Source organism: Notamacropus eugenii, chromosome 7, assembly GCF_028372415.1.
Source record: "Notamacropus eugenii isolate mMacEug1 chromosome 7, mMacEug1.pri_v2, whole genome shotgun sequence".
NCBI lineage: Eukaryota > Metazoa > Chordata > Mammalia > Diprotodontia > Macropodidae > Notamacropus > Notamacropus eugenii.
The window spans coordinates 91,360,654-92,514,086 of NC_092878.1; the positions used below are offsets into that span (position 1 = coordinate 91,360,654).

General features: G+C 37.2%; 6 protein-coding genes, 5 long non-coding RNA genes, 1 other non-coding gene and 3 pseudogenes across 20 annotated transcripts; 8 read left to right on the forward strand and 7 right to left on the reverse strand.

Moving 5' to 3' along the window:
* Window positions 1-199,508: 199,508 nt before the first annotated feature.
* On the reverse strand, window positions 199,509-725,528 carry GPM6A (glycoprotein M6A). 3 transcript variants are annotated; one of them, XM_072623644.1, is made up of 7 exons: window positions 725,198-725,528; window positions 299,357-299,549; window positions 260,730-260,886; window positions 218,335-218,488; window positions 206,730-206,806; window positions 205,821-205,886; window positions 199,509-201,655 (listed from the first exon to the last, which is right to left on the reverse strand). In XM_072623644.1, exons 1-7 carry the CDS (start codon window positions 725,199-725,201, stop codon window positions 201,503-201,505), a joined length of 804 nt encoding a protein of 267 aa, XP_072479745.1. In that variant the 5' UTR covers window positions 725,202-725,528; the 3' UTR covers window positions 199,509-201,502. The 3 variants fall into 3 exon arrangements, with proteins under 3 accessions (XP_072479745.1, XP_072479743.1, XP_072479744.1); XM_072623642.1 differs by lacking the exon at window positions 725,198-725,528 and adding an exon at window positions 536,737-536,996; XM_072623643.1 differs by lacking the exon at window positions 725,198-725,528 and adding an exon at window positions 447,082-447,913.
* Window positions 217,437-218,172, reverse strand: LOC140513731 (WASH complex subunit 3 pseudogene; annotated as a pseudogene).
* Window positions 292,769-293,838, forward strand: LOC140513728 (L-lactate dehydrogenase B chain pseudogene; annotated as a pseudogene).
* LOC140514224 (perilipin-3-like) lies at window positions 672,379-674,499 on the forward strand. Its single transcript, XM_072624340.1, has 2 exons — window positions 672,379-673,726; window positions 674,152-674,499. The coding sequence occupies exon 1, from the start codon at window positions 672,509-672,511 to the stop codon at window positions 673,688-673,690; it is 1,182 nt and encodes a 393-aa protein (XP_072480441.1). The 5' UTR covers window positions 672,379-672,508; the 3' UTR covers window positions 673,691-673,726; window positions 674,152-674,499.
* An 11,593-nt stretch (window positions 725,529-737,121) lies between the features above and the next one.
* Window positions 737,122-745,106, reverse strand: LOC140513662 (uncharacterized). Its single transcript, XR_011970271.1, has 3 exons — window positions 743,662-745,106; window positions 741,030-741,105; window positions 737,122-737,276 (listed from the first exon to the last, which is right to left on the reverse strand). It is a non-coding gene; the product is annotated as an uncharacterized lncRNA (long non-coding RNA).
* Window positions 745,107-813,221: 68,115 nt separating this feature from the next.
* LOC140513622 (uncharacterized) lies at window positions 813,222-814,869 on the forward strand. Its single transcript, XR_011970254.1, has 3 exons — window positions 813,222-813,307; window positions 814,219-814,275; window positions 814,733-814,869. It is a non-coding gene; the product is annotated as an uncharacterized lncRNA (long non-coding RNA).
* Window positions 814,870-828,006: 13,137 nt separating this feature from the next.
* LOC140514705 (cyclin-Q-like) lies at window positions 828,007-828,749 on the reverse strand (annotated as a pseudogene).
* A 28,143-nt stretch (window positions 828,750-856,892) lies between these two features.
* WDR17 (WD repeat domain 17) lies at window positions 856,893-951,844 on the forward strand. 3 transcript variants are annotated; one of them, XR_011970255.1, is made up of 29 exons: window positions 856,893-857,756; window positions 860,758-860,941; window positions 869,586-869,816; window positions 874,537-874,788; window positions 877,578-877,700; window positions 885,495-885,679; window positions 895,602-895,770; window positions 899,314-899,405; window positions 902,061-902,143; window positions 904,900-904,986; window positions 910,577-910,741; window positions 913,351-913,553; window positions 914,740-914,889; window positions 914,974-915,104; window positions 915,471-915,596; window positions 916,984-917,139; window positions 919,054-919,118; window positions 923,921-924,053; window positions 924,709-924,800; window positions 928,954-929,053; window positions 929,682-929,821; window positions 934,651-934,762; window positions 939,962-940,103; window positions 940,555-940,657; window positions 941,787-941,888; window positions 943,565-943,616; window positions 947,005-947,103; window positions 947,402-947,585; window positions 950,067-951,844. XR_011970255.1 is itself a non-coding variant. In XM_072623469.1 (28 exons), exons 1-28 carry the CDS (start codon window positions 857,634-857,636, stop codon window positions 950,184-950,186), a joined length of 3,852 nt encoding a protein of 1,283 aa, XP_072479570.1. In that variant the 5' UTR covers window positions 856,895-857,633; the 3' UTR covers window positions 950,187-951,844. The 3 variants fall into 3 exon arrangements, 1 of the variants encoding a protein (XP_072479570.1); XR_011970256.1 differs by lacking the exons at window positions 947,402-947,585; window positions 950,067-951,844 and adding an exon at window positions 942,555-942,709 and having other exon boundaries at window positions 947,005-947,033; XM_072623469.1 differs by lacking the exon at window positions 943,565-943,616 and having other exon boundaries at window positions 856,895-857,756.
* Window positions 883,649-883,757, forward strand: LOC140515100 (U6 spliceosomal RNA). The gene has a single exon (XR_011970856.1). It is a non-coding gene; the product is annotated as a U6 spliceosomal RNA (small nuclear RNA).
* A 9,724-nt stretch (window positions 951,845-961,568) lies between the features above and the next one.
* On the reverse strand, window positions 961,569-983,378 carry SPATA4 (spermatogenesis associated 4). Its single transcript, XM_072623470.1, has 6 exons — window positions 983,101-983,378; window positions 978,299-978,428; window positions 976,431-976,549; window positions 976,101-976,321; window positions 967,469-967,582; window positions 961,569-961,785 (listed from the first exon to the last, which is right to left on the reverse strand). Exons 1-6 carry the CDS (start codon window positions 983,292-983,294, stop codon window positions 961,673-961,675), a joined length of 891 nt encoding a protein of 296 aa, XP_072479571.1. The 5' UTR covers window positions 983,295-983,378; the 3' UTR covers window positions 961,569-961,672.
* On the reverse strand, window positions 981,547-983,081 carry LOC140513625 (uncharacterized). The gene is made up of 2 exons (XR_011970257.1): window positions 982,505-983,081; window positions 981,547-981,940 (listed from the first exon to the last, which is right to left on the reverse strand). It is a non-coding gene; the product is annotated as an uncharacterized lncRNA (long non-coding RNA).
* A 15,647-nt stretch (window positions 983,379-999,025) lies between the features above and the next one.
* LOC140513627 (uncharacterized) lies at window positions 999,026-1,006,540 on the forward strand. Its single transcript, XR_011970258.1, has 2 exons — window positions 999,026-1,001,228; window positions 1,006,133-1,006,540. It is a non-coding gene; the product is annotated as an uncharacterized lncRNA (long non-coding RNA).
* On the reverse strand, window positions 1,004,886-1,103,433 carry ASB5 (ankyrin repeat and SOCS box containing 5). Of its 5 annotated transcripts, XM_072623471.1 has the most exons (9): window positions 1,103,275-1,103,433; window positions 1,096,753-1,096,850; window positions 1,079,559-1,079,840; window positions 1,024,049-1,024,128; window positions 1,019,275-1,019,382; window positions 1,017,327-1,017,477; window positions 1,017,037-1,017,171; window positions 1,011,128-1,011,319; window positions 1,004,886-1,006,341 (listed from the first exon to the last, which is right to left on the reverse strand). In XM_072623471.1, exons 3-9 carry the CDS (start codon window positions 1,079,752-1,079,754, stop codon window positions 1,006,214-1,006,216), a joined length of 990 nt encoding a protein of 329 aa, XP_072479572.1. In that variant the 5' UTR covers window positions 1,079,755-1,079,840; window positions 1,096,753-1,096,850; window positions 1,103,275-1,103,433; the 3' UTR covers window positions 1,004,886-1,006,213. The 5 variants fall into 5 exon arrangements, with proteins under 5 accessions (XP_072479572.1, XP_072479573.1, XP_072479574.1 ...); XM_072623472.1 differs by lacking the exons at window positions 1,096,753-1,096,850; window positions 1,103,275-1,103,433 and having other exon boundaries at window positions 1,079,559-1,079,866; XM_072623473.1 differs by lacking the exons at window positions 1,079,559-1,079,840; window positions 1,096,753-1,096,850; window positions 1,103,275-1,103,433 and adding an exon at window positions 1,041,917-1,042,001.
* LOC140513628 (uncharacterized) lies at window positions 1,040,811-1,046,122 on the forward strand. Its single transcript, XR_011970259.1, has 2 exons — window positions 1,040,811-1,041,084; window positions 1,041,934-1,046,122. It is a non-coding gene; the product is annotated as an uncharacterized lncRNA (long non-coding RNA).
* Window positions 1,103,434-1,132,830: 29,397 nt separating the features above from the next.
* Window positions 1,132,831-1,142,883, forward strand: SPCS3 (signal peptidase complex subunit 3). The gene is made up of 5 exons (XM_072623603.1): window positions 1,132,831-1,133,380; window positions 1,134,806-1,134,879; window positions 1,138,064-1,138,140; window positions 1,141,352-1,141,467; window positions 1,142,462-1,142,883. Exons 1-5 carry the CDS (start codon window positions 1,133,238-1,133,240, stop codon window positions 1,142,592-1,142,594), a joined length of 543 nt encoding a protein of 180 aa, XP_072479704.1. The 5' UTR covers window positions 1,132,831-1,133,237; the 3' UTR covers window positions 1,142,595-1,142,883.
* Window positions 1,142,884-1,153,433: the final 10,550 nt, after the last annotated feature.

The window sequence follows — 1,153,433 nt, forward strand, 5'->3', positions numbered from 1 at the left end:
GTTTAGGGTACAGAATGAGTCATACAGACACACACACACACACACACACACACACACACATCTCTAATGTATATAATTTGAGGATTTTTTGCTTCAATAAACATATTTGTTACAAGTAATTTGTCTTACCTCTTTTTTCTATATAATGAAGAATAGGAAGGAGAGAAAATAGATTCCTATAGACTAAGTTTTTTAGAATTTGGGTATACTACAGATGCAGGGTAGCTAGATGACACAGTGGATAGAGCACTGGGCCAGTAGTCAAAAAGACCAGGGTTCAAATATGACCTCAGACACTTAGTACCTTTGTGACTCTAGACAAGCTGCTTAACCCCAGGTTAAAAGTGCAGAAGGAAATGGCATGCCACTCTAGTATCTTTGCAAAGAAAACCCTGTAGACACTTGGTCCACAAAGAGTCAGACAGGATTAAATAAAAAGAACAGTGCTACAGACGCAGTACAGTGCATGCACTTTCAGATAAGGTCACTGTATTGTTAGTTTTATTTTTGTTACAGGAGATCTCTTAGATTAAGGTGATCTGTAAATGTTTGTGATGTAAAAACCAAACACACAACAAGAAAAAAGCAGAAGAGTAGATTCAGGAGCCATGAGTTCAAATTTTACTACCACCACTCACTGTTTCTGTGACAGTGGGAGTCATTGACTTTTCCTGACTGTACTTTCTGATCTGTTGAAGGACCAATACTAACTTAGCTCAGGTTAGATACCCAGGCAAAATGAGTTGTTGACTCACAAGTCAACAACTTAACAACAGAGGCTTATTCGCTCTTACACAACAGAAATATCCAACAAGGATACAGAGGTTTTTAGCTTTTCTGGATTTATATCCTCTGGCCCTTTCTCCATCTCCATATAAAAATGTTCTGGTCATTAGGGCAGGTTATGGTGAAATATATGTTGACTCACATTCATGCTCTTAAGTCTAAGAGACACTGAGTCTGAAAGACCTCAACTCTATGTGGCTGGGTCATTTTATGCTCTTAGATGATCAGAAAGTTTTATCAAAGAAATCTAGAACCAATCAGATTTTGGAGGTAGCTTTCTCTTCTTCTAGGTTAACCCTTCTTGTGTTGTAGATTGGAAGAAAGAAGCTACATCAGGGAAATTCTGCTCTAATCACTTCTATAAAACAGGAACATGTTACCTACTTCGTAAGGTTGTGAGGAAATAGTTTTGCAAATCAGAAAGTTCCACATAAATGTACTACTGTTTTGCCAGCATAAAAAAAGAATCAGTAAACTGGCTACGTCTCATCAAACATTTATTAAGCTCTCACTGTGTGCTTCCCACCTAAGCAAAGGCCCATCTTTTTGATGCTAACATTTTATTGATGTGTGCAATGTGTCAGTAAAACATAAAACAGTGGTGCCTCCAAAGTGTTAAAAAAAAGTGTCATAAAAAGGAAATCTGGGAGACACAAGACAGATTGAACTACAACATTTAACCAACATAGAACTATGAAGAATAAGAGTAAAGGTAATCAAGGAATTGTATGATAGTAAGAGAAAGTAGACCAACGAGAGGGGAGAGAGGTGGATGACTGGTGTTCCAATGGTACCTTTAAGATGTTGGAAGAGAATGAGGAAGCCTCCCTGCCACTCCTCCCACCCAGCACATTTGGAGGACATCCTGTGGTGAAGTTTTTATAGGGTCATGGCACAGTCAGGCATTGAGAGGTTATATATGATATGTATGATGGGAGGGAACTGCTGAATCAGTGAGATGACAAAATCAGTTGGGTACTTAAGGGCAATGTCCAAGACACATTAAGGTTTAGAAAGACAAAATGTAAACAGTCCCTGGACTAAGGGTGCTTACATTCTACCAGGCAGGGAGTCTTAAACTGGGGCCTGGGAACATATTTATTTGTTTGCTTAACATGTTGATAAGTCTTTCAATACAATCCGTTTTCTTTGTGATCTTATGTATTTTATGCATTTAAAAACATCAGTCTAAGAGGAGTTCAAAGACTGCAACCAGACTTCCCAAGGGCTCTGACACACACACACATACACACAACACACACACACACATACAAACACACACACACACATACACACAACACACACACACACATGCCCGCACGATTTAAGAACCACTGACCTGGAGTGTTATAATGTATACACCAGTGAGTAAACACAAAGTAATTTCAGAAAGGATACAGTATCAGTGACTATATCACCAAGTAAGTCTTCTCAGAAGAAGTGGAATTGTGGCAAACAACCCTAAGGGAAAATATGGAATCTGGCTGGTGGTTTAGATAGAGCAAACAAATAATAGGCTGTAAATATTCCTGAAGGTGGAAGATGAAATTAATTTGGGGAACTGCCAGTGATCCAGTTTGGCAGGAAATAAATGAAAGATTATAAATTTGATTGATTGATTTGCAAGTAAAATCTATGAACAATCACAGGGCATAAAGAAGGAAGATACATGTGAATGCAAAAAGTCTATTAAGTTGAGGGAACAACTAGTGGTCCAGTTTCACTGAAAGAAAATAATTGAGGAAGATTATATAAAACAAAGGATGGATTGTAGTGAGTTTGTGAAGGGTCTTCAGTGCCATGCTGAAGAATTTATATCTTTTCTTCCTGTGAAGCAGTTCAGTGATGGAGGTTGAGAAGAATTATTCCAGATACCAGTTTGAATATCTGAGTTGTGGGCAGCTATTCATTCCTTTACAGATGAAGTAAAACTACAATCCTGTTTTTACCTTCCTTGCCTGATGTGAAAATAAAATTTCTCCCTCATTTAACAGCTTTTACTTGACAAGAAAGGAAAAGTAGGCTGGGTCAAGATTGTGAATGGCCTTAAATGTGAGGCTTTTGAATTTGTATCTTCTTGTCTTCATGTGAAGGAGTGCAGGGATGGAGGTCACAAGGAGTTATTTTAGATGTCAAGTTAAGCTAGATGCAATTATGGATAGCTATTTATTCCTTTACAGAGGAAATAAATGGAAAACCTCTATTTACTTTCCTTTCCTTGTGTGAAAACATAATTTCTCCCCCATTTAATAGATTTTTATTGACTTTCTGAGCATCTCATTTTGGGGGGAAATGCCATTATAAAAAAAAATTTTAGGATAAAGCCTCAAGATAAAGCATTTCAAAAACTGCATGCAGTGGGATTATTAAGTAAATATCTGTTTCTGTTTTACAGAATAGGCAGCATAGGGATACTGCCCTCACTGCTATTACTTTCTTGCAGACAGTAGAAGAAACATTCATAAAGATGAGACTTCTTAGGTGAGTCATGATGCATAAATAGTAATGCTGAAAGAGTAGTCAAGGCTGTGTTCTCATATAACTTAAGCCAATGCAAAGCCAACATAACATAAATCCCTTCTGACTCCTCTGCCCACCAGAAGACTCTTCATCAACCACTAGTTCCAACTAGGTACTAGGTACTAGTACCAACCTTTCTGCAACACACATGCAGAAGCAGTATTAAGTTCTGGTATGTTGTATTAGAATCAGATAGTGAATGTTATATGTATTCTATATGGCCAACAAAAGCATTCAGTCATGATTTTAGGACTGGGCCTTCATTGGCCAGTCCCACAATACACATTAAAAAGGTGGAGTCTATCTTCACATCATTGTGAGACTCAAATGTATTAATGTACATGTTAGAAGGGGTTGGATTAGAGTGGGTCTCATGGAGCTGGACACACATGCTTTGGTCTATAGAAGGAAATATGTGCTGCGATTCCTTGCTAGAGGGCTTGGGCAATTGAATGCTCCTGACTGATCCTTTAGTCCCGGTGATGGAACAGCTCTTCCTGGCTCAGTCACTAATCACCTTTGGAACAGTACTCCTGCAACAGGAACCAAGGGACCAACCAGGAGCCTGTTTATCTGTGTCCTTTAGGAAAGGGTCAGAACACATCTCATGGATCCAAATTCCTTGGGAATTTCTGTAAAGCAACCTTCCCCCCATACACACACAAACTGTGGTATAACTGTATCACCTTGAAAACTTTAAAACACTATATAAATTCATAGTTATTATTATTATTACATAATTTTGGACTTCCTTTCCAAGTTTTAGTTTTGTCTCACAAAATTATAAGCTCCTAGGGAACAAGAACCATTTTTAAACAATTCATATTGCTCAATCACTTCAAAGTATACAAAATATTTTCTTCACAACAATCCAATGAGTTAAGCAGTTTGAAGATTTTTCACCATTTTGTAGATGAGGAAACAAAGGCATAGTCCTTTGCTCAAGGTTACATAATGATGTCAAAGTCTTCAACCTTAAACCTTGATATCTCTCATTCTACCTCTGAAAAAATCCCACTCATCATAGATTTGCCAAAAAAAAACCTACTTTCTGGTTAGTTGACTTCTATCTAAAAACTTTTCAGATCCTTTTTTACATCAGTTTACTTTTAATTCAGTCCAAAAGGTCCTCTCCAGATTGTTTCTTCCTGGTAATGGAGAAAAGCAGATGTAAATTGGAACAGACTTTTCTAGAACTAAAAGATTTTAACTTGGAATTCCAATTCTTGTACAATTATCTGTTGTACATAAGGATAAAAATGCATTCTATCAGTACATCTAAAATACCTTTTTATCACATTTAATACACTGCAGGAAGCACAGATAATTAGTTTTAAAATTGCCCGCATTCCACTATATGAAAATAGGAAAGAGGCATCCTTTTTTGTTAGTTGGCAAAAAGTGGTTTTATCTTCTCCACTAGACACATTTTGTACCCACATAAACCACTCAAAATCATGCATTTTGCCTACTTTGGATTATTTTAAAATGTTGGATGAAGAAATAGATCACTGGACACAATAAAAAATAAGGGATTTTCAAGATATCAACATTCCACACTGCCTACAGGATTTTTATTTCTCAGAACTTGCAGAGAGGAAAACAGCAGCTACAGAGATGGGAACTTGGTAAGGAAGGCAGTTCATTCTTTGGACTGCTGAGAACAAAGCTCCTAGACAAGAAAAGAAGAAAGGGTATCATCTTCAAAGGATTTCTGAAAGCAAAAGTCCTTTCACAGTCCCAACATTTGCTCATTTGGCCATTGCTAAAACAATATGGCCACTGTCATTACATTAATTACACTGCTTCATGTTCTCAGAGTCACTATGGTTGCTGACATTCATTATCACAATTATTTATCAGCTAATTAGCATGATTCCCTTCATTAAAGAGAGATAAAATTCAGTGGCCAGATAGAGTCCATGAATGAATCAAGTTGGGGCAGAAATAACATCTAGGCCTGCTGTGTGAGGGCAGGGCATGGCACAGCATGGCTACCCAAGGTTGCCTTCATAAATGCCTTGATCTGTGACTTCAGTGCATAGACAAACATTTATTAAGGTCTTATATGTGCTAGACACTCTGCACAGCACTGGAAACAGAGGGATGAAAAATGACAGACCATACCCTAAAAAAAACTTATACAAGAAATACACAAAAAAGTATGTAGCAAAGTGAACAGTACGACAAGACATGCAAGGAGGGCAGGTTGGCACACACGATTTCATAGTTTTACTTTCTATTTTTAGCTTTATAAGCACTTCTAAATTTTACAGTTTTATTCTGAACTTAACAAAGAAAACAACCATATTTACACACAAAGTAGAACAGAAAAAAAGGATTGCATGTGAACTGTGAATCTCTATTATGCATACCTTGCTTTTCCTGCCTCAGAAATCAACAAATATTATATAAAGACTTTATCATTTTGTTGATTATCTAGATTGAAGAAATCAAGGGGAGATTTTAATGATGCAGATTAAACTTAAAAGGGGGTGCATTATATACATGATTATGTCTATGTGTGTATTTATATGTGTGTATATCTATCTGTATATGTATATATGTGAATGTGTGTATATATATACATCTATACACACAGACACACACACATATATATGTGTGTATGTGTGTGTGTGAGTGTGTGTGTATGAGAGCTAGTTGTTAAACATTTACCAGTGCACTACTGTATTTAAATTTGAGCCTGAGTGACTTGGGGTTTTGGATCAGAGGGTGCAATTTGTGGCATGTCCTCACCACTACCCAGCTTGTGGAACTAGGGTCAATATGAAAAGGGGGAGGGATTCCCTCACTATGCTGTTTTCCACTGTCATATATGCCCCTTTCACTGGATGCAATGCCTGTGTGGCAGTGTTACTCTTTGGGAACAGTTCCCTCCCTTTTTTTCTGTAGAAAACAATGAACCAAAGAGAAAAACTCAGAATTAGATTGCCAGGGCTCAATTCTCAAAAGTGCAACATCTTGGGTACATCTAGACTATGGTTAAGAATGGATGTGGGGGAGGAGCCAAAATGGCACAGTAGAAAGATACACATATGCTAGCTCCAAACCCACAGCCCATAAATTACCTGTAAAGAAGAACTCCCAACAGATTCTGGAGCAGCAGAATCCACAGAACAATGGAGTGGAGGAGATTTCTGTTCCAGAGAGGCCTGAAAAACTGACCCAAAGGATCCGTTGTGCAGCAGACCCAGAGCAAGCCCAGCCCTGGCTTGGCCACATGGCACTGAGATGAGCAGATCCCAACAGGCTATTCAGGGACAGAACCTCCAGAAGCCACACAAGTACCTCCACCCACAGGTGACAAGGGTTAGTGACAGAGTCTTTTTCGGGGGACGAGAGGGGAGTGGGGTGTCCCCATGGCTCAGGCCCCCTTTGAAGGCAACAGCGGGGGCGGCGGCAGATAGGGGCTCCCAAAGCAGGCAGGAGCCTGGATCCATTGTTGAAGGTCTCCACATAAACCCCCTGAGGGAACTGAGTCCCCTGTAGAGGCCCTGCCCCCACCTGAGCACCTAAACTTAATCTCACAATGAATAGCAGCCCTGCCCCAACCCAAAGCCCTGAGGCTGGGAAGCAGTATTTGAATCTCAGACCCCAAGCGCTGGCTGGGCAGATCTGGAGGCCAGGTGGGTGTGAAGAGGAAGCTCAGAAGTCAAGTCACTGGCTGGGAAAATGCCCAGAAAAGGGGAAAAAAAATAAGACCATAGAAGGTTACTTTCTTGGTGAACAGATATCTCCTCCCTTCCTTTCTGATGAGGAACAACAATGCTTACCATAAGGGAAAGACATAGAAATCAAAGCTTCTGTATCCCAAACATTCAAAATAAATATTCAATGGGCTCAGGCCATGGAAGAGCTCAAAAAGGATTTTGAAAATCAAGTTAGAGAGGTGGAGGAAAAACTGGGAAGAGAAATGAGAGAGATGCAGGAAAAGCATGAAAAGCAGGTCAACACCTTGCTAAAGGAGACCCCAAAAAATGCTGAAGAAAATAACCCCTTGAAAAATAGGCCAAATCAATTGGCAAACGAGGTTGAAAAAGCCAATGAGGAGAAGAATGCTTTCAAAAGCAGAATTACCCAAATGGAAAAGGAGGTTCAAAAGCTCACTGAAGAAAATAGTTCTTTCAAAATTAGAATGGAACAGATGGAGGCTAATGATTTTATGAGAAACCAAGAAATCACAAAACAAAACCAAAAGAATGAAAAAATGAAAGATAATGTGAAATATCTCATTGGAAAAACAACTGACCTGGAAAATAGATCAAGGAGAGAAAATTTAAAAATTATGGGACTACTTGAAAGCCATGATCAAAAAAAGAGGTTAGACATCATCTTTCATGAAATTATCAAGGAAAACTGCCCTGAGTTTCTAGAACCAGAGGGCAAAATAAGTCTTCAAGGAATCCACAGAACACCGCCTGAAAGAGATCCAAAAAGAGAAACTCCTAGGAACATTGTGGCCAAATTCCAGAGTTCCCTGGTCAAGGAGAAAACATTGCAAGCAGTTAGAAAGAAACAATTCAAGTATTGTGGAAATACAATCAGGATAACACAAGATCTAGCAGCTTCTACATTAAGGGATCGAAGGGCATGGAATAGGATATTCCAGAAGTCAAAGGAACTAGGACTAAAACCAAGAATCACCTACCCAGCAAAACTGAGTATAATATTTCAGGGGGGAAATGGTCTTTCAATGAAATAGAGGACTTTCAAGCATTCTTGATGAAAAGACCAGAGCTGAAAAGAAAATTTGACTTTCAAACATAAGAATGAAGAGAAGCATGAAAAGGTAAACAGCAAAGAGAAGTCTTAAGGGACTTACTAAAGTTGAACTGTTTACATTCCTACAGGGAAAGACAATATTTATAACTCTTGAAACTTTTCAGTATCTGGGTAGTGAATGGGATTACACACACACACACACACACACACACACACACACACACACAGAGAGAGCACAGAGTGAATTGAATAGGATGGGATCATATCTTAAAAAAATGAAATTAGAGGTGAGAGAGAAATATATTGGGAGGAGAAAGGGAGAAATGGAATGGGGCAAATTATCTCTCATAAAAGAAGCAAGCAAAAGACTTTTTAGTAGAGGGAAGAAGAAGGGAGGTGAGAGAAAATCATGAAGTTTACTCTCATCACATTCGACTAAAGGAAGGAATAAAATGCACACTCATTTTGGTATGAAAACCAATCTTACAATACAGGAAAGGGGAGGAGAAGGGGTTAAGCAGAGTTGGGGGGATAATGGAAGGGAGGGCATGGGGAGGAGGGAGCAATTTGAGGTCAACACTCTTGGGGAGGGACAGGATCAAAAGAGAGAATAGAAGTAATGGGGGACAGGATAGGATGGAGGGAAATAGAGTTAGTCTTACACAACACGACAATTATATAAGTCATTTGCAAAACTACACAGATATGGCCTATATTGAATTGCTTGCCTTCCCAAAGGGAATGGGTGGGGAGGGAGGGATGAGGAGAAGTTGTAACTCAAAGTTTTAGGAACAACTGTTGAGTATTGTTCTTGCACACAACTAGAAAATAAGAAATACAGGCAATGGGGTATAGAAAGTTACCTGGCCCTACAGGACAAAAGAGAAGATGGGGACAAGGGAAGGGAGGGATGATAGAAGAGAGAGCAGATTGGTGATTGGGGCAATTAGAATGCTTAGTGTTCTGGGGTGGGGGGAGGGGACAAATGGGGAGAAAATTTGGAACCCAAAATTTTGTGAAAATGAATGTTAAAAGTTAAATAAATTAATTAAAAACAACAACAACAACAAAGAATGGATGTGGTATTAAATTAGAAAAAAAAATGTTTCAGGTTGACCATGTCTATATGAAATCTCCACAGTCTGGTGCCATCCAACATTTTTGGCCTCATTTCAAGTTATTCCTATACATGCACCAACCAAAGTGTTGTCTGTCCTATAATATGCTCTGTACCTTACTGCCTCTCTGCCTTTCCTCACACTATTCCCTGAATGGAATGGAATTTCTCCCATTAATTCCAATCTATCCTCTAAAGTCCAATTCAAACATCACCCCATCTACTAGACCTTGTTTGATCTACCCCCTTTTCCCTCAACAACTTTACTCTTTGAAATTCATATGTGATTTTATTTAGAAGCATTTTGATGCACTTATATAATATTTTTAATCATCGTAATTTGTGGTTATCTTCTCTTACTAGGATATAAGTAGTACCAGGATAGGAACTAATAGTAAATTAGAAAAGAGTGGTTCACCTTGACCATTTCTATATCAAACTTTCACAGTCTGGAGCCTAGTGTGTCTATACTGTGCCTTATATTGTCTTTGGTAAATGAATGAATAAACAAACACTTCAGTGCTTTCTTCATTCATCTTTAAAACCACTTTATTACCAAATTACCTTGAATTATTGATAGAGATGATTCACTCTTTTTGATGGTAATGTTGGTCTGCATCTGTGATTTCATAGATGTGGCGAACTCTTAATGCAGAAAATAATTCCACTGATCCAGATTCAGACCCTGATCTGTAAATCAGAGTCTTAGAGCATTGTCTGAGGCACTAAAGGATTAAGTGACTTGGCCAAGAACAGTCAGAGGTAGGCCTTAAATTCAGTTCATTTTGCTTCAAGCTCTACTTTATTCAAGAAACACTCATTCACTGTTCAATCTATATTGATTAGAAATCCATATTTTTTTTAATCTCCATAATTATTGCCAAGTAGCAATTTGTCTTCAGTTTGTGTCAATGCTACATTTGAGTTGATACCTATAACCAGAGTAGATTGCCAGGAGATTTTCACCAAGATATTGACAATTACAGTTTGATGACATACCCTAGCAGTAACCAAGCTTAACAAAATATATCATTAGCAAAAAATAATTGTTTTAGAAAAGAAGCTGTGAGATAGAACATTGCCAGCAGCAGCACCCAAGGGCTCATCCTCACTGGTCTAGCTCACCCTTTTCCATGACCCTGTGCATTCCTTGGCAACAGTTTTATGAAGTTCTGACTTCCCTTCCTTCTTACCCAAATTGAATTTGTCTTTAAAAGTTAATTTGTGTGTAGCTCTTTTTTTTTGTTGTTTACCCCAGGAACAAATAGGTAGGAATCTGTTTATCTTTTATAATTCATCTAGAGGAACTCAGAGAAAGGTGTGGTGTAAATATGAAATTACAGATTAAATAGATTTTTTAAAAAAAAGAAAGCACAATGGTTATCTTTTTAAAGCACACATTATAATAATAATAATAATATGTATATGTAGGGCTTATTATGTGCCAAGCACTGTGCTAAGTGCTTTATAATTATTTTTCCTTTTAATGGTATTTTTACCAATTACATGTCATGGCAATTTTTAGCATTCATTTTTACAAGATTTTGAATTTCAAATTTTTATCCCTCTCATCCTCCCTCTTCCAAAAATGGTGGGCAATTTGATATAGATTATATATGTGCTATCATGTAAAACACATTTCCACATTAATCACTGTTGTGAAAGAAGAAATAGATCAAAAGAAAGAAAACATGAAAAAGAATAAAGTAAGTTAAAAAAAAGCATGCTTCAATATGTATTCAGGCTCTGTCAGTTCTTTATCTGGATGTAGATAGCATTTTCCTTCATGAGACCTTTATGCTTGTCTTGGAGCATTATGTTGCTGAGAAGAGCTGATTCATTCAAAGTTGATCATCATGCAATGTTTTTAATAGTGTGTACAGTATTTTCCTGGTTCTGCTCATTTCATTTTGCATCAGTTTGTACAAGTTTTTCTAGGTTTTGCTGAAATCTGTCTGCTCATCATTTCTTATTACACAATAGTATTCCATTACATTCATATACCACAGCTTGTTCAATCATTCCTTAACTGATGGGCATCCCCTCAGTTTCCAATATTTTATCACCATGAAAAGTACTGCTATAAATATTTTGTACAGGTAGATCCTTTTCTCTCTTTTTTTTTTTGATTTCTTTGGGATATAGACCTAGTGGTGGTATTGCTGAATCAAAGTGTATGCACACTTTAATTGCCTTTTGGGCATACTTCCAAATTGCTTTCCAGCATTTTCAAATCAGTTCACAACTCCACCAACAATGCATTATTATCCCAGTTTTCCAACACTCTCCAATATTTATCATTTTCCTTTTTTTTATTAGTCAATCTGATAGGTATGAGGTGATACTTCCAAGTTGCTTTAATGTGCATTTCTCCAAATCAGAAACAATTTACACCACTTCTTTATATGTCTGTAGATAGGTTGATTTCTTTACCTGAAAACTGCCTGTTTATATCCTTTGTCCATTCATCAATTTATCCACTTATCAATATTATAAAGCCATGCTTTATAAAGCACTTCTTTATACATGTATAGATAGTCTTGATTTCTTTGCCTGAAAGCTTCCTGTTCTTATCCTTCGTACATTTATCAATTGAGGAATATCTGTGCTTTATAATTATCATCTCATTTGATCCTCACAAGGATCCTGGGATGCATGTGCTATTATTATCTCATATTATTGTTAGAGATGAAGAAACAGAGGTAAAAAGAGTTCAAATGACTTGCCCAAAATCACACAGCTAGTGTTTTATGAGGCCAAATTTGAACTCCAGTTCTCCTGACTTCAAGCCCAGTGCTCTATCTATTGCCCTGCCTAGCTGCCCTTAAAGCTATTTTATGGGCTAGGAGGGTATTAAGTTAGGGCAGTTAGAGAGTTAGTAACATTTTATTGCCCACTAATCACTCAGTTGATCCTCCTCTGATAATTGGTTAAATCAAACTCCTAATTATCAAAATGCAAACAACAAATAAATCTAGAGCTGGAAAGGACCTCAGTGACCTTTAAGTCTAAACCCTTCATTTAAGAGGAAGAAATTGAGGCCCCCAGAGGTGAATTGACTTGCCAAAAGCATAAAGTTTGAGAGGAAGAATTTGAACCCTGGTCTACGATCAGCATTCCCTGCATTATACTGTGATATGCGAAGTATACGGGATGTTCAGAGAAGACTAAAACCTCTGGTGTGAGGGCTTAAATATATCTAACTGCTCCTGAAACCATGCTTCACATTCCATCCAGTTGTTTAGCAATCAACCAAGGGTATCGGCATTTAGCAATGACTAGTATATGTGGTATGAGGGCTGCTCATCTTTGGTGTCCACCTTCACCCAACTCTCACTTGTGTTTCCAAGAAGCTGCAACATGCCCAGGGACCACACCCTGGTAAAAAACCTTCTCAGCTGATGGGCTAAAACAGTTTGAGAGTAGATCTTGGTCAGACAGTAAAGAGGCCAAGATCATCCTCTGCATCTGGGGCCATTACCAGTTGTCTTGACTTTTGTCTTGGTGTTGGACTTCCATGACTCTAGAAGAGAAAGCAAGTCTGATGCTTTGCATATTTCTGTCTCACTTAAATTCAATTCATATGCAAATCAGGACTTCAACCTGTGATGTCATTGGTCTTTTTTGAAAAGTAAGGATGAAAAACAACAACCGTGATAAATAACAAACATCTAGTATCACATTACCCTTGTTGGTTATCAACACAAGAATCCTGTAACAAATGTCCAACTTCTTCTCTACCACAGAAATGCCAATGAAAACCAAAAGTATTATTGAGGGAGCATTCCTCCTATCTGCATATGGAAAAGTATGAGACTAGTTCTAAGTGAAAATTTTTAATTTTAGTCCATTCATGTCCCCAGTATCTCCTCCATTCACTCCTCGCTTTCCCACCTTTGTAATCTATCTTGTTTAAGGTCTCTAGCAACAACTTCAGATATTCCCAGAACCTATAGAATGAATAATCCTTCAAATATAAAGTCTGTCTTCATATATAAACTAATGTCAAAATAGCTATCAAATCAAATTCTCCAGCCAGTTTCTAACAAGTTACAAAGAGATAGCTGGCTGATTGTTCTCAAAAGGAACAAATGGTTTGTCTATATTCAACTAGCTTGAATTTCTAAAAACTTGCTTGTGTGTGTGTGTGTGTGTGTGTGTGTGTGTATGTGTGTGTGTGTTTAGATCCAGAAGTAAGCAAGAAAGGGGACATTATAAAAATGAGGAGATGTGCCCTAGCATTCTTGCTAAAGACTCTAAGGGAGAATGCTTATCAGAGAGGAAAATGGTATTTGTACTATTTTGTAGTAGCTTCTGTTGAAATTTAGGCAAAAATGTCATTCTCTGTCTTTTCTCATTATGCCTTAGGGGGAAATGTATCTATAGTGGAAAAGATTCTCTTTTTCTCCCCTCATTAGACTAGCAACAGATTTCATTTTCTCCATGGTGACCACAGGAGTGTGACCAAGTAGTTAGTCACTGCTGCTCATTATACTTGGATCTAATAGGAATATGGGTAATTTCAGCCTTGCTGCTAGGTGATTATAAATGTGCTTGTTAATGTCTACTCTTAGTTTGCAGGAGTACAAGATGTATTGTACCTGTTTTGGCTTTTGGTGGGAAACAGACTTTTTTATATGTACTGAAATGAGAATACAGCTCATTAATACATGGATTTGGATACACAATGGGTCAAGTAATATTCTCCCTAACATCCTCCCCACTCCAAGACACATACAAACCAAAGAAATTCGCCCATGCATAGACACATCAGTACATGCATAAGTATCAGTACAGCAACTGTGCTCTCAATTGGTCATTAGTTCTATCCCCAGCACCAGTATTGTCTTTATAAGGGTTAGTTAGATGCCTGGATGATAGTAAATATTTCATTTATGTGATGACTTGTCTGTGTAACAATCATTTGTTTCCTCATTTTTCCAAGTTCTTTTTATTTTGCTTCTACTAAATGACCTGAGCAGGGAAAAGGAGGCTTTGAAGACCTTGAGAGTTCATAGTATCTCCTAACATTATGAGTCAGATTCTCCCAAGGCACTTACTGTACCGAGTGCCCCGAGAAAGCTAATGTGCCTACCCAAAAACTGAGTTTCTCTTAAGGTCACTCAGGGGAAACTCAGATCTCCCAAGATCAGAGTGATATTCAATCCTCTAATGAAATGCTAGGATGTTTTGAACACTGGCAATGCCCTTGACTGAATAAGTTGCCCATGAGTGAATTTCGGATGATATTCAGCTTCAAGATACAACTTTATGTACTCTCTCTTCTGAACTTAATGTCCCTTATCTAAATGGAGCACAAACAGCATAAAACACCAGGGATATATCAGCAGGAAAACTACTATGAAGAGCACATTATGTCACTGGGGCAGGAAGAACAGAAGGAGTGAGGTAAGGCAAAGAAGGAAGTTGAGTCCACATTCTAGTCAGGGAGGCAAAAAGCTTTTGGAAATATGTGGCCAGAATGGATTTGGTCACTCTCTTCTTTAATAACTATGTTTCTGCAAGTAAACCTTCACAGTTTCTAAAGAAAGTCATATTTCCAAGTATTTTACACAAAGAATTTTTTTAAATCCTTGAAGCCCAGACTTTGGGTTTTGTTTTTAATAGTGACCTACCTGCAAGATTACCTTTAGTCAGGAAAGCATGCTATTGCTGTGCTGGGAAAACAAATGCTGTTTTGGCATTGCTTTTCTGTTCAGAGATAGTGGGATGAGATGTTGGTGATGGGGGTTCATGAAAATCAATGCAAGGATGTAAACTACTTCACGTAGAAATATGTGAGTGCGTCTTCTTTTTCCAAAAATCTAGTTCAATCTATTTATTGGCTTCTGCGTCATTCATATGTTGCTCAAGCTAATTTTTGCCTCATTAATTCATGCCTCAGCTCATTTGTCAGTCCTAGTACCTTGTGCTGTGTCTCAAAGGCAGACTCATTTCATTTACATGAATGAATTAAAATTACCAACCCACAGAGCTTGGCCATAGCACCAGAGTTGTTTCAAAAGGTGATTCATCCACTGAGAGGGGCTAGAAGCAGAGGGGGTTGCCTTATTACTTCTTCTTTTCCTAGGTTTTATGCCAAGCAGTAGCCCATCTACAGCACCAGGCTGCATTTCCTAAGGATCCATTCTTGCAAAATCTTATTTAGGATTTCAAGTCTGTAAACTTATCTAATAGTGAAATACTTCACTAAAAATTTCCTTCTGTCTTCCAATTTCCCACTGACCTTTATATTTAAACTGGTAGAATCTTAGTTTTACTCCATTTGCTTTCATGGGTACCAATTAAAGACGCAAGTATGGCCTTCATAAGATTTGAGTTGGGGAAATGGAATATTACTTTATAAAAAACCATATTCTTGAGAAATACTATAGCTTCATGTGTTGAGAAGATTCTTGGAGTTGGGCACATCTGAGTTATAGTACTAGTATTTTTTACCTATGTAACCCTGAGCAAATTACTCAATCTCTCTGATACCTTGTATCATCCTCTATAAAATGGATGTATTCACACTACTTCTCATGTTATTTACCAAAGAGTTGTGAAGAAAGTACTTCATAACCCTTAGAATACAATATAAGTGTGAACTAACATAATCAGGGAAACCTGGGATAGTTCAGTGGAATCAGAAGGGGAGAGGAATCTCAAAATGAAAGAAATATAATGCCGAGCATATAATTTTGCAGAAAAGATATTAGAAAAAAGTAGCTGCAGTAGTAATGACAATAATATTGTATAGTGCTTTAACGTTTGCAAAGTGCTTTGCAAAAATTATGTATAATGTCAAGATTCCTTCATTTCTGTCGAGTTAGAAATAACAGGCTTTGAAGTCAATCAAATGACATAAATCAGAATGATTCAGTGACATGAGGAGCAAAGATGCTGGAGCACACATGACTAACTTGCACCTCGGGGATATAGCACAGCTCACATACCAAAGTGGAAAACTCCCCAAAGAGTCCTGTGTAATAAGTCAGGTTCAGCGAACTGGAGAATGTCACCAGGGATTACAGGAGACTTAGAGAAAAGATTTTTTTTTTTCCAGTTGAAATATCTTAATTAAAGGGGGAAAAAGAACCTGAAAGAAAAGGCATTTTAGGGACGAGTGAACGAATGCAGTACTGAAGGACAGAGTTCTGTCTTGAACACTCACTAAATCAAAAATCAGTTTTGTATTTGGCTTATCAAACTTATTTACTTTTGTGTCTCCTGGTTTGGACAAGAAGACATATTCACTGGGTTAGCCATAAAAAATATGGCTAAACTCACAAGAATCTGAAAGAACCTCAAATGGATCTAGATTTCCTAGGTTACTGGTTAGGCTTATAGCCACCCACACAACATAGCCAACCATGGCCAACCTGGTATAAGAGCCCAGTCTTGTTACCTACTCTGCAAACAGGTATAAGTTTCCTCCTTCTGGTTGAGGATTCATTAAGTGGTGCTTTGGTTCAAGCACCATTTAATGATTATTTAGGGGGCCCTGATGGTTAACAGACCTGCATAACTTGGCAATAGGTAGGGGCTAAAATTAAAATGGGCTAAACTTCTGAAATCCTTTGACAGGTTGCAAGTCAAAGTATGTTATGCAGACCTATCTCAGAGTGAAAGTAAACAGTAACTGTTTCTCTTTTGACCAGAAACCCTGAGAATCTTCCCCTCCCAGTCTGATTTTTTTTTTCCTTTTTTGGATGAAGAGTCATTCCTTGACTCTTCAACAGCCCTAATGACTGATTTGGCTCTGCCTCAGTCACAGTGAGAACTTGGAAAGACCTTAGCCTAAAAAGGCCAAGGTGTCCCACTGAATCCTGCACCATCTCCAGTCATCCTGATCTGTATCTAGCCATTGGACCCAGGTGGCTACAGAGGAGAAAGTAACGCTGGTGACTTTGCACAGCCCTCCCTCCTTTAAATATGGTTCACTTGTAAGTTACAGCATCATCACATACACACACACACACACACACACACACACACACACACACACACATATGGATTCATGCACAGCAGGGGAGAAGAGACCATCATTAACCTGATCACCATGGTAATTTCCTTCCTATAAATGGTCCTAAGAAGGTGTCATCCTCACTTGCCTTGTGCATTCCAACCTATTAATAACAAACAGCTCAACGAACACACACACAAAATGAGCAATCTCTCCAAATTAACAATTTTCTTCCACTTTCAATTTGTGTTCTTGTTCCTTTGTAATCATACACATGAGCTGAGCAATCACACTAATTATAGTCATCATCATGTGTCAAATTAAAAAAAAGATGCAGATGCCATTTCTTCAAAAACACATGATTTGTGAAACATAAGGAGGGAAGTACTTTGAGCTCAGTTACTTCTAGAACGACTGTGATGGGTCATCATAAAACTATTTCAAAGAATAATAATAATAGACAGCATTTATATATAACTTTAAGCTCCACAAATTATTTCACATATTTTATTTGATCTCACAACAATCCTTTGAGGTAGTTGCTATTATTATCTCAATTTTACAGATAAATGTGACCTCTCCCAAGCAATTATATCTGTCTATCTATCTACATATGGACAGATATGAATGCATGTAAATATATATATGTGCATGTGTATATAGATTTGAGTAATATATATGCATGTATATATAGATATATACAGACACACATATAGAGATAGATGATTAGATAGATAGATAGATAGATAGATAGATAGATAGATAGATAGATAGATAGATAGATAGATAGAGAGACAGATAGCCTTCATTTTTCTTTTGTAGTTTTTGGAATTTCCTCTTCCCTTAACTCAATGAATCTATGAGCAAACCAAAGTAGAGGCCTTAGAAAAATAAAATGACCTGCAAACTCTTCTCATTCCGCTCCACCTATATTACATTTTGGAAGGAGACAGTTATTCTAAATGAACAGAGGATCCCAAACTCTCCTACCACCAGCCTATCTTGGTAGAAGGTTCTTCTTTAATGAAATCACAGGTCCAGTTCCTATATTTATGGGTTTTTTTCTTTCTCACCTAACATTTTAAAAGTAATAGATAACTGTTTTAGATGAGTGTTCACCAGTTAACATCTGCAGTTTATAGTTGGTATTTATACATGGCTCTAAGTTTTGCCAAGTGCTTGACAAATATAATCTCATTTTAATCTCACATCAGCACTGAGAGCGGTGTGTTATTTTTAACCCTATTTAACAGATGAAACAATGAAGATACAAAGAGGTTAAGTGACTTGCCCACTGTCACATACTTGATAAGGTTTTGAGGTTGGGTTTGAACTCAGGTTTTTCTGACTCCAAATCCGTTGTTCTATCCATTATATCACCTAGTTACCTGGTACCTTAGCACATGGTGATAAAAATCCTAAAACTGAAGTGCATTGATCTTAACCTGAGATATCTAGCATTTGATTTCAGTTGCCAAAGGAAACCACTTCAGCCACTGTCAGAAATGCTAAATATAGACTCTATCAGTGACAGACTCCATTGTCCTGCAGAAATGGGATTTCTTAACTAGATCTGTGTAATAGGATAGAATTCTGCTCAGGCTGTAGCTGGCTCTGAAGAAAAGATAGCCATCTTTAGCATAGCAGAACTCCAAGGTTTCTAAAGCTTGGTTAACACTTGTTTCATTTCAACATCAGCCACAATATTGATCTTTTCCATTCTAGGTTGTCTTCGAAGGAGCTTGGTTTCACAATTATATTCAATTAAGTTTCTCTTTAAAAAAATAAATTTTAATGCTATATTTTGCAATTTTTCCATTACAAAGATTTCTCCTAGTATGCCCCCATTCCCTTCCCAGAGAGTCATCATATGAGACTATATTTATATGTATATATATTTTTTTAAGAAAAAAATTAGGAAAAAATTGATCAATACATTGAAAAAGCCTAAAAATTTATGTAATGGACCACATTGAAGGACACCCCACTCCTATAAAAGAGTGGAGTGGAAGTGTCTTCTCCCATCTGTTCTCTGGAGTCATGATTCTTCTTTGAAATTTTGCAACTTTCACTTTCTATTGTTTCTATAGTGGTTCTTTCTGTTTTCATCGTAGTCATTGTGTATGTTGTTTTCTTCTATCTGTTTGATTCACTTTGCATCAGATCTTTCCAGGTTTCTCTGTTTTCATCACAGTTAATTTTCATGTTTTTCAGTAATGATGCCAGATCAAAGTTCTCAGTCAAATGTTTTTGAGCAAAGAATTCTGAGTTTGAAGTGAATGCATAACATAATGGGACCTTTACTAGAATGATCCATTAATACACTGGTAAAACACAGAAATGTCATAGACATATTGTATTCAGATTTCAACAAGGTCAAGTCTCTCATAATATCTTGGTAGGAAAAACAAAGAGATGGTGGCTGAGGTAGCTGGATACATAAGTAGCCAAATAAATGTACTCAAATCAATGGATCCATTTCAACCTAGAATAATGTCTCTAATATCATGCCATATTGCACCCTGTTCAATATTTTTATTAGTTACTTAAACAATCTAAATGACATTTTAATTCAAATAGAAACCTAGGAAAGTTAGTCAATAGGTTAAATGACTGAATGAACATTCAAAAATATTTGAGCACCCTGGAACAATTAGCCAATAGAACAAACTCTGTAGCTCAAAGCCTGAGGGGTTTACTGCCAACCACTATGAACCAAGTCAGGGGACAATTGTCCTACCTCCTTTGTCTGCTTAGCTTTTGTTCTAGCTCAAATTGGCATGCTAAGCCAGAAAGGGTCTCCGAAGTTCCTAACCCTAAGTCAGATTGCTGACTGGACAAAGAATTTCAATTCAGTCGCTGGAATACAAAGTTCAGAAGAGAGACAATCTTAGCCTAGAGACATTCTATTGCCAGTTAGTTCTTAGGTAGGTATGACAATTTGGAGCCTTAGATGCCAGTCAATATACATTTAAGTGTCTACTATGTCCTAAGCATTGTGCAAAGTGCTGGTGATATGACACTTAAATTCAGTCCCTGATCTCAAAAAGTTCAATCTAATGGGGAAAATAACATACAAAGAACTATGTACAAACTCTACATAGCATAAATTGGAAATAATAAACAGAAGGAAAGTACATAAATTAAGAAGAACTGGAAAAAATTTCCTGTGGAAGTTGAGATTTACCTGAAACTCAAAGGAATCCAGGAAAGCCAACAAGTGGAGATGAGAAGGAGATAATTCCATGCATAGTAAACAGTTATTAACAATTATATTTTCCTACATAACTATTCCCTAAGTTTATTTATTCTTCTCATTGATGAAATATATATTCATGACAAATTGTGTTACAGGTTTATAGAAAAGTGTTCTAGTGCTACTTTTCTTACTGTACTATTTTAGGGAATGCTTTTGTTTTGTACTGAATACTCTGGCTGACAAATAACTACATGTTATCAACAAGCAGCTACAAGCTAGCTTATAAGTTATGGATTTTACTAAATGTGGACCCAGAAAGTACTGAACCTGAGGTATCTTTTCTCAAGGCTCCATATGTGCAGAGGGCTGCCCCATGTACTACATGAAATAAGTATAATGTCAACAATGCACTTGACTTCAAAGAATTACATGCTGACATAGAACTCAGGCAAGAAAGCTAGACATATGAAAAACCTTGAATATTTTTTAGTTAGCAACTAAAAATAAATCAATAGCTTGACATAATGGAAAATTTTTGTTAATATTGATAACATAAATAATATTTTAGTATTATCAAAAATAAATTAATATTTTAAATGATAAAATATTATGATACTAATAATATTGTATCTAGAAAAGAAGAGATGATAATTTTGTTCCCACTGGACTTTATAAAGGTGAGATTACATCTAAAATACATTTTTATTCTGAGAAGCATGTTTTAGGAGAGACATTGACAAACTGGAATATGTCCAAAGGTGATGACCAAAAAAATGAGGGAACTTGAAATAGATACATGAGGATCTGTTAAAGAAACAAAAGATGTTTATCCCGGAGAAGAAATTTGGAGTAACATGATAGATGTTTTCAATTATTTCAACAGCTGGGTGTAGGAGATAGATTAGACATTTTTTTTGAGTGACTCCAGACATTAGAAAGGCCAATAAATAGAATTTACAAACAAATATTTTTAGCTTGTTATAGGATAGCAAGGTTATGATTTAGAGCTGAAAGTAGTCTTCAGAAATCAACTCCTTCATTTCACAAATGTGCAAACTAAAGCCCCGAATGACATAATCCAAGTCATACAGAAGAAGTTCTAACACACAAAGTTGCCCCAAAATGGAATGGGCTCTTTAATAAAATAAGATCCCTGCTAGTAACATTGCTTGAGCAATGCCTAACTAGACAATAATCACTTGGCAATGTTGAAGAGACACTCGCAACAGGCATAGTATAAACTAAATACCCTTTCAATTCTGGATGGGTATGATTCTATAATTCTATAATACATAAAGAAATCCTCTTATTCTAGCCATATTTTAGACTTTTTGAAACGTTTTCAAGTTTCTAGTCTTTACTCATCTCTCTCTGAATCCCTCCTGAAAAAGGACAACAGTAGGTCTGTGACTACTTCTCACATACCCAGCACAAAGGGCTTTCTCTGACCCACAATAGTCAGTCTATTTATCTGCAGTCATTGAGATTTAACCATTCCTTCTCAATATAAAATAGATCCATAAATACTCTAACCTAAAATATATTCTCCATTGTTTCACTGAAGCACCAATAGGCAAGTTCATATACTTCCCATGAAGATGCAAATTCCCAACTATGTCTCTCCTCCCAAGCTCACCAAGCTGATCAGAAGACAGGTAGTATAGTGGAGTGGCTTAAGTGCTCGAACTGGGTTCAAATCCTCCCTTTGACATTTACTATGTGACAGTGGGTTAACCACAATGTCCCTGAATCCTAATTTTCTCATCTGTAAGATGAGAGAGAGTTGAACTACACGGCCTCTGAGATCCCCCCCCAGCTTTTGTCCCATGATCCTATGACTCCCTATATAGCTGGGAACAATATCCAAGGCACTACTAAATTGAGAATAAGATGAATTTTTTTGTTAGAGAAAAAGCAATAGTTTCTTATTGAAAAATGTAACTTTTGTTTTAGATTTATTGCCTGAAACCAATATCACATTCAGAACATATCCTCACCTTAGATCAGAATAAAAGAAATGAAAGAATTGTAGGAAATAAAAGTGCAAATGGACCTCCAGCTTTTAGCAGCCAGATGTTTCTTGATAGAGTGATGTTCAGTGATCCGGAAAGCACTTTGCTAGAAGCTAATCCCCAATGCCACACTAGTCAGTCCTCATCCTACTAAGCAGCAGTTCTTTGGGGAAATTATGTCAGGAGAGAGGATGGGAAGAGAGTTGTGTATGAAGCTGTGAGTCAGAATCCTTTTTTTGGAGGTGTGGCTGATGAGGATTCTCATCCTATACCTCTTCTTTGGGGCTTAGGGTAGAGTGAGGCAAGGGAAAGAAAAGAATATTTCTAGGGTTGTTACAGACACCAGGCAGCTGGCAGCTGGTTAGTGAGTAATTCAGGGAGACAGACATGGCCTACATGGCTCAGTTGATGCGAAAAATGCTGACAACAATAATCTTTCCTTCACTTCCTCACTACCATCATGCATTGTCACTGAGTCAAAGGGATGGAACTATTCCTCTCCATTTCTACACTGTTTTCTCAAACTGCCCTTTATGCTTATTTTCAAATCAATTCAATGGGCATTTATCAAATACACTTCATTTAAGTTACTGAATGAAGCATTCATTCACTCATTTGGCAATGGATTCCTCTCCTCTTTCCTTTCAAGTTTACACTTATTAATTTTAACACAATTTCACCTAGTAAAAATGTTGGTACAAGTATGATTTTTCCTTGACTGTGTTGTACGGAATGGACTAGATTTTTTCTTTTTGGTTGAAGAAGGCAGGAGAATTGGGTGGAAGCTACCAAGAAACAAATTTAGAATTGATATAAAGAAAAACATTCTAACAATTAGAGGCATCGAAGAATAGAATTGAGTTTTTGGGAGAAGTAGTGGATTCTCCCTCACTGGAGGTCTTCAAGCAAAGGATGGTTCAGTTTTTTGATGGGTATAGATAGTGTTGCAGGTTTGATTGTTTTCAAGCATTGCTTGGATGAGATGGTCTATATGGTTTCTTCTAACTCCAATATTATGTGATTCTAATTCAATATAGGGGATAAGGGTGGAGAAAGAGTAAAAAATATCTTCAAGGTTGTAAAGCTGGGTGACTGAAAAGATAGTGGTACTCTCAAAAACAATGGAAAAAGTTGGATCTAGAGGGAAGATAATGAATTCCATTTTGAATATTTGAGCTTGAAATGCCTATGGGACATTCAGTTAAAGACATTCAACAGTTTGGTGATTATAGATTATTGTGGGACAGTGACTAACACTAGATAGGAACTCCCTGCCTGGGACTATCCCTCAAATCACTTTCTCTTTTACTTGTATTGCTGTGACACAGAACTACCCCTGTGAAATCCCAGACTTGAGCTTGAATATAACTCCTATGTAAGTTATGTTATATAACTAATGGGAAGGTGTGACTGATGAAGATTCTCACCCCATACCTCTTCTTTGGAGCCTAAGGTAACTAGTACCCAAAGTAGCAATGTAGGTACTATCTATGAAAATAATCTTTGCTTTACTCTACAAAAAAAATTCAGAAAACATGGATTACCCAGAAAAACCAAAACTTAGCTTGATACTGCTAACAAACACTCAGACATTCCCATGAGTCTGTCTTTTATCCCAAATAGCTGTATAAACATCCTTTCATATGTTAAATAAAATGAAATGATATTTGTAGGGTACTTTGCAAATCTTAAAGTGCTACATAACTGCTATCCATTATTATTACTACTCTGAGGTTTGGGCTTCCCTGGATAGGGAATCACCCTTGGAGAGGCAATCAGACAACAGGCTTCCCTCACACTATAGTACCATTTTGACTTCCAGGAATCTATGCTTTCAGGTACTTCCTTAAGGGTTTGAACTCCTGGATTCTCAAAACTTTTAAATCTGCCCTGTGTTGGTACCTACTTTCCTACCTCTCCTCTCTCCTCCCCTCCCCAACCTTAACCTCTTTAGCTTCTTTTATGTGTTATTTTTGCCCAGCAGAATCAGACCTTCCTGATAGTAGGGATTGTCCATCTTTGTTTGTCTGCGTAGTCCCAGTCACTTCCTCCCCCTCCCCAACCTGGCAACTCATAGTAGTCTTCCTCACTGGGAAGACTACTGTGAAGAAAATCTGGGAAGAGAAGTAAAGGAACATTTTTTATATAGCTTCAGTGCCGGCGCTTCTGCCATCTTTGCTATCATAATACCGACTCCTCAGACCTTTTGACTAGAAGCCTCTAGATGTTGAACAGAGCAGGATGTATAATGCACATTCTGGGGCCAGGGGCCTCACCGGACCATTTCTTCATTTTCAATCTTCCTTCTCTAAAACTATGATCCCATTTATTACCATAAGTTTTATCTCTGTAACTTACTATCTTATCATTGGCAAGTCATTTAACCTCTGTGATTCTTATTCTTCTCATTTGCTAAATGAGGGAGTTGGAATGAACATTAAGGTCACTTCCATCTCTCAAAGCTGTAATCTCCAAAGTTTTACAGCACATGAGACATCAGTGTGGCTGCAGAGTTACTAGGGGTAAAATTGAGAGAAAAACATAATTAAAAGACCTGAACATCTGAGAAAGCTGCTCTTTGTAGGCCAAGAAAACATGCAATTTTAACCACTTTTTTAGTCCTAGGAAAATTGTACTTTGCTAAGATTGAACCCATTTCTTATAGGACCAAGCACTAGTTCAGCAAAGTTACTTGAGTAGGCAGAAGTAAAAACCAGGCATAGCTCAAGATCATTAAGTGTTGCCTTAACACATATCATACTTAATCTAAAGGTAGAGGAGCTATCAGTGTCCATGGAGAAAAACAGATGAAATCACAATGACTGGTGAATGGTAGTACCAGTGGCAAGAGAGAACTAAGGCTCTAGTGACCAGTCCACACTTAGGAGGACTGTTCTGCCAACATCATAGCCTGCTGGCTGTACTGGAGGACATAATGGTGCCCCTTCTCTTCCTTCTCCATTATCTCCTGATGAGTTACAGCTGCTGCCTGGGCTGATTCCTCTGGCTGCCTAATGTTCATGAAACATGGAATGTTGGCATCTCTTGATATAAGGTAAGCTAACAGACATTTTGATCATGACCCTGATCTCTGCTAACTGAATACTTCTCTGAATCCTGACCTGGTTAGATATGTAAACATTTTCCCCAGAATTTCCTCTAACTAAAATTAGTCTACTTGTAAAAAGAAATAATTTCAGTGTCTTTTACTAGGAGCTAATGGTTAAGAGGGACAGCTAGTTCGTGCAGTGGATAAAGCACCAGTGCAGGAGTCAGGAAGACCTGAGTTCAAATCTCACCTCAGACACTTAACACTCACTAGCTGTGTGACCTTGGGCAAGTCACTTAACCCCAATTGCCTCATCTTGGGTCATCTCCAGTCATGCTGATGGATATCTGGTCACTGGATTCAGATGGCTCTAGAGGAGAAGTGAAGCTGGTGACCTGCACAGCCCTTTCTCACTCAAAACAAAGTCAAGTGCAAGTCATGTCATTATTTCTCTGATGTCATGGGCTTCTTCAGCAACAAAGGACAAACACACACACACACACACACACACACACACACACACACAATGGCTAAAACAGGATGTGGTATAGATGATGAAGATCTGGTCTCAGAGTCAGAAAGATCAGCATTCAAGTACATCCTTAAGCACCTTTACCTTTCTCTCAGGCAAATCTTAGAGGACCTTAAAGAATTTTCTGATCTGAACTTGGAGAGGAAGTTCCTCACCTCAAGAGCCTTGATATCAAAGAAAGTACAGGTTTAATGCCTATTCCCTATGCCTGTCTCAATGACTTTGTGAACCAGTGGCATAAAGTACCCCCAGATAGTGTGTCAATGAAAAGAGAATTTATTTTCAAGATTAGGGTACCCAGAGTACCTTGCAACCTGATTATCAGGTAGGTATGCATCTCATTCAGAGAGAATATTTGACTAATTTGACTTCAGAGTCACTGTTATGCAGCTCTATAGCAACTACTTTTGCAAGACACATTATTTTTCTCAGAACTTGAAGGGATCTTAGAAAGTGTCTTGTCCATTGTGTACCTGAACAAGCATCTTCTCCTTAGCATACATGACAACAAAGTTAACTATTCACTTTTTGCTTGAAGACCTCCAATGGAGGATTGAGGATGGAATTATTCTATTATACCCTGAGACATCCCTTTCCATTTTGGCAAGCACTAATTGTTAGGAAGTTTTCTTAATGTCAAGCCTAAAGTTGCCTCATTGCAATTAGTTCTGCCCTCTGGGGGAAGGAGAATAAACCTAATGCTACTTCATTGACAATCCTTCAAATACTTGTAGGAAGTTATTAGCTTGAACCCCATTTCCTCCATCCAAGTCTTCTCTCCTGTAGATTAAATAGGTTATTCTTTCAACCAACCTTCCCAACGCAAGATTTTGAGGCACTTAGTGCCCTGGTGGTCTCCTTTGTGCTAGGATATCTACCTATCTAATCTATTATCTAGGTTATTGGTGCCTTTCCTAAATATAGTGCACCGAATCAAAGAGAATATTCTAGATGTGTCATGATCAGAACAGAGAACAGCAAGACTTGATATAATATCTCCAAAGCAGTATCAAGACCATATTTGTTTCCTTGGCTGCTGTATCAAATATTTGACTAATAATAAGCCTACAGTCCATGAAAATCCCCACTTATGGAGGTGATTTTAATAGTTTGAACTCATGGACACAACTTGGAAATTGAAGTGAGTTACAATTCAATACTGAAACTATCAAGCAAGACTTCCAACTGTGTGCTAATATTCAAATGTTAATGTTTGGAAACTCATGAGCCTTCAGTGTTTGTTGTTGATGTCAAAGGCTTTGATGGACCCAGATGTTTCCATGGTACTCCTTTCACTCTCTGCAGTTGGAGGAAGAAGATGTAGAAACTGACTAAGAAGTTCTTGGACTGTTACACTATGTTACATCATAGAGTAAATAGGTCAGAATAGAGCAAAGGGAGCTAAACGTGCCCAAAATGGGAAGAAATGTTTAAACTACAAGCCCTATAAATACTAGGAATCACAACAAATTGTGGTGATATTAGCTAACATTTAATGTTTGCAAAGCATTTACATATATTATTGGATCCTTACATCAACCCTGGGAAGTACCTGCTATTTTTGTTCTCATTTAACAGATGAGAAATCTGAGGTTGGTAGAGGTTAGGTGGCTTTATCAGTGTCAGACAATAAGTATCTGGGGCAGGATTTGAATTAACATCTTTTTGACATCATTTCCAGCACTTTATTTATTACAACAAGAGACAAAATCCAAAGTTGAGGCTATTAGCATTTGATCCTAGACAAATAACAGAGTGTTGAGTTAAACAAGTTAACCATAGTTACAATACTCAGTTTACCTGGGTACATATACATGTTCAGATGCCAAGACTCATGGCAAAAATGAGTAGTACTTAATAGAATAAGTAGTACTTAATAACAAAGAGACAAATGCATAATAATCAATGATGGACTGAGTGGTGCAGACCCAGTGATCTTCCATACCCTGGAGGTGTCCTAGGCATAGGATTGATCTGGGTGCAAGAGTTTCAAGATTTATACAGTTTGAACTCTCCCTTGATCAGGCAAAGGATTATAATAGCACAGTTCCTTCAAGCTGCTTAATTCTTGACTCATATTTTCCTTAGCCCTGGTCATTAGGTACAGATGCATAAGCTGCACAGTTGGGAGTCTTAGTTCACTTACAGAAGGGAACACTGGACATGGGAGCTGGTGTGAACTGGAATTTGAGTTTTGATGTTTTATTTGGTTCTTGGCATATATCTCTGCCCTTTTTGGTCAAAATTAACTGTCATCAATCAGGCTTAATAGAATGAGCATCCAGTTTGGGAAAGAAGAAAGACTAACCTTGTCCTTTTATCCCTTTCTCCTTGAGTATGGTACACAAGAGTCTTCTCTACTCCTTCATTTCTCATTTCAAATTGATGATGTTCCAGTGACAGAGTAAAGGAGAATGATATACATGCTTTTATACCTGGCTGAGTCATGTCAAACCCACCTTTGAGTTTCATATTAAGTCCCTTCAGTAGGAAATATCTGGCTATTTCCTCCCTTATGGTAATAACTAAACTGAAACCCAAACAGACTAAGAACAAAGTAACATCTTCAATAATTTGTTGTTTTAAAACCTTAATCTAGAAATTGTATTGCTTATTTATAAGAGTACTTCCTTTGATAATTTAGATATGTATTCAGTTATGTTATTAACTGCAACTTTCATTACAATTGCTTGCAACTCTTATAAATATAAAGACAGAAATTATTAGACCAAAATAATTTGCATGAGTATAACAATGGCATTCCAAAAACCTAGAGCCAGTAAAGCAAAACACCAAAAATGAAATTCCTGCTAGTGTATTCCTGCCAGCTTATCAAGTTATAGGAGAAACAGAATGAAAATAGATTAATTAATTTTAGTTAGAACTAAAGATCTAAAAGGTTAATAGTGACAGTTGAGACAAGGAAGAAAAAATGTGTCTGATCAACTCAACAATAAGCCACACTTGGGGAGCTGTTCAACAGGAGCACCCCCAAAGTCTCCAGCCAGTTGAATCAGATGAAATGGCAATGAAGTCTTGAAGTCAGAAGTACTTAAGTGCCCAAAGGCATGAAGAAACTGAGGCAAGAAAAGATAGGGAAACCAGAAGTGAATTTGAACAAAGTGGCTGCCAGATGTCTTAGTGGGAAGGATGCAATGGATCATGTACTTGCTTCCCCTAAGATAGATGAAAAGAAAAAATGCCTCCAGCAGCACATGCCTGAAGGAACAAAGGCCAGCAGTTGCAGGAAGCCCCTGAAATATGTGGATCAGATACACTCATCCTCACCAACTTGATTTAAAGTTTTAAAAGGGGTCCCCAGCAACACTGAAAAGAATCTATTCCCACAACTTGGGATTTGGTCAAAAAAACAAATATACTGTTCTAAGTAATATAACAATGCCAAAGAAAAATGAAATATGATTGGCTCAATCAGTTCAGAAAAAGAAAAACATCAACTGTTGCAGATTAAACCTGTCAGATCCAAATGCTGTTGAGTTATAGTTAGCATCTTATGTTCCTATCAAACAATGCCACACACCCCATGGGGATACAGTCATGATTTCAATGAGGAATTTTGGCCCTGAAGAAGCTATTTGATAATCATATATTCAATACTACTGTTTTGCTTGTCCAGGATTTGTATGTTATTCTTCAAAAATCAAAGAGAAGGGAAATAAAATACAGAAGCAGAAAAAATATTTCAAAAATCTGCTTAGAAAATATTATCAACCACATAGAACACAAACCTCTTATCTCCACCAAATTTACACGGCAGATTAATGTGCCTGACAACCATGATCAGCCTTAACTTTAAGAAAAATATACTGGTGTTACCCATTATGTCCTGAAGAGTGCAAAGAGTCTCTCTAGTTTAAAAATGACTCACCCTGAACTAGGCTTGCAGGAAATTCCCTCACTCAACTTTTTGGATTATGACTCCTTTTAAATTGGAAATGTGAGCATTCCCCAAGGAGAATATAAATTTGAGGACAGGGACTGCTTCAGATTTGGTTTTGTCCATTTTTCGTCACTCACAGTGCCACCTCCCTAGTTCAGGTCCCTATTATCTCCCACTTGGGCTCTATTGCAATAGCCTTCCATCAATGAGATCATGGATACATTGAAGTATACGTAGTTCATGAGTAGCCTCAATGTATTCAGTATTCAGTTCACTCAGTTCACTCAAAAATTATTCAACTACTTGATAGCCCTACCAGCTGTGCTTCAAACCTTTCTCTGAGTTTTGTAACATCCCCTGGTGGTGGGATACTAATCTTCTTCCTTCTCCTCTAGCCCTCCTCCATGCAAGTTAGGTTGGTTTTTCTTTTTCTTCTTTTTTTCATCTTGTTTTTGATGTTTATTTTATTTTTTCTCATTATAATTTGAGGGACTGTCTTCCTCTCTTGCTCCCAGTCCCATACTAGAGAAGGTCAACATTGGACACAGATATATATGTGAAATCGTACAATATATACTTAGTTCTTACTCTGGAGGTGGATATCATCTTCCTTCCTAAGTGGTTGTAGTTGATTTGAAAATTCATATTACTCAGAATAGCTTAGTCACAGTTTTTCTTTAAAAGGTATTGAAACCCTTCAGACAAATGACTCAAGCTGCAGACATCACTTCCTGGTCTCCTGAATACAAAACAACCATGAGGAACTTCAGGTGGGCTATGATGTTTAGCTCATGGACTATGATGGACAACTCAGGCAGTGAAGCTTTGCTCAGCCAAGTCAGCTAGAGGAATCCTCCATATCCTTGATGAATATCCTTTTGCTTTAGCTAAATAAATGGCCTTTTGTTAAATGTTGGATGACTTATGAGTACCCTATTTCACTCCAAGATCAAACATAAACTACCATTTTTTAAGAGCCTACTATGTGCCAGGCACTGTGATAAATCCTAGAGATACTAAGGCCAAAACCAAAACCAAAAACACTCTCTGCTCTCAAGGAGCCATGGTGTAATGGGGAAGAAAATTCACAAACAATGGCGTATAAAAAAAGGCAAAGGATGAGCCTCAGAGGCAAAACACTAAGATTAAGGAGGACTGGGGAGCACTTCTTGTAGAAGGTGAAACTGTACCTGGGACTTAAAGGAAGTCAAGGAATCCAGGAGGAAGACATGAGGAAGGAACATTTTGCTAGTCAAGCCAGCTCTGAGATGAGAGAAGAAGTGATGCATGTAACTGCAAATGGGCAAGTGTCACTGGATTGAAGAGTGTGTGGGAAAGAGTAAGTTATGGAGGCTAAAATATGAGGACTATGGAAATCAGAGGATGTTATATTTGATCTTGGAGGTGAAGTTTACTGAATTGGTGGGGATGTTGTGGTTTAGGGTGCTGGGAATCCCAGGAGGTTACAGGGGGTCTGCCTCAAAACAATCAACCACTCAGTCAGAGTAATGAGTTTTTATTATAACACTAGTTAGGCAGGCAATATTTCTAGTAAATCTGGGCTATTGTATTGCCAACAGGAGTTGACAGAGCTCCTTGTAAGTCTACACAATTTAATGGGATAAGATTAGTATTTATTTACAAGAAAACCTGATGAGAAGATCAGGATGGGATTAAGGAGTGGTAAATGGCCTGGGGTGGGACAGGTGCAGACAATGAGTTAAGTGATCTGGGCTGGGTCAGAGAGCAACAGCTAAAGTACACTTAAAAGGATTATTAAGTATCTAGATGGCTGAGATGGACCAGATGCCTCAGGCATACCCCACACACTAGGTTGCTTTCAAAGACATGATCTTTTCCTTTTAGGGATGCAGGTCTTATGACTCCATCAATGAGGGGTTTAGGTGTGACATGGTCAGACCTATGCTTTAGGACGATCACTTTGACAACTGAGTGAAGGTTGGATTGAAGTGGGGAAAGACCAATTAGCAGGCTCTTGAAATAGTCCAGACATGAGGTGATAAGAGTCTATATTAATGTTGTTTTCTTCTCCAAGTCAAACATTCCCAGCTCGCTCCTTAAAGTCATCTTCATACCTGATTTTTTTTATTCCATCTTCATCCTGATCCTATAAATGAGCTCCTCTCATTGTACATAAGGTGCCTAAGTTCACACTTTATTTCAGTAATTGGATTCTGATGTTATTCATCAAAATAAAACAAATGATAACCAACCATATGAACTTTCAGGTATTTTTAAAAAATCAAAGCACATTGATGTCATAAAAATAAAGTTCACTAATAGTTGCAATTAAGCTGTCAAATTTTGAATTTAAAGGAATCTGATCTTGCATAGCAACCAACTGTATATATTGTGGATTATTTTAAAATGTATACCCCACCCACAACCCACCTTACTCCTTCTTGGACTAAATTATAAGGGCTCAGGGAGTTCCTAGGGGTAAAGAAACTGAGAGCATCAAGCCACTGTATAGCAATTTAATCTCTAACAGAAAAAATGGCCAAAAATGTAAGAATGTAAGAAAACAGGGTGTTGCTCCAATGTCATATATGTATATACACATATGCATACATATATATGTATGTTATTAGTGCCATCATCAGTATTATTATAAAAGGGAATGTTTTCCTGTTCTGTAACTTTTTTTTTTTTTAATGAATATATTCTTTATAAGGCACAAATGCAGATGTAATCAGGAGCCTGGTCAAGGTTGGCAAGGTTAAAGAACTTCATTCTAGCACTAAGGACCACACTGATGCTGCATTTGAAGTTTCATTCTGGCATTGTTAAGATACATTTCTTTGGTGGGACCCCACATTAATGATAACTAACTGAATCACTGAGTGCTAGTCACAGGCCTGAGTCAGATCCTTGGAGTTAGCATTTAAAGAGTAACTCAGACACAGGAGAGGAAGGGGATGTGGGGGTGGGGCACTGTCAAAGCCTGTACAGAAAGCCTAAATGACCCTGGAGTCCAAGCAAGAGACTGTGTGGCTCCAGGAGAGGAAGAGCTATGGAGAAGTGGGTAGAAATAGCAGTAGTATTACTGAGGAGCTACTGAACAAGCAGAAGAATTCTAAGAAAAAGATCACTGTGGGGGAAAAGATAAGAAAGCCTGGAAAATCCTGTGCTAAATCATATTCATGAGGGCTAGAAGGGGGATAGTGGCGAGATCCCCACAAAGACTAGGGTACCAAGGGTAGGCCACCTGGAAGGAATTCCCAGACTCAAGCATTGTTGAGTCCAAGGTAAAGATTTATTACGCAAAATAATAAGAGTTCTTAGAGAACCTACAATTTAAAGGAGTTATGGATAAACATTATACAGATTATTCTATAGTAATATGTGTGCAAAGTATGCTAACTAGGTGTTTGGGGGTGGGATTAAGGAGTGGTTAAGGAGTGGTCAGTTCTTAAAGTAACATGTACTTGTGGTATCTACTACACAGATATTTTACCCAAAATTCATCGGGAAATAGCCCAATGGGGGCTACATGGAGGTGTGGTTTTAGATCTGAAATGCCACTAAGTCAATCAATGGTCAGGGCTGACCAGGGAAAATCAGGCTTCTCTCATCAATGTCTTGTTAGACAAGATTAATGGAAAGGGAGTACACATACATTTAAATATAGGATACAATTGATTGGTCAGAGAGTAGTAAATGTCTTTATGACCCAGCGCACAGCCAGTTCAGTCACTATGCAACTGCCTCTAAGTGATAAATTCTGTAGGTGCAGCTGGCTAGTGTTGCAGAAAGGGAAATAATGCTTCCTGCTGGGGCAGGCTCTCCTTGAACTGGAGGGAGACTGCTTGAAGTAATGTTCTGAGGCTAGAGAGAAATGTGATTTTTAAAGAGAAATGTGATTTTAGAATTGGGGCCCAAACACATGCATCCAAGCACCCCATCAACATGGGCAAAAAAGGAAGAGTTCCTGCATGATACCAAGCTCTTAGAACAAACTATGGAGTGGTAGCAAGGCTTATTCCAAGTTGGTACATAGTTTTCTGGGAAGGCCATGAGGCCAAAAGAGCCCCTATTCCTTATGGAGAACCAGAGACTATGTCCCTCATTTCCTCTCTGTGTCTCTTAGCTCACATTCTCTTTCATGCCTCTCTCACTATCTCTTCTCTGCATCTTTTCATTCTTTCCATTCTCCAGAGCTGCATCTGTTCCATTGCCAAGGAAGTGGCACAGGTAAGTGATTAGCCATGACTGAATCAATCATACTCAAATATGTTATCCATGGGTCAAAGAAATCTACCAGGTGTTCATTGTCAAAGAGACATTATCAATGCCAGATCAAAATCTCAACTGTACTTTCAACTGTGTTGCTCATACCTATGATTATTTTTAATGTCAGAACAGAGGTCTGTTTATTTAACCTCCTTATTCTAAGGCTTTTCCTGCTTACACCTTTTACACAATTATATAAAATAATTTTTTATTTTGTAACAATAATTTAACCATTCATGAATTTAACTTTTTCCCCCTTCCTGAGAGTCAGCATTGAATAGTGCATAAAGAACCAGTCTCATCATTAAGAAGATTCTTTCCCCCACAATGATTCTCCGCATGACCCTGGAGAAATCTTTAGACATCCAGAGGATGAGGTCTTCACTTCCAAATGAATTGGATTTAAGTGAGGCAGCCTCACTCTCTTCCAGAGTCTTCAGAGCCCAGAGGCAAGACATAGGTCAGGACTACTGGTGATGGCGCAGGGTACAGGGTGAGACCTTGGCCTTTTTAAGCTAAGGTCTTTCCCAGGTCTCAGTTTGTCTGATGTTACACCCATTCAGTAATAAAATGCTAGATAAGAATGGAGGCAAAAGATGGCCTAGTTCTGAAAAAAGGGGGAAGACCCTCAGAGTTTCTGGCCAGCTATTTACCCTAGTTCTGAACCATCAAAACCCAAACAATGAGCAAGTGAAATTTAGGCTGAAATCTATTATTGGCAGACCTCTAAGGGTATAGAGAAGATCTTTATCAGTACTGGAGGAAGTTAGCTATACCAATAAAATCAAAGGTCTGGTAAAAAGAATTCTTATCATTCAAAATGCTCCTCCCAAACCAAGGATGAGCAACCTAAAAATCATAGATTGCTAGAGATAGAAAAGACCGGAGACTGCCCCTAAAGCATCACTCATTTCATAAATGAGAAAACTGAAGTCAAGGGACTTGTCCAAGATCACAGCATCATAGCCAAGATTAGAACTCAGGTCTCCTGACTGCCTATCAAATTCTCTTGTCACTAGGTCTAAATTTCCTGTGTTCTCTTTCTACAGCTTCTAAATATTTCTTCCTAACTATGTCAAGAGGCAATCTGGGATAAAGAATTAAGTGTTGGTTTGAAAGTCAAAAGAGACCATGGGCAAATTTCTTACCCTTTCTGTGCCATGATGAATTCTAAGTTACAAAAAAGTTGCCCTTCTGCACTAATGGATTGAATTTTGATACCAGAAGTTCCTTATGCTGACGATCATAGATCTAAAGCAGATTTCTTTGCTCTGAAAACGCTTTGAACAATAGAAATACAAGAAAAAAAAATTTTTAAAGCAGCATAGCAACCAAGATATGGATAAGAAAATAAATTATTCTGGCAGGAGAGGAGGGAGAAAAAATAAGTAAAAGATGCCTGTGGGGTGAAGAACAACAAAATAACAATGGAAGAACCATTAAGAAATTTCTTCATTAAATTACGTGGAAGATGAAAGTAAAAAAATAATCAAATAGAAGTGATGATGGAGGCATTATGTACTACAACTCCCAATACTCCACTTTCAGGGAAGTTGATGTTTGCTGTGGGACTACAATGCAGCATGGGAGAGTGCATAAAAACAGGAGGAGGGCAGAGAAAGGGGAATGTATGAAATATCCTAATCAAGAAAATCCTAATCCCCTCCCAAAAAGATGCTATCACTATTTTCTACTCTCTATTTTATTGGTGTGTTTGAGTTATTTCAAACACTTTTGGGGATCTTGTGAGTTTTCCCTCTGTGAGTAAGAGGTAAAAGAATGAGAAATACTTAACCTGAAAGGGAAGAGATTTAAAAGGCACATAATAGCTGCCTTCAAACATTTGTCCCCCTTCACAGAGCTAAGACATTTGTCCTATTTGACAGAGGGCCAAAGAAAGTTCAATGAGCAGAAGTTGCAGGGAGACCAATTTAGTCTCAATATCTGGAAAAACTTCCTAACAATTAGAGCCATCTAAAAGTTGAATGGGCTATCTGAGGGAGTAATGGTTTCTCCTTCAATCCTGGAGTAGGAAGTGAAGGCAAGAGTGTTCAGGGAGAATATGGATGACCATTTGTTAATGATGTTCAAAAGGGGTTTCTTTTACAGACATGATTGGGTTAGAATGCTAGATGGTATGAAGCTAGTTTCCTTCTGTTGATAGGAAAGTTTGGTTAAAAGAGGCAAACAGGCTAAATTCATATTGTTTATTTCCTTAAAGCTAGCAAATACATGAGCATGGAGCCAGAAGGAAACTTCTTCTAACTGTCCAATACAAGAATGACCAGGCTTAAATCTGTTTTAGGACAATCTGAGGATGTCTGTGTCCCTCAGATTTAGGGTCTCTATGTGTTTAACTAAACCATGAGAAAGGAATTTTCTTAATTGAATAAGTTGTAAACACAATAAAACAAGAGCATTGACAAAGTTTCAACTGAAATTACGATCCAGGATATCTGTGTTTTCTTTACCATTAACATGCCATAATATAGTATACATCCACAAAATATTGATATGGGAAAAAAAATCCCATTATTTAAGATAGTGTCTTGAGTTAAGGGTCTCATAAAGAATGCGAAGTCAGCCCCATCTGGCATTGTTGACATAGGAAGAGGTATTCTCTAAGTTTACTTCAGAGAACAAAGAGGCTGTTAGATCCAGGCTCTTCTTCTGATCGATTAATTCAAACTCTGGCCCTTATAAAAGTCCAAAAATGATATTAAATGATTAACACTTCTAACTCTGAGATTCAGGGAGAATCTCACCATGAAAATGTTTTCCCCCAAAGACAGACCTATACACTTCCATTTTGAGCAAAATACTAAAAATCACATCCTTGTAACATGCTTTTCTAACAATAATTAATCTGAATTGAGTGGTTGCCTTCCCTGGTATTTGTTGTGTCACTCACCATCATGAACTGTGTTATTACTATCTGAAAATATTTCTGTTATTTATTTTACATCATTCCATTGCCTTTGGATTGCCATGGACCCACTGTCTTTCATTTAATATTTAACATTTACATTACCTTCTCAAGCCAATGGAAATACAATTTTGTTTAAAATTTAAAAACAAATGATAAAGAAAATGTATTTAAATAAATTACTAGATTTTCATTATAATTTAATGTATTTTTTTCTTGGGAATACAACTTTTTAAAAATCTATTTAACCAACTGCATATATACAAAGCAACATCTATGTACACAACAGTAATTGAACTACTTATCAGTAGAATACTAAATTTTTAGTCTGAGTATTTTTTGATTACTTGAGTGTTTTAATACATATTTAACATTATTGTTGCATATTTGTCATTATTATTACTAATATAGTTTCTCTGGTCTTGAACTACACTGCTATCATACTTATGGAGTTCCCTTCCAAACATAATCTTTGTTGGGGAAGTGTCTAATTCACAAGGCTATTTGGAAATATTCCTAGGAGAAAGGAATAGGCTCTCTCAATGCCCTTTGTAGCTCCACAATTTCATCATTATTTTTAGTCTAAGAGGGGATAAGATAGAGCTCTAGATCAATTTAATCGTGATATTATAAAACATTAAGATATTACTTGTCTAATGAACAATGTCTAATGAGTCTGTATCCTTGTGCTCAGTGACATAGTTATGTGATAAAAACAAAACACTAATATTTTTTCATTTAAATGATGTCTCATGGTTCAATTTGAAGTCAGAAGACAGTTAAAATTTTGGTTCTCTCACTTGTCACATGTTTAATTTTAGGTAAGTTTCTTATGCTCTGTGGGCCTCAGTTTCCTTCCTTAAAATGAGGTGGTTGGACTTGATGACCTATAATTTTTACCCCATTTTAAATTTACATATGTTTGATTCTGTCAGATATATGGATACAAAGATTCATACATACAAAAAGAGCTGATAGGCAGATATAGCAGATGGAGTCAATAGTGAAAAAAAATTGTGGGACAATATTGAAGATGCACAGCATTAGAGAATCCTACCATCTGAGATAGAAGGAACCTTCATTTCTGAATCTGAAAAGAAACTTGTTCTATAATCAAGTGATTGATCATATATCTTAAACCTTATAATCTCCTGTAATAGGAAACATTATACCTTAAGACAATCCTTTCTCCTTTGGGACAGCTCTATCAGGATATTTTTACCACCATTCATTGCACCTAGTTCTGACTTTCTTGTACCACAAAGAACAAATTCAGTCCCTCTTCCATATGACAGTCTTTTAAATACTTGATATTATCTGTCAGGATCCCACACCCCAAGACTTCTAATATCTGGAAGAAATAGTCCTCGTAAAGCCTATTTTTCAGTCTTTGCACTCTCCTGATCCACCTTCCCCTGCACTTCAGCTTGTCATTTTCCTTTATAAAATATGGTACATCAAAATTGGAATCTAAAAGACCACCCTCCTTTGAGGAATAAGCAAACTATGGCATGTGAATGTAATGGAATATTATGTGCCATAAGAAATGATGAAATGATCAGTTTCAGAGGAAAGTGATGAACTGATGTAAAATGAAGTGAGAAGAACCAAGAGAACAATTTATATGATAACAACTTTATATAAAAAAATAGCTCTCAAAGATTTTAGACATCAAAGGTAAACTGTGACTCCAGAAGATAGACAGTGAAACTTGACATTCACTTCCGGACAAAGAGATCATAAACTTAAAATGAAGAGAGAGACAGATAGATGGACAGACAGACATTTTCAGATGCAGTCAATATGAGAATTTGTTTTGTTGGACTAGGCATATTTACGATGATGATTTTTTTTGGCTCAGGGATGGGAGAGGGGAGATAATAGGAGGAAAGTCCATAAATGCATGTAAAATAAATTAATACATTTATTTTTTTTAAATGTGACACCCAGAACTGAGCACTGTACTTTAGAAGTGATCTGACCAGAGCAAAACATAGTGCTATTATCACCACCATTGTTTTGGATACTGTCACTCTTAATTCAACCCCACATCACTCTTCTTTTCGGCTGTCAGGTCATATTGTTTGCTTCTACTGAGACTGCAGACTGCTAAAAACCACATATTTTTTGATGTTAAAAAAAGAATAAATTTATTGATATGTTTTATTTCAATATTACAGGTACTTATCAATAAGCACCAGAATTAATTCCTTGCCATACCCCTGAGAGAGTAGTTTCAGCAGAGACTATTAACAGAAAAGAAGGTTATATCCTTTAGCTTTGATAGTATGGTATTAGCATTGGCCATTGTATTGGACTTGTTTTGTTGCCTTTTCATTTGGGGTATTTATCTACATGTCATCTGTGTGTGGAATACTCTTGTATAGCATTATAGATGAGCTAAGTATCACAACAAGTTTGGCCTGTAGTCTCATAAGGGCAGTTTTGAAGGCCCAAGATTATAGTAATTCTTACTTTTGGAAGTGTAGTTACAAAACATGTGAATGACTCATGATCATGCTCTAATCAAAGAAAACTCTCCAATGGGATTGATCACTCTATGTTGTATGGCTCCCAGAGCTGTCCTGTCCTATTACACAACCAAAAAAAGTCACAAATAATCAGAACAGAGTAAACTTCAGGTGTTTTTCAGAAAGAAATTATTAGGTTAGCCAAATTCAGTCTTTAACAGACTAAAAGATTATGCAAAGAAGTGGGTTCCAGATATATATTGTAAAAGTAAGATAGGAGAAGGAAAAAAAGTTCCTACATATTCCTTTCAATATATCTCTCATAGTCCTTAGTGTAACAGATGGATTATCTCCCTTATTAGAAAACTTTGAGTAAATCATGAAACAAGTTACTTTCATACTCTTACCCACTAATATCTCCACCATGCTTCCATCTGTAAACAGTGATATCAGATAACATCTTGCTCTCCACCAATCATTGTTCAAGAATCTCTGGAAAATCCAACCCAGACAAGGCCATATCAGAGTGGGAATGGCCCCAGGTGGGCTAAATTACCAGCAGCAGTTCAAATTCCCAAGCACAAGACAGGAGTCCAGCTGAACTGGGTAAGAGAAAAGAGCAGGGCCCACCACAGCTATAACAGCTACTCCTGGGGCTATCAGCAAACAGATTAAATATTTGAAAGTCACCTACTTGAACTTCTGGAAGCCAAGATAGTGGAGTAAAACTGAAAGTGCTCTCACCCTCCCTGGTTAACCTTGAAAAACCCAGAGAATATTGCCACAGGAAAAATCCTGGAATAGTGGAGCCAGAAGAAGGGTAAACAGTCTCTTTAGCTCTGGAGGCTAGGGAGATCACTGGGAGGGTCCCTCTTGCTGTGGCTGAAGGGGACCAGTGAAGTACTGGAGATGTTCCAACAAGCCCCACCTGAGAAGATCAGCAAGAGATTCAGAGCCCAAGGGGTATGAAGCCAGTAAGTACCACCATCAGAACCCCACACAAGCCTTAGCACAGCCAGGAGAATTAGACAGACACCTACACAGATGGTGATAGTGCAGTCCTAGGGAAGGAGGAGACCTCCAGTGGCCATACCACCCCTTCACCACACCTCATGCCATCAGCTTAAATGTAACCCCAGGGAAACTCAGACTTCACCTGGCCTTGACCTGGGCATATATCAGCCAGCTCAGAACCTGATAAGCTGAAGTATTATATGGCTTCTAGATGAATTAGAGACCACAGAACACCAAGCCAGTAACCAAGACCCTAGTTCTCAACACAAGAAATGTGGGACAGAGCCTCCTGTGTCCCAGAAGCAGAGATCCACTTTAAAAGCCAGGAAAAAGGCAATTACCATGAGTAAGAAGCAAATTAGAAAGCCAAAGAACACAGAATCTTATTACAGGAAGAAGGAAGAACAAAATATGAATTCAGCACAGCATTGATAACTGTACTCACATCTGAAAGCTCAAAAGAGAGTATGAACTGGTCTCACGTCCAAAGAGCATTTTTGGAAGAGCTCAAGAAGGATTTTAAAAGTCAAATTAAAGAGGTAGAAGAAAAACTGACCAATGTTTTTAAAAATACAATCAACTCCTTAAAAAATAAAATTGGTCAAATAGATAAGGAGATACAAAACTGAAATGAAGAAAATAACTTTAAAAAAAGAGGTGCAAAAGCTAACTGAAGAAAACAATTTGTTAGAAATTAGGTTTGGGCAAATAGAAACTAATGACTCTATGAGTCATAAGGAGTCATTCAAACAAAATATAAAGTATAAAAAAATAGAAGAAAATGTAAAATATCTCACTGGAAAAATAACCAACCTGGAAAATAGAAACAGGAGAGGATATCTAAGAATTATTGCCCTTCCAGGAAGCCATGATGAAAAAAAAAGATCCTAGACAATATCTTCCAAGAAATCATCCAGGAAAACTGTCCTGAAGTCCTAGATCCAGAGGGCAAAATAATCCTCCAAAGAATCAAGAGATCACCCCTTGAAAGAGATCCCAAATTGAAAACACCAAGGAATATTGTTTGCCAAATTCCAGGACTATCAGGTCAAGGAGAAAATACTGCAATCACTAGAAAGAAAAATAAAAAATATTAAGGAACTACAGTCAGAATCACACAGGACCTAGCAGCTTCTACATTAAAAGATTGGGCCAAAACAGAGAAAGAAAATTATAGACCAGTTTCCCTAATGAATATGATGCAAAAATTTTAAATCAAATATTAGCAAAAAGATTATAGCAACTTATTATGAGAATAATACCTTATGATCAAGTAGGATTTATACCAGGAATGTAGAATTGATTCAATATTAGGAAAACTATCAGCATTATTGATCATATCAACAATAAAACTAACAGAAACCATATGGTATTCTTAATAGATACAGAAAAAGCTTTTGACAAAATACAGCACCCATTCCCATTGAAAACAATGGAGAATATAGGAATAAATGGAGTCTTCCTAAATATAATAACTAGTATCTACCTAAAACTATTAGCAACTACTGGGAACAATGTAATGGGGACAAGCTAGATGCATTTCCAATAAGATTGGGGGAAAAAAGATGTTCATTATCACCACTGTTATTAAATACTATACTAGACATGTTAGTTTTAGCAACAAGAAGAAAAAGAAATTGAAGGAACTAGAATAGGCAAAGAATAAACTGTTATCTCTCTTTGCAGATGATATACTTACAGAATCCTAGAGAATCAAGTACAAAACTACTTGAAATAACAAACAACTTTGTCAAGGTTGAAGGATACAAAATAAACCCACATAAATCATCTGTATTTCTATATATTACTAACAAAACCCAACAGCAAGAGATGTAAAGAGAAATCCTATTTAAAGTTAGGGTAGACACTATAAAATATTTGAGAGTCTACCTGTCAAAACAAACCCAGAGACTATATGAACACAATTAGAAGACATTTTTCACACAAATAGAGTCAGATCTAAATAATTGGAAAAGCATCCATTGCTCATGGGTTGACTGAGCTAATATAATAACAATGACTATTCTACCTAAATTAATTTGTTTATTCAGTGCTGCACCAATCAAACTACCAGAAAATTATTTTCTAGAGGTAGAAAAAATAATTTCAAAATTCATCTGGAAGAACAAAAAGTCCAGAATATCAGGGGAATTAATGAAAAGAAATGCTAAGGAAGGTGGCCTAGCCATACCAGATCTCAAATTGTATTATAAAGCAGCATTCATCAAAACCACTTGAAACTGGCTAAGAAATAGAGGGGTAAATCAGTGGATTAGGTTAGGTAGACAAGACACAGTAGTCAATGATTATAGCAGCCCACTGTTTGAAAAACCCAACGACCTCAACTTCTGGGACAAGAACTCACTGTTTGACAAAAACTGCTGGGAAAACTGGATAATAGTGTGACAGAAATTGTTATATACCAATGCCTGACACTGTATACCAGAATGAAGTCCAAATGGGTACACAATCTAGGTAAAAAAGTTTATACCATAAACAAATTAGGGGATTAAGGGATAGCTTATTTGTCAGATTTATGAAGAATGGAGAAATTTATGACCAAACAAAAGATAGAGAACATTATGAAATGCAAAATAGATGATTTTGATTACATTAAATTGAAAAGGTTTTGCACAAACAAAGCCAATGCAACCAAGATAAGGAGGGAAGCAGAAAACTGGGAAAGAATGTTTATAACTAGTGTCAATGATAAAGGCCAATTTTCTAAAATATGTATAGTACTGAGTCAAATTTACAACAATGTGAGTTATTCTCCAATTGATAAATGGTCAAAGGATATGAACAAGCAGTTTTCAGGGGGGAAAATTAAGGCTATCTATAGCCATGAAAAAATGCACTAAATCACTATTGATTAGAGGTACAGATCAAAACTCTGAGATAACACATCACACCTCTCAGATTGGCTAAAATGATAAAACAGGAAAATTGTAAATGTTTGAGAAGATGTGGGAAAGTTGGAACACTAATTCATTGTTGATGGAGCTGTTAGCTGATCCAACCATTCTGGAAAGCAATTTGGAACTATGCCCAAAGGGCTATAAAAATTTGTATGCCCTTTGACCCAGCAATACATCTTTTAGAGCTATATCCCAAAGAGATCATAAAAATGGGAAGAGTACCTACACGTACAAAAACATTTAAAGTAGCTCTTTTTGTGGTGGCCAAGAACTAGAAATTGAGGGAATGCCCATCAATTAGGGAATAGATGAACAAGTTATGGTACATGAATGTAATGGAATACCATTGTTCTAAAAGAAATGATGAACAGGAGGACTTCAGAAATACCTGGAAAGATATATATGAACTGATGCTGAGTGAAGTGAGCAGAGCCAGCAGAAAATTATACACAGTAACAACCATAGTGTGCAAGGACTATTTTTCATAGTCTTAGTCCTTCAGAGCATTGCAAGGACCTAAAACATTTCCAAAGGACTCGTGATGCAAAATGACATCCACATTCAGAAAAAAATCTATGGAATTGGAACATAGAATGAAGCAGACTATTTTCTCTTTTGTTATGTCTGGATTTGTTTAGTTTTACTCATGCCTTCTCCAATTTGTTTTAATTCTTCTATGCAACATGACTAATGTAAAGTTTGTTTAATAAGAATGTATGTGTAGAATTCACATAAGACTGCATGCCCTCTATGGGAGGGAGAAGGAAGGGAGGGGGAGAAATTTAAAACTTATGGAAGTGATTGTTTAAAACTGAAAATAAATAAATTTGGAGAGAAAAAAAGAATATAGAGTGGAGTCAAGATGGCAGAGTAGAAGGATGGACCTGCTTGAGTTCTCCCCGCTCGTCCATAAAATATCTGTAAAAATGACTCTAAACAAATTCTAAAGCAGCAGAAGCTGCAAAATGACAAACTGAAACAGATTTCCTCCCCAAGACAGCCTGGAAAGCTGACAGGAAAAATCTATTGCAGTGGGTTTAGAGCTGAGTGCAGCTCAGCCTGTGCCACACGGCATGGACAGGACTAGATCAGGCTTCAGGGCATGGAATCACAGGGAGCTGCTGTGGTTCCCAGATCTCTCAACCCAAAGACAGCTTCAAGGGTCAATAAGAAAGTTCTTTCACCTGGGTGAGAGGAGAGCAAGGTCTAGCCCCAGCCCCAGTCCTAGAGCAGCAGCAGCCATTGAGGCAGCAGCATCCACTTTTGGAGCCCTGGCCTAAAGACCCTTGGGGAATCAAGTAGCTGATCTGGATCTCAGCCTTCAGTGGTTGTCCTGGGGTGAGGAGGAGGTGTGGTAGAACTAGGGGTACCTGTGGAGAGGGAAGCCTACCACAGTTCCAGGGCAGAAAAGGGTGTTTGTGACTGCACACAGACCAGTGTGCAGGCCAGGAGAGGAGAAAACTCCTCTTCCTTGATTGTCCCACCTTGGAAGAACTGAGAACTTAGAGGTCCCTAGAGATATCACAGAGAGCAGCTGCACAAAACCTCTGAAGTCTAGGGTAGTATACCCTCCACTTGACAAAGGACTCAAAAATAAAGTAACTGGATGGGAAAATGCCCAAAAAGGGGTAGAAATAAGACTATAAAAAGTTACTTTTTGGTTTAAAGGCATTTTCTTCCATCTTTTCAGATGAGGAAGAACAAAGCATACCATCAGAGGAAGACATCAAGTCAAGGCTTCTGCATCCAAAACTTTCAAAACAAATATGTAATGGTCTCAGGCCATGGAAGAGCTCAAAAAGGACTTTGAAAATCAAGTAAGAGAGGTGGAGGAAAAGTTGGGAAGAGAAGTGAGAGAGACGCAAGAAAATCATGAAAAGCGAGTAAACATCTTGCTAAAGAAGACTCAAAAAAATGCTGAAGAAAATAACATCTTTAAAAACAGGCTAATTCACTTGGCAAAAGAGGTCCAAAAAGCCAATGAGGAGAAGAAGGCTTTAAAAAGCAGAATTAGCCAAATGGAAAAGGAGGTCCAAAAGCTCACTGAAGAAAATAGTTCTTTATAAATTAGAATGGAGCAGATGGAAGCTAATGATTTTATGAAAAACAAAGAAATTACACAACAAAACCAGAAGAATGAAAAAATAGAAGATAATGTGAAATATCTCATTGAAAAACAACTGACCTGGAAAACAGATCCAGGAGAGATAATTTAAAAATTATTGGTCTGTATATACAGATAGAGGGCACAGGGGATAGGAATAGGAAGGAATAATATCTAAAAAAAATAAAATTAAGGGATGAGAGGGGAATATATTGGGAGGAGAAAGGGAGAGATGTAATGGGACAAATTATCTCTCATAAAAGAGGAAAGAAAAAGCTTTTTCAATGTGAGAGTGAAAAAATGAAGCTTACTCTCATCACATTTGGCTTAAGGAGGGAATAACATGCACACTCAATTTGGTATGAAAATCTATCTTACACTTCAGGAAAGTAGGGGAGAAGGAGATAAGTGAGGTATTGGGGGAATTATAGAAGGGAGGGCAAATGAGAGGAGGGAGTAATTAGAAGTAAACAATTTTTAGGAGGGACAAGGTCAAAAGAGAGAATAGAATAAATAGGATGCAGGATAGTATGGAGGGAAATACAGTTAGTCTTTCATAACATGACTATTAATGGAATCTTTTGCATAACTACATATGTATAGCCTATATTGAATTGCTTGCCTTCTCAGTGGTGTTGGCTGTGGAGGGAGGAAGCGAGAGAAGTTGGAACTCAAAGCTTTCGGAACAAATGTTGAAAATTCCTTTTGTATGCAACTGGGAAATAAGAAATACAGGAAATGGGGTATAGAAATCTATCTTGCCCTACAAGAAAAGAGAGAAGATGGGGATAAGGGAAAGGAGAGGTGATAAAAGTGAGGGCAGATTGGGGGAAAGGGTAGTCAGAAAGCATAATGGGAGTAGGGGACAGATGGGGAATAAATTTGGAACTTAAAATCTTGTGGAAATGAATGCTGAAAAATAAAAATAAATAAATAAGTTTTAATAAAAAATATTTTAAAAAAGAAAAATTATCTACCTGAAAATCATGATAAAAAAGAGTCTAGACTAGAACTAGAGGGTAAAGTAGAAATGGAAAGAATTCACCCATCACCTCCTGAAAGAGATCCTAAAAGGAAAACTCCTAGGAATATTGTAGCGAAATTCCAGAGTTCTCAGGTCAAGGAGAAAATATTACAAGCAGCCACAAAGAAACAATTCAACTATGGTGGAAAAACAATCAGGATAACATAGAATTTAGCAGTTTCTACACTAAGGGATTAAAGGGCTTGGAATATGATATTCCAGAGGTCAAAGGAGCCAGAATTACAACCCAGAATCACCTACCTAGCACACCTGAGTGTAATACTTCAGGGTAAAAAATGAAATTTCAATGAAATAGAGAATTTCCAAGCATTCTTGTTGAAAAGACCAGAGCTGAATAGAAAATTTGACTTTCAAATACAAGAATCAAGAGAGACATGAAAAGGTAAACAGGAAAGCTTTAAGGAACTCATTAAAGTTGAATTGTTTATTCCTACATGGAAAGATGTTGTTTGTAACTCATGAGATCTTCTTCAATATTAGGGTAGTTAGAGGGAATATATATGTAGGTGTGTATGGGTACATATATATGTGTATATTATATATGTGTAGGTATGTATATGTACATGGGTGTATGTGCACACACACATAAAGGGCACAGAGCAAGCTGAATATGAAGGGAAAATACTAAAAATAATAAAATTTACTTTTGAATGGAATGTACTAGGAATAAGAGAAAGGAAGAGGTAGTATGTAGCAAAACATCTCACATAAAAGAGGGAAGAAAGAGCTTTCACAATGGAGGGGAAGAGGGGGTAGGTGAAAGGAAATACATGAGCCTTACTCTCATGGGATTTGGTTTAAGGAGGGTATAACACACCTTCAATTGGATACGGAAGTCTATTTTACCCTGCAGAAAGGTAAAGGGAAGACAATAAAAGGGACAGCAAATTGGAGGAAGGGATAATCAGAAACAAACACTACTGTGGGAAGACAGATGAAAGGAGAGGATGGAATAAATAGAGGGCAGGATAGGACAGAAGGAAATGTGATTAGTTTTTTACAATATAATTATTATGAAAGTGCTTTGCATTGTTACATATGTATGATATATTGAATTGCTTGTTTTCTCAATAAGGGTGGGTGGGGAGGGAGGAAGGGAGAGAATGTGGAACTCAAATCTTTAATAATGAAAGTTAAAAATTGTTTTAGCATGCAACTGGAAATTAAACTATATGGGCAATGGAATATAGAAATCTGTTTTGCTCTACAGGAAAATAGAGGGGAAGGGGGATGGAAGAAGGGTGGGTAATAGAAGGGAGGACAGACTGGAGGAAGGTGTGAATAGGGTGCATACTACCCTGGGGTGGGGGGGTAGTGAGAGATGGAGAGAAAATTTTGAATTCAAATTCTTGTGGAAGTGAATGTTGAGAACTGAAAAATAAATAAATTATATATTTAAAAGAAAAAAGAAGCTCAGGAAAGGTAGCCTCTGGTCTAACATACTTCACAGATGGAATTTCTGTATTAAAAAAGGAAGTCTGGGAAGCTATCTTTGGAGCTGTCTCACCACTATCCTAATTTGAACTCAGATTTGGAGGATGGAAACATCCTACTCCCATCTCCATCCCTGATGAGATGTCGCATGACCACTCAAGATATCATTTAGTAAACTTTTGTTGGACATATAAGCCTTGTGTGTGAGCCCTTTCCTCTTCTTCCTTGTTTGGGGTGCTGAGTTGCCCCCAAAATTATTCATTTGCACATAGTCCTTAATGCCAAGTAGAGGAATGCACACAGAGATTTCTCAGCTGCAGGGACTGGCCTCTAATTTCGTTAGGGTGAGAGTTACTGTCCTGTGGAACAAAAGAGTCTAATACAAGGCCTGCAGGCCCCATGTGACCTGATACATTCCCAAATGGGTCCCAAAACAGTTTAAATGAAATTGGGAAATATTTAACAAAATAAATATAATCACAAAAAAAAAAAAAACATAGATAACATTACCTTGAAAAAGTAAGTCAGTATTCAGCTTGCAAGGATTCGTATCTAGGCATTCACAGCCAGCCCCCTTTTCTATTTGAATTTTACTCCACTGTTAGGGAGGTAATGTAAAGTAGTCAAATTATTCTATATTAATTGCCCTGTATCACCTTATTTAAAAGAAAATTCCTTTTCCTGTTGTGCTGGTGGGAATAAGAACTATTAATCAGACCTCAGGGTATATTCTCTCAGAATGCATTGGCTACCTTCTATGCTCCAGAGTAGGAGAAATAGGCTTCTCTCCAACATTTGTTGCATAGGTATCTTAAATGAGGATAGCAATGATTCCCTCAATGAACTTGGCTGAAGAATTCCTTGTTTAATTCTTGGTAAAATTCAAATTCCTCTGCCTTAGCATCGAAGACCTTTGGAAGATAAAGACAAGCTACCTCATCAACTATCTCTCATATCATCCTAGACAGACCCCTTGGGCTTAAGGACCCCTGGGGCCACAGGCAACATTCTACTTTATATTATTTATGCACACAGTCTGTTACCAAGGCCAAAGTCTCGCAGAAGCCTATACTTTGATATTTCTATGATTCTTTGAGATTCTATGTCTGTAAGGTATGTCTTGACTACCAGACAATCCATCTTCACTCTCAATGCCTTTGCCCAGGCTGTCCTCCATATCCAGAATGTTCCTCCTTCTCATCTTCACCTGTTGGAATCGTTATCTTCCATCAAGCCACATGTGGTTCAGGTGACACTTTTTACAAGAAGTCATTCCTCATATTCTAATTGTTAGTGATTTCTATCTTACGGAATTACTTTATATTAATTTGCATATATTTTGTTTTTGTCTATTTTTGTAATTTTACATCCACCAAATGGAATATAAGTTTCTTGTATGTAGGAACTATTTTGTTTTGGTTTTGCTCTGCTTAGAATCTACCACAAAGTCAATGATAATAAATATTTTTGAATTAAATTGAACTTTTTATCTCCTCTGTTACCTAGCTCAGTGTTCAGGGCTTAATTGGATTGAATTGAAAATAGTTACGGTTGAAAAACCTTATTACAGATTCACTGTACATTAGCAGGGTTGAATAAAGTTAAGATGGAGTTGTTATAAATCATCTTAACTCTATAACATACATTAAACTGACACCACTTAGAGGGAGTTAAATGCCTCATTTTAGCTGATTTTTGCATTGGCAATCTGGGAGAGGCAGAGAGAGAAAAAGCCAATTCTAAGTGAATATTAAGAACATAATAAAGCTATAGATTGAGAGCAAGAGACCAGATGATACTTTTCTGATAAGCAGATGTAAGCAGAATCTTGTTATCCTGATGTGGGCATATGGTGGAGAATCAGACATTACAGCTGGAGATTCACTGAAGCAGGTCTATTATTTATTTTTTTTGCATGGAATAATTTCTGGCATCTTTGGGTCTCATTTGTGATTTGATCAGCATAAATAAACACAGCTCTCCTTCCTAAAAGTGCATAAATTGATGCTGAAAAAGCAAATAATTGAAGGGGTTTTATTTTTTTATTAGGAATGTGAAAGCAACAAAAGTCTCAAACTTACCCCTGTTCAGGTAGAAGATCAGAAAATAACAATACATGCTCATTATATTTTAAATCTAGAAGAGAAACATGGAAGGGTAAACTTGATAGATTTAAAAAATATGAGTCATAGACAGTGCTAATCAACTCTTCTCCATCTCTTGTGGGAATAGAATAGGAGGCCATGCACTTCAGGTCTACGACTGCTATCTGGAAAGCATTTCTGACAACAGTATAACTGGAAGATTTTAAGAAGCAGAACTGCAGTGTTTTACTAATCAACATATCAGCTAACATTTAAATGCTTTCTATGTACTTAGCAGAGGCCAAGCACTGGGGATACAGAAAAGAAAGGCAGAAACTCAGTTCTGCCCTCAAGGAGCTCTCTAATTGGGAGAGATGGCACACAAATAGCTATGCCTATACAATTAAATATAGATAGATAGATAGATAGATAGATAGATAGATAGATAGATAGATAGATAGATAGATAGATAGACAGACAGACAGACAGACAGACAGACAGACAGACAGACAGACAGACAGATAGATAGATAGATAGATAGATAGATAGATAGATAGATAGATAGATTGATTGATTGATAGATTGATAGATTGATAGATAGATTGATAGATATCTCTGTCTCTCTTGTAAATAGAAAGTAATCTCAGGGTGATGGCACCAACACTGGGCCAGGGGAGTAGAGGGGGAGCAGCAAAGGGGAGGTAAGTAGAGAAGTTCTCTTGTAGAAAGTGATATTTGATCTGACACTTTAAGGAAGTCATCAAAGTCAGGAGGTAAAGGTGTGGAAAGAAGCATTTCAGGCATGGGGGACAACCAATGAAAAGAAAAGGAGTCAGAAGATGGAGTATCACCTATGAGGAAAAGCCCAAGAAAACTGGTGTTGAGGAATCATAGAGAACACAAAGAGGAGTGAAAGTATAAGAAGCCTGGAATGGTAGGAAGGAGTCAAGTGGTGAAGGGACTTTAAAAGCTAAATAGAAAATTTTATATTCTATGTTGGACATAATAGGGAATGATTTGAGTTTATCAAGTAGACTATCTCTTCAGCCTAGAATGATGAAGATGGAATTGATTTGACAGGAGGGGATAAGCTGTTTCATGCATAGGATTTACTATGGCATGGCCTAGTTGAAAAACATTGGATTTGCAGCCAGAAAACTTGAATTTAAGCTTCCCTACTTCCAACATTTATTGTATGAACTTAGGAAAGTTACCTAGCCTGTCACTTACAGAGAAGATACTTTGCAGAATTCAAAGTTATATAAATATGAGTTATTTTAAAACTTCAACATCTTAAAAACTTTTTTCTAGAATATAATTTATGTCTCTGGAGTAAAAAGAATCAGTTAAACAAAACCAATTACATGTTGACCTGGTTGGATATCATATGCAGTTTTTCATACCCGTAGTCTTTCACATCTCTAGCATAAGGAGAGAAGTAAATTTCCTCATTTCTTCTGCAGGTCAAAGGCTGGTTTTTCTAATCACATAGTATTTAGTTTCAATTGATTGTTCTTTCCATTTATGTTGTTGTAATCACTGTGCATATTGTTTTCTTGGTTCTGCATAATTCACTCTATATCATTTCTTACAAGTTTTCCCATATTTCTCTGAATTGTTCCTATGTGTTATAATTTGGACAGTAATATTGAATTACATTTATATACCACAGTTTGCTTAGCCAGTGGGCACCCAATTTGTTTCCAGTTCTTGGCTACCAACCACAAAACGAAAACACTGATATGAATGCTATGGTACATATATAACTGGATGGAAAGGCTGAGCTTTCTAGCTGTGCCTAGAAGCAACAAAACTCTGCTGGCTGCTTTGATTTCTGAATGCCTGAAGGAGATGTAAGGAGGAAAGAAGAGAGAAGGGAAACAACCCCAGGGAAATATACAAGGTAGCAAGGGTCACAGAACAGAACAGAGCAGAAAAGAGAGGGAGGATTGTAGCTGCTAGAATTCCTTCCATGGGCAAATTCCAAAGAATCTTTTCTTTAAACAGGGAGCTTGAAAGAGTAAAAGCATTCCTTATCCCAACCCTCTTTATGATCCCCAGATATTCTTGGTTTGGGTGCACTTTGCAAGTAGGCATTATAGCATTTTTTGTATGTGTAGCCACAGTACCCAGCAGAGTGCCTCAGTACATAGCGAGTATTTAATAACTGCTTATTGATTTATTGATTGATCTTATCTAAGTAGAAAATCCAGAAACAAGGCAAAAACAATATGAATATTTCTTTACACTTAATTCCATTGATCAATCATTTAATATTTATTAAGCTCCTCCTAGGTACCAAACACCAGACTAAACACTGAGGATACAAAAAGAGATTAAAAAAACCCACTCCCTGCCTTATTAAAACCATGGGATGCTTAAATGAATGTCTGAATTTGTGAAAATAGGAGGAAGTGACTTAAGAGTAGAATATTAAGTCACAAATAGATAAAAGATCTTAAAAAGAAATAATTCATTTCATTTCCTGGGATGGAATGGAATCTACCCAAGACGAGGTTAACAAAAACTGCTTATGAGCCAAGTACCAACTGGTATCATTCATGTCGTGGAGAAGCTGTCTAGGCAGTTTTAGGTTTGTGCACCCCTTATGACCATAGCAGATGCTATAGCCAATAAGGTATCTATCCTCTGAGTCTAGTCCATGGCCAAGAGAGCAAATAAGTAGGTCTGGGTCCATAGCTTATGTAGGGAAGCTAATTAAACCCCTGGTCTGAGAATTAACACAGTAATATATGGTTCCCCTATATATTTAAGGAAAGTAGCATTGAGATCCAACAAGGCAACGATTTTTTTTACAACTGTTTCCTTTCTTATCCTATCCACAGAGGCTTTGTTCATGCAAAAATATTTCATTTCACCTAATTGGAATTGCTTATTTTATCTTTTGTGTTCTCCTCTATTCTGGCCTGATGAAGAATTCTCCCCAGTTGTTTTTTGTACATTTTTTTTTTTTATAGAAGACCAGACATCACAGGGTGAACTGGACTTAAGTGAGGCAGAGTTGCACAATGTTGTCAGCTTCAATCTTTCTTCCAGTGTCATCAAAGTCCAGTGGCAAGACAAAAGTCAGATGGCCCAGGATGCTGTGGATGATCTTGGCATCTTTGGTGTCTGATGGAGCTCTAAGTATTCCAAGGTACCTGCTTCAGTCTCCTTTGTAGCCTTTGGGGGAAAAAATATTGTTGTCCTTCAACCCTTCAACCAGGGGGAAATCTTCAGCTGCCTAGTCCCTAATTCATCGATAGATTTGATGCCTGTTGGTTATCCTCAACCCAGTTTAGCCTACCTTCTGAGACAACTTTTCTGGGTTCTGGATGATGCTCATAATGCAGTTTTTTGGAGCCACAGGTGAAACCTAGGTGACTGGTTGGACAACAAATATGGATGATTAGCCCTGAAAAGGATTCCACATGTCCTCACACTAGAAGTGCTAGTCCTCCCTTAACACCCCATGCACCCCTGTCTCTAAATACAGTTCTGATAGGTACCTCAAGTGAATTTTCCTCCAGATTGAAAAAAATCTCAATTTTAAAAATTCATATGATTTTTGTACTTATGTCATATGTCCATTTGAAAGTTATTGCCATATATGGTGTAAAATGATGATCAAATCCTATTTTCTGCCAAATTGTTTTACATTTTTGCCAGTAGTGTTTGTTGAAAAGAGAGTCCTTCTCCAAAAACCATATATTTTCTTGGGTTTCTCAACCACTGGGCTACTGAGGTTGATTGTTTCTGATTCTTCCCCAGTCCATTTAGCTAATGCATTTTAAAAATGTTTTGATCAGTGCCAATAGCTTTTATAACTACTTTTAAAAAAATTAACATGATGCTTTCTGTTTATTGGGTGCATCCATTGTGGAGAATTTATACAAAGACAAAATCAAACGTTATGTAGTATAGGTATAGACACATTGTGGTTTGCATTGGTGGACAGTTAGGTGATGCAGAGAATATATTGCCAGGCCTGCAATCAGGAAGACTCAACTCAGACTCTTGCTAACTGTATGACCCTGGGCAAGTCACGTAAATCTGTTTGCCTCTGTTTCCTTATCTGTAAATTGAGCTGGAGAAGGACATGGTAAATTGATCTAAAATCTTTGCCAAGAAAACCCTAAATGGGGTCACCAAGACTTGGACAGGACTGGAAAACAAATGCAATTTTTAAAAATCCATGGAGGAAATAGCCATGCCAGTGAAATCTTGGCTTTATCCATGCAAGTATCAATAGAAGTATGATTGTTGCTGCAATTGTACAGGTTTTTAGGCCTAACTTGTTTCACAGTAGGCTGGCTATTTTCTAGGCACACCTGTTTCTCTTGCTTGGGATCCTGTCTTGTCCCTTCTTTGAAGTACCACCTATCTGAAATCTTCCTTGCTGCAAAGCTCCATCAGGGAGGTAACACTATGCTCATGAAAGAATGACGGAAATGAAAGCAGAAGGTCTGAATTTTAATCCCAGTTCTGTTGTTTGCTTCCTGAATGATCTTGGACTAGTCCCTTAACTCTTCTAGGCCTGTTTCCTTAGCTATAAAATGAGAGGTTTGGCATAGCTAATCTCTAAGATACCTTTCATCTTTAAGGCTATGATCCTATGATCCCCCATGTAAACTCAGTAATTGGAACTCCACTATCTCTGACAGTGATGGAAAATCAACTAGATAGGCCTAATCTTGATTCCCAAGCTTCCCTATAAAACAAATGGCACTTTTAAAAATGGTTGAGTGACAGTTCAGATGTCTTGTACTAAAGAAGTGAAGGAGTAACAAAGGTCCTGGCATGACCTGGGTGTCAGGACAGGGTTTCTTACCTACCCTTTCCTTTTTTGGGGAGGAGAGTGAACGAGTAGGGAATCAAGGTTAGGTGATTTGCCCAGAGTCATATAGCTAGGAAGTATCTGAGGTTAGACTTGAACTCATGTCCTCCTGACTCCAGGGTCAGTGCTCTATCCACTGTACCACATAACTGCCTCATTGTCTGTCCTTTCTTCCTTCTCTAGGTCAGAATATTATGATACCCAAAGTCTGGAATCTAGGTATCATGATAGATATGTCTGCAGAGATGTGATTGTACCATTTTTTCCCCTGGTGACTGTGATCCTAAATATATAGCCTTAGACTATCTTTTGACCACTAGTCACTATGTTCCATCTACCCATTTATTTAAAGTTAAGTTCACTCCTTTAGTTGAGGAAAAATGTACCCATGATAAAAAAAGTCTATTGCCTTTACCATTTTTGTTTTGAGAAGGCTCATCGAGAAGCATGAAAAGGGAAATCTAGTATCTAATCTATCTCTGTCCAAATGGGTCTTTGATTCCTACTTGGAGGAGAGCAAGAGAAGGGGCCATAAGGGTATTTTCTTGTGAGAAATTGGGATCCTAGATTAAAATTGTCTGTCTCCCTAAACAAAGCAACTCTAGGAAAATGATTTTCTTCTTAGGTTTAAGCTATTTCCTTGGTCTCAATCCGTCAAAAGAGGAAAGGGTTTGCCAAGCTTAGGTACACAAGCTTGGTTCCATCCTACCAAATTCTAGTTAAATAAATGACCATCACAGATAGCTGCTCAGTTGACCATTTATCACAGCAGATAGCAAACAGAAATAAGAAAAAGTTATACAGATTAAGTATAATGCTCCTACTGGGAGCAAGCTATCTCTGTTCAACTAAGAGAAAGAGACCTTGATCTCATCAGAGAAGAAATTATCCAGTGTCTGTAGGGAGGCAATCTGAAAATTAAGGATGGTGTTGAGGAATTGTCTTTGCATGTATACCTTCAAATGTTTTCTTTCTTTCTTCTCAGTCACTCCAGAAGAGAGCCTTGAACTATGTGTGTCAACAGTTCTCTCCCTCAAGAGTATCCAAAACATGCATGACCTCTCTTCAAGTAGGAAAGAAAAAGAATCTCTGCTCTGAAGTTCTTACACCAACTCCAGTCCTCACACAAGCATATGACATTGAGTCACTATTCTCTCCACCAATGAGAAGAGTCTTATTCAAATGTTCCAGTTTTGCTTGAAACCCAAATTGTATTAATCTTTTACACTTTATTTTCTTTTCGTTTTTTGCTCTGCTCTATGGAAATTCATCTCTGGGTTCCCAAAGCCAATACCAGCAGATCACAATAAATGACCATTAGCCACAAACCAGAAAGATTTTGAGGAAGAACCAAGTGGTGAATTGTGTGTCTTCCAAGGATGAGCCTAGCTTAGGTCATGGAGACTTAGTAAAAAAGGACCCCCATCAGTGATGAATATTTTTTGAACACAACACATAAGGAGGGCTATCTCTTAAGGTATATGAACATGTGAGGAGTACTCTGGTGGGATTAATACTGACACTAAATTTTAGCTCTTTGAAATATTAAAGTAACAGTGTATTATACCATAGTCTCTAAAGTTCATTATTTTTCTAGGCACTTTCCTACAAGTAATACGCTGCATCTGTCAGGTCCTGGAATTTCCCCTGGCTGTCCCCCATAAAAGAATGCTTTTGCTCCTCTGCTCCAACTGCCTTCCTTTCTGGCTTCCTTTAAATCCAGCTAAACCCCACCTTTTACCGGAAGCCTTCTTCAACACCTCTGAATTTTAGTGCCCTCCCTCTGTTAATTATCTCCTATTTATCCTGCTTATAGCTAGCTTGGTATATATTTGTTTGCATGCTGTCTTTAAGCTCTTTAAGGACAGAGACAGTTTTTGTCTCTTTTTTGCATCCCCCAGGCTTAGTACAATGCCTGGCACATAGTAGGTACTTAATAAGTGTTCATTAATTGATTGATTGAAGATAGGACAAGTACAAGAAGACAGATTTTTTTTTTCTTCCCTTCATTACTCTGTGGACCATATATCGAAAAGAAGGGATGAGATCATTTAGTTAGTTTGAAGCTCTATGAGCAAAATTTGGTTTCCTAGCAACTGGAATTGCCTGAAAGCTTTCTTCCTTTGTTTCAAGATTCTTCCCTGTCTGCTAATATTTTAACTCCTCATGTAGGCTCTTCTGCATCTGTCTTCCCAGAAGAGATCTGTTTAGAAAAATCAGGTATAAGTTAGAATGTCTGAAATTTTTGTAACCCAGTGGTTATTATTTCCACATAAGCTACAAAGATAAGAAGGGTAAAAGCAAATCAAGAATTCACATTGTAAAAAGAAAATCATAATTAATTAAATGATAATTAATTGCTTGTTTCCTTTTCTCTTGAGCTCCAAAGTGTGAATTATGTTGGAATAGTCCAAATGGCTACCCTTTGGATGCAGAAATTGTTTTTGTACATAGACAAGTCCTAGGGAATGGTTCTTTTAGTTCCACTAATGGTAATAAGAAAAATCAGTAGAGTCAATTAAGCAGTCAGATACCAAGAATATAATAGAAATAGGTAATCTTGAAATCTAGGAGAAGTATAGGGATGAGCTGCTATTAAATTAACTATTAAAAGACAATAGTAGAAAGAAGTGGTAATTAACTCCTGAAATATAAGCATAACATTCATTCCCACCTAATTAAAGTGGATAGTTTTTCTCAAGGGAAAGGTCTATAACTATATGTTATTTGCCAAGTCAGAATACTTCTGATTACTTCTCTGGAAGAGGGTTTGAAGGGAGAAAGTTTCTAGGCAAGATGTGAACTTTTGAATAGCATACTGGAAAGATCTACTTGGAACAGCAGACATGCAGGGGACAGTGGTCCTCCATCTTTTCCCTTAACTTCCAGTGCCTATAACTCTAAAGAGAGTTGAGAGTAGATTTCCCTTCTTAAAATTATTGTCTCTCTACTTGATTGAGCTAGAGTGTTTTATCCAACCACCAGCCAAAGAACTCCTTTACTACTATATTCTTTGAGTAATTCTAACATATATAACTTCACCAACTCTTGCTTGCTATTTTGTTTAGATAAATGAGTTTACATGGTATTCAATATTTGTGGTGATTTCTTGTGTATCCTGCGTTTAATAGGAGGGAACTCAACTTTTGACATGAAGCTATTACCCTACCTTTGAGGGACCTGGAAATAGGGCATTGATTCTGTGGGGGAGAAATACTTCATTATTTATCATTTATTAATATTGTTTGAACCTAGCTTTATATGGCTAGAAATTGTCTAACAGCAAATTACAGAAGACATGCTAACCTCAATTGTACTCCTGTGAAGCAGGAAATGTTTGAATTCCACTCAGTTCTTGGGTTCACCCAATGCTTATGTTTTGGGTTCCTGAAATTTGAATGGTTATGCTTACTGATAAACATCTCAACGACCCTTGTCTGGGAACTGTCCCCTCTGTAATCTTGCCTAATTGCTTATACATGCAGTTCCTTCAGGTATTATTGTCTGAATCTTATATAAGGTAAACTTTTCAGAGACTGTAGAGGAAGCCACATTTTCCTTCTCACTTTCTCCTTACCAAACAACCTTATTTTTTTTCCTAAAGTTATTTGGGGTTTGTTATCACAAGTATTTGGGGTTTGTTATCACAACTATCAATCCTAAAGACCAAAGTACATTCTTTAGATTTCAAATTTTGCAAGTATGGAAGAGAGATATAATTGTAGTCCCAAACCCTTCTTGGCAAACACCCAACCAACCTCCTTCCCCCTGCTCACATAAAGTGGTTCCCTTTAGAGACAGGTGGGCCAGAGCCCAGATCAGAAGTTGATTAATTCTATATATGAGCAAAATCATATCTTTATATTTGGGCATCACCAATCCTACACCTACCTTATAGAAGGTGCAAGATGTTTACCTCTTAAGGCTTCTCCAAAGGGATGCAAAGAGATGTAATACGTGCCTATTGCTCACAGACCACGTTGTACCATGGAAGTCCAGAGTACTTAAGCCAAACAGATATAATTCAGCAGATACATGCATGAGCAAGATAGCAGAAATGAGCAGAGAGCCAATCAAGATGACCAGAGGATGAACAGAGGCCCTGATTACTAATCCACTACCTTTTGCAATCTTGGGGAACTTCATTAGGTAAAAGTAACTGCAATCCAGGAACTCTGAGTACCAACTCAATGACATTAGGAATATTAGTACCAACTCAATAACAATGGGAGTACAAAGTCTGAGAGAAGCCTCTCTGAAGAGATATCATTGAACCTCCACTTCCCCTCCCATCTTGCTCTTCCTGCCTTGGCAGGATCAGCTTGCCCAGGGTTCTAGCAGTTGACCTAGTTAACATACTGTCCTTCCCAACACACACACACACACACACACACACACACACACACACACACACACACTGCCAATCTCAAATAAATTAATATCATTTGGAATGGTGGGTAAGTGTCATTGTGAAAAGGGCACTGAAATTTGTGTTCTTCCTCTAGGTCTATAGCTCAATAATTGTGTGACTGGGCAATTCACGATGCCTCAGAGCCTTAATCTCATCTATAAAACTGAAGTGATAGATTAGATAAACTCTGACAGTTTTGACAACTTTTTAAAGTTTCTTTAGAAATATCTGGTACAAAACCAGAGTGGTTAAAACTTTCCACCCTTTCATGCTCATTTTAAATGTGTGTTATTCTATTTTTTAAAGTTCAATTTCATTTTATTTTCAGTTATGAATTCCCTTCCCCTATTCCTTGTCAAGAAAGCATGAGAAATAAAACATGTCATAAATATGTATAATACAGCAAAACAAATTCTCACATTAGCCATATCTAAACACACACACATACACACACACACACACACATGCTCCTCAATCTGTACTGAGTTCTTCACCCTTCTGAAGGTAGGGAGCATGTTTCATCATGAATCCTCTGGAATTGTCATTGGTCATTGTGTTGATCAGAGTTTGTTGTTATTGTACAAATTTTTCTCCTGGCTCTGCTCACTTCACTTTGTGTCAGTTCATACAAATCTTCTCAGGTTTCTCTGAAACCATCCCCTTCAATGTTTCATACAACCCAGGAATGAATGTGTAATTATTCTAAAGTAGCATGGCCACCTCAGTTCTCAAAATATGATAAATGGATCAAAGTAGAGAAGAGATATTGGAGTAGAGAAGATGTTTTAGAGTAGGGATATGCTAAAAATATGCAAGTCCACAGTTACTCATGCAGGAAATGTTTCCATGGTTTATTCTGATCAGCTTCCTGAAAAGAACAGAAGTTCTACCCACTCAAATCTCAGCCTTGTGGCTTTCCCAGGTAACCCTAGACACAGGTTTGGTTCTTTTTTCTGTCTGCTCTGTCTTCCCTTTCTGTAACCATTTTCTCCTCTTTCAGTGTTTTTTTTTTCTCTTTTCTTATCATTTACTGAGAGTTTCTTAGGTATTGCTCCTTTCCTAAAGAAAAGAATATGATGAATTAATTTATACTAAGATAACTCACATTGGTTACTTTGTTTCCTTCTCTTTTCCCTTCCAAGAGTCTGTAGGGACAATAATTTTTATAGGAAAGGTAGAAATGATGAAATTTGAAGGACATAGGTATGGGAGATAGTTTGGGTCAGAAGTACCTCCTCAGAAAACTCTTGCGTCACATTTGACCACCAATTTTGACTATTCATAATTCTAGCGTGAAATTATGAAAACCTTTCAGCTTACTCCAAGAAGTACTTTCCAGTCATTGAGATGTTTTCATACTAATATTGGTTCAAGTTCTACTGAAGAGGCATGAAATTCTTGACTTAAGAATAACTCAAGTAAAGTCCAATACTTAATGAAACTGTGTAATACAAGGATCAGAGGTGGCAGTTTATTTTATGTGACAACATTCAAATGCAGTAAAATGATAGTTATTAAGCAAGTTTTTTCACTCCCCCAACAATCCTAAGTAATTTCACATCACATGTAAAATCACAGACATATTCTTGACTTAGACAAAACTAATACCTTCTGTAACCACCAAAACAACCTTTCACAAAATCCTTCAAAATGGTAACTTCTTCAAATATGTATATTAATCAGAATATACGTTCCTATGAATTTTTTAAAACTGATAAACAAAGAAAAAATGAAGCAAAACCAAGTTACTAATTCTCATGTATGTTCCACAGTTTCATACTTTCACAAAAAAAAATCTAAACCATCTCTTTTAAGGAAATTATCTTATGGCTGTAGAAAAATATATCATATTGATTTGAATATAGGTCACACATTCCCCACTCCTCCCACAAAAAATGAACTTATATAAAACCTGAGTACAGCTGATAACCAATAATTTTGTTTTTAGTGTGTATATTTCCTTTTAACGAGATAGACTTCAGAGGTATGGTTGTAGATGGACCAATAAACTGATTACTAAAACAATTTTTAAATGCCTTTACAAGGGTCTCCATGTCATGGGAGCATTTTTCAATGCTGCATTTTATCTGTATAAAACTTGGATTTTCCCTGTATCGAGTAGTTATTATTAGCTAGGGAAATATAATGGACATCCTAGTCTCCCAGTTCAGTATCCCTTTTGAGTCTATCAGCTACCCTTAATTAGCCCTTAGGCTCTGGAATCGGTCATGGCCTTAGGAAGGAAACATAAAAACAGCCACATGCCATTTACCTGGTCAGCATCCTATCAGTCTTGCTAATAGGTAACCTTTCCTGATCTCTGTCTTACTAGTTGGCACACACAGGATCCCTCTTTCTGATTATCTATCTATCTATCTATCTATCTATCTATCTATCTATCTATATATATATATATATATCTTGATTTGGGTGCCTCCCCCCTCCCTTTTTATCCTCTCCTGGCCCCTGCTTTGTCTCTTCCTTCCCCTCCTTGGCTCCCTCTTTCTCACTGTCTCTCTTCTCCCTCTTTTCCCTCCCCCATCTCAAATTATTTCATGTTTACTTATCTTTGTCAGTATTTTAAAATATAAATTTTTTGAGTGAAGGGATTTTGTCTGTTTCTCTCCATACCCAATACGGGTATCTCACCCATAGAATCCACTGTAATGGATATTGTTGAACTGAACTGAATCTCCTAGCTTTTCTTTCTAATTTGTTTTATGCAGCATTCAGAATATGCTACTCCATCTGTCTCAAGGAACATGCTGGGATTCATTCTGTAGCCAATTTAACTCAACAAACATTTATTAGGTGAACAGGGCAATAATCTCCTCTTTTCAATCTCTTAGACAATTTAGATTTTTTTTTCTCTCCTTACTTCTCTCCTCTTTCCACCCTCAAATCACATCTCCCTCTGCAATTTTCTTCCTAGGAATTAGGACTGTGATGGGCTATAGAATAGAAAGCAGAGAACTCCTGGGACAAGGAATGTCTAATCTTGCCCAACAGAAATATTCTGGAATTATTCAGGAACTTAGGTAATAGGAACTTCTGGTCATGTCCTCTGCCTTCTGCTCCTCAGCTAACTTTCAGAATTAGAGTTTGTTTCTGTTAAACAAAAACAAAAAAAAATATTGCCTCAGGAAAGTAGGCTAGAATTCTGGTGAGAACTGTAACTTCTGTTTAAAGATTTAAAAAAAAAAACTTCTTTTATTGCTGCTTTCGGCCTCTATGTCCAAAGTAAATAATTCCCTTAGTTCCCTACTACTGGCCTATTATATATCTACATGTGCTTTAGAGAATAAATGGACTCCAGACACCTTCTGGTCTCATCTGCCTTGTATTGTACTTCTCCAGGAACAACAAATGACAAAATAGAAGGGCCAAGAACCACATAACACCTTATTTAGTGCCTTTTCCCTCCTAATAGAATATGCTTTAATCTTTCCTTTTCCCTTCTTCAATTCTACATTACATTTACACTGTACCTGGCATATATTAGGAAGAAATTTGGATCTAGAACTACTAACCTTTGGAATCCATTTCTGTTTACTCAAATCCAATCTCTTATTCTAATCCACATTTATCTTTTCCTTCTGAAGTGTCAGCTGATTAGCCTCCTGTCCATTACTGATAGCCAACTTTTAAAGTCCCACCTGTCTTTGACAAATTTTCTATTATGGCAATACATGAGTAATTAGGTTCATTTTCATTTTATATTCATGTGACAAAGAAGGCTGCTAGCCAAGTACTTGATCCGTTGATAAGGTTCAAATGTTAACAATCCTACTTTTATCTAGGCATTGCACATCCTACTCAACAACAGAGGACTCTCTGAGGAGACAAGTTCTCTATGGTTCTGCTTACCTCTGTTCCCTTACTTGGATTCTTTTGTGAACAGTACTTCTTGATTATTGATCTAGACATGTGGTGTGTATGGATTTGAGTTAATAGTGTGGTACAATGGAAAAGACTCTGGCTTGAGAATCAAAGGGTCTGCGTTTAAATCCCACTTCTGATACCATATTGTGATCTTGAGCAAGACATTTAAACTTCCTAGAGTGAGTTTTCCAGGTAGTAGAGTGAAAAATAAATTTGGGAGAACTCTTTCCTTTTAGGGTCTGTATTACTTGGAAACTTATGATGCGAAAGCACCAAGCACTGGTTACTGTCTTGGCTGAGAAGAACTGTGGTTGGATCCTCTGATCTTTTGGCTCTGAACCCCCATTCTTGCTCTTGTCACTTCCAACTTTCTGTCCTCTTGAAGTGAAAAATCAACTTCATCTGACTGACTGAAGAAGCTAAAATTGCCACCCTGAAGGGAGTTTTTCTTTATTGCATAAAATATAATATATTAAAATCTTATCAAAATATTGATTAGTTTTTATCTTTGTATATTACTGTGATGAATGTATAAAAAAATAGACATGTCTAAGCATAATTTAAGTAGCTTTTTCTACCAACTTTCAGCTGCTAACTCTGTTGTACTTATATTGTATAGCAGAAGAAAAATAAGATTGTGGGTAATGTCACTGGAATAGGATTAGAGGATCATAGATCTAGATTTTAAAGGGATCTTAGAAACCAGCTGGTTCACTCTTCCCCATTTCCCATTTTAAAGATTGTGGAAAACAGAGGCCTAGAGGGAACAGAGGTTAGCAGAACCATAGAGAACTTGTCTCCTCAGAGAGTCCTCTATTGTTGAGTAGGATGTGCAATGCCTAGATAAATGTAGGATTGTTAACATTTGAACCTTATCAACTGATCAAGTACTTGGCTAGCAGCCTTCTTTGTTACTTGAATATAAAATGAAGATGAACCTAAAGGACTTACCTGAGCTCACACAGGAAATATCACATAGTAAATATCAGAGGTAGGATTTGAATTCAGGTCTTCTGACTCCAGAGCCAGCACCCTTCTCTCTGTACTTCACTAGAAGGAAGAGATATTCATGTTACCAGAAGTCAGGATCAGATTGAAGAACTGTAAATCTAAGTAATCAGGCTGGGTTTAGAGGAGCTACAATAAGGAATAAGGAATTAACCAAGAATTAATCAAGAAGGCATTTTTATAATAATAGTCCTTGGAGGTCTAAAAGTGTAAATAAATCTCAGAAGGCAAGCACAAGCAAAAAGACAGGGATAAAAGTAGTCAGGTAAAACACTAAAGGAGATACAGGTCTAAGAGACCAGGAACCAACAAGAGGGCAAGCATCCTCAGATGCCCTCAAAGTCAAAGACAATCGACTATCAACTGAGGATGCACAGCTGATATAGGGAACAAGTTTATCAGGTCTATGAGCTCCTTGTCTGATTGTAGGAAGAGTCTATCACCAGCTGGGGAAAGACTGAGAAAGATGTAAATCAGATAAGTTCTGAAAAGTCACTGCTTTCCCAAGATTTCCTTACTGAGTCTAACTAAAAACTCACCTGGTAAGTTCTGTATGTCAGTGTAATGTGATGAAAAAAACCACCATGTGGAGTGTCAGGAGGCATGTCCCAGAGGTAGCATTTACTCAGTAAGAAACAGTTCAACTTCTCCAACTCCATTTTTACTTTCTCTCTCTCTCTCTCTCTCTCTCTCTCTCTCTCTCTCTCTCTCTCTCTCTCTCTGTCTCGCACACACACACACACACACAGACATATATGTATGTGTATGTATATGTATCTTCCCTTCCCTTTCCTTTCCTTTTCCCTGTCCTGTTCTCTCCCAAAACCCTAAACCTACTGCACTCTGAAACTGGGACCCCAATGGGCCCCTGCCAAGGGCTTATCAACAGTAAATGTTGCTGTTTCCCACCCAGCCTGATGTCTTTGCTTTTCTAGATCTCATTAAAGGGGCCACGCCCTGGTGAGGTTACTATGTAATGCATAGCCACATAAGGCCTGTAGTCCCTGTTCATGGAGAGACTAAGATGAGTGGATCCCTTGAACTAGGGAGTTCTGGGCTGCAGTGATCTATGTCAGTAGGATGTCTGCAATAAGTCTAGCACTAAGATGATGAACCCTTGATTTGGGGGGTGGGGGACATCAGGCCATCTACAAAGCAGGATACTAGCCCAGGTAAAAATTGGACAGGTCAAAGCTCCTATGTCCATGATCAGGCCTAGGAGAGGCCATAGAACTACTAGCCTGAGGGACATAGGGAGACCAGTCTTAAAAAAAAAAAAAAAAAAAAAAAAAGACTGCTTAAACAGGCCTGTTCATGAATGGGCATTGCCTCACCCTAAGTGAGTACCTGTAAAGACCTTGGCCTAAAGGGCCCAGGGTCTCCCAGTGCATCTTGGGCCATTTCCAGTCATCCTGATGAATATCTGGTCATTGGATTCAGATGGCTCTGGAGGAGAAGTGAGACTGGTGACCTGCACAGCCCTCTCTCACTCAAAACAAAGTCAAGTGCAAGTCATGTCATCATTTCTCTGATGGCATGGTCTTCTTTGGCAACACAGGACGAACACGATGATATGTGTGTATATTTATTTATTTGCACATTTACTTGTAGCACATATATAAGCTTAAGGGTTCCCTCTCCCAATCCCAGTAACACTTACCCTGGTTCCCTGAGTTTGACTATATCCCCACTAACCTTAGTGAATTATTCTTCTAATGTGAGGTTTGAGCACCATTCTAGCATGTTCCCTCCAATATCAAGAGCCAATGATTATTGCCCTGACATAATTTGCCAGTGCCAGTTAATGTCACTCCATTATCATCTAACTAATTGATAACTCCTTGATATCACTGATTAGCAATTAACATCAATTAGATTTTACAAAGTGAAATTTATTAAGAAGATATATCAAGAACAAAAGTACAAACACAGCCCCACTTCAATTTAAGAAGGGGGTGGGAGGTAGGAAACATGCTTCCTCATGTGAGTTGGTAGCAGGAAGAGCACACTGTGCATATGCAAAGGACTGGGACAATATTGGCCAGTTCTCTGTTACATGTAAAACAAAGAGAGTTCCACTAGACGGCCCCCAAATCCCCTTCGGGTTCTAAAAGTCTAATTGCATGGTCAGAAATCTGAATTATATTTGTTTAGGTCATTCTTTGGTGCTTAGAAATAGATCTGTTTAAAAAAAAATCCCTAATGACAGCTCAACTCATATTGTTTAGGAGTCAGTATACAGAGTACTTAAAAGCTGGGATCTGATATGTCCCACAAATTTAAGTCCAGGGACTGTGCATCTAATCTCTGTGATGGGTGTTAGGAGATAAGTAATTCTGAGGCTGAAAGAGTAGGATATATCATAACCACTCAGATGCCTTCTTGGATATACCTAGGGGCTAGCTTTTAAGCAGTGCAGGATCTCCAACCCCTGTGAAAGAGAAACACCATATAAGAGTGTGAAAGATTGTTCTTCCTTGAAGGCAATGAGAGAACCCTATAACCAAGACACCCCTTGGTTTAGGCATAATTGGTAAGCTAGTTCCCCATTCTCACAGGCCACACTTCAGTTGGTCTGCTCATGATAAATCAATGCTACAGATAGTGCTAAGAGGACAGAATGACTAAGTGGAAGTTAGGTGGTAAAATAATTAAAGCACTGGGCCTGTGTATTGATAATGCATTTTTGCTTATTGTTAATATAATTTTACTTCTTAATGGGAAGATATTTCCCATCCATTAATTCTGTTTAAGTCACATGGAAGCCTAACTCACATGAGTCAAGTCACATGGAACAGGACGGGGTAGAGAAGGAGAGGTGGAGCAGGAAAAGCAAAACTAGAGCTGAGCTGAGAAGAAATTGATCAGAGTAGTTGGAACTGAGGGGAAGAGATAATGCAGGCAGCTGGCTGGCATGAGTGGGAGAGTTTGTGATTTGTTTAAGTGAGCTGGTTGGTGGGAAGCCTAATAGAGGGAAGACTTGGGGAATGTGTTGCCCTTTGCATTGTTACTATGTATAGATTTTTTTTTTTGTTACTATGATGGATTTGGCTTTCTAGAGTCTGAATAAATGCTTTGGTTCTGTCTTCCACGTGAAGTCTGTTGTATTTCGCAATTCTGAACTGTGCTGGCATATTCATGGCTGCCATAGGTGCTAGCATTGGCCCTACAACCTGGAAGATCAAAATTCAGAAGTAGCCTCAGACACATCTAGTTGTGTGACCCCTGGGCAAGTCACTATTTACCTCAATTTCTTCAGCTATGAAATTGGAATAATATTAGCACCTACCTCACAGAGTTGTTGTGAAGATCAAATGAGACATTTGTAAAGTGCTTAGCACAGTGCCTGGTACATAATTGGCGTTTAATATATGCTTGTCCCCTTTTCCCTTCCCCTTTTGCTGTCCTATTGTATGTACAGAGGCCCTGATATTACCTTCCTATGAATAGACATCAGTGAGCTCCTCCACTCCCATGCTCATTGCTAACATAGTTTCTTGTTTGTTGTGGGACAATAGAAGAGTTGCTTCTCTGAGCATCAGTTTTAACATCTATAAAATGGATGGTATTTGGGGACAATGTGATCATAGTAGACAGAGAGACTAGAAAACCTGGGTTCAAATCCTGCCTCTGATATGCACTAGGAATATGACCCTGGGCAAGTGACCACATCTCAGTAATACACACAGGCAGCTCTCAGTTACAGCAAGGAGTGCTTCCATACTGAGAGTTGTCTACGTTAGAATATCAGAAGTCTAGGACAAAACCTACCTCCATCTGAAACCTTCCTACCTCAAGAGGTTGCCAGGACGAAAGCTCCTTATAAAGTATAATGGAAAAGGGAGCTTACTTTCAAAAATGAGAAATGGCTTTCGGCTGTCATTGATTCATTCCATTACACACTACAGCAGGAAAATTATGAAGACAAAGTGAGTGAGTCTGCAACTGTGTGAATTCCCTATGCCCATTTTTTTTTTCTTCAATCAGCAAAAGGTAATTCTGGCAAACATTTCTAGCAAGTTATTTCTCTCTGAGGGGAGTTTTTCACTGTTAAGTACAGGCAGGTGAGGTGGGTTATAAGGAAGAAATTTTGCTTTGGACAAGCTATATCTAGACAGAAATTTTGGAGATTATTGTTACAGATTGCACTCCCTCCTGATGTTCCTAAGAGTGTTGACTTCAATGAGTCTAATAACTATCTTTCTTTCATGTTTAAAAGCTACAAAAAGGCATGTCCACAATTCAAGAGTTATGGGATCACAGAATCTCAGAGCTAGAGAGGATTTCATAGGACTCCATATAGAACAACCTTAAAATAAACAACAATCCCTTTTATAGCATACCTAGCAAATAGTCATCCATTATTTGTCTGAAGTCTTCCATTGAGGGTGGCATAAAGGTGGCAAAATGGATAAAGTCCTAGCCATGAAGTCACAAAGTCTCAAGCTCAAGTCCTACTTGTCTCTTACTTAGCTATGTGATCCTAAGCAAGTTATTTAAGCTCATTCAGTCATAGTTTCCTTTTCTGTAAAATAGGGATAACAATACCTCCGTTAAAGAATTGTTGTGAGGGGGCGGAGCCAAGATGGCGAAGTAGAAAGATGCACATACACATAGCTCCGAACCCACAACCCATAGAACGGCTACAGGGAAGTAACTCACGGCGAATTCTGCACCCAGAGGGAGCAGGAGCGAGGGAGGTTTCTGTTCCAGAGAGACCTGCAAACCTCTCGCGGGGGGTCCATCGCGCTGCGGACTGGCTGCCGGGACTGGGAGCTGAGTGCAGCCCTGCCGCGGCCACGGCACTGAGAGGAAAAGATCTGAGCGGGCTTCAGGGACGGGATCTCCAGCGGCCACGCGGGTCCCTCCACCCACAGAGGGACCTGCAAACCTCTCTCAAAAGGTCCATCGCGCTGCAGACGCGGAGCCCAGCCCAGACCTGCCGCGGCCGTGTCACCGAGAGGTACAAATCCGAGCAGGCTTCAGGGATGGGATTTCCAGCGGCAGCACAAGTCCCTCCACCCACAGGTGATGGGGATTGGTGAGAGAGTCTCTTTGGCAGGTTGAGAGGGGAGTGGGGTGCCCCCATAACTCAGGCCCCCCCGGCAGGTAGAAGCTGAGAGGCGGCTGCAGACAGGGGCTCCCCAAGAGGGCGGGAGCCTGAATCCATTGTGGAAGGTCTGTGCATAAACCCCCTGAGGGAACTGAGCCTGAGAGGCAGCCCTGCCCTGACCTGACCACCTGAACTTAATCTCATACTGAATAGCAGCCCTGCCCCCACCAAAAGCCCTAAGGCTGGAAGCAGCATTTGAATCTCAGACCCCAAATGCTGGCTGGGAGGATCAGGAGGTGAGGTGGGTGTGAGGAGAATATTCAGAGGTCAAGTCACTGGCTGGGAAAATGCCCAGAAAAGGGAAAAGAAATAAGACTATAGAAGGTTACTTTCTTGGTGAACAGGCATTTCCTCCCTTCCTTTCTGATGAGGAAGAACAATGCTTACCATCAGGCAAAGACACAGAAATTAAGGCTTCTGTGTCCCAGCCCACCCAATGGGCTCAGGCCATGGAAGAGCTCAAAAAGAATTTTGAAAATCAAGTTAGAGAGGTGGAGGAAAAGCTGGGAAGAGAAATGAGAGACATGAAGTCAAAGCATGAACAGCAGATCAGCTCCCTGCTAAAGGAGACCCAAAAAAATGTTGAAGAAAATAACACCTTGAAAACTAGCCTAACTCAATTGGCAAAAGAGGTTCAAAAAGCCAGTGAGGAGAAGAATGCTTTCAAAAGCAGAATTAGCCAAATTGAAAAGGAGATTCAAAAGCTCACTGAAGAAAATAGTTCTTTCAAAATTAGAATGGCACAGATGGAGGCTAAGGACTTCATGGGAAAGCAAGAAATCACAGAACAAAGCCAGAAGAATGGAAAAATGGAAGATAACGTGAAATATCTCATTGGAAAAACAACTGACCTGGAAAATAGATCCAGGAGAGACAATTTAAAAATTATGGGACTCCCTGAAAGCCATGATCAAAAGAAGAGCCTAGACATCATCTTTCATGAAATTATCAAGGAAAACGGCCCTGAGATTCTAGAACCAGAGGGCAAAATAAATATTCAGGGAATCCACAGAACACCACCTGAAAGAGATCCAAAAAGAGAAACTCCTAGGAACATTGTGGCCAAATTCCAGAGTTCCCAGGTCAAGGAGAAAATATTGCAAGCAGCTAGAAAGAAACAATTCAAGTATTGTGGAAATACAATCAGGATAACACAAGATCTAGCAGCCTCTACATTAAGGGATCGAAGGGCATGGAATAGGATATTCCAGAAGTCAAAGGAACTAGGACTAAAACCAAGAATCACCTACCCAGAAAAACTGAGTATAATACTTCAGAGGAAAAATTGGTCTTTCAATGAAATAGAGAATTTTCAAGCATTCTTGATGAAAAGACCAGAGCTGAAAAGAAAATTTGACTTTCAAACGCAAGAATGAAGAGAAGCATGAAAAGGTGAACAGCAAAGAGAAGTCATAAGGGACTTTACTAAAGTTGAACTGTTTACATTCCTACATGGAAAGACAATATTTGTAACTCTTGAAACTTTTCAGTATCTGGGTACTGGGTGGGATTACACACACACACACACATGCACACACGCACACACACATAGAGACAGAGTGCACAGAGTGAATTGAAGAGGATGGGATCATATCTCAAAAAAATGAAATCAAGCAGTGAGAGAGAAATATATTGGGAGAAGAAAGGGAGAAATTGAATGGGGCAAATTATCTCTCATAAAAGAGGCAAGCAAAAGACTCATTAGTGGAGGGATAAAGAGGGGAGGTGAGAGAAAAACATGAAGTCTACTCTCATCACATTCCACTAAAGGAAAGAATAAAATGCACACTCATTTTGGTAGGAAAACCTATCTCACAATACAGGAAAGTGGGGGATAAGGGGACAAGCAGGGTGGGGGGGATGATAGAAGGGAGGGCATGGGGAGGAGAGTGCAATTCGAGGTCAACACTCATGGGGAGGGATAGGATCAAAAGAGAATAGAAGTAATGGGGGACAGGATAGGATGAAGGGAAATATAGTTAGTCCTATACAACACAACTATTATGGAAGTCATTTGCAAAACGACACAGATTTGGCCTATATTGAATTGCTTGCCTTCCAAAGGGAAGGGGTGGAGAGGGAGGGAGGTAAAGAAGTTGGAACTCAAAGTGTTAGGATCAACTGTCGAGTAATGTTCTTGCCACTAGGAAATAAGAAATACAGGTAAAGGGGTATAGAAAGTTATCTGGCCCTACAGGACAAAAGAGAAGATGGAGACAAGGGCAGAGAGGGATGATAGAAGAGAGAGCAGATTGGTCATAGGGGCAATTAGAATGCTTGGTGTTTGGGGGGGAGGGGAAAAAAGGGGAGAAAATTTGTAACCCAAAATTTTGTGAAAATGAATGTTAAAAGTTAAAGAAATAAATTTAATTATAAAAAAGAAAAGAATTGTTGTGAGGTGTAAATTAGATAAATATGCATATATACAAGGACTTTGCTAACTTAATATACCATGTAAATGCTAGCCATTCTACCTGTTAAGGAGTTTTTCTATATACAGAATCTCAACATGCTCTTTTGCAACTTCTACCCAGTTCTCCCAGGTTTATCCACTCAGAGTAAGCAGAATAAATCCAAATGTTTCTTCCACATGGCAGCCCTTATCATATTTTAAAAGAGCTTTCTTGTCCCATTAAGCCTTTATCCCATGATAAGCATCATTTCCACTTCCTTCTACTGGTCCTCTAATGACATCTCAAGGTTCTTTGCTATCCTGATTACTTTCTTTGGATATTCTGAAGCTCATGTGCTAAACATAGTACTAAATGGTGAGGATACATATACAAAAGCAAAATGGTCATTGTCCTCAAGAATGTACATCCTAATAGAGGAAAAGAAATGAATAATTGTGAGTTTATAAAACTTAAACGCTTTTGCATGAATAAAATCAATGCAGCCAAAAGAAGATGAAAAGAAACAGATTAGGAGAAAATCTTTGCATCAAGCATTTCTGATAAAAAAACCTGACATCAAAAATACACAGAAAATTGATACATAACTAACAAACATTTCCAAAGGACCATTTCTTTCTGAATATGTTGTCCAGAATTCACCAAGATTTTATATGTGATCTGACCTGAGAATTCTAGAATGGGATGATCACCTCCAGATTCTGGACAGAGTCTCTCTTAAAGAAGCATAAAAATAGCAACCAAAAAAGTAGCATTTAAAATGAACTTCGTTAGCTACTATATAATGCAATTGCTTCATTTGAGCTTTGTCAGTTTGCTAAAACTCCAAAGTATTTTTTTCAAACTGCTCTTCAGCCATACCTCCCCAGTATTGTAAAGATGATTTTTTTAACCCTAGATCAAGAATGTTTATTCCTCTGAGATTTCTACTTACTTGATTTGGTCCAGTGGTCTAGCCTGTTGTGATCTTTGGGCATCCTGACTCTGCGATCAAATATGTTAGGGATCCTTACCAGTTTCCTGTCATCAGCACACAAGTTATCAGTAGCAGCTGTGTGCATGAATTTAGATGTTAGCTGACTGGTTGTGATGGATAATGTGATCTCCAAACCTTTTCTCCTATCTTAGGGGGTCGTGATTTCAAAACATTTTAGAAAGAAAAACACATTTGGCAATGAAAAGTACAGCGATTTTAACCTTAAAATGCTTATTTTGACCAAAATAACAATCCCATGGACCACTGCACATGTATGAAAGAGATCATGTTATACCTTTTCCCCTTCAGTTCTGTAAAATAACTTGTGTTGTTCAAAAGCATCAGTTTTAAGCTATCTCAATTTGATTGCTTTTTTATAGCAGAGAATTATATAGGACTGCAAAATCCATTATTTTTCATAATACTATTAGCAAGGAGTTCATTTTAGAGTTTCTCCAGTATAGGAAATAAAAATGTGTCTCCGCTGAAGACAAATATTCCCAGTGGCTTCTATTGTGGAATGAAAATGTAATGTCGATATCTTGGCTTATTAAATTGTTTTAGCAAGTACTGTATGTCACTGTGTTTTGCCTTTAGATCCTCACTAGCAATTCCCACTGAAATCCCAAGAGCATTCTGAGAGTTTGAGGTAAATTTCTAAGAGCAAAATTTAACCTATTTTACTAAAAATGAAAATGATTATTATGCTTTTTGAACTAAAGTTCTTTAACTTTTTCTCGATATATGCCCTGTCTCTTCTGATAGAACTTTTCCAATGAAGGTGTTTTTCTTTTTAAAAAAAAAATCAGTTATACAACACAGCCACAAATTAAAGAAGCGATTGATGGTGATTGCTGGGCTGAATAGGTTGAAATTTCTATTCAATTGATATTCTATTTCTGGAATACCTGATTCAAAAAACTTCACAGTGATAAGGAAATAATCATACTATTATGCAAAATCAGAAGATTAGAAAAATAAAGGCTAACTATAGCCATTTCTCAGTTTTATGACAAAGCAAGACAACATCCCAGAGCAATAAACTGATGTTTGTGAAAGCAGAATGTGTTTGTTGGGTGAAAAATAACATATTTCTTGGGATTGATGGATGTCACTGTTGAGATTTCAGCAGTGAGAAGAAACTGATGATTCTTTCAACCTCTTATTATACAAAACTTCATATAGGCAGTCCATGTGATGACAGAGTTGAAGAAAGCATTACAATCATTCCCTCTATAAAGAAATAGGATCCCAAAGCATACTTCTATAAAAAAAGTTAATATTCCTAACAGCATTAAGTAGTACAATAAAAATTTAAACCATGTATGAAGATAATCAGCTGTTCATTTGTCCAAGAATCAAAAAAAAAAAAATTCAAACTACAGCAAATGAATAAAGTCTACCAAGATCTAATGTCAGTTTTTTAATTATTTTCCTCCTTTTTCTTCCACTTCACTTTAGTCTTTATAGTGGGAAATATATGAACTGTAGTCAGATATGTATTTTCTAAACTTGTCCCTAATGGTGGGGAAAAGAGCAAAAAGTGTAGGTGACTAAGGCAGAGTAGGTCAGGTCAAATTTTGAAGACCAGATATCATCGCTGGTCTATATTGCTTTGGTAATACTTGCTAGACTATTTCTAACACATATTTTGAAGTGTGGAGATGATGACATGACCTGGCCCTTATTCTTGGCTAAATGTCAGTTCTATTTTCCCTTCTGAAGTGTTACTACATGATCATTTGTGATTCCAAACCTTACTGAGAAACAAAAGAAATGTATCATTTGCCTTGTTCACTCCTGACATTAGATGTCTCCCAAATATTGCAAATGTAATTTATGAAAAGATTTCCTTTAAGTTAGTGAGTATGAATATTAAATATGTAGAGATGTTAATTTTCTTAAAAAATGGAATGACAGAACAAAAGAAACCACTAAATAAAAATGTCATTGGTAGTCAATAATAGTTTATAAAAGATTGAATATGAGATGAGATCACTCACTAAATACACAATGTCCTTGCAGATGGATTGAAAAAAATTTTAACTCACTAGAAATTTTACAAGTCCATAGATTTCTTAACTTCTTTCCCACATTTACCAATGTCATAAAATGTGGCATATAGTGACAACAGACTTGGAGGGAGAAAAATACTAGTGATGTTGAACTCATCTTTACTTTGTATTTGCTCAGCTTTAGGGTTAGTCTAAACAAACACAAGTAATGGGTCTTTGAACTTCAGGATGAAAATTAACTATTTTCTGGACCATTATTAATTTTCATGGCTAAGAAAATGTTGGCTCTGGAGAAACCTATTTTGATAAAATAGTGTTTCTGAAGATTTTCCACACACACAAAAAAAAATTCAAGCATAGAAAATGCAAAAATTACAATGCATAAAATGCTAATTTTCCACAAAAGATAAATTCCCTCTTCCAATCACTTTTTATGAAATCATGAAATGAGTATTGACTGTGAACTATTCTTCAAAAAATAAGAAAGTACAGATACTTCAGGAAAAGATAAAAGTGTGTTAAACTTTGAATCAGAATGATCTAGGCAAGTCCCTTAACTTCTCTTTACCTTAGTTTCCAATAATGTAAAATGGAAATAAGAGCACCTTATTTCCCAGAGTTGTTATAAATTGTTGTAAGGATCAAATAAGATAACATATGGATAATACTTTGTAAATTTTTAACAGTTATATAAATATTAGCTATCCTTATGAAATATTTGCTTTCATATTACATTTCCTATTTATTTTAAAAGCTTTTGTTATTGAATCAGCATGTGTCCTCTCAGTCTCTCTTCCCAATTCTTCCTTTATCTCCTTCAATTTTTTCTACCCCAGAACCATCAAATTGGCTCTTAAGTAGTGGAATTATTGTGTAGCTAAGATAATTCTGGGACCTCCTCTTGAATGACTCTACAAAGGTACATGGGAGTTTGTGCCTGAATGAACTTTAGAGAAGATCTAGTCCAACCCTTTCATTCTAGAGGGAAATAGGGGGGCCCAAAGTTGTCAGGTGCCATGTCCAAGGAAATAGCTAGAAAGTAACTAAGGCTAGATGTGATTCCCAGGATTTCAGACTCCAAATCCAATGCTCTTTCTTCTATAAAGTATTTTATGCAGGTCAAGGTGCCTGAAATAGACTGAACCAAAATTATTGATGGGGTACCTTTGATTTCACTGGGATTGGCTTTAAGCCAAACAAGATTCACTTTAATCAAATATCCTTGGTACATCATTGACCTACTAGGACAATTTCAGAGCTTGAGAGTACCAGCTAAAGCAATTTGTAAATCAGACAGTTTTATTATACATTTCCTACACATTTCATATGTGTGTTTATACCCCTCCTACACACATATGCACATATGCATACACATATGCACACATGTGTTATACATATACAGAACAAAAGTGTAGCCAAACTGACCTTCTTGTTTCTCTTTTACAACACTTTATCTGCTACCTCGATACCTTGACATAAGCTGTTCCCCTTGCCTGTCATGCACTCCCTGCTTGTCTACCCTTCTTAGACTTCCTAGATTCTATTAAAGCTCAACTCTACCTCCAGCTCCTACCTGAGCATTTTCCTGATGGCCCTGTCTTCTCATTCCTCCCACTCTATTACTTTGTATATATTTAAATGTATGTATGTTCTCTTGTCCCACTCTCCCCATTGCAAAAGTCAGCGAAGGCCAAGGACTCTTTCTTTTCTGTCTTTGTATTCCTAGCACCAAAAATAGTATTTGGGAGACAGTAGGTGCTTAATAAATGCTTGATTAAACCATGTATATGTATGTGTGCATTTATACACAATACGTGCATGTGTATTGCACATGTATACAAACACTTCTATATATACAAACACATATATATATATCTGTACATACATATATGCACATATATATTTTACAATCAGTATGTTCAGTAGGAATTTAGAGCCCCCAGAAAAGCTAAATTTTTAATAACACAAGAAGACAAAACAATAAATCTTTAATTTTTCAACTATCGGGTAATTATTCACTGTCTTCTTTCACCTCTCTTCAACAACTCTTAGAGGCTTAAATTCTTTACTTTGCACTCAATTAACCAAACAGACATGAGTAATTACAGCAAGGCATATTTCTGGCCTTATTTCAATGTTTTTAGGAAGTACATTTTAATAACCCACTACACAGAAAAGTCAACCAACCATGAATTAAAGAATGAAAGTCAAAAAATGGAGAAGCAAGAAACTAAACTGTTTGATGGAATTGGATGAATGGCCTTATAAGAATTACCACAAAAACTGGGAAGAAATAAAAACAGAAAAGGATTGATTTCAGAAACTATGGCTGGTTATACTCCATATTACCATTATAGAAGTTGTATTGTTCTGCTACCCTACCACAGTGACCCAGACTATTAATTTTCAAACCATTCTCTAACCTTTGGTAACAAATGCCTTTCACTGTCATCAAACTTTTTATCATATCACAGACTTATCTTGAAACTCAACTATATAATTTTAAACAAACAGTATCACCCATAGACATTTAGTGAACCTTCCAGCATTCCCCTAGTTTGTCTTCCTGGGGAAAGGGGTTGTCAGAAAAGTCCAACTATTTACTGTCCACCTTGCTCTTACTGCCCAGTACAACTCAAGCAAGGAGCCAAGCACAGATTGGCTGACAAGGGATCGGTGGGATATTACCTGTTGTTCCTCATCCCCAAACTGACTACTTCTCATACAATTATAATCCTAAGACCAAATTAGCAAGTCTGCAGGGATATTTAGCATTGAGAAGACATAGCTGAGGTACTAAGAGAGCTTTTATATGGAAGACAGCAAATTTTCAGAATTGAATGGAATTTTAGAGATCATCTGGTCCAATTCATACCTGAAACATACCCAAGGAGTAATTCAACTTTTGTTATTGTTGTTAGCTGGAATGCCATTTCCTTCTCCAGCTCATTTTACAGATGAGGAAACTGAGGTAAAAAAAATTAAGTGACTTGCCCAGGGTTATACAGCTAGGAAGTATGTAAGGCTAGATTTGAACACAGGGCTTCCTGATTCTAGACCTGGAGATATATCCACAGCATTTGGATATACTAGTCACCTTTGTAAAGGGATTGGTCTGTTTCAAGAAGACAGAAAGTAAATTTAGAAAGGAGACCAAAAGACCAAGAAAAAATATGCAGACATAAACAGATCTAATATTTAGGTAAGTGTGGATGAGAAAAATGCCTAGACCAGTCATCTGTGTCTTCATTCCTCTCTAAGCTGCATTCCTGACTAGATTTTCTTAACTGTGCCCTAGAAATCTTTTCACTCTGGATGTTTGCTCCAACTGGAGGTACCCCCTGTTTCTGTAATCCCTTTTGCTGATTTGTTGATTTGTTCCAGAACCTCCATTTTAAGGAATACTGAAGCTGAACTCCTGACTTTCTGGACTTTCTCTACCACTATGACCCATTTGGGTATGCCCTCCTTGCACCAACCTCAAGTTTCCCAGTAGATTTTGTCTTCCCCCATTAGAATGTAAGTTGTTTGAAGGCAAGAACTATTTTTTCAGTCAAAAGTCAATAATAGTCATTAAAAATTTATCAAGCACTTACTACCTGCCAGGCACGATGGTATGGGAGATATAAATAAGAAAAAAGGCAGTCCTGGATTTGAGGAGCTTACAACTGAATGGGGCAAGACCTCACACAAAAGGAAGCTGTAAAGTGGGTGTGATATGTCAAAATCTACAAGAGTAGCTGATGGGAAATGAGTTAGTTGCAAAATTATGCAGCCTTTATATAATGAGTCTTTGGGAGGAAATTTATCTTTCCATCCTCTATCCTTCTATTCAAAGGGGAGAGGCAACTCAGAGCATCCAGGAAAGGCATTGAGTATCCAAGCTGAATCAATCTCCATGATGATAAAATTTCAAGTGATGAGTTTATTTTGGGGTATCAAGCAGATCAGCAGATGGGAAATGGAAAATTCTATTTATTTGTATTCCCAACACTTAGTATAGCCTCTAACAGAGTAAGAGCTTAATAAATGCTTCTTGACAACTTGGTTGTTTTTTTTTTTTTTTATTGTTGCCACCTGCTGCAGTATTTGTTGTCTCTTCCTTTAGAATGTAAGCTCATTGCAAGTAGGGATTGTTGTCATTCTCTATAATTGTATTTAATCAATCCTTGATGTAATTTTCAAAAGGAAAAATTCAAAACATCAGTAACCACATGGAAAAATGCTCCAAATAACTAATTATTAGAGAAATATAATTAAAGCCTCTCTAAGGCTTAGAAAGATGACAACAAAGAAAAATGAAATTATTGGATGAGCCACAGGAAAACAGTCATAGTGATATATTGTTGACGAAGCTGTAAATTTTCTACATTTTCTGAAAAGAAGGTTAGAATTATGCCCCCAAAAGTCACTTAATTATGTATACACTTATACATAGTGAAGACACTTCTGAGAGTCTACCCCTAAGTAAGGAAAATGATCTACATGTACAAAAATATTTCCAGAAGTTCTTCTTATAGTAGCAAAAATCTAGGAACTTACTGTGGAATTTGCACACATATGCATGTGTGTGTGTGGGTGTGTGGGTGTGTGTGTGTATAATGATAGTCACCCATATGTTGAGGTCAGGAGACCATAATGTTGAGGTTTAGAGTGTTTGGGACCCCAAAATACCAACACACCTGGTCCTGCCAAATGAACTCAACCCAAGCCTTCTTTCAGCCAAAGTAAAACAAAGTTTATAAAAGATTCACCACATTGGATTGATTCTTAAGTCTCACCATTTGTGATGCTTGTATTGATATATGTTATCCTTTACTCAACACTCTGACACCCCATATCCAAAGTCCTACTGTTTGTATTTTTATAATATCTCTTGTATATATCCCCTTCTCTCCTCTGACATGGTGTAGTCCTCATCATCTCATGCCTGGATTATTACATGATTAGTTTCACTACTTCAAGTTTCTCATCACTCCATTCCATCTTCCACTCAACTCTCGGACTGATCTTTCTAAAACACAAGAAGCACATGTCAACTCCCCCTTCCAAGGCTGTTACAGATAAATAGAGGGGAAAAAATCCTAATTTTAAAAGAACAAAACATTGGAGATAAAGGAAGAAAATGTAAAGGAAGCTCATACTTTTAAATATGAATGGATTAAACAATGAAGTAAAACAAAAAAGTGACAGACTGGGTTAAAAAAACATACAACATGTTACTTACAAGAATCACACAGAAAAACAAATACATACACAGAATAAAAAGTGAGGGGATGAGGAAAAAAATTGTATGTATCAAGTGAATCAAAAAAACCCAGGATTTATAGTCAAGCTATCAAACAGTACAAAAGTAGTCATTCAAAAAAAAAGAAGTGAGAAGGGCACAAACAAAGAAACTAAAATATACTGAAAAGAACCGGAGACAACAGACCAATATCAATATTAAAGCTATATGCTCCAAATGTCTTGGCATCTAAATTCGAAAAGGAAAAATTAACTACAAGACAAATAGACAATAGCTACAGGAGAGTTCTATGGCTGGCTCTCAGTTTTGGTTAAATCCAACAGAAAGTTGTTCTTTTTTAAATAGAGAACTGAGCAAATTGTTGGAAAAACTAGAGCTAAAAGACTGACAACATCTTCTAAATGGGAATGCGCAAGAATACATGTATTTCTCAGCCACACATGAAACTTTTAGGAAAACTATACAGAAAATTAGTGCTCAGAAATGTTACAAACAAATGCAAAAAGGCAGAAAGAGCACATATGCTTTATATACCAAAATACAATAAAAATAGTAAGTTCAGGAGCCACAAACAAAAGACATAGACCCAAATTGGGAATTCATGAAATATTTAAGAATACACAGATCAAAGAGAAAATCATAGAAGTAATTTAAACTTTTGTTTGTGAAAATTACAATGGTGAAACAACCTAACAGAATTTCTGGGAGACAGCTAAAGCAGTCCTCAGGAGAAAAATCATATTACCACAAACATATTACTAAAATTTAAAAAGTAAGAATTGATAAACTTGAATTCATTTTAAAAATTAGAAATACAACAAATACGAAAACTTAAAATAAATACAAAAGAAGAAATATTTAAAATTGGAGTAGAAATAAATTAGAAGTCAAAACAAACTGTGGAAATGATTAATAAAACTAAAACCTAGTTCTTTGAGAAACCTCATAAAATCAATACACCTTTTTGTAACCTGAATTTTTAAAACAGATCTAAAAATAAAATCAACAAAGCAGTTTATTGGAAAGCAATTTCAGGTCATACAATTAAAGTTCTAAAATGTTCATATCCTTTGATTACTACACTTATAGTAGAAAGGAGGACATTGATTAGAAGAAAGTCTCCACAGATAGCAAAATATCTATAACTACACTTTTGTGATAGCAAAAATTAGAAGCAGAGTACCTGCCACCTATTAAGAAATAGATAAACAACTTGTGGTATCAGAATATAGTGGAATATTACTCTACTTCAAGAAATGATGAAAGTGATAAGCAGAGAAGCAGAGAAATATCTATATGAATTGATGCAAAGTGAACAGAATGAAGAAATGACCTCAACAATGCAAATGGGAAAAAAAGAAACAAACACATACCAATTTCAAGTGAATGTTGCAAAATTATTTTTAACATATTTTTTATTTAATTAAATTATTTTTATCTATTATTGCTTTTATTATTCTTTATATATTATTGTATTTTACTTATAATTAATAATTTATTATTTTATATTATTATTTAATTTATTTTTTTAAATGTTTTAAACAAGCATGGGCCAAAAGAAGAGACAGGAAAAAACACTTCACCTTACATTTTTTGTAGAGAGGAGGTCCATAAGTGTTGCACTTTGCACGTATTTTCATATGTTTACTATGTCTTGATCAATTATATTAATTTTTTTCTCTTTAAAAAATACTACATTTTTATATGGGATGGCTCTCTGATACATAGCAAGAAATATCATGGGGGGGGAACTATTGTGATGTTAAAAAGAAAAACAAAACAAAACATCAGTAAAAACTTACTTTAAAAAAAGTCAGAGAATTTTTATTTTATCCCATTTCTTTCATCTATCAATCTTTTAAAGTTTTTATTGATGTCTATTGTTTTTTTCACTTTTTAAAACTTTTTATCGCTGCCTTTTGCTTGTTTTTCTTTATATCATGTTTTCCCAAGTAGCCATCCCCCTCCCAGAAAGCCATTGCATACAACAAATTGTATTGTTTCAAAGATAAAAAAAGAGGAAGAAATCAGCATAATATACTTTTTTAAAGTCTAAAAATATGTGTAGCTGGAAACATTTGTGGACCTTCCATTTCTGCAAGAGCCAGAACCACCTTGTCAAAGATTTAACTAACATATGATGTTTTAAGGGTCATGGAGAAAGAAATTATTCATGCCACAAAAAACATCCCCAGTTGAGTGTGTGAAAGAAATGTGTGTGTGTGTGTGTGTGTGTGTGTATATATACACACATACACATATATACACATATATATACATATATACATGTATATGTATCTATATTTACATATATATACACACACATATATATGTAACCTCAACATGTAATGTTATCTATTACATTTGACCTATGTATTTGATATGTCACGCACAACCCTTATGTGGTGTTTTGTGCTCTGTTCCTCCATGTGACCTATATATCTGATCAAAGGCATGTAACTGATTTGTGTTTATATGTTATATCTTATGTATCTGGAATGATTGCCTATGAATATGTCATATAAAAATAATGGATATTTTATGATTTGTGTCTCCAGTACAACTATAGTGCTACCATAGCTTTCAAGAACTGCAAAATTTTTTTAATTTGAGAAAGGATATATTGGGACATATGAGGTATTGCTCATAATTATTTTCTTTATGACTTCATTGTCCTTATTGACTTAGGCAAAGAGGATAAGAATGTCATAATTCTATAAGATTAATAGCTGGGTACTATAACAAAAGAAAAGACTGTACCATTGAGAGTAAAGAGGAATTGAATGCAAGGATGCTATAACATCTCAGAAGCCAAGAATCTTGACAGAATCCTTGACACAGCAAGACAAGTTACTACACAGGAGATGCACAACTCTATACTGGTTGCTGAGAACAAATTATGTAGAGAAGAGGGTCAACTGTCTCTTTACTTATCCTACCTGCTCCTGTACTGGGCAGAGAGGTTTTCCACTCCTTCATGAGTTACCCCCAGTAGTTTTTACTTCCCATTAGTGCCTGTAGGGGATCTTACTTCTTATTCTGTATAATTGTGGGGGAAGGAAGATGAAGGATAATTCTGTTGCCTGCTTATTTTTCCTATAAGTTACTTCAGTAGCGTATCTTAATTAAATAATTTCTTATTTGATAAATACATCCTGAATGGTCTGTAAATAGAAATCATATACTAGAATAAGAGTTCAAGCCATACTTAAATAAATAATCAGGATTGACCTATATTACCATTTAACCTGAGGATGAAAGATTAAAGGTGAGGTCTCTAGTTAGATGATGAAAATGCTTTGTGTAAAGTGTAAGCCACCATGAAAATGAGTCATTACTATAATTACGGGTTGACTAAGTAGTCAACATGTAATGTAACTTTTAAATTTACATGTGGAAAAAAGAATACAGGCCATATCTAGGCAATCAACAACAAATAAGTAAAAAATTATATTTCATATAGATAGTCATAGAAAACCTGAATCCTAAAATGTAATCATGATTTGGTGTCTCAAATTATCATTTTCTGAGACAGAGCCATCATAATCTTAAATGATATGCTAGGATTATTTATTGACACAAATCAAACTATATCTTGTCCTATTAACATATATGTTAAGAAATTCATTAAGTAATGAGTTACATTAAAGTAACAGGCAAAAATAAGACTTTCCTTTGTAAAAGTCATTTGTGATATAGTCATAAGCAGAAATTACTTTAGCAATTATGTATAATTTGGAGATAATTTGATCCATTTTTGCATAGGAGTAGTGGTATAGTCCCAAAAGTTATGTTTGCCTACTGACACTGGAGTCTCTTTTTTTAAAACCTTTTTTTTTTATTGAAAACTTATCAAACATCTACATTTCCATACACAAAAGAACAGAACTGTATATGAAACCAGAAATTTCTGTTATGTATAGCATTCCAATAAAGTATTTTGAATATATAACATAATAATACTAACAATACCCTATTTTTTAGAGAGCCTTTTAAACTTCTTCCTTGCTCTTTTCTGTGTATTTTTTAAATATTTCATTGGAACTCTAATTTTATGTCTCATTTTTTTGCATTATTATTCCTACCCACTCTAAACACCTACAACTCTCCTATTCTTCCACCCAAAACAAAATCCTTCCTTTGTAACAAATGTAATAAAACAAAGCACATTGATGTAAAATGTGTGTGTGTGTGTGTGTGTGTGTGTGTGCATAGGTATGTGCTGTTTATTTATAAAGACAACTTAGCAAATATATGGCAAGGATAGATATGATCTGGAATCTTACCCACTCCGTCTCCCAGAAAGACCACTTCTACCAACAGTCAGTAGAGAAGGGATCTAGGACTGCTTGGATGAATGATTTCTCCTATCTTTAAGATATAGAATTATGCCTATCTATAGGTACGCCTCAGATTTTTATAATCTAGGGGTATGATATTTTGGTAGTCTGAGTTTTACATAATTTTGCATGATTATTCTCAAGGGAAAAGTAGAATATAGCTTACACTAGCCAACTTAGCTCCCTCCCACCAAATACTTATAAATTTAATGTGCATTATTAACACTTTCTTAAGTCTATACAATCAACAGAGTAATAGATGAAATGTGTAGCTTTTCTAACATGCAGATGCTGAGACTGAACACTTAACAATCTGCTCTCCAAGTTAGTTAGAGTACATTCCAAACCACTCCTGAATCTATTCAACCCTTCTCATCCCATCTTATTCTGGTTATTGTCATTCCATAAATTCTCTATAGAGGGTCCACCCAACACATTGTGACCCTCCTCTAGATCTCTTGATATTGCGCAGATACCAGTGGAGAAAGATGTTCAAAGTGCAGTACAGTTTATTTAGTCAATCAATAGACAGTCAATAAACATTAATTAAATACCTTATATATTCCAAGCATGGTGCTAAGTGCCAGGAATATAAACAGTCCTCTCAAGGAGCTCACAATCTACTGGACAAGACAACAAGCAAATACATACGTTCAAAGAACATATACAAGACAAAGAGGAATTTTGTTTTTTAAAGAAGGCACTAGAATTAAGAGAAATTGAAAAAGATTTCCTGTAGATGATGGGATTTTACTTGAGACTTAAAGCAAACTAGGTTAGTCAGTAGATAGAGATAAGGAGAGAAAAAATTCCAAGGATGGAATACAACCAAAGAAAGTGCCAGGAGCCAAGAGATGTAATGTCTTATTTGTAGCGGAACAGTCATGAGACTAGTGTTACTGGAGTAAGATATAAGAAGACTGGAAATGTAGGAGGGGGCTTGGTTATGGAGGGCTTTTAATATAAGACTGTTTTGTATTTGACCCTGAAGGCAAAGAGAGGAAGTAGATTTTATTGGGTGGGGAGCAAGTGACATGACAGGACCTACACTTTAGGAAAATTACTTCAGTGGTTGAATAGAAAACCAATTTAGGTAAGGCAAGATTTGAGAGAGACAGAACTACAAGGAGACTATTGCAGTAGTCCAGATGTGAAATGATGAAGGTCTACACAAGGGTGGTGGCAGTATCAGAGGAAAGAAGGGGGTATATTTGAGAGATGTTGCAAAGTTGAAAGTGACAGACCTTGGTAGCAAATTGGATATGGGGAGAGGAAGGCAGAGACAGAGTGGAGTCAATGACAGTACATAGGTTCCAGGCCTAGGGGACTGGAAGAATGATGTTGTCCTTTACTGTAATAGAGAAGTTAGGATGGGAGGAGGGTTTAAGGGGAAAGATGAGTTCTATTTTGGGCATGTTGAGTTTAAAATTGGACATCTAATTTGAGATTTCTGGAAGGCTGTTGAACATATGAGATTGGAGGTCAGCAAAGAGGTAGATTTGAGAATTAGGATAGGATTAACACTTAGAATAGGAATGGTAATTCCATGTTGGTTGATGAGGTCACCAAGTGAAGTAGTATAGAGGGAAAAGAGAAGAGGTCCCAGAACAAACTCCTTTGGGATACTATGATTATAGAGTGTGATCTAGATGAGGATCCACTGAAGGAGACTGAGAAGAAGCAATATAATAAGAAGAACCAGGAAAGTGTAGTGTCCTAGAAACATAAAGAAAAGAGAATATCAAAGAAGATGATCAATAGTATCAAAGGTTTGAGATGAAGGAGAATGAGGATTGAGCAAAAGCCACTGGATTTGGAAATTAAGAAATAATTTGTAACTTTGGATAGAGCAGTTTCAGTGGAATGAGGAAGGAAACCACAAGTGAAGGGTCAAGAAAAGAGTGAGAAGAGATAAAGTAGAGAGATGTACTGTAGATGACCATTTTGAGAAGGTTAGCCACAAAGATGTAAAGGTTATTTAAATGGGAAGATCTTTCCCATCCATTAATAAGCCCATGTGACCTACCTGGGTCACATGGAAGTCTGAGTCACATAAACCTGTGGTGGAAGGAGTTTACTGAATGGTTAGAGCAGAAAGGGGTGGAGCAGGACAGGAGTCAGAGCAGTCAGAACTTGGAAAGAGAGAGGAAGCAAGGCAGGATTCTCTGAGTGAGAGAGGAGCATTTTGTGTAAAAGAGCTTGTCTGGGAGGAAGAAGGGAAAAGAGAAAGCTTATGGTGAATGGCCTTAGAGGTTTTTCTGTAAAAATATGGAGCAAGATCATTGGATAAGTGAGTAAGGGAGCCACTGGAGGTTTGAGGACGGAAAAAAAGTTTGGAAGAGCCTTTGTGGAATCTGGGGTAATGATCAATCAAATCAGCCATCTTTGTGTGTGGCTGAGGTGAGATGGAAGAAAAGTCTTCAGATATGAGTAGGCTGAGGAACTGAGTGGGAGTCTGAGGGAGAGTCAATATATGTGTTGGTATCCCCAAGTATGAGAACATGATTTGGGGAGGAGAAAATTGTATGCCAGGTGTTAAACTCATTGAGGAAGGAAGGAAAATGATCTGGAGATGTGTAGGCAACATAGACCAGGATTTTGATTGGGTGGTAGAAATGAACTGTATGAACCACAAAAAAGAAAAGGTTACTGAGTGATGGAGGTAAGAAAAGAACCTGGAAGAGGCAATAAAGAGCAAGGCATGTTTCAACATCCTCACTCTCATTAAAAAAATGCTTAACACTCAGTCCACAAACACGCATTAACAAAACAAATTATAAACTACTATTTCATTCTCTGGTATAGGTATAGAGAAGCATGAAGCATTTTATAGGATTTCTGAGCAGCCATTTCACCTTTAGCTTGATTCTATACTATATGAACAACAGTCTTAATGTCCATATCAAGATAGGCCAGAGCTTATCCCTCCTGGTCATCTTTTCCTCCAAAGACATTTGTGGATGTAAAAACCACCTCGTCCTGTAGTTTATCCAACATCCACTAAGAAACGCAGGAAGGCTCAGTTTCTCAAACTCACAAAATTGCTTGCAAGACTAAAAAGGTCTGTCTCAGGATGACTGTTCAGTCATTTTCATGTAAGAAACACAAAATCAAAGAATCAGATAGGGTTTTGAGATTTTGCCTTAGGATCACATAGGCCAGCAAGGTTCACCATGGCAATATGCCATTTCTGCCAGGGTACAGAATAGAATGCCTGCTCTTCCCCTGTCTGTTACAAACAATTCAGGAAGAGACATCTTCTGGAGACAGGAAAGGTAAAAAAAAAAAGGAGAGCAGAAGCAATTTCCTGTTTTAAAATCTGTTGAAGTAGTAGTTCTTTCTGGCTCAGTGACCAATCCTTTTGATGCAGGAAACCTTTCCTCTTTTCATGGAACCATGAGACCAATAAGAAGACTGCTTCTAGAGACCATTTTCAGTAAAAAGTCATCCCAAAGTATCTCAGTCATTTAGTGCTGATGGTTGACTTGAAGTAGCCAGGGAAATTCACCATACATTCTGTGGGGTGGCCCCAGCAAGCCTATGCCCAAACATGTTCCAATACACCCCATTACAGAAGCTTTAAATGTCAAAGATTTTCTTCTGTAAAATATGACCTTATATTTTAAAAGACAGAAATTTTCAAACATAATTTCTGATTATTATAAAAAATACCAACTAGCAAAAATATCCTATACAGAAAAAGGTCAATATTATACACGTCCTTCCTAACAGTCTATCAGTCAAATCATGTCTTCCAGGTACATAAATAATAAAGAAATAAAAATGAAATCATTATATTTTCTTCGGAAGCCACTCCTTTTTTCAGACATTCTCATTTCTGTTGAAATCACTGTGATTTTCCCAATATCCCAAGTTCACAACTTCAGAGTTTATCCTTAACCCTCATACTCTAAGTCACATACGCATTTGGGTTCCAAATCTTGCCATTTCTGCCTCAATGACATTTCTCATATCCAACTTCTCTTTATTCACACAGCCACCACTTTAGTTCACGTCATCTTTCCCTGTCACCCTATTGCAATGGCTTCCAATTTTCGTTTCCTGACTTGTCTGTTCCCATCTCAAATCACACAGCTACCAAAACTATTTTCCTTAACCACAGATCTGACTGTGTCAATCTTCTGGTGTTTAAAGGCCTTCACAATCTGCCCCAATTTCTCTTTAAAGATCATTGTATATTTTTTCTAATTTAATTTAACAGACACCAAACATTTTCAATTTTACAGCAGAATATAAAAAGAGGATTCTATACAAAACTATGGAACGCCATAAGGTACATAATCCACATTCTACATTACTGTCCCTCCAGTACTCTATTGTCACAACAAACAGGCCTTCTCACTGTTTCTCACCAATAGTCCTCCTTTTCTTATCTCCATGCTTTTGCACCGGCTGTGCTCCATACCTGAATACGTTCCTTCCTCATCACCAGCTTGCTGAATCACTCCTTCAAGATGAAGCTCAAGGAATGCCTTTTGTATAAAGCGTTTTCTGATTCCCACAATTTATCCTGTGCATATTTACTTAGTATACATTTATATATGCACATATGTTTTCCTTCAAGAAAAAGTAAGCTTCTTAGGAATAGGTATTATTTCACATTTTATCTCCCCAGTGCCAGGCTTAATAAATTCTTATTGATTCATTAATTGACACTAATCCTTCTACTATCTACACACTCATAAAAGTATATTATAAAAGGACTCCACTGTACTTGTTCTGAAGAAAAACTGAATTTTTCATATTGAGCAGAGGTAGGAAACCTGTGAACTGGAGGCCACGTGTGGTCCTCTAGGTCCTCAAGTGCAGCCCTTTAAGGAATTCCAGCTTGACAGATAATAAAAGGATTTGTTCTGTAAAGCTTGGACTTAGTCAAAAGGCCACACCCAAGGACCTAGAAGGTCACATGTGGCCTTGAGGCCACAGGTTCCTCACCACTTTGAGAGTAAAAGGAGCTCTGTTGACACATGAAGAGGTACTTTAGAAGTCAGAAGGAAGTCAATATTCAATCTGTAGGATTGCTTATTTTTTGCACAGAATGAAGGATCCAACAAATATCACAAGTTTAAACATGAGGGTGAATTTTAATATTTCTTACCTCAAAATATCCCCCTATTACAAAAAGTAAGCTCTATGAAATCAGCTTTCTTACAACTCATTTCAATCTTCCTTTCAAATATGAAATAACCTTTAATTCAATAGCAGTGATACTCATGGAAAGAAGAGAAGTAAGTTAATAATATTGAAGTTACTTTTGCTGGATTTCTTAGAAAAGGAGAATTTAAATGCATGGAATCTATAAAGTTGATAATATTGGTGCAACGAAGACAGAGAGGAAAGATCCATTATAATTTCCCACAGTCATTAGTAAAAATATTATAAATGCTCAGCAATTGATTCACTTGCTTATATTGAACAGAGATTTGATTATCATTGCCCAGAATCCCCAGGATTATTATTATTATTGCCCAGATATTCAATGAGACCAGGGATACTTAAGATGCTAAAAAGAAAAACTGAACTTAACCAGTGCCATGCAACAGAAACTATATGTTGATCCAATATCCAGTGCACATAAGCTAAATATAGTGTATAATCTATTGATTCTATTTGCACATGGGCTCCAAATTATGCCATCCATTTATTTTCCTTGCTTACAGATGTATAAGAAAAATTGACTTTGGTCTTGTATGGCCAGCAAATTCTCATTAACTTGTAAAGCAACCAAGTACTGCTTGGTTCAGCAACTTCTGTGAATTGTTAGTAATTGTTATTTGGGTAGACCAATGCTATGGCAGTAGATAAACTACCCTCAAATTAAGACAAATTAATTTTTTCCACCACAATTTATTCTTGAGGTAAAATAGATTCATAATCAACTTCAGATTAACACCTCTTCAATTTGTAGTCTTAGAGAGTTCTTAGAGATCCCTGAAGGATCAAGGGACTTGCTTGGAGTCATATAACTCTCAAAAAGTGTCTTTCTGACTCTGAAACCAACTTTCTGTCTACTCTCAGTCTATGAAACAATGACAGTCTCTTGCCTCATACATCATAGATGACAATGTCTGTGGCAGGAAATTATTTTTAAATTTTCATCTGCTTCATGATTTAACATTAAAATGTAAGAATAGCCACTCTCAGTTAAATAGATTTTCCCTTCAGAGTAATATTTAGTCTTAGAGTGGCTCCAAGGGACATGTTAGGAGAAAAGTTGATCGACTTCTATTATTTCACTTATAAATACTAAGTGTATATTAATGACTTAATTAAACATGTATTATCTCAGACTAATTTTCTTTTGTGCATAGATCTATTCAGTTCACTCCTATTCCCATTTAACACTTTGTCTTTTACCTCACACATGTTTGTACTATGAATTTGTTTTATGCTGGTTTGTGTTTGTATCTTATCCCCCATAAGACTATAAGCTTCATGAGAACAAAAACTTTGTCTTATCTAAATTATCCTGATGACTAGAATATTGTTATGTACACAAAAGGAATTTAATGAGTGCATGTTTAACTTATTAAATATGTAACCTCTGTCACATATTGATATAATTAATTCATGTTTGTTACCTATTATGAAGAGCAATACAGCATTTTCATTTACTTTCATGTTTTCAAAAGAGATAGAACAATTTTTGTGTTCGGGAGTTGGAAAAGATGTCTATTTTTATTTTATCTCTATTATATTTTAATGATTTTATAGAGTATTAATGGGGTGCTTGGGTGCATGTGCTTGGACTCAAATTCTAAAGTCATATTTCTCTTTATAAATCACATTTCTCCCTATCCCAAACCACTGTCTCAGGCATTCTCTCCCCAGCCCAAGGACATAGCCTGTCTAAGCAAAAACTGTTATTTCCCTTCCTGCTACAGGTGCACCTATAGAATTTATTAGTTATGACATTTACTACTCACTGATCAATCATATGTATCCTAGACTTATACATACGTATACTCCCTCACATTTATCTTGTCTAACAAGATATTGATAACGGTAGCCTGGTATTACTCAGTCAATCTTGACCATTAGGTGACTTAGGGATGTTTCAGGTCTAAAACTACACCTTCATGTAACCCCCATCTTGGGCTATTTCCTAATGAACTCTGGGTAAAATACCTGCACAGCAGATACTAAAAGTGCATGTTCCTTTAAGAACTAACCTCTCCTTAACCACTCCCTAATCCCACACTGAATCACCTAGTTAGCATATTTGGCACATGTTTTACTATGGGATATCCTATATAAACTTTACCTGTACCCCATTCAAATTGCAGGTTCCCTAAGAACTCCTGCCCACTGAGAAGTGTCATAAATCTTTACCACCTTGATGTCAACAGTCCTTGAGTCCATGAATTCTTTTCCAGACAACCCACATAGGGGACTCCAGTTTTGGAGTTCCTGTACTTCTCTCTCTCCAACCTTCATCAATATGATCATATTTCCTCTCAGCATTGCTATTTCCAGAGATCCTTTTCTGGGCTTTTTTTCCATTCTGCTCTTTATTTCTTCATATATAGCCATCTGAAATACAAATAGCATTCCAGGCACATTAAAATTAAGGTAATATAGCAGTTCCAACCATCTCTATTTCATCCCTCAGTGTACCCTCACTCATGGACATTTATCCTAACAGTTCCTAGAGCTGCTTCTTTCTTATACTTACATCCTATGTTCAACTGAGAGAAAATCTCCACCCCAAGACAGATGGTGTATTATGTAATGTCTATACCCCTTTCTCATTAATGCTCTATGCTCTGACTTTTTTGTGATATGAATGCAAAATCATGCCTTCAACTGAGAGACCACATCAGAAAGTTCTGTAATACTGGTTTATTATTGGTACATTCTACAATGCTATGCCTGGACCTGGATTACTTTATAAAGCTGAATGATTAGAGTATTATTACTTCTATGGACTCATGCTGCTGGAAACTATATATATCATGTACATTCATCCTACCCCTGGATCACCATGACTTGAAGAGCAGGACTGAAGCTGTGTCTGGGTCAGAGAAGACTCTTCAATGTCAATATACTCCAGATTGAGTAATAACACTTCATCTGCCATACACAAGGGCACTGTAATAGGTGTCAGGAGAAAAATGCAAAATTAAACTGTTCCCACCCTCAAAGAGTTTATATTTAACTGGATGATATAAACTTTACACAGAAAAATAAACACAAGAAAATTTGAGGAAGAAGGAGCCCACACAATTAGGATCCCTTTTACTGTCTGCTAAAGCTTATGGATCCCTCTTAGAATCATGTTTTTAAATGCATAAAATAAAAATAAAATACATAGGATTATAAAAATAACAGCACATTATACTAAAATATAGTCATTAAAAACCTTTTAAGAAACCTGTTCATGAACTTCAGTTTAAGCACTTCTGATACTGAAGTTGTCAGGAAAGACTTTCATCAGGAAAATTAGATGTCGACCTGGCAACTGACATCGGGCTCCTTATATGCTGCCTCACTGGAGCATGACAGATCAGTTTAAGGATTGAGTAGATTCAACTAATGAGGTAAGAAAGGTGAACAGATCAGAGTTATCCATTACACTTTTCTAATGTTTTTCTATTGAGGGAATAAGCTTTTATTGAGAATCAACTATGTGACAGGTGCTGTACTAAGCACTTTGCAAATAATATCTCATTTAATCCTCACAACAACCCTATGAGATAGGTGCTAATCATTAGCTAATAAACAGGAAATATATCAATTTCTGACTTTAGCTGGTTATAGCTAGTTCCCCCCAGGGTCATTCAGGGATCTGATAAAGATCACGACTAGGAAGAAGATGGGGATGTAGTCTTATCACACTGAGTGAGGTCTCCCAGTGCTAGCATATGGGTCTCAACATCTCATCTCAGGTTGTTCTTCTATGGGTCATAGAGGTGAGGATATAAAGGAGAAATATGATATGAACAAACAGAGCTTGTTGGCCATGAATGTAGGATTTGGTACTTAAAGGACAACTTGGTAGAGGCTGATGAAATGGAAAACAAGGTTAGTAGACAAGATTGCTCATCATGGAGCTAAAATAGTTGAAGAGAGCAATGATGTCCAAAAGAGAGGCTGAGTCAAAACCAAGAAGAAACTCATAGGCCTGAGGGAGTTAGTGGGAACTGAGTTCCAAAGTTCAGTCATGAAGGGTTTGGTACTGAGTGAGCAATAATCAGTCAGTCACCAAGTATTTAATTAGTGTCTTCTATGTGCCAGGCACTGTGACAAGCACTGGGGGATGCAAAGTAAAGGGGAAGGGGGAAACAGTTTCTGTTCTCTAAGAGGTCACAGTCCAAAGGACTGCTTATCTGATGAAAAAGAATTCCAACAGTTGGTAATCATCCTACAATAGAAGTGGGACAGTTTTCAAGACAGTGTACAACCAAGCCCTGTCCTCCAGCTTCCCTGCAATTATTTTGCCCTGGAGAGCTACTGCCACACTCCTTAGCTTCCATAGCAATCCTATGCAGTGCCATAGAGTTTTACTAATAGCTCTGAAGTCACCATCCTCTCAGCTTTGATTATTTCCCCAAAGAATGCATTACATCACACTTTCCTATACTAAAGCTAATCATTTTTTTTGCCTAAGTATATAACTTTGCAAAATTTTCCTGGAGTTCATTCCCATCGTTGTGGCATTTTACTATCAGAAAAAGCTTAGCTCCTCTACAACCCGAGGGATTTCACTTCTCTAATGTCTCTTTAAGATCATAAATAAAAGTGCTAAATAAATCCCACTGTTGATCCCTGAGGGACCCCACAGTAATACTTCTTCAGCCAGAAAAAGTACTTCTTGATCCATACTCTTTCTTTTAATTCAGTTCCCAAATTGTGATTTAAAAAAAAAAAAAACTCTCTAATGACTTTTTTTTTTGCTCCATTGATGTGGAGTACTGTCAAAGACTCCTTGGAAAACTGAATGAATTATGATTGCACCTATTTAAATAATTATCCCTCATAAAATTCTTACACGCAGTAGCAATTTACTTCCTCTATTAGCTATGTACTCTTCACTAACAGTCTTACTTTTGAGCTAACCTGATTCTTTGTGGCTGTGGAAGCGACCCCTGCATTCTCAAAAGCTCTAACACATCCAACTAATTCAATTCAAATAAGTTCATTACCTCTTTTAAGCCTCTATTATATTCAAGGAGGCACTATGCTAAGCTCTACAGATAGAGAGAAAATTGAAATAACCTCTGCCTTCAAGAAATCTACATCCCTTCTTATGATTCCCCTTAATGCTTGGGCCTTCTCTGTATTGATTAAATCCAACTTTTCCCATCTTCATCTTTTGTGAACATAGTTGTTTTCATGTTATTTTTCCCATTAGATTGTAAATTCTTTGCAAATTGGAACTGTCATTTGCCTTTCTTTGTATACCCATCACTTAGCAAAGTGGGTAAATGATGGGTCACTAACCCATTGGTGAGCTATGGGAGTGTCCACAGTAAACATAGGAAGACTTCCCCTGGTGGAATGATTGGATGGGAATAATTTATTTTAATGGCCATGAAAGTGACTGAAGCAGGTGCCAGGGAGTGCTTAGAACTTGATCAGTTATTGAAGCTGTCCAAAGTCAGTCACTGCATTCCATTCCAACACCAGTCATCCTGACTTTTGCCACTGGACTTTGATGACTCAGGAAGAGAAAGTGCAGCTGACAACTTTAGGCAAGTCTGCCTCACTTAAATCCAATTCACACACTGATGTCATTGGCATTCTTTGAAAATGAAGAACAAACAATAACTTAGCAAAATGCCTGACATATGGTAAAGACAATAAATTCCTGTTGACTGACTTTCTGCTGGTTAGTATAAAACAGAAAGAAATGAGTATAATTCTAAATTAATTTAATAGAGGGATAAAAATAACCACCAAGGGGAGGGGAGAGGGAGTCAAGTTTCTATCAATAATTTAGCCCTTAATAGGAACCTTAAAGGAATATTAAGATTTAGAACATTGTCATCAAGGGGGCCAGTTTGTACAACAGAGGAGGGTCAAATTGGTGTCTTCTGGTTCAAACTTAAATTGTGTGAAAGGGAATAATTTGAATTAAGGATAGGAAAGGAGGGTATAACCAGTTGTAACAAACATTAAACATCAGAATAAAATAACATATTTTATCTTGTAGGCAGCAGGAAGCCTGTGGAACTTATCTGAGCAAGGAAGTTACATAGACAAATGCCACACAGAAAAATTATTTTGGCAATTATGTAGTGGCAGATGGCACAATGGCTAGAGTGCTAGGCCTGGAATCAAGAAAACTCCTCTTCCTAAATTCAAATCTGGCCTCAGATACTTTCCAGCTGTGTGACCCTGGGCAAGTCACTTAACCCTGTTTGCCTCAGTTTCTTTATCTGTAAAATATATTAAAGAAGGAAATGGCAAACCACTCCAGGATCTTTGTCAAGAACTGAAAGGACTGATCAACAAGAGAAAGACCATTTTACAATTCAAGTGAGGAGAGGCTGAAATAAGGTAATGAAAGTGTGAGTGAACCTAGAGGTACAAATGAAAGAAATACAGTGATGACAAAATCAACAGAAATTGGCAACTGACTGGAGATATAATAGGGTGAGCAAAGAATCAAGAATGACTCCTTATTACAAATCTGGGTGACCAGAGAAATACAGCATCTCCTATTGAACTTCAGAAATTTGGGGGAAGATAAAGATTTCCATCTTGTATATCATAACTCACATTTTTATACTGCCAAAAAGTGGGCAAAATACTTTATAGCTGTGTGAAAATGGCAGTGAAGCAGTATTATCTTTGTGTTATGGATGAGGAAAATGAGGATCTGAGTGGTTAAACTTCTAAAATAAAGTATAAACTCTTTTGTTTGATATTTAAAGCACATCATAATCTAGGTCTATCTTTTCTTTCCAAGCTCACCACTTATCAAATTGTACAAGAGAGACTTGAGGGAACATAGGCAAATCATCACATTATATTCATCTAGCTGTGAGATTTACAGAATGATAGACAAAAAATGTAGACACACTGGCATAGGGAGGAGTATAAGCAAATGTGCACATCTACCACTGAATTTCCATAGATGTCTTGCCCAGAAAAATGAAAAAAACAATTGCTCCCAGAAAATAAGGGCTATTAAAGCATTGGCTGGGCCAGAGATTCTAGTGAGTGAGCAGCTTTATGCTGAGCTGGACAAAGAATCCAAAAACCCCTTAGAAATTCAACAATCTTGGATAGGTCAGAACAGTTTAAACAAAAGGGTCTGTAGAATTTCTCTGAGGTCACTGGTTATATTCATGTACATCAGTTATTCCTGCTACATCTACCTGCATTTCCCCCTTCCCCACCAAAAAAAGAAAGCCTTGTTTAACTAACCTGCATAAGAGATTAAGTGGCTTTTTTCACAGGTAATAAATGACTAGCCCAGGGACTCCTGATTCCAAATTCAGTGCTAATATACTATGCTGCATTTATAGCAAGTTCCTGAAGAATCTCTATACAGTACATGAAATTCTAGCCACTCAGTCATGTAGATAGCTTTGTAAATTCTCACACCAGCCAAAAATTTTCTATCTTATTGAGCCCAGTCAGTTTCAATTTGCTATTATTGGATATTATGGTCTGCTATAAGATGCATGCATGAGATTCATACTGAATTACTTTCATTGCAGTCAGGAAGATGTGCATGGGCAATTATGTTACCAAAAAAAGTTTCACTTGCCTTCCAGGTGAAAGAATATCTTCATATTGAAAGAGCCATAGGCAAGTCAATTCTCCCTAATTTCTCTCCAGTAATATAACCTGGCTTTGCCTAGAATACATAATATCCTTGTCAAACACAATATATAACAACCCAAGCCCTCTTTCCAAAGGCTTTCTGACATTCAAAATTTACGACTAAGGATGGAAAGAGAAGAAAGAGAGGCTGGAAGGAAAATTGAAAAAAATCAATGGTTTGTGTCTACCATACTACTCTGTATTTTTCAGAGTGGTACACTGAAACCAACTCTAGTAACTTATTACCACAACAATTTGTCTCTCCATTTTCATGTCCTAACTGGAAGGGAAGGAAGAGTATGGCTTTTTATGTTTCTTCTGAGTTATAAATTGGAAGTCTATAGAATCAATGGTTAGGACATTTTATTTGGTTAATTCTAAAAGGCATATACAGTGTAGAGAGAAGGTAGGCCAAAATCTTAAATTAGAAATAGAACGGTTATTTACTGTAATGGGGAGGAACCAATCCAATGGATATCAACTGAAACCCCGATACTAATTTTGGTTACTTCACAATACGCAAATAAATTATTATAGTTTTCAATTCACTCATTAATCAAACTATTATTCTGGGAGTGGGTTAGAGAGAAGATATTAAAGGAGAAGATAAGGTAGGATTCTACTTTAAATCCAGGATATTTACTCTCTTGTTCTATTAAATGCTGCTCTAAATATATCTCCATGTACTATGCATTGTTTCTGCCTAATTTGTTCCTATATTGATGAAAGAAATGTATGATTTCTTTTGCAAGTATTGAATAAGGATGAAGGATATTTTGTTTATCATTTCTGAAGCAAGTCTCTGTTGCTATTACCTGAATTTTCAGTTTCACATTCACACTGAAATTTCCAAATACGTACTGTTTATAGCAAATCTGAAGAGCCATTTCTTAAGTCACTTTATTATTTGTATTGTTTCTGTTAATTTGTTAATTAGCTTGTATTAATAAATACAAAAATGGATTTAATACACTGAATTATACAGAATTATATGGAAAACTACATTCATTTTGGCCACCATGAATCCAGTACCATGGAGTAGTATCTGGAGATAGCTAAGAAAAAAAGAAGATATGGTTACTCCTTCCATAAATGCAGATGGCAGCATACTAATTCTCCCATCTTCTTTCTGAATGACCACAAATTATCCAAAGAAGGGAACCACTGAGCACATTGGAGGCCTTCATTTTATTCTTCTAATCTTTCTGGTGTACCAGTAAACATCTCTTCAATCACTATCTCTCATTCTTACTACATAACCAGTTTCATCTCCTTTTCTGGTCTTACATGGCCTCAATAAAGATTTGATTTTAATGATAAATCTCAATTCTATCTATCCTGCCCCATACTCTCTGTTGATCTCCAATATCACATCTCCTACTGCCTTTCAGTCATCTCAAACCAACGAAATCCCAACTGAATGTTGTGAAATTATAATATCCAGGCTTATCCCCTCAGAAGAGATGAGAATTTAAACCTTTCCCTCCCTTCCTTGAAGAAGTTGGGCACCCTGAGTATGGAACATAATCTTATACTTTGTTACTAAGTTGTTCACATTTGAAGAACTTCCTCTTCTCTTCTTTATTAAAAGGGATGCCCTCAGCAGGGGTGGTAGTGGTGATAGGAATACTGGTAAATGAAGGTGATGTAAAGGCAAGATATCACTAAAATTTATTTTTAAAAAGTTAATTTTTTGAATAGATCAACATTATCTCAAGGTTAATGTGGACAACCATTCAGTTTTTTTGCTAACATATTGGTTCCCAGGATATTTTTATTTCAGTACTTAAAACATGGGGAATTGTCATTTGTCAATCCAGATGAGCGAGTTTCTGATGTACAATTCTATTCACAAAGTCATTTCTTGACAGAAATTTGAAAAGTATTAAATTTTTGAAACAAATTTATAATTATTTATTGAATCAGGGAGAACTAGGTGGCATGGTGAATAGGGCATTAGCCCTGGAGTTAGGAGGACCTGAATTCAAATCCAGCTTCAGACACTTAGTAATTATGAGACTCTGGGTAAGTTACTTAAACCTGTTTGCTCAGCTCCTCATCTTTTAAAATGAGATGGAGAAGGAAATGACAAACCACTAACTCCAGGATCTCTGCCAAAAAAAAATATCAAAAGGGCCATAGAGAGTCAGGAATGACTAAAACAACTCAACAACAACCCAGTTTCCTTGTAATGATCTGTATTGACCATGAAAGTTGTACTTCTTAAGGATGACCTTTCTGTAATGTGCATAGTGATGACAAGGTTCTAATTGTCATCAAAGGCCTTCAAATGTACATGACAGACATTTGGTCTACACTTCTTTGCTGAATTCATGAGGAGGAAACCCATGGAGGTCTTCCCATTCTAGCCTCAAATCTGAACTATTCAGAAACTCCATCTAGAGGAAAATCACTTTCAGTTACATGCAACAAATCAAATAGAATGTGCCTGTTTTCAGACCTATTATAAGAACAATTTTGGTTGTTCCAAAAATATTTCTGTAGATTCTTAACCTCTTTATTGAGAGCCCTGAGAATTGAGCCCTATTAATCTTCAAGCTCCTCTGAATTTAAAGCAAATCTTCATCGGCAGATAAATCAGTCCTGCCAATTTTTGCTATTACCTTATGTCACCAAGAATATAAGCAATTTTAATGAAATGATCAAAATTTGGAGGCCACACCTCTGTTCTCTCCAGAGACAGAACTGTTATCATATCCAGTTATTCAGGTCTAACTTCTCTTTTTGAACACAACCAGTTGTCAAAAGCAGGCAGGAAAGTCTTGGATTCTATAAGTAATGATAGTTGCTGAAATATTGTCACGCATTTAGTCAGTAAAGTAGCCCAGAGTGAAAACTTGGTCATAAGCCTCAAATCTCATAATCAATACCATATCCAAAGAAACAAGAGAGAATTTCCTGAAATGACCATGACTGTCTATTGTATACATAGGTTCATATCAACAAGGCAAAAAGAAGATTTTTGAAAGGCAGCACAGTTGCTAGACTTGGAGTAAGGAAACTAGGTTCAATTCCACCTTTTCTCCTTCCTAGATGTGTAATTCTATGAAATGAAAGTGACTTCCTGGAATATTACTCATAAAGGATCTGTGATCTATGTTGGTGGAAGGAGTTTCACCATTGGCAGTTCCCTCTATTGATCGAGTGAGAGATCCTTCACGTGTTCATAGAAGGTTGAACAAAATACAATTTTTTAAACTGTTACAAAATTGCAAATAAGTTTGCTTTTCAGAGACAATTTACTTTTTAGCTTATTGAGGAAAGAAGTGACCATTTTTTTTACTTTGACTCACATTGGCTAATTCAGGTAAAATTTATTCAGTGAGGAGTGTATTGAGGCAAATCATGCTTCTGCTGGTTTTAATTGGTATTGCTGCATGGAATGTATTTAAGAGAATAAACTATCAAGATCTTTAAATAACATAAATGGAATTGCTAAATTACTTGTAAATTTTAGCTTTTTTTATCCAAATACCATGTTATCAACTCCACAGATGTAATTTTCTTTTGGGGGTTAGTAATATATTTTCTTGCTGTCTTCTTCCTACATCTCTTTTCATTCCCAGCAATGACAAACTATCACAGGGAAATTTCTCTGACATCTGGAAATTTTATTTAATCATCTAGCTTTGTTTAAAAAAAACACAAAACAATTATTATAAATGTTCCATCTGCCAAGAAATGGAACATCAGTCAGCAAAAAAGTATATATATGCATATACATGCATACATACATATATATACATATGCACATGTGTATATATATATTATTATTATATTTGGAGGGAGAAGTCACAAGTTAGGATGGATTTCTTCCATAATTATCAATAATTTTACTCCTAAGGATTTTTTAGATTGATGGACAACTGCCCATCAACTGTCTTAAGTATTTGGTAATTACATATGGATATATTAATTTGCTTGTAATCAGTACATAATTATTTTACCTCTCAAATACTTTGGGGGAACAGTTGAGAATACGATTACTTCTCTTAAGTAGAAATTCTTGGTACACACAACATAGATTGTTCAAAAACTTCTGCAAACTGTAGTATATAATCTTGATGGAGAAGGTTGAATGTGTTTTGATGTACAAATAAAATTGTAAAAGGGAATGACCCCAGTTAATATCCTAGATGACTAACCATGAGGTTAATAATTTTACCTTGTCTAAATTTTGCATCTCCACCAGCATCTAATAGAGTGTTCTAAACAAAGTTAAGTGATTAAGAAATGTTTGTTGAATGAATGCCATGTGTAATGGTAATTTAAAAGGGAAAATCTTTCCCATTTATTAATAGGTCCATGTGACCTGCTTAAATCATGTGGAATTCTGAGTCACATGTAGTGGGAGGAGCTTGTTGAATGGGTAGAACAGGAAGAGTGGAGCAGAACTGAGAGGAAGTTACTCAGAGCAGTTAGGGTGGAGGGAGAGAGAGGACAGAGGCAAAGGAGGGGTGCAGGAGTGGGGTGGGCAGGGAGGCTTGAGAATGCAGTGATACTGTGTATTGACTTCTTGGCTATTATGACAGATTTGCCTTTCTGGTTTGGGGATTTGACTTTCTGGTGTCTGAATAAATGTTTTTCTTCTACCTTCTATACAGAGAATCTTTTATACTTGGCGATTCCAAACTACACCAGCATATTCATAATCACCCTTGGTGCTGTCACTAGTGCCTAGGCAATACACCATCCAGACATGTTTCCTTTGCAATCAAGTGCAAAAATATTCAAACTGTCTCTAGGTTGCATACACACACACACACACACACACACATATATATATATATATATATATATATATATATATATATATATATATATATATATATATATATATATATGCATATATATGTATATATATATGCATATATATATGTATATATATGCATATATATATGTATATATATATATATAAAAGCATAGTGCAGATGTTTCTCGTTAGTGTAAATATGATCTATTTTTACCAAATACCCAAAGGAATAATATGAAATTACTAAATTTTATATACCTAAATGCGCTGGTAGGCACATTTAGAAAATGTAAAAATAAAAACAAGGGCTCACTAGATTAAACTAAAAGGTTAGGCTTATTCTTTTGATGACTAATTTTCAGTAATGGAAAAATGCATTTTCTTCCTACATAGTTTAATATTACCTAACTGCATTAAGGGTAAATCATTTATATGCTGCTTTATGATTTACATGCTGTCTCACTCAAAATTACCTATTTCCATTTCTACTTCTTCTAACCTCATTGTTTGAAAGTTGTAGAGTTATAGAAGTACATACCAGCCATGTATTTGGAAATGTAGTTCCATTTCACTCCTTTTAATAAGCTGGGGAATTGAATAATATTAACAATTTCAAGATATTCAGTTGCATTTTCAATGTGCAATTGAAGCATGACATTGAATGTTTTATGCCTTTTATATTCAACATATAGAATAATTTCAAAAACTTTTGTGTTCTGTGTATGAGACCAGAAATTCCAAATAAAGTTGCATTACTAGAAGGTTTGCACCAACCCATGAAGTCTTTAGAACACATCAATTATTTAATTTCCCTAAATTTCAAACTCTGAATATGTGGGAAGAAATAATTGGATGATAGGTTTTTAATCTCCATTTCCTTAGACTAAGGTAATTTATCTTCATCTTCAAGTTTAGATATTTGCCAATAAGGCTTTAAAATGAGAAATGCTTAGTATTCATATTTCATGCAAGATAAAAGATTTCACATTTAAATAATGACTTTCATGTACATAGAATGTCACTGGAAGATTAGAATAATATTTCTATTAGCAAAGCCAGCTTATCATGCTGAATTATGCAGTATAGAATAGTATAGGATGTGACTGTCAAATGACAAAACGAGTTTTGACACAACTCCAGCAGGGAGATGGATAGGTCTCATAGATGCTTATTTATACTTAATAACTGCTTTAACATAAAAAATCTTCACTGAGGCATACTTTAAATTTATTCAATGAACAGCTTTCAATAAAAAGAGAAAAGACCTAACTGCCTTGGAGCGTTTGCAGATAATAACATCTGGAGGTACCCTGCTCTTATCTGAAAGTTCCCCTGTATTCAGTTACTTGTATGTAAATGTACCACAATTATTTGTGCATGTTGTATTATCACAAATTCCTTCCATACAGGCTTTTTTGTAAGAGAATAAATGTTAAGATTTTTCACTCATATAGACAAATTTATTTTGCTGAGGGTTTTTTTTTAGCAACATTGTGTGACTGGACAGTTTATTTAATTCCATGCACCTATGATACTTAGCCAAATAAATATAATACTTAGCATTGCAGACTAATTAAAGACATAGTGTGGTCATTATACTATGTTATGGTTTTCAAGAATTAGTTATTTCAGATTTATGCATAACTCATAGCACCTTATGCTAGAGTTCTTCCAACATGTATGTCTTAGAAGGTAAACAATAAATAATATTATTTATTATTATATAATATATATGATATTATAACTTATTTATTTATTATTATTATTTATAATAATATTGAACAACATTCTTAAAGGAAAGTTTTATTTTTGAAAAAGTGGGCTTTCTTTCTTTGTAATGATTCTGGGAATTCACACTAGAAAAGAATATTCAAGCTAAGATGAAGGGAGAAAATGAATAAGAAGGTTACTTTTTCTATAAATAAATTGCACATAAGCCATTATGTTCTCCATCTATTGTTCCATATGCTAGGAAGCTTCTGTCTATTAAATGTCCTCAGTAAATGTTGACTTCTATAATTTTATCGCATTTCTTTTGCTAAGAGGAGATAGTTGAAAGGTTTTTAAATAGTTCCTTCTGTGTTTCTTTTTCCATTATGACTTACTCTTTTTCCTTGAGTGGTCAAGAACCACTGGAGATAAGAAGTGACTAGTCAAAAACCTGGGAGATAGAAGAGTAAAGGAGGAGAGACTGTGCTCGTCCCCATAATAAACCTGACCATATGAGGTGTCCCAACAGTCTTAGTTCAGTTTTAAGCTTATTAAAATTTAAAACTGAACTAAGACTTTTGCAAAACCTTGTAAATCCACATTTCATCTATGAGACAATCTGATCTTTGGGGATAAAAAGATCATCTCAATACAGCAGTAAATCATAATGAATCCTATGTCTTAGAAATATAGTACTTTCTGACTTGGGGAAAAAAAAACAACTGTTCCCTGAAGTCACGTCTACCTAAGGAGAGTGTTGACTCTAAATAACACTAGTTTAAAATGGGGAAATGAGATTATTGAACATGCTGAGAGCCCTTGTACAGCTTTCCTACTTGATACAGGAGACATTGTATTCAACAAACCACATATTCAAGACACATGCACAGTTATTCTTCCTTCCTTTGCCCTTCCTTGAAATATACATCGAACTTCAGCCCCAGATGTCTAAACTGTCGTCACTTACCCTCCTTATAATATTACTGGAATATGTTAGCTTAGTTCCTGCACGTACTCAAGCCAAACTCTAGCAGTATAGTTCCTCTGTTGCCCTGGTAACAGCTATTGAGAATAACCAAGGCCAGCCAGGATGAATATGGTAGAGAATTATGAAAGAAATAGATGTTGTCGGTGGTGTAGAATAAGCTGTTCTGGGTCAGAAAGCAAAGTTACTGCCATTTCTGACTTTGGGAACTTCAAACCACCTTCCTAAGACAGGTACTTTTATATACACCTCTCCCCTTGCTTTCTATTTCTCCTCCTCCTTGCTTTTCAGCTCCCTTCCCTATGTCATCTTCTAAGCCCCATCCACATTAAAATATAAGCTCCTAGAGGGTAGGGACAGTCTTTGTGTTTGTATTTGAATCCCCAGAGTTAATCATGTGTACAAAAAGTGGTATTATAGCACTGTGTCAGAGTCAGCTCAATGGAAGGAGGGCTCTGCAAGGCAAGCAAGCTGTCATCAAAACGTCTCACTGGACTCTGTGGCATTGCTAAGTGAGGGAACTGTTGCTCCTTTTTTTTTTTTTTAATCCTCCTTCCTTTAGAAGAGGATTAATGCCATTACAAGATGACAGCCTGACTAACAAGTGGATTAGATTTAAGTGAGGCAGAATTACACAAAGTTGTCATCCTCAGTTTCTCTGTTTTTAAAATTATTTTTAGTTTTCAACATTTGCTTTTGTAAAATTTTGAGTTCCAAAATTTTCCCCCTCTCTCTCCTCTCCCCAAGACTGCATGTAGTCTGATATAGGCTATATATGTGCAATTATATTAAATATATTTCCACATTAGTCATGTTGTGAAAGAAGAATCAGAAAAGGGAAAAACCACAAGGAAAAAAGAAAGAGAAAATAGTGTGTTTCAATCAGCATTCAGACTCCATAGTTCTTTCTATAGATGTGGGTAGCGTTTTCCATCCTGAGTCTTTTGGAATTGGCTTAGATCATTACATTGCTGAGAAAAGTTAAGTCTATCAAAGCTGGTCACTGCTTTGATTGCTGCTTGGTTGTTACTGTGTACAATATTCTCCTAGTTCTGCTCACTTTACTCGGCATCAATTTGCATAAGTCTTTCCAAGTTTTTTTTCTGGCATTTGCCTGCTCATAGTTTCTTATAGACCAATAGTATTCCATTACTTTCATATACCACAATTTGTTCTGCCATTCCCTAGTTGATGGACTTCCCTTCAATTTCCAATTCTTGGTCACCACAAAAAGAACTGCTATAAATATTTTTGTACATGTAGGTCCTTTCCCCTTTTTAATGATCTCTTTGGATTACAGACCTAGTAGTGGTATTGTTGGATAAAAGGGTATGCATAGTTTTATAGTCCTTTAGGCATAGTTCTAAATTGTTCTCCAAAATGGTTAGGTCAGTTCACAATTCCACCATGCATTAGTGTTCCAATTATCCCACATCTTCTCCAACATTTATCATTTTCCTGTTTTGTCAAGTTAGCCAATTTGATAGGTATGGTGTGGTACCTTAGACTTGTTTTAATTTCCATTTCTCTAATTAGTAGTAATTTAGATCATATTTTCATATGATTGTAGATGGCTTTAATTCCTTCCTCTGAAAACTGCTTGTTCATAACCTTTCATCATTTATCAACTGGGGAATGACTTGTATTCTTATAAATGTGACTCAGTTCCCTATATATTTGAGAAATGAAGCCTTTATCAGAGACATTGGTTGTAAAAATTATTTCCCAGCTTTCTGCTTCCCTTCTAATCTTGGTTGTATTGGTTTCATGTGCACAATTTAATGTAATCAAAATTATTTGTGTTGCGTTTCATAATGTTCTCTATCTGTGTTTGTCATAAATTCTTTATTCTCCATAGAGCTGATTGGTAAACTATTCCTTGCTCTTCTAATTTGCTTATAGTATAACCCTTTATATCTAAATGGTGTGGCCCATTTTAACCTTATCCTGATATACGGTATGAGATATTGGTGTATCCCTAGTTTCTGCCATACTATTTTCCAGTTTTCCCAGAAGTTTTTGTCCTCAGTCTCTCTTTCAAAGTCATCAAAGTCCAGTAGCAAGACAAAAGTCAAAATGACTTGCAATGGTCTGGGATACGATAGATGACCTTGGTATCATGTGTGACCAAGCTCTAAGAGCTGCTCAGTACCTGCTTCAGTCATTTTCATGGCTATTGGAACAAATTGTTCTCATCTACCCATTTTATCAGGTGAAGTCTTCATATGCTTGGGAAAAACATAGCCAATGGGTTTGTGGTGCATTGGTTATACTCAACCTAGTTTAGCCTGCTACAGTTTCTTGGAGCCACAGGTGAGAGTTGGGTGAAGGTAGATCAGCAGCACTGAAAAGAGTTCAACAAGCCATCACACCAGAGGTGTTAATCCATTATGAATATTCCATATTATCCTGGTCCTAAAAGTAACTAACCTCCTCTGGGGTCTCAAGGTCAGATGAGAGGAAGTGTTGCCCCCTCACTCTCAGTGTCCTAGGGCAGAGATTAGGAAAGTTTTCAGGGCACCCAACAAGTTACCTGTGCCCCTCAAGTGTTACCTCTTCTGAATTTTCTAGCCCTTCCTTTACTCTTCATCCAGGGAATCCTCTGAATGTTTACTGGGATACCATAAGGATACTGGCACCTAATGTGAACAAAGAGAGTTGGAACATGAGCAGTGTTAATCTCATAATTTGTCCAGCAGTATAATTATCCAAGTCTGTTTGAACTTGACCAGAAATATTAAGTGCTAATGCTACTGAAGAAATCAGAACCACAGAATTATAGAACAACAGAGCTGGAAAATGAGGGAGTGGAGATGAATGAGTAATGGACTAGGAGTCCAGCAGGACTTGATTGGTCAATTCTAGCATTTATCTGGCACTTTAAATTTTGCAAAATACTTTGTAAATATCCCATGTTATCTTCAAAATAACCCTAGGAGTTAAGTGATATTATTACCCCCATTTTACAGATGAAGAAAGCTGAGATAGGCAGAGTTTAGTTGATTTACCTGGAGTCAAATAGTTAGTAAGTGTCTGAGACTCCTGGTCTAGCACTCCATGCCCTAATAGAAGAAGATTTATCCCAAACCAAGTCTTAAATTTTACCATGGTAAGAACAAAAAAGGATTTTGGCATAGAGATGTTGGTAGAAGACAAATTTCTTTCAATTCAGCATATACCCGTTTATTGTGACTGCAGAAAATGGAGGAATTAGAAAACATATAATATGTTCTAACATGTAATATTATCCTTTCAGTGACAGAGAGATATAATTTTCCATTTTGTGCCTATGTGTAAATTAATTCAGATTTTGGCATGCATTTCTTACAAAGGTTGGCTAAATTTAGGTGGAGAGTAATTAAACGACAGTTGATTTGGAGAGAGGAAGGAAGCAGAGATCTGGCATATGTAGCTGAGGCAATATCTTCCCAATGTAATGTGCTGACTGGAGGGCACAAAAGAACCTTAACTGAAAACTAAATTAGTTCCAGAAATAATGAATGAAATCAAGAGATTTTCAGGGTATGATTATATGGGCACTGAAATGAAAGTCACATGCATTTCTGCCTTCTCTGCTATGAGAAGTAATGCTCCAAAATTTCACAGTTCATGACGAGCTAAAGTGTTCCAGAAAGTCTAGACTTAATTAAGCAGAATTTGACAGATAAACAAACTATGAAGTAGAAAGTGCTCATTAGTGTCTCTCAGAGCCTAAAAAGTTATCTAGCATAGCTCCACATGAATTCCCTGCCAAAATGCTTTGCTGCTTATCACTTTGGTAAAATACTTTGGATACAATGTATGCCAGAATTACAAAAATATAGACCAAACTCACAAAGCTCTACATTATAGCACAGAGGCCTAATTCACAAATTTAAGTGAGAGGAAGGAAAGTAAATTGGGAAAAGCAATGGTTTTCTTCTACTTCAAAGTAACAAGCAAATGAGTATCTAATTCTAAAGTGTAAAATATGATGCTTTAATCAAGAAATAAGTATTTTTATTCAAAAATGCAAGAAATAGTAATACTAGTATACCAGTAATACCCACTCCACAGGCTACAAAGTCATGGAACAAAAAATCTGTACTTAGCACAATATGGACATTTTATTATCAGAGCTTTTTCTGTTAAAATGACTTTTTAATCCAAAACATAAACTTGGCTTGAGGGTTTTAAAAAATACTATTTATGAATTAAGAGCTTTAAAATAATCCTTTTTTTGAAGTTATCCTCTACTTGAAAACTGACTGATGAAACTTCAAATCTGTATGCCTCTGAACACTGGAATCTTAGGCTCTCAATGGAATTCTGATTGTATTCAGAAATTTGTGATAGATGCAAACACACATAGACCACTAAAAGTGGTATTAACTAGTCTCCAAGTAGGGAAGCTTGAATAAAGAATATCAAAGAATTGAATTCATGTGTAGGTGGGACTGGTTGATCTCTGATCTCACTTCACATTTTGATGTTCTGTGATATTTTTACATGGGTGAAACAATATGTCAACCTTCAAAAAAAAAGAAAATTAGAACAAATTTTAATATAAAGGGACTACAAAAGGGAAAAGATTTATTCTATTTCTAATAATGTTGTAATGGTAGGATGATACATTTAAATATTCAATCATTCAAAAGAAAAGGACTAGATCCAGGTTTTATTATCTTTGTAAATGAAATATTTTCTGTTTAAGAATTGAAAGACTGAGCTCAAACAAAATTTATAACAAGTTCACCCTTTCTTGATGATTTCACCCTGGAAAGGTGCTACTATTTCTGTTAAATGTACTAAATAGCATGACATAAACCACTTATTAGGCAAAATAAAATTTCAATCTATTGTTAGTAAAAGAAGTTTCAGGATCTCTTTGAACTTCTATAGGCTCAAGGATTGAGCCTGAGATAGTTTTCTTTGCAAAAGAGAAGGGAAACATCTAAATAATAGTTCTCATGCACATACTAATTATAGCTTGGAAAAATTGGTCAGGCAGGCAATAAACATTTATAAAGTGCCTGCTATGTTCCAAGTACTGTGCTAAGCACTGGAGATATAAAGAAGGGCAAATGATAGTTCTGCTATCATGGAGCTCACAGGCTAATGGGAGAAAAACATGCAAACAATTATGTACAAACTATATATTAGATAAATTAGAAATAATCTCTAAAGGGAAACACTAGAATTAAGAGGAATTAAGAAAGACATCCTGTGGAAGGTGAGATTTTAGCTGGAATTTAAAGGAAGTCAGGGAAGCCACAAGACAGAGCTGGTGAGGGAGATCATTCCAGGTATGGAGGGACAGCTAATAGAAATTCCCAGAGACAGGAGATGGAATTTCTTATTGAAGCAACAACAAAGAAGCCACTGTCACTGGATCTCAGAGTAAAGGGTAAAGTGAAAGTTTAAGAAAACTGGAAAGTTAGGGAGACAAGTTATTAAGTGTGATAAGAGCCAAACAGATGATTTTTATGTATGATTTTGGAGCTTATAGGGAGCCACCAAAGTTTACTGAGTAGGAGGGTAACATGGTTAGATTTGTTCTTTAGTAAGATCATTTTGTCAGCTGAGTGAAGGATTGACTAGAATGGGGAGGGAACTGAGGAAAGGAGACCAACTGACAGACTATTAAAATAGTTTAAGGTCTTGCACCAGGTGGAGGTAGTGTCAGAAAAGATAAGGAGTTGAGAAATGTTATGAAGGTAACATCAATAGGGTCTGGCAAGATGGGATATGGAAGGTGAGAGAGTAAGGAGACAATAATGATCCCTCAGTTTTTGGGTCAATGGGAGAATGATGGTATTCCTCAGTAACAACAGGGAAGTTAGAAAGAGAGTAAGGTTTGGAGGGAAAGAAAATGAGTTCAATTCTGAGTTTACGATGTCTACAGCACATCTAGTTCAAGATGTCTGATAGTCACTTGGAGATGCAACTGAAGGTGAGCATTCAGTTTAGGGCTAGAGAAATAGGTCTGAGGATCATCAGCATAAATACAATAATTAAATCCACGGGAGTTTATAAGAATTCCAAGTAAATGGTATAGAAGGAGAATAGGAGAGTCCTGAAGGATGCCCACAGTTAGTGGATGTGACCTGAATGAAGGTCTAGCCAAGAAGACTTAGAAAGAGTAATCAGAGAGGTAGGAGAAGAACCAGGAGAGAGCACTGTCATGAGAACAGATAGAGACTGCAAAGAACTGAGAAAAAAACCACTTGATCTGGCCACTTCGAGATTGTCAGTAACCTTGGAGAAAAGTTTCAACTGAATGATTAAATCAGAAGCCAGAATGCAGAGATTTAAGGAGTTAGAGGAAAGTAAGGGAAATGACTTTGATAACATTATGGAGGATAAAGTGGAAAGGGAAGAGAGACTTGAGGCAAGGAGACAAAATAAGAGGCTCCTGCAAAACTGTCCATGTGAGATGTGATGAGGGACTGAACTGGGGTGGTAAATGTTTCACGGAAGAAAAGGAATGGATGAAAAAATGTTGCTGTGGTAAAAATTACAGTCCAATGGCTATGTAAGGTGAGTGAGAATGAGAAGTTAATGAGGACCCTGAAGTGCTGAACTGGGGTAAGGAGAATGATGATAGTATCCTCAATAATAAGAGAGAGATTTAGAAGAGGGATGGATTTTGTAGAGAAAGGTAATGTCATTACAACTGCAATGAAAATCCCAACCCTTCATGTTTGTACATCGTGTGCAACCGGTTCTGCCTCACTCAAAATGAAAACAGGGCATGACAGATTGCATTTCTTACTCACTGCTTTGGATTGTAGGGGTCTCTGGGACAAGGTATCTGTTGTAGTCACAAGTTGATGGGAGGTGGGGGGAGCTAAGTGGAGAAGAGGAATGAATGAAATTTTCCCAATGTTATCTGTTTTCTATTATAGATGCCCAGGTAGTAGTTTGATTGTAATTGCCCTTAGGAGCCAACTCCTTCCTTTCTTCAGAAAAGGTGAAGTTGAAAGTTCAGAGAGAAAGCAGAGCACATGATCATAAGGGTTGTAGTGTGAGGGAGGGTGGGAAAAGGGTATGTGTGGTTGTGTTGGAGGTAAGCTCCACTATTGGCTACTGAAAAGAGGGTGAGATATGACCTATCTTCCCATCTTCTGATTGGTTGGCCACACTTCCCTTGGGATTAGGCTACAGTCCCCACTGTGGAGGGAAGGGAAGGGAAGAGGGAAAAAGAGGGAAAAGAAGTAGAGGGGGACTTCAGCCTGATAGAAGAGTACTACTGCTCAGTCCATTTTCCCATAGGAATTTAATAAAATGTAACTTTCCAATTTATACATCAGCCTTTTATAAACTTAGTTGGGATTTCTTCAAGGTCTGATCAACTCTGAGTGAACTGACAAAATTCATTTTGTGAACATTTATAACTGAGAACCAGATACAATTACCCATAGTGACCCCACCAAGAAATAGAATGTTGTAGGACCCTGACTGGCATCTCTCTCTGTCATTTTCATTTTCTCTCTGTCTCTGTCTTTCTCTCTTAACTGCAACAATAACAAAGTGCAAAATGATAAAGAGAAGGAAAAAGTTTCCCCTCCCCCTACATCTTTAGTACCATGAATTGTTAAACTTTAATCAAGTCAAAAGTAGTATAGTACAGAGGACCTAGGTTCACATCCTGATCCTGCCATTCACTTCCTGTGTGAGTTTTGGTAAGTCAGTCATTTAATACATTTATACATTTGGTCAGTAAATCATTTAATTTCTTTTTTTGATCATAAACTTAAGTATTGAATCTTAAATACAAAGTTAAAAAGAAAAAAAGGCATGTCATGCAGAGCAGAACATGAGAGGATTCAAATTGCGTACCAATAGATTTTCATTTCAAGAATGCCTGTATGATAAATAATACTTGAGTTGAAAATTATCCATCTTTTCCTTGCTTCCTTGTGAGTTCTTTTGTTCTCTGCTGTGCACGTTTTTACTTTGCTTTTTCCCTTCTCCCACCCCACAGAAGGCTCCAATAAAGTTTAGATGTTTCTCCATAGCTATAGATATATACATACGCATATACATATACACATACATTTTCCCAGAAATATTCTACTCCTGATCTTTGCTTTTTATGTTTGAACATATCTCATTTCCTATCCCTCCTGCCTCCTCTGCTTAACTTCTACCCACTACCTTACCCTCCTATTACTTGCCTAACCCCCTCCAAGGATCCCTCCCCTATTCTCATATTCCCATAAATCTAAACACCATTCTATACTCCCTTTTACCTATTCCCCCCTCCCCTCTAAAGATTCCTCCCTTGTCCTCTCCCCCCTCCTTATGCCCCTATTGTTTTATTTCTTCTGAATTTAGAAGACTTTCATGCTCTTCTAAATACACACACACACACACACACACACACACACACACACATACATGTATTATTCTCTCTTAAACCCATTCCCGTTGAAAGTAGGTTACCAAAAGTACTAGTTCTTCTCCCCCATTTAATTCCTCTACATCAATTATTCCTCTTGTACCTCATTTGTATAAAGTAATTGCTCTTTTTAGCTGCTCCTAAATGGTTTTGCTTCTTAAATTCATACCTTACTCAGGTTTTTCCCAATCTTACTTATTAGCTACCCAATTATTAATAAGAATCTTAGACATACATTTTATATATATATAAAGCAAAAAGTACACAGTCTGTCCTTATGAATCCTGTATGATCAGTCTTGTTATGCACCTTACTTTTCTCTTGGTTCTAGAATGTCAAATCTATTAAGTTCTGGATTTTTTTTTAAACAAAGTCTTGAAAGTCTGAGAGTTAATCAAATATTCATATTTTTTATTCAGAATAATATTTAACCTTGCAGGGTATGTTATTTTCCACTGGATCCCCAGTTCCTTTGCTCTTCTATATATTATGTCCCAAGACCTGTGGTCCTTTAATGTCTCTGCGGCTAGGTCTTGTGTGAGTCTAATAGTGACACCACCATATTTAAATTGTTTTAATCTTGATACTTATAGGATAAACCTTGGGGTGGGGATTTCAGAATTTGACTATGATATTCCTATGAGTTTTCCTCTTGTATCTTTCAAGTAGTGATAGATGGATTTTTTTCTATTTCTGCTCCTCCCCCCACCCTTGTTCTAATGCTTCAGGACAATTTTCTTTAACTATTTCTTCTATCAATATATCAAAATTCTTTTTTTTATCATAACTTTTGGTTAGTATGATTATTTTTATAGTTTCTCTTCTTGATCTGTTCTCCAAATCTGTTGTTTTTCTTATAAGATGCTATACTTTCTCTGCTATTTTTTCACTATTCATATTTTGGTTAATTATTTCTTGATCTCTCATAATTTCACTGGCTTCACATTACTCAATTCTAATTTTCAGGGTGTCATTTTCTTCCTTGAGATTCTGGATTTCTTTTTCTAGTTTGTTGACTTTCCTTTCATAACCTTCTTGTTTTTCTTGAATTTTTTGTATTTTTTTCTTTAGTTTTCCTCTATCTCTGTCATTTGGTTTTTAAACTTTTTAAAGATCTTCTAAGAATTCTTTTGGGACAAGTGACCATTTGACATTACTCTTTGGGGGTTTCTTTACTTCAATATCTTTCTCTGAAGTAGAACCCCAGTCATCTTTCTATTCCCATAATAGCTTTCTATGGTGGGATTCTTTCTCCTTTGCCTGTGCATTTTTTGTGGCCATAGCTTAATTTTTATAATCACCTCTAGCCCTGGAGTACTGGAAATGGGCCTCTTACCCCAAATCTTCAGTTCTCCCCTCCTGCCTGGAACCAAAGCTAAATTTCCAACCTCCTGTAAGTGCCCACAGTCAGGGGCTTTCTGCCCCACTGCTTCTGCACTCACTGAGCATGTGTTGGATCCTTCTTGCCCTGCTGCTCTCTGCAGCACAGCTGGGTATGGCATTCCTTACCAGCAGAGGTTCTCTCAATCTTCCTAGGCTCAACTCCCCACTCGCTATCCCAGGGTGAAAGTTCCTATGGCTGAGGCCAAGCCAGCCTCTCAAACCAACTACCCTAGCATGGAAGTGTTTACTCTTCACAGGGACTAAACCTCATCCTGGGATTTTTCTTCTGATCTTTTCTAATTGCCCCAGGAAGACCCTGGTAGTGCCCCTACTCTTATTTATCTCCACCTATACATTGTTCACCCTAAGGTGATATTTTAACTCTTTCATGGGGAAAAATCTTGCTAGCTTGGAATTTTCTGACCTACTCCTTCATCTTCCTAGAACCCTCTCTGATTTCACTTCTATTTAATTTCTTTCTAAAAAATTTCCTCTCCTCTTCTTTCTTTTCCTTTTTTTAAGAAAGGATCTACCTGTGTCCCTCAGACTGAACATGCATGATCTGTTCATGGACCTTTGGTTGCTGCCTTTTGTTCTCAAAGAGGACCAGAATGACATCACTGTGCTAAAGTTAAATTACAAGTGTCTGACTGTGACCGAGCAGACCAATTCAAGCTTGGAATGCTCTACCACAGGTCTGGCACAAATAGTTTGTGTGAGCATTTGGGGTAGATACTCTAAGTTTGCCCATCCTACATTTCCTTTGAGCTGTTTCAATTCTGCTTTGCTCATAGAGCATAGCACCTTCTCTGATGTGGGCACGCCATGCAGAGTGGTCCTGTGCCAGTGTCTCCCATATTGCACAATCAATTCCAAAGTTCTTAAGTGTCTTGAGAGTGTCTATGTATCACCTCTTCTGACCACCATGTGAATGCTTGCCCTGTGTGAGTTCTCCATAAAACAGTCTTTTTGGCAAGCATATGTTTTGTATTCAAACAACATGGCCAGCCCATCGGAGTTGTACTCTCTGAAGCAGAATACGAATGCTTGGCCGTTTAGTTCATGTAAGGACCTCAGTTGCCTTGTACCCCATCCTGTCAGGTGATCTTCAGAATCTTTCCTAAGACAATTCAAATGGAAGCTATTCAGTTTCCTGGCATGACACTGGCAGACTGTCCAGGTTTCATAAGCATACAACAATGAAGTCAGCAAAATAGTTCTGTAGACCTTCAGTTTGGTAGTCAGTCTAATACCTCTTCTTTCCCATACTCGTCTTCAGAATCTCCCAAACACTGAACTAGCTCTGGCAATGAATGCATCAACCTCATTGTCAGTGTGTACATCCCTGGAAAGTACACTCCCTAGGTAAGTGAACTTATCCACAATATTTAAAACTTCTCCATTTGCTGTAACCAGTTTCACCTATGGATGGTGTGGTGGTGGCTGATGGAGCACCTGTGTTTTCTTGGTATTAATTGTTAGGCCAAAATTAGCACAAGCAGCTGAGAATTGATCCATGCTTTGTTGCGCTGCAGCTTCAGAGGCTGCATTGAGTGCACAGTCATCTGCAAACAGAAAATCGTGAACCCACACTCCCTCTATATGGTCATCATGGACCCTAACTCACTACTATTAGTCATTTTCTTATTCATTTCTGAATTGGATGAGTTTACTCTTCCCCAGGCAAGCTGGAATCCAGGGCTGAGGAGGCACTCACCATTTTTGGTACTATACTTTAAGCAGACACATGGTTCATTGATTTAGCCCACTATTGCTCAGAACGACTGAACTCAAGAAGTTTGCCAGCCCTAGCCTTCCTGGTATCTGTGCCTGTACTCAGTTGTATACATATTTCAGAACAGGTATTATTTAACTTGTATATATGTGTATATATTACACACATCCACACACATGCACACACGCACACACGTGTGCACACACACACAATCATCCAGACTTTATTTGTCCAAAAGTTCAAGATGGAGGGAATCCACCATCTTTCTAGTTGTCTGTTTTTACCCTTAGACAGATATAACCGTTAGGATGACATTTTCCCCCTGGCATCATGATAAAATTGTCATCTTTGTAACTGCTCCCCATTTTTCCTGATTTAACATCCTGTAGCCAAACAATATAAATCTAATCATCCTCTGTATGACAATCCTTTAAATATTTGTACACTGTTATTAAGTATGTCCCCCAAGTCTTCTTTATTCCAGACTAAACAAGCCTAATTACTTTAACTTTTCTGTCATGGACTCATGGTTCTACAACATTCTCTTTGTTCTCTTTTGGATGGTTTCCAGCTTATCAGTGTTTTTAAATTTCAGCACCCAGAACTGAACACAATATTCCAGAGGAATAAAGAGATATTGTTATCATCTTCTTCTTCTTAGAAATTGTGCCTTACCTAACATAGACCCAAGTAGCATTAGCTTTGCTAGTGGTCATAACACAATGAACTCTCCTATAACACCTAGGTATATTTTTATACTGTTGTCTGATCATGCCTCTACCATTTTGTAGTTGTGGATATGTCTTATACTCAAATATATGGGATTTACATTTATCCCTTTTGAATATCATTCTACTGGATAAATCCAATTCAGTGCTTTAGTTTCTCAGTCATCATAAACTGTATAAGCTATCCCTCCTAGTTCAATGTCAATGATAAATGTAATGAGCATGCCATCAATGCCTCTATTTAAGATATTGATTAAAAAAAAAAGCAAAACAATATATCGCCAAGTTTAATTCCCTGGAATACTATAGTAGAGGCTTGCCACACTGAAATTGAAGCATTAACAACTTACTCTTTGAGTCTGGCCATCTGACCAGTTCTGAATCCAGCTACTTACATTATTGTCCAGCAGAGAGGTCATAAACATGCAGCCTGTGGGCCACATGCAACTTGCAACACTATGGAGGGTGATTTGGACCTGATTAAAATGTTTTTCGAAAATATTTAAAGGCGGAGGGGACCTGAGGGGCCCGAGAGTGGCGGGCGAGACCAGCGGAGCAGGAGATAAGCCAGGCTGAGCCGATGAGAGCTGCTGAGCGCCAGATATCAGCGCAGCAGCCCTTAAAACCTTCAGCCTAAAGACTGGACTTCGGTGGGTCGGCTACTTGAACTTCCAGGAGTTGGGACGGCGGAGTGATCAGTAAGTGCTCTCTCCTCCCCCCTGATGACCATGAGGGAACCATAAAATTCTTCCCCAGATTAATCCTGGATCAGCAGGAACAGTAGAAGGGGGGGGGGGGGGTCTCACAACACCAGAGGCTGGAAAAGTGGCAAGGGGGGATTCTTCCTATTGTGGCGGAGGCGATCTGGAAGGACAGATGACCCAGGGCAGAGAAAATTCGCACTGCGACCCAGGCAAGCCTCAGAGCCGGGAGACAAGCCCCAGGAGGGGCGGGAACACGCATTAACTTCTAGGCGTACCCCAGCCCTCCAGGGGAAAAGGGAAGACAATAGGGAAGCTGGGATCACCATCCCCTGACCTTGCCTTTGCCTCAAGTCAGCTGAGGAGATCTCCTGAGACCAGAGCACCCCTCCCACACACCTAACAAGCTAACCCCAGGGTTGATCTGGGAAACAACAACAAAAACAAAAAAAAAAAGCCTGCTTTCAGCCTAGACACACAGCAGCCCAACTTAAAAGATCTGTATCTTATGACTGAAAGAACCAAAAGCTACAACACTCAGCCAACATCATGAATCGGAAAAAGCAGACGAGAAGTGAAAAAACCATAGAATCTTTCTATGGGGATAAGGACCAAAACACAAACACCAAAGAGGTCAGAGCTGAGACTGTACTTCCATCTGAAACCTCAGATGCGACTATGAATTTCTCGCAAGCACAACTAGATTACCTGGAACGTCTGAAGAAGGATATAAAAGAAAAACTGGCCAATGATTTTAAAACTATAAAAAAAGAATTCACTGATGAGAACATCACTCTGAAAAGGAAAATTGAAGAAATAGAAAAGGAAGTTCAAAAATTAACTGGAGAGAATAACTCCCTAAAAGGAAGAGTTAATCAAACGGAAAAGGAAACCCAAAACTTAATTGGGAAAATTGAACAGATGGAAAAGGAAACCCAAAACATAACTGGGAAAATTGGTCGATTGGAAAAAGAAGTACAAAAATTAAATGGAGAAAATAGCTCCTTAAAGGGAAAAATTGGTCAGATGGAAAAGGAAATGCAAAAGCTAATGGCAGAAAACAATACGATGAAGATTAGAATTGGGCAAGTAGAAACTAATGACTCAATGAGGCAACAAGAATCAGTCAAACAAAATCTAAAGAATGAAAAGATAGAAGAAAATGTAAAATATTTAATTGGAAAAACAACTGACCTGGAAAATAGATCCAGGAGAGAAAATTTAAGAATTATTGGCCTGCCAGAAACCCATGATGAAGAAAAGAGTCTGGACAACATCTTCCAGGAAATCATCAAGGAAAACTGCCCAGAAGTACTAGACTCAGAGGGCAAAATAGTCATCGAAAGAATCCACCATTCCCCTCCCGAAAGGGATCCCAAACTCAAAACCCCAAGAAATATAGTTGCCAAATTCCAGAGCTATCAAGTGAAGGAGAAAATACTACAAGCAGCCAGAAAGAAACAATTCAAATATCAAGGACACACAGTCAGGATCACACAGGACCTTGCAGCTTCTACATTAAAAGATCAAAAGAACTGGAACCCAATATTCCATAAGGCAAAGGAGTTGGGACTTCAACCAAGGATCAAATACCCAGCAAAATTCAGCATAACATTTCAGGCAAGGAGAAAGTCATTCAACGAAATAAGGGATTTCCAGAGCTTCCTGACCAAAACACCAGAACTCAAAAGACAATTTGATCTTCAAATGCAGGTCTCCAGAGAATCATAAAAAGGTAAACAGAGGGGAAAAAACAAAAACAAAAACTTGCTACTCAATTAGGGCAAACTGTTTACCTCCCTATAAGGGAAGATGATACCTGTTAATCTTGAGAACTGTGCAGCTATTATGATAAAAGGGATATATGTAGAGGGAACGGGCATAAAGTAAATGATGTCATGTCAAAAATATGATTTAAGTATGAGAAGGGAATGTAATAGGAGATGTGGAAAGGGGGAAGCAGAAAATGGCAAATTATATCACAGGAAGAAGTACAAAACTATAGTAGAGGGAAGGAGGGGAGGGAGATGAGCATTGTTTGAGAGGTACTCTCATCTGATTTGTTCAAAGGAGGGAACAATAATCTTAAGTAGATAATCCTAACTAGCTCTATACGTAGTAGGAGGGGAAGGGGGAAGAAAGGGGAGGGTGGCTAAAAGGGAGGAAAGAAGCAATAAGAGTAAAGGGGAGTAAAAGGGAGGGGGACTAAAAGAAGGAGGGGAAGGCTGCAGGAGGAGGGGGAGAAAAGTGAATACTATTGAGGAGGGGAAGGGAGACGGGAGAGCTAAAAGCACAAATGGTGGGAAAGAGGTTGGAGGGAAATACACAGATTGTAATCATAACTGTGAATGTGAATGGAATGAACTCTCCCATAAAACGGAGACGGATAGCGGAATGGATTAAAAGCCATAATCCAACAATATGCTGCTTACAAGAAACACATTTGAAACAGGGGGATACGCATAGGATAAAGGTCAAAGGATGGAGCAGAATATATTGTGCTTCAGCTCATGTAAGAAAGGAAGGAGTAGCAATCCTAATCTCAGACAAAGCGAAAGCAGAAATAGATCTAATCAAAAGGGATAAGGATGGAAACTGTATCCTGCTAAAAGGCACCATAGACAATGAAGCAATATCATTACTAAACATGTATGCTCCAAGCGGTATAGCATCCAGATTCTTAGAGGAGAGGTTGGGGGAGTTGAAGGAAGAAATTGATAGCAAAACTATACTAGTGGGGGACCTCAACCTCCCCCTCTCTGAACTAGATAAATCCAACCTCAAAATAAACAAGAAAGAGGTTAAGGAGGTAAATAAAACTCTGGATAAGGTAGATATGATAGATCTTTGGAGAAAATTAAATGGGAATAGAAAGGAATATACCTTTTTCTCAGAGGTACATGGAACATTTACAAAAATTGACCATGTACTAGGACATAAAAATCTCACAATCCAGTGCAGAAAGGTAGAGATAATCAATGCATCCTTTTCAGATCATAATGCATTAAAAATTACATGTAATAAAAGGCCATGGAAAGAGAAACCAAAAATCAATTGGAAACTAAATAATCTAATTCTAAAGAAGGGTTGGGTTAAAGAAGAAATCATAGAAACAATCAACAATTTCATTCAAGTGAATGACAATAGTGAGACAACATACCAAAACTTATGGGATACTGCAAAAGCAGTTATTAGAGGAAGTTTTATATCTTTGAATGCTTACATAAAAAAAATAGAGAAAGAGGAGATCAATGACTTGGGCTTGCAGTTGAAAAAGCTAGAAAAAGAACAAATTGAAAATCCCCAAGTAAATACCAAATTAGAAATAATGAAAACCAAAGGAGAGATTAATAAAATTGAAATTAAGAAAACTAATGAATTAATAAATAAAACCAATAGTTGGTTTTATGAAAAAACTAATAAAATTGATAAACCTTTGGTCAATCTGATTAAAAAAAAGAAAGAAGAAAACCAAATTACTAATATTAAAAATGAAAGGGGTGAACTCACCTCCAATGAGGAGGAAATTAAAACAATAATTAGAAACTACTTTGCCCAACTTTATGCCCACAAATTCGATAATCTAAATGAGATGGATGAATATTTTAAAAAATACAAATTGCCCAGATTAACAGAAGAGGAAGTTGAATACTTAAACAACCCCATCACAGAAAAAGAAATTGAACAAGCCATCAATGAACTCCCTAGGAAAAAATCTCCAGGGCCAGATGGATTCACAAGTGAATTCTATCAAACATTTAAAGAACAGTTAATTCCAATACTACATACACTATTTTTGAAAATCGGGGAAGAAGGAGTTCTCCCAAATTCTTTCTATGATACAAATATGGTTTTGATACCCAAACCAGGAAGAGACAAAACAGAGAAAGAAAATTATAGACCAATTTCCCTAATGAATATAGATGCAAAAATTTTAAATAAGATTTTAGCAAAACGAATGCAGCATCTTATCACAAGATTAATACATTATGATCAGGTAGGATTCACACCAGGACTACAGGGCTGGTTCAATATTAGGAAAACTATTAGCATTATCGATCACATCAACAACAAAGCTAACAAAAACCACATGATTATCTCGATAGATGCAGAAAAAGCTTTTGACAAAATACAACATCCATTCCTACTAAAAACATTGGAGAACGTAGGAATAAAGGGAACTTTCCATAAAATAATAAGCAGTATCTATCTAAAACCTTCAGCAAGCATTATATGCAATGGGGATAAGCTAGATGCATTCCCAATAAGATCAGGGGTGAAACAAGGATGTCCATTATCACCACTATTATTCAATATGGTACTAGAAATGTTAGCTGTAGCAATTAGACAAGATAAAGATATTCAAGGAATAAGAATAGCCAAAGAAGAAACTAAGTTATCACTCTTTGCAGATGATATGATGATTTACCTAGAGAATCCCAGAGATTCAAGTAAAAAATTACTTGAATTAATAAACAACTTTGGCAAAGTTGCAGGTTACAAAATAAACCCACACAAATCTTCTGCATTCCTATATATTAGCAACAAAGTCCAACAGCAAGAGATAGAAAGAGAAATCCCATTTAAATCTAGGGTAGACAGTATAAAATACTTAGGAGTCTACCTGCCAAAACAAACCCAGGGATTATATGAACACAATTACAAGACACTTTTTGCACAAATAAAGTCAGATTTAAGTAAGTGGAAAAACATTAGTTGCTCATGGATAGGCCGTGCTAATATAATAAAAATGACAATTCTACCCAAATTAATATACTTATTTAGTGCCATACCAATTAAACTATCAGACAATTACTTTCTAAAGCTGGATAAAATAATATCAAAATTCATTTGGAAAAACAAAAGGTCCAGAATATCAAAGGGACTAATGAAAAGAAATGCTTGGGAAGGTGGCCTAGCGCTACCAGACCTCAAACTCTACTATAAAGCAGCAATTATCAAAACCACTTGGTATTGGCTAAGAAACAGAGAGGTAGACAAGTGGAATAGACTTGGCACTCAAGATGCAGTAGGCAAGCAATATAGCAACCTTCTGTTTGATAAACCCAAGGACCCCAGCTTCTGGGATAAGAACTCATTGTTTGACAAAAATTGCTGGGAAAACTGGATAACAGTGTGGTGGAAATTAGGCATAGACCCATACCTGACACCGTACACAAGAATAAAGTCCAAATGGGTACATGATTTAGGTATAAAGATTGATACCATGAATAAACTGGAGAAGCAAGGAATAGTGTATTTATCAGATCTATGGAGAAGGGAAGAATTCTTTACTAAAGGAGAGGTAGAAAGCATTATGAAATGCAAAATGGATAACTTTGATTACATTAAACTGAGAAGTTTTTGCACAACCAAACCCAATGCAACCAAAATCCGGAGGGATGTAGTAAATTGGGAAAAAATTTTTACAGCTAAGCTCGGGGATAAAGGCCTCATTTCTAGAATATATAGAGAACTGACCCAAATGCATAATCATACAAGTCATTCCCCAATTGATAAATGGTCAAAGGATATGAACAGGCAATTTTCAGAGGAAGAAATTAAAGCTATCTATAATCATATGAAAAAATGTTCTAAATCACTATTGGTTAGAGAGATGCAAATCAAAACAACTCTGAGGTACCACATCACACCTATAAGATTGGCAAACATGACAGAACAAGAAAATGATAAATGCTGGAGAGGATGTGGGAGAGTTGGAACACTAATTCATTGTTGGTGGAGCTGCGAGCGCATCCAGCCATTCTGGAGAGCAATTTGGAACTATGCCCAAAGGGCTACAAAAATGTGCATACCCTTTGACCCAGCAATATCGCTACTAGGACTATATCCCCAAGAGATCATAAAAATGGGAAAGGGTCCCACATGTACAAAAATATTTATAGCAGCACTCTATGTAGTTGCCAAAAACTGGAAGTCAAGGGGATGTCCATCAATTGGGGAATGGCTGAATAAATTATGGTATATGAATGTAATGGAGTACTATTATGCCATAAGAAATGATGAACAAGAAGACTTCAGAGAGGCCTGGAAGGACTTATATGACCTGATGCTGAGTGAAAGGAGCAGAACCAGGAGAACTTTATGCACAGCAACGACCACAGTGTGTGAGAGTTTTTTCTGGTAGACTTAGATTTTTGTAATAACACAAGAACTTCTTACAAAAAAAAAAAAATCCCAATGGTGGTTCTCAAGGCAAAATGCCTTCCACACTCAGAGAGAGAAATATGGAAGTCACTCACATAATGTAACAGATCATGTTTGTGTATGTGTATGTATTTGTGTATCATGTTCTGATTTGTTATACGATTTCTTTCATTTATCTTAGTCTGACTACATACCATGACTATAGTGAAAATATACTCAATAGGAAAGTATATATAGAATCTATACAGAATTGTATGCAGTCGTGGGGAGGGAGAGGGGGAGTGGGGGGTAGGTGGGGGGGATAAAATCACAATTGTATGGCAGTGATTGTTAAACATTATAAAATAAAAATAAAAAAATAAAAAAATAAAAAAAAGAAAATATTTAAAGATATTATGTTATAATTAACAATGAAATAACCAATTAAATACAGATAATATTACATCTGAAAACTCAGTATGTGGCTAGCAGGGAGACATGTGCAGATTAGTGGTCCTCTTTTCTTTTTGAGTTTGATAACATAGGTTTAGTCTAAATCTCTACATTTTCTCTATAAAAATAATATAGAATGCTTTATCAAGGTAGGTAAACTATACCTACAGCATTACCTTCAACCACTAGCATATTAACCTTGTCAAAAATGCAAGGGAAGTCAGGGAGCCAGTATGTGTATGTATTTCTGTTTCTCCTGGATATGTGCATGTTATAGCTACAGAGGTATTCCTCCATTGGTTTACAGTCAGTTTTGTGATTAAGTGAATCTTTGATGCATCCTTCCTAAGACAGGTGGGGATATATCTATGACAAGACACCTGTTTGAGCCCAATGATGCTGTCTAGAGAAAAGGTTAGTTTTAGAGCTTTCTAAGCAAATTTTCCATTTTAATTCAGCAGAACTGGAATGAGAATCATTTTTTAAAGTAGAGTTTACTTTAGTTCAGAGTGGAATTTGAGATGTCTGACTTTGCCAAATATTCAGTAATATAGCACCCTGCCCGATTCATGCCAACAGACCCAGGCTGATGAATGGGTAGATTAGGCAAGGACTACTGTCCCTCTATATATTTCCTCTTTTAGAAATTTCAACCAGAAGGAACTCCTGTGAGTTAAGATATACAAAGACCCCTATTGAAATGAAAGATTCATGTGGGAAAAATAGCAATAATGAGTCATTAATTAGACAAAATTCTTTGCTTGAATCAGTTTCTCAGTTAGCTAGACCATCACCTATCAAAGCCCCAAGGGAAATGATAAGCAGGATGGGAAATGTTCAGATGTTAAGAAATTGTTACCAAACGGCTGATTGCGTGGCTACCAAGTGGGATGTTGTGGGTAGAGAGGGCATCATGAAGGCATGTAGTGACAAAATGGGTGAGTATTGGAAACAAATTTCACCTATGATAATTTTGCTTAGGACCAATCTCATATAATAGAATAAAGTATGAAGGATATCTGCTATGGCAGCTGCTAAGGTTGGTTGTTATTACTGTTATCCCAGTGAGGTTCATCCTTTGATTGCTAATATATCTTCAAAAAAATCTGTAGGCAATAGTTTTAACAGAACTGGCAATTGTGATCTTTAGATACATTATGCATGTAGTTAATATTAATATCCAGCTCTATATAGCCACAAAGCCTCATGCTAAAAATAATAGGAGTTAAAAGAGTCAAAAGGACACTAAGCCATAGTTCCACAGAACACAATCATTTGTATACTAATTATAATAACAATAAAATCACTTATATAATAACTTTTATACAGTGCTTTAAAGTCAGCAAAATGTTTGACATCTATTATCCCAATTGGTACCCACAATTATCTAATGAGGTATCATAGGTATCATTGTCTCCATTTTATAGATGAGAAAACTGAGGTTAAAGAAGAATAAAGGACTTGCCCATCATACAAGCTAAATGATGGATGCCAGATTCTAACCTAGGTTTCTTTGGATTTCAAGACTCTGCTATACTCAAATCTCAGGTTATAAATGTGATTGCTATACAATAATATGCCTGCCAAAATGCTTATCTTGGAACAGAAGGGAGAGTATGAACTCTCTATGCTGAGCTGGGCCACTGGGAAGAGAGCCAAGATTCTATAAAGGTGAAGAGAATTGCTTCCTTAAGATAATTCAAAGGATACCACAAATTTTCTCTCAGAAAATATCTTCTCCTTTCAGTCTAACTTTACATTGTGAAACTACCTGTAATTCAATCCATTAGAAATTCATTTAGATTAATGTAGAATCATTTTTAATGCAAATTTTTCTACTACGGTCAAAAGAAGTGATCAATCACATTTTATTATGAATTAAATTAATACCTTTCTTTCTTCCAGTTTCCTTGAGTAAATGATGGTTAAATAAAGGGATTACAGGATATGTTGATGCAGTACAGTGAACTGGTTAGGGTGTTCTGGTGCGGGACTGACTAGTCAGGAGTCATCATAAAGGATGAAGTTCCTTGAAAGATTTAAGGAGCTCCAAACAGAATAAGGGAAGAAAGACAGGTGAAAATGTAGAACAACCACTTTACGGGGCTCCTGCTTTTGCCGAAGGACAACCTTAAAAAGTAATGGATTCCACTATAATGTGGTCTTAAAACAGAAATTGGATGAACACTCATCAGCAATGTTATAAAAAAGGGTTCTGGGTTGTACATGAGTTTTCTAGCTGACATATGAGATTTCTTCCAACTCTGAGATCATATGATTCTGTTTGGGCATCATGACTGACACGAGAGTGGCATAATGAGGAAGAGATTCCATGAGAGATATAGCAGGGTGGGATGGGGGAAAGGGAAATAAAATTGTTTCATAAATGTTAACATGCTACAATCAGGGATGGGGAACCTACGGCCTCAAGGCCATATGTGGCCCTCTAGGTCCTCAAGTGCAGCTCTTTGACTGAATCCAAACTTCATAGAATAAATCCCCTTAACACAAGGATTTGTTCTATAAAATTTGGGCTCAGTCAAAAGGCCATACTCAAGGACCTACAAGGCCACATGTGGACTCAAGGCCACAGAGTCCCCATCCCTGTGCAGCTTCATTATAAAGATATGATGTGTTTTGTGAGTATAAAAGGAGTAAAATTCTTTACGAACTCATGATGGGGCAACTAGGTGGTACAGTGGATAGAGTGCCAGGTCTGGAGTGAGGAAGCCCTGAGTTTCCAGCTTCAGATACTAACTAGCCATGTGATCCTGGGCAAGTCATTTAACTCTGTTGACATCAGTTTCTTCATCTGTAAAATGAGCTGAAGAAGGAAATGGCAAACAGCTCCCACATCTTTGCCAAGAAAATCCCAAATGGGGTCACAAAGGGTCAGAGACAACTGAAACAACTGAACAACAATAAATAAATTGTGTAGTCTGTCAAGAAATAGGATTCCCCAAAAATAGCAAACTCACTGTGCAGAATGAGACATATGAAGCCTGATGCTTAATAATGCTGGAGTCAGGAAAGCCATGCATAAGCCTCTCCTCTAACACTTGTATAAAGCTCCTACTAAGCACTTTCTTAGGTCTGGAATATATAAAGCCAAAAATTAAAGAGTCCTACTCATCAAAGAGTTTCTATTTTCTTGTTGGTGTGGGGGCTCAGGGTCACATAGCATAAAAATTTGAGGCCAGATTTGAACTTAGGTTTTCTTAACTCCATCCAAATTCACTGCAGCACTTAGCTGACTCCCAGTCCTTCACCTAGTCATTTATTCTTATGGATTTGATCCCACTTTATACTGCTATTTGTTCATTGCGTCTGTTTCTCACTTTTTCATTCCATTCCTCTGATCTACTTTCCTGCTTTTGATTATTTTAATTTTGTCAACCTCCAAGTTTCCCATGCTACTTTAAAATTACATTGCAAAATAATTGCTGAACTACATCTATACAGGCATTTTTCTTATGAGATGTTCCCCATAAGTATAAATGTGAACCAAAAAAGTGCAGGGGTAGGGGATGGAAAAACCAGTTTGTGATCATTCTCATTTCATTTCTGTTGAAAATTTATTTTCTTCATTTTTTTCCTGATTTCTCTTACTCATCTTTTAACAAATAGGTCTTTGCTTTATTACCTCTTTAGTCTTTTTACTTTGAATTTTCTCTATTTCTTTAATTTTTGTTGTCTTAGTTACTGATATTTTAAAAAATATTTTAAATTGCATGCTCAGTTAATTGACCTTTCCCTTTTCTATTTTGCTTATGTTGTTAAATATAAAAAAATTTCCTGAGGATAATTTTAGTCATATCCCATGTATTTTGGTATATTGTCTCATTTTTACTATCCTTACCTTTAACATAATTATTTCTACGATTTACTTAAAGAATGAATTTGTTAAAGACAAACTTTGTTCAAACTATGTTGTCTATATAGTTTGCTCATTTTCTTTACTAATCATTACTTTTACATCTATAAAACATGTGTTTATTATTTCTGTTTTTTCACTTTTATTTTTGATTCTTTCATGACCTAAAATATTCATTATATTTCCCTCAAAAATTCGACTGTTTTCTCTATGTCTGTCAAAGCTATTAATTCTATTATCATCCTTCTGTCACTCAGGCTTACAACCTAGTTGTAATTCCTGTCTTTTTCTCCTCCCACATATCCAATCAACTGACAAATATTGTCTACAACAAATCTACCTCAACCACATGTCTCATATCCATGCCTTTCTCTCTAACCATGTGTCCATTCCCCATCCCATTTGGGTCCTCATCATCTCTTCCCAAGGCCATTACAACAGTCTGCTAATTTGTCTTCTTGCCTTAAATCTCTTCCCAGTCCAAGACAGCCACAGTATAACTGCTAACATAATTTTCCTGAAGTGTGAGTCTGACCATGTCCTTTTCCTACTCAATAAACACCAGAACATCTCTATGACCTTTAGAATCAATGACAAACTCCACTTTTAAAGCCCTTCCCAACTTTGTGCTAGCTATCTTTTCAATTTTGTTATATAGGAGTCCCCTTCTTTCACTTTATAATCTAGACAGAATACCGTTCCTGCTGTTCCTCACATGGGACACCCTATCCTCTATCTCTAGCCTTCGCACTGGTAGTGCCCCCATTGCTGAAATGAACTCCTCTGTCTGCACCATTTAGAATCTCACTTTCCTTCAGAACTCAGCTGAAGCATCACCTTCTACAAGAAGCATTTCCTAAATGCCTAGGTGCTAGTGACCTCCTTTTGCGTTATGTTTATTGTGTACATACACATGTTCATGTGTCCTTAAGTATACATATATATGCATACATGCATACATATACACACACACATATATGCATTGTCTACCCAGACAGAATGTAAGGCTCTTGAAAGCAGGGGCTGTTTTAATTTTGTTTTTGAAACCCAAGATTCTAACACAGTGACCAGCATCTACATAAGTAGGTACTTAGTAAATGCTTATTTGTTAATCAATTAGATAAATTAGAATATGATAATGTAAAAAGGAACCATGAGATATAGAAAAATAAATGTATTCTTAATAATTCCAATCTTACCATGGGACAATCAAAACTTATTTTTTCCAACAAATGGTTTTATGTTTTACAATTCTATATTTTTCTTTGTTTGTCCTTTTGTTGGGTTTATATATCTCTGAGAGAAGAATGTTATGCTGTTATGCTACTGTCAAAGTAATTTTGCAAATTCTAACTCTAAAGTAGCTTCCCCATTTATTTCTCTTACAATTCAACTTTTATTTTTCCCTTATCTGAAATCATAATTACACTTCAACTTTTTTAGAGACAGATGATGCATAATAAACTTAGTTTTATTCCCTCCTTTTTCACTGTGTGTAAGAATTTGTGTATGTACACTAAACATATTGTAATGCTCTACATGTTTGCAAAGACTATTGTAAATAATTACTTACTCTCAATATCTGCTGCAGAAGATAGAGAAAAAAATTCACTAAACTCATTAAGATCCTTCAAATTGAGTCAACATATACTTTATGCTCAGAGACTACTCTACAAAGGAGAATATGATGTGAAACTGAAGCCTCATACCTATATATCCTAAATTCTTTCTTTGAGAAAAGACTCTCTGGGCTCTGGAAATGACAAGTACCCAAAAGGTGAAGTTGATTATACCTGAATGGGTAGGAAATAGCATTGCTGATGATGGAGTCACGATTAAAATTAATACATAGCTAGGAAATTCAAATTGAAAAAAAAAATATGGCATGCAACTAAAGTAATTTGATCTTGAATCATTTTTTAAAATTATTAATAATGAAAAATGGGGCATGGATGGAAAGGCTACAGTTATTTCACACAGAATTTTAACTGATATAAATAATCATAATGAAGCAAAAAAAGGACTTAAAATATTCCTTATTTGGCCAAACTTATAACTTACTTGACAAGAGGAGAGAGGTGATAGTAAAATGTAACTCTGTTTTAGGACATAAACTCATTTATAGAATTTTATGGCAAAGGATGACAGAAAGTTATGAGCAGTGTCACCTTTTAAAACAGAGAAAAGCAGTGGAGGGTAAAACCATTTTAATGAAAGCTTATTGAGACATCCAACTAAATAAAGTCATCCAGAGGACATTTAATGATATAAATGGAAAGAGGATAACCAAGGGAAGAAAAATGGAAATGACATGATTCTTGATAACTTTAATGATGCAGCCAAAGAGCCACCTTCTGTATTAAACTTTTCTTGATCCTTCCAATTGCCAGTGTCTTTCCTCAGCAACTACATTGTATGTCTTTGTGAAGATTCTATATAATACACTCACATGCATGTGTGTGTTGTATGTATCAATGTATACATGCACATCAGGGTCATAACTGTAGGCGTGCATATGTTGCACATGCAATACACATATACATTTTGTGCATGAATGTATGTATGTGTGTATCTGTATACGCACAAACACAGCCACACATGTTGATTACTCTCTGTTTGAACATAAGCTCCTTGAGGCAGAGACCATTTCACCTTTGTCTTTGTATCCCCAGGGCTTAGCACATGCCTGGCACATATGAAGTACTTAGTAAATGTTTATTCATTGATTTTAATGTTTTTATCAAAGGCAACAGAGACAACATACTCATCCTTTTCTTAAAAAAAAAAAGCATAATAGGTCCAAGTTTTGATAAGGTGAAATGGCACTAAAAAAAATAAAGATAGAAATGTTAGCTCAATTTGATCAAATAAGGAGAGAGAAAATCTATACTGGGAGGAATGCCATTTTTAGGTAGTTGAGGGATTAATTCACAAGGAGTCTGGGGTAGGTACTTGAATATTGAAAAAGTGACCAAGATAACAGCAACTAGGAATTCATGAACCTACTTATCAGCTCTATAAAGTTATAATAATAATAATAATAATAATAATAATAATACATTCGTATATCAACATCCTAGATAAGGGTATTCTCAAGAAACAACTTACAACACACAACATTTTAGAAATTGCCTAATTGACTGAAAGATATAGAAAATACAAGATGCCACTGTTTACTGTTGGCTAACTATAAAATGGTTTTTGATTCAGAAGAACAAAATGCTCCTTTAAAGGCTCTCTTTGCACAAAGTGACATCCATGTAGGCATCAAAATTATGTAAGATACCTTGAAAGATGTAACAGAAAACTTTGTTGGATGATTCCTTTGACCATTAATGTCAGGTGGGTCATAAAAAAATGAGAGATGTATGTTCACCACTGTCAGCGGACCAAGTATTTATTAAAAACCTACTACGCGACAGGCACTGTGCTAAGTGCTTTAGTAATCTTATTTCATCTGATCCAACAACAATCCTTAGAATCAGATATTGTTATTATTCCCCATTTTACAGTTGAGGAAACTGAGGCAAGCAAAGGTTTAAATGACTTACCCCAGGTCACACAGCTACTGAGTATGAGACTGGATTTGAATTCACATCTTCTGGAGTTTAGGCTCAGCACTCTACCCCACACGTCACCTAGCTATTAAGACAGAGTCACAGCAGGTTCCAAATAGAAGAGGGATTCCCTATAGATAGGAAAGTCCTAGAGATACTTTTGTTTGTGGATGACATCAAGTTAAGTTCTGAAACCCTGCAGAGTCTCCTAGAAGAGATTAACAATCATTTAAATGATTTAAGGCTAATAACATTTATATAGCACTTACATAGCCAGGCACTGTGCTAAGCACTTTGTAATTATTACCTCATTTAGTCTTCCCAACAGTCCTAAAAGGTAGGTTCCATTATTAGCCCCATTTTATGGATGAGGTACCTGAGCAAACAGAAGTTAAATGACTTGTCCAGGGCCACATAGCTATTAGTGTCTGAGGCCACTCACATTATCCTGAATGCTCCCTATAGTTTCTGCACAAAGTGGCACTTGAAGTATCCAGCTTCTATTCTGATCATGAAATTTGCATGAGAGTTATAATTAACAATCCTGGAACGTTAAGTAAATACCACATTCAGTCAAGGAGATCTCAGACCTCAGACACAGGATCCCATAGACTGGGGAATAAGGAGAGAAAGTGAACTAACTAGCCAGGACAGATATAGGAAGAAGTATTTTTCTGATAATTAGTTGTTTATATTTGCAGAAGGAGGACAAATGCTGTCAGTACTCTCTATATTTCAGCACCCTAGGACAAAGTCCTGATAACCCCGCACTAGTTATAGTCATCAAATTATACCATGTATAGAATAAAGTAATTCTCCTAAATGCATCCAGATCTTTTAAATTTCAAGTGAGGTGCAATCTGCTGAAGAAAATATACTAGAGTTTAATTATGTGTATGATAATCACTGAAAAATTGCAAAAATCAATGAGACAGATGTTTAAGGTTTGAAAAAGAAAGAAGGAAAGAATTCACAAGAGTAAAAGAACATTTACTTTTGGTATAATTGTATTCAACGAAACAGTGCCTGTGATTTATATTTCACCGTGCCTGAGGTTCCTATAACAAGGTTTGTGGGTTTTAAAGATCCCAACAACAGGGAAATAGTGACATCTTGTGGCTATAAACCTTTTGGATTTTGAAGTTTTCAGTAACAGATGGTGACAGATGTTCTTAAAGTTGTTGATTCCATTAAAAATAGTATTAATAATCCTCATTTTCCATCACAGCATGCAAGTGACCCTAAGTTCTAGAAAGTTATGCAAGAAGAGTAGGAACATTCCAGAGTTTCAGTTTTAATAGAGGATGTTTTCAGATCAAAGTACACTCCACTCTGGACATCCATTATTTGATTACTTTGTATGCTGGCCACCTCATACCTACTTTAAGACATAAAACATGTTAGAACATTAGAGGCTCTTTCCTTTTACTCATCAAAAGGCTGAAAGAAAAAAACTTTTATTTCAAAAACAATTTTTAAAAAATGTTCAGCACCGAACAAACAAAAAAGACTCTTACATTTTGCCTGAGCAATGCAATTGAAGGCTGACTTAATTGTCTATTACTAGGATTCCTCTTATTGCTAGGTGGCACAACAGACGGAACACAGTGTCTCATATCACTTGCCCTTCTCTTACCCCTTCAAGTCAACACTTGGCCATCTAGAGATTCCTGGTGAGTACCCCCATTCTTTTCTGGATCATGTGTTCATCCTCTTACCTTCTCTTGGGCATCTGGGTTAAATTTAAATACTCTGAGGAGTGGTCTCTGTAAATATCTAGAAAATGGAAAGGAAAGGAAGGGAAACATCTAGAGAAATGATAGGAAATCAATCAATATTTACTAAGTGCCTACTTTGTGCCAAGTACCCTGATAAAAGTTCAGGATACAAAAAGAGGCAAAAGATAGCAAAGAAGATAGCAGTTCTGACTGGAAAGAGAAATAGCTCTAAAGCTATAGCTGTGACTCATGGGACACATCTCATCTCCACCCCTTTTATCATAGTGCAATGCAAGGACACATGTTTAAAATATGAACAGAAAAAATCAGAAAACTGGTATTGAATTTTTTTTAGTGTTCTAGAAATTAAATAGACACTCAATAACTAGCCTGTTTAAGGGCTTTGTAGGAAAAAACACAATTTTTTTTTATTTTGGTAAATTCTAGGAAATACAAGAAAAATACCTTCAGTTGTCTTATATTCTCAAGACAAAATTAATTTTAATTTGAGTTCATTTTAACTTGAAAACCAAAGATAATCCATTTAGGACCATGGAAAACTCATGTAATTAAACACAAAAAGGTGAAATCAACTCAAAGAGTGAACTGATCATAAAGTCAGAAGGAAGTTTTAGAAGCAAATGCTAAGCTATGGTCTAAATGTTCAGGATGTTATTTCAAGTCCTGGTATAACAGAATGCATAGTTTAGGATTCTTAATTACTTGGATTAAATGCCTTAAAACAGCTTGGAAAAAAACAGTAAAGTTTTTTTGGAATTTCCACAGCAAAGAAGATCTTGGTAATGGTGTATTTCTTTAGGACAGAGGATTTACATCAATTTCTTTGTAACCTTTCAAACAGGGACAATAGATCTTCTTCATGGTAATTGGGAACAAGAGAAATACTCTTCAGAAAGAGAGCCGAGAGAACGCTTCTAAAGAAACCACTGTGATTGGAAAGACCTTGAACTACTAAGGGAAGGGAAGAAAACATAAGTGGAAGGGGAAAAACTAGTCTTTTTTGTTTTTTCTCAAGTGCTAAGACCTACTTGTGTTCACTCATGCCCCATTATTCTTGATCTCATTGGGGTTTTCTTGGCAAAGAACCTGGAGTGGTCTGCCATTTTCTTCTCTAGTTCCTTTTATAGATAAGGAACTGAGTCAAACAGAGTTAAGTGTCCAGGATCATACTAGTAAGTGTCTGAGGTCATATATGAACTCGAGTCTTCCTGACTCCAGGCTTGGCATTCCATCTATTGTGCCACCTAGCAGTTCTCTTACTAGGAGGTATCCTAGTAAGAGACAGTTAAGTCAATCTTCAATTATATCAATTGAGCAAAATGTTTGCTCTGTGTAGAATGTTTTTGGTTTTGCTTTTTTAAAATTTTTTTTCAAACAGTAGATTTTCTTCTTTTAATGAATCTCTCCCTCCTATTGGGCAAATAACCTAAACTCCGAGGGCCTCAGTTTCTTCATGTGTAAAGTGAAAGTACTAGATCAGATGATGTCTAAGATCCAAGTTAATTCAATCAGAGCTGTTTTAAAGGGAAACACTATTTGAGAAGAGAATGATGATCATCCCACTATATTATATTCTGATCAGAGCGCATTTGAGGTATTAAATTCCATTTGATACACCATGATTAAAGAATTACAGTGGGTGGAGCCAAGATGGCGGAGTAGAAAGACACACATACACTAGCTCTGAACCCACAGCCCATAAAATATCCATAAAGAAGAACTCCCAACAAATTCTGGAGCAGCAGAAGCCACGGAACAATGGAACAGATGAGATTTCTGTTCCAGAGAGCCCTGAAGACCTCTCACAAAAGGTCCTTCCTGCTGTGGACCCAGAGCTGAGCCCAGCCCTGCCTTGTCCGTGTGGCACTGAGAGGAGCTGATATGAGCAGGCTTCAGGGACAGAATCTCTAGCTACCACGCAGGTCCCTCAACCCACAGGCCCCAAAGGTTGGTGAGAGGGTCTTCTCGGCTTGCTGAGAGGGGAGTGGGGTGTCCCCGTGGCTCGAGCCCCTTCGGGAGGCAGCAGAGGAGGAGGGAGCAGACTGGGGCTCCCCAAGCAGGCAGGAGCCTGGACCCATTGTTGAAGGTCTCTGCATAAACCCCCTGAGGGAACTGAGCCAGTGAGGCGGTCCTGCCCCCACCTGAGCAACTGAACTTAATCTCACTCTGAATAGCAGCCCTGCCCCCACCAAAAGCCCTGAGGCTGGGAAGCAGCATTTCAATCTCAGACCCCAAGGTCTGGCTGGGTAGATCTGGAGGTGAAGTGGATGTGAAGAGAATATTCAGAAGTCAAGTCACTGGCTGGGAAAATGCCCAGAAAAGGGGAAAAAAAATAAGACTATAGAAACTTACTTTCTTGGTGAACAGGTATTTCCCCCCTTCCTTTCTGATGAGGAAGAACAATGCTTACCATCAGGGAAAGATAGAGAAGTCGAGGCTTCTGTATCCCAGCCCACTCAATGGGCTCAGGCCATGGAAGAGCTCAAAAAGGATTTTGAAAATCAAGTTAGAGAGGTGGAGGAAAAACTGGGAAGAGAAATGAGAGACATGCAAGCAAAGCATGAAAAACAAGTAACACCCTGCTAAAGGAGATGCAAAAAAATGCTGAAGAAAATAACACCTTGAAAAATAAGCTAACTCAATTGGCAAAAGAGATTCAAAAAACCAAGGAGGAGAAGAATGCTTTCAAAAGCAGAATTAGCCAAATGGAAAAGGAGATTCAAAAGCTCACTGAAGAAAATAGTTCTATCAAAATTAGAATGGAACAGATGGAAGCTAATGACTTTATGAGAAACCAAGAAATCACAAAACAAAACCAAAAGAATGAAAAAATGGAAGATCATGGGAAATATCTCATTGGAAAAACAACTGACCTGGAAAATAGATCCAGGAGAGACTATTTAAAAATTATGGGACTCCCTGAAAGCCATGATCAAAAAAAGAGCCTAGACATCATCTTTCATGAAATTGTCAAGAAAAACTGCCCTGAGATAATAGAACCAGAGGGCAAAATAAATATTCAAGGAATCCACAGATCACCGCCTGAAAGACATCCAAAAAGAGAAACCCCTAGGAACATTGTGGCCAAATTCCAGAGTTCCCAGGTCAAGGAGAAAATATTGCAAGCAGCTAGAAAGAAACAATTCAAGTATTGTGGAAATACAATCAGGATAACACAAGATCTAGCAGCCTCTACATTAAGGGATCGAAGGGCATGGAATAGGATATTCCAGAAGTCAAAGGAACTAGGACTAAAACCAAGAATCACCTACCAGCAAAACTGAGTATAATACTTCAGCGGAAAAATTGTTCTTTCAATGAAATAGAGGACTTTCAAGCATTCTTGATGAAAAGACCAGAGCTGAAAAGAAAATTTGACTTCCAAACACAAGAATGAAGAGAAGCATGAAAAGGTAAACAGCAAAGAGAAGTCATAAGGGACTTACAAAAGTTGAACTGTTTACATTCCTACATGGAAAGACAATATTTGTAACTCTTGAAACTATTCAGTATGTGGGTACTGGGTGGGACTACATACACACACATGCACACACACATACACATACACACACACACACACACACACACACACACATAGAGACAGAGTGCACAGAGTGAATTGAAGAGGATGGGATCATATCTTTAAAAAAATGAAATCAAGCAGTGAGAGAGAAATATATTGGGAGGAGAAAAGGAGAAATGGAATGGGGCAAATTATCTCTCATAAAAGAGGCAAGCAAAAGACTTATTAGTGGAGGGATAAAGAGGGGAGGTGAGAGAAAAACATGAAGTTTACTCTCATCACATTCCACTAAAGGAAGGAATAAAATGCACACTCATTTTGGTATGAAAACCTATCTTACAATACAGGAAAGCGGGGGATAAGGGGATAAGCAGGGTGGGGGGGATGATGGAAGGGAGGGCATGGGGAGGAGGGAGCAATTTGAGGTTGACACTCATGGGGAGGGGAAGGATCAAAAGAGAGAATAGAAGTAATGGGGGACAGGATAGGATGGAGGGAAATATAGTTAGTCTTATACAACACGACTATTATGGAAGTCATTTGCAAAACTACACAGATATGGCCTATATTGAATTGCTTGCCTTCCAAAGGGAAGGGGTGGGGAGGGAGGGAGGAAAAGAAGTTGGAACTCAAAGTTTTAAGAACAACTGTCGAGTACTGTTCTTTCCACTAGGAAATAAGAAATACAGGTAAAGGGGTATAGAAAGCTATCTGGCCCTACAGGACAAAAGAGAAGATGGAGACAAGGGCAGAGAGGGATGATAGAAGAGAGAGCAGATTGGTGATAAGGGCAATTAGATTGCTCGGTGTTTTGGGGTGGGGGGAGGGGACGAAAGGGGAGAAAATTTGGAACCCAAAATTTTGTGAAAATGAATGTTAAAGTTAAATAAATAAATAAATAAGAATGACAGTAAGAAGTTGGTTGGCATCTAGAAGAGTGGTATCAAACTCAAATAGAAATAATTCCCTGCAAGCCACATATTGACTTAGGAAACCACAAATTAATATATTGATTGTATCTTTATTTATTTTGTTAAACATTTCCCAATTACACTTTAATCTTCTCTGATCTGGATAAGTGTCTAGAAGAGTAACAGGTCATATACGAACCATCTGAAAGAAGTGTGGAAGTTTGGAAAAGAGGAAGATTTAAAGGGAAAATAATAACTGTCTTTAAATATCTGAAGGGTTTTTACATGGAGGTGGAATTAGAATTATTCTGCTTGGTCCAGAAAGTAGACCTTGGAACAGTGAATAGAAATCACAGGGAAGCAGGTTTCAGTCTGATATAAGGGAGAAAACAAAACAATAAAACAAAAAGTCCTTCCTAACAATGGGGGTTGTCCAAAGAGAAATTAACTGTTCAGGAGATTCTGAGCTCCCCCAATATTTTCAGTTGTCTTCAAGTGAAGACTGAATGAACACTTGTCTATGTATTACAGGCAAAATCACTGTTAAGATATTGGCTGTAATAGACAATGAAGGTTCCTTCCAACACTGAAATCCTACTTATTATTCAGTTTCCCATCTCTCCATCTTATGATTTATGTGACTTGCTCGAGGTCATGCAGATGGCAAAACGGGAATCAAACTCAAATCTTTTAAGGGCAAGTACAGTGGTCTATCTACCATACCTTTAATCAAGGACAAACTAGGCAATAAGTTAATGGAATGAAAATTCTGACCTTCTAGTGATGATGCCCTGCTATTAATACTAATGGTATTAAAATAGAAGAGAATGAGATTTTTCATAGCTATGACTAGAAGGATTCTTAACTACCCAAATAAAGGACAGAGATGATCAGAAATAGAATATGAAATTTGTATTAAATGAAACTGAAAAGCTCTTGCATGAACAAAATCACTGAAGTCGGGATAAAAAAGGAAACTATTACATGAGGGGAAAAAACCCTTGCATTAAATATCTATGGTAAGGGTTTGCTATCCAAGATATATAAGCAAGTAGCAGAAATGAATAACTGGTCAAAGGAAATGAACAAACAGTTCTTTTTTTAATTAATTAATTTATTTATTTTAAGTTTTCAACATTCATTTCCAAAAAATTTTGAGTTCCAAATTTTCTCCCCATCTCTCCCCTCCTCCCACCCCAAAACACCTTGCATTCTGATTGCCCCTTCCACCAATGTGCCCTCCCTTCTAACACCCCTCCCTTCCCTTATCCCCATCTTTTCTTTTGTCCTGTAGGGTAAGATAAATTTCTATACCCCATTACCTGTATTTCTTATTTCCCAGTTGTACACAAAAACAGTTCTCAACATATGTTCCTAAAACTTTGCATTCCAACTTCTCTTTCTTCCTCCCTCCCCATCCATGCCCACTGAGAAGGCAAGCAATTCAATATAGGATATATATGTGTAGTTTTGCAAATGACTTCCATAATAATCATGTTGTGTAAGACTAATTATATTTCCTTCCAACCTATTGTGCCCCCCATTTCTTCTATTCTCTCTTTTGACCTTGTCCTTCCCCAAGAATGTTTGCTTCCAATTGTTCCCTCCTCCCATTTGTCCTCCCTTCCATCATCCCCTCACCCTGCTTATCTCCTTCTCTCCTACTTTCCTGTAGTGTAAGATAGATTTTCATACCAAAATGAGTATGCATGTTATTCCTTCCTTGAGCCAAATGTGATGAGAGTAAGCTTCACTTTTTCCCCCTCACCTCCCCACTTTTCCCATACATTGAAAAAACTTTTTCTTGCCTCTTCTATGAGAGGTAATTTGCCCCATTCCATTTCTCCCTTTTTCCTCCCAATACATTCCTCTCTCATCCCTTAATTTTATTTTTTATTATATATTATTTTTTATTTATAATTCATTTATTTAATAACATTATTTATTATTATTTATTTATAATCCTATTCACCTCACCTTGTGCCCTCTATCTCTCTGTCTCTCTCTATATATATGTATGCGTGCATGTGTGTGTGTATGTGTGTGTGTGTGTGTGTGTGTGTGTGTGTGTGTGTATAATCCATCCAACTACCCAGATACTGAGAAAAGTCTGAAGAGTTACAAATATTATCCTTCCATGCAGGAATGCAAACAGTTCAACTTTAGTAAGTCCCTTGTGATTTCTCTTTCATGTTTACCTTTTCATGCTTCTCTTCATTCTTGTGTTTGAAAGTCAAATTTTCTTTTTCAGCTCTTATCTTTTCATCAAAAATGCTTGAAAGTCCTCTATTTCATTGAATGACTATTTTTTCCTCTGAAGTATTGTACTCAGTTTTGCTGGGTAGGTGATTCTTGGTTTTAATTCTAGTTCGTTTGTCTTCTGAAATATCATATTCCATGCCCTTCGATCCCTTAATGTAGAAGCTGCTAGATCTTGTGTTGTGCTGATTGGACTTCCACAATACTCAAATTGTTTCTTTCTAGCTGCTTGCAATATTTTCTCCTTGACCTGGGAACTCTGGAATTTGGCTACAATATTCCTAGGAATTTCTCTTTTCAGATCTCTTTCAGGAGGTGATTGGTGGATTCTTTCAATATTTATTTTACTCTCTGGTTCTAGAATATCAGGGCAGTTTTCCTTGATAATTTCATGAAAGATGATGTCTAAACTCTTTTTTGATCATGGCTTTAAGGTAGTCCCATAATTTTTAAATTGTCTCTCCTGGATCTATTCTCCAGGTTAGTTGTTTTTCCAATGAGATATTTCATATTATCTTCCATTTTTTCATTCTTTTGGTTTTGTTTTGCAATTTCTTGGTTTCTCACAAAGTCAGTAGCTTCCATCTGTTCCATTCTAACTTTTAAAGAACTATTTTCTTCAGTGAGCTTTTGAACCTCCTTTTCCATTTAGCTAATTCTGCTTTTTAGAGTATTCTTCTCTTCTTTGGCTTTTTGGAACTCTTTTCCACTTGAGTTAGCCTATTTTTAAAGGTGTTATTTTCTTTAGCATTTTTTTGGGTCTCCTTTAACAAGTTGTTGACCCACTTTTCATGATTTTCTTGCATCTCTCTCATTTCTCTTCCCAATTTTTCCTCCACCTCTCTTACTTGATTTTCAAAATCCTTTTTGAGCTCTTCCATGACCTAGGACCATTGCATATTTATTTTGGAGGGTTTGTATGCAGAAACCTTGATTTTTATGTCTTCCCTTGATGGTAAACATTGTTCTTCCTCACCCAAAAGGATGGAAGAGAATACCTGTTCATCAATAAAGTAACCTTCTATATTTTTATTTTTTTCCCTTTTGGGGGCATTTTTCCAACCTTTTGAGTTCTTTGTCAAGAGTATGGTAGACTCTGGGGACTTGTAAGTTTTCAGTTCCTCCAAATTGGCACAATCAAGGGAGAGGAGTTTACTTCTCAAGGACCTCCATCTCCTCCACACTCAAGGACCATGCTCAGGGCTGAGGTTCAGATCAGCTGCTCAGTTCCCCCAAGGCTTTTAAGCTGAGTATTCCTACAATGGACCCTGGCTGCTACTGCTGACACTGCTGCCACTACTACCTCCACCACTTGGGGCTGGAGCTAGAGGAGGACCCTGCTCCCTTCTCACTCTGGTTGAAAAAGCCTTTAGTGCCTGTGAGTTGAGGGATCTGCAAAGCTCTGCTGGTGCTCCTGGGGTTTCAACCCCCAAAGCCTGTTCTGGTTCTGCTTCTTCTGGCACGATCAAGACTGGGTTGTGCTCTGCTCCATATCCAGTGTGACAGATCTTTCCAGTCAACGTTTCAGGTCCCTGTGGGCTGGAAATCTCCTCCACTCCATTGTTCTGTGGCTTTTGCTGCTGTAGAATTTATTGAGCATCTTTCTTTGCAGGTATTTTATGGGCTGTGGGGGAAGAACTAGACTATATGCGTCTTTCTACTCTGCCATTTTGGCTCCATTCCCAAACAAACAGTTCTTAAAGGAAAAGCAAACTATTAACAACCTTATGAAAGAATGTCCAAGTCTGTAATAAAAAGAGAAATGACAATCAAAACAGTCCTGAAGTTCCAATTCACACCTTGCAAATTAGCAAAGATGGGAATAGTCAATGTTGGAGGAGTTATGGAAAGATATGCATATTGATGAATTGTTGGTGAAACTGTAAATCAGTACAATCACTTCAGAAAATAATTTGAAATTAAACAAATAAAGATACTAAAATATCTGTTGGAGCAGTTATATGGCTCAGTGGATAGAGTGCCAGTCCTAAAGTCAAGAAGACTCATCTTTCTGAACTCACATCTGGCCTTAGACACTAGCTGTATGACCCTAGGCAAGTAACTTAACCCTGTTTGCCTCAGTTCCACAATTGTAAAATGAGCTGGAGAAGGAAACAGCAAATCACTCAAGGATCTTTGTCAAGAAAACACCAATGGGGTCATGAGGAGTTAGATATAACTGAAGCAACTGCGCAACAACAAAATCTCTGACCCAGAGACTCCACTACCAGCCTTCATGTCTCAAAGAGGTCATTGATAATAAGCCTCCATGTACCCCAAGATATTTATAGCAATACTTTTTGTGTTGACAAAAGAATTAGAAATTAATAGATGCTCATTGAAACAAAAAAGACTAATGTAGATTGGGCAACAGATTATTATTGCCCTGAAAGAAATGACTAATTGCAAAAATTCAGAGATATATGAAAAGACACATGAACTGATGCATGATGGAGTAAACAGGATCAGGAAAACAATGTGCATAATTATTAAAAACAATGTAAATGGAAAGAACAAAAAAAAGTTAAAACCTACATACTTAAAATGACCACGCTTGATCCTAGAGAAGACTTGAAAAAATATACTTTTTTTCTGTTTCAGAGGTGAGGAAATCTGAAATGTTGCACATGACTGTATAGGCAGCTAGTTGGCACAATGGATAGAGGGGAAGAGAAGCAGAAAAGCATTTATCATGTTCCTACTATGTGAATGGCATTATGCTAAGAGTTTTATAGGAGCAACTGGGGGTACAGTGGTTAGAGCACCAGTGAAGGAGTCAGGAGGACCTGAGGTCAAATCTCACCTCAGACACTTGACACTCACTAGCTGTGTGACCTTGGGCAAGTCACTTAACCCCAATTACCTCATCCTGGGTCATCTCCAGTCATCCTGGTGAATATCTGGTCACTGGATTCAGATGATTCTGGAGGAGAAGTGAGGCTGGTGACCTGCACAGCCCCCCCTCACTCAAAAACAAAAGTCAAGTGCAAGTCATGTCATCATTTCTCTGATGGCATGGTCTTCTTCAACAACGAAGAATGAACACACACACACACACACACACACACACAAGAACTTTATAAATGTTTTCTCATTTGATAGAGTGTCAGATTTGCAGTGAGGAAGAACTAAGTGTAAATCCTGCCTCAGATGTTTGTATAGCTATCTGACTCTAAGCAAATCATTTCACCTCTCTCAGACTAAGTTTTCTCATCTGTAAAATGAGAATAACAATAGCTCATACTTCACAGGTTTGTGAGGATTAAATGGGGTAATAAATGTAAAAATACCTTAAATATATATATATATATGTATGTACATATATATATATACAAATATATATTCTAGTTGCTGCTGCTACTGCTACTACTACTGACACTGTCAATGTTTTTTTTTCTTGTTTCAATCTTTGCTACACATGATATTTCAATAGGCAGGTGAGGGTAAAGAATATATTCAGAAATGAAAGTGATATAAAAAATCAATAAAATGAAATTTTAAAAATAATGATCAAATTTAAGGAACTGTCTTGGGGCAAAGTTTTTTCAGGAACTCTAAGATCTACCATCTTACATAGCTACAAGTATCCAGTAGATGCTGTCTGGTAGCATCAAGTAATAAAAAGATGATATTTAAAAACTATTTCATCAGGTAAACTTTAAAATACACAGTTTATGCAAGTATACCACTACTGACTGAGCTCTGAGGTAAGGGACAGTGTCTTATCTAAGTTTTAAAATATTCCTGGAACCTAACCTAGTGCTCAGCTTAAAAACAAAAAAACAAACAAGAAAAAAAACAATCTGATATAGCAGGGAAAATCCATGATCAAGGTCAAAAGATCTGGGTTTGACTTGTAACTGCATATTACTGGATGTGTTACTATGGACAAATTAACTTTATTGAGCTTCAGTTTCTACATGTGTAAGTTGAGATGATCATGCTATTTACCTCTCAGGGTTATAGAGTGGATCATATAAATTATATGAGAAGGTATAAAACCTTATATACAAACAGGCTGTTAGAGATGATTTATTTGCATATCTCCCTGGTCTTTGGCCAAGTATCAGACCATTAAAATTAGAAAAGATTTTGGGGATCATCTACCTTTCATTTAACAGATGGGAAAAAAGAAGGAAGAAGAAGAGGAAGGAGAAAAAGAAATAGAAGAAACAGAAAAATAAATAGAAGAAAGAAGAAGAAGAAGAAGAAGAAGAAGAAGAAGAAGAAGAAGATGATGATGATGATGATGATGATGATGATGATGATGATGATGATGAAGGACGAAGAAACCAAGAGAAATATGGCTATTTGTGCTAAGACACAGAGTTAGTGGAAAAATTGGATCTCCTTCTCTGGTCTCCTGACCCCTACTCCAATTTTCTTTCCATGTGAACCAGCTACAGGCATTTGCAAGGCAGCTGGCCAGATTTAGGAGTATATAATTTTTGGTTAGACAAAAATCATCTAATTGCCTCAAGTAGTGATAAAACCTCCAACTTTTACCATCACAAAACAATGTTAAAATAAATTGATCAATACTTGACAAAGCATCTGAAACTATTAAACATCCCTCAAATCTGAGTAAAGTTTAAGGCCAGAATTCAGCATCAGTGAGCATACTGTTGAATCCTGGTCCAGTTTATACGAAATCTTACCACAGTGTGTTCAGCCCAGATCAGCTGCGTGAAACCCTGGCTTCCTAGAGTCTACTCCATAAAGTACTGCACTTTTTCCTTCTTCCCAAACTCATTAGATTTCAATCTCATTGTCCAGCTGAATCAAAGCCTTTTATCTATATTCCATGAAATGTTTCTTTGAATGTTATGGTGTTAAAGTATGTGTGCTAGTCCAGTTCAGATCCTCTAGGAATAAATTCCAACTATTCATTGTCTTGTCAAATAACCACAAGATTTCTGGATCTTATGTTCACATGTATGTGTTATCACACATATGAAGTATATTATTCTGCCTCACCATCACCTGTTTGTCCTGAGATGGGTCCCAGAAAAACAGTCATGCCCCAACTGCAGAGTGCTTTGTGACCCAGATGTTTTATGATTTATTCTCAAGTGATCAAAGGAAACTGGAGTCCTTTACAAATGCACTAATTTCAAGTAAGTAAATTCTAAAAACCCTTTTTGAATATATGGAACATGAATAAGCTACATAAGGATGAATATACAAGTTGGTAAAAAAAAAAAAAGTCTTTAGTACTCAGGAGCTGCAATTGACTCATCAGCTGAATTTGTCTTTATGTCTCCAATTATTCCTCTATGTTAAAGGGGATCTAACCTGACCAGACTACATCAATATGCCATTCCACATTTAAAAATCATTTGAAATTGTGACTTTATCACTCCTGCATCTAGGTTAAACTTCCTACCTCCAGAGACTTGATCTTGGTCCATCTGCCATCCATCATTGGCTTAACTTCCCAAGGCTTCAGCCCCAGCTCTACTCCTTTCCATCTGAACCCCATCTTAAGCCAAGTTTTCAAAACCCCACCCAATTACAGGACATTTTTCACACTTTCTCCCTGGTATTTTGAAGCCAATTCATTGTGTATCCTACTGATTCTCTTTGATATTAGGGGCGCTTGGTTTAATTGCTCTGGAAGTAATGTTACTGGCACAGTTACAAATTGAAGACAAGTGGATTCTGGTCCATTATACTTCATCAAGTTCATCTGGAGCTTCATTTACAATGCTCCCCTTGGATAATCACCAACTGGCATCCTTCCATTGTTAAAAGTACCATATTGTCTATCCATCTATCCAAACCCTGCTAAAGAATAGTGATTTGGCTTTAATCTTCCTTTGCTGATTTTAAATAATCTCATTTTCACAGTAGCTGTTTATTTTCTCCTTTCCCTTGAATTATTTGATAATATATACAGCTATGCTATTAGATCACAACAGATTAGCATGTCCCCTTCCATGACATTTTCATCTGGTTGTTAGTTTACATCTATTTATAGCATCCATGACTCATGCATAACTATATATTTTATGGTTTTTGTCATATTCAGATAGGGTAAGAATAGTCCATTAGTTTCCAAAAATTTGTAATCATGTTGTGTTACATTCTTATTTATTACAAACTGACAAGCTTATATTCTCCTGGTATAACAAGAGCTGGAGGAAATCATTAATGCCATTTACACCAAAAAATAATGAGAAAGTTAGAGGGAGAAACTAAACAGGATTCAGGATCGCAATTCTAAAATTTTATTAAGACTGTGACTTTTCACAGAGACCCTTAATGTTGATTACTCTGATATTTATGTGTAGGTTCTTAATCAAGGCTTCTTTTTCTGTGATGATAATGTTTAAGGCTGAATTCTACAAATAGATATTCACAATAGACTATATGGAAGTTATTGGGGAAAGTACATGAGTCATTCAATTCAAAAAGTGACTTCAGATCCTCGTGAGAGGTGTGGCAGGCAGTAATTGACTGAGGAGAAAGTGGGTGGACCTAGAAATTCGAGACCTGCCAGTCTTCCTGAATGATGTCCCTAGTAAGAGAGGAAAGGGAGGGTTGAGCATGTGCCTGTGGCAGGTGGAAGGAGCTCACAATTGGTAAGTTATGTTGTGTGTGTGGCAGTTCTCTCCACTGCCAACAAAACAAAACAAAAGTATCAAAGAGTAATTCTGCAGTGAGTTGGATGCACTATTGTTGGAAGTGTTCAGACAGGAATTAAGACCTACAGGTGTCATTTTGATCACTTCAGGTTTATCCAGAGATAAGAGATAAACAGCCTGGAGTCAAGAAAACCTGAGTTCAAGAGAAATCAGAAGCCTACTAGTTGTGTGTTTGAGGGGCAAGTCACTTGGCCTGTGTTTGCTTGAGTTTCCTTATGTATAAAAAGGGGGGATAGGAATGGCAGCTACCTTGAAGAGTTATTATTAAAGATCAATTGAGAAAATTCTCTCTCTGTGACCCATTTGAGCTTTTCTTGGCAAAGATACTGCAGTGGTTTGCCATTTCCTTCTCCAGCTCATTTTACAGATGAGGAAACCGAGGCAAACAGGATTAAGCAACTTGCCCAGGGTTAAACAACTAGAAAGTATGTAAGACTGGATTTGAACTCAAATCTTCATGACTCCAGGCCTTCCCTCTATCCATTTCACCCACCTAGCTGCCCTGCTTTGCACATAATAGATGCTATATAAAAGTTAGCTATTCGAACTTTACTTCTAGACTGATGGGAGAATGGAGAAAAGAAAATGGGGGATAGATTTCTTGAAAAGTAAGGCAATAACATTTGGAGGACTATAAATCCCAGGAGGTAATGCAATTAGAAACTATTTGGGGTTTGTGCTGGTTTTCAAGTCTATGAAAATTCCAGGGTTTTAAGGGCTTTGTGTCTGATTGCATAGGACTAAGAGTCCTAACCAGGTACCTCTCACTCAAGGCTTTCAGAAATGATACAGAACTTTCTACTTTGGAAAAGATAGTGCATACCCAAGTACAAGATCTTTTGTTTCCCTGGAAAACATACTCTACGGTTTGATGATACTAAATCCATTGAGAAATACTTTGTGAATCTGTAGGGTCTGGGTTATTTTCATCATTTTTTTCCAGGGTAAACAAGAGCACTCTCCACCTGAAGCCCCTCTCCCCCATATACAGGTATGCTTTCCTTTATAGTGCTAGCTTCTTTCCTACTAGGAAGGGATTATCAATAGTTTAATTAATAATTTAATGCATAATAAAAATAAATAATACATAAGAAGGTAAATTTAATTAATAGTTGGTAATATTGCTAATAACTCTCAGGACCTCGTAGCCCATTCTTTGTGAAGTTATTGTCCTCAGGGTTTGCTCTTTTTGGGGAGCAGTTCTGAATGACAATCTAACCCAGAAGGATTACCGATCAGAAACTGTAAACCTTCCCATCATATATTATTCACACAAATTATTAGTACTCAGTTCTCTAAAACCTGATTCCTACATTCATTACCAAATTAGTTAAACCCATTAAGCAATGAACAAATTTGGGGATATGACTTCACTTACATGAAACGGAGAAGCTTCTGCACAGACAAAAGGAATGCACACTGGATAAGAAGAGAAGAGGAATGGGGAAAAATTGGAGGATTTGTGAGAGCCTCTCTGAAGCAAAAAGAAGGGAGCAAGTTTGATTAAGGGACTTTATATTGCCTGGGAACATAGCAGGAAATGAATAATTCTCCTTTAATGTATAAATATAAAATGTGCAAACTGTCAAGCTCCTAATCAGCTGTTAGGGCCCTATGATATTTCTTACAAGGCAGTAAACCTTAGCAATCATTTTTTGTTTGAAAGCACACACTTCCTCCCATTCTCCCACCCATCCCACCTACCCCCACCATGTTGAGGTTGAACTTTGCCCTTTATTCTAGTTTAGTCAAGTTGTTACTTCAGCAAGCACCTATTGAATACATACATGTGCCAGGCACCCTGCTAGAATCTGGTTATACAAAGACAAAAATGAAACTGCTTCCTTTTTGTCAAGCACTTTCTGTTTCCTTGAGGCTTGGCTGGCTGCAGTATTCTATAGCCTGTATTAGAAGGGCTATAAATGGTGGGGGGGCTGCACTTTTCAAGGGACAAGTCAGATTAAAATCATGGAGGCATGCAGTTATTTGTAAGAAAAAAAAAAAAGTTAAATGGGACTAGAGTACAGCATTATGCTTCTCATTCCAAACAACAAAGGTGTCCCTTGATAATTAGGATACCCCCAAAGATGACCAAGCTGACCAGCTGCTACCACTGAAGACTTGTAAGTCACCAATTATAGTCTAAGTGGACCACAGGAATTTAGTGTGCAGTTTAGATTCCCAGATATATATTTTTATATTTTTGAAAGTGACCTGCTGAAAAAGAGAAAACAAAACAAAAAAATCCCCACCTCCCCTACACTCTCGGTGATGCAACCTGACAGCAGCATTTACAACCTGAATTGGGAAAGGGGCAGTGGATCCGTTATTAGTCTCTGGAGTATGTGAAATAGTAGTAAAGAAATTGAATAATCCTACTTTTCCTAGAACTTTAGGATTCTTTTTATTTTTTCATAAGTTCTTCCTTAAAATAAGGTTTTATTGATAGCTTTTGTTTGTTTACATCAATAGAGTTTCCCTCCCTCAAAGCTATCCCATATAATAGTATTTTATAAGGACAAAAAAGAGAGGAAAAATCATTATAAAATCAATAAAACCAAAAACTCTAAAAATATGTGCAATTTGCAACATTTGAAAATCTTCTTTCATTGCTAACAAGTGAGAAGGGATTGTCTTTCCTATGTTTGCTCTTTTTAGTTTTGCTGCAGTCACTTTTGGTTGCATGTGGTTATTTTCATTTACATTGTTATAAACATTGGGTTTATTGTTTTCTTAGCTCTGTTTTGATTTCACTTTGCATTTGCTATTTTGTGAGTTTGATTATCTACTCTCTGTTAAATTAGATTGGCTAAAGGTTTACCCATTTTGTTATTCTTTTAAAAGAATCACTTCTATTTATCATTTCTATATTTTTGTTTCTATTTTATCAGTTTTTCTCTGATGTTTAATATCTTTGCTTTTGTGCTTATTTGTTTATTCATTAATTTTCTAAATTTTAGTGCATGTTCAGTTTATTAATACATTTTTCTATTTTGTTTATGTATAGTACTAGGGATATGATTTATGCCTTGAGCACTACTTTAGTTGTGTCCTAGAAATTTTGATATGTTGTTCAATATATTGTTTCATCTTTATCATTTTCTTTCACATAATTATTATTTGACTCACTGATGATTTATAATGTTTTTATTAAGTCTCCATTCTGTGTCTTTTGCTTGTGATCTTTGAACTGATTATTGTTTTTATTGCACAATGGTCTATAAAAGATACATGTGCTATTTCTGTTTCCTTACAATTTATTTATTTGCAATAACTCTGTGCCCTAATTCATGAGTACTTTTTGGAAGAGTTTCAAATGTTGTTGACAAATACATATATTCTTTGGCAGTCCTGTTTAGAAGACACCATAAATCTTTTAACTCTAGTTTCTCTGTTCAGTTCTTTGATTTCACATATCTTTCTATTGACTTATCTCAAACTAAAAGGAGGAAATTGAAGTCTCTTATCACAGTTGTGTTACTGCCTGTGTTTTCTTATAACTCAGTTTATGAATTTAAAGATAGGATAATATAAATTTAATATTGATAGTGACTTATCTAGATTTCCTTTTAGCATAACATAACTTCTGTAATTATCTTTTTTTACAGTTTGATTAGTTTTTGTTTGTGTTTTTGCTTTGTCTCATTGTGTGGTTGTAACTCCTGCTTTTTTGGATTTACTTGATATGTATAAATTCACCAGATATATAGTAAATTTCTTTTCCTTTCAGTTTTATTTTATATATATCTTTGTTCTCTAAATATGTTTCTTATAAGAAAGAAATCGTAAAGTTTTGTTTTCTTATCAAACTAATTCTTTTTATTTTATTGGATTACTTAATCAATTGACATTTAAAGTTATGAGTTAGATGTTTAATTTTCTCTATTTGTCTCCTTCCCTCATCCCTTCATTCTGTTGTGAACTTAGCAGTGTTTCAATTTAGGTTCTGCCCACCTAGGGATGCCAAAAACTGTGGAGGTTTAAATTCTGCCCACCTAAGGACACCACGAACTATTGGGGTTTCACGATGTATTGTGGTGGAACTGTCTCAGAGAATTCAGTCAGACTCTCTCTAATCCAAGTATGGGCATTTATTGAGAATGACACCTCTTGTGAAGGGGGCTAAATTCCAAGAGGAACCAGGAGCTTCAGAGAAAGGAAGATGGATTTTTATAGGATAAAGATGCAATTACATAACAGAAATTACTAATATTTAAGAGGCAGGAGGGGTTTGTTAAAGGATTAGGTAATAGGAGAGTAGTCCCACCCTCCCTGAAACTATACATGTGATTACCCAAAATTCATACAGAAAAACTCATTTAGGGTAGTATGCATGTATGGTGATGATATTATAATAAGCCTCTCTGAGTCATAAGTTCACTCCAGGTCAGTTCTTTACTATTAGGATATAGGTGTCTACTTAGAGAAAGTCCTTTCTATTGTTTTGGGGTCCACATTCTCCTTGGGCCTTCTGGTGGTGCTGCTTCCTGATTGGCTCGCTATTGTGGTTCTGTCTAAGGCTCCATGGATGTGGTTGTGGTTGAGTGCAAGGACACACCTGCTGTTTCTGTGGGAAATTTGAGGAATGGGCCTGGGGTCAGTGACTAGTAAAGACAATGGCTGGGATCCCATCACGTGGACATGCCTGCTGTTCTGTGAGAAATATGAGATCGTGGGCACACCTGTTGTTCTAGTGAGCAGGGAGGCATGTAGGAAGAAATTAGGATATTGAGTGTGTGGGAGGAGAGAAGGGGTGTGAGTGGCTAGGAAGGGGCCTATAAGGAAGTTAGTTATTCGGATTCCATCAGTACTATGTTCCTTTTGTTATTTTAGCTTAATCTCTTTTAAGATGGCCTTTTCCCAATTCTTTTCCCCTCACCCTTAACTGCCTTGCTTCCCCCTACCTTTTCCTAATTTTGGAGTTTTGCTCATTAATTGATTTTTTTTGCTTGCTGTTATCTAGTTATTGAATTCTTCCTCTTTTTTTTTTTTTTTTTTGGTCAGATAGCCAAGTAAAATTCCCCTTCTCCTATTCTTTAACTTATTCATTAATTTAAATTTTTTCATATTTTGCTTCTTTTTCTAACAGCAACAAAATAAAGGTTACTTTCCTTCATTCTCTTCATTGTTTATTTTCTTTTTCTGTGTATTCTTGACTTTTACTGTTTGAATATTGGCTTTTATACATGAAGATAGACTCTGTGTGTGTGTGTGTGTGTGTCTGTGTCTGTGTCTGTGTCTGTGTCTGTGTCTGTGTGCATAATTTAGTCCTTCTTTATTCTCTGTTTTTCATGAAACTAAAACTTTTGAGGTACTTATTTTGAGTTTCCTCTCCTCAACAATTTCATTTATCTCCTTGTAGATATTGCCCTATTCCCCTTTTTTTCTGTTTTATGTCATTCATATCAATTTGTGTGGGTTATAGAGAAGATACTGCTTCAGGATGAGAATCTTTCTATATCTCTGTGCCATTCATTATTGACCTTTTCCCTCCATTCCATCACTGTTTTTACTTATCTGCTTTGAAGCTTCTTCTGTGGGTCCATGCCCTCCCACTCCTTTGAGTGTTAATTGTTCCTCCAGAACTCTGGTTTTCCTTCCCTGGAAGCAGGATGAATCTCTCAACCCTAAATTCCTTCAGATAATACCCATTCTAATTCCCCCATCTCCCCTTACAAGAATATCTTTCTTTTCCCATAGACTTATTCATTAGTGATATCTCTCCCACCACTGAAACAAGTTTTCACCTTTTTTCCCCTTTTTCAATCTATCTCTTTGCTTCTGTCCATTCTCCTATAGGCTCTCTTCTTCCTGAGAGACTGAAGGAGATATTTTCCATTCATTATTGGCCTTTGCCTTGAGTAGGGTACTTCACATATTCTCTTCTTCATCCTGTCCCTGTTTTATGTGCCCTCCCATTCTGTAATTTAGTCCCTTTCTCTCTCAATGAATACATCTTTCTTACACATTCATTTTTTTCGTGGTCTTCCTAAAATAAATTGCTCATACTCATAGCCCTTTGTCTATGTAGACTCTTTCTAATTGCCCTAATAATGATAAAGTTCTTAGGAGTCATATGTATCATTTTCTCATATAGTAATGTAAACCTTTTAACTTTAAGTCCTTTATGATTTCTCTTTCATTCTTATTTTCAATGATTCTCTTGAATCTTGTGTTTGAATCTCACATTTTCTTTTCATCTTTTGTCTTTTCATCAGGAATGCTTGAAAGTTCTCTTTAATTAAATGTCTTTTCTTTGCCCTGAAGGACAGAATACTTACTTATGGAAATAATAATTACTCAGTTTTTTATAATAAGTTATTTCAGTCCTAATCCTAGCTCCTTTACCTTCCAGAGTATTATTTTCCAAACCCTTCTCTTCTTTAACATGGAAGCTGTTAAATCATGTCTGATCTTGACTTGGCTTCTACAGTATTTAAACTATTTCTTTCTGAATGCCTGAAAAATGTTCTCTTTAACCTTGGTAGCTATGGAATTTAATTGTAATATTCCTGGGAATTCTCATTTTGGGATCTGTTTCAGGAGGTGATCAGTGGATTTGTTCAGTTTTCATTTTATTCTCTGAATCTAAGATATTGGTGCAGTTTTTCTTGGTACTTTCTTGAAATATGATTTTTAGGCTCTTTTTTTCTATCATTTTTTCAAGTAGTCCAACAATTTTCTTTTCCAGGTGAGATGTTTTTTCAAATGAGATATTTCTCATTTTTTTCTATTTTTTTCATTATTTTGACTTTGTTTTATTGATCTTCATGTCTCATGGAGCCATTAGCTTCTATTTGCTCAATTTTAATTTTTAAGCAATTGTTTTCCTCATTGACTTTATAACTTCTTTTTCCATTTGGTGTAGTCTGTTTTTTTTCAGGGAGTTCTTTTTTTCAGTGAATTTTTGTGCTTGTTTTACCATTAGGCCATTTCTGTTTTTTAAGATTTTATTTTCTTTAGTGATTTTTTTTGTGCCCTTTTTGCCAAGCACTTCATAATTTCTTACATTACTTTCATTTCTTTTCCCATGTTTTACTCTCCACTCATCTCTTTCTTTAACACTTTCAGGAATTCTCATTAGTTTTGAGTCCAATTAGCATTTTTCTTTGAGGCTTTGTTTATAGATGTTTTCACACTTTTGTCTTTTTCTGAGTTTATGTCTTGGTCTTCCCTGACACTGTTGTAGCATTTTATGGTGAAGGCATTTTTTGTTGTTTGCTCATTTTTTCAATCTCTTTCTTGACTTTGAACTTAATGTTAAAGTTGAGCTGTCCTCACCTGGGTTTGGGGAGGTACTTTCTCAAGCTTTAGGCTTTTTCATGCTGCTGTTTTCAGAGCTAGTTTGGGGGCTGTGCAAGTTTTCTGGTGCTTCCAAGATGGTGTGATCTGGGGAGAGGTGTAATCCGTGCTCTCCTGGGCTTTACTCTGGTTTATACCCAGCAAGAGCCCATGTTCCTCTGTAGCTACAAGGGCTACTACTCCTCTCAGCCCTGGGACTTTGACCTGGACCCCTGTTCTTCTGCAGCAGCAAATGCTAGTGCTCTTTCCTGCCCTGAGTCTGCAAGCAGGACTTTGTTCCCTTGTGACTGACCATGAGTGCTTCTCTCTATCCCAGAACTGCTTAGGGGTAATAGAGTCACCAGTTAGCACTAGCTACACTCAGTGCCCCTAAAGGGTCCCTTGTAATCTCTTTCTGATCCCCTTATCCTTACCAGGTTGAGAGTTCCTGAAACTGCTGATGGCATTGTTTCTGCCTCCAAGGCCTGGCACTGGTACCTCACTTGACTGTGCTTCAGGCCATTCCCCAACCCAGTGTCACAGACCTCTGCTGTCAATCTCCTAAATTGTCTCAGATAGAAAAATGTTTCTCTCCAAATTTTTCTTGGCTCTACCACTTCAAAATTTGATTTGGGGTATTATTTTAAAGTTCTTTGGAGAAAGATGTTGAGAGAGTTGAGCTAGATTGCTGTCTCTCCTCTGCCATCTGGGCTCCACCCATCCTTTTGTTTGTTTATATATCAGTACAGCATTTGATCACTATTATTGACCACTTTTACTGTGTGACTGGCCCATTTCCTTTCCCATTTGTGCCTGTCTTAAGAATTCAGCCAATTTCTTCAATAACATATATGTATATATACATATATATAATATGTATATATGTATATGTATACATACATATATATATATATACACATACATACATATACATACCCGTGTGTGAGACAACTGTGTACACAAAGGCAAAAATGACACAATTTTGCCCTCAGAGAATTGTCACTGTTGACAGCATATGGAAACTTATGTGTACCTATCTTATATCTTTCTATTGTCTTTGGGATAATTTTAGATTCTTCTGAAATGATGGTGTTCCATGAATCACCTTCATATTGATGGAATCCTAATAAAGCTGCCTGAGCCCCAATATTCTAACTTCCTTATAGGCCCCACTGAACAACAGGGCTGCTGCCCCTACCTAGCCACTCACACCTCTCCCCACCCCCCCACTCAATATCTAGCTTCTTCATGTATGCCTCGCTGCTCACTAGAACAACAAGTGTGTCCAAGAACTCATAGTTCTCACAGAAACAGTAGACATGTCCATGTGATGGGATCCTAGCTACTGCACCCAAACCCATTCCTCCTATTTTCCACAGAAACAGCAGGTGTATCCATGCACTCAACCGCAGTCACATCCATTGAGCCTTAGACAGGATCACAATAGTGAATCAATCAGAAAGCAGCACTACCAGGATGCCTAACTAGGATGTGGACCCCAAACCAATAGAAGAGACTTTCCCTAAGTAGGCACCTACACAGTAATAGTAAAGAACTGAGCTAGAGTGAACTTACGACTTAGAGAGGTTAATTATATCATTATCATATAGGTATACCCCCTGAATAGGTTTTTCTGTATGTATTATGGGTAATCACATGTGCAGCTTCACTTAGGGATGGAACCCAATGACCTCATTCCTTAACAACCCCTCCTGCCTTTTTAATATTCACAATTCCTGTTATATAATTGCCTTTACCCTATAAAAATCCATCTTGCTTTCACTGAAGTTGCTGGTTGCTCTTGGAACTCAGCCCTCTTCATGAGAGGAGTCAATCTCAATAAATACATATTTTTGGATTAGAAATGATCTGACTGAATTCTTTGGGATGGTTCCACCACAACACATCATGAAACTCCAACAGTTTTTGGTGTCCCTGGGTGGGTAGAGTGTAAACTACAACAAAATGTCATTGCAAAATATTAAAGAAATGAACCCTTTCAGAAGCAAGTAGCAGGAAGAGGAAGGACTAACAAATAAACAACTTAGATTAAAGTAGTGCTTGGAGGCTCTATCTAGATGGTAGCAGTACTTCCAAAGCCTAGGACGGAGTAACTGTCTCAAATAGCAGCCACAGCAACAAATAAGAATGGACATTCTTCATGTATGGAAGTGTGACAATGGCTGGAGACCATCCAGTCGTCTTTGCATTCACTTATAATCCTTGTGTCAAAACAGAAACTATATCTATAAAATGTAGACAATCTTCAGTAAGACAAAAAGATGAATGGGTGTACAGGTGCCACTTATAAGCAATGAGCTAAAGGCTGCAGAATGAGTTGTTTTGAGTTTTGAATTCCACTAGATGTCAGCTTGTTACAGTTTTCCGAAGTGGACATATGATGTTTATGCTTCACTGTTTTGCTCTGCTGCAGAATTCTGTTCAGCCATTTTCTACACCACAGTAGATGCAGCAAGAAACCTCCAGATATTTGTTGGGATTTTAAGAAATGTGAGAGCTTACATGGTCCATTGCTCAGTACTTTCCAACCATATATTTTGTGATCTCTTTACTCTAGCCTATATCCTGTGACATTCAGCTGCTGAGTGGTAGAAAAAGTAGTCATTTATTTTTTTAAAATAATTTTTGTAAAATATATTGCCATAGTTTCTGAGTTATGACGTAAGAAGAATTGGAATGAAAGATGACAAAAATCAAAATAAATCATTAAAGGCAGGCATGTGTCTCATAGAAACCAAACTAGGGAAAATATAAAAACAAAACAAAGTAAAAAACCAAGGCCCCTTCCAAATTACTTAGATTCTGTAACTACAGAAGGAAGAACTCACTTTTGCTAATTATGACAACAGTCAGAAACTCCTTCCTTTCCCCATTTTGTCTAGCTCTCTCTCATTGCCAAAGCCCTGTTGAAAGTCTTCATTCTGTTACCTTATAAAAAGAGCTAAATGTTCAGTCTCCCAAAGGAATGTAAGTATCAAAGGAGAAAGGGAATTTAAAAGTAAGAAAACATTCGTGATTAACCTGCCCAGTGATCTCTTTCTGTAAACTAAATTTATCCTTGATGTCATGAAGGTGGTGGTGGTACTGTTCATTTCTTTCAGTCATATATGACTCCTCATGACCTAATTTGGAGTTTTCTTGGCAAAGATACTGGGGTGCTTTTCCATTTCCTTCTCTAGTTCATTTTACAGATGAAGAAACTGAGGCAAAAAGGGTTAAATGACTTTCCCAGGGTCATATAGCTAGTAAGGGTCTGAGGCTGGATTTGACTTTAGGAAAATGAGTCTTTCTGATTCCAAGGTCAGTGCTCTACCCAAAGCACCACCTGGCTGCTCCATTAAGGTTTTACTTACTCCTTTTCCCATTTTCTAAAGCTGTGTCTCTTCTTTCTCCAGGGAAAGTAGTGATACAGGCAGACAAGTTAAAAAAAAAAAACCTTTGGATTTTAAATTCTACTTAAAGTTCAAGATACTGTGCTCTCAGTATCTTAAAATTATATAGAAATTTTATTTTCAATAAATGAAAACACTTTTCAAAACATTGCAGTTCCTTTTCTTACATCTTGATAGAATGAATCTTTAAAGAGGAGAGGGGAGGGGGGGCGGAGCCAAGATGGCGGAGTAGAAAGACGCACATACACATAGCTCCAAACCCACAAACCATAGAACAACTACAAAGAAGTAACTCACGGTGAATTCTGCAACCAGAGGCCACAGAACATTGGAGCGAGGGAGATTTCTGTTCTGGAGAGACCTGCAAATCTCTCGCAAAAGGTCCTTCGTGCTTCGGACTGGGCGCCGGGACTGGGAGCTGGGACTGGGAGCTGAGTACAGTCCTGCTGCGGCCATGGCACCGAGAGGAACAGATCCGAGCGGGCTTCAGGGATGGGATATCCAGCGGCCGCACAAGTCTCTCCACCCACAGGTGACGGGGGTCGGTGAGAGAGTCTCTTTGGCGGGTCGAGGGGGGAGTGGGGTGCCCCCATGGCTCAGGCCCCCTCAGGAGACAGAAGCTGAGGGGCAGCGGCAGACCGGGGCTCCCCAAGCAGGCAGGAGCCTGGATCCATTGTTGAAGGTCTGTGCATAAACTCCCTGAGGGAACTGAGCCTGAGAGGCGGCCCTGCCCCAACCTGAGCATCTGAACTTAATCTCACACTGAATAGCAGCCCTGCCCCCACCAAAAGCCCTGAGGCTGGAAGCAGCATTTGAATCTCAGACCCCAAACGCTGGCTGGGAGGATCAGGAGGCGAGGTGGGTGTGAGGAAAATATTCAGAGGTCAAGTCACTGGCTGGGAAAATGCCCAGAAAAGGGAAAAGAAATAAGACTATAGAAGGTTACTTTCTTGGTGAACAGGCATTTCCTCCCTTCCTTTCTGATGAGGAAGAACAATGCTTACCATCAGGCAAAGACACAGAAATCAAGGATTCTGTGCCCCAGCCCACCCAATGGGCTCAGGCCATGGAAGAGCTCAAAAAGAATTTTGAAAATCAAGTTAGAGAGGTGGAGGAAAAGCTGGGAAGAGAAATGAGAGACATGCAGTCAAAGCATGAACAGCAAATCAGCTCCCTGCTAAAGGAGACCCAAAAAAACGTTGAAGAAAATAACACCTTGAAAACTACCCTAACTCAATTGGCAAAAGAGGTTCAAAAAGCCAATGAGGAGAAGAATGCTTTCAAAAGCAGAATTAGCCAAATGGAAAAGGAGATTCAAAAGCTCACTGAAGAAAATAGTTCTTTCAAAATTAGAATGGCACAGATGGAGGCTAAGGACTTTATGAGAAACCAAGAAATCACAAAACAAAACCAAAAGAATGAAAAAATGGAAGATCATGGGAAATATCTCATTGGAAAAACAACTGACCTGGAAAATAGATCCAGGAGAGACTATTTAAAAATTATGGGACTCCCTGAAAGCCATGATCAAAAGAAAAGCCTAGACATCATCTTTCATGAAATTATCAAGGAAAACTGCCCTGAGATTCTAGAACCAGAGGGCAAAATAAATATTCAGGGAATCCACAGAACACCGCCTGAAAGAGATCCAAAAAGAGAAACTCCTAGGAACATTGTGGCCAAATTCCAGAGTTCCCAGGTCAAGGAGAAAATATTGCAAGCAGCTAGAAAGAAACAATTCAAGTATTGTGGAAATACAATCAGGATAACACAAGATCTAGCAGCTTCTACATTAAGGGATTGAAGGGCATGGAATAGCATATTCCAGAAGTCAAAGGAACTAGGACTAAAACCAAGAATCACCTACCCAGCAAAACTGAGTATAATACTTCAGGGGAAAAATTGTTCTTTCAATGAAATAGAGGATTTTCAAGCATTCTTGATGAAAAGACCAGAGCTGAAAAGAAAATTTGACTTCCAAACACAAGAATGAAGAGAACCACGAAAAGGTGAACAGCAAGGAGAAGTCATAAGGGACTTACTAAAGTTGAACTGTTTACATTCCTACATGGAAAGACAATATTTGTAACTCTTGAAACATTTCAGTATCTGGGTACTGGGTGGGATTACACACACACACATGCACACACGCACACATACATAGAGACAGAGTGCACAGAGTGAATTGAAGAGGATGGGATCATATCTTAAAAAAAAAATGAAATCAAGCAGTGAGAAAGATATTGGGAGGAGAAAGGAAGAAATTGAATGGGGTAAATTATCTCTCATAAAAGAGGCAAGCAAGAGACTCATTAGTGGAGGGATAAAGAGGGGAGGTGAGAGAAAAACATGAAGTTTACTCTCATCACATTCCACTAAAGGAAAGAATAAAAAGCACACTCATTTTGGTATGAAAACCTATCTTACAATACAGGAAAGTGGGGGATAAGGGGATAAGCAGGGAGGGGGGAATGATAGAAGGGAGGGCATGGGGAGGAGAGTGCAATTTGAGGTTGACACTCATGGGGAGGGATAGGATCAAAAGAGAATAGAAGTAATGGGGGACAGGATAGGATGGAGGGAAATATAGTTAGTCCTATACAACACAACTATTATGGAAGTCATTTGCAAAACTACACAGATTTGGCCTATATTGAATTGCTTGCCTTCCAAAGGGAAGGGGTGGAGAGGGAGGGAGGTAAAGAAGTTGGAACTCAAAGTGTTAGGATCAACTGTCGAGTAATGTTCTTGCCACTAGGAAATAAGAAATACAGGTAAAGGGGTATAGAAAGCTATCTGGCACTACAGGACAAAAGAGAAGACGGAGACAAGGGCAGAGAGGGATGATAGAAGAGAGAGCAGATTGGTCATAGGGGCAATTAGAATGCTTGGTGTTTGGTGGGGGGGGACAGGATAAAAGGGGAGAAAATTTGTAACCCAAAATTTTGTGAAAATGAATGTTAAAAGTTAAATAAAGAAAAAAAATTACTGCAAAAAAAAAAAGAGGAGAGGGGAAAATGAAACAACTAAGTTATTTAAGGCAGCAAAGTAAAGTCAGGCTTTTTTAAGTCTTTTCAAAAATTATTAATTCATTTTAAACTGGAGTACTAAAACTTAAATACACGCTAAGAAAAGAAAAAGAAACACAAAAATATATATAATACAAAAAATCAAATACAAAGTAAGAAAAGAAACAAAAGCATTGTCATGTGCATAGCAGAATGCAAGAGAGGATTCAAAATATACTCCAATAAATTTCTATTTCGAGAAAATATGTAATATATACTACACATTGTGTTCAAAGCTGTCCATCTTTTGTTTGTTTCCTTGTTAGTTTTCTTTTGGTCTCTGTGTGAACTTTATACTTTGTTCTTTTTTTATCCCCTTCTTCCTCCCTTCCCCCAAGAAGGCTATAATTAGGCTGGGATACACACACATACATATGCATGCACATACATACACACACACATATATATATATATATATACACACAAACATATATATACATATACACTGACATACATACACTTACATGCGTACATACATATATATACATAAATATGTATAATCCTACTTATATAGAGACATACACATTAATATGCATCTGTGTAAGACCATACTACACTTATTTGCCCTCTGTTTCTTGGAGGGTGGATAACGTCTTTCTTTGTAAATCCAAATCTTTCCGTATTTTTCTAAGTCTACCAATTCATCATTTCCTACACCATAACATTATTCTAACCTTAAAATGTCTAATTATTTTAAATAATCTAAAACAATATTGATTAATATGACTGATATAATGTAGTTTTCCTATTTTTCTCTTTCAATTAAATCTGTTTTAGCTTTAACTTTGTCTGAGATAAGGATTACTATCAGCTGTTATTTTTCTCTAATAAATTCTACATCTGATTTTCATTTTGTGTTTGTGTGTATCTATTATTTCCTATCCCTCCTGGCTCCTCTACTTTACATCTACCTGCTACTTTGCCTTCCTATTACTTAACCTACCCCCCTTGCAAGGATCCCTCCTTTATCCTCTCCCTCAACCCTTTCCTCTTTCCCCTTACCCTCTTGTTCCTATTTGAATTTAGCCTTTGATAGCCTTCCAAATATATGTTATTCCCCCTTTATCCCGTACCTATTAATCTAAACATGCTTCTCTATCCTACCTTATCCTGTTCCTTCTCCCCTCTTCCAATTTCCTTAGTCTTTTATTTCTTTCTGAATCTAGAAGACTTTTTTACTCTTTTAGATATATATATATATTGTTTCCTCTTCAGTCCATCCTTTGTGAGAGGTAGGGTTCTAGAACTACCATCTCACCTCTTCCATCTAATTCCTCTCTATCAATTCTTTCTCTCCTGTCTCATTTGTATAACAATTGCTCTTGTTACCTTTTCCTAAACTGTTTTACTTTTTAGAATTACATCATACTTAGGTCTACCCCAATCTTTCTTTAGAACTAGCCATTTGCTAATAACAATCTTAGATACATGTCTGATATTTCCTCATATAAAAAACAAAGTCTATCCTTATTGAGTTCCTCGTAATTTGTCTTTGATGTCTACTTTCCATTTCTCTTTGATCTTAGATGTCAGATTTTTTCTTTTTAAAAAAATAATTTATTTTTAGTTTTCAACATTCACTTCCACAAGTTTTTGAGTTTTAAATTTTCTCCATCTCCCTCTCCTTTCCTCTCCTCTCCTCAAGATAGCATGCAGTCTGATATGGGCTCTACATATAAATTCATATTAAACATATTTTCACATTAGTCATGTTGTAAAGAAGAATTAGAACTAATGAGATGAACTATGAGAAACAAGAAACAAAACAAAGGAGAGAGAGAGAGAGAGAGAGAGAGAGAGAGAGCAAACAGTATGCTTCAATTTGCGTTCAGACTCCATAGTTCTATCTCTGGATGTGGATAGCATGCTCCACCATGAACCTTTTGGAGTTGTCTTAACACCTTGCATTGCTGAGAAGAGCTAAGTCTATCAAAGTCAGTCATCACGCAATGTGGCTATTACAGTGTATAATGTTCTGGTTCTGCTCACCTCCCTCAGAATCAGTTCATATAAGTCTTTCCAGGTTTTTCTGAAATTGACCTGTTCATCATTTCTTATAGCACAATAGTACTCCATTATATTCACATATCACAACTTGTTCAGGCATTTCCTGATTGATGGGCATTCTCTCAATTTCCAATTCTTGGACCCCACAAAAAGAGCTGCTAAAAATATTTTTGTACATGTGGGTCTTTTTTCCATCTTTATGATCTCTTTGGCATATAGTCCTAGAAGTGGGTACTTCTGGGTCAAAGGTTATGTACAGTTTTGTAGACCTTTTAGCATAATTTCAAATTGCTCTTCAAAGTCAGTTCACAACTCCACCAACAATGCATTAAGTGTTCCAAATTTCCCACATCTCCAACATTTATGATTTTCCTGTTTCGTTAGTCAATCTGATAGGTGTGATGTGGTACATAAGCGTTGTTTTGATTTTTATTTGATTTTAGAGCATTTTTTCATATGACTATAGATAGCTTTAACTTTCGTCATCTGAAAACTGCCTGTTTATATGCTTTGACCATTTATCGATTGGGGAATGCCTTTTATTCTTATAAATTTGACTCGGTTCTCCATATATTTTAGAAATGAGACCTTTATCGACAGACACTAGTTATAAAAATCCTTTCCCAGTTTTCTGCTTCCCTCCTAATCTTGGTTGCATTGGCTTTGTGCAAAAGCTTTTCAATATAATGTAATCAAAGTTATCCATTTTGTATTTCATAATGTTCTCTATCTCTTGTTTGGTTATAAATTCTTCTATTCTCCATGAATCTAAGAGGTAAACTATTCCTTGGTATCCTAGTTTGTCTATAGTTTCAGCCTTTATATCTAAATTCTGTAACCATTTGACTTTACTTTGGTATACAGTGTAAGATATTGGTCTATGCACAGTTTCTGCCATACTGTTTTCCAGTATTAACAGCAGTTTTTATTACATAGTGAGTTCTTATCCCAGAAACTGGAATCATTGGGTTTATCAAACAATTGATTACTGTAGTCATCGACTGTTGTATCTTGTGTACCCAACCTATTGCACTGATCCATCACTGTGTTTCTTAGCCACTACCAAGTAGTTTTGATGATTGCTGCTTTATAACACAATTTAAGATCTTGTATATCTAGGCCACCTTCACCAGCATTTTTTTCATTAATTCTGATGATATTATAGACTTTTGTTTCATCCAGATTAATTTTGTGATTATTTTTTCAGTCTCTGTAAAACAACTGTTTGTTAGTTTGGTTGGTATGGCACTGATTAAGTAAATTAATTTAGGTAGAGTTGTCATTTTTATCATATTAGTTTGGCCTATACATGAGGAAATCTGACTTTATTTGTGTGAAAAGTCTTTTATAATTGTGTTCATATACTTTCTGGGTTTGCTTTGGCAGGTAGACTCCCAAATATTTTATAATATCTACAGTAACTTTAAATAGAATTTCTCTTTCTATCTCATACTGTTGGGCTTTGTTAGCAATATGTAGAAATGCTGGTGATTTAAGCGGGTTTATTTTATATACTGCAACTTTGCTGAAGTTGTTTATTATTTCAAGTAGTTTTTACTTGATTTCCTAGGATTCCCTGAGTGTATCATCATATCATCTGGAAAGAGTGTGATAACTTAGTTTCTTCTTTGCATATTCTTATTCTTTCAATTTGTTTTTCTTCTCTTATTGCTCAAGCTAACATTTCTAGTACCATATTGAATAACAGTGGTGATAGTGGACATCCTTATTTCACTTATTTCCAATAAGATTATTGGAAATGCTTCTAGCTTATCCCCATTACATATAACACTTGCTGATGGTTTTAGGCAGGTGTTATTTATCATTTTAAGGAATACTCCATTTATTCCTGTGCTCTCTAGTGTTTTTAATAAGAATAGATGTATTTTGTCAAGCTTTTTCTGCATCTATTGACATAATCATTTGATTCAAATTTTCTATTAAGTTCAAGTTTGTGTTTCTTTTTTTTAAACAAAATCCTGAAAGTCTGGCAATTCCTTCATTGCCCCTCCTTTTTCATTCAGAATTATGGTTAACTTTGCTGGATATGATATTTTCAGCCACAACAACAGTTCTTTTGCTCTTCGATATATAGTGTTCCAAGATCTGCAGCCTTTTAGTATCACCGCTGCTAGGCCTTGTGTGATTCTAATTCTGGCTCCACCATATGTAAATTCTTTTTTTCTTATTGCTAGTAACATTTTCTCCTTGAGCTGGCGTTTCAGAAATTGATTATGATATTCCTGTGGATTTTTCTCATAGGATCTCTTTCAGATGGTAATTGGTAGATTTTTTCCATTTCTACTTTCTCCTTGTTAGAGATGCACTTGGCACACAAAAAGGTATCAAGGAACATTTATTTAAAATGGAGTTCAGAGGAGGGAAGACCTTCTACATTCATTCCCTTGAATGAATGGGTGGTGTCTAGCATGGCTACTGGAGATTAAACAAGGTCAGAATAAACCAGGCTTCTAATAGAATTCTGAACTTTGAATCTCACAGGCCACTGTCCCCTGGCCATGTGACTTCATGCTCTCCTCTCTGATAGACTTTCCCTCAAACAACTGATCAGACTTGTGCAGTAGTTTCTGACCTTCACCTGATTACCAGGTCACAACCTGACAACCCAGAACTGTAGAAACAGGACTTCATTGTTTCCTACAAACTCCCTCCTTTTCCTTTTTATTAAAATTTCTGTTTCCACATCTAATCGATCAATTAATTAATTAATCAATATTAATTGATTAATTGACTAATTAATTAACTAATCAAGAAATTAATTAATCAATCAATCAATACCCCCTCACTTTCTTTCCTCTATGAATTCTTACCTTCATCTATCTCCCTTCTATATGAATATGGGAAGGTGGCAAAATTGACCCATGCATGGACAAATTGCAAAGGGGCAGTCGCTTTGTTATAAGTAGAGATACAGAGATTCAAAAGAAAAAGGTAAATCACTGAACTATCAATTTAGAAGTTCCGTCTCATACAGCAGTCTAGGGAGGAACAATATCTGATGCAATTTTTTGGTCAGGATGCTTGTTTAAGCCATCTTCAGCACAGCATATCAGTATCTTCTTCCCTTTATCTTCTTGTAGAAATCCAGATATTCACTCTTCTACAAAATTGACCTTAATACAATTTTAGATTACCATTCCTAAGCTTTATAATCTTACCACTCTTACAAAATTGAAATTGGAACTTTAGCAAATTATTGTGTTTAAGAAACTCACATTAGAACCCAGATTTTCATTTTACATTAATTCACTGTTCATTTTCCCCTTCAGGAGGATGAGATTTCACTAAGGAATTGATAATAGGCTCCAGTACTTACATAAATACAATAAATAATCATTTTTAACACAGTATATATCATATCATAAAACAATTCCAGCATCTGATCATGTGAGGCTTCTTTTAAAGCATTTACAAGATAGACCATAATAATAACTGAAACCAAAATAATAACGATCACATACGTTAACATCACAGGTCTCAATCTAACTGTTCCCATGCTATTATTAAACATTAAAGGATGCTAACTTATTGTTGTTAGCCTGAAATCCTAAGCCTAATAATAATTTTTGGACAATCTCAGATGTTCCCCTACCAATAATATATTATTTAATAGATTTGGTATTATGCTTACAAAACTTTTGATTACAGGAAATTGCACTGAGTAGGCACATTTCAGGGAAACTATATCTCCCTAACTTTACGTCAATTCCAGGCAGGTGCAGATTGTCAACTGGCACCCAGCCAGGCTTAAAGTCTTCCAGGTGTCAGTAGGGAAATTGAGTCAAGAGAATCCTACCTCAGCTCAGGCTGAACAGATGTTCTCCCAACCTTCTCATGAAATCCACTCCTTTTCAGTTCATACCACCATCATACAGGCTCACTGGCATCATTAATTAGAGGCTCAGACCTCCTTTCTTGCTATCCACACCTGGAGTTAGACTCAAAAGAAAAGTCAGTTAAAAGTCCCATAAAATCTTAAAATAGTAAGCTCCAATAATTAGTTTCAGATATAACTATAATTTCACATTGGCTAAGGAACATCTTTTGAAGCAAGTCTTAAGTAACTTACATGTCTTTCTATACTTGTTCTAGTTCCTGATTAAATAATAATCATAAAATCAAATTTACCATTAAAATCATGTTATTGCTCCAATAGATTTACATCTATTTCCCAAGCTTCCCTATATCTTTCTAACCATGCTCAATCTAAAAGAATGAGCTATACATTTAAGTTCAAACACTAACTTCAACTTATGTTCATGAAATGAATCCAGATCAAAACAGGAACATTTAACCTTTCCATCAATGCAAAATATTGCCAGAGGCTACCTGCCTCTAAGAAACTTAGACTGAAATTCTTTTCCCCAAACTAAAAATGTCTCAGCAATTTGATTCAGTCAATTGCATTTATCCAATTGGTCTTTGTAACATATAAAGATCTTATTCCAAATCAGAACCCTTGTCCCTTACCCCAAAAAAGTTTTAGTACCATTTGTCTAACAGGACCCTGGCAAACCTCACCTTGAAATCTCCTTGGATTTCCCCACTTGATCTGACTCTCTAGAGGCCCATAAATTTTCCCTATCACTATGTCCTATCAATACAATTCTCCAGGCTACTGAACACTCCCACCAAGACCATCCTGGAACTCCCAGATCATCTAAGGCCACCCCAGATTCCTTCCCCACAGTCCTTTTGTAGGTAAGATACATCTTGTTTTGGCATTACAAATTCTCAGGTTCCCTAAAAGTCCACCCAATATTGAGAAATATCAGCAAACTTTGACCCTCTTTGGTTGAAAGAAGACTTGGGTTGAATTCATTTGAGCAGGAACCAGCGTGTCACTATTTTGGGGTCCCAAATACCTCTAACCTCAACAATTCCATACCATTACAGTTAACTTTAAAATTCAATCTTATTCTATGGAACAATGATTCAGCATCATATTTATACTTCGATTTCCTTTTCTTTATCTAATTATTGCCATCACATGCAGAAAGAATGTTCTGTTTCATGGGTTTTATCTTTCACAAGACAAAATGAGAGTACGCATTTACCCAATTAACTGAAAACAGCAAGATTCTACTACTTGCATTGTACTTACATCTTAAACTATTTGTTTTGATTATAGAAACATGCCATGTGGGTGAAAAGTAAGTACCTAATTAGTTATCATTTCCACCTTATAACAAGACTCAGAAATAACCAAGAGGGAAAGCATTCCAGGAGGACTACTGTTCTGTCCCAATTCTTATTTATTTTTACCTCTTGTGGTATTTTGACTTGTTTGTGAGATGTTCTTGTGTTCTAAGTTTCTGCCAAAATACTTTACAATTTTCCCAGCTATGTTTGTCAGATGCTGAGTTTTTACCCCCAAAGCTTAGCTCTTTGGCATTATCAAATACTATGTTATTGTGATCATTTCTTGCTATGTATTATGTATCTAATATATTCCACAGATACACCACTCTATTTCTTAGCCAGTACCAAACTGTTTTGATGATTGCCACTTTGTAATATAGATAGAAATCTGGAACTGCTAGACTTCCTTCCTCCACTTTTTTTTCATAGATTTCCTTGATATTCTTGACTTTTTCTGCTTTTTTTTAATGTTTATTTATTTATTCTTAGTTTTTAATATTCATTTCCACAAAATTTTGAGTTCCAAATTTCCTCCCTATCTCTCTCCTCACCCTACCTGAAAATGCTGTGTATTTTAATTACCTCCTACCCCAGTCTGCCCTCGCTTCTATCATACCCCTCCCTTCCCTTATTTCCATCTTCTCTCTTATCTTGTAGGTTAAGATAAATTTCTATACCCATTACCTGTATTTCTTCTTTCCCAGTTGTATGAAAAAACAATTCTCAACATTCATTCCTAAAACTTTATATTCCAGTTTCTCTCCCTTCCTCCCTCCCCATCCCTCCCCACTGAAAAAGCAAGCAATTCAATATAGGCTGTATATGTGTAGTTTTGCAAACGACTTCCATAATAGTCACAATAAATGTTGTGTAAGACTAACTATATTTGCCTACATCCTATCCTTTCCCCGATGTATTCTAGTCTCTCTTTTGACTTTGTCCCTCCCCAAAAGTGTTTACTTCTAATTGCTCCCTCTTCCCATTTTCCCTCCCTTCCATCTTCCCCCCCCCACCCCACTTATCCCCTTCTCCCCTACTTTCCTGTAGTGTAAGATAGATTTTCATACCAAATTGAGTGTGCATGTTATTTCTTCCTTAAGTCAAAGGTGATGAGAGTATGGTTCACTTTTTCCCTCTCACCTCTCCACGTTTCCCCTCCTTTGAAAAAGCTTTTTCTTGCCTCTTTTATGAGAGATAATTTGCCCCATTCCATTTCTCCCTTTCTCCTCCCAATATATTTCTCTCTCACACCTTAATTTTATTTTTTTATATATCATCCCTTCCTATTCAACTCACCTTGTGCTCTCTGTCTATGTATATATCTATATCTATATCTATATCCATCTATATCTATATCTATATCTATCTATCTATCTATATATATATATATACATATACATATATATATATATACTTATAATCCCTCCAACTACCCAAATACTGAGAAAAGTTTCAATAAATATTATCTTTCCATGTAGGAATGTAAACAGTTCAACTTTAGTAAGTCCCTTATGATCTATCTTTCCTGTTCACCTTTTCATGTTTCTCTTGATTCTTGTGTTTGAAAGCCAGATTTTCTATTCAGTTCTGGTCTCTTCATCAAGAATGCTTGAAAGTCGTCTATTTCGCTGAATGATCATTTCTTCCCCTGAAGTATTATACTCAGTTTTGCTGGGTGGGTGATTCTTGGTTTTAATCCTAGTTCCTTTGACTTCTGGAATATCCTATTCCATGCCCTTCAGTCCCTTAATGTAGAAGCTGCTAGATCTTGTGTTATCCTGATTATATTTCCACAATACTCAAATTGTTTCTTTCTAGCTGCTTTCAATATTTTCTCCTTGACCTGGGAACTCTGGAATTTGGCTACATATTCCTAGGAGTTTCTCTTTTCAGATCTCTTTCAGGAGGTGATTGGTGGATTCTTTCAATATTTATTTTACCCTCTGGTTCTAGAATATCAGGGTAGTTTTCCTTGATAATTTCATGAAAGATGATGTCTAGGCTCTTTTTTTGATCATGGCTTTCAGGTAGTCCCGTAATTTTTAAATTGTCTTTCCTGGATCTATTTTCAGATCAGTTGTTTTTCCAATGAGATATTTCACATTATCTTCCATTTTTTCATTGTTTTGGCTTTGTTTTGTAATTTCTTGGTGTCTCATAAAGTCATTAGCTTCCATCTGCTCTGTTCTAGTTTTTAAAGACCTATCTTTTCAGTGGACTTTTGAACCTCCTTTTCCATTTGGTTAATTCTTCTTCTTAAAACATTCTTCTCCTCATTGGCTTTTTGGACCTCTTTTGCCAACTGAGTTAGTCTATTTTTAAAGGTGTTATTTTCTTCAGCATTTTTTGGGGTCTTACTTTAGCAAGTTGTTGACTTGCTTTTCATTATTTCCTTGCATCACTCTCTTTTCTCTTCCCAATTTTTCTTCCACCTCTCTTACTTGATTTTCAAAATCCTTTTTGAGCTTTTCCATAGTCTGAAACCACTGCATATTTTTGAGATTTTGGATGCAGATGCTTTGACTTTTACGTCTTCCTCTGATGGTAAGCATTGTTCTTCTTCATCTGCAAGGATGGAAGAAAGTACCTGTTCACCAAGAAAGTAACCTTCTATGGTCTTATTTTTTCCCACTTTTTGGACATTTTCCCAGCCAGTTACTTGACTTTTGAATCCTTTGTCAACAGGAAGGTATACTCTGGGAACCTGTAAGTTCTCAGTTCTTCCAAGGGGGCACAATCAAGGGAGAGGAGTTTACTCCTCTCCTGGCCTGTGTTCTGGTCTGGGAGCTCCCAAAACTTTTCTGCCCAGGATCTGCAAGTAGAATTCCCTTTTCAGAGCCTCCACCAGCTCCACGATGCCAGCCAGCACTCTTCCTCATCCCAGAGCCTGCACTCAAGGCTGAGACACAGATCAGCAACTCAATTCTCCCAGGGGCTTTAGGTTAAGGTCTCCAAAAATGGAATCTGCTGCTGCTGTCACCACCACTGGGGCGCAGGGCTAGGGAAGGATTCTAATCCCTTCCCACTCAGATGAAAAAGCTTTCTCACTAACCTTTGAAGCTGTCTTTGGCATTTGTGGGTTGAGGGATCTGAGAACCGCAGCTACTGCCAGGGATTCCACCCCCAAGGACTGCTTCTGTCCTGCTCCTGCCAGTTCCATGCAGCCAAGGCTGGACTGGGCTCTGTGGGTTGTGCTCTGCTCCATGCCCTGTGTGATAAGCCTTTCTTGTCAGCCTTCCAGTCTACCTTGGGCTGGAAATCTCTTTCACTCTGTGATTTTGTGACTTCTGCTGCTCTTAAATTAGTTTACAGTCATTTTTTACAGACATTTTATGGGTTGTGTGGTAAGAACTAGAGTAGGTGCATCTTTCTACTCTGCCATCTTGGCCCTGCCCCTGACCTTTTGTTCTTCCAGATGAATTTTGTTACTATTTTTTCTAGTTCTATAAAATTATTCTTTGATAGTTTGATTAGTATGGCACTGAGATAAGCCAATTAGTTTAAGTAGAATTGTTATTTTTATTATATTAGTTTGGCCTATCCATTAGCAATTAGTATTTCTCCGTTTGTTTAGACCTACCTTTATTTGTGTGAACAGTGGTTTGTAATTGTGTTCATATAATCCTTGGATTTGTCTCTGCAGGTAGTCTTCCAAGTATTTTATATTATCTGCAGTTATTTTTAAAAAATTTCTCTTCCTTTGTGTTCTTTCTGGGTTCCATTGATAGTGTACAAAAATGCTGGTGGTTTATTTGAGTTAATTTTATTTAGTGCAACTTTATTGAAGTTTTTAATCATTTCAACTGGTTTTGTGGTTGCCTAAGGTTCACTAAGTGTATCATCATATCAAAGAGTTTTGTTTCATTTTCTTTTCTTATTGACTATTTTTGTTCCTTCAATTTCTTTTTTCTTGTCTTATGACCATAGCTAGCATATCTAGTACAATATTGAATAATAGTGGTGATAATGGACATCCTTGTTTTACTCCCATTCTTTTTATTTTATTTTTTATTTTAATTAATTTATTTAACTTTTAACATTCATTTTCACAAAATTTTGGGTTCCAAATTTTCTCCCCATTTGTCCCCTCCCCCACCCTAAAACACCAAGCATTCTAATTGCCCCTATCATCATCCCCCCCACCCTGCTTATCCTCATCTCCCCCACTTTCCTGTATTGTAAGATAGGTTTTCATATCAAAATGAGTGTTCATTTTATTCCTTCCTTTAGTCGAATGTGATGAGAGTAAACTTCATGTTTTTCTCTCACCTCCCTTCTTTTTCCCTCTACTAAAAAGTCTTTTGCTTGCCTCTTTTATGAGAGCTAATTTGCCCCATTCCATTTTTCCCTTTCTCCTCCCAATATATTTCTCTCTCACTGCTTGATTTCATTTTTTTGAGATATGATCCCATCCTATTCAATTCACTCTGTGCTCTCTGTCTCCATGTGTGTGTGTGTGTGTGTGTGTGTGTGTGTGTGTGTGTGTGTGTGTGTGTGTAATCCCACCCAGTACCCAGATACTGAAAAGTTTCAAGATTTACAAATATTGTCTTTCCATGTAGGAATGTAAACAGTTCAACTTTAGTAAGTCGCTTATGACTTCTCTTTGCTGTTTACCTTTTCATGCTTCTGTTCATTCTTGTGTTACAAAGTCAAATTTTCTTTTCAGCTCTGGTCTTTTCATCAAGAATGCTTGAAAGTCCCCAATTTCATTGAAAGACCATTTTTTCTTCTGAACCTCTTTTGCCAATTGAGTTAGCCTATTTTTCAAGGTGTTATTTTCTTCAGCATTTTTTTAGGTCTCCTTTAGCAAGGTGTTGACCTGCTTTTCATGCTTTTCTTTCATCTCTCTCATTTCTCTTCCCAGTTTTTCCTCCACCTCTCTTACTTGATTTTCAAAATCCTTTTTGAGCTCTTCCATGGCCTGAGCCCATGGTATATTTATTTTGGATGTGTGGGGTACAGAAGCCTTGACTTCTGTGTCTTTCCCAGATGGTAAGCACTGTTCTTCCTCATCTGAAAGGAAGGGCGGAATTATCTGTTCACCAAGAAAGTAACCTTCTATAGTCTTATTTTTTCCCTTTTCTGGGCATTTCCCCAGCCAGTGACTTGACTTCTGAGTTTTCTTTCCACACCCACCATGCCTCCAGATCCACCCAGCCAGCACTTGGGATCTGAGATTCAAATGCTGCTTCCCAGCCTCAGGACTTTGGGCAGGGGCCAGGCTTCTATTCAGTGTGAGATTAAGTTCAGGTGCTCAGGTTGGGGCAGAGCCGCCACAGGGGCTCATTTCCCTTGGGGGGTTTATGCAGAGACCTTCAACAATGGATCAGGCTCCTGCCTGATTTGGGAGCCTCTTTCTGCAGCTGCCTCTGTTGCAGTCTCCCGAGGGGACCTGAGTTATGGGGACACCCCACTCCCCTCTCAATCAGCCAAAGAGACCTTCTCACCAACCCTTGTCACCTGTGGGTGGAGGGATCTGTGCAGCCACTGGAGATCCCATCCCTGAAGCCCTCTTGGATCTGCTCCTCTTGGTGCTGCGCAGCCAAGGCCGGGCTGGGCTCCACTCTGGGTCCAGTGAGTGAAGGACCTTTCCTGTCAGGTTTTCAGGTCTCTCTGGAACAGAAATCTCCTCCACTCTGTTGTTCCATGGCTTCCACTGCGCTAGAATTTGTTGGGAGTTCTTCTTTACAGATATTTTATGGGCTGTGGGTTCGGAGCTAGCATATGTGTGTCTTTCTACTCTAGCCACCTTGGCTCCTCCCTCTACTCCCATTCTTATTGGGAAGATTTTAGGTTTATCTCCAGTACAAATAATGCTTGTTCTTGGCTTTAGGTACATACTACTTATCATTTTAAGAAAGGCTTCATTGGTCCCTTTATTTGTTTGTTTGTTTTTAATAAGATGGGTGTTGTATTTTGTCAAAGACTTTTTCTGCATCTATTAATATAATCATACATTGATTTTGTTGTTGATATAATCAGTTACATATTTCGTTACTACATATAGTTTCCCTAATATTGAACCGTTCTTCCATTCATTCCTCCCATTCATACATTCCTGGTAGAAATCCCATCTAGTCAGTATCATGGTCATTGTGATATATTGCTGTAATCTTGTTGTTTGTATTTTATTTAAAATAATTTGCATTAATATTCATTGAGAAAAATGATCTGTTGTTTTCTTTCTCTGTTTTTACTCTCCTTGGTTCATATTTCAAAACAATATTTGTGACAGAAAAGGAATTTGATAGGATTCCTTCTTTACCTTTTATTCAAATAGTTTATTTAGTATTGTGATTAATTGTTCCCTAAATGTTTAATAAAATTCACTTACTAAAATTCACTTGTAAATCCATCAGGTCCTAGGGATTTTTTCTAGGTAGTTCATTGACGGCTCGCTCTGTTTCTTTTTCTAAACATGGTTATTGGTAAACAGCAAAGAGAAGTCATAAGGGACTTACTAAAGTTGAACTGTTTACATTCCTACATGGAAAGACAATATTTGTAACTCTTGAAACTTTTCAGTATCTGGGTAGTTAGTGGGATTACACACACACACACACACACACACACATACACACACACACAGCACACACAGCACAGAGTGAACTGAATAGGATGGGATCATATCTTAAAAAAATGAAATTAAGTGGTGAGAGAGAAATATATTGAGAGGAGAAAGGGAGAAATGGAATGGGGCAAATTATCTGTCCTAAAAAGAGGCAAGCAAAAGACTTTTTAGTGGAGGGAAAAAGAGGGGAGGTGAGATAAAAACATGAAGTTTACTCTCATCACATTTGACTAAAGGAAGGAATAAAATGCACACTCATTTTTGTATGAAAACCTATCTTACCATAAAGGAAAGTGGGGGAGATGGGGAGAAGCAGGGTGGGGGGATGATGGAAGGGAGGGCAATGGGAGGAGGGAACAATTTGAAGTCAACTCTCTTGGGCAGGGACAGGATCAAAAGAGAGAATAGAAGCAATGGCGGGCAGGATAGGATGGAGGGAAATATAGTTAGTCTTACACAATACCACTATTATGGAAGTCATTTGCAAAACTACACAGATATGGCCTATATTGAATTGCTTGCCTTCCAAAGAGAATGGGTAGGGAGGATGAAGAGAAGTTGGAACTCAAAGTTTTAGGAATAACTGTTGAGTACTGTTCTTGCCACTAGGAAATAAGAAATACAGGTAATGGGATATAGAAAGTTATCTGGCCCTACAGGACAAAAGAGAAGATGAGGGCAAGGGAAGGGAGGGATGATAGAAGAGAGAGCAGATTGGTGATAGGGGCAATCAGAATGCTCGGTGTTTTGGGGTGGGAGGAGGGGACAAAAGGGGAGAAAATTTGGAACCCAAAATTTTGTGAAAATGAATGTTAAAAGTTAAATAAATAAATTTTAAAAAAAAAGAAAAAAATAAAATAAACATGGTTATTTAAGTTTCCTCTTCTGTTGACCTGGGCAATTTATATTTTATAAATATTCATCCCTTTCACTTAAATTATCAGTTTTGCTGGCATTTAATTGGGCATAATAACTCCTAAAATTGCTTTAATTTCCTATTCATTGGTGGCATATATAGTCTTTTCTTTTTTGATGCTGATAATTTGTTCACTGCAGTTTGAGTAGAGAAATGACATGGTCACACTTGTGTTTTAGGAAAAAACACTTTAGTGGCTGAATGGAGGGTGAATTGGAATGTGGAAGTCCTTGAGGTAGACCAATCCACTAGCAGACTGTTACAGTTGTCTTTATTGTTTTCAGTCATTCAGTCATGTTTAACTCTTCATGACCCCATGGACTAAAGCATGTCAGGCTTCTCTATTCTCTGGTGTCTCCCAAAGTTCATCCAAGCTCATGTTTATTGATTCCATGACACTATATATCTATATTATCCTCTCTTGTACACTTTTTCTTTTGCCTTTAATCCTTCCCCATATGAAGGTCTTTTCCACTGATTCTTGTCTTCTCATTGTGTGGCCAAAGCATTTAAGCTTCAACTTCAGTATTTGACCTTCCAATAAATAGCCTTAATTAATTTCTTTAAGTATTGACTGATTTGATCTTCTTGCTATCCAAGGGTCTCTCAAAAGTCTTCTCCAGCACCACAGTTTGAAAGAGTTGATTCTGTGGTGGTTAGCTTTTCTTATATTCTTACTCTCGCAGCTATACATTGCTACTGGAAGAATCATAGCTTTGACTATGTGGATCTTTGTTGGCAAGGTAATGTCGCTGCTTTTTAATATACTGTCCAAATTTGGCATGACTTTCCTCCCAAGGAATAAGCATCTTTTAATTTTGTGAGTGTAGCCATGTTCTATAGCGATCTTTGAGTCCAAGAATATGAAATCTGACCCTACTTTTATTTTTTCTCCATCTGTTTGCCAGGAAATTGCCATTATGACAATTTAAAAGGTTCAAGAGACATAGTTTTTGAGTAATTTAATCATTTTCTTAATAAGGCCAGCAGATTATTAATGAAGGATGGGCATTTGGGCATCTCTTTTAGACCAGAGACAATCATGGCAGGGTTCACAGTTTATATACCCTTAGATATTCAGTGAAGGACAGAGAGTGACCCTTGGAGAGAGAAATTATCTCTACTTAAACCACAACATTGGGTTATCTAGACAAAAGGATCTGTCTCTGATCAAGTTTGAGTAGAATACAGTTGAATTACCCACCCCGGATTAAAATATAAGAGAGTCTCATTATCAGTAATGTCCTTCAAGAAAACTGCACTTTTTAAAATGAGGAATTTAGAAAACAGGGAGACTTCTGAATCTCCCAAAAGATATTAGTTATTAATAATCATTTCTCTCACCATGATCTTAGTTGTTTGGTTTTGTTTTGGTTTTTTTGATGTTAATCTTCAATCTAGCTCTTTCACTAGTCCTGGCTTAAAGTGACGAGAGCCTGTACTAGTGTGGTGGCAGTGTCAGAGGACAGAAGGGGGCATATGCAAGAGATGTTTCAGGAGTGAAATCAGCAGATATTGTCAAGAGCTTGGATATAGGGGGAGAGGGGTGAGAGAGAGTGAGGAATCCAAAATGACTTCTAGACTGTGAGCCTGGAAGTCTGCAAGGAGTTTTGGGGAAAGATAATGAGGTTAGTTTAAGATATCTCCTGGACCTCAAGATGATTCTGACATCTATTCCTGTATCCCTATTACTCCTCTGAGCAGTTTCTCATCACCAACTGCCTATTGGGCCTCTTGAACTAGATATCCCATAGAGGTCTCCCCTCTTCCTTGTTTTTGTATTAATGTTGAGAGGATCAACATCCTCCTGACCATCTAGACTTACACTCTTGGTACAGTCCTCAGCTCCTCATTGCCCCTCATCCAATATGTTGTCAAGTCTTGTTTCTATCTTCCCAAATCTCTTGAATGATGTAATGGCAAGCAAAGTAGGATCTTTTGCTGTTTTTGTTTTAGTATAATAAAGAAGTATAATGCCTCTATTTGAATGTGACTGAGGAGGATCTTTCTCACTCATTGTTGGGAGATTTCTTGTCAAGATTTGTAAGAAGGTCCATGCCTTTTGTTAATAAGGCATTGGTTCTCAAGGGATGTGATGCCTTCTGGCCCTAAAAAGTGTATAAAGATTCTGAGGTGCAAGTTTTACTTTGGGGCTTAGTTTTTGAAATAAAGTTTGAGTGCCAGATGAGGCTTCTAGGAAGCCACTAAGGAGCCCTGCAGCTTTGAGAACCCAGATGTCATGCTTCCCTCTCTGGCAATTGTTCAGACAGCTGTAACTGTCTGTTGAATTATGGCCAAGCAGAGGAAGTCATATCTTTTGACTTTTAATTTCTCTGTATTTTCTTTTAAGTTTAGGGTGCTGACTCCCCTGAAATCGGTGAATGATATATGTGCTTGGTTAAAGGATTGATACATGTACTTGATTTAAGTGATTGTTAACCCCTCAAAAGTTGTCTTTCCTTTTATGAATGCAGATCTAAGAACTTGTGATGGCAGGCACCCCTCTGTATGTTGGGGTGCTTACTGATACAAATGCATCCCCTTTTATTCACTTACACAGACCCCCAACCTGCTGACCTTAATGCCTCATGTCCAGATTATTGCAATTTCCATTTGGTTGAAGTTTTCTAATTTAATTCTCCCACTCTAGTTCCTCTTTCATTCAGCTGCCAAAGTGATTTTCCTAAAGAATGATTGTTACCCCCTTTTAAGCCAATTCCAAAGACTCCTATGAAATAAGTGGACAAAATTATCCTCCCCAGATGAACTCCAGAGACTGACTTCACCAGGTTTCCTGCTGTTGATAGCTTCCAGTTAGCCTCCTTTGTCTTACCAAATATAATAGTAATTTAAATGGAAAGCTCTTTCTCATTAATTAATAGGTCCATATGATGTGGAATCTTGGGTCACACATGGTGGAAGGAACTTGCCAAAGAGGCAGAACAGGAAAGGTGGAGTGGAACCGGGAGGAAGTGAATGAGTGGAGTCAGGTCAGAGGGGAAATAATGCAGGCAACTGACACAGGCCTACTGACACACTGTGACAATAGATGGTGAGAAGGCCCCAACTGAGGGAGGGGAGGTTTGAGAATGGCTTTGCCCTTTGCTGTGATCATGTTTATTAACTTTGTCACCCTGACAGATTTTGCTTTCTGGTTCTGGGATTTGACTTTCTGGTGTTTAAATAAATGTTTTTCTTCTGCCTTCTATATGAAGAGTCTTTTATATTTTGTGATTGAGAACTATGCTGGTATATTCATAGTCACCACCAGTGCTGTGAATATTGCCTTGGTGATACACCAAACTCCATGGTTTTGCACCATAGATTTTCCTGACATGCTAGTGTAATACATAAACTCTTCCCTCCTTAGAAACAACCCTTCTTCAAGGCATATGGACTCTATCTTGTTCTGTATTAGTCATTTTGCTATAAATAACCACTAATGAACTACAAGATCAGCCACTGCAATGAATGTCCTTCATCATCTGTAAGGGGCGCTGACCGCCATGCCATCTGGGACGCCACACTGACGGACATGGCCCCACCCCTGGTTTATGTTTGTTATTATAGTTTCGGGTTTGTTTGTGTGTGTTACCATGGTTCATTGGGCTGACTGGCAGAAACTATATAACCAGAGTGATTGCTTGAATAAATTGGAGTTGCTCCATGACCCACTCTCCCGCCTCATTCTTTTACTCGTGAGCTCCACAGGAGGACAAGCAGCCTGCTGGCCAGGCATAAGACTTGCTCCTCTTGCTGTGTTATGCCGTTACCATACCAATCATCTTCTTTTTCATCTCTTTCTGGTACAAAAAGACTGACCTGATGAAAATGAGTCAAGGGAAAGTTCTCCTCCTTGATTTCTTTGATTTAGTTAGGTCAGCTATACTCAAATGATTAGCTCCCTTATATGTCCCCAGTGACTAAAATACATAATTTTCTTTAACAGTTATATTGCTGCCTAAAATATAGATATGGAACTTCTTATGCCAGGATCATTGTAGATGCCATCCAGCTTGTTATCTACCATGACTAGCCAGAATAACTGGCTTCTTGGTTCCCTCTTAATGTATTCTTTACTGTTTTATCTGACTTCAACCTCAGGAATCCAGTTTGATGAATACTGACCCCTTTGGGTGCCCCAGAATTCCACTATACTCCCATACAAGACATAGATGAATTATCTCCTCCAGTGGGGAGGATGCCCACATTGATAAAAATCACTGACCTGTCCATCTGAATCATGGCATAAAATCTCACTCATACTATTCCTTATTCTCCCTAGAACAAAAGTTATAAGTTTTAACCCCTCAATATTGACTTTTATAAAATTTTGCCTTTGACCAGTTGATATTTTATGACAATATATATGTTTATATATGTATATATACACATATATGTATGTATGTATGTATATAAGTGGTCATTATTAGTAAGGTATTATACAGTTTAAATAGAGAAAAGCAATAGGCCCAGTACATGTATACACACTAATTATCTTACTATTGTTGATACTTGGGCTGTTGCCAGGTACTGATGTGTCATTCAGAGAAAGGAACAGATGGTTGAGAAAATTTCCGTGTTCAGACAGCATTGACGAAGTATGTAGAGAACAGTCTCAGCTACCATTTAGTTCTCAGATCTGCTTTCTGTTTATATTTGGGAATTTATTAAAATTTCTGGTTTCATTGTTGGAATCAAAATTGAATGATCTTAGTTGAAACATTATAATATGACTTTTATCCTTTCTCAGTGGTTATTTGGTGGCAGACAATTCCTACAGGATAACAAAATTGGTACAACCATTTAAAAATGGTTTCTATTTTCCATTCCTTACTTTACTTGTGCTATTTCATTGCCTTATTTTTTTTTTTTTGGAGAACTCAAGTATTTTCAGCAAACATCTTTTTGTGATATTTGTGAAAACCCATATTTTCATTGTTACAGAGAACATAAGAAATAATTTAAATGAAATTTGCTTAGAATCAACCAAATTTGTTGTTACTAGGCTTCCTGATCTCAAGAAAGCACTTTGTCTTCTCCTCTGGTTGCGCATTATGCAAATATTTGTTGTAGTTCCCATTTTAGGTGTTACATTATTGTAAAATACACAATTGCTTGGGGGTTCATAACAAAAGACATTCATGACATGCTATGATGTGATATATAGCTTGGTGGTGTTGAAGTTGGACTACATGGCCTCCTTCAATCCCTTCTGAGATTCTATCATTCTCTAATTCTAGTGTGCATATGTATGTATGTTTGTATGAATGAAAGGACACCTACTATGTACAAAGAACCATGTGTTGTTAATGGAGATATAAAAGTAAAATAATCTCTGATGTCAAGGAGCTTGCATTTTAGTGGGGGATACAAACCATATAGAAAGTTTAACTGTAAGACCAATAGATCAGTCCTATGGTCCTTAGGGTTAATCAGCAAAGAAGATGACAGTTCATCTTTAATATCATTTCTAGTGATAAAATCATATCAGTTTCTGATGTTGTTATTTTATATGGCCAAGGACTTTGGTGGCAAGAAACTCTGTGTGTGTGTGTGTGTGTGCGTGTGCATGTGTGTGTGTGTGTGTGTGTGTGTGTCTTCAGTGTGCTTGCAGTATCCACAGAAGCAGTTCCCAGGTCATAACTCCATGTGAGTGGTTTACTAGGATGATGGCTGGGAACACTTGGCTGGAAGCAGGACTGGTACTTGAAGGGGTGTTCTGAAAATTCTCTGACATACTTCAAGTCTTCTTCATGCTGAAGGGGAATTGACAGAATGGTAGTTGGAGGTATATTATTTTGATTTATACTTTGTGGTATGTTTTATTCTAGTTGGATCAACCTTTGAAATACAACATTATCAGCATTTATACTCATATGGCCCAAAATGTTATATTTATAATTAATATAGTTAGAGGACAATCAAGTTGAAATAGCAAACAAAGAATTATTAAAAGTCTGTATATATATATATATATGTAAATATGTATATATACACATGCATATATACATATATGTATATATATATATATATATGTATATTTATATGAATGATACCAGGACCTCCTTTTCCACTTTACTAATTCTGCTTTTTAAGGCATCCTTCACTTCATTGGCTTTTTGGATCTCTTTTGACAGTTGGTTTAGTCTATTTTTTTAAGATGTTATTTTCTTCAGTATTTTTGGGAATCTCCTTTACCGAGCTGTTGACTCATTTTTCATGATTTTCTTGCATCCCTCTCATTTCTTTTCCCAGTTTTTCCTCTACTTCTGTTACTTGACTCTCAAAACCCTTTTTGAGCTCTTCCATAGCCTGAGACCAATTCATATATTTCTTGGAGGCTTTGGATGTGGAAGCTTTGACTTAGGTTTCTTCTTCTAGTTGTATATTTTGATCTTTGTCACCAAAGTAAGACTTTATAGTGTGATTTTTTTATGCTGCTTGCTCATCTTCCCAGCCAAATACTTGACTTTATAACTCTTTGTCGAGGTAAGACTCGGCTTCCAGTTTGGGTGGGGGTAGGTGTACTGTCCCAGGCTTCAGGGTTTTTGTATCAGCTACTTGATCTCCTGCTACCTATGGGCCCAGAGCTCTTGAAGTAGCTGTAGTCACTGGTGCTACTGTTGCTGCCTCTGCTTTCACCTCTACTGCCCCGGAACTGGAGCCAGATTGCATCTCTCCCTTCCCCAGATCCGACAGTTTTCCCACTGACATTCTATGCTGTCTTGGGCATTTGTGGGTCAAAAAATCCAGAAACTGCCACAGCAGCCAAGAATTCAGGTCTCTGAGGCCTGCTCTGGCCCAGTCTGTGCTGGTGCTGCCAGACTGCACTTGGATCCAATCCAGGTGCAATACACTATTCCTGTCAATCTTCCAGGCTCTCCTGGGTGGGAGATTTGTTTCACTCCATTATTTTGTGACTTTTGTAGCTCTAGAATCTGTTTAGAGTCATTGTTTACAGGTATTTGAGCAAGTCCCTGCTTTCATTCTACCATCTTGGCTGAGTCTAAGGGAAAAGATTAGTCTTAAGCAAAAAGAATGTTAAACAAGGAGAAGGAGAAGTGAAAATTTTAAGTAAAATGAAAAGATGTAATAACAAAATAAACAAGTAGAGAGGAGTATGAATAAGAAACATAAAATAGAATGGAGAGAATAAGTATTTAACATAAGTGTGCATGGAAATAAGTTGAACTCTTAAAATGGAAGGTTAACAAAATAAATTAGAAAGAAAAATTCAACAATGTATTGTTTACAACAAACATACTTGAAATATAAAGACTCACATAGAATTAAAATAAAATGTTGGAGCAAAATCTATTGTGCCTCAGCTGAATATAAAAAAGCACAGGTAGTAATTAGGATTCCAGGCAAGGCAATATCAAAAGTACACCTAATTAAAAGAGATAAACAGGGAAACTACATTGTGCTGAAATGTACTGATTTCAATACTTTATATGTGTGCATCTGCTTTATATGTGTCTCTGCGTGTTTATATAAACATGCAGAGACACACATATACATATAGCCAATGTCATAACTTTGAAATACTTAAAATAATAATCAAATTAATTGCAAGGACAAATAGATAATAAAATTTTAATAATGTGGGCCCCTTTATGACCCCTCTCCATCCTAGGTAAATCTAACCCAAAAAAAAAAAGAAAGTTGTTAAGAACTTAAATAGAATTTTTTTACTGAATAGAAATAGAGAAATATATTTATTTCCTTAGCCTTTCATGGCATTTTTACAAAAGTTTATTTTTTTAACACATAAAAACCTCACATGAAAATGCAGAAAAACTGAATTGTTATACATACAATTTATTGATCACAATGCAATAAAATTATATTAAAGGGCCACTGGAAAAAATGTGCTAAAAATCAATGGGAAACTAAATAACTTAATCCTAAAGGATTGTTGGGTCAAAAACATCACAGAAATGATAGATAGTTTCATTAAAGATAAAGATAATAAAAAGAGCGAAATAACATACCAAAATTTGGGAATGTCGAGAAAGCAATCCTTAGGAAATTTTTTTATCTGCAAACACTTTTTTTTAACCAAAAAAAGAAAAAAAGAAAGATCAGTGAACTGGAACTTTAAACTTTAAAAACCAACACAGAAATCCTGAAAATTAAAAATGAAACTGTTTCAAAATTGAAAAAATGAATAAAGCTAAAAGCTTCTGAGTATAACTAGAAATAACAAAATACATAAGCCATTAGTTAATTTGACCAAAAAGAAAAGAAATACCAAATGACTAGTATCAAAAATAGAGAAAATTACAACAAATGAAGAAGAAATAAAAATATTATTACTAGAAACCATTTTGCCCAGCTATACTAACAGAGTAATGATTTGAATGAAATAAAGGAGAATTTATAAAAATACAAATTCTCAAATTAACAGAGCAAGGAATAGAGAATTTAAGTGACCTAATTTTATAGGAAACAATTGAAGAAACCATAAGTGGACTTCCAAAGGAGGGAAAAATACAGGACCCAATAGATTCACAAGTGGATTCTTTTTGAAAAAATAGTAAAACAAACCAATCACACCAAATTTTTTCTGTAATACATAAGTCAGGGAAGAAAACATAAGCTATCTATAGTCACTTTAAAAAAATGCTCCAAATCACTACTAATTAGCCATACAAATTTCAGCAATTATAAGATTGCACCTCACACCTATCATATTGGTTAAGATGACAGAAAAGGAAAGTGTTAAATGTTAGAAGATTCATGGAAAAACAGGCACAGTGATGTGTTGTTGGTGGATGTGTGAATAATGGGTACAACCATTCTGCATAGCAGCTTTGGAAATATATGTAAAACATTACTAAGTAGCATGTACTCTGACCCATATGTAGTACTGCTAGGTCTATATTGAGAAGTGATCAAAGAAAGAAGAAAAGGCTATATATGTTCAAATATTAATTTGAGCTTTTCTCTGTGTGTGGGGTGGCAAAGAACTGCAAAATAAAGGGATGCTATCAGTGGTGGAATGTCTGAATAAGCTGAAGTGTATGAATTGATGGAGCGCTATTGTGATAAAAGAAATAAGGATATGGATGATTTTAAAAATCATAGAAATATTTATATAAAACATTAAAAACACAGTAAGCAGAACTAGAAGGAAACCAGTGATACAAAACATGACTAATTTTCAGAATTTTTATAGATTGGTGATGAATGAAATGAGGAGAAGCACTACAATAATTATATAGTAACAAGAACACTGTCAAAACACAACTGTGGAAGCTGTAAGATCTGCAATCAATACAATGACTGTGCATTATTCAAGAGGATGAATTGTTATCACTGATGGAGAAGTGATGGACTTGGGGTATACAATGAGATATAAGTATTTTTTGTATACAGTCAACCGGAATATTTGTTTTGCTTGTATATGCATATCTGTTACAAGAAATTTGTTTTTTGTCATTTTTTTAAAATTTAAGACAGAGAAAAATGGAATTTTCATTATTTTTTTCTTAAAAGTGAGATGTGGATGGTGCTACAGATGTGAAATGTGTGCGCTTTCAGATAAAATTGTATTGTTAATTATTTTACTTTGTTATAAGAGATTTCTCACGAAATTGGAGTAGTGTTTACGTTTTTGTAATGTAAAAAAATATAAAACTTCCTTAAAAAAGATTGTCTTGGATTGACCTGAGAAGCTACTTATTATCTAAAACAATATTTCTAAGAGCAAAGGCTGTCTGTGTTCTAAGCAAAAGAAAATGACAAATAGACATTAAGACAACCTTTTTTATTTTTGCAAGGCATTTTGCTAGTAAGTGTCAAATGTCCGAGGTAGATTTGAACTCAGGTCCTCCTGACTTCAGGGCCAGTGCTGACAACCCATTTTGAAGTTGGGAACATGATATATACAAAAGGAGGCATGAATGTAAGGTTACTGATGCTTCACTACAGGTAAGTTCAGATATTGCTGAAGACTGAGGTCTTAAGGGAAGTGTTCATGTGTAGGGCAGCACTCATGCAATGGTTTGAAAAATGGATAGAATTCAGAAAAGTACAGAAGAGGACAGAAAGCATACCAGGTTTTACATATTGCAGGAGAAAATGCAAAGAGAAAGGAAAACACAGGTTATGGTTAGGAACAATGAGTAGCTAACTGAAATGTCACTACTCATATAGAGGCAATTTCTATCATATTTTGGAGGTCCTTGAATGCAAATCTCAGGAATTTGGACCTTCCTTTGTAGGAAATAGAGAAGTCTTAGAGATTCTTGAGGGTGAAAACCATGCTGGCATTTGTGTGCAAAACGGATAAGAAAAGTAAGAAATGAAAGGCAAGAATATCGTGGGTTTCCAATAGTCTGACATTTACACTGAAAGAATTCAAATGTTCTTAGCATCTTGATCACATGAGCACATATCTGATGAGGTAAGATTACAGGAGAACAGGGGAGCTATTCTCTGGTGTAACACAGAAAATGAGAATATGCACATGAATCTGGCCATCCATTGACAATCAGGTTTGTGCTCTCAAATTTCTTGAAAAAGCTGTCTACACATTTACTTCTCTTCTGTATCTTCTGCAATTTGACTTTGTACTCATCACTTTAAAACTGACATCTTCAAATTATCCAGTGATTTCCTAATTTCCAAATTTAATCACCTTCTTTCCATCTTCATCTTCTTAGTGGTTTCAAACAGACAGAAATGGACATATTAATCTGTGCTCTAGGATTCTGCAGGCAACATTGGCTAAGTTTTAACATGCTGTATTATTAATATTCTGTTGAATTTCACTTATTTTGTTAAATATTGACCAATAGCATTTTGTTTTCAGCCAGCTCTAGGAGTATTTTGGGACACATATTTGACATCTCTACTTTTGAATACTTTTCACCATATAACAGTCTTAGCTGCCTTCTCCTCCTGGTTATTTTCTCCTCTTTGAGTTTTCGAGACTGTCTGATTGATCCTTCCTCAGTCTTTGATTATTATGCCTGACATGGTCATTAATTGCTTATAATGCTAAGCTGTATCCTTGGCCCCCTTCCATTTTCTCTCCATATTTTACCCCTTATTGGATCCCCTGTGTTTAGGTGCACATCTCTATGCAGATGTTTTCTAGATCTGTTTATCCAGCCCCAGTCTCTTCTAAGTTCCAGTCTTATATAACTATTTGATACAATCACTTAAAAATTCAATAACATCTCAAATTCATCCTGTCTAAAACAGAGCTTATTATCTCCCACTCTCTCAATTTATCCCACTTCTCCACGTGACCATTTCTGTGTAGTATACCACCATCTTTTAAGGTATCCAAGTTTGCAATTACAATGTCATTCTTATCTCCTCACTCTTCCTCCATATATCTAGTCAGTCGTCTTATTTCTATCTCCAAATAACTTCTTATATACATTCTCTCTCTTTGTCCACACAGCTACAACCCTAGTTCAGACCTGGATTATTGCAGTAAACTTCTAAAATTCCCCAGCCTTGTGTCACATTACTTCAAACCATTTTCCACACAGCTGCCAAACTGACTTTTCTAAAGTGCAGTTCTAACCATATTTCTCCCTACTTAACTCCAGTGACTTCTTCTGAGATCAACTACAAACTCTTCTGGCACTTAAAGCTTTTCACAGCCTGGCCTCATTTAACTTTCCAAACTTTCAATGTTTATTATTTCATTCTAGATACTCTGGGGTAAAGCTATAATGATCTACTTGAAGTTCTTCCCATATGATTCTCACACTAGGATTCTGCCAGTCTGGGATACATTGCATCCTCATCTTGTAATCCTTGGTTTCCTTCCAGATTTAGCCCAAGTGCCACCTTTTCCACAAGACCTTTTCTGGCTGTAACAGCTACTATTGTCTTTCCCTCCAAGGTTGTTTTATGTGTTTTTATATCCTCATGAAGGTATATGTTATCATTCCTATTAAACTGTAAATTCCTTTAAGGTAGAGATCATTTCAATTTTGTTTTGTGTTACCATTGCCTCGCATAGTACCTGGAATGTAGCATATGCTTAATAAATGCTTGCTTGATTATGAATCTTAAAGTGTCTATAGAACATTTTGGGGACATATCAGGTGACTGGCTTAAAAATAAGAATAGTTCTGTGAAGTATATAGTTGATCTTAAAACACATATGAGAAAGAGAAAATGGAATACAGGTATGGAAAAAGACGAGATTTATTTTAGACCATATGACAATGAGTATAGCTACTAACAAAGAAAAATTGGAGTTAGAAGCTATTTTTTGAAATAGACTTACCTTAGTTTGGGGTTAAAAGATGAATGACAAGAAATGCCTTAAGATGGGGATCACTAACATTTTCAGGAAGTTCTTGCCAGGTTAGAATGTGGGGTAGAATCTTTAAAAATAAAGTATAATAGCATTTTTGTATATTACTCTTTAAAAGCTACTTCACAGGTACAAGATGTAGGAGGACAGATAAGACAGAAGGTAATAAAGAACTCGAGATTTTAGTGGGCTGTAAATACAATTAGTCAGCTGTGTGATATGGTAGCCAAAGAAATTAATGTAACCTTAGCTACATTTAGAGAAGAATAATGTTTGGGAATGAAGGTATAAGATGCTTGTTCCAGGATATTGTGCCCTGGCTAGCCCACATCTAGACCATTTTGTTCAGTTTTGAGCATCACATTTTGGGAAGGCTACAAACAATAACATTAAAGGGAGAATAACCAGGATGGGCAATCTCCTCAACCTCCTGTCCTTAGAGAATCAGGGGGGTGTTTTAGCCTGGAGGAAAGAAGACTGAGGGAATCATCATTGATGTCTTCAAGTACCTTAAAACCTGGGAATCAATAAGTTTAGGACATTTAGACTTAACCTAAGGGAAAACATTACTAACAATTAGAGCTACCCCAAAACAGAATGATGTGTCTTGATAGAGACTGTGTTCTTCATCTGGGAGTGCTGAACAATGAGAGATAACCACTGGATGGTGTGACTGTAGAAGGAATTCTTGGTCAAGTACTGCTTGTGCTAAATGACTTTTGTAGTCCCTTCCAAAGCTAAGATTCAGTAGGTTGGAAAACATCAAGGGTTTAGAATATGTAATTACAGTGTGTAATGAGACCAAGTGATTATGGTGTACTTAATTGCTAAGTTTTATCTAGTCATAATTTCTTCATGCTAATGTTGTGGTTTTTAAGTTTGAACAGAATGCAAAATATATTCCAGAAACTCTCCACTATGCAAAGCTAGTGGTTAAGAAGGCAGTCACACTTGCACATTATAGTTCTTTGTGAGACACACAAAAAAGCAGGAACTCCTCAGGCCAGTAGTTGAGTTCTGTGGGGAAGTAAATATCTGTCACCAGGATGAATATCTGGTCACTGGATCCAGATGGCTCAGGAGGAGAAAGTGAGGCTGGTGACCTTACACAGCCCTCCCTCACTCAGATCAAAGTCAAGTGCAAGTCATGTCATCATTTCTCTGATGTCATGATCTTCTCTGAAAACGAAGGACAACCTGTGAGTAGACTGAGCTGCCTGAATGGGGACCCAACTAGCTCGGTAACTCAGTTCATCCTCTCCCTTCTGTCTCCCCCTCTCCTTCCTTCTCCTCTCCAAAGAGGAGTGTGGATGGCCTGAGGATGTCCAGTTAATTTGGGCTTTACTAGCTAGATTTCTTCCTTCCTTCCTTCTTTTCTTTCTTTCTTTGTCTTTCTTTCCTTCTTTCTTCCTTTCCTTCTTCCTTCCTTCCTTCCTCTCAACACCGGCACTTACTTCATGACTGGTCATAAGATTGTTAAAGAGTCAGAAAAGAAACCAGTACTGAGCTTGAATTCTTCATTTGTGGCCCAGTGCTCTGTGTAATACATTTACTTTCCGTCATTAATTCCATGAACCATCCAGCTTTATACAACTTTTTAACACTGAATTCTTATAATAGTACAGGATGATCTGTTCTACTGAACATAATGTTACCCTGGGGTTTTTCCACCATTTAAAAAGCAATACCAATAGACACAGATCAAGGTAAAGAGTAAAAATTCTATTCCCAAATAACCAAGCAGGCAATATGTTTCTGTTGACTATTTCCTTTGGAGTCAAGTGACACTATTGGCAGACGTTGCTAACTACAGAAAATTAGTATAGTTCCCTAAATGTGCTCAAAGTGACAATAACAGATGTGATAACACAAGAAGGTGAATAGGTTAACAAAACTATTTCATCCAGCCAAATTTAATTAGCTCCATGGAATTATATAAACCAGTCACTATCCTTATCCACATAGAGCTACAAATCTGAAACCTTAGACATACACTTCAGTGCAAACACATTCCTTGTAAATATGCACTCTCCATTTCCCATTCAATTCTGTGTGGATTCTCTTTCATGTTAAGTCCAAATGTATTCTTCCTTGCTGTTCCATTCAAGAATATTTCATATTACTCCCTTATCTGTCCTCTTTAGCTGCATTACATTTTCCATTTCTGCTACTTGTATCATGTAGTTCTCTAGCCCCTGCTAATTCCCATATTTTGATAGAAAGGTGTGTATGTGGATATAAGATAGTATAATCACTGGGAACCCCCTGGATTGGAACTTTGGGGAAACACAAGACCACCTCTGCAGGTGGGAGTGGGAGTGTCTGGCCTGAGATTCTATCTTCTATGTGTTTTTGCACTTTCACAGCTCAGTGGAGAGCTTTGAGTTGTCCATATTTCTAATGTGATATAATCCAGGGACAGGTCTGCACTCTGGTTGGTCTGCACTTTGGTTTTTACCCACCTAGGGCCACTACTTCTAGAGTCTGCAGCTGTTCCTCTCTTCTCTTTGGAACTGTAACTAAGAATTAGATAATGGGTGACAGATATATTAGATGGCAAATGCTAATATTAGGGACCCCTAGGATCCTTTTCTGACCACAGTCTCCTTACTATCTCTAGGTATTGGGCTTCTCTCTGCTCCTGATGCCACCACTATCATCTCATGTTGTCACTCCCCTTGATACCACTACTGTCTAGACTACTGGTGAGTGTACTTCTGACCAACTTTTGCCCCAGTATCTGTCTTTCTGTCTTCCTAAGCTTTCCTCACCTGGAAAAACAACTCATTGTGGCTTTTAATTTGCCTTCTCACTCAGAATTTGGTTTGACCATTTTTTAAAGGTTGGTTTCTTTGTTTTGTGGGGGAGGGGTTATTGGGATAGCTTGGCACCATGATGGCTTCCCTCCACCATCTTGACTCCACCCTGGCAATGCCCTTCTACCTGGTCCCTGCTAGACCTCCTTCATAGTGAGAAACATCTGATTCTTATGATTAGATGGTCTTTGAAGAAAACTAGCTTTGTTTTTATGTCTTTTAAGGAATATTAAGTGATTTTGATATCTGTATCTATATATTATACTTTCTTGTATGTTGATTTTTGTAAAATCAAATATTCTCAATCAGCAATGAGCATAAAAGCTTAAAGGAATATATTCTCTTTATTTCATCTTTCATTCAGTTGTGTGATAGTAAAGATGCATTTTCTCTAAACCCACACTCTCCTACTGGCTCAAACTGGTCTCTCTGTCTTCCTCACATTTGCTTTCCACCTCCTATGTACTTAGAATGCATACCTTCCTGACCCTCTGTTTAAGCATTGCTTCGTACATGAAACTTTTCCTGATCCCTTTTCCCAAAAATATCCCCTTCTCTCTCAACCCCCTCTATTTCTTGGTATCTGTTGTGTTCATATTTATATATTTGTCTGCCCCTTCCCCCTATTCCTCTCCCCAGAAGAATGTGACCTCTGTGATGTTAATGGTTGTTTGATTCTTTCTGTTTGTTTGTCTAGGACCTAACACAGTACCTACTACTGAATAAACTTTTAATCAGTGTTTGTTGGCTGATGGATTAGTTTGATCATTCTATAATTGATGTGTAATAATAGTGAGGCTCTTACATGTAGCAGAATGCTCCAGCTGCCTTTCCAGGAACAGGTCATTTATCCTGGATATGAGGTAAATTCCATTGGCTCTGTTGCTACATATGGTGAATACAGTGAACACAGAGAAGTTTAGGATTGTAAAGGATTTTGGGATGGCAATGGTGAGGAGAGATCAGATGAAGAAACTCCCTCTTCTAAGTAAGGTCTGGGTCTGCTCTGGAACTTTTAGTGTTATTGCAGGTAGAGGTTCTTAAACTCTGAGCACTGATTTTATATACAAAACTTTATTTCAGTATGATTGGTTCCTTTTTGACCAAATATATTTTACTTTATGCATTAAAAATATTTTAAGAGGAGGTTTATGGGATTCACCAGATTACCAAAGATCAGACTTCCAAAAGAGTCAATGTCACCAGTGCTTAGCACAGTGCCTGGTACATAGTAGGAGTTTAATAAATGCTAGTTGGTTGACTGTCACCAAGAAAAGACATTTATTAGTTGTGTATTAAGTGTTTGTATTACAGGCAGTTATTGAACACAACTGTGGTTTTTTTTTTTTCTTATTGTGAAAATGACTCACTTTGGAGATAATCTCATCTCATTAATCCCTTGACAGGATGACATCAGGTTCTGGAAGATGTGCCTCTGGAGACCAAGCACTTTTAACCTGAAAGGTGTCTAATAGTCACTCAGTGACATACTGTGTCTGTTTTGCCAGGAAAAGCCTACCTAAGTCCTTTGGCTGGTCAGTAGGAAAATGTTTTTTTGGTCAAGGTGAGTCTTATGATTTCTACAATATTAGTTTTAAAATCTTAAAGAAGATTAGGGCTCTCTGACCATTAGGAGGACTGAAAGGGAGAAGGAAGTGTCTCTACCCACTTTTCAGGAGGTATTTATGCCTCGCTCGGGGCAGTGACATATGGGATAGAAAGAGCATGCCTGAGAGGAGAGTTTCTGGATCCCAAGTACATAGGCCCAGTCTTTAATAGGCAGTGTTGTGACTTCTCAACCACATGGCATCTGTGGAATGGGGATTCTTCATGGGTCTGAGAGAGAAAAGTTAATGCTACTACATGTGACACCAAATGAGATTTGATATGGTAAGATCACAAAGGTTAGCATTTCAAAGACATCAAATTATTCTGGATTCTTTAGGATGTATCTAAGTCTAGGTTTAAAAACATTCAGTTTTCTAGATGGAGGAGGAGGCATTTTCTGAGCTATATGGCCTGGAATCCAACTTTCTAGTGAGAAAAAAAGGGATTTCTTGGCAACAACGACAGATTAAAATGTTTCTTGTCTAGCATCTGCATGTTTGAAAAAGACTCTTAGATTTGTCTTCTTTTGAATTATTCATTCATCTTCTTTACTAGTCATTTTATCCTTTTCTTATAACCATACTCTTTATGGTATTTGATTTGGCAGATTACTCATACTTCCTCTTTCTTCTGTCTCTTCATTTCACAGGTTTCTTCATCTTAGCGTGAGACTGCAGATGTGTAACTTTACCATTAGGTAAAGTGCTGGACCCCATTCCTGACCACGAGCCCATTATTCCTGTTTTAAGCTGTAGTCCAAAAATTCAAATCCAGTTTAAGAGATTGCCTTCTTTATAACCTGGTCACTTCCCAATTTAGTCTTTATCTTTGAAGTCTTTCAGTCTTCAAGTAATCAGTAGTAATTATGAAGACACCACTTTTACCCTCTTAAGTTCTTCAGTTTCTTGAGTAGTACTTCATAATCTTATAGTAATGTTAGGTATCTTTTGTCCCCACCTTAGTTATTAGGAGTGTGTAGTAGAAGTCAGATTTAGGTTGTATCTTTCTTTCTCCCTAGAAATGCATACCATTTGGTCATCAGTGTAGGTGACATTCCAACATTATTTGGTATTATGAGATCTATCACTAAATGAACAAAGGATAGAAGTCTGAAGACATCAAGTTCTTCTGAAGCTTTTGGGATGTATCTAAGCATGGGACTGAATACAAAGGAACCTTATCGTAGGGGCGAAAAAATTTATCTAGATATTTGTGTCGTAATTATTTACAAATTCCTTCACAGGTTAAGTGAGGAGATTCCAGGGGAGCTCAAGGAAGTTCCCAGAGTCTGAACCCCATCATAGTTACATAATTTTCCCCTCCTCTTTTTCCCCCTTCTCAGTCATATTCTCTCTTTTACTCCTCCCCTTCAGCTAGTCCTATTCATTAGTTTAAAAAATTTCATTCTTGTGCCCCTTTTCAAAAAGGATTTTGCCATTCTCTTCATTATATATCCTCTTTTTCTATGTTTTCTACACTCTCAATCTCTGATTCATGATCCCTATAATTATCTGGTCTCTCCTTTTTCTCTGTATGACTGATGTAATCATATGCAAAAAAAAAATACTTCCAAATAAATAGCCCCTTCCCTCTAGTTACTTTCTGACACTGCCCTATAGATCTAGCCCCAGGGAGTCCCCTTTTCCATTGTATGTCACTCCTAGAACAATGTTAATTATTTCTGGAGTCAGAGGCTCCATGGTAGAGCCCTTCCTGGTTACCATTCTTTCGCCATTAGCCTCAAAATTTTCTCCCTGTGTCCATGCTCTTCCATCTTTCCAAGAGTCAAATTCTAAGCCTTTCACTTTCCTGATGTTGTATGAATAGACTCCAAGGTCTAAATTTCCTAGGCCATACCCAGTTCAAGGTCCCCATCTCCCTTTACAAACCATCTCTCTTTACCCATAGGAACATTCTTCAGTGGAACCCCATCCCATTACCAAAAGAAGTCCTTTTATTGTTTCTACTTCCCTTTCAATCCTTGTTTCTCTGCCTCATCCACTCCCCAGTAGATTCTTCCCTTTGTGAGACAACAGGGTTCATCATCATTTCATCGCTAGTCCACAATTTGACCTGGGCACATCACACATTCCTTTCTTTGTTCCTGCTGTCCCCGCCCCTCCTTTTCATGTACCCATTTGTGTAATATAGTCCCACAAAGAAACAAAAAAAAAAAAAAACCCATTGATTCAGCTGTAGGCAGGTATCACCAGGTCACCAGGTTCTATCCATATTGGGCCCCACATACTCATTTGACCATTACCTCCATTATACTTCCACTTTTACCCTTGCTTCCTCATGTACGTTAGAAAGAAGTTTCTTACTTTCATCTGTCAGTCATTTTTGTAGTTGCTGGACTTGCCTGTTCCTTTCATTCATTACTCTTGCATTTTTATTGTTTGGGGTATTTGAAAAGCAAATGATCTCTTCAGTTCTGATTTTCTTTCTAAAAATGTTTGAAATGCCTCATTATTATTGAAGATCTGTCTTTTTTCATATATTGTTAAGCACAAATTTGCAAGTCATCCAAAACTCCATTGCTCTCCAGAACACATTATTTTATTCCCTCTTGTGTTTTCTGTTGGGTACAGAATAGACTTGCACTATTCACATTTTCTTTCCTTTGTATTTGAACATTATTCTCATAGTCACTTTAAAAGTGTTTTTGAATTGCACTGTTACATTTTCTATTTTACATCACTCAGGAACTGCTTGTTGTGGTTCTGTGTTCTCAAATATCACAGGGTCCTCTGTCTTATCAAGTGTCGGATCATTTTTTGTCGTTGTTTTGTAGTATTCATAGATATCTGAAGTCATTTATTGGATCTGGAGGCTGTATCTCCTGTCCTTTCTGATGTTTTCCCCTTCCTTGGGGGTTGGGTCCCCCAAAGCCTTCTCTACATTATGGGACAATTCATAGTTCAACAGGCTAGCTCTCTGGCCCAAGTGACTTTTGGGAGGTCAGAACTGGCCTCAGCTGGATTCTATACTCTTTCCATCAGATTTAGTGGAATTTCATACCCTCCATCCCCTCTCACTCACAGTGTCCTTTTCCCCTCTGTGTTGGTGTCATGAAGTTGTCTTTCCTGGCACCTGTGCTTCTGGTGCTTATGGAGTTGCAGCCCCAGCAACCTTTTGTTCTCAAAGGACAGCCAGACAAACTTCTGCAGCCTGGGGATGGGGGTTCCACCGTACAGGAAAGAGGGAGAGGGACTGCAGTGTGGGAGTGGGTTTTGTTGTGAACCTGTGTCATGTTCTTGCGTCTTCTAGTACAGTCTCACCCTGGTAGTGAAGGGTGCTGAGGGACTCCAGGGTCAGTGAGTTCATGGGTTGTTAGAGGGTTTTTTTGCCTTCTTTTGCATTCTGGGTGTCCTTGACCCAGAGACATAGCTCAAGTATCACCTTCTACATGAAGGTTTCTCTGATCCTAAAGATTGTTAGTGCATTCTTCTCTTTATTTTATATTAATTGTCCTCATGGTTATTTAGTCTACACATGTATGTACACTTGTGTTTCCATTAGAATGTAAGCTTCTTGAAAACAGAAAGTTTCATTTTTTTGTTGATTGTGAAGAACAAATGAAATGTTTATGAAAGCAATTTATAAGTACTTCACACTTGAAACTTCACATAAAAGCTACTATTAATACAATTAATATTCATAGGTTTGAATTAAAGATAATATTGAAATTTAAATCAAATGTATATACTTCAATTTTGTGATATTTCACTACACACTTTTAATTTCTTGATTATATTACCATTCTCTTCATCACTTCATAGAATACCAATTTTAAGCTTAACTTTCAATATCCCAGTCAAAACTTTAAGACTGTAAGTTGCAGATGAAATACCTATCTGAATGATTGTTATGCTTCCATAAAAATCTAATTAGAAATCTAGACCAGTAAAAGAAGAAAACTAAAAGCATCATTATGTATAATCAGAGTCTTCTTATATGAGAAAATTCTCTAGCATTTTGGAAATTTGAATGACTATTTTAAAGAATAATAAAAATTATTATTTAAATAATATTTAAATATTATTTATTACTTAAAGGAAGCTATCACTGTATAAATATCTCATTACATGGTAGCATCCCCTATTATTGTTAAGATCTTTTCATTAAGAGTATAAAACAGGGAATTGTTTTTACTCTAGAAAAACTGAACCCTTCATATTTGTGAATAGTAGACTGGAAAGGATTTACACTCAACAATCATGTCTTAAAACAATAAACTAGAACCATCTTTAGGGTACAATAAATTAGGGAAATTTCTGATCTACCACAGACAGGTGCTACAGGAGAATAAGAGGATATTAAAATTTGAGGCCACAGAATACCAGTGCTTCCAAGTAAATATCATAATAACCAATAGGTAAGATGCCTCACTGCCCCATTGTATACTTCAGATAAAGTTGCCTAGTATTTACATAGCTTCTGTTTATCAATCCTTTCCTCCTTGTTTCTTTTCCTATTGAAAGCTTTCCTAGTAATCATAAACAGATTGCCTTTATACTGTAAAAAATATCAAAAGAGAAATTGATCCATACAGAATTATTTATCCTATCATCCCAAACCCTCATGCGAATAATAATAGACATAACTGGTCTGTTTATTTCTTATAAAAACACAAAAGATCAAGGCCACTGACAAATATCTAATCCCTTATACAGATCAGCATATTAGTTTCAGGCAGGGGAGTGTGGTGTTGGTACGCTAAGGTGCTAAGGGCCAAGCAGGATTAAAGTCACTGCATTTTGATGAAATACAACAGATTATTGTCTGTCGTGTGACACTGACACAGAATGCTACTTACCTTTGTGTCACATTTTTCATGTATTTTGATGATTTATTTGGTTTCTTTTGTTTTTGTGTAAGTATTTTAAAACAATGCCTATTGAATAGTGGAAAGTCAAAAACTTCACCATATTCAAGGGTAACCTGGAAACCTAAAACTAGTGACAGAAAGCACATAGCAACACTGGGAAAATAACATTCTAAGCCCTTTTATTTTCTTTTATCTTATCAGTAATAGTTTAATTCAGCATGATTTCCACTTCATGACAGAGAATGTTGTCAGACATGCCTAAGGCATTTGCTTGTTTTGCTTAACTGTACTTCTTTGTTACAAACGAGAGTAAAATGGGGGGGGGGGGGGTTGGAAGTTGAAGGGAATTACTAGGAAGTACAGCGATATTAAGAAACATCAAACATTTATAATTAATTTTTTAAAATTAGTTTCATCATCACAGCTTCTCTTCGGTATACATTTCTGTATGTATCACATATTATTATTATTCTGTGGCTTACATCATACCATGTCATTTAATTGTTTCTGTTGTTGTTGAAACAAGTGAACTGGTATTTAAGAATATTACTTTCAATAATGATTCAATATTCCAATAATATTCAATATTATTCTATTTCAGTAATTAAATCATAACTTTTAGAATATTACTTCCAATAATATTATTCCTTTTCTCATCTTCCTTACACCAGAATTGATTTGATTCATATTCTTCACTTGTACTTCTCATTTTTGTTCTAAATGACCATATTTTTCTATTTCTTTTCCTCCCATTGGTTCCTTCCTATTTAGGCTTTGAAAGCCAGAAATGCAAACAGGAGAAATAGATTATTATTCATAGGCAGCATCTGTTCAATTCAGTTTGTAAGCATAAGGAATTTTTTAAAAATAGAAACAAGCAGGACAGACCTCAAAAAGCTAAGTAAGCAACTTCTAGTAGCAAAAAAAAAAAAAAAGAAAAGAAAACAATATACATGAAGATTATCAAAAACCATTAATAAATGTTTACATCTGAGCCAATAGCACCTCAGACAAAATCAACTCCTACTGCAGTTTACAATTATCTAGAAACATTGCTATACTATTAACTAGATTTCATATAAATTGCCCTAGAAGCATATTTCAAAGTAATCAAGATAAGCAACTATATTGTTATCTTGAACTAATTACATCCACTGGTTTTAAAATACGTGGCTTGAAATTGGTGTAAAAGGATGTAAGCTTATAGGGTTGCTAAGACTTTTGTACTGAATGAGTAAAAATATCTCCATTTACACATTTCATGTAGGAAAAAAAATGCACCTTTTAACTGTACAAGAGGACTCACCAAGATATATCCCTTAAAAATTTCTGATGGGTGAAGGAATTTAATCTATATATTTGGGCAACAGTCACATTTCCCTTTTCTCTGTCCTAGGTTCTTGTCCACAAAATGTCCTATGATAACTGCTAAAGAAACAAACAGTGGAGCTACTTTCAGTAAAATTAGATAGTAGAGGATAGATATCCAGGGAATCAGATGTCATTATATGAACATGAGGCTGTAATACTGGAGGAACATAGTCAATTATAACCTTATGTTCAAACTTACAAAAGATGTTTGAGTTAGACTTAGAGAAAATATTTTATTTTGTTTCAGGTTTAGATTTAGATGTTTTAGATTTAGAAAAGATATTTTATTTTGTTTTGATGGGCTAACTGAGGGTATTATTTCAGTATTTATAAAAGCCCTCTACAGTGATCAAAGCTCCTTTGTATACTTTGATGGATCCTTGATGAATGTGGATGCCCCTGTAAAGGCTGACTGCCATTTTTTCATGCCTTCTCATTCTGTGCAATTCTTATCAGTGGTTGTTCCATTAATCTTCCTTCACTGATATATCTCCGACACCTGAAGCCTTCCTTTTATCTTTTAAACATCCTGGATAAATTACTGTACCATGCAGGCTATCCATTTGTCTCAAATTCACTAGTTGATGTTACTGTGCTCTTCTAAACAAGCTTGCTTAAAAATACCTCTCTTGATTTTCCTGGACATCTAGTTATTTGGTATCTTTGTCCTTAATAGGAATTACATTAAAATTCAGTAGTGATAGAATTGTAAAAACAAACAAACAAAAAATTCCCCATCCAATCCTGTTTTCAAGCTGTTGAATACTGTTGATTTTTTTTTTTTTGCATTTAAGATACATTGATAGAGACATGTTTGTCTCTGTCCATAGAGATGCATATACATAGTTATATTTCTCTTCCACATGTCTCTTCTTGGATAGGGAGTTAATGCAGACAGAGTGGGAATGCATGGGAATCGGAGTTGGAAGCCCTGGGTTCTGATTCCATCTTGGCTACTTAGTAGCTATGCTATATATGTGTTAAGTCACTTCGCTTGTTTGCATTGTCTTCATCTAAGAACTAAAAGTTCCAAGGTTCTTTATGACAATACATTTTATGATCTTATTATTTCTGCCTTCAGCCATGTGAAACTCTCAGTACACCACTGAGTCACATCAAGGAAACTGAGGAACAATCTGAACCTTTATTCCTTATACCTCATGAAATCTGGGTTTTCTGGAAGACTGGCTAACTATTTCTGAAAGTTCAAGCAAATCTGCTATGCCTTCCCAGGAAAAGATGAACAGTATTTGAGAAGGAAGAAGAATTCATTTTTCTTTCTGAATTAAATTAAAAATTAGACAAAAGGTAGCAAATAGAATAATTATGCTTTTCTGATATAAATGATCTAACATTACATAATCCTTTCTATTTTTTGGCTTTTTTTGTGCTGTAGATCCATTCACAGACTTAGCAGTGAGTTCTAGAGCATTAGATCAGTCCTGCAGAGGGAAGAGCCAAGTGGAGACTGGGCTCATTTCTTCTGTTAAAAAAGTCACACACTTGGAAAAGAGCAAAAAACAAAAAACGGCAAGGACTAACAAATAAATACACAAAGTACACAAGTGTGTTTATTACATTTTGCAAGCACTTTGTTCTACATTTCAAAAACGCCACCATCAAGCTGTTGGCACATTTATGTACAAAACAGATTAATTGTAATGCCTGCTACAAAGCATTCTTTGTGAAAATACAAACTAATACCAGAGAAAAGCCAAAAGCATCAACATCATTACATGAGTTTAAAAGACAGTTTTAAAAATTATCACAAACTGTTTAAGACACAGAACTGAAACACTACAACAGAGAATCAGAAGGAGGTTCATAATACTTTTTTTTGTTGTTGTTGAAGAACTGTAATACTGCACATATCAGAAAATTGTTGATCCGGTAAGACAGCCTAAGTGTAAAAAAAAAAATACCCCAAACCCAAATCCAAAACCAACCCCAAATCAATCATCTAATACTACGAAATGCAGGACCATGCCACAAATAACTAGAGTAATACCCCCCACCCCCACCTACTACGAGATTTTAAAATTCACTGGTGATGCATGATTAGTTATTGTACAAAGATGTTTAGTCATGAACCTTTATTAGAAATGCACTTATACTGAGAGAGAATTTCACAATGGTTCAAGAAATGCACAAAACTATCTAGGATTTTTGACACTGACAAAAATGTCTTGTCAGGCTACATCAATTTAAAAGACACTTTACAGCATTCTTGTAGCATTAGAAATAGGCAAAATAAAAGTGAAAACGAACACCAAATTTGGTCCAGTAATACTGAGTGCTTTTTTTTTCTTTTTTCCAATCATGATTACAGGTACTTCTTTGAAATGAATATGACTGACTTTTCAGTTGAAATTGACTTACTTAAACTAAAACTCCAAGTCTATTATGTATTTCCAAACAATAAGTTCCATAGTGGCTTCTGACCTCATTTTAAACATACTACAGGTAAATTGATAGATGTCAGAAAACTGCAAGCAAAGCTATTACATTTATGGAAGCCTTTACAATATTTCATACATAGTTTTAAGTAACGTTCACAGAGGTGCAATCCATTAAAATTTTTAAAGCAGGTAAAAAGACTTTTGAGGGATAAAAGTGCTGTATATTTCTGATATCACTTTTATAACTGTAGTTATGTAGTAACTCTTAACATTAACACATTAATCACGCTTAATTCAGCCTAGCCATTGGTCAGATCACAAAAATTATTTAATTTTGCAGCAGGCTATTTCCATTAACAATTGTCTCTATACTTTGTCTTTAAAAGGTAATCATGGTGTCACATCCTTGAAAAAGGCAAGTGGCCATGCGTTAGCATCACTGTCTACATGCTCACAACAGAAACAAGAAAAATCACCAATAAAACTTTGAGAGAAATACCCTTTAAATACATCAAGAAAAATACAGTGTTAACAAAGATAAGAAGCACTTTTTTTTTACCTACTGTTATAAATTTAGAAATTGCACCTTTAGTTGTTGAAAACATTACCAAGGGCCTGCAGTCAAGATGGTGATTGATCCATCTGGCAAGAACTTCATATTTCAAGGAAAGTCATCATTGTGTCATCTCTGTAATATTGTACGTATTGTACAACAGTGGTCCCTTTGAAGTATACCTGTAGTTACTGAAATCAAAACTAAAAAGTATAAAAAAGCTATTTTTTTCTTTTCAAAAACATAGGAAACAATGCAAAAGGTGTTATGCATAACACATACAAAATGATTAAAAAAATCAAACAAATCTTCGTATTTGACATTAGTATATTTGATCTGACAGAACTAATTAGTTGGAGAGGATTCAGGAAAGGCTGGATAGGAGCTTTGTAGGAGAGAATACAATCACACAAAATTAACTAATTAGGAAAAGAAGTGCTTAACAAGAAAGACCTGGATGATTCACTAGTCACCCCACCTATCTTATTTTTGAGAAGCACTTTTGTTTTGCTTAGAAATGGTTTGGATGGCCTTTAGTTTAAACAAGAAAGCATTCAAATGTTAGAAAGAGGGAGATGGTGGTTTTTTTATGTGTAGGCATTGAGTCGTTCTTTAGAGCGAGTAGAATGAATGTCATGAAGCTCTTGCTCCTCCTTTGATTTGATGTCCTCATACTTCTGCATTCGGCAGGCATCTTTCACATAGGCCCAGTTGGCAGACAGAACCATAAGGTAGTGAACCTATAAAAGAAAAAAGTGGCGTGTTACCAAAAAAGAAAAAAAAACACCATCCAAGATACTGGATAAAAGACAGTCCAGGTAGGTAACCATGACGCAGAGCACTGAAGCTGGATTCAGAGGACTTGATGAACTTCTGGTTTTCAGATCCATTACCTTTGTGAATTTAGACAATTCACTTAAACACTATGGGGCCTCAGTTTCCTCATCTACATAATGATGGGGTTGTATCTCTTCTTAGATGTGACTTAGGGCAAGTCACAGCCTCAGTTCTCTTATCTTCGAAAAGCAGACTTCTGTAGGAACCCCATTTGGAGCTGAAAAATAACCCAAATTTCTAGTACGAGCAATTCAATTGATGACTACTTCTTGTCACCCTTACTCCCATATGATAATATGTAAATTAGCATAGCTTCAAAGACACAGGGTCTGAAAGGCATTGGCAACTCTGAAAAGGAAAATATGATCCTAAAACCAAATATGTTTTTCAAGAGACGACATGAAGATTCTCATTGCTACCAGATGTACTGCCATTGGGAAATGTGGTTAGAGCTAAGAATATTTTTTTGAATAGAGAGTTTGGTGTTTGCTTGTTGGTTTTTAACCACTCTGAAGGATTAATGGGAAGGAGAAAAGTGATTTTAAATAAACTTTTCTATACCACTTTCCATAAATTCGAGATAACAACTTTTTATTCAGGGAAGGAGAGAGAATAAAAATTACTTTATGCTATTGAATAGGTAAGCTAGCTATTACTTAAATAATACATCTTTTTAATAGAATAAGATACTACATTAAGGCAAAAGATGAAAACCACTAATTTCATTTTTTGTTTATTGATTTTTCATTTCCGGTTGTGACATAGCGTTGAAATTTTTCTAGAAACTGCCAGACTTTCAGTGGCACTGATCTGATAAAGGGTTATCTTCCAGGTTTTTAAGTGAACTATGCCTAGAATCAGGAAGACTCATATTCCTGATTTCAAATCCGGGGTGCAGAGAATAGAGCACCAGGTCTGGAGTCAGGAAGACCTGATTTCAAATCTAGCTTCAGACTTACTAGCTGTGTGACCCGAAGTAAGTGACTTGGCCCTGTTTGCCTCAGTTTCCTCATCTGCAAAATGAGCTGGAAAAGGAAATAATAAATAACTCCAGAATTTTTGTCAAGAAAACTCCGAAAAGGGGTCACAAAGAGTCAGACACAACTGAAATGACTGGACAACAACATGACAAGATTTTTTTAAAAGTTACTTAGTGTTAGAATTTTCTAGCTTCAGCAGTTACCAAAAGTGGGTTATAAGCCTTGTGAGCATTTTTTATGTTCTTCATACTGAATATCTTTTTGTTTACTGGCATGGCACAGATGCAATGCAAGTTCTCAAGTCTTACTAGCGTGTTCCCCTCCCATAGGCTTTTTCATTCTCTGCTTTCTCAATTTAATTAGGATGCAATTTCTAAATGTCATAAATTATTTTAGAGTATTCACTTCATTTCTCATTCCCATTTTTTTTGCTTTGCCTTATCTTTAACAAATCTACTTAAGCCACTTTTAAAGAAGTCTTTCTCTTTCCAATCTGTGTGCACGTCCCCACTATGCAGAATATTGAATGGTAGAACATGTACATTCATATGACCATGAGCGCTATGCAGTCATTGTTATATGTATTTGTTAAAGTAGTAGAAAGCTACCAAGTTGCTGTAAATTCATTTTCTTTTCAAGTGTTTAACGGTGTAGAAAAAAATCTAGGTCTGAGTAGAATGATGCACCTCCAATAAAGAGTAAACTGTTCCACTTTGCATCTGCTGCTTTGTCTGGCTCCAACTCCAGGGAATAAAATAAGATGCCTCTCCCAGGATAAATTCATCACTTCTAATCTCACCACCAGGCTGCTGGTAACTCAGCCTCTTTCAGCCTGCTTTCCCCTGATTGGAGAGCTGGAAGGTGGAGTACCAAACTCTTCCCAACGCCTTCTGTTATAGAGGGCAGAAACCGGACTCTGGTCACTTTACAGTTGTGGCTTTGTCTAGATGCCCCCTACCTCCTCCCATCTGAAACAACACCACCCCCACCCCCAGCCTTCCCCCTGCTTTTGTGTATTGTCTCTTTTCATTAGATCATAAGCTTCGTGAGGGTAAGAAATGTCTTTCTTTTTATGAATTGTATTCTCAGTGCTTAGCACAGTGCCTGGCACATATATAGTATGCACATAATAAATGTTTATTGGATTAGACTGGATTGGAAAACAGGAACTATGATTGCTAACTATCTGGGGAGAAATAGATCCAGAAAACTTAATAAGTCTAGATTATATCTTGATCCTGCAGATGAAAGAGATATAGTGCTGAATATCAACCTTTCTTTCTCTCCTCTCCCATGCTTACATAGCTTTCAAAACTCTCATCTCATGTTACCTCCCTTTCACCACCAAACTCTTATGAAGTGCTGAAATTTGTCACCTAACCTCCACAACCACTCACTTCTTAACTCCTTTCAATCTAATATAGCTTCTCTCTCAAAGATACTGATGATTATTCACCAAATGTTCTTTTCTCAACTTTGAATCTTCTTGACTTCTCTACAATTTTGAGACATTTGGCCACCAACTACTTCTATATACTTCCTTCTATGCTGGCTTCATATTCTTTCACGACTCTCCTACTACCTATTTGAACTTTCATTTAAGAGTTGATTTGTTGGCTTCTCATTCATTTTTCAGCCTCTAAGTATGGTTCTCTTATGTTCCAGTTTTCTCCTCAGCTGCTTCCATGGAGTCTATTATCATCTTTCTGGCAAGGATTCCTCAATTTTTCTATCTAGCCCTAAATTCACTTCTAAGTTCCTGTCTTGCACAAGTATCAGTTGAAAGATAACTTTACCTGGATGTTCCAGGCACCTCTCAATTAATATATTTTGAAAAATTAAACACCTCCTCCCTCTCTCCAGATCACACAGTCACATAAACATAGTGCTCCCCTCGCCTATTGTTTCCTTTGAGGGTACAGCCACCACCTCAATTCAGGTGCTCATGTTGCCTTGCACAGATTCTTGTAATAGGCTTCTAATTGATCTCTGTCTTAATTTTCTCCCTTCCCCATATCATCTTTCACACACCTGACTGAGTAATCTTTCTAAGGTGCAGAAAAATCTGCCCATGTCACTCCTTGCACTTAAAAATTTTAAGTGGCTTCTTACTATCAATAGCATAATATATGAAGTCTTAATTTTGAAAGTTCAGGTCTTCCACAATCTAGCTTCCAGCCTTATCTTCTTTTAAGTTTAGAGGTCATTTCCTCTAGGAAGTCTTCCAGAATCTTCCCAATTTTTAATGCTCCTTTTCCTGAAATTAACCTGTATTTCTTTCCCTGATCACATGTTACAGTCTGCAAATAGACTATAATCTCTTTAAGAATACTTTTGTTATTTTTTTTCGTTTCACTGCCCAGCACAGTGTTTTGCAGTAACATGGCTTTGCAGAAATGAATTATTTCTACTAGAAGTCACTGTGTAGTACAGCTATTATACAAAACTACATACAGAATTTGTAAGGATTTTTTTAATTAAAAAAAAGCCCAACAAAGAATGGTTTCAGTGAAATCTGGAAAAACTTGATTCAACTGATGTAGAGGACCAAGAGAATAATTTACACAGTAACAATAATACTGTAAAACAAGCCACTTTGGAACTTTGATATAGTGACCAGACATAATTTAACCTACTACCCACCTCATGACACAGAAGTAAAGGACTCAATAAAGATAGAGACATGTATTCTTGGACAAGTCAATGTGATAAACTTGTTTTTCTTGACTATGCATATTTGTTGCAATAATTTTGTTGTTGTTTTTTTCTTTTTCATTTGGGTAGGGAGGAAGTAGAAGGGAAAGAAGGTCAATACTTGCTAGCTATACTAAATTAATTAAAAAATTTATATTTCATTATGCAAGTTATCCTCTTTCCATGAAAAAACATATTTCAGTCAGTATGCATTTTGATTTTAGTCCAGAAACTGACAATTTTGAGAGCTATCATCATTTAAAAAAAAAAAAAAAAGAATTCCTCTGCCCTTCATTCCCCAGAGGAAAAAAGGTCATATTTATGAATAAAATGAATCAGAAACTGAGATACGGTTTGGACCATGAATAATGAATCAAGAAGCACAAGGACTTACCATAGCAATGACTGCTGCTCCTGCTCCAGCAAGGGCCACAATAAACAAGTGGAACGTCATGTTCAGCTGCAGAGAGGTCCAAAGAAACATGAAACATGAAACAAAGAGAAACAACAGAATTAGCAGAGCTCAACATAGTTGACAACTTTTCTCATTAAGAATTTCATTTAGTGCTTCTTTGACTAAACAAATACCCTAATGATACAGCCATCTGTAGCATTTATTCTACTCTGAAGAGCCACTATCAATTCTGGATGCTTTAAATCCCTATAATTGTTTAACATTAGTCTAATAGCATCATAAAGATTAGGATAAAGGAACTAATGATAATTATAATTATCAACATAATGATCTAATGAGTACAATGTCTTTTAATGGTGATTTTATAGCTTTCCTTTTTCCTCTTATGTAACCATGGGTTTTTGAAAATTTCAAAATAAATAGAGAAGGGGAGATATTGGTTTCCATATCAGAAAAGTTACTTTTTTCTTTCCTCTAAAATGTCAATCTCAGCTACAAATATTTCTATATTGATATATACCTTTTACAAAACTCTTTTCACTGTGTTTCAGGCCACACATTGAAAAACTAAACAAAAAAATCATGCACATCCAAGTTTGAAAAACTTTTTAACTCTCAGCAACACAGTAATAGACTTCCAAAAGAATGAAGATGAATCACACAACTCAGCTCCTGATAAAAATGTGATGAACTGAAAATGCCAAAAGAGACATACATTTTTGAACCTGACCAATGTGGGAGTTTGTTTGTTTGGTCATACTCAGTGAGAGGAAGAGATAATTAATGCATAGTTTTTAAAGCAACCAACACAATGAATGTTAAAAACTTGACAGAACCTTCTGTATATAGCTTGTTTTTTTTTTTTTTTACATCTCTCCACTCACTCACCTCAGTAGATTCACACATCCTCAGGAAATTTTCAGACATGGTACAGATCTTCTTCTCCTCTCCAACTGTCACAATCCCTACAACACATGAAAAATGTGAGAAATACAGTATGAAAATGCTAGTAGCAACTCAAGTGGGAAAGACAGTATTAGGGAAATAGCCTAACCAGTGACCTGAACTTTACAGGTGCAGTTTTACTTTCCCCAAGTACGTTATTTAGGTTATTGGGAGTAAACTTGTTCATCACAGTGGATAATAGTTTTGAAGGAAAGATACAGGATCATTGGGCCCTCAGGCAGTGTTTTCAAAAATTCACCTTGGACTTGACAGAATCTAGCCATCATTGTATTCATATATTAGAAAATAGCTTGCAGCTGGTGCAAGTACTTGGTTTATTAACATGATAACACTTTATCCTAACAGTTTCTGTCCCTGTGCTGCAGAGGTCAGGATTCAGATTTGCTTGTCTGGTACAAAGCTTTGGCTAGGTGTACAGTCTGCTTCCCCAAGAAGCACTTCACCAGCATGTTGGTAAGGAAAGCAGCTACTGCCTGGAAGGATACTTCTCCTTCATTCAGCTTTGTTGGTGGCTCCTCTTTAAATCATATTAAAACCTGGTGAAAAAACATTATTGAATAGGCAAAGTTAGCACTGACTTATTTTAACAAAGGCTATGAGTCTTAAATAGTTCTAAAATTCCACATATAATCATCAACAGAGAACATTAACTTCTGGTCAATATACTATTGATATTAGTTATTATTGAGTTCAACTCAACCAGACTTCATGAGTCTCCTACTGTGTGCAAGGAAGGTACAAGAGCCAGACTTGCACATTCTTTTAATAGTTACCATGTAATTTTTTATATATCTGTGTAGACTCTGTTCAGATCTTTCCAGCAGCTGTTCCTCCCTGATACCTGGAATCTCTCTCCTTTACCTCTACTCTCTGGCTCTCTTAAGTTCCTTCAAGTCTGAGTCCTACCTTCTCAAGAAGTCCTTTTCAGTCCTTCTTACTGCTCATGCCTCCACTGGGAGATGGTCTCCAATCTATCCCGTATGTCTTGTTTGTACTTAGTTATCTCCATGATGTCTCTCCCATCAGAGTGTGAGCTTCTTGAGAAAATAGATTATCTTTTGCTTTTCTTTGCATCTCAGGTGCTTAGCCTTGGAGTCCAAGCACTTCATGTGACTGTAACTGAGCGCCAGAGAGCTGATTGGCCAGTACATGTTCATTAGACACTCTAGGCCTCAGTTTCAGGCAGAGTCCATGGTAGGGCCCCTGGTGAAAATGCTTTTCATTTTCAATGCCCAAGTTCCACTTACTGGCAGGCTTAGAGTGATTATTAATACTAACAGTTTCTCTTTCCCTCCCAGCTTCATTTAGTTATTTTTTTTTCTCTTGCCCATTAAAAGGGCCATTCCTTGACTATTTCTTAAAGAGGCCTATTCACTCAATGGGTGTTACCTCCCTCTAAGTGAATACCTGAAAAGACCAAGGTCCCCTAATGCACCCTGGTTCATCTCCAATCATCCTAATGGATACCTGGTCACTGGATTCAGATGGCTCAGGAGGAGAAGTGAGGCTGGTGACCTGCACAGCCCTCCCTCACTCAGAACAAAGTCAAGTGCAACTCAAGTCATTATTTCTCTGATGTCATGGTTTTCCTTGAAAATCAAGGACAAACACAACAATAACCTGTGAGGTGCCTGTTATATAAGTGTTAACAAATGCTTGTTGGTTTTACTTGAGGAGTTACCTTATTGTTTGCCCTTTATCAAACAGCTCTGTCAGGCTTCTGTGCAGCAGGACAGCTCACATTTGGGGGCTAATTTAAAACTTACTATGTCCTTTCCTCACATGGGCAACATATGTAACACAAGAACTTGTATCTGTGTTTTATGGATGAAGAAAGTGAGTCTTCATGACGACCTTGGTCACAGAACTACTTCTTCTTCTACTACTACTACTACTACTACTACTACTACTACTACTACCACCACTGCTGCTATTACTATTGCTACTACTACTACCACCACCACCACCAATATGTGCTTTATACTTCCTTAAGGGTAGCAAAGTACTTTACTTAGGTTCTCTTATTTGAACTTCACAAAATGCTGTGAAGTAAGTGCTATTATCATCTGTACTTTATACATGAGGAAATGGAGGCTGAGAGAAGTTAACAAATGTCCAGGGTCACACAGCTAGTAACCGTCTCTCATTAACATTTTCATATGCATACAAAGCTCCAGTACTGCATTCCAGCTTCCAATTTACTATTGAGGTAGCTTTTATCAAGTCCTTTAATCTCTGTAGGGCTCAGTTTCCTCATTTAGAAAATTAGCAAAATGTATTAGATGGATTTTTTTTTAGGTGCCCCTTGTGATCTTTTGATTCCCAGGTTATCCCTAACTCTAAAAATACTAGCTGGTCAGACTTAGTATTTCTCTAGAAAACCTTTCTTGACAAAAGCATCCTTTCTCTAATGCCCTGTAGAGCAAAGGTGTCAAACTTACCAGCTGCCCATGTTGAGAGAACCAGATGAAAATGCAATCAGGAAATATTTAACAAAAAATAAAAACAGTACAACATAGATGATGTTAATTTGAGATTTTCTAAATTAATATACAGTCAGCAGGGATCTCTTTCTATTTAAGTTTGACAGCATAATTCTGCAGGATATACAGAGAGACAGGTACCTCTATTTTGACTTAGAATACAGACTCACAACACCCAGAATTAACACAACTTCCATACTGGATGGAAAAACAACAACAAACAGTAGCATAAATGTATAATGTAAAACAAATGTATAATGTAAAACAAAACAATGTATAATGTAAAACCAACTCATCTTTGGCTTTGGAGTGAATAATTTGTTTTCTAACAGCAGACTTGCCTGCCTAATTATGTTTTCATTATACTGCATTAAAATAAATTTGTATTTCTTCAGCTGTTATCAACAGGATTGTGGAGTGGGGGAGGGTAGGGAGTGGGAGATATTTTCAAAAATTCTGAGCAACAGAGGGAATCCAAGCTGGAATTAAGAACTGATCACAAATTTATTCTAAAAAACGTATAGGCCTCATGTTAAACAGCAAACAACTAAAATGGATATGTGTAGAATGCATTCATATAGGGTTTCCAAGTTTAGAAGTACTTTCTTTACCATAACCCTATGAAGTAAATATTAAAATTGCTAATGCTGCATAAATTGCACAACATTATATTTGAGCCCAACCTTTTCCCTACAAAGACCCATCATTTTAATACCAGTATTCTTTAAGGCAGTGAAGATAACATAATGGATAGAGCACCAAGTCTGGAGCCAGGAAGACCAGAATTCAGATCCATCCTCAGACACTCCCTAGTAGTTTGACTGACCCTGGCCAAGTCGTTTAACCTCTGTTTAGGTTCCATCAGATATAAAATGGGGATGATAATAGCACCTGCTTTACAGGGTTGTTGTGAGGATCAAATGAGATAATATTTCAAGCACTTAGCACAAGGTCTGGCACATAGTAGGTATGACCTTCAGTAACACAGTATATTGATTTAAAAATTAAGAGGGTCTATGATCTCTTCTTGGATGAGAAATCCTAATGGTTTCCAGTCTCCACCTTTGGGGGGAATGCAGAGATGAAGAATGTTACAGCTGGTGGGACTCTTAAGACATTTTCTAATTCAGTTTCTCATTTTACAAAAAGGAAAACTGAGGCTTAGAAAGTTTAATTGACCTGATTAGAAGTCCCACAACTACTGAGTGACAGAACAAAGATTTCTAAACACACTTTCTGAATCCAGGGTATATGTGTGGTGATCCCTCCACATATGCCCATTCACAAATTGATTGGCAGTCCTACACATAATCTAGTGGAACACAGAAATTATCCAAAGCAGTGAGTCTGTAATAACAGCAAACATTTGTATATCACCTTGAGTTTTGAAAGTCTTTTGTTTGACCTTAGATTAATTCTTTGAGGTGAACTGTCTTACTCCCATTTTATATAGCATCTTCACGTTTAACTTTTGGGACTTGAAGTATTCATGTGATTTCATTAGTAATCTCATTTTCATTTCACGTTGACAGTCACACACATTTGCAACTATGTGCAATACAAAAAAAATGTGAGGTGCAATGAGCACAAGTTTTTTGAGCAGTTGGTATTGTGCTAGGCATTTCACTGGTCTTGTTTGCCCTACCATTGTAGAGTAAAGAATTTGCTGTACATTCATTGCATATTTTCATTGTTTGCCTTTAAAACTCAAGTTTTGTGTTGTAATTATGCCCCCAGGGTGAAAGTCCTTTTGGCTCTAAATCCAAGAGTGCAAAGTTAGTGATGTGGCCTAACAAGAAAATAAAGGCATTGGATAAACTTTGTGCCAGAATGTCTGCTATTGCTGTGAGCTGCAAGTTTGGGTTAATGAACTGATAATTTGTTATATCTACAAAAAGGAGAAAAGTATAATACACAGTCCAACGTCCTCACAGTGCTGTCCAATATGGTGGAATGTAAGATTCAAGGTAAAAATTGTTTCAGCTTTTTAAAAATTTTATTTGCTATACAGTATTGATGGCACAGTAGATTTCCTGAGTTATGAAAAGTTAATATCATCTGAAATCAACAGGCTTTTTTTATTGAGATGTTAACATAAAAGGTCACAGAATGCTAGGGAATTACTAGTGATGAAAAAATGTTTTGCATGTTAGAAATTTTATTTTGTGTACTGAATTTTATCAGTTATTTAATGGTTACTGTGTTAGGAAAAGTACATATTATTAGAATTAATGTTTAGGAAAAAAATTGTATTCAGGAAAATGTGCATTTTCATCAGTCTCTAAAGAGAGATTACAATCTTTGGTAGTTGTGGGTACCTAACTCCCTCTTTTTATTGGCATTTGCATTTTTTACTTTTATACTGTTTACTAGGAAGGTTATCCTAGCCAAAGTTGAGGATTAACTGTGTAAAGAAACTGGAGCTTGAGAAAGGTTAAATGGTCAGGATCATACAATTAGTAAGCATTATTTTTAATTCTGACATTACTAAAGCAAGTCAGAAAGAAAGTGCTAGTTTAAGAATTAAGATCCAGTTCTGCTTGTTAATTCAGTTCCAGGCCTTTTCCTATTACACTCTACTGCATGCATGCACTCCAAAGGATGCAGCACTGCAAACTCAGGTTGTAGACCCAACTAAGCTATGCGACATTAGGCAAGTTGTTTCATCTATCTAGGCTTCAATTTTTTGCTTTTTCTTCATTTATTTAAAAGAAATTTCCCAGTTACATATAAAACCAATTTTTAACATTTGTTTTTTAAAACTTTGATTTCCAACTTCTCTCCCTTCCTCTCCCCTCCTTCATTGAGAAGGCAAGCAGTTTGATATAGTTATAGTTATATAGTTATACATGGGTAGTCATGCAAAACATATCCATAGTAATCATCTTCTGAAAGAGAATATAGACAAAAAATAACCCAAGAAAAATAAAGAAAGTAAAAAAGTATGCTTCAATCTGTATTCAGACACCCTTAGTTCTTTTCTCTGAGGATGGATAGCATTTTTCATCACAAGTCCTTTACAGCTGTCTTGGATTGTTATATTGCTGAGAACAGCTAAGTCATTCACAGGTGATCTTACATTATTGTTGTTACATTGTACACAGTATATTTCATTTTGCATCAGCACGTGCAAATCTTTCCAGGTTTTTCTCAAAGCATCCTGCTCATCATTTCTTAGAATACAATAGTATTCCATCCTAATCACATACCATAACTTGTTCAGCCGTCCTACAATTGATGGGTATCCCTTCAGTTTCTAATTCTTTTCTCCCAGAAGTGAACAGTTATAAATATTTTTATACATATTGATTCTTTTCTCATTTTTAAAAATGTTTTCTGGGATATGGAACTAGTAGTGGTACTGCTAGGTCAAAGGATATGCATACTATAGCGCTTTGAGCATAGTTCCAAATTACCCTGCAGCATGGTTGAATTAGTTCACAATTCTATCAATAGTGCATTAATGTCTCATTTTTCCCACATCTCCTCCAACATTTGTCAGTATGAAGTAGTGTACCTCACTTTTTATTTGCATTTTAAATTTGCATTTCTCCAATCAATAGTGAGTTGAGTGTTTTTTTTTCATATGGCCATAGATAGCTTTGATTACTTCACCTGAAAACTTAACGTATCTTTTGATCATTTATCAATTGGGGAATAGCTCTTATTTTTATAAATTTAACTCAATTCTCCATATATTTGAGAAATGAGGCCTTTATCAGAGAAATTTGCTTCAAAAGGTTTTTTACATTTACTATTCCTAGCTGTATTTTCCTTCACCCTATTCTATCCTCTGCTTATTTTATTCTCTCTATCCTTTCACTCTGTCCCTCCTCAAAAGTGTTTTGCTTCTGACTACTTCCTTCCCTAATCTGCCCTCCCTTCTATGAGTCCAGTCACCTTCACTCATTCCTTTCCTCTCCTGCTTTCCTGCAGGGTAAGATAGATTTCTATACCCAGATGAGTTTGATGAGAGTAAGGTTCACTCACTCTCCCTTACTTCTTCCCTCTCCCCCTGCACTGTAAAAGCTTTTTCTTGCCTCTTTAAAGTGAGATAATTTATCCCACTCTACTTCTTTTCTCCCAGTACATACCTCTCTTACTCTTTAATTTTATTTTTTTAGATATCATTGCTTCATATTCAACTCACATCTGTGCACTCTGTCTATATAAACTCTTTCTATCTGCCCTAATAATGAGAAAGGTCTTATGAGTTACAAATATCATTTTCCCATGGAGGAAAGTAAACAGTTTAACCTTATTAAGTTCCTTATGAATTTCCTTTTCTTTTTACCTTTTTATGCTTCTCTTCAGTCTGTAAATTTTTAAAAATCAAATTTTCTAATCAGCTCTGATCTTTTTATCAAGAATACTTGAAAGTCATCTATTACACTGAATTATTTTCCCTGAGAAATTATACTCAGTTTTGCTAGGTAAGCAATTCTTGGTTGTAATCCTAACTCCTTTGCCCTCTGAAATATCATATTCCAGGCTGTCTGATTCTTTGTAGAAGCTGCTAAATCTTGTGTTATACTGATTGTGTTTCCACAACACATGAATTGTTTCTTTCTGGTTGCATGTAATATTTTCTCCTTTACCTGAGAACTCTGGAATTTAGCTACAATATTCTTAGGAGTTTTCCTTTTGAGGTTGCTTTCAGGAGGTGATTGGTGGATTCTTTCAGTTTCTCTTTTACCCTGTGGTTCTAGAATATCAGGGCAGTTTTCCTTGATAATTTCTTGAAAGATGATGTCTAGGCTCTTTTTTTGAACATGGCTTTCAATAATTTTAAAATTATTCTTCCTTTCCAGGTCAGTTTTTCCAATGAGATATTTCATAATTTTTTCTATTTTTTCATTCTTTTTATTTTGTTTTACAATTATCTTTGATTTCTCATGAAGTCATTAGGTTCCATTTTCTCCATTCTAATTTTTAAGGAATTATTTTCTTCAGTGAGCTTTTGGAGCTCCTTTTCCATTTGGCCAATTCTGCTTTTTAAGGTATTCTCATCATTGCCTTTTTGGATCTCTTTTGCCATTTGGGCTAGTCTATTCTTAGGGTGTTGTTTTCTTCAGTATTTTTCAGGATCTCTTTTAGCAAGCTATTGACTCATTTTCATGATTTTCTTGCATCCCTCTCATTTCTCTTCCCAAGTTTTCCTCTACTTCTCTTACTTGATTTTCAAAATCCTTTTTGAGCTCTTCCATGGCCTGAGACCAATTCACATTCTTCTTGAAGGCTTGGATGTAGAAGTTTTGTTTTCTTCTGGTTGTATATTTTGATCTGCTTTATCACCAAAGTAAGATTCTATAGTCTGTTGTTTTGTTTTTTTTTCCCTCCTGTTTGCTCATTTTTCCAGTCAATTACTTTACTTTTCAAATCTTTGTTAAGGTAGGACTCTGCTTCCAGTGTGGAGGGTATACTGTCCCAGGCTTCAGGGGTTTTGTGCAGCTGTTTAAAGAGATATTTCAAGGGACTTATAAATTTTCCATTCTTTCAAGGTCATATGATCAAAGAAGAGTTTTTTACTCCTCTCCTGGTCTGTACTCCCTTCTGTGACCACAAGCATTCTTTTCTGCCTTGGCACTGTGAGGAGGATTCTCTCTCCACCACCACCACAGTCAAAATCTCTCTCACACTCAAGCTCCTTATCGTCCCAGGACTGCCACCAGAGACTGCAACCCAGATCCAATCATGGGCAAAAGCAAGAGAATCCTGCCTCAGCACCAGTAAAGAGATCCCTGCAATTGATCCCTCTGATCTGTTGCTTTATCCCTTACCTTCTGTGGGCCGAGAGCTCTGGAAGCAGCTGTTGCTCCTACCCCCACCACCACACCCCCATGCTGGGGTGAGGGCTGGATTATGTTCCTCTCTCATCCAGGTCAGAGAGATCTTTCCTACTGACCTTCTTTGGCATTTGTGGGTTGAGAAATCTGGAAACTACAACCGCTGCCAGTGACTGGGTCCCCTGAGGCCTGCTTCAGGTTCACCCAGGAGCATTCTTGTTTTCGAGGATTTTCTTGTATTGCTCTTCTCTTACTTGTTTTTCAAAATCCTTTTTGAGCTCTTCCATGGCCTGAGACCAATTCATATTTTTCTTGGAGTCTTTAGATGGAGAAGCTTTGACTTTGTTGTCTTCTTCTGAGTGTGTTTTTGACCTTCCTTGTCATGATAGTAACTTTTTATTGTTGGGATTGGAAGCTCAATTCCGTGTGGACGGTCTCGGGCGGGTAAAAGTGGGACTTCTAAATCTTAGAGTCTTACGAGGCCCTCCATGAACAGCGGGGATTCGAGAAGGTCAGACTGAGCTAGCTCGGCTAGCTCGGGTATTTCCGCCTCTCCCTGGGAGATATGTGATGGGTGGAGTCTCCCTGCCCTTGAGATTGTCCCGGATTGGAGCACACCTAGTTACCTAACAGCATGGTATTGAGATGCAAACTGTGCGGCTGAAGGTTAAGTAGGATTGAGGAAGCCTGAAAGCTCTCTTAGCACGTAAGGAGCCAAGAGGACAGTAGGCTCCGCTTTCTTCTTTCCTCTCTCCCCTCCCCCTCTCTCCCCGCTTGTACTTCTATTTCCAAGCCCTTAAGATCCTAGCCTCCTTAGGAAATCTCCCCCTCTTCCTCCTAAGGAAGACCCCCCTGCCCTTGTAACTAGACCCTGTAATAAAGCTCAACCCTTGTTCGACTCTGGAACGTCCTTTCTCTCATATGTGCATCCGGCGTGGCCAGCCGAAGACCTCGGGAGGTGAGGTAAGAAAGACACGGGTAGCCCACACAGGCCTCTAGGCCTGGCATTTTATAGTCATAGTTTTTCCATGATTTGCTCATTTTCACCGACTATCGTTTGACTTTTAACTTTTCATTAACATAGGGCTCTGCTTTCAGGGTGGAGGGTAGCACTGTCCAAAGATGTAGGGATTTTGTGCATCTGTTTTCATGAAGACTTATGTTTTCAGTTTGTCCAAGGTGGTCTGATCTAAGGAGGAGTTTTTCCTAGTTTCCTAGACTGTGCTCTGGTCTATGAGTGATCACAAGCACTCTTCTCTGCTCTAGAACAGTAAGAAGGGTACCCTCTCCACTGCTGCTACAAGATCTGCTATGCTAGTGCTCCTCCTCACTGTAGGACTGCCACCCAGGACTGTGACCTAGACCTGAGTATGAACAAATCAACAGAGTCCTGACTCAATGTTAGAAAAGTGATCCCAGTAATCTCCTTCTGATCAGTGTTCGACCTACTTACCATCTCAGCTTACCAGGACTGAGAGCTCTGGAAGCAGGCACTGCTGCTGCTACTACTGCTGATTCATTCATTTCTAAGGCCTGCTTTCTCCTGGGGCCAAGGCTGTGCTGGCATGACTTGAACTGGACTGTGCTATACTCTCACCTAGATGTAACAGACCTTTCCTGCTGACCCTCTATGCTGTCTTTGGCATCCACGAAGATGATATATGATGGCCAAGTGCTGAAAGGGATTGTTCTCTAATAAACAAGAAGAGAACAATCTTCACAATCATACCTTGAAGTCCTCATAGGTAATTTGGTGACTTTGAACCACATAGTGTTTTGGATGGAAAGCTATTTAGTAAATGTTATGGAAGTTAACTTAGGTGAACATTTTCATGCTAAGATGATTTGTACAAATCGTCTCAACAGTTTAACCAAGTTCAGTATTTGGGCAGAGCTAATTAGGAAATATATTACATGTTACTAAACTCAGAGTAAACAAGTTTTGTATTTCAACTTATATTGCATCACTCAAGTACCACAGTTTGGTATTTGTAATAGTATTGTGCTTCATTTTTATCAGGCTACTCAATTTTTACTTATTCATGTTACACTGGGGTTATAGATACTTTCATTTGGTAATTAACATGCACACTGCCAAGTTACTCATCTACCATAATAATAAAAAAATCCATTGCATTTTTAAAACAGAGAAATAATTTTTGGCCAGCTGTGTGGCTGGATATTAATTCATTTATGGGTCAGACACAATTCAGATTAGCCATTATAGAAAATTTTCACAAATTAAGATGACTTAATTTTTTTTCAGCTTGTGATTAGAAGCCATCATAAAAAGCTTGGAGGAGAGGTGATCTCTGAAAGTTGTTACCCTCTAATATAATTGAAATGGATTTCACCTTAGGTCTATAGCACATAAGCTATAAAAGTATCCCAATGAATCTATCAATAATATGGATATATAAATTATGTAAGGTCAACATGAAGTTCAGTCACTAAAAGAAGATTTATTATCTGAAGTTTCTTTGGCATTTGCTTCACCTTTCCCATCAGGCACTGGGGTATCTGGCCTCTCAAGAATATCTGGGTCCAGCTCTTTAGATATCATTTTACTTCTCATTGCCATCACAAGAAAGAAGACCCACTTGAACCATTTTGAGATATCTAGCATAGCTTGGATCCTTGGTTACAGTTAAGAAATTTTTTCCTGCTGCTTCATATCTCCAGTGTCTTGTATCTGCTCTGCCCATACTGAGGAGACAGAAATGACTGTTGACTTGAGGGACTTCAGGACCATTTATAACACTGTTAACATTTGCAGTTGACATTTCAAATGTGACATCTTCTAGACCTGGAATAGATAATAGCTTTACATCCAAAATATTGATAATTGTTTCAATTTGTTGGATTCAAAGATAAAGCTGAGGAACTGTACTGTGGATACCACAAACACTAGGTAGAAATGCAACAATCCTTTTATGCAGAATTGCTGGTACCTTGGTCAGGTCTATGCCCAATCCCATCAGAGGCAGCCTGTCCTCATCTATGACCATGGTGAGCAGACCCCACACCCTCTGCTTTCCCAGCCTGGACCCTGAGAGTGACTCCTGACTGGCCCCTCAGCCTTGCTCCATTAGTTTTAAAGGGGATGTGATAAAAGTCAATGGCATACTTAATGAATTTATCTGAATAGAAGCAAAGTACTAATAGTTCATAAGTGCCAGTCATTAACTACTACATAGAAAGTTTTCTAGCAGCAGTTCAGACTGTTGCCAGTCAATAGGAATCTAGCATTTGACTTACCAAACTGACGAAGGTCCAAGCAAAGATTTGTTCCTTCCATTAATGTGGTGTTTCGGCAGATGGTCCACATGTTGAAGTACATGTAAACAGGCAGAGAGGTAAAAGCTGTGACTCCAAGCCAGGCCAACATGAAAACATATGTCAGCATAATGAACTGCAACACAAAATAAACAGAGGAAGCATAAATCCTAGAGTACAGCTCAGTTACGAGAGCAAACTCCAAATATTTTAACTCTTTTATTCTAAAGAATACATTTTCTCCAACGTGGACTATTTGGACCAAGCACAAGAGGCTGCCAGAAGGCAGATGTAATAGAGGTCACAGGTATAAAGCTCTGGAAAATTTGTGCCATCATGGATTCTGCAATTGGGAAATGAGTAACCCCTCCCTGATGCCTCATTTTAACTCATGCCCCGTTAACTTTTTATTTTGATAAATGCTACCATCCATTTTCTGTTCTTTAGATTATATTCATTAGATATTAGATATTGTGTTCAAGGTCTTGAAAAATACAAAGTAAAGGCATAAAGAAAAAACTCAACAAATAAAAACTTCTGTCATTAAATTATGAGAAAAGTGAACTGAGTTATTATATAACTAACATTTTGAAGTGTTTTAAAGTGGGCAAAGTAGTTTAAATGCCATATTTCATTTGTCCCTCAAGAAAGTCCTGTGAAATATGCATTATTGAGATAACTGTTCCCATTTTGCAGATGAGCAATGGATTCACAGAGGAGAGGTGACTGCCTAACCACAAAGGAAATCTCATCTGAAGAATAAAATAGTCAATTCTTAAGACTTAAATGGAATGTATATTTCTAAATCCACTGAATGGAGCCTCTTTGCAGGTTTGCAATGGGACTGACAGCAATCAGTCAATAAACAGTTATTAACGTCTTCCGTGTTTCAGGCACTGTGGTATAAAGTACGTGTGTGTATACTTATATGTATATCTGTATACACAAAAACATACTTACCTACATGTGTGTATATATGTACTGCTATAATACGTGCATTTGTGTATATGTACCCACATGTGTTTGTGTGTACATATGTGTATAGCTATAAATCTGTATCTATCTATATATCTAGACTATCTCTTTCTATCTATGCCAGTGACCTAGATGTAGGGAACTTGCAGAAAGATGGATAATGTAACAATGCACAAGTGTAAGCCCTATACTCATAGGATCATGCTATTGCAGATGTAGAGATAAAACAAACCTTAAACATCATTTAATGCAGGTATCCCATGTTACAGATGAGGAAAATGAATTTCAGACAAATTAAGTGCCTTGCCCAAAGTCACATATTGAAACCTAGAGCTTCTGATTGCTTATCAGAGCAGCTAGGTGGTTCAGTGAATGGAATGCTGGCATGGAGTCTGAAATACTTATCTTCCTGAGTCCAAATCCAGCATCAGACACTTACTAACTGTGTAATCATTAACCTTGTTTACCTCAGTTCCTCATCTGTAAATGTACTGGAGAAGGAAATGGCAAACCAAATTCTAGTATCTTTGTCAAGAAAACCCCAAATGGGGTCATGAAGAATCAGGCATGACTAAAATTGACTGAACAACAACTTCTGATTCAAAATCAAGCATTCTTTCTGATCTATTAGTTTCATGGAAATACATATATGGTTCAAAAGTATATTTTATACTTTTTCCTACATCTAGTTTTTATAAAATCTTATTTTTGCTTATAATTCTAAGCTATTTTCTATTGCAGATAGCAAAACCAGTATTTAAAATGAGACCTTAGAAGTTTTGACATACATGAATGATTTTCATAAAATTTGGATCATCCACCTTTCTCAGCAGGTAATATTGGTTTCATGGTGAGTTATTCATCATCACATGAGTCTAGAGATTACACGTATTTTTTGATTGAAAATCCACCTTTTGGGGGTTAAGACTTATACAAAATGAATTTTTAAACAGTAATTGCTAATTATAAAATTACAAGCAATCATAAGCCCTTCAACTTTGGACGTCAAAACTGGGAATGGCTTTTAGTGAGAAGACACTTCTCTCCTCCTAGGTAGAAAAAATTAGAAGTCATCAGGACATCTGTTCTGCAAATGGGAAAGAATATTTCCTTAGTCCATTGTTAGTGAATTCAAAAAAATTCCTGCCTTTCAATCATAAGTAGTATTAAAGATGGCATTGCAGAATGGTTGTGAAGAAAATGTCAGTGAAAGTGATAAAGTCAAATAATGATGATAAAATGAAATGTAGTTATTTGAACTGAAGGAAATTTACAAAACTATCACAGTTAAAATGGTCATCTTTATAATTACTGTTCAGAATATGCCTTTACCTTTTTCCTTTACAGGCTTTTGGGAATGTTTTCTCTAATTTACAGGCAACTTCAGACTAGAAGGGACCTCAGATGTTCTCTGACTGAACAATCCTTGCTTTATAAATGAGAAAACTGAAAAGGAGGTGAGGGGGGAACTTAAGGTAGTTTTATTATTGTGACTATTAACAGATTGTTAAATTGCTACTATTGTGTGTGTTTGTGTATAAAAGCCAGGATTTAAAAAAAATAAAAACTCTTTTTCTGCTAATCACATGACTTTTAAATTACCAACAATGATTTCACATTTACAAAATATAAAATCATATGCCACAGCTTTCATAGAAGCTAAGAGATAATATATTTTGTTATTTACTAGGTCATTATAACAAGTAATAAGCTTGTCTAATCTGCTGCTTCATTGTAACATGCAACCTTTGCTGTAAGTTCAATTTTCAAGCTTATACTTTTTGAGAAAGCTATAAAATATTGAATGGCATAAGTATAATTTAAGATGAACTGGATTCCAGGTCTTAAATGGATTTGTTTTCTCCTGGATTTAGAATCTAAGATTGTAGACTTTTAAGGCTTAGCAGTGGCCATATTTCAAACCCCTTATTTTACAAATGAGTAAATTGAAAACTTTTTCTCATCAAGGTAAAGTGATTTGGTCAAAGATTATACAGGGAATTAGTAAGAGATCTTCAACTAAAATTGAAACCTTCTGCCCCTATAGTCAATTTCTCTTAGTGTATATGTGTACACTGGTATACAATGCAAAGAATTATGTGTTTCTATGACTAAAGAAGCTGATCTGAATTTGTATAGCCATGTGGGGTACGCCTAGTGTAACAGAAAGTGTAGGTGTCTGTGACTTATGCTGGGGTTAAGCAAGACACAGTAGCACTCCCGTTCTTTATATGTGTCGAGTAGAGATATCATTCATTGAATTTTCAATGAGTTAGAATCTCTCTTCTCCCTCATTCTTATACTGATTGTTCTTCAGTCTTATTCCTGGAGTTCTTGCTGAGTTTAGGAAATATGTAGGGTAGAGATAAGAGAAGTCAGAGTGGATTTACTCCTATGGAAGAAAGTCATTCCAGTTCTCACTTTAAGTCCTTTATATGCACATCAACACAGTACATTATATGTGTTCTTTCCCTCCTCGTTTATTTATTATTATGAAGCCAATGTCTTCTGATAGGCCATCTACATCTTCAAATATCCAAATTCAAGGCATGAAGCCATTTGGCGTAGAAGTCCATTTCTCTTCATCAGGGATGCAGATATAATTGCTAGTCAGTTGAGCTTCTGATAGCTATCTTATAGTAATATGAATAGGTCTCAAAATGTGAAACATCTCTCTCATAACATAAATGTAATGTTTCTATAAATAACAGAGATTTTGTGGTATACTGTAGCAGAGTTGAACAAACCATATGTCTAAATTTCTTGAGCTGATAAATTTGTATGAAAAATATTCCAAGTTAAGTTGCCAATACTATCAATAATATAGTTTACTGTATTTTTAGAAACAGTGCTTATAAAATCTCTCTGATTCATTTTTTTATCAATTTCTTAGTTGTAAAAATCCTTAGAGAGCATATTATATTTGCCCCCAAATAAGCTGCTTTTGAGAACAATCCCCCTTTTAATGTTTTCATTATTTTTATCTCTCAATAACTATATCCTGTATACTTTAGACATTTAACTTTAATGAGGGCATTTAAATTTTTTTCTTGGCTTTTTCTAACTTACTTAATGACAGGAATACTATACATGGTCTGACATATATCTCAGACTTTAAAATAGTAGTGATTACAGTTAAGAGAGAAAGGCTAGCTTAGCTCACTAGTGATGTGGAAGTTGCTTAAGAATGAAATTTTAGTGCCATAGCCACTATTAATTCTAAAGAATAAGAAAAGAGATGAGTGTTTTAACTGATGTGGCTGACTCTTTAGTTCCCTGACCACTCTTTGCTCAGTTTCTTCATTTGTAAAATGGGGATAATAATAGTACCTATTTCCCATGGTTACTGACAATAAAATGAGTTAATCACTTTTTAAAATCCCTTTGTAAGTCTTAAATTTTTAAATGTAATATTTATGATTTTTATTTTGGCCTTAATGTTCAAGGAGTCTGATTCTTAAATTACAACTCCTTGGCCTGTTTCCTAGGTCAGTTCTTTTATTAAATAATCTTTTGATTTTGATATAATATTTGCTGTTTTTCATTCAGTCATGTCTGATACCTCATGATGCCATTGGGGATTTTCTTGGCAAAAGCCACTAGAGTGGTTTACCATTTTCTTTTCCAGTTCATTTTGCAGATAAGGAAACTGAAGCAAATAGGGTTAAATGACTTGCTCAGGGTCACACAGCTAGTAAGTTTCGGAGGTCACATATGAACTCAGGTAGTTGAGTCTTTCTGACATCAGACCGGTTGCTCTATCCACTGTGTCACTTGGCTGTCAGTATTACAGTATTTACTGTTCTCTAATGTAGGCTTTAAATTCTCTTGTTACTTTTCAGGAGTATTTGGGTAAGTACTTAGTTGGAAGCAATTTTTACTCTTGTTCTACACCATTAGCTTTCTCATTCCTCCAGGGCTCTTATTTAACTAGTAATTTCATTTTTATCTCTTGCTTTTTTCCCACCAGGTATTTTATACTCTTATTTGCCAAACCATTTCCTCCCCTTTAAGGCTTAGCTATGGCTGTCGTTGAGTCTCTCAATTCTAGGTTTATCTCTTTGGTGTCTGGACTCATAATTTTTCTTGACTCAAAATATTTCTTCATGGTGGTAAAAGAAACATATAGATACTCTAGGGATGTTAGGCAATAATTGATTACCTTAAGTATGTATTCTACTTGATTTCAGATCAAAGAACACCTGTATGATTTTTTTCTGGGAAAAGAAATGTGACAAATTCCAAGAGAATGAGGCTGCTGGCAGTGAGGTACTGCTCAGGTCTCTGGTCATCTCATATACTACTATTAAATTCCTTTGTTTCACCTTCATTCAACTTATATTTCTTTGGGTAAACTATCCCCTATTAAAGGAAAAAATACCTGTTTAATATATAAAATTATTTTGAAATCATATTGGGTCTAGCATCTGGTATATGTTTTTAGACCCAATGTGATTTTATCTGGGTAAAATGAGGAGCTTCTGGTGAGGACTCTTCTGTCGATGCAGAGCAGCATCTCTGCCATTTATAATCTCAGAGATCTGCCACAGCTCATGTGTAAAAGAGGCAGGACATGATCCAGATCTATAGGACTCCATGGCCATCTTGTTATCAACTAGGTTATGCTGTTTCTCTCACTTGGCACCTAACAGACACTTGATCAGTACTTTCCCATTAACGTTTAAAAATAATAAATCAATACATATTTGATAATTGCCTACTATGTGCCAAGCATCGTATACTATGTTAGTCACTGGGGATATAAAGACAAAATTGGAATAATTCATGCCCTCCATTAGCTAATATTGGTACAGAAAAATATATACAAAGATAAAGCATGAAAAATTAACTCTAACACACATGGTAGTGAGTAACAGGAAGACTGGTGCTCTAGTTCTGCCTCTGCCACTACCTACCTACATGAATTTGAGCAAATCATGCCCCTCTCTTAGCCACAGTTTCCCCACCAATAAAATGAGGAGATTGGACCATAGAGTCTCTAGGATCTCTTCAAGTTCCTGAATCCTATAATTCTGTGACTGTATAATTTATTTTGGCATATAACTTTGGGATTTAATGTGAATCATAGTTTAAACAGATTCCACTTCTCAGTATAAGATCAAGTTAAAACCTAGTGTTTTGCATCTTCCACCCTTAGCATTTGTGCCCTCCTTCTAGTCCTGTGTAAGACGAAGAAAACTCCTCTTCTTCATAGTACATACATGCAGAAGACATGTATATGTCAAATACATAAAGATAACTATAACAAGCCATACCTCTTCTTCAGGCTTAATGTCCCTATTCCTTCAACTGGTTCTAGGCCTTTATCCATCGTCCCCCTCATACTGATCTTCAAGCTTCTCAGGGGCCTTTTTTCAGTGTGCCCAGAATTCTAGATATGTTCCAACCAGGCCAGAGTATAGCAGAACTATCTTCTCCTCAGTCTTAGACATTGTGGCTTTCGCACTGTTAGTGTATATTCTCTCTCTCTTTCTCTCTCACTCAAACCAATGTAATACTTCACTTCTTGTCTCTCCTTTATACATACTGACCACATCCTTTTCTGCTCATCCATGTCTTTTTACACTATTTAGAATTACCATCCTTGATTAAATGTATGCATATATACATTTGTACGTATGTGTGTATATGTCTATATATACTTGTCTGGCTGGTTGGTTATTTTCACGCCCATCCCCACCCCTGGTTAATAAATGATTATTTCATTTTGTCTCAAGTCCAACCTAAAGGCCCAAGTACTTAAAAAATAAAATGGATATCAGAAGAACACTATAATGAGAGACTCCAGAGCTTCTTAAAATACTAAAAAGCCCAGGTGAATAATCAATATACTACTTGTACCATCTCCTCTTTCCTGAATCATTTGCTTTTTACATGAGAAGGGGTTTTCAAATGCTAAATCTTTTGAAGGAGCTGCTCCTTGGAGAATGAGATTCAGCATTCAGTTGACGGAGATTCAAAGTGCATTGAGAAAGGGTCTGGAGTGTCTTGTCACTGCTACTTGACAAGTACAAGAAAGGGATGACTTGTGAAATTTGAGCAGTCTCTTTGAGTGGCCTCACATCATCCTTCCTCTGAAAGCCATGTTACTCAAGTTAATTAATACAGCAGAATAATATATGACAAGGTGTAGATTTGGAAAAAACTTTTTAGCCATTTGTATGCTCCCAAGATGAGTTTGTTAGTTCAAGGAAGGTGCACAACCCTTTGTACAAAAGCCCAAAGATCTTGAGGGCAGGGAACAGTTAAGTTTGTAACTGCAAATGCCAGATCATATGACTTAAACAGGGTGAAAAAGCCCACACTCAGATTTCATATTGGCTAAATGTTTTAACCCTTACACACACAGTCTTTGCTACACACATTTTTTTCTTCTTTTGGAAAGAGTTGAGGAAACAGGGCCCCATACCTGTGACTTTATTGGTATGGGAAATTACTGGTACGGGACTGTATCTACCAGTATAAATCAGCAACTCTTCTATAACTTCTAGTCATAAAATGCTGCTTTAGAAAACTGGGAAGGGAAGAATCTTGTTAATATCATCCAGACAGTAGGTGTCACAGGCAGGACATAAACCTGAGCCTTTCAGAGGCAGAGCCAAGATAGTGGAATAGAAGAAGCATTCAGCCAAGTTTTCCCAATCTTCCCCTCCAAAGAACTTTAAAATAATACTTCAAATCAAATTCTGAAGTGGCAGAGACAATAAAAGGTCAATGTAAGACATTCTTTTAGCCCAAGAAAACTTAGGAGGTTGTAAGAAGAGCTTAGGGGAGTGGAAACCAGCTTAGAGCCCCCATGCATGAAACAACAGTAGTGTGAACAGAAGCAGCACCTTCAGGAGCTCTCAAGTCAGAGACTGTAAGAAAACCTGGCAACTAATTAGAAAGAAATTACGGGGGACCTCTGTGCTAGCACTTGATGCAGGACTGAACACTTTTTGGCAACTGTATTATCTATATCCACTTCTGGGTCACAGTTTAAGGGTAGAGAGAAGTGTGTGTGTGTGTGTGTGTGTGTGTGTGTGTGTGTGTGTGTGTGTAAGAGGATAAGAGAAAGACAGTGGTCAGAAGCAAAATAAATTTTAAGGAGGGAAAGGATAAAAAAAGAAAAGGAAAAACGCAAGAAAATAGCAGGGAGGGAAATGTACAGTTAGTACTTATAACTGCAAGTGTGAATAGGATGAAATCACCCATAAAATGGAAGCTGATAGCAGAATGAATTAAAATCAGAATCCAGTACTATGCTGTTTATAAAAATCTTACTTGAAACAGAGACACACACAGTTAAAATAAAAGGCTGAGCAGAATCTGTTAAGATTGAGAAGAAGTAAAACAAGCAGGAGTTGTAAACATGACATCAAGTGGAGCAAAGCAATAATAAACTTAATTTAAAGAGATAAGCAGGGAAACTGTATCTTGCTACAAGGTCCATAAATAGTGAAGTATTATCAATATTAAACCTATGCAACAAGTGCTAAAGAAAAATAATTTATAGGAAGAAATAGACTGTAAAACTATACTAGTAGAGGACCTCAACTTTCCCCTCTGAAAGCTAGAAAAATCCAATTATAAATCAAATAAGAGCATTTGAGGAGATGAATAGTATCTTAGAAAAATTAGATATGATAGACTTCTGGAGAAAACTGAATAGAAAAAGAAATGAATCCACCTTTTCCCAACTGTACATGGCCTCTTCACAGAAACTGACCATATACTAGGGCATTAAAAATTTCACAACCAAGTGCAGAATTGGGAAATATTAAATGCACACCACTTGCAGTCCATAATGCAATAAAACTTATATTAAATATGCAGATCAAAGCATACTATTTGCTCTCTCTTTGGTTTTGTTTCTTATTGTTCATGGTTCATTCCATTGGTTGTAATTCTTTAAAAGATAGCCAATGTGAAAATATGTTTAATATGAATGTATATGTACAGTCTATATCAGATTGCATGCTGTCTTGTGGAGGAGAGAAGAAAGGAAGGAGGAGGAAATTAAAACTCAAAAGCTTGTGGAACTGAATGTTGCAAACTAAAAATAAATTTAAAAAAAATTATACTCAATATGGAGCAGTGGAAGCACAGACTAAAAAATTATCAGAAATTAAATAATCTAATCCTAAATAATGTGTAGTTCAAACAATAAATCACAGAAACAGTCAATAATTTCATTAAGAAGGATAACAACAATGAGATAGCATACTAAAATTTGTGGGATACAGCCAAAGCAGTACTTAGGGGAACATGTATATCTGTAAATGCTCATATCAATAAAAAAGAGAAAGAATTGGTCAATGAATTAGTCTTACAAATAAATAAAAAAAAACTAGAGGAATAAAAGTAAAAATCTCCCCAATTAAATATCAAAATGCCAATCCTAAAAATTACAAAAGAAATTAATGAAATTGAAATCTAAAAAATCATTTAAATAACAAAATTAGGAGCTAGTTTTATGAAAAAACAAGACAAATCATTGATTAATTTGATTTTAAAAAGGAAAACTACATTTCCAGAATAAAAAATTAAAAGGTCAAATGCATCATGAATAAAGATAAAATTCATGCAATTACTAGGAACTGTTTTGTCCAATTATATGCCAATAAATCTGACAATATACAGAAGTTTCTCCAATAAAGGTCTCATTTGTCCAACAGGGAACTGAGCCAAATTTATATGAAAAATAAAAGGTACTCCTCAATTGATAAATGGTCAAAGGATATGAAAAGTTGTTTCTCAAAAAAAAAATCAATACTATTAATAGTCCCTTGAAAAAATACTCTAAATTAAAATATTTAAATTAAAATAACTCTGAGATACTACCTTATGCTTATGATATCGACTAATATGACAGAAAAGCAAAATTGAAAAATGCTAGAGGGGATGTGGAAAAACTGAGTCACTGATGCATTACTGGCGGAGTTGTGAACTGATGTAGGTGCATCCATTCTGGAGAACAACATGGAATTGCACCCAAAGAGCTATAAAACTGTGTATACTTTTTGATCTAGCAATATGACTACTAACTCTTTATCTCAAAGAGCTCAAAGAAAAAGAGAAGACATTTATTTATTTATTTTAGCTTGGGATACGTCCATCAATTAGATCATAGCTCAAGATGTGATATATAATTGTGATGAAATATTATTGTTCTATAAGAAATGACAAGCATGATGGTTTCAGAAAAACCTGGGAAGACTTATATGCACTGATGCACAGTGATGAAAGCAGAACCAGGAGAACATTACACGCAGTTACTACAACATTGTTAGGATGACCAACGATGAAAGACTTGTCTACTCTGATCAATATAATGATCCAAGACAATTCTATACTTTTCCAGAGAGTGAAGTGTTGAACTCTGAGTGCTGATTGAAGTATATTTTTTTTACTTAAAAAAAACCTTGAGCCTAAGTCTTCTTGACTAAAGATCATCTCTCCACCCATGACACCATGCAACTTCTCAAAAGATTTCATAGACACATAAACCTAGACATTTTCATAAATATCACTATTCACAAAACCTAAACTACATTTAGCCTTGAAATACCTGTAGCCCTAAAACATATAGTCTATACTAATGGCATACCAGAGAGTTTTCTAATACCCTTCCAACTGACCACCACTTTGACTTTTAAAGGGCAGAGCCCTCTTAACTTAGATTCTGCAGAGTCCTCATGATGATGTTTACCTAAAGGAAACTCTGGAATACAAATAAGGGGAGAGGACTGTTCAGAAAAGTTCCAGAGCCTATCTGCTAGATATTATATTAAAACTCTAATATCCTAAGTCAACAGAATTCTCATTTTCAATCAACTTGTTCTCAACTTTATTTTCTGAATAATCAATACTATTGTCTTAATACAATTTCTGTGATCCCAATTTCTATATTAGGAAAACTTTATACTAAGTTTATTTAGTTCCTAATTCTATACCAGAAAGCTTCTGAGAAATATAGGAGACAAAGTTATTTGAACCAGTTAGATGGGCATCACTGTCAAGATTTTTGATAATGAATTATTAAATCTTCAATCTAGGGGCAGTTGGTGGCAGCATAATGCACAGAGCACTGAGCTTGGAGTTAGAAAGATACAATACCAAATCCAGCCTCAGACACTCACTTAGCTATATGACCCTGGGCAAATCATTTTGCCTATTTGCCTCAGTTTCCTCATCTGTAAAATGGGGGTAAAAGCAGTATCTACCTTGGCAGACTATGGTGAGGATCAAATGAGATAATATCTGTAATATGCTTTGCCCAGAGGCTGGCACATAGGAGGTGCTGCACAAATACTTCTTCCCTCTCTTTCAGTTCATATGCACTGAATGCCCGTAATGGAGGAAACACTGTACTTAAGACTGGGGAATTTTTGGCATGGGCTCACAGTAGTTTCTTTAGGTATGATTTTCCTGCTTGTGTTGATTTCTTCCTCAGTCTACAAATCCATTTTAGTCAGCTGGCAAATTCTGTTGCTTTTTTTTCCTACTTTCATAATTTCTTTTTTTCTCCTCTCCCTTTCTCTTTACTCAAATGGCTACCCTATTAGCTCGGGTCCTCATCATGCACGACTGCAACAGCCTACATATGAGTATCTCCCCACTCCAGTCCCACCACAAAACCATGAAAGTGATTTTTTCACAAAATGTAAGTGATATCATTTTCTTACTCAGAAAACTTCACTGGCTTCCTAGTAATGGCATTTTATTTTTGATGTGTTGATTGGTTTTGCTGAATTTTTTTTCTCCACTGCAGGGTTTGTTTTAAAGGATAACTATCTGGGAGGGAATAGAGGTGATTTAATACAAGAAAATAGTTTTCATACAAGAAAGCTTCTCAAATCACTAAAAGGTTTTTCCTCATATTTACTTCATATATTCTTCTTTTCTATTAATTAACTCCAGCAGCACAGTTTTCAGAAGAAAGAAGAGAAAGCTGATTTGAAGGAGCAGCACTCAAGTTTCACAAGTCATCCCTTTCTTGTATGTGTTAAGTAGCAGTGGCAGGACTGCACCAGGTACAGATACCTGGCCTGTTGTAAGCTTTCCCACTTTCCATTCAGACATCTGTAGACTCCCTAAACCTTAAGCTTCCCTTTGCATTCCCTTGGGAAGGATGAAAAAAAAGGAGAAATAGATCAGAGCTCTAGTAGAGGACAGTACATCCCCACTGTATAGCTGCTCTGATCCTGGGCAATTCACTTAACCTTTCTCAGTCTCAGTTTCCTTATCTTTAAAATGAGATAATAATAGCACCTCCCTCCCATCAAGGTTGTGAGGAACAACTAAGAAAATACTTATAAAGTACTTTCCAGACCTCAAAGAACTATGTACGTGTAGCTGTTATTATTGCTTTCATCATCATTATTCATTCAGAGAAAACTCTCTACTTTAGAAAGACTGCTGAGATGGCTAGAAAGTAGCTTGATAGAAATTAGGCCATATATCACAATAAATTCAAAATTCACCCTGAATATAAAGGGGTCACATCATAAAATAAGAGGAGAACAAAGTAAAATTTAGTATTCAGTGGTGACTAGGAGGAAAACTCTCATAAGAATGATAAACTATTAAAAATATACAAAAGCATGCCAAATTGTTGATGGTAATAATCGGAACAACTCAGATTTCCCTTCATGTTCAGCATATTGGGAAAAATGATAAAAGATGAAAATGGTTATTGTTGGAGGGGCTACAGGAAGAAAGATGTACTGATGCACTGTGGGTAGACCTGCCAATTGGTCCAACCATTCTGCTAGACTATTTGGAATTATGCTAAAAATGTGACTAAAATTTCTGTCCCCTTGATGAAGAGCTCCTACTGCTAGACTTATATCCTAGGGTGACTATAACATCAGAAAGGTCCATGTATATGTACATGCGTGTATACATATTATGTATATGTATAATCCAGCATTTTTTTTTTGTGTGATAGCTAACAACCGAAAACAAAATCAATACCAAAGATGATCTGGAGATGATTCAAAACTGTAAAAAGTGAATGTAACAGACTATTATTGTACTGAAAGGAGCAATGGATAGGAAGAATTCAAAGGATCATGGGAAGTGTTAGAGGAACTGATGGAGAGTGAACTAAGCAAAGCCAGGAAAACTTTAAAGACTGTAACAAGAAGAGTTTTAAAAATTCACCTCCCTCCCCTTATTTGAAGAAGATGTGGCCTATGGGTGAGAAATTGTATAAATGATGTTAGACATGACCTAATGGGTTTTACTAAACTGTTCCACCACCACCCCTTCCTTTTTGTTTTAAATCATTGTTACAATGGGGTACAATGGGTCAAGAAGGGGAGTAGAGGGCTTGGGACGAAGGTAATATAAAGTACACATATCAATAAAATGCAATTTTAGAATAAGAGGGTTATCTATCAGAGTTCAGAAAAGTCAGGGACACTTTAATACATTTGTACGCAATAGATTGTATATCTATTCTGTGTCCAGCACAGTGTTACATGTAGATAAAATGAAATAGGTTCTTCCCTTAAGGAGCTTATGTGAGAGACTTTGAAAATAATAAATTCAAGGAACTCTATATTTTATGAGAACACTGATGATCTGAATGAAAGAAGAGTTTTCCATATTATAGGTTCCATAAAGGTGAAATTTTAGATCTGTAAGAAAATTAAATTAGGCATGTCCAATTCAACAATAAGGGTCAGGACAAAGTGCATGTAAAACAGAACTTTCGAATACTTTGAATTCCTGGCTTTCTTGCCTGTAAGTGGGCTGCATAAATACATACCTGTAGGAGGGAGTCCGTGGCCAATAGGAAGTCAAGTATCAGAATACTAAACAGACACTCAGATGCTGAAAGAAGAACCAAGGTGAGAAGGTCCTGGATCTTGCTTGGACTTTCCCCTCAGGCTGCCTGCCACCGTTACCGTCGAATGGTATTTCCAAAACTGAAGCCATTGTAGTCCTTCCTAAACCTATACCTGTTCCTAAATTCCCTCTACCTTTGTATGGAACTGTCATCCACATCCCAGTCATAGAAGTTCAAAATGTGAGAGTCATCTTTGATTCTTACCATTTTCTTCATACTTATATCTAATCAAGGAGAAAGGAATTCCAATTCATTAAGTGTCTACCAGGGGCTAGATACTGCATTACAATCATTATCTCATTTGATCTTCATAGCAATCCCATGAGGTAGTATTTAACATTTGTGGAAACTGAGGCAAGCAGCAATTAACGGGCTTGCACAGATCTAGTAATTGTCTAAGAGCAGATTAGTTGCCAATTTTCCCTTTGAAATATCATTCACATCCATTCTTTCCTTTTCTGTCTCACAGTTAGATCAATAATTCCAACCTTCATTTCCTCTTGCATAGACTATGGCAGAAGCCTCCTCATCTGCCTCTCTGCCTCCAGCTTTCCCTTTCTCCTATCTAGCCTTTGTGTGGCTGCCAAGGTAATCTTAGCAATTACTTCAGATATGAAGTCACCAAAAAATAGCATCAGGAAAACACAACATAAATTCAAGAAAAGCAGAGAAACATGGTGTGTAGAATATGGGTCAAGTCTAAAAGAAAAGCATGGAAAGGTCTGAAGTTATCTTATGGGAAGATCACAAATCATCAAATGCAAAGCAGAAAAGCATGAAGACTGCTAAACACACCACTGAATACAGAGGTTTAAGCAGAGTGTAGCAAATAATCCATCCAATAAGGCACTGAGAAATCCTCAAGAATAATGATTTTTTAAAAAAATATAAACACAAGATTGGCAGGACCTGTGAGTCAGCTTGAAGAAATAGATGAACATTTTGAAAAATGTTTGTATGAATGTGCAAAAATATGAAGTGGTAAAAATTGTGATAAGTGAACTAAGGCTCCCTAAAGTACTGAAAAGACAGAAAATGACACCACTGTCACTATGAAATGGGTACCAAAGTTCAACTCTGGAAGTCCAAGATGACTCCCATGGCATTAAGTAAAAGAGACGGTGCATGGCATAGCACTTTGTTTTCAGTAATGAATTCCAACACCGTCCCACTGCAGTTGTTTGTGAAATAGTGTAGATAACAAGAAATGAAAATTTGCTTCTTCAGACTTAAAGGTGGATTTTCATTCCAGCAGGATAAAGTACTCTTCAAGATGGGATGGGGGACGTTGAAAGCCTGTTTTTATTGACATGCTGTTAGTTTGAGACTATCTGCTCTTTAAAAGAGGCAGGCAAAGAATGAATGAGAAGTCTGTTACAATGTGAATATGCACAAAAGCAAAAATAATTAGTGCCCCCCTACAAATGAATTTTAGAATCTAATTCTGGTAAATCAAAGGTTTTCTTCTCTATTCCTCATCTCTTCTCTTGGCACACTTTCCATACCCTTGGCAATCTCATCAGCTCCCATGTATCAGCATGGTGATGACTCCTAACTACATGTACATCTCCAGCCCTGACTTCTGAGCTACAGTCCCACATTCTAGCCAGCTGGACGTTTCCATTTGTCCTGGCCTAGCTCTCAAAATCAACATGCCTAATACTGAAGTCATCATCTTTCCTCCTCCCCAATTTTCATCTTTATCCCGATCCTCCAGGTTTCAGACTTCAGAGTTATTCTTGCTCTTCATGCCCATTCGCTGCATCTAATCAGCTGACAACTCTTGTCAGTTCTCTCCATTTCCTACCCGTATACCCACCCCACCTGCCACTATGCTAGTTCAGGCCAACATGCTGTCTTGTAGTAGCGAAATAACTTCCTAAATGATCTTCATACTTCCATCATCCTCTTTTTCAGTATATCCTGTCAACAGAATTTTCCTGTGCCAGTCTCTAACGTGGGAATGACCCAAGGCAAAACAACGCACTTCAGAGATGGGAATGCCAGCAATCAAATTGGTGATTTAATTAATTTCAGAGTGAGGAATGCAGTTTGCAAACTTGAAGTTCTCCTGAGAAGCAGAGCTCCTCATTTTGGAATAAAGGCAAAGGTTTTATACATATATCACAAGTGGGCTGGGGTTGGGGGGAGGTGGATTACAACACAATCACTTTTAGGTCTTGACTGGCTTCCCACTGTGAACCCCTGAGTACAGGACAATGCACATGTTCTTGAGTTCTGTGGGAACAGATCCAAGTTGATTGTCTCACAGCAGGACATGGTACCTGGTTCAGTTCACTTAGTTGTCTTAAGAAATAGGGATTGTAAGTAGTTCTAGCAAGGTGATAAATGAATCTCAGGTCCCTGGAGAACAGGGGGCAGTAAACACCTGGTGCTAGTCAAAGTAATACACTTTGCCAGAGGGTGAGATTATCCAGAGCAAAAGATTGTTGTTATGACAAGCTCATCAGCCTGCTTGCTGGATCTTAACTCTGGGAAACAAGGTGTCTCAAAAACATTTTTGACAATCCTTTATATCAAGCCAAATTAATCTTCCTAATGCATACATTTTATCACATCTTTCTCTTGCTCAAAATCTTTCAGTTATTCCCCACTGCCTACAAAATGAATATAAACTCCTCACTCCATTATTAAAGAACCTCCACTACCTGGGTCCCCAGACTAATAATATGCCTCTTCACACACTTAATCATCCAACTAAACCAGTTTATGTACTTTTTTTCAATCTTAGCCTGTGGCACAGTGAATGGACAGTTGTCCTTGACGACAGAAAGACCTGTATTCAATGGTTGCGCCATCCTGGTCAAGTAATCTAACTTTCCAATGCTTTAGACAACTCTCTGAGACTATAAATTGCAAAGAAGGTGCAAACCTGTTTTGGTGGTGGGAGTTTCCTCAAGTGAGAATTCCCTATATCAATGCAATTACAGGTCTTCTCTTATCCTATCCTATTCTCTCCTAGTTAAAAGCCTTTGGCTATGCTACAAACCAAGGTCTGTCTCTTTCAAGCCCACATCAGGTATCATCTCTTCTTTTAAACTTTCCTGTATATTCCTAGGTACTAATGATGCTTTTTCTTTAAATATTCTAGACAACATTGCATGATGACCTCTCCTGTGTATTTAATCATCTTGTAATGCTTCGTTTTAGTTGTTCATGTACATTTTCATCTCTCCACTAGACTGTAAGCTCATTTACAGGCTAGATTTCTTCTGTCTTTTTATTCCTAGTGCTCTGTGCACAGTAGGGCATTAACAAATATTAATAAATTAAGATTAAATTATTATAAATAATATTAATGAATAATATTAATAAATATGTGCTGATTTTAATTGAAAGTACCTTATGAAGTATCAGGAATAAAAGAAACATAATCACATTCCATTTTCTGGAAGGTTTACCAAATTCTATTTTTAAAAAATTTGCCATAGTCTGAAATGCTTAGAAACAAGAGCATAATGCCTAATAATGAGGTTTTTGTTATTATTCTTTGAGCACCAATATACTTTGAAAGGGGATGCTGAGTCTACATGACTCACATGACTTCGGAATGAGTTCTGGAATTGGAATCTAAGGCATGAATTCAGACTTTCCTTTAACTTCTTATTAAATATTTGTCCGTAAGGAAGGCACAACCCCATGGGCTTCAATTTCCTCATGAGTAAAATAAAAAGGTGGATCAAGATGACTTCCAGGATGGCTTTTCTTATAGTTTGAGTATTATATAATTATTCGGAGTATTTGGAGTATTATATAATTATATAATTATATTGGCACACTGCCCATTGATTGTATGTTAATCTTGAAAAAGCTCAGTCATTTTTGGAAAGAAAGGGAAGATAACTATTTGAAAGAGATTACTTATAACAAACCATTCTTTATTACCAGAAATACTTTTCCTTTTCCTCTGTTAAATTAATTGCCAATAGATCTTAAAAACATTTTTCTCTTTGAAAAACACAAGTGAATTAAAAGAAAAAAAGAAATATTAAGAACAGGTACTTGTGCTTGCAAGGAAAAAAGTACTTCTCCTGAGAAGCAATTACATTGAGAGTTTGCAAGGTCTTACGATGGTATAAAAAGTAAATAGTCTCCCCTCATATTTATTTCCTAGGATATTAGATGCCTCAGAGCAGCCATTCCAGCTGCTGAAAGTGATTATAAATAAAGGAGGAAAGTAATCACTATTTTTGTCCAGTGAAACACTTATATAGGTAAAATGCTCCAACCCTACCATTTCCAGTTATTTAGGGTTTCTTGGAATGTTTCTGTCTTTTGTTTTTTTTTTAATCAAAATGAAGCTTGAATGAATAGTAGAAGTCAGTGTATAGGAATTATAGATAAGACTGATGTCATTTCAGTGACATATAAAATCTGTGCTAGCTTGAATAAATAATGATAGAAGTATGTGCCCAGGGATTATAGCTAAGATGACAGTTTCACTGAAATGTAAAATCAGTGCTAGCTTTTAAATACTATCATTATTTATGATGCTGTCAGCAGACAGTTTACCACTACTATCTTCCAAGTGCAAGATTCTGTGATTGTGAAATGTTTTCAAAGAACTAGTATCACATATACCTTTGAATTAGTAAAGCTAAACATTTAGTCATCAGGCACCATACTCTCAATTATATTTTGATGGACCCATGATTCTCTTGATTCAATATTCCCACTGTAGTCTTTCAAATCCAATTCATTCACAAGTCAAGACATCAGTTTCATGATGTCATTGGTCTGAAAGTGAAGGATAAACAACGATCTTTTCTTCTTTTTTCTAAAAACCTTATTTAATATTTTTTTCCCATCACATATACAATTTCAACATTCTTTTTTTTTTTTCAAATTTTGAGTTCCAAATACTCTTCTTCCTTCCTCTTCCCCCACCACATTGAGAAGGCAAGCATTTTGACATAGGTTATGTATGTATAGTCGTATAAAAGACATTTCCATATGAGTCATACAATAAAAGAAAATAGACAAAAAAGAAAGAAAAATATCTTTGTTCTGCATTCAGGCTTTAGTAGTTCCTTCTGTGGAGACAGATAGCACCTTTCATCATAAGTCCTACAGACTTGTCTCAGATCAGTATATTGTTCAGAAGAGCTAAGTTATTAATAGTAGATAATCATACAATATTGCTATTACTGTATACAATGCTCTCCTAGTTCTGCTCATTTCACTTTGAGCCACTTCATGTAAGTCTTTTCATATTTTTCTGACAGCATCCTGCTCATCATTTCTTAAAGCACAATAGTATTTCATCACAATCACACAAAATAACTTGTCTGGTCATTCCCCTGCAGCTATAAGCTGTACTAGTGCTCCTCCTGGTTCTGGGATTAAGACCCAGGACTGTGACCCAGATCCAAGCATAGGCACTATAACAGAGTCCTGCCCCTGGTGCCAGCAAAGAGACCCCTGTAAATCTTTTGACACTTTGTCTGATCTCCTTAATGTCTGTGGGCTGAGAGGTCTGGAAACACCACTGCTGCCACTTATTTAGTCACCGTGAGGCATTCTCTTGGTTTGTTGGTGCCTGGTCTGCACTGGTACAGTCTCTGCTAGACTGTACTCCTCTCTCATCCTGGAGCAACAGACCTTTCCTTCCAACTTTCTAAGTTGTCTTGGGCAGTAAAACTGTTTCACTCCATCTTTTTGTGGGTTCTGCTGCTCTAGAATTTGTTCAGAGTCATTATTTAAAAGTATTTGGAGGAGTTTGAAGGAGAGCTCAGGCAAATCCTTGCTTTACTCCACCATCTTGGCTCCACCTCCAACAATAACAATCTTAGGTGAATCTTCTTTATATGGCTTTCCATAAGTCCTTCCTAAAAAATTCAGCCATCGTACAAGGAGGCTTTCCTCCAAGTGTTAAAATACTTCATTGATTCTGATGCTGTATTCAGACTATACATTTGTTATCTCTCACCATTTTTGACCTTGGTAGCCCATGACCCTTGCCACACAGAATCAAAAAGGGAAAAAACTGTTAAAATTTGAATAAATAACTAGACAATACCATTAGGGGAAGGATGCTATTTTTGTAAGATAAAAGCAACAGACTCAAATTCTTTGGTGAGCACAAAAAGGGATAAAAAGTCAAGAAAGTCACAGATGACTAAGAATTATGTTATCTTAGATAAATTAATTTCAGTGTTAAAAAAAACATACACATTTGAATTTTATGTAGAATTTAAGATGTCCAATCCAATTCCCTATATTTCTGTAAATAAAATAAGTCCATGTTTCCAGTATTCTCATTTTAATTGCCTCAGTGAGACATAAGTAGGCTAAATTTAGAGAAAGGTCTGGCACAAAGAGAATATTCACCAATCATTTGACTCTGAGAATCATAACCATATGAGGTGGAGGCTGTTTTCTGAGTTTGTTCAATATAAAAAGAAGTGAAATTAACTAGAGCCTTAAAGCAGAGGGGGGAAATGTCAGACACTGCCTACTTAAAAATGTAGGCTTAGCTTTTGACTGTCTTAGAAGCTACTACAGGGGCAGAAAAGTATTTCATTTATGCATTCTCTTGATATATTTACCAGCTAAATCATATCTGTACTAATTTATCTTTCAACAACAACAAAATCCATATCCAGTTGAGGCCAGGCAACTATATAGAGTCTAAAGTCAGTATACAAGACTCAAGATAAAACAGTGCCCAAAGTGCTGGGGAAAAAAGGAAAGGAGAAAGCTCATTTTTCATTATATTCTTTTAAATCCCTTCCTTACAAAAGAACCAGATTATGCTAACATGAAAGGAAACATAAAAAACAGAAGAGACACATAACAAGTAATATTCTATAGACAATAAGAAAAGTAAATAGGATTTAAATTTAGATTTAAATGGGTTTGGAATAATGGAAAACACATCACTTGTTATCCAGTAATATTGAAACTAAGTGAATATTGTCTGAGAAACCAAATATTCCATGAAAGAATCTGTTAATATGATTAAAAATCAAGTATGACTTTAAAAGACCTGAGAAACTACATCTTCCCTGTAAATAAGAGTACAAATTAGAAATAAATATTCAAATGCCTTTAAATATGGAGAGAATTCTCAAAAATTCTGAAAGTGTTCTTGTACATTATACATACATAATACATATGATAGATGGCATGATACAGTAAAAATGTCATGTTTGAAGTTGGATTCAAATTTCGTATCTGCTATTTACTATTATCTGACCATGGGCCAATTGTTTTTTACTTCTCTGGGACTCAGTTTCTTCATTTGTAAAACAAAATGATCTAGTTGACCTCAAAAATTCCTTCTACCTCCAAATAATATGATCCTATACCACATTTTCATAATGGAAAATGTCTATTAGTTTAATATTTCAAATTTTGCTTATTCCTTCCAAAGCTAATTATTCTGAACAGTCACAGACAAAATGGGAGAGTTTTCTGTGATGCCTGTATGGGAAAATAGTGCTTTACTCTAGTACTGTGGTATACTGGAAAAAGTCAGGGAAAGACCTGGATTTAAATGCTAATTCTGATACCCACCATGTGACCACATGAAAATACTTTACCTTTTTGACACCAATTTCCTCATCTGTAGAACTTGTATAAGGATTATAATATTTACCTTACCTGATGTTGGCAAATTTCTAAGTACTATGTAAACCTTAGCTATTATTATTATTAATAATCAAGAACAGGTTCGTTAACTGTCCTCCCCCACAAAAAATTTTCATTCCCTCAATGCTTCTTTTCATGATGCTTCTCCAGCCTGGAACACTACACATTCACCCATCATCCCCACACACCTCCTTTTTATCTATGCAAATCCTACACTGACTGCTAGAGATTATACTGGGTAGGAGAGATAGCAAGAGAGAAACAAAGCAGATCCTGCCAGCAGTCAATTTGCATTCTCCTGAGAAGTTTGAGCCTGTACCTAGATAAATAAAAGATTGGGAGTGAAGGAGGCAAGGGAGAATCTGAGATAATATTCTTAATGAATTTGAGAAGGGAATAAGGATTATCAACTAGAGAAATCAGGAAAGGTACCTAAACTGAGCCTTGATGCAGCCTCAGAGAACAATTAGCCTTCTGAACAGTCATATCACTTTGTGAATCATTTTAAGCCAGCAGTCATTTTAATTCTCCTAGTCTTTACTATATGAAGGTACAGTTAAGCCAGATTCTTACAATCCCTTATTTGTACAATTGACTTTTTTAGACTAAACAGGATTTAGACATCCTTATGAAATTTCTTCCTGCTAATTGTGGCCATGTTCAATGCTATGCAGACTTTTTTTCAAATCCTGATTCTATCATCTTTACATAATAGCTCTCATTCCCTACTGTATCAAGTAATTTGGATAAATTTCACAAGTATGCCACTTCCAAGTTATTGATAAAAATTGTGAACACTATTGGGCCAATGCTGCACTGACTTGTGGCACACCACTGCAGATATTCCACTAGGTTAAAACATTCTTTTATCAATAATCTTCTATCTGTTTAAACAACAATGAATTTTCCTAACTGTTTCATCAGCTCATTGATATCTCCATTTTGTCAGTAAGGATAAAGGAAAGATTTTTGTCAAATATATTGTTGAAAGTTTATATGCACACACATGTGTATGTATACCCACATACATATATACAGACACAGATGTAATATGTAATGGCATCCTCCAATTTAGTAAACTTAAAAGGATTTTAATGAAGTCCTATGGAACCTTAGTGATTACCAGATTCTTTTTAAAGTACATATAAACCAATTGTTTGTTGATCAATTCTAGAATTTACTGAGGATTTGTATCAAATCCATCTGCTTCTAAGTCCCAGACTACCACTTAAAATATTGCAACAGTAGACCCACAACCCACAGAACGGCCAGAGGGGAGTAACTCACAGCGAATTCTGCACCCAGAGGCCACGGAATATTGGAGAGAGGGAGATTTCTGTTCTGGAGAGACCTGCAAACCTCTCGCGGGGGGTCCTTCGCGCTGCAGACGCGGAGCCCAGCCCTGCGGCGGCCGCGGCTCCGAGAGGTACAGATCCGAGCAGGCTTCAGAGACGGGATCTCCAGCGGCCGCACAAGCCCCCCCACCCACAGGTGACGAGAGTCGGTGAGAGAGTCTCTTTGGCGGGTCAATAGGGGAGTGGGGTGTCCCCATGGCTCGGCCTCCCCGGGAGATAGAAGCTGAGAGGCTGCTGCAGACAGGGGCTCCCCAAGCGGGCAGGAGCCTGCATCCATTGTGGAAGGTCTGTGCATAAACCCCCCGAGGGAACGGTGCCTGAGAGGAGGCCCTGCCCCGACCTGACCATCTGAACTTAATTCTCACACTGAATAGCAGCCCTGCCCCTGCCAAAAGCCCTAAGGCGGGAAGCAGCATTTGAATCCCAGTCCCCAAATGCTGGCTGGGAGGATCAGGAGGTGAGGTGGATGTGAGGAGAATATTCAGAGGTCAAGCCACTGGCTGGGAAAATGCCCAGAAAAGGGAAAAGAAATAAAACTATTGAAGGGTACTTTCTCGGAGAAAAGACACTTCCTCCCTTCCTTTCTGATGAGGAAGAACAATGCCTACCATCAGGCAAAGACACAGAAATCAAGGATTCTGTGCCCCAGCCCACCCAATGGGCTCAGGCCATGGAAGAGCTCAAAAAGAATTTTGAAAATCAAGTTAGAGAGGTGGAGGAAAAGCTGGGAAGAGAAATGAGAGACATGCAGTCAAAGCATGAACAGCAGATCAGCTCCCTGCTAAAGGAGACCCAAAAAAATGCTGAAGAAAATAACACCTTGAAAAATAGGCTAACTCAATTGGCAAAAGAGGTTCAAAAAGCCAATGAGGAGAAGAATGCTTTCAAAAGCAGAATTAGCCAAATGGAAAAGGAGATTCAAAAGCTCACTGAAGAAAATAAATCTTTCAAAACTGAAAAGGTACAGATGGACGCTAAGGACTTTATGAGAAAGACAGATATCACAGAACATAGCGAGAAGATTCGAAAAATGGAAGATAATGTGAAATATCTTATTGGAAAAACAACTGACCTGGAAAATAGAATCAGGAGAGACAATGTAAAAATTCTGGGACTACCTGAAAACCATGATCAAAAGAAGAGCCTAGACATCATCTTCCATGAAATTATCAAGGAAAACTGCCCTGAGATTCTAGAACCAGAGGGCAAAATAAATATTCAAGGAATCCACAGAACGCCGCATGAAAGAGATCCAAAAAGAGAAACTCCTAGGAACATTGTGGCCAAATTCCAGAGTTCCCAGGTCAAGGAGAAAATATTGCAAGCAGCTAGAAAGAAACAATTCAAGTATTGTGGAAATACAATCAGGATAACACAAGATCTAGCACCCTCTACATTAAGGGATCGAAGGGAATGGAATAGGATATTCCAGAACTCAAAGGAACTAGGACTAAAACCAAGAATCACCTACCCAGCAAAACTGAGTATAATACTTCAGGGGAAAAATTGTTCTTTCAATGAAATAGAGGATTTTCAAATTTTCTTGATGAAAAGACCAGAGCTGGAAAGAAAATTTGACTTTCTAACACAAGAATGAAGAGAACCATGAAAAGGTGAACAGCAAAGAGAAGTCATAAGGGACTTACTAAAGTTGAACTGTTTACATTCCTACATGGAAAGACAATATTTGTAACTCTTAAAACATTTCAGTATCTGGGTACCGGGTGGGAGTACATACACACACATGCACACACGCACACATACATAGAGACAGAGTGCACAGAGTGATTTGAAGAGGATGTGATCATATCTTAAAAAAAAAAATGAAATCAAGCAGTGAGAGAGAAATATTGGGAGGAGAAAGGGAGAAGTTGAATGGGGCAAATTATCTCTCATAAAAGAGGCAAGCAAAAGACTTATTAGTGGAGGGACAAAGAGGGGAGGCAAGAGAAAAACATGAGGTCTACTCTCATCACATTCCACGAAAGGAAAGAATAAAATGCACACTCATTTTGATAGGAAAACCTATCTCATAATACAGGAGAGTGGGGGACAGGGGCACAAGCAGGGTGGGGGGGAGGATGGAGGGAAGGGCATGGGGAGTAGAATGCAATCCGAGGTCGACACTCATGGGGAGGGAAACGATCTTAAGAGAATAGAAGTACTGGGGGACAGGATAGGATGGAGGGAAATATAGTTAGTCCCATACAACACAACTAGTATGGAAATCATTTGCAAAACTACACAGATTTGGCCTATATTGAATTGCTTGTCTTCCAAGGGGAAGGGGTGGAGAGGGAGGGAGCTAAAGAAGTTGGAACTCAAAGTGTTAGGATCAAATGTAATATTCTTACCACTGGGAAATAAGAAATACAGGTTAAGGGGTTAAGAAAGCTATCTGGCCCTACAGGACAAAAGAGAAGACAGAGACAAGGGCAGGGAGGGAGGATAGAGGAGAGAGCAGATTGGTCACAGGGGCTACTAGAATGCTTGGGTATGGGGGGGGAGGGGAGAAAAGGGGAGAAAATTTGTAACCCAAAATTTTGTGAAAATAAATGTTAAAAGTTAAATAAAAAAAATTAAAAAAAAAATATTGCAACAGTAGATACATGGTCCAGTTTTCAATAAGGAAAAGTATTGGCACCTGCAGCATAGATTGTTCTCAATTTAAGGATAGAGATGCTTAAAGATTTAGTTATTTTGCTGAGATTTTTGTCCAGCTTTAAACTGCTCTAACTTTTATGACTTCATTTTCTACCTAACTATTTTACCTGTTTTGGGGATGATTTTTTTTTTACCAGTTGAAAATCACAAATATTCTCCAGTAAGACCTGTAGCTAGTTAAATTATGCTTCAATGGAATGAATAAATTAATAGTAGCGTAAAAAACTGAAGCCTGAAAATACCCAAGCTTTGTTTAGTCTCATGTCAAAGTTAACTTTTGTATAAAGATTCAACCCATTCATCTTCTGGGATGTGTGGTTTTTAGTTAGAACACATAAGCATCCAACAACAGACAAATGTTGGAAATGACCAATACATTGGCAGACTCCACTAATTCTCTTCTCAGTCTAATAGTCTGATGTTGTTGTTTTAACTGATGACTTATCCTTGTACTCATGGAGCAAGGAGGAAGATTGTTAATATATACTAAAGCTATTTGTTGAGCCTGGTAAGTTGCCTGGTATCATCCAGTTATAAAATGATTGTAAAGTATTCATATTATGGTAAAACTGTGCAGATATCAGACACAAAATGGTGACACAGGGCTCATCCATTCTCTAAGTTTGTAAGAATACTTTTCTTACAGAGAGTTTGATTTGTGATTTAATTCATTGGTGTAGAATTCTATTTAATTAATTTTTATTAAACAAGGGACACTTGCATTTATCTTATTTATTTAAAGAGTTACATAGGTAGGAAAAGTGACAGTTGCTTACATGCTGGGGAAAATTCTCCCTTCCTGCTCCCCTTTCCAAGTAAACAGAATAATCTTTAATTAAATTTGATATCAATGCTGGAATACATTTATAAAACTTCCTCTAAAGGCACATTCCAGCGTCTCATTGAGTTATGGAGGCACACCTGGTTTCTCCATGCCTTTGAATGCCAAGTTCAAGCTCTAGACATTCCAACTAAGCTTCCAAGGGTTTGGAAATGCAGGACCAGTCACACACTGTGTGTGTGTGTGTGTCATGTGAGGACCAGACTTAACCAAACATAGGTAAACCCCTTACTACAAGGTTGGTCTGAGCAAAGCAAATCATGATCAGGATGAATCTGTGTAGAGGGAACACCCACGCAAAGGATATCATAGCTATCTAGCTGTTCTGTGTGGCCCCAGAGGGCAGAATGAGAAGAGAAGGGCAGAAGCTTTAGGCTCAGAGTAAGTTTCATAACAATTAGAGCCACTCAGAAATGATAGGGATTGCCTCATGACTAAGTTTCCCCCCAACTAGGGATCTCCAAGAGGACCACGATGCAGCATCACCGAGTATAATTTTGTTCAGATGCAGGTTGGATTAGAGGCCTCTGAGGCCCCTCTCAGATTTCAGGTCTTGGAACTCTGTGATCCTCAAAGTACCGAAGCAGCTTTGTTAAAACGCAGGAGCCCAGATGCTCTAAAGTGCCAGAGGAGAGGCAGCTGCCACATTAGAGAAAAGTGCTAGGTTCAAATTCTGCCGCGGAAAAGAATTTCTTAGTTTTGTGATCCTGGAGAAGTTATTTCCCTGCTCTGGCCTTCCATCTGTTCATTTGTAAAATGGAGATAACAAGAGCACTTTCCTCACAGGGTTTCTAGGTGGATCAAATTAGATGGGTCTTGAACTTTAGAGTGCTATATAAATATCAGATATTATTTTACTCTTGAAACAAGCTGTTTATACTCAAATATGTGCCACATTGATAGTATTTTGTTTGGTACGAATAGACATAACAACTTTTAGACCCAGGAGGGCCCTGAAGGTCATTTAATCCAGTCCTTTCATTTTGCTGCTAAAGGAAAAATGAAAGGACTTGCTGCAGCAGGCGGAGTGAGTCAGACCTTCCACCCTCGAACTTTGTATTCATTTTTATTTATTCTCTTTATATTTATTCTGGACTTTTATTTTATTCTTTTCCAGTCTAAGTTTCTGGAGAGTTAAAATTGCTTTATTCTTTATATCTCGGTCCTTAGCACCCAGGACAGTGCTTGGCACAGAGTAAATGTCTAAAGTTTCTTTATTTGTTGTATACAACAAGGCAACACCAGGGATAAGCTAGTTCTAAGTTGTATCCCAGGGTTCTTGCTGCCACTATGGATTAGAAAAACAGAACAGATATGTATATTATCTTCTACCTTCTTTTCTCATAAGAATGTTTTAGCATTGTGAAAGAATAAGAAGTCACTAACAAAGACTGATCCACAGATGTGGATCTAAGATGATCTGATATCTACAAATAATGAATATTACATGCCACATCTACTAGAATGATTTTTCCTTGTAGCTTATTATTATATAATAACTAGGATTGTAGGATATAGACCACAAAAACAACTCAGTTTTCATAGCCTGAGAGAATACTGTTGGTGAATTGATACTAGCCATAAAACGCTTTCGACAGCTTATCTAAAGGATTTGGATGAGATGATCTCTAAGTTTCCTTTCAATTGTAACCATCTTTGAATATATGAACCTGACTTAGAGAGATACAGGAGGGACCAGAGGATTCTTTACTTCTTTTGCTGCTTTATGCCTCTAGCTTAACAAACACCTTATTGTGGTAGGTTTCCATTTTCTGTGGATTTTCCCTGGTTCTCAATGCAATACTGTAAAATTAATACAGGCTACTAGTCACCTATTACAATACAGACCTGAAAAGAATGAGCGCTGCACTTAATCTCTTTTCCTGATTTCTGCAACGACTTGTAGAAAGCAAACTTTATACCAGGAGAAATCCAACATTACAGCTGTAGAGCTCAATTCTGACACTAGGAATTCTGATTTAGATACATGAAGCCAATTACAATCCAAATGCTCATACATCTGAAGATGGAAGGTACCTTAGAGATCATCTAATCTAATCCCTTTATTTTGTAGTTAAGAAAACTGAATCTTGGAGCAATGAATTAACTTGCCCAGGGTCACACTGGTAATAAGAGGAAGTACTAGGTTTTAAACTTAGGTCCAACGGCTTCATATTCAGCTTTCCAGCATACTACACTGCTGCACTGAGAGCTTTGGGGAACTGATGATAATAAGGCCACTGACGTATCCTGTACCATATGCTTAGATCAGTATTCTATTTCCTGTTCAGCAAACTTTATACCCTTTTTTTCCCCTAAATTCTACCAAAGTGCCAGGAGTGAATTATGTGTCTGAGAACTACTTATGGTGTTGTTTCTCTTATCTCAATTTCTGTGCCTACTTGATCTCACTGAGAATGTGAGTATCCAGGACAGAGACCAAGTTGAAATCTGCTAGCCTAGGTTCTGAAAACCACAACTCCATCTAGACTTGAACTTGATATAGAGTTGAAGTCAAGGCGTAGGCTTACTGCTGTTTCTCCAGATGAGTGTGTAATTGGATTAATTGGATTCTGTGAAAAGAAACAAAAATGTATATAGAAGTATGAATATTTTTTAAAAACTATATTTTGCCAGGATATTCTAAACTCAAAAATTGTTAATTTCATTAGACTGTAAAAAACAGATTATCTTCAACAAGATAATCTGAGAAAACATATTTGTAAGCTACTGTAAGATATTTAGGAGTTATTACTTAAAACAGAAAAAGGCCTTATTATTATACTGCGTTCAGTCTTCAGCACTGAATGATAAGCAAATTCATGTTTGTACGAGAAAGTGGAGGTTAAACTTTGACACTGTATTCCTAACATCTACATTTCAGAGAGAAATGAGATGTGCTCCTTTTGTACCAAAAAATAAGATGGTCAATGACTATACAGATTGTATATTTAAATAGAAAATGATTCAGATACTTTGTGGTTCAATCTTGAACTCACCATAAGTATAATATCTTTGTGAATTCCAATTATTATAGAAACAAAGAATTGTGGAATACTAGAACGCCAGAAAGGATTTTTTATAGAGAACTATGTAGTAAAATGCCCTCATTTTATAGATGAGGAAATTGATACTTAGAGAAGATGTGACTTTTCTGAGGTCAGCCTTCTCCAGTTCAAGAACAGAAATGAGTAAGTTTAAGGAAAAACTTGAAAACTGCCTTTAAAGGATGGTGGATTCAGAGATACTAGTTATCTTTTTTTTTTTTTTTGAGGCTCTAATAATTGTCACAGATCCCAAGTCAGAAGTATTATCAAGAAGAGTATTAAAAACAAAAACAAACAGAAGGTATTGTCATCTCTTCTGGTCTAGGACCATGTATACTTCCACCTACAATGATCCTGCAGTCCCAGAACTGTAGCTAGGGCTTTGTCCCAAGCTACTCAAATTCAGAGAACACAAGCAGTCCTCCAGCTAATTAGGACGCAAAGAAAATGAAACCTTCAGGAGGGAACTCAGGTCTGTATGGCATTTTCTTCATCAGAGACTCCCTCATCAAGTTTCCTTAAATAATGACACAAAAGAGGAACTGACTTCAGGTCTATGTGGGGACAACAGAATGTAACTTTGCATGAGCAAGTCTCTAACACCAACCACTACGTCCCTGCTCTGGAGTTCCTCCTTACAGCTGTTCTTTCCAAGACTGGCTTCTCCCCTGCCCTCCCTATAAGAGCTCACCCAGCAAGACTGAGTAATCTCAGAACTACTTTCCCTCCTGCACTGAGGGGTAAGGAAACTTTTCTAAGGCCTCTCTGATAGAGAAGAAGGAATATTTTACCTCATAGACTGGACTAAATGAATTCAGAAATAGCTTCTCTATATCGCCCCCTAAACCTATATAGTGACTAACTCTTCCTCTCGCTCAACTGAATTTTTCTTAATTATTATTTTTGTTTTCCCAAAATGAACTACAGAACCAATTAGAGGATAAACACTACAAAACTGTTTGCCCTAGATACGAAAATTACTAGCTACAATTCTAACCACATTTCACTAAAGACATGAATGCTTCAGGACTTGGTCAAGATAAAATAACTATGAGAAGAGAACAGATCTAGATAATGAAATATTAAGATTAGAGGAAGGGAGAAGAAAAAGGGGCAGAGAATAAGCATTTACTGAACACCTACTATGTGCCAGAAATTGAACTAAGGGCTATTTAAAATTTCTCATTTGGTCCTCACAACAACCCTGAGAGATTGGTAGTCCTATTGTCTCCATTTTATAATTGAAGAAACTGAGGCAGGTTAATCACCCAGAGTCATAAACTAGTGTCTGAAGCCATACTGAATTCAGATCTGCCTGATTGGAGGCTCAATGTTCTATCCATTCATTGTACCACCCAATTGCCTCTTGTTTAGGAGTTTTCAGTAGGAAAAGGTCAAGAAGAGGATATAATTATAATCTAAACACAATAAGTATCTGACACTTTACGGTAATATATTTGGAGAAAAAAATGATTTAAGGTCAGTTCACTGGACTTTCAATCATGGCACTCCTCCTTCCTTCCCTTCCCTCTTTGTCCCACCAATCCCCAGCATCTCCTTGTCAGTGACTTCCCTAATTTAGGAAAACCCTACATAACTCAGCAAATATAGTTTTAAACATCAGATTTTAAAGCTTACCTCTTGGCATTGTTCAATATTTGTCCAGGATATTTTGAGCCCTTATGCTAAAGAAGGAAGGGGAAGGTTAGGGAAAAATGAAAAGCCCAGAAGTAAAGATTGTAGAGGAGAAAGAGAGTCAAAAAGAGTAGCATTGATTGCAGTTATTTAATCCTACATAGGAGGAAATGGAGAGTCAGCAGGAAAGAACAGGGAAGAAACCAAATAAGAAAGACTCCTGTACTGGTCATTTGAATTGGAAAATCTTTCATGTTCATTAATAGGCCCATTAAGTCCCATGGAGCCTGTGGTGGGAGGAGTTTGCTGAATGGGTAGAGCAGAAAGAGGCAGAGTTAGAGCAGAGCTGAGAGGAAGTTAGTCTTGAGAGCAGTCAGATCACTGAGGACTCAGGCTCCAGGGTAGCGTGAGTGATTTGTGATTGTTTGTGATTTTCTTTAAGAGGGCTTGCTTGTTATAAGTGTAATGGACCTGGTTTGTGGGAAGCCTAGCAGGGGGAAGGCTTGGGTTTGGTGTTGTTCTCTGCATTATTATTGTGTGTAATATTTGTTGCTGTGATGGATTTGGGTCTGAATAAATGTTTTGGTTCTGCCTTCCATGTGGAGAGTCTGTGGTATTTTGCAGTTCTGAATTGCACTGGGATATTCATGGCTGTCCTGGGAGCTGTGAATATTGCATTGGCACTACAACTCCCTGAGTTGTTTCTTCACAAAATGCCTAAACTCAATTGCAGAGAGAATAATAAAGCCCAGAAGGGGGCATAAAGATATAAATGTGTGTATATGTGCGTGTATGTATGTGTGTGTATATACATATAACATACATATACTTTCACATACACACACACACATATACACCTTTCAAGTAAACAACAATTTGGGTACAAAATTTAAAGAGAAGGAAGGGACTGGATCCCCTATGGGAAATTGCAGAGCTCCTTTACTGACAACCAAACATTTCCCTGAAACAAAGGCCTTACTTTTAAAAATCAGTACTCTACCAATATTATTGTGTGGTTACAAGTAAATGGGCACTACTGATTTTGAAATTTTAAAAACAAATATTAATCAATGGAAAAACACATGGCAGATGTGCTTAGGCTTCTACACATAATAAATAAGGAACTGTGAAAACAAACCAGAGTAAAGGATATGATATCATCTGATTTCAGATAGGATGAAAAAGGAATATGTTCAGTTATGTGGCAAGAGTGGGGGATAACTAACTTGTCTTCTTCTTTACTCATCTCTTTGATAAGTCAAGAGAAAGTAAGGAAAGTCCCTAGCAAAAGGTGTGGATCTCCTGTAGCAATTTTTTGGAAAGACATGGCTAACAGTTTTTCAGGTTGAGCAGCCAATGGCATAGGCAGGTTGTGGAGCTATTATTGGAAGGTACATCAACATTGCTGAGAACAGAGATGCATTTGGATGTCTGAGTATTGAGTACATTTGTAAGCACTCATGGCATCTCAAAAACTAAACCAGGTTCTTTTCACTTTTACATCAGAATCGTTAGCAAAACCTAGGTATAGTCCTTGACTTTTACTGTTCGTTTACTTCTACTAATCAGCCACAGAGGACAATTTCAAAAAGAGATACATGGTAGCACATTAATGAAAATAACATCAAGGCATTCCTGTGTCTCCATGAACTTTGAATTCATTCTCTAACAAATACACATACCCTACCTAAATGGTAAGAGTAGATAAACAAAGAAAGCCCAAAGAAGGCATTCTGTCATCAAGAACACATGTGACAGAGACACCTGGATGAAGGAGCAAGTCAAGTCTTCTGGTGATATCTTTGCACAGCTCTCTATCAGAACTGTTCCCTCACGCACATCATTGTCTTTTACACACTCTATTTGCAAAGAGAAGAAGAGGTATTCAGGTGGTGGGAGACAGGACAAAAAGAAAAGTACTTCCTTAGGGAATGTGTTTTAAGAAGCTGGGACGAGGACAATGGACCCTATAACAGGACAGAAAAGGAATGGTGGGGCGGAGCCAAGATGGCGGAGTAGAAAGACGCACATACACATAGCTCCAAACCCACAACCCAGAGAACATCTGTAAATAGCAACTCACTGCAAATTCTGCAGCACCAGAGGCCACAGAACATTGGAGCGAAGGAGATTTCTGTTCAGGGGGACCTGCAAACCTCTCGCAAAAGGTCCTTTGTGCCGCAGACCGGGCGCCGCAGACTGGGAGCCAAGCAAAGCCCTGCCGCGGTAGCGGCACGGAGAGGAGAAGATCCGAGCAGGCTTCAGGGACAGGATCTCCAGAGGCCATGCGGGTCCCTCCACCCACAGGTGACGGGGGTTGGTGAGAGGGTCTCTTTGGCGGGTCGAGAGGGGAGTGTGGTGCCCCCATAACTCAGGCCCCCTCGGGAGGCAGCAGCGGAGGTGGGAGCAGACGGGGCTCCCCAAGCAGGCAGGAGTCTGGATTCATTGTTGAAGGTCTCTGCATAAACTCCCTGAAGGAACTGGGCCTGTGAGGCAGCCCTGCCCCAACCTGAGCACCTGAACTTAATCTCACACTGAATAGCAGCCCTGCCCCCGCCAAAAGCCCTGAGGCTGGGAAGCAGCATTTAAATCTCAGACCCCAAACGCTGGCTGGGAGGATCTGGAGGCAAAGTGGGTGTGAAGAGAATATTCAGAAGTCAAGTCACTGGCTGGGAAAATGCCCAGAAAAGGGAAAAGAAATAAGACTATAGAAGGTTACTTTCTTGGTGAACAAGCATTTCCTCCCTTCCTTTCTGATGAGGAAGAACAATGCTTACCATCAGGCAAAGACACAGAAGTCAAGGCTTCTATATCCCAGCCCACTCAATGGGCTCAGGCCATGGAAGAGCTCAAAAAGGATTTTGAAAATCAAGTTAGAGAGGTGGAGGAAAAGCTGGGAAGAGAAATGAGAGACATGCAGTCAAAGCATGAATAGCAGATCAGCTCCCAGCTAAAGGAGACCCAAAAAAAATGCTGAAGAAAATAACACTTGAAAAATAGGCTAACTGAATTGGCAAAAGAGCTTCAAAAAGCCAATGAGGAGAAAAATGATTTCAAAAGCAGAATTAGCCAAATGGAAAAGGAGATTCAAAAGCTCACTGAAGAAAATAGTTCTTTCAAAATTAGAATGGAACAGATGGAGGCTAAGGACTTTATGAGAAACCAAGAAATCACAAAACAAAACCAAAAGAATGAAAAAATGGAAGATAAGGTGAAATATCTCATTGGAAAAACAACTGACCTGGAAAATAGATCCAGGAGAGACAATTTAAAAATTATGGGACTACCTGAAAGCCATGATCAAAAAAAGAGCCTAGACATCATCTTCCATGAAATTGTGAAGGAAAACTGCCCTGAGATTCTAGAACCAGAGGGCAAAATAAATATTCAAGGAATCCACAGAACACCACCTGAAAGAGATCCAAAAAGAGAAACTCCTAGGAACATTGTGGCCAAATTCTAGAGTTCCCAGGTCAAGGAGAAAATGTTGCAAGCAGCTAGAAAGAAACAATTCAAGTACTGTGGAAATACAATCAGGATAACACAAGATCTAGCAGCTTCTACATTAAGGGATTGAAGGATATTCCAGAAGTCAAAGGAACTAGGACTAAAACCAAAAATCACCTACCCAGCAAAACTGAGTATAATACTTCAGGGGAATAATTGGTCTTTCAATGAAATAGAGGACTTTAAAGCATTCTTGATGAAAAGACCAGAGCTGAAAAGAAAATTTGACTTTCAAACACAAGAATGAAGAGAAGCATGAATAGGTGAACAGCAAAGAGAAGTCATAAGGGACTTACTAAAGTTGAACTGTTTACATTCCTACATGGAAAGACAATATTTGTAACTCTTGAAACTTTTCAGTATCTGGTAGTTGGTGGGATTACACACACACACATGCACACACGCACACACATAGAGACAGAGTGCACAGAGTGAATTGAAGAGGATGGGATCATATCTTTAAAAAATGAAATCAAGCAGTGAGAGAGAATTATATTGGGAAGAGAAAGGGAGAAATTGAATGGGGCAAATTATCTCTCATAAAAGAGGCAAGAAAAAGACTTATTAGTGGAAGGATAAAGAGAGGAGGTGAGAGAAAAACATGAAGCTTACTCTCATCACATTCCACTAAAGGAAGGATTGAAATGCACAATCATTTTGGTATGAAAACCTATCTTACAATACAGGAAAGTGGGGGATAAGGGGATAAGCAGGGAGGGGGGGATGATGGAAGGGAGGACATGGGGAGGAGGGAGCAATTTGAGGTCGACACTCATGGGGAGGGACAGAATCAAAAGAGAATAGAAGCAATGGGGGACAGGATAGGATGGAGGGAAATATAGTTAGTCTTATACAACACAACTATTATGGAAGTCATTTGCAAAACTACACAGATTTGGCCTATATTGAATTGCTTGCCTTCCAAAGGGAAGGGGTGGGGAGGGAGGGAGGTAAAGAAATTGGAACTCAAAGTGTTAGGAACAACTGTCGAGTAATGTTCTTGCCACTAGGAAATAAGAAATACAGGTAAAGGGGTATAGAAAGTTATCTGGCCCTACAGGACAAAAGAGAAGATGGAGACAAGGGCAGAGAGGGATGATAGAAGAGAGAGCAGATTGGTCATAGGGGCAATTAGAATGCTTGGTGTTTGGGGGGGGGGGGACAAAAGGGGAGAAAATTTGTAACCCAAAATTTTGTTAAAATGAATGTTAAAAGTTAAATAATTAAATTAAAAAAAAAGGAATGGTAAAAGATGTAAGAGGGGAAACCAGAAAAGCATGTTATTTCTGAACTGAAGAGGAAAAAAATACCCAGAAGGAAGAAATCGTTAATATTACCAAGAAGTAGAGACAGGGCAAGGAAAGTGAGGATGGACAAAAAAAAGCAAGAAACGGAATAGGGGCATTGAATTTGACAGTAGAGCAGTTTTTTAATTCCCTTTAAGAAAGCACTTTTCCTAGAGTATGGTGACCAAAGCTAAATTCTGAGAGTTAAGGATAAAAATCATTAAAGAAAGTTATGAGCGACCTTAGAGTTAGCAGATAACAGCAGGGAAAATGCAATCTGTGGGTAGTAGTATAATGAACATTTTAAGGTATGAGAAGGATTAAGTAGGGATAGAAACAAAGGAATGGGCTGGTGATGACAACAGGGAACAAAAATGCCAGCCCCTCCTATTTGTTCTTGTCATGTCAAAAAGAGAACAGTCTCCCCATGAAGGGGGTGGCCAGCTATGCCATCATCTTTTTTTGTATATAGTTAGGTTTTTAAATATAAGTAATATAAGAAAGTAAATGGAATAATCTTTGACCAGCTTCTGGATGTGGAAGTTTGGTGAGAAGAAAGCCAGGGTCTAAAATGCAGAGAGAAATGGGCCAAGAAAAGAGCCAATCTATCTACAGTGGGCCTGTAGAAAAAGAGAACTAGCTCAATCGGGATGAAAATTTAAAGAGAAGGCAACAGGAACACATCTTATATCTAACGTGAGTGAGACTAACTCCCTGGAATTGAAAGACAAATATGACAAGAGATAAACTGAATTGTCATGTAAGGAAGAGCCAAGGTTCAGTTGCTCTGGCTTAGAAAATGGAGGAAAAAATGTTTATGAGTATTAAAATTGTAACATTGTCCCCAAATCTCCCTTTCCTCCTATTACTAATTTGTATAAACTATTTGCTTCATTGCTAGAAACCCACAGACATATTAAATTGTTAAACAACCATTTTATGATTTTAAATTCCTCTAGTTCTCTATATTGTCATGTCTGATTTCCTTTGTATGAAGAAGACCTAAATGTCCTACAGTTTTGCTTCCTGAATAGGATAAGGGTAGGATAAATAAAAGACTTGCCAAATAATACCTGAGAATGCTTACCTTTCCTTTGCAGGTGTTCACATATGGTCCTATTTAAGATGCTATGAGAAAGTAATATTAGTAGGACCTGGTAAAATAATTGAATACTATTAGAATTCCAGTGCTAAGGGAAAAGGATAGTAGTTAAAGGGATTTCATGTACTTTGTACTCCTTACTTCAATTCTAAAGAAGATTCATAATTTAATCAATGTGGGTACTCCCTCTTCCAACTAAGAGTACATCCCCTCCACACCTTAGAAGTCTTTATGAAAATGCAATACTTGGTGGTCAGGTGCTGAGCATTCCGTTGCCTGGCCCTCTCAGAATTGTAGCTAGGTCCTAGAATGACTGACATACAGTCTACCTCTGGCTTCATATTCAGATCCTTTCTGGGTTGGTAAGACCTGTCATAGCTTGTCTGTTGTCATAGCCCTCCAGAACACAGGGTGACTCCACAATAAGGCCACAAAGTAGGACTTTAGCAGAAGGCTCCATGTATAAACTAGTGTCTCATGACTTCTGGATCTGTCTTACGGTTTTTCTCTTATTCCCTGCCATCATCCTTAGGGATTTCAATATTCATTGTAGGCAAGAACACACTTTGACCCAAAATATAATGGAGAAGAGATTCTATAAGAGGATTTTACTATATTTGAAAATATAGAATGCCAAAAATTTCATCAGCTTTTTGGGAATAGAAATGCTATATTCATTTACTCAAACTGACCCAGATTAAACCTTTCATATATTTGTCTTATATGCTACAAAGGAAAATTTCTTGAATATATTTTTAAATATTCAGAGACTTTGGAAAATGTATAATCTACTCTTTTAGCAAAATATCCTTAGGGTAAGAATATGGATAGCCTACTTTCTTATGCCAAGCACAATTTACCCAAACTCTAGGCTAAGTTAAATATTGTTTCTTCTCCTATAGAGAAAAAAAAAATGAAAATTTATTTGGTTTTCTCCTTGAATTTGAAAAAAAAAAACTAATAGGATTTTTACTTTTTTAGCTTACTTGCTATGTAAGATTGGAAAGAGAGCTGATAATGTATCTGACCCTGATTTTTATTTTCTAACAAGGTTTAAGGTGTTACAGAAAGTTTACCACTAGGAATTTTAGGAAACAGGCAGCTAAAAGATTTTAAATTTTAGTTGCCATATCAAAATAAGAAATGTTTACTTAGGGTCCATTTTATGTATGGCAGTGTGCTACATATATACAAAAATAATTGGATACTACTCTTGATGCCTGGAGATTGCAACAAAATTGCTATTATATATAAGGATTTTAGGATCTATCTCTTGAAACCAGTTTAGAATTACAGATCTCTGTGCAAAACAAAATATCACAGGAAATACAACTATATTGCTTGTCATCAAATATTTAAGATAACTTTAATTTTAATCTTTAATCCATCCCTCTCATATTGTTTCCAAAGGCAGTCTACAATCTATCTGTTAGGGATAAGGGGTTGAACTTGAGAAAAAAGTCAGAGACTGAATTTAGAGAAGATAAATTGGGAAGAAAATGAGGAAAATCTTAAGAAAATCTCCAGATCCAGATTCACTTCAAACTTTTGTGACAGATTTCAGTAGAAAGAGTAAGAACAGGATATATTGTCATAATCTTAAGAGGCCTAAAAGGGAAGGTATTTGCCAAGGCCAGATAAGTAAACAGTTATGTAAAACAAACTGGTAAAGTGAACTGGTAAAAAATAAATTAATAAAATAAATTAGAGGTTAGTACTACAGAGAAAGGAAATAGGATATGGCTGTCAGGTTGCTAAGCCAAAGGAATGGAAGTTGGACATAACTGTTAGGTTAAAAATAAGGCTGTTAAGATCTTTATGAAATGCTCAAATTTATGTATAAACACTCAAAAAAAAATTCAAAAACAAGGCTGAAAATCTCATGAAGTATAGAGAGCAATGTAAATTCTTCAGTGATACATTGTGTGTGCAGTGTTTCTATTTCTGCCATTGTCAAGCAACTGCTGTCAATGACTGTAGGAGAGAGTCTGTGTTTTGAAGGATGCCAAGGATTCTGCTGGGTAGAGCTGAGGAGGGCAAGTATTTCTAGGCATAGGGGACATCATCTACATAGAAATGATAAGTGAATTTATGGGATGAGAGAAGCGGGGAGAAGGAGTAGGAGAAGAAAGGGGAGGAAGGGAGAAGAGAAAAAAAGAGGAGGGAAAGAAAAAGATGGGAGGAAATAGAGGAATAGAGAAATAGGGCTTAAGACAGATAGATCCCTACGGTATACCCTAGGGATGCAAATTGGAGGAGTGGAGAGGACATGGAGGATGATACAACAAAGAAAACTAAGAAGGATCAAATAAGTAAGAAAATAAGAAAATCGAGAAAACAAGTTTTATGAAAACCTAGGGAAAAGAAAGAGTACCTAGAAGGAAACAGTATTCCACAGTGTCAAACTACAGATAAGGAGAGAAGGGTGAAGACTAAGACAATATATCATATTTAGAAGTTTGGAGATCATTAGTATCTGTGAACAGAAGAGTTTCTGTTGAGTGGTAGAGTGGGAAGTCTAATGTGATAACAAAGGGTAGAATAGTAAGTGAAAAATGAGAAAGTGCAAGAAAAATTAGAGATGATGTTCTGGAAGTCTGGAATTAAAAGATTAAAGGAATTGTTTGGTTAAGTAAAGGGAAGGTTTGGGTTTTTTTTTTTTAAGGATAAAAGGAGATCTAGACATGTTTATAAGCAATAGACAAGAAGTTAGCAGATAAAAAGAAACTGAAAATTATAGAGGGGATAACTGAAGGGATTCATGGAGGATGTAGGACAGAACTGGATCAAAGGAACATTTAGTGGGATTGGCCTTGGTAAAGAAAGACCATTTCATTCTTTGAGACTGAAGCAACCAAAGGGAGATTAAGTAACGATGATGACAGATGGAGTATGGGGTATAGGGTGTGTTCAGGGAAGACTAGTACCTCTGGTGTGAAGTCTACCAAGAGTTTTTCAGGGAAACTTTCCACCTTTGGCATCCACCTATTCCACCTGTCACCTGTGGCTCTAAGAAGCTGTAGCATGTCCAGTGGCCACACCCTGATATACCATTTAGGCAGATGGGCTAAATCAGGTTGAAGGTAACCAAGAGGTCAAACCCCATTGGTGAGTTAGGGAGATGTATGCCCCAAGCATGTGAAGTCTACCCCTGATGGAATGAGCAGATGAGAACAATCTGCTCCAATGGCCATGTAGGCAGCTGAAGCAGGTGCTGTGGAGTGCTTAGAACTTGGTTAGAGACCAAGAGATGCCAAGGTTATTCACTGCATCTTTGGCCATCACCAGTTAGTTGTCTTGATTCTGTCCTACCACTGGCTATGATTACTCTGGAGGAGAGAGTGAGGCTGATGACTTCCTGCAACTTTGTCTCACTTAAATACAATTTATGTACATATCAAAAGGCCAACCAACCAACCAATGAGGGGACGGATAGATGCCCTCTGTTTTTCCACAAAAGTAGGAGTCAAAATCCATTGCTGAAAGAGTAAGGTAGAATATGGCACAGGTAGCTTATAGGGAGAAGAAAAAATTCTGAATAAATATTGGGAGTAAATTGAGGTAAAGGAAAATGATTACCTTGTACCAAAGATGACCAAGATGAGATCAACTAACATAAATTTATAGTAGACCTAGTCAGCACAGTGAGAGTAAAGAAGGCAGGCAATGGAACTAACGGGTTTTGGAAAAGCATATACATGGTGACATTCTTGTCAGTTCTATCAAAAGGCAAAGGATTCAAGGATACATACGTTGTAAAGTTGATCTCATTAACCACAGCATCAAGAATTTGAAGGGAAGAAAGTGAAGCCAGTATAGATCCAATGTAAGAGCAGAGAAGGGTAGAGTAACTTGACAGCTACAGTGAAGAACATGATTAGGTTTAGGAGAGGTGAGGCTCAGGGCAAGATGTAAAGACAGGATGTTCAAATCAATGAGTAGAATTTCAGAGTTGTAGTTTTAGAGGTAGAATCCTTGTAGAGGATGATAATAGCAAAGGTCTGACCATCCATGAGTGACTAAGGTGGATTAAAGGTGCAGCTGACAGAGTGGAAAGGTTGAATTTGGAGAAGGATATGTTTGGAACAATGTGAACTTATATACTGAAATCAGGGCAAGGTTTGGAACACAGAGGAAAAATGTGAGCCTGTTATTGTATCCATGGAGAAAGAAGAAAAATGTCCTATATGTAACTTCAGCACATAACTGCAAAATGATTTCCAAACTTGATATATTTTGATGAAATGAACCACAGAAAAAGGAGATATTTTGAAGAGATTCATAAATGGGAGGGACAATGAGGAAAAAGGAATAGACCAACCCTTATTCTTTGGTGAAGTATGCTAAGGCAGGAAGCCTGGAAAAGCTTATGGGGCTAGAGAGGATCTAGACAAGTTTCCATGACTTCAAGGAGATAGAAAGAGTATATAAAAAGTCTAATATGAAGAGCAGTTTGTTAACAATATGAAAGAGGTTCTTGAGGGATAGAACCTGAAGAAGTAAGGCTGAGGTGGATGAGGATATGAGGGAAGAGGGAGAGAAGTAGTGGAGAATGAGGTTTTTTTTTTTTGCTTAGGCAACCTTCAATTCCATGACTTGAAAAGGAAAAGGAGTTTATTAGCTATTCATTACCCAGAAGATTGTTATAAAATACTAAGTCAATAAAAGTAGGTCTGCCCCCAACTCCCAACTCCAGACTACCACTCCACAGGTGGAGTGGGGAGGGGACTAAATAGTCCCCTGGTTCTAGACAGTGAGAGGTCTATTATATGGGCCATGGATGGTTATGAGGAGGTAGCTCCAACTCATCCTCTCTAGCCAGGGTCCTTTCTCCAATGATGACTGGATTATCATGAACAACCAAGAGGAAGGAGAAAAAAATTATTTTAATACTTATGTAAACCCCTTCCCCCAATCTGTTCTCCCTTCTATCATACCCCTCACTTCTCTTATCCCTTTTTCCTCTGTTTTCTTGTAGGGGCAAGATAGATTTCTATACCCCATTGCTACGGCTTATTTCCCAGTTGCATGTAGAAACAAATTTTAACATTCGTTTTTAAAACTTTGAGTTCCAACGTCTCTCCCTTCCACCCTCAAGCAATTTGATATAGGTTACACATGTGTAGTCATACAAAACACTTCCACAACAGTCATGTTGTAAAAGACTAACTATATTTCTGTGCAACCTATCCTGACCCCCATTTATTCTACTCACTCTTTTGATCCTATCCCTCCTCAAAAGTGTTTACTTCTAATTACCCCCTCCTCTCATTTGGCATCCCTTCTAAAATCCCCCCCACTTAACCCTGCTTCCCTGTAGGGTAAGACAGATTTTCATAAGAAAATGAGTGTGCATATTATTCCCTCTTTAAAACTTATATAAACTTATTAAAACTTATGTTAAAAAATACTTATGTATTATATAAAAAATACTTATTCAGATGCCTGTGCATTTTAAAAGGAACTACTTAAGAATTCATGCAATTACATACCCAAGCGCTCACACATCTGCCGCAAGTGGTGATTTTGAAATCTCCATAGAGATCTTTGATGGCACCAGTTGTAAAAAAACCTTCCACCATCAGCAAAATTCCATACACAAAGAAGGCAGCTGCTACACCGTAGATCACATACTTGAAAATGTCAATCCTATATGGGAAAAAGTCAAAGTTATTTATCTTAATAATGTCATTAAAAAACCTAAAAATTCAAAACCAATATTCTGAGGATCCATTGTAATGAAAACCCATGTGATACATATGTTCCAGAATGGAAGATGGAAAGAGGTCTTGATCATTTCAACTAATACTACTAAATCCAGCTTTGTGTGAAACTTCCATTTAAAAAATTAATTATCTATCTATCTATCTATTTATAGTTTACAACATTCAGGTCCATAAGCTTTTGAGTTCCAAATTTTCTCCCTCCTCTACCCTTCCCCCACCCAAGACGGCATGTACAGGCTCTACATTTACATTCACATTAAACACATTTTCACATTACTCATGTTGCAAAGAATTATAACCAAAGGGATGAACTGCAAGAAAGAAGAAACAAAACTAAACTAAAAGAGAGAAAGCAAATAGGGAATCTTCTTTTTCTGGTTGTGGATAGCATTTTCCATCATGAGTCTTTTGGAGTTGTCTTAGAACATTGCATTGTTGAGAAGAGCAAAGTCTATCAAAGTCAGTCATCACAAAAGTGGCAATAGCTGTGTACCATGTTCTCCTGGTTCTTCTCCCCTCACTCAGCATCAGTTCATATAAGTCTTTCCAGATTTTTTTTGAAGTTGACCTGCTCATCATTTTTTCCTTAGGTTTATTTTTAACTATTAATTAATTAATTGTTAGCTTTCAACATTCACTTCCACAAGATTGAGTTCCAAATTTTCTCCCCATCTCTCCCCTTGGCCCACCCCAAGACAGCATGCATTCTGATTCCCCTTCCCCCAATCTGTCCTCCCTCCTATCATGCCCCTCACTTCTCTTATTCCCTTCTTCTCTGTTTTCTTGAGGGGCAAGATAGATTTCTATACCCCATTGCTATGTCTTACTTTCCAGTTGAATGTAGAAGCAATTTTTAACACTCATTTATAAAACTTTGAGTTCCAACTCCTCTCCCTTTCTCCCTCCTCATGCACCCTCATTGACAAGGCAAGCAATTCAATATAGGTTACACATGTGTAGACATACACAACACTTCCATAACAGTCATATTGTAAAAGACCAACTATATTTCCATCCAACCTATTCTGCCCCCCCATTTATTCTATTCACTCATTTGACACTGTCCCTCCTCAAAAGTGTTCACTTCTACTTATACCTTCCTCCTATTGCCCTCTCTTCTATCATCTCTCCCCACTTAACCCCTCCCTCCCTGCTTTCCTGTAGTGTAAGACAGATTTTCATACGAAATTGAGTGTGTATGTAATTACCTTCTTAAGCCAAATGTGATGAGTAAGGTTCTTTCCCTCTCACTTCCCCCCTCTTCTCCTCCTTTGAAAAAGCTTCTTCTTGCCTCTTTTATGTGATATAATTTATCCCATTCTATTTCTCCCTTTCTCCTTCCAATATATTCCTTTTTGACCCCATAATTTTATTTTTTTAGATATAATTCCATCATATTCAACTCACCCTATACCCTCGGTTCATATATCAAATAGTCTATGATTAAATTTATAATCCCTCCAACTACTCTAATACTGAGAAAAGTCTCAAGACTTACAAATATTATCTTCTCATATAGGAATGTAAACAGTTCAACTTTATGAAGTCCCTTATGATTTCCCTTTCCTATTTACCTCTTCATGCTTCTCTTGCTTCTTGTGTTTGAAAGTAAAATTTTCTATTCATTTCTGGTCTCTTCATCAAGAATGCTTGAAAGTCATCTATGTTATTGAATGACCATTTCTTTCCCCTGAAGTATTATACTCAGTTTTGGTGGGTAGGTGATTCACGGTTTTAATCCTAGCTTCTTTGACCTCTGGAATATCATATTCCAAGCCCTCCAATCCCTTAAGGTAGAAGCTGCTAGATCTTGTGTTATCCTGATTGTGTTTCCACAATACTTGAATTGTTTCTTTCTGGCTGCTTACAACATTTTCTCCTTGACCTGGGCACTCTGGAATTTGGCCACAACAGTCCTACGAGTTTTCCTTTTGAGATCTCTTTCAGGAGGCAATCAGTGGATTCTTTCAATATCTAATTATATATATTATATCTTCCAATTCACTGGTTCTAGAGTATCAGGGAAGTTTTCCTGGACAGTTTCTTGGAAGATCATGATCATGGCTTTCAGGCAGTCCAATAATTTTAAAATTTTCTCTCCTGGATCTATTTTCCAAGTCAGCTGCTTTTTCCAATGAGATATCTCACATTGTCTGCTATTTTTCATTCCTTCAGTTCTGTTTTATAATTTCTTGGTTTTTTTCATAAAGTTATTAGCTCTCATCTGCTCCATTCTAATCTTTATGAATTATTTTTTTCAGTGAACTTTTGGACCTCCTTTTCCATCTGGCCAATTCTGCTTTTTAAGGCATTCTTATCTTCACTGGATTTTCGGATCTTTTTTGTCATTTGGGTTAAGCTATTTTTAAGATATTATTTTCTTCATCATTTTTTAGCAAGCAGTTGACTCAGTTTTCATTATTTTCTTGTATAACTCTCATTTCTGTTGCCAATTTTTCCTCTATTTCTCTTACCTGATTTTCAAAATCCTTTTGCCTAAGACTAATTCATATTTTTCTTGGAGGCTTTGTACATAAGAGCTTTGACTTTGTTGTCTTCTTCTGTTTGTATATTTGGACCTTCCTTGTCACCAAAGTAAGATTCTATAGTCTGATTCTTTTTCTGGTTTTTGCTCATTTGCCCAGCCACTTACTTGACTTTTGAGCTCTTTGTCAAGGTAGTTCTCTGCTTCCAGTAGGGGTAGGAGGGTGTACTGTCAGTCGCTTAATCCCCCCCAATATGTGGGCCTACAGATCCAGAAACAGCCACTGCCTTTGCATCTGCTGTTGCTGTGGCTGCCGCAGGCTCCTAAACCCCCTTCACTGGCCTGGGGCTGGGATCAGACCACTCTACTTTCTCACACAGGTCGCACAGGTTTTTTTCCACTGACCTTCCAATTTGTCCTCTGTGTTTTTGGCGTTGTGAAGTCGAGAAATCACCACAGGTGCCAGAGATTCAGTCCCACCAAGGCCTGCTCAGGTCTTGTCTGTGCCAGTGCAGTGCATAGAATTTCTAGGCTGCTTTGTGCTGGAGATTTGCTTCTCTCTGTCATTCTGTGGGTTCTGTACTTCCAGAATTTTTTAGAGTAATTTTTCACAAGTATTTGGCTGGGTTTGAGGGGATAGCTCTAGAAGTCAATGCTTTTACTCTGCCATCTTGGCTCTGCTCCCTGAAACTTCCAATTTTGAAAAAAAAATAGGAAATGTAAGCCATATATGAGAATGGGGACTTGCACTGTCCTAGCAAAGGACTGTTTTTAGCCTAACTAGTTCCAAAATGGAATAAAGAATTATTACATTACATAATAACCATGCATGATGCAGAAGAACAATAATATGAATATTATTTTATATATAAATTGTTGTGATTAAGAATAATATGTGTCAAAATTTGAATGGCTAATTGTACTTATAATGCTTTCTGTCTTCACTTTATGTACATAAACATATATCTACATATATATTTGTGTGTGTGTTTTACACACCCCATAACTGATCTAGTGGAATAGTGCTAAATGTTCATAAATTAGTTTTGATAGTAAATGTAAATTAAATTCTAGTTCATGAATATTCCATTTGTTCTTTCCTATTTCATCACTAGCCAACATTTAGTCTTTTAGATATATAATTACAAAAGTTAGGAATGTAAATTTCCTAGATATTTTTGTACTAAATAGGTTAACAGATTATAGGATCATAGATCCAGAGGTGGAAGGGACCTCAGAGACCATCTCATCCAAATGACTCATTTTATAGATGAACAAACTCAGGCCCAGGGATGTTGTGACTTGTCCATGGTTACACAGTGAGCAGTGGAGGTCATGTTCAAATCCAGACACTGATGCCTGGCTTAGTACTTTTTTTTTTACCATACAATGTCATCTTCAGTGTCTAGCTTGATTGCTTTTTTTATTGATGGTTATTCAGTACTTTAAACAGGAAGACTTTTTTCTAGCCTCCATTTCCAAAACCCTATAGGGGTTCTTGCACGGTTCCTAAAATAAACTGTGCTATAAAATAACAATTTGGATCTATCTAACAGGCACAAGTGCTTCACTCTACACAGTTATCCTTCTCTCTCTTTCTATCTACATACATAATATATGTATATATGCATAAATACACACATGCTGTGTATCTGAATATACATATTATGTACAGCACATATACATACATTTAATGTACATGTGCAATAGGAATCAAACATTGCACACATACAACATCATATATGCAATACTGCTTTCTTTAAATATGTGATCAATCTTTATTCCATTTAACAATCAAATGATAAGATTAAATTTGTTAAAATCGATAGATGTATTACAGGGTAGAGTCAGAGTTTGAACTCCATTGTCGTCAGGGAAGGTGTCAGGTTGAGGAAGTGATATCCAGCATCAACAACAAATCAGAGCCAGGTGTCAAAAATGCCCATCTAGGGGAGGGCAAAAAAACACTCCTGCCGAGGTGATCTGGTAGGATTCAGCCATACAGGTAATAGGAGTCAAAACTATAAACTGTAACAATGAGTCATGAATAACAGAAGTCCAAGGGTTAAGACAGCTAAACAAGGAACAGACAGCAACAGATTGACAATCCTGGCTAGACCTCATTCTTAAATGGGAAACACTGATCAAAGGTTGGGGCTCACATGTTAGCACTCAGAATTATATTGACATAAACATAAAGACTAAAGAGGAGCTACTGTCTGTCTTCAAGGAGGCAAACAGCAAATCCATGAATTAGAGCTCTTTTTGCAGCTACAATGTCAAAGCTTATCTTTTAAATGTGGCATTTCTCCATCAAGTCTATGTTTCCAATCCGTGTTACTTATTTTTAGAATTGCTGGTATATTCACTGTTAAGAATTATGTGATCTGACCTGTGGCTAAATCACACTCAATTAGCACATGTTTAGTGTTGATTACACCTCTATTTAGTTATATTAAATATTTTTACATGCTGATTGCTGTTACTTTGCACTTTCCTTCTCAGCATATTCATAAGCTTAAAAAATACTAATAAAATGAAAGTTCTTGAAAATATCAGAATGATATATCATTTCATTGCAGATCTAATAAATAAGTATCCTTTACAACAGTATATATGTATATACATAATGTATATATATTATGTATACTGTATATATACATATACATGTGTATATATATAATGTATATATGTATATACATATATATAATGTCCTATATTTAATTGCAAAGTGTATAACTACACAGATTGCTTTAGAAGGCAAGATTTTTTTAAACTCAGTTTGAGATGGTTTTGAATCCAAAGACCAGTTCTAATTCTTCCACTTACTGTGTAAACTTTTACAAATTTTATAAAAAATAGGAATACTTAGACTGCCTACTTCATAGAGCTGTTGTGAACAAAGAACTTTGTTAACCAAATGTGAGCCACATTCCGACCATTATTCCTTCCTACTACTAATCTTAGTTGGTTCTTTAAAAGCACCTATTTCAATTCAGGTTCTCCAATTTACTGCTGAAAAATAAGCCCTTGATTTAAACTGAAGAATTATTTAGAGTTGAAGTCTCCAGAATTGATAGTAACCATTGGGAAGTGGTTATAAGAGCCTATTTTAGGCCTTAGAGAAACAGGAACAGGTACTAGTCAGAACTTACTGCCACGTATGTAAAAGTCTTAGAAATCATTACTGTGATAAAATATTTTCATCCTCCCAATTTGAAGATGGTGCAGTGAGAAAAATATGTCTATGTCTCAGAAGTCAAAGAACCTGTGTTCAAATTCTGCTTCTGACATATACAACCTCTGTGACCATGAACAATTACTTAGCCTCCCTGGGTCTCAGTTTCCATATCAATAAAATGAGGGTGTGAGACAAGATGTCTTTTAAGGTTTCTTCCAGTTCTAGGAGTGTGTTCCTATGATGTCACAGACCCCTGTTTTGTTTTGTTTTTTTAAGGTTGTATTGAATTTTTATTTATTTTAAATATTTCATAATTACATTGTATTTTTTTTCCAAATTTATTAATTTGTTTTCAGTTTTCAACATTTACTTCCGTAAGTTTTAAATTTTCTTCCTCACCATCCCCAAGATGGCATGCAATCTTCTATGATCTCTACACATACATTTCTATTAAACAGAATGTTGCATAGGCATGCTGCACAGAAGAATTTTAATGAATGGAAGAAACTAGCAGAAAAACAAAACAAAACATAAGGAAACATAACAAAAAAGAAAATGGCCTGCTTAATTTTGCATTCTGACTCCATAGTTCTTTCTCTGGATGTGGATGGCATTTTGCATCATGAGTCCTTTGGAAATGTTTTAGGTCCTTGCATTTCTGAGAAGCGCTAAGTCTACTAAAGTCATTCCTTGTACACTGTGGCTGTTACTATGTATAATGTTTTCCTGGTTAGCGCACTTCATTCAGCATCAGTTCATAAAAGTCTTTCTAGGTTTTCCCAAAGTCTACCTGCTCATCATTTGTTACAGTATATTAGTATTCCATTATATTCATATACCACAACTTAATTCGGTCATTCCCAATTGATGGACATCCTCTCAATTTTCAGTCCATGACCACCACAAAAAGAGCTGCTATAAATATTTTTATACATGTGGGTCCTTTTCCCATCTTTATGATCTCTTTGAGATACAGATATAGAAGTGATATTGCTGGGTCAAAGGGTATATATATTTTTATACCCCTTTGGGCATAGTTCCTAATTGCTCTTCAGAATGGTTGAATCAGCTCACAGGTCCACCAACAATGAATTAGTGTTCCAATTTCCCCACATCTTCTCCAACATTTATCATTTTCCTGTCTTGTCATGTTAGGCAATCTGATACGTGTGATGTGGTACCTCAGAGTTGTTTTGATTTGCACCTCTCTAATCAAGAGTTGTTTAGAGCATTTTTTCTTATGACTACAGATAGTTTTGATTTCTTCATCTGAAAACTGCTTGTTCATATCCTTTGACCATTTATCAGTTGGGTAATGACTTGTAGTCTTGTAAATCTGACTCAGTTTATATATTTTAAAAATGAGCCCTTTATCAGAGACAGTAGTTATAAAAATTTCTTCCCAGTCTTCTGCTTCCCTCCTAATCTTGGTGGTATTAGCTTTGTTTGTGCAAACCTTTTTCAATTTAACATGAGCAAAACTATGCATTTTGTATTTCATAATGTTTTCTATCTCTCATTTCATCACAAATTCCTCCATTCTCAATAAATCTGACAGAAAAATTATTCCTTGCTCCTTGAATTTGTTTATAATATCAGTCTTTATTCACAAGTTGTGTATCCATTTGGATTTTATTTTGGTATATGGTGTCAGATGTTAGTCTATGCCCAGTTTTTGTCACACTATTTTCCAGTTTTCTTAGCAGTTTTTGTCAAACAGTGAGCTCTTATCCCAGAAGATGGGGTCCCTTGGGTTTACCAAATAGTAGATTGCTATAATCATTGACTACTGTGTCTTGTGTACCTAACCTATTCCACTTATCTACTCTCTACTTGTTAGCCAGTACCAAGTAGTTTTGATGATAGTTACTTTATAATGCAATTTAAGCTCTGGTATGGCTAGACCACCTTCCCTAGAATTTTGTTTTCATTAATTCCCTTGATATTCTGGACCTTTTGTTCTGCCAGATGAATTTTGATATTATTTTTTCTAACTCTATAAAATAAATTTATAGATTGGTATGGCACTAAATAAGTAAAAAAAATAGGTAGAATTGTCATTTTTATTGTATTAGTTTAGGCTACCCATGAGTAAGTGATGTTTTTCCAATTATTTAGATCTGACTTTATTTGTGTGAAAATTGTTTTGTAATTGTGTTCATATAATCCCTGTATTTATTTTGGTGGGTAGACTCCCAAATATTTTATAATGTCTACAATAACTTTAAATGGAATTTCTCAATCTCTTGTTGTTGAACTTTGTTAGTAATGTATAAAAATGCAATTGATTCATGTGGGTTTATTTTATATCCTGATACTTTGCTAAAATTGTTTATTATTTCAAGTAGTTTTTTGCTTGATTCTCTAAGTATATCATATCATCTGCAAAGCGTGATAAGTTAATTTCTTCTTTGCCTCTTCTAATTCCTTCTATTTCTTTTTCTTCCCTTATTGCTAAAGCTAACATTTCTAGCATTTCTAACATATTGAATAACAGTGGTGATAATGGACATATATATCCCTGTTTCACCCCCAATCTTACTGGACATGAATATAGCTTGTCCTCATTACATATAATGCCTCCTAATGGTTTTAGGTAGATACTACTTATCATTTTAAAGAAAGTTTCATTTATTCTCAAACTCTCTAGTGTTTTCAATAGGAATAGGTGTTGTTTTTTCTGCATCTATTGAGATAATCATAAGGTTTCTGTTAGTTTCTTTGTTGATATAATTAATTATGCTGACAGTTTTCCTACTATTGAACCAGTCCTGCATTCCTGGTAAAATCCTGATCAAAGTGTATTATTCTCATGATAAGTAGCTCTAATCTTTTTGCTCATATCTTATTTAAAATTTTTGTATCTATATTCATCAGGAAAATTAGTATATAATTTTCTTTCTCTGTTTTGATTCTTCCTGGTTTAGGTATCAGCATCATATTTTTATCATAAAAAGAATTTGGTAGGACTATTTCTTTGTTTATCTTCTCAAATAGTCTGTGTAGTATAGAAATTAATTGTTCTTTAAATGTTTGATAAAATTTGCTTGTAAATCCATCTGGCCCTGTAGATTTTTTCCTAGGGAGTTCATGGATAGCTTATTCAATTTCTTTTTCTGAGATGGGGTTATTTAGGTATTTTACTTCATCTTCTGTTAATCTGGGCAATTTATATTTTTGTAACTGTTCATAAATTTCACTAAGGTGGTCAAATTTACGGGCATACAACTGGGCAACATAATTCCTAAATATTGTTCTAGTTTCTACTTCATTGTTGGTGAATTTACCTTTTTTATTTTTGATACTCATAATTTGGCTCTCTTTTTTTCTAATCAAATTAACCAAAGGTTTATCGATTTTGTTTTTTGTTTTCATAAAACCAGCTCTTAGTTTCATTTATTAGTTAGTTTTCTTAATTTCAATTTTATTAATCTCTCATTTGGTTTTCAGTATTTCTAGTTTGGTATTTAATTGGAGATTTTCAATTTGTTCTTTTTCTAGCTTTTTCAGTTGTATGCCCAAATTTATTGATCTCCTCTTTCTCTATTTTATTCATGTAAGCATTCAGAGATATAAAATTTCCACTAAGAATGCTTTCACTGCATCCCATAGATTTTGGTAAGTTGTCTCATTATTGTAATTCTCTTGAATGAAGTTATTAATTGTTTGTATGATTTGTTGCCTGACCCATTCATTCTTTAGGATTAGATTATTTTGTTTCCAATTAATTTTTAGCCTATCTTTCCAAAGGCCTTTATTACATAAAATTTTTATTACATCAGGATCTGAAAAGGATCCATTGAATATTTCTGCCTTACTCTACTGAATTGCTAGGACATAAAAACTTCACAATCCAGTGCAAAAAGTTGGAAATATTAAATGCATCAGAGACCTATTCTTATCAGCATCATCTTGGGTTATCTTTCCTTTTGTCGTAATGGGTCCACAAACATTAATTCACATTCTATAACTCAGTCTCCTCAGAAGTAAAGTTCAATTTGTGAGGCAGTTGAATGGGGTAAGGTATGAAGTCTGTGACTATGGTACAGTGTAAAGCTAACAACTCTAAAGAGAATTAAATCCACATATCTGGCCCTATTAATGCTGTATGATAACCAATAAACTAATGGACCAATAACAACCCTTTAGTAAATATTGATAGCCTACGTGAAAGCCCCAAATGATGAATCTAAGAACCTGCAGAATGGCATTGTCTCCCAAACCAAAAGACTTTCTTCTAGGCCAGCCCCCAAAGCCATCACAGAGGGGAGAAATCATTGTGGAGATATCCACCTTTCTTACCAGCATAAACAACAACTGCCAATCAACTGCCACCAATAGAAGGATAGGCACAAGAGCCCTAGGAGCAGCAGAACCCCATCCCCAGATCAGTGGTTCTACTTTTAGCCTAGCTTTTGCTAAGAATGATCTACTGTGGAGATGAGGCCAGTCATTCCCACCCCAGGACAGATTAGTCAGCCTAACTAAAGCATCCAGGCATCCAAATGAAAAACAGGTAGCAGTATGTTCCAGACAAGTAAAACCACCACCACTGTCTTGACAACCATCTCCCCTAGGTCTGTCATGGAGACAACCCAGGAATTAACCCAGAAATCCTAGGAAAAGCAATGCTTTCAAACTCTGTGGAGATGCAGCCTAGCAGCTGCTCCTGCAGGTGCCATATCCACAGCTACCAAAAGACCCCCCAAAACAAAGTTCTTGTCACCAAAATCCTTGGCATCATCAAGTCATTCAGCCTCAGAAACTGGAATGATTTTTTCAGGGGAAATGACATTAAAGTAGCATTTCCATCTGTTTTGCCTCTGCACTCTACAGACTAGGAGAACTTTCCATCTAACTTGCAACTGAAACCTTTCATGTGATATTACTTCCTTTAGAATGTGAGTTCTTTGAAAGCAGGGAAGTCTCTTACTTTTCTCTTTGTATCTTTAGCACTTAGAACAGTGTTTTGCACACAGTAGTGCTCAATAAATGCTTTATTCATTCATAGCTATATGCATAACTGCATATATATATATGATATACACATATGTATATCACATATATGTATATATACATATATATAAGATAGGAGATTGTGGCAAATAGTGCATTTTTTAGTGTGAACAATGTTAAACATAATTTTTTTTCCTAGGAGGATCTTAACAATTAATACGGTTTGCAAGGTCTCACTATTCAAATTGGCCACAAATTTCTCTTACAGTTCCAGCCTAATTTGCAAAACACTACATTTTCACTTACAAGGCTATTTTTTATTTCTCATAATTAATTATTCTGTAATGAATAGTTTCATAAATTTGAAGATGATTTCATACATCATCTAGAGAGATGATATAAAACTAGATCTAAAAAGGATATTTTATTTTTATTTTTGGCAGAGGCTACCAGTACCTTGAAGCTCAAACATGCTGTGTTCTTGGCAGAGCAAAAAAGATTGCGATGACAACAGGCATGTGAATTTCACTTGGAAGGAGAATGTGGTACATGACCTAGAATCTCCTTTTCACATAGATTACAGCTATTCTGCCCCCATCACACATTTTTTTGGTTGGAGGTGTAACAAGAGGAAGAAAATAGAGAAGCCATCTAAGTTTGCATTTCTCATTCACCAAGAACCAGCACAGTCAGAGCTGGGGACCATCAGTTAATCAATTATGACAATGTTTGGGTTTTATGTCACATTGGCTTTATATCTGTATGTATTCCAAGTCAGCAGTTATCTATGCTCAGACCACTTTGCTAAACATTGGATGACAAAAAGTTTAAAGAAAATGCAATCCCAGATTTTGTGGAGTTAATAATCCATTAGGGTTTTATGACTTGAATATAGAAAAATAAAAGTCAAAATCAATGTAGTAAGTAATGTCTGAGGATAGAAAGGCCATATTAACTCCAGGAGGTGGAAAAGGGAATAAAGGAAGCCTTCATGGAGGAGGTGACACCTGATCATAGACTTTGGACTGGAAGCAATCTTAGAGGGCACTTAGTCTATCTCTTTTTACAGATGAGGAACTGATGGCTAAGGAACTTAATTGACCTTTGCATTAGATGGCAGGTTATGGGGTAGATAGGAATTCAACAGGTAAAAAAAGGGAAGGAGGAAATAACTGGCATGGAGATACTGTTGTTTAAGGAATGAAGGAAGTAAAGTATAGGCAGACGTAGGGAACCTGTGGCTTTAAGGCCACATGTGACCTTTTAGGTCCTTGGGTGCAACCTTTGGACCTAGTCCAAAGTTTTACAGAACAAATTCTTTTATTAAGGGAAAGTTTGTTGTTCTTCGAAGTTTGAATTCAGTTAAAGGGCTGCACTTAAGGACCGAGAGGGCCACAGCTTCCCCACCCCTGATATAGGGCATGTTAAGAAAGCAGAGAGTAGTCAAGCTTGACTAGTTTTGAGTATAAGGGAGAAGACACAAGGATAAACCTGGAAAGGGAAACTAACAGCAGAAAGTAACAGCAGACAATGGAAAGCAGTAGGGGTTGCCAAAGATTTTTGAGCAGAGGAGAAATCAAAACAGTCCTAATAAAGTATTCATGTAGGGATAGCAAGTAAATGTCTAATGTCAAATCACTATGAAATGTAAACCAAGTATTCTTGACCTCTCCCTGAATAAATTACAGCTCTTATGACCCTCCCCTCTAACACCATCCTAAGCAAAGCATGCTTTGGATATGCTGAGAATACGTTACAAATCAGTATTAGTCAAGGTGGTAAACTATCTGACTTGGTGCCATGAGAGTATAAAACTCATTCAGCATTCACTCATGAAAGGTTTCTTGGATGTTTATGACAGATAGACAGACAGACTGTAGTGGGGAGGACACAGACATATAAGATACAGCTTTTTAAGAAGGGTCATCCGATCTGGACCCAAATAACTGTAATAGACAATGGATTATGATAATACAGGAGAAAAGTACAAAATCATGTGAGATATCTTTTTTTCCTACTTGGCTAAATGTCAGTGAGGATCTCTGGTGGGGGGAAAGAAAGGCTGCATCAGCAGCCTATTTTCTTAGCCCCAGTCAACAGACTATCATGAATACATGCCCTTCCTCCTGCATCTATCCTTATTGTGTCCATTCTTTGCTATTTGAAGTAAGGGAGTATTAAACGTGGAATGGACTGGGCTTTGACCTGGTAAACTTTGAGAAATCAGGAGGACATCATGAACTGGAGTCCATGGTAGAATTTGCAAAACTAGATAGACATACTAGCTTTAGAGTTTTCAAAATGTTTGACAGATCTCACTTAAGCATTGTAACAATGTGTGAGCTAAGTAACATAGGTTACTATACTCATTTTACAGGTGAGCATGCTAATGATCAGTGAGGTTTAAGTGTCATGGCTAGCAAGCATTAGAAGTGGGATTCAGAGCTACCTATTCTGATTCCAAGATCAATATTCTATAGGGTACTCTGTACTATACCTGCCCTTTCCTGAAGGTAGTAAGAATTGCATGTTTTAAGCTCAGAAGAGAAGTCAGGACTAGAAACAGATTTGAGAGGCATTTACACAACTGTTAGTTGAATTTGCAAATGAAATATAGCAAAGGAAGAGAAAGCAAAAGAGAAAGGCTAGGGATAGACCCTTAATAGGTGATGAAACAGTAGGGAGTTCCAAACCCTTTTCCAAAAAAAACAGAACAGACAGCCCAGTACCGGACTATTAAGGGTAGTGGTGATGATGGTGAAGATGGTGATGATACAAATCTGTCAGGAAAGCCATGAACAGGCTAGTTTTAAAGAATTTTCTGTTTGATAGGGGTGAGGGAATGGATGCTAAATTCACTATAACTTCAAAGTCAAAGGGTCAGTGTTTTCAACTATCTGATTTTGTGACTTCCAAGACTAGGCTAGGGTATGATTATAAGAAAGGACCCCAGTCTAGCCCCTCCATAGGGGCTCTAGGACTGTCTTTTGCAAATCACCCTATTTTTCTCTTATTCACTTCCTCCATAAGACTGGGATGCAATTGGGGTTAGGGGTAAGCAGGGAGAATGTGTTGCATGAAGCTCTGAAGAGATACTTTTGGCTTTTCAAGTATGGACTAAGGGAAATGGGCAGAAATGGATGAAGAAGATGGCCAAAAAACCTAGACTCTTTTGGGGATAAATCTGTGCTAAAATATTAATAAAACACTTGATAACCTAAAAGATGTTGGGAGAGCAGAGGAAAAAAACTACTTTTGTCTAATGTACTGGAGAAATTGTTCAGTCGTTTTTGACTGTAAAAACCTAAATCCTGCCATCCTTTATATGCCAAGGGCAATGAGACACAGTGTGAGCCAGCAAGTTGGTCATGCCAGTTTAACATGTCTGAATTGTTTAAACTAGTAAAGCCAATATACCATGTCAAATACTTAAGATAATGTGGTAGAATGACAATAAACTTTATTGTGTAGCAATTTACATAACATTTTTAAGTGAAAAATGTGTTGCTCTAAGAGGACAGCCAGATTGAAACAAAATGTAAAAAGTCATGAAAGAGACAATTCAAATGTCAAAAGAAGGAAAGAAAAATATTAATCTTTCTGACTAAGAAACGAGTGTTCTCTGCTCCTTGCAACCTGGGCTTGTAGGGGGCAGAGCTGGGCGTAGTTGCCAAGAGCAAAGGTTATATACATCTACTCAGGTAAGTGCAAGAGGTGGTTGAACTTAGATGATCCAATGTCCTTTCCAGTTCTTAAATCAATGACGCTAAGAATCTGCCCCTCCACACACAAATTAGGCAGAATTTCTAGGCTTCCACATTGGTGTTTCCTTTTTCCTGGAAAGTTCTATCTTTCCACAGAACTTCAAATGTTTAATGGTTGCAACTTAATTAAAAATATGTGTATACACATATACATGTATAAATGGATCTATGTATGTACAATGATGTTTCATCAGTGTTTAAAAGTGCAAACATTTCTATTGCTTTCAACTAATAAAGTGAATCTACTTTTCTCATTTCAAACTTCTTTGCGAGTTGTTATGAACGAATGTCATGTAAAACCAGCCTACGTGGCATTCTGTTCATTTTTCCTGAGGATAAAACTGGAAGCAACAATAATTAGATGCCTCGCTGAGGACCATGCTAGAAAGCTGATGGCAGAGCTGGTGTGTGAATTCTACTGAACTCCTGGAGAGAGTCAAAATTTTAAAAATAATACATGATGTCACTGTAAGTGGTAATAGACATAACCATGAAGGCCACAAAGTACTATTGTTTGGCAATTTCTCATCTTATATTTCAAGCCTGGCATTTGAGTTAATAGCTGTGTCCATGAAGATATCAGTCAGTCACCATCCAATGAGCACCAATTGTGTATGGTACTTCTAATATCCTTGCATGAGACATCCTGTGAGAATTAAAAGTGGCAAGAGTGGGGCCTCATCAATTTTTGCCTGGACTACTCCAGTGACCTCCTGAAGATTCTCTCTGCTCCTGGGCTCTTCCTTCTCTAATCCATTCTCACAAGCTATTCTCCATGCCTGGAATATATATTCTTCTCATGTACCATCTCAGAATTCTTGTCTTTCCTGAAGCCTCAGCTCAGATGAACCGAGACCAAGAGAGAGGGAGAGAGAGGGGGGTAGAGAGAGAGAGAGAGAGAGAGAGAGAGAGAGAGAGAGAGAGAGAGAGAGAGAGAGAGAGAGAGAGAGAGAGAGAGAGAGAGAGTGTCTGTGTCTGGGGAATGTGTATATAGAGAGACAGACATATATTTCCATGGTTGGTTAAAAAGCAGAGAAAAAATTAAAAATAAACTTCTGCTTGTCATACTCATTATCAACTCATTATTAGCAGGTAAGTGGATTTTCCAGCTGTATGTTCCAAAGTTTCTGAATTTCTAAAAAGCCCAGTGCCCTTTTCCATCCTGAGTACTTAAAAATGATGATAATAATAATTATAACGCAGCAAATTGGAACATACAGCAAAGCTCCCTTATGATATTTAGACCTACCCAAGAGTATTTTCACAATTCTAAAGAAAGTGTTTTTTACCTAATTATCATACATGGCCTTCAGTGAAGTACTACTCAGACACAGCACGTCTTTATAATATGGAAGTGACCATGGTTGTTCATTAACTATTCCAAAGGAACATAAACTCTGCTAGAAAGATTTTATAAAAGCCTGCTGTCCAATGACCAGATTGGTCAAGTTGGATAAGTTCTTCACCATGTGGAATTGAGGTTAAGAGGTCATTACGTTATAGCCATTTTTACCTGTCATCTACTAAATTTGCATGGATACAGAAAGCACAGATGATGTATAATGCAGGTATATTACTTTCAGATAGTTAATTATTATTAAGCAGAAACCAGATGTCTACTACTGCCTATAGCATCAGCCAATTAGCAACAGATATTAATTAGATAAATTATTAATTAATATTAATATTTATATTTATATTAATTCATATTAAATAATAACTAATATTAACTATTAGTAATGAATGCAATTAACTAACTGCACTAGAGACTAGAATCAGGAGTGGGGTTAGGGAGAAGCAAATCTAACTCATAATAGGTACTCAAAAGTTAGGCTATTCTAGTGAGGGAAGTATAGTTTTCCAAGGCCCATGAATTCACTGATTATTATTCTTTGATCTTGTCCTACCAATCTTCCTGTTAATGACCTGCCATCTTGCTCCTTTCTTGACTTGGGATCAGGCGCCCTATGAGCTTGTGACTAGTTTCACTCTCTCCTCTAAGGGACACTTTAGGGTTGTGTTTTGGCCTGCTCTGGTGGAATGACAAGGCTCAGAGTCAAAGGCTTTCTGATACACCTCCACACTAGGTTCTTCCCTCTTGTCCCAAGGACCTGTCCTAGAGGGAAATAGAGGTGTCAACCTGGCAGGTTCCATCTTCAGGGTGTAACAGTAAGCACCCCAACATACATGGGGGGACCTGCTATCACAGGTTCATAGATCTGTATTCATAAAAGGAAAGGCAACTTTTGAGGGGTTAACAATCACTTTAATCAAGCACATGTATCATTCCTTTAACCAAGCACATATATCACTCACCTAGTTTTGGGGAGTCAGCACTCTGAACTTCAAAGAAAATACAGAGAAATTAAAAGTCAACAGGCATGGCTTCCTCTGCCTAAATACAACAGACAGGTCCAACTGTCTGACCATAGTTACCAGAGACATCTACCCACTCCCCTCCTCATCTGGCCAAATAATCACTTCCAGTCAGTAAGCTCCAAAATAAAACCACACCTCAGAGTCTTTATATACTTTTTAGAGCCAGAGGGCATAACACCCCTTGAGAACCAGTGCCTCATTAACAAAAGGCTTGGACCTTCCTACAAATTTTCCCAGGCCCAAAAATGGGTGGGAAAGATACTCCTTAATCACATTATTCAGAGACATTATACTTCTTATTATACTAAAACTGCAAAAGATCCTATTTTACTTGCCATTACACAGGATCAGAGGTAAAGGTCATAACAACTGCTGCAGTTTTTATCTTCTAAATGATTATGATGGGCTTTACAGGATTTTTGCTTGAACATTTTCACAGATGAAGAAACTGAGATTCAGGAGAAACTAAATTATTTCTCAGGTACATTTTTCTTACTGATTTTCTTTCCTACAGTTAACAAAATACTAAAAGAGAGTTCTTTGAGAATGAAATGGTCATTATAACTTTATCTGAGCTGGACTACCTTTTGTTTTACTAGTTTTAAAATTACCTTTCTCTTGGGGATACTTGGCCAATCAAATCATTTAAAGTACTGGTGGGAAGAATCACAGAATCCTGAGTTCATAGATTTACACCTAGGCAAGACCTTTGGCATTTTATATTGGTGTGCAGGTGTGCATGTGTGTATGCATATTTGTGTGTTTAAACACATCCTGAGAGCACGTAAAGAAATGTACAACATTTACTTCTATTTTCCAATATCTGAGTGGGGATGATAGCAATAGTGGCATATTTTATGCTATCATAAAAATTCTTATTCTCTTGAGACACTTTCCCCTTGATAATACAGTTTATATGCTGTCAATCAGAGCTATGACTTTTCTTTTTCTTAATCCAGCCAGTACCCTTGAGATTCTGTAATCATGATTATACAAACAGTAGGCAGTATCTCTGCATAAATCCCTGATGATTTTATGTCCATTGTCACTATGGAAAACAAAATAAAATTGTTAAAAAATCAAAAGAACTCAGCAAGATATCTACGTTGTAGGAAAAGGGGGAAATGGTACAACAAGCAGTCCCTCCACTTTTCACCTGTTTCAGATATGGTCAGACTCTTACATGGTGTTGAAATTAGGAAGGGTGAAGTAAGTACTAGGTAGCTCATTGCTGAGCCTTAGTTTTCTCATCTGTAAAATGTGGATAATGATACTTATAACAGTAATTATATATACATTTTCAGTTTGGCAAATATTTTATACAAATTATGACATCTGGACCCCTCACAACAACCCCATGAGGCAGGTGTGCTATTAATAACAGTACCATTTTACAGTTGAGGAAAATAAGGCTGAGAGAGATCAAAAGACTTGTTTAGAATCACAACATGCATGTGTGAGGTAGGATTCAAATTCAGATGTTCCTGACTCCTAAGTCCAAAACTTAACAGTTTTACTAATTCACCAGGTTCAGTACAAGAGAGAAAAGATGACATAGGATAGATTTGCAGTGAGCAACATTAGTCTCAGACATGTGGTCAAGTCATGTAACATTCCCAAGTGTCAGTTTCCTCATCCATGGCAGAGTTTGGACTTAGAAAAGCAGGATTTGGATCTCTGCTTTTTACCTATGAAATCTTGGCCAAATGTCTTCACTAATCTGGGTTTTACCTGTCAAATGAATGGGTTAGACTAGCTGAGCTCTTACCTTCATTTCCAGTTCTAAATAATAAAAGAAATATTGAAAACTATGTAAAAATAAATGTTCTACAAATGCCAACTAATAAATAAATTTTCTTTATCTGTTAGGACTTCTTACTAAAGACATGTCAGGATGCCTTAGGGCATATGCACAAAAACAAACAAGATTTAAATGAAAACCTCCTGGTAAACTGAAAATTCTACCAACTAATGAGTTCTCTTTGAGAAGAAATGTCAAAGCAACTAGATTTTATTGACAGTAAAGTGCGCGCGAGCACGTGTGCGCATGCACGCACGTGTGTGTGTGTGTATGCATCCTTGGCATAGCATCTAGTATATAGTAGGCACTTGAGTGATTATTGACTGATTGTTACTATGTAATATATAATATGTATGTGTGTACGTATGTATGTATGTATATATGCACAAACATATACACACATATTTATTTATGTTTGGGCAGCTAGGGTGGCACAGTGGATAGAATGCCCAGTCTGGAGTCTGGAAGATTCATCGTCCTAAGTTCAGATCTGGCCTTAGGCACTTATGGTATGACCCTAAGCAAGTTACATCCTCCTGGAGTCTGCCTCAGTTTCCTAAAGAAGGAAATGGCAAACTCCATTATCTTTGCCAAGTATCTCCAATATCTTTGCCAAGAAAACCCAAAACGGAATCAAAAAATGACTGAACAACAAAATGTTTATATTCACAAATAAGCCCTTAAGCCATTTCTCTCAACTCTTTATTAGTCACCATTTTACCATAAAGAAAAGACTGTTCCCCCCCTCCCGTCCCCCAGTCACACACACATAAATAGTTCTACTTCCATTCATATATACTTCTCAGGTTCCCATTTTACCTATGCCTACATTTAGGTCCATTTAAAGACTTCATGTTAAAGAATGCTGGCTGGTAAAGAACTGCCACAGGATGGTTAATTTGCCCCCTCTTCCTCACAAAATTGGAAGTGGAGAGTACAAATGAAAAAGAAAGGCTCACATTTCTATAGTACTTTCATGTAGAAATTTTTTCCTCATAACAATCCAGTAAAGTAGGTAGTACAAGTATTATCCCCATTTTACAGATGGTGAAACTCAACCTTTGAAGGCTGTAAAGTGATTTGTCCTAGGTCACATATGCAATTAGGTGCAGAACAGTCTAAAATAAAGCTGACATTAATCTAACATTTTCCTCAGAGCAGAGTTAGGCAGGTATTGAAAGTATTATTTTATATTTTATAACTAAACAAAGGAGGACTTGTATAGGTTTGGCAAGCTTCATAAAGTATCTCATAACTGGGATAAAGCAGACATACCTAGACCCAAATTCAAATCTCTTGACTCACTGTCTGGAGCTTTTTCTTCCCGATTAAAGAGAGCTGTTGAGGGGTTTGGCAGACAAACTAAAATGGCCAGATTATTACAATTTCATTTATGGCTAAAAGTGTCATGGAAAAACTAGGTTGATTTTAGGAGATGACATGACATTTTTGGTACTCAATGGAGAGAAGATTGAGATTTGTAGTTGGTCCATTACCTTGACTAGAAGAGTACAGACAGGGCAAAGGCTAGGATTTAAGAAGAGACTTTCTGGGAAGAGGTCTCCTTGAACTGCTGTAGTTAACAGATTTTTCTAAGATATTCTATAACTTACAAGATTCTAGTCAGAGCAGGAATTTCTTCTTTTCCTTGACTTTTGTCTTCTTGTCTTTAAAAAGAGTGAGATTTTTCTCACATAGGGCTTTTCACATGTGTTCCATAAGAAATATCAGGATCAAAAAAAATATATATGTGATGAGGAATAAATATTTGGTGGATGGCATAAAACTTCTCTTATGTTTTAGAACCACTTCCAAATGATAATCTTTGTCCCAAAAGCGTTACGAAGTTTTCACATATGTTGCTGCTTCACTCCAGGGCTGAGAAACATTTTTTATTTCCTATTATGTAACTTGCCTGTTAAAGATGGTGTTGACTTGAAACTTTGCTATTTTCTCTCTCTCGCTAGCTTTTAAGACACATCCTATGCTAACTTTTTAAACTTTCAGAAGAAGTAAAACAGTTGCTAAGCAGTGAAAATGTTTTTTAGGGAACAAATTTTCCAAGCAAAGTAATTTAGTAAATGTTATTTATATTACTTAAGGCTCTACATAATGTCTTTAGGGGAAGCGAGGTGGTGCAGTGGAGAGAGCACCAGTGCAGGAGTCAGGAGGACCTGAGTTCAAATCTCACCTCAGACACTTGACACTCACTAGCTGGGTGACCTTGGGCAAGTCACTTAACCTCAACTGCCTCATCCTGGGTCATCTCCAGTCATCCTGATGAATATCTGGTCACTGGATTCAGATGGCTCTGGAGGAGAAGTGAGGCTGGTGACCTGAACAGCCCTTTCTCACTCAAAACAAAGTCAAGTGCAAGTCATGTCATCATTTCTCTGATGGCATGCTCTTCTTTGGCAATGAAGGACGAACACATACATACATACGTAGATAATATATTTACCTAGAACTTCAGGCATAGAATAATACATCTTATTTTTTTTAACTGGGGACTTGTATCAAAAATATGCAATTATGTTTAAAACGTCACTTAATTAAATGTTACTTAATACAGGTCCTATTTCCTCCATTATCTATACAAGTAATAACGGGGGGAAATATTTTCTCTCCATCTTTGGTTTCCTTTCATTGCCATTGCTTTCATTAAATATAGGAGTGAGATTGGGTTCTCTGGGACCAATGGAATATAGGTTTTGATGAATTCTATACAAAGAGGAAAGACTCTGGGTACCACCCAGGAACCAACTAGGTGATGGGTCACTAAGATCACAGATGCTTATCACCAGAAGCCTGGTCATCAGGGATGACTTCTAGGGGGTTATATCAACTCATAAAGACTGTACACTAAGACATGGAGAGAATGATATAGGTGAATAGGATACCCACAAATGAAATCATATATATCTGAATTACTGAATTATTATGATAAGCATCTCAGGAATGAGATTCATTACTGATAACAAAAAAAAAAGTGAACTAAAGCTTCAAGAAAGGCTGTTGCTCAGGAAATTATCATAGATATCAAATAAAGAAAAAAAAACATGAATACTTTGACATTAACATATTCTTTCTCCCAAAAAAGGTTTTTCATAAAATTTTAAATCAGGTGTGAAACAATAGCTAAACAAACTAGATGCCCCTGTACGGCAGGTTCTGATCACATTCTGGTGAATAACATATGTCAACAGCACAAATAAATGGCTTTTCTGCAATAAAAAAGGGAGAACAAGAACCAAAATCAGTCAGGGAAAATTCAGTGGATGTCATGGAAGATGTGCTGGAAGGGAGACATTTAGTCATTCAAAGAAGAGGACATACATAAAGCTAAACAGTCCATCTTTCTTTGAAATTAAGAGTTCATAATAGATATTCAGAAAGATCATTTGAACAATCCAGATGAGTTCTCAGGAAAAAGTTAGACAAAAGTAGCTCAGGCAGAATTTTAGAGTTATCTGATAGACAAGAAATTCTTCAAGAAACATATTGATCTCTGGCAATTTAGAATCCTAGAACACTGAGAATCATCTATCATGTCAGAATTTTAGATATTATTACCTTGAAATAAAGATGAGGAAATTGAGGTCCAGACACATGAAATACCATGACTAAGGAAAGGAAATGCTGGAGAGAAGCATTTAAATATAGAAGATATTCCCAAATTAAAAGGAAGAGACAGATTGAAGGAAAATTAATGGGGAAATGAAGTATATATGTAGTTTAAAATAAATGGCATTAAAGCATGAAACTGGCAGTGTGGCATGCATGAAAGGTCAATAGATTTGGATTCAGAGGACCTGGATTTAAATCCCAGTACTCAACTTGGGACACCAAATCTCTCTGAACCAATGTCTTCATCTGCAAAATGATTTCTACAGATAAGCCCTAAAACCCCTGAACCTATGAGCAGATATTTTTTTAAATTACTGACAGTCTCTTTTAACTGTCCTTCTGAAGGATGACCACCTTCTGAATAATTGAGAATCCTCTAACTATAATCACATATGACTGCAAGGAACAAAGGAAAAGTATTAGGGCCTTCTTCAGGAAACAAGTCAGATTAATTAGGCCAGAATTAATAGGCTTACTCCAAAATTGTAAGGATAAAGTTTTAGCAATCTTATCACAGCCTTAAGAATTATATGAGCATATATATATATATATATATATATACATATATATGTATATATGTATATATACATATACATATGTACATGTACATACATACACACAGGTGTATATACTTTTAAGAAACATCCTTTCGGTAGGAATTGAAGTAGGCATGGGTTAAATTATTTAATAGACAACAATATGAGCAAAGGTATATAAAGAACCAGGAGTTGCTATAACGTACAAATTCATAAAACTCCAGTGTGGAAACAGGCATCTATGGCCATCTATTAAGCCCTCACCAGAGAAAACAGGAGCTGGAAGTCAGTATGCATATGCTAAGTAGAAAAGATGGAAAACGCAAGAGGGATAGTGCCCAGAAGGTTCTTCATATGCAAAAATCACTGTGGGTAGTACTGAAAAACTGATGACAATGTTCTCTCTCACTGCCAATAAACCAAATTGCAGAACATTTGACTAAGACACTTTTGACACTCAAGAGAAAATAAAAGAGGATGAATATGGACTAGCTTCAAATATAAGCATGTTTGTATAATCCATGTCTCAAAGTCCATTGGTATGGGACTCTCTTTTCATTGGTAGGGATAAATGCCCTGCTCTGCATGAGGGGTGGGTCAAGTTGGCAAGACCAACCAAGAGCTTAAATCTCTTAAAGCTTCATGTCTCTTCAGGTTCCTTGTAGCTTTAAGTCCTGCAGTTGCTTCAGTTGATTCTGACTTCCAACTTTGAGACAGAAGATGGAGGAGGCCAATCCTACTTCAGGTTTCTGAAAGAAAAGACTACGGGAAGATGAGAGGAGCCAGTAGTCTCCATCCTACTCCCAGCTGACTACTCTAGAGACCTCAGGGAGTTTACTCTTGCATGAAATGTAGAAATCTCTCTCAGCAGAGCAGAGTTACCTTTCTCCCAAAGGGAGAGCTCCTTTACTCTGTATTGTTTGTTACATTTTGTCAAATGTATCAGAAGTTAGACTGAACTTGAGAATTACATCTCCTAGTTCAACAATATTTGAGAAAGCAGATGGATATGTCTAGTCTCTTACCTCCTCTCTCTGAGGAGAGCAAAGTGGCCATCTCTGGCCTCAACTTCCTGCTTCCCCTCCTGGCAGGAATTAAAGTCCCTCTTGGAGAAGGGTAGGGGGAGAAGAGGCTAGAGGTATCTATTCTACCTTCCCTCAAAACATATGACACCCTGAGACTACATGAGGGAGACAGCCATCTCAACACATGGAGCCTTACCACATTTGTTTCTTTGTTTTGTCCAGATCTGTGATTTCACTGACATATGGAAATCCTGCTTGGGAGTTCCCTTCACTAATGCAGACCAGAAACCTATAAGTAACATTTATTTTTAGAAAACTAACTTACAATGTAAAGGATAAACTTAGGATAAATTTATCTCTTCCTCACTTTTGCTCTCTATACTTAGTTGGTTCCTCAAGAGTGGTAGAGAATTCAAATGGATAATATTTGTGGTTTAATTAAATGGATGGCATTTTAATATTTGATACTTCAAGAATCAAAGGAGCTAGCATTGAAATGGATCTCAGAGATCATCTACCCTTTATTAAAAAAAAAAAAAAAACTAAAGCCAAGAGAGTTTGAGCATTTGCCCAAATTCAGATAGCTAGAATGTGACAAAACCAGGATTCGAACCAGTTCCTCTGACTCTAGATTCAGTGCTTTTCTGTAATGGGATTCATTATTTCACCAGTGAGACTGCTTCTTCCACGAATGAATGCAGAGTGCAGTTCCTATAGACCTTAGGACACTGGGTCAATAAGTTATTACTACTGCCCACCCTCCAAACCACTCATACACAGTCGCCAAACCTCTTGGAATGAATCTCTTTGAATTTATGCTCATCTGTCATTTATGTAGCTTTAAAAATCAATTAGTTTATGCATACTTTCTCCTAGGATATAAGGAAAAGCTTTCTAAGACTCCTGGGGGTGAGGAAGGAAATGAGACATAAATAGTTTCAGTAAAGGGCAGTCATGTAAAAGAGGGATTCATTGGCTAGAACTACGAAAAATGAGGAATACCTGAAAACAGATCAATGCAAACTTGTAAGCAAAAAAACTTCCTAACAGTTAGAACTGCCCCAAAGTAGATGGACCATCTCAGGACACAGTGGTTTCCCCTTTAAATTTACATCTTCAAAGTACTGAATAAAACTTCTTGAGGACATGGTAGAAAGTACAATAATATGATGAGGCATAGATGGGACCAGACGGCCTCTAAGGTCTATTCCAACTCTGAGATCCTATGATTCTGTAATAGGCTAGGAGTTTCTAATCCTATCATGTGTCATCATCACCCATGACATTTTTACCATCCTTTAAGGTTTACAAAGTCCACATATATGCATGTGTATATATGTGAGCTTTACATGTAACATGCATGTGTATTTATATGTATAAGATACACTCATGTGTATACACTGGTTTTATATATATAAACACACACTCTAGGCATCTAGGTAGCACAGTGGCTAAAGAGTGGGAGACTTGGAGTGAGAAAGATCTGATTTCAAACCAGTCATGTGAGCCCAGGCAAAGTATTTCACCCTTCTGTGTCTCAGTTTCCTCACTTTAAAACTGAGATAATAATAGTAAGTGTCACAGGGTTGTTAATGGAATGAGACAATATAATGTAAAGTAATTTGGAAAACTTTAAAGTCTTATACAAATGCTAGCTATTGCTGGAAAAACTGAAAGCAAAAGGAAAAGGGGATGGCAGAGGATGAGATGGATATATAGGGCCATAGAAACAATGAATGTGTACTTGGACAGACTTTGAGAGACAGTGGAGGACAGAAAGTGTGCCATAATCTATGGGGTCACGAAGAGTTGGATACAACTAAACAACAAATTGTTACTGTTAACACTGCTGTTTTTACTTTTATCATTATCACAGTTGGTCCTCAGAATAGTCTTATTCCCAGAGTTATTGTGAAGATAAATAAGATATTTGTAAAGCACTTAATATAATGCCTGGCACTTAGTAGATGCTTAGTACAAACTTGTTTCTTTCCTCTTTTACATTTGACAAATTAAAAAAGTGAAGGTACAAAGATTATGTGACTTTCTCAAGGTCACATAGATGATTAAGTGTTGGGTTCAGTATTTGAACCCAAATCTCTGTGATATTGTAAGTGTACTCCACTCAACTGCCTGCTGTTTATTAAAATTTGAATATATTTGAATGCTCCAAGGCATCTAAAAAGTCCCTTTTAATACAGGATGCTCCCAAGTTTCCCATTTCAGATACCTGCTGCCTAACATAAATTACAAAGATGGAAGCTGTTGGTTTTACATTCTGATGTTCAGAAATTTTTGTAAGTATAAAAAAAAAAAAAAAAAAAGATGCAAGGTATAGTAGACCAGGATCAATTAATCAACCAACAAGCTTTTATTAAGCACCAGATATATGTCAGGCACTACACTAGGTACAGAGGAGACAAAATAAAAAAATTTCCTGCCCTCGAGGAGCTTATACTGTATTCCAGAAGAGACAATATAAGGACATAAAAATATAATTAAAAAGAGAGAATACGTGCAAAATAAATTAAAGATGATTAGGAGGGGCGCCCAGGATTGGGAGGGGTGCCCAGCACTGGGAGGGATTAGGAAAAGACTCCTGTGGAAAGTGGTGCTTTATCTGAGCTGTGAGGAATGTAGGGAGTCATTGGAGATAGAGGGGAGGAGAGAGTCCCTTCCAGGCATAAGGGACAGCCTCTTCTGAGACATAGGGACAGAACATAGAAGGTCCTTATGTGAGAAACATCAGGATGGCCATTTTGACTGCTCTGAGGAGCAAAAAGAAGCAAGGTTATCACGAGGCAAGAAAAGTGGGGATGCTGACATAGGGGCAGGAAGAATTATTAAACTTCCACTTCATGAAAAATGGGTAAAGAAACTTCTAGGCAAACATTTCTATTTCTTTTTCTATTAAAGTAAATTTTATGGGATGACAGAGGTTAAAAGTTACCCTGACCCTCAACTCCTTAGAATCACTTTTTAAAAAATAGCCCATCCATTTTTAAACAAATGGTTCTGTTGATGGTTGGTGGCTCTGAAAACAGCTCATCTTCCTCAAATGACCTGGAGCTGAAAAAGGCAACAAGAAAAAACATTTGAATTTCGCCAGTGAAGCGTGAGTGATGCCTTCTCCCTCCCAGTCAGGAGAGGCTGACAGTCCTTCCAAACAGGTTGACTTCCTGCATAGTGTGCTCGCACAACTTACAGGCCTTCATTAAGCTGAGAAATTTAGCAAACAAATAAGGCCACAAATCATCAAAGCAACTACAGGATAATCTTTCTACCTGGTGGAAAATCTAAGAGAGAAACTTTTATTTTTTTTTTAAGATGCAAGCAGTATCCAAAATGTTGTCTAGTTTATTTCAGAAGTAACTAGGCTATAATCCTGTAACAAACAGTGTAATGCCTTGATGTTACGGCTTCTTCACTCTCCACAAAAAAACCCCAACTTTGATTAGAATAGAAGAATGAACATCTTTCTTTGCTAGGGAAAAATATCCAGAACCAGAAGTTCAGAATAAATATAAGTTCTGACAGAATCCATGTGGACTTACTTATAATCTTACTGAGTACATAGCTGAGTGTTTCTAACTTGACCCAGATCTCAAGTTCAGTTCTTAGCTCTTCTCTCTCTATTCTTTATTCCTTGGAGATCTCTTTGAGGAAAAAACATACAGTGACTTCTGTAATTAGATATGAGCCTTGCTAGGATTCTCTTGCTCTCCTGTGAAAGCCTCAGGGTTGTATTTACAATATGAGAAAGCATATTGTAAAAGGTTGTTTGGGTATTTGATCCTTCATTAAATGTGTTAGCTTCACATGGTGCTGTGACCACAGGATAAATCCTTAATCATTGATATTGAACAATCCACTATTTAAATTAATATTGGACTTGTTTTCTTCACCATTTAACACTTTGCAATATAACATAATCACAAAATCACAGAATTTGAGAGTTGGAAAGGATGCTCAGGGGTTGTTTAGTTCAACTCATGTTTCCACTTGCTTTTCTCCCATTGTTTTGTGCCTCTTACAACATGGGGCACCCACTGATCAAATGAGATAATATGGCCATAAAGCAATTTATGTGTGCATGTGTGTATGTATATGTATGCTTGTGTGTGTGCATATATAATATATGTTAAGAAGGCATGAGTTCATATCCAAACTCAGACACTTCCTCACTGTAGGACGCTGAGCAAGTCACTTATCCCCATTTGTCTCAGTTTGCTCATCTGTAAAATGAGCTGGAGAAGGAAATGGCAAGCCACTTTAGTACCTGACCAAGAGTCAGGCATGACTGAAATGACTGAACAGTGAAAATACATATGTATATAATGTATATGTATACAGATATATCCTCAACACTTCTCCCACCCCCCAAATATCCAAAGTGTTGTCAAGGCCTGCTGATTTTTCATCACCCACACCCAGCCCTACCCCCCATACCCCTTCCCCCACACACACACCCTTCTCTCCTCTTACGCTGTCATTATCCTAGTCTCTGTCTTCATCATCTCAAGCTTGGGCTTTTACAGTACCCCGCAGGTTGTTCTCCATTGCACAAGACTTTTCCTATTTCAGTCCCAATATATATATATACATATATAAAACAGAATATGTGTATATGTGTATGCATATACATACAGGCACAGTAACCTTCATAAAGAATAGGTCTGACCATGTAATGCATAAATCCTTCCCCCAAACACACACACATACAAAAAACTCCAATGTCTCTCTTTTATCTCTAGAAACAAATATAAAATCTTCTGTTTGGGTTCAAAGCCCTTCAATTTTTTTCCTTCTTTTTTCCAGTCTTCTTACACCAATCTCACATATATATTCCATGATTCAGGGACACAGACTTCCTTGAATAACACACTATTTCTCTTAAATTTCATCTCCAAATATCAAAGCAATGCCAGGGATCACCTAGTCAAGTGTATATACAAGAAGGAATTCTTACATTGAACTTGAATTTCATGAATAGCATAGTTTTTTAACTACTCATTATCTGTTCAGAAAACTAATTTCCTCGAATAGTATTTTCCAATGATGATTTAAATTAGGAAAATGTAATATTTATAAAGTTAAAAAAAAGAAATTTTCTTTGCTTTTTAAAGTATTTTATGCTATATACTTTCTTCCTTTTAATATGACTTTTCTAACTGAAATATCAAGGAAAAATCACCCCCACAAGGATGTTGCAGAAATTAAAACTATTTAAAAATCTGTCTTATTTCTTGTCTACTCCCAGGAATCACATGTGAGTGATTTTAATTATTAGTCAAGAGCAAATATATGAAGTGTTTATATCCTCTACCCCATTTGGACCTCAAAAGAACACTCTAAGTTAGGTTTTATGAATATTTATGATGTCTGTTTTACAGATGAAGAAATTCTTGCAGTGGTTTATTAATTGGTTCACCATCACACCACTATTCCTATACTATATAAGCCTTACAATAATGTATACATGTGAATTATTATTATTAGTGATATCTTTCCTAAATCTCAAACTTCACTGTGCTATATTTTAAAAAATTTTCAAGTCAAGAAAATGGTTAAAATTTACTCTGAATTATCACAAATGCATGTAATTCATCTTAAGTCTCTAGACAGACTTATGATGACTGACAAGTTGTACTCACCTTTCATAAACTAGACAAAAGATAGTCAAATATTTTGGAACACTTCAGTATCTACGATGCATAACAGAGGGTGATAAAAACAAATGAGTCAATGTGGAGTAAAGGAAAGAATACCAGATAGAGTCAGAATCGTCTGAATGATCCCAGCTTTTTTGTGACACTGGGCAATTAATTTCACTTTTTGGTACTTGGTTTTCCTCCTTTGTACCCAGAGAACCTCAATGGTCCTTTTGGTCTAAAAAAGTGCTATGATTCTTGGATGAAAATCCACAAAGATGAAAAAGCATTGACAAATTCATTAACCTTCTCTTCATCCTTCTGCTCGTAAAGCTGACTGGTTCCTTTGCCTCAGGTTATTTGGAGAAAGAGCAGGAAGGAAAAGAGGAGGAAACATTTATATAGAGCAGTAAGTTTAACAAAATACTTTAGATATAGACTTTCATTGGTTTTTCACAAAAATTCCATGAGATAGGTACTATAACTATGCCCATTTTCTAGATATGGAAACTGATGCTGAGGGAGGTTAAGACACTTGCTCATGGTCACATAGATAAGTGTTGGAGCAGAATGAGATGCTAAGTCTCTAGATACTCATAAAGTAGAGAGCTCCAATATACACTATCCCAAAAGTCTTAGTGCAATTTTCCTCCACCCACTTATTAAGCCGCACTTCCACTAGGAAAATATTCCTTTAGTAATTTCCCTGTCCTCTGAACTCCTATAACAGTAAGAATTTGTATAGGTAGCTTAGTACAGTAGGGTCCTAGACTTCAACACCTAGTTTTGCTACTTAGTCATTTAACCTGCCTGGACCTCAGATTCATCATGAGAAAATGGAAAACAAAATACTGGCACTTCCTACCCAAAAGGCTTGTTGCTGGAAAATCCTTTTCTGAGTCTTGAAAGTGCTAAATACATATGAATATCTAGTACCATATAATAGCAAAAACATGACTTTTTTTCTTGTATGTAATTAAGGAATTTTAAATTTATATTTAAAATCAAATCAAACAAAACAGTCAACAGTAATCATTAAAGTAATTCACAGTATATAAGACAAACATTTGGTTCCTTCCCAATCAATGGTTATACTGCAGTTCAGAAATATTTAGTTGCTTGCATGGTATTTGCTGAATGATACAGCTTATAATTTTAATATTCAGAATTTAATTGTAAAAAGACAATTTAAACTTCAGTTGATTTGTAGAAAAAGGGAGGGTCAAGTTCACCTTCATTTTTATGCATTAACAGTTAAAACTGGTGATTTCTATTCAAAGAGGGAGGGGAAGACTTCCAGTAAGTTAATAAGACATTCTATAGAGCAGGAATTCTTAAACTGGGATTCATGCAATTGAATGTTTTCCTCTTTTTAGAAAATATTTTGATTACTGTATTTTAATACGACTGGTTTCCTTTGTGATATTTATTTTATTTTTTAAAATTTATTTTATGCCTTTAAAAACATTATTCAGAAAAGGGATCCATACTTTTCATCAGATTGACAAAGGGGTTAAAAACAAAAACACTAAAAACTCCTGTTAATGAGGATTCCTGGATGGACACAAACAAGAATCACACAGGACAATAAGACCCAGAGGGGTTGTGAGCTGTATCTCTAAAGTAAGTGCCCATATCACACACTGCCAAATGCATCAAAGAATTCTGGGACCTCAAAGGATCAGCCTCTTCATTATTCATAGGGTCATACCCCTAATGATAACCCAATAGCTGTAAGGGTCTTCAGGACTGTTGTAGTTAATGCCTCTCCTTTCATTTCCTTTTTTAGATTTTATTTTTAATTTATGCAATTAAACAAGCATTTCCATAACAGTACAATAAAAAGATGATTGTACATGAAACTGCAAACCTACTATGAATAACTTGCTATTCCATTCAAATATATAACAAAATTATATATAATACATATATTTTATAAAACATAATATAAACATATATATGTAAAAAATATAAAAATTATATATATATAATGTAACAAAAAAATGTAAATTTTTTGTCTTGTTTTTTTCTTCCTTCCAACCCCTGTCTGCCCTAGAGATGGCTACCATTAGACACAAATAGGTACATATGGAAGATTGTTCTATACATACTTCCATTTATCAGTTTTTTCTCTGGATATAGATATTGTCTTTCTTCTTATGTCTTTTATAGTTAATTTGGATATTTATAATAGACAAAACAACTAATTCACTCAATCATTTTCAAAACAATATTGCTGTTACTATATAGGAGACATTACCAATTAGTCACTAAGGTATTATTTTAAAGTCCCGGAGTAATAGGTCTGGAAGAATCGGAAAGTTCGGTAGCTAGGGCACGGCTGGAGGAAGACGTAGCTGCTTCTCTTCTCTCTTCAGGACAAACTTCATCCCAGGAAGTCACCTATTCTTTAGGCAGAACAAAATGGCTACTCTTAAAGAAAAACTGATTGTTCCAGTTGCAGAAGAGGAGGCAGCAGCCCCAAACAATAAGATTACTGTTGTGGGCATTGGACAAGTTGGTATGGCCTGTGCTATCAGCATACTTGCAAAGAGTCTTGCTGATGAACTTGCCCTTGTTGATGTTTTGGAAGACAAACTCAAAGGAGAAATGATGGATCTACAGCATGGGAGCTTGTTTCTTCAAACTCCTAAAATTGTGGCTGATAAAGATTACTCTGTCACTGCTGGTTCCAAGATTGTTGTAGTCACTGCTGGAGTCCGCCAGCAAGAGGGAGAGAGTCGCCTCAATCTGGTACAAAGGAATGTGAATGTCTTCAAGTTTATTATCCCCCAGATTGTAAAGTATAGCCCAGACTGTATCATAATTGTGGTTTCCAACCCAGTGGATATCCTTACATATGTCACCTGGAAACTGAGTGGCCTGCCAAAGCACCGGGTGATTGGGAGTGGATGCAATCTGGATTCTGCTAGATTCCGCTATCTTATGTCTGAAAAACTTGGCATCCATCCAAGCAGCTGCCATGGCTGGATCCTTGGAGAGCATGGAGACTCAAGTGTGGCTGTATGGAGTGGAGTGAATGTGGCAGGTGTTTCCCTCCAAGACCTGAATCCAGAAATGGGAACTGACAATGACAGTGAAAACTGGAAGGAGGTTCATAAGCTGGTGATTGAAAGTGCCTACGAGGTGATCAAACTCAAAGGATACACTAACTGGGCTATTGGACTAAGTGTTGCTGATCTAATTGAGACCATGTTAAAAAATCTCTCCAAGATTCATCCTGTATCCACTATGGTGAAGGGGATGTATGGCATCGAGAATGAAGTCTTCCTTAGCCTTCCATGCATTCTGAATGCCCGAGGACTGACCAGCGTTATCAACCAGAAGCTGAAAGATGATGAGGTAGCTCAACTCAAGAAGAGTGCAGATACCTTGTGGGACATCCAAAAAGACCTGAAAGACCTGTAATATTCTGAGGAAACTCAACATGATATTAATAGCTGTGCCTACTTAGTAATTAGCCATCTTGATGGTTAGAATTTTTCTGTTGAATTCAACTCTGGCCACAGCATCAAAGTACATGATTAAAAGGCTTGTTATATGAACCTATGAACCAATAAATATACTACTGAAGTGTGCTTTCTTCCCCAAGATGCATTCTTTTAATATTTCCAGTTACATAGCTTTTTTTCCTTTTAACATAATAGTATGCTTTAAAATAATTGAGCTATAATTCCTAGACTAAATATAAATAATCTGTCTCCAGCGTTTGGTTTTGCTTTGTTTTTTTAAAAGAAAATTGTACTTTTAATGCTATTCACTGTTCATATTTTTGCCAAACATTGCTTTGTCTTGTGGAGCTGGAATATAATTCATACTTTCCAAAAAAATGAAAATGGTGTTGAGGTGGAAACCTCCTTCATCAGAACCCAACCAAAAATAGTCTTGTTGGATTGGCCCTTTATCATGGTGTTAAGACTTAATTTCTTTTTGACTATCTTCAGAACCAAAAAGAAGTATAGAGTTGAGGCAAGGAGGAAGGAGAAATCTGTGACTCTGGGAAGGGAGGGTGGGGACAGAAGGTAAATTATTGGTTATTTGCTAAACATATCAAAATAAAAAGATGTTTGGTACCTGGCTACCTCAACCTCAAGGCAAATTGAAGATCACAAAGAAAAAACCTGCTGTATTGTGTAAGTTGCTGATTCACACAGTGAGAGCTACAAAGTTGTTGAAATTTCTGTACTTCACTTTCTTTGGTAGGAAAGGCCCCAGGCCCCCTTAGCTGGGGTTTGGGGGAGGTGGAGGAAGGACATTTGGAAATCACTGACTGGACAAGCACTGTATAGCACAAGGGACTGCCATTGGATAGCTTGCTATTTATTTAAACTAATCTTGCTCCTTGTTTGCAGAGTAATTTCTTGTTTCTTCACAGATACAGGGTCTTTTAGACCCCAAAAAGTCAGATAACTAATTTGGGGTGAAGATAAAGTGATAAGCTTTACAATAACAAAAAAAAAAAAAAAAGAATCGGAAAGTTCCAAAATTATAAGTAAAGAAATCATGATTTCATGAAATATGATTTCATTACCTATCATAATCAACATTATAATCCTCATCATCATGTTTCGCAGTTGTATGGTACTTCCCAAAGTGTTTTGAAATCAAGGTAACGTGCATATCATGTTCTAAGCACTGTGCTACACAGCCTCTGTGATAATAGTACCTTAAAGTAATGGGAAAGTATAAAAAAAGTAGATGTGGTTCTTTGTCTCTTGGAGCTTACTATATTTAAGAGAAATAAGATAAACACACATGAAAAAGATCTAACACAATGAAGGGAATTAAATAAATGTAAACAAATATGCTGAACTGGATTGCTTATATAAATGCTGTGGGGATGATGAGATGAACAGCATGATGGGATGTAGGTGAGTTTCAACAGGGAATACTTAATGGAGTAAGAGGGTTTTGGACTGGGTTGGCAGAGACACCTTAGGACAAGAAGTGAAATGCAATAAGGCAGCACCATACTGTTTAAAAAGCAAAAAGAAAGAAACCCTGACCCGGAATAGGAGTCAAGAGACCTGGGTTCTCTCCAGTAGCAGATAAGCTAACTACTTGAGTGATTCTAAGTGGCTAGGAATATTCATCATTTACTTATATAAATTTTTAAAAATAAATATACTCTATGCTAGGCACTATGCTAAGCAGTGAGTGATACAAATATTGTAATAATAAAATTAGCAATAACAATAACAGTTAACATTTATATAGTGTTTTAAGACTCACAAAACACTTTACAAATATTTTATTATTTTATTCTCTCAACCACCCTGGGAGGTTGGTATTATTATTTTCATTTTTCAGATGAGAAACAGAGACTGATAAATTTAATTCACTTTCACAGGGATACATACACACACACACACACACACACACACACACACGAACCCAGTCCTCAAGTTGCTTATAATCTAATTAAGGAGGACATGCATAAAAGGAAGATCTACCTGCTGGAGAACCATGGTAGAGATGATCAGAGCCAGAATAAGATCCAGGAAAGGAAGGAAAAATGGCTACTCTGGGCCCTTCTTTAAAATAAAGATTCTAAGAGAAACTCAATAATGGGAAAGGGAGGCCACATGCATTACTGAAAGTTATACTGACTCAATAACCTATTGTTCTAGTGCTGCTTATAAATCAGTGTTGGGGGAGGCTCTGCTAGGGAAGACATCACCCAGCCTACAGCTTTTGTATTACCTGTTATTTGACATGTACTCATATCAGTGATGTTTATACCCATAACATCACCTATGAGCAACTGGGGAGGAACTGAGATGAAATGGTCCATCCCCTTTTATTGACATGGATTTATCTGAATTGTTTAGATCTCCAGTGATTGGCCTGCCAATGTGCTGCTACTTGGACTTATATTTAATCAACTCCTTTTAATTCTCTTTGTCCAGAGTTTTGCCTTGTTAATCAGGACAAAAGCCCAAACAAAAAATTTCTTTTTAACAGTATATTATGTCAGTTGTTGCCCAAGGCAACATTTATACTTGTAAAAGGGGGGCACAGAAGAAAAAAAATGTTTTTGTAACATTTTTATCTTGCATAAGGGAGGGAGAATATGGGAAAAAAGAAAGGATAGGAAGGAGGAAAGAGAAGCAAAGGGAGAAGGGAGGGAAGGAAAACAGAAAAGAAAGATTGACTGGAAAGGGTGATATTCAACATTTTTAAAAAAACAATTAAACTTTTATTAAGTATTTGCTAAGCAAAGCTGAGGTGTTGAAATGCAGCTATTAAAACTTATGAAAGCATTCACTTGAAGGAGATGTGAACATTTTAATGAATAATTGAAACTAATAGTTTCAATATACATTTCCCAATTAGAATAAATACTACCATTATAGAAGTTTTTACATTTATATTTCTAAACCATTATTTTACCAAATCACTGGATGTCCCTGAAAAATAAGCTTCAAAGGCAAACTACAATATTGATTTAAGAGTAGTACACATTTACAAAAGAAACAGAGAAAATTGCACCAGCCAAACTCCATTGAGAATGGCCCAATCTACCCACCTACAGATGGCAGGTTGATCTGTTTTGAATCAGTGTTTACCTCTTCAAGATTTCATCCTGGTTACTCTCATCTCACCATACCCTAGCTGGAATCCAAACTCAACACTGCAAAAAAATTTAATTCTGTATTCAACAACTCCTTTGGTATTTCCATTAGTTTCTCATTCTTCCATTTGTGGCTTTTGTTTGAGGTTTGCACCAAGGAAGAACTAGACCAACTAAATTTAAAAATCAGGAATATTGATGTGAGAGCAGTGGGCATCAATAAGTTCCCAGGACTAATAAAATAAGTTGGAGCCTAATAAAATGATAGATTTTTCTTGCTGTAATGACAAAAAAGTCCTACCTGTGTAGTCAAGTGGGAAACATTATTCTAAATACTGCAGGCTCCAATGACAGTTATGACCACATGTACAGAGCTCTGAGAAATGCTCGATTGAACATATTAACCTGCTATCACACTTCCATGGCAGCAGAATCATTCAAGTAGCCTCACTTCTTTAGCCTCCCTAAAGATAAATATCCCCTTGACTCAACTGGTTATGAGTGGTTGTTTTCGTTTTTTAAATTATACTTCATAATCATCCCCAAAAGGTCAAATCTTGAAAAGCAGATTCTTTGAAACTATAATCTTATTGGTATTAATAAGAAACCACAAGAACTCATGTTCATCAAGTAGTTTACGTACGAAAGAGACAAGAGGCTCCAAAAACTCTGCCTTTAACTTTTTACTCTTATGAGACTTTATTTCAGAGTTCAGGATTCTTTGCAATCCTACCATCAAAGTGGCATAGAGAAGCATGAGAAATCACTCCTACTTTAGACAAAAGGCTACACCTTCCCAGGCTTCTAATACATTTTTCTTATACCCTACAGTCTAGCCAAATAGACCTTCTTGCTGTTTCTCACATATGACTTTCCATCTCCCATCCTGCACCTTTGCATAAGCACATCCCCCATGCCTGGAATAAGCTTCCTCATGTCTGCCTGTTGGAATCCCTGGTTTTCTTCAAAGCTCAGCTCATGAACCTTTTCCTGATTCTCCTAGTTACTATGGCTACCATTCTTTCCACCACCAAATTACTTTGCATAAATTTGGTATATGTTTGTTTATATACATATTATCATTCTTTTGACTGAGATGCTAGAGTCCTACATTTACCATTAGGTTGGGAGTAATGGTTCAGTGTCTAATCTTGGCTTGGCTTTACTGCTGAGTTGCTGTGTGGCTGGATAAATCCCTTAAGTGTTCTGTGCATAAGTTTTTAGTGACTGTTTGATGTACTGGAGAGAACATTAGATCTGGGAGTCAGAAGTCTAATTAAAGAAGTAGAGTTAATTTGAAAATAATGGTTGTTTCATTCTTGTCTCTGTATCCTCAGCACCTGACCCAGCATCTAGAATATAGCAGGGGCTTAATAGGCAAATGTTGGTTGATTGGTTGATAATGGTAATGACTATTCCAGAAGAACATAAACTCCACGAAGGTAGGGACACTCTTTTGTCCTTGTATCATTAGTATGGTGCCTTGGACATAGTAGGAATTTAATAAAAGCTTATTACACTGAATTCATTCCCTAGAAGTCATATCTATTTTATAGATTTTCAGAATTTCAGAGACCAGTTACTCCAAGCCATACTTCTCCTTGACAACCTCCCTCATAACAGGTCCCCCAACCTTTAGCTTAAATACAGTGATGGGGCATTCATTCAAAAGAAGTCCATTCCATTTCTGGGTACCCCTGTTAGGAAGCTTTTCCTCCTACTGAGCCAAAGTCTGCCTCTCTGGATTTTGTACTTTAATGTTTTACAGAATCCTTTCCTCATAACTGCCCTGTGCTATAAATAATTTAATTATTATTATTCCCATTTTACAGATGAGGAAATAGGTCAGAGAGTTTAAGTGACTTGCCCACCATGAAGCTACTAATGAGTGACAAAGCCAAGATTTACATAAGGACTTCTGGCTCCAAAATTCTGTGCCATTAAAAACTTAGGCACAGATCAGTTGAGGGATTTATCCAGAGTTACACAGCAATTCAACAGTAAAGCCAAGACAGGATTAGACAATAAACCGTGACTACCAACCTCATGTTCTACCACTGAAGTTCCCACCCCAATCAAAAGACTGAAAAGCCCTAAGAAATGAGCTCAGAAGACAGCTAGCTTTGGGGTAACATGGAACTTTGGATACAACTTATCAAGGGAATCAAAACACTAGTTAATCAGGGCTGTTCTTAGAAAACTTGATTCTCACTGATTGATGATAAAAGACAATCATTTCCTTGGGGATTAAATACACAAATATAGCATTTTCCTCTAATAATTTGATATCATGACTTGATTCAGCTTTAAACACAGGATTATTATACACATCAAATTCTTCATACACTCACATACAGTGAGTGAAAAACAACAATAAAAACAAAATGACTTACATAGTAAAGACATCAATGGTATCCCCAGCAGATCTTCCCATCTCAAAATAGGTTTGCAGAATGTTGACAGTTCCCGAGAGGGCTTCATGGCCACAGCCACAGAAGAGGGCAACACCAGCATACAGCAAGATGGTGGCAATCAGGGAGGCATAGGGAATACCCCCCAAGCACTTAATGCAGCACTCAAAACACCCTATGGAAGACCAAAAGAAAAGAGAGAGTTCATTTAAAAATCAAATTGTGAGTAGCTTCTTATTAGGGAGGAAATATATTTGCATTCACAAGTATAATCTAGTAGATTCTGGAAATCAGGCCCTGGGCATTGTGAAAACAGGATCAATGTCTGGTTCCTTACATATCAAATTCTTCACCATCAATGCAGAGAACTAATTATTGTAGAGAAGAAAAGCTTTGCTCAATTCTTGGGCCAAGCCCCATACATAGAAGATGAGATAACCATTACAAATGGCATGAAAATAAAAAAAAAATGAGATACACACATATTTAAGTTATATCATTCTGGAAATTGCCTTTGTTACCTCAGAGCCTGGTCCCATGCCTTGGATATAATAGATAGTTAATTTAATTCTTTGCTGAATTGAACTGAATTGAGATTAACTCCATTTTCTTCTCCCAATGAAGACAACCTGCTATAAATCCATGCCCTTCCTCACATCTTCCTTCAATTCAAATCCCATATGCTCCTCAAAGCTTAGCTCTGGAGTTACTTTCTCCAAGAAGTCTTCTCTGATTCCCACAGCTCTAAGTCAATAACAGTTTTTCATCTCAGTATTTTCCAGAATTCTTATGGTCTAGAGCAGGGGTTCCCAATGATTTTGGTCCCTAGATCTCTTGGTTTTCAGTAAATCTTTTTCATACTCCCTATTCAATATTAACAGAAATACATTTAAGTATTTATCACGTAAGGAATAAAATAAAGATATTAATTTCATTATAATAGTATCATTATTTACCAAATATTACTTTGTATCCCCTTAACACATTTCTCATACCTCCTAGAGGTACATTTACCCCATGATAAAGCCCCTGTTCTAGATGATGTTGTTTCAATGTTGTTTCATGTAGTTAAATTTCACCTGTTTACCTAAGTTGTAGACAAATTTAGTACAGTGACCAAATCTTCTATTTTCTTTCTGTATCCTTTATAACACAGACCACAATGAGGGGAAAAAGCAAGTGCTTAATAAATATTAATGACATTAGTTCTTGAAACTGAATGTACTACCAGAGAAATGGAATGGATCATCAGAGTTCTTTTTATTTTTTAATGGGATGTTCAAAGAAAGCATTCAAATGGATCTTAGATCTCTTCAATTTAGATGTTCTTTCCACTGATGTAGGTTGCAGTCCATCCATACCTGCCCATCATATATGACTCTTGGCTACATTCTCCAGAAATCTACCACAAAGGGTCCCCCCAACATGCTGGAGGTCTTCCTCACTTTCTCTGGAAATTTTGAGCATCCTAGTTGGGCACTCCTCCTCTCTAACTCTTATCCTTCCCCTTTTACCACATGAGTAACCTACCTTTCCTTCATAGAATCAATACTACCTGAACAAATTACCTAAGAATTGTGAATTTGAATTTCATACTCCTAGCAACATATATTAATTTATAAGCCTGAAGACCTATCACATATATTTTTTGCCCCTCTAAAAAGCATCATGGAATTACCCAAAAATCTGAATACATAGCAAATTTACTTCCCCCCAAAAACCACCAACATGTAAAATGCTAGCTGTGGAAAGGTTAGACAGTTGTTCATCAGTTCCCATCATCTCACTTTAGGGGCACAGAGTAATGAAGAGAATTTTCCAAGGCCACACGGCCAGTAAAGGTCACATTTAGCACTTGAAAGCAAATCTTCTGGCACCCAAGCCAGCTCTTTTCATTCTTTCATGCTGACCTGCTTTTGTCATATTTGACATTATACCTAGATAGATACTTGTGAGCAGCAGTGAGGTGCCTCTAATCGATGCTTAAGTTCTTGAATCTATAGCCCAAAGAATGAAATAATAGCTCTAGTTAAGAATATTTTGTAATATAGAAAATTTAGAAAAGCACAAGCAAAATTCGAATATTAGGTGAAACTCAGGCTTATTTCAGTGAGTAAGTGGAATATTTATATTTGGGATATGGACCTCCTGCCTAAGATGGAGCTGCCAGTACAAGCTACAAAAAGCTACTAAGTTCCTTAGTACCATTTCATTTAAGATGCATGATTTTTTCTAGTATGTGTATCCCAACTCTGATTACAATTCCTCCAAGTTAAAGATAACATGTAAGAAATTTTCTGTAAGTGGTATGAATGTCTCTAATTATTTTTATTTAGAAGAAAGTCTTTCCAAATTGCTCTGGCAAAAAGAAAAATGGCAAATGCCATCTGTTAAAATTTAACCAGGTTCATATTTGGACAACTAGCATACAGTCAATACTCCATTGCTGCCTTTTGGGTCTAGAATATTTCCGATTAAAATGTTTGAGGCACACAATTCTCTGATCCCAACTAAGTACAGAAAGAGAAAATAAAGTTGAACCATACTCATTTCAAACTTCTTTTTAGTCTTTTGGTGTGGTGCACTAAATCATAATCATCCCAAGTCTCCTCTTTGATTGAGGAGGGTGTTAACAACACTCTCATCTGGGAAGGCTCTCCTCATTTCTGTAATATTCCTGACAGGAGGACACAGAATTGTTGGCAGGCAGAGGAGCTGTCTGCCATCCAAAAGTAAAGATCCCCAGTTTGCAGAAGGGTAGCATCACCATAGCAACACAGCTATCCCTAAGCTTAGACCAGACTAGAAACCCCTTAGGGGCCAGACTTCAAGAGCTATGCATATCCTCAGCTTTACCACCTCTGTTCATGAGATAAAGATTTATCAAGGGATAGAATCCTTACAAATGGGAAAAAGCATAATCTGAGTAGTACCATGATAATCTATTTTTAAATGGAACTTGCCTTCAAGGTTTAACCATAAGAACTTTAAATATTAGTGTTCAAGGGAATCACTTAGGATATTGAATAGAAAAAAATGTGGAATATATACAGGAATTTTTCAAATAAAAATGTGAATTTGACAAGTAATGGATTTCAATATTACTTTTAAATGTGAAATTCTCATCCTTATTTCTAGATCATAAAGACAAATCTTACAATTTTAAAATCTAAACAACTGTGGCTTCTCAGTTAACAAGAAACTTCATGCTATAGAGATTTTGTAACTATTAGTAAATACTATTTCTGAAACATGCAAATTCATCAGGTAAGTATTTACTGACAACATACTATGTGCAAAGGACGTTTAGAGACTCAAAAACAGGATTTGTAATCTTTTGTTTTGTAGGAATTCCATTGCCATTCTATTGAAGCTTGTGCAGTCCTTCTCAGAATGGTTTTAAATTCATAAAATACAATGTATAGGGTTACAAACTAATTATACTAAAATACAGCTATCTATTTATATGTGTGTGTGTATATATATATTTAAAACTAGTCCAAGATTAAGAACACCTGTTAAACTAATCACTAACTCAAACATATAAGCATCATAAAAATGAAATAATCATAACGAAGATAGTATTTAATAAAAATTAATTAGCAACCCGATTTGATTTTTTTAATTCATTCTATTTATAAGATTTTGAAGAATGCTAACATATCCAAAATAGTTTAGAAAGCATCTTGGTTAAACTCCAATACTAGCGTTTTATCCTGGAGACAGTTATCTGAGTAATACAGAGCAAAATGACACTGTAGTGTAGATCACCAGAATAAATATCTCAAAAGCCATATCTTCCCTGAATGATGAAATAGTTTTCACAATTTTCTACTTAAATTATTTTAGGTTCCCAATCAAAAGAAAAAAAGAAAGGGGGAAAAATTCTGATGAAAAGAAGAGAGCAGAGAGACTGAAAGTCTTTCTTCAAATTGTCCTTCCAGAGAGCTGAATAAAAACTGTTTATAAAATACTATATAAAAACCATGGGAATTATGCATAATTTCTAATGTTAAATGTTATCTATATTCACAAATATATTTCTGCAAGTTTATCATATATCTGTGGACACATCCACTTCACATTAGTACAAATAAACTAAAAAGAATTTTCAAAATCTATTGACCAAAATGTATGACTTATAAGAAAATGGAAAATTATTAAATAGGACCCTGAAATCAAGAGACTCCTATATCTCATTTTCATATAGAATGAAGTAGATAGACTATATAATAAACAATAGACTCGCTATACTCTGTAGCAAACATAACCTATGGAATGAAAGGGTAAATTATAACACTAATCTAACAGAGTTTTTGTCCAGGGATAAAAGAGCATATGAACAAAGGGAACAAAGGAATTTAATTATTTAGCTTTTCAAATGATTTTGAAAGATTTTACCATTTTCTTCCAAAGGCTATTTAAAAATTTAAGTCACCATAGGAGAGTGGGGAGAGAAGACGTGAGCATTGTGTTGTTGTTGTTTGAACATGGAACTTCTTTAATAACTGGTTATAATAAAAAGTCACTGCTCTGGATGTAGAAATGAAAATAGGAAATTCATAGTTTGACAAATCAGTTCTGCAATTAATAACGTACCTGGGTATAGGTCTAGGCATCCATATAGGGTGCCACATGCAGGGAGTACATTTTGTCAGATCAATTTTTTAAATTGCACATTTTGTTTCGGTGCAGGGAAGCCCCTCTCCATGGTATCCAGTTCTGTTTTAATTTTGTAATATGCTATAGTGAAGGCTCAAAATCTCCTGTAGGCAGTATAACACGCAAGAGGAGAATTTACCTAAGGCGCCTGGATGTCTTGCTTTATAATATTATATTATATTACTAATATATTCTTACATTGTTAAATTATATTATATTTTTTTAACTTTTAAAAATATATATTAAAAGGACCGCCTATGTAATAAAATTCCCAAGCTGATGGGAACAAAAATCGATCACCAAATATTTATGGATCATGTACTTAGTTTGAGAGGCAGCAGAGTTTAAGTATAGGTAAGTTTAAGGTAATGTATTAATATTTAAAATAATCGAAACTATTTGTGTAAAATGATGGGCACTAACCAAAAAAACAAGGACTCAGGAAAGAGATCTAGAAGTTATTGTCAATTGTTCCTTTGAGGCACTGGCTCACCGCCAATGGGAGTGATGGCAGCCAACAATATGCCTTCCTTATGAAAGGTACCTGAAACAAACTTGAAACCACCATTCTATTCCTATATAAAACCGTATCTGGAACGTGTCATTGTGATTATTGACAACTCAATATGTATTTTCAATAGTCTCTGCATAGATGACACTTTTGGTGAGGTCTATTAATCTATAAAGTAATCCTGTTACCAACATAAAAAAAATGCCACAGTGTCAAGTCACATGTTTTGGTGCCATTCATTTGCTTCTCTTGAAACAATGACAACCAAGAATTTTTTAAAATACAGTCTATGCTTCTCTTGATTATCATATTGTTACACTGCTATTTCCCATATAATAAAGTATACCATTTGTCATTAATAGTGCATGCTTGCATGCTTAAGGAAAATGTTAGTTCAAGTTCTGCCCGTACGTGTGACCCTTGGAAAGTTATTTCTCAGCCTCTTCTCCTTTGGCAAGTTAACCTCTCTCCATCTCAAATCCTCATTTATAAAATGGAGCTAGTAACAGCATGTGTCTCACAGTGATGTAAAATGCTTTTGCAAACCCCAAAGTGCTATATGTTATCTACTATCATTTTTGTGTATTTATTTGTATATAAGCTTTATTTCCCTCTACACAACCAAAGACTGTGAATTTCTTAAGGGCTCTTCAACATCTGTCATCATTCACGTTTAATTAATTATCATACCACAAAGCAAAATGATGCATAAAATTATTTGTAAAAGCACTATCAAATTTCAATAAAACTGTGCAAAACATTTATTTCATTCACTTGACTGAAAGAAATTATTCTACATGGATATTATATTTGAATGTATAAACAAGTAGCTAAGCAGCTAAGCCATTTGAGGCTCTTTCTGCTTTATATTCCCCAAGGAATGTCTGATAGCACTGAAAAAGGGGAAACTGTTAAAAAACTGACATGCAAGACTATATGCCTTTTTCTGCATGCCACAAATTATCTTCTAGCTGACTGTCTGGACCTGTGATTCTACTGGTGTAAGGAAGCTGGGTGAGAGAACCTTTTCTACCAGAGTTGAATGCTTTCCAACTTGGGAGGATTTCATGAGGGACCTGAGAAGTTTGATTTATACCAGGTTACACAGCCAGTATGTGTCAGAAGGTAGAACCTCAATGCAGTTCTTATTAACTCTAATATGAGTCTTCTGTGGGGATAGCTAGGTGGTGTAGTGGATAGAGCACCAATGCAGGAGTCAGGAGGACCTGAGTTCAAATCTCACCTCAGATACTTGACACTCACTAGCTGTGTGACCTTGGGCAAGTCACTTAACCCCAATTGCCTCATCCTAGGTCATCTCCAGTCATCCTGATGAATATCTGGTCACTGGATTCAGACGGCTCTGGAGAAGAGTGAGGCTAGTGACCCGCACAGCCCTCCCTTACTCAAAACAAAGTCAAGTGCAAGTCATGTCATTATTTCTCTGATGGCATGGTCTTCCTTCAGCAACAAAGGATGAACATACACCAGTCTTCTGTATACTATGCCACGCTACTTCTTGGCATTTACTTAGATACACATATATAATATGTAATAATATAATATCTAATCTATACTAGATAGATTATATCTATATATTATATACCATATCTATATATTACATACTATATTGATATAGATATTAATATTAATATATCAATATGTGCACATATATCTCTGAATATGTAATTCTATTTATATGCACATATGCAAATTATATGTAATATATTATAAATTTATGTGATTTTGCTTATAATTTCTTATAATTCATATAATATAAATAAGAACTTAAACATTTTGATTGGTTTTCATTCCTTCAGCCCTTTTGGAAAAAATTTTACTCTTCAACAAATATGATAACCATATGTTTTAGTATACCATGAGCTGTTTTATTAAAACCATAAATAGAAAATAAACTAATCCTAAGCATGCCCTCGTGGAATTAGTGAGGTATAGTTACCATATTGCAATTGCATTGACCAATGTTTGAACTCCCAGTGCAATAGAACATTCATGTATAAATCACATTTCCCTTAAAAAATGCAGTGTAGAGTAAGGGAAGGTTTTACAAACTCCCATTTACCCCTTTTAACAGCTATAGATCATATATTACATTTGAAATGCAATCAAGGAATGGAAAATTATACTTGGATGAAGTGCTTTCAGATTTTGAAACCTATAGTCTAAAGAATTTATATCCTAATATAACATTTTAATAATAATAGCAGATCTCAAGAATGTGTCTTAACAGTGAAATCATAATTAGAACTAGAAAAAGGACAGTTTTTAAGAAAAGTATATTTAAAAACAAAGCATATATATCAAGGAAAATGTTTTGATTCAACTCATGCCAATTCACTATAGAATGTACAAGAATCTTCATTTTCCACATGGCTTACGGCCCTACAAGGCAAATTGACATTTATAGGTAAATTTTGTCTTCAGTTTCAATGTGCAAACACAAATGACAATTATTGAAACCTGCTGCAAAATGGATAATGGATAAAAATGGATCATTCAAAGCAACATTCTGAAATATCACACTGGCAAAAATGAACATGGTCAAAATTCACTCATTCACTGCCTACATGGAAACTTCATTTCAAAAGAGAAGAGGAAAGATGAGAGATAAACCCATGTTTATTCTTCCAATACCCATGCTGTGCCTTTCTTATCAGACTGGACAAACAAAACATATATGTAACAATACCTTTGCTACAATTGGGGGGTGGGGGGATGGTGGTTGGAAACCCCCTTCAGCGGTATCAGAGTACTATTAAGAGGCTTTGAGTTTGGACTAGTGTTGATGTAGGCACCCTTGAACCTGGAAGGCACTTTAAAATAGCAGCATTTCAAAGGAAGCAAGGGCTTCACATCTGTAAGTATTTTTTTAACTTATAACCAAAGCCTTTCAGAATTCAAAAAATATGTCTTTGACACATAGGCAATAGAATTCTATCTCTTTTTCTACAACCCCTCACCATGCTGTGTAGACAACAAAAGGCTAACCTCCCTCTTCCTTGGCCAACTTACTGGGTCAGCTCCCTGAAGAGCAGGACTGCCGAGGGAGTTCAAAGTGGTTCTTGGATCATTGTTGACTTGGAAGAGGAAATGTGAGTCTCATTGAAGCAAAACATCGGTTTTCTCTTTTACTGCTTGTAGGTACCAGAGCCTTTAATTATTCAACTAGTGCCCAGTTATTCACAGTGTTACTGTCATATCCATGCCTGTGAAATGAAGATCCAGCTGCTTTTAAAAGCAGTCACCTTCATTAAAAGTAATCTTTTCCAATACTAGTATCCCCCAGGTTTCTCTGATATGGTTCTCCCCAGTGGGGGAGAAGCAAAAAAAAAAAAAATTGTAAGCATGGTTAAGTTGGAATATTTCTTCTAGTTTATTTGTGGTAGTCTGTCACACCACAGGGACAGAACTCCAAGCCAGTTTAGTCTAGGTTTGAGTATACACTATCTTGATCCTATGTTATTTCATATTCTTATCCTCCAATGCATTTGAAAACACAAATCTCACTACTGGCATTCATTTTCTGTCTGTAACTCAAATACCTTAAGATATAAGGTATTTGTGTCATTATACTACTCCAAGTTCTTTGTAGGTTTGATTAAAAGATTAGTACAACAAGAAAAAATATATATAGGAGAAAAGACTAGGGGAAAAGAGGGCAGAACTATCTCTTATCTCTATCCATGTCTAGAAACATTGCTACACATACGCAAATGAAAGGTAGTATGACTCCATGAGCAGAGAGCCAGTTTCTAAGTCATGCCTTTGATACATTCTGGCTTGGGAACCTTAGAGGTGCAGACCAAAGTAAGTAAAATGACACAGAGGTGTAATCTCCATTACATATGTATAGCCCAGGACTCCCTTCTAATCTGAAATGTTTGATTCTAGTCAGACAATGAGAGGCACATAATGATAGGCCTTTGACTTACATTTTATAAGGCAGGTAGGCCAGGTTTGGTTATCATGACAACTGCTGCCCTAACTCCTTAGTATTTATACTTCCCTTAAATCAATGTGATGTAATTCCCCTGGCAGTCAACTCTCAAATGCCCTGCTTAATATCGAAATGCTATTAGCTGGGATGAAAACATTGAAGACTGTTTTGTAGTACCACAGAAAAGTCATTGTTGTTTCATGAGGAACAATTTCTCAGAGAAGCAATATCAAAAACTGTGTACATGTGGGAGAATTATTTTTAGCCAACACATCTGACAAAGAGAATGATGAATTCTCTGTCCCACCTTTCATTTTCAAGACCAACTACTATTATATTTGAGACTTAGACATCTAAGTGGAGTATAAGAGTTTTGCAAATGTTTTAAATTAACAGTTGAGGCAAGTTCTGTTTTCAAGTGAAAAAGAAAAACAGTCTTCCTCACCATTTTTTTTAAAAAGTTCCTCAAATATAATTAATCTCCTGGTACAAAAATGCTAGGATACCACATATTCACATAGAAATTCCCAAGAGGTAGCAGATTGGTTTTCTGTTAGCAGTAAAATCAAGCCTGACTTGGAAAATATGTGCCTTTATAAGAGGGCATGTTTATTGGCACTGAGGGTGGGAATAATAATGTTTAATTAGTGTCTTGTGGTTTAAAAAATACTTTCCCACCAACCAACCACCCATTGAGGCAAAAAAGTATAAGTATTTATTTTACAGATGAGGAAACTGAAGTTTTGAGAGTGTAATAACTTACCTAGGACCACATAGGGAATATGTTACCTGAATAATTTGAACACAGGATGTCCCAGTCTAAGATCATTGCTTTTACCACTATAACATTCTGCTAGGTTAGGTCTTTGGCAGTTCTCTTTGGGACATGGCATGGTGTAGAACAGGAAGTTTTGCAGTCAAGAGCATCTGGGTTCACATTCCAGTACTTACTACCTCTTTAAGGCTCAGTGACCTCTATAAAGTGGAGACAATACTTGCTTTTACCTCCCAGGTTTACTGTTTCCATTCCCTAAGTGAGAATTGTTGGTTATGTGTAAAACCAAAAAGGTTTCTGTGAAGCCTCACAATTACAGTTCCTTATTTCTATAAAAGAATTCTACCTATATTACATCCTAAATTACCTATATCATCTAAGGTACCTACTGCCAAATGCAAAGCAAATGAAAATAAATACACTAGTCCATGGGAGATCTAATGGAAATTGCCATTGCTTTTTAGAAACCAAAGCCTTCAAAAACACCAAGGTCTGACTTTCTAAGGAAAGAATGCAAGATGGTGAATCACGGGACGACTTCCAATAGAAATTAAATTGGCAGAAATCAAGACAAAGGGCAGGGCAATGAGTTGCATAGGAGATGTAGAAGAAATCACAAAGAGGATTCACCATAGATTAAAGATGGATCATAGGTCATAGACTTTCATGGTTAGTCCAACGTCTACCATTTCATAGTTGATGAGATTCATGGAAGGAAAGATTAAAGGATTTGCTTAAGATCTCATTGGTAGTACCTGGCAGAGCCAGGACTCAAAATTCAGATCTCATGAGCTCTAAATCCAATGATCTTTTCATTACATACTATTGTATTTCGCTACAACTCTAGGGTCTTTGCAGGTTTGAGCCAAAGGATAAAATTCCCTTGTTCCCTCTCCTATCCCAACTCCCTCCTCACCATTTCAAATCCATCCCTAGGAAATCTTTTGGCTTTTATTCTAAAACCACTGAAATTGGAATCAGACAAACTAGAATCGAGTCTCTGACACTTAACTGCTCTGAACTTCAGAGTATTCATCTGTAAAATGAGTGTGGTATTTACACTTCCTGCCTCATAGGATTGTTATCAGGAAAGCACTGTATAAACTATAAAACCATAGTTTGAAAACTAGAATTATCATTGGTTCTAAAGAAGCACATTTTTAAAAAAGTATTCTCTCTAAAGTGTAAGGGAAAACATCTATAATTCCAAGTCTTTATTCTCACTTATTTGAGGTTCCCATTTGTACATGACTGTATAAAATTCTCTCCTCACAACAATCCTTTGAGGTAGGTAGTACACACAGTACTTGTGGGCTTAAGAGACGGAGAATTTCTGGAGTTGGTAAGTCTCCTCTCTTTCTCTAAATCAGATGTCTATGTATCCATCTGTCACAGTAGCACTATAGTAAATTACCTTGACTTGGCAATAAAAATAATTAAGACTTCTGGGCACCAAGAGTATGCCTTAGGTAGCTCCATGCTTATGAGTAAGGGTCTAAGTAGAAACCAGACAGATTCCAGATCATGTTGATAATGTTAACAGATACCAATTAAGTCATCAAACATAAAATACACAGGGATATATCAATCAAGTGTAACTTAGGGCACTTTTTCTAAGTTATAAACTATGTTTAATCACTAAAATGTGATCTGGACATCTTGAACCAGTATAAAGTTGTTCTACCAGTTCTCTGAAATGGGCAGTCCTATGTTTATTGTATGTGAGTTGAGCTGTTCATTAAGAACCAGGTGTTAGCTCTGTGGGAACATATTTTACAATTGTGTAGTCTGAGATATGAGACAAACATATGAGAACTCCATATTTCACATCTGTGTAAGACCTTGTAGTTTACAAAGTGTATTCTTCATAATAACCCTGGGAAGCAGGAACTGAATGTTTGATGAGAACATTGAGTCTCAGAGAAGTACAGTACTTTTCCCTAGCTCATATGGCTCATAAATTGGACACTAGTTAATATCCAGCATTTGGACAGCATTCACTGTTAGGCTGAAGGGGTATCTAATGTTCAATGTAAATCACAGAAGCAATGAAGAATATTGCTGAAAATGGAAGTTAAAGATTGCCTGGTCTTAACCCTCTTATTTCACAGATGAAATAAATAAAGCCTTGCACTTGTGTCCAATGACTTGTAGACATTTTCCAAACACTTTGTTAATCATCGAACCAAGATGAATACTCATGGCTCTTAACTCTCAAACTACCAGTGCTAGTTCTCCAACTTGCAGAATTACTGAATTTTTATTTTTCTGACTATCTTTCATCATTGACTTGAAACTTCAGGAAGAGGAAGAGATCCTCTTACATTTTCTCGACTTACACTAAATATTTAATTCAGTCCCAAACAAGGCTAATATTGTACATTAATCCATTGTTGTACATTAGATTAACATATACAAAATATAATATGTAGAGTATCTGCTTCAGTGTTAATTCTCCATGTAGAAAATGGGATAGATTATCCCCACTGAATCAATCTCCTTTACCCTTGTAACATAAGCATTTTTAGAACTTCATCCAGGTCACAAGATCACTTACTAATTTTATCAAGTTTATACTTGAGTATATAATTTTCTCAAGCCCTGACAAGATAGATTTGTTCTATTGGGTCTCAGAAATCAGAACCAGAACCAATGAGTGGAAGTGACAAAGATAAACTGAGGCATCCTTTCAGGGAAATCTTCCTAACAATTTGAACCCTCTAAAAGCATAATGAGACGACTGGAGAAATGACATGTTTTCTTAAGGATCTTCCAGAAAAGGCTAGATGACCTTTTTTTATAATGGGAAGTCTTTTCATACATGGGTTGAACCAGCAAGTGACCTGTATTTCTTTCAACTCTCAAAATCCATGACTGAATAAAGTAAAGTCATTTTAAAAGATAACTGGTCTATAATAGGCTCAATAAATATTAATGAAGTATCAGTGCTAAATCTGATGATGTAGCAACTATAGGAAAGATGCTCTTTTTTTTATAACCCACAAGAAAGCTGGAAATAGACCGTCAAAGGCTTCCTGTTGACAAGGTTAATATTGGTAAACTAAGACCTCAAAGAACAGGGGGGTGTTCATTTCTACTGGCCTAAATAAAAAGAGGGTGAATCAGCTGAAAGGGTCCTGGACTAGTAAATCATTAGATCTGAGTTCATATACCAGCTCTGTCATATAGTAACTATGGGATCGCAGGCACGGCATTTTTACCTCTGAGCAGACTTTCAACATTTGTGAATTAGGGATATGATAACTAAACCATCCATCTCACAGAGTTCTTCCTGGACAGTGTTTATAACCTTTGGAGAACTACAGAAATGTGGACTGCTACTATTATCATCTTCACCCCTCTTAAATTTTCTATATTTTAGTTAGTAACAGATTTCTTCATGATTTATTAAATTCCTGCTCTAAGGGTTTATCATACCATGGATCCTCAAAAATCATAATGATCAAGGAGACACTGTGGCCAGTATCTGCCAGTCTGGAAATACTATGAATCCGAGCATAGAAAATGTGCTTACATTTGAGCCTTTTGTCCATGACTTAGCCTAGTTGAGTTGCAAAAGGTTTATCACTAGTAGGCTAGTTACCAGATGATGGATTTTTTGACCAAAGCAATTCATGAAGACAGTTTTGTTGCTGTTTAGTGGTGTCCAATTCTTTGTGACCCTATTTGGGATTTTCTCGGCAAAGATACTAGAGTGGTTTGCCATTTCCTTGTCCAAATCTTTTTATACTTGAGGAACTTGAGGAAAACGGCGTTAAGTGACTTACCTAGGGTCATATAGCTAGTGTCTAAGGGTGGATTTGAATTTGTTTTCCTGACTCCATGCCCTGCACTCAATCTACTATGCCATTTAGCTTCCCAAAGACCATTTACTAAGGAAGAAACAGATTACAATCTGGGCCAGTATAGGGACTGGACTGCCTACAGCAAGGGCATAGCAGATCCTTCAAAGGACAAAAGAGCTCATATTCAGAATTATGTTTAATTCTACTCATGAGCAATACATATGTTACAATTCTGGCAGATGACCCATTCTAAAAGCACCCAAAATCTTAGCCTAAATGGTCATTCACCTGCCCCTCTAATAAAGGAAAAAACTGAGAAGAACATTATGGCTCTGATCATAACTATACACTGTCTCAAAGAATTCTTACAAAATAAAAGAGATATACTCAAAGACCAGATCTGGGGATTAGGGAATATGATCCATATGTACATATGTCTTCTACCAATTGCTCCAACTCCTAGGCATCATAAACAGAACAGTTTTATAAACAGAAATGAGCTCAAGATTGGCAGATTACTGAGTCTCAGCTTGTGGGACCCTTCCCTGCAAAGCTAAAATGCCATTTTGGGTGCACATTAATAACTACAATCTTTGTTGTGTGGTATGTATGCAACAGAAAACAAAAATATTAACCATTATCCATGCCCATTAAGTTGTGCACATTAATAGCTCATTAAATGAAATGCAAAACAAAAGTCATTAAGGGCCCATGTATTCTGGAAATCTTTTCCCAAAGCTCGGTGGGAAGCAGGTTCCTTTTTCAAAGTCCCAAAGTACTAGGCTCTTTTGGGCATAACGGGATCAGGACCCCTTTACTATAATTTCTAATTTAGCTACCACCTGCTGCCATATCGTGGTGATGAATCAAACATTTAGGGCTTCACCTGCAACCATGTTGGGAACATTGCCTAATTAATGAGTCTCTGCCCTCCACTGTAATCTATTACTCCTGCATCTGGTAAGGACAAGCATGCTACACAAAGATACACCATTTTGGTCACCACATGGCAGGTGTAGCAGTGCACTCCATTCCATTCAATATTAAACCACCTGCTATCAACCCAGCACAAAATGGGTTGGTTTTGTTTTTTTTTTTATTTCCTGAAAGTAAACTCTCTCAGCCAATGCAGACTGGCATCTGCTCTGTGGCCTAATATTTTAGATAGTGGCCTGGGACCAAAAGATTTGCCCAGGGTTATTACCAGGAGGTGTCAGATGTGCCTCTCATTGGGGATACAAAGATGAAAATTGACCCTGTTCAAATGTTTATCTAGTAGGGAAGATAAGCTATATCTCTTTCTCTATCAATATTCACAGATAAATACATATTATGTATACATATATACATATATAACAAGAATAAAGCTAGAAATTGATTGAATGTATATAAGAAGTCAATGAAAGGAGCCTAAGAAATTCAGAGATGGAGGAAACATCTCAAGTGGAGGTGGGTCAGAGATGGCTTCACAGCAGAACTAACATCTGAGATAATCTTTGAAGGAAACCAAGGATCTGAAAGAGGCAGAGATGAAAAGTGGATTCAATATGGGCATGTGGACAGGCTTGTACACAGGGCATGATGGAATAGTAACAGCTCTGGGGACACGAAAGGCAACAGTGAGAAGTAAATTTGGAAAGGGAGCTCAAGCTTGATCATGAAGAGCTTTAAACATCAAGTTGAAAAATTGCAACAGGGAGCCACTGAAGATTTTTGAGCAGGAGAGTGTCACTGTTATATTAGAACTTCCGTTAGAGTGCTTTGACAACTGTATGATGTTTGGATAGCAGAAAAGCCTAGAAACAAGAGAACTAGAAATAAACTTTTTAAATAAGCTCATTTAAAATGTGTATTTTTATAATATTCAGAGCATAAGAAACACCTCCTCTCACAACACTAAGCTAGACTGTGATTACTATATGGTATTGGCTGCATGATTGCCTTTTAGAATGGCACCAAATGGAAAGTTACTTATATTTTTAAAAATATGGCCAAACACATTTGCAAAAGAAACATCTTTACTTTCACATTTCATATCACCCTGTTTTAATAAAAGAAGAAATATCATTTCATCTCTTCTTCCAAGAACCCATCTGTACCTTGGAATCTGGTTTCAACATAGTTATGCTAATGATATAAAAGTCACCCAGAATCATAAAGATTAAAAATGAACACCAGGGACCACTGACAAAGCCTGGACCTCTTGGTGGCCTCTACCCCTATCAATCCTGCTTCTAGCTCCCTGGCCTCCCTGAATCACGCACTGCTTCTTCATTGTTCATCTCAGGCATTGACTCAAACACAATTAAGACTAATATTTTAATTTTTTAAATACTGAATAATTGGTCAGTTTAAATAAGCTTAGACTTAAACAATGACAGAGTTACTAGGGACCTTAGAAAGCATCCAGTCTAACCCCATTACTTTACAAACGATAAAATCACTGGAGTTTAGACAGGGGAAGAGATTTGCCCAAGATCACACATAGACTAATTAGTGAATGACACCATCAGGACTTGAACTCATGTCCTGTGCCTCCCAGTACAGGAAAAGCAGTCCTTTTTCCAACTATGCTAAATGGTAGCCCTTTCATCTTGTATCTTGGGAAAGCACACACCTGCTCTCTAAATTGCCCTTATCCATACTGTCTATCAGAGTATGAGGTCTACATGGACCAGGACAAATACAGCCTAATTATGGAGTTCAGGGTAACATAAGTGAGCATATTGATGAACAAAGTGTGAAACTTGAAAAGAACCTGTTTCATTTCTGGCTATTTTTAAAGCTAATTTTGTTTAGAGACTTCCATTCTTTCTTTATATGAAACAGTCAGCAAGAATTCTGCACAGAGAGGACCAGGCTGCTCTGAGAATCTATTCCTTGATATATCATTAAGTAGCAGAAGGCTTTCATTTTTACTTACAGCGAGCTTATTCATTCCTTGAAGACAGTATGTCTAAATCATCTTTATATTCCTCAACACCTGGCACAAAGAGTCTTGATTACAGTAGTTTATTGAATTCAATTATTCATGTACTTTCTGTGTAGGGTAGCACAAAAGCATAGTGAATACAGGGCCAGAATTGGAATTAGGAAGACCAACGTTCAAAACCCATCTCTAACACTCAGGAGTTATGTGACACAGGGCAAATCACTTACCCTCTGGGTGCCTCAAACAACTCCTCAGATAAATCACAGCTAGGCTGGGATTCACTTTGATAGAGGAAGTTCTCAACACAGAGCACTCACTTCACATACTTAAGTTCTATGTTTGACACTGTAGGGATACAATAATAGCTCATTTTTCAATGTATTTTCCTCACAACAACTCTATTACCCATGGATTGTAAGAATGATTATTCCCATTTTAAAGCTAAAAAAAATAGAGATCATAGAAGTTAAATCATCCATTGTCAATCACAGAGCTGGCATTCAGGTCTCGACCCCAAGTCTGGTGATGCTACCTCTAAAAAGAAACTAGAGAAATACACCTGCTAATAATGAACTAACAATCTAGTAGCTATTAGCAATGAAAAATGTCAAATGTATATTTTTAGCAAGGAATGACCACCTATAAGAGAAGAATTTTCTCCCTATGATCATTTTGAATCAGGAGTCTATAGAAAGATGAAAACAGACAGCCCATTTCATTTCCATTTCTATCAAGAAAAGATGCCAAGAGAGACACATAAAACAGATCTTAGTAGAAGTGGGTGGGACAAAGCAGAGTTATGGAATCAAAGAGATAAAACAGTACACAAAAGGGAGCTAGGAAGTATGATAACAGGAGCAAGAAGAATGCATTTAGAGTCAGTGACCTTTGTTTGAGTCCTGTCTGTTACACTTACTAGCCATGTGACTATGAACAACTCATTCAACTCTATGAACCTCAGTTTCCTCATTGGCAAAACAGGGATAAAAATTCCTATGGTACTACATCACAGGGTTGGGATGAGGTTATGAGGCAGTGAGATGTGGCACTGAGTTGCACTAGACCTGGAACCAAGAAGATCTTAGTTCAAATCCAGCCTTAGATACTTACTAGCTGTGTGGCCCTAAAGTCACTGAACCTTCCTCTACCTCAATTTCCTCATCAATAAAATGAGGACAATAATAATACCTACTTCCTTGGGGTTGTTATGGAGATCAAATGAGATAATATATGTATAAGCTTAGCAAATGTTTTAAAGAGATACGTAAAACTATTTTTATAATATATCCAAGTTGCTTGGCAAACTCTAAACTGGTATATAAATGTTGTTATTAAAGCAGATTTTTTGGTCAGGGACAGGTTAGTCCAGATGGCCTCTGAGGCCCCTTCCAACTCTGACGCTGTCAGGTCTATGACTAAATTTCCAAGCCTGCAGTGGCTAGTGAGTAAATCAAGAATTATTAAAGTATGGCCTATGAAAAGGACTCAGGAGAGGGGCAGGCAGAAGGAAGATTTAAAAATCTTGACAAGAACATACAACTGTCTTGTCACCACTTGGCATATGCTAACGCAGAAAAAAATGACTAGACCATATCTAAATATTCATTAAAATTACATATTTAGGATTTTCCAGAGTTTAGTTCTCTGTGTGCACAAGCCGTGTCCTTTAAAACAAGGTGTGAAAATGTAGAAGAGATTGTGCTGTGATTATATTTTTTTTTTGCTTTCCTCACAACACTAGCTTTATTGCAATTTAAATGAGACAGATTATAATCTGAAAGGTAATAAAAAACAAACTACAGATATGCAGGAGCCTCTGAAAACAGGTAAATCTGTCAGCTGTCATGTAATAAATTCTATTGACATAAGTTAGCCTCCTAAATGAAATGCTACGCCATTTGTCAAAACCCTAATAAAATGGATGTTTCCTAGTTTAGTAAAACATATATTATGCTCACATTGCCTAATTCACTTTGTCAACGTGAAGAGTATAATTCAACACAATTAACAAAATTAATAACAGGTCAAGATGCTGTCAAATTTCTCCTCATTTATCACCTGCCTTGATTTTATTTCCCCCCATCTGGGGAAAGAGTAGACATTTATATGTGTGCTAGAACTCCATGATGTGTTCATAATCATGACATCATGATTACAGGAGGATGCTACTTAAAAGACCTAAGCACTGCTGTCACCTGACAAGCTTCCTCTCTCTCCAGGTGAGCTTCTCCTATAAGTCATAGTCAGAAAAATATTATTTATAATTTTTATATGGTAAGTGACATATGGAAAAGCAGTGTAAAATAATGTAGTGCTAAAGTCAACAAAATCTGAGGTCAAATCCAGCCACCTAGCTGTGCCACTTAAGTAAATTTGGCCAGTTCTCATTACAATTTGATGTTACGTGAAAAATTCTCGTGGATCTCAAGTAAGAAAAGTTGGTGGGTATGTGTTTTTAGAGCATTGTAGCATCTAGTTTTAAACCAAAAATCAGGTAAATCCTTGATGGTAGCATAGGGGGACTGTTACATAAGTTTACAGTATTCTTCTGGTCTACCAATCAAGGAACCTTGTCAAAAAAAAAAGGTAAATGAGGTTAGTCTGCTATAAATTATTCATACTGAACCCAGGATGGCACATAGTAATCATTTTTCTTTTTCTATGCATTCATAAACTGTTCTAGAATTTGGCCAAGAACAGCACAGATATTGAGCTTACTATTCAACAGTGTAAAGTATCCCTTTTCTGAAAGTTGTTTGGATTATCTCTAGTCATGCAATACCTGCCCTATTTTCCATGATGTTTATAGATGACCAAAGTGTTTCAGCACTCATATCTCCTAACATTTTAGTAGCTAAAAATGTAGCGAGAGGGGGTGGAGCCAAGATGGCAGAGTAGGAAGAGGCACGTACTCTAGCTCTTCCCACACAGTCCATAAAACACTTGTAAAAAATGACTCTGAACAAATTCTACAGCAGCAGAAGCCACAAAACAATAGAGTGAAAGAGATTTCCAGCCCAGGGTAGCCTGGAAGGCCTACAGGAAAGGTCTATCACACAGGGCGTGGAGCAGAGCACAGCCCACAGAGCCCAGTCCAGCCTTGGCCATGCTGGGTGCAGCAGGGACAGGACTGGAACAGGCCTCAGGGGTGGAATCCCTAGCACCAGTTGCAGTTCTCAGATCCCTCTACCCACAAACGCCAAAGGCACTTCAAAAGTTGTTGAAAAAGATTTCTCTCTTGGACGAGAAGGGAGCAGGGTCCTCCCCTAGGCCCAGGCAGTGGTGGCAGCAGCAGCAGCAGCAGCATCCATTTTTAGAGCCTTTGGCCTAAAGCCCCTGGGGGAATTGAGCTGCAGATCTGGGTCTCAGTCCTGAGTGGTGGTCCCGGGATAAGGAAAAATGCTGGTTGGCATGGTGGAGCTGGTGGAGGTTCTGGAAAGAAAATTCTACTTGCAGATCCTAGGCAGAAAAGCTTTGGTAGCTCCCAGACCGGAGCACAGGCCAGGAGTAAACTCCTCTCCCCTGATTGAGCTACCTTGGTGAAACTGAGAACTTACAGGTCCCCAGAGTATTACCCGCCCCCCTTGACAAATGATGCAAAAGTCAAGTAACTGGCTGGGAAAATGCCCAAAAAAGGGAGAAAAAATAAGGCTACAGAAAGTTACTTTCTTAGTGAACAGGTATTTTCTTCCATCCTTTCAGATGAGGAAAAACAATGCATACTATCAGAGGAAGACAAAGACTCTGCATCCAAAACCTCCAAAATAAATATGCAATGGTCTCAGGTCATGGAAGAGCTCAAAAAGGATTTTGAAATTCAAGTAAGAGAGGTAGAGGAAAAATTGGGAAGAGAAATGAGAACGATGCAAGAAAATCATGAAAAGCAAGTCAATGGCTGCTAAAGGAGATCCCCAAAAAATGCTGAAGAAAATAAAACTTTTAAAAATAGGCTAATTCAATTGGCAAAAGAAGTTCAAAAAGTCAATGAGGAGAAGAATGCTTTAAAAAGCAGAATTAGCCAAATGGAAAAGGAGGTTCAAAGGCTCACTGAAGAAAATAGTTCTTTCAAAATTAGAATGCAGCAGATGGAAGCTAATGACTTTATGAGAAACCAAGAAATTACAAAACAAAACCAGAAGAATGAAAAAATGGAAGATAATGTGAAATATCTCACTGGAAAAACAACTGACCTGCAAAATAGATCCAGGAGAGACAATTTAAAAATTATTGGACTACCTAAAAGCCATGATCAAAAAAAGAGCCTAGACATCATCTTTCATGAAATTATCAAGGAAAACTGCCCTGATATTCTAGAACCAGAGAGTAAAATAAATATTGAAAGAATCCACCAATCACCTCCTGAAAGAGATTCAAAAAGAGAAATTCCTAAGAATATTGCAGCCAAATTCCAGAGTTCCCAGGTCAAGGAAAAAATATTGTAAGCAGCTAGAAAGAAACAATTTAAGTATTGTGGAAATACAATCAGGATAACACAGGATCTGGAAGCTTCTACATTAAAGGATCGAAGGGCTTGGAATATGATATTCCAGAAGTCAAGGGAATTGGGATTAAAAGCAAGAATCACCTACCCAGGAAAACTGAGTATAATACTTCAGGAGAAAAAAATGGTCATTCAATGAAATAGAGGACTTACAAGCATTCTTGATAAAAGACCAGAACTGAATAGAAAATCTGACTTTCAAACACAAGAATCAAGAAAAGCATGAAAAGGTAAACAGGAAAGAGAAATCATAAAAGACTTTCTAAAGTTGAACTGTTTACATTCCTACATGGAAAGACAATATTTGTAACACTTGAGACTTTTCTCAGTATTTGAGTAGTTGGAGGGATTATACACATACACACACATACACACACACACACACACACACACAGAGAGCACAGGGTCAGTTGAATAAGAAGGGATGATATCTAAAAAAAGTAAAATTAAGGGGGAAGAGAGGAATATATTGGGAGGAGAAAGGGGGAAATGGAATGGGGCAAATTATCACTCATAAAAGAGGTAAGAAAAAGCTTTTTCAATGGAGGAGAAAAGGGAGGAGATGAGAGGGAAAAAGTGAAGCTTACTCTCATCACATTTGGCTTAAGGAGGGAATAGCACACACACTCAATTTGGTCTGAAAATCTCTCTTACACTACAGGAATGTAGGGGAGAAGGGGACAAGTGGGGTGAGGGGGATGATAGAAGGGAGGGTAAATGGGAAAAGGGAGTAATTAGAAGTAAACACTTTTGGGGAGGAACAAGGTCTGAAGAGATTATAGAATAAATGGGGGACAAGAAAGGCTGGAGGGAAATATAGTTAGTCTTACACAACATGACTATTATGGAAGTCTTTTGCAAAACTACACATATATAGCCTATATTGAATTGTTTGCCTTCTCAGTGGGGATGGGTGGGGAGGGAGGATGGGAAAGAAGTTGGAATTCAAAGTACTAGAAATGAAAGTTGAGAATTGCTTTTGCATACAACTGGAAAATAAGAAATATAGGTAATGAGCTATAGAAATCTATCATGCCCTACAAGAAAAGAGAGAAGTGGATAAGGGAAGGGAGGGGTGTGATAGAAGGGAGAGCACACTGAAGGAAGGGGTAATCAGAATGCAAGGCATTATGGCATGGCGGGGAGGGGAGAGATGGAGAAAAAATTTGGAACTCAAAATTTTGTGGAAAAGAATGTCAAAAACTAAAAATAAATAAACATTAAAAAAAAGGGATGCAGTTCAATTCAACCAGTTGACAAACTTTTACTAAAGGTAGCTCAGAGTTCTATTACTATCTTCCCTATTATTTTTGGCTTCAAATTCCTATTACCATTTTTGTTTTATCCTTTCCAGTATGAAGATGAATCCCTTTGTTAAAATGATGAATGATGAATTCAAATCTTACGCATGTCAGGAAGACACAGATATATTCAAGGGTTACAAAACTGGAAACAATGCTGGATCTTATGAAATGAATTGGGAGAAATAGAGGCACAATGCTATCAGGACTGTTAATTCACCAAAAATGAAAGAAATCCATCCCAAGGAATGAACATATAATAATCTTTTCCTTTTATATAAAGGAGAAGCTTATTAATTTCTGTTGGAGACATGAACTGAGCTGTGGTGGATGGAGGGAAGTTATCCTTTCCAAATATTTGGTATATTAACAGCTTTTACTATGGATCTGTGAAAAGAGAAACTTCCCTAGATATGTCATCTAATAGAATAGTAGGCAGCTCTGGGAGGAAAACAATTTTGAGTGAAGTTCAGTTTCCTAAGAATGTGTCTAAGAAGTGATTGACTCCTACTCCAGAGGTCTTATGTGATGACTCCTTTTGGTACAGGGGTGATCCTGACTTCTCAGAATCAATGCCAGCAGACAACATGCTAAGGCAGGTGGTAACAATCTGGAAAGGCTTCAAATATGGGCCCATGGAAGAATTGCACTTTTTCCATTGGAAGATGAGTGTTCTTAGCAGCAGATTAGTCTTCAAGTAAAAAGAAACAAACAAAATAAAAACAACTTTGGAGGATGTGGCAACTCATGAAACCACATGCTTAAGCATGTAGGGTTTCAGATCCTTGTTAGTCTTGGAACTAGTGAAGATAAGTTCATTGACTAGGAAAGCACTAAGATAATTAATGTGTAACTTATTACCCATATTTGGATGTACATCTCAATATATTCAGAGTGGCCTCCTTATTGTACCACAGACACATCATATTTATTTCTATCACCATGTCTTTGTTCATAGTTTCTCCTGCTTGGCTTCTTGTGAATCTATGCATTCTAACTCCACCATCATTCAAAAGTCAAACCAAATTCTACCTTCTCTATAAAACTTCCTCTGATTGCTCCAGTCAGAAGTAATCATAGAGGCAGCTGTTATCACTAAATTGCTTGCCCATTGTCCCTGAGAAATCATACAGAATGTGAGAAGGACCACAAAAGTGGAGATGGGGCAAATGTTAATGTTATTGAATTTTTTGGGGAAGAGTGGGAAGGGGATAGAGATTTCAGACTATATGTTGGTGAGCTTGCATTCCAGTCCTGGCATAATTCCAAAATGTATTATTAAAAGGATGGTTTCAGAAAATTTTGAAAAGGAAGCAGTGATCACTAAGACATCATATGGGAACATCAGGAAAATGATGAAAATGTGTTATACTAACATTTTACCAAGGCAAATGAAATTACCTAGTGGGCAAGATGGAAAAATGAATGCTAAGTAAGAGTACAAGTCAGTAACAAGTAAGTCAAAGCAGAAAATGCAAAGAAACAGTGAGGGCCAAACAAGAAATTTCTCAAGATAAAGACATTGAGAGATGAATTCTGTGTCAAGTCAGCATGCCCTATTAAGGGGTAGGCTATTTAGTGATAAAACCCAAAAAGAGAGTGAGTAAAGTTAGATTATGTATTTTTTTCTCACTTCTTAAAAAATTTCCAATAATTTGATAGGAAGTAAAAATGGGATGGAAAATAAATGCATTATTTAAAATTATAACTAAATCATATCCATAGGGTATGCAAGGTCATCAATAGAATTCGTATATAGAGAAATATTTAACTTTAAATAAACATTTAATATAGAGAAATATTTAACTTTAAAATTTGAAATATTCTGATAGATCCAGTTCATTCTGTTTATAACAATTTACTCACCATTAATAGGTAAACCTCCAGGGATGAATCAGGACATAATAAAAAGTTTTTAAATTAAACTTATAAACTTCCCTAATTAGAGCCAAAATCTATATTGCTGTTAGGGTACAAAAATGTTAAACATCTTAAGGGACTAAACTGTATTTTGTAGTAAGGAACTCTAGCCCTTTCAAAGGCCTGTTATTAACAGAATCTATGAATCCAGCCAACAAATTGTTGAATTTTCTGTTACCATGAATGCATTTAATATAAAAGAAGCAATGTTTTTGTTGACTGAATTAACAGGTGGTCTAGAAAAGAGGTAGTGGCCTAAAATTTCATCATCCTCTGGCCAATTCAGTGATGAGCCTCTTTAGCTAGATGAGACCTCTTATGAAAGCATATCATTTCATCATTGGGCATATATCTAAACCCAACCATCTTTGTACAGAGCTGGTAGTCCACTGGTATAGCTCTGAAAAACTAAAGGCAAATGAATCATGATAATGAAACTCCAGAATAAGACTTTAGGGGAGATTAGGGATAAATCATCATACATCAAAGACAGACAACAGAAATTTGCAATTCCCAGTGGTACGTACCACATACAAGATTCACTTTTGAAATAAAAATCTTATAAGAGAATTGGTGAAGGTAGGGTGATTTCAGGAGATAGAAGAAATCAAAGGACTAGCAAATGAAAATAATGAAAACCCCGAAACTAATATACAGCAAAGTCCAAACGCAATAAATAGAAATACATAAGAATACATATGTTTATATTTAAATGACAGGAAAAGACATTATTTGCACGTGCATTAGCTTCTCTTTGGAATGCTTTGAGCAAAATAAGGTAACATTTTGGGTTCTTTCCAAGCTTAGGTTCCAAAGATAATAAATAAAGATTTAGTATGTGTGTAACAGCTTGGGATAAATACAGCAAACTAGTCCATCTATTGTTTAATTTGTCCTACAAAGCACAGCTGGCTTTTTGTTGAGCATCAAGGACATTCAAAAAAAGATGTTCCAAGAAACAAGTAAAACAAATGAATTGAAGAGTCAGCTGAGACTACAGCCAAGTAACTCTGAGCTTCTTCTTGTAGGACTAACATAAGATACAGCACCTGTGACCTCATAATCCAAAGAAAAAGCCATAAAATCTAGGTGGCCTATTCAGCTGAAGTTATCCATTGATAGTTAGATCATGAACAGGTGCTTATTAGCCTAAACCACTGAAACACACAAAAAGTACAGGCTATTTTTAGTAGCATCTCTTGTACTAACCATCTGTCCTTTTATTAATAATAAGCTTTACCTCACAGTATCTTTATATTTCCCAGGGAGATTATGGCCATATAGCAGGTGTTGACTTCCTTTACTTAATCCCAGTCAGGATTTTGGTCCAGCTTTTTCACACTGGTTTAAGAAATCTGTTTTGTCAGAAGTATTCTAGTGACTTTCAATTTGATTCCACACAGTTATTACAAGTCTGCAGAAATCTAAAGCAGGAAAAGCTCTGCTTAGAAAAAAGACAAGTATATAACGACTTATGTGTAGTCATAATTTCATTGTAGGACCTAAAAGGGGTTGCTAAAAGTTGATGAAGTACCTTCAGATATCAAATATAAACTTTTGGAGGACAGGGACTATGACGTTTAAGTGACAAATGAAAGATCACATGTATGTGCATGTGAGAAAACCTCAGCTTTCCTTGACTTATTAAGAATTTACTGTGTGCCCTCAAGAAACTTAATCTTGGGGAGACAATACAGAGACTTTAAATATTTCAAGTGTTAACTAGTATATGATTGCACAGTAGGTTATATGACACAGTGGCAGAGTGTAGCATAGTTCCTTGCACAAAGCAGGTATTTAATAAATGTTGAATGAATGAATGAATGAATGAAAAGAAGGGCCTTTGATATCTTGAAGAAGCCTTCCTGTGAGGTCTGGATTTTAAGGCCCTTAAAAAAATTCAAAGAATTGGTACAGCTACAATGCTACATCATAAGCTCCTTGAGGGTAGAGACAATTTTTTGCCTGCTATTGTATTCCCAGAGGTTAGCACAGTGAGTGGCACATGGTAGGGCTTTCCTTCCGGCCTTCCTTCCTTCCTTCCTTTCTTCCTTCCTTCCTTCTTTCCTTCCTTTCTTCCTTCCTCCCTTCCTCCCTTTCTTCCTTCCTCCCTTCCTCCCTTTCTTCCTTCCTCCCTTCCTTCCCTAGTCTCATATACACAGTATGTGTCACAGGTGAGACTTGACTCTAGGTCTTCCCAGATCCAGTACATAACTGAAAGGACCTCAGTGGCCATGTAGGCCAAACCCCTCATTCCACAGATAACGAAAATCAGGCCCAGAGAAAATCTGCCAAGGGTCAAGCAGGTAATAAGCAATAAGTAATCAAGCTGGAAGTTTAGGTACTCCAAAACCCATGCTTCTTCTCCCAAGGCATCAAACTCATGACCCAGTTGTTTAACACCAAAACAGATTAAAATGTAATTGGGAAATGTTTAAAAAAATAAATAAAAATACAATATACCATGGATAATTGTTAATTTGTGGGTTTTTTAAGTCAAGATGTTACCTGTAGGGATGTTTCTATTTGCGTCTGACAACACTGCTCCTTCAACTGGAGAAGGAAATGGAAAACCACTTCAGTATCTTTTCCAAGAAAACCCTAAATGGGGTCATGGAGAGTTGGACATGATCAGAAGGACTCCACAACAAAAGCACTTGCTCCTTACTGATTGGCTTTCTCTCATTTACATAACACTTTTTTTTTTTTTACAAAGTGCTATCCCATCTTAACTCCTTGGCAAAAAGTGGGGGGAAGGAGGGAGATAAACTGATTATTTTTTGTTAATAAATAAAGACATTGAGCCCCAGAAACATTATAACTAAGGGCACACTGCAGGCTAGTCAATGGTAGAAATGGGTCCAGGACCCCAGATATCTGTCCCTCCCAACCACCCCATTCTCTTTTCACCGTTTCTCTTCATGAATGAGATGATGATGGTAGGAAAATTGAGATTCTTGGGTAAAGGAGTTACTAAGATAGAAACCCCAATTATAAGAGTGAAGCAAAAGGGAGATTTTTAATAAACCATACAGCTAACAAAATGAGCTCAATTATCTTTTTTCTTATTCATCATATGGATTGCAATATATAAATAATATTTTAATATATTTATTATATCACAATATGTGATGATATATAAATATATTATGATTATATACGAATACACACACAGCAGTGTTTTCTTCATTTCATGAGCATATATACTCTCCCTAAGCCACCCACCTTGATACCAACAAAACCTGTCTCTGTGAGACAATGAAAACCACAGTGCCTAAATACTAACACAATGACTGACATATGTAATAGGTACTTGATACAAGGTGTCCTAAAAGTCTTCAAGCTTTTGAGGCTATTAAAGCTTCTCTGTTCACTGAATTGATCGATGAGTGAAGAATGCAAAAGATTTCAAACTAAGAATATGTATTACTTTTGTCAGGAAGCAAAAACTCAATGAACTTCAATTTCCCCCTAAGATAGAACTGGACTGGTGTCAGAAAATCTGGTTTTGAATTCTGGTCCTGCCATTTCCTAGCCAGGTAGCCTTGTGCAAGATTCTTTACCTCTCTGGTCCTGGTTCCTCATCTACAGAATGAGAGGGTTGAACTAGATGACCCGTAAGGTGTGTTTGAACTCTATATGATCTTTTGTGTCTAACACTAAATTTCAATATTTCTTAATCATAAGAGATCCCATTTTTCAATATATCTTCAAGTTTTTCCTTCCAGAGCATATGAATTCTTTCTAGAACACATTTTCTATATTATCCACTAATATACAAATGTTCAAAACCCATAATCAACATAAAAGGGGAGCAAGGGTCCATAAATTATATCTGCTGAACACCCACTGCGTAAATAGCATTAGACTATGGTAGAAATAGAATTTATATAAAGCAAGAAAAAATTGTTCCGTCCTTATATGAGTCGTAATTATAATCGAGAGAAAAGACACAACCACAACCACACAGAAAAAGAGGGAAAATCAATTATGGTTATATATTAATAGACTCCCAAGTGCTGTGTAACCAGGGAAGCTAGTGGAGAACTGGTCATTCTGTTACTATGAAATAGTTCTCTAGAAGTCCTTAAGATGGAGAAATGAGCCAAACCAGTTGAGTATAATAAATACATACAAGGCCACATTTTAAGTTTTTTGCCATAGAAAAAAAAATCATCAGTTATAAATGGAATAAAAATGACAAACATTTAAAATTTTCCTCTAGAGTTGTACATAATGGCTCATTGCAATTTGGAATTGATCTTAATGTTGCCAATGATTATAAGCTCTGGCAAGCCCTACTGAGCTGGAATGTCTTCAAGTATCAATTAGTCCACAGTGTCAAGACCAACCTAGCTAGCTTCATAGAAATTCCAAACTATAACCAGAAGATATGGCCATCAGATCATGGTTCATTTATTCACTTGTGGGGGAATGGGATTCAAAAACCATCTATTAAGGTACAGAGAAGTGGCAGGGGTCTATTCTGCATGAAAGAAGAAGGCCAACGATAGTAATCCAATCATAGATCTTTAATGTACTTAATTATTTAAATAGAATCTACTGTAAGCGGAGTCAATAGTAAGTTAAAAATTCATGGGGGAAATCATCTTATCTCATTATTAGCTAGGAGAAAAAATCTGATGAATTATATCCATACATAACATGCATAACAACATTTGAAATTTAAAATTTATAAACAGGATGGGAATATGGAAGGAATTTTAATGTTTTACATTGCTTTAAACTTCTGTAGGAAATAGTGATAATCAGCCATTATAGCTTTCTCTTCATTTGCAGTTTTCAGTGCCAACTTCTTTTCTGAATAGGTCAGGTTGGAGTTATTTTAATTGCTTTCATTGCCTTCTCATCTTTTCACCTTTCTCTGGTTTGGAGATGATTTTGGCCTTTGCCCTAAGTAGTTGACAGTAAGACAGAATTCATGTGGTTGATTGAAAAAAGGCTTCTGTTTAAGTGAAACACTGTTATGATAATGAGCTTGTTTTAAAAGGAGAGACAATATATCCTGAACCCACAGGTCCAGTCAATTCCCTCCTTTGATTCTTTAGGAAGATTATATTAGATTAAAGGTTAGTAGTATAATCAGTCACTCCGAGCCCCCAGTTAGAAAAATTCCTAACATTTACACAGAGGTTTGGTTCTCTGCTATAAATTTACATTTATGTCTATCTCTAATTAACCTCTGGCCTCTTTGTAGTTGAGGCAAAGGGTTAATGAGGGATTACTAAGAAACAACTGGGTAAAGAAGCCGCATAGTAGGTCACAGTATCTGAAAATAGGCACTGAGAGAGGAAGTTTTTTACAAAGCAAACCCTTTCTTCTAACTTCAAAACTTGATGAGGTAGGTAAAGCAGGTGGTATCACCTAGCCTTCTGCTTTGAGATGCTAATGGAGCAAATGGATCTCCTCAATATCTCTTTCTCTACCATAGCTGAGTCCTACTTCCTCTTTCCCTTTTCTTTGGCTGACTCCAGGGCTGCTGGTAATTTCCATTTCAAACTCAGATACCCCACATTCTCTGGTTCCAGACACTAGAAATCTCTTATGTCAAACATTCTGATAACTTGGGTTCTGAACTTGTTTCTACTTTAGAGGAAATGCCCAGGGGTGACCAAGTTTCTTCATATAATCTGAACACTTCCTGTCAACAGTACTCCAGGCCATCTAGACTGTTTATACCTAATCTACAATGTTTGACTGCTTGAGGCTTGTTCTCACCTGATAAATGTGTCAGGATATGTCATCTTATTACTTAAAGTATGGAGTAGAACACTCCGTGGACCCCCCATACTAACAAAAGGATCCGGTAACTTCCTAACCACTAGGAGTAGTCAATTTTACCTTTTTTTATTAGCATTATGATCCTATTTAGCCCTCACCATGTTCAGTAATAGAAACAGCACTTAGTTTGGTACCATAATTCCTGAATCTCAGCTCTGATACTTACTACAAGTGTAACCTACTTTTTCTTTCTGAGTCTCATTTTCCTCATATATAAAAACAAAATATTTGGATGAGATGATCATTCTATGGCTCTGTGATCGCCCATCTACGCACCTTCCATTTCTCTCTCTTGGAGGAGAATATTCATGATATGTGGGCTAGAGGAAGCCCTTGATCAAGTTCATTTCTTAGTCTCAAACATTATTCTCTGAAAGCTTTTTCATGATCCTTCCCTTTGGCCAGGATTGCATTCAAGTAAAAGAGTACCATATATCAATGCTGATTTATCTTGACAAGTTCTTAATAAAATTTGCCCATCTTTCCATCCTCAGTAATAGATGTTGGCATCAGTATTTTCATGGTAGTCTTTGCCTTTGCTCATCACGAGTACTGGAAGACAAGATGAGACAATGACCCATGAAATGTTTCTTTTTGCTTTGGGGAGCATGATGAACCCAAGTGGGATGATTCCTTTATTTGACTCTCAAACCAGCCTTTCATTTGGCTGCAATCTCATTCTGTATTCTGGATTTATTTATAGCAAGAATGTTTATATTGTGACTGTTCAGTTCCTTGAATAACATCGATTCAATGACCACTGTACATATGCTGGACGTTGAGAGTATCAATATTTAATATTTACAGAACAGAAACCCTGTGATACTTAGTATTCTATACATAATACTACAGAGGACCCCCTTTTTCACCACTGAGGAAATCGCATTACAAAAGCAAGGATCAAAGTACAATACTGGGGGGAAATCTCATGTTTTTCTTTGTTTTGTGAGTTTTTATGGCCAAATAATGTATCACTAAGCAGTCAACTTATTGGTAGAATCTCTCCTTTTATAGTCAATCTGGTCCTTGGACAGTAAACAGTCAGGGTCATGAAGTCTATCTAGCTTGATTAAATCTTCCAGAGGTCAAGCTTTTCTAGAAAAGCCCTAGAGGAGATCTTAGAGGCACCTCCACACTGTGATAAGGCCTTGGAGAAGGATTTTTGCAAAGGACTATATTGTTTAAACATGCAAAATGGATGTTCATCAAAATATGTTCTGTTCACTTAATAATAATAAAATGAATTAATGGGTGTGGCTTATGAAATATGTATACAACTCATTTTTTAAAAAAATAACACATGCATCTAATAGGCACACAGCATTCCCCCTCCCAAAGAAACAAAGGTAACTATGATATAAAGCCTATGTTCTTGTCTGTACCTTTGCCTATTTGGGTCTGTGACTTAACAAGATGCAACTGAAGAATCCTTGTTAGCAGAAGTTTCCCGTTAGGCTCACAGGATCATAGAGATAGAGGCAGAAAGAACCTTAGAGGTCAGAAGTCCAATCCTTTCATATTACAGATGAGGAAAGTAAGACCCAGACAAGGTAAATGCCTTGCCCAAGCTCACACAACTAGTAAGTGTCTGAGGTAGAATTTCCACTCAGGCCTTCTTAATTTCAAGCCCAGTATCCTATCCACTATACTAGTGCAGTCAAACTCAATTAGAAATGGAGGACCTAGAAAAGGATTCCTTGTGGGCTACATATTGCCTTTTTAAAAAATATACATATATATAATATCTATTTTTACTGTATTTTTATTTATTTTGTTAAATACTTCCCAATTACATCTTAATCTGCTTGGGGTTTACCTGGGAAGTATTGCAGCAGCCTACTTGACCTCTCTGCAAAGTACTATATAGTTAAGGATGCCTCCCTCCACCAGCACAGATTGCAATTTCTCTACAGATCAGTAAATGGTCCTCAAGAGTTTCTGTGGTTAAAAAAAAAAAAAAAAAGAAATGAAGATCACAGTACTTTTCTACAACAAAATATGTCAGAGAAAGCAACTTGAGGTCACCAAGAGGATAAATGACTTGCCAAGAGTGACATTCTAAATAAGAGTCAGAGGCAGAGCTTAAAAAGAGATTTTCCTGACCTCATAGATGGCCTTTATCTACCATGCTACTCTGCCTCTTATCAAGAATAAAAATATAAACCTATATTGAGGGAATAATGTGCAGATCATATAGTTAATTATGGGAAAAGTATTTTGGAAAATGTAATTTCTACAACATTACAGAGGCCTGGTCTTGTTTGTCACCAAATCTGCATTTCACTATGCAGAAAGAACTAAATCTGAAATGGTAATCCATTGAAATACAGTTAAATTTACCAAGTCAAAACTTTTCATCAAGTTAATTCTCTAAAATTTATTTTAGCCAATGGATTTACTGACTCTTCTTTTACAGTAATGTTACAGCTAGAAATAATACATTTTAAAATGATAGCTTTTTACCTACTACTGAATAGAAAATGAAACTATAATATGTAAACTATAGTACTACTCTCATAATAAAATACATATTACTTTTATTGCAGTAGAGTTGGGATTCTCATGAGACCTACATCCCTGATGAAAAAGTTACTATTAATATTTTCCCAACAAAAACTATTCCAACTGTAAAATGACCTATTATCAGGTAGATTTATGTTTGTACAGAAAGACCATATTGTTATCCTAAAACAAGGTGATAGTAGCTGATGAATAACTATAATAAAACTGATATAATTGAATACTTTTTAATAGTGCAAATACGTTTTTGTACGTGCATATAAATAGAACATAAATTTCTTCTACTGAAGTGTTTTTTTCTCTCTGTTAGTAATGTAACATCAATAAACACACTTTCAAGGTCTTTTCTATTTTATGATACGGTTTGCTGAAGGAAACACTGAGCAACTTAGTGTCTGTGGGAGCTTTCCTGAGTCCTGAACTATAAGCAAAGTAATTATAAAGTATAGGGAGAGATAAGCTTTAGCCAACAATCAAAATCAAATTGTAAACTAAATAATAAAGTCCAGTTGGAGCTAATGCTGACTAGTGCATTTAATGAAAAAGCTGACTGATGATGGAGAGGCTAAATACTTTCCTTTCCATAGCAACGGACTCTGTCAGTGCATTAAGGCCCACTCTTCAATGCCATTTTTCCCCAAGAAACTTGCTTCTTAGTCAACCAAGGGATGAGCACAATTCAAGAGGTACAAATTGATCACTCTGGTCACAATACTTCTCTCAAAAGGCTTTAATGGTTCTCTCTCAGGATGAACTAGAAGGACCTCTACCATCTTCCTGTACTTGTTTAACCTGATCTTTGGAGACTCAGGCACAGTTAATGATCTACTAGAACAGGGATTTTTAAATAATTGCTCATAATCATTTTCAATATTCTGACACTGCATTTCAATGTAAGTAATTTTCATTATAATCCTATGTATCTTTTTTTATGAATTTAAAAACCTTATTTTGAGGAGTCCATAGTCTCCATGACACACAAAGGATAGACTAGACTATCCTTGGACTACAGCTTGACGAACGTTAATAGAGTAGAAAGAACGCTGGATCAAGGATCAGAGGACTTGAACTCTACTTCTTATGAGCATAACCTTACACAAGTCATTTGACCTCCATAGGACGCTATTTACACACTGCAAAATGAAGAGTTTGGAGTAAATACTTTCTGAGGTCACCACTAGCTCTAAATTCTATGGTCTAGATATAAATTACCATCAGTCTTTATGTACGCATAGTATCTTGGAAGAACTGTGTGTGGACCAGATTTTTCAGGTCTGTGCAAACATTTTGCTAACAATTAAGGATGGGAGCGACAGCTTTAAATACAAAGGAAAGATATTTTCGGAACCATTATGTCTTCAAATCTAGAGAAAAGAAAGATGGGAAGCAAGTACTATTATCGTCCCCATTTTACAGTTGAGGAAACTGAGACCGATAAGTGACTTGCTGAGAGTCACATGGCTAGTAAGTGCATGAGCTTTGATTTGAACTCAGGTTTTCCTGACTCCACCTGCCATGCCACCTAGCTGCCTAAAGTGAACAGAAAGACACTGCTATCTGCATAAAAGATAGCACACTATTCTAAAGCAGCTCTCTCAAATGATATGTCAATCCAAGAAAAGTCAGAAAATGCTAAGCACAATCACCTTTCACACCTACGAGTGATGTGATCCTACTGCTAAGATTACCAAGAATAGCCATGAATCATCCTTCTTCCTTGTTTCCTAGTAACTAATTTCATTTTCTGATCTCAAGCTTTCATTATTTTTTTGTTTAGAGCAGGGTTATGAAATCCATAAGTGGTTTGGTCACTATTCCACTCATTTTAAGCACCATGATTTAAGTGTTTCCTTTATTAGATGCCCAAGTCAATAAGAAGAGCATGTACCTTGACTATTTCATACCAGCTTTCACAGGTTTTATTAAATTGGTGTATGGAGAAGTTTGTATTTTATAATAGAAATGGTATCTATGAAATTGTTTGAGAGCCCAGGCCTACAGACAGGGGAAGAAAGGTATTTACATTATCAAAGTTCTTCCTATTTTCTGTTAAGAAAACATTAGGTGGGAATGAAAATCACCACAAACAAACCTTGGAAGCTGTTTGTATTGGGGAAAACATGATAACCCTTCAGAAGCACGCAAAGCAAAGAATTTATTCTTGTGCTTACCTAAGGCCCAATATTAAAGTTTGGTTTCCGATGAAATCATGACTTACACTCACTGGAGCTCTTTGTCTCCCCAGAGCCAGTTTCATCTTTGTGAAATCTATCCAGAATATCATATGCCAGTAATCTTCCTAAGGCATAGTCATAACTATATCAGTACTCCTCTGCTCAAAAATCTTCAATGACCTTCCACTGATTAGGAAATAAAATATAAATTCATTAGTAACCTGACATTCAAAGATTTTCATTTCTAATTCCAAGCTACTTCTACTGTTTTACCTACATTATTCTTTTAAACATATGCTATGTCCCAGCCAAATTGTATCATTCCCTTTCCAAAAGAGATCTTTCATTGAGGTGTGGTTGCTCATACCTATATTTCCTGCTATGAGGGGAGGCAAGTTGGTGAATCTCGAGTTCAAGAGTTCTCAGCTGCAGTGACCTGAATTATATGAAGGTATTGGCCTGAAGTCTGGCATCCTTTCCAGGGTCCACCAGACTGCTGTTAGGTGTGCCAGCCCACGTCAGAAATGGAGCAGGTCAAAGCCTCTGTTTTGATCAAGCGAGACTGGGCCTGGTAGTGGCAAATATACTTCCAAACTGTGGGGGAGGGGGAGACAATCTCAATAGAAACAAACCAAAAAACCTCACATCTTATGCATCTGTGATTCTTTCTGCCCTGAATGCCTTCCTCCACAGCTATTGTTAATGCCCCCTATCCAGTCAAATTCTCTCTGGTCTGGGTCAAATTCCACCCTCTTCATGAAGCCTTCTGGGCTTAACTGGAAGTGCATTTTGTTCTGCCCTATTCTGTCTTATATTATGGTAATTTGTGTGTGGAAAACAACCAGTGCATAGAAAATTTACTGGCTTTATCATGGCATTAAACTATCCTAGCACAGGACCCTGGTAAAAGAAAAAAAGAAAAACAACCACCAGGGCATTAAACAAGATTCTGAACTTTTAACTGAAAATTAGACAACAGGTGTGGGGTGAAGAGTTTGGAGTGGGGAGGTGCAGGGGGATGTTGACAGTAGAGACAAAGTACAAGAAATCCATCCTCAAAGATGGAATAAGAACTCTCACGTGAGATTATCTGCAGCCTTTCAGAGACTTATTTTTTCTTTTTTTACATATTTTCAGGAACCTGTGAATTAGGGACAGATATAGGGATTGGACTTGTTGATTTCATTGGTATGAGAAACTCTTAGATAAGGAAGTCCTGCCAGAATCCTTGAGCACTTTCTTTGAAACTCATGAACTCAGAGACTTGCCTAGGTTTGCCTAGTGTCATTCAGTCTGTGTTAGAGTTAGGACTGGAATTCAGGTCTTTCTGGCTCCAAGGATCATTCTCTGCCTCTGGATTCTCAGGGAAAACTCAAGGCAACATGTGACTTTCATAAACATGTGACAGCTTTGGGAACTGTTCTCTTCTACAATTCTGAAATTATCTGCCTCAACCTGCAATGTTTGGTGCTCCCCAAGGGGGATAGAGCTAAGGTTGGGAGATAATAATTAAAACCACACTATATTAAGGAAAAGATGAAGGAACTGGGGATATTTAACTAACAGGAGAGAACTTGATGGGGAGGAGTATGACAGCAATCTCAAATATTTAGAAGGCTATCATGAGGGGAAAAAAAAGATTAGACTTAATTTACTTGGCCAGAGAGGGAAGAATTGGGATCATTGTGTGGGCGTTACAGAGAAGGAAATGCCAGTTTCATGTAAAAACATTCTATGAGTCAGACAAAGTAGGTAGTGTTAGGAAAGTAGCTTCCAACACTTGAAAATAAATTTTAAAAAGGACATAGTCTAAAATAAATAGCAATATGGCATAGAGGGTACTGTATTGAACTTAGGGTCAGGAAGTTCTGGATTCATATCCTGCTTCAGACACTTACTGTTAAGCAAATGAATCACTCTGTATCTCCATTTCCTCATCTATAAATGTGGGGATCAGATATAATAATTTCCAAGGTCCTTTCTAGCTCTAAATCTATGACTATGATTATGAAAAATCCATTACCTTCATAGAGTTCTCTCAGTCCTAAGAGAAACAGTTCTGTGCCAATAGAAAATTTGAGGAATGAGTATAATCTTTCAGATGCTGCCACTCCTTCCAACACTGTTGGTCTACAGCTGCTCATCCCATGTGGCTCCTGTCCATGTCTTTATATAACTTTTCCACCAAGGGCCTACCTAGCTGATACATTGTAGTAGGAGACTTGCTCTAAGTCTTTAAGTAGACAAATATTACTATCTTTTCATAGATATCAAATTTTAAAATTTAAATGCATATACTTAGGGAGTCATAGACTGATGCCTTGCCAGAATACCTTATGCCCTCTTGACTTCTCTAAGAATAACAAGTTGAAATGATCATCCATTTTTTAACAAACTCTACTGTATGAAATGAATCACCCCTAGACATGTCTCACAAGATGAATAAAAACATACTGTTTTTAATGAACAATAGTTAAAGAGATACCCAATGTCCCTTATCAATCCATTTCATCCCTCACTGCTTGAGTATGTTTTTCCTTTAACAATTTCAGTCTGTTCTCTCCTGGAATGGAGGCTGCAGAACAGTTAATCACTTTTCTTTGTATTATAGTTCTTTATTTACATGAAAACCACTATTAGAATATTTTTTTTGCATGTAAGATAAACATTCTTCATTCCTTTATGCTTTCCTTATAACCTTAAGTTTTCAATCCTTTAATTGGTATTAATGCTCATGTACAGAAAACAACTGGTCAATGAATTTAGATTCATTGGTGTCCCAAAAATCTCAGTGTATACTTGAGTTTTAATAGAACTTTTAAAACTTTAATAAGTTTTAGTAACTCAAAGCTGCACTAAGACTTTGGGGATATCTCAAATATACAAAAGGCACTATATGTATGCAGGTGTGTATATACATACACAAACATATGTGTATATATATATATATATATACATTCACACAACTTAAGTAGCTGTATATATACACACAACTACGCATACACATATATACAACTATACATATACAAATGTATATATACACGTTTGCATATGTCTATAAATATGTGCATATAGACATACATGTGTCTACATACACATAAGTGCAAATATGCAAACATAAGAATATATTCACCATACTTATATGTGCATATGCATATAAATACATATATATATATTATGTAAAATAACTTTCTTCCAAGTTCTTCTCTCACTTAAGCCTGTGAATCTCAAACTATACCAAGGACTCAATAATTTTTAGAAACTTTTTGGTTTAAAAAAAAAAAAGTATGTTTTTAAGGCAGGAAAAAAAAATGTTCCATCCCAGAATTATACTGAATTTGCTATACCTTGCTTACTCCTCTCATCTCGTCTAACCTCAGCACATCTAATATTACCATATAGCATTTAAATATCTAAAATTTTAGAGTAAACAAACTAATGGAAGAACAGAACTGTGTGAACAGATTAGGCCTTACAAATTATGTGAATGCAATGCATCCACACTGAGTTCTTTAAATATGTTTGTTTCAGGTCCTACTGAGGACATATAGACATGGAAATTCAAGTCATACTGGAATAGTAATTAGATTGCTCAGAACATCATGAAATATTCTCAATGACTCACATCTATACCAGAAGGGGGGCGGGGAGAGAGATAATGCAGCTTTGTATAATTTAAAAAAAAGCAACCCAAGTAAAATTAATTAAAGTGAAAAGACTGTGGAAAAAATACTTCTCAGGGATTATTTTTTAATTGGAAATATATGGCATTCCCTTTTAAACACAGTAGGGAAATTAAAGTAATGAATACATTGTAACAAAAGATTAATGCACGTGCATGTGCATGCACTTGCGTGCACACACACACACACAACCCTATATATATAACAACTCATGAAACAAACCAACAAAATACGTAGCTTGGTAATATAGTAGATAAAGTAAAGGTAGGACTTTGAGACAAGAAGACTGGATTCCAATTCTGCATCAAATACTATGTGACCCTGAACCAGTTACTTAATCTCAGTTTCCTCATCTATGAAATATAAATAATAATAGTACCTACCTCACAGGGTTGTTGGGAAGATCAACTGAGTTAACATATGGAAAGCACCTTGCCAACTTTAAAACGTTATAAAAATACTTGCTGTTATTCCATGATAAAGTTATTATTTTTCATCAGTCTGAGAGATGATGCTGTTTACCATTATGATGGAGTACAGAATGGGAGAGAACTAAAATAAATAAATACAAATATAGGAAAGCTGATATACCTGCTCTCTTCTACTGAATCAGACCTTCATAGTGTGACATGATTTGATCTGAATAATTCTTAAGTCACCAAATGTTAGACAAGCAACAAAAGTGAAAAAATGACTGTTACAATCCTTTCCAAAGGTCAATAATTGGGGATTCTTTGTGCCTGTTTTGCAGGGCTGTTGAAAGCAAAACTCTACCACTGTAAAGAGGAAAACATCACAAAAAGGCAAGTTGTAATTGTTGAATCATTGATTTGTGCTATTAAGCATAAATGAACAAGAAAGGATTTTTAAGAATCTCAATTAAACTTATGCCTGAAAATACTATCTAAGAGAATTTTACCACTGGCAGTCTTAAGTACAGAATCCACTGGCATTCAGCTGAATCTGATTTAGAAGTTTGCTTGCCCAACCACTAAGCAGTGTCAATCACACTTGACAGGTGTCTTTTTTTTTTTTCCAGTATCCCATCCACTAACTTTTGTCCAAGACTTCAACATTACAACCACAGACAATGTGGATTGGCTCCATAGGTGGTTAGGAGAACAGAAGGACGCAGAGGGAAATGGAGCTCTGGCTAACCTACTGTCATTCAACCCACAAATGCATTCTGGAACCACATGATACAGAAAGATGCCCTTATTTCGTACAACATACCATTGTCCCGCATCCTGCCACACAAAAAATTTTACTATGTTCCTAAATATACTTAATCAATATAAATATGGTACTTTTTTTTACAAAAAAATTCTCATAGATCTTGGGAAGGTGGTCATCACAGATGCTGTCAAAATTCAATATCGAACATAACTTGTGGAGGTGGTAGCATTTTTTTCAAAGAAAGTAGAGGATATCTGAGGTTAATTTAAAGCAAGAATTAAGGAAAACTACCTCTGTAAGCTAACAATGTATTGAATGGTAATTTTTGTGTGTGTTTTCATCAGTTCTCTTGAGGGCCCAGGTATTCAGATGGGAATTTTTGAGTGTGAATCAAATTTTCCTTTTACAGATACTGTTATATCAAAGACTGCTTTCAGTTCTCAAATACTGTTATTCTAAACTATACAGTCTCCTGATACCACAAATGTTCTATTTTTAAAGCTGTCAACAACTTTTTTCTCCAAATATTCTAGTTCTCAATCTTCAGTTCTCTGATTCTATTTCATAAGACAAGATAACAAAGCAGCGTGTAAACACAAAGGACTATAGCAATGATCAATCTATATGCCCCAACTCTCTAGCGGCAAAAATAGAAAAATTCCAAGAAAGGCCTTTTTGACACTATATTGTTCATATGCTAACTATGATTCCAAGCTAACAAATGTGTTGATTTATTTCCTTTCAGGGTTGCTAAGGGAAGGTTTTCAGGTTGTCAGCAGAACACTTGGAAAAGCATTACAAGCCAAAAAGGAGCTGTCCATCGAATAAAGCACGCTGGCAGCCACTCTGTATTTTAATCATATGCTTGTCCAGTAACTCATTTTCTTCCAAAGATAAATTTGTCAGTGCCAGCTTGACACTTGAGGTAATTTCATTTTTGCAATCTGTGTTTCCCCATCGTTGGCTCTAATCCTAAACACCATTATGCCTCTGGCTACAAGTAATTTGATGATTCTTGGGTCATATTATTAAACATTGGGCTTCTCTATTTTTAAAGTGTGGCTGATTTTAGAAAATGTATTAGTGAACACTGGAACACTGGTTTATCCACCGGCAGCTGACATGCTGACAATTCAAGACAATAATGAGGATAAGTATGATTACATTAAAATTCATGCAGAGAGGACCAAAAACAAACAAAAATTTCCCTTTGCACAGTATTTTTATAATGACAGACCCAAGACATTTTTAAAACAAACCTGACCATCAAAGGAATACCGTCATATCCCACTTTTCCTGAATTTGGTCTCTTTAAAACAAACAACAAAAGGTATGAAACTCTATCTCTAAAATGAAAGGTAAGAAAAATTTTAAATGATTTAACATGTTGACAATTTGACTAAAATAAAACAAACCCATGAATCTGAATCCCAAACATACTCGAGCTCTACCCTCCCCACACACCATCTGCTACCGATTTTAGAAATACAAAATTACAGGTGGAATGGGTATCAGTTGGGCTTTTAAATATATTTCATTTTTCAAAAATGCTTGCAACTCATTTCTGAAGGCTTGTGCCCTGACCTTATAGTGAGCAAATATTAGCTGTCAAAATAGACCATAATTTGTGGAGGTAGTCATATCTCACTCAGAAAGTGACGAGTACCTGATGCCAATTTAAAGCAAGAATTAAAGGAAATTGCCTTTGTAAGCTAACAAGGTATTGAGTAGTAATGTTTTTGTATGCCTTCTTAGGACATGAGGGCTCAGATATCAGATGAGAATCTTTGTATAAAATTTTAGTTCAGATACCAATTTATCCTATTTCCTCCAGGCTTTTATTTTGTAAACCAAATGCCACTGTATTACAAGTTTAGTCATTTCCAAACAACACTTTTTGCCAAAGAAAAATCAATCAACAAGTATTTATTCAGTGTTTATTCTATGCCAGGCAATAGAGCAATGGACATACAAAGAAAAAGCAGAAATAGACCCTGGCCTCAAGAAGCTTACACACTAATAACTATATTTGTTTTGATTGCATATAACCAACAGTAAATGAAAATAACAATGACCATCATCCCATATGGTGTGTGTGTGTGTGTGTGTGTGTGTGTGTGTGTGTGTGTGTGTGTATCATTTTGTAAAATGAATATTAATTAAGGTCCCAATATCAAGTCTAATAAGTCAACCTGGATGGTCAAAAAATGATCAAGAAAAATAACACTTGAGGGTAACAGGACAAATAATCAAAAGCTTAATAAGGCTCAGTGGAATGAGCCTTAAAATGTTCTTCAGTTCCCAGAAAACTCAAGTTCTCTAACTACAGAATGATAGGAAATCTCCACCAAACTTCATGTTGCTGACCAAAAAATGCAATTAACAATGATCACTTCTTATTAGCTGGTAGTAGACATGTGGAAATGGGCATATATCTATAAATAAAATATGGAGGATAGGGAGGAACTGGAGGAAATGTAGGGGAAGCAGAGGCAGAAGAAGAAGGAAAAGAAGGAGAAAAAGGAAGAGAAAAAAGGGAAAAGGAGGAAAAGGAGAAAGGGAAATATGTTCTGTTCATCTTAGTCCATGTGGCAGGGTTTATAGGAAAGAAATGACCTTAAAAGATTAATTTTTAATTATACATATATATAATTATTTAACTATTTAACCTGGGAAGGGGTAAGGATGTGCAGTATTCTAGAAATGATTAAGGCTAGCTAAGATTTGGACCTTTCATTGCAGTTTTCAAGAGTTCCAGACCCAAGAATTTCTTCAGGATTAGATATAGAGCCCTTTAATATTACAATGTCCAAGCCATTAATATTTCTTGCCACAATATATTCCCAGAAACTATCAAAATTATCTCATTTTTAAATAAATTCTATTTTCTTATATGAATACAATTGTGGGAAGTTATGTTTCTTACAATTTATTCAGACATGAAAAAATATGCATTCGCAGCAAAGATGCAACAGTAAAACTCTATAGTTTTAGATTAAAATTGTGTACTATGACCTATGCAGTGTACATATGCTGCATACATTTATCATACAGAGAGCTTCTAGGGTCCCTAGAATAGTGACTATTTTTTTTCCTTTTCTTTGTATCCCCTAGGGCTTAGCACAGTGCTTGACATTTAGTAATAAGCTTATAATAATTTTTATTGTTATATAGCACATAATTTTACATACATATAGCCTATAAAGTATGACTATTACTAGATTAGCTACAAAAAACAGTAATAATTTAATTAATGTATGTTTTCTTCAGAATTTAGGATCAAGCACTCATGAATAAATCTCATAGCCCAGACTTTTTTTTTTTAATTTTGTCAACAGTATGTGAAAAGAGGAAGAAAAAAAATCATCTATACATAAACTGTTAAAACTGCCTTATTTGAAATGGTTAAAAAAAACTGGAAACAATCTATACGTCCAACAATTGGAGAATAGCTAATAAAGTATTTTAAAATATTGGAATACGAGGACACCATGAAAAATGGCAAATATAAAGATTACAACAAAACATAGAAAGAATTGTATGAAACAAGGATAAATCAGTACAAGCAGAACAAAAGAATATACATTTCTCTAATTAAGTAAACAACAAATTACGCCAAAGAGTTTGTTCTAACTATCCCCATGAAAAAAATCTAATGAATGAAGAGAGTCAAAGGGATGATGATATTAATACATCTGTGCAAAGACGACTGAAGTAAAGCCTTCAATATATCTCCCTGTAGTAAAAAGATGCAATCAAAATCAGTCCATTGAGATTAGACCAGCCTCAAAAATACCATACAAAGGGTTCTATCTACCTTTCAACAGTCATGGCAGCAGTGACATTTCTCCCTGTGAAAAGCATGTTTTTAAGGAGCTAAATAGACATTCCTCCCCTTTATTACTTTTGAAATACTATTCACTTTCAGATCAAATATAGGGCACCAGAAAACAATAAACAATGGAGCTTGAAAGATACTCTACATTTCATCAAAAAGCACAGAAATAATTACCAGATTGTTTAGTGAACCCAGGCTTTATTTTTTAAAAAAATCTTTTAAAAATCTCTCCTAATTATTCATGGAAGTACAGGACAATCACCTGACTGCATAAGATCTGTTGACTTGTGTTCTCCTCTGTATTGGGATACTGGCCAGGGGATAAAGAGAAGTGAGAACTGAGAAATGAATTTCAATTAGGCTAAGCAGGGAGATGTGCAGACCAAATACATATATATTGCCTTGAAGATCAAATTTCAAAGGAAGCTTGGATTCAGCCATTTGCAAAAACCTAATAAATTAAATTCAGGAATTTCAAATAACTTTTTCAGTGTGTGTTTTGATTGACCCTTTACTACTTAATTTATCTTCCTTGAAATCCATGGTCACTCAAGAGATCAATCTAATTATCTTCTCAATTAAAAAAAAAGTGGATAAAGAGTACATATGCCCAAATGACCTACAACTGGGTAGACAGTCCACTAAGTTAAGCCATCAGTGAATATTCAGATGCAAGCTTTTCACCTCCAAAATGGTGGCATATCTTAAAGTGAATGTTTCAAATAAAAGTAATCACAATGGTCAGCTGTCATTAGAAAAAAAAAAGATGTATGCACAAATGGAAATAAATCTGCAAATAAAATATAGTCCTTTGGAATAGCTTTATTTTCCATCAAAAAGACAAAAAAAAATCCCTTCCTGTTAAGCCATATGGCATGTTTAATTTGGAGGAAAGAAATGACAGATATGGAAGCTTATCCCAGCCCTGTCACATATTACTTTGTGGCCTTGAAAAAATCACATCACTTTCCCATGTCTTAGTTTCCTCATCTACCAAATCAAGATATTTGATTAGATGACCTGCTATGTTCTTTCCAGCTCTAAAGATATTATCTCATGATTCTATGGGCCTGGTAAAATACTGTCTAAAGTCCAGAGACTAGCTAGATTCAGAGGCTCATCACCAGAAAGTTGGCCTCCAGGTGATGACTTCATTTTTCCACATCTTTTCACAATCTGCTAAATTGTGAATGGGTGGCAATCTGCATCAGAGGAAGGAGCACCCACTCCTATGAAATAATCCATTCTTAAAAAAAAAAAAGACGACATGAAGAATGTGTGAAAACTAATTTGCCAGGCAATGACATATTTTCAGTTGATATCATAGAAAGACACTGAATTTTGTAAACTCTAACAGAACACAATCAAATATTAACTTATCTGGTCAGAAGGATATCTCATCTTTGATAATTCTTTTGGCCAATTTTCTGATTATTATGACTTAGAAAGTTTAAAATAATAAAATTCAAAGGAGTCAATTGTGCTCCATATGTTATCAGAATTAGAAAAATGTCTGAAGGCAAAAAAGGAGGGAATAAATAGCAATTTTTAAAATTAATTTACCTATGTTACCCATTGGCTTCTATCCAAACCCATGTATCTAATAGTCCTACTTCTTAACATTTTTTCTATCAATTGGACTGAAATATATTTCCTAAATTTGTTTTTAGAGTGGCAAATCTTTAAGTGGTTCACATTGAGATTGTTCAAAATCAGGTCTATGCTGCTACATTTCAGTCAGAAAAAGTATTTTTAAAATTCAAAGAAAATGCTATTCAATCTTCAAAAGGACATTTCTTACTCATTTTGTGGCTTTCACAAACTGTCAAAATGTAAAGGTCTTCCAAAAATAAGGTGAAAGGGGAATGCTATAAAGGCACTATGAAAAATGAATGTATTTTTTACAGTCTGTTTAAAGGTCACCAATATATTTCATAGAAGAACTGGCAGATAGGCGCTTAATGGGTCAAATTTGCTGGTTATTGGAATATCTGAGTCTTCAGCAACCAGCAACTCCATGAATTATCCTGATTGAGCTTATCATACTGTAGAGATATGCACTCACCATGGAAGAATTTTTCTCTCTCTAAACTCAATGTACTATAGTGACTTACTGAAAAAAAAGTAAAGCATTGTTATTTTTCCTGGGGACATGAACAAGAAAAAGAGAGTGGTGTGTGTGTGTGTGTGTGTGTGTGTGTGTGTGTGTATGTGTGTATAGGATATATGATATGTATATTTATGTATTTATGTATCTTATATTTACATACATGTGTATAATGTGTTCTAAAACATGTATTTGAAAAAGGAATTATTATTAACCTATTTTTGATTCAGTGGTCATATTTGTATGTACATGTTACATCTGCATTAGAGAGGAATCAGTAGCTATTGTGTAGAGAGCTGGAGTGGAGACCAGGCAAGAGACAGATTTGAGTTCTTCTCTTACTATTTTAGACACCACACAAGTCTTTTAAACTTGGATGGCTTCAGGAAACTCTTTAAGACAGGGGTTTATTAACCTGGTGTTCTTGAAATTTTGTCTTTTAATATTGTGATAATTATTTCAATATACAGTAATTGATTTCCTCTGTAATCATATGCATTTTACTGTATGTATTTAAAACATTATTCTGAGAAGAGGTCCATAGGCTTCACCAGCCTGCCAAAGGAGTCCAGCCCATAAAAAACGGTTAAGAACTCCTCCCTGGAGACTATTGCTTCCAGAGAAGGTGCCTATCTGTATAGGCAAAGGGAGCTTCCAATATCAAGAAAATCACAAGTCCAGGCGCTAGTCCTACATGTATATTCTATATTCGGCATATGATAGAAAGATACACTGATCACACCATTAGGGGAAAGTTCACGGTTGCTCTCAGCCCAGGTGACTGAAAGGATTTTAAAGCACTTTTTTAAGCTTACCTAGGAGTTTGATCCAACTATTACCTCACTGCTTAGAAAAATGTATAACTGTACTTTATCAGCCACTTATTCCTTTCAACTACTTATGCCCTTTCAACTACTTAAAAGCACTATGATCCCAGGAATCCCATATTTCTGTACTTCTGAGAACCTGTGACCTCACAAGACCAGTCTATATAAGATTTAAATCTAAACAAAGACTTAGAGATCAGTGATGCCAGTCTTCCCTCGACTAATAACAAGAGTATACTAAACACCTACTGTGTGCCAGGCAATGTAATAGGTGCTGGGACACAAAGACCAAAATGACACAATTGCTATTCATAGAAAGCTTACATCCCATTGCCGACTATAATCCTTCTACACCACAATAAATAGGGGCTTCTGAGCAACCAGCACTCTCTGTGTGCAGCAAGGCTGATGATTGAGTGATTGATTGGCAGTCTGTTGCAAGGCCCCTCACTGAAGCTTTTTCAAGCTTGGTAGGACCTTCCAAAGCTTGCATCCTGCTGGCATAGTCTTTAAGTTACTCCCACCAGGATGAGCCACTGGAATAAGAGCTCAACCACAGGGCAGCAGAAAACAAAACTAACAACTTCCTTTATTGCATGAGTTTGTGAAGTATTTAAGCCATAGGACCTAACTGAATTGCTGATTTTTCTCTGTTTTATTTGTTTTTCTTGTACTCAGTAATTATGTGATACAAATCTGCTCTTTAGACCAGGTTCAAGTACACACTGTAGAAAAGAGCAGGGGCATTTTCATAGCTAACTAAAATGAAAAATAAAGTGATTTAAATAGAAATAAAAACATGTGATATCTAAGACAGGATCAATCTTTGAGATACTGAAGATCCAGCTTCTATAATCTCACCTATATTTTAGGCTTCTTTTCTAGATGTGCTTTCATTAAATTTCTTAGTACTTAATATTCTTATATAGTTTATTTTCGCTCTCTCTTCTCCTCCTTCCTTTTCTTATTTGCTTAGCTATTTTATGTGCCAAATTTTCACCTTTGACTAAAATATTAAAACTAGAAAGAAACCAATGCCAAATTAAATTCAAGATCAAATAAACCAGGTCTTAAATATACTTACACTTAAAACAAAAATTAAAAGCAATGCATATTAGTCAGTTGCCTCTAATAATTTCAATAGAGAATGTCAAAGAAATCATTTGTCTTTGGACGTGGATGGATGATGTCCTTAATTTCAAATGAATTACATTCCAAATGTTCATTTGCTAATTCATTGTTTTGAAATCAGGGACACAGTTTCTCAGAAAAATAACATCATACATGGTGGTTAGGTTCCCAGGCTAATTCATTGCCAGATTATTTAGCTCACATTATAGGGGAAATATATCAATTAATGAAAAAGAAAATAGCCAGGGAAACAACAAATTACTGTGAACAACTAAGCTATTCTGAGCATTATAAATATTCAAATGGGACCTATGAAGGGAGATACTACTCACCTCCAGAGAAAGAGTTGATAAATAGAATTACACATAGAATAAATAAAAATGAATTACTTTTTAGAAAAGATGGCACCCAGAAAGAACTCAATAATCCACGTGTGGTCTGGTCCACATAGCGTATTGTGGCACTGGTTCTTTCCTTGATCTGGATTGTTTTTTTGCATTCATCTTTTAAGAAAGAGTTATCATAGCACTGGTACATGTTGGACTTGTCAACTAAAACGTTCAGGTTGCTTCCACACTGATTTCTGTTAAGTTACAACTCCTCCAATGTGTACTTGCACAATTGATATTTTTAATCCAGGTGCAAGACTTTATTCCGAAGAATGAAAGCTCCGTGGGGGCTTTTTTAATGTCTTAATGTAGGCAGTATTTTATGTACAGCCTTATATATAATAGCAGGTGCTTAATAAAGACAGAATGGAATGGAATATTAAATTTCATCATGTTACTTTGGAGGCCACCACTCAAAGCCTTTGAGAATTTATTGAAGGTTGTTTCTGTCATCCAGAACAATAGATGTATACCTGTATCTCTTCCTAGCTCTGTGCCATCTGCTAATTTGACAAGACTGTCTAATTCTTTGGTTAAAATGTTGAACAGGTCAGAGTTAAGAACAGAGCCCCAGTCACATGTCATCAACAAGTTTCCTCTAGGTTGACAGTAATCCATTAATCATCTTTTGAGGAATATGGTTATTCATCTATCCTTGACTCTAACTATACTGAATACTTTTGTTCAACCTCTTGTCTACTGCACTGCTCCTAACTTCAATAATTATACTTTGGGTAATATATTTTTCTCACATGTGCACATAAACACATCCTTTTTAATTGTATTTCTCCTTCAGTACTATCTTTCAACTACTATACAATCATTTCACTAAGCATCATATCATAAAGTATTCAGTTCTGAGTGTCCCAAAATTATGGTAATCGTGACTAACTTCAGAGTTTCAAAGGAACCCAGGAGCTATCCAGCTAGATATCTCGATGAACTTCAGGTTTTATAATGGGATTATTAATTCCAAACAAAGAGAATGCTATAGACCTCCTGAATCCTGATTCAGCAATCTGCTTGACAAAGTCATTTGGGATATCCATAAATATGGATACAATACAGTGAGGGAGGAAAAATACCAGGTTAGTCAGTTTTCCCTTTTCCTCCACTAGGTAGCACACTTAGCCCAAAACAGTTTGATGGGAAGGAGGAGATGGGGGGAGACAAGCATTTTCAAGAATGGCCAGTGATTCAATTCAACATATTTATGAAATAATTGCTATTTTTAAATTGTTGTTTCAGTGGCAAGGGGAGATAAGAAATAGAAATAAGCCTGATGCCTGCCCTCATAGTTTACAAACTAGTAAAACTGGTCTTTTACACACGAGACATTTGAAAATAAGAATGTTTATAACTGAGGGAATATCTGTATGACATTTTCTCCCACTGCTTGGTTCCAAGACTTTCTTTCCCTAAAATACAATATCCCTTCTCTCTTAGATAAGGTGTTTCCCCCCAAGAGTCTTAACATTAGAGATGTTCTAAAATAACATTTAGGATAGAACTGATGATTGGGCCTGTGATTTCATTGATAGAGGGAGCCTCCCAGATGAAGAAACTCCCTCCACACCTAAGAATGGGTCAATACCTTTGTTTCAACTTATAGCCTTTGAAAGGAATAGTTAAGCTGGGGTTTATGAACTTTAAAAAAAAGTGATAGCTAGTATTTATATAGCATTTTATGATCTGCAACGTTCTCTCATTTGATCTTTTTATAACTATTTCAATATAACTGGTTTCCTTTGCAATCCTATCTTTTTAGTCATTTTAAGACATTCTGACATAGGGCCCACGAGCTTCACCAGATTGACAAAACACACATAAACAAACACACAAGCACCCAGATTAACAATCCTCTTAGCCCAGGTCACGCAGCTAGGCCCAATAGCTAGGCTACAGGAGGGTCTTCACAGCTTTACGGCCATCTCTCTATTCACTATAACAGTCTTAAAATAATTCATTACTTATATACAGCTTTATAGTTTACAAAGCAGTTTCCTCACAAAAAGCCTATGAGATGGGTCACCCAATATTTCCAACTGAAAAAGAAAATAAGAAAGGTCAAGTCACTTTCCTCAAGTAATACAGTGTTAGAGCCAATATTATACTGATGTAGCTGGTAGTAGAATGGATAGAGCTTTCAACTCGGAGTCAGGAAGACCCAAGTTCAAATCTTCCCTTAGCACAATAATGACCCTAAGCTAGTTACTTAAACTCAATCAGTCTCAGTTTCCTCCTTTGTGAAATAAGACTTTTAATAGCATCGACTTTACAAGGTAAGGATCAAATGAGATATCTGTAAAGTGTTTTGCAAACCTTAAAGCACTACAGTTATCATCATTTTCTTCATCATCATCATCCTCATCACATTCCTAGTTACTTCCAACAATTATCTATACAAGGCTTTTGATATAATTTATGTATTAAAAGATAACTCTTAAGTAAAATTAAGTTTACAACGTCCCTATTCTTTTCTCAGAGAAGCTAAAATAAAGCCCTTTTAGAAAACGATTTATTGATCCTATTCCAGATTCTTGGAGGTTCGAAGGGCATTAGATGTGTAACTTCATTCAACAAAAGTTAGAAAGGAAAATAATTTTTTTTTTTCCACCATAGACCAGACCCTTCCTATCAACAGGATTCCATTTAATTGACTTGGACAATAGCTGCTGTCACTACATACTCAGCAGGAAGGGCAATCATCAGGAAAGAGATTTGAGAGCAGCAGTTCCCTGAAAAGAGAAAATCATCTCCAGTTGCCCTCCTCTGTTTCTATCTGGATCATACCTTGAAAAGTCAAATCCTAATTGCTACCATGATCTTTTGTCTGACCTCGTCTTCACTGGCTACAAAGAAATAGAAGAATAAGAAATCTCCTTTTCTTAACGGGATCAGGTCCCAAACAAGAGAAATGCTAGTAACTGGCAAGGTGAATCTTGACTTCAGCAAGCTGTTTAACAAAGTTGCTCATAATATCCATGGGGACAGGAATATAGCAAGGCCAGAATATTAAGTCAAGCACACTATACTTCAATCTTCAAAAGATCCATGATTCCATATAAAACAGTAGACCCTCTGTAGACATAGATCATAGATAGTCCACATGCATATTAGTAGATAGTGGGGAAAAAAAAAACATTGCTTGGTAGCCAATCTTGTGACGATAAGACTCTCCATATTTAGCTAGGATAATTATCATATGTACCAGAAAACTACAAGCTGTTGTTATTCGAAACTTTTCCATTTCAGTTGAACCAGCTAGAACATGTATTCCACCTCTGTCATCCATGAGACTCCATGATCACTTCAAATTCACTATGACATCATAAGAGAATTTTATTAAAGAATTCTCTCTTAAGCTATTTTTTAAATGTTTGCATAAAATGCCCATCTTTTTACGTGATCTACAAGAAGTTCTTGTGCTAAATCTATTACATTGGCACATCCTCAGAGTACTGCCTTTTAGCACGTCATCACTTGGCTTTATTGGCAATGTTAACAAAAGAGGCTGCATGGAAAACTCAGAAAAGAAGAGTACAGGACTGGGAGGCGGGAAGTCCTGGGTTAAAATCTCTCCTCTGACACTTAAGTAACTGTATGACTTTGGGCCTCTCCAAGAGGTTGGGACTCAACCCCTCCAAGTCTCAGTTTCCTCATGTACAGAACAAAGGGGGTAGACTAGATGACCTCTGAGGTCCCTTCCAGCTTTAATCTATGATCCCATAATTCTTTTTAGAAATCCCCTTTTCTCCCCCTAGAAATTACAATCTTCTAGCAATAGAACAGTAGCACTATAAAATTGCACAACAGCCAGACACACTCTCTAATGTCAAGATTCTACTTTTCTAATCTAAGGCCTACTGCAGATTTAACTTGGTCTCTGGAGAGCAGTTTCTTGGATGTTTATATGTATTTAGTCTATAATTGGAATATCCTGGTGATCAAACACTGCTAGTCTTTCAACTTTCACAAATAAATCATAAGCTGTGCCTATAGGATACCAAGAAATCAGCTAAGAAGTGAAAAAAAAGAGACAACGAATCAATCTAGTTGTTTGGTCTGACAGATAAATTATTTAAGCAATATTTTCCTACTGAATAAACTAGATTATATCAACTATACATAGTACTAAGTAATACCACTGGGCTGTGAATTCTACAAAGAGACAAATGAACATCCCTACTCCCCAAATAAACCAGAAAGCATTTCTATGTTCCCATTTCTAATACTCACAAAAATATAAATTCTAGGATACAATATAAGATATAAGAAATAACCAAACCAATCTCATGCTGGTAGTCGTAAGAAAAAGAAACAGAGCAATGTATTTGGATTGTCTTAGAGGAAGAAAAATTCATTTATCATTTTTATAGCATGCAATTTTATTTAATAGTGTGTTTACTTGACCGCAGTTCATTCAATCTGCTCTGCACAATTGGGGGAAATTGATTAAACCTACTTAGTGAACAGATATTCAAACCTGCACATTTAGAAGATTACTCAGGCAGCTGGATGAGGAACAGATTGGGAAAAAGGGTGGCAGGGAGACCAGTTAGGAGGGTCTTCTAACAGAACAGATGAGATATAACTAAGGTTTAGACCAGAAAGGTTGGACAAGGGAGTAGAAATGAGGTGATAGTTACAATTACATTGCAAAGATAGAATCTGGAGCAGTTAAGACTCCTGAGTTAAGGCATCACAAAATGTACCCAGCTAGATAACACAGTAGGTGAAAAGTTAACAGAGTGACTTTGAGTATCAGGACATATGGATGGAGACATTGAAACACTGGGACATCAGTGCCAAGAGATGCAGCACAAAATTAATCAGAGAACACTCCTGGAGTTTGGGTACTAAAGGCAGGAAGCATGTCATTGGAAATAACAATTCTTAGGACCTAATTTTGATTCTGTCCCCACTGCTGCACTGCCATCCTTTCAGTCTTCCCTAATCTAATGGACTGTCATTGCTAAATCAGCTGTCCTCAATCTTTTCTCAAATCCCCAACGCTTCTGCCAAATCAAGGCACATAAGTGGAGCAGTGGATAGTCATGCAGTGGAACTTGGAGTCAGGAAGGCATTTACTAGCTATGTGACACAGGCCAAGTCCCTTAAACTCTGCTTTAATTTCCCCGATTGTAAAATGTGGATAATAATAGAACCTAATCCACAAGGTTATTGTGAGGATCAAATGAGGAAATATATCTGTAAAGTGTTTGGCACAGTGCCTGGCACATAGGAGGCACTTAACAAATGCTCATTTCCTTTCCTTTCCCCTAAACCATCCCAGGAAAACAATGCGAGGCCATGCATCCTAAGCTCCCTTATCTCCTCTGTTCTCTACCTCAAATCTCCTCTACATCACCATCCATCCCTTTGCTTTTGCTGAAGACTTTGGGAAAGATGTGATCCTTCTCTTTGGCAAGATGCATTTCTCTACTTGGATCCTTGTTCTTGCCCCTTTGAGGTCCTACCGAGTGATTCTCATTCTCATGTCTACTGGCTCCTTTCCAGTTACCTACCAACAATCCAAGGTCTCCACCATCTTTAAAAACTCTTCTCTTTACATTTCCATCTCCTCAAAATTTTGACTTCTATTTCTTTTTACTCTGAATACTAAGCTTCTTGAAAGAGTGCTCTGTTTTCAAGACTGCTTTCTCTCTGCTTCCCACTGACTTCTAAACCTTTATCTATCACTGTTGTGACTCCTTCACTCACAGGTTACTAATAATCTCTTACCTGCTAAATCCCAAGACTTTCCACAATCCTTATCTTTCTTGACCACTCTGTAGCACCTGACATTGATGACCATGCCCTCTTCATTGATCTCCTCCTTTGCCTTTCTTTACCCTTCATCCTCACACTACTCAGATACTCACGGCCAGCTTTGTGCATGCCTAGAATTAACACAATTCTCGATGACTTCAGAAGCTGGAGACATTCTCATTTTAGAGAAAGCAGTCTACTGTTAATAGTGACATCAGGTAAACACATGCTTACACTGCAGAGTTATTAAGATGTACACAATTAAAAGAGAAAATATGAATGTTTTTAACCTAGGAAGCTAGGAAAAAATGTAAGTTAAATGGACTGAAAAAATAAATGACTCATAAATTTTAATTTTTTTAAATGAGAAATCTGACAAGCAGGTAATTATGCTGTTACCTGAATTAACAAACACTTAAAAATTGGATTCTACTCACAAAATGTCTCCCTCATTCATGGGGGTGGGGATACCCTCCATTAACAAGTATCATAACTCTTCCATTCCTTACTCAATGGTCTTCATAAGTTATTGTGCTATTACATTTGTCTCTTGATCATTATTCTACTCAGACTTCTGCCAACAAGCATTTCCAAACGTAGCTAGGCTGGTCCTCTAATGGCAAATAAGACTGCATTGCTGGTCCTATACTCAAAGGCTTTCCAGTTTGCTAGACCCTGTCAGGTCCAAAGATCCAAAGATCCAAAAAAGATCTAAAAGATCTAAAGATCTAAAAGATCCAAAGGTGGATCTTTGAGGATGCTGATTCAAACTCTAATACTGGAGATATTAGAGCAAAACTTTAGTGAAGGATGGCAATTGAACACACACACACACACACACACACACACACATACACATGCACATACACAGCCTTTTTTTTTATTCTTAATGTTTTTTCAGAATAGGAAGTCCTTATATCTCAGAAAAGTGCATCAACAACTAAATGACATCTTCTTATATGTTTTGTACATGTTGGAAGCATAAGACCAAACTGAAAAAGTGAATGTTCATTTTCAATCAAATAGAATTGACCTGGGTATCAAACACTATTGACAGTACTACATAAACATGACATGCGGTAACTAATAACTATCTGGCAAAGTACAGTAATTACACTTTGAACCAAGCAGGGTTTCAGATGGATGATGTGATCATTCCACTGAAAGAAAAATAAGCTTACTTTAATGCAGCTGCTTTTTCTTGTCTACAATTTCATGGAAGCCACATAATCAAAATCTCCTTAATTCATAACTCACAATCAACAGAATTAGGAACAAAATGTCCCTTATGGCCTCAAAAGGCAATAGTCTATCATCAAGTCTTACATAAAACAAAAAATTCACAATTACAGAGTTCACAGGGAATGATAAACACTTTGGAGTTGAAATTCCAGGGTCCGAAGAATGTGGCTGTTATAGGAAAGGCTTCTTTATGAGATGAGACAACTATAATGCACTTGAGAGTTACTAAAATGCTTGTAACACACAGGGCATTTAATGCTTATTGGTTGATTGACTACTCATATATTGAAAAGTTTGATTTGACAGGGAATCATCAATAAACTTGCATATAAAAATGGTTATAATAAATGTTTCCTAAAATGAATTAGTTTACCATTCAGAAGTTAATCTGAGGATTTCACTCACCACACTGGAATGATAGGAAAGATCACTGGACTCAGAGTCACAGGAACCAAATTCAGATTAGTTCTGTCACTTACTACTCACATGACCATGCCAAGTCTCTGAACCTTGGATTCCTGATATTTAAAATAAAAAGGCTGCATTAAATTATCTCCATGGGATGTTCTAGCTCTGAATGTACAAGCCTATGGTCTTCATTTTTTTGGCATATATTTGTTGTTCAATCACTTCAGTTGTATCTGATTCTTTGTGATCCCATTTGGGGTTTTCTTGGCAAAGGCACTGGAGTGGTTTGTCATTTCCTTTTCCAACTCATTTTATAGAGAAGGAAACTGGGGTAAATAGTGCTAAATGACTTACTTGCCCAGGATCAAATAGCTAGTCTGAGGTCAAATTTAAACTCATGAAGATGAGTCTTCCTGACTCCCAGCCAGGCACTCTATCCATTGCATCACCTAGCTGCCTGGCATTTCCTAAGCAACATTTATTGGGAATATAAGAGTACACTGGGAATGCATGTACAGCTAGGTAGCACAGTGGATAGACTGCCAGCCCTCGTTACAAAGACTTAATCTTCCTGAGTTCAAATCTAGTCTCAGACATTTATTAGCTCTGTGACCTGGGTAATTCACATATGTCTGTTTACCTCAGTTTCTCATTTGTAAAATGAACAAGAGAAGGAAATGACAAACCATTCCAGTATCTTCACCAAGAAAACCCTAAATAGGATCTCAGAGAGTTGGACATGAATGAAAACAACTGGAGAATAACAACAACAAAGGAAAAGCTACTGCTTTTCCTGGACTACACCAGTAAATGATAATTTAACTAGGTAAATTAATTAGGTTTAATTAATTATCATAATTAGGCATCCTAATAAAATGTCTATTTCATCTGACTTACTAGACCCTCAATCTATTCTCCAATAAGAGGCACAATACTGACCAACATAGTAGCATGTTGATGTAGTGGATAGAGGGCTACTTTTGGAGTTAGGAGGCCTGAAATCAAGTCCTGTCTATGACAGATAATTGCCTCCATCACCAAGAGTAAGTCCTTAACCTATAAGTGACAACAAAAATAGAGAGTTGGCATCTGAGTTTAAAATTATGACACTGACACATTCTGGCTATGGAATCAGACATTAGCAAGACACAACCTCTCAGTACTTCAGACAACCTTGACCATCTCTATGGTTGTTGATCTGCAGTGGTAGAAGATTAACTCACTGTCCACAAAATCATCTATCTGGTCTACAGATTTTGCTAGCTCCTTGAACTGACCTAGAGAAAAGGAACCCATCAAGTCAGATGCTCATCTTCATTAAACAGGCTAAGCAGAAGTGAGCTATGGAAAATCCAATCTGAAGATGTAATTTGAGCCTCAAGAACAAACTAATGAATTCAGAATTTCAAGAAAAAGAAGACAGAGGAAATTAATTCAAATTCATCAAAATAACAGTCTTAGGAAATTTCAGTATGGCACACCATATGCTTGGGGTCCACAGAGGAAACTATATTATATAACAAAGTCCTTCTGGCCCTTTTATTAATTATACCTCTTTCACAACACCCATGTTGGTGAGCCTAGGTCATACTAAATTAGATAATGCAGTGAGTCTTGTTATAGTAGGACTATAACCAGGGTTTCTGTATCTAAAAAACACAGTGGCCACCCCCTTGGTGGCCATCATTCTATAGCAAGTCTCTTCTCATTCAGTTAGAAGGTCATGACAAAATGGAAAGTACCAGAGTAGAGCAACTAGGTGTAGAAATATGAGAACTGGTGAAAGAAAATTAGGATATTTAGCCCCTAGTGGAGAAGACTCAAGGAGACATTCAGTATTTAAAGGGCCATTACGTGGGAAAGGGATCAAATCTGTCTTGTTTAGAACTAGGAGAAATTCACAGAAGTTGCAAAAAGAAAAATTTTGCTTTCTTGTCTGAAAAAAAAACAAACCTGTCAGAGATGCCTCAGAATGAAAGTAATTGTCTGGAAGGTCTGTGATGGCCCCTCATTTGGAGGTCTTCAAGCAAAGGCTAGATAATTACTTCTCAAGTATGTTGTTGAGGGAGTTATTTTCAAATGACTTGGAATGGATGCTCCTTCACCTGAAATTCTATGTGCGATCCCCAAGGTACAAGACAAAAAGTCTATCCAAAGGCCCAGACTCAAAGTTTTCTAGTTTGACAGGCCCTGTCAGAGTATAAACTCCATTAGTCAAATCAACAAGCATTTAATAAGCACCTATCATGTGCCAGTATGCTGAACACCGAGGATAAAAGAATGGCAAAAAATAGTCCCTGCTTTCAAGGGATCACAGCCTAATTAAGACAAGCAACATGCAAATGTAAAAACAAGACAGATATAAGACAAACTGAAAATAATCCAAGAAGGAAGACTGAACATTAAAGAGAACTGGGACAGGCTTCTTGTAGAAAGTGGGAATTTAGCTGAGTGTATATACATATACATATATGTATATACACTCATACACACACATATACACATACATACATATGTACACATACATACACACCCATCTGAGGAATTTGACATTGCTTTAGCCTTTGAGAATCTGGTGTCACCTCTAAGTTCTCATGAGGCACCAAAGTAAACCTTGAGCAGAAAGCTTCATACTGGGATTAAGCAGGCTAGATTTAGTGATAGAGATCTGAATGTGAGAAGTGGAATAAAAAAATGTTGCAAATTGACATGTCAAATGAAAAGGAAGTGGTTTTCGTGAGTTAGCCACAATGGGAATTCACAACTATACCACCCACAAAATATATTAACATTAGGCATTTCTATTAAACTAAGGGAAGTAAGAAACCTGAAAAAACTAATCAATAATTAAATATTAGACTTTTACCAATCAATACTGGTCTAATCAATATTGGTAAAATACTGACAAGATTTAAAATCCATAGTTCATCTCTTTATAACTATAATGATAATATAAAATTAAGTTCTATCATGTTTGGTGAAATTGTCAATATCTAGACTGGTGAAATTTATTTAAAAGGTGTTTTGAAAGCTGCGAAGTAAAGGGTATCTGTTGATCCAAAATAGAGGAAATCATTCAAATACCATAAAAATGGCCTGCCATTCCATCTAAAAATGTTTAGGGATGCTAAAAACCCATTTAGAAAAGTGCTTTAGATTGAGAACTGCAATAACCAAGAGTGTTTTTATTGTGATTTTCTGCATTAGAGTGCTGCAAATATCCTGGCCCATCTTGCCAAATATAAGATGACTGATACTCCCCACCAAGCTCCAACAGGCCACAGCAGGGGCTGAGAAATCTTCAGCAAGCCCAGCCAGGTTATTTAGTTACTGTTTACATGATGCAGTCTGCTTCATGGTTAGTATTTTTTTTTTTAATGAAACATCAAACTGTTGATCTGGGCCATTTTGACTTAAGCTAGCAAGTCAGGCTCTTTGACAAAGAGCAAATAGAGTTCTCAGACTTTGCTTTTCATCTTTGTGCACTAAGGAACGTCATGAAGTAATGTGTACTTGACTCCCATTTTCAATGCATATTGGTCCAACAATGGAGGAAAGGGTTGTGTGAAAGGAAGAGAGTGGCAATGCTTGCTAACTGAAAAAAGTTACATAAAAAAATCAGAGATTGAAATAATGAAGTACCTCAAACAAAAAGAATTTTTTTTCTTCAAAGCTGTGCATTGAAATACTGATAGCCCAGAAGGACCTTGTGAATCAACAAAAAACACATCAAAAAATATTCATCTTATTTTTGGCACAGTTTATTCTATTTTAAATTGAATGATAAAGTTATGGTATATATAACCAGCAGAATATTAAATTGAAGAATTAGTTGTTCAGTCATGTCTGACTCTTCGTGACTCCATTTTGAGTTTTCTTGGCAAATATGCCGAAATAATTTGCAATTTCCTTCTTCAGCTCATCACAGATGAGGAACTAAGGCAAACAGGGTTAAGTGACTTGCCTTACACAGCTAGGTATCTGACCAGACTTGAACTCAAAAAGATAAATCTTGCTGACTTCAGACTCAGCCCTCTGTCCACTGCCTCACCCACCTCTATTAAAGAATACATTAGTTATTCAGAAGAAAGAGAAGCCTCCCTGGAGCTGCTAGAATCCTTGCACATACATTTTATCCTTGTAATTTTACAACGGGGGGTACTACAAAGGACCTTGATGAGGATGAATCTGAGACATTGAGAAGGGTTAAAAATAGCCCAGTGAAATGGCTTTAATTTCAAAGGAAGTTTTGCATGCGCAAAGTGCGCAATACCATGCTCTACACTCAGAAGGCAATCAATTATTCTCCTTGATAGAGAGACTAAATCCATTCAGATTAAGTGAAAACCAACTAATTTCAATATGTCTTAATAATGGTAGGATGAGATGTCTTGCTCTGGAGTTTAGCTAGCTATGTGATTACAGAGTACTTAAATAATTCTGCCTAGGGGCCTTTCAGCAATATTCAGTTCAAAAAACATGTGCTGAGAGTCTTCTGTGTGTTCCAGTAGGCTCAATGAGGGATAAGGAGTATAAATGTAATTCTTGACTTCAAAGACCTTATACAATTTATTTGGGGTATCAAAATAAGGAAACATTTCTATGAGGAAAATATAGAACAAATGTGTCAAAAACAAATTTGCCCAAATAGTAAGTACCTTACAATTCCAGAGAAGGGAGAGATCATAACAATCTGGCATAGTCTGGGGATGTTAACAAAGGAACAATGGTACTTACCTGAGTCTTGAAGGATGGTCAGAATTTAGAACAGGAAGGAAGATGAAAGAAGGCAATCCAAGTGGAAGAAACATCAAGAAGAAAGTCCGAGGAGTGGGAATGGAACATTGTATTCATCTTTGGTTGCAAAGAAGACCATGCCATCAGAGAAATAATGACAGGACTTGCACTTGACTTTGTTTTGAGTGAGGGAGGGCTATGCAGGTCACCAGCCTCACTTCTCCTCCAGAGCCATCTGCATCCAGTGACCAGATATTCATCAGGATGACTGGAGATGGCCCAGGAGGAGGCAACTGGGGTTAAATGACTTGTCCAAGGTCACACATCTAGTGAGTGTCAAGTGTCTGAGGTGAGATTTGAACTCAGGTCCTCCTGACTCCTGCATTGGTGCTCTATCCACTGCACCCCCTAGCTGCCCCTATTGAGGTAATGAATTACCCCCATTAACCCCATATTGAGGTAATGAATACAGCCTCCCTGTACAAGATGGATCAGAATGCTGAAGGATTGAGAGAATTATTTGAATAGTTCAAACCTGTGCAACTTGGCAGTAGATAGGGGCCAAAATTAAAATAGGCTAATCTTCTTCAGACCATGGACAGGTTAGACTAGAGACAGACTGATGATGGTTGGTTGCTACAGGTCATGCACAATGGCCACAGGAGAGTGCATAGTGGTAATCCTACATTTCTCAGGGGCTGCTCAAAATCCTTTGGAGGGCTGCAAGAGATCCATGAGCCATATGTTGTTCAGGCCTGGAACAGTTGTAGGGGAAGAGAAGTCAGGGTGAACTACAAAGGCTGGGGAAACAAAACTTAATTGTTCTAACTGTAGGTAAAGTGTTGGACTGAGAGTCAGGAAGACCTGACTTTGAATCCTACTTCAGACACTAGCTTTGTAAAACTGAGCAAGCTGGTTAACCTACTTCAGCCTTAACTTCTTCATCTGTAAATTGAGAATGATGCCTTGCAGGGTTGTGAGCATAACATGAAGAGAACATGTGAAGGGTACTGCTATGATTACTAGCAGTGCGTCTGCTGAAAGTATTGAAGTCGTGGAGAGACACGATTAAAGTCATATTTTAGGTAAACTAATCTCAAGGTCTTTTGTAACATGGTTTATTTCAGTACAATGTAAGCACTTTGAAGACAAGAACTTTTAAGAAATATTTTTCTTGGGGGGCGGAGCCAAGATGGCGGAGTAGAAAGACGCACATACACATAGCTCCAAACCCACAACCCATAGAACGGCTACAGGGAAGTAACTCACAGCAAATTCTGCACCCAGAGGCCACGGAACATTGGAGCGAGGGAGATTTCTGTTCCAGAGAGACCTGCAAACCTCTCGCGGGGGGTCCTTCGCGCTGCGGACTGGGCGCAGGGACTGGGAGCTGAGTGCAGCCCTGTCGCGGCCGTGGCACCAAGAGGAAAAGATCCGAGCGGACTTCGGGGATGGGATCTCCAGCAGCCACGCGGGTCCCTCCACCCACAGAAGGACCTGCAAACCTCTCACAAAAGGTCCGTCGCGCTGCAGATGCGGAGCCCAGCACAGACCTGCCGCGGCCGCGTCACCGAGAGGTACAGATCCGAGCAGGCTTCAGGGACGGGATCTCCAGCGGCCACACAAGTCCCTCCACCCACAGGTGACAGGGGTCGGTGAGAGAGTCTCTTCGGCGGGTCAAGAGGGGAGTGGGGTGCCCCCATAACTCAGGCCTCCCCGGGAGGTAGAAGCTGAGAGGCGGCTGCAGACCGGGGCTCCCAAAGGGGGCAGGAGCCTGGATCCATTGTTGAAGGCCTGTGCATAAACCCCCTGAGGGAACTGAGCCAGAGAGGCGGCCCTGCCCTGACCTGAGCACCTGAACTTAATCTCACACTGAATAGCAGCCCTGCCCCCGCCAAAAGCCCTGAGGCTGGAAGCAGCATTTGAATCTCAGACCCCAAGTGCTGGCTGGGAGGATCAGGAGGCGAGGTGGGTGTGAGGAGAATATTCAGGGGTCAAGTCACTGGCTGGGAAAATGCCCAGAAAAGGGAAAAGAAATAAGACTATGGAAGGTTACTTTCTTGGTGAACAGGCATTTCCTCCCTTCCTTTCTGATGATGAAGAACAATGCTTACCATCAGGCAAAGACACAGAAATCAAGGCTTCTGTGTCCCAGCCCACCCAATGGGCTCAGGCCATGGAAGAACTCAAAAAGAATTTTGAAAATCAAGTTAGAGAGGTAGAGGAAAGGCTGGGAAGAGAAATGAGAGACATGAAGTCAAAGAATGAACAGCAGATCAGCTCCCTGCTAAAGGAGACCCAAAAAAATGTTGAAGAAAATAACACCTTGAAAATTAGCCTAACTCAATTGGCAAAAGAGGTTCAAAAAGCCAATGAGGAGAAGAATGCTTTCAAAAGCAGAATGAGCCAAATGGAAAAGGAGATACAAAAGCTCACTGAAGAAAATAGTTCTTTCAAAATTAGAATGGCACAGATGGAGGCTAAGGACTTTATGAGAAAGCAAGAAATCACAGAACAAAGCCAGAAGAATGGAAAAATGGAAGATAATGTGAAATATCTCATTGGAAAAACAACTGACCTGGAAAATAGATCCAGGAGAGACAATTTAAAAATTATGGGACTACCTGAAAGCCATGATCAAAAGAAGAGCCTAGACATCATCTTTCATGAAATTATCAAGGAAAACTGCCCTGAGATTCTAGAACCAGAGGGCAAAATAAATATTCAAGGAATCCACAGAACACCGCCTGAAAGAGATCCAAAAAGATAAGCTTGGGGATAAAGGCCTCATTTCTAGAATTTATAGAGAACTGATCCAAATGTATAATCATACAAGTCATTCCCCAATTGATAAATGGTCAAAGGATATGAACAGGCAATTTTCAGAGGAAGAAATTAAAGCTATCTATAATCATATGAAAAAATGCTCTAAATCACTATTGGTTAGAGAGATGCAAATCAAAACAACTCTGAGGTACCACATCACACCTATAAGATTGGCAAACATGACAGAACAAGAAAATGATAAATGCTGGAGAGGATGTGGGAAAGTTGGAACACTAATTCATTGTTGGTGGAGCTGCGAGAGCATCCAACCATTCTGGAGAGCAATTTGGAACTATGCCCAAAGGGCTACAAAAATGTGCATACCCTTTGACCCAGCAATATCGCTACTAGGACTATATCCCCAAGAGATCATAAAAATGGGAAAGGGTCCCACATGTACAAAAATATTTATAGCAGCACTCTATGTAGTTGCCCCAAACTGGAAGTCAAGGGGATGTCCATCAATTGGGGAATGGCTGAATAAATTATGGTATATGAATGTAATGGAGTACTATTGTGCCATAAGAAATGATGAACAAGAAGACTTCAGAGAGGCCTGGAAGGACTTATATGACCTGATGCTGAGTGAAAGGAGCAGAACCAGGAGAACTTTATGCACAGCAACAACCACAGTGTGTGAGAGTTTTTTCTGGTAGACTTAGATTTTTGTAATAACACAAGAACTTCTTACCAAAAAAAAAAAAAAAAAAAAATCCCAATGGAGGATCTCAAGGCAAAATGCCTGCCACACTCAGAGAGAGAAATATGGAAGTCACTCACATATTGTAGCAGATCATGTTTGTGTATGTGTATGTGTTTGTGTATCATGTTCTGATTTGTTATACGATTTCTTTCATTTATCTTAGTCTGACTACATAGCATGACTATAGTGAAAATATACTCAATAGGAAAGTATATGTAGAATCTATACAGAATTGTATGCAGTCGTGGGGAGGGAGGGGGGTAGTGGGGAGTAGGTGGGGAGGGATAAAATCGCAATTGTATGGCAGTGATTGTTAAACATTACAAAATAAAAAAATAATAATAATAATTAAAAAAAAAGAGATCCAAAAAGAGAAACTCCTAGGAACATTGGGGCCAAATTCCAGAGTTCCCAGGTCAAGGAGAAAATATTGCAAGCAGCTAGAAAGAAACAATTCAAGTATTGTGGAAATACAACCAGGATAACACAAGATCTAGCAGCCTCTACATTAAGGGATCGAAGGGCATGGAACAGGATATTCCAGAAGTCAAAGGAACTAGGACTAAAACCAAGAATCACCTACCCAGCAAAACTGAGTATAATACTTCAGGGGAAAAATTGGTCTTTCAATGAAATAGAGGATTTTCAAGCATTCTTGATGAAAAGACCAGAGCTGAAAAGAAAATTTGACTTTCAAACACAAGAATGAAGAGAAGCATGAAAAGGTGAACAGCAAAGAGAAGTCATAAGGGACTTACTAAAGTTGAACTGCTTACATTCCTACATGGAAAGACAATATTTGTAATTCTTGAAACATTTCAGTATCTGGGTACTGGGTGGGATTACACACACACACATGCACACATGCACACATACATAGAGACAGAGTGCACAGAGTGAATTGAAGAGGATTGGATCATATCTTAAAAAAAAAATGAAATCAAGCAGTGAGAGAGAAATATATTGGGAGGAGAAAGGGAGAAATTGAATGGGGCAAATTATCTCTCATAAAAGAGGCAAGCAAAAGACTCATTAGTGGAGGGATAAAGAGGGGAGGTGAGAGAAAAACATGAAGTCTACTCTCATCACATTCCACTAAAGGAAAGAATAAAATGCACACTCATTTTGGTATGAAAACCTATCTCACAATACAGGAAAGTGGGGGATAAGGGGACAAGCAGGGTGGGGAGGATGATAGAAGGGAGGGCATGGGGAGGAGAGTGCAATTCGAGGTCGACACTCATGGGGAGGGAAAGGATCAAAAGAGAATAGAAGTAATGGGGGACAGGATAGGATGGAGGGAAATATAGTTAGTCCTATACAACACAACTATTATGGAAGTCATTTGCAAAACTACACAGATTTGGCCTATATTGAATTGCTTGCCTTCCAAAGGGAAGGGGTGGAGAGGGAGGGAGGTAAAGAAGTAGGAACTCAAAGTGTTAGGATCAACTGTCGAGTAATGTTCTTGCCACTAGGAAATAAGAAATACAGGTAAAGGGGTATAGAAAGCTATCTGGCCCTACAGGACAAAAGAGAAGATGGAGACAAGGGCAGAGAGGGATGATATAAGAAAGAGCAGATTGGTCATAGGGGCAATTAGAATGCTTGGTGTTTGGGGGGTGGAGGGGATAAAAGAGGAGAAAATTTGTAACCCAAAATTTTGTGAAAATGAATGTTAAAAGTTAAATAAATAAATTTTTAAAATAAATAAATAAATGAATAAAAACAACAACAAAAAAAAGAAATATTTTTCTTATTTGCATTTGCAGTACTATTTAATAAAGGTCTGTTGAACTCAGAGTTGAGAAAATCTAGAAACCTATGGCTTATTTTGATCATAGTAATCCAGGCAAGATATGATGTGGACCTTTGTAAAGTCATGATACTACTTCTATAAAGGGGCCAGTTCTGGAGCAGTTTCTAAATACTAAATGAACTTGGGAACTAATTTGATATGGGATTGAAGGAAAATAAAAAATCAATAAAAGACTGTAGGGTGACGCATTTAGAAGCAAAGAAATTTAGTTGACATAATTTACCAATTTACCAGTTTCAACTATGTTGGAATAAAATTAATTTGGAACACTGAATTAAAAATTTACCGTAGTCATTTGGATATATCTGACTAGAACTAATATAATAGGTCAGAAATGCACATATTGATCTGGGACTCATGGTAGACCACTTCAAATCAAAAGTGAAATGGGACACAATGCAAAGGACTTCATTTAGGAGAATGATCACAGTTATTAATGTCCAGAGGAAGAAATAAATCCAGCCAAGGAAACAGAGGCAACAGTCACAGAAATGGCAGAAACAGGGAACCCTTGCTTTGGAGCTGACAGGAAGCTCAGCCTCTTCATTTTACAAATAAGTAAAGTGAGGACCACAGAGATAGGTTATTTGTCCAATGTCACCTAGGTCAAAAGTACCAGAACCCAGGTCTTCTGACCTCAGAGCCAGAGATCTTTTCACTGAACCACTCACTCGTTCTAACACTATGTCACATAGGTTAAAGGAAGAGGAAACTTCAAGGAGAGTTCAAAGACACTCAGTGCTTCTGAGAGGTCAAGGAGAATGACAAATAAGAAACAGTTATGAAATTTGGCAGAGGGTTCATGAAGTTAAAGGCTAAGAAAATTATTAAAACCAAAATAAATTAAGCATCACATGCTTTGAGGGGAATGCTCAGGATGCAATTTCTCATGAGAAAAATGACGATGATGAAAAGTTTCAAAAAAGATTTTGGACTCTATTTGTGTCAAAAGACAAAGGCCTCTTTAACCAGCTGGAATGCATAAGAGTGACATTTTTATAAAACCTATAATTCAAAAATAAGGTACATGGCTAAGGTAGAAATACAAAAGAGGAGTAAAAAGTTAAAATATAACATGGCAGATGGGCAGATAATTTTCCTCTCTCAAGTTGTCTTTCCTTCTCTGACAGCTCCATTTCTGCTTCATCTCTTAAATCTTAAGTTCTAGAGCTGAAATAAGACCTTAGGTCATTTAGTCTGACATTTTACAAACTTTTCAGATGAGGAAACCAAGACCCAGAATCATTAAATCAAATGGTTACAAGCAGGTTCTACTTGATCTGAATAAAAACAGAATAGACTAAAAGGAGAGGTCAAGAAGTCTCCTGTTTTTAAAAAGTAGACAAAGAAGCTAAGAAATGTAATGAGACAAAGTTTCTAATTTTCACTACAGAAAGGAAATAATTTCACTTTAAGATTTCACTAGGTGGCATAATGACACACATCTATTTTTTACAAAGAGCTTTTATGTAGAGTATCTCATTCGATCCCTTATGTACGCCATACTCCAGCCAAAAGATGTAATCTCAAAGGCATCAAACCCCTTCTTACAGATGAGGAAATCGAAGATCTTCCTGACTCTGAAACCCACTTTCACTCTGCTATGCCATGTGCCAAGCAACTATTTTTTACCTAACAAAAATAACTCTTCTTCATATCAAATTCATTAATCACTGCATTTCTAAAAGAAATTAACAGCAGAAATAGAACAACAATAATCACCTTAATAAAAATCAGCAACTAAAATGTATGTAGTTCTTTGAGGTGTGGTGGAGAACTTTTCTCTTTGAAATAGGAATTACCCCCACTTTACAATGGGGAACCTTGAAGCTGTGAATGGTTAAGTGAAGGGGACAGTACTATGTTGGCATAGAGCACATTGGACCTGGAGTCAGAGGAAATGAATTTGAATCACTTACCCTCTCTAGTAATAATTACTTATGGACTAAATAGTCTTTAAAGTGCCCTCCAGTTCTCCACTTAAATCTACAATATTATGACTTGGTTATGGTCACAAACCTAATGGGTATAAATGCTTGAGGCAGGATTTAAATCCAGGTCATCTAGATCCAAGTCCAGCACTCTCCGCCATGCCAAGCTGACCCCAGAAAGCTGCATGGCATAGAATTTTATCACTTGTTACTAGCAACAAAATGAAAGTGTTTTCTCCAAGTCCTCAAGCAGGCACTAGAAAACATTCCCTAACAGATCTGTTTTTTAATATTCTGATCACTCATATAAAGATGCACAAAGGATTCTTGTAGCTGTGTTTTTATATGGACATGCCAGCTAATGTCATTTACATTAGTGCAAAAGTCTTCTAGATTCAAGAAACTAAGGGGCCTTTGAAAGTAGAGGAAGGCATGGGGAGAACAAAATGAGCATCCTTACAATCAGCCAGAAATATACTTCTAAACTGACATCTAGAGAGGCCTGTATTTTTTTTATGCTGCCTAACTAGAAGACAACACAGCATGCAAGGAGGCAGTTCCTAAGGTTAAGTATGGCCTTGATTAAGGTACCAGGACAAACAGGGAAGCCCACTAATTGCAAATGCAAAATAAATACTGCAGAAATTTCCCATGAATTATCTACTAGCTCCCGTTTAATTTCCTGATTTATTGCAAATCCATCCAATAGTTTCCTCTTTCTCTGAAATAATGGAGCCTTTTAAAAACCATTATTGACCTCTGAGTGCTGAAAGGATGAATCCTGTGAAAGAATGGTTTCTGTCCCTCAATTTGCAGTTTTTCCATAAAAATGCAATGTTTTAAATAACTGCTATACTGTATATCATCCAAACTAATTTTTCAGATAACCATCTCATTTAATGACTACCAAATGTAATTTACGTTTTTCATTAATGGCTTGTCAAATTCTATAGCAGATGCCACGTGGCTTGATTAAATTCAGTTTATCCAAGCCATAAAATGCAATGATGTAGAATAATCCATAAATACTTAATTGTCTGCTCCCTACTTAGTAATGTGTAAATTGTCCACCCAATAAGTCCATCTGATCAAAGCCTCAAAAGTCAATTCAGAAAATGTAATCATTTACAGAAGTATATAATCTGCAATGGGAAAATAGATATGGTTTATTTTGCCTTTATTAATTCTTCTAAATTTGTGACACTGACAAATATAAGATTCTTCTTTTCTCCAATTCTGACTCTTTAAATATGGCTTCACTATATGATCAATGATATATTCAGTATTTACATAAGCCTATCTGCTTATATCACCTTCCAATTGATGCCTATATATTTATATATATATACATATACATATACACACATATATATGCATATATGTATATATACACATATGGGTACAGACATATGTACAAACATACCTGTCTACACACCCATATGAGATTTGCCATTCTAGGAATATGACCTATATTCAGAATAGCCTAAATGTGAATTCATACAGTATATATGTAATTCAAATACCAAAGGCAATTTGTATGGAACTCTCTCCTCATTGATGGAGATCACTCCCCCATACCTATGTGACAGGCTGAGTTGGAGAGAGCAGAAAACAAGAAAGAGATCCATGCTCTTAAGTATCTAGAAGCTCTTTTGGTCTCTTTGGAGGCTTCTGGCCTTCAAGACCATGAATACTGTTTACAAAGAGGATATCAGAGAATGAGAACTGAGAAAAATTCATTGTACCAGACAATTTAGAGGTCACTGATGATTTAAAATGAAGCAGCATCAATATTTCTGGCTAGATAAAAAATATGTCTTAAAAATTTAGAAAATGGGCAGATCATTTCCAGCTGAAAGTATCTGAGACAACTTCACAGAGAAAATAACATCTGAATTGGTCCTTAAAGGATAACAGGATTTCAATAGGCAGCCAAAAGGGGAAGTGAAGAAAGGGATGGAAGTATGCAGGTTTGGAACAGTTGTCCTCCAAAACACAATATCAAGTTTTAGGTTCCTAACATTTCCTTAGAGTATGGAACATTAAGCACAGAGTCTTTTTTTTTTTTTTTCCAAACCTACATGACTTGGAAGGAAATTGTATCCTACTTTCAAGGTTCAATTATGGTTGAGTTGTGAAAGTCCAAAACAATAAGAAATTTTCCAGTAAATCTTAAAAATGCCAACTTGCTTTGATTTAATAATGTTAAAAAAAAATTTAATCCTGGGGAAAAACATTGTCCTATAGAGAAAGAGATAAAAAAACTATTTCCAGTAATCTGTATGTAAGGATTTCAGCAGAATTTGTATGTATCTAGCACTTCTGTCTTTGACCTGAAAATACAGCATGTGTAATTTAAGAGCATATTATTTTGCAGGTTCTAGGATTGCCACTTTGACATAACATTAGAAAGTGGTGGCTATAAGAGCATTAAGATGAACAAACAGTGATTGCATCGAGCATGCTGTCTACCTTACTTTTTATAGCAGTAAGTAAAATGAAAGAGTTGCCAAGGTAACCGTTTCTGAAGATCAGTTTGTCAGAATTTGGTAGGAAAACAGTACTCAGTGGAAGAAGCCTGGGGCTAAGGGAAGAATATCTCATATGTGCAAACCCAAATTGTGCTATCTCAATTAAAGCAATTCAATTTACACTAATCAGCAGTGTTGTCCACTGCACTCAATCTGAAATTTCCTTTATTTAAATGCAGTTCCTCTTGATCATACTAATATATCAACAAAATGAGTCATTTTATCTTGCTCTAATTTCTATTAACATTGAAGCATTTTATATCCATATAGATTCTTACATGTTTGATTAAACTAGAGTTTTAATTCACTCTTCAGCACACTTTTTAGTCCTGAAGTCTCCTTTTTCTTTTTAGCCCAAAAATATAGATCTGGTTTGTCATTATTTTATTCCCTTTAGTGCCATCCTCTTGCAAGCATCTACTCACAATACCTCACGGGAACCAGGATAGGAAATGGTTTTGAAGGTCAATACTTTTATCTTTCATAATGTATGAAAACCTGTCACCAACTGGCATTTGGTGAATCTCAGTCTATTAAACACTTCAAATCAATTTTCCTATACTCACTGTTTTCTCTTTGTCCACATAGCCAAAACAGTGGATGGTTTCCCAACTGGCCCTCTGTGGTTACCCTCTTTGCCTCAAGGTCTATTGATTCTGTATTATCATACTTACTGTCTTTTTGGTCCCTTTTTAGATTTTCCAGTGTTTGAGTTCCAACTGATTTCTATGAATACTTCTCTAAATTCTCAACAAATAAAGTATTTTTCCTGAAGATCTCTGTGATTTGTTTTTTTTAACTTTATAAAAATTAGACAATTTATGGAAAAGATCGAGAGCTGCAGATGGAACAACTTTTGGAAAGCTCAGATTCAAAAGCTCTCCTTTTTTTGGCAGATGAAAACTGCACATGTTGTGTGGAGGTGACTCTCCGGTGGGGGACAGGAAGATGATTTCTCTATAAATGAGCACCATTTGTAAGCTAGCCAAAAGAAATATGCATGCACCATGCACTGAATACACGTGCCAAAACTGAAAATGCCTGACAGTACGGTTCGACAACGGAAACAATGGCAAAAAAACCTTTACAAATTCACTGTCAAGGCCTTTAAGCCAGAAATTAAACATGCCGCAAAAAATATACCCCCATGGGAAATATGGTTCATACTTCAACATTTGTCTTTAAAAAATAAAAACTGATTCCCTTTAAAAGCAGTGTACACATATACCAGGCAGTACCAAATTAAATATGCCCTACTGTATTCAATCTGAATGATGCCTAGCTATAACCTCCTCCTACTCAATAATATAAAATAAAATTCAAAAGGAAGGCATATATATCATACAACATAGTATGTTATGTAATGTACTAATGCATTAGTTTCTTTATCATTTCATATACTTTATGTACATTTTATGCTACAAAGGTCAAAAAAGGAAATTCTCAATTCATTCAATTAAAGGGGTTTCCTGAAAACCACCCGAGGCTCCTGGAGCTCAAAATTCTAATACTAATTGAGAGTAGTGTGTTTGCTGGAAGTCTTTCATATCCCTGGATATTCTGTATAGCAGCAATGATGTCCCTTGCCATTTCACAAGGATAATACAAAATGAAATCCGACCGATTTATCAGTGGAGGAGACTGAACTCAGCCTAACAATTGGATTTACAAAACCACAACCAAATTGAGAAAGTCAGGAAATCTGATAATGTTGTGCATGTCCAGAGGAGAAGAGTATCTGTACTACTTTTATGTCCTGGTTGTGAACTGCTTTTTGATTATCTTTGGCCCATATTTCACTGTGATGGGCTTTATGGCATAACATCCTATCTTTGTAGCTCTCCTGAATTCCCATAACAGTTATCTCATGCTTTCTGGTGGCCCTTCTTAAATTCTGTTTTCTATATGCTATTTTTATGCTGCAAAAAAACTCCCTGAACAGATTGTTAGCTCCTTGCAGGCAGAAACCATTCTTTCTTTATTTTTCTATCCCCCATGGTGTTCCATGTATAGTAAGAAATTTAATAAATGCTGAACAAATGTATGAATAAAAGAATGGTAACTTTGAATGAGTATGGCTTTTGGTAAAACAAGGCAGGGAAGTATATACTGAGGAAAAAAATATCTTTCCTAATTCAAGACTGGTTTTATAGTTAGGTGGCACAATGGACAGAGCACCGGACCAGGAGTCAGGAAGATCAAAGTTCAAATTTGGCCTCAAACACTTACTAGCTGTGTGACTCCAGGAAAGTCATCTAACCTCTTTCTCACTTGGTTTCTTCATCTGGAAAATGAGCTGGAGAAAGAAATGGTAAACCACTCCATATTTTTGCCAAGAAAACCCCAAATGGGGTCATGAAGAGTCAGATATAACTAACACAACTGAAGGACAACAGTGCAGTACATAGAGCGTTGGACCCAGAAGCATAACCTGCATTCAAATCCAGCCTCTGATATTTAGTAGATGTGTGATTCTGGGCAAGTCACTTAACTTTCTTCTGACTCCGTTTTCTCATCTGGAAAATGGAGATCATAATACCACACACCTGGCAGGGTTGTTGGGAAGAAAAAATGAGATAATGTTTGTAAAGTACTTTGAAACCTTAAAATGCTAGCTGCTATCATTATCATAATAACTTTAATATTATTAGGTTAAATGTTATATATTATATCTTATAGTATCACATATAATATTATATAGTATAATACAAGATTATTAATGGTAATATCATTTTTATTATGTTATTATTACATAGCTCCTGTTAGGAAGGCAATGGCTTAATGACAGTGTGTTGCTAGCAAGAAAGAGAGGCTTACTTCCATTTTCCCACCTGAAGGAGAACATGGGAGACTTGACCTTGATTTCACTAGCCCTGGTTCCATTTGGCCAAAGGAATGATCTAAGTAATCTACAGGAGAATTCAAGATTGAAAGCCTGAATTCAAGGACAACAGAAGCTCCATGGAAAAAAAAAAAAGAAACAAGGTCAAAAGTATTTTATCTAAACCTATTAATGCCCCAAATAGATTACCTTTTTTCTCTTACTTCCAAGGAACAAAGACATGCTTTTTTCCCCTTCTTTCATGCTTTTTTCCCCTTCTTTCAGATTAGTCCTAGGGATATAATCAGACTAGCCTGGTATTTAATTAGATTAAGCAGACATTTAAAAACCTACTGTGTGGAAGGGGCTATGTTTGGCACTGATGATGTGAGGATAAGAAAATATTTTAGTAAAGATGTAAGACACAATTGCCCACAATTATAGGATCCTAGGATCACACAACTAGTGCTGGAAAGGACCTTGATCATTAAAGGCATAGGAAAGGTAAAAAAAGATTGCCCTGAACATATAAGTGACTTTCCTAAATGAAAAATACGATAGAACTCAAAGAGAGGTAGCTTTGCTTAATGGGTAGAGTCATAAAGATCTAGGATCATAACCTGCCTTTGTAACATAACACACTAGCTTTCAGACTATGGTCAAATCCCTCAACCTCACAGTGGCTCAAGCCAGCTCGTAAGTGACAGATCAATTGTGAGAAGGAATTGATGGACAGGGTTTCAGTATTGGGAGTTACTTATAATGCTGAAATTCAGACTCAAAAATATTTTTAAATCCAGTAGATGTGCCCTGACTGGGAAATATCCGGAAAAAAACTTTTTCTTTCTTTAGCTTATTTTCTCTTAATTTTTTCCTCCATGGAATTTCTCCCTGTGTTTTTTTTTTTTTCAGGTATCTCCCTGTATTGTTATCACCTTCTGGGCAACCGTAGTTAAAATGAATAAACAGAGTATGAAGTACTTCAAACTGTGTGCATACGTGTGTGTATGTGTGTGTGTGTGTGTGTATGTTTCTGATCAGGACTTTAATGAAGTCTTAAGCTACAATTAGGAATCACCTTCCCTAACTACTCCCTTCTTTAAACTTGCACCACACTCTTGGAACTGTGAGCTGATCCAACCATTCTGGAGAGCAATGTGGAATTATGCCCAAAGGGCTACAAAAATATGCATACCTTTTGACCCAGCAATACCACTTCTAGGACTGTATTCCAAAGAGATCATAAAAATGGGGAAGGGTCTCACATGTATGAAAATATTTATAGCCCCTCTCTTTGTGGTGGCCAAAAACTGGAAATCAAGGGGATGCCCATCAACTGGGGAATAGCTGAATAAATTGTGGTATATGAATGTTGGAATACTATTATGCTATAAGAAATGATGAACAGGAAGACTTCAGAGAGGCCTGGAAGGACTTATATAAACTGATGCTGAGTGAAAGGGGCAGAACCAGGAGAACTCTACACAGCAACAATCACAGTGCATGAGGAATTTTTCTGGTAGACTTAGTAATTCATTACAATGCAAGGACTTAAAAAATTCCCAATGGACTAAAGGCAAAATGCCTTCCACAGCCAGAGAAAGAACTATGGAATTTGATTGCAGAATGAAGCAGATCATTTTCTTCTGTATTATGTTTTGTTTTATGATTTCTCCCATGCATTTTAATTCTTCTATGCAATATGACTAAGGTGAAAATGTATTTAATAGGAATATATGTGTAGAACCTATATAAAATTGTTTGCCATCTCAGGGAGGCAGTGAGGAAGGAGGGAGAAAGGAGGGAAAGGGAGGGGGAAAAAATCTAAGATATATGGAAGTGATTGTAGAACATAGAAAACAAATAAAATAATTAAAAAAAAAAAACATGAACCACTCTCAAAAAATTTAATGCACAGTAAAGTTCATCCCAAGGTATATCCAGGTGGTAGCAGCTGCCACTAAGATTTAGTCCCTGGAATTCCCTCTTGGCTTATGTCACAAATGTCATTTAAGGAAGTTCCATGCAACCTAACCCTAACAGACCTTTTAAGTTTCCTGGGATGTGGCAATTTACCTCTTAGCCATGTTGGTGATGTAGTCATAGTTATGTATGATTTTCTCCCTCTCTATGAAATGTGTACTGTGCATAAGACTTGGAATTATTATCTGTAAACAAGTTTTATGAGGTATAAGGCCTCTTAAGAAAGCTAACCCTTTAATATAACCCTTCATTATATGGCAAAGTGGGGCTTTTGATCTAAAACTGTAAGGGTAAAAAGAAAATCTGAATGAAGTTAAAGAGAAATACCATGAAGAATCCTCTGGGGAAAAAATTTCTTTATCATAGAGCCAGCCTTGGTATAACAAGCCACAAAACAACATTTTTTCATACATCATTCAAGGGAGCATTGGCTCACATTACACCTTCCAAAGGCAACATTCCCAGTAAGATTCTCCTGGGTGAGAGCGGATGAGAGAGAGAGAGAGAGAGAGAGAGAGAGAGAGAGAGAGAGAGAGAGAGAGAGAGAGAGAGGGAGAGAGAGTATCCTGTGACTAGATTCTATTTGGTTGTATTCTTTACTTGTTAAGGTAAGAGAGATAGATGCTTTGTTAAATGAATCTTCATTGGCATCCTCAATCATTTCAATGTGCTTTTATCCTCTCCCTAGGAATGATTATTTGCCCCTTCTTTCAGGACTCCACAGATGCTATGCTCTCTGGGCCCTTGATTCTAGCTAATCTCTTCTATCTGCATCAGGAGTTCTTAACCTGAAGTCTGAGATCTTGTCCTCTATTCACGTTCTTCCTGATGAATCAGCTGTATATGCTTGCCTTTTAACTCTGTATTACAGTCTAGAAAATAGGTATTTCTTAACCTACTGAGTTATTCTCATGTGATTAGTTAGGGCAAGCTCTTATGGATTTCATTTAGGTTGTTCTACAATGATTTTTTTCTTTTTTGCATTTCATAGAAGCAAAGCAAAGCTATCCACACCCAAGAAACGCATCTAAAGGCCTCACTATCTACAAGAAACCTTTGTCAATTTCAATTCTATCTTAAATATGATTCAGGACAGTGGCAAAGAGCTTTGACAAACTTGGGTCTTCCTGCTCTCTGCCTTCCCTGACATTTATGACCAAAGGGGCACCATAATTATTCAAGAAGTCTTTCCTCATTTTAATATATGCCAGAGAACACCATTTAAAGGTCAAATTTAGCTCAAATAGATTTTTTAAAAATAACAAATAGGATAGTGGGATGTAATATTACTTGTATCTTTCCTTACTTTCAGCTTTAGAGATATAATCTGCTATGGAATATAAAATTTAACCAACAAGACTTTATTGTCTGTGTACCAGGCACTCTTCTAAGTGTTAGAGATGTAAGTGCAAAAAATGAAAATCCCTATCCCAAGGAACTTGTATTCTAAAAGGGCACAAAACAATTATGTGTATGAGTACATCCAGGATAAATAAAAAGAGAATAAATATAAATAAACACAAAGTGATTAAATTAAGATTTTGGAGGAGGGAGGACACTAGCACTTGAGGGGACTGGAAAAAACTTTATGTCAAAGATGATCCTTGAGGAAAAAGATGGAGATAAGGAAGGTGCACAAGGGGATAACCAGTTGAGATGTATGGTCACTGAAGATGGAGTGTTGTATGTGAGGAACTGAAGGAAGGTCAGTTAGATTGGATCACAGAATGTAGAAGTATGAATAGTACGCAACAAAGCTAAAAAGACAGTCGAGCAAAGATTTTAAAGAGCTTTAGAAACTTTAAAAAAATGTAGCTAATGTTTTATTCCAGAGATATTTGAGAGGGAGTCACTGTAATTCAGCAGTGGAACAACAGGATCATTTCTGCTCTAAAGGAAAATCTCTTTGGCAGCAGAGTATAGAGTAGACTAGAGAGGGGACAATGGGAGGCAGAGGAACCAGTTGGGAAGTATTTGCAATAAGACTGAGCTAGGATAGTAGTTGCATGAGGAGGAAGAGAAGAGGTCAGAGGTGAGATGTTTTGATAATGGAAATGTCAAGATTTGGCTACTGATGAGATATGTGTAGATAGGAAGACTGAGGAGTCAGAACGTTGGATAATGCCTTACTTAAGAACCTGGGAGAGTATAAGGATGGTGGCATCAGAAGGAACAGGTAAGTTAGAAGAAGGGAGGGCTCCTAAGAGGAAGAATTACTTGTATTTTCATAAAAGTAGTAATACAGACTGTCACAATTTTTTTAATATGCTTTCTTTAAGATACCTTTGAGAACTGAGCTCTAAAGTCCTCAGAATTGTGTTGACATATATGCAGATTTTAACCTAAAGGAAATATCCTATTAAAAGAATTCAGTTAATGGGGTTTTCACTGAAAAAACTGTTGGAACATTAGTGAATAGAACAGGTTGCTGGGAGAGGATGGATCTGGGTGGAATGGGAAATAGAGTAATTTCACACTAAAGATAACTCTGGGCTAAAAGTTGATTCTAACAGAAATAGAATGTGTTCAACCTAGCTGCCAAGTTAAATTATTGTAGATTTAACTAGGTTGAGAAGAGTGTTGGGGGCATAAGTGGAACTCTAGAAGGGCCAGTCAAAATCCTGTCAAGAAGGGCTTTATATGATTCATACATGGCATATATGATTTATACAACCAACATAGGAACCTAACACCAATCATAACGAGCTCAGAAGTGGGATGAAAGAAAATTGAGGCCATGGACAATGAGTGGGGAAAATGGTTCAGTCATGAGCATGACGTAACAGAAAATAAAACATAAGCCACTTAACGATGGGGTCAATTTTTCATTCTGTCTTTTCATATTCTTACACATAGATAGGAATAGAAAGGTATCAGACCTGTGATTTCCATTGATATAAGAAGTTACCAAATGAGGAAATTCTCTCTACTAATATAGGTCGGAAGTTTCTTATATTAATCATTAATAATTATTTTATTATGATATAATATTTATAATTTCTACATAATAATAATTAAACTTACATTAATTAACATTTATTAAGCATCAACTGTATCACTGGCACTGTGTATTAGAGAGTTTCTTGAAAAATGCAGTGACTTGCCTAAGGTCATGTAGCTAGTAGGTATCAAAGGCAAAACTTCAACCAAAGTCTTCAGGGTTTCAAGACAAGCTCTATTGTCTATACTGTACTGCCTTGTTGGAGCAAATCACATTAGGTTGCTGGGCATCTGAGTATTGTACTTGCATCTAGTAGATACTGCAACACCTAGGGCACCAGACACTATACGATGGACTTACTGCAGGCCAAGGACAAGAATCACCCAGGATAAAAATTCACAGATGGAACTGCAACCTGAATCAGCAGAGGGAGTACTCACATGGATGAAATCATGGATCCAGCTCAAAATGTAATTTCTTCATATCATTACTGATTTTGTCTTCAGGAAGACAAACAAGAATTTAATAACAGAAGTATTTCATATTAAAGACACTCTGCTACCTCAGCTCTAACTCTTTAAAGTCTAAGATTCTTTCTTGAGCTGATTCAAATGCTACCTTCCATCCCTCTTGCTTGGAGGAGAAAGTCTTCTCTAAGCTCTCCTCCACAGTATCTTTCATGTACTTAAAAGGACATGGACTGACTAGGATGTAAGCACCTTGAGGGCAGGGGCTTCTTTAAACCTTTCTTGTACCTCCAGTGCTTAGCACAGTGCCTGATGCAGTCAAAGCTTACTAAATGTTTGCTGATTGATTAATCCAATCTCTAAACAAGGACCAATAATTAGAGAAGGGAGACAACAGTACTCTAATTCAAAGAGTTGGAAGTCCTAGGTATTCATTTGAGTCCTGACGCCAGCATTTCACCAGCTGTGTTACTATAGCCAAATCATATTTAACCACACTGAGTCTCAGTTTCCTCATCGGTAAGACAAGGATGAGAATATTTGTGCAACCAACCATACAGAATTGTTGTGAAGAAAGAACTTTGCAAATTTTAAAGTGCTACAGAAATATAAGTCTTTGTTATCCAGTGTGACAGGCCACCTAAATATCTAGTCCATTGAATAGCTTGGTGATATGTAGAGATTTTACCACTTTTTATCAACTAGGAAGAAATACTGCCTTTCCTTCTTTAAAATCAGTTCACCAACCACATATCTATTAAAAGATACAAAAACAAAATGAAAATTTCAGGTCTTGTTTATTATGTAATAATTGAATATTCATTTGTGAACACATGCTGGGCAATCATTCTCAAAACAAGCTCAGAATTTGACGAGGAAAAAAATGACAGTTATAAAATATCACACTGGGAGGGGGTAGCACACTGCTGGGCTCCCTCCATCTGGTCTCATGATACTACTGTTGAACAGAAGAAGTAAGGCTATCTTATAAGAAAAGTCATGTTATTGGTGAAGCATTAGAATAACCCTCACACCACATCCCTAGGATGGTTTCAAGTAGCATTTGATTCAGTAATGAGAATGTTAGTTTAATAAGAAGGTATATGTAAACCCCATAAGATTGCATGCCATCTAGGGGAAGGAAGGAAAAAAATTTAAAACTTATGGAAACAATTGTTGAAAACTGAAAACAAATTAAATTTTTTTTGCTCTTATTTATTTATTTTTTTTAATTAAATTTATTTATTTAACTTTTAACATTCATTTGCACAAAATTTTGGGTTCCAAATTTTCTCTCCTTTTATCCCCTCCCCCCCCAAACACCAAGCATTCTAATTGCCCCTATGACCAATCTGCTCTCTCTTCTATCATCCCTCTCTGCCCTTGTCTCCATCTTCTCTTTTGTCCTGTAGGGCCAGATAGCTTTCTATACCCCTTTACCTGTATTTCTTATTTCCTAGTGGCAAGAACATTACTCGACAGTTGATCCTAACACTTTGAGTTCCTACTTCTTTACCTCCCTCCCTCTCCACCCCTTCCCTTTGGAAGGCAAGCAATTCAATATAGGCCAAATCTGTGTAGTTTTGCAAATGACTTCCATAATAGTTGTGTTGTATAGGACTAACTATATTTCCCTCCATCCTATCCTGTCCCCCATTACTTCTATTCTCTTTTGATCCTATCCCTCCCCATGAGTGTCGACCTCGAATTGCACTCTCCTCCCTATGCCCTCCCTTCTATCATCCCCCCCACCCTGCTTGTCCCCTTATCCCCCACTTTCCTGTATTGTGAGATAGGTTTTCATACCAAAATGAGTGTGCATTTTATTCTTTCCTTTAGTGGAATGTGATGAGAGTAGACTTCATGTTTTTCTCTCACCTTCCCTCTTCATCCCTCCACTAATGAGTCTTTTGCTTGCCTCTTTTATGAGAGATAATTTGCCCCATTCAATTTCTCCCTTTCTCCTCCCAATATATTTCTCTCTCACTGCTTGATTTCATTTTTTTTTAAGATATGATCCCATCCTCTTCAATACACTCTGTGCACTCTGTCTCTATGTATGTGTGCATGTGTGCATGTGTGTGTGTGTAATCCCACCCAGTACCCAGATACTGAAATGTTTCAAGAGTTACAAATATTGTCTTTCCATGTAGGAATGTAAACAGTTCAACTTTAGTAAGTCCCTTATGACTTCTCTTTGCTGTTCACCTTTTCATGCTTCTCTTCATTCTTGTGTTTGAAAGTCAAATTTTCTTTTCAGCTCTGGTCTTTTCATCAAGAATGCTTGAAAGTCCTCTATTTCATTGAAAGACCAATTTTTCCCCTGAAGTATTATACTCAGTTTTGCTGGGTAGGTGATTCTTGGTTTTAGTCCTAGTTCCTTTGACTTCTGGAATATCCTATTCCATGCCCTTCGATCCCTTAATGTGGAAGCTGCTAGATCTTGTGTTATCCTGATTGTATTTCCACAATACTTGAATTGTTTCTTTCTAGCTGCTTGCAATATTTTCTCCTTGACCTGGGAACTCTGGAATTTGGCCACAATGTTCCTAGGAGTTTCTCTTTTTGGATCTCTTTCAGGTGGTGTACTGTGGATTCCTTGAATATTTCTTTTGCCCTCTGGTTCTAGAATCTCAGGGCAGTTTTCCTTGATAATTTCATGAAAGATGATGTCTAGGCTCTTCTTTTGATCATGGCTTTCAGGGAGTCCCATAATTTTTAAATTGTCTCTCCTGGATCTATTTTCCAGGTCAGTTGTTTTTCCAATGAGATATTTCACATTATCTTCCATTTTTCCATTCTTCTGGCTTTGTTCTGTGATTTCTTGCTTTCTCATAAAGTCCTTAGCCTCCATCTGTGCCATTCTAATTTTGAAAGAACTATTTTCTTCAGTGAGCTTTTGAATCTCCTTTTCCATTTGGCTAATTCTGCTTTTGAAAGCATTCTTCTCCTCATTGGCTTTTTGAACCTCTTTTGCCAATTGAGTTAGGCTAGTTTTCAAGGTGTTATTTTCTTCAACATTTTTTTGGGTCTCCTTTAGCAGGGAGCTGATCTGCTTTGGCTTCATGTCTCTCATTTCTCTTCCCAGCTTTTCCTCTACCTCTCTAACTTGATTTTCAAAATTCTTTTTGAGCTCTTCCATGGCCTGAGCCCATTGGGTGGGCTGGGACACAGAAGCCTTGATTTCTGTGTCTTTGCCTGATGGTAAGCATTGTTCTTCCTCATCAGAAAGGAAGGGAGGAAATGCCTGTTCACCAAGAAAGTAACCTTCTATAGTCTTATTTCTTTTCCCTTTTCTGGGCATTTTCCCAGCCAGTGACTTGACCCCTGAATATTCTCCTCACACCCACCTCACCTCCTGATCCTCTGCTTCCAGCCTTAGGGCTTTTGGCGGGGGCAGGGCTACTATTCAGTGTGAGATTAAATTCAGGTGCTGAGGTCAGGGCAGGGCTGCCTCTCAGGCTCAATTCCCTCAGGGGGTTTATGCACAGACCTTCCACAATGGATCCAGGCTCCTGCCCCCTTGGGGAGGCCAGGTCAGCAGCCGCCTCTCAGCTTCTACCTCCTGGGGGGGCCTGAGTGATGGGGGCACCCCACTCCCCTCTCAACCTGCCAAAGAGACTCTCTCACCGACCCCCATCACCTGTGGGTGGAGGGACTTTTGTGGCCAATGGAGATCCCATTCCTGAAGCCTGCTCCAATCTGTACCTCTAGGTGACGTGGCCGCAGGTCTGGGCTGGGCTCCGCGTCTGCAGCACGACGGACCTTTTGTGAGAGGTTTGCAGGTCTCTCTGGAACAGAAATCTCCCTCGCTCCTGCTCCCTCTGGGTGCAGAATTCGCCGTGAGTTACTTCCCTGTAGCCGTTCTATGGGTTGTGGGTTTGGAGCTATGTGTATGTGCGTCTTTCTACTCCGCCATCTTGGCTCCGCCCCAAATTAATTAAATTTTTAAAACATGCAATGAGATGCAAAATCTTGAGTTCTAGTTGTATCACTAAAGTGTAAAACACCTGACATTTTTTTTAAATCCTCATAAATTATAAAAGTTTCCACTTACCACTCAAGACTCACTGATAATAAATAAATGAATCTTTGAAAAGGGTTTTATGTCATTGAGAAGAGTATAACCCTATCAAGCAGATCGGTTACTGGAGAGATTACCTTTCAAATTAATGATTGACTTTAAAGACTCACTTTATTTAATCTGTTGTTGCTTCCATTTCCTTTGCTAGTAAATCAAATCACCTTGGCTTTCACCATCTCAAAGTAAAACTCCAAAGACTGCAAATGTATCCTCTTCTTAATCACAGATTAAGTGCAAAAACAAGAAGTGTTCTTAATTTGTAACATCAAGTATTACATAACAATAATATGGTTTCATTTTTCTGGTACACTTGTTTCATTCTTTCAATGCAACATAAATATCAACACAGGGCAATTCTAGCAATGGACAAATGACAACATTTTGACTGTCTGCCCAAAAGTCCCTCATTTATTCAATGATGACTTACGAAGAAATTTCTGTAACATACCATGTTACACATTGGCTATGACAGGAGTCTTGCCTTTTGTGGAGCCTACACGCATGATTCTAGGGTCCATTTGTTTTAAGGACAAAAGAGTTTGTCTTCCAAAATGTTATGAAAAGTAGCCATTCCACCTGGATGGTTGTTTCAAGGTTGGTAACATTAAACAAAAGACAGTGAGGAAAACATTCTGAAAGATGGCTGCAAACAAATACAGTATAGTTCTGACTTTGAGTGAGATGCTAGAAGAGATAGTGGCTTTCAGGAATTGGGATGCAAAAATTATAACTAAGTCTACAAATGAAGATAATTGGAATAAGATGAATGACAATATTCAAAATACTGTTGGGACTGTAAGCTCAGAAAGAACATTTCTAAGAGACACCTGGAGAAATGGGGCAGGAAAAAAAGGATCATGATGAAAACTTCAGATTGAGATTTATATTCAGCATAGGAAAGAAATCATTTTTTCCATAATTACTTCTGAATATGCAGTTAACATTTTGCAGTTACAGATTCATATATATATATATATATATATATATATATATATATATATATATATATATGGAGAGAGACAGAGAGACAGAGAGAGAGAGAGATGTTGTTAAGTCATTTTTTTAGTTATGTCTGAGTCATTGTGATCCCATTTGGGGTTTTCTTGGCAAAGACACTAGATTTGCCATTTCCTGCTCCAGTTCATTTTACAGAGGAGGAAACTGAGACAAATAGGGTTAAATGGCTTGCCCAGGGTCATACAGTTAGTAAGTGTCTGAGGCCAGATTAAAACTCATGAATTAGAATCTTCCTGACTCCAAGCTTAGTGTACTATCTGCTACACCACCTAACTGTCCCTCATATACATACATACATATATACATACATACACACATATGTGTATGTATGTGTATGTATGTGTGTATGTATATATATATATATATATATACACAGAGAGAGAGAGAATTCATTTGCAAGATAGAAATTCATATTTCGTTGCACATTTTACTAAAAAGTAAAGGTACTTATAAATATCACTTTTTATGTTATATTGGTGTTCAAATTAAACACACTCTTTGATAAAAACCTATTCTTTAAGGATCCATGAGTCCTTCATAGATATTCTTCTCATACTGTTTTCTTGACCTGAAACAACTAAACCAGATTGTCAACTTTCTCATAATGTGAGCTATTGCACAGCTAATGCAGGTCTCAGATGTACATAGGGATTTTTGCTAGACTCATGCTCCAAATTTTCAAGAACCTAGAAATTCTTCTTACAGGCTAAGACACCAGCATAAGACTAAAGTTGAGGAGTTTCTAGTTCAAAAGTAATGCTACTTCATTCCAAGAATGGCCATCCTTTGATATATAAACACCACAGAAGTTCAAGGCACTGTAGATTGTCCTTAAACATCACTTTTGCCATGATAGTCAACTGAGTAAACATTATCAATGACTAAAAAGTTAACAGATTGAGCTTACTGTAACTTTTTTTCGCCTTCTATTTTATTTATTAAGTCACTGACCTCAATAGGAGATGTTGGTATAACCTAAGAGAGGATTCTGAGTCCGGCCTGGTATACACATGTCTCCTAAGCTGTTTGTGCCTTCCCCACTAGGGTTACCTTACAGTTACTATTACATTTACATCCTCTCTCACCCTGTACAATGTAAACTCCTTAAGGAGTGGAAATGCATTTGTCTTTTTTTGTATAGCTTATAGCTTATCATCATATCTGGCACATAACAATGATTAATATAGGCTTACTGATTGCTTAATTACAAACATTGGAAAAAAGTCATGAAATAGCAGGCTACTAGTCTGAGACAAGATAAAGCAGAAATAACCAAAAAATTCAACTAAAACTCTCTTCCCTCTCTGCAAATGTTTCTGAACCTCTCGGGAGGAGAGGGTGGGGTGGGGTGACAATCAGTACTAGTAGAGGATATGGTTTTTCAAAGAGATTATTAGAAACCACAAATGGTGACTCAATCATAGATGTCAAAATTATCCTGCAATAAAGTGATGTTCAAATTTATTTTCAAATTGTCTACATACTCAGATAAGATGGTTTGTATAAATTTTCATATTGTTTCTAAGGTATAGCCAGGCTAAAGCATAAGTATTTTTACACATTACATAGATTGTGTTGAGTATGCAGAGGCAGCATGGCACAGTACTGGGGTAGGCCTAGAATCCAGGAGGAAGACAAGAGTCCAGCTTTTTCTTTTGATACCTCCTGGTTATTTGCACCCCTGGACAAATCAATTAACCTCCCAGTGCTCTAGATAGTCTCTTAGACTTAGATAGTCTCTTAGACACAGATAGTCTCTTACAGACCTAGACAGTCTCTAAGACTATCAGTTGCAAAAAAGACATGCAAGAATGCATTGGAAATGACAGTGTCCTCATATGGGAGTTCCCAATACCAAAGAAGTCACATATCTAGCTCTACATCCCTGTCCCTATATGTTAATACTCAAAACTTAGTAAGATTATGGATTTGAAGAAAGGGGTATAAATTATTTTATTTTAATTTATTAAATTTATTAAATATATTAAATTATTTTAATTTAATCTTAATTTTTAACATCAGAGATACAAGCATCTATAGACAATGACAATCAATGAGAATAGCAATGCACAAAAGCATTTTGAATCACTGGAGACATTTAATCATATTTTTTTCTTTTCATAATTAAGGATTTATATTTTATTCACTCACTAAACATTTTATAATTGTTGAATTTTATATAGAGTGCTATCCCAGGAATCAGCGAAAATACAAAGTTTAAATAAGAGAGGCAGCCTGACCAGTCTTCCCCATTTCCTGAGGAAATTACTTAAGCTTCACTTTCTTCATTTGTATGAAGTTAGATAAAATGGCCTCTAAAATCTCTTCTAATACTGTATCTATCACCCTCTGATAAAACAGGACCTCTGTCTTTGTAGAGCTTACAATCCAAGAGGCGTAACCTGGGTAAATACTTGGCTATATAATCAAGAGGTGAACAGCTACTGTGCATTGGGTGCTCCTTCCATTGGACATCATTCATTTTATGTGCATCCTTTCTCAACCCATATCACCATATGGACATATTGGACTAGCGATCTTGATCCGAGTTTGGGCAGCTTAATTTACTGATTTCAAAGTACCTTGAAGTTACAGCCATTATTACAACATTGTCAAATGATGCGATCAACATAAACCATTATCTCCTAAGCAGAGTTAAGAGAAAAGTCACACCTAAAAACTTGATCAATAACTAGTATTTCTAGCTCTGAAATCACCACTAGAATAATTCTCAGATATTTGTGTCAAATATAGGAAGTGGAGAAACGTTTCTTTAAATTATCAAGTTGCATATTAGAACAAAGAGGGACCACCAGCACTAACTTTTGACAAAACATCTTTAACTAACATACATAAAATAGAGGGGAAGGGGAAACCTTAATCCTCAAGGAAACATTGATGTACTGTGGCAATGCTCTCATCATTATCAAGTAAAATGCTACTAAAATGATACAACATGGAATGAATTCTGTGGGCAAAAGAAGTGGAATTTTTTGAGGTCATGAGAGAATAACTGCAACCATAATTATTATGTAGGAAACTTGATATGGAGAGAAGCTCTGATTGGCTATTATTTGTTATTGTTAACCTAGACTACTGTAGATGTAGAAGCAGCCCTCAGTTTCCATAGCAACCTGGCTACAGCTGGAGAGGTTGCTGTAGTTATCAGCTGACAAAAGGGCTTCAGCATACAAAAACCTAAAGAACAGGGGGTTTCATCTTAAAAAGAAATATATTGCATTTTCAATGTGCTAAAAATATATTAGACATCTTTATTAACCCCTTAAAGATAATGAGTTCCAAAGGCCTTTTCTTTGGATATGGCAGAAAATCCAATTAATTATTTTTTAATACACATGTCACATAAGAACAAGGAAAAAAACCTTCATTATGTGGGGAATCTAATGAAAGAATGAATAATTAAGTGAGCCGGGATTCATTGTCTGGGCTAAAAATCCCAATAACTTGACAATATGCACTAGTGGTCACTGAGAAAGAAGCTTTATGATGATACTTATGGTCTTATAACCTAATGAATTCTTTATTTCCAGATAGGTAATACTCTTGTGAGACACAATAGATCATCAAAGGAACATTTGGAAAGGCTGTCAATGGTTTAAAAATATATGTATGCTTATGTTTTTTTTTTCTTCTATGGCTACTAATGTTAGGAGCCACTGATAAAGGATCATAGATCAGATTTAGATCTGGAAGAAGCCTTTGAGAGATCTACTCCAGACTGCCCTTTTTATGAATAAGCAAATAAAGGATCTAAAAGTTGGGTCACTTGCCCATGGTCGCACAGGTGGTAAAGGGTTCTCTCACCATAAATCTGTACTTCTCTTCTCCATACTGCATTTGTTGGCATCAAAATAACTTACTCTGCCATATCCTGTTTTGTCTTTGTAGGTAAGGGAGGAGAGAGGTTATAATAAATAGCACAAGAAGCGACATTACTGATTATCTGGTCCAGCTCCCTCATATTATATATAAGAACTCTATGGAGGTATCCTTTCTGTTGAGGTAGTACATAGCAGACCTGGAATCCAAACCCTGGCTTATGGACTCCAAATCTAATCTCTTTCCCCTGAACAGCATTGAAGCAGTACAGTATGATGGGCAGGGACTGGAGTGAATGAAGAGACACTGGATCCAGTTCTGGCCCAACTATACCAAATCTACTCCTCAGATTCCTCATTTGAAAAATCATTATTTTACAGATGAAGAACTGGCTTTGGCTTTGGAATTGGTTGCCTCACAGGTACTTTCAAGCTCTAATCTTTTCTGAAGCTCTTTGTAGTATTTCGCCATTGAACTCAATCCTTCCAAGAAGTATGATTTTAACACACATATACACACATAATTATCAATGGGAAGGGAAAATAAAGGCCTCATGCCATAAGAGTTTTCTGAGAAAATATTTCAAATATAAAGAAGCATTTTGTCCACTTCTTTTGAAAACCCAGTAAAAAAAAAAAAGGGAAATGTCTTAAATTTTTTGAGGTCTTAAGTTTTTTCACTTTTTTTCACATTGGATAGAGCATTGGGCCTGGAGTCAGGACGAACTGATTTGAAATCCAGTCTCAGATACTTATTAACTATACATCTCTGGGCAAATCCCTTAATCTCTTTCTGACTCAGTTTCCTCAACTCTAAAAATAAGGATAATAAAAGCACCTACTTCCCCAGGCTTTTGTGAAGATCAAATGAGATAATAGTTGTAAAGTGCTTAGCACAGTTCATGGTACTTGGTGGGCAATAGTTAATAATAGCTATTATTACTACTCAGGGCATCTAGGTGGCATAGTGGAGAGAGTCTTGGGCCTAGAGTCCGGAAGACTCAAGTTCAAATTTGGCTTCAGACACTTATGAGCTGTATGACCCTAGGCTAGCCACTTAACCCAGTCTGTCTCAGTTTCCTCATCCATAAAGTAACCGGTGAAGGAAATGACAAACTACTCCAATGTTTGCCAAGAAAACTGCAAAAAGGGGTCACAAGGAGTTGGACATGACTGAAGAAAAAAAAAGAATAATTTTATATTATTACTATTTCAAATGAGTCCCTAAGACTCATAAACTATGAATTTCCTTTGGCAAAAAAGCCTTCTGTTTGGTTCTTATCCAGAAAATTTTGGACAATTCATATATTCAGCTAAGAAGAGTGAACTGAGGGGCGCAGGCAAATGTCATAACTATTCTAATGCCATCAAGGACTTTAAACATAAGGGTAAAAACCCTATAATAGATTGCAGTCAATGCAAAGGGTATATCTTTGGGGAAGTGGAGAATAAAAAACAATGGTAATTACACTATGTATATGAGCAAAAGAAAATGTTACACCAAGATTATGAATTGCTAATAAGATTTCTAAAGGGAAAATGCCTCAGGGACCATCAGAGAAGCACTAATAAGGACAATGTTATTTTTCAAATCAGTTAAAGTTCTTAACATTGAATGGTTTTAAACCATAAAATCATGTATTTTAAAAACTCTACATTTGAAAAAAAATATTATTTATGTTAATTCACAATATTTTTAAAAAATCACCATTCTTTCTATTATGCTCATTAAGAATAATCACACAAATGGGAAGAAAAGGGAAGCCAACTGGCTTAGTCCATGACAGGAGATTATTTTTTTCAATATTTTAAGCACCTGCATTTTCAGCACTGAGCTTATTCCTTCCCTTATTGCAGTTCAGGACCCTTAGGCAGGCTTATTTCATGGACTTGTGGCTGAAAAATATTGTCACCCATTTACCAACCCAATGATTATGGACATCTTTGGACTTAGTTTGGCTGGGTTAGAATGACATATACACAGCCTGTCACCAAGACATCCCAAGTCTTTCCAATTTAGATCATCAGAGCATCAAACACTTGGAGCTGGAAGGGACCTTAGATACCATGTCATCCAACTTTTCATTTTACAGATAAGGAAACTGAGGCCCAGGGAGTAGGTGGCAGAGCATCCATTCAAATTTGGGTCCTCTGACTCCAGATTTAACATGCACTGCTCTCGCCCTTCCTTTTGTTCAACCCTAAGAAAACTTTTAAAAAAGACGTATTCTAAAACTCCCAATAAATATAATTAAGTATGTAGACATAGGGTCATAGATTTATAGCTGTGGAAGACTTGGAGAGTATCTCATACATTTATATTTTACAAATGAAGAAACTGAGGCACAGGAAAGTGCCCCAGACCATAAGCATAACAGGTAGTATTTGAACTTGGATTCTCTGACTTCAAAGTCGGTGCTCTTTCCACCATACCACACTTTCTGGCAGGATCTGCTAGCATTTTTTTCTCCCATTGAAATATATTGAGAACCTAAATGCTCCTCCAAAAAGTGAGAATAGGATTTTAGTGGAAGGGCATGGCAACATGGGCATTAACAACACCAACAACACAGGGTTCAGACTTTGAGAGCAAGTGTCTGCATGGCTTAACACATGCTAGGCATCCCGAAAGGCTTCGAAAGCCAATGTTTCATCAGACTGAGGAGAGTTCACCCCTATGTCAGTTTTCCTGCCAAGACTGAGTGCTCCAAGTTCCTAGGTGGTTTTCTTTGACAGGTAGGAATCATGTACAATCATAGTGAAAACACTTTGGCAATAAAAAAGCTCTCTCCTCAGTCTGGTTTCAAATGGAGAGAAGGCTTATAAAAACCACCCTGGGAATGTCTTTGTGTCATTTCTAAATGACTCCTGAGCCCTGGCAATATTTCAGTGGAGTTGGGAATCCAGGTAAAAGCTGGAGCCCTCACATCTATAGTGGACCCTGGACTATAGTAATAGTAATTAAATAGCAATTAAAGAGCAGAGTAGGGAGGTTTTGATTTCTCTGACCCCAGATTCACCTTTAATTAACAAAGGCAAGCAGCCTCTTCCAGCACTGAGTATCCAAGAGTATTTGTAGGACTGCATTAATGGGCCCATTTATTTATTAACATAGGAATCATTCTCAGGCTATTGGAATTATTTTTTAATTAGAGTTAGGAAATAAAATATGGCAAAATTCTTATGGAGGTGTTCCAAAAGAACAAGCTGTGTAAGTCTATTTCCATTATTTATTTTTAAAATGAGGTCCTGTGAGACCATGAGACCATGTTTTTCACTGATATGAGGAATGTAGTTCTTCATAAGATTATGACATCTAAAATTCAAAGACACGTTAGAGGCCACAGAGGTCAAATATACCAGTTGTCCCTGAGGACAAATCCCCTTCTAAAGTATCCCTTGCAAAGATCACCCATCTGCCCTCCACTTAGTGTCCAAATGTGTGTTGGAGGCTTGGAGTCTCACTCAAGTCTCCTCAGAACTAAAATGGTAGGGGCTCTGGTAAGAAGGGAGATAAAGCGATGGTTTCCCAAGCACAGGTTTCTTCAAAATAGATCATGGAAACGTATAACTGAGGGGAGATACCCACTCTAGGAACTTGAAAAGACTAGACATCAACTATGAAAAGCAGTCTCAGATGCATAGCTATCCCTAGGGAATAGAGAGAGTGAATACTTTCAGTATTGGAGAGTAGATTTAGACTCTGAATTCCTTAGGGGCAGTTAGGTGTTCCAATGGATAGGGGGCTGGGCATACATCTTCCTGGGTTCAAATCTGGCCTCAGACACTTGCTGGAGGTGTGATCCTGAGCAAGTCACTTAACCCTGTTTTCCTCAGTCTCCTCAACTGGAAAATGTGCTGGAGAAGGAAATGGCAAGCCATGCCAGTATCTTCACCAAGTTTAAAACCCCAGTGGGGTCACAAAGAGTTAGACAAGACTGAAACAACTGAATAACAACAATATAGGGACTGGTTTTCCCTTTACTTGTATATCCAGTGCTTAGTACACTGCCTGGCACCTCCTAACTGTTTAATAAATACTTGTTCAGTGACTAAAGATAGCAGGGAACAGTGAAAAGTATGCTGGATATGGAGTAACAGAACCTGGACACAAATCATGACTCTTTCACTTACTAACCATGTTACTTTGGGTTAAGTCATTTTAACCTTTATGGGTTCCTTTATGGCTGGATTGGACTAGATGGACTCTAAGATTCCTTCCTAGGTCTAGACCTACAATATTAGGATGAATTAGAGAAAGATCCATGATGGAGATGGCCCTTGGGCAGAGTCTTCTAAGATTTAAAAAAAAAAAAAAAAAAGAGAGAGATAAGGAAAGTGTGCGGTCCATTTATTGGGGTTGATTAACAAAGCACATTTCCAGGTTTCAGGCAGTCGTTCTGAATCTCTGATACATATATTGAACTGCTATTCTAGTTCCTCAATTCAGTTCAACAAAAATTGATTGAGCACATGCAAGGCATTGTGCTGGGCAGGAAGGTTACAAAGACAGGAGTAAGAGGCAAGTCAGTCCCTACCCTCCAAACCCTTATACTTTACTAGAAGGATAAGACTTGAATACTAGTATAACATGGTGTAGAATGTGATTAAGTACACAGGGAGTTCACTGGCATGGAAGATGAGAGCAAGAATTTCAATTGAGGGAATTATGAAATTTGAGAGTTGGGAGGGACCTCAGTGGCCACCTAGCCCAATCCAAACACCAAAGAAATACCTGATAAGTGATTCCTCATGCCTCTACTTGAAGGTATTCAAGGAACTTGCTAACTTGTGAGGTACCCATAGCACTTTTGGATAGCTCTAATTTTTAGGAAGATTTTCCTAACAATACATTAAATTGACTTCTTTGTAAATTCCAACCATTGCTCTGTGACCAACTTTAATCTAATCTCTTTAGCACATGATAGTCCTTCAAATACTTGAAAACAAATCTGAAGATCCCTTAGAAATGAAGGGAGGGTAAAAATTAAAGAAACCAAGTTACAGTATCACTAAAATATCAAGAAGAAAGCTAGATACTCTAGTAAGAGAAATTGAGATTATTTGACCTTCTCCAACAAAGGACTATAGCCTGTACATTTTCTGAAAGAACCCTTTAAAATAGAATAAATTATTGTTCCCTGAAATTTCACTCTTTTCTATAAGAAATTTGGAAAAGATAGCCTCTAAAGTCTATTTTAGTGTTAAATATTGGTTTTCTATGGAAAAATCAAAATGAGAATTCAATATCTGGGTGCAGAAAAAAAATAAAACTAGACATAAATCCATTATTTGCTTTCAATATCAAGTCATAATGGATGGGGTGAAATCCTTATAAGGACTTTAAGGTATGACAGAGATTTTATCTTATTCTGTGCATTGAATGTTATTGATTTAGATTTGAGTTGTTAATAAACAAGTTTGGTTGTAATGATATGCAATGTTAAGTTTTTAATAAAAAAATTTAAAAAAAAGATACATATTGAAACAAGTTTCAAAGCAATGAAAATACCTAAAAACCACTGTCTTTTATGTTTTTCTTCAACCTAGAATCACCATACTGAGGCAATAAAAAAATATTCCTATCTCCAGAGTGTAGCCCAGGGCAGGGGTGGAGAATGAAACCAAGAGCAGGAAAAGGAAGAGATTAATGTCATTCTCAGTAGATCAAAGGAATTAGAAATCTTGAGACAAATTATAATATAAACACCCAAAGCACTAATCATATAATACTAAATTAAAAGAACTCTTGAAAGGGTAAAAAGCCAAATGCATAACACATTTAACACGGAAAAAGTATGAACACAAAACAACATAAGGAAATTTAGTAATTTTTAAAAATAAAGACAAAAGAGATTTACTTAAAAAGTTTTTGTCAAGGTTCTCTTGGAAAGAGATGCACTATCAGCCTACAGAAACCTTCCTTATACAAAATGGAGATTCAAGGCGACCCAGAAAACAGTCCTGACTGTCCTGCAATAACTTGGTCGCTGTGTTCAGTCAATTTATATGTAAATTTTATGGAAAATTCAAGTAATGTGAGCCTTTCTCATGTAAAAGGAAATTTATCATGTAAGTTGGCTCCCAAACAGTGACTTAGCCAACCTTGATTAGAGAGGGAGGTCCAGATGGGGTAAAAGAAACTGACTTTGAAAGAGTGAGCTGTGCTGATTCATGAAGGCAAAATTGAAAACCATGCCAGAAAAGTCAGGTGTAGACAGAGTCTCTTAGCATCTGTAACTTATTCAACCTATAACCCATTCATTGACCTTGGATTCATGACAAGGGCCAGCATTTCATAAGAAGGAGCTGTTGTGAAATAATTTATTTTGTGTTACTAGAAATGAGATTTTGCTTACCTCCAAGACATGAATTTCATCTTGTCATTCTTCTTCCCTTAATAAATCTTTATATCCACCAATGAAAAATTCTATTCAATTTCCAAAATGTCATTTTATTTAAATTCACACAATGTTTTTGCCTCATAAATTTGAACCAGGTTACACATTTTTTTCTTAATCACATTTAGAGTCTTTCTGCAATAACTTAAGTCTTCTGGACAAAGAGGATATGATAAATGTCTTACCAATGAATTTCTTCCCTATATATTCTCCCCATAATCCATAAGTATTATCTACTTATTTACTTACCATTGCTTTTCATGTTAAGGAAATGGGATTAAATAATTGTTTTGCTTGGTGGGGTGACTTTATTATCATTTTCAATAATATCATTTACGTAATTTTCTCCTTTGAAAAGTTTTTTCATAAATTTCTACTTCTGTGACCTAGAAAGATGAAAAGATTTTTTTTCTCAATACACAGAATTGTAGCTTAAGCAAATTACATAATGGTTATGGTTATCCTTTGGGGAATGTGCAAGTGTCAGGATCATCAACATGGAATGCCTGTGAAACGGAGACACCAGAAAGTCTGTCTCTCCCTCATACAAACTACTACAGACTGCTCCCTTAATGATGAGAGAATATTTTGTCTAGTGTAGAATCTACTTAAAAGCCTCTCTTCTAGGGGATAGAAGCTAATCAGCTGTTAGAAGCTTATGACTTCCTGTTTTTGTTTCAAAAACTACTTTCTAAAAAGTCTGTACATAACTGCTTATTAAGTGTTGCCTGACACTATAAACGAATCAGAAAGGCAGAGATTTCCTTCTTTATAAAAAGCATGCCCATATACCAACATTTAGGAATATATTTGGTTCAGAGTGTTTTGTGCTAAATGGATTTAAAAATACCAGTCTGTAACTTGCAACAAAGCCTTGATTACATTAATATGAATATTTGTCTAAGATTTTTAAAAGCCTTCTAAGCTTCTAAAAGGTTTAACAAGAAGATTTTTTAAAGTCTGGGCTCAAAAACACCTATCCCAAATCTATCATCATGAAAGCATGGTCATGGTCACGTGTTGTCCTTTTTCAGAAGAGAAAATGCTAAAGAAATTTCAAATGACAATAATTCAAGTCTACAGATTTTCTGATGACTTATATGAGGATCCCAAACCAGATTTCAAAAGAAGTAGCAGTATAATAATATTAAAACTTATTCGATTAAATAATCTACTCTTAAAATAACATTATTTTGAAAAGCTGCATGGTTCAGGGCAAAAAACATTAACTTCCTTCCAAAGGCAGAAAAAGGTAACTCTGTTTGGATCATTAAACCCATTCCATTACCTGTCCCTCTGCAAATTAATTTCTTACTGCACCCTAATAGCAGGATGAGAAAAGGAACCTAAACAATTGGCTGCGGTGTTTTACATTTGAATCAAGGGGGACAATTCCCCAAAACCTGAAGAGTTCCAAGCAAAAAGAAATAGCATCTTGGATAAGCAGGAGGGAGACAAGCCCACTGCTGGACTACAGAGTTGCTTCGAGGTAGCAAAGGCAGAAAGCTAAGTACCAGGGCCTAATAGTATAATAGCTGGTGTTTTAATTTTCTCCCCAGGTTTTCCCCCCAAACACTAGTCAGGAATGGGAGGAAGCTGAGAAAGTTGAAAGTGCAGGTGCTGAATAAACGTTTGTTTTATAACTGATCTGAAGTCAGGAGATGGAAATTTGAATTCTAACTCCGCCAATTACTCCCTATGTGACTTTGAGCAAGTCACTTCTCTGCAGGTCTCAAGTGGCTCATTTGTAAAATGCAAGAGTCAGACAAGATTTTCTCTAAGGTCCCTTGCAGCTGTAACATTCTGTAAGTGTATGACTACAGGGTCGCACTAAGCAACAAGGTATTAAAAACAAGAAATATATATAATAACAACAACAACATACAGGAAATTCCAAGAAGGACCCAGTTGTGTCCAAATGAAAAGGCTCACAGAGAAATATTGAATGCTATAATCAAGGTCAAGAAACGCTGAATGTATCCATGAAAGATATTAAATAGAAAAAAAAGCCCAGTTCCAATACAACATGAGCAAACGTATAACACTATTATATTTCTCTTAATCCATTTTGGGCTATTTAATGTAATACTTTCTCTCTTTACTCCTGACTGTGGTCTTAAATACTAACTATCCAGTTTTCTTTTCTTTCCACTTATATCTCCATTACGACTAAAAGATTACCATAGCCAGTGATGTAATGACATCAAGGGAAAATAGATTGGAGAGTCCATGTGCTGCATTGAAAGCCACAATATCTAGATCTGAACATGGGGTCTGTGAACTTATTTTTAAACTAATTTGATAACTGTATATTAATAAATTTGGTTTCCTTTATAAAGTTCTATATTTTATTTTATGAATTTAAAAACATTCTGAGGATTCATTTCATAGACTTAGCTAAATGGCTAAAAAGGTGATGCACAAAAATGTCAAGGACTCCTGGCCTGCAAACAGATTTTCATATTAGCTGTGTCACTATGGAAGGACATGAATAAGTCATAGGTGTGTTGCAACCTGCTAGAATCATCCCCTCTATAATTACTGTTCATCTACTTTATAATATATTTCATTTGTACCTAGTTATTAACATGTAACCTCTTATAAATGCAGGCTCTTTGAGGATAGGGCCTTTTTTTGCCCTACTTTGTACCCCTAGGTCTTAGCATAGTGTTTGGCACATAGTAAGTACTCAAAAGTTAGGTTCTGATTAGGGCAAATAATGAAATTCCAGAAGTGGTTGTATCCATTCTAATTCCCACTACCTGAAGATTTAATTATGTAAAATATAATTACTGGTAGCACAATGAAAATATGCAGTATGAATTCTAATAATGTGACTACTTAGGAGACTTCCTTATAAACTCTCATTGGGATCTAGCCATAAAGCCTTGTGGTTGTCTCCTGGAGGGAATAACCACATTAATGAGATCACAGATCCATTGAAGCACAGAAGTTTCCTCAGATCATTCATTCCTATGCTGCCATATTTTTTTTTTTTTGCCAGGATGATACTTGGCCATCTTCCTTCAGCATCTGAGTCATTGTTCTCACCTGGAAAAACTCACCCTACTTATCTGTTCCCACCTATGAGTCCACCCTTATTAAAACCCTTCTCTAGTCAAGTCTTCACAGATGGATCCCTTCACTACCACAATGCCCTAATCTTTATTTGCTATCAGTGTCCAGCTCCTTATGGCTATGTATATGTTTCTGTGCCTATGTCACTTGCGTTCACATGTAATTCCACTTCTCCCCCTCAATCATAATCTCCTTTGATGCCAGAGCTTATCATTTTCCTAACAACATGGGATTAGTGGTGCTTCACACACAACTAATGTTCAGTAATTGTTATGAGCTAAATTGTAAATTTGTAGATTGTACAGACTGTACAATGTAAGATTTAGATATGGAAATGATACTACAGGTCATCTAGTCCAATCCCCTTCTTTATAAATGGACAAATGCAGAAATCGAGACACAAAGAGATAAATTACTTGATAGATTAAGTTAAATGACAGAAACAGAATCTGATGCCAGCCCTTCTAAATTCAATTCCTGTGCTCCTTTCACTATAGCAGGCTCTTACCTCCAAGTTTAGGCTATAAAATTGCACCCAGTACTAGGTATATCAAGGAAAGAATATAAAGATGCTTTAAGTCAGTGCTATAAAATTCCCATGATTAAAGGAACCAAGAAGATTAAGGCTGGAAATCAGCAATTTAATAATAGTGACTAATAGGTTCTTATACATAGGATGGTGGCCAAGTACTCAGAGTATCTGTTGTGAACACGGAGAAAGAATGCAGAAATAAAATTGCAGCTATGTGAAGTAGAATTCTTTGCAAAATGAACTGGTTACAGCAATAAAGATTCCAGAATCTTCTTAAAGGAACACACTTCCAGTAAATTATGTCCATAGCTATATAGAACCATTCAGTACTGAGGAAAGTATGAATAGTTTGGAATGTCATTTGTTTTATACTACAGTCATTTCTCAATATCCCTCCTCACTTATAACAAAGAAAAACATTTTTAAAAGAATCTGAGAGTTGGAAAGGAATTCAGCAGTCGTCTAATTCAATCCCTACACAGATGTAATCTGCACTATAATACATGCAACATGTGGTTGCCTGGCATCTTCACAAAGACTTCCAAGGGACCAACTCAAAAGCCTCCAGAACAACGTGATTAAAGCATCTCTTTCTCTATTCTAATTTTATCAGAACAGGCCTCTTGCAATCATATGATGAATGCTGAGTGTATGTGTATCTAGATGACAATACTTGTTTGTTATTAATCACTCCATTTCACATTTTAGTTAATTTAGCATTTCAAAGTTTTGAAGCATCATAGCAGTTTCCAAACAATGATTTAACTCTGGATTTTTCCTAAATGGTTTTGATAATAGATTCAATTAACAAAAAGTGCTTCCTGAAAACCTCCTTTGGGCACAGTTCTGTGCTATTAGGACGGATCTAAAAGAAATCTGCAACTTAGTCTTTGTAACCTATTAGCAAAGGCCTTGCCAAGGATGAGAAATATGTGAACACGTGAAAATTGGACACAAAATCCAGTACATTCAACCATACAGTCTAAAATTTGTTAAGCTTTTATTTTTTTGTATTTTAAATATCACAGATTGGAAGATCTAACAGAAGGCTACTAAAGAAGTCACTGCTAATAATAGCTAGTATTTATACTGGTCTGCAAGATTTGCAAAGTACATACACAGAGTGTTCCAAAATCTTAGTGTTATTTTAAGCTATCAAGATTTAATAGCTTAAAACTAAAAATAATGAATAACTTAAAACTATACTAAGACTTTTGGGATATGTGTTCCAAATATATATTCTGTACATAACAGAGAGATATATAGGTATATAGATAGTCCCGTTTGCTTCTTGCAGCAAAGGTATGACTTACGGTTATTATTCTCTTCGTACTGATGAGGAACGAAGTCAAAAAAATTAAACAACTTGCTTATGGTCACACAGCTAAAAAGGAAAAATTCAAACCTAGTTCTCTACTGGCTTAAGATCTTGTATTTTTTTTTCACTGTCCTACACTGTAGTCAAAAGTATATCTAGTTAAGTAAGAAAAGCTCATCACAAGTAGCATGGTCTAGTAGCACAGTACTAGACCAAGGTAAAACTTGTTCACAAAAACTTAAAATACTAGTGAAAACCAAGCTATATAGACTTGAAAAGTATAATATAATAATATATTATGAAAGTATGTTCCTCTGAGTAAGGATGGTGGTTTAAAAGCAGAAACGAGTGATCCATTATGGAAAGGAAAAAACCAAGGTCTCAACATTTTAAATGATCAAAGGGACAAGGCAAAGATGTATGTTAAGAATAAGCAGGCTGCAGCATACCATCAGCAATGACTTATCCATGAGGATTAAAAGGCATAGATGACTGCAAAAGTAGAGGAGCTAATCATGCCAGATTATAGATTCCTGGGCTTAGAGTTTGGAAGAAATGAATTCAAAACCTCCTTTACACCCTTACTATTCGGGTGAACTTAAGTCACTTAACCACTCTGTGCCTCAGTTTCCCCATATGTAAAATGGGGATAATAATAGCCTCTTTCTAACAAGGTTGTTATGAGGCTCAAATGAGATAACACATGTAAAGTGCTTTGAAAAACTCTAAGTGCTATATATAAATGCTAGCTATGTTTTTATTATTATTACAGAAAGAATGAGATATAATAATAGAAAACTTGAGAGTTGCACACATGAAATATTTATAGAACCAGAGGAAGGCCTCCAGCATCTTAGGTAAATTCTTTGTTGGATTTATTGAAAGATATAAAGGAGAACCACACAGAATGCAAAAGTTTTGGTGGCAAAATCACTAGTAAGAAGAGTCTTCACACCAGTGAAATCACAAATTCATTCAAGTATCACAATATTTGATTCTGTAGAACAAGGTATTGCCCATGCTTATATTAATATGATACAATACAATGACAGACATAACTATCAAGATAACTTCATTCAACAATCTGTTCAGTATTGACCAGTGAAGTATAAAACCAAGAAAATATAGGATCAACTAAACTGTTCTCCAGTAACCCCTAAGTCCAAACAAAAATATTTCTTATTTATGGCTCCCATTCACAGATGAAATGCTAACTGAGCCTGGAATATTAAAAAATCTTTTCATTTCTAATAGCAACATACAAGGGAATGCCTAACCATCTTTATGGGGAAAACAAAGTGGAAAAAAAAAATACATACTGTTCAAAGAAGGGTACACAGCTGGAAGTTGATTTAATCCATCAAGTACAGTGGAATGAACTTAGAGTGCTCATTTTGCAATCACTGAACTAGTGAATCCTGGCAAATCAACTTACTACCTATGTGACTTTGGCAAGACACTAACCTCTTGAGGTCTCAGTTCATGTAAAATGAAGAGGATCTACTAGATGACTTTAAAAGTCTCAGCTCTAGATTTATTATAGTATTATGTTTCTTTAATGTGTAAAGAAGTGGTAGGAAGTGCAGGTATACACCTACTATGTATATGAGCCCTAAAAGCAATGAGTTAAGTTGTGAATTAAATAGAATCATATTTGGAAAATTATTCCATGATTTTGACAATTCTGAATGCTATATTTCTGTAAAATCCTATCTCTTTAACACATATTTTCTTGGTAATGTCAATAATCTGCAAACTATAATTCTGGACAAATCAAAATTATAGTAATTTCAAAGGCCAATTGAAGAACATGTGGTAGATCCAAGTAGGATGTAAAATGATGACTTACTTATAAAAACTTATCATTAAAGAAACTTTCTTGAACATGTGTGTGTGTATGTGTGTGTTCGTCCTTTCGAAGAAGACCATGACATCAGAGACATGATGACATGACTTGCACTTGATTTTGTTTTGAGTCAAGAAGGGCTACTCAAGGTCACCAGCCTCACTTTCTCTTCCTGAGCCATCTGGGTCCAATGACCAATATTCATCAGGATGACTGGAGATGGCCCAGGATGCAATGGGAGACCTTGGTTTTTCCAGGTACTCACTTAGAGGGAGATAACACCCACTGAGTGAACGGCTTCTTTAAGAAGTAGGCAGGGAATGGCCCTTGTAGGGAACAAAAGAAAACAAATAACTAAATCAAGTTGGGAGGGAAACAGAAAAGATTACTACTGATAATCATCCTAAGCCAGCCATTAAGAGGAGCTTGGGCAGGGACCCACTGTTGTCCAGTCTATGGGTTTCAGAGGGCACGGGGTTTAAGGTTTTGGGAACAAGGAAGGAAGGGAGAGAGGAAGGGAAGAAGGAAGGGAAGTAAGGAAGGGAGCAAGGGAGGAAGGAAGAAAGGAAGGAAGGAAGGAAGGAAGGAAGGAAGGAAGGAAGGAAGGAAGGAAGGAAGGAAGGAAGGAAGGAAGGAAGGAAGGAAGGAAGGGGAAGGAAGGAAAGGAGAGGAGAGGAGAGGAGAGAAGAGAAGAGGAGAGGAAGGAAAGGAAGGAACAGGAAGGGGAGACAGAAGAGAAAGTATGGCAGCTCAGTCTACTCACAGGTTGTGTTCGTCCTTCATTTTCGAAGAAGATCATGACATCAGAGACATGATGACATGACTTGCACTTGACTTTATTTTGAGTGAGGGAGGGCTGTGCAAGTTCACCAGCCTCACTTCTTGAACATGTATGATTGAAAAGGAAGTAGTCCGGGCATGTAATCATCTTTGCATTAATATAAAGAAAGGAAAAGAAATGTAGAGCAATGAGAAAAAAAACCAACAGATGGTTAGCATAGTGGGAAAAAGAGGAGGAAGATAATTTTGAAAAGATGTATATAATCATAAATCACAAAGATTTAATTGGTACAAAGAAATTGTTGCTATCTGAATCCGTGGAGGGAGTACCCAATATTACAAAATAAAAAATCCAATAAAATAAATTTATAAGCATTAAAAGTGATGGAAATGATTCAAAGGAAAAAAAACACACTAAAACTCCATGTACTGAAGAGGAGAATGAAAAATAGAAGTACAAAGATAAAATATGTTGATATTAAAAAAAATAGAAGTACAAAACTGAACAATATTAATTATTTCATGCTTCGGTCCATTACAGATGTCTTTCAAATTTAAAAATATAAGCTTTTAAAAGTTATCTTTTTATTCACTGTTATTTTAAATATGTATACATAGTTATTCTAACTTCTTGTCTAACATAGTAATGTAGTCTAATGTAGCAGTTCTAAACTTGTAACTTGCTTGGGGTACAGGTGTAGGGGGTACCAAAACAGAGAAGGTGATCACTGTTTCCCTGTCCCTACTGTACAGCTCCAGCTTGGTGAGGAGCAAGGAGAGAGGAACTCACCTCCACCATTATACATTTAGAGTTCAACCTCTTCATTCTTGAAGGCTGATCTAGTCCTGATCAAAGTGCTTATTAGATGAGTAATTATTCCTGATTTTTTTCTCATTAAGAAATATCAAGTTTTATTTCCATGAAGCCTAGCAGCTAGAACAAGGTGTTAAGAAGACAATACAGCACCTTGAAGCTTATATGACAATTTTGGGGTTATCTTTTTCTATGTATTGCTTTTATAGAACAGTAGGGTCTTCCCTTTTCTCGATAGTTTCTATGTATTCATTTAGCAAAAATAAAAACAAAAATGACAAAACTTCTAAGTATACATGCCACATTATTATTTCTTAGTTCAAATTTTATGATCATCATCTTATTTAAGTTCACCAATATCTTTTTCTTCTCCTGGTTGGACACAAATGATGGATTTCTCAACAGCAATCTTTTTTTTTTCTAAACTATATTCCAACAAGACATATTTGTCGACTATCCATTATACGTGGTACATTGCATTAGGAAACGAGATGAATAAGATCTAATACCTTTCCTTAAGAAGCTTACAGTCTAGGGGAGGAGATAAGTTTTATAATAAAATAACTATAAAATGAAAAATGTGGTAAGGACAAGAATAAGTAACCTCTGGTCTTGCATCTACAACTGTCTACTGAACATGTCATGAACCTTCACTGTTTGGATTCTACCAGAGAGAACACACACTACTCTGGTAGTTTCAAAGACCCAGGTTTTTCCCCCTCCACAGCCCACGAAGAAGCTGCTCTCATCTATTAAATGGGCAATGCAGAAAGTCTTCTTACAGAAAGCAGGTCTTAGATATCTCACATGTGGGTAACTCCACATTAGGTGATCTGGGCATGCACAAAGTCAAGTCTCATTACATATAAAATCCTCTGCTTGGCTTTCAAAGTTCTTCACAATTTGGACTCTTCCTAACTTTCTCTTCTCACACTTTACTAATGTCTTCCATCTATTCTGTAATCCAAAGACACTGGCATGGTGGCCTCCCTTTTTTTCCTCACACCAAACACTCTATTTCTCAACTTCAGAAATTTTCATGAGCTCTCACTAATGCTTAGAATTCTCTCCCTCTTCATCTCTGTCTCTTGGCTTCCTTTCCATCCTAGCTAAAATTCTACCAAAGGAGCAGCTAGGTGGTGCAGTAGATAGAGCACCAGTGCAGGAGTCAGGAGGAACTGAGTTCAAATCTCACCTCAGACACTTGACACTCAATAGCTGTGTGACCTGGACAAGTCACTTAATGCCCAGTTGCCTCATCCTGGGTCATCTCCAGTCATCCTGATGAATATCTGGTCACTGGATTCAGATGGCTCTGGAGGAGAAGTGAGGTTGGTGAGCTGCACAGCCCTACCTCACTCAAAACAAAGCCAAGTGCAAGTCATGTCATTATTTCTCTGATGGCATGGTCTTCTTTGGCAACGAAGGATGAACACACATCATCTACTCTATATAATATTTATTTGCCTTTGCATCTCTCTGATCCTCTACTAGACTCTAAGCTCCTCAAAACAAGATGTTCTTTGTATTTGTAAAGCCAGTGCCTGATATATTGTAGGAGCTTAATAAATGTTTGTTGATTGATTGACATTGGAAGAGATAGAAAGCAAAATATACATATTAGCAGCAAATCCATTTCTGCATCATTTGAAAATGATAAGGATGTTCTAGCAACAAACTCTGGGCACTGAAGAACAGAGGATCCTTTGTTTATTAAAAAAAAAATAAGTGGACTATTTGATTCATTTATTTTTGGTTAGTATTGTGCAGCTGGCAATAAATTTGTGGAAAGATCATCCAAGCATAAGAACATTCTACCACTGGCTTACATGGCAACATATCTGAAATAGATCTTTACGGCTTTAAAAGTTTGAAGCAATTAGAGCTAAAAAGGATTTTTTTAAATTGTAAAAGAAAAATCTAAAAGAATTTTTTTCGTTCATTGAGTTGACCCAATGATCTCTTGGTGGCACACATACTCTATTTCCCAAATGCTATAATTGTTCACTTCGAGACCACCAAGACTATCTGATATTGAGCTGGAGGCATTTTATTTCTCCTTTTTCTAAATTCTCAAAGTCCTTTATTATCTAGCCAGACATGCTGAAAGTTTCCTCTCCAAAGTCATCTGAGACCAACTAGTTACCAGATTTTCGTTCCCCTTCCTTGTTTTTGATGGAATGCTTGCCACTGCCCACCTCTCCCCTTCTCCATGACTTCTCTTCTTTTGGCTTTCATAACAGGATACTACCATGGCTCTCCTTTTCCTCTCTCCTAATCTAGCTCTTCTTCTTACCCTATCAGTTGGTTATCTCCAAGGTCCTATCCCTCATCCCTTTCTTTTACTCAGATCATTTACACATTCCCATCGTTTCAATGACCACCTCTGTAAAAATGTGACTCACCAAACCTGATTTCTCTTAACTTCTGTCCAGGTCCACACTTCCATCCACCTGTTATACATTTCCACCTGGAACCTCAAATTCAATACTGTCTAAAGTGTGGAATTTGGAATGACAAGACCTGAATTCAAATTCTGGCTCTTCTACTTACTAAATGAAAAACCTCCTAACATTTTAATTTCCTTATTTGTAAAACTGGGCCCTGGTCTGGAGTGGATGAACATTTACATCCCTTCTCGCTCCAAATCCTAAGTCTTATGAAAATTCATCTTTCTTACAAAAGCAGATCGTCTTCTATGATATCCAATGCCCAAGTCATTCAGACTCAAAATTTCAATCATCTTTGACTCTCACTTATCCTCAGCATCCAATCAGTTTTTCAACCTGGCCAATCCTTCCCCTATAATGCCTCTAACTTGGTGACTTCTAAAGTCTCTTCTAAGCTCTATATTCTATTATTGTACCTTTCTCTTACCACTCTCACCACACTAGTTTGGGCCTTCTTACCTAGGTCATTTTAACTTCCATTCCCTGACTTCCAGCCACCAATCTATCCCTATAACAATTACCACCCATATCACAAATGATTAATATTCCCCAAACATTGATTTAAATACAATCTTCTCTTGCTCAAAAACATTCAATAATTCCCCTATCCTCCCTGATCCCATATGAAGACCAACCTCAAGGCCCAAAGTACTGTCAGAAACTCATCTCTCATTAATTCCCCCTATATAGTCTTCTGTCCCGTTGTAATGGTAATTTAAATGGGAAGATCTTTCCCATTCATTAATAGGCCCATGTGACCTCCTTAAATCACATGGAAGCCTAAGTCACATGTGGTGGGAGGAGCTTGCTGAACAGGTAGACTAGGAAGGGTGAAGCAGAACTGGGAGGAAGTTGGTCAGGCTAGTCAAGCTGAGAAGGACACAGGTAAGCAGACAGCTAGGCTCCTGAGTGTTGTTTGTTGGTAGGAAGGTCCCAGAAGGGGACAGGGAGGTTTGGGAATGGTTTTGTCCCCTTCAGTGCTAATGTGTATTGACTTCTCATTCACTATGACTGATTTTGCCTTCTGGTTTTGGGATTTGGCTTTCTGGTGTCTAAATAAATGTTTTTCTTCTGCCTTCTATGTGGAGAGTCTGTTATATTTTCTGATTGTGAACTACACTGGCATATTCATAGTCATCAGCAGTGCTGTGAACACTGACTTGGCAATACACCAGTCAAACTAGATGTCATTTTATTCTCTAAACCTGCTCTATCATGTTATGGTAACTTCTCCACACTGACTGTTTTTTGCTTTTTGGATTGTTTTGGTATTTTTTGTTCTTGTCTTTTGAGGACTTCCCTCCCTACACCCAGAGATTCCCCACCTTTTAAAATCTTACCCCTCTGTCATTCCAAGTTCAAATGCAACCTCCAATAGGAAGTCTTTCCTAATTACCCTCACTAGAAATAGCCTTGCCATCTCTGATTCCTATAACATTTTATTTGTAGAACAGGATCAAATATTCCTACCTTGGTATATCACACTTTGCACTAAGTGAAGCCACATCCCACCCCACTTGTACTATTATAGTGGCATTTATCACATACCACTTTGTATTCTACTTGCTTTTGTCTATCTTATTCCCCCTACTAGGTAGTGACTTCCTTATGAGTACCAATCATATCCTATACTTAAATAACAACAATAATCTACCATGACAATTAAATCATAGTAGTGAATGATTGAAATATATTATAGCAAACACCTCTGTACACTCCCTGAAAAGGCATGGCACCTGATCCTTGCCACAAGGAGAAGCTGGGTAATATTAGTGATGTATCCCAGGCTAGAGGCACTGACTATAACTGTGATGCAGTGCTGGCATGTTTATTAGCACTCTCCATCAGGGGAATCCTAGGGTAACCATTCACAAAGCTGAGCTGAAAACACAAATACCTGTAACATTTTTATATATTCACAATTAAAAGAAACCACCTTAGAATCTGGCAAGTCTAGAAGGAGAACTGAATTTTTTAAAACAAGATAGAAATAGCCAGGAAAGATAAGGAAAAGATGAAATGCCATTAATACAAAATGTTATTGTCTAAGCTGACAACTTGGCCAAATCAATGAAATACAGACAAAAGTCTTTCACTTTTGTCACGTGTCTCAAAGCACTATTATAAGATGGTCTGGGATCTTTGGAAACAAGGAGCTAATGGAAAAATTGTTCATAACTTTAAATAGTTCAGATAAGTAGTAGCAATAGCAGTGGTACTAAAGCACTATCTCTCTTTGATATCTCACTGATTAGGACTGCTCATTTCCTCTGATATTATCTGGTATGTATATACACATGTATGTAACATGATTTCTGTTCACTAATGACTCTGGATAAAAAAGTTTTATTGACTATTCACTATGTAATTGTATCTAAGTAACTGGTATTTAGCGTGAAAGAAGTCAAGCTTTATGAGATAGCTCTGAGCACTCCTTCATTAGGATAGAATCAGGAAGGTAGAATCTTCAAGACAAAACCTATTTAGGGAAACTGAAAGATAAAATTCATGACAGGTACGATCTCTCTGAGGAAAGCAGAGTGGCCTGCCTCATGGCCCCAACCTCCTACTTCTTCCACAGAAGGAATCAAAGGTCCCCCTGAAGAAAGGTAGGCAGAGGTCTCTAGACATGGCTATTCATGCTTCTCTTTGAGCTACAGCTAGACAACTATATGGACACATGTAACTTAGGAGTACAACATACACAAAGTTAAATACAGAGTAGTTCGAAGGTTACACAGGTGATGACACTAACAACTGGGAAAACCTGGAAAAACCTCTGAAAAACAGTTACTAAACTTATCTTCAAACTGCCAGAATTCAGAAAGCCACATTACTGGTCTATGGTAAGGAGGTTAAGAATTTAAAAGACATAGTTAAGCAAATGGAAAAATAAATTACCTGTTCCTGATTTTATTCATTGGCATTTCTTGTTCTGAACAATGTGAGATCATTAAAGGATTTTCTCTGTTTGCCCTAAAGAGAATGGTTTGTTGAACAAATACTTTAAAATAGGCATTCATGTTTGTGTTCTTGGTGTGAAGTAAGTTGAACAAAAACCAAATGCACCTGGAAATGATAGTATTTCTAATATGCATTTGAGAAGTGTATTGAGATCATTTCACAAAAAGTAATGAGTAAACAAGCATTACTTTACGAACATTCCTCATTTAAAGTATTCCATTTGTTAAAAGATGAACAATCTTGAATTAAATGTAATAATTTCCATAAATGATCATAATTCCTAATTTCTTCACTACTGATACAACCTGTTATAGAAGCCTACTATAGACAGATCATTAACTAATACTGTTCTCCCTTGCCCCTAAAGCTCATCTTTGCTCGAAAGGTCCCCAGGAAATTTAGAGGGTCATACATTTAAAATTGGAAGTGACCTAAGGGACAACTGAGTCTAACCCCTTCATTTTACAGTTAAAGAAACAGGTTGAGAGAAGTCAAGTAACTTAGTACTGTGATCAGGGACACATTCTGACCTTCCTGATTCCAGGTCCATAACTCTATCCCCTACCCCATCCTACCTCTCTTCTCCTTAAAAATAAAATTTCTTCAAGGCCAGTACACAAAATATGAAGTATTTTGGTTAGAGGGATGGGAGAGGAAGAAAAAAAAAGGCTCACTGGACAGACAGAAAAAGATGATAGAAGTAGAGCTAGAGGGGAGAGGCTTAAATTAATTTTAAATGATGCATATTTAACTTCAGTGTCTTTCTATTTATTAACTAGATCATGAAACGTGTAAAACAGAAAAAAGCTTTCATTTCTTCTGACCTCATTATGCCACTATAAGAGCAGGTAAAGGGCTTAAGAATTTATAGTTCTGGGAATGCTGATTGAAGCACTTCATGCTTTCTTACCTCCACACAACAAAGTAGACTGGAGAACTGGCAGCATCTGGGAAATTTGGTGTTTGCAGCTGGTCAAATTGACCAGTTCAGGAAGAAAACTAGAATTAAATCAAACCACTAAGCAATCTTTGGAAATATAGTGTTATATAAAAGCTCCAAAATGATTAATCTTAAATTAGATACTTTGATAAATTTCCATGAGATGAATAACAAACATTTTCACACAATTCATTAAAAGTAAAAGCAATATGGCAGCATCTAGGTGGTACAGTGGATAGAGTGCCAGGCCTGTAGTCAAGAAGACTTTTCTTCCCAAATTCAAATCTCACCTCAGATGCTTACTAGCTGGGCAAGTTACTTAACCCTGTTTGCCTCAGTTCCTTCCTCTGGGAAATGAGCTAGAGAAGGAAACAGTAAACCACTCCAGTATCTTTGCCAAGAAAAGCCCAAATGAGATCACAAAGTATTGGACACACCTGAAATGATCAAACAACAAAGGCAGTAGATGGAAAACAATATGCTTTTATAAACATTTTGACTGAAAATGCTTTTATATCACAATAGCAAGCTGGCAGAATTGATAACTCCTCTTCTCTAGGTTATTCCTTAAAATAAAATTATGTAAAGTCAGACAAGTATCAACTGATGATGAAAAACAAGTTTTGCTGTATTCTTTACCATGGTGCCATGTACGTCTGATCAACTCTTACAAGACATGCCTAGGAATCTTCTCCTATTCAACTGTCTTTATCAATCCTGGAGGTTTGGGGGAGGGGAAGGAGAGGAGTGGGGTTAAAAATAGCTAGGAATAGAGGATCATGGAATTTAGAGGGAGAAGGGATCTTAGAGATCTAGTCTAAACCTTTCATTTTACAGTTAAGGAAACTGAGATGCATGCAGGGGAAATGATTTGCCCAAGTTCAGAGAGTCAGTTTCAGAACGAATATTTGAACAAGTCTTCTGACTCCAATCTAGTCTTTTCAATCACATTCTGGAATTGGGAGCAGACATACCTAAGGGTGGATTTTTCATTTATCAGGATCTCCATCATTTTCTCTTTATTACACTCTCTGCCCCATCACATTATCTTTCTTCTTACTGTCTTTATCTCCCATCCAATAATAAATGTAGGCCCTTCTCACTTTTCAATCTTCTTCCCTTTGCTCCCTCTCTCCATTTCTCAGGATTCTTGTCCACTTTGTCAATGCCAACTATTATTTCAAAATCTTTATGTCCAGCATAGACTGTTCTTTCAAGCCCCAGGTCATGTTTCCAGCTACCTGTTGTTCATTTCCATTATGATGTCCCAAATGATGACTGAAATTAACATGCCTAAAAATGACCTCTTTATATTGCATTCAAGACAAATTTAACCTTCTGACTTCCTTATTTTTATTATTTATATCCATCATTCTCACAGCTATCCAGATTCAAAATTCCTGAGTCATCTGATTTTTCCCTTAATTCCTCCAATTCACTCAGTTACTAAATCTTAATGATTTTTCTTCGTTAATGGTTTCATGTCAGTCCCTTTTCTTTTCAATTCTCATAATCACTTGTATTGATTACTTTGTTGCTAGACTTCTAAAATAGCCTCTTAAATTTTTCTGACTCTACTTTCCCTTTCTTCTATTTCATCCTGTCACAAGCATTGACTTAATCTTCCTGTAAAATCTTTATCAAGTTAATTTCTTTTGCTCTTGAAGATTTACAAAATGAAGTCAAAATTCCCTGGCCTAGTATGTAAGGACCCATCCTGTCAGCCTCAACTTGCATGTATGTGTACATATGTTTGTATATGTGTACATGCAATATATACACATACAAGATAGCTGCATTTTTGTGTAAAACACATACTGTATGTAAAATATCATATGTTCATTTTATATGTACTAAGTATATTTATTTTATATGCATTTATTTTTTACTGTTATCTTCCATGAACCCAATAGGTCTAGTTCACCAACAAATCTATTTATATCTAAACATCCCTTGGACATGGTCTCCTTTGTTCTCAAGCTTGTGTTATTCCAACTACCAGGAATGTCCCCCCCTTCCTCTTCACCTGTGATTAATACATTTGAAATGAGAGCACTTATGTTCAAATCCTGGTTTTGCTAGTATTTCCTTTAAGACAGCGGCTAAATCACTTATCTTAACCTCATTTTCTTCATCTATAAAATGGAGATAATAATATTTACATTAAATGACTACTATGAGGGCCAAGTGCTTGAAACTCTAAAGCTCTCTACAAATATGGACAATTAGTATTAGTTGAATTCTACTTATTCTTTAAAACTCAGCTCAAGTCTTACATACAGCAAAAAGCCTTCCCCAACCATCACTGTACATCTCAATAATATGCCCCTTCTTTTCGCTCTAATAGCATTAGTCCCCTATAATTTTTTTTTTTTTTGGCACTTGACATATACAGCTTTGCATTTTCTCCTTATTTATTTATGTCTAAACTCTGTCTATAGAGAGTTTGAGTTCCTTGAGGCCAGGATTGAAACTTCATTAAGTTGTACTCTTCACAATATTTTGCTCAGTGCCTTCCACACAAGAAATACAAACAAAAAACACTTTCAATTGAATTTACTAAAAACACTAATGCCACCCCAGCTGATCTATATTTGAAAGTTCGTATGTAAATCACACCCTTTCCATTTAGAAACAGCCCTGAAGGGAAGTTTTACTGATTCCTTCACAGATCTAGTAAAATGCTAAGCTATGTTCCTGGGACAGCATGATCAAGAATATTTGATACAGGATCATGGACATGATGATACAGAATCTGAATGTAGCCAGCTACTCTCTGTTCCTTCTCAGGCACCTAGGACAGCTCAGTTTTCAGCTTCCTTTATCCAAAAAATCAAAACTGCACATGGGAGCATCTATACAGATTCCCTCCAGTATTATTTACTCCCCAGGAATCTCTATGGGAAAATCTTTTTAGAATTAATTGTGTCTAACCTGTCAAAAAGTTAGACATGTATGTAGGCATTAGAGTTCCTTAGATGACATGTCTCAGAATGGAATTAGTCACCGTTCTAAGATTCTGGAGGGAAAAAAGTGTTCTTGATTTTATATGTATGAGCATTTTAGCCTTACCGAGAGAACCTGAAATAGTGACCCCCAATAGTCAGTTGTGCTCATAGTGAATAGCAAAAAGTGGGTCAGATGTGGACAATAGAAAAATGGAAGGAAGGAAGGGAGGGAGGGGGGAAGGAAGGAGGGAAGGAAGGAAGGAAGGAAGGAAGGAAGGAAGGAAGGAAGGAAGGAAGGAAGGAAGGAAGGAAGGAAGGAAGGAAGGAAGAAGGAGGGAGGGAAAGAGAAAGGGAGGGAGGGTGGACTTGTTAAGTGCCTACTATGTGCCATGCCCTTTGCTAAATGCTTTAAAAATCTCATCTCAGGTGATCCTCACAACAACCCTGAAAGGTAGATGCTACTATTACTCCCATTTTACAGTTTCCTGTCTCAGGAAACTGAGACAGACAGAGATCAAATAATATGCCCTGGGTTACATAGCTGATAATGTGAATGATTTTCTTCTCTGATGTTTCTGATATATTACTAGACATTGGGGAATATGCAAGAAAAATCAGTTCAGTTGCAATTACCTATTTAAAATATCATTCATTATTTGAAATATTAAATCAGAATCTCAAAGGAGAGAGACTACATCTACATCATCACCATCATTATTATCATAATAAGTAGCATTAATATAGTGCTTTAAGGTCCACAAAGTATATATATATTATCTGACTTGATCCTCATAAGGACCCTGGATCTTAGAAATTTATTATCTCCTTTTTACAGACAAAGAACTGAAGCAAAGAGAAATGATTTGCCCCAGGTCACACAATAAGTATCTGAGGTGGAATTTGAACTCAGGTCTTCCTGACATCAAGCATTACACCAATAGATTTTAGAGCAGAGGCAGACTTTAGAGGTCACTAATCCAGTCCCCTCAAATGATGAATCAGAAAACTGAATCCCATAGAGTTGAAGCATCTTGGCCAAGGTCACCCAAGTTTCAGAGATGTGACAAGAACTTACTTGGTAAGGGAAATAATATGTAGAATTCCCATGATATTCATTCCACTTCTGGACAGCTCTAATTGTTAGAAAGATTTTCCTCTGAGCAATTCCTCTGCAATTTCCTCCTGCTGCCCTCTAGCATCAAGCTGAATAAGTCACTCTCTTCCATGTGGCATGCCTTCCAATAACTGAAGATTTTTATTTTATTTTTTTATTATTATTTTATTTGTTTTTGACGTTCTACAGTCACTTTCTATATATCTTAGATTTTCTTCCCCTCCCTCCCCCTCCATCCTTCTTCCCTCCCTACTGCCTCCCTGAGAGAGCATACAATTTTATATTGGTTCTACACATACATTCCTATTAAATACATTTTCACCTTAAACTGAAGATTTTTATCCTATCACTGTCACCTCCACCAAGGCTTCTCTTTTCCAGGCTAAACAGCTCCAGTTCCTCAATGGATCCTCTTTTGGCATATTTTCCATGCACTCTGTCACAGCAAGATACAATTCAAGGCACCATCAGAAATCCTCAAGTCCTAAATCTCTTCATAGGTGAAGAAAGTGAGTTGAGATTTGCCTAAGGCCTAATGCTATTCAAACAGGAGAACAGAAACAAAAGTCCTAGAGAAATAAACACTATTGGGGACAGAAAAGTCAAAACAAACAGCAGACAGAATGCTACACGTGGAGTCCAGAAGACCTGAGTTTGAATCCTGCCTTAGACATTTAATAGCTCTGTGATCCTGGGAAATTCTGTTAATCCATCTCAAACTCAATTTCTTAATCAGGAAAATAGGAATAATACCATCTACCTCAAAGGGTTGTTGTAAGGCTCAAATGAAATATAAAGGTCAACTATTATTATTATTGTTTTCACATCCATCATTCTTAAAAGAAACAAAAGCACGGAAGGGTTCACTAGTCCCAAGGTCAAAGCAAAGCTGGAAGTATGATCAGGAATGCACATTCTTCCATTAGAAGGCTAAGATAATGGTTCTTCCTTAAAAATGAGAAAGAAGCAGAATGGATATACCTGAAAAATAGCATCTTATACATCATCATCTGGGGAAAAATTCCCTCATGGTGCACCCCAAAATTAATGTCTCATCTTCACTTCAGGAATCCCCTTTGAGTTACCAGACAAAGGATAACTTTTTCTTTTTTGGTATAATTTGATTCAAAGGAATAAATATCTGGTTCTTTGACCTATAGAATGAAGAGTGGGAAATTATGAACCTACAGATCTAAAGGTGTAATAGATCTACAGTCTAAATGAAACTAACTCTTGGGAATAATAATGATCTTGCCCAGTCAACGGAGAAATCTGCCAAACGATTAGTGCAAATCACTAGTGCCCATTATCTACTTCTCTCTCAAGGAGAATGCCAGTTCCCCCATCCTCTAAGCTTGTGGAACACCCATTCCGAGTCATGATCTCCATCCAGTGCATCCTGGTCAAACTTACTGCATCATAAGGGTAAAATTAATTGTCTTAACTTTGATTGACATTGGTTTATGGACAAAGCTTCAGAATCTATGACTTCTACAGGACCATATTGCTATGTGGCAACTCTACTGAGAGATTCAATAAAAATACCATCACCACTTAACATTACTAAAATGCTTCAGAGTTGGCAGAGCATTCTTTGTACCTCATTCTATGTCATCCCACTTAGGCAATCAGAAAACATAACTTGGAAACTTCTAAACATCAGTCAAAACATCCTATTTCATGTTCAGGGATCAACTCAAAAGAGAATACACTTTCCACGGGAGAGGGGAAAAATCAAACAACTTTACAAGTCATTCTTTAAATCATGATACCTAAGCAGAAACATTCAAATGTCGCATAATGTGTCACTTTAAATTAATTGCTTTTAATAACATAATAAAGTTAACATTGTTCCCTTCCCACCCTTCACCTTTCCCTTTTACTATGGGTCCTTAGGTTCCCTTCTCATCCTAGTTTGCCTCCTCCCAGTTATTTTCTACCCCCCACCCCCCTCTCTCTCTCTCTTGCTCTCTCTCCTTCCCCAGTTTATCTTCAATCTCCCCCCTCCCTCCTCCCACTCTGTCCTCAGGCTCCTTTTGTTCTTTTGAAGATGTTCATTAACATGTGTTATGCATTAATGGGGGAAGGGAATGCATAAGGGAGGGAAGTCCAGGGAACAGACAATACAACTAGAAATGGAGATGTCTAAACTGATGTGGTAGAAAAGACTAACAGAGGGAAGAGAGGGGGACAGCTCCTCCCCCCCACCCCCATGGTCACACAAGTCAAGGTGAAAAAGAGAAATATATATTGAAGGAATTTCTTGACTTTGTTGAGGTCATCTCATCCTCAGTCAATTAAAAACAAAACTCAAGGACAAGACATAAATAATTGAGGAGATAAAGCCCATTTGGCACTTATCAGCCTTTGCCCTGTACTATAAGTCCATTTTTTTCCTTGCAAAGAGTGTGACAGCCTACATTTATTAAGCACTCATTGGGTGCCAGGCACTGGGTTAAGTGCTGGGGATACAAAGAAAGGAAAACAATAAGATACCAGTAATTGTAAACATAACAACAACACACACACACACACACACACACACACACACACACACACACACACACCTTCCCAAACATTTTAGAAGAATAAAATATGTAAACTGAAAGGGAGATAGAAGTCAGGATGCCCAAAGAAGGGAGAAGCATGTTGCTGCAAGCCTAATAAGCACATTCAATGCAAAGTCTGACATTAGTCTAATCAAGGCACAAGAACAAGTTGCAATTATCTTTTAGTCCTACTCTGATAGCCATTCGAAAATGTCATGACTTCCCCAAGTCATTTTATGTGGTCTGGGGGGGAAGGTGAAGAGGGTAAGGGTAGAGGAAGGGAAAAAAGAGAGGGAGTAAAAAAGAACAGAGAGAGTAGGGAGGAAAGGAGAGAGGATAGGAAAGAAAAGAAAGGAAGGAATAGGGGGAAATGAGGAAAGGAAAGGCGCTGGGGAGGAAAAGATAGGATGAAGAGTAAGAAAGAAAAGTCAGGAGGAGAAAGAGGAAAGGAGCAGAAAAAAGGAAGAAGAAAAGATGAAGGGAACAAGAGGGAAGCAATTATTATACTTCTAAACAGAAGTTTTCCCAGCATTTTCACAGCAAATAAAAGTCATCATCACCCTGAAGGGATCAGGATTTTCTTCTCTTTTCAACAAAACCTTGAGAGCAGAAGCTTTTCATTTAGCATCTCTGCCATAAAATAGGATCATTCTGCCAATCAAATTGCAAACACTATTTTATTCAAGTGCGAAGATATCCTAATACAAACAATGTAAATTGCAAGCACAGTCTCATTACCTAATTCTACTTGGAAGTTAAACATATTTAACAGTCTGTTTAAACTTCTGCCTCCTCCCACCTCCCATCTATAGAGTGTATATCTTCTAAATTGCATTCCTTCATGTCCAAACTTTTCTCAAATGTCCTTAAGTCCAAAATTCACAATAACAACCTCTCTCTTTTTCTCTAGGAATAGGCACCTGTGAATCATGAAGCTGCTGAAAAATCAGGACTTGACTGAATATAAACATCATTTTTTAAAAACACTGCCTATAAGAACTAAAACCTGACCAGTATTAAATCTTGTAGTAACACCTATAATAATACCTGTCTTAGTTTCCTCCTCTGCAAAAAAAAAAGGGGAAATAATAGCACCTACTTCTTAGGGCTGTTTTGAGGATACAATGAGATAAAATTTGTAGGGCTCTTTCCTAATACTAAAGGACTATGTAAATAACAGTAGTAGTACCAGTAGCAGTAGTAGTAATAGTAGTAGTAGTAGTTGCTGCTGCTGCTATTGTTGTCAATGTGTGTTCGTCCTTCGTTGCCGAAGAAGACCATGCCATCAGAGAAATGATGATAGGACTTGCACTTGACTTTGTTTTGAGTGAGGTAGGGCTGTGCAGGTCACCAGCCTCATTTTCTCCTCCAGAGCCATCTGAATTCAGTGACCAGATATTCATTAGGATGACTGCAGATGACCCAGGATGAAGCAATTGGGGTTAAGTGACTTGTCCAAGGTCACACAGCTAGTGAGTGTCAAGTGTCTGAGGTGAGATTTTAACTCAGGTCCTCCTGACTCCTGCACTGGTGCTCTATCCACTGCACCACCTTCCTGCCCTCCTTACAAGAGTTATAAAGCTAATAAAGACCTTGAAAGTCTTTACCACCAAAGTCCTTGGCGCTGTCAGATACTTCAATATCAGACAATGGTAAGATTTCTCAACGGGAATGACATTAAAGAAGGGGTATTACCAGCTTCTTTGCTGATGCACCAATGTCAATGTCCTTTGACCATAATCACTGTATGAATAGCAGCGGATCAAGAATATTTTCTTGATAGACGCTCTAGTGTAGTAACTTCAAATAACATGACAGGTCTATTTTGTTTTGCTTTGTTTTAGCAAAGAGAAGACTCTCTCCATAAAATTAAAAGGGTCCACTTTTTACTAATCAAAAGTAGTACAAATCTGGGTTCAGTGAATAAGCAAAGATAAAGGTAATTGGATACTTCCACAGAGCCTTCATAATTGTTTTCTCCAGTGGTAGAGGTAGTACCTTCTGTTCCTGTATAATTCTTGTCTCTTGGGTTGGTTTCCATGGCCAAAAAATTCATCACCCTGGTGGATAAATTTTTGTTGATAAGTTTCTCTACATCTAGCGAGCCTGGTGCTTGAAGAACAGACAAAGTCTGTCTGCCAGGAACCCACTCAAAGACTTTAAATTTGTAAGCCCAGCCAGAGCTTATACTTTACCGGTATCATCTTTAATGATCATGTCCATGTCAAGATGAAACACCAGAGTATGACATGCAGAGTTAAAGATACTGATTCCCATCCCCAACCCCCAGGATAAGGAGAAAAATAGAATAGGAATATTTTATTTTTCACATTTTATTGCCCACCTCATGCAGCGAGCTGCCCCTTAATACAACAAAGAAAAACATATCAGGTTCAGTAAGACCAAGCAATGTCTGATGATATTCAATATTCCACACTCAGAGTCATTCATTTCTTCCAAAAAGGGAAGGAGTTGCCATTTTCTCAACTGTTTTCTACTGACAAGTTCCTGATCACCATAATAACATAGGGATTAGTTTCAAGGTTTTTGTGGTTTTTGTTCTTGTCAATTACTTAGTTGCTGTCAATTTCCTCATGCCTCACTGAATCCTTTACATTTGCTGTTTTCTTACAGGGCAGTAATATTCCATCACATTCATGTAGCAGAACTTGTTTAGCTATTACCCAATCAATGGGCATTTATTCTTTCCAGTTCTTTGCTGCCACAAAAAGTGTTGCTTTACATGCTTATATGTACATGGGATATTTCTGACTATGGCCTCCTTGAGGCTCTATTCCATAACAGTGAACTCTCCAGATAAAATGATATGGACAATTTAATCATATTTTTAGCATAACTTCAAGAATGGACTCATTCATTTCTAATACTTTTAATTGTGGCTAGAATATAATTGAAACATTGAGGGAAATGTATATAACATTTTGTGCACTGCATTGGGAATGAGTCAACACATTTATTAAGCACTTACTATATTACAGACATAAAGAAATGTGTTCCCTCATTTCAAATATCTGGTCAAAATGTTATCAATATTTCCTATACATATTATTCATTTTTAAATGTTTATTGATGCTTTTCTTGACAATATTATATTAGTGTAGTTGACTTCCCAGACCTTCTCCAATCTTAACTATTTTGCCAATTTGATGGGTATAAGATGGCTCCTTAGAATTACTTTAATTCATGTTTCTCTCATGAGTAATTAGACTTCTCTTCCAGCTCTAAGTCAATGATTCTATTATTTGTGAATGATATGGAACATTTTTTATACTGTTATTGATAGCTTGTTTCATGGGTTGCCCCAATGAGGTAACAACAATTGGATCCATTGTCGAACAGGAAAGGGAGACCATTCTAGATTGCCTTCAAGAAATAGCAAAGCTCCATTAAGGGCCCCAAGTTTCCAATGAAAGCAAAGGTTCATCTTTTTGACACCAAGATTCTGACAACATTTGTATGTGCCAGAAAGAAATGAAATACAAATAAAATATGGGTATCAGCCAGAGGGCAGTGGAAAGGCTTAAGGTTTGTGTGAATAGGCAGTAACACATAACCAATGAGGAATTTTGAAGGGCAGGAACAAAAGATGTCATCAAGGAAATATAAGATGAGAAGATGGGCTGATGCCACGATGAGGTGCAGAATGACAGATTGACAGCCACACTAATGGAAAGTTCACAATGTTAAGAGAAAAAGGGGAAAGCCTCTGGCACACCTAGTGGACTTCCTTCAGCAAATTTATGGAAGAACATTGACAAGAGTCACACAACATGGGCAGACATGAATGAACTATGTCAACAGTCTTGGAGGAAATTTCTGAATTCATAGGATCACAGAACCATTTAAGTATTCATCTATTGATACTTTGCATTTCTTTTTCTAAAAACTATTTCTTTGTATCTTTTGCCCACCTGTCTATTCAGGAATGGTTTCTTCCCCATATACCTAACAAAAATTCATTTCTTTATAAATTTTATGGATAGAGTGAACACCAAATATGACTATACTAGATGACATCCCGGAAGTTCGAGAGAAGTAATTTTAAGATGAATAAAAGAAAGCACAATGCTGTCACATAAAAGAAATAACTGCCATAAATTTGTATTTAACTCATCACTATGAGAAGTGGAACACACTTAACTTATATACTTATATACTTAACTTCCTGGAAGATTAGGCTATCAAGGAAATTGCTTGCAAGGTTTGGGGCATCTCCTTAGGCCCTTCTAAACCACATTCCTTAGTATCTATGTCAGAGACAGAATAATAACTTTCTGTGGATCATAAGTCTAATCCAAGCAATTCCTGTGCTTAACTTTACACAACCCTTGCCTTCATGGAGTTCATAATTTAGTATAAAGATATGTATCAAGAGAATAGCAGCTGAGAAACCTTTTGTTTCTCTTTTTACAATAATTTCCTCTTTCTACTACTTCTGGAGCCCCCCTGATTTGGCTCTTGAACTACTATCTGTGCAAAAGCACAAAACCACATGCCAATATGTCTGCATGTACCATCTGCATATGTCACTTACCATTTGCTTCACAAAATGGCCCAGGAAGGGAAATATCTAAATAAAAATAAAGACTTATAGCAAATGAAGTGTCCCATTCTTTAGTAATCTGTGCATTCCTATCTCAGGATATGTAATTAATAATTTTCATTGTGTCTATTATTAACATCTAACATAAAAACCATAATCTCAAAGGGAGCATACTGGGATGTACATGTTTCAACTGGGTAGACTTTCTTGTTTACTGCATTTGATCAGCTGATTGGAAACACATTAAAAACATATGAGAAGAAGAACACAGAATGCAATTCTTGGAAATATCTGCAAATTCCACCATTAGCAATAGAAATTTTCTATTCACTCTTCTTGTTAACAGCCTTTTAGGACTACAGGTTTCCGATCCCTCTGTGCACATGTTTAATCAACCACTATGGTTGTCATGCCAACCAGTAAAGAGAATTCTGAGCTTATACTGGGCATTTCAATGCAGTGACCCAATTACTATCTGTCAACATATTCACTGGAACAATAGAGAGTGTAACACGTTACTGAGATTTAATCCAAGGGACTGAATTATAGAGATGTTTGAAATGAAATCTTGGTTAATTTTAAAAGGCTAGAATAGTCTAGTTAGTCTCAATATAAGATTTTCTTTTTTTAATCTTTCCATCCTGTTGACATTTTTTTAAAAATTAATTAATTTTTAAAAGTTAATACTATAAATCTAGTATTTTATTGAGTTTTCTTAATCCAATTTTTTATTTAATTTCTCAATTAATACAAAAGCTGTGAGATACACAAATGGTATGGACGCAAATTTTCCTCCAACCCATCAAGAGTTCATTGTTAAATGGAAATATATTCAGGAAAGAGGTAAATAGTACAATTGTAAAGATCACAGGTGAATATAGGATGTCACAAACCTTCACAATAGGAGACACGGGAGAAAACAGTAGTATGACCAAACTATTACATAATTCAAATTTGTTCCTCCCCAAAACTACTCCCTATCCTCTGTCCCTGAAAAAAAAATTTCTAAATGTCACTGATAGATTGGATTTGGACAAAACTGTTGCATAATCAAGTCCTTCAGAAACAAAACAGAAAGTTTTAGATCATGAATAAAATTTTCTTTTACCTCTTTATTCAGCCTTTCTATTTTTCATAGCTAAAACTACCAGCAATTCCAGAGGCATTCAATCTTTCAAAAATAATTTCATGCTTTTAATCTTATAAAAGTAACAAAGACAAACATTTCTATATCTAAATGGCAAAGAGAATCTACGGTAAATAATATCAAGTAATGCCTGAATACAAATAATGTATATATACCATAATATAATTGCTATTGCTATGAGCAAACCCATCTTCCAGGACAAAAATTACAGCTAGATCTCTATAAAAGAGTATTTCCTGGGTATGGATGTGCTGAATCATAATATCATCAACCTATTGCTAAAAAGTACCTTAAATATTGAACCCCATAGTCCAATGCCTCCATTTTACCTGTGAGTAAACTGATAACCAGAGATGTAAAGAAGGTCTCTAGTACAAGGGGAAGAGTTTATGTGGTGGATATATGGGAAAATAAATACAAAATTTGTCATTTCAGTTCAATTCAACAAACATTTTAAGAAGGCATTACACTATGTGCTTAGGTACAAATTAAGAAAGAAAAAGTCCCTGATCTCAAGAAACTTACTTCAAGAAACTCATTGCGACGAAGAACAGGTATACATTGAAATAACTACTTTTATTATTTAAGGGTACAAAATGATGAGGTGGGGAGGAATTATGATCTAAATTAGTAGAAGTACCAAAAACAAGGAAGTCAAGTAACACACTAGACTGACATCTTCAGGTACATGCCAACAATGGCCCTCACGTCGTTACACTGGGTCACAACTCATATTTCATAGCTTAGTATGCATTACTTTTCCTTCTTTAACTTTAATACTAATTAATCTTAAATCAAACAAATATTTGAAGATTGGAGGATTATCCCATGAATAAACAGGAAAAGATGTATGTTGAAGGATTAATTTGCTATATAATCCAACATTTTAAGTTTCTTCATGTTGGGGTAAAATACTCCAATTTACATTTTAAAATGTACATTTTATATTTAGACCCATATGGTAGCTGAAGTCATTTTATAAACATACTAAGGTAATTAGCATTAATGTTCATTCAGTTATATTTTACATGCTATGTAAGGAACTAAATACTCTATATACTATACATTATATATTATATACTATACATTACATATTATATACTTTATATTTGGGACAACAATATCCTAAAAGGCAGGTGTAATTCCCTCTCTCCACTGCCTTTACACATACCCCTCTCTCCTTATCTCAAAAATATCTGCCACTTGCAACTATTCCTTTTCTCACTATCTATCTCCATTTCCTAAATATCGATTACCTCCTCACAGCATTGCCTACAGTATGACCTCTTTCGTTCCTAACAATACTACTGGAATACCTGAAGGTTTAATAACTGCCAGATTGAAGAGTCTTTGCTTTTTCCTTATTCTCTTTCATTTTTGTGATGTATTTGGCACTGGCTACAGCTCATTGTCAATTCTTTCTACTCCCTTAGTAACTCCAAAGTATGCTGTGATCAGTCCTTTATCTTATCTAATCTACCTTTCTTCTCTCATTCCCAAACTGTGGATGTTCCCCTCCAGGTTTAGGCCTCAGTCCCCTCATATTCTGTCTCACAGAATAATGATCACCTCTACATTCATAATTATATACCTGCACCTCTAACTCCTCACCATGCTTCTAGTTCCAGATCTCCATCTGCCTACCTATAGGACAGTTCTCTTACAAATTCAACTCGTCTAAAACTCATCGCCTAAAGAAGACAGCATCAGCTAGTGAAAAGGCTTTCAGTTTTGGAGTCATTTGAATTCCAATTTTATCATTTACTACTTGTATAATCCTGGGCAAATTACAAGACCTCTCTGGGCTTGTTTCCTCATCTGTAAAATGAAGGGAATGGATCCTGAGGCATCTTTAAACTACATCTATGATCTTCAAATCAAAACCCTCTAAACCCTGTATTTCCATTAATCCCTTTCCTCTATTATCAGAGGTATAAATATCTCTTCTAAGTTACGTCTCTTACATTTATTCAATCAAGTGGTTTCATTTCTTACACTGAAATGTTTCCCACATTTATCCTTCCTCCACTCCCACTCATCATTCCAGCATTTGTCACACTGGTGCAATGGACTAAAAAACCAGTTAAGTTAACAAACATCCAATTGTGGCATTACCACAGCTGTCTAACTGGTAGGGTGAGAACACTAGGCAGGGAGGGATGATACCTGACTTCTATAGTCTCAGTTCTGCTACCATGGTTGCATCAGTTATGTGATCAATGGCAGGTCCAAAACAGAGCTAGGCACAGACCAGATATCCAGCACCCTTGATGCAGCATGACATGCTTGGGAACACAATAAGAGATACATTTTAATTTTTTCCCTAAACTGTCTTTATTGTAAACATGAAAAACATCAACATTAATTTTTCTATATTCTAAGAATAAATAAAAGAGGATTATATGCAAAACTAGGAATCTCTATAATGTAACAACACAGCCAGTTTGTCCTTATTCCCATCTGAAACCCTTTCAACTTTCTATGTTTTAAAAGCTTCATTGATGCTCTCTCTTCTTTAATTTTTTCTATAAGGCATATTTTTACCATGGGACTTTTTATTAGCAACAGAAATTATCTTTTCCATGGTATCTGAATATATATTTTATGGTAAGCCAGGCTGCATATATTATGGAGCTCAGCTGCTCTGGTTGGCAGTAACCCACAAAGCCATGTTTTTCCATCAGTGGAGGAGGAGTTACCTTGACCCAGGCCACACAATAGCAGTATCTTAGCCTGTTTAGGAGCTAGAAGTAGCTTGCTACATATCTCAGTGTGGAAGGTCTAAGTTTTGCCTTAGAAAGAATCTTTATGAGTTATTTCTTGAAGGATCCAAAGCCAGTACACCCTAAATAGAAATGCTCTAGGTACTTTCTAAGTGAACATGATGGAGAAATCTCCTGCCAAAAAATATCTCAGAGGGGCAACATATCAATGCCCATTACCATGAATTAGAAATGTAGATACTTTGGTATACCAGATACTTAACATGGTCACCTAATATATAACCCCTGAATGGATTTTTTTTTAGGATTATAAATGTCATGAATTAAAAAAATAACCAGGGATATCCTGAATATGTGGCTATCTGATTCAACAAGTTAGAAGACTGCTGCCAGAGAGCCTGGGGAGAAGTTACAAAAGTCAAACTTTGCTGACATAAAAAATTTTCCCTAAGAATTATTAGTTCAGGATCTTTCCATCTGAGACTCAATACTGTAGATGGAAAATACAGGGCAATTTTTTTTTAATAACCTCCAAATCACTTTTTAAAATCTGTTCATTCAGTAGAAACAAATGTGTATTAGACAATAAAGCCAATTTGAGGAATGTGATTATTAGGCTTCCAGGAAGGAAATACTGATGGGAGCCTGTTTTATGTTTGGCCTCTAGGGGAAAATACACCTTGAAACAATATAATCCCTAAGTACAGGACTACAGACGGTGCTAGCCGTGCGCTGATCCCTGACAGGTTAGTTACTTTTGACATTTACAGCTGAAAATTTCTACCAAATCAAGATGAAAAATACAGCATGATGTTTGAGATGATGCAAAGGAATTTGGCAGATGCCTGGAATGTAGGGAACCAATAACCCTGCTTTTTCAAGGACTTCTTGTGGCTAGGTGGGACATGAAGGAAGAACCAAATCAAATCAGAAAGCATTTTCTAAAACAACGATATGCTAGAAACTGTGGTAAGTGCTAAAGACACAAAGAAGGGTGAAAACAATCTTTGTCCTAAATGAGCTGATATCCAAAGGTGGCAATGTCATGTAAACAACTATATAAACGTATTATATACAGGACACATACATGACACAAGTCAACCTTAGAGGAAAGATATGAATGAAAGATAAGGGAATTGTGGAAAGGGTTCCTACATAAAGTGGTATTTTAGGGAGAGAAGACGATAGCCCAGATCTCGTTGTGACGTCTCTGGTTTCCCATTTGCCAAAGTTAACAGTGAATCATGGTGATAACTTCATCTATAGGAGGACAATGGAAGAGGTCAAAAGAATGCTTTATACAGAACATATTAGGTAGGATGTATGCATTCAGTTGCTAAACAGTAAGTGGGATTCAAAAGAAATTCAAGACCTTGTTCCTGTTCTCCACAGGCTTATAGTCTAGGAATATAGCACAGACACAAATGAACCAGCAGAATAATGCTATATTATGAATAGTCACCAACTTAGAGATAGGATTGTGAATGAAAAATAGTCAATGAGCATTTACAAGGGACTCCTCTGTGTCAACACGGTACTACAAGCAGTGGGGATAAAAAGAAAGGAAAAAAAAAAAAGCCCCTGATAGCTGGAGCTCACAGTCTACTGGGAAAGACAGCATGGAAATAATTATACATGAACAAGGTACATACACAATAAATTAGAGAATCTCAAAAGAAGGAAAGCACTGACGTTAAGGGGGATCAGGAAAGGCTTTTTTAACAGTGGAATTTAAGTTGGGACTTAAGGGAAGCCAAGAGATGGGGCTGAGGTAAGAGAAAATTCCAGACATGAGGGATAAGCTTTGAAAATGTCCCAAGTCAAGAGATGAAGCATCTTCTGTAAGGAACCTCAAGGAAGATGGTGTCACTAGGTCTCAGAGTAGGTGGAAGGGAATGAAGTGCAATAAGGTAGGAAACAGACTATAGAGGGCTCTGATTGTGAATGGAGGGTTTTCCATTTGATCCTGAATGTAATAGGGAACTACTGGAATTTATGGAATGGGCTAGGAGTGGTATGGTCAGACCTCCTTGCAGTGGATTTCTGGAACATGGAATTGTTTTTCTTCAAAGGAACAACGTTAGATATAGTCATCAGATTCTAAGGCTAGTCCATAAGGAATCTCACATACGTGGAACATACAGCATATAGCAATATTAATAGAACTATAGAACCTAATATAATAATGCTTCTTTGTGGTTGCTAGAAACATATCTCCCACCACCTAAATTAGTGAGATCAAGATTTCCCTCCCCCACAACTGCCCCTACTGCCTAACTGAAGCAGGCACTCTCCTGGTTAAAGTCACAAGTAGGGGCACCTATGGTTTAGAGGATAGGTTCCCACAAGACACATAATAAATTGGGATAGGAAGGATGGGGACTGAATAGAACTGTGAAGACTTAAGTCTTAGGATCATAAAATCCTAGAGATAGAAACAGAAAAGATCTTATAGACCCTCTATTCCAATCATCTTTTTCTACAGGTGAAGAAAGTGAGGCACAGCGAAGTTATGAGATGCCCTAGGCCACCTCACAGGTGGTATGTGGCAGTGAGGATTTAAACAAATCATTCCAACAGAAAGTATTTATTAAGTGCCTACTGGGTGTCAGTCAGCTCTGCTAGGTTCTGTAGCCACAAGTACAAGGAATGAAATAATTCGTATCATGACCCCATTAAGTTTATCTTTGGGAAATCTCATTATCTTGCAAGATCCAATTAGCATCGCTACTCATAAATCATTGGGATCCTCTGGTCCTCTGATTTGGAAAATAGAGCCCAAAACTCATCTCTTTAAGGAGGGGAATGAGACTGACATCCACACAGACTTCCCACCTTATACTCAACCACACTTATTTTAGACTTCTTTGGCTTCTCTACCATCCCTTACCCTGACACATATATTTGCTGATACCTGTCCTACCAGTCCCAGAGGCTCCACAAGATAAGGAAGAATCCCCATAGCCATGTCACCCAAAGCCACGATTAAGTAAAATCTTAGTGGAACACTAAGTGGCACCACACATCTCAGCGGCAATGAGGCGAGGGAAAATAGGAGAGACCTTGAATTATACTATAATTTAATTGAGATATAACTCATAAGTTCTTTCCTGTATACTTATGTAGCACTGAGTAACTAAAATTACTTACAATGTTTTGGTTTGGGCCTTCTTTTTGTAGGGAGAAGTAGAATTATAGAGCAGAGAAAATGCTACTCCCAGAGTCCAAAAACCTAAACTGAAATACCAGCACCAAAATTTGCTGCCTGAGTGACCATGGGAAACTCATTTAACTTCTTTCTATAAGCCATGGTTTCTTCATTTATAAAACAGGGATAATGATGATAACCTTACTGATTTCACATAGTTCTGGTGAACCATGATTAAGTAAAATAGCCCAACACACATCCTACTTGGCAATGAGATGAAGAAAATAGGAGAGACCTTGGAAATTATAAATTGTAAAGCAATATCCAAAGTTAAAATAGTACTTCATTTTCATCAATAGATCTCAGGAATGGCTGCCATTATCCTGCTCTTATAGCCATATATATATATATATATATATTACATAGATACATATGTTTTATGCATGCACCATTGCACAAGTAAATAAAAATTTCTTATCAAAATTGCAAGTCTTAGGAAAGATCCATTCCTGCATCTTCACTAAAAGTGTCTTAGGACAATTCTAGTAACACATAAGATGATGGGGGTGATGTGTACTTCTTCCTCCAATATGGTTTTGCTTAAATATTTATTTATTATATTTGCTTTATTATAATATGTTACTATATAACATAGAGGATCACAGATCAGGAATTAGAGAGGAACTTAGAAACCATCTAGTCCATTCTATGCATATTACAAATGAAGATTATTACCGCTGAAAATTATTACCACTGACAAATTATAATTCTGCTCTGTCTGTATGTTTGTAGATAGATAGGGAATCCAATTGTTGCCTGGCTAACTCCCAGTGGCAATCCATATTTAAAACTGTGAAAGACAGGTGGAAATCCTCAGCAGACACTAGCGCTACACAAAGGGTTGCAAAGACCTGCTCTGTAATGATTAAAATTGACAATCTTTTCAACCTTTTTACACTTTATCTGCTGGTGATTTCTTGGTGGCTGGATAAAATCCATTCACATCTTTTAGTCTTTGTGACAGCAAATCATAATTATCTCTGGACCCTTGCACTAACGACCTCAGCCAAAAAGACAACACTGTTCCGGCAGATGGTTCTTATTGTTCCTATTTCACACAGGGAATAATTGGCAGCCTCCAGGATAGTAAGTGTCAATCAATCGGGAAAATAGTCCTTGAAGCTGAGCTCAAAGGAATAGTGAATTAGGCCAGTAGGGCATAAGTGTTTAAGATCCACAGGCTGAACAAGTGGAAATTTATATTTCTGGGGATGCTTCCAAGTTAACCTCACTTGCCATCTTAGAAACAGAAATGCAAACCTTCAAAGAGATACTGTAATTAACTGAGAAGTCAGAGTTCATAACCAGAACCCTTTAAAATGAAAGGTCTCATGATTACTTCTAAAAGAATGGAAACTCCTTAAGGGTAAGGTCTATTTTGTTTTCGTCTTTGACTCTCCAGTCCCAGCACCAGGATCTCCATATTGTAGATGCCTAATGAATACTTGAATGAATAAATAGTAAGAAGACTAAACTTTGTATCAGAAGACCTAGCCTCACTTAGTAGCAGATGAATTCTAGCATCTGTAAAATGGGAATGGCTGAAAGTGTGTTGTAATTGATAACTTCTATCTAACTATGAGCTAACATATATAGTACACCTCTCTATTTTCTTCTTTTTACACTAATTAATTAATAATCAACTTACTCATTTAATTTTCTCATTTCCTAGTGGTTTTATAATGGGGATGAATTTTAAAGCCCAGTGTCAAAAGACTTTCTAGTAATAGGCATTTCTTTTAATAAGGATGCCTTGAGATTCTCCACTATTGGGGATATATGGTCCAAGAAGTGAGTAGCAAAGAGAAACATTTATAGGCTTAACAGACTTTAGCATAAGAGCTCTTAATATGGGTTTGTTAATAGAGTTCAGGGGAGTCCAACTTGGATGGGAAAAAAATTGCCATTTTATTTTCGCTAAACTCCAGCCAAAATTTATCATATCTTCCCATTATGATTCTTTTTAAACAATCACCATTATTCTAAGAAAGGGTTCCTAGGTTTTATCATACTGTCAAAGGGGTCCATCATAGCAAAATAATGTTAAGAAATCCTGCTGCGAAGAGATTAAAATCACTTACCCAAAGCCACACAGCTATCAATTAGCCACAATGGCATTGATACTCATGTCACTCTAGTTCTAAATGAATTTCTTGTCTTTTCACACCACCCTGCCTGATTTCACAAGGGCAAAATGAACCACAATGAAGGCTATGTCAGTGATTTGAAAATCAGGATACTTGCTGACTTTCTGAGTGGAGCTGATGAAATGGCAAGACACAAATCTAAGTTCCCTAGGTGATTCAACGTAGGCTCAAAAAGTGCTCAGTTGAGATTGAGAGGACAAAAGTTTGTGAAACGTTAAAATATATAATCAGTCAACATTTCCCATGATGAATATATCTGGGTCAGTAGTAAGATTCCTAAAACTGTCTTAAGAGATAACTTACTCCTGATTTTACTACAGTATCTTCAATAGTAATTAATTTAAATATCTTTATTAAATATTTCCTTTGTTCAAAGCATGGAGTTGCCACTAAACTCCTTCCTCCAACCAAAAGACAAAGACAAAAATAGGATTATACGTGTATATGAAAAGGAGTTACAGTCCTTTGTTTCATTTTTAATCCAACTAAAATCCATGCTGTGCAGAGTTCATCCCATTTTCATAAGATGGATGTTGGGATAACAGAATTTATGCCAGAGAAAGTTTTGGGTGCCTCTTGATAGAAGAAATCTACTATAGCCGAAGCGTTCACTTTCCTTTTTCATGTAGTGTGTGTGTTTGTGTGCATGTGTGTGTGTGTGTATGAGTGCGCATGTATGTGTATGTTTAAATACAGGAATCCTCATGAAAGGAGCAAGGAGGTCACCAATAATTCAGTTTAATGACTTGGACCTGTCTGCTGCTGAAGGGTGTGTTAATTCATTGTCCCTCAAGGACTACAAAAATACCCATAAAATTAGCCTGATGCCCATCAAGTATAACAAGCTCATGCTAGACTGGCAATCCAAGGCCCAGCTGGATGATGACAGATAATCTAGTCACTTTGGCTAGGTGACAATTTTAGGACTGTCACTCTAAAAAAAATAAATCAATAAAAAACAAAAACATAGATCTTTCTGCTATCTAAGATGGGCCCAGTGAATTACTGGGTTGGCATAAACCAGGCTTCTGTGAGTGCCATTAGCAAACTTCAAGAGTGCTGAACTCATTCAAACTCAAGAAGGATGGGAAAAATTCCCCTCAAATATATGTATCCATGCTGAACAATGACACTTCAAAAGTCCTTAGAAATTGGGCATTCTAGACCTATCAATTTTCTTCAATATCTCAAGCATTGCCATCTTGAGTATCTCCTCCACTGATGGAAATAAGCTCTTTGCAACCTTCTTTGTGAAATCTCTATACTTACTGAGGTCAGCCTTTGGATGACAGAAACCCACGCTCTTTCCCAGCTTGATAGCATCTGCCAGAGTTGGTACTACAATCCCAAAGCCTTTAAGACCCTGGGAATTGTTGTTTTGAAGTCTAAGTCTGTGACTTCAGTGGTGTAAAAGACGCCCAATGTAAAAACTCCCTTTGTTAATGCCAAATAGCAACTAATCTATAACTCATCCCTAATCCATCCAGGTTTAGCAAAGTAGTCACCTAGGGCACTGACAGATTAAGTGACCTGTCAACGGTCATAGAGCAAGTAAATGTCAGAGGTGGACAAGAACTCAGTTTATCACAGCTAGCAAGGTATAATGGATAGGGTGAGGATTAAGTAATAAACTGAAACATGAACTGAAGATAACTGAGAAAAAGTTACTTCATTGCTCTTTACTTACACAATCACATAATGCATCTCATTGTGTGGCAGCCAAACAGATGATTTTTCTTTTTTCAATACAGAAATACTAACTGCAATACTAGCTCTCAGTTGCATGTAAAGTAAACATTAAAAGATAAGGGTTACATCTGCAATTTATTTGACCAATATATAAAATTCCCAGGTAAGGAAATTCCCTCTACCCATCTCTGTAATTTATTGTCTTACAGAATTGCTTAGAGCATGGAGAAGTGACTTATACAAAGTCACATAGTCAGTAGGTGTCAGAGGCAGGACATGAAATATTAAAGCCCAATAATCCAGATACAGTTCCAATAGACAGTTTTCAAATTAACTTTCCAAAATTCAAAAAGTTACATTTCCTCTCAATGAGAAACAGGGACGTCATTGTAAAAAATGGAGGCCTACTCAGAGCACAAGACAGGTTATATATGCCACAGGATGGATGGTGATTTAAGACTTGATTAGGTATTAAACACCAGAAACCCATTCCATTCAATGACCAGTGTCTTTTGATATGTCCTCAATATTTAATCATCAGGTCAAAATAGGGGAAGAGATCTGGACAGAACCACTAAAATGTGACTCCAAAGATCTTATAAACATTAGCTTGTTTGTGAGCCTTTCAATATCACCATCATATATTAACGTATATGAATATTTCTCTATATTTGGATATTTATGTATATAAACATAAATATATACATATAAAAAATACTCTCTCATAATCTTTTCAAGTGTTTAGATCAGTGGTTTTTCTGCCATCACTGAACACTACTAGGAAAGCTGCCTTGTATATTGTATACAAGTTTTCCTCACCAATTATTATGAATAATACTTTCAAAAAATGATTCTAGTCATTCAAACAAAATCTATGTCCACATTAGGGGCAGCTAGGTGGTACAGTGGATAGTGCACCAGTGCAGGAGTCAGGAGGACCTGAGTTCAAATCTCAACTCAGACACTTGACACTCACTACCTGCAATGACCATGGGCAACACACTTAACCCCAACTGCCTCATCCTGGGTCATCTCCAGTCATCCTGATAAATATCTGGTCACTGGATTCAGATGGCTCTGGAGGAGAAGTGAGGCTGGTGACTTGCACAGCCTTCCCTTACTCAAAACAAAGTCAAGTGCAAGTCATGTCATTATTTCTCTGATGGCATGGTCTTCTTCAGCAACAAAGGACGAACATACATGTCCACATTAGTTCTGAAATACACTATATCTATGACATGGTCAGACTTTATTCAGGAGCCACATAATTGTTGTAATATAAGAATGACCCACATCTGGGATAAGTTCTGTTCCCTTTTCAGCTAATTGTTTCCTTCTAATCTTGCCTTGACTCCTTAGGTAAATAATACTTTTTAAAATCACATGATTCAAAGTCCCAGGTATCTGTGCAAATAGATTTTGTGGCAACATTAACTGTGAACTACTAACTTTTTTTAAATGATCTTGTCTAAAATGAGTTGCCTTCAAAACTCAACTCAGACAATATTTTCTCATGCCTGCTTGGATACCCAAAAGCTAATGCCCTCCCTCCCTCACAATCATGTTGTGTGTGTATGTGTGTATGTGTGTGCATTCATTTAAATATATGTTGTCTTCTCCAAGAGTACATACACAAGCCCCTTAGGGAAAGGAAAAATTTGATTCTTCCCTATATGCCCAGCATCAATCACTGGAACTAGGACACTTAATACATTCTTGCTGATTGATTTTGATATTTTTGAGCGTGGCTCAGGATAAAGGAATTAGAGAGGCCAAAGACAACTAGACTTCATAGAAGTCGACATAGAAATTTCTATATTATGAATTCTTTTTTCAGAAAAAAATAATTGGTAGGCAGTTGATTTATGACAAGCACTAAATAATACCATATAGAATGAATGACATTATATTGTTATAGACAAGAAAATAATTGTTATTAATGTGAAAGGCAGCTTTGCATCAATTTTCTGTGTATACTAAGACCATCAACTTATTAGTACTAAGTATACAAGTACACCCTTGAATGAATGAAGTAGGAAGAATAAAGAGAAAAAGGCATAATCTTTGTCATTAGTGAGAAAGCTTTGATGTACAACTGAAACAATTTAATCTTGAACTACTCAGATACTTTAAAATTTTCAAAATGGGAAATGGACAGCAGAAGTGACATTGACACTGACTGTAGTAACTTTGTCTAGAAGTTTAACCAATGTAAATCAATTACCATAACAAGGAAAACAGAAAACACCTTAGTTGGCAAACATCTCACTTATTTGACAAAGTTAGTTGTCAATGAAATGTTGCATTAGATTATGAAGAGAAGCAAAAGAAAGTTAGTAAAGATCTGCCAGTATCATTATAATAAGCTCTTCTCCATAAAGGATGATGGGATCACAACACTTGGATATAGCATCACAGACTTGGATGGACTTATAGAGAAGTCAGAAATGGCACTAATGGGAATAAAGACAGAAAAAAGTCATATTAGACCAAGTCTATATAGAGATTTGTGCTGGAGGGGACATTATTTTGAAGGCATAGAGCAACAGATATAGAAGGAAGACGCTAAAGGTCTGGGAAATTTTCATATCTTATTGATACTAAAAAAAGACAACTGAGAGATCAATAACTACTACGATGTGTTTACTCTCTAAAACTTATAAAAAATCTTCAAGAGTCATCTATAAACAAACAAGGCATCCTTGATGACAGCACTAGTAGGAAACAATCAGATTTTTGCAATCAATATTCAACAATGGACTACATTTTTATGACTTCACAATTAACTGGATAGCAAATATAAGATCCCATTGTGTTTATTACTTGTTGATTAAGAAAAGGCATTTGACTGGGTAGAATAAAACACTGCCTTAGAGGCTTTTGCTAATTTTTTTTTTTTAAAAGAAGCTGTGTCTTACCCATATATCAAAATCATTCTAGAATCCTTGGAAGATTATAATAATAGGAATAATCCTATTCAGTAACTCCTGAAAATAAAAACCAGGTAAAGCACAAAATAGGATGATGTATGCTCACCAAAGGTACTCACCCTGGACATGATGATGATGATAACTAACGCTTATATAGAGCTATAGACCTTTCTATGTGCTGGCCCTAAGGTAAAAGAGATTCAGTACAAACTCCTGTTCAAAGAGGGAGTCCCTATGGATAATGAAGTTTTTTAGGCACTCCTATTTGCAAATGACATTGTGCTGATTGCAAAAGTCTGAGGATGCTGCAGAGCCCTCTGAAAGAGCTGTGTAATCACCCAAAGAAATATGGTCTATCCATTTATTTACACAGGAAAGACAAAGTAGATAAAGAATGCCTAATGCTCAGATTCCAACATAAATTTTGGATAGACATTCTATAAGCTTGTCCATCTATATAGATCTATGGATATATATATCTATAGACTCATATATCTATAGATATCTATATCTATCTATATATGTATATATATATATATATATATATATATATATATCTAGGTCTCTAGACAGTACAGACAAACAGTAGTTTAACCTCAGAGTTGAGCAGGAGGAGGATATTTCTGAAATTGCTAAGCTCCTTTATAGGCCCCAAGCTTCCTATAAAAGCAAAGGCCCATCTTTTCAATATGTCCTACCATTATGTCAGTGTTGCTATATGGCATGACTCATGGAATATAAATACCTCCAAAGAACTAGCAATGAGTACACCATGGAGAACACACAATGGTGCATGTGTTTGTCCTTCGTTGCCGAAGAAGACCATACTATCATAGAAATGATGACATGACTTGCACTTGATTTTTTTGTGAGGGAGGACACACAATGGTAATTTAAATGAGAAGCTCTTTCCCATCCATTAATAGGTCCATGTGATCTGCCAGACATGGAAGTCTGAGTCACATGCAGCCTGTGGTGGGAGAAGTTTCCAGAACGGGTAGAGCAGGAAGAGGTAGAACAACAAGTGAGTCAGAGCAGTTAGAGCTGGGAAAGAGAAAGCAAGCAGCAACTAGCCTGAGTGGGAGAGCTTGTGTGTGACTTTGTTTATGGGAGCTGGTTTGTGAGAAGCCAAACAGAGGGAAGGGTTGGGAATGGTGGTGCCTTCTGCGTTGTTATTGTGTATGGATTTCTTTGTTGCTATGATGGATTTGGCTTTCTGGTGTTTGAATAAATGTTTTGTTCTGTCTTCCATGTGGAGAGTCTGTTAGATTTGTGCTAGCATATTAACAGCTGCTGTAGGGGCGGTGAATATCACATTGACACTACAGAGCAATAGAGGGAAACGTGGTAAGTATGGGTAGACTACAGCACATTACTAACAAGGAATTCTGAAGAAAAGTAGCAAAACACAATGTCAAAGAATTGTATGATCAGAAGATAAGATACCCTAGTCAGATGTCAGGAAACAGGGATGGTAGATGCTTATGCAAAGTACCCCCATGGTACCTCATTATGTCAGAAGTAAGTAAAGAGGTCTTCCAGCCCATAGGCTGGTCCTCATGTGGGGGACTAATGGGAGGACATGCATGAGCAATGCACAGGATTGACAGGCGTGAATGAACTGCCATCTGCACTATTGGAAGGAACTTCCTAATCCATGATCATCTGAGTATGTAAATCCTCCTCTTCAATAAGTCTATTTGTGAAACCACTAAATCTAGTTTAATCTGTAACCTGACTTAGTTTACCTATAGATTTTGTTTAATGAGGTTTGTTTCCTCAGAAGATATATGAGATTATGAATCTATTTAACAAAATTTGTTCAACTTCTATGACACTGAAGGGAGTATAGGTTTATGGTTCAATTTTAATTTTGCAATATGTAAATGAAATATTCCCCTGTCATTCTGACATAATTTTAACCCTAAAGAGCACTTGTGAAACTCTTAATGGGGTTTAAGTTTTCTCTATTGCCTGAATCTATGCTTGAGCATAATAAAAAGCCTGAGTTTTTGACCTCTATAATTTCTGCATTGGTAAATATACATTTGGCAGCAGTTACCTACCACATGAACTCAAAGAGGAGATATTTCTCCCATAACAGCAAGTCTCCTAAATTGTCAGCTGAGCATCAGAGTTCAAGTCATTTCATTTATTTACCAGAATCATAATGGTAAAAAACATGTCCACTGTCTAACAAACTGGGTGGCAGGGGAGGGCAATAATGTAGGGGGGAAACATATTCATTCCAAGATTGCTGCTACTAAACCACTCAATTCAACTTGAGTGAAGAAGTAAGAGAAAACATAATACTGCAAAGCAGAGGCTTACTGAAAGTAATTATTGCAGGAAGAAAATGAAGTCATAGACTGCACTGACCCCTGGACAGTTCAGTTTTACCCATCTTCATTTTATAGGATTCTTTCTGCTAAATTCTTAGAGCAAGTGAATATTAAATGTTTACATCCCTATGTATCCCCCAGGGTGATAAGATCATCAAATATTTATTGATCAATAAGCAAGAATGTTGCATCAGCCTGGAAAACAAAGAAACTGTAAAGTATAGTCCATGCCCTCAAGGAATTTATGGATTAGACAGGGGGAATAGGCTATAAATGTGTCCCAAAAGTTTTACTGCAGTTTTATTGCTATTAAAAGTTTAAACCTTTAGTAAGATTTGTAGGGACCCTATACACAAATAAAAAGATAAACAACAGAGAAATGTTAGTTAAATGACAAATTAGGGATATCAATTTTTATGGTTATCATCACCACTACCATCACCACCACCATTACTCCTGAGGTTCAAAAGAGAATCAACAGAGATCCAAAGGTGTAAGGTAACCAGTGTTTTTTGTCCAAGGTCACCTAACTTAGAAGGTGCTAAAAACAAAATAAAAACAACTGAGTTCAGCACCTAGTTAGCAAGACCAATTAATCGATAGGCAACTGTCTCATTTCTAACCTCTGGCTACCTTCATTGCAACAGCCACCTGATATCTTAAGGACAATTATTTAAAATATCTTCATTTACAATTATCGTATTCAAGAACAAAAGCAGAAAGTTTACAGTGAAAACTCTCCATCCATGGGTGATTCTGTCCAAAAGGTTTCTAGGACATGTTTTATGCTTTTACCCCCAGATACATCTAGACAACCCTGCTTACAATGTCAAAATTGGTAGTTACCATCTCTGGAAATATGAGTTAGAATACTTATTGTCTTCATCCTGTATTATGATTTGGTGCTGTCTGTTATCCTTTAAGAAAACAATTTTCAACCACTTTAAAAGCAGCATTACAAATGTAGCCAATACTTGATTGTCTATTAGGTATATCCTAATTGACCAAAGGTCAATGAAACAGCATACCAACTTCAACACAAGTCAATGGTTGTACATGGTATGATGTCAACACCAGAAGGGCACTTCACACATTAGAAGGTATAAAATGAAAGTTGTACATCTAATGCTTTTGAAATGGAAGAAATGTCTATATAATATGCTCAAGCCATAAGAATTAATGCTGAGTGTCACCATTCACAAATAGGGTTGATGAATGAATAAAGCAATCCAGACACTTCTTTTTCTCTCAGAGTGACTTCATCAAGTCTGCTCCATGCTGGATAAATCCATGATTGGCAAATTATTGCCTTCACTGATGTGGAAAATAAGACAAAGGAGAAAGGGCCAGATCTTTAATGAAAATCAGCTGTCTAGAGGAGTCACAAATGAATTCAAATTTGAAAATTCAAGGATGTAGGAGGTGTCTGCTATGTCCAGAACATTGTGCAAAGCACTGAGATGGAGTCTTCATTCTCCTGGAGCTGAATGCATTTGTCTCAACTCTTCCCTTGTCTGTTTGAGATCACATTGGATCACAAGGGCTTGTAAAAAGAAATCTCATTTTACCAAGATATTTTAGAATGCAGAACAGGAATATGGTCTTTCAATATTGTTCTATGACTGAATCAAAACTTCTCCCCTTCATAAATGTTTGTACATCAAGATTGAACGTGTTTCAGAACTACATTTGTTGTGTTGAGGTTTTTGTAAATTCTAGAGAAATATTAACATGTTAAAGAACTGCTGGATTCCTGATTTAGAGGGGAAAAATAAATATTGTTGAAAAAATGGGTCACTGATTACTGTTTTTGGTTTTTTGTTTGTTTTAGCATTTAGGAAGACACATTTGAGAAAGACAAATTGAACTTTACTAGACATAACCTGTATTCAACGCTCATATTTTTCAAAACATATCTTGATTTCACAGGTTTAAAATTAGCTAAATTCTAATTTCAACACTTTCTTAAAATGTCAACCAGTTGCTTAGATACTGTTAAAGTTTTACATTCACGTGTACATATAATAATACATTTTTAAGCACATCCAAAAGGAGTCTCCCTATCCGTTTATATTCAGTCATTTGTTCTTGAATATAATCATTTAAAATAAACATATTTTAAATAATTTTCGATAATCTTTCCACAATTCTAGTGACAATTCTTTGCCTCTCGGTATTAATACCTTGGTCGGGTTTCTACCCACTCCTATCCCATTCTACTCTCCCGCTCCATGAGGGAGAAACAACTGATTACTTCAACTATCAATGATGCAGCAAAGGAGGCAAATAATTCTCTTCTTTTAGTGGCAGTTGATGACACAGTAGAGGACTAGGCCTGAAGTCAGGAAGATCTGAATTCAGATCCAGTCTCGGACATTTATCAGTTATATTACCCTGGGCAAGTCATTTCTGTTTGCCTCAGTTCCCTCAATTCAAAATGCATAACAGTATCTACTTCTCAGACTGTGGTGAAGATCAGATGAGATAATATTTGTAAAGAACTTTGCATAATGATTGGCATGGAGTAGATGCTTAAGAAATGCTTATTTTCTTCCTTCTCAAAATGGAAAAAGGAATTTGTTTTTTCTCTTTTCATTGTATGCAATTGTCAACTAATTTTTTTTTTTATAAGTAACCTTTTGCATCAAGGAAAAAGCATAAAACATTGATGGAGAGAGAGAGAGGGAGGGAGAGAGAGAGAGAGAGAGAGAGAGAGAGAGAGAGAGAGAGAGAGAGAGAGAGAGAGAGAGAGAACCATAAAAGAAATATACCTTACTGGGCTTAAGTTTTAACTTTACATAGTACAAATTTTATTAAACTCTGGAAGTACAAGTGGAAATTACTTCCTTTCTGTAATCCCACATTGATATATTACAGACTGACTCCATAGATATTCTTTTCCATCACCTATGTGCATGATTTATACTTTAATCCCCAAGAGTGTTTTGTGGCAATAGTTTAATTAGGTTTGTTCCAGTTTATAATAATTGACCTTATAAAGCACTTTACAGCTTACAAATTGATGTCTTATCCTATAAGATTTAAAGGACATGCTCACTAAATAAATAACCCATTACACTTACACCAAGTCAGGACAAAAGAATTAATGACAGTTTGTTCACTTGTGTTACAAACATCTGAAATGATTTTTTAAGCATTCCTGAAATTGTCATATGTAGGAAATTTTCCTTTTCTAACATAATTAGGGTTTTTTTGCTTCTATACAATAATCACAATCATATGGGTTTATAATTGATGATTTTATAGGCCAATCAGAAAAAAACCTTTGAGAAAACCATCACTATCAACAAACTAAGCAAACTAAGTCAGATGTATGTATAATCATAACCAAAAGTCTAAACTTTTTTATTTCAAAAATGCAAACGCTACTTGACTAGATTTCCATAATGGGACAGCAACATATGTAATTATGATGCTCCATTGGCTACCTTCAAGTATGTCACTGAGCAGCTGAAACCCAGGACCTCATTCCTTTTGTTCTCTTGATGTCCGCATTTCTTGCCAGGAAATGGGTGAATGATTCATGGCCAATATGAAAGTTAGCTAGCAAACTTCTAAGAGCTATTATCAGGCTACTTCTTTTAAAGAGGTCTTCCTTGACTTCCAACCCAGGCACTCTATTAAGAGGAGTGTAATATGGATAATTGTGCTTCAAAAAGCCACTAATCTCTGATGCTTTGTCATTTATAAAGCATGCAAAACCTATATCTTGTCCCTTCTGGAGGAAAAACTAACAAATAGAAAGTCAGGTCAATACTGTCACTATGTGAACTTTCACAAGAGGCAAAAATGATTTTCTACTAAAAGAAAATCACTGGGAAAGTTACCTTTCAAAACTTAATCAATAAAAAAATCCAACACCAATCAACAAACATTTATTAAGCACCAACTATATTCTAGATATCATGCTAAACTCTGATGATAAAAAGAGAAAAACCAAAGAGTATGAGCTTGCCTTCCATGGGAATTGTGGAGTAGAAGGAAGGAGGAGAACAACATGAACACAGAAATACATAAAAAACATATAATTTCCTGGGACAGAGAGAAGTGGTACTTGACCTCCACCTTGCAGGAAGTTAGGAATCCAGCAGGCAGAGTTGAGGAGGGAGTGCTTGTTTTCCGGGAACGGGGAACAGTCTGTAAAAAGGAGTAGTAACTGGACATGTAAAGTCTCACCTACGGGGAACCACAGTCTCGATGAAACACAGTTCATGAAGGAGAGTTAAGTAAAATAAGCCTGGAAGAAGCAGACTAGAACCAAATTGTAAAGAGTTTTAAATGCTAGAGAAATTGGGATTTTTTCCAAGAGATAGTTGGGAGCCAGTGAAGGTTCTTAAACAGTAGCATTGTTAGACCTCTGCTTTAAGAACACCATTATCTTTACAAATGAACTGATTACTGTTTTCAGAATATATTTTTTGTGGGAAATCACCAACTTCTGTTCTACCTATGATAGATATGTGATCAAATTATGTCAAAAGGCAAAAATATGTTGTAATAAAAAAAACAGAACCACAAGATAGGATAGATATAGGAAAATACTTATTTTGAAGACTTCCATTTCAAGGAAAAGCAGATGGTTTTTTATTACATTGTGTGTGTCCAACCACTTCCTGTGTTATAAGAAAAACCAACTATAAAATCAGTTGCTAAACTCTGATACTTAATTTAATACTCATTAAAACATAACTATACAATGATCACGGAGTATACCTCTTCAAAGAGAGCCATGTTTACCCTTTTGTTATTGCTAAAAGAAAATAGAAGACATGAATCTTGCCAAAAATTGTTCAGTAAAGACTGACAGTGGAAATTCCAGAGAAGAAAGGATAATTAGAAGTCAGTAAAAAGTTTTACCTGACTTAATTCTTCATGGCTCCTGAGTGTAGAAAATATTATTCAGGTATCAATGCATGGCTAATATAAAAATAATTAATAAGGAGAGGAGAATCTATTTTTACCCTTTTTAACCCCAAATTTCTAAACAATAAGAAGAGTTCCCCAGCACCTTTCCCTGGGAAGATCAAATGTTTTATGGACTTCATCTTAATTACTCAACTTCACTAGACCACATAAACCAAAAGGATCATTATTTCCTCTCTGATGGATGAGGAAACCAGCTTTCATGGAGGCTAAGTGGCTTGTATTCAGTGTCATCAGTGTAGAATTTCTTCTGTTTCTTAGGGCTTGATTCACTACAGCAATGTTTGCAAAAGCAGGTACCACAAAAGGCCAATAACTCCCACCCCAAGCTTAGAAAACATACATACCTGAGAGCCTAGAAACAACGTCCTTACCTTCTACCCCAGTTTCATTCTCCTAGAATTTTGTCCAATGAAACCTAAATGCAAACTTTTCATTGGCTAATCATTTTGGCCTAGGACAAAAGACTAATTTCCTCCTTAAAATCCTAGAGGAAAAAGCCTAGCCCAATCCTCCTCCCCTTTATTTTTTCTCAGCAGAGGAGGGATGGGAGTTTATTTCAGATTAGGATATTTAAGACAATGTTCACAACATGAATAGTGACCATTGTGGAAAAACATGAATTGTTTTTGTTTTTTTTTTAATAACAAGAGCTAATCCACAGCTGGGCCACCTGTTATTATGGATGCTTTCCAATTGGATTTCCCAAGATAAGCCAAGTAGCCTGAGTCTATATTTGTCGGTATTAAAAGCAGGGTAAGGACTAAAGATTTCAACAATTACAGGCTGGATAGGATCTTGAAGATAATTTAGCAACTAAATCAAGTCCAATCCCCTCATTTCAGAGATGAGAAAACCAAGGGTCAGGAGACAGCCATACAGCTGGAACCAGGATTCAAACTAAGGTCTTCGGAATTTAAGATCTGTGTTCTTCTAACCATATCATAATTTTGGGTTTAATTATGTGGCTTTGATTCCAAAGGAAGTGACTGTTTACAAAGAAGCTGCATGAATTTTTCCCAATATCTCAAAAAAAATCATAAACCACATCTTCTTTCTTTCTATAGATTAATCTATTGTTGGTGAAAGCCATCTATTTTGGAGGCCCTAACATGTTTACTCAAGTTACTAACCCAAAATCTAATGAACATCTTTTCTCAGTTATTCTTTCAATGAGATATTTAGAGAAGGCTTCAATTAACTTGGGTTAATGAAGAGTCTATTAGCATGTTTTCAAAAGAATGGATGTGAAGTGGTACAGAAAAAAGCAAGGGCAAAGGATGTAGAGTTAGAGCAAAAAAGTTCAAATCCACAGTCTGCCATTTTACTCCCTGTGGACAAGTCATTCCATATCTCTGCGTCACAGTTTCTTTATTGTGATGTTTAACAAGTTTGAGAGACATAGTTTCTGGGTAGTATATGCTAGTATATTATTAATAAAATGGTCAATGGCATTCTTAAATTTCAAAGACCCCTCATGGGACCCACCCAATGCACTTGGAGGGGTGGTATTCCTGAGCGTGGCAATTATCTCTGGTTTACAAGTAATGAGAGAGAATTGGAGGGGTGGTGTTCTGAGGGTGGCAATTAACTCTGATTGGTTTACAAGTAATGAGAGAGAATGAATATTATAATAAGAGGTGGACCTATTCTAATAAGGAGCTAGAGGGAATGTGACTTTGATCATGTCATTTACTTCCAAATCACCCCCAGCCTGGAGAAATCTAGATAAAGGATCTATATTCCCCCACCCAAGCCTGAATAAAATCCAATGGACTGGAGCTTCTCCTTAGTTGAAATTCCTAGTAAGGTTGGGTGAGGTAGCAATACCCAGAGTGAGGAGAATATTATCATCAGTCCTGTACTTCAGAGGCTGTCTTAAAATGAGGCGGGGAAAAGAGAAAAAAGCTAGATCTCCCCAAATCATTGGTTATTAATGATCATTTCTCTCCTTATCTAGAAAATGAAGGGATAGATGGACCAGATACCACCTAAGGTCCCTTACTACTCTAAATCTATGATCCTGAATACTCTCAATTCAGTAAAAACAATTACTTCTATATCCCCTATAGCTAAACAGTTCAGTTATAGCTACAATGTTTTAGGAAAGATATTGCCAAGATCGACAACAGGAAATGGAGGGGACTTGAAGTTAATGCCAGGTAAGATTAGTCTGAAGGACCTAGAGTTTTTTACTCTAGATAAAAGATGACCTGTAGGCAGGGATGGTAACTTCCTTCAACTTTTTGAAGGGCTGTCTGTAGGACAGTGACTAAATTTATTGTACTTGGCCTCAGAGGGCAAAAGAAATATCTATGACTTCAGGAAGGCAGTTTGGCTATATGGAAGTATAACCTTAGAAATAATCAATCTGTCCAAAAGAAAAATGGTCTATCTTGGCTGATAGTGAGTTCCTCATCACTAGAGATTCACAAGCACCAGATGGAAGAGCACTTATCAGAGGTTCTGCAGAAGTAATCATTGTTCAGGTATAGGTTGGAATGGTGACCTCTCAAGACCTTCCAACTCTGCTATTCTACAATTTTATAAAGATTTTTGTTGAGTATTTAAGAATTCTAAGGTGAACAGGATTCCAGATTTTAAAAAAAGTTTTAAAACAGGTGCTATGAAAATATCAAATGACAAGATTCTAAAAGTCTCATTTCAAGCTCAGAAACTATGGTAACTAGAATATAGAAAGTTCTGAGTAATAGCTTGCTCGGTTTTTTTGGAAATTTACCTCATCTCTCTCCACTGACAGGTGTCTCATAACTACACAGGATCAAAACAGGAAACTAAATTAATTTATTCAATTCACAAAGACCATTCCATGTTAAGTAAGTCTAAATGCTGGTCCAAAAAAAAAAAAAAGCATAGCAATCAAAGTTCAGTATAGGTTTCCGTGAATCTAATAATAGATCCCTAGACTTTTGTCTACTCAAGACCTAACACCCTACTGCTGAGATGCCCAACAAAGAGATCAATTATGACAATATTTATCCAACTGAAATTTGTCCACTTGGAACTAGACTGATATTCTCAGCTCCCTTTTAATAAGTCATCAAGCTGGAAATGCAGTATAACCACCTGAGGTCATATCTAAACTAAGGCATTAGCCAAGAAGTGAAAGACTTTTAACCTCATTAAGATTTCACCTTTCCTTATTATTGGGGGAATTCCCCATTCCCCTCATTGGCCACTCCAGTTCTCCCTCCCTCTAGAAGTTAAGCTAAGCAGATAATGGCTAAAATTGCCTATAAAATATCCACCAGCTCTTTCTGGGTCTAGTAGTCCAAACACTCAAGTAGCTAGGCTATTTAAATGTGGCTACAGTGAAGTTTGTGGGGTAGTAGCAAGCATCTTAGATTGTAGTGATTGGTAAATATTTGCAAATAAATGTATAATTTGGTGCCATAACAATACATTAACAATTCCTTATGGGTAATGACTGGTCATCTAATCGGGTAACTTGGGTTAAACTAAACTTCAGCAATTTCTGAGTCCTGGATGGTAAAATTTTTCAGGCAATGATTATAAAAGTATCTAGTTATTGCTTAGAGGCATTTCAGAAATGAAAAGAAGGAAAATAAAGCTGTATGATAATGAATTCTGGAATCATAAAATATATGGAAGTTTCATGTAAGCCTGAAAATGAAGGAACCTAAATTCAGGTTCTTAGAGAGTCCAAATAAAGTAATTAGAATAAGACAATAAAATGCTTAAGAAACTAAACAGAACAACTAATGGTAGCTTTTGAGGGGCCAGGAGGGAGACAAGAAATACAGTGTTAGGTACTTATGATGTACCTTTATCCATGAAGTCTTATTTGATTCCTCCATCAGTATTTACCTTGTCCTTTGAATCACAGTAAAGCTTTGATATATTTTAATAAATTTATGTTATGTTATATATCATATTGACCTGTGTTTGTATCTCATTCTAAATTCTAAGCTTCATGAAACCAGAACCTATATATTGTCTTGAAGAACGTAAACTCCCTGAGAACAGGGAATTTCATCTTTACCTTTGCAAATTCCAGTGCTGAGCACAAAGCCTGGTACACAGTAGCTACTTAAATAGATGTTTGTGGAATTAGCTAAATTTGATCTCTCCCCCAGTGCCTAGCACCACAGTGCTTCATACACAAAGGGCATTTAGTAAATATTTGTCGACTTCAAGCTAACAGCCATGAAACCTGTAGTTTGGAAGCAGTGATCATGTTGTGACCATTAACATGTGTCATCCCTATGTGAAAATACCTTGCCTCTATTATCAGCTTCATATATTGAAAAATGCAATAGGAAAAATAGCTTCTCAGGATTCTACAGAAAAATCTGAAATAAAGACATCTGAAATGATTAGCTTTAAGGATGAGCACTGGAACTACTGACTTCTATCATGGCTGCTATCACATTCTACAGCTGGAAATACTTGGTGAGGTAAGCAGAAAGAAATACTTTTTAAAAAATGTTTCCTGAGATTTTTAGGAATTAAAAAAGAGGGAGAAAGCAGCACAAATCAAAATGCATGATAAAGGTCCAAAGGAAAGAACTGTAGAAATTCTCAAATCAAATCCAAAGAATGTGATGGAATGACAAGCTAAGGGGGCAAAAATCTGCACCTGTGTAGAGATATCATCATTGTAGCCGCTGCCTCCACCACCACCATCATTCTCATCCTCCTCCTCATCATTCTCATCAACATAACATTTATATAATGCTTTTACAAAGCATTTTGAATTATCTCATTCAAATATCTTACTTTAAAGCAGTACATCCATCTAAAAGCAAGGGACTCTCATTTTTCTGGTGTCATGGACCCCTTTTCACAGTCTTATGACACCTATGGATTCCTTCTCAGAATAATATCTTCAAATGTATATAACATACTACATAGGACTGCAAAGAAACCATTTATTTTGAACAGTTATCAAAATATTACCCCTTAAAAGGTCAAAGACCCTACCTTAAGAACCCTTGTTGTATGCCTTTTTATCTAAGCTACTTAGAAATCTGTAAAGATGTCACCAGTTTTTCAGAAGTCCCCTCTAAGCTGAAAAATCATCAGGTTTCTTACTATCACCTGCAGCAACCTCATATGTATATCTCATACCTAAATTCTAGTAGCCCTCTTTAGCAATCAACTCATGTGGAGACTTAGAAACAGAAGGGTGAGAAGAAATACATGGGGATGAGAATTCCTTTTCTTAAAAAACAATCCATAAATCTTGCCATTTTAATTGAACATACTTTTCCATTAAAGTAAATATCCTTTTCCCCCCAGGTTTAGCAGATGTTTTGTCACTTGTTTGTGATGGCAACTGTGCTTTTAAAAGGGGAAAAAAAGAAGATCCTAACACATCATCTCCAACTGAAAAAATCAGACATGTTTTCCGCATACCCTGGGATAATGACAATGATTAATTACATCATCTGTCTTGTTTATTGGCCCTTCCAAATACTTATTCAGCTTTCCATGGCATACACAGTATACCAACTTGTTCACTCTTTTTACAGGGTACTTGTGGGTAATGTTAACATAATTTTAAAAAAGAACACGAATATTCTCAAAGCCAGCTCACCATCCAAACAACACCAGCATTGAGATAAATCTCTTTGGCTCAGCTGCTTTACTTCTCAATCTCTAAGGCAGACACCTCATTTTGAAGAATGCTCATATCACAACCAACATAAAATCATAATATCTGACTCATTTTTAAAAGATTGGAACCCCACAGATGCTTGCCAGTTAAAGCTTTTCAACCTATCTTCTCTGATTTGCACATTTAAAACTCACTAATGTAGATTATTTGGTAAAGGTAGTGCAATCTTTTAGTGAAAAACGGTGCTGTTAGCATGAGTGAAGCTGTCTATGTCTACAATGTGGAGTAGTGTATATCCATCCATCATTACAATGTGTACACAAATCTGAGATAGGCTTGATACCAGTGTTTTCTGACTCTGACCTGTCTGAATCTATTTGGTACAGCTAAAATCAAGTAAAGAGAAGAAAGCCCAGAAGAGTGAAATGTGTCGATAATAATGACAGAGCATGCCAGACTTGGGGCAAGCAAAGAGATTGATACTAAGTTACCTGCTATACCACCTCCAATCTGATAACAACCTAGAACAGAGGAGGGGGAGAGAGAAGGATTTACATGAGATTTATATCCACTTTGATTACTAATCCTTAATTCCTTTTTCACTGCTGTCTTTCAACCCTGACTCTTCAAAGTGTCACCTGGTAATTTGCTTCACGGGCATTTTCTAAATCATTACATAAGACTGAGTGCTGGCAGCAAGGAAAAATAGCAGCAGAGGTGAAAGCTAAGGTACCTTCCAGTCAAGCCACTTGACACATAAAAAGATCTTAGAGAGGGTTATTTAAAATGAAACCTGGGTATTACATCTTCACAAATATGACTTAGTAAACATGATTTAAGAAAAGAAAGAAAACATGTCAATGGTTGGGTCTCCCTTTTGTACAAGTTCAAATTGTTGGGCTTTGCAGAGAAAAGCACAGACATCACTGGGAAATTTACGAACCTTCATTCAATAGATACCAATGCCAGCCACCTTCCAGAGACAGAGAAAGGAAATTTAAGAAAAAAAAAAAAGAAAAAAAAAGAAAAGGAAGAAAAGACAACCAACACACACACACACACACACACACACACACCCCAATACCCTAAATATACTATTAGTCTTTGTTCCACAAGACACCCTTTTCCAAGGTGAAAATAATGGTTATATTGTCAAGGTTCAGGCTGCAACTATCAACAAATATTGAGAGAGGGGCTCTATCCTAGGTCACAACAGGGCTCCCTTGACCCAGCTCGACAAGCGTGAAAACATGAAATAAATGACGGTTAACAAAGACTGAACCAAAAGAGCAGCTAGTGCTCGTTAAATGCTGATCAAAATTCTCCCTCAGCAAGGATTCCGTGCCTTTGCATGCCTCTTAGCCTCAATATTCACCAGTAATCATGACATTTGTGCCAAGCATTAATACAAGTGGCCAGTGAGCAAAAATCCAGAAAGAAAAATATGCCTTCAGAGTCATGAGCCTTATTGGCATGCCCTTAAAAGCCAACAAGGACACTGCAAAATAACCGAGTGGCAAATAACCTGTTCCCAGCCCACTACCTTTTTGTGTCTGTCCCTCTTCCATATTCTCCTCCATGACTGCCTTTCTTCACTACGCGGTGGTGCAAAGAATTTAGTCAGAAGCTTCAGTGAGACGCTGGAGAAAGTGTGGCTCGTCCGCGTCCGTTTCTCCTCTTTTCCTGCGAAGCTCCCAAAAGCAGTGAGTGGGGAAGGCGAGTCCTCAGAGCTCAGCTGAGGCTCCCGCACTCCCCTTGTTTGCTGGGAGACAGGCTGTCAAGTGTAATTTCATTCAAATTACTCTTCCGTGAAGATTATCAATTTTTCCTCTCAAAGCTGCCCCATTGTGCAGCACTGTAAGCAGGTATTCAAACAAATAGCCGCGGAATTTGGGGGTGTGCTGGCGGGGGAGGGGGAATTTGGTGTCAGTCTTGGTAGCAGAGACTCTGAGATTCATAAGCCTCGCTTTGCATATACAATGGGGAAAAGAAATCGAGGTTTGTATTGAAATCTGGGCTTTAAATTGGAACCAGGCTGCACTGAGAACAGATGGAGGGGTGTCCTAACATGAAGCAGACCACCAACCCATAATTCCCCCTATTTGCTACCCAAGTGGGAAAGCCCAGACGCCTGTGGGTTTTTTATTCTGCAGTGGCTGTTTCTCACTCAGATACGTTACAGAAATGCTTTTTCATTTTCCTCTTCTCTAAGTATCTACTTAATTTGATTTAAAGGCTCCTGGAAAGGATGCAGTTACACTTATCTGAGATCTGATCTTAAAAGGCTGTTATTGAAAGGGTATTGGTAAGCTCACACCTTTGCAGATTTAAAAGTAGGCAGGGGCAAGATGTTGGAAGGAGATGAGCATATATATTTTTAAGCCTCAAAGGGACAGTATTTAAAGCAGTTATTTCACCGCAGTGGCACGGGATTCCTACGTGTAAGGGGAGAGGAAAGCGCTGAAAACAAATCTGTTGGTGTCTTTTGGATTTCAAGCTAGCTCACTGGAATGACATTTCAAAAAGGAGGCTCTGGGAATGATTTTGGTTGTAAAGGTGGTGGGGAAAGACAGGAGACTGGAGAAATTCTGGATAAGGCAGAGGAGGGACAGCGACTTGTTCTGGGAATTCTGCAGTCTGATTTAGAATGCAAATCACAATGCTGCAGTCTGGTAATAAATTAGCATTTTTGTACCTCGGACTGCTCAAAGGCAAAAGTTCCAGTACTTTCCAGAGGTGCACAGGAAAATAAACAGTATAGCTTTTGATTATCTTAATTCTTTCTGGACAGCGACAGGAAAGAATCCCTTCACTAAAGATCTCACACACACACACACACACACACACACACACACACACACACACACACACACACACACACACACCAGGGCAAAAGCATCAAAATGCCATATGTGAAATATATTTTTCTGGTTAAAATTGCCTAAAAAGCAATGCACTTCCAGAAAGATGCTTCCAGCATCCACTAATCTGTGTTACAGTATGTATTTACATGGCTTACTTTCAAAAGGAGCCAGTCTACATGCTTCTCCCACCTTAAAAAAAAATACCCAGTTTAGAAACAAGTGGATGACATCATTTCTCTCACCAAACAGTGGCTCAGCCATTATACTTGTGCATTCACCTGTTTTCTCTTCTGCTTTTAAAATTTAACAGACTGAATGATATCCAAAAAACTCAACACACACACACACACACACACACACACACACACACACACACACACACACACACACACACACACACACACACACACACACACACACCCCAAGCTAAAAATCATGTCTACATTGGATTTGAATTCTGGTTCAAAGGCTTCTCAGAAAGGCTAAGTTCATTCAGGCCACAAATTTCTAAAGGATAATACATAAGTGCCCATTCATGGAGGGGACAGGTAGGCAAGTGTCAGGCAGTATTAGTTACCATATTTTTACTTGTTTCTTCCTTGTTTTTTTCATTCCCACTGCCACCATCTTTGTCCATATCCACTTTATCTATTGATTGGACTAATACAAGAGCCCTCTCTGGTGCCTTTGGTGCAGGGAATCTTAATCTTTTCTGTCATGGACCCCCCTCAGATAATCTGGTGAAGCCTATTGACCCCTTCTCAGAATAATATTGTTATATACATAAGAGAAAATAGAGAAGTTTACAAAGGAAATCAATTATATTGAAATAGTTATCAAAATAAGAATTTCGTGGACTTCGCCAAAGAATCACTGAACTAGCCTCTCCATGTCCCTCCCCAGAGCATCCTTTGGAGAACTAACAAATCTTCCTGTTGTACAGATTTGATCATTGAATGTTAGAGCTTATTTCACTACTCAGAAATTCTCCATAGCTCCTTGTTACCTACTGTAACAAGTCCAAACTCTGGTCACTGTCAAGTCACTGACAAAATGAACCAATATATCCCCCCACTTCCCCTGCTTTGCTATCTTTGTGACTTTTTCTCTTTCTTTTAAATTTTCTTTTTTATTATGAATTTAGCTAACCTTCAGTGGTAGAGGAAGTTCAGTCCCTACCTTGACTTGTCATTGGACTTAAACATCAACAAACATGAACATTCAAATGTACAAAAGAAAGAGGGAGAAGGAGGAAGAAGAGGAAAAGGAGGAGAGAGGGAGCTATGCTTGAGATCAAATTACTCTTACATTTGTTTTTAAGTGTGTATCAAATTTAACAAAAAATAACAAAATTAGCTTGCTTGCCCATGTCCTCTTCAGGCTCTCTAGATTCTTTGATTTTTTTCATTTACTCTTTCCTTTCTTTTCTTCTTTTTTCTTTGTATCACTATCACTACATACTATCCCCCACATTCCCCACCCCCATGAGATCCTACTCTTGTAACAAATAACAAAAACAAAACTTTTCAACATTTTGGCAACATCTGAAAATATGTCTCCCAGTACATCTCTAGCCCAGAACATCTTCTGTCAGGTGGGACTATTGTTCTGTCATCCGACTTCTGAGGTAATCATTGATCAATGCCTTGATCAAAATCCTTTAAGTCTTTCAAATGTTGCGTTTGTTTACATTGTTGTAGTCACTGAATGAATTGTTCTTCTGGTCCTGCTTACTTGACTTTTTCATCATTTCATACAAGTCTTCCCAGGTTTCTCTGAATTTATACCATTCCAATACATTTGTATACCACATTTTTTTTCAACCATTCCTTAATTCATACCCTTTCTGTGTATAATTCTTTAGTACAACAAAAACGTTACTATGAATATTTCTCCCCTCTATCTTGGATCATTTTGGGGTATATGCGTACTAGCAGTACCTAACTCTTCACTGTTCTATGACTTTGGGGATATAATCCTAAAGTACTTTTGAAAATGGTATGACAAAATTACAGCTCTATCAACAGTGGAACAACGTACCTGTCCTCCCAAAGCCTCTTCACCAATATCCATTTGCCTTTTTTCTCATTGTTCCTAATCAGAGGGGGTGTAAAGTCAAACTTCAGAGTTGTTTTAATTTTCATTGTTTTGCTTCATTTTTTTTTCCATACTAATTTGGAACATTTTTGTATGGTTGGTAAAGTCCTGTATTTCCTCTTTTGAAGATTTCTTATTCCTTGTATTTTATATTTATTTCACATCCCTTGGATGTCAGACCTTTTAGCAGAGAAATTTGTTGCAAAGATTTTTTCCTCCTGGTAACGGTTTCCCTTTTAATTCCAACTTCGTTAATTCTGCTTGTCAAAACCTTTTCAATTTTATGTAATAAAAGTTATTTTGTCCTTTATCATCCTTTCTAACCTTTATTTGGTCATGGACTCTACCCATATTCATGGTTGGGAAAGGTATCTACTTACCTATTTTGACCATGTATTAATTTGGAACTTTATGGTATATAATACAAGGTATTGGTCTAACACTAATTTCTGAGAAAGTGTCTAATTTTCTCAACAGTGTTTGTCAAAAATATAAGTAGGCCTTCCTTTATTGGCATTCTTGTATTTCTCAAGGATTACCTTACTATTTATACTTACTATGCTTATGAGTCCTCTTTGCCTAATCTTCTCTAATCACACAACTTGTCTATTTTTTTAAACTGTAACCAATAGTTTTGGTGAATACTGCTTTGTAGGATAATTAAGATCTGATTCTGGTAGGTCCTGTTATTTTTTCATTCTCATGCTGAGGTCTCAAACAGATATTGGAGATCAAAATGACTTCAGGCCACCTCAAGGTTCTAGGGCACTGTATGCCTGGATACTTCTGCCTCATCTCTCTTTGGTGGATTCCCTAGTGCAAACAAATATCAGAGCTCCCATTAGTTTCAGGACCCTTAAACCCCATACCAGAAATCCTATGCATTTCTGATCATTCTCTTATACAGTTCTGGACTAGATAGAGGAGTTTATTGGGATTTTCCTTTGGTATTATTGATCACTGCTACACCTGCGATGCTTTTTCATCTTTACTATGGATTATTCTTAATGGAGCTGGGCTCAGCTGTAATCTTTGCTTTCACCATCTTTGCTAGAAATCCTTTGCAATTTTCTTATGACTTTCCTTATTCCTGAAATGACTTCCACCCACATCTTGGGCTTCTGAAACTTGACTGTGATATAAAATGTAAACTCATTGGGGATAGAGACCAGGTCTAATTTAGCACTGTGTCAATCTTCACCTTGGCATCTACCATAGTGTCTTATACCTAAAATGAGGTTACTGGATTCTTGTTGAATTAAAAAGAACAAAAAGATGAGGGATTTAGTAGCACTAAGCAAGATGCATATGGAGTGAATCTATTTGTAGAAGGAGAATTAAGAGATTTTCTCAGAAGAACTATGGCAGTGGTTGCAAAGGGGCAGAATTATGAACCACATGCAGAACTTTTGAATATTCAGAGACGTCAAGTCCCCTTATGTGAACAAATGTTAAATGGGTATGGTAGGTACCTTTCAAATACATATATATAGAACTCGCGCACGCACACACACACACACACACACACACACACACACACACACACACACACACTAATTCTTATACCCTCTCTTTCTCTTGCTCCCATTAAAGGGTAATTCCCAAAGGAATTTCCAAGCAATTACTAATCTGCAATTCTGCCAGGTTCCTATTTCCAAAGAGACTGCTTTAAGAACATTTCTTCTTTTAAATTCAACTTGAATTATACCAAAAATATAGGACAGGCCTAGGAAGATAAAAACAAAACCAAAGCTGGATCCAGAGTTTTCAGTAATGAATTTTAATTCTAGCTTTACCACTTAACTACTTTACTCAATGAACTCGAGTGACCTTCTGTTACCCTTAGGATCACATATACACATGACCTCATTTTATGACCCTTTTAGAAATTACTCTCTCCTACATGCTTTACAATCCAGGCAATATTATATTATAATCAAAACAAATAATAATAGCAGCTAGTAGTTATATTTTTTTTAAGATTTGCAAAGGGATTTGCATATGTTTCCTCATTTGATTCTTACAACAATCCTATAAAGTATATTTTATTACCCTCATTTTATAGATGAGGAAACAGGCTGATAGACTGATGTGTCCAAGATCTCACAGCTAGTAAATGTTTAAATCAGGATTCAAACTCAAGTCTCCTTGACTCTAAGTCCAGTAGTTGATCTGCTGTACCACCAAAATGGCAGTGGTCCTCACAAGCACCAAGTCATCTCTGGTCTCCATAGATTTTCATTAGCTATTCTGTCTACATCTGGACAACACTTCTTCCTCATATAACTCTTGGAACAACTGGTTTTTCCTCAAGACTCATCTCAAACATCACCTTCTACATAAAATGTTTCCTGGTCACCCAATATCTGGTGCCTTAACTTAGTGGTAGACTAGAACGAGCTTACACTGGCTGCCAAGAGCTGATGGTTAAATTTTTAGTGTGAGGATTACACCTTGGAAATTGGCAAACAGTACAAATCAGGACTTGATTTCTTGATTTGTTGATTATCCTTAAAGTGCTGGAGAGAATGGTTCATAGTGAAGTTTAACTTTAATTGTACACACAAACATACACACACACATACTGAAGGAGGGATGGAATAAGGGGAGGGAAAAGAGAGAGCACATATATATGAATGTATATATGTGTCTATCTATATACATTTGTGTGTGCGTGTGTGTATGAGCGTGTGTGTGTGTAGTTCCTCCTTGAGAATATAAGCAATTTGAGGTCGAGGATTGTGTTAATTTTGTAGTCCCAGTGTCTAGCTCAGTGTCTGGCACATAAGCAGTACTTAAGAAATGCTTGATGATTGATTACTCATGTGAAGGAAGTCACTTGACTTGTTTGGTCCAATTTCCTCATCTGGGAAATGAAGGGACAGGACTAAATGTCATTTAAGAACTCTTTCAGCTTTAAATATATAATCCTACTTTTAAACATAGATATTTTGGGTACTTTGGTAGCTAATTCAAGAAAATTGGGGTTCATATTTTGATTAATGGAAAGAAGCCTTGACCTACAACATAATAAATTATACAACCAGATAGCAACACATTCCCTTTTCAAAGGAATGACATGAAAATACTTTCAAAAGTAAGTGAGGAACTGCTTTAAAGATAGGACTATCGGTGACCCTAATGGCTATAAACAGTTCTGTAAATCACTAACCTATTACCAATGAAGTAAATCATCAATCCAGTCCTCACTCTAGCCTTATAAAGTTAAACCTCAAGAAACCGTTGGTGGTAGATTTGTTGCTTTCCAATAAATGAAAAATATTTATTTGGGGCATTGCATTTAGCTAAAACAGCAACTACAGGTTGTGCTATATGAAAGATGGAATATTATTGTATTGTAAGATATAATGACTATGAGGAATTCAGAAGCAAATGAGAATGTTTATTTGAACTGATTTGGAAGAAAGCTAGCAGAAACCAGAATAGAAATGTTATACACACACACACACACACACACACGGGACTCTTGCCATACAAATAAAAAGAATGCTAAAAGGCAGTCAGTCAAATTAATTACAGTGATTAGGTATGAGTAGTATATGATAAAACATCTCCTTTGTCTTGATAGAGTAGTAGAGATTTCAGTGCAAACATACTGGGACATGTCTTTGTGGTAAATAAAAGCATCTCTATAGCCATTTGTATGTGTGTATACATAAATATATAAATATATGTATATATGCATTCATATGTTCATAGAAATGTACGTGTGTATGTTAACACATATATACATACATATATATATATACATGATAAAATGGCCCAACTGATCTACTAAGACAATTCTAGGAATACAGATAGACCTTGATCATCTCCCAACCTCAGTTTCTTGAACTATAAAATGGGGATAATACTCTCCCTATCTCACAGAGGCATTGTTATACAAATAATATAATATGTATGAAGTATTTTGCACATCTTTCTATGCTGTCTAAATGGGAACTATCACCATCAACCAATGTGGTCAGCCTAGTGATAATCATAGTTCAAACTTACACAAAGCTGCATGCTTTACAAAGTGCTACCTTCATAGTAATCTTGTGAAATTGAGAATACAAGCGTTAATCCCATTTTAGAGATGAGATAACTGATGCCCACCAAGGTCAAGTGACTCACCTATGATCACATGGCTATTAAGCAAAGATGGCATGAGCTCAAGTGTCTCTGCTCTAGCCGTAGTATCTTTTTTCTACTTCACCACCTGCCTCTAATAGAATAAAATGTCGATTCAACCAGGGGCATGCTTATATATGTTTAACAACCAGCTTTCCAAAAAAAATGGAAGACATTTTTAAGTTTAATCTACATTAGAGACATTTTCCCCATCACTATTTTAAGCCTAGCCAATCAATAAAATAACAAATGAAGCCTTGATTTGTAACATTTGCCAATTTTCTTTTTTTATTTTCTTTTTTTTTTTTAACATTTGCCAATTTTCAAAATACAAATGCTCACACTAAAAATTTAACAAGTGATTCTTTAACTGGTTCACCCTGGATTTAGTTTAACTAAAAAAGAACTAAGAGGAGTCACTTCATTAAATGTCACTTGAATTTCTAAAGCTGAGTTCACTTAGGTGAAAAAGATAAGATAATCTTAAAAATACAAAATTTGTCAAAAGTTTAAAAATTTTTCATTCAAAATTATTTTACAAGGAATATCTCTCCAGGTACTTTGTAGGCCAAACTGCAATTTTCCTGCTTTGTCAGAGTTGGCCTAACACCTCCATGAGGTCTTTTTTTCTGTCGTTCTTAATTAGTCTCCATTGGTAATAAGAAAGAATGCTGACCTTGCACAGCTCTGCCCTGTAATTACAATTTAGTGATATTTTTTGAGGACTTGGACATCTCTACAAACGTTAACATGGAAAAACCCAGTCAACTGCACGATAACTTGAAACTTCAAGGTTCTGATCATTTAGTTTGAGCAATATTTCCAAATATATCAGCAACAGAAACAAAACAAAAAGGCACTTATATTTCTTCTGCGTGTCCTACAAAAGGCTGGCATAAAAATGTATCTTCCTCAAACAGGGAAATATATCAACTAGCGTTGTGGATCAGTTGTGTCAGATTTTTACAAAGATGCTATTTGGGGGTTTCTTGGCAAACATACTGGAGTGGTGTGCCATTTCCTGCTCTAGCTCATTTTATAGCTAAAAAATTGAGGCAAACAGAGTTAAATGACTTGCCTTGGTTAAGTCTGAGACTGCATTTGAACTCAGGTCTTCCTGACTCCAGGCCTGGCAAGCTACCCACCAAGCCATCTAGCTGGCCCTAATCAAGTACAGTTAACTAACTGTAAAGAAGGTACTCACAGTAAATACTACTGGCTGTCATGTAGAGCTGGAAAGAAATCGTGTGATACACCCATTATCACTCAGCCTCCATGAGGAGCCAGGAGGAAAGGATAATCTTAGAAACTGTACCTTTTTTAATGATAAATAGAACAGAAATGTAGTGGTCTTCAGGGATTCTAGAATAATAAAGCCCAAAGAGTAAAGATTTATTTATATTATCTGGAGATCTTGACTGCCTACCCCAAGTAGACATGGGGAATTATAAATTAGCAGAGTTAAAATGAACCTCAGAGGTTAACTAGGACAACCCATAGCTGAGCAGGAATGCCTTTCAGAATATCTCTGTCAAGTACTTATCTAGGGTGAGCTCCAGTCCACCTAATAGATATATCACTAAAATGGATTTGGGTGAATTTGCTGGCCAATGAAATTCATCACCTCTCCTCTGTACAATACTGCCATCACTGCTTTCAAAGCAGCCCAAGTTCCAAATTGGAGCAAGAACGAAATTGTTGAGAAGAGGGGGAACCACATTAGTTATTTGTTCCATCACTCAGCATTTATTAAGTGCCTACTATGTGCCAGGCACCGTTCTAAGCTCTGAGATATTGTGCTAGACTCTTCTCCCTTCAGAACAATCTAATCTCCAGATATTTGGGCAGGACTCTAAAGGCCTGTAACATTACTGCTGAATAGCTCAAGGTGTTACATAACCTTTTGTTGGCTGGAGGGTCAGCTAAAAAAGAATAGATTTTGTTTTGACAAGTCCTCCCCATACATAACAACATCTACACAAAATACATTTTTTTTTAGAGCAATTAAGCAGCTGCCTAATAACATGATTGCAACTCCTCGGTACTCAGCATTTAGTAGGTACTTAATAAATGTTTTCGGCCTGATTGACAAGCTTCTGTCTTTGTCCTTCAAATCTGATAGAACAACCTTAACATTGTCTTTGTATTTGAGCTAAGTACAGGAGGTTGACTTTAGTTATATCAAGATGTATATGGTTCCTTTAAATGACATCTACTCAGACAAGTCTTCCCATGTAGGGAATGTGGAAATAGTGCAAATGAATCAAAGCAAAAATCTAAGTGAGAAATAGACCAATAAGAGATGGGGAGATATTTCACCAGGTTATTCGGGGTTATAGGGAAGGGGCACCTGCATTGAAGAATGGAAGAGATTTCAACAGAGAGAAATAGCTCCAATGAAAGAGACAGACTCTATTTCAAACATGGGTGGGGTTCAACAGATGAGCAGGAAGGATGGGAAAAGGATGGAGAGGAATCTGTTTGGGTAGAATGTAGAGCTCATAAAGGGTAATAATATGATATGTGGCTGAAAAGGTGGCTTAGAGCTGGATTATGAAAGGTATTGAGCATGAGGATTTTATTCAGCATAGATGGACATTCTGAGTAGTATAATATTGTCCTCTCCACCCCTTCCCCCGAATTTAGATGATTCCAAAAAAAGCTCCCTGTATTGGGTGAATATTTCCTCCATAGAATATTTCTTGGAAAACCTAGGTAGGTATCACCCAGGATGAAAAGGCACGAAGGAGTTGCCATCTGCATCATTGATTAATTATTCATACCAACCTAAAAAAATCACAAGCTGAAGTATCTAATGAAAACACAGGAAAATAACAACAAGGTCGTAAGGAGTTACCAGCCTAAGAACTCCTGAGGCATCATGGGTTGCCCTATAATAAACCATGATTTTTGTAGTACACTCTAATGTTCAAAATTAACGAGAGACTGCTCAGCTCTAAAACGTGCTATAGAGCAGATGGTCACCCCAACAAAAAAAAAAAAAAAAAAAAAGCTACCCATATTAGGATTCAATAAGACATAGCTATTATATGGGTACCTCTTTTCTGAACCTGTCAGATGCTCTTATTTCTTATATATACGACAGGCAGGGCCTCTGTTAGGAGTGGGGAACCTGAGGCTTTGAGGACCAATGTGACTTTCTAGGTCCTTGAGTGTGGCCTTTTGACAGAGTCCAAGTTTTACAGAACAAATCCTTTTATTAAAGGGATTTGTTTTGAGAAGTTTACATTCAGCCAAAAGGCTACACTTGAGGACTTAGAGGGCCACATATGATCTCAAGGCCACAGGTTCCCCATCCCTGAGTTAGTCAATCTTTATTCCAAAAGAATAATTCCAGCAATCAACAATCATTTATTAAGCACGTACTTTTTTCCACTCACTGTATTTAGTGTTGGAGATACCAATGCAAAGCAGTTTGCTTTCTGCTAGAAGGACAAAGCATACTCACAGATAAGTACACATAGGATTTGTACAAAATACACAGTGATGGGGAGTGAGGGAAAGAGGGAGTAAGACACTGACAACTGGGGGAATCAGGAAGGGCCTCTTGAAGGCAGTGCATGTGACCTGAGCCTTGTAGGGAGGGAATGACTGCAAGAGGAAAGCAAAAAAGGGAAGCATTTCCGGCATGGGGCACAGCCTAGGAAAAGGCCTAGAACCCAGAGATGGAATATCATGTACAGGGTACAGCCAAAAAGTCCATTTTGCTGGAACATAAAATACCAGGGTCAGTGAAATTATTGAGAATTTACGACATGCTAAGCAATGGAGAATTTTTTTAGAAGGTAAAAGCATTCCCTGTAGTCAAGGAACTTACATTATAATGGGGAGAAACAACATATAAATAATTAGATAAATACAGGTATGTGCACAGTACAGGGAAAGCAGTTTCCAAGAGGGAACTGAGGAGATCTAGAATGGCTTTCTATAAAAAACACGATTGGGTAGCTCAGAAATGGAGATGAGGAGGACGGACAGAGCATTCCAGGCGTGGGGAGCTGCCAATACAAAATTATGGCATTAGGAGAGGGGGAAAGGAGCCTAAGGCCCACGGCAATGCACAGGGAACATCAAGTAGACCAAATTAGATTGGTGAAATTGGGTCAGGGAAATTGGTATGTGGAAAGAAGTGCTCTGCAAGGAGACTGCAAAGATAGGAAGGAGCTGGGTTATGAAGATCTTGAAACACCAAATGGAGAAAATTATATTTGCTTTTTCAATCCCTGGAGCTCACTGAACAGGGGTGTAACATAGTCAGATGATTCTTTAGAAAAACATGATGTCAGCTAAGTGGAGGATGGATTGGAATGGGTTGGGGGGATGAGGTAGGGAGGCCAGTAAGAATACTACTTCAATAGTCTTAGCTAGAGGTGATGAGGGCCTGAACCAGGTTGTGATCATTGATGGAAAGAAGAATCCATCTATTAGAGTTTTGTAAAGGTAGAGTAACTGAGTGTGACCCTTCACTTACAAGACTGGATGACTGAGAGGAAGGCTAGGCCTTTGACAGATAAAGGGAAGCTGCCAAGAAGGCATGAGTTTTTGAGGGGTAGAATAGTAGGAAGGTGACAAGTTCTGTTTTGGACATGTTCAATTTGAGATACCTAAATCTGTTCAAGATGTTGAAATAGGCAGTGAGAGATACATGACTGTAGCACACATGAATTACTAGAGCTAGATAAACATTTGGGACTATAAATTTAAATCCCAGAACCATCACCATAAAGATAATAATTGAACCCTTGGGAGCTGATTGAGTCAACAAATGAGGCAGTATACAATGAAAAGAGAAGGTCCAGCTGAATCTAAGGGGTTATGAAGAGTTAGTGGGCATGACCAATGAAGATCCAGCAAAGAAAACTGAGAAATTACAGCCTGACAGAAGAAAAAAGAGAGAGTAGTGCTACAAAAACTTAGACATTAGGGGGTATCCAAAGGTAGATGCTCAGTAGTGTCAAGTAATGCAGAAAGGTTAAGAAGGATGAGGTGTTAGAAAACGCGGTTAAATTTGGCAAGTAAGGAATCACTGGTAACCTAGGGGAGAAGATTCACTTGAATAATGCAGTTGGAAGATAAATTGTAGAGGAATCAAAAAAGAATGAATACAGAGAGGCAACTAAGTATAGATGGAGTAAAGGAAAACAAAGTGTAATTCACTTGGATAGAGACTGGAGCCAGAATATGTTTCAATACCATTAAGAGGAGATTGTATTTTCTCCAAGAGGAAGCTTTTAGGATAAAAGAGTGACATGGTAAGATTTGTGTTTTAGGAATATCAGTTTGGCAGTTGTGTGGAGATGAACTAAAGAGAGGAAGGAGTGAAGACAGGGAAATCAATTTGAATGCCACTGCAAAAGTCCAGGTAGATGGTGATGAGGGCCTGGACTAGTAAAGTTGTGGTTTAAGTCAGGAAAATATGGCAGTTATGGGAGATGTTGAGGAGCTAGGATTGACGAGACCTGGCACATGATTTGCTATAAGAGATGAAGGAGAAAAGTCAAAGATGTGGGCCAGAATAACGGTGGTGTAAAAATAAGGAAATAGAAAGCAGCATTAGGTTTAGAGGAAATACAGTAAATTATGTTTGGGGCATATTGGAAGGACATCGTATGGTAGCAAATTGTGCTGCATTTACTACTTCAATTTACTTCAATAAGCATTTATTAAGAAATTGTGTGCAAAGCACAGTAATATGGGATGGAGGACACAGAATTGATGACAATTCTCATCCTCAAGGTGCTTACTCTTTGGTGGGGAATATTCAATAGATACACAAACACCTTACAGCATCTCTTCATCCTTTCTAGTCAGGTCTCATTTCCCAACTTTAATCTGATACTTTCCTTGTTTGCTGTGTTCCCTGAGGCCCAAAGAAGAAATATAATATAGGTGACTGTCACACAGTGGCAAGCCCCTATATATCAACTTGAGTTTTGTTCCTTCATTCAAAAAACCATATATTAAATTCCTGTAGCTGGGGCAGGGGAGGGGGGGTGGGAAGAAAGGAAGAGTTTAAGGAAAAAACAGTTAGAAAAAAGGATAAAAAAATGAGGAAAAAAATGATCCACCCCGACAAGGATAATTGAAGACAAGATGAATATTGGTGAACATGACAGGACTATAGAATCATGGAATTTTCAATCTGGAAGGGATTTATATAGCAATAAAGAAATAAATGTAAAATAATGTAATACAAAATTCAGGAGACCTGTACTCCAATCCCAGCTCTGGCATTAATGTGTTGTGTGACCTTGGGCAAGGCATTAAATGTCTCAAAGCTATGGTCCTCATCTATAAAATAAAAAAGCTAGATTAGCTATTGCTAAGGTGCCCTTCAGCTTTTATAATCTATGAATATAAAAATGTAAGTGCTGTAGGAATTCAAAGTAAGGGAGAAGACCACTGTGAGAGTATTCTATAGCAGGGCAGTGTAGGATGGAGGAGCATACTATATGGTATAGTAAGAGTAACTTTGAATTGAAGTTCAAATCCTGAGTCTGGCTATATGGACCTAGGCAAGCCATTTCTCCAACACAGCTGGAGTGAAGTGCATAGAGACAGGCCTAGAGCCAGGAAGACCTGAATTCAAATCAGACAGTTACTGACTATGTGGCCTTGGGCAAGTCATTTAATCTCCGTCTGCCTTGATTTTCTTCTTTATAAAAGGAGGATAATAACAGCACCTACCTCCCAGCGTTATTGTGATAATCAAATGAAATAATAATTGTAAGATGTTTAGAAAAATGTCTGGTACATAGTAAATGTTCACTCCTCCTCTTCCTCATCATCACTCCTCCTTCTCCTCCTCTAGGCCTCAGTTTCCTCCTCTGTAAAATGGGGATAATAATGCTTGCACTAAGATGCAGTACACAGAGGGAAGTAGATTCAGTCCCTGCCTCTGACAAATACCGATTGTGCGAGTAAGTCTTTGAAGTTCTTATCAATACAGGGACTGGAAATTGGATTACAAAATATTGCCTGCCTGTTGATCTGCATTGCTAGAGGGGATTCCTTCCTCACTGGCTAGCTCCCAACATAGAAGAAATTCTAGGTCAGGTCTAGATCTACCCGTTACTCCTCAAAACTTAATAAGATAAAAAAAAATGTTGACACCCAGTTTATGAAATTGTTCAGAAATGCTTTAAGACATTATATAAATGTAAGTCTTTATTCCATCTACATGAGGTCAGAAGGGAGAGAAATAATGAAGAGACATAGACATGGGATGTCTATATCTTTTTTTTTAACACTATTATGAAAAAAAAATGTTGTGTGTGTTTTTTTTAAATATACAAACCCTATTGAAGTTGTTTTGGAAAGTCTCCCGAAGCTGCTTGGCAACTACAGTAGGCATTTGTGTATCACTTTATTATTACAGAGCATTTTTCCATACATTCTATAATCTAATTTTCACAATCCTAACTCTGTGAAGTAGGCAGATATGGAATTATTCCCATTGTATAGAAAATAATAATTGAAGCTCAGGAGGAAATTAGAAACTTGCCAAAGGATACCCAAACAGTGGGTGGCAAAAAGTAGTGCCTGGAGCTTAGTAGATGCTTAATAAATGTTTATTGATTGACCATTTATTTGTTCATTCATTCATTTTTATATCAAGTTCAGATCCTCGACAATATACAACACTGTCTCTAAAGGTAAAAATTTGGTTTTCCTCACCAACCATCCCTGTCTTTCCATTAGGGACCCACTTCTTCTGTCAGAAATACAACTTAAAGAACACAGAAGGGTTTGGAATTTGTTGTTAAGGATGAAGCTATTGCTTATTCCTAATCTTTCAGAGTTATCTGTGCCTAAGATCTCAGGCAGTCTGCAGTACAAACTGATGGAGAAGACTTTGTCAATACCACACAGAGCAGGAACATAAACAAACAATAAATAAACAGGACTCTGAAGGACTCTAAGGAAAAGCTAAAATATGAATCAAATGTAGGAGTTAATAGGACCTAACCCCTGAATGGAGGATAAGCATGACCCATATAGGTTATTATTAAAAGGAAGGCCTCAAGATTGAACCTGATCCAATTGTCCAACCCATGAAACAGGGTTTAGGTGACCTCAGTGATACGTGGCTTACCAACAAGGAAAGCCCCCCAAGGAATCATACCTTTCAGGGGAAGTTTTGTACATGACAAGTGTCAACTAGGTGACATGGTAGATAGAATGCTAGACATGGAGTCAAGAAAGTTCAAATCCTGCCTCAGACAATTGGTAACTGTGCAAATCCCTTAACCTTAATTGAGCTTTAGTTTTCTCATCTATAAAACAGAACCTATCTTGAAAGGTTGTCAGGTGGATGAGCTATTATTAGTACTACTATTATTTTTTTAAATTTATATTATTAATTTATTTGTTTTTATTTTTCTGCAATCACTTTCAAATTGCTATTATTATAAATCAGCAGGTATTATAACAAACTCATGAACTCTTTCATGAAGGAATCTCTCCTGCTTCTTTTCTCTCCCCTTCTGTCAAAGTAATCAGCTCAAAGTCCATAGTACAAGGATTATTCTAAGAACAGCAACCAGACTGTCTTGACTCTCCTCAGAGAGAGAGAGAGAGGATAATAGCATCTTCCTAGGTCAGTTTGTTGTAGCTGCAACACAAACTTCTATATCATATGGTCATGTAGTTAGAGGGTGTAGACATCTCTTTCTACAACATGGATTGTCCTCTTCTAAATTATTTCTTTCAAACTTTCAATCATTGATAATATTCACATTTTAATATCTGACAAGTTTAAAATTACTTGCACACAGAGTTATTCAGGCTATGTGATATGTCTCAAGGCAAGCTAACACAACAGTGGGTCTCTATATTTCAATATCTTATTGTGAAGCTAAATTCTCAGAGTTCTGTTGCATTAATGTCATTTGTTGGGGATAAAATTAAACCTTAGTATAGAATTTTGTTCAGTGCCCCTGTAATGTTAATTATGAAGTTAAAGATCTTCCCCACCCATTAATGGGACTGCCCATTAAGGGAAGTTTGATTAGGGGAGATTTATTTTGTAGGAAGGCCCATACCTTTTTAAAATTTCTAACGAAGCACTGGTTCTCATGGGTTATCATCCTCTGTAATTCTGAAAAGTGTATATATACTCTGAGGTGAGGTTTTGTTTTGAGGCTTACTCATTGAAAATGTTTGTTTGGCCAGATGAGACTCTGGAGAGCCTCTAAAGAGCCCCCCGACTTTGAAAACCCAGATTTTAGTGCTTCTCTCTCTGGCAACCATATATTTATGGTCAGACAGTTGGATCTGTCTGTTAATCTGTGATGTCTGGTCAAAGAGTCGGAAGCCCTGTCTGTTGGTCTTTCTGTTTGTAATTTCTGTTTGTATTTACCGTGAAGTTCGGGGTGCTGACTTTTTCCCTTGAACTGAGTCAATGATATATGTACTTGATTAAAGTAGATTGTTGACCCCTCAAAAATTGGTTTCCTTTTAGAAAAGTAAATCTAAGAACTTCCTGTGTATACCAGGGTCCTTGCTGATACAGCCCCCCAAATGAATTTTTGGTAAATTATAACTCAATTCAGTCTTCTCTTGAGGAAAAGAAGGGGGAAGAGGAAAAGCAGAAAAAGCAAAAGAAGAAGAAAAACAGGAGCAGCAGCAGCAAATATTTTATTCCACGCCAAAGGAAAGGTTAGGCCAACTTTTAAAATCTACAGTGTTGGATTAAATTCTGAGCTTTGGTCATTACTTCAGGTGAACACAAAAGGAAGCATTCACTAAAAAAAAGGCAATTATGACACATGGTGTTTGTTGAGGCAATAAATTCACAAAGAAAAACAATCAGAACTTTTTAACTACCCAGAGACAGTTCTGGGCTCTTTTGCTTTATATAAATTAGTAGTCAGATCCCAACACTCTTCATTAAAATTTTTAAATATTTTAACTTTTCAGAGATAGGGAACCTCAAACCACCCTTCCAATTTCTGAAAAGTATTTTAAAAAGAGTTTGGATTTTGAGTGACAAGACCTAGGTTTAAATTCTGACTCTGCTTCTTACTACTCATGGGACCATAGATGAGTCACAGCTTTTCTAGGCCTCAGTTTCTCCATTTGTGAAATGTGAAGATTAAACTAGATGATCTGTAAGGTCTCTTCCTGCTATAAATCCTATGAGCCTCTGACAAGCTGTGTTCTCTCCCCACTATCACTACCTAATTCTTCTAAGGCCTGTGATCAAAAAGACCTGAGTTCAAATACAAACTCATACGCTTACCTGTGGGACCCCAGGCAAGTCATTTAATTTCTGTTTGCCTCAGTTCCTTCAACTGTAAAATGGGGATAACATATCTATCTCTATGTATACACATATATAGTCATGGTTCTCCCCTTCACTGCGCCCACTCCAGAAAAAAGTGTATCCAGCTCCAACATCGGTAAGCTGGCCTTCATTTGCCAACCTTGTTTCACTCAGGGATGCTATTTATATACATGCACACGTGTATGTTGCATAAAGAGAGATGTGTGTATATAGAGAGAAATATATAAATCTGTCTATCCATCTATCTGTCTGTCTATCTACCTATCTATCTCAAACACATCTATCTCCCAGAGTTTTTTAAGGATTAAATGAGATAATAATTGTAAAAAGCTCTTAAAATACTGCTTGGAACACAATAGATGCAATGAAAATGCTTATTCCTTTCCCTACCCAACACTCATAAGCATACTGTAAATGTATGCCTCTAAAGTAATAAAAGTAACCATTACAATGTGGCCTTTCAGAGCTTGGAGACAATTTGGAACCAATGGAATCCATATACATATGAGAAAACTGAGGTTCACAGAATTTCAGTGATCTCGTCCTCCTGAGTCCAAGATCAGAGCTGCAAGACACCCTACATTTCCCTAATATTAGTTCTATAATATAGAAATTTCTGTCTCAAAAGGAGACCAAATGTTCAAGATCATTAAACAATTACCTTTTCTCAGTGATAAACAATTACCTTTTTTCCTCAAGATGTCATTGTTATTCCCTGATAGGCCTTGAGTTCAAAATCAATACCTTTGTTGATAATTGACCTCTCAGAGACATCTTACATCATAGTACATAAAAGTAATTCACATACATAATATAGTATGTATAATTAGGCATAGTATGCACAAACACACCATGCCAGCTTCTCCCCAGACATTTGCTAATCCTTGTATATAAAACACTTTGGACAAAGTCACTTACACTTTTAAGCCACTAGAATACATACTAGTATATGTTAGTATTAGTATTACTAGGACATCAGTTCTGTCAGTGATAACAGCTACAGTCAGAATGAGTCCACTGAGTCATGTTTAGTGCTGGAAGGGACCAAAGACACCATCCAGGTTGACTCCCTTTTTCATTTTTCAGATGAGGAAACTTATACTCAAAGAACCAGGACTACTTCCTCAGTTAATGTTGATTTCATCTATTTTCTACTTGCTTCAAGGGAACAGCTTATATAAGGCCTGTTTTTCTTCTTAGTTGTGCAGTTCACCCTGAGCTTGTTTGTTTGTTTGTTTTGTTTCACCACCTCCCTACTCTATAATGAAACATACATCTCTGTGCCCTGTACTAGACTGGGCATATAGCTAAATCCCAAGTTGGGCTTGGTTTAGTTAGACTTGGAATATTATACCTTTCCAGTCATAGAAAGCATTATATAGTAAAATATTTGCTTTGCTGGATATTTGTATTCAAAGTTGGTTTTCTTGCCATGAATAAGCACTGATTAAACATTTGCCATGTGCCAGGCACTGTGCTAAGCCCCGGAGTTACAAAGAAACATAAAAACAAACCCTGTGTTAAAAGAAGTTCAGATAATATACATAAAATTAGGTGCAAAGATATAAACAGGACAAACTGGAGATAATGTCATTATGAGGAGTCAGGAATGGAAGGTTTCTTATAGAAGTGGGAATTTAGCTGAGATTTTAAGGCAGCCTGGGAAGCTATGAGGTAGAAGGAAAGGAGAAAATTACAGGCTTGAGGGATAACCAGTGAAAATACTTGTGGTTGGGAGATATTGTGTCTTCAGCAAGGAACAGCCAGGAGGCCACTGTCAATGGATCATAAAATATGTGAAGGGGAATAAGGTATAAAAAGACTAGAAAGGCAGAAATGGGTCAGATTATAAAAGGCTTTAAAAACCAGAGGATTTTATATCCAATCCTGGATATGACAAGGAACCACTGGAGTTTTGTTAAATGGAGGTGTATGTGAGATGGTCGGACTTAAACTTAATAAAGATCAATAGCTGAAAAGAAGATGGACCAAAGTAGGGAAAGACTGGAGGTAAGGAGATCAACCAGAAGGTTATTGTAGTAGAAGGGGAGACTGTGAGGGGGCAATCAGGCAGGTAGGGGGAGAACTAGGGGAAAAAAAAGCAATATATCCTTTGGTCCTTCTGGTCCCAGAAAAATACCTAATTAGTAAATTATCAAATCTCTACTTTGTCTAGGCATTGGTCATATAGTCATATGGCCTAAAAATGGTTCTTTTGGATTTCAATAATATTTATAGGATTCTACTAAGTATCCTGCCACTTTTGTCCAGGATGCAACAGTAACAAAAACCTATTTGGGGTAAAATTTTAATATTCTTAATTCAGTAAGATAGAAACACTATCTTTCTCCTCTGACCTCCCTTAAGACTATCAATCACTCACCACCCAGTTCAATTTAATCCAACAAATATATATTGATTATCTATGATGGATGAAGTATTGTTTTAGGTTTTGGTGATACAGAGATGAAAAAAAGATAATCACTTCCTTAAAGACGTTAACAGTCTAATAAATGTATCATGCTAAGAGTTTACCACTTTCTGTCTTATCTCTTCTACTGGGAGGACTGGGGAACCATATATCTTAATTTTATACTTTTGTTTTGTCTCTTCTCTGTTGCTAAGCTCAATATCTTTTATGCAGTAGATCACAATTTGATAAAGATTGTGATAACATAGATCACTGGGCTGAATCTAAGAAACTGAATTTTAATAGGGATAAGTTTCAAAAAATCAACTTTATAAGGACTAAATACAGTTGCTATGGCTGGATAGCATTTCATCTAGAAGAGATCAGGGCTTTTAGGGGATTGAAAGCCAATGAACTAACTATGGCATGGCCATCTTAGGTAGCTTTCAGGGACCCACAGCCCCCTGGACTACAGAGAAGATAGTTCTGCAGTACTCTCCTCAGGGCAAATCACTTCTGAGGCATTGGGTTTGGTCCTAAGTACTATATTTTGGAAAGGAAATTGACAAGCTAGAGAAGTTCCAGGAGGCCACCCGTGATAGCGAAGGATTTAAAAGTTCATGCCATAAAAGGAAATGAGGATTTTTAGCTTAAAAGAGCAATACACTTGGAGAGGGGAACATGGTAACAGTCTTCAAGCATCTGAAGGATTTGTCCAATGAAAGTGGATTCTGTTTGGCCCCAGAGGGCAGAAGTAAGGACAGTGGGTAGAAGCTGAACAAAAGCAAATTTCCAGTAAAGGAAGAGCACAAGCATTTACCAAGCCCTACTGTGCTAGACACAGCACTACAAATATTTCATTCGAGGTACTTTAGGAGGAATTCTTCTCTATATGCAGGTTGGAGTAAATTATCTCTGAGATCCTTTCCAACTCAAGACTGTGATCAAAGCTGAAAGAACACATGTAAATAAGTACAAACACTAACTAATTCCTTGCATTATATGAATGTTGTAACCTTGTTATGCCCTTATTCAGTGTCCTTAAAATTGAAGCTAAATCATGGTGGAATAGAATATTTGGTTTTAAGTACCATACTAGACATCAATGTTACATTCTGATTCTGCTTAGTCCCTAACAAAAATGTATTTTGTTTAGTAAGAATAGCTTACATTTATGGAGTTTTAGCTTTTATGAAATGCTTCACATATGTAATTGTTGTATCAGAGGTTTTCAAATGACATGAAAGACCCAGGTAGATTTGGGGAAATTTCTGTCTTTTTCAGATTCATTATCCCATCTGGGTGATTCGTTATCTTCAACTCATTTAACAATCTCCTGCTATGTATTAGGCAATGTGCTAGATGCTAGGGGGAAAAAAGACAAAAAAAAAATTGTTAAACTCAATGAACTTACATTCTTTCAGCAGAAAGAACATGTAACACAGAGAATTAGGTACAAAATAGACACAAAGTATCTATTGGAGGAAGAGTACTCCAGTTGGTAGAATCAGGATAAGCCTCCAGTAGGAGGGAGCAACAGAGGTAAAGACAATACCAAAACTATACTATCTGACACAACCCAATGTGTTGTCACCAATTCCCCTTACAATCACATGGTTCACTAGGTTCAAAAGAATATTCAAGGTTACATACAGGTCAAAGAAGACAAATAGGGCTTGTATACCGTGTATGGGAAAGAGCAATGTTCACTCATGAGCACACACCACTAAGGGCATGTGGTTTGTACCCCAAGTCACTTGAGTAGAAAGAATATTGAATCTGGAGTCAAAGGATGTGGATTCAAAGATTGACTTCTTACTACATGTTTGGTCTTGGACAAATCACAAAACCTCTCTAAGCCTTAACTTCCTCAATTGTAAAATGAAGATTTTTACACTAAATAATCGTGAAATTACCTTTCATCTCAATATCTATAATGCTAAGCCATGAATAGCCTGTCCCACTTGGGGCTGCTTCTGCTGTGGAGACACAGTAGTATCAGGAGAGTACATTTCTCTGGGGTTGTTCTTCATCGGTATTCCACTCCACAATTCATCTGCCTATTTGTGCCTTCTTCGTCAATCTGCCTGTAGTTCTCAGCAAGTCCCAGCAGATGGTGAGATCATCACTCCCCATCACAATTCCTTGTCACAATTCCTCAGCTGTCTTGCACAGTATCACTCAGCCTACACTTCTTCAGCAGATGGCGTCAGTTCTGTTCTTTCATTTGGCATGGAGTCCCAACCTCCATGTTATTTCACCTGAAATTCTGCTCAGCTCCCAGTAGATGGCATTGATATCTCCTTTTCCCATGGGATCAGATTTCTAAGTCAAACCATACCATTTTGGGACAACACAAATTCCTAGGGAGTTTTTTCTCCCTCTGATAGAAAGCCCCAATCTTCCTTTTTGGTAAATTCATTGTCCTACATCTGCCACTAGGGGCAAAACAGAATTATTCTAATTCCTTTTCAATATTTCTTCAAATATTTGAAGACAACTATAAGGTCTTCTCATCTGCTCATGAGTTTTTTCTAGAAAAAACACTTAAGATTCTTCAATTGATTCTCAAGTGAAATGATTTTAAAGTTGTGTACTCTCAGCTGAGTGCTGTCCAGCTTATCCTTAGCCTTCTTTACATAATGGGGTTCTGGTATATACAGAGAATGCCTCAGATGGTGCCTCTCTATATAAAAACTACAAGGGCTTATTTTTGGGAGAATTTTTATAATGTGTGAGGGAAGTTCTTTGAAGAAACAAAACTGTGGAACATGTGAAGACATTCTGGTTCCAATTATCTATCAACATATTATAGAAGGGACTCTTTGATTGGCCACTGAAGCATTGACAATGGTCTGACAGATTCATCTACCACATCTGCCTCATTTGCAGTCTGGAGGTTCTCAGTGAGGATCTCCTCTCCTGGTGTTTGGTGAAGCAAGTGAAGTCTCCAACTTGGTAAGTTCTGAAAAGTGGGAGAGGGAATGAGCAATAAAAATTAAGGAATTGGAACCCAGGTTGAAAGTTGTCCTTTAGTCCAATATTGATGCCCCAAAGATCAAGGTGCAACATTCGTATAAACCTTCAAGTTCTTCATCAAGCAGAAGGTGACATTATATGCAAGCTTTGGACATGAACTAGGTGGGACCAATGCTATGTAGAAACTAGGCTAAGTTGAACCTCTTGTATCACCCCTTCCAGACTGATTTGGTATAAGAGAAAGTTTACCTCAAGTATTTTGAGGTAAAGTTTGTATGTTTATTCTATCTTTGAAGTAAATACACTTTTGTAAAAGGTAATTGATGTTAAGTGATTAAATGGAATGAAGCACCAGTCACTAGGTCTCCTTCCTAACAATGGAGGAAAGAAAGCCAGTCAGGGCCTTAGCCATTGTCAGACAAAAGATATATATCTAAGCGTCTCAAGGTACTAGAGAACCCTGAGATGTACCCTAGCCACCCCTTTAAGAGTGAAGGCAGAGCATCCATGCTACACTTAGTGTGGCATGTGGAACTGAAAATAACAGTCCAAATAAGAGCTGACCAAGGCAGCAGACTAGAGTTGGCCTATCACTGCTTTCCTCTGGAGCATCATGCCCTTCTTAAGGCAGCCACAGATCTAATCAAGATTTTTAGCTGCCATTTCATACTACTGATGTGGCTTGAGATGTAAGTCCACTTATTCTTTGTCTATTTTCAACACACCACTATCTAGATGTGCTTTCTCACTGTAGTTGTTGCTGCGTACAAAGTTCTCCTGGTTCTACTCATTTCACTCAGCATCAGTTCATATAAGTCTTTCCAGGTCTCTCTGAAGTCTTCCTGTTCATCATTTCTTATAACACAACAGTATTCTATTATATTCATATACCATAATTTATTCAGCCATTCCCCAATTGATGGGCATCCCCTTGATTTCCAGTTTTTGGCCACCACAAAGAGAGCTGCTATAAATATTTTTGTACATGTGGGAACCTTTACCATTTTTATGATCTCTTGCAGATACAGTCCTAGAAGCATATTTCCGGGTTAGAGGGTATGCACATTTTTGTAGTCCTTTGGGCATAGTTCCAAACTGCTCTCCAGAATGCTTGGATGCACAGCTCCACCAACAATAAATTAGTGTACCAACTTTTTCACATCTTCCTCAACATTTATCATCTTCATGTTTTGTCATGTTAGCCAATCTGATAGGTATGATGTGGTATCTCAGAGTTGTTTTGATTTGCATCTCTCTAATCTATAGTGATGTAGAGCATTTTTTCATATGACTATAGATAGCATTAATTTCTTCAAGAGAAAGTGATTGTCCATGGGTCACAAAGCCCATATGAGCCAGAGTTAGAACTTGAACCTAGGTCTTGTTGGTTTCTAAGCCAGTTTTCTATAAACTATGCCACATTGTCTTAAATCAATATTTTTAAAGACAAATTCAGCTGAGAGGTAGTAAGGGTAGGGGAAGATCTTGGAGGTAACAGAGATCCCTGGCCACTTAATGGCCACTGCTGAAGAAACTGCCACTGAGGGGGAAAGGAAGTAAGAGCTTCTCCTGCCTTTATAATTCTTTGGGATGGGAGAAAGGAAAAGGAAGTTTAAAGCTGTTTGGTAGTTTTCTGTTTTAACTATTCTTCCTAACTAGGGATTAAGCTTAATTATCTCTACAAAATGAAAGAATGTAAATGTCAGAATCTTCTAAATTTTAATGCTCATGTTATGACCCTGGACTAGATCAATAACTCACTAAAAAAAATTGAACAAGGAAAAATGTGAATCTTCTCACAAATGAATGCACACTTTTATATAATCAAAATGTGATATTACTTCAGGGAGGTTACTCTTCCTTATATAATTCAGAAATGCCAAATAATTGTGACCTAGAAAAGATAGTGGTCCTTGAGTCTTAGGGCTTAAGGTACATGTTTATTGTCAGACATAAAAATATCATCTTTTTATGGAAATAATATATGAAGTATCCGCATGATGGGACATTTTTTACCTTCTTCTAAAATATACTAGTGTTTAGAGGGAGCCTGGATATTGGATTTGATTGACAGGGGAACTAATCTGTTTTTTAGCAATTCTTGCTTCAATTCAATATACATTCATATCTTTAACCTGACTTAGCAACTTTGATCCCAGAACAAAAATGGCTCCTGGCTATTATGTGGCATGATGGGTATCATGCTTCATAAAGTTAGCTAATCAAGACCATATTGAAATTTTCAAGTGTTTGTCAACTTTGTCTTTTATCCTGGGCTTCAAAGGTAGCATACTCCTGGGTTCTTGAATTTTATAGACCAGGGGGGTCTATAAAACTGTGGGTTGTGACCCCTCAAATTTGGCAAGAGTCAAAGGTTTCTGAAAGTGCAATGACCACAAATTAATTGAAAATCAAATTCATAATGAATTCAAGATGATTCTGGCAGAACTTTCCCATGTTGTATTATGTAACATTGCTGCAGCCTTATTTCTGAACACACAACTTGCACACTTTGCACTGTGCAAGCCATCACACTCACTTATCACCTATACATGCTGCCAAAATGTGAAAAGGGGTCCTGAGTGGAAAAAGTTTAAGTTCTGCTGTAGACATCAGTGAACCCATTTGGGAACTTTTTATTTTCAGTCACTGAAATTAGGGAAGCATGGATTTGTCTGGTCTCTCAAATAGATGTTGAGGGTATACTTGCTTGCTTTGATGATTCAACTTAATGTTTTCTTATTCTCTGCATAGTACTTTTGTTATTGAAAAACCAATCTAACTGAAGTGGAGCCAAGATGGTGGAGAAAAGGAAATGACTTGCTGAGCTCTTCCCTAAACCCCTCTGAACACCTTTAAATAATTTCATAAAACAATGGATGGAGTGGCAGAACACACAAAAGGATAGGGTGAAATAATTTTTTAGTCAAAGACAACCTAGACGGTCAGCAGGAAAGATCTGTCACACCTGGGTGAGAGGGAGCAGAATCCAGTGCAGGTCACACCCCAGCAAACCAGGAGCAGAGCTTGCAAGCCACTGGATCAGCAGCAGCAGTGGAAGTGGCAACAACTCCTTCCACAGCTCTCAGCCCACAGATAGTAAGGGGTAACAAATGATCAAAAATAGATTTCAGGGATCTCTTTGCTGGCATTGGGGGCAGGACTCTGTTGTTTTTCTCATACTCAGATCTGGGTCATAGTCCTGGGTAGTGAGAAGGAACACTAGCACAGAAGAGCTTGCAGTTACAATGGAGCAAGAACACTCATCACAGTTCCAAGACAGAAAAGAGTGCTTGTTCACAGACCAGAACAAAGGCCAGGAGAGTAGTAAACACCTCTCCTTAGATCATACCACTGTGGAAGAACTGAAAACTTACAGGTCCCTAGAAGTATCTTTGAAAACAGCTATACAAAACTCCTGAAGCTTGGGACAGTGCGCCCTCCACTCAGGAAGCAGAGCACCATTTTAACAAAGAGTTGAAAGTCAAGAAATCAACTGGAAAAATGAGTAAACAACAGAAAAAATTCTGACTGTAAAAAGTTACTATGGTGAAAAGGAAGATCAAAACATACACTCAGAAGAAGATAACAATGTCAAGCTGCAAAATCTAAAGCCTCCAAGAAAAATATGAATTGGCTTCATGCCATGAAAGAGCTCAAAAAGGATTTTGAAAACCAAGTAAAAGAGGTAGAGGAAAAATTGGGATGAGAAGTGACAGTGATACAAGAAAATCATGAAAAATGAGTCAATAGTTTGGCAAAGGAGACATACATACATACACACACACACACACACACACACACACACACACACACACACACACTAATGAAGACAGTAACACCTTAAAAAATAGAATAAGCCAAAAGGTAAAAGAGGTACAAAAAATCAATGAGGAAAAGAATTCCTTGAAAACAAGAATTGGCCAAATGAAAAAGAGGCTCAAAAATTCACTGAAGAAAATAATTCCTTAAAAATTAGAAATCGAAGCTGATAACTCTGTGAGACATCATGAACCAATAAAACAAAACTAAAAGCATGAAAAAAATAGAAGACGATATAAAACATCTCATTAGAAAAACAACTGACTTGGAACATAGATCCAGGAGAGATAATTTAAAAATTATTGGGCTCCCTGAAAGCCATTATATATAAAAAAGAACCTTGACATCATCTTTCAAGAAATCATTAAGGAAAACTGCTCTGATATTCTAGAACCCAAGGATAAAATAGAAATTGAAAGACTCCACTGATCACCCCCTAAAAGAGATTCCAAAATGAAAACTGCCAGGAATATTATTATAGCCAAATTCCATTGCTCTCAGGTCAAGGAGAGAATATTGTGGGCAGTTAGAAACAATTAAAGTATTGTGGAGCCACAGTCAGGATAACACATGATTGGACAGCTTCTACATTAGAGTATCAAAGGGCTTGGCATCTGATATTCTGGAGGGCAAAGGAGCTAGGATTGCAACCAAGAATCACCTACCCAGCAAAACTGAGTATAATCTTCAGTGGAAAAAATGGCTATTCAATGAAATAGAGGACTTCCAAGCATTCTTGGTGAAAAGATCAGAGTTGAATAGAAAATTTGACTTTCAAAAACAAGGCTCAAGAGAAGCACAAAAAGATAAACAGAAAAGGGAAATCATAAGGGACTTAATAAAGTTAAACTACTTAAATTCCTACATGGGAAAATGATACTTGTAACTCATAAAGAATTCCTCATTATTAGGGCAGTTAGGAGTATATATAAACAGAGGGCACAGGGTAAGTTGATAGGAATGGATGATATTTTTAAAAAATAAAATTAAAGCATGAGAAACTGAAATGTACTGGAAGAAAGGGAAAGGGGGTGTTAAAATGGGGTAAATTGTCTTACATAAAAGAGGGAAGAAAAATCTTTTACAGTGGAGGGGAAGATGGGGGATCTGGGGTGGGGGGATGAGTGAATCTTAATCTCACAGAATTGGCTCAAAGGAGAAATAGTATACACACTCAATTGGTATTAAAATCTATCTTATTCTATAGAAAAATGATAGAAGGAAGGACAGATTGGGGGAGGAGGTAGTCAGAAGCAAAACACATTTGAGGAGGGATGAGGTGAAAGGAAGAAGAGAATAGTTTTAAACAGAGGAGGGAGGAATAGGATGGAGGAAAATACATTTAGCAAAATACTTGTGAAAAAATTTTGAAGCAAGTTTCTCTGATAAAGGCCTTATTTCTCAAATATATAGAGAACTGAGTCAAATTTATAAAAATAGGAGACATTCCCCAATTGATAAGAGACAGAAAGATATGAACAGTTTTCAGGTGAAGTAATCAAAGCTATCTATAGTCATATGAGAATGTGCTCTGAAACGCTATTGATTGTAGAAATGAAAATTGAAACAATTCTGAGGTATTACCTCATAACTATTAGATTGGCTAATGTGTGTGTTCATCGTTAGTTGCCAAAGATGATAGCAGAGAAATGATGACATGGCTTGCACTTGACTTTGTTTTGAGTGAGGGAGGGCTGTGCAGGTCACCAGCCTCACTTCTCCTCCTGAACCATCTGAATCCAGTGACCAGATATTCATCAGGATGACTGGAGATGACTCACGATGAGGCAATTGGGGTTAACTGACTTGCCCAAGGTCACACAGCTAATGAGTGTCAAGTGTCTGAGGTGAGATTTGACCTTGGGTCCTCCTGACTCCTGCACTGGTGCTCTATCCACTGCACCACCTAGCTGCCCAGGTTGGTTAATAGGAGAGAAAAGGAGGATGACAAATGCTGGTGGAGATGTAGGAAAAATGAGACATTAATTCACTCTTGCTGGTGTGGTGAACTGATTCAACCTTTCTACAAAGCAATTTGGAACTATTCCCAAAGGGCTTTAAAACCATGCTTACACTTTGACTTAGCAACACCACTATTATGTCTGTATCAAAAAAGAGATAAAAAACAAAAGGGAAAAGGACTTATGTGTATAGAAATATTTATAGGAGTTCTTATATAGTGGCAAGGAGTTGGAAATAGGGAAGATGCCCATCCATTGAGGAATGGCTGAGGAATTATGATGGAATGCTCTTGTGCTGTAAGAAATGAGGAGGAGGATGCTATCAGAAAAACCTGGAAAGACTTATGTGAACTGATGCAAAGTGAAATGTACTGTGTATAAAGTAATAGCAATATTTTAAGATGATCAACTGTGAATGACTTACCTATTCTCAGTAATACTGTGATCCATGACTACTGTGAAGGACTTATGATGAAAATGTTAACCAACCCCAGACAAAGAACTGATGGTGTCTCAATTACAGATTGAAGCATACATTTTTTTTAAACTTTATTTTTCTTGAGTTTTTTTTTCTTTTTTGGTCTATGTTTTCTTTCATAATATGATTATATGGAAATATGTTTTCATGACTACATTTGTATAATCCAAAAAAAAAAATCTAGAAGTTTATTTGTGGATTTTAGTTGTGTTCATTAGGATGGTTCTCTAATCACACTGTGCTAAGATGGTCTAATTAGGATTGGTAAAATGAAGCTTGCTTGATTACCTTTGGAATGGTGCAGTTTGGGCACTCACATTTCCATAACCAGATCTGCTATTTGCTCCATTTTGAGTCTTTGAAAATCATTAAATCAAACTCTGTGTGTGTGTGTGTGTGTGTGTGTGTTTGATTTCACTTGTGTCACTAAATTCCCATGAGGACACCTCCTCTACCAATGCGGATGAGCAACCATAAAGCAATTTAATCCACAGGTTCTTAGCCTGGGATATATTATTTTTTAAAATTAATAATTATATTTCTATGTTATTGATTTTCTATTGATTTTATGCATTTAGTAACATTATTCTAAGAAGTGAGCCACACATGTTTCACCAGACCACCAAGGTCTAGTCTGATACACACAGAAAAGTTAAGAACTTCTGTCTTCAAGGATGGGGGGTGGGGGGAGAGAGAAAGAAGAGATTGTCCAAGATCTCACAACCAAATTTTGCCAGAGGCAGGACTTAATCCTTCTCTACCTACTTCATGATGTGCCTCTCTAATAAAGAATATAGACAGGAGAAGGGACGACAGACATGGGAGAGCAACCTTGACTAAATGTTCTCATTTGAAACAGTGGCAGAGAAATAACTGAGAGCAGATGCACAGGGTGGTTTTATTTCTTGTTTTTAATTGCCCTGAGGGCATAATTGTTACATTTTTTCATCAGGAGCATTTACTCCTCAGGTTACAGCAAACACTACTAATTGCAGCTTGTTTTATTGTTGTGTTCATTACCTAGACTTAAGAAAGCATGATGGGGGGAGAAAGCTAATAATGCAATTTAAACTTTAAAGTGCATTTTACCTATTTTCTCCCCTGGAGAGCCAGTTGTTAAACATTTCAGCACACTCCTGCAAGTTGCACTCCAGCAGCAATGACACACTCAAATAGGAACAAGGTCACTAAATGGAACATAAGAATCCCTGTAGGCCACATCTTGATATGGAAAACCATATCTTCACATTATCTAAGTTTTATTCTATTTTTATTTATTTTGCTAAGTATTTCACAATTTCATTTTAATCTGGTTAGCCCCACACTAAAGAGTGCTGTGCGCTCTTTGCCAGGCTGTTTGAAATCTGTGAACTAGACCAACCTCACAGCATTGTCAAGAGGATCAGGTAAGTTATCAAATACATCACACTCATCCTTGTTTAATGGAAAGACGGAAGACTGGAATGAGAAGCAAGATTCAGTGCTAGCTCTAGCAACTAATGGATTGTGTTACCTTGGGCAAGTCACTTTACAGACTCAGTCTAATAATTCTGTAAACTGAAGTGATTAGATTTGATGATCTCAAAGGTCCCTTCTAATATTAGATCTCTATGATGAATAAGAAATGACAATTTCAATTTCTGGATTCCTTTACAAACTTTTCTTCTGTGTTCAGTTGTTGCTACTGTTCAGTACTTTTAAGTCATGTCTGACTATTCATGACCCCATTTGGGGTTTTCTTGGCAAAGATATTGGAGTGGTTTCTCATTTCCTTCCCCAACTTATTTTACAGATGAGAAAACTGAAGCAAACACGGTTAAGTGACTTGCCCAAGGTCACTCAGCTAGTGTCTGAGGTCTGTTTTGAATTCAGCTCTTCTTGACTCCAGGCTCAATGCTATATTCACTATGCCACCTACCTCCCCCTGCACTGTGTTCAATACTTGATTGCAAACTCAATCTCACTTGCAATCATAAGCCTTGATTTTTCATTAAGTGTATCTGACACTATGTATTTGGATTTATTAGAATTACAGCCATAACACAAATTCAATGATCTGTTGAATTCTAGTGTTAAGTTCTGTTGTTTTAAAATTAATTTCAAGAAATTGACTCCTCTCTAATGCCACACTTGAATAGGATGTGGATAATATAGACTTAACTTTATAACTCATTGGAGGTGTACCTGAATATTAATGAGAAAGGGGAAATTACAAGGAGTGGAAATGACATTTAATAATGGCCTTTCAGTTGAAATTTGTAGTCGAAAGCTCAATTTTAATAATTGTAGTTGAAGAGAATGTTTGGGGAAAACTGAAGTAGGTAACATTAACTCAAGCAGGAATTCACACATGGCTAATGCACTTTTTTTTTTTTTTGCTATGATGATTAATTTGCAATTGAATGATTTAAGTGAGCCGCTAATTTAGAGGAACTACACAGCATTCGTTGTATCTGCAATAGACAAGAAATAAATGGTCTCCTCAGAAATATCCTAAAACTACATCAGAATCAGTCAATTTATTAATGTGGCTTTTAGATTTAGTAAACACCAGGGAGAGCTGAGATTCTCCCAGTCTCTCAGTGCCCCAGGAAACTCTTTAAGACTTAAAAGCTTCTCAACAGTTGCTAATCTTCATTGATTGAGGGGTTCCTCCCCGGGAGTTCCCTATGCCAATGAAATCATAAGTCTGACCACCAAGAAAAATCAATAGAGGAAATATCATCCCCTTATAAAGTAAGTAGATTTACAATACACTCAATACTTCAAAGTCCCATGACTATATGATTAGATCATAAAAGCAACTTTCCTCCCTGCCCCCCCACTGCTATCCCTGAGTCCCTAGCACCTTGCTGAATGACCTTTAAGAGCTGTGAGTTGTCAGCCCTGGACAAAACAATCATCTGTCTAGTATGAATATGTGTGCTTATGCACTAGACGAGGCTGGTTCTCAGGCCATGGACATACAGTTCATTGCCAAGGCCTAGCTTTAGAGGACTGATGGGGTTTCAAATCTCCTGCCTTCAAGAATCCAGAATCACTTTCATGCCACAATGAAGTACTATGGTTGGCCTTTAGCATTCATTGTACATATAACCTTTTCTCTTTGTAGCATATAGATAAATGAAATCTACTTACATAATTAATAATAATAAATTATAATAATTATATATTATATGGAATATATTATATTATATTATTATATATTATTACATAATATATATTATAAATTATAATTATAAAATAATAATAATAAAGCATTTAAATAATGCTTTAAAGTTGGCAAAGCACTTTACAAATATTATCTCATTTATCTCACAACAACCCAGGGAGATGATAGTTGCTATTATTATTCCTGTTTTACAAATGAGAAAATTGAAGCAAGTAGAGATGAGGTGACTTGCCCAGGATCAGTCAGTAAGCATCTGAATTCAGGTCTTTCTGACTTTAGGAATAGCACTCTGTTGATCCAGACATAGGCTACCCCCAACAACAGACCATATGTCTAAAATGAAATCTTTCATGAAAGGAAAATACATATAGGTATAGACTAAAAATCAACAACAGTTGTAAGTCATGGTCCCCATTTATACAAGAGAAATTTAAGAAATGTGTCGTCTATCAGATTAATATACAGTAATCGTTTACATTGTGTGCATATATATTACACATAAAATATTTTCTTGGTTTTACATGTAATTGTCCTTGGTACAGTGGAAAAGCTTTGCTTATGGAGTAAGATTGTTGGGTTTTTTCCCAGCTGTATCTCTAATTCTATATGTGACTTTGAGCAAGACACTTCCGCTTCTCCAGACGCAGTTTCTTCATTCATCAAATGAAAGACACGGGCTAGATCGACTCTGAAGGCCTGCTCAGCTTCCATAAAATTGCACATCTGGCATCTGAAGAGATCTTAGAGGCTACAGATGCCAACCCCGGCATTTTACAAATGAGACAATTGACCCCTAGAGTTGCTAGGGAACTTGCCCAAGGAAGAGCAACAGGGAGAAGGACTTTGGGGCTAATGATCTCAGCACTGCATCATGCTACCTTCTCTCACTTCTTTCTGGTGGTTTCCTAATACCTTGCTTCATATTACTTATTTGACAGGAGGGGGGGGGTCGGAGAAAGAGAGAGAGAGAAAGGGAGAAAGAAAGAAAGAAAGAAAGAAAGAAAGAAAGAAAGAAAGAAAGAAAGAAAGAAAGAAAGAAAGAAAGAAAGAAAGAAAGAAAGAAAGAAAGAAAGAAAGAAAGAAAGAAAGAGAAAGGAAAGAAAGAAAAAAGAAAGAGAGAGAAAGGGAGAAAGAAAAAAGAGAAAAGAAGGAAGAGACAAATGAATGGGATGGCTAGTGAAAACTTCTCAAGAACTTAAATCTGAAGTAAATCAGACTTTAGGCCTGAGTTTTAATTTCTCAGAAATCATATGATATGGGAAGCTTGAAGTTGTGAAACCACCCGTTGCCTCTCTCCCCAGATCTGCTTAACCCACTTCCTAATTATATTGTACAATTCCAACCTTTAGCTAAATAGGGGAGATGTTTATTCAGTCCCTTCCTTATTCCTTGTATCTGGGGCAAATTTCTGAAAATAAGTTGCTTGCTCAGGCTCTTAACCAAAAGGGTAAGGGGGGTTTTGTGGTTTTCTGGTATATAACCATGCATCTGCTTCTGTACCGTGCTTTCCCTCCTCTAATCTGCCTAGGAGATGGTGAAGCCCGCAGAATAAAGGACTTTCTGTTTATACTTTGAGAAGCCTCCAAGCAGTCACTCTGAGTAGGGGTCTAGCCATCCCACACACAAAGAAACTGAAAGGAAAAAAAGATAGATAGGTACAATAGATAAGTTAACTACAAGGAAATCTGAGTAGGGATCAAACACCAACAACTGAGGGGATAAGGGAAAAACTTCATAGATACGGTGGCACCTGAATTAAGTATCAAAGCAAGATAAAGACTCAAAGAAGTAGAATTGACGAGGAGGTGCATTCTAGGCAAGCAGGACCCACTATGCAAATGAACCAAGGTGGGAGGTAGAAGTAAAAGTTCAGCAATTTGCTCTCAGCTCATAGAGCCCAGTGTATCCCTATCATTGTGCCCATTTTAGCTCACTTATCTAATCAATTTCATTATTTTATTAAATTTTTATCAAATGTTATTTTTTATGAGCATAAAGTATTAAGGAAGTCTATCAGCCCATTTATTACAACTATTAATTGCAGCTCAGGTTTTTATCAAAACATGAATGTAATTAAAAGAGATGCCCTGTCTTTAATTACTGGAGATCTCTGTAGAGTTGTCCTCTGCATGGATTAATTCACAGGAGATCAGGACAGCTACAGAGCAGTAAATGAACCTTACAAATCTCTAGATGACATAATAAACCAGTAAGAGGCTCAGAACCATATTTTAAGAAGAACACAGTTGAATGATCCGTTGAAATCAAGTACAACTTTGGTTGGGGGGCCTTTATTTATTATAACTTGAATCCTTTTGCATTTTTTAATAAAAATCTACAGAACTTCAAAATTATTGTTCTATTTAGTTTTTAAAATGAACCTCAAGTAGAAAAAAAACAAGGGGTCCAAGACTGAGAACTTAAAGGGAGTGATAGAGTTTACCTCTTCCTAATCACTATGCCAGTGATGTCAAACTCAAATAGAAATAGATTTCTTTGGGCTGCACAGTGACTTAGAAAATCACAATTATTTTGCATTGTATTTTTATTTGTTTTGTTAAATATTTTCCTATTGCATTTTAATCTGGTTAGGCAAACTCTGGAGTTTTGTAGCAGGTAGCTTCTTCTGCAACTCAACTCTGACCGCCACAGGAGTCAACCCCCTTATTGAGCAGTTGCTCTGATATGGAACCCCAGAGTATGAAACACATCAAATTTAACCACTAGCACAAAGTGAAAAACTTCATTACACAGCCCCAAAGCTTTTAATCGAAGCAAGTTGACCAGGGATGGCGGAGAAATCATGGGGACATTATTGTAGTTGTAAAATAAAAGGGCTTCAACATGATCCAATTTTAAGAAGTATTTTATGATTCAGTCATAGAATAAAAAAAAAAAAGCAATCTCTCTCTCTACTCCCCCTTCACATAGGATGGCTGGAAGAGGAGGCAAGCTTGGTGTTAGGGTAAAGAACAGAGTCCCCAGGCAAATGAAGGACCCCTAACTTAGTGTAACTCTTTGAGGTAGGGAGAGATCAGGCAAAGACCCAGAGGATGGAGGAAAGGGCTTTAACTTGTTCTGATCTTGAGGAGAGAAACCTAAGATTCAACCCCCCAGGCATAGGAAAGGCTCCTAGGAAAAAGGAAAGGGACTCATTAAGTTTGCTCTGATAAAGGTGCCCCACAGAGGGGTTAAGAAGCTTCAACACTACGAGCAAACAAACAAATAACTATCATGATGCCAGGGATGCCCAGGGATGATAGACTTTTTTAAAGAGTTAAAATAATATTTAAGTGAAAATAAAGTAATAGAGAAAAGCTTGGAAAAGAAATAAAAGCCAGGAGGAAAGACTTGAAAAGAGAATTAACAATTTAAAACAGGAAATTAAAAAAACAACAACAACAACCCTATACCCAAGTAACAGATTCTCTAAAAATTAGAATGGACTAAATAAAAGTTAATAACTCTAGGAGATAAGAAATACTAAAACAAAGTTAAAAGATTTTTTTTCAAAAAAAAGAAAATATCATTCCATATTAAAACTTGGAAAAACAGATCAAAATGAGATACAAAGTACTCCCTGAAATCAATGACCACAAAAGAACCTGGATGTCATTATTCAAGAAATCAAGAGAGGAAATTTGCCCAGACAGAAGATATTAGAACAAGCAGGCAATGTAAAAAAACAGAAAGAATCCCTCAGTCACTACCTGAAAGAAACTTTAAAATAAAAACTCCCAGGAACATTGTGGCCAAAATCCTGAACTTCTAGATTAAAAGAAAAAAAAAATACTTCAAGAACCCAGAAAGTAAAAATTCAACCACCCTCAAGATCACACAAGATTTAGTAGTTCTTATAATAAAGAAACGGCAAGCATGGAATATGATATTCGAAATAGAAAAAAATATAGGCCTACAACTAAGAATAACTTACCCAGAAAAAGTGAGTATAATCATAGAAGGAAAAAACAGACCTTTCATGAAACAAGGGACTTTCAAGTGTTCCTACCAAAAGACAAGTGGTAAATGGGAACTTTGAAATACAGGTATCAAGAGAAACATAAACAGTTAAATACAAGTGAACAACCAGAAGGAACTTTATAAGTATAAACTGTTTGCATTCTAATGGAGAGACAGTAATACAAGGGTCCTGATATCTTTAGGTGTCATAGAGAGAGCTAAATGAGAAAGAGGAGCTAGAAGTAGTTTTATTATATTTTGGTGATAATGAAAGAAAATGGAAGGTGGAAAGAGAGACACATTTGGAAAAAAAGGAAAGGAGAATGGGAAATTTTATAATTTCACATAATTGGGGCTCAAAAATAGAAGTCTGTACAAACGTGAAAGAAATAGGGAAGGAGCTGTCATTTGAACTTTACTTTTTTCTGAATTCCATACACAAATAAACACACACACAGAGTTTGATGTAGAAATACATTCAACTCAGCTGGATACAAGAGGGATAGGGAAGATAATATGGAGAAAAGCTATAAAGAATCATTAGTTACAAGCAAAACAAATCTAAGGTTTGGAGAAGGAATTATTAAACAAGAGTTAGAAGGAAAGAAAAGAACTTATTTTATATTTATTATATTTTATTATTTTTATATTTTTATAGTTGTTAGAGGAATACCTTATAATAAAGAGAAGGCAGGGAATAAGAGGGGGAAAATTGGGGATACAGCCAAAGTAGCCATTAGAGGAAAATTTATATCTCTAATCATTTTCACAGAAAGTGAAAAAGAGAAAAAATAGATCAATGAAACAAGAATGCAACTAAAAAAATCTAGATCAACAAATTAAAACTTCATTTATGCATGAAAATATAAATCCTGAAAATCAAGGAAGAGATTTTAAAAAACTGAATGCAAAAATCATATAATGCATAAATAAAACAGATTTTAAAAAAATAAAGCATTTGTTTAAAAAGGAGAGGAAAACTAAATTATCAGTTTCAAAAAGGGAAAATAAAAAATTAAATAAAGATTTTGCAAATGATTTTTTATAGCAGACTATCTGCTTATAGCCACATGATTGTCTGAAAAGCATGATGAAGACAAATTCTTGCTTCATGATTTGTTGATTATAAGATTCACCAAACTTTGGAAAAAATTCAGCACTGGACAGACCCTTCTGCAAAGACTCTCTTATTCATATGTTAACATCATACAATGTGTTTTTGATAAAGATACCAGAGCCATCAACTGTCCAACCCTGCTCCAACAACTAATAATAAGTTGGACATAAAATGGAGAGGCAATTCTTGCCAAAAGTTGTTTTTCCCTGTGCTGATTCCAAATTGAAGTGGGAATCCCTGCAGGCAATGAAGTTTACTAGTGACCTATAGGTCACAGAATAATGTGCTAATTGAATCAATTACCAGAGTACTATATTACCTTCTCAAGATGGTACAAGATCATTCAAAAGAAATAGGTGTTATAATCAACACAGGAAAAATCAAATAGAAAATGAAGGCCTATTATCTATATACTATGAATGCATTTGGATTGGCAGCCCATTGAATTAATTCATTGGCAAATACAGTTTGGGCCAGCACTAAAGAGAATTTATAAGTCTAAGTCAAATTACAAAAGAGGAAGAACATAGCCAGAATAAACACTTAGAAATCATGGAATGCATTCAGGGGTCCCAAGCACGTATATGCATGTGCACTTGAGCATATACACAACCCGACATTTTAAACACAATTGTCCTTCCCATGCTCCAACATGGCTGTGCATCACAAAAGACCACACTTTGAAGAATGATGCCCCAAAAGGCTATGGTGAACTCTTTATTAGGCACAGATAAGCTGCAAGATAAGTTGCAATAACAGCAGATACAGAAGATGCTACAATAATACGATGAAGAGAAGTTATGTTTTTGGTCTTATAATGAGAATAAGTTATGGCAGATTAATAGCCTGATTTGCTTCTCTAATATCCACAATTATTTTTTTTAAATCCAGAGGAGGTCTTCCATCATGTTGAGTTCTCTTTTTGGAGAATTTATAAAAGGACAATAAAAAGCAGGTCGTAGGATGCGAAGGCATTGATAGTTTGGGATCTATACCAATGGAGGAAATACCTACAACAATGAATTCAATGATTCATTAAAGTATATTTATTTAACCTGACATGTTAATCTAAGTATCAAGATGCTTCTCTTATGCCTTAGCTATAGTATCATTTCTATATAACATCTCTTTACTATTTCTAATACCATTTTTAACATATATTGATGCCCACATATATTCATGCCCCAGTGAAAATGCTAATGAATTTCGAATATCTGAAATATGACTATGCTTTCATTTGGGAGGCAGAATGGTGTGGTAGAAAGAACACAGGAACATGAGTCAGCAATGAAAAACAGGTTTCCTTCCCAATTCCTATGCTTATGATCTCTAACCTTACTCAAGTTGCAGTTATGAGTTGTGAATTACTGTGATTATACATGTGTGTATGTATATGTAGGTATGTGTGTATGTATGAATATGCATACGTATATATGCATTTGTGTATATATACATGTGTGAAAATATAACTGAAAGGATAAGTGACTATTCTGTTTATTTGCATTTACTAATGCATATGAAAATAAACAGAACAATAATCACTTTTCAGTTCTAGCCACATATATGAGTATGTGTGTATATATATCATACATGTACAAATACACACATACATATATACATGCTTATATGTGTGTTTGCACATATGCATGTGTGTGTAACAGTGTTCTGCTTTGCTCTTTTATGAGCCCAAGGACTCCTTCCTTGAAGTAATTAGAGAAGTGATATGCCTAGTACAAGGGAACCTTATTTAATTCACCTTGACAGGATTGAGTCAGTGAATGATGAGACTAAAAGAAGGAAAAAATCTCTTTACTTCAGTGAATGAAAATATCTCTTAAGCAGGTGATATAGTTCCCAAAGTGATTGACTTGCAGTCAGGAAGTCCTCAATACAAATCCTGCTTCAGACACTGCAGGTGTGAGTCATTACTCTCTCCTAACCTGAGTTTGCCTTTATGTAAAATGGGGATAATAGCTTATAGAGTTGTTTTTTGAAGATCAAATTAGATGACATATGTAAAGCATCTTAAAAACAAATCTTACAGCATAAATCTATACACATATAGACCACTATAAATGCCAGGTATTGTTAATATTATTATTATAATCCTTTGACCAGCTGGAAAGGAGGACTTTATTGACAGTTTTTGTGTTTGTTGTTGATGATGACCCTTCATTCTCAAAGAGGACCAATGAGCATTAAAATGGGGGTTGAATGGTTTTAGGAAAATTTTCTCCAAGGCTGAGACAAAAGTTAAGTGACTGTTTAATGAAACACATTCTTAACTGAGCTGTTGCCAAAACTCTGGGTTCTTGCTCAAACTTGACTGTGAAATATTCCTTGTTCAACTCCTATAAGTTAACTAACTCCTATAAGTTAGGAGTTCAAAACGATTTTAGAGATGTATGAAGGGACTTAGCTAGTTTGGACACTTACTCTCTGACTAGACCAATGCTTGGTTTTGAAAAATGGTAAATTAATAAAATTGTTTCTGGCAGCTTTGTGCCTACAGTGCAAAATACAGTATTTTTCTTTTTTTGACACCTGTCTTGGCTACCTCATGATAAGAAACAAATGAAATAATGTATGTAAAACAGCTTTTTAAATCATATATGAACGTAATGAATTATTTACTGTGTCTCAGGGAGAGTAGAGCTTATCTCTCTTTCCTCAGTTGTGTGGGAAGCAACCCCAAGTAATCTGAATAACATTATTTGTCCCCAAAGGAAGTCAAGTGGTCCAAATTGATAAGTAAGGAGCAAATCAAGGCTTTTCTAATCCCCTGGGTGCTGATACAAGTAAGAGGCACCCTCACTCAGATTGCTGAGGAAGGTGACCATGGAGTCAATCTAACTGCCCCTCATATTGGGGACCAAGGTCCATTTTGAATATGTGAAAAGCGGTGTGTTCTTGATTGTTATACTTCCATCAGTCTACAAACTAGCAGAAGAATAAGGGAATGGAAAAATCCAGGGAAAAAAGTCCTGTAGTTAGCATTTCCTTAACTGCTAGATACACCACTAGCTCAAAGTGGTAAAAGAGGACCTGATGGAGAACTGCAGGCAGAACAATACTGCAGAGCAGCCACCAACAGAAAATAGCTACTGGGAGTCATAGCATCAGAGTACGTTGTACCACATAAATGACCAGACTGCAGTGGGGATGCTATACTGAAATGTAGCAACCACAAAAAACCAAGTAGAAGACGTACTGATGAGTCACACTAGAAGCAGCACTTGCTTAGACTTCCTACAACATGATGATAACTTAATAAGTAATAAAATCTAGAGGCCTCTGGAAAGGATTGATCTATGTGGCTCTTATCTTTTTTTTTACTCTGTTGATTATAAATTGTTGATAGATAAATATATTGGCAATAGAAAAGACAAGAGATCTCTTCAAGAAAATTAGTGATATCAAGGGAATGTTTCACACAAAATGCACACAGCAAAAGACAAATATGGTGGGGAGTTAACAAAAGTAAAAGAGATACAGAAAAGTTGATAAGAACATACAGAAGAATTATATGAGAAAGATCTTAACATCACTGATAACCACAGTCACTGATCTAGAGTCAAACATCCTGGAGAATGAAGTCAAGTGGGCTATAGGAAACATTTCCAATCATGAGGCTAGTTGAGGTGATGGAATTCCAGCTGAGCTATTTTAAACCTTCAAAAAAAATCCTGCACTTAATATGCCAGCAATTTTGGAAAACTCAGCAGTGGCCACTAGCCTGGAAAAGATTAGTTTATGTCCCAGTCCTAAAGAAGGGCAATGGCAAACAACTGCACTTGCTTCACACTCCAGCAAGGTTATACTTAAGATTCTGTAAGCTACTCCATCCCAAAGAGATCATAGAAATGGAAAAGGGTCCCAAATGTACAAGAATATTTATAGCAGCTCTCTTTGTGGTGTCCAAAAACTGAAAATCAAGGGGGTGCCCATCAATTGGGAAATTAGTGAACAAGTTGTGGTATGTGATTGTAAGGAATACTATTGTGCTATGAGAAACGATGAACAGGAAGACTTCAGAGAAGCCTGGAAAGACTTATATGAACTTATGTTGAGTGAAAGGGGCAGAACCAGAACTTTGTATACAGCAACAACCACAGTGTGTGAGGAATTTTTCTAGTAGACTTAGTACTTCATTGAAATGCATGTACTTAAAATATTTCCAATGGACTCTTAAGGCAAAACACCTTCACAGACAGAAACAGACCATTTTCTTTTGCATTGTTATGTTCTCTTTTGTTTTATGGTCTCCCCCATTCATTTTAATTCTTCTAGGCAACATGCATTTAATAGGAATGTACGCATAGAACCTATATAAGATTGTATGCCATTTCAGGGAGGGAATGGGAAAGGAGGGGGGAATAAGAGGGAGGAAGTGGAAAAAAAATCTAAGATATATGGAAGTGATTGTCGAACACTGAAAACAAATAAAATTATTCAATTAAAAAAAAAATTCTGCAAGCTAGACTTAAGCAACATGTGAAATGAGAATTGCCAGAAGAACAGGCTGGTTGTTGAAGAGGCAGAGTTTCTAGAGGAACCAACATTTGCTTAATTATGGAGAAAGCAAGAAAGTTCTAGAAAAACATCAACTCCTGCTTCATTGATTACACTAAAGCCTTTGACTGTGTGGATCACAACATGTGGCAAGTCCCCAAAGAGATGGGAATATTAGATCATCTTACTTGTCTCCCGAGGAACCTGTATGTGAGCCAGAGTGGGAAAGAGTACAACAAGGCTAGATATCATCACCTTATTTATTTAGTTTATATACAGAGTGCATCATATGAAACGTCAGGCTAGTTGAATCAAAAGATAGAATTAAGTTTGCTGGGAGAAAGATAAACAATCTTAGATGTGTAAATGATACCACTATGATGGCAGAAATTGAAGAAAAATTAAGAAGTCTCTTGATGAGGGTGAAAGAGGAGCATATAAAAAAATGGATTGAAACTTGCATCAAAAAGAAAAAAAGCCTAAGATGTTAACAATTGGTCTCATCACTTCCTGGCAAACAGAGGGAGAAGAAATGGAAGCAGTGTCAGGTTTTATATTCCAGGGCTCAACAATCACTATAGATGGCCACTGCAGCCATGAAGTTAAAGGACATACTTCTTAAAAGAAAAGGTATGACAAATATGGACAGCATATTAAAAAGAAGAGACATCATCTTGCCAACAAGGGTCCATACAGTCAAAGCTATGATTTTTCCAGTAGCAATGTGTGACTGTGAAAGTTGGACTATAGGGAAAGTTGAACACTACAGAATAAATGCTTTCGAATTATGGTGCTGGAGAAGACTATTGAGAGTTCCTTGGATAACAAGGTAATCAAATCAGTCAATACTTAAAGAAACTAATTCAGATTATTCATTGGAAGATAAAATACTAAAGTTGAAATTTAAATACTTTGTCCACATAATGAGAAGACAGGACTCATTGGAAAAGACCCTGATATTGGGAAAGATCGAAGGTTAAAGGAAAATGGAACGACAGGGGATAAAATAGATAGATAGCATCATGAAAACCTTGAACAGGAGCTTGGACAGACTTGGGAAACAGGGAAGGACAGAAGGACCTGGCATGATATGGTCCATGAACTCATGAAGAGTCAGATATGACTGAACAACAACAAAATCTGTTGATTCCCCCCAGATAATGAGAACATTTTCTTTATTGAGAGGAGTTGCTGACAACTTCCTGGGTCCTATCGGATAGCTCCCAGACTATCTGGATGAGGTGATGTGTTAGAAAAGCAAAAATTTCTTCCAGCATATACATGATGCATGATCCTCTGACACCAGGGTTATCTTTGTATGTCTAAAGCATTTACCTAATTTAAACAGAGGCCTATGGGTTACTATTTCTGTGACTTAAGCAATAATAAATATAAGTTGGAGTTGACTTAAAGAAAGGAAAGAGATTGAATTTTATAAAAGAATTTATTTTATTCTGTAATTTTTTTTAATGTCACATGATAAGCAATTCACAGTTTATGATTTGGTCAACTAACCTCATTCTTCTTTTTTTTTTTTTTTTCAGCAAAATTTCCCATGACAGAGATTTGAGGGCCTGCTCAAGTACCAACATGTCCTATTTCAAGCCTTACAAGTGAGGGAAAAAACATGGCAAGCAAATGTGGGCAAAAGAATTCTAATAAGTCATAAGTTAGCTCCACCACAATTTGATTTGGTTTTATTCCTACTTTGTTGGGCATAAAGTCACTCATATAATGGTATTCAGTATTCAGCATTCCTGCTCAAGAGTACAGTCAGTTCTCAAATTCACCTGTGAAGTCTGTGTTTTTTAACTTCCCTGAGTAGATTGTAATCTTTGTTTTTCTACTAGAGTTATACTATAATCTTATATAATTTGAAATTCTGGACATTATCTTTCAGATGAAGGGTGGAAGAGAGTATTAACCTTCTGTCACTTTTGTAACAGTCCCTAGACCAGTAGAAAGCCAAGGGTCCCAAAGTTTATTCTAACAAGACTAAGGAAAAGTTGGTCCTTTGTCCAGGGACAAGTCCTTAGTTTCAAACTCAAAGCAAACACCAGGAATAGCAATCTAATCCTAGGCTTCCACCACATGGGTTTGGCACAGAATAATCTCTTCCTTTTGCAGGGAAAACAGGTAGAATGTGATCCTCAATCTGCCATGAGCACAGCATATATGCTTTCAGATGAACTAGGAAAAAGAGAGTGAGATTCTCCAAGAATGAATGCATTTTCTTAACCTAAGGCATCTCTTGAAACTGCTATGAGATCGTATTTCCTAACCTGTTTTCATCCCTTCACATTCCTCTCAAGTTGGGGTAGTAAAGTGGCTCTGAGAAGCAATAGAAAGAAATGCCCAGAGAGAAAAGAGCAGTTCAGGGGGAAGGACAGGACAGTCATACAGTCATATTCAAACATCATCTGCAAGGACTCTGACTACTTCTTCAGCCCTTGTCTTATTCCCTTGGAAATACTTCCTTAGGTACTTGTTCTGGAGAGAAACCTGTTCTGTTTAGCTCTTTGCCCATCATCTAACAGTAAGCCTGATGAAGAACACTTCCTAGACTACTTCAGGTTAAGCTCCAATGAAACTTTTAGGCTCACTCCTGAATTTGGAGAGAAATACTTCACAGAAATTTTGAATGAAAGAATGAGGCCTTAGTTCTTATGGCCTTAATTAAGTATTAAGAAAAAATACAAAATCCGTATTTTCCTTAGCAATTATTCTTAGGTGAATTAGTAATCACTTATTAGGTCAATCAAACTCAAATTGGTCCTCTAACTGAAGGCAAAACCTAAAGGAATAGCATTGGTTATGTATAGACAAATGGTGAAGAGGATAGAATTGCAAAATATCAGACCTCTTTTTGGAGGCAGGAAACTAGTCACAGAGCTTTCAGAACTGGAAAAGACAGCGGCTAGCATGAGCGGGAGAGCTCGTTTGTGATTTTGCTTAAGGGAGATTGTTTGTGATTTTGTTTAGGGAGGTGGTTTGTGGGAAGCCTAACAGACCTGGGAAGGCTTGGGGATGGTAGTGCCCTCTGCATTGTTATTGTGTATAGATTTCTTTGTTGCTGTGATGGATTCAACTTTCTGGTGTGGAGATTTAGCTTTCGGGTGTTTGAATAAATGTTTTGGTTCTGTCTTCCACGTGGAGAATCTATTGTATTTCACAATTCAGAATTGCACCATCATATTCATGGCTGCAGTAAGCATTGTGAATATTGCATTGATGCTACAAATACATACAATGGTATGTATCAATACACATGATGCACACATATATGCATGAACACATGCATGCACACACACATACACACATCAAAAAAGAAAAGTGGTCTGAATAGTGGAAAAGCATCAAACTGACTGGTGTTTTTTGCCTTTCAACCAGTCATTTTGGTGTAAGGTGGAAATGGCCCCATTGTTGTATATTATGTTACTCACAGTAGACAATTGAAAAGATCTTTTGGGTAGAAAGTGAAAGTACTGAATGCATGGTATTAAACAAAACCAAACCAGAACATTTCAAGTGGCTGGGGCACTTTGGCCTTAAAGTGCAGCAAAGCTGCTCAAGAATGATCCCTTAGGGAAAAATAAAATAAAACCAAAAAATCAAGGATGGGTACCATCTGTGGCATTCCAAGGCAACAACAAAAAGCAGCATCAAGAGAACACAAATTCTTTTTCTCTCTTCTCTCTTTTCCTCTCTTCTCTCCCTCCCTCTCTCCCACTCTCTTCCCTTTTATTTCTGTGTCTGTGTATGCCTCTCTCTTTGTCTTTAGTATCTGTCTCTGTTTCTGCCTCTCATGGAACCTTGGAGTGCAGTAACTACTCTGTATTCACATTTTTTTATAATGCAGAAAAAGCTCAACTCTGGCATGCATTCTTTTGGAAAATAGATTTCACAGTTTAGAGAAAGCATAGATCAAATAAAATCCTAGAGGGAAGTTCAATCAACCCAGAAGGGATGTGCCACTCTCAAGAATGAAATACTTAAGTGAACACCAGAAAACATTTCAGTGAGGAGAAAAGAGGGCTGTTTAAGGAACGTGGGGATACATAGGGAGTGCATTAATCAACCTAGATTTTAATGAGATGTACAGAAGATAGAAGAAGCTATAAGTAATAAGAAATACAAAAACATGATAAGAGTATATAATGGAAAGAATTATATGGGGGAAAGAGGAGACCCAGAAACCAATAGAAACACAGCTCCAGATGAATAACATGATGACAGATGATGAAGCAAAGTCATTATTGCTCAACTTTTTATATAGACTAAAAATAGATAAAGGGGAATAACTCAAAATAATTAAGGAGATTAAAAAGCCAATTAGCTACATGATGTTGAATTCAAATTACCAATCCCAAGTGAAGTACATCTGAGAATACTCAGATAACCTACAAATTTTACTGATGAACAATTGGTTTACAACTTTTAGAAATCTTGGAAATGGGAAAGGTATAATAGTACTAGAAAGGGAAAAACGTTGTCCTGATTTTCAAAAAGAGAACAAAGTGAAATACTATTCAAGGATGTCAGTGAAGTTGACCTCAATTTCTGGCAAAATTTATATTGTAAAAAAGATGGTTAGTGAATAGCTAGAAAAGGATCACAGGGTCAACATGTCTTCATCAAAAGCAGATAACCCAGGCTAAGTACATTTCTATTTTCTAGATAGAATTACTAGACTGGTTGGTCAGTGGAATATGAATCATCATATGGTTTAATAGTTTAATAAATACTTGACAAAGCCTCTGATGCTGTCCTTATGGACAATAATGAAAAGGGATTGTATGGTGATGTAGATTAATTGATGATTAAATAACTAGGCCCAAAGAATAATCATTAATGATTGTCAATTTAGAGGGAATTCTCCAATGGAGTGTGCCAAGGACTCATTTGTGTTTGGCCCTGGGCCATCTACTATTTTTATCAATAACTTGGTTGAAAGTATAGATGGATAGTCAACTGCTTATTAAATTTTTAAATGGCACAAAGAAGGGAAAGGCAGCTAAAAGGCAAAATGAAGATTAAAATAAAAACTATGACTAATGTTTTAACCATCAAAGTCTAATAGATGAAATGTAACTGCAATTTACTAAAAATAAGTGTAAAATCTTACACAAGTTCAAAAAATCAATGCCACCAATGCAAGATTTGGAGTGTGGGGAGACGTGGCTGGAAAATAATTCATCTGAAAAAACATCTAGTGTCCATAGTGGACAAGAGAGCTGCCTTGAAGCATTGGAAGAAGTGTGATATAAGAAAGGGATTAGATTTTTGTACCTTGGATACAAAACAGGAACAATGAGTGGATGCTGTGGAGACACAGATCTTGGTTTGATGCAGGGAAATACTGTCTAACGACAAAAGTTGAATTGACTGCTTTGGAGGAAGTATTTTCCCTTAAACCAGAAGGCTGGATGACAAATTGTAGGAGCTATTGTAAAAGAGAGTCTCAGTTACATATGAGTTCTAAACTGAATGGATTCTGAAGTCTTTTCCAACTTTAAGACTGTGACTTTCTAATTGTTAAAATATAAAGAATAGTAAACTTTTTTTGCTATTAACATAGTACAAGGTCACACAGATAATTAGTTGAAAAGATTACACTTGAACCAAGGTCTTCTTATTTCAAGTTCATAGCTTTTTTCTACCTCACTACATCATATAAATAAAATTATTCACCAGCACTAACAGACAATTCAAGAAAATACATTTGGCAGACCACTAGGGCACCATTCAAACAAATGTGAGTAGGCTGACATATGCCATGTGAATAATATGCTTGCCCTAGGCTAAAAAAAGTTTGGAAAAGCAATAAGGGATAGTATTTAGAGTTGTATAAATAGCCAAAAGGTACAGTCTCTTCTTTCTTTACCTATACACACACACACACACACACACACACACACACACTCAGTACACTAATATCAATTCCAAAAATTTTCAGATTCAGCTACACTGATCCATATTTATGGATTTTTGTCTAATTTTAAAAGACTAATCTCTCTCTAACTTTGGATTTAATGTCACCTCTCTACCCTCCCCAGCTCCTACATGAATGTGGAAAGAAGTCAATATAGCCGCTGTAGTTGAAGACCATCAAGGACTTCAGGGATGAGATTAAATCCCGAAAATGTAGCTTAAAAGCCCTCAGACACCACCAACTAATCACCTCCTTGCCTTAAGTTTAATGATATTGCTCTGAGACTTTTATCTTCATAGAGTCTCAAAGCAGCTGCTCAAGAGATCTTCGTAAATGCAGGTCTGACCATGTCACACATTCCCTCCCATTTCAACAAATCCAATCACATATAAAATCCTTTGTTTGGCTTTTAAAGTCCTTTATAACTTATTCCTATACTACCGTTCCTATATACTTAGACTTTATTCCTCCCAACTATCCAGAAACATTGGCTTTTTGCAGTTCTTCCCACATTGACACTCCATTTCCCAACTCAACAACTTCTCATTGGTTGTTCTTTATGCCTGGAATGCCTCTCCTTCCCTCTCCCCTCCCCCTTTATTCCTGGCTTCCTTCAAGAATCAGCTCAATTTTTATCTTCTATCTTCTGCAAGAGGCCTTTCCTCATCCCTCTTTATGTTCTCTCCCACTATTGCCTTCCCCCAAATGGGAAATTACTTCCCATTTTCACTGAATGAAGCTACTTTGAGCCCTGCAGGACTCAATGGTAGTTAATAGTTCTTAAGAAGAAGACCATGGAGTCATGCAAAAGTCTTTAGAACAACAAATAACCAGTAAAATAGGTATCTTTTCTAAGCGCAAGATACATACTTTCCAGCTTTAGGTTCCCTAAGTATTTAGTGTGGAACCCTGGACACAGTTAATGATTTTTGTTGAATGTGCCCAGACTGAAATTATTAAAAATTCCAAATGTAACAAAATAAATACCAGCCTACCCCCAACTGCAACCGTTCTTTTTAAAATTAAGACTGAACTGTACATAGGCTTACCTTGAAAAGAATTTAAAGCATTTCCCTACATCCCTGAGGTCCCCTATCAATTTATACCTACAGAAATCTACCGCCAAATGAAACAAGTGCTCTGAAATTTAGTTACTGTTTCTATGCACTTATCCCCCCTTTCCTATCACTCAGCTGTATCTGGGGAAAAGCTTCCTAGTCATTCACAACTTAAATGACTTATTACTATAGTTCCTCTATGTTGGTAGTTTTCAATCTACCTCCTTCAGAACTGTCAGATGTGGTTGCTATCCTTGGTGCTAGATTAATCCTTACTCATTAACATTGCTAACTTTTTTTCACGGTTCAAAAATAATCATTAATATACTAGATAATATTTTATATTAATGCCAAAGAGAGTAGATATGACAATATTTTCTAGAACAGGGATTTTTTTGTTTGTCTTGGACTCCCTTTGCTAGTCTGTTGAAGCTTATATGAAGACCTTCTCAGGATGTTTTTTGAAAATGTACAAACAAAATGCATAAGATTAGAAAGGAATTCAATTACATTTAAATACAGATGCTAAAATACTTTTGAAACACAAGTTCATGGACCCCAGGTTCAGAAGCCTTGTTCTAGAATATGAACTGAAAATGATCTGAGTCATTCCTAGCTTTTCCTATTCTACCTATTCCAATTATCCTTCTATTCCAATTAAATTATAACTTGTTTATACCTCCCTGCTTCTGAAGTCTCCACTTTCCTAGATTTCCATTTTATAATGTCAAGCATTCTCAGTTAAATTTATCTATACAGTAGTTAGAGTTGTACACAGTAAATCTAGTGAATAAAGAAAACTCAAGTACTTTAGTCTGTTATCTAGGAATGTGCTTATTTATATTACTTTGATGACTGGAACTTATCTTAAAGTCACATCATTAATTTTTGCAAATGCTGCTGGCAATAAGCCGTTTCAAAGTCTGACTTTGATAAGCTTTTTAAAAGTCTGATTGTGATATATCAGTTACATAAAAGACAGATGTTTACTATGAACAACATAATTTAAACCATGTGCATAAGAACTTCAAATGGATTCAAATTACTGAGTAGAAATGAAAAATAGTATGGTGTAATATTTAGGTGATGTCTACACTGGCAAACTAAAGTGGGAAATTACAGCAATTAGCCAGAAAGCATTCAAAAAAATAAACCATCAAATGCATTGGCCTCCATCAGTTGGATACACTAGATGATTGCAGTATTTTGGCCTGAATTAGCTATTGAATTTCTTTAATTCTCAATTTGACATTGTTGATATAAACTCAGCCTTATCACTGATTTCTGAAAAAATTCTAAATATTTGTTGATTTATTGAGTAACTCAGATACTCATAGAAGAATGACAAGATTGGAAATCAGATTTTCCTTAATCAAACTCTCAAACTCATGCATTCACAAAACAGATGTTTGGCTAGATCTTTAATTCAGTAACACACAGACACACATTTAAAATTAACAATGTACAAATTCTGGGTTCCTTGTTATCCTTTATTCATCTCTTTCTTATCTTTTTTTTAAAATTTATTTTATTTTCAGTTTGCAAAACAAACATTTACTTAACACAGATAATTTCCTTTCTTTCTAGAACTAGGAAGGAGGAAATAAAAATGTTTCTCACCCATCAGTTATGACTTAAATTATCTATCATCTATCAGTCATGACCTAAATATTCTAATCAATTTTACCAATATATAGCAGTAGAGATATATTTGGATCAATATCCTATATTCTTTTTATAAGAAAATATATTTTGCAACTGATAGATATAACAAGCTTTTAATTTATAGGCTTTGCAGGCTTCTGCACAAATCTGGAAATTTCATTAAGGATGTCAAAAAACATAATTAGACAAAAGCACTAAGTAGCATTTTCCAGAGAGCAATTGTTATTATCTAGCTTCAAATGTCAAGACTACTTCTACTACTAATGTAAGGCTGGGGGAGTTGTCAAGGTCCAGGTCTGTGATTTCATTGGTTTCAGACCTTCTAGTAAGGAAATTCCCTTAATCAATGCAAATTTCCAACTCTCCTGTGAGTTAGAGCCTTAAAGAATTAACTAATGATTTGATATTTTACGTAGCTTACTCAGGGTCGCACTGCTTTTATGTTTTAGAGGCAGAGCTGAAGCCCAAGTCTTTTTGACTCCAAGGCCAATTCTCTATCCAGCATGCAATACTTGCCCTTAAATATTCCTGTGCAGAAATGAAAGGGAGTCGGAAATTCTATTACTGTATGTGTAAAGCATTAGAATACACATTATATCATACAATCATAAGTCATTATAAGTAGCCTATCATAAAATCATTATAAGGCTTATTAACCACTTACTGGCTATGTTGTAGATACTGTGGGTTTAACTATAGGCAAAAATCAGTCTTCTAAAAGGTCTCATTCAACCAAGATTTGGCTGGATGTGTAATATTCTCATTATACCCAATGTTATAAATAAATGAGTAAAATATGTATTTGCAAAATGCTTATCTACCCAATGTTGAGCTTATAAATCAAAAGTGTCTCTATTTTATGGTGAGTAAACAAAGAATATGTCTCTACAAAGAGTGTTCCATGAAAACAAAATGTTCCATGTAAAAAACAATTTGATATAATGGATAAAGAGCTGGCTACAGTATTAGAATAACTTGAAGTCAAATCACTGTCTGATACATAGTCTGTATTGCCCAGAGGAAGTTATGTAACCCCCCAGTGCCCAAGGAAACTCTTTACAACTACACACTGCAGAATAGTTGCTGATTTGTCTACACGGACAGAAGATTCCGCATTGACAGTTGCCCACGCCAAAGGTCCAGGTTATACAAAAACGAAAACAACATAATTGCTCAACAGGCAGGTGATTTGAAAGGCTCTACTCTCTCATAGGGGAAAATTTTATATACTTCTCAACTTTGCATTTCTGAAATTATAGACACAGTTACCATCTCCCAATCATTTTAACCTCTTATCACCTCATCCCTTAGTCCCTCATTATCACTTTGTCATGTGATCATCTTTTCTGCACTGGGCAAAACAAAGTTTCTCAATAAGATGGAACTCTTGCTCCCAAAGTGTTATGTGAACTCATTTCTATTTGCTATTGTTGGTAAAGTTATGTGGAATATCGGAGGCAGAATAGGGGAAGTCACAACATGAAAAATTAGTAGACCCTATAGTGATATACTTACCACATGCTACCCCATCATAGTATTAGGCCCACATTTGTTGAAATTTAGTCTTTCCACCTGACATGGCTATGGGGAAAGGAAGTATATGGACTGAGGTACGATGGACATGACTTTTTCTAAATTTCATATTCAACAAAAATTCAACATGCATTTTGTCATTAAATTTCTTGATGATGGCTCTTTTCCAATAAACCTCTCAATAATTTAGATGTATCCTAACTCAGTTATTCAGAGAATGCCCCATGGTAGTCTGTACCTCTTCTCCTCCCTGGCTGGTTATTGTCATATATAAAAGACAGGGATAAATTAATTTCTTAATGAGGAATGGGGAAAGGAGAGAGGAAAGAAATTTGCCATTGTCAGCCATGACTATCAGAATTGCCTTCTTTCCCCCTACTATCCTTATCTTGTTTCTCCTCATTCTTTTTCTGAGATTGTGCTTACTACTCATGTGGCTATGTTTAATTCACTTTGGATTCCTGCCCTGGATTAGGTAGTGATAAATGAGTGACTGAGCTCTAGTCCCCAATATTACCTCCTTTAGGTCAGTTATTTTCTGTACAGATACCTTTTGTTAAAATTTCTACCACAATTATAAGGTACCCTTTATGATCTTCCATTGCTGCCCTGTGAGAGTGTGTGATTACGGGTCACTTGAGCACCAAATACAAAGAGCTTTCCTCCCCTTAATATATAAACTAGCTTGAAGCATCCAGTCTTCCACCTGGCTAATTAAATTATGCACAGGTATTACATGTTATCCTTCTCAGGTTACCATAACCACCTTCTCTTTGCCCTTGGCCAATCTAAATGCTACTTGGAAATATAAAAAAGGAAAGTTTAGGGCAACAGAGGGCTACATTATAATTATGCTGAAACACACAGCATGAGGAGACACAGCTGAAAAGCAGGACACTGGTGATTTTTTTTTCTAAAAATAGAGAGTCTTGCTACTAGATATAGGCCTATTATTATGCATAGGCCTGACACAATGGTACAATCTCAAAGAATCTTAGAAGAAAATATATTCCCACTGTTATTATAGCAAGAAATTTATATATAAATAAAATAAAAGTGGGGGGAGAAGAATACTGTCTTCCCCCTAATTTCTATCAAGCACATTAATGATATGAGAGAGGAGGGAAGGCCGCTTTCTCTTCCCAGTTCCTTACAAGTGTTATTTACGCTGATTTTTAAAATAGCAAAATAATGGAACATTACTTTGGCTTAGTTAAAAAGCCAGGCTATTTTCAACACATTTTTTCTCATTTTTTCCTTAGGTGTTTTTTTAAACTACATTGATAAATACATGGTTGTAGTTTATCCAAAGTTACCCAAAAGTACTCCACTAGGCCCTCCCTCAATTAGGTAATCACTTCCTCTTTACTTAAAAAAAAATGGGAATTAAGGTTGTCAAATGTTTTATGGCTTTCCAGTTAGGATGATTTAAAAAAAAAAGTCAGAAACTAACATCCTAGATCAATGGATAGGCGCTACAGCTGATGGCAAAAGGGGGGTTTAAGTCATGTGGAACATTACCCCAAAGTATTCCATTATGAGAGGTGACAGTTGGTAGGAAAGTCACTATTTTAGCAGATGGAGCATCAAAACCCCATGGGAAAGACCATAGGACTGTTAACAATTGCCATTTTAGAAGCTTGTAGAATGAGAACATATGTTTGGCTCAAAAAAAGTTTGGTTTGCATTAGAAATTAGAAGAGAAAAAAGAGAAAAGACAGAAAATGTGTAGTCAAATGCTTATAAATGAATTAAATAGCTTCAGAAATAATAGCCTTAAAATAATAAAAGTTATAGTATCCGATTTTAATTAGGTACCAATTATCCCTTTCAACTTCTAAAGTGGAACACTCCCATATTTCAGTCTAACCAAACTCCCATGAAGATCCTTATAAAGTCATGAAGCAAGGCTACATTGTAGTAATAATTTTTATTTAAGATTTAATGAACATGATTTTCATAGAGTATCAGTTATTCTTGGGTACCTGCTGAGACTTACTTGGAGACAGTGCTTTCAGATCACACCAGCACCCTGTAGTCTGCCCATTTTAGGATCTCAAAGTCACATAGTGAGTTTGACTAACTTGTCCTACAAACTTGCACTAGATCATTGTCTTTGTCATTTTTTAGTAAGAAAATTTAGAGGTGTTCAAATGCTAACAATAATTTTCCATCATTAGATGAGTTCACAGGCTTCCCTCCAGGGATTTTGGACAGCCCAACTTTTAACTCTTGGGTCTCAAAATCAATATAAGTAAAAATCAGACACAAATCTACATAATACACACTCAACATTCACATTACAGAAGTTTGTGACTAAAACAAAACAGAACATCTAACTTGTTTCATGATATTTGAGGAGGAAAAAAATGCAAATCCTTACATCTTGCCAGATCTCAATCCTTCTAGTCATCCTGACACTGGGTGATAGTTCATGGAGAATTATTAAGTCTATAACATATGAGAAGAATAGACTGTGTAAAGGATAAGGAAGTCTTATTCTCTCAATTTATGACATAATTCCTTAGTAAGAAAGTAAAAATAAAATGCAAAAGAGGACAGATCATATTATAAATCAGCCCAAACATTTTGGGTAAGCATTCTTAGGAAATCTCTCTTTCTATAACTGTGTACTTACAAACCTTTGGGTCAATCTCCAAATCTTTGAGAAAAAGTTCTAAAGAAAGAAGAAAAATGTCATGTTTATATGTAACTTTTTTTCAATAAGGATATATGGTAGCATGTACATTTTTTCACTCAGGTTAAGTGGAACCAAACTGAAAGATTTCAACAGAAGCTGAAAATAATTGGCAGCCCTCACTGTCTATTTTCTCAAAGGTCATATTACTCTTAGCTTTAAGTCACATCCTAAAGCAGTTTATTTCTGTTTCAGAGCTAAATCAGGTTAGACAGTATATACCAAGATAAATGATTTAATCGAAAGAACAGTCAGATTTAAAGTGTGTTTTAATATAAAACTCCAAACATGACAAGGTTTTTTTTAAAAAATTGTGCCATTATTTTATTTTGATAGTAAAAGAATTTCAATATACCTTCTATTACCTTTAAAATAAGTACCAAATATAGTGAACATCTGAAAGATTTGTAAACCATTTTACCTGATTCTTTGCAATATTAAGACTAAAGATATGCTGCTTAATTCCATCCAGGTTAAACACATTCTATTAAAAGCAAAAATGCAACCACTAATGAAGCAAACATTATATTTTTCTTAAATGCGATCTCAATAAGTCAGTCAACAAATTCTGGATCACATTCAAATGGATCTATGATCTCATCAACTTGAACTTCATTGCCACAGTAAAAATTGAAACTCATTCCTGTCTACTATCTGATGCAACCGTTGTTCATGGTAAGTTCACCAAAGGGGGAAGCATGCAATGTGTGCAAGACCCTACTTGCTTCTTCCGGCTATCATCATAAGGATTCCAGTGGAGCTCTATGGTTATCTATTTATCTTTTACTCCTTTATCATGGGACCAGCACATCCTTCTATCACACATTTCCCTGATGACATGTTTTACTTCCATGCTCATCATTTGCTACATAGTGACGCCTACTCACACCCACCATATGCCTCTCTTTGGCCCTCTGTGTGATATTCATTTGTAGTTCTTCAGAGTTCTGTATTATTTGCCCTGCAGTCATACAACATCATAATAAGATATTGGTATTAAAAAGATGAACCTTTGTTTCTGGAAGAATCTGGAGTCATTAAAACAACTTGCAAGTCTTATAGGAAATTCAGCCTGCTCTCCTCCCATTCAGTTTTGGATCTAGCTCATTACCCCATTTGTACCATCCAATAGATGATTAGGTAAATAGACAGATAAATACACACATAAACAATTTCTATAAGCTATCCATCCACTTATATGTGATAATTCAGACAATCAATATTTCTCATCTAACTGGTCTTTCCTAGGCGGGAGGTCAGGGCAAAGACTTGAATGGTTAAGTTATCTCTTCCAGAGACCTCATCTGTAATGTTCAAGCATTTGATGCAATCATCAAGATGTCATTTGCCATCAGAAGCATCTGGAGGACCACCATCCACAGAGAATCCCTCTAATACAGTAGCAACTATCACTAAAATTATTCTCCCTGTATGTATTGTTCATCTTATGTTTATGATCAGAGAATAATTGGATTAAGGTCATCTATCATATCTTTAGAGGACAATGACTTTGATGTATGGGTAACAGACATCTTCTTAGGATCATTAAGAAGCTGAGGGGATACTGCTGGTAAAGCAGAGAAAAAGCAGGAGCTCATATAGGGTAGAGCCACAAAGGATTGTGGGGGAAGCATGGGCAAAGCAAACCACCTGGCATCTTCCTGTTTTAATTCATTATTTTGCTAACTAAGGGCTAAGCTCCATTATTCCTCCTTCTGGAAAAACTTGGCGCTCTGGAGTCAAGTTCAAGGATATCTGTTCTAGTGACAGTTTTGCACATAACAGCTTATGTTCCCATTCCTTCAGCTCATTCATTCAAGGGGAAAGAATGGCCCTGTTACCCAGCACACAGAGAAAATTAGACTTGTCCATCAGTCTAGTACACTAGACTGTATACTAGAAGTGCCCAATGTGAAGTCAGAGGACATGGATTCCAATCTACCTCTGCCAGCATACTATCTTCATGACTGTGGCACTTTTCCTACCTGTGTTTCAGTTTCCTCATCTGTAAAATGGAGGAATTCGGACAAGATGATCCAAGGCACTTTCAGCTATAGATTTATGATTGTAAATCTGACTTAGACAACAGAACACGACTGCAGTCTTATTTTAACAATCTAATCTCCAGTCAATTGGTTGTAACATGACAGAGCTATTTAGGTTTCATTATAATAATTTCATAATATATGATATTTTTAAAAAGTTTATCCACCACAATGCTGTGAAGTACAAGGTTATATATTTTTTTTTAATCAATGCTTTTTCCCATAAAGAAACTGAGGCTCAGACACATATAATAATGAATACACATTGGATACTGCCAAAGGATACACAACTAGTAAATGTCACAGCTGGGGCTTAAACTTAGATCTTCCACTTCTCAATCCAGTGCTTTTCCAGTTTACTACCCTGGAAATATCTTCAATTTCTGACAATGGATTATGTACTAGACTCCACTGTTCATTTCTCATGTATTGGAGACTGTATCTCCTTTAGAAATCTAGGGGTCACCTAGATCCTCAGGAAATCTATCTAATTGGTTGGTGTTTATCTAGTCCTTTGTATATTTGAGAATATATGAACCAGCTTAACTATGTTCTCTCTATCAATAATACAATTCCAGATAAAATTTACCTATTTAAAGGAAAGGGAACAGACAGTAATTAATGATTTTTTTTTCTTTTAATCTGAGTATTTGAAGCTTGAATTCTCTTCCGCTTTATGTTTCCTTAAAATATGATTTGTGATTGTTGGGGGTGTGTGTGTGTGTGTGTGTGTGTGTGTGTGTGTGTGTGTGTGTGTGTGTGTGTGTGTGTGTGTACAGAAGCTAAGAATTATTAAACAATATTCACACCTATGCAAAGACTTTTTACCACTCATTCCTAGGTTTTTAAGAAATGTGGTATAAATCTCAACAAGGAGAACATTAAACAAAAAAGGGATAATAGCATAAAGATTGCCATTCTATAGTGGATGAAGATGCCTGTCCAAAACCAACTTAAAATTATAGGGAGCCTATAAAAAGCAAAGCCCAGCAGATAAACCTACTTGAAAATCTTATTTCCATGACAACAGAAGCACAGCATTAGAGGGCCAGTCGAGTGCTGCAGAGCTCCCTCAATAACACACACCAAGAAACCCATCCAGAATTCCCAAGGAAAGGAATTACCTTACATGAGCTTTCCAAATTCAAATTCCAGATAGCCAGAAGGAAGTTGATAGGAACTAGCATTTCAGAAAGGTTTGTAGATGTGAAGAATGTCGCCTCTGGGAGCAGAAAAGCCAAACCAAACACCAAAATGGTAAACAAATAATAAATCTTTAGAGTGGCATTATGTGCACAAACCAGTTTTTTGCTTCTATCTGACATTCAATTTATTTTTAAAATAATATACAATGCTTACTACATAATAATATATATGGGTAAAATATATACATCTGTATTAATAGATAGCTACATAGATACCTATATTTGAGAGGGAAAGGGGGGAAATACTGACAGAGCATTGCTAACTGGAAAAAACAACAACAACAAATAAACACTGAACCAGACCAGGCATACAAACGATAGGATTGAAGTTATGTTTTTAGGACATGGGAAGAGCTCTCTCACACCATGTAGTGAAGCGCACACACACACACACACACACACACACTCTCTCTCTCTCTCTCTCTCTCTCTCTCTCTCTCTCTCTCTCTCTCTCTCTCTCTCTCTCTCTCTCTCTCTCTCCCTCCCTCCCTAAGAAAATCTCAGAGGAATGAGACCATCTCCTTTAGAAGGCTGCAAAAGAAAAAAGCGTGAAAATTATGGCAAAGCTTAACTAAGCCTCTGTGGCAAACTCATCCACCAATTCACACATTAGGATCCTGCAGATTGACTTAGTTTCCAAACAGAATGTTATCTATGTTTTATTGTATTTTTATTGATTTGGTTCAATATTTCCCAATTACATTTTAATCTGGGAGCACCAGAGAAGGGCAGGCCATCTGTTTGACATGCCTGATCTAAGAAAGGACCAGCACTTGGTGCTGACAGACTTTGAGAGGCAGCTTAGTTTGTCTGTTACCCATAAATATACCTTGGGAGTCGGTGCTCATCTATACAAATTAATTTCAATTGTGGGGGGAGAAAAGTGGAGCCAGAAATGCAAAAATTCTTTGGAGCTGGCTTCTTAATTAGTAACTAGTATGTCTCTGTGAATAAAAGTGTGAATTCATAATGCTTTGAGCAAAATAATGAGATTGCTCAGTTCAGGAGAATCATTTATCTTTGCAAATATATCATCCCCTACTCAACAATTTCTAAAGAGTAACACTAGACACTCAACTGGAGGTTTAACCAGAATTCAAACTTCAGTGAAAATAAAGCTATTTCCATAGCCAGTTATATAATCGTTCTAGACTTTAACCCAAAGGGTCTCAACCTGGCTCAGTTGTAGTGGTTCCTTTTTAATACTAGACTTTTAATTTTATGCATTTATAAACATTATCCTGAGGTATTCATAGGCTTCTATAGACTGCCAAAGGGGTCCATGACAGACAAAAGTAATTAAGAGCCTCTGCTTAATATAAGTTAAAATTCAAATCTAAAAGTCCCTACAAAGATATTCATTCTCCTGACTCTGAAGGTAAATAATAATACCTAGCATTTACGTAATGCATTAAGATTTACAAAGAACTTTGCATTTATCATCTCATATGATCCTCAAAACAACCCTGTGAGATAAGTGCTACTATCATTATCCCCATTTTACAGATGAGGACATTAAGACCTATAGCAGTTAAGCAAGTTACTCAGAATGAAATACCTAATAAGTGTCTGGGAAAGGATTTGAACTTGGCTTTTCCTGATCCCAATTCTAGCTCTCTATCTCCTGCACAACCAGTATTCCCAGACATTGGGTAGGGCTGTATGCATCCAGTTAGGGGAAGATTTTCTAGATAACTGCTATTTACCACAATCCAAAAATACAGCAACCACAATAACAATGAGAGCAACAACAAACAGTAGAGAGAAGCTTCCAGAGGGAAGAAAATTTATCAGCAAGGACCCTGGCATACACAGTAGGGCCAGCTGTACAGGTTCTTAGATCTGCTTTTCTAAAAGTAAAGTAACTTTTGAGGGTTCAACAATCACTTTAATCAAGGACATATATCATTCACATAGTTCGGGGGAAAAGTCAGCACTCTGAACTTCAGAGAAAATACAAAGAAATAATAAACATACAGGGCTTTCAACTGTCTGACTGTAAGCAATACATACATCACAGATCAACAGACAATCATCTGACCATGGCATACATACTATCGACCTGAAAGTTTGGTTAAGAAAAGGCAACAGGCTAACTGCATACAGTTTATTCCCTCAAAGTTAACGATTACATGATCACAGAGCCAGAATAAAATTCTGACTGCCTAATACAAGAACGACCAGGCTTAAATCTGTTTTAGGACAATCCAAGATGGTCTGTGTCCTTCAGATTTATGGTCTCCATGAGTGATTAACTAGACCATAGGAAGGAATTTCTTAATTGCATAGGTTGTAAATATAATAAGATAACAGAGTTGACAAAGTTTCAATTGAAATTATGACCCAGGATATCTGTTTTTGTTTTTGTTTTTGTTTTTTTACCATTAACAAGCTATAACATGATATATATGTCCACAAACTATTAAGATATGGAAAAAGTCCCATTACTCAAGATAGTGTCTTGGATTAAGGGTCTTGTAAGGAATGCTAAGTTAGCCCCATCTGGCTTTTTTGACATAGGAAGAGGTATTCTCTGGGTTTACTTCAGAAAACAAAGAGGCTGTTAGGTCCAGGCTCTTCTTAATTCAAGCTCTGACCCTTATTCAAGTCCAAAATTTATATTAAATGTTTATCAATACATACATAGTTACCTGATAGAGAAGCACCAATATCTGGGTTTTCAAAGGGGGGGGGGGGGTGGTCCTAAGTGGCTGCCCAGAATCTCATTTGGTCAAAAAAAACACTTCCAATGAGTAAGCCTCAAAGTAAAGCCTCACCTCAGAGTATTTATACACTTTTCAGATCCAGAGGGCATCACAACCCTAGAGAAACATTAGAAAATTAACAAAAGGCATGGACCTTTCATAATCAAGCTTCCCTTAATGTACAGGCCCATTAATGTGTGGGGAAGATCTTTAACTCTCTGATTAACATTGCAGAAAACCATGAATTGATTATCAAAAAAGTAGTAACAAAGGCAAAAAATGATTTTAAAACAGCAATTTTGGATTCTCCTGCATGAATTCTCTGTCTTAAAATAATTGTAAAATTCTTATTGGTGCTGTTTTGTCTTTAAAACCAAACTCATTTCCCCATAATTTCTCTCCTTATGGAAAACCCTAGTAGAGCAACTACAAAATCTGTTAAAACCAACCACACAGTGACTTTGTCTGACATCGTGTGCAACATCCCATCCTTCTAATCTACCTATTTACCAAGAGAAAAAGGACTGTTTACATCCTTGTCTTCTGAGGACCAAGATCAATCATTGCATTTAATCGATTTCTGACATTTCCATTTTCATTATTATAGTCATTGGTATATTGCATTTTAGCATAATGTTGACATGGAAAGCCAACAGAATCTTAATCTGGATGTACTTCAATTTATAGCACTACTGACCTCTCCAATAGAGGTCAACTCCTCTCTGGAAAGCATATTCAACTAGTAAGGGTTGTTGAACTTGGTGTTCTAAGGATCCCCCTACTATATTGGAGATTTGGACCCAAACAGAACCAGACACTCAAATCAGCATCAGTGGGAGAGTTTCTCTTTTCCATGATCTTATATGGAATCTTTGAATATAGGCTTTTGTCTTGGATTCTCTTCCAATATAAATCTTACCTCTTATTTGTCTTCTTGCCAAACTTTTGTCAACATAGTGAAATTTGTTCCTGTTCTTAATGTGTAGAACCTGATGATATTTCATATATAGTCCTTTTAGTATAAGTGAAGATATTACCTCCTATGTTCTAAATCCTAAACTTTTGTTGATTTGGGGGTGGGGGAACAATTGGGGTTGTGACTTGCCAAGGGTCACGTAGCAAGTAAGTGTCTCAAGTCACATTTGAACTCGGGTCCTCCTGACTCCAGGATTGATGCTGTATTAACTGCCCTACCTAGCTGCCCCAGGATGTATACATACATACATACATACACATATACATACACACACATTTAACATGATTTATATTTCTCCCCAAGTTCTGTTTTTCCTAAAGTTAGGTTCTATCCATCACCTTGGATTTGTGAGATCATTATCTATAAAATACAAATCTCATCTCTGAAATATCTTCCAGCTCTAGGTCAATGATCTACAGTGTAGCTACTGTACCATTCTGCCTGTACATAGTAGACATTCAATAAAGGAGATGAATAAGTGAATGAATTAGCAATCTTTGTGACTTTCATGCTTAACATTCACATCAGAAGTATCTATACTGATATATTGTTCATGAAGTATTTTGAGAATGAATCTAAATATAATATCTTATTAATCACCTCAAAAATGACAGTATAGGATAGGAATAAGCATGTTACGCTCAATCTGAAATTATTATCTAGGGACATAAATTCATTTTTTATGCTTTATCTCAATATGCCCCATGTAAAATGGAAATAAGTTCTTCTCACTCATCCCTCCAAAAGTATGGGGCTATTAAGCAATGAAACCACTGAAATCTTTGAATGAAAGTTATCATATGACTATGGCAACTTCTTTATCAGTACACACGAAGTTAGTTAACATCAACCACATTTTCACATATGGAAAAGCAGAGACCAAGAAGCAGAAGTAATAAAGAACCAGATTTTCTAGTTTTATTTTAACAGTTCTGCCAATTTATGATTGCTTTTCAATCTATTGATTAAGAAACTAACAGAATACAGACTATAAATGCAAGTAGTCATTAGTTGCATTTTAGAAATTTATTTAGAAATACCTACCAGCTACTTAATGAATAGTCTCATAGATTTATAAAGTAGAAAGCAATGTTAAAGTTTATCTTTTCTAACCTGTACTTCATGATATAATTCCCTTCATAGGGAACTGTCCAGTTTCTGCTTAAAAACTCCCACTGACAGGAATTTGCTATCTACAATCTTTAAAAGCTTCTCATTCCATTTTTAGATAGTTATAATTGTTAGGAATTTTTCTTTCAGGGAACCAAAATATACTTCCCTGAAAATCCAATTTATTTGGTCCTAGTTCAATTCTATGGAGTTACTAGACACATAGCACACTTCCATATGATGGCCCTTCGATTACCTGAAGAAAGTTATTGGGTTCCCCCTTCATCACATCCTAAGTGTCTCATTTTCAAAACTAAATATTTCCAAGTTTTTCATTCTTCTAGTTGAAGGACCACCCCATTTGTTTTCCTTGAAACGCATTCCAATTTGTCATCAGTGCTCTTAAAATACATCACCAAGAACCGAACACAATTCTATAAGTGATCTAGTCACATTAGAAAATCATCACCTCTCCTAAATGTTAAATTTAGTTTATCTTATTATTTCATCTGCTTGGATTTGAACTCTATCTATTACAAGACACTTCCACCTTAATAGACCATCTTTTTGACAGAGCCGAAAAAAAAATAACCACTTGATGGTCAGCCTTCTGACAACTAACCATCTATACACTTAACAAGGCTGATATTCAGGTAATCGATACACAGATTCATTCTTGTTATTTCATGTACATCTTTCCTTTTTTATTTTATGCTTAACATTTTAAAACAATTTTCAGCTCATTTTGAGCCTGACCTTTTTGACCCTTTTCATAGTTCCATAGCAGTCTTTTATGTTCACACGTGTAGTTGCCCCATTCACCTATTGATTTTTGAACATATCCTTTTAAAATCTGCTGCCTCCCTCATCAGGATACTTTTAAACTTACTCAAATGTCTTAATAAAAGAACAAATCTCATTTAGTTATTTATTCATTCATTTAACAATATTCATTAAGTACCTATGATGTGCCAGATACTATGCTAGGCACTAGGGACTCAAAGACAGAAATGCAATTGCTTCTACCCCAAGGAACTTGAATTCTATTAGTCCTTTAGTAACATGATCCTATGACTTGTCTTCCATGATTATGACAACTAAAATTAATTTGTGAAAGCTCTTTATTTCTAATCACTTCTATGTCCTACATGATTATAGCCTTACAAAAAGATAACGAAGATAACACCAAGAAAATCCACATAAGTGAGGACTGGCACTTTATGTTTCTTTCATTCAACAAGCCTTTATAAGGTGACTATTATGTGGAAGACCAAATATTCTTGGTCATATATCAGAGAGACATAGCTAGGAAAGGAGGTCAACCTGTCGCATAGCTTAGATGAAGGTACAACTGATGGTAGACAGTCCAGTGGCATCCATGAAATGGGAAAAGATGTAGAGACAGGCACTCAAAACATTGGGAAGAAATCCTATGGAAGATCCATGGGAAGACAAGCACAGCAATCACATTTAATGAAGGATGGATTTGTTATAGCACACCATCAAAGGGAATACTTATGCTGATGAGATCACACGTTGGCCACCACATTAGAAGCATCTGCAAACCACTATGCTATCTGCATATAAACACAAATAAATCACAGATTCTGCCATTAAGGAGCTTACAATGTAGATGCAGAGGTAAAACCAGTACAAAAATAATTGATATAAAATAGAAGTTGCTAAACACACAAGAGACGTGCAAAACTTTGTGAGGGATCTGACAAAGGAGAGATTACAGAAAGCATCATGGAGAAGGTAACATCTTCACCATGAAAGTAACTTGCACATGTATAGGGGGGAAAACAATGATAGTTATAAAAATAGCAGGACAGTGTAGAAAGTAGGACGACCTTATGTGGAGTAGACAAAGCATTGGGCATGGAGTCAAAAAGCTTTGGGTTCAAATATCACTTCAGTTATTTATTATGTAACTTTGGGAAAGTCACTTAACTTTCCAATCCTCAGTTTCTTCATTTGTAAAATGAACAATGTGGCAGGATATTTCTCACAGCCCTACCCCTGAACTAAGCTAACCATTCTTGGAGTCTTAGTCCATGGAAGGCCTACCGGTCTCTTTCCTTCTTTGTCTGTATATCTGTCTCTAGCTCTCTTTCTCCTTGTCTCTTATATCTGCTTCTTGCCACTATGCCTCCGACCCCCCAGCTTCATTCTCATTGCTGGCCTATATTGCTCAGTTTCCTGAATAGTTGTCAAAATACCAAGGCTATAATCTAGCGACTCTGAAGAGCCTACTGAGAAAAGAAAGCATTTTCTTGAGCATTTGCAGTACTATATAATTTTTAATGACAGCTTGTTTTGCTGTCTGGCCTTCCTGATGTCAAAAATAACTACCCCTAATGAGATGACCTTTCCAGCCTGAGTGAATTCCCATTAGCCTCTGAGGATCCTCTACTTAAAAATTTGTATCTTTAGCAACTCATCAAACATGTGCATTATTATGTCACAGAGTCTCTAAATTACCTTTTGCCTTTGATTTTAAGCAAGCAATAAAAACATTCAATTCTTCACAGTCCAGTCTGTGTTTCCCCAGTCCAATAATTTGGAACAACAATGTTAGTCATTGGTAACAAATATTCATTAAGCAGCTAGTGAGTTCAAGGAAGCTGTTAATAGATGATTAAAAATTCTCTGATGTCAAGGAGCTAAAACTCTGTAGTGGTGGGTGGGAACTTCACTCATGTATATATGGATTATGAAAATGCTCAAGTAGTTGAGTCCAAGCTATCAGTGATGCCCCCAAACAACTGTTACCTCCATAGGCATAAAGATAAAGACAGCTGGTAAATCACTGCAACAAGGAAGCTATGGAAATCTGTTTTAAGAAACTCAGTTACGTGAGATGGCTTAGGAGCCTCCCTACGTATGTAGCCAGTGCTACATAGCCAGTTGCTTTACATTCTGTATGTGAGGGTGATCTCTCTGGGATTGGTCCAGATGGGTTTGTCCCAGAAAGGTGTGCCCTCTGTGTGTGTGTGTGTGTGTGTACACATGTATATATTACATATATGTGTGTTTTTCTAGGATAGTGGAAAACCCTGATAAAGTGTTCTATTGCTCTGCAACCAGGAACAAAGAATGGAGCCTGAGTGGTTCAGACTGCTTAAGGTGTACCAGCTATAGATGAATTATAAAAGCCTCAGACTAAACTAGATAGTTAAGCCAATGTCTGAAAAGGCACCCCCAGCATCACTTCTAAGGAGCTATAGCAGGATAAGAGAAGTGTGATCCATATGCCAAATTACAAGGACTTAAAGTACATGGTTCTATCTCAAATCTTTAAAAAAGAAAGATTCTTCTGATGTTGAATTGAATAATTAAATTAAATCAATTATACTGTTGTGCTTGATTTTTAAGCAGTTACTCTATGACCAAATTTAATAGATGATAAGGATTTTTACAGTATTGGGCTATATATAGTGTAGTAGTATTTTTGTTGGTTTTATTCCCAATAAATTATTTCATCTTTAAAATCATTCAACTTCAAAAGTAGTAGATATGAAGAATTAGTCATTTTGAACAAAGTACCCCCTTGGGGTCAGTCCCTGGACTCCTGTCCTTCCAATTCCATTAAACAAATGTTTATTTGGTGCTGTGCTATGCATAAGTCATTGTACTGGGTATCAGGCACAAAAAAGACAGAATTCATGTCTCTAAAGAGCTTACCTTCTGCTCAAAGATTCAATGAATTCTTTAAATATAAAGTAATTTAAGAGAGACTACTCAGGTGGAGAGGGGAAGATCTGGAGGAGGCTTTCCCTGTAGGAGTTATCCTCCATGAGGTGTCATCTGCAGATTTGATAAGCATGACTTCTATATCTTCATCCAGGATAAAACCATTGATTATAGAATTGATAGAATTTGTGGCGCACCAGTAAAGGAAGTCACCATTTAGGGGATCCCTGAGTGAAGATAAAGATGCTGAGAGGAAACAGAGAATGTGTTCCAAATTCTGGAGGTTAGGGTTAGTGAAACATGAAGATAGGAGATGGAATGCCAAGTTTGGGGAACACTCAGTAGAGATTAGCATGAAAGAGAAAAGAGAAGATTATCATCTTAGATCCAGAGGTCATTTAGTCCCATGTCCCTTATTTTACAATGAAGACAGTGAGACCTGGAGATGTTAAATGACTTTGTGACCAAAAGTCACACAACCAGTAAGCACAGCAGGTAGAATTTGAGCCCAGGATCCTCTACTCTAGAATCATTATTCTTTCCCCTAGATCACAAGATAGAACTTGGAAGTATTATCTCCCTAACACTGGTTAGAAGGTGAAGTCAGTCACCATAGTGAAAAATGAGGCGAACCATGAAGCATTCCTTTACCATGGTTTGCATTATATCTTAGTTACATGCTTTCTGCTTACTTAAGTTCTGAAATTAATTGGACTTCACTTCCCCTACCCCACCCACAAAAGAAGTTCTGCCTTGAAAAACCAAAATATATTTTAAATGACCATTTAAAAAAAAAAAACCTGGAGTCCTAAAATACGACTTCTGAATCCTAACTGGACAACTCTGCCCAGTTTCCTTTCTCCCTATTTTTGCTTTACATGCATAATTTGTTAGGAAATTCCATGTTCTAGTCCTCTAGGAAATGCAAAGGAGGAAATTTTGTTGTTGTTCAGAAGTATCCAACTCTTTGTGATCCCATTTGAGGTTTTCTTGGCAAAGATACTAGACTGGTTTGCCATTTTCTTCTCAAACTCATTTTACAGAGGAGGAAACTGAGGCTAACAGAGTTAAGTGACTTGCCCAGGGTCACACAGCTACTAATTTCTAAGGCCAAGTTTGAACTCAGGAAGATGAGCTTTCCTGCATTCTATCAGATCTTTCAGATCAGCACTCTATCCACTGTGCCACCTCACTGTCCCATGAAAGAAGAAATAAAAACCCTCAAATTTCAATGAAAACATCATCTATAAGAAAATAAACTAAATCTGTACTTCACACTTTAGCTCCTTCCCAGAAGTAGTTTAGTTATTTAGTAATTTCTTAGATAAATTTACCTAGAAACTTCATTCACAGTCAGATTCTGGAGGATCGCAGAATGTTTAACATGGAAGCTATTTTTAAAATAACAGTAAATCACACTGAGATAATCTTATGCAGCTTTAAAACACACTTTTCTCATATATTACAAAGTGATAGTTCAAGTATAATTATTCTCACTTTACAGGTAGGGAATTTAGACTCTGGGACATCATAGGATCATAGATTTAAAACTGGAAGGGATCATCAAGGCCAACAGATGAGGAAACTGAGGATCAGAGAGGTTAAAGGACTTGTCTAAGTCATACAATAAGTAAGTGTCTGAGGCAGGATTCAAACCCAGGTCTTCCTGGACCCAGGCCAATCTAGCCATATCATTCTGTCTCCAAGACGAAATTACTTGTTCCAGATTACACATCTAGTTTGAGAGCCAGGATTCAAATTCAAGTATTATGAAGTAGATTAGTGGCTGTTTTCCTCAATCCATTTATTGTATAACTAACTGTTTATACAATATACTGGTCTTAGGTTCAGGATAACCTAGGCTCAAATCCCATGGCAGATACTTTCTTAGCTGTGATTCTGGGAAAAATCACAATCTCTCTGTTGTCTCATCCATAAAATAGGTGGGTTGAACTCAGTGACCTCTACGATCTCATCCAGTTTTTCATCTATGATCTTTATGCCCTCCTGCCTCTCTGATTGTTTCCAATACCGATACATTCTAGGTATTGGACCTCTACATGTGGCACACTCTACTCAGCCTTCTGTTTCTCTTTCCCCACCAAATCCCTCATTCTTTTTAATATTTGTGAGCTGAAGGAAAATGTCCAATCCTCTTAAATTTATGAAAGAATAAAACATATGATGAGCTATAACCCATTGCTTCCATCTTTGATGACTGATATAAGTTCTCAATTATTTCTCCTGATGCCCACATACTGTCTGTTATTGTTGTTGTTCAGTCACTTAGTCATGTGCAACTCTGCGTGATACCATGGACTAAATAATACTGTCCATGGAATTTTTCTGGCAAAGGATATTTAAGTGGTTTAACATTTCCTTCTCCAGCATATCACCTTTGGTCAGAACTCCCTTCTATGACCTGTTCCCTTTGGATAGCCCTACATGGGCATAGCTCATAGTTTCACTGAGCTCTACAAGTCCTTCAACCACAACAAGGCACTGATCTAGGAGGGGCACATACTATCTAATGAAGGTAATTTCTCACTAAATTGAAAGGAATGTTATGTCAAAATCTCAGAGCCAAACATGCCAGAATTGCTGAGCACAAGAAGCTTTCTTCTTTACCCTTCTTACCTGGTCTCAACTAAAATGATTCTAAAAAGTAAGTCAATAAGAAAGTAAAAAAAATTAAAAAGTGAAAAACAGGACTTCTCGGATCCTGGCATCAAGAGAGAAAGCACATAAGATATTCACCCTTGCGAAATAGCAGAGACAATAGAGCAAAGAAAATAAATCAGGAAATCCTTTTTGCTCTTGACAAAGAACTAGTAATATTATAAGTGTAGTATTATTCTCATTTTCCATTACAGGGTACAGCCTGAGGATTTTTTTTAATTGAAAAAGACAATACTTTAGGGATAAGAGTTCTGCCAACTCTGGAAATTTACCTTTCAGGAGTTTTATTTTTTTATGTAATACTTACCTAGCTAGCATTGTAATGTGGTATTATTTTAGTAATTTGACTCCAGTGGAAAAAGAAAGTACTTAAGCACAATGACCTGGATCACAAAACTGGTTGTTTTTTGTTTTTTGTTTTTTTTTTTTTTAATTCTAAAGGCTGCAGATTTGGATATCATTATAATCAATTCATAAACATTTTGCTATCTTGCTAGAATGAATCAATTTGAAATGCTATTGTCCAGTCATTTTAGTCACGTCTGACTCTTCATGACTCCATTTGGGAGTTTCTTAGAAAAGATACTGGAGTAGTTTGCCATTTCCTTCTCTAGATCATTTAGAGATGAGGAAACTGAGGCAAACAGGATTATGTGACTTTCTCAGAGTCATAAAGCTAGTAAGTGTCTGGGGCCAAATTTGAAGTTGGGAAGAAAAGTCTTCCTGACTCCAGGTCCAGCACTGGGGCCAAATTTGAACTTGGGAAGAAAAGTCTTCCTGACTCCAGGTCCAGCACTCTAGGTCCACACTGAGCTACCTAGCTGCCCCAATTTGAAATGTAAATACTTGATTTCCTGTGAAGCAGGCATGCATTGTATTTGAGATCTCCAAGGGACCCCAAATTATTATCTGACCCATTCCTAATAGAATGTAAGTTCCTGAAGGACAGATACTGTTTCATTTTTAAATTTTATCTTCAGCACCTAGGCCAGTGACTGGTATAGAGGAGGAATTTAACAGATACTTATTGAATCAGTAAATCTGTATCTGAAGCAGAAATCTTCTCTACAGCATCTCCAAAAAGGGGTCCCCAATTTCTACTTTAATTGACAAGTAATTCACTACATTCCAAGTTAATTCATTCCACAATGGGACAGCAATAACTGTTAAGGATGTTTTTATTTATTTCCCTCTTGTCTTGATATAGAGGCAAAAACAAAAACTATAGTCAGGAATTTCCATTCATAAGTCTTAGTTCTTCTGCCTTCTGGGGCCATTCATTTTTGCTATAACACCCTCAAGAGGGAACCCCTAAATCTTGTAAACACTAAACAGATGAAGGAGCAGCTCAGTAAGACACATTTGCCTCCATAGAACGCTGGTCATCAAGATGCAGGGTGGAGGACTTTCTATCAGATTACAGCTAAACACTGCACCTAAGGGACTGGATAAGAGTCATAACTAGGTCAGGGCAAATGGCACCTTATGCCAAGGCACAGGCCCCAAAGGGACCATGTGCCCTTGCCCGACCTAGGGTTTCTGCCAGAGGTGTGTAGCACAACCATTTCAAGCCTTGTTCCCCACTCCCTGGGCTGTTTTTCCCAATTGCTTAGTAGGGTAAGGGTTTGATTCTCTGGAAAAAGCTTCTTTTTCTTCTGGCACAACTATATAGCAACGATTTCACTCCTCCAACCTCCATTTGCCTCAAGTGTAATTGTAGCTAATGATTCTTGCCTGGTGTAAATTCAACTATTCCTCATGTACCATATATAATATGGTTTGTTCATTATGTGTCTTTAAACCAGTATAATTTTCCTTACTGTTTTGAATAAAACTTTTCTTTCAGTACATGCTGCTTACAGTGCCTAGAAGTGAGAAAGTTAGTATTAGTCTATTGGACCATCCAACCAAATAGTTTTTCCTAGTGTTTTTAGGATGAAGCAAGTGCCATATGCCTATTTTAGGAGAAAGTTCTCCCCTTTTGACTAATGGTCACATCATCAATTTAGAAGGGATCTTAAATGACCAATATGCTCATTATTTGATCATAGATGGGAAAACTGAGGTCCAGACAGGTTACATGATCATATGATGAAGGTTATACCAAGTAGCAGAGGTGAGGTTAGAACCCAGGCCCTCTGATACCAGATCTAGCACTACGTCATAGTGGACATTCTACTTCACTCACTATTGCCATAACTTTCTAAATCAAAACATTTTCCTGATTGCTGCTTACCTACAGCTGTTGTTTCACCCTATTAGAATATAAGCTTATATGAACAGATGTAGAGTTGAAGTGAGGATAGGCAGAAGAGAAAATTTTACTATAACATCAGTATTATAAAAATGAACAATTCTGAAAGACTCAAGAACTATGGTCAACAAGTTCTATCATTTCTATCTTCAGCAATCTCTCACAGATCTCTTCTTTCCTCTGACTCTAATTGCCAGTACTCTGGTGTCAGCCCTCATCACTTCACCCCTGGACTGTTATAAGAGCCTTTTTGCTTGTCTCTTGCCTCAAGTCTTTCCGTGCTCTAGTCCACCTTCAACCCAGGTGCCAAATCAATGTTCATAAAATCCAAGTCTGGTCATGTGACCTCTCTCTTCAACTGGACTTAGATGACTTTGGAAGAGAGAGTGAGGCTAATGCCTTTGTGCAGCTCTGCCTCACTTAAATCAAACTCATGTGCAAGTCAAGACATTCCCAGTGATACCCTTGATTCTTTCTGAAAATGAAAGATGAACAATAACAACAATAAATCAGTGGCTCCTTATTGAATCAGGATTAAATGCAAAGTCTTTAGCTCTTCTATTAGCTGGTCTCCAGTCTTCTTACTTCCTTTTGAATATTTTACAATTCAAGTGACACTAGACAACTTTCGGTTCCTCACACAAGACAATCCATTTCCCAACTCTGGATATTTTGACTGGCTATAACTAAGCCTAACACTCTTCATCTCCACCTCCTAGATTCCTTAATGTCTCTAATAAAACTTCCCTTCTGCAAGAAGCCTTTTTTCAGTTCATTAACCTTAGGGCCAGATGAGCTCGAATTTATCTTGTCTATACCTTGTTTGTACCTAGTTGGTCTCATGTTATCTCTCCTGTTCAACTGAGACCTCCTTAAGTCTAGAGACAACATTTTGCCTTTATTTGCATACCCAGTGCTCAGTACAGGGCCAGACCTTTAGTAATAGTCATAGTAATAAGTATAAATAATGGCTGACTAGAACTAAAGAACCAGTCATTCCAGAGATAAAAAAGAAGGCTGCCTACCTCATAGCAGAAAGATATGAGGAGTAATATGCTTTTAAATGGGACCTACATGGGAATTCATTTTGCCTGACTATGTTAACAAGAGTGTTTATTTCTCTCTTCTCTTCCATCCATCTTTCTAGTGGGTTAAAGAGAGAAAAAATGTATATGTGAAAATTGAAAAAATATTGTTTTTAAAATGAATTTAAGATCAGGGAATGTCTTCAATGTCTTTCCTCTTTAATTTATGTTCCCACAACTTAGCATAGTACTCAATAAATGTCTTTTAATTCATTCATTCATACGAGGACAAGTACCAGAAGAAACCCAGTGAGGGAGATCCTTCTGCCTGTGAGAGGTTGTGAGGATGTATCATATCAATAGGAGTAGGATATTCCTGAAATGTTACCCTATATGTGCCACTTATTAAGATGGGGATTCAAAACGTAACTATATGTCCCACTTGTTCAATGAATGAAAGATGTGAGCAAAGGTCACAAGAATGGCCTTCAATACACACCAGGAGAGGAAATTCCAACATCAATGGAATCACAGATTCAATTGAATATCCATGAGGTCATATTGAGCTCAATGCCCAAAATGCTCCAAAAGTTTGGAGATGCAAAATAAAACAGTTGAGGTCAAAATTCACTCAAAACTTTGGAAACTGTGAATGTAGGCAAAGGGGTCTCCATTTATCATTTCTATATTTCTGGGTTATATACTCAATTTTTAATGTATCCCTTATTTTGCCTTGAAGTGATTAAAGCACAATCTACTATGAAATAATGACACGTTAAATAATGTTAATGCATAGTTTTCTAAAATGTCAATGTTTTATATAAAGCAAAGTATACAATTTTCATTTTGTGAGAATGGTTTCAGAGCTTATAAATTCTATGGTGTGCTGTGAAAGCATAGCTATGAAGATGTCTGATTTAAAAAAGCAATCCTGGCACTGTAAAATAAAAATAAGTGACAAAAGGCACCCTAATAATACAGGCTTATTAAATTTTACACTGAGACATACCCACATATATGCTTATGTATATGTATATATGACCAAAATCCATTCAAAAATTGAAACACGGGTATGTATGTGCATTTCCCTAGGTTCTGAAAATAGGGGACAAAAATTCAATGAAATTTTTGGTTTAAAAAAATAAATCTGCCAAACACACACAAAAAATCCTTTCTTTAATTATTCAAGCACTGAATCCCCTGTGGGATGATAAACAGTTCCTAAAAGAAAGACTGTGAATTTGACTTAATGCTATATAAGTGCTAATTATATATATTGAACAGGATGGAAGTTTATTGGTAAAATGTTTGAATAGCATAGTTAGGCAGGGAGAAAATTACAAAAATATAAAAAGAATGACAAATAGGGGACAAATTCAGTGGAGAACCTAAGTTGGGCCTAAGCATGTATTATAACATATGTTGCTTCTATAAAAGTAAACTAAAGTGGATTAAATTAACAGGAGAAAGAACACCTGGGGGCAATGATAAACCAAACCCCCAAATCACCATTTTCTTCTTTACCCCTTCACTATAAATACCCCTAGGCAAAAAGGGTTTTCCCTCCCTTCCCTTCTATTAAAACAAAAACAAAGCACCTCTAGCTGATGCCAAGTGGAATGCTAATTTAAAATTTTATATATCTCTATCTATACATACACACATACATATATAGTTATATACACATAAACATACACACATAAGCAGCATTCATGTATCAACTTTATACATTTTTTGTATTCACTTCATTTACTTTTCTATTTACTTCATTCTCTCATTTATTTCACAACTTTGTCTTAAGAGGATGCCCACAGTATGAGGAAACTATAAACCTAGGTTCCTTCCCCTAATGCATGAATGCAAAGAAAATAGCATTATTTTCTCCCAATTCACTAAGAAAAAGCTTATGTTTGATCCAAGATTTTCCAGATGGCATCTGAGAGGATGCAGTTGAGGCTCTGGGTGGTCTCTATGGCAATTTTCAGAGTACCCAAATTACATAGACAAGTGGCCACCCTCAGAAGACCCTATGGTGACAAAAATTACAAGATATTTTGGGGGGCCACCCACATGTTCTAGGGCAGAGCAGGCATTTAAGTACCTCTGTACAATCCTGTTTTACTCTGGCCAAATTGTGCTCTGGTCATGCCAGTTACTATGCAGTATATGAGAGGGGGAAGAAGGCAGCAGGTAAGAATCCAATAAAAATACAATGGTGTGACTAGGGAAGTCTGAGGTTCTCCTCCCCTCTGTTCCCAGGTGTAATTCCCTACGTAACCCTTGAAGTTGAAAATATGGAGAAGGCAATCAGTCAGGAACCTGCATGACATTGTGAAGTCCTGAGTCATGTCTAATATCACTTAGGAAAAAGGTATATGATGTTTGTATACACACACACACACACATGTACACAGTATATATGTGTATATATATATATGTATATATATATATATATATACACACATATATACAAGAGTCCTATGGATTCTGAGCCAGTGTATTTATTGAATTCCCAATACAATGTTGGACTCTAAACTCAGTAGCTACACCACTACCATGGTGTAGCTACTGAGGAATGACTGCATGAGGTAATCAATTCCTGGGATTCCCTCCCAATTCAGAGACTCTATGATTCTATGATATAATATTTAATGTCCCTCTGTTGACATATCTTCTATATAAACCAAAACAGAAATGGGAAATAGGAAATCTTTTCAGTATTTAATATCATAGCTTTTATATGACCAGAGTTCCTAACATATAGTTAGTGAATTTTTAAAATATATATACATATATTTGGATAATTATTTCAACACAGTTGACTTTTTTTTTTTTGGTAACACTATGTTATCTTATGCATTTTTCTAAGAAGAGCTTTATAGACTTCATTAGATGGCCAAATGGGTCCATGACATGCCCCTCCAACTACTGCAAAAAAAAAAAAAAGGTTAAGAACCTCTGAACTAGACCTTTACTTTGATAGTTTTCAAGAGTAATTAGTTTTAGCAAATAGACAAAACCTATGTGCCATAATTTAGCTAAGGCCCTGCAGAATCTGGTTCTAAACCATGTTTGCAGCTGAAGTTCCACTACTTGCCTTTACTCACTCTACAATTTGCATACAATGGAATAGCTGTTTCTTGTTCTCATCCTATCTACTTTTACCTCAGGGAATTAATGCAGACCATTCCCTGTGCCTAAAATGCATTCCCTGCTCACCTCCAATTTATGAGATTTCCCACCCCCACCTCTGCTCAATTTAGGTACTGTTGTCTCTATGAAATCATCGTTGATTTTCCCCACCTAGCAGGGACATCTCCCTCTTCTAACTTTCTCAAGAGCTTTGATTCTTCTGCCTTTTTTATACCCTACTTTGTATCATACTCATCTACATATGCTGTATCCTTTCTTCTCCAGGGAAGACCTATAATTTTTCTCACCTTTATAGTGACTTGAACATAGTAGGCACATAATAAAAATCTGTTCAGTGGGAAAATGAATGCTAAATAGCCTAGTATATACTTCTCAAGAAAGATACCAGTTGGCCTGCAGACCCAGTCTTAAAGAAGTACATTGAGCAAAAGGCCATTTGTCAGCTAGCAAAAGTATATTAAGAACAACTGAAAATATAACCTTCCAAACCTTCCTTGATTTATATTATCTTGACCTACTGTTGTTGGTCAGTGATATAAGGTATATCATTCATGGATTCAATAAATATTTTTGAGCCCCTGAATTTATCACACTTAACTTTGGGATAGTCTGATTTCCTTTTTTAGTTTAAGAAATATTTTTTGCAGCCCTGAAGCTTTTTTTTTCCAACCTGTCTGCAAAGTTGAGATAAACCACCATCTGTCTGGAAGAGTTTAGGTGTAATATTGGCTGAACACAGGGGGTTAGACTGTGACCATCTGTCAAACTCATTTCCAGGTCTCTGATTTCCTATGTCATTTTCTTACTCTCCTCTAATGCACAAAATGCTCTACAGAGTATCAGGAGAATAGGGTTCCCCTACTCTCAAGGAACCAGAGCTTCTATTTTACCATATGCAAATAGGGAGGCAAATACCTTAGGCTGCTTATCAAAAATTGTCATTTATTAGTGCTGTGGTAACCACAGATAAAAAACTCCTTACCAAGGCTCTGTATTGTTCCATTTTTGAGACTACGTACTCAGACCTTCACTGCTTATTGGTAAAAGACTAGTATTTCTAGAAACTACTCATAGTACTTTCCATTTTTTAATTGTGCGACATTTTCCAAAATAAGGAAAAACCAAAAGATGAAGCAATCCTGCACAATTTTAACTTTTTTTTTTTTTTAAAAGACCTATGTAGGACATTTAAAAAATTTGCTTTATTGGACTGAAAGGGCTCCTCTGCCTAGGAAGATGGGAAAAATAAACCTCTCATCAGTTGTGCAAATAAGATTGGAATACAGCAAAAAGTTAATTTGCTGCTGTGGATGAAATTACTTCTATTTTCTGTCATATAAACCACGCCAATTTTGACTTTCTTTAGCTTTGATATTTAATGGACTTTTTTTTTTCTCTGAAGAATCTCTATTGCTATAGATACACTATATTCACTCAGTAGCAAGGCTAAAGAAATTACTTGCTTCTTAGAGGAGACTCAGGAGAATGGAAAGAAAAATAGGGCAAGGTAGCCTGTCATAGGTTACATTAGTTCAACTACTGCCTGGATATTTTGCTGCAAAATGATCTTTGCTTGCTTCAGGCTAGTGAGAAAAATGCAAACAAGTATTCCAATTGACAGCATTGGTTTTTTTGAACCTTACCCAGTTATTCTTGTGTAGTATAGAAGTTGGATGGGTTTCAGAAAAATGCCAAACAAATATCTACGCAGATTAGCCAACTAGAAAAGGGTCTATGGAGAACAAACAAGAACTATCAACTCTTAGGGTTGGAAGGGACATTAGAGGCCTGCTTGTCCTACCCCTACATAGGAATTCCCTGCATAATATCTGTGACATATGGTCATTCAGACTCCAAAGGCCTCCCACCTCTCCACAGAATTATAGTATCTCTTACCCATCACCTCTCAAATGTCCCACTACCCATCTCCCCCACATACTCCTGCATGAATAGTCCAATTCCACTTAAAGCAGGGAATGACATAATATATTGTACCTGCTCACACACAGGCTTTGAAACCTTTTCAAAATGTCTGACCCATACTCACTCAACACAGAAATCTAATTTATGTAAAAAAAAAAAAAAGATACATGAAGTAAGAAATCATATATGGTTGGGGCTACAATATGGAGACCTTCAAGTTTTCTTGTCAAGATTTTTCTGGGTGGTCAAGAAATAACTAGGAAGGTCAATAATAGCATAGAAAAGCAGCATCCCACCCTGCACCAAACCAAATCTTGAAGAGTATTCTCTTTCAGCAAATATTTAAAAGCAAGCTAAAATTAAATGTCTGTAGATTTGTCTGCAGTTATATGGAGTGCAAGCCAAAAGTAACTTTTTATTACATGCAGTTATGTAAATTACACAATACTGAATAACTCCCCCCCAACCATGTGTTAGATTGCATTTCCTAAAATTTGATTACTCTCAAAGAGAAGCGTTTTAATTTGTTTTTTTCTTTGAAGATTCTTCTATTTCAAATATACTCAAAATCAATAAGAATTATAATCTGAGATACTTGTTCACAGGGTACTATAGAACCCTAAGACGGCCCTAGCTTCTAATAGCATTCTAGTCTCTTGTTTCCTTATATCACTCACCACAAAGCCAGATACATTTTTTAATTGTCTAAAACAGTTAAAGGCAAGGCGTTGTACTGGATAGAGGGCCAGGAAGCTTGAGTTCTAATCTTACCACTAATTCATCCTGACAGCATGCCCTTGGACAAGTTATCTCATCTTTTGATGGCCCAGACAACTTTCTAGAAGAATGAAGGTTGCAGAACACTTGTCAATATGCTCATCATATATATATAGACTACTTAGCATATTTCTTATTTGTATATACACTCCATTCACTGAAATGTTGCCCAATAGCCACAATGGCCAGGAAATCATTACAGAAGGACTGGGAACTCCCAGATGAGGAAATTCCCTCTATCAAAGCAGACTGACACTTTGAAATGTTTTTCTTAGAATTGTGAAAAATGATTTTTTTTCTAACATACCTTTATTCTAGTCTTATAGGAATTTTTGGGAACTGGTACAAAATTAAGACTTCTTTCAAGGAAGCTACTTGCTCAATACTAAACTTACAGAAGGGATGAAAAATGGAAATTTGGCATTATAAGAGGGTCCAATACTCATGTTTCTGATTGTGGCCAGGAAGGTACCTTGGGTTATTGAGGTCTCTAATAATAGATCATAAACTCCTCTTCTACAAATCTGGAAAGGTTTTGAGTGTGGTCCTACAGAACAAGTGGTACCAATCTGGTTAACTACTGAGAGGTTCATCATTAGCATATCAGGAAATAGGTGGTAAATTCTTTAGCCATGGAATAAATGAAAATACCAAATGACCTTTCACTTTGTGTGTGTACAGCGACAGAACAGCAAAAAGATGAGCAGAGAGAGCTTTGTGTCACAGATGTTAGTTCATCTATAAACATTAGCAGAACTATTGGTATGCTAACAAAATCCTTGTCCAATGACAAATGAGTCAACATATGAATAGAGGAGCTGAATCATAGCAATACTGACATTCCCTATAAAGGCACAGGAAAAATATAAGTAAGTACTGTTAAAATGAAATATGGCCCACAGGTTTTCCTTGGAGAGGAAATAAAGGAATTGGTAAAGTCAAAGTGCATTGCAACAACAAATCAATAATAATAATGTAAGAACATTTAGTCATCTCACCTTGAAGAGCCCACGAATAAGCAGTACAGAATGACAATTATGATTATTGAAGTGAATAGGGCAACTCCCACTGCAGAGAATATGGAAACTCTATGACAGACTTAAGACCCTCCAAATCAAATCAAGATAGACTGCAAATATTTTGGGATTTCAGCATAAAGATAGGCAAAGAAGACAACAGTGAAAGTTCTGTTAAAAAAATATGACAGGATAAAGAACTGAAAGACTCCAAATCCTTGAAAATGATAGATTCTTTATATCTATACACTGGAAGTACTGGGAATAGAAGGAATTGAATATCTTACACACACAAAAATAAAATTGGCTATATTTCAGACTGGAAATTATTGATTGTTACTTAGTATTGATAGTCATTTCTCAATGGGCAGGCAAGCCATCAAATTAATAAAGCAAGGATCAAAATCGATGTCAAAATAGAATAGGAGATGCCAAACCATAGTAGGCACTTAATAAATGTTTGTTGATTGATTGACTGAAAACTGCTCCAGTCCAATGCATTTAAACAAGCTACTGATTCTGGGAAAAACCGGACACAGTTGAAAAAACTATGAAGAGACATTGCCCCATTTCCTTTGAAAGTTTCATTAACGTAAGGTATTTGACACAGTGGGGACGACCTACAGAGCCTAGAAATCACTTCATTCACAAGCTCATTGTCAATAAGAGCTATATGGTAGTCAAGGGCTATGTCAGTTTAGAATACAGGCTCATTTGTGAAATCTTACAATGGAGGATGGAGAAGATTGTGAATAACATTGCCTCATAAAACTGCAAGAAGGGAAGAAAAAGAAAATTTATAAAAGTTTCACATGAGAACAAATTAGACATCATTACCAAAATCATTTGCTATTGGTTAAAAAAGAGAGAATCAAAGTTGAACAGTCTAATTGAACAAGACCCCAAAGTATCAAATATAGTGGCGTAACCTTTGATTTAAATAAAAACAAACCCACCAACTACTAAAGTTAAGAACTTCTGGGAAGACAGGGAAACTTTCTGGCAGAAATTAGGTTTAGGCAATCATCTCATACCATCTATAACAATAAGCTCTAAATGGATATGCAACCTAAAAATAAAATCATTAGGCATTTTTCAACTCTATGGCTATGAGGTCAATTCTTAACAAAACAAGGGATAGAGGTAGACAAATTTAAATACATAAAATTGAAAACCTTTTTTTTGGTAAATGCTGCTAGAATGAAAAGACAAACAATAAACTACAAATAAATGTCTTTGATATAGAACAAAAATGCAAGATAAAAATGAAATAATAGAGGTATCATTTATAGATCACTTTAACATTTGTAGTTTCCCAATTATTTTCTCATTTGATCCTCACAATGACCCATCACTGTTATACAGATGAGAAATTTCAGACAGACAGGTTAAGCAATTCGTCTAGGGTCACACAACTAGTAAAGTCCAAACCTGGACTGAAACTCAGGTTTTCCTAACACCAGATCCAACACAAAACCATTCCTCAAGGGGCAGTGGTCAAAGGATATTAAAAAAAAAAGTGTCAAAAGAAGAAATTCAAGCTGTCAACAGCAAAGAATGCTTCAAATTGCTAATAAGAGGACAAATTAAAACAACTGATATTTCAGCACACACACATAAGACTGGTAAAGGTGACAAAAGAGGAAAATGATTAAATGTTTGAGAAGATGTAGGACAGGTACACTAATGTACTCTAGGTGGAGCTGTGAATTAGTACAACCACTCAAAATAATTTCTAATTACACCTTCAAATTCGGATATACTCGCTGATATAGCAATACCACTATTAGGTGTGTGTGTGTATATGTGTGTATATATACATATATGTATATATATATATATATACATATATGTTCCCAAAGACATCTAAAAGAAAATCATACAGGACACATATGTACAAAAATATTCATAGCATTTCGTGTGTATGACATCAACTTTGACAAAGCATATGCTTAATAACTAGAAAATAACTATACAAATTATAGTATACAGATGCAATTGGATACTATTGCATATGAAATGACAAACTGAAGACATCAGAGAAATGAAGGGAGAGTTGTTATGAACTGATATGAAGCAAAATAAGCAAAAACAAGACAACTTAACCAATGATTAATATAATGATGTGAAGAAAAAGAGTTTGAAAGACTTCAGTATTCATCCATCCAGTGACTTAAAAAGACTAATGATAAAACCTACCTCCCACATCTTAGCAGAGAAGATGTGGGGTGTTAGATGACAAATGAGACATACATTTTCCAACACAGTCTACGTGTTAGATTTGTTTTTGCTTTAATTATCTGTTACAGGGAAAATGAATTAGTAGAAAATGACAAAAGCAAAAAAAACAAAAAACAAAGAATGAAAGTAGAAACAAATTGTATACAGTGTGTCCAAAAAGTCTTAGTCTACTTAATGGTTAGTCTACCAAAGGTTAAAATGGCACTAAGACTTTTGAGAGACTTCATGTTACAGAAGATTGTTATTTCATATGCATTCCATACTTTTGCTGTTCTTTGTGTGTTTGAATTTGAATTTAAGTTCATTATTTAAAAATTGAATGAACTGTATAGTACTACATAAGCATGAACTATTATTGTTACTAAAAAGCATTCTAATAGAAGATTCGATATCAAGGTCCATGATTGGAGGACTGGGGATAGAAGTTGAAGAATTATTATATAGCATTACCAGTACCGAGGACAATACAAATATATAGCTATCTGGGTGACCCTAGGCATGTCAACACCATTTTAAAAGAATTCTTTTTTTCTTTTTCTTTTGTAGATATACTTTTCTGGTTTCATTTGTCACCAAATAAAACGCAACTGGAAGACCACTTATCTACAAAAAGAACCATAAGGTTTCTTGGTCTACAAGCCATGTACATGGTGGATTATTAACTGACATTTCAAAGCAGGGTTATTTCAAAGACTTTTGTTTAAATTTGCTTTTTAAATCAAACTAAAATGAAATTATTTTAGGTTGGTATTTTAAGTGTAGGAAGCAATACAGACAATTTGAAGCTCATCTGACTAGTTATGAAGGAATCAAAGCCATCATGTTGGAACTCTCTTAAAAAGAGAGCCATCTCTTTTTGCAAATATCACATGCTATACATTCCTTCAGGCCAGTAATTTCCCACTGAAACCAATTAGGGAGGGAGTGGAAAAGTAAGGTTCACTTTTTAATCTTAGGTTTTAGTTCACAGCTCAGTGCTGATGCTTCGCCCCAGAGGACAATCACAAAGAAGAAGAAAGGTCTAAAGATATTTCTCTTTTATTTCTCTTGCTTTAAGTTCATTTGCATTATCGAAAGCATAATCCATAGTCCTTTGCCAATAGGACAATTCTCTGTGCTGATCAATAAATGATACATTACATAAATACAACATAAATTATACCAATTTCAAAAGTCATTTTTTATGTCTAACACATATTGTCATTACTTAATATGTCTGGATTTGCAAGACCAGCCCCTCCAGAACTGATTTAATTTTCCTTAAGTGTGAGACCTACAATCCAAATGACATTTTGATGATAGCTTTGCAGTCTAAACACTTAGGCTTCTTAAAGCTTTGATTAAGAATATCAGTCTGCATCTTTTAATATTCTATTATGCTTTTTCCTACAAAGAAGAAAATTCTTTTTTTTAATTTATAAAAAATAAAATTCTTAAGCAAATATATATGCATGTGGATACTAACCAGCAGACTAGAAAGGTAGAATCCCAGGTCAGAACTTGTGTTTTCTAATTAGCTTCATGATCTTTAGAAAGTTTTTTATTCTGTACCACAATGAGCGTACCTATAATATTAGAGGATTGGACTAAATGAGTTTTCACACCCTTACCAGTTCTAATATTTCATCTGTAAAATATTCTCTGTTCATACTAATTTATTCAATGATACACAGTTCAGAGCAAGACTTGAAAGAATGGCAAATGCTAAGTACAACTGAATGTTCTTACACACGAATTTTTCTTTAATCCAAGTCACTTCTTAATTATCACATCCAAACAGAACGAAAATTTTCATCTTATTCTTATTTTTTTTTAAGTTAAAAGCTTATTCAGCTTCAAGGAAGCTTTGAGTCAAGGGCCCCTGTAGTTGGCTATTTTAGCCTTTTGTTTTGCTTATTAAAGGATCTGATTACTTTTAAATTAATAATAAAAAACCTACTAAGTTACTTTCTTAATACTAAAGAATATTCTTTATATTTATATATTGACATATATATGATAATAATATAAATGTGGATTTATATTATTATCATAGTTCCTGACAAAAGCAAAGAGGGGGGAAATCACTTTCTACTGCATGCTGTTAATCTGCATTAAAATATTATATGCACTCCTCACTCCTTCTGCTTCTTGTGAACATGCATTTTCCTGACTGGCTATAAGACTGCCTGGAAATTCCCTCTTTGTTTTTGCTTTTTAGCTTTTATAGCCTAGTCATCAACAGCCCTCAAATGGACCACATTCCCTTTTTTACAGTACATTCTAAAACATTTAAACCCAGAACGTTGTTTTGAAATTTAAAAAATGAACCATTCACATGTTTTTGTCTGTCTCTAAGATTGTATATGCCTTCCGAGATGCAAATCTATTTGCCCGTTAGCTCAACTAGCTCTTGGCTTGATTTCACTTGGTCAGGGTCTCAAACTATGAAATGATAACCACCACCAATGTGTAGCCTTGTGGTTAATTACCCCCTTTGTATGACAACTCCATTTAGGAAGGAATCTCATCCATGTGTTCTCTCTCCTTCTCTGCTCAGTTTCCCCTGCAATATGCTAGTTTATATATGTGTGGTATCTGCCCAGTAGAATATAAGCACCTTGAGGAGATGGATTGATTAATTTTGCCTTTGTGCACAGAACCTAGAACATAGAAGGCCTTAATTTTTATAGTTGTTGAATTGCTAAAAGGTTAGCAGTTAACTAATGAACTTTACAAAGGGCAGCAATTACTAGGATCACTTATTCAGTAACCCATAACCCAAGTAAAAAATAGATAACAGATTTTATCATTAAGATATATTTCAGAGTCCTTTGACTGCCTCCTCCTCAACCTCTGTAAGTCTCTTTCCCCCAGTTATCTCTCCTCTCATTTCCTCTTGTTTATTCCATTCTCTTTACAGTGACTTCTTGCCCTTATTTTCCTTCCACAGACATTTTTCTATGTTTTAAAATTTCATGGACTCAAAAAAGTCATAGTCTATAACATATGTATCTGTCATCCAAGGAACAGCCTAAGTCCAGAGAGGTCAATCAGTAAGGTTTGCATGTTTTAGGCCACAACAGTTCATGAACTATGACACAGAGGGGGTTGATCTACATCACTAAACAAAGCACCCATATTGATGAGATCACAGATCTACTGGAGCATGGGAGAAAAGTCAAATCAAGTCAACAGAGTGTATTAACCACATGCTAAGCACCAGGCATTGTGCTGAGCCCTGGGATGCTCTTAGGCTTGGGGTAAAGAGAGTTTAATCCAAACCAATCAGCTTTCTTATCCAAAAAAGGAAGTTGGCTTTTTTAATTCTAGTCAGCTGTGTGATTTTTTTCTCTCTGGGTCTCCATTTCCTCATCCATTTAATGAAGGAGTGGGACACAGTGCTCTCCAAGGTCCCTTCCTCAGCTAAAATTCTGTGATAAAGAAAAAGAAAATGGAGCTACATGAGATAAAAATAGAGCAGGGGAAAAACAGTGATGCACATAGCACACAGTGCTCTTTTAAAGGCTAGCAGACATAAATGTTAACGATGGTGGGTGTCTCCAATGATTTCATTTCACCCTTGCACGGATATCCAAATTACAGCATTCAACAAGCATGTTGTACTGTGTACTTGGTGTACCAGGCATTGATGCTAAGCACCCAGCAATATAAAGAAAGCTAGGGGTGAGGGAAGGGGAGGAGGACATTCACTGCTCTCAAGGAGCTCCCAGTCTAAGGGAAGAACATGTAAAAAATTATGTGCAAACAGGATGCCTGTAGGAAAAATTGGAGATAATGAAAAGCGCTAAGAGTTGAGGACTATATTTCAAAGGGCTCTCAATGCATTCATATTTGCTATCTACAGAGAATTATAGTCACAGATTTAGAAAGAACCCCAGAGGCCCACTAATGCAGCCCTTTCATTCTACAGCTGAAAAAACAGAACACAAGAGTATTTTAAGTGACTTGCCCAAGATCTTTAACCTTAGGCATTTATTGTTGTCTTCATGGGAGAGACAATAACCTGAAATATCTTTCAAAACATGGACCAGTCCCATTTTTGTCCTCCAGGCCAAATCTTAACTCTTTTCCCTTCTTGATAAATGAACTTCATATATCAGACTTTCCACCTGCATCTTGCAACAACTTGAGACCCACAGTTTCCTGTTTTCTGTTTCAGTAATGGCGTATCCTTCATTCCTTCTAATTTTGATAATTTTTGATTTGGCTTGGGTATGATGTAGTACTATCAACTCCCAACAAAGAGAGCATTAGGAGATGTTCTCAGCTTTAGGATACAATGTCCTAGTTAATAGATAACACTCTCTCTCTTTTTGAATGGGGATGAAGGAGATGAGGGCAGAAGAGCCAGCTTCTCTTCTACCTACTTCCCCATCTAGCTTCTATCAGTATAGGAAAGTTCCCCACCATGTCAATCATTGAGGGAATAACTTACCCTATAGGACAGAATGATCTTGATTCAATACTGCAAATCTCCAACAGGAGTGATGGAGCTCTGTTTACTTATTAGGAATTAGACTGTCTTCCAAATTGATTTCTACTGGAAGACCTTTCAACACAGAGATTACATTTAATACAGATGGATCTCTAAGGAGGACAGAGATAGGTGAGAAGGGTTCTTTGACTAAGCATCAGATCTAGCTTTCCCAGGTTACAGAAATTCTTAACCTAGGGTCCATGAACTTGGTTTTTAAAATATTTTGATAACTTTATTTTAATACAATTGGTTCCCTTTGCAATCTATATTCATTTAAAATCATTATTTTAAAGGAGAGTCTGTAGGCTTCATCAGAGGGCCAAAAAGTTCCACGGCGCAAAAAAGATTAAGAACTCTTGGCCTAGAAATGAGAATCAAGGCTCCTGGTGTTTTAGTCCTTCACCTCCCTTCTGTATATTGCCTCTCTTTTTACTTCCGCTCTCTTGCCTTGCCCCTGGGAAAGGCCCAAAGGCCTGACAATTTTGATACCTTTGTTTCTCCTGCTTGAATGCTGTTAAGGGAGCAAGAGACTGGAGGTTCTGCTCACACCTTTCTTCCCTCTCCATCTGGTGGCCTATGAAAACTCTAGGCCTCCTTCCTGGCTTTGCTTGCTGACCTGTAACTGAGCCAAGTAGCAGAAGGCTGGGTTTGCCCTCTCTCTCACAACCACCCCTTCTCCCTATGCTAGGGAGTTGAGAAGTCTGCTTTGAGATCTGGCAGGCTTCAGGAAAGGTTATCCAGTGCCATCTCCTCTTCTGAGGAATAATTGTATGCCTTCTTTGTTTGGCATTGTTGTTAAAAATTGTATTCTTATTAAACAAAACTCATCAATAGATTTATATGTCATTTAGCTAAGGATTCCTCTACTGGACCATGAACCATGTTCTCAGTAATTCAGTTTATACGAGATCAGCATGTTCCTCACTGATTTAAGAATTTTCCTGTAGCTTACATTGTGATGAACATCATTGAATATTTCTCTCTCTAGAGCAAAACTGCGATGTTGTTTTGTGACTTTAGCTTCAGTGACATGCTAAAAAAAAGGCAGAAGGGCTCAGGAGTCCTGGTACCCCAATAAATTTAGGGGAGTGGCAGATTCAGCAGCTGGAAACCAGAGAAAACTCCTCCTGCCAGTTCAGCAGATTCCTTAACACCAAAGGGCTCAAAATACTTCCATATTTACTATCTCTTCATCCTCAGTGATGTACTAATGAATTGGTCTTCCAAACCAAACATCAGCTCCATTCTTATTTTGCTCAACAACATTCTAACACATCCACATTTTGATCCATGAACTGCTTTGTATATCAAATTTCCACTTGCATCTTTAAAAAATTGTACGCTCAAGTTTTTCTACTCCTTATTTGAGCTGCTCTTGTCAATATGTTATAATAAAAGAAGATGAAAAAATTTATTAATTTATTTATTAATTAATTTATTAATTAATTTATTAATTTAATTAATATTTTAAGGTTTTCAAAGAGCTTCAATCAGTCAGTAAGCACTGATAAAGTGCCTGCTATGTGTCAGGCACTATTGCTAAACACTGGGGATACAAACAAAGGTCAATACAATCCCTGCTCTCGAAGAGCTTCACATATAGAAACTTCTTTGATCCTCACAGCAACCCACTTGCGTTATTCCACTTTTACAGAGGAGGACCCCAAGGCTAAGAGAGGTTAAGTGACTTTTCTGGGGTCACACAGCTAATGAGTGGAAGAGGCATGACTCGAACCTTCTGGACTCCAAGTGTAGCACCCCGTTCACTCCACCACCAGCTTATCTCATTTCTCCATGTGGAATCCCGCCATGGAATGTTCTTACATCTCTTCTTTCTTTTTACATTTGACCCTGGGGCATAATAAATTTCTTTACCTCAAAACTTTGTACCAATATTCCCCCATCCCCATCTTGAACAAGTGGCATTGTATCATGTTCCCTGACAACTCCATATTCTCAAAATATATACCTCATTGACTGTGTTTTCCCTTCTTCCAACTTTGTTCACCTATGTTTCCTTTAGGAGACGGCACAGAGTCTCTCTTCAGGCCAGCCTTTGTGCCATCCAAGTGCCATAGGCCAGATATCTAGTCTTCTCTCCTTCAGACTGGTAGTATCGTGTCATTACAGGTCAATGCATCCCCCTTCCTGACCATCCCTCTCAATCCTCCACCTTCCCTGCTTTTTTCACATCACTACTTGCAGGTCCTTCTGGTGTTTCTCCTCTTACTTGCCCTTCCTTTTTTTCCCTCAGGGCCTCTAAACGAAGGGGTCTCAAATCCTCTTTTCTCTTCCCTTGTCCCTAAGTGCTTATCCAGAGCCTCAAACTTTACCCTTTGACGATTTGGTTTAACATAGTGCTTCCCCCATGAATCTTTCCTTCTCCAATCTCAGGTGCTTTGGGTATTACTAATAGAAATACTTGTCCCTCTTCTTGGTGTGTCAAGGTTCTTCTCTGTGTTTTTTTTGTGTTTATCCTATTAGTGTTAGTAATCCCTACCTTAAGTTCTCCTCCCCCTCTAGTAGCACCATCTCCATTGCTTTAATTTTCATTTTACTCTTGTTTCTCTTAGGACAGTACAGTCACCTTGCTATTCACTTTATGTGTTTCATATCTTATCTGGCTCACAGCATAGTGTTGCAATGTCTCTTCAACTTGGCAGCTCTTTTTCCAGTGGTAATTTTATATGTAACAAATCTTTATCTCTGGTTTGTGCAAAATCATTACTGCAAAGCCCAACCAATGAATTTGCAATTGTTTCCTCCCTCCCCTCTTTCCAAATGCTTCCCAAATAAACTACAGGTTGTCTCTCTATTAAGCCTTAATTAACATTCTTTCATCCCTGACACTTGCATCACTAAAAATATCTGACTAATCCCCAAGGATTTTGTAATTGAAGTTCCTTTACAATCTAATTCCTATTTGAGGTCTTATTGACTTTTCCTTTGCAAAAGCTATTAACTATGAAAGATCCTTCAGTTCCATTTCACTTCTCAAAGAAGCTCTGTACCAGCATTGATTTACCTCATCCAACCTTTGTTTTCTCCCTACTTAAGAGAATTAACAGCAAATTAATAAAAGCAACCACTCTTCCCCTTCCATGATCTCTCAAATGTTTTACATTTTTCCCTCTTCACGAGCTGCTCTAGTCCCAACTCTTTCACACCTTCCCTTCTCCCACATCTTCCAACAGTGTGGGACTGGTACTCACCAAGGTGCTGACTACTGGTAGATAACAGTTCAGCTTTCTGCACTTTCTTGGGGTCCTGCTCTGTGCCCCGTTGCTGTTTCTCCATGTCCAGGCTGCTTTCGAGTTCCTCCACCACCTTACTCCACTCCATAACTTCTCCCCCTCCTCTTTTTCCCAATCACTCTGCAATTTCTGGAAGAGAACCTTTAGCTCACAGCTCTTACTCATGTACAACAGCCATTTTGACTCTTACCCAGGAATCCTCACAACATTCCTGAGCCATAAGTCAAGGCCAGTATTTTCATTTAAGAGAAGGAATGCCAAGGCATTGAAAGGTTAAGGTCACAGCTTCTCAGCAGTGGGAAAAGGATTCCAGCTCTTTCCACTGTAAAGACTCTCTTTGCTATTAAGAGCACTATACATTTCCTTCTGGATTTGTGTTATCACAGTGAATTTTAATTAATATCCTTGTCCTTAATACAAACTGTTTTGGCTCCCTAGGGTAAAGACTCTACCATGCTATTTAGGGAGATAAAAGGGTTAATGTGGAAACAATACTATAATTTATGTGACAAGTAAAAGGTGCAAAGGAGTTAACAACTAAAGCAGTGAATTAACATGCAGACAGATGGTATAACCTTCCTGTGAAAATAAGATTCTAAAATTTACACTTCTGTGAAGCAGGAATGTGATCAGCATCCTGCCCTCCAACAAATCTTGGGAGGGCTGTGACTGATTTCATTTTTTCTCTCCCTCTCTAGTTTTTAGAAAATGTTTTATAACCAACCTGCACAGAGAAAGACAGTTGATGATAAATGTCAGTGTTCATTCACTTGACAGTAACATGATTTTTTTTTTTTGATGGGAGAGGTATTTTTTAGGAAGGAGTAGGAAGATATAAGGCAATGTTTTCAGTTTTTTAGTTTTGGGGGGTGTTGCTGGGGTTATTTGATTTACGATATATATCTGAAGAGTTTCACTTCTTGTGATTAAGGCAGGTAAATAAGCATGCATTCATGAGCTTGATGGGTTAAAAACAATCCTGTCTCAAAGGAATTATTTCCTTAGCCTGACTTCAAGGCACAAACTAAAGCATGACATCCCCATTTTCATGATAGCATCCTATTTTCCAGTTGGATATCTGCTCAATAAGCCTCCACCAATCAGAAAGACCTTTGACTAATGGAAAGGAGAGAATGCAAAGCCACCAACGTACAACATTTTAGTTCTCAGATACACTTAAATTGATATTATGGACTATGTCATTATTTCTGCCATGTTTGAGGGTTAATTAACATTGAGATTTATTAAAGCCTACTGAAGTATTATCTTTTTAACAAGTTATAATGACTACCTCAAGAGATTGATTTAAAAAGATCTTAGAAAATAGACTCAGCACAGTGTCTTATACATAGCAGGTACTTAATAAACATTCGTGAAATTGAATTGTATTTTTAGAAATGATTTATAAGTCAGTTAACTGTGATATGTAGAAGATGTGAAAGATCATTTCTTATTTTCCCCACCAGATATAAGACAACTCTACAAATGTTGTTTTCCAAATAGAATTTTAATGTCTGTTAAAATTTTGACATCTTTACAGTGCTTCTAGAATTGATTTCCTTAGAATGGATCACTATATTCTAAAGGAAAAAAATGGAAGGAGAAAGAGATGAAATGTCTCAGAGGCAACATGGTATAGTGGAAAGACCTGAAGTAGGGACTAAATTGATTTCAAATCCTGCCCCCTACATTTAGCAGTTATATGACCATGTACCAAATCGATTAATGTCTGTGAACCTTAATCTCTTGATTTGTAATAAAGGGACAGTATAATACCTGTAATATCTACCTTATGAGGCCATTGTGGGAATCAAATTAAATATGTGAAAAGGGTTTTTTTTTTTAAATAAATGCCAGCTATTACTATTTTTATCTATTTTTCCATGTAGCAGAATCATACCAGAAATTTTCTGTCATCTAAAAATATGAATAAGCCCTACTTAGTCCCATATCAGGGTTACTAATTATTTCATAATTAGCCAATGTTAACTCAGTTTTTTTCCACCAACTTATTGCTAAACATAGCTATTACATGCTAGCTGTTCCACTGACATAAGAATGAATGAAATAATGACAGAACATTGGAGCTAGAAAGAACCTTAAGAGGTAATCTAGTCTATCATTTGATGGATGCCGAAGTCATAAATCTCTCGTCTGATAGAAGAGAAAGTCAAAGGTACAGTCTCTGCCCTCTAGGAATTTCCAACTCAGTAATAGAAAAAAAAAAACAAAACAAGTATGTAAATGGCTCTGTCACATGGCAACATGTCATAAGTACTATAATAGAAGAGTAAAATGCTATAGTTCATTTTCAGTGAGCAGGGAATCTCGGTGTCGAATTGTATAGTGCCCTGGATCACCCAAGCCCCTCTTTTAAAAGGAAAACAAGAGGAAAGGAGCTCAGCTGTCCTCTGTTAAGACACACTGTACTACACAGAACCTGACCTTTTACTCTTGCTCACTGCACATGGGCATATAAAGTTTGTCTAATCGCTGTCAAGCTGCAGTCCTGACCCACTGACAGCCACTAATTTCACTCTCTTTCAAATTTCCAAGCCACGAATGTCTTTTTGCCCCAATCTCACTTGTGCTGTCTACTCGACTCGCTGCAAGAACCCTCACTCTGGATTTCCCTGCTACTCACTCTCTAACATTTCAGGAATGAATGCCTAGAAGAGCCCTCACAACAGCTACCACTTTTTACAAAGGGTCCCTTTCACAGCATCCAGAATGCCTTCCAGAATACACTGAGGGTTTATTCTAGGACACGAGGCTATTTCCTAAAATGGTCTGCAGAATTTCTTTAGGGATCTATTGATAACATGGATTTCTTACCTTCAAAACGGTCTGTTCATATTAATGCAAAACTTCAACGTCTTGCTTACCCTGAACTGTCCTTCTTCTCCCTACCTTCCTGCCACAATGGCAGGGGAATAAGAAGAAAAACCTGGGTCTCTCTCCCCCACCTCAGTTCTATAGCTGTATAACACAAAGAATGCTTAGTTTAGGTGGTATCATTCTAGTAGGTCCTTGAAGGAAACAAAGGATTAAGAGGAAGAAGGGAAGAACATTCCAAGTAGAAGCCATTAATTCAGAGTGATGAGTACTGTGGAAGATGAAATATGCCAATGTTAACCCTGGCAGTTTCTGCCTACACAAAAGCAGTAATGGTAAATACCTTCCAGTGGATTATTTTAACCTCTAAGCCATCAAGTAAATACCATTAGAAAGAGAGGAGGTATGGTATAATAGAGTGCCAGATTGGGAGTTGGAGGACCAGTGTTCAAATCCTTCCTTTGCTACTAGCTGTATGAGTTTAGGCAAATCATTTCACTTTCTCGGTATTCAGTTTCCTTATAACTGGTCTTGATTAAATGAGATAATAATTGCAAAGTATGTAGCTAGTGTCTAGCACATAGAAAGTGCTATATAAATATTAGTTATGATTATGATTTTTCTCCCTCCCAAGTTATCCTAACCAGTAATTCTAGATTAATACCCTAAAATGAAGTTCTGATTACCTCCCCTTCCTTACAAATCCATAATGGCACCTCCCTGTTTTCTGCATAAAGTTCTAACCCCTAAAGAGCCTGACTAGGTGGCATAGTGAGTAAAGTATTGGTCCTGGAATTAGGAAGACTTGGGTTCTAATTCTGCCTCAGATATTTGTGTGTCTCTGGGACAAATTATTTAACCTCTGCCTGCTAGAGTTTCTTCATCTATAAAAAGCATCTACCTTCCAAAGTTGTTATTAGGATCGAATGAGATAATACATTTAAAGCATTATATAAATGCTAGCTGTGATGATGATGATGATGATGATGCATGGGAACTCATGCTATAGAAAGTATTGCTTTAGTTTCCTAACATCTAATCCTTTCTCATTATTTCTGCAGTTAATGAATTTCAGGGTCAACAGTTTTCCTTCTGTGGTCATTTATTATTATCATTTGGGGGCCAGACTTGTGTTTTCCTCAGTATAGAGAATGTTCAAAAAGGAAACTCCTTCTAGTAAGCAGATTGCAATTTATAGTCCCACAGAGTAGCCCGGGGAAATTGAGGGGTAAATGACTTGTCCAGGGACAAACATCCAGTAAATGTCAAAGATGGGACTTGAATTTACATCTCCATTATCTTAAAGCCAGCTCTTTATCCAGCTCCCAACACACACACACACACACACACACACTCACACACACACACACACACACACACACACACACACACACACACACACACACACACACACACAGGTCCAATGATACTGGTCTCCTTTTTCCTCAGACAAATCCCTCCTTCTCCAGACTCTGGGCATTGTCACTGGTTTCTCCCATACCTGTAATGCTCTTCCTCCCCTTCTCCATTTTCTGGCTTCCTTGATTTTCTTCAGGTCCCAGCTAAAATCTCACCTTCAGCAAGAAACTTTTTTTATGATCTCCCCCTCAAAGCTAGTTCCTTCTCTCAATGATTATTTGCAATGCATCCTGTTTATAACTTGTTTGTGCATAATCGTGTGCCTGTTGTCTCCTCCATTAGCTCCTTGAGGGCAACAGTAGTTTTTACTTTTTTTTTTTTTTTTGTATTTGCAGTACCTAGCACAGTGCCTGGCACATAGTGGGCATTTAATAAATACTTTTTGACTAATAATAATGCCTCATACATGTAGTCCTTCCTTTAATGTTCACAAAGAGCTTTATGTATATTATCCCATCTGGGCTTCATTTCCTCCCAGTGAGGTATGTGCTATTATCACATCCATTTTCCAAATGAAGAAAGTTGTCAATCTCCATTTCTTAGTCTGCCATTCTCCAAAGAACTTTGAAAACATCAAGGAAGGCAATTGAATATCTTCTCCGCTAAGTCCCATCATTCCTCTTCATCAATTTCTTGCTTTTTTTCTCCATTAAACCTTTCCATCTATGACTTTTTCACTGCAAATCAGGCACAAGAGGAAATGGGTATGAGCTGGTACATCACACTAGCGGTCAAAGCATCTAACAAAAATGGAAAACATCTAGGAAGCTTCAAAAAGTATAGAAAAGTCATGATCATCATTCAAATTAAATATCATTTACATTCTTAATTGTAGGAGACATACTCTGCTCAACCACCTTCTTTCAGTTTTCCATTTTAACCTTTTTATTTTTGCAAAAAAAAAAATCATTCATATGATTTTGAATGCTATCTTTTCAGCACCATGGCAACTGCATGCTCCTAGTCAATTCTGCTATGTAATTTGAGAGATTTAACATTTCCACCTAAGAAGACACATAACTAAATAGAGCTGAATAGTTGTGTTCAAATGCAAAAGTGAGAAAATGGAAGCAAGAAATGTCAAAAACAGCAGTGGGAGCTGTAGTGATCCTCAGAAATTTAAGTTATGTTTATTTCTGCTCCAAATATTGCATTCATTTTTCTCCACATATACAGAGCTGATGTGTATTTCTCTAATCCTGCAATTCATCACATGCATGTTTCCATGACTATTTTTAATGTCTCCATAATAATTGCATTGTTGCTTTCTTAATACCTGGAAATGTCTTGAGATTTTCATGCTATGACTTATTAATAGTCCCCTCTCTGGCATCCAGCAAGCCCAATAAGAAAGTGTTCTTATCAAATGGCACTGCTCTAGCAACCAGATGTATACAAGTTGAGTCATAGGATCATTGATTTTGAGTTGGAAGGGACCTTAGGGGCCCTCAGATCTAATTCCTCATTTTACAGATGAGGAAATGGAGATATAACCAGCTAAGGGACTTGCCCGGGGTGGTATAACCAGTATACCTCAACAGCAGGATGCAAACTATCACATATTCTTCAATTCAGTGACAGTGGGCTCCTGGCTGTTCCAAAGACAAGACACTTTATCTCTCAGCTCTGGGCATTTTTTTTGACTGTCCCTCTGACCTGGAACTCCTCAACTCCTTCCTCAATTCCCCATACTGACTTCTCTGACTTCCTTGAAGTCCCACCTAAAAATCCCATCTTTTGCAGGAAGCCTTTCCCAAGCCCTCTTAATCCTAGTACCTTCACTCTGTTAATGATGTCCACTATTTCCACAGCTTGTATATATATTTACATGTTGTCTTCCCCATTAGATTGTGGACTCTTTGAGGTCAGGAACTGTCCATTGCCTTTTTTTGTAGACTTAGTACAGTCCCTGGAGCATAGTAGACATTCAAGGTTCAACTGCCTACCCTCACTCTATACTATGTTGTCTCACAACTATAAGAAGTTTTTAATTATGAGTCAAGGTTTGAGAAGCTGGAGTTCTTTCACTATAAGATTTATGTGAAACAGGATTTTCTTCTTGCCAAATGCTGTCCATAATACTCAGTTAAAAAGTAATACTTATATCCATATGAAAGCACTGAAAAAAATGTTATTTGATACACATCATTCATTATCTTTTATGAAATAGGGATATGATTTTATTGGTTTAGGAAACTCCTAGATGAGCAAACTTCTACTAATGTAGGGTGGCACCTTTTCTAAAACTTATATACTTAGAAAAGTGCCAAGAACACTAAGAGGTTAAATGACTTGCCCAGGATTACAGTTAATATGTGTCAGAGGCAGGGCTTGAACTCTTACTTTTCTGGCTTTGAGGCCAGCTCTTGATCCATTATACCATATGTATCTAAGAACAGAGACATTGAGAAAGAAATTTGTATTCCTTGATGATTGGGGAGGGGTGGGGATATCAACTTAAAAAAAAAAACAGGACTACATCCAAGAGATAAAAGGAAGGAAGGAAAGAAGGAAGGAAGGAAGGAAGGAAGGAAGGAAGGAAGGAAGGAAGGAAGGAAGGAAGGAAGGAAGGAAGGAAGGAAGGAAGGGAAAAAGGGACATATTTGTTAAGTGTCTACTATGTGTCAGGAACTATGCTAAGCACTTTACAAATATTATTTCATTTGACAAGAAGAGAGATTGGACCTATGATTTCTGCAGTGCAGGGAATTTCCAGATGAGGCAAGTTAGCACCTTCCCCACAGTTTCTAGGCTGAGAGTTGCCTGGAACAAAGGAAGGTTAAAGGTTTTTGCTAGTCACCAGACTAGAATGTGTGAGAAGCTAGACTTGACCACCACATCTTTGGTTCTGAGGCTGGCTCTCCAGTCACTAGGACACATTACTTCTTCTGTGTTCACAAAGTAATCACACACAAGGATTAGTAGTTAATTTTGTAACAATCAAGTTAGAAAATTCAGTTCATTATCTGGTGGACCCACTTCTATAGTCGTTATTATGCCTTGCATTGATGGTGCAAGAGGCTGTTTCATTAATAATGATCATTATTTGCTGGGTTTTTCATTTGATACTATTCACATCAATTACCCCTACCTCTTAGTTTATATAATATTTAAAGATTTGGTAACACCTTATAATTTAATACACCAGTGAGGATGAAAATTAATTTACACTTTTGGAGTGTTAATAATTCTGCTGGCAAAGAAGCACTAGAGGGGAGGCATCATTGTTCGTGATGATATTGCTGAGATCAATAATAAATACCTTGAATTTACAGAATGCTTGATTTTAAATCAAATCAACAAAGTGTTGATGCCAACTGTGTTTGTGTATCTGATGGTTCAATTTTTTTTCATGTTATCACATTTATTCTCACAGTTTTATTATAAAATGCATTTACATATTCAAATTGTGTACCAGATTTTCAGACTATAAATTCCAAAAAAGACTTAGAATAAATATTACATATTTACAATTCTTTCCTCACCACCAAAGTCAACAATGTTTCCTCAGACATTATAATAAACTTTCTATAAACTTTCTGCTTTGTTAAACTATTTCATTGTTTTCTCTTCATCTGTTTTCCCTTCCACTTTCCTGCCACTGTATGTATGTGTTTTGTTAGCATATGTGCACAGTAGAAAAAGGACTAGATTTGAAGTCAGAAGACAGGAGTTCTGAACATGTTGTTTGAATGTGGACAGATCATTTCATCTCTGAAGGTAGAAGTTTTCTCATCTGTAAAATGAGGGGGCAGTTTGACCAATGGTTATTAATGTTTTTTTTATTGTCAATTCTTTTGACATTCCAATGAAGCCTAGGGAACCTTTCTCAGAAAAAAAATATTTTTAAATGAATAACATAAAATGCAGAGAATTCAAAAGGAAATCAAAGGTTACTGAAAAAGATGTGGTATTTTCCCACATCCAAATTCACAGATCTCCTGAAATCTGTCCATGGACATCCTGGTCTTAGATGACCTATCTCACCTAATTCTAAAATATATGGTTTTTCTGGCCTGTTATTTTCCTGATTCTTTTATATTTTTATGAGCTTTTACAGTACACGGTAGGTGCTAAATAAATGTTGGTTAGATAGCCTAAATCCATCTTCTTTTTAATTCATTTCCCCTCAACTCCAGTGAGAAATAGAAATTCTTTCCCTATTACCTTGATTTTTCAAACAAAAGTAGTGACTTACTTATTTCAGTAGTAATTATTTCAGAGTAGTTAACAGAAGAACAGCCTTGGAGTCAGGAAGACCTAGATTCAAATCTTGCCTCAGACATATTGGTTATGTGACAATGTGCAGGTCAATTAATCTCTCAATGATCGAGGTCTCCCTAGGATTACTAATTAAAGAGGAGTTGCTTGGTAGAGGGAGTAGAAGCTTCTGCTCCTAGATTTCTCTGCACTGATGAAATCACAACCCTTGATGCATAAGAAAAAGTATTAGTCATAATTTTCTTGATGCTTTAATGCTGGTACAAGCATTACTTCCTAACCAAAATTAATACGGGCACTTAATTTTCAAGAAAGAACCTCAAGCTTCACAGATGTCTTACAGAGAGAAAAAACGCTTTAAAAATCCTTGGCTCATATGCTGAGATGTTTATTTGCCAGTGCTCAATAGTCATGTATTTATAATGAGAGTTTAATTACTTTCTACAACAGTATTGTGCTGGGCTCTGAAGACAGAAATACAAAGAATTAAATGATAATTACACTCAAGGAGATTGCATTGTATCTGGATAGACAACATATACACATGTAAGTATATGCTGAATGAATGAATACAACAGATGAAGATAACCTATAGATATTCAAGTATATATGCCAAAGCAGGAAAAAGTAATTAAATAAAATGGGGAGAGCAGTATACATTGGATCAACAAAGGCTTCATGGAAAAGTTAATGCCAGAGCTATATTTTGAGGGAAGAGAGGGCCTTGATGAGGAAGCAGGCAGTGTAAGTGCATGGAGATGAAAGATAGACTGCCATAACTATAGTGAAAATATACTCAATAGGAAAGTATATGTAGAATCTATACAGAATTGTATGCAGTCGTGGGGAGGGAGGGAGGTAGTGGGGGGTGGGTGGGGAGGGATAAAATCGCAATTGTATGGCAGTGATTGTTAAACATTAAAAAAAATAAAAAAATTAATTATAAAAAAAAAATAAAATTAAATTAAAAAAAAAAAAAAAAAAAGATAGACTGCCATAGAGAAGGCCAGTTTGGCTGGCTGGAAAGGTAGATTGGAGTCAAGTGGTGCAGGGCTTTAAAACCCTAACAGGGTGATTTATATTTTATTGTGAAATGAACAGGAAGGCAATGGAATTGATTAAATATGGGTTCACATGGAAAGATCTGTACTTAACAAATATGATTTTGGCAGCTAGATCCATAAAGTAGTTGTCCTAAAGTAATGACATAATTATTGGCAATTAATATTTTATCATTTACTTGATTAAACTAGAAAACAACTTATTGTTTAGTCTTTTATACTTCATGCTGTTTAGGAGCCACATCTATATTTGAGATGCTTCATGGTGCAAGGGTAATGATCTTGGGGTATCAAAGACAGTGCTAGGAGAACACAATCTTAGGCCAGTTTTGTGAAATTAAAAAGATTTTGAATACAAGACTGCTGACAAGACTCTCCTTTAAAGACTAGCCTAGCCAAGTTCAGAGTGGCTCACCCCAGCGTGGCTGCAAGGCAATGAAATTTTCATCCAACTTTCTGAGACCATCACTGAGTCATACTTATATGAAGGTCTAAATGTGAACAAATGGAGAGAGCAGCCCATGCCAACATAATCATAGAGCTTTGAAGTACTCAGGCCAACAGAAGCCTTCTTCAATACTTCTTTGAACAGTTTTTTTTTTCCTTTTTAGTTCTTTGGCATTTATTTCCCACTATGATTCCTTTTCCACTACATCCTTTGCTCTTTTCCATTATGAAAAATCCATTCTCTCCAGGGAAGCAACACCTTCCTGTGAGTATTTGCACATAAGCAGACAGAATTTGAAGTCTGAGTCCCAATTTTGGTCATATTCTACTTTCCTGAAACTGAAACAATAGAAAAAAACACCTATAAGATAAATGTGTTAATCATATCAAACACTTATGTCAGCTGGGGTAGATAGAAATATGATCCAGGGAAGTCACTTCACTATCTCTAACTCAGTTTTCTCATTGGTCAAATAGGGATAAAAATAGCAATTACTCCTGAGGTTGCTGTGAAGATAAAATGAGATGATATTTGTAAGGTGCTTTGGAAACCTTAGAGTGCCATATAAATGTTAGCTATTACTGCTATGACAAATATTACTAGTATTACTACTATAAATACTTCTTTCTAACTAGTTAGCTCAAGGTTAGCTCTGAATCACAAGGCCTTCAGATACTGGCTTTTACATGAAGCCTTTGTTGATCTAATGCATACTGCTTTCCTCATCTTATGTTTAACTACTTTTTCCTGCTTTGGCATATATACTTGAATAGCTGCAGGTTGTCTTCATCTGTTGTATTCATTCATTCAGTATATATTTAAATGTGTATATGTTGTCTATCCAGATACAATGCAATCTCCTTGAGCATAATTATTATTTAACATTTTCTTATTGATTTTACTTGTAGAAATTAAAATAACATTCAGATGATGAGTCAGATTTTCCGATAATTCCAAGAAAATATAGAAAAATTGTTACCTTAATCTTTACAAAACTCTTGTGAACTAATTAGTACTAGGCTAGCATGTATATTACATTTGTTTGCAAAGTACTTTACAAATATCACCTTATTTTTTCTCACAACAATCCTGGGAAGCCAGTGGAATTATTATCCCCATTTTACAGATGAAATTGAGACAGACAAAAGTTAAATAACTTGCCAGTTTCACAGCGGGGAAGTATCTGAAGGTGGAACTGAACTCATGTCTTCCTGACTCTACTGCTCCACTGTGCCACCAACTGCCGCTACTATGAGGCACTGTAGAGAAAACTGTTGCTCACTGTTCAAAATACTTAGTTCTGAGATGATAGCAGGAAAAAAATGGTGAAGAGGTTTCTGTCAATAAGATATCCAGGCATAAAACTTTCCCTGAGGGGAAACAGAGGCTGCCAATTACCTTCCTCCTTTGTCTGGAAAAAAGCAATCTCTAAAGTAAGTCCAGTGTAGGGAGATAAAAAACAGGAGAGGGAATGGAGACAGGAGACAGAAAAAGAGAAAAGACTGTCAAAGAGAACAACATAGTGTACACAAGCGAGTTCATTTATCTGGCTCCTGCCAAGTTCCTCTTTTGTGGACAAGAGGGCCACAAGGAACAAGAAAAGAGAATGTGCCAACTTTAAATTGAAGTAAACAGTTTCAGTTTAGACTTGGGTGCATAAAAGAATAGGAGTAGAGACAAGCCTGCAACTTCTAATCAATAAGAACAATTCATTTAGATGAAAGTAAGTACATAATTAAATAAATGAAATGTGAGGTTAAAATTCCTCCTGATGTAATTGGCACTGAGTCATACAACTGGGAGCCAAGGGAGCTATGCTGAGCTAAAAGCTTGAAAGGTTCTTCCAACCAAGAGAAATACATTTAGTTGGAAGCTACCTTTGCATTTCTGGGAGAAATCAAGGCGATTGTTAGATAGTATGTTGGCATTTATTTCCCACTATAATTCCTTTTCCACCATATCCTTTGCCCTTTTCCATTATGGAAAATCCATTCTCTCCAGGGAAGCAACACATTCCCATGACTATTTCTCATGCTCCAAGAGGAAGTGTGGCTGGGTCCACAAGGGACTTTGGTCATGTGTCCCCTCCCCTTTCTTGTACCTCAGTGTAAAAGTTGGACTTGTGGACATGGCTCAGTCCTGAGGGATCTGTGTAATAAGAAGAGTTAGGGTCCCTGGTCTTATACTCTTTGGTTCACCCCTTTCCTCTACTACCCCACCATGGGATACTGAGAAATACTCTACACTTAGGGTTCATATCTACGGTTCTTTCGAGAAACTTAAAAAATAAAAAAGAAGTTATCCACTTCACAATTTGAATTTAGTATAGGGCAGGTAGTTTATTTCTACACACAAAAGGAGATGTTTGACAGAAAAAGAAATCACACAAATATACATTAAAAGAATAAACTGAGTAACCGGTATAATTATATTTATACAATTGTAATTTTATTATATTAATTCTATATAATTATATTAGACCAACCCTTAAACCCCATTTCACTCTGGAGATCACAGATTGGACCACAATAGCACCACTTAATGGCTGTATTTTGGGCCCTCCAGTCTCAGAGCCAGTGTCAATAGCAACTATTTCTCTTTGGACCAGTAACCCTGAGGGTCTTCCCCTCCCAGTTTGACTTTTTTTTTAATTAAATGGGCCATCCCTTAACTCACTTCTTAAAGTGGCCTACTGACTGAATGATCATTATCTCATTCAAAGTGAGGACCTGAAAAGGCCCTAGCCTAAAAAGTCTAGGATCTCCCATTGTATCCTGAGCCATCTCTAGTCATCCTGATGAATATCTGGTCACTGGACCCATATGGCTCTGAAGGAAAAAGTGAGGCTGGTGACTTTGCACAGCTCTCCTTTACTCAAAGCTAATTGCAAGTCATGTCATCATTTCCTTGATGTCATGGTCCTCTTTGAAAACAAAGGACAAAAGCAACCTGTGAGTGGTCTGAGCTGCCTGGATGGGGACGCAGCCAGTTGGGTAACTCAGCTCATCCTCTCCCTCTCCCTTTCTGTCTCCTTTTCTCTATCCCTCTCCCTCTCCCTCTCCTCTCCAAAGAAAGGTAAATTTTGATGGCTGGAAGCTGCCTCGTAAACTTGGGGTTTACTGGCTAGATTTCTTTCCTCCTTCCTGCTGGTCATTTTCTCTTTCTTTCATTCTTTCTTTTTTCCTTCCTTCCTTTCAACCTTCTTTTCTTTCTTCCTTTCTCTTTTCTCAAGTTATATAATTATACATTACACAATCTATTATATATGGCATATATAATATAATAATAATTATAATTACACCATACTTTAAGGGATCATAGTTATCATCACAACATCACACCATTTGTGAGATTGGTCATTAGGCATTTTGCTTTTCACCTCAGCTTCCCATTGTAGGTCCAGTCCAAACCTAAACCTCTTCTGAACTTGACTTTCTTCTCTGGCTGTTTTGTGCTGCTGCTCCTCTCACTGGACTCAGGATCTCCATACCTCACAAAATCCTGAGCATTTCCACTTCAAAAACCATGCAGTCACCTTCTCAGGAAAGAAAGTATCAAGCAAAAAGGACAGCCGGGGACCCAGGAATGAATTCACCTAGTTGGTGTGAGGGGAAGGGAATAAGTGCTGCACCTTCTGCCACCCCCCTTCATAGGTTTCTAGAAATTGAGTATATGATCTGCTGTATAGAAGAGTTACAGTTAGGAGAGAGCTGAGGATGGATGGTTCCTTTTTGCACCTCCCCTGAGTCATCAGCATGTCAGGCACTGAAGCCAATAAGGGATTCTTTGTCTTCTCCTAACTTAAGCTCTTCAGTGATAAGTCACACATGGTTGAAAGTAGACTTCAAAGTTCCCACATGATCCACCAGAAATGGGACTGGCAACTCTGAGCATGACCTACATTAAATAATCATAGATCTCTGCATCCAGGAAATTGCTGTGGTATTCCATTATATTTATTGGCAAACTTTTATTTTACCATTAAGGTGTTAAATTGCTTTAAAGATGTCATAGTCTTTAATTCCCTTATTAGTGCTTACCTTCTCTCTAAAAAAGAAGCATGCTGCTAGACTTTGCTAAAAAGAGATGATCTTTCTTATCTAGTGACAATTCAAATAGTGAGGAGACTCAGCACATCTTAGAGTTGGGAAGATCTCAAAAGTCATCTAATCCAACCTTTACCTGAAGTACATTTCCCTGGGTAATTTCCATAACAAATAATCACCTAGCCTTCAAGAGAGGAAGGTAGATTATTTTCCCTTTGATCAAGCCTAAATCTGTACGTTTGTAACTCCTGCCCACTGTCTCTTAAAGGACCAAACAGATAAATCTAATCCCTCTTCTGTATAACAGGCTTTCAAAGACTTTAACATGGATAGCTCTTCTTTTGTCTGAACTAAGCATTCTCAATTCTTTCAGACAGTTCTCAGATGGCATGTTTTCCAGTTATCTGATCCTTATACAGTATTCCAGAAAGGCAGATCTTTAGGATCTTATAAGATCTCTTAAAGATAACTTCAAAGGGTCTTAAAGAGAACATTAGGCTCTGAAAGGTTAAAGCACTTACCACATCCCCCATCCCCACCCCTGATTAAATATTTGAGATAACCTGACTACCTAGTGTCCTACAGCTAGTGAGCAGAACCAGAACAAGAATTGGGGTCTTTTTACCCCAAGAGCCTTACTATTTGTCCACCACCACCATGATGCTAAATTAACCACTATTTCCCATGTAGATCCTAAGAACAAGGTTATTTATTATTCTAACTAGCTTATTATGAACATAATAAAAGTGACTAAGAATAGAGACATACGAAACAAAGGACATAAATTCAAACCCCTTAGCCTTTGATAAAAAAGCATCAAATAGATTAACAAACAAGCAAAGACAATAATTTTCCCTCCATCTCCTCTGGAGACCTACCAAAGTTTTACCTTTTTTGATTTCTATTATCCTCTATGAAAGATACAACATTTGTAATCTACAAGTATAAATCCACCAATAATTGTCTAAAAAGACAGAAGGTAACACTTTATGACTCCTGTGTGAAGTGAAAAAATAGCATACTGCCTTATGTTCAGTAACATGATTCAATAAATACATAAGTTAATATTTCCATGTCACTAATTCTTACAGAGAAACCACAGCAGAGGATGACTGAACGTATCCTCTTCTCAAGTTTGGAAAGTGAAATTCAAGTCATAGTTCAGGAATCCCTAGTTTTGAGTTAAAATGAGAAGTTATTCCAATCATATTTCTGGAATGGATCTCAGAGGACACCCAGTAAACCCTGTCACCCCCCTCACTTTACAAAGCAGGATTGGAGGCCTAGGAACTTTTTCAAAGTCACCAGGAAGCATCATAGGAAGATTTTGAACTTGAGTCCTCTGACTAAAGAGCCCATGTACTTGTCTACTTTACCAGACTGCCTCCCCGCCTTCTTTTTAATTAGAAGTATCATTAATAGTGTGGAGACACTTTGAAAAACATCATCTCTTATGACCCTCTCTGGGGAAAAAAATCATCAGTTAATTCTAAGCCTACCCATTCAGTGTCTCCTTTTCCCTTTTCTCTGATTCTCCCTCCAGTGTCTGCCAAAGAGGGTCATTTCTACAAGTACCTGGTGACAAAGGAATGAATGCCTGAATCTCTGACCTATAGAATGAAGTGTGATCTGTCATTCTCCTACGGACAGAAACCTAAATGAACAGAAACAAATATTATCTTGATGGGTAACTAGGATACCACTAAGGCACAAATGGGTCTCAGAGAGAATACCAGAGGGAGAATGGAAACTCCTCACTCGCTGTTCTCATGTAGCACACTTTCTCCAGAGGGAAAACTTTCTGTTGCTATGACCCTTTTGCCACATGCAAGATGACTGGGGCCTTATAGCAAGTAGTGAACCCAAAGCAACCCACTACATAAGAGTGTCAAATACAGTGTTTATCACCAATATAAACTATCTACCATAGAGTTCTTCTATGGGAGGCATTGTGTCAGAATGGGTAGAGAGCTGACTTCAGAACCAGGAAGAACTAGTTCAAATTCTGTCAATGACTCACACTGGCTGTGGAACTCTGGGCAAGTCATTTAAACCCTTGTTGTTCCCAAAAAGGTGCCAGCCTGCACTTGAAGAGGGACTTGCCTCATCTGAAAGTTTCTTATATCAATGAAGTCACAGGTGCAGAATTTACACCACTTCCCCTTTTTTTTATCGTGGACCCCTAGGCAGTCTGGTGAAACCTATAGACCCTTTCTCAGAACAATGAATGGATAATTTTAAAAAAACCATAGAATTACCAAGACAGCTGATTATCTTGATATACAGTTGTAAAAAAAAAAAAAAAAAGTTTACACATGCCAGATTAGTAATATTTGCTATGGGTCCTATATAAAAGATAAAATTAGTATGATACGAGAGTCAGAAAAAACACAAGTTGAGATCCCATGACAGACATTCAATAGTAATGTGAACATGGGCAAGCTTCCTCAAGCTCACTGAGCTTCAGTTTATTTATCTATGAAACAGAGATAACGATACCTACACCCCCTCCTCCTGAAAGGGCTTTTGTGAGGTTTGAGTGAGTTAATGGATGATAAATGTTTTATAGACCTTGAAAGTGTTATACAAAATGTCAACTATTATAATTAAAATGTCATATAGCCTCGGTTCTCCAGGAGTTCCAGGGAGGGAGGACAGGGTTGAAGACAAAATCACTGTGAGTTCTGAGTCCCTTGGGACAGGGTAAATTTGTTAATGTGGACATTTGCCATATACATGGAATGGGTCAGTAGACCCCAAAGGCTGGCTCCCTTACTCTGTATGCACTCTTTTCAACAGGTTAGGGTGGCTTCTCAAAGGGACAACCATGCAGCTGCTATCAGGGTCCTAGACCTAACCTTGGGGTCACTATTCCCACTGACACTATAATAGCTCATCAGCCCCTACTAGTGTGTTTTCTTAGAAGCAGACACATCACTTATGGCAAATGTACTAGTACACTCTAGTGCACAAACAAGCATACAGAAAGGAAACTAAAAATAAGTATCAATTTCCATTGGCCCAAGTAGACCTTTTGGAGGCCTTACTCACACATTTAGAAGCTTTAAAATACTGCCTGATGGTGATCAAGCCACAATTTGCTCTGTTGTTTGTTTTAATTGTTTCTCAATCCTGTCCCCTTTTGGGGTTTTCTTGGCAAAGATGCTAGAGTGAGTTGCCATTTCCTTCTTCACTTAACTTTACAGGTGAGGAAACTGAGACAAACAGGGTTAAGTGATTTGCCCAGGGTCACACAGCTAGTAAATGTCTGAGGCTGGATTTGAATTCAGGTCTTCCTGACTCCACTGTGCCACCTAACTCCCCACAAGCCACAGTATCCCAGGAAAAAGAACTCAGGGAGCTACCCACAAAGCTCACAGTCTAAAGATTACAGTCCCTAAAGGCAACATTAAAAAAACCCCTCAGTTCATAGAATTGAAATATTTTCCATAGTTTTTTTCCTTACTTCCTTCTCCTCTATGGTGATATTACAAGCGAGCTATGGCCTTTCTGGGGCCAGAAATACTATTATCTTTGGTGAACCAAAAGGAGGAAAGCAACAGGAGAAATGTAGCATCTAGTGTGGCAAATGATCATGAACTTTGCTAGGCTGGAAGTTGGTGGGATGAGTGCAGTGGGGAGGCTTGCTGTTTTCTAGAGACAGTCTATGAGGGTTTTTAGCTACTCCTGATGGGGGCCTTTTCTTTCTATAGACCAGTGGACCTTGTATCTTTGGACCTTTGGAATCACGCCCTTTTCAGAGGCTGCTCCCTTTTGGTCTAGGTTTTACAGGTAGCTCACTGAAAATTCTTTCCTTAGATTCCTCTAGTTCATGGCAGGGGACATGCTAAAGCTTTCCAGAATTGGGACAAGACCTCTAGGGCACCCAATGGAACAACTGGAAAGTATAATCCCTTTTCACTTTTGTATATGTGTTTGAATGAATGAATGGATAGTTAGGATTTTGTATTAGAGCTAAGAATCCCCATGCAAAGAAATTACTTGGGTAAATTGACATATTTGGCTTAAAATTTAGCTTTAAACATTCCCCAAGTGACAGAGAGACAGATTGACAGAGAGAAAGGAGGAAGGAAGAGAGAGATTATTTCTGGAGTAATATGATCTGCCATGATATGCTGTTTGCAATTGTTAAAAGATCTTATGGTTTCCATGATGAGTTCTACTAGAAAACCTATGAAAGAATCCCATTTTACACTCTAGTAAAAAACTCAGAAACCCATGGAAAGGCATGAGCAGCCTCAAAATATGCTTCTGAAACTTAAAGTGCTAACAATTTGTTCAAAATCAGATTTCTTTTGAAAACATCCCAGTGAGGGAGCTAAGATGTAGCTGATGAAAAAAAGGGAGCAGCTGCTTTCCTGGAGTTTAAGAGGCACCAGAAGAAATAAGAATAAGTCCATATTTACAAGAGCCTAACAGACATGGATTATATAAGAATAAGAAAATACAGGCATCAGAAGAAGGTGTCCATAGCATTGAGAGGTGGAGGTTCTTGTATGGAGCACTTATAGAAAACCATGGAAAAGAATCACTCAGACATTGATAAAATGGGACCTGATCCAAAGGGAGTAATTGATCATATTGATGAGACCATGGGTCTGTCAAACCACTAAGGATAAAATAGAGTGAAATAATGAAAGTTAGCTATACTTCACCAGGTTTTGAATGTTTCTTGTTTGGAATCACAGGGTTGATCACCAAGTGGTCAATTTAGTTATAATGTCTTTTTTCTATTTCATTTCATACCTTAACAGAACTTCACACTAAATTAAGTTTTCAGTAGAGTAGCATATAGAGAATAAAAACCTAGATCGATCAATCTGAGAAGACAGAGGATGATGTTTTCAAAAATGATCATCTTTGTTCTACAACAATGGAAGCTATGGTACCATCATGCCAAGAACTGGCTTTGTCAAGCTTTTTTTTTTCCAATTCTGATTTCCATTTTAACTGGTCAGTAAGTTTCATTAAGGAGAAGAAGCAGAGGACATGTGACCAAAAATCTTATTTAATTTTCTTTTCTCTTTAGACCAAATTCTTGTTGATTTTAATAAATTTTAAATGAAAGCTATAGTGTCCCTGACTGTTATGCTAATTTGATGACTAAGTCTAGGATGAAAACCCATTATATGATGTTGATTTGATGTGCTAATACACTTGAATATATAAAAATGTTTTATAATTTTTACAAAGGAAAAATATCAGTAAAGTCTTCTTTAAAAGTTAGTCAAGTTCATGGGAAGAACGTTATTTCTGAAAATTCTTTTTGTTATCACAATGCTTACAGTCATATCATACCCTGAAGTATATCTTCATACTCTCATATCTATGGCTGTAAAGCCCATCTCTTCTCATTATATGAGTGTTCCCTTTTTACTGTAATAGGCATTAGTTTCCCCTAAAGGGCAACAAAGCTGTCTCTGGGGCTGTATTGGCCTGTGTCTCCCTTGGTTTCACCTAAGGACATAAAAAGTCCCATCCACTCAGGTGGACTCAAGTCTCTTCTAACTCCATGGATTTTGAAGAACACGAGTCACCTTCCCTACTGACCAGACATGTTTCTATTAGGGGAAGGGGTATGGTCAGAGAAGCTAAAAGTCTGGCATACAGTAGGAGATTGATAAATGTTTACTGACTAATACTGATGGCTCCATCTTTGTTGCATATCCTTGCTCTGCTAAGGCAAAGTAAATCTTTTTGTAAACTGTTCAGTGACTTGTACGTGACTTGTTTGATTCCAACTCTCAGGTGGAACTAAAGAGAAGACTGGAATCAAGCCCATTCCAACCTCAACCCTACCACACTGAAGTGGTACCCCAGCTAAGCACTTTGTGTCCATGTCTACTCAAAGCCACAGCTTATAAGAACTCACCTGTGTTTCTCTTACTAGACCAAACCATGAAGCACAGCGATTCAAAATAAAACACATTTAATTACATCAGATAAATAACAAGTAAATTCTTCCCATGTACAGAGAGGTACACTCTCCCACAAATACCCTCACCACCAGTAGAAGAAGGCACATACATGCCAATCAATCAATCAATATTGATTAAGTGCCTACTATGTGCCAGGCACTTTGCTAAGTGCTGGGGATAAAAAAGATGCAAAAGTCAGTCCCTACTTTCAAGGAGCTTAAAATCTATCAGGAGAAACGATATGTAAACAAAAATAGACAATGCAAATTATATACAGGATAAACAGAAAGTATAACAGAGGAATGGCACTGGAATTAGAAGGGGTTGGAGAAGGCTTCCCGTAAAAGGTGGGATTTTTGCCAGGATGTTTTAGTTTGTTAGTGGTAGGGAGAGAGTTTACTTTACATATACTGGCCAACTAAGGTTTCTGTTCCCAGCTGGAAGCTCTAAAAGCTGCTAATGGCTGTTCCTTTAGCTGAATTGCTGTGTCTTCCTTCGACTTGACGTTTTTCTCCATTGAACTTTATCTGATGTTACCTGCTGGGCTTTTCCTCTCTCCTGCCATCTAATGGTTGTTTTCTGAATTGCAGCTGCTTCATAGCTTCCCCCCACCCCCACCCCCACCCCCCGCCAAGGGTGCCTCGATGAATGACCACTTCCCTAGTAGCCTGTTATCTCAGTTAGCATTAGAAAATTCCCATCAAGCTCCTGGAAACTAGCAGTGGACCATTCACATTATGTGGACTTTTATTCTAATCAGACCAGAGAAACTGAATGGAGCCAATCACCTTTAGCAGCACTTAAATTGATGCATTCCATATAATTACATGGTAACCTTTTTATGTTCCAGTCTTTCTTCCATGAATCTGTGGATTTTTAATTCACTTCCATGCACATTTCTGCAATTATCTTCTAATTAGGAATATAACATGTTACCTCTAGAACTTTGAACATAACAGATTTGATCCAAAATGTGCTAAAGTCAAATTCTAAAGTCATTCCAGACAGGATCGCAAAAGGTTTGACATTTTGGGGAGAAAACCAACCTTCCCTTGTTCCTTTCCTCTTGCTCCTAATTCTTTCCTCTGGATTGCTAAACAGAGGGCCAATAAGAAATGGCCTTGGTTTAGTGACAAGAAATCTAGGACTAGGTTCAGAAGACCTAGGGTAAACTCCTAACTCAGCTATCTACTATCAGTATAAACTTGAATCACCTTCTCTAGAGCTCAGTTTCTTCCTCTGTAAAAATTATGGATTTGATCCTTTTCTACTGTTAAATCCTAAGAGTAGTAAACATTAATTCTACATAGTCCTCTCTTGAATTCCTAGCCTCCTTATGATTTCACCAATTAAACCCCTCCAAGTTTGAATTCCCAATTCGAATCTCACCCACCATTCATCACTTTTGCTCCTACACATGTACTGCTGAACAAAGGTGGAGAAAATTGCTGAACCATTCTGATTGGGTCCAATACAGATTTATGTTACACAGTCTTAAGTGGGCCCTCACTGCTGCTAGGCAACTTTCCATAACTGTCATTAACTCTCTATCCCACTCTTCACAGTGGCTCTTTCATATCTTTTCATCCCTCCTCAAGTCTCCCATGCTTCCTCTTTCCTCACCCTCTCAGCTAAAGGCTTTGCCTCATATTTTAGGCCATTCCTCAGGAGCTCCCCCTTCCTCATCTCATATTTATTCACATGCCTTCTACCTCCTTCATCCCTGTCTCACATGTAGAGACAACCTTACCCCTTACCGAGGCTAATTCTTCTACCTGCTCAAGAGATCTGAATCCATCCCATCTTCTCCAACAGATTTCCTTCTCTGCCATCCTCACTGTATTCCTTATCTTCAGACTCTCCCTGTTCACTGGTTACCTTCCTACTGCCTACCAACATGTCCATGTCTCCCTGACCCTAAATAAAAAACTTCATTTGATCCTCCTATCTCTGCTATCATCTGGTTTCCCTTTGTAGTAAAACTCCTTGAAAAGACCATCTACAATAGGTGCCTCCACTTTCTGTCCACTTACTCTATTGTTTACTCCTTATTATCTGCCTTTCTGACCTTCTTCCACTGAAACTACTCTCTTCAAAGTTACTAAAGATCTCTAAGTTGCTAAATCCAGTGGTCTTTTCTCAGTCTTCATTCTCCTTGACCTCTCTGCAGCCTTTCTTGTTGATCACCCTCTCTTCCTTGATAGCCTTTTCTCTCAGGGTTTTTGGGATGTCACACTCTTACCTATCTGCCAACTCCTCATCCTTTTTTGCAGGATCTTTATCAGATCACCACCTCTAACCATAGGTGTTCCTCCACCTTCTGTTCTGTGTCCTGTTCTTTTCTCCCTCCATACTACCTCACATAATGATCTCCTCAGCTCCCATGGATTTAATTACTTCCTCAGTGCTAATGATTTACAAGCCTACCTTTCCTGCCTCAGTCTCTCTTCTCATCTCCAATCTTACTTCTCCAATTGCCTTTCAGACATCTCAAACTGGATATCCAGTGGACATTTTAAATTAAGCATATCCATATTTTTCCCCTAAACCCACCCAGGGCAACACCATCCTCTCTATCCCATAGTCTCACAACTGGTCAACCTGACTAGTCATTATCTCTCACCTTCTCCCCACAGCCAAGCTGGTACCAAGGACTGTTGATTTCACTTTTGCAACATCTCTCAAACACACTCCCTTATCTTCTCTGATACAAACACCCCTGTACTGCAGACCCTTATCACTTCAGGTCTGGATTATTGCAATAATCTGCTGGCAAGTCAACTTGTCTCAAGTCTCTCCCCACTCCAGTCCATCTTCCATTCAGCCACCAAAGTGATTCTCTAAAAGTGCAGGTCTGTCTGTGTCACCCTCTATTCAATAAACTCCAGTGAGTCCCCTATGGCCTCCAGGAGCAAATGTAAATGCTGTAATTGACATTCAAAGCCTTTCAGAACCTAGACCCCTCCTACTTTTCCTGTCTCCTTCTACCTTTCTCCCTGCCACATATTATTTGACCCAGTGATACCGACCTCCTTTTCTATGAACAAAACATTCCATCTCTCCTTTCCTCTGGTTGTCCCCCATGCCTAGAATGTTCTTCCTCCTCTGTTCTTTCGACCTCCCTGACTTTCTTAAAGTCCCAACTAAAATCCCACCTTCTACAGACCTTTCCAGGCCCTTGTAATTCCAGTGATTTCCCTCTATTAATTATTTCTTATTTATCTTGCATACAGCTTGTTTTTATATACCTGTTGTCTCCTCCATTAGATAGTGAGCTCCTGGAAGGTAGAAATTGCCTCATGCCCAGGTACATGATAGACATTTAATAAAATTTTATTGATTGATTGATTAAATATTTATATAAAGTACTCTCTGAATGAATTTTGCTAAAAGTTTACGAAGGAAAGGGATTTTCAGTATGTAATCTGTATAGAACCGAACTCACATTTTGCCCAAAACTTAACCAAGTACCACTAAATTTCTCTGATGAATATATACTTTTTGTATAATATCAGGTAGGCGATTATTTCTTGAGTTACAAAATGCTGATAGTTTCAAAGGCATAAAATTATTTTTATCTGTGAAGTATTTCAGAAAGAGACAAGCTCCTTCCTTATTTCTTTATTTCTGTTTTTCTTACCCAGAATCCCCACTGTGTTGCCTGTTTCAAATTTCCCTACGGAAATTCTGTTGTATGAGTTACCTCCATGTCTTAGCATAATAAGTGAAACCAGACAAATTTCAGAACTGCAGCATCAGGTTTTCTCTGCTAAAAGTCACTGTAATTGAAAAATGGTGGCACTTCAATTAGAATTGCTTTTCTTTTGGCTACAGGAAGTGATGACTGAATATTTTACTAGAACTGGAAAGTAATGCACTGCTGTTTCATCACCTCATGACTCCAACTGATTATAATTAGGATGGGCAGAATTAATGATTCCAAGCTAGAATTATATCAATTATTATTTTTTTAATCAGAGCTGTTATTTCAGCATGTAGGAAGCTTCTTGTTTAAGACTATTTCTGCCAATGTAAATCAACACCTTCTATAAGGCCCCAAACTGTCCAATCTAGAATAAAAGAAACTGACGCAGAACACCTAGCCAATAGCACTTTATTAAAGGAACCATAGCTCCTCTAATGAAGTGGACGTCAGCTCTTCCTCACTATCTGAGATGCCCCCTCTCTCCAGGGCCTTAGTGCTATAGAACTTGATAAAAAGAGGTGAAGTAAAAGACAAAGTCTCACCGGTTGATAGACCTATATTTTGACCTTCAAGGAGAAGTTTTAGTTCCTGCCTCCAGTCAGTGACTAGTAGAGCACATCCAAATATGGGCAGAACTGATGGCTATTCATTGGCCCCATGCTGGACAACAGAGGGCTGTCAGTAGTTCCAATAATGCAAAGACAGGGTTACCTGTTGGTCAAGTGCTCAGAGAACCTCCTGGCCAAGTGCCATGGGTCTATTACCCCAACTAAGGGACAAAGGGTGGCAGGGCAATCAAAAATTGCTAGGGGATTTCCATGTTGTTGAGTCACCTCCACCACACTGGGCTTGGTCACTTATTCATCAGGCAAAAAGAGAATGGTGGCCCTCTAACTTGCCTCCTGTGATAAGCAAGTGTGAGACTAACTGTATGTTCACAGACAAGTACAACAGTATAATCATTGCCACTGTGGAATCAAACTCAACTAAATAGTACTAATTGAAATAAACCAGGGCTTTAAATAAAATATTGGTCTAAATTATTTCCCATACTTCTGTACAATTTAGTGTCTTACAGCATTATTATCTGGAGACATGGAGAAGTTAAGTGACTTTTCTAGAGTCCTATAACATAGAGTCACATGCGTCAGAGGCAGAGCTGGACAGAGCTCTAGATCTTGTGTCAGGAAGACAAAAGTTGAAATCTGGCCTCAGATTCTTATTAACTCTGGGCAAACCACTTAAATCTCTGCCTCAGTTTCCACATCTGTAAAACAGAGATGATAATAACACCTACTTCTCAGGATTGCCCTGAGGATAAAATGAGATAATGTTTATAAAACACTTTGTTATTCTTAGCTTTCAGGCTAGCTCTGTATTCACTATGCCACATTGTATTCCTCAACTACCTATCTCCTGTTACCTTATTTTTTAAGTCCACCAACATGTACCTGAGTTTGTATCTGAAAGTTTCAACCACTACCTCCTACCTACCAGATGTTCAGTGCTCTGACCAGAGAACTCTGTAGTACAAAAATGTCCTTTTATAAACACTAGTATCTTCATCATGGAGCAGGAAAGCTACGAAAGATCTCAAAATTCATCTGCTCCAACCTCCTCATTTGACAGCTGAGGAAACTCCCACCTATAGAAGAAGTCAACTTCTTCAAAGTCATGTAAAAAATTAATGAGAAAATCAAGACGCACATTTAGTACTCGACTCCCAGATCTCCATTTTTCCTACTACACCCAGCTTCTGGCTCCACAGTCCTGATGCTTCCCAGAAGTGAAGCTGGTACTTGTTGAAGATTGTTGGCTTTCTCGATTTCAAATGAAAGAAGGAAACAAAATTCTCTTGTGTATGCATCAGGTTTGGTTGCTACCATTACTGGGACAGACTGCAGAGATAGGATTACCTCCAGTGGTCATCTACAGAGTGATTTTCAAATTTACCCTTCACTTGGGCCTCAAAGCTCTCTCCAAAGGCATGTTTTACATTTCTTTTGTATTTTCTACTATTCTTTTGCCAATTCCCTTTGCTCCATCCAAGAAAATCTCTTTTCATCCCATCTCTATATTTTTTCCTGGTGTTATCTATGTCTTTCACCTCATATCTGCCAAATGCCCTTTTCTATCATGCAAACTTCACCTCAATATCTCCATTTCGCATAAATTTTTCTTGATTAATTGGAAATTGTGAACATGTACAGGAGACTGTCCCTTGTCAGGCTGGCAGTGACTATACAGTCTATAGATTCCTTCTCAGAAAAATGTTTAAAATGCATAAAACAAAATGTGTAGGATTACAAAGGAATTAATTAAGCATTTATTAAGTGCATGGGGATACAAAAAAAGGCAAAAAACCCCTGCATATATATATGTGTGTGTGTGTGTGTGTGTATGTATGTGTGTGTATGTGCATGTGCATTCTCAAATTACTTCCTGCCTTCAATGAGCTCATATTCTAATGGGAGAAACAACATACAAATATGTACATGCAGAATAAACTGAAGGACATCTCATGGGGCACAGTAGTAGGAAGGACTGGGAAAGGCCCTTTCATGAAGATGAAATTTGATCAGAATCTTGAAGGAAACTAGGGAAAATTAAATGTACTTTTATGATTTCCAATATGGTGCTTAGTTGGACTAACCCAGTTTAGACTATGGAAGAGTATTAAGACCACAGTGTTGTATAGTGGACAAAGCACTGGATATGGAGACAGGAAGTTTGAATCTTGCTTCAGATACTTCCCAGCTATGTGACCCTGGGCAAGTCACTTAATCTTTCTCTTTCTCAGTTTCTTCATCTGTAAAATGGGGATAATAATAATAATAGCACCTATCTCATAGGGTTGTTGTGAGAATCAAATGAGATAATGAATGTAAAGTATTCTGTAAACCTTAAAGCCCTATGTAGCTATTATTACAGGACTCCACAATAAGCAGTTACAGTCATAGCAAGACAACTATATAGATCTTTTCCCTTCATATGGTGATGAATGCTTCTTCCTCTCCCTTTTTGGAATTAGAAAAGATCCTGGAGTTCTGAGGGTGGAATCATGTATGGGGAACTGAAGGAGGCGGTTCCTGGTCTCTCCCTAGTAACTCCAACAAATCATTTATAATTAGAGCAAGATACAAGCAAGAGAGACTTTATGAATACGATATTATGTGAGTTCTGAAACAGACAAAAATGTAATTTGAGCATAGTTTGATTCCTGAAAGCAAACAAGGACAATGTTCTACAATGTTCTGCATTTTCTGGGAGAGTAAGTACTGTATCTCTGCCAGTGTCTTCAATAGTATTATTCACTGGCCCAGATCATGGAAACTTAGATGTAGGAGGGACACTAGAGCTCCCTATTCCAGCACCTTCAGTGACTAAGTATTCATCTTTCCCTTGACCACCTCCCATGATGGCGAAGAATAATCATATCAACCAACAAAATATATACATACACACATATATACATATATATACATATTTATACATATGTACACACATATGCACATCACACATATATGTACATGCCATACATATGTTTATGTATATACATATAATACATAAAGTATATATGCATATACATATATACACATATGTATGGTTTTAAAGTTTCCTAAGCAGAGAAACTGATCTGAACCCCTATCTTCCTGGGAACTCGTATGTATACAACCCATGGAGGATCCAGGGGAACCCCATGTAAATTGAAATAGACATTACCATAGCACAATTCTGTGAATACTTTGGTGAAACCATTTTCATCTACCTTAGAGTAGCAAAAACTCAATACTCATATATTAATTAAATATTGGAGCCCAACAATATTAATGTTCAGTTGAATAAAAAAGATGACTGTTTGGATGCAAGAAGTTCGAAACCTGCCTCAGACATCTGCTGGCTGTAAGACTTTGGGTAAGTCATTTAACTTTCAATGGCTTCAGTTTCCTCCTCTGGAAAATGGCAGAATTGACTTGATGGGCTCTAAAGTTATTTTTAAGCTTTAATTCTATTTTTGGTGCCCATTTTAATCCAACTGTGCCTCCCATCCTATACCATTCTTGCCCATGTCCACTAAATCATTTACCACAGAGAATCAATCTAGGCAAAATGTAGATTGCCTTCCTTGCTTTCTCAACACTAGAAGCATAAAAGTGGGTCACTCCAATGGTTACGCTGTTCTTGTCATGTGACCAACTCATCTTCTACTTCTGATCATAAACTTTTAATGGCATTTTTAAGCTTTGGTCTTTCCTTGCAATTGTTTGTTCTGTGTTGCAATCTGCTCACAATTGGGCTACAATAAATCAAAATCCTCCATAAAGTCCTATTCTAATGCCTTGTTATGGCATGGAGGTGAACCTGGGTTCTTCAAAGTCACATCAGCTGATGGCAAGTCTTGGCACACTCTACAATGCTGAATTGTTTTGAATATGGCCCAGCAAACATAGCGGTCCTATTTGCCAAGGATCAGCATATCTAAGTGTAGGAAGGGTTGTTACTATTAATTAGGCTGGCCATTTATTGACGAATTCTATGAACAAAAACAAAACAAAACAAACAAATAATAACCCACCTACACCCCCCCCAAAATGGCCCATGGTCCTGTGAAGAACCATTCTGCTTCCATAGGCACATGTCAGAGAGGTAGAAAAGGGCCTGAGGACGCTAAGGTTCACACCAGAGACTTAATAGGATAAAAGGCTGATTCTAAGATTAATGCTTTGGTTAAAAGGCTGTGTGTGTGCGTGCACATTTACATAGTTTTTCGGCATTAAAATAACCATAGGGAAACTCTTGGTGAACCCTTTTCAAGAGGAAACAGATGTGCTGAAAATGTTGGTGTGTTGAGTTTCAAGCTCTGTAAAATAGAAATAAAAGTCTCAATGAAAATGAAAAGAAGCTGTACTCCATTATTAGAATTTTCCTATGAGGTCACTTTATGATGCCTTGTGAGCACTTTTACATCAAAGGTCTTTGTAGTTTTCAAAGGCCAGGAAGTAGTCATGTTTTCCTTCAAAGTAGATCATTTCTACTATCTTGTGGGGGAGAGAACGGGGACAGGGAATAAGCTGTTTGCTTTATCCAACATGTCAGCTATTTTAAAAAATAAGCATATACAAAGATCTTCTCAATCGGAAATCATTAGAGTTGTAACAAACACAACCTGTTTCTTTAGGTGACACAAGAAAAGTTTTGTAGGTCTATGATTTCTGAGTCTTTTAATAAATAATTATATAGGCCTTTAGCATATCAGGCAACTTTAGGTAATTCAAGTTAGAAAAAAAATTATTTAAAAAATAAAATGGGGATCTCATTCAAAATGTCTGCATCAAGCAAAAACACTTCTTTCTCTAACTTAGAAAAATGAAAGTGATTTAATTTTTATATAAAATTTAAAATATGCTTGCTTTTAAAAAATACACATGAAACTAACTTTCTTTTTAAGGCAATGAATGACAAATACCAGGATGGCAAAAGAGGAACTTGAAACATGTACCCATCTTGTTGAAAATGTTCCCCTTCACTGAGGCTAGGACAAGATTGGTCAAAAGCTTTGCACATTCCGTCCCCTACCGCTAAAATGCCTTCCCTTCCTCATCATCTCCCTTTATTGAAATTCTTTACATCCTTGAAAGCCCACTCACGTATCACCTCCTCCAGGAAGCCAGGAATGATCACTAACTCCTAAACTCTCATGGTATCTTGTTGATGTTATTTTGTTTTATGGTTTTCTTCATACATACTACTTTCCCTAATAAACTGTAAATTCTTTGAGGAGGAACTCATTTAGCTTTTTTTTCCCCTAGTTCCTTAGAACCATCTTCATATCTAGATACCTCAAAGGATCTGAAATCTCACAAATATGGGCATTCCTTCCTTTGGTACATATCCCAACTAGGGGCAGCTAGGTGGTGCAGTGGATAGATCACCAGTGCAGGAGTCAGGAGGACTTGAGTCCAAATCTCACCTCAGATACTTGACATTCACTAGCTGTGTGACCTTAGGCAAGTCACTTAATCCCAATTGCCTCATCCTGGGTCATCTCCAGTCATCCTGATGAATATCTGGTCACTGAATTCAGATTGCTCTGGAGGAGAAGTGAGGCTGGTGACCTGCACAGCCCTCCCTCACTCAAAACAAAGTCAAGTGCAAGTTATGTCATCATTTCTCTGATGGATGAACACACACATAGATCCCCCAACTGATCTACCCCTTCTCATCCTGTGTAATTCTTGTTCAGATTCTCCTATAGAGGCTCCATTGAGTACCAGCTCAACTTGTCAGGGGCTTTTCTCTAGGTCTTTGTCCAGGTTTTTATAAGGATCAAATGAGATAATGGATGCAAAATACTTTGCAAACTTTTAAGTGTTTTATAAGTGCCAGTTACTGTTGTTAACTGACAGTCACCAGGCATCTGGTCTAGTGATATATTCAGTCTCTGAACCTTCTACTGTACCCCTGGTGAGCTAAAGCAATGTTTCTCTTGCAATTCGGGGATCTGCTGGCAAATGTTTAACAATCGGGGTCTCTGGGGGGGGAAGGTATGCACACACACTTTTAAGTGCGATCTGCACCATTAACACTTTTTAAGATTAGACAATCCACAAAATAAATTAAACCCTGACTTATATCAGTTATGGATTTTTGAAGTATAAATGCTTCCACTGAAAATTTAGCTACTGGTCAGTGCTGGCTGTAGCACTCCCTGTCTATTTTGCAGGGACCAATGCAGAACTGGGAATAAGAAAGGCAGCTAGGAAGATGGTGGAGTAGAAAGACACACATATGCAGGGTCTCCCCACATAGCCCATAAAATACCTGTAGAGAAGAACTCTCAACAAATTTTGGAGTAGCAGAAGTGGAGAACAATAGAATGGAGGAGATTTCCAGCCCAGGGTGACCTGAAAGGCCCACGGGAAACATCTGTTGCACTGGATGCTAAGCGAAGCGCGTAGCCCAGCCCAGCCTTGGCCACATGGCGAAGCTTGCAAACAGCCCTTGGGGGCAGAACCTCCACTTGCAGAATCCCCAGTCCCAGCAGCAGCAGATTTGAAGATCCCTCAACCCACAGGCACCAAAGGTCAGTGATGGGGTTTATTCAGCTGACCAGGAAGGGAGAAGGGCCTTCCATAGCTTGGGCCTTAGACAGCCTCAACAGAGGACACATAAGCAGGCAGCCACATGGGCAGGCGCAGTAGCCGGACCATTATTAGAGCATAAAAACCCCTGGGGGCATCAAAGAGCCGAGCCTTGCCTCGGCCCTGTTTGGAGGCCCTAGGGGAGTTGGTCTTTGTCTCACACTGGATGGTGGCCCTGCCCATCCAGTTTATCTGAAAATCAGCCCCCAGTGCTGACTTGGAGGAACTGGAGGCCAGGTGGCTGTGGAGAGGTAACTGCTAAGATTCTGGACACAAAAATCCCTCTCTATGTCCAGACCAGTACATGCTTGACTGGGCCACCTTGGAGGAACTGAGATCTTACAGATTCCCAGAGTATACTCTACTCTTGACAAAGGACCCAAAAGTCAAGTAACTGGTTGGGAAAAATGCCCCAAAAAGGGAAAAAAAATAAGACTATAGAAGGTTACTTTCTTGGTGAACAGATATCTCCTCCCACCCTTTCAGATGAGGAAGAACAATGCTTACCATCAGGGAAAGACATAAAAGTCAAGGCTTCTGTATCCCAAACATCCAAAATAAATATTCAATGGGCTAAGGCCATGGAAGAGCTCAAAAAGGATTTTGAAAATCAAGTAAGAGAGGTGGAAGAAAAATTGGGAAGAGAAATGAGAGAGATGCAAGAAAAGCATGAAAAGCAGGTCAACACCTTGCTAAAGGAGACCCAAAAAATGCTGAAGAAAATAACACCTTGAAAAATAGGCTAACTCAATTGGCAAAAGAGGTTCAAAAAGCCAATGAGGAGAAGAATGCTTTCAAAAGCAGAATTAGCCAAATGGAAAAGGAGGTTCAAAAGTTCACTGAAGAAAATAGTTCTTTCAAAATTAGAATGGAACAGATGGAGGCTAATGACTTTATGAGAAACTAAGAAATCACAAAACAAAACCAAAAGAATAAAAAAAATGGAAGATAATGTGAAATATCTCATTGGAAAAACAACTGACCTGGAAAACAGATCCAGGAGAGACAATTTAAAAATTATGGGACTACCTGAAAGCCATGATCAAAAAAAGAGCCTAGACATCATCTTTCATGAAATTATCAAGGAAAACTGCCCTAGCATTCTAGAACCAGAGGGCAAAATAAATACTGAAAGAATCCACCGGAATGGGGCAAATTATCTCCCATAAAAGAGGCAAGTAAAAGACTTTTCAGTGGAGGGAAAAAGGGGGGAGGTGAGAGAAAAAACATGAAGCTTACTCTCATCACATTCGACTAAAGGAAGGAATAAAATGAACACTCATTTTGGTATGAAAACCTATCTTACAATACAGGATAGTGGGGGAGAAGGGGATAAGCAGGGTGGGGGGGACAATAGAAGGGAGGGCAGTGGGAAGAGGGAGCACTCTTGGGGAGGGATAGGATCAAAACAGAGAATAGAAGAAATGGGGGGCAGGATAGGATGAAGGGAAATATAATTAATCTTACACAACACAACTATTATGGAAGTCATTTGCAAAACTACACAGATATGGCCTATATTGAATTGTTTGCCTTCCCAAAGGGAATGGGTGGGGAGGGAGGGATGAAGAGAAGCCAGAACTCAAAGTTCTAGTAACAACTGTTGAGTATTGTTCTTGCAACTAGGAAATAAGAAATACAGGTAATGGGGTATAGAAATGTATCTTGCCCTTCAGGACAAAAGAGAAGATGGGAATAAGGGAAGGGAGGGATGTTAGAAGGGACAACAGTTTGGTAATAGGGGTAATTAGAATGCTCGGTGTTGTGGGGTGTGGGGAGGGGAGAAATGGGGAGAAAATTTGCAACCCAAGATTTTGTGGAAATGAATGTTGAAAACTTAAATAAATAAATTTAAATTTTAAAAAAGGCAGCTAGATGGTTCAGTGGATAGAACACTAGGTTTAGAATCATGAAGACTCATCTTCATGAGTTCAAAACCAGTCTCAGACACTTACTAACAGTGTGACCCTGGGCAAATCATTTAACCTTGTTTGCTTCAGTTTCCTCTTCTGGAAAATGGGCTGGAGAAGGAAATGGCAAACCATTCCAGTATTTTCCCAAGAAAAGTAAAAAAATGGGGTAATGAAGAGTTGGACACAGCTGAACAACAAAGTCCCTCTAGTTTTAATTTAGTCACATTTGGGGAACAGGGACCAACCAGTCTCCTTTGAGAACTACAAATATAGGTCTATTTTAAGGAGAGAATGACAGACCTTGGAAAGGAATTTATCAATTAACTTTGAATTCAGCCTGTGCCTGAAAAGAAATTTCTCTTCAGTCATTGACCAGTCAGCTTCCACTGGAAGACACGTCTACACCACAAGCAGTTCTAATGGCTACAGTTGCAATCATTAGGGAATGTATCTTTAGGACAAGCCAAATTTCAGGTCTCTGAACTTATACCCTAAGTCTGCCCTTGGAACCAAGTAGAACAAGTTTGGTATCACAGATCTAGGGTTGGATCTCAGGGTCTGCGTAGCAGAAGGCAAATCCAGACTCGCTACAAATTTCATGTGTAACCTTGGCCAAGGCATTTTATTTATTTGGACTCAATTTCCTCATCTGAAAAATAAGATGAATTGGACTGGAAGAACTCTAAGGTCTCTTGCATATGATAACCCTTCAAACACACAGAAAGGCATCATGGTTGCCCCAAAAGTTCTCTATGTTAGAACAGGGATGTTCATGTTGAAAATCTTTCAACTAGACCTCATGTGGCATAGTCTACAGCCTTTCACCATTTGGTCACCCTTCTCTAGACACACTCTAGTTTGTTCATGTCCTTTCTAACATGGGATGCTCAGAATGGAGCACAATACTCTACATGTGGTCAGAGCAGGACAGGAGTCCAGATGGTGCAGCTGACAATGGCCATCTTCTGTAGACAACTTGGGTAATGTGCTATAAGAAAATACTGGAGGGGGCAATAAGATAGAGTGGACAGAGGGCTGGCTGTGGAGTCAGGAATACTTGGGTCCCAGCCCTGTGTCTGATATAATTAGGTGTGCGTAACCCCCAGGTTAGTCATTTAAGCTCTCACAGGCTCCCAACAACTGTAAGATGGTAAGAAAAAAAAAAGATTTTAAAGTTACCTACACTGATGAAATGACAGGTCTAGCCCTCCTGCTTCCCTTCCACCCCATAACAATAAGAACAACAACAAAATAAAATAAACAAAGACAAAAGGGACCAGCAAGCTACTTGGAAGAAAAAGCTTTTACATCTACACTTTAGAAACATTTTTTTTTTTTGGCTTCCCCCACCCCCACCCCTTTCACTCTTAAGCAGGGAGCCAACAGCTGTCAAAAATTTGCTGAAACTGCTCCTGTTAAGAAGCACTTAGAAAATAACCAAGAAAATTGGCTTACTCATCTTAAAACGTATGTAAGAACTAAGTCAGGCATTTCCACGTTGGTCTTCAAAAACTTCTCCAAATTGTTGTGATTGAATACCCAGATCAGTGACAAATTTCTGAGCACATACCTCCCCCCGCGTGTATGTATTTGCTTATTTATAAACTATATATGTGACAACAATAATAATAGTAGCAAACATTCATACTGTGCTTTAAGGTTTGCAAAATGCTTTCCAAATATTATCTCATTTTATCCTCATAACAACCCTGGAAGGTAAGTGCTATTACTATCCCTCTTATACAGATAAGGAAACTGAGAAAGACAGGTTACCTGACTTGCCCAGAGTCACAAGGCTACTAAGCATCTGATATCACACTTGAACTCAGGTCTTCCTGACTCCAGGCGCCCTATCCACTGAGACAACAATCTTCTCCTCTCTCTCTGTATCTTTCCCTCATATATATGTGCTTGTATGTATATATATATATATATACACACACACACACATACATACATACATATATACATACACACATATAGGTAGATATGTGCATATACATATACATGTAAATATGTGTATATAAATACATATACTACTACTGTACTAAAATTATGAACAATATAAAACTTGAACAAAAATTAAAAATTTTAGAGGAGGTGAACAACAGTGATATTTGATCCTAGAGTTAATAGGAATACACTAGAGTTGATCAGGTAGTGGAAGGACATGGTTAGCCTCTGCTTTCAGGAGTATTTCTTTGGCTGCTATATGGAAAATAGAGAAAGGGGAAAGGTTGGAGCCAGGCAGACTAAGCAAGAGCTTATTGTAATAGTCCAGGCAAGAAATGATGAGGGCCTGGTCTACCTTTGGGGTTGTGTGGAGAAAGGAATAATTGGAAGAGATGGTGTGGCTAGGGGATTGCCATGATTGGAATAGATATAAGGAGTGGGAGAGAATGAGTAGTGGAACAGAACCATGTCACCCCTCTACTCAATAAACTCCAATGGCTCCTTATCACCTCCAGTATCAAATATCAAATCCCCTGATGTTCAAAGTCCTTCATAACCTGAAACTCCCCCGCTATATCCACTCCCACACTATATCCACTCCCTTCCAGTTTTCTTATGCCTTAAGCTACCACCACCCTCCATGCACTTGGTGACCCAGGTACAAGGGAGGTACCGTTCCTCAAAAAGACACTCATCTCCTGACTCTGGGCATCTTCAGTGGCTGTCCCCCAGAATCTTAAAGTTCTCCCTCCTCATCTCCATTTTCTGGCTTCTTTGACTTCCTTCAAATCTGGCTAAAATCTCACCATCTCCAGGAAGCCTTTTCCACTCTCCCTTAATTCTAGTGCCTTCTCTCTTTTGATTATTTCCAATCTTTCTAGGGAAGAAAAGGGAAAAAAAGCTTTTATAAGCATCTGCTATTTGCCAAGTACTCTACTAAGTGCTTTTTACAAATATTCTCTCATTTGATCCTCACAGCAACCTGTAAGGTAGGTGCTATTATTATCCTCATTCTGCAGTTGAGGAAGTGAGACAGAAGTTAAGTGACTTACCCAAGATCACATAACTAATTAGGACCTGAGATCACATTGGAGCTCAAGTGTTCCTAACTCCAGGGTCAGTGCTTTATCCACTGGATTATCTAGCTGTCTCACATTAGCACAGTGCCTGGCACATTAAAATGTGAGCTACTTGGAGGAAGAAACTATGCTTTTGCCTTTTTTTTGTATCCCCAGCCCTTAACCCAAAACTTTGCATACAGTAAATGACTAATAAATGCTTACTGACTTTCTGACTGATGCCACGCTCTTTTAATTCATTCATTCATTCCACAGAATCACTGGTATTGGGAACATGTCTAGCATGAGGTTTATATTGGATGGTAGAAAAGTGATGAAAGCTATCTTTACATCCTCAAGGGGAGAAAGAGAATGCCTGTTATTCCTTTCTCAGAAAAACAGTTGGCATGGGCTTTGATGTCAGGGTACCTTTAATTTGTCACTCTCTCTTCCCCCACCTTCCCTATCCCAGGACTCAGAAACCAGTGGATAAGTATGAAGATAAGACTTTAGCAGTGACCTCTCTGGGAAATGAAAACTGCAGAACAGTTTCAATAACGGTAAACATTTTCCAGACCCATTAAGTCATCTTTATCATTGTGCTTAATGGCATCAATTTCAAAGCCTGAATCAATGGCCACAGCTGGATGCAGGCAACATTCAAATTCAGGCAAAACTGTGCCTCTGCGTTGTCACTGACAATCTAAACTGGGGTGGGTGAGGGGAAGAAAGGCAGCTCTCACTGATTGCTGATTGTGTAATGGTAGAATCAGAAGGTCTGTTTGTGGGCTCTTAGCAAAGACCTTGCTTGACAGGGAAGATTATTCATCTCCATTTGGTTGATGGCAGTTAAACCAGTTCAGACCAAAGGATCTTACCTTATCTATCAGTCAAGTAGGTGGCAGCCTATCTTAGAAGAGCTTTTTCACACCCAAATCTGCTTCCTCTTCTCCCATTATTTTTACAGCCTGTAACCATGGAGCTATCCTTGACTAAGCTGTCCTCCTCCTTACACAGCTCCTGTGTCTGCATGTCTATGTACCAACGCCTCCACAATAGAGGCTGTTCTCAGCTCTCTGGAAAATTGGATTTTTGCCTTCCTTTCTTGCTTGCTTTCTTTCTTCAACACCCTCAACAGGGATTTCTCTAAACCTTTAGCTCTCTGGACTCGAACCCAATTTGAATACTACCCATTTTGAAACTTACAAACCAAATGGAGGAAAAAAAACAAGCATTTATTAGGCACTGTGCATTATAAACATTATCTCATTCAATCAAGAAAAAAAAAGGCTGAGAGGTAAATGCTATTAGTACCTCCATTTTACAGTTGAGGAAACTAAGGCAAACAGAAGTTAAGTGACTTGTCCAAGGTTCACACAGCTAGTGTATAAGATCAGATAAGAATTCAAGTTTCCCTCACTTCAGGTCCAAGGCTCTGCACCACCTAGCTGTCTCTAAGCAGTTATTAAAAGCAAAAATTTAACATACACTCTCACTAAGGATCTCTTCCTGTTCATAATGTCTTCCATTAGTTTTACAATTGCCTTGGGAGTAAGCATAAACTAAGGAAAAAAGAGCTATTAAGAGTAAGAAGAGCATCCACTCTTGGAATCAGGAAGGCTTAGGCTCATTTCTCATCTGTGACTTTCATCAGGCGCTGTGACAATAGGCAAGTCATAAACTGTCTGCCTCTCCATTTTATTATCTGTAGAATGGGGGAGCTAACACTTTGGTACCTACTCACAAGGTTGTTGTGAGACCGAAGGGAATGAACATGAAGCACTTTGGGAACTTTCAAAAGTACTGTGGAAATGTCAGTGATTATTAAACATAGAAAACATTTGGGAAATCTCAGCTACTGAGATGATGAAAGTGACAATCACAGATCTAAAAGTGGCAGGGCCTTCAAAAGGCCATCTAATCCAACCCCTTTCTTTTTAATGGCAGAGGAAACAAAGTCATGTAACAAATGTTAAGTGGCTGGGCTTGATGGATGATGTGGATTTATTTTCAATTTGATTAACTTTATCCAGGAAATCCTAAGGGAAAATTAGGTATAGTGAACTTCAGACCATTTTTTTCTATTACATTTTTATTTTTGTGTTGAGGCTTAATTTTTTTCCAGGGGATCCCACCTCTAAAATAATAATGAGAATCAATGGGAAAATACAATAAAACTAAGTAAACGAAGTCCACATATTTTCTTTAAACACAGCAAACATTAACTATTTCATTTAATATAGTGGTTTTCAGTCCTTTTGAATAGAAAGACCTTCTTTTAAAGCCAAAATATTTTTAAGCTATGGCAAGGTGCAGGAGGTCTCAAAATGTGGTCCAGGACAGACTTTTCCATGAGGTCAAAAATTATTTTCATAATAATACTAATGTATTTTAACTTCTGAGATGGTAAATATCAATAAACAGAACAGAAAAGCTCTTTGGAGGGTCCTTCCTCATTTTTGGTAACATAAAACAATCCTGAGGTTAAAAAAGTCAAAGAACCCTTGGCATAATTAGACAGGGCACTGGATTTAAGAGTCAGAAAGACTTTGGGTTCAACTCCTGGCTCCGACATTGCTAGCTGTGTGTCCTTAGACAGATTACTTAACTTTTCTGCCACAGTTTCCTCATCTGTAGGGAACAGGAGGAAGAAAAGAATTTATTAAGCACCTACTACGTGCCAGGCACTCTGCTCTCTAAATATTCACTTGTTTGAACTTCATCTATAAAGTAAAGGTGTTGAGCTTCATGGCCTTCTAGCACAAACCCTATTAGTCTGCATTTTATACTGTATTACTGTTCAATCCACTTTACCGTTAATATCTATTAGTTAAAAAACACACCTAATGCAAGAAGCTACAAGGAACACAGTAATGCTTTTCCATGAATCGGCATTTCATCAGTTGCAACAGGATTTATATCTATTTGAAAAATAGTAATTTTTGCATATCTTCTTGTATCTAAAGATATATACACTGCCATTATGTAACACATAATCCATAAATAGAACATTTTGTAAGAGCTAAATAAAGCTCAAAATGACAAATCTTGGTGTGCATATGAATTCATTCAAGTCTAACTCTCCAGCATCCCCCGTAGCCATGCCTCATAAGTTAGAACCACTGATCTAATGTATAAAAGCTTCTTCAAAGAGATAAGCTTTGGCACCTTGGGCATTGTGGTCTCCAGTGGAAACAAAATGTCAGAGTTCTCACTAAGTAAATATACTGGCTCCTGCATTTCTGAGTCACAGGCTAGTCTCTGAAAAAAACACTCCTGAACTCTGGCTTATTAAATCCTTTGTTACAATGGAAATCTGGAACTTGAGGAATCAGTGACATTCTGTCTTGAACAGAGTAAGGAGATGATACGATTGTAGAGCTAACCATGAGGTAACAATTTGCTTCCATCATTTCTTCTTAAAGGACTTGCTCCAAACGACAGCTGCCTCTTATAGCTATCAATCCCAGTTGCCCCTGGGGAACTGTCAGTTGCATAATCAGCAAAAAAGCAATAGATCTGGACTCACAGGATCTGGGTTCAGATGATGAGTGGATTTATTGCCTGGGTGACACTGGACCTCAGTTTCCCCAACTATCACATAAGATAGCAGAACCTTAAAGGTCTATGCTATCTCAAAATCTACGTTCCTATTGTGAGCTTAGCATCTACGCACATTTAGAAGAGGTTTGTTGTTAAATACCAGGAACTATGAAGATGAAGCTGCATGTCCTTGGGTCCTTAACCTTTTGGTAGTCTGGGGAAGCCTATGACTCTTTTCTCAAAATAGCAGTTTTAAATGCATACTATTGAATACATGGGGCAGCTATGTGGCACAATACATAGAGTGCTGGGCTTGAAGTTGGAAAGATATGAGTTCAAATCCAGTTTCAGACACTTACTAGCTGTATGACCCTGGGCAAGTCGTAATTCTTTTTGCCTCTGTTTCCTCATCCATAAAATAAGCTGGAGAAGAAAATGGCAAATCATTTCAGTATCTTCGCCAAGACAGCCCCAAATGGAATTCACCGAGAGTTGAAACAATGAAACTGAAAGGATTGAATGAGAACAACAAAATAGAATACAAGAGATGACAAAGGAAAACAAATATATTGCAATTTAGTTATCAAAAAGAATTGTTTTTTTAAATTCGTGGAGCCAAGGTTAAGGATTCTCTCCTCTAGGGTAGTTTGTCTAAATTTCCATTAGATTAACTTAGTGGGCCCTGTCCTGGATGAACCTGTCATGGAATGAGGAGAATTCCCAGCTTCCTCCTAATTAGTCTCTGCCTCCCCTGAGTCAGACTTGTTTGTGGAAGTGGGGGAGGGTTGGAAAGTCTGATCCCTTTGCAACAGGCACACACCCAGTTAGAATTCTGGGGAGAAATGGAAGCTGAACAGAGGTGAGAAGAAAGCTAGGCAGAGGAGAGCATACCCACAGGTAGGGGAATGTTGTCTTTTCAGTCAGACATGGTCACTGTATTGATGAGTTCTGGGGAGAGAGGGGGAAAGAAAGAGAGAGGAAGGAAAGAGAGGAGAGCTGGAGGACACAGCAGAATGCCCTTTCTGAGCTTCCCAAACTAAAGGACCTTCTCTTCTTTTCGGTCAATGGCTCTTCCTACAGTCTTTCCCCTGCTGTGCCCTATTTCTTTTTTACCTTTCCTTCCACTTTTCTACTTGGCCTTTCACAGCTAGCATTTCATCTCTTCTCTCCTCTAAGCCCTCCTCCTTAATCCCCATGGACTAATGAAACAGTAGAATTTAAAAGAATCTTAATCCATTCTCTCAGAAAACTGAGGCCTAGAAATAGGTTCTCCTAACCTTGGACATTCAAAATCAGCATTACGTTACAATGTTCTTTCTTCTGAAGGTCTGTCATGTCTCCCTCTTCCAACCCAAAGACTCCTTGGAGGCCGAAATCAGACCCAAGGAACTGAAGAATGGCCAAGTGAGCTCCATCCTGTGAGCTTCATTTGATTAGCCTAATTACAATACATTTTGTTGTTGTTTGGTCTTCTCCATGAAGTTATGGGACTGGTTTGCCATTTCCTTCTCCAGCTCATTTTAAAGATGAGGAAATCAAGACAAACAGGTTAGGTGACTTACTCAAGGTTACACAGCCAATAAACCTCTGAGACTGCATTTGCAGGTCTCCCTAACTCCAAGCTAGGTACTGTTTCCACTTCAACATGTAGCTTTCCCAAATTATATTACATAAACACACCCATAGGAGTTACTGCTTCGTTAAATGGACACCATTATTTTCTTCAGTTTTTGGCTTGTTTCCTGGTAGCAGTAACTCTACAAGAAAAGAATGGGGAAAAAACTGTCTTCTACATGTCCCACAGTTTCCAACAGCAATATCATAAAGAAACTTTTTGGATGAGCCTGTTCCTTTAGGATACCCTGGCCTGTGGAGATAAACATAAATAGCATTTTATCTGCTGTCAGTTTGATTTTCTCTTCTTCCGATGGGACTTCCCAGACTTCAGGCACACATATCAGCTAGATGACTAGGGAGGAAAAGATGAGGGTAGACCCTGAGCAACAAACTCAGTGTTATTAAGGATTCCCTAGGCAAGTAATGCAGTAATAATATTTGGTGTACAGGGTATTCAATATGAAATTACCTGTCATATTCCAGAGTTGCTGGAAGCTCATATTAACATGCACAACAAAAAACAAAGAAATGAATTTCAAGAAAACTTTAGTTTCTGTTAGCAACACTGTTATTTTCCCTTCTGAAACTCTATTCCCAATATTTTATTGGCCACTTCCATCTTTTAAAAACTTATTTTGGTCATGAGTTAGAGGTAGTATAGAGCACTAGATAGCACAAGGAATTTGGAAGTCAGGTTCATATGGGTTCATGTCCTGAAATACTCTGTTAATTTGTACTATTCACATACACACATATGATAGTATGTGAAGCATGCATGTACATATATGTGTACACATAAAGTTGAGGTTTTATTTATTTTTATGATAAGTATCACTTATAAAGTGCTACATGATTCACAAAATGCTTTACAATTATCCTCATTGAATGCTTGCAACAACCTGGGAGGTAGGTGCTATTATTATGCCCATTTTTGAGATGGGAAAACTGAGGCAGAGACTGACTTCTGCAGAGCCACATAGAGAGCAGATATGAATTCAGGTCTTCCTGATTCCAGGAATGGCATGCTACCCACTGTACAACCTAGCTACTTTTTTTTTAAACTCTCTTGTCAGACAGTTTCCGTCTTATCTCTCATCCCAGCATCAAATTATGCCAAATTCAATGGCCAACAACCACAAAAATAACTTTTTTAATGATCTGCTGAGTACTGGTATCAAGCAAGGTATTAAATGGGGAGAAATACAAGAGAAACATTTTTAGTATCATAAATGTCCTGTGTAAAGCCATCCTAGAAGAAGGAATTCCCAGTTATAGTGAGGAGTTTCAGTATGAGAACTAGATTCTCATATGATGTGATATTAACTGCATGAAAAGTGGAACATCACAAAGTTATTCATATAAATTATATATATATGTTATATAGGAATAATATAGAATATCTCTTATTATTGAGATGACCTAGTCATTCTGTAAGATCTCATCAGCCTTGCTAGTCTACCTCATTGCAACCCTCTGCCCTCTGATGGGAAGTTTGGCCATGAATTCCAACCCTCCATTTAAGAAGGATATGTCCTCATTTCTCACCCAGGACTTGTCTAACTGACTTGTCTACCATGCTTGGTATATCTGTTACCATTCCCCAACCCCTCCCACCTGCCGCTTTTCAGCTTCCTTTTGTGTCATGTCATCAGAGTATAAGCCCCTTTAGCACCAGGACTATCTTTCCTTTTTCATAGTGGTATCCCTGGTGCATAGCTAGTGGTAGTACATAGTACAGCAACACAGTGCCTGAATAGACATCAGAACATTGACATGGGGGAAAAAATGAACGAAAAATCTCTCACTTGGTCCTTGAGGCTTATAAATATATATGTTGGTGTTCTATAAATCATAGAACATCAACATCTTCAAGAAAACAGGTTAATATTAGCATTATCCCAGGGGAAATGGGACTATGTAAAATGGGTATGTTATCAATGGTGACCTGGATTTGAGAAGCAGCGTTAAGAACTATCAAGAACATATTTAAGAAGAGGTGGGCCAGTCTTATAGAGAATTATAGTGATGAGATGAATAGATAGTATCGATGAGGGTTATATTCATATCGACAGGATGGTCAAATTTTATGCAGCGTTGGGGAACCTGCAGGCTCAAGGCCACATGTGGCCTTCTAGGTCCTTGACTGAGGCCTTTTGACTAAGTCCAAGTTTTGTAGAACAAAACCTTTTATTAAGGGGATTTGTTCTGTGAAATTTGGATTCAATCAAAGGGCCTCACTTGAAGACCTAGAGGGCCACCATATATGACCTCCAGGCTGCAGGTCCCCACCCCTGTGGGGTTTCCTATTATCCTGATGTCCAATCCTTTGTGCATGCACACACTCTATGATCCAAATATACATGCTGACTTATTGTTCCCTGCATATGACACTCCATTTCCCACCCATGTGCCTTTGCCTTGGTTAGATCCTGCCTGGAATGCTCTCCATCCTCCCATCTGCCTTTTACAATGTCTGGTTTCCTTCAAGACTCAGCTCAAATACCATTATCTGCAGGAGAACTTCCCCAAGTTTATCTTGTAGGTCTCTATTTATAGAAATAATATCTCCAGATTAGCATACAAGTCCCTTGAGGTCAGGGACTGTCTTTACCTTTCTTTGTATCCCCAGAATTTAGCACTATGTCTGGTAAAAAGTAAGGCACAAATAAATGCTGGTTAGTTGACTGATGGAAGATAGTAAACAAAGAAGAGAAAGGCTTCCAGCACTGGGAAGAAACTCTGGAGGGTCAATGGGAAAATATGGATGAGAATAGTAGCACAGGATTATTGAAATGATGGAGGGCTTGGCCTCTGCATCAGTAGGAGAAGTAAATCACCCATTAAATCAAAGAGTCATTATAGTATTAAAACACCTTTTCAAAAAAATGTAAATGACTGGTAGGTCCATGTACTCCTAGAAATTGTACTATAAAATTTACCATATTGGTCTAAAGGAAAAAGATCACAATTGGGCTTACTATCACTGACAAAGGGTTTGGCATCAAACAAATCAAAATATGATCAGTTCTACTGTAAAAATGGAGAAATAGCTGTTATTCATTTCTATAATCACCTTCAATAACAAAGATCACAAACACAAACATTGATTGCATAAGGAAACAATGTATTAATAAAGTATATGGGGAAAAATCAACTACTGATTCTTACATACACTACTGAATGCATATAACCCAGAATAACCCACAACTGTGCTGACTATATATATACAACAAATTAGGTGATCTAATCTCAGCGAAGTCCTTAATGCCACATGGCAATCTTTTTTATTACTCTCGGACTGACTCTAGCGTACTCCCACAGTGGATGTTCCAAACCTCTTCTCTCTCCTCAATAACCCCTCATTTCTCCCTCTCAGCAGAATACCTTTTCTACTGTCTTACTAAGAACATTGAGACCATCTGTCTTGAACTCCCTCTTTTCCTAGTCTGTTCCTTTTTATTGGGAATTCCTAACTTTTTCTGTATTATTTGATAGTCTGGGGATACCTAGAGATGCCTACTCTGAGTAATCTTTTTAAATGCATAAGTTAAATACATAAGTTTACAAGGAAACTATATTGAAATACAGTTATCAAAATATTTTTTATTAAGGACACAATATTAAGAACTTTTCTTATATTATCCCTTATTTTTTTTCCTTTTTTTCCAGTCTAGGAGGAAAAGATAGCTTTGTCTTTCCACGGCACAAAGGGTGTGCTAGTAAATAACAATTGGGTCTCCAAAAATATGTTCCTAGAGACAATTTGAGTTACATTAGCAACATTTTCTCTATCAATGTTAAATCTAGACCATCAGCAAAACAAATGAACTCTTTATTTGTAGCATTTGCCAATTAACAGGGGTATTGATGTTCACATGGGAAATTTAACCACTGGGCTCCAGGTCATGGTGGTCCCAGAAAAACCTCCAACATGCCCATGACTTTATCCCCTTCTGTCTCCTCCAGCACCTTGACCCTTCAATCATTCTCTCTTTCCTCTTCAATATCTCCTTACCTATTGACCCTTTTCCTGATGCCCACAAACACATTCAGACTTCTCCCTCTCCCTGGTTCTTAATCAAATCTTCACTTGATCATTGATTGCACTTCCCTGAGCTATCATTCTGTATTTCCCCTCCTTTTTACAACCAAATTCCTTAAAAAGTTAACTATACTTGTTTATTCCACTTTTTCACCTCTTACTCACATTTCAAACCCTTTCAATATGATTTCTAACCTCAAAAATCAATTGTAAGTGTGCCAGTGACCTCAGCCATAAAATCCAATGATGTCCCATCTCATCTTTTTTGACCTCTCTGCCACTTTTGACTGAAGCTATTAAGCATACATTTTGAGGTATTCTTTCTCCTTCCCTGGCTTTCATGACCCTGATCTGTCCTGGTTTTCTCTATTTTTTCTCATTCCAAGTATCATCAGGGGTCTAGGCCCTCACAAAGAGTAGCCTAAGGATGGTGTATCTAACAGTGAATGAAGGGGCAGAAATATTCCTTTGCCTTGATGAAAGTGGTAGTGGGGGGGTAACAGGAAGAAGGGGGGGGGCAATATTTATGGATGAATTATATTACTATAGGCCTCAAAAACAAACTCTCCAACTGACAGAGAAAAGAGCACTGATGTAGATATGAAACACCTGAGTTCAACTCTGAGCTCTTCTGCTTCCTACCAGTCTGATCTATGTGGGATAAAGGACTGCAAAAAAGTCCTTAACTTTTTTTGCATCATAGACTCCTTTGGTAGTCTTGTAGAGTTCTTCTCAGAATGTTTTAAATACACAAAGTACACAGAATTACAAAGGAAACAATAATCTATCCCAGGGGTAAGAACCCATCGTCTCAGTGATCTAGACTGGAGATCTAAGATCTAGACCAGACTTAGATATCTAAAGTGTATTTTGGCTCTAAAACATATATAAAGTTCCATCTCCATTTTGCTGTCTCCTTGGGTAACTACTCATTATTAGCTTTTTCTAAATCCTCATCCACCTTGACTTCTGTGCAGTCCTTGGCATTGTTGATTACTCGCTCCTTGTTGATGCTCTGTTGCCCCTAGCTTTTCATCACACTGATCTCTACCCTGGTTCTCTAACTTATCTAACCAATACATGCTAATCATAGGTGATACAGTGGATAGAGCACCAGTGCAGGACTCAGGAGGACCTGATCACCTCAGACACTTGACACTCACTAGCTGTGTGACCTTGGGCAAGTCACTTAACCCCAACTGCCTCATCCTGGGTCATCTCCAGTCACTCTGATGAATATCTGGTCACTGGATTCAGATGGCTCTGGAGGAGAAGTGAGGCTGGTGACCTGCACTGCCTTCCCTCACTCAAAACAAAGTCAAGTGCAAGTCATGTCATCATTTCTCTGATGGCATGGTCTTCTTCGGCAATGAAGGACAAACACACATAGGTGTCCCCCAAGGTTCTGTCCTAGGTGTTCTTTTTCCTCTATACTATTTCATTTGGTGAAGTCACATATTCCCCTGAATTAAATTATCATCTCTATGCAAATGACTCTCAGATCTATTTAGCTAGCCCTAACTTCTCTCTTCTGACTTTCAGCTTCATTCATTTCTAAATACCAACTGAACATCTCAAACTGGATGTCTTGCAGATTTTAATTCAACATATCCAAAATTAAACTCACACTCTATCCCCCCAAAACCATCCCTTCTTCCTAATTTTCCTATTACTGTTGAAGCTACCATCTTTCCCTCACCTAGGCTTTCAAATTTGGTGTCATTCTAGACTCCTCCCTATCTCTCACCCTCCATATCCAGTTACCAAGGTTTATCATTCCTACCTTCACAACACCTCTCATATACACCTTAATCTTTCCTTTCATGATATTATCCTGGTTCAGGCTATAATAACCTCACACATGGACTACCTTATTGTAATAGCATGCCAGTTGGTATCCCTCCATAAAGTCTCCCTCTATACCAGGCCATCCTCCACTCAGTTGATAATCTGATCATACAAAATGGTGAGTCCAACCATGTCATTCCCCTATTCAATAAACTCCATTGCCTCCAAGGTCATATAAAATCCTCTGGCTTTTAAAGTCATTCATAACCTGGTCCCCTTCTACATTTCTAGTCATTTTATACCCTTATCTCTCTCTCTCTTTCTCTGTGATCCAGCAACTCTGGCCTCCTTGCTATTCTTGGCACCAGACACTTCACCTCTAACCTCTTGGCATTTTCACATTTGCATTCCCTCATACCTGGTATTCTCTCCCTCCTCTCCTTTACCTCCTGGCTTCCCTAGCTTCCTTCTAGTCTCAGCTAAAATCCCACCTTCAAAAAAGAAAGAAGCTTTTCCCAGTTCTGTTTTATAGTACCTTCCCTCTGAGATTATCTCCAATTTATCCTCTGTATATAATGTTTCTACACAGTTTTTTGCATGTTATTCTCTCCCATTAGGTTCTGACTTCCTTGAGAGACTGGTTTTGCCTTTCATTGTATTACCAATGCACAGTACCTGGCACATGATAGCCTCTTAATAAATGATTGTTGGTGACTTGTTGGCTAGCAGTAGAGGGCCCTTTTGAGGGTCTCTTTTAGAGATGATAGATTCATGTTTCACTGGTTTCAGAACTGGAAGAGCTCCTATATAGATCACAGACCATAGTATAATTCCCCATTTTAAAGATGAGAATGCTGAGGCCAAGACAGTTTAAGTAGATTTGTTCAAGCTCTCAAAAAGTCACATTAAAACCCAAGTGTTCTTATTCCAAATGTATGGTCTTGGCAACAGAAAATGAAGTAAATATGTTTATAAACATTAAACAAACAGAGCAACTAAAAGGTATAAAAGTGGGACCTGACTATACATCAAAAATAAGGAAGTAGGATACCTTTTAATGGGGCTTAGTGAAAACACAATGCAAATTAATAAGACTTGATTTCTGTCCACACACATGATCCTAGTAAAGTAAGAAGCAATTTAAATCTTCTAGAAAAAAAGACTGATTTTCATTCATTGCCCCAGATAACAAAGAGAAAGAAGGAAATTTTAAAAATCAAAAGATAACCCCAAATTTAAGGATAGGGTTGTTAAAGAGATCTGTTATGTAGGAGGAGTAGGTGGGTAAGAGGAGAAAAAGAAACACTTTGAAAGAAGAAAAAAAAAGGCAGCAAAGAATATCAAATAGCATAGAGAATTTCAACAGAAAGAACATAAAAGCTTCCTAAGCAGAATACTATAGAGAGAGAAGGTAAAGCACGGCTGCCTTATAAATACCAAGGTGGTATCTGTGACATATGCAAATTCTGTACTGAAATCTTGAACAATTAGACTCTGTTTTCACTAAGGAAATGGAAATGTAAACCTAAAGCAATCTGATGGACATTTAAATAGTACAGAAATGATTATCTCAGGCTTGAACATTAGGTAGAAGTCTCTCTTATCTCATACTTGAACAGCTGGTTAAAATACCATATTGCTCCTAATATGCTCCTCATAGTTTTCCCAATCTGACTTACAGAAAACTGAATGGGGCCCTTAATAAAATCAGTGTGATTTTTGAGTCAAACTATGGAAGCAGCCCTGGTGTGAGACAGAAAGAGCAATTACAATACAATACTTACTTTACAGGTTTGTTCTGAAGGTCAAACGAAATAATGTCTAAGTACTTTGAAGCCTTAAAGTACCACACAAATTTCACCTATGATTGCTGTTACATATGTATATAGCTTTTTTTTCCAAAGAGATCTTAGTTTAAGGACAAGGTTACTTCAGACCAGTACGTAATAGGTGCTGGCTAAATAGGAATGAATGAATGAGCATTTATTAAACATGTACTAGGCACCAAACACTGTGGTAAGTGCTGGGAATACAAATACAACAAAACAAACAGGTCTACCTCAAAAACCATATTCTATTAAGCCAGTTTGAATGTTGAAAAGAGGGTTTTGTCCTACGGAGATACAGGGAAGGTGAATTATTCATTCAACTGATACACTCTTTCTTTAAGTAATTTGATTTGATAACTGTGTCTAGAATAAGAAGTGATCCAGGTAGTCTGGATAGAAGGTTGGATTGGATAGAAGAGGAAGCATAGTTTGGAGTTGGGAGCTAGCTAGGTATAGTGGAATAGTTTACATTCACTCAGTTACCCATTAGGAAGGCTAAGCTCCTAGATGGGAGTTCCAAATATTGTAAAGATGAGTAGACTATCTCAAAGAAAGAAGTAATGTTTTTGAGTGAATTATCCTTGTTTTCTTAGCAATATCTTGCCATTGCAAGCATTAAAGGAACTAGTATTTTTGCATTCCATACAAAATAGGAATTGAACATTAATGAACATACAAGACAGGATCTAAACACTCTACATATCCACTAATAATATTAATGTCTTACCTTTATATAATGCTTTACAAAGAAACAGCTCACTTTAGGACCAAGGAGATATATCCAGGTTTCTAGTCTTACTTCTGATACATGTTGGCCATGAGAACCAAGGTGAAAATTCCTTCAGCTCTTGGTGCTCTTGGCCATTGGTATCAAACCCAAATAGAAACAAGGCCATTAACCTTAGGTAAGATTCCCTGGCAGTCACACATTGACTTTGTTTTCAAATGTAATATTATATGTTTTATTGCATCTTACTTATTTTGTTACATATTTCCCTATTACGGTTTCATCTGGTTTGGGAACCACTCAGGAAAGTTGTAGGTCATATGGCCCACACATTTGACACCTCTACTTGAGGCAATTTTCAAAGACTAAAGTCACAGAGAAAAGAACTAACCTAAGATGGCAGGGGGAGCTTCTGTAGGGAATTACAGAGTTTCCCTATACCAATGAAATCACAGGTGAAGTACCTATCCCTGTTTTATCAAGGTATCATGGTGGGTCAAGTCTGTTATGACTTGAAAGGAACCACTTCATTTTACAGTTATAATAATAGTAGTACATTAAGGTTTTTAAAGGACTTCACATATATTAACTCATCTGACCCTCATTGCAACCTTGGTACTTATGATTGTATAAGTATATATATATATGTGTGTATGTGTGTGTACCATATATATAATTATGCTATAATCATCCCTATTTGATAAATAACTAAGGCTGAGATAAGATAAGTGATTTGCCAAAAGTCACATAGCTAGTGTCTGTCAGGACTAGAACTCAGGTCTTTCTGATCCCACGTAAAGCATTCAAGCAAATACTTGAGAAGACTTACCTCATTTGAATTTAAGTCAAATCACTTCTCAAATAAATGAGGAGAAAGGTCTTTGTCATCCTCTGATACAGTGTCACATCACTTCCTAATTTCTCTTTTGTATGAATTCATATTTTATGTATTATTTGTTTAAATCAGGCTCACCTGTACAAAGTAACATTTAATATTTCCTTTCTTTAAATGTTTGTTTTAGGAGATATAGTCTGTCATTGCTGTCAACCACCTTGATAAATATCTTAAACAGAAGTGAATGCCAATCATTTGGAATCCTAGCTTCTGTATGTATCAATTCTTCAAAGCTTTTATTTTTCCTTTCAGAATACAAAGAGCTAAAAGGGTCTCTAGTTTGTCCCTATGTCCTCAGGAAGAAGCTCACCTAAATCATCTCAGAAAGATGGGTTTTTATCTCATTCTTAAATATTCCCAGAAGGGGAAAAATCTCCACTACCTTTTGAAAATTACTAACAGAAAATTGTACCTGCTGCCATTTGGGTGAGTCTCTCTTATTCTGTCTTTAGATCAATCAGTCAACAGGTCTACTATGTGCCATATACTGGATTAAGTGTTGAAGATTCAGGCAAAGGCAAAAGGCTGAGTTCACAGTCTAACGGGAGAGATGACATGCAAACAACTATATACCAACAAGCTATACACAGATTAAATCGGAGTTAATAGGGAAAATATCAGCTTTAAGGGGGAATGGGAAAGGCTTCTTGCCTAAGATTTTAGGTGAAACTTGAAAGAATTCAGGAAGCAGAGATGAAGAGGAGGAAGAGGTATATTTCAAGCATGGGGAACAGCCATTGAAAATGATTAGATGGACTGTCTTGTTGGAGGAAAAAGGAGGACACCACTGTCACTGGATTGTAGAGTACTTCAGTGACAGAGTATAAGATGTAAGAACACTGAAAGGGTGGAAGGGAAAGGTTTTGAAAAGCTTTGAACATCAGCCAGAGGATTTTATATTTGATCCTGGAGGGGATAGAAGTTAATGGAGTTTATTCAGTAGGTGTGAAAAGGATAGGACCTGGACTTGTGATTTCAGTGGTACAAGAAATTCCCAGGAAGTACTTGGGACAGACATTCTAAACCTTAAAAGGGGTTCTTTTGGGGGTCATGGCCTGGTAAAGGCTATCAATCCCTCATTAGAATATGGAAATATTTTCAAATGAATAAAATCAGAAACAAAATAGGAAACATCCAACTGGACAAACAATTAATCAATACAGCAACTTCCTAAAAGTGGACGTAATGATACAATACCTGCCCTCACTCATGAGAATTGGTAGTTGACATGTGCTCCACATACTTTATGGCACAGGCATGTGTATATACGTGTGTGTGTGTGTGTGTGTGTGTGTGTGTGTGCGTGCAGCTAGGATTCAGTGGATAGAGTGCTGGACCTGATGTCTGAAAGATCTGAATTCAAATCTGGCATCAAACACTTACTAGCTGTGTGACCCTGGGTAAGTCTCTTAACTTCTGTTTGTCTTAATCTTCTAGAGAAGGAAAAATACACAGCTGCTCCCCACCAAAAAAAAAAAATCCTGTATTGATTTTATAATGTAGTTATCTGAGCATATCAGTGGTCAATAAAGATTTATTAAGCATCTACTATGTGCCAGGTACTGTGTGCTAAGCACTAGGGAAACAAAAAGAGGCAAAAGTCCCTGCTCTGGAAGAACTTACAATCCAATGGAGCAAAAACCAATCAAACAAAAATGTACAAAGAAGCTATGTACAAAATAAATAAGAAATCGTTATCAGAGGGAAGGCACTGAAATTAAGAAGGTTTCACGAAGGCTTTCAGTAAAAGACAGGGTTTTACTTGGGACTTAAAGGAAACCAGGGAAAACAGCAAGTGAAGAAAAGGAGAGAGAGCATTCCAGGAATGGAAGATATTCAGGGATTATGCCTCCTCTGATAGAAGCTGAGATTGCTACATTTTGTCACATAGTAGGTGCTTAATCAATAAAAATTTCTAGATCACACTGCTGTTTGGAATTGGAGTGTAGAGGGTCAAACTGCTGGGTGAAGGAGATTGTATTTTTTTTTTAAGCAGGGGAATGACAAGATCTTTCATCACTGTTAAAGCAATTAATCGTGACCACCTGACCTACTGTGACCTCTTCCATCAGACTGTGGTAAAGCAGCATTATTCAGATTTTGGCTCTGGACACTGACTCCAGCACCACCCATCCTTGACCACAGCATTAACATTTCCAATAAGCATGCTGACTTCTGACTCGGGTTTCATATTTTCTGAACTGCTGGCTCTTGTGTCTGCCTACATCAGCCCATCTTTATATTTTGCTTCCTTGTTCCCTGATGGTGCCTCCCTCTTAATGTCTCCAGATACTAGGTGAACTTGGCCTTGTTCCCCTGCACGATGCATCTATCCTGTTTTTATAGGCTTGGTCTAAACCAGAATTCCCTCCCTGGCTTCAACAAACTAATGAAGCAGTTCATCAGTGGATCCTTAACTCCCCTGATCAGGTAGAAAGGGAAAGAATATTGAACTTTCTGCCCCTCCTTTTCCTCAGTTTTTAAAAGGAGGAAGTTGGATTCTTTCCAGAAACAAAATTACGTGTCTAATTCTAACTGCTTCAGCAGTCTAAAATCTGCTGCCCTACACCTGTCCTTGGCTCACAGGGAACTTGTATTATCACCCACCTAGTCTGTAGGCAAATGGGCTGAATGACTAAAACAAGTGCAGAGAACAAAATAGGTAATGGAAGAAATAATAGAGATGTAAGCTCAGGGTATTTGAAAAGATGATGTCAGTGACGATGGATTAGCTGGTGAACATTTAGGCAGACTTTAGATTTTGTTTTCTCCTATGCAAACATTTCATTGGATCATAAATTTAGAGTTGGAAGGTCATCTAGTGCAACCCTCATCATTTTTAGGTGAGAAAACTGAGGCCCAGAGAAATTAAATCACTCAAACAAGATCACACAAGATAACAGAAGAACCCAGGTTCTCTAATTCCAAATCCAATGAATGCAATTTCCACTGTGCCGCAACATTTCCCAATCAATAAATTAACCAAGCATGGGGCCATAATGTATTAGGTACCACAGTAGAGTCTGCTGATACAGAGACAAAAATGAAATATGTCCTTAAAAACTAGGTTGGGGAAACAACCTGATTCCCTGGATTATATGCAAAAAAGATACAAAATAATCACCCATAGAGCAAGGTATGGCCATTCACTAGAAAGCAGAACCAATTAAACAGGAAAGAATTTTCTTAGTTATGGAGCCCCAGAAAGGCTGAATCAGGCTAAATAATGACCAAAGGTTTTCCCCTAAAGGAAAGTATGACAAATCTATCATCATCTTGTCCAAGAGCTGGGCAAAATCTTGACTTCAAGAATTCAGTGAATGGTGTGATATACAGACTGCAAAATTATTCAGTGGTGAATTTTCTGGACTTCAGCCATAATTCCTCTACTCAAATTATCATTTTTTAAAATATGATTTAACACTGAGAGCAGCTTTTAAAATGTAATCTTCATACTAGGTGCAAATCCCAAGCTCAGTGGTAGCCATATGTGCCAAGTTGCAAGTTTCCTTAAAAGAAATCAGAACGACTGCAGATTAAGACATTCTTTGAATAAATATACAACTTTAAAATCTGTCACTGCTGTAAGTGTGATAGGAGGCTGTGCTGGGTGACTGAGTTGACAGAGAAAGAGGGCGCACCTGCAGAACTAGAAAACAGATAAAAAGACAGAACAAGTAAGGGGAATCGGTAAAGAAAAGGATAAAATGGACAAAAGAGATGGGCAGAATATTTAAGGTAGGAGTAACAGGTTTAAAAAAAACCAGTTATTAAAGACGGTCTCTTCATAGTCTCCAATGTATTTTGGAATATAGAAAGATACTAAAGCCAAAGTAAGCTCCTTGAGGGTGAATACTATTTCTTTCTTCCTTTCTTTCTTTTTGAGGCAATCAGGGTTAGGTGATTTCAGCTAGTGTTTGAGGTTAAATTTCAACTCAGGGACAGTGGAGAGGTAACCGCTAAGATTCTGGGCACAAAAATACCTCTCTGCATCCAGACCAGTACACGCTTGATCGTGCCACTTTGGAGGAACTGAGATCTCACAGATTCCCAGAGTATACCCTACTTTTGACAAAGGACCCAAAAGTCAAGTAACTAGCTGGGAAAATGCCCAAAAAAGGGAAAAAAATATGACCATAGAAGGTTACTTTCTTGGTGAACAGATATCTCCTCCCATCCTTTTGGATGAGGAAGAATAATGCTTACCACCAGGGAAAGACATAAAAGTCAAGGCTTCTGTATCCCAAACACCCAAAATAAATATTCAATGGGCTCAGGCCATGGAGGAGCTCAAAAAGGATTTTGAAAATCAAGTTATTTACCTCCTTAACCTCTTTCTTGTTTATTTTGAGGTTGGATTTATCGAGTTCAGAGAGGGGGAGGTTGAGGTCCCCCACTAGTGTAGTTTTGCTATCAATTTCTTTCTTCAACTCCCCCAACCTCTCCTCTAAGAATTTGGATGCTATACCACTTGGAGCATACATGTTTAGTAATGATATTGCTTCATTGTCTATGGTGCCTTTTAGCAGGATATAGTTTCCATCCTTATCCCTTTTGATTAGATCTATTTCTGCTTTTGCTTTGTCTGAGATTAGGATTGCTACTCCTGCCTTTCTTACATGAGCTGAGGCACAATATATTCTGCTCCATCCTTTGACCTTTATCCTATGTGTATCCCCCCGTTTCAAATGTGTTTCTTGTAAGCAGCATATTGTTGGATTACGGCTTTTAATCCATTCTGCTATCCGTCTCCGTTTTATGGGAGAGTTCATCCCATTCACATTCACAGTTATGATTACAATCTGTGTATTTCCTTCCACCCTCTTTCCCACCATTTGTGCTTTTAGCTCTCCCGTCTCCCTTCCCCTCCTCAATAGTATTCACTTTTCTCCCCCTCCTCCTGCAGCCTTCCCCTCCTTCTTTTAGCCCCCCTCCCTTTTAGTCCCCTTTACTCTTATTGCTTCTTTCCTCCCTTTGAGTCACCCTCCCCTTTCTTCCCCCTTCCCCTCCTACTACCTATAGAGCTAGTTAGGATTATCTACTTAAGATTATTGTTCCCTCCTTTGAACAAATCAGATGAGAGTACCTCTCAAACAATGCTCATCTCCCTCCCCTCCTTCCCTCTACTATAGTTTTGTACTTCTTCCTGTGATATAATTTGCTATTTTCTGTTTCCCCCTTTCCACACCTCCTATTACATTCCCTTCTCATACTTAAATCATATTTTTGACATGACATCATTTACTTTATGCCCGTTCCCTCTGCATATATCCCTTTTATCATAATAGCTGCACAGTTCTCAAGATTAACAGGTATCATAGATCTTTGGAGAAAATTAAATGGGAATAGAAAGGAATATACCTTTTTCTCAGCGGTACATGGAACATTTACAAAAATTGACCATGTACTAGGACATAAAAATCTCACAATCCAGTGCAGAAAGGTAGAGATAATCAATGCATCCTTTTCAGATCATAATGCATTAAAAATTACATGTAATAAAAGGCCATGGAAAGAGAAACCAAAAATCAATTGGAAACTAAATAATCTAATTCTAAAGAAGGATTGGGTTACAGAAGAAATCATAGAAACAATCAACAACTTCATTCAAGAGAATGACAATAGTGAGACAACATACCAAAACTTATGGGACACTGCAAAAGCAGTTATTAGGGGAAGTTTTATATCTCTGAATGCTTACATAAATAAAATAGAGAAAGAGGAGATCAATGACTTAGGCTTGCAGTTGAAAAAGCTAGAAAAAGAACAAATTGAAAATCCCCAAGTAAATACCAAATTAGAAATACTGAAAACCAAAGGAGAGATTACTAAAATTGAAATAAAGAAAACTATTGAATTAATAAATAAAACCAATAGTTGGTTTTATGAAAAAACTAATAAAATTGATAAACCTTTGGTTAATCTGATCAAAAAAAAGAAAGAAGAAAACCAAATTACTAACATTAAAAATGAAAGGGGTGAACTCACCTCCAGTGAGGAGGAAATTAAAACAATAATTAGAAACTACTTTGCCCAACTTTATGCCCACAAATTCGACAATCTAAACGAGATGGATGAATATTTTAAAAAATACAAATTGCCCAGATTAACAGAAGAGGAAGTTGAATACTTAAACAACCCCATCTCAGAAAAAGAAATTGAACAAGCCATCAATGAACTCCCTAGGAAAAAATCTCCAGGGCCAGATGGATTCACAAGTGAATTCTATCAAACATTTAAAGAACAGTTAATTCCAATACTACATACACTATTCTTGAAAATTGGGGAAGAAGGAGTCCTCCCAAATTCTTTCTATGATACAAATATGGTTTTGATACCCAAACCAGGAAGAGACAAAACAGAGAAAGAAAATTATAGACCAATTTCCCTAATGAATATAGATACAAAAATTTTAAATAAGATTTTAGGAGAATGAATACAGCATCTTATCTCGAGATTAATACATTATGATCAGGTAGGATTCATACCAGGATTACAGGGCTGGTTCAATATTAGAAAAACTATTAGCATTATCGATCACATCAACAACAAAGCTAACAAAAACCACATGATTATCTCAATAGATGCAGAAAAAGCTTTTGACAAAATACAACACCCATTCCTACTAAAAACACTGGAGAACGTAGGAATAAAGGGAATTTTCCATAAAATAATAAGCAGTATCTATCTAAAACCTTCAGCAAGCATTATATACAATGGGGATAAGCTAGATGCATTCCCAATAAGATCAGGGGTGAAACAAGGTTGTCCATTATCACCACTGTTATTCAATATGGTACTAGAAATGTTAGCTGTAGCAATTAGACAAGATAAAGATATTCAAGGAATTAGAATAGCCAAAGAAGAAACTAAGTTATCACTCTTTGCAGATGATATGATGATTTACCTAGAGAATCCCAGAGATTCAAGTAAAAAATTACTTGAATTAATAAACAACTTTGGCAAAGTTGCAGGGTACAAAATAAACCCACACAAATCTTCTGCATTCCTATATATTAGCAACAAAGTCCAACAGCAAGAGATAGAAGGAGAAATCCCATTTAAAGTTAGGGTAGACAGTATAAAATACTTAGGAGTCTACCTGCCAAAACAAACCCAGGGACTATATGAACACAATTACAAGACACTTTTTGCACAAATAAAGTCAGATTTAAGTAAGTGGAAAAACATTAGTTGCTCATGGGTAGGCCGGGCTAATATAATAAAAATGACAATTCTACCCAAATTAATATACTTATTTAGTGCCATACCAATTAAACTGTCAGACAATTACTTTCTAGAGCTGGATAAAATAATATCAAAATTCATTTGGAAAAACAAAAGGTCCAGAATATCAAAGGGACTAATGAAAAGAAATGCTTGGGAAGGTGGCCTAGCGCTACCAGACCTCAAACTGTACTATAAAGCAGCAATTATCAAAACCACTTGGTATTGGCTAAGAAACAGAGAGGTAGACAAGTGGAATAGACTTGGTACTCAAGATGCAGTAGGCAAGGAATATAGCAACCTTCTGTTTGATAAACCCAAGGACCCCAGCTTCTGGGATAAGAACTCATTGTTTGACAAAAATTGCTGGGAAAACTGGATAACAGTGTGGCAGAAATTAGGCATAGACCCATACCTGACACAGTACACAAGAATAAAGTCCAAATGGGTACATGATTTAGGTATAAAGATTTATACCATGAATAAACTGGAGAAGCAAGGAATAGTGTATTTATCAGATCTATGGAGAAGGGAAGAATTCTTTACTAAAAGAGAGATAGAATGCATTATGAAATGCAAAATGGATAACTTTGATTACATTAAACTGAGAAGTTTTTGCACAACCAAACCCAATGCAACCAAAATCCGGAGGGATGTAGCAAATTGGGAAAAAATTTTTACAGCTAAGCTCGGGGATAAAGGCCTCATTTCTAGAATATATAGAGAACTGACCCAAATGTATAATCATACAAGTCATTCCCCAATTGATAAATGGTCAAAGGATATGAACAGGCAATTTTCAGAGGAAGAAATTAAAGCTATCTATAATCATATGAAAAAATGCTCTAAATCACTATTGGTTAGAGAGATGCAAATCAAAACAACTCTGAGGTACCACATCACACCTATAAGATTGGCAAACATGACAGAACAAGAAAATGATAAATGCTGGAGAGGATGTGGGAGAGTTGGAACACTAATTCATTGTTGGTGGAGCTGCGAGCGCATCCAACCATTCTGGAGAGCAATTTGGAACTATGCCCAAAGGGCTACAAAAATATGCATACCCTTTGACCCAGCAATATCACTACTAGGACTATATCCCCAAGAGATCATAAAAATGGGAAAGGGTCCCACATGTACAAAAATATATATAGCAGCACTCTATGTAGTTGCCAAAAACTGGAAGTCAAGGGGATGTCCATCAATTGGGGAATGGCTGAATAAATTATGGTATATGAATGTAATGGAGTACTATTGTGCCATAAGAAATGATGAACAAGAAGACTTCAGAGAGGCCTGGAAGGACTTATATGACCTGATGCTGAGTGAAAGGAGCAGAACCAGGAGAACTTTATGCACAGCAACAACCACAGTGTGTGAGAGTTTTTTCTGGTAGACTTAGATTTTTGTAATAACACAAGAACATCTGAAAAAAAAAAATCCCAATGGTGGACCTCAAGGCAAAATGCCTTCCACACTCAGAGAGAGAAATATGGAAGTCACTCACATAATGTACCAGATCATGTTTGTGTATGTGTATCTGTTTGTGTATCATGTTCTGATTTGTTATACGGATTCTTTCATTTATCTTAGTCTGACTACATAGCATGACTATAGTGAAAATATACTCAATAGGAAAGTATATGTAGAATCTATACAGAATTGTATACAGTCGTGGGGAGGGAGGGAGGTAGTGGGGGGTGGGTGGAGAGGGATAAAATCGCAATTGTATGGCAGTGATTGTTAAACATTTAAAAAAAAAATCAAGTTAGAGAGGTGGAGGAAAAATTGGGAAGAGAAATGAGAGAGATGGAAGAAAGCATGAAAAGCAGGTCAACAGCTTGCTAAAGGAGACCCAAAAAAATGCTGAAGAAAATAACACCTTGAAAAACAGGCTAACTCAATTGGCAAAAGAGGTCCAAAAAGCCAATAAGGAGAAGAAGGCTTTAAAAAGCAGAATTAGCCAAATGGAAAAGGAAGTTCAAAAGCTCACTGAAGAAAATAGTTCTTTCAAAATTAGAATGGAACAGATGAAGGCTAATGACTTTATGAGAAATCAAGAAATCACAAAACAAAACCAAAAGAATGAAAAAATGGAAGATAATGTGAAATATCTCATTGGAAAAACAACTGACCTGGAAAATAGATCCAGGACAGACAATTTAAAAATTATGGGACTACCTGAAAGCCAGGATCAAAAAAGAGCCTAGACATCATCTTTCATGAAATTATCAAGGAAAATTGCCCTGATATTCTAGAACCATGGGGCAAAATAAATATTGAAAGAATCTACTGATCACCTCCTGAAAGAGATCCAAAAAAAGAGAAACTCCTAGGAACATTGTGGCCAAATTCCAGAGTTCTCTGGTCAAGGAGAAAATATTGCAAGCAGCTAGAAAGAAACAATTCAAGTACTGTGGAAATTCAATCAGGATAACACAAGATCTAGCAGCTTCTACATTAAGGGATCGAAGGGCATGGAATAGGATATTCCAGAAGTCAAAGGAACTAGGACTAAAACCAAGAATCACCCACCCAGCAAAACTGAGCATAATAGTTCAGGGGAAAAATTGGTATTTCAATGAAATAGAGGACTTTCAAGCATTCTTGATGAAAAGACCAGAGCTGAAAAGAAAATTTGACTTTCAAACACAAGAATGAAGAGAAGCATGAAAAGGTAAACAGCAAAGAGAAATCATATGGGAATTACTAAAGTTGAACTGTTTACATTCCTACATGGAAAGACAATATTTGTAACTCTTGAAACTTTTCAGTATCTGGGTAGTGGGTGGGATTACACACACACACACACACACACACACACACACAGAGAGCACAGAGTGAATTGAATAGGATGAGATTGTATCTTAAAAAAATGAAATTAGGCGGTGAGAGACAAATATATTGGGAGGAGAAAGGGAAAAATGGAATGGGGCAAATTATCTCTCATAAAAAAGGCAAGCAAAAGACTTTTCAGTGGAGGGAAAAAGAGGGGAGGTGAGAGAAAATATATGAAGCTTACTCTCATCACATTCGACTAAAGGAAGGAATAAAATGCACACTCATTTTGGTATGAAAACCCATCTTACAATACAGGAAGGTGGAGGAGAAGGCGATAAGCAGGGTGGGGGGGATGATGGAAGGGAGGGCAGTGTGAGGAGAGAGCAATTATTAGTCAAAACTCTTGGGGAGGGACAGGATCAAAAGAGAGAACAGAAGCAATGGGGGGCAGGATAGGATGGAGGGAAATATAGTTAGTCTTACACAACATGACTATTATGGAAGATATTTGCAAAACTACACAGATATGGCCTGTATTGAATTGCTTGCCTTCCCAAAGGGAATGGGTGGGGAGGGAGGGGTGAAGAGAAGTTCGAAGTCAAAGTTTTAGGAACAACTGTCGAGTATTGTTCTTGCTACTAGAAAATAAGAAATACAGGTAATGAAGTATAGAAAGTTATCTTGCCCTACAGGACAAAAGAGAAGATGGGGACAAGTGAAGGGAGGGATGTTAGAAGAGAGGGCAGATTGGTGATAGGGGCAATTAGAATGCTTGGCATTTTGGGGTGGGGGGAAGGGGAGAAATGGGGAGAAAATTTGGAACCCAAAATTTTGTGAAAATGAATGTTAAAAATTAAACAAATTAATTAAAAAATAAAAAATAAATTTGAACTCAGGTCCTTGGAACTCTAGGGCTGTTTCTCAATCCTCTATGCCACCTAGCTGCTTCCAGAGGTACTATTTTGTTTTAGTCTACCTCCCAGCTCTCTGCACAGTCTGGCATAAAATAAGGACTTAATAAATGCCTGTTGACTGAGTAATTGGTTTCTGATTAATGGCCACAAAATTTCAGAATTAGAGACCTTCTAGGTTCAATCTATACATGAAGAAGAATTCCCTCTACAAGATTACTGACAAGCTGTTCCTGACAACGGGTCATCTAACTGAAGACTTCGAGTGACAGAGAACTCATTGCTTTTCAAAGTATTCTCTTTTTTTGCTACAGGGAAAGCTTATTCCTTTTATAGACAGTTTTAACTGTTAGAATCTTTTTCCTGAATTTTCCTAAACTTGTACTGAGTTCTTAAGTACTACTCCCATGAATGCAAAATTAAATAAATGTTTGTTAAGCAACTATTTTGTTCAAGGTCTTGTATTACATACTGAGTATGCAAATTTTTAAAAATGACCATATTTGTCCTAAAGAAGCTTTCTGAACTACTCATTTCTCCCATTTTCTACGATAAGGCCAATTAAGTTATATCTCTTCCACATGACAGCCCTTCAACTATATGAAGTATAACTGTCCCCACCTCCTTGCCCCAATTCTTCATGCTCTTTCAACAAATCTTCATCTAGGATACTTTCTAGACTCCTTACCACCTTAGTCGCTTTCCTTTGAAAGGCTCCATGCTGTCAATGGAACCCCAAACTGTGTCATAATACTCTAAATGTGGACCAACCCAGGAAGAGTATTATCAGCTTCCTCCTTTGGAGAACTATCTATCTATTAAAGCACAAGCCTTAATAGGTCACATTAGCATTTTTGTTTTCCATATCTAGGGCAGCAAGATGGCACAATATATAGAGTACCAGACCTAGAATCAGGAAGATTCATTTTCCTGAGTTTACACTTGGCCTCAGACACTTACTAGCAAGTGACTTCACCCTGTTTTCCTCAGTTTCCTCATCTCTAAAGTGAACTAGAGAAGGAACTGACAAACCACTCCAGTATCTCTGTCAAGAAAACCCCAAAAGGAGTCACAGAGAGTCGGATACAACTGAAAAGACTGAACAATACTGCCGCTGCTGACTCATGCTGACCCCACATCACAAATTATTTTCCATATAAACTGTTGTCTAACCCTGCTTCCCCTATCTTACAGTTATTCAGATAATTCATCTTTTAATCCAAGAATAGGATCATATTTTTCCTTATTAAAATTCACTTTGTCTGATATGATCCTTTATTGTAGCATTGTATAGAGTGTTAGACCTAGAATCAGGAAAACCTGAGCTCAAATCAGACCCCAGACATTTACTAGTTGTGTGACTCTAGACAAGTGTCTCTCAGTTTCCCCAAATGTAAAATAGGGCCAATAATGGCATCTACCTCACAGGGTTGTTGTGAGGATCAAATATATTTGTAAAGTATTTAGTACAGTAATTGGCACATAGTAGGTGCTTAACAAATACTTGTTCCCTTGTCTTTTCCCCTCCTCCAATTAAATGCTTCTTGGTTGCCAAATCTTTATTCCAATAAGTATGCTATTTTTCTCAGATTCAGATCATCTTTTAATTTAATAAGCAAGCCAGGTATGCCTTCATCTAAATTATTGACAAAAATCTTGAATAGGATTAGGATATGTACAGTAGAGACTAGAGACTGTCCTTCCAGGATGACCTCAAACAAACTAGATCTAGTCATTCAACAGGTCTGACAAAGTTCCACATGGCCCCATATCATTCTATCATATCCACAAGGACAGAATGAAAGACTTTATAAAATGCCTTTTTCAAATTCAGATATACTAGGTCAATGATATTCCCCTGATTGGCTATCCTGGTAGCATCATCAAAAGCTTAGTTAGCCTGGCAGGACAAGATGAATCCATGTTGGTTCAGTAATCACTACTTCTCTAAGTACACATGTCCCCTTTCATCATCCACTCTAAAATTTTGCAAGGTAGCCAAGTCAGCTGTGTAAGTGTATGGATTCCAGCAGGGGAGTTAAAATGAATACTCATAAAAGAGTTAGTGAACAACAGGAGACAGTATATAATTAAGTGCTGAATCGTGGTTCAAATGTTATGGGCATTCAGAGACAAAGGAGGCAAATAAGAGGGAATGGGGGTGGGGGAGGGAGAAAGAATCAGGAGAGGTTTCGTAAGGAAGGTTGAACAGAAACTCATGCAGAGTTTCTCTGCATCTCCAGTGCCAATGTTGTTGTTGTTCAGTTGTTTCAGTCCTGTCCAACTCTTTGTAACCTCATTTGGGGTTTTCTTGGCAAAGATACTGAAGTAGTTTGTTATGTCCTTCTCCAGCTCATTTTACACATGAAGGATCTGAGGCCAACAGGGTTAAGTGACTTGCCCAGGGTCACATAGCTAGTAAGTGTCTGAAGACACATTTGAACTCACAACCTGACTAATCCCAACACTCAATCCACTGCACCACCTAGCTACCTCTAGTGTCAAGCACTCACCAAATATTTATTGTATTAAAATGAACTGAGGTGAGATTTAAGTACTAAGGGAGAGTAATAACTTGGAGAAGGTAACAAGGAAACTAAGAAGGAATTCCATCTGAAGAACTACATGAGTAAAGGTTGAAAGGATAGAATTGGCATGGAATGTTTGTGAAATGAGATTGTGAGTGTGTTTATGTTGAAGACTAAAGGGAAATAAATTCATGTCCATAAAATGGGTTTATATCATAAAGATTCTAGAAATCTAGGGAGAGAGTTTCGAGAAACAGGCAACGGTAAACTCTTTCAAGCAGCATAGTATCACAATGATCCTAGCGTCTTAGAACTCAATTGGACACTTCCGTTATAGAGGCAAAATCTTAAGCCTAATAAGCTAGAACCAAAATTGGTTCATAGGTGTACAAATAGCCAGGGAGAAACAGGATGAGGAACCTTGAACAAGTGATCATTCTCATGATATATGTGTTGGGAAGTGACCCATCGAGGTTGGGGAAATATATGTGTGTGCAAACAATTTCTAAGCTATTTTTCCTTAAAGGAAGAAGCCAAAATACAGTTCGTTAATTTTAAATAGTGGGTAATAGGAAGTTGTGTTTTTTTCCTAACAGGGCTCTCAGAAATCCGTTGAAGACTCTCCTCAAATTATTTTCCTCTTTCTTTTGTGAATTGGTTATTGTTACAGGGAAACATGTCCTAACCACCACTCCCACTCAATCTTCCATGGCTGGAGTAGATAATGGATTAAAGATACTCCTGCTTGGCTGGGCAAGCTGCAGAGCTAAATCTGCTAAACACTTTGGCTCATTTCAATGGAACCTTCTGCTGTCTTTGTACACTTGAATTGACTTTTTTTTTTTTTTAATGGAATTGGTGGCTACTAATAGTAGCAGCATTGACAAAATAATTCTGCTGTGGGGCGGGGGAAGTAGCAGCGAAAGCAACGAAAGGTATAACAACAAAAAATCAGCAGCAACAATGAGGGACGTGCATTATTAGCACTTTAAGGCATTCAGAACACATTTTTTCAGCTGGTCCTTGCAATGACCCTATGGTTATGGGTCCTTGTAATGACCCTACGGTTACCAGTCTTTGTAGCACTATTACAGCTACAACCTTCCTTGCATTCTCATCTCCTCTAACCTGGAACTACTGCAGTCTTCCCAAGTGGTCCCCTTGTCTCAACTCCTTCCTCTCCTATTTCCCACAAAGCTGCCACTGGGATTTTCTTTAAGTAAAGACCTAACCATGTCATTCACTTACTCAATAAACTCTACGGACTCCCTATTTACTTTTCCATTCCCTATACCTGTAATGTACTCTCTCCTCATAAAACTTCTCTCTCCTTTCAACACAGTTCAAATGCCACCTTCTGCGTGTCTTTCCTTATCCTTTCCCCAACTACTTTTGCCTTTCCTACCTCTCTAAAAGTTTTGCATTTATTTTACATTTATTCTATATGTTGTTTTTGTCTATATTGTCTCTCCCGATAGAATGTAAGCTTCTTCATAGTAGGGACTGTTTTCGTTCATTCTGTTTTTGCGCCCTGTGCCTAGCACATACTCTCAAATACTCAAATTATTCATTGGAGAAAGGCAGATTGCAAGGCACCTATGCCTTTCCATCACATGTGACTCTTGTACTTGTGTTCCTATAAATTTGCATATGGAGTCCAGCCAAAGTGCTATACATCTTTATTTCCTCTCAAACCTGTAGGGGTGCTATTAGAAAACTCTGACTGTCTACCCATCATCCCTTGCTCCAACCATGTCATAGCACACAAATGTCAGCTGTTAACAGGAGAATCTGGAGCACATCACCATCCATGGGAAATCCGTCCTCTACTTGGAAACTGTATTGAATCTCCTCCATCATAATGGCAAATTCCTTTGTTAAGCATACATTTCCCTGTTTTATTCTTTGAGTGGTATTTATTACCAGAGGCTTTTTGAATAGATTTAAGGGCAACTGAGTGACACAATGGGTAGAGAAACACAGACTTGAATCTAAATCTGGCCTTAGACACTTACCAGCTGCAAGAGCCTGGGCAAGTTACGTAACTTCTGTTTGCCTTAGTTCTCTCATCTAAAAAATGGGGATGATGAGAGCACCTACCTCACAATGTTGTTATGAGGATCAAATGAGACAATCATTATAAAGCACTTAGAATAGTACTTGGCACATATTAAGTGCTATATAAAGGTTGGATATTATTATTAATGCTGCTATTTTTAATAATTAATTTAATTTATTTTAATTTTTCAGTGAATAAGCATCTATTTTCTCTTCCCTCATCCCCACATGGAGAAAAAAAAAGAAACATTCCTCATAACAAATATTCATTTTGTTCAGCCATTTCAGTCATGTCTGACTTGTGATCCTATCTGAGGTTTCTCAGCAAAGATATAGGAATAGTTTGCGATTTCCTTCTCGAACTCATTTTACAGATGAAAAACTGAGGCAAAGAGGGTTAAGTGACTTGCCCGGGGTCACAGAGCTCATAAGTGTCTGAGGCTGGATTTGAACTCAGAAAGATGAGCCTTCTTGATTATAGGCTTAGTACTCTATCGACTACACCAATAAGCTGTCCCTGACAAATATCCATAACCAAGCAAAATACATTCCTGCATTGACCACGTCCAAAAATATATGTCTTGTTCTGCATCTTGAGTCCATTGCTTCTCTGTCATGATATCAATGAATGTGTCATTTCTGCTTCTAATCTACTCCTCACAGCCATCACCTGGGGAAGCAACTCCTGCAGAGGAGGGGTTAGTCGTCCCCATCACCTGCCAACCAACTGCTATGCACAGAGCTGACAAGCTAGCCTAGTTGAAGAATCAAGACACCCTTATGGAGAGACAGGAAATGGCATGTATCAGGCAAGTTAAACCAACACCACCATCATGATTACCATCTCCACCTCAGACCTAAATGGGGACAGCCCAAGAACCAGGACCCAAGAGCCTAATGAATAGCAACACCTCCAGCCTAGTGCCCTCAGATGTCATCCTAGGAAGCAACCCTAGTAGAGATACAGCCTGGCAACTACTCTTACAAGAGCTGGGTGTGTTCATCCTTCGTTGCTGAAGAAGCCCATGCCATCAGAGAAATGATGACATGACTTGCACTTGACTTTGTTTCGAGTGAGGGAGGGCTGTGCATGTCACCAGCCTCACTTCTTCTCCAGAGCCATCTGAATCCAGTGACCAAATATTCATCAGGATAACTGGAGATGGCCCAGGATGAGGCAATTGGGGTTAAGTGACTTGCCCAAGGTCACACAGCTAGTGAGTGTCAAGTATCTGAGGAGAGATTTGAACTCAGATCCTCCTGACTCCTGCATTGGTGTTCTATTCACTGCACTAGCTGTGCAGTGGATAGCTAGCTGCCCTTCTTATAAGAGCTATAAAGCTAATAAAGATCTAGAAAGTCTTTACCACCAAAGTCCTTGGCACTGTCAGATACTTCAATATCAGAAACTGGTAAGTTTTCTCAATGGGAATGACATTAAAGAAGGGGCATTACCAGCTTCTTTGCTGTTGCACCATAAGGATAACGTCCATCAGATGTAGAGCTGAAACCTTCCACAGGCATTATCTCTCTCATTAGAATGTGAACTCTGGGACAGCAGGGGCTGCCTTTCTTCTCTATTTGAATTCATAGCACTTAGCACAGTTTTCCACATAGTGAGTACTTAGTAAATGCTTCATTCACTCATGTCTTCATGTGGGTAGCATTCTTTATCATCACTTTGCTGAAATTGTGGCTCATCCTTGCATCAATGAGTTCTTAAGTCTTTGTTTTTTTACTGTGTTGCAGTTATTGTATAAATTCTCCTGGCTGTGCTCACTTCATCCAACTCTTCCCAGGTTTTTCTAATATCACCTCTTTCATCATCTCTTATGGCACAGTAGTATTCCATGACATTCATATACCATTATTTGTTCAGCCATTTCCCAACTGATGGGCATCCCCTGAGTTTCTAGCTTTTTGTCACTACAGAAAAAGCTGCTATAAATATTTATATTCATATAGCTCCTTCTCTTCTTTCTTTGACCTCTATGGGTATAGGCCTTAGAGTGGCATTGGTGGATCAAAGCATATGTACACTTTAGTGAACTCAGGTCCTCCTGACTCCTGCACTGGTGCTCTATCCAACACTTGACACTCACTAGCTGTGTGACTTTTGGCAAGTCACTTAACCCCAACTGCCTCATCCTGGGTCATCTCCAGTCATCCTGATGAATATCTGGTCACTGGATTCAGATGGTCTGGAGGAGAAGTGAGGCTGGTGACCTGCACAGCCTTCTCTCATTCAAAACAAAGTCAAGTGTAAGTCATGTCATTATTTCTCTGATGGCATGGTCTTCTTTGGCAATGAAGGATGAACACACACACACACACACACACACACACACACACACACACACACACACACTTTAGTGACTTTTGAGGTACAATTCCTATTTATTTTCCAGAATGACTGGACCAATTCACAGCTCCACCAACAATGCAATAATTTGCTTTTTCCTCCCTTCAATCTCCCCCTATTAGTACATCTTCCAAAGGAATCTGGAATGATTTTAATACATGGATGGGAAGCACCTTCCTGTAAAAGAGTTTATAAGACACTATTCTGATTTACTAATCAAATGGTTTTCCCCACAATCAATAAACAATTAAGTACAATGGAATCTTCCTTCTCTACATATTTCAGTTAATCATTAGTAAACATATGATCTACTGTTTAATTTGCAAAAGTCTATTTATTCACTACTAATCCCCTCATTGAAGATATCCTCAACTGATGTACAGATGACTCTCCTAGTTTAGTATAGATGGTAGGGAATAGGTTTATAGTAGTTATTGATGCTGCCATCTTAAATACTATTATATTAATATTAAGTATACAAGACTTTTTTCATTCCTTTGGAATCTTCCCCTCCTTCAAATACCTTGCATCAAGGGTCTTTGATATCCCCACAATTGTATTGTCTCCAATATGGCATGCCATAGAAGGAGCTAGGTGGCTCAATGAATAGACTGCTAACTGGAGCCATGAAGACCTGAGTTCAAAGCCAGCCTCAGATACTTACAGCTGTGTGAGCCTGGGTAAGTCACTTACTTATCCAGACTCAGTTTCCTCATTGGTGAAATGTGGGTAACGAGAGCCCTTACGATCCAGGGTTATTGTGAGAATCAAATGAGATAATAATTGTGATGCACTTAGCACAGTGCCTGGAACATTATTATCATGGATCTCATCTGTAAAAACCTGGTCCAGTCACAATGCTTTTTCTGTCTTTGTTTTCTTTGTGGCACCTCTAATTTCTTAATAAACACATCAGGAACTGTGTGATATTAAGGTGAAATGGGGTGGTTCTACTATTTGTGTTGAAGAAAACAATTTGTTGAAGCAGTTTTTGCAGACCTTCTCTATTTTGTTTTCTTTTGGCAGAATTCCTTCCATTTTCTTCCTTGAATTCATTCAGAATGATTTTTGTTTAGTGGGATACCTTGCCAAGCTTACTTTAAACTCCACTGCTTCTCTCTGATCATAATTGTCTACCATCTTTCCTAAGAGTTGACACAGTTAAAAATTGTTGTTACATGAAATTGGAAAAAAAATATTTAAAAAAACCCCAGTGCTGGTTAAATTCCAACAACAAGAACAACAAAAAATAGAAATAGAAGGCACATAGTGGAGGCTTAATAAGTGCTTGTTGATTTAATTGGTGAATTAATATTTCCATTTTATAGCTAAGGAAACTGAAACTCAAGAAGGTTAAGTGACTTGCCCAAAGTCACACAGGAAGTATTAGAGAAGGCATGTGAATCTGTCTCTCCTGACTCCACATCCCCTTTTCTTCTTTATACCACACTACACTAAAAAATAATTTGGAGAACAACTTTGACAGTTCTACAGGAAACCTCCATCCTCACACCCAAACGGTCTAAGGGTCTAAGATGGATCAGGATCCCTCTAAGTGCTAAGAAGAATGCAACTTGTTTTGAAGAGAGATAATACGCTAACCACTAGGGAATTCAGAAAGCACTTCCTAAAGAAAGTGGCATCTGAGTTAAGTCTTAAAGGCAGCTAAAGTTTCTGAAAGGCAGAGATAATGGATTGAATTCCATCCTTTCCCTACTTTATCAGGACAGTCTGTGCCCAAGGTTGTGGACAGATCAAAGTTCAGGGAATCCACACAAATAATTTTTAGAAAATAAATCAATATTTGCCTAGTCTAAAATTCCAATGCCACAAATGCCTTACTCATAATCATGGCAGGGAGTTAATGCTGGGTTCAAAGGTTATGCCTGTTTGAAGAGCCTCTAGTCTTTAATATTAACAAAGGTCTTAAACAGGGAGACATAAACTTGCCAAAGGTGTTTGACACTGCCATGGAACATGCTTGGTGCAGAGTCCAAATAGTAGAGGCATTGCCTACATACAGAGAAGTCTTTGCTATATATGATCTTTTTTGCAGATAAAATTGTGCTAAAGGTATTAAACCCTGGAACATTTAGAGCTTCCAAAATGTGATCCACAGTGACTCAAGAGTCTGGCTCAATTAGCCATATGGGGGGGGGAAGGGGGGGGAACGGAGGAAAAGGATAGCATCCTTTTAACTCCAATATTCTTCCAATGAATCATTATCCTAGAAAATCATGAAGCCTAACAATCTCCAAGGAATCAAAATTGTAGGCTACCCAAAGGACAACATAGAGAATCATAGTGGATATATATCAACTGTAATGATGAATTACCTATACAAAGGGCAAAATGTCATTATCCAAGAGATACATGGGAAGAGGAGATGGGATGGTGATGTATGGAGAGGGAGGGACAACAGATGAATAGCCCTACTGATATATTCATGAACAAATCATGTCAGGATAGCTGTGTGCCTTTAGCTAAGTCACTTGGGCTCTATGGACCTTAGTATCCTCATCTCTAAATGGAAGATTTTAGACTAGATGATGCCTAAGTTCTCTTCTGGCTCTAACTACCATGACCTATGACATTCATCGGACCACAGGATCTTAGAAGGGCAGACTTTAAAAAGAGTTCTGAAGTCCTTTAGTCCAACCCTTGCCCAAATCCTATATCATCCCATTTTGTAGGGTCCCTAGCACTTTACCTTCCAGCCCCAGCTTGGAGACTTCTAGAAAGTTAATCAAGTGGGTTGTGAATGATTTTGAAGAAAAATACCTTGTCCAGTTAAACTGGACATCTTGCTTTTCATCATTCCTGACGTTCTCTCTCTTATCTCTGTGCCTATATGCAAGGTGTTCTACACTCCTGGAGTACATTCTTTCCCCACTTTCCTTAAAAACTCAATTTAAGCACCAGTTTTTTATATAAAGTCTTTCCTAATCCTACTAGCTACTATTGCCATCCCCTACCCCTCCAATTACCTTGTAGATTCTGGATGTCCCAAAAGTCTTAGTGTAGTCCTAAGCATTAAAAACTGAAAAGTTTTTGGGACACCCTGTACATATGTGCATATTGTCTCCCCCATTACAATGCAAGCTCTTAGAGGCAGGAACTATTTGATCTTTGTCAACTAACACTATTACTGACACCTAATCTGACTTCCTCATTTTATGTAAGAAGAACCTGGGGCTCAGAGAGATGACTTGATCACAGTTCTACAGCTAGAATCTAGGTGACATTTGAACTCACCTCTCCCTAACTCCAAGACCAGAACTCTTGTCATTACACCAAAAATACTGTTGATTGATTTTCAGTCTTGCCTCAACAACCTTGATCAACAGATGAATCAGAATTAAAACAAAGTTATGAGTTCAGTTTTGAAAAATTCATTAAAACTACATATGGAAAGATCCTCAGGTTGCTTACATTTATAAAGTCATTCATAGAAATTACAGAAGTATAGCTTAGCCCCTTTGTCAACTGTGGGATCAGTCTGGTCTTTCCCATGCCGCTGGTCTCAAAAAAAAGCCAACTTCATTGTGGTCAGTCAGATCTCAGGTTTAGTAAAATAGCCAATACATTAGCAACCATCCTTGCCAGCAGACGAGATTAATAGCTGATGAATGGAATCTGGTCTTGGTCAAGGGGATAAGTGGGTCAAAAACCCCAAAGAAGTCAGGGAAATCAGAAAGTCAACAGTATCACAGCAGAGTTCAAACCCAGAAACTCAATAATAAAAAGAGATAAGTACAGAGAAAAAGCAGGAAAATATAGCCTCAGTTCACGCATTAAAAGGTCTAAAGCCAAGGATGGGAGATGAGAGCATTTCAAGAACAGTCAATCGAAGGTTAAAAAAAGAAAATACAGTCAATCCAAAGTCTTCTGAGATTTGCTTTGTGTAAAAGATCAGCCTGAGGCAGCCTCCCTCTACAGCAGGTGTCTCCCTAATTCACCCCCCTTTTCTGATCTCTAACTCAGCTGAACACAACACAGCTTGAGGCTTGATAATAGCACTCAGAAAAGAGATTATCTCTAGGTTTGAAAATGTTCTTCTTAATACATGCATTAAATATAGAAAAAAAACATAAAAGAACATTTTTTGGAGTTAGTTAAGTAAAGCTTATCTAAAAATTATTCTGTGAATCTGTAAAAGCCAGGGACTAGACAATAAAGAAACAATTCTGAAAATGGATAAGAGAATTGAATTTGATATTAGGCTGTACAATCTTGAGATTAAATAGGAGAAAAACAACTCTACAAATCATCCAAAATCTTCTGGTACATATTTCATTCAAACTATGCTGAATCTTCAAAAGAATTCATAATGAATTTCAAAGAGGTCTTTCAGAATAATGTTTATAATATAATATACAGTATATACATGGCAAACTCTTTTCCAGTTGCCTCCAAGTGAATGCTCTTTTCAAGTGCAGATTATAGGCCTAGTTGCTTAATTACCTATGGAAACATTCTCTAACCTGCTAACAGCCACAAGAGGTAGCTTGGGTAGCAAGGAAATGCTGAGACATGGAAGATCAGGTCTTCACTTCCTAGTTCCTGTGATAAAGAGGAAAATATCTTCCTGAAATTGAGTTTTCAGCCAAAATGAACCAATACAAGTTTTATATTAAGTAGTATGTCAAGGGCTTGGAGCCTTCTCAGCTGCTGGCTGGCTGCAGAGAAATCTTGTTCAAGGACAAAGTCACTGAAGTAGGTATGAAGTTGTGCAAACACAGTACTAAGCTTTGCAGTTGTGGTTGCACCTGCAGATCAGTAGTTATCCCCAACTCAAAAGTAGGAATTCCTAATACTGGTAAGAAAATAATAACCATTATTATTGATATTATGATATATTTAACATTATTACTATAATTCTGTTATAATTAATATTACTATAATATTGTTATAATAATATACCTAACAATATTACTATCATATTGTAATATCTTGTAATAATACAATTAATGCTATTATTATAAAACTGTTACAATAACAATAATCAACATTTATAGTTTGCAAAGCACTTCAGACATATATGAGCTCATGTCATCCTCAGAACATTTTACAGATCAAGAAACTGAGGCTCCAAGAAGTTAAGTGGCTTGCCTAGGGCCTATAACTCTTGTCTGATTTTATTCTAAGTTTCCAGATTCCACTTCCAGCACTCTTTCTGTTGCACTACCTAGATGTCCAAGGAATCATAGGTGGGGTATTTTGGGCATAGATAGAATGATATGTAGAACCTGGTATCCCAAAGAACGGTACCCCCTCAAATTTACAGTGACCAGCTTTCCCCTGCCCTTGTGTTATGGGGAAGCTCTCAGGCATTGCTCCCAGGGGATAAAAACCTGGGCTTCTGTATCCTTGGAAGACTGGAAATCCCTTTAGGGGCCTGACTGTTTGTGGTTGGGGCCTTATACGTGCCATAGCTGACAGGATCAGATTGAGGAGAGAATGAGGTTCCTCAGAGCTAGTCAAGCTCATGATGATAGACACCATTAATGAAAACTGACCAGAAAATTCTGACTAGTCCTATAAGGAAGAGTGGTGTTCTTGCTTGTCTCTAACATCTAGCGGGGATTAACAAGGAAGAGAAAGTTCAATATATTTAACATATGCAATATATTCAAATTCTAATACCTAATCTATGACCATCCATTGAAGATTAGAGAAATCTATGAGTGCCCAGGCACCAACTGCTGCCTTACAAGGTCTATTTATCAGAATTTATAACAATACAGAACATAAGACAATGAGAAGTCTAGGAATCTCTATATTCACTGCAGTCAGTTCTTAACTTATATACCCCAATAGAGGGGATGAATGCCATATGTAATTCAAAATAGTGGATTACTGTTAAATATACAGACAAGAAGCAGCTAAGTGGCTCAGTGGATAGGGTGTTGAGCCTGGAGTCAGAAAGACATGAGTTCAAATCAGGCCTCTGTGTGACCCTGGGCAAGTCAGTTAACCTCTGCTTGCCTTAATCCACTAGAGAAGGAAATGGTAAACCACTCCAGTAGTTGGTGGTCCTTTGCGGTCAAAGAGGATCAAAATGACATCGTTATGTTGGGTCAAGGGTACAGTGTGTCTACCTGTGGCTGATCAGACCAATACCACTAATAATAACAATGTTTTAGCATCATACAGCACTGATGTTTTCCTCTCCTCCATATTCAGAGGCAGTTACTGATCTCTGTCATTGATATTCTAGACCACATCAGCCTTAGGTGAAAACCATTTCTCCCTGTTACTGGTACCTTCTCTCCCCCCATTTTTATCCAACTGAGATGTACCTCTCCCTAACTTTCTCCTTCTTCTTAGAGAATTACAGATTAATTCTACTATATTGTAGGTCTGAAAAGGACCTTATGGACTATCTAGGTCAGGAGTTCTTAATCAGGTGTCCATGGAAGTGTCTCTAGGTGGATTTCAGGGAATCCAAGAACTTTGATGGGAGAAGAAAAACAAAAAAACAAACAAAACCCAACCAGACCTGTATTTTCACTAACCTTTGGTTTCATTTGTAATCTTATGTATTCTCTGCTTTGAAAAATCATTCTGAGGAGTCCATTGGTTTTCCCAGACTGCCAAAGGGATCCATGCAACAAAACAAGATTAAAAGCCCTGAAACGTCTCCAAGGTTCAATTTTCAATTTTCTCATCTATAAAATGGGGGGTTTGCATTAAATTATCTCAAAAGTGTATAACCTAAAACTTTATGGATTTTTTTCCCATAGTGGATAGAGTGATAGATTTGGAATTCAGGAAGACTGAATTTATATACTAGCACATTACTTACCTGCTCTCTGCCTCAGTTTCCTTATCTGAAAAATGAAAATAATAATTGCACTTACCTTGCAGGATTCCAAGGATCAAATGTGGTAACATATAAAGCACTTTACAAACTTAAAAAAACTATATAAATGCTAGTTATCAGTTTTTCAAACTATCATCATCATCATTAAAGACATTACCCTAAAATGTTTAATATGATGGTAGATTCATTCTGGTGATAAATACGTATATGAAAAAGAGAATATCCTCCCTCTCTTCTTAATTCTTAGTTTACTGATGTCTTCCTGGGTATGGCCTGGGTGTTAGATGCCCTTATTAATCTATAATCTGATAACTTTGAGCTAAAGACTCTCCTGCTCCACTAAAGGAAAACAAACAAAATCTTCTTTCTCCAAAAGTACTCAGGACAAATGAGGAGGGTATTTGGGTAAGAGGGAGTTATTTCAGAAAGCAGATGTTGCCTCCCATGGTGCAGTTAGAGTTAAAGTCAAGGCAGTTGGGATGTGGCGCTGGGATCAGCTGGGGACTGTGGGTGTCCTAAGACAGGCTCAGCCATGCAAACCACCTGCTCTCTTGTTCTGTTTCATTATCTGCCACACAGGCAAAGGAAGCAGAGCAGAAATAAAGCATATTGGGCTGTAAGCCATCATATTTTAATCTCTTTCCTTTGTAGGAGCATGTCTCCACTAAAGACTTTCTCTCAAAAGGCTTACATGAATAGAGCACAAGCTGTGGCTAGCCTTCTCAAGCCAGGAAGGGCACCTCCCATATCCACTAACAAATTTTATTTTTGCCTTGGTATCCCCCAAGGGTCTTGCACATAGTAGGTACTTAATAAATATTGGTTGAATTTAATCGAATGTCTGTCACCAAAGGCCAACCTAGCTAAGTTTAGAAAGGCTCATTAGCCTCTCTCAATGGTTATCAGGTCAGGATTTTTCTTAAAAACCTATAACTATTAGAAGTCATATACTAAAGCAAGAGAAAGATGCAATCTGTAATGGAGTGTAGAAAGTATGAACACCTATAAGATCATTCCTTCATTTTTGTGTAACCTATTTTATTTTACTTTTTTCAGTTAACCAACATTAATTTTTTCTCCCTCCCACCACCCTCACTGGAAAAAGGAAAGAAAAACAAAATCCATGTAACACATATTTCCAGTCAAACAAAACAAATTCCCACATTGGCCATGTCCAAAAACAGGTGTCATTCTGAATCCATCACCTCTGTGTGTAGATGTGAGTAATACATTCATCATCTGCCCTCTGGAATGCTGGTTGGTTATTGCATTAATCAGTATTCTTAAGTTTCTCAATGTTGCTTTTACAATGTTGTTATTGTATCAATTATTCTGGTTCTGTCCACTTTACATTAGTACAAATCTTTACAAGTTTCTCTGGAATTGTGCCTGTCATTTCTTATGGCACAATAATATTCCATTACATTTGTACACTGTGATTTGTTCAGACATTCCCAATGCATGGGCACACCCTTTGTTTCCTTCTTTTTTAAAAACATCTAATTTATGGAATAAAATAAGCATTTCTATAACAGGTATAATTTTTTAAAAAGATGATTGTACATGAAACTGCAAATCTCTACTGTAAAGCTTGCTATTCCTTTTAAATATATACTAAAGTTGTCATGTAAATTTCTTTTCTTTTCCTTTTTTTCTCTCTTCTCCCTCTTCCCACCACCCTAGCCACTACAAAGAGCTACCATAAATATTTTTTGTATATATGGGTCCTTTTTCTCTCTTTGATCTCTTTGGGATACAGGCCTATCAGTTCTATCCCTGGGTCAAAGAGTATGCACAATTTGGTGAAATCATTAAATTTTGAAGTAAATACGGAAGTGGCCCAAACATTCAGGATTTTCCAAGAACCTACATTTTGATGAAATCTGATGTCCTGAGGATAGACTGGGGTGGGGGTGGGGGAAGCAGCTTTGCTTTTTACCTATGTGCTTGATTTAAATAGAGGAATTGGCCTGATTAATGTTCGCCAACTTCTATCTCCCACCTCTGTTCACGTCTACAGTCTCACCCTCTTAATTAACTCTTTTCACACATGTGCCTCTTAGATAGTTCCCTGTGAAATCCATCTCAAATGCCTCCTCCTTCTTTCAAGTGATCTTTTCTAATTCTCCCCGGGATTAGTGCGCACCTCCTTGAAATCACATTTAAAAAAAAAAACAAGTTGTGTTTATATAATATATTCACTTGTCCTTGAACACATATTCCCCTTCACACCCATTTAAGGCCCTTGAGACCAGGGACCATCTCATTTTTGTATTCCTAGAACATGACACAATATCCAACACATAGTAGGTGCTTAATAAATGTTTGTTGATTAATTGATGGATGGCTATAATCACTCCACATTTCTAGAATGAATACTTGCCAAATTGTACTTTCCCTTACTTTGTAATTCTCCAGCACCAGAGGACTTGAGTGGGATGGACTCGGAAGGCCTCTGGAGTGCTTTCCAGATTGTTTGATTTATTGATAATAATGGAAAATTGTATGATGCTTTAAATTCTACCAGAAGCTTCTACACACACACACACACACACACACACACACACACACACACACACATACATATACACATACATACATATGTGTATATATATCTACATATGTATATATACATATATACTAATATACACACACATATAAAATCTCATTACGACTTCACAAAGACCCTAGAAAGTAGATACCATGGATATTACTACTCTCAATTTATAGATGAGAAAATTAAGATTCTGGGTATTAAATTACATAGGGTTTCCCAAAAGTCTTAGTGTAGTACTAAGTTTAGAACTATATTAAGACTTTTGGGATACCCTGTATTTATACAGTGCTTTAAGGTTTTTAAAGTTTTAAATATACATTGTCTCATTTGAACTTCTCAATAACCGCATTTTATAGGTGCTGTAGATTGTCTTTTTTTTTTTTATAGGTAAGAATGTTGAGGCTCAGAGAAGTTAGTTGACTTTCTCATAGTCACACAGCTAGGAAGTGCTAGAGGAGGAATTTAAATAAGAGTCCTTCCAGGTCTGAGGTCCAGTGCTATATTCTTTACCACATGCATTTTTTTCTCACAGCTATCAATTCATGGTGATGGACTGCTGACATATATACCGTAATTCTGAGTCACAAATGGTATAAATTAAGACTCAAAATTCCCCAATCTCTGATTCTGTCAGCAAAGCTAAAGTCTTAGTGCCCTATCCCACAAACCAAGAAGCCCAGAACCACCCACACAGAACACATGATTACACACTGTTCCTCTTTTCCTCTTGTCATAACTTTCATGAATAAACAAAAGAATGCCCCTAAGTTTTCCAGAGATCACAAATCTAAAAGTAAAAATCTCATAGAGAAACCTCATTATTAACCAAGAAGTATTTATTAAGTTCCTACTATGTGCCAGGCATATGCTCAATAGTGCTTCATACCTAAAAGATACTTTAGAAACATCTTTTAAATGTATGAGTGAATTAAAAGTGTTCTATAAAATTATAAACCTTGGGTTATAATGGGTAGGGTCTGTCAACCATTTTAAATACATTCTTCCTGATGTAATGTTTAGCACAATTGCTGAGAGATGTGCCTCTCTATTTATAGCAAATGAGACAAAAGATGTCTCATTAAAAATGCCCTAGAAAAATGATGCTGCATAGTCTTTATAATAAGAAGCAAATATGTAGAGAACAGAGACATGAGTTCAAATGCATTCAAATAAATGAGTATAAATTATTTTTTAAGCTTAATTCTGGCCTTATTCCTCCTCCTTATTTTTCCCCGACTTTAGAAGGGGAAATGGACTGTTTGTGCTGCTATCATGTATTCCACTTAAATAGAATAATGATAGCTAGTATTTGCATGGCACTTTACAGATATGAGTTCATTTTATCCTTCTAACCCTGGAGAAAAGGTCATTATTGCCCATTTTACAGATGAGCAAACTGAGGCAGAAGTTAAAGTGACTTGCTCAGAGTCACACAGCAAGGAAGTGTCTGAGGCCACATTTGAACTCAGGTCTTCCTGACTGTAGGCCCAGCGCTCTATCCATTCGTTGCACCAACACCTAGTGGACACTAATGTATGCCAGGAACTCAAAGATAAGACACAGCAGCTGACTCCAAGGAACTTATTAAAACAGGAACAATAAAGTCCAACATTTAGGACACAAAGCTCTCTATGATTCTATTTACTTTTCCAGACATTGCACACTTATTGCTCCTTATTATGCATCTGTAGGCTAGCCTCAAAGGCCCATGTGGTCATGCCTCAGTGCCTTTTTCAGGTTCTCTCCCATATCTGGGATGTGTTCCCCTTCTCCTCTATTGGCAATCACCAAACAGTCCCATCACAGGGATCATACTCAGTCTTTTCAGCTTGATAGGACCTATCAGACAGAATTCATGCTCCGTTGGCTTAGCTCTGGAGAACCCAGGCTGGTCTCTACTCACTATCAGGCACTGCAGGAAAACTTGACTAGATCCATCACTCAAAACAGTAAGCCTTTATTGAATACTGATATGTGCCAAGCCCTGTGCTAGGTTACACACCATACTGAGAGTGTGGATAGGGACCAGCACTCAAACAAATCCAAATCAAAAAGTATAAGAACTCTTCTTTTCCTGTGGAACCAAAGATGAAAATCAACAGTCCCTTTCTTCAAGGGTCTTATAGTCTATCAGGGAAAACATATAAATTATATATGAAGCATATGTATGTATGTATGTATATGCAAATGTTATGTTGTACACAATATATGTTATATACAAAGTAAATAACAAAATAATGGGGCAGGGGAGATATGAATACCTCAGGGAATCAGGAAAAGCTTTTCACTACTTCTTTCCTCTACTCAGTTCAATAGCTTCTTAATTGGTCTCCCTGTTCCAAGTCTCTTCCCTCCTCCCCCAATCCTTCTTCTCAGGGGTGGGGAGCCTGCACCCTTGAGGCCAAATGCATCCTTCTAGGTCCTTGGGTTCAAATTTTACAGAACAAAAGGAATTTGCTCTGTGAAGTTTGGATTCAGTCAGAAGAGAGCTGCACTTGTGGACCTAGAATACCACATATGGCCTAGAGGCTGCAGGTTCCCCACCCTTGTATCTAGATTATTGTTAGAGTGGTGGCGCTGTGATTGGAGAGAAGGAGGCATATAGATCATATACCATGTAGACAGTGATAAAATCCTATTGCTGTGATAGAGATGAAAATAATTTGCTAGCAGAGTTCAAGGGGATAATTTTTATGGGGAAGAAGATGAAAAAAAAGCAAAAATATACGCGGTCTCTTCTTGTCATGCACATGTATACTATCTCTCTGTCTCTGTCTCTCTTTCACACACACACACACACACGCATGCATTGTGCACTGTGTATATATGAATAGATATGAAGAGTGGCCATGACTTACTTTTTTCAAATCAAGCTCTGGGCCTCTTCTCACCTTTGAGCTAAGGGAACCTGCTCTCTCTGGGAAGTTCAACTCCAACCCTATTTCATTTCAACCTCAGTATCCTCCAGATCTCTCTGTGCCCCATGAATACTTCCATGCACACATTCATGAGATGGAATTTTACATGATACACACTTACTCACTCTACTTTGACACTGGCACAGCCTCCACCAACGTGGGCTGACATTGTTAGGAAACACTGTAACAATATTAAGGCTCCTTCCATTGCATGCCAATCTTCTGGGTTCAGAGATATATCCTGTAAAAATATAGGGTTCTTCCCCTCCCCCCTTTTTGAGAACCATTTAAGCAGTTCTAAAATTTAAAATTAAAAAAACAAAACAATTCTGCAATTTAATTTATACTGAAGATGAATTGCTTCCAAATGTGATTATTTCAAAGAGAATCAAAGTAACTGTACCTGTATCGTGGTAATAACTAACAAAAAGTTTCAGGTAAGGTACAGATGGGCTTTGGTAAAGGAAATTTCTCTCTAAGAGCCTAATATGAAACCAGAAGTTCCCATTAAAAAGAAAAAACCTTATTTAAATAGGTTAGATGAGAACATGTTTTAATTACATGCCATATCTTCTCATTTTCCTTCTAATGTGGTATTAATTTTGATCTATGCTCTAATAAGTCTCATAACTCAGTGCTCTAAGAAATTAAGACTATAAATAACAAATGCATTGGTAGATAAAGTATCCTCATTCAAGCGTTCCCAAGAGCAATGAAATCACAGGTCCAGTGCCTATGCCTAACAAATGGTTTGACAGTATATAGATCATTCATATAAGAGCCACTTCTGTAACTATGTTTCCTGTCAATTAAGACGGAGTTTATCTCATTTTCTGCAATGCTTTCATTACTTAGTAGGTCAATAGTATTCCAATCCTCTTCTTGAAGAATGGTTTTATGGCAGAAATGTATGAAATTTTCTTTGTAGTGTACAAACCTTTGACTTCCATCCTCTCTTAATTCCAGGCTGCAATTACCAACGTATTTTTCACTAACTTTCTCTTTACCCACATTTGTATTAAAATCACTGAATATTAACATTTACCTTGGCCTAATTTAGAGGGCCTTTAAGAGTTCTTTAAGAACTTTCTTTTCTTTCTCACTGTCTGTAAAAGATGTTGGTACATAAGATGCAATTATCTCCACAGGAGATTTTTTTTTTTCAAATGCTCATCATGAACACTGCGGTACAAGATGAACAAGTGTCTCATGAAATTGTTACAATTATATTACTTGTTTTCCTTGAATCTTTGATAAAACCTAAATAAACTCCTTGATTTGCCTTTCTATAAAAACTTCTAAGTCATCATTCCATTAACGGGACCTTCTTTTTTTCTTCTAGTTTCACTGATAAGAAGAATGCTGATACTAATAATGATTCAGTTCCTATGGTATATTGTTGGTTTGTTGGTCACTGGACAAGATGACCACATTGGAATACAAACTCTAAGTTACTACTTACATACATACAACTTACATATATTATACTACTTACAGAAGTTACTACTTAAATAAGTTACTGCTTACATAAAAGTCATTGACTCTAAGCATTCTTTTTTCTTTTGCCACTCTAACACACTGATCACAGAACAGGAAACAAATACAAGATGAATCAGACAATTTAAAATATTATTAATATATACCCTCATTTTACCCCTTCCATAACTAATTAGTCAGCTTTATATTTATATGATACAACTGCAAGTCAAATTTCCAATAAGATGAAACTTTGGTCATCTATCTGGGTTGCCTTGCTGGCATAATTTCTATATCCTTTAAGAGGAGGAATAGTCTATTGCTCAACGCAAGCATCTGAGTGTTCTGAGGGATTTCATTTAATAGGCTAATAAGTGAGTGCCTTGTATTATAAGTGTACGCTATTAATATACATCAAAGAGAGGAGCATAATTCCTAAGTTATACTTGACTAAAAATCAGCTGTTTTATGTGAGAATTTAAGCACAAGCTGCTTGCAAAATAAATACCATGAGATATTTAATTTTCTCTGATGTTTTCTCCCTTCTCTTCCTTTCCCCTCTCCTTCTTTCAAGACTAGATCTCCCCATTTTGTTTAGACTGGAAGTCAGAGGCTACTCACAATCCTGATCTCACGGCTGAACAGTGTAGGAGCTTTGACTTGCTCCATTACCAACCTGAGATAACCTTAATTCCAAGGCAATTCAGATGATGCCAAACTTAACTACATAGACCACTGCAGCTCAAAATTCCTGAGCTCAAGAGATCTTCCAGGTTCAGCCTCCCAGCTAGCTAGGATTACAAACTTGTACCACCACACCTGGTCTCAGATGTTTTTAAATGTCTGTGTTCTTAGACTTCATGTCTCTTGTAGTTAAGCCAAAAAGAAAATTCTATCAATACAAGACAACATCAGGATTCCTAGCACCCTAAAACGATGTCACTTGAAAATTAATTGGCAGATTATAGAAATTCAATAATGTAATTCATTTTTAATGTCTGACATAATATTGAAGATATGCAGTACATTAATTAGCAGTTCTAGAAATCCAAGTGTGAAAGGGAAGAGTTTCTACCAAATGTGAGAAAGTCTTACTGCTTTTCACAGAATCCAACATGGAAAACTATAATAAGAAAGGTACAACATATGTTGGTTTGGGGACAGAGGGAGATCACCTTGGTTTCATAGTCAAAAAGTGAAATCTCTTTCATTTCAAAGAACTACCAAATCTCAAAGCTGAAACAGATGTCAAAGGCTTCAAATCCATCTCACACTTGAAAACAATTTCCCTCTACAATACACCTGACAAATACTGGTCCAGGCTTTACTTGAAGACCTTCACTGAGGAATAATTCACTACCTCTTTTAAGATAACCCAATCCAATTTTGGACATCTCTAATTTTAGTAAGTTTTCCCTTAGATCTAAGTTTACCTCTCTGAAATTTCTAATCATTGTCCTATTCAGGTCCTTTGGGGCCAAAAATTCTAATTCCTTTTTTGGCATTTTTGACTGGCCTTAACCTTCACATACTTGATGATAACTCTAATATTCTTTCCCCCCATCCCCTCCCAATCTTCTATAAACAATCCTATTTCTTTCAATTGTCTCATATAGGATGATCCTCAAGGCTTTCTTGTCCAGTACATCAGTGTCCTTCTCAAATATGGTATCCAGAAATAAATATGATACACCACATGTGGTCTGACCAAGGTGGAGTATTGTAACAACAACATATGCTAGCATTCTTGTAGCACTTTAAAGTTTACAAAGTGCTTTACCTATGTTATCTCATTTGTGCCTCAAAACCAATCTAAAATGACCTCTCTATCACTTCCCTAGTCCTGGATACTCTACCTTCCTCAATGTTGCCCAAGCTTGAATTATTTTCTTTGTCTGCCATATCACATATTTGACTTACATTGATCTTGCAGTCAATTCAATAAGTCTCCTCACATTTTTTTCAGATGAACTGCTGCTGTCTATGGGTCATGAAGTGTCCTCTTCTCCAACATTCTCTGCATTATCATATTTGATAACTGACCCTTAGAGTTGTTTAAATTGGGAAAAGATAATAAAAACAACCCATTACTCCCTTATGTAGCCCCCACCCCCAATACAGGAATGTTCCCCAAACGTGTTATAGGATTGAGAGGTTAGATTTTCATTGTAAAATAGGCAGGTTCTTTTTGATTCAATATTATTTGGTCCCCAAAGATCCTTGTGATCTCCACTGTGGTAGATTTAACAGTAGTCATTTACTAGGGGGTCAGACACTTCTCATTCCATATTGACTCCTTATAGCAACAAGACTTCCAATATAGATATCTTGAAGAGAGGGGTAATCCTTAGGTTTTAATAGATAGATAGAGGACTAGAAGCATATGAGATTAATTTGACCGGCAGTTTGGACTTTCCAACCAAGATATTTCCCATCTCTGCAATTCAATATCCTTAATTTATACAATGTAGGATAAGGCCTAGAAGTTCTCTGAGATCCAGTCAGGGATGCAGGTGTGTTGGACATTGACCTCGTCAGTTCTACTGCCTCCAAGTTGGTGACAAGGACTATATATGTTCTATCCATAGGACAGGAGCTATACATATCCTTCATTGCCCCATGTTGAAGAAAGGAAGGGGGCCTTCTCATATTCTTTTTTGTCTTCTTCTTTCCCTGAGGTTGAGCAGAGATGTTAAACACTTGGTCGTGTTCTCATGTTCTTCCCTTTTCCTTTACTCTACTTTTTTTCCCTTTTCTCTCCCTCCTAGAAGCTAGAAAGTGCACACGTCCAACCAAGATCTGGTGACATTTGTTGTTAAAATAATTCCATTCTATTTCCAGAAATAATTATGGGTCTTTGTAATATAGACATTTCATTGTCTATATTTTTAGATTACTCTAAAAGATTCTATAATGAATCTATAGGAATTATTTTAAATATGTGGGGATATACCAAAAATCTTAATGCTTTAAGACTTTTGAGGCACCCTGTATTTGAATATTCATTACTGAGTAAGCAAATCTCTTAATAATTTGTTTAATTCATCTTATATTTGGTTGGTAGATTCATTCATGATCTCATAATTTCTCATATAATCTCTATTCTGATAGTTTCCATTAAATCTCTTTCTTAAGCAAAATTATGTAATTATTTCTTTAGGCTAAGCTTTACCAACACTTTTCATCCAAGTCCTGAGTATTCAAGGACCAAAACATATTTGTGGCAAAACAGACTTGTAAACCATTCTCCCATCTTGTACTAGTAAATTATATGCCCGAACCCAAATGTAGAACTCTACATTTGTCACCATTAAATCTCATTTTAATAACTTCAGCATAATGTTCTAGAGCCAAAATCTTTCTGGATCCTATGCTTTACCATGTGTTAGCTATCCCTCCCATCTCTGTGTCCATCTTAAACACTCTAAGGTGAGAAAAGGAGTGGACGCTACAAATATGTAAATACAATTCCCCTTTTGAATCACATATCAAAGTATGTACTAGAAACATCCCAATTATGAGGATGGTAACAGGCATGATAAGAATTTAAAACTATTTTTTATCCTTTTAACATTTTATTTCTATATTTCATAGGTTCATGTTAGAATCTAAGGTCAAATCTGTTTTTCTCAAAATAACTATGGTGATGAAACCGATTTAAGTGATTTTCTAGATTTTTTGGATAATTATGTAGAATTAAACAATGTTCCACTTGCTTCAACTATACAATAGGATAGGGGGAAAAAAGTCATCACTATGACATTCTGTTAGCCAAAACTGAAAAAGCTTTCAATTTAATAAATAATTTTTTTATTTGGGGAGAAATAGATTAACTGTAGATTACATATCTGATATAATGACACTAAATTTATTGGAAGGAGAGTCAGCTAATTGAAATTCAACTTTATTTATAAAATCATGATTGAATTTTAACCATAGATTGGCTACGGACACAAGAGGTAAGCAAAAGTTGAAGAAAGCATTCTGTGAGAATGAATTGACTAAATGAAATTTATAATTAAGGGCAGTGTCTGTATTGCTATCATTATTATTTTCAAATTGTGGGCTAGAATCCTTTATTTCAATAAAAATTTTAATAAAGTTAAAAAATAATTATGATGATACTTCTAAGCTGACAAATTGAAAGTCCAAAAGTAATTTCTATTTTTACCAGATCTACATGGTTTTATTTGATTAGTAAAAGTGAAAATTATTTATTCTGGAAAAGCAGGCTGTATGATCAATGAGTCATCTACTCACTATTATTAAATGTTAAATATGCATAGACCAGGTTAAGCTGATATATACAGAAGTCTGCATTCATTCAGGTACCTTCTCATTTTCCCCATGAAATCTGGTAAAACAAAATGAATATGGAAGTACCAAAGAGCCATGAGGGAGAATGGCAGCTACAAGGGAAGATTTTGATTTAGGTAAAGCCCACCATGAGAGCCTATCAAGACAATTTTCGGTCCTAACTCTATCATCTCTTCTCACAGTGTGTCCATCAGAAGGGGTACAAGGTGAGATGAAGAAAGCAGAATTTAAATCCGTCATAAATCTGTAAATGTGTCACTCCAATTCAGTGTCAAAATATATTCAATCTACTGATTCAAAAAATAAAGACAGCACAGCAAACTGGAAGTAGTACGGCTTTAGAGTCAGGAGAGATCTGGATTCAAATATGACCTTTTATCATTGGTAGATCTGTGACCACGGGCAAGTCATTTAACCCTGTGAAGTCTCAAATTCCTAAGTGAAGAAAATGGGGATGAGTACCTTTCTTATAGGGAAATTTCAAGGATCCAGGGAATTAATTTTTGTGACATGCCTTTCTGACCTTAATGCACCATTTAAATGTCAGTTGTTATTATTGTTGTGGTTATAGCATCATCAGACTTCAAGAGATAATGGAGGATAGAAGAGCCTGCTGTGCTGTGGTCCACAGGGTCATGAAGAGTCAGACATGACTGAACAACAAAGAAATCACTGAAAACATGATTCTTTCTTCCTTAAAGAAAGAAAAATCTACGTCTTGCTTTATTCTATATTTCCATATAAGCTTCAAGTTCTTTAACTAAAATTTCACTTTATATTATTAATTTGATTATTATGTTATTAATTTATATTATTAATTTGAAATTTCAGTGCTTTTCAAGAATTTCAACACAATACCAAGAATATGCAAAGAAAAAAACTACAGGTTTTTTTTGTTTGTTTTTGTTTTTTACTATGAGTACACTCATCTCAATAAATGTCTACTTACATAAATTACAGAAAGGTCTAATCATATACTAAAATTGATATTATTCAAGCACATATGGCAATATTTTGTTCTTGATTTTAAGAAATTTGGGATTTTGTTTGAACTCAACCACTTCAGTGAAAATAAAGTGTAGAAAGAAGATTAGCTTTCTGCAAATGCCTTCGGCCACCCTTTCATGTGGCAGCAGGGCAATAAAAAGTCCATCCAGTTTAATTTGTTTTCATCCCATGGATAACTGAAAGCATTATTTACGCTTTTAGGCATGGTGGCACATCTTATAATCATTCAACTCTATCATGCCAAATACATTAGTAGGCCATAAAAGACAAACCCCTTCTTGACATCATGTCCTAAAGCAACCTAATTCTGCTTATTAACCGACTCAAGAAAAGGTGTGAGGCCTCAATCAGTCAATCCAATCAGCCAAACAATAAGAATTTATTGATTGTTTTATCAGTGCCAAATATCACAGTGCCAATATCACCTCCCTTCTTCTCCCCAAAAAAAGACATAGTTCCTTCAAGGCACTTGTTACTTGGTTGGAAAGACACTAAATTTATCCAGACATTTATTAAACTCCTAATATAAGCCAGTTCTGCCCCCAAGGAACTTATATTCTATTGGAAGGAAGCAATTAAGCATATAAGAGGGTAGATAATTAAGTGTTATAGTATGTGGTATGGAAAGACTATAAGAGCCTGTCTCTAGACCTGGATTGCCTTCTACTGTTGCTCACAGCAAACATGACACTCCCACTTTCCAACTTAGCTGCAAGATTCTTTGCCATATTAACTAAATTAAATAATCCTGATTTCCAGACCTTTGGTTCACTCTTGATCATGGATAGCACAGGTTCCTTCATTCTCTCTAGGCTTCCTGGTTCCCAAATCCATATGCTTTGACCATAGGCTTCCAGCCAATACCTTTTGAATGCTTGTCTTTGATTCTTAGAAACCATAAACACCTTACTTACCTGGACATATTTCCAGGACCCTCCTAGACCTAAGCCTTTTCTTAACTAAATTCAGTCACCAAGCATTTATGAAACACTTGCTGTTTCCTAGGTACTGTACAAAAGTATTGGAGATGAGAATGTATGTGCGAAATTAGTGTATACAAGAGACCCTCTATTCTAATGAGAGAGACCACATAGAAAGAACCACATCCCCGATATACACAGAGCAAAAGGTAATCTCAGAAGGACAGGCACTAATAGCTAGGAGGGACTGAAAAAGATCTACTGCAGAAGTGGGGATTTGAGATGAAGCTTAAAGGAAGCCAGAGGAGCCAGGAGGCTAAGGGGAGGTGAGAGAACATTTTAGGCATAGGGGAAGCCCAGTGCAAAGACGCAGAGAAGAAAGATAAAGTGTCATGTTTGAGAAACAGCTTCTGGGGAAGCTGGATTTTAGGGGGAGGAGGAGAGTAAAATGTAAGAAGACTGGAAAAAGGAGGATGGAGCCTGACCCTGTTATCTTATTTTTATAATTTAGTTAAAAAATTATGCAGTTACCAAATATTAACAAACACAAATCTTCAACACACAAGGAACAGGAAAAAAGAGCTATTAATAAGCCAATTTTTAGTTAATATGATTTTTAGATGAATATTTATTTGAACATGGTGAGAACAACACTTTTATACTTTCTTGTCTCACCTTGTGAATTAGTTTTGCTTTGTTTGGGACGTTAAAAAATGCTTCATTTCTCTTTGATGTTTTGTCTTCATCTTTTTTTTGATTGGCACTTTTGTGACATTACCATCATCATCCATCAACTCCTCCCTATGCCCCAAATAGAAACCCTCCCTGGGACAAGGTTAATCAAATAAGACAAACGGTTATGTCTGAAAATATGTATCTCATTGCATCCCTCCTATCTATTACCTTTGAAGTCCTAGTTGACCACTGGATTATTGTAGTCTTTCCAAGTTGTTTTCTTATACATTATTATAGTTATTATGTGAAATGTTCTTCTGGTTCTGCTCACTTAATTATGCATCAGTTTACACAGGTTATTTGCTGCCAATGTTTAGTGTGATAAGAGAAACATGATTTACATGGAATATGGCCCATAAAGGACGTAAGACTGGAAATCTGCCATGAAGTATGAGTAATGTGGGACTGATAAAAAATAGGAAGGGAATTTCAGATTGTATTGATGTGCAAATGTACATAGTTGGAGGTGCTGAAGAATTAACATGAGGCTGAGGACTGCTTAGACTGGAGGGGTCATGTTAGCAAGTGATGAGGAAAATCTTAGTAGAGGGGTAGCACCATACCCCCAGAGATACTACCCCTACCCCAATTGTTCTTGCAGTTTGGGTTCAAGATTCATTGTATGGTGTCTAGTTTAAAGTTATAGTGCACAGAGTGCTGGGTCTGGCTTCAAGAAAATCAGACTTCAACTCCAACCCCAGTTACTGGCTGTGTAAGCCTGGACAGCCCTTTAACATCTATCTGCCTTAGTTTCCTTAACTGTAAAATAGGGATAATAACAATACTTACCTCACAGCATTCTTGTGAGGATCAAGTGAGATAGATAATACATGTAAACTAGATCTAAGAACTTCACAAATCAAAAAAAGGACTTTTAAGAAAATGTAAGCTCTTTTTATACACTCTGAGATCTTACCAAGTTATTAGGGGCAATTGGGTAGCGTAGTGGATATGCCATGGGTCCTGTACTCAAAAGGACCTGAATTCAAATTTGATTCAGACACTTAACACTTACTAGGTATCATTTGTCTCTGTTAATACATGTCTTTAACTGAACTTTTTTTTATTTCATCAACCAAGAAGGAGAGAATTAATTTATTAAGTTTTCTAATCAATTCTCCATCCCCTACTCCTCCATTAGGAAATTTAAAGTACTCAGGAAGGTCTTCCCTGCTTGACAATATTTCACTATGTGAAATTCTACCACAGACATGTTCATTTTAAATTTGGCAATGCAAATGCCTTTGAATCAGTAAAAGACAATTACTTACTTACATTTTAAAGATTTTATTATTGTTATTCCCACCTCTGGCACACAATGACTATAGGAAACTCTTGGACAAGTCACTTAATACCCTCTAAGACTCTTATGTTGCAGAGAAGGTGCCAAACTGCATTAGTGGATGGAATTTCCTCCTCCAGGAGTTCTCTGCAGCATAGATCTAGCCCTTACGTCCTTTCCTTCTAGAAGCTAGCTAAAATCCTTAACTGGTATTAAAAGGATGAGAATTTGATAAAGCAGGTAAAATTTTGGAGCAGGAAGTATTTAAGGGGATGGTAGTCCTTGGCAAGGCTCTCAGTGGGCTATCCTGAATAAATAGATAGCAGCATGTAGGTGTTGGAATCCTGGAGTTGGAGACACAGAGGAAGGACCAAAGATGAAGACAGGGCAATGAGAAGATGTCAGAGACAAATTTCATCTACTTCAAAATTTTACCTTGGAACTGTCCTGCCCCTTCCACTCTTTCACAAGGTTGAGTACAACTGTCATTTAAATCTTTAGAGGCTGAATACACATTTCTCTCCTTTTTCTTTTCTCCTGCTGCCTGGAGACATCAGTGTCCTGGATTTGTGACAAATACTGGGCATGTATTATTTTTTGCAAGCCAGTGGGGTTAAGTGACTTGCTGAGGGTCACACAGCTAGTAAGTGTCAAATGTCTGAGGCCTAATTTGAACTCAAGTCTTCCTGACTCCAGGGCCAGTGGTCTATCCACTTTGTCACCTGGTTGCCCTAATAAGCTACATGTCCCCTTAAGAGGAACAGCTGGCATACATTTGAAGACTGCACTGATAAGAATATAATCCCAAGAACAAAGGAGGTTCTAACTCAGTGTAACTGTTCCTTAGTCAGTTTGGGATACTTTTTCCCATAATGAATGGAAATTTCTGAAGGGAAATTGGCCAGTTAGAACTCATGTAAAGGAGAGGATACAGCATGGTGAAGAAACTCAAACCCTTCAAATATGAGGATTGTTTAAAGGAACTAAGACCTTCTAGCCTGGACAAGAGAAAGCACAAGAGTTTTGTTTATTGCAGTGCTAAAATAGAGAGAATTCTGAGTAGAGAATTCCCAGTTAAGAAATTCCCTCTATCAATACAGATCATTGCTTTGGAAAGGCAAAATTTATTTATCTTAATAACCCATTTCGAAATGGTTATAGTGAAGAGACAAAAACCTCAAATACCTCAATTCAGTTGAGTGGTAACACATAGTTAAAGGTTAAAATCAAATCAGAAGGATCATTTGGATCATCATAGTACTTAATCTCCATCCCAGGCAAAATGGAAAAAATATTGCACTGAGCAGTAGGAGGTAAAAGGTGTCAGGAGACTAGAATTCAAATAGTAAGGTGGCACAGACCTGAGAAAGTGTGTGAGGAGCACTGGCTTTGGAAATGGGGAATCTCACCCCTGGCACTTCCTTTCTGGATGAGCTTGGCCAAAGCCATCTAGGTTTCTGCTTCCTCACTTATAAAATGAAAGAATCAGATTAGATATCCTTCCAAGTCCCTTGCAGATTTAGATCACTGATTTTATGCAATTACTCTACCTTTTGCTAGCTGTATGACATCAAGTGCAGTTTTCCTCATCTGTAAAAATAAGAGGGCCTAGATGGTCTCTAATGTGTCAACTTGCTTCCTTTCTTTTTCCAAATAAAATCCTAATTCTGTACATCCCAAACAATCAGCCTCCAAATGCACTGAAACTTTATTATTTCCAGGAACAACTTCTTTTCAAATCAACTACTGCTTTTAATAAATCAATCTATGGAAAATTATTTATTAAGTACGTACCATGTGCCAAGCACTGTGCTGAATGCTGGGGATACAAATATGACAAATGAAAAAAAAGACAAATGAAATAAGCCTTATACTTATATAAGAACTTATACTTTAATGGTAGAAACAAGTGTATATGAGGTATATCCCAAAAGTATTAGTGCGGTTTTAAACTTTAGTAACTTCAAAAGTATAAATGCTATAAACTTACAAAAAATGCCATTTAAAGCTTTAATTGTTTGTTTGTTTTTGTCTTTGTTTTGTGAATTCTAAATAATACATTTTTCATTTTTTACTTTAACAAGACAGAGCATCCTGTCATTATGTATTATGGACATGTGAGTTTCTTTATAACATTTCCTTGAACTGGTGAAGGTATACAGGAGATTTTCTTGCTTGGCTTGACTTTTTCTTGTGGGGTCACTTCAAAACTGTTGTGCACACACCAAAACTTTCTTTTTTGAATTATTTGGAATTACAAATACAATCCTTTCCATTACTGAGCAGCAGCTGATGAAAATGGGAGAGACAAGGAAACAAATATGCATAATATGCTAATGTACAGAATAAATAGGAATTAATAGAGAGAAGGCACTAAAACTGAGAGGGGCTGAGAAAGGCTTTCTCTAGACGAAAGGATTTTAGTTGAGACTTAACGTCAGGGAGGTCAGTAGGTGAAGAGGAGGAAGGGGAACACTCCAAGCAGAGATAGCCAGAGGAAACATTTGGAGCACAGAGATATAGATGCAGATAAAGATATATTATTGTCATTCATTCCATTGCAGGTGTGTCTGACTCTTCATGAATCCATTTGGGGTTTTCTTGGCAGAGATCCTGGAGTAGCATTTCCTTCTCTAGCTCATTTTATAAATGAGAAAACTGAGGTAAACAGGGTTAAGTGACTTGCTAGTAAGTGTCTGAGGCTAGATTTGAATACAGGAAGATGAGTCTTCCTGACTCTAGGGCCAGCCCTTTATCCACTGTGCCACCTAGCTGTCCCAGATACAGAGACAGAGACAGATATATGCCCAGTAATAATTTAAGATTTTTCAAGGCTGCAAAATGAGTGAACCTATATGAACATTAAGTCTAAAACTGGAGTGAGAAAGGAAATGTGAGGTTATCATTTCATCACTAACACCAAAGACCACGCAACTTTCAATAAAGACTTAACTATGTCTCAGAGAGAACCACTGAGGTTTGTGACCTCAGAGTCATCCCTGACACTGGAACCCCCCTCATTCTCACACCGAGTTTTGTCTCTACCCCTATCTCTACAAAATCTCTCAGGTTGACTCTGTCCTAATCCAAGTCATCGTTTCCTCTTGCCTGACTTATGGAAGTAACCTAATTGGTCTCTTTGTTTAAAATCTTTGCCCTCTCAAAATACATTCTCCACACACTGGCCGGTCAGCAATAAACACTTATTAAGTACCTACTATGTGCCAAACACTATGCCATGTACGAATTGATATTCTCACATCTAATGAGGCATCATGATACTCATAGCTTAAAAAAAAGTTTCAATGCGTCTCTCTTGTCTCTAGAATAAAAATATAAATACTTCTTTCATTCAAAATCTTTACAGTAGGATTCCCTACCAGTTTTGCTAGACTAATTCCATGGTACATACCCCAATACACTCTATGCTCCGGTCAAGCTGGCCCTGGGAAGTTTCTCACACATAACATTCTACCTCTTAGGTGAGAGAAAAACATGAAGTTTACTTTCATCACATTCGAGTAAAGGAAGGAATAAAATGCACACTCATTTTGATATGAAAACCTACCTTACAATACAGGAAAGTGGGGGATAAGGGGATAAGCAGGGTGGGGGGGATGATGGAAGGGAGGGCATGGGGAGGAGAGTGCAATTCGAGGTCATCACTCATGGGGAGGGATAGGATCAAAAGAGAATAGAAGTAATGGGGGACAGGATAGGATGGAGGGAAATATAGTTAGTCCTATACAACACAACTATTATGGAAGTCATTTACAAAACTACACAGATTTGGCCTATATTGAATTGTTTGCCTTCCAAAGGGAAGGGGTGGGGAGGGAGGGAGGTAAAGAAGTTGGAACTCAAAGTGTTAGGATCAACTGTCGAGTAATGTTCTTGCCACTAGGAAATAAGAAATACAGGTAAAGGGGTGTAGAAAGTTATCTGGCCCTACAGGACAAAAGAGAAGATGGAGACAAGGGCAGAGAGGTATGATAGAAGAGAGAGCAGATTGGTGATAGGGGCAATTAGAATGCTCGGTGTTTTGGGGAGGGGGAGGGGACAAAAGGGGAGAAAATTTGGAACCCAAAATTTTGTTAAAATGAATGTTAAAAGTTAAATAAAAAATAAATAAATAAAAGGTAAAAGCAAAAAAAAAAAATTCCACCTCTTAGCTCTGTGACTTTTGCCCCATGTTGGAGTGCTTCCTTTCTTCACATCTGCCTCTCAGAAACCTTAGCTCTATTCAAGACTCAATTCAAAGTGTCGCTTCTTACAAGAAAGTTTTCCTGTTCCCTCTGGTGGTTAGTGGCCTTGTCTCACTCTCCCCACCCCCAATCCTGTTATTAGTTGGTATTAAGATTGTATATATCCTGAATTTACTTATCTACTTATATAAATCATAGACCTTAGAGGTAGTGGAATTCAGCTCTCTCATTTTATAGTTGAAGAACTCAGACCCAGAGATATTAAGTGACTCACACAGGTAATAAAGATCTCAGGCAGAACTGAAACTAGAATCCTCCTTCTTGCCCAACACTCTATACATTGAACCACCTAATATGCTGCTCTCACATCTTCACCACTCCACTCCAAAAGCTCCTTAAGTACAGGGACTGCTCCATTTTTTTTTTATCTTTGTAACCCTAACACCTAGAAGGGTCTTAAATAATGCTTTAAAATTTAATTGAGTTAAATTAAATGATAGGTCATACCTTAGGAAGAAAATAAACCCTCTTAGGTAATGTTAGTAAATCTCCTTCTTTGGGATGGGCAGTGATACCCGGCATCTTGCATGTAGAAGACATACACACTGACCCTCAGTGGAATAAATGAATGAATTTAATGAGAATCTGTTTCTCCTTTCCACATGATAACTTGATGTTTGATTTTTATTTTCTATAAGTAAGAGAAAGTATAAGCATAGAGTTATTCATTACAATAGGCTTGAGCACACAGATGACTGGGGGCTGGTTTGTTTTTAGAAGCCCTGTGTGTGTACAAATGTTCCCCAGCAGGGGATCTGTATGGGAGCCCAACCCACGGCTCTCACACATTCTGATCGGATTTAGAATCCACAGGGAATTCTGGGGCAGGGACAAGCATGTCGGAATAAACATACCTAACACCCTTGATCACTGTTCTGCCAGAGAAAAAGCAGCATACTAAAAACATGGCAAGCTTATGTAGAGAAGTCTTCATTTCTAGAGTTAAATTTCTGTGGTTTTGGAATTGGAATTAGAATAAAGACTTGGCATCAGGAAATAATGCATCCAAATGGAGGAAAAGTTGCTTCCATTCACCTAGGATGTTGTTGTTGTCATGTCCCACTCTTCATGACCCCATTTGGGGTTTTCTTGCCAAAGATACTGTAGTAGTTTGCCATTTCCTTCTCCTACTTATTTTATAGAGGAAGAAACTGGGGCAAGCAGGGTTAAGTGACTTGCCCAGGGTCACATAACTAGTAAGTGTTTGAGGTCAAATTTGAACTCAGGAAGAAACTCTATACAATATAGTACATTCAATTGGCATAGTTATATTTAATAGTTACACTTTGTTTGCTCAACTATATTTGCCCCATGTCAGCATAAGATGCAGAATACAAATTTAATGTCTTTACCAGTTAAGGACAGGAAGATTTTCTCCAGTCCTAATGACAATTATATAATTCACTCATCTTAAAGTCATGATGGTTAACATAAATCCATCACATTTGTCTATTAATTACTCCATTAGTATAGCAGATGGAAATGTTCAGTAAAAATTTCACTGGAGGGATTATGTAAAAATCTAATAAGGGAAGGGAAAAATGTCCCACAAATGAATCTGTTGACTTTAAATTGAAATTACAAGGAAAAAATGGTTTGTCACATGTTGATGATCACCTGGTGGTACTCTCTACTGGTCGGACAGCATCTGGAGGATGGTGTTCATTGCTAAGTGCCATATTTTAGGAAGGACACTGAGAAGCTGAAGCTGATCAAGAAGAGATTGATGAAGATAGTGAAGGGCTTAACATCCATGTGATATAAGGGACTAGAAATGTCTAGTGTGGAAAACAGAATACTCAAGGCAAAAACAGCACAATAGGCTTCATTAAAGGCTATAACTTGAAAGGACAAAATGAGTGTTCTGTCAGAGCAATGGTTAGAAATTGCAAAGGGGCAAATGTAGGTGCTCCCTCCTATCTCTAATAGCTTCCTAAGGGTGAGATGGGCCACCATGGGAGGCATCAGGCTCCCATCACTGGAGGTTTTAAATTAGAGACCGGATGACCATTTATCAAGTATATCACAGCATGGATTGTTTCTGAGAAAAAGGTTAAAATGAGATGACTCTTTCTATACCATACAAATCTGAATTATACCATTCTGTAAAGTACATTGTCATGGGAATTATAAGGTTTGGTTTTGTGCTTAAAGAACTCAGATTCATTCTGAGTTTAGATATGTTAGTCATGTCAACTGGGTAAACCCATACTGTTTGGCAAGCACACAAGCAAAAACAGTATCACTGAGCCAAATTCCAAATCAGGTGGATGATTTTAAGTATTGGTGTATTTATCCAAAATGAAATCCCAGATATTTAACAGTAATTTAAGAAATGCAAGCTAGTTTAGCCTTGTGATAACGGTCCTCTCCAATCTATCATGCTGATAATACTCTAGGTGACCCTGAGTAGATCTCTTTAATTTCCATGTATCCATCTTTCCATTTGTTAAACTGCGAACACTTACATTAATGGAGTGATATTAGGATGGGAGAAGCTCTGAAAGCATTATGTTCCTGAAAATACACATCTTTCCATGACTCACTCACTCACTCTCTCTGTGTCTCTCTCTCTCTCTGTCTCTCTCTCTCTCTCTCTCTGTGTCTCTCTCTCTCTCTCTCTCTCTCTCTTTATATATGTGTGTGTGTGTGTGTGTGTGTATGTATACATTATTTCAGCATATTACACAGATGGCATTGTAATAATTAATTTGTGATACCACCAGAAATATAAACCCAATAAAAGTCAGTATTAAACCTTTACTACTAGGGGATATAGTGGAGAGGAGAGCATTGATGTGTTTTTATGGAAAAACATCTTCTCTTAGGTTGTTATCAAAGCTATTTTCTAAGTAAGAAATGTAAATGGAACACATTTTAATTAAGAATATTGCGACTCAGTTAATTAGCAACAAAATGGTTTATATATAATTATAGTCTAATATTTCTACAGTTGGGGGTAATTGACATGTGTAGAAAATAATTGTTCAGCTCAAAAGAAACCCAATAAAAATCAATATAATAACACATAGGATACTTTTAAAACATTAGATTTGAGGGAAGAAAGAGTGAGAAAGGGTAGAGTAGTGAAGGGAGAGGGAAAGAAGAACACTGGATATAAGAGGCTGGAAATCTAGGATTTTCATCCAAGGTCTGTCACTAACAAGCTATGTGACCATGAGCAAGTCATTCTTAAGTTATTCTTCTGAGCAAGAGACATATCAGATATGTGCTGATCTATAAAATAAGAAGAAACATTCCTGCCCTAACGTTTTATGGCTCACATGTTTTAATTCAATACACCATCCATTTGAGTCCCTACTGTGTGCAAGGCATTATGCTTGGTGGAGCAGCTATAAACAGAGGGATTTTTAAAATAATGCAGACTTTGAAAGGCTATATTAAATGTTAGCTGTGGAGGTTTTATAAATTATTATTTTAAAAGAATAATGCCTAAATGTGGTTTATTGGTTGAATATGTAATTCAAGGCAAAATAATGATTTGTGTTCTTAAACGATAGATGGAACCATCACGGTAATTTACTCATATGTTTAGATGAAAGACTTGTTATCTGATATTTCATAGATATTAACAAATGTCACCTCAGATCACGTTAATACATCATTTGTGATATGCCCTGTCATTGTTTTAAAACTCCCATACCTTAGATTTTTAACATCAAAACATGCTAGACAACAATCTTCATTTTAATAAAACGAAAGATTAACTATAATAAGCAAATGTATTACTTCAGTATGGATGGTAATAAAGTGCCAAAGAACAAGCTGCAAGCTGTTGGTGACTTAAGATACTCAAAGAATTAATTTTATGCTGGCATATACTGTAATTAGAAATGGCTCTGTGCATCATGATTAAACCAGTAACTATGGTAACCAAGGCAAGAAAGCATGAGTGCTAAATAAGATGGCCTGAATAAGCCAATGATATGCTTTTATTAATCTGTTTATTTTTAAAATCTTTGTCATAAAGGATTTAACTATAAAATGCATTTTAATTACTACTTTTTGATCCTTGTCATTCATTTGAAATTGAATAAATCCCACTATTTGTTTAAAAAAAGAAGATAGATTTTCATTTTTATTGAAAATTAAAATCATAGCACTCGGAGCTAAAAGGGTTTTCAGAGATCATTTTATCCAGTCTCCTTGTTTTACCGATAAGAAAACTGCAATCTAGAAAGGTTAGATGACTAGTTCGGGTTCAAACAGATAACAGCTCTCATTTATATAGTGATGTAAAGCTTTGCAAAGCACATGATACAAATTAAGTCATTTGATGGCCATTTTACAAATAGGAAGGCATTTACCCAAAGTTAGTGCCTGGGGTGGGACACTGTTAGGCAGGTATTAATATCACTCCCCTTTTAGTTACCAAAACTTAGGCTCAGAGAGTTTAAGTAACTTCCCCAGAGTCACTCAAGTATAGTGTATGTTCAGTGTAAGATTTGAACGCAGTTCCTTTTGCCTTGTTGTCTACAGCCTATCCATGCTGCCTCTCAGGTGGCAAAAAGTCAAACTGGAATTTTAAACTAGGTCCTCTGGTTCCAGATCCTACAAGTCTTTCTACTACCCATACCCTTCAAAATTTCAGGGGGACACCATTCCAATCTATGCAGCCCTCTTGATTCCCTAGTTTTATCCAGATGGGAGCTTTACTATTTCAAACAAGGATTTTAAATCACACAAAAGCATTTGTGGCTTTATTGTCATACATTTACATAAATGTCACTTGTCTCTTAATCATAGGAGACAAAAGTTACAAATTAGAAGGAAACACATCTGAACAGAAAAAGAAAAAAAAAGTAAAACCAATTGGTCTTTCCAGATGGTCAATTTCCACGCCTATTGTAACAATATAAAGCTGTACTAATAAAAAGAAGCTTACAATTATATCATTCTTCTGGGGTAAATAAAGGTAAAAGCCATAAGCATCTGTATTTAGTTCTTAATGGTTAAGCTTCAGTTGGAAACCCGGTTCACTTTGTGCCCTCTAAACTAAGCAAAATAGGGAGCATGATATGACATTATATCCCCATCCTGCTTTTAGAAATGAGGAAACTGAGCATAGAAAAGTAAATAAGTAATTTCCCTAGTCACATAGTAAATATGAGAGATGGAATTTGAACCAAAGTTCTTCTGATCCCAAGTACTCTATCAGGCTACAGTGTCTCATTGGAGTGGACCCAAAATTAAGCAGCAAAAATGATTAAAGGTTAGGGAAGCAAGTCACTTAAAGAGAAGCTTAAGTCATTTTATTGATTCAAGTTATAAAGGAGAAGGCTGTGGGTTTTCAAACAGTGCTCAAGTACAAGGATGGGCTATATTGTAGGTCATTGAACAGCAGGTATTTGTTTTCAATTAGATCAGGATGTCAGGAAGTAAATAGGCTTGAGTTACCAAAAAAAAAGAAATTTAAATTAGATATTAAGAAAAACTTCCTGACTCTACTCGTTGTGAGACATTGAAACTGTGACCAGGATAGTTGTCAAGTCTTATCTCATGTATCATCATACTTTGAGAAATGGATCTTAAATGATGACTTCCAAAATTAATGAGCTGCTCAAAGGAATTATATAAACAAATGAAGAACTCTTATTCCTGAAAGGAAAGTTGAGGCCTCATAGGGACAGATGTGTTTATATTATTAGATCTAGGAATTGAGACCTAGTTGCTGCTCAAGGTCTAAACTTGTGTCAGCCACGAGGCGGCCCCTGGATCTTCTATTAGCTCACTTCAAAAGAGGCACACACAGAAAGTACCTACTACACCAGCATCTATCTAGCCTTTCTTTCCTAGTGCTCTTTGGGTTCAATATTCCTCAAGAGTTTGAGCCTTCCCCCAAATTCATAATTCCCTTTCAGCTCTTGCCCCACCAACTTTGATGACTCAATTTTACTTCCCACCTTGGAGTCTTCTCAAAGGATTAGCTCAACTGGCAAATGGACTAAAATATAGTCACTAAAATGAAAGTGAAGTTTAAAAGTAAATTCCTAAGTGACTGAGCTCATGCTCCTGATAAAGATGAATTTTCAACTTTTCCTGCTGTCTCTACTTCAGGTTTCTTTGCTCTTTAAGGTGACAGACATTTGTACCTAAGGGACTTGGTAGAGAAGCACCTTCAAGAACATCCAATCTCCCAGCTACCGGGGAGAAGGAAAATTGTCTCACCAAGCTCTAACCCACCTCTATGTCTTTTCTCTCATAGAAAATTTCAGTCAACTCCTAGCCAAATACCAGGAGAATCTGTCACTCAGATCAGAACTCCAGGAAACTGTCTGATACTTGAGCAGGCTGACAGGAGGGAAGTCTAGGCATGCCCAATTGGCACTATCTGCCCTGGGGACCCACATAAGCCAATGTTCTTTTTCAATTCTCATCCCAAAGTGGGTTGACTGGACTGAAAGCCTGAGAGGAGTCAAACACTCAGCACTTCCATGGGTTGGCCCCAAGTTCTCCTCTGCCAGGCAGCCCATATGTTCAGATGCTTACGTTTTCTTCCCACTGTCACAGCTGAACTCTGGAAATGCCAGTCATCAAAAGAAGAGTAAATGTCAGATAGTCTGAGAATGAATTTCACAAAGTACTGTGTGTGCCTTTTGAAAAGTCCTGAGAAATTATGGGATCAATTCTGACCCTGGCAGCTATCTATTATAGTATCAACTCTCCCTGCAGAGACTCTTCAGCTCCATGTTTCCATCTTTTGGTGCCTACAGTTACAGAAAAAAAAAAAAAAAGAAGAAGAAGAAGAGAAAGGGGATCCACTGAACAACAGGAAGTCATCTGAATAAGGACTTACAATAAACAATTATACTAGGAAATGATGGTGGTGAAATGGAGATAGGGGCTAGATCAGTGATAGTGGTATAATGAGTAAACTACCCAATGAGTAAACTGCCAATGTAGGTCTATATCTTCTCTACATGTACAGAAGTGCCTGGAGCACCAAGAGGTTGTGATTGGTGCAGAGTCACATAGTCAGTATGACTCAGATTTTGGACTTGAATCTCCATCTTGTTGGCTTCAAAGTCAGCTTTCTGTCCTCCATCTTACACTAACCCTAAATGCTACACTGACAAATCCTACATGAGATAGTGAAATAACATAGCAAAATATATGGGATGCAATAAAAGCATTCCTTAGAGGAAAACATATCAATGAAATATATTAACAGAAGAGAAAAAGGGGGATAATGAAGTGCACAATTTAAAAACTAGAAAATTAGTAAATTAATCAAAATTAAATAGAATTAAAATAAGAACAAAAGAAGACATTTTGAAAATCAAAGGAAAAATTGAGTTGAAAACCAAAAGATTAAGTGAGCTATCTGGGAAAAGGGATTTTAAAAAGATAAATCATTGAGGGGTGGAGCCAAGATGGCGGAGTAGAAAGACGCACATACACATAGCTCTGAACCCACAACCCATAGAACATCTGTATAAAGTAACTCACGGCGAAGTCTGGAGCAGTGAGGCCACAGAACAGTGGAGCGAAGGAGATTTCTGTTCCAGAGGGACCTGCAAACCTCTCGCAAAAGGTCCGTCACGCTGTGGACGCAGAACCCAGCCCAACCCTGCCACGGCCGCGGCACCGAGAGGAACAGATCTGAGTAGGCTTCAGGGACGGGATCTCCAGCGGGCACGCAGGTCCCTCCACCCACAGGTGACGGGGGCACAGTGAGAGGGTCTCTTTGGCGGGTCGAGAGGGGAGTGGGGTGCCCCCATAACTCAGGCCCCCTCGGGAGGCAGAAGCTGAGGCAGCGGCAGACCAGGGCTCCCCAAGCAGGCAGGAGCCTGGATCCATTGTTGAAGGCCTGTGCATAAACCCCCTGAGGGAACTGAGCCAGAGAGGCAGCCCTGCCCTGACCTGAGCACCTAAACTTAATCTCACACTGAATAGCAGCCCTGCTCCCGCCAAAAGCCCTGAGGCTGGAAGCAGCATTTGAATCTCAGACCCCAAGTGCTGGCTGGGAGGATCAGGAGGTGAGGTGGGTGTGAGGAGAATATTCAGAGGTCAAGTCACTGGCTGGGAAAATGCCCAGAAAAGGGAAAAGAAATAAGACTACAGAAGGTTACTTTCTTGGTGAACAAGCATTTCCTCCCTTCCTTTCTGATGAGGAAGAACAATGCTTACCATCAGGCAAACACACAGAAGTCAAGGCTTCTGTGTCCCAGCCCACCCAATGGGCTCAGGCCATGGAAGAGCTCAAAAAGAATTTTGAAAATCAAGTTAGAGAGGTGGAGGAAAAGCTGGGAAGAGAAATGAGAGACATGAAGTCAAAGCATGAACAGCAGGTCAGCACCCTGCTAAAGGAGACTCAAAAAAATGTTGAAGAAAATAACACCTTGAAAAATAGGCTAACTCAATTGGCAAAAGAGGTTCAAAAAGCCAATGAGGAGAAGAATGCTTTCAAAAGCAGAATTAGCCAAATGGAAAAGGAGATTCAAAAGCTCACTGAAGAAAATAGTTCTTTCAAAATTAGAATGGAACAGAAGGAGGCTAATGACTTTATGAGAAACCAAGAAATCACAAAACAAAACCAAAAGTATGAAAAAATGGAAGATAAGGTGAAATATCTCATTGGAAAAACAACTGACCTGGAAAATAGATCCAAGAGAGGCAATTTAAAAATTATGGGACTACCTGAAAGCCATGATCAAAAAAAGAGCCTAGACATCATCTTTCATGAAATTATCAAGGAAAACTGCCCTGAGATTCTAGAACCAGAGGGCAAAATAAATATTCAAGGAATCCACAGAACACCGCCTGAAAGAGATCCAAAAAGAGAAACTCCTAGGAACATTGTGGCCAAGTTCCAGAGTTCCCAGGTCAAGGAGAAAATATTGCAAGCAGCTAGAAAGAAACAATTCAAGTACTGTGGAAATACAATCAGGATAACACAAGATCTAGCAGCTTCTACATTAAGGGATCGAAGGGCATGGAACAGGATATTCCAGAAGTCAAAGGAACTAGGACTAAAACCAAGAATCACCTACCCAGCAAAATTGAGTATAATACTTCAGGGGAAAAAAATGCTCTTTCAGTGAAATAGAGGATTTTCAAGCATTCTTGATGAAAAGACCAGAGCTGAAAAGAAAATTTGACTTTCAAACACAAGAATGAAGAGAAGCATGAAAAGATGAACAGCAAAGAGAAGTCATAAGGGACTTACTAAAGTTGAACTGCTTACATTCCTACATGGAAAGACAATATTTGTAACTCTTGAAACTTTTCAGTATCTGGGTACTGGGTGGGATTACACACACACACACACACACACACACACACACACACACACACACACATGCACACACGCACACACACATAGAGACAGAGTGCACAGAGTGAATTGAAGAGGATGGGATCATATCTCAAAAAAATTAAATCAAGCAGTGAGAGAGAAATATATTGGGAGGAGAAAGGGAGAAATGGAATGGGGCAAATTATCTCTCATAAAAGAGGCAAGCAAAAGACTTATTAGTGGAGGGATAAAGAGGGGAGGTGAGAGAAAAACATGAAGTTTACTCTCATCACATTCCACTAAAGGAAAGAATAAAATGTACTCATTTTGGTATGAAAACCTATCTTACAATACAGGAAAGTGGGGGATAAGGGGATAAGCAGGGTGGGGGGTATGATGGAAGGGAGGGCATGGGGAGGAGGGAGCAATTTGAGGTCGACACTCATGGGGAGGGATAGGATCAAAAGAGAATAGAAGTAATGGGGGACAGGATAGGATGGAGGGAAATATAGTTAGTCTTATACAACACAACTATTATGGAAGTCATTTACAAAACTACACAGATTTGGCCTATATTGAATTGCTTGCCTTCCAAAGGGAAGGGGTGGGGAGGGAGGGAGGTAAAGAAGTTGGAACTCAAAGTTTTAGGAACAACTGTCGAGTACTGTTCTTGCCACAAGGAAATAAGAAATACAGGTAAAGGGGTATAGAAAGTTATCTGGCCCTACAGAACAAAAGAGAAGATGGAGACAAGGGCAGAGAGGGATGATAGAAGAGAGAGCAGATTGGTGATAGGGGCAATTAGAATGCTTGGTGTTTGGGGGGTGGAGGGGATAAAAGGGGAGAAAATTTCTAACCCAAAATTTTGTTAAAATGAATGTTAACAGTTAAATAAATAAATTTTTAAAAAAAAAGATAAATCATTAACTAATTGCATTAAAAGAGAAATGAAGGGAAATCAAATGGGCAAAATGTAAGTGAGAATGATGACATGTCAATGAATAGAGGGAAAAAGACAATCATGGGAAGTTAATGTACCCAATTGTTTGATAATATAAAGAAAACAAATAGGTCAAACACTAAATACCTAACTAAAATATGAGAGATCTGAAACCTTTTGGTTTCAGAAAGAGAAAGTTAAGGTTATTAATGAACTCCACAAGGAAAAGCAAGCAAACAGGTAAAACGAATAATACAAGGAAAAACGTTTATAAGGAAAAAAGCCCTTGTATCCAATATCTCTTACAAAAACCTAATATATAAAACAAAGAGCAAAGTGACACAAATCTATAATATTTAAAGTCATTCCCTAATAGGTAAATTATTAAAACATATGAACAAGTTTTCAAAAGAAACAATCCATCAACAATAATAAATAAAAGACTCAAAATCACTAATATTAAGAGAAATGTAAGTGAAAACAACTCTGAGGCATCACCCTGGCAAGTATGGTTAAAGATGAAAAAAGTCATTGCTGAACTGGCTGTGGGGAGACCAGAATGCTATTTCACTAGTGCTGGAGCCATAAATAGGCTCAACCAAACTTGAAAACAATTGGGAATGATGTCTTTCAAACATCTCAAAATGCATGTCCAGTAGACATCTTAAACTCAACGCATCCAAAACAGCTCCCCCTGTAGTCTCCTCTGATCCTACCTTCTCTCTTACTGCAGAGTCCAGTACTATCCTCCCAGCTGCTCTAGGTTCACAACCTACGTATCATCCCACAACTCCTCGCTATGTCTCACACCTCATATCCAATCTGTGGACAAGATCTGCTGATTTTACCTTTGCAACATCTCCCAAAGCCCTCATCTCCTCACTCTTGGATCATTGCAGTAACCTGCTGGTGGGTCTACCTACTTCAAGTCTCTCTTCTCTCCAATCTAGCCTCCATTCAGCTACCAAAGTGATTTTTCTAAAGCACAAATCTGATGATGTCACTTCCCTATTCAATAAACTTCAGCGACTGTCTGTTACCATGAGTATCAAATACAAAATCCTCTAACCTTAGCCTCCTTGCTGACCCATGAAAACGATACTCCCATCTCTCAGCTCCAGGCATTTTCTCTGGTTATCCCCCATCTCTGCCCACTGGCTTCCTTTAAGTTACAATTAAAATCCCATCTTCTACAGGAAGCCTTTCTCAACTCCTTTTATTTACAGTGCCTTCCTTTGGCTAACTGCCTTCTATGTGTTCTATACATAGCATATGTGCACATATTTGTTCATTTTATTTCTCCCCAATTACATTATGAGCTCCTTGAAGGTAGAGACTGTCTTTAGTCTCCTTCTACTGTCTTTAATCCCCAGCACTTAGCACAGTGCCTGGTGGTTAAAAAATGTTTATTGACTGACTGAATACTTGTAATATCAAAAATCTGGAGAAAGCAATATATGCCTAGCAAATGGGGGTGGATAAAAAATTATAAAAAAAGCATTAATAGTTTATCACTGCATAATAAGGAGCACTAAACACAGAGAATTCAAGGAAATATGGGAAGACTTATACAGACTAATAATAGCTAGGTGGCATTTATATAACACTTTAAGGTTTGCAAAGCCCTTTACAAATATTATCTCATTTTATCCTTATGAAAACTCTGAGAGGTAGCTGCAATTATTAGGTAACTGAGACAGACAGAAGGTAAGTGACTTGCCCAGGATGTCATACAGGAAGCAAATACTTAAGATTGGTTTTGAACCTACATCTTGCTGACTTCAGAGATAGTGCACTACTTAGTAGAACCAAAAGAATAATATGGATAGGAGCAGAGCCAAGATGGTGGAATAGAAAGACATACATATGCAGGCTCTCCCCACACAGCCCATAAAATACCTGTAGAGAGGAATTCTCAACAAATTTTGGAGCAGCAGAAGTGGAGAACAACAGAGTGGAGGAGATTTCCAGCCCAGGGTGACCTGAAAGGCCCACGGGAAACATGGAGTGGAGCCCAGCCCAGCTTTGGCCATGAGGTGCAGGCTTGCGAACAGCCCTCAGGGGCAGAATCTCCAGTCCCAGTAGCAGCGGTTTGCAGATCCCTCAACCGGCAGGCACCAAAGGTCAGTCACAGGGTTTTTTCAGCTGGCCGGGAAAGGAGAAGGGCTTTTGCACAGTTTCTGTCTCAGGCAGTGGCCACAGAGGCCGCATCGGGCAGGCAGCAGCAGTTCCCACAGCAGCCCACATCCATTGTTGGATTGCAAAAACCCTGGGGGCACTTACCTCAGCCCTGAGTAGAAGCCTTGAGGGAGCTGATCTTTATCTCACACTGAATGGCGGTGGAAGTGGAGGCCAGGTGGCTGTGGAGAGGAAACTGCTAAGATTCTGGGCATAAAAATCTCTGCCAACTCCCAGACCAGTGTACACGCTTGATTGTGCCACCCTGGAGGAACTGAGACCTTAAAGATCCCCAGAGTATACCACACTCTTCAAAAAAGACCTAAAAGTCAAGTTTTAGGTTGGGAAAATGTGCAAAAAAGGGAAAAAAAAATAAGACTATAGAAGGTTACTTTCTTGGTGAACAGATATCTTCTCCCATCCTTTCTGATGAGGAAGAACAATGCTTACCATCAGGGAAAGACATAAAAGTCAAGGCTTCTGTATCCCAAACATCCAAAATAAATATTCAATGGGCTCAGGCCATGGAAGAGCTCAAAAAGGATTTTGAAAATCATGTAAGAGAGGTGGAAGAAAAATTGGGAAGAGAAATGAGAGAGATGCAAGAAAAGCATGAAAAGCAGGTCAACACCTTGCTAAAGACCCAAAAAAATGCTGAAGAAAATAACACCTTGAAAAATAGGCTAACTCAATTACCAAAAGAGGTTCAAAAAGCCAATGAGGAGAAGAATGCTTTAAAAAACAGAATTAGCCAAATGGAAAAGGAAGTTCAAAAGCTCACTGAAGAAGACAGTTCTTTAAAATTAGAATGGAACAGATGGAGGCTAATGACTTTATGAGAAACCAAGAAATCACAAAACAAAACCAAAAGAATCAAAGAATGGAAGATAATGTGAAATATCTCATTGGAAAAACAACTGACCTGGAAAATAGATCCAGGACAGACAATTTAAAAATTATGGGACTACCTAAAAGCCATGATCAAAAAAAGAGCCTAGACATCATCTTTCATTAAATTATCAAGGAAAACTGCCCTGATATTCTAGAACCAGGGGGCAAAATAAATATTGAAAGAATCCACCAATAACCTCCTAAAAGACATCCAAAAAGAGAAACTCCTAGGAACATTGTGGCCAAATTCCAGAGTTCCCAGGTCAAGGAGAAAGTATTACAAGCAGCTAGAAAGAAACAATTCAAGTATTGTGGAAATACAATCAGGATAACACAAGATCTAGCAGCTTCTACATTAAGGGATCGAAGGGCATGGAATAGGATATTCCAGAAGTCAAAGGAACTAGGACTAAAACCAAGAATCACCTACCCAGCAAAATTGAGTATAATACTTCAGGGGAAAAAAATGCTCTTTCAGTGAAATAGAGGATTTTCAAGCATTCTTAATGAAAAGACCAGAGCTGAAAAGAAAATTTGACTTTCAAACACAAGAATGAAGAGAAGCATGAAAAGGTGAACGGCAAAGAGAAATCATATGGGAATTACTAAAGTTGAACTGTTTACATTCCTACATGGAAAGACAATATTTGTAACCCTTGAAACTTTTTTCAGTAACTGGGTAGTTGGTGGGATTACACACACACATGCACACGTGCACACACACACACACACACACACACATACAGAGAGAGAGAGAGAGAGAGAGAGCACACAGGATGAATTGAATAGGATGGGATCATACCTTTAAAAAATGAAATTAAGAGGTGAGAGAGAAACATATTGGGAGGAGAAAGGGAAAAACGGAATGGGGCAAATTATCTCTCATAAAAGAGGCAAGTAAAAGACTTTTCAGTAGGGGGGAAAAGGGGGGAGGTAAGAGGAAAAACATGAAGCTTACTCTCATCACATTCGACTAAAGGAAGGAATAAAATGCACACTCATTTTGGTATGAAAACCTATCTTACAATACAGGAAAGTGGGGGAGAAGGGGATAACCAGGGTCGGGGGGATGATGGAAGGGAAGGCAGTGGGAGGAGAGAGCAATTAGAAGTCAACACTCTTGGGGAGAGACAAGGTCAAAAAAGAGAATAGAAGCAATGGGGGGCAGGATAGGATGGAGGGAAATATAGTTAATCTTACACAACATGACTATTATGGAAGTTATTTGCAAAATTACACAGATGTGGCCTATATTGAATTGTTTGCCTTCCCAAAGAGGATGGGTGGGGAGGGATGGAGGAAGAAAAGTTGGAACTCAAAGTTTTAGGAACAACTGTTGAGTATTGTTCTTGCATACAACTAGGAAATAAGAAATAAAGGTAATGGGGTATAGAAAGTTATCTTGCCCTACAGGACAAAAGAGAAGATGGGGATAAGAGAAGGGAGGGATGTTAGAAGGGAGGATAGATTGGGGCAATTAGAATGCTTGGCATTTTGGGGTGGGGGAGGGGAGAAATGGGGAGAAAATTTGGAATCCAAAATTTTGTGGACATGAATGTTGAAAACTTAAATTAATAAATTTAAACACACACAAAAAAAGGAGTAATATGTACAAAGTAAATGAATTAAAGGATGAGAAAACTCAAGTCAAGTACAAAGGACAATGTTGCTTATAACGTTAAAATTAAAGCATCTGATCTTCCTTTTAGTAAACAAAAAGTAATCCATAAAAGGGAAAGTTACGTGGGCTAACACTGGTGTTCATTATAGTAAGGGGTTAAGTTACATACTATTATTATTTGATAATTATCAATATCATTTACTTGGATGGAAAGGTGCTTTGGAGGAAAAAAAAGAAAGGTATTTTGGACCCAAGAGTGTTATTAGCATGTTAAATAGTTTCATTTTTTTATTGCACCAATTGTAATAAAGGATAAAATTTGTATGGAAGCCACTTTCCTTTTCCTTCTAATTCCTAAAGTGTGGAGAATCACCCTCAACACTATCCTTTGAAAACAATCTCCAAGAAGGAATTCAAAGAGCCAAAGGCCTTACTCCACAAACTATTCAAGCTTCCTGAGGAAGTAAAACAAACTTTGAATTAAGCACTAAGAAAAGTCAAATAAAGAAGGACATTAAAATCATAAGTCTTTTCTTATTTGAATGTCCTGGCAATGCAACATGGGATGAGCATCTGGACTACTGACTTTCACACCATGAACATTTTAAACAACCATCTGAAGTTCTACTAGTAAATCAACCACACCATTTGGCACTTGGAGGGATCCTGGATATCATCAAATTCAATCATTCCTTTATTTCCAGATGAGGAAACAGAAACTGAGATAGATAAAGCAAGTTTCCCATAGGAACGCAGGTGTCAAAGAGCAGAGCCAGCATCTGAAACTTTAGTCTCTGGAAAAAGAAAAAAAAATCCCTAATTTTCCAACACATTGGATCACCATACAATTACCTAAATGATATGAGTTAATCTGCCAATAACAAAGCAATCTATTATTTGTCGACAATCTTTTTGTTGCCTGTTTGGGTACAGGAATAATTTATTATACCGTCCTGCTGTCATATTTCTATTTACCACTAGAGGGAAAACTTTTACTGAAACAAAGCAACACTCAAAAGCAGCATTTTATTTTCAACACCCCTTAGGTTATGAGGATGGTAAGCTAATATAAATGTTTCAATACGCTTATCTGTTGCTCTAAAAATTCAAAAAAAACAGCAACAAGAATTTTTTAAGTGAAACATATACCAACATCTTACCCGAATACATTAATGTTATTTTCTTAATTACATTTCCAAATACTATATATATTGTAAAGAAGTTCTGATCTGTCATCTTATTTGATCCTCACAACTGTTCCGTAAAGTAGCTAAGGCAGATACTCTTCCTCCTATTTTTAGACGGTGAACAGTCAGAAGATACCTTAATTTGCAAGGTGAGTTAGGAGCAGAAATGAAATTTTGATTTATGTTTCCTAACTCATAGTCTGGAGCTCTTTGCATTTAAACCACACTGCTTCCATATATTTTTTTCCTTTCAGGAGAAAAACAATAACACACAATAATAATTTTTTTTTTATTTTCATACAAAGCATAAGAAAGCATGTAAATAGTGGCTAAAAGCCCAGGTCTTCTATCTCCTAGTGGTTTTTTTTCTCCCACTATACCATAAAAAGTTATGACATGTTGCTTTTTATATCCTATATGACCTATTATAAATATATTTAACTTAAAAGTGAACTAAGATATGTGGGATACTTTGTGTGTGTGTATACACACATACATGCATGCACATATGTACATATGTGTACATGCATATTTGAAGTTATTAAAGCAACAAAATGACAGCTCCTTGTGAGACTAGATGAGTTATCTCCATTGAAAGCTAAAGAAAAAAAATTACAATCATAAAACATCTTGCTCTGAAAGTACTGCCACCTACCTGATATAACGGTAATAGCTAACTTGTACGTAGTCCTTTAAGGTCTACCCAGGGCTTTACATATATTATCATATTTGATATAGTATAAGATACACATTTCTGAAATAATAAGATTCTTGAGGTCAGGTTTATCTGTTGAATTTCCCTCAGTGTCTAACATAGTTCAGTGTACATAATGGGCATGCATGTTTATTCAATTAATGAATCATTGTTTGTGGTTGTGTGAAGTGTGAAAGGCAGGTGGTAGACAGAGATGACAAAGTAAAGATGATGGGATTTATGGATATATTTCTGGGGGTCTGTGAACTTGGATGGGGAAAATTACATCTGTATTTTCACTAACTTGTAGCTGAAATTTAGCATTTAACTATTTAAAATCTTTTTGAGAAGGGGTCAAAGGGATCTATGTCAAAAGGAGAAAAAGGTTAAGAATCTTTGCATTCCCTGTGGTACCTGATATATGCCCTAACCCAGGGGTGGGGAACCTGTGACCTTCTAGGTCCTTAAGTGTGGCCTTTTCACTGAATCCAATATTAAAATTTCTAATTTTAAATCAAAATTTAAAATTATTTTTGGATTCAGTCAAAAATTAAGAATCTAGACTCTTAATAGAGAGTCTCCACCCATGCTTATCCTTCTGACCTCTGTACCTTTTCTGATACAGAAGCTTTTGCCTCATCTCCCCTTTCCTAAGCTACTTTGAAAGCTCTTAAATCCTGCCTCTGACACTAGCTAGTTGTGAAACCATAGCCAAGGCTGTCTGCCTCTGAAAGCCTGAGTTTCCTCTTTGGTAAAATGAGGATTATGATGTGTCTCTATGTCACAGCCCCAGAGTAAGGTTCAAATGAGATAATGCTTGCCAAGTGTTTTGTAAATTTTAAAATATGTCAAGTATTGCCATTATTGTGTCTCCTCCTCCACAAGACTTCTTCCATTCCCCCAGTCTTATCTATCTCCTACCCAACTTCACAGAGTATTTTGCTTACATCTGTTTATCTAATATTATTTTGTGTTAGTGATTTCTGTCAGATATTTTTACCCAACATTTTAAAAATTCAAGGAATAGGAAAATCACAGCAGACATAAACACACTCCACAAGCAATCTCATTTGAAGATAGGCACTTAATAAATGCTTATTGATTGATTGTTGCCACAGTAATTCAGTCATCTGGAAGAGACTACATAGGTGTACACCTCCTTGCTGAGAGAGGAAGCTACTTGCACTTATCCTGAGTGGGCATGGGTCCTTAAAATCTCATTTCCAGAGCCAGGCTGTTAAGGACTCTATGCAGTATTTCTGATCAGAGAGGAAATGTGGTGGAGGATACAAAGAGAGACATCCCCGTTTTCTGTTCTGGAGTCTTTACAAGTGCTTTCTTGAGTCCCAAAGTAAGTACTGGCTTCATGGAAGGATTCATTTGTATTTCATCTTACAAATTTCCTGACATCATTTAGCTAAGATTACAATGGGAAGTAAAAATTTACTATAAAACTAAAGTATAATGGTGACCTCTGTGACATAGGCTTTCAAACTTAATACTGCATTTCTCAACCTTCTGCTCTGTTTCTCCAGAAGAAAAATAAGTGGTAGTCATACTAAAAAGTTGAAGCACTTAGCATTTTACGTTTTTGCCTTTTAAACTTAATCTAATTCACTGGTCAAATAATCTAAACATATATGATCAGTAATATATGATCTTTTAGAAATGGAGTTCCACAAGCTGTGGTATACGAACTTAATGGAATACTAGTGTGCCATAAGAAATGATGAGCAAGCAGACTCCAGAAAAACCTGGAAAGACTTATATGAACTGATGCTGAGTAAGGGGAGCAGAACCAGGAGAACACTGTATACAGTAACAGCACAATGTGTGATGACTAACTTTGAAAGACTTGGCTCTTCTCAGAAATGTAAGGTTCTAAGACAACTCCAAAAGGTTCATAATGGAAAATGCTATCCAAATTCAGAAAAATAATTGGAGAGTGAATATAAATCAAAGTATACTCTGCTCTCTCTCTCTTTTGTTTTGTTTCTTTTCATGGTTCATTTCATTTGTTATAATTCTTCTTTACAACATGAATAATATGAAAATATGTTTAATATGAATGTATATATATAGAGCCTATAATAGATTATATGCTGTCTTGGGGAGGGGAGAAGAAAAGTAGAGGGAGAAAATTAAAAACTCAAAAGCTTGTGTGCCTGAATGCTGCAAACTAAAAATAAATAAATATTTTTTGAAAAGAAGGAAAATGGAGTTCCAAAGATTACACATAATCAAAGCTAGAAAGGATGATAGAGGTTTGGATAATGCTTTTGTAGATATCCGATTCATGCATAGTATGAATAATGGCCAAAACTCACCAGTGGACCTTCGTAGTAGTGTTTTCCATAACATTTAAAAATGCTGTATTATGGATGGTGCCAAGATGGCCAAATAGAAGCAGGGATCTGCTAGAGTTCTGCCCCCAAACCCCTCAAAAAAACTGGTAAAAAATGACTAAACAAATTCCAAAAGCAGCAGAAGTCACAAAATGACAGAATGAAGCAAATTTCCAGCCCAAGATAATCTGGAAGATCAACAGGAAGAGGGAGCAGAGCACAGCTCAGCATAAGCCATGACTGCATGGAACAGACCTTAGGGGATTGAATCACTGGCAGCTGCTGTGAATTTCAGATTTCTCAACCCACAAACACCAAAGACAGCTTCGAAGGAGAGTGAGAAGGGATTCTCACCTGGCTGAGAGGGGAGTGTGGTCAGGCCTCAACCCTAGCCAGAGAGCAGCCCCAGCCACTGCTGCTGGGGCCCTCCACTTAATAAAGAACTCAAAATTCAGGTAACTGGCTGGAAAAATAAGCAAACAAGTGGAAAAAAAACAGACAACAGATTCTTATTTTCTCAGTGAAGAGGTATTTTGTTGTGTCATTGGTGACAAGGAAGATCAAACCATACAACCAGAAGAAGATAATAAAACCATGGCTCCTACATCCAAAGCCTCCAAGAAAAATATGAATTGATCTCAGGCCATGGAAGATCTCAAAAAGGATTTTGAAAATCAAGTAAGAGAGGTAGAGGAAAAATTAGGAAGAGAAATGAGTGATGCAAAAAAATAATGAAAAACAAGTCAACAGCTTGCTAAACCCAAAAACTGCTGAAGAAAATAATAGCTTTAAAATTAGACTAACCCAAACAGCAAAAGAGGTGCAAAAAGCCAATGAGGAGAAAAATGCTTTAAAAAGCAGAATAGTCCAAAAGCTCACTGAAGATAATAATTCCTTAAAAATTAGAATGGAGTAAATGGAAGCTAATGACTTTATGAGAAATCAAGAAATTATAAAACAAAACCAAAAGAAAGAAAAAATAGAAGACAATGTGAAGTATCTCATTGAAAAAAACAATTGAGTTGGAAAATGGATCCAGGAGAGAAAATTTAAAATTATAAGCCATGATCAAACAAAAAAAGAGCCTAGCATTATCATTCAAGAAATTATCAAGGAAAACTGCCCTGATACTCTGGAACCAGAGGGTAAGATAGAAATGGAAATAATTTACTGATCACCTCCTGAAAGAGACCCCAAAAGAAAAACTCCTAGGAATATTGTAGCCTAATTTCAGAGATCTCAGGTCAAGGAAAAAATATTACAAGCAGCCAGAAAGAAACAATTCAAGTATTGTGGAAACACAGTCAGGATAACACAAGATTTAGCAGCTTCTATACTAAGGAATCAGAGGACTTGCAATGATATTTCGGAGGTCAGAGAAGAAAGGATTAAAACCAAGAATCACCTATCCAACAAAACTGAGTATAATACTTCATGGGGAAAAAATGGAACTTTAATGAAATAGAGGATTTACTTCCAAACACTCTTGTTGAAAAGATCAGAACTGAATAGAAAAGTTGACTTTCAAATACAAGAATCAAGAGAAGCATGAAAAAGTAAACAAGAAAGAGAAACTATAAGGGACTTAAAGTTGAACTGTTTATATCCCTACATGGAAAGATGATATTTGGAACCCATGAGACCTTTCTCAATATTGGGGTAGTTAGAAGTAATACACACACACACACACATACATATACATACACACATATATATATGTATGTATATGTGTATGTGTGTGTGTGTGTGTGTGTGTGTGTGTGTGTATATATATATATATATATATATATATATATAGAGAGAGAGAGAGAGAGAGAGAGAGAGAGAGAGAATGCACAGAGTGAACTGAATATGAAGGGATGATATCGAAAAAGAAAATTAAGTGTTGAGAGGAATGTACCAAGAGAAAGAGAAAGGGACAGGTAGAATATAAAACATAAAAAAGGCAAGAAAGAGCTTTTACAATGTGGGGGGAGAAAAGAAAGATGAGAAGAAATAAGTGAGCTTTACTTTCATCAGGAGTGAATAGCATACCCAATTGGGTATGGAAGTTTATCTTACAGTACAGAAAAGCTGGAGGGAAGGGCATAAGAGAAGAGGGGGAAGATTGGAGGAAGAGGTAATTGGAAGCAAACACTTTGGTAAAGGGACAGTTCAAAGGTGAGAATAAAATAAACGGCAGGCAGGACAGGATAGAGGGAAATATAGTTAGTCTTTCACAACATGACTGTTATAGAGGTGTTTTGTAGCCACATGTATAACCTTTATCGAATTGCTTGCCTTCTCAATGATGGTGGATGAAGAAGGAGGGAGAGAATGTGGAACTCAAAAGTTTTAAAAATGAATGCTAAAAAATTGTTTTTACATGCAACTAGGAAATAAGATGTGTAGGCAATGGGGTACAGAAATCTATCTATAGATTCTATAAATTCTATAAATTCCCCTACAGGAAAATAGAAGGGAGGGGGATAAGAGAGGTGGGGTGGGGGAAGGGGGGTGATAGAAGGGAGGGCAGATTGGAGGAAAGGGTAATGAGAATACAGGCTGTCCTGGGGTTAGGGAGGAGGGAAATGAAAAGAAAACTTGAAATTCAAAATTTTGTGTAAGTGAATGTTGAAACCTGAAAATAAGTAAATTTTTAAAAAAAGAATGGAGCCAGTTCTCTGAGAGGATAATATACATGATCTTTTCAATATCTCTATGTCAGCTAAAAACAGAAACTACATTAAATAATGGACTTAGTTCTTCTCTGCAATACGATGATCCATGACAATTCCAAAAGACCCATGATAGAAAATGTTATTCACATCCAGAGAATGAATTTATGAAGTCTAAATGCAGATTGAAGCATACTATTTCCACTTTGCTTTCTTATGTCTTTTTTTCCCTTTTGTTCTATTTCTTCTTTTCACAACATAACTAATGTGGAAATGTTTTACATGATTACACCTGTATAACCTGTATCAGATTACTTGATGACTTGGTGAGGGAGAAGACGAAAAAGGGAGAAAAACTTGGAACTCAAAATCTTCCAAAGAATGAATGTTGAAAATTATCTTTACATGGGAATTGGAATTGGAAAAAATAAAATATTGTTAATTTTGCAGTTAATAAACTTTTTCCTCTCTTAACTCCATAGACAGGGTAGCAATAATGCCTTCCTTTTCTAGATTTATAATAGGAAAACATTTCCAACTTAATCATTGAAACCAATTCCTTCATTTTACAGGATCAGAAAGAGTAAGCAACTTACTCTTAGTCACACAGATACCAAATCATAGGGATGTTACTAAATTCTAGATCTTTAGAATCCTTCAGAGCTCTTTGCCCAACACTTGCTGTGTTTAGTAATGTGGATTTCATATCTCATACTAAAATATTCATCATTTATATTTGGCAAGCATTTTATGTTATGAAAATAACAGATAATTTCCACCTTATCTGAAAGTGAAATGATTTATGATCATGCACTCTGAGTTGTGCCTAGTACTGTATGCCTTTTCTTATCAGAAGAGATAGCAGTCATTGATATTTCTTAGAACACATCAGTTGCAAAGGTATCTAGGATGTGGGCTTGCTGTGTGTTGCTGACATATGCAGAACATTTCCATATGCTAGAGTTTTGGACGAGAGAGTAAAATTCATCTTTGCAAAATTGGATTAACTGGCCGTGCAGTATCTGGTTCATTCTTCACATTTAATACATTCCATAAATGGGTGGTCCTGCAAAAACCTAATTTAAAATTATCTTGAGTTGTTTAAATGATACTCCAAAAATCAATTGGACAAACATTTGTAGCTAGAAGAATGTACCTGATAGGGCTCAAGAAGTTTGAATTCCAAATACCTTTGGGAGAAAGTAAGAAAAAGTCCCTAGGAAATGACTGCGTATATGTAACACTGAATTAGAAATGGATTTGTAAAGAAGGATATCTGCCTATAAACACTGCAAAGGTTCACTAACATGAATATTAATTTTTAAAAAGACTTGCTGTTTCATAGCACATAACAACAGAATCAGATTACATGAACTCATTCGCACAGTCAACTCACATTCCACTTTGATAAAAATACTTTTAAAGAATGTTGCCGGGGGCGGAGCCAAGATGGCGTAGTAGAAAGACACACATACACATAGCTCCGAACCCACAACCCATAGAACAACTACAAAGAAGTAACTCACGGCGAATTCTGCACCCAGAGGCCACAGAACATTGGAGCGAGGGAGATTTCTGTTCCGGAGAGACCTGCAAACCTCTCGTAAAAGGTCCTTCGTGCTGCGGACTGGGCACCGGGACTGGGAGCTGAGTACAGCCCTGCCGTGGCCGCGGCACCGAGAGGAACAGATCCGAGAGGGCTTCAGGGACGGGATCTCCAGCGGCCGCACAAGTACCTCCACCCACAGGTGACGGGGGTCTGTGAGAGAGTCCCTTTGGCGGGTCGAGGGGGGAGTGGGGTGCCCCCATGGCTCTGGCCCCCTCGGGAGACAGAAGCTGAGGGGCAGCGGCAGACCAGGGCTCTCCAAGCACGCAGGAGCCTGGATCCATTGTTGAAGGTCTGTGCATAAACTCCCTGAGGGAACTGAGCCTGAGAGGCAGCCCTGCCCTCACCTGAGCATCTGAATTTAATCTCACACTGAATAGCAGTCCTGCCCCCGCCCAAAGCCCTGAGGCTGGAAGCAGCATTTGAATCTCAGACCCCAAACACTGGCTGGGAGGATCAGGAGGTGAGGTGGGTGTGAGGAAAATATTCAGAGGTCAAGTCACTGGCTGGGAAAATGCCCAGAAAAGGGAAAAGAAATAAGACTATAGAAGGTTACTTTCTTGGGGAACAGGCATTTCCTCCCTTCCTTTCTGATGAGGAAGAACAATGCTTACCATCAGGCAAAGACACAGAAATCAAGGCTTCTGTGTCCCAGCCCACTCAATGGGCACAGGCCATGGAAGAGCTCAAAAAGAATTTTGAAAATCAAGTTAGAGAGGTGGAGGAAAAGCTGGGAAGAGAAATGAGAGACATGCAGTCAAAGCATGAACAGCAGATCAGCTCCCTGCTAAAGGAGACCCAAAAAAATGTTGAAGAAAATAACACCTTGAAAACTAGCCTAACTCAATTGGCAAAAGAGGTTCAAAAAGCCAATGAGGAGAAGAATGCTTTCAAAAGCAGAATTAGCCAAATGGAAAAGGAGATTCAAAAGCTCACTGAAGAAAATAGTTCTTTCAAAATTAGAATGGAACAGATGGAGGCTAATGACTTTATGAGAAACCAAGAAATCACAAAACAAAACCAAAAGAATGAAAAAATGGAAGATAATGTGAAATATCTCATTGGAAAAACAACTGACCTGGAAAATAGAGCCAGGAGAGACAATTTAAAAATTATGGGCCTACCTGAAAGCCATGATCAGAAAAAGAGCCTAGACATCATCTTTCATGAAATTATCAAGGAAAACTGCCCTGAGATTCTAGAACCAGAGGGCAAAATAAATATTCAAGGAATCCACAGAACACCGCCTGAAAGAGATCCAAAAAGAGAAACTCCTAGGAACATTGTGGCCAAATTCCAGAACTCCCAGGTGAAAGAGAAAATATTGCAAGCAGCTAGAAAGAAACAACTCAAGTATTGTGGAAATACAATCAGGATAACACAAGATCTAGCAGCTTCTACATTAAGGGATCGAAGGGCATGGAATAGGATATTCCAGAAGTCAAAGGAACTAGGACTAAAACCAAGAATCACCTACCCAGCAAAACTGAGTATAATACTTCAGGGGAAAAATTGGTCTTTCAATGAAATAGAGGATTTTCAAGCATTCTTGATGAAAAGACCAGAGCTGAAAAGAAAATTTGACTTCCAAACACAAGAATGAAGAGAACCATGAAAAGGTGAACAGCAAAGAGAAGTCATAAGGGACTTACTAAAGTTGAACTGTTTACATTCCTACATGGAAAGACAATATTTGTAACTCTTGAAACATTTCAGTATCTGGGTACTGGGTGGGATTACACACACATACATGCACACACGCACACACACATAGAGACAGAGTGCACAGAGTGAATTGAAGAGGATGGGATCATATCTTAAAAAAAAATGAAATCAAGCAGTGAGAGAGAAAGATATTGGGAGGAGAAAGGGAGAATTGAATGGGGCAAATTATCTCTCATAAAAGAGGCAAGCAAAAGACTCATTAGTGGAGGGATAAAGAGGGGAGGTGAGAGAAAAACATGAAGTCTACTCTCATCACATTCCACTAAAGGAAAGAATAAAATGCCTACTCATTTTGGTATGAAAACCTATCTTACAATACAGGAAAGTGGAGGATAAGGGGATAAGCAGAGTGGGGGGGGATGATAGAAGGGAGGGCATGGGGAGGAGAGTGCAATTTGAGGTCAACACTCATGGGGAGGGATAGGATCAAAAGAGAATAGAAGTAATGGGGGACAGGATAGGATGGAGGGAAATATAGTTAGTCCTATACAACACAACTATTATGGAAGTCATTTGCAAAACTACACAGATTTGGCCTATATTGAATTGCTTGCCTTCCAAAGGGAAGGGGTGGAGAGGGAGGGAGCTAAAGAAGTTGGAACTCAAAGTGTTAGGATCAACTGTAATGTTCTTACCACTAGGAAATAAGAAATACAGGTAAAGGGGTATAGAAAGCTATCTGGCCCTACAGGACAAAAGAGAAGACAGAGACAAGGGCAGAGAGGGATGATAGAAGAGAGAGCAGATTGGTCATAGGGGCAATTAGAATGCTTGGCGATTGGGGGGGGAGGGGAGAAAAGGGGAAAAATTTGTAACCCAAAATTTTGTGAAAATGAATGTTAAAAGCTAAATAAAAAAAAAAAATGAAAAAAAAAAAAAAAAAAAAAAAAAAAAAAGAATGTTGCCCCATACACAACCCAAGCTCCTACTATCTCTTAATGGCATAGTTAAAATGAAGTCCATTTAATCTTATTTATTCTTCTTGGCATATAGGAAATAACTGGTAAAATAGTTAAGGAAAAGAAAAACTAAGCTTAAAAATTAAGAGGAATTATATGTGATGTTTGTAGGGTTCCACTGAAGTGAATAACTGGGAACCACTTAAGTGGCAGAAAATGGGACACTATGTATTTAAACCTAGAGGATTAGCCTTAGCATTCGATAAAATAGCAAGCTTGCAGCCCCCAGGATCAGGGAAAACCACAAGATTTAAATGAAGGAATTTCAAAAAGTCTTATGGCTTCATAACACTTTAATCCTTTCTATTTTTAACATAAATGCATTCCAAGAAAAAAAAATCTCAGGAAAGCTATTGGTCTTAACCTCACTTTCAGCAATAAATTCTGCAGAACCTAGAACAGGCTGGTGCAATTAGCAAACTTGGCACCTTCTGTTGACCAACTTTATTAGATTAATGCTATTAATTGCAAGAGGTACAATTTGCCAAAAAAAAAAAAAGGTACTGTAAGAGAATACTAGTAAGTTTTATTTAATTTTAAACAAATTTTACTGCAAAATATTATTTCTCAGTTTAAAAGAAATAGATTTTTATACTATTATTTTGAAAATAGAATTTATCTTTAATTTGGGAAAATAATTTTAATTCCTTTATAATACTTTGGGATTCTGAAGGAATTAACATCGACAACATGGTAATTATTGCAAAAAAAATTACCTAATCACAAAAATCAAATGTGTGCTGATTTCTAAACTGTTAAAATTGACCTAAAATACCTATTCACATCTGAAATTATGTCACTAAACAAACTACCATTGTAACATGGAATTTTTTTTTCCTTTTCCATTAAAAGCAAAAGTGTTGCTTCACTGATAGCCCAGAAAAATTAGAGGACCCTGTTAGGTTTCTACTGAAATAAAGGCTGAGACTGTTTCAAAGCTGTGATAGGACTGGAAATATTTCACTCTGGGTTTCATTGATTTGACCAACAATTCTTAAGTATGTGCTCTGTGTAGAGCCCTGGGCTAGTACACAACATTTAGATAAAGCACCTGTCCTTGAGGAGGTTTATAGTAAGATATAAGCACCATTCTCTATATTGGGCATCACTATATTGGGTGTTAGAGAGTTGCAAATGGATTGCTCTGCAAAGTCTGACAAGACTGGAAGAGGCCTTACAGATCATTGTGTTTAATCCTCTTATTTTACAGATGAAGAAACTGAGGCCCATGTAGGTCAAATTACTTGTACAAGTACATATAAGATTTAAGTAATGATGATGAAATTTAAACCAAGGTCCAGTAACTCCAAACTCAATGTTTTTCCCCACTGGCCCTTAGAGACTTGAGAATGTTTATATGAAGAAGAGAAATTGGTGGAGAGAAATGGAAAATGTGAGAGAGAGAGAGAGAGAAGCAGCAATTGCTGAAAAATCATCCTGGGAAAAAACTACAACTAATACTACTGAATTCTATGTCTAATGCTATATGATTTTTAAAATGAGACAGGGGAAAAGGGAAGGAATGAATCCTTTGGAATTTCCTTCACCTTCAGCCCAGTATACAAACCATATCATGGAATAAAATAATATTCTCAAGAGTTAGATTAATAATCCCTCTCACCAACCCCTATTTTAAGCAAATTCTCCTCTAAAGTAAGGACTTTCCTGTGGATTTTAGCAAGGAAGGATATGATTGAAAAGGTCACCCATTGCGATTTTTTTGCTGACTACAGTTATGGTTCAACAAGAGGATGAGACAAAAATTCATGCCAATACCAATAACTCCAGAAATTAGAATTTGCTATCTATCAAGAGGGTCACCATGATCTTTGATTTTACCTGGGAGAAGCAAATACTGTCCCCAATCCAGGGTTCTGAGATGTAATATGGTTCTAACCTATATATGGGACTATACATATTTTTATTTTCTTAGTAATATTTTATCTTTTTCCCAATTACATGCAAAGAAAATTTTCAACATTCACTTTTATAAGATTTTGACTTCCAGATTTTTTCTCCCACCCTTTCTCCTCTGCTTTCTTCCCAAGATAGCATGCAATTTAATATAGGTTATACATGTACAATCATATTAAACATATTCCCACATTAGTCATGTTGCAAAAGAAGATACAGGACAAAAGGGAAAAACCAAGAAAAAGAAAAAACAAAAAGGTGTAAATAGTATGTTTCGATCTGCGTTCACACTCTATAGTTCTCTCTCTGGATATCATGAGTCTTTTGGAAATGTCTTAGATCACTGTATTGCTGAGAAGAGCCAATTTGGTCAAAGTTATCACACAATGCTGCTGTTACTGTGTACAATGTTTTTCTGGTTCTGCTCCCCTCACTCAGCATCAGTTCATATAAGTCTTTCCAGGTTTTTCTGAAGTCTGCTCATCATTTCTTATAGAACAATAGTATTCTGTTACATTCATATACTACAACTTGTTCAGCGATTCTCCAGTTGATGGGAATCCCCTCAATTTTAAATTCTTTGCCACCACAAAAAGAGCCACTATAAATATTTTTGCACATGTAGGTTCTTTTCCCCTTTTTATGATCTCTTTTGGGATATAGACCTAGTATGGTATTGCTAGATCAAATGGTATGCACAATTTTACAGTTCTTTGAGCAGCTATACACAACTTGTAATAAAACAATAAAATTAGAATTTTAAAAAAGGGAAAAGGACAAAATTTAGAACAAGGGAATGGAACGCAGATGGTAGAATTTCAGGCTGGTAGGGAGAGGGTTTCTGGAACTGAGAGGGATGTCTTTATTCAACGAGTACCTAATATGTTTGTTGTGTTTGTCCATTTTCGAAGAGGACCATGACATTAGAGAAATGGTCACCTGACTTGCAATTGACTTTGATTTGAGTGAGGGAGGGCTATGCAAGGTCACCAACCTCACTTACTCCTCCAGAGCCATCTGGTTCCAGTGGCCAGATATTCATCAGGATGACTGGAGATGGTCCAAGATGTAATGGCATTCCCTGGCCCTTTTAGGCTAAGGCTTTTTCAGGTTTTCACTTTGAGGGAGGTAATGCCCATTCAGTGAACAGGCCCCTTTAAGAAATGTGTCAAGATAATGTGAAAATGTGCTTAATAAGACTGTAAGTGTAGAACCCATATGAGATTGCATGCCATCTTGGGGAGGAGGAAAGGAAGGGGAGAAAATTTAAAACTTATAGAAGTGATTGTTGAAAATTGGAAACAAATAAATTCATTAATTTTTAAAAAAAAGAAATGAGTCAAGAGATGGCCCCTTTAATTTAAAAAAGAAAAAGAAAAAAAAAATCAAGCTGGGAAGAGAAGACCTTCAGTGTTGCTGTACCAAAGATAAACCATTACCATTGACATTAATTGCAAGGCAGGAGGGCCAAAAACACAGTCATTAAGTGGAGCTTGGGCAGGGACCTATTGTGGTCCTGGGAGGAAGGGAGGAAGAGAGGAAGGGAGGAAGGGAGGAAGGGAGGAAGGAAGGAAGGAAGGAAGGAAGGAAGGAAGGAAGGAAGGAAGGAAGGAAGGAAGGAAGGAAGGAAGGAAGGAGGGAAGGAAGGAGGGAGGGAAGGAAGGAAGGAAGGAAGGAAGGAAGGAAGGAAGGAAGGAAGGAGAAATCTAGTTTTCTCCTCCTCTCCAATATGTTTGAGGTATTGCATAAAGACCTAAAATATAATAGTGGAAGAATAACTTGACCAAGTCAGCATGTGAAGTCAACTAGTATTTATTAAGTACCTACTATATACCAACTCCACAGCTAGGTGGCACAGTAGATGGAGCATCGGCCTTAGAGTTCAAATTCAGCTCAGACACTAGTTGTGTGACTCTGGGCAAGTCACTTAACCCTGTTTGCCTCTGTTTCCTCATCTATAAAATGAACTGGAGAAGGAAATGGCAAACCACTCTAGGATCTTTGCCAAGAAAGCCCCAAATGAAATCATGAAGGATGGTGCACCACTGAAATGACTCAACAACAACAAATATGCCAGCTCAGCTACTAACTAGTCAAATTACTGTGGGCAAGTTATTGCATGCCTTTGAGGCTCTATTCCTCACCCATAAAAGGGGAAAAGAGACAGAGGATCTGGGTTCATAATCTGACCGGGATTTACCTGCATGATCTCAGGCAAATCACAACCTCTTTGGGCCTCAATTTGCTTTTCTGTAAAGTAAGAAAAGCTGAACAAGCGTCCATTGAGCTCTGGATCCTTTCTTCCAGCTGATAGTTAACTAAGTCCCTTCTGACTCAAACAATCTGTGATTGTCAGTATCCATCAAATCACACTACACAAGCAACTCCTAAAAGCAAACCTTTTTGAAGTCTAGTGAAAAAAGAAATCAAATTGATGGAAAAACTACCTCCTGGAGTGAGCAGGAGTCTCATATGGTGAAAGCAGTGGGTATTTTCAAAGACTACAGTTTTATTCTCTTGTTTAGGATGTCAACAGGTAGACAAATCTGGACCAGGCTGTCTTCCGATTCTAGAGTTCCCAGAATTCTACTTCATTTGCAGCTGAAAGGGCTATAAATACATTGTGTTGGAACCAGCTCTCAGTCATGACAATTTTCCACAAAGAAGTATTCTAAGCGAATGATCATTTTGTGCAATAGATGGGGAAAATGGTTTGGGAAATAGCTTTTTCAAAAACCCAAATTATATCCATTTTAAGATCTGAGGCACAAAGGTCTGAAACCCATAATAGGCCCAGGCACTTGCCTGTACCCACATATTTGGAAGGAATTTCACCCCTGTTTTCTTTTCCCCTTTAGTTTCACCGCCTCCAAAGTTACCACACCACAGCTGCCTGTATCTGATGCTAGCTGACACCTGCCAGTTTTCATTGAGGTGGGAGATCTAGTCTCATCAGGACAGTATTGAGAACACATTCCTCAAATCGAACTGTTATTCAAACCATTTTTTCTTCATTCGTTATAAATACAAAAAGCTACCAAAAGCTGGATGAGTTTATTCAATTACCTTTTCTCACACACAAGCCTACTACTTTTAGAAATGACTTCTTATCCAGTGCCATTCATGCTTATGACCACAAAAGTGGATGTAGCCATTCCACTAGAGGTTTTCCCTAGGTCTGGTAACATTTTGTAGGTACCAGTACAATACTCCTCCTTCTCCAAGAGGTCATTTATGTTCCAGCAGATGAGATAATGGGTAATGATTCCAAAGATCCCATGATGAAATGTGCTACCTGTCTTCTGTCAAGATCCAAGACCATCCCTCTCTTGTTACTATTAGAAGATACCCTGTTTTCCAGAGCTATGGTCTAGCAAGTAAGCTGCATCCTGAGCTTGACATAACAACAATCCTTTGAACTCATCCTCTGGATGAACACTGTTGCAGCTACATCACAGGACTGATGGTCCCTGAGCACAAGCAACCAGTAGGCCCAGACATGAAACCCTGCTATGAATGGACTTTTTGTCACTAGACAACTTTGCCTCACTGTTGCTGTTATGCCTTACTACTGTTGCTACACTACACTGTTTGAGCCTTTGTCTAGTAAGATATGTAAATCAACGTTTAGCCCCACTGCCTCGGGTCTCCTATTAGAGGAGGCCCTGACACATGTGTCTAATTTCTCTCTCCCAATTAAATAAAGAAAGCTTTTTGCTTCTATCCTGTGTGAGCTCTTTGGCATTTTTGGCATTAGCAGTGGGTGCAAAACCTCTATGACTGGTCATTTGTTACCAGAGTTGACACTTCTGATGGAGAAAGGTGATGGTCTCAAGATTCAGAACGAGACATGGTCAATTTGGGTATTTGCCATGTTTGACTATGCATATTTGTTACAAGAGTTTTTGGTTTGGTTTGGTATTTCTAATGAATAATGGGAGAAGGAAAAATAGATCTTTGTTCATTGAAAAAAGTAATTAATTTCTAAAATACAATGAAGAGAAGGAATTTACCTAACTCCTCCTGAATTTTTCCTAGAAAGGCAAGCTACACAAACCTTTATAGGGTATATTTGGATTAAGGGGCCTCTCTGGACGTATGCCCCTGCAAACTAGAAGTCATTTGCTTATGTGCTCCCCCAAGTAAGTCACCAAAATAAACTGAGGAATGGACAATGAGAGTGGTATACCAACCCTTGAAGGTCTAGGATACAGTTCAGCCACTAAAGTGATTTTCCTAAAATACAGATTGAATCTGTCCCTGGCCTACTTAATAAATTCCAGTGGCTCAATAGAGAGCCTCCAAGATCAAATACAAAATGTTCTCTTTGGTATTCAAAGCTTTTCACAACCTCTTCTCCTCCTACCTTTCAAGTGTTCTCACACCTTATTCTCCAAAAGTACTCCTCAGTCCAGCCACTGACCTCCTGGCTGTTCCATGAACAAGACACCCCATCTCTCCACTTCCACTACTGACCTCCATGGCTTCCTATAAATTAACTAAAATCATATCTTTTGTTGAAAGCCTTCCCTGGTTGTATCAGCAAGGATCCTGATGTACACAGGAGGGTCTGCTGTAGAGGTTCTTAGATCTGCTTTTCTAAAAGGAAAGCAAATTCTGAGGACTCAACAATCTAATTTAATCAAGGACATATATCATTCACTTAGTTCAGGGGAAAAAGTCAACACCCTGATTTTCAGAGAAAATACAGAGAAATAAAAATTAACAGACAGGGCTTCCAACTGTCTGACCATAAGCAATACATAACATCATAGATCAACAGACAGATCCAACTGTCTACCCATAGTTACCAGAGAAAGAAGTGGGGGGAGTGGGGGAGCTCCTTAGCCGATGCCCAGAGTCTTATCTGACCAAACACTTCCAATGAGTTAAGTACCAAAGTAAAACCTCACCTCAGAGTATTCATACATTTTTCAGAGCCAGAGGGCATCGCAACCCTTGAGAACCACAGCCTCCTTAACAAAAAGTGTGGACCTTACTACAAAACAAATCTCCTCTAATCAAACCAATTAATGGGTGGGGAAGATCTTTAACTCTCATAATTACCATTATACCAGTTCTTCCTAATTTTAGTTGCTTCCCTCTGCTAATTATTTCCTATTTATCCTGTATATAGCTTGCTTTGTATCTATTTGTTTTCATTCTGTCCCCCCACTAGATTATAAGTTCCTTGAGGACAGGGGATGCCTTTGCTCCAGAGGCTCAATACAAAGTCTGGCACATAATAGGCACATAATCAATGCTGATCAATGGTGAAAAGTCAATAAACTACTTTTACAAAGGAAAACCCATATTTATTTATCTGTTTTCTAGGCAGTGCTAGAAAAGGAGAACTAAAAAGAATGTAAAATTGCTTATGCAGAGAGGCATTTGTCGTTCATGCTAGCTGAAGAAGGAATCCATGTGCCTAGCCTCTTCTAGCTCAGAGCTGTGGGTAATACTCCTAATGAGAAGAGTCTAGAATTGAGGATATTTAGCCTGAACAAGGAAGATTTGCAGTGGATTGGGGGAGGAAAGGGTGCATCTGATAGCTGTCATTATACATGCAAAGAGATTTCAACCAGAAGAGGGGTTTAGTTATATGGTCCTGGAGATATTTCCAACTCTGAGATTCTGTGATTAGATTTGCTCAGCTTGAGCCCAGAGGGAAGAACTAAAAGCAGAGGATGGAAGTGAAAAGGGGAACCTCTGCATTCCATGTAAGAAATAACTTCCTAACAACTAGAGCTGCCCAGTTCTACCACAGGAGGTAGTGAGTTTCTCCAATTCTGACAGTCTTCCCTTTAGTCGGGATGACCTCATGTCAGGTATGTTATAGAGGGGAGACTGATTTGGACCAGATGGCTTCTGGAATACCTTCCAAATGAGATTCTGTGATTCTTAAGTAAAAAAGCATTCTGAGAAATGAATATTTCTCTTTTATTTTTGATTACTGTGTTAGAACCAAGGTTTTTCTCTTTTTCTACTTCATTCAGAAATCAACTACTGTGGGAAATCTCTCTTAAAGATTTACCCAGGCCAAGATCTTAATAGACAGTTAAAGAAATTATAAGTTTGGGCTAATGGGGCGTATTCTTGCTCATTTTGTTTGCTTAGACAGATTTGGGAAAATGTGGGTCTTCTCTTTTGTCTTAACAAGTAATATAAAAAATGATATCTCTATTAATCAAGCTTTGGGTGACACAGGTCACAAGACCCTCATTTTACTATATCTCACTTTCCGTTGGGTTATCCAATCAGAGTTGATTGCCACCTCAGGAACACCTACTCTTTGAAAGGTATATAAACACTGAAGCTGCCACTACCATGACTGTCTTTGGTCAAAGAGAAACAGCCAAATAACCATCCTTTTATTAATAACATACTGACCTTATTAATAAAATGAATAAATTACCCAGAAACTATGTCCCTCAGAATTTTTTTAATCATCACAGCATGAGGGAATCCATTCCTTGGAGAACTCATCCATTTGGCTCATCAAAAAGTAAAAGCGCTACAACCAGGAAAGACAACCAGAAGAAGAGAAAATGTTGGTTTTGTTGGCTAAGGGTAGCAGCAGAGACCCTATGAGGGAGCTAACCACTTCCTAGACCAGGAGGCTAATAGAAAGACACTCCTTCATAACAGTGCCAAGCTATAAATGTGAAGAATAATGAATACCATAAAAAAGTCTAACAAGTGTCCCCCACAGAGACCGACAGCAATCTCCAGACAAAGAGGAAATAATAATATGCATTTATTAACATCGTAGTTTTAAAAGTACTTTGCCCACAACCCCAAGAAGTAACCAGATCAATAGGTATTATTTATATTTTACTTATAAGGAAACAGGTTCAGAGAGGTTAGTTGACTTGCTAAATAAGTGTCAGGAGCAGAAATGGATCTTAGGGTCATAAACCAAGGTTTTCACCTAACCAAGTAATAACTTGTCCAGGTCAATAATTGAGCTTCTACCAACAGAGTGCAATGACATAAAACTATTAGAGAACTATAACTAACTATAATGGGACCCAGGTCACCAATAGAAAACACTGAAAAAACAAAATTCCTACATCAGACTAGGACAGAACAGTAAGTAATAACTAAACTAACAAAATGAATATAGCTAGGATAATATGCACTGACAAGTAGGATTTTTTATGCATTAACTATATGCCTGACAAAAGTCTGAAAACCAAGATTTATAAGGAAGAGACACAAATATATGACCAAGAACATTTCCCCAATAAATGAATGTCCAAAAGACATGAACAAATGTTTTCAAAATGAGAAGTATAAACTATCCACTAGCATTATAAAAATGCTCCAAAATACTACTAATAAAAGAAATATAAATTAGAAGAGCCTTGAGGTTTCAACTCATAGCTTCAGATTGTTAAAGATGATAAAAAAAGTCAGCATCAGAGGATCTGTGGGAAGACAGGCACACACACACTTATACATTGTTGGTAGAACTGTGAATTGGTCCAATGATGCTGGAAAGCAATTTGAAATTTTTTGAGAAATATTAGTATTGTAATCATATTTATTGATCTGGAGATGCTGCCACTGGGCATATACATCAAAGAAGGCAAAAACAGAAAGAAAGCCTCTATGTATACCAAAATATTAAGCACTCTCCTAGTTTTTTAGTGGTGGAAATTCAAGCCAGCTGGGGACTAATATACTGAAGAATAGGATGTTGTTGTTTTTTAAAGGTCTGAACAGACAAAAGTTACTTTAAAAAAAAAAGTGTCAAAATACTACTTCATTTTGTGGGGAAAAGGAAATACCAAAGTTAAAAATATCATGTGAAAAATCTACTGAAGGTATTTACTGTTGAATGGTGTGATTTGTGCAAATTATAGCTTAAGGAAACCTTTTCATATTTGTGGCAAAAATGATTGCCAGTTATTTACCTACAGATGTTGTCAAGTTTAAGAGCAGAAAATTTAGCAACTGAGAAAGAAAAATGAAAATGTAATTTTGTCTCCCCAGAATATCCTTTTGTTAGCTTTTCCCACAATCAAGGTATAACTAGGTATTATTTTTTTTTCTTTCCTGTGTTTTGCGTAGATCCAAACCAGCAAGTAACACATTGGAGTTGCTTTGGCGGTACATATTAATCATTTACCTAAGTACATGGTAACTTAGGGCCCTCTTTGAGAAGAGTTAAGAAAAAAGTATTTTGTATTGAAGAGATTCTATTTATGATTTCACTTTACCTGCTTAGTTGATTGATTCAGAATTAGAGGGCTCTTAAGAGGTCATTTAATTTCAACCTCCTCATTGTTACAGATGAGGAAACTGAGGCCTAGGGAGATGAAATGAAGTGCCCTGGCTCACAAAGTCAGTGAAGTTAAAGAGCTAAAATGTGAACCCTGGTCTTCTGACTCCAAACCCAATGTCCTTTCTGCATGTTCCCACCAAACAATACTTTATTATTTATATATCCTAAAGACTACTGTGGATCACCATAGAGATACAAATAAAGTTAGGTCACAAAAATCAATGGCAATGACATAAAATGGAGGAAATGTGACTAGACAACTATTCGTGTGGGGAAAAATTCAGCATTTAAATGAACTGTAAGTCATTAATGTCACAAGATAGGCAAAGACAAATAAAAAAATAATGTGATTTTAGGCTGCATCCATAGAATATAGTATACTTTGCCCTGGTCAAACTTCATCTATTAGTTTTATATTCAATTGTGGAAAGGTAATGACAATACTCTTGGCATTGGAGGGAGTTCAGAGAAGAGCAACTATCACGATGAAGGTAACTCTAAATCATGCAATAGAGGAATGGGATGAACGAAATAACTAAGAAACGGACAAGTTAGTGAACTCTAAGCATCTTGAGTGCTGTTAAACAGAAGAAAATTTAGATTTATTCTACTTAACCCCTTAGGACAAAACAGAAGCAATGGATAGAAACTGCAGAGAGGATTCCAAGTTATGTGCTTGGTTAGACAAGGCATTAGGAGGAACTCCTAATGCAACTGTTACTTGATGTTTAGGGTGTGTATAAAACTCAGGAAAGAAAAAAAATAAATCATAAATAGTTATACAACTATTTGTAGAAAAGAAAGGATTAAATTGTCGTGATTTTTTCGGCTACCAAATTTATGTGATAAAATTTGATAATAACTAGAAGTAAGCAATTTATAATCATTTTGCCACAAATATGAAAAGATTTCCTTACTGGATTCAATATAAAGGAAAAAATCTTTAGGGAAATAAATAAGCATTTATGATATATATTAATAAAATTTATATATAATTTCATATATTATATAGATTACATGTTTTTTTATAAATTATATACATTAATGTAATTTATTACTTTTATTCAGGCACTACGCTAAGAACTTTACAAATAAAACAATCCTGGGAGGTAGATATTAATATTTTCCCCATTTAACAGTTGAGGAAAATGAGGCAGATAGATGCTAAGAGATATGCCCAAAGTTGTTCATCTAATAAGTACCTGAGACAATATTTGACCCCAGGTCTCCTATCCATTTAGCTGCCTTAGGGAATGCCCTACAACTAGACGCACCAAAGGACCCACACGTAAAACATATTTATAGCAGCTCTTTTTTGTTCTAACAAAGAACTGGAAATTAAGAGGATGTTCATTAATTGGGGAATGTTTGAACCTTGTAGACAAAGGTAATGGAACATTATTGTGCCTTAAAAAATGCCAAAAGGGAAGGTTTCAGAGAAAAGTAGAAAAACATATAAACTGATGCAGAAAGAAGTGAGTAGAACAAGGAGAAAATTTTATCTAGAAAATGCAACTGCAAAGAAAAACTTTGTAAAATGTAAGGCTGTTGATTAATGCAATCATCAACCCTGGTTTCTGAGAACTGATAATGCAGCATGTTTACCTCTTCCAGGTAGAGAAGCAGTTGATTTGAAGAGTAGGTTGATATATTCACTTTCAGACATGGCCGGTGTACTGATTTCTTTCGCTTTATTGTACTTGCCTGTTTTAAGGGAGGATGTTTTTGTTTTTAGTTGGGATTAGAGGTGGAATTTAGGGGAGAAAGGACTAGGAATGGGGACACCAAAGAAAAAGAAAAAAAATGTGTCTAATGCTAGTCATTTCTAGGGAGAGGGTGGAGGGGGATAGGGGAGCAAAAGAGGGAGATGAAAGAAAAATACATAATAACTTTATCATATATTTAAAAGGAATATCAAGTTGTACATAACAGAATTGCAGTTTCATGTGCAATCATCTTTATAAAAATCATACTATATTATGGAAATGCTTGTTTTACTCCATTAATCAAAATTTTTTTTGAAAGAAAAAAAGGCTTATACACTATAGAATTTAGACCGCTATTTATGGACTGAAAATTAAACAAATAAAGCATTTGTGAATGTTAAGGGGAAAAAATAGGAGGGTAATTTTAGTAATTTCTAAAATACACAGAAGAGGACAGAAGTCCAGAAGGAGAGTCAATCAAGACAGCTTTAAAGCTAACACCTTGAATTTGTACATCATAAAAAAAAAATAAAAGTTACTTGTAATAGAAATTCATGGTTTTACACACATTTCTCTTTTTCTACTCTTCTGTTTATATAGAACTGATTGTGTTTGATGAGGTTTGTCAGTTATGAAAATTGAAAACAAAAACCAAAATTTAAATTAAATTTTTAATTGTGGAATGACTTGCATCTGTAGGTAGTGAGGCCTTCAAGAAGCAATGAAATGACCATTTGTCAGGACATTATAAAGAAGTCTAATCATTCAGGTATATGTTGGATTAAATGACCTCTGAAATCCTTGGCTACTATAAGACCTTTTGATTTTATTACCTCCCTAACATTCACTCCTTTGTTTAAACTTTGTTATGAAATACAGATGTACAAAGTTCACCTTCCTTCCAAGTCCTTCCTTCCCACCCCCCTTCCCAGCTCCTCCAGTCAGCAGGTGCCTCCTGGGCAGATCTGTTCCTGATTCATTTACATATCACTGAAGTAGATATCATAATGGGAGGCACATGGGAGGCACTCTAGAAAGAGGTAATTGACTCAACTTCTGAGCTAGGAGGTAGCATGGTGCATGGACAGCGATATGAAAGCATTTATTCTGCACCAATGGAAAATTTAAAAATATCACAATTTTCAGGTGAAACTATTTCTCCTATTGTATATGCTGTCAGCAATTCTTTCCTAAGAGCTCTAGAAGGAGAGGAAGTTGCAATGCCCCAGAATAAAAATAAAACTTGTCATAATATATTTAGCAAATAATAATGCAAACCATCAGCAGAAGGAGGTGGAAAAGTTCTAAGACAATAAATCTATTCACTGACTTGATATTTATGAGACTTTATAAGTAACTAAGAAAGAGTCAATAGATGGCATGTACAGAATTGAAATGTTGGGTTAAATAGACATAGCTTTAAAAAAAAACAGTTCATCAACCACCGCTAAGCCCAAGCTTCTTCCAGCTTTTGCTATGGCAGAGGTCACAGGACCCTTTTATAGGGGAGGGAACTGAGAAAGGTCAAATTATTTGCCCAGAATGACATACCTTTAAGTGTCTGAGACTGGATTTGAATTCAGGTTCTTGACTCCAGGTTCAGTGCTCTATCCACTACACCATTTTGATTGAAATCTATGTCAATTATAATTTTGATCAAGTAGTATCTGATTCAAAAATGGTCAATAAATTTATTAATTTTAAAATCTTATGTTTAATTGATTTGTCACCTCATTGAACTGAAAGTAACCTATTAAAAATGTGCAAATTCCTTCCAAGAACATAAAATTTTGCAGAGAAAAAGCCAAATTTCCCCTTCATATTGTACCATATACTTCAGAAAAGCTTAATCCTTATTTATTATAGAAGCACAAAATCCCACAGCTGGAAGAGGATCTTAGATATCTGGTCAAATTTTAGCCTATTTGAAGCATGACTTTCCTCCTTACACATCATTTATCTAGCTTCTGCTTAAAGACCTCCAGTAAGAGGGAATTCAATAGCTTTACACCCTGCTGTTCATTTTATTTTACACCTCTAATTGTTATAATGATTTTTTTTTTATGCTGAGTTTCCACCTTTTAATCCTGTCCTCCCAGGACTGTTCCTTGTTTGAAGGACAACAGTCCTTTAAATAGCTAAAGAAAGCTACTTCATTCCCCTTCATCTTCTTCAGGTTGGACATCCCTCATTCCTTTCATTTTTCTACTTAAAGACCTAGTAGTCTACCAGGAACCACACCAGAGTTGGAGTTGGAAGAACTCACTCCCACAGCCCTGAGACCTTGCTTGGACTAGGCATCCAACCTTTCTTAGCCTCAGTCTTTTTATCTGCCAAAAGGTGAGAGCTGTATATACCCCCCCACCATTTATTCTGCAGAGATGTTGTAAGCAAAGAACTTTATTGAGTTACAAACTGTAATCAATTCTTTTTATGGCACTTTTTTCCTCCAAAAAAAACTGTAGCTTTGGCCCTTGTGCAATTTGATGTCATGAAACCATATTTTTGGCTATATCCAAGTCTTGAATGCTACCATTCATTCTCAAAGTGCTTTACCACTTGTAGCCATTCAACAGAATTCAATTCAGCAATCTTTGGAACCTCATTGTTTATTCCTCGTGCAATCACGGGGATTGTGTTGAATTGGGTTACAGACTTGTAAACCACGATATTAACAGTGAAGTGTTTAGTTCTCTGGTACTCATTGGGAATTTCAAAGCAACATTTACTCTGAGTCTCAAGATTCCTTTTCAGTGAAACCAAAAAGCAATCATGACCTTGAACCACATGTGCTCTGAATGTAAAAGGCATTTGGAAATATTCAGAATGAGAAGAAAAAGATCTCAAAGATATGGCTCTGTGGAGAATATCTTACCTACACCTGATAAGTATATATTTCAGATCCATTAAACTTGGCCTTGGATTTTATCTTCAAGGGAACTATTGTTCATTGTGGTGTTACGTGCAGGGCTATAGAGCTTGGCTCTTGTTAAGTGAAGACATCTCTTAGTTAGAAAAGTTTTCACCTGAGTGCTAATGAGCTCTTGCTCAGAGAGGGGTGTGCACTGTTCTGAAGCCCTCAGAAACTCAGGGCTCCTCTTGACTTATCTACCTCTGTATTTACCTGCCATACTTGTTCCCCTTCCCACCAATTGTGGAGTCTTATAGCTCACCTGACTCTTGTTCCACAAGTGGCAGCATTCAAGCCAGTTCCTGGCTCCCTGTTGGCTGAGATGTAAATGGCCCTATTTCTGGATTGGTTTCCCATAACTACTGGTTAGCCCCTCCACCTGGGCTCTTTAAAGGGCAGCAGCAACAAGAAAAGCACTCCACTTCTAGCTGGAGCTCTGACTCATTCCTCCTATTTCTCGTGGGGGTTGAGGCTGTGCTTCTAACTACCTGATGTCTTCCAGTGAGCCAGAAGCTAATCCTAGCACCCATGCAGCCAAGAAGACAGGAAGCCAGAGTGTGCTGAGACCTCCGTGTAGTATTTTGCTTGCCAGTCCTAACAAAGTTCTGGCTACTTCCGCTTCAATGAAGGGAGAACACCCTCTAATGCAGCCAGTGGATGACGCTACTGAGGAGACCCTGCCAATTTTTCAGCACTCAAGTGAGGTTATAGTACAGGGCCAGGAACCCTCTCTTTCCCAGGTGGCAGCTAGTCCTGCTGCTGTATTAAGCTTGGCCTTCAGTGCCAAAAATATTGTAACCAGTAGACAGGTTCAGGCTGTAGATGTAACCCAAGCAGCCATCCAGAGTGGGTTGGATATGATCAAAGCAATGTCTGCCATCAATACTGAAACATTCTTGAATGACAGATTTGACCAGATGATCCTGAAAAGTACAGATAATATGTTGAAGCGATCTGAAGAAGAGGATGGTGATCCTCTGCCCATGACAGATGATGAGTTGGCTGAGATTGCTGTCTCCCTAGAGGGATGGAAAATACCTTTGCTCCAAGAGCAAAGAAAAAGACAACATTACTTTGTGAGTCTGGGATCCCTGCCCCCCCACCTCCACCAGCAAGCCGTTCAATACTCCCAGGTTAAACTGGGGCAGATCAAGCAGAGTTCCCTGGAGATTCACCTGCAGCTTTCTCAGATCATCAGTATAATTAACAATGTTAAACAGAAAGGTGCTCTATGGAAAGAAGAGAAACTTCACCAAATATGGGCTAAGTGGCACCAAACAGTACCTGGAAATAATGAGCTAGATGCTGGGCAGAGGGAGTCCCGTGTCCTTATCCTGTTTATACAGCTCCTCCAGCACCTTTTGGACATCATTTCACTGCTTTTGTCTAACATACAAGGTCTTAATGATAACATTGAGACAAAGATAAAACAGATGCTCCAATGTGTTGAAGACCTTGAGGCTACTCTTGTTGCGGCACATTCCTTTCAGGACCTTTCTTGCAGGTTCATGACCCTGGTCCATGAGGAGAGCAAGAAGATCCTAGACTTCTTAGATCAAATACATGACTATCTGGCCAAGAACACACCCCTTACTTGGATCGTGGGACCCTTTGTGCCATCTAGCCAAGGTTCCCAAAAGGCTGAGGAAACATCAGAGATGATTAAAGACTAGAATTATCCAGGCTCAATGGAACAGAGAGGTTAGAATGTAAGAGAGCTTCCATATCTTCTCATTTGGTGCACACTACAACCCAGTAGGGTAGATAGGAGAGGAAACTGAAGCTGAGAAGTTGTTTAGGGTCGTTCAGCTAGTAAGCACCAGAGGATGGTTTTGGGGATCCTCATAACACCCCGGTGAAGTTAAATGCATTATGGTCCCTCTCTTACAGAAAAGCAAACTTAGGTGGGGGTGTGATTTAAGAGGTCACTTCTAGTAAGTGTCTAAGGCATAGCTTAGACTTAGAGCTTTCTGAATCCAAGTCTAGAATTTGATGCTACCTAGCTAGCTACATGACCTTACTAATGCTTTCCTCCAACCTACCATTATATTAAGAATATTTACTGGAAAGCTAATTTTTTTTTTAATCTTTAAAGGTTGCCTCTAGACTAATTTGTTTTTACTTTCTCTCCTAGATTTCCAGAAACCAGATGTTCAGAATTCCTTTTTTGTTAGTGTTTCTCTTGCTGAGACCCAGGAGAGACAAGCAACCCTGTAACTGAGCTGACTCTAGTGAACTGGGATGTCCAGAAGAAAACCAAGACTATCTCCCTATCTTAATAGGATAACAATCATGTTCTGTTACACTGGGCCTGGTGACAAGAGCCTAAACCATCAGTATAATCTACCCAGGATGTTAGTAATATCCTTGAATTAGTTTTTTTGTTTGTTTGTTTGCATTTCTCCTCAGTGGAAAAGATAACTTGTTTTCTCTGTTAAATTTTAATTGCAGCTTAAAAATTACTTTAAAAATTATAATGAAATGTTCTTATCTCCTTCACTATTAAAATTATATTTTTAAGCTGGGGAGAGGGACAGAAAGGGACCTGAACCCAGCTGTTTAGGTTTCCTGTTCCTCTCCTCCAACCCTCTTCCCAGGACTCATAAGGTCCCTAGCCTTCCACCTCCTACAACTTACTGGCCCCACTAATAATGGGAGAAAGAAAATTGTTCTGGATATGAATGGAAGAACTTTCCCCCTTTTCAGAACACTTCCAATATTCACGAAGGAATCCAGGTTAGTGGGTCATTACTTGGAGCTGAATTGGGAGCACCTGCAAATGAGATGAATGGATAAGGGTTTCAGTTTGACTGGGCCTCCACCCTGTCCTCAGGTAAATAAAGTAATCTGGTTATCAACTTTCCAAAAAGCATAGGAGATGTTACTACTTTGTCACTACACTTAAAAAAGAAAACCACCAGCACCTCCAGCTGCTCAAAGTTGGTGCGGTCCAGCAATCCAAAGCCCCATTTTCTTGCCTTAATGGATGAATTAGGTCCCAATTCCTTTGAAACTCCCACTTCCACCAGGTATTAAGCTTACTGTGAGAGAGAGTCAGTTCTTGAGGAAGTGACTCCAACATTCACAATATGGAAATCACATAGCCAACTTTACATGTTAGCTCTCTTGTTCTCAGTCATTCCTATACAGCCTGAGTTAATGCTTTCACTGTTGGTAGGCCAAGAAAGCCAATGGGGTTTGCTGGAGCAGTTGCTGAGATTTTTAGAAAAACACTGAGACAAAAAGCAACAGCACATGTTTCAGCTGTAAATTAGGAGATTGGTGGTATTAGGGGTGGGGAGGCAGTGGACGTGGTCATTGGTGAGGCCAGAGTCTATTGGGGGTCATCTTAATTTGTTTTCCCTTATGAACTTGGGCGTTACTTTCAAGCTTTCTCTTCCACCCAACCCACATTTATGATGACCCCCTCATTAGAGGGCATGTTCTCACTAAGAGTCCCTTATATCGAAGAAATAATAGGTCTAAACCCTTCTTCCTCTCCACTCAACTCCCAGCCTTCCACCCTCACTCCCTCCATCCCCCCTCCCCCACCACACACACACATATGCATGCACATAATCTTTGTTATGAAAGAGACTGGGGAATCAGTCATTCACCCTGAGCAAGGCTTAGTTGCCATAGATGAATTATCAATTTTCAAAAAATTTAAACATAATAGAAATATTTGGCACTAAAACCAACCTAAACCAAGTTTACCCTTTCTTCTCTGATTGAGAGAGAACTTCAGGTTCATACTGGTACCTGTCTGGTCTATCCTTGGTCTCCTTTGCTGGATTGTTCTGTGTACCCCACTCTCAACTGTGAATATCCCCAAAGGTTCTATTCTAAGCTTTCTTCTATCCCTCTCACTTGGTCCTCTCACTAGCTCTGGCAGGGTCAGTTCACCTCTATGCAAATGATTCCCATAGCTACATGTCAAACTCCAATTCCTCATCAGCAACTGTATGCTGCATATGTCAAAATAGATGCTCTAGCAGCGGTAGGGAACCACATGTGACCTTCTAGGTCCTTGGGTGTGTGTGCAGCCTTTTGACTGAGTCCATGTGTTGCAGAACAAATCCTTTTATTAAGGGGGTTTATTCTGTGAAGTTTGGATTCAGTCAAAAGGCTATACTTGAGGACCTAGGCCGCAGGTTCCACACCCTTGCTCTAGTAGCATATTCAGAACTGAACTCATTGTATTCCCCTAAAAAACCCAGTCCTTTTTGGACCTTCCCTATTCTGTCAAGTGTCCAATCATCCTTCCACACATCTGGATTCCCAATCTCAGAGTCATCCATGACTCCTCACTCTGCCTTATCTCACATAAAATAAGACTTCCCAGTTGATTGTTCCTTCCTCCACCACCATTTTCGCAGTCATTCCTTCTTTCTCATCAACATGGTTGACTCTCTAGTTCCAGTCCTCTTGCCTGACCACTTGCAATAGCTTTCTAATGGGTCTCTCTGATTCAGGTCTCTCTCTTTTCAGCTCATCTTCCACACAAAGCTGCCAAAGTGATTTTTCTGAAGTACAAATCTAACCATGCAACTTCCCTGATTGAGAAATTTCAGTGGCTCCCTACTTTCTCTAGTGACTAGACTCACATAAAAAGTCCTCTGTTTGGCATCTTAAAACCTGTCACCCCTGGCTCCAACCTACTTTTCCAGTTTTGTTATACTTTACTCCTCTGAATCCACTCTATGGTACAGTCAGAATTACCTTCTTACTGGCCCTCATGGGGGATACTCCATCTCCCCCTGCCTTTTCAAAGGCTATTCTTCCTCCCTGGAATGCTCTGCCTCAGCACATTTGGGGCACAGATAAATTCCTACGGAAGTGAAAAACTAGTTTCATCCAAATTTCATCTCAAACATCACCTTCTACATGAGGCCTTTCTCTGGTCCTCCCAGTCACTAGCACCAGCTCCTAAAATCACCTTGTATGTATTTTATATTTTATACACACACACTCGTGTATATATGATGCTTGCCTCAATAATAAAAATAGTTACAGCATTTATGTAGCACTTTAAGATTTGCAAAAAATCTTTGCAGATATCTCATTTGGTCCTCACAACTCTGGGTAGTAGGTGCTTCAGTTATCCCTATTTTACAGTTGAGAACAATGAGGTAGACAGTGGTTAAGTGACTCATCCAAGGGTCACAGTCTTAATACATGTATCTGAGGTTGGATTTGGACTCAAGTGTCCCTGACTCCAAGTCTAGCACTGTGCCATCTAGCTATCTCTAATAATAGAAAGTATTCCTTCTACGTATTAAGTATTATTAATTATTATACTTATAAATAATAATATAATTAAATATTAAGATACTTAATAAGTACTTGCTGATTGATTGAATCTGTAAATCTGAAGCTCAGTCTATATAGTTCATTGACTTCTTTTATAAACTGGAAAGCATTCTGATTATATGAATGCAAGCTTATTATTAAAACTCGCATTATCATTATTAGAAATTGACCCAATTCTATACAATTCTTCCTGTGACCTGGGGTTGGTGTCACTTTTTAAAATAAATCCCCAGCATCGGCTTATACTTAGCATATAGACAAATATTTAGTATTTGTCCCATTCTCATAAGCCAAGTATATAAAATGGGGGAAATCCCATCTTAAGCTTTCCAGGGAATTTGGAATCTAGATAAATGGATATTTGCTAAAGAATAAATTTATTATTCTAAAGACGTAAGGAGGGGAGAAATTATGAAATATCACCTTCATGCCAAAAAAAAAGGATAAAATCATCTTATTATTTATAAATACATTTTCTATACCTACCAGAGTCTAAGCAAAAAGGCAAAGTTATTTATGAAACTTTGATTAGTCCAAACAAGCTGACAAAATGCAGGCAAGCAGAATAATATTTTTTCATCTCCTAAATTACCAGTTGTGGATATCATTTTGTTTATGATACAGCAGTTATACACAAATCCTTTTGCCATATCTATAAGGAAGAAGGAATTATTATTCATCTTGTGATATGGGGGTACTTCCTTTTCAAAAATATCAGGTTCACATTATTTTACAGGTATAATATTGGACTTATATTTTTAAAAAAAAAGGTATTTTGATTCAAATCCAGCCTCTCATACTAGCTCGGTGACCATGGTTAAATAAGTCACTTAAGCCCAGCCTCAGTTTATCTATTTTGTTGTTCAGTCATTTTTTTAGTCATGTCCAATTCTTTACGACCCTATTTGGGGTTTTGTTGGCAAAGATACTGACATGGTTTGCTATTTCCTTCTCCAACTCATTTTACAGGTAAAGACACTGAGGCAAATAGGATTAAGTGACTTACCCAAGTCACACAGCTAGAAAGCAGTTGAGGTCAGATTTGAACTCATGAAAATGAATCTTCCTGATTTCAGGCCCAGGACTCTATCCACTGAGCTATGTAGCTGCCTCATCATCTATAAAGTAGGTTTAATAATCCCTATGGTATCTACTTAGAACTGTTATGAGGTTCAAGTGAGATGTATCAGGTGCATCAAAACCCTTCAATTGTGTTATTAGTATAAGTGATGTAAGAATCAGCGAACTGGAAAAAGACCTTCGAATCATCTCATCTGACCCTTGGATGCTACAGATGTAGAAAGTGAAACCCAATGAAGCTTAGATGACTTGCCCAGGATCACCATTACTGACATTAAACAAGTATTTTTGGCCAGCAAGAAACAGAAGTAAATGAAGTCTGTGCTGGTTAGCTGTTAACCAGAAAACAACAAACAGCCCATTATGCTGCTGCTCTGAGGCCAATTCAGTACAGGTCTTCACATCTTCCTGTGCCCTGAAATGCAAACATATTGAAATACTCCATTGTGTCCTTTCTCACCCTTTTTTCCCCCCAATCATCAAAGAAAAGATTTTCCTACAAAAAGAACTGGCAAATTCTGTGGAAATAAAATCAGTTTTTTTTTTTTGGCCAGGGTGTTCTGCCACTTTTCAGTAAACAAGATTGTTTTTCACTGGGGGGAAAAAGCCTTATAAAAAAAATTCTGTGTCAGGGCTGGATTAAGAAAAAAAAACAAAACCCACCAAACTTGAGCTTTCCAACAGCGAAGGAAACTGAAGGTTGAAGGTCGCTCTCTGGTTGCTGTGACACAGAGGCTGCCTTCCAGCCAAATACTGTACAGTGTTCAAAGTCACAAAGAGAACTTGGAGAGGGAAAGAGGCTGGAGGTGGGGAGGATAAGGCAGGGGACAAAAGGCTTAGAACGGGACCATGGTAATGAAAAAAAAAATAAAACACCACAGAGTAATGAAAACTGTTAGGCAGTAGGACTGTGGTGATTTTTCTCTTCATTTATCTATCAGCTATGAAATACCTATAATAATAATAACAACACCTCTTAGAGGTGTTATTATTTTTAATTTAATGAGCTTGAAAAGCTTATTAAAGCTTACACCTGCAGTAAGACTTTTGGGACATCTGTCAGAGTGCCACCAGGTTGTAAGTCTCCTTACGACACTGCTAGGAGATAAAGTATAAGGAAAGAATGAAATAAGCTTTTATCAAGCAGCTTCTCTATGCCAGGCAGAATGCTAAACACTTTAAAAATATTATTTTCTTTGATCTTCCATAACAAGGCTATGAGGGGGCCACTGTTATTATCCTTATTTTCTATTTGAGATAACTGAAGCAGACAGAAGTCTTTGAAAGAAGACTTTGCCCAGGGTCCTAACAACTTGTAAATGTATGAGATCAAATCTGAACTCAGATCTTCCTGACTCCTGGCCATACTCTTATCTGTTGTGTCCCCTAATTGTCTCTGTATGAAAAAATAAAAGCATTATTATTCCCATTTTAAAGATCATACTATCACAGACATCACAGGATCATAGCTGTAGAACTGGAAGGGACCACGGAGATCATGTAGTTGGACTCCTTCATTTTACAGGGGGGTGACTTACCCAAGGTCACACAGGTAGTAAGTGACAGAGCACCTGCATTCAAATCCTGTGTTTTTACACTTTCCAGCATGAGAGGAAATCACAGGAAAAGAAAGGGACACTTAACAGAGTGGCCAAAAAAAAAAAAAAAGACCTATCCCAAGGCCAACCAAGAAACAGGATTGTACTAGTTGAAAAACCGACTGTTTGTTTTTGTTTTTTTTTCCTACCCCTCTTTTCAAGTTAGCCAAGACTTTCTCAACACCAGCAGTCATATCACCTGATACGGCTTAAAGTGAAGGACACTAGGGGCAGTCAGCCAAGTGCTGGGGGGTTATGAGGGGGGGTGATGTATGCCGCCATTGATCAGTAGGCAGACCTCCCTCTCCAGGGACGCTGTGAAAGTGACACAGCACAAAGGCCTCAGTGAGGGAACAGGAGGATGCTGACCTCCACAGAGGTCAGAGTCCCAGAGAAGCCAGCATCCTCACAGCATCAGTCACAGGCAGAGGGTTCTCCTGAATGGGCTGTGTCTAGCATAAGACCCGAGGGAGGTGGTATGGAGGGGCACCACCAATTTACAGTAACATGAGAGATTCTAAACCCCCAAGATGTCTTATGGATAAACTAGCAGAGGCCCCCTACTTTTTGTTCCTCAAGCGCAGAGTGAAGGCTCTGTGCTGGGCTTACTCGGGGCACTGCCACGTTCATCCTGAGGACCCCATCATCTGCTGAATTCATGATTCTAACCCAGTTCTCTCTACCAGCAGCAATGCAAACTGCTGTTTTCCAACAATGAATGCATTTAAACTTCACCCAACCAAATAAAATAAAAATTAAGAGCATTTTTAGAGGCACGAGACATAAAGAATGTTGGATTTGAAACTGTGAAATTCTGAGTGCAAATTTCACCTGATACTGTGTGATGCTAATAAGTTACCTAACCTCTCTGTTCCTAAGGCAACTCTCTAAAGCAAGGGTTCTTAATCAGTGATTTACAGACCAAGGGGTGTGATCAGATTTCAGGGGGTACATAAATAGCCATGAGAAAAAAAAAAACTTTACTTTCTCAAACCTTTGACTGAAATTTAGCATTTCCTTGAATTATTTTAGGACATTATTCCAAGAAAGTATCCACAGGCTTCACCAGAATGACAAAGGCATCCATGACACAAAATTAAGAAGTCAACTCTAAATCTATGCCATTTGTGACTGGGGGTGGGGCTGGGGGAGGAGGGGATGGTACAAAGATAATTGAATAAGTTTCATTATTCTCATCTCATAAAAAAGGCCCTGACTAGGCTATAAAAAAAAAGAAGCAGTAGGTGCTAATTTTTTTTAACCCAATTCAGCTGCTACTATCATGACTCCCTGGAATTCTGGTTTTAAAGGATTACTGTGCTGGCAAGAGAGTTACAAATAAAACTAATTTCAAGTGTATACAAATATAAATATTCACATCTGTGCTGCCTCAAAACTGGATTATGTACACTAGAAAACATAATAATTTGAGTCTTATTTTAAGTTTTGTCAATATTTTTTTTTTAAGAAGCACATAAGAGGGTGATCACAGAGAATCTACAACTGAGGAAGCTGGCCCTGATTACAAACAATTCCACTCTTGTCCTACATAGATGTTGGCAATGTCCCCTTTTCATTTACTCTGAGAGAACAAAGATGATAATTGATTCCTAGCTCTATATGCTTTACTGTTGGGTACAGTATTCCACCTCACCCTACCATAACTTAAAAAGTAATTTAAATCCATATGTACATTTTCTAAGAAACATATAAACTTCCCACTTTAGCCCATATGACCCCTGGATCCTGGTAGTTGCAAAAATGAGACACTTTGCGTACAACAGGCTCCTTCAGTATCCCCTTTACTCCCCTAAAGGGAAGAGACTTGCATATTTTCTCACAAGCTCCCTTCCTCAGCTATATTAGTAATCAGCTGTTACCAGAATCCAGTCCACTGAACTCTGACCCTGAGATTTTATTTCCCTCATTCCCATCCCACCCCCAATTCCTATACAAAAGAAAGAATAAAATAACATCCTACAAAATGAATGTTATTGTTTTAGCTATAAAATCAAATTGGAATTAAATTTATTGGCTCACTTAATGACAATTTATCCAGTACCTACTAAGTGGCAGGCACTGTAGGTTATGTGCCAAGGATGTGAAGGGAAAAAACAAAAACAGCCATACTCTTAAACAGTTTATATTCTACTTAAAATCTTTTTCGTAAAATTTTAGAACATTTTTCAGGGAAGTTATAAATTTAAGTGTAAAAATCAATTTAATGAGGAAAAGCAGAATTGTGAAAGATACTAACAAAGCGGGATGAAATAGGAGGACAGTGATAACAAAAGAAAAAGAGAAGGTGGAAACACAACTCCATTCCTATTAGGCTTTTATGAGACAGCCTTGGAAGCATGTCTGATCAGTCAACTTTCTGAGGCTCTGCACCATCACACAAAAGAAATGCTCAAGAACCCACATACAGGGTGTTCCCAAAATCTTAGCGCGGTTTTATGCTGTTGATGCTTAATTGAACTAAGACTTTTGGGATATCCCATATAACTGACTGTAAAAGCAAGGACCCTGGCATACCCAGGAGGGCCTGCTGTACAGGTTCTTAGATCTGCTTTCGTAAAAGGAAATCAACTTTTAGAGGGTCAGCAATCTACTTTAATCAAGCACATATATCATTCACTTAGTTCAGGGTAAAAAGTCAGCAACCTGAAATTGAGAGAAAATGCAAGGAAATAGTAGTCAACAGACAGGGCTTCCAACTGACTGACCATAAGCAATATACACATCACAGATCAATACAGATCCATCTGTCTGAGTATACATACATAGTTACCAGAGATAAAAGCACCAGCATCTGGGTTTTCAAAGCCAGGGAGCTCCTTAGTGACTGCCCAGCGTCTCCTCTGGCCAAACAAACACTTTCAATGAGTATGCCCCAAAGTAAAACCTAACCTCACAGTATTTATACACTTTTCAGAGCCAGAGGGCATCACAACCCTTGGGAACCAGAGCATTAGAAATTAACAAAAGGTATGGGCCTCCCCTAATTAAGCTTCTCTTAATGGGCAGGCCCATCAATGGGTGGGGAAGATCTTTAACTCTCTAATTAGCATTACACTGGTTGGTTGGTTGTGGGTTGGTTGGTTGGTTGTTCTTCCTTTTTGAAGAGGACCAAAATGACATCACCATGATAAAGTCAAGTTTCAATGTGTCCTACTGTGACTGATCAGACCAATTCAAGCTCTACCACAGATTGGGCACAGATAGTCCATGTGAACATTTGGGGTAGATACTCCAAATTTGCACATCCTATGTTTCCTTTGTGCTGTCTCAAATCTGCTTTGCTCATTAGAGCACAGCACCCTTTCTGATGTGGGCACACCGTGCTGAGCAGTCCTGTGCCAGCGTCTGCCCTGTCACACAATCAAATCCAAAGTTCTTAAGAGAGACCTAGAGAGTGTCCTTGTATCAGTTCTTCTGACCACCATGTGATTGCCTGCCCCATGTGAGTTCTCCATAAAATAGTCTTTTTGGCAAGAGTATATTTTGCATTCGAACAATGTGGCCAGTCCTTCAGTGTTGCAGTCTCTGAAGCATAGTGTAAATGCTTGGCAGTTCAGCTCAAGCAAGGATTTCAGAGTCTGGTACCTTATACTGCCAGGTAATCCCTCAGAATCTTCCCAAGATAGTTCAGATGGAAGCGATTCAGTTTTCTGGCATGGTGGTGGTAGACTGTTCATGTTTCACAGGCATACAACAATGAGGTCAGCACAATGGTTCTGTAGATCTTCAGCATTACACTGACATCTAATGGAAACCACACCTTCCTTTCTTCATCATTCTAGAAGGCCTGGTATCTAATGGTTCTTAGACTTATGGAATGGAAAATTATGACTGGGGAAGGAAATAAGCATTTATAAAGCACCTACTATATGCCAGGCACTGTGCTAAGACTTTACAAATATCTCATTTCATCCTCACAACAACCCTGTAACTTAGGTGCTGTTATTAACTTTAAAGTTGAGGAAGCTGAGGCAAACAGAGGTTTAGTAACTTGTCCAGAGTCACACAGCTAAGTGCTTAAGGCTGAATTTGAACTCAAGTCTTCCTGATCCCAGGCCCACTTCACTTTCTAGCTGCTTCTACTTGCAAAAGAGTGTCTCAACAAGAGTGGACTATTCCCATTACAGTGGCTTCCTTTCTATATTATGACTCTAGTGGGAGTATTCCCAACCTTGGCTGAGCCAACTACCATATCACTGTCCATCTTTAAAGGGCTAGCATTAAAACACAGTCACAAAGTTTTACAACAAATTGGGTATGGGTGTCTTGTTCAGTAGGAAATGTCTTACCCAACCAAGATGATTTGGAAAATATTAGTGACATATGCTAATGATTAAGAAAATGGTTGGGACTGAAGGGCGGGTAATTCCTCCTAGAGAAACAGGGATGGGGTCAGATAGGATCTAAGCCAACACAAACCAAAGTCAGTTCCAGTACCTGGTTTTCCCTGGAGTACCCAAATCCAAGCAGTTGAAATGAATGGGAAACCAGACAGGTCATGAACAGATCAGCAGGAAGGAAACAAAAAGTATTGGCACACACTCACTGTTTAGTTAACTCAACCTAACTTCCAGGAGAATGAGCACTATACACATTCCTCACTCTTGCACTGATGTGTGTGCATGGAGGGGAGGGGGATGCAGAGAGAAGGGTCATGAGCCAGATACACCTTACCTCTTCCTGATTCAGCTCTGCCAGTAAGACTACGGGTCAGACCAGAGAATTCAGGAAGGGCTGCCCTGGAATGTGCAATTTCTTTGACAGAGGAAGTAAACTCAGCTTGGACACCTATTGAAAATTTAAGACCAAGTTTCTGGATGCTTGGGGGCATCTTCATTCAAACAAGATGTAACTACAATCATTCTGGGTCTCTTGACAGAGAAGAAACTTACTTCTACCCGATGTCAGCAAGTACCACCACCTTTCAATAATCTTGAAGTGGTAACAAGTGGTTTAGGGTGTGATTTTGTAATAAGTGCTTAAAGCCCCATTTAGCAATATAACCTTGACCCTGAAATATGTCAGTCTGGGTTGGCTAGTACCTGACAGATAACCAGGGGCACAGGAAGAGAGCTCCAGACTAGAAAGAATGCGACAAGTCAAGATCAACCACCAAAAAACAATCTAAACAGAGCTGTTTAAAATTATCAGGAACAAGCTTGGTCCCAAGAAAGAGATATGAAAAGATATCTTCGTGCACTCCTTTGCAGAGACAGAGGTGGACCACAAGTGAAGAACATTGGATATAAGGCCATATTTTTTTTCAATGGTTTGATTGGTTTTGCTGATTTTTTTTTTCCTAAAGAAGATGCTAGCAGCCAGAGATATCCATCTCCCAGGCTGTGTCCATACTAGGATGACCAGGACTGGTAGTTACAATGTGATAACCCCATTTTCCTGGCCTGCTGGTTCAAGATGGAACTGATAAGAAGACTGGGGCTTCTGGAATATGACAAAGACCTCTTTATGATTATATGGGAAGGGCAGTTTACCATGAGACAAGGGTAGAGTGGAGAAGGTAGAATCTAAGTTATGTGAGATCAAGGAATGCTTCACTTTTATATCTATATCCCCTGGTACTTGATGCACAGTAAATGCTTGATTTATTCATTGATGGGCATAGAACCTCAACATGTTATAATGATCAGAGTTTAGCAGTTGTTCTACCGGGCATGCATTCTACTGGGAGAGGTCTGTCATGGAGTGAATGACTATACCTAAAGAGGAGTCTCCCTTCCATCAGGGGTTCTTAACCTTTATGGAGATCCTGGACCCTTGTGTCTTTTAAATACAGAAAATGAAATGCCTAGGATAACAAAGGACACCAATAATATTGACGTATTTATCAAAATATTTTTTTAAAAGTTTACCTCACCCTCAGATTAAGAAACCTTACTTTAGAAGAAAGTTATATGGTAAGAAAAGTTAAAGGTAGTTAGAAAAGACTTCAAAGGACAGTTTTGGGGCTTCTATACTTCAGAAATTCCAGTCCTGATGGCAGTTAATGTTAGTTGAGAGGCAATATGGTATAGCTGAGACAATGCTAGCTTTGCCATCAAGAAGACCTTTGATCAAATCCTATATACTTCCTAGTAATGTAACCTTGGATAATTCACCTAACCTCTGAGTCTTAGCTTCCTTGTCTATAAAATGGGGTAATAATAACACTTACTTCACAAAGTCATTATAAGAATTAAATTAAGGTAATATATGTAAAGCTCTAGGTAAGTATTAGCTACTACTCATTACTCTGCTCTCCCTGAACCTAGCTCATAGGAGCCACACTTCATTCCCTTTCAAATAACAATTTGATTTATATTTCCAATATTTAAAATGAGGTTAGTCTATCATGAGTCCTTAAATCTTAATTCTTCTTAATTCAAAAGCCAAACTGAAGAAAGAGGTTGTCCTTTGTTCAGGGAATTTTGTTTCCAAATTCTAGGAAAATCCCCAGTAGTAAGCCTCTGGACTGGCTTCTATGTTAAAATCAATTTAAGACATGAGAAAGGAAGGAAGGAAGGAAACAAGGAAGGAAGGAAAGAAGGAAGGAGGGAAGGAAGGAAGGAAACAAGGAAGAAAGGAAGAAAGGAAGGAAGGAAGGAAGGAAGGAAGGAAGGAGGCAAAATTTTAGATCTATAGTCCTATGATCCTTGAAGACAGGTAAGATTTTGCTCTTGTCATTGTATCCCAAGCATCTAGACAGTGCTTGACCCATAGGCACTTAATAAAGGCTTGCCCAGTTGCCTCACTGGACAAGATGGAGAGATGTGAATTGGAGGCTGATATTAACAGGTGGATTTGGAACTTGTTGAATAACCCTACCCAAATGGTAGTATGGGATTCTGTCCCTTGACCTTATTCTGATCAAATTTCTGAGAGGGATAGTTTACGTACTGGACAGGCTAGAATGATGGACTTCGTTTTTTGTTCAGTCATGTTCAACTCTTCATGACTCCATTTTGGAGTCTTCTTGGCAAAGATAATGGAGTGGTTCACCATTTCCTTCTTCTGCTCATTTTACAGATGAGGAACTGAGGAAAACACAGTTAAATGATTTGCCCAGGGTCACACAACTAGTAAGTGTTTGAGGTCACATTTGAATTCAGAAAGATGAGTTTTCCTCACTCTAGGACTGGCACCCTATCCACTTTGCCACCTAGTTGCCTGAATGATGGATTACATCTAACAAATTATTAGGTGACATTGATATGGCCAACAGAAAAGCTGAATAGAGATTCAAAACATCAAAGTGTAGAAGGGAGGAGTAAAGGCTAGAAATTTCCCTGATCTCATGAATAGAACTGGGTACAACAGGACCACAAATTCAATTTGAGTCCATAGTGTGGCACAACAGTCAAAAAAAAGCCCTAATGGAATATTTGGCTGCATTCAAAAAAAAAAAAACCGATGGAGGGGAATTTGTTGAGCAGAGGAGTGACATGGTCAGACTTCAGCCTTATACAAATCTTTTTAGTAGCCACGTAGACAATGGATAGGAGTGGAACAGCTCTGATGATGACTGAAATGATAAGTGAGGTCCCTTACTTTTTACAAAGTACTTTGAACAGATCAATTCCCACCCAAAACTCCTGAAGTATGCCTAAATCAGAATAAAATGTAATTGGGAAGTGCTTAGCAAAAGAAAGAAAAAATACAATATAACATAATGTTAAGTTGTAGTTTTTCTAAGTTAAATAGGGGCCCTTCGAGCATCCATTTCTATTTGAATTTGACACCACTGGCAAGATTATCTCAATTGAATCTAACAAAATCTTAATGAGGAACATAATTATAGATGAGGAAGCTGGGAGTCAAAGATATTAAATGATTTACCCCAGATCACAGACCTATTAAGTGGTCTAACCAGAACTTATTATACCTTCTGTCTCCCAGTCATAGACATTCTAACCATTGATTGCCTTCTCCCTATAGACTTAAATTTATTCATTCATTTACTTATTTGTTTGTTCATATATTTCCTACTTTTACGATAAATGGTTTTGAAAGAGAATAGAGGAACAAAATCAATGAGAAAGGATGGAAAGTTGTTTTGTTCTAACAAGTTTAGGCAGGTCTGAGTTTGCCTAGAGAGGAAAACCATGTTGGGGGTGAAGGTGGAATGAGGGTAAGGAAGGGAACTGATTGGCGACTAGAGCCTTCTCTGAAGGTACAGAAATGAGTTATATGAAGCTCCTTAGAATACTGGAAGGATGAATGCCATCTCATTTAAAAGTTACTATTATAAGAGATCTCTTAGAAGACATCCATCAGATGGAGTATAGATGGAGTATAGATGAAGTACAGTCCTTTACAAAGGGAGTAATTAAATGTCTTAATTTCTAGAACAAGCTCCCTGTAATGGTTTTTGCCAGAGCAGAGTCCAAAGTATGTGGCTCAGCACAGGAAGAGACAAGGGAGGTCAAGGAGAGAGGGCATGAAAGTCCTACAAGAGTGCGTGCTAAAATATTAAATTAAATAATTAAATATTAAAAGTTATTCTCGATTATGGATCTTTTAAATGTAGTTCATAGTTCTGAGTACCATTACCTCTTAGAACAAACTCCTCTCTTGGGCATATAAAACCCACTGCTGTCTTATCCTAACCTACTTTTCAATTTTATTATCTCCTTTATAGATTCTATGATCCAGCCAAACTGGTCTCCTTTCTTTTCCTCTTCTACAACACTCCTTCTCTCACTTTTCTGCCTTTGCACAGGCAATACTTGTGCCTGGAATACACTTCCTCCTCATCTTTGATTCTTAAAATTTTATGTGCCTAGTTAGAGCTGAGGAAATTAGTTTCATTCAAAGCTCAGTTCAAGTGCAACTTTCAACATTGGGCCTTCCTTTCCTAAGTCTCCCCAAGCTTCTAGTGTTTTCTCCCCCAAAGTCCTCTTGTATTTCTTTTGTACAATTGCATATGCGTGTGTGTGTGTATAAAAGCAATACAAGAAATATACATATGTAAGTACATGCAAAAGAAATTAATATGTATGTATGCATATACCCACAAGATGACTCCTTTAATAAAATATAAGCTCTTTCAGGGTAGGAATTGTTTGTCTTCATATCTCTAATACCTAGGATAGACCCCGGATGTTTGAAAAATGAAGAGGCTGTGTAAGTGGAGGGAGTCTTTACACCCAGAAAATGATGGCTAGTTAAGGTATATTATCACTATTATTACAAGCTTAAAAGAAAGGGGGAAACTAAAAGTGATCTACTAGCAAGAAAATCATGGGAATATAACTACTCATTTGCAAAAAAAAAAAAAAAAATTAATATAGCATTTGAGGTTGGAAAAGACTGAAGAGGCGGCAGAAGGATCATCTATATATAAAGCAGCATGAAATCATTAATAATAGGGCCAATATCCCTATGCATTTCAAAAGTCAAAGAGGACATTGCTTTTTTTTACAGCCTTCTCTGAAAATTAACATTTGGGCTAATGATCCAGAATCATAAGGGAAAGGTTAAGTTCTTTGCATTCTAATAAGGGAGGAAAATGCATAATTTGATAGAAAGATTGCTATAAAAAATAGACAAAATCAGGATTTACTGTTTTCAGATGATAGAGTCAGAAGTAGTGGGTAAGAGTTGAAAAGAGGCAGATTTATGAATGTAACAGGAACTTCCTAGCAATTTAAGTTGCCTAAAAATGAAATGGACTTTCCTGATAAGTAGTGAGCTCCCTGTCACTGAAGGACTACAAACAGAAATTTTATACACACACACACACACACACACACACACACACACACACACACACACACAAACACATATATATGTTTTCAATTATTTGGAAAAGTAATATGGAATATTTCATATTCCTTAATTATGCTAAATAAATGAGACATTAAGGTTCTGTGCATAAATTTAAGAATTTGACTCAAAACTCTGGAATTGTTTCTCTACTTTAGTATTCGTGAACATGATTTTAATATGTGGAAAAAAATCACTAAAATGATATTTTATCCTTTGAATATGAGATTAATAGTCAAATCAAATTACTGCACTCTAAAAGAACTTGAATAATTTATCACAAATGGAACTGCTTAATTGCAAAGCGATTGGAATTATAAGAGGACACACCAAAATACAATGTAAAATGTAACTATAAAGCTATTAAGACTAGTTTTCATGTGTGGGTAATGGAAATTAATTTCATAAAGACATTCAAATTATAGACAACCACAAATATTATTTTGAGATCTACAGAGATTGCTCCTGGCAACTGAGACAAAACTTTTTGATTGATATGACCAACCATGAAGAAATCAATATTGCCTTATTACATCTTTTTCCTCAGTCAGAACACCAGAGATAAAAAGTGTACTCCCAGATATATTTTAGCACTTCCATGACTAGTGAATTTAAATTTCAAGTAAAATAGTTTTATATAGATTGGGGATCGACAAGATTCATGTAATTATCATGCAATAAACCTCTTGGATTGGAGGTAGTATCATAAAACAGAGAGAGAGCATGCCTTACAGTCAGGAGAACCCAGGTTCACAGCTCTACCTTAGACACAGGCTAGCTATTCAAATATGGGAAGCCATTTACTTTCTTAGTTTACACAGACAACTCTCTAAAAACTCTAGGTTTCAGATAAAACTCCAATCTGCATTGACGAAAGATGTTTCCACTCCGTGAGGTGATCACAGTGATGAAATCAACTTCTTGGACCAAAACATAACCTTGTAAGTAATCTCCATGTTAAACGGCAAAGAATTTTTTAGCAAGCTCTAAGATTGAGGAAAATCTTATAAAATCTACTGGCCTTCTGCATTTCTTTCTGCTTTTTCATTAATAAACCCTACTCATCTTCCACACCATGATGTCCAATGCCTTGACACCTCAATTCTCTCCCAGACCATCTTCTTTGTACTAGCCACTCCTATTTTCTCCATCTTGACCCCTTGGTGAACCAATTCAACCCTATACAATCCTCTTCTCTTGAGTTTCCAGGCCCCTTATCATTTTGCCAAATGTGCCCTGCCAAGTTTCAGCCCTAGATCACTCCCACCAGCCACCTTCACTCCTACACACATGCTCCTGAATAAAGGTAGAGAAACATCACACAAACAGTCTTACTGGATCCACTGCAAGTTTATGTTATATAACCTCAATCCAGGCCCTCACTGCTGCTAGATAATCCTACAAAATCAATTCACTATCCCACCCTTTACAGTGACTCTTCCAAACCTTATCATTCCTCCTCAAATTTCCCATGGCTCTCCTCCCCCCACCCTTGCCTCATATTTTACAAAAAGAATTAAGACCATCCCTCATGAACTCCCCTTCTCCCCTATACCTCATCTCATATCACTCATATGCCTTCTGCCACTATATCTGCCTTTACCCTGTCCCACACAATGAGGTAATCTTACTCCTTACCAACCCTACTACCTACTCAGACTAGCCCATTCTATCCCATGTCCTCCAATGGATTTCCTCTTCTATCACTTATTTCTAATCTCTTTGTCTACTGGCTCATTCTCTACTTCCTGCAAACATGCCCATGTCTCCCCCATCCTCAAAAATCTCTTATTTGATCCCTGCTATCATCTGATATCACTTCTGTCCTTTGTGTGTAAACTCTTTGAAAAGCCTATCTACAATAGGTGGCTTTGTTTCTCTCTCTCTCTCTCTCTCTCTCTCTCTCTCTCTCTCTCTCTCTCTCTCTCTCTCTTTCACTCCCCCCTCTCACTTTCTTCTTAACCCCTTATAATCTGGCTTCTAACTGCATTATTCCACCAAAACTATTCTCCCCAAAGTTACCAATGACTTCTTAATTACCAGCTCCAGTGTCCTTTTCCAAATCCTTACTCTCCTCAACCTCTCAGCCTTTGTCACTGTTAATCACCCTCTGCTCCTTGATAATCTCTTCTCTTTAGGTTTTCATGATACCACTCTCCCATGACTCTCCTCTTATCTGTCTACTCCTCAATTTCCTTTGCTAAATCCTCATCCTGATCAGGCACTTTAACTGTGTTTCACAGAGTTCTGTCCTGCCCCCCCCCCCCATATGTGTGTGTGTGTGTGTGTGTGTGTGTGTATGCATATGTACATAATCAATTGGTGATCACATCAGTCTTAACTTGGTATCACTCTGCTAACCTCTCCAATCTCCAACTTTCAGACAACTTGAACTGGAAGATTGGTAGAAATCTTAAACTCAACATGTCCAAAGCTCATTATCTTTTCCTTGTAGTCATTTCCCCCTCCTACTTTCCCTCTTATTGTGGAGTCCAACACCATCGCTGTAGTCCCTCAGATTCACAATTTAGGTATCATCTGAGACTCCTCATCCTCCTTCATCCCTCATATCCAATTTGTTACTAATGTCTGTTGATTTTACCTTTGCTTAATCTCTTGAATACACACCTTCTCTCCTCTGACACTGTCACTACCAAGTGCAGGCCCTTGTCACCATATGTGTAGATTATTTCAATAGCCTTCTGGAGGGCCTCCTTGCTTCACGCAACCTCTGTCCATGCTCTATTCAGCCACCCAAGTGACTTTTCTAAAAAGTAGATCTGACCATGTTACCTCCCCATCCTCTAATCAATAAATCCAGTGACTCTCTGTCATCTCCAAGATAAAATACAAAATCCTCTGATGATCCCTCATAACCTAACCCCCTCCTACCTTGTCAGTCTTCTTAAACTTTTCTTCCTGGCAATTGATCCAGTGACACTGACCACCTGGTTCTTCTGTGAACAAAACACTTTATGTCTCAACTCTGGAAATTTTCTCTGGTTGTCCCCCATGCCTGGAAGGATCTTTCTTCATCTCAACTACTGATTTCCTTGGAATCCCAAGGAAAATTCCACCTTCCACAGGAATTCTTCCCCAACTTCTCTTAATTCTAGTACCTTCTGTTTCTTACTTATTTATCATATGTGTAATTTGTTTGAACACATTTGTTTTCCTGCTGACTCTCTCATTAGTGAGTTCTTTGAGGACAAGGACTGTCTTTTTTTATCTTCAGGGTTTAGCAAAGTACCTGTTACATAGTACATTTATTGTTTATGACTATTCAGTAACACCCTAAATAAGGTTCATTTTAGGAAGCCAGCAACCACTGACCATTGCCTAATGCTCTTTGTGCAACAAGTGTGGAAATCAGAGCTGCAACTCCTTTAGACACTCTAAAGAAAACAACCAAGTGATGTATTGGGACGATCACTCCTCTAAAATGTTTTCTGCTCCAGTGCTGAAGCTCTAGTCTTTGCTTCATCCTTTATAATTTATTTTATGATAATATCATGTAATATATATTTATATCACATGATTATTATAATGATCTTTATAATTTATTTTAAAGATTACATTTAGCCTCCTCAAGTTATAAGTTTTGCAAAGCCTTTGGCTAAAATCAATAGCATTATGAAATCATCATTCTTAGGAATCTACATAAAACTTAATGAGGTAGATAGGATGCTTCATTATTCATACTTTCATGGATAAGGTGACTAAGCCCTAGAATGGGAGAGAGAACTATCCCTTGATCAAAATAATGACTATGTTGATAACAGTAATCCCCTAATGGAAGATCTTCTAATCAGTAAGGCACACTGCTTCTCATCATGGTTTCTGATAGATCTTCAACTTTTTTTTTCATGTGTATATGTCATTTATTTTCAAAGTATTTTTAAACTCATGAAATACAATATCAAAGTACAACAAAGGTACTGTGACCATAGATCTTCAGCTTTTGACTGGGGCCTTTCCTCTTTCTTTCTAGCAACTATATAATAATTTATTTGCATATTCCTCTAAGGCAGACCTTATATTGTTATTCATGCTACTATGCTACCTTCCTAGAAAATTGGATAGTATAGACATGCCCAAGTTCTTTCAGTTTACATTGACCTTTCTTTGAATTTCCAAAAACTAATACTAATAGGCAAGGTAGCAAAGCCAAGAAGGGAAAAAGATAGGTAAGGCCTATAATTAATATGAAGGCAAAAAGTGAAAAATGATTTGGATTATAGATTCATATATTTGAAGCTAGGAGTGACCTTTGATGCCACTGAGTCCAATGAACTCATTTTACTGATAAGGAAACTGAGGCATGTACTTTATAATACAAGTTGATTCATGAAAAATGCTCACCAGGCCAAAGATCTGCGCAATAAACAGAACATATAATTATATTCAGAATAGACTATGGAGTTGCTACAACCTCAACAAACAAACAAACAAAACCTGTTGTAAGTCTCACATTTCTCATATGTAGTTCAGGCCATGGAACCTACCCATATACTCTGCACACATTGTAGCCTTTAGTTGGATATATGCTTTGGGGAAAAAACAGATGTCCCTAGATGTCCCAAAATGTTCCCATATGTCACAGACACCCCAGCAGATTAGTCACATGAAATAACAGGATGTTAGAACTGAAAGGGACCTTAGAAACCATCTAGTACAACTCCATCATTTTAGAAATAAGGAAACTGAGACCCAGAGAGGTGATCAGCTTTATCCAAAGAAACACAACTAGTTGGTAGGAGAGATACAAAACCAGAAGTCAGGTGTCCTGACTGCCAATGAAACCAGTGAGGATTTGTTTAAAGAAATGATGCAAGATGGGAGGGAGAGTTGATAACTTCCTTTCCCCTCTATAAACTCTGTATGTTATATTAAACCCTACATTCAGTGCCACATGAAACTTATCAGTTCAGTCTATCAAGCCTCAAACCATTAAAAAAAATCAGTATAAAGTATTTTTCATACTAGGATAATTAACTGATTTAATTACTACTGGACCTAATGCACCAAAAGTATGAAGTAAATCTAGCCTTGGTTTAAAATAGAAATATCCAAAAGCTGACTGCATTTTTTGGAGTGGGATCTAATATTTATCCATTTCTGGCAACATTCACTTTTAAAAACATTTAGCCATTGAGATAAAATGAGTGAATTTTCAAGAAAAACATTTGGTCTTCAGTATCAGCTGATTCAGTCAGGTCAATAATAAATTAATCTTGGATCAAGTGATGAAAAGAAAACTTTTTTTTTTGTTAGACTTCTAGAAATAGATTAGTTCTTCCAAGCTTCATGACTAGATGCTGAATACTTAGAAGGACTTGATATGATCCTTGAAGAGAATAAGATAAAAATTGATTCTCAAGTGTTGAACATCCCATGGACAGCTCCCTCCCAGACCACAATTCCCTCCATGGCCTTTGCTCTAATTCAGGACTCAGGCTACAACACTTGGACTTTAAAAGTCTTTATTTACTTATTACTCTGTTATGAATTACATTGAAAAGTTAAAAATGAAAAACATTACAAAATATCTTTCCATTAGATAATTGGCCAGATTTAAAGCAGGTGATATCATGGAATCAATGGTCCAGAGAACAAGTGTCAATTCTATCACATCTGTCTCATTTTGGGCATTTTGAGTCTTGGTTTCTGAATAAAATAAGAGATGTTGAATTAGATGATCTATGAAAAGCCTCTAAACTCTTTTTATGACCCTTATCCAATAGTCTTATGGGATTTTGCTAACCTATTATGAATACTATTAGATAAGATACTTAAGAAAAGAGCAGAGGAGATGAGGAAGAAGGGAAGGGTGAGCCCAGAAAGAAAGGCTGAAAGTTATATCCTTTGCTGATACTGGAAAAAAGCTATTTCTGATTACTGTGTATCTTAATTATTTTAAAATAGCACTGAATCTAAATGCCAAACTTTAAAACTTGTTCTAAGTATGTTTCGACATCAAAGCATATTGTTTTAAACTCACAGTAGTTCTTAACCTTTTCTGTGCTATGGACAGTCTACTAGTACCTGTGATCACTTCTCAGAACAATGTTTTTAAATTCATAAAATAAAATGCATAGGATTACAAAGAAAGCCAATTATATTGAAATAGTTAGCCAAATGAAAATTTTAAAATAACAAGTTCATGAACCCAGAGGTTAAAAACACTTGCTTCACAGAATTATTATACTTCAAGAAAAAAAAGTATTGCGTGTAATTTAATTTGAATAAATGACATCCCATTTTAAGTGCCTAAAATACTTTTTTTGTTACTTAAAAGATCATATGCCAATTATGTAATTTGAATGGAAAGGAATATTGCATTGTAACAACTGGTGAAGGAAAAAATTCAGAGAAACCTGGGATGATTCCTGTAAACTAACAGAGTGAAAGCAGCAGAACCAGGACAACAATTTGTGTGGTTGTAGTACCAGCATTGTCAAGAGAGTAAGGGCAGGGCTTGTGATTTCACTGATGTAAGGAACCTGGGTGAAGAAACTCACATATTAATATGTCAGTGATTTCTCTGCAATTTGTCATAGAAAACAGCCTAGAGATTAAATGATTTGCCCAGAATCATATAGACAGTATGTGTCCCATTCTATTAGGAAGAGATAATATTTATAGAAATTTTCAGCTACAAATCAGATAAAAAGTCCCAAGGTACTAAAACAGATGATACTGCCCCTTCTTTACCATCGGTTCCACCGATGGAACCTCTTCAGTTTCTGATGTTGAATCATTTGACAGTGCCAAGGTCTTTGGTGGCAAAAACTTGCTTTTCTGGTTCTTCATTAGTTGAAGCTGCATCTCCTCAGGGATTGCTCCCCAGGATGAATGCTTCAAGTACTGACTGGGCTTAAATTAGGACCAGCAGTCTGGAGGACAGCGATCTTCCCAATGCTTTAGGGTTCAGAGTCGTGGGTTATCTCAATCCAGATCTGAGGGGTGGTGGTGATTGAGATGATGATGGGTGGTGATTTGCTTGCCTGGTATATGCCACCACCTGTCTCTCCTTGCTGCTTCAGCTAAGCTGATTTGCCTGCCCATTAGTGCAGTTTATTGAAAGTTAGTGGGGATGGCTGGCCCCATGCCTGGAACCTTCCTCTCCTTCATCACCTCTGCTGGCTTCCCTGACTTCCTTTCAATCCTAACTAAAATCTTACCTTCTACAGGAAGGCTTTCTCAATTCCTCTTCATTCTATAGTCTTCATTCTATTGGTTATTGTCTATTTATCCCACATATAATTTTTAAATGTAGTTATTGGCATGTTATCTCCTCCATTAGACTGTTGACTCCTTGAAGACAGGAACTGTCATTTTTGCCCCCATTTTTTTGTATCCCCAGCATTATAGGGACTGGCACATAATAGGTGCTTAATAAATGTTTGTTGACTGACTGATTGGGTGCTGGCCCACATGAATTGCTTCTGTAAGTAGTGATCACTAATGCCCCCACACAAATATTCCATTTACAGTTAAGAAAACTGAAGCTCTAAAAGATGGAATCACTTGTCCAATGTCATATAACTAGATCATGCTCAATATAAACTCAGTCTAAGGTCAGTGTTCTTTCTGCTGTATGACATGGCTTCTCCTAATAGGGTTAAATAGACTTTCACAGTAGAGTCAATCAGAATTATGAGAAAGAGATCAAAGAGATTCACTGAACAATTCTCTAGTTTGACAGATGAGTCAGGCCTGCATTTTGTGTTTGCTGCAAAAGTTAAAAACTTCAGATGAATCCAAAGTTTTGTACAGGTTTGATTGCATTCAAAGGATGTGATTTTTTAAAAGATCTGAATTGTGCTTTACTGTGAAAATTCCAGGCAGTATAATTCTGTTTCCAAATGATAATATAAGTAGGGAGAGAAGCCAAAGTCATTTGTGGTCAGGGAAAAGAGAAAGCCCCTCTCCATTCTGTAATGTGTAGAGTCAGCATTAGAACCTAATACAATAGCGGACTCATTCCAAAGAAACTAGTGAAATTGGATGGACATCCTCTGATGAAGGCAGTGATGACTAAATGGAAAATCAGTTCATAAGTCATGTTTTGACTTTAGCATTTCAAGTAATGCTTTGAGTAAGCAACTGTTGGCAATATCGTCATACTCATCAGATGGTTAACAGTTGAGTTTAGGGACTCAATAACTTTAAGTAATGGTATTCAGCAACTTGGCAGTTGGCCATCTTCAAATAAAAAGATTATGTACAATATAATGCATTAGTACCAGAAAGAAGGCTCAATTATAAAAAGCTAGGGGTAAAGAGGAGGGGATAGCTTGGATACATTGCTTCCAGGCTATTCTTTCACTATAGAATAGACAGATATCATGTTCTCCTCCAATAGAAGAAACCATTTCTTTGACTAAAGTCTATAGACTTTATAGACAACCTTTCCCCCAAATATCAGCTTTTCTCCTACTTGTTACTGAATCATTTTTCAGTTCCAATTCTTTGTGACCCCATTTGGGGTTTTCTTGGCAAAGATCCTGGAGTGTTTTCTTCTCCAGCTCATTTTCAGATAAAAAGGTCCTACTGTCCTAAAGCAGATGATACTATGTTTTCTTTACCATCAATGATGAGGAAACTGAGGCAAACAGGGTTAAGTGGCTTTCCCTGTTTCACACAGCTAATAAGTGTCTGAGGTTAGATTTGAACTCAAGAAGATGATTCCAAGCCCAGTGCTCTAGCCACATTGACACCTAGGTGCCCCTCCTCCTAATTACCTACTCAAAATCTGAAGGCACTTTATTGAAAACCTGTAACACTTTAGGACATGCATACCACTATTCCTTTATTCTAAAAGTACATGAAGAAATATCAAAATAAAATTTGGCAGGTGTCATACAGACAAAGATATCTGGAAAGTGGTTTAAGTATAGTCCATATCCAAGCTCCAAAGAGGCTTGGGCCATATCCAGCTATCCTGGAATCCAGCCATAATGAAAATGGAAAGCAAATCATGGAAACAAAATAGTGTTTTTAGCTCAACTTTTTTAACTCAGTTGTTTTTAACTCAAATGCTTTCTCTATATTTTTTCTTTGCAAATGCACTAATTATTAAAGGAAAATCTAGATATTTCCCCCATTTCATCAAACCACTGGTAAACTTCTTGTCAAATCATGTGTTCAATCTCTTCTTCCCTAGTTGAACACTGACAATTCTTATCCTGGTAAAGATGATACCCCCTCCAGTCTGCGCCAATGGTCCTCTTATCTCTTTCAGCTCGTTTTCCCAAAATGGCCCCAGTTGAGAGTAAGTTAAATCAAGTCAACAAGCATTTTATTAAATGCTTACCTTGTGCCAGACACTGCTAAGTAGAAGAGCCAAACAAGTCCCCAAAGCATTGACACCTATCTAGAATAGACAAGTTTTGGAAACTGACTTCAAGTCTGCTCTGATCCCCAACATAAAAGTCTCTGGAAGGAAGAAGGCAGAACTTGGGTAGCAAATAACAATGAACATAGCTGAGAAGAGAGAGAGAAAGACAGATAGAAAAGAGAGACAAAGAAGAAAGAGTGAAAGAAAGAGAGAGAAGGGGGGAGAGAGAAGGGGAGAGGGGGAGGAGAGACAGAGAGACAGAGAGAGAGACAGAGACAGAGAGACAGAGAGCGAGCCTACTGTTCTGACTGGTCAGTTTACCAAGGGAAAACAAAGGTGTACTCTGGCTGGTAATATCTATACTAGTTCTTTCTTTTCACAGCAAAACCAGGAATGGGAGACAAGAGTAACAGAAGAGACAAATAAGAAAAGAAAGGTAAACTGATGTGGACAGAAATAAGTCAGACTTTGAAAGCAATATGCACAGTGACTACAAAGTAAATGAAAAGATGGTTAACAGGAAGCTAAACTCTGAGCAACTGAAAACCCAGTGAAGATGCCTGGGGTATCAACCAATGAGGAAATATGCCTCTCATCTGGCTCAGTTAGAGGAGGGAAGAGGGAAAATACTGGGGCAGAATATTATATAAAATGTCAAAAATGTTGCTTAATTATCATAAGGAAGAGAGGTCCTTCCTGGAGAAGGAGCACAGGGGACAGTACATTTTGGAAAGACTTCCATTCACGAAACAATACCAAGCAAAAGCCTTCCCTACCCACAAGCACACAAAGAGACTTCTGGAGTAGTGGTCACCTAATGAAAAGTAGGAATGATGAATTCAAGTTGTCAAAAATGTGAAATAGAGGATCTTTGCCTTTTACTTTACTATATCCAACAAGACTTTGGCTACAAAATGCTCACATATTGTTTCAACTAGCTGAAAAACTTAACCAAGCACTAAAACATTTGGGCTTGCTCGTGGGAGGCCTGCTTCAGACCAGCACCACTGTTAACTCAGGTTGGGACAAAATGAGACACTCAAAGGTCACTGAACAGTTAATAAAAGGAAGCTTACTTAGCCCTAACATAGCAAGGATGTGCAACAAGGATAAATGAGTACTCAGCTCCTATAGACTAAGCAGGACAGGGTGTAGTCATCTGTGTGGTCTTCATTTATCTATCCTACCCATGTGGACAAGACCTTTTTATGCTCCTGGTTAACCAAGCTGCCAAGAAGCTACCAGACCTAAGGCAGGCACAGCTTGGACACTGCCCCACTCTCAGGCCTATCACATCCCTGCTTTGTTGCCTTTTAGGGAAATTCTAGTCTAAACCATGTGTTCAGAGGTTTGAGGGAAGAAACTCGGGTAGATGCTGGTCCTATCACAGAGCTTGTTGAGTCTGGCATTTACTGAAATGCTATAAACTCACCCGAGTTTGTAATATTTTTTATTTTGAAACTTACTGATGATTATTGCTTTCATTTTAAAATGAAATTATCACATTTCATTTAAATGTGTTGACAGGTATAGAGTTTTCATAGAATCAGGGCTGGAACAGGTCCATTTTTAAGCAAGGAAAGCTAGGCCCAGAGAGGCAGATGGGTGGCATAGTGAATTGAGCTTGGGACTCGAGAGTCAGGAGGACATCAGTTAAAATCTTAAACATTTACTAGCTGTGTGACCCTGGATAAGTCATTTCACCTTTCTCTTAATCTCTATTTCTTCTTCTGTATATGGGGATGAAAAAGCACCAGCCTCACTGGGTTATTGAATCAAATTACATGATAAAAGTGAAGCACTTTATCAACCGTAGGTTACCAGAAAGAGGCTATTTGCTGTAATTTGAGTATTCACAATCGTACAGGTAGTAAATTGTATTTGAAATCAGGTTTTTCTGATGTTATTTCAAATGAACTGTGTTGTTCAGATTCCCACTACTGTGCCTTTGTGTGGTTATTGTCCACATCCTCTCAGAACAGTGTACCTACCCAGCAAATCTAGAAAACAATTTGGAACTATCCCCCCAAATCTATTAAACTAAGTCTACACTTGGGTGCAGCAAGACCACTACTATGTCTATATATCAAAGAAGTTTAAAAAACAAAGGACCCGTATGTACACGAATGTTTATAGCAGCTCTTTTTGTGGTGGCAGAGGATTGGAGACAAAGGGTTTTCCCATCAAATAGAGAATAACTGAACAAGTCATTGGATGTGAATGTGATAGAAAATGTTTGCACTACAAGAAATGAAGAAAGGGATGATTTTCAGAGAAACATGGGAAGCCTTATATGAACTGATACAGAGCGAAGTGGGCAGAATAAGAATAATTTACAGAATGATGATATTGTAAAGGCAAACAGCTTTGCAAGACTTAGGACCACTGACCAACCCACAATTCTAGAGGGCTCATGATAAAACACACTACACCTACATACCTATGGACAAAACAATGTTGGACTCAGAATGCCAATGCAGAAATTTGTTTTGCTTGATTATACATGTTTGTGACGGTTTTGTTTTTCTTGCTTTCTCAACAGTAACTATAAGGAGAGAGAGAAAGGGAAGACAAATTTTCATTGACTGAAAAATGTTAATTAAAAAAAAGAACACATCTACTTTGTTTTTTTAAAAATTAAGTAGTACTTTTGAAGCTTTACTTTTGTTTGTACAGGTTCAGTTTATTCTAATACAAAACGTTCTAACACTACTTTCCATTCCATTCCCATTGCTTTCCATTGGAAAGTCAATAAGCAACCTCTCCAAGTCTCGAGAGTTACCTAATAAATAGATTCAAATTGAATTAAAATTTTGAAAATTAAATGCCTATCCCTGGTGACACATAAAGCATAATTATGTTACAATTTTTATGCAGGAAAGGAAAGATAGAAAGAAAATAGTAAATTTGAGGTTACTCTTTCTCTGACAAATTTGAGGATGGTATATAGTGGAAGGGGCAGTGAAGTGGCACAAGGGATAAAGTTCCCCTGTCTCATCTTGCTAGTTTCAAATCTATCCTAAGACACTTACTGTATGACCTTGGACAAATTGCTTACTCTGTTTGCCTCAGTTTCCTCATTTGCAAGATGTTCTGGAGAAGGAAATGGTAAACCACTCTAGTATCTTTGCCGAGAAAACCTCAAATGGGGTCAAAAAGAGTTGGATATGACTGAAGAAATTGAACAACAAAATACCATATAGTGGAAAAATTAAATTCTGATGATGTTACATTTTATTAAAGTAGTTTTTAAAAAACAACAGACATCAGCACTGACTACCTAATGATGCTGCCAAAACATTTGTGGTACTTAATAATTAATATACTCTATGCTCCTAATTATCTTTCTTCTATGTTTTCCTAGTTAGTACTTCAATGGAGTAAAGCAGAGCTAAAAATCTGAAAGATTTATTTTCAAATTAGTGGGTAGAACACTTATTGAAAAATATACCAGAAGATGGCGGAGTGAAAGCAACGACTCACCTAAGCTCCTGGATAAACTCCTCCAGATATCTCTGAAAGGAGAATCTGACCAAACTTTGGAGGTGTGGAATCCAGTGGGTGACAGACTTTGACAGATTCGGAGCCCAGGTTAGACTGGAAGGTCCATGGGAAGGATCTGTTCCGCGGGGGGTAAGCCCCCAGCGCACAGCACAGCGCGGTCAGCGCAGCAGGGCGGAAGGGACCTGAGAAGCCTGAGAGTGGCGGGCGAAACCAGCGGAGCAGGAGACAAGCCAAACCGAGCCCGTGAGAGCCGCTGAGTGCCAGATATCAGCGCAGCAGCCCTTGAAACCTTCATCCTGAAGACTAAACTTCGGTAAGTCACCTACTTGAACTTCTGGGAGCCAGGATGGCGGAGTGATCAGTAAATGCTCTCTCCTCCCCCCTGATGACCGTGAAAGAATCATAAAATATTTCCCCAGATAAATCCTGGATCAGCAGGAACAGCAGAAGGGGGCAAATAGTCTCATAACACCAGAGGCTAGAAAAATAGCAAAGGGGGATTCTTCCTACTGTGGCGGAGGCGATCTGGAAGGACAGACGACCCAGGGCAGAGAAAATTCGCACTGAGACCCAGGCAAGCCTCAGCGCAGGGAGACGAGCCCCAGGAGGGGTGGGAACACGCATTAGGAACTAGGCGTGCCCCAGCCCTCCAGGGGAAAAGGGAAGACAATAGGGAAGCTGGGATCACCATCCCCTGACCTTGCCTTTGCCTCAGGTCAGCTGAGGAGATCTCCTGTGACCAGACCACCCCTCCCACACACCTAACAAGCTAACCCCAGGGTTGATCTGGGAAACAAAAAACAAAAACCTGCTTTTAGCCTCGACACACATCAGCTCAACACAAAGATCTGTACCTTCTGACTGAAAGAACCAGAAGCTACAACACTCAGCCAACATCATGAATCGGAAAAAGCAGACGAAAAGTGAAAAAACCATAGAATCTTTCTATGGGGATAAGGACCAAAACACAAACACCAAAGAGGTCAGAGCTGAGACTGTACTTCCATCTGAAACCTCAGAAGGGACTATAAATTTCTCTCAAGCTCAACTAGATTACCTGGAACAGGTGAAGAAGGAAATGAAAGAAAACCTGGCCAATGATTTTAAAATTATTAAAAAAGAATTCACTGATGAGAACATCACTCTGAAAAGGAAAATTGAACAAATGGAAAAGGAAGTTCAAAAATTAACTGGAGAGAATAATTCCCTAAAAGGAAGAGTTAATCAAACGGAAAAGGAAACCCAAAACCTAATTGGGAAAATTGATCAAATGGAAAAGGAAACACAAAACCTAACTGGGAAAATTGGTCAAATGGAAAAAGAAGTACAAAAATTAAATGGAGAAAATAGCTCCTTAAAGGGAAAAATTGGTCAGATGGAAAAGGAGATGCAAAAGTTAACTGAAAAACAATACGATGAAGATTAGAATTGGGCAAGTAGAAACTAATGACTCAATGAGGCAACAAGAATCAGTCAAACAAAATCTAAAAAATGAAAAGATAGAAGAAAATGTAAAATATTTAATTGGAAAAACAACTGACCTGGAAAATAGATCCAGGAGAGAAAATTTAAGAATTATTGGCCTGCCAGAAACCCATGATGAAGGAAAGAGTCTGGACAATATCTTCCAGGAAATCATCAAGGAAAACTGCCCAGAAGTACTAGACCCAGAGGGCAAAATAGTCATCGAAAGAATCCACTGTTCCCCTCCCGAAAGGGATCCCAAACTCAAAACCCCAAGAAATATCTTTGCCAAATTCCAGAGCTATCAAGTGAAGGAGAAAATACTACAAGCAGCCGGAAAGAAACAATTCAAATATCAAGGACATACAGTCAGGATCACACAGGACCTTGCAGTTGCTACATTAAAAGATCAAAAGAATTGGAAGCCAATATTCCGTAAGGCAAAGGAGTTGGGACTTCAACCAAGGATCAACTACCCAGCAAAGTTCAGCATAACATTTCAGGCAAGGAGAAAGTCATTCAACAAAATAAGGGATTTCCAGAGCTTCCTGACCAAAACACCAGAACTCAATAGACAATTTGATCTTCAAATGCAGGTCTCCAGAGAATCATAAAAAGGTAAACAGGGGGGAAAAAACAAAAACAAAAACTTGTTACTCAATTAGGGCAAACTGTTTACCTCCCTATAAGGGAAGATGATACCTGTTAATCTTGAGAACTGTGCAGCTATTATGATAAAAGGGATATATGTAGAGGGAACGGGTATAAAGTAAATGATGTCATGTCAAAAATATGATTTAAGTATGAGAAGGGATTGTAATAGGAGGTGTGAAAAGGGGGAAGCAGAAAATGGCAAATTATATCACAGGAAGAAGTACAAAACTATAGTAGAGGGAAGGAGGGGAGGGAGATGAGCATTGTTTGAGAGGTACTCTCATCTGATTTGTTTAGAGGAGGGAACAATAATCTTAAGTAGATAATCCTAACTAGCTCTATAGGTAGTAGGAGGGGAAGGCGGGAGAAAGGGGAGGGTGGCTAAAAGGGAGGAAAGCAGCAATAAGAGTAAAGGGGAGTAAAAGGGAGGGGGGCTAAAAGAAGGAGGGGAAGGCTGCAGGAGGAGGGGGAGAAAAGTGAATACTATTGAGGAGGGGAAGGGAGATGGGAGAGCTAAAAGCACAAATGGTGGGAAAGAGGTTGGAGGGAAATACACAGATTGTAATCATAACTGTGAATGTGAATGGAATGAACTCTCCCATAAAACGGAGACGGATAGCAGAATGGATTAAAAGCCATAATCCAACAATATGCTGCTTACAAGAAACACATTTGAAACGGGGGGATACACATAGGATAAAGGTCAAAGGATGGAGCAGAATATATTGTGCCTCAGCTCATGTAAGAAAGGCAGGAGTAGCAATCCTAATCTCAGACAAAGCAAAAGCAGAAATAGATCTAATCAAAAGGGATAAGGATGGAAACTATATCCTGCTAAAAGGCACCATAGACAATGAAGCAATATCATTACTAAACATGTATGCTCCAAGTGGTATAGCATCCAAATTCTTAGAGGAGAGGTTGGGGGAGTTGAAGAAAGAAATTGATAGCAAAACTACACTAGTGGGGGACCTCAACCTCCCCCTCTCTGAACTCGATAAATCTAACCTCAAAATAAACAAGAAAGAGGTTAAGGAGGTAAATAAAACTCTAGATAAGGTAGATATGACAAATCTTTGGAGAAAATTAAATGGGAATAGAAAGGAATATACCTTTTTCTCAGCGGTACATGGAACATTTACAAAAATTGACCACGTACTAGGACATAAAAATCTCACAATCCAGTGCAGAAAGGTAGAGATAATCAATGCATCCTTTTCAGATCATAATGCATTAAAAATTACATGTAATAAAAGGCCATGGAAAGAGAAACCAAAAATCAATTGGAAACTAAATAATCTAATTCTAAAGAAGGGTTGGGTTAAAGAAGAAATCATAGAAACAATCAACAATTTCATTCAAGAGAATGACAATAGTGAGACAACATACCAAAACTTATGAGATACTGCAAAAGCAGTTATTAGGGGAAGTTTTATATCTTTGAATGCTTATATAAATAAAATAGAGAAAGAGGAGATCAATGACTTAGGCTTGCAGTTGAAAAAGCTAGAAAAAGAACAAATTGAAAATCCCCAAGTAAATACCAAATTAGAAATACTGAAAACCAAAGGAGAGATTACTAAAACTGAAATTAAGAAAACTATTGAATTAATAAATAAAACCAATAGTTGGTTTTATGAAAAAACGAATAAAATTGATAAACCTTTGGTCAATCTGATTTAAAAAAAGAAAGAAGAAAATCAAATTACTAATATTAAAAATGAAAGAGGTGAACTCACCTCCAATGAGGAGGAAATTAAAACAATAATTAGAAACTACTTTGCCCAACTTTATGCCCACAAATTCGATAATCTAAACGAGATGGATGAATATTTTAAAAAATACAAATTGCCCAGATTAACAGAAGAGGAAGTTGAATACTTAAACAACCCCATCTCAGAAAAAGAAATTGAACAAGCCATCAATGAACTCCCTAGCAAAAAATCTCCAGGGCCAGATGGATTCACAAGTGAATTCTATCAAACATTTAAAGAACAGTTAATTCCAATACTATATAGACTATTTTTGAAAATTGGGGAAGAAGGAGTCCTCCCAAATTCTTTCTATGATACAAATATGGTTTTGATACCCAAACCAGGAAAAGACAAAACAGAGAAAGAAAATTATAGACCAATTTCCCTAATGAATATAGATGCAAAAATTTTAAATAAGATTTTAGCAAAACAAATGCAGCATCTTATCACGAGATTAATACATTATGATCAGGTAGGATTCATACCAGGATTACAGAGCTGGTTCAATATTAGGAAAACTATTAGCATTATCGATCACATCAACAACAAAGCTAACAAAAACCACATGATTATCTCAATAGATGCAGAAAAGCTTTTGACAAAATACAACACCCATTCCTACTAAAAACACTGGAGAACGTAGGAATAAAGGGAACTTTCCATAAAATAATAAGCAGTATCTATCTAAAACCTTCAGCAAGCATTATATGCAATGGGGATAAGCTAGATGCATTCCCAGTAAGATCAGGGGTGAAACAAGGTTGTCCATTATCACCACTATTATTCAATATGGTACTAGAAATGTTAGCTGTAGCAATTAGACAAGATAAAGATATTCAAGGAATAAGAATAGCCAAAGAAGAAACTAAGCTATCACTCTTTGCAGATGATATGATGATTTACCTAGAGAATCCCAGAGATTCAAGTAAAAAATTACTAGAATTAATAAACAACTTTGGCAAAGTTGCAGGGTACAAAATAAACCCACACAAATCTTCTGCATTCCTATATATTAGCAACAAAGTCCAACAGCAAGAGATAGAAAGAGAAATCCCATTTAAAGTTAGGGTATACAGTATAAAATACTTAGGAGTCTACCTGCCAAAACAAACCCAGGGATTATATGAACACAATTACAAGACACTTTTTGCACAAATAAAGTCAGATTTAAGTAAGTGGAAAAACATTAGTTGCTCATGGGTAGGCCGGGCTAATATAATAAAAATGACAATTCTACCCAAATTAATATACTTATTTAGTGCCATACCAATTAAACTATCAGACAATTACTTTCTAGAGCTGGACAAAATAATATCAAAATTCATTTGGAAAAACAAAAGGTCCAGAATATCAAAGGGACTAATGAAAAGAAATGCCTGGGAAGGTGGCCTAGCGCTACCAGACCTCAAACTGTACTATAAAGCAGCAATTATCAAAACCACTTGGTATTGGCTAAGAAACAGAGAGGTAGACAAGTGGAATAGACTTGGCACTCAAGATGCAGTAGGCAAGGAATATAGCAACCTTCTGTTTGATAAACCCAAGGACCCCAGCTTCTGGGATAAGAACTCATTGTTTGACAAAAATTGCTGGGAAAACTGGATAACAGTGTGGCAGAAATTAGGCATAGACCCATACCTGACACCGTACACAAGAATAAAGTCCAAATGGGTACATGATTTAGGTATAAAGATTGATACCATGAATAAACTGGAGAAGCAAGGAATAGTGTATTTATCAGATCTATGGAGAAGGGAAGAATTCTTTACTAAAGGAGAGATAGAATGCATTATGAAATGCAAAATGGATAACTTTGATTACATTAAACTGAGAAGTTTTTGCACAACCAAACCCAATGCAACCAAAATCCAGAGGGATGTAGTAAATTGGGAAAGAATTTTTACAGCTAAGCTCGGGGATAAAGGCCTCATTTCTAGGATATATAGAGAAGTGACTCATATGTATAATCATACAAGTCATTCCCCAATTGATAAATGGTCAAAGGATATGAACAGGCAATTTTCAGAGGAAGAAATTAAAGCTATCTATAATCATATGAAAAAATGCTCTAAATCACTATTGATTAGAGAGATGCAAATCAAAACAACTCTGAGGTACCACATCACACCTATAAGATTGGCAAACATGACAGAACAAGAAAATGATAAATGCTGGAGAGGATGTGGGAGAGTTGGAACACTAATTCATTGTCGGTGGAGCTGCGAGCGCATCCAACCATTCTGGAGAGCAATTTGGAACTATGCCCAAAGGGCTACAAAAATGTGCATACCCTTTGACCCAGCAATATCACTACTAGGACTATATCCCCAAGAGATCATAAAAATGGGAAAGGGTCCCACATGTACAAAAATATTTATAGCAGCACTCTATGTAGTTGCCAAAAACTGGAAGTCAAGGGGATGTCCATCAATTGGGGAATGGCTGAATAAATTATGGTATATGAATGTAATGGAGTACTATTGTGCCATAAGAAATGATGAACAAGAAGACTTCAGAGAGGCCTGGAAGGACTTATATGACCTGATGCTAAGTGAAAGGAGCAGAACCAGGAGAACTTTGTGCACAGCAACGACCACAGTGTGCGAGAGTTTTTTCTGGTAAACTTGGAATTTTGTAATAACGCAAAAACTTCTTATAAAAAAAAAAAATCCCAAAGGTGCTTCTCAAGGCAAAATGCCTTCCACACTCAGAGAAAGAAATATGGAAGTCACTCACAAAATGTAGCAGATCATGTTTGTGTATGTGTATGTGTTTGTGTATCATGTTCTGATTTGTTATACGATTTCTTTCATTTATCTTAGTCTGACTACATAGCATGACTATAGTGAAAATATACTCAATAGGAAAGTATATGTAGAACCTATACAGAATTGTATGCAGTCGTGGGGAGGGAGGGGGGGAGTGGGGGGTAGGTGTGGGGGGGATAAAATCTCAATTGTATGGCAGTGATTGTTAAACATTAAAAAATAATAATAATAAATAAATAAATAAATAAATAAATAAATGAACAAGGTTAGTAGTCGCAATGGAGGGTGACAGCCATAAGGCAGAAGATTAACCAACCTGTCTGAGTTCATCCTGGTCTGATTTTAAAAGCAGTAATAAAGGTTGGGTTAATACAAAAAAAAAAAAGAAAAAAGAAAAATATACCAGACCACCTTATTAGCATTTACATAGAAATGAAATGGGCCCAATCACTCAAAGCACAGGAAACTATGTACTTAGAGACTGACAACATTCATTTTCAACATACGGTCTCTTACCTCAGAAGTCATTATACAAAACAGAATTTAAAAGTTGACAACAGTTATTCCTTTGGTCTATTCAGAATTTTTAATTGGTTAATTTTTTTCCCCAATCTTTCCTGTGTATTTTCAATAGTATTTTTTGGATAGTTTTAATATGCCCAAATAAGGATGGGGGGCAGGGTGAATCCCATTGTGACTGCATCATTGCTCTTACAAACTCAGGTGAATTTTTTAAAAACAGAAATCATAAAGCTGAAAAGTACCTTAAATGTCATATAGTCTAGTCCTATCATTTAACTAATGAAGAAACTCAACCATGAAATGATTTGTTTGAGATCGTAAGACAGGTAGTAAGTAGCCAAGACAGGACCCAAACTAATATCTCTTAATTTCCAGTCTAGTAATTTTTTTTCTATATACTAGGGATCCCCAACAGTTTGTAACTACTTTTTAATGACAGAAAATGCTGTGAGTATCTGTCAATTAAATAAATTATTATGACAAAAAAAAAAACCTACTTTGAATTCAGTTATCTATTTCTTACCTAACTGTACTCCTTTTGGGACTTCTTTGATTTTTCCGCCATGAATCAAGAAGCTCATTACTGAGAAAATCTCATGATCTGATGAGATCCTATCAGCCTTGGTGAATACTAAATAGTAACTGCTTCTCTTTTACCCAGGAACCCTGAGAGTCTTCATCTTCCAATTTGAATTTTTTTTTTTTTAAAAGGGCCATCTCTTAAAAAAGTCTGTTCATTGAATGGGTATATCTCACTCAAGGTGAGAATCTGATAAGACCTTAGCCTAAAGTGGCCAGGGTCTCCCACTGCATCCTAGGCCATCTCCAGTCATCCTAATGAATATCTAGCTATTGGACCCAGATGACTCTGGAGGAGAAAGAGAGGCAGGTGACCTTGCACAGCCCTCCCTCACTCAAATCAAAGTCAACTGCAAGTCACATCATCATCTTGATGTCACAGTCCTCTTCAAGAACAAAGGACAAACACAAAATCAGCCTTAGAATTCCACCTCATGAATACCTCTTGGTGCCTTTGATGAAACTTCCACTTTAGGAGGGAACTCAGCTCAAAACATCTCCTCCCTTCTTACCTGGCTGCACTTCTCTGCCATTCCCCTTCCCCAGCTCTTCCTCCTTCCTTCCCCTTCAACCTTTTCAGCTCCTCCCCCATTAGGCTCTAAGCTTCTTGAAAGCAAGAACTATCTTTCTTTTTCATATATGTATCCCCGGTGCTTAGCACAGTGTCTGGCATATGTTGGACTATTGTCCTTGGGGCTTTCTTGGCAAAAATACTGGAGCAGTTTGCCATTTCCTTCTACAGTGTATCCTCATTTTAGAAATGAGAAACTGAGGCAAAGAGGGGTTAAGTGACTTGCCCAAGGTCACACAGTGAGTAAATGTCTGAGGCCAGACTTGAACTCAGAGCTTCATGACTCCAGGTCCATTGTACCGTCTAGCTGTACCTATTCTGCCTGGCACTTCATACATTGATTGACTGACTAACAGTAACACTTTTGAATGAATCTGTACTGTGTTCATAACAGAAGCTACATATATTGGAAAACATATTAATACATATGTGCACAAAACATTTGTTTAGGCTTAAAAAAGGCATTTTGACCTATTTATGGATTTGCTCATGGAACCTCACAGATCTGAATTTCCTCTACAACATACCCAAGAAGGGTCACTTAGCCCATTTCACTTTTGCAGATAAAATGGGGGTTTGTCAGATGCCCAGATTACCTAAGATAGTGGCACTTATGTGGAAGATGTTTCTGCTTCTGAGAAACAGATTCCCACCATTTTCCAATGGGTGATGCCATCTGAATTGATCTAGGAATGCACCAAACATCATTTTACATTTACATCAAACCAAAATTTTTCCCTTTTCAACTTCTACCCAATACTCCTAATTGTGAACCCCCTTCCTTCCCTACCCTGCCAAGACTAAGGAGAATACTTCTTATCTGTCTTTCATGCAACAGCTTTATTTGAAGATAGCTATTATGTTTTCACTAAATCTTCTGATTTGTAGGATAAACCGCTATGGTTCCTTCAGCCAGTTCTCATGGCATGATCTCCTGGGGATCTTAAAGACCCCTTGCACTAACTCCATAGCTCTCCAAAGGTGAAAAGTTAACAGATTGTGACCACATGGGCTACCACACCATGCTGATTTTGCCATTTCAAATATTTTACTTAGCAAGCAGCTTTCCTAAAATATGAATTTTCTTTTCATTATCATTCTAATTAATAACATAACTAAACACTGAAAGTAAATCCTTGAAGATTAAAAAAATGGACCAGCCAATAAATAACCAATAAGAAACAAGTGGGTATTGTTTAATTGTTGTCTTTTTACTCCTGGTACCTAGTATAGTTTCTTGTACACTTTAACAGTTTAAATGTTTGTTATCACCTACACATCAGGTCATCCTCATTATTCCCCTCCCATCAAAACTCATACTCCGATTCTGAGACTCTGAGATCCTAAGCTCTGAAAGGGGAACTTTTGTCTTATCTTGCTTAGAACCAGGTCATCCCCCTACTTCCTGGGCATTTCCATACCATGCCATGGTGCAGGTATCATGTACCAGGTAACCCTCATTCTCTCTCCACCCTCCTAGAACCAAGAGGGATGAGGAATATGTTTCTGCCCCAATAAAAATATGAAATCCTTCGGGTCAGTCACTGTCCTACTTTCTTACATCTGTACTCCCAGATCTTAGCACAGTGCCCGGCACATAAATAGCATTTTTCATTCATTGATTCATCCATTCATTCAGTTGAACTGAAACAGACATACTATAGGCTAATACTAAAAAGATGCATTTAAAAGCTTCATATTCCTCCCTCCTTTTTATCCTTTATATCCTTTCTTCCATCAAGCTTCATCAATCAAGGTGTTACCTTGTAAGGCAACAATCATTTACTGTTTACTATGTTCCAGGAACTAGACTGAAACCTGGAGATACAAATATGAGCAAACAGTTCCTGTCCACAAGGAGTTTATATTCTAACGGGGGGGAAACAACCCACAAAAGCATGGAGTATGAGGTGGCATGGAAGGTGCCTATGAAGGGGCACAGTGTCATATAGTCTGAAGAGTTAAAGGCAAATCCAGGAGGGGGAATGAAGGATGGATGTCTTGTACCCCTCTCCAAAATGGACAACCCCACAAGGAACTCACCAATGGGAAAAGGGGGCCATGAATGGTAGAGGGATTTTCCTGAATAAGAAGACCCAGGTACCAAGAAAAGTCCCAGAGTGAAAAGGCAGCTACAATGAAAAGGTAGTAAAGTCTGTTTGTCCCTCATGTTTATCTTTTCCTTTCCATTTCCACTGCCAGTGAATTTAATGCACCCCATCATTGCCCTATTTCTAGACTATTTCAATAAAACACCAATTTCTCTACCTGCATCCAATATCTCCCACATTAGTTATCCTGCTTAACACTGCAGTCACACTTATCTAGCTAAAATACCTTTCATTTTATCACTTACCTGCTCAAGAATTTACAGTGATTTAATACTATTTGTGTTTCATCCCATCCAAAGTGCTCAGCTTGGCACTGAAGGCCTTTCACAATATCTCTCCACTTATCTCCAGTCTTCAAAATCTGTTCCTATTTCTGGATCTCTATCTGGGCTAGCCTCTCACTGACCTCAACACACACATAGTTCATTCCCACCTTTCCTCAAATCATCCCCCATTCTTTCTCCCTTCCCAAATCCAATCAACCTTTTAAGTGAAGTTTAAGATTCACTTCCCATGTACTTACCTCCTCCAAAACACTTCCCCTGATAACATTCAACTTTCCCAATGCTAATCAGTCATAGCAACTACTATCTATACATATACTTTGGCACTTCAGAATATTTAATTTGTCTGTCTATATACATATTTTTAGTACTTAATTTTATTCAATTTAATACTTCATTCTCTTCCCAGATTTTCTTTTAACTCTCCAGACTATTTTCAGCGGTATCCAACTCTTTGTGACCCAATTTGGGGTTTTCTTGGCAAAGATACTGGAGTATTTGCTATTTCCTTCTCCAGCTCATTTTACAGATGAGGAACTGAGGCACACAGGATTAAGTGACTTACCCAGGCTCACATAGCTAGTAGGTGTCTGAGACTGGATTTGAACTCAGGAAGATGAGTCTCCCTGAGTCCAAGCCTGGCACTTTATCTACTGCCTCATATAACTGCCTGCTACTCCACAAATGTCATGGTTAATTTTTCAGTTTTGTCAACTCTTTGTGATCCCATTTGGGGTTTTCTTGGCAGAGATACTGCAGTGGTTTGCCATTTCTCCAAGTCATTTTACAAGTGAGTAATCAAACAGGGGTCAGTGACTTGCCCAGGGTAACACAGCTAATACATATCTGAGGCTAGATTTGAATGGAGTTCTTCCTGACTCCAGACCAGACACTCTATCCAGTGCATCTCCTCACTACCTGCTATCCTATAATTACTTTGCATTTAATTTTTATACATTTTGCATCTACTTTTCTGTATACATGTTGTTTTCCCACCCTTCCCCTAGAAGAATATAAGCTCCTTAAAGGCAAGACTCTTTCATTTTTGTCTTTATATCCCCAGGTTTTAGCACAATGCACAGCACATAGCAGGCATTATATTTTCAAATTTAACTCATATCAATTGGATAGCATCACAAACTCCTTGTGGGCAAGAATCATGTCTTATTATTATTCTGTGTTGACACAATGCTGAACAAGATTCAAGTAATAGAGTGGATGCTTAATATATATTTGTTGGGTTGAACTGAGAGTAAAATGAATAAAATAAATAAAATGAAGAAAAAAATAGTTGCTACTATCCAACTGTACATTCATAATAGATACAGGAATATACATTTCTCACTGAGACTGACAATAATTAGGCAGTGAAGTACTGTAGAAATTAATTTAGATACCTCTCTTAAATAGTTAAAAAAACCACTCAGTTCTCAGTTGAAGTTAGAATCACTCTACGTCTCAGTTTATTTAACTCAGGACGCATTTGTCACATTATCTAAAGGGAGGTCCATTAGGTTAATTGTGGTTAAATGAATAATACTCATTGATAGTACTAACGAGCACTACTTTGAATGCTCCCTAATTCAGTTAGATCTAAGGAACCAATTATCCATGATCTGTGCACTTCATCTGACAAACACTTTGGTGGATTTTTTTCCCTCCATTCAGAGAATCTTCTCCCTTTGTTTAAATTTGTCTTTCCATTTGTAATTAACAAATATACAGTTTACTTCTTTTTAGACGATGAACTGACTTATCACAGTCCATAAAAATTTCTTTGGCAGTATGTTTCTCGCTAGGTGAGTATACTTACAGGTTTGTTGGATTGGGCAGGCAGGACCTGGTGACAGACCTTCTGGTCTTCCCATAGACAAGTCAGTTGCTGACCATACAAAGGGGCACATTGGGTGGAGGCATTGAGGAGCTCTTCTCAATAAGCTAGAAACAAGCTTATAAAGCATAGGTCTGATCACGTCACATACATATGCTATACTTAAACTCCAGTGGTTCCCTGTTACACCCCAGGATCAAATAGAAAATCCACTATTTGGCATTTAAAGCCCTTCATACCTTGGTCCCACCCTCTCCTCACGTTTATGGTTTTCTTACACCTTATTAGCACCCATCCACCAACCTACCAAGCACTTTGCCATCCAGTGACACTGGCCTCTTTGCTGTTTCAAGAAGATACTCCATTTCTACCCTGTATAGACATTTTCTCTTGCTGACTCCCATGCAACTCTCTTACCCTGAATTAACTATTTCCTGTATTTATAATTCATTTAATTTAGCTTGTATTTAGCTTTTTTCGAAGAAAACCATGACATCAGAGAAATGGTGGTATGAGTTGCAGTTGACTTTGATTTGAGTGAGGAAGGGCTGTGCAAGGTCAACAGCCTCAGTTTCTCCTCCAGAGTCATCAGGGTCTGTTGAGGTTTAGGGGTGCTTGGGAACCGAAATAGCAACACGCCAGGTCCTGCCCAATTTGACCCAAGCCTTCTTTGAGCCAAAGTAAAACAAAGTTTATTAAAAGTCCACCATATTGGGTAGATTCTTAAGGAATTTAAGCATTTATGTCACTAATGCCAGAGGCCCAGATTGAACCTGAGTTTTTGTAATGCTAATGTAAGCAGGCTAGATAGAATTTGAACATTTGTGAAGCTTGTATTGATAAGCAGGCCGAAATGACTGGGAGCTCCTTCGTGGAAGCAAGATGGATCTTATATACAGAAAGACTGAGGGAAGAATCCAGTGGTGGCCAAGTAGTCTGGGGAGTCCTGGGATGGTCTTGATGGAAGTGGTCAATAGCCTCGGGTGTCTAGAGGTTGAATCTTGGGAATATCCTTTTGGTAATGACCAGTATTCTGGGGCAACTAGAGGTCAAATCTAGGGAGGATCTTGATGGGAGTAGCCAGTAGCTTGGAGAATGGGATTTTGATAGGATCAAAGATGGGAAGTAGCAGAAGGAAATGTTATGGTGATAACAGAGATTTAGGCATAGGGATAATGAAAAGCTTGTGGCCTCAAGGGAAAGCCAGATCAAGTGGGGAAGAGGAGAGTTCAAGGGGGTTCCCAGAGCCTACATCCCACCAGGTCCAGTGGCCAGATATTCATCAGGATAACTGGAGATGACTCAGGATACCCTGGCCCTCTTTAAGCTAAGCCCTAACCTCCTTTTACTGAGGGGAGGGAGACACGTTTTATTATCAGTTCTCTTGAACCACCATGAGCTCTTCATTTGCTCAGAGTTCAATTTGCTTTTTGGGATCTTTTCATTCACATTGCACTCACTGTGAATGTTATTCTCCCACTTCTGTTTATTTCATTCTGCATCAGTTCCTGCTAATCTCACATTTCTCTGACTTACTTTTACTCATCATTTTTTATTCATCCTCTTCTTGTTCATCTTGAGAAGCAATATGGCTTCTCAATAATAATAATAATGAGACTTGCCTAAAACCTAGCAAGACTTGGGTCAAGTCTCATCATTGACCCATATTGGCTATATGACCTGAGATAAAAGAATCTCTCAGTGCCCTAAGCAAATCTCTAAAACGATAAATTGCAAAGAATGCGCCAGCCTGCAATGATAAGACCCAATCTTCTCACTCATATATTAATGGGATCACAGATCCAGACTCTATCCCATAATTTCTTCATGCACAATATACAACTTGTCCAGTCATTCACCAACCAAATAACAATAGTCTTCTAGTTTTACAGCTGAAAGGGACTTTGGAGTCCACTGAAGCTAATCTCTCTCATTTTAAAGATAAAGAAACTGAGAGGGAGAAGGAATAAGTAACTTTAAAAAGGCTGAGTCAGGAGTTAAATCCAAGACTTTTTGACTCCAAGTTCAGTACCCTACCTAATATGACAAAAAAAATGCCACCATGAGTATTTTTGTACATATTGGAGGTTTGTTTTGGTCCTCGACCTCTTTAAGGCATATGCCTGCTAGTGAAATAATTGCTGGATCAATGGTTATGAACAATTTTCTTACATAATTTCAAACAATCTAAAATGACAGAGTCAATCCAAGTCTCCACCAATATTAGCATTATCCTTATTATTTTAATTTTATGTTAAGTTAAAAGCTTTACCCCTATCCTAATAATAAAGGGGTTATACTAAGGTAGCTGTGAAATTATGCATACTCATCTCCAGAAATAGTATATACCAGCAATGTTCTGTCAATATTTCTCTTTGGAATATTTGATATGTTGGGTTTTTTTCCTCTTCAAGAACCAGAATCTCCAAAACAGCAGACCCAGGGAAATAAGCTAATATACTGGACTGTATTCTCCCAGATAGCAAGTATGTTATCCAAGTCCAGAAATTATATGAAATGCTAAATGGTAGAGAACTTACCAGAAGTCATGCTAACCATTGGAAAAGGACAAAGTTGAAATAACAGGACTGAGTCTTGTAAATGAACTAGCTGCTGTGCACTCTACCAACCAAACTTTGGAAAACTACCTGGGGAAAGTCAGGAAACTTGCAACAGAGAATTATGAAGATAGAAATTCTGTTAATCTATCAAAAATTCATCTTAGGGCAAAATTTTTCTTCTTTTCACTACATTTAGTAATATCTTAGTGATAATGCACATAACAGGAGGGAACCTTAATTAATCTGAAGTATCAGTCCCAATTGTCTAATATCCTGAAATTAAGTTAATTGAATGTAAAGTATATTGAGGACTTAATTTCCCTACTTGAATTCAACAGCAACAAATACTTCAAATTCTGTCTCTCAGTTCCATGATGTAGAATATTTACCCATTGTTTGTCCATGCTTCCCTTTTCACTGAGTCTTTGGGCCAACACTTATTTCACTGGAACAGAAAACTCCTCACAAGGAATGTCCCTTCATCAATGCCAATCTGCAATGCTTCTGAAACTTACAAACAGTTGTATGAGACATTGAAAGGTTAAATGACTTACCTTGGGCCACAAAGCAAGCATGTCAGTCTCCCTGTCTATTACAACACTGCCTTAATTATATCTACACTGTGTAAACTAAAGTGCCCATTTAATGCAATTGTGTGTGTCTGTGTATGTATGTTATATGTATTTTCAGACATAGATTCACCAGAACAGTTTCAGGTTTCATCTCCAAATGTTAGCTACCCTGTTCTTCCAGGCTCAGCTCTATAGGGAGTCCCTATGCCTGCCAGAAGTTAGCCAGCAATGGAGAGGAAAGTCCTGCCCTCTCCCAGAAGAGTGTTCAGAAGGAAGGAAGGAAGGCAATAACTAATGCTGAGAAGTGAGTCAGCCAGTACAGAAGTAAACATTATCTAGCTGAAAAGAGAAAGATAAAGTAGAGATAATGGGAAGGAATCCTAAGAGGAGATGCCAGATACCTGAGGCTCTGAATCAGAAGGACTGAGAACAGGTATCACTGAGTGCTGTTTGTTGGGAAAGGAATCTAAAGAAGAGAAAAAGTTGGATGCCTGGATCTTGGCAAAATGATGGGCAGATCTCTGATCTCCTGCTCTCTGTGCCCATCCATCTACCCTTTTCTCCTTGACTCTCACTTCCTCCTCCGTATGTATCCAATATAATATAATCCAACAAACATTTAATAATCAATCAACAGGCACTTATCAGCCATCGTCTACATGCAAGGAAGTATTATGCATTAGGAGCACAAAGACAAAAAAGGAATCACTCCTGCTCTCAATGAGCTTTTATTAAATAAGCATTAAGGGTGAGGCACCCTCCTACATGCTACAGGTATACAGACCATGATCTCAGAGATCCTACTTCCCACTGGGCCTTGCACTAAGACAACCCTACGCTATTGGTCTTTCACTCAACTTCCCACTTGGTTTCCTTTCCCTTGGTTTCACACCTCTACCAAGTCCTTGGCTCACCTATGGCCCTGGCTCCCTTCAGTCCTTTCCTGTATTAACTAAAGTAGAATATGATCACCATGGCAGTAAAATTCTATCCCCTTCCATGCATTCTACTTCATTGCCAAGGCAGTACAACAGCTGATGGTAAATTCCACTTATTTTTCAATGTCCTGAAAACAGGTTACATCAAAATAATAGACCTTTGCCCAGAAACTAACTCATGACCTCTGACAGGGACCTACTGTGTACTGTAAGTAGGTATGTAAATGTTAGCTATTAATCTTATTACTATTAATCCTTAGGTAGAATAAATAGAGTCCCGAACTGCAGAATCAGGAAGGGTTAGGTCCAAATCCTGCCTCAGAAGTGCAACAGCAGAATAATGAATCAAGAGTTAGAGAGGATACTTATTATCTGTGTGATCTGGGGCAAGTCACTTAATCTCTCCTCTCCTCAGTTTTCTCTTCTGTAAAATGGGGAGAATAGTAACTACTTCACAGGATTGTTGTGAGGTTCAAATGAGATACGGTACCAGAGTACTTAGTAAACCTTAAAACAACCACAAAAATCAATTGTTACTTGATCATCATTATTGTTGATTCTCTGTTATCTCAAGATTTTAAATTCCTCTTTGGATCTCAGTGACAGGGAGGTAAGAGGAGAATCTTCTTTGAGATACAGACAGCAACACTAGAAAATTCATGTCAATCCAAATTTTGGGATTCTTAAAGACCTTAGAGTGCCTTATTTCTGAGATTATCTTTAATTTAACCTGTCTATATCCTGTTTATTCATAGTTGTTTGCATACTGTCTTCCCCCAACAGACTGACTTCCTTGAAAGAAGAGACTGTTTTTGCTTTTCTTTGTATCTCCAGCAATTTGTATGGTACCTGGCACATAGTAGGTGCTTAATAAATACTTGTTGACTTGACTTGACTGTAGATATCTAAATCAGAGGAGCAAAAGATTTGTTTTAGTCCCTAGTTTATCTGTGGTCCTCATATCAATGTTTCACATTCTTCTATTAAAACAGCATAAAAATATCCACTATTGAATCACTCTTCCTACATCCCCCATCATCTAGAAAAAGTAAATTTATATTTACCGTAATCTGAATAATGCTTAAGTCCAACTAAAAAATAAACTATAAAACTTTTGTTAGCTTTCCACTTTATGCAAATTTTCAGATCACAGAATTTTTAAGTTAGATGGACCTCAGTGGCCATATAGTCCAAATGACATCTGTAAAAGAACATCTATTTCCTCATGAAATAACATCTGCACAAATAGTCAGCCTTTGCTTGAGAACGGGCAATCTCCATCCCCTCCCCCTGCTCCCTACACACTGTTCTGGAGTTTTTATTTTGGGATTCTTTCCTGAGGTGATCAGTGAATTCTTTTAGTGCCTATTTTGCCCTCTGATTTCAGGACATGAGAGCAGTTTTCCTTGATAATTTCTTGAAAGACACACTATTATTTTTAAGTTTGTGTTGAGTCTCAATAAACGTGTACCACTAAAATATCCTAAAGGTGATAACAGTGATCCCAAAATGCACCTAGTGTACCATCATTAGCTTTAAACACTGCATAAACACCAATAGAAATTTAGAAATTAGAAATAGAAACACCAAATGAAAATTTAGCCATCTGAGATCATCTGGAAAGGATAAAGCCAGGAGAGGGGGAGCATGCAGTAAGTCAAGGAATACAAAGGTGTAATGCATTAGTTTTAAGGCCAATTGACAGAGCCTTAAGGAAGCAGAGGTTATCCAGAGCGTAATAAATCTTGCAAAACCAGCAAAGTGACATTTTTCAAGGACAAGACAGGTAATAAATATGAGCATTGGCTTATCTGAGACTAAACAGAAAGAATAAAGGTAGGGGGAAGATGGTTTCTTTCAGTGCGATACATAGAAAGGAGCTCAGAAGCATTTGTTTTGAGGAACCTTCTGAATTGTGGGATTTTCTAATTCTCTCTGGCATTATTTCTATTAGTAAAATATACTCGTTTGGTATTAAATGCTTTGGGGCTTGGCTTTTCTTTGACAGTCCTTTTGAAATTTCAATAAAGCAGTTTCACCATGTTGAGCCTTATTTCCATGTCCCTTTAGTATCTAAAACTAAGCTGACCTCAAAATCAAACTGCTTGAAACAAAAGAAGATAGTTAACATGCTTCACAGTGCCCTAAAAAAATTCAGCTAAGATGCTGATGCCAAGCTAATTCTGTGCTTAGAGTTAAACTTATTTCATTTAGCTTTGCTTTCTTTTTCAAACCCTTCCCCTTCCCCCAACTGGCTAAAATAGAGCTTTGTACAATAGAAAAAAGGGGTCAAATGTAAATAAGAATTGCCCTTAACATATCAGTTAAAGCCAACAAATTGTTAACTTATTTTAAAAAAAAGGTTTGGGGTGATTTGTTTTTAAATTGGATATTATGCTAAAGAATACAATAGGTTAATCTACACCTGTTCTGTTATTAAACTTTTCATTCCTAATGAAAAGTAATCAAGTACAAATAACATTTGAGGAGTTATCAATCACTGAAAAAAAGCAAAAATTTGAACTAGGTTATCACAGAAAATTTCATTTGTTGTGATTAGTAGATATTTTAACTTATAATGATAAACCTGTGGAGGGGGTTGAACTGGATCCCTTGCAACTCTAAATTGATGGTCCAATGATCTATCAGAAGGTAGTATAACGGAGATACATAAAGGAGTTCTGTAGCAATAGTGTTCTGGAAATAGGTGGAGGCCAGAACACTTAGACTGTAATTTAGAGTTACCAGGTGCTCTTTTTATTAACTATGTGTTTTTACTACCTTTCCCAGTCTGGAGATCATAGGGTGATAGATTTAGAACTGGGAGGATCATTTAATCATACCCCTTATTTTACCTGTGAGGAAGTGAGGCCCAAAGAGGTAAAGACTGAATTTTGCTCAATGTCACACAATTATTAAGTGGCAAGGTCAGCAACTGAACTTGAGTCCTCTGACTCCAATCAGTCCCTGAGCTTTTCATTGAACTATCATCTCCTGCTCTCCTTGCTAATGGAGACAGATCACAAAGTAGCTGCTGTGTAGACCCAATTTCTCCATAAAAATTACCCTGATCCATCTCAATCAATAGGCTTGTCTCCTTGTCTTCTTCTTGTCACACTCCATTTCTCTTCCCCCCCCCCCAAAAAAACCACTTTTAGTTGAATTTGGCAAGTTTCATGAACCTCAACTTATTCTGGGGTTTTAGCCTTCCTGGCACTGGTCTCCAGGTTTCCATGCCATGCTTTTGTATTCTTCTTTGTATTTATGCCCCTACTCCCATCTAAGACTCCCGTCCCCTATTTCACAGTTCTGTGAGGGCCTTGTGTATAATATGTATGATTACTCTTTTAATTACAATATTCGATTAACATCCCCCCATTTCTCCACCACGCAACAGAGGCAAAGAATTTGCTCAATTTGTGCTTCAGGGACAAGGCAAATACAATTGGACAGCCATGCTGGCCTCAGTAATGCTGACTTCCTTTAAAAGATCAATTTCATTTGTAACACCGCCAGTTTAAGATGGCTTCCTGCTTACTGACATTGATTGTGCATGAAAGGTTTTTGTGCTCCCTGTGTGGCTCTCTCTTAATGCAATCAACTCAGCTTTTCCCGTTTGCTTGTAGCCCTTTCTTTTCTCTTGTTGGACATCTTTCTAAAGGTAACAAAGCACTATCTCTTTTTTTTATTTTGCTGACTTTGAAAGATTTTTGAAGGTCTTTTGAAAGAAAGAGAAGCCAAGTGAGAAAATGTTTTTTACTGGCTCCTAATTCCAGCTGTTATAAATCTAGGCCCATTCATTCAGCTACCTTTATCGGGTTGCCTTGATCCAAATTCACGCCCCATTTTATTCTCACAACTAACTGGGTGGTGTGCCAGGCAAGTCACTTAACATCTCAACCTATTTCATCATCTATAAAATGGAACTAATATTGGCATTTAACTTACAAAGTTGTTGAGGGGCAACTAGGTGGTGCAGTGGGTACAGCACCAGTGCAGTAGTCAGGAGGACCTGAGTTCAAATCTTACCTCAGACACTTGACACTCACTAGCTGTGTGACCTTGGGCAAATCACTTAACCCCAATTGCCTCATCCTGGGTCATCTCCAGTCATCCTGATGAATGTCTGGTCACTGGATTCGGATGGTCTGGAGGAGAAGTGAGGCTGGTGACCTGCACAGCCTTCCCTCACTCAAAACAAAGTCAAGTGCAAGTCATGTCATTATTTCTCTGATGGCATGGTCTTTTTCAGCAACAAAGGACAAACATACACACATCACCTGCTTTCAGTTACTTGAAAAGAAGTCATTCCAAACAATTTGGGAGCAGCACTGGACATCTTTTGATTGTCGATTGCTGCTTGGGACATTCTTGGGTGAATTCAGTAGAAGGGTTGGATAAGAAGAGCCTTCACAACGTCCTCCAATATTCCTGAGGTCCCTTTCACTGGTAATAATCAACAGGTTGGAATAACAACCAAAGATAACTACTGATAATTGTTGCTGATTGACAGTTCTGTCAGCCAATGGCCCTAGTGTGTTCCACAACTATTTCTGGGGCCCCATTAATACAAAATTCCTGCATACCGCCTTGATCCTCAATCCTGTGATGGATTTGCATGGTACTTTTAGTGCTACAAGTTAAATGAGGACATTCTGTTGTGTTTATTCTGGTAAACCTACATAGCCCCATTTCTAGCAGTACTCACAATTCTTATACGCTATACTCGATTAGGAAATATTTTTGGTTTGCTTTTCTGAGACCTTTTCCTTCGACTCCTATGACTAACAAGAGTGAATCCTGCCAAAATTTACAAGATGCGTCCCACTGTAGCAGAGGAAAAGCCTCCAACAAGTCTGTTGTGTTTAAAGGACTGTTTGTTTCTGAGATGTGGTTAGTGATAATGGTGTTGGACCAGGAGCCAAAAGACTTGAATTCAAGTCTCATCTCTTGGAGACGAAACCTGGCTATGGTAAACTCCGGAAATTCTGGACGGGTTAAGCCAAATACTTTCTCCAAAGCAATCCCCTTCTTTTCCCGCCCCACCCCACCCCTCCCAACACAACACACACTTTCTCCTGGACCCACCTCCTCTCTCTCAGGTTCAGGTTCAAATAACTATTTTGTCCTCTTTTGTACCTGTCCGTTCAGGCAATGAATCTGGCGCTCAAAATGTGACAGAGCTACATCCCCAGCAGTCACCAAAGCAAAACATGCGGCACAGGTCCTTCTCCCACCATTTGGAATTTCCAAAGTTTGAGGAAATTGACCCTCTGCTCCCTCTGACTCCTACAGCAAACCTTCGGATCCACGGCGTTCCTGTTGTACCGGGGCCAGAAATGCCCTCCACCCTACCCCCACAACACCTTCAAACATTCAAGTTGACTTCCCATAAACTACAAGTTTGATGGAGTTTGCATGAGGATTCTCCTCTCCATTAACTGAGCTATGAAACTCCTTTCCGGCCAGGTAAAAGGGGGAACTGGATCCCAATTCTCTTTCTGATCCTAGGGATATTTTGGATATCTCGCCTGCTGGCCGCTACCTAGGCACCATCAACGAGCCGATCGTCCAGGTGTACCCTCCCACCCTCCCCTCCACGCACCCCTGAGCCCTCTGTGCACTGCTCCATTCAAAGGGGACCCCCTTTATTATCATCTGGTTACTCTGGCCTCCGGTGAACGAGGCCGAGAGTCTTCAGGAAGGAGAGGGGCGTTGGCGCCTCCAGACCACCCCAACCCTGCCTCTCCACCCCATACCCATGCTTCCCACCGTCGCTGGGAAGGACCCAGCGGGAAGCAACGAGTGGGCGGCGGCCAAGCTGGAGTGGGCCAAGAAGGAGGCTCTGCTTTCTCTCCCCCCGCCCCATGCTCCCCCAATTCCCAACGCTAGCGATTCCACCAACGCCGCTGTGCTCAAGGGACAATAAGCCGCGGAAGCCCCCACTCACCCATCGCTCCAAGTCTTGCTGCCCTTCCTTCCTTGGGCTCTGCAGCTTGTGAATGCCAGGCTGCCGTGGCAGACTGAAGTTTGTGGAGCGGCCAGCTGCTCTCCCCTGCCCAGGAACACAAGCTCTCGGGGCTGCTACCGGCCCTCACGCCCCTCTCCCCTCCCAGTGGAGATCTCCCTCTGGCGTCAGTCAACTAAAGGCGGCCGCACCAAACCCCTCCTCTTTTTCACCTGCCTTGCCACACTAGAGGAATCCCCCGCCCCGTAATTCCTCTCTCCTCCCCTGTGCAGTCCCCCTCTTCCGACCCTTTGCTCAACTTTTCCCCTATGCCAGTCCTTCTCAGTCCAGACCCGCTGCACTCATCTGTTCATCCTCACCCACATCCCTCCTCACATACACCAGGAAATCACTGTGACCAAGTAACAAAGTTTCCACACAGCTGTGGCGGAGATTTCAGAAAAAGGTAAAGGGATCAACCAGTATAAGTGTGGTGGTTTCAGAGCTGTGACATTTGGGTATATGGTACCTGTTTGGGAACATTGACTGACTCTTCAGTTTGAAGCCCTTCCACCCTATTTCTCATCCCCCATAAAATTTTAGAATTGGAAGGGATTTCTGAGGCTGTCCAGTTCTACCCATAACAACAAAAGAATTCCCACTATGACATGCTGAACTGACTCTTGAGTTAGAGGACCTGGTTTCCAATCTCTGCTACCCAGGTGATCCTGGACAAATCATTGAGCTTCAGTTTCCCCATCTGTAAAATAAGGGGACTGGATTCCATTGCCCCTGAGAACCCTCACAGTTGTAGATCTGTAATCACATATAGGTTAAGTGGTCATCCAGCCTTTGGGCAGGATAGGTGACAACTGCCTCTGGAGCAATCATTCAACATTTAATGTGCCCTATAAATATTTTTATTCATTATAAATAACAATTTAGTAAAAAATGTCCTGGTGATGGCTTGTCCTGGAGTGCTCTGAGCTCTGGTTGTTAGAGTAACCCAACTTTTGGAACTGTGTCCAAAGGTTTGGACTTGAAGCAAGGGAAAAAGGTGGGTCTGGCTTCAGGTGGACAGTTCTGTTTCCAACATTCCCCAATCTCTGAGAGAGTTACATCTGGTTTTCTTGTTAAGTGGAGGGCTAAAACTCATGGGAATAATCCCATCAATAGGCATCATATTATTTTGGATGAAAATTGCCAACAGTTGCCCATTCTGGTTTGCATGTTGAATATGTTGCACTACCTGTGCATGGTTATGAAGGTAAAGTTTTGAAAGGCCTTAAAAATAATTGGGGAAAAAAGAAAACAAGTCCAGGACTTGTGGTATAGAAGAAGAAAGTGTTCAGTGCACAGGAAGACATCTGCTTTCCAGCTTTGGCTCTCCTACATGTCACCTAACCAGTGTATTTCAGTGACTTCATGAATGGAGGAGGCTGGACTAAATAATTTCTAAGGTCTGTTATAGCCTTAATGTTATATCATCCTGAGGACTGATGCCCTGGTTCTGCCACTGACTGACACTGGAAGTTATTTTTCGAAGTCCATCACCAGAGTTTATTATGCTTCCATTGTATTCAAGGGGTGTGCTATACCAAACATACATCTCTACTATGGACGCTGCACAAGAAGACCATTTACTGTAATAGGGAAAGAAGTGAAGATGCACATGAAAATATGTAAAGTTCCATAATAAGTACATATTTAAAGGAACCTAGTTCTGGACAGTATGACAACAGAAAAAAAATTCACTCTGGAGCTTGAGGATCTAGTTTCAAATCCTATCTTAAAGCATATGAAGAAGTGACCAAGTCACTTTAAAAAATTATTTTCAATTCCAAACCATCTGCTTCCCACCTCCCTTTTTAAGAAAACAAAATGAAATGAAATCTGTTAGAAAAAACATTCAGTCAAGAAAAATGAATTCCTACATTAGTTGGGTCCAAAACACACACACACACACACACACACACACACACACACACACACACACACACACACACACATACACCCTCAATTTATACTCTGAGTCTATCACTTCTCTATCTGGAGGTGGGTAGAATGTTTCATCATATGTCTTTTGGAATTGTGGTTGGTCATTGCATTGATCAGAGTTCCTTAGTCTTTCCAAGTTTATCTGTCTTTACAGTATTGCTGTTGTATAAATTGTTCTGTTTCTGCTCACTTCATTTTGCATCAGTTCATACAAATCTTCCTATGTTCTTCTGAAACCATTGTTTCTAATGATATAGTATTGTTCTATCACATTCATATACCACAACTTGTTCAGCCATTTCCTAATTGAAAGGCATCTTTTCAGCATTCCAATTCTTTGCCACCACAAAAAAGAGCTGTTAAAAATATTTTCATGTATGTAGATCTTTTTTCTATTTCTTTGATCTCTTTAGGGTATAGAGCTAGCAATGGTATCACTGGACCAAAGGGAATGCACAGTTTAATAGATTTGGGCACATAGAATCAAATTGCTTCCCAGAATGTCTAGACTAGTTCACAGTTTCACCAACAAAATATTAATGTACCAGTTTTCCCACAGCTACTCCAGGATTTATCATCTTTCTTTTTTGTCCTTCATTAAAGATTGAAAAATCTTAAAGGACTATATAAATGCTAACTATAATTAGATGAGGCAGTGTATATTGAAGTACTCTGCAAACCTTAATGTGCTATTTGAATGTATAATGTGTGAGAGGATTCCTCAGAATTGTCTTAATTTTTACTTGTCTATTACTGATTTAGAGCATTTTTATATGGACATCTTCTTTTTAAAAACTGCCTATCCATAGTCTTTGACTATCAATTTGGGAATGGTTCTTATTTCAATAAATTTGAATTACTTTCCTATATATCTTAGAAATCAGACTTTTATCAGAGAAACTTGCTGCAAAGATATTTTTCCCAATTTCATTCTAATTTTAGCTGCATTAGTTTTGTTTGTGTAAAATCTTTTTAATTTCACGTAGTCAAAACTGTCCATTTTATCTCCTATGAACCTCTATCTATCTTGTTGATCATGAGCTCTTTTCTATCCATAAATCTGACAGGTATTTTTTCCCCATGCCCCTCTAATTAGCTTATGATTTCACCCTATAAGTCTAAATCATGTACCTATTTGGATCTTAATTATACTCAAGTCCAAACACATATACACTGGTAAGATGTTGGTCTACACCTAGTTTCTGCCAGACTACTGTCCAGTTTTCCCAACAATTTTGTTGAATAGTGAATTGTTATCTCAATAGCTAGGCTTATCAAACATAAGGCTTCTGTGCTCTCTTGTTTCTGCATATTGCTTCACCAAGTCACTTAACCTCCTCATGGACCTCACTCTCCTCATCTATAAAATGAGGAAATTGGCATAAACTCTGAGTAATGGCCTCTGAGGTCCCTTCCATCTCCAAAACTATGATCTGTTTTGGAGTCAAGAGGGATCTGGGTTTTAATTTCATCACTTATACTTACTATTCATATGACCATGGGCAAGTCATCTAATCTTCCTCAATTTTTACATCTGTATATTTGTTATAAAAATACCTGCAATCTCTATCCTATAGGTTTGTTGTGGGAATCAAATGATTTAATGTATGTTGTTGTTTTTGTTCATCATACGTTTTCAAAGAGGACCAGTGACATCATGGAATGATGTCTTGATTCATGCATGAATTGTATTTAAGTGAAGCAGAGTTGCACAAAGTTATCAGCCTCACTCTCTCTTCCAGAGTCATCAACCAGAGTCATCAAAGTCCAATGATATAACAGCAAGGACCCTGGCATACACAGGAGGGCCTACTATACAAGTTCTTAGCTCTGCTTTTCTAAAAGGAAAGACAACTTTTGAGGGGTCAACAATCACTTTAATCAAGCTCATATATCATTCACTTAGTTTAGGGGAAAAAGTTAGAACTCTGAACTTCAGAGAAAATACAAAGAAATAATAACCAACAGACATGGCTTCCAACTGTCTGACTGTAAGCAATACATCCATCACAGATCAACAAACAGATCCAACCGTCTGACCGTACATACATAGTTACCAGAGAGAGAAGCACCAACACCTGGGTTTTCAAAGGGGAATTGGGCGGGTGCTCCTTAGTGTCTACCCAGAGTCTCATCTAACCAAACAAACACTTCCAATGAGTAAGCCCCAAAGTAAAACATCACCTCAGAGTATTTATACACTTTTTAGAACCAGAGGGCATCACAACCCTTGAGAACCAGTGCATTAGAAATTAACAAAAGGTATGGGCCTCCCCTAATTAAGCTTCCCTGAATGGGCAGGCTCATCAGTGGGTGGGGAATATATTTAACTTTCTAATTAGCATTACAAATGGAATGACAAAAATGGAAAGACTTCTGTCTACAGCCTGGGACGCAACAAATGACCTTGGTGCCTTCAATACCTGACCACTTCTAAGTGCTTCACGGTGCCTGTTTCAGCTTCTTTCGTGGTCATTGGAACAAATTGTTCTCATCTACACATTCTTCCTGGGGGAAGTCTTCACATGCTTGTTGTAGACCAAGGTCTAATAGTAAATTAGTGACAGGGCCATCACCATGATCCAAATCTACAAGGTGGTGAGATATAGAAAAAGAGAATGGGATTTAAGTCAGAAGACCTAGGTTTTACTCTCAGATTCACTCTTCATCTACTATCTTCAGGTCCCTTTTGGCAAGTCACAACCTCTCTGGGCTTCATTTTCACAGAATATGTTAAGTTTTTTGCCAGCCTTAAGGTTGCAAAACCTTAAGAGGGCTATATAAATGCTAACTATTATGATTATTAAATGAGGTAATGCATATTAAAATACTCTGTAAACCCTTAAAGTGCTATATGAGTCTATAATATATAATAATAACAGTACAGAAATCATATTTAAAGAAGCATTCATTACATAATGGAAAAGTATACTTAAGGAAAGTTTGCTTTAAAAAATCTGTCACATAGGTTAAAAAAGGAATATACTACTGAAGGGAAGAGGGATGCAATGACTCCAAGCTTTATATAAAATAGCACAAGATGGCAACAAATCATTTAAAAATGTATACTTAAAAGAAAATAACTTTCTGATAAAAATAATTCAGTATTCTATTATAACCGCATTTTTCGTGAAAGCTATGAATGCTGAACATTTCAACGAACCTTTCAGAAATCTATCACAGTATTAGAGATTAAGGTGTCATTCAGTTGGTCAACAAGCATTTATCAAAGGTTTACTATATGCTAGGCTCTGTGCTAAGTACTAGGGATACAAATGTAAGCAAAAAAGAGTCCCAGCACTCAAAGAGATTATGCCCTAATGGGTGAAGACCACGAATAAAAGAGAACTGAAAAGGAGGAGTGAGGAGGCACCCTTGGGTAGTCTGAAGAGTCAGAAGCAGAGCTGATGGGAGGGGAATGAAGGGTAGATGACCCAGGCCCTCCCTCATAATGAGACATAATGGAAGAACTTCCCATAGTTTTTGGGGCCACAGAGGCAGAAGGATACTGCAGAGTGAGACAGCAATAGGGACTGAAGAAACTGCTAGGATAAGGAGGCAGCTGTGGATTGATGGTGAAGTCAAGAGTCAAAAGCAGAGTTGGGTGAGAAATTTATATGGTGATATTAACAAGACAACCAACTCATGGAAATTTCAACAAAGATGATCAATAAATTGTCTAGGGACAAAATGAAGACAACTTTTGACCTCTTTGTCCATTCTTCAAAATTGAAATTTATTTTCTATCAGGTTTCCTTAAAAATAATATACTTTATTATTGTTGTTTGCTTGTGTCTAACTCTTTGGGTCTCCATACACCATATTGGCCATGGGGTTTTCTTGGCAAAGATATTAGAGTGGTTTGCCATTCCTTCTGCAGTAGATTAAAGCACAAAGAGATTGCTTACTTGCCAAGAGTCCTACAGCTAATAAGTATCTGAGGTCACATTTAAACTCAGGTCTTCTTGACTCCAGGCCCAGCACTTTATCCACTGAGCTATTTAGTATACTAGAAATTTAGAAAAAACAAAAATGAGCTATTTCTGGGTATTCTGTATGACTTTCTATTAGGATGTAGATAAGCTTGTGTATTATAACATGTTTGCAGAGAATAGTCAATCTCAATATCAAATATAACCCTTATTTATAGATGTGAGATAAATACAGAGAAGTGATTTCACTTATGAATGACCTTGAATATGCAATGTAAAAATATCCCATATTGTCATCCACTAATCAAAATCTTATCATCCATGGGTTGGTTAGAGGCAAGAGCAAAGTTTATGTCTTCCAGAAGCCCCAAATGGTATGAAAAAGAGGCAATACCAAATGGCTGTTTAAGCACTAAGTTTGATATAGGAAACTTAGGTTTTGAATACCCTAAAAAATGGGAAAATGAATAAGAAAAGGTATGAAAAGGAAAAATAATGTTTTTTTGGAAATGAGTGTTCCAATAAGTATATTTCGTCCTGTACTCAAGGGATTTTTCTAGAGTATAGACCTGACCACATCATATACCTCTCCCTTTCAATGACCTCCAATGGTTCCATCCTACCTCCAAAATTAAATGCAGATTTCTTTGTCCCTTAAAACTTTTCATCATCTTGTCTCCTTACATTTCCAGTCTTCTTAATGCCTTATTCTGTTTCATGCACTCTACATTCCAGCAGTAGTGGATATCTTGCAGTTTCTTCATCATGACATTTCACCTCTCTCTATCTGGCCTTGGTGCTAGATGATCCCCCTCATACCTGGAATTCCCCCCTCACATCCACTTCTTAGTTTGCCTGACATACTTCAAGATTCAGCTCAAATCTCACCTATCCCAAAGACCTTCCTGGTACCTCCAACTAGTAAACTCTCTTCTGAAAGTGTTTTCCATCAACTCTGTACCTTGTTTTGAGGGCAAGGATTATCTTTTTGTCATTCTTTGTATCCCTAGTGCTTAGCAAAATGTCTGGCACATAGTAGGTGCTTAATCAGTATGTAATTGTTAACTTGAATTGATTTGGAAAATTCCCAAAATTTCCTAATAAAAAAGATCTTAACCTAGACACACACACACACACACACACACACACACACACACAGAACTAAGTCAATTGCCAAAGGGAGAAGGAAAAAACCTGGATGAGATGAATTTAAGAATAACTAAAACTTCTGACACAAGTATTCTCAAGAACTGAAAAAGAAAAAAGTCTACCAAATTCTATTTAAGAAATCAAAATGGTCCTAGTACCAAAACCAGGGAAGCAAAAGGTTAAAAAAAGTGTGTGTGTGTGTGTGTGTGTGTGTGTGTGTGTCAAATTATAAATATAATCAGTACAAAAAGACTGCATAAATGTGTCCAGAAAATTCACTATAACCAAGTTGTATTCACATAAGGGAAGCAAAGATAATTCAACATCAAGAAAACAATTACCATAATAATGTGAACAAAGTCAGTGTGGCTCATTGGAAAGAAGTACTGCCTCTATAGTCAGAAAATATGATCCAAATATCGTCTCTGATACTACCTAGGTTACCTTGAGCAAGTCAATTAACCACTTTGGGCCTCAGTTTCCTCATCTGCAAATGGAGGGATTGAACTAGTTGGCTTCTTGGTTTCCTTCTAGGTTTATGATCTTATAATTAGAGAATGGCTCTTAAAAAAAACCTGTGGCACAAGAATGTATTTTAATATGATTGTGCAAGAAGAAATTTCATCCACCTAAGCAACATCCTAAATTGACTGGAGACATTGGTGAGGGATAAGAAAAAAATCTGTAGTCCATTATACTATATTGCTAATGACAACTTAATTATGAAAGCACATTATCTGGATGGTGACATCATTATTAAGAAACAATGTTTTATTCTCCCCCTGGCATGGTTAAGGCCAATCACTATGTTTTCAGCTATCACTATGTTAAGAAGTCCAAATATATTTATATTTTGCCCTCTCCAGAATACAGTGTATATCAAAGGATCATATATATCTCTAATGCTTTCAAGATGTTTATTGCTTTCCTTATTATATGAATAAATGTTAATCTTCCTTAAAAAGTTTTTTAAAAAAGAAGAAATTTCTTCTAGGAGGAATTTAGAAAAATATAAGAAGATATGCAGAAGAAACAATAAAAAAAAGAACAATTTAGTCAATGATTCCAGTATTGTAATTGAAAGGATCATTAAGGAAAGAGCAAATGAAAAACCAATGGACAATATAAAGAACAGAAAATTATACATCTCCCTTTTGGGGGCAGAAAGGTGGGGGACTATTGGTGCAGAATGTATAAATTGTCAAATGAAGAGATGATCTAATGTTTTCTTTTTAATTTTTCTTTGTTACAACAAAGAGTTCAGTCTGGACCATTGTCAGGAGAGTTTTCTCAGAAATAATTGTGACATGAAAACAAAAGGCAATTTAAAAACTTTTTTAAAAAGTCTTGATTATCTTCCTTAGTATCTATTTTCAGTGAAGGTATATCATGGCTACATGGGTCAGATAAATAGGAATAAAAACCTGTAGACTCTACAATTTTCTGCAACTCAGTGTCGAAATCTAATCCTAATATGAAATCTGAGGTATAACATGACTTGAAGTAGCTTTCCAATGACTAGTTTTTAAAATTCACTAATTGATTGAGGAAAAAGACAGAACAGGATGTCCCAAAAATCTTAGTGCAGTTTAAAATTTTAATAGCTTGAGCTATTATAAGCTATTAGTTTGATTCTTAAGATACCTTATAAAATATCATGGGGGAAAAAATCACCGTACTAGGAATATGAAAACCTGCTTTCAAATCCTGGCTCTGCTAAGCTCTGTGATCTATTTCGTGTATGATCTTTGGAAAACCACTTAATCTCTCTGTTTCTCAGTTTCCTGATTTGTAAAATTAAATGATTGGACTAGATAATCTTTAAACTTGCTTCAGTCTCAAAATCCTGTCATCTTATGAATCAAGTTTTATCAATGAATATTTTTAAAACTCTAGGGTTCCCTGATGCCAGAGTATTGATTTGGTGGTTGTTGTTATTCAGTCATTTCAGTTGTGTCCAATCTTTATGAATCCATTTGGGGTTTGCTTGACAAAGATCATTGGAGTGGTTTGCCATTTCCTTCTCCAACTCATTTTACAGATGAGGAAACTGAGGCAAGCAGGGTTATGGGACTTGCCTAGGGTCACACAGCTAGCATGTGTTCCTGACTCCAGGTTGGATGTTCTATATTCTGCACCACCTAGCTGCCCATTTACTTGGCTACCCTGGCTGAATTCAAATTTCTTCAAAACCTTAGAAGCTTATGATGGAAGAAAATCCATGAGGTAGTCAATTAACTTTAATTAAGTGCTTACCATGTTTAGTTTTAACATCTGGGGCAGGGACATTATGAGCCGCCTCGGGATGAGGTTATCAAATTTTTAGTAAGGGCCATTGCTGTTGCTCTGGAGTCCCCACCCTTGAATTGGAAGTCAGACACCCCGATTTGGGTGGAGCAATGGTCCCTGACTCCAGAAAAACTCCAGGCATTACAAATACTGGTTAAGGAGCAATCAGCACCCTGGAATGCTTCTGTGTTTGTTATAAAGAAAAAATCCGTAAAGTTCAGGTTCCTTACAGATGTTAATCAAGCATTTGTAAGTACCTGGCAGCAGCTATACCAAAACAAACAGCCACTATGCATTCTTATCAATTTTACCTTAAAGGCGATCCTCGCTAAACAAAGAAGGGGAAAAGGTCGCCTAATACAATCAGAGCTAAGATCAAGAGGCCTAATACAATCAGAGCTTGATACAGCTGTCTCAAAAGGCTCAGGTGGTGTATGATCCTTCTCCGGGGTCTCCGGGCTCTCCGGGGTCAAAGAAAAGCAAAAACACTATGCTGCCCTTATGGGAGCTCACATTCTAATGGTAGAGATAATGTCCTTTTTTCAAAAAGAAATTATACATAGATATATACAGTATAGAGAGAAAATAATCTCAGAGGAAAGACAGGGGAGAAAACAGAGATAGTCCTCTTACAGAAAGTGGGAGATGATCTGAGTCATGAAGAAATCCAGGAGGCAGAGGTGAGAATAGAGAACACTCAAATCTAAGAGACAATTAATGGAAAGCATGGAAGAACTGGATCATGAGAATAGAAATTCTCAGGCAGAACAAGCTGTTTCTATATTACCTCTCCTACAATAGAATTTGATCTGCTCCTGCCATAAGAAAACCTTTACGGTAGTAGGTTGGCAAACATTTAACAACTGGCTCTCCACAAAAAAACCCAACACAGGCCACATATTTAAGTCTCATCTGCATTATTAACATTTTTCCATGACTTTCTTCAATCTAGACAACCAGTAGAACAATAAACCAAGCCCTGATTTTGTGTATATGCCTATTTTTGAGGTAGAAAAGCTCACATCAACAATTCATGACTAATATGGAAATATTTTTTGCATGACTGCACATGTATAACTTTTATCAAATCACTTGCCTTCTTAGTGAAGGGGAAAAGGTGGGAAAGACAGGGAATTCGGAACTCAAAATTTTAAAGAACGAATGTCAAAAATTGTTTTTATGTGTAATTGAGGAAAAATGAAATATCAATTTTTAAAAGAAAATTTAACAATTAGCTCTGACAAGCTGTGTCAGTAAGCACTCCCACATGCACAGGGTGGCCTGTTATAACAGGTTCTTAGATCTGCAATCATAAAAGGAAAACAACTTTCAAGGGGTTAACAATCACTTTAATCAAGCACATATATCATTCCTTTACCCAAGTACCTTCTGTTCAGGGAGTCAGCACCCTGAATTTCAAAGAAAATACAGAGAAATCAAAAGATCAACAGCCTGAAATCAGCGGACTGCTGGGCCCCAACTGCCTGACCACAGTTACCAGACAGGGAAGCCTTTGAGGGTTCTCAAAGCCAGGGGACTCTTTAGTGGCTTCCCAGAGTTCTCATCTGGCCAAACAACACTGCCAGTCAGTAAGCCCCAAAGAAATCAACAAACATGGCTTCTTCTGCCTAACCATAATAATTCACAGGCAGGTACAGCTGTCTGAGCACTGTTACCAGAGAGCGAAGCATCACATCTGGGTTTTTAAAGTCAGGGCACTCCTTTAGCAGCTTTCCAGAATCTTCAAACCTTATTACAAAAACTGAGCTCCAAAGTAAAACCTCAACCTCAGTGTTTATATACTTTTTAGAGCAGCATCACATCCCTTAAGCACAAGGGCTTCATTAACAAAAGGTGTGGACCTTCTTACAAATCTTCTCAGGCTCTACTACTATCTAAAAGATTCTCCTCAGTCATGTTCAAATAGAGGCATTATACTTCTTGATTATACTAAAACAAAAACAGCAAAAGATCCTATTTTACTTGCCATTACACAAGCCAATTCAAGCCAGTTTCAGTAGACCCCTGAATCCTGGTCAGAATTGTGTATTGTTAACATCACAGAGCCTATGTATCTGTAAGTCTTCTCTGATCTGAGACCAAGGTATAGACTTCATATTTTTATATGAATACATATTACACCGCTCAAGTAGCTGTATTTTTTAAAAAGCAACAAATCAAATCCACAAACATCCACTGAATATTCCATGTATGTGAGGCATACATGAGTATGCTAAACAAAATGCCTCAATCACTCAACCAGTCGATAAATTGAGAATGTTTGGGCTCTCCTGTCGGATGAGTGCAGGGTAGGAGAGAGTTATAATACATGGTCCCTGACATCAAGGACATTGTAATTTAACTGGAAAGGGAAGACTAATACCATGGCACATCTGAAAAAAATTAAATGCTAAACAATATAGTAATAAATCTTAGTGTAGTAGAGGTCCAGAGAAGGGAAAATCAGGGTAAGCTGGAGAGTTATGGAAATTTTCATGGAAAAAATTGAACAATAAGAAAGTTTTACATTTTTGTCTTAATCTGTCCACTTACATTCTTGTAGACACAGAATAATGTTGATTGTTTTTATTTCACTTTGTATCAGTCCATTTGTCTACCTGTGTTTTTCTGAAAAGTCTTTTTGTTACTTCTCCTTTAAAATGTGTTTCAATTAACCATCATTTATTTTCTCCTCCTCCCACCTTACATCCACACTGGAAAAAAAAGAAAAGGAAAAGAAAACCCTTACAATAAATATGCATTGTCTTATCCACCCCTTTCCAGTCTTATACTTTACTCAGCTATACATATTCTATGATCCAGTGACACAGTCTCCTTCCTGTTTCTTGCACAAGAGACTTGGCATTTTCACTGGCTATTTCCCATGTCTAGAATTCTCTCCCTCTGCCTCTTTGGCTCCCTAGCTTCCTTTAAATCTTATCTAAAATTTCACCACCACTAAAAAGCCTTTCTTGATCCCCCTAAATGCTAGATCTTTCCTCTGAGGTTACCTCTATTTTAATCAATATATATCTTGTTTCTTCCTGATTGTTTGCATGTTACCTCCCCCATTAGATTGTGAGCTTTTCAAGAAGAACAATTTTTGCCTTTCTTTGTATCCCCATCCCTTGGCACAGTGCCTGGCACATGGCAGTTACTCAATAAACTATTGTTGACTTCACTTGGCCGTATCTAAAATTGTGTCTCATTCCCACAACCACATCTTGCAGGACAGATTACAGAGTAGACAGCCTGAGAGGAGAACAGGAGTAAGCAACGGGATAGAATCAGGAATGTTCAATGTAAAGCTGGGCCCAATGACATCCTTCCCTGAAGAGGGAAATGCAGAAGATTCTGAAAGCATTTAAAGGAAGAAGGTTGCAATGCATGTTTCTGTGGCAGAATCTGATCCTGGGATGATGACAATACTAGCCAGGAGCCAGAGCAGTTGCTGGTGTGTGCTTGCTCCTTAGAGAGGATACAAGTAGGGACTGGCCCAAGGGTAGACTGTCAGATCCCAGCCAAGGGAAGCCAACTCCACTCTGCAGGAGAAAATACATTGTGGTTTTCTTCCAGAGGTTAGGGATTTGAGATACAGTGTTATGAAAAAGAAGCAAAGAGACTGGGACTCTTTCACCACTCAATTGCATAAAGCTGAATGATAAAATTAAGGGCTAGGGTTCTGTGTTAGCTATAAGGCTGACCTTTCTCCTGTGTCATCTGCCATCTGAGAGCCCATGCCAAGTAATACCTTACAAGTTTGTGCTGGAGCCAGTTCAAAAAAGCTGGTAGCTAACTTTTAAGTGGGAGCCTCTGTACTTCAGAAATTTGGCAAATGCCACAAATCAGGGCTTGATATATTGTTTTGTTGATTGTCCATATGTAAGAAAGTGATGGAAAAAATATTAAGTGTGCTTATTAAACTTAAAAGTGTTTTGTGGTACCCCCTTTATGCTCAGAGAGCTAGTTGTTAAACATTGCCCAGTGTATTCTTGTGACAAACTTTAAGCATGCCTACCGCTTGAGTCTTCTAGAGCAGTAGCGCAAGGGGAAAAGTTATATTGGTGTCTATTATTGCTCAAGGTCTTTTATTGCTCAAGGTCTTTCTTATTAAGTATGAAGAATGTAGGGTTAAAGCAGATAAAGAGGAAAATATATGTACCTATATGCCCGCTAAAAATTGCAGTATTTAAGTGTAGATTTCTACATATAAGGAAAAAGTGCTTCAGTATTCAATGGTTTCATCATTCACATCCTCTAATGGGTCAGTTGCAAACCATACAAACCAAAGGGTCCATCTGTGTTAAACTGAAAACTACAGAGGGTTGGGTTTTTGTTTTGTTTTGTTTTGTTTTTTAACTCTTAAAAACATCAACACACTGGAATAAATACGGCAGTCATATCAAAAACATGTATGTGTCAAACAACACACAGAAAACTCTGCCACAGGCACTGTATAATATTTATTAAGCTAAAGACTACCATATTCGTAAAAGATGTGTAGTTATAGTTTCCATAATCAGAAATGAGTCTCAGTAGAGTGGCAGAAGGGTCCCTTCTTTCTCTCTGAAGCACAATAGCTCCTTTGGCAACATACAACTACAGGACCCAGATTTCTAATGGGGAAAATGGTTTCCCAGCATCTGCCATTCCTGGAACAATTTCAACCAGCTGTGCTTCAGGATGGAGTGTCCTTTGAGTTTGACATCTTTCTGCTACCAAGGAGTTTGTAGCCTTCTCATTTGGATAATGTTAACAAACTTTACAGTTGAGTTAATAGAGCTTTTATTATTTCACTAATTTTATCAAATTCCATGTGAAGTTTTTACAATAGGCTCAAAATGTTCATTCTCTACTATATCCATATCTCCCTCTCCACAAAAGTCCCTTAAGTGGGATTTATAAGTAGAGTGCAGTGGAAAATGGCAATCTGGCTCCATGAGTTCTCCAAAATAAATGGTTTAGAGACTGAGACTGAGTAATTTGAGTGAAATGTACCTTCTTCTGTTTCGTTCTGCTGCTGTGCTGCTCTTTTCAGCTATTATGCTTTGCCTCTGTATGGTCTAGAGTCTATTCCATAGGTTCCAATCTTGTTTGGAACAACAAACAAACACATGAATTAAAATCTCTCCCTCACTGTTGAGCTGGCAGCACTGGTGTTCTGGCTCCATCCCCCTATGTCTTTCCTAGGAGATTAGCAAAGCAGCCCTCAATAATTTAACTAATCCAGGCCAGCTACCTTGGGAGAAGGCAGGAATAATTTGGGAAAGAATTAGATGCTCCTCTGGAGACCTATAAAGAATTGTTGACACAAAGAAGAGATACACCAGCCAAGTCCCAGGGGAGAGAAGAAGCAAATAACTGTTGGACTAGCATGAGACCCACAAGGGGAAAGTATTCTTATTCCTGTGAATCAATGAATGAATTTTTTAAAAAGTACTTATTGTTTACTATATGTCAGGCATTATGTCAAACACTGGAGCTGGCCAGTGCACAAAGTAAGACAATCCTTGCTTCAAGGAGCTTACATACATAGGGGAGTGATGAATCTGGAGCCCCTAGATTACATTAGCCCCTAGATCAGGAATGTAGTGCCCTGGAATACAGAGATGGAGGATGGAGTATAGCAGCATGACAGGAAGACTGTTGAAATATGGGCTCTGAAGCCCAGGAACCATTATGTAAAGAAGCTTTAAAAATAATTGAAGCAGAGATCAAGCCAAGATGGTGCAACAGGAGAAAGCCTAATAGTGAACTTCTCTCCTACCACCCCTCCAAAAACATCCTCCAAATAGATCTAGAAAATGCAAAATGTCAAATCTTGTGGCTAAATCCAAGGAAAAGTCAAAGTGAGTCATTTTTTTTCTGGTCCAAATCAGCATAAAAAAAGAAGTCTATAGGTACCAGGTATAGAGTTTGGTCCCAGGTTCACTGGGTGGAGAACTCTGGGACAAAGATAGGCTGTGCACCAGGGAAAGAAAACCCATACCAGGACTCTCCCTACATTCTCCCAGCCACCCCTGTTCCCAGTCCTCAATCAAGCTACCAGGGTGGGAGAGGTGTTAATTGGCAGCTTTGTTGTTCATTAGAAGGTTCCAGGTCTTAGACTCATATGATAAAGACAAACAACTTTGAAAGAATTGGGAACTCTGATCACCATAATGACCAATCAGAATTCTAAAGAACTAAGGAAGAAACATTCTACCTCCCTCCTGATAGAGAAGAACTCAGAGTACAGAATGAGTCATTTATGCTTTTGGACATAGTCAGTGTGAAGATTTGTTTTACTTGACTATGCATGTTTTTGACAGATGTTATATTTTTTTCTCATATTCTCTATGAGCGGGATGGGATGGTGGGAGGGTGAGAGGTAGATTTTACTGATTGAAAAATATATAATTTTAAAAATAAAAATGGAGGCATCCATTGAACTGCGAACACAAGTAGAATTATCACTTTTCTCTTACCTTTTCCCATGAGGAATATCCCTAGCTCCTTCAAAGTTGGTCCCATAGGAAGGGAAATCAACATCAGTCCTGGAGGCTGAAAAGAATGACAGAATGGAGAAGATCAAAAAAGAGAGCTAGCAACAAAACTGACTATCTGTCAGGACCCAAGAAATATTATAGGAAGCAGGGCTAAGGAAGACTGTGAGAAACCTGATGGCAGAGGACAATGAATGAAACTACTGAAGTCACAGTCACCACAAGATGGTAGTGAAAGAATCTGATGGATGATTGTGAGTGGTGATGCTTTATACAACAGGAAGCAAACACTACAAGAAAAAAGAGAGACAAGGCTAACAGAGAGTTGTGCAGAAGAGAGCAAGAATGTGGAGAATTAAACCCTAACCAAATGAAATGAATCCAATCAGTCACAGAGCCTGGAAGACACTTTTAGAAAAAGTTTCTTAATAGTGTATGTCACTATTGTGGAATCAGGAGTCTAGATATCTCTCAGATTGTGCTTCTATAAAGTCTGGTAGTACTGTAAAGGACTATGGTAAAGCCATCTGGGAGGAGTAGGGGAATTTGCTTTCCCTTGAGAAGCCTTGCTGACTCTAGATAAACTATTAGAAAAGCATAAAATAATAGAATATTGAGGTACTTTCCCCCACAATGTTCCAATAGCATATCAGTCATTATCCCCTGCTAACAATACTTTCATCAATATTTTCTACTTTGTACCACTATTCCTTGGAATTTTCTTTTCTCCAAAGATTAGCAGGAATTTAACTTAACTTGTTCTAACTTAGAGTGCTTGTTCATGGCACTCAGATTGTCTATTTTTGAATGTCTCTTTTTTTGCAGTTACAAGTAATCTAATTGTTTTGGATGAGTCCAAACAATACAGAGTACTTCATCGTTATTCTCTCTTTTTTTTAAGCAACAATATGTTACACCTTACACAACTGCTTTTATTTTTTTGTTTTATTTATTATTTTATTTTTCTCCAGTTACATGTAAAAACAATTTTTAATATTCATTTGTAAAACTTTGAGTTCCAAATTCTCTCCCTTTCTCTCTCTCCATCCTCCCCCCTCCCCCCCATTAAGAAGGCAAGCAATTCAATACAGGTTATACATGTGTAGTCATGCAAAATATATTCATAATAGTCATGTTGTGAAAGAAAACAAATGAGAAGAAAGCCTCAAGAATAATTAAGAAAGTTTAAAAAAGTATGCTTCAATCTGTATTTAGACACCAACAGTTCTTTCTCTGGGGATGGATGTCATTCTTCATTATAAGTCCTTCATAGTTAGTTGTCTTGCATCATTGTATTGTTGAGAATAAGCTAAGTCATTTGCATCTGATCATCTTACAATATTGCTGTTACTTTGTACACAGTACATTTCACGTTGCAATAGCTCATGCAAGTCTTCCCAGCTTTTTTGAGAGCATCCTGCTTATCATTTCTTATAGTACAACAGCATTCCATCATAATCACATACCACAACTTGTTCAACCATTCTCCAATTGATGGGTATCCCCTCAACTTTTAATTTTTTACCCCCAGGAAATAGCTGCTACAAATATTTTTGCCCATATAGATCCCTTTCCTTTTTGTTTTTTTATCTCTTTTGGAATACAAACTTACTAGAGGTATTGCTAACTCAAAGGCTATGTGTGATTTTATAGTCCTTTGGGCATAGTTCCAAATTGCTCTACAAAATGGTTGAATCAATTGACAACTCCACCAAACAGTACTTTAAAGTCTCATTTTTGCCACATTCCTCCAATATTTCTTATTTACCTTTTCTGTCCTATTAGCCAATCTAATATGTATGAGGTAGTACCTCAGAATTGTTTTGGTTTGCTTTTCTCTAATCAATAGTGAGTTAGAGTATTTTTTCATATGGCTAAAGATAGCTTTGATTCCTTCATCTGAAAACTGTTCACATCTTTTGATCATTTGTCAATTGAGCAATGGTTCTTATTTTTATAAATTTGACTCAGTTTTCTATATGTTTGAGAAATGAGGCCTTTATCAAACAAACTTGTTTCAAAATTTTTTTACAGTTACTATTGCTAATTGTGCTTCCCTCCATCCCATTCCTTTCCCTCCCCTCCCCTCCCCCAGCTTATTCTATTTTCTCTCTCTTTTCACCCTGTCCCTCCTCAGGAGAGTTTTGCTTCTGACTACCCCCTCCTCCAATCTACCCTGCCTTCTATCACCCCCAAACACTTCTCTTATCCCCTTCCTCTCCTTTGGGGTAAGATAGATTTCTATACACAATTGAGTGTGCATGTTATTCCGTCTTTGAACTCTGATGCGAGTAAGTTTCATTCACTTCCCTTCACCTCCCCTTTTCCCTCCACTGCAAAAGCTGTTTCTTGCCTCATTTATTTCAGATTATTTACTCAATCCTACCTCTCCCTTTCTTTTTCTCCCAGTATATTCCTCTCTTGCCCTTTAATTTTATTTTTCAGATATCATCCCTCCATATTCAACTCATACCTATGCCCTCTGTCTACATACGTTCTCTCTAACTTCCCTAATAATGAGAAAGATATCACGTGTTACAAATATAAAATTCCCATGTAAGAGTGTAAACAGTTTAAACTTATTAAACCCTTATGATTTCCCTTTCCTGTTTACCTTGTCATGCTTCTCTTGAGTATAGTATTTGAAATTCAAATTTGCTATTCAGCTCTGATCTTTTCATCAAGAATGCTTAAAAATCTTCTATCTCATTGAATATCCATTCCCCCCTCAAGAATTATACTTGGTTTTGCTGGGTAGATGATTCTTGGTTGTAATTCTTTGTCCTCCAGAATATCATGTTTCAAGCCTTTGATGAAGAAGGTACTAAATTTTGTGTTTTCCTTACTGTGGTTCCATGATGCTTGAATTGTTTCTTTCTGGCTGCTTGCAACATTTTCTGGGTACTGGAATTTGACTATAGTATTCTGGGCAGTTTCCATTTGGGTATTTCTTCAAAATTCTTTTTGAGCTCTTCCATGGCCTGAGCCCATTGGGTGGGCTGGGACACAGAAGCCTTGATTTCTGTGTCTTTGCCTGATGGTAAGCATTGTTCTTCCTCATCAGAAAGGAAGGGAGGAAATGTCTGTTCTCCAAGAAAGTAACCTTCTGTTGTCATTTCTTTTCCCTTTTCCGGGCATTTTCCCAGCCAGCGACTTGACCTCTGAATATTCTCCTCACACCCACCTCGCCTCCTGATCCTCCCAGCCAGTGTTTGGGGTCTGAGATTCAAATGCTGCTTCCAGCCTTAGGGCTTTTGGAGGGGGCAGGGCTGCACTCAGCTCCCAGTCCCGGCGCCCAGTCCGCAGCGCTAAGGAACCCCACCACGAGAGGTTTGCAGGTCTCTCTGGAACAGAAATCTCCCTCGCTCCTGCTCCCTCTGGGTACAGAATTCACCGTGAGTTACTTCCCTGTAGCCGTTCTATGGGTTGTGGGTTCGGAGCTATGTGTATGTGCGTCTTTCTACTCCGCCATCTTGGCTCCGCCCCCCCCATTTGGGTATTTCTTTAAGGAGGTGGATTCTAGAATGGTGGTTCTAGAATATCAGAGCAATTTTTCTTGATAATTTCTCAAAAAATTATTTCTAGACTCTTTTTTTTTTATCATGGATTTCAGGTAGTCCAATAGTTTTTAAATTATCTCTTCTGTATCTATTTTTTAGGTTGGTTGTTTTTCCAATGAGATATTTTACATTGCTTTCTATTTTTCATTCTTTTGGTTTTATTTTATTGTTTCTTGATTTCTCATAAAGTCATCAGTTTCTATTTGCTCTATTGTAATTTTCAGAGAATTATGTTCTTCAATGAGCTTCTGGACCTCTGTTTCCATTTAGGCAATTCTCCTTTTTAGACCTTTTTTTTTTTAACCATTTGATCTAGTATGTTCTTTAAGATATTTTTTTCATTATTTTTTGGCTATCTTTTACCAAGCTGTTGACTTGTTTGTCGTGATTGTTTTCACATCATCCTCTTTCTCTTCCCAATTTTTCCTTTACCTCTCTTACTTGATTTTCAAAATCCTTTTTGAGCTCTTCCATGATCTGATACCAATTCCTATTTTTCTTGGAGGCTTTGAATGTAGGACTTTGACTTTGTTGTTGTCTTCTGATTGTGTGTTTTGATCTTCCTTGTCGCCATAGTTACTTTCAATAGTCAGAGTTTTTCCATTGTTTGCTCATTTTCCCAGCTTATTAGTTGACTTTTAAGTATTTGTTAGAGCAGGACTCTGCTTCTAGGGTGGAGGGTACACTGTCCCAAGCTTCAGGGGTTTTGTGCAGCTGTTTTCAGAGATATTTTTAGGGACTTGTAAGTTTTCAGTTCTTCCAAGGTGATATGATCTAAGGAGAGATATTTATTACTCTCCTGACCTGTGCTCTGGTCTGTGAGTGACTACAAGCATTCTTTTCTGCCCTGGAACTGTGAGGAGGGTTTCCCCCTCCACTGTGGCTGCAAGATCTGCTTTGCTAGTACTTCTCCTCACCCTGGCACTGCCACTCAGAACCTGGATCAGAGTATTGGCAAAACAACAGAGTCCTGCCTCAGTGCCCCAAAAAGAATCCTGTAATCTCCTTCTGACAACTTGTTTGACCCCTTTACCTTATGTAGACTGAGAGCTCAAGAAGAAGTAGCTGCTACAGCTGCTGCTGCTGATTCAGTCACTTCCAAGGCCTGCTCCCAGTTTGTTGGGCCTGGGATGAACTGGACTCCACTCTCACCCAAGTGCAACAGGCCTTTCTTGACTTTTAAGTTGTCTTTGGCATCTGTGACAAAGAGGTCTGAAAACTGCCTGCTGCAAGTAATTCAGTCTTCCTAGGGCATACTCTGGGTTTGCTGGGGCTGAGTCTGTGCTAGCTTGGCCTGCTCTGGACTACCCTCTTCTCTCACGCTGCTGCAACATATCTTTCCTGACAACCTTCCAAGTTGTCTTGTGCTGGAAATTTGCTTCACTCCATCTTTTTGTAGGTTCTGCTGCTCTAGAATTTGTTTAAAGTCATTTAAAAAATATATTTGGAGGCATATGGATGAGATCTCAGGTGAGTCCCTAGTTTCAGTTCACCATCTTGGCTCTGCCCTAGCCCTATTTTCTTTGGATTGGGATATGAGTCTTACTTGTTTCCATTACTGTTTATAGATTGAGTCTTTTGAGCCTATGTACTTGTACAAACTGGACACTATCTTGAATGGTTCTTATGTTTATATGTTGAAATTCCAAGATTATTTGAATGCAAGCAACCAAACAAGGAAAAAATTTGCCCATGAAGAATAACAAATGCTTTTTGTATCAGGAGAAAGTCTAAGACACAGGGTTATGAAAAAATGATGATTTCCAAAGAAAAAGAAATAAATACAGACTGTCTTCAGGGAGAAAGGAATATCTTACTGTGTTCATTCTTTTGTTTAAATTTCTGAACATTCACCTGAAAGAATACTGTGTCTCTATTTGGTATATTTATTAGTCCAATCTGCCATATAAGTTTATATGTATGAAGTCATTCATCTCTTGAATCATTAGCATTTATCTTATAACCTAAGTAAACTTCTTAAAATGCTTCAAAATAATGTACATTCATTTTTTTTATTTCAAGTAGGTTGGGTTTTTTAAAACATATTTTCTCCTTGAATATTTTTCCTTCCTTCCCTTTCTCCTCTTTCAACCAATCTGAGATGAAAATCCATAAAGTTATAGGTTGTTGGGTTTTCCCCCCTTTTGTTTCAAAACATCAAACCTGATATCCAGCAGATGTTCTTCAGGGGCCTAAGAATGTCAATCAGGATAAAGTCTTTTCTCCTTGCCAGGGATGCTCTCAGATAATCCCATCATCTCACTCCTCACCCAGCCCCAATATGGAATGTAAAAATCATGAAAGCAAGGCAGGCTGGGATGTGTGTCAATTTGTGAGGCATTTCAAAATCATGGGCTGAAAAGCCATTTCAATCCTCCTGATGAGAGTATTTAGGGTTAGGGCAGCATCTATTTTTTATCTATCTATTGCAAATAGTCATATTTAAAATACATTGACACTTTCAAGTTAAATCTCTTAGATTCTGGGCAATTCGGTTTTCTACTGCCGTTCATAGGTTTTCAATGTCCTAACAACTCTTATTAAATTTCTTATTGCTATTTGTTTAAATAAATACAGTTTTTAAAATCTGTCTATCTATGTATCTATCCAACTATCTATCTATCTATATGAGGCAATCTGGTATAGTACAAAGAGCACCCCAATTGGGTGTCAGAGGATATGGGTTCAAATCCTGACTCTAACATTTATTACCTGTGTTACTTTGAGCAATTGCTTAAGCTCTCTGGGCCTCAGGCTCTTTATCTCTAAAATGAGGAGTGGGCTAGATAACCCTTAGCATCCATTCCATCACTGAAGTTATGATGATATACTTCAAACTTATGCAATAGCAAATTTTCATTTTTTCCTCTGTTACTGTTTGTATTAAATGTGTAATTTGGGAATTTTTACTAACATTTAAATAGCATTTCAGAGTTACATGACATTATAAAATTAATCATTGACTATATATTACTTCAGGGCAGCTAGGTGGCATAGTAGATAGAGTGCTGGGCCTAGAATCAGGAAGACTCATCTTCCTGAGTTCAAATCTGGCCTCAGATACATACTTACTAGCTGTGTGACCATGAGAAAGTCACTTACTCCTGTTTGCCTCAGTTTCTTCTTCTAGAAAATGAGTTGGAAAAGTAAATGGCAAACTACTCTGGTATCTTTGCCAGGAAAACCCCAAATGGAGTCATGAAGAGTCAGATACAACTGAAACAACCAAAATCTATTAATTATGTGCTCATTGATTTTACTATTACTAATTCAGTAATGACTCCCCCCTCCCATTATTCAACATGTATTTAAATCCTAATTTCAAGTAAGGGCAGCTAGGTGGTACAGTGGATAGAGCACCAGTGCAGGAGTCAGGAGGACCTGAGTTCAAATCTCACCTCAGACACTCACTAGCTGTGTGACCTTGGGCAAGTCACTTAACCCCAATTGCCTCATCCTGGGTCATCTCCAGTCATCCTGATGAATATCTATCTGATCACTGGATTCAGATGGCTCTGGAGGAGAAGTGAGGCTGGTGACTTGCGCAGCTCTCCCTCACTCAAAACAAAGTTAAGTGCAAGTCATGTCATTATTTCTCTGATGGCATGGTCTTCTTCAGCAATGAAGGAAGGATGAACACACACACATACACACACACACACACACGCGCGCACACACACACACACACACACACACACACACACACACATACCAGGGGCTTCAAGTACTTGCTGATCTCTTTCATTCCCACTTGTTTCATTTTTATTACCTTCTATAGTTGCCTGCTCTCCCTCATTCTCTCTGAACATATGGCTTGATTTTGTCTCTCAAATTATTGTCTCTTGAATTGACATCTGTCACTTTTATTCTGGTGCTTCCCTCTATTCCTAGAACACTCTCATAGACTCAATCTAATCCATCTGTCCCAATCTACCTTCCATCTACCAGGCCTCATGCTTCCCATAATTAAAGACCAGCTCTGCACACATTTTTAATGTTTTGAAAGACTGATGATGACATCTCCCTCCTACAGTGCAAGAATATTAGCAGAACATTTTAAAGTTTAATTGGTTAAAAAAAATCTTAAATCACATAGTGGTCAACTGTATAGCAAAAGGGGTTCTGCAAATTTAGCTAGGTTGACCCACATATAACAATAAAAGCAATAGCAATTAAAAAAAAATAATAATAACAGCTAGTGTAGCCCATGTAAGCTTTGAGGATCCGTATCTCAACTTCCACTTTCACAGATAAATCTCAGATCTAAGAGTAAGGCTACACATCCCACTCAAGGTGTACCCCTGAGGAGCAGGAGTTGAGAGTGATTCTCTTAATGGCATCATCTTGAGCCCCTACCAGTGGGCTTCTCCCCAAAATTATCAGTTGAGAATGATTTTAATGAGACAACTTTAAGGAACTTTTTGGAAAGGGGCGTTCACTAAAGTGGTACAGTCAAAATATTTATAGCAAATAACAGCATCACCCCTGCCCAAAATCTATGATACCCTCTCCCACAAGGACATATAGAGTCCAGCTGAAAGTAAGCTCAAGCTTAAAGACCTCATGTGCCAGAGGAATAAATCACAGTTCTTGGTTGCTGGAAGTCCTTTTCTCCCATTTGTAAAATGTTCAAGAAGTACCCCTTAGAAATAATGTAAGAGTTGAGGCATTTGGGGGTGGTTTTTTTTATTTATTTGTTTTCTGGGCTTCTTGCAGAGTAGCAAATCTATATTCAATCTGTCCTCGACCCCCGCTGCAGACACTTTGATTAGCTGATCCAGAGCTTAGTAAAGTGCCTGGCACACGGTAGGTGCTTAATAAATGTTTATTGATTGATTGATCCAGAGATACTGCCATTGGAAAGATGACAAGTCCAACATCTTCCAGACCCTTTAAAGCTGGCAAAATCCTTCTCTAGCCAAAGGAGAAATGGAAAAGAACCTGTCCAAAGCCTCTTCCTCCCCATATGATTTTTCCTAAGGGATTCTTTTTCTTGAATTCCCACTCCCTAAAACATTCTGATTCCAGATAGCTCCATGCTTTTATACAGGAACTAGGGACATGACGAATTCCCTCAGCCAATTGCAATAGACTTCCTATCTGGCATAATTTCACTTGATCCAATGGATTTCAAAGACTTTCCAACCTTTAGTATAAATCTTATGCCTAAGAACTGAGCTCAGTTGAGCCTCATAATTTAAGTGGGGTGGAAGGACTGGATTAATTTCTTTAATCACCTTTACATTAGCATTTGTATAGCATTTTACATATGTTATTTCACTGAATCTTCACCATGGGTAAGTGGTGTTATTATCCTCATTTTACAGATAAGGAAACTGAGGTACAGAGAGGTTAAGTGACTTGCCTAGGATCACGCAGCTTGTGTCTGAGGCAGGATTTGAATTCAGGTTTTCCTGGCTCCAACTCCAGTACTCTAGTCACTATGACACTGAGCAGCCATATAAATTTATTGCTAAACCCTTATTGAAAGCCTACCTGGGTTGACATAGCTTGAGAAACCATGACTATTTTTCCACCATTAGGATCACAGGAGCTAACTTTAAAAATGGAAGGTGGTGAGACACTAAGGCAAGACTGAAGTGAAAATTTCCCAGACAAAAATGAAATAAAACAAATGTTTGCACATGCACTTACAGTTTCATTGATGCTTTTTCTGTTTTACTGTCATTGCTGTCATTTCCCAATGGTTTCTTTCCTAATTATATTCTCCTTTGAAACAAAGAAAAAACACTTAATCAAAGCAAACTAGCCCATAAATCATGTTAGACAACATGTGCAGTCCTCTACCTCTGTAGGACCCAGCCTCTCAATTAAAATTTCCAAAGGGAAATATTGTTTTATAAGTTCTCTAGAATCAAGATTTCATTCTAATCTTCTTAATTCTGATGACCTCTAATGTTTTTTACTTTACCTATTTTCCCCTTAATTTTACTTTCTTTGCATCAGTTCAATACATTTCTTTGAATTCTCTGAATATATTAAATTAGCCATTTCTTACTGTGAAATATTTCACGACATTCATATACCACAATTTCTTCAGTCATGTTCACAATACAAGGTATACTTTGTTTCTGTTTTGTTCTTACTGCAGAAGTGCAATTAGTAATGTTTTAATGTCGATATTCCCAGCAGTACAGTTTCCATAGCTGTAAACATTCCAGTCACTTTTCTTGTCTAATTCTAAATTGTTTTCCAGAATGGCTGGACCAACAGTATCTTAGTGTTTCTGTCTTTCAATAATAGATTAAGCCTGTAATCCCAAAATAGACTGTTTGTATTTTTAATCATCTCTGCCAACTTGATAAGTACGGATGTTTCATCAATTTTTCATGGAAACACAAATTTAAATTTCAATATTTATAGCTCATAATCTGGTACTGGCTTAGAAATAGAGCGGTGGGTCAGTGGAATAGATTAGGTAGACAATACACAGTAATAAATGATCATATAACCTAGTTTTGATAAACACAAAGATGCAAGCATTTGGGACAAGAACTTACTATTTGACAAAAACTGCTGGGAAAACTAGAAAACAGTTTGCAAAAATTAGGCATAGAACATCATCTCATATTATATAACAAGATAAGGGTAAAACAAGCAAACTAGGGGAATATGGAAAAATGTATAGGTCAGATCTATGGATGAGGGAAGAATTTATAACCAAACAGGAGAAAGAACATTACAGGAAGAAAAATGAATAATCTTTATTACATTAAGTTATTTGCACAAATAAAACCAATATAGCCAAGCTTAGAAAGAAAGTAGGAAAAGGGGAAAATTTTTACCAGGTTTCTCTGATAAAGGCCTCATTTCCCAAATATGCAGAATCAAATTTGTAATAGTCATCCCTCAGTTGTTAAGTTCTCAAAGAATATGAATGGGTAGTTTTCAGAATCTATAGTCATACGAAATGCTCTATTGATTAGAGAAACACAAATTACAATAACTCTGAGGTTCCAACTCACATCTATCAGATTGGCTAATATGACAGAAAAGGAAAATGACATATGTTGGAGGGGATGTGGGAAAACTGGGATACTAATACACTGGTGGTGGAATTGTGAACTGACCTAGAAATGCCACTTCTAAGTTTGTATCCCAAGGAAATCAAAGAAAAAGGAAAATATGTACAAAATATGTACAAAAGGATTTATAGCAACTCTTTCTTTTGTAGTGGCAAAGAATTGGAAATTGAAGGTATGCCCACCAATTGGAGAATGAATAAACAAGTGGTATATGATCATGATAGAATATTATTGTGCTATAAGAAATTATGACCTGAATCCTTTCAGAAAAACCTGGAAAAACTTATCTGATACAAAGTGAAGTGAGAAAAACCAGGAGAACATTGTACACAGTAACAATATTGTATGCTGACCAATTGTGAATCATTTAGCTATTCTCAGCAATATAGTGATTGAAGACAATTCTGAAGGACTTATGCTGAAAAATGCTATCCATATCCAGAGAAAGAACTGATGGAGTCTGAATGTAGATTGAAGTATATTTAAAAAACTATTTTTCTTTGAGTTTTTTTTTGGGGGGGGGAGTCTTGTGTTTTCTTTAACAGTACGATTAATATGGAAATATATTTTGCGTGACTGCACATGTATAATCTATATCAAATTGTCCGCCTTCTAAAGAAGGGGGAAGGGAAAGGAGGGAGAGAATATGGAACTAAAAAGTTTATTGAATGAATGTATGTGGAAATTTTTTTTAATTTAAAAAATAAAATAAATAGATCACCCCAATCAGAAGTGATTCATTTTTCCCACCTTGACCACACACAGAGTTTGACAAAAATAACTCTTTTTGTGAACATTTCAGCAAGAAAGACAACCTTACAAGGTTTATGGTAGACATCCAGTTCATTTAAATCACTAAACATCTTATTCCCTAGCTAAGCTCAAACTCCATCACCAAACCCACAAAATCAATGGTAGACCTTAACAAAACACGGTGCTCTTGATCAATTAGAGACTCTTGGTCTAGCCCTGACCCAAGCAACACAAATCTGATATCTAATAATCTTTTCCATAAATATTTATCTTTTCATACTTTTTTAGGATTTGAAGATTAAAAAATACACTTACATATTTAGGGGAAACTAAAATATATCCTTATAAATGAATGATTAGAAAAGTAGGTAGACCAGCCAAGCATCAACACTTACAGAAAAGAGAGGGCTCACTTAAGTGCTGCATTCATCCACATAATATTAAAATATCTAAGGGAAGACCTCTTGTGCACTGGGTAGAATATTGAATTATCCTGGAAATCCAAGTCAGGCTATGCTAGCTAGGTTCAAATTAACAGATTCTATAAGTAAGGACAATAGACACAAAGTGAGATTTATTGAAAGAATACTCAAGAACAGGTGTCAATCCATGTCCTCTTTCCCAATAGAATACAGCCATTGCAGCCTGAATCAAGTAGCTCAATCAGTTGTTTGTCATCCCAGGTTCACAGTTGAGGGGGAATTTAGCAGGACCTATATATACAAACAACTGGGAATGCCTGAACAACTGGGACCCCTCTCCCCCACACAGAGAGTTCCTCTGTGCTTCTCTTTATGGAAAGAGATTTTTATAACTTTAGAGAGGACCACATGAAAAACACTGGCAGGAAACTGTAATATCTCCTTGGATACTCTTAATCAAGTCACCTAGGGCTAGGAGAGTCCTATGATAAGAGGGATACAACTTACCTATATTTCTCTAAGGGAGGTAGAGTAGTTAAGTGAAACTAATTCCTAAAAAGAAGCATAGACAGAAAAGAAAAACTTAGAGTCTGAGGATAGATCTGAACTAATAATTTAGGGAGATAAACATAAAAGTTGTTCTCCACAATTCTCCATAGAATTTTTCTGGAGGGCACAGACAAGAATTATACAGGAGGAAAAGGCACAGACGGGTTACTATGGATGTGTGCTGGGGGAGAGATTACTCATTTATAGGTAGGTAGCTGGACGGTGCCGTAGTTAGAGCCCTAGAACTGGTAGCAAGAAGACCTGAGTTCATATCTATCCTCAGACACTCACTAGCTGTGTGACCCTGGGTAATAGTTAATCAATAAACTTTTACTAAGTGCTTACTATGTGCCAATCAAAACTTTTGGATTCATTTTCTTTACTCCAAGGCTGCCTTTGCCTCAGTTTCCTGAACTATAATACAGAGATAATAATAGTACCTACTTTGCTGGGTTGTTGTGAAGATGAAATTAAATATTTGTAAAGCATCTGGCACATAAGATATATGTAATAAATCAAAATCTTGTGGAAACAAATATTGAAAACTAAAAATAAATAAATAAAAATTAAAAAAAAAAAGGAAAGAAAACATATAGAGATTTGATTGTATATTTTATTTCCTTTCTCACCTGGGGCTAGTGAACATGTTTATACACATGATGGCATTACCCCAGTGGAAACTTCTGGGTCTGAGGTTTCTTTCATCTCTAAATCAATGATCTTATGATTGTCCAAGAGACAAGAAGAATGCTTTACAGTGCTTATCTTTCAAATTAAGTCCTATCATGTGCCAGGAAATATTATGAATGATAGAATTATTGATTTCAGAGCTAAAGGGGAATTCAAAGATCACTTAGTTCAATGTACTCATTTTACAAGTGAGGAAACAGTACCAAAGAGATAAACTGAATAATTCAAGGTCCCACATGTAGTAAGTAGCAGAATCAGGATTTGAAACCATGTCCTTTGACTCCAGATTAAGTGTTCATTTCATTCTACCACGAAACTTATGTGAGTTTCACTTTTTTTTTAAAAGCCATCTTGTATAGGCTGAAGTTTTGGTGCAATATTTTGGTGAAATAACAAATAATAAACAAACAAATAAACCGCAAAACTCCCAACAACAACAACTAGGAACCAGTAGCTCCACTCAAAGAAAATTCTATAATGTATTTTCTCAGACTGGCATAAAAGTAGCTGGACCTGGAATCAAAAAGACCTGAGTTCAAATACAGCCTCACATACTTCACAGTTGTGTGATCCTGGGTAAATGGCCACTTAACCCCTGTTTGCCTCAGTTTCTCCTCTGTAAAGTGAGTGAGAGAAGGAAATGGCAAATCACTCTAGTAATTCTGCTAAGAAAACCTCAAATGAAGTCAAAAAAGTGTCAGACACCTATAAACAAACTAGTGAAGCAAGGAATAGTTTATTTGTCAGATTTATGGAGAATGGAGGAATTTATGACCAAACAAGAGATAGAGAATTTTTTGAAATGCAAAATGGATAACTTTGATTATATTAAATTGAAAAGTTTTTGCACAAAGCCAATGTAACCAAGAGAAGCAGAAAAATGGGAAAGAATTTTTACAACTAGAGTCTGTGATAAAGGCTTCAGTTCTAAAATATATAGAGCACTGAGTCAAATTTGCAAGAATACAAGTCATTCCCCAATTGATAAATGGTCAAAGGATATGAACAGGCAGTTTTCAGAGGAAGAAATTAAAGCTATCTATAGTCATATGAAAAAATGCTTTAAATCACTGTTGATTAGAGAGATGTAAATCAAAACAACTCCGAGGTACCACATCACACCAATCAGATTGGCTAACATGACGAAACAGGAAAATAAAACATGTCGGAAAAGATGTGGGAGAGTTGGAACATTAATTCATTGTTGGTGGAGTTGTGCGCTTATCCAGCCATTCTGGAGAGCAATTTGGAACTAAGCCCAAAGGGCTACAAAAATGTGCATAACCTTTGACCCAGCAGTGCTTCTATGGTTGTATCTCAAAGAGACCATAAAAATGGGAAAAGGACAAACATGTACAAAAATATTTATAGCAGCTCTCTTTGTGGTGGCCAAGAACTGGAAACTGAGGGAATGCCCATCAATTGGGGAATGGCTGAACAAGCTGTGGTATATGAATGTAACGGAATACTATTGTGCTATAAGAAATAATGATCAGGCAGACTTCAGAAAAACCTGGAAAGACTTATATGCACTGAGACTGAGTGAAGTGAGCAGAACCAGGAGAACATAATACAAGTGTGAGAAGACTGCTTTTGATAGACTTAGCTCTGCACAGCAATGTAAGGACCTAAAACATTCCCAAAGGACTCATGATGCAAAATGCCATCCACATCCAGAGAAAGAACTATGGAGTTGGAATGCAGAATGAAAGCAACTATTTTCTCTTTTGTTATGTTTTGTTTTGTTTTTCTCATTATTTCCCCCACTCATTTTAATTCTTCTATGCAACATGACTAATGTGAAAATGTGTTTAATAGGAATGTATGTATAGAACACATATAAGATTGCGTGTTGCCTTGGGGAGGGAGGGGGAGAAAATTTGGAATTTATGGAAGTGATTGTTGAAAACTGAAAACAAATAAATTAATGAATTTTGGGGAAAAAAGTCAGACACAACTGAAATGACTGAACAACAGCAATATTTGTGGGACTAAATTGCCAAAATGTAACAAATTACTTGGGATCATTATGATAATGATTAATCTTCAACAAAAAAAGTGGCTATTTAGCTTTGATATTTTTCTTCTATCCCTCCACTGACTTTCACACAGCTAATTACTTAATTATGTTGTCAGACACAGACACACACAAGACATACATATGTATATATGTGTATATATATATGTGTGTATATACACACACACGCACACATATATACATATACATGTGTAGATATAGATATGAAAAATAGCTTAGAGGATAGAAAGGCAGCGTTAGTTAGCTTAGCTTAGCACAATTAACTATTGATAAGCATATATAGTTATATCTATATACATATATTGATATATAAATATTAATATACTATATGAGACTCTAAACACTTTAAGTCACTAAATTTCTCAGGGCCCCAGACAACTAAGAGTATAAAATGCAGAACAGTTTCCAATCTGCACTGGCAGAGGAAATTTTCTAAACAGAATTTCCCTAGACCAACTCTGGTTTGAGGACCTTAGATTCACAAAGTGTAATCCAAGGATTCTTGATGGTCATGAGCCTCTTTCAGGGGGTCTGTTGTTCAAACAATACTAGGACATTTTAATTTTGAACACAGTGAATATTGATAGACATAACCCACATAAACAAAATCTCTTTGGAGCCCAATAATTTTTAAGAGTGTAAAGAAGATCTGAGACCAAAATGTTTGAAAACCTGCTACCCTTAGCCACCAATGAAATCACAAGCCCATCTCCACAAAACAATATGATATACACTAAATTCTAGTCATATATGCCCAAATATTCTCCAATAAAACCTCCATCATATTACAGTACAAACCAGTTATGTCAAGAAATATTTTTATTAAATCGTAAATACTCCTTAGGAATTTTTTTTAAAAAAGGAATAAATGTGGAAAATTTGAGTTAGCCTCTTTTATATAAAATTGCCTCAGGCTGTTATCTTTCAAATCTCTTCATTTTAAAAATATACACTTTGTACTACCCACTGAATATGAGTAATACATTTAAGATAATATTTTTTCAAATTCATTTTGAAATTAACCCAAGTATAAATAGCTTTAAAAAAAAACCTTTAGGCTGTTTTTTTAAATGTACCTTCTTTTCAAATTATTATTGCTATCCTCTGGTTTCATTAGCATCATTTATGATTCCTTACTCCCTTCCCTTCATCTAGAAATCATTTTTGTGGCAAAATTAAAAAAGAAAAAGATGGCCAAGTTTTTGAGAAAATTAAGCACCATGTAAGCTTGACGTGCTGGTGTAACAGTATTCTACACCCAAAGTATCTCACCTCTGCCAAGAAGGAAGCAAAATTGTTTATTCATTCATTTACTCCATTGCTTTTCTGAAGACAGATTTGGTCATTATGATCACATGGCATTGCTTAATTTTGGGTTCTTTTTATTTACATTGTCATAGTGATTGTTTCTGCTGTTTTCCTGGTTCTGTTGACTCTGCTTCCTCATCAATTCATGTTTTCCTATGCTTCTTTATATTTACTATGTTCATCATTTTTTACAACATGGTAATATTTCATTACATTCATGTACTACAATTTGTGTAACCATTTTCTGATTAATGGACATGTTTGTTCCCTCTTTGTTTCTATAAAAAAAATTTTATATAGAGATTGTTTTTCTTTTATCTTTTGGGGGTGAATGCTTAACAGAGGGATCTTCAGGTCAAAGGAAAAAGACATTTTAGTCATTTGTTTAAAATAATTTTAAATTGACTCATACCCCCAGGAACCTCATCATACAGACAGATTTCTTTTGTTTTGGTCCTTATGCCTCATCAGTATTCTTGATATTCTCTGCCTCTCTAAGTCGAAGGTAGATCTAAAGCTCCTCCAAAAGCCTCCATTTAAGGAAGGTGCCTAGGCCAGATATTTCCTTATTTCCTACATGGCTACACTCTCTTGAACTTCTCTGTCCTGGGTACCTTTTCCACTCCTCAATTTTCAGATTTTTTGGTGTATTTTCTTCCCTCACTAGATTGTAAGCTTCTTGAGCGCAGGAACTATCTTTTTTTTTTTTTTTTTGGTATTTGTATGCCATCACTTAGCTCAGAACCTGGAACATTGTAGGTGCTTAAGAAATGTTTGTTGACTGAATTGCAGAATGGTTGGACCAAGTTACAGCTCCACCCACAGTGTCTTAACATGCCTGTTTTTCTTCAACCCTGCCTACATCTACTGATTTCTATTTTGCCTCTTTGACAATGTGCTGGGGACAAGGTCAAAGGATCATAAAGTTTGAGCTAGAAGGGGCTTCAAAAGTCACCTAGTCCAACCCTCTCCTTGGTAACATAAGGTTAATGGTAAGTGAGGGAAGAGTTAAAGATCTTCCCTGCCCATTAAGAGGCCTCAATACTTATTGTTAATTTCTACTGAGGCACTAGATCAGAGAGTCCTTCCCTCCAGCTCTGAAAAGTGTGTAGATACTCTGAGGTGAGGTTTTCCTTTGGGGCTTACTCATTGGAAGTGTTTGTTTGGCCAGAAGAGACTCTGGGTAGCCCCTAAGGAGCTCCCTCCTCCCTTTGAAAACCCAGATGTTGGTGCTCCTCTCTCTCTGGTAACTATGTATGTATTGCTTGTGGTCAGACAGTTGAAAGCCCTGTCTGTTGATTTTTATTTCTCTATTTGTATTTTCTCTGAAGTTCAGGATGCTAACCTATCCCTCTGAATTAAGTGAATGATACATGTGCTTGATTAAAATGATTGTTGACCCCTCAAAATTTGCTTTCCTTTTAGAAATACGATATAAGAACCTATACAGCAGGTCCTCCACTGTATGCTGGGGTCCTTGCTGTTACACTTGCCCAGGGTCATCATGTGATAAGTGACAGAGACAAATTCTGAACTTAGGTCTTCTGACTGAAGATCCAAGGATTTTCCCATTGTATCACAAATGCCTCTGCTTATCTCTTTCATTGCTCATTTTTAGTTATTTGGAGCAAACTTTCATATGGTTCTTAATAGTTTCTAATTTTTCTTTTGAAAACTACTTGTTCAAGTGCTTTGCTTATCCTAAGACTAATCCTATTGGTCTTATCTATTTGTGTTATTTCCCTATGTATCCTGGATATGAGATCATTATCAAAGATATTTGATTGCAAGTTTCCCCACATGTACACCCTAATCAACTTCCCTCTTCATGCCAGCTTCATTGATGTTGGTTATGTCAAAACTTTGGCTAATTTTTTATCTAGTCTGTCTTTTTCTTTTGTGTAACATAAGTGTGAGAATAGAGGTGAAATCTAAAGACAAAGTGGGTTATAAACAACCAAATCATGTCACAGAATACGAATCCATGTTTTATTCCTCTTACAGGGTGTTTCAAACTCTCTGGGTTAAACTCACTCATCTAACTTTCCCTTAAACTAGCAGATCTGTGTTCCCAAGACAGACCACCACTACACAATAATATCTCAACTCTCTCAGGATCCTAGGGATAACCCAGCTGAGGAGAAATATATGCTCCCTATTCACCATACTGGCTCTAGAGCCCCAATTCCAATGTATTTTTTCCATACACACAACTATCCACAAGGTAATGGATCCACAAATATTTACACAACAAGGCACTCACAAAACAGTTTTACATATTACATATAACCATTTAACAGTAAGTCAAAATAAATAATATTATAGATGCCAATATATTAAAAAGCAAATATGTAAATAATAAAATATGTCACAATATACACATAGCCCCAGATCACACCAATGCCCTCAATAGCTATATTGAAGATTAGTCACACAGGTATAGGAACCAGGCAAGAAAGCACATAAAGAAGTAAAACAGGGTAATTCACAACTCTGGACTATAGATTTCAATATAATTGGTCCATTTATGATAGCGCTGTTAACAGAGAGCAACAAAGCCTAGTTGTGTTTGTCCTTCATTTTCGAAGGGGATCATGACATCAGGAAAATGATGACATGACTTGCAGTTGACTTTGATTTGAGTGAGAGAAGGCAAAGAAAGAGAGAAAGAAAAAAAAGAGAGAGAAACAGAAAGAAGGAAAGAAAAAAGAAAGACAGGAAGAAGAAAGGAAGAAAGAAAAGGAAAGCAGGGAAGGAAGGAAGGAAGGAAAAGAAGAAAGAAAGATAAAGAAATGAAGGAATCTAACCAGTAAACCCCAAGTTAACTGGGCAGTTTGCAGACATCAAAATTTACTTTCTTTTGAAGAGGAGGAGAAGGAGAGAGAGAGAGGAAGAGTTGAGTTACCCAACTGGCTGGGTCCCCATTCAAGCAACTTGGACTACTTACAGGTTGTGTTTGTCCTTCTTTTTCAAAGAGGACCACGACACTAGTGAAAAACTTCACCTTTCTCCAACACTATGGGGCACTGAAGGGTGCTGTCACTGAAAGATGTTGGTCGATGAGGTCACTTCTTTCTTACACCAATCAGGAGCCAGTCAATTGAAGCATCTTGTCAATTGAATGCTTCTGAAGACCACAGCTCTAGAAGAGCAGCTTTTTTTAGCCCCTCCTCACCCCTAAACCATCCCCTGCTGTATCTTCAGCTTTTCTCAGGTTCTTATACTTGGCTCTTCTATCCATTCCTAGGGTTTAAATTAGAGCCTCCTGACTCTCAGTGACTCACTTAACCTTTTGCTTTATTTGTTTTGAAAAATGTTTATTTATTTATTTTTAGTTTTCAACTTTCATTTCCACAAAATTTTGGATTCCAAATTTTCTCTCCATCTCTCCCTTCCCCCCACCCCAAAACACCAAGCATTCTGATTACCCCTTCCACCAATCTGCCCTCCCTTCTAACACCCCTCCCTTCCTTTATCCCCATCTTCTCTCTTGTCTTGTAGGGCAAGATAAATTCTTATACCCCATTACCTGTATTTATTATTCCACAGTTGTGTGCAAAACCAGTTCACAACATTTGTTCCTAAAACTTTGAGTTCCAACTTCTCTTCTTTCCTACCTCCTCACCCATCCTCACTGAGAAGGCAAGCAATTCAATATAGGTTATATATGCGTAGTTTTGCAAACGACTTCCACAATAGTCATGTTGTGTAAGACTAACTATATTTCCCTCCATCTTATTCTGCCCCCCATTTCTTCTATTCTCTCCTTTGACCCTGCCCCTCCCCAAGAGTGTTTACTTCTAATTGCTCCCTCCTCCCATTTGCCCTCCCTTCCATCATCCCCCCCACCCTGCTAATCCCTTTCTCCCCTACTTTCATGTAGTGTAATATAGGTTTTCATACCAAGTTGAGTGTGCATGTTATTCCCTCCTTAAGCCTAATGTGATAAGAGTAAGCATAACTTTTTTCTCCTCATCTCCCCCCTTTTCCCCTCCATTGAAAAGGCTTTTTCTTGCCTCTTCTTTGAGAGATAATTTGCCCCATTCCATTTCTCCCTTTCTCCTCCCAATATATTCCTCTCTCACCCCTTAGCTTTATTTTTTTAGATAAGATCCCTTTCTATTCTACCCATCCTGTGCTCTCTGTATATATATATATATATATATATATACGTGTGTGTGTGTGTGTGTGTGTGTGTGTGTGTGTGTGTGTGTGTATAATCCCTCCAATTACCCAAATACTGAGAAAAGTTTCAAGGGTTACAAATATTGTCTTTCCATGTAGGAATGTAAATAGTTCAACTTTAGTAAGTCCCTTATCATTTCTCCTTCCTGTTTACCTTTTCATGCTTCTCTTAATTCTTGTGTTTGAAAGTCAAATTTTTTTTCAGCTCTGATCTTTTCATCAAGAATGCTTGAAAGTCCTCTATTTCACTGAATGATGATTTTTTTCCCCCCTGCAGTATTATACTCACTTTTGCTGGGTAGGTGATTCTTGATTTTAATCCTAGTTCCTTTAACTTCTGGAATATCATATTCCAAGTCCTCAATGCCTTAATGTAGAAGCTGTTAGATCTTGTGGTATCCTGATTGTATTTCCACAATAATCAAATTGTTTCTGTCTAGCTGCTTGAAATATTTTCTCCTTGATCTGGGAACTCTGGAATTTGACTACAACATTCCTAGGAGTTTCTCTTTTTTAATCTCTTTCAGGAGGTGATCAGTGGATTCTTTCAATATTTATTTTGCCCTCTGGTTCTAGAATATCAGGGCAGTTTTCCTTGATAATTTCATGAAAGATGATGTCTAGGCTCTTTTTTTGGTCATGGTTTTCAAGTAGTCCCATCATTTTTAAATTTTATCTCTTGGATCTATTTTCCTGGTCAGTTGTTTTTCCAATGAGTTATTTCACATTATCTTCTATTTTTTTCATTCTTTTAGTTTTGTTTTGTAATTTCTTGGTTCCTTGTAAAGTTGTTAGCTTCCATCTGTTCCATTCTAATTTTGAAAGAACTATTTTCTTCAGTGAGCTTTTGAATCTCCTTTTCCATTTGGCCAGTTCTGCTTTTTATAGCTTTCTTCTCCTCATTGGCTTTTCGGACTTCTTTTGCTATTTGGGTTGTTCTATTTTTAAAGGTGTTATTTTCTTCAGTATTTTTTTTAGTCTCCTTTAGCAAGCTGTTGACTTGCTTTTCATGATTTTCTTGCAACCCTCTCATTTCTCTTCCCAATTTTTGCTCTACCTCTCTTACTTAATTTTCAAAATCCTTTTTGAGCTCTTCCATGACCTGAGACTACTGCATATTTATTTTGGAGGTTTTGGAAGCAGAAGGCTTGACTTCCTCTGATGTTATGTTTTGTTTTTCCTCATTTGAAAGGATGGAAGAAAATACCTGTTCACCAACAAAGTAGCCCTCTATATTCTTATTTTTTTCCCCCTTTTTTGGCATTTTCCCAGACAGTTATTTGACTTTTGAGTCTTTTGTCAAGAGGAGGGTATACTCTGGGGACCTGTAAGTTCTCAGTTCCTCCAAGGTGGCACAATCAAAGAAAAGCTGTTAACTCTTCTCCTGGCCTGCCCACTGTTCTGGGAGCAGCCAAAAACTTTTCTGCCCAGAGTCTAAGAGTAGCAGAATTCCCTCTCCACAGCAGTCTGCAGATCTACCAGGACAGCACTCTGCCTCACTTCAGGGCCATGTTCAGGACATTAGCAGCTCAATTCCCTCAGAAGCTTCAGGCCAAGGGCTCCACAAATGGATGCTGCTGGCTGCCATTGCTGCTGCCTCTGTCACAGCCTGGGGCTGGTGCTAGGAGAGGACCCTGCTCCCTTGTCACTGAGGTGAAAATGCTTTCTCACTAACCTTTGAAGCTGCTTTTGGTGTTTGTGGATTGAGGGATCTGAGAACCTCCACTGCTGCTGGGGATTCCACCCCTGAGACCTGTTCCAGTCCTCTTCCTCCTGGAGCGTGCAACCTAGGTTGGGCTGCACTCTACTTCATGCCCCGTGAGACAGACCCTTCCTGTTCATCCTCTAGGCTATCCTGGACTGGAAATCTCCTTCACTCTGTCTTTCTGTGACTTCTGCTGCTCTAGAATTTGTTGAGAGTTATTTTTTATAGGTATTTTATGGGCTGTGGGGGAAGAGCTAGGGTATATGCATCTTTCTACTCTGCCCTCCCCCCAACCTTTTGCTTTAAAAAAAATCACAGCTCCCTAATTTCCCCTTAAAAATAAAAAGAACTTCAAAAATCATACCCAAGTCTTTAAATATTTCTGTAAGTTCTCTCTTTTTTTTAGCTTGATCCTCTTTCATCATAAAAAAATGTATATGCAAATTAACAGAGACATCCATCCTACTTTGCAGTATTGAAGTCTTCAACAATGTCTTTGGTGCCCTTGAAACTTTTACTATGTGCCAAGCACTTGCTTTACAAAACTGTCTTCATCTCATCTGAGGGTTGTTTCTTCATACTCATATATTAGCATGCATATTAAAATAAAGTTTGTTTTCTATTTCTCTTAGGCATTAAAACATTCATCTATAAGAGCAGCATATCTTACAACCTTTGGCAATTAGTACATCAGTTTCTTTACACAAAAATGCCTTTTTCTGCTTCTCTCATCATGAAACACTTTCATTTAGCTTAAAGCAATAGCATGCTTTAATCTGGTCAAGAGCTTTCCTTCTAGCCTTAACTATAAATGTATCTATTCTAGCACTCTTCTAATTTTTTCATCATGTGATGAAATATCTGATCCACATATTGATTTTCAGCTCATTGTAGTATATAGAGTGTTAGATGTTGGTCTAAACCTTATTTCCATCATTGCTTTACATTTTCTCCAGAAGTTCTTATTCTAATGAAAGTTTGGAGCCTGTTCAAAACGCCTAACATGGAAACACTTTGCTTCTAGAAGACATGCTGTAGGGGTATGGCTTCTTGAAAATGGTTATGAAGGCTGATTAGGCCTTCTATTTTGTAACCAGCACCAAATAGTTTGAGTTATTACTACTTTATAGTATAGTCTGAGATCAAGAAGTTCTGCTTTTGCTTAAATAATTTTAGGATATACAATTTACATTTTTCGTTAAACTTTAAAAAGAAATCTTAACATTTAAAAAAAGTTTTCCTGATATTAGATTGGAGTTCAGACTCCCTGGAGTTAAACTCTGATGATGAAATTTAATCATTTTGTAAAGTTATGTAAGTAATTCAACCTCTCTATACCATAGTAGTGATAATAATAGCTAATATTCATATGGCATTTAGCCTGTTCCAGGTACTGGCTAAGCACTTTATAATTATTGTCTCATTTGATCTTCTCAACATAGGTGCTATTATTATCCCTTACAGATAAGGAAACTGAGGCAAACAGAGGTTAAGTGACTTGCCCAGGGTCACACAGCTAGTAAATGTCCAAGGCTGGTTTGAGCTCAGGTCTTCCTGATTCCAGGACCCATACTCCCTTCATTGTGCCACCTACCTGCCCAAGTTTATTTATCTGATCTATGAGGAGACTGGACTTTCTAAAGTCTCTTCTAGTTCTAAATTCTCTAAGTGTGTAGGCTAGGAGAAATATGCATGTAGTAAACATATTCTTTCTATAATTCTATGCAGAGCTATTTGGGATCTTACTGAACTATAAGACAAATTAAATATGAAAAATAAATTTAAATGAGAGTAAAATTCTAACTACAGACTACATCACTTTTACAAACATTCTGTGTCCTATAAGCCCTTAATACAAAGTAAGAATGTTAATTTTGCTGTCCAACTTGTGGAATAAGTCCTTATAGTTATGCTGTATAGTGCCTCATGGTAAAGAATTTCACTATCATTTAAATGTCTAAAAAGTTGCTAAATATAAGTAGCCATAACTTATTTTTACTATGACAACAGAAAAAGTCATATCTAGATTTCCCTCCTTTTCTTGCAGGTAGATGTTTCAAGCTGGATCTTGTATTGATAATTATGTAATTTCACATTACTGCATAAAATATTGTTCACAAAAATGCTTTGCAACTGTGAGCTTAACTCTGAACTAATATAAACAAAAATCTTATAATAACCAAATCTATAGAAAACAATAGTTTTAGTGAACACTTCTTTTCTCCACCTTTTCAAACCAGAAATTGTACCCTGTAATTTTTCCTTCAATACAGAATTGAATTGCATCTAATTTTTATCATAAGTAGATATATTTCAGTTAGCAATATAGTTTAAATGACAAAGATTCTTGTTACTAGATTTTATGTTGAATGGTTAACCTCAGTCTAGTCAAGCAAGGTAACATGGTGGACATTTAAATGATTCAAGTGAGATTGTCTAGTTCTGGCTCTCAAAGAACAGACAGAGAGTCCTACCTACCTCTAATCTAAATGCAGCAATTATTAATAACATGCAAATGACCAGAGGAATGTTTATTCACATATGAGAAACTATGGAAGTGGGATTGTCTCTCATCACCATCCTGAGGTGCTGGTCTTGGTTTGATTGGAGGTGGGGAGGATGAAGGAATATGTATAACTGGGAATCAGGAAATTAATTTTAAACAGATTATATCCCAGATAGAAGTGAACTGTATGTGTTAGGGCTATGAAGACAAAAGGAGACTAGAGCCTTTTACAAATGTAATCAGAAGCCATGCCTTTGAGTCTGCCAGTCATGAATAGGTCAGGTAAAGATAAAGACAGGAATGGATGGAATTCCATTGGAAATAGAAATTGCCCTCATGGATTGGTCAGTCATCCTAGGTATTTTTGTTTACCTGTCCAATTGCTCTCCTTTGAGACAAAAGGTCTCAATCAAACCAGCCTGCATCAATAGAAGACTGGAGAAATGTAGACCAAGGATAGATAGATGCCATTGCAAGTGATTGCCCAATAGTGGAACCACCTCTTTGCAGGAATTTCTAAGGGGTACAGAGCACCCAACTTGCAGTCTATAAAAAGTATTGTCACCTATGTAGGAAAAATTCTTTCTCACTTTCCCTTCTTGATCTTCTAAAAACTCAGTTGAGTGTTTTTGTGTCAATTCTTCTGACATCCATATGAGCACTTGCCTTATGTTAGTTCTCCATAAAAATACTCTTTTAGACAAATCTATTTTTGGCATTTGAACAACATGGCCAGCCCATCATAGTTGTGTTCCTGCAGTAGAGCTTGTCAGTTCAGCTCAAGAAAGACTTCACCATCCAGTACCTTATCCTGCTGGGTGATCCTCAGAATCTTCCTAAGACAGTTCAAATGGAAGAGATTCAGTTTCCTGGCATGGCATTGGTATACTGTCCAGGTTTCACAGGCACACAACTATGAGGTCAGCACAACAGTTCTGTTGACCTTCAGTTGAGGAGGCAGCCAAATACTTCTTCTCTCCCACACTGACTTTTGGAGCCTCCCAAATACTGAACTAGCTGTGGCAATGCATGCATCAACCTCATCATCTATGTGGACATCCCTGGAAAATCTACTGCCAAGGTAAGTGAACATAGGCATAGTATTCAAAATATCTCCATTTGCTATAATCAATGGGTCCATGTATGGATGGTGTGGTGCTGGCTGGTGGAGAACCTCTGTTTTCTTGATGTTCATTGTCAGGACATAACTACATAACTAGTGCCTATTTCTGCCACCTTTGTGGTCCCTTGGAACAAATTATTTACATTTGCCTATTCTGTCAAGGAAGTTTTCACATGTTTAACGTAGAAACTCCTCTAACTCACCAATGGATTTGAAGCCCCTTGGTTACCTTCAACCTAGTTCAGCCTGTCTGTTGAAAAGTTTTAGCAGGTTGTGGCCACTGTGCAAGCTATCGCTTCTTGCAGCCAGAGGTGAGAGGTGGGTATGAGGTGGATAAGCAGACCGCATACCAGAGGTACTAGTCTTCCCTAAACCCCACTTAGAACCTACCTCATCTGTAAAATGAACTGGAGAATAAAATAGCAAAGCAATCCAGTATCTTTGCCAAGAAAACCACAAAATGGGGTCAAGAAGAGTCAGACACAATTGAAAAATGACTCAGTAACAATGACACTAACAATGAGGATAATAATAGTAACTATTCCACAGAATTTGGGGAGAATCAAATCAGATAGTCTATGTAAAAATATGCCAACTTCAAAGATGCATATAAATATCCATTATTATTAGCAAAGCATGAAGACTGACTGCCAAAAACTGGACACTCTTTGCTATGTCCTTGTCTAATTTACTTGCATTCTGGAAAACTCAGACAGCCTTTAGGTTGATGTAGAACCCAGCTACTCATCATTTTTATTTCTATTGTATTTCATTGATCTCCAAGCGCCTTGGGGAATCATTTCAAAGTCTCCAGATGTAGCATTTCATTAGAAATGGAGGTGTTCTATTTATCTCTTCCTTGCAGCACAGTGAATGGTTGCATTGATTGTATAACTGTTCATGCATGAAAGCAGCACTTGCACGAAAGACTGTGTTTATGGTGCGCTAATCAATTGTAAATATTTAAGCCTGAGATAACAGTTTCATGAGCCATAACCCTAGAAATTGGACATTTTCATTCTTTGCAACTATTCATTTTTAAATGTCTTATTGATTTTTAAATGTTCTAGATAGTTGGATAGTCCAATTAAATGAAAACTTTTCTAGTTCATAAATAAGGCAAGTTCCATGAAAAATTTAGATTTAAAAAAATTATACGGCAACTAGGTAGCATAGTGAATAGAACGGAAAGAACTGAGTTCAAATTAAGGCTTCAGACACCAGCTGTGTGATCCTGGACAAGTCATTTAACTCCTTTCTGCCTTAGTTCGCAAGATGGCTCTGGAAGAGAAGGGAGGCTGGTGATCTCCCTCACTCAAAACAAAGTCAAGTGCAAGTCATGTCATCATTTCTCTGATGGCATGGTCTTCTTCGGCAACGAAGGACAAACACACCAACAGTCTTAGTTTGCTCATCTATAAAATGAGAATAATAATAGAATCTTTCTCTAAGGGTTTTTGCGAAGATCAAATGAGATGAAAATTGTAAAACATTTAGCATAGTGCCTGCCACATAGTAAGTATATAAACGTTGGTGTTAATCAGTTGGGTCTGACTCTTCATGTCTCCATTTGGGATTTTCTTGGCAAAGATACTGGAATAGTTTGCTATTTCCCTCTCTCGCTCATTTTACAAATGAAGAAACTGAGGCAAACAGGGTTAAGTGACTTGCCTAGGGTCACACAGCTAGGAAATGTCTGAGGCCAGATTTAAACTTAGGAAGAGGAAGGCATCTTCCTGACTCCCGGCCCAGAACTTTATCCACTTCACTATCTATGTAAAAATATGCCAACTTCATATAAATGTGAGCTATTGTTATTATTATAACTATCATTCTCTGTGTTTCTCAAAACTTTAGCCCAGCAGGAAAACCCCGGAGGTGTATAGGCCTGTGGAGAAGTAGGTGCATTCTAGGGATTTCCTGGGGGAAGATTAAGAGGAGAAAGGGAATTTAATAAGACTATACTTCAAGGAACAAAGTAGGGAAAAGTAATCATTTATGTCTGCATCAAGCTAAGATTTGTCCTCGCGAGCAAGAAGTTTAATAGTTTATAGCTGAGTCATCCAATCCCAATTTGCATCACAGTGGAACAATGTGGTTTTAATATTGTTGACCTATGTCAAAGCAAAATAAGAAAAGTTGATTAAAAAATAAACTAAGCTAAAGTTTAAAATAGATTGAAATGTTCTCATGAATTTCTGTGACTGTTAGTGTCAAACCTGACCCAGATACAAAAACATAATGGAGCTATCAAAAGCTCAAAGGTCAGATTTATACTTGTGCATTACAAAGTCTTGATGAGAATTCTAGAAAATTTAATTGTATTGATTAAGCATTCCTCTGGGGGTAAGAGTTAGGAAGAAAAGGAGATGGAGACAGATATATAATAATATATTATATTATTCTTAGCAACAATTACTCATACAAGCCATCACCAAAATGTGATGGCAACTATATTTTTTCCCTTCTGCCATTTCAGTTCTGGATATTCCTCCTTTCTTGCATCTTCATCTTCTCTTTCTCGTTATTTGGTTACCCTTTAAAGAACTGATAACCAAGGAGAGAGTAACGCGAGGCTGTGAAGGTAGTAGTCAGATCACTGGTCTTATAATAAGGAGTACTTGTGTTTAAATTCTGCTTCAGACATTCATCAGCCATATGACTTTGGGCAAGACATTGAATTTTCCTAGACCTCCCTTCCCTCATCAATAAAAGAAAGGAGTTAGACTCAATGGCCTCTTTCGTTCCTCCCTTTCTAAATCCATGATCCTATCTTGAGGGCCCTGACTAGATTTTGGGACGTTACCTTTCTAACTACCTGTTAGAAAGACCTGTAAATAGAGGAGAGCTAAGTGGGTGGAGAGGAGCTCACTCCTGGGACTCCTTATTTAAACTAATTAAACTTATTTAAGCTAATCTTGTCTGTTGGGTGCTAATCTCTGTTGTTTCTACTTTGTGGTGCTATTAACACAGCACTGAAACCTGCCCTTACACAGGGCAAGAGTCGTGAAGCCTCGTCCTAGTTGGGGCTCTGAAGATACTGAAGTCAATGTACCAATTAGAATCCATTGAAATTTACCTTCCTTCCTTCTTCCTACCAAGGAGTTTTGAATCCAAGATACCTGAATGGTACCACATTGAAACATCTTAGTTCATGTCTACTCCAATTTAGCTTAGACTCCAAAAGAGAAGGACTGCCCAATAATGGATAAGCCTCTCTCTGCTGGGGAAGCTAGGTGGAGCAATGGATTAGAGTGCCAGTCAAGGAGTCAAGGAAACCTGAGTTTAAATCCAGCCTCAGATACTTGCTAGCTGTGTGACCCTGGGCAAGTCACTTCACCTTGTTTGCCTCAGTTTCCTCATCTATAAAATGTGCTAGAGAAGGAAATGGCAAATCACTCCAGAAGTCATACTCAACTGCTAGGACTGAACAATAATAGCTCTCTCCACCTACCACTTGCCCAATCAATACTTTAAGCAATCACATCATTATTTTTCTAGCGTTCTTTTTAAATTGAGAAGCAGGCTTAAATTGTGATAGAAGGCCATTTACAGAAACACCCAAAATGAACCTGTCGGCATGTTAGGTCTCAGAGAGTCTGAGGTACATAATTAGATTCTAGTATGCTACTCTCTGCTGCCCTCAGGCTATACTTCTGATACAATGTCTGTAAATTTGAAAAGATTAAACTGGGACGTTCTCTAGATCTCAGCTCACAAAGACAACACAACAGCTGCCTTTGAGGAAATCCCACCCCATTCCTAGAGTCTAAAAGCACTTGCACTTACCCCACCCTGTGCCAATATCTTTACATATTTACTGACTTAAGACTGTGAAATATTAAGCAAAAACAGATGAAATCTGAAAAAAATCAGTGATTTTTTTTTTCAAATAAGCTAAGCTATTTTGAGATAGTTTTGGAAAAGAGATCCTAAGAAAACAATGAAGATATAAAATTTAATGGAAGAAACAACCAAAAGACTATTGTGGAAAAAAGCAATTATTTAATCTTCTTCTTTGGGTGCCTAACTGTGACTTCATCAATTTAGAAAACTCCAGGAAAGAAAATCCTTCTTTTAAAACAGACTGGCATCTGTTTTGCAACCTATCATTTTTAGAGAATTGCTTGGGTCAGCGAGAGGAGAAGTGATTTGCCCAGAACAGCACAGGCAATGTGTGTTAAAAGCGTAATGTAAACCCACATTTTCCTGGCTTTGAGGTTGGCTTTCTATTATGCCATGATGCCTCATCTTATTAAAACAAAAACAGTTTGTAACTTACCAACTTAGGAAAGTACCCTGAGTCAGGACCTGTGAGACCTGGGTTTGAGTCCCAGCTTTTCCATTAATTAGCTGTGTATCCTTGGGCAAGTTAATAATAATATAATGATAGTTGACTTTCACATAGATATTTAAAGGTTTGCATTTCATTTGATCCTCATTCCATAATGTAAGATTATTAGTACCTACATCACTATGCTCATTTTACAGATAAAATTCCCCTGGAATTCAGGGAGGCTTATAAGATTATCAATGGAGAGTCTGGAGAGATCTAAGCAGCCTTTCAGTTCAACCTTGCATTTTATTGATAAGGAGTTGAGCTCAAGACAGGTTCTTGATTTGCCCAGGATCACACAGGTACCAAGGAGGAGAGCCAACATTTGGGACTGAGATCCTTCAACTCAAATTTAACACTTCTCAATTTGTAAGAAATCACACACACACACACACACACACACACACACACACACACACACACACATCTAATACTACAGTGGGCAGGATCAGAGCCAAGGTTTCTCTTGACTCCAAATCCAACACTTTTTGAACTATTTTGGCTTTCTCATGTACGAGAAAGTGAAATTGGTGTAGGTAATGTCTATGGTTCTAAAAAGTTTTGACATCCCATGATTTGGAAAAAGTGGTCTTCAAAGTGACGTATTTTTAGGCACAAGTCCAGAATTCTTGGGATGGGTTCCCTTTAAAGGTGGTTTTGAAAAAATAGTGATCTATACTCAATAGACTTATCATTTTAAAATAAATTATGCAATAATATAAAACTTTACGCTTTGTTACTAAAAACTATCGTACATATGCTTTAGGTTGATGCTTCTAGGGTTTTTAAAAAATATTTTATTTAAATTGAGGGAAATGTGAAGCAGCAAATAACTAGAAGACAGAAGTGACGTCACTAAATCTATATGAATTAAATTTGTATGAATTTTGCTCCTCAGCGGGGTAGGGGGATAAACATTTCTACTAGGTGTTAGGTATTGTGTTAAGTACTCCATAAACGTTATCTTATCTGATTTTCACAACAACCCCACAAGGTGGTGCTATTATGATCTACATTTTACAGTTGAGGAAACTGAGGGAGATAGAAGTTAAATTACCTGCTCAAGATCGCAACAGTTTTTAAGTATCTAAGGCTGGATTTGAACTCAGATCTTCCTGACTCTACACTGTACCACCAAGCTATGTCATGGAGAGTTTGCTCATAGTTTTTTTTTTTAGATACACTAAAATTTTTTATATTTTTAGAAAGATTATAAAATTTCAGTGGACCATATATGCTTGTGACAAAGACATACAGATATATATCCAAATAAATAAAAAAAAGCACTTCAATATAATAGTCACTTTTAATAAATGTGGCTAAAAATCTGACTCCTTAATGAGCTGACTTAGGCAGAAACTCGCTTCTAATTGCTCTTTATTTTTCAGATTGTCTTGGTAAGAACTTTTCTGATCTGTTTACTCCACAAAAGTGTACTTCTGGAATTGCAATGTAGTTTAAGATGTGTCTACACAGTAGAGCAGACACAATCTTTCATTACGGGGAGTGTGAAAGACATAAGAGAAATGTAGAAAAATAATCTCTCCAATTTAACCAATATTTATTAAGTACCCTATAAGTACAGATCCCTTTGCTAAGTACAAGGTGAAATATAATGTTTAAGACATAGTATTTGGTCATATAAGCGAATAAGATCACACTAATAAATAATTCATGTGAAATGTGTAAGAGGGGTTGTGAAAAAAGTTCTGCATGATCTATGAGGTGGAAATTTCATTCCTAACAGGAGAGAAGGAATCAGATAAGGCTTCCTGAAGGTGATCCTAAATTGATGAGTATGCTTATGACTATAATTTGAGTTAGGATTTAAAGGATTCGCAAGGATTCTCTGTTCCTTGATCACAGAGGAATTGGTTGATACCATGAGAAGAAAAGGTCCAAGGTCCTATGAGTCCATGAATGCTATTTATTAATGATACAAAAGTACCAAACGATTGACCATATAGAGAAATAATATGCTATTGCATATTTTATAAAATACAGGTATGGCAATAGAATATTTCATTTTAAGCTTATAAAAATAAGCTGAGGGTTCTAGACCATTCCACAGCAACTTTTCTTATTCTTGAAGAATGCAGGTACTAGGGATATACAAATTGAATGATGGTATAGCTTTTCCCTCAAGGAACTTCCAATCCATTTATGGGAGAGGAAGAGGGGAAACAGTGCATATATAAATATAATGCAAATTAAAATTTGTTGAATAAGTGAAAATACAAGAAAGTGGCATGAGAAATTTGAGGAAGGAGGAATATTTCCCTGGGGGTAGGGGACAGTGAAGGAAAGCTTTTTGAAGGAAGGACAATCTGAGTTGGACCTTAGAAGCTGTAAGTGCTTCAAGTCCTTAAACATCTGATAAATTAGACAGCATTTGATAAATGCTTTTTGACTGACTGATAGTTCAGTAGAAGAAAATGCTAAAAGGAAAATATTCAGAGAGCAGCAACTTATATTATACAATACCTTAAGGTCTAAATTATCTTGTGAAGTCAGTAGGAGAATGATTAGTATTCCCATTTTACTCATGAGAAAAAGTGAGATCTTAATAAATTAAGCAACCTGCTTATGTTTCCTAGCTGTATGACTTTTGGTCATACAACTAGTAAAGTATTAGAGGCAACATCCAAACTTTGAAGTGCCAGCTCCAAATTCATCATTCTCTACTGCCTGCTTTATGGGCAGGCAAAGGTAATATTGGGGCAGCTAGGAAAGAGTACAGATTTGGGAAGCAGGAAGACTCTTCTTCCTGAGTTGAAATCTGGACTCAGAAACTTATTAGCTCTGTGACCCTGGGCAAGTTATTTAACCCTGTTTACCTCCATTTCCTCATATTTAAAATGGAGAAAGAAATGGCAAACCACTCCAGTATCTTTACCAAGAAAATCCCAAAACAGGGTCATGAAGAGCTGGATATGACTGAACAACAACAGGGTTAATATTATTTCTATTTATAGGCTTACTGAATGTGTTTTTATTTTCTGCTACTCTTGCCAACTCCAGCCTCCTGCAAATGCATCCCTCAAATTGGGGAAGATTCATTATATCTCTGCAATAGGCAACACTCTTTCATAACCATGGTAACGGCTCCCTGTATTTCTTAGGTTAGCATCAATTTTATGGTTCCTGTTGCCCAATTTCTTTCTACTTCTGTACCTCTAGTTATGATCTTCCTTACCAGGTCTGTACACAAACTAGTTGTTCCCTTGGTCCTTCCCAAGGTGAATTACCTGGAGAAGAGATATGATGTGGTGGGAAAGGGTACAGAGTTTGGAGTCAGAGGACATTTGTTGACCCAGAGTCCCAATTCTGCCATTAACTCCCTGGGTGATGTTAGGCAACTCAGGTAACCTCCTTATCTATAAAATGAGAGGGAATAAATTTAATAATCATGTGCCACATGTGAGTTCTCCATAAAATAGTCTTTTTGGCAAGTGTACATTTTGCATTTGAACAACACGGCCAGGCCATGGGAGCTGCATTCTCTGAAGCATAGTTTGAATGCTTGACAGTTCAGTTCAAGCAAGGACTTCAGTATCTGGTACCTTACCTGTCAGGTGATCCTCAGTTCAAAAGAAAGCGATTCAGTTTTCTGGCATGGGGCAGGTAGACTGTCCATGTTTCACAGGCATACATACAACAATGAGCTCAGCATAATGGCTCTGTAGACCTTCAGTTTGGTAGTCAGTCTAACACCTCTTCTCTTCCAAACTTTTCTTCAGAGCTTCCCTGTTGGGACTGGAAGCTCAATTCCGTGTGGACAGTCTCGGGCAGGTAAAAGTGGGACTTCTAAATCTTAGAGTCTTACGAGGCCCTCCATGAACAGCGGGGGTTCGAGAAGGTCAGACCGAGCTAGCTCGGGTATTTCCGCCTCTCCCCCGGAGATACCTGATGGGTGGAGTCTCCCTGCCCTCGAGGTCGTCCCGGATTGGAGCACACCTAGTTACCTAACAGCACGGTATTGAGATGCAAACTGTGTGGCTGAAGATTAAGTAGGATTGAGGAAGCCTAAAAGCTCTCTTAGCACGTGTGGAGCCAAAGAGAAAAGTAGGGCTCCGCTTCTTTTCTTTCCTCTCTCCCCTCCCCCTCTCTCCCCGCTTGTACTTCTACTTCCATTCCCTTAAGCTTAGCCTTCTTAGGAAATCTCCCCCTCTTCGTCCTAAGAAAGAAGACCCCCTGCACTTGTAACCGAAACCCTGTAATAAAGCTCAACCCCTGTTTGACTCTGGAACGTCCTTTCTCTCATACGTGCATCCGGCGTGGCCAGCCGAAGACCTGGACAGGTAAGAAAGACTCGCGTAGCCCAATACAGGCCTCTAGGCTTGCCACTTCCCAAACACTGAGTTTGTCATGTGTCAACCTCATTGTCAATGTGTACATCCCTGGAAAGTACACTACCATGGTAAATGAACTTATCCACAGCATTCAAAATTTCTCCATTTGTTGTAATTGATGGTTTCACATATGGATGGTGTAGTGGTGGCTGATGGAGCACCTGTGTTTTCTTGGTGTTAATTATTAGGCCAAAATTAGTGCAGGCAGCAGAAATTGATCTGTTTTTTATTGCATCTCACTTTCAGAGGCTGCATTGAATACACAATCATCTGCAAACAGAAAATCATGTACCAACATTCCTTCCACTTTAGTCTTGGCTTGTAGCCTTTTCAAATTGAAGAACTTACCATAAGTATGATGGTTGACCTTGATACATTGCTCAGCCTCATTGAAAGCATTTAACAACATGGCTGAAAACATCATGCTAAAAAGCATGGGAGCAAGCACACAGTTCTGTTTCACTCCTTTAGTGACTGGGAATGCACAAGAGCATTACTCACTATCCAGAACCTGGGCAAAGATGCCATCGTGAAATTGACGTACAATACTGATGAACTTCTCCTGGCAACCAAATTGTAACATAATTTTCCATAACCCCTCATGACTAACAGTGTCAAAAGCTTTGGTCAAATCTACAAATGTGTACAGACCTCTGTGCTGCTTCTGGCATTTCTCCTGGAGTTGTCGGGCAGCAAACACTATATTGACTGTTCCTTGGCCCTTTCTGAAGCCACACTGGCTTTCGGGTAGTTGACTATCTTCCAGGTTAAGGATCAGCCTATTAAGGAGGACTCTAGCAAGAATTTTGCAGCAATGACTAAGAGAGAGATGCCCCTGTGATTGTCGCAGGACAATCTATTCCTTTTACCTTTATAGAGATGGACAATGGAGGCATCCTTGAACTCCTGGGGGATAACCTCCTCTTGCCATTTAACCTGGAAAATTTCAGTCACTTTTTTGTATGAGCAATGGTTCTCCTACCTTGTAAATCTCAGCTGAAATAGTATCAGCACCAGGTACTTTGCCACATGGAAGGAGCCCAATGGCCCTCAAAACCTATTCTTCATTTGGAAGTTCAGCTAAGGAGGGACTGACTTCAATCTGAGGCTTTGCATGTTGCAGCTTCTTGGAGCCACAGGTGAGAGCTGGGTGGAACAGGTGGACACCAAAAGTGGAAAAAGCCCCAAAAAGGACTCAGCAGTCATCACATCAAAGGTATTGGTCCTCCTTGAACACACCCTACGTCCCAACATTTCCTTTAAAGGTTCAATGGATCCATTGGCATGGGTGTTTCTTCCTTTGGTATAGATTAGAGGCGTCAAATACATGACCCACAGCTCACAATACTCCTGAATGCAGATTAAAATGCACTTCCTTTCTGGTTTTAATATGTTTATGTATTAACAAGAATATATATACATATATACATATACCTATACATACATATATCTATATATCTATATATATATATACACACACACACACACACACACGTGTGTGTGTGATTTTCTCAGTCAACTTGCAGTTGCTGGGATCCTTATGTAAGGTTTAATGGTCTCATTTCTATTTAAGTTTGCTACCACTGGTGTAGGTCACAACCAGCCCATGTTTTCTCATTCTTTTTGATATCTTTCCTTAAATCCCCCACAGATGACCCATCCAATGCTGTAGAAGTCTTCCTCTGATGCTTTTAATATTTTTTTGGAACTAATACAATACTGAGTACACTTGATCTTATTGTGCCAATCATGTCTGATAAGGTGTTGAATCTCACTGAAACTCACTCTGTTTTTCCATTGATTTCCAGTACCCTGCAATTGATAATATCATCAATAACTCCATCAGTGAGTACTTTAGAACCTCTCTATGAGATTATATGATTTCCTATAGTACAAAACTGTGTGCAAGGAGAATCTGTTTTGAGTTCTGCTGGAGCAACAATTAGGAATTTCAGCACCTAGAGAAAATTCAGTTGGTAATAAAGAGGTAGTCTTGGGTCTGAACATTCTTATGCATGATCAAGGTAAACTGGAGGGCAGTGGTAATTCAAGTTAAAGAGGCTGAGGAAATGGACAACTAGGATGTTGAAAGAGTTGAGGATTTAAAATATAGAATAATCTTTGAGCCAGGTACTGAAAATCTGAGAAGTGAGAATGACTTGGAAGTCCTAACTAGAAAGTAAAGAAGTGATTGGGGATTCCTGATGGTAGAGGATAAGTTCTCTTGACTCTGTAGGAGGAAAAGTCAACCTTGGAGAGGGCATCAAAAGATATGCTGTCTCTAGGAGAAAGCCAGAGATCACTAAGCAGCAAAGGGAGTATAAGAGGAAGAGGATGAGAATAGGTGGGAGTTTGTCCACAATAGAATAGGATTCCAAGTGAAAATAGTGGTAAGGGAAAGCAAAGGAGATTAGGGACTGGGAAGGGCCAGGACTGTGCTTGATTAGAATGAGAATGTGGAGAAAGATAGCAAGGGGAAGGAGTTTTCATTAAGGCAGAAGGCAGCTTTAAATTATAAGAATTAGAACTGCAAAAAATGAGAATGTTAGCCACCAGTAAATAGGGATAATTCAGCTCTAAGGGTCTAAGTAGAATGGGGTTTCCTCCCAAGAAAGCTGGTGCCTCCCAAGATCCTGACTCTGAAGTAGATGGAGGACTTTCATTTCATGGTAATAGGAGATGATGGAAGCATATCAATTGTTATCATGAATATCAATAAACACTTATTGAATGCTTCCTCTGTATAGAGGTTGGTGTTAAAGACAATAAGGGAGAGGTATAAGATATTTCAGGCTTTCAAGGAGTTTATTTATTCTGGCATGTGAGGGATAGGTTTGTGGGGGGTGAGAGTCAAAGCTACTTTTGTCACTAATTCCCAGTTGATTTTATACTGAAGCCTAGGGTCCTACATGGCATGCATCACTTAGTCAGGCAGAACTGATGCCAGCTGTCCTCCCTGGTAGGAATCTAGGTAGTGAAGGGAAAAGGAAATGTCAACCATGGGACACGGGAAAGGTGGTGCAGCAACCCAGGGCTGGATAGGGGAGCAGTCCTTTCAAGTAGCTAATAATCCCTTGGGATGGAGAAACCTCTTACCCCTCCAGTGACAAAACCTGGGAAAAATCTTCAGTGGGTCCATGTTGATTCCAGCTCTGGTCCTACCCAAAAGGATTTGGTTACCAGAAAAGAGGACCAAAGTTATGGCACCCTTCACTTTACCCAGTCACAAGAGATGGGGTCTGAGAATGGTGCTAGAGCATTTTCTGTGAGCTTTCCCAAGAGGTATGAGATCAAAGGCAGAAACTCATAGAAAGGTGAAATTCATCTTCTTTTCTGATATTAAAAGAAACATAAATTTAAAAGGAAATGCACATGTCGATCTTTTTTATATTTAATATAATTCTAGGCTGTTTCCACCAGAGGTCAGCCTAACCACAGGAATGAATCCTATCAGGCCAGCTAGTGAAGATGGTTTACAAAACTAGAATTTGGGGGCTGAATTATGACATAAAATTGTATCTTTTTTTTTGTTCTTTCTTCTATCTTCCTTATTAATTTTGGTGGATAATGAGATTTTCCTAAATTTACTTAACTATTCTCACAGTCAGCTGCCTCTGCAACCAAAGCATATGCCACTTGCCTTTATCATGAATTCCCCTGAAGGAAAGAAAACTAATTAAATGCTCATCCTCAGTAGAACCTGATAATGCTTGACTTTGCTTCTATTTAGAAATGAAATTGTTATTTTTTAATTTCTTAAAAACATTTTATGTTCATTGTGGTGGGGAAGGGAGGTGGGAAGATCATAAATTTAGAGCCACAAGGGACCATCTAGTATGACCCATTCATTTTACAGATGAGGAAACTGAGGCCAGGAGAGGTTACATGACTTGCTTAAGGTCATGTAGGTAGTAACAGAGGTAAGATTTGAACTTTGTTCTTCTACCTCCCAAACCAGAGCTCCTTTCTCTGTACCAGACTGCTTCTCATTTGTCAGTAGAGGACTTTGATAAATTTGTTTGACTGCAATTACAGATATAGATTCACAAAATTTTAGGATTTTTGAGCTACATAGGGAAAGAAAACTCTCATTTGAGAGTTTTGAAAGATAAGAAAACTCTCATTTGAAAGATAAGAAAATAGAGTCCAGAGGGAGTACAACACAATAGATACTTAACATTTGTTAAAGCATCTTACTTAAGGCCACATAACCCATTTACTGGCAGAGAGAGGACTAGAATTCTGGTCTTCCAATTCCTAGTTAAGGTGTCTTTTCAAGTATCGTGATTAAAAGAAAAATAATGTCTCATCCTATTTTGAAACAGTGCTAGGTTAGAGTACATTGTCTACACTCTGTCAAAGTTTATGTACTCAAAAGAGCTGACCTTAGCTCTTAGGGATTCCTAATGTGAGGCCAGTACATTTTTAAAAAATATATATTTTGGTAAGTATTTCAATATAACTGGTTTCCTTTGTAATCCTATGTATTTTATGCATTTAAAAATGTTATGAGATAGGAGCTTTATGCTTCAGTAGCCTGCCAAATGGGTCTGTGAAACACAAATGGTTAAGAATTCTTGCTCCAGATGGCAGAGTAGAAAGATGCATGTACTCTAGCGCTTCCCCCACAACCCACAAAATACCTGTAAAAAATGACTCTCAACAAATTCTAGAGCAGCAGAAGCCACAGAACAACAGAGTGAAAGAGGTTTCCAGCCAAAGGTAACCTGAAAAGCCAACAGGAAAGGGCTATCTAATGGGACACTAAGCAGAGTAGAGTCCACATGGCCACATGGCACTGGGAGGAACAGGACCTGAACAGACCTCCGGGGCAGAATTCCCAGTAGGGAGGGTCCCAGATCCCTCAACCTACAATCAACAAAGAAAGCTCCAAAGGTCAGTGTGAGAGAGCTTTCCCAGCTGAGTGAGAGGGGAGCAGGGTCCCTCCAGCAGAGGTGGTGGCAGCAGCAACAGTGTGTGGCAAGTGGCTACGGTGACAGTGGAAGCAGCTTGGGTCCATTGTCCAGGCAGCTCAGCTTAAAGTTTCTGAGGGAATTGAGCAACTGATATAATTCTCAGCCTTGAGCATGGTACTGGGGGGAGGAGGAGCACTAGGATCCATTGACAAAGGATTCATAAGTCAAGTAACTGCCTGAGAAAATATCCCCAAAATGGAAAAAATATAAGACCATAGAAGGTTACTTTCTTGGTGAACAGGTGTCTCCTTCCATCCTTTCAGAGGAAGAAGAACAAGGCATACTTTCAGAGGAAGTCAAGGCTTCTGACTCCAGTACCTCCAAAATGAATATGAAATGGGTTCAGGTCATAGAAAAGCTTGAAAAGCAAATCAGTAGCTTGCTAAAGGAGAACCAAAAAAATGTTGAGGAAAATAACACCTTTAAAAACAGGCTAACTCAATTGGAAAAAGAGATCTAAAAAGCCAGTGAGGAGAAGGAGTCTTTAAAAAGCAGAATTAGCCAAAAGGAAAAGAAGGTTCAAAAGCTCACTGAACAAAATAGTTCTTTAAAAGAGAGACTGGAGTTCAGGGAAGGTAACAACCATGAAATAAGCCAAGAAGTTAAAAAAAAACAAAAACAAAAGATTGAAAAAAATAGAAGAAAATGTGAAATATCTCATTGGAAAAACAACTGACCTAGAAAACAGATACAGGGGAGACAATTTAAAAATTATAGGACTATCTGAAAGTCATGATCAAAAAAAGAACCTAGACATTATTTTTCATGAAATTATCAAGGAAAACTGCCCTGATATTCTAGAACCAGAGGGCAAAATAAATATTGAAAGAATCCACTGATCACCTCCTGAAAGAGACCCAAAAAGAGAAACACCTAGGAATATTGTGGCCAAATTTCAGAGTTCCCAGGTCAAGGAGAAAATATTGCAAGCAGCTAGAAAGAAACAATTTGAGTTTTGTGGAAATACAATCAGGATAACACAGGATCTAGCAGTTTTTACATTAAGAGATAAAAGGGCTTGGAATAAGATATTCCAGAAGTCAAAGGAACTGGGATTAAAACCAAGAATCACCTACCCAGCAAAACTGAGTATAATACTTCAAGGGAATAAATGGTCATTCAATGATATAGAGGATTTTCAAACATACATGATGAAAAGACCAGAGCTGAATAGAAAATATGGCTTTCAAACATAAGAGTCAAGAGAAACATGAAAAGGTAAACAGGAAAGAGAAATCATAAAGGACTTTCTAAAGCTGAACTGTTTACATTCCTACATGGAAAGATAATATTTGTAACTCTTGAGACTTTTCTTAGTATTTGGGTAGGTGGAGGGATTACACACACACACACACACACACACACACACACACACACACATGCATGTGCACACATATAGACAGTACAGTTTGAGTTGAATCAGAAGAGATGATATTCATAAAAAAATAAATAAAATTAAGAGATGAGAGAGGAAAATACTGGGAGGAAAAGGGAGAAATGGAATGGAGCAGGCTATCACTCATAAAAGAGATAAGAAAAATCTTGTTCAATGGGAGAGAAAAGGGAGGAGATGAGAGGGGAAAAGTGAAGCTTATTCTCTTCACATATGGCTTAAGGGAATAACATACTCACTAAATTTGGTATGAAAATCTATCTTACACTACAGGAAAGTAGGGGAGAAGGGGACAAGTGGGGTGAAGGGGATGATAGAAGGGAGGGCAAATGGCAGAAGGGAGTAACTAGAAATAAACACTTTTGGGAAGGGACAAGGTCAAATGAGAGAATAGGAAAAAAGCAGGGGAGGACAGGGTAGGATGGAGTACAGTATAGTTAGTCTTACACAACATGACTATTATGGAAGTCTTTTGCAAAATGACACATATATAGCCCATATTGAATTGCTTGCCTTCTCAGTGGGGATAGGTGGGGAGGGAGAGAGGGAGAGAAGTTGGAATTCAAAGTATTAGAAACGAATGTTGAGAATTGTTATTGTATATAACTGAAACATAAGAAATGCAGGTAATGGGGGTATAGAAATTTATCTTGCCCTACAAGAAAAGAAAGAAGATGGAGATAAGGGAAGCGTGGGGTGTGATAGAAGGGAGGGCACATTGAGGGAAGGGGTAATCAGATTGAAGGTGTTTTGGGATGGGGGAGGGGAGAGATGGGGAGAAAAATCAGAACTCAAAATTTTGTGGAAATGAATGTTGAAATCTAAAAATAAAAAAATTTTAAAAAAGTAAAAAAAAAAAAAAGAATTCTTGCTCCAAGGAGATGTTAATAATAAATGTATATTTTTATACCACTTAGTGTCTTTCCATAAGGTTTAAGAATTAGGGCTAGAAGGAACTTTGAGGACCATCTAGTCCAGCCCTTTCATCTTAAGAACAACTCCCATCCAGAAAGTTTAAATGACTTACCCAAGGTCACATAGACAAGCATTGGAGTTGGCATCTGAAACCCAGATCCTCTTGCTCCAAATTCAGAGTTCTTTACACAATACTAGATTTCATCTCATATTGCATTCAGTCTTCACAACAATCTTTTTACTTATATCCCCAGGACCTAACCAGTGCCTGGCAGGTAGTAGATTTTTATAGCAGGATATTGATTGATGGATGAATGACAATAACCTTGTGAGGTTAATGGCAAAAGTATTATTGTTAGGATTACTTGAGGACATGCTAGATTAGGGTGGGGGAAGGATTAGGAGGTACAGATTCTCAACTTTTTATTGGTATGGGTGGTGGTGAGGGACAAGGCTCTCCAACATGAAGCAAGTCAAGCACATGTTCCAGAAATAATCCCCATGATGCCCAGGCCTAGAGAGACCCAGAGTTTCCTTGGAAATTTTTGTCTTGGCCTCTAGGGCCAAACCTCAGTCTGTCCTCATAGGGTTTAAGGGACTCCCAACACTCCCTCCTCTTATCCTCAGCACTGTGGGTGGAGGGCAGATGATGCACAGAGCATGACAACAATTTTCAGACTTCTAAGGAGGTGGCTTATAGTATTGAGGCAGACTGAACAAAGCAGTACATTACAAATGAAGCCAGAATGTTGTTCCAGAAAAACAAAAATCTTACTGATTCAGAGCTAATTAAACAATGAATTAAATCATGATTGCACAGTAAGAATTGAAATTGGATTACATTATCAGATTTCATATCCCAAGGCAATTCATCCTTCTCATTCCCCATACAAAGTTGTGGACTTCAAATCCAGGAGAAACTAAGGAAACTTTCCAAACCATTAAAACTCTAGTCTTAAAATGAAATTTCTTATTCTAAGAAATAGATTCTCTGTATGAACTGTGAGTCAGGCACGGCCTGAGCACAAACCAGATGATGAATCTTTTATCGGTGACTTAAGTCCAAGTCAGAGAAAAGAAGGACAAAGAATATCAAGTCTTTGCTATAATTTCTCTTAAGCAATCAAAGATTTGGGTCCTTAATCTCACAGCATAATTTATACGTCCTAGACAAAAATATGCTAACTCCCAAAGATCATTATTAATCACAATCTTAGAAACATCTAAGATGAAAGTCTGAACATAGCAAGAATTGAGTTTAAATTTAAATTTTAAAAATTAAATATTTTTTTTGTGTGGAAATAGTGTAATTGTATGCACAGAGGAAGCTGCAGAGTAGAGAAATGACAATATCTCTTAGTAGCTTCTTTGGGAAGTTCTTATAGTTACTAGGACAATCAGATACTAGCCTTAGACTTGTAAATCGATAAAATAAGACCTTTTACGTTGTAGTTCTTCTGCTAATATCCATTTTTTGTTCTCGACTCAAAAATACATTTTTCATTAATGTATACTTTATACATTATATTTATATTTGTATATTTAGATTATTTATTTAAATATATTTATATACAATAATATGTAGCAGAATATACATTTTATATGATATACATGTTTTACCACACTATCACAGTTTATCATATATACTCTAATCTCATCACTCCCTTAACTGCTAGTGGAAGATATTAGAGTATCTCAGGGAAATTTGGGGGAGGAGGGGAATATCTCAAATTTTCAGGAACTAATATAATATATTTAATTCTGCCCATTAGATGCATACAATGCACAAATTCTAAAACATGTGACTTATAATTACGCCCTCAAAGCCTCACTGCAAACTCATACCACAATAAGTAAAAGTAATCACCAGTTCTAATTTACAACAAAATTGAATCTCACAAGCAGAAGAATATGCTGCATAAATTACAAGGCTAGGCTGATTTAAAAATTATGTACAAATAGGAAAAGGAAAATCTAGATAAAAAGAAGAAAGGATTGTGCCTTTGTGATAAGCCAAGGGAAAACCCCACTGAGAGTCATTGTATATCAATGTTTTCTTTTTTGTTCAAAGATGATTAAAATCTTCAATAAAAATTGTCCATAAAAAAACAGACTGCTTTCAACACAGGCAACACAGATGTGGACACTATTTGGGAGAGAGACTAGGAGAAGCTGTGTGGAAGGGGTGACTATGGTTGGTACTTAGTATAGGATAGAGGACAGTAGCAACTTAACCTGTATTTCAGTCCTTTTTGGTTACATCCAACTTTGCATAACCCCATTTGAGATTTTCTTGACAAAGATACTGGAGTGGTTTGTCATTTCCTTCTCCAGCTCATTTGAAAGATGAGGAAACTGAGGCAAATAGGGTTAAATGACCTCCGCAAGGTCACACAGCTAGTCTAAGGCCAGATTTGAACTCAGGAAGATGAGTCTTCCTGACTTCAGGCCCAGTGACTGAAAAGAAAATGGGGGTGGATGATATTCCTGCTGTGACTAAGCTACTATCAGAAGAAGAAATTCAGCTGCTACATGAATAAAGTTTCCCATTACCCTTCCAACAGCATAAATGGCATTTGCCATGCCCTTCCCCACACAAGAACTTGAGACTTGCAGTAGATTATTTCTCATGTTGTTTGTTCTGAGATGAGACCCTAATTCCCGGAGTGTGTGTTTAGAGATTGCCCATTTATTTGCTAGCTATTATAGGTCTGATTAAATGCTTTACTTTTAAAATGCCTGCTTCTTGTCTGGCCTACAGAATTTAGATTCCCTTCAAGGTTCCAAGTCTTTAAGCATCTGAGAGGCTAGCATTTGCTATAGGAATTAAGATTATTCTGCTCGACTCCAAAGGACAGATGTGGAAGTTAATAAAGAGGAAAATTTCAGCTTGATGTCAGGTAAAATTTCCAAACAATTAGAGCTGTCTAAAAATGGAATTAATTAATTGCCTTGAGTGGAGGTGTGATTTCCATTCCTTGGAGGTCTTCAGGAAGAGGCTGGACAACTACTTGTCAGTTATGTTATATCTGAGATACGTAACATTTCAGTACTTAGTGCAACTCAAGAAGCATTCAGTAGTATTTTTGTAATATGAAAAAAATCAATAATTTTAACTTGAATATTTAAAAAAAATTAATCACAATACCAACCAGATAGATTTCATCTAAGTTCTGTAAATAGAAAATTCTGACTTTGGAATAGATAGGCAGATAAATAGACTATAATGCTCTTATAATTGCTTGAGAACTAGTGAATCATTAGTCTCTAACCTGCATCAATGTGCTATTTTAAGCTGTTTCAAATGCTAATTCAAACCTCCAATTCCTTGAGCTTATCTCTTAACCAATCAAAACACTTGTGCAAGCTTTTTAAAGTCTACAAATTAATTCCATTAAAAGTACACAGGAATGCCAAGTAAGTTTTCTCTAAGCTTTTTTACCCTTTAGGAACCACTTGATTTCTCTATAATCATATCTTATACATTTCTGTTTATTAAGGCAACTTGATAAAATGCACATCTCATGAGTAAAATTAGGCTTCAGTTATAAGATAGTCTATTTGCTGAATGATGAGCTAAGATCTGTTGCAGACACCATGATTTACAGCGTGAAAGATAGAAATCCTCACTGTGTTCTGCTTTTTGAGATCTTTCCATTTGACAGAGTGTCTGATATAAACCTAAGAGCTATTTCCCTACGGTCTTCTGTCTATTACCTACTCTAATCTTTCTCCCCTTCATGGAAGGGAGTTTTACATATATATATAAAATCATATATATTATATAATACATATAATTATACATATGTTATATAATTATATGTGTATTATATAATTATATTATATATGTTATATAATTATATTACATATTATATATTATATATATTCATACTTACATTACATTTGAGGTAATCGTATCATCATTTATTTAGGTTGGAAACTCTCACCTGTAAATTGGCATGTGTTCACATATCCTTTGATTATGAAAGCCTTTATGGTTGTGGACTCCTCAGGAGAAAGTATGGCTTGGTCATCAGGACAACCTGAGTTCAAATCCTGTTTGAGACCCTCACCAGCTGCATGACCCTGGGCAAGTCACTTAATCTCTATCTTCTTCATTTTACAGATGAGAATAATACAGCACTTACCTTCTATGAGTATAAAATGAGATGATATTTGTAAAGCACTTTCACAAACCTTAAAACACTATATAAAGTCTAGCAAAGATGGGGAGAAGGAGGTTGTATCACCTCTAGAACCTACCAGCTATGTGAATTTGGGCAAGTTTAATTGACCTGGGCCTGATTTTCCTCATTTGTAAAATGAAGGGATTGGATTAGATGGCCTCCAACTCTATAGCTATGATCTCATATAATTAAAAATTTAGAAATACAATTACAACCTGTGCTATCCCATTCTATTAATGACCACTGAAAATGTTGTTTCATATAGATAGATAACTTGTTTAGTTTGACTATACATGTCTTTTAAGGATTTTGTTTTTCTTTTCTTTTTTTAATAGGAGGGAGGATGAGGGGAAAAGAAAGTCAATTAATTAAAATATATCTTAAATTGTAATTTAATTTTAATTGAAAAAATAAATTAAAAGAGAAGAAACAATAGGCTGATTATCTCCTTTAGCTACATAAATATGAACTTTCAGACTTTCTTCAGTGGTTAAATCTTGTCCTTCTTTGGAATATTTACAAATAACATTCTGACTGGGTCAGTCTGATTCTTTGTGCCCTTCCTTCTGCTGAGGGAGAAGTCAGTAAGCAGGAGAGATTTTCAACATGAAGTCACATAAAAACTCACAGGCGTCCTGACACAATTTTACCGTTGGAGGGAAAACATCTCTCAGCTCCTCATTTGGGAGATAATGGAATGCAGCAATTTTTTGCTCTTGAATCCTTTGGCCTTTGCTGAGCTGAAGGCAATTGTGATCTCTGGACCCTATTTTATCCTCCCAGCTCTGTAGCATAATGAGTCCCCTTTCTCTGCAGTCAAAATATCCTTCCCTGCCAGCTTAGCAAGAAAGAAAAATGTGAGCTAGGTGCAGCTGTACCAACCAAACACCATTTGGATTCAACAATTTGGATTCAACATGAAATAGAATGTTTCCAAAAGCAAAACAATCATATTTTTAAAAAAAATTTAAATGGCTGAATCAGATTTATGGCTTGAAGTTTCATCTAAGTTATATATAAATTACGCTTAAGGTTTAACCTCCCCCGACTCCTGGAGGTACAATCAAGAAGGTTAAAAGAAGAGAAAGATGAGAGAGCTAAGAGTATTGAAAGGAAGAGAACACTAAGGTGAAGTAAAGAGATTTAAATAGTAAATATTAGTAAGGATGAAGTGGGTTTACCCACCTTAACATAATCTTCTTACTGAAGTGACCTACAGGAAAAACTAGCAAGTACACATGCGAGAGTCACTGGGTGCCAATTAATATTATATCTAAATATTTTTGTGTATTTTCCTACATTTTATTCTGTTTTTAAGATTTTACCCAAGCGTAATATCTTCTTTGATTTTCTTTACTTTTGAATTATATGCAACTTGGGTTCTGGGCCTAGATAATAAAAAAGCTACTTAATATTGGAGGTCAAAAGTTGTGGTGGCAACCAGAGAGCATTTTGACCATCTCATGCTCCTGCATTCCCTCTCTTCCCTGGGTTTTGATGATACTGTTCTCTTTCTTGGTCCTCTTTGTGAATGTCTTACTGTTTCTTCTCAATTTTCTTTGCTGAATCATTGTTTCATCTTTCCTTCTTCAACATATGCTAAGGATCTGGACTGGGCCCTTTTCTTTTCCTTTCTACACCTTCTCTGATGGTGAACTTACCAACAACTATTGGTTTGGCAATCATCTCTATACAGATAACTCCTACATCTAAATATTCATAATTTCCTGGCTTCTTGTCCTGTATCATAAATTGCTCATTGGACACCTCCAACCAAATGATTCTATATGCCTTAGGCACCTTAATTTCATCATATCCAAAAGAGAGATGATTGTTTTTACCCCAAAGCACCATTCTACCTTTAAATGTCCCTGTTTCTGTCAAGTACACCACCATTCTTCCAGTCAACCAGGTTCACAACTTAGAAATCATTTCTCAACTCATCTCTCTTCCTCACTCACATACACATCCAGTTGCCAGATCTTATCAGTGATAAGTCCCAACATATCTTGGATATACCCCATTTCTCTCCACCTACACAGCTACCCACCATAGTTCAGGTACTCACCACCTCTCACTTGAACTACTACAACAACTTCCTAATTGATTTTCTACCTTCCATTCTCTTCTCTCTCCATCTTCTTCCCCTGCATTATTGTCAACAAAAAATCTTCTGGAAGTACAAGTCTGACCATGTTACTCCTCTCTTCAAAAACTTTAAGTAATTCTGTTAGCTCTAGGTTAAAATATAAATTCCTCTGTGTGGCATTTAAAACCTTTCACAGCCTGTTCCAAGACCACCTGTGTCAGATTTTTTCATGTTACTCCTTTTCATACATTCTACCTTCTCCTGAACTGGCCAACTTGCCGTTCTCAGAAGTTGGCATTTTATTTTCCACCTCTGTGAGATTGTACCAACTGTCCCTGAACCTTAAAAAGCATTGCATCCTCACTTCTGCCTCTTAGAATCTCTGGTATCCATCAAGACTCAGTTTATCTATCAACTTCTATGGCAAGCTTTCCCCCACTCCCACCCCTGTTTCCTGATTCCTAGTCATTAGAATTCTCTTGTTTTTGGAATCATTATGCATTTACTTAGCTACTTATAAGATTTATATTTGTAATCCAATGTAACCTCCTTGATGATAAGGGTAGGTTTTGTTTCATTTTCTTTTTAACTTTGTATTCTGAGAGTCTAATATCATGTCTCAATGTACTAGGTATTCAATAAAGACTTGTTGACTTGAATTAAAATAGATTGGTTTAACATTTAGGATGGTCAAAGATATTGTCTCATATTAATTATTTACAAATAAAAGAAATTAAAAGAAAATATGAAAAGATCAGAGTTTGGCATAAAAACTAAGGAGGTCTTTATAAATAGTTATGGGAGAATAATAGTTTGCTTCCTAGTATCCATTTGACCATAGTTTGACTTGGTCAGAAAGAATGGATATCTGATTTCATAAAATTTATAATATGTTACAAATTATCTTGTTTAATTTGAATGTTAATTGTACAGATTGGTAGCCTGTTGATTCATCTTCTAGATTTATCCAGTTTTTATCATCTTTGTACTGATGTTCAACAACTCTTTTAACTCTCAGCTTCAGAGAAATGTGGAAAACATGTTCATACTACATAACTCACATGATTGTCATGAGGAAAGCAGTATAAAATGTAGTTATAATTATTAAGAGCAGTTATCATATTCATATTAGCCACAGAAGTTAATACTGTTAACTTGGAAGAAAACCTTTAAGTAAAGAAAAAACATAAGATTTCATATCAACTTTTTTTCTACCCAAGAACTCGTAAAAACTGCCTTAACTGGTACAGTCCCAACCTCCAGGTTGCATTTATGCTATGACTCAGCTGATGTCAATATGAGGAGTTATCATTGCCCAGACCTTCAGCAGGCACTTAAGAAATGCTTGTTGATTGCCTAACTACCTAATAATGTCAGTGTGCCCTATGCCCCAGACCTCAGGTAACTTAAGTGTAAACACAAGAGTTTTTTAAGAATATATACAAGACAAAGGAGAACAAACACAGAAACACAGGGAAAGCCATCTAGGATTGCCCATTCCCCCAAACCTCATAGTTCTGGCATACTAGTTCTCTTGCTTTTCCTCTTTCTAACAGACATATCTCAGAAATTGTAAGATAAAGGCCAACCCAAACTTCAGTCTAACAACGGGCTCTCTTTGCTTTTATGTGCTGCCAACAGGCAGTCTCAAGAGTTGGAAACAAATCAGTATCTTTATTTTTTCTTATTTTTAATTCTGAACCTAAGTACCAAAGGAAAAAAGAATACACACACAAAAGAGTATTATATATGAAACCACAAATCTCCATTTCACATCATTTGATTGCCTTAGAAAAGGTATATAATAAATTCAATACATCATTCTTACAACTGTCATTTATCTGTTCTTCCTTTTATTTTATTATTTTACCCCAATATGTGTAAAACAATTTTAACATTAATTTTTTTTAAATTTTGAGTTTCAAATTTTCTTCTCCTTTTCTCTCCCCCCCCTTCATTGAGAAGGCAAGCAATTGGTCATATATGTGTATTCATGAAAAACATATTTCCATATTAGTCATGTTGCAAAAGAAAACATAGACCAAAAAAAAAAAAATCCAAGAAAATAAAGATTTTTTTTTAAGTATGTTTCAATCTACATTCAGACTCTATCAGATCGTTCTCTGGATATCGATGCCATTTGTCATCATAAGTCATTTGGAGTTGTCTTGTATCATAATATTGATGAAAATAACTAAGTCATTCATAGTTGATCATCATGCAATATTACTGTTACTGTGTACAATTTTCTCCTGGTTCTGCTCATTTCATTTTGCATCAGTTCATGTAAATCTTTCCAGATTTTTCTGAACCATACAAAAAAAAGGTTCTGTTGTGGCCATGAAGAGAAGTTTCAAAATTCTGGTAAAAGAAGTAGGAACAGGCAATATTTGGAAAGTTAAGTCCATATACGACATTCTCTTGGTTTTGTTCATTTTGCTCTTCCCTGTTTCATGCAAGTCTATCCATGTCTTTCTAAGATCATCAAGCTCATCATTTCTTATAGCACAGTAATATTCCATTACAATCACATAACACATCTTATCTGCTTCTGATCCTGTCCACCCCCCACCAACCACACACAAAGACCAGTGATATCAACTCAGACGGAAAGTCCCTGCTGGAGCATGTTAACTTAGAAAACCACAAATTAATATTATCTTCGTATCTTTATTTATTTTGTTAATATTTCCCAAATTTTAATCTGGTTGTAGCTGCACTTGGGATACTTGTAGGTAGTATGCGGTGGTATGTTTGACCCCTCTGGCATACACTGTGAAATGTGAATTTTTGATATAAGCTATATTTCAAAGAAGGAGCAATGTAAAATTTCTACCAATATTGAGTTTTCACTCCTTTCAATTTCATAGTGAAAATATGAATGAGTGGAATGAATTTGGCAAGTAAAGATCATAGCTTGGCTTCAGACCACTGAATCCAACACTAATTTTATAGGTGAGGAGAAGTTAAATGACTTCCTCAGCATCAAAGAAAACAGATCTCAGACTTTCCTCACTTAAATCCAATTCACTTGTATGTCATGGCGTCAACTCCCTGATGTCATAATCCTCTTCAAGAACAAAGGACAAACAGTAAGTGACTGAAGTAGAATTTTAACCCCGGTCCCCTGGCTCCCAATCTGAGGTTCTTTGTACTATACCATACTGCTACTTGATCCTAAATTATGCATCCAACCTCAAGGGCAAATAAATACTCAACCCAACAGGCCAAAATAGCATCTGTCCCTTCCTCTTCCAAAATCTCAAAGTCTAGCCTATGTTAGTTCATATTTCACAAATTAATAGACATGTTTGGCCAGATGGGTTTGTCCCGGGAATAAAAAAACAGGGAAAATTCCTATGAGAATCATATAACTAACATCACAAAAACCTTGTCAAGGTAGTTTTGAAGGTGTGTTATGAAGACCAGGCAGTGACTTCTGGATTTTGGTGCTCTAGGATTCTTTATTGTTTTATTGAAATAGTGGAAATATGCCAAATTTCCTTTAACCAGGTGACAATAATGGATGAACTGATTAAAAATAACTATTTTCCAATCCTCCCCCGCTCACACTGCAGTCTTGTCTTCAGGTGTCAAAGTCCTCTGAGATTTTTGCTGCTTATTGCTTCACATGGGACTCTCTTTCATAGCAACAGCATCTTACTCTGTTCGCTTAACAGAATGATATTAAGTATTTTCTCTGAAGCCAGCAATCCACATTTTCCCAGCCTTGCTGAAACTTAAGCAGAGTCAAAAAAGTTTCTGATAAGTGTTCATTGGCTGTTCTTTCTATGAATTTAATCATTTTGATTTTTAATCTATGCTAAAAACATATGTGTGTAGTTATTTCTTTTTCCTTTCAGTCATTTTCTCCTAAGGTTTAATTTTTAATATTGGATATTGGAAGTAAAAAAGTATGTTGGATATGTTCTGTAAATAAATTGTTATTAAAGAGGAATAAGTCTAGAAAGAAGGTAGAAAAATCAATATATTGGAATGTTCTGACCTAATAAAATATAGGAATGAGAGGCAGCATGGTATAGGGGTAGGAAACCAACCTCTGAAGTAAGAAGACCTGGCACACACTGGCTTGTGTAAACCTGGGCACCTCACTTAACTTCTTAGTGGCCCTAACCAGCTCCTTAAGAATATAAATTACAGAATATTTGTTGGTCCACATTAGCAGGGGGAGGGTCCTAATTTTGAATTCCAAATATACAAGCATAGACTCCCCTCTTCCCACAAAATTTAATTAATTTAGTATATTTCAAAAGATAATAATTTTGTGGTATGATCATTCCCTCTAATGATACAGATAGAATACAATCCCTTCAAACCTTATTAGGTGGTCTTTGTGAGTTGTGATACGAATAAAAACAACAACTTCCACTAATGGCTAACCTCTTGGTTAGCCATTTAACTCGGTTGGCCCTTGGACAATACTGGAACCATATAGGTGGCCTTTCTATCTTGGCAGAACCAGCCACAGCTTGCATGACCTTCAGTTCAATTGGACAAACATTAGCACCTACTGAGTGCTGAGAGCACTAGCTAGGTCAAGTCTTTAGTAAAATACAAAGTTTAGATATATATGATCTTCAAGAATTTAGTCTGTATATATATATATACTTAATAATGTTTTTATAATATACATTGTGTATGCACATAATGTATATTACATATTGTATGCTGTATGTGTGTGTATGTGTATATATAGTATATGAAATGTGTGTGTATGTATACATATATATATATAATAAAGAACTCATGATGAAAAACATTACCTACCTCCAGAGAGAGAACCAATAAACTCTGAATGCAGGTTGAAGCATACTTTTTTCACTTTCTTTATACAACCCCTGATAGAATATAAGCACCTTGAGAGTAGGGATTGTTTTGTTGCTTTGTTTTTATATCCCCTGTACCTTGTATAGTTTCTGGCACATAGAAGATGCTTTAAAATTTTTATTAACCAATTGATTTTCCCCTTTCAGTTGGGGGTGGGGGGATGGGGTGGGGTATCACAGCATGCCTCTGGAGAGACGCTTGTTGTCATGGCAACTGAAAGGTTCATTCAAGTGTAAACTGGGAGCACAGTCACAGAATGGATGCTTCATAGCAAAATCAGTCCCTTCTGGATTGCATCTGGCACACTTTCTCAAATAGTTCTATATGATTAACAAAAAAGATTTGCTCTAGTTGCTCGTCTGAGTTCTGGGGGACAGGTTAGAAAAGAACATGCTTCACATGTAAACACATGGAAGCACTGCCTCTATGACCTAACCAGAGGACTCTCTATCTCCAAAAGCTCCAAAGGAGAGAATCTGACTTCTTTATCTTCACAATATCCAGGTGAGGCACTTAGGACAAACATTATTCTTGTTTCTATGTTTTCTTTCAGAGTCAAATGAAGTAAGTAAGCAGACAGACAGAGACAGACAGACAGACAGACAGACAGACAAACAGACAGACAGACAGACAGACAGACAGACAGACAGACAGACAGATAGATAGATAGATAGATAGATAGATAGATAGATAGATAGATAGATGATAGATAGGTTTTAGACATGACCAGTGGGAAAATATGTTTTACTTGATTGTATGAGTTTGTAATAGGGGATTTATTGTTGTTATTTTAGTTGGGTTGGGAGACAGAGCTAAAAGGTAGATTTCTGTTGATTGAAAAAAATTGTGTCAAACCCAAGCATTAACTGGGATCACCTCATGATTAATTCAGCTATGACTTATCCAAATAGAGTACATTGTCAAATGAACAGTGCCTAGACAGTGTTAAGCTGTACTATGCATTTGATTTGAATATACAGACACCAGCTTTCTATATGGAGTAATAATACCAACTACCCTTAAATTTTACAGAATCATCATTTTAGAGCTGACAGAGTCCTTAGAGTTGTTCTCATCTGATTCCTTCATTGTACAGATGAGGAAACTGAGGCACAGGGAGGTTGTCAAAGGTTATATGGTAATATAGCCAGCACTAAAACTCAATCTTCTGATATCCAAGGACAACAACCTTTCAATTAATAAAATTCTTTAATAACCATTCTTTGCTATGAGTTTCTAACACTATTTTCTGAAGTCGTTGATAGGGAATAACCTCTAAAAAGAAAAGTCCAAATTTGATGTTTCACAGAAGCTCAAAGTTGGAAGGGATTTCAGAGTTATCCAAAGAGAGGATTGCTAAATTTCTAATTGCTAAATTGTCAAAGCTCAGAAATGGGCAACACTATAAATCAGAAGTTGATTGACTGTTTTGTTGACTACCAACACTTAAGAAAGTGATGGATAAAATGTTAATAATGAAGATTAATCTTAAAATTTGTTTTATATACATATATATGTATGTGCGTATGTATATATGCATACACATATACATATACACAAACACATTTATATGTACATATGTGTGTATATGGATAGATAGATACATAGAGAGAAAGAGAGAGAGAGAGAGATAGGGAGAGAGAGAGAAATAGGAGTGTTGCTTGTTAAACATTTACTAGCAAACTGTTTTGAATCAGAAACCATCTAGTCTAACTCACACATGAACAACTACCCTACTCCCAACACATACAAGTGTTCTTATAGCCTTTGCTTGAAGACTTCCAGGGAGGGTCATGAGAAGTTAAGTGACTTTGGATTAAAAAATAAACAACAGAAAAACCCCCAAATTTTCCCCAGAGAAGCTGGCAATTATGGAATTTCCAGAAAACTCCATTTTTCCCCCAAAGAAACCCCATTCCAAATCCCAGGATGACGTTAAGTGACAATCAGCAGTCAGAGAGAAAGGATGTCTGATCACAGTGGGAGAGTATAGAAACATTCCTTTTTGTGGCAGGCTTTAGCTGGAAAACCCTGTTAACTTTGAAATCTCTATCAAAACATCACATTTATTTATAAACCACCTACTTTTTAAGACCGTACTTTGAATCTTTTTTCCTTTCTTTTCTTACTCTTACAACTAGTAGAGTCAGAAATCTTCCTAAATCCAAAGTTGTCTCTTTTTCCAATATGCATTTCTTTCTCTGCCTGTTGCACATAACAATTTCAAATAAAACAAATCAATACCAAAATATAAAGAAAAACTGGATCTACAAATTGAGTGGATGGCTTCTAGAGACCATAGCCAAGTTTACTGAAGCCAAATTTTGGTCTTGATTTCTAAGCACACCAATTTTTCTAGATGAAATACCACTACTCCACAGGATAGCACAGTCAGTGTTTTCCACAAATTGTTCCAATACAACCTGAAGGGGAAAAAAGCGCCAGATCTAGAGTAACTAAAGCCATCTTCACAAGAAGAAAACAGCAAAAAGCTTTTCTTATGAAATAGTAGCAGATGACTGGCATCCTCAGAGTTTTTAGCCTCCACAAGTCCAGGTCACACCATTGGTTTGGTGCTTGAAGAAACTAGTTGTGGAGGCCCCTTCCCATAATAGTCATAATTGTAACATGGTCTGAATCATCCCTCACCCCCCTACACCTTCATCCATATGCCACATAAGACAGGAGACACTTATTTTGCTCAGTCACAAAACAAATTATCAAATTCAATAGCCCAATGCTTGATAAACTCAATGATGTAGACTGCTTGGGGAAAGATTTCTATTTTGACAAGATCTTTAGGGGGAAATAGGCTTAAATCAGCATCTTTAAACCATCTAGCAAAATAATTTAGAAAGAGGTGTCACCTAAGTATAAAAGGTCACATCATTTCTTTTAATGTAGGAAAATGGACAAGTATGGCAAAGTAGAGAATTCTTTACCAAATGATAATGGAGATTGAAAAAGCAATATAAATAAGCAATTTTGATCTCATGAAATTGAAAAACCTTTGCTTGAATAAAATCAAGTCACTGAAGAAAAGCAACTGTTGACTGATTAAAAAATAGCATCAAACAGCTCTCAAAAATGTTTGATCTCTAAGATATATGGTTTATACTATATATACAAATATAAAACTTGTATAAGAAGGTTTTATTTTAATATAGAATATTTATAGTGTAATATATAAACATGATATGCTCTTTTATAATTTATAAATTTATTACTGTACACAACCATGTAAAACCAAGAGAAATTCCTAAATAGATGAAAAGTCAAAGGACATGAAGAAATAATTCACAAGAGAAAAATTACAAATGATTAACAAATAAGTCTCAAAAGAATTATAAACTGTTAACAGCATGAAAGTGATTATATATCATATAATGTTTCAGCACTCCCTCCTGACTCTATCTTGATGAACAGACAAAGCACCAAAACTGAAAAAGGCTCAACTTTCTCTAATATTCAAAGGATAAAAATCTTGAATCTGAATAACCAATTGTAAGAGAAATTCGGATAAAAGGGATTCTGAAATTTTATTTCACTTCACTCTCAGCAAGTTGACAAAGATGACAAAAAAAAGGAAATAGTGCCTGAGGGACTGAAAGAAAACTAGGCTGCTGAGGAAATTATGTCGTGGTCTAAACATTCTGGGAAGCAATTTGGAATTGTGCTTTTTAAAAATTGCCTAAAATTTCCATGCCTTTTGTCTCAGAGAGATTTCTATTAAATAGATAACTTAAAGAGGTCAAAGATGGAAACAAAGGTCCCACAGGTAACAATATCTTTATAGCAGTGTTTTGGAGTTGTTTTTGTTTTTGTTTTTGTTTTTGTAGTAGAAAAGAACTGAAAACAAAGTGGATGTTTTTAGACGAGAACTGGTCAAAGTGTAGTACATCGTTGTAATGAAATATTCTTGAACCACAAGAAACCACAAATTTCAGGAAACATTTTAAGAATTAGATGACCTGATGGTGGATGAAATAAGCAAAGTCAGGAAAACAATGCATACCATTAAACACAACAATGGAAAGACAAAGAAAATGCAAGTAAACCTTGGATAATTATATTGGCCAAGCTTAGCTCTGGAGAAGAAATTTTTGAAAAAGAACATGTCTCTACCTCTTTTTGTTGAAGAGGTAAAATACTATGATTCAGATGGCTCTGGAGGAGAAGTGAGGCTGGCGACCTGCACAGCCCTCTCTCAAAACAAAGTCAAGTGCAAGTCATGTCATTATTTCTCTGATGGCATGGACTTCTTCGGTGACTAAGGACAAACACACACAGAGGGTGTCAGATAGTCAATGTGTTAGGTGGTTTCAGTGAACTGTTTTCAGCTTTTCATCTTTCCATATCTGGGAAGGTTATGTGCCAAGCTTTGTGCTAAGTGTTTTATAAACATCATCTCATTTAGTAACAATAAAAATAGCTAACATTTACATAATGCTTACTATGTGCCAGGCACTGTGCTAAACACTTTATATTATTATCGCATTTAATTCTCACAACTACCCTGGGATGGAGGTGCTCTTATTATCTCAATTTTGTACATAAAGAAACTGAGGCAGATAGAGATCAAGTGACTTCTCAGAGTTAAACAGCTATGAGGCTAGATTTTTAACTCAGGTCTTCCTGCCTGCATGCATATCCTCTATCCATTGTGCCATCTAGATGCTCCCAAAATGAAAGCAGATTTTATCATTATGTTTAAAACACACTATTAATCATCAGAGCAGTAAGGCAGAGAAATGGATAGAGTGCCAGGCCTGGAGTTAGAAAGACTCATCTTCATGAGTTCAAATATGACCTCAGGCAATTTCTAGCTGTGTGACTTTGGGAAAGTCACTTATAGCCCTGTTTGCCTCAGTTTCCTCATCTATAAAATGAGCTAGAGAAGGAAATGGCAAACCATTCCAGTATCTTTGCCAAGAAAATCCCAAATCGGGTCACACACAACTGGGAAACAGCAACAACATTTATCACAAAGTAGTATAAATCTTTGTCTATAACCTTATAAAATTCCAGTCCCTAACCAGCTAAAAACATGCAAGTGTCATACATTATGCAATGCTTTAACCCTCCTTCTTTACTCTGTCCTGATGAGCAGACAAGGTGCTGAAACTGAAAAGAACTCAACTTTCTTAAGTGTTTTAAGGATAAAAAGGCCATCTATTTAAATCTCCTGTAGCATACAAGAAAATAACTGACAGTGAAACTGGATGGGAAGGGGGAAGTTACCTGCATATATGAATGGAATAGGAAAAAATTCAGAGCCTCCTACAGCGTGTTTATGATATCTAGCCTTGGGAGATCTTAGAAAACCAGTTTAAAAATATTTGGTTCAAAATCTCCTCTTTTTAAAATGAGTTTACATTCCATCAGAATTGACCAAAAATATGTCAATCCTAGAAGAAAAAGGTGGGTGAGGTTGGGGTAGGGTGGAGTTGGGAATATTCTTCTATAATTAAACTAAACACTTGAATGGACTCTACACCAACAACAAATAAACAAAAAAACTGCCTTGAAGAAATGTGAACTGAAAGCTACAGGTCTGTTGAGGGTCTGAACATCAAAAGCAATGACTTTTGCAACTCTCTGTTAATTGTAGCCCTCATAAAGCACTCAGGAAAGTTCTTATGCGAAGCAAGCAAGTTAGACAATCCCCTTCAACAAGAAGAGAACAGTCCCAGTGACTAATTACTCTGCTGGAGAGCTGGCAGGCACTGATGTCAAAGGGATATTGACAACCCCTTAACGTAGTTACCCTAAAAGAGGCATATTTGTAAAAAAAAAAAAAAATCCAGTTTTTTTGGTGTGTGTATCCATCTCACAATCTCATAACATCTACAGGCCATCTAGAAAAGAGTTCTTAAGTTCCTTTGTGTCATGGACCCCTTTGATAATCTGGCAAAGCCAGATCCTTTCTCAGAAAAATGTTAGGTGCATAAAATAAAATAAATAAGATTACAAAAAAAAAAAAGCCCACACACAATTATAAATGAAGATGTAATTTTTCTCATTCATGTTAATGGGGCCTCTGAAATCTATCTATGGGCTGTTTGGGAATCCTTGTACCTCAGATTAATAATCCCTGAACTAGAACCCATTGACTACCTGAACTGGGGCTGATTGCTTAGGGCTCAGTCACTTATGCGGAAAGCTTCATTTATTTGAAGTAGATCAAAATGGGGACCTGGGATGCTAGTGGGATTTACACATCTTTGTATCCTTCTTGTATGGGTTTTTATATTCACTAGATCTGCTTGCATACTATCAATGAATTCAGTAGTTATGTAAACTTTCTATGAGGATTTGCTTATGCTTCCTGAATTTGTGAACCTATCACTGTAAGTTAAACCAATGCATAGATTCAGAGATACCACAGCTTGCACATAAAAATGTTTAGTATCTTACCAATATTTTTCTATAAAGTTTAAAATATATATACATATATGTTAAATTTAAAAGTAATATTCTAAATGACTTGTTCCCTCACTTCCACTATTGATCAGTTTACCCCTCAACCATACATTTAGAAAAAATTGGGAGAGTATAAAAGGCATTTACTATTATTTAAAATGAAAGCCCTTCTTACTTCAAATTAAAATTTAATCACATTTTTTTGGGTGGTTTTGTTTTGCAAAGTTATTAGAGAGAAGTTTGGCCTGGCAAGACCAAACAAATAGAACAAACCCAACCTTGAAATTCACTTAACTGGAAGTCATTCAGTATTTCTATTTATTCTGCTTTTAAACTCAGTCATAGAAAGAACTTTGTGTGTTCCAAATGTTAATAATTAACAGTCATCCAGACATCATCAGTCCTTCTGGGAGTCACTGACATTTTGCTTCTTTAAGTAAACTCACCTGAGCTCTCCATAACCCACCCCCCCTGCACACCTTTAAATATGCCATAAAATAATTCCTTCAGCAGCAAAACCCACAAAAGGACAGAGTGAAATAATTTTCCAGCCAAAGACAACTTAGAAGGTGAACAGGAAAGGTCTGTCACACTTGAGTGAGAATGAAGCACAGTCCAGGATGGGACTTTCCAGAGCAGACCCAGCCCCAGCAAACAAAGAGCAGGTCTTGGGAATGACTGAATGAGCAGTAACAGCAGCTGCTCTCAGAGCTCTCAGCCCATAGATGGTAAGGGGGTCAAACAACTGGTCAGAAGGAGATTACAGTGGTCTCTTTGCTAGCACTGAGGCAAGATTCTATTGCTTTTCACACTCAAATCTGGGTCACAGTCATGGGTATCAGTTCCAAGGAGAGGAGGAGCATTGCAGCTTGTTACTGTAGTGGAGTGGTGATGTTCATCATAGTTCCAGGGATGAAAAGAGTGCTTGTGGTCACTCACAGACCAGAGCATGGGCCAAGAGAGCAGTAAATATACCTCTCCTTAGATCATACTACCTTGGAAGAACTGAAAACTTATAGAACCTAGAAGTATTTTTGAAAACAGCTACACAAAACCCTGAAGCTTGGGAAGGTACACCCTCCTCATTGGAAGCAGAATCCTACTTTTAAAAAGAGTTAAGAGTTGAGAAATAGTCTGAGCAATGACAGAAAAAAAATTCTGACCAAAGAAAGTTACTATGGTGACAAGGAAGATCAAAATACATACTCAAAAAAAGATAACAAAGTCAAAAATCCTATATCCAAAGACTCCAAGGAAAATATGAATTGGTCTCAGGCATGGAAGAGCTCAAAAAGGATTTTGCAAATCAAGTAAGAGAGGTACAAGGAAAATTGGGAAGAGAAATGAGAGTGATGCAAGAAAATCATGAAAAATGAGTCAACAGCTTACTAAAGGAGACACAGAAAAATACTAAAGAAAATAATATCTTAAAAAGCAGACTGGGCCAAATGATGAAAGATGTATAAAAACAAGTGAGGAGAAGAATGCCTTAAAAAGGAGAATTGGTTGAATAGAAAAAGACACAAAAATTCACTTTAGAAAATAATTCCTTAAAAACTGGAATTGAACAAATGGAAGCTAATGACTTTATAAGAAATCAAGAAACAATAAAACAAAACCAAAAGAAAAAAATAGAAGAAAATGTGAAATATCTCGATGAAAAAACAATTGAACTGAAAAATAGATCCAGGAGAGATAATTTGAGAATTGTTGGACTGCCTGAAAGCCATGATTGAAAGAAGAGCCTAACATCATCTTTCAAGAAATTGTCATGGAATATAAATTATCATTACCCCAATATTCTAGAGCCAGAGGATAAAGTGTAAATTGAAAGAATCTACTGATCACCTCCTGAAAGAGATCCCCAAATGAAAACTCCCAGAAATATAACAGACAAATTCCACATCTCCTAGGTCATGGAGAAAATGTTGCAAGCAGCGAGAAAGAAACAATTCAAGCATCATGGAACTACAGTCCAGATAACACAAAATTTAGGAGCTTCTACATTAAATACTCAGAGGGCTTGGAATATGATATTCTGAAAGGCAAAACAATTAGGATTACAATCAACAATCACCTATCCAGCAAAACTTTGTATAATATTTTTTAAAAATGTATATTCAAAGAAATAGAGGATTTCCAAGCATTCTTGGTGAAAAGACCATGCTGAATAGAAAAATTTGACTTTCAGATACAAGATTCAAGAGGAACATAAAAAGGTAAGCAGGAAAGGGAAATCATAATCCCATAATCATAATTTTAACAAAGTTTAACTGTTTACATTCCTACATGGACAGATGATACTTGTAGCTCATAAGAAATTTTTCATTATTAGGGCAATTAGAATAAGTATATATAGACAAAGGGCACAGGTGTGAGTTGAATATGAAGGGATAATATCTAAAAAAATAAAATTAAGGGAGGAATGTCCTGGAAGAAAAGGAAAGAGAGAGGTAGGATGGAGTGAATTATCTCACATAAAATAGGCAAGAAAAAGCTTTTACTGTGGAGGGGCAGTGGGGGAGGTGAGGGGAAGTGAATGAACTTTAATTTCATCAGAATTGACTCAAAGAGGGAGTAACACACACTCAGTTGGGTACAGAAATCTACCTTACCCTACAGGAAAGTAGAAGGGGAAGAGGATAAAGGGGAGGGGGTGATAGAAGGAAAGGAAGATTGGGAGAGGGGTTAGTCAGAAAGAAAACATTTCTGAGGAGGGAGAGGGTGAAATGAGAGTGAATAGAATAGACAGAAGGGAGGAAGGATGGAGGTAAATAGAGTTAGCAATAATAACTGTGAAAAAAAATTTTGAAGCAAATTTGTCTGATAAAAACCTCATTTCTCAAATATATAGAGAACTGAGTCAAATTTATAAAAATAAGAGCCATTCGCCAATTGATAAATGATCAAACAATATGAACAGTTTTCAGATGAAGTAATCAAGCTATCTATAGCCATATGAAAAAAAATGCTCTAACTCACTATTGACTGGAGAAATGCAAATTAAAACAATTCTGAGGTACTATCTGAGGTACACTTATTAGATTGGTTAATATGACAGAGGAAGAAATTGACAAATGTCAGAAATGTGGGAAAACTGGAACACTAATGCATTGTTGATGGAGTTGTGAACTGATTCAATCATTCTGCAGAGCAATTTAGAACTACGCCCAAAGGGCTATAGAGACATGTATATCCTTTGACCTAGCAATACTACTACTAGCTCTGGATCTGAAAACAGATTAAAAAAGAAAAAGGACCTATATGTGCAAAAATATTTATAACAACTCTTTTCTGGGCAAGGAATTGGAAATTGAGGAGATACCCATCAATTGGGGAATGACTAAAATGGCTGAAAATTTGGTATGTGATGATGGAATACTATTGTGCTATAAGAAATGATGGGCAGGATGCTCTCAGAAAAACCTGGAAAGATTTACATGAATTGATGCAAAGAGAAATGTACTGTGTACAAAGTAACAGCGATATTGTAAGATGATCAGTTTTGAATTATTTAGCTATTCTCAGCAATACAATGATCCAAGCCAACTCTGAAGGACTTGTGATGAAAAATGCTAACCAGGAGAGTAGCTTTCTGGCTTTTAGCATACTTTGCAGATTTGCTGTAGCTTTCCTTCCATAGAGCAAGTGTCTTTTAATTTCATGGCTGCAGTTGTGGTCTACAGTGATCTTTGAGCTGAAGAATGTAAAATCTGACACTATTTCAATTTCTTCTCCCTCTATTTGCCAAGAAGTTATGGGACCAATTACCATAATCTTAGTTTTTTTAATGTTAAGCTTCAAGACACCTTTTACACTATTGTCTTTTACCCTCCTCAAGAGACTTCTTAATTCTTTGCTTTCTGCCATCAGAGTGGTATTATCTGCATATCTGAGACTATTGATATTCCTCCTAGCCACCTTTAATTCTGGCTTTGGATGTGTCCAGACTATACTTTACGTGGGAGTTAAATAAATAAGGTGACAATCTACAGCTTTGTTTACTCCTTTCTTAATCTTATTTTAAACAGTTGTTCTACATTTGATTCTTACTGTTGCTTCTTGACCCTCATATAGGTTCTATAGGAGACAAATAAGATGATCAGATACTCCCATCTCTTGAGGACTTGCTACATTTTCTTATGATCTACACAGTCAAAAGTTTTAGAGTAGAAATTTTTCCGGAATTCCTTTATTTTTTCCATAATCTAGCAAATGTTGGCAATCTAGTCTCTAGTTAACTCTTCCTCTTAAAAAAACAGCTGAACTTCTGACAATTCTTGGTTCACATATTCCTGAAACTTGGCTTCAGAATATTAAGCATAACCATGCTGGCATGGGAAGTGAGAGCAATTGTTTGGTGATTTGAACATTCTTTGGCATTGCCCTTCTTTAGAGTTGGAACATTAACGAATCTTTTCCAATCCAGTGGCCACTATATAAATTTTCCTAAACTTAGTTAGAACTCCACCAACTCCACTAGTTTTATTGTTAGCAATTCTTCCTAAGTCCCACTTGATTTCATTCTCCAGGATGTCTAGCTCTAGATGAGTAATCATATCATATAGGTGATGCTGAGACCATTCTTACATAGTTCTTTTGTGTATTCTTGTTACCTCTTCTATTTCTGTTAAGTCCCTAACATTTTTGTCTTTTACCATGCCCATTTTCTTTGCATGAAACTTTCCCTTGAAACCTCTAATTTTCTTAAAGAGATCCCTTGTCCTTCCCATTTTATGGGTTTCTTCTACTTTTTTTCAATGCTTATTTAAGAAAATCTTCTTATCTCTCCTTTCTGTTCTGCATCATTTTTATTCATTTGGGTCTGTCTTTCCCTTTCCCTTTCCTTCTTTCCTCAGCTATATGTAAAGCCTTATCAGATGGTCATTTTGCTTTCTTGTTCTGCATTTTCTTTGGGATTTTTTTTGTTGCCACCTCTTATACACCATTGTGAACTTCTGTCTATAGTTCTTCAGGCACTCTGTCTACCAGATCTACTCCCTTAAATCCATTCATCACTTCTACTTTATATTCAAAAGGAATGTTATTTAGATCATATCTATGTGGTCTGATGATTTTCTGTACTTTCTTCAATTTAAATCTGAATTTTGAATTAAGAAGTCCCAATTTGAGCCACAGTTAGTTCCAGGTCTTGTTATACCTGTTGGTATGGTGCTTCTCCACCTTTGCCTGTAAAGTATATAATCAGTCTGATTTCTATATTGATCATCTAGTGATATCCATGTGTAGAGTCATCTTTTGGGTTGCTGAAAAAGAGTGTTTGCTATGACTAGCAATTTATCTTGACAAAACTCTATTAGTCTCTGCCCTACTTCATTTTATGCTTCAAGGCCAAACTTGCCTGTTATTCTAATTGTCTTTTGATTTCCTACTTTAGCATTCCAAATCTGATGAATGTTAATCTGTGTGTGTGGGTGTGTGTGTGTGTGTGTGTTAGTTCTAGAAGATGTTGCAGATCCTCATAGAACTCATTGACTTTGAACTCTTTGGTATGAGTAATTGGAGCATAGACTTGTATCACTGTAATGTTGAATGGTTTGCCTTGGATTCAAACAGATATAATTCTTTCACTTTTGAGATTATATCCTGCTTTTCTTATCCTTTTATTGACTATGAGGGCTATTCCATTTCTTCTAAGGGATTTTTGCCCACACTAGTATATGTAATGATCACCTGAATTAAATTTACCCATTCTCATCTATTGAAAGTGTTGATGTTTAATCTTTTTGTCTACTGTTTGACCACATGCAAAACGGATTTCTATGCAATATTGATCTTTATAGCATCAGACTTTCATCATCAGACACAATTCACAGCTGAGCTTCCTTCAGGCATTGGCCCAGGTACTTCATTCTTTCTAGAGCTACTTGCAGTTGTCCTTTTTTTTTCCCTAGTAACATATTGGATATCTTCCATCCTGAGGGACTCATCTTCCAGTGTCATATTTTTTATTGTTTTAATAGTGCCCAAGGGGTTTTCTTGGTAAAGAAGGGCTTACCATTTCCTTCTCCCATGACTCACCTTTTATAAGAACTTTCCCCAATGACATGTCCATTTTGGATAACCCTGCAGGGCATGCCTCAGTCTCATTGAGCACTGAAAGTGCCTTCGCAATGACAAGGCAGTGATCCAGGAGGGGATATACATACATACACACATACATACATACATACATGTATATATATACACACACACACGTATGCATGCGTATGTGTGTGTATATGTTTACAGAGAGAGAGAGAGAGAGAGACAGAGAGAGACAGAGAGAGACAGAGAGAGACAGAAAAGCAAAGACAGAATCATGGATTAAGTCCTAGACCTCAATTTAGGAGATATGGGTTCAAATGCTACCTTCAACTCTTATTAGTCAAATGACTGTGGATTGAGAAGTTTCTCTACCTCTTTGATTCTCAGTTTCCTTATTTATCAAATGAGGATTATAGTACCTCTAGCACTCATCTCAAAGAGCTGCCATGAGATTCAAATAAGGTAATGTAGGTAGCAAAACTTAATGTGCTATAGAAATGGTAGCCATTATTATACTGAGATATCTTAGAAATTAGGCCCCACAAGTCTTTTCTATCTTATTCAGATACATACTTTCATCTTCCAGCTCACTTTATCAGACTATTGACTGAATTTCTTTTCATTTCCGGCAAAGAAGAGCATATCATTTCCCCCCCTCAAATTATTATGAAAATTATCCTTATCTTTCGAGCTTTAGAGAGCTGATCTTTGCAGCTTTGACTGTCATATAATGATGCTGGCCAATTTTTCAAATTGTTTAAAAATAATAGGAATCTTGATACTTGCAATTTATCTCAAATGAATCTTTTGGAATATGGTTGCATAGCATTTAAAATGCCATGATTATTAGCATTAAGGAAGGCATAAAACAAGAAAGCTTATGCTCATAAAATGGTTAACCAATGTTAGAAGAGTTGTGGTTTGGAGTGCTGGGAACCCTGAAATGTAAGGGTACAAGGTGAGTCTGCTTCGAAAGAATTAGACCACTCACTTTCAGCCAAAGAAGTGAGGTTTATTACGATGCTATTAGAAGTGAGTGAGATTCTTTTATAACGCCAGTATGGTGGCAAGATTCCTAGTAAATCTGCTATGGAATTACCAGTAGGAGTGGCCAGAGTTCCTAGTAAGTCTTCAAACTAAAGAGGACTAGGCTGATTCATATATACAAAAGAGGCAGTGACAGGATCTGGGAGGGATTAAGGAGTGGTAGGTAGGCTGGGATGGGTCAGATAGAAACAGGGAAAGGAATATCTAGTAGGTTAATTAGGGGTGGGCCCAGTGAAACAGTGAAAGAAATGTCAAGTAAGCTAATTAGCTAATAAAGGTTGGCTGGACTGGACCAGGTGCCTTGAGTGGAGGCACCAGTGATCTGGGCTGCTGAAATGTATAGGAAAATTCAAGGTCCAGGTCCCATCACCCCATCAGGAGGATGTCCTGAAAGGAATACAAATAGAAGACAAATTTTCCATATACACATTGAAGTCATCTAGATGCTCCTGTTGATAGATGGCATTGTACTGATTGTATCAAGGTTCACAGTTCCACAAGGCCATCTTAGCAATTGTCACAGCAAAAAGTAGCATGCAGTAGGATGGAAAGTCCATTTTTCATTAAGCCAGTTCATGTTCTATTAAGCCCAAACATGAGGGGCTATCCTATCCAGAAGGGCATGGGTTTCCTCTGTCAGCCATTGCTTTCTTTCAGTAGGTTCACTATGACAAGTTCACCCATAGTAGGTACAACTACTGACAAATTAAAGTCCCAGACTAGGTATCTGGTTTATGCCTTAAAGGAGGGGATCACAAAGGGGTCTCTGTTGGGTTAGAGTGAACAGACCCAGTTCTTTATATATTCACCAGAAAAAAATCACACTGGCAGCAAGTAGGGAAGTATGGATCAATCATACTTTAATAAGGCACAGAGAGTACAGTCAGGTGGATGGGGGCATGAGATGGGAGAGAAAGGCAGACATATATAAAAATAGATTCATACGGGGAAGAAAGAGTGAGGGGAGTAAGAAGGGCACATAAAGTAACTTACTTATCAGAGCTGTGAGCTCTTGGATAGCATGGATGAGTAGTAGTCAGAGTGTTTGAAAGACGGGATTTTGGAGTTCCATACTTATGGGGTTCTAGTAGGGGAATGGCCTAAGTCTTATCTACCACTTTAGGGGCACCATGCCCTAACATGTGGGTGCTCTGTCCATAGGAATAAAGTTTTAATTGCTTATATTTTATAAGCTATTTTAGGTTTGGGGGAGCTAGATTTTAAAAAAACTTTATATATATGTTTTCAAAAAGTTGGGGCAATTTACCTTTTGTCCTATGCAATTTTTATTTATGATTTCTTGAAATAAAATTTTGGGAAAACAGACTTTAAATAAAAACTACGTTGTGATTCAAATAGAGCTACCTGACTACACTTTTAAACCCAAATCATTTTGGTTTTCACTGAATGGCTAATAATAGCCTCAGCCGAAGCCTTTGTTGCTGATTGTCTAGGTTCTATGGCTAAGAATGAGTGTAAATAGCAATTATTTTTTGTTCTGCCCAGAAATTCTGAGGGTTTTCCCCTCCCTTATTGATACTTTCATGATGGTAAACTAGGCCATCTTTTGCTTCGATTTTTACTTAGCCTTTAGTCATTTGATGGGCATTGATCAGACAAACTGAAACCTGGGAAAGACCTTAATTTAGACCAACATCACCCAATGCATCCTGGGTCATTGCCAGTCTTGACTTTTATCTTGCCACCGGACTTAGATCACTCTGGAAGAGAAAATAAGGCTGACCAATTTGCACAACACAGCCTCACTTAAATCCAATTCAAGCACAAATTAAGACCATCCTCATGATATCTTTGGTCTTCTGAGTTATTGGTATCATAAATTTAATTACTGCAATTGGTAAAGGTAATTAATTGACTTTTTTTTTAGACCCTTTGACCTGTTCATACATTTTAGGAATTTAGAATATGATTATCCTTGTCTAATCTCATATATTGGCCAATCCTATCCACATATCCAACCCATAAGGCCATGGGCAATTCTATTTCAATAATTTCAAGATAAAAAATTAGGTCTCAAGAGTTTTTAATCTTCTAAAATTTACAATAAAAATGTCAGCTTTTAACCATGGTGAAAGCATGTTAACAGTTGTGATCCTGTCTGAATCAATGAAGAAAATGTAATGCTACCCATAGGCATCTCCTAAGGAGCTTCTTGAGAATTTAAGGGTATAGTTGAGTCTTGTTATCTTGCCAAGATTCGTAGACTCAGCAGAGGCAGAATTTTCTACTAAATCTGTGATGAAAATAGGCTTTTTTTCCTAGGAGCAGAAATGTATACGTATGTATACATTTATGTATGTATGTTTGACTAATGATCTTTTAATTGTCGAATTGGGGGAAAGGGAAGGGGAAGGGGAATTCACATTTATAATATAGTGCCTATTATTTTGCCAAGAATTGTGCTAAATGCTTTGTAGCTATTATCTCATTTCATCCTTAAAACAATTTTCTGAGGTAGGTACTATATAGGGTCATATACTTAGTAAGTGTCTGAGACTAGATTTAAACTCAGGGCTATCTCCCTCTAACCACCACGAGTTATAATTATTTTCCAGTCTTCATACTTCTTAACCTATCTGCCACATTTGGCATTAATGACCACTCTCCTCTTTGGGTTTTTGTGACAGTTTCCTCTTTTGGTTCTTCTCCTACCTGTATGATGACCTTATTTCAATCTCCTTTGTAGAATCATCATCCATATTCTGCCTTCTAACTATGGGTATACTTCCAAGACTCTTCCCTGAGTTCTTTATTTTCTTTTGGTGATCTCATCAGTTCTCATGTTCAATTATTATCTTTATATAGATGAATCTCATATCTTTATTTCCTTTCCTAGTCTTTTTTCCAAGCTCTATTCCGTCCAACTGCATATTGAACAGTTCTAATGACCCATAGGCACCTCAAACTAAACATGCTGAAAAATAATTAATTATTTTCGCCCCTATAGACACCACTCTTCCAAACTTCCCTATTTCTGTTGAGTGCCATACTTTTTGCAGTCACCCAAGTTCATACTCTCTTTCCCTTACTATCTCCAAGCAATTATCAAGTTTTTTGAATTCTCCAAAGCATCTCTCATAGGTGTCGGTATCTCTCCAGTTATTCAGATATTTAAGGTGTCCTCATCACTTCTTACCTAGATTATTGCAATAGCCTCCTAATTGGTCCTTGTCTTTTTAATTCTTCATCCACACTGCTGCCTGATATTCCTAAAGCACAAGTCTAACTATGTTTTAATGTCTGACTCTTGCTTAAGAAATTCTAGCACCTCTCTATTGTCTCTAGGATTGAATACAAACTTTTAAATCCCTTTACAATATAACTGTGATCCTTTTCAGATTTATTGCACATTATTCCCCTTCATGTACTTTATGATCCAAACTGGTTGATTTCTTGTCTCTCACATATGACATTTCATCTGTCTCCCTGCCTTTGCACAGTCAGCATCTCTCCCCTATCACCTTCCTAGTTTCCTTCAAAGCTAATCCTAAACGTAGCCTCCTATAGGCCTTACTCTTCCTGATCACCCCAGCTATTAGTGGCACCCCCTCCCAAATACTTTGTATTTAATTTGTATTGGTATAGCATACCAATCCCAGAATGAACAAAAATGGATATCTTGGAATAGATTCTGGGAAGGCTGTGTGTGAAGGTGGCTGGGATTTGTATGCTTAGCAAAGCAGGGCTCCATATGAGTACAAAGTGCTTTTCCTATAGAACGGAAACTTTTGAGAGCAGAAAATGTTTCATTGTTGTCTTTATATTCTTAGCCTATAGCTCATAGTAAATAATTAATATTTATTGATAAACTGAAGTAAGAGGAAATGGGGAGAAGGAAAACAGAGAGCTCAAGAGAAGAGTGAAATTGAAAACTGATGCCCCACTTTATTTTGTATAATTTTAATAAGGTTTAGTCAATTTATTATGTATTAATGATTAATCCACTTTGTATCAATCCACTATGGAAGACCAATGTCTTCCTCATTATGTGGATATGAGCTCCCATAAGCCTGTAACTTTTTGCCTATGTGTGAAATTTGAAAATTGATACTCTTCAATGAATTATTGAGAATTGTATGTCTAATTAGAATCAGTATCTGTGAATAAAATTAAGATTCTATTGTGTAGGTGTAATCAGTAAAAGTTATAAATGTTTAACTTCTTTATTCCTAAAGTTCAACCACAAAAATGCTAATCTATGAACTGTTGCTGACCATGGAGGGAGATAAGTCAATCTGGTGAGAATATGCTTGCACACCACAAGACTTTCCAAAGGATGTTATGGGGTATTGGTCCACCTGGTGAGGATCTGATATAAGCAGTACCAACCCATCAAGAGTGAAATGCATCTGTATAGTCACTGCGTAAATGCTATAAAAGAAATGCTGTCAGATGCATCTTTGATTACTGAAGAGACGAAGAGTCTTGGATCCAAAACATTGGTATTTGCTAGCCCTAGGAATTTGCTAATCACGGATTTTTATTATGACAGAAGAAAAAAATGAGAGGATATTGAGATGAGAGAAAAGGAGAGGAAGAAGAGCAAAAAGATGGGAAGGAGAGAGAAAAAAGACAAAAAAAGAAGTGGAAGAAGGTGAAGAAGAACCAGTCAACCAACCAGCATTTATTAAGCCTCTCCTATGTGCCAAGTACTGTGGGAAGCACTGGGAATATAGAAGGAGCTCAAGGACAAAGAGTAGGAAAAGAGAAAAGGGAATGAAGGAAATGGAAGGACAAGAGAGAGACAGGGAACAAGATGGAATGGGAAAGAGAAAAAGAAGGAAAAAGGAAAGAGAGAGAGGGATCAAGGAGGAAAGGACAGAAGAGGGAAAGGTAGGAGAAAAGGAGGGGAGAATAAGAAGAGGGCGTCTGAAAGACAGAAGGGTGAGGAAGGAAAGGAGAAAGGCAAAAAAATAGAAGGAAGGAAATAGATGGAAGGAGGAGAAAAGGAAAGGAGAATGAGAAGAGGGTGTCTGAAAGACAGAAAGGTGAGGAAGGAAAGGAGAAAGGCAAAAAATAGAAGGAAAAATAGATGGAAGGAGGAGAAAAGGAAAGGGGAATGAGAAGAGGCTGTCTGAAAGAAAGGTGGGGCAGGAAAGGAGAAAGGCAAAAAGAATGGAAGGAAGAAAAAGGATGGAAGGGGAAGAAAAGGAAAGGAGAGGGTTAGCTGCAGGTGAGGGAAAGAGGGAGAGGGGAAAAGGAGAGAAGAAAGAAGAAATAGGGGAAAAGATTGAATAGGGAGAGGAGAGGAAGGGCGGGACCCAGAGGGGGGAAGGCGTAGTCTCTTCTCTCCAGGTTCCAGCCTCACCTTGTTTTGCTCCTCCCTCCGCTCCTCGCCCCTCCCCCTGCCCCGCCTCCTGTCTGCTCTGAGCCCACAGGGTTCCGGGGCCACGAGCTCCCCTGCCTACTCCCCGTTGCCAGGTAACCACCACTCTCCCGCAGAGTGCAGGAGGATCTTTGCTTTTCCCCGCCTCTCCTGGGGAGAGGGGGAGAGAATCCAATCAGAGGCCGGCGTTTCTGTCACGTGGTCTCTGTCTGGGCCGCCCCCCCCAGGTACTGTTCCCTTCCTCCCGAGTCACGCCCATCCCATCCCGGATCCCTGCCCAGGGGGGCAGTTCGCTCCCTGGAGGGTGGAGGGGCCGGGCGGGGCTGAGGCGGGGCCATGCTGTCTCTCAGTCTTCGCTCCTGGCTTTCAGCACCTGCCGCTGTCCGCCACCGCCGCCGCCGGCGCTTCCAGCAGGTAGGGAGGCCAGCCTGTCCTGGTCCAGGTGGTCCAGGAGGGCTCTTGGGAATGGGGAGGGGCGGGGTCGGGACACGCGAGCTGGGGAGGACAGCACCTTGGTCTGCACACCTGCTGGTACTGAAAGTGCGAGGGAGATGCTAGGAGGGAGCAAGGGGAGGGGGGTTAAAGGGGGATGGCATTACACAAAACTTCCCTCTGGCTTTTTTGAGGGGGTACAGAACAGGCCACCTCTGTCTACGTCTCTGTTTTTGCTCTGAGTCCTGAGTGACTGCCCCAAGCCAGCCTCAGTCCCTCTGGTACCACATCTAGAAACCCTCAATAGGAAGGTTTCGGGATTGAGACTGCAGTTTGATCTGCCTTAAGGGTGAGAGAGACCAACCTGTTCTATCCTTTCTCTGCTCTGAGCCAGCTCCTGGTCTGTGTCCCCCAGGGCATTTTGCACCCTCTGGGAGCTTGGGGCGTATTTTATTTTAGCTGTAATACGTGTAACACAAACTGAGATTGCGACTGCATAAGAAACAACAATGATTGTTGACTGAGCAAGTCTACGAGCATTTGAGCTTACTATTTGCCAGGCTCTGTGCTAAGCAGATGGGGATACAAAGAAAGGCAAAACAAAAACAAAAACAAAACAATCCCCTCCCTCTGGGAGTATGCAGTCTAATGGGGGAACTCAATATGCAGATAAATAACTGTGTACAAACAAAATACATGCGAGAGATATAGGGAAAAAATGTAAAATCAGTATGAGAAGGCACGAGAATTAAGAGGGATAAGGCAGAATACAGGATTTTAGCTGAGGTTTGAAGAAAGCCTGGGAAGTCTGGAGGCTGAGATTTGTAGTGTTCCAAGCAAGGGAGAGGGCCAGTGAAAATGCATAGAATCATGGGATGGGTGTTTTGTTCCAGGAACAGCAGGGAGGCCAGCGTCACTGGATCGAAGAATAGGTGGAGGGGACTGGAAAGGTAGGAAAGATTATGAAGAGTTTTCAAAGATAAACAAGATTTTACATGAAGGCAAAAGGAAACCACTGGAGTATTGAATGCGGGAGGGTGGAGAGTGACATAGTCAGACTTATGATTTAGGAGGATTAAGAAACACAGTTGCTTTATTAAGGTCCTTAGATTTTTACTACAGCCTATAATATTTTCAAATGTTGTAGCTGTTGATTTCTTGAGTCCAGAATGTTATCTTTACTATCAATACTATGAGTTACTTTTACATAGAAAAGTCTCTGAAGTTAATTGAAGGAAGCACTTGGGGTAATGAAAGTGCCTACCATTCATGAGATGACATTGATATATGTATAAGAATGTATAAGAACATTCAGTATTATAAGCAGTTAATGTAGACATGTGTAATTAATGCAGTCATGTGGAATATATTTCAAAGAAATAGTGAAAACATCTTTTTGTTTTTCAGTATTATTTAGAAGATGCTTTGTGAGAGAAGTATTTGGTAAAAAAAACAAGCAAAAGTCTTAAAGGTCTCATTTCTCTTCCCCCATCTTTGAACCATATCAAGTAAACATTTTTTAAAATAAAATTTTATAAATGTGTTATCCTTTCCCTGTCTCTTTCCTGAATTTCAGTCCCATAAAAGAGGTTGCCTATTGGGTATTTCAAACTGATGTCCCACATACATCTGAAACTCAAAATATCTAACACTGAACTAATTATCTTTCCCCCTAAACCTTCCCCTCTTCCAAACTTCTGTATTTCTGTCAGAGGCATTGCCATCCTTCCAGTGTCCCAGGTTCATAATCTCAGCATAATCCCAGACTAGATTTGCCCTCACTTTTATCAGCTGCCAAAACTTCCTGTTTCTACCTTTACATCACTTTCATGAGACCCCTCTTCTTTCTACTTACACAGATACCTAATCTCCTCTTCCCTAGATTATTGCAGTACTCTCTTTACTGGTGTTCCTCACTCAGGCTTCTCACCATGTCAATCTTTTTCATATACTGCTGCTAAAATAATTTTCCTTAGATATTGATCTGGCCATGTCACTCCCATACTCAATCAAATCCAGAGGTCTTTTGTGGATTGCCTCTCAAATAAAATGAAAAGTTCTGTTTAGCTTTTAAAGCCTTGTATAACCTGGACTTAGTTGACTTTTCCAAACTCATTGGACATTATTCCATTTCCGCAGTCTGTTATATATTCAAATTGACCTCCGTTCCTCACATTCTTCACTCTATCTCCAATTGAAGCACCTTTTCACTGGCATCTTCTATCTTTCAATTATACTTTTTCCCTCTCTGCTGCAGAGAGTTCCTCCCTTCTTTTAAGATGAAGCTCAGGTACCACCTTCTACATAAAACCTTTTTTGATCTCTCCCAGTTAGTACCTTCCCTCTCTTACTTTCTTGTAATTTACTGCTAGGGCAGCTAGGTGGTGCAGTGGATAGAAAACTCAGTTTGAAATTAGGAAACTTCATTTTCATGAGTTCAAATCTGTCCTCAAACACTTAATAGCTATGTGATCCTGGACATCCTTTACCCTATTTGCCTTACTTCCTCATCTGGAGAAGGAAATGGCAAAGCCACTGCAATATTTTTGCCAAGAAAACCTCTTAATCGGATAATGAAGAGTTGGACATGACTGAAGAACAAAACTGTTTTGTGTGTATATACATATACATATACATGTATTGCTTTATATGTGCTTCTCTACATTAAGGGGAAGCTAAGTGTCTCAGTGGATAGAGCTCTGGGTCTGAAATCAGGAAAGTTTGAGTTCAAATCTGGCCTCAGACACTTACTAGCTATGTGACCCTGGACAAGTCTGTTTGCTTCAAGTCGCTGGAGAAGGATGGACAGTGTAGTTCATGGGGTCATGAAGAGACAGACACAACTGAATCACAGCATAGAATAACAGCAATCTCCTCCATTATAATGTAAGTAAGATCATTTCATTGTTTAAACTTGTGTTTTCAATGCCTACATCATAATAGGCACTTAGTAAATACTTATTGATTTGATTAAAGGATGATTTTCTATATCAGCCATTAAAGAAAGGGGATTACTGGATAAGAGTACTTAAAGTACCAACAAAAGGGACAGGCAGGCAAGGGAAGTATTTATCATAGCTCCAATTCTTTTGCTGCTAGGTAATATTCAAGCACCACTCCAGCACCACTTATCTAGATGCCCAGTCCAGTGCCTACCACATTTTTTCCCCTACTAAACCCATGATTTCTTTGGTGTGGTGACCTCTTAGTGAGGCTATTCCTCTCTCAAGTGCTTAATAAATATCTGTTGGATTAAATGGAAGCAAAAATCACAAAATGAAGAAACAAAAACAGTCAACTTCCTTTTAACAGAGGTAAAAAGAAGTAGTCTCATACTAAGAATTAACCCAAATTGGAGGATGGAGCCATTGTCACAAACTAGCTATCTAGTATAATGAATCATTTTTGGGGGTACTAATAATTGCTGATATTTATATTCTGCTTTAAGTTTTGCAAATTCTTCGCAAATATTTCATTTGACCCTCCCATCCCATCTCTGTGGCAGATCTTTGGTGGAGGTATTATAGGTATTATTGGCATCAAAAGTTTACAAATGAGAAAACTGAGGCACAAAATGTTAAGTCATTTGCCCAGGGTCACTTAGCTAATATAATAATAATAATAGTCAGATGCAGGATTTGGATTCATCAAGTTCGATGATCTTTTCTTTGACCTAAGTTTAATGATTATAGCAAAAATAAATTTACAAAGGCATATATCTAAGCTGCAACATGGATAAAATGAGTTGATACTTAAGCAGGTCAGTCTTTTTATTCCTATCTTTTTTTTGAGACTCAGTCTTCCTATCTTGCTTGGTCTGGACAGTAGACATGCAATCCAATAAACATTTATTATGCACCTACTATTTGCCAGGTACTGTGCTAAGCATTGGGGATAAGATTAATAAAAAGAAAAGTAGCCCCATGCCCTCAAGGAGCTTATAATCTAAAGTGGGAGAAGCACAAAAGAAGGCAGAAACACGACTGGGGAGCATGGAACACTAAAGGGCTCTTGCTACGGGGACCCTTTGTGGCATTAGGGCATCTCTTTTGGTGGAGCTGAAACCAGGTTGGCAGCAGATGCAAAGTGGAAAGAGTTGAGAGTTCAGTTTTTGCCCTCTATAAAGGAAGGCATTGAGAGAAGCTTGATACTCTACCCTATAGCCTTCCAATCAGAGGGGAGAGAAGGCTGAGAGAGATGGTGTCTGTCAAGGCTCAGGTTAGCAGCTTGATGGTGATTTATAAGTGATGAGCAAATCCTGGGAGGGTCATCTATAGAGCTGAATCCAGGCAGGGTAGCAGATGTAAAGCAGGTAAACTATTATGTGTATGGTTTCCAACCCTGGACAGTTTGCTTCTCCTTAGGCAACCTGGTGGACCCTGGTGGCTCACTATTTTGGTACTAGATTTACAATCCACTTAAGCCTACAGCAACTCATAACTCCTGAGCTCAAGTGATCCACCCACCTCAGCTTCCCCAACTACTAGTGGCTACCAGTGTAAGCACACCATTCAGGGTTCTTTATTCTTATTTTTCTTTTGAATCTGGTGATAAGGTGTTTAAAATCGTTTCTCAACACACTCCTCCAGAAAAAGTTATTCACCTGATCATGTGAGATTCTACCCCCACTTGACATGTGTATAAATCAGAATAATGATGATAGCATACTTGTCTAAGCTTATTTTGAACAAATGTCCTCTTGGGGGTTCTTCCTAGATATAGGTTACATGACCACATTCTACATGTAAAAATGTAAATGAATAAAGCAACCTTGAAATTTTTATTTCATACCAGGATATGTATGAAAATTCTTTACCAGGCTTATTGGTTGATTTAGAAATTGCTGTTCAGAAGAAGTAATTTTAGGTTGTTGCTTCAAGAGTTTGTGGGAAATACTATTTTAACTTGAAATATGTGGGAGATTAAATACCTGTTGCAAAATGCTTGCACACAGTGAAAATAACAAGTATTTGTGAGCATCCAAAATTATAGTGTATTATAATGGCCAGTTGAATTTAGCTATTTGCGTTGGCCTTTTTACCCTCTACAATTTTAAATACTTACAAAGAAATACCATATGGATGCTGTGGGTACATGCATCTGTAGGAAATATTTAATTCATATTCCTTATATTCATGTTAATACTTTAAAATTTTTATTCACATTCATTTTAAACGAAATCTTTACCCTTAGTTTTAACTTAGTATAGTGGAAATGAAATCGGACTGGGACACAGGACATTGGAATACAGGACACCTGAGATTACAGTTTTGCCATTTTAAAACTGTATAACCTTAAGCAAGTTACCTCACTTTCTTCCTCTGTAAAATGAGGGAGGTTGACCTAAATGATTTATGAGTTTCCTTTCAATTCTAATATACTATGTATGCTCCAGTTATTTACCCAATCTCTCTGCATAATAACAAAGCTAAAAATACACTTGCATTTGAAACATTTCATAAAATTACTCTTTACTATCACACACAGACCACAATAACATTGATTTTTATGAGAGAAGTAGGTACCTCCTATATTGAAATACTCAAATCTCCTGCCTACATCTTTGAATTAGATTGAAATTCAACACATGAAGTCATAGTAACAATTGATCAAAATAAGCTTTATTGTTTTATATTCTGAGAAACTTGACCTCAGGTTGATGGATTTCTTTTAGGCCTCAACAATTCTCAAAGACTATTTTCTGGATCAGGGAAAACAGGCCAACTGCTCTGCTGGAGAGAGTGTTCATGACGATGAAATCACAGATTCATGAAGTATTAACATATACTGAGAGGAATCTAACAACCTTGCGCAATAGTTTCAATTTAGTCAAAAAACACTTAGAGATTCTAATATACTGTTTCTTCAGGCTTTCAAAAGAGCAATCATTTCATCTGTATGAACACCCCTGGAAATTAGAATTCTTTCATAACTTCATAGTCAGTTTCATGAATTGAAGCCAAAAAATCATCTGGTGACCATAATTCTGGAACTGTACTTTTTCTGAACTTAAGTAGACTGATCCTTAGACAACAGGCATAGTTGTTCATGAAACTTGTTCCCCAAAACATTCCAGCTTGGAGGTTTTGTCAAGGTTCTTGTTCTTCTAGTGTAGGGTCACCATCAAGAGGAGGCTTTTCAGTACGATTTTATTAAAGGATATAAAATCTAACCTTAGCCTACCTTCAAATATGCTGTTAGTTTTTGTCTTTGTGTGTAGTTACAAAAACCCAACAGCTTATCATTTTATGTTTTCACATTAGTTTATTCTGGCATATATTCCTTTAGATTCCTTGTAACTTCGTGTCATGGATCTTAACATGTCTTTAGGAAAAGAGAACTCATAAGGAATATTTTTCAACAGATGCTCATAAATGATTCAAAATATTAAAAATTAAGAATTTATTTCTTAGCAATCCTCATTCATTCTTTTGTATTGTTACAGAAATAAGCTTTTTGGACTGGCACTTTCTGTTTATTCAGTGTATAGGAAAGTAGTAAAAACCAGAGGCTTTAAAAAATTAGACTGGTGATTTATATATCTTCCCTACCAGTTCTAAAATTCTCATGTAGTATTATGTTTTAACCTGAAATATTTGAGCTGTACCACCTGCATGAAAATTACAGAAGTGAACAAAGGTAAATACTTTGAATAACCTAGGATAATATTCTAGGAAGTTCTGTAAGTATACCACTGATTAGAAATCTCCTTTGCATGTTTTGTAACATGATTTATGCTGTGCCAAGTCAGATTTATCTTTAGCTATCTATGAAAGTATTTGTAAAGATTTGTAAAGAAAAAGAAAGAATTACTTAGGAAAGAGGATTGAGCTATGGGTAACTATTTTCTAATAGTAAGGGACATTTTACGTAGTTTTAAATAGTTTGTAATTGAATAAAATATAGTAAAATGTGCTCTCTGATCCTATTGTTAATTTAATTTTAAGTTCTTGATTATTTAGAATGGCTTCAAAAGCATGAACAATAAAGCTCAGATATTTTCATTCGATTTATTTTGAATGATATAGACTTTGAATAGATCCTGAGGTTAGAAAAATTCTTAGTATCCTTCATCCTATGTTTTCTGCAACCTAAATTAAAGAATTAATGGATAACTGATGGAAAAGATCTCTTAATGTAGTGAATTATATCTTTGTTTTAGGGGTTTTGTTTTTATTTTTCTCTTATTTTTAGGGATTTTGTTTTTATTTTTCTCATATTTTTCTTTTTTAAATTAGGGATGATGGTATCAGGGAGAGAAATTGTTAATTATAAATTATAAAATGAGATTTTAAAAATCTAAAAAAAATTAAAACAATGGTGGATTCAAGTCCACACATACTTACTGTGTGACTATTGACAAGTCTCTTAATCTCAGTGTATCAGGCTACTCTAAAATTTGCATAGCAGGATTTGATCTTTACTGGTAGAGGAAGGTTTCTCATAGGGAGTTCCTTATAGCATTGAAGTCACAATCAGATCCAAAAAAAGGAAAAAGTTTGCTTCTATTCTAAAACATTTTTCGTTCCATAAAGCTCCTATTATGTCATTTTATCATGGTGTAGTTTTGACCTTGGGCTCTCTAAGACACTGTCAGCAAAACAAGAGGCTTGTAAGTTCTTAAAAGCTAGAGAGGCTTCAGATAAGGGCCCAATGACAAACTAAAGTCAGCCTCAGTTGTAAGAGCAGAGAGACTCACCACCATCCTGGTAGGCTTCAGGATGATGAATTTTTTAGTTCCAGCCACTATCAAAGATTATCTGTTAAGATATAAAAAAGTTTGCGATCAGCATAACTGGAGAGAATACTCATACTAATTAAATCACTGGATCCTACAAATATACACATATATGTCTGTATATATGTATATCCATGCACATATGAGTACGTGTGTATGAAACTATGATGTAAAATCTAAGAAGCAATGTAGTTCAGTAGGCTAAGTGATAACCCAGAAACCCTGGGGACATACAGTATACTATAATGGCACATTGATTGCATGATAGTATAAATTACAAATAATTAACTTACATTTTAATGTTTGTTAAGGACAGAATAACTTCTGTCCCCCTGAAATACAATACAGCAGTGATTATTGCTACATTGTAAGGTGGAAATGCTAATATAATTAAGGTGCAGGTTGAAAATTGTCATAATCAATGAAAATCATTTATATTACATTTAATAATTTCACAGTTTTGCCATGTAGATTTGAATAAGCCAGGTAGGAGTAAATTATACTGTTCATGAGACAGTTTGTTTACTTAGGTTGTGGGGGATGTTTCACTTTTCTTTAAAGCTGTCTAACCAACTTCTAATATCACAGTTGAATGAAAGGTAAATGGGGAATTATGAATAATTACAAAAGACATTATCAAAATGGAAAATAGAAATGAAAATAATTCTAGGAACAAAAGATAGCAGTAGAAACGATGTGTTACAGAAGAATGATCATCATCTAAGTTAAATAAGGATTACAATCCACCTTCACAATGAAGAACTTGGTTAATAAGGACTACTTTTAACTTCCAAGATGATTATTTTAGTGTTTACCCATTGTCCACAGATACAGTTCATACCCCTTTTGTGTTTTGGGGACCTGCTTCATGAGCTGCCATGACTGAAAAAAATTCCTTACCTGTTTTACCAACCTTTGATGATGAGTTTCTCCAACTTCAACTTGAGTGAACCTTCAGTAACATATACAAAGTCCTTTGTGGGGCCCACATTCAGAGTCTTCCTATCTTGGTAGGATGCTCCACATTTTGCTTTCCATGAACTTATCCTTCAATCACTCAAGTTCACCTTGACATTCATGAAGAACTATTAGGGGAAGATGTTAATAGATAGAATAAGGCCTGGTAAATATTTAAGAAAATTTGCTATGGATCATTTTCTTTTGTATTACGTTTTGGTTTGTTTTATGATTTCTCCCATTCATTTTAATTCTTCTATGCAACATGACTATGGTGAAAATGTATTTAATAGGAATGCATATGTATATGTAGAACCTATATAAAATTGTATGCTGTCTCAGGGAGGGAGGGAGGAGACAAGGGGGAAGGAGGGAAAGGTAGGAAAAAAAATCTAAGGCATATGGTAGTGATTGTAGAACACTGAAAATAAATAAAATTAAAAATATCTCAAAAAAAAAAGAAAACTTGCTATGCATACATCTTCTATTAAAGAAGACAGCTGCATAAAATGTCATGTTCTTAAAATGTCATTAATCTGGTTAACAGACTTGAAGGGCCAGTATGCTAAAGTTTAGAATACTAGATACAGAGCTGGAAGAGACCATTATGTACTATCAAATCCAAACCTATCATTTTAGAGTAGCTAAAACTAAGGCATGGAACATGTAAGGGGACTTCTCCAAGGCCACATGACTAATTTCACAGCAGAGATGAAATCAGAACCTAAGTTTGATATAGTTCAATGCCCTTCTCAGAATAATGTTTCCCTGTCAAACAGCTGTAAGATAAGCCACAAACAGCTTTTATGTCTTTTGTTGCATCCTGTCATAGGAAAAATCCAGAAGTTTGGATAATTATGGTTTAAGTAACTGAAGTTGCATTAAAATAATGACTGACCTGGTCATATAGACTGGGTAGTCTCACTATATGGGAAACTTTGAAGCTGAACATGATAGCTCATTTACTTAGAGATATTGGATGTAACTGGTTTTTTATTCATCTATTCCACAGATTATATTGTGTGTTGAATTTCTTCAGAGTGTAGTTAAAGCTTTGATCCAAATTCAAAGTCTTTTGTGTTTTGAGACACAGTTATCTTAGAAATTTATCTCAGTGTGCTATTTAAGGCGATTAAGATCTACTAGACAACATCAGTTCTGTGCCCAGAATTGAAAGGAGGGTTTTCAGTTGTCAGAACTTGCCTTTAGATCAGGAATTCATAAACTGGGGTCTGCGAACTAGTGTTTAAAAAACATTTTGCTCATGGTATTTCAATATAATTGGTTTCCCTTATAATTCTATGCATTTTATTTTATGCACTTGAAAACATTATTCTATAGAGGTTTCCCCAGACTTCCATAGAGATTAGTGCTGCAAAAAGATTAAGAACCCCTACTTTAGGACACAGATTAATGTGGCAAAGTTGTAAAGAAAGTAAAATTTACCTTTCCACCCTACTACACCCCATTTCTTGTTCTTCCCAACAGGTTTCTGTCCACTCAAAGTATCCAATTATCCTGAACCTGCCCTAACCACAGACCTCGAGCAGGATCCCAAGGCTTTCACTTCCATGCACCTTCCACCTACCTAAGCTCTCCTGTGCTTGCTTCTAAGGTATCACTTAGCTAAACCAATAAATTAGACTCCACTAATGGGATAATGACCATATCCAGGTAACTATGTCAGTAGGCATTTGCCAATAATTCACTGTTTTCATTGCTTAATCTGTTAATGAATTTAATGGTAAGAATGACAAGGTTGATAGAGGTGTTTTAGGAGTCAGGTTTTCCAGCACCTTTCAAATCATACCTTGTAGGTAGCGCTCCTGTTTGGTCTGTGGATCCTTGAGTAATAATATTATTCTCATTTAAAAAATATTTTAGAGTTTATTTCAGGGTTCCTGTTTTAATGTTAAAGGTGGGTCTCCTTTGACAGACTATTTAGGTTTATTTTTTTAAATTTTGTCTCAATACTTTTTTTTTAATTTAGAATCTTCAATTTAAGACCTAGCTCATTGTTGTTTCTTTTTCCTTCCCTCCCTTGCTCTCTCTTTCTCCTTTTCTTCCCTGCAGCTGACTTAGGGTCATAAGGCTGGAAGGAGCCTTAGAAGTCATTTAGTCTACTCCCTTCATTTTTTTTTTCAGGCACAGACAACAATTTAATTAGTTAAATAAGTGTGTGTTGGCATGGAGATAATCATGAGCCTGGGATGGAACAGTGTTGGGATGGAATGAGAAGCAAACCTCCTTGCCCCCTAGGGCTTAAGTCACTGAACTGGAAAGCTTAGAGAAGCCCAAGTTAGGAGGTAGTGGGGCCACTCTTATGCCTATGTGGGGGACAAGGGAGCCACTGGGATCCATTTCAGGGCTCAGTTAAGGCTGGTATACATGGCAATAGGAACTTAAGCCTGGTTGGTTTATCTGTGTCCCTTTCATTATAAATATGAAGAGACAGAGGACAAGAAGCTTGGCCACACAGAAACTCAGAAGTAGAGTCAGAACTAAAAGCCAGGATGCCTGACGAGTGGAGGGCTTTCTCCAGTACAGTACATGCCATACTGATATCCCAGGGCAAACCACAACTATTGATCAACAGTATCTGAAACCCAATAATGTCACCTCACACTGTTCCTGTACAAAGAGGAATACTCTATGTTCCAAATATATCTAACAGTTTGATGAAGACAGCAGTAACTCACATTCTCAATATACAAAAGTCCTAAATTATAAATTTTGGGGATTGAATTGGGGAATTGAATTGGAGAATCTGTGGGTCTTCTTAAAAAATTACTTTGCACAAGGATTTACTACATAATTCCTGTAAATTGCAACTTTTATGAAATATTTAAGTATGATCTTGTTTATAACAAAGATTATACACTATTTTAAAAGGATATATTTGTTACATAAAGTAATATTTGTTACATAACAGAGATGACTATATGTCAAATTTCAACATATTTACTTTGATTGTCCGACTTACCTTGGCTTCTCTGCTTTTGAGGTGGAAAAGGCAAAATGTTTTTGTTTTTGTTTTTTTCCATGCTATTGGTTTTTTTATCCATGTTATTTCACTTTTGTAGGGCTGCTGTGGTTATAAGTAATATTATCAGTCACTCAAACACTGTTTAGAGCTGCTAAGAAACACAAGTGACTTGGTTTGTTAAAATATAAATAAGCAACTGACCAAACTTTAAAGAGAAAAATTATGTTTCTGATTGCAGTTCCAGTGGTTCTAATGCCTACCAGTTTCATATTGTTACAGACAGGTGTCAGGAATACTTCATAGAAATGCTTCTACTTTTATTTCCTATTCCCCCTCCCCACCATGTTAGTAGCTTAAAATGTGGAAATTATTCAAGTAAATACAGTGATATGACAGTAGAGTAAGTGCCAATACATAGGAGAGTCCGCATGGCATAGTTGAAAGTATGCTGGACTGACATCTGGGAGACCTGGGCAATAGGCATCACTCTGCTACTAATTAGATGCTGGACGTTAGTTAGTTGACTTATGTGGACCATATAAGATTCTTAACCTGTAAAATGAATGCCTCTTCCAGTCCTATAATTCTGTGAATAAGTATTTTGATACATCCTATACTCAATTGTTAATTATTCCTTAGTTTTTATTGAGCAGACTCAAATTCAAACCAATTTAACTGCTATGTTTTTACCGAACAGGAGCTAGCATATAATGACCAACTTTGCTTCCACTTGTAACCTAGTCTAAGATTTTCAAGTTGAGTCATAACAAGTATAGAATTAACTTATTTAATTTTACTACATATAATTTTTTGGACATATATCTTGACCACTCAAATAAAATATTCTGTTAAATGTTTGTAATGGAAAACTTGGGAAAGGTAGAAGGGAACATTACAAAATTAAACTTGGATTGTAGCACAGTCCCAAAGCTGCCTTATCATTCTTTTTTCTCTCCTAGATCTGTGATTCTATTGGTATAACTTGAAATGTGTGGGAGGTAGGTTTTAGAAATTTCAGTTCCTTCGAAATCTAAAAACTATCTACCACTGTCATTGTCACTGCTTCAATAACAATTATTGACATTAGCAGGTAGGGGAATAATGGTTGGGAGATGGGGTTGGAATGGAAAGATAAAGGGTCTTTCAATGTATGGATGCCTTTATGATGTTAGGGCTGGTGCTGAGTAGGTATAGTTCCCTTTCCAAACTATATGGTTGCTGAAAATCGGCCTGTATTTTATGTGTACATATCAAAAAATATTGTGCTAACTTGTCAGCATTTTAGAGATACTTTGCCTTAACTTGTGATTCACTTGAACTTCACAGTAGCTTTTAAAACCTATTTTCATAATTTTCTCCCTCACTCAAATCTTTCTGTAATAGATATTGAAATATAAACCAACCTTAAAATTTATAGGAGTAGTTAGCATTGTGGCAAATTCTTTTCTAATTCAAATAAATCCTTACTGCTTAATTTATCTGTTTTATAAACTAAAAATTATTCCATGTGATATCATCTTTTTTAATTGGGAAGAACAACATACAATTCCATCAAACAACAATTTTAAAAAATTTATTGCCATTGGAAAACCTACAAAATAATGAAAAAAATCAATTAATTTACCATTTTTACACTTTATTCAGCAAACCTGAGCATGTAGAGTAATGGTAACTTCTAAATCAAAGTAATTTTCCTAAATGGATTTCCCTTTATATTAGAATATTTTCATGTAGCCAGGGTCAGCCTATGTTTCAAATATGAATCTATATATGCATCACACAGATTTTTTTGAAAAAATTATTTTATTAGGAAACTAACAGACAGATTTAATATATAAACAGCAAATTTGTTCTGGAAATGATGCAAGTGAAGATCTGAAGATGAACTGGGTTTCTTTAGCCAACTGTTGGCAATATGGCCTTTGTTCCTTAACTATAAAAGTGTTTTGCTACTCTCCCAACATTTCAGTCAATCCATGATCTCATCCATGAGGGCACTCCCTCTGTTGGTACTGATAGTAACCCATCTCCACAGTTTCTTCTTTTGATTTTTTCCCCTGGTCTAGAAATTCTCCACATAATTATATTCTCCATATGCTCAAAGTCTTTCTCTACTTTTTACATTTTGTGGGTACTGGTCCATCACTTATGTTGTCTTTCATTACTCCCTGATGGTTGCTACATGACTGGGCCAGCATAGTTTTCCCTTTCACACTATTTCTTGCACACAGTCTTCAATGAAAATAGGCATACTTTTTCCTACTACCTGTCTGTTATTCACCTCAGGGCTTCCTGGAAAACTTTGATTCTTCAGAGAGCAAGGTATTCCAAGATCTTGAACAGATCTTGAACACATAGGATTCTTAGAAGAACATTTGTGTTGAAAAGATGATCATATTTTATAATATATTTCAGGGAGAGGAAAATAGCACAAGATAGGAAAAAAAAGTATGGTTAATATTACTCCCACCCCCAATCCCCAACGTGGTCCATAGAACATTGAAAGTTCTTAAAAACTATACGCCTATTTTCACATCTTTACCAAAAAATTTTTGCTTATCTTTTATTATGTAAAATAAAATACCACTCACTTATGCTGGAAGGTTAAGCTTATGTATAGCTTGAAAAGATACCCCGAAGGTACAATCAAGTATTCTATTTTGGCGTTTGTTTTAACAAAGAGATACCTAAATACAGTCTGCACCAAATTCAAAAGGTTCATCTTCAGAAAACTCCTGAGGTGCAAAAGATAATTTAACACAATATATTTCTATTTCAACATGGACCTATTAGTATCCAAACACAAGCTCCAAACTTGCTTGGGGAGCCACCACAGATACCAATTAGCAATCAGAAAGTAATCCAGGTTTAGCTCTTTCCCTTTTGCTAATGCACAGGGTCCCTGTGACTTATCATCTTTTGAATTTAGGACCCTTTTTATTGGGTCAAATGCAGCCCTCAGAAATACAGGTTTGCTTCTCCTTGGATGGCCTAGAGAAACTAAGGGATTTTTGTGTCTGTTGTGTAAATCTGAATCAGGTCAGACACAATATTATCAATGATTGGTTTGGTAAAGTCTTCATTAAAAACCTGCCACCAGGGCTTTTCTGCTGCGGAATCAGCAGGCACCTCCACTCCATAGCACTGCTACAACTGTGTGCTGGATGGGATACTGATGGCAGAATGTTCCATGATAGCTATGCCTCAGCAGCACCCAGACTGCCCGAGAGGGGGGAAGCCTCTTCCAGCTATGATGGTTCATCCAATTATTTAAAAAAATAAGGTAGTGGAGCAGATATTTGTGGGGATGCTGGAAGGAGACCCAGAAATGCAAAACTCTCAGCATGAATAATTCACACTGAACAGTGCTGTCCCTCAATTCCCAGAAGCAGAAGTCTAACTTCAAAGGTTCACTCTTGGAATTTAAATACCTGTGAGAGACATTTATGATGTCTCTTGTCCTGTCTCTTGTCCTCCTCCACTTTACCTGCCAATTAAATGGCTGATATGGCTATGAGGTAAAGGTCATATGCATCTAGTTTGGTCTTGAAGAAAAATTTATGGTAAATGATACAGGCTGTGGCAATTGGAATGGATTGCATCCCTAGCTTGACTCCAGCCTCTATGATGAGCCTTGTCACTTTGAAGCAGACTTTGGCCTTGGAGGCAGGGTGCCTCTCTTTTCTCACTTCTTTAGCTTTGCGATGCTGCTCTCTCTCTCTCTCTCTCTCTCTCGACTCCATGGTGAGCACCCTCATCCCCAATGTATAGCTGACCCCTTGAATCCCTCAATGCTAAACAAGAATCCAATTCAAATTACAAGGAAGAAAAAAATGAGGTAAACCAAAAGAGGAAGAAACACACACTACTACTATGAAGTCTTTGCAGGAATGACCTATATACATATCATGGGAACCTTAAAACTGTGGACCTGTCAACATTCACAAAATATTTCCTACAGCATGCCATAAATCTTTATAATCACTCAACTGACTGAAAGGTCCAGAGAAAACAAGATTCCAATGTATTGAGGGTTTTTTGGACAATAAAGAATCCTTTGACTTCCCAGATTAGAACACCACCACTTACAGCCTCTCTTCCAACGAGGAGTCTCTCATAAGTATGTTAATACAAGATTTCTTGATGAGTGCAATAACATACTGCTGATATGCATCACTTAAATTACCAACCCCAAACAAGCATAAAACATAAGAGGGATGCTCTCCAAAGGTACATGTCAGTGTCATGTAAGATGGTCTGTACAGAATATAGGTGAGATTCAGGCTAAAATGAATGAAGGCTACTGTCATAATAGGACAGTAATACTACATTTAGTATTTAACAGGGACTTCTGTTTGCAATACACTATACAGAGTAAAGTTGGACAGTGAGGTTCTCTGAAGTTCCTGTTTGTGGATAATATCATGCTGATTACATCAAGCCACAGAATGTTATGGAGCATCCATACAGGGGGGAAAAAGATGAAAAATGCCTATTGTCCAGAATATGATATGCCATTGGATGGTCAGGCAACTGAATCAGTTCATATACCTGAAACAGACATTGTTGGTATACAAGTTGGGCTGACAATCACTTAGGTAGAAGAAGGTAGACTGGAACTATTATTTGTGAAACTCTGCAGGACATTAATGAATTGCATTTTCACCATCAATACTATCCATTGAATAAGTTAGGTTGAAACTGCTTCAAGTTGTTTCCCATGGTCTTTGAAACCCCATACCACTTTGGTCTCAAACTGGCCCCCCAGGGTGGTCATGCCCTCTGGGCCATGCAGTTCCATTTCAGGTTGGTGGTGCCTCCTGGCTTGGCCTGGGGCTGTCCACAGTTGCTGCTCGTGGGCTCCTGGGCCAAGCTGGGATGCTGGGAGCCTCAGAGGGCTATGTGCATGAAGTGGGAAGTCAATGGGGCCAACCACCAAATGTCATTAGATCACCTAATGTTGGATATTTTGGTTACTGAGCAAGCTGAGGGACATGAAAGGTTTTCTGGGGGGACTGTGGGAATAATCAGGTTTCCCTAAGATCCCAAAGTCACTCTCTGCAAATCCTGTCTTCTGTATACATTTATCACCTCTGGTCTTTATCCTTATTTTTCTTTCTCTCTCAATCTTCATCTAAAAAATATACTCACATCTCCCCTATCCTTGACCAAAATGACATCACCATGATAAAGTGAAGTTTCAGTGCATATGACCATGGCTGATCAGACCAATATGAGCTTGGAATGGTCTACCACAGATTTGGCACACAAGACATATTGACCCCAAATCCTAGGCTAGTTCAGCTTTTAAAGGCTGATTACAGGAAGTCTCAGAAGGAAAAGAGGCTAGGTGCCTTAAAAGGGTTATTGGTAATAGCTACTGCCATCTTGTTCTGCAGATTATAGGATGATAAATTTAGATCTAGAAGGGTCAAGTTCAACCCCCAACTATGCAGATGAGGAAACAGCCTCAGAGAGATTACAGGGATTACCCATGTAAAGTGATAGAGACAGGATGTGAACTCAAGTTCCTTTCACTTGAAATTCAGTCATTTCTCTCATGCCATACTGTCTTTCAATTGTCCAACTTTCCTGTGGTAATTATAAGTTACTCAAAATAAGCAGTAAATTAGAAATTGCATCCTTAATATTTCCCACGCTTTTGTATTAGAGTAATTTTTTCACTGTAATTTTGGATTTGGATTACTTTCTTTTCTTAAAATCTCTTTTCTCTAATGTAATATTGCCTTGCCTCTAAATAAATGTCTTCAGCTACTTTCTTATGTCTTTTATGAAAAGGAAGGCAGAAAAGATGAGTTTTGTTCAAGGAATGTGCCTTTTAATTTGTAAAATAATTTCAGAGTAGTAATTTTTAAATTCAAAATTGTAAAATAATTTCAGAATTTTGCATATGTTTTGCTATGTAGATTATTTACCAGATCAAATATGTATATATGTTTATGTATGCATATATTCATTTAAAAATTTAGATTATGCCAAAAATCAAAGGATATGGCTTATATCTTAGGGTAACTTGGAAAAACTCTGGGAAATTGAGCATATTCTTATATGAAAAATGTCACTACAACTAGATGAAAATTATGTCTCAAAGGGTCTCTCTTTCTCCCCTTCAGAATTATTCTTACCAGACAATGCAGATACCCAAAGTCGTGGCTAGGACAAATTATTTAGGATGGCATTTTGATCTCCTTTGGTAGTATAGAGATTAATATACAAGTATGAAAATTCAGTTCAGGTATATTCCTGAATTTACTAAAGCTACAACAGCAACATTGGATCATGATCAGAGGTGTAGTAGAGTAGATACAAATGCATCAAGATTAAGAGGTCAGATAGCACAGGGTACTGGAATAAAAGATTGTAATCAGAGCTTCAGATGAATTGTGACTCTACTGTGAATGCAGAGTATGATACTAAGGTCAGAATGTAAAGTGGTAAGCAAAACTGGAGGGAACAGATCAGACAGAGTCTAGATAGGCAAGTCATGATCCATACAGTACATAGAGATCCACAGAGAGTTAGAAGTCAGAGGCTTAAAGTGTCTTGATAAGTCATATTAATAAGGTACTTGAAGTTAGTAACAACACTTGGAATACCCATTCTAAATGTGAGGAGATTGAGGTTCAGAGAAACTTGCCTAGGATGACAGAGCTAGTGAATGTAAGATTCAGGACTCAAACACTCAAACCAAATCTCAAACCCAATTTTGAATATAAAAAGAATTAAAGCAAAAACCCATGAAACCAAACCAAAACAACAACTGCTACTCCATGCAGTGATGTAAATGTACTTGCAGAAATCAAATCAGGCTCTAGGAATCAGCAGAAAAGCAACGGTATCTCCAGATCAGTCTAATGGGAAGGTTCATTCAGCAGAATGACTGACTCAGAGTGATCTTAAACTCCCTTTATAGAACAAATGGGTAAAAAAAAAAATTGACAGGTCCTGGATGTCTCACAGAATGAGGGCTGGGATAGTACAAGTGCTTGTGACTCCTGAATGTGGAGCATCAGCAAAGTGTTAGGCTTTCTAGGGAGTCCTCAAAGTTCTAACACTTTGACCAGACCTATGATTTCACCTGTGTGGGAAGCTGTATTTGTATTGTAGCAGCTCATTCCCTGACGTACTACTATGGGAGGAAAATAATGACAGTTAAAAAAAATTAAGTCAGTACCAAAACCAAGTACACAAAGAAAAAATTCATGCAAGGGGCAAGAAAAACTTGAAAGAGTTAGAGAATAATATCTAATCAGAGAAAATAGTCAATAATTGGAGAAAACTACAAAAGGTGTAATTGTGCTGTCCTCGGCACCCATGACAATCGAGAAGGCATCAGTAATGGCCAGTTTGTGTTTGCTTTTTCATCTCTATAAGATTCATGAGAATGACGAAAATATAGGAAGAAAACAGTCAGCTCTTCCCACAAGATTTTCTACAGCAGATCACATATTAAGCTAGGTAGCAGTTACTTGGAGTAGTGCAGAGAGTGCTGGACCTGAAGTCAGAAAGATCTGAGTTCAAATTTGACTTCACGCACCTTCTAGCAGTGTGACCCTGGGCAAGTCATTTTTTGTTTTCCTCTGTAAAATAGGGATAATAATAGCACCTTTCTTCCAAGATTATTATGAAGATCTGTCAATCATATACAAAAGGTTTGGTCCAAAGAAACAAACAGAACCAGTTTCCCTCTTAACCAAAAGATTGTCCAAAGAACAAACAGAATGGAGTTTTCCCTTTCTAAAGATTTGTTAAAAAACAAACAGAATGGGGTTCACTTTACCAAAAATTTGATCAAAGAACCAACTGAATCAAGTTGTACTTGCTCTATACCAGACTTTTTTATTCTAATTAAGGCAGAGAATCATGCATTCATGGGAAGTCAGGCTAATTCTGATCTTCTGGAAGGAATCATTTGTAGAAATATTTATACCCTTAAAGTAAAGTCAGTAAACTTCCCCTTCTCCTTCCTGACTCAGGATGCCTTTGTCAGCCAAAATCACAGTTCATATATATTTAATTACACTATGAGAAAGGAATTTCTTAATAGGGTAGTTTTTTAAAATAATAAGATATGTCAAAGTGTTAATTGAAATTAGATATCTATATTTCTTCTATCATAAACATAACATAATGTAACATGACAGTGTTCAACAGGAAAGAGGGATGGTGGTACTCAAGACAGTGGTTAACAAAGAAGAGTCATGGACCTTAAGATAAGAGAAATGTCCAGTGGGTCAGGTCCTTGGCAGAAGAATGTTCCCAGTCTGTAAAATCTGACAGGAAAGCTTGGGTTCACTCAGAGAACAAGCCAAAGCATGTCTGTTATGTCAGAGTATGCAAAGTGTTATGGTAAGTTAAGCTCAGGATGGGCCAAAAATGTCTTTCTCTGGATCAGCCAATGCAGGTTTTAGGCCTTTCTCAGGTTGGGGTTGGGGGTGGTGGTGGCTCAAACTGGTTGACAGATCAAATAAGATAATTATAAAGTGTTAGCACAGTGCCTAGCACATAGTAAGGGTTATATGAATGGTGGCTGTTGTCATTCTTATTCATGGTCACATAACTGACTGACAAATATAGAGCTCCCACTGAAGTTATTTTTTTTTTTATCATAGACAAGTTTTTTAAAGCTGTTTGACAATAAGGTGTTGTACAAGATTCCTTGATAGATACAAATATAGGCATAACTTTTTTCTGTGTTCTTAGTGTCAGCATCAAATGAGGTATAAAACAAGAAGATGTATGCTCTATAGAGCTATTTGGCATTATCATGGAGTCTACTTTATATGGAATCTGGATAGAAAAAGTATTCCCTATGGGAAATGAAGTCCTCTAGATGTTAACTGCTTATAGTTGGCATAGAATTGACTATATCAAGCCTCAGAATAATATAAGGCTCCTTAAAGGGATGCATCCATCACCACTTAAAAGAGATGGTTCTCAAAATGCATATAAGAAAAACAAAATGGAAGAAGGTCTGTTCCGTAGTCATATAATTGAATAAACATATAATTATAACATATATACATGTGTATAATTGAACTGAGTCAGTCCAAATACTGAGGTGCATCTAGAGTAGAAAAACAAGAAGAAAAAGGACGGGATGGATTTTGGTAAACTCCACAGTGCTTTCAACAATCCCAAGATGTTCTCTGAAACAAAGCCTTATCATATTAATGCTGATACTCATCTAGTAATGTTGTGTGACTATGTCTTGGAATACTAAGATCTCCAAATAATCAAAATTAGATGACCTTAAGTGACCCTACAGACAATGGAAAAAAAAGCATGATGGGCATGAATAAGTGACAGCATGTTATCAAGAACAACTTGTGTGGAAGAAGTATCATGAAAGATATTTTCTAGAGCAAATCCTTAATTTTAAATGGAGGTGCACTGGTGATGTAGTAAGGATGAGAGGAGAGAGAACAGATTCTGAATACTGTACTGATACTCAGGAAATGTAAGAAGACTTAGAGGAAGGCATCCAGAGCAATGGGAATACCTTTAATAGAGAATTAATGGCAGGATAGGAAAACAAGAATCCCAAAAAACCAAGAAGGCCTGGCTGGGTTAAAATCTATAGCACTGGAGCAAATACCACACTGATGAGATCTTAGATTCATTGCAGTACTGAAATAAATTGTTTTCTGCCACAAAAGTGGAAACCCACTTAGATTCATTGCAGTATTGAAATAAATTGTTTTCTGCCACAAAAGCGGAAACCCATTTGCTCTCTGAGATCTCTGGTTCCTACTCAACCAAATTAGATAAGAAATTTGACAATATAGTTATAACAGAAGTTGAATTTACTGGTTGCTTAGGACTGATGGACTCATAACACTCCTACTAGTGCCCTGTTTCATATTCTAACTAATGCCTGTGATAAGTAGCAGAATACCCTTGTGTTAGTAATTCCTGTACCTTCACTAAGCTTCCTGAATTTCTTTGAGTGTGTGTGTGTGTGTGTGTGTGTGTGTGTGTGTGTGTGTGTCTCCCTAGCACCTAGCACAGTGTCTGGAACTCAGCAGGAGTTTAACAAAGTGCTGTCTTACACGATTGATTTATTGATTTGATTCTCTCCATGCCATTTGATCTGTGGTTATTGTAATTTCCTTCCCTCTTTCACTTTAATGTATATTTTTATAATACCTTTCTGGAAAGAAAGTACATTTTTTTTTTTGTTTTTTACTGTTTGTGGTTTTACCTTTGTTTTTAATGTGTGAACTAAAATATTTCACTGTTAGCTGAACATGAGACCTAGACCCTAAAGGAGAATTTTAGAAATGCATATTTGTGTCAGAAGATTTAAGGTCACCTGCATGTAAATGTAAATTACAGCTTCCTTCACAAACTCTGGCAAAGCTGACAAATGGTTCAGGAAAGAATCCTTCTCACTGGTTAAGGAGAGCGTTTTATTTTGGACCAAGCAGACTCGAAATTAATATTCACTGTGTTTCTCATTTCATCGATAACAGTGAACGTTTAATAACTATAATTGAATTAAAATCACTTACCTTTCCCCCTTTAAAAAGGACAGCTTAATGAAAAATAGCTCGCAACTGCCACAGGTATTTTAGATTTGAGAAGCTGTTATAACTTTTTAAATTAAAGCATTTTTATAGCTTCAAAACCTAAGGAAGTTCAAGGCATGCATCTTAAGCTCAGATGAACCATCACTAGGTGGCGATCTTTTTCATTTGTTAATATAATAGGCTCTATAGTACACCTCATGGAAGGCATAGCCTTTTAAATTCTGATCATTAACCTTATCCAAAGTTAGTATTAATTTTTAGAAAAAAATGCCCTTTGTGATCAAAATAAGAGCTATTTTAGTCATGATCACAATCAAATTTTGTGGGAAAAATTATCTAAAGCAACATTACAAAGAAAACAGAAGTCTGCAGGCAGTCACATACTTCTCTTCATATTGCTTCTATTTCCTTGGTTTTATAGTTTCTCACTGGCATTCTTTTACACTTTTCTTTGAAGTCTCCTAACTAGCAACTCCACTAGCCTTCTACTCATGCTTGTTACCTTAGTTTGAGTTTCTAAGCAGATTTTCAGTTGAATATAGTTTTAAGACTAATTGTTTAACAAACACTGACGATTAAGGTTAATTAAATACATAGCTTTAGCTGCTCATGCTACCATAGCTTCCTATCTTAGCTCTGTGATATTTTAAAAGCTCAAGAGACAAAGTTTCTGGGAAATTTAATCATTTTATTAATGAGGCTAACATGTTATTCATAAGAGAGGTCAGTGGCAGTCTCCAATGCCAAAGACCTTCATGGCGGGGGTTTACAGTTTATGTGTTCTTGGAAAAGTAGGCAGTTCCTCAGGGTAGTGATCAACTCCAATTGGTTAACAATTAATGAGAGAATGAATGAATGAGAAATGGGCTCACTCCAATGACAGGCTAAGAAGTGACATCATATCACTCTTGGACAAAAAAGTTATCTCTCCACACAAACCATTTTCAGCCTTGGGCAATCTAGACATTCGTCTAGTTGAGTAGAGTAGTGTTAATTTTATCTTCAGTCAGCCCTGTCCTTGAGAAATTGGACAAGGAAATGAGACAGGGGATAAAAGCTTGGGTCTCCCCAATTTTAATAATTGGCTATTAATTTGATCTGTTATTTCTTAAAGGGGAAGAAGGTGGTTTTTCTCCAGCCTTCTTTGTTACAGAAATACTTTCTGTCCAGTCAATGAGACTAGGAACCAGAAATACAGGGGTACTTTATTTGATTAGTAATTCTTCTCCTGTTTACTCTTCTTCCCTTCCTATCTGGTGCATAAATTAAATAAATCTAGGCTATTTTCCAAACATTAGTTTGTAGGGAGACTGCCTCCACACAGCAATTTTTTGTTTGTTTTTTTCTGAGTGACTGAACAGAAATGGGTTTAATAGGTTCCCATTCAGGGTGGTGAGGAAAGAAATCCAGGGAGACTGAATTGAGGTACTGTAAGGAGGGTGTTAGAGCTTTTCTCCAGTTTTTCTTAAAGTCTTTGATGGGTCACTGTCAGTCTTCTTTGACCTTACCCCAGTCCCAGGGACTATTGGGCCAGTCTGACTTGCTGTGCCATGTGTATCCTTTGGCAAAGGGCCTGAGCGCCTCACCCATCCCTAATGGAGTCATTCTTGTAGTGCTTAGCACACCCCTAGTACCCCAGAATAGCAAAAAGAGAGAGAGCCATCTCCACACAAAAATAGATACTCAAATGAGATATAGTAAAAAACAGTCTTTATAGACAACTGAGGCTTCCAGGGAGTCTCAAGAGAAAGGGAATGTCATAGCTTCTGAGGTCTGGGCCTTGAGGTGGATTTTCATTAGCTGTCTAAGTGAACTGGATGCTTATTCAACTAATAGGATGCTGTAATTTTGCATGGATTTAGGAACTTCAAAGGTCAGCAAGGTGGTGTAGTGGATAGAGTGTCAGGCCTGGAGTCAGGAGACCTGAGTTCAAACTCTCCCTTAAACACTTACTAGCTATGTGTTTCCGGACAAGTCATTTAACCCTGTTTGCCTCAGTTTCCTCATCTGTAAAATGAGTTGGAGAAGGAAATGGCAAACTACTCTAATATCTTTGCCAAGAAAATCCCAAATGAAGCCATGAAGACTTGAACATAACTGAAATGACTGAACAACAACAAAGGATATTCAGGATTTTCCCTTAGTTGAGTGGGAATGGTGGTAGAGATTGACTCCTGAAAGTATGAGATCTAGTTGAAGCAGAGAATAAAGGTTTTGTCGAAAAGAATAGGATGAGATTGTCAATTGCCTGAAAGTATAGCATGTGCTAGGGATTGTAGGAGCTTGAAGTGCCAGTGGTTGTGTACAAGAGAAAGTTAGAGAGAGGGTATGTAGGTGCTTAAGATTCTTGATAAATTATTTTGTAAACCTTAAGAGACCATGTGAAAAATTAAATTAGTGGTAGGGTATATAGAGGCTCACACACTCTGCCAGTACATCAGACCCCAAGAGACTGTGAGAACTTTTGTTTCTAGTGCCTGCCCCACAGCAACATTAGTTGAGAAGCAATAATGAAAGAAAGGTTCAGATCCTGCGTGTCTGAATGGCACCCTTCTAAAGCCCCATGAGTCACCATATGGGGAAAGAAAGTGCCTGAGGGATGCAATACAATCTGGAGCTTGGAATTTGAGTGTTATCAGTCTCAACAGAATGACTGTCATTATGTATGAGATGATTTGTAACAGTAGGGACCTGTCTCCAAACATGGCAGTCCTATGGAATGCAGGTCCTGCATTGTTTTTACAGGAAGATAACTAGGCTTGTTTGTGGAATTAAAGAGACAAAAAGGACAATTTCTTATATCTATGTCAAAGTTGCATTTAATAATAACAGCTAACAGTTGTATAGTGCCAGGCACTGTTCTAAGTATTTAATAATTTTTATTTCATTTGAAACTTAACAACAAACCAGGACAGTAAGTGCTGTTATTGCCCCCATTTTGCAGAAGTAGAAACTAAGGCAAACAGGATTAAGAGACTTGCCTAGGGTGTATCCGATATGTTGTATCACATTTGAACTCAGGTCTTCCTAACTCCAGGTCATGTGGTCTATCCACTGAGTCATTTAGCTGCCCCTCTATTCACAGATAAGTACTTGCAAAATGTACATAAAAGATACTAAGAGATTTGTAGGGGGAGCATTAATAATGCCTGGGTTTGTGGAAGAGTCAAGAGAAATGTATTTGAAATGTTACTTTCTGGGGAAGACAGTGAGGCATTGTTTTTTCTTTCAATGCACCAGCTATTTATCAGGAGATGAGCATATTTAATTATGCAACTGGGTATAGAAAACTGGGCAATATCAGTAAAATGAAACTAATTTAATTCTACATCTGCTAGTCTCTTCAAGACATTAGATTCTGTGGGACCTGCTTTCTTTAAACTTTCTAAGGTAGTTTTCAAAGAAATCTATTGTTGGTGTCATTGCTAATGGCAACCACAAACTAGCTAACTAGCCACCTTTATCTGTGCAAATTTTACTTAGCCTCCCTATAAAGACGGTAGATGAGAAGAGCAGAGTGGCATTCTTGATCATCCTGTAGACCTTTGGAAAATACTCTCCCTTAGCTGTACTATAGCCTCTTGACTATTTTATGAACTGAACTTAATTTTTCATTTCCTCCTATAATGGAATTTCAGATTGTTTATCTGGAACTTTGTAATATTTTTTAAATTGTCTATTAGTTTAGACTTACATTTTCAACTACTTTGCAGAAGCTAAACTGTATTTGATAATTTTAAAATAATTATCAGTTGTACTTTTAATTTTGTACTCACATAAATGTAGACTTCCATTTTCTCATTTATTGTTCTTTTGATTGGATATTTATATTAGAATTTAAACCATTTTAGATAAAATATCATCATCTTTTTCTACCACTGAATTGCATTTTGCAGAGAGCTTAGACAGATTTTGTTTGGTAAAGCTCTTTTAGAGGGAACACATTGTCATTGCATAAGGTGCTGAATTTCCTTGATGCTGAATTTACAATTGCCTCAATTGTAAATAGGAATCCAAATGGCTTGGATGACTTATGTCTTATCCTGGTTTGAGCAAGATGATTGTTATGAAGGACAAGAAAGAGTAAGACATGTTTATGTTGCAATTATATTTTTCTGTGATCATTATTTCTTTGCACACAGCTGTTTGCTCTGTAATATTGATATGAATATTTTTGCACAGAAGTATTCTGAGTGAAAAGAGTTTTATTTGCTAGCAGAGACTAATAATGAAGTGATTTGTAGTACAAAACTTATAGTATGTTTCTGTTTAGGGTAGAGAGATTTTTTTCAGCCTTGAGATTTGCAGATGAAATTTTAGTGCTTGTTTTTGTTTTATTTAAACACATTAAGATTTCGAATACAAAAAAGTAACATTTTTAAAAGTTATACATTGAGAACAACATGTACTTGGATATAGAATAATTACATAGTGATTATATAGAATACATACATTTTCCCAAATAGAGCTTCAAATTGTACTTAATTTCTATAATATCTTATGATACCCTAATTACATTTTGAAACTGTAGAATAATTGCCATGGCAACCCTTAAATGGTATTTTAAAAATAGACTATGTAAGTGATTTTGAACTATTATCACTATAATAATAAAAGAAAATTCTATTTTAAACATCACCTTTTAAAGTTATATTATATTCTACATTAGATAAATGTGTGATTTTTCTTTTAAAATTTCTGCTTTTTAATGACAACATTCTTAGTCATCAGATAAAGACATTTCTGATCTTTTCTGGATTAACAACCAAGAAACCAGAAAACTTTTAGTTTTGTCATATTTTTACTCAGGTTTTTTTTTCTAGTTCACGATGGTAAAGAAGAATGTGAATTTTTTTTCCTCCCTCTTCTACCAAGTCTCCTGTCTTACCATTTTCTCTATATCTGCTACCTGAACTCACCATTTTAAACTTCTTGTTTTTCTGTTTGCCCATCCTTTCAATAAGTGGCACCATCTTTTCCAGTTGTAAAACAAGCAGGTAAAGTAGAGCTGAGACTAGTAAGGGGCTAAATTTGAAAACCACTAAGTGCAGTGCAGACGTAACAGCCTTTTAAAAAGGAACAGGCAGGCAGCAGTGAAATTTCTGCATGAGGTTGAAGTGTTTTATAATTAAATGATCAAAACACAAAACACTTCAGGTTCTGTATTTAGTAGCATGACTTTAGTGACTCTCAGGAATGGGTCAACAGTAGTTAGGGACAAAATATTATATGAAATCAATTTCAAATACAAAAGATAGCAACAAGTGCATCCCAATGCACTAACACATGGAGAAAATTCTTATCTCTAATTCAGAAAAAAAAATTAAAAGAGAGATTCCCAGATTATATCTGGGAATATTATTCCGACATTAAAATGACCAAGTTGTCTTTATTCTTTGGCAGTTTTGTGTGAAAATAGAATTCTTGAACAGTGCTTTATGTTGAAAATGCATGTTTGAGTCAGAATGATAGAATTTAACATGAAACAGTCCCCTTCATACATGAAGTTTGATTTCCACAGACATTGCATTTAACTTAAAAGTTATGAAACTTAACTTAACTTAAACATAACTTAAAAGTCATGAAAATGCTTTTTACTGGTTCCAGGTTTTTACATATATTTTATATATTTGAGTTTATTACATAAGCAAAAGTATTGTCTTCTTGAGTGATTATTAAATTTTCTTCACAGTAACATAGGGATTGCAGTAAATTAGCTGAATTATTTAGCTAAAAATATCCATCTGAAAAATTTATGCTTTCATATTTTTAAAACTTGATTTTTAACTTTTTAAGAATTACTTTGAGCAAGTTTTTCACTTAAGATTTTATATTACCACTTTTCAGAATATCTGAAAAGCAAGTTAATGTATCTGTTTGCAATAACACTTTACATAGATACATTTTATCCTACATTGGACTGAATGCTTTTCATTCTTAAACTAGATGGTATGGCCAAACTAGATCATCAACAAAAAAGCTTTTCTTCCATGTCAAAGACACAACGGCAAATATGTAAAATTCTTATTTTGAGAAAGAGAGCAAGAGTTTAGGTACAAAAGAAAAGAAAATGACATCTCTTAAAGGGATGCAGTTGCCAAGCTACTGACACCGCCGATTTGTGTGTGGCCTGACAATGCTCAGGCTCTTCTCCTGCAGTAAATCTGCATTATTCCGTGAACAGTCAGGATTTAGTTCCTTCCTCTTGAGTGAAGGGAGTTGCAGCTGCTGTAACAAGGGAATGCAGTTTTTGAGCTAGCAAAGCTTAGGATAGAGCATGGAAATATCTAGGTGACAGCCAAAAATTTTTACATATTCCAAGGTAGGGATGATGTAGGCATGTACAATATTTATCTCTCCCCCGACCCTTTCTGTGTGTGTATGTGTGTGTGTGTGTGTGTGTGTGTGTGTGTGTGTGTGTGTAGTATGTAGTCCACTAGCCCAGCCATGTATAGCTATGCAAATACATGGACACATATATGAGCCAACTTGTTGTTGGATTTTTATGTTTATTGTTATCTTTCTGGTAAATTTAAATTGAATTTAATGTTGATTTCTGTTTTGGGGAATAAAGAATAATATGTTACCATTTGAGCTAATACAAAGATGACAAAATCTTTGCCATTTTTTTCATCTTCTTGGAAACTAGACATCATTTAATAACAGCTGCCCAATTACTATCTATATTTGTAGTATTTTAGAGAAAAACTATCCATGATTTCCCTGGTCCTATGAATTATGTATGTGTATCATTTAGATTCAAAATACTAATAGGTAGCATTGCATTAGAGGATTTTGATTCCTGAATTGTTTTGTTACTGGATCTGACTATATACAATTTTGTCAATAGGCTGCCATTTTCTTCAGTCTGCTTCATAGTTTTCATTTCTGCCTTGGCCAAAGTTGTGAGATATAAGGCCAATCTAAATGATGTAGGGACAGGTATTCCCAGCTGTAATGAACAATATTGTGTTTTATAAATATATCATGAATACTGAATAAATTATAAGATCAAATGTTAACAAATTTATAATCATAATACAGAGTTTACTAGGTATAGTCATTAATATAAATGTTGAGGTAGTATATATAGTTAAATCTGAATTTTGAACTGCCAAAGCTATCTGTAAATAAATAAATAAATGTTACAAAGTAGCATTTTCTATTACAGATTATATGCAGTCTGTAATTTACAGTTTGCATCCCAAATATTCGTATTGCATTTGTTGATTGGAACTTAAAACATAGAGTTACTCTTATAAATGATGGCTAGGAGGTTAGCTTACAAAAGCTTACTTATAACATACATAAATGACCATTTTAGAATTATAAGATAAATTACATATTACAAATATGTTGTAATTTACATACTTATATGTCTATGACATATATAAATTATGGAATTTTTCATTGTTAGGGACCCCAGATAGTGAATTTCAGACTAGTTAACTGACTTCCCTGAGGTTACCCAGATAGCAAGTAGCAAAGTTAGAATTGGAACCGTCACATTCTGATTCCAAATACTGTGACTCATGTCATTTACCTTGAGTGACATACTGTGTATTTGTAATGAAATATAGTAGAAAGCAATACCATTGTGGTAATTTGCGTTTAAATACTGAAAGATCTTAAGGGATCATAAAGATTAACTGAAGTGGTTCTTAGGTCTACAGTCACTTCAAAATTTTGGCTTGCTTTTTTCCTATCTCAAAAAGTAAAAAGGAGAGAGGGAGGAAGAAGAGAAGAGAGATACAGATATATAGAGACAGAGTCAGAGGTTCCCTGAACTTGTGTTTTTGAATTGCTATATTTCCAGAAACACTGGACCAAAAATATGCAAGAGACCCTGAGCCCATATCTCAAGGACGAAGCATCCCCCCCAGCTGACATAATTTGTTATTTGCACCCCAGTCCTGACTCCCTGTGTGTTCTTGGGAGTCAAGACGTGTCAGTCAGTCTGTGTCAGACTGAGAAATTGCTGGTGCAGCTGGGACCCTTGTAGATAAGTAGACCATCATATCTTCATGGTCTAGCAGTTCCCAAGGGAAAAGAACTTGGCTTTTGCCATCACCTTGCTCCTCCCCTTTGGAAAGGATTTAGTCTTTTCCCCAACCCTACTGTTCTTTTCCTCCTCCCATGCCACTCCCATTTAGGAGGATATTTTTGTTTCCTCCTCCTTCCTTTGTTGTATTATCATAAATAAGCCAGTTACTGTTTAGATTGTGAACTTTGCAGTTGCATAGGGTTCCACATGCCTGTCCATTTCTCTTGCAGTAAACTCAGTTTTTCATATATGTTTTGTGAAGCTATGTTCTCCTGTTGACATAGAGGACATGAGCACTTGTGTGATGAAGCGTTTGTCCAAAGTAAAATGAAGTGATTTGCTTCCCAGAAGCCCTCTCACCCTGATGAACCCTTTACCCTGAGGTCTGTTCTACTGATTGGTGAGTCCCTATGGTCCACCTCAATTTCATGAGGGGACCTAGACATGTTGACGTCACTAGCAACTCTACTTTACAGCATCCTTCCTCTCCCCTACTCTTAATGTCTAGATGCTTTTTATTTATTGCTTCCCTCATTAGAAAGTAAGCTTTTTGAGGAGAGGAACTGTCTTAGTAGATTTTATTTATATCCTGAGCATTTAGTACAGTGCCTTGAACATAGTAGATATTTGATAAATGCTCGCTCTCTCTCTCTCTCTCTCTCTCTCTCTCTCTCTCTCTCTCTCCTATCATCATCATAGTCAACAGTGACCACAACACCCTGACCCCAAAAGGAAACAAAAAAGGAAGTGATTTAGGGTCAGCTCACCAGAGAGTTTTAATTAAAAGTGTGAATGGAAAGGTAGACAAGTAGACTGAGTTGTTAGAGTTGGGGGAAATGAGGGGAATGTAGCATGAAAGGCACTGTGTAACATCAGTATTTCTGTATGTATTAGTTGCAAGTAACATATCTACCTAACTAGTAATTTTCATTTATACCTTTAAAAAGAAACATTTGAATTATCTTTCCAATAAACATTCCTTTATTGAATCATCCTTATTTAATAAAATATGTAAACAAAACCCAATGACCATTTCTAATCGTACAAGCATCATGTTACCTCTGTAGTATTTCTCTGTATCAACAGGAAGGAGATTTTCCTCCTGGTAGCCATGGGAAGGTCATGTAACTTCTGTGGGTCTATTTCTTCATATGAAAAATGTAAGGGTTAGGCTAGAAAATCTATAAGTCTCCTATAGTTTTAAATCCTATGGTTCTATTATCCTATAATACTGGTCATTAATCAAACATATGACCTAATTCAAATGTGCTGCATCTCATAATTATCTAATTTATTTTTTATTGTCATTCTCATTTTGTTGGGTTTCAAATAATAATGGTCATGGGACAAGTTACTCTCCTGCTATTTTTTCTTTATTACAGTCTATAGATTATTATACAGATAAAATAACTGCCCTTTTGTAGTTGAAAAGTATTAGCATTTAAGCTCATCTTCTGTAGAGTCACTGAAAGCATCTTTGGTACAGCTCCAATCACAGTCAGGACAACAATACACCTCATCCTGCTCATGTACGCATAACCGTATCTCCTCTGTTAGGTCTCTGTATTTTGAAAGCTTTAAGGAAAGATCTGTTGAAAATGTTGTTCTTAAGTTTCCCTAGGTCAAGGTTATATCTGTGCAATTGTAGGCTGTTTTTAATGTCGTCTATGATAATTATCCTCTTTTTAGTATAGCTTATTGGTTGAGTTGCTTAGGATTTTTTTGGTCTATTTGTAGTATGGAAATTTGTCATTTGTTAATGCATAAAAAGATTGCAAACTCCTGATACATAATTCTAGGCCCCAGATTGTGTCTTGCTAGGCATTCACTAAGTGCTAACATGTTGCAGCCTGCAGTGATATGTTGCAGTTTGTTTCTTCCTTTTCCTTACATGAGCTATGCTGATAAATGATGCTTAAGTTCCTTATAACCCTTGTGTAATTTTTGGTGACCATTATAATTTGTTATTATTATTGGATGGAGATAAGACAAAATTGGCTCTGGATACCATTTCTTCATATTCAATAATCCACAGACTGTTGCACAGGTGGATAAAATAACTGCTTTTCATAGTTGACCAAAAGGATTAGGATGTACATTCGCTGTCAGTAGACTCACTGAAAGTATCCTCAGTAACTCCAGTAACAAACAAGACAACAGAAACAATATGTAGTTCTTTCACTCTGTTCCCACATAATTTTGATCTTTTCAGTCAGCTCTCTATACCTTGAAAACTTTTCATTCCCTGTAGCTTGGAGACTATGGGTATTTGTAATGGCAATATGTATTTATAAACATTGTTAAAATTTTAAAAATCAATATTGTGTCCCAGATGATTGTGGGTAACAGCTGCCTGTGATAATGGTCTAGTTCTAGCTGCAGACAAAATAGGACTGATGCACACCTCATTCTGTTCCCAAATGTTAGTAAGCTTTTGATGTATGCTGTAATCTCAGCCACTAGACCATGGCTGGCTGGGTGTTAGGTTTTTATAGCCTGTACTAATAAAGTTGTACATCTTTCAGTATTTATTTGCATGGTCCACATTGATCAGTAAGCCCAGGCTTTAATAAAAACAAATATTATGTAATTTGGGGTGGCAAGTACTTGTTTCTGAATTGTCATTATAAACCCCTATAAACATCTATCTGCATGATTCAGGCATCTATTTGAAGTTTCTTTTGGTGATATTTGTTGGCTGAGTTCAGGCAGATATTGACCACAGATACCCTTTTGTTTCTTAGTTTCATTAGCTCTATCTAGAAGTAAACTACTTTTTGGTGACATTCAGTAAATCTAATGACATATACCTGTTGTCACCCTTTTTCGGAAATGATGTCCATTTCTTTCAGAAGTATTTACTACAGCTTTTTTACATCGTCATGATCATCACCATCACTGTCATAATCACTATAATTATTTTACTTTTATTTTCCTCCTTTCTTTTCTTCTTCCCCTCTTTGTCCTTCTCCTCTTCCTCCCTCATATAGACTCAGTGTAAATTTCTTGGGTACAAATTAAATAGTAGTAGCAATGATGAAGATGATACATGACCCATCCTATTTCCTCATGAGTGATTTTTCCCCAGGTATCTATATTTTAAAAGTTTTTGTTCCACACAGTTTGAAGATTATTAATATTTAATATAACAACAGCTATTTAAAATGTTCTTAATCATTTATAGATAAATGTTTTGTCTAGGTAGTTATAGACAATACTCTGGTCTATGTTTTTTTCTTGTTGTTCCACAGACTCCTTTCAGAAAATAACATAATTTTTTAAATACTCTGTAGATGTTAATTACTTTAAATTTGTTTTGCCTGTTGAACATTGATTTCAGGATGTTATTGAGTCACTTAACATGTTCGACCACAGGGTAATTTCATATATTACTAGTAGTATTCTGATTTTTTTTAAATTTATTTTTAACACAGTTTATATCAGATAAAGCAATTCAATTTTTGGTCAGGTGATACTTCTTTTTAAAGTATTTACAATATGGACAACAAAAGAATTTTTTTTTAAACATTAACCAACTGAGACAGAAATAATATTTATGTTGCTAATTTCACAAGCTCTTGACCTAATTGTCTCCACAGTATTAATAAGAATTAAAGGACCCTAACTTATTGTTGTTGGTCTAAAATCCTATGCCTAATAGCTTAATTTTAGACAACCTCAGATGTTCCCCTACCAATAATCTATAATTGAATAGATCTGGTATTAAGCTTACAAACCTTTTGACTATAGGAAATTGCCACCAAGAGTAGGGATTTTGCAGTTATACAATATCTCCCCAACTTCATGTCAATTCCAGGCAGGATTAGATTATCTATTTGCATTCAGTCAGGTTTAAAATCTGCCAGGTGTCAGTGGGGAAACTGAGTCAGGAGAATCCCACCTGAGCCCGTGCTGAACAGCCACTCTCCCACCCTTCCTTTGAGATCACCTTATGCAGCTCATACCAGCATCTCATCAGCTTACTGGCATCATGGATTGGAGGCTCAGATCACCTTTCTTGCTACCCATACCTGGAGTTAGACTCAGAAGAACAGTCACTTAATAGTCCGATAGCATCTACAAATGGCAAGTTCCAATAACCATGTTTCAAATATGACTATAGTTTCACTTTGGCTAAGGAACATCTTTTGAGGCAAGTCTTAAGTGGCTTACATGCCTTTCTATACATGTTCTAGTTCCTGATTAAACAGCAATCATAAAATCAAATTTACCATTAAAACCTTGACTTTTCCATCAATGACAAATTTTACCTGAGGTTACCTTCCTCTAGGAAATTTAGACTGAGATTCTTTTCTCCAAACTAAAGATGTCATTGCTTTATTCTCAGTAATTAATTCAGTCTATTGTTTTAATACTAATTGCTTTTACCTCACTTTGCAACATGTCCAATTTTTCTCCCCATCACTCCCTTCTCCCTGCTTCCTAATACCTTGCATTCTGATTACTCCTTCCCTCAATATACCCTCCCCTCCATCACACCCCACCCCTGTCCTATCCCCATCTTCTCTCTTTTCTTGCAGGGCAAGATAAATTTCCATGCCCCATTCCCTGTAGTTCTTATTTCCCAATTATATGCAATAAAAATTCTGAACATTCGTTTCTAATACTTTGAATTCCAACTTCTTTCCCTCCCCAGCCCCACTGAGAAGGGAAGCAATTCAATACAGACTAAATATGTGTTGTTTTGCAAAAGACTTGCATAGTAATCATGTTGTGTAATACTAATTATATTGCCCTCTGACCTACCCTATGCCCCCCGTATTTTCCCCCCCTACAATTGACCTTGTCCCTTCTTGATAGTGTTTATTTCTAGTGACTCCCTTCTCCCATTTGCTCTCCCTTCTGATATTCCCCTTGCTCCACTTGTCTCCTCTCCTACTTTCCTGTGGTGTATATAAATTTTCATATCAAATTTAGTGAGCATGTTATTCCCTCCTTCAGCCACACGTGGGGAGAGTAGCTTTATTCCCCCCCCTTCTGCCTTATCTCCTCCATTGCATAAGACTTTTCTTATCTCTTTTATGAGTTATAGCCTGACCCATTCCATTACTCCCTTTCTCTTTCCAGAATTTTCCTCCTTCACCCCTTAATTTTTATTTTATTTTATTTTTGTGTCTGTGTGTGTGGATATCAACTCTTCTGATATAACACACCCTGTACTCTCTATCTGTCTATGCGTATGTGTGTGTGTGTGTGTGTGTGTGTGTATGTACAATCTCTCCAACTACCCAAATACTGAGGAAAGATTCAAGAGTTAAAAATATTTTCTTTCCATGTAGTAATGTAAACAGTTCAGCTTTAGAGAGTCTTTTATGATTTTTCATTTCTGTTTACCTTTTCATGCTTCTCTTGATTCTAGTCTTGGGAAGTCAAATTTTTAAATACAGATCTGGTCTTTTCCTCAACATGAAATCTTGAAAGTCATCTATTTCACTGAATGACCATTTTTTCCCTTGAAGTATTATATTCAGATTTGCTGGGTAGGTGATTCTTGGTTTCAATCCCAGTTCCTTTGACTTCTGAAATATCCCACTCCAAGCCCTTTGATCCCTTAATGTTGAAGCTGCCAGATCTTGTGTTATCCTGATTGTATTTCCACAGCACTGAAATTGTTTCTTCCTAGATGCTTGCAGTATTTTCTCCTTGATCTGGGAACTCTGAAATTTGGCCACAATATTCCTAGGAGTTTCTTTGTTCGGGTTTCTTTCGGGAGGTGATTGGTGAATTCTTTTGATATCCATTTTGCCCTCTGATTCTATAATATCAGGGCAGTTTTTCTGGATAATTTCATGGAAGATAATGTCTAGGCTCTTTTTTTGATCATGGCTTTCAGGTAGTCCAATAATTTTTAAATTGTTTCTCCTGGATCTATTTTCCAGGTCAGTTGTTTTTCCAATGAGTTGTTTCACATTATCTTCTATTTTTTTTTTTCAAATTTTTGGTTTTGTTTACTAACTGCTCTGTTTAACTCATAGTCATTCGTTTCCCTGAACTCAATTCTCTCTTTCAACAAATTATTTTGTTCAGTGAGCTTTTGAACCTTCTCCTCCATTTGGGTAATTCTGCTTTTTAAAACCTCCTTCTCCTTGTTGACTTTTTCGGACCTCTTTTTCCAAATGAGTTGGCCTCTTTTTAAAGCTGTTATTTTCCTCAGTGTTTTTTTTGGTTCTCCTTTAGTAAGCTGCTAACTTGTTTTTTAAGGTCTTTTATTGCCTGAGCCCAGTTTGAGTTCCCTTTGGAGGCAAGGGCCTTGACTTCCTCTGACAGTATGCCTTGTTCTTCCTCATCTGAAAGGATGGGGGGAGACCTCTGTTCCCCAAGAAAGTAACCTTCTGTGGTCTTATTTTTTTTTCCCCTCTTTTGGGCATTTTCCAGCCAGTTATTTGACTTCTGAGTTTCCTCTCCACACCTACCTCACCTCCAGTTTCACCAAGCCAGCACTTGGGGGCTGAGATTCAAATAAGCTGCTCCCAAGCCTTAGGGGATTTTGGTGGGGGCAGGGCTGCTATTCAGTGTGAGCTTAAGTTCAGCTGCTCAGGTGGGGGCAGGGCCACCACAAGGGGCTCAGATCCCTCAAGGGCTTTAAGATGAGACCTTCAACAATGGATGCAGGCTACTGCCTGCTTTGGGAGCCCCATTTGCTGCTGCTTCTACTATTGCCTCCTGAGGAGACCTGAGTTATGAGGACACCCTGCTCCCCTCTTGGCCAGCTGAAAAGATCCTCTTGCTGACCTTTGGCACCTGTGGGTTGAGGGATCTGTGCTGCCACTGGAGATTCTGTCCCTGAAGCCTGCTTGGATCAGCTCCTTTTGGTTCCCCATGGCCAAGGCAGGCTGAGCTCTGCTCCATATCTGGTGCGCCACAGACCTTTCCCATAGGTCTTTCAGGTCTCTCTGGGATAGAAATCTCCTCCACTCTGTTGTTCTGTGGCTTCTGCTGCTCCAGAATTTGTTGAGAGTTCTTCTTTACAGGTATTTTATGGGCTGTGGGGTAAGAGCTAGCATATGTGTATCTTTCTACTCCACCATCTTGGCTCCTCCGCCTACTCATAATATTCTTTTAGATTCATTCATTTAGTGTTTAAAATAACTACAATGATAACTTTTGCTCCCAAAAGATCCAAACTAAAATTTATTTTATTTAATTATAACCATAAAATATAGTTTCATTCTACCTATAATTATGGCAAATATAAAATTATGAACAAGTAATTCAGCATCATCACATATGATTACTATTATTTGCCAGGCTTCATATTAAATTTCTCTATTTTACAATTTTCATTGTAATATAATGTAAACATAAAGCATAAATAACACTTATGTAATAAGTATATAAACTTAAATTCAAAGTTGAAGTTTTTTATTTGAATAAAAGTTTATAATATTTGGCTCAACACCAAGCAAACAGTCTTAAATTTGGTTCCATGTTGAATTTAAGTTTATATTTATATTTTGATTTCAAAGAAGAATTAAACTGAAAATGCTTGCTCACAAAAATATATGGTGGAAAATGGTAGGAAAATTTTACAAGTTCACTTGCTTAGAGATGGAAATGCTTTTTAAAAATTTTAAAAATTTAACCAATTGACAAAAATAAACAGGTAGTTATAATATAAAATATTTACTTTTCTACTGGCTAATAGGAGGCATTGTATCAAATGACAAAATATCCTTGCAATTCAATTGCACATAGTGCTTCATTTTTAATGATATTTATATAATAAACTAATCTTTATAAGGAAAGAATCTCTTTTGACTTATGACTTTCATCTGTCTTACTTTCTATATATTCTTGTAGAAGTTCTACTGAACAACTGATTAGTGTTGCCAATTAGTTTGTTAGAAAATCTGCCAGTTAGATTAGTAACACAAGCAGAAGATGAGTTTAAAAATAGAAAACAGGTTTAATGTTGTAATGAGAGGCAAATAAGTTTTGTTTCTTCAGAACATTTGTGATGGTCCACTATTGTCCCAAAATGGCTTATAACTTGCATGCTCTATAATCATGGTTTTCAAATAGCCTGACATCTGTGCTGCAAGAAAGCAAACACCCATCATGTCTTGATCGCTTTATTATCCAACTGATGAGGCACAATTACTGATACAGAAGTGAGTAAGAGAGCTACTTTGGCTCAGTATACAGAACACAAATGAGGGTATGTGCATGAATCTGACCATTCATTGGGAATTGGTTTACACAAAACTGTAGAATTCTTCTACTTGTTTGGAAATGATTTGTTATCAGGTTGAGAAACTACAAAGACACCTTTCGCTTGGTCAGAAGTAGTTAGAGTTTGATGCGCGGACACCAAAATCACTGTGCATGTAATTGTGACAGTTCTAAATCTCTACAGAAACAAACCTAAAATACTTCAAATATATGCTTGTTGTCTCAGAGGAAAAACAGACTCCTAACATATGTGGGCATTTATTTAGTATTTAAGACACCATTAAATAATTTTTAGCATGAATCCTTTAGACTGTTGTCATCATCTGCCAAGGGGTTGGCAAATCATTAAATGGGAACCACTAGTCCATGGTGATGCTCTAGACCCAGGTAGAGCTTTATAATTGAGTTTTCCAGTATATTTTGAGATCTATATTTGTAGTATGAGAACTTATGATATGATAGTCAAAGAAACATGTTGTGATTCTCATGTGTAATTCTAGCCACTAGGTCTTATCTTGCTAGGTGATTATTACATAATAAGTTTTTGAGGCTTTCAGTGATATGTTGTGTAATGATTTCCTTGCATAATATACTTTGATCACAAAAGCCAGGCTCCTTAAAAATAATCATTTTTAATTTCTTATGGAAATGACCTAATCTTGAATTGCCATCAAAATAATCCACTGTGTCAACAAACAAATCAACATAATTTAGCCATTTCTTGACCCTCTTTGTCAACCTATTGTTGGCTGAATTCATGTATATTTACTCATGTAGGGTCTTTTAATTTCACTCCTTCCAAAGGTTAGCCACTTTGAGTTACATTTAATAAATCCATCTACATGCACCTGCAATTTTCATTTATTATTGCTTGGTCAAATGATAATTGCTTGTTCTAAAAGTATATCTTTAGGGTTTTTTTTTTAACATTTTTATGTGCTGTAAGAATGTCATTTAATCTTATTCTTCCTTTTTGAAGAGGAAGTATTTCTCTTTCTGTATTAAAATGATGGGACATATGTTTGTTTTTTTAATTAATGCTGTGCAGATTTTTCCTAGAATGCTTTCTAAATCCACTGTAGTCCATTTTATATTTCAAAAAAAGTACATTAAAATTGATATTGTGTAGAAGATATTTACTTTAAATTTGATTTTCCTGTTGGGCTTTGATTTCAGGATGTAAGCAAATCTCAACATATTCAGTCACAAACTTTCTCTTTAATAGCTTTATGTTTGACATGTCTTGTTTGAAAGAGACCAAGGTAATGATATATATATCTCCTCATCTGTTAATGTAGTGTGACCTCCAGAATCAAGCTTAAAACCTTTAGTATCTATCTTTATTTAATGTACTTTAAAATATTTATATTTACAAAGTACAATGGGCATTTTAACATCATTGGAGAAAATTTCCATGAGGATGAAAAAACTGTTTAATATGTTTTGCAGTGGAGCCTTATGTAGATTGATGTGATCCCTGTGCATCAAGTGATCATTAAGATGTTTTAGGTTGGCTCCCTCCTTAATTTGGAAGTCAAACTTTTATATAGGAAAGATAATAATGGATTTAAAATTAAAATCACAAAAGGGTGTAATATATTCCCTGAAAATACTGCATTTTATATCAACTATTATTGACATTATTGGATTGTGTGTGACATTTTAAATAGAGAATAGGTTTTTTTTGTGTTTTTTTTTTGTATGGATATCAATGACTGTAATTTATTATTATTATGTTTAATCTATCAAATCTGTCATTGTGGCATCAAGGTAACCTTGGCTCCTCATAGTCTGTGCCAGTGAAGTGAAAGTTCTGCCACATTGGAAAGGCTTTGAAATTATGTCTGCTTTTTAACTTGGATGAGGTGATCACCTAAGTAAGGTTCATCACCAGTAGGCTAGCCACTTCAGGATGAATCTTTTGGCCATAGCAACCCATGAAAAATAAAAATACAAAACATCTTTCAGTTCTGTGTATTTCATTTCTACTTTGGCAATGACTGTCAGAGGGATAGAAAGAGAATTTAGCGAGTCAAGAATCACAGAGATTTTCGAATGACTATAAACTTTAACTTAGATGTTGGTATGCTAATGTGAGATCCTTGTCTAGTGACCAACTTGTGAGTATATTGATGAAGGCATTGGCATTCTCATTATATATAAGAAGTAAAAAGGAGAAATTGTAGCTTCATGAAAGGATAGTTTATAGATTCTCCTTTTAAAAAAAGATAAAGAAGTGTGGCAGAGCCAATTTATTCTGTATCCAAAAGCAACACGAAATGTCATATTATGAGACACTTGTTCCATTTGCTGTGTAGTACTAATAATAAACATTTGCAAAAAGACCATCATGACTACCATTCCAACTGTTATGCAGGATAAGGAGGTAGAAAAATTCTATTAAACCCTTATAAGTCCTTTGAAGGTCTTAATAATGCCTACGTGGGGCAGCGAGGTGGTGCAGCGGATAGAGCACCAGTGCAGGAGTCAGGAGGACCTGAGTTCAAATCTCACCTTAGACACTTGACACTCACTAGCTGTGTGACCTTGGGCAAGTCACTTAATCCCAATTGCCTCATCCTGGGTCATCTCCAGTCATCCTGATGAATATCTGATCACTGGATTCAGATGGCTCTAGAGGAGAAGTGAGGCTGGTGACCTGCACAGCCCTCCCTCACTCAAAACAAAGTCAAGTGCAAGTCATGTCATCATTTCTCTGATGGCATGGTCTTCTTTGGCAAGAAAGGATGAACGCACAATACCTATGTACTTTAATACATAATGACTTCAATGCAAAAGTGGACATGTGGAGGAGCAGGAAGAAAAAGTTTAAGAAATAGCCTATAAGTAAAAGTGAATGAAGCTAAATAGTTATACAGATGCCTCCCACTTATGTATCACAATTACTTTTTTTTATATCAGAATTAGGAGATCAGAATTATTATGACGAGCATTAATAACACCATAGAAATTAAAATAATTCTATTTTAGCCTGCAGGAAGTGACTTAGTACTGATGGAGTAAATTTTGAAACATTTAAATATTTAAAAAACCAAATAATTATTTTGAAACCAACTTATTAGAGTAGATCAATCAATACCACATTAAGAGAAGGAAGAAAAATAAGAAACTAGAATGTGCAGTTTAGGCAACTCTAACTAGACCTATTTAAGAACAAAACAAAACTGTGGAGTGGAATGGAATATGGATAAAATAATGGATATCAAATAGCAACTATCACCATTTCATATTACCATTCCATATAAAATGAATTCCATAATGAGAAAACTAAAAGAGCCTAGGAACCACATTAATCAGTAAACACTGGAACTCCCTGCCAAGTTGAGCTAAATAGTGACCAAAGGCACTGCTGATTTAGATTATAACTCATTTCCAGAGTCTTCCAGAAGTGGATAGTGGAATGTTATCATCATCACCTCATAAAACAATGAGAAGTAGTGGTGAGAAAAACTAGTTTACAGAAAACTTAGCAAGAGACTCAACTAATCCAGATCATCCCAGGAGCACTGAAGGATAAAACTAAAAAGAAAAACAAAAAAAAAATGAAAAATATTTTTTAAATCTGTCAAGATGTCTCTAATACTTTGTTCCCATCAGTGATAATGATCCAGCACAGTTGGGACTCTAGCATAATAATCCATAGCCCCATGACAAAGAAGAAATGTCGTTAAGGAAAGCAAAGATGAGAAAAGAAGCTGTAGTAAATAAAGTTACAGAGGAGGTCTGGGCAGCATAGTACATAATTTTCAGGGCAATATGGAATTAATCTTAAAATATCTTGAGAGCATGAAACACTTGAGGGGAGAGGAACAAACCAAATTATTACTCCTTCCCCAAGAAAAAGAATGTAACTACCTACCCATACCCATATGCCTGCATTCTAATGTTTTCAGGGTCTTTGTATAAATAATAAACACACCAAGGGGCACCTGAGATGAAGATAGAATTTGAGCTTTCATCCAAAAGATGATAACTTTATATATTTATTTAGATCACCTAAAGGGAAGTGTAAAGGTACGTGATAGGTGTGAATAAACTGAAACCTTTATCAATGAATATTTGTGTGGGAGAAATGGGGTAAATTATGTCAATTGTTACCTTTCTAAAGATGATTCTCAGATTTATTTGCTTATTTCGTCTCTGGTCTCATACCAATTATCTGCTGGATATCTTGAACTAGATTTCCTAATCAACAAATCAAACACATTTCCTCCTCTCCCCTCACCCCAACCAATCTCCCTCTTCCCAACATCCCTATCACTGCTGAGGTTACTACACCATCCTTCCGGTCAGCCACCCAGGCTTGCAACCTTGATGTCATCCTCAATTACCTACTCACACTCACCCCATATATCCAATCTGTTGCCAAGTCTTGTTATTTCTATCTTGACAAAATCCTTTGTTTGGCATATATATCCTTTTCACTCACATAGCTGACATGCTATTTCAGGCCTTCATGACCTCACAACTCAACCATTCCAATAGCCTTCTGGTTGGTCTCCCCAAGCTTCTTTACATTCTAGCCCATCTTTCACTCAGTTGTCAAAATAATCTTCCTAAATACAATCCTATTTCCAATCAACAGATTCTAGTGCCCCCTTTAACTATAGGAGCAAATATAAATCCATTTGCTTTTTCAAACCCTTTATAACCCGGCCCTTCCTACTTTTTCAGTCTTTTTACACTTCACTCTTCTCCAGATACTACGAGATCCAGTGATACTGCCTTCTCTTTGCATGAGGCGCAACATCTTTTGACTCTGCCTTTTCATTGTCTTTCCCTTATACCCTGACTACTTTGCCTTTTCACCTCTGCCTCTTGGCTTTCCTGGTTTTTTCAAGACTTAATTCAAACTCTACCTTTTGCAAGAAGTTTTCCCCAGTCTCCTCATTCCATGCTGGTGGTTCCCCCTGCCCCCCCCCCAATTATTAAGGCCTTCCCTCTGAGATTATCTATTTACATTGATTATATGTGTACATATTTATTTACACATATGTTTATATCTACATACATGCATATGTGTATACACTAATTAAATCACAGATTGGATCTTTATTTTATTTTGTTTTTACTTTAGGGAAAGGTAACTTGACATGGTGGATATAGTAGCCTCAGAGTTAGGAAGACTTAGGAAGACCTGGTTGTTCAAGCTCCACTTCTGACACATTCTGACTGTGTGAATTTGAGCAACTCATTTAACCTCTCAGTGCCCCAGGCAACTCTTTGTAATAGAATTTGTAGTACAGGTGACATCTGCGTTGGGAGAAGGAGTTCTCTCATTTAGAATTCTCCACACCAATATACTCATGGATCCAGTCTACAAAAAAAGTGGTGTACATTGGGATATTGTGATAAATATTTAATGAAAATCCATATCAAACACTTTATAAATATAAGCCCTAGTCTTCAATTATTCTGAACTATATGAGACTATGATCAGAAAAGTCTTACTAAATTACAAAGTAATTCATATTTGCAAAAGATGAAAACGTAATTATCTTTTGATACTGATCTTTCAAACTGAGAAAGTTTATCTGATTCAGTATTATAAAATGTAGAAATAGAATTAAGTAGGCAATTCTCCCATTGTCCCAAAGGAACAGATTGTGTAGTCATCAGAGAAAATGTGAAAGCTAGGACTTTGTGTACATTTAAAACCTCTTTGGGCACTATAGCACAACAGAACTGAATTCAGAGGTCGTTCAAAGAGCAGGGTGATTGAAATTCTGTGCCTTATCATTGAATGAAAAAATGATTTATTAAACAATGGAAATGACTCTGTTATTTCCTCATACCTGTCTCTTTTCTAGTCAAAGATGCCCCTAGTCAAGCAGGTGGGCCTGTTGGCTGCTGGGTGTCAGCCTTGGAACAAAGATGTCTGTGCAGCCAGTGGGGACAGATTTGCTTACTGTGCTACTCTGGCGATCTATATTTATCAGGTAAAATTAATACTTATTAATAATTCATCACTTAATGGAAGTTGTAATGTTATGGCTTTATATTTTAATTCTTATCAAATTTATTTTTGAGATTATAGAAATATTCTTATAGAAATACCCTCCTTTAGGGATTTAAACATATCATATATGTATGTATTTATGTGCTATGTTTTATGTTATATGATGTGTAAATTTTATGTAGTTGTTATTTTAAATGATATTTTAATGGATTGATTAAAAATTTAAGTAATTCATTATGTATAAATATGATGATATTTATGTTATGTATATTTATATTATGAGAGGGATCTTTATATATATATATATATATATATATATATACACAAAGGGAATATATATGTTCCATTTCACTTATTTACTTCTGCAATTATTGTTGTTCAATCGTGTCAATTATGTCTAACTCTTCATCACTGCATTTGGGGCTTTCTTGGCAAAGATACTGAATTTATTTGCCATTTCCTTCTCCAGCTCATTTTATAGGTAAGGAACTGAGGCAAACAGAGTTAAGTGACTTGCCTGGGGTCATACAGTTATTAAGTGTGTGAGGCCAGATTTGAACTCAGGTTTTCCTGACTCCAAGCCTGGTACTCTATCCACCCTGCCACCTAACTGCCCATGCTACAATTATTAGAAAACAATTTTCTCATGACTTTCAAGCTGCTGTCTGTGGCCCACATTTCAAATGGAATTTAGTATAAGAAAATTCCAACATAATAAAAGAACTCTGATAGACCTTTTACATTCAGTATACTACATGGGGAATCGAACTATCTGAAGCTTGTAAAACCAATGAATGTAAGCCAAATGTTGAATGCAAACACCCAAGTCTATATTTCAGTTTCAGTACTCAAAAGATCTAATTTCATTACTCTTTGTATTCTTTACCTCTTTATAGACAGTCACTTCTGAGCTTAACTAGGATGGTCTCCAGATAATCAACATATGTTGATTGTCAATAAGGCATTCTCTGGAGTATTTTCCAGAGAGTACTCTCCATTGTTATAGACTTTGAGAATCCAAGGCCATTGCCATGCTACTGTGAAGTCACAGATTTATGAAGTATTAGAAAAAAGTAAGTTATTGTATAGCCAGAACCCATACTAAAGGTTTTTTAACTCAAAAGCTTAAATAGTTTATTTTTCTAATTGTTAATGATTTATTATTGCTTTCCAATGAATGTCATTGCAAATGTTTTTACCAGATTAGTTGAGTAATCATTTTAGAAGCATTACACTATTATACCTAGTGATTCAAACCCTAGTGAAAAGATTTAAATATGCCCTATTTAAAGACATATAGGTTTTCTTTAAGTAGATCATTTAGAAAGCTTAATATATGATATGTTATAACATCATATATTAAGTATTATATATAATATATAATACATATAATATAATATGAAGTAAAATTTTTAAAAACCTATGAGAAAATTTTGTGCATCATAAAATACTGAAATAAACTGAAAATTAGCAGACTCAAGGATTTAATATACATGAAAGCAGAAGTTAGTTTGGTCACAGAGCCCTGCCCTGAAACCTTATTAAAATAAAATGCATGCTAATGGAAATTTTGCATGGTAAAAATTGGCATAAAAGATAAATAAATCAAATTGGCAGATCTGTTAACTTTAAATATAATAATTTATGTGGATATTCTTTGAAAACTAGAAAGTACTATAAATATGCAAGACATTATTATTCATTTCAACTTAAATGTTCACTTGAGTTTGATCTGTCACTAAAAATTAATCACACATGATAAAATTTTTCTTTAAATAATTAGCAAGTTTAAATAATTAGCAATACATTTATTGATTGGATTTTCTTTCAATGTAAAGAGCTCCTGGTGAGGAAACTCCCTTACTAATACAGATCAACAGCTGATTGGTAGTGTTAAGATGTTCAAGAATTTCTGGGTGTTCTGAGTGAGTAAGTGCCTTTCTCAGAGCTGGTGAGCCAGTGTGAGTCAGAAACAGGCTAATTAACATACACACACACACACATATATATACAAAATACATATTATATGTAATATATGCCACATATATATATAATTTATATTTAGGTCTCAAACTTACAACTTCTTGACTCCAAGGTCAGGTCTCTATCCACAATGCCATCTCCCTTTCTTATCATTACTTATAAACCTTAATCACATCTGTGAATTACATAAGAAAAAATAGAACAAAAAATGTTCTTTCATTCCAGTTTAGAGACAATATCAGAATGAGGAACAGATAACATTTAGAAAACAGTAAGAAAAAAATACCAGGGTATTACAAAAGTGGTTCTTTCAACCAACTCAATAACCAAATCAGATGAACACTTGGCAATTAAATCCTTTTCTGCTAAAATAATGAAAGTAGCTAAAAAAAACCCAATTATACCACAGGCAGTTCTGTTATACCGGAGAGCTATAGAATTATATAATTTATGAAAATATTAAATATATACAAGTGTCATGTTCTGCCTGGGGAAGTGGTGGCTTTACCCCTTATTTGGAATTTGAGTCACCATGTCAGATATGTTGTAAAAATAATTCTTTTTTAGATTTGGGTGGGACTTCGTGGCCTTTGAGGTTCTTTCCATCTCTGAGACTCTGTGAATACATTTTGCTCAAATAAATGATGTTGGTATCTTCCGTTTATTTTGTTTCTAAAGACTGATTGATTGATATTTTAAAGATTACCTTGAGAGTCAGCTAAGACTTAAAATATTCAAGCCCAAGGTAAACTGTATCATAAAAATACAAAGAAAAGGCAGCTTTCATATGTTCAGTGTCTTTGCAAGTATGTTTAAAAGTCAAAGTGAAAATATTTGTAATCTCTAATTCTCAATTAGTCTCAGTTCTTTTACAGCAAATGTCAAGATGAGTTTCTTTGTATATTCAAATCTCTGGTTTTTACCAAACCTTTAGTGAACAGTATATAAATTTAAATGATATATTAATGCATTTATTTTGTGTGTATCCTTTCTTTTAGCTGGATCATCAGTACAATGAATTCAAATTGCATGCAATTATGTCTGAACATAAAAAGACAATCACTGCAATTTCTTGGTGTCCCCACAACCCTGACATCTTTGTGAGTGGCAGTGCAGACCACTTAGTCATCATTTGGAATGTGGCTGAACAAAAAGTTGTTGCAAAACTTGACAATACAAAAGGTATTTTTCACAATAGGAGTTTATTTATTGAATGAATATTATATTTCCTTTAACAAATACCAATGAACTTTAAGCTTTAAAGGAGAATGACGTAATTTTGTGGAAAGTTGTACTTAGTATTAAGTGCTTGCCTTTTTCATATCATGCTGTATTTATGTTATGTAATAATTATTCTGTATTCTTCATAATGTGAGGATAGTTAAGGCACACAAAGTATTCTTGCTCACGTGAAGGGGCAAGAATTGCTTTTCTTTCTCCCATGTTCAGATATTCTACTGTTTCAATATCTAACATTGAAAGTGGGAGAGGAAAGGATTCCTCAGGATGATCTAATTCTAAAGCGAAGCTGAAAATTCTGAGCTACAAACTTTCAAACATTCCTCAGGTTTTCTGTTTAAGCTAGTTTAAAGGAGTTTAGAATGTTTCTTTCTTTCTTTGGTACTATTAAAAATACTTAACCAGATAGTAAATAAACAAGAAGAACTATTAGTATTATGACCAGTTAAAACCAACAAAATAAAAGCACAAATTACTTATTTTTTCTAATTATAGTTTTTATCTTGCCTAAAGACTTCATGGAATGGAGTTGACTTTGGGCTCCTGGAGGTTATCTTCCATGTGCAAAAATTGTAGCATCTGATACCCAAACATCAAAATGATGAGACCAAAACTTTTGTCAGTCAGGATTTCCTTATGCCTATTTATAGCAATTCAGTAGGCATTTATTAATTGCTTACCATGTGCCAGGCCTTGTCTATAATAATCAGTTCACAGTGGTGCTGGGAGAAAGGAACCCCAGTGGCCATCAAGTTGAACCCAAACTTGAACATGAATTTTCTCTATACCTGGCAAGTAGTCTTCTAGTCTTTGCTTGAAGAACCTGAGTAAGGAAGAACCCTCAGCCTTCTAGATTAGTCCATTCTGCTTCTGGAAAACTATAATAACACAAGATAGGAAGGTAACAATAGCTTGCAATATACACTGTGGAGGTGATGCTGATTTTGTAGTATTTAAGTATCAAAACATAGTTTGGAAATTTTCCTAAATTTTCTTATGTGAAGCTTCAATTCATTGCTTCTGTTTCTGCCCTCTGGGGCCAAGCAGGAAAAGGCCAAGCAGGAAAAGAGTATTCCCTTTTTCCATATGTTATACCTTCAGATATTGGAAGATAGTTATTTCAGAGGGGCAGAGCCAAAATGGCAGAGTAGGAGCAGGAACTCACTTGCACTCTCCCAAATTCCCCTCCAAACAACTTTAAAATAATGCCTTAGATCATATTCTGGAGCTGCAAAACCAGCAAAAGGTAAAAAGAATTTCCCAGCCCAAGACAATTTAGAAGGTAGGCAAAAAAAGGTCTGTTTCACTAGGGTGATGGGTGGCCTAGAGCACAAGTGTGGACCCTGTTTTGGCACCAGCAGCAGACCTCAGAAGAGGCTGCATCCATGGCAGCAACAGCTTTGGGAAGCCTCAGCCTATAAACAATAAAGGGATCTGCCAACTGGTCAGAAAGAGATAATGGGGACTTTTTGCTGGTGTTGGGTACCTGGGGACCCTGTCACATTGCCCATATGCAGTTTGGATCTCAACCCCAGAGCAAAGAGGATCACTAGTGCTTGCAGCTGGAGGGGAAGAGGGACTTTGGTCACAGTTCCAAGGTAGAGAAAAGTGTGGTCACTCACAAGAGAGCAGGGGCCCTAATCTCAATTCCAAGGCAGAAAGGAACATTAGTGATTGTGGCTGCAGGAGAGTAGGGGACCTGGCAACATTCCAGGGCCAAGAGGAGTACTAGCACATATGGCTACAAGGGAAAAAGGTCCCTTCCTGGGTAAAGACTAGAGGAGTATGGTCCAGGAGAGTAGTGACTACACTTCTCTTTAGATCATAATACTTTGGAAGAACCAAAAACTTACAGAATCCCCCAGGACTAGCTCTGAAAATAGTAGCATGAAAAAACTTAATCTTGGGACAATGCCCTCTCCACCCCAGGAGTAGAGACAAGCTTTAACATAAAGTAAAAGTCAAGAAGTGGGCTGGAAAATGAGCAAAACCCCCTCCATCGAAACAAAACAAAACAACAAAAAAAGAATCTCACCATAAAATTACTATGATGATGGGGAAAATCAAGACACAAATTCAAAAGAAGAAGTCAGATGATGTCAAAAGAGCTACAAGAAAAGAAAAGGAAAAAATGTGATTTGGACAGAAGCCCAATAAGAATTCCTGGAAGAGCACAAAAAGAATTTTAAAAATCAGGAAAACTGGGAAAAGAAATGAGAGGGATGCAAGAAAATTATGAAAGGAATGTTAACAAATTGCTAAAAGAGGCACAATAAATACTGGAAAAATACCTTAAATAGCAGAATTGGCCAAATGGGAAAAGAAGTACAAAAAATCACTGAAGAAAAGAATGCATTAAAAAGTAAAATTGGCTAAGTGGGAAAAAAATACAAAAGCTCACTGAACAAGAGAATTCCTTAAAAATTAGAATTGGGGAAGTGGAAGCTGATGACTTAATGAGACATCAAGAAACAATAAAGCAAAACCAAAAGAATCAAAAATAGAAGAAAATATGAAATATCTCATTAGGAAAACAACTGACCTGGACAGTAGATTGAGAAATAATTGTTTAAAAATAGTTTTCTTTTTCCAAGTAACAGGTAAAAGCATGTTTTTACATTCATTTAAAATTTTTTTTTAATTTTTAAAAATTTGAGTTTCAAATTCTCTCCCTTCCTCCCTTTCCCCCACCTTGAGAAAGCAGACAATTTGATATAGGTTATACATGTGGAGTCATGCAAAATATTAGTCATGTTGTAAAAGAAAACACAGGAAAAAAAACCCAAGAAAAATAAAGTTAAAAAAAATGGTTGCTTCAATCAGTATTCAGAGTCTATCAGTTCTTTATGTGGAGGTAGATAGCATTTTTCATCATAAGGCCTTTAGAGTTGTCTTGGATCACTATGTTGCTGAGAATAGCTAAGTTATCCACTAGTGATCATTATACAGTATTCCTGTTACTGTGTACCCTCTTCTCCTGGTTTTGCTCACTTCAGTTTGTAAATGTAAATCATTCCAGGTTTTTCTGAGAGTATCCTGCTTGTCACTTCCTATAGCACAATAGCAGGGGCAGCTAGGTGGTGCAGTGGATAGAACACCAGTGCAGGAGTCAGGAAGACCTGAGTTCAAATCTCACCTCAGACACTTGACACTCACTAGCTGTGTGACCTTGGGCAAATCACTAAACCCCAACTGCCTCATCCTGGGTCATCTCCAGTCATCCTGATGAATATCTGGTCACTGGATTCAGATGGTCTGGAAGAGAAGTGAGGCTGGTAACCTGCACAGCCTTCCCTCACTCAAAACAGAGTCAAGTGGAAGTCATGTCATTATTTCTCTAATGGCATGGTCTTCTTCGGCAATGAAGGATGAACACACATACACACACACAGCACAATAACATTCCATCATAGTCACATATCACAGCTTATTCAGCCGTTCTCCAATTGATGGGTATCCGCTTAATTTCCAATTCTTTGCTACAACAAAAAGTTACTATAAATGTTTTTGTACATATAGGTCTTTTCCCTTTTTTTAAAAAAATATCTCTTTGGGATACAGACCTAGTTGTGGTATGGCTGGGTCAATGAGTATGCATGACTTTATAGCCCTTTAGGCATAGTAAGGAGAGATAATTTAAGAATTATTAGACTTTAGTAAAAGTCATGGTCAGAAAAGAGCCTAGATGTCATATTTCAAAAAATTATCAAAGAAATACTAGCAAGGATACCAATACTAATAACAAGCAATATATATACAGTAATATATGACAAAGATCATAGACTAACACAAAGTAAAATTTATACCAGAAATGCAGGGCTGTTTCAGTATTAGGAAAACTATCTCCATAATTGACCTTATTGATAACAAAAACAACAAAAAATCATATGATTATCTCAGTAGATGCAGAAAAAGCTTTTGACAAAATATAACAGTTATTCTAGAAAGCATAGAAATAAATGAAGCTTTCTTTAAAATGATAAGTAACCTTATTAACAATTATTATCTGTAATGAAGACCAACTAGAAGCCTTCTCAGTAAGATCAGAAGTGAATCAAGCATGCCCATTATCACCTTTATATATAATATCATATTAGAAGTGCTAGCTGTAGCTATAGGAGAAGGAAAAGAAATTGAAGGAATTAAAATAGGCAATGAGGAAACAAAACTATCATTTTTTTTGTAGACAATTTGATTGTATACTTAAAGAACCTGCCAAGACAAAGCCAGGAATGATATGAACACAATTACAAAACACTTCACACAAATAAAGTCAGATATAAACAACTGAAGAAGTAGTAATTACTCATGGGTAGGCCAAGCCAATATAACAAAAATGATAATTCTACCTAAATTAATTTATTTATTCTGTTGCATACCAAACTGCCAAAAATTATTTTATAGAACTAGAAAAAAATAATAAAATTCAACCAAAAGTCAAGAATATCAAGGGAATTTTTTTTAAATATGAAGGAAGGTGGCCTAACAATTCCAGAACTCAAACTGTACTACAAAGTGGTATCATTCAAGCAGTCTGATACTGGCTCAGAAATAGAGTGGTGGATCAATGCAATAAAATTAGGTACATAATACCAGCAGTAAATGACCATAGCAATCTAGCGTTTGACCGACTCAAAGATCCAAGCTTTTGGAAAAGGACTCACTATTTGATAAAAATTGCTGGGAAAATTGGGGAGCAGTTTGATAGAAACTAGGTATAGACCTACATGTCACACTGTTTACCAAGGTAAGGTAAAAATGGCCTCACAATTTAGACATACAGGATAATATCATAAGCATATTAGGGGAGCATGAAATATTTTATCTGTCAGATCTATGAGTAGGAGAAGAATTTTTGACTAAATGAGATAGAACTTTTTTTATATGGGATATAAAAAGAATAATTTTGATTACATTAATTTTTAAAAGTTTTGCATAAACAAAACGAATGCAGCCAAGATTATAAGGAAAGCAGAAAACTAAGGAAAATAATTTGTAGCAGTTTTCTCTCTTAAAGGCTTAATTTCTCACATATGAAGAGAACTTAGTCAAATTTATAAGAATATGCATCATTCCCAAATCAATAAGTTGTTAAAACATATGAACAGGTAGTTTTCAGAAGAATAAATTAAAGTTATCTATACTCATATAAAAATTTCTAAATCACCATTGATTAGAAAAATACAAATTAAAACACCACTGAAATATTACTTCACACCTATCAGATTGGCTAATATGACAGAAAAAGAACATGACAAATATTGGAGAGGATGTGGAAAAATAAGGACACTAATGCATTATTGGTGGATTTGCAAACTGATTCAACCATTCTAAAGAGTAATTTGGAACTATACTCAAAGGGCTAAAATTGCATATTCTTTGATGTAGCAACACCACTACCATGTCTATATCCCAAAGAGATCAAAGAAAAATGTTTATAGCAGGTCTTTTTTTTTTGTGGTAGCAAAGAATTGGAAATTGAGGGGATGACTATCATTTGGGGAGATGGCTAAACAGGTTGTAAAAGATGATTGTGGTGGAATACTACTGTGTTATAAGAAATGATGAATAGGATGGTTTCAGAAAAACCTGGGAAGACTTATATGAACTGATTCAAAGTGAAATAAGCAGAACCAGAAGAAGAGTATTCATAGTAACAGCAATATTGTATGATCATCAGCTGTGACTGACTTAGATATTTTCAGCAATACAATGGATTGAAAACAATTCTGAAGGACTAAGAAAAATGCCATCCACCTCCAGTGAAAGAATTGGGAATTTGAATGCAGATCAAAGCATACTTTTAAAAACATTCTTTATTTTTCTTAGTTTTTTTTGCAGGGGGAGGGTTTGCATTTTCTTTTGCAACATGGCTAATGTGGAAATGCTTTGCATGACTGTACATATCAAATTATCTTCTCAAGGAGGGAGGGGAGAGGGAGGAAGAGAATCTGGAACTCAAAATTTTTAAAAAAGAAAACAAAGTTAAAATTTTTTCTATACGTAATTGAGAAAAAATATATAATTAGTTGTTGAAAAAAAGATAGCTATCTTGTCCTTTCTAGGCTGCTGTTCTCCCTGAAAATCCCTGTCAAGTGAACCTAATATAGTATCATATTAAGCCTCTTTAACATACTACTTTCGTACATACATGCTCTCTAGTTTATCAAGGTCTTTTCTAAAATGTGGCCTTGAGAATCAAATCCCAAACTCAAAATGTTGTCTATGGAAGAATACAATGAAAATAAAAATGTCCTTACTGTTTACTGACATTGTAATGCAACCTAGGACCACCTTATCCTTTTTGGTTGAAACATCACGTAATATTGACTCATACTGAATTTGCACAGGACTAAAACCAACAGATCATTTTTAGGCACATTTTTCCATATTATAATTATGAAGTTGCTTAAGTATAATTCTTTTATATTTATCATTATTAAATTTGTCCCCATATCCTGAACTGGTAAGATCTTTTTCTATCCTATTATATAGTATGTTAACTATTGTTCTCCATAACCTGCAGACTTAATCAGCATTCTTTTATCCAAGCCATTGCTACAATTGTTAAATGGCTCAAGACCAAGGACATACTCCTGGGACACTTCACTAGAAACTCCCTATCAATATCAAACTATTAATGATTATTCTTTGAATTGCCATTCATGTAGTTCCTGAAAACTCATCAAACTGCATCCTGTCTAGCATATTTCTCTCCCTTTCTTCCACAGTAATGGCATTGAGTCCTTGGTAAATGCTTTTTTATGATCTAAATTAACTACCGCTATAGGATTTCTTAGATTTACTACTATAGTAATCCTGTCAAAAATAACTTAGATTATGTAAAGTAATTTATAAATCATAAGACACAATATAGACATTAGCTCACTCGTAAATCGCACTCCTGTGATCTTGTTTCTTTCAAGAATAGTCCTGTTTTCCTTCTTGCCTTGCCCATTTTGCTCAGGCTATAAATTTGATTCCTCTCTTGATCTTTCCATTTTCTTGTCTTGCCATATTTTGTATATTATAATTTTGTAAAACATCCCACAATATTTTCATATTATAATTTGGCATGTTCAGTAGCAGGGCAGATTTGGAGCCTAGTGAGTCACACACAAATCAGGATAGCAAGTTTGGAGGTTCTAGAGATGAAAGGGTTAAAATCTCAAGGCATAGTGACTAACTTGAGAGGTAAAGCAATTCTTTAGAACTGAGACTCAAATAGAAATGTATCCTTGTGGCTGCATATTGCCTTGGGGAAAATAAAACAAAATTAACATTACCTATATTTTGTTGTGTTGCTATTTATTTTGTTAAACGTTTCCCAGTTACATTTTAATCTGGTTGGGCACTCTGGAGTTTTGCCACCAAGCATGATGCTGAAGCCTCAAGTTTGAAACCTCTGGTTTAAAAGCCAGTTGGAGAGCACAGAGTAAAATGAGGCATGTCTGGGACCTGCCTGGAATGGTGAGCCAGGTGAGGCACAGACCAACGAGGACATCAAGGTCCCAGTCCCAGAATTCTGGAGATGAAAGGGAAACTATCTCTTCCTCTAAGAAATGACAGGGATAGACACAGAGAAATTTGTAATTTGGAGGAGGGAAATTGAAGTTCCCATCAAATGGATTTGAATTTCACAGTAAAACAGGAGGATAATTGAATAATTGATAAATTGGTAAAACGGGAGGATAACTGATAAATGAAAACATTCAGAGGCTTGGGGAAAAGAGGAAATTGTAGTCATGGAGAATGTGTCAGGCATGAACTGAATAAATGAATTACCTAGCAAGTGAACACAGTGAGGGCTAATCTGTCCAGCATGAATTTATAATGATCCAAATTGAAGAAAGTTAAGAGGGGAAAGGGGGATTCTAGAATGGTGGCAAGCATAGCGCTGGAATAGCTAACTTTGGGTTTCCTGTTAAGGAAGGAGGCAAAAATGAGACTGGAATAGATGTGGACTGGGATAAGAGAGAAGAGTTCATAGCATCATAAATTTCGGGCTGGAAAGAACCTTCGAGGACATTGCGTTCTATTCCCCTCATTTTAAAGAAGGGGAGACTAAAGCACAAGAGGGTATGCAATTTGTGCAAGGACAACAGAAGAAAGGAAAGGGCAAAAGGTGGTAGGCAAAATGGGGGATGTTAAACGCTGTGGATCTCAGAAGTGGGTACAGTAAAAGTCCTGAGTGATAGGCTTAAGATCTGGCTGTATGTGTGGCTGGAGAAGGATAGATACAGAGGTCATATTGAGGTTATGAGGGTGTACTCTATATCTCCACCTTTCTGCAACCAAAATTTGTATATTCTTTGTTTCTGATCTCTAAATTTGATTAATTTTTGGTTAATCAGATTATAAGCTTCAACTATTAAAGCTTAAAACTGCACTAGAATTATTGGGACATAACTGTGTTTTGTGTTAGTATGTCCCAATACTCCTAGTGCAGTTTTAAACTTTAATAGTTGAAGCTTATAATAGTTGAATAGTTAAATAAATGAATTTTAATTCAACTTTAATAGTTGAAGCTTTACTTCCTTGGACTGCTTATCTTTTACCCTAATCTCTTTTTTCAAATTTGTTCCAGGAATTCCTACTTCCATTAGCTGGTGCTGGAATGCTGGAGATACTGTGGCATTTGTTTCCCACAGAGGCCCACTGAATATATGGACTGCTTCAGGACCAGATATAGGTGTGACTGTACACAAAGAGGCCCACAGCTTCTTGTCTGATATTTGTCTCTTTAGATGGCATCCCCAAAAAAGAGGAAAAGTTGTATTTGGACATACTGATGGAACTCTCTCAATTTTTCAGCCAGGTAAGCATTTAGATATTTAAATAATCTAAGAACTATGCATCCTGGAGCTTATAATATTTAATTAATATGATGGACCAGTAGAATAGTTGTAGTACAACTTCTCTCTCCTGCCCTCTTTTTAAGTTTTCTTCTGCTAAGCATGGTATTCTCTTACTTCCCTCTTGATGATGATGTAAAGTATTTCGTAACAGCTTTTATTTATCATAAAGAATAGTTATGTAAATGTATATAACATGTAAATATGTAAAATAATATATAAATATTTATTTATCATAAAGAATAGACCTCTGATACTAAAAAACAACTTGAACTTTAGTCTTTTGTTTTGTTTAGTTCCCCTTGTTTTTTCTCCTGATGTTTCTGACTATATGGTTATAACCATAAGCTTGGGGGCATACTAACATGGTTGTGAGATATTACTTGAGAAAGAACCAAGAGATCATGCCCTTTCTTGCCCACTGGTCCTTATCCTACCCCTATTTTGTCTCATACCTATTCTAATGTGTGTGTCAGCAGGTCTAACTCATTATGCAGTTTAAAGCCCATAAATCTGCCAGCAGAAGGAACATTGTGACTTTTATTGTCTTTCCTTGGAATGGTCCTGCTTACATAGCACTTCGCCTCATCCCATTTCATGCACAAGAGACCTTGGGACTTATGTTTGAGATAATATGTCACGATGAGAAGCAGAAATCCTGCTACCTCTCAAACTACCAGTTCATTCATTCACTTGACAAATATTTAATCAGGGCCTGCTATGTTGAGGCACTGTGGAGGATACAAGGTAGAATAAGATCCTACCCCAATAAATGATATTTAGAAGAGAAGCTAATAATTTTCATTTACTATTATAAGAAGTATATATGTTCAATATTCTACAAAAAAATTGATTTACTGTTCAGATTTTTTTCCTTTTCTTTGAATGTCATTATTGGTGTAGTTATAAGAGTATTGAACTTAGAATCAGAACACTTAGCTATGAATCTTGGTTCTGACACTTGCTAGCTACGTGACAGTGAGCAAATCATTTCACATTCCTGAGTGTCAGTTTCTTCATGTGAATGGGTGAGTGAGAGAAAGAAAGAAAGAGAAAAAGAAAAAAAATAAGTGCTTGCCATGTACCAAACACTGTGCTTTTTGCTAGGGGTACAAATACAAAGTTAAATCAGTGCTTGATCTCACAAAGTTTACATTCTAATAAGAGGAGGCAAAATGAGAGGGTTGATTGGATTAAGATTCAAGAACTGAAAAGTAAAAGTGGGATGGGGGAAAAATGGAAGGTTGGGCCATGACTGCTGTGGAGAAGTCTGGGAAATGAAGTGAAGTATTTCTGCAGTTTGGAGCCAGAGGTAATAGGCAATTAAGGCATCGAATAGTCAAGTTATCAGAACCCCAAGTATTTGTAATAGTCCTTATACCTTATTCATAAGTTTGTGGTGAATGAAGTGTTAAATATATAACTATTAACTTAATTGACTTCCATTCACAGATCCATGATATATGATGGTCCATAGCTGTCTTCAATTAAGCCTTATATTTAAAAACAAAACAAAACCTTAGAGTAAGAGGGTGGTAGCCTAGTTTAGCACCTCCTGGATTTCTGGACCTTAGACAAGCATACCCTTAACCTTTCTTGCACCTGAATTCTTAGACCATGGATGTATTACAGGTTGCTTCATATGCTGTCAACCACTGATTTCTGGCTACGTCCTAGAAGAAAGTTGTGTACAATGGTACAAGGGAAAGTTTACTGTAAACTTTGAAATCTACAAATGAGGGGAGGGGGAAATCATCTTTTCTTGTTCTTTATGAAAGGGTAAAAAAAGCATACAAACCTCAAGCTTCTGATTTCCCCTATGACCAGGGGAAAATAAGGGTAAACAATCTGCTCTTAAGTTTAGGAAAGCTTCTAGCAAGAGTGACAGGATTATGATTCTCACTTCCAGCAGGAATGGAAAGCAGGGAAAACTGCAGTAACTGTCATAGAATTGTGTAGTGTTCTATTTCTACTACCAGAAGTGACTCTTATCTACATTTAGAACACAGATATCCTTCTAGGAGAAAAGATAATTGGGTTTGGGGAATGCTTTCAGACTCCAGTTTATCAGAGAGAATGAATGTTTACCTTAAAGAAAAAATAAAAATAGAGAATTTTAATATGGAAACAAAAAAGAAAAAAAAGATCAGAAGAAAGAGAGGAATCCTTACTTGTGTATGACATTGGAGGGTAGTAGAATGGGATATGGGGAAGAAAGGAAAAAGAAACTCAGAATATTTGAAGCTAAGTAACAGACAGCTATCAGATGTTTCCCAAAGAGGAAGAGATGGAGCCACTGAGGAGCAGGTTGCTTCTTGTCCTCCAAGGAATTATGGTGTGGTTCCATGGATTTTTGAGTAACCATTCAATGAGGATGAGAGAAAGAAGAGAGAGTAATATTATGGCTAATTCATTGTTGAGGGTGCTAAGGCAGTTATTTATCATCCCCATAACATTAGAATGACCTGCTATATTTCTAAGGCATACATATCCAGGAGGTGATAGAGAACTTCCCAAGACTTGTCAACCTGGCTAACTATGACTCACTTCTGGTTGATTCACATTGCTAAAACAAATCTCAGTTTTAAAAAAAAGTGAGGATGTTAAGGGAAAAGATTTTTTTTTATTTGTTTTTTCATTGTTGCTGTTGATTGAATGCAAGAATTTCAGAAGAGAAATCTATATTTGGAAAATAAGCATCTGATTTAGAAGATGACATCTGAGAATAGGACTTGAATTTTCCTGGATCACAATTTAAAATATAGGAGAAACAGGCTTCTAATCAGGGACGGATTACATCTAACAAGGGTTAGTAAGAATGTATTTGCCTAGAGCCTTGGAAATCTAATCAAAGTACTTTAAACTAAAAGGGAAAATGGAGGGAGAAAACTGCCTCTGCATATCCACTGAATGAGAATAGACAGTAGCTACAACAGAGGAAGAGTAATAGTAGAGATGCCTAGGCAATCCTGTGAATTCATAGTAAGAAAAATCCAACAGTGGAGACAGCAATGAAAGTCATGGCCTTATGACTGCACATACATATTCAAAATATGAATAACAAGCAAAGTAAACTAAAGATCCTTATATCAAGAGGCAAATTTGGACTCATATGTATCATTGAAACTTAGTAGGATAAAACTCATGACTGGAATATGGCTCTAGAGTTAGGGTTAACTCATTCAAAAGAATAGGATAGGTAGCAAGGTGTACAGGTGTTTGTGGGAGTATAATATTTGAGTGTATGTTATATATTAAGAAGATGTACTTATGTGAGGAAATCAGGAACTATGACAGAAGGAGACATAGAATAGGCAGTATTTGGGTGATGACTATAGGAGGCAGAAACAGAACTGTTGAGCAGAACCAGATCTCCCACTGTCTTACAAAGTAGTAATCATCTAAGCAGTTTGATACTAGATAAGAAATAGAGTGGTGAATCAGTGGAATAGATTAGGTACATAATGTACAGAAGCAAATGAGCCCAGTAACCTAATGTTTGATAAGCTCAAAGAGCTCAACTAATGGAGCAAGAACTCACTATTCCACAAAAACTTCTGGGAAAACTGCAAAGTAGTCTGTCACAAACTAGGCACAGACCAACATCTCATGCTCTATATGTAAAATAATGGGTGCATGATTTATTCATAAAGGGTGACATCATAAGCAAACTAGAGGAGCATGAGAAGAAAGTTATTTGTCAGATTTTTGGATAGAAGTTCATGACAAATCACAGGAGGTAAAGGACAAATTCAGTCCTGGATTTTGTCATCCTTTATCATTATGCTTGTGTGTTCTTTTTCGTTTTCCTTTATACAAGAATACAGAACCTCTCTTTAAAGATTTATTGATATGTTTTATTTTTACATTACAAATGTTTATAGATTACTGTCACTCCATGGGAGTTTTCATTTAATGAGGTAAGACAGTTAAGTAAAACTAATAATTCACTGATCTCATCTGAAAGTACATGCAATATTCTATATCTATAGCACCTCCTATTTTTTAAGTCAACTGAAACCTCTTTTCTCTCCTGCATGCCACCTAACCCCACTGAAAAAAGAAAATAAAAACAAATTTCTCATAACAAAATATACATAATCAAAAAAAACACATTTCCTCAGTGGCTGTATAAAAGTATATATGTCTCATTCTACATCCTAAACCAATTATCTGTCATGTAGAGCACGTTCCATTATTAGTCCTCGGGAATCATGAATAGCCATTATATTGTTCATACAAATTTCAAAGTGGTTTGTTTTTTACAGTATTGTTATTATCATATAAATTATTTTAAGGTATAAGAACTTTTTGTAAAATGCAAAGCTGTTTGTCAGTTATTTACAGAATTTCATATTAATCTAGGTAATTTTTTTTCTTCTACCTATAAACTGCAGAGTGGAGACAATTCTGCTTTTTCCACCTTTACAGTAATATGGAGAAAAGACTCTCAATGGGTCCATAAAATGCTTGCCAAACCCAACAGGTATATTCATCATCTGAATATATTTACAGCAACAAATTCTTTTATCCCTCTGTACAACCATTGCTTCTGTAAATATACTCATCTCCATGATTCTGTACACAAATGATGTATCTACAGAGAACAGTAATCTGATGCACTATAAATTGTGAATGGTTGATTTTGTAAATAAATAGTTTCCTCTTTTGAAAAACAAATAGGTTCTAAGAATCAGAAACATGTTCTGAGACCCGAATCTCTTGAAGGCACAGACGAAGAGGATCCTGTTACAGATCTGGAATGGGACCCACTGTCTACTGACTATCTCCTTGTGGCAAATTTGCATAATGGCATTCGCCTTGTAGATTCTGAATCACTCTCTTGTATCACAACATTTAATTTTCCTACTGCAGCAGTATCAGTCCAGTGCTTAGCCTGGGTTCCTACTGCTCCTGGGATGTTTATAACTGGAGGTAAGTATAACTTGAGTTTCTAGTGAAATCGTTACATTTTGAAAAAAAAAATTATTTTAGCCTTTGTTCTGATTAATTCTGTACCAGTCTTAAAACATTCTAAATTCTGTACTCCTAAGATTTTCCTGAGGTAATATATAAATCGGAAATGGAAATAGAAATTGATCTTTAGGAGTTTAAATTTTCATATCATGATACTTAGAAAAAAAATGAGATTAGAACCATTTAAGTTTCCTGCATTCCATTTGAATTTCATCCTTACAGCAAGGTGAAATTAGGACCATACATATTTCTGGTGTCCATTCCCATGATGTGTGTAATTTTATCTTGAACTACCAAGTAAGTTAGAAATATGTATGTGTGTGACTTTGCCAGATTAGTTTCGTTAAAACTAGGTCTTGAAAGAATGACTATAGAAGGAAGGAAGGAAGGAAGGAAGGAAGGAAGGAAGGAAGGAAGGAAGGAAGGAAGGAAGGAAGGGAGGAAGGAAGGAAGGAAGGAGGGAAGGAAGGAAGGAAGGAAGGAGGGAAGAAAGAAGATAACAGTTGCAGGGGTGGGGACTTTATTGGTTTCATTAATAAATTGGTCAGCCATGACCTAAGCCTGAGAATAGGCCCAGGTTGCATGATGAATGTGGGTTAATACTCAGGGGTATTTTTGTGGGTTTTTTTTTAATTTGAGAAGATGTAACAAACTTTTATTCTTTTGTCATAGTCTTTAAGAATCTGACTTCACTTGTATGCCATGACAGGCATCAGAAGAGTACTTTGCTAAAGACTTGTTAATATTATGAAACGTTGTGCTAGCTTTATGTGTTTTTAAGGAAGATGCCATATCCTTTGAGTTATTTTAAGAAATTGTGCTACTTCCTTCAAACTCTTTTCACCATGTCATCATTATGACCAGTTTTAGACATCTTCAAGGCAACTAGTTACTCATGAATGTGAAACAGATTTATTATGAATAGGGATTCTGAGCTTGAACCTCCAACCTTGGCTTCATTAGTGATATGCCCAGCATTTTCTGATACTTAGTACATTGAAGAAAATATGCATAATCTCTTTATGAGGTATGTTTAGTGTCTGATACAACATGTCATATAAATACGACTTTATCCCTTATGTATTTTGCTATTTTTAAAATTTGCTTTTGGTTAGTTGTAGATTTTTTAAAAAATTCTTCTTTATTGTTTTTCCATTCTTCTGTATTTCACATGGATAGCATGAGGAGAAATGACTGTGGGGAAGGTAATTTCCTCAGTCAAAGATGGTAGAACACAAGAACTTATATAAGAAGGAGGGCCACTTTGGCAGCGAGAAAGATGGTTTGGAGGAACAAGATGCAGAGGACATTGAAGATCAGATGTTTCCATTCTTTCTCTATCTGCCAAGTGCACTAGGCTGAGGAGATTACGTCTTATCCATCTCTGTAGATTAGAAAGAGAAATAGGAAAGGAGGGGCCTCTCTCTGCCTATTATTTCTGAGTGAGACTGTCCAGCAAGTTAGTAACAGGTGGAGAAATGCTCAGATCAAAGTGACTTAAATAGTAGATTAGAAAAAATATTTAGTTAATGTGGGGTACAAAGAGTGAGTAATTAGCAAAAAATTTGTATAATGATTAAAAAGTTATTTTGAGCTATAGAATAAGAGAAAAAAAGTCAAAAAAAGGAAATGCTGTATTTGAAAATTTTAGCTTACTTTAAAAGTATAAGTAAATAAAAAGCATTTAATAATAATAATAATGAGATAATATATGTATAGTAGTCACTGTGCCAGGTACTATGCCAAGTATTTTATGATCTCATTTGATCCTCACAACAACCCTAGGAAAAAGGTTATATTATAATCTCCATTTTACAGATGAGAAAACTGAGACAGAGATATATTTAAGGGACATGTTCAGGGTCACCCAACTGGTATCTAAGGTCACATTTGAACCCAGGTCTTCCTGAACTGACATTCTATCCACTGTACCACCTAGCTATTCCACCATTTACAAAGCACTTATTAGATGCTAATCCTTATGTCAAACCTTGGAGATACAAGTACAAAACAATAACTCCTATCTTCAAGGGTATTATATTATCACAGAGGGAAACAATACATATAGGGGGATATTGGAGAGGTAGGGGAACTAAGATACTGAAAGTTACAGAGAGAGTGAGTGGTGCTGTAGGGGAGTAATCTAACACTGCAACAGATGCAGACTTGATTCTGATCATTATTCAGAACTAGAAAGTATTGAGGTACTGAGGCAAAATTTCCAGAGATGAAAGGGCTGAAACCTCCAGAGTATTGTTTGGTCTCAGTGAGAATAGGGAGTAAAGTAAAATATGACTAAAGTTTACCTGAAGTAGGGGGACAGGAGAGAGACTTGGAACCTCAAAGCAAAGACAAAGATTGAAAGGGTCTCACGCCTCCAGGGAGTGGTCTCTAGGGGATGGGTAGGTAGGATAGTGAAGGCAACTGTCAAGGAGCAGATAGCCAGGAAATAGGGAGTGAATGTACACACACACACACACACACACACACCACACACTCCTTTGTACATTTGTGTATGTTTATATGTACATATGTAAATAAAATTTGTCATGTATATATAATTTTTTATATATGTAAATGAGCTATGGTGATATAAATATATTGTTATACTACATTGTAAAAGTGATGTCAACAAAATACACTAAAATCCCTCTGTTATAGTTTCAAAATTATTTAATGACACATATATGTAGGTAATACAATGTCAAAACTGGGTTTTACTAAAGGGATTTCTGTGTTCCTATTAGATTCCCAAGTTGGGGTACTAAGAGTTTGGAACGTTTCAAGATCAACACCTATTGAGAATTTTAAATTGAAGAAAACAGGATTTCATGTTTTACATGTACTTAATTCTCCCCTGAAGAAAAAATGTGAGTAAAAATACATTATTCGATAAGAAAGTTTCTAGCTGATATCAAATGATAGCTGTTAATCACAGGCTTATGAAGTATCTTGGGTTGGACTGTGTGATAGAAATAAAAAGCCTTGGGACTCTCACATATTGGAGCAATGACTACAAAGCTGGAAGATTCAGATTTCAGTTCTGACTCCACCATTTGCCTCACTCCCCTCCATGTAAATCTGGGCAAATTACTTATTCTCTCTAGGCTTAATTACCTTGATCTTGTATCCCAGTGCCTGTCACTTAGTAAGCACTTGATAAATGCTTACTGATTGATCTAAAATGAGGCTGGTGACCTTGCATAGTCCTCCCTCACTCAAATCAAAGTCAACCACAAGTCATGTCATCATCTTGATGTCATGGTCCTCTTTGAGAACAAAGGACAAACACAACAACAACAACTGATTGATCTTCAAAATGAAGGGGTTAAGAGGGAAGTTTGATGATCCTTCTATGGTCCTCAACTCAACATCAGACAATTGTAAGGTTCTTGAGAAAGGATGGAGAAGCATTAAAGTAGTAAGGAAGGTTTTTGGGTTTTTTTTATAATTTTTTATATGGCTCAGAAGAAAAAAGTGGCTGGAAAGTAGGTGATGTTATAATATATATTGAACAGGTTTAAAGACATTCTCTTTTCCATCTTCATATCTTTTCATAGACTAACCCTCATTCCTGAAATACACTCTTTCCTCACTTCTGCCTTTTAGAATGCTTAATTTCCCTCATAACTGTAGCACCAGTGAGATAATCAAAGTGCCTATGGTGGCCATGAATATCTCAGTGCAATTCTGAATCCTAAAGTACAGAAGACTCTTCACATGGAAGACAGAACCAAAACATTTATTCAGACACCAGAAAGCTAAATCCCTACACCAGAAAGCCAAAATCCTCCATAGTAATAAAAATCTATACACAATAACAATGCAGAGGACAGTACCATCCCCAAGCTTTCTCTCTGCTAGGCTTCCCACAAACTAGCTCCCCCAAACCAGCTCTCTCACTCACTCTAGCCAGCTGTGTGCTTGCCCATATCCTTCTTATCTCTGGCTACTCTCTGACTAACTTCTTCCCAGCTCTGTTCTAACTCCACCTCTTCTTGTTCCACCCATTCAGCAAACTCCTCCCACCACAGGCTCTATGTGACTCAGACTTCCACGTGACCTAGGCAGGTCACATGGACCTATTAATGAGTGGGAAAGATCTTCTCATTTAAATTACCATTACATATGGTCCCAAGATTTTTCATGTTCATTACATAGGTCAGTGGAGCAACTGATATCAACTGCATTGTAACAGGGATGACAGAAAATAAGCATATAAAACAATGTCTTAGGCAACTGATATCAATAGAACTTTACACAATATAACAGGGATCACACAAAATAAGCACATAAAACAATATCTTAGGGTGGGGCTTGAACACAAGCACTCCATCATTCCCTACTTGAACTAATGGGGCCTAAAACCTTGGAATGAGGGGCAAAGTTCTCTTCTTCCATACTTCTTCCTGTTGAGATTGGACATTGAGGTGTCCCTGATTAAAGAAGTCCCATTTGAGGGGTCAATTCTTTAGTTGGCATCCAAAACTTGGTTGACACCAGGTCCAGGTATGACACAGCACATTGGACAAGAGGTGACATCTGGCTTAAGCAGTCAGTCATCTGCAGGTGGAGGTTACTAAGACTGCAGAAAACAAATCTGACAAGCAAGGTGAACAGACAAAAGGCCAAAAAGAAATAAGGAGACAATAACCAGAAGCAGGGTAGGTATAGGGTCAGCCATGCTTCTGGAGTCCATAATCTCATTCACTGTTGTTCACTGTTTTCTAATTTGCACTTTTGGGGCCATCATTCTGGCTAGATGCATACTTTCTTTAATCTAAGCTGGGGCCTGGCCAATTTCCTGTTCGCCCTGTGGGTGTGATAAACTTGAATATAATCTTTCAAGAGGATCTATAGGGGCAGTTTTCATTTCTATGCTCATTCTAATATCAAGTCTCTTTCCTTCATACATTATATATATAGTTCATTAGTTGGAATGCCATCTATTCTTACAAAATCTATCCTGGTTCTCAACAGAACAGTAAACAATTCTTCTCTTGTCAATTTGTTCTGACTTTGAATCCTCTGGCTATTTACTCTTCTCTCTCAAGGAACATTGTCTTTTTCACTGATACTCACCATCCAAGAAACCAATGATTCTTCCATCCTTTGGATGAACTGACTCAAAATATCTGTGACCTCTTGCTGAGTAAAATCCTCAGTTACCCCCCCAAAACACTGTGTGGCCACCCAGATTCTCCTACTGTGTGAAGTGATCTTCAGCCTCCTCATTTAACTTTGTTTCATTCTCCTACCATGCATCCTGCTGGCAGGTGTTTGGGCCCCAATCACACCCAGCCTGTGCAAGGGCTGCACTCATCTTTTGTTTCTTTTTGTGAGCTAAACTAACAACAGTTTTTTCTTTTACCACCTGAGACTTTCTAGCTTGCTCTTCTAAAAGGGAGTTTGAATGCTGCAGGATAAAAAGCTTCTCCGGCAAACCAGTCAACTCCCTTTCCATCTGAGCTTTCTCTTCCAGCAGCTTATCTCTGTTTTTATACTGCAATAACTTGTTAGGAAGGCCCAGCCTCTCCTCCATACCTCTGCCAGTTCTTTTCCCTGTTCTATTGGTATTTCTTGCAAACATCTTTCTAAATCTCTAGGTCCTCCCTTCTGTAGCCCCAGTTCCCAGTTTTCACTGTGCTTTTAGCCATTCTCTTACTAGGGAGGAATAAGGTAAATCCTCCCATCCTGGGATATCTGTTTCTTCCTCTAAAGTCTCTCTGCCTCCAAATAGAGGTGTGATGTTTCATGATCCCATCTTCATTGCGATTTGTAGCACCAATACAATATTCACAGTACCTGTGGTGGCAATGAATATTCCAGAGCAATTCTGAATTGCAAAATAGAATAGATTCTCCACATGGAAGATAAAACCAAAATATTTATTCAGACACCAGAAAGCCCAGTCCATCATAGTAAAAAAAATCTGTACACAATAACAATGCAGAGGATACCATCTCCAAGCCTTTCCCTTCTAGGCTTTCCACAAACCAGCTCCCTTAAACAAATCACAAGCAGGCTCCTTTAAGCAAAATTTACAAACTAACTGTCTCACTTATGCTAGGCAGCTACCTGCTTGCCTACATCCTTCCTAGCTCTGGCTGCTCTGTGACTAACTTTCTCTCAGTTCTGTTCTATCTCCCCTCTTCCTGTTCTACCCTTCCTGTTCCAACCGTTTAGCAAACTTTTTCCACCACAGACTCCATGTGACTCACTTCCATGTGACCCAGGCAGGTCACATAGGGCTCTTAATAAATGGGAAAGATCTTCCCATTTAAATTACCAGTATAATAACTCAGATCAGATCCCACCTCCTTCTAAAGTCTTTCCTAATCCTTCTCAACTGCTATGAGCTCATACACACACACACACAAATTACCCTTATTTTTGTGTCTACACATACAGATTTACATGCTTATTTTGTAGTATTTACATTATAAGTATTATGAATATTTACATACTTACTTTTGTCTGTACTTATAGATGCATATGTTATCTTCTCAAAAAATATGTGAATTTTTTGAGGGCAGGGACTATTTTGTTTCTGTATTTGTATTAGTCAGTTAATCAATATGCCTTATTGTTAAATACCTACTATGTGCCAGGCATAGCACTGAACACTGGGGAGATGAAAAAAGGCAAAATCCTGCCCTCAAGGAGCTCACAGTCTAACGTACATAATTCCTTAGACCTAGTGTATTCTGTGGAACAGAGTGAGCATGTAATAAATTCTTAATGATTGATAAATTAATGTTATAGTTTTAGAGTTCAGTAGGGTTGTTTTATATCACATATGCAAGAAAATATTTACATCCTGAGAAGATTATGTTGGACAGAAAACAATTATCAAAAGAAAAATAGTAATGTGGAATCTGATTATGGTATAGGGGCATTTTATAGAAGTAAAGGCAGGAGAGATGAGATTCTTTGAAGAATAAGTGAGCAAAAGAGGCCCAAAGAAGATTTTAAATGGGTGCTTTTATCAAATAGAATTCGGTCAACTAGCATCTATTAAGAGCTTTCTATGTGCCAGGCACTGTGCTAAGCACTGGAGATACAAAGAAAGGCCAAAGATAATACCTACTCTTTAGGAGCTCACTGTCTAATGGGGGAGAGAACATGCAAACAAATATGTACGGACAAAATATAGACAAGATAAATTTGAGATAGTCTTAAAGCAAAAGCACTAATATTTAGGATGACTGGGAAAAGGCCTCTGGAAGAAGTTGGGGCTTTAACTAAGACTTGAGGGAAGGCCTGGAAGTGGAATTGAGGAGGGAGAGTGTTCCATGCATGGGATATAGCCAGTGAAAACACTTAGAGATAGGAGATATTGGAATGTCATGTGTAAGGAACAACCAGGAGGCCAGTGTCACTGGACTGAAGAGTACATGAGGGGAGTAAGGTGTAAGAAGACTGGAATGCTAGGATAGGGCTAGATTATAAAGAGCTTTAAAATCCAAACAGGCTTTTATATTTGATCCTGGCAGTATGAGGGAATCACAGTTGTCTGAATATGACAGAGTGATAGAATCAGATGTAGTTTGGGGAAGATGAATTTGACAGCTGAGTGGAGAATAGATTAGAGTGAGGAGAGGCTTGAAGCAGGGAGATCAACCACCACACTATTGCAGTTGTCCAGGGATGAGGCAATGAAGGCCTGCACCAGACCTTCTGACATCATTAGAAGGGAAAGGGGGGCATTTATAAGTTTGAGATGTCTGTTAGGCAATGTGAAACTGGAGGTCAGAACAGAGATGAAGTCTAGACAAGTAGGTCTGAGAGTCATCTGAATTGAAATGATAGTTGAAACGATGAGAGCTGATGAGATCACTTACTGTAATAGTGTGAGAGAAAAGAGAAGAGGGCACAGGGCAGGGTGAATAATCCTTGTTGTGTGCATTGTACAACTATTCTTTTATGGTATGGGTTGAACTAAATGGTCACTGAGGTCCCTTAAATTTCTGGAATGCTTTGATTTGGTGCCTATAGTACCAACTTCAAAGGGTTGTTATTTGAGTCAAAAGAGAGAGTAATGAACTTCAGCAGACCATAAAGTATTATGCTAAGTGCTAAGAGTACAAAGACAAAAATGAAAGGCCTTCCTAATCCAAGTCTGGCATTCTAGCCACTAAAACATCACACTGCCACATATGGCAGCCAGAACTTGAATCTGAATTTCTTAACTCCCATAAGGTCTAGTACTTTTGCTACAGAGCCTCAAAAGAATGAATGCAGTTAGGGTCTAAAATAAATTATCTGGTAAATTAACATCTCCTTGTATGAAATCTGATGTGATCATATGTCCTGTGATTCACTTTGGCAATACAGATGTCAATCTACAGAACATCATATTCTCTTCCAGGAGAAAAGTCACGGAGGCCTTGAAATAGGTAGATTATTCCATGAAAAGCTGTTCTACTCCCCCTAGTCACATTCTAGTCACATCCTGATATCAGCCATATTGCAAATATGTATTTGAAGCTTGGACACATTTTACATCCTAGATGTGCATGCATTATGCCAGCTTTCTAACTGTTAGGGAAAAAAATCCAAAACAATGAAAGGCATTAAATGTTTGCAGGATAGTATATATAGATATAGATTTTTACATATTATACATAAAATATATTAATGTATATATAAAATATGTAATAGAGAAAATTAGGAGGGAAAACTTATTATTCAGAAGTTTTAACACTTGTTCAGAAAACTAACTTAATCTCTGTAGAAGTGACAAGATGATGATAAGCTAACTTTGTATATGACAGTAGGATTTGAAGATGGAAAGAACTTTAAAGACCATGAGATAGTGCTTGCTTCGGCAGCACATATACTAAAAAATTGGAACGATACAGAGAAGATTAGCATGGCCCCTGCGCAAGGATGACATGCAAATTCGTGAAGCGTTCCATATTTTTAAAAACTGGAAGTCAAGGGGATGTCCATCAATTGGGGAATGGCTGAATAAATTATGGTATATGAATGTAATGGAGTATTGTGCCATAAGAAATGATGAACAAGAAGACTTCAGAGAGGCCTGGAAGGACTTATATGACCTGATGCTGAGTGAAAGGAGCAGAACCAGGAGAACTTTATGCACAGCAACAACCACAGTGTGTGAGAGTTTTTTCTGGTAGACTTAGATTTTTGTAATAACACAAGAACTTCTGAAAAAAAAAAAAATCCCAATGGTGGACCTCAAGGCAAAATGCCTTCCACACTCAGAGAGAGAAATATGGAAGTCACTCACATATTGTAGCAGATCATGTTTGTGTATGTGTATCTGTTTGTGTATCATGTTCTGATTTGTTATTCGGATTCTTTCATTTATCTTAGTCTGACTACATAGCATGACTATAGTGAAAATATACTCAATAGGAAAGTATATGTAGAATCTATACAGAATTGTATGCAGTCGTGGGGAGGGAGGGAGGTAGTGGGGGGTGGGTGAGGAGGGAAAAAATCGCAAATGTATGGCAGTGATTGTTAAACATTAAAAAAAAAAAATAAAAAAATAAAAAAAAAAAGGATTGAAACCCAAGGGAAAAAAAACAAAAAAGACCATGAGATAGCAAGCTGATTCCAATTCTTAAAATATAATTTTCATTTTAGAAACATTCAAATAAAGGGGTTAGCTGAAGAAATGACATCCAGGTTACGAATATGATGAAGATAAATTTTAAACAGTATAAAGTGTAACTGTTAGTGCAGAAGAGAAGGCAATTCACTTGAACCATAGGAACATGTCAGTGATGATTTCATGCCTGAGGGTCAACAGATTCTGAAAGTTAGTAGGAGTACCTATGCTACAAAGGTAAGGTTTAGGAGTCTGAAATTAACATTGGAGGTCAAATAGCAGGGGGCATTGCAAATGCATTGGCCTGGGGTCAAGAGACTTGAGTTCATTTCCCAGTTCTACTCATAGCTAGCATTGGACCTGATCAATTCATGTCTCTTCTTTGTTTTTACAGTCAATGAAAAATCTGGGCCTTACTTCATCTGTAAATAATTGAGAGGTGAACCAATTGATCTATATGGTCTCTTCCATCTCAAATTCTTTGATTTCCAAATAGTTGAAATTCTTTTTATAAGAGGTATTAGAGAAGGTCATAACATTGTAGCATTATTCAGAGAAAAGTTTTATATTAAATATTGTATCTGTAATTTTTTTAAGAAGTTATTTTTTTTAAAGTCAGACCCCTGGAATAGGATGGACTATACTTCTCCAATTAAATTTGAATTAAATTTTTATTCCTCTGTAACTATATGTACTTCTGTTTTGTAACACTATCTTAACTATTGTGTGTGTGTGTGTGTGTGTGTGTGTGTGTGTGTGTGTGTGTGTAAGCAGAAGAATAGTTATGTATAATATACACATTTTCCTCATACAAGCAGTGGCTTAAAAAAGTATTCCTTATTTTTACAGAAAATTTGGTCAGAATATCTTGGCTTCATTGACAAGATTCAGATTATAAAAGAAAATAAATAATTGAGCATGTTTATGTTAAATGATGTATCACCACCTCCTTCTAGTATATGAGAAGTGTGTTAGTTTTAGCACAGTGGCTGGCACATGGCAGAGGCTCAGTAAATGTTTATTGACTGTTTGGCCAATACTTTCATGTAATTTATACTTTTTTGTTTAAATTAAACAGTTTCAGCACATTCTCCAACCAAAAATCATTATACATCCTCAACCAGTGAAGCTGTTCCTCCTCCAACTCTGACACAGAATCAAGCTTTTTCTCTTCCTCCGGGCCATGCTGTCTGCTGTTTCATGGATGGTGGAGTCGGGCTTTATGATATGGGAGCCAAGAAATGGGATTTTCTTAGGGACCTGGTATGTCTACTACCAAATTCTAAAATATATGACTTTCTAGCTTTTTATATTATGCAATCTTGTATAGTGGATAGAAGTCAAGACTTGGAGTCAGGAAAACCTAGGCTCAAGTCAAGTCTCTCACAGCATGACCTTGGACTAATCACTAAAGTTCTCAGTGACTCACTCAACAAAGACTGTAAAAGAAGAGTTGTCCATCTACATTGGTAGAGAAAATTTCTACTCTATTTCTAGTCTTCTAATGAAATTAGAGGTCTGAACCAAAACCTCCACCTACCATCAATAGCAACAAAGATGTTGGTGCTGAATGATATCATACCCATATATTACAAATAATAAGTTTTTTTTTTTATTTTTTAAATCATGGTTAAGCTTCCTCCCTACCCCTTGCATTACACTACTGCTTCTCCTCTTGTGCCAAGCAAAAGGGTCTTTGGGCAGGAGGTATGAGAGAGGAATTAACATTAAGTGGTTATAATAGAGAGGATCTGGTTCAAGCAGGACTTTGAACTCATAGTACAGTTCGTGCTTTGGACTAGCCACCAAATCCATTCACTGTACTCTGAGATAGGCTGTGACCAACCAAGATTGTACAAGATGGATAGGATGGAAAACATCTCCTCATGGGAATACCAATCCTTTCCATAACAGACTTGGGTTCTTAGGTTCTTTCCTGTTCTGGGAATCCTGGATCAGAGTTCTTCCAGTTTCTACCGTTTCATATAATGAGTCAAGAAGGAAGGGGATACTCTTTGAAATGATTTTGGGGAAGAGCAAACATACACAACTTGCACATTTCCTAAAACTCCTAATCTAGTTCAACCCTAAGGCTGGAGTAGAGTTGTAGGCCTATAGTTTCTCAGTAGATATTGTTTTGTGATGCATTGTTTTCTTGCTATTCTGTATATCTCTTTGCCTCTCAATTCTATGGTGAGTAAACAATGCATTACACACAAGTTCTGTGGTGAGTAAATTCAAGCATGTATCTGTCTTTGCAGTCAGCTAGCACCATTATTATAATGAGGTCACATGACTAGTCAACAAGGAAGTGGGGCTTCTTCACTGAGTGAGCACTCAAAGCTAAGTATTCACTAGGAATACCCAGTCTTACTCAGTAGACAGGCTGCATTAGAGGTGGGGAGTGGGTTGAGAGAGACTGAAGCAGAGCAGTGAAGCTGAGGGATAGGTCTCTGATTATATGAAAATGATGTGGTTTGGGGTTTCTGGGAACCTCGAAATGTCAGGGTATGGGGTAGCTTCTGCCTGGAAAGAACTCAAATGCTCAAACTGTCTTCCAATCAAGTATCAAGGTTTATTGTAATGCCAATAGGTGGTATTCCTAATGAATCTTCAATATACTAGGGGTAAGACTCAGGTACAAAAAATGGATAGTGAAAAGATGTAGATAGGAGTAAGGAGTGGTAAATAGCCTGGGCTAGACCAGGTGCAATAGTGAAAGGAATTAAGTGGTCTTGGGTGGGTCAAGAGCCGCTGTGAAACGACTATCAAGTATCTAGGTGGGTTAGGCTGGGCTGGATGTCTTGGGTGAGATGCTAGTAGGCTGGGCTGCTGAAATGTGTAGGAAAATTCAGGGGCTGGGTTGTTTTCAAAGACATGGTCTTTTCCTTTTAGGGTCCAGGTCCATCCCCCTATCAGAACCACTGAAAGCAGGGCTATCATTCAGCATCCCTGCCTAAATGAGCCTATGTTTAACTACAGTGATAGTTACCCACTGAGAAGCGCCTTACTGCTAGTCCCTGCTCTCCCTCTCTTTACAGGGTGCCTCACTGTTAAGGTGTGTATGGCTTTGTGGGTTATTAAAGCATAAAACTCTCTTATTCCTCATGCTTGAAGTCTCTATTTCTATACCTTTTAAGGAGAAAAGGCAAACATGATGTCAGGGGACATGTTTCCTTTCAAGATTAGGGGCAGTCCTTTGACCATGACTTGCTACAACCTGTTCTCAAATGACCAAGAAACTTCAGAAACATTAAAGAAATATAGAGATAGAAATAGCTATATAATATACACACATATTAAACTATAATAGAATATTAATTTTTTTATATGTACAAAATGTAGGTATGAAAAACCTATTGGTCATATGTATTGTTGCCAAATGTAGATTATATATGTATTGGCATGAAAATGATCTAATTTTTCTGTAACTCAGTGGCAAAGCTCAATATAAGACAAATACTCAGACTTTTACTGGGAAGGCAGCAGTATGGAAATAATGAATCACTGAATTGAATGATTCGAGTTCTAGCTTTGGATCTGTCACTGACTAGCTCTACTTAACCACTCTTGACTGAAGTTTACTTATCTGAAAATGAATTGGACTAAATCCAAGAGACCATTTCTGTGGTCTCTTGTAAGAGTAAAAATTTTATGATTCTAATCATCATTATGGAGGATACTCTTAATGAACTGAATTTTGCAAAGAGCATTATATCCCGCTTTTCCCCTTCCTATTTCAAAGCCTGCTTTGCTCACATTGGACAAGTCCTTATGAAACATCCAAGTGCCTCTTGTTGTGTGTACCTCACCTGCAAAGAACCATTTGTAATAAGAGACTTTAAGAGGTAATGAAAAAGATACCTTTTAAAGGTGTTGATTTCTACTGCCTAAGTGGAACATTTTAGTTATAGGATAAATACTTTAGAAGTATGTTTTGTATAGCTAGTTTTTTTTATAAAAATAATTTTTGACATTTTTTCACATTACCTGGATTTCTCCTAGTATTCCTCCACTCCCCTCTCCCAGAGAGTTATCCTATATAACAAATAGTATTTTTAAAGAAAAAGCCAATTGTAAAGATAGTTTATAAATTTTCTTAATTATTTTCAAACCATTTCAATTAATAAGCATTACAGATGCATATACTGTGTCCAAAATAACATGTTAAACACTGGGGATGAAATGAGGAAAAACAATACATGTCACAAGTTAAGGAGCTTATGTCTAGTGGGAGGAAACATATGTATATAGACAACTACAATAGAAATTGTGTGTGTGTTAATCCTTCGTTGTCGATGAAGACCATGTCATCAGAGAAATGATGACATGACTTGCACTTGACTTTGTTTTTTGAATGAGAGAGAGCTGTACAGGTCACCGGCCTCACTTCTCCTCCAGAACCATCTGAATCCAGTGACCAGATATTCATCAGGATGACTGGAGATAACCCAGGATGAGGCAATTGGAGTTAAGTGACTTGCCCAAGGTCACACAGCTAGTGAGTGTTAAGTGTCTGAGGTGATATTTGAACTCAGGTCCTCCTGACTCCTGCACTGGTGCTCTATCCACTGCACCACTTAGCTGCCCCACAATAGAAATTAGACAATTATTGAACACATAGGAGAGACCAAATAGAGTGACAAGAAAAATTCAACAAAAGGAGGGATCATTTCTAGATATGAGGATTAGTGAAGGTGACGTGGAGGAATTAACAACCATTTAGGGACTTGAAAAAGAAGGATTTCAATTGGTGGGAACAGGTAGAGAGTCTATTTCAGTCTTTTTTTTTTTTTGAATTTATTTAACTTTTAACATTCATTTTCACAAAATTTTGGGGTTTTTTTCTCCCCTTTTGTCCCCTCCCCCCACCCCAAAACACCAAGCGTTCTATTTGCCCCTGTCTGCCAATCTGTCCTCCCTCCCTCTCCACCCAATCCCTTTGGAAGGCAAGCAATTCAATATAGGCCAGATCTGTGTAGTTTTGCAAATGACTACCCTAATAGTAGTGTTGTGTAAGAACTAATTATATTTCCCTCCATCCTATCCTGTCCCCCATTACTTCTGTTCTCTCTTTTGATCCTGACCCTCCCCATGAGTGTTGACCTCAAATTGCTCCCTCCTCCCCGTGCCCTCCCTTCCATCATCCCCCCCACCCTGCTTATCCCCTTATCCCCCACTTTCTTGTATTGTAAGATAGGTTTTCATACCAAAATGACTGTGCATTTTATTCCTTCCTTTAGTGGAATGTGATGAGAGTAAACTTCATGTTTTTCTCTCACCTCCCCTCTTTTTGCCCTTCACTAAAAAGTCTTTTGCTTGCCTCTTTTATGAGAGATAATTTGCCCCATTCCATTTCTCCCTTTCTCCTCCCGATATATTTCTCTCTCACTGCTTGATTTAATTTTTTTTTTAAGATATGATCCCCTCCTCTTCAGTTCACTCTGTGCACTCTGTCTCTATGTGTGTGTGCGTGTGCATGTGCATGTGTGTGTGTTATCCCACCCTGTACCCAGATGCTGAATAGTTTTAAGAGTTACAAATATTGTCTTTCCATGTAGGAATGTAAACAGTTCAACTTTTGTAAAGTCCCTTATGACTTCTCTTTGCTATTTACTTTTTCATGCTTCTCTTCATTCTTGTGTTTGAAAGTCAAATTTTCTTTTCAGCTCTGGTCTTTTCATCAAGAATGCTTGAAAGTCCTCTATTTCATTGAAAGACCAATTTTTCCCCTGAAGTATTATATTCAGTTTTGCTGGGTAGGTGATTCTTGGTTTTAGTCCTAGTTCCTTTGACTTCTGGAATATCCTATTCCATGCCCTTCGATCCCTTAATGTGGAAGCTGCTAGATCTTGTGTTATCCTGATTGTATTTCCACAATACTTGAATTGTTTCTTTCTAGCTGCTTGCAATATTTTCTCCTTGATCTGGGAACTCTGGAATTTGGCCACAATGTTCCTAGGAGTTTCTCTTTTTGGATCTCTTTCAGGTGGTGATCTGTGGATTTCTTGAATACTTATTTTGCCCTCTGGTTCTAGAATCTCAGGGCAGTTTTCCTTGATAATTTCATGAAAGATGATGTCTAGGCTCTTTTTTTGATCCTGGCTTTCAGGTAGGCCCATAATTTTTAAATTGTCTCTCCTGGATCTATTCTCCAGGTCAGTTGTTTTTTCAATGAGATATTTCACATTATCTTCCATTTTTTTATTCTTTTGGTTTTGTTTTGTGATTTCTTGGTTTCTCATAAAGTCATTAGCCTCCTTCTGTTCCATTCTAATTTTGAAAGAACTATTTTCTTCAGAGAGCTTTTGAATCTCCTTTTCCATTTGGCTAATTCTGCTTTTGAAAGCATTCTTCTCCTCATTGGCTTTTTGACTCTCTTTTGCCAATTGAGTTAGCCTATTTTTCAAGGTGTTATTTTCTTCAGCATTTTTTTGGGTCTCCTTTAGCAGGGAGCTGATCTGCTGTTCATGCTTTGACTGCATGTCTCTCATTTCTCTTCCCAGCTTTTCTTCCACCACTCTAACTTGATTTTCTATGAGCTCTTCCATGGCCTGAGCCCACAGAATATTTAGTCTGGATGTTTGGGATACAGAGGCCTTGACTTCTATGTCTTTGCCTGATGGTAAGCATTGTTCTTCCTCATCAGAAAGGAAGGGAGGAGATTCCTGTTCACCAAGAAATTAACCTTCTATAGTCTTATTTCTTTTCCCTTTTCTGGGCATTTTCCCAGCCAGTGATTTGACTTCTGAATATTCTCTCCACACCCACTTCGCCTCCGGATCCTCCCAGCCAGCACTTGGGGTTTGAGATTCAAATGCTGCTTGCCAGCCTCAGGGCTTTTGGCGGGGGCAGGGCTGCTATTCAGTGTGAGAATTAAGTTCAGATGGTCAGGTCGGGGCAGGGCCGCCTCTCAGGCTCAGTTCCCTCAGGGGGTTTATGCAGAGACCTTCAACAATGGATCCAGGCTCCTGCCTGCTTGGGGAGCCCCTGTCTGCTCCCGTCTCCGCTGTTGCCTCCCGAGGGGGCCTGAGTTATGGGGGCACCCCACTCCCCTCTCGACCCGCCAAAGAGACCTTCTCACCGACCCCTGTCACCTGTGGGTGGAGGGACCCACGTGGCTGCTGGAGATCCCGTCCCTGAAGCCCGCTCGGATCTTTTCCTCTCGGTGCCGCGGCCGCGGCAGGGCTGTACTCAGCTCCCAGTCCCAGCGCCCAGTCCATGGTGCGAAGGACCTTTTGCAAGAGGTTTGCAGGTCTCTCTGGAACAGAAATCTCCCTCACTCCAATGTTCTGTGGCCTCTGGGTGCAGAATTCGCTGTGAGGTACTTTTTTGTAGATGTTCTATGGGTTGTGGGTTCGGAGCTATGTGTATGTGCGTCTTTCTACTCCGCCATCTTGGCTCCGCCCCCCGAGTCTATTTCAGTCTTATGGAAGAAGTCTAAGACAGTAGAATGTTTGTGCCTAGAGGAGTGCTATAAAATAAAGCTAAAGAGAAGGCTGGAGTCAGACAGAATCTTGAATTAACTGCCAAAAAAAAGTATATTTTATTTGGTAGGCAGTAGGGAGCTACCAAATGTTTTTTGAGCAAAGGAGAAACATTCAGATTTGTTCATTAGGAAGTCTACTTTAGCAGTGGAGTTGAAGGATGGATTGAAAATGGGAAAGTCTGAAGACAGACCAGTTAGCAGATACTAAGGGTACAACCCAATCAAGAGTTAATGAGAACTGCATTAGAGTCCATTATATAAAAGAAAATGAACACACTGAAGAAACAAGTTGTTCTAAAAATGAGACTGGGCACAAAACATGGGCCAAGCCAGTCAAACCACAATCACCCCTCAATCCTCAATTCCACCATTGTGGAAACAGCCCAAGAGCCCTAGGAGTGGCAATGCCCCTGAGACCACCAACTCTGCTTCCAGTCCAGCCCCCAGCAGCCATAATGTAGGGGGAGCCATCCTTGGGGATGAACACTCACCATCCTGCCACTTCTACCAATTCAGATTGCCAGCAACAGCTGGTTAATCCCAAAAGCTCTAACATCAGTAGTGTTCCCTAGACCACTGACCTTACTTCCAACTTGCTGCCTAGAGCCATAGCTTAGGGGAGTAACCCTTGTAGAGACTTAGCCCAGGCAGGAACTCTACAAGTGCTACAAGCCTTGCACCTTCAGCAGTGACTACTCCTAAAGCCCTGGAGAACAAAGTTCTTACCAAAGTCCTTCATACAGCCAAATGGTAAGATATCAGAAAAGGGATGGTTCATCAAAGAAAATGACATTAAAGAAGATGCATTACTGTCTGCTTTGCCACTGTACCCTAAGAAACATTGACCTTTCCATCTAACTCACAAATAACACCTATTCTCTGTATTGTTTGCTGCTTTGGAAGGCAATCTCCTTCATAGCAGGAACTGTCTGCTTTTCTATATTTATCCCTAGCACTTAGCACAATAGAAAGCACTTAAATACACTTTCATTCATAACAAAGTATATAATTGGTAGAAAAGTATGACATTATAATTTATGTTGAAGAACTATAAATAAATTCATATTCAGATATAACTAAATCTATCATTAGATGAATTTGGGGAGCATAGACCTTCCCAGTAAGGAAACTCCATCTACCAAACTAGATTAGCAGCTGTGCTGCAAGATAAAGTCTTAGACAGTTGCGTGGGGTACTTAGTGAGTCACATGAGGCACTGAGGCATAGGGTCATATACCCAGTATTGTATCAGAGGTAAGATTTTATTTATCCTAGGTTTGCCTGGATTCCTAATCCCAACTCTCTGTGCCCTACTTCATGCTACTTCTTTTTGATGGCTGGATATAACATTAAATTTTGCCATGCACCTGTTCCTATCCTAGGAAAAGACACTTTCTTAGTATTAGTTTACAATTTGTTCCTCCTCGAACTAGAGTTCTCGAGATGGTCAAGTTCACTTGCATATTCTTTAAGGAAATTCTTTGATTCTATACCTTCCTTTTCACAGCTCTGATCAAAGTCCCCAGGTTTTTGTTTTTGTTTTTTTTTCATGTTTCTGGGCTATCCTTTTCATTTTCTAGGTAAATATTTGCATTTCTAAAACACAGCAGCTCCTGTCTCCTGCTCAATAGTCATAACCTAATTGCTTTGATGAGAAAGAACATTTGAAGATAGATGTGAAACAAAGAAATGTCACAGAATTTTAAATCATTAGAACAGGAAGGAACCTCAGAGATTATCCAGTCTAAGCATTCCCAAGGTCTAAACAAGTTTTGGTGATTTATCATAGGTCAAAAAGCTCAGGAATAGAATCCAGTCCAGTGTTCTTACTACTGTGCTATTCTTTCAGAAATAAACCATGGGATTCTGAAATCTGCTTTATGGATGTATTTCAATATTCAAGTGAAATTTAGTTTTGTTGACTTTTATATTTTACATAAATTAAATTTAAATCTTTACTTTAAGGGTTTGAATTCTACCAAATTATAGTGGTATAAAACATTAGTAGCAGTATTCTCAATACATTTCTTGGAGCAAATCTTAATTTGCCCTTTTCTCACTCTCTCTTGCTATCTAACATCTTTTCCCATTTGAGGTCCTCCTCATTAAAAACAGCAACACAGTCATTTTCATGGAATGTAACTCCAGAGACATATTCTTCTGTAGAAGGTAAACAATTGTTACTAGGTTTACAAATGAATACAAACCAGGAATATGAGACATCTCAGCTTCACTGAAGGGTAGAGCACTAGGTGGTTCTATTTTTACCTTCCTTCTTCCCTCTATCAAGAATTTCTCAGTAACAGAGACTCACGTCACCTTCACACCTTTAAGAAAAGCCCTTGAAGTTTGAACTGAGAAAATGTCCATCTAGAAGAGGTTGTGTCAGCAGCTCTTTCTGGTTATTATCTAGATACCAGCCTGGAAAGAGTCATGTTATCTTCTTCCAGTCTTTCTTACATTAAACGTCTCCTTAAGTCGAAGTACACCCCTAAAGATTTGTGTGGTGTATCTCTCTTGTAGGATGGCATTGGGGACAAAGCACAAAAGTAACACAAAAATCAGATCATACTTAAATATTTCCTAGCAGAAGCATTGGAACTTTCTATCGATAGGGACCTCATATTTCTTGCATCAAATTATTGAAGTACTATTACTACATACATATGTCAAACAATTATACTACCTTTGTGTAATTTCTATATACACTTTTATAGTAATACTTGTTTTATTAAAATTAAGAATACATAAGAATCCAGTAAAAATGAGTTGTAGTAGTACAGATACTCTCTAGCAGATTTCAGTCTTGATATGTATCCTTGATGTGGGAACAGTGATAATAATAGCTAGCGTTTATTTAGTGCTTTAAGTTTTGAAGCTCTAAGGTATTTTATCTAATTTGATCCTCAGACACCTCTGTGAGGAAGGTGCTATTGTTATTCCCATTTTACAGATAAGAAAGCTGAAGCTGAGAGAGATCAAGTCACTTGCCTAAAATCACACAGCTAGTAAGTGCCTTCCTGATTCCAGGAAAAGCATTCTATCTACTGTACCACTTAGATGCTTAGGAATAAGAGGAACTAACTGAATGTAGATTTGGTTGTTACTATTTGACCTAAAACTTAACAATGGAATTGCAGTAGCAAAAATAACATGAAAATATATTCTTTTTATCTCAAGCAATAAAATAGCAGATAAATGATCAGATCTTTATTAATGAACCATCTCAAGCTCTTTTAGCATCTATATTTTATATAGAAAATACATTTCTCCTTTAAGGCATTTTGTTTCATTTATGTTTTTGAAAACATAAATGTGATATTGAAAGGTTGATTTTATAGGAACTCAGTAATAAATGTCTCCACCCACTGGGAAATGGTATTATTGTAAATATTTGTAGTTGGAAATTTAACCAACATTTGTGTGGTTTCGATGGTCTTCTGTTCAATGAAATCTAGAACTGTCCATTATATAAAATTATGCATTAGTTCAATGGCAAGCCAGTAATTCTTCCATTATCATATTTGTGTTGTTAATATACTTATCTTATCATAATCTTTCAAGAAGATTCCAGTAAGGATATTAACTTGCTCTCATATTCAAAGTTGGCTTGCAGATTATATAAGACAGTAACATTTTTTTAATGAATGTGCCTGCTTTACATATTTTATGTTTTACTTTTTGTTTGTCTTGTAGGGGCATGTGGAAACTATCTTTGACTGCAAATTTAAACCTGATAATCCTAATCTTTTAGCAACAGCTTCATTTGATGGAACTATAAAAGTCTGGGATGTAAATACACTGACAGCGGTCTACACCTCTCCTGGGAATGAAGGGGTTATTTATTCTGTTTCTTGGGCTCCAGGTGAGGATTGTTTTATTGGAATTTTAATAAACTATATAGATTTTGTTCCAACTGTTTTGCTATTTGAATTATTTTATTTCTGTTAAAGTCGCTTGGGCTTGTAGGGAACTATTCACAAACATGTTGTTAGCCCAATACTCATATAGTTATTTTAATAGCATGTGAACAGAAAACTCATTTCTGAGTCTCTGACAAATAGCCCAGCCAAAACGAAGAGTCACCAATGATCAGGAGGAGCTTGTATGTGATTTTCATATGTGACCTTATGTGGTTCCTCAGTTTTACAAGTATCCCCCAAAAGACATATGAATATCAGTTATGTAAATAAACTAATTCAAAAGAATTATTCAAGAATACTGTGATCAGTATTTCAGTAAAGTGCTTTTCCATAAAAAAATGATCAATGAAAAAATCTGGATTTTCATGTATTAAGTTTTGCTGTAAATTTATGCTATGTAGAAAAAGACAATGTATAGTAATAGAGAGAGCACTGGAGTTGGAGTCAGGAAGACCTGCGTTCAAATTCTACCTCACACACTTACTATCTGTGTGATCCTGGGCAAGTTACTTAACATATCTGTGCCTCAGTTTCCTTATCTTTAAATTGAAGGAGTTGTGCTTAATCTTCGTGAAGTCCTGTTTAGCTCTAAATTTATGTTCCTTTGATCTTTTATTCAATAAATATTTATTAAATGCCCACTCTGTACCAGATGAGGAAATTCAGACTCACAGAGAGGTTAAGTGTCCCTAAGAAGGATGCTAAGTAGTGTTGACTTCTAAAATTCCTTTGTTTCATACAGAAAAATCCAAAGAAACCTGTCTTCATTTTGATTCCCTTAGTTCAGAGACAGAAACTACTTCCTCCTATTCCTCTTCCATCCCCAGACGTGTTGAATCACCTACCAAATAAAAATGGGAACATCATAGTCATAGTGCAAAATGAATTTCTACTGATTCTTAATTTCAAAGTAGAGAATCCTTAGCAAAAGCTCAGGCTTGTGACCACTCTGTGACTCTATAGTAAACTTAAGAGTACTAAAGAGATTAACATAGCCTACATCAGGATGCCAAACAAATTCTCGAGGTGTTCTATATTTTTGGCACAGATTTATGTTTAAAATACTGAAAAGCATTGGAATGAAAAGTCTTTCCTTAAAATGGTCAAAAGCATTTCTCTTTAACCAAGAAATAAAATTTTTAATAGAAAAACAGTGCAAGTTTTTCCAATAAGACCAGGGATAAAGTAAATAATAGTAGTAGTGTTTATGCTGCTATTTGATAATGTGCTAGAAATACTGGCTATAGCAATAATAGAAAAAAAACACAAGAGAATAAACAAAACTGTACCGAAGCAACAGCAACAAAAAATTGAGAACAATAACTTCATTAAAGCAGAATACAAAATAAAACCACTCAAATCATCAGCATTTCTGTATACAAACAAAAGAAACGTGGAAGAAGAGAAATTCAATTTAAATAGTAACTACATATATAATAACTATATAGAATAATAACTATATGTATTAAACTATATATAATAATAGCTATATATATGTGTGTGTGTGTGTACCCTGTATATGCGTGTGTGTATATGTATCTACACACTTATATGTATATAGACTTTAAGAAAGGAAGACCTAAATTATTTGCAAAGAGGTTTAGTACTCCTAGGTAGGCTACATCTATATAGTTAAATAAAAATACTACCCAAATTATTCTACAGATTAAGTATTAAACCAATTTTAAGGGGATATTTTATAAAATTAAAAAATAACAAAATTGATATGAATAAAAAAAAAAAGAGGGATTGAGGAGCAGAGTATGTTAGAGAACTGAGTCTTACGAACAAATACAGCTGCTTAATTTTCAAACAGGGAAAAATCATAAAGCCCTGGGGGAAACTCTCCTTTTGAAAAAGATTGAGAAAACTAAAAGTCAGTTTGGCAGAAAGTAAGTTTAAATCAGCACCTGACACACATACATAACAAGGATAAATGATATAAATACTTAAAATCATACCATAAAAATGAAAGGATGAAGAAAAACTCTCTTTCACAGAGACAGGTCAAAAATTCATTACCAGAATGAGACAGAAAAAAAAAATTTAAGACGAAAATGGCAATATAAATTATTAAAAATTAAAAAGAAATTTTTTGCATATAAAATCAGTTCAAGGAAAACTAGAAGAGAAGACAGAGACTGGGAAAATATGGTTTCATTAAACAGATTAAATCTAGTCAAGCACTGTGTGAAGTTCTTGGGATGCAAAAAACTAAAAAATAAAAAAAAAAAATTTGACCTGCCCACAAGGACCCCAGTGTTTAATGTTAGATCCAACATGTAAATAGCTAGATACATACAAAAGATGGCCAGAGTAGAAGGTCATCTGAAGAAGGATGTCATTAGGTAATGGAGGGACCAGGAAAGGTTGACAGAAAGTAAGTGGGCTTTGAGTTGAATCTTGAAGGAAGCTAGGGAAACTAAGAGGGAGAGGTAAGAAGTAAGAGAAATTTGAGAAAAAATTAACATAAATCTATAAGATCCAAACAAATGAATCAGCAAACATTTATTAAGTAAGTGCTTACTATGTGCCAGGCACCACAGGGAAAACAAAGACAAAAGTAGAATAATCCTTGCCCTCAAGGGATATTCAATATTTTCCCAGTAGACAAATGGTCAAAGGAGATAACTTTTTCAAAAGAAAAAATGAAAACTGTCAACAAACATTTGAAAAGTTATTTGAAATCCTTAAGTCTGGTGATTGCAAATTAAAACAATTCTGAATTATCACTTCATTCCTTCATCAAATTAGCAAAAGAAGTAAAAGAGAGGAAAATGTAGTATTGAAGGAGCTGTAGGAGGAAAAAAGAGAAACACTAAACTATGAGCTAATTCAACCATTCTGAAAAACAATTTGGCATTTGCAAGAAAAGTTACTAAGTTTTTCATACCCTTTGACCCAGAGATCCCATTATTGGATATATCCCAAGGAGGTTAGTGACAGCAATAAAAGACTCAATATTAAAAGTGACATTATTTCCGATGAAAATAGGAAATCCAAAAATATGCCCAATGATTAGAGAATGAATGAATTGTGATATTTGCATGTAATATAATATTGCTGCACTGTAAGAAATAATATAGGAAGACTTGCATCCTGACTACAACAATCTAAATAATAATACTAAAAGATTCAATTCAGGTCAGTTACAATGAACAGTGATGATATCATATTAGCAAAATTAAAGGACACATTAACCCTTTATGTTAACAATCAGTAAACTATAAAAGTGGAAAAAACTATCACAATTGTACTTCCAGGCAGTTTTACTTAACTCTACTGGGGAAATGTACTTTGTTAAAACAAAATATGCTTTTATTTTGTTTTAACACAAAATGCTTCAATAAAAGGAAGAAAGCCAAGGTCTTAGTTATGTTTCAGTGACTAAAGAAAATACCTGCTTTCTTGCTAGTGTTAGAATCAGAAACAAGCATCATGTTTATAAGACTCTGAAACATCTATATATGATATGTTTTCCTAAGGTGATTTAAATTGCATTGCTGGAGCAACTTCCCGAAATGGTGGTTTTATTTGGGATATTGAAAGAGGGAAAATGATAACCCGATTCAATGAGGTAAGATTTTTTTTTAATTGGTGGTGATTACAAAAAAAATTAAAAGAAAATGTGCCTTTATTCATTTTGTCTATGCTATATATTTGGGTAGATAATGACCAGAAAAGCTATATTTTCTCTAGACTATTCAGGGATTATAGAAAATTATATTATTAATTTACAGAAATGAATTCTGAAAATTTCAGTTTTCCCTTAAGATTTAGATTATTCTTAGTCATCTAAAACTTTATGTGGTACTTAGCATCCCTTCACAAAATTAGCCATATAAAACAAGATATAGTGGAAGGAACCTCACCTGGGAGTCAGGAGACAGTTCTGAGTTTGTCATTAACTCACTGGGTGACCATTCAATATTCTCACCCCTTAGTTTCCTTATTTGCAAAATGGAACCTTCGCATACAATTAGTTGTGTGATTTTAGGCAAGTCATTTATTCTGCCTGGATCTCACTTTCTTTTTTTTTTTTTTTTTTAATATAATGAAGGAGTTGGAATCAATTTCTTCTAACGACCCTTCGAGTCAGATAGTCTATGATTCTGTAATTGGGTAATCAGTAATGAGCCTTGCAGTTCTAAAACCTGATTATTCTAGATAGGGAAGAGGGAAGGGAACCTGCATTTATTAAACATCAGGCACTTCAATTATGTGCCAGGCCCTGTGTTCAACACTTTACAAATACTATCTCATTTGATTTTCATAGCAAGCATGTAAGGAAAATATTGAATAATGAATATTTTCCTCTTCCTCTTGGTAAAGTCACAGATTCTATATAACCTTTTGCTTGTAGTTAAATGACCATCCCTTTTGACTATTAAATGACTATCCATTTCAATATATATTTGAATATTATTTATAGGGTAATGATAACATGTGTATACAAACATAGTACACCTTCCATGAAGAGCTGGACATAGAAGAATGAATATGATGAAAGAAGCTCTTATTGCCCTATTTTTGTACTATGATATGATATAAATAATTTTATTTCTATCAAAATTAACTTTAAAGATGACTTATTGTTTGTAATTCATCCAGTAATTTATATTGGGGGAGGGAGGGCCTTAAGCCAGTTTTGCACAGCACAAAGTGTAGAATTAAGGAGAACTGTATTTATAAACCTCTTAAATAACTCATGTTGAAATGTCCACTATCATTTAAATGTGCAAATTTAATCTCAGTATATTATCACTGAAGTGCCTTCATTCTAAATTTTTAAAATAAAATCAAATATAGAAATGAAGACTAAGTACTATTTTTGAAATAAATAGCTGCTAGATCCCAAATCCCAAATAGTGAGTGAGGCTGACAGATCTCATGAGCTCAGGAGTTCTGAGCTGCACAGGGTGTCTACACTGTTTTGCATCAGAAGGATGAGGGGCAGGGGGTGCAATGAGACTACCTTAAGGAAAGGCAAACCAGCCCAAGTTGGAAGTAGAAACGAATCAAAACTCTTATGCTTTTTAGAGCAGTAGCAGGTTTGTTAAGTGTACTTCCAGCTTCCATGAAATCAGGAGACCCAGTCATAAAAAAGGAAGGAGGGAAAGAAAGAGGAAGTTGAAGAAGGAAGGAAGGAAGGGTTATAATAGATTGTGCCTAATAAATTCATGTTTAATAGAACTGTTTTATGAATAAAAATCTTTTCAACTTTTCCACATGTGCCTTAACACTCATTAGGGACAGGGACTGGAACTTTGACTTCCTCAATGCTGGGAATTTCCAGATGAGGAAATTCCCCCTATCCCTGCAGGTCATCACCTTCTCTGCAGTTTATACTCTTAGACAGTCCCTTGTAAAGCACTTGTAGCACTAGGATAGCTAGTATGTCAGAAGGAGATCTTGAACCCTGGTCTTCCCATCTCCAAGCCCAGCTCTTTATCCACTCTACCACTCCTGCCTCTGATGCTCATCACCATTTTCTTCTGCAGGCTTGGCATGTGGTTTGTATTATTATTTTTTATTGAATCATGTGATTACATTGGTGTTTAGAACTCCTTGCAAGGAAACTCCCTCTGTCAAAGTGCATCAGCTTTTTATTTTGCAACTGATCTTGGAGAGTTGTCTGGAGGGCTAAGAGGCAAAGCGTCTTGCCCACAGTCACACATCCAATATATGAGAGGTGAGACTTAAGAGCCCAGGTCTTCTTGACTCTGAGACTGATTCTCTATACTATGCTGCATCTCCAAACAAACCACCTAGTCAAAACAAAATAAAGAATTCTATTGTTTACTCTATCTTAGAAGGACATCTTCAGTTTTCCATTATTGCTAAGCATGCCTTGATTCTGTGGTTCACCCACACTTGAATACTAACTAGCTGCTTCCCAATCCCATCCTTCTGACTCTTTATATTTGTCCAGACTGTCCCCTCATCCCTCTCACAAGCATCCTTGCCATCTCTGCCTGCTGAAACCTGTCTTTTCCTTCAAGCACCAGCTCAGGGAATTTCCTCTTCTATGATGCCTCTCCCTGTCCCTTCAGCTGAAAGTGACCTCTTCCTTTTCACATATTTTTTTCAGGACTTTTCAATTCTAGAAATAGAAAGAATGGAATAAGTGATTAGAGTTCTTAGTAGGAAGAAAAGTACCTCCAGAGGAGTAAATAAGAGAAAAAAAGGGGTGAATTATTTTTTATTGATAGGTATTTTGCATTTTTTGAAGCATGGAAAGAATGGAATATTCTGCATTGCCTGGAGTCATAAAGATTCCAAAAGAATAGCCACGTGCAGTGCTGATGGATTCTGGTGAGTGCTATGTTTAAAAATGCCTGTTTATGACCTAGAGGTTTGATAATATTAATGACCTAATATTAGAGAAGGTAGTAACAACAATAGACCAAATATATTCTAGTCACTTAATGGGCCTCAGTTTCTTTATCTATTAAATGAGGGGGTGAATTAAATTATATCAAAGGTAAAATCTTTTGTAAAAGAGTCTGCTAGGAACCATCACTAAAAATGTAGTATCAGTATGTAGTAATATATGAATGTATGTGTGTATATCCTCATATCCATATATATGTATATATTTGGTGACTACATAAAATTAGAGTTCTTTTTTAAATATGCAAAATGAATGTGATATGCAAATAATGGTAGATACTAGATTGGTAAGGAAACATTAATGGATCTATACTGAAAACCAAAAATAAAAACCAAACATAGAATTTATCTCAAATGAATTGTAGGATTCTTTAGAAGATTTTCATGACAATTCTGAGAGATATATTATTTCCATTTCACACAAGAAGAAATACTAACACTAGAGTTAATAGAATATTTTACAGTTTATAAAACTACCCTTATTTACTTAGCCATCATTACCCTATGGCTGTGTTTTGCATGAGGTCAACAATCCTTTCTGTGAAGGAGCAGACTAATTCAAGTAAGTGTGGATGCTTCTGCTGTTGCTGCTTGTAATGGTAGCACCTGATTGCCCTGCCACCATCGCTGTTGGAGCCAGTACATTTTTCTTTTGGAGCGGGGAAGGCAAGGCAAATGGGGTTGCCCGAGCTCACACAGCTAAGGGCAGATTTGAACTCGTCCTCCTGACTTCAGGGCCGGTGCTGTATTCACTTCACCACCTAGCTGCTCCCTAGTACATTCTTTATGAAACCTAGTCTGCTCCATCAAAAGGAAATTTTCAGCTGAAAACAAAAGAAAAACCAAAGGGAGAAAATTGCAAGCAAACACTAGTTTTTGGCATCCTCAGCATTAGCACTAGTAAGTTTAGCTGAGATGCTTTAAAACAGCTCAGCTTCTGTATTTATTTATTTATAGTCTCAGTTACATTTCTTTAACCAAATCTGAAACTTTTTCATATATTTACCTCACAAGGTTGTTAGGAACAAATATGAGATAATATTAGTAAGATGTTTTATCATCCTTAACATACCCTAAATGCCACATATTACTATCCTCCTTCTTCTAATTTAAGAGGAGGAGGAGAAAGAGGAGGCATGAAGGGTAACATAACCACTGAACATTAGTTATAGAACAGTATCCAGAGATCCTTACTAAGAAGTTCACAAACTTTTTAAATTAAAAAAACAACAACTTTTTTTTTGAGATTTAGTCTCCCTAGCTCACTGAGGCTCTTAAGTACAGTGTCTACCACAATCAGTTTATCCTTCCTTAGGCAGTTAGGTAGCCCTTTCCTCCCAAAGACTTGTACATTGGTGCTGGACTTAGCTAAAAACTCCTGAGTCCAAGCAATCTAACTCACTCCTCCTTCTCTTTGGTACTTTAGCAAATAATGTATTTAGTAAGTATATGTGTAGTTTACAAACAGCATCTACAGGGATTGACAGCCCAGAGCAGGAGTGGAGAACCTGAGGCCTCAAGGCCACATGTGACCCTTTAGGTCCTCAAGTATGGTCCTTTGAATCCAAAATTCAAATTTTTGTTCTGTGAAGTTTGGATTCAATCCAAGGGCCACACCTGAGGACCTAAAGGGTCACATGTGGCCTTGAAGCCACAGGTTCCCCACCCCTGACCTAGAGGCTAAAGGGGCTCCAAGAAACCAATCCAGAAGTCTGCATTTATGGTGCTCTAGTCTACAAAACACTTCATTGACCAAACTAAATCCTCTGAGTTTATAGGACTTAAACTAGTTGAACTGGATTTAACAGAAGCAGAAGAGATTAAGAGGTGGTACGAATACACAAAAGAATAATACAGAAAAGATCTTAACATCATTTTTTAAAGGTTAATTTTTCCTAAGAGTCTGACCTGAACAAAGGAAAGTAGGAAGGCGATGTAGATCAAACAAGCAGCCAACCAAGAGAAATGGTCTTTGAGTCTTGCTTTCATCTTTCTTTTTCTACAGAGTACAAAAGCTTTGGTGTGGGGGTGGCAGGAAAGAAGGTCTGCTTTGTTGTAAACAAAGCAAAAGAGCCAAAAATTTATACCTATGTCAATAGGTATGGTTTAATTGTACTTATATAAATGTTCATATTTAATGCAAATATAAAAGCCTATGAAAAGCAGTCATGGCATAAGGGATACAGAATTGGCCTCACTGTCAGAAAGATCTGGGTTGAAGTCTTGCCTCCAGCATATACTGATTGGGTGATCCTGGATCCAGGCAATCCTTTAGAGAGGATGAAAGTGTAGATCTCCATTGGTAGAGGAAGGTTTTTCATTGGGAGTTCCTTATTCCAATGAATTCATGGTCTTGGCCCTAAATAAATAAATGTCAATATATTTTCAAACTCACTTAATTTAAATACTGGAAATGTTATAGGTAGGAAGCAAATTTGCTAAAGTGAAATGTGTTAACTTGAACTTGTCACTATTATTATACAATATAAATAAGCAAATAGTTATTATTATTATTTATTATTTTAGAGCGCCATTAAATGTTCCTGGTGCTTTGAAGACAAAATATCTACCCTCAGGAGCTTACACTTTATTTATATAAATCTGACTTTGACCCCTGGATTAATATATTCTAAATGTTGCTTTTTTCTTTCCTATTACAATATTGTAATTAATTTCAGTATTATTCGAACAATTGATGGTAAAGTTCTCCACAAATACAAACATCCTGCTGCAGTTTTTGGCTGTGATTGGAGCCAAAACAGCAAGTAAGTGCAATCTTCTTTCTTTGAAATGAATAATGACTTTTGAGATATTTTATGTGCCCCAGTCATCAAACTCAATGGCTGTTAACAGTTCAGAAAAAAAAAACTCTAAAGGCAATAGTCATCATTCTTTACGTCAGATATTGCCCTTAGAAGCAAGTGAGTGAAAAGAGGTAGTATGTAATGACTTGTAGTGATCTACAAGAGAGCTCCCTGAGGACATTTATGATGGGAAAAGGAGGTAGGCTGGTCACATTGCCAGCTAGCAGGGTAACAGAAGGTCTGAGTGTTTGCACTGATAACTAGGCAGTGTTCCGAGACCTAGAGCAAGGTCTCCAGCATATTGGTCAGGCCCTCTGTGGAAGATCCAGAGAAAGATATGGGCAAGGAACACATAAGGTGAGAAGGTAGGGTGGGTTTGTGATGTACACAGGGAATAGGAAGGTCCATGATTCTCAGAACACAGTCTTAGTGTCAGGTTCTTTATGCTGAGTCAGGAGAACAGGGCTCTAACTCTTGTTTGCCACATACTATTTTAATATCCCTGAACCTCAGTGTTCTCATCTACAGCATGGGTATGAGAAATCCTCCCCTATCTACCTAACAGGATGGTCTCTGTATAATGATAATAGTAATACATTTTAGAGAATTTTATAGTTGTCAAAGTACTTTCAAATACATTACTTTATTTTACCTTCATAATAATATAGAAAGTAATTTCATAGTAAAGCTAGGAACAGACTGATTTCTACTGAACCCAGGTCCAGAGTTTTCTCCCTAGATCATTGTAAGATAATGTGTATAAAAGTGCTTTGAAAATTATGATGCTTTCATATGATATAAATAATGAAAATGCATTATCTTGTTATTTTAAAGTCACGCTTTCTTGATGATTGAAAAAGAAAAAACAACTTTCGAGTCCTCTACAAATCAGTGTAGGATTCACTTCAGTGACTATGAAGCTCTCATCAGCAAAAGGAAGTAATGTCCTTTTATTTCTGACCCTACCAACATTATCCTGTCCCTTCCTGCATTTATGCATGAATATGGGCATTGCTGCAAACTGTTGTTTCTTCTGCATTTATGAACCACACCCTATCCCACCCTATCACTAGTAGGGATTGTATTGCTGCTGCAATATATGATAATCTGAGGGCCCTTAAAATGTAACAACATAGACAGAGACTCCTTTTTCCTGCTGAAAGGGTATACTTGTTTGAGAGCTCAGCAAGCACTGACCAAAAATGACCAACACAGAATGGGTGAATCCAAGTTCATTTGTGGACAAATGTTAATTTATTTATGAGGAAACTACAGGAGATACAGAACTATACTAGGGATACTCAGTTCAGATATGGTCCTTGAGGTCAGTATAATTACAAACTATTCATACCACATTTAGCATTTTTCTTCAGATTTCCATAGGAGATATCTCATGGTTTTTCATAGGACTCATCAGAGGTAGAAACATTGAAAATATGTTAAAATACTGATAATTCACTTTATTGCGGAATAAATTCTGGTCCAAGACATGCGTGTCTTAGGCATTATATATGTAGGCACTTAATAAGTGATGATTAAATCAGATTAAATGTACACAGTGCTTATGTGGTATTACCCTTTTTTGTATAATCTAGAATATCCTATAATACATATGATAGCCATATTCCTGAATATCAAGGTAAAGCTAGGGTCACACTATCTTATTCTTAACACCTTGTTGTTTTATATCTGGACACTAAGTGGTCAAACTTCTGAGTTTGGATTTGTTGAAACAGGCAGGGGCAGGGCTGAAAGTGTCACACTGCGGCTTTAAGCCTGTCCCATAATACTGAGTCCCCTTGATGTTCTCCCAAATCCTTAAATGCTAATAACCTCAATATGTCAAAAAGGCTTAGGAAAAGCTTTAGAGTCCCAGCATAATGCAGAGAAGAAGAAAGTCCTTGCCTCTGAGAAAAGTTTCGTTGCTTTCTCCTTTCCTGAGTTTTGCCTCCCTCAGGGTTCTTCCCGTTGACTCAGTTCCCAAGATTTCTATTCTTGAACCACATGTTTTTCTCATAGGATTATGGGATCTTACTCAGCATGGCAGAGGTGACCTTGGATGTGACCTTCCCCATATGTTCTATACAATTGCACACTTGTTTGAGCTCTGCCCTCGCTTGGGTCCCTGGGAAGACTTCTTCGCCACGGGTAGCAGAATTATCTGAGCCATGCCTCATGGGAAAGAGATGGGGTGGAGGGTGGACCTTTGGAGTTTAGGAAGCTAGAGGACTTCGAAGAAGGTGAATAACCTGCTAAGGCATCCCAAGACCTGTTCCTTCTAGCTTCCTCCCCTCTGACTTCCTGAATGACTTACTACCTTAGGTCCCATAACTTTATTCATTTATACCCAGAAATGTCCTGCCCTCATTCCATTAGGAGCAAATAGATGGCGTGTTGGATACAGTAAGGAAAACTTGAGTTAGATCTAGCCTCAGACATTTACTAGCTATGTGCCCCTGGGCAAATAACTTAATTCTATATGCCTCACTTTCCTCATTTGTAAAATAGGAATAATAATAGTACCTACCTCCCAGGGTGGCAAATATAAAATGAGTTAATCTATAAATGCCATGTTTGTCTATCTCTCTCCCATTACACACACACACACACACACACACACACACACACACACACACACATGCTCAAATACATACATATGTAGGTGTATGCATGTGTATATGTATATTTTAAATTTCCACCTATTAAAAGTCATGACAAGTCCCTCAAGGCCTAGTCCAAATGTCCCATTCTTCATAAAGCCTTTTCTTACCCTACTCATCAAACGTGAACCTTTCTTATACCTCACATCGTATTTTGTTCTCATCAGCATGATGTAGTAAGTGGCATTGGGTTGTAACAAGAGGCAGAATGTTATAGTGGAGAGAATGCTGGTCCATAGAGTCAAGAGTATTCTTAGTTTAAATCCTGCCTCCTACATTTCTAGCTGTGTGACTAAGGAAACATCACTGAGCTCTTTGAGACAGTATTCTTTACCATCTGAAGAGTTTTCTGAAAAAGCTAGTGAGTCAAATGAGATAATATATAAAATATTCTTTGCAAACCTTAAAGAACTATATAAAGTATGAACTTTATTAACATGTTGATTTTAGAATATAATTATTTGTGTATGTCATATCATTCTACTACAGTGTGAGTTCCATGGGAAAGATCTGCTTTATGTAATCTTTGTATGTTTGTTTGGTTGAGTTAAATGAAATTCAAAAGACAAAACAATGAAACTGCCTGAAGGGTTGCCATTTCATAAAGTAAAATAGCAGCTACCTGTATGAGGCTTAATAAAGGGAAAATTTCAGAACAGAGAATGAGCAGTTAATCTGCTCTCATCAAACCAGGCCAGGAATCTTTGCCAGAAGCTGGTATCTCAGAGTAACTGAGTCCATATCTACCGTAAGATATCCTGATGTGAAAAAGGAACTGGGCTCATTTTTAAAGTCTTTTCTAAATTATGAATTTAGAGAAGGAACTAGAATTACTAGTGCCTAGTTGGCTTAGTTCTAGGTTGATAACTAAGTTCTTAGCTATACATTCTTGATAACTTGCCAAATAAATAAAATATTTGATACATAGTTTTGTTTGAACTGATACCACCATTCTCCTCTTCCATTTTATTCTCCTTAAATCTTCAAATCATCCTCTCCAAATGATGCAGGAAAATCATAGCAAGAAATCAGTATTTAAAAATTTTAACCACCTATGTGTGAGGTAGTACATGTGCTAAGTACCTTTTACAAATATTCTCATTTGAGCTTCACAACATACCTGAGAGGTAGATTTTATTGTTATTACCATTTTACAGTCTAGGAAACTGAAGAAAACAGAGGTAAAGTGTCTTACCCAGAATCTTCCAGGTAACAAGTATCTGAGGCTGGATTTGAACTCAGGTCTTTTGGTCTCTAGGTTCAGTGCTCAATGCACTGTGCCACCAGCAGCCTCTCTGTCTCATATCCTACAAATTGGTCCATAATAAAATAGAACTATTAAATCATGTATTCAGTTCTACAAGTTTTGTCAATGACAAATGATATATGGAATAAATTGTACAATGTCATTAATATTCATTACATATCTGCATTCAACAACCAACATTTATTGAGCACCTCCTGTGTAGAAACCATTGTGTTTGGTGCTGGGAGAGATTAAAAAGATGAAAAAAAAAAAAGCCAGTTCAGTCCTCCTGACGCTTGGACCTGGTAGGGGATAGAAGAGATTTATAGAAATGACTATAATACCAAATAAACATAATGTGCAAGAGAAATGTCCATCAGTTATTTTGAGAATTACAGTGAATGAGAGATAGTCCCTGACTCTGGAAATGGGGAAGACATAACGGAGCAGAATCTCTTTAACTATGTCTAGAAGGATTACTCCAAAACAGTGAGTTTAGGGCGGGGAACGGAAAGGAGAGGGCATTCTAATCTTAGGAAAGGTGTGTTGAAAAACAAAGAGGCATGCAGAAGAGTCATGGAGTGGCGAATAATCTGTTTTTCATGGTGCATAAGCTGTGGAAAGGAGAATGCTATGAGATAAAGCTATATGGGTTAGGTCAAATGGGGAAGGGCTTACAGGCTAATGAATATGGACTTTATTTTATAAATAATGGGAGCCATTGAAAAATTTTGAAGAATGAAATGACATGATCATAAGATCTTAAAAACCAATTGCTAATGGGGTAAGTGAATGAAGTCTTAAAGGTAGTATTACCAACACAAGAAATTATAAAAGATTCGACTCAAAGGTTTCATATTTCTAAATAGTCGTTGTACCACTTTTATATATATTCTCTACTTTTCCCATGATTTCTTATGTTCTTTTTTTGTCATGTACATATAAATATAGAAAACACAAATATCCAGACATGCAAATTACATATATACATTCAATCAATCAGTATATTCTAGGAACCATGTTAGTGTCTAGCATGTTTCATTACACAAAGAAGATACTGATTTGCTGAATGAACACAAAAGGAATCTATTTGTTTATATCAGAAACTGGCCAATTTGTAAATGGGCAAAGGTGAGATTCAAGTCAATAAATGTATTAATGCATGGAGGGGGGTGTCATAAAAAACACAGAAATATGAGGATCTACAGACAGAAGCCTGCCCACGTTGCAGGTAGGATTTCCTATCTAAGGATTAAGTTTAGAAATAAAATGGAGCTTTGAAAGTGGATCTGTAGACAAATGCAAATATTTCTCACTTGTATAAAATAAAATCACAACTGGGCAGTCCTGGAGAAAGTATGTATAAAATGGAAGCCCCGATCTCTAATGGGACAGGTGAAATTTTGCATGTGGGCTATCATATAACGATATAGAGAAATATGATATGTTTTTATTTGTTAAGCTGGTTTTCAGTCTAAGTTTTTCATAGGAACTAAAACAAAACTCCCTTCATATTTAGGAATTAGAGCTGCTCTCTGGGTTGTTTTTTTTTGTTGTTGTTGTTGTTCTTTGCTGTCTGTTTTTGAGTTTGTATTAACACTCCTAGAAACTCCCAGTTCTAATGATCATGTTGATAATATTGCAGAGACATGATAGCTACTGGCTGTGAAGACAAAAATGTCCGTGTTTATTACTTAGCTACCAGCTCTGATCAACCACTGAAGGTGTTTACTGGACATACTGCAAAGGTGTTTCATGTAAGATGGTCTCCCCTGAGGGAAGGAATACTTTGCAGTGGTTCTGATGATGGGTATGTATTCTTGAATTCTAAATGCTTGATTCTTGTTCTAAGTGTTCCTGCCTAAATTCTAGTGCCTAGGATCTAAATTTGATGAAGTACTAAAACTACATATGTTGATTTCAGCACAATATAGGTTTAGAAAAGCCAAGTTCCTAATTAGTTAAGAAATCTCTTGACAATATCTAACTGTATTCAACCCCAGAATAGTATATAATGGGCAGGACTGTATGGTGGAATAATGCTGCATCTGGAATCATGCCATTTGTTTCAAATTTTGCCTGGCCACTTATTTGTATCTACAAGTCCTTTTCTATGTCTCAGTTTCCTCATATTCATAATGAAAGGACTAAGAGAAAGAGAAACTAGGAGTGAGTCCCAAATCACATACTCCATGTCAAGACTACTCTACTATGCCCAAGCCAAAGGCTAAGTCCTAAGGTCAATAAAATCCAAAGTTAAGGAGGTTGGCGTGGTCATTACTAACCCTCTTCCAATGCCAGAATGGGAGTTACCCAAAAGAAAAAGAAGAGAGAAAAGTTGCTGCTACCAAATAAGCAAGCAAACAGTCCTAAAGAAAATGGAGTTCAAAAAACAAACCAGACTCAGAAAGCTGAGGGTGCTGATGATGTCAAATATATTGTGTGAATTATTAATAACTGTATACTTCTAGTGTCTGCAGAGCTTGAAATAAGGTTTTTTTTTTTTAATTGCTGATTTAAAAAATCAAGCAATGCTGTTAGTGCATTGAATGGGTTGTTGGAAGAAAGGGACAGATGTCACTGATAGGCTTAGATTGCAGTATAAAGAATTGGTTAGCTTTAAGGGAAAACATCTTATTAATGAAGGTGGCTTAATATTGAAAGAGATTAGTGGGAGAATATGAAATATCTGAACATCTTTAAAAATAAAACAGATCCTGGACTGTCTATGATGGCTTTGGTATTTTACAGAGGGAAGGCATGGAGATTAATACAGGTGATTTCCTAATGACTGAACCTGTCAAGAAATCCCTGCCTTATAATTTCCTAGGGTTTTGCTCCAAACATCCTATCCTTTATTTGACATGTTGCTCAATAGTTCAGTCATGTCCAACTCTTTGTGATCCTGTAAAGGGTTTTCTTGGAAAAGATACTGGAGTGGTTTGCCATTTCCTTCTCCAGCTTATTAAGGCAAACAGAGGTTAGGTGACTTGCCCAGGGTCACATAGTTAGTAAGAGTCTGAGTTTAAATTTGAATTCAGGTCTTTCCGACTTCAGAACCAACATTTCATCCACTGAGCCATTTTGTTGCCTCTATACTTTGACTAGTTTGATTAAAAAAAAAAATTAGAACCTAACCCATTCAGCTATAAAATTCTTTAAAGCAATCTAGTTAATATACTTAAAGCAGAACAAGTTTTTAATAATCAAGTATATTCCTGTTTTGAGGCTTTGAAATTTATCTGGCATACTGCCTACTTTAATAATCATTATAATTATGAAATTTTATAGGGTAGTAATTTCTTATATCACCCCTGATGGGAGATTTGTAGGGGTGAGAGTGAGTGACTCTGTGGGGTTTCTAGTTTCCTAGGTTTAACTATGACACATTATGGCTCCCAAATACATTCAGTGGGCCATGCAGAACCAACCCATACCTTATGGGACATCTGTTCCTACTATTCCTTCAAAAACACTGAGTAACTGTATCACATATTTAAATCTGGAAGAGACTTTAGAAGTCTTCTAAACCTTCACCCCTGCCCTATTGCCATAATAAGTGAATGAGGGAAGTATTTTAAATGATTTATTATGTGCAAAGCACTGTGTTAATCCCTGGGAAAAGAAATAGATGATTTACATAGGCATATTTTGATAAATAAAGTCTACAAATGTAGATTTGTAGTGTATTTAAAATTAACGTATTTTTAATCAGAGGGTTAATTTCCATAGTTATTGTTAAAATTTTATTTAAGTTAATACTAGTTCTACACTGACAAATGTAACTGTATTATTGGTACACACACAAAAAGATTTAGAAATAAATAAAGAACATAGTATTTTTGTCTATAAGCATAATGACTTACTGTTTCCTAAATATAAAAATACTACATTTTTGCAGGTAGTAATTTTTATTGTAGAAATTATCAGGGATTTGATTTTATTTGTGTTTTATTGTTGTTATTTTTAAACAATCCAAATAGCATTTTAGAAGAAATTCAGCAAACTACCTACATTTCCTCCTCAGCTATAGTTTAACGTGAACATTTACTTTTAAGAAAAAATACTTTGTATAAATACTATACCACCAAACTTTTGATGTGCTTATAACAATTATAAAAGAGAACTATAAAAACTATACTCTATAAATTCTTTGCTGTAAGAAGCAAATTTTTACCAATAATTTTAAGGCAACTTAATAATATTTCAGTTATTATCTTGAAGTAGGCTATTAACTCAGAAGTCATATATGTCTAATTGTGCTATTCTAGTTAAATTTCATTTTCATGTGCTGTGAAATAGGAAGTTATTTTAATGCATTCTAGAAACATAAAAAATGAATACTAAGTGATAATGTTATACTTTTAGGACAATTTAATCTTTTAGCTAAATTACAATTTATATCTATCCTATTTTCAGTACTGTTCGAATATGGGATTATACACAAGATGCTTGTATAAATACACTTACTGGACATACTGCACCTGTGCGGGGATTAATGTGGAACACTGAAATCCCTTATCTACTAATATCAGGCAGCTGGGATAGTACTATTAGGGTGTGGGATACTCGAGAAGGAACCTGTTTGGATACAGTACATGACCACGGTGCAGATGTATATGGTAACTACTGGTCTTTACCTTTATAATTTCTTCATTTAGTAACAGCTAATTTGTTTAATTAAATAATAATATTTGACTAAAATATTGAACTATCTCATATTGGGAGTGGGAAACCAGATCACTAAGCACACCTAAACTGATGGGCCTACATTCTTGCTGACAGAATTCAGTTGGTATATTGAGGTTGCAAAAATAGCTGCTTTGGGAAGCCTAACCCATGATGCTTTGGTCCCCAGGCATTTGATCGAAGCAATGGGAGAAGAAGGGGTAAGCATCCTTCATTTTCTCCAAATTTAGAAATGGTTGCTCTTTAATTACATATTCATCCCACAACTACTAACTTGCTTTCAACCATTGCCTGATACAATCATGTATATTTTATTGACATTTAATAAATCATGTTAACTGACACATTTTTATCTATAGTGTTAAGATTCCCTTCCCAATAGCTTTATGGTTTTAAAAATCATGTCCTACATTTCTTTGTTTATATAAAACCCTTTAGTTTCCATCACATTGCAGTGCTTTTCCCCCTCAGAAGTATTTGACTTTTAAAAGCAGAGAAGAATGTTGATATTCTTTCAATGAATTCATTTGTACTTAGACCTTATAGAGCAATGATCCTTGAAGAATTTTTGGTGCTGCTATATGTGTTTATGGTTTTGAGATAATCAAAAGCTCATCTAGAGAAAAGAAGGAATCATTATTCTGACCACCAGTGAAGGCCTTGAGCAACTACCTTCCTAGTTGAATAATTCTCTTTAGTGATTTCCCGGAAACCAGAAAATGTATATTGCTATAACAGTGCTACATGGACATAAGCCTGCACAGCAACTTTTCACTCTGCAAATCTCCCTAATATGCAATACCCATCCCCAAAAACCAAGGCTGCTTTTGCAAAAACTGGGCATAAAGAATCTGCTGTACCAAGAGTAAAGTACTGACTTTAGTCCACAAATGCAAGCACCTCTCTATTCATGCTTATGAGAATATAGACATGAGATAATTCTGTGCAATATGTAGTAAAAATGTAATTATGACATTTCTGAGGTCAGTCCTTAGTTACTCATAGTATCTTTAGATCAAATTTAATTTTGTAAATCTTTTGTTAGATTTATACATAAAATGTAAATTACTTTGAAATATTTTTGCTTTAGGTCAAATAACTTTAACTCTTTCCATTTAGGATTAACGTGCCATCCAAGTCGCCCCTTTACTATGGCATCTTGCTCCCGGGATTCCACAGTGAGACTCTGGTCATTAATATCTTTAATCACTCCTCTACAAATAAACATCCTGGCAGATAGATCTTGGGAAGAAATCATTGGGAACACTGGTACTGAACAGATGCACATTTAAATTCTCTCAGCTTATATTTTACAAGGCACTGTTTTTCTCACCCACTGAATTTCTACTCCAGATCGTGCTATGGAATCAGGTGCACCACCTCTCTTGTGTGGAAAAGTATCAAGAGAGATTAAACAAGAAGTAGAAAAATTGACAAGTAATCTACGAGGGAGAAAACTAAGATGGTTTTCAGAATGTTTATCAGTGAGTATTGTACAACTTCAGTATGGACTTTTAGCTACCATTAGCCCCAATAGGCTTTTTTTCTTTATATTTTATTTTTTAATAGCGGTATGGCATAATGAAATGGGCTCTGGACTGAGAATCAGGAGATCTCATTTTGAATCTGTGGACAAATCACATTAAATTCTTCGAGCATCAGTTTCTTTATGAGTCACAGAAATCATGCTACTTGTGTTACTATGGACTTCATAGTATGGAGTCCTATGTGGAAAATGTTTTATAAACTTTATAGGACCATATAAGTGAGAATTATGATTATGATGGTGGTGTTTTTAAAAACCCTTAAATTCACTATTGTATCTCTGATGTTTCCATTTTAATCTTTAGCTTCCAGGAGGCAGCAAAAATTTATGGGACCTAGTTGCAGTAATACAAGGACAAGATGACAGCTTACTTCCCCAGGACTACTCCAAAGGAATTATGCATATGAAGCATCTGGTTAGATTTAAAACTGTAAGTAAATTAATAAAGAAGCCCGCCACTCTTCATAACATTAGCTGGAGTTGGGGGAAACTCTTTTCACAGGTGGTCCTGAAAAGAAAAAAGGTGCCAAAGTTTGTTCATATTCTCTTGAGCCATTGGCCAGACTCAGAACCATGCTATAAACAAGACAGTGTTTCTAATTAATATTCACTCATCTTCTGTTCAATACTTCATATATTTCTGTATCGTGTATCAGTGATGTGGGGCAGTGTGCAATTCGCTGGGACTGGAAGAGGTCCTAATTCATCTAGCTCATACCCGAGTCAACAAGTGGTCACTCAGCTTTCTCTTAAAGACTTTCAGTGATGGGAAACTCACTGCTTTTCTAAGTAGACCATTGTTATTTTTGGACAACCCTCTTAGGAAGTCTTCTCTATTACATCTCTTGTTTGGGATGCAGCCTAAGATTGCATTAGCTATTTTGCTTGTCATGCCACATTGCTGAATATCTGAAAAAAAATAAGTGAAAGAAAGAAATTAAGTAAGTGAAGTCCAGACTAATCCTTCCTTGCAAATAAATTTTCATAGAGTACTATGTTTCTAAAACCTTTGAATGATATGAGAAGCCTGCTTTAGTGTCACAGCTTCATTAATCAAGGATGCTGCACTAACTCCACATTCTTGTGTTAAAATCCTTATCAGGGGTTTGGGTCCCTGGGGGGCATAATGGAATTCTAAGTAGAATATTGGGTTTCACTTATACCCAGCCAGATGTTGCAAGAACCTGGCCACACTCTCTGGACCTCAAAGACAGGAATACTGGATACAATGGATAATTGTCATGAGTTGAAATAGTTATTTAGAGCATGAAGTCAATAAGCAAGGTTTATTAGATGACTTTTCAAAAGTGCTTAGTATCTCAGAGAGAAAAAAGGTCTGTAAACACAGAATCCTTAAATTGGCTATCCATTTCATAAATACAGTCACAACAAAGACCAGGTGAAAGAATTGTTGACTCACTACAAACCACTTTGGGATGAATAATTCAAAAATATATTGGACATATAGAATGGGTCAATTATTTTTTTATTTGAAGGACAAAATATTTTTCATCTTTTGATCCCAGATGTATAATTTAGTCACTAGCACCCCCTACTGGCTTTTGTTACAGCAATTATATTCTGCACCTGGGTATGATTTAAAATGTAATCTTCTTCCGTCTGCCCCCAGAAAGTCTTAGTTCTAGTTTCTGTTAACTGTTGAGATAGTGTCAGTAACAGTTTTAGCTCATGAATATTTTTGAGTAGACTTCATCATTTCAGTATTAAAGTTTGTTTGTTTGGTTATTGTCCATGTTGTCCTTTTAATACTTTCTATTTGCAATCACAGAATTCATTAAATAATTTCCTTTTTCCAGTCCAAAGCACAAGAACTAACAACAATCAAGATGTCCAAGTTTGGAGGTGGCATTGGCACACCTACTAAGGAGGAATGCCTCAAGGAAGCTGCTGAGATACACTTGAGACTAGGGCACATCCAAAGATATTGTGAGCTTATGGTTGAACTTGGGGAGGTAAGATGCCTCAAAGCGAATGATAATCCTAGCTGAAGACTTCATAAAGTACATTTAGTAAATCTATGCAATAATTTTTAGATTAAAGATTGTATGAAAACACACGCACACATACACACAAAGAGTAATATAGTTTGGAAGTGAATTTCAAGTCTACTGAAATACTCTTGGAGGTCTTTGCCCCCCAGAATGGCTTCTTTCTATCATTTCATTTCTGATACTGGAACACTGTTGCTAATATTGATTATTGGAAGTATGGAGTAAAACTAGCAGCTAAACTTCACAACAACCAAATGAGGCTTTTCTGCAGAAAAGCATCAGTTAAAGGGGCCTAGGAAATTCAATTTTCATAGCCCTGATGTCATAGAGCAACTTTAAAAACCTTTTGTGATGATGTCATTTTTCATAGTTTATCATTATAATAAATGTTTTTTAGTGAAGTTTCCAAAGTACTCTACTATACATTTATTACCCCCACACACACATACACACATGGATATGTAAGTCAAAATTTTTGATTCATTTTTATCCGTGTCATAATCTCAAAGATGAACAATGATTTCTTGTTTATTTTAAATCAATACAGTGAAAATATTTGAGGGAATGTTAAAGTTAGAAAAGCATACAATTTAGGAGGAATTGTAAGAAATTACTCCAATAAAGAATCAACTTTGGTGTTTGAAAGTGTCTCAGCAATTAAGTCCTATATACGAAGTCATTATCAGGACCACTTCTTAATACATAATTAATTCACAGTCAAGGAGGAAATGGAAATATCACTCTTGATAGAAAAATGTAATTTTCATCAGATATAATTTATCTAATTTAGAGTCAAAATTATTTTAAATGGCTACCTCATCCAGCCATCTAACCTCAGGATCTGGTATTCCTGCTTGACAGTTGGGTTAAGTATATCATGAGATTCAAAGTCTTCAAGATTCTAGGTATTTTTGTCCCTAGTCCTTTGAAAATAAAATACGGATAATTTATTACAGTCCCATGCTTAGCATTCTTTTCTTTGCTGTAAATTTCGTAGGTAAAGAAAGGGAAATCCCTCTCACTTAATAGCTAACAAACATATTCTTAGGGAAAACTCTGCAATGCAAAAGGAAAACATATCTTTGTGCCTAATTTTCTTCATCTTTCTTCCACATTAACCTTACTATTGAGGAAATTAAGATTTCAAACATAATTCCTGTAGATAATATAATTTTCACTGCATTACACTTTATGAAATTATTTGTTTTAGTGAACAACCAACTTTAATTATAAAGGTGAATACTAGAAACAAAACCTTGTATTATTTAATAAAAACAAGTCCTGATAGAGTAAATAAGTATTGTAGGAATAATTTACTTCTTGCTTTACAGGGAAAAAGATTGTGGCATAATGCCAAAGGAGATGGAGTAATTTATAAATAAATAAGTGGCATTTCAGCCCAAATACCTAAATTAAAATTAAGATCCATTTAGAAGATTTTTCTTCTAAAAGATATACTTCTAACTTTGTAGCACTTTAAGGCCTGTAAGGCACTTTACAAACATGATCTCATTCCCACAACTCTGGGAAGTAGGTGCTAGTATAATCTTCATTTTAAAGAGGAATAAAGTGAGGCGGACAGAAGTTGTTACTTGCCCAGGTCGTAGCCTGAGGCTGGATTTGTACTCAGGTCTTCCTCACTGCTATATTAATATTTGCTTACTTCAACGTTAACAGGCTATCCTCTTTTTTTTTTTTTTTTAAGAAAAAGAATAATTTTTTTCTATAGATAACAGGAAACAGGAACAAAAATTATCTTGTTAAAATCGTTATCTCTAATGGAAATCTCTTGCTTTAGAAAGTGAAAAAAATACTTAACATATGGGTGAAATGTGACTGCAATCAACATAGCTATGGTGTGTTTTTCTGTTCTAGTGGGACAAAGCACTATCAGTTGCACCAGGGGTCTCAATGAAATATTGGAAGAGGTTAATGCAGAGGTAAGGCAAAACATATGGAGAAACTAGGAGGTCTATGTAATAGCTGATGATAGAACAAAGGACTGAGAAGCCTGCGATTTCTACTTTTCTGGATAATTAGATGATGGCCATGACTGAATGCTCACTTCTTTTCCAGCTTCAAGAGAATCATATCTGTTACACATCAAATATTTGAAATCTAGAGGTGTCATTCTTTGGTGGGGTTCAGGATAAAAGCTACTTTTCTTATTTGTTCTGGAGGGAAGTAGTTCTATTCCAAACTTGTAAGGTAGCTTTTTTTTTAAGTTACGAATCTTCGCAAAAGTAAGGGCAACCGTTAACTTAATCTTAGTGATTTTATCTTCCCCTCCCCATCATATGTTTGCTACACAAAAGACAATCACAGTCACGATGTAAGAAAACACATTTATCAAAGGAAACAAGTAAGATAGTAACTGAGAAAGCCATATAGATTGGTTTAGGTGATAGAATGCATAAGAGTTAGGAGGCTAGGCAACCCAGAAACAACATGAAATTTTAGCTTCACCAAGGAGAGAGCTGTTTCATCTAACAAGTCTACCCTCAGCTATCTCTACGGATACAGGGACTGGGAATCAAGGCATATGTCAGGGTTCCAGCTTTTTCTCACCTGCTGTGGCTCCAGTGAGTTTCTTTGTTGGTTTCTCTGTTCCTCAAGTTTCTCAGCCAATCAGCAGTCATGGCACTCTACACATACACAGAACCAAAAGGCTATCCCTCAGGGTACCACAAAGTCTACCTAAAGGTAGGGCTACATGATATTCTAAGGAAGAAGCAAAATGAATAACTAAAATGGTGTTTTTTAAATTTTCTTCCAATTTTGATTACTGTGGTCATTCTCATATTTTGTATAACAAATGCCTTACCCTCAATAGACTTCAGGTTCTTCATCTGCAAAAGGAAGGAATTATAGAAGTGTAGACTGAGAACTAGAAGACATCTTAAAGTCCATCTGCTTCATTTTGTATATGAAGAAACTCAGATTCATAGAGATTAGGTGACTTATCCAAGGTTATACAGCTATCGTCAATAATGGGATTTGAACCAGTTTTTCCTGACTCCAAGTCTAGTATTCAAATCACTATTCCAGAAAATTGTAAAATAAGGATTTGAACCCAGTTCCCTTGATTCCAAATCTAGCCCTAATTCACTACCACATGTTCTAGGAAGCCTCCCATGACTCTCCCAATAGCAATATTTTTTTTTTTCCTACTTTAGGCACTTATGAATGTGATAGCTACTTGTGTTTATATCTTATTTTCCACACTAATTAGCTCACATTCCTAAGTTAAACTTTATACTTTCCTCCAAGCCCAATGTAATACATTATTTAGGGACTTAATGAATGCTGATTTGATTTGACTCCTGAGGGAAGGGGCTTCCAAGTCCAACATTCCCCTTCTTCTTGCTGTTGTCTGACTCTTGGCCTTGTCATCAGCCCTTAGGAGATTCTCCAGTGGTTGTGAAAAAGCAAAAGAGGAGGCAAAACTTAATTTGAATGTAGTGTTAAAAAGTCTGTTGATGTTAAGGAGGCTATGGTTTAATGGTGTGTTTTTGTATCATCTTTGAATTTAAATTGGCCATCTCTTTCCCCATTATTGTGAATAAATAAATAAATTGGGTGTATTGCATTTTCTTCACAATTGTTAAAGGGTAAAGCCAGATTTCTCCACAGATAAGTGCAGTTAAAAAAATTTTTTTTTTTGATGAACCTGCATTTATTCCTCTTCTTCCCCCATGTCCTCTTTTGGGAATGACTGGCCCAACTCACAGCTTTGCCAACAGTAAATTAATGCACTGTTTTCCTACTGATCTTCCAACATTGGTCATTTTTTCTGTCAACTTTGTCCACCTACTTCATGTGAGGTGAAACCTCAAAGTTATTTTTATTTGCATTTTTCTATTAGTAATGTAGAGCATTTTTGTAATATCATTATAGATGGGTTGGATTTCTTCCCTTGAGAACTGTCATTTACCAGATGGGGAATGACTCTTTTGGTCATAAATCTGAATAATTGTTCATATAATTTGGAAATGAGATCTCTATCAGAGAAAAATGCTGAAGTTTTTTTCCTTCTGAATTTTTCCCCTCAAATCCTATCTGCATTGTTTTTGTTTGTACAAAACTTTTTTTAAATTTTATGTAATCAAATTCATGTGTTTTATCTTCTGTGATCCATTCTGTTCCTTGTTTGGTCATGAACTCTTCCTCATCCATAGATCCAAAAAGGTACTTTCTTCCTTGTTCTTCTAATTAGTTTATTATGTGACCTTTTATAGCTAGATCAAGAACTCAAAAAAGGCAAGGCAGCAATCATGCCCTCAGATAAGGCAATAGCAAAAACAGACTAGGTTAAGAAAGCTAAAAAGGAAAATTACATTTTGCTCAAAAGTTACCAGAGGTGATAAATTAATACCAGTACTTGACATGTATCCTCTGAATGGTATAGCATATAAATATTTAAGAGAAAAACTAAATGAGTTATAGAGTGGAATAGACTATAATAGTGAGGGACCTCAATATGCCTCTTTTTTTAGCTAGACAAATTTAACTGAAAATAACTAAGAAATTAAATATCTGAATAGAATTTTAGAAAATTTAGATATGATAGTTCTCTGGCAATTACTATACAGGAATAGAAAGGAATATACATAATTTTTATCTGTGCATGGCATCTTTATAAAAATTGAACATATATCATGGCATAAAACTCTACAAATGCAGAAAAGTAGAAATATTAAACAAATCTTAGAGACCACAATGCAATAAAATTATATTCAACATGGGACCATTGAAGAAAAGAATTAGGGAATAAATAACTAAAGAATTGGTGGGTCAGAGAACAAATCATAGAGATAATACATAATTTCATTAAAGTAACAATAGTAATGAGACAACATTTACTGGCTTTATCCTTTATGTGAAGCACCATGCTGATTTATACTGGATATATGATGCTGGAGAATCATTTAATTTGACCTCCCTTCCTCAGGGAATTTTTTAACAGTATAAGTTGTTGCAGAGCAGGTACTAGTCTATATTGTTAGAAGGAGTTTCCATTCTAAGAGTTCCCTACAGAATGAATGAAATCACAGATACAGCTTCCTTCTGTCCCCATCCCCAAATCTTTCTCAGGATTCTGCAGTGCTTCAGAATAATCATAAAATAAAAATTATTATCATAAAGTAATACAGGTATAGGTTGTTTAAGAGATTGAGCCATTTCTATGCTGAGCCTGTAACCAATTCTGAAAGTTTCTTTCTTCTCTTTATCTCTCTGCACCATCAATCTTCTATCTATCATTATCATCCTTCTGTCATCTGTCATCTCTCTCTATTAGTCTATCATCTATCTCCCTGACAAGCTGTTTATCTGTCATTTGCTTCTTCATCATAAAAGGAGAGCTTCACAGGTCTGGCACATCTCTCAAAGCTACAACTACCCCTGCAACTTTTCTCTCCCTCTTACCATTTCTTTCCACCCCCTCATGTCTTTTCTGGCCATTTTCCTTTTCTCCTCTTACATTTCTTACACTTGCCTCTCACCATTCCCTTGAATTCAGTTCTCATTTTCTCTGCTTTCTGTGTTTCAAGGTCCTGTTTCTTTAAGTTGTTAGTTCACCAACCAATCCCAACACTCCCTTGAACCTCAGGTTTTCTAAGTCATCAGACTGAACAACCAGAGTGCTTTCCTAATGCCTCACTACATATATTTAGAGTTTTTTTGTCCCTTTTGTCTTCTCTGCACTATTAGCTTTCCCTCATTTCCATTGCCAAACACTTATCAGTTACTTGGAGAATTTACTAATGGTGGAAACAAGACAATCAAAAAATAAATGACCCAGAAACAAACAACAAAAGGAGGAACAAGTGACTAACCACAACGCTAAAGAAATTTGCAAATTGGCAATATCATAAATATTTTTTAATTACCCAACACACATTGATTAATAAGACCATGTTTCTCACTTTGATGATGTAGAACTTCATTATAGGGATAAAAGGGGAGAAACTTGTAGGGTGAAGTTTTCTTCTAAATTCCTGTTTTCATTACCAGATTTCTTGCAGACCAATGAATTATTCATATTTCATAGCCAAAACAGAATATTGTAGAATTGCATCTTCCCTTCTCAGATTCCCTTTCATCTATTCTGATTATTTTTTGTATGTACCTAGGTATTTACATGTTTTTTTTTCCCCAGTAGATTGTATACTCCCTGTCTTTTGGCTTCCTGGATACCCCTGGTACTTAGCTCAATGTCTGGCCCACAGTAAGCACTTAGCAAATGTTCCTCTGCTGGCTGGCTGATTATCTGATAGAAAAGGTGAGGGCATTAGATTTCCAGAAACTTTGTCAGTACTTAAAGACAACAAAAAAAGTGGCCATTGCATCTTTCAATCTAAAGTTTTCATTTCATGGCCTTAAGAAAGGTAGGAAATCATTCTTCCTGATGTCTTTATTGCCAGTGGAGTAATAAGTTAAACAAAGCTCAGAAACTTCCTATGGACTTTCAGGAATATCTTAGTTCACCCATGACTCTTTCCTCTAAAGAGGGAATGTGTTCTAAGGTAAGAAAATCTCGATTCTGACAGTTACCTGAATAAGCATGGGCAGATACCTTCTCTGAACCTCAGTTTATTTCTCTATAAAATAGGGGTGATAATAATAACAAGACTTGTGAGTATCATATGAGATACATATGCAAAATGTTTTGGAAACCTTAAGGTTTTATATTAATTTATTCTTAAAAGTTTTGCAATTTGAATATATTGTTTTTTATTAGGAGAGCAGAGCAATTAATCCTGGAAGTAAATGATGATGTCATCCCATATTGCATAGCCACTGGAGATGTGAAAAAGCTAGTTAATTTTTTTACTTCAAGAGGTCAACTTAGAGAAGCCCTCCTTGTTGCTCAGGTATGACAAAGGACAAATAGAACTCTCATATACCATGACAGAGTCAGTGATTATTCAAGGAAGTAGGAAACTGGCTTAAAAAAAGTATGTATGTATGTGATATACATGTTATATGTGTGTACATATACACATACATATACATATCATACATACATAATTTTTAAAACAAAAATTTTTTAATCACTTGCTTAAAACTTCTCCTGCTGATACTGTGTAGTTTTAGTAACATTTTGCTACCATTAATTTTTGAAAGACTTCTCTCATCATTCATGAGAAGCATCATGGCATGTGGAGAAAGAGGCAGCCATAGAATCAGGATGATCCAGGTTCAGGTCCAGTCTCTTAGAGCTACAATACAAGTTAAATGATTCTAAATAAGAGACTTTCACTATCAGTGCCTTGAAGCACCTCTAAGACTATCGAGATGTTACTGACAAGTCGTGGATCTGCGCAGAGGGTGGTATTTCCTATCCCAATAATATCACAGATCTGGACCAAAAAAATACATGCCTCCTAATAGAATTCTGCATTATAGAATATGTTTCAAATAAGTAGTTATGTACTAAAGTATATATTTTATATTATTTAATTCTAAAGTGAAATCTTCTGAAATTGTCAAATTGAAAAGTTTTACCAATGTTCATTTAATTTCTAGGCTGCTTGTGAGGGAAATATACAGACTCCACATGTGTCTCTACAGAATGGATCTTCCTATGCTGATGGAAATAACATGGATGATTATGATGAGTGAGTGATAAGCATATATATATATATATAATATATATATTTGTTTCTAATGTTGTTATTGTCATTTATTATTTTGTGGCTCTGGTCTTCACTCTCTTGATCCCACAGAGAAAGGGGATGACTTATGCAGTCCATTATAATTTTCTCCTCCATCTAGGCCTTTTGCAAAAAACTATAAAGGGAGAATTAAGTGCAGCTAGGTGGTGCAGTGGAGTGCAGGAGTCAGGAGGACCTGAGTTCAAATCTTACCTCAGACACTTGACACTCACTAGTTGTGTGACCTTGGGCAAGTCACTTAACCCCAGTTGCCTCAACCTGGGTCATCTCCAGTCATCCTGATGAATATCTGGTCACTGGATTCAGATGGCTCTGGAGGAGAAGTGAGGCTGGTGACCTGCACAGCCCTCCCTCACTCAAAACAAAGTCAAGTGCAAGTCATGTCACCATTTCTCTGATGGCATGGTCTTCTTCGAAAACAAAGGACAAACACACATTTATAAAGGGAGAATTGCTGGCAGGAGTGAAACAGTCTGTATGCATCTCTATGTTGCTATTAGGAAAACTAAAGATATTGAGGAAAGAAAGAAGTAGACAACTTAGAGAATATACAAAGAATTTGAGATTAATAAGGAGGCAATTGTATTTTTAAAAATTGGGATGCTGCCATTTCACTGTAAAAATGGAAGAAATTTTAGTTGCAAAATGGGAATGCAAATAGGAATTTTCAGCTTACTAATGTCCTCTGTCATCTAATAGTCCCACTGTATTCCATTTATTCTCCATTACCATCACCATTGCCACCTCCACTGATAATGGATAACAGATCATGGGATAATAGATCTAGGATGTGAAGGCACCTCCAGTTTAACCCCTTCATATTACATATGAGGAAACTGAGACCCAGGGAGACTGTCATTTGCCAAAGCAATAATTTAGATGTTGGAATGTGCCGGATCCACCTTCTCAGGAATGTATATTGAAATTTTCAGTGGTAGCCTTTATATCTTGGAAATCTGCAATCCTATTACAAGTTAGGATTTGATTTATTGTTTTGTTGTTTTGTCTAGGTTTAAGAAGGTGATGGAAAAATGTTAAAATGCAAATTTAACTTAAAATATGTGTTTTTTGAGAGCCACCAAATAGCCTACCACTGAGACATGAACGTTCATCACTTCCCTCTGTTTACTTGGTCTCTCTTCTCTAAGTGTTATGGATCTTGAGTTGGAAATGAACTTAGAAGTCATTTAATCCAATCTCATTTTGTAGATGAGGAAACAGTGCCCTAGGAAATGATGCCTTGTCTGAGGTCACCTAGGGAGTACTTTCTGCCTATTCACTCTAACCAGTTCAGTGCTTTATGGCTATAATTATCTGGATTTCCTGGGAGAATCCTGATTTCAAATATTCTGACCCAGTCACAAATCCATTATATGTTAGGGCTTCATAAAATTTAAATAAACATCATATTTGGGAACATGGTATAATCTCCTAAACAAACTGTTCCTATGGAGCCTTGTCATTTTCAAGGAAAACATGGTATTTTATAACTTTCTTAGATGGTGGTCTCTTGGTTCCCAAATGCAAAATAAATCTTTTTTAAAAACCAAACTTCAGCAGAACCTTTGTTGTACAATCTTTTAAGAATAAATGTAAATGCCTGTTATGAATATATATTATAAATATGAATCAAATGATATACATTTAATTAAAAAAGAAAGAAAAGACTCTTGGTATGAGCACTTCTCTGGCTCCCTTAAAAAATAGAACAAACCCTAAGAGAGGGACCTCCCTCTTGTCTCTTGAATGCTGCCTGCTCCCTCAAGATGCACTGAATCTAACATAAAAAGGAGCACTTATCACCAGGACTCATGTGGGGTGATTCCTGGACAAAATTCTTTCACAGAGCCAAGGACGGACAATATTAGGGGAGGTAAGGGATGACTCAGAAAATGTTCTGAGGCTCAGAACCCTTGGCTCTGAGCTTATAGAACTGAGTACAGTCTTTGGCATGGCACCCCTAAATCATATTACTTTGTTTTTTCCAACTCTGAATAGCCTCTAGAAAATCTCAAAACACATCTCAAAAAATAACTCATGCCCAGGTCTCTATATTATGTGAGGAAATGGGTCATAGGTCCCATATAAACATTCAGAGTAACAATTTATATCTAATAAAGGACAGTATTCTGTCCCACAGAAAATGGAAAAACAAAATTAAGCATTCACAGAGGTTCATAAATAGTCAATAGGATGCCGCTTCCCTTTTTATTGTCTTATCTACCTTCCCCTAATCACTGGAGAAGGGCTTTATAGAATCATTGCAAGGTCCAGTAGTTTGGACTCCACTTGAAAGGGAAATGAGTGTGGGGATGTTATGGACGCAGCTACCTCATACTGTACTACCTCAGAGACACATTCGATTGTTGAATTTTCTAGCATTACCCTTCAGGCTTGGAATTCCCCAGAAGGGAAATGAACTGGAAATTGCTTGCAAGGCAACTCTGGGACTAGCACTGCCCAGGAAATGGCCCCTTTCTTCTTAGAAGATTGAGTTTTAAGATCATACTGATCAAGAATTTGGCATTGCCCAAGAAATCCACACTTCCCCCCTCTGTCTAGGAGGTCAGGAGCAGGAACATGGGGTCCAGGAACTCTCATATTGGAACCAAATGTATACAAACACATACCACAACCATGTGCCTCTATTGGCTGCTCCCTGGCAGCTTTGTGCTGAGGTTTGTTCTTAGCTCTCTGTTCCAAAAGAAGGCTCCCTTTTTTTAAACTAACCTAGTACGAAGGGGGTAGCTCAACCCCCAAATAATGGAGCCAATAAATCATCCTTAACATCTTCTCCCCTAGGGTTTCATTTGGCAAGATCCACCCTCTCCAGACATCAGTCTGATCAAGGTCCCAAAACAAAGGCTCCTTACTTTCCCTAAACTCACCAAGTTGACCGAGGATATTCTTTGATCTATTTCCTATAGGGAGAAAGTGCACTTTACCCCCTAATTCAGTATGCAATTGACCTTAGATACCAATTAACCAAGGGGTAAGCAATTTAGATCTTTTCATCCCAGCTAGATCCTTTGTATTTTTTAAAATGAGTTTGTCAAATATAGGAGTAATATGGACTTAAATAAAGATAGTCATCACCATATTTAAATTCAAAGCATACGTAGTTCTATAGTTGGTGTGGGTCACTATAAGCATCCATGGAGCCTTGATTTTCTTAGTATTGGCATTTCCTGCACTGATGCATATCAAAGATCCCAACCCCTTGGCATTTTTGTGTGTGATAGACTGGACCTGTCTCCCCCAGGCTAGAAGTAAAACAACCATTCACATTCATCCCCATACTGATTGGCATAGAAATTTTGTTCCCCTTTCCTTCAGCAGCCTGGATGAGGGAGTGGAGAGGTGTCAACATATTAGTGCTACTTTTAGTGCAGACACCTGATCAGTGTTGGCTTTACTATAGCTTGGAACTGGAGATCAACCACTCTCTGCCTCTGAGCACCAAACCTCAGGCCCATTTACTGCTCCTGGTAGGACGGTAGAGCAGAGGTGTCAAACAGAAAGAATTTTGGTGGGCCACACGTTGACTTAGAAAATCACCAATTAACATTTTCCACATTGAATTATATTTTTATTTATTGTGCTATCCCTCTGGTTACCAGCTCTACCTCTGCCCTACCACCAGCCTCCCTCCCTCCTTCTTTCGGAATTCCTTAGAGGAAGGAATAAGAACACTTATTAGTGGTCCTTAAAATTTCTGCACCCTAGGACAAATTCCCTGACCCATGCCGCATCCTGGTTACTGCTCTACCTACAGAACCCTATTTAGAAATCTGCCTACCCATATTGCATACATTTTGGTGCAGAGAAAAGATCACTGAACTTGGAGTCAGGAAGCTAATTTTGAATCTGTCCTCATGTGGAGGGACCTCAAGCATGTCCCTTCACCTGCCTAAGCTTCAGTTGCCTTATCTAGGTTATGGGGAAAATATGCTATCCACCTGAAAGTGTTAAACAAATATTGCCTATTTTTAGCTATCCAAAGGGTATTTTTCATAACCTGTGACAATGAAAGATGGTTTATTTCTGCGCCTCTGATAAAGTATTTATAGAATTAAATCTTTTTTTTTCTCCACAGACTCTTACAGAGGGTCAGTAAGGAGCTTGCAGAATGGTATTTCCAAGATGGCCGAGCAGTGCTGGCAGCATGTTGCTATCTTGCTGTAGATAATATTGAGGTACAACATTTGTGCATTTCTGTAAATGAATTAAAGGTCAATAGCTCTTTTTTATATTATAAAACATAATAGTATTCAGGAAAAATGTTGTTTTAAATTTCTTTTATATGCAAGGGAACTATTTAGTACGTTGTACTTAAGTTCACTTCTAATAAGTACTCACTGCTTGATTCATTGCTGAGAATATGGACTTTGCCAAATGAAGCTCTTATTTCTATTACAATTTTTCTCAATATTTAAGCTTTTAATATCAAATTACTTTTTGAGGTATTTGAGCTGTTGGTATCAAACATTTTTTATAAACTATTCCTAAAAAGTTAACAAGGCTATTTTGAGAGGAACTATTAATTACAGAACTAATAGTGCCAGTAGTACCTTAGAATAATCTGCATCTGACACTAAAACCTTCTGTGGCTACACAATTTTCTTAATTTCCTTTTTTCAATCTGTTCCTTTAAAGAATGTAGATAATCTTGCTTAGTTCGCAAGGATCATATGACTTCATGGTTTATAGGATTGACCTTCTTGTGAATGTAATTTGTACACTTGAAGGGGGTGTGGGGAGTAAAGAATGGTCAACCTGGTCATTATCTATGGTACTGAAGATAATATTTTCTTACTGAGCCAGCTTGCCATGGCACACCTGATTCGTGGAAATGAACTTGAGTTGGCTGTCAGTGTGGGCACCGTCTTAGGAGAGAAAGCAGCACCAGCAACCCATTATGCCTTAGAATTACTAGCAAGAAAGTGTATGACAATTGCAACATGGTAAGGATTTCTAAACCTCAAGGATTTTCATCAAATCATGTCAAGTAGTTCTTTAAAAAAATCAAAACAATTGTTAGGTGCTTTAAGTATGCAGGAAGGATCTGTGCTTTCTACTGCATAAAAAAAGATTATGAGAAAGAAGTGACCGGAAGTGAGAATAAAGCCATAAAAAGTTGATCAGGATGGGATATGATATTAAAGTAATGAGAACTTCTTTGTTTAAACAATATAACAAAACTACATATTCAAGTTGATCCATTCTCTAGTAGCAGCAATTCCAAGCCTTATTTGGTATATCAAACATTTAAGCACCATCAAAGGGATGCTTTTTTCTCCTGTCATATGTTTGGAATTGAGGGCAATGGGAATTCTTTAGCTTAACCCCTCCAATCCCAGAAGGAACTGCAGGAGACCCAAGTCTACATTTTAGGCCTTCAAATACAGGTCAGAGGAATGCTGTGCAAAAGCATCTGCCCTTGGCAGTCATTTTTCAATCTAGGAAGAGGGGAGAGGAGATAATTTTGAGACTCTGCCCCTCCTCAGTTATTTGCCACTCCTTGGAACCTGTAAAGATATTTATCTGACCAGTACCCTTCCCCACACATATAGCTGATAAAAAAAAAAAAAACCCAATACAAATATTCCACCCTTTTAGGCATACCCTAGATCAAGAGCAGCATTCTATCTTGAATCAGGTCTTCTAGAGTTATTCTACTTCAAGCCAACACCTTTCTGAGGACCAGTAGGATGTGGGGTTGTACCATCAACAGTCTTTGTTAACACCCATCTGAGAACACAGTCATTTAATGCTAGTTGTCCTTTAAGACTCTTCAGTCATTTTTAGTATGATTGAATATTATAATAGTCAGTGACCATAGCTTACACCAAACACAGAAATAAACCAATTTATTGTATAGTTACCTCTAAGTGATTATTCCTTTAGGTGGCAGTTACCCCAAATTAAAGGTAAACATAACTCCTGAAAACAGAAAAATAGGGTTAGTTTCAAAAATTGGTATGAAGTGATATTAAAATGAAAGATTTGTGAATCGCAAACATAAAAATTATTCACCTGACTGTACTCTTCCTTTTCATAGCTATAGCTTTAACCTACAGTTACCCCCCAAATTGATATGGGTACCACCTAACTTGAGTTCCTCATTTCTTCTTACCTGGACTGTTCCAGTAGCCTACGTGCCTCTTGTGCTTCCCCTTTCCAAAATATACTACATGTAGCTACAAAAGCATGCGGTTGCTTGTGCTGGTCCCCTAATCAGGAAACTCCAATATTGCCTCTATGATCTAAAACAAATTTATTTGGCCTTTAGAGCCATTTGGAATTTTGCCCCAATCTACCTTTTTGTTGTTGTTGTTGAGGTAATCAGGGTTAAGTGACATGGCCAGGGTCACACAGCTAGTAAAAGTGTCTGAAGCTAGATCTGAGTCAGGTCCTTCTGACTCTAGGTCTGGTGCTCTATCCATGGCACCACTTAACTGTTCCTCCAGCAACCCCTACTTTTTTTAGCTTTATTACATATTATTCCATTTCTAACCTCTGCCTTGTAGAATTAACCCTAAATGTGCTCATCTCAAACTCTATTTTGTACATGAACCCTTTATTGATCCACTCAAGTGCTAATTATACCTTCCCCATAAAATGATCTTATTAATATTTTGTATAATATGTAACCTTTGGACAACATTGAGGGCAACAACTATTTCATTTTTGTCATTGTATTCTTAGGGCCTGGAACACAGTAGGCCGTCTTTAATAAATGCTCATGGATTCGTTTATTGAGTCTCCAAAATCCCTTCCAATTTTCCAGTTGTATTTTATGTCACACTAACATATATATATATATATATGTATATATATATATATATATACACACATACGTACATACATATATATATACATACATACATATATATACACACACACATATATTCAGAGGAATGTTGAAAACAAACATTTACTTAGAGTCAGAGTAATTTCCAATGAGCAACTATAGTCTTTGTAATTAATGAAAGGGCCTAAATGATGAAAATGAACCTTTAGATTGGTCTTTACATGACAGAGAATATAAGATTAATCATTGTTAATAAATCAAGAGTATTTGGGGTTTTTTTCCCATTTATGGTTTAAAATGAAAATTTTGATTCCTCTGGGTATTCATTGTCATTTCAACATCTCCTTTTTAGCTTTCCATTTCTTGGATACAGGTATTTTATAGTTTTATAAGGCTGTGATTTAAATAATACACTGAAAAGCACATAGTTTTGAATTATTCAAAGAAATGTTCTGGAATTGTCATTTTCTTAATATACCAAACCAATTACATTATACTTAGTAATTCAAGGTATGACTGCAAAATAATGAGGTAGATTCCAATGTTATACATGAAAATAAATCTTATTAGTTTGTAGCCACACCCCATCTAATAAATTACTTCTAATTATCTACAGTAGAAAAAAATTATCCACTGTGTTTTAAGAATAAAAACAAAGAGTTTTAATTCTTTGTATAGTCTTTAACAGATTGGTAATAACTTACCATTGGCATATCTAATTATCTCAGAGTAAGTCAGATTAAAAGTTAAAGTACAGTTTTGTTTTGTAAACCCCACCTTTAGCAATAAGTACAAGTAAATTTCATTGTATCAGTGACTTGTACCAGTTTGGGGAGGAAGAGGAAATGCTGAGGAAGAGGAGGAGGAGGAGAAGGAGGAGGAGGAGGAGGAGGGGGAGGGGACCTACATTTCTAAGGCATTTAATATAAACTCCAAGAAGTAATTTTTTTCCCCTTTAACTCTAGACAGTAGATCACAAAAAGGTTAAGAACAGGTTTCAAATAAAATTCTTAACAACATCCTTAAATGAGTTTAGCCAAATTTATTTCACTAATAAGTTCGTAGTTTCAGTGAGGAATTCACAAATAAGTGGAATTTCTCTTTGATTAGATTCATTTTGCCCATAAACTACTGCTTTCTTAAATTATTATTAATGATTATAGTAGCAATAGAGATGAATCCCACCAAGTTATATGGGGAAAACTGAGCCCTGGCAGGTCATACCCTACTGGAAAGGCTTCAAGTATGGGCTGAACAACAGGCAGTTTGCCTGACATCTGAGGCATAGCATGCCCTGCATGTGAGAGGCTCATTACCAGACTAGATACAAAGTGGTGACTTTGTCAATAAGGGCATTTCTGAGTGTGTTAGAGGAGCCAAAGCACTGGCAGATCCTACTGAGCTTGGAAAGGCTTCAAGGAAGGAAGGGCCTCAGTGATCCAAGGACCAGCTTAGTTACTGACTATAAATGTAGAATGACTCATCACCTAAAGTCTGTTTTTCCACATTAATTCAAGATGATCTCTGCTAAGGTATGGACGGAGTTATAATCTGTATCTGTAGAGAGAGTATCCCCACTGGTAATCACAGATCTAATAAAGTATTTGAAATTTTGAAGTAAATAATGATAATATTTTATTAGTTTAGAATGGGAATTCTTAGCCTGGAGTCTTTGGATAGATATCAGGGACTCTATGAATTTTTTAAAAATTGATAACCACATTTCAATTTAATTGGTTTCCTTAGCAATACTAAATATTTTATTTAATTCATTTAAGAACATTATTTTGAGAAAGGTTAGTTCATAGGCTTTACCTCCTGCCAAAGGAGTCTGACACAAAGGTTAAGAATCCCTGGTTTGAAATATGTAAGATTTCGTTGTTATAGATACAAAGTTTTATTCATATGAAATTATTTGTAATTTAGCATTATTTTGTTCTTAATAATAATTTCACACATAACATAAAATAATTTCACATAACATTGAACAGTCTTCAAACTGCCTCCCTCATAGGACATTTACTAGGACTAAATGAAATATTCTTCAAATAGGTTTGAGTCACCTTTTCTTTTCTCCATTTTCTATTAACTCTGCTTATAAAATAATAGTAAACCGAAGACAGGAAGCAGAAAGAGGAGGAAAAGCAAGGAAAATGAAAAATAAAAATAATAATCATGGGAGAGTCCTCCTCCCCCATACTATTGCTTTGTATAACTGGAAGTTGATTATGCGTATTTCTTAAATTGTTATATACTTTCCGTAACAGATAGCTGACACTTTCACATTATGATGTAAAAGGAGGTTGCACTGAAAAAAGTCTGTTTAAAACTGTATAGCTTTCAGTCTAGTTTTGTATTTTAATCTACTAATAAATTTATGCATCTAATTTTGTGGGTCACTAAATGAATTTTTAAAAAGTGAAATCCATCAATTGCATCCCTTTAAATTTTTGTTGGCTTGTTGATTCCCAGAAGATTTACTAAGAAGTACCAAAAGACTGAAAACAGTAAAATTTAAATAGTCATATTTTTAAATTAGTTTAGCATGCTAGCTATTCTCACTTTTCCAATTTTGTATGCAAAACAAAAATGGCCATGCTTTGACTTTAAGGAAGGTTGATTAATCAATTGAATGCAAGAAAAAGGTGTGGGACTTCTTGATTTGGCTAGAGACTCCAACTCCCTAAGTAAAGTTCATATTTATATACACAATCATATCCGTAGTAACTCAAGTGTTACATTGTATCTGAAAATCATAAAATATACATGAGTAACAAGATGAATTTTCCCTCATACCACTTTAATGTTGATGATTTATACTTAGATGAGGAGCTCTAATATTCAGTGTAAAATTGCTATTTTAAATAGTAAATAGATAATGCAAGAGAGAAATAATAAAAGTATTATGATTTTGAAAATTTTATAAATGTTATATTTAGATTTTCCTAATAACTTTACCCCTTTTTGTCATTTGAATAGGGATTTGGCAACAGACCTTCTCTTGAGGATTCCTAATAATGAGCTGCACTTAGTAAAACTTTGTGCTTTCTACCCAGGATGTATTGAAGAGATAAATGACCTACATGAGAAGGTACATTGTGTTGTTGTTTACTTGTTGCAATCACGTCCCTCTTTCTGTGACCCTATTTGGGCCTTTCTTGGCAAAGATACTAGAGTAATTTGCCAATTCCTGCTCCAGCTCATTTTACAGATTAGGAACTGAGGCACAAAGGGTTAAGTGGAGTGCACAGGTTCACATAGCTAGTAAGTGTCTGAGGCCAGATTTGAAACTTCCTGCCTTGTAGCTGGAACTCTATCCACTATTCCACCGAGCTGTCCACAAGAAGGTACGCTAATGAGAATAAATACTCTTGATGGACACAGAAGCTGCAATGTTTTAATATCCTTTTGAGGTTAAGAAACTATAACATGTAAGGAAATAAATCAATTATCCTAACCTGAATAGAATATTTTTCTTCTAATTAGACAATTAGAAATAGAACAAAGAGGTTATATGACATAGTAGGTAGACCTCAGACTTCAGGACAGGAAGGGGTTTAAAGTTCTGCCTGATACCCACTGGATCCCTGGGGCTGTACCTTAAACTTTCAGTGTTCCCAGCCTACTCTCTAAGCCAATTAATTACAGAATAGTTGCCATTTTTATTGGTAAAAAGAGTCTCCTCACTCTCTACACCAATGAAATTGTACATTCATATAGATACATCTTAAGTCCTTTAAATGAATAAGCTGACTTGGTGACTGAATTCATACTTATTCTATTTAGGAAGATCTGATATAGGGCTGAAACCTGCCTCCCTCCTGGACCTAGGGCTATTCTCAGCTGTCCAGATTAATCTAATAAGAGTCCTTTTCTACATCACGTCAATACTTTCAGTGAATGCATATTCTTCTCAATGTAGGTACTCACTCTAGCTGTGCAGACTGCAATCTACCTAAACTCCTATGAAGTTCTTTTTCATGTCCTCCCTGAAATCCTCAAACATGTCAAGCTCTTCTTTAGGTCTTTGAACATTACCTTTGTACCAGCCTTGAAGGTGGGCTGTCCATAGGCTGGTCTTACTCCTCACTCTCAGCACACAACTGAAGCCCTTTCTTGTAGTGTATCTCTTGTAGGCCACTTCTTGGGTATATGTTGTCACAGATAGTATGTTTGCAAAATATTTATGCCTAACAGGTATGTTTTCATTATCCCTTGGGCAAACTGATCTTTAAAAGTTCATGGTGTTTCATGTTTTACCACAATGCATTAGTGTTTTTAAAATGGGGTGTTTTAGGGAGAAACTTGGGATCATTGAGAGAACTGTGAAATTTCCCAAATATAATCTAACAACTTTACCTATTCAATTCTGGATCCATATCATTAACCATCTGCATTGTCTGTCCAAGATATACATATTGAGGGTTCAGCTAGCTATATATCATATGATATGAATCAGTGGTATCAAATTAAAATAGAAATGGATCCCTGTGCATATATTGACTTAGACAACTATAAATTAACATGATCTATGTTGTAATGTATGTTTATTTATTTTGTTGGTCATTCCCAATTACAGTTTAATTCATATTGGTTCATTAGTTCAGGTCATATTTGGAGTTTCAAGTTTATTGCATCTGGTCTGGGCAATGTACATTTTTTCTCCTTGTTTTTCAAGGTGGATCACTTCTGTGCCATCATAAACTGTTGGAATAGGACTTTTGTGAAGGCTTCTATAGTACAGCCTTTAAAATATTTGAAGTCATCCATGGAGCAGAAGCAATACTACATTTGGAAGCAGAGAAAGTGTTCAGTGTCTAGTTCTGCTACTTATCTATGACCTTGGGCAAATCACTTAACTTATCTGGGTTTTAGTGTTCTCAGCTGTGAAATGAAAAGGTTAAACTAAATGACATTTACGATTTGGCTTTCAGCCTATGATCCTTTGTTTCTTCCAGTTCTATTCCTATCATCCTGTGTCTACCTTAGGTCTTCTCTTTCTTGGAGCCCCATTCCCCATTTTTTTGATCTCTAAAATTATTTTAAGTCCTTTTTCCATCTTTATCACCTCTCAGATAACTCTTACCACCTTGGTTCCCTTTTGGTTTCTTTCCTAAAATGTTCATCCAGACCTAAATACATTGTTCCAGTAGTGCATAGTACAGTAGAATAATTTGTACCTCTTTTCTGGATACCAGATTTACATTAATGCTGCCAAAGATTGTGTTAGGCTTTTTAGTTGAGTGACATTGAGCTTACAGTTCATTAAAATAATCAGATCTTGCTTACATGAACCATATGGTCTGGGCAAATCTTCCTCATCTTGTGATTTCACTTGTGCAGGAAACTCCTGGTAAGAAAACCCCCACCTACCTCTATGGGTCTGGAACTATTGTTTAATTTTTAGACAGAGTTGCTTCTTATACCAATGTGGTTGCTTTTTAAAAACAGTACAGGACACTCAGACATATTCAAATTTCATTCTGTGGGATATCTATGGAGATCTCATCAAGTGTACATTGATAGCTGGAATAGTAGCACAAACCTAGCAGAATGAAATTTAATAGAGATTAACATGAAGTTCTATATATGGGTTCAGAAAATGAATTCCACAAATATAACATGGGGAAACCATGGGTAGGTGACAGTTGATATGAAACAGATATAGGAGAGTTAATGTGAAATGGCAGTCATATATAGAAGTATAATCCTTTGTCTTGGTAAGACCATATCTGGAGTGGTGTGTCCAGTGCTGACTTTCCATACTAGATAAGACATTGATAAATTGTAGTATGACTAGAGAAGTGGATAGTGAGAGAACTGGTATTCATGTTGTAAAAGAACAGACTGAAGGAGTTAGAAATATTTAACTTGGAGAAGATAAACCCATCAGTAATATTATCACTATACCAAAATATTTAAGGGATTGATATGTGGAAGAAGGTTTTAGATTATTAATTATTATTATTGTTATTGGTTAGCCTCAATATATAATTAAGACCAATGAACAGAAGTTACAGAGTGACATATTTTGACTAAATATAAGGAAACAAATTCTAATAAATTAGTCCAAGAGTGGAGATGGTGACCTCAGAAAGCATCAAGATCTTATTTATTGACTATTCAAGAAGCAATATATGATTATTTTAGGGGAGTGTTATAGAAAGGGTGATTCAAGGATGGTTTGGATTATTTGATTACTGAGGACCTTTCTGGTCGGAGATTCCATGATTCTAGTTCCCTCTCCCAGCTTTGTGTCAGTCCTGAATTTGATAAGTATATTACTTAAAGACAAGTATCCAACTTAATCCCCGTTATGGATAAAAATGTTGAACAGAAAAGAGCTAAGAGCTGGTTTGCATAACTGACATCAGAATCACAGAATTTCATAGTTCGAGACTCCTCGAGATCATTTTATCTGACCTATATGTGAATAATAATCCCCTTTACAGTATCTCTAACAAATAGGAAAATTCAGATTCTGCTTGAATGCATCCAGTGATGAGGAATGCATTACCTCTGAAAGAAGTAGAAAGCACTTTTCCATAGTTCTTTTTGTTAGGTAGTTTATCTCTCTGCCACAAACTCCCACTTACTCCTCCTTCTTCCCTCTGAACCCAAGCAAAACAAATCTAATTCTTCTCTCATGTAACAGCTCTGCAAATCTCAGAAAAGTTATCTCATTCCTCCAGTCTCCTTTTCTTCATGATAGACATTCCCAATTCCTTCTACCAATCTTCATATGACATAGTCTCCACTTGCCTTGCCAGCCTGATCTAGACTCACTCCAGTTGATAAATATCCATTCCAATATGTCACATTCAGAACTAATTTCAGTCCACCAGATGTATTGTGATCCAAGAAAACTATAACAGGATGATCTCAATCTTCCCTTCATCCTTGACATTATTCCTCCAATTCTGAAGCCTCAAATTGCCGTATTTGTTTAGATTCTTGTTACTTTCTCGACATTGCTACAGTATATTAAAACACTCAGATATTTTTATAGAAGTCATGTCTTCCCAAAATAGTACTAGTGAGGTTTTTTATCCTAAGTTTAGAACTTTATATTTCTCTCAATTTTATTAATTCTATTTTATTAGATCCTGGTTGTCAGCTTGTTGATCCCAGTTCTATCATCTAATTATTAATTTTAGATTATTAATTATTACTATTGCTTAGCCTCAATGTATAATTAAGACAGAAGTTACAGAGTGACATATTTTGACTAAATATAAGGAAACAAATTCTAACAAATTAGTCCAAGAGTAGAGATGGTGATGTCAGGAAGTATCAAGATCTTTGCCTTTGTTTTAAGTGATTAAGAAAAATATTGAATTGTACAGGGCTAAGGACAAATCCATGGGTTATCATACTAGAGATCACCCTCCAAGTTGGCATCAATTATTGACAGTTCCAAATCTATCTGACTCAACTAACATATCTAGCCTCTGTTTCTCTAACTTTTTGATTCATTTCAACAGGTATTTATATAGGCATTCACCAAGCAGTTATGAGATAGGTGACTAGAGCTCAGGAAAGAACTGAAGACTGAATTTATAGATGTGGGAATTACATATAAGAACACAGTTGCTAATGAGGTTGGGAAAAAGTAAAGAAAAAAGAGAACAGGACCCAGGGCAGATGCTTGTTGATTGATTGATTAACAAAATGGGTGGGGATGTAGATGACATTTCTAGAAAAAAGACTGAGAAAGATTGATTGGAGAGGAAGAAAACCAACACAGAGCAGTATCTGGCAAATCCAGAAAGGATAATATCTAGGATAGTCAACAGAGTCAAACATTGTGAAGAGGTGAAGAAGTATGAGGACTGAGAAAAGTCCATTTGGCTTAAAGATTTAGTGATAAAGAAATGACCTTAAAGAAACCATTTTCAATTGAACAGTCACAATGAAAGTCAAATCTCAAAGAGGTTGAAATGAACTGGAGGTAAGGAAGTTGAAATGATGACCACAAACCACTTTTTCTACAGTTATCACTCTGACAGGAAGAAAAGATGTCAGGTGATAGCTTGAAGGAAAGGCAGTGTGGTAGGGATGGCAGGATGATAGGACTAAGTGAAGGCAATTGTCAAAGAAAATAACATGAAGCCTTACTTCTCTTTCACCAAATGTAAATGTATTAACAATAATAAATCCATGTAAATCTCTCTACAATTGTAATTTCAGATGGAAAAATATTTAAGAATCAAAAAGCATTTATTGTTTCCTCTAAATTATCTTTATTAACATGTTTAGAATTATTATTCTTTTAACAATTGTTTTCTAGTGTAATCTACCCACACTGGAAGAATGTACAGGGTTAGCAGAGACTGCCCTTGCAGATGGAAATGTTTTTGAAACTGTCAAATACTACTTGTTAAGTAAAGAACCTGAAAAAGCCCTTCCTATTGGTATTCGCTTCATCAAACGTGAGTTTTTACATGGCATATTCATATGTAATCTCATTTATTTGACCTCTTCACTTATTTTTGCAGTCAGTCTTAAAATTAAGCAACAGCTCATATATTGAAGGACTAAAAGAAATTAGTGGTTCTAAAATTTAAAGAGAAAATTCAACTGAAGACATGGAATCAATTTAATGAACCATTTTTCTTTTCTCTGTAGTCTGGTCTGCTTGGAACTTGATGTCTCAGAAGGCATTCTGAGTGAATATGCCATAAGAAGATGTTCATGATCTCTTCTTACTTTAGTGACCTGGGAAACAGTAGAAGTAGAAGAAATTGATATATAGAGAGAAGGGCAATGTTTTTTATATAAGGTTTATGAAAATTTTGAGGATCAAATATTGACAGGTACTTTTTAAAATTAATTCTAAGACTGCTTATATTTTCTTTTCTTTTCTTTTTTTTTTTAAATCAGAACAAATGAGCCATTCAGACTGGAGTTTGGATACAGTCTACCCAGTTCTTGATCTTCTGAGTTATGTCCGCACTGAAAGACTAATACTGCATAAATGTAGTGAGTGAGTACATCTTTCTTTCAGATGCTAAAATTGAACTTCTGGTCTTATTTACAGATAATTCTTGTTATCTTTTCTTTTAATCCATTGTCAGATTGAGATTTAGTTTCTTTTTTGGAACAGGTGAATTAGCATCTGGTTCATTAAACTTGTCCTGTGGGGGTAGAGATGGAAGGGTCAGAAGGCAGAACTTATTAAAATTATGGTGGAATCAATTTGGAGCAAAATAATAAAGTTTACAGCAGAGGTATCTAACTCAAGGTCCACAGGTTGCAAGTGCCTCTACCACAGTAACATATAATTGGGAAATGTTAATCAAATGAAATAAACAAAGATAATGTTAATTTATAATTTTCTAGGTTAATATGCAGCAGCTGGAATTCATTTCTATTTCAGCTTGACATCACTGGTGTAGAGGACCCCATATAATAACAGAGAAGCATAAACCTACACATGATTCAGGCAGAACTGGCCCCAAATCTTTAGCCAACATTGGGAACTGGTGCCATGGGCTTCCAGGTCTCAGTGAGCTCCTTGAAGGCAAAGACTTTTTTCTGCATTTTTTTTAACCCCAGTACTCAGCACAGTGCCTGGCACCCAGGACGTGTTTGATGAATGCTTGTTGATTTGATATGACTGAATAGACAACCATTGGAGATAATCCTATTTTATCTTCCTTAGAAAAATTGTTACTGTGGCTTTAGGAAACCTAAATTGAGCCAGGAAATATGGGCAGGGAAACCTCCCTGCAGATCATGACCCAGCACCACCAGAGCAGTGGAGTTCAATGCCATTTCTGGGAATTCCTACAAAGTACCAAGAAATCCCTAACTTGTCCGTACTATAAGCAGGAAAAGTGGGATGCTGAGCAGCAAGTGGGTAGAAAGACTTTCCATTTAAGATGTTAACTATTTTAAATTTGAAAACATTTATGGAGTAATAACCATTCTGCTACTTATCTATATATGTATGTGTGATAATTTTATAAGCTACAAATCTTCAATTCAAATTGCAGCTTTCACTGAAATTTGAATAATCATACATAGTAATAAATATTTCTTTGGATGTATGTAGATGCTATTATATGAAATAAACATTAGAATAATGTTCTCTTCTGTGTGTTCTCTTTTAGAGTCCGAAATGAGTTGCTGATATTATATGGTTACATTGGTGCTTTGTTAGCAATCAGAAGACAATATCAGAGCATTGTGCCAGCCCTTTATGAGTACACAAGGTACTTGCTGTCATGAAAGAGCAATTTGTTTCTGAAAATAGGGATTTGAAATCATTCTTTTTCCCCCATTTCTTTAACTAAAATCAATATATAAAATAAACATTATTCAGCGGACAGAGCAGGAGAAATATGCTCTCTATCCCATGCCTACCATGTTAAACAATGTGTCCCTAAAAATGGTGATTAACTATGGGTAGATCAGTGAGTGTCCCAGAATACCAGTTTTCCTGTTAGTTCTATATGATATGGAAGACATACAGAAGTAACTGCTTCCTGGTATAGACTAAAGGGAGGAGGGTTACTCATCCTCATGCTTTGGTGTCCACCTTTCACCTGTGGCTCCAAAAATCTGTAGTGTGTGCAGAGTCATACTCTGGTAAAAAACAAAAACAAAAACAAAAACAACTGTCTTGGCGGATGGGCCAAACCAAGTTAAGGGTAACCATCAGGCCTAAAACCCATCGATGAGTTGGGGGATATCCACCCAAATCCCGTGAAGACATCCCCCAGTGGAATGGGCAGATGAGAACATTTTGTTTCAATGGCCATGAAGGCAGCTTAAACAGGCCCTGTAGAGGGCCCAGGGCTTGGTCAGACATTGAAGGTGCTGGAGTCATGTACTGCACACCAGGTCATCATCAGTCATCTTAACTTTTGTTCTGCCAGTGGACTTCAGTGACTCTGGAGGAGAGATTGAGGGTGATGACTTTGGGCAACTCTGCCTCCCTTAAATCCAATGCATCCACAAGTCAAGATGTCATCCCATGATGTCACTGGTCCTCTTTGAAAATGAAGGACAAACACCAACTTATAATCATAAGGTAGAAGGGATGGAGTTGGTCTTCCTCTTTCTCCCCAACTTTTATTTGTGTAAAAATCACATTCTTTGAGGATACATTAGAAAGTGACTGTTAACCATGCTGAGATATCTTAGCTTGAACAAGAGAATGAAACAAGACCAGTCATACGAAGTTGATATTCAAAGGATAGATAAAAATAAAAATATAGACTGGAAAATTACATCTATTAAAAATGAATTCAAAGGGTAGCTGTACTTGTTAAGGCAAAATTTAATTTCAATTTCTTTTCTATGTTACTCAGGGTTAAAGCTAGGGATTGAGAAAATATCTTAGTATGTAACTGATTTGTTACGATATAAACACACATGAGCTTGAGGTTCATATTGTACCTTTCTTCTCTGTCAAGCTATCGCTACATTCCAGGAAAAATGAGAACAGACTAAGAGGATTAACCACAAATATTTAGCTTTTTCAAACTTCATCTGAAAGCCCTGGGTTCGTTTTTCCTTTTATTCCCAAATAGGTTTACCTGTTGAGTTTCTGGTGTCTGGTTCCATGAAAAATATGATGAAAATTGTTCTTTTTAAAAATTATATGTGAACAAAATTTTATTCATAAGATTATAGACATAAAGTTGAAAGGCATCTTAGAGTTCATCTCATCCACCTTGCCTCATTTTACCAATTAAGGGACTTAGGGCTCAGGGAGGAGAAGGTGGCTTGTCCAAAGTCATACAGATAGTAAGTGACAGAGAGGGAAGATAACCTTTGGTTCTCAAAGTTTACGCCAAGGGGAAACCAAAATGTGACAAATTCTACAAAGATGGAAAGGATTCCATTAGGGGCCCAGTGATAGACTGTATGTTTGTCTTCCTAGGACCAGTCTAGCTGACTTTCGAGAGGAGCATCACCAGAAGGATGGCTACAAGGTGATATATTTTTGACCACAGCAGCAAAATTGCTTACAGAGTCAGAGAGGTTGCAATCTGCATCAGTAGAGGGACTTTTTACACTGATGAAATCACAGATCCTTGATGCACTGAATTAAGAAACTATATGGCAGTAGTTGATTATGCAAGGTCTTAGAATCAATGAATCAATCCCTGACCAAGACCCTTATTTCCACTGTCTTATCCACTTCCAAAGTCGGTTTTGCTTGTGTAACATTTTACTTTTCAAACCGTCATAAAAGGAGGGATCAGGGTTGGTTCATTCCAACATTTCCACTGCTTCTTATCACTTGACATTATTTTCTTTTATTATTCTTTTAACCTTCAGATTCCTACATTTTTGAAACAATACTGTCATAATTATTATGACTGAATTCTCTCATATAATATTTGCAATTTTATGGTCATTTTAACTCCCTGTATTGGTGTATATTAAGGGTGTATCCACATGGTGAGAATTTTCTGGCAAGCAATAGAAAAGGTATCATCAGTCTAACAAAGTACTGGAGAGATCATAGAAAAAGAAGTACATTGTCCAAGTAGCAGGAGTAGTCATTGGAGGTGGTAGACAGAAGAGAAATAGTGGAAGGGAGAGCAACATGATCACCACAAAAGCTGATGTGACTTTAGGTTAGCCATGGGTAGAAGCTACAGAGATGTAGGTCTGGGTCCAGTGTAAGGAAAAATGCCTTAACAATTAGATCTGCCCCAGGAAATGACTGGACTACTTTGAGAGGCTTTTAAGTGAAGCTTAGAAAACTTGTCGTGAATGTTGTAGAGGTGATTCCTGTGCATTCATAGGTCGGAGTAAGTGCTTTTTGGAATCCCTTCCAACTATGAATCTACATGTTTATAATATTTAATCTAGGCCTTCTTTTCCTCTTACCCTGCATTTAAATGTACGTGCTTTACTTTTCACTCTTCACCCTTTAATATATACTAATAGCACATTAAATATTTGTTGTTTTAGTGTATGTCTTATTTTTTCTCACTGAAAGTATTATTTTTCTGTTCTCTTAGTTCTTAATCTTTTCCCTGTGATACCTCATTTTGACTGTCAATTTTATTTATATCTAACATTTACCATATTTCACATAAATGGATGAGATTAAGCACTATGATTGAGAAAGATCAACCTATTTTCAGATTTTTAGAATTGGAAAGGAACCCAGACACCATGTATTCCAGCTCTCTAAATTTTCAGATGAGTAAAATAAGACCCAGAGAAATGGTTTTCTCAAGGTCAGGAATAGTTGCATTTTTATTTTCAGATTTATCTCACTTTGAACTTTTAAACTGCAAAAGTATTAGGTTACAAGCAGCTACGATTCAAAGAAAATTATTAACATATAAGCAGAAAAGATTACAATAAACCATACTTAATATAAAGTTTCTTCTGCTTAGAAAAGGACTTTCCTAAAATGGGAATTGCACTTGCCATTTCAATGGAAAATAAGTAATTGTAAGTAATAATGGCATTAGCAATAACAACCACGAAGATTCTGAAAAATAACATTTGACATAAAGTCAAAAGATCTGGATCATGGTCCTCTCTCTTCTATTACCTCCCTATATTTGTAACCATGGACAGATCCCTTAACCTCTCAGGGCTTCAGTTTCTCTATCACTGAAATGATAGGGTTGGACTTGATAGCTAAGTTTCCTCCTTGGTCTAAAATGCAATTTTTCATCTATGTAATTCTAACATTTTCAAACTTTTACTCATGCCACTGGTTTTTTACATCCCAGTCATTTCCCAATATACCTCCCTGGCTTCCCTTCACCTTCCCCCCCCCCACCCCCAAAAGGGCAAACAGAAACTTTCCTTGTAACAAAGCAAAACCAAAGTATGACTACTTCCTCTGGCAGCCTACGCAGCAAAGATGTCCTATGCTCATGGTCCCTCCCCTCTGTTGAGAGAAGGGAAATATTTTTCATCTGCTAGTCTCCAGAACTTTTAAAATTAGTCATTACAATTAATCTTAATCCAGCTGCCTTTCATTGTTTTTGTATATGTTATTTTAGTCAGTGGGTATAGTGTTCTCCTAGTTCTTACTATTCTCATCTATGATTCTAAATTGATACTCGTTTCATACTCCAATTGACCATATATTCTTATTTTACACATTTCAGAACTTGTTCCATAAGCAATAAAAACAGGAGAAAACTTAGTCTCTCTTCTGCTTGCTTTCACATTTCATTTGGAAGTACCTCAGTCTGTCTTTATTTACCTTTTCTTATCTGTAGGTTGTGGTTAAATAGGGTTAAACACCACCTAACAGTATTTTTATTAGTAGTGATTGGTATATTAATTTGTTTTGAATCTACTATAAAGAAAAGGCTTTATATTTGAATAATGTTATTTTAAATTGCATTTGCTATTTGGGTCCATTAATCTTTCATTTTCAAATATTAATTCTGGGAGGCAGTATACATGGTATGTAGTGTGCTGATAAATGCTTAATGACAGGCTCTCCAGAAATAAGTTGTACATGACATACTTTTAATTTTAATCTGCATTATTAATACTTTTTCTCCATCACTGCCTCAAGTTTAGACAATCTACAAAATAATAAATCAAGCTTTGATTTGTAGAATTTGCAATTTCTGAGTTGTTAATACCTCATGAAATGATGGTCCAGGCTAGAAACTAACAATCAGGGGAGAGGACCATAGAATAGAGGCATTTCCAGAGCCAATTTTCTCAGTAAAATAAAAATAAATTCTTTTGGGGAGGGAGGAGGTGTGGAAGGTTTGAGGAGGGAAGAGCAGGTTTGGAATAGCTTCTATGAAGTGTGTGATAATCAGCCAGAAATAAAACGACTCCCTTGCAGCAGGTTAGACCCATGTAAGATTGGATGACCTAACTTGTAATGTACCCAGATAGCTGAGTTGTGAGTGTGGGATTCCAGCTGCATCCAGCAGTGTGTAAGCAGAAGTTAAGAGGAGGATGGTGTGAGTAATCTGGGATAGAGTCTGAGCAAGAGATGACCAGTGAGAGGACTAGGGTCATGGGCTTCAAGAGGAGAGGACCCTGTGGAGCTGATATGGCTAACTCTAGGGCAATGACCTCAGAAATTATGGAGGGGCTGTGAAGAATATGGTTAGGAGGCGTGAGGCATAAGGAGAGGTGGAAGGATAAGAGGTTACCCATAAGGGAGGGGATGTCAGAGCTTCTAAGCCTATCCCTTGTGGTTAATGGTGAGATCTGGTTAATGTGGACCTTTTATAATCATGGACAAAACCCCCAACCTCTGAGACTCTCAATTTCCTCTTGTAAAATGACAATCCTAATAATGCCTAGGGGTGGTGCTGAAGATCGAGTTTTAAGTGATGTGGAAACATCAATTCTTTTCTTCTATTTCAGCCAGCTTTTAAAACGGAGGGATGTGTCAGTACCTTTGAAAATTGAACAACTTTCTGAAGAACTGGATGCCTGGAGAGCTTGTCTACGTTTAGCCAACAAGTGAGTATGATGGAGCAAATGAAATGTAGAAAGGAAAATTGGATTTTATTTTCAGAAAATAAAATCCTGAGTCATTATTTGTTGGCAGAATGAACAAATATTGATTTGTATAAAATATTCTGAATTACATTAACCAAAACTAACCTTTCACTGTCTTTTTATAGGCCTTAGTTCTTCTATTAATCAGTATAAAATAGATAATTTTCCTTATTTATGTGTGTTAGAATAGTTGATTCTCCGATCATTAACATTTTATGATCCCATAGCCATTAAAAACTAACATGTATTAAATACACAGATCAACAGAAGAACCTCCTCATACTCCTCCTTCTGACTCTCAAAGAATGATTTATGCAAGTCTGCTAAAGAAAATGAAGGAAGAAACACTCAGAGGAATCACTGGACCGGACTCTGTCACTGGATCAAATCTTCCAAGTCACTCAGATGTTCATATCTCTTGTCTAACAGGATTAAAGATCCAGGTACATCCTTACATTATGCAAATAGGGTGTTAAAATAAGATTATCTAATTAAAAAATAATTTCTTGAGCATATTATGTCAAAAGTAATGTATACTAGTAAAATGTTGTTTCACCCAGCAGAAACCTATTTTTCAGCAGTCTCCATTGGTTGATTTAAATGTTTTTTTTCTTAACATGCAATGCCAGTGATTCAGTATACCATAGAAATATTCTCAGTAATATGTGCAGTTAATATATGCATGTAAGCTTTTAAACACAGAATTTATCATTATAATATGGGAGAGCAAACCAAATAATAAACAAGACTAGGTACATACCCAAAATTATATATGGAAAATACAATTGAATTGTAGTCTTCCCTGACAAGCACACAAACAGCAATATACTAAAAATAGTTGGCACTTATGATATATATGTTCTTCTCAGAATAATAAATTCCGATAGAATATCAATCATGAATATTTTCAGTAATACAAAAAGGAAGGAATCACTAGGGTGGGGTGGGGAAGTGCCCAAGGAAATGACACCCAGTGTCTAAAAGAGTATCCATTGAGAACAGCAGCCGTATCTCAAGTACCTCTGATGGAACTCAGAGCATCCATAAGTCACAGGAATAGAGCTATTTTACTTAAAAATTTGTCATCATTACACCTTTACCCGACCATGCCCAGTCTCCAGGCATCTCTCCTGTGGTATTCAATTTCTTGTCCCTGAAGCGTTAAGGAATTTGCATTGAAGAACAAAAAACTTTCAAGACCCAAGAAATAAATCCCTAAATGTAAACATGTATGGCCAGTGGAGAAAGTATTTTAGATAGGAAAGAGGGCCTTCATACCTCTTGAATTAAATCACAAAGGCTACAATCAACTTTACTTTATTAGTAAATGGGGTCTGACTGCAGTGAAAACTGCTAACAGACCAATTAAGTCATCAAATGGCATTGCTATTTGTCAACACTACTAGTTTAGGATTTGCTGGTAAATAAACCTGCTGCCATCTGCTTAGTCAAGACAGCTGAAAATTCAGTGACTATAGACTCATGGGGTTATAACCAGATAAATTTGTGAAATGGGTGCTCTCTCTTTAATACTACTTAACTCCCTGCTTCTATAACCATTTCTGCCCTTCCCATTAGCCTAGTACTGCAATTCTTCCTTCCCGTTTTAGTCAACCTAATGACATCATAGCTTCCCTCCTCTATTGAACCTGCTCTTGGAAAAAGATCTAATAAACTGATGTGCATTAAAGTATAAGTAGCTGATAAGGCTTAATGTATTTCCTCTCCCATGGCCATTTGCATTTTAACATAAAATTAAAACCAGGTCAAAGGAATTAATCTGTAATTATGAAAATTCAGTAAAGGAATATTAGTAAAGGAATAGGAGAGAGATTTTGGTAAGCAGTAGAACTTTCAGAGCACACATGAAATAAAAGTACAAATAAAGTTCTGCCTGGAAGTAATTATGCTGATTCCTTATGTGGCGTGGAATACTTGATCACAGTGAACATAGAACTTTTTAAATGTGATATGAGAGGGAGCTGCATAGACAGGGCTCTAAAAATGACATGTCTTGCCCAGAGGACAATTTCTAAAGTCTTATGGGAACATCTCATACTTCTATATGTCTGAACTTAATGTAAATTTATAGCACTTGGTTTCTCTCCAATATTCAAAATATTCAGTTATATAAATTAATTCAGTTTCCCCACTTTGGTGCTGGACCTGGAATCAGAAAATTCAATTCAGAATCAAATGAGTTCAAATCTGGCCTCAGATACTTACTAGCTGTGTGACCTTGGGCAAGTCACTTAACCCTGTTTGCCTCAATTCCTCATCAATAAAAGAACTGGAAAAGGAAATGGCAAACAACTGCAGTATCTTTATAAAGAAAACCCTAATTGGGGTCATGAAGAGTTGGACATGACTGAAACAACTGAACAAAATGAATCTTATCTATCTATCCATCCTGTTTTAATGAGAGTAACATGTATCTATTCTATCACTCTCTTCATATGAGGGCTATGAGTGTAAATATATTCTAATATGGATAATCCTAGCATGAGTGTCAAACATTTGTGTGCTTTCATTTTTCCCAGTGAACAGGTGAAATTTTGAATTCAAATACAGCCCTATCATTCATATGCACAGAATATCACTGGGCATATATACTTTCTTTTTAAACTAGGTAACTATATTACATCTTCAAAATAAAGTTGATTATTTTCTCAGTGATATCATTAATATTTATGTAAGGGATTTGGACTGTAAAAATGAAAACTAATTTCCATTTTGTCTATTGTATATTAAGACATAATCTAAGACATGTTGTAGTCATTAGTATAAATCAGTCTTTCTCCACGTATTTTCATTTCCTTTTATATTTATGTGAACTTTGAGAGTTATTATTTTCTAGAAGTTTAAGACAAATTTCTTATTTATAAACTTCTTTTCTTATTTCTCCCATTATTTTTGTATCATAGGGTCCTGTTTTTTTCCTTGAAGATGGAAAATCAGCAATTTCACTGAATGATGCTTTGATGTGGGCAAAGGTGAATCCATTCTCTCCCTTAGGGACAGGAATACGACTTAATCCATTCTGAAGGAATTATTTTTCTCCATATTAAATTGCTTCGAGGGGCAAGAGGAGAGGATCCTACAGGTTAATATTACCTTTCCCTCAGATGTTGAAGGACAGAAAACAAAAGTTGGTTTTATTCTGAATGACAAATATATTGGAATTTCACACATAAAGGAAGAAAAATGATGAAAATGAAACATTTTAAAGGAGAGTGATTTTAAAGGAAAATCATCACATTATTTAATGACAGTTATGTTTGGAAGAAAAGTTAATATTCATTTTATCAGGCAATTAAAATATTTAAATTATAAAAGACAGACTATATTATCTGCAAAGTATGAAAATCTTTTGCACACTAAGAAAAATACCAAAATGCCAAGTAGTTAAAATATTGACATTTATAATATTTCAAATATATAAAAAGGCAAGATAAGCATTATGCCCTGATGTCCTACAGATTTTAAACTAAATGACTACCTATAGTTTTTGGTTTGTAAAATGTGTAATTATCCCTTTTGTATCTTTAGCTCATGTTTAAGAAAATATTTCTCTTAGAAATTTGTAAGTGTAAATAAATATGTGCATAGTTCAATCAACTACTTTTTTCAAGGACACACAAAAAGCTCATCTCCCTAATCACATACCTTCAAGTTTTATTTCCATATTGACAAAATAAACTGATCAAAATTATAAAAATCAGTCAGGCATCTGGGAATTTATAGAATCAATGACTCAGTTCCTCACTTTTCACCTGGATATTTGAAATTAAATAGACATGGCCTAATTGTTTAATTTTATTTTGATTAACATTTAAAATGTATATAATGAACCTGTCCCTAGTCCGTTGATCTTAACTAATAGTTTTGACATAGTACAAAGTGTGTTCATGAAAACAATTTGAAAGAAATTCTTATAAGGAAACCACACATCTATTCAAAACAATTGGAATATAATATGTAAATTTAATTCTTGCTTCTTTTTAACCATTTGTTTGAAAAAATAAAGCAGTACCCTATAGAGCCTGATGTTTGAATACAAGGATGATACTTTCATTAGATGTTTTTTCCTGGAATTTGGCTATGGATAATTTTTTTTTTAAATTAATACAGCTAGGACAGATACTCAGGCTTTGTTACTTAGGCAATTATTTGGGAATAATAACATAGACATTGTGTGTACTTATAGTTTGGGAACATAGACTCTAGCTAGAATATTTTTACCACTGCTTCCAGAGTCCCTTTGTACTTTTCTTGAGTAAGTTGATAGCAGACAGAACAAATATCTATCCTTATTGCCACTTAACTGAGTCAATTTGTGGACATAATGCCTTAGTGTAGAAGACTATAAATTTAATTCCTCAATAAAATCAATTTATTAAATTTTTATTACCCAATTTTGAATATTAAAAACCCAAATAATTAAAAGGACACTTTAAATATTAGCATTGTTATCGACAATGTGAACAAGATGATGTTGTTGGCTTTAATAGACTTCTACATTAATAGTCCTACTGTACTATGCATAAAAATATGAAAATATATTGCTGTAAAAAGTGATGTTAATTTCAGCATTTGCAGTTATACTCATTTTTTGAATGTAACTTTATTGTTATTCACAATTAATGGAATATAGTGTCTCCATCTTGAATTAAAAAGAAATACTTTCCAACTGCAAAAGAAATCTTGCTGGATAATAGTGACTACTTCTTTTTCCTTCAAAACAAAATGTTTGCTCTTCCTTGACCATAAGTTACTATAGTATTCTAAATTCAGCATAATCCTTTGAAAACTAATTTAGCACTTTTGTTTAGAAAGTCATCATGACAGATCCTATCTTCCTAGAGTCTTTAATTTTTTTTAAACTGCTTTTTTTGATTGAACTGAATTCTCTGCAATGAATAGCCAAATAATATTCCCCTAACCTGGAGGTCAAATAGAAGGTGTCCCAAAAGTCAAAGACTAAGTCTAAAACTTTGGAGACATCCTGTATAATATAGCTACATACAAAATCCAAAGGCTTCTGAATGCTGGACACATATCTATGTATCTCTTCTCAGATATCTCCTAAAGAATCTTATATCTGCAGTGCACCTCAGAATCATCCCTGACTCTTATTCCTTCTCCCCACATATTCAGCCAGCTGTTAAATCTTGTCTATTCTACAGCCTCAATATCTCTTACGTCATCTTTTTTTTTCCTCTCAGTCACCACTGTCACTCAGATCATCTCTTGCCTAGACTACTATAATAGTCTCCCAATGTCTTTCGCTGCTTCTAAGCTCTCCTCTGTTTAAGGCATACATTACCAAAATGCCAAGATAATCTTCCTCAGTCACAGGTTTGACCATGTCACTCCCCTGCTCAAATACCTTCAACGGCTCTCTATTGCTTATGGGACAATATACAAACTCCTTTGCCTGTCATCTAGTATCCCTTCATAATCTGGCTACTTCTCTCTTCCTTTCCAGACATAGTTCATACTACTTTCCCTTCAAAAGTTCTGAATAGCTACTACTAATAATAGTTAGCATTTCCATGGCATTTCAAGGTTTTCAAGATTTACAAATATTTTAAACCTTGAGAGGTAAGTGCTAATATCCCCATTTTTACAGATGAGAAAACTGAAGCAAACCTAAATTAAACGACTTGTCCAGGGCCATACAGTTAGTAAGTGACTGAAATAGGATTTGAACTTAGGTCTTCCTAATTCTGAGTCTAGTGGTCTGTCCACTGCACCACCGAGCTGCCTGTAGGCAAGCTATAAGCCAAACTGGGCTACTAAATATTCTCCAAATAGAATATTCAGTCTTCATGAATTTACATATGCCAAAATGCACTCTCTCTTGATCTCTGCTTCTCAGAAGCCTTGTCTATAATGCTTAACTTGGGCACCACCATCTTTTTGAAGCCTGATCTGATTTCTGTTCCCCAAGTTCTGAATACTTTTTCCTTCATTAATCATCCTTGTACTATATCTTTCTGGTTCCTAGTAGAATGAAAAATCTTTGAGGGTAGAGACTATTGATTTTATCTTTGTGATGCAAATGTGAGGACAGTATATTGTATATAGACTAGTTAACTGCTAAAGAGAGGTGTTAATCCAGTTTACCAGTGGCACCATGTCTGTAATGTTCATGTCAAAGATGTCTGAAGTAGTAACCATTAGGTTACCTGGTCATATAAGTCTGTAGACTTAAGTGCCCACCTACAAAGCTGAATACTAGATAGTCAGGGAAGGTGATATCAACTATTCTTCTGCAAGCATAGTGACCATAATGTACCTGAAAGGAATTTTAATTAGACCATGGAAGCGGTCACAAAAAACTACGCAAGGTGTTAAGAACAGAGGCATATCATGGTAGCTTCAAGTTCCATATGAAGAATTTTTCAATGCTATAGTACCTGCAGAAAGTCTGGTCTCCCCACAGATCCCTACTCTGTTCATAATCCTGAGCTGCTATACCTACTCTACCTATTTCCTGTACTGTATCCTGTTGACCCACTAATATAACAAGTCCGGCCATCACTATAGCACTGCCTTCTGCCAACATAAACTCTGTCTTTGGAGGTTACTATATATTCTGCATGTTACTTCCATATTCATTCTGTGATAAGCTGAAGCCTTTGAATTGTCTTACAATGCCCTCAACTGTTCTCAGACATTTCTTGATATTTATAAAGGGGTTTGGGAAACTTTTCCCTTGAGAGATATAGATTTCATCTCAATCCCTAATCTTACCCTAAGTTACCAAAACAAGGAAATTCTCCTAAAGTTCTCTCAAGTGACTGAAATGTTTATACCTGTGAGATAATTCCCTTCATCCAAATCCCTGAGCATTCAGAAGTAGGTTTTTGAGTCTTCCCAAAACAATAGTATATCCCTCTCCTTTGGAACTTTAACCTATCCTGAGCTACACAATAAATCTGCTCAATGTCTATTCAAGGCAATTAATGCTCTACCTCTTCTACCTTCCATTCCAGCTATAGTTTATAATACTTTCCCTTCATGAACTGTAAATAGCTAATAATAATAACAACATTTATGTAGCATTTTAAGGTTTGCAAAATGCTTTACAAATATTTTCCCATTTGATCCTCAACAACCTTGAAAGGTAGATACCAAAGCATTTGGTAAAGCATTTAGTTTTTTCCAGGGACTATATCCAAGTAAGACACCTCAATTGTGCTTGAGTTTATTCCCATTCTGAATAAGAGACACATATTTACCTGAGATGGTCAAGGGTGTATGCACTAAGAATGCCACCCCCTGCGCTCTCATTCCAAGTCAACCTATATTTTAAGTACATTCCTGGAAATGATTGTTGTTCTAGCTCCCATTTCTCTTAATTACTGGTTTCTTGGTCAACATAAAACCAAACAGGAAGTTGATAATGTTTCCCTGAAAGAAAAAGCAAGAGGTGCTCCTTTGTACCTTTAAAAAGGATGCACAGAAATCATTCTGAGAGCCTACTGCCTAGGGAGGTAATAGTGTTGACACTGAAATGCATATTAAGATTATAAATGTTATGAGGAAATCTAAGAATGGATGAACATGTTTAAAGCATGTGAATGAGAATCAAAAGAAGTAAAAAAAAGAAGTGATACTGCTGTTGGATCATACTAACACCACCACCTACGGTGAAGAATTAGATGAAGAGTCAGAGATGCAGATCACAAATCTAGCATTAAAGCATCACATAGTACGGAGGACAGACTGAAACTTTCCATATATCTCTTCTCTCCCTGGTAGATCAGAAAATGCTACAGATATAATAAACTTAGATTTTGGCGAAGTATTTGACAAAGTCTTTCATGCTATGCTATGCTTGGAGAAGAATGGGCCAATCAATAGTATAGTTAGGTACATTTGTAGCTAGTTGATTAATTGGAAGCAAAAAGTAGTCACTAATGAGTAAATTTCAACTTGAGGTGGGTGTCTTGAGTAGATTATCTGAGACACTGTCCATGGTCCTCTGGTGTCCAACATTTTTATCAATGATTTCAATAAATGCATAGATGAAGGTCTTGTTTCAACATATAGTCTCAATGATGACAGAGAATTTAAAATATTTCAACAGGCCAGAATTATGGGTAAAGTCAAATAATATCAAGTTTAACAATGATAAAGTCTACATTTAGGTTTAAAAATGAAATTCAAAATAAAGAATGAGGGAAGTATAGTTAGACAATTGTTCTACAAAAGAGATGTGGATATTTTAGTAAAGTGCAATATCAGTTTGAATTGGAAATGTGAAATGCAAAGGTTTTCTACACCAAATCAAGAGATAATAGTGTCCAGAACAAGGGAAATAATAGTCCTATTACAGTATGCTCTGGGCAACCACATACGCAGTCCTTTTTTTTAAAATTCTCAGTACCACATTTCAGTAAAGATATTGACAAAATGGAGTGTGTCCAGAAGAGAGGAATCAGGATGATGGGAGCATTGGAAAAAATACCATATGCGATTCCATTTAAGGAATTTATGTAGCTTAGAGGGGAGAATATTTATAGGGAGCATATCACAGCTATCTCCAAGTTTCTGAAGGGGAGGATACAGAGAGAAGGAATTAGATTCCTTGGCTTCATAAAGCAGATCACAGAGTAAAAGGCTGAAGCTATAAGGAGGTATATTTAGGTTTGAAACAAAGAAGACCTTCTTAATGATTAGAACTACATAAAAGTAAAATGTGCTACCTCAAAAGGAATTGTGTTCTTTTCCCTGAAGGTTTTCAAGCTAAGGCTGGAGGACTATTTATTTGGGATATTGCAGAGAGAATACTTGGTTACGTTTGGGTTAGATTAGTCAGTCTTGCAGACACATTCCTGTGCTGAGATTCTGTGAATCTAGAATAACCAATATGAATATATTCATTGTGTCTACTCAAAGTTGATAAATTGATATAGTGCAAGTGTCATTATCATCCCCATTTTAAGGGAAGATAAACCTGAGCCTCACTGAATCACAGACTTATGAACTAGGAGAGATCTTGTAGGTTATCCAGTCCACACAAAAAATAATTTTTAGAGTCAAGAATTAAATCTAGATTCCTTGACTATGAGTCTAGTTCTCTTTGCACTACATTCCCTCTTAAAGTTTAAGAAAGAGATCTTATTGTTTTGTACATTACAAAGCAGCTTAAAAATCATATTTGATTTGATACATATTTGGTACAAATAGCAAGATGTTACATTTTTTAAAAATATAGCCTTTTGGGGGATGGAGCCAAGATGGCAGAGTAAAAACAGGAACTTGGCTAAGTTCTTTCAAGTTCCCCTCTGACCAACTTTAAAATAATGCCTCAAATAAAGCTGTGGAGTGGCAAAAACCAACAAAAGGTAGGAAAGAAATAATTTTCCAGTCCAGGGCAACTTAGCAGTTTGGCAGGAAAGGTGTGTCTCACTGAGGTAGTGATTGAATTTGGAGCCCAGAGCAGACTACATGCCAAGACCCCAGCATCAGGTCACTGAAGCTGTTCATCAGTAGCACTGACAGCAGCAACTTTGGGAGTTCTCAACCCACAGATAGGAAAGTGGTCAGACAACTGGTCAGAGACTATGAAGGACTTTTTGCTGGTACTGGGTACAGGACTCTGTCACAATAACCATACTTAGTTTCAGGTCACAGTCATGGAGCTAAGAGGAGTGTTTGCTGTGGCAGGGGTGCAGGGACTCTGGTCATATTTCCAAAACAGAGAAGAATGCTTCTGGACATTCACAGACCAGAGCATAGGCCAGGAGAGCAATGACTACACCTCTCCTTAGATCTTATAACCTTTGAAGAACCAAAAATCTACAGAGCCCTGGAGCTAGCTCTGAAAACAGCAGCAAGAAAGTCCTGAAACTTAGGACAGTGCCCCCTATACCCAAGAGCAAAAGCTAACTTAACGCAAAGTTATAGGTCAAAAAACAGGCTGGGAAAATGAGCAAAAAAAAAAGAAGAAAAATTTGACCACAGAAAGTTATTATGGTGAGAGGGAAAATCAAGGCAGAAATCCAGAAGAAGACAAGTCAAAACAACTATTTGCGAAATTCTTGGAAGAGATAAAAAAGGATTTAAAAATCAAATAAGAGAGGTAGAGGAAAAACTGGAGAAAGAAATGGGATTGATGAAGAAAATCATGAAAAGAGACATAATATTGTGATAAAAAAGGAGGCACAAAAATACTGAAGAAAATAATAACAAAAAAACTGGACAAATTGAAAAGGAGGCACATAAACTTTCTGAAGAAAATAATTCCTTAAAAATTATAATTGGACAAGTGGAAACTAACAATTTTATGAGACGTCAAGAAACAATAAGACAAAGTCAAAAGAAGGAAAAAAATAGAAGAAAATTTGAAATATCTCTTTGGAAAAACAGATGCTCTGGAAATAGATGAAAGAGATATGAATTATTGGACTACCTGAAGATTTTTAAAAGATCCTAGAAATATATTTCAAGAAATTATCAAGGAAAACTGCTATCATATTATAGAACCAGAGGGTCAAACAGAAATTGAAAGAATGTATTAATCACCTCCTCAAATATATTGCAAAATGAAAACTCCCAGGAATATTATAGCCAAATTCCAGAGCTCCCAGTTCAAGAAAACAATATTGCAAGCAGCCAGAAAGAATACTTCAAATATGGAGCCATAGTCAGGATAATAGAAGATTTAGCAACTTCTATGTTAAAGGATAGGAGAGCTTGGAATCTGATATTCGAAGGGGCAAAGGATGGAGGATTACAACCAAGAATCACCCACCCAGTGAAGCTGAATATAATCCTTCAGAGGGGTAATCGGACATTGAATGAAATAGAAGACATCAGGTATTCCTGATTTTCATCAATCATGATCGTTTAGACCAGAGCTGAATAGAAAATTTGACTTTCAAATACAATTCTTGAGAGAAGCATTAAAAAGGTAAACAAGAAAGAGAAATCATAAAGGATTCAATAACATTAAAATGTTTACATTCTTATATAGGAAGATGATACTTACAACACCAAAGAATTTTCTCATTATTAGGACAGTTACAAGGAGTACGAACAAAGAGTATAGGTGTGAATTGCCTGTGATGGGATGATTTTTTTAAAAAAAAAATAAGAAGGAAAAGAGATGAAGGGGAAATGGAGAGGGAGACTAAAGTAAATTACCTCACATTTATTTATACCAGGAATGCAGGGATGATTCAGCATATTTGAAACTATCAGCATATTTGACCATATCAGTAACAAAACCCACAAAAACCATGTGATTATCTCAATTGATATAGAAAAAGCTTTTTGAAAAAATACAGTATTTATTCCTACTAACAATGCTGGAAGGCATAGGAGTAAATGGACCTTTCCTTAAGATGTTAAGCAAACATTATCCATAACAAGGATAAGCTATAAGCCTTCCAAATATCAGGGGTGGAGCAAGGATGTCAATTATCATCACTATTATTCATATTGTACTACCAATAGCTACAGCAATAAGAGAAGAAATTGAGGGAATTAGAATAGGCAATGAGGAAACAAAATTATCACTCTTTGCAGATAATATGATAGTATAGTTAAAGAACTCTAGAGAATCAAGTCAAAAACTACTTGAAATAATTAACCATTTTAGCAAAGTTGCAGGATATAAAATAAACTCACATAAATCATCAGCATTTCTATATATTACCAACAAAATCCATCAGGAAATTCCATTTAAAATAACTGTAGACAATATAAAATACTTGGGAGTCTACCTGCCAAGACAAACCCAGGAACTATATGAAGACAGTTAAAAAATACTTTTCACACAAGTAAATTCAGATCTAAACATTTGGAGAAATACTAATTCCTCATAGGTAGGCTGAGCCAGTATAATAAAATGCCAATTTTACCTAAATTAATATACTTGTCAGTGCTGTATCAAACTACTAAACATTATTTTATAGATCTAGAAAACATAATAAAATTCATCTGGAATAACAAAATATCAAGAATATAAAGGGCATCAATGAAAAAAAACGTGAAGGAAGGAAACCTGAGAAGTACCAGCTCTCAAACTATTATAAAATGATAACCCATAAAACAATCTTGTACTGGCTTAGAAACAGAGTAGTGGACCAGTGGAACAGATTAGGTACACAATATACAGTAGTAAATGACCATAGTAATCTAATTTGATAAATACTAAGATTCAGGCTTTGGGGATAACAACTCACTATTTCACAAAAATTGCTGGGAACCTGGAAAAGTAATCTATGAGAAACCTGGCACAGACTAACATCTCACAACAGTTACCTAGATAAGGTCAAAATATGCATATGATTTAGACCAAAAAAAAAAAAAAGGTGATATATAAGCAAATTAGGGGAGCACGGAATATCTTGTTTGTCAGGTCTAATGATAAAGGAAGAATTTATGACAAAACATAAGATAGAATTATGGGAAGTAAAATGATTGCATTAAATTAAAAATGTTTTGCACAAACAAATCCAATGCAGCCAAGATTAGAAGGAAATTAGAAAACTGTGGGGGGAGGGGATTACCACCAGTTTCTCTGATAAAGGTCTCATTTCTCAAATATATAGGAAACTGAGTCAAATTTAATTTTAAATTTATAAAAATATGAGCCATTCCCCAATTGAAAAATGGTCAGTAATATGAACAGGTAGTTTTTTTCATAAGAAGAAATTAAAGGTATGGGGGGGAACTCACATGATAAATGCTCTAAATCATTATTGATTAGAGAAAAACAATTTAAAACTACTCTGAGATACTGCTTCACACATATCAGATTGGCTAATATGATAGAAAAGAAAAATGATGAATGTTGGCAGGGATGTGGAAAATTAGGAGAGTAATACACTATTAGCGGAGTTGTGAACTGATCTAACTACTCTGGAGAACAGATTGGAAGTATGCCCTAGGAGTTACAAAATTATACAAACCCTTTGACCCAATAATACCACTACTAGATCTATATCCCAAAGAGATTTTTAAGAAAGGAAAAAGACCTATATGCACAAAAATATTTATATTACCTTTATTCTATGGTGGCAAAGAATTGGAAATTGAGGGGATGCCCATCAATTGGGGAATGGCTAATCACGTTGTGGCATACCATTGGAATGTTCTGTAAGAAATTATGAGCAGGAGCTTTTCAGAAAAACAGGGAAAGACATATAAATTGATGCAAAGAAAAGTGAGCAGAATGATGATGATTAATTTTTAATGACCCAGCAATACAATGATCAAAGAAAATTCTGAAGGATTTATGACAAAGTACCTCCAGAGACAGAACTGATGGAGTCCAAAAGTAGATCAAAGGATATTTTTTAACTTTTACTCTTTTTGGAGGTGGGGGATGAGATTTTGGTCCGTGTTTTCTTTTGTAACATGGCTAACATGGAAACGTTTTGCATGATTGCATATTGTTTGCCTTCTCAGAGATGGGCTAGGGGAGAGAGGAAAGAAGTGTATTTGTAACTCAATTTTTTAAAAATATTAATTTAAAAATTGTTTTTACATATAATTGAAAAAAAGGAATTATTTTAAGAGAATTTTGTCCAGACCCCAGTTAGATCATGGAATCATGGAAGAGTTTTCATCACAATTGCTTACTCATCTGAAGTTGAAGGGGTGAATACTAGTTGACCTCTGAGGGTGAATTCCTTAGGTAGAACTACACATGATCTGAAAAGTTTTGTAGGGGCTGGAATTCCTTCCAAGATAGGCACTTTTCTTTTTCTTTTCCTTCTGTGCTTTTGAGTTGAAGAAAGGCTTTATGAACATCGAAACAGGCAGTCGATGAATAGTAAGCAAGCAATAATCTGTTAAACTTTGTGAAATGCAATTTGTTGAATTTGCATAACTTTGTTGTATTTTGGAGCACTATTGTGATTTTTCACCTATAAAGATGGAACTACAAAAATATTCACTATTGATCAGAGAAAGATCAAATAAAAAGGAAAAGGACTTATATGTAAAAAAAAATAGCAGCTCTTTTTGTAGTGACAAAGAATTGAAAACTGAGGGGATGTTCATCAGCTGGGGAATGGCTGAATAAGTTGTGACATAGGATTCAAAATTTAATAAGAAGATTGCTCAAAAATACATGAAATAATTAAGAAATAAAATTAAAATAAAAAAAGATGAAATAAACATCCTAACATTTTGAGTAATCCAAGTCCAAAAGAATAAGCTGTCCTGTGAGGCAATAAGTTTCCCATCACTGGATGATCACTTGTAGGTGATTACTATACAAAGTGATCAGTCAGGTCAGATAATCTGAGTTCCCTTCTTCCTCCTAGTATTCTAACGTCAGCAATGAATAATGTGAATATGTTCCACTTTCAATTATTCATGACAGTGGAGGAAAACTCAAATACCCAGCCAATCTAAATAAATTTCATTTTTGTCAATAAAAAAGAAAAAATATGGCCTTTAACCTTCAAACACCATTTATTTTGTACATTGCTTCAACACATCTGTCTGGCTGCTCAGGTTCTCTTCAGTGTGGTATTTGTTTCTCCAAACCTGACAGATTCTAATTCAAAGTCTCTTCCAGATTTTTAGTATGTTCAACGTTGACTCCAAATGTCTCTTTCTCTGCTTGTTTCACTTGAATTTCTCTAACCTGGGTTTCACTGCTGTCACTCTCTGGGAAATTTAAAAAACAAACAAAAACCAAAAGTCAAATATCTGCCACAAAACCTTTACTAATACTTAATAAATTTCTAAATATAAAAGAATGATGATTCTTTTCTATTTATATTTCTGTTGTACTCCAAGGCTTGCAAAGTGTTTACCTCACAATAATCCTATGGGGTTAGGTAGTATACTATCATCCCCTTTTCATTTGAAGAAAGGCTCAGAATGTTGATGTGACTTTGGCCATAGTCCTAAAGCTACTAATGTAGGAGTCAGAATTCCCCAGGTCTCCTGACAGCTAGTGCTTTTTTTTCATTTACACCAAAACTAGTTGCAGATCCTATTTGTCAAAACATTTTACATTTACCCAGTTCTGGTGAATTATATGGACACAAGTAATACTACCAGAAAAAAGCTAAAAGTATTGCTTTAAAAAATGCAAAAAGTGTTTTGGGCACAAAAATGAAGACCTTAGAGTCACAAGTAATATTTTTGTTATTTCTATTTATCAAAGTCAAGAGATTCAGAAGAAAGAAGCAGAATTTTTGGAAGTAAATAGCTGGTTTTAAAAAGTATCTGGAGAGGTGGAGCCAGGATACTGGAGGGATAGGAAATAATGCCGTGAGAGTTTCTCCACAAACTCTTCCTAATATGTCTAGAAAGTGTACCAGACTGAATCCTGATAGGAAAATCCAAAAAAAAAGTCACAGTGTGTCTTTTGCTCAGCCCAGCTTAATATAGGGAGACAGGGAGGTTTGTGCATAGTAGGGTAGGTAAGTGGAGGAGTGGCACCCAAGGAGAGGCCATGCCCCAGAGCAAAAGGAGGTACAAGTCCAATACCAAAATCCAGGCATTGCAACAGAGACAAGCACCAATTGGCAGCTTTGTCACCCACTACCCAGTACCAGGTTGTATACACAAGGAGGAGTGAGAAGAGGACCAGTGCAAAGCAGCAGCATTCTCAGGTAGAGAGGCCCTGAACAGTGTACTGAGAAAAGTGGCAAGTTCAGAAGCCAGCATCAATAGCAGCAGTGTTGTGGCTCAGATCTCAGGTGTAAAGCAAGGTGTCATTTCCACTGTCTAGCCTAGTGTGCAGAGGAATAACCAGAGCAGAAATCCCAAACCAAAAGGGAGCTTACATTTTTCCTTTTCTGAGCCACAGAGCTTTCTAGCTGCCTCAAAGGAGTGGAGTACAGCAGCATTCTACTCTTGCTCAAACACAAAGCCAGGTGAGGCACTTGCGAAGTTCAGACCAGAGTGAATATCAATAAAATTCTGTCCTGGATCAGACTATTTTGGAAACACTGAAAGCTTGTAGGTCCCAGCCTGTTTCTGAGATCCTGAAATAATACAACACTCAAGAAACCAACAACAGCACCAGTCCAGATCTTTCCTCCCAAAGTGAGGCAGGACATCAAGTCTGAAGTCATGAAGCAAGCTGAAAGAATGGACAAAAAAAGAAACCCACTATAATGAGACATTAGGGTGTCAGGGATGCTCAAAACAAAAACACAGAGGAGAAAGACTCCAAAACATCTACAAGCATTGTCCCAAAGAGCCTGAGCACAAACTCAACTAAAATTCCTGGGAGAGATGAAGCAAGAGAGGTTTTTTTAATTGCTAAAATTTTTTTAATGGAATGAGAATATTTGAGGGAAAATGGAAAAGAAATGAGAGCTATGAAAGAAAAAGAAGAGAATTAACAGCTTGGCACAAGCAGTACAAACCTTTGCCCAAGCAACAAACTTTGAAAATTCAAAGGATTCCATAAAATCAATGTGAGGCAACATGAAATATTAAAATAAAGTCAAAAGGCTAAAAGAAAATAGAAAGATAAAGTATCTCACAGCAAAAACTAATGACTTAGAAAACACATTAAGAAGAAAAAATTAAGAATTTTTGGACTATTTGAATATCACTGACAACAACAAGAACAACAAAGAACCTAGACACTGAGGGCAGCTAGGTGGCACAGTGGATAGAGGACCCAGGCTTAAGAGTCAGAAACACTTTAGTTTGAATTCAGCCTCAGATACTTATAAGCTGTGTGACCCTGGGCAAGTCACTTTAAACTGCTCGCCTCCATTTCCTCATCTAGAAAATGATATGGAGAAGAAAATGGCAAACCATTCCAGTATCTTTGCCAAGAAAACCCCAAACTGGATCACAAAGAGTCAGACATGATGGAAATGACTGAACAAGACGACATCATATTTCACGAAATCTTAAAACTGCCTACATCTCTTAGAACCAGAGAAAAAATTAGAAACAGAAAGAATTCATTGGTCACTTTCTAAATGGTCACCTCCTAAACTGGTTACCACCAATCCACTGGCTATTCCCAAGATTAAAACACCCAGGAACATCATAGCTAAAATCCAGAGCTTTTAGGTTAAAGAAAAAAAACCAAGCAGCCAGAAAGAAAGAATTCAAGTACCAAAGGAGCCACAATCAAGATCATGTAAATGTGACCTGGTAGCCATCACTATACAGAAGAAGAGAATGTGGAATTTGGAGAAATTGGTGGAATATTTCCAGAAAGACTGTGGATATAGGCTTACAGGCAAGAATAATTTACCTGGAAAAACTGAATATAATGCTACAGTGCACAAATGGATCTGCTTCCTGCCTCCTAACCAAAGCACAGATTTAGGCAACCTAGACACTGCAAAGGATATTCCTCATGGTTGTGTGGTTAAACTTCTGCTGTTTAACATTTTAATCCATAACTTGGATAAAGACTGTGATTTATCAGATATGCAGATGATATAAAGTTGGAGAGGTAGCTTTCAGAAAACATCATGATAAGCTAAAAAAAAAATTGGGGAACTCAAATAAGGTGAAATGTAATAGGGATAAATGTAAAGTCTTACACTTAGGTTCAAAAAAATCAACTTCACAAGTGCCAGAGGGAGAATACACAGCTACTAAAAAAAGTTCTGAAGATTTTAGTGTAATACAAGCTTCATGAGTAAACAGCTTGAGATGGCAGTCAAAACAGTACCACACACAGCCTTAGATGAGAATCTCATCCCACTCTGCCTTGATCAAATCACATCTGGAGTACTGTATTTGGTTCTGATTGTGCCTCATTTTAAAAAGGATGGTGATAACCTGGAGAGTATCCAGAGAAGAAAAAAAGGAAGATAAAGAGCTTGTGGATCTGGGGATCTATTGAAGGAAGTAGGGATATTCAGCCTCTAATACAGATGACTTGAGGGCAAGGTGGGATGATAGCTGTTTTCAAGTCTTTGAAAGGCTATGTTATAGAAGAGTGATTAGGCTTGGTTTTGAAGGACAGAAACAAGAAAAGTAAGTTAAGATTGAAAAGAGGCAAATCTAACCTTGTGTAAGGAAAAGCTTCTTAACAACTAGAGAAATCTAGAAATGGAAAGTATTTTCTTGAGAAAGTGGGTTCTTTCTCACTGAAGATCATCAGGGACAGACTGGCTGAGGTATGTGATAGGGGGGATTCTTTTTCACACCTGAATCAATCTGAATACTTACATCCCTTCCACCCCTGAGACTTTGGGATTCTAAGTGCATAGGTTAATTATGTTGGTTAATCAGAGCCCAGCCAAAACCTTTTGCCTTTAAGAGAATGTTCATGTTATACATCAGTTAAATCTTAAGGGCAGAATAGTTAGATGTCATTTACCTGTTAAGTGCTAGACAGTAACTGAAAATCACTCATCTCCTATTTTGTTGCACCTGCTTGCTACTTAGGAAAGGCTCAGCTATTTTTAGGTACTTCTCCAAAAAGAAACAGTGCCAATCATAAGCATGTATATCATAAGACTTGGAAAATGTGGATGGCTTGGTTTGAGGAATCTGCATATCAAGGCTCTGTAATGTACCTGTAGACTCCAAAGAGGCTGCTCAGACCCTAAAGATTCAGCTCCATTTTAAAAAGTGCCTATGGCAAATAAGAAATCTGTATTGTCATGCTCTATTATTTTCCTAGTCTCTCAGAATTAGGCAAGCAATCAAAAAGCACCTAAGAAAAAGATTAAGGTAGAACACAACAACAAAAAAATTGAAAGTAAAATCAAAAGTAAAGACTCTACAATGTATTCTGGACTCACTGTTAAGTTTTTACAGGTTTACTACCTTAGTTACAGGGTCAGTAAGTCTGCTGGGCTTTTTTTTTTCATATGTACCAAGCAAAACTAAATAATCACAGGTGCCAAAGAAGGGAAGAAATTCCTGAAACATATATCAGGGCCCCCAAGTTACCTTTAAGTTGAAATGAATTATTAAAGAATCCACTCTATTCATTTGCCCCAAATTGAAGAAATTTAGTATTGCCAAACAAAACCAAACAAATTAAAAAGCTTCTTTGGTGTTCTACAACATGTGCAATGACCTCTCTCTATCATACCCAAAGCTACTCCCCACCACCACCACTTTCACCTGCTTCTTTCAATTAGATTAAAGAAGACATGTCTCCGAAGGAGGACTGAAGGATAAAAACACAATTATAACATTTCTGCTCTGAACAACTCTGACCTTACTTTCCCACTCCATCCCCATCTAACACTGACCACATATTCCTAGTCTACCACTTTGGGCTTTGAGGTAGGAGAAAACTAAAGAGGGGGAGAGGAAAATCAAGCAGGTGGTATAGATGAAGTACACAGAGAAGAAAAAAAAAATGAACTGCTAGGAACAGTTAATACTCAGAAAGAGGCAAGCAGGATTAAACTGCCTGTTACAACAAAGGCTCTTACTCCACAGTTTAAAACATTGGTTTGAAGGAATCATATCCATGAGTGTCTCCAGAAACACATGTTCTCCGGGAAGCTCTTTCCCACTCCCACTCCCCCTGCTTCCCTCAAAAGGAGAAGAAATAGAAGGGTTATAGCTTCTACTCCTCCCTTTTCCTCCTCCAGATCCAGCATCTACCAGAGGAAACAGAAAAGGTGGAGAGAAACCCCAGTTCCCACACTTTTCACAACCTTTCCCACAACTCCCTCTAAACCTTCTACAGACTGTTCCCAGCTGGATCACTGGTCTCTTCAACATCCTCAGGTCTTATCTCCACTCCTTACTTTAGCACCACCTCAAGCCACTCAATAACCCTGGAGCCCTGCCTCAGTCCTTCATCCAGAACACCCCTTTTACTCAGTAGCCCTTGCCCCAGGTTACAGGAACCACACTAGTGGCTTGGAATTTGGAAAATTCCCACTTGTAGTGGTAGGCTAGAAGGAGTTTCACTGGGGCCCAGAGGACCATATGGTTAGAAGATAAATCAATCAGTAATAGGATGAAAGGACTTTGACCTAGGTCAGAATTGTTAAACATGCTACCTCAGTGGCACTGAAGACCAAAATTCTTGAGAGCAATTGGAACCAAATTAAAATACAATTGGGAAATATTAAACAAAATAAAAATACAACCTAGATAATGTTAATATGTAGTTTTCTAAGTCAATATGTGGCCCACTGGCATCCTTCTATTTGATGCCGTTATCCTAGATTATACCCTACAATATGAGGCATTTTATCAGACAACATCCCAATCCTACCTTTTAAATATTATATAACAGTTTAATAATCAAATTTGATATATATTTTTGAGAAAAAATCTAGACCTGTATGATATTATGGCAACATTTTTTTTTAATAAATTGAATGAACCAAGAAAAAATAAAAAGGTGATATTTTATCAGAAAAGTAAAATAAAAGTTTACCTAGCACAGGAACAACACATTTTCCCTTTAACAAGTCACATTTTGCGAGATCACTACTTCTTTCAGCACGACGAAAAGCAAGTTCTCCCAATGTTGGCTTGACATCATACCACTCTATACAAATGACAAAAACAGATTTTTTTAAAAGTACATCAAAATAAGCATCCATGACCTGCAAGAAAGGAGTTATTTAGACTAGTTGTTATTATCTCATTATTACTACTAGACATGTAAATATCAGTTAAGGGTTTCTACTCAACTCATCCTACCCCCTCCATATTTTACAGAATCTACCTTCACTCACATATGTTAAAGAGTTCTGTGCCTAACTATGCTAGCAATTGAGAATAGTAATTCCCACAACCTTTACTGTACAACACACAAATAAATGTCATATTAAAACAAGCTAGCAAATAAAAAGGAAATAAAATTTATATCTTACACTACAGGCCACATTCGAAACTGTTAAGGATACGTTTTTTATATTCCTATTAGATTCTACAGAAACCTTGATAGCATAGGAATAGTTAGTCAATCAATCAATAAGCATTTATTAAGTGCCTACTATGTGTCAGACACCATGCCAGGCTCTGGGAATTCAAAGATGAAACTAAAGCAGTCCCTTGTCTTCAAGAAGCCTGCCTTCTAAGGGAGAAATTTACATTCTTAATAACCATTTTCATGACAATACAACCAAAATACCAAGACAACATAAAGCTCCTATTCCTAATATCCTTCCATTTTTGTGTGTGCCTAAAAAGTCTTCCTTTTCTTTAATTTCTTTGAAGCATATTTTAGCTGGCTTTTCATTAGGAACCTGAAAGAGGGTGTCACTCATCAAATATTATCTTCTACATCCCAATGCAGGCCTTCCCAACATTTTAAATTCCCTCAAACTATAATTATCACAATAACTGCCTTGGCAAGTGGCCAGCGATTTTTAGTAGAATACACCTAGGAAGAGAAATGTAAGGTTAGAGACAACAGAACCAACTCCAGGGATGAATTGTGGTTTTTAGGTTCTACCTGTAACAGTTCCATGGTAACAGAAAGGTGAGTGGAGGGGGTAAAACAATCGAAAAGGCTAAGGGGACACACGGTAGGATGCTCACATAGAAGGTTCATTTGTTCATTCATGCACCCTTTCCACAAACCAACCTACACTGTCCAACCTCACCTCATACTACTACACTCATATCTTTTAGGATTCTCTCCTTCTCATTTCTCCCTCTCCTATCTCCATATCTTTGCTCATAATGACTATACACATATACCAGATAAAAATCATTTCTCTCCTTCCTCAAATTTCTTATAGTTCATTACTTAGAACTTTCCTTAGCATTTCTCTCATTTCTCCTTCATATCTCATAGTAGTTATTTGCATAGTTGTTTTTCTCCCATCAGATTATACATTTCTCAAGAGTAGAGCTTTGTTGGACAGTTATCCCTTCCACATCTCAGGGGTCGGGGCATGGCACCCTCAGGAGCTGGAAAATCTGTGTAAAATTTTTTGGCTCTCCTTTTGTGCCAGAGAAGAAGTCTGAATTTTTTCTTTTTCTTTTATGGAGTATTTATAGTAACTTATTATAAAATCTAGATTGATATTATATAATACTATACATATATTTTATGCATTTATGAATTTCTAAGCTGGCCTTCCCATGTCATCTGCAGCTTCTGCAAAACTCCCCCAGAATTCCCATTTAATTTCTTATGTGACTCGTGACATATCAAAACCATGATTGGGAAAATCACAATGTGGAAGAGATAACTGTAGTTTTCTTTCACAGTAGCTAAGACATTACTTCCTACACATGAGGCACTTAAGTGATTGTTGAATTGAAAAAAAAGGTGTCTACTATGCACAGGGCACTAGGATAGGCACTGGAGGAGATACAAAATAAATAAGACACATTTCCTGCCCTCAAAGAGCTTTTCTTGCCCGCTAATTAGAACTAGAATCAATGGGTGCAACTTCATAAGGTCACAGGATTTTAGAACTGGAAAAGACCTAACATTTTACAGATAAGAAAGTTATTTGCCCAAGATCCCACTGGTTAGTCGGCGAGAGATCTAGGATTCAAATAGTTATCTACTCAATTGAGAAAGAGCTTTTTCACAGTTAGAGTTGTTCAATAATGTAAAGAAGTACCTACAGAGAGACCATACTTCCTGTCATTGGAGATCTTTAAGTAGATGTTGGGCAGCAGCTTGTTAAGAGGTTTTGTAGGAAGGTTTCTTTCATAAAATGAGAAGTTAAACTAGGTGACCTCCAAAGTCCTTTCCAACAGTCAGATTCTATAGCTTGAATTTTAATTGAATGAAGGGTTGAATGCACTAAAACACCACTAGAGGGTGGCATGAAGCTACTGCCTTGCTAAGGTTTTAACTCATTTTTACCTTTATAACTTTTGACTTTATTACTGGCTCATTATGATATAGTTCTAATTCACTAGTTAATTCTTAAAGCAAAGAATGTTAGTTCACTTAACCCCAAGTACTGACAGGGATATGATGTGTGAGGTATAGAGAGTGTGCCACTTTAGCTTGATCACAGAGTGCGGGAGAAGAAGCAATGTCTAATGAGATTGGTAAGATAGGTTAAGGCCAGGCTGTGTAGGGAGGTCAACAGAGGAATTTATAATTCATCCTAGAAGCAACATGGAAGTCATATGGTCATATCTGTGCTTCAGGAAAATTACTTTGGCAGCAGTGAATAGAATGGACTAAAGTAGAGAAAGATTTGAGGTAGGAAGAGACTGCTGCAATAATTTAAATGAGAGCTCACAAGAGCCTGAAATAAGGTGGTAACTATATGAGTTGAAAGAAGAGATTGGATCAGAGAGAAGTTGTGAAGGTAGAAATGAATGGTAAGGTATGGAGACTGATGGAATATATACATGAGGAAGAATGAGGAATCCAGGATAACTGCAACATTATGAAGCTGGGAGACCAAAAGGAGACTGATGCTTTCAACAGAAATAGAGACGTTTGAAAAAGAGGAAGGCTGGAGGGGGGAGAAGGGGGAAAGAGATAATGAGTTTAGTTTTGGAGATTTAAGATATTTAAACTGGAGGTTTAAATTTCCAGTTTAAACTTTTTCATAGATAATTGGTGATGAGACTGGAGCTCAGGGGAAAGATCTAAGCTGGACATGGGGAAGTCACCTACATGAAGATGTTAGTTAAATTAATGGGAACTGATCACACAGTATAGGGGGAAAAGAGGAGAGAACACTCACTGTTAGGGGGTAATGATATGAATGTTATGCCAGCAAAGGAGACTGAGAAAGAACAGAATTGATAATAAATATACATGATACACACACATAAATATATACATATATACACACATGAATATACATACATACAGATATATACATATATATGTGTATATGTATGTGTGTATAATAGCTCAAAGAGCTTCAGTATAGCATAGTGGAGACAAAGCTGGCCTCTAAGCCATAAAGATCTAAGAACGAGTCCTGGCTCTAATACCCATTGGCTGTGTGACTTAGGGCAAAGTAACCTAACCCACCAATCCTTGAGGTATCTCTAATTTCCTCTTTATTTCTAACTCATAGCCTTTCTTTCTTCAAGACTCACATCAAACCTCCCTTCCTAGATTTTCTGCTTTTTCCATGTGTTAGAGCTTTCGAATATTGAAATTGTTTTTGAACTATTTTGCAAACACTTAGTGTTTGAAAGGCTGTTTGATAGAGTGAACTTCTGAGTCAAGACAAACAGGGTCCAAGTCCATATCCTGGCTCTGTGACCCTGCACAAAAAGCACTCAGTCTCTCAGTACCTGGGACATTTCTCCAACTTTCAAAGTTACAGCTGATCTGTACTGGCAAAAGAAGATTCCTTAACAGGAATTTCCTACACAAATGAAATCTCAGGTCTGAACTAAAACAAAACAAACCTTACTATTTATGTATGTAAGTACACACTGCATATTTCTAACAAAAAATAAATTTCTTGTGGCAAGGTACTTGTGTGTTTTTATTATTGTATCCCTGGCACCTAGTTCAATTTTATTTTGGACTAGGTATGTTAATTGGGCATAGGGAACTCTTGTTCCTGGCACACAGTAGGCAGTTAATAAATGTTTGTTAAATTAAATTGAAAAGTATGGAGGAGAGATTGCTTAGTGATGGTAGGAGGTGATGTGAGATGTGTCTAGAAGTAGCAATAGGGAGCAGTAAGTCTGTCTTTGCCTGATCCTGGAGCAGTGTACTATAAGCTCTTTTGATAATGTTCTCTCTCTCTCTCTCTCTCTCTCTCTCTCTCTCTCTCTCTCTCTCTCTCTCTCTCTCATTTTCAATTTCTCCTTGTCCACTGGCTTCCCCATTCCTGGAAGATGAATAGCTCTTCTTTTGAGAGAACTCAGCAGGTATCACATTCAAATAGTAGCCTGAGTGAAACAAGGCTGGCTAAAGAAGGCCGGGTCACTGAAGTCAGAGCTGGATACATGTTTTTCTGGAGCAGCCACAGTGACAGGGAGCGCCATGAAGCTGATACAGGTTTTGTATCAAAATTAATCCAGTCAGCAAACTTATATACCTTCCCAAAAGGAGTGAATGACAAGTTTATGAAAATGCAATTGCCACTTGCAAGAGAGTGCTACACTACCATCATCAGTGTGCTATATTCCTACCATGATGAAAGACCCTCATCATTAATGTTCTGAAAGTGGAAAAGCTTGTAATTCTGAGTGACTTTAAATGCCAGAGTAGGCACAGACTATCAGACATAGCAGGGAGTTCTTGGAAGGACTGGAGTGGGAAGCAGCAACAAAAGTCACTTATGGTTGAAGATCTGTGTGTCTTATGACCTCATCACCAACACTGTTGTCCATTTACCTGAATGCAATAAAACTTTGTGGATGCACACTTAATAGACTATGTCATCGTAAAAAGAAAAGATAGACAGGATATGAGAGTAATAAAGGCATGTGTGGTGCAGAGTGCTGGACTGATCACAGACTTATCCTCTCCAAGCCAAACATTCACATTCAACATATCTTACCCCAAGGCAAGATAACTACCAGAAAACTTAATGTCAACAGATTAGGTGCTTCTCTGAGTGTAAACAGTTTATTGTTAACTTGGAAGGAAAGCTAAGCCAACACATATTTGCCAACAGTGGAGCAGAAAAGGAGTGGGTAGCTTTCAGAGACTTGGAAAACAACACTATATTTACTCATCTGGGCCAGAACACTCACAAACATCAAAACTGGTTTGACAAAAATGATAGGAAAATTCAGAAGCTACTAAACAAAAAAGAACTCCACAGGGTTTACCAGGAGGATAGTTTGTTCATTTCTAAGAAGGCAATATTTAACTCCATCAAAACTAAAGGGCAAGCAAAGCCTAGAGAGATACAGGATTCTTGGCTCAGTAAGAATGCCTATGAAATTTGGTTTTATGCTAATAGTAACAATCCAAAGTGCTTTTATGATGCCCCAAAGGCTATTTATAGGCCAAAGACCTATAGTGTATCTCAACTACTCAGTGATAATGGAAACAGATCAATTAATGATTAAGGACATGATCCTGGAGAGATGGGCTGAACACTTCTATAGTGCTCTGAATAGATCATAATCAATGGTGAAGTTAGTCACTATATACCTCAGGTTGAAGTCAGTCCCTCTATTGTCGAACTTTCAATTGAAGAAGTTTTGAATGCCATTAGGCTCCTCTTGTGTGGCAAAGTGCCTGGTGCTAATCCTATTCCAGCTGAGATTTACAAGGCATGGAGTCCACTGCTCAGACAAGGACTGAATAAATCTTTCCAGGTCATATGGCAAGAGAAGGTTATCCCCTAGGAGTTCAAAGAGGGATTGTTCATCTCTATAAAAGAAAAGGAAATATTGTCTTGTGACAATTTCGGGAGTGGAGAGGGTTGGGGGGTGTGTCTCTCTTTGTCATTGCTTGCAAGATTCTGGTCATGAGTCCTCCTTAATCAGCTGATCTTTCACCTGGAAGACAGCATCTACTGAAAGCCATGATGGCTTCAGAAAGGGCCAAGGAACAGTCGATACTGTGTTTGTTACCTGACAACTCCAGGAGAAATGCAGAACAGAGGTCTGTACAAAACGTGTCAATCTGACAAAGGCCTTTGATACTGTCAGTTGTGAGAGATTGTGGCAGGTCATGGCAAAAGCTGGTTGTCCAGAGAAGTTCATCAGTGTTGTACGTCACTTTTTTGATGGTATGCTTTCACAGATTCTGTCTCTCCTATTTTCCCAGTCACCACCAGAGTAAAGCAAGACTTTGTGCTGTATGCTTTTTAGTATAATGTTTTTGGCAATGTTGTCAAATGCCTTCAACATAGATGAAGACAACATCAAGGTCACGGATGGTAAATTATTTAACTTGTAAAGGCTATAAGCCAAGACTGAAGTGGAGGGAGAATGGGTGCGTGACTTTTTGGTTGCAGATGATTGTGCACTTGATGAAGACTCTGAGGCTGAGATGCAGCAGAATATGGATCTCTACTGCTTGTGCTAATTTTGGCTTGACAATTAGAACCAAAAAAACAGAGGTTCTCTTCCAGCCAGTACAATATCATCCATTCATGGAAGCATTGGTTATAGCAAATGGAGAAACTGTGAAAGTTGTGGATAAGTTCACTTACCTTGACAGTAATCCCAGAATTGTACACATAATTAATGAGGATAATGCATGCACTGCCAGAGCTAGCACAGTTTTTCAGAGGTTCCAAAGGAACGTGTGGGAGAGAAGAAGTATTAGACTGCGTATCAAACTGAAGGTCTACAGAGTCATTGTGCTGACTTCATTGTTATATGCCGGTGAAACATGGACAACATATTAGTGCCATGCCAGAAAACTGAATCACTTCCATTTGAGTTGTCTTAGAAAGATTCTGAAAATTGCCTGGCAAGATAAGTTACCAGACATGGAGATCCTTTCCTGAGCTGAACTGCCAAGCATTCAAACTCTATTGGAGAGAATTCAACTTTGATGGGCTAACCAGGTTATTCAAAAGCCAAACATACATTTTCATAAAAGAATATTTTACAGAGAACTTATACAAGGTAAGCACTCCCATGCAGGTCAGAAGAAGTGATAGATACAAGGATACTCTCAAGGTCCCACTCAAGAACTTTGAAATGGATCATGAGACAGTACTGGCACAGGACAACCAAGCATGACATGCTGACATCAAATAACACATTGTGTTTTAAGAGCAAAGCAGAATTGCAAATGTGCAAATTTAGAGTCATCTCCACTTAAAACGTTGATATGGATTATTTGTGCCCAAACTGTGGTAGAACCTTCTGAGCCCATACTTCTTTGATCAGCCACAGTTGGACTCACTGTACCTTGAACCCAACATAATGATGTCATTTTGGTCCTCTTCCAGAACACAGGACAACAACCAATGCCAAAGAGACAAAAAAAAAAAAACAGGAAAAGAACCTATCTGTACAAATATATTTATAGCACCTCTTTTTGTGGTAGCAAAGAATTGGAAATTGAGGGAATGCTCATCAGTAGGGAATGGCTGAACAAGTTGAAGCATATGATTACAACAGAATACTATAGTACTATAAGAAATGATGAGCAGGATGCTTTCTGGAAAACCTGGAAAGCCTAACATGAACCGATACAAAGTGAAGTGAATAATCAGGAGAATACTGTACACATTAACAGCAATATTAACAACAATGATCGACTGTGAATGACTTAGCTGTTCCCAGCAATACAAAGACCCAAGAAAATTCCAAAGGTGTTATAATAAAAAATACTATCTATCTCCAGACAAAGAACCAATGGAGTCTAAATGCAGACTGAAGCATACTTTGTTTTAAACTTCCTATATTTTTCTTTTTTTCTCTGTATTCTTTCATAACATAACTAATATGGAAAAATGTTTTGTATGACTTAACATGTATAACCTATATCAAATTGCTTGCCTTTACAATGATGGGAGAGATGAAGGAAGGGAGGGAGAGAGAGAATTTGGAACATAAAATTGTAAAAGATGAAGGTTCAAAATTGTGTTTATATGTAATTGGAAAAAAATAAAATATTAAAATAAAAAAAACCATCAAAATATTTCACAAATTTTCAAGTTGATTTTTATTCCTCAAAAAAGGACACTGTTGTAAAGTTGCACTGATAATTATGATGGCAGAATATTGTAAATTGTAATTGTAAAGAATCTATGTCTTTACTGAACTTTTGCAGTGGTGAACAATTTGGAATCATCAAAAGAAATACCTGGAGCTATAACACTAAAAGCAATACTATATAGCTGGAGGAATACTGTATGATAAATATGAGGATAAAAGACCTGTCACCCATATGTGATAACTGTGTTTCAAGGGAAAAAATGTATATTTAAGCACAAAATATGATGCAATTAGTTAAATTTACCAAATTTTGCTAACAAAATGGCAGTCAAAGAAGCTAAAAAAGAGAAAATGGATGCATGTCCTAGATATGTAGGGATTACCAAAGAAAAACTTCATTCCCTTCTGCTTAATCCACATCCAGCCCTGATCTCCTCTTTGAAAAGACCAGGTAGGGGAATGGTTCCATTTTTTAGGATATAGAGCCCAAAAAGGAGAAAGGAAAAAAATATTCTTAGTAGAAAACTTACTTGGATGGAGTTTCCTATTGAGTTTTCTGTGTAACATTTGTAAGAGACACAAAAAGTCAATTTTAAGTTGATGATTGAGTGTATTGGGATTGCTCAGTAATTCAGATAACCTAATGTTACTCTTGATAAACTTTGAAGCTGTTGTTTTGGGCACCAGTGGCAAATTGATCTGGTAGTTACAGTCTGTGAAGTTCACATAGTTGTCTTGCATATTCTTAATTCTGGAAACAAACAAAATAAAAAACCTGCTGTTGACACAAAACCTTGGGAATAAAAAACTACATAAATCTTAGGTTTGTTTAAAACTGAAATGTCTAAATAATAACTCACTCTCGTTTTGTCAGTAATGTGTAGACATCTTGTATCAATATTTCTGGTACGCCAGGTTTACAATGAAGTGTCCCATGAATTAATTCTTTGGCTATTTTCAAATGTTTTTTTGAAAAAAACTTTAATAATAAAAAACAAACTTTAGCTGAGTCAATTTGATATTTTAACAGTAAAGAGTTCTATATTATATTTTCATTTTTCTATTAATGTACTTAGATTTCTCTTACATTTATATCTTTCAATTAATCTTCTTACATCTAAAAAGCAAATATAATTAATACAATGAAATAAAATATATATAATAATAATAACAGCTAAAGTTTATATAATACTTACTATGTACCAGGCACTGTGCTAAACACTTTATATTTAGTCCTCAAAATAACTCTGGGAGGTAGATGCTATCATTTCCCCCATTTTACAGATGAGGAAACTGAGGCAAAGAGAGGTTAAGTGACTTGGCCAGGGTCACAGAGTCTGAGGTTGGATTTTGACCTCAGGTCTTCCTGATTTCAGACCCAGCACTCTACTACACCACCTAGCTGTATATGTCACAGTAATGCATGGTTAGAGTATAATATCTAAGTTAGTAAACTGTTATAATATATACATAAATATAGTATTAACTCTATATCAGAGTTTCTAAGTCAGGGTCCATGAACTTAAAAAAAAATTTTTTTTTGTAATTGTATTTCAATGTAATTGGTTTCCTTTATAATCTTATACATTTTATTTTATGCATTTAACAACATTTTTCTGCGAAAGGGTCCATAGGCTTCAACAGACTGCCAAAGATATCGATGATATAAAAAACAATTAAGAGGGCTCTAGAATCTCTGGTCTATAGAAGACATTCACTGGGGCTTATGTAAAAAACTACTGTTTGTTGTTAGCATTATTACCTTCTATACTTAACGCCCTTACTGATAATACAAGAATAATACTGATAACACCCCCAGATACTCTTTCTACAAATGTAGATTGCAGCCCAGCAGGATTTAGAAAGGAGTTTTCAGATTTTCTGGATTTTACAGTAATTCAAATGCCAGGAATTGCTTTTTCAATCCAAAATTTGACTGCTTTTCTCTACTCAGGGGAAAATGGATCAGATAGTATATTCAGAGAAAGAAACAACAGCTCTGTGGGGTGTAATTCGTTGCAGTAGTCTGAGGGGCAATGCTGTCCAGTTTGTACCCAGAAGTAGAGAAGAAAGCGGTTCAGCTTTTACTGAGTTCTATCTTTCCAGTTTATTTTTGTTTGAAGTGTTGTGAATAGTGTATTATGTAAATTAAGTCCAAATTTAAATAAAAATGAGTCAGGAAGCTAAATATAATTTTTAAATTATTTGTTAGATTATTCTTACTATTTACCTCTCCATTAGCTCAGGTAACTGAGTTGATTCCCTCCATATTCTACATAAGAGTATAAAGTCCCCCAAATCTTATCTTTAATAAGCTGAAAACATTTTAAAATCACAGAGAATTGCTGTAGAGAGTCCTTAATTAGTTTACTTTATTTAGAGCACTCTCTTGATGAGACCCAGCATTTAATGTTCATTCTCCAAGTCAGTTTGATTTCTGTTCAAGGTTTCATAGTCCTATACTACTATTTTGCAAATGCTTTCTACTGATTACAGAAGGGAACTAGTTATGCGGATGGCTCAGGGCAATCCATCATCATGGATGGAAAAAAAGATCAAAACATATGCTCTCCTGGCAATTTGTCAAAAGTATCATTTTCCGATATGAAGGCCAGCCACCGGCAAAATTCAGGTCCAACAGGGAATGCACAATTTAAGACACTTTTTAAAAAAATACAGAATTGGTGGTATGTGCTATTTTCTTAAAATTATATGATTAATAACTTACCTTTTCCAGCTGTGCCCAATTAGCCAATTTGGATTTTATGGAATTTCCATTCTCAAAAGTTAACAGTTTAAGATCCAGTGGATAATAGATACTGAATATTTCTGCAAGCAGGAAGCCATTTGAAAAGTCCCTAACCAGTAACAAGGAGATTAAACAGAATGCTACATTTTAGGTTGCAATTGTATTATTATATTAACATCAATTTAGACTACAAATAGTGCTTTATACACAGAAGCCACTTAACAAATGCTGGCTGATTTAAACTGAATTGAACTGCATAACTCAAATATTCGCCATGGACCAGAAATAACATTGGAAATTTACAAACCTTGAAGTACGAAATTCTTCAAAATGCTTTGTTTTTGAGGTAGTTTGGTACACAGCTCTCTCTCACTCAAAGTCAAGTGCAAGTCATGTCATTATTTCTCTGATGGCATGGTTTTCTTCGGCAAAGAAGGACAAACACACACGCACAGTTTGGTACACTCAGAATGAACAATGAACATAGGAGTTCTAGATTCAAAACCCAACTCTGCCTCTTCATAGCTTTGTGACTTTGAGAAAATCATTTAACAATTATGAGCCTCACTTTCCCTATCTGTAAAAATAGGAGTTGGACAAGATGATCTATAAGTTTCTCTTCATTTCTATGAATCTATGAATATTTAAAAAAATAAATCTTATAAACTTAGGATCTAGGAGAGAATATATAATTATGTCATATTATCTCCATATTATTTTGATGTGTCATCTCTAAATGCATGTTGGTTAATATTTGTCACTTGGAAATAAAAATGATTTTTAATATTCTTGAATAGCTTGATAACTTCAGAGAATTCCAGGGCCCTTCAGACAAATGGGACCAAAACCCTCCCGGTCTAAGGGACAAAGCTATCTACTTGGGGTCACACCCCATCAGGCCCTTTCAGGCTAAGGTCTTATAGCATTCTCACTTTGAGTGAGATACACTCATTCAATGAATAGGCTTCTTTAAGTTGTTACTCACGGGATGGCCCCTTTAATAAAAAAAAAAAATGAAACTGGGAGAAGAAGACCTTCAGGGTTCCTGGGTAAAAGAGAAACCGTTACTATTTAGTATTTAAACCTACCCTGTGCTAGGTGGGTGGGATGCTCACAATCACCTTGTCAGGTAGGTCCTGGGAAAGAACCTGGAGATTTTACAGCAGAGAGGTTGGCTAGCTCTTTAGTTTTAAAATTATCTCCATTTTCATTTATTCCAAGGTAATCCTGCTTTCATATTTGTTGATAGCACTTAGAATACTGGAGGTATGCCAGCCAGTATCTTAGACTACCAGAACCTAAAATGATTATAGGTTTGATGATTCATACATATACAGTGGAACAGAATACAAGCGTATATATAATATACATAATGCTGGCCCAGCTAGGTGGTGAAGTGGATAGAGTGCTGGGCCTGGAGTCAGGAAGAACTGAGTTCAAATGTAAACTCAGACGTTCAATAGCTGTGTAACTGAGCAAGTCACTTAACCCTGTTCGCCTCAGTTTTCTCATCTCTAAAATGAGCTGGAGAAGGAAATGGCAAATCACTCCAGTTTTTTGCCAAGAAAATCCCAAATGGGTTCGCAAAGAACTGGAATTGACTGAGACAAGTGAATAACAATATAATGCTCAATTCACATCAATTCAACAAATGTTTATGAAGAATTAACTATTTATTATTTGTTAATGTTTAATAATGAAATATTTACATGATTTATTAAGAATTAAGCCTTAGGATGACACAAAGTTTTTATATTTAGATGGTCCCAGGCCTCTGGGAGATTTCAGTTTTCTGGGGGACAAAATTTCAATACTATTACATAATATATTACTTGATAAGTCTAAGACAAAGTGATTTGTAGTTAGAGAGGGAAGATCATTATCTGTGAAAGATCAAGAGATCCTTTGCTTAGTGGGAGGCTACGGAGCAAGGCTTTAAAGAATGGGTAGAAATTCAACTCTGGAAAGAAGCATTCAAGGCTTAAGAAACAACCAAATGCAAAGGCCTAAAGATATGAAGTATTTAGATACAAAGCTCTTGGTACTTGTACCTTAAAGGGATAAGCCTCAGATGAGATTATGACACAATGGGGCAGCTAGGTGGTGCAGTGGTTAGAGCACCAGTGCAGGCGTCAGGACGACCTCAGTTCAAATCTCACCTCAGACACTTGACACTCACTAGCTGTGTGACCTTGGGCAAGTCATTTAACACCAATTGCCTCATCTTGGGTCATCTCCAGTCATCCTCATGAATATCTGTTCACTGAATTCAGATGGCTCTGGAGGAGAAGTGAGGCTGGTGACCTGCACAGCCCTCCCTCACTCAAAACAATGTCAAGTGCAAGTCATATCATCATTTCTCTGATGGCATGGTCTTCTTTGGCAATGAAGGACAGACAGACATTATAACACAATATTACTTTGACAAGCATACTTGACATCCAAACATTGAACTTCTGTCCTCAGGAATGAGGGAGAGGGGAGGAGCGAGAAAGAAAAAGGTAAAATACTGTATCTCTTCCTGGCTGCAAAGCAGAGTGGTGCCAGATCAAAAGGAGCCAAAGAAGGGCCTAAAAAATACTGGTCACAAAGATCTTTGAGGTTTTGTTTTTTTGGTTCCTGGTTTTTTTGCTGGAAAAAAAGGTATGTTCAAAAGGAGAAATAGGTCAACGGTGCAATGTGTAGGATATGCTTTGTTCCCGATTCCCATTTCTTCTTTATGTCTTTATGTTCATTAACAGAAAGGGGGAAAGAAAGGTGGAGACCCTAAACCTTTAAGCCTCTTTTAGGAAGGGATTCCACTGGGTTAAGAAAGTATGACTAAACCCTAGAGTAGGAAGAGGGCTTAGGGTGAAGCTGGTAACAAGAGGAAACTCAAAGAATAGTAGGAAACTCCAGGAATAGTACCTAATTGCGATATGTATGTAGCTCCTCTGAGGTTAATGAAGCATTTTGCATATACAGTTGTGTTTGTCCTTCCTTCTCGAAAAGGACCATGACATCCAGATGATGACATGACTTGCAGTCAACTTTGATTTAAGTGAGGGAGGGGTGTGTAAGGTCACCAACCTCACTTTCTTCTCCTGAGCCATCTGAGTCTAGTGGCCTGATATTCAACAGGGTAGCTGGAGATGACCCAGGATGCAATTTGAGACCCTGGCCTGTTGAGGGGCCCCCAAAATACCAACACGCCAGGTCCTACTTGAATGCATTCAACAGAAACCTTCTTAAAGCCAAAGAAAAACAAAATTTATTAAAGATTCACCATACTGGGTTGACTCTTAAGGAGATTAAGCATTGTATTAATAATACTAAATAAAAAGACTAATACTTGTATTAACAAGCTGGCCAGATAGAATCTCAGCTAGACAGTCTGGGCTGAACTGAATCTGAGCTGAATCCGAGCGCCTTCATAGAGTCAAGACGGCACTTAAATGCAGAAGAAGACGGAGAGAAGAATGCAGGTGTTGCCAAGTAGCGTGGGGGCCCCAAGGATGGTCAGCTTGGAATGTAGATCAAGTCCAGGGAGGATCCTGATGGGAGTGGCCGGTAGTCTGGACAGTAGGACCCAGATAAGATCTACGATCAAAGGCAGGGAGCACCAGTCTGCCCCACCTGGACCTGAAGAGAATGCTAAATCAAATTAGGGGAATCCAAGGAGCCTCCCCAAGGCCAGGCTTTCCAGGGCCCTTCAGACAAATGGGACCAAAACCCTCCCGGTCTAAGGGACAAAGCTATCTACTTGGGGTCACACCCCATCAGGCCCTTTCAGGCTAAGGTCTTACAGCATTCTCACTCTGAGTGAGATACACTCATTCAACGAATAGGCTTCTTTAAGTTGTTACTGGCGGGATGGCCCCTTTAATAAAAAAAAAAAATGAAACTGGGAGAAGACCTTCAGGGTGTCTGGGTAAAAGAGAAACCGTTACTATTTAGTATTTAAACCTACCCTGTGCTAGGTGGGTGGGATGCTCACAATCACCTTGTCAGGTGGGTTATTATTGTCCCCATTTCACTAGCATGGAGACCTAACCAGGCATAATTCGAACTCGGATCTTACCCCAAAGACTAGCAGGCCAACACCTCTGTTTGTCCCAAGCAGCTTCTCAGTGAGAAGCCCATTAAGTACAGGAGATAAGCGCCAAGAAATTGGAGACGGGTTCAAACTCCAGCCCCGCCACTTACTTCACCTGTGGGTTCCTCCAACTGGTCACTTTAAAATTGCGGCCTCAGTTTCCCCGAAATATAAGCAAGCTCCTAGACGGGGGTGTTTCCGAAGCCCAGACTGTGGCCGGAGCCTAATAAGTGCTTACTGATGGGTTAAAGTGTAAAAACACGGGGTCCTTCCACCTCTGGATAGCTTTCCTTACAGAGGGAGGACGACAAGAGGTGGAGCCAGGCCCGCACTGCGGCCCTGAGGTCACTCGGACTACCCGCGTCCAGTCTAACGCGGGGGCGGGGTAACCAGGGGGAGGCAGAAAGAGGTGGGAGAGCGCAGGCGCGCGAGGCGGGGCCTTCAGGGGGTTGCACAAGGGCGCTTCCGTCCCCGGCAGCTTCAGAGAGATACCGAAAGCAAAACGGGGCGGGCCGGCGCAGGCGCAGGGCATCCATGGGGTGGTGTCTATGAGGGAGGGCGGGGGAGATATTGGATGTTGGGGCAGAAGCCGGTTGGTGCAGCGCAGGCCTGGAGGCGGAGCTGCTTGAGAGGCATGGCAGAGGCGCAAGGGGGCGGTTTGACGCAGGCGCGGAGCAGCCCGGGGCGGCCCGGTCGGTTCACACACCTGTTGATGTTCTTGGGGTAAAAAGTGAGGTCCATGCTTTGAAGCCAGCGCAACACGGCCCGGGGCAAGTGGGACTTCTTCGGGGGACACCAGTACGGCTGAATCGGCTTTCGCCGCTTTGGGGAGGCAGGTTTACAGGCAGGCGGTGGCTGTGTCCATGGCAGCCTGCTCGTCGGCTGGGCTGTCGCGGCCATGGTCCATGATCCCCCTCCTCGGTAACGGCTTCTTCTGCTGCTGCGCGGAAGGCGGGGTGGTGGCGGGGGGAGGGGGAGCGCAAAGAGGGCGTTGGCACGTGGCCTCGTGCCCTACCCGCGCAGCCGCAGACGGACCTGAAGGGGGCGTGATTCTTAGAAACACCTTGGATTGTTCTAGTCTTAGGAACCCTGAGCCACCCGGGGGCGGAAGGACCTCGCTGTTTTCTTGGAAAAACTTGGTAGTGGGGCAAGACAGGCGAGGGAAAAGAACCCCGATTCTTGGGTGGGAGAAAGAGGTTGACAACTTCTTGAGTTCAGTTTCCTCATCTGTGAACTAAATGGGCTGGAATCAATGGGCCTCCATATGTGGAACCCTAAAATCATCCCATGGACTTTTAATGGGACTCATCAGATGGATGAGTTCTCCAGCCCACTAGGGCAATCACCAGGTCCGTCGCGTGTGTGTGTGTGTGTCTCTGTCTGTCTGTCTGTCTCCCTGTCTCCTCCCCCGGCGTTGGTCACACTCTTGGAACTCTAGATTGGGGTGCTTTCCTTCTCTAGTTGCCCCAAAGTTCCAGCACCTCCCGTGTGAGCCCTTTTCAGGGCTGCTCATCCACCTCTGGTATCCACCTGATTCACCCAACTCTCCAAGAAGCTGTAGTATATTGGACACCTCCCAATAAACTGAGAAGACAGTGAACGTGGGAGGTGGAGGTGAGAAGGGAGAGAAATCCATGCTGGGGAGGGGGGTAATAGTGAGAATTCCTTGAGGCGGTGATGGAGGGTCTTGTACAAAGGATCGCAAATTACAATGGGAAGGCCCTGACAGAAGTAAGGGGTGAAAAAAAATGGTAAGAGGTCAGGTTTATGAAGGACATTAAAAGCCAAAGAGGATTTTACATTAGTCCTGAAGGTAATAGGAATGCAGTGGAGTTATTTGGTCCTGAAGGTTATAGTAATAGGGATTCGGTAGAGTTTATTGAATGGGATAGAGAGGGTATCTTGAGGGAGGGGTGGTCAGATCTGTGCTTTAGGGAGATCAGTTTGACAGCTAAATAAAGGATAGATTGTAGTGGGGGAGAGAGACCCAAGTCAGGAAGACCAACCAAAAGGTTGTGGTAGTAGTCCAGTCATGAAATGATGACCAGTGTGGTGATAGAATCATGGGAAAGAAAGGGAATATGCTAGAAATGTTACAAAGGTAGAAAGACCTGGAAGCTGATATGGGGGGGAGGGGTTGAAAGAGAATGAATAGTTGAGGATGACATGTAGATTGTAAGCCTAGGTGACTGGAAGTATAGTGGTAGCCTCAGCAGTATTAGGGAAGTTGGGAGGAGGGAAGAATTATTTCAGGGGAGGGATAATGAGTTCAGTTTTAAACATGAATTTAAGATATACATACACAAATATGTGTATATATATATGTGTGTGTGTGTTTATATACATATATACGTACATACATACGGTGGTTGTCTGCTCTCAAAGAGGACCAAAATGACATCACCATGATAAAGTGAAGTTTCAATGATCAGACCAATACGAGCTCGGAATGCTCTACCACAGATTGGACATGGATGGTCTGTGGGGACATTTGGGGTGGTTGGGGATTCCCACAGTTAACTAGTGTTTTGTGAGATAATTAATAACTTTGGAGGAAACAGTTTTGGTTCAATGAGGTGGTCAGAAACCAAACTGCAAGGAGTTAAGAAGAGAGTGAAGGGAAAGGAAGTGGAGTCATCTAGACAGTTTTCTCAAGGAGTTTTGTTCTGTTGCTTTTTTTTCATTCTCAGGCCAGAGAAGGGAGAAGAGATCTATAGGGTGATGCAGGATTAAGTGAGGAAGGATCAAGCAAGAGTTTTGAAAAAGAAGAAGATGTTAGCATGTTTGTAGTAGACAGGGTTTGAAGATGAGTAAGAGTATAGGGATGATGGGGCAATCTGTTGGAGAAGACAGAATGGAATAGGATCACTTGTCTATGCAGAGAGCTTTGCCTTGGCAAGGAGAAAGGACTTCTCTTCATGTGTGGGAAGACAGAAGGTGTCTGATAGGAGATGAGGAACAGAAAAGAAGTGGGAGCACTCAGCTAATGGCTTCATTTTTTTTTTTCAGTGAAATACGAGGTAGCGTTCTCAGCTGAAAGGTACAAGGGGATAGGAATTTTGAGGAGGGATAAAAAGGTTTGGGAAAGCTTCTGTGGTAAATGGGAGAGTAAATCAGGAAGATTGCAAAATATTGCCTTGCCTCAGTGAGGGACCAGTTGAAATTTTGTAACAAATTTATTGTAGACCCAGTCAGCATAATTACATGACTTTCTCCAGGCTGAATCCCTGTTACGTAATAAGCTTTTTGACTAAACTATAAGCTGCAACTTTTGTTTTCTGTGTTTGTGTTCTGTTGTGGCAGTACCCTTACATACAGGTAGCGTGTTTTGAAATCAGTTGAATTAAATTGAACAACTGTTTGAACTATAAGTTCAGTAAGTATATTGTCCCAATTTTATAATTTAAGAAAATGAGTTCATAGTGTACTTGGCCATCTTTCTGGGCCTTAGGATTAAAAAAAAAAACCAAAAATTGTAATCTGCGAGAGTCTATTCAGTTGAAGTCCTAATTTGAACCAAGTGTTGCTAGGGAAGGGTTGCTTGTGGACAGATTTATAAATTAGGGAAGTAAATAGAGAAAAACTTTTGTCAGGTAAAACACAAATGGATTACTCTTTTCAGTGTCTGATTATCTATTAATAATTTTTATTTGAAACCAAGACTTTAATGATTAAAAAAGATATACTTAAGGTTATATTTTCTAGGAGTTGGATTATATGACCTCCACCAAAAACAATTTGGCATACAATTTAAGGACATTGAACACAATTTTATCTGTTCTCTCCTTAAGACTGCTGTCTGCGATCAGTAACTATCCCTCACAAAGTCACCTAATTTCTTTTTTTTTTCTCATTTTATTTTTTATTTTTTTTTGCAATAATTTTTTTTATTATTATTTTTTAATGTTTAACAATCACTGCCATACAATTGAGATTTTATCCCCCCCACACCTACCCCCCGCTACCCCCCTCCCTCCCCACGACTGCATACAATTCTGTATGGGTTCTACATATACTTTCCTACTGAGTATATTTTCACTATAGTCATGCTATGTAGTCAGACTAAAATAAAAGAAAGAAATCATATAACAAATCAAAACATGATACACAAAAACGTACACATACACAAACATGATCTGCTACATTTTGCGAATGACTTCCATATTTCTTTCTCTGAGTGTGGAATGCATTTTGCCTTGAGAACCACCATTGGGATTTTTTTTTTTTAAGAATTTCTTGCGTTATTACGAAATTCCAAGTCTACCAGAAAAAACTCACACACTGTGGTCGTTGCTGTGCACAAAGTTCTCCTGGTTCTGCTCCTTTCACTCAGCATCAGGTCATATAAGTCCTTCCAGGCCTCTCTGAAGTCTTCTTGTTCATCATTTCTTATGGCACAATAGTACTCCATTACATTCATATACCATAATTTATTCAGCCATTCCCCAATTGATGGACATCCCCTTGACTTCCAGTTTTTGGCAACTACGAAGAGTGCTGCTATAAATATTTTTGTACATGTGGGACCCTTTCCCATTTTTATGATCTCTTAGGGATACAGTCCTAGTAGCGATATTGCTGGGTCAAAGGGTATGCACATTTTTGTAGCCCTTTGGGCATAGTTCCAAATTGCTCTCCAGAATGGTTGGATGCGCTCGCAGCTCCACCGACAACGAATTAGTGTTCCAACTCTCCCACATCCTCTCCAGCATTTATCATTTTCTTGTTCTGTCATGTTTGCCAATCTTATAGGGTGTGATGTGGTACCTCAGAGTTGTTTTGATTTGCATCTCTCTAATCAATAGTGATTTAGAGCATTTTTTCATATGATTATAGATATCTTTAATTTCTTCTTCCGAAAATTGCCTGTTCATATCCTTTGACCATTTATCAATTGGGGAACCTAATTTCTTAAAAAATCATTATGAGATGTGAGACATGCTTTGATGTTGCTCCATCATTGTTTGCCAGGAGTTAGGATAATAACCCAGTTTCTTCTGAACATGTAGCCTTTTCTGTCTATATATAATGTAAAAATATATATACACACACAAATACATATATACATAATATATGTATATTACATATATTATGTATATATGTATTTGTGTGTGTATATATATATATATATATATGTATATATAAAATAACATCTGCGTGTTGTACTATGCTATCCATAATATGCCTTGGGATAAAGCCCTGCATTCGCTTTGCCTTGTTTCACTTTTACCAGTCTGACTTCACATTGGCAGATCTTACCTTGTGGGGAACATATTCCCTTTATTCACTAGTATAGCTCTCAAGCCCCAACCAATGTTCTTCCATTTATATAAACCCTCCCACTCAAAAATGATAAAATTAGACCTTAAACATGGCAATTTATTTAACAAAAAGTTGGAAGCAATAATATCACAAATATACAAAGCAAATGCAATAATAATATATCTCAGTCCACAAATAAATCTAGGTCATATGTCAGAAACACAGTCAGTATCTATAGAAAAGAGTAGGTATACAGTTATAGAAAACTGCCAAGGAAGCACATGAGTGAGGAAAACCCTTGTATTCTGTTAATCCACAATTATGGAACTGTAAAGTTTGGTGACCCCTTTCTGTCTCAGGAACTGTTTCTTAAGTATTCTTTGATAAGTACAGCTTTTGTGTTGAACACATGCTTCTGCTAAGCTGAATTGATCAAGCTGTGCTTGACTAAGATGTCACTGGGTGCAGCTTAGTCAAATAAGCTGATATACTGGGTGACTTCTCTGATTCTTTTCCAAGCTGTTCCTCTCCTTAGCTGGTCTTACCACTTTTCTCAGAAACTGTACCATTACTTCCAGTTTCAGGTTTAGCTGATGGCTTCAATTGAATTAGTAGTAACCCACTTCAAATCAGCTGAGAAAAAATTAAAACTCAGAACCCTTTAGCGACTTGACCATGGTCACAATAACTTCATTATGTACAGAGCTGGTTCTAATACTAGAACCTGGAATTCTACCAACCATTCAAGGGATGATGAGAACCTGAGTTCAGATGTAGAATGTTTGTTAGTATGCTCTTTTTAAAAGTAATGTATTTTTTTAAATTAAAAAATTTCATTCTTACTCACCCCCATACCACACTGGAAAAAAACAGAAACAGTAAAACCCTTTTGACAAATAAGAAAAATCAACCAAAACAAATTCTTGAATTAGTCTAAAAGCCAAGTTTCATTCTGCACCCTAAATCTACTACTTCTGTCAGGATGCGGATAAAATTCTTCATCATCAGTTCTCTGGAATCATTGCATCTAGTTGATTATAATATATTTATCAAGATTCTGTAATATACTTATCAAAGTTGTTCACCTTTTCAGTGTTCTTATAGTACAAGTTGTTCTGGTTCTGCTCAGTTCCCTCTGCATCACTTCAAACAAGTTTGTTTAGGTTTCTCTGAAACCATCCTTCCCATTGTTTCTTTCAACACAGAGAAATTCTGTTACATTCATATACCATAAGTGAGCCGTTCTCGAATTCGTGAGCAATTCCACTTCTTTGTTGCTATAAATATTTTGCTTATGTAGAACTTTTTCCTCTTTAATCACTTTGGGGTGTAGGCCTAGGAGTGGTATTGCTGTGTCAAAAGATATGCATAATGTAAAGCCTTCAGGGGCATGGTTCCAAATAGTTTTCAGAGTGGTTGTACCAATTCACAGCTTCACTAACAATGTGTATTATGTTTTCAGAAAAAGAGGACAACCTTAATTTTGGGGGAGGATGTGTGGAGTTCAACTTAAATTGTTTAATGGAACAAATGATATAATATACATTCTCCTGCCTTGAATTTCAACTTTTTAAAGGTTTTCTTGGTTTATTTGCTCCATTAGCTACTTACTAGCCTCTCCAACACTGCTCTTTTGAAGTATTAATTTTCTCCATCTCCCAGCAACACCAGGTCACAATTCAAAAGAAGTCTCTCCTCTCTTAGTGTTTGTTTCAGCAATAAGTCTGAATAGACACCTTCAAATATTCTCTCTATTCCTTCTTTCTGTCAGCAGCAGGAGGCAGTAAAAAGCCTTCTAGATTCTCAACAACAAGAACAAAAAGAAAGTTAGAGTCTGTTTTACACTGTTACAAAATCTTTCCTTTAATGTCTATCTTGTCATTCTTGGTTTAGACTCTGGAACCTGTCTGTGAATGACCCCATGTTAGCTTATGGTTTGTACCAGTTTTTCATCTTCTATAACTAAGTAAATTATATCTACCCTGTAATTATAGAACAGTTCTAGTATCATTCGTATTTCCTCAGTTATACACTGAAAAATGCTTCATTTTTTCATGGGCATATACCTGAAGCATACTGTGTTTTACATTCACTCCAGTATTCTACTTCTTTTCACTTTAAAATGAGTAACTGCTGTCTCAGAGCTCTGAAACAGATGCACCTGAGACAAGTAAACTGTCAAGGTAAACTTGACTCAGAAACTTTTCTCAGAAGCAGACTTTGGTAGCAAGTATGTAAACTAACTCCTTTACAGGATTACAATTCCCATTATATTTTTAATCTGGTTCAGGCTCAGCCTGGGAGCTAGGGAACTAAATTCAGAGGCCTGTAGTCCTTGAGTTTGACCCTTCTGGGGAGGGTACTGCCACTCACAGTCAGTAGTTGTTGCTAGTCATGATGAGGAATGGGAACCCTTTCTCCACAGTGATTTCTCCCTTCAGTGATGCCTAAAGGGGCTGAACTAGAAGCAGTTGTGGTGAAATGGAAGACACTGACATTCCCAAGGCTCCTGAGTTCAGGTCCCTGGGCTATCTCTATCAAGGACTGAAGGAGGATGACAGTTCATGTGATGGTGGTAGTTTGACTTGCTTGGCACATGCACATCCCCTAGGGTGCCTTACTGCTTCAGTGACTGGCACATGTCATTTAATCAGTGCTTATTGATTGATTAATAGTTTTGTTCCAAGTTTTTTTCATTCAAGAGCAATTCTTTTGGACTTAAATATTATTTGGTTTATTTGACTTCTTTATTTCTTATAATGCTGAATAAATAATTAAAAATAAAAAATTAATTTTGAGTTTTAGCTTTTTGATTTATTTCACTTTGCATTTTAAATGAATTTCCAGGAATGCTAGATGAGGTTTTCCGATAATGTGAATAAATTGGAGAAGTATTAAAAAACTACTTTAGAGAAATAAAGCAATACTAGTTTTAATGGAATTTGGGAGTAGTGTTTCTTAGTCAAGCAAACAAGAAAAAGATAAAAAGGGAATGATTTGTGTGATTTTCTTCACAGGATGATCCATGTGTCATAAATATTTTCCGTTATTTTCTTTCTGTTCATTCTTGTTGTCGGTACTTGATTTAAATAAGCTAAGGAAATAGCTTATTTTATTTGGATTAATGATTGTGACACTGTATGAAAAAACCAATTCTATTTATTTATGTTACTATTTGTGTCGTGTTTGTAGACAGAAAAATAAATACTCGAACCATTTTGAGTTACTTTTCTCAGGAATATGCAGATATTATTTTAGGTTTATATGTAAAATATGTATAAAGCAAAAAAGCATCTTGAAAGTATAATATAATTGAATATGTATTGGATTTGAACTATTTCTGAAATTGTACTTTTTCGAGAAAAATAATTTGGTTTCATTTTGCAGCTTCTGAAAATATGGAATTCAGTGGTAATTTGGAGGTTTCTGAGGATGATCTGAATGGGCCCTGTGCCATCAGCAAAGAACAGTATATCTCTTTGTCCTAATGAATATTGACATAGGACACTATTTTGTGGATTTTTCGTTGCAAAAACTTTTGTTTTTGTATTTAAAACATCTCTGAAAAGTCCAATTTTTAATACTGCATTTTGTGCTTTCTCTCTGGTGTTGTAGAGTGATAATTTAACGCACTAAAAATTAGTCCCATGAGCAGCCTCAGTTTTAATAGCAGAGAAAACGGGAATTGCATTTGCACCTACCCCATTGTCTCCACATAACCACAGGAGGTGTGGAGGCCAGGGTATAGATTCATTGGACAATTAGCTGCTATCCCTGCTGAATGGCTGTAGCAGAGCCACTAGGCTTTCCCCATCCATGGAGGTAGAGGTGGAAACTATTATTTAAGTTGTTTAAATAATACAAAACATTTCTTGAGGGCTTACTTGTGCCAGATATTATGCTAAGTGCTGAAGATGCAAACAAGCAAGAGAGTTCTTGTCCTTGAGGAGCTTCTACATAAGGAGTAAACACATAAAAGGAAGCAAGAAAGAAGAGGGAGGAGGCAGCATGATGTTGAAGAATGGCGAGATGTGGTTTGGAATTTCCAAAATCAGAACTCAGTGTCCTGTGTCCCGGGGGCAAAGTCCAAGGTTGGGGGTGGGGAAAGGAGATGAGAATGACAGCTGAAATGGAGACAGCAAGTCCATCTTTCCAAATGTTCACCTACTGAACAGTTAAACTGGGTTGCCTGAGATTGCGTCTCAAGCTACAAGATGCATGTTTCAGGAACTGGTAACTTTGGATATATGGATACTCTCTCCATTAAACTGATGATAATTTTCTGCCTTAGTTGACAACCTTCCAGAGTTGCAAGGACATAAACGTTCATTATTGTGACTAACCTATACCATGTACCAGGTTAGGTTGATCCTTGGACAAGAGAGATCAGTGTCATCAGAGCTGTACTTAAAGCTTTCTCATTCTGGCATGATTCAGCCAAAATTAGATCCATTGGCATAGGCTTCAGGAACGTGAGACATCAGAATAGGACTTCGGGAGTGAGTTTATAAATAAATTTAACTACCTAAATTAACATACTATAATGCTTCACTAGACCTCTGATTACCTCTTCCCCCAGGCCCCCATGTTGGCACTTCAAAAGTATGTGTGTGGAGGTCTATTAATATCTTCCCATCCTGTAGGATTCTTGTCTATGTCCTCATAAATTCTCTAAAGAAAATCAGTTCAAATATTTAAACATAAATAACTTTTAAAAATTAGTAGCCCAAGTATTGTACCATCCCCCAGTTACTCTCTAGGCTAGCCCAATCACCCAATGTGTACTTATTATATAGTCACATGTACAGTTCCCAGGAGTGATACCATGGTGCTACACCTCTCTTTCTCTGTTTGTCTCTGTCTCTCCTCACTCCCCTCACCTCGGGGCAACCTTAGTGTGGGGAGATGGATATACTACTATTATTCCCACTTTAATCTCCTTAGTCTCCTATTTACACAAACTCAGTCACCATGATACCATTAACTCTTCAACATAAAACATTACTTAATATGGCAAAAGAAAGTAGTCACAACATTCTCATTAGAATACAGAAGTTGAAATAACTTTTACTCAATAGAAGGCAAAAGTAAGAATAATGAGAATATAGTCTATCCATAAACCTGAGTTACACTGTTCTACTAATAGACATAGTTAATATCTGTACACACTTCTATAAAAACCTAGTGTGGAGGCCATGAGTGGGGAAACCTGTGTGCCTGAGCAATTTGCAACTCTGGGCTGCAAGTATTGCTGCTTTTCAGCCCTTCAGAAATCATCTCTACCTCAGCATACTGCTTCTCTGCTACCTGCTCTATTTCTGGTCTTTACCATTCTATTATTGGGTAAGCCACTCCCCTATTTTTGAGCCAATGAAGCAATGACAGCTCTTTTAGCTCACAGGGATCTGGGAAAGTGTCAGACTAATGTAATGAATGACAAGCAGTTCTCAAGCCAAAGAACTGTCAAGTTCCTCTGATCTGTAAATAGAAGGGGATTTGGCTTTGTCTAATCCGTTCCCTGTGTCTTCTCCCAGCAAAGAACCAGTCTCAATAAAACGGATGCAAAGTCTCTGTCTACCATGGTTTCTCCCCCTCAAAACAGAGAGGGCAGAAGAGGGTAACAGGCATCCCCAAGAGGGTTCCCACCACTCAACCTGTAGATGATGCCAGAAGGCAATAAGCTTAAACAGTTCTGTACACAGCAGTAGGGTTCAGCTCTCAATACCCTTTGAGCAGCTGCTCCACCCAGCATACAAAGAAATTTGTCTCTTCTGATCAACGAGTTCTCAGTAAAGCAACTGAAGAATCCTCTCATAATATCAATCAAAAGCCTTCAGTGCATCCTATCCCTGGCTTCTTGTGGCTTCTGCTATGCTCAACTTACCCTCTTGCTTCTTATGCCTAACTTTTCCTATAGTGTCTTCTCCTGTTGACTTTGTGAGTGACTGTGTAATGCCTTAAATCAAAGCCTCCTAGTGAACAGTGGTTCATCTGTACCTTACAAAGGAAAATTGAAAGCCGTCTTTCTATAAGACATAAAACCAGCAGTCCTTCAATAATTTTTCCATATTCGTGACACTTATATGATTTAGATTTTTGTCAGTTATAACCTTTAAAATTCTAAAAATACATGTAAATGTATTAATAGACCACAATGACCTATAGCCACCATTAATCATCATCATTGTCATCACTGCTTGTATAGTGCTTTAAGATTCACTAATCCTGAGAGGTGGGAACATTCCCTCATTCGTTGTTCTGCCTTCAAATAAATCCAAATTCATCTGAAGAACAATTCTCTAAATAGTCCTCTAAACCTTCCTCTTTAAAACTCTGAGATACTGTTCTTTATCCGTTGCTTTTTTTTTTTTATCAGTTTTCCTGTTTTCTGGGAAGCTGCAGATTGGAAGAGAGACATTGCTTTGCATTTTGGTGGGAACAGGTGCTGGAATAACATTGCACAAATGATCTTCCTTTGTCCCTTTAGATCATCAAACAGTTCACTAATGAAAGACTCTACCTTCCAAGTATATTCTGGTACCAGAAACAACTTATTAAAATAACAAAAAGAATGGAATTCCATTCATTTAAATGTTTTACATTAATATGTTTGTCCTATTATAATAATTTTCTAGAAATTGAAAAATTGCAAAGCTTCATGTTTCTTTTAATTCAGCAAACATGAAGCACCATGAGAAGTACTGGGCTATATTTGGTGGGGTATAGGTGAGAGAGAAGCAGGATATGTAGTCAGAACCCAAAGGAGCTTAAAATGAAATTATGGGGATAACACTTATATTGGCATGATATGAAATAAGGTCAGAGACAATCAAAGCAAAGAAAACATCCAAAGTGCTCTAAGAAAGTATGAAGAGAAAAAAAGCATATGTTTGGGGGTAAGAAGTGGGCAGAGAATCAGGGAAAGCTTCACTGGGTAGGAAGATGAGCTGCACCTTGAAAGATGAGAAGGATTTTAGAAGGCAAAAATGTAGGTGGAGTACACACCAGAGGATTAAGATTTAAAGGCAAATTAATATAAAGAAAAAATTTTCCTGGGATGGATTTGGTTGTGACTCTCAACCTACACCCATTTCAAGTAAACGTTTATATTTTAGTGTAAACTCAAAATGCTTAGACAAGTGATGATTCTTTACTGTATTACTGAAGCTGAAGGTGAACAGATTTGTGGGTAGTTCTTCATAGATTAATGATCACCGTTGTTAGGTACTGCTCTAAGCACAGCACCCTCTTCCGTCAGGGTAAATGTTGGAATGAAATGAGGCACTAGCAAGTCTAAACATTTGACAAAGGAGATTGACTTGGCCCTAAAACAGCAAGAATATACAAGGATTACAGCAGCACTTCGATTATCTGGATGTAGCCACCCTTTTTTTTTCCATTTAGAAATGTGTGTGGTCATTAAGTATCAGAGTACAATGACTCATGTGGTCTCAGATGCCCACCATGTCCAAGAGGCCCTGACTACATGAAACTGGGAACCTTTATGCCCTAAGACCAAAAAGTCGTACCATAGAAGCTGGAGTCACTCAAGTTCTATGGGGGGAGGAAGCTATGTCAGGCAAGCTGCATCAGGAAAATAATGGTCCCATCATATACAACCCCTTGTAGCAAGGTCCTAATGATCTTCTACCATTTTAATGACTAAACAGCCCTCCTGTCATGGGATGGAAAAGGGAGAAAGGGGGGAAAATGTGGAGAAGAAACAAACCCCAGAAATCTTAAACTTGTCCTTACCCTTTCAGAAGGACTAAGTCTCAAAGTCTCACAATCTGGTTCATGTGATGGGTGATCCCACCTCTTTGCAGTTCACAGTGGATCCTTTAATGCAGAATGGTGAGGAGGAACCAGAGTAGCACCAGGAACAAGACCACAGCACAGATGATGAACAGTGTCATCACATTTCTTTTTACGATGAGAGGTGTTTGATGATGAGCAGGAGCAGCTCCGGGAATATCAGGGTTTCTGTGTGCACTTCGAACACAGTCAACAAATCTTTCTGCTCAGCTATAGTAAAGTGGCTACAGCACCTTAAGCCTCCTGCATGTAACCTGTCCTAGGATCTAAGTGCCTACAGAGGCTCTCCTTGGACTGCCACCTGCCTATCATTACCTGCCACACCTGTTAATCTTCCCTTCCCTGAGAACTCCATCAGGTCAGGACTTCGGAGGTGTTGGACACCTGACATGGAGAGGCAGATGCATAGTGGTGCAGCTTGTTCATCAGTAGGGGAGAAATTCTTGGACTGAGAAGGGAGAGTACCATTTTGTCAGCTGGGGATAGGTGGAGGGCCACTTGGGTTAGGAATAGCTGTCCTTAGTGAAAGGGATAATGTCCTGTACCCAGCATGGGGAAGGGAGGGAAAGGAAAAAGCATGTATATAGCACCTCCTATGTGCCAGGCACTATGCTAAGTCTTTTCCTCATTTGATGCTCACAGCACAAAAGGTAGGTACTGTTATATCTGTTTTACTGTTGAATAAGTTGAGGCAAACAGGTTTAAGTGATTTGCCCTTGGTCATGCAGCTTGGGTTTGAGACCAAATTTGAACACAGGTGTTCCTGACTACAGGCCCAGTTCCCTATTCACTAAGCCACCTAGCTCAGGTGATATCACTTGATATAAGGTGATATTAGCACCCAAGTGTTCAAATTACCATTAGGCTCACTCCCCAACCCCTGCTATTCTTGTATCAGTTTATTTAACATATGTCTTTGATGGATACTGACATGTCTGACAAGCAACTCCATGTAGTAGGAGGCATTGGCAAAATTCATCCATTGGTCCTGATCTCTAAAGGGAAAAACCTTAAATTGTCTAGTCCTGTGCTCTTCAGTCCCAGGCTGTTTAGTCAGATCCATGACCACTGCCCAGGAACTACTGTAGATGAATATCTATAATTAACAACTTAGACCTCATGGCTCTTTCACATGCCTTTCATGCAGCCCAGAGATCAGCCAAATATCGGCACCCATAGTCCCTGGGGATCTCCTGTTAGCCTATTTAGTGGCTGCTGAAATCCAGTTGTATATGCCTTTTGTAGTGGATGGAACCATCTGTTATCCAGGCAAAATGATGTTCTCAGGAGCCAAATCCTTAAAGGTGGGAGAACATTGGACCAGTGGAGGCAGGGTTCCTGGATCTGGACTGAAGGTTTCAGCCTCTGATACAGTCATTAAGTATTTGTGAAAACCACTAACACCAGAGGGACCTAAGCAGGCATGACTTCAATGTTCCATATCCACTTAGCAATACAAGCCTTTTATGCTCTACCCATCTTGCTAGGAGGACCAACTTTATGCATTACCCAACAAGCAACTTTGAGAAAAAGGTGAATGCCTGACCTTGTGTTACCTGTCAAGTATCAACTAAGGCCTAGTAAAGACAAACAATTGCCTTTCAAATGCAGTACAATAAGTGGCTTTTCTGGGGGGCTTTGGAGCTCCAGACACCGAACCGTGACTTACTCTGTTCATTCCTTGGTATTTGCCAGAGGCTCCACTGAGCCTGGGCTTTATGAACAGAGACCACCAGAAAAATGGACTTTACAGAGTCATAAGGATCCAAGGAGAGACTGGGAGATGTCACCCCTTTTACATCTTCCAGGCCCCACTCTAAAGACAGGCTTGTGAGTGACTTGATAAAAGGACAACATCAAGCTATCTAGATGGGGAATGTAGCTTTTCCAAAAGCTAAAGAGTTCAATAAATCTCTGGACTTTCTTCTTAGATGTGAGGGATGAAAATTTTGAGAGACATAGTTTCTGGGTAATTAATAATCTATTAATTACAACAAGCAAATAAGAAATTGACATCAGTGGTTTCTCTGGTAACCAAGGACAAACTTTAGAGGCTATTCAGATGGTTAAATACCTTTGGGAAAGGGGTTGTCCCTGACAGTGGAAATCAACTGATTGGTTAACAATTAATGAATTAATGAATGTTTTAATGAGAGATGGGCCTATTCTAATGAGGGGGGAGGGAACTGACTCATATCAGCTCACTCACTCTTGGACAAAGAAACTCATCTCCACTCGGACCACACCCCATGGGGGAAGGGGAGAAGTAATCCAGACAAAGGGATCCACCTCCACCCAGGTACCACTTATATAATTGAAAAAAGAGTCAGAATTGTCTAGATTAGATTCTCTTTACCCTTTAATCAGAAATAAGCTCTTCTAGTTGAGTGGGTTCTCACCCAAGATTGAGGAGAATATTATCCCAATCTCATCATCAACCCAATCCTTCAGAGGCTACCTTGTCTTTAAAGGAGGAAATAGGAAGGGAAAAAAATCTGCATCCCCCATAATTAGAAATGAGCTATTAATCCAAGATTGAGGAGAATATTATCCCCATCTCATCAACCTAATCCTTCAGAGGCTTTGTCTTTAAAGGGGGGGAAAATCTGAATCTCCCATATTACAAATGTGCTATTAATAATCATTTCTCTCATAGATAGTGGGGAAACAAGTATCAGTAACTTGTTCTGGACCGTACCTGGAATCTTCTGAGTTTTCCCTGCCCACTGTATTTCCTAAAATTGACTAAGTGGGAAAGATCCTAGATTTTCTTAGGATTGAATTCCTACCACATATTCTACATATGAGCCACCATCTGATCCAGGGCCTCTGCCAAGGTGCCCCCACTTGACCTGGTCAACATTCTTTCATAAATGTAGTGGTATACACTAATGTCCTCAGGAAGGGTGGCCTCTTTCAGGTCTCTCCCTTCTATAATGTGGATGTATGAAAGAGAATTCAGGTAGACCTTGGGAGGGATGGTGAAGGTATTTTGACTCCTCCCCAGGCGAAAACAAACTGTTCCTGATTAGCCTTACGCAACAGGGATAGAGGAAAAGCAATGGCAAGGTTGATAGCCCCATACAACTCACCCTGGGCCTGGAGTGCCTGTTCTACAACATTGAGGTCAGTAACAGCTGCTTAGATAGGCGTGATGACTATGTTTTGTTCTCTGTAAGCTGCCAGGTACCATCTGCCTTGCTTACAGGTAATGCAGAGTTATTGTAAGGGGATCTTTCAGCTTTTTTTCATCTCCATCTCTAGAGAAGAAATAACCTTTCACTCCCCTGGGAACCTGATATGATATGGTGTTAACTAAGGGTTAACTCTAAGGGTTTCCATTTGACCTACTCACAGTAATATGCCAAGAAGTTGCTGAAAGGGCCGACACTATTCCACTACCTCCATGGACTGCCCTCTGTAGCTTACCCTTAGTGATCCTGGGGCAGAGGTGTTGGGGCACACTTCAAACTTGGGTGGGGCTGAAGAATACTTCTCAAAACCAGAAGATTCCATTGCCCACTTCGTGGGTTGGGGGGCTCTGTCACTCATCCCTACCATTCCCACAGTATGGGTTTGCACTGATAGTGGTACTTGCCCAAACCACAACAAAGAACATGCCCCTTCTGGAGGTCCCAACAAATTTACTTGGCTCTGTAAAAGGAGATCCTCAGATGCTCAGACAAGACTGTCCCCAGGCCATGGAAGTCTAAAGCAGAAACTTTTAGCAGTCACTCTATTAGGACTGGTTTTGGCCAAGGGAGGGTTCAGCTGCTAATGGTGCAATGGATAGAATGATAGGCCTGGAGTCTGAAAGAACTAAATTCAAGCCCAGCCTCTGACACTGTAAGTGACAAGTCACTTAATCCTGTTTACCTCAGTTTCCTCATTTATAAAATGATCTGGAGAAAGAAATGGCAAGCCACTGCCTTATCTTTGTCAGGAAAACCCCAAATGGCAAGTATTAGACCACACCCTTAAGAGTCATTGCTCTGAGGACTCATTAGGTTTCATTTTGAACTTCTCTAGTATCCACTCTTTGGTGGAGAAAGTCTACGTACAACTTTCCCCCTCAGGTCAAAAAGTTAAGGCCCTCTTGACAGCAGTAATAGGATGGCTGTGAAGCTAACAACCCAGGAATTCCTCAGTCTCTGATCCAAGTCTGCTCTCCTCCAGTCACATGGCTCCTATCTTAGTAGGAACTGGAACTTTGGGGTCAGAGACTATGAATTGGGGCCCCTCATTTGCATTAGAAGAGATCCCTTCACGTGTAGCCACCAGCTCCACTAGCTGCCCCTCAGCTTTTTAAAAAAGTTCATTTCTAATTTAGGGAATAAAATAAGCATTTCCAAATATAGTATGATAAAAAAAAGATTACACATGAAACTGCAAATGTTATGTACAACTTGTTATTCCTTTTAAATATATAATGAGGTCATCCAAATTTCTTTTTTGTCTTCCCTCCTTCCCCTCCCAGTTGCTTCCATTAGACACGCACGCGCACACACACACTCAGTGTCATTCTATACATCTAGTTATCAGTTCTTTCTCTGGATGTAGATTGTGTCTGCCTTCATATGTCCATTAAAATTAATTTGGGTATTTATAATAGTCGAAGTGACTTATTCATTCAAAGTTGTTCTTAAAACAATACTGCTGCGTGTGTATTCATCCTTCGCTGCCAAGGAAGACCATGCCATCAGAGAAATGATGATATGACTTGCACTTGACTTTGTTTTTAGTGAGGGAGGGCTATGTAGGTCACCAGCCTCACTTCTCCAGAGCCATCTGAATCCAGTGACCAGATATTCATCAGGATGACTGGAGATGACTCAGGATGAGGCAATTGGGGTTAAGTGACTTGCCCAAGGTCACACAGCTAGTGAGTGTCAAGTGTCTGAGGTGAGATTTGAACTCAGGTCCTCCTGACTCCTGCACTGGTGCTCTATCCACTGCACCATCTAGCTGCCCCTAAAACAGTATTGCTATTACTGTATACAGTGTTCTCTTGATTCTGCTCACTGCGCTCTTCATTATTTTGTGCCTTTCCCTGTTTCTCTAAGAACCTTGAGCTCATCATTTCTTATAGCACAGCAGTTTTCCATCACAATCAGATACAACAATGTGTTCAGTCATTTCCCAAATAACAGGCATCCTTGCAATTGCCAGTTCTTTGTCATCACAAAGAGAGCTGCTGTAATTATTTTAGAACACATAGGTTCTTTTCCTTTTCCCCAATCATTTTTTGAAATAGACTTAGTAGTGATATTGCTGGGTCAAAGGGGAAAGGCAGTTTAATGCCTCTTTGGGCATAATTCCAGATTGTTTTCCAAAATGGTTGGATCAGTTCACAACTCCACCAACAGTGCATCAGTGTCTCTGAGTCATTGCATGTTTCCTGAAAGCCAAGAGCTGTCTCTAGCTGCCAAATTACTTTCAGACTGACTATATTGGTAGTCTAATTCATGCAGCACAGTCAACAACCATAGAATGGTGACCTTGGTGCATTCTTTACCCACCCAGGCAGTCACCTCTAGTACCCATGGAACAATTCCATCTGCCCTAGTTGTTGCCCATCTCACAGAGAGGAGGGGTAGGGTGACAGGAAGCCAAGCAGGTTCTGCCTCCTGATCAGACCATTCTCCTCCTCCATATTTACAGGGTTATTCTGCCAGTTTAACTTTAATGTGAGCCAAGGTGCATCTCGTCTTATCCCTACTTGCCAAAACTACGTTGCATGTAAAGGGTCAAGATCAGGTAAGTAACTTTCTACAGCACTTTACAAATGACTTTGGGACAGAGATCCATATCTTAGCAAGTAACTAAAAGATTCAAATTTAATAATGTTTAGAAATAATAGTACTATATTCAATTATCACTAAAAAAAATCTCTCTTAAAGTATGCAAATAGAAGTTCTTACCATAAACCATCTTAACAATGGAAAGGAAATAAATAATGAGCTCAACATAGTATCAGAAAGTAGGGTGCTATTATTTGCCAAAGGGTTGGCTCCTGCTCCTTGGTTAAGTAGCTATTCTAAGAAGAACTATTAGGGCAGAGAGGAATAGGGAATGGGAAAAGGGAGTGAAATAGTTTGGAACCAGACTGGGGAAGGTCTGAAATGCCAAGCTCCTGAATTTATTTTACCCTATAAGTAATGTCACTGATCATTTCTCAGCAGGTGAGTGGCATGGTCAAAGTTAAGCATTAGGTAAATTAATGTTGGCACTTGTGTAAAAACTGAATTGAAGAAGAGACTGGAGGCTGGAAAAACAGTTAGGAAGGAAGCTGTTAGTTAGGTGATGATGAGGGCCAGAATAGTGATGCTGACAGTGTGTGAGAAGAGAAGGCATTTTTTGACTAAAGAATAATATTCAAAATAAGGCACAAGATACAGACATGCTGAAACTTAAAATGTCATTCCAGAGCCTGCATTTCTTTCACACCAGATCCATAGGAGCAAGGGGACAACAGCTAGGTGACATAGTAGATAGAGTACTGAACCTGGAGTGAGGAAGACTCCTCTTCCTGAGTTCAAATCTGGCCTCAGACAGATACTAGCTGTGTGACCCTGGGCAAGTCACTTAACCTTGTTTGCCTCAGTTTCCTCATCTATAAAATGAGCTAGAGAAGAAAATAGCAAACCCCTCCATTATCTTTGTCAAGAAACCCCAAATAGGGTCATGAAGAATCAGACATGACTGAAAATAATTGAACAACAAACAACCATAGGAAAAATGGGAAACGTGCCATGTATTACCTCATCTTTTAAATTCCATCTTTGGTTTTACTGCTTATTTGAAAATAAATATGGATAGAATTCTCATTAAAAAGTGAATTCAATGATCACAACTAGTTTTATATGAGAGTATTTCCATATCAACGTTGATTTAGAGCTGGAAGAAACCATATAAATCAGAGAATTCAACTCCCTCACTTTATAAATAAGGAAAGTGAGGCCTTGAAGATGCCTGGATTTGGAGCCAGAGGTTTAACTCTCAGCTGTCTTACTTACTACTTATGTATTTTTCTCATTGGCAAAAAGAGATATTGGACTAGATGGCTTTTGAAGTCGCTTTCAATTCTCTGACCCTATGACTTGTCTGGGGTTACACAAACAGCAAATTCATAGCCAAGCCATGAACTCAGGTCTCCTGAAATCAGATCCAGTGTTTTTGTCCTGGAGCTCTACTGCCTTAGGACTAACAATGCTTTGCCCACATACATGAAACAGATTCACAATGACTTGAAAACAGCAAATTTTCAATAAATATTTGTGGATTGAATGAAATGAACTTGTTGAAGGAATAAGCTTTTATAATAGGGGTATTTCCAGGTCACTATCCATTTACATTTAATGTACAAGAAAGATACTTTTAATTTTTTTATACATGATTAGTTATAGTTGGAAAATCTCTATAAAGCCAGATATCCTTAGTAAAGTTTGAAATAATTAAAATATATATATATATTTTTTATGGTTTTGGACCTATATATAGGTTACATACATTGTAATTTGAGCTTTTCAGGAATATAAGTAAGAACATAGAAGACTCCCCCCTCCCCCCAGAAAAAGAAATGAAAAGAAAAAAGCCCTCTGAGTTACCAAAATCTATCACAAAATCTACACTAAAGTTTATTACAAACTTTACTTTTAGGAGAAGTCCCTTCAAGCCCTGACTCAGAGTCTATTTCCTTTAACTGACACATAATTCTAAGTATTTACCAAGCCCAAAACAGATTAGAAGTCTCAATGGCAGCTGCAAGAATTAACTATTGACACAGTAAGACAGAAAAACTATAAAAGTAGACAAGACCATGCAGAGAGTAAGTAGTAGCTTGTAGCCATTCCATACTGGGGCAAATATCCCTCCATACCTCAAGAACTCGGGAGGCCACCTTTATGTATTACTTGATATTCATAATAATGACCCTGAATCCTCAAAAAGAGTTAAATTGTATTTTGTATACTTAATTACATTATGGATATCAATAAATCATTTAGTTGCTCTGAGTCTCAGTTTTTTCATCTGCAAATTATACTTATACAAGTATTATTTCATATGTTAATATAATGAATAATAATATTTACATTACCTACCACATAGGGTTATTAGGAAAGTGCTTTGTAAATTACTGTTGTTGAATCATTTTCAGTCATGCCCATTTGGGATTTTCTTGGTAAAGATAATGGAGTAGTTTGCCATTTCCTTCTTCAGCTCATTTTACAGATGAGGAGAGTAAGGCAAACAAGGTTAAGTGACTTGCCCAGGGTCACAGAGCTAGTAAATGTCTCAGGCCACATTTGAACTCATGAATATGAATGAGCCTTCCTGATTTCAAACTCAGTGCTCTATCTACTATGCCACCTAGCTGCTTTGTAAACTGTAGAGTTATATAAATTAGCCAATGAACAAACAAGTATCAATTAGGCACTTACTATGTACCAGGTACTATGATAGGCATCAGGTATACAAAGACAAAAATAGAACAATCCTTGCCATCAAGGTGCTTAATGAAAGGACATAGTTATTTCCATTACTAAAAACTGAACCAACTTAAAGATAATGGTAAAAGAGTCATATGTAGAGCTGGAAGGAATACCAGAGGCCACAGAGTCTATTCCCCCTTATTTTACAGATTTAAGGCTGAGAGCTTAAGCAATTTATTTGCCCAAGGTCACCCAACCAGTCAGGCAGGACTTGAATTCATCTTCGAAGTATTGTTCCTTACACAGGGAATCAGAGTGTGTACACTATTGCCACTGATAATGTGTAGATTTGTGGCAGCCTACCCCCAAGATTTGGGTGAAATAGTTTATTTTCTCACATGCCTTTGCTTTGAATCAGCCATATCACTAGCTAGTTAACTAGTGAGAACAAACATATTGACAGGGATGATGAGTGAACTATGATTTCTGGTGGGTACAGATTCACTGAGCTTTGAACCTTGGGTAAATTTCTGGAGGACACTCCTCCTCCAACACATGTGAGAGGAGGTGTTTCAGGTGCTGCAAAGGATGGGTGATACCACACCTATACCTTAGGTTCTTACCATTTAAAAGCTTGACAAATGAAGGTCTTTAAGAATACCATTCATGGGGTAAAGAGTTCTTGGTTTGTAGGTGGTAGTAGCTACACAACAGGTCTAGTTAGAGACACAATGTGAAATGCTGAGTGTCTTTGTGACTTACTTAGCTTTCCCAGACTAAGTTGCTGATCAATTTGGTAGTTCACAAAATAGCTGATAGTATTTCTCAGGTGTTTGCTAGCTGGAAAAAGATGAAATATCTATCCACTTGGAGCTGACCAATGTCCTTATCACTGCATCGACTCTTGAACCAATGTAGTTAACTAAAAAAACAACAAAAACTTTATGATTCACTAAAACACACACCAATCAATAATACAAAATTTTGAAAAAAAAATCAGAATTTATTAAGAATATTTTACATTTCACTCAAATATACTTACAACTCAAGGGATGAATACAGTCATATTACCCTTGCAGGCACCACTGGTATAGAAGTAACCCCCATATTTATAACACTCCCTTCTTTCCCACCCCCATCCCATCCATTCATTACTGTCTATAAATATAGCATACAATACCTTGTGTTGTAAACAACAACAAAATAGCATTAATGAAGTTTGGATACAGTGTTACAGATTTTGATATTGCTTTAGTTTATATTACTCTACTGGTACTTCTTTTTTAAAACTATGTAATTTTTCACCAATTTCTTATAAAAGGAGTATCTTGCATTTTATTCAGTGCTGACTGGACTGGCCTATCCCCTGGAGGCTGAGGAGCATACATTACAGCTTCTTAGTTTCACCAAGTGTCAGTCCTGCCTGTTTGGCTTACCACATCTACTTCGCAATTTCTGAAATCTGCTCCTGGGTTCTTAAGCTGATGTATGTAAACAGTGAAGAGAAATCTCTAATACAGTAATCTGTCCCTCAGAAGGAAGAGGTATGACAGGTGAGTGATAAGCCTGGAGATCCTGGCAGCCAGGATGGTATTTCAGGCCCAGTCCACCCTGGATAAACACCTATTGTTTTATTTCTTTAACAAACCTCATTCAGGCTCTTAGTGGCTTTCTAAGTGTTTAGTATCCTTTATAAGTTCTTTAAGATCAAAGTTATCTTATCTTTCCTTTCCAACATGTTTCTTTGAATGAAAAAGTAAAAAAAAAAAATTCAATACAGGGAATTTCCTTTAATACAGTACAGCTCAGATCCAAGATTACCCCCTGCCATTTTTTCTAAAGCATGACTCACAGCCTACAGTTATACAAAAACAAACTGCAATAAACAGTTTCAGTAGATACAACGAAGCTGCTAACCAGACACCTGAGGAAATATAGATCACAATTTATGGTATAATGTAATTTGAATAGTTTTAATAAGAGTTTTCATTTCTGTTTATGTTTAAAGATTAGATTACATGCAAAGTAGAGGATCTTTTTTTTACATTATCATAGGTATTCTCTGGACTAACTAATGAAATCTAGACCATATGGTGCCTCCATACATAAAATACAAAGAACAGTTAACATCAACCAAAATAATTCAACATCCAATTACTGGATATTAAGCTAGAGCTATCTACACATCTTCTCTACAGGTTCTCACACCCTATTTTATCTTATTCCCAGGATATCTGGAGAGAAAACAAAAAGCATTCTAGAGAACAAACATCAACATTTGCTTTCTGAGTCAAGGCTGAGTTTACTGCTCTATCGGTATTGCAGGAAGTCTTTGAGGAGCGTTGGAAGCTGGAGCTGGGGAACGAGATGAAGCCTCGCTCTTCCTATGCAGTTGCGGATACACAGCCGGCAAAGCTGGCACAGAGAGCTCGGGGTGGCTATAAATAAAATACAAGAGGGTTTTGTCAATCAGGACTCATGTAGATTTTCTGTGCTTTAACATTTTACCAAACCCTTCAACAAAATATTACACAACAGATGATATGTTCTATGGTACATATTGTTGACAAGAGTTCAGATCTCTGGATAAAAATTGCCTCTTGAAGCTGTAATAAAAGTGGTGGTTTACACTCCTAATTTTCTGGCTTCTGAAGTACAAGACAAGGAGTTAATTTTGCTCTTAGAAACTGAGGCTAGTATATAAGCCAAAAAAAAGGAATGTGAATGAATGAATCCAAGGGGAAATTTTACCAAAAATAGTACTTTTCCAAACTGGAGAGAAACATGTGATTTGAAATAAAATTTACTGGTAACATCTATATGAGGCCTGAGAAGGGGAACATGTGTTGTTAAATTAAAAAATAGCGTGAGCAACCCCCATTTTGTAAAGCTGAGTTTCAGCTGCTTGTAAATAAGTCACCTGATTTTGAAGAAGTCACAAGATAACTCCAACTTCCAAAGGTCTCCCTGCTGAAGGAATGTCACAAATCCACCCCTCCTTTCCCTCTCACCTCAGTGTCCCCTGATCCTCTCTACCAGTAAGAAACCAGGAATCTCAATCTCTATAATCCCGTTTTTCAAACCCTCCGAATTATATATTAACTGTTTAGAAACCAATGGTCTTTCGCCTAGTCTTTTGAGAGCTTGGTCCTGGTTTGTTTCTGCAGCCACATGTGCTGCTAAATATAAATCATTATCTGGATGTAACTATTCCACCATAACAGTATAAACATCTATACATTTTTACACATGGGTAAAAAATGTTTCCTCCTTGTATTTAGATTGAGTTGATGAGATTTCAGGCTTTGGGAATAAAGGTGGGATCTATATCTCCCCCCCACACCCACCTTTTTTTCCTTTGGTCTTGCTGTGTTCAGCATCTACCACAGGGATGAGCACATCTGGAGGTTGTGGGGGGAGGGAAAACCTGGACCTGTGATTTTGCAGGTATGGGGACCTCCCTATATGTAAACTCTTACCAGTAATACAAACTAGTCAAACTTATATGCAACTTCAGTCATAATTTGCATTCTTAATACCTGGAAAACTGAGAGCACTTGAGGCAGGTCTTGACCCCAGGTCTTCCTAACTCCAATTATTTATTGACTTACTTTTGGCCTCTCATTTTGCACACAGTAGGCACTTAATAAATGCTTGTTGAATTAAAGCAGTACAAGTTTCTCTGTTTTAGCAAAGACTAAAACAGAACTACATTATTCTTTTCAAAAGCTAACAAATTGAATTAGAGTCAGCTGGGTGCTACAGTCAATAGACCACCAGATCTCCAGTCAGCATAGACCTGAGTTCAAATACAGCCTCAGACACTTATTACAGTGTGACCCTGGGCAAGTCACTTAACTTGTTTGTGTCAGTTTCCTCATCTGTAAAATGAGGATAATAGAACTTACCTCCCAGAATTGTTGTGAGGGTCAAATGAAATAATAATATAAAGTATTTAGCATAGTGCCTGGCACATAATGAGTACTATTATTATTATAAAATGGAAAGAATATGACAAAATAATGCAAAGAAAAACAAAAAAATCAGCAGGAGTACAGCATTAACATTGATTATAAGTATTTTTTAAAAGATACATGAGAGAAAGTATAAATTATAGAGATTAGAATAGAATTTAGTGTGAGCTCACAGGGTTGCATATTTAGAGCTAGAAGGAGCTTTAGAGATCGGTTGCTTGACTCCCATTAGACTGTCACCAGCCCTCTAAGACCAAGGTCTTTTACTGTGAGTGTGTGTACCCGCGCGCGTGCCCAGTGCTTAGCACAATGCATGGCCCATAGTAAGTAGATGAGTAGATGCTCAATAAATGAATGTATAGTGACTAATTGACTCCTCATTCTATAGATGAAATGAAGAGTCAGTCACTATATAGATGTAGATATAGACATCTTTGTAGATGAAAAAAGTGGATCCCAGAGGCAGAGAGATTTGCCCGAGGTTGCATAGGTGGTTAGCGTTATTGATACGTTTGTAATAAAAGCAAATAATATTAAAGTCCTTGTTGAGTTAAAGAATGATAACATCAACAAGGAATCATTATAGATACAGTCTGAATCAAGCTGTTTATCTATTTTCTCAGAAAAATAACATGTATTTCCTGTTTTGTGTTCTTTAGAAAATAATATGCAGACTTCTAAAGATCTACTTATGACAGAAAACAGTACTTATATTTCAACAGGGACATTTTTATTCATGACTGCTCTTAATATTTAAAATAAAACCTAAGCCATATTTTATCCTCTTCTTCAAAATAATTTCCTTTCTTTCTCTAACTTATGTCACAACCCATTAAGTCAATTTACATTTTAATGGCTGCTTTTTCTGTTGTTATTTTTTTAAGTACATGGCATTGTTGAAAGAGCTCTCCATGTGGGATAGGAGGTGGGGGTAGGCAGGACACCTACACTGGAGTCCTGGTTCTACTTCTGTGTGACCTTGGGACTCAATCTCCTTGGGTCTTAATTTCCTCATAGAGGATCCATAATGGGATCTCCAAGGTAATTCTTAGGATCTTTGTGTTACTTTTGTAAATCATGTAATTCACAAGTGAGAGGATTAAGGAGAAGGAGTGAGCTCAAAGTGAATTCCATCTTAGATTAATGAGGAGTTAAAAGAATCACAGAATCCTAAAATCTTAGAGTTAGAAGGATCTCCAAAGGCAATCTGATCCAGTAGTGACTTTAGCAAGTGTCATCTACTCTTTGCTTGGAGACCTTGAATGAGGATAAACCCATAACCTGTTCTGCTTTGGGGTTGTTCCAATTATTAGGAAGTAGCTCACAACTGCCTCTGTGAAACTTATTAAAAATAAGTTAATCCTTCATTTACACGACAGCCTTTCAAATACTTGGAAGACAGTTTTCATGTCTCCCTTTAGTCTCTTCTTCTACAAGCCAAACAACCAATTTTATCCATGATCAGCATAACCACAAAGTTGTTCATTGTCTTGGTTTGCCCGGTTCTGAATGCTTTCCAGATTATCAGGGTTCTCTCCAAATGTAGAGCTGAACATGATATGCCAAATATAGTTAGGATCATTTAGAGAGGAAATGAAGTCCCGCAACTGACTGTCTATATTCAGACAAAATAACAATAACAAACAGTAATGAAAGGCTATATATACAATGACAACATATCCAATATTTACTGGGTCAGTCCCACTTTCAAGAAAAGAATATGAACTTTTACAAAAGCTTTGCAAAAAAAATCTTTTTGTTGAATCATGTTCTCCAATTTTTTATTTGTAAAATATGATCATTGAATATAGAAGATGACAGCAAAGAAATTTATATTCCACAAAGGTCAAAAGCTGAGGAAATCAGTTAGAAAGATTCAGGTTAAAAGTAAGCCAGATTTCCTAAACAATAATTGCAAAAGTACCTGTTTGTAAAGAAAGGTTGTGGAACAGATTTCTGTGAAAATCCTTGGAAAAGGATAGACTTTTTTTATTCTGTCTGTGAAGGTTTTGGTGAAGTTTTTCTGTATCCAGTTGGACCAAACTAGAGGACCCTTCACAATCTATGGAATCAGAGTATCCTGGAGTGATTAAGGACTAAGGAGGTGGTTAATCTTCTATATGATGACTCTATGCCAACTGAGAGATGTTGAAAACAATGGCCCCAGGGTCATGAGTCTCTGATCCAGTATGTCAATATCACCTTCACAATATCTCTTGAAAATTCCCCCTTGTCTCTTCTGCCGTTGCCACTCTACTGGTGCAGGCCCTCATCCCCTCCCCTCTGGACTACTGCAAGATCTTGCTGGTGATTCTCCCTATATCAAGTTTCTCCCCAATCTAATTCATCCTCCATTCAGCCACTAAAATGGTTTTCCAAGAATATAGATTCAATCATGTCCCCATCCTATTCAATAAATTCCAGTGGCTCCCAATTGTCTCCAAGATTATACATACATACATACTATACATACATACATACATACATATACACATACACACATACTATATATATGCATATGTATGTACGTATGTGTGTATGTATATTCTGTTTGTTATTCTGAGCCTTTCATAACCTAGCCCTCTACCTTGCCAGTCATTTTATACCTTACTTCCACTACATATGCTTCAATCCAGTGACACTGACCTCCCGTCTTTTCCAGGAACAAGAGACTTCATGTCTTGACTCGGGGCATTTTCTCAGGTTGTCCCTCATGTCTCCTTCCTCTTCTCTACCTCCTAGCTTCCCTGGCTTCCTTTAAGTTCCAAATAAAATCCCATCTTCTACAGGAAAGAATTTCCCAACCTCTCTTAATTCCAGTACCTTCCCTCTGTCAATTATTTCCTATTTATCCTGTGTATAGCTTGTTTGTATGTATTTGTTCGCATGTCATTCCCTGCATTAGATTGGGAGCTCTCTGAGAACAGGAATTATCTTTTGCTTCTTTTTGTATTCCCAGCACATAGCACAGTAGCTGGTACATAGTAATTACTTAATTAATTCACTGACTGATGTCTGCAGCCAAGGAACTTTTCATGATTTGGGTGTAAGGAATAAAATTCGTCCTCAGTATAATCTCTGGACAGCAGCTCAGTATTATGTTTTTCTATGAATTTGAAAACTGCAAAATACTTCACATCAAATCAACTTTCCTACTTGATGAAATTCACACATACACACATATGAATAAACTATGGACTTAAAGATTCCAAACATTTTCAAGAGTACACATGTAAAAAATCTCCCTTACCTTCCTGCTGCAGCAACATCCTCTCTACCAAGCTGCTGGGAGTAGCCACATCCACAGGCCGCTGAAGCTCTGTATTTTTCGCATTGATGTCAGCCCCAAATTCAAGCAGAGCACCCACAATCTCTAAGCTGGACTGCTGAGCGGCAGCATGTAATGGAGTGTCCCAATATTTGCCTTTTTGAACATCAGCACCTTCATATGGAAAGAGAAGGATGGAGAAAAGAATATGAAAATCCTGAAAGTCCTTAATTTTAAACCTCTCATTTATAAGCAAATTATCTAAGCAAATAATTCTCTGTGGAAATTATGAATGGTTCACATTTTTACCACATCAGGATTAAATAATCTTGGTAGTCTTTTATAAAATATCATCTTATTTCCTCTCCTACTAAGAATTAATCAGTCAACAAGCATTTATCAAACACATATTCCAGGCACTGTACTAATCCCTGAAGACACAAGAAAAAACAAAAACAGTCTCTCCCCTCAAGGTGTTTACTGGGGAGTCTACAGGAATATATATGTGCATATATAAAAATGTATGTATGTATGTACATACTCACTTATACATCTCTTTGTTCGATTTCTCTACTGGAACATCACTGCAGCATTATATTTTTCAACTAATTTGAAAACTAAAATGTATTGCATCAAATCAACTTCCTAACTGAAGGAATTCACAAACATATGAATAAGCCATGCATTTAAATATATGCACACATATATGTATGCACACACATGTGTGTATATGAACATACAAATTATTTACTGACTAGATGGATAGTAACTTTGGAATGAAAGAAACTAGTATCTGGAGACTTGGAAAAGGTTTCCTTAAGGAGGTGGTACAGTAATTGAATCTTGAAAGAAGTCAGAGGTTAGGAAGGAGAGCACTGCAGGCATAGGGGACAATTAAACAGAGGAATTTATATTTGATCCTAGGGATAATAAGTGAGACACTGGAGTTTATTGAATAGGACGGTGAAATCACTTTGACACCTGTGTGGAGGGTAGACTGGAAAGGGGAGTCCACTTAGAAGACTTTTACAATTATCCCAGACAATAGGTGATGAAAACTTAAACTAGAGTGGTAGCTGTGTGAATGGAGAGGAGGGGCCATATGTGAAAAGGGACATATGTTCTAAAGAAATAATCACAAGACTTGGCAACAGATTGGATACGTGAGGTAAGTGAGAAGCTGAGGATGATATCAAGGTGGAAAACTTGGGTGAATAGGAGGATAGTAGGAATAAGGAAGTTCTGAATTGGGATGGGTTTTGTAGAAAAAGATAACAAATTTTATTTGAGATATCTAGGACATCCAGTTTGAAATGTCCAACAAGTAGTTGGCAGGGCAACTGGAGGCTCAGGAGAATAGGGCTGGATGAATAGATCTGGAAATCAGCATAATGATGATGATTTAACTCTCAAGATGAGAGGTGATGAGATCACCTGTGACATAGTATAGTGCAGAGGTTCTTAATCTGGAGTTCATTGATAGATCTGAGGAGATCTGTGAACTTGGATGGTGAAAAAATACATCCTTATTTTCAGAAACTTCTAACTAAAATTTCGCATTTCCTCTAATTATCAATAGGTAGGCAACAAAATCTTCTGAGAGTCCATAGAATTAACTAGGTGTCAAAAGGACTCATGACTTCCCCCTGCCAAAAATAAAAAGGTTAAGAACCTCAGGTATGGAGGAAAAAGATAAGAAGGTCCAGGATAGATCCTAGACCTTAATTTAGAAATGTCAAGATCATCCACTGCGTCTGGGGCCATTGCCAGTCATCTTGACTTTTGTCTTGCCACTGAACTCTGGAAGCAGCTCGAGCCTCACTTAAATCAATTAATGGTTGTTACATGGATAAAGATCTAGCAAAAGACATTAGAAGGAACATTTAGACATGTTAGAAGAGAATCAAGCAATAGAAAAGCCACAATAAGCCTGGAGAGGAAAGATCATGCAGGTGAAAGTGGTTAATAGTATCAGGTACTGCACAGAGGGCAAGTAGAATGAGAAAAAAAAGCCCTTAGATTTGGAATTAAGAAATCACTGGTAAACTTTGGAAAGAGCATGTTCTGTTGAATGATGGTGTTGGAAGCCATACTGAAGTGGAAGCATCATATGTAGACAACTTTTTGGAGGAATTTGGCTAGGAGAGAGGGAAGAGATAGGGGACAGTAGCTTTCTGGGATAGTAGGTTTTAGTGGAGAATTTTTAAGGATATATTTTTAAGGATTTGAGTATAGAACTGTACTAAAGTGGGAAATGCCAGAGTGCAAAACAATTTTAATGATTTTCATGTCTCCCTAGCACAGTGCTCTGAACGAAGAAGGTGCTGAATTAATGTTTGCTTATTGACCTGCCCTGAATCAACTCCCCCTTCTCCATTTACAAACAGATAATTTTTTTTTCTTGGAAAACTCACAAAGAATGAGAAAAAGAATGAGACAAAAAAGTCTTTCCTATTATTGTATTACTGTCTTGTTTAAGCTACTTAAGCATAGATTTAAAAAAATACTTTAATATACTTAGCATCATATGTGGAAAAACAAACTTTCATTCTCTCTCTCTTGCTATATATACATATACATATATATATACACATATAATTCTATTGAAAATAAAACATGTAGAAAAGCCAAGTGACACAAAAACCTTTAAGAGGCAGACTTGAATCAGAGTTCCATCAAAGTGTTTCAAGGATAATGATACCCTGCAAATGCTTAGGAAAGTGGAATTCAAAATGAGATGTCCCACAAATACTGGGCCACTTGAATCATAAATTTTATCCTAGCTGGAAACCAGGAGGTCTCCATTCTACATCTCATCTTTGTGTCTTTGGGCAACTAACTTAACTTCTCTAGCTTTTTTTTTCCCTTTGATCTGCAAAATGCAGATGCTAGCAGTCCCTGCTTCATTCTGCCTCATACAGTTGTCCTAAATATCTAATTAGGTAGTGTATATGAAATTACTTTGAAATTTAAAGTGCCACAGGCAAGCAGGACAGCTTTGAAAGTTACATGTTAAACTTACCGTAGACTTAAAAGGAAAGGCAAGCTGTGTGTAATAGAAATTTGCAGTTTTACCTCCTGTTCTGTTCTATGTTGTATATGGAAATGATCTTATTTGGTGTCTATTAAGTTCAGAATAGACAAAAAAGGGGAAAAAAAAACAAAAGAAAAGTATTGAGGGAGGGGGAAGAACAATAATTTTTGTTTCATTTCCTGGGGATCTTTCTGGTAGTTATAAATCTTGGATAAATCTACTGCACCATTTGTAAAAGGGACCTAACACTCACTGGCCAACAGAAGGGTGTAAAGATTTAATCAATATTTCAAAAGTAGAGATGGGAAAAAAATCTTTTGAATGCAACACAAATACACATATTCATTTTTACTTTATAATTTCATTAACAACAGTCTATTATATAATATTTAGAATTACTTTAATTTTCATATTGAATTCATCATGAATGAAAATTCACTTTTTATTAGGTTACAGTATAAATCACATTATTGTTCCCTATACAATATTTCAGCTTATGAAACAGCTCCCCAAAATAACCTTGAATATTTTTTAAAAGAAGTTTCTGAATATCTAAATAAAATTATTCTGTATATACACTTGACTTTTCAAATTTTACTTATTTACAATTTCTCTAAGAGACTGTGCTTCTACAACATATGTGTATATACATGCATACATACATATCTGTCTGTCCATCCACCCATCCATCATCCATCCATCCATCCATTTATTCATCCATTCATTTATCTATCTCTGTCTATCTATCTGTCTATAGATGAGATGCAGTCTGGCATAGTGAATCAAGGCCCAGGGTTGGAGTTAGCAAGATTTGAGTTCAGATCCTGCTACTGAAATATCAGATATGTGACCAAAGGCAAATCATTTAACACCTCCCTCTTCCCACCCTCCCCAAACTCCCTAAGACTATATACATAAGAGCTACGTTGCAGTTGTACTTGCATGGAGAGAGTGTCTCCACCAGGATCTCCTTATAGGAAATTACTTCAGTGCTTTATGTTGTACAAATTCCTATTTCCTTACAGAAGTAATTTAGTGAGCTTAAATATATCTAATTCCTTTTTATTATATACTTAAAATGACAAAAATTAAATATGTATATGCATACTAACATTTTAAATACACATATTGAGAGAGGATATGAGATACATGGCATACCGTAAAAATCTCTTCTTCTGTGAACAGCAAAACCATTTTGTCCTTGCTCCATGTTACCTATATACATATTACTAAATCCACATAACAACTGCAGCTAGGCTTCAAGTATTTGGAATTATTATAGCAGTGGACTATTTAAAGATCATAACTGCCATTTTGGAGATAATTCACAATATGGATTCCAAAATTTGAAAATTTCCCCCATCTTAAAGGTATAAATAATAATGATAAAAATAATGCTAGGCAGCTAGTGGACAGAGTGCTGGGCAGGAGTTAAGAAGACCTGAGTTCAAATCTCAGATCTGACCTTAGGCACTGCTGTTTGTCCCTTGGCAAGACTCTTAAGCCTTTCTGCCTCAGTTTCCTCATCTGTAAAATGAACTGGAGAAAGAAATGTCAAACCACTCCAGTGCCTTTACCAAGAGAACCCCAAATGGCGTCATGAAGAGTTGGATAGGACTTCAAATGACTCAACAGCAACAAATAATGACAATGAAATCGTATTTACCGGGCACTGTGCTAAATGCTTTACCAATATTATCTTATTTGATCCTTACAACAATTACAAGAGGTAGGTGCTGTGATTATTATTCAGCTTTTATAGCTGAGGAACTGGGCCAGAGGTTGTGACTTTCCCAAGGTCCCACCACTAGTAGGTTGAACTCAGGCTTTTCTAACTCCAGGCCCAGGGTTCTATCTACTGTGCAAAAGGTGCTCTAAGAGTACAGGAAGGCAAAAAGGTTGGGACAGTCAGGAAAGGTTTTTTAGAGACTGAGTCTTAAAGGAAAGTGGCTAGGTCTTAAAGGAATAGAGAGAGCATTCCAAATAAGAGAAACAGTATCTGCAAGACAGCGGAGGTGGGACCCAGGCAAGGTCTATTCAAGAGAGTGTGAACCCATGAGTTTTGCTGGAGTCGAGCATTTGTAGAAGGGAATAGTGGGAGATAAAGTCATTTAAGCAACGGGTAATCCCCAAACTGCTTGTATTTGGCTTTAGTGGGATGTAATCTGAGGCAAAGAGAGCTGTGGCTGGGTTATACTCAAATTTAAACAACTTTATGTTCTTAAATGACCAGCGGATAGATGGCTATGTCCAAAATCAGTATTTAACTGCTCATTCCGTTTTGCATAGATCAAGAGAAGGATTATGTTTTCTTATTCAAGCTTTGATATGAGACTCAATAAGAATGATAATCTGGCAGGTCAGTTGAAAGCTGACATACATAGTAATAATGCTTTTACTAAAAAGTGTCTTTTAAAATAAAGTATTAGGTGGTGCACAGAGCATTGCACCTGGAGTCAGAAAAACTAGAGTTCCATTCTGACCTCAGATACTGGGACCCTGGGCAAGCCACTTAACCCTTGCCTACATAAAACTAAAGAAGGAAATGGCAAACTCCTCCGGTATATTTGCCAAGAAAACCTCCACGGACAGTTGGTCCACAGGGTCAGGACACAACTGAACAACCAAACAACAAAAAGAAATGCTCAAAAGCTACAGATATATGGCTAAATTGCTGGTTGTCAAAATGCACAGTTTATAATGGAAAGCACCTTAATGACATATAGATGAACACATACACACATATAAAATTTTTATATACATACATACAAATGTATGAGTGTGTGTGCATATATATATATATATATATATATATATGTAGATTATATATCTTTAGACATACACATTAACAATTTACCTGCATAAAGAAGTTTTTGGATGCAGCGATATTGCTGTGCTGTACAAGCCACATATAGAGGGGTTCCCAGGTGAGGAATGTCTTGGTCAACATCTATGCCCCAGGATATGAGAGCTTCTAGACATTCACAGTGACCTGTCAATATAAAATACAGAAGAGTTCACTCTTCTGAAGATGTACTTTCATTGCCAACCTATCTTTTCCTGGAGCCAAAAAATACATTGCATTCTTTGAACTGGTCTTACTTTCTTCCCATTGTACCATGTACATCTGGGATACTAATGGCATACCTCTGCTGGCTGCCTCATGCATTGGGGAGGGCAGGCATGATTCCAGCTGAGCTTTGGCACCGTACTCCAACAGAAGCTCCACGCAACTGGCACTTCCTCGGGAGCATGCATTGAATAATGGGGTCACACCATCGATTGTAGCTGCATTCACCTATGACAAATCAGAGAAAACTGAGAATAGGACTGACAAAATAAAATATGATAAAGACTTAATTGTTAAAAAAAAAAGTTCAGATGGCCCTTTTAGAAGAATGAAGTCCTTTTTAGAAACTTGAGAACCAGAAGGGATCCATTTTCCAATGATAAAATGCTTAATTGGAATAGAGGCTATTTAATATTCCTATTGTTTTCTTTTTTTTCTTTCTCATCATGCAGGGCCAAGATAAAGGAATTAGAGATAGCAGCAATGATTCCAGTAAGGCATGATACTGAACACTCATTCCACCCCCAGTATTTCCTCTTTTTGTTAGTTTAAACATCAAAAAAAAAGGTATCTCAGAGATAGAAATGAAAAGTTCAATTTTAAGGTTAACTTTTGCAATAACCAAGGATTAATTGACAGAATAATGGGAATGCAGTCATTTCTCAGTCAAAGAGAAATGACAGACCTGGTTAAGGGCTGTCAAAATAGATGACTGCTTAAAATGTGGTTCAAACAGTGGAATGATCAGTGCTAGATTGGAGAAGCCAAATTGGTTTTCTAGATAGTCCTGTATCTTGGGAACCCAACTCAGTCCAATCTCTATTGACTGGCGGCCAATCATATGCAAGGTATTGTGCTGAGTGCAATAGGGATAGAAAAAATGAGTAAGACTTTGTTCCTGCCTTCAAGGAGGTTATAGACTGCTACAGCATTTAAGAAGTATACATATATCTAAAATGCAAGGCAGAATATGGCCACTTTTGCTGAGAAGATATTTTTTTCTTTTGATTGGTTCTTTGATTCCACTGGAGCACTGTAGTTTTATTAAGGAAATCCCTTCTACCAGTGCAAATCAGAACCAGCTCAATTAATCAATCAATAAACCTTTATTAAGTGCCTGTTATAGGCCAGGCAATGCGCTAAGTGCTAGGGATTCAAAAAGAGGCTAAAGATAGTTCCTACCTTCCAAAAGCTTAAAGTCTCCAACTTGTAATTTTAGAGAGTTGACTTAGGGCACTGAGAGCTTAAGTTATTCATCCAAGTTCATAAAGAGATATCCAATTATAAAAGGGAAATATTACTAAGGAGAGGGGAGGCTGGAGGAAGAAGAAGTCATCTCAGGTTGGGGGCTTCAGTGAATATTTCATGGAGGGAAAAATAATAAACACAATACCAACAGCAGCAAACATGCCTACTATATGCCAGGCACTGAGTTAATTTACAATTATTATCTCATTTGATCCTCACAACAACGCTGGGAGGTAGGTACTGTTATTATCCCCATATGCAGATGAAGAAACTGAGACAAAGAGAGGTTAAGTGACTTGGCTCAGGGTCACATAGCAAAAGAGTGTCTTGAGGCTGAATTTGAACTCAGTTTTTTCTTAACTCTAGACCCAGCCCTCTATCCACTGAATTACTGGCATTGGAGATAGAACTCAATGATAATAGGTTTTTAAAGGTAGAGAAGTGAGATTAAGGTATTCTAGGGAAGAAAAAATAGTATAAGGAAAAGAAAAACAGCAGAAAAAAAGCACAGGGAGCAGCCAGTAGTCTAGTTAGAACAGAAAAGAGGACATGCATAGAGGAGTTACTGGTAGAAGTAGGTGAGGGGTCAGAAAGTTAGAGAGCCTTGAATGCTAAGCTAAGGAATTTTCAGTCAGTTCAGGAGGCAAATGGGAGCCACAGATTTTAAGCAGAAAACTGCCATGATCAGAGCTGAATATTAAGAAGAATCTGGTAGTAGCCACAGAAAATGACTTAAGAATGGAAGGGCTTCAGGATGTTTTTTAAAAAGACACTTACGTTGGCTCCAGCTTCAAGAAGAGTCCTGGCACATGCAACATGATCTCCGAGACAGGCTTCATGCAATGGAGTGACATGATCAATTGTCACCGTATTTACATTATATCCCTAAAGGTGATACAAATAACTTTTAGACAAGATAGAAAAAAAATTAGGTAAAGCCACTTATTAAACATGGAAAATCTGAGACTTCTAAGGCTTCATTGCAGCAGGGATTATTTTATCTGGGAGGGAAAGAATGCTTGATGAAACATTTAAGTTAAAATGAGACAGTGCACATAGTAGGTACCATAAAATGTGTATGTCTCCATCCCTACCAGACTGAGCTATCTATTGTGACAGCACTTTTCAAATCAAGGTCTAACATGACATTAAATCCAAGTATGATGCTGATACTTTGAGAAAAAAATACTATTTATGATGTGTTCTTTGTCTCCTGTTCTTTTAACTGTCTCCAACAGAATGTGATGCTGCTCTGAAGCATCATCTAGGGATCTGCTGAAAAGTAGAAATGTTTAATTCTTTAGAATTAGGGTACCTGAGAAAGAAAGCACTGCCATGCCCTACAGCTGTAAATGTATATTAACTATATTGTCTTTAAATGCAATACAAGATAATCTTAATAAAACTGGATGTTTTTCAAAACTGTGTTTGGTGATCTTTGAGATTCTGTAACTTTTTTCTTTCTTTTTTCTCCCCCTGGGGGTGGGGAGGGAGTGCTTCTCGGAGGATGTTTCTTGGTTTGGAGAGGACTATAAGATATAATAATGGTGCTCCAGGCAAACCAGGGTGAGAGAAAACCTCATATGTGTAATCCACTCCTTTTTCAATTACAGTATAACTCAAAGCAAAATAACTCAGGCATTCTTTAGCCCTAGCAATCAGCCAACTCTAATCAGAATAACTGTAGACTTGACTTGTTTTGATGAAATCCCTGCTCTTAGACTGCCCAAAGCAACTACCAAAACCTGTTCTAGGTTTACTTTATGAAGCATCATGTAACTGATTTACAATGATAAGACCTAAACGTGAAAGTGGACGGGATTCGTAGAATTATCAAGTTAGGGCAGGAAAGGACTTTCAACCTGATCTGTTCCAAACCCTTATATTTTACATATGAGGAAATTGAAGCCTGGAAACAGGTGACTGGCTCAAAGTCACACAGCTAGTTAGTAGTCAAGGTGGGACAGAACCCAGTTCTCTTGACTCACTCCTGACAACCCTCTTTCTACTACTGTAGGGCAGCTAAGTGACAAAGTGGATAGAGCGCTAGGCCTCCAGTCAGGAAGACTCCTCTTTCTGAGTTCAGTTCTGACCTCAGACACTTACTAGCTGTGTGACCTTGGGCAAGTCACTTAACCCCGTTTTCCCCAGTGTCCTCATCTGTAAAATGAGCTGGAGAAGGAAATGGCAAACCACTCTAGTATCTTTGCCAAGAAAACCCCAGTCTGAAATAACTGGATAACGACAGTACTCTATCACAGTTATTTTCTCAGAATTTCACTGAAGATCCCAGGCAGGGCCTACTGATAAGGGATATTTAACTCTTCGAAGCTTGTTTAAAAAAAAAAAAACTGCATACAGGCCTCAATGTTAAATGAGAACATAAAAACACCTTCATCAGGTGAAAAATGGCTAGCATAAGAAAAGTATCCTAACATTGTCAGACTCCAAATGGCCCATCCCTGCTGTCTTCCATCCTGTCTCTGCTAGCAGGAAACATTCATTGTACTAGGATCAGTCATTATCAGACTGGAAAAGGAGAGATTTCAAATGGTGGCAGAACCAGTGATGGAAGGAACCTTAGTGCCCCCTTCATTCTATTGATCAAAAAAGTGAATTCAAGAGGCTAAGTGACTTGCCCAGAGTCAGACAGGTAATAAGGAGAGCTTTGAACCTCAGGTCTCTGACACCATCTATAGTTTTGGTGGTGGAGTTTTTTTTCACTGCATTACCCTGTCCCTTTCTCACTGGCATATGGCAGTCTGGATTTAGGATATCTCACTCTCCCACCAAACATTTCAGGGTACCAGCAAGCATGAAGAATGTTCCAAAATTGTGAAATATTATAATTACCAGTTTCATTAAATACCAAACACATGCTAAGGAATATCTTAAACAGGCTTTCCTCTTTAAAGACCTAGGTGACTCTTTCTAGTTTCTTTCTGAAACTACTGACCTTTGTCTAGTCAAGCATTATATGTAGCAATATCTCCAGAAAGTTTCTCCTTGTGTAGAGGTGGTAAAGACCCTAGGTGTCACCTCAGCCCACCCCATCATTTTATGGATGGATAAAGAATTGAAGTTGATGGTTCACTTAAAGATCACATAGCTAATTAGTGGCTAAGTCAGGACTAGAAAAAACCCAGGTCTACTATTCTACCTGGCCTCCTTTGTGTTAGAAAAATCACCAAGCAGCTGGCTGGCACAGTGGGAGGAATATTGGACTTGAAAAGTGAGCAACCTGGAATCTGACATTTGTTAGCCCTGTGACCAGGGACACATCAGGTTCTTTAAACCTCAAAATTGTCTTCCATTGAGTGGTGATAATAATGTATGCAACTAACCCACCTCACAGGGTTGATGTGAGGAAAAGATCTGTAAAGCTCAGAGCACCAGGTATATTAGTTATTACTATTCATAATAACAGCTAACATCTATACAGCATTTCAAGGTTTGCAGAGCACTTGACAGCCAATATCTCACTTAATCCATATTACTGGCTCCATAAGCCACTGGTAAGCATTATGCCTCTCATGGCACAATAACCTTAACATATTCTCAAAGATAATACTATATTAAAAGTCTGATTAGATTTCTATTAGATTTGTGTCATTCCTTTACCACCATCCTCTCAGTCACAAAAATTATAACCTTAGTATCATCCTCACCTTTTCATTTTCTCTAACCCCGCCCCCCCCCCCCCCCCCCCCCCGCAATATCCAATCTGTTGCCAAGGTTTGTCAGTTTTACATCCAAAATCTCTATAGCATATGTTCCCCCTAAGTCTCCACCCTGGGAAGGGGGAAGGCCTTCATCACTTCATGCTTGGAGTACTGCAACCAGCAGGCTGGTCTCCCAAATGCAGGTCTGCCCATGTCATCCCACCTTTTTAATAAATTCCAGTGGCTCCCTATCAACCTCCAGGATCAAATACAAAATACTCTGGCATTCAAAACCCTTCATCACCTCCTCTCCCTCCCCCTTGGTCCCTTACCTTTCCAGATTCTTTCCCTTTGATCCTGTGATGCTGACTGGCCTCTTTGCTGTTCTTCTAACAAGGCCATCTCCTGACCATGGGCGTTTTCTTTGGCCATTTCCCATTCATGGAATGCTGTCCTTTTCATCTCTGCTTCCTGACTTTCCTGGCTTCCTTCTAGTCCCAGCTAAAATTCCCCCTTCTACAGAAAGCCTTTCCTGTTCCCCCTTGATTCTGGTGTCTTCCCTTTGTTGATTATTCCCAGTTTATAGCTTGCTTGTATTTGCATGCTGTCTCCACAATTAATCTGTAAGCTCCTTGAGATCAAGGACTATCTTTTACCTTTTTTTTTTTAATCCCCAGAACTCTGCACAGTGCCTTAGTATAGTGGGCACATAGTAGGTGCTTAACAAGTATTTACTGACTGACTAAAGCACAATACATATGTGCTGATGCCTATACTATGGCCAAAGCACATGCAGATGCCTAGACTAAAAGTTCCTAGAAAACAGGAGCTGAAGAAGTTGGACAACTATGTATTGAGAAGAGGATGTGGAGGTCTCAGAAGACTACAAGCTCAATAAACATCAAGTCTACAAAGTGATATGACAGTGGCACTATAAGCTTTGGCCATTATAAGCATAGTGGCCAAAATGAAAAAATCCTGTTTTATTTTGGTTTGGTGCAGCTAAGTGACTCAGGGATAATGTTAGACTTGGTAGTCAAGAAGACCTGAGTTTGAATCCTGCCTCTCTGATACTTACTTAGCTGTGTGATCCTAGGCAAGTCACTTACTCACCTCGGCCTCAGAGGATCAAATGACATAATATATAAAATGCTCTGTCAATCTTAAAGTGTTCTATAAATGCTAACTATTGTTATTGCTTCTGGTGGTAGCTGGTCAGAATCTGGACTACTATGTTAAGAGTTCTAGGTGATATACTGCAACATTCCAGCAGAGACTAGGTTAGGATGGCAAAGGGACTCCATATCATGGTTAAGCAGGACTGATGGAAAGAATGAAGGATATTTAGCCTAAAGAAGGAAAGAATTGGAGGAGAGAGAAGAACATGACTTGTTTTTAAATATATAGAAGGGCTACCATATGAAGTCATGGATTAGACTTGTTTTTCTGGCCCCAGAGAGCATGACTAAGGGCAGTGGATGGAAGTTACAGAGGCAGATATTAGCTCAACAGAATAAAAAACTTCCTGATAGTCAGAGCTATCTAAAATCTGTTTGAAGAAAACCAGAGTTCATCATTTCAGGAGTTTCTCATTTAAACAGAAATTGGATGAGCCCTTATGAAGGGGTTTCCTGTTCAAACAGGGGTTAGACTAGATCAATCAATCAATATTTATTAAGCATCTATTAAGTGCCAGGCACTGTGCTAAATGCTGGGAATACAAAAAGAAGCAAAAGTCAGACCTTGTCCTCAAGTAGCTTATAATCTAACCATCATCAGAGATCATGATCCTGAATGCTCTTAACAGCCTAGCACATTGAGAACACCCAAAAAGGTACTTCCATATATTGAAATGGAGATCTGTTTTAAGGATTCATGCCAGCTCTTACCTGGGATAGTAAAGTCTTCAAGGCAAGAAGACGACCTTGACTTGCTGCTTCATGGAGTGGTGATCGATCTGCCCAAGAACCTATAGAAAAAACACCCCCAAAAAATCTATGAGTAAAATTAATCCTTGTTACTCCTGCATTATCCTCAGTGAAGGACAGATGTAGGGGACAACAAAGTGCCCAAAACATCTTTGCTAGTTGTACATAACTATACATATATATGCTATAACTTTCTGGATATGTTCCCCAAATAAGAACAGTCCTTAGACCTGTTCTGTTAGGCCTACTTACTCTAGGAAGAAGTCTTAGAACCACAGTAACAACACTATAACATTCACCAGAGTGTGCTGATTTTGCTCAAGAATTTCTTGATTGTTAAGAATTAGGGATTTACAAGGGAAAAGAGTACTTCCCTACATTTGGTACTAGTTAAAAAGAGAAAAGCAGGTCAATAGAATAAACTAGATGAAGAAGAATCAGAAACAATGAAACCTAATAATCCCAGTGGTTCAATAAACCTCAAAATATAGATTATCTAGGGGAAAAAATTTACTATTTGATAACAGCTGCTAGGAAAACTGGAAATCAATCTGGCAAAAATGAGCTGTTAGAGCAACATCTTACAACATACCCTACAATAAATTCAAAATATGAGCAGGGTATTAGACATCCTAACATAAAAAGATAAGAAGCAGATAATATATTTTTCACAGTTGTGGGTAAGCGGCAAATTTTTAACCATACAAGGGATCGAGGCAATTACAAAATATAAGACAATTTGAATTACATGAAAGTGAGAAGCTTTTTTTGCAAAAACAAAACTAATGCAATTAGAACAAAAAGGGAAGTCAAATGGGGGGAAAATCTTTGTATTAAATCTTCTTGAAAGATTCGGTATCCAAAATATATAAACAACTAATAGAAATATGTTGAGACCAAAAACCATTCACAAAGTTGTCAAAGGAAAAGAATAATTATTTCTTAAAACAGAATTGCAAATTATTAACAATCCAATGAAGAATCCTCCAAAGCATTAATAATAAAAGAAATGCAAGTTAAAACAATCCCTCAAATTTCACTTTATACACAACAGATTGGCAGGTGACCAAAGATGGTAATAATTAAAGGTGAAATGGCTATAGAAAGGCAGGTTTACTACTGCTCTGTTCATTGATCCAGCCACTCTGGTAATAAATAATAATCATGCAAGAGAAAGGCTGTACTCTTTGACCCAAAGATTCTACTTCTAGATATATACTCCAAAGAAGTCAATGACAAAAACAAAGGCCCCAGATTAGAGATTAACTTTTGTGGTAGCAAAGAATTGGAAACAAATTAGATGCCCATACTAGGTGGACATGGACAAGAGGTGCACAAGAAGATATGTGATGTTATTTACAGCAATGGAAAGGATGTATGTCAATTAATACACTGAAATAAAAAAAAAAAAAACAAAGCATTGATAGCATCACCATTTTATAGTGTGATGCTGCTTCCTTCTCTCCTTTTGGCACCAAAAAGAGCCTTTATGGAATTTCTTATTGGTTTAAATCTCATCGAAGCAGAGAATCACTGACTTTGAGTCACCACAGACAAAAAAAAAAATACGGAAAACACAGTTCATAAGGGAATCATAAATTTATAGCTGGAAGGGACCTCAGCGTCTAACTCGTCCAGTCTCTTCATTTTATAGCTGAAGAATTGAGATGTCACGTGACTTTGATAAGGTCACACAGCTACAGCAGCAGCCTGTCCCTGAGAAAATTGCCTTTTTTGCCCCTAAAAATCTTGATTCGGGCTTCTGTGCCCAGGTGTTAATGTATATGTGGTCTCCATAAAGCAGGATTGCAAGAGGGAGTGAAATTCTCTCCTTTCTCTCTTTTGTATGAAATCTTTAGACCAGGGATTCTTAACCTGGGGTCCAATAGACCCACGGGTAGATTTCAGATGGCCCATGAACTTGGGCTGGAAAAAAAATAACATCTTTATTTGCACTAATTTAGCATTTCCTTCAATTATTTTAAAACCTTATCCTGAGAAGGGGTCCATAGGTCCCTCTTTACAGACTGTAAAAAAGGATTCACAACATAAAAGGGGTCAAGAACCCCTGTTTTCAAAGGCTTCCTCCTAACAGACTTATGTAAGCTCTCCAACCTATTGTGAGAAACTCAGCCTCTTGGGATACATAACACAGATTTTTTTAAACCATACCATGACATTCTAGCATTAACAGACCACATCCTAGATTGGGAAAATGCACAACCAAGGGAACAAGGGAATCTAGTGTACAGCCAGAGCAGAACTTTTCCATACAAAAACTGAAATTTTAATTTCTACTCACTTCATGGCTTGACTCTTAACCAGCTGCATCCCACCACTTCCTTCTTATTAGCAGTTGCTTTATCTCAGTAACAACTGCTTAAGTAGCAGCAGCAGCTGTAGGGTAGAGCTTGGGTAAAACTAAGCTGATACCTATTTGAGGGAAGATTATTATTTTTATCCTAAGCTGATACCTATTTGAGGGAAGATTATTATTTTTATCCTTAAAAGGTCACTGAACACAGGGCAGTAATAGGAAGGATGCCAGCAGCTGGTTCCCTTCCTAACTGGGGCCCCAGCAAAAAGTGGCTGTCCCTCTTGTTACTACTATTTGAGTAATAGCACATTTTGGCAATGCTTGCCCACTTGAATTACTTCCAAGAATGTCATTACAATTTATGGCGTTAGTGGTGGGGAGGAGGGGAATGCACGCTTCACAGGCCTTTTCCTGAAGAAAACTGGGACCTTCTGGGCACCAACAGGCCCTGTGACATTTGTGATGTGGACTCTAGCAATGGTGTATTTGAAGCAGTGTCTCTTGAGTTTCTCTTTGTTTTCGAAATACCTGATCAGAAACACAAGGCTAAATGATCTTCTTGAGGTCCCCTCTCCTTTTTCTATAGTCTTGTATTATGGATAAAGTGATGAATTTGGGAGTCAGGAAAACTGAGGTTCAAATCCCAGGTGAGATACTTTACAGCTATGTGACCCCGAACAAGTCATTTAACTTCAATGGACCTCAGTTTCCACATCTGTAAAATGAAAGGAGTTGGCTGTGATGACCTTTAAGGCTCTCTGCAATTTTAAACGTATGATCATATAGAAATTAGTTATTTCTATTTAGTTTAAAGAAATTAAGACAACTTTCAAAAATCCCCCAATGTGTGTGAATCACCTCTATTGAAATTCCTTAGACTTCTGTAGACCTGAGATAGTACTGAAAGGCAATTTTCACAGTCCTTTCAAAGTCCAGTGACGTCACCAGCCCATTAATTAGGGCAAAGTGTATTGCAGTCTGTTTTCCTGTCTTTCTGCACAGTCTCACAGACGCAGACATTGCTGCTCTTACCTTCTACATTCTCCAGAGTTTTTCTTTAAAAGAAAAATGAAATTTTATTTTCCTAGATAATTCAAAAATTATGTAACTATGTGACAATCTACAAACTAATTTGGCTACAAGCACTTTGGGAATTGAAATAAGTTAATAAATTTGAAATAAATTAATGAAGCCAGAAATGCTGTTGCAAGGAGTCAGAGGTGATAAAAAATCCCTGGGATAAAGGATGACTCAAGGAAATTTCAAAGCAAAATAGAGGAAATTAAACTTATTTTTGCAACAAAATTTCACATGAAATAAATATTTTTATACATATATAGTTTGATATTTAGGGGCAACTAGGTGGTACAATGGATATAGTGTTTGGCCTAGAGTTACAAAGACTCATCTTTCTGAGTTCAAATCCAGCCTCAAGACACTAGCTGTGTGACCCTGGGCAAGTTACTTAACTGTTTGCCTCAGTTTTTTCATCTGTAAAATAATCTGGAAAAGGAAAGGGCAAACCACTTCAGCATCTTTGCTAAGAAAACCCTAAATAGGGTCACAAAGAGTCAGACAACAACTGAAGCAACAGAAGAGTAACAACAAATTTCATATTTAATATTTTAAACATGAATATATTGCTGGTCAGGCATATAAGTGCCTAACAGATGCCTGTTGATTGATTAATAGGGGAAGGGCAGGTAAACTAGTGGGAGGGAGACAAGAGAGACAGGAAGTGGCATGTGCCAGATGGATCAAACCACAACTTTCCATTGGACTGTGGTGGTGACAGCCCAGGTCCTCAAAGCCCAAAGCAGTACCTCTCAGGCCCCCACAGCCATCGCTGAAGAGAGCATTTTGACTTGGCATTCTGGTGGCATTCTGACTTGGCAACTCATCCCCTTTCCAAGCCTCATCTATAGGAAACCTGGAAGAAGTTGCCACCAAAATCTCTGATACTGTCAAACAGTTCAACATCAGATAGTTTTATCAATGGAAATGACTCTAAGGAAGGTGCATTTGCCATCCATCTTACTGCTTTATCTTAAGGACCATAGGACCTTTCCATATGACTTGAAGCTGAAACCTCCCACATGTGGTGACTCCCTTCATTAGAACGTGAACTCCTTGAGATCAGAGATTGTCGTATGACTTTTTTTGTATTCCCAACACTTGGTACAAAGTTTCACACATTATAAATACTGGACAAATGCTTTTTCATTCCTTCATTCCCAAGAAATGTCTGCTCACATCATGCAGAACAGTGGGATTCCATGGAACATAGTTTGGGAAATGCTAGTATAAAGGAAGGACTGTAAGGTCTTAGAGATATATGTCTGTTTCCTAGGTGATAGGGGCTTATCTCTCCATTCAGAAGGTGGGGGGATTTAGTTTATCCTTTCTTCTTTGTATTCCCTACCTAAGACAGCTGTCCTGACCAAAAAGCTCTTTATAAAATAAAGGTGAGCTGTGCGTTGCTGCTCTTTGGAATACTAGGCAGCCTGGATGAACAGTCAATTTGTTTACTCAGTTATTTGCTAGATATGGACCAAAATAAAAACCAAGGGGTAGGCAGTTCAGTAATTATACTGAATTCCTGTGGGTTTCTCTTGACAGCATGTTTTATTTCACTTCCCCTTAAGTGAAACCTTATATTTCAAATAGTAATTTTCAGTAGGGGCAGTAATCATCTGTTTTGTGTCAGGACAGGGATTGAGATTTATACAGGAAATCAGAAACATAGAGAGCATTGGTCCCTAAGATATCCAGGGATGAACTTCCACGGGTTTACAAAGGCTTAGGATAAGAGCTGATTGTTAAATTTTCATTGTGGGAATTTATACCTCAGAAATCAGCAAATGCAACAAATCAGGGCTTGATCTATCATTTTGTTAATTTGTCTAGACTTAAGAAAGTGATGTGGAAAATGTTGATAATGCAAATAAACCTTAAAAGTGTGTTGTTTGTATCAGTATACTGTGTGTGTGTGCGTGTGTGTGTGTGTGTGTGTGTGTGTGTGTGTGTGTGTGTAACTCACAGGTGTGAAGTCATGGATCTTTTCAAGTATTCAAATAATAAATTATCTTCCTTAGAGGGCTGTGGTGAGAATAATGTTGATAAAAACAGTTTTGGTAGCTTTCTACTAAGGCACATTCTAGCTGTGTGAGTCATTTATTTAACTCACAGTCATTTAAGATGATGGGTCTGGAGTCAGAAAGACTGGAGTCAAATCTGACTTCAGACACTTACTAGTTGTGTGATCCTGGGTAAGTCACTTAACCTGTTTACCTCAGTTTCCTCATCTGTAAAATAATCTAGAGAAAGGAAACGGCAAACCACTGTAGTATCTCTGTTAAAAAAACCCCAAATAGGGTCACACAGAGTCTGACACTACTGATACAACCAAACAACATCTAAGTGACAGATTAAGTTCCCAGTCAGTTAATAAGCATTTATTATGCACCAGCCATGTGCCAGGCACTGTGCAGAGTGCTGATCAGCATTACTGGAGGGAGTTTCTACACATCCAGGAAATCACATACATAAAAAACAAACAAATCCCCTTAAGTGGCTGCTTTTGTCATCATTATTATTTTAGATACATTTTTTTCACAAATGAGGGAAAGAAAAAAAAATTCTTCGTTAGCCATTAATTAGCAACGGAATGGAACTCATGAGAAATCATCTTGTTGCAGTGTTCTGGCTAATCAAGAGTTGCTCTTACTAGTTTTTGTGGGTACAATATTTTCTTTTTAGTATGAAATCCCCCTATCAGGTGATAAGTGTATTTGTATATCAGTAATGATTGATGGAATTTTTTTTAGACTCACATTCTAAAAAGGAAGATTATAGTCTCAATATTAAAAGTAATTTTTAAAAATAGCCATTGTATAGAAGTTCTATTTTGAAAACTACCGTGTTTGATTTTCAGTCTCCATGGTCTTTGAAAAGCAAAGGAATTTGATAAATAATATGAAAATGACTCATGAGCACCTGGTTTTTGTGTATACAATTTGATTGCAATGAGAAAATTTCAAAGGGCAGATCAATTATCTTTTTATGAGGGTGTATCTTTTGTTTAAGAAAAATTTAAAGCACAGAAGCATCCGTTTTTGTCAAGAAATAAAGCCTGTTTACAGCAAAAATTATATTAAATTACAGAATAATATATTTATGCTAAGTCGTTGGAAATTTATTTGCATAAACAGTCGAGTACTGAAAAAAAGTTAACTTGCCTAGAGCCACACAACCAGTGTGTGTGCAAGGGCCTCACAAAGGCAGAGCTTGTTGGCCATTCCATGCTGCATCTAGCAGATCCCTAGAGAACCACCAAGTCTGATCACCAAATGTTCACTAAGTGCTTGCTATGTAGAAGACACTGTGCTTACTAAGTAATAACTTAAATAATTAATTCTAAAGTATTCCTCTTAATGAAAAATGCATTGTAATTATGGTATTTATTAGGGCTGGTGTTTTTCTTCCATTGTCAAGACTGAATCAATTTAATTATCTCTAAACTAGGGCTAAAGGACAAATAGTGCACAGCATCGTTCTTTCATTGACATTGCCCAGTGTGGCAGCTATTGCCCTGAGAAAAAAGTGATAAAAGGAGAAGTACTAGAAGAAATGGTGATTTTCCCAAATATTCCTTTGGGGACTATTATGAAGATCTGAAAATGACAGTAAGTCTAGCCATATTTGTAGGGAAGAGGGTTTGACATTGTCTCAGCTGACTCTCATCTCTTGTTTCTCTTGTCAGTCAAAAAGGCTGGGTTTGACTTCTCCACAATATCAGTGTGGTCTGCAAGCACAAGATAAGACATTGAAAGGGGAAGAAAGGGGACTTAGAGAACAATTATTAAAGGGGGCACAAGAAAGTATTTGAATTCACTCTTCATGCCACTCCCAAATTTTTTCCACATGATGCCTGCCTCACAACTTGATTTGGATTTTCCCTCTCTAAAACTCAGGGTACCTCTATGAGTCCATGATCCTGTGTTTGGTACTAGATCTGTGAGCACTGCTTTCCATTGTTAGGGATGGTTAGAAAACTGGATATAGCAATGATAATATTAACAACAAAAACATGTTGAACTAGATGGGCAGAGGAGTACATTTCCATAAACCTGAAGTGACATTTTATAAGGGCTTCTAGAAAATGAGTACACTTGCAGGGAGACTACTATGAGCCCAAAGGGGCTGAGTCAAACTGGTACCAGGTTGAAAACTCCATAATTCTGTTGTTCTGTGGGGTACTCTTAGTAATCCAGAGGCAGCTAGCTGGAGCAGTGGATAGGAGTGAAGAGCCTTCACTCAGGAAGACCTGAGTTCAAATTCGGCCTCAGACACTTACTAGCTGTATGACCCTGGGCAAATCGCTTAACTTCTACATGCCTTGCCTCAGCTTTTTCACCTGTAAAACAGGGATAATAATAGCAGGATTATGTGACGATAAAATGAGATAAAATATACTTATTCTCCTCTTCTCCAAACTACTTCCTTATATTCTCAGAGATAGATGACACATTCCCTGGGATATAGCAGGGTTGATGGAAGTGAGGACGGGAGGAATCTTAAAGATATAAACAACAAAACAACATTTATTGACCACCCAAAGTATTTTCAGCACTCAGATAAATGAAATTAATTACAGAAAGTCAACAAGTGATTTTTCGAATCTATTTAGGCTAATGACTGGCAATTGCTACTCTGAATGTTATTTAACATCAGTGAGGACAAAGCCACATAAATCTAATGGATGAATAAAGTATAGTGTACCTATTATATGTATTTGTATATGCACACTAAATCACTGAAAAAAAACCTTTACATTTTTCTATTTGTTTCCAGCTCTCCTTCCTACACTCTAAATATTCCTTCCTTCATATATACTTTCCTGTCATCCATCAAAAAAAAATGCCTGTCATTAACATGTGAGAATCAAATGATGTTCCATCCCATTCCAAGTTCTATTTTGTACCTTGGCCCTCCCTTTTCCCCTCCAAGAATACCCAAACATAGCAGCTAACAGGTTCTGTTCAACCTTGGGCAGCACCAAGTCTGTCATTACTTTCAATTCTAATAGGCTTCATGCTATAAGCGAGCCCCAATTTGTCCAATCCCATACCCCTCAGATGCACTATAAACATGTAAAATAATTGAATGGTTTCAAAATTCCATTTCCCCTTGGCCACATGAAGTTACTGGATTCTGCTTCCTAAATGTAATATCAAAGATTCTAAAAGAACAGTCTCCCCCGAACCTCCTCCTCCCCCAACTTAACTTGATAACAGGAAACTTTAAATTTGATCCATTTAGAATAAATGACTCAAAATGGAGTAATTTTAACAAATAACTGCTGTTTTCAAAATGCTAATCGAGCCCCTACTGTTCTGGTCTCTCTTGAAACTACATAGGAGGTAATTCTGACTATATTTAGAAACAACGCTGGTTCCAGGCCATCTGGTACATAATTTACGGGGAACAGCACTCTGTACCGTTCTGTAAACATTACCTTTCTAGAATAAAAACATCCACATGAATAGAAATCATTTTTACCAGGGTCCAGGCCATACCTAAATCTCCATCTCCCCATGGCACTTCAAGCCAGCCATAATTTAGGTAAGGTCGATTCATATCACTCTGTGAAAATAAAAATCCCTCTACGTTTACTAGCCAGGTTCTGTCATCCTGTTAAGGAGACAGGCGCTCAATTTAATATGACCTTTCACTTCATAAAAAGTTAGTTGGAAAGAAAAAAACAATCCTTTGAATATTTGAATATACTATATTTGAAAACATACTGATCATCCTCCTTTTTTCTTATTTATAAATTATGCCTGATGATTAATAATTTTATAGAGTAACTATATTCATATATGCACATATGTATGTATATATGTACACAAATATATGCATACATACATATATATGTATATATATTGAGATTCTCCCTTTATAAACTGTTAGACTTTATTCACAACTTGGTTCCTCCTACAGAAACAAGATGGAGAAAAATGTGGAGGTTCACCCCAGGGAAGGCAATCATTTCTTACACAGAGCAGAATCTATCACAACCACTTGGTTCTTGTTTTCCCACAGGAAAAGGGATAACACTTGTCTCACTGAGAGCTTTAGAGGGATTTGTGTATCCAGGGTAACTGACCATTTATCAGGTGTGTATGTAGCAGCTAGGTGGTAGAGAAGATAGTGTACCATAACTGGAGTCATGAACACCTGAATACAAATCCTCCCTTGGACCCTGGGCAAGTCAATTAATCTTTCATAGCTTCATTTTTTTCTGTTGTAAAAATGGGGATAATAATAGCTGTGAGGACCAAATAAGATTTTATTTATACATACACATGTGTATGTATATATATATAATATACACATATACACAAATTACTATAAGTACCAAGCCATACATTAAAAATGCGTATATATGTATATACAAATATCAAATATATTTATATGTAAATAATATATAAAATAAAATAATTACATATAATTATAATGTTCTACACTATATAATAACTTCTATATAAATATCAGACCTTCAAGTACTACAGAACAGTTAGCTATTACTCTGTTGTGGCAAGGATTCTTTCCGTGCATGAGTTGAACTTGATGGGCTCAGAGCTCTTTCTAACTCCAGAATTCTGAGATTCTGGGATATGGTTGAAAGAATGCCTAGCTAAAACAAAATTTCAGTCATCATCACATCCCCACAGAGCTGTGACGTTTCTCACTCTGGATTAGCTGGCCTAATTGGTTTGAACGCCGTGCTAATGAGCTTGCCTTTGGGTGACAGGCTGGCCCATTCTTGGTGCAGTTTACCAGCTTCTTTCCATGGATAAGCTGTGTCCCTGACACTGAAACCATCCTGTAAATGCAGGCAGGGTGAGCAAATCGGAGGGTCACTGTGAATCTATCATAACCAACTGGAAAAGCAAGTCTAAAAGCTTAAGTTTTACAGATCATATGCTATGCCCTATAGGGCAGCAATATATGTATATATGTGTACATGAATGTATATGGACACATGTGAAACATATAGACACATACAGTATAGCACCTTACCTCATGTCATATATCTGTGGAAAGAGTACTAACCCCTAGAGGACTTGGGTTCAGCCTCTCGTGTCTACTATCTCTTTGGGGTTGGGCAAGTTGCCCTTACCTGTAAAATGAGGGGTGGGACATGGCAGTCGCTCTTCTAGCTATGATCCTCTACCAAAGTCTGACTTCAGTTATCATTGTGGCCACGAGGTGACCACATAACAGCAGAGTTTGAGCTCTAGAAAGTACTGCTCCTTTGAATAGACTTTGATGATTGATGGGCCCATTTCTGGGCAGTATGTTTATTGCCTGAGGGCCAGCCTAGATTATTTCTCAGAGGCTTATCATTTTAAAGTTCATTAGTTGGCTTATGAATTTTTTTTGACACTACAACTCATCATCCTGACCAACTGCCACCAACCAGCAGATGAAGCACAAGAGCCCCGGGAATGGCAGCAGCCTCCAGACCAGTGGTCTTGCTTTCTGCTCAGCTGTCCCAGTCATCATTTGGGGAAGCAGATGCAGGCATGGGCCAGCCACTTCCACCAACTGCCACAAGCCAACCCAGTTGAAACAGTAGGGCACCCTGAGGGAGAGACAGGAGTCAGCAAGTACCAGGCAAGTCAATCCACTTCCATTACTTTGTCCCTGATGAAGATACCCACGACCCTGAGCCCAAGGGCCTTGGGAATAGCACTACTTCCAGCTCAATGCCCTCAGTCATCACCCTGAGAAGGAAGCCTGAGGAGGGAAAGCCTGGCAACTGCTCCTTTCAGGTGTACAGCCACAACTACTGAAGACTCAGTAAAGGAAGTTCTGGCAAATGGTTCAGAGTCAGGAACTTGAGATCATCTTATCAGAGGAAATGACACTGATGACGGGGCATCAACCTTTGCTTTGTCACTGCACCCTAATCAATTCATTGATGTCTGTGCTGCCATTCATATACAAAGAAGCTACTGCTGCCCTACCATTAGAAAGTTTTATGCATGATGTTATTTTCTTTTTTTTTTTTTGTAATGTTTAACAGTCACTGCCATACAATTGTGATTTTATCCCCCCCACCTACCCCCCACTCCCCCCCTCCCTCCCCACGACTGCATACAATTCTGTATAGATTCTACATATACTTTCCTATTGAGTATATTTTCACTATAGTCATGCTATGTAGTCAGACTAAGATAAATGAAAGAAATCGTATAACAAATCAGAACATGATACACAAACACATACACATACACAAACATGATCTGCTATAATATGTGAGTGACTTCCATATTTCTCTCTCTGAGTGTGGCAGGCATTTTGCCTTGAGATCCTCCGTTGGGATTTTTTTTTTGGTAAGAAGTTCTTGTGTTATTACAAAAATCTAAGTCTACCAGAAAAAACTCTCACACACTGTGGTTGTTGCTGTGCATAAAGTTCTCCTGGTTCTGCTCCTTTCACTCAGCATCAGGTCATATAAGTCCTTCCAGGCCTCTCTGAAGTCTTCTTGTTCATCATTTCTTATGGCACAATAGTACTCCATTACATTCATATACCATAATTTATTCAGCCATTCCCCAATTGATGGACATCCCCTTGACTTCCAGTTTTTGGCAACTACATAGAGTGCTGCTATAAATATTTTTGTACATGTGGGACCCTTTCCCATTTTTACGATCTCTTGGGGATATAGTCCTAGTAGCGATATTGCTGGGTCAAAGGGTATGCACATTTTTGTAGCCCTTTGGGCATAGTTCCAAATTGCTCTCCAGAATGGTTGGATGCGCTCGCAGCTCCACCAACAATGAATTAGTGTTCCAACTTTCCCACATCCTCTCCAGCATTTATCATTTTCTTGTTCTGTCATGTTTGCCAATCTTATAGGTGTGATGTGGTACCTCAGAGTTGTTTTGATTTGCATCTCTCTAACCAATAGTGATTTAGCATGATGTTATTTTCAATAAAACCAGAGGCAGAATATCAATTTGTGCAACTCTACCAGAGAACTGACTGAGTCACAGACTGGGTAAACCTCAGAAGCAGGATTTCCACCTATATCTTACTGACTCCAAACTGAAAACTCTTTCCACCATGCCATATACTACTGCTAAAACAAAAATCATATTAGTCAGGACAAATCCCTCACCTCTACTGGAAATGAATACCTGCAGTCCATCAACTGGCCAATTACCAAAACAGGCTAAGGTATGATCGCTTATCATTATACAGCAGGATCATAGAAATCATTTTAGATGGCTGTTTTTTCAATTCATTTTAAATCCCAAACCCACCCAATTTCAAAATCTAGATTCCATTTTTACCCGAGGCAGACATAGGAGTTTAATTATGTGGGCAACTGTCCCTGAAGTTGCAAATTACACTGTCCCCAAGTCCTAAAAACTCTACAGAAAAATAATATTTAATATCTCTTCTCTTGTTCCACCTTCCCAAAATTCAGTTTGCTTCATACGTTCAACCTGAATCTGTCTTGGAGGAGAGGCGAGTGGTGAGAACTGACCCAGCATCATTAAAGAATTGAGGTGATTGAGCCAGGCTAAGACATACCTCTCCCCACTACTGTTGCTGCTGATATAAGCATAAACCTGCTTCTTCCAGGCTATTTTCAGAGAGATACTGCTTGAAATGTGAATCTATGGACTTTAGGAGAGTTGGAAATGCCATTGGGATTTATATAGATTTGAACGGAGATCCAACTAATTATAATCAATGCCTTGTTTCTCTGACCCTATATTTACCGCTCTAAGCCTTACTTATCTAACTAGTTAAAGGTATTGCCCTTGTAGAGAACAAATGGCATTTAATAGTTTGCTCTATTTCATTTGAAAGAAGAAAATCAGATAAAGAAAGAAACTGTGACTTCCTACAGGGATACTCAAGACAAAGGGAGCAGTGCCTGCAAATATCCTCGCCAGAAAGCAGCATGAAATCTGAGAAAAATGGGCAAACTGTAAATCCTCCACTATGGAGAGCAAAGTCCAATCTTTATTTTAACCAAAATATCAGACTCATCCCCCCACAAACCTTTGATCATCTAAAGAAAATTGCCTTCTATTTGCTTACAGAGAGCATTTTCTCTCACTTTTGTTGAACCTAATCTTTGGTGGAGACAAATTTAGGCAAGAGAAACTGTTATTTCTACATTCAGTGGATCTCAAAGTGTGGTCTGTGGACTCCCTAGGGATCACAAACATCCTTTCTGGGGGGCTGGAAGTTCAAAATCATTTTCCAAATAATTCTAAGACATTATATGATGACTAAAATATTCTTCCTTTTTCCAATTACATATCTCTGAGGCCAAATTTTCTTCATAAGCTTCAACCAAAAAATATCACAACATATTGAACACAGAAGCAGATATGAGAATTCAGCTACATCCTAAGCCAGAGATTAAAGAGATTTGCAAAAAATATATTTTAAAATGCCACTCTTCTCATTGTTTTTTTAATATAGCTATACTTTTCATTTTTAAAAGTTATATGAAATGAATTTACTATTTTAAATGAATTAATTTTTAAAATATCAGTTTTAATTTCTAATAAGGTAAAGAGATACAATTTACATAAACAAAAGCTTTTGGGGTCCTCAATAATTTTAAGGGTGTAAAGGGGTCCTCTGATAAAAATTTGGGGAACCCTTGCTATAGATTAATGCTCAGATCTTTATCTGTAGCTATAAACTCTCTCTCAAGCTGGAAATTACTTCCGGCTGACAGTTGACCATGTTTCCCTGTGTGTTCAGCTGTCCCCTCAAATTCAAAATATCCAAATCAAATTCATTATCATTATCTTTCTTGTCAAATTTGCTCTTCCTCCTGTCTTCCCTAGCACCACCCAGGGTCAAAAATGAGGAGCCATAAATAACAAAAATAACAAGTTCCAATTTTCAAGGTGCTGTCATTCACTGTTAGACTTCTACAGTCATTAAGCTCACTAAATGCCCTAGGACAGGTGTTCTTCACCATTTTTTTGTGTCATAGATGCTTTGTCAGTTTTACAGAGTCTATGGACCTCATTACAATAATGTTTTTAAATTAAAGGAAATACTAAATTTCCATTAGAGGCTAGTGAAAATAAAGGCAATTTTTTCTCCCACTTAAGTTTACAGACTTCCAGGTTAAATAATAGCCCTTAATTTTGAAGAGGAAATACAGGTATTGTTATACCATTTTACAGATGAGAAAAAAATCGTTTTAGAGAAGTTTAGTAATTTGCTCAAGATCACAGAGCTAGTGAGTGGCAGAAATAGGGCAAGGGGCCGGGTCTTCTCATTCCTAGGGCACTGGTCTTTCCATTAAGCCAGACTGTCCTCTTGCAGTTGTCACCATCCAAGTACAGACCTTGATTATCTCGTGCCTGGTGTATTTCAATCTCTTTTTGGTCTCCCTGCGTTCAACCCCCTCTCTACTTTCCTGCAATCCTTGCCCCAGTGGTAATGGTAAAATACCGAGAGGTCAGCTTTCAAGAGATGCCTCCTCCTTGAAGGTGTTCATGAACTTCCCAGAACTTTCATAGGCCCCTAGGTGGCGCAGTGCATAGAGCACTATCAGGAAGATGGGGGAAAATCTGAGTTGATATCCAGTGTCAAACACTTCCTAGCCATATGAGTAAATAACTTAATCTTTATTTGTTTCAGTTTCTTTAGCTATAAAATGGGGATATAACAGCACTCCACTTCACCTGGTTGTAATGAAGAGCAAATGAGATATTTGTAAGCACAGCAAATATTTGTTTCTTTCTCTTTCCCCAATATCTCCTTTTTTTGGGGGTAACACAATTAATATATACCTTTGTCCTCTACTAGATTATAAGTTCCTTAAAAGGATTCCTATTTTAAAAAAATCTCCCAACTCCTAGTACAGTGCTTTGAATTGCTTATTAACTGTTCGTAGAATGAATGTAGAAAAAAATTGGATCAACTCCTAAAAAAATAATGGGTAGATGACTGTATTTTGCAGTTTTGATTGTTTTCTACAGCTTGATGTCATGCATATGTTGACATCTTCAAAATAATGGCATTTTTGGTCAAACTTTTCCAACAAATGGGTATGTGGTCTCAGTGACATTATTCTATTATTACTTTAGTTATTTGATTATTAACAATAATGAAAAAGCCTTTCTAAATATAAAATGTAATAGTTCTTCAAAAATTTTGGAGCAATGATTTTCAGTATGCCTCTTGTCCATTTGTCCAGAAGAAAGGCTAAACAAATATTATATATGTATGTACATATGTATGTATATGTACAAGCATACACACATATAATCTTTCCTTTATAATGCCTTTACTTGCCTTTATTTGGGATCTCCCACCCCCAGAATCTGACTCATCTCTTACTTCACTCACTTATTTTATTTTTCCCCCGTGGAAATTGACATAAGTTGTTCCTGTGATTTGCTTGTGTCTATCAATTACTGAGCTGAATACTTTCTTGCTTTCTCTGAACTTTGAATGGCTTCCCTCCTGTTAGTTTACTTGATTTCTTCTTTCTGTAATCACTAAAATAAGAGGTAAGGAAATTGAAAAGAAAGAAACAAAAACAAAGGACCATAACTGCCATTTTCAGAAACTCAGTACCAGAAGACCACCTCATTGAGAGAAGACTCATATCAATTAAATCAGGGCATCTTTAAGAACCAGAATGCAGTGAGCTAGTCTTTCCCAAACAACATTATAAGCACATACTTTGTGCCTGGACAAAACAAATTGTTATTCAGAAAGGAGGGCCTAAGCTCAGATCAAACCCTGCCTCTCCTACAAACCAGCAGTGTGATCCTGGGCAAGTCACTTAACCTCTGTAGCATCTCTGTAGCAAGCAACATTCTAAGACCAGAATTTGAGAGAAATTGATGATGTGTATGAGTGCAGGAAGTTTACATATCCAGAATTCCCTAGGCAAATCATGTGTCCAGAACCCCCAAAGGTAAATAATATTTCATTTTTGCTTAAAAACAACAAAAACATGACTGCTCTGTAGTCCCTCATAATAATCTTAAATATAAACCGTTACGTGGCATTTCAAACCTATGTGTAATTATTTTTGAATTTGTTTCCCATTTAGGCCTTTTTCAAACATTTCATTGTTTTCTCCTGAAATAGGTAACACTCCATAATCATCTTTGTTTTTTGAAAATCGCAGTCTCACTGAAATCGTTTCCCTAATTTGTCCAGCAGCTTTATTCATCTCTTATATTTTTTTTCCTGTTTAGAACTTCCCGTCTGCACAGGGTGGGAAAACAACTGCAGAAAAATTTATGACTTAGATCATTCTCCTCCGTGGATCCAAATTACATTGACCCTCTTTGGGCGGTCCATATTGTTTTGCTTGCACACCCACTGGGCACAGTTGAAGGAAGGAAGAATACCTTGCTCTCCTTGCCCCTGGTTCAGGGTCACCCAGAAACAGAAGGATGAACAGCTGGAATGTATAGAGCTTGCCACATCAATCAATAATATGCACCCCCACAGAGAGAAGGGTCAGTCAGCTGATGCATCTCCCGGGTTAAGAGTGCAAAACGAGAAAACCAAAAGAAAAGCAAACCATCCTTGCCTGCTTGCCAGGAGCTTAAGTCTGCTTCCGAGCCTGCATTGTGGGTAGCATCCCCAGCGTAGGGTGAGCATTTTGGGAAGATAGAGGGGACGTGGACGGGGGCCCCAGGAGGTGGGGAAAGAGCTGCTCTACTAACCTTGACTGGTCAGAAGACCCCAGCTAGCCTTTCGCTTGGAAGGGCACTGCTCCCCGCTCTCTAGCCTTCTCTTGGGGAGCATCTGCTGAACGCCGCTCCCGCACCCCAGGGGCTGGATTCCTGCGGACATTCCGGGGCTCCCGGTCCTTCCAGCTGCGCTCGAGGCGCATCGGGGTACGCTCCTCTGGGCGCAAGGAGCCCCGGTCGCAGGATATCGAGGGACCGTGTTCCCCCTCCCCTCCCCTGTCCTCCCCTGCCCTCCCCTCCCGGTATGTTGGTTGCACAAAAGAGCCTGTGTGCTTACACCACGCAAAGGCCACGGCGCGGAGCGCTGTCCAGGACCACTCCGGGGCGGGCTAGTGGGTGCGGGATGGGGGATGGGCTGCAAGCATTGCACCAGCTTCGGCTATTTTTAAAAGCAGGGACTCAGCTGAGCCTCGGCGGGAGAAGGCTTGGGGCACTGATACGAGATGGATTTTCTTGGGGGGAGGGAAGGAGGAAGGGAAAGAAGAGGCACGTAGAGGGAAAAGAGCTGGCCCCCAAGTCAGGAAGGACGCGGGTCCAGTACTGCCTGTGATGCGCGTTAGCCAAGGACAACTCTGGGCAAGCCGTTCACCCTTCTCAGTGTCCAAGGTGCTATGCCAGCCTTTTAAGTCACACACATTCCCAGTGCTATCAAGGTGATGTAACCTGGGCAAGAGGCTGTGTCATCCAACCCTGTGTGACCCTGGCCAAGTAATTTGTTAAATTACTGCTCACCTTTCTCGGTGTTCCAGGTGCTGTGTGACCCTTTAAAATACTCCCTCAGTGCCATCTAGGAGCTGTATGACCCCGGGTAAGTCATTTTCTCTCAGTGACCTAGGTGCTGCGACCTGGGAACTTGAGCAAAGTACCCTTTCTGTGCCATGTAGGTTGTATCTGTGACCCTGAGCAAGTCATAACTTCACAGTGTCTCCAGGTGCAGCCCTCAGGAGAGTTATAGATAGAGGTTTCCTCTGCTCCAAAGAAATCACAGCTCTGGATAAAAAATCATGGCAGTGGAAGGCAGGAGAAAGTATTGGATGATTAGGGACTCAAAAATCTCAGCCCAGGAGAGAAAGAAACTATTTTCACTGTTGTTCCTCATGCTCACCAAATTAACCACTATATAGGTGAGGTCAGCTGGCCAGCTCCAGTTGTCAGCCAGTAAGAACCTTATTTTAGAATTGGTTCCCCTCCAAATTCACAGCCTTCTTTCTGAAATTATAGTGGGTCATGGTGGTCCAGTTCCTATGCCAGAGATAAAAATTGCAGAATGAACATGTGTTTCAATTATGTGCCACGTATGTGGAGTGGTTATTTTGGGAGGTCATTTCAACACCTTGAAGAAGACTGCAGTCAATTTAGGTGCAGCTGGGCCACACACTTTTCAAAAGCCAGGAAAAATCTTAATAAGGACAGGGGAAATCTCTGAGACACATGTGACCACTACTACTTGCTGGTATGTAAAGCTTGAACTAGATACGTGGTCTCTGAGTCAAGAGCTATGACTGATCCTGGACCTTACACCCTGGATTAACTGGGCTGGTGATCTTATTACAATAGTGACTTATTTGGGATGTGTTTTGATGGAAAAAGGATATAGGAGAGGGGGAAGGACTTGCAGAGCTCTGATGTATTCTATTATTATTAATAATATTCTGAAGTCTTTACCCACCCTCTGGTGGTACATGCTGATCAAAACAAGGTCTTGGGATTGGTTCTTTTGAGTACTAAGCTGGAGAAATAAAATAACCTTTGAGGAGGCAAAATTCTTTCTCCTTTACTTTTTTTTGGGGGGGGGGGGAGGCAGGGATGGATCAAGACCTGTGATTCCATAAGTATGAGGAAATCCTAGTGTGGAAACTCCTTCCACTGATACATAGTGGCAATTAATAAGCAGTTTTAGAGTTTCCAGGGAATGCTGAGTGGCTAAGTGATTTATCTAGGGCAAGGGTGGGGAACCTGTGGCTTTCTAGGTCCTTGGGTACAGCCTTTTGACTGAGTCCAAGTTTTACAGAACAAATCATTTTCTTAAGACCCTAGACTCTAGGGTCACACAGCTGGAAAGTGAAGGGCAAGATATAAATTCCCTCTTTATTTCAAGACTAACTTTAAGACCATTTCATATAAGATAATAGATTTAAAGCTGAAAAATAATTTTAAAATCATCAGATTTTCACACACCTGCATCTTACAGACAAGGAAATTGAGGCTGAGGGAAGTTAAGCAATTTAAACCTGGATCATACAACTACTATGTGTCTAAGGCAAGATTTGAACTCAAGTCTTCCTGATTGCAAATCAACGCTCTATTAAGACACATAGAACATACTTTGCACTCCCTCATTTCTCCAAAATTATCCATCAATTATCCTCCATCAAATTCAAATCAATTGCCTTAGAACCATTGATTCAATATGACATAAATTCCAGTGTTAAGATTTATTTCACAAGTTCATCAAATGAATTATCCAGCGAAGACCAAGGATGTAAGTTCCTCAACTTGAATTGCCAAAGAAAAGTCCCTGGACCAGAGTTGTCAAACTCTAATAAAAATGAGACTCTAAACCATACTTAAGTATTCCTGTAGGCACATATTGACTTAGAAAACCACATATTAACATTATTTATGATTTACTGTATTTTAATTTATTATGTTAAATATTTTCCAATTACAGTTTAATCTGGTTTAGGATACCGTAGGCAGTTGCGGGCCATGTTTGATGCATTTGATCTGCACTATGTGCATGCTATCATTATCTGACAATAAAGATGCTGCCCCCTGCATTGCTATGGAAGGGCTTAATTTACTGTTTTTCTCTGAACAGGGCCAACTTTATCTAAGGCAGACCAAGTGAAGAAGCAGTTGTCTTGGGCATGTAACTCTAGCTGGAATGCATGGTCTATTGGAAGGCGTAATTTTTGCCAGGCTGTCACTCCTCTAGTCTCTTCCCATCTCCTTTTCTGATCCCCTCCCCTTTTCTCTGTCTAGCTCATCAAAGTTGCTGGTAGCTTAGGGATCTCCCAGTCTATTCAGTCTCTTTTTTAGTCTGGGAGAAAACTGCATTTCCCGGCAGGCCATGCAGCCTTTTGTGGCAACAAGTAGAAAGCCACAGCTTGGGATAAAGAGAGACTACGTTTGCCTTTTCCCATTGATTATAACTTCCACAATTAGGACTTCTCGGTCAAATTCACAGGTGGGAGCAAGGTGTCTGTCTAGAAGAATGATGTGTTAAATGTTATATATTCTTATAAAATTTTTATAATGAAGACAACTTGGAATTTTGTGACCCTTTTCCTGCCTTTTTATTGAAAAATCCAGACATCTTCCTTACTACTAATGTTGGGGCCAATTTTTGTTCCCCAAATAATGCCTGCCAATAATTTTGTCACTTGGGGCCTTGAAAAAATTCTAGTGAAAAAATTCTCTTACTTTTTTTGGCTAAAAACTAAACAAATATCTATTGGAAAGAGGCATATTCCTTTAGAGATACCTCTCCAGCCTCTAAAATATAGGGACTGCTTTGACAGTATATCTAGTAGAATCATAGGGGCAGCTAGATGGTGCAGTGGATAGAGCACCAGTGCAGGAATCAGGAGGACCTGAGTTCAAATCTCACCTCAGACACTTGACACTTGACACTCACTAGCTGTGTGACCTTGGGCAAGTCACTTAACCCCAATTGCCTCATCCTGGGTCATCTCCAGTCATCCTGATGAGTATCTGTTCACTAGATTCAGATGGCTCTGGAGGAGAAGTGAGGCTGGTGACCTGCACAGCCTTCCCTTACTCAAAACAAAGTCAAGTACAAGTCATGTCATTATTTCTCTGATGGCATGGTCTTCTTTGGCAACAAAGGACGAACACACATCAGCAGAATCATATGTGAATTGGTACATACATACATAAACATATATGCTAAGAAGCAGAATATGTATCAGAGTTTTTTCAGAGGCTAAATAAAACTACATACAAGCAAAAAGCAATGGATTTAATTTAATTTATCAAACCTTTCCAAAAGTCAATCACAAAGTTCTGTATTGAAAGTTATTTTAAAAACAGTTAACCCTCCTGAAGAGATCAAAGGATGGAAACGAACAGTTCTCAAAAGAATTGCATACTGAAAGATTGCTCTAAATCATTAATAATAAGAGAAATGCAAATAAGACCAACCCTGTGGTTTCACCACACACCCAACAAATTGGCAAATATGAAAACAGATGGGAATATTCATTGTTGGAGGGCACTGGCATGCTGATGCTCTGTTGGTAGAATAGTGAATTGGTCTAATCATTCTGGAAGGCATTTTAGAATTGTAAAAACAGTGACTAAAATGTCTATACTCTTTGACGTGGAGAGCCAACTGTTAGATATATGCTGTAAAAGGGTCAAACAAAAAAAGATAATTTGCACATACTCCAAATTACTCGTATTAGCAAAGAACTGGAAACAAAGCATATGCCCATTGTTTGGGGCGAAACAAATGGTGATAAATGAATGTAATGGAACACTACCTTGTGGTTAGAAACAATGAATATAGTGAATGCAGAAAAACACGGGGAGTCATGCAAAGTGAAGAAAATGTACCAGGAAAACAATATCTCTAATGACTACAATAAACTGAAAAAAATGAAACTCAGCATTGTGTAATTTATAATGATGGAGGTTGGCCCTGAAGAAAAAAGGAGAAAAACCACTTCCTTCCCTTCTTTACAGAGGTGAAGTATGCTATGGGTATGTTAATTTGCATCAACTGTCAGACTCAGTAGTTGTGCTATGGAACTGGTTTGTTGTTGGAGATTTGTTTTTTCCTTTCTTTTTTTTCTTTTGGTTCTATTTTTTTTTTTTAACAAGAATAACTTTTGGGGGAAGGCAGGCCTGCATTTAGAAACTTTGGAGAGGTACAAACAAAAGATATCAATAAAGTAATTATATATTCAGTCATTTATCAGTCTTGTCTGATTCTTTCATGACCCCATTTGGGGTTTTCTTGGCAAAGACACTGGAGTAGTTTGCCTTTTCCTTCTTCAATTCATTTTACTAATGAGGCAAGCAAGGTTAAGTGACCTGTTCAGGATTACACAGCTAATAAATATCTGAGGACAGATTTGAATTCAGAAAGAGGAGTCTTGCTGACTCCAGGCCCGGCACTCAATCCATGGCACCGCCAGATGGAAAAACGGAAATTGGCCATACAAAGTCACTGTGACATTTGGGGAAATAAGAAACTGGTCAATAGAAAATAAGAGATAGAGACATTTATATGTGTCCAGTGAAAAAAGTGTAACTGACAATAGGCCTGAAGGACTGGTATTGAGGCCAGTCTTGGTTATTATTCTTCATAAAATGTGTTAGAAGAGTGTTTGAGTGGTGAGATATCTAAGTGTGCAGATGTCACTAAGCTTTGTCCAGTAATGACTTGTCAGGCTGATAGGGATAAATTGCAGTACAACCATCTGAGCTTCTTTCTACAAGTGGGTAGAAAAGTGGCAGATAAAATTTAGTGGAGACAAATGCAAGACAATGCATTTGTGAAAAGATAACCCAAATTAGTTTATAAACTGAGGTATTTTGACTTGGGAAAATTATGATTTGTGAATCTGGGTAAATTGAAAACATCAGACTAATGTGCTTCTCTGGCTAAAAATAATAGGGACTGGACCAGTGATTTCATTGGTATAGAAGCCTCTGGTGAGGAGTTTCCTGTGTGTATACAAGTCAGCACCTTCCTGGGAATTTGTAGACTAGGAAAATGCCTAGAGCCCAGAGAGGTTAAGTTACCTGTCTAGGATCACACAGTGAGTATATGTTACAACCTGGATATTCCTGGTTCCAAGCCTCCTCTGTCCAATACCTCCACACTGCCTCTTTATGGCCAAAAAGGCTAACAAAATTCTGGGCATCATCAGCAAAGTTCGTGAGATTATAAGATCATTGATCGAGAGTTGGAAGGAATTTCAAAGACATTTAGTCCAACCCCTTCATTTTATAGATGAGAAAACTGAGGCTGAGGGGGTGATTAAGTGATTTGCTTATGGTCACATTGATAGTAAGAAAGTTTTGTCATATTGGCTAATAAAATCTGTCCAAAAATTATATTAAAAGCTCCAAGGTTTGAGGCAGTCACATTACAGTAAATGCTTTTCTTTATTTTTTAAAAAAATTTTACATGACTTCCAGAAGAAAAAAAAAGCTTTGCTTCTTCAGAAATTACATCATTTTGCAGGGGTTGCTTGGGAAGACTGTTTATGATAAAATTAAAGACTACAGATTTAGACAGAAGAAACCTTAGAGACCATTTCACCCAAACTTTTGGTTTTTATAGATGTTGAAACTGAGGCTGAAGGAGGTAGAAAGTCTTACTCACAGTTACACAGATCTCAAGTAGCCATCACACTTTATAAAAGGAAACACTTCTTTAGTACTTGAATCCATGTATAGTCAGCACGCGGTTTATTTGTAGATGAAACAGAATTAGAAAAAGACATGATTTAAATTTCAAAAGTGTGAAATATTCCTATTTTACCTGGTGATTTCAAACTTTCATTCTAGTGGGATAGGATGTGGGAGAAGCTATTATTCAGTCGGTAGCATGGCTGTTTTCTTTTGGGGCTTAGAAAAGAGCCACATACACTTAAGAGTTATGGAGTCTCTTTGAGGTGGTCTATCCTTCTATCCTTCTTACTGTGGCTCAATCACACATTGCTACCTGAATCAGTTGATTTGATAATGATGATGGTAGAGGGTGGGTGAGCTCTAGGGTCAGATTTGACTCTGTACACATTAGCACCTCGAATGGGGAAAGCAGAAAGTAATTATTATCCAACAATTAACATTTGCCTCAAAGTCATTTACCTCATATAAAGGTTGCCTAGAAACCTACAGTGACATTTCATGGTCCATGGCATAGCTCTTATTTGTCCTTGATTTTGTATTTAATGAAAGGTCACACCAATATCTGGTAAGTGACAAGTACAGAAAATATGATAATTATATTAATTATATACTTGTATGGCAGCCATATTGAAATAGGGTAATAGGACCACAGATACAGAGGCGGGAAGGTCATCCAGTCCAACCCCCTCATTTTACAGATAAGGAAAGTGAGGCTCAGAAAGTTAGATGACTTGTCCAAGGTTGCACAGGCAGTAAGTAGGAGACCCCAGGTCTTCTGATTCTAGTGTCAAGCCTCATTCCAATATACTGTGCTGTAAAAGGTTAATTTATTAGTATGCATTCGGGAGCTGTAAGTAAGAACCAATATTATAAAACTGATTCATAAAATTTTGAGGTGATTTTAAACTTTATTAACACAAGTAATAGATATGAAAGAAATGAAATCTAAAAAGAAATTTATTCACATTTAAGACAACAGTTATTATGCAAATTGTACCCAATTTATTCTTGTTTTGAATTCTGTTACCAAAAAAAAAAAAATGGCTATTGCAGATGAGAAATCTGTGTCCCACCCATGGAGAGCAAAATAGATGGCCAAGCCAGCTGTCAGAAAAAAAAAATCTGATTTTCTTTTAAATACCAGATGGTTTGTCTATACATAAAGAGGTATTAAAGTCTAAAAACTTAAAAATGTATAGTGACACAAGGACTTTATGAAGACAGACTACATTGCTGTAAGACTGAAGAATTGAAAACCTTGTTTTTAGATTTCTCAAGCAATGCTGAACAAAATGTTTGATTAATTTAATGGTATGAGTAATCCTGTGAGGATTAGAAAAGCCTTAATTTTGAAATGTTCCTTCTTAAAGATTTCTTGATTAATGAACTGTCCATATCTTAGGACTTAATTTATCATATTTAAAGCTAGAAGAGACCATAGAGTTCATTATGTCAGCCCTCATTTTACAGTTTGGGAACTGAGGACCATAGACGCTTTGATTTACCCAAAGGTTACAATTTAAATCCATTTCTGAGGGTTCCCATAAGTTTATGAGGTTATATTTCTCAGTTCATGATGAAATTTCATCATGAACATGCTGCCCAAGAAGTCCCAGAAAATTCTGAGACAAAGCCCTGGCAAGACTCCATGAGACCAATCTCGAAGTTACTGTTGCAAAGGTTAGGTAATGAATAGTTCCTATGTGGTAATTTTCATTAAGCTCCTTCAATTCTGCTTTTCCACCTCAAAACTTCTTAGTATCATCAGTCAAGCAAGAGGAATTTATTAAATACTTCCCCTCCTCCTCCTCCAAACTGCTTATTATCATTAGTCAACCGACTAGAATTTATTAAACATTTATTATGTGGTAGGCCCTGGGAATTCAAATAAACAATGAACAGTTCTTTCCTTCAAGGAGTTTATATTCTACTAGATTCTCTCCTCTTTCCTTTAGTGTCTCTGAGGAAATCTCCTAACTTTGGCTTGATCTTTATAACTTGCATGTGTACTTGATCCCATAGACTCCCACTTTCTTTAGAACCATGTTCCAGTCAGCCTTCCCTCTGCCCTCCACTTTCCCTTCAATCTCTCTCTATCTAATGACTCTTTCCTACCTGAATGCAAACATTCAGGTCTTCCCCTGTTCCTTGTATTATATCCAGTTACCATACCATCGTCTCCTCCCCAGACTTCTTGAGTTGCCTATATCTGATGCCTCCACTTTCTTATTCCCCACCCTCTCTCCTCACCATCTTGCAGTATAGATTCCACCACCACCAGTGCGCTGAAATTTCTCTCTCAAATGTCACCAATGCCATATATATAGCTGCCCAATCCAATGACCTTTATTCTGTCCTCATGTATTTTGTCCTCTCTATCTTTTGACACTCTTGAACATTTGCTCTCCTGGTTACTCTCTCCTCCTTAAGCTTCCTAGACATCACATTCTCCTGTTTCCTACCTCTAACCACTCCTTTCTTTCTTCTTAAATAGCTCCTTGTCCTCTTCCTGAATATTTATGGTGGCTATTATCCAAAATTCAGTCCTTGGTCGTCCTGTTCTCTCCCTATACTCTTTCTTCCAGTAATTTCTCTCCCAATGCTTCACCTATTACCTCCACACAAATGAGTACTGAACCAATATTTTTTAACCCAGACCAATCCCTTTCCATGCTCTGTTCCCCATTCCTGGATGCATTCCCTCTTCACATCTACAATCTCATTTCCTTCAAGACACAACTAGAGAGCCACCTTCCACAAGAGGCCTTTCCTTATTTCAAGCTTATTCCTTATTCCTTCTCCCCCCTCAAAACAAGTGACCTTGTATTCATTTTGTATATTCATTCATGTTGTCTCCCCTGATGGAAAGTAAACTCCTTAAGGACGTGAGAGTTCTGTATACTGATTAAACCCTGCTATCTACCCAGGCTCCCATGTTTAATACTGTTACCTTAATTACCATCTCCTGAAGATTCTAAATCTTTCTTGCAACTATCCCAATCTGTCTGCTTTCACTACCACTCCCTACTCCCACTTCCAGTAAAAGCCATCATTACTATCTGACTGATTTCAATATGGTCCTAGAAGATCTTTCTGCTTCTACTTTCTATCTCCCTCAAATTATCCTTCATGCTGCTACAGTATTGTTCTTTTTATGTAGACCTGACCATGTCACTACTTTGCTTGCCATTCATTTCCTCCTGAATAAATCTGGTGCTACACTGTCTTTTCAGCCTTTTCTAATATTGTTCCTTTCCACATAAGCTAAAGTCCATCCAAAGTAAATGACTCACTGTTTTTTAATTCATGATTTGGCATGATTTGGTTCTTCCACCAATGCAGATCATGTTGAACATAACCTTTCCACTTTCTAGTAGGTGGGTCTCCATAAGAAGGCATGGTCCAAAGACATCATTAGCTGTTTGAGCCAGCATTCTAGTGATCAACCTTTCCACTAAAGTCTTATTTTCTAAACTTATAGCAGCAGAGCATAAAGAAGATCAGCACAGTCACCTTCCTTATTGCAATTCTGGGGAATCATCTTCCCGATTATTTTGCAGCTAATAGAAGGGAAGTTTCCACCCCCGCCTCCCTGAAAAGTTTTGCATTGTGTTTATCAGCACCATTAATCTTGAAACATACCAATCATGAAAACTGACAAAGCAAGGAAATCTGAATATTTATGTCCCTGCAGAGAAAGTTTTGGAACTTTTTAATAGGACCAGCCCTTGAGATTTCCCCGTATATAAATAGATAAATTCATAGAATGAAAACTTCCCAAACCCTTTCCCTTTTCCCAACTCTCTTCATGGCACTGCCATTCTCCCAGTCATCCAGGCTGGAATTCTTGATTCTTCCTTTTCCCTTACCTACCACATTCCCTCAGCTGCCAATCCCATCTCTACAATGACTTTCACATCTAATTACCTCTTTCTCTCTGCTCTCATCACCACCACCCTAGTTCATTCTCTTTTCTCACCAGGAATAGCCTCTTTAACTGTTCTCTTTCTGGTTTCCATCTTTCCAGCCCTTCCCTACATACTCAGCTGCCACAGTAAAAAGATCTCATGCATTATGTCCCTTCCCTTATCAAATACCTTTAGTTCTTTGCTTAGGATCAATACATGTGTATAGCCTGGCATTTAATGTCTTCTACAATCTAACTCTAATCTCCATCTCTAACCTTATTTCACTAAGTCCTCCTCATGGACTCTGCTCAACCAAATGGGACTCATCGCTGTTCTTTCATTTTATTCTCTTGATATCCTTCATGAAGGTTACCTCTCCTGGCTTCCGTCATTAACAGTCCCTTCTTATAGCTTTCTCCTTCCTAGGCTGTTTCCCCTGCTGCCTCCCTGGGTCAGCAGCACCTCCCCTAGATAGAAGGAAGTCCTTGCTTCCCCACACTAGACTACTTCCAATTCACTAAGGCTTCTGGTTAATCCAGATGTTAGTACAGATGTTTTCACATGTGTAGAGGATTAGTTTACGTGTGATCCTGCAGGTCACAGGGAGCTAGTGGACTTTATTCAATGGAGAGAGAAAGGGCAGGGAGGATCAACATGATCACCATCCTTCTACAGAAGTTCTGTCTGCTGAGCCCTTTGGGAATGGAGTTTGTCCTCTTTAACTCTGTCTCTGAATTAGAAAGCATTCTATATGAGTAATGTTTGACACTAGATACTTGCGTTAGGGTTAAGTCTTCATTTTATAGAAGGAACCTCAACTACAGAATAATAATTATGGAGGTTTTTTTCTTTATAACCAGAAATAAGAATTTTTTCCCCTGTTCCATAGTATGTGCTCACAAAATAATTTAACAAATCTCCCTTCTTTTCTTCCAATCAACCAATCAATCAGCAAATATTTATTTGGTGCTTATTATATCCCAGGCACTATTCTAGGCTCTGGGGATATGGTAGCAAAAATTAAGTAATTCTTGCCCTCAAGGAGCTTACAGTGTATGTATGCGTGTGTGTGCGTGCGCTCCCTCCCCATGTGTTGGGAGGTAGGTTGGGGAGGAATGACCCAGGATGTAATATTATGTGGCGGAAAGTGTGCTCTAGGAATCTAGAATTGGGATTTCATCTGTGCCACAAATTAGCTAAATGATCTTGGTCAAGTCTGCTTTTTATATATATTTATTTATTATTAAAATATATTTATTTCTATATTTATAGAAAAAAGAATTTTCTATTCTTTCCTTACATGTAAAATAAAATGACAGGGTCATAATAGTGTAGAGGTTATTAACCTGAGTCCATGAACTTGCTTTTTAAAAAATGTCTTGATAGCTGTATTTCAATGTGATTGGTTTCCTTTGTAATTTTAGCTATTTTATTTTATTCATGTAAAAACATTATTCCCTAAAGGGATTCTAGGCTTCATTCATCAGACTGCCAAAGGCATCCTGACTTTAATTACCAACCCTGAATTAGATGATCTTTAATGTAAAAAAGTATATATATACATGTATGTATGTATGTATGTATGTATGTATATATATTTACAAACATTTATCTCTCTTACTGTCCTTTCCCCATTTGAAAAAAAAAAAAAAAACCCTTGCAGCAAGTATATGCAAAAACAAAAATCTAGCAAAAACAGATTCCCACATTGGCCATGTCCAAAAATCTCATTCTGGATTTTAAGTCCATCACCTCTCTAATAGGAGGGAAGTGTCCTGATTCATATTCAGTCCTCCAGATGCCCAGTTTATGATTTCATCAGTTAGAGTTCTAAGGTCTTTCAAAATGTGTTTTCTCTATAATGTTGTTGTCATTGTGTAAATTGCCCTTTTATTTCTGTTCATTATGAATCAGATCATAGTCTGTGATGTGCTCTCTCACCAATATTTACAGAATCTAGGGGAAAGTGGGTTCAAGGTTAGAGAATGAATATAACAAAAGGGTTACTACTTACAGCTCCTGGTTGAAGAAAATCTTTTTTTCCGAATTTCTCCTTAAGTATGGTGGAAATTTATATTGGAGTCTTGCAGTTTCTTCTAAAAGCTGCCTTTCCTAAGCATGTCTAATTGGTCGTTGGTGCTGTTGCACATACCTCTACCATGACCATTGTTCCTGGGATTACACTGGGACACTGATAAAATGTCCCTTCAGGGGACCCTCTGAATTTCATAAGACCAAGGGAGGAAGGGGGAGAGAAATGCTCTCCTATTCTTTTCCCCAAGCTGTTCTTTCCTAGGGGTTGGCTGGCACTGTATTCTCCTCTGCATTGTCCAGAAAACAGATTCTCTGTGTTCCCAACTAACTTGCTATTTTATAGAAGATCTATGGGAGCATGGCCAAGTTCACTTGTTGCTTCACTCCATCCAAAGATGTTCCCCTTTTCTTCAAAACTGATCAAGGATTTTTTTGCACCTAAAATATTTTTAATATATGAATTGATTGCTTCAAAGAAGACCTTCTAGGCCTCCTTCCTATCTACTTTATACTTCTGATTGATTGATTCAATAGAAAAATTGGGTCCTCTATAATAATTATGGTAGAGGTATGGGATATCTCTTTTATAATTGGATCCTATGATTTAGAGCTAGAAGGGAGCTTATAAGTCATCTTACATTTTAAAAGTGTAGAAATTCATTCAGTTTCTCAGTCATATTCCACTCCTTGTGGTGCCATTTGGGATTTTACTTGGCAAAGATACTGAAGTAGTTTGCATTTCCTTCTCCAGATTATTTTCCAGATAAGGAAGCTAAGGCAACAGGGTTGAATAACTTACCCACAGCTAGTAAATACCTGAGGCTGCATTTAAACTCAGGAAGAAGAGTCTTCCCGATTCCATTCAATGAACCACCTAGCTGCCCCAGAAGGGTGGTAAATGAGGCCCTAAGTGACTACACAGTATAGTAAATAGAAGAATTAGAATATTTAAAATGAAACTAGATGACCTGGACTTTTTAAAATCCTGTTCTACAGTTGTTTCAATCAGAGGATAGCTAGTTTTGAGAATAATTGTTATAATAATCATGAAAATAACATTATGTAAAGAAAGGAAATAAAACTAAGGTCACTTTGTATTATTCATATATAAATGAATATTAGTAAGTAACAAGGCCAAAGGTAGAGAAGGAAATAAGAAATGCAGAGATAGTCTGAGTAATTAACATTTGGCTAGTACCTATGGCGCCACTCTCTCTCTTTTCCAATCCCCTTTTCTCCCTTGCCCTTGTCACATCCGTACCCATCCATCTCTAATAAATACTCAACATGACAATTAAAAGAAGGTCAAAGATTTATACCTCGGATAAAGGCCTTGTGTGTTCTTTCCAAAGACAACAGCTGCTAGGAAAAAATTCAACTCATGCTATGAACAAGGACTTAATGTAGTAATAATTTGCCATAGAAAACTGCCCCTCCCTAAGGCCCTAGACACAAACAGTTTTATCACCACTGTGATGGATGGTAGGATGGCAGGCAGTAGATGATGAGATTGTTTTGAATGTTGACATTTTTCTTGGAGGACTGGACAAAATGATCTCTGAAGCTTGATCCTGCTATAATGAAAACATTGACAGGAACTCATTGTGAAAGCAAAAATCTTAGGAAGTTAGAAGCTGCTTGTGTGTTGCTGCAACTTGGACTTTGTCTGTAAGAACATTAATAGAAGTCATTAGCAAACCCACTGGTTTTCCTGCAGATGACTTAGGACAATCTGACAGTTTCTAGGGAGTCACTAAATAGAAGATCCGAACCACACTGTTACCCCTTAGAGTTCGTGTCTTATAGAGTCAGAGTTGAAAGGGACCGACCACTAGGTTTTTTAATGCATAATCCAGAAGAAATAACCTTTACACTATCATAATGTCGAGTAATAGAAAACTTTCTACTTCTTGATACAGTCTACTGCATGCTTAGACGGTTATAATAGTGGCAACATATATTTATATGTGCAAAGGCTCCATGGATTATCTCACCCCAATTTAAAGTGAGATTAAATGATCAATGGAGAAAGCTTTGTTTGTTAAGAATACTTGTTGGCTGAATTAATCATAGCTGAGTGTGAACAGTCTGTTCACCTCCTTGAATGAATAAAAGCCATTGGTAAAAAATAATGTCATGCCCTAAGAAATTTGTAAATAAAGGAGAAGCTATCTCAGAATCAGCTAGACATTCCAAGGGTATGGAAGTGGAGAGGGAGGAGCAGGGTCATTCAGGGAGTCAAGAACCAGTAGCCCAGGGCAACCAGAAAAAGGCAAAGAGAAGACAGGACCAAAACGTTATGGAGATATTAAAGAAGGTCATCATCTCTACAAGCATCTCAGAAGAGAAAACTTGGGCTAATGCCAACGGTGCCTACTTATTTAAGAACTGAGGAAAGTCCTAAGGTATTTTTTTCCTTCAGCTTCCCCTCTTGGTTCCTGTTGTTCAAGACACTATAATATAAATCTATTGTTTTATTACTCAACCATCCCTGGTAACCTGAATTTTGCCTCAAAAGAGGTCAAAGCTTAATTAGTGTTGAATATACATGCAAAAATTTAGTTAGAGAGCTGAACCTCTGGTCTGAATGTTAGGAATTTTCCTAAGTAGGGACTAAAAAGCATTGTAATTGAGCTCATAAATTTTCATCTGAAATAAACTTCCAAAAGCCACAAAGAACGGAACTGCATGGACCTTAGGGGCCATTATAATGCCCCTCAACTTTTAATAGGCTAATTATTCTCATTGGTTGGGACATGTAGAAAACAAATCACTTTCTCCAAAATATCTTTGTGAGATGAATAGTTCAAGTTATTGTATTCATAGCTTTGTAGATAATAAAACTGAGGCAAGAGAAGTTAAGTGACTTGTCAATGGTAAAGTAGATAGGAAAATCCATCTGTATCCATCTGGACACAAAGCCACAATTTAAGCACAAGTCTCCTGACTATAAGTCCATTGTTCTTTTCGCTACATCACACTGTCAGAAAGTTTTTTCTTTTATGAAATCCAAATCTTCTTCTTTATAAAATCCTTTACAATTCCTATTTAATTCCCTTGGGTGGAACAAGTTAAATCCCTCTTCTCCACTTCAAAATCTTGAAGACTGGTATCATATCTCCCCATTTTCTCTTATACAGAATAAATACATCTTCATACAGCCTGATCTCTAGGCTTCTTACCATCTTTGGTCACCATCTTCTATATGTTCTTCAGTTTGTCAATGCCCATCCTATAATGTGATTCCCAGAACTGAACACAGGTGAGCTCTGACAAGTACAGAGTTCAGTGAAATGATCGCTTCCCTTGTTCTGGATTTTGTTCCTCTGTCAGTACAGTCTAAAATTACATAAACTTTTTTTTTTACCACCCTGTCACAATTGACATTATTGAGCTGATTTATACCAAATGATAGAATGCTGGATTTGTTGTCAAGAAGATTTGGGTTTAAATCCCGCTTCAGGCATTTATTAACCATGTGACCTTGGGCAAATCACTAATCATTGTCTAGATCTCAGTTTCCTCATATGTAAAATGAAAGAGTGGGATTTGATAACCTCTGAAGTTACTAGCTATAAATCTATGATTTCACACTAAACAATACAGATCCAAGGACTGGTTCTTGGGGCACTCCATTCTCTCCAAATTGATATTGATGAATTAATGCCTGCCTTTTGGGTCTGACCATTCAATCTGTTATGAATCCACCAATTTTGCTACCAAGTAACCCACATCTTTTCATCTTGACCACAAGGATAACTTGAGAAACTTTATCAATTACACATATTCTAAATGTGTTGTTAACTAGAAGAGAATACAATGGGATTCTAATTTCTCTCCTCCCACCTTTTTTTGGATCATATGTTTTTTTAGTGTAGTGTATGATTGCCTTCACTTTTTTTGTCTACTATTTTACACTGTTTATTCAAAATGAATTTGTGGTTTACTAAAATTGCCAGTTTGCTTTCTCCCTCTTGTATTTCTATAGTTATCTTTTATTAGATTTGGCCCATTATCAGGTTACTTCTCCCAAATTAGTGTTATCTGTAAACTTGATGAATATTCCTATCCTTCAGTCAAGTGATTGGTTAAAATGTGGAATAGAATGGGGCCAGTATCAGATCCCGTGGCATTTTGATAGAAGTATCCTACAAACTTAATATCAATTTGATTATCCTCCCCCCTCCCCAACTCCTCCTTTGTATCTGGTCTTTCCACCAGTTCCACATACATTTCTCAAATATTCCAGAGGATTGGTGAATTCATTGATTCTGAAATTCTGTCCAGTGATGCCTATTTCAAGCTGTTCATTCCAGTACATCCTGTGTGACTCTTAGTCATATGCTTCTATAAGTTGATAACACAAGATCTACCCAATATAATAGAGGCTTTCCTTGTTTTTTCCCAACATTGTAAGAGTATTGATGGAGCATAGATCTATTATTCCTCCTTTTTGCCACATCTCTTCACATCATACTGTTCCTTGATAATATCATTCACTCTTTTTCTTTGAATGCTCTTTATTGATTGTATGTTGCAGCCTACTCACATCACCAGGTACCTCTCCATTGTCTGCTGTGTATTATGAATTTTGGAGGCAGTTGTGTTCCATGTCTCCCTACCATGTAGCACCACTAGTAAAAATGTTAAAATTAAAAACACAGGTTTTTGCTTTTATGGGAAGCTTATAGTTAGTAAAGGAGTTTTTCAATATCCTGAAGGCAGTCCAGCCCACTTTGTTCCTCTTAGCCAACTCCGATCCCTCTATCTTTGTCTATCATTGTCTGTCTGTACTGTCTGTTCTGGATAAACATGCCATTGGACAAAACATGCCATTGAAAAATTCTCTAGGATGTCCATCCAAATGCAAATTAATGTAACTACCACAATTATACTTTTATTCAGTTCATATCTTTCCATCTTATCCACAAGAATCTCATGATAAACTTCTAAGATGCCTTGTTTATGGTAGTTTCTATTTTAACCCAGATAAAATTGGGACAAAATTTGTTCTTCTCTACTCCTATAGTACCTTTCCCATTCTCTCAATGAAGGGCAAATTTGTTCCATTTTTCTTGGGTTTCAGTTCCTCCTTGGTCATTTTGATCTATATTTTCTTTTCTTTGGTAGAATGAATAAATGGATGAATGAATAGGAAATAAGGAATAGAGATTACATTGATAATTTCATTGGCATATAGCTCTTTGATAAGGTTAGTACCTTCTCTGCAATGATAGTTTTACAGAGTTGCCCAGAACATTGAGAGATTGACTTTCCTAGGGGATACAGAAGCAATTAATGTGTCAGAGGTAAGAATTGCACCTGAATCTTCTTGGATCCAGGGCCTGATTATTCACTAAGCCATGCAAATTGTGGTATTTATTATGGATATAAAAGCCCTCAAGGAATTTACAATTAATAATAGGTTAATAATTAATGATACATCAGATGAATCGTGAGTAGTAGAATAAATGGGGGATTGTCAAGTCCTTTCTGGAAACAATGGTAGTGCCAGTTTGATTAACAGATGACTTAACCCTAGGAAAGAAGTCCCTGAGCTGAGTGGATTTAACTCCATTTTCTTCAAGACCTTCTCTCTACTACAGGATGTCCAATACAGATGGCACTTTTCTATTTTGGGAAGAGAAGAAGTGGTATGGCAGCTAGAAAAATGCCTGGAGTACATAGAGGAAATAGAAGCAAAAGAGAAATATTTTATTCAGCTTCTTGGATTTGCTTTTTTGATTCACAGTTCCATTTGTTGATTTCAAGTAAAAATATTCCTAACTGGTAAGGAGGGCTTAATCAATGAACAAGTATTTACGGAGCACATTCTGGGAACCAAGCTCTGTTCTAAGCAACATGAGGCGTTCAAAAAAAGTATGATGTCAACACTGTCCTTAAGTAACTTATGAGTTAGTTCAAATATAAGACTGAAATTTCTTTTAAAAAATAGTAAAAAACTCATTAATTCACTGTTGGTGAACTCATTTGGTCCAGATGTTCTATAAAGTAATTTAGAACTGTACTCCCCACCCCCAAATTAGGAAAGCTCTGCATCTTTGGTGCATCAATAGCATGACCATTGTATTTATTCCCCGAAGAAGTCAAAGACAAAAGGAAAGGATCCATGTATACAAGAGTATTTATAGAAACATTTTTGTTGTTGCAAAGAACTGGAAACTAAAGGGATAAATTGAGAAATGACTGACCAAATGATGGCATCTGAATATAATAAAATATTACTGAGCCATAAGAAATGATGAAAACAATTCAGAGAAATTTTAGAAGATTCATATGAACCAATTCAGGTTGAAATGAGCAGAACCAGGAGAACAACATATGAAATTACTACAAAGGAAAACAACCAAGAAAGACAGCATCTATGAACAACACACTGACAAATCATCTCTCCAGGATGAATCATGCTTCTCACCTCTTGGCAGAGGTGGTGAACTGGAGGTAGAAAATGGGACGTACTTTTTTTTAACACAGGCAATACGTAAATTTATTTTGCTCTATTACACCTTACTTCTTGGGGGTTGGGGATGGGAGGAGACATGGAAATGTGTGTCACAGATTTTTGAGGGAATATTTTATATGAAGTGCTCTTAATGCACCACTCTTGGGAATACCTCTTTTTAAAATCTCTTAAGGCTGGCTGACCCCAGTACAATGCTTTGTAACACAGTACAGTACAATACAATTCAGCACAAATAACACAACACAATAAAATTCAGTAAGTATTTATTAAGTGCCCGCTATGTACCAGGCATTGTGCTAAGTACTGGGTATACAAATAAGAAAAATAAAACAACCAGACAGTCCCTGCCCTCAAGGTGCTTCAATCTAATGGGGCAGGACAACATGCAAAAGGAAGAAGAAAAGGGGAAGGGGTAGAGAGAAGGTAACCCTGATGATGGTAGGGTTGAAACTAAGCAAAGCAGTTGATGGAAACGAAGAGTTGGGTGAGCTTCTGGATCCTCCTTAAAGGGAAATTCTGGGAGCTTTTCATTCTACCCTCCAGCTCTCTAATCAGAGGGACAAAGGTAACTGAAAGTACTGATGTGGTGTTAATAACAAAACTAAAGCAATCCCCATGATGATGAGTCTTCTAGTAATGAGCTTTTCCTGAGGGGTGAAGGGGGAATGATGGTAGAGTTAAAATTAAGCAGCACAGACGATGGGAAATGGTGATGAAATGATTCTCAATTTATGATCTTGAATGTTCACTGGTGGATGCTTGGGTCAGTAGTGGTAGATAACAACCCCTAAACTCTCAGTAATACCCCTAAAATCCTGAGGAAGACATGTAGTCAAGTTCTGGGTACCTGTCCCAACAGCGGGAGTGGGAGTTAGGATAACTTCCTTAGAACGCACAGGGACCATACTAAGAGAAGTTTCTATTTGAGTCCAGGAATAATGAGAAGTTACTGGATTTTACTGAGCAGAGGGGTGAAACAGCCACATCTGAGCTTAAGGAAACTCAATTTGATAGCAGTGTGGAAGATGGATTAGAATGAGGAAAGAGCTGAGTCATTGAGACCAATTATGAGGCTGTCACAATAATGTAGGTGAGAAGTGATGAGGTCCCTAACCAAGGTGATTGCCAGTGTATATAGAGAAAAAGATGCAAGAAATATTGTGGAGGGAGAAAAGGCAATTGAGCAATAGATTATAAGTGGGAGGAGTTAGGGATAACATAAGTGACTTGTGAGACTAATAGGATTGTGATGCCCTCTAGAGCCAAGGGGAAGTTTGAAAGAGAGGAGGGGTTTTGAGGGAAAAGATAGTGAGTTAAGTTTTGGAGGGGCAGCTTTGTGGTGAGTGGATGGTGTAGTGCTGGCCCTGGAGTCAGGAAGACTCATCATGACCTCAGGCACTTACCAGCTCTGTGACCCTGGGCAAGTCACTTAACCCTATTTGCCTCAGTTTCCTTATCTGTAAAATGAGCTGGGGAAGAAAATGGCAAACCACTTCAGTATCTCTACCAAGAAAAGCCCAAATATGGGGTCATGAAGAGTTGGACACAACTGAACAACAAAGTTTTGGACATGTAGAGTTTGAGATGTCATTAGTACATCAACTTTTAGATGTTTAATAGTCAATTGATGTGTGTTTGTCCTTCATTGCCAAAGAAGGCCATGCCATCAGAGAAGGAATGACGTGACTTGCACTTGACTTTGTTTTGAGTGAGGGAGGGCTGTGCAGGTCACCAGCCTCACTTCTCCTCCAGAGCCATCTGAATCCAGTGACCAGATATTCATCAGGATGACTGGAGATGACCCAGGATGAGGCAATTGGGGTTAAGGGACTTGCCCAAGGTCACACAGCTTGTGAGTGTCAAGTGTCTGAGGTGAGATTTGAACTCAGGTCCTCCTGACTTGTGCTCTATCCCCTGTACCACCTAGCTGCCCTAGTCAATGGATAATGCAGGTTTGAAGATCAAAGGAAAGACTAAGACTTGTTATATAGATCTAGAAGTCATTAGCCTAGAGATAGAGGATAATTAAACTCATGGGAGTTGATGAGGTCACAATGTGGAGAAGGCGCATTGAGAGAGAAGTAAGGAACCTAGGGTAAAGCCTTGGGTAATACCAATAGTTAGGATGTATTATAGGGATGATGCAGTCACCCAAGAAAATTAAGGAAAATTGGAAGAGACAGTAGTATCATGAATGCAGTAAAGAAGGAGTATCTAGGAGGATACAGTATCACATGAAGCAGACAAACCCAGATGAATGTAGACTGAGAAAGACTCTTAGATTTGTTCATTAAGTTAATTAGTAACTTTGGAGAAAACAGTTTTAGTTGACTGAGTAGCCGGAAATCATACTAAGGGGGATTAAAAAGTGAGTGAAAGGAAAGGAAGTAGAGGTAGTGCATATTGACAGCTTTTTCTTGGAGTTTGGCCTCAGTTTAATCTTCTGTAAAATGGGGGTATTAACAAACACTATATCACTCCTAAACTAACCCCATAGTTTGGTTTTTTTTAGAGAAAATTGCTTTATAAAATTTTATAAAACATTGTTTAAAGGTAAATTAAATGTGGGGAATATAAACAGAGGATATTTCAGATAATAACATTGTTAATTATTATTTCACATATAGTATATATTAATATACTTTTCTTCTTAATAGAAGTGGGAGGTGGGCATGAGGATGATATGATCATGGAACAGTGGAAAGGCCAATCTCTGTTAAGTCAAGGGCACGTGGGCCATGTTGGAGGGTAGTAGAATATAAATTTGAAAGTCAAATTCAAGTGAGTCACCAAGCACTGATGGTGACTATGAATATGCCAGCATAGTTCTCAATCGCAAAGTATAACAGACTCTCCATATAGAAAAAAGCATTTATTCAGACACCAGAAAGCCAAATCCATCATAGTAACCAAGAACTCAATACACATTATCACTGCAGGGGACAAAGTCATTCCCAAGTCTCCTCCCCCCACCCCTCGCTTCCACCCCCACTGGGACCTTCCCACAAAGAAACACTCATGAGCCTAGTTGTCTGCTTACCTATGCTCTTGCTCACTTCCTCTTAGTTCTTCTTCATCTTTCCTGTTTTACCAGTTCAGCAAGCTCCTCCCACCACAAGTAGCTTAGGCTTCCATGTGATTTAAGCAGGTCACATGGGCCTATAAATGAATGGAAAAGATCTTCCCATTTAAATTACCATTACATCAAGTCAGCAAGTCAAGTTAACAAATATTTATTAAGCACCAACTGAATGGTAAGCACTATGCTAAGTGATGAGGGTGAAAAGTAAACCAGGTTAAATAATGGAGACACACAAAGGATTTTAAATTTGATGTAATAGAAAGCTGGTGGTACTGAAGAATTTTTTTAGTAGGGGAGTAACATGTTGAAAGTAGATTTTAAGAAAAATATATCTGCCAGGATGAGATACAGTAAGGATGGATTAAAATCAGGTCATTTTAGAAAAGTATCTGCATTAATTTAAACCTTAAGTGAAATTCTAACCAATCAGTTTGGATATTGGTATAAGCAGATATCAGTATTGTCAGGTATTGATTCTGAGATTTGTATTACATGGGCTCTGAACTTTTCTTCAATCTTAGAAGATATTTTTGAGTACATCAACAAATTGAAAAATCACTTCTGAATATGGTTATGATTTCTACGATTTCTTCTGGCTAGAAAACTTTTGAAGTGGTGTATATAATTATGATTTTTGAATGCACTAAAGTTTATGATTTATCTATTAATTTTGAACTCACTGAAGATTATATGGAATATTAAAGACAGCATTCACTTAAAGCAAGAAGCCATGAGATGAATTTATTGCAGGAGTCACTGAAGGTTTTTGAGTGGGTGAATAACATGATAAAAGCAGTCTTTAATGAAGACAACTTTGTCAGAATGAATTGTATTAAGGAGAGATTAAAGTGCAGGTGACCACCTAGGCAGTCATTTGCATTTATATAAGCAATAGGTAAAATTCCCACTAATCTAAGTATTGGTATAATCATGTGTTACCAATTTCAAGAACTGATTCTAAGATTTGCATTTCATTGGCACTGAACTTTTCTGAGCATCTTTAGAAGCCATACCTTATTGCTGAAAATGCTAACCATCTTCTGTGTTTTGATTGAATCATAATCTTTTTGGTGGTGGAGGGCCTTGATGTTGATGGCTACTGACTGATGACTACTGGTGGTTTGTGGTGGTTGAGGTGTGTGTGGCAATTTCTTAAAATAAAGCAACAATGAAGTTTGCCACCGTTATTGACTTTTCCTTTCCCTTGAACACTTAAGAGGCCAGTGGAGGGTTATTAAACATTTGTTGATGAGTTTCAAAGTTGCATATGGGCACAGTTCAGAAAGTGCCCAAAATAGTTACAATTGTAAGATCAAAGATCATGGATCTCAGATTACCCATAATAGATATAATATAAAAATAATAACAATATAATAATTTTATAGATATAATAATGAAAAACTTTGAAAGATTTTAAGAATTACTAAAATGTGACATGGAGACATGATATGAGTACATGGAAAAGGGATACTGAGAGCCTTGCTTGATCTAGAGTTGCCACAATTCTTCCATGCATCAAAAAACCAACACAATATCTGTGAAGTGTGATAAGCTGAAGTGCAATAAAATGAGGTGTACCCATGTACAATTTAAAATGTGTGTGTGTGTGTGTGTGTATGTGTGTGAGTAGAGCTGTCCTAAAGTGGAACAGTTTCAGTGGTCTCTCCCTTATGGGAGCTCTTCAAGCAAAGGCTAGACAACCACTTATTAGAGATGTTATCGAGGGAATTCTTGTGTTCTGATATGGGTTGCACTAGAGAGATAGCTTCAGAGGTCCCTTCCACTTCTGAGGGTTTATGATTAGTAACATTTAGGCAGTATTGTTTTTCTGCCTTTAGTTGTTCTTGGTGGTGATAAATGATTTTCAATTATCCATGGATATTCATTATCCATGAACATTGTTCTTGCTGTTTAATAGTTTTTCTGTCAAGTCTGATTCATTGTGACTTCACTTGGGGTTTTCTTGGCAAAGATCCTGGAATGGTTTGCCATTACCTTCTCCACCTCATTTTATAGATGAGATAACTGAGGCAAACATTATTAAGTGACTTGCCCAGGGTCACATAGTTAGTAGGTACCTGAGACTGGATTTATACTCAGGAAAACTGAGTCTTCTTGACTCCAGGCCTGGCACTCTATCCTCTGTACCACCTAGCCGCCCCTATGAACATTTTTAATCTGTTATTTAAATCTCAGAGTCCATGGCATTGTGCTAGACATGATGTGATAGGGTAAAGCCCATGAAGAACACTCAAGCCCTATGTTCAAGATATAAAAAATTACAGTTTTTCTACTTCATTTTGAAGCTGAAACTAAGTTGTTTAATTCAAATCTTTTACTCCAAAAAGGAGCACAAATTGGTAGGCCTACTTAGGCATTAAGCTCTACAGCACCAACAGAATCTATTTTAAATTGGGATCCTATCCCAATTGATCAATATCTAAGCATTTGATTTTGCCTGGAGAGGACATGGGGAAGTGACATATCAGAGAACGTATTTGCTTTTTCTAGTTCCAGATAGGACAGAAATAAAATCCCCAAGGACAAGAGATTAAGACCCAAGGTGAGAAAGGTAAGAAAACAGGCAATGTTTATTTCATGGAATGGAGACAAAATTCCAGTCATAGAAAATGTGGGGTCAGCCAAGCCTGGTCTGTTTATAAGTGTGCCAAGTCATTTCTATATGAAATATCAGAGGATCCATTAGAGCTGGAGGGAGCCTTAGAGACCAGCCTCCTCATTTTACAAATGCCAGGATACTGGGGCCCAGAAAGGGAAGAGGACTTGCCTAAGGTCAAATAGCTAGTAAGTAGAAGATGTTAAAGCTTGTGGCATATTACCTCCAGAAAGGCCTGTTAACTCTGTATAATCATATTATGGATGACCTTGGGAGATGGGGCATTCATATTGGAATAAATTGTGTGTCTGTATTGGGAAATACAATGTGTAGAGAGGGAAATGAGAAAATGGAGAGTTGTAAGAGGAGACAGAGGATAGAAAATTCAAGAATAGGAACAGAAGATGTGAGGAAGGAAGAAGCCGGACAACAGTATGGGAAAAGAAAGGAATGGGGGTAATGGAGAGCTTCATTTTCCTACCTCCCTCTTGTTATTTTATGTCCTCTTGAAATCTGGCATGAGAAGAAAGGTCATAGAATGGGAATTATTACATCTAATATCCACATTTTATAGATTAAAAAAAAAACCAAGGCCCACAGAGATGACATGACTTTTCCAGCAGCACACAGCTAATAAGTATTTGAGTTTGGAACCCACTTTGTCCTTACTTAAGTCCCTTGCTATATCCACTCTACTCTGCTGAGGGTTCCCCAGTTCTTTGTGATTGATGGGGATAGAGGTAGATTTTCTCCAAAGTGTAGAGTATTTTGTCCTCTGAAGTTTGAACGTAGGAACAAATATGGCACCTATAGGTTGGAGTGAGGATTAAGGCCCTACCCCTCTCTGCTCTTGCCATTGATAGAAACATCATGGAATCTTTGGTTAGCCTCAATCAGTAAAAGAAACAGAGAGGCTCTATCCTGGAAGAAAAGGCTCTCTGTGTGAAAGTCAGGTGGTTCCAACAAGCAGTTCCAGAGGGGGTGGCACATCAATCTATATAGTGAGCAAAGTTGCTTTAGAAACAAACCAGGAATCTGTGCTAGCTTGATTTCCATTATCAGAGATAAAAACCAAGCCTAGGTTAGCACTAATTAATGGCCTTTTCTCAGTGTTCATCCTTACTGACCTCACTTTGATACTGTTGACCACTGAGGGTCTCCTATTTATTTTCTTTTTACTGGGATTTCATAACACGACCATTTTCAGGTTCTCCTCCTATCTCCTCTGACCATTTCTTCTCAGTCTCCATTGTTTGATCATTATACATGTCCTACTCCTTGAATGTGGTCTCTTCTTTTCTCTCTACAATCTGTCTTCATGAGTTTCCAGATGTTCTCTTATCATGTCCATGTTGATGATTCCCCAGAGATTCATATCTAGCTCATCTTTCTCCTAATGTCTACTCCTGTATCACCAACTTCCAACTAGACTTATACTGTTTGAATGTCAGTCCCTTAGGCATCTCAAACTCAACATGTTCCAAACATTATCTATTATCATTTCCTAAATACTCATCTGTCTGCCTAACTTTCCATTTTCTTTTGAGGGAGTGACTATACAGTTTTCCAGGTTTGCACCAAAGGATTCATCTTTGACACTTCTCTCCCTGACTATACTCCCTCACTCTGCAAATCCGAACAACTGCCAAATTCTGTCAATCCTACTTCCACATTGTCTGTCAAGTCCATCCCCTTCTCTAGCCTCAGAGTATTTATCCTAAAGTTCAGACTTTCACTACCTTTCATCTGGATTCCAAGTCTCCTAATGCATTATTCCCTTCTTGAAGTCTCTCCCGTTTTTCCAATCTATCCTCCACATCATTGTCAAACTGGTATTCCCAAAGCACGGAGAAGTAAATCTTGTCTCTACAAGAAGCTTCAGTGAGTGATTCCTTGTTATTTCAGGGTAAAATATAAACTTCTTTGTCTGGCATTTAAAACCTTTCCTTATCTGACTCCAACTCATCTTTCTAGAGTAATTTTCCAATACTTTCTCTCACATATTACTTTACATTCCAGTCACACTAACTTATCTGAGGTTCCTCAATCCCCACACAGAGACATTAGATCTCTCACTTTTCTATCTTTACCGAAGCTCTTGCTTCCCGACCCCTCCCACTTCAGAATCCTTACCTCCATTCAAAGCTCACTTTAAGTGCTCTTTTCTACATGAAGCCGTTCCTGATCTGTTCCCCATCTGTTGAGCACCCCCTTTCCAAAGTTACTGCGTATTTGTTTGTAGACAATTTTTACTTACTATGTTATTAATCTGTGTGTAAGTTGTTTCTGCTGAGTAGAAGGAGAGGCTCCTTCTGAAGATAAAAGCTTTCTTTTTTCTGGTAGTATCCAGCATGGGACACATAGTAGGCACTTAATGTTTCCTGAACAGACTTGTTGCTTCCTGCATAGACATTGAAACAAACTGATAGCTCAGAGGATGACAGAAAGTGGAAAGGAGAGAGACCTTAGAAACCATCAAATCTAACTCTCTCATTTTACAGATGAGGAAACTGTGGCACAGAGAAGTTAGATGACTTTCCCAAGTTTACACAGCTTGTGAGTGTCTAAGGAAGAATTTAAACGAAGTCCAGCATGTCACATGGTTGATCAAAAGCTGTATATATAGGTAACAGAGCTACAACTAGCTTTTTTATTTGTTTTTTTTTTTGTCTGTTTCTGGGAAACATAACATAAATCATACCCAGGACAAGTGGGAGGAAGTCATCTCTCAGTGAGGGTAGAGTGAAATACAAAACAGTGTGAGGAGACAGGCCTCTAGCATAGCTGGGTGAGGTAATTGTTGGGGAGGATGCCATGTGGGGATGGAAATATGTTGAATCCACCATCTGGTAGCTTCCCATGCTAACGAGATACTGTGTTGTTTCCATGAAGATAAAGGACCCAGAGTACACTATCAGTGTCCCCATTTAAATTTTAGTCCCATTGGACAAAGGTCTTCTCTCCTCATCCAAGTTACAGCTCTGTATGTGTGTCTCACTTTAAGCAAATCCCACACATGGAAATTCAGATTCATAGATTAATTAGGGGATAATTTCACACTTTTACCATAATGCTTTATTTACTGTACATACTTCCTGTGGGTTTACAATCATCCTGGGGCTTTACAATCATCCTGGGGCTTTCTGAGTAGAGCTGAAAGTGCTCTACTCTTGATGCTTCTGACACCAGAGCTTTACAGGGTAGTTTGTCTGTGGTATGCGGAAAGGCTTCTAGACTGTTCACCTCCCCTGAGTCTGGCTTTGATGGGGTCACATTTCCTATTGCCCCTGGGTTTCTGGTTGCTTTTTTCTGCAGTTCTTGGCTAGAAAAAGTCACTTAGTCAATTTCTCTTTGGATTTCTGTATCATTTCAGTCTGGTATGATTTTTAGGCTTTTACTACAGTAGGCTTTTTGGGAGCTGGATCTCCTTCTTCCATTCATGCAGGCATTTTGACCAGAAGTCCCAACATATGCTCTTTGATGCAGGCTGTCCAAACCTACCTTCTTGCTTTAGCTCATGTTGTTGCACCTGCCTGGATTACTACACCCTATTATATTATTATTACATTACTATACTATTATTACTACACCCTACTTCCCTGCATTTATCTCAATATTAGCATTTCTTAAGGACCATCTTAAACTCCACCCTCCCCATGAAACCTATCCTGAGAATTCCAGTTCTCTTTCCTTCTTGACTGTTACCAGCCCCCCCCCTCCCTTTTTATTGCCATCTTATATTAACATGTAATTATGTTCAATTTAGCATTCATTGTGTACACTCTTAACAATAGTTCCTAATTATTTCATGTCTATTTCTTTAATGGGCATAAAAATGTTTTCCCCCAAAGTTCCATGATATCAGGAACCATGTCAGTTTCTTTTATATCCCCCAAAGGGCCCAGTCCATTGGTAGGTAGATAGTACTCTCCTTTATCATCCGTGTCCTATTCCCTTATGTGTGGATACACCCCAGGGCTTTATCCTAGGCTGTTTTTTCATCTCTCTCTACATTCTCACTTCATAATCACATTACTCCCACCCCACATTGGTTCAACAATAACTTCAATGAAGAGGATTCCTAGGACTTTATATCCAGCTCTAATCCCTCTCTGTGACTCCAACCCTCACCCCCAATCTCCCACTGCCTAACTAAATTCAGTACCACGTTTCCAGTTATATATCCCAAAGGTATCTCAAACTCTTTATGTCCAAAACAGAACTCTCCTCTTTTCCTAACTTCCCTAATTCTATAGGCACCAACATCTTTTTAATAAAATAAGTTTACAACTCTACAGTCTTTTTGAACTCTTCATTCATCTTCACTCTTCATTTCCAGGCAATCATCACCCCAACACTATCTTTCACATCTCTCTCCTTTCTAACTAGACCTTAAAGGTTCAAGGTCTCATCCACCCCAAGACCATTGTAATAGTGTCTTCATTGGACTCCACCTCCAATCTCTCCTTCTGATCACTCAAGAAACTCCTTTACTTAGCTCTAAGAGTCCTTCATAGTTTGACTCCCCCTAACTGTTCCAAACTTATATAAAACCCACCTTAACACACTTTTTGGTTCAGCCAAACTGATCTTGGCTCTCCCTGTACATAACACTCTATTTCCTGTTTCCATACTTTTCTTGGCACTGGTTGACTTCTAAGCCTGGAATGGAATTCCTCCACAATTCTGCCTTGTAGAATGCCTAGCTTCCATATTTATATAATTTAGTTCAAGTGCTACTTTGTACAGGAAATCTAACCTGATCCCAATAGTTGGTAGTTTCCTCCCTTCCAGAAAGTGATTGCTATCTATTTCGTATAGACTTTGAATTTATTTCTATATCCGTCTTTCATATTTACTTTTTTTGTGCATGCTGTTTGCTTTAATGAAAAGTAGGTTCTTTGAGGAGCATCTCTTTTTGTCTTTGTATTCCTAGAATCTTTAAGAATTTCCTGGGGCTCTAAGAAATTAAGTGAACTCCCAGGATCACCCAGCCAATGTGTATCAGAGTTGATATTTGAACTTAGCTCTTCTTTACAACAAAGACAATTCTCTGTCTACTATGCTTCTTTTCACCTGTCTTAAGACGGTGTTACAGAGTAGGCTCTGATCTGCATTGGTGGAAGTTTCTCATTAGACATGTCCTACACCAGTGAAATTACAGGTGTGACTGAAAAACAAACAAACCAAAAAAACAATTTCCAATACCTAGGCACAATGTCTGGTACATAATAGGCATTTAGTAAATTAATTGAATGAATATTTGCTGAATGACACTAAATGCCTCTCTCTCTCTCTCTCTCTCTCTCTCTCTCTCTCTCTCTCTCACACACACACACACACACATACACACACACACAAATACACGGTGAATTTAATGAAGTTGAAGGAACCCTGATCAATGTCAAAGAAAAGAGAAAGGGAAAAAGAAAAGTTGCCACCTCTAATAAATCACTCTCAGCCAAAAGAGATAGTAAAATTGGAAGCAGGAAGACAACGTCCAGTTCCATGTTGCTGTTTTTTTTTCATGACTGGAAAGTAGTTAATGCACAAGGAAACTGTGAACATTTCTTGTGAAAACAGAGCCTGAAGGAACACTAGACAATTCTGTTGAAACAATTTTTTAATACTCAATAGACATTATAATTCATAAAGATTCATAAATATGGAGATGAATTCTTTTTCTGGTACTAAAATTCTTTAGTGGTAAAACTAGTCTAGTACTATGGAAAGAGTGTTGACCCTGGAATCAAAGTACCTACATTCAAATCCCAATTCTAATGCTTACTATCTATGTGACCTTGGACATGTTTCTTAAGTTCCTTAGGTCTCAGTTTTGTCATCTATAAAATGGGGGAGTCAGACTAGGTTATATCCAAATCCACATCCAATTCTAGATCTATGATAGTATGAAATAAATGCCCAGACAGGTATTGGAAGGAGGACTGTAATGGGGAGAGGGGAATAAAGAGAGGAGGCAAAGAGAAAAAAAGAGAAAAAATAAAGGGATAGGAATAGTTAATAAATCGGGGTATGAAGAAACAGACTCAGGTACCTAGGTTTAAGAGAGTAAATATGTATGTAGGGGCTGCAGCTCCTATTCTTCAGTTAGGAGAGTGGTACTGATTTCCTCTCCCTCTCTCCCCACCCCCAAACCACCAGCTACCATAAGTTACTTTGACATTCTCAGACCAAAACAGCAGTTGTCAAGACACTTTTCAACTTGATCCTTCCTTTCCATATTCCTTCCTTAATTTAAAATGCTGTGGCTGTCTCAGCCAGCAAAGTGTTTCTGGAGCTGCTGGGGGAAAAGTGTATAATTTTAAATAAATTAAATCTTTTCCTCATTTGGTCACACCATTAATTAGAGTATTAAATCTATACAGATTCATTTTTCTGTTGATGCATGACCATGCTTCTCTAGTCACCTTCTCCTAAGTCCAGTAGATATGTTAAAAAAAAAAAAAGTCTAGCACTTCCTTGGCATTTTTCTATCTTTAGGTAATGAAAAGGGGCAAAGAGGAGGAGTCACCATACACACTTGCTTTCTGAAGTAACTTTTCATTATAACAACGCTGGCAAGTCTTCCTAGCAGAGTTAAGTTCGCACACAAATCAACACCTACTAGTTCTTCAGAAACAGCACAAACCAAGTTGCTGCTTAGAAATAGAGAGACACTGAATGACATTGCTGCTGCTGTTGGCATCTGCTGCTATAAATTCAGATCCATGGAGCTGTTTTTAAACTTGGCTGGGTTTTCATGATAGGGAAAAATACTGAATCTGCTTTCCCTTCCTATGATATACCCTTCTCCTTCCTTCCTACCCCTCCCCCTCTCCTTTTTTTTGCCCAGCCTAACCCCAATCACTATTCTCTGATGTGAGCACCCACTTACCTTTGGTTGTGGATTATCTTTTTTTTAAAGTTGAGATAGTTTTTACTACATCACACTTTAGTCAGAAAACAGACCTGACCAAAATTATGACAAAAATTAATAAAAAGATTCTTAAAAAGCACAGTTGATAAGAGTGCCAGGGATCAAGAAGATTCATCTTCCTGACTTCAAATCTGTTCTCGACATTTCCTAGTTGTATGACCCTGGCAAGTCACTTAACAATGTTTGCCTCAGTTTCCTCATCTAGAAAATGAGCTGGAGAAGGAAATGGCAAACCACTCTAGTATCTTTGCCAAGACAACCCCAAATGGGGCCACAATAACATAAATCAAACAACTTTGAAAGACTTAAAAACTCTGATCAATGCCATAGTAATCATCTATGAATTCCAGGGATCCATGATAGCATAATGAACCATAATCCCATCTGAGAACAGAAAGGTGATAGACTAAATATGCAGAATAAGACACATTTTTAGATGTGATCAATGTGGGAATTTCTTTTACTTGACTATGCATATTTATTACAAGCCTTTTTCCCCCTTTTCTTTTCTATTACTATGGGGGAGAAAGGAGAAAAAATACTTGATAACTGAAAAAAGTATATATACATACAAATATTACATAATTTAACAATCTTATATAACAACCTTATAGCAACCTTAACAGACAAGAGCACGGATCTTTCCCAGGTTAGAGAATCTATCTGCAACATCATTTATGGATAATTTATTATAATTTTCTGGGAAGAGAGACTAAGAGGTAAAATTAAGTCACAGTCCCTGCCCTCAAAGAATTTGCAACCTAGAGGAAGGAGAGATCATAGTAAACTAGGACTGTCAGGAGAAAATGGAACTTGACCTAAGTCTTGAAGCACAAGTTATTCTGGTGCTTAGTACAATGTCTCTACTAAGACACGTTAGATGCTTAATAAATACTAGTTGATTGATTGACTAAGATGAGTAGATATCAGAGTGAAGGACATTTCAGATAGGGAAAAAACAAGCAAAAGAGGCAGGAATGTGTATGTTGTGTCTGCAGTTGGAAAGGTAGAGACAGTGAACAGCGAGTGAAACAAAAGTTTGTAAAAGGGAAGCTTTGTTTTAGAACAAAAATTTGTAAAAGGTTTTGTCATGGGCCAGATTGTGGTAAGCCTTGAATGCCAAGATTTGGAGTATAGATTCTATTATGTAAGTAATGGAGAGAGACAAAGTTTTACTTTAGTAAAACTATCTGTCAGCATATGTAGGAGAGATCGGAAAAGTGAATGACTGGAGGCAGAAAGACCAGTGAGATTAATTTTGAAGTGAGGTAATAAAATATAGAAATGACAATAGGAAACCATGGTAAGTTACAGGAATGAATATTTAGTAATAACAAGGGAGGTAACATGAGGGAAGAATTGATGAGTAGGACTTGATTGTGGGTGGTAAAGAGGAGAGAGGAGAGTCATGGATAATTATAAGGTTTTGGGTTTGGATGCCTGGAAATGATTATGCCATTGGTACAAACAGGAAAACATGGAGCGGAAACTGGTTTGGGAGAGAAAGCTGATAAGCAGAGCCACAATTAGAATGTTTTCTACCTTAGACAAGCTTTACAAAATGCAGCTGGGGCAAGGGATGCAAGAAATTCCTTCAAATCAACTTTTTAAAAAGAAATTCAGTTAGGCTGTGTATGTGAAAGGACAGAGTCCCATTCCCCCCCACCCAGGGACATGGCAAAGTCAGTGTGGTAATGGGGACAGGGCCACCTGGAGCTCAGCTGACAGGAGGATAAGAGTGAGATTTATTTAACAACCTCTCCTTCTCCTTCTTTTCCTCCTCCTCCTCTTCCTCCTTTTTCCCTTTCTCTTCCTTCTTCTCCATTGTTGCTATGCTTTTGGGATCAGTACTATTAATATTTTTTAAAATTTTGGGACCTTGAGGTGAAGACTCAGTTATCTTGCCTTAGTCATATGCTTGCTAAAGAGTTTAGTTTTAGATATGCTGAGTTTAAGGAGATTATAATACATTCAAGTAGACCCGTTCAGCTTAGCAATACTGACAAGATTCAGCTTAGAAGAGAGAGAGATTGATATTGAAGAGATAGATTCAATCAATCAATAAAGCACTTGACAAGCATTTATTAAACACTTAAGTAAGCAATAATGTAGGGTGATGGATGGAGAACTGACCTCAACAGGAAGACCTGACTTCAAGTCTCTCCTCTAACATTTAAATAGGCAAGTCACTTATTCTCTCAGGGCCAAAAGTGACTCCCTAAGACTATAAATTGCAGAGCAGGTACTGATTTGCATTGCTTATAGGGAGTTTTTTTTTAATAAATGTTTATTATACCAGTGAAGTCACAGGTCCAGTAAAAAAAAAAAAAAGGTTTTAGGCCCTGGGGACACAGACAGAAAAGTGTGATAAGCATCCTTGCCCTCAAGAATCTTACATTCTAGGGCTCATGAAAATAGATAGCATCTAGTTCTTTTTGCTCTCTATATTCAGGCAATATGCTGATTTTTAAAAGGGGAATTTAAGTCTGAATCACATTTAAGACCTTAGATATAATTAAAATAGGTGCTCTCAAAGTACTCTCTCTTCTATTTGTTCCTGCTAATGCCTGAAGTTCTTTTAATGAGGGAAAGTGACATTTATTCTGCAATCAGAAATGTCAACAAGCATTTATTGAGTGCCTGCTATCTGCCATATTTTTGTGAAGGGCTGAGGATACAAAGAATGGTAAAAATGGTCTCTGCCTCTAGAATTTATGGTCTAATGGAAATAAGGCCAAAGACACAATGGTTTTAAGAAAGGATGATAAATTTACATTAAAGATTTTAAGCCCAATGATGACAATTTCTTGAGATCAGATTTTGACCAGGATGAAGAGAGAAGAGAACAAGAGGGTACCAAGTGTTTGATAAGGAGGAATAGTGGGAATGAAATAGAGAAAGAAAGGAACCAGAAGGGGAAGGCTGGAAGCATCAAAGACAAAGAATTGCATCACAATTTTACCCAGTGATCGCCTTATTCACTGACTTTCCAAAGAGTGTTTGTGCTTCTTTAAGAGCCTGGGTTATTACTGGAGCAACACTACTTAGATAGGGGACAAGAATTTCTTGTCAAGGTGTCTTTAGGATGATAAAAGAGAATATAGCTTTTTACATCTTTGTCCAGTGACCATACAAATGTCTCAGGATGGGGCACAACCCAAATGTCAGTGCTCCAGACAAGAAGGTGTGTCACACTTTTCTTTGGTCTTTCCACCAGTTAAGAATAAAGTTGAAAGCTGCATAGAATTCCTGGGTAGTTATCTAATTTTCCAACTGCCAGTCTCAAAAGCTAATGCCAACTTTAACAATGTTAAGAATAGACTTTTGATTTGTAGAGGCTAGGGGTCCAGGAAATATTCCAGGAGAGAACAAATCAAGGGCTGCTCATTATGTAGGAAAGGAGGGGGAAACTAGAGGTTTTTTCTTTATGATGGTAGAGAAATGAAGACTTTTTTTTTCCTCCAAAGGTGAAATTTAATGAAATAACAAATGGATTCTGGGGGAATCAATTTGGGGACTGTATAATCTTTTCCTCATATTTTTTGCCTCACATCTTGGTTCATATACTGAATGGAAAGAACCTAGGAAATCATCAGGGGATAAACGTTGTCATTTGCTTAACACCTGTCCTAGGATTCCTTGTGTCCCCCCAGAAGGTAGATCTGATAGGAGGCGGTATCTAAAAAAATTAATGGTTTCATTTGTTTCATACCCAAGTGCTACTGTGTTCATGAAAAGGACATCCAGAATGTCATCAGCAGCATCTACTGTGGTTATGAAAGAAATGAATACATGCAGTGACATGCAATGACATCTCAGATTTCAGGGAATTTGGCATGTCCATTTCAGAAATGGTGGGGGAATGGTTTGGCTAGCTTTGAAAATCAGAATGAGAAACCTATTTCAAAATGGAATGAAGGTGATAATCTTCCTCTAGGAAGATGGGAAACAGTTGGATTATACAAAAACAATTAAGGCTGATTAGCTGATTAAAAAGCTAAGAACAAGGCATTGAAGATTGATGATAGTCAGGTTGTTTTTTTAAGGGACAGAGAAAGAGAGGATAGATAGTGCATAAATGACTCTTTGTTAGCAATAAAACAAAAAAAAGACTATGGGGTTCAGGTTTGGGCCACATTATTATGAATCAACAAGAATTTAAAACCTTATTTTATAGTTTCCCTTGGGTAGAAAGTATTACTTAGTACATGGACAAATAGAAGAATAGCAGGAAAGAGTTAATGTAGAACTGGAAGTTAATGTAGAACCCCTTCATTTTACAGATTGGGAAACTGAGGCCCAGGGAGGTTAAATGACTTGCCCAACACCAAGGTCACACAATTTATGAATGTCAGAGGTGGGATTTGAACCTAGTTCTAATTCCAGAGGCATTGTACTAAGTGACTTGAAACATTAATTAGGAAGGAAACAAATATTTATTATTTACTATATGTCATGCACTATGCTTTACAAATATAATCTCATTTGATCCTCACAACAACTCTGGGAGGTAGGTGCTATTATTATCCCCATTTTACAGATGTGGAAACTGAGGCAAAGACTCAATGACTTGCCCAGGATTACATAGTAACTAAATGTCTTAGTTCGGATTCGTATTCAAGTCTTCCTGACTCCATGCCTAATGCTCTGTGTACTGTGCCACCTAACCGCCACCAATTAAGAGGATTTTAAAAAGATTATAATCCTAAAAGATTAAATGAACACTTTTCTACCTTGTGCTCTCTAGGGTTCCAACAGTGCAGGGGAGTGGGGAGGAGGACAGTTCATATATCAGTTAGTATTTTTATCTACCTGTAATTTAATTTCATAGAATCAAAGAACCTTAGAGGTCATTTAAGCCATCCCCCAGCTTCAAACAGATTCTGATTAAGCCATCCCAGAGAGATGAGAAACTGTTCTATTTTTAAGGACCTCCAGAGGTCTCTCTTGCGACCTGTTTCAGAAACACTTCTTTGTTTCTCCCTGAAATTTAAGATATGAGGTGTGGCACTCAACCTAATATCCTAGTTTTACAAACCACACACACAAAACTAGTTTCATTATTTTAGAGTCAGACTGCATAGCTAGATGAAAAAATCCAGTCAGTTGTCAGCTTACCTCCAAATATCTAGATGTTAAAAGATGAAAAACCATTTGGTTTCCTGGTGTTTGGTGTCATGTAGACAAAGTATCCAAATAGATGACTGATTTTTTCCCTTTTCATTTGAATAGTTAGGTGGTATGGGTTTGATGAATTAATTCTCTTTCCTCTGTTTCTCTCCTTCAGAAAAATGGCAGATATTCACTCACTAACTTTTGTGGAAAAGTATCGTGTGTTAACAGAGAGGTTTACCTCAACAGTAGACAAGCTCTTGATTTTTTACAGCATGTACCAAAACCTGCAGTAGTTATGTGAAAGTCAGGAAGCCCCAAGTTCACATTTGCCTCAGACACTAGCTGTGTGTCCCTGGGCAAGTCACTTAACCCTGTTTGCCTTAGTTTCTTCATCTATAAAATGAGCTGGGGAAGGAAATGGCTAAACCATTCCATTATCTCTGCCAAGAAAACTCAAAAAAGGGGTCACAGAGTTGGAGAGGATTGAAAGGACTGAACAACAACAAACTAAAACCTATTTTCTTAACAACAAATTCATTCTCTACTTTTCAGTGACGAATTCACTACTATTGCATTGTACATTGTATAGCATCACACCCCAAACTTTATTTAGAGTTCTCCCTCTTGCATTTGACTTTCCACACAAATGTTCTTTGGTATAACCTACATTTGAAAATAGACTCTGCCACCCAATGACAAGAGTTAGTACAATAGATCTAAGAATAACATCCTCTTGACTAGTCATTGTGAACTCATATATGCTCACACACACACACACACACACACACACACACACACACACACACACACCACTGTGCTAGATTCTATGTGAATGCCAGCTTTAAATCTGAACTTCTGCTGATTTACAGTTGTTTGAGGTTTTCAAATAATTATGTCTCAGACCACATATTAGTCTACCAGACTGACTCACTATAGAGAATGCCACATAAACTGTTTAACTGTACGGAATAATTGGACTGATGGCATATATATATACGTTATTTCATGATGCCCATTAAACTTGGTGACTGCTACTACTGATTTCTCATGTGGTCAGAGAGTTCAACATTCCTTTCAGGGATATGAGGACCTTTTTCCACCCAGACACGAAGTCTAATTATTTACATTATCATATAACTTGTCACCTATTTTACACAAGTTGAAACAATAGCAAATCACCATTTAAAAAAAAGCAACAACAAAAGCCAAACACCTGCCATGAATTCTGGAAACTGGGCCTACTATTCACTTTATTCACTTTATTTATTTTATAGTTTTATGCTTTGGTGTATTCTTACAGGAAAACATTTCAACAAATAATCAGCCTCTCTAGCTACACTTCCAGGTCTTTTTCAAGTTCAATTACTTTGTACATGCCTCAGTGTCAGTTGAATTAACTTGTGTTAGAATATGATTAAAGGAGAAATCCAGAATCCACCTTCTAGGTAAAATGGGTTTGAATATTTCTGTCAGCATTAAACTCTTAGGCAAAAGAGAATGATTAGTCTCTTCATGTTAAATGGAAAATGATACAATTTGTTGTCATATCACCTCCACTCTATCTATCTTGGCATGAATTCACTATCTCTCCTAGCAGGAACACTTATTAGAGGGGTTTACGTAACAAGCAAAATCTTTCCTTCATGAAACAATTCAGCAGTGAGCTCACAAACATTTTTGTTCATAATCAGAAGTTTGGCCTTGGAGCCTGCCTACAAAGGAAACATGGGAAGAGCAAAAGAGCCCCAGGAGTGAAGCTAGAGTCAGTCAGTGTGCTATGAATCAGAGAGCATTATCAGAGCCTTACCTTGCCCTTGGGTCACTCCATAGAACTCGGCTGCTATCCTCGCTGCCTCCTTGCGGTTTCCTTTCACAATGTAAAAGTGACTGAGGATGGCAAGGCTGATTTTCACAAAGAGTTTGAAACAGAAAAGTGAAAGGATTGTGAAGTAGACATTGGACAGCTGCTGAGCAAAAGGACGGCTTTCTTCTACCACAGACATGGCTGCTGGAGATTGTGTGTTAGGACTGAGATCCAAGTCTCAAATGTGCCTGGCTCTGGGCACACACGGTCCCTGAGCAGCTGATCCTGAGGAAAGGAGATATCAGGTGGTCATGATGCCTACAGCTCAAAATATTTATACTGTCCATAAAAGTTCACTGGGCCCTCCTATTGGCCTAACAGTACTCCAACAGATGCCGGCTTATCACATGCCTTATTTCTAGAACTCTTGGCTTTCTGTCCTCAATTTTTAAAAATCAGTTCCAGCCCTCTATAAATTTGTATCTCGTTTAATTTTTGTTAGTCCATGTACAAAACATAGTGGGAAGAGCACCGGTCTGGGAGTCAGAACACCTAGACTCTAGTCACACACTAGTTGAATGAATTTGGGTGTCATTTCCTTTCTTAGGCCTCACTTTCCTGAGCTGTAAAATGAAGATGCTCTCTAAGGTCCTGACCTATTTTAACGCTATATAAAAATCTATGAGTAATTTTGAGAACATCTTGAATACAGTCTTTGCTTATTAATGATAATACCAACGTTTCCAAATTAAAACTAAATGACATACTTTTGTCTTTCCAAGAGCATTGCTTGAAGTTAGAGCTTTCCCTAAGATTAGGTTCAGAGGAACATAGGTTTAAATCTAGAAGAATCTTTAGAAAAATTCTAGGCCAAAGGTTCTGTGGATAGATTTCAAGAAGTCCCTGAATTTAAATGGGAAAAAGAAATGACTTCTTTTTTTTCATTGACTGAAATACAGCCTTCAATTACAAATTAAAAACAAATTAAAATTAAACAAATAAAAATTAAAAACAAAAAACAAAAAAAACAAAATAAGCAAAAAATTAGAAACACAAATATTATCTGAGGTGTCCATAGTTTTCACCAGACTGCCAAAGGGGCACATGATAGCAAAAATGATTGAGAATTTCTCCTCTAAACTAACATCTTCACTTAAAACATGAGGGATGTAAGACTTATTGGGAAGAAATGACTTAGCCAAGGTAACAAGACAGGAAATGGCAGAGTCAGGTTTGGAACATGAGTCTTTGACTATCGTTCTTTCTATTTAAGTCAAGCCCCTATGGGGACTAAATAAATACCTTTGGATTGTATCATGAGCCATCAATAGTCAATATGACTTGGGTGACCACAATGACTCTTCTTTGGTCTGACTCTTGGTATTTGACTGTTGTCAGAGATAACAGATTTGACCTACAAATATCCAAATTTGGGTGCCCCACAAATACTGTTGACACTGCTCCAGAAGAACTAAGAACTTAGTAATGGAATGTTTATTAATAAAAATAAAAAATGTTTTGTTTGGATTTTCCATAAAGAAACATTTGACCAAAAGAAGAGATGCATTTTAAGCCTATAATGTAAGGCACTATTCTTATGGATTTGTTTTATAAATGAAATGAAAGTAGCTTCTTAATGGGTACTATTTATAGCTAAAAAGAGTAATAGAGTAAAATATTGAGTAAAATGATGTTAAATGGCAGTTGTTAAAGCTAAAAAATAATATGTGCCAAAAATCCAGACTGATATATTATTTATGTGGAATTTCTGGCATAATGTGATGGGGTTTGGGCCATGTCTCTCTTCCTCTTAGATTCTTTAAAGCAGTAGATTCCCAGAAGAGCAGCCAGGAACAGAGAGGATCTGAGACTTAATGTTATAGTTTTAAAATTTGTATCCAGGGGCAAAAAGTATCTTTATAGCATGATAGAATGGGATTAAGTTAATCTAAGGATGACTTTGCTTCCAGCCTTGCTTTTGCATTACAGAAAAGGGTTAGGAATTTCATTACTAAGACATAAAGTTAGCAAACAAAATGCCTCCTCATTTTCCAAGGCCCCAACTTATTTTTAGGGAGCAAGTTTGGGCAATAAGGTCAGTGTCACAAAAATAATAATACCAATGAGAAAACATGTGTATGGTTCTTTACGGTTTACAAAGAATGGTCCTAGCAATAACCAACCCTGTGCAGTAGATAGATAGTGTAAGTATTATTATCTTGATTGTATAGATGAGGAGGCAGAGTGGAGAAATGATTTACCCATAGACAAGGAAAATGGAGTTATTACCGTCTTTGGTATCATCACCATGAGAAAGAAAACTAGATCATTAGTCTGAAAAGGACATTGTGTTCTTATGAGGATGGAGGTAGAGGAAGGAAGCTAGAACTTTTCCCCATCTGGGGGTCTTAACCTGGGTTCTGTGACCTTGTTTCAAAAAAATAACTGTACTTCAATATAATTGCTTTCCTCTGTGATCCTATGTATTTTATTTTGTGTACTTAAAGACATTATTCTGAGGAGGGGTCCAGACTGCCAAATGGGTCACTTCTTTTACTTAGAGCTAGAGTGGGCATACATAGGGGATGTGACAATTAGCTACAATTAGCTTCATGATAGGCACAATGATATTTGATTCCAAATTTCCAGAAAGCTCAGAGTGCTCTGAGTCATTACACTAACCAGTTCACTGATGTACATGTAGAAATAATCCTTTCCTTAGTCATATTCCTAGTGCCTGTCTAAAGTTTCAACCTTTCCACTTTACCGGTAAATGCTATTAAAAATAATCATTTCCACACTAGTTAGTCAGGAGTTTAGATTCTTCCAGGTTAGAAACATTTGTTTTTTCAAGGCTGTTGACATCATTATGGTAAGTTAAAAACTCAGTTGATTTATTGGTCAAGAAATTTTATCTATCTTTTTTACATCTGTTTTTCAGGGATTCAACTTCACATTAAAGGAGATTCCTCTTGTTTTCCTTTATTTCCATCTCTATCCACTTTCTTAGTATACCCTCCTTCCCTGTCCTTCTCATCACCTCCAGTTTCATGATTTTTCAGGTAAAAATTAAAGCTTCCAAGGATAATTCACAGTAACAGCTCATATTTTGTTGGCTTTTCAGCTTGCAGAGTATACATTCAACAAACCCTATGAGCATAAATATGTTAATTATTACTGATAAGGAAACTGAGGCTCAGAGAGGGTCAGTGATTTGTAGGAGGTTATAAGGCTAATAGGAATCAAAGCCAGTGAGGTCTTCTCACTCTGGATTCAATGTACATTCCATGTTACCTATTTATATAGAAAGAGGCAGGGTAAACTGAAACAAGTGTTCAGCATCGAGCCAGGAGAGATATGAGTTCAAATTCTACCTTTAATATTTAGCTGTGTGACCATAGGTAAGTTGCTTATCTTCTTTGAACTTCACTTAGTTTTTTCATGTATAAAATAAGTACAATAAATCAGAGAGGGGTAAGAGACCTCAAAAGCTAGCTAGTCCAACTCCTGATTTTGCAGATGAGGAAACTAAGGCATAACAATTTACTTGTTCAAAGTCACAAACATAATAAACGTCAAAGAAAAGATACATAATGTCTGTAGTATCAATCAGCTCAATTTACTCTCTAGGTTGTTTTCCCACTTGGGAGAAACCTCTTGTCTTGAGTCATGAATCCCTTGCCAGGATCACAATTTCAGAAGGGGCCCTAGCCGCGATTATTTCACTCGAAGTTGGACTCACTCTTCAGATAGTTTCTCTTTGTGGGGGCCTTGCTCCCCATTTTTCAGTTTCCCTTTCTGTGCTGTCTTTCCCCATTAAAATATAAACTCCATGAAGGCAAGGACTGTCTTACTTATTTGTATTTGTAACTCCAGTGTTTAGTGCTTAATAAAAGTTCACTTGCTCTATCTGTCTATCTATCTATCTATCTATCTATCTATCTATCTATCTATCTATCTATCTATCTATCTATCTATCTATCTTTCTATCTACCTATCTATCTACCTGAGCTATCATGTTTATAATTTTTCTCTTTCTATACATGTATTTATATCATCTACCATCTACCTATCTCTGTCTATCATATCTATCTCTTTCTATTCATCTTTCATCTATTGATCTCATCTATCATTATCTCTATCATCTATCTCTAGACATTTATCTGTATCACCTATCTCTATCATGTCTATTGATTTATCTCTCTATCTTTTATTCATCTATCCATCATTTCTATTTATCTATCTATTCATCTTTTATTTATCTTTCCTGCTTCGACTTTTTTCCATCTTCCTTCCTTCCTTCCCTCCTGTCCTCCCTCCCTCCTTCCCTCCTTCTCTCCTTCCTTCCTCCCTCCCTCCCTTCCTTCCTTCTTTCCTTCCTTCCTTCCTTCCTTCCTTCCTTCCTTCCTTCCTTCCTTCCTCCCTCCCTCCCTCCCTCCCTCCCTTCCTTCCTTCCTTCCTTCCTTTTCTGTGTGTAGTACCTATTTCACAGTGCGACTGTGAGGTTAGAATGAGATAGTGTATGTTAGTGCTTCTTTAACCTTAAAGCAGTTATCTAATTGCCAGGTGATGTTATTACAATATCCCTCTCTTAGAGGATAGTGCAGTTATTATTGACTAGGCAAAAAAAAATCCTGTTAACAGCCCTTTCCTATTCCCAGTGTCATTCCTCTTAGCTCCAGTTAATCAAATACAAAGTATTTGTTTATTGAGTACTTAAAATGTACGTAGCATAATGGTGCTCTGGGGAAGACAAAATGCTGATGACTTAGTCTCCGTTCCTTAGAAGCTTACTGTCTGGTTGAAGAGACAAGATTTATAAGTAAGAACTAAGTAGAGAATAGTACAAGCCAATATTGATCATTTGGCAATGTTCATGTGTTGCCTTTTGGGTTGTTGAAGAGGAATGTTTAGTATGACCAGTGAGCCATCTTAACAAAACTCTGTTTTTAGTCTCTCCCCTGCTTCATGTTGTACTCCAAGGCCAAACTTGCTTGTTATCCCAATTATCTTTCCATTTCTTGCTTTAATATCCTAATCCCCTATGATAAATGTGATACTTTTTTGGTGACATTTGTAGATGTTGTAGATCTTTACAGAATGGATTAACTTTGATCTCTTTGGCTTCAGTAGTTGGAGCAGAGACTTGTATTACTGTGATCTTGAACAGTTTGACATGGATTTAAAAAGATATTCTGTAATTTTTGAGATTACATGATGATTTTTGAGATTGCATGAACATTACCAGATGTCAATATTGAAGTCCAACTGATTATATACTTTGTAGCCAAAGGTAGGGAAACTCTATACAATTAAAATAAGACCTAGAGCTGACTATGACTCATATCATGAGCTTCTTATGGCAAAATTGAGACAATCTGAAGTAGAAAAAGCCATCAGTCCATATAAGGATGACCTAAGTAACATCTTGGTAAATAGAAATGATCAATAGATTTAAGGGATTAGATCTGGTGGATAGATTATCTGAAGAACTATGGACAGAGGTTCACAATACTCCATAGGAGGAACCAACAAAAACATTCCAAAGAAAAAGAACAGGAAAGTAAAATTACTGTCTGATGAGGCTTTACAAGTAGCAGAGGAAAGAAGGAAAGGGAAAGTAAAAGGAGAAAGGGAAAGATATACCCAACTGAATGAAGAATTCCAAAGACTAATAAGGAGAGTCAAGAAGGTTTCTTTAAAATGAGAAATGCAAAGAAATAGAAGAAAAAACAACAATGAGAAAGTCAAGAGATCTCTGCAAGAAAATTAGAGCTATCAAGGGAAGATTTTGTGTAAAAATGGGCATGATAAAAGATAAAAATGGTAGGTATTTAACAAAAGTAGAAGAAATTAAGGAGAGGTAACAAGAATATACAGAGGAATTATGTAAAAAAGATCTTAACATCACTGATAACCATGATGGTGTGGTTACTGAATTAAAGCCAGCCATCCTGGAGAATGAGGTCAAGTGGGCCTTATGAAGTATTGCTAACAATTGCTAGTAGAGGTGACAGAATCTCAGCTGAGCTATTTAATATCTTAAAAGTTGATGCTGTTAAAGTGCTGTACTCAGCATGCCAGCAAATTTAGAGAATTCAGCAGTGGTCACTGGATTGGAAAAGATCAGTTTACATATCCCAGCCCTAAAGAAGGGCAATGCCAAAGAATGTTCAGATACCAAAAAGTTACACTCATTTCACATACCAGCAAGGTTATACTTAAGATTCTATAAGGTAGGCTTCAGCAATATGCGAACCAAGATTTACCAGGAAAATGGATTGATTTTTGAAGAGGCAGAGGAATTAGAGACCAAACTGCAAACATTCATTGGAGCATGGAAAAAGGAAGTTCCAGAAAAACATCTACTTCTGCTTTTGACTACACTAGGCTAGAACTACACTAGAACCTTTGTGCATATCATAATGAAATTCAGCAAGTCCTCAAAGAGATGGGAGTACCAGATCATCTTACTTGTCTCCTGAAGAACCTGTATGCAGGTCAAGAAGTAACAGTTAGAGCCAGACATGGAACAACTGATTGGTTTAAGGTCGGAAAAGGAATACTATAAGTCTGTATATTCTCACCTTAACCTGTTTAACTTACATGCTGAGTATATCATGCAAGATGCCAGGCTAGATTAATCAAAAGCCAGAATTAAGTTTGATGGGAGAAATATTAACATTCTAAGCCATGCAGATGAAACCACTCTGGTGGCAGAAAATGAAGAAGAATTAAGAAGCCTCTTAATACAGGTGAAAGACGAGAGTATAAAAGCCAACTTGAAGGTTAACACCAAAAAAACTGAGATCTTGGCAACTAGTCCCATCATTTCTCACAAATAAAGGGAGAAGAAATGGAAGCAGTGTCAGATTTTATATTCTTGGGCTCAAAGATCACTGTAGATGGTGATTGTAATCATAAAATTAAGAGACACTTGCTCCTTGTATGGAAAGCTATGGCAAATCTGGACAGCATACTAAAAAGCATAGACATTACCTTGCCAACAATGGCTCATATAGTCAAAGCTATGGTTTTTCCGGTAGTAATATATGACTATGAGAGCTGGGCTATATGGAAAATTGAGTGCCACAGAATCAACATTTTCACATTGTGGTGCTGGAGAGGACTTTTGAGAGTCCCTTGGAAAGCAAGGTCAAATCAGTCAATACTTAAAAATAAATTAATGCACACTCTTCACTAGAAGGAAAAATACTAAAGCTAAAGCTTACTTTGCCCTCATGGTGAGAAGATAGGACTCATTGTACAAGACCCTGATGTTAGGAAAGATTGAAGGCAAAAGAGAAAGGAGATGACAGAGGATTAGATGGATAGATTAGATTACTGAAGCAATGAACATGAGCTTGGACAGATTTTGGGAGATAATGAAGGATAGAAGGGCCTGGCATGTTACAGTCCAGCAGGTCACAAAATATCAGGCATGACTGAATGGCAGCGACACAAGAAAGTATATAAACCAAGAGATTCATGGAGTGCCACAGACCCTGAATGCTGAAGAAGTCAGAAAACCAGAAGACTGTAGGAGCATAACTCTAGGGCAGGAAAGGACTTCAGTGGTTTCAGGGACAGTGTCCTTATTTCTTCAAGAGGAAATAGGTCCAGAAAGGTTAGTGATTTGGCTTAGGGCCATACACAATTGGGGGTATCTGAGGTGAGATTCAGATCCAAGTCTTTCTGACTTTAAGACCAACTCTTTATTTCACTACCCAATTTGTTGTAATCAAGAAAGACTCAGTCGAGGAGGTGGTTATATGTGTATTGATTAAATATTTCAAAGTGGGAGGGGTATAGTGAGAAGATAAATGAAATAGAGAAGGAAGTATAGTACCTTGTAATCTAGAGAAGGCTATTAGAGAGAGTATAAAAAGTGTCAGATGCTTCAGGGAGCCTGAAGAGGATGAAGACAGAGAAAGAGTCACTCAACATGGGTAGCAGGAGCTCATTAATACCCTTTAAGAGAACAGTTTAAAGTGGTAGACATTTAAATCTCTAGGGGCTTAAATGGTGGGATGAATATGACTCTCCCCAAAAAACTTCCTTACTTCCACACAAATCTTACCCCATGTCCCCTGGGTGGTCCCCTTATTTAAAAATATAGGCCAGTGCTTCTTGTATCAGAAATAAAGAACTTTGGTAACTTGGTTAAAAATAAAAGTGGTAGGTACAGGGGAAAGAATACTAGCTCTGGAATCAGAGGCCTGGCTTCCAATGACTCCTCAGTCACTTTCTTGGCCTCATTTGTAAAATCGAAGGAGTGGTGAGTGAGTAGAAATATGTTGACAGAAAATTTTTAATGTTCCTATCAGCTCTAAATCACTAGGATGCAAACGTCTGTAATTGATGGTACAATCTTTTAGGGATGGGAGTCACTGAGGCTGTAGAAACTGAGGTTCCCTAGGGTTTGTCTCCATGGTTTAGCTTAACTAGGAAAGTTTGCTCTGAGCCTGAGCCTTACCCTTAGGGTTCTGCATGAGTCTCAGTGAAAGACATCTGGGGCAATGAGTATCCCAGCTAAATATTTAGGGAAGTGGGGTAAACCAATTCATGTCAATGACTTCATGCTTTGTATATGCCACGCCTTTTGGGTTTGTCAAAGAAAAGTGGATATTGGAGAGGATGGAAATTCCCTAACTTTCCTTTTTCTCAACCTTCAGTAAATTGACCTAGACTCTGGAAAGCCAAACTTTGACTGACAAGGAAGGAACGAATAAGCATTTATATAGCACCTACTATGTGCCAGACACTCTGCTAAGCACTTTACAAATATCATTTCCCTTGATGCCTCTAACAACCCTGGGAGATAGGTGCTATTATTATCTTCATTTTATAGTTGAGGAAACTGAGGCAGATAGAGATTATATGACATGCCCAGGGTCAGACAGTAATTGTCTGAGGTTAGATTTGAACTCAGGTCTTCCTGACTCCAAATGTAGCACTCCATTCCCTGCTCCATTTAATTGTTTCATTGACAAGCCAGTCTCTATCATTTACAAGGGAGGGAACTGAACTCGAATCCTGGAACAAGGTGAGAAGTAGAGGGATACTATATAATAATAATAGCAATAGCATCAAACACTTGTATAACATTTACCTTGAGCCAGGTACAGTGCTGAGTGCCTTATAATTTGTATCTCATTTGATCCTCCCAACAGCCCTGGAAGGTATGAATCTCCTGGTTCCACTTCCACTGGTGGAAACCCACAGAAAACTCAGGAGTTGCAGCCACTCCTCAGCTGTGTCCTGCCCTCTGTGTCCTTGTCCTTTCCTGGGCCACTGCCCCAAGAGACTTTGGCCTGAGAAATGCCCAGCTGGATAGACTGTGTACAAAGTGGCTTGGCCACTTCTCAAAGCAGGGGAGTTTATGAATTACACACACAGTCGGAGTGTTAAGCTGTTGGTCTGTTGCTGACGTGCAACAGACTAATGGACTAAATGGACTAAAGTTTCTAGAAGAGGAATTTCAGTTTTCCCCTGGGGAATCCAGTCAGTGGAGGTTTTTTCCCATTCACTTCTAGAAAATGAACATTCTCTTTTTTTTTTAAACATGGAGTTATCTTTGTTATGTGCCAATAAATCTAACACTCTCAGTGAAATGCATGAATACTTACAAAAAAGATAAATTACCCTTAATTTTTTATTTAGTATTTTATTTTCCCCTAGTTATATGTAAAAACAATTTTTAACATTTGTTTTTAAAACTTTCAGTTCCAAACTCTCTCCCTTCCTCCCTCCCCAACCCCTACCCCTCATTGAGAAGTCATTAGATACAGGTTATACATGCGTAGTCATACAAAACATTTCCAAAGTAGTCATATTGTGAAAGAAAACATAGACTAAAAAAAAACCCTCAAGAAAAATGAAGAAAGTTTGAAAAAAAGTGTGCTTCAATCTATATTCAGACACTGTCAATTCTCTGTCTGTGGATGAATAGTGTCTTAAGTCCTTCAGAGTTGTCTTAGATCATTGTATTGCTGAGAATAACTAAGTCATTCACAGGTGATCATCTTACAATATGGCTATTACTTTGTACACAGTACATTTCACTTTGCATCAGCTCATTTAAGTCTTTCCAGGTTTTTCTGGAAGCATCCTGCTCATCATTTCTTATAGCACAATAGTATTCCATAATAATCACATGCCACAATTTGTTCATCCATCCCTCAATTGATGGGCCAATTGATGATCAATTGATGATCTCTTCCATTTCCAATTCTTTGCCACCAGAAAAGAGCTGCTATAAATATTTTTGTGCCTGTAGGTGCTTTTCTTTTTTCAGTCTCTTTTGAGATATAGACCTAGTAGTGGCATTGCTAGGGCAAAGGATATGCATGGTTTTATATTCCTTTGGTCATAGTTCCAAATTGTTCTGCAAAATGGTTGTATCAGTTCACATCTCCACAGATAGTGCATTCATGTCTCATTTTCCCCACATTCCCTCCAATATTTGTCATTTTCCTCTTCTGTCTTATTAACCAATCTAATAGCTATGAGGTAGTAACTTAGAATTGTTTTAAATTTCATTTGTCCAATCAGTAGTGAGTTAGAATATTTTTTTATGGCTATAGATGGCTTTGATTCCTTCATCTGAAAACTGTTCGTATCTTTTGATCATTTATAAATTGAGGAATGGCTCTTATTTTTATAAATTTGACTCAGTTCTCTATATGTTTGAGAAATGAGGCCTTTATCTTGCTTCAAAATTTTTTCCCCAGTTACTATTTCCCTCTATCTTATCCCCCTTTTATTCTATTCTCTCTTTCCTTTCATTCTATCCCTCTTCAAAACTGTTTTGTTTCTGACTATTCCTCTACCAGTCTTCCCTCCCTTCTATCAACCCCCCTTCTTCTCTTATCCTCTTCCACTCCTATTTTCCTGTAGGGTAAGATAGGTTTATATGTCCAATTGAGTGTGTATGTCATTCCCAGTTTGAGCCAATTCTATTGAGAGTAAAGTTCACTCACTCTTCCTCACCTCTCCCCCTCTTCCTGTCCACAGTAAAAGCTTTCTCTTGCTTCTTTTATGTAAGATAATCTACTCCATTCTACCTCTCCCTTTCCCTTTCTCCCAGTACATTCCTTTCTCACCCCTTAAATTTTTTAGATAGCATCTCTTCATATTCAACTCACACTTGTGCCCTCTGTCTATATATATTGTCTCTATCTGCTCTAATAATGAGACAGGTCTTCAGTTACAATTATTATCTTCCCATGTAGAAATATAGAAGCTTTAAACTTATTAAGTGCTTTATGATTTCCCTCTTCTGTTTATCTTTTTATGCTTCTCTTGAGTCTTGTATTTGAAAGTCAAATTTTCTGTTCAACTCTGGTCTTTTCCTCAAGAATGCTTGAAAAGTCCCCTATTTCATTGAATATCCACTTTTTTCCTCTCAAGAATTATACTCAGTTTTGCTGGGTAGGTGATTCTTGGTTGTAATCCTAGTTCCTTTGCTCTCTGGAATATCATATTCCAAGTGTTCTGTTCCTGTAATATAGAAACTGCTAAGCCTTGTATTATCCTAACTATGGCTCCACAATATTTGAATTATTTCTTTCTGGCTGCTTGCAATATTTGCTCCTTGAACTGAGAGTTCTGGAATTTGGCTATAATATTACTGGGAGCTTTCATTCAGGAGGTAAGTGGATTCCTTCAGTTTTTTCAATTTTTATTCTGTCTTCTGATTCTAGAATATCAGGGCAGGTTTCCTCGAGAATTTCTTGAAAGATGATGTCTAGGTTCTTTTTTTGATTGTGACTTTCAGGTAGTCTAATAATTTTTAAATTATCTCTCCTGGATCTATTTTCCAGGTCAATTGTTTTTCAAATGAAATATTTCATATTGTCTTCTATTTTTTTCACCCTTTCAGTTTTGTTTTGTTGTTTCTTGAATTCTCATAAAGTCATTAGCTTCCATTTGCTCAATTCTAATTTAAAAGGGACCATTTTCTTCAGTGAGCTTTTGTACCTCCTTTTCCATTTGACCAATTCTACTTTTTAAGGATGTTTCTTCTTCGATGAATTTTTGTGCCTCTTTTCCCATTTGGCCAGTTCTGCCTTTTAAGGCATTCTTCTCCTAATTGGTTTTTTGGACCTCTTTTACCATTTGACCTAGTCTGTTTCTTAAGATGTTATTTTCTTCCTTTTTTTGTGTGCGTCTGCTTTACCAAATTGTTGACTTGTTTTTTATGATTTTCTTGCATCACCCTCATTTCTCTTCCCAATTTTTACTCTGCTACTTGATATTCAAGATCCTTTTTGAGTATTTCCATGACCTGAGACCAATTCATATTTTTCTTGGAGGCTTTGGCTGTAGGAATTTTGACTTTGTGGTCTTCCTCTGAGTGTGAGTATTCATCTTCTTTGTGACCATAGTAACTTTCTATGGTCAGAATTTTTTCTGTTGTTTGCTTATTTTCCCAGCCTATTACCTGATTTTTAATTCTTTGTTAAAGTAGTTCTTCACTTCCAAAGTGGAGGGCACACTGTCCCAAGCTTCAGGGACTTTGCGCAGCTGTTTCTAGAGATACTTCAAGGCACCTGTAAGTTTTCATTTCTTCCAAGGTGATATGATCTAAGGCAGAGGTTCCCAAACTTATTTGGCCTACCATCCCCTTTTCAAAGAGAGTACTCAGTGCCCCTCTTGAAATCTGCTTTCTTTTAATTTTTAACAATTTTCATGAAATTTTATTCATTTCAGGAAAATATAAAATATTTTTTTAAAAGTGACACACCTTAAATTTAATAATTTATTGTAAATTTGTGGGTTTTTTCTTGCATTGAAATTTTGATGACACAATATTATATCATGTAGTCATATAGTACAGAATTGTAAACACGCACATACGCCTATCAACGCATACTGGACTTCCCAACAATGAGTGACATGCTCGCCTGCCAACACTTACTTGTTAAGACCCATTGGCAGACTTGACCTCTGATCTGTTATAACTTGTATCTTGTGTGTTTATTTGGAAAATAATGCAATTACTATGACTTTAACTCTTACTCAACAGATGAAACATGTATGGATGGTTTTTCAAATTTTTCTTATCTTTTTTCTTTCCTTATGCTTCCACTACCCCCTTATTTTTATTCAACAACCCTCAATTGCACCTGAAGCTACTACCTCCCCCTGGATGGTTTTAGCACTCCCCAGTGGACAGACAGTATTGCCCACTTGGGGAACCTATGACTAAGGAGAGGTGATTGCCACTCTCCTGGCCTGTGCTCTGGTCTATGAGTGACCACAAATACTCTTTTCTGCCTTGGAACTGTAAGAAGGATTCCCGCTCCAATGTGGCCACATGCTCTGGTGTTCTAGTGCTCCTTCTTACTCTGAGACTGCTACCTAGGACTGCAACCAGATCTGAGTATGGGCAAAGCAACAGAGAGAAGCCTTGGTGCTACCAAAGAGATCCCTCAAGTCTCCTCCTGGCTAGTTGTTCAACCCCATTACAGTCTGTGGATTGAGAGCTCTGGAGACAGGCACTGCTGCTGCTGATTCAGTGGCTCCCAAGGCCTGTGCCTGGTTTGCTATAGCCAAGGTTGTGCTGGTGTAGCCCGTGCTGGACTATCCTCCACTCTCCTCCAGGTGTGACAGAGTTTTCTTGCTGATCTTCTAAGTTGTCTTTGACATCTGTGGACTGAGAGGTCTGGAAACTAGGAGTGCTGCCACTGATTCGGTTGCCCCAAGGTCTGTTCCTGGTTTCCTAGGGCTGTGACTGTGCAGGAGTGGCCTGCACTGGACTGTGCTCCTTTCTCACCCTGATGCAACAGACCATTCCTGCTGACCTTCCAAGTTGTTTTGGACTGGAAAATTCTTTCACTCTGTCTTCTTGTGGGTTCTACCACTCTTGAATTTGTTTAGAGTCATTATAAGAAGTATTTGGAGGGGTTTGCAGGAGAGTTCAGGTGGGTCCTTGCCTTTACTCCACTGTCTTTGCTCCACCTCCAGATTGACCATTCCTTCACTGAGAGGGGAAAACAGCATTCTTTGAAGGTTAAGCACCTAGTGATTATAGAAATTTTGCCTAAGGAATCCTGCCTAGAGATGAGTCTTCCTATCCTTATAGTTATTTTTCCCCAGTGCCTTGGAGTATAGAAACCTAGCCCCTTGTTTCATAGTCCCCTTAGCCTTGTTATTGTCTTTTGCATTCTTCAACTTCATTCTAAGCTTCTGTTCTCAGTTACTTACCTTGCTTACATCTTTTCTGAAGTCTTTTTATAATCTGTTGATGAGTCCCCTGTGCATCCACATAGGTCTCTTTGAATGGTTGCTATTTTTCTTCCTCACTGAAATAATTTGTGAGTGTGTTGCATGGAATTAAGTGAAGTCAGAGACAAAGACAGTCTTCTGTTTTATTTAAACTTTCCATCTCCCACACCAGCAAAGAACTCTGCACAAAGCAGATATTTAACAATTTTTTTAAATCTTATTGAAATGTAGCATGTCAGAAAAGCCAGTTTGTAGAGATTTGCTTGGCAGAGTATAGGATACCTCCATTTTTACAATATGCAGAGAAAATACAAAGTATTTTCAGTAGCGATTTGAATTTTCTTATGAAAAGACCAAGTATCTGTTCATTGCCTGACAAAAGATCCAAAGACTTTATGTAACTTTCTTATTCCTGATGTGACTCCACATAACAAAAATAGACAGGTACATTTTCAAGCAGTTAGTATTAAGATGCTCAGTACAGTGCCACGTACCCTCTGGGTGTTTAGCAAATGTTTGTTATGGATGATTGGCTAGCCACACATCTGATGCACACTAAGAAGCTTCATTTGCACATGAATTTCTGAGGTTCCATAGAGGTTGATCATAATTCTTGGGGGAAAAAATTAACACAGTCTTTCCCAGTCTGAGCAGTCCTGTAAAATCTCTCTACCTGTGCAAGAAATCTGCCTGGTTGGTGTTTGAATTCCATGCTGGCTAGAGCTCCAGTCATTTGCAGTAAAGATCTATTACCATCATAATAAAAAGTAAACCTACTCGGGTGTGAATAGTTAGTTCATTATTTGTTGAAAAACAATTTTTTTCTACCACCTCACCCAAAATCACTTCTGATCTATCCCATTCAGTCTTAAGTTTGGGGGTTCCTATTAAGTTTTCATGCATGCTTTTAAAGACTGCCACACCCATGGAAACTCAAGTTTCCGGGGACAGTTATTGACTGTCAAGATTTTCTGCTTAAGGTAAAAGAGCATGCATAAACTCTTCTGATAGTAGAAAGAAGTAAAACATAGTATTATTAGAAGTATTCTCTTTAAATTAACAACATAGAGAGAGTGTAGTATAGTGTAAGGGAAATAACCTTTAATATGCGGAAAGGAGACCTGAGTAAAAACTTTGATTCCACCATTAAGTGACCATGAGGCAAAAATCTTGTACCCCATCAGAGCCCTCATTTCCTAATCTTGAAACTGGGAATATGATCTTCCTTGTCTGTATCAGAAGATTGCTGGATGAAATGTGAAAGCATTTGGCAAATTATAAAAGTGCTATATGGGCAGCTAGGTTGTACAATGGATAGAGTGACTAACGGCTTGGAATCAGGAAGACCTGAATTCAAATACTGCTTCAGACACTTGCTTTGTGACTCTGGGCAGGTCACTTAACCCTGTTTGCCTCAGTTTCCTCATCTGTAAGATGAGCTGGAGAAGAAAATAGCAAACCACTCTAGCATCTTTGCCAAGAAAACCCCAAATGGGGTAACAAAGGGTTGGACACAACTGAAAGAGCTGAACAACAATAATAACAATGTTCTCCCATAAATACACATCTTGCCTTTAGATTGCAAGCTTTTAGAAGCCAGGAACTGGCTTCTGTCTCTTTTGGTATGCTCAACACTGTGCCTGGCACATAGTAGGTACTTCATAAATGTCCATTGGTTGATTGTTGACATCATCAACGAGAACAATGGACAATCAACACATGGAGAGGAATATGTGGGAAATATGTGCCCAAAATATAGTGAGTAGAGGGATACATAGAGAGGGAATAGATATAGACTGGCACACAGGAAGGGGATCAAGTGCAGGCAAGGCACTTGCATTGAGGCGCAGCTCTGCAGGGCTGCTAATAGTGATCTCATTATTATGCTGCTCTGATCAGACTTGCTTCCCACTGCATTTCTGCTGGATGCATGGTCTCCTTTGTACGTTGCTCTGTTGGACCCTTGCTCCACTGTCTGCTGCTTGGCTGGACACTGCTCCAACTAAACATGAGTTCTGTGTTGGAAATTGCCAGACATGGCCCCTCTGGGCACATAGCCATAGAATTTCTCTCTATTTCCAGCTCCTGTCTTCAGCTGAATCCTTTGGCTATATAAAAGTCTTTTCTTTGTCGTGAGAAGAGTGGGCTTTACAATGCTCTTTTTAGTTATAAAACCAGGCTTAAAAAAAATTTCTTTTTAGAAAACTGCCATCCTTACGCCTCTGGTGTTAGACCAACAACCCTGGAGTGAAAGGAGAAGGAAAGAACCTCTTGTACCCTTTTTTTTTGTTCATTTTAGAGTGGTCTGCCTGTTCCTTTCCAGAGTCATGACTAGAAAGTGATTAAATCCCTCCCCTAAAACATACTCACCCAGATGTATCCTTCTTTTGATGCCCTCAGGTTTAATCTTTTCTTTTGACTAAATTTGCTGGTCACTGGGCTTTGGATCTCCACGACCAACTAACTGGAGAATCATGGTGAACGTTCCTTCTACCTTCTATTTTTAGCAATACCTGGTAATTATTTATGTAAGGTTATTCACTTGATGTCTGCCAAACAATTCTGAGGTTTGAGGTTCCCCAGTTTTTCTAACTCCAAACCACTTACACAATCTCTTTTGTAATAAGGGGGAGGGAAAAAGGCACCTAGGTAAAATCTAAGCCCAAGCTGTAGGTTAAATCATTTTTATTACCTGCCTAGCCACATTCCTGGCCATTCATAAATACACACAGCCAGCTGAAGCCTAAAGAGGTTTTAACTCATCTTTTCAGAAATATGTGGCTTCTCCCGTGAATAATTTCTTGGGAAAGCAGAGAAACCTTTCTTTAATGTTAACTGTTTGACATCTTTACATTTTCCTTTCTGGTTATAGACACGTTGAAATTTCCCTCAATTCAATTTCAATTTAATACCTGTAACTATAGGAACATATACTTAGAGACCACACACTTTCAGTTAAAATTACCTGAAAGAAATCAGCAGATAAATCCAGTAGACATAACAAACTGGAATCTTCTAAGTTCTTTAGTACTGGAGTGGCTTTGTTGCTGGAACTTCAAAGACCTTCACAGAATAATTATAATGAGTGAGTTAATGCTATTAAAGACAACAGGTTCATTTATCTGACATATTTAAGAAAAAATTATGTGGCTTACCTGGAACCACCCGGAGAAGTAGGGAACTAGAATGGAAATATTAGATATTTCTAGTTAAGTAGTTTTGCTTTGATTTGTGTAACTTGTTCCAGGACCCCTCACAAAGGCTTTGAGTTTGTATAGACATCTAAGTTTAGGGTCTTGACCTCACGAGGTCCAGATTTATTCTCTGACTCATTGCCTATACCAGGAGCACTCTAGGAAATTATCTAACTATATTTACAGTATACCTACCTATATCATATCTAAGTTGACCCAAATGTAAGCATTAAAGTCTCCAATTACTGCATATTCCTTTATTTCATTGTACAAAAAATTCATGAGAATTCAAGAGAATTAAGTACAAGGGAATTCAAGTACTATCTGTCAGAAAACACATAAAGAACAAAAATAGCCAATCAGATCCCTCTAACCCCCAACCCCAAAGTAAACACACTTAAAGACTGATGAACAAATAATCATATTTCTATTCCGCTGTTTAAGAGCCCCTCACAGCAATATCAGGGAGATAACTTGGTGCCTCCTAAGTTCTCAGCCTCAAGGGGCCACACTGGTGATCTTCTTTCTTCCTTAAGAAACAAATTATTGTGGAAATCTCTTTTATAGTTGTCTGGTGCCTGAACTCTCTGGAGTTCTCAAACTTAGTGTTACCCAGAAGCCCAGGGAATCTTTGTTCTCTAGTTTAAAGGTTAGATTCTGGGAACATTACCTAGGGATTTATTTTAAAATCTCCTTTACTTTTTTCTCAAGCATTATCCATGAGAGAGGGCAAACCCATCTCCTTTTGCCACGTGCTTTTGCGCAAGTTGCTTCTACTCCTTTGGAAGAAGGGGACAAGAGAGAAATCCCTTCCCCATCCCTGGCTACACACCAACAGAAGATATAAGGGAAAGAAGAAGAGATGAGCATCCACTTGCTTGCTTTATATAGTCCATGAAGGGAGGGGGATATTCCTCCAAAAAGATGATATCTCTCCCTGACCATTGACACTCATGTTTGAGGCAGTCCTAGTCTGTAAGGACCAACCAGTCAGAGGCATTCCCTTTGTCCACTCAGTAAGCCTTCCATGGGGATGTGCTCCTCAGATTGTGCATTCATCCTTCATTGCCGAAGAAGCCCATGCCATCAGAGAAATGATGACATGACTTGCACTTGACTTTGTTTTGAGTGAGGGAGGGTCACCAGCCTCACTTCTCCTCCAGAGTCATCTGAATCCAGTGGCCAGATATACATCAGGATGACTGGAGATGACCCAAGATGAGGCAATTGGGGTTAAGTGACTTGCCCAAGGTCACACAGCTAGTGAGTGTCAAGTGCCTGAGGTGAGATTTGAACTCAGGTCCTCCTGACTCCTGCACTAGTGCCCTATCCACTGCACCACTTAGCTGCCCAGATGCTTCTCAGATGCCTTCAAACAGAGAACCATATACTATATGTGTATATATGTGTATGTGCTTATGTATGTATCTATGTGTATATGTATATATAGTATATGTATGTATGTGTATATGTGTACATATCATGTATATTAATTACATACTATATCATAATATAGCATAGTATATGTGTTATATACTATACTATACGCTATATCATCAGTTTGGTTGAGGGAATTCATCCACCTTAGCAGGGGTTCCTACTCCCCATTATAATGGTTAAAACATGGTCATTAGAGACGAGCTGTAACAATTAGGGAGACAAGGCATTTGAAGATACAAAGACAGAAACTCTGCTAACAGCCATAATGAGGGCAGTACCTTCTGTGCTGTTTTGAGGCATTCTCTGGTACTTGGTATTTCCATTCAGGTTTAGGCCAGAGAAGGAATCCAGTCACCCCAGGCCACCAGAACTCCTGAACACTGAGATACATCACAGTGCATCATCTGCTTTGGATGAGAGCTAAGGGTCTTCTATAAAGCACCTTGATGCTCAGTTATGGATAGCCAGCAATGTCATTGCTCTCAGAAGTGTTACAGTTTGAGCAGGAATCTAGCACCACTGGACACTTCTCTTTGGTCTTAACTAGCATGGAACTCTCTGTCCAAGGCTAAGTGAAACAAGGTGATTGAACATATAGACTTTTGTACTAGTTCTAGGTGCATGAAAAGTCAACAAAAACCAGTCTTGAAACAATCAACCTTTAAACATTACAGAATAATCCCATGGCTATATCTAAAGAGAACATGCCCTTGCATGCTACAACCAAGTCAATCAAAGCATTAAGTCTAACCCATCCAAACTCAGAATCATAGCCAAAATGTTACTAAATCATAGGAAGTCACTGCAAAGGTGGATCAATAGCTAGGGTTGGAGGTGGCTTATAGAGCAGACGCAGGGGAAAATATTAACAAAACAACAAGAATTATAATAGCTAGCATTTATATTCTGCTTTGTTTGCAAACCCTTTACATATGTTATTTGATTTGATTCATACAACTTTCTTGTGTGGTAGGTGACATCATTATCCCTTTTTTATGGATGAGAAAATTGAGGCTAAGAGAGACTAAATGACTTGCTCAAAGTTACTCACCTACTAAATATCTGAGGCTAGATTTGAATTCAGGTATTCCTGACTTGAGTTCCAGTACTCTATCCACCTCATCACCTGGTAATCCAAGGACACCAAATTGGGTAGGTGATATTAAATAAGACACAAGAACAATTCTGAGAATCGCTAGGACTGTATGTCAAATCGCATGACCATGAGTATGTCAAATCAGGAAACAGGTAGTCTGTTGAAAGTCAGTTGAATAGACTTCTGTTGCTTATATTAGTCAGGTCTTTGGGGGCATAGAGCCCAAAAAATGTTATGTAAAAGCAGATCAAACCTGGGCCCCTCAAAGGGTGTTTAGCTTGGCCCATTCTACTATAGTGGAAAAAGTATTTTAGAAGGTGGGCTAAGAAGTGAGCCATATGAGACCTTTTTGTGGTAGAGCAATGACAATGCAGTATGCATGAATGACTTTCCCTTTATGTCTGTGTTCCTGTTGGATTCCCTTGTGATGTTTGTATACTTGCCAGAAATTTTGTGCATATGACTGTATTATGAGCTTGCCTGAGGTCTTAGCAGAAAAAAAATATGAAAGGGTTTGGTGGAGAATGTTTCTCTGTCACAGTTACTTAGAGCTGAGTCCTTGACACTGCCCTATCAACCCTTCTGTGTTCCTGGGTCCCTAAAATGGTACTAATGAGAATAATGCTTTCATCCAGCTCATTTAACCTGATGATAAGAAAAAATACGTATACATATATATGTATGTATATACATCTGTAGTCACACATTCCATCTGTAACACCTGTTAATCATCTCATCAACCTATGCTCTTGACTACAGAGAAAGTAGGAAAATTTGAGAATTTGTGTGGCTTTAATAATAACTTCTCACTGATACTTAAAATGTTAGGGCCAGTTGCCTCATTTTTGTCTATAAATAATAGCACATATAAGATCATAGTCTCAAGCTGGAGGTGATATTAGATCCTCTGGTCCAAATCCCTCATTTTGTAAACAAGGAAACTCAGACTCAAGAGACACCAACGGACTTGCCAAGACCACATAAATGCTAATTATCAAATCCTGATTCTAAACTTTGTTCTCTTTCTACTACATTCTCTGCTTTTCCCCTCTACTCCTCACCCTTTTACCCCCAACCTGGACAAACTCAACGAAAACTCAAGTGAATATGTTTTCTTTGTTGTTAAGTTGTTTTTCAGTCATACCCACCTCTTCATGACTCCATTTAGGGTCTTCTTGGCAAAGATTCTGGAGTGATTTACCATTTCCTTCTCCAGCTCATCTTACAAATGAAGATCTAAGGCAACAGAGTTGTGACTTGCCCAACATCACACAGCTAGGAAGAGAATAAGACCAGATCTGAATTCAGGAAAGGGAGTTTTCCTGATTCCCAGCCCTGTTCTCTATCCACTGCACCACATAGCAGCCCCTAATATATTTTATATCTGTATGCAAAAATAAAACTCTCTAGAATCTTAAATGAGAGAATATGTAAAGTCCTCTGCAAATCTTAGAGTGCTATATAAAAAGCAGCTAGGTTGTCCTTCAGATAGAGTGTAGGATAAGAAGTCAGGAGAACCTGAGTTCAACTTCTGTTTCAGACACTTACTTGTGAGATGATCCTAGGCAAATTACTTTAAAAAATTTCTGTCTGGCTCAGTTTCCCCATTTGGAAAACAAGGATACTAAAAGCACCTCTCTCCCAAGGTTGTGGGGATGTTAATATTTGTAAAGACTCTATAAATACCAGCTATTATTGTTAAAAGTAAGTTTTTTATTGTTATTATCCCATTACTCAAAAAGCATTCCACCAGTCACAGATGAAGGTAGAGAATCGAATGGCCTGCTAACAGTCATGGAGAAAAAGATTTAGAGGGCCCTGCCATTAGATTTTTTTTTTCTTTTACTCCTTGAGAAATGAATAATGCTTGGAGTACATTATATGCTGATTACCTCTAGACATGGCAGACTAGTTCATAAGAGAGGAATCTGTGAATGAGCCTGTTTAGAATTCTAAGATTATGGTTTCCTTGACAACCATAGGCACTGTTTCATGGTTTTGTCTTTCTGCACCTACTTTTAACTACTATTATAGGTTTGAGAATGTACAAATTTATACCTCCAAAAATATTTATCTCTACAGATTTCAAAATCTGCTGCTATTCATGTAATAATGGTAAGAACTATTATTTATTATTGTTATAGTTATTATTACTATTACTTCTTTCACCTAGAGAATTAAACAGTACATTGATACTTCTCCTTGAGGGTTTCTCCTAACTTCCTAGTGTCCATGACCTGAAGGAAGAATGACAGAGAATGTATAGCATTACCTAGGGATTGACCATGAAGTAACCTTCTTGGGCCTCAGTTTCTTCATCTGTAAAATGAAGGAGTTTGACAAGATGGTCTCTAAGTTCACTTCCTATGATTCTATGGTATGGCTTCATATATCCTATGACATGTAACATCTCTATACGGGGTAAGAGAAAGGTGTCTTCCAGATAGATCAGGTCTGCATAAATTCATTCATCCTATATACTCAGGAAAGGGGGGAAATTTAAGAGATAACAGGAATTTTTTTCTATGTCCATGAAATTCTTCCTTCTTTTTTGGTTGTCATATAATTGATATGAGCTTCTTAAAAAATACAAATGTATCAGGTCTTTCTGTGTGAATTCTTTCTTCATACTTTGTAAAGTCTGTTAGGGCAGCGATATTTTTGAATTTTGGGGGTATTTGATATATTTTGTTCCAGGGAGAGTTATATACCAAGAAAGATGCAAGGATTCAGTACTTGCCTTCAAGGAGCTTATAATTTAGTGTACAGAGGGAAAAATATATATAGTATTATATCATATATGTATATTATATCACATATATATTATATCATAGATGTGTCTATTATATTAGTTTGCAAGAATATAGCACTTTTCATGTATTATTATCTCATCTGATCCTCACAACAACCCAGTGAAGTAGGTTCTATTACCATCTCCAATTACAAGTGGGGAAACTGATACAGATTGAATTTACTTGCCCCTGATCAAACTGCTTGTAAATTTCTGAGGAAGGATTTGAACCCATGCCTTCCTGACTCTAAGTCTAGTATTCTGTCCACTAAACCGCCCTATCTTTCAGGGTTGTATCACCTTGGGCCAGTCATTTAACCTCTCTCAGGCTCAGTAAAATGGGAATAATGATACTGCCTACCTTACAGTGCTGATGTCAAGGATCAAGTGAGATAAACGCGCTTTGTAAACCTTAGATAACTGTACAACTTCTTCTACTAATAGAATTAAACAATTACATTACAAAGCAAATGTCAAACAGGTGCAAAGAAAGTAAGAGTTCAAAAGTGAGAACCTCCCCTCTGATGATCATGGCTCAGAAAAATTCTTGTTTCACTATTAAATTCACTTATTTGTAGGAATAGAACATTAAACCTATAATATAAAGTTATTCCAAGCCCATCTCCCAATCACTGAATGCTAAGGCCATGCAGATCATCCTAGGGGGATATTGGACTCCCTCTGCTGTTCAAAAATGTATCCCCAATACTGCAGTTTAAACCCATAATAGCTCTCATGTATAAATCCAGAAGAATCAAGTAAGCATTCGCCTTTTTGGTAGCAAAAATTTGTCCCCATTTGCTCTGTTTAATTCTAACTTCTTAAGTATATTCTCCAAGTGACAAACATCCTGAAACTTTTGGAGTGCATTCCCAGACCCGAAGATGAAATCTTGAAAGCATTAGTGGTATAAAGAAAATAACCAGACCCAGCATCTTGGAGTCCCAGAAATAGACTGAATCTTACCCTATGATTATTGTAGCTCAGTATGGTAGGGAGCAACATTCTGGGCCAGTGGACATGTGGTCCCTCCTCCCAGAAATGGCAGCAAGACCTGACTTTGATTTTCCTTTCCTCTGATCTCGGGCCAGACATCAGTCTCTGGCCCTGAGACAGATGCAGATGAGAGAGGGATTGAATGGAAATAGTCAGCCTCGGTGCCACCTTCAAGGCCTACAACGTACTTTAACTGTGACCTAACAGTGGGTATTATGCATATCTTGGCCTCAAACAAGCCTATTGGCCTAAGCTTTATACTTAAGGGGTGTTTACCACTTGGTTTATAAGCTTTTTAATGCATAATATCTCAATAATGAGAGGATTTTTTTTAGTTTTCAGGATTTTATTTTCTTCTTACAGATCTTGGTAATCTTTTCCCCCTTTCTCCACTTGACAGACGAAATCCACATATAGACTCTGCCTGCTTAGGGAAAATGTAATTTGTTATTCAGCCAAAATGTCATTTTCAAACTCCATTTTAACCATCCACACAGCACATGATAAAGCAAAAAAAGGATATACTTGTCTTCCTGCCCAGTCTAGCTCATCAACATTCCTACTGGGTGCCTCCCTATGTATTCTGCTCCTGATTTACTAATAGCAATATCCACAATGGATTTACTAAGCTTAGTTGTTCTGAGGTATGGAGATTTCTCTTAAAAGGGTTGTATGTCACAAATGACAGAAGGGCCAGCATCTAGTTACCTTGCACTTATTACGTGCATTCTAAGGAACTCAGGGCACCATCTAAATCTTATACAATGGTCAACAATCCCCATAAATGTTCTGTGAAGAAGGAAGTATATTTTTAATCAATCATAATCAATTAACTAATTAACTTGCCTTTGCTTCAGTCTTAAGACAGTACTTCAAGTTGGTCAACGATTTTACTTCTACGTATGGAATATGGAGAACAGGGATACAGTAATATTTTATGCATGAAATAAACAATAAGAAATGTACAAATTTTGTAGAACAATGTATAGAAAACTTTGAGCAACAAGTTGAACAATATCAGATATTGTCAACTTTTGGATTCATGGTTCTTATGTTTTTAATGCAATGGCTCAACTTTTTTTTTTTAATATGGAAAGGCCAAAAAAAAAAAACCCCAACAAGCAAATAAACAAACAAAAACTTAGAACTGGACATTTGCTTAATGGTCAGATAATTATGTTGTAGGCTATGTATGATATATCATTTTACTGACAGCCATTTTTCTGGTAGATAATCCCTCCAAAAAATTTTCTCCATTCTTTAGAAATCATTCTTCTAATCTATAAGGTAAATTATGATGATGAAATTTACCATTGCTGGAAGCCAATAAAAGATGACTTGATACTTTTATAAATTTTGGATTGTAATAATGTGGATAATTCTTCCAGTGATATAGAGTGGAACTCATCCATGCCAAAGCACTGAGTAAACCTTGTTAATTTCCTATATAAACAGGCTACAAGGGGATCATGCAATGTTCTGGTGACCTTGTTCTAGTTCTTTCACTGTTATGAGGATATAGATGGAACATACATGGTAGTAATGGATTACCCACATCCCTGTCAAGTGATAAACTTAATTTTTTGTTCTAGTTGTACTTGTACTTATTGACAAATTTTAGACCACATCTCCTGTATTCAGTTAATATAGCTTAATTATTTCCGTAGAGAGACAAAGAAAAAACAACCATTACCCTCAACTAACATATTCTATCATGGGAGAAAACAAATGCCATCAAGAAGTATATATAAATGTATACAAACACACACACATACACATGAATATATGTTTATATATATATATACACATATACATTTATACACACACATAAATAATTTTGGAGGGAAGGGAATAGAGAGAAAGATGATCATCCCAAAGGAAAACCCTTGTGTAAATAGTGCACTTTAGTTGAATTTTGAAGGAAACAAGTTATTCTAAAAGGCAGAAGTAAAGAAAAAGTGAATTCCAGAGTTGGGGATAGCCTGTACAAAATCATGGAGATAGGAGATAAGATGTTTTATGTGAAGTACAGTAATAAGACCATACTCTAGACTGGGCAAAGGAGAATAATATATAATAAGGCTAGGGAGAATGACTTCAAGCCAGGTTTTGAAGAACTTAAATGCCAAATAAGACAGATTGTATTTGATTGTAGAGATGAAGCTACTCAGGTTTATTCATTGGGTTTCCTGAATAGAGTCTCTCTCTTCTCCAGTACATCCTTAATCCATCTAATTCTTTCCAACTTTGTTTTCATTAGTGTAACTTTCACTTTCTTATCCACTGAAGTCTAAATGCGGAGATTCTACTGTCACTAATAATTTTAAAAGTTTATCTTAAAGATCTGTATAGATCTCTATTTTCTGTTTATTAGCCTCTGTCCACTTTAGGAGGAAATTTTACTTTAGGTGGAAATCTTGCAAATGTTTTTCTGTAACTTTTTTGGTCTACCATTACTATTTTATGAGCCTTAGCTGATCATAATTTTCCCGTCCTCTGTAGGACTTTGCAAATGAATTTATGTATTAAACTGATATTTCCTTTGGCTGCCATATCTCCCTGTTTGTCAAAAAGATGAAGTGTTTCCCAAATGACAGTTTCTAGGCTCTTTCCGTCTCCTTGTTATGTCTATTGACTTATATTGGTTAAATTTCTTTAGGAAATGCTGATACTCTGTATTTTTTCTCTCTCCTTTTATCAAATTTCCACTTTGTTAATATTGACAACTTGCTTAAGTAACTTAGGTTATAGTTAACAATATAAATTTTTCTAATTTTGTATGGATTTTGATCTTTGTTCTAACAAGTCAATAGTATGATTATACATACAAGTTTGAGGTATGTTAAAATGATACGATGCTTTACTTAGAGAACTCTAGAGAGTCAATTAAAATGATTGAAACAAAAACCAACAGAGTTTCAGGATATAAAAAGCGAAATAAATCATCAGAATTTCTGTGTATTTCCAAAAATCTCAGTAGGAAGAAAGAAAAAGGGAAATTCCATTTAAAATAACTACAGGATATATAAGATACTTAGGAGTTTACCTGCCAATAAAGACACAAAAATTATATGATTACAACTTCAAAGCATTCATGACACAAATAAAGACAGGCCTAAATAACTGGAAAAACATTTATTACTCATGAGTAGGCTCAACCAATATAATGAGAATGACAAAAATAACTATCTAAATTACTTAGGTCAGTGCTGTACTGATCAAATTGCCAAGACATTGTGGAACTCAAAAAAATAACAAAATTACTATGGAGGAACAAAAGGTCAAGGATATTAGGGGAAATAATGAAAAAAGTGGGAAGGAAGGGATCTTTGGTGTAAGATCTCAAGTAATAATCATCAACAGCAGTTTGGTACTGGTTAAGAAATAGAGAGGTCTAACAGCATAACAAGATTAGGCACAGTGCAATATATAGAAGCAAATGAGCACAGTAGTCTAGTTTTGGATAAACCCAAAGATCTGGGTTATTAAGATAAAAACCCATTACTTGACAAAAACTACTGGAAAAACTAGAAAGTAGTTTCACAGAAACTAGATATAGACTAATAAATCTTATGATGGATAAAATAAGCTTCAAATGGGTATACCTAATTCCCATCAGATTGACAAAACTGCCAAATAAAAGAAAATGAAAAATGCTAGGGAATCTTTGAGGAAACAGGTACAGTGACACACTGTGGGAGATGTGATTGGGCTAATCATTCTGGAAAGTAAGTAACTTGGAACTATGCTCCCTAAGTTATTAAACTTTTACATACCTTTTGACCAAGTTACACCAATAAAAAGCCTAGAGGAAGAAGACATATTGTGACGGCAAATAACTGCACCGTAAAGGGGCTGCTCATGAGTTGGGGGGAATAATGGCTAAAATATGCTATATGAATATGATGGAATTCTACTGCACAGGAAAAATAATGAAGGGAACAGTTAAAGAGAAATTTGGGAAGACTTGAACTCATGAAAAATAAAATGGGAACTAAGAGAACAATGTATATAGTAACATAGTAATGACAGTTTTGAAAATCTTAAGAACTCTGATCAACACAATAACCAGCAATAGATATTGTTATATGTGCTGCATAAATTATTTTTATAGTGATCTTTTTTTGCAAATATTTGTCATATTTCAATAGGAGATAACCAAACACTCCATGAAATGATAAGTTTGTTACTTTTGGTTGCCCAACAAAAACAGTTCTATCAACTCCTTTATTTGCTTCTCTAAGGAAAAACTGAACAATTCTTTCATTTAGCTAAATAGTAGTAGATGGATGGCCATACAAGAGTACATTATAAACTTCAGTAGATCCAGGATCTCATCAATGTGGACATTTCCTTCACTGGTGTAGATCATTATCCATCCATGTGTAATAATGGGAGATTGTTCAATGAAGGCCCAGGCCTTCAGAGCATATGCAGTATCCTTGCCTGGTTCCAGTATATATGAAGGCTTAGTAAGACTGCTTCTGAGCTTGAAGAATGGAGAGGCCTTCCCACCCTTACTTCAGAGCATATAAATATATCTTATGATTATATCACCTACAGTATATGGATAAAAAAGTCTTTTAACTGATTGCTGATCTGGAAATGAGTGTGCATACAAAAAAGTTTGAGCAGAAGCTCTCTCACTCTCCTCCTTGTCACCAGCAAGGCAAAAATTTCTGTGAGTTTCCAGGTGGGGAAGCCTATTGCCTACTTGGATGGCATGTGTCTTGGATTTCTAAATTGTAAATAACTGAGTACCTGGATGTACCAGGAACCAGGTTTCAAGTTTGTGAGCTTTGAATGGTCAGGGGAGCCATCTGAGGTGTTGCAGCTGAAGTGGGCAGCAAAAATTCTGGTTATCCTTAACAGCTGTATCCAGTGAGGATCCATTCCTTAGGAACAACCTGCTTGACCCAGACAAGCCAAGAGCCAGCCTAGCTGGGCAAGGGCATGAATTGTCCCCTGGCTATCCCACACCTAGAGGTGAAGTTGGTAGGGACCACACAAAGGGAGAAATGGACTTCTAGGTTCAGGAAAGCAACTCTCCCCAGGTTGGGAGCTGAGGAATGTTTGTGTCAGTCATTACTCCATTCTCTTTATTAACTGAATGGATGTGCAGAGGGGAAAATGAGCCTCCCATTTTGATGTGTGTGTGTGTGCGCATGCATGTACATGTGCCCACACATGTTGTTTTTTGGCCTTTGTTGTACCTTCTCAGCAAATAGTTCTTTGTAAAAGTTAATTGATGTTAATTGGTTAAATGATATTGGAGAACATATTGGATAAGGCCTATGAGCAATAGTATTACCCTAGAACCCTGAAAGTAGTAACAGCCCTCTGGAGGCCTGACCTGTTTACCCTAGAGTGTTAGAAGAGTGAGCCTAGAACCTATGCAACTTGTCTGCTTTCTCATCCTGTGTGATTCTTGTGTATGCTTTCCCTTACATTTTCTATAGAAGATCTGTCCAACATGTTAGATGCCTTCCTCTAGGTTGTTTAGCATTTTGAAGGTAAAGTACAGCATTTCCTTCTCATATGCCTGGTCCACCTTTTTCAATCATACATTTCCAATTGATATCCCTTACACTTCTTGTTCAAAGATCAGCACTGGGGCTATGCTACAGATCATTTGAACTGCCATGCATCTTTCCATGTCTTCTGATTCATTTGTAATTAAAATTCCTTAGAGACTGTGATATTTCATGCTTCACAACAATTTTATGTCAATGGAAATCACTAGAGTTAAAAAGATGGGTTTTTGTTTTGGGGAATAGCTTCGGACTGTTGAAAGCTGCTGTATGAATTCTCAAATGCAATCTAGCCTGTTTCTTAACTGATTCAATTCCCAGTCCAGCTCGTTGTCTCTATGCAGTGCCTGACCAAAGTATATACATTTTCAAGAGATGGTGAGGCCCTCTAAGTGTTCTTAGATAATCGAGTATCAGTTAGAAGGGACCATAGAGACTATTTAGTCCAATGCCCTTATTTTACAGATGAGGAATTGGAGAATCACTTTTCCCATAAAAGTAAAGTGACGCGTCCAATGTCCCATGGGTAGTGATTAGCAGAGCCAAAATTTGAACCCTACTGAGTGGGTGTGCACAGGGGAGAACGGGCCTCTGACTCCACATGTAGGGCTCCTTCCACTGCACCAAGTTCCTTCTAGCACTGGCATTGGGATGATTACATTGAGTCCCATGATACTACAGGGCCACTTAATAGTTATTATCCTACCAATCAGTACTAGAAAAAAACAAATGGATGAAAAATGGCCATTCCCCAGTCCACAATGTGTAAGTGAGATGAATTGTCCATTGAGAAATAATCATCACAGAGAAAAGTGAAATGATTCAGAAGATGTGAGGAAATGCTTATAATGAGGTGGCCTGGGTACAATACCATTGTTCCAATTAAGTGTATGATGGATATAAGAATATCTCCTCATGGGGTTTCTTATTTATTTTTTAACATACCAGAGCTAAAACTTCTGCCATCGAGTAGGAGATCAAAATGTGGAATCAAATATAAATAATTTTAAATTACCATTTAATATTTTAATCAAATATTGTAATCAAGAATTGTAATCAAGACTATTAGAGAGACATAGCAAGAATACTGGATTTTGAGTTAAAGGATGTGGATTCAAATAATGACTACTTTTGCAACTTTGGGCAAGTCACTTAGGACTATTTCCTTATCTGCAAAATACAGGATGGGGTTGGACTAGATGAACTCTAAAGTCCCTTCCAGCTTGGAATCTCTGGTCCTCTATCACACTTATATTCAGACTCCTCAGTGTATATTAGTCCCTCTTTTGTTTGTTTTTTCAGTCCTATTTATTCAGTCATTTCAGTCATGTCTGACTCTTTGTGACCCCATTTGAGATTTTTTTTTTGTAAAGATAATGGAATGGTTTGCCATTTCCTTCTCCAGTTCATTTGACAGATGTGAGAAATGAGGCAAACAGGATTAAGTGTCTTGCCCAGCTAGTAAGTGTCTGAGGCTAGATTTGAACTCAGGTATTCCTGTTTCTAGGCCTAGTGCTCTATCCACTTTGCCACCAGTCCTGTTAGGGTTTGCAATTTCGTGGGTATAGGAACAACCTGAGGGTTACCTGAAACTCAGAGAGACCGACTTTCTCAGGGTCACATTGATAGTAACAGAGACAGAATTGAACTTGGTGCTTCTGACTCTAAGTCTAGCACTGTCTTGCTATGCAATGCTAACTTTCAGCCTCAGTGTTGTAGAGCTCAGTGTTCTTAGGATTTTATTAAATGAAAGAGGTGGTACCCCTTTTGGTGATTATAGGGAGGGGCAATTTGCTTAGGCATTTGAAATGGATCGATTGTTCATTTAATAAGAAATAACAAGAATTTGGTCTTGGACTTCTAGTTATGTGGCCCATAGCAAGTCACTTTAAACTCTTGGAACCTCAGTTTCCTCATATGTACAATGCATAATAATTTCCCTACCTAACTCACAGGGTTGTTATAAAGGAAGCACTTTGGAAACCTTAAAGTGCTATATAAGTGTGAAGAAACATTACTGTTGTTTGATAACTATAACTAAACTAACTATAGGTATACCTATAACAAAACTTGAAGATGATGAATATTTTATAATAAAATAGTTGCATTGTGTATGTCATAGTCATGTCAACTCAGCTGTAGTCAAAGTAAAACCCTTTTTGTGGGCTGACAAGTAATGACAGTAAACAAAGGGTGCTATCACTGTATTGGAAGATTCTGTCACAAATGCCAAATCTAGCTCGTCTGGAAGATATGGTGTTTTCCTAGAACACTTTGTAGGAAATCCTCCCCCTCTCCAGATTTATTTTTTGGCTTTCATTGTAACTGATTTCCTTGAAGACAATTGTAAAAAGTAAATGAAAACTTTAGATATGCCAGTGTTTATAGTAAGTGTGAATAGATTGATTAACAGACTGCTGCCCAATGAGTCTGTAGGCTCAGGACCTAGATATGTGAATTAGCTTAGGGGGAAAGGGTAAAAAAAAAAAAAAAAAAAAAAAAATGGAAACTTTTAGAACAGCTAAAGCAGGCAGCAGAATGAGTTGATGTAGGTTATCAGATGGCTGAGGATAGCTAGAAATAAATATTTTAAACTGACCACAGCAAGCCAGTTAGAAAAAAAGACTGATGGTGTAAAGAAGCAACTCAGGGGAATTTTTTCAGGTGGAAAAATTTTGTCAAGCAGGGCAAAGGAACCTTTCTATGTCACTGGCCTAGTATACATTTAAGAAGGAGACAAGAGGCAATTTGTCAAACCACTGCTGCCACCCTGCTCAACCCCTTTCTTCAGACTCCAGTGGAGCAGCAGCACCTCATGGACACCTGGCCTTCTATGCATCCCAGTAACCATTGACAGCGTACAGAAGATCATCCCTTATGGAGACAGGATGTGCTAGTTATTTCCTCAACTAGGTAGTACAATGGATAGAATGCTGGACCTGGAGTCAGGAAGACCTGAATTCAAATGTTCTCATACACTTACTAGCTCTATCACCCTGGGTAAGGCACTTAATCCCTATTTGACTCAATTTCCTCATCTGGGGATAATAATAGAACCTTTTTTCCAGGGTTGTTGTGAGGATCAAATGAGATAGTCATCGTAAAGTGCTTAGTAAAGTATCTGGCACATAGTAAGTACATACAACTCTTAGCTATTATTATTACATGTATCTTCCCCTTCTTAGCAAAACTCAAAAAATTCCTCTACAATGAGTTCTACTTCCTCTTCTGTGAATCTCTTCAAAACCCTCTGCAATCTGGTTTCTGACCTCATCATTCAAGTAAAACTGTCTTCTCCAAAGTTACCAAGGATCTTTGGTTAAAATAGATTTGATCAGTATCTTTATATATTTTCTAGATTTCTCCCTGTATCTGTCCCATCTCAGAGGATTATTCTTTTGAACAAAGTTGTTGGTTTTTTTTTCTTTTTTTAGCAAAGAAACAGAGGAAGAAAAAATTCTGCAAAGCTGATCAACACATAAAAAAATGACATTATATGAAATGTTCCATATCTCTGGATCCCTTCCTACAAATGAATTTGGGGGAGATGTGCTTTCATATCTCTTCTTTGGGACCGTTATTGTTCTCTATAATTTTGCAATGTTCATTTCTTATTGTTTTTGCATTTGATTTTCTTTCCATTTATGGTTTGTAGTCATTGCGATGGCTGTTTTATTTGCTCTGTTTACTTCACTTTCTATCAGTTCATGTGCATTTTTCTGTGCTTCTTATCATTCATCAAATCGATCATTTCTTACAGCATAGTAATATGAACAAATCTAATAGCTTTGTCTTGTGCTTCATCTTTCTTGAGATTTCTGCAGCATTTGGCATTGTTGGCCAGCTTTTCCTCTTAGTTACTCACTCCTCTCTGGATTTTCATAAGTCTGTTCTCTCTTTATTTCCCCTCCATCCTGTCTGACCATTTATTTTCTTAGTCTTCTATTTTTAAAAAATTAAAAAAAAATGTATCCATATCATACCCACTAACTGTGAGTGCCCCCAAGTCATAGTCTTGGGTCTCTTCTATGTATTCTCTCACTTGATGAACTACCATGAGCTCAATGATCATTCCTATGATTAGCAGATCTATTTATCCAGACCAGATCTCTATTTCTAGCTCCAATCCTGCATCACCAATTAACTACCCATTGGATGCTTCAAACTAGATGTCCCATAGACACTTTATACTTACCATGTACAAAACAGAACAAACTTATTATTTTCTCACCCAAACCTTTTCTGGAAACTGTAGCATAATGGATAGAGTGCTGGACCTTGAGTTCAGGAAGACCTGTGTTCAAATCTAACCTCAGATACTTCCTAAATGTGTGAACTTGCACAAGTCACCACTTCTGTCTGCCTAAGTTTCAACTGCAAAATGAGGATAATACCAGCATCTACCTCACAGGGTTGTTGTGAAGATCAGCTGAGATAACATTTGTAAATCACTTAGCACAGTTCCTGGCACATAGTAGTTGGGATATAAACGCTTATTCCCTTCCTCCTAAACTTTTTTGTTACTGTTGAGGGCAACACTATCCTTCTAGTTGCCCAGGGTTGCATCTGGACTCCCTTTGCTCACCCAATCCAATTAATTGCCAAATTTTGTGATTTCATTCTTCAAAATCTCTCTTAGATAATTAGTTCCCTTTCTTTTTACTCACTACCGCTCTAGTTCAGGTTCTCATCATCTCTCTTCTGGACTATTGTAATAATTTACTTATTGGACTTTCCTCAAATCTCTCCCCTCCTCCAATACATCCTCCACATTGCTGCCAAAAGGCTTTTCTTAAAGTACAGGTTTGATGATATCACACACATGTGCGTGTGCGTGCGTGCACACACACACACACACACACACACACACACACACACACTGTCACCAAATTCCAATGAGTTTCTACTACCTCTAAAGTAAAAGACAAACTCCTCTGTTTGGTATTTAACTGCTTTCACCATCTATCCCTTTCCTATCTTTCTAGTCCTTTAACATATTACCCACTATGTCATACTTTGCTTTTGGACAATTCATCTATAAATAGCCTGAGAGGTTAAAGTATGTACCTATAATTACATAGCTAGCTTATATCAGAGATCTAACTTGAACCCAGACTCCTGCACTCCAAGGCTAGGCCTCTCTCTATTAGTTATATCACTCTGCCTTTCTAAGGAGCACCTTCTATCAATATTTTTTAAACACCATTAAATAACCTCCAACACTCTTCCCCACCCCACTCCCCCAAAAAAACTAACAAGAAAGCCACCTTCACTGAAGGAGAAAATTTCTGCACAGGGAGTATAATACATTGATGAACTTGCAAATCTGTACTATCTCTTCAGAAAAATAAAAGTATATGTGTGTTTGTGTGTGTGTTGTTGTTGCTTAATATAAACACTAACAGGGTAATCATGAGACTCTTTAAAATCTAGGCTTACAGTGTTTATTTTACTTTTTTTTTTTTTTTTTTAGCAATTCAGCTAGAGTTACATGTATTAATTGGGAGCATTTTTTTCTCCTTTTCTTCTTTCCCTTTCCCCAAACCCCACACCCACAAATCCCCTGGAGCAACCATCTTCTTTTAGCTTTTGAGTTACTATCTCAGGCCATCAAGAAAGTAAATGCTTGTTACCTCCCTGACTGATGTGAAGTTAGGAAGACCTGAGTCCGAATTCCATCTTGGATGCTTACTAGATGTGTAATCCTGGGCAAGTCTCTTAACCTCTCTCAGCCTCAGTTTTCTATTCTGGCAATTGAAGAAGCTGGATTTCTAGCTCTAAATTCATGATCCTATGATAAAGTTGAAAGGTCATTCTAAACACCAGGGTCCTAGATTTCTGGAATTTTAGATGATGTCCTTCTTTAACTCTAGCTTTCAATCATGGATTTTCTTTGCTGGCCTGGTTTGTACATGAGCATATTCAATCAGATAATAGGCATTTTATAAGTATCTGCTCTATAACAGGCACTGTGCTAGGCATTGAATATATAAAAACAAAGAATGAAATAATCTCTGCTGTCAAAGTACCTATATCCTATTGGGAGAATGAATGAAGGAATGAAGCATTCACTAATTGCTCACAATATGCAAAACACTACACTAAGTGTTGAGGCTACAAGTAGAAAAGTCAGACAGTCCCTGCTTTCAAAGAGCTCATAATTCTAACTGGGGAGATAATACATAAGGAAGGTTTCAACTGAAAGGCAAATGGAAAAGTCCTATGGTCCTTAAAGTGCAATAGCTAAGCAGATGGTTATATCTCCTCTTTTATGTCATTTCCACTGATAAAATCTTATCATTTTCCAATGGTAAACCATTTGACAGTGCCAAGGACTTTGCCAGCAAGAACTTTCTTTTTCTGCATCTTCAATGGATGTGGCTGTAGCACCTGTAGGGGCAGTAGCCAGGCTCCTTCCCCACAAGGGCTGTTTCCAGGATGATGGGCACTGGAATGGAAGCACTGCTCTTCCCAAAATTCTTCAGTTCGGAATCTTGAATTGTCTCCATTGGGCTCTCAGGGAGATAGTGGTGAAGGTGGTTTGACTTGCCTGGCACATACTGCCTATAGTCTCTCCTTCAGGGTGCCTTGCTGCTTCAACTAGACTGGCAAGCCAGTCCTGTGGATGGCATTTGATTGACAGTTTGTAATGAAAGCTGGCCTCTTCTTCTCAGGAGTTGCTTCTTTGGATACTGGTTAAGAAGACTGGGTTGAAAGCAGGTGCTTCCAAGGAGATAACAAGTGCTTATAGGAGTATATGAAGGACAAATTCATCCAAAATAAACTTAAGGTAGTTAGGCAGGAAGACACTACAGTTAGCTGAGGTGGGGAGGAAATCAGGGAAAGCTTTGTGTAGAAGAGTGTACTTGAGATGCTGCTTCTTTTTTTTTATTAGTTAATTTATTTTTAGTTTTCAACATTTACTTCCATAAGTTTTAAATTTTCTCCCCCTCACTCCCCAAGATGGCATGCAATCCGATATAGGCTCTACACACACATTCCTATTAAACACATTTGCAAATTAGTCAGGTTGCATAGAAGAATTATGACAAATGGGAGAAACCATGAGAAAGAAACACAAAACAAAACAAACAGTTAGTCTGTTTCACTCTGCATTCTTATTCCTGAGATGCTGCTTCTTGAAGGAGGAAAGGGATTATATGGAGGGAGTGTATTCCAGGTATGTGGGATGGCCAGCATGCAAAGTCATAGACATGGGAGATGGAGTACAATGTGTGAGGAACAGAAGAAAGGCCAGCTTTAATATCAGCACAAGAACGGGAGTAATGTACAGTGAGGTTAGAAAGGTAGGTTGGGCCTAGGTTATGATGAACTTTAAAAACCTAACAGAGGAGTTTGCATATTGTACTAAAGGCAATAGGGTGTCATTGGAGCTTGTGGAGTATGGCACTGAGAGGGTTAGGCCTAAACTTTAGGAAAGTCACTTTTGCAGCTATGTGGAGTATGGTTTGAAGTGAGGAGAGACTGGAAATAGAGAGGCCAAGTAGGAAGCCACCACAATAGTCTACACAAGAGATGATGACAGCCTGAACTAAGGTTTCAATCTTGGTTTCTTACTTCTTGTTCATTCCAACAAGCGAATATCACTTCACACAAGTGATCTGCACCCACCCATGTAACATTCTTCTTCCATATTCCCCTGGAAGTGTTCATATGTGTACTCTTTGCTTTGCTGATGCTCATTCCTCACTGTCATTTCCATTTAATTACGTAATGCTTTGCTCTAGGTAGCATCCCCCTTTATCTCTGAAGTTCTTGAAAAAAGAAGCATCTATGGAATTGAAAATTATAAATTACTTCTTATAAAATGTTTTTATGTTTAGGAAAAACAGCTCCACTACATTTAAAGGAATCATAAAATCCAGCTTCTATTCCGGACACATTTTCATGGGGTTAGTCAAATAATCTGGAGGAGCTTTGGGGATCATAAGTAGGAGATGTTGCTTAGTGATTCCTTTGCTGCAACTTTTCTGCCATACTGGAGGTAGTGTGAAGGACCACTGACAGAAGATTTGCCACCTTGATTGAAGTACGTAGTCTTGAACCACAGTGGAAATCTACAGAAGAGTGGTGTGATAAACAAAGAAGTCTTCTGGGTGATTACATCCAAGACATGGATGTAATCCATAGATTACATGGATGGTCTGAGAATTGGAAATTAACTAACATTAGAACATTGTAAAAAAAAATGAGAGGATTGTCCAACTAAAAAGAATCATCACTCATAACTTGTATTTAGATAATATTCCTAATCAGTCTGAGAAGAACTTAATAAACATGCTGAATTATAAAAATCATGAAGACAAGTGGAGTGTAAAGAGAATTCAGTCATTCTGTAAGAGTTCACAGAATCATTTGGAAGAGTTATGGAAAGAAGATAATATTAATCATAATCTTGTCCAAGTATTCTATCCATCAGTCTAATAACATCTCTTTGGCTATTTTAATATGGGCTGCCTGAACTCTCTTAGCAAGAGAAAGTTGTGGGGCTTGATTAATGGATCTTGCATATTCATGGATTAAACTGGTTCTTTTCACATCTGGAGTAAAAATAGGCTCATGATAAAACCATGAAATCAGATTTGTGGTATAACAATTACAACCTGGCAGCATGGCCACGCAGAGCTTCCAGTACAATTTTTCTTTTTTTAAATTTCTTCCACGAAGGATTAAATACATAGGAAACTGAATAGCAGGAAGTTGTCTCATCATTCAAAGCTGAGCTCTTGCATGTCTTCTGAAACTATTGGTTAAAAGTTTGTAGAGCAGACATTTCTAGGAAAAGTTATGAAGAAATAAGATACTTTTGCTCTTTCCCCCCTAAGAATATGAGAAATAAAAATAGGGCTTGCAGTTACTTTGCAATTTTTCCTTTTTAGTATCTTCCACAATCACCTTATTGTATCCAGGGCTTTCTACACGCTTCTATTCTTTGGCAGCTATAAATTTGTTTCCTTTTTACAATCTAATCAGTTGTATATACAGCCTTAGAAAATGGTAGCTGGTGCATTAAAGAATACACTTGACTATGATAATGACTTCTTAAATGCTTGCAAAGATCTGTAATTTCATCACTTTGGGCACTTCTACCAACACTGATCACAGTTCTTGCATTCGTTTGTAATGATTTCTTACAGAAATGGAAACTGAAAATGAAACGGTGTTTATATAAATCATTGATAGAATTATAATTCCAACAGTAAAATCTTGTATCTCCTCTATGAAGAAAAAAAGCCCATATCTGGTAAAGTTGTAAAACATAAAAATGAGCTAAGAGCAGAGTGGCTTGTGAATTATGCAGATGCCAAGGCCCCCAAAGCTTTCCTTGGATGCTTTGAAAAAGCTCTGATTTTATCAGTATGTGTATGTCCTTTCTTTGCCAATGCAGGATCAAAACCTTTTACTCTCTTTCATCTTTTGGGATTCTTGTCCATATTTTCCCATAAATCCTCCATAGGGGACCTGCCTATTACACAGAAATGTTTTTCATCGTGTTCTTTCCAAAATTTATGATTGCAGTTAATCTGAGTTATCTTGTTCTTTCAGCTTTTGGGGGAGTACCAATGGGCTGTCCATTTGTTTTCTCTGATTCTACTTGTCCACTTCCTCCTCAGGTCATATACACCCTTTATCATTTTGTTTTTGCCAATTCTTGCACATTCCCTTATACCCTTCAGATGAGTTCCCTTCTGCTTAGCAAGATCAACAATTTCTTCTGGTTCTTCATTTTTTTCTAGAGTAAACACACAAGCAGACTTTTGAAAATATCACATTAACATGGGTTGTTTATTTGTTCTGAGTTGCATTTTCCTTGGATGCCTCATTTTGATGTGGAGGTGATTCTGGGTTTTCCAAGGCTATGACAGAGTTGAGAGTAAACTCTGGCAAAGCAGACTAAGCTGGAAAGACTTGTATGTCTTATCATCCAAGAGTCCAGCCTACTAAAGTTGGGAAGATCATGATAAGATTATTTCTGCAATGATTGTAACTCTCAAAGACTATCTATGAAGTTCTGGAGGGGCTGTGATCTGCACATGTGGCAGACAGGTTGTGCAGGGGATGAAGTGTGGAAGACTTGGATTTAGTATATGCCTCATATACTTTTTAGCTGTGTGATCCTTGGCAAGTCACTTAACCAGTCTCTGTTTCATTTTATTCAATATTTTCCCTTTTATTTTTAATATATTCCAATATTTAATAATAGCACCTTTCTCATAGGGTTGTTGTGAAGATTAAATGAGAAAATATAGGTAAAGCATTTTGCAGTCTTAAAAGCACTATATAAATTCTAGCTTTTATAAGTGGAGGAAGGACCCAAAGTAATAGAATTGTACTTATTTTAAGTATTGAAGTACTGGAGAACTTTAAAAAAGTTGTATTGAGATTCTTTTTTTTTTTTATGCCTCACTTGCTTCAGATATCTTCCTTCCTCCCAATGAACTTTTCCTCCAAATATGAAAAAGTTAAGCAAACTGATGACAAAACATTTGCATCTGACAACATGTGCAATATTCAATACCCCAGGGAAAGGAAATGTCTTTCATCATCTGTTCTTGAGAACCCAGACAGGTTATTGCAATTAATTTGGGGTTAGACGCTTTTTAATATTACCTTCATTCATATTAGTATATTGTCCTCCTTATTTCACTGTATCAACTCATGTCTTTCCAGGTTTCTCTGAATTTCTCATCATAATTTCTTACAGCAAAATAATAATGCATTATATCCATATCAGTAATTTGTCCAGTCATTCCTAAATTGGTGAGTATCCACTCCCCCCACTACCACAAAAGTGATGCTATGAATATTTTCATTGCTATGAGAATTTAATTCTATCTTTGACCTCCTTGGGTCAGTACTGGGATTGCTAGGTCAAGGGCATAAAGACTATAAGGACTTTCCCCCTGTAAGTTGCCTAAAAAAATTTAAATCAACCCCCATATACCTACTTATGCGACCATTACTATGTGATACTCTGAGGATTCAGAAGAAATTTAAGGCATAGTGCCTTCATTAATCTAATGAGGAAAACAAAATCCAAACATAAATAACATCAGTGATCAAAATAAGGCTATATCGCTAAAGTACAAAATTATGTGATACAAGATTTTAGTACTCTGTGAATTTGGAAGAAAGATAAAACATCGATGATTGGACTAGCTAGGGACGATGGAAAGCTTGAATGGAGAATTGAAATAAAAATAAGATTTCAATATGCAAAAAACAGGGGGGAAGGAAATTTTTTTTTAATGGGAACAACATGGATGAAAGCATGGAGGCAGGAATGAGTATTGTGGGTTTCTTCCTGGAAGATATCACGTTAAGCTGGAGCAGAGGTTGTGTATTGTGAAATCTTTGTTCTTTTTTTAAAATTTATTTAAGTTTTCAACATTCATATCCACAAAAGTTTGAGTTCCAAATTGTCTCCCCATCTCTCCCCTCCCCCCCACCCCAAAATGCTGAGTATTCTAATTAACCTTATCACCAATCTGCCCTCTCTTCCAACATCTCTTCCTTCTCTTATTCCCACCTTCTCTTTTGTCCTGCAGAGCAAAATAAATTTCTATACCCCATTACCTGTATTTCTTATTTCCCAGTAGTATGCAAGAACAATACCCAATAGTTGTTCCTAAGACTTTGAGTCCCAACTTCTCTTCATCTCTCCCTCCCTACCCATCCCCACTGGGAAGGCAAGCAATGCAATATAGGCCATATATGTGTAGTTTTGTAAATGGCTTCCATAATAGTCATGTTGTGTAAGATAACTATATTTCCCTCCATCCTACCCTGCCCCCCATTTCTTCTATTCTCTCTTTTGACCTTGTCCCTCCCCAAAAGTGTTGACTTCTAATTGCTCCTTCCCCTCATTGTCCTCCCTTCCATCATCCCCCCCACCCTACTTATCCCCTTCTCCCCCACTTTCCTGTATTGTAAGATAGGTTTTCATACCAAAATGAGTGTGCATTTTATTCCTTACCTGAGTCAAATGTGATGAGGGTAAGCTTCACATTTTCTCTCTTACCTCCCCCCTTTTTCCATCCATTGAAAAGTCTTTTATTGCCTCTTTTATGAGAGATAATTGGCCCCATTCCATTTCTCCCTTTCTCCTCCCAATTTATTCCTCTCTCACCCCTTAATTTCATTTTTTTTAGATATGATCCCATCCTATTCAATTCGCCCTGTACTCTCTGTCACTCTCTGTATATATGTATGCGTATATGTGCTTGTGTGTGTGTGTGTGTGTGTGTGTGTGTGTGTGTGTGTGTGTGTGTGTGTGTAATCCTACCAACTACCCAGATACTGAAAAAAGTTTCAAGAGTTATAAATACTGTCTTTCCATATAGGAATGTAAACAGTTCAACTTTAGTAAATATGTTATGATTTCTCTTTCCTGTTTACCTTTTCATACTCCTCTTGATTCTTGTGTTTGAAAGTCAAATTTTGTTTTCAGCTCTGGTCTTTTCATCAAGAATGCTCGAAAATCCTCTATTTCATTGAAAGACCATTTTTCCCCTGAAGTATTATATTCAGTTTTGCTGGGTAGGTGATTCTTGATTTTAGTCCTAGTTCCTTTGACTTCTGGAATATCATATTCCATATTCTTCGATCCTTTAATGTAGAAGCTGCTAGATCTTGTGTTATCCTGATTGTATTTCCACAAATTATTTCTTTCTAGCTGCTTGCAATATTTTCTCCTTGACCTGGTAACTCTGGAATTTGGCTACAATGTTCCTAGGAGTTTCTCTTTTAGGATCTCTTTCAGAAGGTGATCAGTGAATTCTTTCAATATTTATTTTGCCCTCTGGCTTTAGAATATCAGGGCAGTTTTCCTTGATAATTTCATGAAAGATGATGTCTAGGCTCTTTTTTTGATCATGGCTTTCAGGTAATCTCATAATTTTTAAATTGTCTCTCCTGGATCTATTTTCCAGATCATTTTTTTTTTTCCAATGAGATATTTCTCACTATCTTCCAGTTTTTCATTCTTTGGGTTTTGTTTTCTGATTTCTTGGTTTTTCATAAAGTCATTAGCCTCCATCAGTTCCATTCTAATTTTTAAAGAACTATTTTCTTCAGTGAGCTTTTGAACCTCCTTTTCCATTTGGCTAATTTTGCTTTTTAAAGCATTCTTCTCCTCCTTGGCTTTTTGAACCTCTTTTGCCAATTGAGTTAGCCTATTTTTCAAGGTGTTATTTTCTTCAGCATTTTTTTGGGTCTCCTTTAGCAAGTTGTTGACTTGCTTTTCATGCTTTTCTTGCATCTCTCTCATTTTTCTTCCCAATTTTTCCTTCACCTCTCTTACTTGATTTTCAAAATCCTTTTTGAGCTCTTCCATGGCCTGAGACCATTGAATATTTATTTTGGATGCTTGGGATACAGAAGCCTTGACTTTTATGTCTTTTCCTGATGGTAAGCATTGTTCTTCCTCATCTGAAAGAATGGGAGAAGATATCTGTTCACCAAGAAAGTAACTTTCTATAGTGTTATTTTTTTCCCCTTTTTTGGGCATTTTCCCAACCAGTTACTTGACTTTTGCATCCTTGTCAAGAGTAGGGTATACTCTGGCAATCTGTAAGATCTCAGTTCCTCCAAGATGGCACCATCAAGTGTGTACATTGCTCTGGGAGCAACCAGAAACTTTTGTGTCCAGAATCTGTGAGTAATTGAGTTCTCTCTCCACAGTCACCTGGCTTCCAGTTCCACTAAGACAGTACTAGGGGTTGAGATTCAGATAAGCTGCTCGATTTCCCCAGGGACTTTCATTGAGGGCAGGGCCTCCATTCAGTGTGAGATAAAGATCAACTGCTCAATTTCTCCAGGAGCATTAGGTGGGGACAGGGCTATTAAACAGGGCTGAGATAAGGATAAGCTGCTCAGTGCCCCCATGGGTTTTATGATCCAAAAATGGATGCAGGCTATTGTGGGAGCTGCTGCCACCCCATGTGGCCTCTACTGCCAACACCTGAGGCTGGAGCTATGGGAAGACCCTGCTCCCTTCTCAGTCAGCTGAAAAAACCCTCTCACTGACCTTTCCTGCCTGCAGGTTGAGGGATCTGCAAATCACTGCTACTGCTTCTGGGGATTCCACCCCTGAAGCATGCTCAGGTCCTCCTCCTAGGCTGTGCTGCATGGCCCAGGCTGGGCTGGGCTCTGGTGCGACAGACAGATGTTTCCCACCAGACTTTCAGGTCACCCTAGGCTGGAAATCTCCTCCACTCTTGTTCTGTGGCTTTTGCTGCTCTAGAATTTGTTGAGAGTCTTACTTCACAGGTATTTTATGGGCTGTGGGGGAAGAGCTAGAATATGTGCATCTTTCTACTCTGCCATCTTGGCTCCACCCCTCTGTATTGGGGAACCTTGAAAAATGAATTTTTTAGGAAAAATAAATTGATAGAATGTGGGCAGAATATGATGAAACTTGAATAAACAAGGTAAAGGATTTAGATTGGAGATGGAAAAAAATGACATAAGAAGGGGCACTGAAACAGGAGCTAGGAGATCTAGGTTCTAGTTCTAGATATGCCACTAAAAAGTAGTTTATAACCTGTTAATAGTAGTCAGGGCAGCTAGGAGGCAAAGTGTGTAGAAGATCAGGCAAGGAGTCAAGAAGACTTGAGTTCAAATTTCATCTCAGATTTTAGCTGTGTGACTGTGGGCAAGTCATTTAACCCTGTTTGCCTCAGTTTCCTTATCTGTAAAGTGCATAGGAGAAGGAAATGGCAAATCCTCCAGTATCTCTGCCAAGAAAATCTGAAATGAGGTCACAAAGAGTTGCCCACAACTGAAAATGACTCAGTAACAACAACTAGGGGGTTTCATTAGATGATTTATAAAATCTGTTCCAGTTTGAGGTTCTTTTCCTTACTGAGGGCCTTGCACACAGTAGGTACTCAACAAATATTTGTTGAGGTTGTGTGGCTTGTAGAAAGAGTGAGAAACTTATAGTCAGGAAGATCTGAGTTTGATACCATCTCTGACTAGCTTTGTGATCATGGACCAATCATGTAACCTCTATGAACCTCCTGACTGTTTTACAAATGAGATATTCATCTCTTGGCTCCAGGCATTTTCTTCCCCATACCTGGAATGCTCTCCTTCCTCCACAAAGACTAGCTAATGTAATGGTAATTTAAATGGGAAGATCTTTCCCATTCATTGATAGGCCCATATGACCTGTTGGGTCACATGGAACCCTAAGTCACATGAGTCTGTGGCAGAAGGAACTTGCTGAATGAATGGAACAGGAAGAGGCAGAATTAGAGCAGAGCTGAGAGGAAATTGGTCAGAGTAGTTGGAACTGAGGGGAAGAGAGAAAGCAGATAGCTGGCTAGCAGGAGTGGGAGAGTTTGTGATTTTGTTTAAAGAAGCTGGTTTGTGAGAAGCCTAACAGAGGGAAGCCTTGGGGATGGTGTTGCCCTCTGCATTGTTGCTATGTATAGATTTTTGTTACTATGATGGATTCGGTTTTCTGGTGTCTGAATAAATGTTTTGGTTTTGTCTTCCATGTGGGAAGTTTGTTGTATTTCTTGATTCAGAATTGCGCTGGCATTGCCAGCTATAGGTACTATAAATATTGCATTGGCACTACAGCTGACCTCCCTGATTTCCTTTAAATCTCAACTAAAAACCCCACTTCTTCAGGAAGCTTTCCCCAACTCCCTCTTAATTTCACTGCTTTCTCTCTGTTAATTACTTCCTATTTATCTGGTTTAGAACTTGCTTTGTATATTTTCATTTACATGCTGTTTTACTAGATTATAAGTACCTTGAGGGCAGGGACTGTCTTTTGCCTTTTTTTTCCTACTGAATACATTTTCATTATAGTCATGCTGTGTAGAAGAACTAAAATAAATGGGAGAAATCATATAACAAACCAAAACATAGTACACACACACACACACACACACACACACACACACACACACACACAAAATGATCTGCTACACTCTGCAACTGAATTCCATAGTTCTTTCTCTGAATGTGGAAGGCATTTTGCCTTAGAAGACCATGGGGAATTTTTTTTTTTTTATGTCCTTGCATTGCTATGAAGATCCAAGTCTACCAGAAAAAACTCTCGCATGCTGTGGTAGTTGCTGGGCACAAAGTTCTCCTGGTTCTGCTCCTTTCATTCAGCATCAGATCATATAAGTCCAGGCCTCTCTGAAGTCTTCTTGTTCATCATTTCTTATGGTGTAATAGTATTCCATTATATCCATATACCATAATCTATTCAGCCATTCCCCAATTGATAGACATCCCCTTGATTTCCAGTTTTTTTTATATCTACAGGGCTTTGCACAGTTCCTGGTACATAGTAGGAGCTTAGTAAATATTTATTGACTGATATACATTTCAGGTATTATATAATTTAGTTTGCCTGTTGAACATGGGTTGGAATGGTCATGGATGCTTTCATGAAGAGGATAAGATTAAAAACATGAAACATGGTTTGAATTTTAAAAAAAAAATATTTATTTTTAAAAATTAATAAAAGTCTATTTTCTTCTCATTGGAAAAAACAACAGGAACAATAACAATCCCAAACTCTTGTAAAAAAATATGCACAATAAATATGCACAAGCAAAATAAATTCTTGCATTAGTCATATCCAAAAATGGTTCCTATTTTACATATTGACTCCATTACTTCTCTGTCAGGAGGTGGGTAGCATCATGTTCGGTTGTTGCATTGATTCAAATTCTGAAGCTTTTTTAAAAGTTGTTTGTTTTCCTGATATTGTTGTTATTGTATCGATTGTTTTCCCGGTTCTCATTTCACTCTGCATCATCAAATCTTTCCAGGGTTCTCTGAAAGTGTCTTTTTTCATAATTTTTATGGCATAATAATGTTCCGTTCATATGCCATAATTTGCCCAGCCATTCCCCAATTGGTAATTACCTCATTGGTTTCTATTATTTGCCACTGCAAAAAAGAGCTGCTACAAATGTTTGTACATATGGATCCTTTTCCTCTTTCTTTGATCTTTTTGGGAAATATGACTAGTAGTAGAACAGCTGGTTAAATTTTGAACAGGTGGAGAGGATAGGGGAAGGTATTCCAGGTAAAGGGAAAATTTCTGAAGAAAGGTAGAGAATATTTGGGGGCTAATAGCTGACCTCATAAAAACAGAAGTTTTTATATGGCAATATAAGAATAAAAGAAAATGCTAGAAAGGGCGTTTTATTTTTAAGAGTTGAATGCCAACTTAAGAAACCTGGACTAATGTGGATTCACTGAAATGTTATGAACAGGAGACTGACATGATAAAACCAGTATTTTAGCAAAATTAGTCTGACAGCAGGGTGCAGAATGGATTGAGGAGGAGAGACACTAGAACCACCAAGGAACATCAATTAAGTGGTGGTTGAATGACAGAGAAAAAGAGACCAGTAGGGAGGTTGGACAAGTCTTTTTTTTTTTTTTAAGAGCAAGGAAGACCTCAGCCTCTTCTTCCTTATTTTTGCCTCTTAGAATCCCAAGTTTTCTTCCAGAAAGTCTCCATGTGTCACTTTCTAAAAGTTCCCTTCACCACCTCCACCCTCATCCTGCCACTAGTGTACTCTCTCCCCAAATTACCTTGCATTTATTTTCTATATGTAACCCAAGTCCCCACATCCATTGGAATAGGACTCTCTTCTCACTTGTGGAAATCAATGTCCTGCACCTGGATGAGGGGCAGAGTTAGCAAGAACTCTAGACTCTTTAAGTCTCTTCAGTCTTCCTGAGTTTCAGTCTCCCAGCTTCAGGGGAGAATATGGATGATGTCAAACTTCACTTTTGGTAGCTGCAGGGAGAATAGATTCAAAAGAAGCTGACATGGAAGGAACCGGCAGTCTTCACCATGTCTAGATTCCCAGCTCACTACACTAAAAACTTTGGGGAGTTTCCCCTTGGGTGAGAACTGGGCCACTCCTCTTGGTTGAGCTGAGTTACCCTAATCCCAATGGGACAGCTCCTTCACTCTGTATTGTCTGGTGTATATCCTCCAGTGCATACTTTCTCTGATTTCTGTTTTGCTGTCAGCTTGGATAATTGGATTTCTCTGTTACCTGATATTAGCATTTATTGTGGAACTGTTATTTGGTGGGAAATGAGTCAAGCTTAGAATATAAAACTGATGGCCTCCTTTCCCCTTTAAGAAACAGTGATTGGAAGTGTAGCTGGAATCTGAAAACAACATCCCCTAGACTAATAATATATAAAGGAGCAGATAAATATATATTTTATTATATATTTATAACATATATTTAATATATTATACTTGGTATCCCCTCTCTCTAAGGAGAGCAGAGCAATCTCGGACCCCAGACTCCTGCTTCCTCTCCTGATTAGAAGGAGGGGCTCCTTTGGAGAATGGTGGGGGGGAGAAGAGGCTAGAGATGTCTATTCTACCTTCATTTGAGCCACATGAGACACCCCCATGCTACATGTGAGAGTAAAGTTCTCTTTTGGTTTTGTTTTGTAATTTCTTGGCTTCTCATAAAGTCATTAGCTTCTATCTGCTCCATTCTAATTTTTAAAGAACTATTTTCTTCAGTGAGCTTTTGAACCTCCTTTTCCATTTGACCCATTTTGCTTTTTAAAGCATTCTTCTCCTCATTGGCTTTTTGGACCTCTTTTGCCATTTGAGGTAGTCTGTTTTTAAAGGTGCTATTTTCTTTGGCATTGTTTTGGATCTCCTTTAGCAAGCTGTTGACTCACTTTTCATGATTTTCTTGTATTGCTCTCATTTCACTCCCCAATTTTCCTCCCCCTCTCTTACTTGATTTTCAAAATCCTTTTTGAGCTCTTTCATGGCCTGAAACCATTGAATATTTATTTTGGATGCTTGGGATATAGAAGCCTTGACTTTTATGTCTTTTCCTGATGGTAAGCATTGTTCTTCCTCATCTGAAAGAATGGGAGAAAATACCTTTTCACCAAGAAAGGAACCCTCTATTTTTCCCCCTTTTTTGGGCATTTTGACTTTTGAGTCCTTTATCAGGTGGAGGGTATACTCTAGGGACCTATAAGTTCTCAGTTCCTTCCAGGTGGCACAATCAAGGGAGAGAAGTTTACTCCTCTCTTGGCCTGTGCTCTTGTCTATGAGCAACCACAAACCCTCTGCTCTGCCCAGGATCTGTGAGTAGGATTCCGTCTCCATAGCCACCACCAGCTCCACCACACCAGAGCTCCTCCTCACCCCAGGACTGCCACTCAGGGCTGAGATCCAGATCATCCTCTTGATTCCCCCAGGGTCTTTAGGCTGAGGGCTCCAAAAGGGGATTTTGCTGCAGTGACTTCTGTTACTCTGGGGCTGGGGGTTGGGTCATGAACCCACGCCCCCCTCTCACCCAGATGAAAGAGTTTTCTTACTGACCTTTGAAACTGTCTTTGGCGTTTGTGGATTGAGAAATCTGGAAACTATAGCTGGTACCAGTGATTCCATGCCCTGCAGCCTGCTCCAGTCCTGCATGGCCAGGGCTGTGCTGTTCTCCACTCCAAGCACGGTGTGATAGACATTTCCTGTCAACTTTCCAGGCTGTCTTGGACTGAAAATCTCTTTCACTCTGTTGTTTTGTGGCTCCTGCTGCTCTAGAATTTGTTTAGAGTCATTTTTACAAGTATTTTATGGGCTATGGGAGTGTAGAGCTAGAGCAGGTCCATTCTTCTACTCTGCCATCTTGGCTCCACCCCCCTACAGCTCTCACTACATATATATATTATGCATATATTTATGTATGCACATATTCTCTCCCCCGTTTGAATATACATTTCCTTTTTTTCATTTTATCTTTTTGTCCCCAGTTTTAGGACAGTTTCTGGGATATAGTAATTACTAAATAAATACTTGTTGATTGAATGATCTTTAAAGGTAAAGGGGTAAAAGAGTTGGTAGAGAAGGAAAGAATGAAGATGAGAGGGAAGGGATACAGAATCAAGGTCACAGAGGAAGAGGAAAGGTACTAGTAGAGAGTTAGCCTTGAAAAGCAACAGGACTAACTCTACTTTTAAAATAGGATTGAAGATTTAGGAGACAGAGGTAAGCAGAGACACTTTGAAGTGAGAATAATGGATGACTGAGAAAATTCTTGTTGGATGGTCTCCAATTTTGAAAGAAAGTAGGAGGTCAGATCACTTGCCAAGAGTTAGAGGATAGGGTTGGGGACTTCAAGAGGAGGAGGTTTGGAACAGCTGCTGTGGGGAGCACACTGTGGAACCAAGAAGTTAAAAATAATAATAGATGAATAAAAAGATTGCTAAGCAGCAAAAGCTTGGCTGAAGTTTGACAACACAGATTTGTGATAGGCCAGATCTTCACTGTTTTGTCACTTTCTCCAACAAAACTGACCAGAAGACGAGGTGGAGAAAAAGGTTAGGTTAGGAGTTGTGCAGGGTGGGGAATTAACATAGCCTGATTATATGGGATGGCTTTCTGGGAGAGGTAAGAGGGAGAGAGAATATAAGAGAAAATTTAGGTGATATAAAAAACAAAAAGCATCAATAAAAATTTATTTTAAAAAAAAAGTTTGAAATCTACCAAGCACTTCCTAAAATTTTACTGATTGGGAGTCAGTCAAAAGTTAAAGATATATCTTTGACAGTAGCTGGTTGTGATTTACCATAGGCAATTAACTTATACTCTCTGCGATTCAATTTTTTCATTTGTAATAGGTAGATGATGATAATACTCATATTACCCACCTCACGGAGTTGTGAAGAAAGCACTTTGCAAATCTTAAAGCACTGAATAAATGTGAGTTATTATATAAGACTTTTCAAGCTTAAGACTTCCACATTAAAATGCAAGAATGACACAGATCATTCTTATTATGACATGCAGCTAAAAAGACCTTTCACTAAAATCTTTCTCTCATCATGCCTTATTGGCATGCATAGAGGAGACACTGGCTTCTTAAAGGCTCTGCCAGGGGAGCACAATTTGTGGCAGATGTTATTTAACTGGAAAGGCTTTTTGAGTGTGGTTTCCTGGCAGTGAACGGTATGTCTATTGTTTCAGAACAAGCCCTAACTAACATTAAGGAGCTTATCAGTAGGTGGCCAAACTAAGGTGATGAATTTTTCATCCAGAGCAACTCATGAGCACTATGTACTAAGGTTTAGAGGGGGTGCAAACTGCTTGCATGAAGGAAGCACCCACATTAATTGAATCATGGATCTTTGAAATACTATAGAAGAAGCTAGGCAGATGTCCCTTGGAGCTAATCTATCATGGCATATCTTGGATATCTAGCTATTGCAGATGGGTAGTGAGTTGGGCCCTGAAATGAATAAAACAAGAAGAGCTAGCTGGACTGCATTTGGAATATTTCACAGTGCTTTCACCTTCTATGAATTCAATTATCAATCTTCTCTAGACAGGTGACTCCCAGATCTATATATCCAACCTTAATCACTTTCCTGAACTCAAGCCCAGTATTACTACTGCCTGCTGGACATCTTTAACCTGGATGAATGCCCTATAGGCATTTTAAACTCAACCTGTCCAAAATGGAACTCAGTACTCCCTGAATATATATCCTTTCTTCAAACTTTCCTATTTTAATCCATGACACTAACATCCTTCCAGTCATGCAGGTTCATAACCTTGGGTTATCCTGGATTCCCCCTTCTTCAGCCCCTGTAACCAATCAGTTGACAGGTCTTGTCAGTTCTGTCCCCACAACATCTCTTGAATCTGTCCCCTTGTCTCCACTCATCATCTCTTGCTTGGAGTTTTATAATACCTTACTACTAATTTCTTTGCCTACAGTCTCTTTCTTCTTGAGTCTATCCTCAATGCAGCAGCCAAAATGATATTCCTAAAATGCTGTCCTGGTTATGTCACTCTTGCCTTCTCCACTTAAAAATCTTCCATGACTCCCTATTACCTCTGGGATGAAAAACAAAATTCTTAGCCTTGCATTTAAAGCCCTTTGCTGTCTGGATCCCTCTCCAGTCTTATTTCACATCATATTCCTGCACGTACTCTCAGTTCTAGTACATGACTTGCACATGGCATTTCATTACCTCTTAGAATTTTTACCTCCTTTCAAATAAGCTCAGGTCCTTCAGAAAGTTTTCCCAGTCCCTCCAGCTATAAGGACTCCTTGAAATTGCTTTGTGAAACTACATATTCTTTACATTTACTTACTTGTATATATGCTGTTAACCTCTCAGTACAATACAGGGAATATTTTCTTTTTGTTTCTATATCACAATACAGGGAATATTTTCTTTTTGTTTCTATATCTCCAGTGTCTTGCATAGGACCTTGCACCTAATAGGCACTTAAGCCTCTGTTCAATTAACTGAATGATCTTAACCTTTTTGCTGCTACAAAAGCATATTCCTTTAACACCAACATTCTACTTGTGATAGTATATGACCACCAAACATGAAACACCCATTATCTAGGAAATAACATTTCAGATCAACTCAAGTCAACAAGAAAGGGCAGTGGAAAGATGCAGGGTGGCTGCAATTAGGGTGCATCATATTTCCAATGAATAGTTGTTTAAAACAAGGGCCTGAAAAGCCAACATTAAAGAAATGCATGATTAGGAAAGAAAGCATTCTGATCATACAGCAAGAATGAGGCCTAACAGATGGAGTGCCTATGGGCTGCATCAGTGTCCACAATATATTAAAAGAGGCAAGGGAAGGCTGCTAGCACATTACATACATACATACATCTATCCATATATGTGTATAGATACACGTGTGTGTATGTGTACGTGTATAAAGCAGTGAGGTGGTACAGTGGATAGAGTACTGGAGCCATAGTCAGGAAGACCTGAGTTTAAATCCAGTCTTGGATTTAGACTGTGTGACCTTGGGCAAGTCATCTTAGGTTCCTTATCTGTGAAATGGAGATAGTAGCTGCTAGGGTTGTAGTGAGGATAAAATAACGTTTGTCCAGGGCTTTGCAAACTTTAAAGTGCTATAGAAATTCTAGCTGTATTTTCTATGGAAGATGTACAAGACGGACATGGATGAGAATGAGGTGCAGAAAGGCTGTATAGTCAAGGATTACCCATATATATACCCAAGCATGTAACTGTCCAAATGGAAATCCCCCGGGGAACGATAACACTCAGTGCTTCTGCCAAGGGCTCTGAAGGGGGGTCGGGAGACTCTACAGGAGAAGGGAGGGGAACAGAAGGGAAGCGGGGCAACACCGGGTCAGCAGGTCCAGAGGCAGCAAGGGCACAGTGAAAGAGCTCTGAATTGGGAGCCAGTCATCTCATCGTCTTGGCCTCAGTTTCCTCCTCTTCGTGCGGATCCTGGATCTGTCCCGGGCTTCTTCCAGTTGTCAGTCTGATACATAAGGATTAGGATTGGGAATGTTATGCATGCGACACCCTCATGTTATAGAAAGGGAACCACAGAATGCAAAGCCCTTGAGGGAAGAACTGGTTACTGTTTTCATTTCCCAGCGGTGGTGGCCCTGGCACACGGTGAACGCCGCACACGCTGCACACCTATTTCCTAAACTGAATCGAAGTCCAGGGAATGAAACTGGGGTCCTTGCCCAGGGGGCCCGCGTCAGCATTCAAACCCGCAAGTCTGATGTCCGCTTAGGTCGGGCTGGTTCACAGTTTTTGTCCGGGTTTGTGGGGAGGTGGGGGCAGCGCGTGTCCTCCACAGCCCCCTCACTAGTGTAGCAACTGCCCGGGCATTTACGGGCTTTACCGCGCAGGAGGAGCCTGCCCATAGATACGCAGAGCAATCCTTGGGCGAAGCTTCTTACACCAGGAGGGAACAGAGCGCGAGGACGCAAGCCCCTCCCCTTCCCTGATCTGCCCCTTCTTAGCCCCTCCTAGGATCGAGGGGAGAGGAGAGAAAAGGGAATGGGCGGGGCGAGGCGTAGGTGCGGGGCGTGGCCACAACGATGGGCGGGTCCCGATGACGAAAGCGGCAGTGCGCGGCCGGCGCTCCTCCCATCCTCCTTCGGCCCCGCGCTTTGCGCCGCTCTGATTGGCTACGGGTCACACAGACTGCGGCGACGGGGGAGGCGGACCGGGTTTGGGGACCTTGTCCGCCTTTCCCCGGCGTGGCTTCCGCCGGCTTCGGGGCCCCACCCCGTCCGTCAGTGTGCGCGCGCGCGCGCGGTGGTAAGGTCGCGCCCGCCCCTCTCTCGGAGCCGCGCCCCTGCGGGGGTGGGGGCAGGGGGGGGGGGGGGGGAAGTGCGGAGGCGGGCCGGGGTTTCGGCGGCGGCGCGCTCGCTCCCGAGAGGAGCGCGCGCGCCCAGGGCGGCGGGGAGAGAAGCAAGCCGGGCCGGAGCCGAGCCGGGTGTGTGCGGGGGGTGCGTGTGGTGTGTGGCGTGAGCGGGAGCGTGTGAGGGAGGGCGGGCGGCGGCGGGGAAGCGAGTGCGAGGGGCCGAGCCGAGCCGCCGCGATGAACACGGTCCTGTCGCGGGCGAACTCGCTGTTCGCCTTTTCGCTGAGCGTGATGGCGGCGCTGACCTTCGGCTGCTTCATCACCACCGCCTTCAAAGACAGAAGCGTCCCGGTCCGGCTGCACGTCTCCCGAATCATGCTGTGAGTGCGGGACAGGGCGGGGGGCGTGCGTGTGTGTGTGTGTGTGTGTGTGTGTGTCGGAGGGCGGGGGCGCCTCTCCCGCCCTGCCCCGGGCTGCACTGCCCCCCCACCCCGCTACCCCGGGGCCGGCCTCCTCCTTCCTCCCCGAGCCAGCCCTCCCCCTCCCCCCGCCCGGTCAAGTTCTCCCGGCTCCCCTCCTTCAGGTCGGCGGCTGCAGCCTGGGCCAATGAGGGAGCCCCACACCAGCCACCCCGGGCTCCCGCCCCTGCCCGCGCGCCCGCTGTGTGCCCGCCGGAGTGTGGTTCCTGCCCGCCCGCCGCCCGGGAACTTGCAGAGCGCTTCGGGATCCCTCTGCGCCCAGACCTTGCTAGCGTTCCGACTCGTCCGTGTTTCCGTTGAGTTGGTCTCTGGAATAACCGCAGTTTAAAACTCTCTCCCTCCCTCGGAAGATTTTCTTTAACAAATGCACTTGTTAATAGCCCCGGTGCGCCCCTGAGGAGGGTTTCGAAAATCAGCAAGGGCAGGGTTGAGCCTTCCCCCCGTTTTGTGGAAGCTTGTGCTTTTAGAACGATTTTAGAACGGGGAGCGCATTTTGAATGGCTGGCAGGTTATTGCGGCAGTGGCCTGCTGTCTTTAAAACGGTACCCGGTTCTGTGGTTATTTCTCCTGTGACAGACGTGACAGTTCTTTCCCTCTCCTCTCCTTTCTGCAGTCCCCCGCGCTGATTTCCTGTTGCTTTGAGCGTTAACTTGGGACCTTTCCTGTCAGATGTTCAACTCTGACGGCTCCTCTAAATCACTCTTATTCTGCCCCCTCCCCAGTGTCCCCATGGGTTTGGTTCGCTCTGATGCCCTTAGCCATTGGTTAATTTGCTTTTATTTTCTACGTCTCCTTCAGTGAAAGCTCTTTCTATCTCTTTATGAAATTGTCTAATCTCCCAAGTCTTACCCAGAATTTTTTTTTAGGAATTCTTAAGGCATATAAAGAGAGCCGAAGAAACCCTTTCTGCCTTACGAAATTGTCTAATCGCTGTCTTTCCCAGAATTTTTTTAAGACACTCTTAAGACGTAAAGATAGCCGATTACCTACGTTGGTGTTTATATTGCACAGTTTGTCTTATTTTCTTTCAGTTGAGCTTACTTAATGTTCATCTTTTTAGTAGATTTTTAGTGTATTTTTATTTGTCCAGGTAGCCCTAACTTTAAGTTGATATTGTCTATTAAGGTTAATAATATAGCGTAGAACTGACTAAGAGACGTTCTCACAAATGTTGGGAATAAGCTACATTATGTTGTATTTGTGTGTGTGTGCGTGTGTGTTTGTGCTTGGGCATGACAAGGGTATTCAACTCTTAAGGAATTTTAGACAAAGAAATTTTATAACTTACTGTTGTTGAAGGATTATAAAGCTTACATTTATTTTCAGAAAAAATGTAGAAGACTTCACTGGACCTAGAGAACGAAGTGATCTGGGATTCATTACATTTGATGTAACTGCTGATATCCTTTATGAAAATAATTTTTTAAAAGTATATATCAGTTTCAGTGATTTCAAATTTGTTTTAAGTTGCTTTACAACATTCAAAAATATTCTAGTAAGAAATAAAACAAACCCGATAAGAGCTTCAGAGAACCTGGATGGATTGTATTTGAGAATTTGCTTCCAACTTTGTATGTTGTTTAAAAAAAAATCATTTAATCTCTGTATCCATTTCTTCATTAGGAAAATAAGATTAATTATAACTGTTTCTCTTGACATCAGTAGGTTTTTTTTTGTTGTTTTTTGATAGTTCAAGAAAAAAATGTGATAGTGTCTGGAATTGTTCAGAAGAAACATTATATAAATCTAATCCATCAAAAATGAGATTTTGAAACCTTAAAGCTTTCATCTAGAAGGAACAAAGTTGGGGTAAAGAGAAGAATTACTAATGCACAAGCTACATAGAAAGTACATTTTATATTCCTTCACCCAGAAGCTATCAGTGCTGTTACAGTAGCAGTGTTATCTAGCAGTAACATAAATAGTTTGCTTATGTAATGTTACATTACATGTTTGTAGTGTTAGTTCGGTATCTAAATAATTGGTCAGTTAACTATCTCAGTCGACAGTTACTATCCTTTTTTAGAGTATGTGATTTTATAACCATAACAGAATTATTTAAAATTATATGTCATTTTGTGATTGGATTTAATAGCTTATCTGTGTTCTCCAGTTTTCTTGCTTCTGCCAGCCATGCCTTCCAGATAAATCAAATTGTCTCCTTCTCTCCCTCCATCTCCCCGCCCCCCCCCCCCCCCCCCAAATTTATTTGGAAGTATGTCAGTCACTTTCAGGCCTGATCTCATCAGTTTTATTGAGACAGCCCCCTTCCACCACTCCAAATCCCCCAAACTACAAGTGGGTCTGGAAATTTAGATCAATCATTTTTTTTTTTACATCAGGTCTATAAATTAAATTTTTTTCATAATTGTATTATAGTATAATTGGTTTCCTTTATAATTTGTATTAATTTGTAAATTTCTTTTGTATAAAAGGATCTATGGGTTTCACCAGACTGCCAAAAGGACTCCTTGACACAGGAAAGGTTAAGAACCTTTTCTCTTAGTGTGCTTAAACAGAAGATCCTCTTCTTTGCCCCAGGGCTAGGATGTTACAAGTAGTCTAGGTTGAGCAGCAGACTGCAATTTTGGTTTATAGGCAGCTACTATGAAAGCAGGGCTTACATTTAAGAGGGGGAAAAAAGAAAATAATTCATTTGTTACGCTGAGTATTTTCTCTAACCTGCTTTCAGGTCTCTATTGTCATCTTTAACCCAACACTGCTGAGGAGGAGTTTGGGCTACACTGAGAATTTTCATATTAAAAGTAGATTACCCCAGCTAGTTAATTTACATATTTTTATCTTTTGGTTCATTCACATATTCTTGTCTAATTGATGACTGGTGGTGTATGTATTGGTCAGCTACTAAAACAGAAGTCTACATATTACAACCTGTGGAAGTGCCTGTTCTGTAAATGGCCAATGTCATTTGCGTAGGAATGTAGTAGATACAAAATGATTTAATTTCAAAAGAAACACTTATCTTTCTTGTGAGATTTTTATTTTTATTTTTTTGGTGGGGAGTCATTAATTATGTGGTCCAAGATCTTTTGTTTTACTAGAGTATCCTATGGATTTAAAAATTTGAAAAAAAAATGATCTAATTAAATGAAAATAACATACAGTTCATGATATATTTGATCTGGTTATTTCAGTCAGTTAATAAATAATTGTTAAGTGCTTACTGTATACCAGCACTGTATTCTAAATGCTGGAAATATTTGAAATTTATTTGAAATATTTTGCTTAGTTTAAAATGTCTCAGTAGATTTATTATGCAGTGATTGTTTTAGAAAAAGAATAGGATCTTCAATACACATAGTGTAGTATGACCTTTTCATTAATTTTTTTTTTTCTTTTTGGACTGGGTTTCAACTGTATTAGCAAAGGCAATTACACCAGTGATGAGACTGCCTTTACCAGCATAGGTAGGATTCTACTCTCCAACATACTTTTAGAGTGTTTCTGAGCATACTAGGTAATTGAATGATTTGCCCCAGATCACAAAGTCGTGTGTATCAGAGGTAGGATTTTAACCCAAGTCTCCCAGTTTCAGATTTTGGCTTTTTCCCCCCATATGATGCTGCCTCTCACCTTAAATGTAACTATGAATTTGATTTCACAGAAAAGTAGATTTTGAATCCTTTATTAATTTTGAGAATCAGAACTGGAAGAGATCTACGTCTAGTCCAGGTGGCTCCCTTATTCTATAGAAACCAAGGCCAGAGAGGAAAACTGATTTGCTTGCAGTTACCTAGCACACTGGTGCTATTTGGTTCACTAATTAAGTATAACAATCATTTATGTATTCTTTAAAGATTTGTAAAGCCCATTACATTTCCTCATTTGATTCTCACAATAACTCTGTGAGGTAGGTACTGATATTTCCATAAAACTGGTAAACAGATTGTAATTTATCTGTGAAAGTAAAGTTTGCTTTCTCTGTGAAGTTTCAGGCACGTATCATTAGTTTGGTATGTGATTTCAGGCAAGTAATTTCAACCTATGGATCTCAGTTTTCTCCTTTGTAATAATAACTTAGATGAGTTCTATGGTGCCTAAGAATTCTATGATTCTGTGCTGCCTTCTTTTTATAGTGGTTGAGTGGAGGAGGGCATTGATTAATTTAAAAATTAAAAAAATCCCTTTGGCATTCTTAAGGTTTTTTTTCCTCTCCTTTTACACCAGATTTAGAAAATTTTTATTAGACAAAAGACATTATTAGTTTGTTTGCCAAGAGGCAATATGTTATAATGGAAAGTGTACCAGATAGGTGCCAAGCCATTTTGCTACCTACTATCTAAGTGATCTGAAGTAAAAAGTTATTTAATCTCAGGACCTGAGTTTCTTGTCTATGAAAGGAAGGGTTGAACTTTGATGATTTCCCCTCCCTCTTTCAGCTTTAAATCTATGATCCTATGATCTTTTGATAGACTTGTTAACAGAAGGGAGAAATAAACTATCATATTGTGTGATTGAAGAAAGCCATTTTTATGTTAGAAATCTACTCTTAATCTATTCAGAATAATTGATAACTGACAAAGTGGTATGCTATTTTATGTCTTTGTTCCTTAATTTTTTCACATCTAGAAAATATATTTGATTGGAATGTAAAGCAATTGTTTCTGTATTTATCGGCAGAATATTCAACAAAAAATAACGTAAGTATATACATATATATATATATCTCATGTTTAGAAATGTGTATTAGCATCCTAAACTACTTAAAATTAACATTGAATCCTTTTTTTTTTTTTGTGAGAGTTGTATGACTTCTGGCCCTGTGAAAACTGAAAAGTTATTTGTACCATATGGGTAACAAGCTTTAAGAGATACAGCTATGAGAACCTGATATAGTGATGCTAGGTTCTCTTTCCACTTCCCTTCTCTACCATTCCTTTGAGACTCTGGGTTTAGCAAAGTGGTCTCTGGGTTTAAGATTTATAAAGCCCTTTCTTTACACATATTACCTAATTTGATTGTCACAGTTCTCTGAGGTAGGTACAAGTCTGGTTTAGGCTAGACCACTCAGTTTTCAGGTAGATTTGGAGGGGAGCAGGGGGACCATTGACCTGTATGTTTGTTTGGAATGGATTAGAGAGTGAGTTCTCAAAAGTAGTAGAAATACTTAGCTGAAAACTTTATTTCAGAAATTTGATTACGTAACAGCTTTTTGCAATAGTTATGGTTGGTATTTTAAAGAACTCAAATACTGTATTCATGATTTTCCATGTTCATGTGATTTGGAGACATTGGAGTATTCTCTTTAAATTGAATATTTAGAATAAATGGTCATTGTCAGCATTTTCCATTTGATAAACAAAAATACAATTTGGGTGTCTAAAAAAATAATATGTAGTGAGGCAAGTACCACCTTTAATTACCTTGAGGGAAGGATAAGGGTGACTGAGATAGTGAATCACAAAGTCATAACTCCAGTTGTATTGTGCTTTAGTTTTCTTGCTTTTTTATGTTAGTTTTTTTTTATATTACTTTCTATCAGTAAGCTTTTGATAACTGCTGATGTATATTTGTAGTTGTGTTAAGACTGGTAGTATTAAATTCATCTTACTTGAAGTATATATTGATAACATTGGTTCCCCTAGAAATGTAATCATTATGCCAAATTAAGTGGCCCACATTGCCTAGTATGTACATGGACTGATAGGGGACACAGTGGATAGAGTACTGGAGTCTGGAAAACCTTGGTTCTAACCTTGCCTCAAACACTAACTGTGTCACCCTCTGCCAGGTCATTTTCTTTCTCATCCTCAGTTTCCTCATCTGTAAGATGAGGATAATCTGTATTAATCAGGGTTTTTGATCAAGTGAAATCATGTTGGTAAAGTACTTTGATAACCATAAAGTTCTTTATAAATATTAGGTATTATTAATAGGCTTAAAAGTATATTTAACATATGTTAACATATGTTTAACAAACATGCCAGGGGATAAGTTCACACTTTATAAGATTGTCCAGACTAAGACCCATTGTGTAATAACATTATTAAGAACTCATTAAAAAAAATAGACCTTATAATCGGCCTTGACCATGAAAACACAGAACCTTGCTGGTAATATTCATTGGCTGACTGCTCGGTTTCGACATCATTCCAATGAAACTAACATCCACCTAGCATATTGTTTCACTTGATTCTGTATTTTCATGAAACCTATTAGAAAAGCCACTATAAGAGTTCTAAAGGATCACAGCATGATTTATGTAGAGATTAATATAATTAATGCTTCTTTTTTGAAATATTTAGAAAGTAGAATTAAAGTGTAAATATAGTTCTTTTGTGCCTGGGTTACCATATTATAAAACTTGATTTTGGTGCAGTACCTTGAGGAATAGTAGTGAAGATAGTCTCAATTATTATATGTCATATTAACTATTCCCTTCAAAGTGACTAATGTTGAGCAGCAGCTATCAGATAGGCGTATTGTGTGACTGTTTTCACATTTCAGTTTGGTTAGTTGCTTTAACGTGATCCCTTAAAATATCAGCACAGTATTCAGAACAAAACAATTCGTAAACTAGATGTAAGAGCAAAAAAGTAAACACCAACGTAATAATGAAACATTTAGCCAGCTTAATAATTCACCTGGATTTTCTTCCTCTGTAGTAATTTCTTTGTAGCTGGGATAGCAAGAACAAATGAATAATTTTTGTGAAATATTCTGGATTATTCTAGTTTTTCCCAGGTTAACTAATGAGTTTCAATTTGTTTTGGTATCATGCCAAGACTATTGCTTTGGGAGATTTAAAATTTTCATGATGACATTAAGTTTAGATTTTGTAATAATCCTGGACTTTTCCATTAAGTTCACTGAAACTCAGAGCTAGAAGAGATAAGGTAGTTAGTTTGACTCTCATTTTACAGTTGAGGAAACTGAGACCCAAAGAGATGAAGTTGCTTTGCCACGGTGTCTCATGTGTATGAATGGACAAGAATATTGACAAGCTAATGAATGGACAAGAATATTTATAGACTAAAGGAAATGTCATTGAAACTTTTTTGCCTTGTTTCATTTCTTTAACATTAGGGACTCATTTTTCCTTTGATTAGAAACTTAAAATAATCTACTGTGTGGTAGGAATTAAGATTACTACTGCACAGTCAGTTTTCATCTATATTTTGGAAATCACGATATTGTTTATGTGCAGGAGTTGGCCTTGATAGAGTTCATGAGAGAAGTATGATGTGGCTGTAGTGTTTTTATTTTAAAATTTTTTTGGTATGAAAATTAATTGCTTTTTTAAAAAACTAATTTTTTTTCAGGTCATCCCTAATAATCCAGTATCTCCTGTATGATACTGGAACATCTTGTCAAGCGGGGGTGACTAAAGTTGACAATCAGCCTTAAATCCTCAGGACACTATATGGGACCCTGTAACAGTGTTAGGAAGGAGTTGGGGTACCCTTGTTTATCCATGGTAACACCCCCTCCCCCCAGTGGAGCCAGGCACCCTGAGCATAGTCCTAGGACAGTTAGAGAATATTAGATGGTAACAGATGCTTAAGTTGGGGAACTGCTCTGCCTTTCTGGAGCTTCGTAGGTTGTGCTTGGGCTGACACCTCATCAGAACCACCCAGCAGCTCAGTGCTATGTCACTGACAAATTCTTTTCAAAAGAGATAGGATTTCCCTGTGAGAGGTCATCCTTGTGGTCTAGAGGTTCTTCTTCACATTTTTACTTGTTTTTCATGTTTTAATATTAACATTGTGGACATTTCCTTAAAGTTAGGCTGATTATAAGTCAAACTGCATGTTTACTAATCTGTCGTCTTTGAATCAATGCTACTTTTAATATGCACTGACCAGATGTTATGTTAGAAGAGTTGTCTAATTAATTCTCATTTCAATGTAGGCTCTGAACCAGGTTGTCCTTTGGGACAAGATCATTCTGAGAGGCGATAATCCGAAGCTGCTGCTGAAAGATATGAAATCAAAATATTTTTTCTTTGACGATGGAAATGGTCTCAAGTGAGCAACTCATGCCATTTTAAGTGTTTAACCATGTGTTTTGTGAAAGAAGAGGGAAACAAAAAGTATTACAGTATTGAAAGGGAGGAAAACAATGATAGGAAATATGTTCATGCAGATTTTAACTTACAGACTGTGTAGGAAGATCGCTTATTAGGGTAGAAGGATGACCACTGAGTGGGCTGGAGTATAGGGGACATTCTTTATTTGGAGTCAGAGGTTTCAGATTCAAACCCTGGCTCTGCTGTTAACTGTGCTAAGGGTTCATGTAACCTTGGGCAAGTCACTGAACTTCTCTGGGACCTTAGTTGCTTTATCTTTAAAATGAGGGGCTTGGGTTAGATAGGTTCTGAGGTCCCTTCTAACTCCATCTTTGATCCTACAAGCCTTTTGAGTCGTAGCAGTGGAAATAGGGAATCTGTTCTCTCCATATTTTTACTAGAGGTGTGGTTTCTGCTTTTAAGGGTGTAGGAAGTCTAGGAGCTTACTTCAATGTCAGGATTACACAGTTAACTCATGACAGTAGTAGAACCTGTTTGAAAACTTGGGAAATTGCTAGGAGCTTAAAAAGCTTCCTTTGCACAGTTACAGAATGTTAAAGCTGGAAGGATACTTTGCTTTGAGTCAACCTTATATGATAGTTGGGCACTGTGGGTCAGTGAGGTTCAGTAACTTGCCCAAAACTAGATCTTTTGACTCATAGTGGTGTTCTTTCCACCATATAATACTGTCACTTATTTAAGCTTTGATTGGTGCTACTGAGTTAGTTTTAAGCTATAGGTCATCAGTGATTACCTGCAAAATTGCTGTTGACTTTATTTCCCCTCTTGATATTACATTTGAAATAAAGTAAGAAAAGAATTCTGTGTAGTGGCAAAGATGATCTTAGTAGTAGTAACTGTGTACCAATAAAATCATTTAGATCTTAGTGCTTTAAGTCATGAAACTGCAAATATTTCTGCTGATCACTGATTTGTCATCTGTCTTTTTACAGGGGAAACAGGAATGTTACTTTAACCCTCTCTTGGAATGTTGTACCAAATGCTGGAATTCTACCTCTTGTGACAGGATCAGGACATGTCTCTATTCCATTCCCAGATACATATGAAATAACAAAGAGTTATTAAATTATTATTCTGAATTTGAGCAACATATTTTTATACTTAATGAATTTTATCTCATTTGCCCCATCCTTTTCCCTTTTCCTGCTCCCTCTCTTCTTCTTTTGTCCTGAAAGCAAAGTTGTAACTTTTACAGAAAATGAGGTTTCTTTTGATTTTTGTTTTTTTTACGAGAGCCAACATTGAAAAACATAAGTTAAAGGAAAGGTAAATGGGTGACAAAAATTTTTTTTTAAATTGGCCACCTGAATGAAGTATTACCTTTCTTATTAATAAAAGTTGAAAAACCCTCAAATAGTCTTGATTTGTAAAATATCTATTTGAAGTATTGTCTGCATTTCCATTATTCTTATGGAATATAAAATGAAGAGCATGAAGGGTAGTTAAAACTTCCAGGTGCCTGTAGAGTCATAAGAACTCTGTATTATATGCCTTCCATTCATGCAAATAAGCATTTGATGTGATTCAGATGTAGACATCCTCTTGTATCTTTTCTGAGTATGTCTGATAACCGGCAAAATACTGTCATATATTGTTATATATTAGAAGTCTGGTTTACAAAATAGCTTAAAGTGACTAATCACTTAGGAATGCCCATATTTCTTTTTTTACATACAGGTAACTAGCAATTCTCCACTTAAAGGCTAAATACCTCTTTATATGCTGTAAACCAGTCTAACAAAACTTTTTAAAGCCTCTTAAGTGAACCAAATGTGTGTCTTTTAAGTGCTTTTTTTTTTGAACTTTCCTTCCTGTGATATCTTTATATAACTTCTTAACATTGTGACTGAGAGTTGAAGATTTCAGCATGGTTTGCCCCCCCTTTATAAAAAGTCTATCCTGGTGAGCATGCCTAGTGTCATTGAAGGGGGATTATTTAAAAGCTTCCACCAGTCTACACTTTGATACTAATGGTATGAAAATAGTACCAGTTTGCCACAGCTCAGAGGCCAGTCTACAGAGCCATATCTGGTTATCACGTTTGTTACTCTGGATGCCTTGTGCTCTGCTATCAGAATATTATGTCATCTGGTGAGGGGGAAGGAGTAAATGTTTTCCTGAGAACCCGTCCATGGAATTTATTTATAGGCATCTTAAAACATTTTTGTATTGTGGAAATTGAGAGAAGGGACCCAATTCATTTGCATGCTCAATTATAAACGACTACAGTTGGCCATACTTAGCATAGATACTCACTTTCATTTAGTGCAAATCAAATACAGATATAGAAGGTAACAAATTTGCAGTTGGCATTAAACATTTTTATAAATTGGTCTTAAAAGTGGCAAATAGGAAACCAGAGATAAACTTACTCTCAAGAGCACATGTTTAACATGGTGATTCATAATTGGGGAAAAAATCAAATGGCTAATTCTTTGTTAAGAATTCAGATTACCTAACAAAAATTACCTAACAAGTCATAACTTGACCACTTTTTTATAAATGCAGATTTAGTGAGTTATTATAATATTATAATCTATTTATAAATCCTAGTCTTGGACTATTGAGAGATTTCATCAGGATTGAATTTCACTTCTCTAAGCTTCAAGGGAAGGGAAATCAGGTAAATGTTTCAGATGGGGGGTTCCTTTTAGTACAAGGGATACCGCTTAAAACAGCTCATGAGATGAGGAGGAACTCTAATATTAAGAAGGGTAACCTACTTTGATCTAGCTTTCACTTGTCCAGTACAAAGTAATTTGCCCTTGGATTCCCCAGACCTTGCAAATTTAAACCCCTTTCGGCTATATGGACTAATATCAACTTGGAAATTTGGAGACTAGACAGACACTGAAACTACTGTAATTTAGCTGGAAGGGTAAGGGCATGGCTTGGTCTTAGGAAGAGAGCAATGATACACAACAAACCTACTGTTCAGCTAATATCTTATTTGAGTTACTGGATAGTAGCAAAAGTTAAAGAAAGCATAATTGATTATGAGACCTCTTCACTTTAGGTGAGTTTGGTGGAGATGAAAACTAAGATTTGTCTGATGCTATTTAATTGTTTACTTGATGTGTAATTAGAAACAAAGTATAGTTAACAGCTTATTTAACCTGGGTAGTCTGATCGTGGAGCAATTTGGTTAACAAGTAGTCCACTTTTGCAGTGAATTTGCTAAGGGCAAAGATATTCCAGTTTCAGAATAAGGGGCCGGTACCCCAGGAACATTTCTGAGGGTGCACAGTTATACTGGTTAATCATTGCTTAGCTGCCAGATCAAGTGTAGTGTCAAAATTATCTTTGAAAGAGGTTTCATAAACAAATGTAGCAACATAAACTTGTCGATGACTTCAAAGTAGAAATGCACACAAAGTACATAAACACTTCAGAAGTGCATGAGAAAAAGCTTTGAAAAATAAAGCTTAAGTCAGAAAGTCCTGAATAAGCTGGGCAATTGGAAGGCACTTAGTGAAGTTAAAAGGTAGTTTAAAAGGCTATCAAAAACCTAAGGCTTCAGACTGCCTCAGTTTTAGTTAACAGAAGGTTAAAAGTTAAATCTATATTTCCTTTTGGTCAAAATGGCAGTTTCTGTAGTGTCAGCATTGAGTTAAAATACTTTTGAAGTTCTTGGGAAATAAATGAAATTTCATCAAACTCTAAATTGCATCCTCCAATAACAAACATTTTACTATACTTGCTGTGGGTCTGTCCATTTTTGCAGACAGGCCTGAATTTAATTCCTTTGGTTTCTGGTCCTTGAGAGAGAGAGAGAGAGAGCTATCACAGTTACTAAAGTGGCTTGACCAGAAGATTGCAGTCAGGTACATTTAGATGCAAATCTTGAGTCACAGATGGAAGCTGTGTATAGCTTTCTGCCTGGAACTTCTGGGTTACAATTGATGCAGCTTGCTTGAGAGTTCCAGTCCCTGGTGTGGGTGCTAGTTAACCAGGTTGTTACTGTGTGTTAGTTTGAGATGAAGTGAAATTCTTGGTGTTGTGAAAAGCCATAAGCTGTGAACTTTGGTAATGTTGGTAGTAACCAGACTTATGCCCATACATTTCCAATGCTTTCCTAGCTTTAGCAGAGACTGTTTACATGATGACATGAAGCAATTTTTGTGAGCTGCCAATGGCATAGAGTCAACTGTTTAAAAAAAAAGTTGCATATTTTTAATGCAGTTTGGGCAATTGTTTACGTAGTAGATAAAGATTTCATGAGGAAAACAAATAATGGAAATACTAAAGGCATAATTAATGAGGACTTTCTTAATTGCAATAAGTATTCAGCCTTTTTATTAATAAATTTGGTTTATAAGTAAATGATGCATCTTAAAGAACTTTGGGAGTCTTGCTTTTTGTGTGAAACTGTTGATGTAAAATAAATGAGACACCAAGTATAGACATAATTTCTTAAGTGAAATAATGTTATTTATTGTTAAAGGTAAGATAACTAAAATCACAACTAAATCATACCTAAAATAGGTAGTAAAGGAAATAATCCCTTGTGTGCCTGCTATACCAAATGCATAGAGCTTGGTTATAGAAACATCCCCTCCTGCAGATTTACAAAACTTACCATGTGACTCCACTTCCCAAATCTTAGATACCTTGCATTAAGCCCTTTCTGAGTTGGGGGCTAGACTAGATGTAGGTGATTGTTACATTGACTACTGCAGCTACAGTTCCCGTATCCTTTGTGCCTCTAATTTTCTGTTGCCTACTAGTGGGGTAGCCTTGTGGGGTAATGCTGCAATGTGTAATCTGGATTACTCCTAAAATAACACGACATTGTAAACCATAGTAAAAGTCTCCATATAGATAATATATATTTCCTTTTAGCTTGTATATGTGGAGCTAACTGGAAAAAGACATCTTCAGCTGGTCATCTGATTCTTTTATCCTTTTTAGTTTCCATTTCTGTCACAACTCCACTGGCTTTCTAAAGCTGATTTTCATAATTCTGCCAGGATAGAAAGGATTATTTGCAGAGTGCCTATTTCTGGGTTAAAAAAAAAAAATGCTACATATGATTTCATCTTTATAGGAATCTCCAGGTGAGGAGCTTTATTATTATAGATCAGCACCTTCTTTATAGTTTAAGGTCTTAACAGAACTGCCCAGGGCCCTAAGAGGTTAAGGGATTTCATATTGTCACATGACCAATAGGTGTTAAGAGTTGGGAACTGAACTGTTTGTTACTCTGAGGTCAAAACCAGCTCTTCATTAAGCCATGTTGACTGTATTTAATTTGTGATATTAACTTTATTTAACTATTCACTTGACTGATACATCTTAAAAGTCCCCTTTTCTTCCCTTCAGACATGTCTAAAAAATATGTCTAATCTCCCTTTTTACTCAGGCATTTCCTTCCATTCTTCTAACCAGCTCCCACAACCCTCTGCCTTCTAGGGAAGAACTACTTCTTAGGTCCTTATAAGCAGGCACTACAATGGACTGTGAAATGGCTCCCAGTTAGGAGAAAGAAACCATTTTCCTTTGGGATAGACACACAGCATTACTGCCTACCTCACTTCATCCTTGTAATGAAAGTACTTGGTAAACCTTATATCCCATATAAAAGTGAGCCATTATTAGCATGTCTGAACAAACTGAATTAGTCATATCTCACTTTTCCTTCTTAAAGGGCCAAGAGATTGTTTCCTCCATAGTGCCTATGAACTATTCAAGCACTGGAAGTATGCATGCCCACATGAAAAAAATATCTTCCCATTTTATGGTGCACTTCAGTCCGTTAGCTGTGTCTCTGGACAAGTAACTTAACCTCTCAAGCTCAGTTTCCTCCTGTGAAATGGGGCTAAGATTTGTACTTCTTGTTTAACAGGATGATTGTAAGGATCAAGTGAGAAAATACATAAAGCACTTTGTAACTAAATATTTGTATCAAGAAAAGTATTGGGAATAAGCTTGAAACAAGGTTCAGATTGTTATGTTAATTTAATGTTTTTTTTTATAGTTTTTTTTAAAAGGAGACTTAAAATGGCATTTCCATTGGGGAATTACCCCTGAAATAATAAACCATCCTTCTGCTGATTCATGTTTTTCTTTACTATAAAAACTTACATGGGAATGTTCTATATTTTGGTCAAAAACATTTAAGTTGGTAATAAAAATATGTAGCTTTTAAACTACAGAAATTAAAAATTACATTTATTGAGTATAAACTGCAAGACTTTAAAAATACATACGGAATAGAGAAACCGCTGGTTATTGAATAGTTTGCATTTAAATTTTTATTTAGGAAAATGTAAGACCTTATTTCCTTCTGAGTTCATTTTATTTTAAATACCCAGAATGCTAGTCCTTCCAAAATAATTGTGTTTTAAGTTTTAAATTGTGCCACAAAGGAGCTCAACAAAATTAAAGGCATTGTAATCCGACTTGAAATGGCTTGAATGGCTTGAACACTTCTAGCTAAAACTGATTAATAAATTATGATTCATGACAGTGAAGACATTGGAAGTATACTTGTTGGAAAAGCCAGTTTTAATTTTTTTGAGAAATGTATGTAATTGATTTGCTGGTAATGTTTAGTTAGCCAATTAATACCAATAAGATATAGGGATCAATAGGAGATGAATGGTAAAAGAAATTGGTTTCCTTAGAATACATTCCTGTAGTGTAGCGGAACTGAGTGATGTAAAAAGTCCAGAATCAACTCCTATACTTTTAAATTAGGCTACTGTTTAGTATTTATCATCTACTTCTTTACAAATCTTATTAAAGTTCCTAGCTGTTTTATTTGCCGTAAGAAAAGGAAAGTGTACATAATCGGGCTCATTTACAAGTCTCTTACAAGTCCTAATTGAATCTCTAATAATAGCTTTTTAAAAATCAAGCATACTTTCTAAAGTCTACATTAGACAGTACTTATTGAATGTCTAGTCTGTGCAAAGAACTCAAGATCTTGAGAACCAGTACAGATCTCTGACCTTAAAAGTTTTTTGTTGTTGGAGATATTTGAAGTTCTAGAACAGAATATAATTTAGAAAAGGAATCCCCACAAAATCTTTCTGGAGAATTGTTGAAATACTGATTTTCCAGCTATAAAAATAATTAGACAAATGTTAACTAGATGCTTACTAAATACACGGAACCATGCATGGTAGGGTTGAGCACATGGAGAAAAAAAATGACAGTCCCTGCTTTCAAGAAGTTTTTTGTAGTATGGAAATGAAACGTAAACAAGCAATCTAACACTAACTAAAAATGATTTAAGTTTATAAGGCTTATGAAAGTGGGTGGAGAGGTTCAGTTAAGGGGCACAGGAGTCAAAGAAGTGTCATGTAAGAATTCTTACCTGAGTTAAACCTTGAAGAACAGGGAAGATAACAGTCCATGGAGATGAGTTAGAAAAAGAGCAATGAAGACAGTTTGTGTAGAAGCAGGAGAAAGCAGGGAGATTAAACCAGCAGATGGAAGCTGCTTCACCCAAGCTCTGCATCATCACTTGTTCTCCTTACCTCCTATTGTAATGTTCTTTTAAAATGTGTAGCACATGATTTGTTCCAGGAATTTCCACTGAAATCAATGTAAGGAAAACAGACACATAGTTTTCATCCAGTTCCTACCTTGAACAGACCAGGCAGAAACCATTAATCAAATAATGAAGTGTTACAGGGAAATGTTAAGCCATAGGATCTTTCTCAGTTGTCCATCCACAAATGATCGTAATCTCCCATAGGTTCATATTGGGGAATTGAGTCTGGGCTTTTTCTCTGAGCAAATCTCCAGAAAACTTACACTCCAAGGGAGAGAAGGTTCAGGCTACCAAATTGTCTGCATACTCAAAGTTGGGACGCTTTTGCCTGAATCCTTGAGGTTCTGTCTTCAGGATGTGTTTGTTGTTCAGTTATTTCAGGTGTGTCCAACTTTTCATGACCCCATTTGGGTTTTTCTTGATAAAGTTACAGGAGTAGTTTCCCATTTCCTTCACCAGCTCATTTTACAGATGAGGAACTGAAGCAAACAAGGTTAAGTGACTTGCTCAGGGTCACACAACTAGTAAGTGTATGAGGCTGGATTTGAAATCATGAACCTGAGCCTTCTTGATTTCAAACTCAGTGCTTTATCCACTGTGCTACCTAACTGCCCCTTGGGGAAGTGTTACCACTCACAAAGAGGGAGATCATCCAGGTTTGTATGTCACAAAACTAGTCAATAAGTTTTCCATTCTGTTACACTGTATCCCTGTCCTTGGCTGGAATCCAGAAGGGTCACAGGTAACTTCTGACATCCTCAACAGAAAGTCCCTAGCTTTTACTCCTAGCTGAGGAGGGTGATGAGTATTCACCTCCTTGCCACCACACAGTACGAAGACTTGTGCCTCTCAGATGGTCCTTACCCCCTGCTGAACCCCTTTTCCAGCTATTTTTTCAAATCTCATCAGGTCTTCAGTTGCAAGTTCCCATCAGCTCTCCCCATCTGCAGTAACAAGCTGTGGGCTCTACAAATTGTCTTAAAGCTCCAATAACTCTCAGGAAATCACTAGAAACACAGTAAGGGGTGGACTAAAAGCTGGCATCAGGGCAAGTCCCATGTGTCTTGCAAATAAAAAGGGCCACATACAATTTGGAGGGCATTACAGTCTTGTAAACCTCAATATGCACAGCGATTGTAATCACAGCAGTGACTGACATTCCTGTCCTCCCCAACTCTGTCACCACTATAGAGTGACAATGCCAGACTGAAAATTGTTTCTTTCTTGCCAATAAGAAACATATGGCGTACATTAGCTGGTGGACTTATTTTGCTTCATTCTCCTTTTTTACAAGCAAGAGGGCACACCCAAGAAGTCATATCTTCAGCCTCACCCTGAGTTTCTTGCCAGCATCAGGGAGTGTGATAATAGCTTGGATGGAATCAGAGCATTGGCTATCAGAGGGGAAAGTGAACCTTGTTTATTTTTTACTCAGTAAATATTAGATCAATTGGAAATGGGGAATTTGCATTAGTGAGTAGTTACAGAATCCTAGATTTAGAGTTGGAAGGCATCTTTGAGGCCATCCTTGTTTTGTAAATGGGCAAACAGTTTGAGGGAAGTGTCTTGCTCACAGTCATGAGGTACAAGATGGCAGCAGTGGGATTGAACCCAGGTCCTCTGTACTTTTGGCTGAAACAGTATGTGAGACGTGAAACTGGGGAGTTAGGTTGAAGTCAGATTAAAGGCCTGGAATGTCAGACTTAAGGAATTTGTATCTTGCCCAACAGGCAGCTGGGAGCCAGGGAAAGTTCCTGAATACGAAAGTGATATGATCAGTTAAGGTTGGATTATAGAGGCCAGAGTCAAGGAGAGCAGTTAGTCTATACTAATAGCTGACCTTGATTTGACACCTACCCTCTTTGAAGCCTCACATCATCCCCGTGAAGGAGGGACTATATAAATATTTTTATCTCCATTTTTACAGATGAGGAAACAGACTCAGAGAGGTTGTGGCTTACCTGTAGTCATACAGCTCTTTATGTCCAAGACAGGATTAGAACTAGATAGGCTGAATTCAGATTCAATCTGGCCCACTTACATTAGCGTTACAAAAGGTCAGATTCCTTAAGAGTCTAGCCAATGCTGAGATTCCTTGAGTCTGGCCAATATGGTAGATCTTTAATAAATCCTGTTTTTCTTTGCCTGAAAAAATAAAGAACTACATAGGCATTTGAATATTGTAGAGAAAAATCCGAGTTCAAATCCTACTGTAGACTCTTGCAGTAGCTTTGTTATCCTAGGTAAACTACTTAACCTCTTTCCATCTCAGTTTCCTCATCTGTAAAGAATACCACCTATATCACAGTTGCTGCACAGATCAAATGAGATAATATGCATGAAGTGTTTTGCAAACCTTAAAGCTGCAGATGTTAGCTAGCATTATGATTACCCTGGTTTCCAAGTCTACTACTTTTATCTGCTACACACTAGAGAAGAAGTGATGAGCTCCTGAATAAGGGTGTAGGGAGTAGAAGTATGAAATATGGTAGAGATAGGGTGAATGGAGATCAACCTGATGTGATAAGTGATTGAATATGGGAGGAGAGGTAAGAGTGAAGAATGACTTCTAGGTGTGCAGTTCCTGCACCTGGGGTGGGGTTACCAGTTGGAGATCATCATAATTGCTTACATTTCTAGATCACTCTTAAGATTTACAGAGCACTCATCCCAATAACTATGTGAGGTAGGTAGTACAAGTGTACATTGTACAGATCCCTCCAGAATTGTACTTTTCTGATTTCTACCTGTGTCATGACAAGCTACTAGGTACTCAAATGCTGTGTTAGCATGGCACAAACTGGCAGGTCCCACTGAGCTGGAAAGACTTGGTTCCCCATGACGGACCATATGTCTGTCATTTGAAAACTCAGCTTGGAAAGTGCAGAGGGTCTTGTTATGAACTACACTGCTGGGTGGTGGATTTTTGGTCACAGCAATTTGATGACTGTTAAATCAGAGAGGAATAATAGTATTCATTGGTAGAGGAAATGTCCCCACTGGTGAAATTATGGTTGTTTATCACCTGAAATAGAGTGTAACACCAATCACAGCAGCACACCTGAGGACTGTTGCTGTGAATAATTTCAAGGGTCTAATTGCATAGTATAATGAACTCTCTATTCAGCAATAAACTAAAACATTGTTCAATAAAGTAAAGCATAACATTCATTGCAACATCCTTAATCAATACCAAGTGTCCAAGTAAAGTCCACACCATCTTCCCCTTTTAGGTCACGGGAAGAAAAACCTTCTTAATCAATACCAACTGTCCAAATAAGGTCCTCTTTCATCTTAACTCAAGTCCCATGGTTTGTCCTGTGGGCTGACTACTCCTGAGTCTCGCCTGAATTCACACGTAGGCAGCTCTTCTCTCCTGTTCCACCTCTCAGCTCGGGGGGACAGCTCCACTGTGCAGTCTCTGGGAAAACAAAGCTCACCAGGCCAACAACAGTACTGACACACACCACCAGCACCCTCATCTCAGTTCACTTCTAAAGTTCAGAGGCTCTGTGATAACAGCTCAGTTCACTTTAACCAGGGCTAAAACTCATGGACATGTTTCTGCCCTACAGATCTACTTGCTTTCAAAGTTTGGAGGCTCATTCAGCAAGTCTGTGCCATCAAAGGTCTCCTCCCAACTCTCTTCTCAGTGCTGGCTCCCCCCTTCAAGACTGGCTCTCTTCACGTCTGCTTTCTCAGCACCAGCTCTCTCTTTATATACAGTTCTACTCAGTTATCTGATTGGCTAGAGCCCACATGCACATATCTGATTGGTTAAAACTCAATCCAGAAAAAACACAAAAATCCTGTTTTGCTTGCTGTTACATATGGCAATGCTTTAGAGATGAGAAAACTATGATTTAGAGGAGCTAAGTGACTTGTTCCTGGTTAGAATTATCATCAACAGAAATGGAGTAACTGGGCATAGTGATACACAGGGATCATGAATTCAAAGCTGAAAGGGACCTTAGACATTATGGATTTGTAGATCTTGAACTGGGAGACATATCATGGACCATCCAGTCCAACACACCACTTTTTTCTAAGAGGATACTTGGTCCCAGGCAAAATTAGTACCTTGTCAAAAGTGATACACTGAATATCAGAGGTAGGATTTAAACCGAGATCCACTTGCCCAGACCCAGCAGTCTGTATCATATTGCCTTCCATTTTTACAGATGAGGAAGCTGAGCCTAGAGAGGTGAAATCATTTGCCCAACGTCACACAGAGAGTAAAGGAAGGGGCAGAAAGAGAATTTGAACTCAGATCCTTTGAATCTAAATATTACACTATAATCTTCACTCCCAATGCCTACCCACCCACCCAAGTTTAGGTAAGCAATCTTGGAAATAGTCACACCTTGTATTTTTCTAAACCTAGGGTAAGCCCTGGAAGACTA

Excerpts from the sequence above, each read along its gene's own strand:
- GPM6A (XM_072623642.1), bottom strand. The coding sequence starts at position 536,866 with ATGGAGTGGAGTAAGGTGGTGGAGGAACTCGAAAGCAGCCTGGACATG. Across the intron at positions 299,550-536,736 it reads TACCAGTAGTCAGCACCTTG|GGTGTTTTGAGTGCTGCATT; the intron begins GTGAGTACCAGT and ends GGTCTTCCATAG. Across the intron at positions 260,887-299,356 it reads ACCATTGATGTCTTTACTAT|GATTGACATTTTCAAGTATG; the intron begins GTAAGTCATTTT and ends TTTCCCATATAG.
- LOC140514224 (XM_072624340.1), top strand. The coding sequence starts at position 672,509 with ATGTCTTCCAGTGAGCCAGAAGCTAATCCTAGCACCCATGCAGCCAAG.
- WDR17 (XM_072623469.1), top strand. The coding sequence starts at position 857,634 with ATGCCCCTAGTCAAGCAGGTGGGCCTGTTGGCTGCTGGGTGTCAGCCT. Across the intron at positions 904,987-910,576 it reads GATTGGAGCCAAAACAGCAA|AGACATGATAGCTACTGGCT; the intron begins GTAAGTGCAATC and ends ATAATATTGCAG. Across the intron at positions 940,658-941,786 it reads ATACTGCATAAATGTAGTGA|AGTCCGAAATGAGTTGCTGA; the intron begins GTGAGTACATCT and ends GTTCTCTTTTAG.
- SPATA4 (XM_072623470.1), bottom strand. The coding sequence starts at position 983,294 with ATGGCCGCGACAGCCCAGCCGACGAGCAGGCTGCCATGGACACAGCCA. Across the intron at positions 976,550-978,298 it reads ATTGGGCACAGCTGGAAAAG|TTTTTTTCAAAAAAACATTT; the intron begins GTAAGTTATTAA and ends TTATTATTAAAG. Across the intron at positions 967,583-976,100 it reads CAATAGGAAACTCCATCCAA|AGTGGTATGATGTCAAGCCA; the intron begins GTAAGTTTTCTA and ends TCATTTGTATAG.
- ASB5 (XM_072623471.1), bottom strand. The coding sequence starts at position 1,079,754 with ATGTCTGTGGTAGAAGAAAGCCGTCCTTTTGCTCAGCAGCTGTCCAAT. Across the intron at positions 1,017,478-1,019,274 it reads TTCTTGAAGCTGGAGCCAAC|GTGAATGCAGCTACAATCGA; the intron begins GTAAGTGTCTTT and ends GATTTGTCATAG. Across the intron at positions 1,011,320-1,017,036 it reads CCAAAAACTTCTTTATGCAG|GTGCTGATGTTCAAAAAGGC; the intron begins GTAAATTGTTAA and ends TTCCATATGAAG.
- SPCS3 (XM_072623603.1), top strand. The coding sequence starts at position 1,133,238 with ATGAACACGGTCCTGTCGCGGGCGAACTCGCTGTTCGCCTTTTCGCTG. Across the intron at positions 1,134,880-1,138,063 it reads TACATTTGATGTAACTGCTG|ATCTAGAAAATATATTTGAT; the intron begins ATATCCTTTATG and ends TAATTTTTTCAC. Across the intron at positions 1,138,141-1,141,351 it reads AATATTCAACAAAAAATAAC|GCTCTGAACCAGGTTGTCCT; the intron begins GTAAGTATATAC and ends ATTTCAATGTAG.